This window comes from Hemiscyllium ocellatum, chromosome 34, assembly GCF_020745735.1.
Source record: "Hemiscyllium ocellatum isolate sHemOce1 chromosome 34, sHemOce1.pat.X.cur, whole genome shotgun sequence".
Taxonomy (NCBI): domain Eukaryota; kingdom Metazoa; phylum Chordata; class Chondrichthyes; order Orectolobiformes; family Hemiscylliidae; genus Hemiscyllium; species Hemiscyllium ocellatum.
The window spans coordinates 37,669,507-38,822,939 of NC_083434.1; the positions used below are offsets into that span (position 1 = coordinate 37,669,507).

Genomic DNA, 1,153,433 nt, shown 5'->3' on the forward strand with positions numbered 1-1,153,433 from the left:
AACTGAAATGGTACAGCACTCCCTCAGTGTCACTCACCAGACTGTCAATGTGGACTGTCAATGTTCTTAAACCACTGGAAAGAATCTAAGAATCTATGGCCATCTAATTTGAATATGAGAGCTAAGGCAAGCGTATGACAGCTGAGCCAGAGAGATGTTATCCTCATTACAATAATGCGGTCTGTATTACAGTGGATGAACTACTCAGATAGTCTTGTGTTTTATAAGTAGGGAAAATAACAATTGCATGGTCATAATACTTCCACAACCTTCTGTAATTTTTTAAAATCCTGACATATGTAAGCTCCCACACGAGCCAATGAGACTGTCTAAAGACAACCTGAAGGAATTGTAACTGTGATACGACAAGTAGATAGTCGTAACAAACATCTACTGCAAAACTGATATCACCAACATCCGATGAATTTCTCACCATTTCTGTGTGAGTTTACCATGAGAAAAATGACTACCTGACAGCAATCAATGCATTCCAAATCAACCAATTAACGATGAACTGTTATGGTCGATTTTGAAGAGCTGAGTCATGTGCAGTAAAATTATAAGCTGTAGTTTTCAATCAAACACATCCCATTTCCAGTAAAAGTTTCAGAAAGCTTTGCGAATTAGCACCCCGAGTGGAATATATTGTGTCAATCATTCTTAAAGATGAAGCTATTGAGGGAGCTTTGAAATGCCAGCTTGCCATCCATTAGGTCAACAGAAAAATAAATATTCAATTCATTACTAATCACCTTCCTGTGACAGGTATAAAAAATGTAGATTATGACCACAAACATGTACAGTCACTTAGACTGAGTTATTTGCACTTTTTAACATATGATGAGAATAAGTAAAACTTGGCTAGATGATAGACTGCTGATTAATATTAGCTACTCCTATCAGCTACTATTGTTTTTAAGCTCTAAAGTGGTAAAGGTAAAGTCACTGAAGTCTAACTTGACCATTAGAGCTGCTCTCTCATTAGAGTCAACTGGTGATGGTTTAACCTGAGGGTCACCACGGACAGAGGGGAGAAGCTGAGACAAAGAGTCCTTCATGGTAACCTCACACAGCACAGGAATTGAACCCACACTGTTGGCAGTATTCTGCATTGCAAAGTAGCCATCCAACCTCTGTTCTAAAGTGGAAAGTAACAATGCACCTTGATACTTTCTGTCCAGAAGGAATAGACTTTAATGTCTTTAACATCTGATCTGTTTATAGTTCTGTATCTAGAGTCAATTCTGAATAAACATGATAAAGGTTTACTGATTGCCTTATTTATTTGGTTCAGTTGTATTTCTGAGAGATATTGAGAAGGTGAAACTTCACCAAATTATCACAGCACAAATGTTTTTGTATCTAAGGTGGCAACGAGGAATGGCGACTTCGTATACTTTCACTGTATTCCTGTAGGGTGGCACAGTGGGTTCAATGGTTAGTGCTGCGTCCTTGCAGCACCAGGGACCCGTGTTCGATTCCACTCTCAGGTGGCTAACTGTGTAGAGATTGCACATTCTCCCCATGTCTGCATGGGTTTCCTCTGGGTGTTCCAGATTCCTCCCATAGTCCAAAGATCTGCATGTCAGGTAGATTGGCCATGCTAAATTACCCACAGTATCCAGGGATGCGCAGGCTAGGTGTTAGCCATATGAGATATAGGGTTAGAGTATGGAGATGTATCTAATTGGGACTGTATGATGATTCTGTACTTGAGTACACATGATAATAAAACCATACTCTAATTCTAAAAAGAATCTTGAAATGATTAATTGGTTTGGATTGAATTTAATGTATTACTTGGAAGGACTTTTTCTAATATGATTTAATCTTGCTCCCTGTTAAAATGTCCTGCAATAAACTCAAATGGTGAGTTTTGGTGGAAACTACATGGGCTGTTACGATGGTTATTTCTGTCTGTTGGAGCAGTTGATGAGGAGTAGTTAAATGATAAACTGTTTTGTTTAGCATTTCAGAAGAGTTAAAGTCAGAAGTCACACAACACCAGATCTTAGTCCAACAGGCTTATTTGAAATCATAAGCTTTCATAATACTGTTCTTTCATCACCTGATGAAGGGACAGCATTCCAGAAGCTTGTGATTTGAAATAAACCTGTTGCACTATAACCTGGTGTCATGTGCCTTCTGACTTTGTCCATCCCAATCCAATACCAGCATCCTCACATCAGTAGAGTTAAAGTTATGCCATTTCTTCTTCATTTGTTTGAATTTTAATTATGGTATAAGAATAAAGTGTGTTTTGTTTAAAGTCTAGTAGTTTGACCAATCAATTCACATCTGGAATGCATCTGGAATATTTGAGGGGGTTTGGACCAGTTCATAACACTTGCCAACTGCCAACTGAACCTGCATGTTAACCTTAAGAGAATCCCAAACTAGGACACCCTAGTCCCTTCATGTATCAGATTTCTCACCTCTGCTTCCAGACTTCCCTGAAGTTCTGGTACGCTGCTGGTGTCTTCCACTGCAATAACTGATCCAACGTGTCTGTTCAATTCCTCCGCCATTTCTTTGTTGCCCATTACTACTTCTCCAGTCTCATTTTCCAGTGGTCCAATGTCCAATCTGCCTCTCTCATATTGTTTATATATCTAAAACACACTCTTGCAATCATTTTTATATTACAAGCTATCTTACCTTCAAATTTCATCTTCCTCTCCCTCATTGCTTTTTTTTAGTTACTTCCCAATCCTCTGGCTTACCGTTTCAGCACATCGTATGCTTTTTCTTTTGTTTTTATGCTGTATCTGGTTTCCCTTGTCAGACACGATTGCCTTATTCTCTCCTTAGTATGTTTCATTTTGCTTAGGATGAACTTCTGTTGTGCCTCCCAACTTGCCTGCAGAAACTCCTACCATTGCTGTTCTACCATCTTCCCTGCTCAGCTGCCCTTCCAATCAACAGCGACATGGTGGCTCAGTGGTTAGCACTGCTGCCTCACAGTGCCAGGGACCCGGGTTCGACCCTAGTCTCATTTGACTGCCTCTGTAAAGTTTGCACGTTCTCTGTGTGGGTTTTACTCCCACAATCCAAAAATGTGCAGGTCAGGTGAATTGGCCATACTAAATTGCACATAGTGTTAGGTGCATTAGTCAGGGGTAAATATAGGGTAGGGGAATGGTCTACATGGGTTACTCTTAAGGGGGTTGGTGTGTACTTGTTGGGCCGAAGGGCCTGTTTCCATACTGTAGGGAATCTAATCTAAAAACTCCTGGTCCTCCCTCATGTCTTTGTAGTTATCTTTACTCAATTGTAATACTGTTACATCTGATTCCAGCTTCTTCCTTTCAAACTGCAGGGTGAAGTCTATCATATTATGACCACTGCCCCCTACCTTAAGCTGTGTACTGTAGTTTGCCTCATTACACATCATCGAATCCAGAATTCCCAGTTCCCTAATCAGCTTAACCACAAGCTGCTCCAAAAAAACCAATTGGTAGACATTCCATGAATTCCTTTTCTTGAGATCCACCACCAAGCTGATTTTCCCAGTCCACCTGCATATTGAGGTTTCCCATGATTACTATAACAGTTTTTTTTACATGCCTCTTCTATTTCCTGACTTATTTCTGCCTCACATCTTGACTACTGCCATAACTTCCATCAGGGTCTTTTTGTGATTCCTGAACTCTACCCACATAGATTCCATGCCTTCCAACTCTATATCATTTGTTGATATCAAATTAATTTAATTTCTTATTAACAAGGCAACCCATCCCCTCTATTCATCTGTCTGGCTTCCCAACAGGTTGTGTATCTTTGGATATTTAGTTCCAAGCCCTGATCCCTTTGCAGCCACATCCATGTGGTACCCACAACACTGTACCTGCTAATTTTAATCTGCGTTACAGCCCACTGTCCTTGTTTTGTATACTGTTTGCATTTTAGTGCACCTCCCTCAGTCCGACAACTCCCCACATCTATTGTAGCTGAAGTTACATTCCTGACCTTTTCCATATTTTGTGTCCTATTACTTGGTCTGAAAACTTCAATAACATCTGCTGTGCCTTCCCACCCCTTTAACTTTATCCTTAATGTTTTATGGAGCGGAACCCACCCCTCCTCCTTATTTAGCTTAAAGCTCTATCCAAAACCCTAGATACACAATTTGTTGGGGTTCTGGTCCCAGCATGATTCAGGTGGAGGCCATCTCACTGGAACAGCTCCATCCCTGCCCAGTGCTGATGCCAATGCCCCCTGAATTAAAACAGGTTTCTCCTGCACCAATCTTTGAGCCACATGTTTACCTCTTTAATCTCATTGATCTTGTGCCAATTTGCTCATGACTGAGTCAATACACGACCAGAATACATGAACATCAACTGGCCACAAAACAACGTGACTCACTCTCACTAGTATCCTTACTTACGGATGAAGAAGGACACCATTTTGACTGGGAAAACACATCCATTCTAGGACAAGCCAAACAGAGACATGCACGAAAATTCCTTGAAGCATGGCATTCTAACCTGAACTCGTATCAACAAACACATTGACTTGGATCCCATTTACCACTTGCTGAGAAAAATAACAGGAAATGGCATTACCATAGGAAATGATGTCTCCACAGGAAATGACATCACCAACCCAAGGAAACTCAAACATAGAAATAGAAAGTGAGCTACACCATCAGTGCTTCATCTGGAGCCGTACTGAAGCTGTTACCTAGTATGGTGATGAAACGTCTGAAAACGAACCTTCCAGCTCACTGAGCAAACCTCCATCCAGAACCTCAACCTGAGCTACAAAACCTTTCAAAACTCACCAACTGAGGCAATAATCCAGAGATTATTACTTTTTTGGTTCTGCTTATTAAATTAGCCCCTAGTTGCTCATATTCCCTCAGCAGAACATCTATCCTCTTTCTACCTATATTGTCGGTATCTACATGGATCATGACAACAGGATCTGCCACCCTCCCCTCCCACCGCCCCCTCCCCACCCCTGCCTCCACCCACCCCCACTCTAGTTTTATCTGCAGCCCCAAATGGGAGATCCTGAACACAGGCACCAGACAGGTAACACTGCCTTCAGGCTACAGATAACATTGTCTATTCTCCAGACTATACCATCCCTAATCCCAACAACATTTCCCTTTTCTCTCTGCTCTTGAATGTCTCGCTATATCACGGTGCTATGGTCAGTTTCCTCATCCTCATCCTTGAACTATATGCTAGCTCATGCTGTGTCCCACTCTGGATGTGATCTCTCCTTCCTGACCTTGCAAAGGGTACTCAGGCTGGTTGTTGAAGTGGGGGGAGGGGGGTTGGTGGCGCCGGTGTTGAAGTGCGGAGAGAGAGAGACAGAGAGAAAATAGCAAAGGTCTTTTCCAGAGGATGGGTGCATTCAAAACAAGGAGGCATATTTTTCAGGCGAGAGAACAAAGATTTAAAAGGGATCTGACAGGCGACTTTTCACACAGAGGGTGGTTTGTATGTGGAATGAACTGCCAGAGGAAATGGTAGATGCAGGTACAGTTACAACACTTAAATGACATCTGCATTGGTACATGAATAAGAAAGGTTCAGAGAGATATGGGCCAAATGCAGGCAAATAGGACAAGTTTAGTTTGGGAATCTTGGTATGGATGACTCAGACTGTAACTGTGCTGTCTGACTCCATGACTCAATGTCAGGTCACGTCATGTCCAGCCCCCCCAACCAACCTATCGGTTCCTCTCAGCACCTTTCCCAACACAGGAATTGTAAAACTTGCACCCACACCTCCCCCCTCACCTCTGTCTAAGGCCCCAAAGGAGCCTTGCACATCCATCAAAGTTACACCTGCACTTCCACACATGTCATTTACTGTATCCATTGCTCCCAATGTGGTCTCCTCTACACTGGGGAGATAGAACGCCTACTCGCAGAGCGCTTCAGAGAACGTCTCTGGGACACCTGCACCAACCAACCCCAATGCCCCATAGCCAAACAATTCAATTCCCCCTCCCACCCCACCAAGGACATGCAGGTCCTGAGCCTCCTCCATCACCACTCCCTCACCACCCGATGCCTGAAGGAAGAACACCTCATCTTCCACCTTGGGATTACCCAACGCAGTCTCAATGTGGACTTCACCAGTTTCCTCATTTCCCTCACCCCACCTTACCCCAATTCCAACCTTCTAACTTGCCAGTGCCCTCATGACCTGTCCTACCTGCCCATCTTCCTTCTACCTATCTGCTCCACCCTCCTCTCCGACCTATCACCATTACCCTGACCTCCATCTACCTATCGCATTCTGAGCTATCTTTCCCCCAGCCCCACCTCCCTCTCATTAACCTCTCCACCCCCGAGGCTCACAAGCCTCATTCCTGATGAAGGACTCTTGCCTGAAACATCGATTTTCATGCTGCCAGACCTGCTGTGTTTTTCCAGCATCACACTCTCAACTCTGATCGCCAGCATCTGCAGTCCTCACTTTCTCAATGTGGGCATCGCTGGCTCGGCCAGCATTTATTGCCAGTCCCCGTTTTGTCGTTGTTTTTCTCCTGGCAGCTCTTAACACTCCTCTCTCCCAGAATCCCCAGAACATGGTCTGAGTCTCTGGATTTATATTCAAGCAATAATACCACCAGCCAACACCTTCCCAATTTGCAAAGCTGAGAAAACAGCTTTAAACTTTCAGCAAAGATGCTCACCTAACTGTGAGCAGGAAAACTGAGGTAATTAATTCCCTACAAATTAATGTATCATACCTAAATTAAAGATGCATAAGTTCAAGAGCTACCAGAGGGAAGAAAATGCAACCGATGCTATTGTAATGAACAATTTGCCAATTGAAACAAAGCAATATTTTACGTTTTTATCTCATAAAGATTTGCATTTATATTTTGTCAAATCTCAAAATGTTGCACATGCAGTGAATTAGTTGAGCTAAGTGTTTGTGTTAGAAACAAGCGTGCAATCATTTAACAGATTTCACCAGTTCACAGAAAGGGTCTTAGTGTGATGGCTTTTTGTACGTTGAAGTGTGAGAGTTTTTTTTTAGATTACTTACAGTGTGGAAACAGGCCCTTCGGCCCAACAAGTCCACACCGACCCGCTGAAGCGCAACCCACCCTGACCCCTACATTTACCCCTTACACTACGGGCAATTTAGCATGGCCAATTCACCTGACCCGCACATCTTTGGACTGTGGGAGGAAACCGGAGCACCCGGAGGAAACCCACGCAGACACAGGGAGAATGTGCAAACTCCACACAGTCAGTCGCCTGAGTCAGGAATTGAACCCGGGTCTCAGGCGCTGTGAGGCAGCAGTGCTAACCACTGTGCCACCATGCCGCCCAAAGTTACTTTTTTAAAAAATACACTATTTGTTTTTATAACTTATGCCTGTTGCCTAGCATCAATTTAAATACTATGATGCCTGGGAATTGAATGTGTTGCTTGTTGTTATGACATTAATTTTAATGGAAGAGTTCTCATTCTGCATCTGTGTCTAAATGCCCCACACATCAACTTAAGTACAGAAGATATTGTTACTAAGTGACTGCATTACGTAATGAAGGAGCTAATGAAACTGAAGAAGGTGCAGCTGAAAACTGAAAAGTAGCCCTTGAGAAATCTCAAGAAGAGCCCTCAGCAAAGCAGATATTTAACCCTTAGTAGTGATATACAGTACAAACCAATGTAACAGGTTAAGCTTTGTGCTGAAGTATCATATTCAGAACCCAAGCTATTTAGAGGGTTTACAGAGTTGTTGTCAGTCTATTTTCTTAACTCAAGGGTCTCACATCAATCCTGTGATGTAGTATTTTCTATTTTCATTTTAAATTTGTGCCTGCAAGTTTCCTGCTCTATTTTTCCAACTCTCCCTTCTTTTTTATCTTTGTCCTCTGACAGACTTTTTTTTCCCATTTTTGTTGTTTTTTTTGATTGCTTGCTTAATTCCACTGTCCGGCAAAAGCTCACGTTTAAAATTCTCATCCTTATTTCAAGTTCCTGCATGGCTTTTCCCTTCCCTAACTCTGTGACCTCATCCAGTCTGACAATCCTTCAAGATCCTTTCACTCCAATATATGGTCTCCTGTGGATTCCCAGTATTTAGCATTCCACCATTGTTGACTGTGCCTTCAGTACCCACTGCCTGAGTACCTAGATCTGGAATTGTCATCTCTATTAAGAAACTATTCATAACCTATCTCTTTTACTAAACTGTGTTCACTTGTCCTTCACCTTCTCACCTCCAAATCTCACTGAGGAGCAGTGAACCCAGAAGGGAGAGATTTTGAAGACTTCAGAAAGACATACTTTGAACCCCTTATTGATGTAACTTATGAAAAGTATCTGTTTTACGTCAGAGCTCGAGGGAAATAATTGATCAGTATGTGTTGGCACTGATAGATCTAGCAGTATACTGTGAGTTTGTTGTATCATTACTTAAAACGCACACCAAAAGAAATGAAGGGGGAAGTTGTCCACAGTGGTACAGCTTTCTGCAGAGATAAGAAGCTATTTCCTCAATCCAGTTGGTCTGCAACTGTGTTTGTAAAACAGTAGTCTATAAGGTCATTGACACAGTTTCCTGATAGCTATGGATTTCTATTGTACTCAGATGCTTGTCTGCCAATAATTATAGTGCATAAGTAACTCGTCAGCCAACTGAGTGCTGTTACATTGTCTAGATTCCAACTTCTTCAGAATTTACCAACATTTCGGGTGAAACAACAACATCAGGTGAATTGGCCAAGCTAAATTGCCCGTAGTGTTAGGTAAGGGGTAAATGTAGGGGTATGGGTGGGTTGCGCTTCGGCGGGTCGGTGTGGACTTGTTGGGCCGAAGGGCCTGTTTCCACACTGTAAGTAATCTAATCTAATCTAATCTAATCTACAAATTCCAAGGTTTCAGGATTCACGGGGCACTGAAAAAGGCCTTGTGTTCTATCTGACCTGGGCTGTTTGAAAGAGCAGTCCCATTCATCCCATGCTTTCTCAATAGCCTTGTAATTTTTCTGTTTTAAGTATGGAACTATAATAATTTTTTTGAAAGTTAATATTGACTCTGCTTCCACCAACATTCCACATGCCCTGGCATTTTACAAAGATTAATTGACATATGAACATTTGACATTTCAGGTTTAATTATATCATTGCAACTGATTTGAGGAAATGTTATTCTAACTCAGACTGCGGTATGGCCAAGCACAAACCACACCTTTTTTTAAAGATCAGTCCTTTCAGACCTGCTATTGACGTACCTCTGGAGTATGTAGGTGTGAAACCTCACCTCTCTATTCAGAGGCAGGGATACTGCCACTGCACCACCAGGGCTGTTTTAACAGAGCACATTATTAGCAAATCCACCAACTCAATAGAATCTTTAATTCCGAAACATTAATTAATTAATAATTATTGATTAACAAGAGTCAAAAAGTTACATGATCAGATAGGTTTTCAGGAGGCAGTTGAAGTCTAAAAAAAGACAAAGAGTTTTGGAAATGAAGATCTATAGTGTAGCATGGTGGGCACTAATCAAGAGGAGGGGGTGTATGAATAGGGAATGCTATGTTTTTCTTTTTCGTATGCTGACTTAGTAGGTAAATATCAAAACACCAACTCTCCATAAGGGATTGTTGTTGTGTTAGACCATAAGACATAGTGGAAGTAAGGCCATTCGGCCCATCAAGTCCACTCCGCCATTCAATCATGGCTGATGGGCATTTCAACTTCACTTACCAGCATTCTCCCCATAGCCCTTAATTCCTTGTGACATCAAGAATTTATCCATTTCTGCCTTGAAGACATTTAGCGTCCCGGCCTCCGCTGCACTCTGCGGCAATGAATTCCACAGGCTCACCACTCTCTGGCTGAAGAAATGTCTCCGTATTTCTGTTCTGAATTGACCCCATCTAATTCTAAGGCTGTGTCCACGTGTTACCATGGAATACCAGACCAGAAGGGCTGCTCTCTAATTAGAGAGAGAAATGACTGGTGGTGATTTAACCTGAGGTCCACCAGACCTCAAGCAATGGAAGAAGAGTCCTTCATGGTAACCTCAAACCAGTGATAGGAATTGAACCCATACTGCTGTCTAAACCAACAATCCAGCCAACTGAGCTAAACCAATTTCCACATAAGGGATTGGTTAAAACAAAAATATGTACATTTATTTACAAAATATTTGAGAAGTTAGTTTGTGTACGAAACAGTTCTAGAGCTTGTGGACATGACTGAGTTGGTAGCTTCCTCAGAACAAACAAGGATTCAGTCTGAATCACATGATACATTACATCATTTCCCTTCTCATAATGTACACAGAAAACATTACACCATAAATGTGCACCACAACAGAAATGTACTGCTGGGGCAGTTGCAAGGGTAAATTAAAATGAGGTCATCGTGATGGTTATAAATGAAAGTACAGAATGGAATCTGAGGTATACATAGGAACAAGGGTAGGCCATTCGGCCTTTCAAGTCTGCTCTGCTATTTGCTATGATCCTGGCTGATCTTCCAACTCACTGCTTTTCCCCATATCCTTTATTCCCTTTAGCGTTAAATGCTATGTCTAACTCCTTCTTGAAATCACGCAATGTTTTGGTCTCGACTGCTTTCTGTGGTAGCGAATTTTCTAGGTTCATCTTTCTCTGAATAAATAGATATCTCCTCATCTCAGTCCTAAATGGTTTACACATTTTCCTTCGACTGTGACTCCTCATCATTGGGAACATCTTCCTTGCATCTACTCTGTCTAGTCTTTGTAGAAATTCATAGATTTCTATGAGGCTCCTCCTTTGTGGAAAGGTGAGCACTGTGGTATTTGGATGATCAGCAAGAGACGAGTATGGGGGTCTTGATCCTAAAAGTGATAAAATCATGAGCAAGGGCTTTAGTCTGAGATTGAGCTAGGTAGAGATTCAGGTGAAATTGATCACAAGTTGACAGATATGCTGTTGGGTGTGAGATAGGAATGGAAACTCAGTTCAGAGTTGTACATAGACGACACAACATGCCAACGTCAGCCTGAGTGAACAGGAAGTTGATTGGACAAAAGATTTATCCAGGAGTGCTACTGGCAAGACAGTTTCACTCAGCAAGTACTTAGGTTTAGAATGCACTGCCAAGAAATATGGTGGAGGTAGGTTCAATTAAAGTATTTAACAGGGCACTGGATGATTATTTGGATAGAGTGGTGTGCAGGGATCTGGAGAAAAGGCAGGAGATTAGCATTCGCTGATAGAACTAGTGCAGGAATGATGAGTCAAATGGTCTTCTGTGCTGTAACAACTCAGTGATTCCGAAGGCCTCTGTCAAACTGTAGAAGACTGAATGGGCTAGAATTTCAGTCTGGGATTAGGAACCTGAAGTTGGGACCAGTTCTGGGATTAGGAACCTGAAGTTGGGACCAGTTCTGAGTTCTAATCCCATACAACGTGTTCCTAGTCACACCACCCGGTTTTTGATGGTGGGGAATGGTTTTCTCACATGTTTCCAACAGCGGGAAGTCCATCTCATCTCTACTTCTCATCAGTTCTGGTCCCACCAGACTTCGGTCAACTCTGTTTCTCTCTGCACAGCTGTTGCCAAATCTGTCGAGTTTCTCCAGCACTTTCTGGTTTACACCTGGCATTCTTCTGCCTTTTCTCCAGATCTCTGCACACCATTTCTATCCAAATAATCATCCAGTGTCCTGTTAAATACTTTAATTGAACCTACCTCCGACACATTTCTAGTAGTATTTTGCTTTTATTAACATAGGATGATCAGCCACAAAGAAAGGGGAAACAGTGTGGCCTTGAAATTGCAATCACAGAGGAGGTGGAGGCCCCAGACAGAAAATACATATTATTCTTGTGATGCCTAGAGGAGGAGTCATGTGACTCCTGACTCCAAAATACAGTAATTTTGAAGCTTACTTTTTCTATTCCCCTTCTGCTGAGTTCTCCAGATTTTTATTTTGATGTCCATGGCACACCACCCAGGGGAGGTTGACCTTTGTATGTAAGTCATATTCCACCGATATCTATCCATCTGCATATTTTCATGGAGACCACCATGAAAACGTTTATTGGCGTGAGATGTGGTGGATGGGAGTGTAAATCCACCATCTCCATTCTAATCCTGCTATCAAGTGGATGGGCTTTATCTTTCTACTTCATTCACAAGATATGGGAGTCCCTGGTTGGGCCACCCATTCATTGTCCGTCCTTAATTGTCCTGGAAAAGATGTCGGTGAGCTACCTGTCTTGAACCGGTGTAGTTGATGTGCTTTAGTTGATTGCTGTTAAGATGATGTGAATTTGACACAGTGACACTGAAGGAAGGGTGAAATATTTTCAAATGAGGATGGTGTGTGGCTCAGACAATGGTGTCCCATTCATCGGTTGCCTATGTCCTTCCAGATGATAATGGGTTTGGAAGGTGCTGTCCAAAGAAAGTTAGAGTGAAAACCCTAAAATCTCTGAAGATACCCATTGAACACAATCCCTTTTCTCTGTCTCAGCTTTCTAGTCATCAGTCTGAAAATGCTGACACTATATCTTTACATAGCGACCCCTGGTTTTGGACTCAGGGCCATTCTTCCTGTGCAATCATTCTCCTTCTTTATATCCCAGAGTATTGTGCACAGTGTGCGATGCCCCATTTTAGGAAAGACATGACTTAGAGAAAGTGCAGAAGTGATTTACAAGAATGATTCCAGGAATGAGAGACTTCAGTGATGAGGAACAGACTGAAGAAGTTGGACCTGCTCTCCTAGGAGAGAAGAAGACTAAGAGAAAATATAAGCAAAGATTTCAAAACCGTGAGCAGGCTGGATTGAGGAGTTAAGGATTAGCTGTCCCTGCTCGTACAAGGAACAAGAATGAGAGGTGATAGCTTTAAATTCAATTGTGTGAAAGAATCAAAGGTAATGTAATAAAAAAATCTTTTCACTCAGGAGTAAAATGCACTTCCTGGGAATGAGGTTCAAATGTGGTGTTCAAGAAGGCATTGGAAGGAAATAGCACACAAAGGTATGGGGAGAAAGTAGGAGATTGGTGTGGGGTTTGAAGAGCTGGTGGAAACATGATGGGCTGATTAGCCTCCTTATAGAATTCTGTGATCCTATATGTTTTACTTCCATCATCCATTGTTCTCAAAGAGTTGACCAATTGTGATTTCTGACACAAGGACAGATGGTGGTGTATACTGGTAATGTCCCTGAGTTAGTAACCTGGTGCTCATGGTCTGGGAGTATAGGTTTAAATCAATCAATCAAATAAACTCAATTGATAAAACTAGTCACTGCAATGGTGACCATGATAACCAGCAGCATCAGTTGTTGTATGAATTAATGCTCTTTAGTGAAGGAAATCTGCTGACCTAGTGTGTTCTGGCTGACATGTAACTCCAGACTGATTCCAATGTGGTTGACTCTTAAATGCTCTCCAAAATTTCAAGATACTCAGTTCAAGGGCATGTCCAATGAAAGAATGAAAACATATAAGCCCAGAATCCAGCTCTAAATGGGTATTCACAGTGAAAATACTATGGCTTTTAACTCATTATATATAATCCATAAACATAATAAATCTAATTTTTTGCTTTCTTCTTTATAAGTGCTTTGGTACATGTGACAATAAATTCAATTCAATTCAATTCTCTATGCAATCCTTAAAGAGTTAAGTAGAATCTCAGTAAAAAAACAGCCCCTTAGAATGTATGTAACAGGTTTAAATTCTAATTTTCCCTGTCTTGCACTTAATCCTTGATAACTGGGCAATTTTAAATTTATTCCTTGCATAATAAATGAATGATTCTATTTGTGACTTGACAATCTATATTGCCTTCGCCCATACTTTTACATTTCAAATAAAAAATAGATCTCCCTTCTTTGAATCAGATTTCTTACTTGGTTTTTCTTTTGCACATTTTTGGCTGAATAACATACGTGATTCTATCTTGGGTATACCAATCCCCAGTTTTTTTCACATTGTAACATAAATTGGTGACTGCATCATTTAAATTTTTGTTGCTTAGCAGCTTTAAGCAACAATTATCTATGAGTTGGATTCTCCCATCCCAAATGGGACAAATAAGTAGGCAATAAATGCTGGCCATGCCAATGAGAGTCATATCTCATTAATGAATTCAGTTAAAACAGGCATTTTAAACAACAAGGAAGAAAAGACTTCCCCAGTGAATGCACGAAGCTTACACAAATGTCAAAATAAAAGGCTATGAAAGTAATATGTACCAAGACCTTATAGCATGGCACCATTTGCAAATTAATGACTGCCAGAATTTGGGGGACCAACCACCTGTAAGATTTTTCTCAGCACAGAACTTTGGGATCTGAGCCATAGACTCCCTGCAGCATGGAAACAGGTCATTTGACCCAACAAGTCCACACAGATCCTCAGAAGAGTATCCTACCCAGACCCATTCTCCTACCCTAACACTCTGCACTTCCCAAGACTAATGCAAATTAGCCTACTCACCCCTGGGCACCACGAGCAATTTAGCATGGCCAATTCACTTAACCTGCATATCTTCAGACTGTGGGAGAAAACCGGAGCACCCAGAGGAAACCCACGCAGACACAGGGAGAATGTGCAAACTCCACAGACAGTTGCCCGAAGCTAGACTCGAGCCCAGGTGCCTGGTGCTGCGAGGCAGCAATGCTAACCACTGAGTCACCATGCTGCCCCTATCAATTGGAGCATTAGTTCTAATTTCAAATGATAAGTTATAGCAAAACCCACAGTTCTAACCAAGCCCCCATTAGTAGCATTGTTTCTAGAAAAGGCTTCAGTGATAAGCGCAGACAAAGTCACTCAGTCATGATCCGATTGAATGTGCAGCAGGCTCAAGGGGCTGAACTGCCTGCTGTCCCTATTTCTTATTGCCTTAAACTGACCAATAGTGTTAGTTAGATCAGTTAGCTGGATGGGCTGGTTTGAGATGCAGATTGATGCCAATGGTACAATTCCTGTAGTGGCTGAGGCCACTACAAAGGTTGCACCTTCTTAACCTCACCTCTGGCCTACAGTGTGTGACTTTCGGCATAAATTCACACAAAGCATTTACAGAGTTAATGAGAAAATGACCTATAGTGACTGTCGATTAGGTATTTATGTCAAAATATTTTCTATTTCTAGAATTTTTAATGCAAGACTTATTATCATCGGAACACCTTCAATTTGCCCTCACAGTCACACACCACTCTGACTGGGATATATTTCACTATTCACTCAATGTTGCTGCATTAATAACCTACAGTTCACAACCTCACACCTTTGGTGCAGCAACTTCAACACAATGACTGCAACAGTTCAAGGAGGTCTATCTTCATGGAACTAATTTGGAGGGATAATAAAAGTGGCCTTGCTAAGACACTCACATCCTGAAGGCTTACTTAAATGAACATGTCTTTTATTGTTATTCACGATTGGTAGAACACTACATCCCTCATTCATAAGCATCTTGGAGGAATATGAACCCATCATTCATATCTTTAATGGCTATTACATGCTCCAGTTTCTGACGATGTTATGAGAAGGTTGTTTAATGACTGTTGGATGAGTCTCTGAGGTAAGCTATAACATAAATGTGATCTCAGTAGTCGTGTGAAAAGACTCTGCTAAGAAGTCAGAACTAGTACTCTTCAGCACACCCTGCTGTTTAGATTTACTTTCATGTACTTATTCTTAATAAACTTTGTTCCCTTGCTAGCTCTATAACCTCCTCTAGCTCTACATCCTTCCGAGACCTCTGCATTGATCCAACTTTGACTGCATCCTATCTCTCCCTTTCTCTTTGCCCTACTATTGATGGCTGTACCATCAATCATCAATGCCATACCCACTTGTGTTCCTCAGTAGATGTTTCTGTCTAACCAACCCTCTCTATTCCTTTAAGAACATCTGTAAAACCTACTCTTTTGCAGCAAATTATTAATCATCCAAAGTAAATCAAAAGTCTGACCTGAGCTTGTATTAAAGGCAGAACAGCACATATTAGAACAGGCATACTGTAGTGTGCCTTTTATAACATGTAATGATGCTGCTCCTTTAACAAGGTTATGCTGTCCTTGGCTATTTTTTACGGGGAGGTTGTAAAAACAGTGACTCTGGTTTGGAAGGGTTTTAGGGTCTATTTATTTATAGCTAACAAATACTGCCTCAGGCAAAAGGCTTTCAAGTTTAAAAAAAATACTCATACAATGAATGAGGAGTGGCCTGTTCTCCCAGCTCAGCTTTTCTCTGGTTTGATTTGGTGTTTGCAGTCTGGCTGTTCACTGAAAGCAGTCAGACAGATTTGAGGCTGAAGATCCAAGAAACAGCTGCATGGAAGAGAATTTCCATGCTGCTGTCTCTCTCTCTCTCTCTCTCTCTCTCTCTCTCTCTATCCTGTAAGACCCGTGTTTGATTTGATCTTTTGTGTCGAGGGGTGTTTATGGGGATTGTTGCAAGTATTGGGAACAGCATCATGAAGTTGGGATAAACTTTTGGGTTTTCAGACAGGTTAAGTTATTTTGTATTCTGTTCTCTTTCACCTGTGTTTCATTCAGTAATCTTGTAACTAAATCCTGTTTGTTTAAGATTAAGTGGTTTGACCAGCTTCATCACTCCTGGAATATCCATGTTATACCTGCTTAACACAATTCGCAAAGTTAGGGTCTGGGTTACTTTCTTGAAATATTTTGAGGGCTTTTGGCCTGGCCCATAACAAACAACAGTAGCTTCCATGTATGTAGTGTCTTTAAATTAGGAAAACATACTAGGGGTACTTCATAGATGCATAAACAGACAATATTTGACATTAAACCAAAGGACAAGACCCTGGAAGGGATGATTAACAACTTGCTGCAAAAGGCTAGGTTTTACAGATGCTCTGAAAGGAATAGAGAGGGTTGGATAGCCAGAAACATCTACTGAGGAACACCAGTGGGTATAGCTTTGATGATTGATGGTACAGCCATCAACAGTAGGGGAAAGAGAAAGTTGAATCAATGCAGAGGTCTTGGAGTGATGTAGTGCTAGAGGAGGTCATAGGGCTAGCAAGGGAACTAAGCTATAGACAATGAGAATTTCATGTGTGAAGCATGGGTTAGGTGGTAATGTAGGTAAAAGATGTATATGAGACTCAGGGCAGCTTAGAATATGGGCAGCTTTTCTAACATTGATTTTAAATACACACGATACAGTGCTCACAAGATCAATTCATTATAAATGATTTTACTGGCTTCTTAATAAAAGAAAGAGTCTACTATAAAATTCTCCCAATAATGTATGTATAAATATAACAGACAACAGCATTCTGATGGTACATTTTTTGTGAAATGTAAATACCAAGTAATGGGATAGAATGATCAAAGTTTGGGGGAAGATTTGTAGCTCCGGTGCTCGTTGTTGTGGTTCTGTTCGCCGAGCTGGGAATTTGTGTTGCAGACGTTTCGTCCCCTGTCTAGGTGACATCCTCAGTGATTTGGAGTCTCCTGTGAAGTGCTTCTGTGATGTTTCCTCCGGCATTTATAGTGGTTTGAATCTGTCGCTTCCGGTTGTCAGTTCCAGCTGTCTGTTGCAGTGGTTGGTGTATCGAGTCCAGGAACTGGCAACAGGAAGCGGCAGAGACAAACCATTATAAATGCAGGAGGAAACGTCACAGAAGCGCTTCACAGGAGGCTCCCAAGCACTGAGGATGTCACCTAGACAGGGGACGAAACATCTGCAACACAAATTCCCAGCCCGGCGAACAGAACAAGGGATAGAATGACTCAATGAATCACTCAACACCCTGGTCCACTTCAAGCATCACAGAGTTTCTTATTTTACATCAGGGATTTCTCCCCCCAAAAAAAAAGAAAACCATGGAATTTAAACACAGTTACCCAGTCCATTCTGTCTGGCTATCATCTAACAACTCACCCAATTACATGGATGCAGTGATTTCAACAAATTCAGCCAGGAGATCCTCATAGAATATGAGTTCCCTGATTGAGGCTGTTTTACTGGTCCAATCAGGGAGCCTTGGCTGACATTTATAAACAGGAGTATCAGGGGTTCTGAGAATTGGTTCTGAATTATCTGGGTCAGTGTCATGTAGTATGCATTTGTAAATAAAGGGTGAGTTGGTAATGGGATATCGACCTTCAGGGAGTTATTTCACTGGAGGTCTTAACGTCATGTGAATGTGTGATCAGTGTGTCATCAGACCTTTCCCTTCCATCCCATGATGAATACCAGCCTCTGGACTATACCATGATGAATACCAGCCTGGTGTGGAGGCTTCTATCAGCATTCCTCAATCTGTATTTTATCTAATTGCCTGTACACAAGCAGCTACTGTTCCAAAAGACCCATTATATATATTTCACAAGGCCCTTTGTATATCATGTTAATCTAGTTACCTTGGATATACTGTCTGTGAAAGTAGCTAAGTACTCCAACTTACAGTTTAACTTCAAACAACAGACTTTGGAAGCTGCTGTTTCAGATAAAAATCTTCCTCAGCTATTTTAAGTCAACTGAGAATCATTCCAACCATTTTATACCATTTTGACCATGAGCAGCTCTAACACAATCATCAAGAATAAGTTTGAAAAAGACTTTTATTTAATTGTCTTAAAATAAGCAATATAATGACAGGTGACAAATAGGTCACTTGTTTTCCAATAATCTTTGAGGCATTTGCATGAAAAGTGGAGGGCAAATAACTTCCAGCACTTCAGTACACAGAAATTAAAATCAGCAGAAATGGTATAGCTCAGTGGAATCAGAGCAAAACCCAAACAGAAAAGGCAAATATTGGAGTAATGAAAATGGAGCTGTGGAATTCTTCCTCAAACATTAGATATGAGACATTAAATAGGAACAAGCACTTTTGCACATCTCGTTTTTTTCAAAATCAGTCATCAGAATGCATGAATTTAATTGGCTTTTCCTGAAAGTTAGGAGAATGTGAGTGTCAAAGTGTGAGGCTGGAAAAGCACAGCAGGTCAGGCAGCATCCGAGGAGCAGGAGAATTGATGTTTCAGGCATAAGTCAACATTTTAGGTATAAGCCCTTCATCATTCCTGACAAAGGGCTTCTGCCTGAAACATCAATTCTCCTGCTGCTCGGATGTTGCCTGATCTGCTGTGCTTTTCCAGTACCACACTTTTCGACTTTTCTTGAAAGTTGAAATTTAGCTGAGTGTATTAAAATAAATACACAATTGAGTTACTAAGCTGAGAGCAGTGTTAAAGTTGCTGCTCCACTCACTCCATGGGCCTAGTAACCTCTAACTTGATTGTTTTTTGTTTGTATGCTTCAGTCTTTGTCAAGCCATCAGATCTTAAGACATAGCAGAAATTAGGTCATTCAGCCCATCAAATCCGCTCTGTCATTCAATCATAGCTTTTATGATAAACATTTCTTTAAATTCAGTAGTATTTAAAACTAAACATTTTTTGGGTTGATGGGTCTTTCTTGAGACAAAGATCAGGAGGTCGATCCAAGGTGCTTTGTATCTATCCCTTTATCGTACTCTGGGGCTCTCTGAACAAATGTACGTTGGCCTTCATCAAGAGTAGCTGGAAATGGTGCAGGCATTTGAATGGGGTGGAGGCACAGTGTACAATAATAGGATATAAATATGCTAATACAACTGATGCCATTATTATTCAGCAGAGTTGAGAAAACATTCCAGGAAACTGTATTCAGTAACAAGTGGGCTTTCCTTTTATTCATTTTTCGGATGTGGTCGTCACTGACCAGGCCAGCTTTTATTGCCAATCCCGAATTGCCCAGAGGGTAGTGAAGAGTAACCAACAGTGCAGTAGGTGTACAGTCACATGTAGACCAACAGTTTCCTTCCCCAAAGGGCATTAGTGAACGAGATGGGTTTTTCCCCAATAGCAGTTTTATGGTCATGAAGAGGAAGAGGTGCCGGTATTGGACTGGGGTGGACAAACTAAAAAAATCACACAACACCAGGTTATAATCCAACAAGTTGATTTGGAAGTACTAGCTTTCGGAGAGCTGTTCCTTTGCCAGGTAGCTTGACTAACCACCTGATGAAGGAGCAGCGCTCCAAAAGCTAGTGCTTCCAAATAAACCTGTTGGACTATAACCTGCTGTTGTGTGATTTTTTTTACTTAATGGTCATCATAAGCCTCTTCATTCCAGATATTTACTGAATTCAAATTCTACTAACTGCCATGGCAGGATTTGAGCCCAGGTCCATAGAATGGCACAGTGGCTCAGTGGTTAGCCCTGCTGCCTCACAGTGCAAGGGACCCAGGTTCGATTCTCTCCTTGGGCGACTGTCTGTGTGGAGTTTACACATTCTCCCTGTGTCTGTGTGGGTTTTCTCCAGGTGCACTGGTTTCCTTCCACAATCCAAAGATGTGCAGGTCAGGTGAATTGGCCAAGCTAAATTTCCCATGGTGCTAGGTGCATTAGTCAGGGGTAAATATAGGGGAACAGGTCTGGGTGGTTTACTCTTCAGAGGGTTGGTGTGGACTTGTTGGGCCAAATGGCCTGTTTCCATACTGTAGGGATTCTAAAAAAAAGAATGTTACCTGGATCTCTGGATTGATAAAATCACAAGGATATCCCCCAGTATTGAAGGGAGTGGGAGAGTGGTACTTTAGGATATGGATTAAAGAGGGATTTTAGGGAATAAGACCAGCAGTAGCCTCAAAGAGTGCACCCAGGGAGCCTAGAGTCTAAAAAGATGGAGCAGATTTCATTTGAGATTTCAACTTCCTTGATTTTTCTTTGGTGTTTATCCTCTCTTTTAATGCTAAGATTTCTTGACTGGTCTTTGTTAATTATCTTTCAAGTCACTGCCTTCACTTTTGATTAATGCACTCCCCACCTCCAAGTTGAAAGGACCATCCACCCACACCCATGCTATTCTTGTTGCTATGATTGTGATATAAATATTGAATTTCTCAGAGATGTATTCTGCCTTAATGTTTTAAGTCTAAAACAATCAATCATTTGAAATGTGACAGGAAATGACCAGATACTTCCAGCACATTAAATCAGCCCATTTACAATCACATAACATGTTCATTTTATTGTGAATTGTATTTATCAAAGCTGAAACTACCTTCAAAATAAGCAATGAAAAATTGATCTTTTATGCATCCTGCTAGCAAACTTAGTTTGTGCTCCATAATAAGCAGCTCAAGCAACCTTTCAGTACTTTAACAAATTATGATTAACTTTTAACATAGTAAAATGCCTCCAAGTGTTTTACAGGAGTGTTGTCAGATGCAAAACCATTTCAAGGAGATCTGGGCCACTTTTGTCCAGATCAACCAAATTGTTTTGAACTCCTCCATGACAAAGTTTAGGTCAGCTCACTTTGTGTAATTCAACAATTAATTTACGGGGCCTTTTTGAGCAGTTTCTTCACATTGCGTTTTCTACCTGACATCTGTGAGGCACCCCATACTCCACATGTAAACTTTCTTATTTTAAGAGCCAGAAAAGCTTTGATAACCTAAATGTGCATTTCATTTATGGGGTGCAGCCTTTTGCACACAGTCTCATGAACTGTTATAATGCTTTCAAGGAACAGGAAGGGATTGTTTAACCTCTCTGCCCGGTTCCAATCAGATCCTAGCTGAAATGCATCTCAATTGCATCGACTCATCTTCGCAAAATGTTATTACACATTTCTGGAAGAGTTGGGATTTGAACCCAGGCCACCTAGCTCAGAGGTAGGGATGCTAGCACAACAGCCCCTCTGACTGAACTTTGTAGCTCAGTGTTAGATAGCAGAGTAAGTGGGCAGGCTGATCATAGGTCATTGAGTGCCTTGTCATATTATAACCTTGGTACTGTCATCTCTGTTCTGCCATATGCATGACCATGATCTAGTGATCATGTGCTCACTCACTGGGTGTCACTCTTTCATGTATTGGAGCAGAGTCACTGATCCAGTGCTCGGTCTCTCTGCACCTCAAGTGGGTTACTCTGCAGTGCACACAGCAAGAGTGATGGTGGGCGTGTAGTCACCAACATTGCCTGAAATAAAGGACACTGCAATTATTTGGTCATCATCAGCTTTCATGCTGGTTATTTACCACTTGTCGGGTCTGGAAGTAAGTACAGCCCCTGTTGACCACAGCATGCTTGGGAAGCACATGATGTTCTGAGGAAATGTGAAACAGGCAGGAAGACTGAAAAACATGCAAAAACATTGGGCAGAGTCTTCCATCCTAGAAGCAGGGGTTGCCTGATGATAAGAAAGTGACTTAAGCACACAGGTATCCCAGAATCTTGCCCCAGTCCAAACTCCACAGGAAATACATTCTGAGAGGGAAGGTCCAAGCTCAATCTTCCCAGCCCACTGCCAATTGAGGCACTAAAGTGGTCAATTGATGACTACTTAGAGGGTTTTCCCCACCTGCAGGTTGGGGCAACAAAGATCATACCACCTAGCTGATAAACAAGTGTGGGCAGTTGAGGGGGGGCCCGTCTGGAAGGGGGTGTGTCCCATACTCTGCACTAATCTGGGCACAACCAAGGGACTGGATAGGAGTTGGGTCACTTTGAATCACATTCTTTCCTTCCATCCAAACTCTCATGGATCTTTCTTCCCATCACCTCCACTGGGAGAGGACCCGCAACCAATCAATATTCAAGTTCAACCCTCACTCCTCCACCGTACAAATATGGGGGTGTTGCAGCAGCCAGGGCTTCCTTCATGCTGCTGATGAATACACTCGCAAGGCGGGACTTCTACAATTGGAGTCTCGATACTTTTGATCAACTTGTTCAGAGATGTGAGTACATACCTTTGGAGCAGGTCGACTTGAACCTGGGCCTCCAGGTTTAGAGGTAAAGACATACCACTGCATCACAAGATCCCAACGATCAGGATCTAATACTGGTTGAAAACCTGCTATCCACCAATTAGGATCTGGCATATGTTCAGAGCTTAACAGGAAGTGGCCTTTTTCCTGTTCATGTCCCTCGTTCCAGGCTTAATCCAAAAATAGCATGTTTCTCGCTAGCAATTATACAAGGAAAAGTTTAAATGCTCAGAGCCACTCTGACAACTGACTGAACCCCAAACCTCCCTTTCTAATCATTGGGTCAAAAGTTAAGTCTTATGTAACCTCCTCACCCTCAAGTTCGACTTGGGTATCACTGGCATTTATGACCAATTACCACTTGCCAGTGAGAGGAGGGCAGTAAGCAAGTCCTCGGTTGGGAACACATCCACACCGTCAGGGAAGGAATAGAGTATGTCTGTGGTTGGCGTTTTCTGGCATCAACCGCAATGTTATTGTTTTATCGTGATATAGAAAAGGCATTTAATTAATCATCTTGATAACTGGGAGCAGGTTTTTTTAAAAACATTATGCTGTTACCACAGAGTAGGAGGACCAGAATGAATGTGCACTCCACCAGATTTGGTTATAACATTACCGAGATGGGACCTCCCCCACCCTGGTTATATTCTCTTCCACCCTCTTCTGATGGGCAGAGATATAAAAGTTTGTATACATGTACAAATAAATTGAAGAACAACTTCTTCCCTGCTCTTATCAGATTCTTGAACGGATCTCTCAAATGTTAATGTTGATCCCTCTCTCTCTCTCTGCACTTTCTCTGTGGCTGTAACATTGTATTCCCCACTCTGTTCTGCTACCCTGACGTATTTTGTGTGGTATGATCTGCCTGTAGAGCACACAAGCAACACTTTTCACTATAAGCCCATCATGGTCAACTGCTCTATCCACAGTGGATGGAGGATTTCAAGACTAGGTGGCATATTTTTAAGGTAAGAGGAGAGAGATTTACAAAGGACATGAGAGACAAATGTTTTACACAGCGAGTGGTTCACGTGTGGAATGAATTTGCTGAGGAAGTAATAGATGCAGGCACAGCTACAACATTTAAAAGACATTTGAGTAGATACATGAATAAGAAAGATTTGGAGGGATATGGGCCAGGAACGGGCAGGTGGGACTAGTTTAGTTTGGGATTATGTTTGGCATGGACTGGTTCTGTGCTGTATGACTCTATGATTCTATGTAATGACAATCAATCAATCATCAGTAATCCACAATAAGTGATATCAAAATGTGATACTGCAGACACTAGAAATAAAACAAAAATCAGAAAATACAGGAATATTTTAACAGGAAAACGTAGTTACAAGTCAAAGACCTTTCATCAGACTGACCAAAGATCATCAATGTGGATTGATAGCTGTTTTTCTCTCCACAGATGTTATCCAACCTGCTGAGTATCTTCAGCACTTTCTGCCTTTAATTTGCAAGCTGTCTTTTCTGTGATGTATTTTATAGACACCATTAATATTTATTGTGTAACACCCATTCAAAAGCTTGCCAACAATAGTTATTGATTGGCTCTCCCTGGAGGTTTGTCAGCTTGATAAATACACAGGAGGCATTTCTTATTCAGACCCAGTTTGAATCGAGGTTGACACTTGAGGTTTTGCTGGCATTTCAAAAGATCAGCAAGTTGTTTTTTTCCACCCCTCCACACTTGGGATTAAGAGATAACTTCTTGGTGCTCTAACAAGGCACAGCAAGAGATGGGTTAGATCGTTTTTAAATCCGTCTGCCAATCTCTCAGGATGCTCAAGGACAATCAAAGATTTCACACTCAGGCTGATAGCAAAAGCAACAAATCATAGAATTGTAACAGCACTGAATGAGGCCATTCGGCCCATAATGCCTGTGCCAACTCTTCAAGTGATCATCATTTCTTCATGCTGATGTCCAGCTTTTGCCCCATACTTCATTTAAATTTTGTTAACTTTCTTAAGAGAAATGAAACATCAATTATTATTTATTCTACTACTTTTAAATTAATTTATTGGAAACAGGTAAGTACTTGCAGCTTAGAAACAGGCCATTTGACCCAATAGGTCCATACTGGTCTTTATCCTTCATAATAACCATCATCCACAAGGAACTCTAGGGACTACTCTCTGAGAAGGGCTTCATACCTTAAAGTTAAAAATCTCACAACACCAGATTATGGTCCCACAGGTTTATTTGGAAGCTTGTACTTTCAAATAAGCCTGCTGGACTATAACCTGATGTTGTGAGATTTTTAACTTTGTCCACCTCAGTCCAACACCGACACCTCCACATCATTCAAACCTTAAGAGGTACCACTTCACATGGACCAAGGAGGAAGGCAAGTTCCAAGTCTACCTCAAGTGGAGGAGAAACTGAACCCCCACTGTTAGCATTATCCTGAAGCATATACTAACTATCGGAACTAATGAGCTCATACATCCAGCACTGTCTGGTAAATACACATTTCACTATTAATTGTTGGAGCTTACAAGTAGTAAAAATTAATTACAGTACAGCTCCTTGTAAACAAGATAGATCACAGAGCAGCACAATGAGCAGGCCCACCTTCACGTCTGTAGCGGGAGCATCTTACCATTGCAGCTTGCACAGATTCCATGGATACATCAAACTCTTCACGTTTCCTGATACATGGGCACTGGGCGTATTGTCAAAGCCAATAAGACAATGGGACTTGAGAGTTTAAATACCCCTGAGTCTATTTTTTTTCTGCTGTAGAGAGGGGGTTGTGGAAAGTAGTTCTAAACTGAGACCAAAACATGAGTTTTTATCACATGGAGAGGCATCTTCACCTTAATTCAAATTTTTTCAGGTGGTTGAATCTTGAATTCTCTCCCCAAACACAACAATCAATACTTAGGCTTAGATTGGGAATGAAGGTGGTTCATGCTACAGATATGCATGGTTCTCAGATGTAGCTACACACATAAAACCGTCACTTCCTTCAAACGGGTCTGACTTCCCAAAGGAAGGAGTGAAAAATATAATCTGTGCATTTTGCACATTCTCCCATATCTGCGTGGGTTTCCTCCCACAATCCAAATTTGTGTAGATTAGGTGAATTGGCCAGGCTAAATTGCTCTTGGTGTTCCGGAATGTATAGGTTAGGTGTATTAGTTAGGGGTAAATATCGAATAATACGGTAGGGAATGGGTCTGGGTGGGTTACTCTTTCGAGGGCCAGTGTGGACATGTTAGGCCGAAGGGTCTTTTTCCACACTGCAGGAATTCTATGATTCTGATTTTAGATTTAGCAGGAGAACTATAGAAAATATTTGGAAAAGTCAGGGGCATTTTTTTTTTAATGTGTCCTGGGATGTCTGTTGGAGAGGTAGGATTCCTTTAGGAAAGGTCTGGTGACCTTTGGGATTTTTAAAAGTAAACATGAATGTGCACAAAAACTGGATGAACCTTTTGGAACTGTCGATTTCATTGAGAGGAATCAAGATGTCAAGGCAAATTTAAAGCAGTTAGGAGAGCTAAATATCTTGTTTTTTCAAAAGTCTTTTCGCAATGTTAACATTACAGTGTTTGCTATTTCAGTTTGTATATCGACATTAACCTAAGGGCGATCAAGATTGAATTTATGCTTTATTTTTGATTTCACAATCATTGATTGTCACAGTGGGTTGCCTGTCAGTTCACAGTTTGATTGATTGCTCCAATTGTTTATAAAGTCTTTGAAGTGGTGTAATAAATAAAAATGATTGTTTTTATAAGGGATTAAACAGCTGAAATGAAGTTAAACATAATGAATGTAGTATAACAATAAGAATTTTTTTTGGTTTTAGTATTCTTAGGACTAGACCAAACCCCTCAAAATATTCAGAAGATAGTCTGGATTAAAGATAAATATAAGGTGCTGCATTCCAGATGCAATTTGTTTGGCCAAACTATCAGATTGAAAGCAAAACACACTTCATTCATCCACTATAATTAAAATACAACAAAAGAAAGAAGGAATTGGAATAACTTGACTCTAGTGGCAATCTTAACAGAATAATAGATACAATTCATCCAGGATGAAAGACTTCAGTCACATGAGAAGGTTGGAAAAGCTGGGCTTATGCTTCTTAGAGTGGAGACACTTCAGATCAGAGTTGGGAAAGGTGGTTGACATCATGAGGAATCTACACAGAGCAGATAGAGAGAAACTATTCCCAAGAGCAGGAGGATATAGATTTAAAATGATTGACAAAGGAATAAAAAACGACATGGGGAAAATCTTTTTAAGGATAAAGGTTTAGAAGACACTGTCTGAACGTGTGGTGAAAGCAAATTAAACTGCAGCTTTTAAAAGGGATTATTTCAGGGAATAGAATTGCAAGACCACCATGTAAGCATTGGATGTGGGACCAATCAGATGTCACTTGTAAAATGCCAGCATGGGATTGAAAGGCTGAATGGCTTGTCTCTGTGCAGTGACCATGCAAAGATTCTATGGTACTGTTGTGATGAGGATCTCCAGCAGTTCCTCACAGAATCTTTACCAGTTTAATAGATTGTAAAAAAAAATTTAATTACTCCAACTGTACGGGAGTACAACTGTGAAGAAAATGGCTGTGAATTACTTTGCTATTAGATACTGTGTGACCATTGTGACCTTCTGTGAAAATGATCTAACATTATGCCTTTCAACTATTGCTGGTATTCTCCGCAAAGCACTGTCTCTATAGCAGTAAACCTGGACATTTGATCTCTCTTCAGCTTTTACAATTAGTGTATAATTAATACAATTTAATGAGATGAGGGTATGTACTTTGTGCCACCTGCAGAATCATAATAATGAATGAAAAGAAATGAATTACAAGAGTAGCACCTGTTATCTCAGGCGAGTTTGATATTACTGATTAAATGCAGCTTGTGCATCCTGTTCTATTCTCTCAGAGTAAACCGCACAACTGAAGCTGCCATATGAGATTTGTTCTCAGGTCAGGAGGGCAGTTTGATTCTTTTGTAATTAGATTGTTGGAGCTGCTGTGAGAGCAAAAACCAACTGAGAACCACAGAACAGAACTTAGTGCTTAGTTAATCAGTTCATTTACAAATATTGAATAAGGTAACCCTTCCATTGTCATTTCGACCTGTTTCTGGCTGGGACAAAGATTGCTCTTTGCAGATACTAAGGATAGTACAGAATTGTCAGGACCAGAATGGAGTAGCTACAATTGCTTCAAACAGAGGCATTTCCCAGCTTTATTTTTCTGAGAAATTATCCTGAGATGTTGGTCTCCTAGCAGGACTTTTAAGAGTGAAGACTCCAGATATTGTGATGGATGGGTGCACTACTGGTGTGGGAGAGGCCGGCTGGACAAGAGGGTCTTTTTCTACTTGTCACTGTTCATCTATCTGTAATCCCAAATCCACATATACAAATCCCGCCGAGGCAGATGGTCAGATTTGAATTCAATAAAAAGAAAATAAATCTGGAATTGAAAGTCTAATGATGACTATGAATCCATTGTCAACTGTTGGAAAAAAGTCCCATCTGGTTCACTGATTTCCTTAAGGGAAGGAAACTGTCATCCTTACCTGGTCTGGCCTAACAGGTGACTCCATGCCCACTGCTCCTTGGGCAATTAGCAATGGGCAATAAATGCTGGCTAGTGAGAGCCTATCCCACAAATGAATGGGGCGGCACAGTGCCTCAGTGGTTAGCACTGTTGCCTCACAGTGCTAGGGACCTGGGTTCAATTCCAGCCTTGGGTGACTGTCTGTGTGGAATTTGCACGTTCTCCCCATGTCTGCGTGGGTTTTCTCTGGTTTCCTCCCACAATCCAAAGATGTGCAGGTCAGGTGAATTGGCCATGTTGAATTGCCCATAGTGTTCGGTGCGTTAGTCAGAGGGAAAATGGGTCTGGGTGGGTTACTCTTCAGAGGGTCGGTATGGACTTGTTGGGCCAAAGGGTCTGTTTCCATACTGTAGGGAATCTAATCTAATAGCTTTTTAGAAATTGCTTCCTGCTTTCCTCTGCTTGCTATTTATTTTACACTGTTGGTGTTCCATTCTCTGATTATGTAAATCTTACGTAATAGGAGCAGGAGTAGACCATTCAGCCCATTGAGACTCCCCCATAACCCAGTAAGACAGTGGCTGATCTGATAGTGCTTTTAACTCCATGTTCCTGCTTGAAGTCCATAACTTTCAATTCCTTTGCCCACTAAAACCTCTTCTAATTCAGTCTTGAATGTATCCAATGACCCAGCCTACATTGTTCTCTATGAAAGAGATTCCTAAACACTAATGACCCTCTAAGAAAAAAGGTTCATCATCATCATCTCTGTCATTGATGGGAGTCACTTTATTTTGTAACTGTGTCCTCCAGGTCTCGGTCTAGGTTTCTTCCACAAGGAGGAAATGTCCCACCCAGCATCTATCTTACCAAGCCCTCCCCCCTTAAAATCCTATATGTTTCAATTAGAAACACAATTGTTTGTTTCATTCCCTGAACAATACAGTTCTTACAATTAATGAGAGGCTCGTGAGAGAAGTGACGCAAAGTCAGTTATGATGATGTTATTTTTGCACAGGAGTGAATGGACTGCCCATTTCACACCCTAGTCAACTCTATTTCCAATAAATTTGATTGTCAAGACGAGCGGGTGGGGTTTAAAGTAGGTTGGTCATTTGCTATCACCTACCCTTGTGCTATGTAGGCCAACTTCATCCCTTTGACATGACATGATTAACACCGCACTCCTAGTCTTGTATTGCTAAGTGGATGTTGGGCCACGAAAATCTCCTAGTCCAGAAACTTTTTCTAATAGCAGTCATTCTTTTGATTTCTTTTCTTCTATGTTTTCTTCCTCTTCAGAATCCTTATTTTGGGTGAGTGGAGTTAAATTACATTGCAATCTCGCGCATGACATTAGCAGAATTCAAGCTGTTTTGCACTCACTCGATGTCAGGAAATTACAGATCTCCTTTACAATCTGGTGCAAGTTGTTATGATGTGAATTTATAAGAGCCAATCAGCTCTGTGAGTGGTAAAGTGGCAGGCAAGCAGCAGTAAATTGTTCTCCACCATCCATCTTTACTCTGCAATTTGCTTGATTCCTTGAGCAACATGTCAAAGTGACAGAGAATGCAAAATAAAACAAATTCTGGAACCCAGAAGGATACGTGCCTAAGTGAGAAGTAGAGGAAATAAGGAACTATGACGCAGTGCTTCATACAAGAAGAATGTGAAACTGGGACAACATGTTTAGGATGGACACTTGCAGTCCAATGGAGATGGAGAAGGTGAGGGAACTGATGACTTGATTCTACAAAGAGCCAGCAGGGTTTCAATGGGCAAATGACCATCTTTTGTACCATAACGACTCTATTGGTGAATCCCTTTAGTGCTGGTAAGGGGGGAGGGTGATTTCATCAGGGCATGTGAGGAGGACATCACCTTCTTACCTTAATCGAATTACTTCTGTTATAAAAATGAGGGTAAGGCCTGGAGTACAGGAATAGAGTTAAGCCAATCTGCATATCAAGGCTGCTCTGCCATACTAGATCACGGCTGATCATTTCCTCAATGATATTTTCTCATTACTATCTCTGTGCATCCTTTGGCCTCTGAAGCCCAACAATTTCTGTCTTGAACTTGCTCAATGATTGAGTTTCCACAGCCCTCTGGTGTAAGAGTTCCAAAGATTTACTACTGTCTGAGTGAAGACATTGCTCCTCATCTCATTCTTAGATGGCCCATCTCTTATTCTGAGTCAATATCCCCTGTATCTTGAATCACCACCCAGGGGAAGCATTTTAACCACATCCATCCCATCACACCCTCCAATAAATTTGTACGTTTCATTGAGATCATCTCTCATTCTTTTAAACTTTAGAGAATACAGACCCAGTTTCCTCAATCTCTCCTGATAAAACAATCCAGTCTTCCCAGGGATTATTCTGATGGGAAGAGTCACCAAACAAAGGGACCTTGGAGTGCAGGTTCATAAATCCTTGAAAGTGGAAGACAGGTTAGTGAAGAAGGTGTTTGGTTCTGTTGCCTTTATTGATCAGTGCATTGAGTATAAGGGCTTGGTAGTCATGTTGAGGCTGTACAGGTAATTGGTTATGTCACTTTTTGAATACTGCATTCAGTTCTGGTCTCCTTGTTATAGAAAAGATGTTGTTAAACTTGAAAGGGTTCAGAAAATATTGACAAAGATATTGCCAGGTTTGGAGAGTTTGAACTATGAGGAAAGACTGAAGAGGCTCGGGCTATTTTCTCTGAAGGGTCAGAGGCTGAGAGGCGACCATTATAGAAGTTTATAAAGTCACGAAGAGATATCCTGTTCATAAAAAAGGAAAAAATAAAATCATGTAGCAGAATAGATAGGGTGAAAGTCTTTCTCCCAGGGTAGTTGAGTCCAAAACTAGATGGCATAGATTTAAGGTGAGAGGGGCAAGATTTAAAAGGGACCTAAGAGGCAACTTTTTCAAGCAGAGGGTGGTGCAGATATGAGGTGAGCTGCCAGAGGAAGAAATGGAAGCTGGCACAATTACAACATTTAAAAGGAATATAGGTGGGTATATGAAAAGGAAAGGGATGGGGGCAATTGCTGGCAAATGGGGCTAAATTAATTCAGGATATCTGGTCAGCATGAACAAGTTGAATCAAAGGGTGCTGTTTCCGTGCTGTACATCTTTATGACTCTGACTCTCCTGCTTCCACAGCAAGTATTTCCTTCCTCAGACATAGAGACCAAAAGTGCACACAATATTCCAGTTACACCAATGCACTATAAAACTACAGATTGGCATTTTTACTTCTGTACTCAATTCCTCTAGAAAAGAATGTCAACAACATTGTGCCTTCTTAATTTCTTGAAGCAGAAAACTATCATTGAATGTCATAAGAACTGATCTGGTTCACTAATGCCCGGTAAGGGTAGAAATCTGCCATCCTTGCCTGGTCTGACTTGCATGTGATTCCAGGCTCATAGTATTTGGTTGATTCTTAATTGCTGTCAATTACAGATGGACAAAAAAATGCTGGTCTTGCCCGTGGCACCCACATCCAATGAACAAATGAAAGAAAATGCAGATGGAGCCAAAGTAAAGAAAGTTGGAAGAAATGAGAAAGAAAAATTGCCAGCAGCCTGTAAGACCCCAGTCCTATCTGAAAGCCAGCTATGGATACAGTCAACACATTTCACAAGTGAGAATAAGACAGCGCATATGCCAAAGGAAGTTTGACAGGATTGTTGACTACTGCCAGGAGACTAACAAGAAAGCTACAACTGCAAAAGGAACAGAATATCTACCAAGGTCTTATGGAGCGAGTCACTTTCCCTGAAGGGTGTTCAAGTCAGCCAAGTTTCATTGAACAGGCAAGTGAAGCAGGAAAATACAAATACTTATTGCACTGTGTGACGTTAATAGAATATGGCATTATTTACTCAAGTGAGTGATTGTTTACACAGGTTTTGAAGGTAAATAGAGATGAAGAGCATGAATGCCTTTTAGGGAAAGTTAGATAAGTGTTCAAGGCAGAAAAGACTGGACTGACAGGTTGATGGGATGACATGAAATAAAGTGGCAGGAGGCTCATGTCAAAAAACTGGCATTGACCTGTTGGACTGCATGAGGAAATGCATTTTCCATTTGAATGGTGAGGGATGTACTGCAGGATAGAAAACAGATATCAAATAAAACTTAAAAAAATACTTGGAACTAAAATTGCAAGGATATGAGAAAGAGCTGGGGACTAAGATGTAACTAAAATTGATCTACAAAAGAGCCAGCTCAGACCCAAAGGGCTGAATGGCCTGTAGCTCTTTTATACAATACGATTTGATAGTTCAGTTCAAAAATTAGTGGCACAGAACTTGCCTTCGTGTACAAAAAGTTCAAAATAAAGAAGCAACTGGGGAGAAAGAAGGAAGCTGTACAGAATTACTCTTCTCATTGCTGGATAATGCAAGTGCATAATCACAGAAAGCTATGTGGCCCACCTTTTCTATATTGGTTTAATCTAAGATGGATCACTTTTTCTTAAGCAACGTTTTTAAGAATATGGGCCAAAAAGAGGTATACGGAGTTAGGCAACAGATTAGCCAGGGTCTCATTGAATGGCAGTACAAGCTTAGGGGGTGGGTTGGAATGTTCCTATTACTCTCTGTGTAAGCAATGCATCTATACCATTCCTCTGCCTTCTCTCCACATTCTCCTTCACATTCTTCCTGCTCAGATATTAACTCACTTCCCTCTTGAATACCTTGATTGTATCATACTGTTATGCAGGACCTTAACCCACCTAAGAGTGGCAAGGTCTATGTTGCCTCTGTCCATGTCTGACTGGGGCAGCACTGAAGGTGCTTCCATTGAATTTAATGCTTCTGAGTTAGAAACAGTGATTCTCATTTAAGGGGCTAAAGTTAGTCATTGTGGTGAGGGTCCTGCCAACTGGGATGGATGGGTGCTTGAATGACTACTGTTGGGATGTTGTCCCTGGTGTGGAAGACCAACTGCCTCCTGGAGCTACTGACCAGTTAGAGAGTCGGCAATTCAGCAGCCAACAATACTGATGGTGGAGGGATGGATTGGTCACTGCTGGGACTGCAGCTAAATGAAGAGGATGCCATCATTGGAGGATTGACATTGGTGAAGGCAGACAGTGCTATTGGCACCAGGATGGAGAAGGGGGGGTGTCAGAGAGTGCCAACATTGGAGAACCCCATTCCCAACCTCTGAGCATACTGTGAGAGAATCCTGGCAATTCCACCCCCTCTTACTCACTCCCCACCCATCCTATTACTGGTATGTTGCCAGCATTGATGGGAAGAGGGACTTAGGTAGACAATCAAGTAGCTCAGTTGGTCTCTGGATTGAAAAGTCATCCATCATTCTCTGGCATGACAACAGAAGAGATACTCAACAAGTCCCATCACTGCCCATCATTTGCCACTATTCTCCTCCCTCAACCACCAAGACATCTCCAGATGATTGGTAAAACCCAGCTCAGTGTATGTGTTTCAGGTGACTTTCTAGTGACCCTGTTCCTTGTGTAAATGTGACATGAGGATACAATCAGCCTTGATCCTGAAGCCCAGATTGATCAGATTATGAATGTACAGTTTAACAAAGAGGGGCTCGTTTTTTGACCTTAGCTCTAGTCCTGGCCTCACTGTAGCTCACGACAGAAATATGGATGCAATTTGGTCAGAAAAACCCTGTGTTTAATACCTGAAACAACAGAGAATACAATTAAATGTGGAGGGAAGGAAAGGAGAAAGAGGGGGATGATTGCAAAAATAAAAGACTCACATCAGAATGCCTAGCAGTTTTAAGAACTCAAAGAGTTTGTGGGCGGCACGGTGGCACAGTGGTTAGCACTGCTGCCGCACAGCGCCTGAGACCCAGGTTCAATTCCTGACTCAGGCGACTGACTGTGTGGAGTTTGCATGTTCTCTCCGTGTCTGCGTGGGTTTCCTCCGGGTGCTGCGGTTTCCTCCCACAGTCCAAAGATGTGTGGGTCAGGTGAATTGGCCATGCTAAATTGCCTGTAGTGTTAGGTAGGGGTATGGGTGGGTTGTGCTTCGACGGGTCGGTGTGGACTTGTTGGGCCGAAGGGCCTGTTTCCACACTGTAAATAATCTAATCTAGCAATGCAGTAAAATACTCTTTTCTGACGCGGCCTGTGATAAAGCAATCTCAGCTGTATTGACTTTAGTCTAATGATGTAGATTAAACTATAGTTTAATGGTGGCTTCTAAAACTGCAATCGTTTGGAATTTCAACTATCATTTAAGTTAATTAGATCTTCACTAATTTAAAGACTCGCTTGAGCACTACCACTGTGTGTTGGTAGTGTGGGGAATTTTTAAAAAAGGTAAAAATGGAAAAGGGGGAAAAAAAGGAGTGTCAGAGTTTCTGAGGGAGCTGAATCAGTATGTGAAGGACTCTCCATTTTGTGTTAATGAGGAGAGGAGACAGATCTCTAAACTGCCTGGCCCACTCAGCTAGTGTTGTTGCTGTTGGTATTTCCTACTGAGGAGAGTTTTCCTGTTTGTCTCTTCCCCTTGTTTCAGGTAGACTTTGTTTTTATTTTTTGTTTTTTCTTTATTGTTTATTGTGATTGTTTTTTTTCTGTTTATTTGTGTTAATTTGAAGCTGTGAAATGAAAAAAAAAGACTCATTTGTAGTTTTTGCAAACTGGCACAAACATTAGCAAAAGTCACCATAACTTTGAGACTGCCACATTGTGAATGGGGAGGTTTTTGACATAGACACTCTTGGCTCTCGGAAAGGAAACATCAAGGAGGGTCACGGCTGTAACACATATATTGAAGCTTCATAGAAAGTTTTGCGACAAAGATCAGCCAAAATGTTGGAAGACTTTCCCAAGGATGTGTAAAAGGGGTTAATAAATTTGTAATCAATTTAGTTGTAATGTGTTGTTTTTATTTTTGTTAAATTATTTACCTTGAGCACAGTCAAATTTAAAAAAAACTATCATTCAATCACCGAACGATCTCTTCTTGTTCACTTTAATTTACACCGCTGTTTTCTGCCCAGAGACCATGTCATTCAGTTGCCGTTAAACAAGATAAATGACTTTTCTGCTGTACTCCTGAAGTTATAAGCAATATTGTATGATTGATGACTCCTGACAATAGACATTTGAGTTGACTTATATGGTGTATGAGTCAGGATCAAGCTGCAGATTATTCTGTCAACTGTGATTCTCTGAGTACCTGATGCTCAGAACGCTCTGAGATTACCTCAGTTCCCCAAATGATACAGTGATTCCACATGCCTGCCCAAAGGGCAGTCTGGATGAGCTGTTACTGAGTTGCAGAAGGCTTGGATATGTTTGTAGAAAATGAGGCTGGAGACGTTTGGGATGCTCTGCTCAGAGCAAGGATTGTTGAGAGAGGATTTAAAAGAAATGGTTTGAAATCTCAATGAGTTTTGATGGAGTACATCACAAAAAGAAATGGTTCTCACTGTCAAAAGGATCAATAACCTGATCCTTAAAATTAAGGCTTAAAATTATTTAGGAAATGAATCAGGAACAGCACGTTTTACACAATGAGCTGTCAAGGTTTAGGAAACACTGTGTGAATGGCTTATGGAAGCTTGTCAAAAAGGAATTAAAGTAGAAAAAGCCTACAGGGGTCTGGGGAAAGAAATGGATGTGAGATGAATTGGTTAGCTCTTTCAAAGACTTGGGATAGATATGATAAATTAAATGGCCTTCTTCTGCCCTGTATTATCCAATTCCTCTGATAATAGCCAATCAATGCACCAATGATTGATCATTCCCAGTACTATTAATAAAGAAGGAATATTTCCCACCAAGTAAACACCATGGAAGTCCTGCATTTGTTCCCATGTCAGATCCTGAAATATTTCAGTTCTGATGTATCTACCATTTGCTGAGAAATGTACAAGCATCATAGAATCCCTACAGTGTGGAAGTAGGCCATTCAGCCCATCAAGTCCACACTGACACTCCAATGAGTATCCCACCCAGATGCACCCCATCCATGTATTCCTGCATTTCCCATGGCTAATCCATCTAGCCTGCATATCCCTGCACACTATGGTCTATATAGCATGGTCAATCTACCAAATCTGCACATCATTAGACTGTGGAATGAAACCAGAGCACAAGAGAAGAATATGCAAACTCCACACACATAGTCGCCTGAGACTGAAATCAAACCCAAGTCCCTGGCACTGTGAGGCAGCAGTGCTAACCACATGCCAGCATGCTGTCCTAATTCAATTTGCAAATTTTGTGAATTGCCCCTCCTAGATTATTTCAAAAGAATTTTTTTGATAGCTGTGAAGTTCCCATATTTGCCTCAGTGGGGTCAGCTGTAAACCATGGAGAATTGATAGGGTCTGAACAGTTCAACGTGATTAACCAGTTCAAAACGAGCAAGGAGTTGGAACTTTTAACCTTGACAATAGTGTGAGACAGACAAAATCAGGTCATCTGTCCATGTCACATGCTCATCGTCCATTTCCTTTCTCTATTGACGTCAAAGGAAAGGACAAGTAGGCAAGATACGTAATATGCAGCTGACATAACATCACCACCATAACATCAAGGCTGAAACCTCCAAAAGGCTTTGGGTCAATGCCAAAGAATTGTTTGAAACATATATTTCTCATGTACAGCTTAGAATATGGTACACTATCCTGCTAAGGAAACTGCTTGGCATTAGTGAAGGAGCAAAGGAATGAGACTGACACAGACATGATGGCCAAATGATTACTTTTTGTTGGGTATGATTGTATGAGGGAAGCCTTTCCCTTTTAAATTAATAGTGAAGTACAGAAAAGTCAGTAATTAAATGGCATCAAAAAGAAAAATTCCACTGTGTATTCCTTCTCCCCAAATAAATGCAAGGGGGTAATTTTAACCTGACTAATCAGATGGAATTGTCATAATTTTAACCAATCTCATCAATTGGGAATTTTGTTTTGGTATCGAGGCTGCTTGCCTATGGCTGGAGAATCAGTAAGATGCCCTCAGTACATCTCTTTGGAAAGCCTGTCGAACCACATGCCATAGAGGCAGAGGCAAGGGCAATCGTAGGGCTTCCTCTGGAATCAGGACCCAAGGGAGCATAAATCTCTCCTAGCCAGCCAATCAGAAGCGGGCAGCTCTGGGGCTCAGCAGGGCCACTGAGGAGACTGTGGTTGCTGCAGGAAGAACATGTTGCACAATGCCAGGGTTGTGGAGACTCAAAGGCACAGTTTGGCAATGTTGAGGGGAGGGGCTTTGTAAGCTGAGGTCCTGGGGCTGGAAGGAAGGGCTCCTTATTGGTGTAGCATTGGTGACCATGGTGGCTCAGTGGTCAGCACTGCTGCTTAGATTCCAGCCTGTCTGTGTGGAGTTTGCACATTCTCCCTGTGTCTACATGCTCTGCTTTCCACCCACAGTCTAACAACATGCAGGTTAGGTGGATCGGCCATATTAAAGTGTCCAAGGATGTGTAGGTTAGGTGGATTAGACGTGGAAAATACAGGGATAGGGTGTAGGAGTGAATCCGGGTGTGATGCACTTCCAAGTGTCGGTATGGACTTGTTAGGCCGAATGGCCTGTTTCACACTGTAGGGATTCTATAAAAATTAGCAACCTAGAACGAGACAATTAAGCCTAAAATAGTGGGATAAATATGAACAGGGTATTTAGCAATCTCCTGATTTGGCTAAAGCTGTGGAAAGATCCAGAGGTTAGTGGGAAAGAATATAAAAATAGGACTTACCTGTAGATCAGGAGGAGTCATAAAGTCATAGAGTCATAGAGATGTACAACATGGAAACAGACCCTTTGGTCCAACTCGTCCATGCAGACCAGATATCCCAACCCAATCTAATCCCACCTGCCAGCCTCCATATCTCTCCAAACCCTTCCTATTCATAAACCCATCAAAATGCCTCTTAAATGTTGCAATTGTACCAGCCTCCACCACATCCTCTGGCAGCTCATTCCATACACGTAACACCATCTGTGTGAAAAAGTTGCACCTTAAGTCTATTTTATATCCTTCCAAGCAGATTAGCATGGCAAAAGGTAGAGACTAGTTGACCGTCTGGAAAGAGAGAAAACGACTGCATAAATCTACAAGACACTTGGGAGGTATTGTAGGCTTAAGGGGCAGAACAAGATTAGACACACTATTGTTTAGTATTAAAAGTTCTTATAATTTATTTCCCAATAAAGTTGAGACTGTTTGCATTGCTACCAGCTTGTGTTTGTAGTGATTTGACCGCATCAGTATTATGGAACACCTGGGCAAATTCGTTCAAAACATTCTGGTTGGAGTTGTCTAATTTGTTTAAGAGGGACTAGGCAACAATGGGCTTCCCACTCTGATCCTTTCCAGGGTCAATTAGGCAGTGTTCATCCCTGGTCAAGGAATCCCAACCCCCAACTCAAGACAACAAGTGGCCCATACAATGTGACCTGTCATTGCACACCACTTGCAGTTTGGTTAACCCCAGTAATGTGGATGAGGTCCTTAAATGGTCATTAATCAGCCTCCAGTTGGTGGGAAAGTTCAGGACGGTTGAGCATGGGACATCCCACCTATAATATAACTCTGGTGGGAGCAAGAAGGTGATGAGGGTGGTCTGACTGCTAGCAACAGCAGAACTGTACTGTTTGTATCCAATGTTGGCTTCATTCCCACTTGATCTCCCTCTGCAATGAAATCAGTAAATAATGATGTATGGGTGTAAACTTCATGTCAATATGGCCCATTGGGTTTCTCAACTGGAGAATTAGATCAAACCTTCCACCAAGGTAATGAATGCGTTATCATACAGGAAGAAAAGGATTTAAATATTTGCAACCACCCAGAGACTCCTGTCAATGCCAGGAATGAAAGAGGGCAGCAAGACAGACTAAGACTCCTGCAAAGAACAGAAAATAAATGAAGGCAGCAATGGTTACAAATCTGTTCAGCATTCAGCAAGCGACTGAGGGGAGTTTCCACTTAAATAGAAGACAGATTAAATGACACCGTAACGCTGATGTTCCAATATGCTTTTATACTTTGTATAAATTATATACCAGCTAGTTTGAATAATGTGACTATTTTTTAAGTAAGAGCAAGTTTTCCAACATTATATTTCATATATGTCTACATCCAATAGTCCTGCATTCATAATAAAGCACTTTGCAACATCCTCTGCACGTGAAAGAACCAATATAAATTAAGTCTTTCCTTCAAATGTTAAATTGGACAAAATATCTTGTTCTGTGAGGCAACAAGTTCTGGAAATTAAAAATGCACGAGGTGCAAGTTGATTTAGTCATGTCACTGCTCCCTCTTAAGAAATAGGATCAGGAGTAGGCCATTTAACCCATTAACCCCATTCTGCCACTCTGACAAGCCTCTTAATGGAATGTGGCAAATTATGGACATACCATGTGTCCCAAATGAATACATCTGTAGGTAGAGTAACCATTGCAAAATCTTGATCTATAAAACTGAAAAGAATTAATCCATTCAGCCCATTGAGTCTGTTCCACCAGTCAATCATGACTGATATGTTTATCAACCACATTTCCCAACCTTCTCGTGTCACCTTTGACCCCCTAACTACTGAAGAACTCTGCATATTTGTCTTAAATATACTCAATGATTTGGCCTCAACAGCTTTCTTCAGTAATAAGTTCCACAAATTAACAACCCTCTGCCTGAATAAATTCCTCCTCATCTCAGTTCTAAAGGGTTGCCCCTTCACTCTGATGCTGCGCCCTCAGGTCCTAGCCTCTCCTACTAGGTAGAGCATTGTTTCCATGTCCAGTCTACCCAGGTCTCTCAACAGTCCATAATTTTCAACGAGATTACTCCCAATCCTTCAAAACTCCATCGAGTACAGATCCATACGTATCCTCTTGCAAACATCCTCTGGACCCCCCCTCCAATGCCAGCACATTCTTCCTTAGAAATGGGGCCTAAACCTGCTCACAATATTCCAAATGCACTCTGAACAGAGCAGCCTTAGCAATATATCTCTGATCTTGCATTCTTGCCCTTTTGAAATGAATGATAACATTGCATTTACCTTCCTAACTACCAACCGAACCTGCATATTAACCTGAAGAGAATCCTGTACCAGGACTCCTAAGTCCCTTTGTGCTTCAGATTTCAAAAGCATTTCCTCAATTAGAATATAGTCCATACCTTTATTCTTTCTACCAAAGTGCGCTATCTCACACTTTCCCCCCAATGTATTCCATCTACCAATTTCTCACTCTCCGAGCCTGTTCAAGTCTTTCTGAAGCCTCCCCACTTCCTCAACATTACCTAATCCTTCACCGTTCTTTGTGTCATCTGCAAAGTTAGCAATAATGACCTCAACCCTGGAGTGATTGTAATGAGGTCAGCCAGGTGGACCTCATAGAATATGAGTTCCCTGATTAGGGCTGTTAATATGACAGATATAAACAGGAGTGTCACGGGTTCTGTTCATTCTGAGAGCTGGCCCTGAGGTAGCTGGATCAGTGTCAAGGACTGTCCATATGTAAATAAAAGGTGACTTAGTGATGGGATACCAGCTTCTGTGGAGTTATACCAAGTTCCTTCATCCAAATTATTCATGTAAAATGTGAATAGTTGTAGTTCCAACACTGAACCTTATGAAGCTCCACTAGTCACCAGCTGCCATCCTGAAAAAGATCTCTTTATCCCAACTCCCTGCCTTCTATCAATCAGCCAATCCTCTATCCATGCCAGTACCTTGCTTCTACCAGCATGGGCTCTCATCTTATTTAGCCGTCTCCTGGGTAGCACCTTTGTGTTTGGAACACAAGCAGCAATGAGAGTAATTGTTATGTATTGGTGAGACAGTGGACTATATGGGTAGCATATCAATAAATACAGCGATTCAGAACTGTTCTGAAGAAGACTCATACTGGAACCAAAACATTAACATTGTCTCTCCCCAGATGCTATCAGACTTGCCAAGTTTCTCCAGCATTCTCTGTATTTGTTTCAGATTGCCAGTATCTGCAGTATTTTGTTTTTACATTGAGCTTCATTGGAGCAATGTAGGGAGGAGAGAACCGAGAGGTGATAATGAGAGTGGGGAGGAGAATTTAAATAGTGGACACTCCGAAGCTGAAGGTCATGCACGTGGACTGAATGGAGGTTCACAAAATAATCACTTCAACTGTGTTTGGTCTCCCCACTATGGAACAAGGTGCACTGTCTACAGCAGAGTGCTCTGTTTTGAAATAAATTCGGGCAATTTGATATCTAACATGGAAGAATGGTTTAGGGTCTGGAAGAAATGGAGATAAAAGTGAAACTGTTTTGGTTTCATGCTTTACCAGAAGGTGCCATGGGAAAGGCAGTGGGTGGTGGCTCAATGAGGGGCCCACAGAATCACAGAGACCATAGTTCCTTTGAAATGAACAATCAGAGAGGGAGAAAGGGTAACTTGGAGGGTGTGGGGTGGGAGGCTGACTGTGTTTGGCGGAGTTGGTGAAAATTTCAGAGGATAGTCTGTTGAATATAAAGTTGGTGGGGTGCGAGGTGAGGGCAAAGAGAGCCTGAGACAGATTCTGGTAAAGAAGGGAAAGTGTATGAGTTGAATTATGGGAATGGAATGGACAAAGTGTATAGGGAATGCTTGGTTGAGGAGAGAGGATGACACATCAGAAGCGCTGGTTTTGGAAGTCTACGTATAATAGATTGCAGAAACTGCAAGAATGGAATAGAATCCCTGCAGTATGGGAGGACGTGTAGTTGATGAAATGGAGAAGGTTGCTGGGGTTTTCATCAATATTGCTTGGTAGCATTTCCTTGGAAATGGACACCGAGAAATCACTGAAAGGAAGAGTCAGAAATGGATTGCGTCGAAATGAGGGAGACTCGAAAATGAGGAAAGCAAAATCAGTCACCAATGTGCAAGAAAGAGAGGTGAGGGAACATATTCAGCTGAAAATTCCTAATGGTGTTTTAAGATGTGATCAAAATGATTGCAATAAGGCACATACATTTCAATATTAATTTCATTTTAGTACATATGTGAATTAATAATTGTTCATTTATATTATATATGTAAATGCTAAATGGTTAGGTTAAACTACCAAGGAGATATACTTAAACAAGTGGGTCACACACTGCCTTTCTGCTCAGACAGCAGTGGCACATGGAGCACTATCTCAGATTTTCACATCACTGGTCTCACAAATCCCAGACCGACGGTGAAAATCTAACAAGAAGACAAAGTCCCTGATGTTAATGCTGTTCTGAATCTAATGTCACATGCTGTATCACCATTTCCCAGTACTCTTAATCCTGTTCCAGACATACCGTTGAGTAGAAAACAAGTTGAAAACATCTAGGAGAAAGTGAGGACTGCAGATGCTGGAGATCGGAGCTGAAAAATGTGTTGCTGGAAAAGCGCAGCAGGTCAGGCAGCATCCAAAGAGCAGGCGAATCGACGTTTCGGGTATATGAAGAAGGGCTTATGCCTGAAACGTCGATTCTCCTGCTCCTTGGATGCTGCCTGACCTTCTGCGTGTTCCAGCAACACATTTTCAGCTCAAATTGAAAACATCTCCAAACGGTTCTGTGTGAACCACATAAAAGAATTGTTCCCACATTCAGTCAAGGTTATGTCATTCCCTCTCAGCCACCAGGCCTACTTTTCATGTATTTTCCCACTTAGCTTCAATTGCTCGCGGTCATATCCAATTAACCTTTCAGGATTAATCCTTAAAGGTTGGTTTGGAGATATTATTTGTAAGCTTAACATTACAGGAAGGCAACTAACTGAAACAAGGAATGTTTCATCTATCCCACAAACAGACAGTAATCACTAGGACCTATGGAGGTGTCCATAATGACATGTTCTTTTTGGAGGAATCGCGTGCAGTCAAATAAGGATTTGCTCTTGTGAGAACTGGATCAACCAGGTGGAGGAGTGTGATGCTGGACATGGACAAGTTGAACCTCCACCTCATGTTCTCAAGTCGCCATAGTCTAGAGGGATTCAACTTCCATAGGAGATAGGTATCAGTTACAGCCAGGAAACTGAAACCTGTTAACATGAAAGAAGGCACCAGAAAATCTCTAGATGTCGGTGACAAGAGATTGGTCATGAAAATAAATGTTGACTTGGAGTAGGAAGAATTCACTTCCATTGGGTAAGAACATAGGTTCATGAAAGAAATAGGTCCACTGTGTGGCAGTGTTTGTGGATCTTGTGTGGGAGGCAGGAGCAGGCTGAATGGAATTGGGATCTCTGAGGTTGGAGGCCAGGCAGGGAAGATTTCCAGAGGAGAAAAGTTCAGTGACAGTGTGGAAAACAAGAGGTAAATCATGATATGAGGAGGAGGGTAAGAGGGAGAGTCAGACAGTTGCTGTTCTGCCTCAGCAAGGTGGAAGTCAGCTCGCCAAGTTACAGTCAGCTCGCCTCCTTGTCAGCAGGTTATATGACAGGCTGAGATGGGATATTGCTTCAGTCAATTTGCAAGGACCTGCACTCAAACAGAAAGCTGTCTGAAAGCTATTTGTGTGGACTTTTGTTTTGTCCAATCCCTCTGGCATTTTAGTTGACATGGCTTGTAGATCTCTTCCTCTTGAGTGCTCAGCTAAAAGCTTCTGAAGACACACAGGGTTCTTGTTACTTTCAGCTTGTGATGCTGATAAAAGTCTGCTCAATGCACAAATCTGCCTTTTTTAAAATGAGCTAAACCATTCGAGCTTTGAAACTCTCAAGCCATCTCAACATGAAGCAGTATAATTGAGTGTAAGTTGCAAGTCTATAGGCAGCACATTGATAATCAGTTGCAGCTTTGATTAGTACATCCTTCCTAGAGAGGTTTCTGCTTCAATTAACTTTGTCAAAACACAGATCAAGATCAAGGATTATTTGTGTAAGAGCTAGAGGGTCAAAGGTTTAATTAACCTTTCCCGACTCAGGCGACTGACTGTGTGGAATTTGCACGTTCTCCCCGTGTCTGCGTGGGTTTCCTTCGGGTGCTCCGGTTTCCTCCCACAGTCCAAAGATGTGCGGGTCAGGTGAATTGGCCATGCTAAATTGCCCATAGTGTTAGGTAAGGGGTGTATGTAGGGGTATGGGTGGATTGCGCTTCGGCGGGTTGGCGTGGACTTGTTGGGCCGAAGGGCCTGTTTCCACACTGTAAGTAATCTAATCTAATTAACTGGGAACCAAAATGTAGTCAAGGTCATATTTGGCTCAGTCGGACTGCTGCCAGCATCTTTGACCATAGAAATTGTATCTAACCTCCTTATTTTACTTCCCAGGTACATTGCATTGACAATGGTAGTTGGGATAGGACTCAGGGGAGAAAGGGGCTGCCAAATGGGTGAGAGGGCTTTATAGCCTACTCTGAGTATACCAGCACTTCTTTATGAATAATGCAGGACTTGCATTCCTAAAATGGATGTTGTTTAAACAGCTACAACTCATAGCTTTCCAATGAAAGGCAATCCCACTTGATTGACACCCCCTTCGACATTGGTCTCTCCATCATTGATGCACATTGGCAGCAGTGTGTACCAACGATATGAGACTTTGCAGCAACTGGCCAAGACTCCTATGACAGCGCCTTCCAAACCCGTAACCTCCACTTCGGAAAAAAAGAGCAGCAGACACACAGGGAAGCCATCATCTCTAAGTTCCTTTCCAAGCCACCGCCACACCCTGACTGGTGAATGTGTATTACCATTTCTTCACTGTCATTGAGCCAAAATTCTGACGCCCCTTTTAGACTGTCTGTGAGTGTGCCTACACATGACAGACAGGAGCAGCTCTATAAGGTGGGTCACCAACACTTTGCCAAAGACAGCTAGGTATGTGTGAGCTTTCATCTCATGAAAGAATTTTTAAAATTACCTCTGGATTTCACTTTGGGTTTTGTACTAGAGATTTCTAATAGCATGGTAATGATATGTATGCAAAGCATTCAAGTTGGTTCATGTAATACAACATTACATTATTTGGATCATTCTCTTTTGGCACAATTTCCAGTTTAAGAAGATCATGCAGTATGTTGCTACAATATGTTTGCTCCCATCAGAGGATGTCTGCAGTGCACAATTATCAGAATGCAAAACATATTACGTATCATTTGGCTCATTCAGAATTTAATGGTGACAATAACAATTTCAAAGCATAAGCCTGATTTGCAGCCAAATAAATGACAAATAAAGTAATTTAGCAGTTACTTAGTTATAATATTTTAATAATAGTGCACTTATTATCAAAGTCTTCTGGCATTCCAATCTACCCTGACAGTTCATCATTCTACTACTTAAAACCTAAGTTAGCATGAGTAAAAGTCCCAAGCAAAATCAAGTGGACCCTAAAAATAATAGGTCACAATAAAAAACCTTAAATGGATTTTTCTTTCAGTTACTGGCCAAATTTTGCAGATACTATGATAGTAGGATATTGGTGTTTCATTAGACCATAAGACCTTAAGGAGCAGAAGCAGATTATGGACATCCACTCCCTTTATACGTCTATCCCCTAACAGGATGCCTCCGGGCTCTCCACTTCTTACTGGAATAAAGGCCTGAACTGTCCCCATGCACCACCACCCTCCTCCACCTGACCAAGCTCATCCTCACCCTGAACAACCTCTCTTTTAACTTCTCTCACTTTCTTCTATTATGGACCCGGCCAGACTCCCTCAAAACCATTTTAAGAAGATGGCCCAGACCCTAACTTTTAGTTATTTTAAACAGGTGCAAGGTGAACATTCCAGGAGCGATGCAGAATCACTCCGTTTTAAACAAATCAGAATTTATTTATGCAAGAACAAAAGAAAACCAAATTTAAAATATCAAAACTACTTGAAAATCCAACCGATATGAAAATGTAACTTAACAAAGAGCTATTCTGATTTCCTGCAACATCTCATAAACACTCTCTTGGCAAAAGGTAAATTCAAACACAGGTTCTTATAGGAGAGAGATGTCAGAAAGAGAAAAAATCAACATGGAGCTGCTTCATTGGGTCCCCAGCTAAAACTGACTGAAAACTAGAATAAACCCTAAACTGGGAGGACTGCCCACTCCACTTTTGTTGTACATTTTTTTTATATACCTGAAAGACTTTTCTGATTGTTGACTTGGGTAGCATCTGTTAGCCATTATTAAAGTAGCCAATCCAGACATTTCGGCACCTCTGCCTTTACAACTCCTCTCAAGAAAAAGCCAAGGGCTGAATAATCTTGTTAAAGGAACATCATCATTACACTTTAGGTCAAAGAGATGATCATGGGTACCCACATGGGCCCCAGGGATGCAGCATATGTGGAACATTCCTTGTTCCAGTTCTACTCCAGCCCCCCCATCCACACCTCTTTCTCCAGGACTGGGCGTTCAGCTATAATGTGCACTTCGTTAATGTGAATTCACTATATAACACGAGTGACGAACTGAGGACATTGTTTCTATAACATGAACTTTTAAAACGTGCATTGGTTATAACTTGATTGTGGCCCCATTAGTTTAAATGGCACTGCTATGATGCAATTTTCTTATAACAGGGGATTATACGTTATAGCAGAACTGACTGTATATTGATGAATCCTCAGTGATGCATCCCTCTCTCATCCAGAATTGGAAATATTTATCTATTTTGCTTTCAATTTCCACCTCACTTGCACCTTCACCTGGTCCATCTCTGACTCCTCACTTTCCTTCCTCAACATCTCTGTTTCCATATCTGGGGATAAATTGGCCACCAATAATCACAACAAACCCACAGGTTGCCACAGTTACCTTGACTATACATCCTCATACTCTGCTTCCTGTAAAGACTCCATTCCAGTCTCTCAGTTTCTCCATCTCTGTCCCATCTGTTCTGATGATGCCAATTTTGATAAGGGACTCCCCCCAGAATGTCCACCTTCCTCAACCAAGGAATCCCCAGCAGTGTAGTGGACAGGGCCCTCAGCCAGTCAACCCCATCTCCTACACTTCAGCCCTTACCCCCTCTCTTCCCTCCCACAACAGCGATAGGATTCCCCCTTGTCCTTACCTACCATCCCACCAGCATACACATCCAGAGGATTATTAGCTGCAATTTCTGCCACCTCCAGTGAGATCCCATCACCAGACACATGTTCCCCTCCCCTCCATTGTCAGCTTTCCACAAGGATCATTCCCTCCATTCCTCCTTCATTCTAAATATGTCCGCACAGCCCCCCGGCACGTTCTGCTGCAATTACAGAAGGTGTAATACCTGCCCATTTACTTCCTCCATCCTCACTATCCAAGCATCCAAACACACCTGCCAGCTGCAGCAGTGCTTTACCTGCACTTCACTCATTCTAGTCTATTGTGTTCCCTGCTCACAATGTGGTCTCCTCTGCATTGCGGAAACAAAATGTAGACGGGGTGACCTCTTTGCAGAATACCTATGTTCTGTCCCCAAAAGAGACCCTGAGCTTCCAGTTGCCTGCCACTTCAACACACCATTCTGTTCCCTGGCCAACATCTCTGTCTCGGGCTTGCTGTAATGCTCCAGCAAAGCTCAGCACTAGCTGGAAGAACAGCACCTCATTTTCTGCTGAGAGTCCTTGCAGCTTTCTGAACTCTGTATCGAGGTCAACCATTTTAGGGCTTGAGGCACCTTCTCCAATGCTTTTTCCCACTCCCATACACCAGGCCTTGTTATCACATGGGCTGCTATCACACAGTACCCATTGTCAGTCACTAATAGCTCTCATCAGCAGCTATTCATTCCCCAGACTGACCTTCGACCACTCCTTTGCCTGTCCAAATGTGTTTCTCTCTCTTTAGGTTCTACTTCCACCTATAATTTACTCTCCGCAACCCCATCCATTCCCCTACCCCATTTTCTATGTAAAGATCATCCTTCCTTAGCTACCATCAGTTTGAAAGAAGGGTGTACGGACCCGAAACATTAACTGATTTCACCACAGATGCTGCCAGACCTGTTGAGATTTTCCAGCAACTTCTGCTTTTTGTTTTGGATTTCCGGCATCCGCAGTTCTTTCTTTTTTTTTGTCTAGTAATTTCTAACTTCCTGGGTTACTGTCCATGAGAATGCTTCAGTGTGATTGGCTGCTTGTCCTCTATGACAACATCACCCCTTATGTAACAGTCTTCAATGCTGACTACAAAATCCAGGCAAAATCATTATGGCACAATACCCATTTCCAATGTCCAAAAGGCTAGGTTTTCTTTGGAGATCCTCTCATGAATATCTTAGAAACTCTGTCTGACCTACATGATTAATGACATGGAACATCATAATCTTTCTTATATTTGCTACTTCCAGTGATGTTGTAAAATGTTTTAAAAATAAAAATATTGAAATCTTGATATTGCCTTTAGCAAGGTAAACTAAAGGGTATTATTTGAAAGGAGATACAGGACAAGAGGACATGGGTGTACGTGCACAAGCTATTGAAGGACATTGTTGAGGAAGAGATCAATAATATAAACAGTGTCATGAGCTTTGTAACTGGGGACACAGATTACAGATACAAAGAAGCTGCGAAAAACCTCTGTGTGAAAATGTACCTGTATCAGAAACGGAGCACTGTGTCCAGTTCTGAGCACTATATTCTAGAAAAGAAGTGAGGATGCTAGAGAGAGTTCAGAAATCATGAGAATAGCAGGAACGCCAACTTCGATAACACTAAAGTTATGAAAATAAATTGGAGATACTGGGGCTGGTCCACTTCGAGATGAGAGGATTTAAAAGAGATTAGGATGGGGTGTTCAAAATCTCAAGAGTGTATGGGGAGAAACTGTGCCCACTGATGAAAGGACTGTGCAGCAAAAGGCCCCAGATTAAGATCCCTGGAAAGGGTGACATTAGGAAAATCCTTTTTCATGTATTGAATGGTGACAATCCGGAATACACTACCCAATGGAGTGGTGGAGGCAGATTCCACAATGACTTTCAAAGGAGATTTGGACATTTATCCTGAATGAAAAATGTTTCAAGACAACTGATAATAGGCAAAAGAATGGGAATAATGAGCTATTCCTGCAGTGCGGGTTGAGTGGACTTGTTCTGTGTTGTTAACCAATCTGATGTGATAATTCTATAATGACTAGAAACATAGTCAGAAAAAAATAGATCAAATATATTTCTGGCACAGAAGTGCACAGTAACAACGCAAATTCCCCTGATTAGACATTGGAACAAAACTGGAGAGATAGGGAGAAATTCCTTTGATACTTTCCTTTATATGCAATTCCCATCTCTTTTAGACATGATAATTTGATTTTCTGTTGGGTTTTGAAAGGTCCTGGCCTTTTCAAGACCTTTGCATATGAACAGAAGGTCCTGGAATTAAATGCTAAACCACAAAACTTCTGAATTATTCTGCATTCAGTTTAACTGGACTCCCAGGAACGCAGAGCTCGACTTTGATCAGGGGTTCATTTTGAAGCAGTAAATCGCAGACTGAAAGTACTCTCCCACAATAATCCTCACTCGCCCTGATATTCCCTTTGAAGAAAACTCTTCTGAATGGTAACTTGCTTAAAATTGAAGAAAGCTCCGACTGGAAGTTTCAGTCCTGTGAATTTCATACTGCGAAGGAAGATTGCTTTCTGAAATAAAATCAATGCTTTCATTTCACGCCTAATCCAATATTTCTGAAGGTGAAGGTGCTTTTATTCCAATGCTTGAGGCAAAAAAAATGGCTGAATGATTTTGTGAATGTGAAATAGCTCACATTCAATCATTCACTTCTATTTGTGTGTCTTATTTTGTAAAACACCTTAGCGTTCGGTTAGACTATTGATCCAGTGAAATGTAGCATTTGCTGACAAACAGGGATTGTGACATTTAGGTTAGTACTTATTCAGAGTGTGAGAACTTTTGTTCCTCCTGGAACAAGGTGCCTAGGATAGGAGGGATGTGATATGTTGACAGGATGTAGTCACACTACAGAGCGGTTTTCTGAGTCTGTTGCCAGGACTAGAGAACTTTAGCTCCAAAATGCTGATGTTGTTACCTGTGGAACAGAGGCAGCTGAAGGGAGATTTGATTGATGTGTAAAAAATTATGAGGGTCCCAGATTGAGTGAACCGGAAGAGCCTGTTTCCCTCGAAAAGGTTTTCAAATAAATAGTGGAAGGATTAAAAAGGTGAAAGCTAAATAGTAAGGGTGATAGAAATCTGAAACAAACACAGTAAATGCTGGAGAGATTCAGAGAAATACAGTTTTTCTTCAGAAAGAGAGGAGTCAAACTAGAGGGAAGATGATGGCCTACTGATAATATTACTGGATTCTTAATCCAGAGTCCCAGGTAACCATCTGGGGACCAGAGTTTGAATCCTGCCATGGCAGATGGTGGAATTTGAATTCCATAAAAATCTGATGACCAGGAATTCATTGTCAACTGTTGGAAAAACCCAACCAGGGAAGGAAACCACCAGCCTACCTGTGACTCCAGCAATGTGGCTCACTCTTAATCCTCTGGGCAAGTAGGGATAGGCAATAAATGCTGGCCCACACAGCAATGCCCTCATCCCTTGAATGATTAAAAAAAAGGCTCAAAACGTTAACATTATTTTTCTCCACAGATACTGCCAGATTTGCTGAGTTTCTCCAGCAATTCCCAGTATTATAGGGGAGATTGTTAACTTGATTCTTTGGTAGAAAAGGTGTCAATGCTAAAACCACCATGTCTATAAAGCTCAAATTTCCTCATCAATTTCCTATGAGGTTTTGACTACCTCTCCAGACCTGAGAACAGTCTATCCATCTCCTCTGATTTCTATGTCTTCACCTCTTGTCATTCAGTTTTGTAATCTTTCAGTTCTCATATTTTTCCCCCCTTCTGTCCAATATCTCTACAACTGTCTCTGGGACAAAATCTGCCTTGAAGGGTTACTTCTCTATTACCCTTTCCCCAAAAGGACCCATCGAGGTTCCAGGCACTGGCCCTTTTGCTATGGTAACCCAAATGAAGGGTTTAATGTTCTGCTTTTGCTCCCATCCCCGAGACAGGTTCAAAAGGTGAAGAGGCAGGAGGGTGCAGGGTCAAGATTCTGCCAACTTCATGCTCCTACAATCATGTCCATGCCCATCCAGAAACAAAGTGAGGCTGCCATTTAGCCACTAAAGGCCCAATTTAAATCTTCATTCCACTTCAGCCAGTAATGACAGGGACTTCCCATCTACTGCTGCCCCCAGCAAGCCTACAGCTGGCTACCCCTCCCTCCACCCCCCTCCACTCTCTGCTCAGTTGAGGGGACCCAGTATTGGAAAGGAGGTGCAGAGTCACGGGATTCCTCCACCCCTGCCCTTGCTTCCAACATCCTTCTGACCCCCCTCACCAGTCTCCCCTTCAACAAGGCCCTCTTTGTGTCCACATTCATCCTTATGTAGGGTGTTGATGTTAGGCCCCATAGCAATGCAGATAGTGACCATTCTCCTCATTGATGCTGCCATACGTGGGCTTAAATAGAATGCAAGTCCCCAAAGCGTCATGGGTAAGTGTCTGACTGGAATCTAGCTTTGGCTTTAGTGAAGGAAAACACTGCAGATCCCCAGTCATTTCTCCCACCGGTCAGTAGGCAAGGCACCTACCATCTAATCTAAGTGGCAGCCAGCAATGCACATTGATGACCCTTCACCTGTTCTAATGAAGGGTCCTCAACCTGAAATTAAGCTCTGTTCCATAGATACTGCCAGGCTTGCTGAGTTTTTCCAGCATTTTCTGCATTTATTTCAGATTTCCAACATCTGCATTTTGCTTTTGTAAAGATCATGCTAATGTAGACTGCCTCTGGCTTACTTAACCGTCTAGCATCATCCAAGCATCCACATTGTGATACATTTCGGAGCCAAATTTGCCTGTTTCTCTTTCAGAAGCTAGAAGAAGTATTAGCATTTGGAAAAACCAGACAAGGGTAAAGGTGCCAACAACAAACAGGCAAAACATTAAAATTGATTTGATTGTGAAAGCAATTGAAGGCTGAAGTGTTTTATTTATTACTTCCCTTTGTGATAAGTGGTAGACTGATATTTGGCTGCATGGATGACTGGTTGGCTGACTTGTTTGATATAGGGGAGCTTTGACTGTAAAGGGAGAGATTTTAATTGCTTCTGACAGACTGCGTTAGATCACAAGGAGGCAGAAGTGTGAAAATAACGGGTCTATGTTCATCACTGACAAATCAGGTTGCTTGATGTTACTCTGACAAATCAGGTTTTATTTTCTGAATACAACAACTAATATATTTAGGTATAACTTAATGTTAGCGAGAAGAGAACAGCAGAGTCTATGCTAATTATAAAGTTTTGCAAACGACGATAAACTGTCAACATGTAATTATTGATTAAAACTGTAAACTTCTTGCCCCACTCACTCATATAGACACAGACAGAGAAAAGAACATTAGGGTAATGGGCAGGGAGAGAAACAATTGCTGATTCGTCTAATTTATTAGCACAAGTCCTCAGCTTTTGATAGAGTATTCTTCATGTTTCCCAAATTCTCCAGTTCTTTGATCTTTTCCATAAGGTTCGTTCATTTCTTCTCAGGAAGCACAGAGCAGCTAGTTCATAAATTATAAAGTCTCAGACTTATTGGCTAAAAGCTTACAGCAATGGATGGCAAGAAATGAAACTTCTTATGGTTTTATCTTGATCAGGAAAGGGATCAAGGGTTATAGGAAAAGGTAGGAGAATGGGGTTGAGAAATGTATCAGCCCTGATCGAATGGTGGAGCAGACTGGATGGGCTGAATGGCCGAATTCTGGTCGTATGTCGCATGATCTAATGGTCTCTGGTCTTAAGCTGTTTTCACTGGAAGGGGGTGGGGGAGGAATGGGGAGGGGAGGGATCACCACCTCACCTTCTAGAGATCTGAAGACTTTTACCAACATTGTTCACAACCACATGCTCTTCAGCTGCCCAAGAAACAGTCAGAGTATTGTCCTTGAGCTTATGACTGTTAGCATCCACAACTGGTCACAATTCCACATTCCATTCAGCAACTTGTTGCCAGCCGAACATCACTTAGTGCGTCCACCCCTTTGCCATGCCTTCTCCTCTACCACTACCCATCCCTCACCCCCATTTACTGACAAATGTAAACAGGACCCACGATGGGTTTTAGTAATTTGCTTTATAAAATACAGCAGTTCCCTCCTCAGTGTTGTGTTGTAAAATAACCCTTTGCCCAATTCAGTCCGCACTTAAGAATAAAGAAAACTAAGAAGGTAGAGTCTTTACAAAGACTTCAGATCAGTGAGTAGGTGGCATAGTTTGTGAACTTCCTCATTTTGAGTCAAAATTGCTTGAGTTCGATCTCTACTCCATGATTTAAGGTTGTACTTAAGATTGTCATTCACTTTGGTAGGAGTAACAAGAAGGTGGACTACTGGGCTAATGGTAGGCTACTTGGTAGTGTGGATGAGCAGAGGGATCTTGGTGTCCATGTACACAGATCTCTGAAAGTTGCCACCCAGGTAAATAGTGCTGTGAAGAAGGCATATGGCGTACTGGGCTTTATTGGTAGAAGAATTGAGTTCCGGAGTCCTGAGGTCATATTGGAGTTGTATAAGACTCTGGTGCGGTCGCGTCTAGAGTATTGTGTGCAGTTTTGGTCGCCATACTATAGGAAGTATGTGGAGGCATTGGAACGGGTGCAGAGGAGGTTTACCAGGATGTTGCCTGGCATGGTAGGAAGATCGTATGAGGAAAGGCGGAGGCACTTGGGGCTGTTCTCATTGGAGAAAAGAAGGTTTAGGGGAGATTTGATAGAGGTGTACAAGATGATTAGGGGTTTAGATAGGGTTGACAGTGAGAACCTTTTTCCACGTATGGAGTCAGCTGTTACTAGGGGACACAGCTTTAAATTAAGGGGAGGTTGGTATAGGACAGGTGTTAGGGGTAGATTCTTTACTCAGGGGGTTGTGAGTTCATGGAATGCCCTGCCAGTATCAGTGTTGGACTCTCCCTCTTTATGGTCATTCAAGCGGGCATTGGATAAGCATATGGAGGTTATTGGGCTAGTGTAGGTTAGGTAGGCTTCGGTCGGCGCTACATCGAGGGCCGAAGGGCCTGTACTGCGCTGCATTTTTCTATGTTCTATGTTCTATGTACTTTTGCCTGGTAATCCACCAAAAAAGCTGAAATGTTGGAACAAGCTCTGTCAATTGGTGTGGCAGGTAATGGATTGCTATCTGGTTAGTTGAGATAGAGAGGACCAAGAGATATGTATATAAATCGCACTGATGTAAAACTGAATTAAGTATCAGGAGATTGCTCTTTTTACTGTGGGGCACAAATTTAGGACAGGAAACAGAGGGTGGAGTTAGCGTCCTCCAATGATGGCTGCCTTGGTATCCACTCCATCAGGTTCACAGTGAGGATGTCCTGCTACCTGTATATCCTGCCTCTTTGTCTGGAACCCCCTCTCATTTCCCCTTTGTCCTGATGAAATGGTGTATGGCTGATGCTGTTACTGGCATTGATCCTCCTGGTCCTATTGTTGTTGTCATTGCTGCTCCGCTTGTTCCTTATCCATGATGCAGGTTAGAGCTGTATGAGATTATGTGCAGTTTTGGTCTCCTTATCTGAGGAGGGATGTTCTGAGGAAGTGCAACAAAGGTTTACCAAATTGATTTCTGGAATGACAGGACTGGCTAACAAAGAGGGATACAGTAGCCTCATGTTCAATGGAAGAGATAAAAAGAATTGCAGATGCTGGAATCCAAGGTAGAAAAGCAGAAGGCTGGAAGAACACAGCAAGCCAGGCAGCATCAGGAGGTGGAGAAGTTAACATTTAGATTCAGAGATGGCATCATAACCCTGGGGAAGATAAGAGCTGGCGTCTGAGACCTCTCTCTCACTATCCAAGGACCCAGACATACCTTCCAGGTGAAGCAGTACCTGCTTCAGATTTACCTGCGCTTCACTCAGTCTATCCGCTGCTCACAATCTCGTCTATACTGGGGAGATAAAACATAGACTGGGCAATCGCTTTGCAGAAGACTTATGTTCTGTCCATAAGTATGACCCTGAACTTCCTGCCACTTCAACACATCACTGTGTTCCCTGGCTCACATTCCAGTAAGTCGTGTTTCCATATATGTGCTCCCCTTGACCTTTGAAATGAAAGTGGTCACAGCTTTGGAAGGTGCTGTCTAAGGAGTTTTATGTCACAGCCTTGCTGCAGTGCTCAAGCTAAGCATAGAGCAAGCTGGAAGAACAGCGCCTCACTTTCTGCTTGGGAACCCTGCAGTTTTCAGGACTCAATACTGAGTTCAAAAACTTTAGGGCCTGAACACCCACTCCCCTGTCCTTACCCCAAATCCCACGCACAGATACTTATCATCACAGTGACTGCTACCCCATACAACCATTGTCTCCCAAGCTAATCATTACCCATTTCTTTGTCCAGTTGTGCTCCCTCTCTCTGGGCTCCAGCTTCACCTACCATTTACTCCTCCCTTTTTCCTCACCCCATCTTCAGCATTACTTCCTAATTGCAGTCAGTTCTGAAGAAGGGCCACTGAACCCGAAAACCCATTCTCTTCACACATGCTGCCAACCCGGCTAGAGTTTCTTCAGCAATTTCTATTCTTTTTTCAGATTTCTAGCATCCGCAGTTCTTTGGTTTTTATTGGAAACGGCAGAATCACCTTGCGTACCTGCAGTTTTCACAGCCTTAACCACCTGCTCCACCTGGCCATAAAGATTCTGCCCAATGCATTTGGAAGTTTCTTTTCTGCCACATTTTGGGCCATGATTCCAAACAATGGCAATGTTTTTGGGGAGCAGGAGGTGAGACACTCAGTGTATCCTGTCACTGCTCCTGCAACTGTTCGTATGAGTTTAATGTCCAATCAACGAATCACAGTAAAAGTTGATTACAATTAGATGGCATATGTTTGGGTCAAGATGAACTTTCCAATTCAACTGGGGAGCACCACATTGCCTTATGGCAAGCCCATTCAAAACATTGCCATTTTGCTTCCACTTACGCCACAATAAGTAATGAAGACTGTAAAGGATGTCTATATACAAAAGAACTCATCTCTTTCCTGCACTTAAATAACTTGAGAATGAGATGTGTAGCCTGTCTGCTGCAGTGTTACTGACATCCTGGCCTTCCTTTTGAAGGGCTGTGATATTTTAATGGCCCCGTGTCATGTAGCTCTTTATATGAAGCCTTCACATTGTCTCCTGTGGTAGAGGCAGCAGCTCCCTGGAGTATGCTCTGATATAGCAAGCTGACAAAAGCTGATCAGCAGCCCTGGGAAAAGTGTTCCAGCCCATCTCCCGCACCCCCATCGCAACAAACAAACAGCTGACAGCAAAAGTGACTCCTACAATAATGTCTTGCGACATGTGACAACTAAATGTTCAACTTCAAAAAAAGACATGGACCAGGGCTCATCATTAACGTGAACTGCAGTTGTTTACACCATGGGCATCAGCTCCATTGCGAGAAATTTTTAAAAAATAGAATTGTCAAGGCTGTGGTTTGCAACAATGGCGGATTTTGAATTTATTGAAGGAAAACGCTAGTGTTGTAGGTTGTAGATTTATCTTGGTTGCTGTGGGAGGGTGTGGTAGCTGGATCAGAGTTGGGAGCACATTCTGGTGAGAATATCGCTGCCACATCTGTGCCATTGGCCGAGGCATTCAGAGGACTGTTGGAGATCAAGCAACTGCTCGGCCCCAGGCAGGAGAGGATCCTGTAGCATTAGCAATCAATAACTACGTTGAAATGTACAAACAGAAACAGGAACAGCAAGCAAGCTATTGGAGACATTGGAGTGAAAGTTGGAGGATCCCACCAATGTCATCTATACCATGCTGGTTTTGCATACATGTATCTGGCATCTCCATGGCAAGTTTTCAGCTAAAGGCTCATTGGCTGTTGGAGATACACACAGACTTGTACTTCACCCTGCTTTAGCCATTGATGGTCAACATTGAGTAGCTTCCAGTTGTTCCTATGTATCTGCTCTCCTTGTCCTTCTAGCAAGAAGTGCTCATGGGTTTAGATGGTGCTGTCGAAGCCGACTTGGTAAATTTCTGCAGTGCATCTTTGTTGATAGTACACACTGTAGTAACTGAGCGTCAGTGGTGGGTGGGTGGAATGAATGGTTGTGGATGTGGTGGCAATCAAGCAGGCTGCTTTTTCTGGATGGTGTTGAGCATCTTGAGTGGTTAGAACTGCACCCATCCAGGCAAATGGGGAGCATTCCCTCACACTCCTGACTTGTGCCTTGTAGTTGTGGACAGGGTGTGGGGAGTCAGGAAGTGAGTTACTCACTGAAGTTGATGTTCCACATTGGTCCAAACATGGGAGAACATCAGTGAGCGGTTTATTGCTGAACAACTGCTGCTAACAGCACAGTCGATGATGCCTTTCATTGATTTACTGGTGTTGGGAGCAAACTCCTGGCGGTAATTGGTTGCACTGTAATTGCCCTGTTTTTTGTATACAGGACATACCAACCCTCATCTACTGTGTCCGTTGCTCTCAATATAGTCTCCTCTACATTAGGGAGACAGGGCGTCAACTTTTGGAGCATTTCAGGGAACATATCTGGGACACATGCACCAAGCAATCCCACCGCCCTGTGGCTGAACACTTCAACACTCCCTCCCACTCCACCAAGCACATGAGAATCCTGGGTCCCCTCCATTGCCAAATCCAAGCCACCCGATGCTTGGAGGAAGAATGCCTCATCTTTCGCCATCGGACACTGCAACCACATGGCATCAATGTCGATTTCACCAGTTTCCTCATCTCCCCTCCCCCAACTCATCCCAGATCCAACCCTCCAACTTGGCACTGGCTTCTTCAACTGTACTACCTGTCCATCTTTCTTCCCATCTATTCTCTCCACCCTCCACTCCGACCTATCACACCCCCCACCTCCACCTACCTATCACCCTCCCAGCTACCTTCACCCTGGCCCCACTTCCACCCTCCTATTTATCTCTCAGCCCTCTTCCCGGCTCCACATTCCTGACTAAGGGCTGTTGCCCAAAATATTGATTCTCCTGCTCCTTGGCTGCTACCTGACCTGCTGTGTTTTTCCAGTGCCACACTTTTTGAGTGAATTGAATTGGCTGAAGACTGGACCTGTGATACCAGGGATCTCAGGAGGAAGACAAGATGGATCATTTCTCTATCTGATTTGTCCATTCTTGCTGCATTTTCCTAAACGTTTCATAGGTGTCCCCTTTGTCCTCAGAATGGAAAAAAATCCATTCTCTTTCTTAGAAATGAAAAGCAACATTATTCTGGAAGGAACATTGGTATTTCTGAAAATAGGAATTGTTAGAAAGGTTTCAACACAACTTTAAACCTGACCTCACATTAACTTGTGGATTGAATTAGATTAGATTAGATTAATTACAGTGTGGAAACAGGCCCTTCGGCCCAACAAGTCCACACCGACCCGCCGAAGCGCAACCCACCCATACCCCTACATTTACCCCTTACCTAACACTATGGGCAATTTAGCATGGCCAATTCACCTGACCCGCACATCTTTGGACTGTGGGAGGAAACCGGAGCACCCGGAGGAAACCCACGCAGACACAGGGAGAACGTGCAAACTCCACACAGTCAATCGCCTGAGTCGGGAACTGAACCTGGGTCTCAGGCGCTGTGAGACAACAGTGCTAACCACTGTGCCACCGTGCCACCCACAATTCTTGGTAACACACGACAAGAACAAATCCAAGCAGCCATGTGTTCAATATTAACATCTTCTCAATGTTACATTGGTCCCTGTTCCTGACTCCATCTTAACCCAAAGAGCTTTAAAGGAGGCAAATGGGAAATGACCTAAATAGAGAATATGCTGAACAAACTGGTTAAAATAAGTAACTTTTATTCTTTAATCAGCCTCACAAGAAGCTGGTGCTGGTCTGTTCCAGTTCACTCAGGGAGTGGTTAGTGCTTTTACAAGCATGTTGTAGTCTGGAGCCATGGATAGTGAAAGCAGAGGCTTGAACTTTCTATCCACCTCATGACTGACTAGAAATCTCTCCCACTCTTACCTCCTAATGAGTATTTGAAGAATTTGGATGTTGTTACTCAATTTGTTTGATCAAATTGAACACACCTTCCTTGGCTGTAAAGCTCCTGGTTGGGAGTTGAGCTCAGCCTTTGACTCAGAGGCAGCGCTGAGACATTACCCACTGCACCATAAGCTTAAAGTGAAAGGAGCCCCAAGCTCTGAAGAACAATCAAGTACGACAGTTTATTCTCCCTTTCACTGACACATACGATTGTACTTGATGCAGCAATATTAATAATTATTTTTGATGATAATTTCTCCATCCTCTAAATTAAATGAATCTAAAGTAATTAAGTTAATGTTCTCAGTAAAATAGCAGAGAAAAGTTATATTGATAAATATTGATCTGCCATTATTACAGTTTCAGGCCTTTGGTTTCTGACTGCACACTGCAACAATTTAAGAAAACACACTGAAGTGTGATTGGCAGAAATAGGGAGCTGCATTTTGAGCTCTGGCCCCGACTGATTGGAACTTGCAATCTATTTTACCATTATTGACTTATCTATTTGTCTGCGGATTTTGATCAGTCTGACACAGATGGTGTAGGCTCCCTTCCCAATTACTATGAGTTAATAAATGGAACTTTGTCACAAGCCTATAAGCAACTGACATTTGTTTTCAAAGCTGCAGAGTCCACTAAGACATGACAACTCATTCGTATTATGAATCAGAACAGCGCAGCAAAAATCCAAACCAAATGAATCCTGGTGTAAATCGTTTAAGCAAAGCATTTCCACCATTCCAATCTCAAACCATGTCAATTCAGCAAACTCAAGGACCAGAATGCTGAAATAAATCAATTCAACGAGGTCAGAATGCATATAATCCAGCTCAGTTTTAACCCTTAACTGGTGACAAAGGTCTGAGGGAGGGTTAGTTTCAGGAAATCTAAGCCCAGCCCAACTCCATCACCATATCCTTTAAACTTTAATGCTCAGAAATCAGACTACAAAAGGCTGCTGAGCCTAATTTAAACACCGGATTTTTGGATCTGTTCAGTGTCAAGGCAAAAATTTAATGAGAGGTAACCACTTGACAATTGATTCAAAGCAGGAGTTGCCTGTACCCCACCAAGGCATGAGGCTCTTCCTAACACTTCTGTAGGCTAGGAGCAGCACAGGTATTCTTCTTGGAACCCTCAACCATGCCTTTGGGTTTTCTGGATGCATGGATCTCCAGCCTTGCACCAGCACACTCCCCTCAGCATCTGAGGAGTGGACAGCCGGCCAAGGAAGGTATATTCATAACGTGGTCAAACAGGTCGAGTGTCAACTTGCAAATCCGACCAACGCACGCCAATATAAGGCAGTAAGACCAGGAGACCTTCCTGGTCATTCCTGTGATTGAGAGAAATTAGAAGCTCTATGATTACTACCCATAGCTTCAGACTACACAAGACATGTCAAAGCGCGTGTTGCCTCAGCAACTCAGCTCACTTTATGCAGGATCCACCATCATTGCCTTACTTCGAAATCATTAGCTCATCTGAAAACACTTGTGTCTCAATTTTCTAAGCAACTGACAGGGAGCATCATTTTATTGTTTCATCAGAGGGAAAGAAAAGGCCAATAAGGGATTGGAAGTTCATTTTCACCTCACCTTAAGTGAGGTTTGAGGTGTAAAACCTCCTGCCCATCCACTGTCACTTGCTAATGAAAGCCTCATTTCTCCCCAGCTACAGATAGTCATGTCTGATTGATCAGCACTAACAGCCTTCTCCCACCACTCAAGTTCATGATTGCTTGGTCTGACAAGCTCCAAGCCCATTTCTTGTAAAATGCTGACAAGCTGACAGTTCAGATGCTAACAGCCGGCAATAAAGCTGACATTTGGCAGGACTCCCTTATTCCCCCCGGCAGTTAGAGATCTGAATTCTTTTTATTGCAGAGTAGTGCATCTGTGGAATTCTTTACTGCATTGGACTGTCAAGGCTGGGTCATGAAGTATATTTGTGGCTAAAAGAGGCAGATTTTTAATTAGTAAAGGAATCAAGAGTTATGAGGATAAAGCAGGAAATTGGAATTCAGGATTATCAGATCAGCAATGAACAGGAAAACAGATCTGATGGGCCGAATGGCCTATTTCTGCTCCTATATCTTATGATCTTACAATATATTTTGGACAAGACGTATATCTTATGTGTCTTCTACAATCATCTTTTCATGCTTATTTAGAGCTCTATGATCAAATTGTTTTCCAAGCATTGTAAAAGCACCATATTCCTCTGTACAATTTGCTGTGAATGCAGAACATTTTGAATGATCCTGACAACGTCATAATTCAAAATAAATTTTCTGCCCTGACCATGACCTGGCAAGAAAGCCAACCTGCACCAAAATTCCTAATACTACACCCCACACACCAGCAGCTTTGAACAATGCCAAAACAATGTGGGTATCCAGACAGCAGGAGGTAAATGTAAAAACATGTACAAGATGCACACTGTTGAGATAAATATACTTTCCTGATCTCTTTACCATGCTCCTTCCTTTTGTTCGTTTCTTCATGTTTAGCAATGGTGTTGAGCATCCCAGTGGGAAGCTGTTGTTTTCTGGTCTTGATGTAATGTGACCGTCACTGGCTCTTTGTTCCCCATTCCCTGGGACTGAGTGTCTTCCTCACATCAGGTCTGAAGACTGTAAGATTCAATCACATAGCTCTAGCTCTGGAACCAGATGGAAGCCAGCACTGCAGATTGCCCACCCTAAAGGGCATGAATGACCCAGATTTTTGAAAAAGTTATCATTGATAGTTTCAAGCTTTGTATCCCAGGCTTATGAATTGAGTTTGAAATTCACCAGCTGCTATTTGAGACCATGCCACCAGAACATCAAGGGAGATTGTCTAGATTATTAGACCCAGTGACATCGCTATGCCACCACGTCCCTCTAGTGCTTGGAAGAAAGGGGCATAGTGTGGGATGCAAGGGAGACCATGTTGCCAAATTCATGCTCTGCCCTCTGCTGGTACCTGTGTGTCTGGATGTGCAGACAGAGGTCAATGTGCCTTGGTTTGTTGGCTTACAGCAGACAGAGATTCCTAATCATAACCATAGCTAGGAGGGCAGACCCATTGTCACAACAAATTGGAATATAAGTCCATGGGTCCCAGGAATCAGCCATGATCATATTGAATGGCAGTGTAAGTTCTGTGGGTAGCATGGTCTGTGTAGTACATGGGTCTGAAAGGTTTAATGCTGACCAGTGCCATAAGCACCATACATTGTGACAATGTCATACGGACTTGTGAGCTTAACAGCGTAGGATCTTGAAGGAGTGGAACCGAATATGTGGGCCTCCTCAAAGCCTCTGTGGCAAGGTCCAAATCCATGACTCTGACATGGAGCCAAGATGGCAGCTCGCCAACATCTTCCTCAGGGCAAAAAGAGGTGGACAGAAGAAACTGGTCCAACCACTGAAGCCAAACATCTCATGACGAAATGGAAGATATGTTTTTGGCCTGTAGTCCCTGCGAGGCATTGTTACAAGGTGATTACTTCGCAAAGAAAAACCTACATCTCTGGATCAAATAGTTTCTCATCATTTAAAAATGAACCCAACAGTTTTAATAGGCTGAACATTACATTTATGATGCAAATGCTGTCAGTAAGATGAAGAGAAAATGAGCAAAGTTAATTTTTTAAATAATGCATAAAATGTCAGACAAGGCATGAGAAATTAAGAATGATCTACTATAATAAGCTTTGAAAAAATTGTTTTTATCATGGTTCTAAAATAACTAATTATAAAATTCATAGGCGTCTCTGACATTCACTCATCGAAACTCAGCTTTCTGATTGTTACTTGGAGGCTGGCGATTCAGGACCACATTGAACAGATGCTTCATGTTCTGTTTTAACAAACAGACATAGATGGCAAGTACGCATGAGGCTTCACCACACCATCAAATTAGCATCTTGGGCCCTGTTTGAATTCATGAGGGCTAGTCCCATGAGCAATCACTTGTGGAGCTGTTTGAGCCTCAGTTCCTTCAGCATGCCTTTTATATAACAAAAGCAAAAGTAAAATCACCAAAGTCTGACCAGACCTGTTCTCTCATGAGGAAGTGTGTGTGTGTGTGAGAGAGAGAGAGAGAGAGAGATGACTGGTAGTGGTTTAACCAGAGGCTCAGGTGAGGGAAGGGATTGAGAATGTGTACCCTTTTGTGGTATTCTCGGCTGGTTGAAGTAATTGAAGCCATGCTGTTGACATCACTAACTAGCTACTTAACCAACCCCCAAAAGCAAAAGGCAAAAAGCAAGGTTTAGTGGGCAGAGCTATCATGGCAATGGGTTTGCTGTCAAGAAAGTGAGTGGATAGTGTCCATCATTCTGTGTGAGTGGCTGAAGCCATGGAGAAAGTTCAACATTTAAAAAGTCAAATAATTTTGATTTAGATTGCAATTAATGTGATCTATTTGATGCTTTAACGATACTGACATGAAGTGAAATAATCTGTAACATTACTCATATGTAGACATTTTACAATAATGAAGGCTGTCAGCTCAGCACTACCCCCTTGACTATACAAAATATTTTTCCAGTAAGAGGTGTTAAGCAGAGCAAAAGGGTTACTGTAAAACATGTTGGGGAAATAACATCACATTGCTTAGTTCCCCTTGTAGTTAATCAAATGTTAGGGCAGGGAACCTTGAGTCACTGTTTCCTGAGAGCAAACTTTCCACTGAAATGCAAAAGAATAGTGACGTCTAAGGATGGATCAGTTTGTAAAAGCAACCCAGGACCATGTTTTGATGCTGACCCCGATGCTGTCCAACTGTGTGGTCTGCTCGGAGGTGACTCATTAACAGGCCCCCTCTAGAAATCTTCTCTATTGGGGGTGCAGCTGGGTTGCGTAAGTACAAAGGTGCTGCTGTGGCTGCTGAACTGACGCTCAATTATTGAACGTTAAGATAGAGTGTTAGCTGGATCCTTCAGCTCCAAAATTGCATTACCAGCAGCAAACTGTCAAGGAATGGAGGGATATGGCCCATGGGCAGGCAAAAGTCATTGGTTTGGATAGAGCTGTCAAAGGAAATATGGTAATTACTGCAATACATCTTAGAGATGACACACACTGCTATCACCATGGGTAAATGGTGAAGAGATTGAATGTTGAAGGCGGTGGATTAGGTGCCAATCAAGTGTGGTGCTTTGTCTTTGATGGTCAAGTGGGGAATATTCCATCACACTCTTAAGTTGTACCTTGTAGATGGAAGACAGACTTTGAGGAGTCAGGAGGTGAGTGACTCACTGCATAATTGCTAGCCTCCTACCTACTCTTGCATTTATATGGCTAGTATTTATATGGCCAATTCAGTGCCATTTCTGGTCAATGGTAAACCCCAGAAAGTCATAGTTGTGGATTCAGTGAAGATAAAACCATTGAACATCAAGGAATGGTGGATAAATTATCTCTTGTTAGTGACGGTCATTGCCTGTCTAAAGTCCATATCTTTTTACTCTGCTTTATGTTTGATTGTGGACTGGAAGGACTGTATTAAAAACCAAAGAATTGTTGCATTTTTTAAAAGCAAGTTACTGGAGCTCATTGGGAGTTATGTTTACTTTGCTGATTTGCAAAAGGTTGGGGACGGGGCTGGTAAGATAAGATGGCACACCATCAGGTCTGTGTGTAGAGTAAGATTTAGATGGCAAAAGATCATTGATTGGTTTAGGCAGTTGGATGCCAATGGACATCAGCCTACTAACAGCTCTCTGATTGGTTCTGGTGTAGCTGAATAGTTGGTATGTGTAAACAATACTGGGACAAAAGGTTTCCAAACTAGAAGGAAGATGTGTCTCTGCATCTCTGCAGCAACGAGCCCAAACCTAGAAACAGTTAGTTATCCTCTTCCACCATTCTCTGTAAGCAGTTACTGTCAACAAGTAATTATGAAACCGAACAATTAATGTGTATATCCCCTGGATCCTCAGAAAAGAACTGAGAAAGTGGAAGGGAGGAGACTGGAAAGCAGAAGGTCCTGTGGAGTGGTGCTATTGAACTGTGATTCCTAGTATTTTTCTGTAGCCGTAACACCAATATTTTCTTTAATTGTCTATGTGTGGGGGTAGACATTTTAAAGGCAGACAATTAGAATCGTAACTAATAGAGTTATATGCTACTAGTTCATAGTTTGTCTACCTGCAGTTAGAATTAATCCTTTGTAATAAATAGTAGTTCTTGTTAAGTATATAAACTTGGTTAGTGTTTTTCTTAACTTGAATCTTTCACACAGGTCAGTTGGAGATTTTAAATCTTTAACTTCTGTGATGACTCCGGAAATTGTGAAGCTGTAGCATCAGTGCACTTTCCAGGTAGGTTGTAATGCCTGACACTTGTGTAGGGAAGATATTACATGCCACTTGTCAGCTTAACCCTGGATATTGCTGCATATGAGCACGGAGTGTTTCAGTATCTGAGGAGTCCTGAGTGATGCTGAACATCATGTAACCTTCAGCCAACATCCCCGATTCTGACCTAATGATGGATAGAAAGTCATTGATGCAGCAACTGAAGGTAGTTGGTCCTAGAATGCTATCTGTGAACTCAAGTAGCACAGTGGTAGTGTTCCTACCTCTGAGCCAGGTGACATGGGTTCAAGTCCCACTTGCTCTAGAGGTGTATTATAGCACCCCTGAATGGGTTGATTAGGAAAATACCTACCCTACAGTGATATTGTTGAAATATATTGTCCCAACTCCAACAACCACAAACGCCTTCCTTTGTGAAAGGTACGATTCTAATCAACGGTGAGTTTTCCCTGATTTCTATTTACTTAAGTTTTGTTGGAGTTCATTGCTGCTACACTGAATCCAATGCTGTCTTGATGCCAAGTGATATACTGCTGAGGTTGTATTAGGCTCTGATCTGACCATATTTGGAATATTGTGAGCAGCTTTGGGCCTCATATCTAAGGAAGGATTTGTTGGTTGGGGGCGGGGGGTGGGGGGGGGTGGGCAGGGTGGTCGAGGTGTCCAGAGGAGGTTTACAAGAATGAGCCTGGAGATGAAGGGCTTCTAATATGAGGAGGGGTTGAGGACCCTGTGCCTATACTTAATGGATTTAAGAAGGATAAGGGGGATCTGATTGAAGCATATAGAATGCTGAGAGACCTGGATAGAGTGGACATGGAAAAGATGTTAGGGCACCATCTCAGAGTGGAGGGATGACCATTTAGAGCTGAGGTGAGTTCTTCAGCCTTCTTCAGTCAGAGGGTAGTGAATCTGTGGATTTCATAGACACAGAAGGAGGCCAGGTCATTGTGTGTATTTAAGACACAGATAGGTTCTTGATTAGTAAGGGAATCGAGGGCTATAGGGTGAGGCAGGAGAATGGTGGAGCAGATTCGATGGGCCAAATGGTCTAATCCTGTTTCAATATCTTAGGGTTTTATTGTCTTGTAGCAGTCAACCTTTGGAAATCAGCATTTTATCCATGTTTGGGCCATGTGTTGAGGTCAGGAGCTAAGTGGCTGCTATCAACCATCAGGCTAATCCTTTATAAGGACCATTTCATAACATGATCGATGATCCCTTTCATCATTTTGCTAATGATACAGAATAGGCTGATATGATGGTCATTGACCTGAATGGGACATGTCTGGGCCATTTTCAAGTCAATAGCAATGCTATAGCTGTACTGCAAAAGCTTGGTTAGGAGGACAGCTGAGTCGGGAGAATGAGTCTTCAGTACAATTGCTAGAATCTTGAGAGAACCCAAAGCATTTGCAGCATCCAGTACCTTCAGCTATTTCTTGATACAATGTGGAGTGAATTGGATTGGTTGAAGACTGGCATCTGTGATGCCAAGGGCATCAGGAGGAAATTGAGATGAATCATCAACTTGGTACTTCCAGCTTAAGATTGATGCAAATACTTTAGTTGTATCTTTTGCACTGATGTGTTGTATCTCCCATCATTGAGAATGGGGCTATTGTGGAGTCTCCATCTTCTGTTAGTTGTCCAACTGCTTGTGGAATGACTGCAGACCCTGGTATGATCTGTTGGTTGTAGGATTGCATGTTGTTTCTGCTGCCTGTCATACAAGTATTTCTGTTTGGTAGCATCAGCAGGTTGACACCTTATTTTGAGGTGTCCGTCTGCACCCTCCATTGAATCAGGGCTGATCCCCCACATGACGGTTATGGAAGAGTGTGGGATATATGGGCCATGGGTTTACAGACTGTAATTCAATATATTTATGTGGTTTATGATAGCTCACAGTGCCTCATGTATGGCCTAGGATTGAGTTGCCAGTTCAGTATAAAGTCTGCTCTATGTAGCACAGCAATGGTGCCACACAACACAATGCAGGTATTCGTAATGCCAAGACAGGGCAATGTCTCTATAAGAACTGTGCGCTGGTCACGTTTGCCAATCTTATCATGGATGGATGTCTCTGCAACAGGTAGATGGGTGAGAATAAGGTCAAGTAAGTTTTTCTCTCTTGTCTGTTTCAATACCACCTGCTGCAGACCCAATTTAGCAACTCTGTCCTTTAGGTCTCAGTCACCATTCCCTCTAAAGCAGCATGTGCATGCAGCCACTCCAATGGTCTGCACATTAAAATTGGCACCAGTGCACTGATGGATTTCAAAAGTCACTGCCACACATTGGCCTGAGAGGCCTTCTCAGCCAGAAAGAAAGTTAGATGGCACACTGGTCTCAGTCTGTAGTGTTATGATTGAGCCACTGATGCCTCTTAACCCATTATATATCCTATGCCATTGCCACCCTCAGGGTGTTCAACATGGAAGAGAACTAACTCATCAGCCAAGGGGTTGCAGTAGGTAATAATCAGCAGGAGGCTTCCTTGACCATGTCTAACCTGATGCCATGATAAAGAACAAAGAGCAAAGAAAATTTACAGCCCAGGAACAGGCCCTGGAGCCCTCCAAGCCTGTACCGATCCAAATCCACTGTCTAAACCTATCGCCCAATTGCTAAGCACCTGTATCCTTCTGCTCCCCTTCTACTCATGCATCTGTCCAGACACACCTTAAATGAATCGACCATACCTGCCTCTACCACCTCTGCTGGCAAAGCGTTCCAGGTACCTCCCACCCTCTGTGTAAAGTAATTTCCATGTGTTTGCCCCTTAACCTTTTCACCTCTCACCTTGAACACGCGACCTCTTGTTATTGAATCCCTCACCCTTGGAAAAAGCTTATCTCTATCCAACCTGTCTGATTTTGTAGACCTCAATTAGGTTCCGCTCAATCTCCTTTTTTCTAATGAAAACAATCTTAACCAGGGTCGGTGTGGACTTGTTGGGCTGAAGGGCCTGTTTCCACACTGTAGGGATTCTAATTCTAATTCTACTCAACCTCTCTTCACAGCTAGCACTTCCATACCATCCTCGTAAACCTTTTCTGCACCCTCTCCAAAGCATCCACATACTTGTGGTAATGTGGCGACCAGGACTGTGCACAGTATTCTAAATGAGGCTGAAACAAATTCTTGTACAATTTTAACATGACCTGCTAGCTCTTATACTCAATACCCCGTCCAATGAAGGCAAGCGTACCATATGCTTTCTTGACCACTCTATCCACCTGTTCAGCCACCTTCAGGGTACAATGGACCTGAACTCCCAGTTCTCTCTGCCCATCAACTTTTCCAGAAGCTCTTACGTTCATTGTATAGCTCACTCTAGAATTAGACTTGCCTAAATGCATCACCTCATATTTGCCTGAATTGAAATCCATCTCCCACTTCTCCGCACAACTCTCCAGTCTATTTATATTGCCCTGTATTCTTTGATAGTTCCCTATGCTTTCTGCTACTCCACCAATCTTCATGTCATCTGCAAGCTTACTGATCATACCAATAGTGCCCTCTTCAAGACCACTTATATATATCACAAACAACAGTGGGCCCAGCACTGATCCCTGTGAAACACCATTGGTCACCTTTCTCCATTTCAAGAAACTCCCTTCAACTACTCCTCTCTGTCTTCTGTTGCTCAACCAGTTCTTTATCCACCTAGTTAGAACACCTTGCAACCAAGTGACTTCACTTGCTCCATTAGTTTACCAAGGGGAATATTTAGAATCCTTACTTGTATGCTGTGACTGTAACTCAGAGTTGCGTCTGAAATGAGCCCAGAAGAAACCATGTCTTTTCTATTCATCTCACTGCTCTTTGAACCTCCTTAACAATCAGATTGCTTGTCCCTGGAGATGCAGCTGTCAGTCCTGAAGAATACAGTTAATGACTTCAGTCAAACTCTCTGTACCAAGACAGAAAAAAGACAACACAAAGATGATTTTTTTTGCATTAAATCTTAATATGTTAGACTCAACTGAGCTTGTTTGAAGTAATGCAATGCTTAGAATTCTAATGGCCAAGCTCTATCAGCAGAAGTGTTACCAGGACTTAGTGCCAGGGAGCAGAGGGTAATGGTCAAATTATGGTTTTGTAACTGGAAGCCTGTGTTCAGCGATGTGCCACAAGTTTCCGATCTGGCTCCCTTACTGTTTATTGTGCCAATTAATGATCTAGACATGACTGTCAAGGGTAGATCGGTAAGTTCGGCATGAAAATTGCTGGTGTGGTAAGTAGCAGTGAGGGAAACCTAAGAATGTAAGAACTAGAAGCAGTAGTAAGCCATCTGGCCTCTCGAGCCTGCTCTGCTATTCAATAAGAACATGGCTGTTCTTTTCCTGGCCTCAGCTCCACTTACCCACCCTCTCACTGTAACCTTTAATTCCTTTACTGTTCAAAAAGTTATCTATCTTAGCTTTAAAAATATTTACTGAGGAAACCTCAACTACATCATTGAGCAAGGAATTCCACAGATTCACAACCCTCTGGGTGAAGAAGTTCCTCCTCAATCCAGTCCTAAATTTGATCCCCCTTATTTTGGGGCTATGCCCTATTGTCCTAGTGTCACCTGCCAGTGGAAACACCCTGTCTACTTTTATCCTATCTATTCCCTCCATAATTTGATACGTTTCTATAAGATTCCTCTTGTTTATATTAAATTGCAATGAATATAATCCCAGGCTACTCAGTCTCTCCTCATAAGCCAACCCCCTCAATTCTAGAATAAACCCTGTGAACCTCCTCTGCACCCCTTCCAGCGCCAGTACATCCTTTCTCAATTAAGGAGACAAAAACTGCATGGAGTACTCCAGGTGTGGCCTCACTAGCACCCTACATAGCTGCAACATGACCTCCCTGCTTTAAAGACCACAGAGCAGTATAAATGGGCTGGTCAGGTGGATTGAAAAGTGAAAAATGGAATGTAATCCTGAAAAGTATGAGGTGGTGCATTTTGGGAGGACCATTAAGGTCAGAGAGTATATATGATGAATGGCTGGACCCTAGGAAGTACAGAGGATCAGAGAGACCTTGGTGTGTATGTCTATAGATCCTTGAACGCAGAATGACATGTCGATGAAATGGTATCGGGAAGATATTTGGGATACTTGCCTCTATTATTCAAGGCATTGAATACAAAAGCAGAGAGGTAATGACAGAGTTGTGTAAAGCATTAGCTGGTAAAAACTCGAAGTACTGCGGATGCTCTGAATCAGAAACAACCTGAAATTGCTAGAAAAGCTCAGCAGGTCTGGCAGCATCTGTGGAGAGAAATCAGAGTTAACCCTTTGGGTCCAGTTCTGAAGAAGGGTCATTGGAGATAAAATGTTAACTCTGATTTCTCTCCATAGTATGAGATATAGCCAGACCTGCTGAGCTTTTACATTAGTTAATGAGTACTGCATATAGCTCTGCTCACCACAATATAGGAAGGCTGTGATTCCATATGAGATGTGTGGCAGAGAATCACCAAGATGCTGCTTGGGCTAGAGTAATTCAATGATGAAGAGAGACTAAATAGGCTGGGATTGTTATCCTCAGAGCAGAGAAGTCTGATAGGGCTGTAAAACGCTCTGAGGGGCAGAGACAGGCTTGATCAGGAGAAACTTTAGTCGACAGTTCAATTTATCAGGGGACACCTCACTTTTAACTAAAAACTAGAAGGTTTAGAGGGAATTTAAGGAAATGTTTTCACCAGAGGGTTATAAACTGCCAGTGGCAGGAGCCCTCAAGATACTGAAGATGAGTACTTGAAATGTCATAGCATACAAGGCTATGGTAAAGGGGCTGGAAAATGGTATTCGAGGACATGGATATTTGATGAGCAAGCGCAGCACATGGCCTCTTCTTGCGCTATAAAAACTCTCTGACACTAGGAGGGAACCCCAGCCAATCACAGAGATAGACAATACCTGTTTACCAAACCTGAAAGTTGGAGTACTTGAGTATTGCTGAATGGGATCGGGATATCAACCTCCACAGAAAATGATCAATTTTCCAGACAAACCTGGAGCGAAGACTGGGGGTTCCTGGTACATGGAGCTGGACAAAAGCATGGGTTCAAATCTCACCACAGCAATTGAAATGAACTTAGTTAATCTGGAATATAAAGACTGACTGAGTAATTGTTCTAAAGCCCCCGTCTAGTTTATTAACATTGTTTAGGGAAGAAAAGCTGCCATTACCACCCATCCTGGCCTATATTAAAATCCCCAACACAATGTGGGAGACTCTTAACTGCCCTTCAGAATGCCCAAGAAAGCTACTCCATTCAAGATCACTTAGGGAGAGGCAATAAACAATCTTCCCATGAAAGATTGAACAAAAACAGCCAAATGTATTGCAAATGCACTGCAAAATAGTAATATTGATGTCAACAAAGTAAAAGTATTTCTCTGCAGAGAAATTGAATATTCAACAGCTTTATAATCATGAGTGACAGTGGTTAAGTGCTCAGAAAATAGACACAAATCCATTGCATACAAAATAAAGTTCTCTGTGGTTTAACAGTACAACATGCCCTGGAAACAAAACTTCACACAGTCTTAGTGCGTAGTTAGTATTTGTTCTCCCTCTTAATGTGTTAGTCCTTCCATCTACAGTGCTGTGTGCAGTTTTGATCTCCTTTTCAAAGAAAGGATGTGGTTTTCATTGAGTCAGTGCCTGAGATGACAGAATTGTCCCATGAGGAGAGATCAAGGATTTGTACAGATCTGAAGAATGAGAAATTATCTCAATCAAACACACAAAGTTCTTAAAGGCTGACGCAGGAAGTATTTTGGCTGGATTTGGAGGGCCAGGATCTAGAAACAGGGATCACAGCCTCCGAATAAAGGTAGACCATTTAACACTGAGGTCAGGAGGAATTTCTTCACTCAGACAGTGATGAATATTTGGAATTGTCTACCCCTGAGGACTGTGGTGATTCGGTCTTTGCGTGTGGTCAAGATAGATATCTATTCAACAAGGCATATGGCAATAATGCAAAAAGTCAGTGAGGTTGTAGAGTAGCACAGAGGCTCAGTGGTTACCACTGCTGCCTCACAGCACCAGGGACCCGGGTTCGATTCCACTCTTGGGTGACTGTGTGAAATTTGCATATTCTCCCCTGTCTGTATGGCTTTCCTCCAGGTGCTCTGGATTCCTCCCACAATCCAAAGATGTGCAGGTTAGGTGGATTGGCCATGATAAATATGGGGATAGGATAAAGTATTTGAGTCTGGGTGGGATGCTCTTCAGAGGCTCATTGCAGACTTGATGGGCTAAATGGCCTCCTTCCACACTGTAGAGATGTTATGATCAGCCATAAGCTAGTTGCCTGGGGAACATCAATATGTGCAAATTCCTACTTGTCTTGGGTATTTGCCATCATCGCTCAAAGGTTCCCTTTTACGTTGGCCAGGCATGTCCTTAGAACGGTATTAATTCTGTTTATACTCAGATATATAACCCAAATCATGTCCTAATGATATCTGCAATGAGAGAATGAGGCTTTTGGCTTTTACAAATAAAATATCTATGTAGAAACAAACCTTACATTTTCCACTTAAAACAATAAATGCTGGAGATCACATCAGGTCAGGCAGCATCCATGGAGAGACAGCATGCTAACGATTTGAATCTAGATTACTCTTCATCTCCATGGATGCTGCCTGACCTGCTGTGATCTCCAGCATTTAAAACAATGAACAAAGAAAATTACAGCACTGGAACAGGCCCTTCAGCCCTCCAAGCCTGTGCTGATCCAGATCCTCTATCTAAACCTGCTTCCTATTTTCTAAGGATCTGTATCCCTCAGCTCCCTGCCCATTCATCTATCTTAAATGACGCTATTATGCCCGCCTCTACCACCTCTGCTAGTAATGCCACTCTTAGTATCATTTGCAAACTTGCTAATCAGGCCACCTGTACCTTCCTTCAGAACATTTATGTTTAACACAAACAACAGCGGTCCCAACACGGATCCTTGTGGAACATCGCTGGTCTCAATTCTCCATTTTGAGAAACTCTTTTCCACTACTACTCTCTGTCTCCTGTTGCCCAGCCAGTTTTATATCCACCTAGCCATTACACCCTGGATCCCATGCAATTTCACTTTCTGCATCAGCCTACCATGGGAAACCTTATCAAATGCTTTACTGAAGTCCATGTATATGACATCCATAGTCCTTCCCTCATCAATTAACTTTGCCACTTTCTCAAATAATTCTAATAAGGTGGTAAGACACGAGCTTCCCTGCACAAAATCATGTTGCCTATCACTGATAATTCTATTTTCTTCCAAATGGGAATAGATCCTATACCTCAGTATCTTCTCCAGTAGCTTCCCTACCACTGACATCAGACTCACTGGTCTATAATTACCTAGATTATCCCTGCTACCCTTGTTAAACAAGGGGACAACATTAGCAATTCTCCAGTCCTCCAGGACCTCACCCATGTTCAAGGATGCTGCAAAGATATCTATTAAGACCACAGCTATTTCCTCTCTCGCTTCCCTTCTGTAACCTGGGATAGGTCCCATCCAGACCTGGGGACTTGTCCACCTTAATGCCTTTTAGAATACCCAACTCTTCCTCCATCCTTATGGCAACTTGACCTCAAATAATGAAACATCCATCCCTAACCTCAACATCTGTCATGTCCTCCTCCTCGGTGAATGCCAATGCAAAGTACTCATTAAGAATTTCACCCATTTTCTCTGACTCCACGCATAATTTTCCTCCTTGAGTGGGCTAACCCTTTCTTTAGTTACTCCCTTGCTTCGAATATATAAATAAAAAGCTTTGGGATTTTCCTTAGTCCTGTTTGCTAAAGATATTTCATGATTCCTTTTAGCCCTCTTAATTCTTCATTTCAAATTGATCCTACTTTCCTGATATTCTTCCAAAGTTTCATCTGTTTTCAATCACCTAGATCTTATGCATGCTTCCTTTTTCCTCTTAGCTAGTCTCACAATTTCACCTGCAATCCATAGTTCTCTAATCCTGCCATTTCTATCCATCATTTTCACAGGAACATTTCTGTTCTGCACTCTAATCAAATTCTCTTTAAAAGTCTCCCATATCTCAAATGTGGATTTACCTTCAAACAGCTGCTCCCAATCCACATTCCCCAGCTCCTACCAAATTTTGGTACAGTTGGCCTTCCCCCAATCTAGCACTCTTCCTTTAAGATCACTCTTGTCTTTGTCCATGAATATTCTAAAATTTATGGAATTGAGATCACTATCCCCAAAGTAATCCCCTACTGAAACTTCAATCACCTGGCTGGGCTCATTCACTAACACCAGGTCCAGTATGGTCCCCTCCCAAATTTGTTGTTTTCAGTACAGATTCCAGCATCTGCAGTAACTTGCGCTTATATTTTCTGACCCCTTCAGATCCTCAGAGCCTAGGGTCAGAATGTAATGTACCACATTCCCCCTTCCCCCACAAGGCAAGACGGTGCTGGGGGTGGAGTTAATTTAATCAAGTGAGGAGGGGAGCCAGTTCTCTGTGGATCAGAAAGTAACTTGTTACATGGTGGCCATCCGGATGTTGTATAATTTGGGGCAGCACAGTGGCTCAGTGGTTAGCACTGCTGCCCCACATTCTCCCCGTGTCTGCAAGGGTTTCCTCCAGGTGCTTCAGTTTTCTCCCACAGCCCAAATGTGCGCAGGTTAGGTAAATTGGCCATGCTAAATTACCCATAGTGTTAAGTGCATTAGTCAGAGAGGAAATGGGTCTGGGTGGGTTACTTTTTGGAGGGTCGGTGTGGACTTGTTGGGCCGAAGGGCCTGTTTCCACACTGTCGGGAATCTAATCTAATTTCTCACAAAGGGAAATATCATTCAGGCAGGAAACACAACTAGACGCAAACCTGAGTGAACCAAAACCTGCACAATTTCAGATGAGACCTACAATCCTTTAAGTATGGAGAAAAGGTTATGTCAAAGTCAGGGATACAGATAATCTCATACAACTGGATGCTGAATGCTGATCATGAAGGGTTCACAGGTCTTTGGATGTTTTTTGAATCGTCAATTGTGTGCAGGGATGTGGAGAAAAGGCAGGAGTTTGGCAATAAATAATAGAACCAGAGCAAATAATAGAATAAGTGCAGGCATAATGGGCTGAAAAACTTCCTTCAATATTGTAATAATTCTGTGATTCTCTGATCAATGATATACTGCTATCAAAGTCCACTGAGACCTTTGTACCTTCGGCTAAGTCCCTTTTCTTTCCCTCTCTATATATCCAGCATCAAGTCCCTCCTCAATACACATTGATGGAAATGCCAAAAGCTTCCAAATTGTGGTTTACACCAGCTCCAAAAGTAAATTTTCTTCATTGTAGATGCCTACATATTTCTCAAAGGACTCTGTAATTGTAATTCATCTTCTTTCTGAGTCACTAATATATCTCTATATTTACGTCACTGGAATTCTTGGGTCTAATAAACAGAGTATAAAAGCAATGGAATTGTGATAAATTTTTATTGAACTGTGGTGCCACCTCAACTGGAGTCTTGTTTCCTGCACTGGACTTTCAGAATGAGGCAATGGTTTTACAGAGGGTGCAGAATAGATTCACAGGAATGGTTTCAGGGATGGGAGACTCCAGCTACTGGGATAGAAGGGGAAAGTTGGAGTTGTTCTGAGAAAAAAGAAAGTTGACAAAATTTGTTGGAAGCGTTCAAAATCAGGATAAATCCAGATAAAATAGATGGAGAGAAATTTCCTATCGGCAGAAGAGTTGAGAACCAGACAACACCATGAAGAGGTTGTTAAGAAAAGAAAATCCAACAAAGACATTTTTAAATCAGGGAGTGGCTATGATCTGTAATATACTGACTGAGAGAAAAACAGAATTATTACAGTGGAGGAGGAAGACGTTTGGCCCATCATATCTGGTTCTATTAACTCATTCCAATTTCTTGTCTTTTCTCCATATCCCTGTACACCATTACTGCCCACAAACCATCCAATGCCATCTTGAAAACCTCTGTTGAACCTGTCTCCACCACATTTCCATGCAGTGCAATTTGCTGTGTGAAAACGTTTTTTTCTCACATCACCCTTGCTTCATTTTCACGTCACTTTTTAAATCTATATCCTCTCAAATACAATCATAGGCTTTCAAAATTGAATTGGATAAGTACTTGAACAGAACATTTGCAAAGCTATAGAGAAAGGGCAAGAAGGGAATGGAACTGGCTGAGTTGTTTTTGCAGTGAGATGCCATAACATGATGGGCCCAATAGTCTCCTTTTGATTGTAACTATTCTGTGTTCCTACATAATCCAAGGGGATTTTTTTTGCAAGACAGCCAACAAATTTGTTTCTCTTTGTATGATTGCAACTCTTTAAGTGTTCAGATTTATTAAAGTGTGCGGGCATTTAGGGGTGGGAGGGTGGCTCAATGGTTAACACTGCCACCTCGCAGTGCTAAGGACCTAGGTTCGATTCCAGCTTTAGGCGGCTGTTTGTGTGGTGTTTGCACATTCTCCATGTGTCAGTGTGGGTTCCTCCCACAGTCCAAAAACATACAGGTTAGATGGATTGTCCATAGTTTCCAGCAATGTGTAAGTTAGGTGGATTAGCCATGGGAAATGTAGGGTTACAGGGATTGGGTTGGATTCTCTTTGAAGGGTCAGTATGGACTCAATGAGCTGAATGGCCTAATTCCACCCTATCGGGATTCTATGACATATTGCCAGAATACTGGGGTGATACTGCAGTTTACTCTGTGACCTGGGGTCTCAGTGTTTTAAGGCATTGCTGGAGGAGCACATTTTTAGGTAAATACCAGTGAGCCACTTGTCCAATTTGCAATGTTATTGTTGGTGTTGTAAATGTAAAAGAGTGCAAAGGCAGTCAGAGGTTGGAAGCACTCATTTGAATTGCTCAGGGGAGGTTGTGATGGGACTAAAATTAGCTGCTTCTGTTAAGCCTGTGACAGGAAGTGATTTGGAAAGCAAACTGGGACTGACTAGAGCTGTCAGGCCTGACCCTTAAGGAAACAGAGCAAAGATAATGATGTTTTTGTCAGTAAAACAACACCATCCCTCAAGTAAGAAAAGTGCAAGCTTAGCTCAACTCTAAAGCTTTTAGGGACTCTTTATTTTGTGAAGCTTGTGTCCTCTTAGCTATCGATTGAAAAATATTGTACACAGCTTAAGTGGTTTGAAATCACTTTGTCCTACTCATTTCATGACAAAAAAGTCAGTTTCCTCAGTCCCAAGGGAAATATAACCTCGTTTATTTTCTTACTGATCAGGCAGGTTCTTCACAGTCTTCTAATGCCGTGGATTATAAAATAATCAAATGTCCTCTTGAACAATAAAGTGTAAAAGTGAGGAGAGTCACAAGTTTTGTTTGATCCTCCATACATCAGGAACCAATTTCATTCAATTTCCCCTGATTCCAGAATCCTAGAGAACTCTGAGCATTTACCAAGGAGGGATAGCCATTCAGAGAGGGACAGGACCGCAAGTGTCACTGGGGGGCTTAGTACAAGGGGAATGAGAGGGAACTACGCAAAGTGTACAATTTGCACTTGCATTGAAACATTAGATAAACCTAAGAAGATAGGAAGATAGCAACAAGAATAGGCCATCAGCTCCTCCAGCTTGCTCTACCATTCAGTGAGACCATAGCTGGTCTGTGGCCTAAATCCACATACTTGACTTTAGCCTATATCCCTTAATACCATTACTTGGTAAGAACTTATTGTGAATTCAAATTAACAACTGATCATGCATCCACTCCCATTTGTGGAAGAGACTTCTGAACATCTACCATCGCTTGAGTAACACCTCTCCAGATGCTGCCTGACCTGCTGTGCTTTTCCAGCACCACACTCTTGACTCTCATCCCTAATGGCCCTAGTTCACAGACTATTCCCGTAGTTCTAGAATCCTAAATCCACTCTGTCTTTTCTTGATAATATCTTGAAGTCTTCGATCAGATCACTCCTTAACCTTCTAAATTCTGGAGAAATCAGGCCTAATTCGCATAATCTCTTCTCACCACTTAACCAGTAAAGACATGGTCTCATTCTTGTAAACCTACATTGTACTCTCTCCAAGGCTGATAGATGCTCCCTCAGGTTTGGTGCCCAGATCTGCTCACAGTATTTCAAGTGGGCTCTAACCAGGGTTTTGTATAACTGATTTGATTTGGTTTCTTATTGTCACATGCACCTAAGTACAGTGAAAAGTTTTGTTTTGCTGTACAGGCAGATCATAACATACAAGTACATACAGGCCATGATGTGTTTAGACAGAGTGAAGCATACAAAGTCATGGCTGCACAGGAGGTGCATAAAAGCAAGATCAACATTAGGGAGGTCATTCAGTAGTCTAATAACATCGGGGAAGAAACTGTTCTTGAACCTGTTGGTGCGATGTGTTCAAGCTTCTACCTGACTGAAGAGGTTGGAAGAGATCATTACTGGAGTGGGAGGGGTCTTTGATGATACTGGCAGCCTTTTTACAGCAACGAGAAGTGTAGGTGGAGTCCATGGCTGGAGGTTTGGTTTTCATGATGGTCTGGGCTATGCACACAACTTCCTGGAACTTCTTCCGGTCCTGGACACAGCAGTTGCTGTACCAAGCTGTTATGCACCCAGATGCAGCATAATGTAAACTAATGAGCCTCTAACATTGTCCTTGTTGGACCACTGCTCACATCCCGTCAAGTTGTGTACCTAGCCACTATCCCAATTTTTTTTTTAACCAATTTCCCAGGTGTGTCAGTAATTTTGTCTCAATTCCATGGACTTCTATTTTAGTTAGCAGCAAAGCCAGAGGCTTAACTGAGCTGGGAGAAAAATGGAAATCAAACGAAGAAGTTTTGGTGATAGAAAGTTTGGTCAAATGACTGGGTCTTAAGGGCACTCTTTGGAGAGGGAAGTTGAAGCTGTTGCGTTTGGGGAGAAAATTCTAAGTAGTAAGATATGGCAGCTGGAACCATTGCAACCAATTGAAAGTTGAAGGGAGAAGGGTACGTACAAGAGACCATTTGTTTTTCAGATGAGGTATTACACATCTGAATGCCTATTGAACTGGATATTATTGATCCCATGGCAAAATTTGAAGAATAGAAGGTGCCCCAGCATAAAAGAACAAATTCATTTTTATGCTTCCATGGTCTGTGAGTATTATTGGCCAAAGTTAGCATTATCGGCCATTCCTAATTGCCCTGCCTAAGCTATTGGTGAGCTATTTGAACAGTTGCAATCCATTTGGTATCTGGAGCAGCTGGATAAAAATGAGCAACTTGCTTGGCCACTTCAGAGAGCAGTTAGGAGTGAAGCACATTGCTGCAGGTCTGAAGTCACATGTAGGTCAAATATGGTAAGGATGGCAGATTTCCTTCTCAAAAGGACATGTTGAATTTGGTGGACTTTGACGTGGCGTGTAGGGGCAGTCGTGACATTAGCTGAGAGTGTGGTGCTGGAAAGCACAGCCGGTCAGGCAACATCCAAAGCAGCTCATGTTGCTACCAAACATACCTTAGGTTTCCATTCTGAACATCTGAGAGGTGGCTATTCCTTTTTCTGCTCATTGTTTGTGGCCCATAACGGTTTCTCCTCACCTTCAGATGACTGCTGTCTGGCTGTAGTAGATTTCTACAATTTCGACTATTTATACTACTGGCATAACACTGTTATTTGTAAAAACATGGCCAGGAAGGAAAGGAGTTTGGAGGAATAAAGTCTTCAAAAGGTTGGAAAAGCAGCAAGGAGAAGGGGAAAGAAGCAAAAGGCAGAGAAGATGGCTCAGGCATGAGGAAATGATCATGAGAGAGAAAGCACAAGAGTCAGTGTAAAAAGCAGCAAGTGAGAGGTGGAGTGATGGGCTGAATGGCCTACTTTTGCTCCCATGTCTTCTGGATTTGAAAGGACTTTTCTTCGGTTTCCATTGTTAGTCCAGTAGAAGGCTGTGAGAAGACCAAAGGATAATGGCAATAATAGGGATCTCATGGGTCTTCCATTGAGATGTAGCTGAAAAATCCCTGCTACATTTCAGGTCAGTTACAGCCTTATCCAATGTTTAGCATTGATATTAATATGGATTTAAATTAAGGGTTATAGAAGAAATCTCCAAAGTATGGCAAAAACCGACCATTGGTGATTCATGTTTGATATTGGCTGAGAATGTTTCCAGCAAGTAACTTTAGGACTCAAACACTTGTGTAAAGCTCTAGATTTTGTAAATGACAGCTTATAATTCTTTCTGATGTTAGAATCAAGTATGTTTTCATTTTCCCAATGATTTAACTCAGAAGGGTCCACCACAGAGATTCTGTGCATTATAAAAAATAAACCTCACAAAAATGAATGTAGTAAAGCATGGTGTAAATTCAGGAAGTACAGATGACTAGATAACAGTAGACAATTTATTGAACTTACTGAAATAGTTAATTCACATGGGATATTTTACATGGCTCATTTTAATTCAGTTTCAAGGCATTAGCCAATAGTCCACATTGTTTAAGCAAGATATATGACTGTCCATGGTAATCATTGATCTGTAAGTGGTTTAAGCTTTCCTGGTCTAACATTTATATTTGTTTAAATCTATATTTTTATGAAGGGGCTCAAACTTTTCTATTTCAGCTACCATACTTGGCTGTCTTTCGAAAAGGGATTGGAGCTGGAGTTTGTGTGGAGTGTGGGGGCAGTTGTGACATTAGCCGAGAGTGTGGCGCTGGAAAAGCACAGCTGGTCAGGCAGTACCTAGAGCAGCTCATGTTGTTGCTAGGCATGTGCATCAGGTTTCCATGCTGAGCATCTGAGAGGTGGCTATTCTTTTGTCTGCTCATTGTTTGTGGCCCATAACGGTTTCTCCTCACGTTCAGATGACTGCTGTCTGGCTTTAGCAGGTTTATGCAATTTCAATTATTTATACTACTGGCATTAGGGGTGGCATAGTGGCTCAGTGGTCAGCACTGCTGACTCACAGTGCCAGGGACCTGGGTTCAATTCCCTCCTTGGGTTACTGTCTGTGTGGAGTTTGCACATTCTCCCCGTGTCTGCATGGGTTTCCTCCGGGTGCTCCGGTTTCCTCCCACAATCCAAAGATGTACCAGTTAGGTGATTTAATCCATGCTAAATTGCCCATAGTGTTAGGTGCATTAGTCAGGGTAAATATAGGGTTGGGGAATGGGTCTGGGTGGGTTATACTCCAGAGGGACAGTGTGGACTTGTTGAGCCAAAGGCTTGTTTCCATACTGTAGGGAATTTAATCTAATCTAATCAAAGAAACCCAAACATATAAATAGAAAGCAGGAACCATGTACAGTGCTTCGCCTGAACATCTGGAAATGAATCTTCCAGCTCAGCAAGCAAACCCACATCCAGAATCTAACCTAATCGTAACACTGTTATTTGTAAAAACATCTCTGACTAGTATATACAATACCATCTTTTTTTGTATTATACAGTTTATATCAGCTGTATTATATCAGCTGTCTTACACAGTTTTTTGTATAAGACAGCTGATAGCAGTGTTCCATTTTGCCATACAATGCTAACATTTTACCATATTGATTCTCATTTTACAGCACCACCCAGGGCCAGCACCTGAAAAGCAAATAGCCATAAACAAAGAACTGCAGCAATATTTCAGCACCATGGAGAGCGGCAGGTGTCAATAGCCACAGTGACACCAGAGGCTTACAACAAACACATGGTACTCTATCATCAATCTTCCGTACTGTTAATCAAAATTGTGAACTATCAATTTTCAACTTCTATCAGCTGATCTTAATACCAAAAACCATCATGACCTAAAAGAGGAAGTGGTGGTTTAGTCACGTTGTCACAGGGCTAGTAATCCAGAACCCTGGATTTTGGTTCCTGGGTCAAAATCCTGGAATTCCCGTCCCAAGGGCATTGTGGGTCTACCTACAGGACATGGACTGCAGCAGTTCAATAAGGCAGTTCACCACCACCATGTCAAGGGCAAAGCAATAAATTCTGGCCCAGACAGTGACACCAACATCTCACAAATGAATTTTAAAAAAACACCCAGGCTAATATTCTGGTGATCAAACAAAACTAGAAATTGTTGGAGAAATGCAGCAGATCTGTGGAGAGAAAGCAGGGTTAATGTTTCACGTCCAGTGACTCTCTTCACAACTGAAAGCAGTTAGGAAAATGTAGCATTTATGTTGATGATGGGAGAGACAGAGTTGATGTTTTGAGTGTGATACCACTCTTCTTCAGAGCTCAAAATCCTAACTTCCAAAGAAGATGGAGGACCTGAAATATTAACTCTGCTTTCTCTCTCCACAGATATTGCCAGACCTGCTGCAGCAAATTCAAGTTTTGTTTCAGATTTCCAGCATCCACAGTTTATTGTTTTGTGTTATTAAAGCCAGCTAGGTGCTTCCAGTTCCAGCATTTAAATGTGGCAAGATTAAGTAATAATGAGACGTCTGATACTAGTTTGTGGGTGGCACAGTGGCACAGTGGTTAGCACTGCTGTCTCACAGCGCCTGAGACCCGAGTTCAATTCCTGACTCAGGCGACTGACTGTGTGGAGTTTGCACCTTCTCCCCGTGTCTGCGTGGGTTTCCTCCGGGTGCTCTGGTTTCCTCCCACAATCCAAAGATGTGCGGGTCAGGTGAATTGGCCATGCTAAATTGCCCATAGTGGTAGGTTAGGGGTATGGGTGGGTTGTGCTTCGGCGGGTCGGTGTGGACTTGTTGGGCCGAAGGGCCTGTTTCCACACTGTAAGTAATCTAAACCTCCTGCCGATCACTAGCAAGATTCTTATTTTGTCATTGAAGTCTCGGGTGGAAAATTAGGCTTTTCTGAGAATGCAATTTTTTTGATTAAGCCATATTTTACCAGCTGACCCATCATTGTCCATATTGTTCAGAGGCTGGGCAAGTATCACCCTGGGTCTTAATTAAAACGCGATATAGCTGCTTGCTAAAAACAAAATTGGAAATTTTCATCATGGTTGACCAAGGAGGTTAAAAAGAGGCGAGCTGATTCACCCCTCCTCACCTGTTTACAATAAATTAGAGAAGATCAAAGAAAAGGAGGAAATAATAGGCATTTACAAATGATTTTTTTGTAAAAGTACCAAATGTACTTCACCAGGGACAGCCATCACCCTGTATATTATTACAATCTTTCAATCGTTGCAGCTGAATTGCACACCAACATGACAGAAATTAAATTAAGACCTTCAATGAAAAACAACATTTGTTTCTGATTCTTCTTCTTCTGCCAAAAACTAAACAAGTTTCAATTGAGATCAGGAATTCACTTCCAGTCTATTCACTCAATTCTAATTCATTGATTATGGAAGTGGTTTGCTTTTCACTCACCCATTGAAATAAACACCCACTGCGTCATCAAAACTAATGCTACTTTTAATCATATTCTTAAGTTGCAAAGAGGCATTCAGTAAGGAGTACAGGTTACATCCTGAAGCATCATAAATAACACACTTACAGCACATTTATCAAAGTCAGGCTTTTAGCAGAACTACCGAGTGTAAGCAAAGGAAGGAAAATAATGAACCTCAGTCATATATGATTAGCAGAAATAACATTTAAAGAGGGCTGTTTTCGCTATCTGTTTATCTGTAGAATCCCATTAAGGGAAGACTCATCCAGCAATGATACACCTCCTGGTACATTTTGCTTCACCAGGCCATTGAAATGTCTTTTCAGGATTGTAGGAAAATATTTAATTACACACTCTGCATTCCCCCATCATTTTGAAGTAATAATGATGGCAGAACTATTGAAGTTCAGCATCATAACTCAAGGGAAAAGGATATTGAATCCTGGAATTCACACATGTCCGCTTCTGGGGTAAGATGGTGATGAGCAGTAATGTCAAATCTCAAGTAGCTAGGGAACTTCAAATTCAATTAATCAGATCTGGAATTGAAAGCTAGTCTCAGTAATGGTGATCATGACAACTCCTATAGAACATGCACCCAGAACCAGGCTAGAGTTGTCCCAGAGGAATCTCATTCCCTTGACATTGGTGTGTTCAGTGTCAGGATCTGAAATTGCATCATATCAATGTGGAAGTGATAATATATATCTGTAGACTTGGACTCATTTTATACTGATGCATTGTAGTGTTTGTCATAATGTTTGTCATAATTTGCACCAGCCCCATTCGCACTCCGAGGCTCACTGGCCTAAATTCCTGGTTCACCAATGCCTTGATTCTAAACTAATTCATTCTCACTTTAATATTCCTCCATGGCCTTCCCATTTCTGTAACCACTCCCAGACCTAAACCTTCCAAATTCTCTGCACTCTTCCTACTCCGGTCTATGCACCAATTTCCATTGTTTCACATAGGTGGCTATATCTGCAGCTGCCTGGACTTTTATGTTGTGAAAGTTTTCACCCACTTAACATCTCCACCTCTCAAACTTTCTCTCATCTGTTAGGCACTCCTGAAAACCTACTTGTATAACTAAGCCTTTGGTCAATTGTCCTAACAGCTCCTCATATGTCTCAGTGTCAAATTGTGTTTGGTAATGTTCTTGTGAAGTGTCTTAGGGCTTTTAACTGTATTTAAAAAGCTACATAGATGTTGCATTTCACCAGAGACATGACTCCTTTGCTAAATCATGTAATAGCTGGGATGAAATTTCCAAGATTTTCAAAAACAATTACTTTACTTTAATATTTTCTCATACCTCATACCAAAGGGTTTCTCTCTTATTCGGGGCGGCACGGTGGCACAGTGGTTAGCACTGCTGCCTCACAGCACCAGAGACCCGGGTTCAATTCCTGACTCAGGCGATTGACTGTGTGGAGTTTGCACATTCTCCCTGTGTCTGCGTGGGTTTCCTCCCACAGTCCAAAGATGTGCAGGTTAGGTGAATTGGCCATGCTAAATTGCCCGTAGTGTTAGGTAAGGGGTAAATGTATGGGTGGGTTGCGCTTCGGCGGGTCGGTGTGGACTTGCTGGGCCGAAGGGCCTGTTTCCACACTGTAAGTAATCTAATCTAATCACCTCTATGCCCGTCTTGTAAAAAATGCATTTCTTATAAAGAATTTTGCCTGACCATCATTCTGGGTGCAATTGTTACAATCAGGGATTGGTCAGTTTTTTTTTTATCCTCTTCTGATGACGAGTCACTGGACATGAAATGTTAACACTGTTTCTCTCCCACAGATGCATCCAGTCCTACTGAGTTTCTCCAGCGATTTCTGTTTTTGTTTGTTTCAGATTTCCAGCATCTGGTGTTCTTGTTTTATTTCATCCTCCTCTATACTTGATACATTCAGCAAGTAGATGATTCATTCAAATGGTCTTGCTGCATGTCATGCAGTCTGCAAATTGCCAACTTGTCCATTCACAGCACGGCACAGGTACACAGTGTGAACAGACCAGATCTGCTGTACATAGAATTTGAATAGACCTGCAATTACCACAGGGAGAACAAAAGTGTCAGTACATTTGTAGAATCAAGGCAAGCTATTACGGTGAATAACATCAGCTTTGTAGAACACGGAGACATAAACATCAATGAGTGAAAAATAGCTTTCCAACAGATTGGGGACTAGCACACCAGGGACAGGGCAAAGAAGACAGTGTGGTGACACAGTAGTTAGCACTGCTGCCTCACAGCCCAAGGAGCCTAGATCCAACTCCAGCCTTGGGCGACTGTCTGTGTGGAGTTTTCACATTCTCCCCATGTTTGCGTGGATTTCTTCTGGCTGCTCTGGTTTCCTCCCACAGTTCATAAAGTGCGGAGCTGGTAAAAGCACAGCAGGTCAGGCAGCATCTGAGGAGCAAGAGAGTCAATGCTTTGGGCATAACCCTTCTTTAGTCCTGATCTTTCTCAACCAGCACTGATATGATAAGCCAAATGGACTCCTGCTGTGCCAAAACATTTTCTATTTTTTTACCACTTTGCTCAAAAGGATGAAAACTGTTTGTAACGATCCACCAAAATGGTTGTGAAATTATGGATGCTGGAGTATTCAAACATGACCTGGATGCTGAGCTGGGTGAGCTGAAATAGTGCATGAACATGCTCAATGGGTTAGTGGGCCATGAAATGCCCTCATACGTTTCTGTTTCTTATCTTGTTGCTGAACCATGCAAAAACTGTGATACTGGCAGCATCGCGGTCCATCCTCAACCCTCTGTATGGTAAAGAAAATTCTTCAGATCACAAGAAGCAGGAGCAGGAGTAATCCATTCCATGAACCCCCAACCCAAATTACCATTCAAGAAGAACATGATTGTGACCTTAATTCTACTTTCCTGGCCCCACCCCATAACCATTTCAAACTTATATATTCAATGGCTCCAAAGGGAAAAGAATTCCAGAGAGATGAAATTCCCCTCATCTCCACTTTAAGTGGGAGACTCTCTCATTTTAATTCTAGACCATCAACAAGGAGAAAATAAATCCTCCCAGTCTCCATCTTATCAAGGCCCCTCAGAATTCTATGCTTCAATAAGCTCACCTCTCATTGAATACAGACCCAACCTACTCAACTATTCCTTAAAAGACAACCGAATCATGTTTAGACCCCGAAACGTCGAATTCTCTATTCCTGAGATGCTGCCTGGCCTGCTGTGCTTTGACCAGCAACACATTTGCAGCATGTTTAGAATCAGCCAAGTTAACCTTCTTTGAAAAGCCTCCAGTGCAGGCATATCCCTCTTTGATAAGGAGGTCAAAGCAGCACATTCTAGACCAGATGCAGTTTCTGAACAGTTGAAATTCTGCATCCTTCCATTTGTTCTTCTTGCCCTTGCCAGAAAGGCAAACATTGTATTTGCCTTCTCAATCAATTACCAAAGCTTAAGTAACGAATTAAATTTTATTCATTTCAAACAGTGGCAAGAATAAATTGTGACTTACAATTTGGTGGAACACCAGCCAACAATTGTTTCAGGAGAATGTCATTGGGTCCAGTGGCTGTAAACCTTTTGACAATGTGTCAAGTCAATGATAAGATAGCTGGTATTAATATCACCCACGAAACCTGATTAGCAGACGGCCAATTTATCCATGCAGGTTACTACCCTGATTATGATGGCAGAGTATATGGAGCTTTTTGTGAAGCTTGCGTTGGAAACCTTTTGCGCACCAAGGGTGATAAAACTGGCTAGATCAGCAATTGGGATAGATTCACAATGTAAGTGAAGTGAATACCAGTGAAGTGATTATCCGGGAAGATTTCATGCTGAACTGCTGATTAATAATTCCGTCTTCTCTGCACCACCTAAGAGACCTAAGGGGCAATGTTTTCACGCAGAGAGTGGTACGTGTATGGAATGAGCTGCCAGAGGATGTGGTGGAGGCAGGTGGCATTAGATTGGGTTGGGATATCTGGTCGGCGTGGATGAGTTGCCCCTTAGGTCTCTTTTATATCTTTCCCCTCTCACCCTAAACCTATGCCCTCTAGTTCTGGACTCCCCGACCCCAGGGAAAAGACTTTGTCTATTTATCCTATCCATGCCTCTCAAAATTTTGTAAGCCTCCATAAGGTCATCCTCAACCTCCAATGCTCCAGGGAAAACAGCCCCAGCCTGTTCAGCCTCTCCCTGTAGCTCAAATCCTCCAACCCTGGCAACATCCTTGTAAATCTTTTCTAAACCCTTTCAAGTTTCACAACATCTTTCCGATAGGAAAGAGACCAGAATTGCACGCAATATTCCAACAGTGGTCTAACCAATGTTCTGTACAGCCACAACATTACCTCCCAACTCCTCAAGACTCTGACCAATAAAGGAAAGCATACCAAACGCCTTCTTCACTATCCTAGCTACCTGCGATTCCACTTTCAAGGAGCTATGAACCTGCACTCCAAGGTCTCTTTGTTCAGCAACACTCCCTAGGACCTTACCATCAAGTGTATAAGTCCTGCTAAGATTTGCTTTCCCAAAATGCAGCATCTCACATTTATCTGAATTAAACTCCATCTGCCACTTCTTAGCCCATTGGCCCATCTGATCCAGATCCTGTTGTAATCTGAGGTAACCCTCTTCACTGTCCACTATACCTCCAATTTTGGTGTCATCTGCAAACTTACTAACTGTACCTCTTATTCTCACATCCAAATAATTTATGTAAATGACAAAAAGTAGAGGACCCAGCACCGATCCTTGTGGCACTCTACTGGTCACAGACCTCCGGTCTGAAAAACAACCCTCCACCACCAACCTCTGTCTTCTACCTTTGACCCAGTTCTGTATTAAAATGGCTAGTTCTCCTTGAATTCCATGAGATCTAACCTTGCTAATCAGTCTCCCATGGGGAACCTTGTTGAACACCTTACTGAAGTCCATATAGATCACACCTACTACTCTGCCCTCATCTATCTTCTTTGTTACTTCTTCAAAAAACTCAATCAAGTTTGTGAGACATGCTTTCCTATGCACAAAGCCATGTTGACTATACCTAATCAGTCCTTGCCTTTCCAAATACATGTACATCCTGTTCCTCAGGATTCCCTCCAACAACTTGCCCACCACCAAGGTCAGGCTCACCGTTCTATAGTTCCCTGGCTTGTCTTTACTGCTGTTCTTAAACCGTGGCACCATGTTTGCCAACCTCCAGTCTTCTGGCATCTCACCTGTGACTATCGATGATACAAATATCTCAGCAAGAGGCCCAACAATCACTTCTCTAGCTTCCCACAGAGTTCTCAGGTACACCTGATCAGGTCCTGGGGATTTATCCACTTTTAACCATTTCAAAACATCCAGCACTTCCTCCTCTGTAATCTGGACATTTTGCAAGATGTCACCATCTATTTCCCTACAGTCTATATCTTCCATATCCCTTTCCACAGTAAATACTGATGCAAAATATTCATTTAGTATCTCCCCCATTTTAAGTGGCTCCACACAAAGGCCACCTTGCTGATCTTTGAGGGGAGAAAGTGAGGTCTGCAGATACTGGAGATCAGAGCTGAAAATGTGTTGCTGGAAAAGCGCAGCAGGTCAGGCAGCATCCAAGGAACAGGAGATTCGACGTTGCGGGCATAAGCCCTTCTTCAGGAATCTTTGAGGGGCCCTATTCTCTCCCTAGTTTACCTTTTGTCCTTAATATATTTGTAAAAACCCTTTGGATTCTCCTTAATTCTATTTGCCAAAGCTATTTCATGTCCCCATTTTGCCCTCCTGATTTCCCTCTTAAAGTATACTCCTACTTTCTTTATACTCTTCTAAGGATTCACTCGATCTATCCTGTCTATACCTGACATGTGCTTCCTTCTTTTTCTTAACCAAACCTTCAATTTCTTTAGTCATCCAGCATTCCCTATACCTACCAGCCTTCCCTTTCACCCTAACAGTGTTTGAATAAATTGTGTTTTGCTTAACACCAAGTAATTTGACCAGTTCAATTACATCTGGAACAAAGCATTTTACATTTGCCTTTAAAATAAGAAAACGTTAGCATCTAGGCTACCTTCTTAAAATATTTGGCGGGGGTCTGGTCTGGTCCATACCACTAGCCTGCCAATCTTCTATCCATACCAATCTATTATCTCCTACAGCATGAGCTTTTGTTGTGTTGATATGACCTTTGATGTGGCACCTTATCAAATGCTTTCTGAAAATTCAATCTATGCTATTATGAATAATAGTTCAAACATGGTATGTAATTGTGTAACAAATATTTACAAGGAACAGGAGTAAGCCATATCATTCCCTCAAGCCTGCTCTGCCATTTAATAAACACATGGCTGATCTATTTTATATCTCTGCAGATCAGATAAAATTGCACAGGAACATAAATGGAAAGGAGATTTGAAATGACTCACGCAAAACAAATCTACATGTAAACTATTTTCTGTATTGATTACAGCGTGACATTTGGATTAAATGCTTCTCTTTAGTCACCTGCTGAGGACTGAACGGGCTGGAAGATGCTCTGCTTTTCATCAGACTATGAAATACTGCATTTATTCAAACAGATGTGCCACTTGCATCTCTTTAACAAATCACTTGCAGCAATTTTAGCACTGGACTTAAAGAGTTCAATCATGTTGATTATCTATTAACATTTGTTGCACAAGTTAAGGGAAGCTAAGTTTTGATTGAAAAATACAGATTCAAATTATCATTTTTGTTTCTGTTATGAAAAATTGCTCAATCATAGAGATTAGGAATTCTACACTTTTGGCCCATTCTATCTGGTAAAATGGAAGTCAATTAACATCTCCAATCTTGTGGTCCAGTGGTAGTATTCCAATCTCAAGTCTAAGATGCCCAGGTTCAAGTCCCACCTGCTCCAGAGGTGTGTAATAATATCACTGAACAGGTGTGATTACAAAACTTTGAAAGAATAAAAGGTCTCAAAGCCCTTAGTTTTGCACAGGAAGTTAGAGGACTAACACAATGGAGGAAGAAACCTTAATGATAACATGGATCAATCATAGTTCCTTGTCATTCTCCTGACAGGATCAGAAGATAATGAAAAACTAAGCAGACATTATGGTACATTAATGTTGCATAGCACCAGCAAAGAACACACTCAGATTTGAAGCAGTAATTGCTATATTTATAGATACATGTACATCTGGGAAGTATTAAGTCTTTTGGAGATGCCCCTCAAGATAATTCATTAAAATTAATATCCTAATTAGGATTGAGAGCGGTTTTCTGACACTTTTACAAAAACAAAGTGACTACCTTCCCTGAGGAAACATTGAAGAATAGCTTTGGCATAAGTGACATCCCTTGTCCATCAAACTGAATTTAGATTGACAAACAATATTTTGATGAGGAAACGGCCATTTGCCTGTCTTTCTTGATGACAGGTTACTCTTAAGCTTGTTGAACAAGGCATGAACTGACGTCCATCAGTGAAGGAAATGTTGTTAATTAAACAGAAGTGGCCTCAACATGAAAATTAATACACATCAAGATCAGTCCCTGCAGGGCAAAATGCATGAGCCCTAATGTGATAAGATATTGTACAGTTCACAGACTTAATCATTCAAGCCCACAAATTAAGGGTATGTTTATCCTAAGATTCAACAGATCAATCTTCACATTGCAATCTAACTTCACTGGATCCCAAAAGGCAGCCCGGCTTCCTAAAAATAAAAATTCATATTGTTAATACCAAAACCTCTAATTAAAATATTAAAAATCTATTTGGACTTAATCAGTGTCTATAGCATTATACAATAATTAGAAATATTTTTAAAGAATGATAAAATTAAACTCTACTTAAATGTTTTATGCACACAGGTAGATAGGATAGTGAAGAAGGCATTTGGTATGCTTTCCTTTATTGGTCAGAGTATTGAGTACAGCAGTTGAGAGGTCATGTTGCAGCTGTACAGGACATTGGTTAGGCCACTTCTGGAATGTTGCATGCACTTCTGATCTCCTTCCTATCAGAAAGATGTTGTGAAACTTGAAAGGGTTCAGAAAAGATTTACGAGGATGTTGCCAGGCTTGGAGGATTTGAGCTATCAGGAGAGGCTGAACAGGCTGGGGCTGTTTTCCCTGGAGAGTCGGAGGCTGAGGGCGACCTCATAAAGATTTATAAAATCATCAGGGGCATGGATAGGATAAATAGACAAAGTATTTCCCCTGAGGTGGGGGTATCCAGAACTAGAGGGCATAGGTTTAGGGTGAAAGGGGAAAGATATAAAAGAGACCTAAGGGGCAACTTTTCCATGCAGAGGGTAGTGCACGTATGGAATGAGCTGCCAGAGGAAGTGATGGAGGCTGGTACAATTACAACATTTAAAAGGCATCTGGATGGGTATATGAATAGGAAGGGTTTAGAGGGATATGGGTCAAGTGCTGGCAAATAGAACTAGATTTGGTTTGGATATCTGGTTGGCATGGATTAGTTGGTCCGAAGGATCTGTTTCCATGCTGTACATCTCTACGACTCTATGACTCTATAACATGATTTTTCTCACTTCTGCAAAATAATTACATGGTTAGATTCAAATTTACGAGAACACATCCCACCTTAATCACAAATTTTAGTCAATCAAATTGGCATGATATTCTAGAAAAGAACATACTGAAAATGCTCAACAGCTGCATCTGTAAAACATAGTTAATATTTCAAGTCATTGATTTTTCGTCAGAAGGTGATCAACCAGAAATGAAATCTCTGTGCTCCTCCAATTCTGCTCTCTTACGAATCCCAATTCTAGTCATTCCACCAATACCCCAGCTATAGAGGCCTGAAGCTCTGAAATTTCCACCCTTTTGACCATCTCTCCTAAAATCTTCTTATGTAGCTTTGTATAAGGTTCAGTGACAGTTTCATTAAATTTGATGGATATGATTGTCAGAAGCTATCACCCATAGAGGGCACTGGTTAGCTCAAATGGTTTGCTATGCAGAGTCGTGCCAACATGAATTAGATTTTAGATTACTTACAGTGTGGAAACAAGCCCTTTGGCCCAACAAGTCCACACCGACCCGCCGAAGCGCAACCCACCCATACCCCTACATTTACCCCTTACCTAACACAACGGGCAATTTAGCATGGCCAATTCACCTGACCCGCACATCTTTGGACTGTGGGAGGAAACCGGAGCACCCGGAGGAAACCCACGCAGACACGGGGAGAATTTGCAAACTCCACACAGTCAGTCGCCTGAGTCGGGAATTGAACCCGGGTCTCTGGTGCTGTGAGGCAGCAGTGCTAACCACTGTACCACCATGCTGCCCAACTGTGTTGGTCCAACTCCCACACCAGCTGAGATTCTCATGAAGAACCTTACTTTTCAACCGCTCCCCTCACCTGAGGTTGGACCACCACCATTTGTCTCTGTCCAATAAGTGAGTAGGTCTATAATGACTTTGTCTTTTTAGATTGCTATGGAGTGAATGCAACAGAGGTTCACCAAACTAGTTGCCAGGTGGTGGGACTGTCTTATGAAGACAGGTTGGGCAGTTTGGGCCTGTTTTCCTAGAGCTTCAAGGTGATCTCATTGAAATCTGGAAGATACTTAAATGGATAGTCGGGGTAAGATCAGGTAAGATGTTTCTCCCTGTCTGGAGCACCATTTAAAAATACAGGAATGCCACTTCAGTCTAAGACAAGAAGAATTAATTATTTTACTCAGAGGGTTGTGAGCATTTGGAATTCTCTCCCACAATGAGCTGTGGAAGCTCAGACCTTGTGTATGTTTAAGGTAGAGATTGATATATTTCTGATTACAAATGGCATAAAGAGGATGGTGTGAGTAAAAGACATTGAAGTGTTCCAAAAGCCATGATCATATTGAATAGTGAGGCAGACTCAATGCAAATTGTTCCTATAGTCCTCATGCTCCTCCTACACCAATGACCAAGTGGCTTAGGATAACTGAAAGGACATTGCATATGATTGGGGTTACAGGATTAGCCCTGGGAGGAGATTGATGGGGTAAGCAAAAGGTAGTTGTTTACACCATTCCCATTATTGTCAAGTGTGGCGATATAAAACAAGATAAAACACAAATGATAGAATAGAAATAGAAAAATGCTGGAAATGCAAAGTAAATCAGTCATCATCTGTGCAGAGAAAAATACAGTTTAATAATTCATGCAAGTTTCTGTGCTGAACGTTTGAAAAGAGCCAAGAATTATAATGGAATTGGAAACAAAACAAAGGTAGAAGGAGAAAGATAACAGTAGCAGATAGCTCAAGCACTGAGTGCATGTTAAAGAGTGAAATGAACTGAAACTTGCTCACAAGGCAACAAATATATAAGAAGTTGTTAGATAGTACAGTATAATAGACTACCCCTGTAAGGGACTGCAAGATATTTGAACAAACAAGTGAATGTATAAATAGCCAGGATAGCAACAGAATGGAGAAACCTTTGTACTAAAGGGCTTATGTGGTATAACACTGGAGACCAAATTTTGAAGATCAAAGTTGGAAGAGAAGCGGAACACCATAGACTGTATGGACGTATTTGGCACAATAGTTGCCTAATCTGTATTTGAACTCTTGATGTAAAGGAAGGTTTCCCATGTGTGACGAGCTGTGCAATGTAAGAGGTAGACCTAGGTTATTCTTACACTGGAAAGGAGAGCTGGGGGCACCTGGGCAGTAGACTTTGGAGTAAAGCTTTTACATTTTCAACCTTGAGTTATGTGTGTTTTCAACAACATTTTCCAGAATGGCTCAGCTGCTCCCTCAAGTCGAGAGAAAAGATCCCACGTCACTATTTGGAAGAAGACCAAGAGTGTTCCTACCAGCATCCTCACCAATATTGAACCCTCAATCAGTTTCATTTGGAACAAATTATCTGCCCATTTGAACATTGCTGCTGTTGGACACCTGTTGCGCTGAAACTGGCTGCAGACTTTCCTATAACACAATAATGATCATTTTTCAAAAATAATTTCATTGACTGTAAAGTGCTTTGATACATCCAGCAGAAATGAAGGGCTTTACATAAATTCAAGTCTTATATTTATTGCACTTTTGTCACACTTTGCATAGTAATTATTTGTCATTTAAATCTTGAAAGGGGATAATAATCAAGAGAAATAATACAACCACTTGAAGCACCCTGTAATTTCTGTCTTTAATCTGCTGAATCCACTTAAATAACTCAAATAATTTCATGTATTCATATGTCTCTGTTAGCATCATGCAATCACTGCAAAACCGTGCTTTACAAGGGAGGTGAAATGTGAAATCCATTAAAAGTGGCTTAGAAAGCCAATTACACTAAAGGAAGTATACACCACTGGCACTGACAGAAATAAATGGGTTTGGTACATTTAAACGGCACAAGTGGGTGTGTGTCTGTCTGAAAATGTCACGGTCAGAGGGACAGAGTATAGTCAATTGAAGTGATTCAGAGAAGCACAGTTATCATATTATCAACTCATAATTATATCATTGGGATTGTCATCTCCATTAAACCCCTCGGGACCTTAACACTTTCCTACTGGATAGGCTCCTGCGGTTTAGAAAAATGCATGTGAAAATGTCTTGATCTTTCTGCAGTGAATTCCAGCCTCTCAAGCTATATTTGATGTTGAAGGCATGAGACTTACACTAGTTCAAGAATCTTTCAAAGTATCTGGGCATAGAACAGTACAAGATGAACAGAAACAGCTGTTTAGCCCACACATACAAGTTAGTATTAATGCTCCATTCATTTCTCCTCATCTTTTCTGATCCAATTACAACATACAGGTGAGGAAGAAGAATCAGCTACTTGGCCATTTCAGCTTTTTCTGTTTTTCGACAAGATCGTGGCTGGTCTGATTTTAACCTCAATGCTATATTTCTGCATATCTTCCAATAATCTTTCATCCCCTTGGTAATCACGAATCTATCTACTTTTCACCTTAAAAATATTTAAATTCTAACAGTATAACCCGTTGCTTGAGCAATGCGCACCATTGCTCCCTAATGACTTCTCATAGATCTGAGGTGGACAAGTTGGAAGTATTGCTGATGACAATGTATTATCATGACATTGTTACACATATCCCTCAACCCATTTCTTCCACCTGGCTCTAAAGTCAATTTGCTCACTCATGTTTCTATTGAAATTAGAAGAAAATGGGGGATGTATGTACATTGAATACTCATTACATTGTATATTGAAATGAGAGGATCTCCTACAAGGTGGTATTAAGTAGCATTCATCCCTTTAGAAGGAGAGGTCACCTCATTGAGACATGGAAGATTCTGAGAGGGTTTGATGGAATAGACGCTGAGAGACTCCAATCTTACAGGAGAATCTTAGAAAGACCATTTCAGAATGAGAGAGGGATTAAGCATATTCAAGGTTGAGACTCGTAGAGTTTAGAGGATAGGGCAGAAAAGAGAAGTCGAGGTTGAGGGTGAACATAATGAATGCTGGGTCGAGAGTGTGGTACTGAAAAAGCACAGCAGGTCAGGCAGCATCCGAGGAGCAGGAGAATCGACGTTGCAGGCAACAGCCCTTGGGTTCACAGGGACATAAGTCCAGACTGGGCGTTAGATGGTGGGGGGGAGGGGGGAGAATGTGTATTGGGGTTTGGGGAAGGAGTTAAGGGAAGCAGGTTTTGCACCAGAAGGGATAGGTGAGACTGCCATCACCTCACCACCCAAAGACTGTGTGGTATCATCAAACTGAGAGGAGCTCTGTGCAATTTCAATATTAACTCTTTCAGAACTATTGTCTTGTACGACAATGCCCTACAGCACGTGGATGCCTGCTCCCCAAACAGAAGAGAAAACATCAAATCCCAAAGGAATGATTTGCTGATTTGGTGTAGACTTTATCAAGTTTGTGCACATCCGCACTGAGAGACGCCAACTCCATCTAAGTTAGACTTAGATAACATGTTGCTCAGAATCTGCTGGAGCCTGCAAGCCCTTGATTATGTGTTTGAACAGTATGACTATCAAAGCATTTGTCTCTCCTGTAGATTTCTGTAGATGTAGGGCAGATAAAACAAAAACAACAGAAAGTTAAATTTATATAGCACTATTGATATATTAAAGTTTCCCAGGTGGCTTCACAGGAAAATTATAACACAGATATGATGCCGAACCAGGAAAAATATTAAGTCAGGCGATCAATAGCTTGGTCAAGAAGTAGGTTTTAAAATGTGTTTAGAAGGTGGTTGAGGAATGGGACTTGGTGTGAGTTAAGTTATGGGAAGCGGACATTGGATGATCTCACTTTTACGGTGAATAGAGCATGTGGTATGATGCCAGCTGATGACAATACTGGACAAATCAGATCCCACAGTGAATCCTAGATAGACCATAAGTTTCATTACTTTTATTTTTGCTTCCTGTGTGAAGTTCAGTAACTGAATAAATTCATGAGGTCACCGATGAACTTATAACTAAAGAACAACTTTATTACACAAAAGAAAAACATGAACTGCATTACACTTTAAAAGAGAAAAAAAGTGTAATTACAAATACCATAGAGAAAGGTTCAACTTAACAACAACCTTACATTCTCTCAAACCTCCATGAAGGGTCATCCTTGTCTCCATGGTAAAGCTTCTTTCAGCTACAATCTTTTTCTTTGACAAACTTCTGCATTCACACAATGCTATTTTCTTTAGCTAATGGCTGAGATACTTAAAGAAGCTGCAAATTCACTTACTAGTTAATATGTGTTCTTTGAACTCATTCCTTCAATGGTTTTTTAGGATATATTCCTTGTTAACATTTTAACAGCCTCTGTTTCTGGTTTTCCTCTAAGTGATTTGGGATTTCTTCCCTGATCCTGACTGCTTGAACTCCTAATAACAACACCTCTAATGTTAAAGTCCTCTTCTCCCTGAATGGAACATCTTTTATCTGAACGAATCTGCTTCTTTCTTTCTTCTCTCAGTTGTAAAACTCATGTCAGCAAATACCTCAGCAGTTATCTCCCCAGGTGGTTCACTATTCATTTATCAACAGTCACATGATTCACTGGTTTTCTTTTCACTAATTAAAAATGACTTGCTGACCTCTTCAAAAAGGTAGGTCTTCACAGGAGTGATTTTTTTTGCCACAAAAGCATAATAAGAAAGAATAATAAGATATTATGAACCTTCATCACGTGAGAGACCAGCCAAAAGTGTATTGGAGTAGTTAGATTTAGAGTCCTAGATGAGAAAAACATAAGCATCAGTAGCAGATGAGTTGAAGTCAGACAATATTACAGAATTGGAAATAGGATGGTGTTATTGATGGTAAATTTATGAGGTCAGAAGCTCAGCTCAGGATCAAAGCACAAGGTGCCAAACAGATAAATTTAATCTATGGTGGTTGCCTAGGTGAGGGATGGTATCATTAGCTAGGGAAAAGAAATTGGAGTGTGGGGAAGAAAAAAGCAATAACTTCAGTGTTCCTAATATTTAATTTGTTGTAACTTCAGTTTATCCATTGCTGATAATTTGTCACAAGTGATCATATTGACTGTAAAATCCAATGAGTTCATCTGATTCCAAAAGAGGATTTTTATTCAAAAGTAAAATTTGTTTAATAAAATCTTATTTTTCTTTGGTGACCAAAGAAGTCACTGTAGTGTCCAGGCAGCACGGCCCTAGAAATCTGTTCCATGCTTGCTGTCAAATCATCTGTTTTAGGTAACAATTCAAAATCAATCCTATTGATTTATCTTCATCCCTTTCTACACTGTGACATGAACTTTAAATTAAAGTCTCAATTCAGTCCATCTCCATGAGGACATGGGCCTCCTTACCCATCATTTTGACAGCTCTTGCATCAACTCACTCACTCACCAACAAGTCACTTATCACATCTACGCCCTTTTTCATTCCATCCACACCTCACTCATTAACAGTATCATGGCAATGTTCACCCCACATCCTTATATGATTTTCTTGGGCTGGCAAGATGAAAAAAATTAAAGGAGGGAAGCAAGATAGGAGAAAAGAAGGAAAGAGAAAATAAATAGAGAGAAAGAGAGAGAAATAAGAGGATAGAGAGAAATAAAACAGAAAAATAAAGGCAGAGGAAGAAGGAAAGAAATGCTCTCTTTCAGGGCCCCAACAGTTCAAGAAGGCAGTCAAGATTAGAGTGGTGCTGGAAAAGCACAGCAGGTCAGGCAGCATCCGAGGAGCAGGAAAATTGATGTTTCGGGCAGGAGCCCTTCATCAGGAATGATGAAGAAGGCAGCTCACCACCAATCAAGAATGGAAACCAAATGACCAGCAATAACTTCAACCCATGAATTCATAACAAAAAGAAGGGACCGGCGACCTGAGGGCACAGATATAAAATAGAAGATTGGCAAAAGCACCAAAGACCACAAGAGGATTTACTTTGCTTTTCAAAACACAACTTTTTGTAATATGGAATACACTGCCTGATTGGGTTATAGAACCAGATTCATGAGTAACAGTCAAAAGAATTGTTAAATAGCTGCAGGGAAAACATTTGCAGGGCTGGAGGAAACAGAGAATTAGTTGGAAAGTTCTACTGAATTCCAACAGAAGCAAAGAGAACTGAAGGCTGATACTTAGCAATGCAAATATGGAAAGGATAAAGACATGGAGAAACCTGAAACATCTTCTTCAGAATGCAACTCAAAGGCAGGCCCAACTCAAACTATCATGATTCCCACCACAGTCAAGGAGGAAGCTCCTGAATCTGCCCCAGAATTGAAATTGAATTCCAAAACGGGGAGTACCAATCTTTTCCCCATCTACCCCCCAGTGTCCCAAGGAATCTTTGTAGCTGCTCAGATCTACAAACAGCAATGGTACAGGCTCCAATTTTCTGTTGTGGCTGTTGAGGCTGACTTTCTCTGGGGCTGTCATTGCCTGCCATTGGCTGTGTTGGAATTATTTGCAGGTTGATTTTAGAGTTAGAATGTCAGGGATCAAGACCCACCTACTCCAGAGGTGTGTAATAATATCTCTGAACAGATTTATTAGAAAATATTTTAAAGAAGAGGGCTAGACCTTGTCAGATGTCAGCTAGAAACCCTAACTAGAATCATAGTGTGGCTACTCTCTGTTGTTTTGGGTGACTTGGCAGCTCAGTGGCTAGCACTGCTGCTTCCCAGGGCTCTGAGTTCAATTCTAGCCTTGCAGAGTTTTTGCACTTTCTCCCTACATCTGTATGGGTTTCTGCCAGGTGCTCCAGTTTCCTCCCAATGTCAAAAGATGTGCAGGTTAAGTGGATAGGCTAGGATGAATTGCCCATAGTGTCCATAGATGTGCAGCTATGTACATTAGCCATGGAAACACAGGGTTACTGAGATGGCATGGGTTGCTCTTTCGAAGGTCAGTGCACTCTCAATGGGCTGAACAGCCTCTATCTGCACTGTAGGGATTCTTTTCTATGTTGTTTAGCATGTCTGGCCACATTATGTTCATAACTTCCTTGACCATCGAGACTGATGTGGGATTTGAACCCAGAGGCGGGGGCACTGCCCATTGCACTACAAGCCCGCTGTTGTTAATCAGTGCTGGTGTTGAAGGTGAAATCTGATGCACCAATACATTTAGCTGACAAAGGAAGTATGTGCTTAGAAATAGATCACTAAATTCCCTTTAAATTAAACAAGATAGAAATACCTTCCAGATTTTTATCTATTACTGTGAGGGCGCCAAAAACAAAAACACAGCAACTTTCAATAGGAAGAAACTAAAGATAAATGTGCAATCACTTAAATGGTTCTGCTTATCTTGGTGTAAAAGTGTATGATGATACACATCATATTTCACACCAAATGTGCAAAATTGTACCAGTTGCTTTGTTCAGGTTTGTCCACATGTACATAATAAGCTATTTGGAAATGTTATGAGACATTATGGGATTTGAACCTGGACCAGAGGTAGGTCTTCATATCTGGCCTAATCTGGGCCTAACCAAACAGTAAAACATTTTAGATTGTTAATCAGACAGAGATTCTCCACAGAGAGATATTTTTCTGATATGATGACAAATTTCTCTGCATGCCAGATAGCAGGCTGACGAAGATGATGGAGAATGTGTCACACATTCACTTGTTGCAGCCTCTGAGTCAAAGAATTTTGCATCACTTCTCAATCCCAGTAGCAGCAGTGTGCACCATTCTCCAAGGTGCACTGCAGAGCAATGCACCAAAGACAACACTTTCTAAACCTATGACCACTTCCATCTAGGAGAACAAGGGCAACACCACCAGCACCTGCAAGTTCCCCTCCACATCACTCAGCATCCTGACTTGGAAATGTATCACTATGCTTTCAGCGTCGCTGGGTCAAAATCCAGGAATTCCCTCCCTAAGGGCATTGTGGGTCTACATACAGCACACGAACTGTAGTGGTGTCTGCAATTCACCATGTAAAAAGAGGCATGTCAACACCACTTTCTCACCAGCCAGTGACACCCATATTCCACAAGTAAATGTTTTTTTTAAAAAACTGACTTGATTTTAAGAAGCTTACCTAATTTATCCAGTGATTGAGTTATAGAGATCAATAAACCCCTTTGGCAAGAAAGCTGACTGCAGTCAGGCAGCAGTCAGGACAGTATTTAACTGGACAGAGTTGAAAGTTAGTTTCCCACCTGACTGCTGAGTAGAAGTGTTAATGTGCTCTGCTGTTAGGGCTGGACTGAGATTCCAGGAACCTAGTCAAATGTCATTCATGAACGTCTGATGTTAATGTAAGTTTGGATGTAAGAGTTACAGTCTCATGCAAGTAAACAAAAAGTGCATTAGTCAACATAAAAAATTGGGTTTAAACAGCAAATTACGAAAAGAACTAGGAAGGTGCTTTTAGACAATAAAGTCAGAAATTGCTGGAGAAACTCAACAGGTATGGCAGTATCAGTGGGAACAAAGCAGAGTTAATGTTTTGAATCCAGTGACTCTTTATCAGAACAATTTCTGTTTTTGTTTCAGATCACCAGCATCTTGAGTTCTCTGTTTTATTTAAGAACAACAAAGTAATTCGAGATTTAGACGCAACATCAGGACATCATCACTACTGAATTTTGTTCAGCAGTCTGGACATTACAAGCTACCTGAACATGAACTTGCAGAGGTAATGCCTTTCAGTAGATAAAGAATTCAAAAACTCACAAGGGGAAAGGAGCTGTGTGCATTATGCAGGTGCTGGGTATAACATTTCTAGGTTTCAATATCTTTTTAATTTAGGGCTGTTTTCGGAGATAATCTAATTTATCCCAAAACTAAAACACTCACCGACACATAATACCAAAGATTAAAGAAGGTGATTGATGTACCCCATCAAGGAGACGCCAGCTTCACAAACAGGGAAGAAGAGAAAATTGATGAGACTACAGTAGACTCTAATGATCTGAATCTAGTACAGAATTTAACTGTGACTAACACTGTGACTTGTGCTAAGCAACTCAAGCTATGTAAAGTACCAGGAAATACAGCTTGATCAACACTGCAAGTGGAGTTGGAGGAGCAATAATCATGAAAGATAATCATATCTGTGCACAAGATCATTCTGTAGGCACGATCAAATAGATCAATAAAACTTCTGTGGATCTGATGTACTAACTCAGATACAGGAATATCTTTAACTGTTTAATTCAACTTGCTAAATGAATAGGTTATATCCATTTCATGCAAATTAAAATGGGGCAATGAAATCAACTTTATTGTTGTGGTTCTGTTCGCCGAGCTGGGAGTTTTTGTTGCAAACGTTTCGTCACCTTTCTAGGTGACATCCTCAGTGCTTGGGAGCCTCCTGTGAAGCGCTTCTGTGCTGATTCCTCCGGCATTTATAGTGGTTTGAATCTGCCGCTTCCGGTTGTCAGTTGCTGTCCGCTGCAGTGGCCGGTATATAGGGTCTAGGTCGATGTGTCTATTGATAGAGTTTGTGGATGAGTGCCATGCCTCTTGGAATTCCCTGGCTGTTCTCTGGCTTGCCCTATAATAGTGGTGTTGTCCCAATCGAATTCATGTTGTTTGTCATCTGAGTGTATGGCTACTAAGGATAGCTGGTCGTGTCGTTTCATGGCTAGTTGGTGTTCATGGATGAGAGTTGTTAGCTGTCTTCCTGTTTGTCCAGGACAAACAGGAAGACAGCTAACAACTCTCATCCATGAACACCAACTAGCCATGAAACGACACGACCAGCTATCCTTAGTAGCCATACACTCATATGACAAACAACATGAATTTGAGTGGGACAACGCTACTATTATAGGACAAGCCAAACAGAGAACGGCCAGGGAATTCCTAGAGGCATGGCACTCATCCACAAACTCTATCAATAGACACATCGACCTAGACCCTATATACCGGCCACTGCAGCAGACAGCAACTGACAACCGGAAGCGGCAGATTCAAACCACTATAAATGCCGGAGGAATCAGCACAGAAGCACTTCACAGGAGGCTCCCAAGCACTGAGGATGTCACCTAGAAAGGGGACGAAACGTTTGCAACAAAAACTCCCAGCTCGGCGAACAGAACCACAACAACGAGCACCCGAGCTACAAATCTTCTCACAAACTTTGAAAATCAACTTTATTTTTACAGCCTTAAAATGACTTTTAAAAAAATATACATGATTGATAATTAAATTTTACTTTTGGATGTAGGTTTGCTCGCTGAGCTGGAAGATTCATTTCCAGACATTTTGTTACCCTACTAGGTAACATCTTCAGTGGGCCTCAGGCAAAGCAATGCTGAAAATTCCTGCTTTCTATTTATATGTTTGGATTTCTTCGGGTTGGTGATTTCATTTCCTGTGGTGAAGTCACTTCTGGTTCCTTTTCTCAGGGGGTGGTAGATGGAGTCTAACTCGATGTGTTTGTTGATAGAGTTCTGGTTGGAATGCCATGCTTCTAGGAATTCTCATGCGTGCCTTTGTTTGGCTTGTCCTAGGATGGATGTGTTGTCCCAGTCAAAGTGGTGTCCTTCCTCATCCGTATGTGAGAATACTAGTGAGAGAGGGTCATGTCTTTTTGTGGCTAGTTGGTGTTCATGTATCCTTGTGGCTAGTTTTCTGCCTGTTTGTCCAATGTAGTGTCTGTTACAGTCCTTGCACGGTATTTTGTAAGTGACATTAGTTTTGCTTGTTGTCTGTATAGGGTCTTTCAAGTTCATTAGCTGCTGTTTTAATGTTTTGGTGGGTTTGTGGGCTACCATGATGCCAAGGGGGTCTGAGTAGTCTGGCAGTCACTTCTGAGATGTCTTTGATTTAGGGGAGAGTGGCTGGGGTTTCTGGACGTGTTTTATCTGCCTATAAATAGCAGGAATTTTCAGCATTGCTTCACCTGAGGCCCACTGAAAATGTTACCTAGGAGGGTAAGGAAATGTCTGGAAATGGACCTTGCAGCTCAGCGAACAAACCTACATCCAAAACCTCAACCTGAGCTACAAATCTTCTCAAAACTCACTAATTAAGTTTTACTTCACTCTATTCAATCCTTCACATATTTAATTTAACTGACAATTGATTCATATACTTTTTCATTAGCTCTTTAGTCCTTCCCATTCATACCTGGTCTTTGTGTTCTAAAAGCTTCCTGAAATATTTGTCACCTTGCATCTAAATACAATGCACATTATAAAAGTAATAATTGACAGCAAGTGCTTTCCATGTACAATTATTAGCTAGTCAGGTTTCCAGAGCTTACAGGAAAATTTATCCCAAAGGTACTAAATCAAAACAAATCTCCAAAGTATTAACATTGAAATATGAGAAAATGAAATGGTTTTAAATATAAGATGATTTCCTGATCTAAAAGTCACAGCAAGATCCAGGATTCACACTTTCAAGATATTACATTAGTGGTGTCTAGTGGTTTGTCACATAGACCACTTGTCTGATTTGTCTGCCTTTCACAAGCCCAACACCAAAGTTAGCCTTTCACTTTCTTCACAGTAAGTAACAGAAAATTCATCTGAAACTTTTTCTGACAGAGATTCATAAAATCAGGGTGAAAACAAGTCTCCTTCACATCCTAGACACTATGTACTATCACACCTATACCTGTTTCAGAGTGGCAATAAATGATCAAATTCACTTAGAATAGGCACAGGTATAAGTCAGGATGGAAAATTAAAATGGTATGGCTGATTTTAAGAGCCACATTGATGGTGAGTAGCTTTGCTCTGATCCTGATATTTATTACTAGTATAGTAATAAAAGGAGAAATCAGAAACATAGAACATAGGAGCAGAAAGAGACCATTCAGCCCTTTCAAGCCTGCTGTACCACTCAATATGATCATGTTTGACCATCCAACTCTGCACCCTGTTCCTGCTTTCTCCACAGGCTCTTTGATACCTTTAGCCTTAAGAACTGTCTTTAACTTATTCTTGTAAATATTCAGTGGTTTGGCCTCAGCCACTTTCTGTGGCCGAGAGTATAAAATAATTCACCTTGCTGCCAATGGGACTAGATTAATTTAGGATATCTGATTGGCATGGATGAGTTAGACTGAATGATCTGCGTCTGTTTTCTGCATGTTTGTCCAATGTAGTGTTTGTTACAGTCCTTGCACGGTATTTTGTAAATGACATTAGTTTTGTTTGTTGTCTGTGTAGAGTCTTTCAAGTTCATTAGCTGCTGTTTTAATGTGTTGGTGGGTTTGTGGGCTACCATGATGCCAAGGGGGTCTGAGTAGTCTGGCAGTCACTTCCGAGATGTCTTTGATTTAGGGGAGAGTATATCTCTATGACTCTATACTGAATACAACATGCACCTAGGACAGATAATAAGAATTTTGAACCAACATTATGGATTGGACAAGATTCCAGGTCTCAGAGATAATCTCCTTCTTGTCCTTTTAAATGACGATGTTATCTTTTCACCACCAAGAATTTCCCCAATAAGGAAATTAATATGTTAACTCTTTTTTTTTAATCCCAATAGCTAACTTTGTTAAAGTTGTGTGCAATAATCTTTGGCATACTACAATGGCATGCCTTTTGTTGGTCCCAGTCAAAGATTTGTGAAAATATTTTATGTGTGTATGAGATAAGTTAAGGTATGTATCATCACAAGCTGCAGTAGAAAGGGAAACATAGATGTCATTTTTTTTTCCAGCCAGTGTATCCTAAATGGAACATAGGACTATAAAATGGTGTGCGATTCCTAAATGAAATACACCATAACCATCCTGAGGATGGCCATTCATCAGTTGAACTGACTGCTGAGAACGAATTACTTTAAAATTAAGCAAAATTTAAGCAATTAAATCATAAAGCCATCCCTAGATATTATCCTAGCTAACATTATCTAATGAATCACAAACAGATCACAAATCCTCATATTTGTGGTGGTCAGTTTTTAAAAAGGTTTTGCCGTAAGTGTAGTGGAGTTTATAAAAGTGGAATCAATCTGCTTGGAGAACACTACTTTAGATTAGATTCCCACTAGTATGGAATCAGGCCCTTCGGCCCAAGTCCACACCGACTCTCTGAAGAGTAACCCACCTAGACCCATCTCCTGTTAAATGATGCACCTAACACTCTGGGCATTTTAGCACAGCCAATTCACCTGGCCTGCACATCTTTGGACTGTGGGAGGAAACCAGAGCTCCCGGAGGAAACCCACACAGACACAGAGAGGAATGTGCAAACTCCACACAGACAGTCACCTGAGGCTGGAGTCAAATTGGGGTCCCTGGCACTCTGAGGCAGCAGTGCGAACCATTGAGCCACTGTGTCTCCCCTTTAGCACTGACTTATGAGGATGACTGACAAAGAAATGGATTACTGGAAAGCCAAGTTTTAATCTGTTTTTAATGGCAATGTCAATCTTTGTCAGCCTTTCTGTGTTAGTGAGCAGTTCATTTGTTCCTCTGCTTTTATTCTAAATGAATCTTTCCCTTACTGCTGCAAGGGCTATCTGGACTAATACAGGATATTTTTAAAGACTGAGCATCTGAGGTTAGAAGCTAAATACTAGTTAAAATAGTTTTGCAGGCAAAGAATATTACACATTTGTACATTGTCTGAGATCAAGAATGGTAAAAGAAAGGCCAGCTTAAGTAATGTAAAGTGTGTGGAAAACTCAGTGGCTTCAGTCAAAATCAAAGATTCAAGACGGTAACATAAACATAAAAGGACTTGGTCACCTCAGCACTTTATACTTGAATGGCTTTGTCTGAGGTTGGATAGGCTAGGACCTTTTTCATGGAGAATAGGAGGTTGAGGGCTGACCTTATAGAGGCTTATAAAATCATGAGGGGTATTGATAAAGTGAATGGAAGGTGTCTTTTTCCTAGGACAGAGGATTTCGAGACTGGGGGCATATTTTTAAAGCGAGAGGAGAAAGATTTAAAAATAGACAATTCTTTTACACAGAGAGTGTATCATGTATGGAAAGAACATCCAACGGATGTGGTGGATGTCAGTGCAGTTGGAATGTTTAAAAGACATTTAGATAAATACATGAATAAGATTAGTTTAGATTCCCTACAATATGGAAAAAAGCCCTTCAGCCCAACAAGTCCCACTGAAGAGTAACCTGCCCAGACCCATTCCCCTGACTAATGCACCTAACACTATGGGCAATTTATCATGGCCAATTCACCTGGCCTGCACATTGTTGAAAGAAATCAGAGCACCCAGAGGAAACGCACGCAGACATGGGGAGAATGTGCAAACTCCACACAGACAGTCACCCAAGGCTGGACTTGAACCTTGGTCCCTGGTGCTGTGAGGCAGCAGTGCTAACCACTAAGCCACCATGCCACCCCCATAAGAAATGTTTGGAGCGATATGGGCCAACTACAGGCAGGTGGGACTAGTTTGGTTTGGGATTATGGTTGGCATGGACTGGTTGGACCAAACGGTTATTTCTGTGCTGCATGACTCTATGATTCTATGACTCTATGATTAAGAGCAGGAACAAGATTGATCCATCAAATTAAACATGAAAATGAGATGCTTATTAGCACCGAATATTGTTCTTCATGCGTGTAGACTTCAAATTAATTGATATTTTGCTTTCCAATACTGTTAGCTTGTAATACACATAAATAACCTCACTAATTTATAACCTCAGACTCTGATCACTGCAATTATTGATATTTGGTATCCATTTGTCCTAATTTCTTGATTTGTTCAATTGCCTGTATAACCTTGCCACTCATTTTATTAAGTGAATCTGCTCATTACTGTGTTGCTACTCGACAGCTAAGTAACCCAGATTACATTTATGCTTATCTGTTTAGTGTTCATGAACCCAACTCTAGCTTTAGTGGTGAGTCGTCAAACATGGTTAGCATTTGATTATGGTTTTACTTCTTCAAAATTTGGCAAGGAAAAAAATGCACTCACTGTGCATCTTAAGGAAAACCTACCAAAGAACCGGTTGTAGTTTAAATTAATTTTGATTTGAAGTGAGTTGATGGAGGCATCATTGACCTTCACGTCTTCACCAGGAAGTAAAAACCCAGATTGATCCTTTGTAAAGAATTAAAGAAAGAAATTAAAGATGCAGCAAATTCCTTCGTGTATAATTATTACATTACTGAGACTCAGCTTTATTTTTTTCAAGGATCACTATGAATTATACCTTCAGGAACCATTTAGAAATTATGTTATTCATCAGTATCATCGAGAACTAACTGTAAGGAGCAACTTCCAAAATATTACCATTGCATTATCACAAAATCCTTTCAGGCTGAAAGAAGTTAACTGGTTTGCAATTACTCCCGAAAGTCAGCTTTCACTCAACTAGACAGATGTTATCTTTACGTGAATTATACTTTGGTCAAAGATTTGTTTAATTCTGATAAAGCCCATTTAGTTGAAGTTGGCTGATTTTCAAGTGTATATACAGGAACAATTTTTTCTTAAATGGGCAAGTACTATTATATTTTAGGAACTGACAAGTTCTTCACCTTTGCATCAAATTTGGCAATCCTTTTCATAGCTCTTCAAACTTTTGTAACTTGTCAGAGTTGGGGTAATAATACCATTCAATGTAAATGTGAGGAAGAAGCATTTGTATCGGACACTTGATAAGCATTCAGACATGAATCCCGACATTTTGATCGCTTACATAACTTGGTGGCAGAACAGACTTAGTACTCAATTTTGACCAACTTCAGTGATCTGTATTCTAGTTCAACTACTGTACACTAATGGAATAAGAAAATGAGAAAAGGCCACAGAAGCTCTCCCAGCGATATTAAAGCTTCCATCAAAACATAGCTGGATTTTAAAATAACTTGAATACACAAGCATCTTTTCTCTTGCTTGCTAGATAATAAATAAAATTTATCAAAGAATATATTTTCTCTCATACTTAGTATTTTGATGTTGGGTTTCAGATTTTTTCTTTATTTTTCATTCATTCATAGTATGAGGGTGTCAGTGGTTAGGCCAACATTCATTGCAAGGATTATAGTTTCCTTCCCCGAAGGACATTAGTGAACCAGTTGGTTTTTTTGACAATCGACAATGAATTCATGATCATCATTAGACTTTTAATTTCAGATTTTTTGTATTCAAATTCCACCATCTGCCATGGCAGGATTCAAACCTGGGACACCAGAACATTACTGGTTTATGGTTGTGAGGATCAATTAATATAATCCCAAAGTAAATTAATTATTTTTAAACATCTTAACTTATTAAATAATCATTTTACAATCCAAACAACTCAATATCTAGACTATGAATTCGCTGCCTGACCTGCTGTGCTTTCCAGCACCACACTCTCGACTCTGATCTCCAGCATCTGCAGTCCTCACCTTCTCTTATAAATTTGCATGAGCCAATTTATGGAGGGGAATGGCAGACCATTTAAAAATGCATTTTCAAAACATTTACAAAGTAGCCTTCTGGATGTAGAGACTATAAAATAGGGACAAACGAAGTCAGTATATAGGACATGCCACACAATCTAATAAACTGCTCTGAAGATATTGCCGTTGAAAGGACTTTTATTCCTTTGCCATAAGGCTCCTAGCCTCTGTTATGAGAATTGCATTCTGCCAGGAAATCTTGCAAATTTACATCCAACAGATGTCCCAGCACGTTTTGAATATGATTCATGTGACTTTTATTTTGTTTAGTGCTTCATGATCATTCCCTTAATTCAGCCAATGTTGCTATCCAAGCTCCAGTGGGGAAGAGACAGGGATGAATAAAGAAGAGGCATTGCAGAATAGAAAGTGGCTTGGAGCCACCTTGCACTCAGTATTAAATGTTCACTTACAAACAGCGTAATTTTTACAAATACTTACAGCCATCATGGTTGATCATTACCAATCTAATTACAACTCACCTCATCCTTGCCTACCCCAATAACATTTCACCCCCTCACTTACCAAGGATTAATTTATCGCTACCTTACAAATATTCAAAGATTACTTTCACTGCCTTCTGAGAAAGTGAGTTTGAGAGACTCAAGACCCTCAGTGAGAAAGAGGTTCTCCTCCTATCTTAAATGGGTGAACCCCGATTTTTAAACGTGACCTCCGACTTCTAGATTCTCACACAAGAGAAAATATATTTCCACATCATCCCGTCTAGACCATTCAGGACTTTATGCTTCAATCAAGTTGCCTCTCACTCTTATAAACTCCAGTGGATATGAATCCAGCCAATCCAACTTTTCCTCATAAGACAACATGCCCATCCTAGGTATCCATTTAGTTAACGTTCTCTGAACTGTTTCCAAAGCCCTCCTTAAAGAAGCTGACATATATAGTTACACTACACTCCAGATGTGGTCTCACCACTGCCCTAGAGACCAACATTAACCTCCTGGCTTCTGTGTTCAATTCCGCTTACATATGTATAACATTCTATTAGCTTTCCTAATTACTTGCATGATAACCTTTTGTGATTCATGGAGTAGGTCATCCAGATCCCTCTGCATGCCAGACCTCTGCAACTTCTCACCATTGAGAAAACATGTTTCCATCTTATTCTACCTGCCAAAATGAACAACACTTTTGTAGCAAGCCAAGTTATGTCCAGCTACACAATGCTGCAAGATCTCTGCCTAGATTCCCTGGGTGGTCTTGGAAATTTGAGAGTCATATTACTAGAGGTGACATGAATCATAACTGTGAATATGATGGACCATGCTTTTCTGTGGCAGAGCATATGTTGTTGCTTATTATTTCATTTTTGCATGGCATATTATGAAAGGAACAGCTGATTAACAGTCCAACAAGTAGATCTGTGATCTATGTAAACAGGGTAAACAATCTTTTTAAATTATCAGATTGAAAGATTGTGAAACTGGCAGCACAGAAACCAAACAGAAAGTGTAGAGTATGCGCAAATTCACTGTCAAATCAGAAATTAAAAGAGAGATAAATTGGAATAAGAGAAATATTGTAAAAAAGTAAGAGAAGTCGACAAATAATTACAATAAACATGTTATTTGTAAAAAGCTCTATGCTAAGTTAAACTTAGCAGAATGGGACTTTGTATTTGTAGCCTTTAACGTTCAGAACTGGAGAGGATATTTGAAAGTAACTAATGGTTTTCACTTTGTTATCAGAAGTACTTGCACTGATCTAAATTGTGCCATGACTTCTCATTAATGCTAACTCATGGGTTCAAATCCCGCACCAACAGACGTTACCATGAAGGACTCACCTTCTCAGCCTCTCCCCTCACCTGAGGCACGGTGACCCTCAGGTGAAACCACCATCAGACATCTCTCTCCAGTGAGACAGCAGCACCTTGGTCTGGCAGGGCAACGTGGCTTTAATTCTGAAGAAGAGTCACTGGACTGTTAATTCTGCTTTCTCTCAGCAGATGCCGCCAGACCTGCTGAGTTTCTCCAACCATTTCTGTTTTAGTCAGCGTGTGAAATGGATGGTTATTTGGATAGAAATAATGTGCAAGGATGTGGAGAAAAAGCAGAAGATTGGTAGGAGGTGATGATGGCTGAAAATGTGTTGCTGGTTAAAGCACAGCAGGTCAGGCAGCATTCAAGGAACAGGAAATTCGACGTTTCGGGCATAAGCCCTTCATCAGGAATGAGGAGGAAGAGAGCTTCTTCAAGGAAGGCATCCTTGCAAGAGGATTCGCAGTAGGTTAAAATCTTCGGGTAAAAAATGAGGTCTGCAGATGCTGGAGATCACAGCTGAAAATATGTTGCTGGTTAAAGCACAGCAGGTCAGGCAGCATCCAAGGAACAGGAAATTCGACGTTTCGGGCATAAGCCCTTCATCAGGAATGAGGAGGAAGAGAGCTTCTTCAAGGAAGGCATCCTTGCAAGAGGATTCGCAGTAGGTTAAAATCTTCGGGTAAAAAATGAGGTCTGCAGATGCTGGAGATCACAGCTGAAAATATGTTGCTGGTTAAAGCACAGCAGGTCAGGCAGCATCCAAGGAACAGGAAATTCGACGTTTCGGGCATAAGCCCTTCATCAGGAATGCCTGATGAAGGGCTTATGCCCGAAACATCAAATTTCCTGTTCCTTGGATGCTGCCTGACCTGCTGTGCTTTAACCAGGAGGTGACTATGCTCATTTGGAGAGCCCCACCAGACTGGATGGGCCGAATAGCCTCCTTCTGCACCCTTACAATTCTGTGATACTGTAATTCTTGTGAATCTCGATTTGAAATGTTTAAATTTAGATTTTAATTTATTTGGCAGAGTAGAGTTATTGATATGTTTCTGTGCAGCGTGACTGCATTTTTTTTCCGTGTCTAATTACAAGTTGAAAATGCAATTCAAAACCGATGTGGAACTAAACGGTGGGCCATTCCACTCAGTAACTCTACATCTCGGGAACCTGGGATCTCAGCACACCCTTTTCCTCCCTTAGGAGGCACGTTAATGGGCTGTATTCCTCCCGAGCAGGGCGTCAGTTCCTGACTCTGTATCCCTGTCTTCTCCCAGCTCCTGCTCGACTCAAAACTCCCAAAATCTCAGCCCTGGCTCTAAGCTCCGTTTGAGAAAATAAACCCCCAGCAATATGGAACGGCATATTTTGCAAGCTTCGATGTTTTGGATGTGTGGGAATTGGTAGCGAACGGGGAAAGGGTGTGCTTATCCAAATAAATATTGGAGAAGAAATGTAGAAACGTGAGTTTAATTAATGTGTAAATACTAAAAAAACATAAAAGCAGATGAGCAGCGATACTGTAATTGTAAAAGCCGCGATTTAAAAAGAAATTAATGGGTTTCATTCTGTCTGCTACGTCCCCCAATTTGCCTGAGATCCTCAGATCACTGTTATACAGTTCGGGTTAAGCTATTATCGAATTGAAGTACTGTGTGGCTAAAGCCAGGGTTTACAAATCGATATTTAGAGTGTTAAAGCAGGGGGTTACAGGGCAAATTTAACTGAGACCACTGTGGGGGGTTAAGTTTGTGATTTCTGACCCTCCCCACAGACACACATATTTTCCCCTGGAAACTGACCCTTTGCTGTCAGATATTCTCTGTGTACCGGGCTGATGGAGATTGTGAACAACATTTGGAGGGGCTCTGACTAAGTTTCCCGGTGTAGGTGCCTGTGGTGCGGATGTTGGGTATAGAAGGTGCTGTCAGTGATGGGATCCACAGTGTGGCTGGTGCCAGGGTCAAAGCTCCCAATGCGCTGTTTTGTTTCAAGCCAGAGTGGAAGGAATACCAGCGCTGGGCACTGGAGGACAATCCTATGGAGAAGCTGAGGAGAAGGATGGGAAATTCCCACTCCATCCCCAGACAAACCCCACCCCAAGCCCCCAGCCCGGGTTAATCCGACCCCGGGGCTCCCGGTGACCAGGGGAAAGCTCCCTGTCTCCTCCAGCGTTCATTCACTCCGAGTATCACGCTCATCCCCAGCCCCTTATACACTCAATCCCCACAGTCTCTCTCCCTCATTGCGACCCGCTCACTCCCTCCCCCCGACTCCCTCCCTCTCCCTCTGAGCCCTCCTTCTCACTCCCAGCCCCTCACTCCCTCCCTCTCCCTCCCAGCCCCTCACTCCATCCCTCTATAAGGCACTCCCTCCGTCCCTAAGCCCCTCACTCTTTTCCTGCCTAAGCCCCTCACTCCCTCCCTCTCCCTCTGAGCTCCTCCCTCCCTCTATAAGGCCCTCCCTCCCTAAGCCCCCCACTCCCAGGTTTGGTTGATGTGGGTAGTGGGCAGGAGTTACGCTTCACCAACTTTGCTCTGGGATATGTTTTGTCCCAACTCCCTCCCGTCAATCCAGGTTGGTCCTGCCTCCCTCCCTCCCTCCTCCTCCTCCTGTCTTTATAAATAGCGCTGCCGCATCCAGCGGCGGATCTCCGTTCTCCCTGGAAGGAGAAGAGTTCACGATCAGTCTGGGAGCACCACACCGACCGGTAAGATGCCCCCTTTGTAAGGGGAGGGGAAGGGGGTAGCTTTTACTGATCATCCCTAGATAAAGTTGAAACAAAGACAGATGCAATAGAACTATTGAGTGAGGTGGCATTACCTGGGCTCTGATAATAACGCGTAGCAAAAAAGCTATTTTGTTTTTAATTAATAAATATTCGTTAATATACCTAACCTGCTGGGATAATGTGGAGCTTTGTATGTGTGTGTGTGTCTTCAGAATGTCTCGCCCTGCTGTGTTTTGCAAACACTGGAAATATTGGGGAGTTAGAGAGCTGTGTTTTGAAGTTAGTTATCTCCTCTCGCAGTCTTCCAAGTGCTCCCCAGTTCAGGCGTTTCTGATCAGCTCATATTAAATATGGATCCTTCTCTATAGACAAATCTTCACCGATAACTCCTGTGGTCTTGTCACCCATCCGTAACTGAGACAGGGTGTAACGATGTACACAGAATAACGGGACCCGTGTTCCCTGGAGCATCCAATCCCCCCCCTCTCTGGCCGTTCACCTTTTGCAGTACTTTCTTTGCACTCACTGCTGTTTGCATCCCATACGGTGTCAGCCACCAGCGGGAGTTCTGTGCCTGGTCGGTTAAAGGAGCAGTGGAAAGGGCAGTTAGAGACGCCCCTAACGACCCAGGGAGTCCTGGAGAAACTCAGCAGCTCTGGCAGCAGCTGCGGAGAGAGAGAAACAAAATTAACAAGAGTCCAGTCTGATTTCTTCAGAACTCTCTCTCTCTCTCCACAGCTGTTGCCAGACCTGCTGAGTTCCTCAGTTTTCCCTGGGTTTCCAGCATTCCCAGTACTGCTCTCCTTCATTGCCAGCATTAACAGGTCACAGAAACGACCTGAGAAGTAATCTGAACCAATTGAGGCAAGTAGCTCTCTGGTAGTATTTCAGAAGCAGATAACTGAAATCACACTCTCTGCTTCTAGTGGGTAAGTGAGCCTCAGGGTTTTGAGTTCAGTTAGTCCATAAAACCATAAGAAATAGGAACTGGAGTAGGACATTCAGCCCTCAAACCTCCTCCACTGTTCAATAGGATTACCACTGATCCAACATTCCTCAAGTCCACTTTCCTGACTTTTCCCCCACACCTATTGATCAAGAATCTATCTCAGCCTTAAATACACACAAGGATCCTGCCCCCCTCCCCCCAGCTCTCTCTGGTTAGAAGTTCCAGACACTCACAACCCTCTGAGAGAAGAAATTCCTCCTCATCTCCGTCTTAAATTGGTGCCCCTTTATTCTGATACAATGCCCTCTGGTCCTAAACTTTCCCATGAAGGCAAACATCCTCTCAGCATCGACCCTGTCGAGGCCCATATGTTTCAATAAGATCACCCTCTCATTCTGCTAAACGTCGGTGAGTGGAGTCCCAATCTGTTAAACGTTTGCTCAACAATCCCTCTACATCGGGGATCATCCTCGTGAACCTTCTCTGAAATGCCTGCAGTAAAACAGTTAAATCTGATTTGCGTAGTGTTCACACAAGCGCCTCTCTACTTGCACTGTGTACTGTTTCTGGCTGTGGTCAAGGCATAACAGAGTTACTGGATAACTTCTTCAGTTCAGTACACTGCCGAGCAATGTTTTTATATATACATATATATTTTAGGAGGTGAGATGAACAAACACAGGGTTTGATCAACCAGGTATTGTGAATTATTAAAAAATTTAGAAGTGGAGATATATTGGCCCAGGCTTACAGTCTTAACGTTGTTGTTTGCTGGTTGTTACTGACAGGTAACAGCTGTCTCCCGGTCTGAGCAGCGCTCAGATGCTGTGTCAAAGTTGCCAATGAATTTTCAGTGTATATTCACACAAAATGAAGACCAGAATCATTTGAGATTTTCTCTATTCCTCCCTCTGATCCAGGCTGTTTTATCAAATATGTAAGTGTTTCATGAAACAAACGGTCCCCAATAAAACTGGTAAAAGCCGAAACCACCCATCACCGATTTGAACTTGTTCGATTTTGTTCAAATTAAGTGAATCTTGTCTGATCAGAACAGTCTGAAGAGGAGTCACTGGACCTGAAACATTAACTTAACGTTTTCCCTCCATGGATGCTGTCAGACCTGATAAGTTTGTCCAGAAATTTCTGTTTTTGTTTGTTCTTTCATTTGACACAGAATATTGGAAAGTGTCTTTGTTTGATGGTAGGATAATGTAACTACTGAGCACTTGATACAAACTGACATCAAATGGTACATTTTCAAAGCGGCCTTCCAAAGAGAAAATCAACACACAAAGTCAGCAGCAACACAAACTAGACATAGCTCTCAACAGTCAGTCATGCAGTAAGGCAATCACGGGGCAGATGGATTTCTACAATGGCTTTATTTTTAGTTAAACAGAACTTATAAACCTCCCGAGGCACCTAACCATGTAAACGCAGGGAAGGCAACATTTTCACTTTCACCACTCCCAACTTCCCAGTGTCCAAGGCCTCAAATACTCCTCCAGGTGTAATAGCTGCAGTTTGGTTAATTTGTGTACAGTACTTGCTGCTTGAGATGTGGCTGCTTTATGTGAGATGGACAAAATTCAGATCACCTTGTGGAGCGTCTCTATACAAACTTCAGGCCCTTTTAATTTCTGCCTCACTCCTGCTCTGATCTCTCTGTCCTTAGTCTTCTACACTGTTCTAAGGAAGCTCAGTGCAAGCTAGAGATACATCAGGTCCTCACACAAACAGGCGCTTTACAGACTTTCAATCTCAACACTAAATTCAACACTTCGGACGATAACTACTACTCTTATTTTTTGGACAGCAGCATTCTGCTGTTGACGTTTGCACCTCTTGTAGATCCGAATTTTGTTTCTTTACTTTTCTCATTTCCATTTCCTTTTACCTTGCAACAATATCCCATTCATCATTTAAGTTATTCCGCATGTGAAGTTTGTTGTCTCTTGCCTGCTGTCCTTCTATACCTCTGGACTTGCATAAAACCTCTCTTATATCTTAATAATTTTCCCGGTGTCAGGTAAGGCTGTGGACCTGAAATGTTAACTCTCTTTCTCTTTCAACAGTCGTTGCATAACCTGCTGAGAGTTTTCCTGCATTTTTTTATTTTTATTTCAGACTTAAAGCACCTGCAACACTGCTTTTATGCCAAAAGTATCTGCATCTGGTCACTTCACAATGTAAAAGATTTTGCTTGCTATGTTGTCTTACATTTTCAATATCAGGTCAGGCTTCATTGAAGGCTTATACTATCTCCTAGTGTAATATCTATGCTTCTAGTTGTACTTTTTGTCCTCGCAGACACAAAATGGCTTCATACCTGTGGACCCTCACTGTTGGTCCAGATCATTGCCCGGTAGTCCCTATCATGATTTACTTACAACTAACTCTGTATTCGAGACGGTCATGCTGCACTGCTGAGTGCTATATAAATTGGACAATTCACAATGAGTTTACGCCTCACTGAGAGCTCATTCTCCTTTCTAGGTGAATATTTTTACCTGCTGTATATTTTCAACACTGAGCAAGCAAGAGTGTGTCCAAAGCCAAATGACGTTGACGTTCTGAGGAAGGGTCACCAGACCTGAAACATTAACTCTGACTTCTCTTCACAGATGCTGCCAGAGCTGCTGAGTTTTTCCAGCAATTTGTGTTTTTTTTGATTCTGATTTACAGCACCTGCGATTCTTTCGCTTGTATGGTATTGACCTTGCTCTGAGATTTATATTTTCTATGTGCTAGAGTGGTATGATTGCACAACAACTGGATTTGGCATGTAGTATGTGAAAATCGACCACTTAAATGAACAAATTCAATGCATGATATATTCTATTAACACAAGCTTTCTTTGTGGAGTCTTGTTCACTGGGACATACTGGGATTTCTCCATTGTATCAGACTTCACTCCAAACAGTGAAGAGTTTCCTCCCAGTTCCCATTAACTATCATTTTGCTCAGGTTCCTTGATATTGCATTTGGTCAAAAAAACTGCCTTGACTTTAACAGGCACTCACTGCAACCTCACTTCTGGATTTTGGCTCTTTAGTCCAGACCAATGCCAGAATATGGCCAGAAGCTGAGTGACCCCGGCAAAATTTAAAATGAGCAGGTTATTGCAAAGCAAGTGTAATTTGATAGCACTGTTGAGGAGCCCTTTCATCACTTTGCAGATAATCAAGAGTAGACCAATGGGGCAGTAACGAACTGGCTTGGATTTTTCCTGCTCCTAAGGTCAATAAATTGTATGGAACCCGCACACAATTTCCAAATACTCATAACTGGCTGCGGGGTTATAATCAGCACAGTGATGTTTATTTTGAACTTAACAGTTCTATTCCTGATTTAGCTGATAATGGTGGCGATAATTTTTGCTGACGATTTTCCAATCCTGGGTGTTACAATTCCTCTCCTTGACAAGAACAAGGAGCTTTGATACAAAGCAGAAAAAACACAGCCAGTCCTATAGTGAGAGCTCACCTTCAAACACTGAATTAAAATAATGTAGATGCTTGCTTAACCCAGCTGAGGAATTTGAAAAGCAAAATCAATTCTCAAACAACAATTCAGATTTTAAGACAAAATAGTTATTTAAAAGTAGCTTTTGCTAAAGTTTTTCATCTTGCACTCATTAGGACCATTCACAAGAATACAATTTCATGGGCTAACCAACACGAAGGAGAGGAGATTGATGAGTGATGAAGAGAATACTAAGTGCTCAGGCAGCACTCCCCTCTCATGCAGTATAAATGTTGGTTTTCCTGCACCGTCCTGATGAGTGAAAGAGGAAATACTTCAATAAAATGTCTTTATCCAACAGTACTCATTTTAAGAATAGCTCAGTATTCTGGGGCAATGTTTTAAGCAGCCTATTCCCATTGGATTGTCAGTGATGAGAAAGATATTTGTGGCAAATAATGTGAAAACGTTAGGTCAATTATTCAAAAAGCATTGGCTGTTGGTGGGCATTATTTGGAAGTATATCCTCAGCATTCTTTTGTTCAATTGTTGTGAATCTGTTGCACTGGTGTGAAAGCTTTGAAACAATTGACTGCTCAAGGTTGAAGTGTGCCTATTTGAGGTGATGGGTTTCACTACACCTTGTCTGTACTTCCTTTTATTTCCAGCTATGAACAGTGGGATCTGCGTGTGTGTGTTTCTCGCGGTTCTCTACTCGGGCTGCATCGGCAGACTCATCAACGGGTCTGATGATGGGAATCCAATTGGCAGGGAGCTGAAGCAAAGCATTGCCATGCACCAAAGGCAACTTCGGGAAGCCCAGTCCACTGATCAGGTGAAACCTTTCCAGAGCAGTGAGCAAAGAGCCAACCTGGGAGCTCTGCTCACGCAATACCTTCAACAACTCAGGAAAGGTGAGTTGCACCAACTGCCAATTATAATGGAACTTACTATTCAACAATTTCTGCAATTGCTGACTGAATACATGTGGCTGAATGTACAGAGGTTTGTTTTCTGGCAAGTCTCAGTATGTAGATCTCTAGATAGCATCAGAAAAGCATCTGGATGATTTAACATCCATCAGAATTCTTCATTCCTGCAACACCAATTATAACAGCCTACCCAAAAATTATCATACTGCATCTCTGCTTGGAGATGTAAGGGAGACATATCACTTTGTTAAAGTTTCAGTGCCAGTAGAGCACCTGAAGAGCTGACGTCACAGCTATAACTGTGCAATGAATGAATTAGATTAGATTACTTACAGTATGGAAATAGGCCCTTCGGCCCAACAAGTCCACACCGACCCGCCGAAGCAAAACCCACCCATACCCCTAAGTTATCCCTTATCTAACACTACGGGCAATTTAGCATGACCTGCACATATTTGTGACTGTGGGAGGAAACCGGAGCACCCGGAGGGAACCCACGCAGGCACGGGGAAAATGTGCAAACTCCACACAGTCAGTCGCCTGAGTCGGGAATTGAACCCAGGTCTCTGGTGCTGTGAGGCAGCAGTGCTACCCTCTGTGCCACCGTGCCGCCCAACAAGAAGCCTTGTCTGTTTAATTTTAGCTTTGCTGGTTTTTGCATTGTGCCCAAATACAGCTCCTAAAAATGCCAAAAACACCTTCTCAAAGGTTACCGTCATCTATGAGACCAGGAAAAAAGCTGAAGCTGACCATCTCTGGAACATTGAAACACTACGCAGATTCTGTATTTGAAGCATTGGTTCAGCAACGTGTCACTGGGCCGCACCATCACATAATCTTCCTCCCCTCAAATTATTTTCCTCGTCCTTTAACCAATCACTTGAAAATCAATACCGAAATTCAGAGCAACTGCATTGGTAATGGGATATTTGTCTAACAAATTATAGCTCTCATTAATTTGTTGTATGAACAACCTTAATCAGGGAGCTAGTGCATTTGTGTGTTTGCAAATGACTGAAGTATTTTTCTTTGTTCCCTGAATCTAAGCAAACCCCTACACTACATTGCCTGCCCTCATCCTTTAACTCCAGTGGGAAACAGTGCGCATTTCAGAAGGAGCAGCCTCTTCTGAAAATGATTTGAATCAGATCCAAGTGCAATAATAGTGCAGTTACAACTCCCTTGCGATTTCAATCCACAATAATTTATGAATGCTTTCTTGGCTGAAAATGTGTTGCTGGAAAAGCACAGCAGGTCAGGCAGCATCCAAGGAGCAGGAGAATCGATGTTTCGGGCACGTGCCTTTCTTCAGGAATGAGAAGGGCTCATGCCCGAAACATCGATTCTCCTGCTCCTTGGATGCTGCCTGACCTGCTGCGCTTTTCCAGCAACACATTTCTGATCTCCAGCATCTGCAGTCCTCACTTTCTCCTAGAATGCTTTCTTGGGTCAAGGTTTGGGAAGCTCCTGATGTGATTTTCTTGGCATGCATAGAGACTTAGTCTTGACCACCCCCAGAGTGTAGGCTGGATGCTTCCGAATGTTATTGAACAATGTTCTATTTGTTGCTGACATGCAACCAGCAATGCCCAACTTCAGGTGATTGAATGTCTTGAGTTTGCTGCACTTGTCTATGTTTGTCAAAACATTAGACCTGGTACAGACATTCACATTGGGATATATTTTGACAATCCAGTGCCAACTTTAGCTCATCATAGCTGTCTTTTTGGACAAACGTTTTATGCTGAGTTCAGAATAATGTCATGTGAGTTTGATTCCTATTGAACTGAAGTAGATTTGGTACTTGTTTCCTCAACCTGCCCCTGAGAATGGAAGGCACTGCCTATTTACCACTGACCAAAACTACCAGGAAAATAGCTTAGGATAAAGTCTAAGCAGCCAAGGGTCTGCCTTCAGGCACAATACAATTGGCAATGCAGCATCATAGGGATCTAATAAAGGTATTCAAAACGATAAGGAGTCTGGACAGAGTGGATAGTGGAAAACCTGAGTGTATTGAGAACAAGAGGGCACAAATTTAAAACAGTTGGGGAAAAGGTGAGATGAGGAAAAGTGAATGGTGGGGTTTAGAATGCACTGCTTGAGAATGTGGCAGAGGCAGTTTAAACAGAGAAGGGGGTAGGTGGGTAATGTAAAGGGACAGTGAGCAGGATTGTGTTGAGAAAGCGATAGTATGGCATTAACTGAAATGCTCATTGGGAGAGCTTGCATTAATGTGATGGGCTAAATGCCCCCTTCTGTGCTGTAGTGATTCTGTGAATTATCAGAATAATACTGTAGATGACAGCATTTTAGCCTTTGGTATAGGTAAGTTGATCCACTTGCTTTGTGTCTTTTGAACTGCATGAGCTTGCATTTAACGGAACAGTTCCAACGTTTGCCTTCACCTAGCGAACTCCCCACCTCCACTAAAATATTTTAATTGTGCCTGTTTTATTTGTTCTCTATCTCTAGAAGTCATGTAATAATCTCATTTTTAAAAAAATTGTTTCGTAATAGAGTCTCAAAAAGAGCAGCTGAACAATATTTTGTGGAAACCAATATCTAGCCCCATCACAAGCCAGGACACCTCAAAAAGGATCAATAAGTTTAACAAATTGTTTGATACCTTAATTGGTCTGATTCATTCCTGTCAAAAAATTGAGATTTGACTTCAAACTTTGGCAATGATAAAGTTGCCATAGTACTACCAGATTACAGTGCTGCTCTCTCATTAGTGAGAGAGATGATTGGTGGTGTGTTTAACATGGGAGTCATCATGAGTCAGGCAAAAGTAGGGTCTTTGATGGTAACCTCAGCTGGTGCAGTAATTGAACCCACACTGATAGCATCACTGTGCATTACAAAGCAGCCATCCAGTCAAGTGGACTAACCACCCCCCAGCCGGAAAAGGAGCCAATAATAGCTAACACAAGGGACAGGTCCTGCAGGAATGGAGGACCCACAAGCATTTTACTTACTTTCAATATGTTTGCAATATCTTGTTTTCTCCCTTGGACATGCACTGAACCCCTAACTAGAAGCCATGTTAACCATGTAGGCAGGGTGTCCATCTGAACCAGTTGTAATGTTTTTTGAACATGTTAAGACACTCCTTTCTAAATTTGCCATGAACCAGACAGAGAATTGGCTACACCATGTCTAGCTGAGGAAGTACAGTAGTCTCATCGATTGTCCTAAAAGGGATCTTTAAAATCAACCTAAAAGAGTTGCATACCATAAATGGAAAGGCAGCTTAACCTCTTTTGTTATGATGTTAATTCATGAGAAATAAGTGGTGCTCCTTGGCTTCACAGCATTTCTATCAGCTCAGACACGTCACTGCCTCTGGTCCAGTTCCCCAACAACCCCCATTACCACCCTCCCGCCTTCCCCTGCTCCCCTAACCTCCGCAGAACCATAATCAGATGATTATTACATTAGATTACAGAAACTTACAAATATATTCCTTCCCATCCACCAGGCCTGTGTTGGCTAAGAAACAGCTCTGCAACCGAGCCCCATTTTCCAGCCTTTAGTCCGTAGCTCTGTAGACTGCTGCACTTAATTGCATCACTGGGGTTTTATTCCCAAGTGCAATGAGAGTTTCTGGCTCTATCATCCTTTCAGATGGTGATCTTCAGCCTGCCGCATCTAATGGGCAGAATAGTTTCGCCTCAATCCCCATCAAATCCTTTCACCAATTACTTTAAATAGTGGCTCAGCGTTGGAAATGTGCTGAAATGTTTAATTGGCATCAGTTGTTTGCAGGTTTTACATACTTGAAAACATACACATAAGGAACAGGTGAATAGGTCATTCAGCTCTATGCCTGCTCTGCCATTTAATAAGATCAGGCTGAATCGGATTGTAACCTCAACTCCACATTCCTACCTACCACTGACAAAACTTTACCCCTTGTCCGCCTGTCTCTCTCTCTCTCTCATTTCAAAAATATAAAAGAACTTTGCATCCACCACCGTTGATGAAGAGATTTCCAAAAATTCATGACTTTCCTTGAGAAAATGAATTGTCCTAATCTTGGTCTTAAATGGGTGATCCTTATTTTTAAACAGTGACCACTTATTTTAGATTTGATCACCAGAGGAAATAAACTTTTCCTTATCCACCTTATCAAAGACTTTTAGGAGCTTTGTATGTTATAATTAAGCCACCTCTTACTAGTCTAATCACCTGTGGATACAAAACTATCCTGCCCAACCTTTCCTTATTAGATAACCTGTCCATTCCAGCTTCTCTAAACTGCATCCGACACACTCATTGCCTTCTGCAAATGAGGGGATCAATATTGTGTACAATGCTCCAGAAGCAATTATTCAAGACCATAGTTCCATGGTAGAGGGTACAGAATGAATGCCCACCAGGCACTTTCTCAATGATGCAGGATGGGTTGAAACAAGGGAGTTACTCTAAGTCACACAAATACATCTCCCAGTGCCGAAATACACAGAGGTATCCCCATGGTGAACAAGTTTCCTGATTTTCGATTCTCCCTGCCTCTTCTGGGGAATATAGATTAGATTAGATTGCTTACAGTGTGGAAATAGGCCCTTCGGCCTAACAAGTCCACACCGACCCTCCGAAGAGGTCGGTATCCCTACATTTACCCCTTACCTAACACTGCGGGCAATTTAGCATGGCCAATTCACCTGACCAGCACATCTTTGTGACTGTGGAAGGAAACCGGAGCACCCGGAGGAAACCCTCGCAGAGATGGGGAGAATGTGCAAACTCCACACACACAGTTGCCCGAGGCAGGAATTGAACCCGGGTTTCTGGTGTTGTAAGGAGGCAGTGTTAACCACTGAGCCACCGTGCGTTTGATTTCCATCTTTGCAACATGATGTCCACGAAAACAAATGTGCTGTTAACTCATTTAGGTTAATTCATATAAACAACAATTGTAGTTGATGTGAAATTCTGCATTAACTCTCAAGTGTATTTGATGACAAACATCTTTCATGATTAAACATTGAAAGAATACTCTGTTCTACACTAAATACGAGATTAAATTATGATTGGGCTATCTGGTTAGAAATCAATCATTTTTTGTTTTATATGTTAACATATTGCAAATGCAATTATCTGGAATGTAAATGCAGGGCTAATCTGTTTGAGATTTATGGTAGACTATTAGCTACAAAGTAATCAAATAATTGGACATTTTCTCCTTGGAAGTACTGAGAACATTTGCTCACGTTTCTAGCTTATTACATCTGTAATCTAGCTTATTACAACAAAAATCCAATTTGGAGAAGATGGGATTTTAAAGAAGGATTTTAACAAAAATATTGATTTATTTTAGAAATCATTCAAAGTATATTTTTTTTTACATCTGACAGCCTGAACAGGAAAAGGCTGATTCTACAAGACTTTGAAATACAAACAATTCAAATTAAACAATGCTATAAAAATTGCATTGGATTCAACATTACACTAGTGATGGCTAAGAACATCTCATGTTTAAAATAAGTAGTTCAATCTTGAAAATAAACTTTTATTTCACAGATGTAAGACACATATTATCAAGTCAGGGTAATACAGCACAGAAACAGACCCTTACGTCCTCAACCATACCAACTAGACATCCCAATCTGACCTAGTCCAATTTGCCAGCATCTAGACCATATCCCTATAAACACTTTCTATTCATGTACCAGTCCAGACACTTTTTAAATGTTGTAATTGTACCAGTCTCAACCACTTCCTCTGGCAGCTCATTCCATACATGCACCACTCTCTGCGTGAAAAGGTTACCCCTCAGGCCCTCTTAAAATCTTTCCCCTCTTAGCTTAATCCTATACCATCTAGTTTTGGACTTACCCTACCTTAGGAAAAAGACCTTGGCTATTCATCCGAACCATGCCCTTCATGATTTTATAAACCTCAGTAGGGTCACCCTCAGTGTCCAATTCTCCCAGAAAATAAGTCAAACCCTCCAGTCCCAACAATATCATTGTAAATCTTTCTGTATCCTCTCAAGTTTAACAACATCCTTTCTATGGAAGGGTGACCAGAGTTGTACGCAGTATTCAATAAGTGGCCTCAGCAATGTTCTGTAATATGCTGCAACATGACTTCCCAAATCCTATACTCAGTGTTCTGACCAATGAAGACAAGCAGGCCAAACACCTTCTAAGTTTGAGGTTGGCTAATCTGGTGTCAATATCTAAGAAAGACTGTAGGAAAAGCCAGGGAACTGTAGACTGTTGAGCCTTACATCAGTGATGGGTAAGTTGTTGGGGGGAATTCTGAGGGACAGGATTTACATGCATTTGGGAAGGCAAGGACTGATTAGGAATAGTCAACATGGTTTTGTGCAAGGGAAATTATGTCTCACTAATTTGATTGAGGTTTTTGAAAAGGTGACAAAGAAGATTGATGAAGACAGAGCAATAGACGTTGCCTATATGGACTTCAGCAAAACGTTCAACAAGATTCCATTTGGTAGACTGGTTAGTAAGATTAGGTCTCTACGTAAGCAGGTGAAGTAGGCCAATACGAAATTGACTTGAAGGCAGCAGACAGAGGATGCTGGCAGAGGATTGCTTTTCAGACTGGAGGCCTGTGAACAGCAGTATGCCACAGGGATCAATGCTGGGTCCACATCTTTTCGTCATTTATATAGATGATTTGGATGTGAATATAAGAGGCTTGGTTAATAAGTTTACAGATGACACCAAAATAGGTCATGTAATGAACAGTGAAGAAAGGTATCTCAGAGTACAATGGGACCTTGAACAGATGGGCCAATGGTCCAAGGAGAGGCAGATGAAATTTTATTGAGACAAATGTGAGGTTTTGCATTTTGATAAGGCAAACCAGGGCATGACTTTTAAAGGTAATGGTAGGACCCTGGGGAGTGTTGCTGAACAAAGAGACCTAGGGATGCAGGTGCATAGTTCCTTGAAACTGGACTCCCAGGTAGATAGGATAGTGAAGAAAGCATTTGGCAAACTTGCCTTCATTGGTCAGTGCATTGAGTATATGGGCTGGGACATCATATTGAATGCAACATTTAGGACAAATCTATGATGAGAAGATACTGCACAAAATATAGATTAATTGTTGATGCACCCAAAAACAGAATTAGTTCTATCTCATTTACATGGAACATTAACGTCTAAATCTAACCTGCTAAGAAAAAAAAATTGTTAAATTTAACTGATCAACAGGGTACAGCCCAAGAGTTTTAGCTGTTTAATCTATACATTCTGAAATGAAAGCACATTTTCTATCAAGTGTGTTAATTATCCACAAGGTTTATGAAAGGCCATTTTTACTGATGGCTATGGTTAACAATGTACATCATAATGTGTCCACTCCATCTACCCACATAAGCCTTTAGGAAACTTAACACCTCCCTTCTTCAAAAGCACTAGTTCAACATGTTTAAAGTTTTGGTTAAAGTAAACTGTGAATTGAGATTACTCAGCAGTTATCAATAATATATATATAACCTCCAAATTGATCACTGTCTCACTTGTCTACCTGTCACATCTACAGATTAATGGTCTGGCGTAAAATGTTAGAAGTTAACACTTTGAAGGTTTGGAGAGATATGGGCCAAGCGCAGGCAGGTGGGACTAGTTTAGTTTGGGAACATGGTCAGCATGGACTGGTTGGACCGAAGGGTCTGTTTCGATGTTGCACGACTCTGACTCTCACAAAATATAACATATGATGTAAAATATTTGACCAATATTTTCAACATCATGGTTTGCAAAAATCTCCTGTTGACCTTCTGCTCCTCAAAGAACTAAAAACAGTACAACCCAGGAACAGGCCCTTCACCCACCAAGACTCCAGTGACACATGATGTCTTTCTAAACTAAAAACCTTTTGCCTCTGTATCCCTCCATTCCCTACCTGTTCATGTATCTGTCAAGATGTGCTAACTTATCCACCTTCACCACTTCCCCTGGCGGCAAATTCCAGGTTCTTAACAGTTTTGTGTAAAAAGCGTGCCTCTCACATCTCCCTTAAACTTAACCCCTTTTACTTTAAACCTATTTCCCCTGGTAAGTGACATTCCCACCCTGGGAAAAAGACTCCGACTATCCATTCTACCCACGCCTCTCATCATTTTGTAAACCTTAATTATCTTGCCCCCACACTTCGACATTCAAGTGAAAACAAATCAAGTTTGTCCAAACTCTCCTCAAAGCTGATACCCTCCAAGTTGGGCAACATCCCAGTAAACCATTTCTTTACCCTCTCCACAACCTCCTTCTGGTAGTGTTATGACCAAAACTGTGTGAATATTCCAAATGTGGTCAAACTAAAGTTGTGTACAGCTGCAACATGACTTGCCAATTTTTTATACTCTATGCCCTGACCAACAAAGGCAAACATGTTATACGCCTTCTTGGCCACCTTATCTACTTGTGTTGCCAATTTCAGAGAATTGTGGACCTGTACAATTAGATCCCTCTTTATGTTGCTAACATGAAGGGTTCTGCCATTTACTGAATACTTCCCTCCTGCATTAGATCTTTCAAAGTGTATCACCTCACACTTGTTTGAATTAAACTCCAACTGCCATTTCTCTGCCCAAGTCTCCTGTCTATCTATACCTTGCTGTATTCTCTGGTGATCTTCCTCCCTATCCACAGCTTTGTGTCATCCACAAACTTACTGATTGAGCAGTGGATTGGGCTAGAGGGCTGACTGGTCTATTTCTGTTCCTATTTCTTGCGCTCGATATCTCATGTCGAAATTAAGTGGCGATTACGCAGAACATTCTTCAGACCTAGTTTTTGCATTTTGTCTTCCCAGGTTCTTTGGATAGAGGCACCCTTGTGGGAAGCAAATTGCAGAACCTGGATCCCTCCCACAGGATAAGTGATCGGGATTATGTGGGATGGATGGATTTTGGTCGACGCAGTGCTGAAGAATATGAATACGCAGCGTAAAGAAATTATAGTACAACCACATTCCCAAGTCTGTACAAAAGAAGAAAAAACTTTGATTTGAAGTCTTAAAAATGAGTGTTTCAAATTCTATTCACTATGGTCCTTAATGTGAATTTGTTTGTAAGACTGTATAATGCAATATACATATGAAGGATTTTGCAGAATTGTCTGGCTCTGTCCAGTTTCTTATTAATATTAATGATACAAGATTGAAATAATTCAGTATCTCGTCTGTCAGTTTAGTACATCACAATAAAAAGAAGCAAAACTGAAACTTTGTTTAATGTTTTAACACATGTCATGGAGAAAACAGATGGAAGGGAAGGTAGCTCTTCCTCAACATTGAGACCTATTGGTCATGAGGAATGGAAGGTAACTTCATTCCTGGCATGCAATGATACAGACTGAAGACCTCTAGTCACTTCAGAATGTCCAAGTGACATGTTGCCCCAATGCTACAATGTCAAACATTTTTAGAACAGCTCTGAGGAAGGGGTTATGAAAGAAGCTGACCATTGTTAAACCATTAGTGCACAGATTAACATGTTCCCTTCTACAAAGAGCAGCTGAAGTGAAAGCTCCAAGAGAGGGCAAGAAAGATATACAATAACGGGTCCATGACTTCCATTACTGGCTGGATTGAAGAAGCTGGGGTTCTTCCTGTTTTAAAGGGAGAGTTAGGAGACCAATGCTCAGAACCACGAGGAAGCAAAACAGGCAGAGGGGGAAATGGTGTCCATTAATGGAAGGGTCGAAAACCAGGACACCGATGTAAAACTAATATAAAAATGTAAATTTTAGAACACAGATAGTGCTGTGAGGTGGAAAGCACTGCACTCAATCATAGTTTACAAGAGAGGATTGGATAATCATTTAAAGAATAGAAGTATTATAGGGCTAAAGGACAACAGGGTGAAATTGAAACAAGACAAAATGCCAATCAGGCTCAATGGATTGAATATCTTCCTTCTCTGCTGTAACCATTGTACAATTCAAAGGTGTCTGAGCCACACAGTCTGGATTGAGTAACAACTGCAAAGATACCATTAGGCTGCAATGATTACTGCTCTGCGCTAACATCTATATTCTATTGACTTCTGTTCAGCTAATTGGTGCTATTTGAGTAAATTCCATTTCGATGTTGAAAGCAGCCACTCTCAGCCCTTGTCCGGAGCTCAGTGTTTACATTTACATCGACATAACAATCATACAACTGTGATGAAATTTGGAGCTAAATAGATTGAGGAGAATCTATTTTATTGAGAGGGGTGTAGTGTGATAACACTAATGATTATGTGTTGCATGACCAGGCTGATCATTTGGAGGTGGTGGATTGAAATGTCAATTGCTTGTGTTAGATTTCCTGTGTTGTTTCTCATGGAAATTATATACAGAGTCACTTCAAACAGGCGCCATTGCTACATGAGGGCTGTTTGATTAGTAAGGTGGATAGATTCTGGTGAGTCTTCAGTGCTTGGGATGAGATGTTGCCAAAGTGTTTTCCTTGTGTTCAATGCATCTTGTTACTTTTTAATATCATACAGAGTAAATCAACTTGATTGAATCTTACCTTTCACTGTGCTAGGGATCATAGTTTAGAGTTTTACAGAGGGAGCAAAATAGAGGGATCTGTTCAATTCACATTTGCAAACCTGCAGATTGATAAAGTATTTTTTAAACATGCATACCAGATCTTGGCTATACAAGTAGAGGTATTCAGAACAGAAGCAAGGAAATCATCTCAAATCTCTTGAAATCACTACTTACACCTCAGCTGGAATCCAATTCTTTTTCCACTTTTCCATTTAGCACAAAGAAACCAAGCATAAAACAATACCATGGGTTCATTACAGTACACATGATCTATGTAACTATATGTATAAATATATATACTTACAGTGTAACTGAAAGGCTATGTAGACACATCTCACCTGCAGTTTGGCTGCTATCTTATGTCAATAGATTACGTTCAATTATACATTATGCCCCGTCACATGGATGGTGGACAACAGCTTAAGATACACCCCCTTAGAGGCACATTACAATACTTCTGAGCAGCAGTAGTTAGGAGGGATATTAATGACTAGAAAAGATGTTGAGGAGATTCACCAGACTGTTAGAAACACAAAGAATGGTGGAAAAACTCTGCAGGTTTGGCAGCATCTGTAGAGAGTGAAACTCTTGTTTCCAGTCCAGGATGAGTTTCCTCTCTCCACAGATACTGACAACCCCATTGAGTTTCTCCATTATTTCTTCTGTTTTTGTTTCAGATTTCCAGCATCTGCAGTAATTTATTTTTATTCACAAGACTGATACCAGGTCAGATGTCTGGTTTTCTATATTAGTATAGTGACAACATTTTATTGTGTCATGCACTTTCAGACATCCTGTTATTCTGAAAAAAAACTACATCTGTATTGCTCTATATGCAATGCAAGGTTTCTTCTCATTATGCTTGTGATGATTTTTTGTGAAGGATACTTCAGGGTATGTGGACAAATAGCAGGAGCTGGGATTGTTCCCCTTAGAGTAGGGACGGTTAAGGGGAAATTTAACAGGGACTTTCAAAGTTGTGATACAAACAAAACAAATTCTAGCTGGAAGGTCAGTGGGATACAGATTTGTGGGTGGCACGGTGGCACAGTGGTTAGCACTGCTGCCTCACAGCGCCTGAGACCCGGGTTCAATTCTCGCCTCAGGTGACTGACTGTGCGGAGATTGCACATTCTCCCCATGTCTGCGTGGGTTTCCTCCCACAGTCCAAAAATGTGCAGGTCAGGTGAATTGGCTATGCTAAATTGCCCGTAGTGTTAGGTGCAGTGGTCAATTTAGGGGAATGGGTCTGGGTGGGTGTGCTTCAGTGTGGACTTGTTGGGCCAAAGGGCCTGTTTCCACACTGTTAGTAATCTAATCTTTAAGAAAATCATCCAAACAGCAGGAAGGGAGTGAGGATTTTATATTACACAATGGCGGCATAGTGGCTCAGTGTTAGCACTGCTGACTTACAGCAGCCAGGGACCAGAGTTCAATTCCAAATTCGGGTGACTGTCTATGTGGGTTTGCACATTCTCCCGTATCTGCATGGGTTTCCCCCGGGTGCTCTGGTTTCATCCTGATGTGCAGCTTAGGTGGGTTGGTTATGCTAAATTGCCCAGTAGTGTGCAGGCTAGGTGGGGCAGCTGTTGGAAATGCAAGGTTACAGGGTAGGGGAGTTGATCTGGATGAGATGCTCTTTGGAGGGTCGGTTTGGACTCAATGGGCCTAATGGCCTGCTTTCACACTTTAGGAATTCTATGATAATGGAATATTTTATCTGGAATACATTGAGTAAAAGTCTGATCAAAGCAGATTCAACAGCAACTCTCAGAGGTGAATTGAATAGAAATTTCCTAAGCAAAAGTCTGCATGGATCTAAGGAAAGACCAGTTGCTTTTTTCTAAATTGGAATTGTCTTTACAAAAAATCATCACAAGCATGAGAAGAAACCTTGCATTGCATATAGAGCAATACAGATGTAGTTTTCTTTTCAGAATAACAGAATGTCTGAAAGTGCATGACACAATAAAATGTTGTCACTATACTAATGTAGAAACCCAGACATCTGACCTGTGCAATAGCAATTTCCTGCAAACAACAATGTGATGATAATCAAATAATTTGACTCAGCGGTTGCTAATTGAGGGGTAAATATTGGCCATATTGGAAATAAGCCGACTGCTGCTCACAATGACAATACGGAATCTTTCACATCCTCCTGAAAGATCTCACCTTGGCACAATGACTCAGCGAAATGATGGACCTCTCCAGCTCCCTGCACTCTCTTACACTTCCCCCAGAGCATCAGCTGTGAGCTTTGGATTATCATTCCCAACTACATAGTGCTGCCCTCATTCCCAACTATTCCCACAGTGCTGCCCTTTCATTCCCAACTATTCCCACAGCACTGTCCTCTCATTCCTGACTATTCCCACAGTGACACCCTCTCATTCCCAACTATTCCTACAGCACTGCCCTCATTTCCAACTATTCCCATAGTGACACCCTCATTCCCGACTATTCTCACAGCGCTGCCCTTTCATTCCCAACTATTCCCACAGTTGATGTGCTGGAAACTTTGGCAAACATTAACATTGATAAGTCCCTGGCGCCAGACCAGATTTATCCTAGGTTGCTCCGGGAAGCGAGAAAGGAAGTTGCTAAACCGCTGGCAAAGATCTGTGCTTCCTCACTCTCCACGGGCACTGTACTGGAGAATTGAAAGGAGGCGAATGTTGTTCCTCTTTTTAAGACGGGTAATAGGGTAATCCCTGGCAATTACAGACCAGTCAGTCTTAAGTCTGTGGTCAGCAAGGCTTTGGAAAGAATTCTGAGGGATAGGATTTATGACTATTTGGCAAAGCATAGTGTGATTAAAGACAGTCAGCATGGCTTTGTGAGGAGCAGGTCATGCCTCACAGATCTTATTGAGTTCTTTGAGGAGGTGACGAGACAGGTTGACGAAGGTCGCCAGTGGATGTGGACTTCAGCAAGGCATTTGATAAGGTCCCCCATGGCAGGCTCATTCATAACATCAGGAGGTATGTGATACAGGGAGATTTGGCTGTCTATATTCAAAATTGATTGGCTAACAGAAGGCAGAGAGTGGTTGTAGATGGAAAGTATTCTGCCTGGAAGACCGTGTTGAGTGGTGTCCAGCAGGGCTCTGTTCTTGGTCCTCTGCTCTTTGTAGTTTTTATAAATGATTTGGATGAGGAGGTTGAGGGGTGAGTTAGCAAATTTGCAGATGACACAAAGGTTGGAGGTGTTGTCAAAAGTAACAAGGGCTACTGCAGGCTGCAGCTAGACATAAACAGGATGCAGAGCTGGGCTGAGAAATGGCAGATGGAGTTCAACCTGGATAAATGCAAAGTGACGCAGTTTGGAAGGTTGAACTTGAAAGCTGAATATAGGATTAAAGACAGGATTCTTGGCAGTGTGGAGGAACAGAGGGATCTGGGTGTGAAAATACATAGATCCGTCAAAGTTGCCACCCAAGTGGATAGGGTTGTTAAGAAAGTAAATGGTGTTTTGGCTTTTATTAAAAGAGGATCGAGTTTAAGAGCCGTGAGGTTTTGCTGCAGCTCTACAAAACCACACTTGGAATATTGTGTCCAGTTCTGGTCGCCCTATTATAGGAAAGATACAGAGGCTTTGGAGAGGGTGCAAAAGAAGATTTACCAGGATGTTGCCTGGACTGGAGAGCTTGTCTTACAAAGAGGGGTTGAATAACCTTGGACTTTTCTCTCTGGAGAGGAGGAGGAAGAGAGGTGACCTGATCGAGGTGTACAAGGTAATGAGAGGCATGGATACAGTCAATAGCCAAAGACTTTTCCCCAGGGCAGGATTGACTGGCACAAGGTGTCATAGTTTTAAGGCGTTAGGAGGAAGGTATAGAGAAAATGTCAGAATTAGGTTCTTTACATAGTGTTGAGAGTGTATGGAATGCATTGCCAGCTGTGGTGGTGGAAGCAGAGTCATTAGGGACATTTAAGTGACTACTGGACATGCACATGGATAGCAGTGAATTGAGAGGTGTGTAGGTTAGGTTATTTTATTTTAGATTAGGATTAATCCTTGGCACAAAATCATGGGCCTGTTCTGTGCTGTACTTTTCTATGTTCTATGACATTTGTCTCCCTGCTGCTGATGGTTAAATCAAACTCTTTCCTGGTGTGACAGAGTCTGTCCATTTGTTGCTGATGCCCCTTGGTGCAGAACTCTTGCCCATCTTCACAAGCTTGGAGCCTGTCCTCGGTGAGGACCCAGCCTCCCTCTGTGTTGGATTGGAGGTGAGCAAAGCTGGGCCTCTCTCAGACTACTGCAGAATGTAAGGAGAAAACCCTCAGGATAAACCGAAGGCATGTGATAGCAGCGAAAAAAGATGATTATCCAAATGATCTTGGTTCCATAATGTCATGATGTTAGTTTAATATCTGTGTTTCATTTTTATAAAACAACCAATTGACCTAGCATTGACTGCCATTTCTGGAAATCAAGATGTGGTGTAACAATAACGTCCCTGGCCTAGTAACCCAGAGGCCCAGGCTAATGCTCAGACCCCATTACTGTAGCTGGTGAGATTTCAGTGCAATTCCTTAAATACTGAACCAGTAATGATGAGCATGCAACTATCACCAATCACTATGGAGAGCCATCTGGTTTACCAACTCCCTTTATGGGAAATGAAATCTACCATCCTTACCCAGTTTAGACTACATGTGACCCTAGTGTGGTTGACTCTTAACGGCCTTGTGGGTAATTAATGCTAGCCTGGGATAAGATACCCCATATTCTCTGTGAACGATTTTTTTTAATTTAAAAGGTTTGATTATTGGCAGAATAGGAACCTCCTTTGGTGTGTGAGCATTTCTCCTGGGGAAGGTGGGGGTTTAGGGTAAGAGGGCAAAAATTTAAAAGGGACCCAAGGGACAACATTTTCACACAGGGTGGACCATGTATGGAATGAGCTGCCAGAGGAAGTGGTGGAGGCTGGTACAATTACAACATTTAAAAGGCTTCTGGATGGATATATGAATGGGAAGGGTTTTGAGGGATATGGGCCAAGTGCTGGCAAATGGGATTAGATTAGGTCAGAATGGATGAATTAGAGTGAAGGGTCTGTTTCTGTGCTGTACATCTCTAGGATGCACATGAAGGCTGTTAGTTACCCTTAACCTGGGCAATTGAGTCAAACAGCTGAGGTGTGAAGAGTCAATCCATTTCCCACACACTCATGTCTATTTGACAGGTGGATCCTATGATCCCACTGCAATTGACAACTCAACAAATGAAAACAGTAAGATTGCCCATTAGACAGACTCTGATTTTAGGCTCAGTAAAATGGTAGTATCCGGCAGTACACAACAACGCCGAATACTTCATACAGCGATTTGAAAATAATTTTGGGCAAAACCAAGCTTACCAAGTATGTTATATAGAAGATGAATGTTTAATTTTACCCCAGAGGGAGAGTGAGCTCCAGGAATCAGACACTGATCAGCTAATCTGGAATAGATACATCTAACACAATTTACAGGAACCACAAATTGAAACATATGCTCATGTGAAATCTTTTCTGAAAAGGATACTGCTTTATGACTCCTGACCCTTGTCCTATGAAGCTGAATACTCTGCTTCAGGTATAGCTTGTGAGGAAGGGTGACTTGACATGAAACTTTAACTCTGATTACTCTCCACTGATGTGGCCCAACCTGCTGAGCTTTTCCAGCAATTTCCGTTTTTGTTTCTGATTCACAGCATCTGGGATTCTTCTGGCTTTTTAAAAACAGTCATGGCTTGTTCAGAGTGTGCAACATGACTCAGTTGATCCATTAATCTTATAAAAAACTAACTTCTCTTTGGGCTTTTATTGCGAAAATTTGTTCTCAAAATTTTCCAACTTTCACATATACCTGCTCTTTCTCACCCTAGATGTGACATGTCTGTGATGGACTCCTTTATGTTGCTCAAAACTGTTTTGCAAAAACTGTAACCTTACAACATCACAGATTTGTCTCTTTTGGGAATTTGTACCTCACTTTTTGATACTTTAATTTCTTCCTGGAATGAAACTAATTTGATCAGTCTCAGCTCTATTGAGCAGAGAGAAGGCGGAGGAGTCAATAGACAATAGGTGCAGTAGTAGGCCATTCAGCCCTTCGAGCCTGCACCGCCATTCAATATGATCATGGCTGATCATTTCTAATCAGGATCTGCTTCCTGCCTTATCTCCATAACCCTTGATTCCACTATCCTTGAGAGCTTTATCCAACTCTTTCTTCAATGAATCCAGAGACTGGGCCTCCACTGCCCTCTGGGGCAGAGCATTCCACACACCCACTACACTCTGGGTGAAGAAGTTTCTCCTCATCTCTGTCCTAAATGGTCTACCCCGTATTTTTAAGCTGTGTCCTCTGTTTCGGCACTCACCCATCAGCGGATTCATGTTTCCTGCTGCCAGAGTGTCCAATCCTTTCATAATCTTATCCCCCCTCAGTCTTCTAAACTCAAGGGTATACAAGCCCAGTCACTTCAGTCTTTCAGTGTAAGGTAATCCCTCCATTCCAGGAATTGACCTTGTGAACCTACGCTGCACTCCCTCAATAACTAGAATGTCTTTCCTCAAAATTTGGAGACCAGAACTGCACACAGTACTCCAGGTGTGGTCTCACCAGGGCCCTGTACAGCTGCAGAAGCACCTCTTTGCTTCTATACTCAATTCCTCTTGTTATGAAGGCCAGCATGCTATTAGCCTTCTTCACTACCTGCTGTACCTGCATGCTTACCTTCATGGACTGGTGTACAAGAACACCCAGCGTCAAATCTAGGAGATGTAAAAACTAGACCAGGACTTTCAGGAGCAGATTTAGAAAACACTTCTACTATAAAGTTGACAACAGCTTTGAGCTTACTTTTTGAAAAGTTAGTTTGAGGGGATGTGGGTGTCATTGACAAGGCCAGCATTCATCACCCATTCCTCCTGAACTGAATGGCTTGCTCTACTATTTCAGAGGGTTTTTCAGTATCAACCACATGGCTGTGGGTCTGCAGTCACATGTACGCTAGACGAGGTAAAAATGGCATATTTCCTTCCCCAAAGGACATTCATGAACTAGATGGGTTTATGCAACAGCTCAACAGTACATGGTGCCATTTGCCAAAGTTGAACTTAAAGAAACAGACTATCTACAATGGTGGGAGATTTAAACCCTTGTTGCCAGAATATCACCTGGACCTTTGGATTGCGAGTCAAATGATTTCACCATTATGTCACCACCTCCCCTAACTGGGGTGCTGTCCCCTGCTTGAGTAACCATTCACTCAGCAGCACCCACCTCTCCCATTCAAGTTGCTCACTCTCTACACCTGTCAAGAGGCGGTCTTGGGGAACATAGCTTCATTGGTATGGGATCAGGAAACCCATTTGGTCTCCCAACAACAGGCCATGAGAAAGTCGTGTCCAATGATGCAAACAAAGACAAGAAAAAAATTGTCAGGGCATCCACTTTGGGTTGTCAGATAGTGATCCCGAAGCACGAAGCACAAAACAAGCAGTTCAGGGAAATGCCTGTAGCTGTTAAACATTCTGCTCAGTCAGAAATCCAGAATTCACACCTGAAGATCCAGGTTCGAACTCCAGCTCACAACTTAACGATCAAAGAACATGCAGAATATGTTTATTGGCTACTTGACAAATGCAACACTTTCCAACAGCAGGCTTTAAGAGGAGAAATTGGCTAAACGATGAAAAGAAAAAATCTACACCCTCACTATCCAATGTTCTGGTCTACAACAGTTTGGTATCTTATAGATCAAGAGACCAAATAATCTATTCTTGCTCCTCCCCTTCACTCAATTCTACAGCATGGAATCAGACCCTTCCATCCAACTCATCCATTCGGACCAGATATCCTAAATTAATCTAGTCCCAATTGCTAACACTTGGCCCATATTCCTCTAAACCCTTCCTATTCATATACCCATTCAGATGCCTTTGAAATGCTGTAATTGTACCAACTTTCACCACTTTGTCTGGCAGCTCATTCCATACACACACAACCATCTGTGTGAAAAAGTTATCCCTTAGCTCCCTTTAAATCTTTCTCCTCTCATGCTAAACCTACGCCCTCTAGCTTTGGACTCCCCCACCCCAGGGACAAGACCTTGGCTATCCATCACATCTATGCACCCTCATAACTTTATGAACCTCTATAGGATCACCCCTCAGTCTCTGACACTCCAGGGAAAATAGAAAAAAATTTCATGTGAACTTATGTTTCAATTCATGGCCCCTATAAATTTTCAATTCAGCCTCTCCCTACAGCTCAAACACTTCAACACTGGCAATGTCCTCGTAAATCTTTGCTAAACCCTTTCAGGTTTCACAACACCTTTCCAATTCCGGTCTCCCAACTATAGAATTCAATATTCCAAAAGCAGCCTAACCAAATGTCTTGTATAGCCGCAGCATGACCTCTCAATTCCTACCTTTATTGGTCAGTGCATGGACTGTAAGTGTACCAGGTGCCTTCTTCACTATCCTGTCTACCTGCGACTCCATTTTCAAGGAAATATGAACCTGCACTCCAAGGTCTCTTTGTTCAGCAACACACCTTAGACCTTACCATTCAGTGCATTAGTCCTGCTCTGATTTGCCTTTCCAAAGTGAAGCACCTCACATTTCTCTAAATTAAACTCCATCTGCCTTTCCTCAGCCCATTGATCCATCTGATCAAGGTCCTGTTGTATTTTGAGGTATGCTTCTTCGCTGTCCACTACACCTCCAATTTTGGCATCATCTGTAAACTTACTAACTATACCTACCATGTTCACATCCAAATCATTGTGTACTATAGACTTGCATTCTTTTCTCATTTGTTTTTTAATCCACAAAAGAAAATAACATTTAGCCATAAGGCCAATCTGATCTTGCCCTGTCATACCATGCCTGGTTTCGAATTGGGTAAGACGTGTGAATTCTATTATTTTATAATACAGAAAAAGGGACAAGTTATTAAAGGTTTGGTCATAAATCCAAACCGTATCCAATTACTCAACCCAACAGGGTATTGCAGTGTTCAAAAGCTGAAAATTGCAATCATCATATGTCGCTTATATAAATTTTGCAATGATCAAATAAGGTGATAGAGCGCACTCTGCTGGCTCTCTCCAGCTACTGCATTTCAATGAAATTGCAGTTTCATTACACAGCTTCATTGATGCAGTGAAACTGGATCATTTGGAAATAAATGTGCAACAATGTCAAGATTAACATATATTGTCCTAAAAGAATAACCATTGATGTTTTAGAGCCCACATACATTTGCGATGTTAAAGAAAAATCCCATCTTTAAAATGTTTTAAACATTCTTTGAATGTGGTCTAACTACAGGCAATTCCATGGAGCATGACGTTGTGTTAGGTTAGCGGCTACAATTAGGTTAGATTCCCTAAAGTGTGGATACAGTCCCTTCAGCCCAACAAGTCCACACAGACCTTCTGAAGAGTAACCCACCCAGACCCATTCCCCTACATTTATCCCTTCACCTAGCACTATGGGCAATTTAGCATGGCTAATTCACCTGACCTGCACATTTTTGGATTGTGGGAGGAAACCGGAGCACCCGGAGGAAACCCACGCAGACACGGGGAGAATGTGCAAACTCCACACAGACAGTCGCCCGAGGCAGGAATTGAACCCAGGTCTCTGGTGCTGTGAGACAGCAGTGCTAATCCTTGAGCCACTGTGCCACCCTAAATGGAGAGAGAGGTGGAGGGAGAGGTGGAGGGAGAGAACAATGAGGAAGAGTAAAAGAAAGAAAAAAGTGAGAAAACGAGGAAGAACAAACTTGTGGCAGAAAGAGAACGGAAGATGGGAATGGACAGAGAAGGGAAAGAAATAAAGAGACAGAGAAAAGAGTAAAAGGACAGAAAGAGAAAATGAGGGAGAAAGAACATGAGGGAGAGTGAATGCAAGACAGAGAACGGGAGGGGGAAAATTAAAGGAATAAAAAGAGAAAAAAAGAGAGGAAAAAAGGAGGAATAAGCAAGTGAATGAGACACAGAATGCAAGGAAAAGAGAATGAGAGAGAGAAAAAAGGTGAGAGCGAGAAAAGGGAGACTGCGGAAAAGAGGGGGACAAAGAGTTAAAAAAGGTGCGAGAGGCAGAAAGAGGTAGAAAAGAGGGAGAGATATAAAAGAGTGAGAAAACAAGATAGACAGAATGAGAGAAGGAATGAGAGGGAGGAACTGAGAAATTGAAGAGGATGAGAGAGAAGGGGAAAGGAAGAGAAAGAAAGTGACAGAACAAGGGAGAGGAAGAATGCATGAGAGAGTGTGGGAAAGGGAGGGAGAGTAACAAAAAACGAACTAGCAAAATGAAGAAAGAAGTTTGAATTCCCATTGAAATTATTTATTATAATATCTAGAAAGAGTGGAAAAGGCTCAAGTTAAGAAAAATACCAAAGTTTTGGAGCATTCTTTTTTAAACAGAGAAACGAAGGATGAAGAGAATAATATTCGACTGTTGTATTTATTGTTCCCAGCAGAGGACAGCACTGTACAGATCCATCACCTGAGTATAATATGTTTCTCCAGAGAACGATAATACCTAGTAACTGTAATCATTATCACAATAGTCGAGCTGGTAATGAGAATGGGACAAATTTGGCCAAAGGCTTGAAACAGGCTCTGAATGAGTGCTGTGCTGATATGCAACACTGGTTTGAATGGGTGGCTCTAACTCAGAATTTTCAGGCTAATTATTGCAATAGAATCACACCTATAGGCACTACACTGCTCAGTAGTGAAACATTGGTGAATTGTAATCCCCCAGAAGCTGTGTATATAGCCTGCACCCATCCACTTCCACTGAGGACGAAGAATGGGACACAGCATTCAGGACAACTCCGGTCCCGAATGAGGGGTAGCCACAAATCCATGGAAGTGGGTGGAACTTGAAGAGCTAATGGAGGAGTCAGGATGTCCTGTAGCTGCAGTGAGACAGAGAGCTCATCTCACCTTCTCATCCTTGAAATATCCACTGTCTGTTACGTTTCACTATAATGGTTATTGTTCCAATGACTACAGGACAAAAAAAAACCTTTGACATTACTACTTATTGAGCAATAGTAAAGATGTGTACTACTAACAACTATTCATACACTCCCTGTACATTGGAACTTTCAAGGACCTACTTGTGTTACAAAGGTTTTCAAACCTCCATCAGCCATCCAATTGAATGGCAGAGTAGGCTCAATGGACTGAATGGCCTACTCCTGTTTCTATTTCCTATTGTTTTATGTGAATAGGGGAAAATGATCGACGTTGCAGGAGCACTAAAAGTCCTCCAGAAATGACCAGTTTGCTCCCAATAAGCTTGCTGCCATTGGAAGTGGGATAACATAAGCTGAGGTGATAATAACCAATATTTTCAGTCTTTTTAACAAACTCTGGAGAAATATTCTGCCCTGAATGACCTCCTGGCTACCGTACCAGTGATGCACCGAAGATGCACAACCTCATGTTAAAATAAAGACACACTAGGTAGACCCTTTCAGCAAAGGCTCTCATAGATGCTGATCATTATCACACAATCGAATTCAGGGCCCCATCATCACATTCTACGAACTTGGGATTAAACTCGTGACCTTCCTTTTCCACGGCTTTCTTGTGCTTACCAGCCTGATATTGCAATTAATACATTCTGTATCATACAATTCAAGACATTCACTGCTTTCAGACTTTTGAGGTGAACGGATGCTAAAAGTGCATGTTTTACCATGAGATATTCAATAACTTAATGCATCCTTAATTGCACAGTGACTTTATAAAATGTGAGTATGTTTGTGGTATAATGGCTGCTGAAAGTGTGTTGCTGGTTAAAGCACAGCAGGTTAGGCAGCATTCAAGGAACAGGAAATTCGACGTTTCGGGCCAGAGCCCTTCATCAGGAAGGCTGCTACAGCCTTGGAGTATGGGTGGGAAGGTGACATGAAATTGTTGGCAAGAACGTAGAGTAGCAGCAGGGAACAAAGTGACTGGGCAGCAGCACTACTGGTCAAGCTGGTCAGGTCTTAAAGCAGGTGACAAGGGAACCAAGAGGGAAAAACATACTTGACCTCATCATTAATGAGCTGTTAGCTGCAGATGCATCTGTCCATGACAGTGTCAGTAAGAATGACCACCACACAGTCCTTGCAGAGATGAAGTCCCACCTTCACATTAAGAATACCCTCCATTGTGTTGTGTGGCACTATCTCAGTGCTGAATGGGACAGACTTCAAATAGATCGAACAACTAAAGACTGGGCATCAATTGTGGGCCATCAACAGCAGCATAATTGTACTCCAACACATTCTGCAACCTCATGACCTGGCATATGCCCGACTCAACCACTACCATCAAGCCAGGGGATCATTTCTGGTTCAATAGCGAGTGCAGGAGGAGCACCAGGCGTACCTAAAAATAAAAAAGGTGTCAACTTGGTGAAGCTACCAAACAGAACTACTTGAATACCAAATAGCATAAGCATCCGGTGATCCTACAACCAACGGATCTGATCTAAGCGCTGCATTCCGATCACATCCAGTTGTGAATGGCAGTGGACAATTAAACAATTGACTGGAGGTGGAGACTCCACACATGTTCCCATCCTCAATGATGGAAGAGCCCAACACATCAGCACAAAAGACTGAAGAATTCACCGCAAAGTTAAGCTAGAAGAGCCAAGTGGATGATCCATCTCAGCCTCCTCCAATGGCCCTCAGCATTAGATTTACCAGCCTCCAGATAATTCCATTCACTCCATGTGGTATTAAGAAATGATGAAAGACACTAGATTCTGCAAAGGCTATGGGTCCTGATACCATTTTGGAAACAGTATTGAAGGCACATGCTCCAAAACTTGCTAATCACCTCACCAGGCTGTTCCAGTACAGCTACATCTATCCATAATGTAGAAAATTGTCCAGTATATAAAAAGCAGGACAAATCCAATTACCACCCCCATCAGTCTGCTCTCAATCATCAGTAAAAGGATGACAGTTGTCACCAACAATGCTATCAAGTAGAACCTGCTCAGTGATGCCCAGTTTGGGATCTAGCAGGGCACTCAGCTCCTGACCTCATTTAAGCCTTGGTTCAACCATGGACAAAAGAGCTGAATGCCAAAGGGGAGGTGAGAGTGACAGCCCTTGACATCAAGTCCACAATCAACAGAGTGTGGCATCAAGGAGCCCTAACAAAACCGGAAGCAGTGTATCCAGGGTCAAGCACTCTGCTAGTTGGAGTCACACCTGGTGCATAGGAAGATGGCTATAGTTGTTGGAGGTCAGTCATCTCAGCTCCAGGACATCTTTGCAGGAGTTCCTCATGGTAGTGCCCTGAACCCAGTCATCTTCAATTGTTTCATCAATGACATTCCCTCCATCATAAGGTCAGAAGTGGAGATTTTGGTTAATGATTGCACAATGTTCAACACCATTTGTGACTCCTCAGATACTGAAGCAGTCTACATTCAAAACATCTGGACAATACCCAGTCTTAGTCTGGCAAGTGGCGAGTGACATTTGCACAACAGAAATGCCAATAACGATCTCCATCTCCTTGACATTCAATGGTGATGCCATCACTGAATCTCCCACCATCAACATCCTGGGGTTACTACTGACCACTCAACTGGACTTGCTACATAAACACAATGGCTACAAGAACAGGCCTGAGTTTAGGGATACAGTGACACTCACTCACCTGATTACTCGAAGTCTGACCTCCATCTACAAGGCACAGGTCAAGAGTGTGCTGAATCCTCCCTACTTGCCTGGATGGATGCAGCTCCAACAACATTCAAGCAGCTCCACATTATCCTGGACAAAGCAACCGCTTGAATGGCACCACATCCATAAGTATCCACTCCTTCCACCACTGACGCTCAGTAGCAGCAGTGTATACTACTTGTAGGATACACTGCAGAAACTCACCTAAGCTCCCAAAACTACATCCCCCAAACCCATGACTACTTATATCTAGAAGGACAAGGGCAGCAGATACATGGAAACACCTCTAACTGCAAGTTCCCTCAAAGCTAATCACCACCCTCACTTGGAAATACATCACTATTCCTTCAGTCTTGCTGAGTAAAGAGCCTGGTGGGTCAACCTACAGCCTGTGAACCACAGCGGTTCAAAATGGCAGCTCATCACCCACTTCTCAAGGACACCCAGGGATAAGACTTAAGATTAGATTAGATTACTTACAGTGTGGAAACAGGCCCTTCAGCCCAACAAGTCCACACCGACCCGCCGAAGCGCAACCCACCCATACCCCTACATATACCCCTTACCTAACACTACAGGCAATTTAGCATGGCCAATTCACCTGGCCCGCACATCTTTGGACTGTGGGAGGAAACCGGAGCACCCGGAGGAAACCCACGCAGACACGGGGAGAATGTGCAAACTCCACACAGTCAGTCGCCTGAGGCGGGAATTGAACCCAGGTCCCTGGCGCTGTGAGGCAGCAGTGCTAACCACTGTGCCACCGTGCTGCCCTCAATGCTGCTCCAGTCAGCAATGCCCATTTCCTGAGTGAATTAAGAAATCATTGATACAGATTCGCATTAAAAGAAGTTGTAGTTGGCTGGGTTCAAGGATTTAAATGTTAATTCCATCAAAAATGTATTCAACTGCTCAGTTCCTTTTGTTACTTGTTGTTCACTGGCTGCTTTGCAGTGAACTGACATTTATTAAATAAACAGGATTTGACTTTTCTCACATTTTCTAAGCACCAACGGCTTAGAAAGCATAGGAACAGGAGTAGGCTATTCAGCACCTCAACAATTCAATGAGATCATGACAATCTATGGCCTAACTCTATGTTCCTGCCTTTGACCCATAACCCCTTAAACACCTTTGTTTAACAAAAATAAATCTCAGATTTAAAATTAACCGATCTGACACCAATTGCTGATGGTGAAAGAGTTCCAAAGATTTATCACCCTTTGTGTGTAGAAGTGCTTCCTAACATCTCTCCTGAGCCAGCTGGTCCTAATTCTCAGGACACCCCCCAGTTCTAGAATTCCCAACCAGTGAAAACGGTTTCTTAATTTACCCCATCATTTCCTGTTAATATCTTGAATACTTCAATCAAATCACTTACAACATTAGACAATTTAAAAACTATTCAAATATTAGTAAGATCTTGACCAGATGGGCCAATGGGCTGAGAAGTGGCAGATGGGAGTTTAATTCAGATAATTGTGAGGGGCTGCATTTTGGGAAAGCAAATCTTAGCAGGACTTATACACTTAATGGCAAGGTCCTAGAGAGTGTTGCTGAACAGAGAGACCTTGGAGTGCAGGTTCATAGCCCCTTGAAAGTGGAGTCACAGGTAGATGGGGTAGTGAAGGCAGCATTTGGTATGCTTTCCTTTATTGGTCAGAGTATTGAGTACAGGAGTTGGGAGGTCATGTTGCGGCTGTACAGGACATTGGTTAGGCCACTGTTGGAATATTGCATACAATTCTGGTCACCTTCCTATCGGAAAGATATTGTGAAACTTGAAAGGGTTCAGAAAAGATTAAGGATGTTGTCAGGGTTGGAGGATTTGAGCTATAGGGAGAGGCTGAACAAGCTGGAGCTGTTTTCCCTGGAGCTTTGGAGGCTGAGGGGTGACCTTATAGGAGGTTTACAAAATTATGAGGGGCATAGATAGGTAAAGACTTTTCTCTGGGGTCAGGGAGTTCAGAACTGGAGGGCATAGGTCCAGAACTGAGAGGGGAAAGATATAAAAGAGACCTACAAGGCAACGTTTTCACACAGAGTGATACATGTATGGTATGGTATGAGCTGCCAGAGGAAGTGGTGGAGGCTAGTACAATTGCAACATTTAAGAGGCATTTGGATGGGTCTATGAATAGGAAGGGTTTTGAGGGATATGGGCTGGGTGCTGGCAAGTAAGACTAGATTGGGTTGGGATATCTGGTTGGCATGGACGGGTTGGACCGAAGGGTCTGTTTCCATGCTGTACATCTGTGACTCTATGTACAGTAATCTAAATTACTGACAAGGATAAAACATTGCTAATTGTCAGCAGAATCTTCAAACTGCTTTACAGTGTTTAAACATGCTTTGTAAATATTCTTTACCGCATGGATGTTGGAAAATGGGCTGCAATATGTTAGATATCTTTATTGTTAGAAATTTTCATTTTTATTTTTAATGCTGGACTGAAGTAAAAGCAGAAAGACCGAAAACCAGGACAGTCTGACAGCAACTAAATGAGAAAAACTGGTTAAGAGTCAGGATAAGAATTTTCCAGAATACAGAATGAGTGGCACTTATGAAAATGAGAGATGTTGGTTATAGCCTTCTCCTCCTGCCTTCTAATGACATGCTAATTAGGAGAAGGCAGCCATTCAGCCCCCAAAGTCAGATCCATGACTGATCGGGATTTTGGTCTCAATTCCACATTGCCACCTACCTGTGGTAATTTTGGACTCCTTCCTTGATCAAGGATCTACCTACCTCGGCCATCTGAGTATTCAATGACCCAGGCTCCATTGCGCCCTGGGAAGTGTTCCACAAACTGTCAAATCTCAGAAATAATTTCTCCTCTTCTCTTAGCAAGGTGGCAGTGTTCTAGTGATAACGTCACTAGACTAGGTATCCAGAATGCCAGGATAATGGTGTCACCTCGTTCCATTCTCTGCTGCGAGGAGAAGCTCACTTTCAGCAGGCACCCTGTCAAGTCCCTTCAGGATTTGATGAGTTTCAAAAAGATCAGTAAAAGTTATTTGCAAACTATAGCTTCAATTCAGGCACTACATGCTTTTTGCTCATTTCGGCAGAATCTGCTTACACCCTGTCCCGTTTCCCTCGAGGATGTTGATATTTGAAAGGTAATGATCCACAAACTGCCGACCATTTCCAACTTGTCCTCGAGGTTACCCGGATTATGAAGAAAGTGGGTCACAAAGTGCAGGTAGCATAAAGCTTTTTTTAATGTGGGATATGACCAGGAACACAGTGGCTGCTTGTGGCCTCACCTGATCTCCACTCAGGCAGACTGACCATCAACTTCCAAAGGTGAACTTGTGCTTGTTACTCTGAGAGGCCAAATAGCTCAGAATTGCAACTGAACCAACAGTGATTGCAAAACAAATATTGGATGCACGGACTACTACTGTAGCATTGGTCAGACATGCCACAGCCTTTCATTAGACCAAATTACTTATGGGGTGTGAGGTTCCAGCTCTAACATGTTCCTTATCAGATTTTGGATATTTCTAATCAACCCATTCAGAGATGGTATTACACCCTCTGAAAAGGCATGATCAGAACCAAGGCCTCTTGGCTCAGAGGTAGGGACACTACCATGCACCTCAAGGGCCCTCTTTTTTAGATTTTCTCATGACCCCCTGACAACAGGGTGTAGACTAAATGAAGGATTTCTTTTTTAAAACATACATGACAGTCAAGGACATTTTTTTTTAAAAAGACACAGTTTTTTAAGTAGTTTACACTGATTTATTCCAACTCCTGTGGAGATGAATTGTTACTGTTGAAACGGTCTCATACATTAGATCCCAATCGGAAAGTGTTATTGTGTCCCTGTACGTGCACGGCCTGATTGGTGGAAAAACTCCCCTTGATTGTACGCTTACAATTGGCACCTTCCTTCAACAGACTGACTGACTAATGGACCAGTAGTGACCTACAATATAGGGAACCACATTAGGCTGGCTATATCATCCAATACATTCAAAATCACTCCTGACCCCCCTCTTCAAAAGAACAGAAATTTAATCGCTGGGGACCAGCATTCACAACATGGTGTAAAAGTGGAAACAAAATCTCAATATTCATTTTTTAAAAAATTTGCACAGTAAGAAATCATAAGGAGGCAGTTAAAACACATGCAGTAATTGTCTTATTTGTTTCCAAAATATATAGAATAAATGCATGAGACCACGGTGGGTTACCTTAGAAAAAATAAACTCAAGATTCAAAGGGGCCTGACAGCTGTTGGTTGTGAACTATTTGACACCAACATGTATTTACAACTAACAGTGCAATTGGGAATTCTGTATTTAAGTTCCCTTTCCCCTCACATCGTGCATTAATTCAAGTGATTTATAAAAGTCACAAACACTGGATCCTGTAATAATTACTAGAGCTAATCTTACTCCATTGCACACACCTAGAGACTATGGTTATCCTTCAACAAGAGGTTCAGTACATGAATAAATGTGGCTGTCAAAACAACATTTTAAGTTAATAGCAAAAACACACACTTTAAAAATGATGCTTCATACAATGAAACAAATTATTTTTCTTTAAAATACAGTGCATTAGTTAAAACAATGTCCTCTGCATGTCCATAACAGGTACACAGTGATGACACTGAAATGGACTGCATACTAAGTACAAAGCAGCTCCAAGTCTCTGATTGTACTGTGTAGTCAAATCATCATTAAACAGTGCAAAATTCAATCTACCTGCATTCATTAAAAAGTTAATCTTAGAACATCCACTTCAATGTGAGTGCATGTTTTAAATCACAGAAGAGTACATCCTTAATATATATATATATACATATGTATAGCTAAGTCCTTAAATTAAATTAGTTGCGTCCAATGAATTTCAGACTGTAAATCTATATACATAATTTTACAAAGTTTGTTTTATTCCTATCAGGCACTAAGTCAATGTATCAAACACAAAGTCAGTTCATTGGTAGTCAACCAACACTGTGCTTAACTCTTATTGTAGATTAGTCTGTTTGGGTATTTTGGCTCCCATAAGGATTCCTGAACTCATTGGAGCAGGTCCTTTCATTTGCATGCTGGCACCCACCATAGTGGGGAAACTGCGATTCCGTCGGATGCCGGTGTTCAGCTGAATCCCTCCAATAGCACCAGTGACCACTTGGGTGCAGCCTAATGCGAGGCTCTCACCCATCAGACTGCCCTGGGCAAAGGCGTTCACTGACCCTGGGGCCCTGTTAAGAAAGGGTCCTTTGTTGTCCATCACTGAAGACTCCTGCACGGGTGTAACACTTGGCTGGACTACTTTGGCAATGCCAAGCCTCTTCACTTTGTCAACCAGGTTGATTTTGGAGATACTCACATCTGTCTGGCTTTCACTGTGCCTCATTGGTTTGTCCCCTCTCATTTCCTTTAACATGGAACTGGCTGGCTTAGAGGCCAGGAAATTGTCATAGTGACTGCAAGTGCCCTTGCATTCAAATGGAGATGGAGATGGGCACAGGGAATACAATGGTGAGTTGGGTGGGGTAGATGGTACAAAGGTTGGTTTGGGAATATGGAAGTTTGCAGTGTTGTTGAGGCCCATCCTGTCCCAGCTGTATGGATTGTACACAGCTGCTGAAATCCCTCGCTCCTTCAGTAACTTAACCAGGCCCAGAGAGATGCTCATTGTGGTAGTACCTTCACGGAGGTTAGTGAAGGATTCAGCCAAGCTCAAGCGCCGAGGTGTACACGGAGTACCAACTGGAGTTGATTTTATATTATTCAAGATCCCACAAACTGGAGCAGGCGCAGAGTGAACACTAAGAGGGGGGAGAGAAAACAGGAAAAAAAAACTTAGCAAGTCCATTGTTATACATACATGAAACTCATTTTTGAAATAATGGCTCCCTAAGTAACAAGAGGCATTCTACTTTTTTAAATTACAGTGAGGAGGAGGAGGAACATTACTGCTTGCAAGTTTCCCTCCAAGTCACACATCATCCCAACTTGGAACTATATCCCCATTCTTTCAATGTCATGGATCAAAACCCTAGATCTCCCTCCCTAGCAGCATTGAGTGTTTCAACATAATAAGGACTGTGGTGGTTTGAGAAGGTAGCTCACCACCAGCGTCTCGGGGGAACTTAGTATAGGCAATAAATGCTGGCCCCAGCAAAGCCAACGGTCTCAATTAACTTTTAAAAAACAAAACAGAATAGTTTAAAAAGCTCACTAATGCGAATAGACATAACCCCAGAGAAACAGACACAGAATATACTGAAATCACAGAAATATTGTGACTGAACAGAACATGTAAAATACGCATGCTTTAATGAAGGCTGAAAAGCCCAAAGCATCTATATTTATGATTGTATTTAACACAGAAAAGCATGACATCAATTTGCATTAAAAAAAACCCAGCTGACATGGTGAGTTAAAATCTCGAGCAGAGACAAGCAGAGTTACAATAGAATAGAGATAGAAAACGAGTAACAAAAAGAGAGATAATTCTCAAGTATTCCTCATATTGGTGATCAATGATTAATTGTTGTTAAGAATTCTTATTTCCTTAGCTTGTTAGTAAAGTGATATGAGCCTTCATGATAGGAGGTTATGAAAAGGTCAAAGGAAATGAGCACACTAGCTCCCTGGGGGCACTCCCAAGAAAACTTATTTCCCTCATTATGTTCTGACAATTAATTGCAAATTCAGAATGGTGACAACCTGGAGAAAATCAAGTACCCTCTCTGCACAAATGATTTGTAAAAATCACACAAGGAGTTTTCAACCTCATGAAGGGACAATCACACACACAATATGGAGGGTGAGCCAGAAAGCGGAGATATAGCTGCACAAAATATCAAGGAGTCGGTGTTGGACTGGGGTGGATAAAGTTAAAAATCACAACACCAGGTTTAGTCTAACAGGTTTCTTTAGAAGTACTAGCTTTCAGAGCGCAGGCCCTCCATCTGATGAAAGAGCAGTGCTCCGAAAGCTAGTACTTGCAAATAAACCTGTTGGACTAAACCTGGTGTTGTGCAATTTTTGACTATATTGAACAAGGAATAGTCTAGATGGGCCAAATGGAATGATCTACCCCTGCTCCTATTTTTGGCATTGTTGTATTACTGGCTTTTGGACAGAGAGATGGGCTGCCTTCTCTCTCAAACAATGTGCTCACATTTCCAAAGTCAATGGCTTTCCCTATGACACATAATCACACGTCAATGCATACCCACTCAAAAAAATTGGCATTGTCATTAAGACAATGTTAAAATGAGTAGGAGATTTGTTCTAGGAACTCTTGCCTATTCAGAATTGAACTGAGATTTCCCAAATTTTTTGTACTTATCAAAGTTCACTCGGAGTTCCATTTAAAAGAAAAAAGGTCACCACATGGGAAAAGGGAGCATTCACTCCATCGTCTTCAACACGTTTCACCATTTGGAAAGATTATGGGTGGTATCTCCCTAACTATTACAGCTCCACATCTTTAACACATTTGCCTAACAAAGATTAAAGATTATGTTGCTTCATCTTGGACTCATCCACTGACAGAAAACGTTTCCCTCTCTCTGCCTCAATTATCCCTTTCAAAATGCTAAAAAAATCCAATCAGATCAACTCTTAAATCTTCCAAATTACAAGAAGTTACATGATTGGGTTATACAATTTCACCTTGATGTAACCCTGGTAACAACCAGGTGTGTCTGCATTTCCCTTCTACAGCCATCTAGAACCCCACATTAATCAACTTTCTAAATGTTCAGTGAACCACCTACCTTCCCCCACCCCCAAAGTATATTCCTGATCAAAAACGCACTGCATTTTCTGGCAAGAGGTCTCCACCAAGACTCTGGGAAACTGCCTAACTGTCATAGGACACCTTCTCCCAACGTTAGCTACAGACCATCTGATGTGTCATTGAATGATTATAGGACAGGAATTTACCATTTGGCCCATCATGTCCATGCTGACCCAATGTAAAAGAATTCCGTTCCCCACATTCTCTTCAAATTATCACCCAACTTCACTTCTGAAAGCCAACATTGAATGTGTCTCACCACACTCTCAGGCACTGCATTCTATTCTGTCTATGACTGGTGAGTGCTTGGAGTAACAGGAACATAGTAGTTTAGTTAATTACCCATTTTGCTAGCTATTTATTGAGAACAACATTATTCTTTAATCAAATTTATTTTGAATTTATTTACGAAACCTGGTGAAAGTCTCTCATTCTAGGTAACCATAATAAGAAACAAGATGATTTTGGTGTTGGCGCAAGGCATTTATACTTTTGGCTCACAGGGTAGTGGAACTTGATTTCCAGCACACTTTCCCTCCATCAAGGTCATTGTAACTAAATAACCACAACACACTTAGCCGCAGGGCTTTTAAATATGTGTGATTATTTTGACACATATGCAATTTTCGGAACAACAACTGGACCTGGTTTAACCAACATGAGATAAGGTACATTTGTGCAAATTAAACAAACTAGCAGAAATGTGTATACACAAATATTTCTGTAGATGTATATGCTGCCACATCCTACATAACATAAATGCACAGCAAGTGAGTTTGTAAGCATGACAAGTGTAAAACCATAAGACACAAGAGCAGAAACTAGACCATTTAGGCGGCACGGTGGTACAGTGGTTAGCACTGCTGCCTCACAGCGCCAGGGACCTGGGTTCAATTCCCACCTCAGGCGACTGACTGTGTGGAGTTTGCACGTTCTCCCCGTGTCTGCGTGGGTTTCCTCCGGGTGCTCCGGTTTCCTCCCACAGTCAAAAGATGTGTGGGTCAGGTGAATTGGCCATGCTAAATTGTCCGTAGTGTTAAGTAAGGGGTATATGTAGGGGTATGGGTGAGTTGCGCTTCGGCGGGTCGGTGTGGACATGTTGGGCCGAAGGGCCTGTTTCCACACTGTAAGTAATCTAATCTAATCTAAAAAAAAAAACATGGCCCATGTACAAACCGATTAGCCTATTTTCCCGTTAAAAAAATAATGTGTTTCTAGGTGTCAAAACATCCCCATCACTCATTGCTTCTAAAAACAAATAAGTCAATGTTGTATTATTTAACAAATCAAAGGAGCTGGAGTGAGATTAAGATCAGTACAACTTGAGATGATCAAGTGTGGCATTGGTGCTGTGTTGCCTGAGCTCAGATCGGACTATTTGCTGAAGCACAAAAGACTCGCAAAATTTGAAGAGGAGCTGGGACTGGCAAATATTCTGGGATTCTGCAACATCAGCACCCCATTGTAGAGATAGGGAATATTTACAGAGTTTTGCCCCAACAGGCTAAACAGTTCAGACAGAATCCACAAGAGTACATAGGTGCCTGATCTGTGCATGAAATCAAAACTTCCAATACTTGTGGCATGCTTTCTTATGTTTCCACCTTAATTAATGTGAAATAGCAAATAAACAATACTATGCCACCAATAATTGGAAATCAAAGCAGACCACATTCATCAACAGGGGAACACTCCTTGATAACTAGTCACTTGACACTGCTAAAACAGGGCACTTTAAACACTGCCAATTTACTCATTTATCACCAAATCTTTCCCTATAGTTTCTTAGGACTTGCACTTTTCAAATATTGCCCCTATGTACCAACTACATAATGGAGCTATGTTGAATGGCAAGCAACCGTTAGCTTGATATTCTAGTACTGGACAAAACACGGTTAGGGATAGTGCATCAACAGCTACTTGGTTAGAATTATTACGTTTTCCACATGCCTCACTTCCACCTCTATTGGGCCAGCTTGGATATCACTGGCAGTGCATCTCACCCTCGTGGGTCAATCTTTGCCCTATATTTCCCTTCAAATACGGTGACATACTGCAATTTCATCATCCTCATCAGACCTGTGGAAGATCATTAGCTGTTAGAAAGTTGTTCAGTGTCATTTTATGCCAATATTGTTAGCATTTGCATTGTCCTGCACTTATAGCTTTCCAACTCATTCAGTTGCAGAATCATATGACGGAAGGTGACCTGTTCTCTTTCAGTTACTTGACCAAACAATTTTTGCACCCAAAATTAGGTTGGTCCATATCTTCAAACTCATAAATCATCACACAAATTAGGTCTAATAGTGTTCAACTCCAGGGCATGTCTCCAAGGGTTTGCTGATGTTAAAATACACACATTTACAAAAACAGATATACACCACTGACAAAATGTAGAGGAAGATTCCAAGTTCAACAGCCTCATTTCTAGGAAAAGAGTGAAGTCTGAGATTAAAACTTGGTTTTCCAAATTAATATTAAAGTAAAGAACATGATGGGTTTAATTAGGCTGTGCCTGGCTTAAATAATGCAAATCTACCAATTTATTCCAGCATTTTTATCTATAAGTCCCTTCAAATTACATTACTTTAGAACAGTGATCCTGTAAATAAATGCACAGCAAGTGAGTTTGTAAGCATGACAAGTGTAAAACCATAAGACACAAGAGCAGAAACTAGACCATTCAGCCAATCGAGTCTGCTCCACCATCCAATCATTGCTGATAAGTTACTCAACCCCATTCTCCCACTTTCTTCCTGTAACCCTTGATCCTCAAGAACCTATTTACCTCAGCCTTAAATATATTTAATGTCCTGGCCCCTACACCCTTGTGTGGAAATAAATTCCATAGATTCACCAGTCTCTGGCTAAAGAAGTTTTTCCTTATCTCTGTTCTAGTAGGTTTTTCTTTTAATCTAAGGCTATGTCCTTGGGTCCTAGTCCCTTCAAACAATGGAAACATCTTCCCAACATCTTCTCTGTTCAGACCATTCAGTATTCTATGTTTTAATTAGATACTCCCACCTCACCTCATCCCAGTAAACTCCATCGAGTATAGACCCAGAGCCCTCAAACATTTCTCAAATGTTAAGCTTTTCATTCCTGGGACCACTCTCATGAACCTCCTCTGAGCACACTCCAGGGCCAGTACATTCTTCCTGAGATAATGGGACACAGACCTGTGCACAATTGAGTAGGAAGGTATGTTGCAAAGATGACCTAATGAAGATGCAGACTGAAATAATTCAGCAGGTCTGGCACGGTGGCACAGTGGTTAGCACTGCTGCCTCACAGCGCCTGAAACCCGGGTTCAATTCCCGACTCAGGCGAATGACTGTGTGGAGTTTGCACGTTCTCTCTGTGTCTGCGTGGACTTCCTCCGGGTGCTCCGGTTTCCTCCCACAGTCCAAAGATGTGCGGGTCAGGTGAATTGGCCATGCTAAATTCCCCGTAGTGTTAGGTAAGGGGTAAATGTAGGGGTATGGGTGGGTTGCGCTTCGGCGGGTCGGTGTGGACTTGTTGGGCCGAGGGGCCTGTTTCCACACTGTAGGTAATCTAATCTAATCTAAAATGTTAACTCTATTTTCTCTGCCAACAAATACTGCCAGCATGTGGAGTTTCTTCAGCAATTTCGGTCTTTGTGTGTTTCAGATCTTCAGCATCCAGAGTTCTGCGTTTATTTTGTTACAGCTGGCTTAAGTGGATCATTGAAAATCTGGCAGATGTGAACATAAATGGGAGTCGTTCACTTTGCAGAAAAAATAATAAAGCAGAATACTGTTTTAACATTGAACCACTGTGGAACTGTGAAGTGCAGAGAGATTTAGGTGCTCATGCACATCAATAACAAAACATTATGCAACAAACGGTGAGGCAGCGACTGAAGTGCTGCTCTTTATTTTGAGAGTAATATAACAAAAGTCAGGATGTTGTTTGTCAGTTATTTTGGGAAAGATGTAAATGCATTGGAGCTGGTCCAGAGGAAGTTTATGGTACTGATACCTGGAACGAGTGAGCTGGCTTATAGACAAGGTTGGACAGGCTGGACTTGCTTTCATTAAAGTTTAGAAGAGTAAGCGTTTATTCAATTGAATTTTATACGATCCTAAATGGTCTTGATAAGAAAGGGTGTTTCCTCGTGTGGAGGAGTTCAGCATTAGGAGGCATTGTTTTAAAATTGGGAACCCCCTTTTAGGATGAGGGTGATTTTCTTTTTCTGAGGGCTGCGCAACTTTAGAACTCTGTCTCAAAAGGCAATTTGATTAGATTCCCTACAATGTGGAAACAGGCCCTTCGGCCCAACAAGTCCACACCGACCCTCCGAAGAGTAACCCACCCAGATGCATTTCTCTCTGACTAATGCAGCTACCACAACAGGCAATTTAGCATGGCCAATTCACCTGGCCTGCACATCTTTGGACCGTGGGAGGAAACCGGAGCACCCGGAGGAAACCGATGCAGACACAGGGAGAACGTGCAAACTCCACACAGACAGTCACCCAAGGTGCAGTAAGGCAGCAGTGCTAACCACTGAGACACTGTGCTGCCCCAATGGAACCAATGAAGTAGGATTTTTTAAGGCAGAGGCAGAGTGATCCTGGTCAGGCAAGGGAATGAAAGATTATTAGGGATCGATGGTGAGAGAAATTTGGAACACAGACAGATAAGCCATGAACTTATTGAATGGCAAAACAGGCTTAAAGGGGTAAATAACCTATTTTTGCTCATAATTTGTATGTATGTTCATTTGAATAGGCTTTACATTGTAACAATATCTGATGGATAGAGCCATTAACAAACTTGTTTAGGACTGACTAGTCTACATGAATTGAAAAATCTATTTATTTTAACAAGGAAGATTAGTCAATGATTTCAAAATCATCTGCAATTAAGGTAGTTTAAAGTGAGACATCTGCAGTAAATTAATCATAATTCAAAGGATCTTTCCCAACCCCAGTCCATCCTATTACAGTCAGTTTTCTGTCCAGTTCTAAATTTAACATACCTGCAAGACTTTAAAATATTGATTATATACGTCTGAAAGTACCCTACAAAAGCAGCAATAAATAGTTTAATTCCTTATACCCAAAAAAAGTGCTGGAGAAACTGAGCAGGTCTGGCTGCATCTGTGGAGAGAGCATCAGAGCCCGGTATAAACCTTACTCAGAACAGTCCTCATGCACTTAAGTTTCCTTAAAGTTTTTTTAAAAAAACAATACAAGTTAAAATTGGTTTGTCAGCACACAAACGTGAAGAAGGCCCTGCACTTACCTTGAAGTGACTTGTGCGAGTTCATCAGAGGGATGAAGAATGCGGCAGGTTGTGAAGGTAAAGGTGGAGCTGGTGTGTGACATACATTTACCAGGATAGTAGACTGAAGTAAGAGATCGAGAGGTTGGGGTTGGGAAGGAAAGGAAAACAGCAGAAAACACAGACATCAGCAGCTATTGCAGCAATCATTTAAAGCTAATAATCAAATTTTTGACAAAGTCAACCCCAGACTATGCAACCCTTTCCAGACCAGCCATCCATCTTTCTCCAAAATTAGATACAATTCTCAGATTTTGTATTGTCTTAATATTTATTTTTTCCACAGGAGTTCAGGTCTGCCTGGACTGGGAAGGGTAGAAGGCATTCATTTTTAAACCTCATTATAGCATTATTTCAACATCCCAAATCAACACACTGATAATGCTCAGCAGGATCAATGACTCTGCTTGGAACATGCTGAAGCTGAAAGAATTACACACAAGAAACACTCAGCCATGAATGCATCAGCTCACTCAGGAACCGATGAAGAGGAACCTCAGTTCAGTTGATTCCAGAGCGACTTTGAGGAACTAGCACATAAGAGTTGGTTATTATAAAGAATATAAATCCCTTCGTACAATGCTAATACAGAAAGTAGTTAGACAGGTGATTGAGGTTAATAAACTGATTAATTGGCTAGGTGCATATTGGGGGGTGGGGGGTGGGAGGGAGTCCTCTCGGCAGCAATTGGCAGTGTTCCTATCCCTAAACCAGGAGGCCTAGTTTCAAGCCCCACCTGCTCCAGAGGTGCGTAATAACATCTCTGATCAGGTTAATTAGAAAACTAGGTTGGACAGAGGAAACAAGGGCTCTTGTGGCACAGTGGTAGTGTCCATACCCCTGGACTAGGTTGCCTGGGTTCAAGCCCCACCTGAAGTGTGTAATAAAATCTGGGACAAAAAAATATTAAGTGGGTTGAAGGCTCTCTTGCAGCACAGTGGTAGTGTCCCTACCTCTGGGTCAAGGTTCAAGTCACACTTTCTCCAGTGGTTTGTCATAACTTCTCTGAAGAAGTCAATTAGAAAATATCATTGACTGGGTGGATATAAAAGGGAAACAAATGAGATTGGGGTGAAGGGGGAACAAGTGAAGTGTGGAGTGACCTGCTAGATGGACTAGTTAATAAACTCTCACAAAGAAACATGTCTTGGTTTGTCTGACTGTCTGGCTTGGATCCATTTGGATACACAGTGAGATTGTGTTGTGCCATAAATATATGAAATATTGAGATAAAAACTACCTTTTCTGTTTAAATAATAGTTAACGTTACAGCAATAGCTTGGTTTTCTGCAAATCTACATGATCTAATCTACTTGCAGCTTAAATGACAAAGAAAAGTTTCACTTTCTTAAAAGGCTTCGTAATTTTCAGAAACAGGAAGAATAAGACTAACATACATGAGAAAAGCCAAGGGAAATAACTTATTGTTTTAGAAAAAACACTGTCATTTAGCTTTCCAGTGCACTTATAGATGCAGTAGATCTACTTTATTGATTTGTCCAAATGTGTATGTCCCTTTCTCCATGACTGCAATCTTGCGTCCAAGAGTTTTTAAGAGTGCATTTTACAGGGAGTATTTAACCATTTCATTCATCAGCTCAGTCTTGGCTTTAGAAAAATTTTTTAACATGTAATAGAACATAATTAAATGAACATACCTTAAATAACATTTCAGGTGGGTAGTGAATTTAAATAATAATGAATCATTAATTAAAGAAAATATCTATTCAATTAATCCATGCAAATCAGCAAGTAATTTTTTTTAAACTCCAGAGAAACTGGAGAAAATTAGAAGATGGAACAAAACTCCATTCTTAAACTAGCAAAGTTGGGCTTATTCTAAGTACCTTAATACCTGGAAGGGTAGAATCTCACCAGTTTCTAGATTACAAACTGGTTAATTTGTTGCACTTGTACTCTACATCAGTCACAATACATTTCTTTGAATCACCTCCCCCTTCATAAACTGCTTTTCTGAAAATAATTAGCAATGCAAATGAACCATCAAATGGAAGAAAGTGTCAAGACATCAGTTTTCCTTCACCCCTTAACCTGGTTCTTCTCCTTCCTGGAAGCAATGACTAATGTTGGGACATGATTACACAGCTGCTGGCCAATAAGTATACCCTTATTGAGAACAGCACAACAACTTTAACCGGTGTATGGTTGAGCCACTCAGACCAGGAATATCCCACCTACCCTTAAATAGCAGTATTAGATTAAATAATACATTTAGCTTCTGTGGGCCCAAGCAATGTAGGGGGAGTTTAAAAACAAAATCAGGGTTTGTGGTCTTGATCCTCACTGGGAAATGGCAGGCAGTAATATCAGCCAAAGGCATGATTAGCGTATTTGTAAATACTACACACAAGTCAACTTTCACAAGTTCATTCACAAATAAAGAGCTATTGACTTAGTCAATATTAGAGGGTGACCAATATTTCTGATCCAAGCAAATGTTTAAAGGAAGAAAGGACAAAAAGGGACAAAAAGCCATTGGGAAGCCCCACCGAAGCTGGAAATTTCATTAGCATCTCCATTTCATTGCCTCCTCTAGGGCTGCAATCTTGATGCTCCACATTAAAAATGCACAATGTATACATTTATGGTAATGATTGGTCACTAGTTCAGTGAAAACAGTTACCAAGTCGGTGGAAATTTTTACTTTTGTCATAAACTTCCCAAATATAATATTTAAAATAAGTTGCACGCGACTTAACGGGTATACTGCTAAATTTGCATTGCGTAAAGTAACTGCAGATTTGGCATGAAGCTCACAGAAACAAGAAATTAGTTTATCTTTGGCATTTCAGTGTCTATCAACAGTTTAACTCACATACTTTCACACTTTGGCCATCATACTGACAACAGCCAAATAGAAGAATTAAATAAGGGACTTGCCATATGCATTGTAAAAGAGAGAATATCAACCCCACTGAATTTAAATGATTTGAAAACATGGGAAAGTTTCCTACAGTTTACACCTATTCATCTGATGCCCAAGAGGAATTTATACAACCTCCAAAATGTAGATGAACACAATTTAGGTTCCAGGATTCCCGCTCTCAAATAACTGTTCCTTACTGGACTATCACATGAGCAGAAAGATCCACAAACACAATATCCTGACACATCATCGAGTGAAGAGCTAACAAAGGAACAGAAACAGAAAGTAAAGTGCAAAAACTAGCTCATACTTTTAAAAAAGTGATATACTGAATCATAAATAAGAGCTTTTAACGGAATGGCAGAGAGTGAGGGTATTTAACCGAACATTGGTTTCTATGCTACATTACGGTTTAAATCAGAAACTGATCTGAGAATGAAAGTGCACCACTTAATAAGGTGTGACGATGTAGAGGTAGTAGTTTGACCTGAACCAAATGCTCCAACATTTAGTTAACATCCTGTCGAATAGTAATTCTATGTGACAGGAGATGCTCCCTCACCAGAAGCCTCATCACCATCCGCTGTCTCCTGTGTCTCCACTTTGTTTGGCTGACACTGCATCACTAAAGTCTTGCTGTGTGATACAGGCACTTGTTCATTCGACCTCTCACCTGAGGTCTCCCTGTGCTGAACCGGGGTTGAGGTAGCTAGGCCCCGGAAAGAAGGGTCGCCGGGTTCATCTTCTTCATAATCCGTTAAGTGGTACACCTGCTCAGTGTCCAGCTCAAGAGGCCTGAAGCCCTTGGTGACAACACCAGGCCGTGGGTCAAGGATTCCTCCAAGGTTTGGCTGGGCCAGTTGTTGCCAGTGGTGCAAAGTTGCTGAACCTGTTAAGACAAACACATTTGCATCTATAATCAAATAAGGTGGCTATTGAAACAAAGACAATTAATAGCGGTGATTTAAGAAGTAGGCGGAAGTGTTACACTGCCAAGTCATGCATGCGCTTTTAATGCATTAACAAATTAAGCATCTAATTTTTAAAAATAGCTTCTCTAATATTACATGCTATGTGCACATCAACTCATTTGATTTCATTAAACAGTGCTCTTTTAAAAAAAGAGATCAATTTAATAGGAAACTGTGAAATACTGGAAGTCTGCCTTCCCCACTGATGTTCTGTAACATAACAGATTTTGTCATCCCAGGAGATGTTTTAACCTTTTAAGAGGCGAGCATGCTATTATAGCTATCCATTGGAGACTGCAAGGTACAATTTCAGTTTAGTCATTATAATTAGTGCCATTTAATTCCTTCCTTTAGGATAGTTCTGGCAAACCTTCACCATTAGATAACATATTAGCGTTAGTCACTTTTGGAGCAAAATTAGTACAAAGCAGTTAATCGTGATGGGTTAGCGGCAAATAAATGAGAGAATAAACATTTCAAAACAAGTAATGCTCAAGGCAAATTAAAGAAGCATTTTCCAATTGTTAACATCCGTTTGTTAACAAATGCCTTCAGCAAGTCAATATTCTGATAATATTACCGGTAGGGATCACTGCAAATATATGCGTCCACTTCCAGTTGTAGGTGTCAGCTTTGCACAATCGTTCACACTTACAGGTGAAGAGAAAAATAATCTGTTTCCACATGCGTATGCTAGCCTCTTAAAAAGAAATTTGCTGGTTTCATAGTCACCCATGCAATTGATTACTCAGATGAAGGTCAAATTCAAGAATTAAAAAGTGTTTATTTTTACCTTTCACTAAGGTATTGATTCACACTGGGATATTCTCTCTCATGGGCAATGACAAACTTCCAGTAGGTCACCAGGGAACACTCTTCACACTCCAGTCTAAGGTACTGGACAGCAATTATGACAGGAGTCCACAGAGACCAATTATAGGACCCCATATGGCTGAGATGAACTAAGTCAACACAAAACAGTGGCAAAAACTGCAGCTGTCTGGGTTGCTAAGCTTTGGGATATTATCAAGCAACAGATCTAGCCTAGAGTCAATTGAAAACTTGGCAAAAAGACTGCATCAGAAGCTAATACTTTTGATGATACAAGTATCTTTATGCATTTTCAATTAATCCATTTTTAAACATGGGGATAATGCTGTACTTGTGTTTCAAGATATATAATAATTTAAAGTAAGAGAATTTTAAAAGCAGCGTGATCTAGTAGTTTCAAATATACATGAATGAAAAACAACCAATTTCCCCAATGTTTGCCCATTTACAAAATAACTCCAAAAGGTATCACCAAAAATCATGTTCATATATTGCATTGCAAAGGAAATTCAGTCTACAAAAGACTAACTAGGATGCGCTCTCTCACATTGACAAACAATTGTTTGTCAATCAAATGTTTGGCTACAAGAGGTATGTGCTCGGAAAAAGGCTAGGAGCAGTTTATAAGCTGCACCAACTTTTATCATCGCACAAAGACCGCAATCAGGGTAGATATCAAAGTTATTGATTTCACAAATACCATCATATAATTTTACGAACCATTTCACAATCACACTTCTAATCACTTGACCGAATAAATGCCTTTTGCTGTGCATAAATACAAGGCTCTGGGTTATGATCAGTTTCCTTGCCACTTCCCATTGAATAAACATTGCCGTGAGCCCATCACTGTTACTCAAGTTAGTCAGTTCAAAAGAACTGGTCTTGCCCTCAGCAAGTCTGATTTTAAATGATGTTTTGTCCATATCTATCTGATCAGTATTAGAAGATTCTGGCTCAAAACCAAATACCGACAATTACCATAAATATGACAAGTATTTGGAGCAGAAGCTAAAAGTTTTGGAAAATACAGCACCTTCCCAAACAGTCTTAACTATTTTTAATTTAAAAAGGTATTACTATCAATAAATAATTCAAAAGCTGATTCCCCTGATAGCTTGACTTTACCATCACTTGGGATCTCTCGCTTAAATATATATTACAGTACCTAATGGCATAAATTGAAAGAATGCAAACAAACCTAAAACGGTAGAAAAAGAATTGAAAACAGATTACACACACACACACGCGAACGAGATGGAAAGGAAGAACGAATAGAAATGAGAGACAGATACCAAAAAGTGAAAGGCAGAAATCCAAAGAACATTTTATTTGCAACAAGAATGAATGAATGAATGAGCGTTGCTCTATCTCAAGAGCATGAACTGAAAAATGGGTGAATAGATTGAAACAAATTAAACAAGCTTGTATCGCTAATAATAATAGATGTATCTTTTTCATTAAATACATAACTATCTTGAGCTTTTAAGAAACTGAATTTTTTTTAATTACAGGAGGAGTAAGAAATATTCCTTTATATTTAACCCATTCAGCACTAAATTTCCTTTGCAGTTAATGAACATGACGGTCTCAGTTTGTTAATTAAGAGTAGTAAAAGATTCAAAACAGACACAAACAAGTACTTTAATCAAGGTAGCTGATGGCAGTTTCTTTAATATTAAAAATTTTGTTGGTTTTCCAACAATAGCGAGCGGTGTAACAATTCTCTGAAGGGTCAAAAGCCAGGATTATTTCAGAGGGACCTCAAACCAACACCGTGGCTGGCTATCTCTGAAATAGAAAGAATATTTGGTACAAAGCGCTCCTGATGTTTTATGATGCATTAGAGACCAAAGAGTATCGAAGACCAGGACAGAGAGAGAGCGTTGCCTTGTATCACCTTCCAAGGGCTTCACAATCTGCAGTTTCTCTGGCAGGTATGATCGGCTGCTGAAAGACATTCCTGAAAACCTCGTGAAATCAGATATCCCAGAAAGGTTGGTTCCCAGTGACATGATGCTTTCGGTCGGTGTTGCAGAGCCACTCGAGATTTCCCCCTTTTCTGCCAGCTCTTGCAACTTCCTCTCCCGCTCATCTTCGAAAAATCTCCTTTCACAGAGATAGTTCTCTCTCCTTAGAGACAGGCGACGGAGAGCTGCCTGTAAATCCCTGGATCCGGGAGTCCCTGGCTGCCCTAGCTTCTTATCACTGTCCTCAATTCTGAAACAGAGGGGTTAAAAAAAAAGCCACTTATAGTCCATATTTAAACACCAAGCCAAATAAAAAAACCCTGGTCTAATGCTAGCTGAATAATTAACAGATCAGCAATTGGAGCAACAATGTAAATTCAACACCTCTGGGACTGGAGGCTGAATCCAAGACACACAGAAGGGGATTACTTTGAAAAACGTAAACTAATCTCAACACGCCTGTACACCAGTGAGTGATATTTTCCTTGGGTATGATAAGGGACATCTCAGTGAGGCATTTTGGTCAAAGCTGACAAGTGAGCAATTAATATAAACCTTTTACCTTTTTGTAGAGTTATACAGCATGGAAAGAGACCATTCTGCCCAACTCATCAATGCAGACCAGGTTTCCCAAACAAAATATGAGTCCCCTGGGCCCATATCCCTTGAAACCCTTTCTGTTCATGTCTATACAAATATCTTTCAAATGTCTTAAAAATACTTCCATCTACCACTTCCTCTGGCAGCTCATTCCACATTTAAACTACCCGGTGTCAAAAAAGTTGCCCCTCAGGTCCCTTTTAAATGTTTCATCAGAGCGCTGGTGTCTGTAGCTGGTGACAGTGTCTCCTCTGAACAGTTTACTGATGAGAGTCGAGGGTGGGTGTGGAATTAAAGCCAGTTTGGATCACTTTGAAACATTTTCCTCGAGTTTCCGATCAACTCTGGCTAATCTCAAATTTAGCAAGGCTCATGAAAAAGTCACTTAGGGGAGCGCTGAACCAGTTCTGCTCCTTTCTCTCCCATTCCCTGGGAGCAATTATTCTTTTATACAAAGTACCGTCAGCCATGGGCTGGTATCCAAAAGATCAGTCTGGTTTCAAAAAGATTAAGCCCAAAATTTCACTGGAACAGAACATGAAACAATTAAATATTGATCAAGGGAGATGAAGTGAGTTTTACCAATCAGGGAAAGGGGAGGGCAAAGATCTATTTATTTCACAATTTAATTCATGCTAATTCATTAAACAGTTCACTGTTTGATTTATTTTACATACCCTTCAGTATTTTTATAAGTCTCTGATCAGCGCCAGCATGTCAAAATGAAAGAGCTGCTTCCAGTTGTGGACTGGAATCCCATTTGATCCATCAGGAATGTACCTACTATTCCAAAGCATATTCCATTTATTCCAACCCCCCAACTCTTCCTGCAATCCCTGGAGCATTTTCTCCTTCAAATATTTATCCCATTCCCAGTTGGGCATTAATATCGGATTCAAATATATCACCTTCTCGGGCAGTGCACTCCAAATCCTAGCCACTCATTGCATTAAAAAAAAGCATTTCCTTACATCACAAAAGCAAACTGACTACAGATGCTGGAAACAAAAGCAGGAAACACTACATGGTTAGGTCATCAACCTGAACCATTAACAGTTCTCTCTGTCCACATATTTCTATCCATCTTTCCTGAGCATTTCAGCAATTTCTGCTTTTATTTCCCCTCCTCAACTGTGGTTCTTGTAGCAATTGCTTTAAATCTGTGCGCCCTTATCATTGACCCTTCATCCACTAACAACAGACTTACTTTATAGAAGTAAGCCATTCAGCCCTTCAAATCCAAATCAATCCTTTGAAGAGCATCCAATCCAGACTCACTCCCTTACTCTATTGCCCTACATTTCCCATGGTTAATCCAGCTGGCCTGCACATCCCCGGACACTACAGGCAATTTCTCATGGCCAATCCACCTAACCCGCACATCTTTGGACTGTGGGAACACCCAGAGGAAAGCCACGCAGACAAAAGGAGAACATGCAAACTTCAGACAGTCGCCCAAATCCAGGTCCCAGGCACGATGAGGCAGCAGTGCTAACCATTGAGCCACTGTACCATTTCAAACTCATGTGTTCCCCAGCCCCTTCTAGAAAGCAGCAACAATTACTGGGACATAGTATTTTATCCTGTCTCCAGCACTAACTTATTTTACTTCAAGACAACTTGAGATGGGAGGCACCAGATTCAAAATTTAGGTACGTGAAAAGAATTCAAGATTCTCAGGAGTGTAATGGGGCACGGTCTGGTGCAAGATTGCGGAGTGTTGTTGGAAAACCGCAGCAGGCACCATCAATTATTATGAACAAATCATGAACAGGTGAATTCAGTTAAAACTGCATTTGTCTCCTTCCAGTGGCACAGGAAATTTCAACACTATGTCATAGAAGTCACAGAAGGTTTATATCACAGAACGAGGCCGCTCTGCCCATTATGACTAATGTCCAAAAATCAAGCTCCAATTTCCAGCCTTTGGCCATATCCCTGGAGGTTACCGGTACCTATCCTGACATCTGCTCTTTTAGGCAGTGAGTTCAAGACCCTGAACTTCTTCCACCCATTCCTCCCCACACCCCTCCACCCCCCCCCCCCCCCCCCATCATCTCTGCCCTAATTGTTCTCCCAATTGATTAAACCAATGTCCTAGTTACTGACCACACCACTAAAATAATTAGGTTCTTTTCATCCCATCTTTTCTCAAAGATGTAGACCTCAATCAAATCTTCCCTCAGTCTCCTCTGTTCCAAGGAGAATGACCTGCAACTTATCCAATTTTTCCTCAGAGCTGCCTTTTTCCAGTCCTGGCAACATCCTAGATTCTCTCGCCTGCCTCCTCTCGATTGTGATAACACTCATACACTTATGCAGTGACGTGCCAGTGGCATAACCTCGCGTGCTTTAACCTCGTGGCAAAACTCCCGCTTAACTGAACATTAAACACCTTGGTTAAACGATGGAGTTGCCTCACTCACACAAGTGCACACCTTATCACAATCAAGATGTGACCTCCATTCCTTTATCTTTGAAATGATCTGAACAAAAAAAAAGAAAAACTCCAGTTCGCAGTCAATATCTCTTACCCTATTTCATTTGATTCTGTTTCCAAAAGGATGCTGTTCGTCTTGTTGTCTATGACTATATTGGTGATGTCGCCACCGTGGAAACTAGACCGAGGAGTGCTGATACAGCTTGAGAAGCCAGAGTTCATTGCTGAGGACTGGTTAGACCCTGGGATGTTCATTGGTGACGGTGCCTGCGATCTTTGTCTCACAGCTTGATTCACTGTGCGTACAGTTTCAAACACCCGTTTCTGCTGATGTCTGTAGGAATAACAAAGCTGTTAACAGGCTGATCACTGCTGCGCTTGGCACACACGTACAGAGAGTGCTGAGGCTGCAACATGGTGCACATTTGCTACACAACTCCTCATAGCTGACAATTAAGCTGCAAATTAATTTGGAATTTAAGAAACAGGACTGTGGCAGCTTCTGGACACAAAGGCAAGGTCTGCATCAAGGTAGATGAAGCAAACCGAATTTTCCACTGGCATTTCTCAACCCGTGAAAATAGAACGTACCATGAATTGTTCCAAGTGCAAAATATGTTTTCACTGAATGCATTGATTTGTAGATCTAGGGCAGGTGATGGCCTAGTGGTATTATTGCTGTACTGTTAATCCAGAGACCCTAATAACCTTCTGGGAACATAGGTTCGAATCCTGCCATGACAGATGGTTGAATTTGAATTTAATAAAAATCTGGAATTAAGAAACCTAATGATAACCATGAATCGATTGTCAGAAAAAAACATCTGGTTCACTTATGTCCTTCATGGAAAGAAATTGCCAGGTCTGGTCTGGCCTATATGCGACTCCAGACCCACAGGATGTGGTTGACTCTCTGCTACCCTCTGGGCAATTAGAGATGGCCAATAAATGATGGTCTAGCCAGTGATGTCCTCATCCCGTGAATGAAATTTAAAAATCGTTCCACTATTTCCATAATTCCACCAAATGTTTCGAGGCTAAATGTGGACAATATGGAAGAAGTCACCAAAATCTTAAGAATCAATGGTCAATAAGAAAAGACTTGCATTTACATTCCTGACTGTAGAACAGCCAAAAACACTTCCAATGAAGTATGTCGTGAAGTGTAATTACTGTTGCACCGTTGGAAATGCAGTCTTGCACATAAAAACTTCCATCAACAGCAATGCATTAATGACCAGATAACACCACTTTTTGTAAAGCAGAACAGGTCGACTGAAGGATGAATAATGGTCAGGACACTGGAAATAGTTCCTCTGTTCTTCTTTGAAATAGTGCCATGGGATAACTTAATCCACTTGAGGGGTCAGATGAGGACTAGGTTAACACCGTACCCAAAGTTCAGCAAGATACTTCTTAAAAATGAATATGTTCAATTTAAACTGTGGTTTGTTAGAACCTAACTCTGTTAAGATGCTCAGAAAAATAGATGTTGGGGTTGAGCTAATTATATCAACAAAGAACAGTACAACACAGGAACAGGCCCTTTGGCCTCCAAGCCTACATCTCTACATTTTGTCCTTCCATGTTAAAACTGTCTTCACAAAGAAGAAAGAAATTAGTCTTATTTTCTTTTTACTTCAGTTCAATTTGTTTGTTGTTTTTGCCAAAAGAACATTAAAAGAGAGAGGGATCTTGTGCCTCAGAACATCCAGATTCTACCTCCAGCTACCTCGAATGTGTCACAGTGTGAATCAGATGGATATTGTGCGAATGTTAATAGTGATTAACATGGTCACTGTTAGGCTAGATTTTTATTCCAGATTTTGTTTGCTAATTGAACTCGAATTTCACAATCTGGATTTGAACTCTTGTCCCCACGACAGTAGCTTGAAGCTCGGGATTGTTCTAATGTCCAGTGGCATTACCACTAGTCCATTGCCACTCCTGATCAAGACACGTAATATCCTGATGGGACTTTTGGTAGGGTGGATTCTAAGACAGTAGAATGAGGGGGCACAATTTAAGAATACTGGGTCTTCTGTTTATGACAGAGAAGGGAATGTTTTCTCTCAGAGGGTCATGCATCTTTAGAGGTCTGCCTCTATCACACTCTGGGGAACAGAATTTTTTTTTAAGGTAGATGGGTTCTTATCTAACAAAGGAACCAAAAATTGATCAGGTCAGGTGAGAATGTGGAGACTGAGCTCATAATCAGATCAGGCATTATTTTACCGAATGGCCTCCCCTGCTTCATATGTTTAAATGGCCTAGGCCTGGTTGCATTCATTAAACAGATAACAGGGACACAGGTACAGGAGCAAGCTGTTCAGCCGCTCAAACCTGTTACACCATTCAATTACATCACGGCTGACCTGTACACCTCCCTTTGGCCCATATCCCGTAATAATTTTTTTTGTTAAGCAAATGTATCTATCTCAGATTTTAAATTAACAGATCCTGTATCCACTCCCATTTATGGAAGTGTTTCAAACATCTAACAACCTGTGTGTATAGAAGTGCTTCCTAACATCTGTCCTGAACAATCTGGCCCCAATTTTTACTCTAGGGCCCCTAGTTCTAGAATCTCCAACCATCTACCCTGTCTTTTCCTACTTGTGCGATATAACACGAGATTCAAAATGCCAGATTGTTCAAGTTTTTTTTAAGATGTATGTTCGCACATTGTTAGTAGAAAGCCTTGCAGCAAAACTATTTACTTCAGTACCATAAATGTTTTTGCACCATTTGAAACATGACGTCATGCCCTGCTGATAGTCTCAGAGATACAGCTAAACTACTTTAAATACTTTTCAAGAACATAGCTGAGCTTCGGCTGTATTCAAAGCTAAACAAATTTTAATTATTTATTTGTGTACACACAACAGCTGTGTTAAGTAAAACACAAGGGAATGTGGAAACTGAGTCATATGCATATCAGGCCAAACTAGATATAAAAATGCAGTGACTTAACTCGGGTAACAAATTCAATTTTGCTGCAATGTTAATTGACAATGCCTTTCCCACATAATGCCCTTTGCTTTCCCATTGTATTACATCATGTACACAACTCTTAGTAATTGAATTTAGCAACGTGGGTCAGTAAACTCATGAACACTCCGTTATGCTTGCACTTGTAAATGAAATTACAGAGTCTCTCAGGCATTGTATACACCATATTTTTTCTATCAGTTATCTGCAAAATACACCACAGTGATCCAGTGGTTAGCACTGCTGCCTCATAGTGCCAGGGGCCCAGGTTCGATTCCAACCTCAGGTGACTGCTTGTATAGAGTTTGTACATTCTCCCTCTGTCTGCATGAGTTGCCTCCCACAATCTAAAGATGTGCAGATTAGGTCAATTGGCCATGTTAAATTGCCCCTTGTGTTAAGGGATATGTAGGTTACGTGCATTAGTCAGGGGTAAATACATGATTATAGTGTACGGGAATGGGTATGGGTGGGTTACTTTTCGTAGGGTAGACTTGTTAGGATGAAGAACTTGTTTCCACGCTATAGGGATTCTAATTAAATGAATTTTGGCTTACTGCTAGGCAAACATGAACAGATCTTTCACCTTTAAAAGACTTCACGTTTAAATAACATAAATATGAATAGCAAATCTCAGGACTCTGCAGCAAGTCACTCAGACTCCCCAAAGCCTGTCCACCATCTACAACGCACAAGAATGATGAAATAGCCTCTGGTGGCCTGGATGAGTGCAGCTCCAACAACTCTCCAGCAGCTTGACAGGACAAAGAAGCCTGTGTGATCTGTACAACATCCAGAAAGATGGATGATACGGGCCATTGCTGTTGTGCATCTACAGCTTCGACAGTGACTTCCAGACTGGTCACCTCTACCAGTCAAAATATTGAAAGTTCCTTTTCGTCAGCCTACCTGCCATGGACTGCAGAAGTTTAAGACATCAGCTCACTACCACCTTCTTAAAGGCAATTAGGAATGGCCAAAAACGTGGGGCTAGGCAATGAGGACCACATCCCGGGAACAAATAAAAACATATACAAAAATGCACCAATTGATTTCCAACAGCATAGGGGTCACAGTCCTGGAGACCAGAGGTACAATAAGTATAAGGTATACCTAAAACAGTTCAATGAATGTAAGTGTCAATGGTAAATGAATGAGAACTGGTGCTCAGACCATTCCTAATGGTGAATGAACGAGTGGTTGGTTAGAGAGTAGTGGTTCCAATGTCATTTTCTCTCTGGTTGAGCTTTGTTCTGCCAAAGTCCCAAAACCAGTGGGAAAGTGAATTTTATATCCCACTGATGACATAAATTACAAGTGTCTGAATTCAAACAAAAAAGAGAGCAACATTCATTGTGCCTGGAACTGCAAGATTCTAAAATGTTAGGGTACGTATTATACTTATGTCCAAATGTCTATTTTTGAAGTTCTTTTGAAATTTGCAGCTCACTATCATTAGTGCTCCCAGAGCACCCAATTTGGGGTAGAAATCCAAATGGTGACAATGTTTCACAGAAGAACTTATACAAAAATTGTAGATGGCAGAGAGCGGTTTCTTGGTTACGGGAGAACGTAGGGGCAGGCAAACAATGGCAGTCCAAACCAACTCGTCTCCACATGTGCAGATCTATAAACGTGTTCAGCAGAGGACTGTGCTTGATCACTCTGAGTGATGCACAGTGTGTGTTCTTTTTATTTTAAAACAACAAGACCACAACACAGTCAGAGAATAGGAATGTACCCAAGCTAACACAGATTAAAGAATATTCTAAAAGAAAGGTTATTAAAAACCAGTTTTGCTTTAACATTTTAATGATAGGGTCCTTCATTAGTTCCAATAAACGGGCAACTGTTTTGCAAAAATATGTTGAAATTAAGTAGCTATTTTACAAAGTAGTTAAACTCACAACATTTAAGCACATTCTACCTACAGCTATTAACAATACTGAAGCTGATTTAATTATTTTCAGCTTCTACACAATTGTAAATAAGGGCTGACCAGGTAGAACTTGAGGAGGATTATTTTTTGACAAACAAAAGTTAAAGATTGCTCTTTCAGGACGTACTTTTGTTCCAGGGCAGGTGAGGTGTCCATCTGCAGTTCTTTACGCATCGACCCTTCAATTTCAGCAGCTAAAGAATCCTGTGAAATAAACCGAAACGTGAACCATATAGAAATGTGCACTGGATTAAGTGACAAGGCATCAAGAAATCCATTCCTCCAGATCTCCCAAGCTCAGGTTGGACAAACAATAAATGCTAAAACGACTTTTCTCTCCAGTGTGCAAACTGATAAACTGTGCAATGTAAGCTCATCTCCTTTTCTGCTTGGGCACTTCACATCCTCGAGGTGTTGAGTCCCATAACTCCAGAAACTGACATTATGTCAGCTTTTCCATCCCACCCCCAGCCTTGTCTAGATTGTGTCTTGTTAGAAAAACAACGAACTGCAAATGCTAGAAAATCAGCAATTTTTGTTTGTCTTATTCACTCTGCTCTTAGTACAGTACTAATTCTCTCCCTTTCACACCTTAACTCACACCCATTTTATATCACTTTCCCTCTTCCTCCACCATTGACAACACCTTTGTCTTTTGCACTGGGCCTCTGCATCTGCCAGAAGAATACTAAAAAAAAATTCCAACACCTTCTAGCCTTGCAGAGTCACATTGGACCTAAATTGTAAACTCATTTTATGTTTCATACTTTGGGCAAGTTAAGATTTCTTAGCTAATACCATTCTTTAAGTATTGATGAGAGTACTTTGAACTAATAAGGGACTCACAAGGTAGAGGCTCTGAAGAAAGAATCAATAGCTCTGACAGGTTCACAATTCTATCAGAATCCATTGTTCAGGCTATAGCCAAGACTGACCATATAGAGGGTGTGCCTTTAGTGTTTAATGGCATTCCACTTGATCACTGCAATCAGGGTCGGGGAAGGCTCAAGGACATGAGAAATTCAATGTCGTGAAAGAAAATTCTTCAATAGCATCATCAGAATGGGAATTGATGCTGTATTCCTCTGATGGTCCAGCTATTGGACAAATTCTATTATGCAAAGTTACAACAAAAGTTATCTTGAAACAGTGGACTATGTCCTTGCCTCTGAGCGAGAAAGCTTTGTGTTCACTGCCTCAACGACCGTGGAGTGGAACATGATGATAATTAAAGGATATTGGTAAAACTATCGAGACTTCATAACCTCAGGAATCATCTTAATGGCTGGTGTAGTAGGCTTTGTGGGCAAAATGCTCCTATTCCTTATGGGTTTTCTTGAATACTTCATCTTAGAATCCCAAAGCAGGTTCCATTCGTTTCATTAAAGCCTGTGGCATGTAAAATGTCCAACAGCTACTCAGCTGGTGATCTTACAGTATTTAGATGTTTCTGTTACTTAGTAACTAACACAGGATAACAGACTTGCAACTCTAACCTGTGCTAAAGAGGAATTATAATGGAGTAGTAAATTCCAGTTAAAGAACAAAGATCACTACAGTACAGGAATAGGCTCTTCAACCCACCAAATCTATGCACACACAACACCTTTCCAAACTAAAAAAGTTTGCCTTTTTGACATGGGCTATATCCCTCTATTCCCTGCCTATTCTTGTATTTGTCAAGAAGCCTCTTTAACGTTGCTAATGTATCTGCTTCCATCACCTCCTCTGGCAGCACATTCCAGGCACTTACCACCCTCTGTCTTAAAAAGAAATTGCCTCTCATCTCCTTTATCCCCATTTATCCTAACTCCACATCTCCTAGTAACTGATATTTGTATCCTAGGATGAAGGACTCCAACTATTCATCCTATCCTCACCTTTCAGAATTTTACAAAATTATACCAAGTTGCCCCTCATCCTTCAACATTCAAGTGAAAATAAACCAAGTTTGTCCAATCTCTCCCTCAGTTAATACCCTCTCGACCAGGCAGCATCCTGGTAAATGTTTTCTGTACCCTCTCCAAAGCCTTCACATCCTGGAAACCAGGATTGTATGCAATATTCCAAGTGTGGCCTTACTAAAGTTGCATACAGTTGCAACATGACTTGCCAATTTTTAATACTCAATGCCCTGACTGATGAAGGCAAGCATACCGGACGCATTCTTGACCATCTTTTCCACTTGTGTTACCACTTTCAGGGAACTGTGGACCTATCTGTCTTGATCCCTCTACATTGATGCTTCTAAGTGTTCTGCCATTACTGTATACTAGTCTGGATTAAACTCCATCTACCATTGCTCTGCTCGAGTATCCAACCTATATTAGGTTAGACTTACAGTGTGGAAACAGGCCCTTCGGCCCAACAAGTCCACACCGACCCGCCGAAGCGCAACCCACCCATACCCCTACATTTACCCCTTACCTAACACTACGGGCAATTTAGCATGGCCATTTCACCTGACCCGCACATCTTTGGACTGTGGGAGGAAACCGGAGCACCCGGAGGAAACCCACGCAGACTCGGGGAGAACGTGCAAACTCCACACAGTCAGTCGCCCGAGTCAGGAATTGAACCCGGATCTCAGGCGCTGTGAGGCAGCAGTGCTAACCACTGTGCCACCGTGTCGCCCACTAATGCTGTTGTATCCTCTGGCAATCCTCCAATCTTTGTCTGAAGCCTTGCTAAAGTCCACATTAGCAGAATAAAACTAGCACTCCAAACATGCCCAAACTGAACAGATGCACGGCAAGTGGACCATTGCAATATGGCCCTCCCACAGGTTTATACTTACCAAAGGGAACAGGCCCAGTGAATGATAGCGTCGTGGTGTGCTGTTTGGCATTGTTTTGTTACGCAGGTTCTTGATTTCCTCCTGTGCTTCGTGCAGCATCTCCATACACTCTGCATATTTGTCCTCCAGCTCTCGCAACTGTGGACAAAAATACACACATCCTAAAGATACACCACTATCATTAAGGCTCGATGGTTGGACAATGACGTAGCAGCAGTAATTAAAAAGTCATTCTCCAAACATTTATTTTGAGTAAATTCCACTTTCCCTTGAACACCCAGAACACCAGCCTACAGGGTTACAATAGCATGGAAATGTCAACTTTGCAGTACAGAACTAAAAATATTTACAGCCTATCATTTTGAACAAATGCCATTTCCCTCCAAATAGTTATTTTACTTTACTACATCATGCACGAATAGCAGTTGAGAGAGGAAGCTATCTGTATCTTGGCTGCTAGCATTATACTCATTTTTTTAAAAATCTGTTTGTTTGGAATTGCATTTGAACAGAAGCTTTTTGAGCAAGTGCCTGCGCTGAGTTCTAACAGTGAACACAGCAGCACATCGGAGATCAGGGACTCAATTACACTGGAATCAATCCACAGCCCATGACTCCAACAATATAGATGTGTAAATCTGGAATAAAGAGGAAACATATGCTGGAAATAGTCAACCTATGGACAGGAAGCAAACCAAATATTTCAGGTCATTAACCTTTCGTCAGAATGAAAGATGATTGAGCTGACACTTCCAGTGTCCAAGTAGGTTGCTTGAATTGCCATTTTTATATTTTCCTTCTCATTAGAGAATTCACACAGCGCAGGTGGTCATTCAATCCCATCATGTGTTTTCTGGCCTTTCAAATGAGTAAGTTACTTTGGGCATTCTTCGGTGTTCCCCCCGTAACTCTGCACATTCTTCCTTTTCAGACTACCTGCTGAACACAGGTAGTCGAATCTGCCTCCAGCATACCCTCGAGCAGGGTTTTCCAAAACCTTAACTATTCATTATGCGTAAAACTATTTTTTAGCTTCGCTTTTGAATCTTCAATCTGTGCTCTCATTCTTGATCCTTTCCCGAATGGGAACGTTTCTCCATCTGCTCTCAGAATCCCAACTCTGTCCAGACCCCTCAGTTTTGAATACCTCTCAAATCGCCTCCCTACCTGCTTTCACCCATATACACCTTCTCCAACCTATCTTAATAGCTGAAGCTCCTTGTCCCTGCCCAAAAAATTCCTGTGCATCTTTTTTATGCATTTTCACAGCCGCCCTAAAGTACAGTGCTCAAAACTGCTTGCAACACACTAGCTGAGACTTAATTAGTGTCTTATGAAAGTTCAACAACCCTCCTGCTCTTCGCACTGTACAGACGCATTAATAAGGCTAGGACACCCCATGTTGTTATTAACTACTCTGTCAACCCACCCTGCCATCTTCAATCACCTCTGGGCATATTCTGTGTAGCATTGTTCAAGATATGAGACATTCAATAAGGACACTAAATAAGTATTGGGATTTTAAAAGTGTGCAAAGTATGGGGAGGAAGCAGGAGATTGGCACAAGGTAAAGACTAAGTTACTTCATGGAGACCATGGCCGACTTACCTCAGCTGTGAGCTGCCGTTGGGCATCTTTAGCTGCACTCAGATGTTGAGTGAGTTCCTCATTTTCTACCGCATACTGCAGCAAAGACAAGCCATTCATTAATAATCATTGATCATAGATACAACCTGTGGTAGTTAACTACACAGCCCAGCTCAGAGCACAACTGCTTCTTTCTAAAACTCTCTGCATTATTCATTGAGTTTTTATGGCAAGCAGGCTCAAGATCTATGGAAAATAATTTAAGAGGGCCTGCCGTCCTGACTGGGTCACAAGAAAGCTAAATTTCCCATACAAAGTGAATGGGAAAGGACTCTTGTGTAAGGACTCACTTCCTTTGCCGTTAGCAGCTCTGAACAGGAACATTTCTTTCTGATCTTGGGCCTGGGAAAAACAGATTCAAAATCTCTATAACTACATCTGACATTTCCCTAAAACTCGGACATTTCTCATACCACTTCACCTGCACAAAGACGTAATTGATGGTTCTTGGACAAGGCTTTCTTGGAGGGAAGAAGTAGAGACACAGGAATACTACAAAACCTGCTCTAGATGTTGAGTGTTTTGAAGTCCAGTCTGATTAGCTCATTCAAACATTATTTCGCACTCTGATCATCCTGTGATGTAGTTAAATTATAGTTACAGGTTCCAACTTCCAACGAGAAACTTGGTCAGAACTCAAAGCTGCTTCCAAATGTCAGAAGACAATTTGACTTCTCTAATTTTGGGCTGATGCTACACCTGAAAGACAATGTTGCAATCTCAAATTTTGTCATATGACTACATTGTGACGGTCTTTACCATGGGTGTTCATTGCTACCTCAACATCGGATTAGATTTGCTGTTTTGATATTCAAAGGTTTAAAAACATTTATTCTATTTGTGCCCCTACCTTTAAACAATATGAATTATGAGATTAGTGCTTAAACAGGTTACAATGAAACATTAGTTGAATTTGCAAGTTAGTAAGAAACAGAAGCAAGATTAGGCCATTTGGCCCCTCAAGCCAACTCTGCTATTCAATAAAACCTTGGCTGATCTGGTTGTGACTTCAATTCCTATCTCTTGCCTACCCTGCATAACCCTGGATTCCTTTGTCAAATTCTCAGAGGCAAACTTGAAAGTTGCGCGTATTGAAAATTTTAAACAGTTAACAAAAATGATATTTGGTAATATGCTCATAGCATGTATGTAATCACCTTTGATCTGTGTCTCCCCAAGCAGGAAGTACAATAAATATGTAAACACCACAAAATTCTTACAGTGAATAAAATTACTAAAATCAAGTCTTTTATCTCAGTGATCCCTAGACATGTCACAGAACAAAGATCTTAAAAACAATTATCGTATTTTGACTACATGTACTCCTTTCTTTCAAAGATAGCATCAGTTCTTTGGGGCAATATCCTGTTCAGAATATCGATATTAATTATTTTTATATATTCAATCACGGGATTAGAGCATCACTGGTGAAGCCAGCATTTATTGTCCATCCCCAATTGCAATTAACCTATATTACTGTTGGTCTCGGGTAATTAATCAATGCCATTTTTTAAAAAAAAATCAATTAACTGGCTATAACCATGAGTTAAAAATTCCATCATTTTCTCCTCAAAGATTGAGAAAAAAATGGCCCTGCGCTGGGGTGATAGTTCACAACTCTTAAATGAAGATCCTTGGAACATTATTAAAGTTTGATATGGAGATGTTCCACATCATAAACTGAGTCCCACAACTCATTAACAAAAGTGTCAAGGCAGAGATGAGGAAACAAATGTATCATCAGCTCACAGCTTTTGACTTTTTCTGCAAGTCGACTATTTGTGATAGAAGATGAGTAATTTCCTCTTGTTGTCGCGCTGAGTCTTCAGTCTTCTTTGCCAGTTCCTCTGCGAGATTGACGAGTTGTAGATTTGCATCCCCTGGACAATTAGGTAAGAGAAGCAGAGTCAACTATGCACTCAGAATATCAAACACAGTTCAGTCAAAGAATAACATAAAAGAACACTATTCTACCAAGTATGGCTACCTGCTCTTGCCAGCAGTCAGCCCAGAGGAGCAGTAGCCACAACACTGAGGAGAAACATAGGTAGTCATGATTTGGAGGTGCCAATGTTGGGCGGGGGTGTACAAAGTTAAAAATCACACAACACTAAGTACCAAATCAACAAGTTTATTTGGAAGCTTTCGGAGCACTGCTTTTGGGCAACCTTGATGAAGGAGCAGCACTCCGAAAGCAAGTGTATCTAAATAAACCTGTTGGACTATAACCTAGTGTTGTGATTTTTAACGAGAAAGACAGGGGATTCCTCTGCAGGGAAATAGTTGGGCTATAGAAATTCATCCTCCTGGCTCAAGAGTCCCTCCAGTGTGAAACAGACCATTTCGTCCAACAAATCCACACCAACTTTCTGAACAGTATCCCACCCAGATTCCAACTCTACCCTATCCCTGTAACCCCATACTTCCCAAAGCTAATTCACCCAACCTGCATATCCCTGAATACAATGGGCAATCTGGCATGGTCAATCCACCTAACCTACACATCTATAGACCGTGGGAGGAAATCGGAGCATCCAGAGGAAACCCATGCAGACATGGGGAGAATGCGCAAACTCCGCACAGTCACCTGAGGCTGCAATTGAACGCGGGCGCCTGGTGCTGTGAGGCAGACGTGCTAACCAGCGTGCCAACCCCATCTTTTTGTTGCAGAACACACTCTAACCCCTCCCCACACTGCTGCTGGAAGCCATTGCCATTTAGCTAACAGACTATTCAGGAAAGATGTTAGGGAGCATTTCTACAACAAGAGTGGTGGTGGTTTGGAACTCTCTTCCACAAATGGCAACTGATGCAGGATCAATTAATTTTAAATCTGAGGTAGACAAATATTTGTAAAGCAAAAGGTGCCCAGGCACATGGTCCAAAAGGCAAGCGTAGAGAGTTAGGCCACAGATCAGCGATGATCTCATTGAATGATGGAACAGGCTCGAGGGCTGAATGGCCTACACTGGTGCCTTTGTTTCTATTCAAACTGCAAGCAGAAGTGAGGAATTGGCAGACTTATCCACTATTGGTAATTTGCTCACAGAACCACCAAATGGTCATTAATTATGCCTTTGTTGCCCACCATCAAGTTAACAATCATCTAATAGTTAATCATTTGTTAGGAATTGGTTAACTCAATGGTTTAAAACATTTAACACAGTAAAACACAAGTCGTGAAGCATTTGTTGCAGCAACCAACTGATTTGTGTGTGGCTTGCATACACACAGCCAACTAATTGGTACAGTCATAACCAGAAAGGACTAAATATTTTTCCTTTCTGGACTATAAACTGAAATCGAAGTATGACCGCTGGTTTGCTGAAAAACCAGGAGAGATTTGCAACTTAGAAAAATCAAGTGGTGCACATTTTTAGCTCTGCAAAGCAAGACTACTTTTCTGAGCAATGAGGGGATTCCCTTTACATGGCATAGCAATAAGAGTCTGTGTTAAAGAATAACTGCCTGACAAAAGCTCTCTGATTGGATGAGCTACAGTTTGTTACAAAGGTCCAAGTGCAGTTCGGCCAGAGGCATTGTGATACCAGGTGCGAAATATGTTACATTTAATATAATTTACTTTGGATTTGTGAATTTTGAACTAGCGGTTTATGGGTTGTGTGAATCTATCAAGAGGGCAATGATTAATTGGAAAGTATTTCTATGGACATAGTAATTTTAAAACACTAGTCAGGAGACTTTCTGAACACTGACGAGATGTTTAGATTGGGAGAGTTTACAATTGAACAAAGTAAACAGTGAAGTCCATTAAGCTTTTAGTTGGAAGAATCTGTAAATACTCCTTTGGGCCAAAGGGAAACATACATAGCTTGGGTTAAAAAAGGCTCGAGTTTCAGTTAGGGCAGGTTTACAAAAGCTTGGGGTGAAGCTGGATGTGTAAAACAGTTGCTGCCGAGAATCAGTTTAGGACTGTTAAGCAAGGTCACATTACTGTATATTATTTAGTTTATAAATCCAAATCACAAAGCATTTGATTACAACAGTGAGGGAGTCTCATGACGGGTAACTGAAAGCACAGTTAAATCAAGACTTAAACTGAGATATGAAAGGGAAGGGAATTCTCCCTAGTGGGAGTACTGCAAAGGAGTGCTTGAGTTTAATGGATTTACATTTTACCGTGTTCCAAAATATTTTGTATTTAATGTTAAATGTAAATATTTTGGATTAGTCTATCTTCATTGCCATTGCGTAGTAAACTTATTTTATTGTTAAACCCAAATCTGCAACCTTGATTGTCTGTGTTTCAGTTAAAGACTATCTCCTTAAAACAAAAACATTATCCAACAAGCCAGATTTCAACGTGGGATGATTCTAGTCCAATAATGACATCAGCCGGGATCATTACATCCAGAGACTGTGTCTTGAGCATCTGTCTCTTCTACCCTCTCTCCATGTTGGTGAAAAGACAAGTGAAGAACGATCATCACTTTATAGACAATAGCGGGTTATTACTTCTAAAAATAAAGAGAGACAAATTAACTCAACTGAAATTTGGACTTGGGATCTTTAGAATTTTGTTTTCCCTGCCTGTATTCTTCCTCTACCCATACACAGTGTTAAACATTTTGCCTTTTGTCTGTCTTAAATGTGTGTGTGTGCGCGCGCGTGCGCGCAGGGGAAAAAGGGGAGTTACTATGTGTATGACTTTTTGGGGTTTTTTAAAAGGGGTATAGTTTAAGTGACATAGAAATAAATTAGGAATCTTCTTTCTTCTACCATTTATTATAGTTAATTGTGTTACAATAAAGTGTTGTTTTTGTTAAATGACTAAACCTGGTATGAATTACTTTTGCCCTGAATAGCAGTTGTGCAAAGTGGTTATCTTGATGGACTCATTGAGATCTTACATATTTTGCAAGTTTGCAGTTCAGGGGACCAAAATCATCAGTGCAGTTTTACCAGTTATTATACAATATTGTGTACACAACACAGAACTCCAAAAAGGTGAGCTCTCTTCAAGGCAAGGTACATGAACAGTACCCCTATGTTTCAGTCGGGCAGACTAACCACATCAAGTACTGCCATCTGCAAAATGCCCCAAGGAGAAGATCCCATGAGGAAGCCAATCAAGTTTGACTCCCCACAATCTTTTTTTTAAACTGGCTCCCCCTTCCACCTTCTATTCTACCTTCTGAGGCCCAGTAAAAGTCAGTTCCATATTGCAGTATAAGACATTCACTTGGGAAGAGGAAGGGTGACTGTTGAAGATCAGACATGAGGGGAAATACTGTATGTTTATAAAGTCATTATGCTAACTTTAAATTTGTATATGTTAGAGGCAAAGTTGAGGCATATGAAAGGCTAGTTTCGAAAGTTTTAGATCTTGCTGTTAATATTTTTATTTCTTCTATTTTATTTCAGATGGTGAAGCTGACTGTAAATTGCAACAGTGGAAGATGAAAGGTGAACCATGTATTATACTTTGAGAACTGAAGTTTGTACAATATTAGCTATTCAAAACAAATTTTGCTTAATTGTTTCACTTACAGTTTACTTCTATTACCAGGGAAAACCTTGCAAAAAATGAGCCTAAATCCAAAATTGTTCTAAGCTCAGTGACCTACTACAGATCCAGGCAGTCTGGCCTCAATTTTAAAAACCATTCCATTTTTAAAATCTCTTCATAGCTTTGCCCTTCTTTTTCACCATAGCTTCCTCCAACACAAGCCTTCTGAAATCTTGGCACATCCCCAATCCTCCTCACTTTCTTTAGGTGTCATGACCCTAAGCTCCAGAATTCTCTCCCTAATCCTCTCAAGATCTTTTAAGACTCTCCATAAAACCTATCTTTTTGACCTAGATTTTGGAAACCACCTAATATCTCTTACGCAGGATGGTGTCATTCTTTGCCTGATGGTTATTGACTTCAGTAACCACAATGGAATGTTTTACTACTTCAGAGGTGTGTTAAAAATACAAACGGTTGTTGAAAAGCTTGCATTTTTGATATATTGCAGAACCTCCCCAGCAACTAAGTTGACATCAAAAGATTCAAAGGTGAATGATGCATTGCTTTTGATCTTAACCTTGACTTTTGATTACAAAATCATCTGGGTGCAACTAGTCATAAAATATCCTGCATTTAAAAAATATTGTATATTAGATTCCCTACAATGTGGAAACAGGCTCTTCAGTGCAACAAGTCCACACCAACCCTCTGAAGAGTAACCTACAAAAACCCATTTCCCTCTGACAAATACTTCTAACATTATGGGCAATCTAGCACAGCCAATTCACCTGATCTGCACATCTTTGGACTGTGGGAGGAAACCAGAGCACCTGGAGGAAATCCATGCAGACAATGGGAGAACGTGCAAACTCCACACGGAGTCACCAGAGGCTGGAATCAAACCCAGGTCCCTGGCACAGTGCGGCAGCAGTGCTAACCATGCCACCCACTGTAGTTGAGTCATACACAGGATGGGGGAAATGATTAGTCATTTGAAATGACTAATTTTGTAGGATTGTCCTGGCACTTGAAACATACTTAGCTCCTTCACACAGTCATTGACAAGTTGCTGCTCCTTCTCTTCGTATGAAATGGTCTCAGTCTGCAGATGACAAGTCTGAATGTCAAGATAAAAATGAATTGTATTACAATACAGGTAACAGTTTCACAAAATGTTTTTATTGTTAGTTATTATAATGTTTCAGGATGTATCGTAGATGATTAAATAACAAACCTTGGCTCCTTTACATTACTATGCGACAATGGAGAAATACTACACAAGCAACAATAGTACGTACATCTCTTCTGGCCAATAGAAGGTTACCAAGGAGGTGAATGCAAAGGTTTCTAAACGCTCATCAGCAACAAAAGTCTCTTTTAGACTGTGGATTAAAAGGTTAGCTATCATTTTTATTTTGATGATAATTCCTTACACACCTGCATAGCAGTCTGTCACAATAAAGCCAATCACACAGAATGGAACCAGAATGTATAGGGTTTAAGAGTTGCTGCCTCTTACACTGTCCTGTATGTAGTCTATACATTCAAGAGATAATAAAGTTCACTGACAAGGGTATGGACTACTGTCTATCAACAAGCCACTGAAATAACCACCACAGATGGATGATATTGTTTATTACTATGGACTGTGTGGCCAAGATAAACAGAGTTGATTCTGCACATGCAAGCTCCCTCAGATGACAAAGAACTGCCTCTATTTTCGTGTATGGACAATGATACTTCTGCTGGGATTAACCAGCTTCTATTTCAGATTTTCTAGCATTGGTATTGTGCTTCACTTTGATGTGCTACAGGAACTTAGTAACAAAACTGCTGAAACTTTACTTATCAACTTATGAACACTATACATGCTAAGCCACTGTTGTACAAAACAATGTACCCATCCTCATGCATAGAGTACCCAATTCTGACTGGCCATCCAGAAAGAAAAGGTTTAGAGTGGGAGCTAACAATTAATCATTTCTCCACATGGGATGAGAATCATTAGTTAGTTATTGAATGACACAGACTTGATGGGTTGAAGTGCTTTTTTGCTGTACTGTAGATGCCTGATGATTCTACAATCTAAGCCAGGGAGAATAGATGAAAAAGCAAAGCACTCAACCAAAATAAACTTTGCATAACTAGCAAAATAAAGCTATTTGATTTCTCTTCATTCCAAACAAGCAGTGTGTAGAGGCCCAATAAAGCATTGAGCCTCCAGGACAATACTGCAATTCTGACTGTAACCAACATCAACTGCAATCCTAGCTACATGATAGGTTAATTAAAAAAAAACTATAAATGCAGACATCCCTTACATCAATAATATTTTCATCTGGCTTTGATTCGAATGGGAGTGGAAAACAGATTTCTTTTACCTCTGTTCTTAAAACAACATTTTCTTCTTCCAGATCCTTCAGCTTCCTTTGAAGAGAGTCCAAATGAAAATAATTCTGTACAGATGAGGTAGACTCAATCCGTCTCAACCTGAGGGCATAACAAACAAAAAAAACCTCAAGGTCATTTTGTGCTCATTTGTTCATGACAAAGGCTTTACTCATTTACAAAATCAGCCTCAAGAAATAAACCACAATTAAGTTTTTGTTAATACTTAGAAAAATGTAGCCTGTGACAAATTAGAATGTTGAACAAATATTTTTATAAAATATTATTTGATCACATTGAACTTGAGGCTTGCTAGAAAAAAAAAGAGACATTTTATTCTAGTTTTTTTTAAACCTTCCATTCATCAGTCTTGCAAATTGTCCAGAGCTGTACAAGACAAAAAGCTTCAACAGGGAGTGCTTTTTCTCAAGCAATACTAAGTCCCTTGATTTGCTATAAAACAGAAACCACATTTAATGATTTCTACTGACATCCAACTACATTTTTTACTCACAGAATGTGGCATCACTGCCTACAAGACCATAAGGTACAGGAGCAGAAATACGTCATTTGGCCCATTGAGTCAGCTCCACCATTCAATGAGATTACGTTGTTCTGATAATCCTCAGCACATTTTTCCTGCATTTCCTTTTACTCCTTACCCAAGCAAAAATCTGTTGAGTTCAACCTTGAATAAACTTCATGGCACAGCCTTGACAGCCTTTTGCGGTGAAGATTTTCTACCCTCTGACAGAAGAAATTCCTTATCGGTATCTTACAGGGGCAAGCTCAACCTGAGACTATGCCCTCTGATCCTAGACTGTTCCACAAGGGGAATTACTTTTCCACTCCTATCCTGTCAAATTGCCTAAGAATCTCTCATTCGGTGAGATTCCAATGAGTACAGGCCCAACCTAGTCAACCTTCCCTTATAAGGTAGTACTCTATAGCTACTACCAGCCCTAGTGAATAAAAACTGAAAGAACCGCGGATGCTGTAAATCAGAAATAAAAACAGAAGTTGCTGGAAAAGTTCAGTAGGTCTGACAGTATCTGTGAAGAGAAATCAGAGTTAACGTTTCAGGTCCAGTAACCCTTACTCACGACTATTCCTGAAGAAGGGCTTATGCCTGAAACGTCGAATCTCCTGTTCCTTGGATGCTGCCTGACCTGCTGCGCTTTTCCAGCAACACATTTTCAGCTCTGATCTCCAGCATCTGCAGACCTCACTTTCTCCTTACTCACGACGAGCCTAGTGAACCTTCTCGGACTATCTCCAATGCTGGTCCATCTTTCCTTGTGGAGGTGGACCTAAACAGTTCACAGTATTCCAGCTGTGGGTTGACTAAAACAATGTCTGGCAAAACCTCCCTACTTTCATACTCCATCTTTTTGGAATAAAAGCCATCACTCCATTTGCTATCCCTAATAGCTATGCAAAAGATAATGGTAAACTGTCTTCATGCACATAGAAGTATAATAGGGCAGAATATTTTAGTGGAAACAATTTCTTTATGCCAATTTGGCATTACAGGAATGGCAGAATTTTATTGGGCAATTTCCTGGCCATTGATCACACTTAATCCAAAACACTGATGTCACTCTTACAAAACCACATTTAAAGACCAACAGTTCTACACCATCACCCTGCCAATGTTAAAATGCTATTGTCAGGACCATCAGATATAATTTTAATCCCTTGTTACACTTTTTTAATCCATTTGTTGGACGTGAGTGTCACTGGCTGGGTCAACATTTATTTCCCATCTCTAATTACCCTCAAGGAAGTGGTGCTGAGCTGCCTTCTTGATCCACTGCAGTCTATTTTACATTCACATTAAAATGGCTCTCTCCTGGTGTCAAAGAAAAAAATTACAAATGTCTGAAGACTTTTTTTAAAAAAAGATTTCAGGCACAGGTATCCGTGTTTAGATTAGATTACTTACAGTGTGGAAACAGGCCATTCAGCCCAATAAGTCCTCACCGACTCTCCGAAGAGCAACCCACCCAGACCCATTCCCCTAAATTTACCCCTTCACCTAACACTACAGGCAATTTAGCTTGGCCAATTCACCTAACCTGCACATCTTTGGACTGTGAGAGGAAACAGGAGCACCCAGAGGAAACCCACGCAGACACGGGGAAAATGTGCAAACTCCACACAGACAGTGGGCGACACGGTGGCACAGTGGTTAGCACTGCTACCTCACAGCACCAGAGAACCGGATTCAATTCCTGCCTCAGGCGACTGACTGTGTGGAGTTTGCACGTTCTCCCAGTGTCTGCGTGGGTTTCCTCTGGGTGCTCCAGTTTCCTCCCACAGTCCAAAGATGTGCGGGCCAGGTGAATTGGCCATGCTAAATTGCCCGTAGTGTTTGATAATTTTCATGGTTCAGGCATGCTCCCATTTTTAATTCTTTTTACACTGGTTCAGGGACACTTCTGAATGATGCTACTTGACAGGACTGAACAGAATACCTACGGTGTGGAGGAAGTGGAGTCACTCTCACTTTCTTCTGCCGCATTGGTGTAGAATTGTAGTAACTCATCTTTCATAGACAGCTCATGACGGAGTTGAGAAACCTGGTCAGTACCAGAGATGGGGGGTGGGGCATGAGAGAGAAATTTAAAAAACACTGTTGAGAACAGAAAGAACACGGAGCAAAAAAAACATGATACCATGACCAGCAGAACACAAAAGCAAAATACTGCATATTCTGGAAATCTATATGAAAAAGAAAATACTGGAGAAACTCAGCAGGTCTGGCAACCTCTGTGAAGAGAACAGAAGAAGTTATATTTCAAGAGTCAAAAAGTGCAGTGCTGGAAAAACATAGCAGGTCAGGCAGCATCCGAGGAGTAGGAGAATCAATATTACAGGCATAAGCCCTTCATCAGATAGATGGGTAGGGGACTGAGAGGAAGGGAGCTGGGAAGGCAATAGGTGGGGGTGATAGTGATAGGCTGGAGGAGAGGGTGGAGTGGTTGGGTGGGAAGAAAGATGGACAGTTGGAAAGTTGGATCTGGGATGAGGTGGGGGAGGGAGATCGGGAAATTGGTGAAGTTGACATTGATGCAGTGTGGTTGGAAGGTCCTTACGCATCCAGAGATTTTCCTGCATATCCAAACACCTCATCTGTTGTGCTCGCCCCCCCTCAATGTGGTCTCCCCATACACTGGGGAGGCTGGATGCCAACTTGGGGAATATTTCAGGGAAGGTCTCTAGGATGCACACACCAAACAACCCCACCAACCTGTGGCCGACCATATCAACAACCCGGCCCCACTCTGCCCAAGGACATGCAAGTCCTGGGCCTCCTCTAATGCCAATTGCAAGCCATGCAGTGCCTGGAGGAAGAACACCTCATCTTACACCTTGGTACCTTCACCACATGGCATCAACGTTAATTTAGCAGATTCCTCACCTCCCTTCCCCAACCTTATCCCAGATTTAACCTTTCAATTTGGCACAGGCCTCTTGAACTGTCCTACCTGTCCACCTTCCTTCCCTCCTATCCATTCCACTCTGACCTACTCCATCTACCTATCACTTCCCAGCTGCCATCCCTTCAGCCCCACCCATCTCTCAGACTCATCACCCAGCCGCACAATCCTGACAAAGGGTCAATTTCCCCTGCTCCTTGGATGCTGCCTGACTTGTGCTTTGCCAGCAACACACTTTTCGACTTTTATCTCCACACCTGCAGTCCTCACTTTCTCCTAATTTGTATTTCAAATCCAATCTAACCTAACTTTTGAGAAACTGGAAGGAAAAACAATACAATAGCCATTGGGACAGTTCAAAAATGCCTTCACGTGCCTTTTCTTCTCATGAGCAACTTGGCCCTACCAGCATTTTACACATTTATTACTTCTGTTTTTTTTAAATTCACTTGTGGGACATGAGCGTTGCTGGTCCAACACCTATTGCCCAACCCTAGCTGCCCTTGAACTAAATGACTTATTAAGCCATTTCAGAGGGCAGATGAGAGACCACCACATTGCTCTGGATCTGGAGTCACATGTAGGCCAGACCAGGTAAGGGTCACCAAAGGACATTAGTAAGCCTGATCGGTTTTTCCATCAATCGGCAATGGCTTTATGACTCTGAATTCCAGGTGTGATTTGTTTTAAAATTGAATTCAAATTCCCCAGAACATTATCTGAGTTTCTGGATTAATAGTCTAACGATAATATCACTATGCCATCACTTCTACAAAGTGGGCGGCATGGTGGTACAGTGGTTAGCACTGCTGCCTCACAGCGCCAGAGACCCGAGTTCAATTCCCACCTCAGGCAACTGTCTGTGTGGAGTTTGCACATTCTCCCTGTGTCTGCGTGGGTTTCCACCAGGTGCTCCAGTTTCCTCCCACAGTCCAAAGATGTGCAGGTCAGGTGAATTGGCCATGCTAAATTGCCCGTAGTGTTAGGTGAAGGGTATATGTGGGGGTATGGGTGGGTTGCGCTTCGGCGGGTCAGTGTGGACTTGTTGGGTTAAAGGGCCTGTTTCCACACTGTAAGTAAGTAATCTATCTAATCTAAACTTTGTCATGCTGAATATAAGAGTCAATATAATTCCACTGCTCTTTTCTAAAAGAGTGACCATGGGATTTTCTATGTCCAACTGAGGGGGCAGATCAGGTCAATATCTCATTCAAGAGATGGGAATGTCCAAAAAGTGCGGAATCCTTTCCGGACTCCACTAGAAGATCAACTGCAACTGAAGATTTAAGGTGAAGGGCTGAGGTTTAGGGGAGATTTGAGGAGAAATTCTTTTCCACCCAGAGGCTGATGGGAATCTGAAACTCTCTGCCTGTAAGGGTGGTAGAGACAGAAACCCTCAAAACATTTTAGAAGTATTTAGAGGTGCACTTGCCATACCAAGACACAGAAGGCTATGGACCAAGTGCTGGCAAGTGGGTATAGCGTAGTTGGGTGATTGATGGGCATGGACATGATGGACCCAATGGCCTTTTTCTGTGCTGTAGGCGTCAATGACTCTGATGTTGAAGCTTTCCAATTCTTCGATATCACAAACTATAAAGAGGCATCAAGAAAATTGAAAACACAGCAGGTACAACTAAATCTACCAGATAGCAAAGTTTTTTTTCTAATAAGGCATGCAATCGTAATACCCAAGATGCACTTACCTCCTCCCTCGCATGTTCCACTTGCTCCTCAAGGTGTTCATTCCTTTCAGTTAGCGTCCTGTTCTTCTTTAGCAAAGACTGACCAATCCGTGCAGCTAACTCTAAATCACGCTCTTTCTGCAAGTGACAACACAAAATTTAGATTAGATTAGATTACTTACAGTGTGGAAACAGGCCCTTCGGCCCAACAAGTCCACACCGACCCACCGAAGCGCAACCCACCCAGACCCATTCCCCTACATTTACCCCTTTACCTAACACTACGGGGAATTTAGCATGGCAAATTCACCTAGCCTGCACATCTTTGGACTGTGGGAGGAAACCGGAGCACCCGGAGGAAACCCACGCAGACACGAGGAGAATGTGCAAACTCCACACAGTCAGTCGCCTGAGTCGGGAATTGATCCCGGGTCTCAGGCGCTGTGAGACAGCAGTGCTAACCACTGTGCCACCGTAATTTAAGATTATCTGAATCAGTGAAAGATGAAAACATTGACAAAATAGTGTCTCCTTCTTCTCAGCAAAGCTCAGTTCAGTAAAAAATGAGGTCTGCAGTTGCTGGAGATCACAGCTGCAAATGTGTTGCTGGTCAAAGCACAGCAGGCCAGGCAGCATCTCAGGAATAGAGAATTCGACGTTTCGAGAATAAGCCCTTCATCAGGAAAGCTCGGTTCAGTACTACCATTTACCTACTGACAAGAATTTACAGAGTGGTTCATTAATCTCCAAGTTTGACTCATTCCATGTCAATCTGGATATGCTCAAGTCACTAGCGAATCAATGCCCTTCAATGTACACACTCCAACTCAAGTGATAGAATTAACACCTCCTCTATTCATATATTTTCAAAGCTTGAAACAAAGTTTGTAAACTCCATGACTCTGAGCTTCCTCCTCCCAAAGCAATGCAGTGTAAAAAATACTGAACAGACTTTCAATGCACATCTAGAGCAATAAATTCACACTCCCACCCCTGTGCATCTACTGATGTCCCCTGGTTTCTTTCGGACATGTGCTCATCATCTGCCCCACTGTTTTCTGGTATAGAACTGCAGGCAAGGATTCAAGGCACCTGCCGGTCTCAAACTAATTGAGCAGGTCAACAAAGATGACAACACACCTCTGAAATTAGTATTATGACAGCAGAAGACATCACCCGGGCTTCAGGCAACACAACTATAATTAGGTGAGCTAAGGAATCAGGTTACTATCTATTCTGTTCACCCTTCTATACTAAATCACACAATTGATTGTAATAGGTTTCTAAATCCAAGTGGAAAATGATACATGGTGCACGGGTACGTGTTCTATTAGCAAGCAATTTGTTTTTTTTAATTAAAGTTACTTTGATTATTGTCAATGCTCTCACTTTCAATTCCAAGGACAGCAAACCCACTGCTGGCTACGGCCCGTTCTTTGACCTCCAAGTGGTCATTTTCCTTTTTGCTCATTTTATCTTATGAGCTTGTTCAGCAAAATTACTCAAGAATAGATAGCATTACGTAGAGAAATAAGCCTGCCATTGCCTGTAGCATTATAAAACCCAGAAAATGAAAAGGGAATTTCACAGATACTAACTTAGCCCTATACATGCTCAACTCTCACCCTGAACCAGATACTCAGGAAATTGAGGAACATTAAGAGGTACTGGGAGATGCAGCCACGACAAAGATCAGCTATGACCTTATTGAATGGCCGAGCAGGTTCGGGGGGGGGGGAAAGAAAGCCTATTCTAAAGGGACACGGTTAGCCCAGTTGGGTGCATGGCCAATTTGTGATGCTAACAGCGCGAGTTCAATTCCCACAACGACTGAGGTTACCATAAAACGCTCTCCTTCTCAACCTCTTCCCCTTGCCCGAGGTGCAGTGACTTGCAGGTTAAACCACCACCAGTCATCTCTCTCTCTTTCCTTTGTGAGAGCAGCCCTTTGTTCTGGTAAGATTATAGTGACTTTATTCCCATTTGATATAATCAATTGTGGCACACCTAAGAAAAATGCTACTGGCAATTAGATCCAGCCAGAAGTACCAAGTGGGTGATCTATTTTGGACTGTTCCCAAGGCACCCATCATGCGGACACCAGGAGTGAGCCAATTCATGCCATGCCATATCACACTAAGCTGTTCAATGAACCGGGTAGAGCAAAAGCATCGAATCCTATAGTACTGCACACCAGAAATAACAACCTCCGACCCAAGTGGATCCAGTGCAGCTATATAATGTCATGATGTGGTAAAGAGCCCAGTTACACTTTATTATAATAAAAGGACATACCTTCCCTTGTCAATGTGCACCCTTTCCACCTCCTCTGAACTACCTGAAGTGGTATTAGGAGTCATTACAAGACTAATATTGCAGGTTCTAAGTCTACCAGATCTACTAAACTCTAGGCTTGATCGAGCCTTGTCTTGATTTACACATGGCTACAGTTAGATACTAGAAAGACTGAAGCCATTGCTTTCAGTCCCTGCTCCAAACTCTATCCTTCACCCTGGCAACAATCTGAGATGAAGTCACACGGTTTGCAACTTTGGTACCACACACGATCTCGAGATGAGCTTCTAACCTTGTGTCCACACCTTCAGCAAAACCGTGTATTCCAGCCTTGACAAGGCCAGACGGACTGCTGAAACCCTCATTCATGCCAATGTTTCCTCCAGATTCGACTACGGCAAAGCACTCCTGGCTGGCCTCCGACATTTCATAAACTTGAAATCTGTCAACTCACTGTTATTCACATCTTAGTAGCCAGTCCCGTTCCCTATCACTTCAAATATGAGGGGACTTTGGTTTAAGGTGAGAGGGAAAGAGGTTAAAGGAGATGTGCGAGGGAAGTTTTTTGTTTTAAACAACAGAAGTGACTGGAACACGTTGCCAGGGAGGTGGTGGAAGCAGACATGTTAGCAAAGTTTAAGAGGCATTTAGACAAGACACATGAACAGGCAAAGAGTAGAGGGAAATGGACCATGTACAGGCAGATGGGATTAGTTTAGAACATTATGGTCAGCTGAAGAGCCTGTTTTTCAGCTGTACTGTTCCATGGTCTATGTTCTATATTACTGTACTCACTGAGCTGTTTCGAGTCCCGGTCATAAAACATTTTTAGTTTTAAATTCCTCATCTTTGTTTACAATTTCAGCTCCCTCCATCCCTACTTCCATAGTCTCCTCTGGCCCTATACACCTCCAAATCTCCACATTCCTTTAATTCTAGCCTCTCAAATTCAGTTCATATTTCTCCACCACCACAGGCTGTAATTTCGCTTCACTGAGCCACAAGTTCTGGAATTCCTTCCTTCTACCCCTCCGTCTCACTTTCCTCCTTTAATGACAGAATTGTTATGGCGCAGGAAGAGGCCATTCAGCCCAACAAGCCTACACCAGTTCAGTGACCTGGTGCCAATCTCCTGCCTTTTCCCCACACATCATTTCGATTCAAATTATCAACCAATGCCTCTCTCAAACGTCTCAATTGCACCTGCCACTACCACATTTCCAGGCAAGATGCAGAGGTGCTGGTGTTGGACTCGGGTGGACAAAATTAACAATCACAACACCACATTATTGTCCAACAGATTTATTCGAAACCACTGGCTTTTGAAGCGCTGCTCCTTCATCAGGTAGCTAGCTTCCAAATAAACTTGTTGGACGATAACTTTAAGTTTTGCAATTTTTATCATGTCCAGGCAATGAATTCCATTCCCAAGACAGTTATTTTTTTTTAAAAAAACTTTCTTTGACTAAATGTTTGCTCCTCTGACACAATATCTCCTTAAATGGCTCAGTGGTGTACTTTACTTGGGATGTTTCATTACTTTAAAGGTGCGATATAACTCTAAGTTGTCATTAGTGCAAAGCTAATAGTGAAAGCTTTCAGAAGTTAAGTATACAGCCTCACATAATTGCAGAAAGTTCCTTATGGCAGGATCTCCAGTTGTTGCGTTCATGATCTTATGGTCATGAATTTCAAAATGCTGCCAGATGCCAACCCAGCAATCAGTTCCAGTTTACATCTGTTCAGATAACGAGACTCTACATGATTCAAACAGAGCCAGTTTTTCTCAATACATTTATTGTCCCACTCATTGTTCCAATGAAACAAATCAAACATTTTGACATGGCAGGTTTATGCTTTAAAAGTTGTGCATTGTGGCAAAGCTTGATAATTTTCAAATAAAATTAAAGCATTCCCTTAATTATAAGCTGTTTGAAGGTTTGTCAGGAAAAAAAGTCTAATCTAGGCTTTCAAACACACTTTAATAATATTTCACTTTCAATTTTATCAAACATTTTATTGACTGTAAGTAGTCACATTTGGTAATATTCTAAGTCAATGCTGCAACAATCTATGACTAAAATACATTTTCAAAACAAGATAAATGAGCACAGCACATCAATAGGAGGATTCAGTAAATGGTGCAATTTACTGTTTATCTTGTCATCAGCTGAATATAATAAACCTGGAAATATCCCCAAACACTGGCACTTTTGAGTGTGCTTACTGAGTTCAAAAAAGGGAAACTCCATTTCATTAGTTTATTATACCCTCAGTTGCCCTAACATTCCCAGACATTTGCAGCCAATTGCCACAAAAAGCTGAAAACAACAGTGTTTAAGCCACAGGGCAGAATGACCAATCCCTGGCTTGAACACTGTTTATAGTGAATGTACCTTTAGCCCCCAAAGAAAAGTGCTTTGGATTTCTCACTTCAACTGCTGCTCTGCCACGTTCTTCTAGAAGGAAAGTGCTCATACAATAACAAAGGTCTAGTCACCTACTTCACATAACCAAAATAAGGGAGCTTGTTTTCCTACACAACATATAAACATATCTATTTATAACACTGTCTGTATGGTAGGATTGTTATATTGCAACACACTTCACTAATTACATACTAGCCAAATTCCAACATCGGTGCTTGCAAACCACAATATGTAAAAACCTTTTTAACCACCATGCAAGTTAGCCATTCCTTCACACAAGCTTGTCTATACTTATCTGCCTTCGTTCCTTTGTTCTTCTACCTCACATCCAGCCACTCCTGCTGGAATTTCAACACAACAATATATTGTCCAGCTTGTACCATAAACTGCCCAAACAACACAAACCTCTCCCCTGACCAAGTTTCCACTTAAATCTCTAACCAGATTCTGTCAGGCAAAAAACCCAGCCACTCACTCCCATGAGCAATGCACCAGGAAATAAAATTATATATGGTGTGTCACAGTTCAGCTGTAGTTTCAGTTGCTATGTCAGTGTTGTAGTCCAGAGTTAGGTAGTGCTGGCAGACTCTCCAATGTTCTTCCCATCGCTCCTGGTCTGCCCACCTGCCATGAGCATACGTCTATGATATTTGCAGGTTGCCACACAAAATGTTTGGCCATCAGGTCCTGCAGGGGGGCTTAAACCCGGTACTTCTGGCTCAGTGGTAAAGACAGCTCCCACCATGTCACAAGACTCTTTTTCTTAGAATAGCAGCTAGTGGCAAGTGGTGTCTTGCAGGGCTCAATGTTGGGGTCGCAGCTGTTCACTTTATACATTAATGATCTGGATGAAGGGACTGGGGGCATTCTGGCGAAGTTTGCCAATGATACGAAGTTCGGTGGACAGGTAGGTAGTTCTGAGGAGGTGGGGGGGCTGTAGAAAGATTTAGACAGTTTAGGAGAGTGACCCGAGAAATGGCGGATGAAATTCAATGTGAGCAAATGCAAGGTCTTGCACTTTGAAAAAAAAGAATACAGGCATGGACTATTTTCTAAACGGTGAGAAAATTCATAAAGCCAAAGTACAAAGGGATCTGGGAGTGCTAATCCAGGATTCTCTAAAGGTTGACTAGCAGGTTGAGTCAGTGGTAAAGAAAGCAAATGTAATTTTGTCATTTATCTCAAAAGTGTTGAAATGTGAAAGTAGCGATGTGCTACTGAGACTTCATAAAGCTCTGGCTAGGCCCCATTTAGAAAACGGTGTCCAGTTTTGGGCCCCACACCTCAGGAAGGATATACTGGCATGGAGCATGTCCAGCAGAGATTCACATGGATGATCCCTGGAATGGTAGGCCTAACGTATGATGAACTGCTGAGGATCCTGTGATTGTAGTTGCTAGAGTTTAGAAGGTTGAGGGGAGATCTAATAGTAAGTTACAAGACAATGCCTGGCTTAGAAAGGGTGGACACAGAATTTGTTTCTGTCAGGCGGGGATCCTAGGACCTGTGGGCACAGCCTTAGAATTAGAAGAGGTCAATTTAAAACTGAAATGACGAGACAATTCTTCAGCCAGAGTGTGGTGGCCTGTGGAATTCATTGCCACAGAGTGCAGCGGAGGCCGGGATGTTAAATGTCTTCAAGGCAGAGATTGATAAATTCTTAATCTCACAAGGAATTAAAGGCTACGGGGAGAGTGTGGGTAAGTGGCGTTGAAATGCCCAACAGCCACGATTGAATGGCGGGGTGGACTCGATGGGTTGAATGGCCTTACTTCCACGACTCTGTCTTATAAGACTCTGATTTGATTTATTTCTGTCATGCGTACCAAGTTACAGTACAGTAAAAACTGTTGTCTTATGTACTTTACAGGCAGATTGTACTCTACAAGTACATCAAGGTAACAGAACAGAGTACAGGATACAACATGAGAAGGTGCAGGGAGAGATTAACATTAAAAAGATCCATTCAAAAGTCTGATAACAGCAGGGAAGAAGCTGTTTTTGTATCTGTTAGTACGAACATTTACATCTTCTGTCCAATGGAAGAACATGGAAAAAATATATAACCGGGGTAGAAGGGGTCTTTGATCATGTTTTTTTGATGCAATGGCAAGTATAGATCAAGTCAATAGATGGGAGGCTGGTTACTACACTAAAATCACTATCCATCTACCATCACCTGAGAAAAAGAGCAGGAAATGACATCACCGCCCGAAAGAAACCCAAACATATAAATAGAAAGCAGGAATCATGTACAGTGCTTCGCCTGAGGTCCATTGGTGATGTTACCTAGTATGGTGATGAAAATGTCTGGAAATGAACCTTCCAGCTCAGCGAGCAAACCTACATCCAGAACCTCAACCCGAGCTACAAATCTTCTCAAAACTCACTAAAATCATTGCTTTGAACTCAGCCAAGTCATTGCTACCAAATCTCAGTTTCTACTATGTCACGACATTAACTGCACTCTTAATTGCATACTTTTATGCAAGAGCCAAGAGTGTAGTGCTGGAAAAGCACAGCATGTCAGGCAGCATCCGAGGAGCAGGAGACTCAACGTTTCAGGCATAAGCCCTTCATCAGGGCAATCATTCCTGATGAAGAGCTTATGCCCGTAATGTCGATTCCCCTGCTCCTCAAATGCCGCCTGACCTGCTGCGCTTTTCCAGCTCTACACTCTCGGCTCTGATCTCCAGCATCTGTAGTCCTCACTTTCTCCTTACTTTTACATAACTCAGGATTACTGCTTCTCTTTTTATCGTAAACTGTTAAGTTTTGAAATTGAATCTTTAAGTTTCTGTGGAATTTTCAACAGCACAGTAGTTAGCACTGCTGCCTCACAGCACCAGGGACCCAAGTTCAATTCCAGCCTCGGGCGACTGTCTGTGTGGAATTTGCACATTCTCCCCGTGTCTGCATGGGTTTCCTCCAGGTGCTCCGGTTTTCTCCCACATTCCAAAGATGTCGAGGTTCGGTGGATTGGCCATGCTAAATTGCCCATAGTGCCTAGTAATGTGCAGGCTTGGTGTTACAGGGATAGGTTAAAAACAAGGGCTGCAGATGCTGGAAACCAGATTATAGATTAGAGTGGTGCTGGAAAAGTACAGCAATTCAGGCAGCATCCGAGGAGCAGAAAAATCGATGTTTCGGGCAAAAGCCCTTCATCAGTTACAGGGATAGGGTAGGCGAGTGGGTCTGGGCAGAATGTTCAGACAGCCTTGTGGATCCAATGACCTGCTTCCACACTGAAAGGGCTTTATGATTCTATGAGGCATAATATTAATTAACTGGCAACTTTGAAGCAGCTCACATTAAAAGGAATGAATCTTGTTTTTGCTTTGATCGAACATTATGTTTCTATAATAAACACTTACCTCTTCTAGCAGACGAGTGACAGCATCTATATCATTGTACGTTTTAGTCATCTGGCCCACTCTTTCAGCACATAGAACTGAAAAGTGAAAGAGATTTACAACTTTAACCATTGGCACAGAACTGCAAAACTTGGTCAGCATGCAAATACAAATTCAACAGAAAGTAACTGGTATATAATTCATTGAATTGTTTGTTTAAAAGAATTAATTATGGTCTAATGAAACAAGAAAATTAAATCAGCCACTTAATTTCTTTCAGACAAATCCATATTTTGTCGATTCAAAACAAAGTGAACCATTGGCTGAAAAAAAATTCATGAAAAACCTTTAGGGAACGATCCTTTGAATCAAATATTTAACACCAACATGGTTATGGTTAGAAAAAGGAGGAAATAAAAAGAAAAAAAATAGATTCCAGTCCACTACTTAATTTATTTGGGTTCAGAAATTATGCAGTGTTGCAGACTCGCTCACAACCCAAAAGTGAAGCTCATACGCGATAGTCTGACAATGGTCAATATTGGTGGGGTTCATCAAGATTGGCAATTGCCAAAGTTGCCCAGAATTAGGACACGAATTTCAAACTCCACTTCAATAATGCCACATTGCTTCCAAGAGCTGGATATTTCAGAATGCAAGCGAGCAAAGGGATAAGACAGATGCTGCCAGACGTTTTTATGAAATGTAACACATGATATCATAGACAAGGCCTTTCATGTTTCCTACACTCCTCTGAAATCCTCACAAGGTACACAAATATTGGCGGTGAATAATCTGACAGTAAAATACTACTGTTTGTGCAAGTCTGATAGAAAAGGGAGCCTACTATCAGGTTCTTTCAAAAGGAGCAAAAAAATTGTCGATCAAAAATATGACAGCATGAAAAATAATGTCAAAATATTTAATTATCCAACAATGGCTACTATTATAAACAATCAACACAAACTGTTAGATATGATTATTTTGTTTTCCATTATGACTATTAACATGTCTGTATTAAATAAAGCTCTGATTCCACAATGATAATGATCTATATGATGCTTTTTAAAAATCTAGATAAACTAGAAACTGTTAAGTCATAAACCTGACAAGTCATTCTCAGTGACCTATATAGTCAGACTTCCAACATCATGTTAAAATAGGTCACTAATATCTATACTAGGAATTTCTTTACCAACATCCAAGGAAACACACTGTACGTGAACTGGAAAACGCAGATAAGCCTTCGGCTAAAAAACATCTCTGTTAATGAAGTATTTTCTGAGATCAAGCAAAGCCTCCCTCATCTCTCAGTCCTCACTTCCCTTTCCCAACATCTGTTTCTATTTCTAGGGATAGGCTAGCCACCAACTCCCAGTTACCTGGACTACATTCTCAATCCCCCTGTATCCAGCAAGGACTCCATTCCATTCTCCAAGTTTCTGCCTCCATCTGTTCCGATGATGCTGCCTTCCACAGGAGAGCCTCAGAATGTCTACTTTTTTCCTCAATCAGGTGACACAGTGATTTATCTGCACTTCACTCAGTCTAGTCTACTGTATTCACTGCTCACAATGTGGTCTCTTCTGCACTGAAGAGACGAAACGCAAACTGGGTGACTGCTTTGCAGAATGCCTTTGTTCTATACACCAAAATGACTAAGAGCTTTTGGTTCCCTGGCTAACATCTGTATCACAGGCTTGTTGTTGTGCTCTGGCAAACCTTATTCCAGGCTGGATGGACAGCATTTCATTTGCCGCTTGGGGACTCTGCAGTCTCTAGGACTCAATGTCCAGTTCAATAATTTTAGACCCGGAACACCTCATTCCATATACTTTCCGCATCCCCAGACAAAACACCCTATAATGCCATGGGCTGCTTTCAGCACAGCCAACCCATTTTCATCTGTTTGTTGTCCCCCATTATCAGCTTTTCTTCATCCCTGGCTCATCACGATTTCACCAGTTTCATTTCCCTTCCCTCCCCTTCACTATTCCAGTCTCAAGCTTCCAACTCGACATCACCCTCCTGACCTGTCCATTGTTTTTCCCATCTATCCGCTCCAACCCCCCCGACCTATCGCTTTCTCCCCCACCTTCATCTACCTCCCCCCGTAACCTCACCCCTCCCCCCCCCCCCACCTCCATTTATCTGTCAGCCCTCCCAGCCCATAAGACTCATTCCCAATGAAAGGCTGATGCCTGAAATGTAGATTCTCCTGCTTCTCGGATGCTGCCTGACCTGCTGTGTCTTCCAGCACCACAAAATCAACTCATCAATCACACCTTTGTTTACCCAGCTTACCTCCTCTCTCTGGGTATCTTTCTGCTCTCTTACCCACCCCCTTGCCAGCCGTCTACTATCAATTCTGAAGAAGGGTCACTGGACTAGAAACATAAACTCTTCTTTCGTTCCACAGATGCTATCAGACCCAGGTTTCTCCAACAATTTCTTTGTAATTGGGAAGCATCTTTGTAGTTGGTCTGAGGTACAGCAAACAAAGGTGCAGCTCTCTTTTAAAGTATTTAATTGGATTGTTTTAAGGAGCTTTGAATTCTAGCAAAAAGTCACCTTTATGAAAATTCAAAAAGCTCCTACCTAAGGAGTCAAAAAGACTATGATCTGTTATAAAACCTGTAGCGTTTATGTGAAACAATAAAATATATTGAAAATATTGCTTGGAATTTATCCAACATGGCTGTAAATTTAACTGATTACACTGCTGCAAATCAGACCTTTACGAATCGCATAAAAATTTTAAAAAGCACAAGTTGAAATCCATGTAGGGAAGTCCTTAAAAAGCAGTTGGTTGCTTATTGCATATTCTGTGCTAGAAAGCTTTAATGCAAGAAAAATCTCAACATGTGCTGTCAGGTCAATTCTCCAAGGGATTCTTTTAAATAGAAATTGGAAAAACAGTACCATCACTTCCCCACTATTGACTTTCCAGAATGTTAATCATTTGTGAAAAATAGGCTTTCACATCATAGAAAACTCATTAAAATAGAACAGTTGATCAAATGATCCAGACTGGAATGCTATCAAATACATATTGCGTTGGCATGACTTGAATCACCAGAGAATGGATTCTTGGCAAGCTCAGAGACACTGGATTTCGGTCTACAATGTTCAGAATTAGGTGCAGCTGAAGAGAGAAAAAAACATTTACAAAAAAAACAAATCATTTCTTTAGTTCTTCCGATAAGCATTGAGCGCTCGACATCAGATAAGCACTCCTCTTTCAGGTTCAACATAAAGGCTTGAAGCTTGAATAAAAGAATTATAGAAATCCTCTAGTGTTACTTTTTATTATGTAGGAGGGCAGGGTGATACTCCTTTCAGCAGGATGGACAACTCCTAAATTACACGCTGAGAACAATTCTTGTATTTCAACTTGAATTGATTAAAATGCTCTTGCACCGATTTGAGACAGAAAAATTGTTTTCCAAAGCATTGCAAGTACAAAAAAGTTAAGATTTCAAATTTAAAAAATTTAAATTTGTTGAGAAAGTATCTATGGTTTTATAATTTCAAACCATAACATTTTATTTCTCATATGCTAAAAATATACTATTATAATCTGAAACTCACAATGGGTTAACATCAAATTTAAATTTATTCAATTTTGGCCAGCAGGGTTTTCACTTTCCCGAATCGCAAGAGTTAATGATACTCGATTTGCTCATGTAAAGCAGATGTAGTTTTTGCAAATATATTCAGAGAATAGTGGCAGCACAATAGGCCATTATTCAGCCAGTATAACCTGTGCTGGCTCTCTGCAAGAGCAATTTAGCTTCTCCTCACTCCCCTGACTCTTTTACCAGAACTGAACATCTTCTCCTTTGCCGACTCATCCTTCTGAAAGCCGTAACGGAATTTGCTGAATTTTCGGTTGCCAAGACTGCCTGCATGCGAGAGGTTGCAGTCATGTCCACTAGAGTGATCTGGGATGCATAGATTCAGTGCCATCATTGGTATTAGTTTAAGTTACTGATACCAAGTGGAGGAAGGATGTCAACAAGAGGCTCAGTCTCGGAGAATTAGATTTATTACAAATGTGGAGAGCTGTGTGTTTTTGATTGACATGAAGAGGATACAAGAGAGTGTTTTGCAAGGCCTCAAGTTATACTTGAGAGTACTCATTATAATGACTAAAACATTCTGGTACTCAACTTAGAGATAACTGAACAGCTCAAACCCATTGGTTAGCTGCTCCCAGGAACAGTTCTCTCTATACTCTTTCAGGTGAAGTTAATCTTGTGATGTCCTCTTTAGAATAACCCATACAAGCACTAACTGACTCATACAACAGATCCTGGATCCATCACCCGCATTGGCAGTGCATTCCAGATCAAGGTAAAACAAATATGAACGCAGATGGAGGAATGATCAGTCAACTGGCAGAAATGGAAATTTAACTTGTGGGTCATTGAAAAGGAAGTTCACAAAGGAATGGAGAAGAGTTATGTCAATAAGGTGGTTTGAGAGCATTCACATATAACAACTATAGAACAACCATAGAACAACTACAGCACAGAAACAGACCGTTCAGTCCAATGTATCTGTAGCTGCTTAGTAAACCAGCCATCCACTATAAGCCCACTTTCCAGCAGGAGTGAGAGATTGCCCTCCAGTCCTTCTTAGAATCACCTCAAATAGGTGCCCCCTGGTACCTGACCTCTCCAGTAGGTGAAGCAGGTCTTTCCTGTCCACTCTATCCAAGCCCTTTATTATTGTGTACGCCTGAATTAAGTCAGTCCTCAGCTTCCTCTAAGGAAAGCAACACAAGTTTATCCAATTTTGCCTCCAAGCTGCAATTTTCAAATCTTGGCAATGTTCTTCTAAATCCTCTCTGCACACTTCGAGAACAATTGCATCCTTCTTGTAATGTGGGTACCAGCAATCTCCAACTGTGGCCTAACTAATGTCTTATATGGTTCCAGCACTAGATCCCTGCTTTTGTACTCAGTACCTCAGCCAATGAAGGGAAGCATCTACATGCTTCCTTAACCACCTTAGGTCCCTGACAGGGCAGATAGATGAGGACATTCCCTCCAAAATCTCTCACTTCCTCTATCTATTCTGTTTAATGTTTATTCCTTTGCTTTGACTGCCACCTACAAATGCTTAATCCTGCACTTCACTGTGTACCAAGCAAAGCCATTCATTGGTAATTTCCCCAGTACACTCTCCTATTCTGCAGCCTTCATTTTACTGGGAGTAAGAGACACTGGCTTTAACTTGAGTCTTCCTGTTGTAAAGATAACTGAGATCAGATCAACATCCCACAACACTATGCAATCAAACATCAATGAACTGCTCCTATTTAGATTAGATTAGATTACTTACAGTGTGGAAACAGGCCCTTCGGCCCAACAAGTCCACACCGACCCGCCGAAGCGCAACCCACCCATACCCCTACATTTACCCCTTACCTAACACTACGGGCAATTTAGTATGGCCAATTCACCTGACCCGCACATCTTTGGACTGTGGGAGGAAACCGGAGCACCCGGAGGAAAGCCACGCAGACACGGGGAGAACGTGCAAACTCCACACAGTCAGTCGCCCGAGTCGGGAATTGAACCCGGGTCTCAGGCGCTGTGAGGCAGCAGTGCTAACCACTGTGCCACCCATTTCTGACAGGAACTTATACTTTTTCCCCCAGTCCTCCAATGCAGTAATATATCACGAAGCAAACTGATTCTATTGCTCGAAGGATTACTTGTCATTTTGGAGTTAGCTCTGATTCAGTGGTAAGTGATTAATTAGAATTCAGACATGGAAAGTTTTTTTGCATAAAGGAGGAAAATTTGAATGCGATTCAACTAGAGATGACTAATGCCATTGTCATTGTCAGCAAGATTGTAGATTCCAAACTTAACAGCATAACAACGTTATGTGGTGCTCACCACCCATCACGATATCTGTTGCAATAAAGAATCTCAAACCGACTTTGTTTACATGCCACAATACACTAAATTAAAAAATATTTGTAGCTAATAACTTACCATCAATCACGACAGAAATCCAAGAAACCTAGAATACACCCTTGCGCACGGAACCCAAAACTACAAACTGAAAGCAAAATTTGACGGATAAAGTCCACATGCACATCAATGGGAAACAAAGCAATCAGTATTATTTATATGGACTGTAGCTGTGCTGCCTTATCATCAGTATATTAATACACTACAAAGGCTCTTGTGTGTCTGTGAGATTGACCCTACTCTGAGCCAGGAAGCTTGGGTCAAGGCCCACTTGCTCCAAAGAGAAGCATTAACATCTCTGAACATGTTTAAAATAAAAATATGTTGTGGTTCTGTTCGCCGAGCTGGGAGCTTGTGTTGCAAACGTTTTGTCCCCTGTCTAGGTGGGATATGTTTCTATTAATGCATTATAAACAGAAACTTGAAAATGCACAAATGTAACTGCATACACATTCACACACAGGATCCATCTACCAGTTGTAAACTAATTATCTCCAGTGTTGACTCTGGACTTTTGTACAAACTGCAATGCTTCGGGTGTGCCAGAAAGCACGTTCACTGCTCCACAATAAAAATAAAATAGCACATAACAAACAAGCCACTGTGCGTCTATAATTAAATGGCAGGGCAACTGACAATCTCTGGAGTTGGCCAAACTGAAATGAATGCTTTCTGAAATTCCCCAATTATACACTGATTCATGCAGTTCCGTCACATCCACCAGATGTATCTGATTGTGAAAACTACCAGCAACACTTCAAATCTGCATGTGAGCTAACCTATTACAGCAGGCTCAAGACTAAATTCAGAAAATCAGTTTGTTACTGGGTCCAACATGCCTGCAGTTTGAAAGAGTCCTCCAACTCAGTCCTCCTCGTAGGGAGAGGGACAGACTCAGGAGGGAGGCAGACCAAGAAAGATAGACTCCTATCTTTACCTGGTCAGACTTACACGTGAATGCAGACTCAGCTTTATAAATATTTGAAATCTAAACATTTAGCCAATTTCCTTTTTAAATTTACTCAACCCGGTCATTAAACACCTCTAGCATATGCAGAATCAAAGAACAATGCCAAGAGTTGAGAGGAATAGTTGTGAAAGAACAAATCATAATTCCTACACTTCATTCCTTAATAGTAATACTGTCACTTTCAAAATGTTGTCACATTAATTGAACATTTGTTTCTTTGTCTATACTCCAAACTCAAACATGATGCATCACATTGACATGTTGGGCCTTAAGGATCCTGATGAGCCAACATGTCTACTGTGTGGTTGAAGACAGTGAACATGCTTTCCCCTTTTACATGCCCTAGCTGCTTCCTTTCTATAGTGCATAAAGCCAACTGGTAGCAAAACACTAAAGGAGAGTCTCTTTTGGTCAGTACACAGTCTCTCCATCAAGAAGTCCTTAGCAGCACCTCCTCACAGTGACACTTGGGAATGCATGTTGGTTTCAGAAATACTCAAGAGGAGGTTTGGACTTCTTAATATGCAGTGTGTGGGCCCACTGGTACATCAACACACTCCAGTACGGAGATGAACCTAGGGCCAGCAACAGACAGACAGTTCTTCTGTCTTGTGGGCACCTCAGGAGAGCTGAAGGTGAAGGGAGATAAAAAACCTGAAAGAGAAGTAAACGTCCATAGTGTGGAATTGGAGATCAGAGGCGATGCGTGAACAAATATAGGCTTTGCTACAAGCAATTTGTGTAATTGATGTTAGCACCTCCTGCCCCCCAGAAACTGTTCAGAACATGTTCTCTCCAGCAACAGGGACAAGTAATTTCTTGGAGGAGAAAGTGAGGACTGCAGATGCTGGAGACCAGAGTTGAAACGTGTGGTGCTGGAAAAGCGCAGCAGGTCAGGCAGCATCCGAGGAGGAGAATCGATGTTTCGGGCATAAGCCCTTCTTCAGGAATGAGGCTGGTGTGCCAAGCAGGCTGAGATAAAAGGTTAGGGGGGCACTGGGAATATGATAGGTGGAAGGAGATAAGGGTGAGGGTAATAGGCCAGAGAGGGGGTGGGGGGTGGGCAGAGGGGTCGGGAAGATGATTGCAGGTTGAGGGGGTGGTGCCAAATCCAGGGGTTGGGACTGAGATAAGGTGGGGAGAGGGGAAATGAGGAAGCTGGTGAAATCCTTCCCCACCTCTATCAGCGTTCCGGAGAGACAACTCCCTCCACGACTCCCTCATCAGATCCACACCCCCCCCACCAACCCAACCTCCCCTCGCTGCACCTTCCCCTGCAACTGCAAGTAGTGCAAAGCTTGCGCCCACACCTCCCCCCTCACCTCCCTCCAAGGCCCCAATGGATCCTTCAATATCCGTCGCAAATTCACCTGCACCTCCACATACATTATTTACTGTATCTGCTGCACCCAATGAGACAGGCTGCCCACTTGCGGAACATTTCAGGGAACACCTCTGGGACACCCGCACCGACCAACCCAACCGCCCCGTGGCTGAACACTTTAACTCCCCCTCCCACTCCGCCAAGGACATGCAGGTCCTTGGCCTCCTCCATTGCCAGACCCTGGCCACACGACACCTGGAGGAAGAGCGTCTCATCTTCCACCTAGGAACCCTCCAACCACATGGGGTGAATGTAGATTTCTCCAGCTGACTTGTGCCTTGTGAATGATGGGCAAGCTTGATGAGCCAGAAGGTGGGTTACTCGGTGCAGGATTCCTGGTCTCAGAACTGCACTTAGAGTCATAGAGATGTACAGCACGGAAACAGACCCTACGGTCCAACCTGTACATGCCAACCATATATCCCAACCCAATCCAGTCCCACCTGCCAGCACTTGGCCCATATCCTTCCAAACCCTTTCTATTCATATACCCATCCAAATGCCTTTGGTTGTTCTGGTTCAGTTTCTGGTCAATGATAAACCTCCAGGATGTTGATAACTGGGGATTCAGTGATGGTAATGCCATTGAATGGGGCCAGGATATGTTAGCTGAAAATGTGTTGCTGGAAAAGCGCAGCAGGTCAGGCAGCATCCAAGAAACAGGAAATTCGACGTTTTTGGCATAAGCCCTTCATCAGGATTCGGGCATAAGCCCCTGATGAAGGGCTTATGCCCGAAATGAAGAATTTCCTGTTCCTTGGATGCTGCCTGACCTGCTGCGCTTTTCCAGCAATACATTTTCAGCTCTGATACTCCAACATCTGCAGTCCTCACTTTCTCCGCCAGGATATGTTAGGCCATCAAAAACCTCTAGCATAAATTTTTCAATACTGATACCTTGTGGTAAGGTAACATTTTAGAACATGACATTTATCTTCTGATGCTGATGGCCAGGACAAAGTCTTAAAAAATAGATGAGAGTCTGTCCATTTGCTCTTGAAGGTGTTCCTAGATATAGGATATTAGTGCAGCATCTTTAGCTTGGAGGCACCCACTGGCAAGAACACAATTTAGCTGTGTCTTAGATATTGGGTAAGAAAAGCTGAACTACTTTCATCAATGTTGATGTGAGAGCTAAAAAGTACCATAGTCCTCCTGGATCACAAGACTGTGCTGTCATTTTGGAGGGACAGCCAGTGGTGGTTTAACTGAGGGCACCACACATCAGGTGAGGTGAGGTGGGGGGTGGGGGGGTGGGGTGATGCGGAGGTTGAGAGGGAGAGTGCTTCGTGGTAACCTTGGTCAGTGCTGGAATTGAACCCATGCTATAAGCACCAGTGTGCATTACAAACCACACATCCTGGCCACCTCCATTCAACTGAGGCAGTTTTGTGCAGGTGCTGCAGGAATACAGGCTTTCTATGCTTTGAGTTCAGACAGTATGATATCAGCATCTGGAACTTTGCTCATGGCAGATGAGACACTTTTTTCTTTATCTCCTCCGGTGAGGGTTTGCCCATAACAGGCAGCCTTTCTTTTGTGTCTGGAGCTTCCTTGAAGACTCTCTTCTCTCTAGAGTACAACTTAAAGTAATTAACCATCCATTTCTCCAGCTGTTTGTTGTCGTGAGTAATGGACACCCTAGTCTGTATGTATTTTTGCCATTTATTTTGCTGATGGACCTTCTCCGTTTTTAATTCCTTCATATATGTCCCTTACATTTGCTATGTTAAAGGACAAATGAGAATTTATTTACAATTGCAACCAGTAGTTATTGTCACACTGCCTAGCAGTTACTTGGACTTTACTTTGACCATTACTCAGTACATTGAGTCTTCTCAATTGGATCCCTCTTATAGTTAAAGTAGGCCACTTGTCTTCACTGATGGGTTCCATCACAGTGTTGCAAGCTTCAAACCAGTCAGTGTTTTCAACTGTATTGGTCTCTGTCCATTTTCATTTATTTTTTCCTAGGCTATGATGCTGGAGGTGGGGTTGGCCATGACTCATCTCAGTGCCCCTACATTGATATCCCACCCTGTTGGTGAAAATGCTCTGAGTTAAAGATTCTGTTGAGACTAGTGTTAAGTTGCTTGTTGAAATGATCTTTCATCTCAAGTGAAGCACAGTGTTGTAACATAGTTACCCATGAAATTACTTGTGTTGAAAAGTGTAGTGCTGGAAAAGCATAGCAGGACAGGCAGCATCCGAGGAGCAGGAGAATCGACGTTTTGGGCATAAGCCCTTCTTCAGGAATGAGGCTGGTGCACCAAGTGGGCTGAGATAAAAAGGTAGGGGGGAGGGAAACCAGGAATACGATAGGTGGAAGGAGTGAGGGGGAGGGTGATAGGTTGGAGAGGGGGTGGGGATGGAGAGGACGGGAAGAGATTGAGGTCAAGAAAGCGGTGCTGAGTCTGAGGGTTGGGACTGAGATAAGTCCATTTGGATGGGTATATGAATAGGAAGGGTTTGGAAGGATATGGGCCAAGTGCTGGCAAGTGGGACTGGATTGGGTTGGGATATATGGTCGGCATGTACAGGTTGGACTGTAGGGTCTGTTTCCGTGCTGTACATCTCTATGACTCTAAGTGCAGTTCTGAGGCAAGGAATCCTGCACCAAGTAACCCACCTTCTGGCTCATCAAGCTTGCCCATCATTCACAAGGCAAAAGTCAGAAGTGTGATGGAATACTCCCAAACTGCCTAGATGGGTGCAGCTCCAACACTACTCAAGAAGGTGCACACCATTCAGTACAAAGCAGCCCACTCGATTAGCATCCCATCGAACATCTTCAACATTAACTCCCTCCACACACAGTAGCAGCAGTTTGTACCATCGACAAGATGCAAGATTTCTTCGTCTGCAACTTCCAAAACAGGGATCGATAATTTCAGCAACTACATGGGAATACTGTTGCTGGCAATTTCCCCTCCAACGCCCCATCCTGATTTGGAATGATGTCATTGTTTCTTCGCCATTGCTGGGTCAGAATCCCTGAATTCCATTCCTAAGGGCATGCCCCCAGACTGCAGTAATCCAAGGTGGCATCTCACCATCACCTCAAGAGCAATTAGCAATGGGCATAAATACTGAGCCAGCCAGCAACAGTCATATCCCACTGAAAGAAAATGAAATTGCCAGCAATCTGTCACTTGATGTTTGAAATCACCTTACGAATTGCAGAAACTGCAGCCATCGTGTACCAGTCGAATAAAGGAATAACAGCAAATGACTAAGCACTCCAAATTAAAAGTCTACCAAGCCAGTGTCCTCTGCACTCCTCTGCTATGGCATGGCTTGGGTCAGACAGAAGAAAAAAAATTAGCAGTTTCCACCTCCATTGTTTTAAACTTAACTGTGAAATTTTGTCAGGACACCTTTAACAGCGGTCCTTGTGCATGCTAATCCCATCAGCAGACATTCATTGCTAAGCCAATGGCATTTCAGTTACAGTCACTAGGTATTGCTCTGTTATATATCTGGAGACCTCCTGTACAGTGACCTGAGTATTGGGCTGTGACTTACAACAAGTCCATACCTCCACTACAATGACTCCAATTGCTAAGACGTAAAGACAATAGATACTGACAACTAGATGACAGCTGTGACTTCTGGAGGTTGACCGTTTGGAAGGGGCAAGCAGAAATGGAAGCTCACCAGAGAATTCTGCACCATCTTCGTTCACTGACATCCTTTGCAATAAATGGAGAGACTGCCATGTTCAAGTGGGGGCAACAGATGATGCACAACAGTAGACTATCAAGGTGCAAGCTAACATTTTATGAGACACAAGGCTGTTACTCCATTATTCAAACAAATATGAGAGAATTAGTCCCTCCAGCGTTATAATGTGTTGTGAACTCACTCGATACCCATACATCTATATTTAATGTCATTAACCTTGTTTTTGAATCAGAAGAGTCTAGGATTAAACAATTTTTTTAAAACAATCTGTGCAGAAGCAAATTTAGCTTCTCTCCTAGAGAGGAGATCAAGACAGTTTATGGAATAAGTCACCTCAGCAGGACAGCAGTTTGTTAAGCTTCTGAAACAAGAGAGTTTGTTTAGAAATCTGCAGGTCACTGGACATGAGATTATTTAGGCTCTAGGATTTATGAAAAGATCATATTGGCAGACTTGGAAAGCAGCCATAGAATCGTCTCCACGATAAAGAAATTGTAAAAAGACAGTTAATTAGAATGTGAAGAGTTGAGAGATGGGTATAAATTCACTAGACTGTAATCTCTATCAGATAGTGTTGGGAAGCAGGCTGAAATTTTGGTCTACAGCGAGGTCATTCTTCAATATTTAGATTGTTTGCGGTGCCTTTTTTCTTTGTCTGCACTAAAGAAATTCTACAGCCTTATATCAACATTCCTCAGTGACAAACCACCATGTAAACTCACTTCAAAGCCAGATTTCATTCTGGGATGACTTGTTCAGTAACACCAATCAGGTAGGGTCATAACAATATGCTGAAAATGTGCTGCTGGAAAAGCGCAGCAGGTCAGGCAGCATCCTAGGAACAGGAGATTCGACGTTTCGGGCATAAGCTGCGCTTTTCCAGCAACACATTTTCGGCTCTGATCTCCAGCATCTGCAGACCTCACTTTCTCCTCATAACAATATGCTAAAAGGATTCTGCGAACATTTATCACAATAGTGTAAACTACAAAAAGTATTTTTTTTAGGATAAAAAAGTGAAGACTGAGCACATTAGACACCTTCATTCATTTACGTGTAACTCACTGAATGGGGATAGTTACTGAAACATTACCACAGAAACCAAAGATAGGAGCAGGATAATCCATCCCTTGAGCCTGTTCTGCTATTCAATATGATCATGGGTGATCGAGTTCAATAACCTAAGCCTATCCTCTCCCATATCCCTTCATCCTTTTAGACACCGCAGCTTTATTTACCTCCATCTTGAAAACATAATGCTTTGGCCTCAACCACTTTTTGCAGTCATTTCCACAGACTCACCGCTCTCTGGGTGAAGAAATATCTCATCTCAGTCCGACTAGATTTACCCCTTATCCCTAAACTATGACCATATCTTTCCTGCATTTAACCTGTTAGAATCTGGTAAAATACCAATCCCGTCCAATTCTTCTGAACACCAGAGAATATCGTCCTAACTGACTCAATCTCTCAAATGCCAGTCCTGCTGTCCCAGGAATCAGTCAGGCAAACCTTTGCTGCACTCCCACGATTGTAACAGTATCCTACCTCAGATAAAGAGACCAAAATGCACACAACATTCCAGGTGTGACCTCACCAATACCCAGTATAATTGAAGACAGACATCCTTGTTCCTGTACTCTCATCTTCTTGTTAAAAAGGCCAACACATCGTTTACCTTCTTAACTGCTTGCTGCACCTGTGCACTTACTTTCAGCCACTGGTGCACAAGGTCATCCAGGTCTCATTGAGCATTCCCCTTTCCCAACTTAGAGATTCAAGTAATAATCCACCTTCCTATTTTTGCTACCAAAGTGGACAACCTCACATTTATCCCCATTATACTGCATCTGTCCATTTGTGCATTTGTGGGCGGCACGGTGGCACAGTGGTTAGCACTGCTGCCTGAGACCCGAGTTCAATTCCCGACTCAGGCGACTGACTGTGTGGAGTTTGCACGTTCTCCCCGAGTCTGCGTGGGTTTCCTCCGGGTGCTCCGGTTTCCTCCCACAGTCCAAAAATGTGCGGGTCAGGTGAATTGGCCATGCTAAATTGCCCGTGTTAGGTAAGGGGTAAATGTAGGGGTACGGGTGGGTTGCGCTTCAGCGGGTCGGTGTGGACTTGTTGGGCCGAAGGGCCTGTTTCCACACTAAGTCTAGTCTAGTCTAGTCTGTCCACTCACTCAGCTTATCCAAATCACATTGAAACATCTCTACATCCTCCTCACAGCTCACCCTTCCACTCAGCTTTGTGTTATCTGCAAATTTTGAAATATTACGTTTAGTTCCCTCCTATTAGCATAAATATAAAATTCCAATATATATAACAATTAAAATATATAATGGTGGTAGTACTGATCGCTGCGGTACCCCACTAGTCACTGCCTTCCATTCAGAAAAGCAACCCTTTTTTAAAAACTCTATTTCCTGTTTGCTAAGCAATTTTCCACCCATCTCAACACACTACCCCCTAATCCCATGCAGTTTAAATTTTTATACATTAATCTAAGCGGGACTTCAAAAGCATTCCAAAATTCTAAATAAACCACATCTCCTGGCTCTCCCGATCAACTCCACTAGTAACATCCACAAAGAATTCTAGTTGGTTTCTCAAGTATGATTTACCTTTTATAAATCCATGTTGACTGTCTCATTCTACTACTAAGTGCTGTACTATAAAATTCTTGATAGTGGACTCTAGCATCTTCCCCCTTACTGATAGAAAACAGAATTGTACACCAATGAGTTTGACATCTACCTCCCTTTTTAAATAGTAGGGTTACATTAGCAACCCTCCAATCTGTAGGAACAGTTGCAGAGTTTTAGAATCTTGGAAGATGGCCAATGTTTCTAAGGCCACTTAAGTCCTCTGGGTTGCAGACAAGCAGACCCTGTGGATTTTTCAATCCCATTAATTTCTCCAACACCCTTTCTCAACTAGAACAGATTTGGTTCAGTTCCTCTATCTCATTAAGTCGTGTGTTTCCCAGCATTTCTGGTATGATATTCATGTCCTCCTTCGTGAAGGCAGAAGTATGAATTTAGTTTGTTGGATATTTATTTTTTTCCCCATTATAAAATGTTTTCTCCACACAATGGTCAATATAATCAATTGTGGGTTGCCATTCTCCTCTGATCTTCCAATGCCCCACCCCATTTCTCAACAGCAATTTCAACCTGTGGAAAATTCTTGGAATCAGATGAAGAACACAAAAACCTCCTCAATAGAAATCAAACATATTCTTAGAAAACATAGCTCATCCTTGCATTTTCTTTTCAATGACAGTTTCTCATCCCGCAATACTGAATTTCTTAGCTCCCTGGAGATGCTTCTAAAAGGTTTGACACCAATACGTTTAATGAGTATAAATTACTAGACATGCACAATAGGTATGCACCTATTTCCGAGGCATTATTTACCCCCCAGACATTTGGAAAGACTTAAAACAACAACAAACAAACAGAAACAACATGGGTTTGCAAAAGGGAAATCACGTTTGACAAATTGTGAGCATTCTTGGAGGATATCAAAAGTAGAGTTGATAAAGGAGAACCGATAGATACAATACATTTGGAATTTTTCAAGTGGGAAAGAACTAACTAGGGGAATTGTGCAAGGATCAATCCCAAGTCCTCAATTATTTACTCTCTGTATTAATGATTTGGAGGTGGGGCATCATGTAATGCAAATTTGCTGGTGATAGAAAATGGGTGGGAGGGTATGTTATGATGAGGTAAGCTGCACAGGGGTACAGATAAATGGAATGAGTGGGAAAAATCTTGGCAGGTGCAATTTAATGTAGGAAAGTTTGAGGTCATGTACTTTGAAACGTCAAAGGCAGATTATTCTTCAAGTGGAGAGAAACACCAAAATAAAAAAGGACAGTGCAAAGGAATGTGTGTGTTTTTGTGCATGAAACTCAAAATGTTAGCAAGCTGATGCAGCAAGTAATGAAAATGACAACTGGAATTGTTTCTTTTATTGTTGGGGGTTTGGAGTTCAAAAACAGGGAAGCCTTGTTACCACTGTACATCGCGTTGGTGAGCCTGCACATGGGATACTGCATAAATGTTTGGTCCCTGTATTTAAAGAAAGGCACATTGGCATTGGCAGCAATTTAAAAGTGATTTACTAGTCTGATTCCTGGAATGAATCAAGAACAACTAAAATAGCTTAGGTCTTTGTTCATTAGAGTTTAGAAGAATGAGGGGTGATCTGATTGAAACATTCAATTTTCTGATGGAGTTTAATAGGGTAGGTGTTGAGATGTTGCCACCAGTGTTGGAATCTCACAATTAGGGGCATTACTGCAGAATAAGGGAATATTCGTTTAAAACTAAGGTGCAAAGGAATTTCTTCTCCCACAGGGTTGTGGATATCTGGAATTCTCTACCCTGAGACTATTACAGGTTAGATCACAAAGTACTTAAGAGATGGATTGATTAATTGAAGAAAGGTCAGGCAGTTGATAGAGATACTGAGTACAAACAGAACAGGAGTAGTGATCTGAAGCAGATCAACAATGACCTTGTTAAATGGCAGAGCAAGGAAAAGGGCTGAATGGCTTACTGTCGCTTCTATTTATAATGTCCTTATGAAATAGGATACATAGTCATTTAGCTTTTTCTAAAACAAAAGCACTCAGGACAGGCTCTAACAGCACTCAAATTCCTCAACATCTAAGACAAAGCATTCCAACCAATGGTTTTTTTAATATAAAAATCATTCACCCCTTCACTGCTGCTTCCATCTGGGAAATGCACAGTTGCCAAGTCTTCTCTATCAGATTATAAACATGCCTGTATCGGGACCACGTGCAGGTCATTCAATCCCTTAAACCTTGTGCCCGATTCAAATAAGATCATCGAATGGATTTCTCAAATCCAAAACCTCAACCAAATAGAAGTACAGGGTCAGCAGGCACACAGGAAGACCAGCTACAAGAAACTCTGCACCAAGTTACACTTTAAGCTTCCAATTCAGAACATCAATGATGCCTTCACTGTCACTGGGATAAAGTGCTGGGACCTTTCTCCCTCCTTCACCAGCATTCTCTTTCTCTCTCTCTTTTTCTCTCTCTCTCTCTCTCTCTCTCCCTCTCTCCCCAACCCAAACCCCCACCACCACCCACCCTATTAAAAAATCTCTGAAAGGAGAATCAAAGCCACACGGACTGGAGCAACTTAAAGTAGTGGATCAGCATCCCCCTCCATATTGAGGATTAGGGACAGGCTGCAAGTGCTAGCTTTACCATTCAACTCTCAATTTCCATTAACACATAAAAAGGCCTTTTTTTCCCCTATATCAGGATTACCAATTTTTCATTGACACCTCAAAATAAAAAAAACTTAATGAATACAAGATTATTGCCTGATTTATACTTAAAAGTAATTTTAAACAGTACATAACAAGAACTTAAGAATTAGAAGGCAGTCATTCAGCCCCTCGATCTCGTTCCACCATTTAATACAATTGTAGCTGATCTAACCTCAGTTCCATTCCACTCCACTTGTCAGCCCATTCTCCATTATCCTTTATGCCAATCTACTCAAGTCACATGTAGCTATTTTAGTTTTATCAGAGAACGATAAATGTTTATCTGTTCCCTAGTTGAAATTGCAACCTTAATATTTTTGCATAACCTTTTCTGAATGTCACTGGCAAAGATTCACAGCCCAAAGCAGGTACAGCATCCACTTTGAAACTGGTGGACAGGTCAACGCAAAATTATTTATTACTATTCCCTTATTGGTGGGCTATTTCAAAACCCTGAATCTAGAAACACCCATGTCACTCGGGACATCACTTGCTAAGCACCTCTGTTGTGGGTCAGATATGTAACCTACTTGCTTCAAATGGTCACAAAGAGGCAGTTCTGAATATGAAAATAGCACTTTTGATAAAATGCACTCCAAAAATAGAGAGAAGTATCAAGGAACCGTACAGCATAAAGTCCTTTAGATAAATCATTTATTGATGCCAGATCATCATCAAAGCTTGATATTTGTTTTTTTTTATGGGGAGGGGCAGGGAAGGGGAGGTGGGGAGAGTGCAAAAGAAAGCATTTAAAATTTTCAAATTACTGCTAAAGAGTTGTGCAGAAACATGTATTCTTGTAATTTCAGATGAAATTTGAGTCAGTGAAATTAAAATGCACAGAAAGTGATCTTACTAAAATAAGAAAAATGATCAAGAACTGTTACCTTCTTCCAACAGGGTCCATTGTTCGTTCTCAAATGTAAAGAGACTGCTGTTACCATTCAGTTCACTTGCTGGACAGCTGTCATTCTCCAGGCATTTCTCAAGAGAGATTTCCAGTGCTTTAGACATCATCAGAATCTAAAACCTGCTAAAAGGGCAGATGGCATTGCCCAGAAACTGGTGCCATCCCTTTGCACTCTTGGGAAACGAGTGGCCAGTTTAACGTTACATTTTCCTCACCAAACACAAAGACAGACATCTTCATGACAGAACCATCTAAAAATGGTGAGTGACCAGTATGGTTACAGAACAGGTATGGTTAATCCATTGTTTCAAAACAGACTGAGGGATGTCAGATTCCTAGCCACTACAATAAACATATTTTGCAGCACATCGTTCATGAACCTAATTTGAAGGAATACAAATGTTAACCAGAAATAATTTCACTGTGTGACAAACCATTTTTTCCGACATGATAATTAATCTTGTTAAACACCATCTAGAATTCAAAACTTAAAGCTTCACCCCTACAATCCAAAGGAAAATGGCACAATCTACATGCCATAGCAACCTCATGAGGAAGCATGTAAAAGGTGTGTTGTAAACAAGACCCACCCTACACAATCACTAGTGGTGATCCTTTTTCAATAATCATCTTTTTACACTGATGACATGCAGAATCTTGGTTTGGAATACTTTTCAGAATAAGATCCTTAAATAGTCAAACTGGATGACTTAATGTAAGTGAAATCAATTTAGTGCATGAAGGTATTTGCCTTTAAATGTCACGAGTCTGTCACCAGTAACATTTGCTACAAGCAACTGTGTAATCAGAGAAATTACTGCTCTCAGATAAAACCATTTCAGCTAGCTGGCTGAGCACGTACAAGCACAGTCTTGGTTCATTGCTCCAACAATTTTTCAGTCACTCTCTACAGCAATGCATTTGGACAATAAGAAAGTCAGACAATGTCTCACTCTATAGCCATTTATATTGCTCGAAGGGAGCCCAATGCTAATGCACAATTCAGTGGGAAGTCGAGCTGAAGTTTGGTAGTCTGACCATATCCATGTAGGGCCAAGGGCTTACCAGCAGAGTTATCCAGGTGTTACACACCATAGCTTGAATGGACTGACAGCCAAAGGGCCAAATCCTATAAGATACCAGTTGAGATCAGAGGTCATGGAAGGAGTGAGTCACAACCAAGGATGGAGAGTAAGTTTGGGTTGGACAGGTAGGCAAAACTGCTTGAAATTGCAATGGGTTCACAGACTTTAGAAGTTACAACATAGAATAGCAACTTTAGAGTTCAATTGCATGACTTTGGCTCATTATAGATGACACCTTTAATATTTAAAAATCACGAAACACCAGACTATAGTCCAACAGGTTTATCTGGAAGTGCTTCATCAGGAGCAGCGCTCCAAAAGCTAGTATTTCCGAATAAACTTGTAGGATCATAACCTGGTGTTGTGTGATATTTAATTTTGCTCACCCCAGTCCAATACAAGCACCTCCACACTTTTGATATTGACACTATTTCTGTAGAAATGGATAGTTATTGTCCTTTTCTACACATTAGTTCATGTGACATATGTCACGAAGATAGGGCTGTTTTTGAGACAGAAGTCTTTAAGTTTATTTATGACACGAGCTGTTTATACAGTTACAATACTTATGATCAGGACCATATTCACTAAGTTTAGAAGAATGAGGGGGGTCGCTCAGAAATCTTAAGGCAAACACAAGAAGGATTTTCCCGATGACCAGGTAGCCCAGAACCAGGGAACACAGTCCAAGGATACAGTGTGGCCCATTTAGGACTTAGATGAGGAGAAATCATAGAATCATAGAGTCATACAGCACGGAAACAGACACTTTGGATGTTTTCACCCAGACAGTGGCAAGCCTGTGGATTTCTCTACCACAAAAATCAGTGGAGCCCAAAACATTAAATGTTTTCAAGAGGATGTTTTAGTTCTTAGACCTAAAGGGATCAAAGGGTATTGGGCAAAAGTGGAAACTGGGGATTGAGTAGGATGCTCAGCCAAAAGGTGATCATGTTGAATAGCAGAACAGGTTTTGAAGGGCTGAATGGCCTAATACTTTTCCTATTTTTGGTGTTCACTCACACACACAGTCTGAATTCCGTGCTTAATGACATTATTGTCTGTTATAAACATACACAGTTGACTGACTGAACACACTGCACTAACTCCATTACACAGAGCATGAAGGCAGGTAATCTTTATTCTGAAACAACTGGAAGATTAGTAGAGGTCTTCAGCCTCAAGGCACGGTAGATGAAACAGATGAAGCAGATAGGGAGAATCCATTCCTACTCGTACAAAGAATAAGTACGATAGGGCATAGATTTCAACTGACCTGGAAAAGAAGCAAGGAAAATCATCCTCACTCAGGAAGTAGTTCAGGTATGGAATTCACTGCCTGGAAGTATAGTGGAGGAAGGTTCAATTGAGGCATTTAAGGGGATGATTATTTGGATAAAAATAAATGTCCAAGGTTCTAGAGAGGAAGGAGATTGGCATTAGGTAATAGTGCCAATTTAGTGAGCCAGTAGAGACACAATAGGCTGAATAGCCTTTTTATGCTGTTACACTTGCGATTCTGTGATCATGCATCAGGCAGTGGCCTATAAAAAAAGGTACAAGCCTGACTGGTAACGTAACAAAGAACCAACTGCTTCATGTTTTGGAATGAGAAATAACCAAATCAATAAATGTGGACACAGGCCTGCGCTGAGTCAGCACTTATACTGAGCCAAGTAGAACACTTCATGCACTGAAATGTTATTTGTGAGATAATGGCAACAGAAAATATTAAACTTGCACCACTGGAACCACAGAACTGTTCAAGAGGTTTTAAAAGGCATCAAAAATGAAAAGAAACAAGGTTCAGCCCCATTTTTGAAATAATTCTGTTCTAGTCCCTATGTATGGTTTTTGCTCACAGGAAAGTAGCCAAATGATACTTTGTTCCACTAAGCCATCAGGAATACATGTTTGTTTTCATCTATTACCTGCCAAAATGAATCTATAAGAATTCCTGTTCAAACCCAAACTCTCAATCGTAAAACAAAATGCAAAATATTTAAACCTGCAACGTAACTCATGACAGAAATCCTGTCTTGATCCACGGAGTTCGGGTACAAAATGTTCTATCACAATTTTAAGGACAAAATAAAACAAATTTGGCATTAAGAATCAGACGTGATTCCATGACCAAAGCACAAAATTTGATCACAATGGTCCCACCCAATGACCTATTTGGAAGTAAATGTCCATTAAATATGAACCATAAAGGCATGACTGAATTACATTTGTGACTCATCTCCTTAAGATAGAAATTATTGCATAGCTTTGTTTAAACAAAATCAGCACAAGGTTCATTCCTTGTTCCTCACCATGGCCAACAGAGGAAGAAGCAAAATACTGCAGGTGCTGGAAATCTAAAATATAAAGAAAATAAATTGCTAAGAATACCCAACGGTTCTGGCAGATGGGCAAAACGTACTAAGGAACGAGAGTTCCACCATTCAAGAAGATCGTGACTGATCTGATGATAACTTGAACTCTGCATGCCTGCATAACCCAGATAGTCTTTCAGACCCTTGGTAATCAAGAACCTATAAGCCCTAAAAATATTGAAAGATTCTGCTTCCAAGATTCTGAAACAAAGAGAAAGAGTCAGAAAAGGAAATGGAACTGACCTGAAGCAAGTACAATGGTGATGCAGAGATACAAATGAGTGAGCTTACAATTGGAGTGAAAAGAGGACGACTTTTTAAAATGTCCAAAATAGGGAAGAGTGGGGGAATGAGACCAGTAAAATTACTGCAGCATCAACAAAGGCCTCTGTTACATTGTAACCATTTGGTGATTCTAGACTGAAATGAGAAGGTCCCATTGTCAGTCTCTCTCTGGATGGCTACATAATGAATTCCTATCCCTGGATTCTTTACCAGATCATGTTGTAATTAGAATGAGTGACAACATTGATCCGTATATATCCAATCTACTCAACACATTGCACCACACAGATAGAGTCCAAATCATCTCTTTGCAACATCCTTCTTATCATAATCCACATTTGATTGTGCCAACGTATGGCTGCACATATAGCATTGCACCACCACACATGGAGATCAGAGCCAAACCCATAAGTAAACAAATGATTCAGAGTTACACGTATCTTAGATTAACCTTGGCTGGAATAACTCTCTGCTCAATGAAAAAAATACTGTTAATGGCAGGCTCCCTAGCAACCTGAGAGATAATCATGAACAATGCAAAGCCAGTACTTGGGATTCACTGGCTAATAACTACTTCTCAATTTACTCAAGTAACATTCACACCACACAAATGGCAGGCAATGGCCATCTCCAATAACAGACATAGGAGAAAGTGAGAACTGCAGATGCTGGAGATCAGAGTAGAGGATTGTGCTGCTGGAATAGCACAGCAGGTCAGGCAGCATCCGAGGAGCAGGGGAATCAACGTTTCGGGCATAAGCCCTTCTTCTTGAAAGGTTTATGCCTGAAACATCGATTCTCCTGCTCCTCGGATGCTGCCTGACCTGCTGTGCTTTTCCAGCACCACACAATCAACTCCAATAAGAGACAGACAATCTAACCACCACCTCATGACATTCAATGGTGTTACCATTACTGAATTCCCCATTATCGACATCCTGCAGGTTATCATTGATCAGTACTCACCACATAAATACAATGGCTACAAGAGCAGGTCAGAGGATAGGAATACTTGAACAACTTACCTCCTGATGGAATACTCCCCACTTGCCCGGTTGAGTACAGTTCCAACTTTCAGGAAGCTTGACAACATTCAAGACAAAGTAGCCTGCTTGATTAGCACAGCATCCACTCCCTCCACCACCTGGCCCTCAGTAGCAGCTGTGTGTACTACCTACAAAATGTACTGCTGAAATTCAAAAAGATCCTTATACAGCATCTTCCAAATCCACAATCGCTTCTGTCTAGTAGGACGTGGACAGTAGATATGTGGGAATACCAACCATCTGTAAGCTCCCCTCTAAGCCATTCACCATCCTGACTTGGAAATATTAACATTCCTTTCATGTTGCTCTGTCAAGATCTTGGAATTCCAATTCCAATTGCATTGTGGGTTTACCAACAGCACATAGACAGCAATGGTTCAAGAAGGCAGCTCACCACCAACTTCAAGGACAACTAGGGATGGCCAATAAATGCAGGTCCAGCCAGTGATGGCCATCTTCCACAAGTGAATAAAAAATAGCTGCTAGCACCAAACACTTATTCATTCTGAAATCTGATTCAACTGCTGAGTCCAATGTTTTATTTCAGGAGTCATCTAAACATTTTGTAACAATTTCGAAGAGAAATTTCACATCCTGAAGTTCCATTATCAAGTCAACTTGTCATTGGAATGCAGCCTCAAGAGATATCACTAGACATCAAGAACAATTATTTAAACACATTAGGAGATTTGAACCATCTCAGTGAGCATGATTCACACAAGGGATGACGTTCAGCACAAGTTTAGAACTTATAAACCATAAAAGGCAATATTTACAGAGCCAATCAAATCCTTCAAGGCTAGTCTCAATCACTAACCAAAACTGTTCACTACACATCAATGGATTAACCTGTCAATAGGAGACTGCTACATCTCACTGGGGTACCATGCTGTGGCAATCAAGACTTTCCCCAAAGTCATCACAAAAGTTAAAGATTTTCTAAAAGTATACAAATATCCCAACTTACATGTCTCTTTAGGTCCAGGTTAACAGAAAGCATGGACCAGGTTTTCATAGTTAACAATTATTTCTAATAAATGCAATTATAGCTACAGGTAAACAATTATAAACTGCTGACATAACTTTAATAGTTAGAACTCTAAAATCCTTATAAAACTCTAAATACATGAAGAAGAAAAATAGTTTCCAGGGTGGAAGGAGAGACTGCGAAAGCATTTCAATGGTCCCTGGCCACAGGGTTTGCTGAGAAAATCCTTTTGGCTTGTGAAGCTCTGCTGCTCCTCAATCTTCCTACCCCAAAGACTTCCACTCGTTTGCAGGAAACACGGGGCGATTGGTTCACAATATCTCTGACATATTGATTCAGAGCCACAGCTTACAGCGACTGATGAAGGAAGTACACTGGCTTTATTCAGGCTTGAGTGGTACCGTGGTTACCATTGCTGCCTCACAGCGCCAAGGACCCAGGTTTGATTCCAGCCTCAGGCTAGTGTCCGTGTGGAGTTTGCATATTCTCCCTGCATCTGTGTGGGTTTCCTCCCAGAGTCCAAGGATGTGCAGATTAGGTGGATTGGCCGTAGTAAATGTGGCGTTACAGGAATAGGGTGGGATAGTCTCTAGAGAGTTGGTGCATACTTGATGGGCTAAATAACCTCTTTCCGCACTATAGGAACTCTATGATTCTCTGAGAGAAAAAGAGCTCCTTCCTTTATGGAGGTCCAATGGCTTCTTATCAAACATTCATACCCCAAGCTGTTCAGTTCCATGGGAATCGATCACAGTCACATAGAAGGCCTAAGTGGACAAATGGTTGCCATTTAGCTACTTGTTGTTAACCACATCTCCCTTTGTACATAACTCATGGCTACAGTTTGTATGGGGTAACATCTCCTACTGCTTGAACAAACAGGTGTGTAAACATGACTTGCAATGAGTGTCAGGTGACTTGCCTCTTATAAAAAGGTGTGGTAATCATTTTCACAATACTTGTTTTTAATTAAGCGAACAGTCCATTTCCCATTTCAGACAACAGAGACACAAACCAATAAAAAGGCATGGTCATTATGATAGACACAAAGTAACTTTCACATTTTCCCAGCTCTAACGACTACATTGGATGTTCACAACTGAAAGGTATTACCAGATACTCTAATCACCAATTCATCAGCTGATTGAGACAACTCAGGGAAATAATACAAATTCTATTACAGTGCATGGATAGGATAAATAGACAAAGTCTTTTCCCTGGGGGTGGGGCGTCCACACCTAGAGGGCATAGGTTTAGGGTGAGAGGGGAAAGATATAAAAGAGACCTAAGGGGTAACTTTTCACACAGCGGGTGTATGGAATGAGCTGCCAGAGGAGGTGGTGGGGGCTGGTACAATTGCAACATTTAGGAGGCATTTGGACAGGTATATGAATAGGAAGGGTTTGGAGGGATATGGGCCAGGTGCTGGCAGGTGGGATTAGATTGGGTTGGGATATATGGTCAGCATGGACAGGTTGGACCGAAGGGTCTGTTTCCATGCTGTACATCTCTATGACCCTATGAGATGCAGCAACAAGAGCTTTCATGGGGGCAACTCCTGCACATCCATACATGAACATCTTTACAACTTAAAATATATTGGAGTCTGCATAAATTATAGTTACGCCCAAATATAAAGTTGGGACAGAACATGCCAGAATGCATGAAGACCACAAATTTATTCAATGTGTGAGAACTATACTGTAAGAACTCTAATAAGATCTGACTTCCAAAACATTTTTAATTGATCAAAAACATCAGACATTCATAGAAATTCACATAACAGAAGGAAGCCAGTCAACCTATTCTGTCTGTTCCTACTGAGCAAGGAGGTAGCCGTTTCATCCCACTTTCCACCTCCTCCTAGCCTGCGAGGTTGCAGCAAGCTAAGTGCACGTCCAAGCATATTTTTAATATCCATGTGCTGAGTTGATGCTTCTACAACCTTTCCGAGTAGAGTTCCAGATTTTTCTTCCCACCTAAACTCCCAAGATCCTTCTGCCAATGGCTTTCGACTTATTAGTGAAAAAGGTGAGGTCTGCAGACGTTGGAGATCAGAGCTGAAAATGTGTTGCTGGTTAAAGCACAGCAGGTTAGGCAGCATCCAAGGAACAGGAAATTCGACGTTTCGGGCCAGAGCCCTTCATCAGGAATGAGGAGAGTGTGCCAGGCAGGCTAAGATAAACTGTAGGGAGGAGGGACTTGGGGGAGGGGCGATGGAGATGTGATAGGTGGAAGGAGGTCAAGGTGAGGGTGATAGGCCGGGGTGGGGTGGGGGCGGAGAGGTCAGGAAGAAGATTGCAGGTTAGGAGGGCGGTGCTGAGTTCGAGGGAATCGACTGAGACAAGGTGGGGCGAGGGGAAATGAGGAAACTGGAGAAATCTGAGTTCATCCCTTGTGGTTGGAGGGTTCCCAGGCGGAAGATGAGGGGCTCTTCCTCCAACCGTCGTGTTGTTATGTTCTGGCGATGGAGGAGTCCAAGGACCTGCATGTCCTCGGTGGAGTGGGAGGGAGAGTTAAAGTGTTGAGCCACGGGGTGGTTGGGTTGGTAGGCCCGGGCGTCCCAGAGGTGTTCCCTGAAGTGTTCCGCAAGTAGGCGGCCCGTCTCCCCAATATAGAGGAGGCCACATCGGGTGCAGCGGATGAAATAGATGATGTGTGTGGAGGTGCAGGTGAATATGGAAGGATCCCTTGGGGCCTTGGAGAGAAGTAAGGGAGGAGGTGTGGACGCGAGTTTTGCATTTCCTGTGGTTGCAGGGGAAGGTGCCGGGAGTGGAGATTGGGTTGGTGGGGGGTGTGGACCTGACGAGGGAGTCGCGAAGGGAGTGGTCTTTGTGGAACGCTGATAGGGGAGGGGAGGGAAATGTATCCCTGGTGGTGGGGTCTGTTTGGAGGTGGTGAAAATGACGGCGGATGATACGCTGTATACGGAGCTTGGTGGGGTGGTAGGTGAGAACCAGTGGGGTTCTGTCTTGGTGGCGGTTGGAGGAGCAGTGCTCAAGAGCAGAGGAGCGGGAAGTGGAGGAGATGCGGTGGAGGGCATCATCGATCACGTCTGGGGGGAATCTGCGGTCCTTGAAGAAGGAGGCCATCTGGGCTGTACGGTATTGGAACTGGTCCTCCTGGGAGCAGATGCGGCAGAGACGAAGGAATTGGGAATATTGGATGGCGTTTTTACAGGGGGCAGGGTGGGAGGAGGTGTAGTCTAGGTAGCTGTGGGAGTCAGTTGGTTTATAGTAGATGTCTGTGTTGAGTCGGTCACCCGAGATAGAAATGGAAAGGTCTAGGAAGGGGAGGGAGTTCACCTGCACCTCCACACACATCATCTATTTCATCCGCTGCACCCGATGTGGCCTCCTCTATATTGGGGAGACGGGCCGCCTACTTCCGGAACACTTCAGGGAACACCTCTGGGATGCCCGGACCAACCAACCCAACCACCCCGTGGCTCAACACTTTAACTCTCCCTCCCACTCCACCGAGCACATGCAGGTCCTTGGACTCCTCCATCACCAGAACATAACAACACGACGGTTGGAGGAAGAGCACCTCATCTTCTGCCTGGGAACCCTCCAACCACAAGGGATGAACTCAGATTTCTCCAGTTTCCTCATTTCCCCTCGCCCCACCTTGTCTCAGTCGATTCCCTCGAACTCAGCACCGCCCTCCTAACCTGCAATCTTCTTCCTGACCTCTCCGCCCCCACCCCACCCCGGCCTATCACCCTCACCTTGACCTCCTTCCACCTATCACATCTCCATCGCCCCTCCCCCAAGTCCCTCCTCCCTACAGTTTATCTTAGCCTGCCTGGCACACTCTCCTCATTCCTGATGAAGGGCTCTGGCCCGAAACGTCGAATTTCCTGTTCCTTGGATGCTGCCTAACCTGCTGTGCTTTAACCAGCAACACATTTTCAGTTTCGACTTATTACCCACGTTTGTTAACCTCTGCGCAAACGGGAGTAGGTCAACCTGACCCACTCTTTCTTGGGCCTTTCTAATTTGGCAGACCTTGACTCAGACTCTCCTCAGCCTCCCCAAAAGAAATAAACCCCAGAAATCCAATGTACACCCACCTCACAATTGAATGAATCAGCAATCCTTCCCATTGTACTATTCATCGAAAAAAAACATTTGCTGCCTTACTACTCTTGGATAACGTAATATGAGAAAACGTTGCATTAGAACTGGGGGAATGACAGAATGCATATCCATAGCAATTATAGTGAGGTTTCATAATTATACATTACACATTCTCCAGCTGCTGAATATAATGCAATAATAACGCAATGAACAAAAATGACTAGATTCAATTACATCATTTTGTGGCAATGGTCAATCGTTGTTTAATTATGTGACCTTTTAATCACAGTAAAAATTTGCAATACTTGACATCTTAAGCCCACAGCTGCATGTCTTACCATAAAACATTTCCTTAAGGCAAGAAATGTGGACGGAATTATATTGATATTGTATGCTGGAGTGAAAATATCCTTGTCAAGTTCTGAAATGATCAACCTTAACTGCTTTTAGACACTTACATAACACCCACTGGGGCTATTTTAAACAAAACCCATCAAGACAGAGCTGTAAGCACTTATTTTTTGTGGAAGGTATGGAAGAATAGCATCAATTTTAAAGCATATAGCTTCAATATCAAAGATTATTCTAAATTCCTTCTAATCTATTTCTGACTACTCTACACAACTGCAATTTCTCTCACAGGATATTGATCAGAAATTAACATATGGGAAGTGCTTGAAACAATGCTGAGAATGCAAGATGTCACTGTATTTCACATAAAATGCAAATAAACACATCATGATGAGGCTTGGCACAAACACCAAAAAATCCTTGCCACCACATCCAGGCTGCTGATAATAAAGCATCTGCGACTGCCTGACACTTTGCAAGGGGAGAAATGTTTTCCCCCTTGCGTTTGATGGTGCCCCGCTCAGTCGCACAGATAATAGACATCGATTGAACAAAGCTATATGAGCTACCAGTTCACACCCCACATGATGATCTTAAATGTCTGACCAAATCAACAATCAAATAAACCAGGGGAAACATTACCATCAGCACACTCTTCATAGTACCAGTCAAGCTCATAATAGTCCTCCTTCACAAATCTCTGCATACTTAATGCCCTTCAAAGAAGATTCAGCTACTTCACATGCTGAGGTCAAGAAAAACGCAGCCAGGACAGTCTTCCAGCTCCACACAGCAAGTGATTCAGGTGGTGATACAAGATCCAAAGTAAAAGACACATACTCAAAGATACACTAACGGGAGTAGAATAAAAAGAGAGAGATGCTCATACAGAATTTTCAGGGAGGGAGGAGGGTGCGGAAAAAAAAGTGCATCCATCTGCCAGAAACTCAAATCACATGCTGTGCAGCAAATGGTTTTAATTGAGGAGCTTGGGTAGGTGTCTGAAAGGCGGCCTATCATGTAGCCTCAGTCTGCTGCATCCAGCCTACGTCAGAGACACACACCACTGCCAGGCAGTAACTGTTCCACTGAAGAACAATCCATCTCATTTGTAGCTGGTTGCCAGGGTGACATGCTCAGAGACGATGCAGGCCAATTCCCTACATCCTCCCTGGTTTTTTTTTTCCGCACATCTAGGGGCGAGTCAAATGCTAGAAAATTCGCTAGACATGTTAAAGGATGTGGATTTGTGAACCTTCTACCTTGTCTAAACAGGGCATCAACATTGTGGATGTAAGAAGAAAGAGTGCGCAAGATAGTTAGGTAATTCTCTCTCTTCTCAATAAAAACTAAAAAAAAACTGCGGATGCTGGAAGTCAGAAACAAAAACAGAAATTGCTGGAAAAGCTCAGGTCAGGCAGCATCTGTGGAGAGGAATCCGTTAACATTTTGAGTCAAGTGACCCCTTCCTCGGAACTGAATTCTGAATTTTCTAGCAATTTCTGCTTTTCTCTCTTCTGTCCCACAAGCAGGTTTCAAGTCCTCATTGCTGACTTGGAATTCTTTTCCCTTGCGTTTACATCTGACGAGCAAAGTATTTTAAAGGTTTCATTCCCAGACTCCTACCTGCAGCTGGCATTCCAGCCAGTTAGCCAGAGCTACATCTCCACTGTCTCAAAACAGTCACGCGCACAAGGACAGGTACTGTTACAGTATTAGCCCATGAGTTTACAAAGAAAGGGAGTGGCATTCCTATTGCACTTCTCATAACCAATGGATGCCTCAAAATGCTCTACATCCCATGAAGTACATTTGAAGTATGGTCACTGCTGTGATGCTGAAAATGCAGCAACTAATTAGCATTCAGCAAACTTCCATAAACAGAAATGTGCTCAGGTTTTGTGGCATTGATTGTGGGGAGAACTATCGAGCAAAAGACTGGGAATAATTTCTCTGCTCTCCTCCAAAATGGTGGTGTGGGTTCTTTCAGATCCACCTAAGTTGGCAAACAAGGCATTGGTTTGACATCTCATCCAAAAAAATAGCAGCCCCACTATTTACATCTTTACTCTTCATATCTCTACACTGTTAAAAATCACAACACCAGGTTATAGTCCAACAGGTTTAACTGGAAGCACACTAGCTTTTGGAGACATGAAGGTGACAACCATTTGATGAAGGAGCAGCGCTCCAAAAGCTAATGTGCTACCAATTAAGCCTGTTGGACTATAACCGGGTGTTGTGAGATTTTTAAAATTTTGTACACCCCAGTCCAACACCGGCATCTCCAAATCATATCTCTACACTGGGAGGGTCAGCAAGGATTCTGAGCTAAGCTCTGGACTGGGAAATGAATATTCAATTCAATTCAAAGCCAGAAGGAAGAACTCAAATCTTTCAAATGTCATACTGAATTTAGGTGGGTTGACAAACACATTAGGCACCATGTGTAAATCCAAGTGATAGACAACTACCCCTTCAAGGGAGTTTGCCTGATATTCATGGAACAGAGCATCAGGCAAGGGAAAAGAAAATGCACCAATAAAAGCCCCATTCCTCAGTCCCGTATGGAGGAACGAAGGGGGCGACTGACAGAGGGGAGTTATTATTGGAGTCTTTCATCTCCAAGTGCCCTTCCCATTGTGAGATAGAGAGATCAGCAGCAGGAAGTCTGCACTAATATTCAAACTTGCACTTTTTTAAAAAATCCATTCACAGGATGTGGGCATCACTGACTAGGGCAGCATTTATTGCCCTTCCCTCATTTCCCCAAGAGTCAAGAGTCAACCACATTGCTGTGGGTCTGGAATCACACATCAGCCAGACAAGGTAAGGATGCCAGATTTCTTTCCATTAAGGACATTAACTAACCCGATAGCTTAATGACGACATGACCGTTGTGATAAAAACCTAACTTTTCATTCTAGATTTAGTGAATTCGAGTTTTGCCATTTGCCATGGTGGGATTTGAACCCAGAAAATTAGCCTGGGTGTTAGTCCAGTAACATTACCACTACATCACCACCTCCCCACAACTATAAGTATTCACATTGCAAGCCAGTCCATGGCATTAACATTTCTGTTCATATGTGACAGAGTGAAAATGTTAGAGGAAAGCAAAAACATGTTAAAAGAGAACCAGACCATGAAAGATATGTCACCTCTTGTTTCCAGTCAAACATGTTAATGTTTTGTTTATTCTACTGTTAAGGTTAAACATAAAAAGGGTGGAAAGTATTAAGTATCCCGTTAATGCTTTGAAGATCTCTCAGGAGATTGGCTGAGGTGTGGAGCCTAAAGGTCCAGGCAAGAGGACACGAAGGGGGTCATCTAACAGATTTTGCTAAAACATGGCTGCAGACAGCCTGTTTGCAAAGTGATATGGTGGCAAAATGGTTAGTCTGGCAGTTCATCCCTCAAATTCTCCTCGTAATATAGCATGAGCGACCATTAGGTTTTGCATGTTGCTTAAGAAATTGGAACTCAAATTTAGATAGTGTGCACGAAATCTATGTAAATATTTGGAGAGGTGGCAATCTTTACTGCCTTCCAAACTCCACATGCACATCAAAAGGGTGTGGAGGGAGATAGGGGATAACAGATGCCTCAGCATTCTCCACCACTCAGTTATGACTTCAAGCAGCTGGTTTGGCATATGGAGTTGCCACAAAGAATTGCAATTCACTAAGAAGGGAAAAGCTAAGTGAGGGGGCCGTCAGGTTGAAGAACAGCTTCTTCCCTGCCATTATTAGACTGAATGGCCTAACGTCAAATAATGTTGATCTTGCTTTGCACCCCTCCTGTGCAGTTGTGACCTGTATGCCTTGCTCTAATGCAATACAAAGCTTTTCACCTTACTTAGGTACACGTCTACAATAAGTCAAATCAATTCAGATCTTTGGGTTGGTGCGACACAGCAGTACCAGCTCTTCCAAACGCACAAAGATTAGAGCATGGCAGGAAGGGACAGGGTGAGGGGGTGGGGAGGGGTTGTGATATTATTGCTAGATTATTTACACAGAGACCCTGGTGGTGTTGTGGGGATCTGGATTCAAACTCCATAACAGCAGATTGTAGAATTAAAATACAATAAATAATCTGGAAATTAAGAGTCTCATCATGACCACATGACCATTGTTGATTGTTGTAAAAAATAATCTGGGTCACTAATGTCCTTTGGGGAAGGAAACTACTTAGTCTGACTGACAGTAATATGATGGACTCTGGCCCAATAAATGCTGATCCAACCAGTGATGCCAACATCATGTGATTGAATAAAGAATCCAAATAAGTTTGTAGAACTTCATAATCTAGAAGGTGACAAGATGTGAGACACATCTGGGGCAGTGCCACACACTTGGGAAGATTAGTGCTCAATCACCTGTCTTGGACCTTACACAGTAGAAACCTCAATGTTTGTCATGAAAAGGCATCATCATACCACAGCGGAAGACCACATGGTAGCAGTAGATGCAAGTAGGTTGGGGTTAGAGGAGCACTAAACTTTGAATTAAGACTGATCCTCAGCAATGGTCAGTTTCCTTTATTCAAAAACCCAAGTTAGAAGGCATTATAGTGCAAATCGATGCATATAAATTCACAGTTGGCAACAAATTCTGCAGAAAGAAACATCTGTGAACACAGTACCCTTTTTAGAAGCTGGATATTGGGCTAAAACGGTGCATGCTTCTAACTAGAAGTTTTACTTGATTACAGAGCAATTCTGGAGGACAATTCAAAACTTCAAAAAGAAACTATGAGATCATGACTAACTAACCCAGACTATTATGGAACCATAATTATGCAAACTTCATAGTTTAAAATACAAGTACAATGTATCCATATTCAGAATTTTTCAAAAACACTGCAGAATCCACAGCAGGTTTACCTAGTGATTGGTTGTAGAGATGATGGCAACCCTTACATTTTGAACTACAAGAAACAATGTTGAAGGTCAACAGCAAATCGGCTTATGATTCCTATCATTCGCATTGCTTGTTTACAGATGTTTAGTCAGTTTCAAAAATTCAAACCCATGTCAATTCAGAGGAATTCAACTCCCTCCAGGATTAATTCAAAACAGCTCTACAAAATTCATCACTTTTACTGACCTACTTCCTCATTCTTCAAAAGTTCTCTGCTCACTTTCACACTTATCCACCTCTTCCTCCCTTCAATCCACCCCACAATGCCTGACCTCCGTTCAAGTTGCTGGTAGTCTTATCCTTTTTCAACCATTCATTCTCCCACACTTCACCATCACTTCAGGCTGGTTACTTATTCTTGCTCAAAAGGATACTCCTAAACCCAGTTCATGATGGGGCAAGGCAAGGGAGGAAAGCAAACATCTCATCCCTGATGCCCAGGTCAATACTTTCTTACATATTCTCCCCAATTCAGTTTGTGCTGGTACTGAGGACAATGGAAAGAAAAACTTTTGTCAAATCCATCCTCGACCAGACATGGATATTGTTATCCAATGAAGGTCCACAATTAGTGAACATGAACAGATTTTGCTGAGTGTAACTATTTATTACAGTGGTATAAGAGAACATCTTATCTGGAGTGCTGCAGACCCAAGCCCCAGTCACATTTGACCTGAAGTTACTACAACCTAATATACTATACACATGTTCAATAGATATTCATAGATTAAATGCATAATTCCCTTAACTTCAGAACTACTAGAAATCTGGGGTAGGTATAGAACAAGAGAGAGAGAAGCCATTGTAATGACAGAGGAATTGGCTGGACATAGACTTTTCTTTTTATGACTTGCACTCATTTGTAAAACCAAATGGTACAAACAATTGATAGGTTCCAAAGAACATACAAGACTAAACTCAGGTGGCAAAGACTGAGTTTGGCACAAGACAGCAAGGCATTGATGCGCACGTCCAAATCCAAAGGCAATGCGTACGACTTCAGGTGGAACCTGCTTTATTAACTCATAATGCTCCAATGGAAGCAACAGTTTTGATTGCTCCTGGGAGTGGATGCTGTGGGCCCAGGCTTAGGTGTTCCAGACAACCTTTCTTTTAAAATCTTAACAACTTGGTTATTTCTACCCATGGGAAGGATAGAAGAAAGCTGCAGTACTCCAGAAAGAGTTAAATCTGATAGCAGGTCAGATTTCATGGAAGACTGCACACTGCTTACCCACAGATTATGTGTTCAACCCTACAGTGGAATGGGAGAGCTCAAATACATGATTCAAGTGCATAATCAGTGAAGTCAAACTGACCCAAACACTTGCCAAGAAAATAAATACCCCATTCTTACCTCAGTATTTACCTAAGCATTAATCCGTTTCTATCAGGTAATTGTTAGTAGGTTCCTGTTTATTGCTCTAGTCTGCGGGCGGCACGGTGGCACAGTGGTTAGCACTGCTGCCTCACAGCGCCAGAGACCTGGGTTCAATTCCCGCCTCAGGCGACTGACTGTGTGGAGTTTGCATGTTCTCCCCGTGTCTGCGTGGGTTTCCTCCGGGTGCTCCGGTTTCCTCCCATAGTCCAAAGATGTGCGGGTCAGGTGAATTGGCCATGCTAAATTGCCCGTAGTGTTAGGTAAGGGGTAAATGTAGGGGTATAGGTGGGTTGCGCTTCGGCGGGTCGGTGTGGACTTGTTGGGCCGAAGGGCCTGTTTCCACACTGTAAGTCTAATCTAATCTATGGTCTCTCTTTTTTGTTACTCATTAATGACAAAATAAATTTTCCCTTCTATCTAAGGCAGGGATAGGAATGGTGCCTAATTGCAGTTATAATACTGAGCGTTAATCTCTATTGCTGCTGTAATATTTAGGTGATATAATTTATTGCATACACCAACTAAGGTTGCATTGGCGGAGGGATACTGGCACCATTTCTCTTTGACTGCATTTTAAGGGCCCGTTTCGTTTGCAGTGGTACAGTAACACCCACTAACGATTCTTAATAATTAGTGGCTCATGTCTTAACACGATGTAGTTTATTGTATGAAAGCAATTAAGGACAAATTAAATTAGCTGGCTTGACATTGCCAGCAAGAAAATTGAGAGACAGCAGACGCATCTGTCCCGTTAAAATTGAGAGCTATTTTCCAGAATTCTTCACCTAAGATTGTATTAAGTTCCATCCGCTCTCAAACGTTAACCCTTGAAAGAATAATTAATAGGATCAGCTGGAATTCAAAGGAGTAGGGTGCAATTTCATTAAAATTTTCAAAATCTTAAAACAGGCAGTTTCTTCCCATCTACTCTGGTAGTTGATGAATCTGACACCAATGAGCACCATTTAAAAATTATAGAGAAAATACAAAATGCTCCTAAATAAAAAGGTGAAACCTTTTAAACTCCCTTCCCAAATGGAATGAGATGCTAGATTAATTACCAATTTTAAAATTGCATAAATGGATTTGTTATCTAAAGATATTAAAGATTAGGTCACAGATCAGCCATGATCGCACTGAATGGCAGAATGTGCAATGGCCTAAATTGACTCCGTTTTATCAGATCACCCAATTAGTCCCTTCCCTTTCTCTATGTGGGTATCTAATTAAGTTGGCATGTAGCAGAGTTTGTGGCAAGAAGATCACATCCAAGCAAAGGCATCATGTGCCAACTGTGCTCGACATTTCAGCATTTATTGAAGGCTTGTAGAAGTATAATGTTCAAAAATATTTTTTTATTTCTATAAAATAGCACAAATAGATATGTAAGATAGGTGTCAAAGGGCAGCTATAAATATTAATGTTTCACTGGTGTTCACAAAAGATTATTGACAACAACTTAGTCATGGAAAGTCTATTAGAAATAAGGTGCGGTTACAATAGAAGTACAGGGAAGCACGTATTGTAGAGGCAAAATACTGCTCCTGGCAGTGCCTTGTTTCACAAAAGACTTTATCTTCACATTCTTTTCCGGCAAGGCAGCCAAGCATTAGATCAACGACATTCATTCAACAATTTGAGGTGCGGCAATTTCTAAGGAAAGAGAGGTCATATTTAATTTATTCTGTGCCAAGTCACAAGTTAATTTTATAGTATTCTCTAGAGCTAGTAGGAATTTAGAAAAATCACCAATGATCCCAGATGACGACGACACTGGTCACGTTGCATTCCTGGATAACTTCTGGGATTCTGGATTGTTTGATTTTATGGTTTATTTTTGCAGTTGGTTATTGGCTGGACAGTCACTGAAAATATTCACATGATTCTGTTCGCCGAGCTGGGAATGCGTGTTGCAGACGTTTCGTCCTCTGTCTAGGTGACATCCTCAGTGCTTGGGAGCCTCCTGTGAAACACTTCTGTGATCTTTCCTCCACCATTTGTAGTGGTTTGAATCTGCCGCTTCCGGTTGTCAGTTCCAGCTGTCCATTGCAGTGGTCGGTATATTGGGTCCAGGTCAATGTGCTTATTCATTGAATCTGTGGATGTGCCATGCCTCAAGGAATTCCCTGGCTGTTCTCTGTTTGGCTTGTCCTATAATGGTAGTGTTGTCCCAGTCGAATTCATGTTGCTTGTCATTTGCGTGTGTGGCTACTAAGGATAGATGGCTGTGTCGTTGCGTGGCTAGTTGGTGTTCATGGATGCGAATCGTTAGCTATCTTCCTGTTTGTCCTATGTAGTGTTTTGTGCAGTCCTTGCATGGGACTTTGAATACCACATTGGTTTTGCTCATGCTGGGTATCAGGTCCTTCGTTCTGGTGAGTTGTTGTCTGAGAGTGGCTGTTGGTTTGTGTGCTGTTATGAATCCTAATTGTCGCAATAGTCTGGCTGTCAGTTCGGAAATGCTCCTGATGGATGGTAGTGTGGCTAGTCCTTAGGGTTGCGGCATGTCCTCGTTCCGTTGTTTTTCCCTTAGGCATCTGTTGATGAAATTGCACGGGTATCTGTTTTTGGCGAATACATTGTATAGGTGTTCTTCTTCCTCTTTTTGCAGTTCTGGTGTGCTGCAGTGTGTTGTGGCCCTTTTGAATAGTGTCTTGATGCAACTTCTTTTGTGGGTGTTGGGGTGGTTGCTTTCGTAGTTCAGGACTTGGTCTGTGTGTGTGGCTTTCCTGTATACCTTTGTGGTGAATTCTCCATTAGGTGTCCTCTGTATCAACAAGTCTAGGAATGGGAGTTGGTTGTCCTTTTCTTCCTCTCTCGTGAATCGGATTCCTGTGAGTGTGGCGTTGATGATCCGGTGTGTGTTCTCTATTTCTGTGTTTTTAATGATTACAAAGGTGTCATCCACATATCTGACCCAGAGTTTGGGTTGTATTTGCGGTAAGACTGTTTGTTCTAATCTTTGCATTACCACTTCTGCTATGAGTCCAGAGATGGGTGAGCCCATGGGTGTGCCGTTGATTTGTTCGTATATTTGGTTGTTGAATATGAAGTGTGTTGTGAGGCACAGGTCCAGTAGTTTGAATATGCAGTCTTTGTTGATAGGTTCAATGTCCTGTTGTCTGTTCTGTATGTCCAACAGGTTGGCTACTGTTTCTCTGGCTAGGGTTTTGCCGATAGAGGTGAACAGTGCTGTTACATCGAATGAGACCATGGTTTCTTTCTTGTCTATGTGTATATTTATGATGATGTCCAAGAATTGTTGATTGTATAGAGTGTCTGGATCCGCTGATCAGGTGTTTCAGTTTCTGCTGCAGTTCTTTAGCCAGTTTGTGTGATGGTGTTCCTGGTAGTGATACTATGGGTCTGAGTGGGATGTCTGGTTTGTGCACTTTAGGTAGTCCATAGAATCTGGTTGTTTTCAGATTTCATTCTTTGTAGGTCAAACCTAGTTATCTGTCCATTTTTTTGTAGGTTCCTCAGTGTGTTGTTTATCCTATTGGTGAACTGTGGGGTGGGGTCAAACTCCCTCTTTTGGTAGGTGTTGGTATCTGCAAGTAATTGTTGCGCTTTTTGGATGTAGTCTGCTTTGTCCAAGATGACCGTCATTCTGCCTTTGTCTGCTGGTAGTATGATTATGTTCTTATCATTTCTTAGTGATTTTACTGCTCCCTCTCCTTGGTGTTGAGGTTGTGTATTTGCCTTTTTCTTGTTATCAGGGGTACGATACTTTGCCTCACTGTTTGTTGCGTCTCTTCTGTCAGTCCATTGTTCCTGAGTGTGCATTCCAGTGCTTCTAGGAAGTTTGCTGTCTTAGCGTCTCTGTGGTTGTAGTTGAGACCCTTGGCCAGTATTGTTCTTTCTGTGTCTGTCAGCTGTCTGTGGGAGAGGTTTCTAACGCAGGTGTGTGGTGTGGTGTCCTCTCTGTTGTGTGTTAGTTTGGCCATTTTTTATCTTAGTGCCGTTTTTTTGCGGTGTGTGGTCCTGTTCTGTCCTACGGTGACGACCTGTTCTATGGTCCCGGTCCATTCCTGATTGGTGGTTTTTGAAATGAACGATTTTTGGCGTGCAATTTCTTGTCTGTATTTGTGAAGTCTGTTGTGAGCGTCTGTAATCATTACCTGGATCATCCTGAATCCGTTCTGTCTGGCTGTGTCTCTGGCTTGTGGGTTGTTGACTGGTGGTCTATATCTGACACATGGTGGAAGGATTCGATTCTTTCGGTATTCATGCAGGAACCAGAGTTGTTCCTATGTGGCGCTTAGGCAGTTGGCACAGGATTCCCATTTCCTGGCTTGTCTTAGCATCTCTTGCCCGTAGGTGTTCAAAGTTCGTGAGAAGATTTGTAGCTCGAATGCTCGTTGTGGTTCTATTCGCCGAGCTGGGAATTTATGTTGCAGACGTTTCGCCCCCTGCCTCGGTGACATGCTCAGTGCTTGGGAGCCTCCTGTGAAGCGCATCCACTCATCCACAGATTCAGTCAATAAGCACATCGACCTGGACCCAATATACCAACCAGCTGGAACTGACAACCAGAAGCGGCAGATTCAAACCACTACAAATGTCAGAGGAAAGATCACAGAAGCGCTTCACAGGAGGCTCCCAAGCACTGAGGATGTCACCTAGACAGGGGACAAAACATCTGCAACACAAATTCCCAGCTCGGCGAACAGAACCACAACAACGAGCACCCGAGCTACAAATCTTCTCACAAACTTTGAATATTCACATGACACTACCATTATACTTTTAACACAAGAACATATGTTTATTACTATAGTTTTGTGGGTATTTTTATGGAAGACAATTTGAAAAAAAAACAGTAAATTCTCCATAATCCTACCTGACCATCAGGCTGTTCTCTCCTAAAAGAATTGTCTGATGGTAGTTTTACCTGAGGGTCACCATGCCTCAGGAGAGGAGAAAAACTTGAGAAGGTGAGACTTTCGTGGTAACCTTAGCCAACGTGGGAACTGACCCACACTGTTGGTGTCACACTATCCCAAACCAGTTATCCAGTCAATTGAGCTAACTGATGATAGTAGTCTGGAACAGTAGACTGACAAGACCTGCAGCAAGATCTCTTATACCCAAGGTATGGCCCTGCTCAGAAATAAACCCTAAAGACAGAGGTAGGCAAAGCGAGGAAAAAGAAAACTTCAGAAAACTGAGCCCCAGAGGAGAAGCATTGAATCAATTATCCAAATGAAATAGTGCCCGCCCTTCTCGTTTGGATAATCTAGGTTCCTTTGTACACATTTGAACCTTATTAAACTAATTAGAAATTGCTGACAAAACTGGTAAGACCACAAGAATGCATACTTTTTGTGTGGGCCATGACATCTTCTGCAAAACTGATTTACTCTCTGGAGGTTAGAGGACAAGAGGTAATCTCAATGAAGCATAAGCATTTTAGAAGGTACAGTAAGTGGCTAGCTCCCTGGCTGAACATTTCAGAATTTTGGGTCACAGTCTAAGTTAAAATAATGGTGTCAGCTGTTTAGGACCATGACAGGGTTTTGAGCCACTTGTGGTCGAATCAATTAAGACCATAACACGTAGGAGCAGAAGTAGGCCATTCAGCCCATCAAGTCTGCACTGTCACTCAGATCATGGCTGATTGATCAACTGCACTTTTCCCCATAACCCTTGATTCATTTACTGATTAAAAGATCAATCTCAGCCTTGAATATACTCAATGATCCACCCTTCACTTCCCTCTGCGATAAAATAAATTCACAGATTCACTACCCTCAAAATGAAAATTCCTCCTCATTTCTGTTTTAAATATGTGACCCTTTATTCTAAGATGGCGTCTTCCGGTCCTCGACTCCCCGACAAGGGGAAAAATTCTTCCGGATTTGTTGATCTTCCAAGAATAGTCACCTCTCATTCTTTTGTATTCCAAAAAAGTACAGTGCAATCTATTCATCCTTGCCCCATATCATAGCCCCTTCATACCAGGCATCAGCCTAATGAACCTCTTCTGGATTGCTTGCAACCTCCATTTTCCTTATAACGAGCCCAAAACATTCTGTGGTCTGAATAGTGCCTTGTATAATTCTAGCAAAATTTCCCTGCTTTATGCTCCATTCCCTTTGAAATGAAAGGTAAACATTCCATTTGCCTCCCCATTAGCTGCTGAAATTTGGATGCTACCTTTGTGATTAATGGACAAGTACTCCCGAAATCCTTCAGTTGCATTGCTTTCTGCAGTCTTTCTCCATTTAAATAATATTCAACTTGCCAATTCTCCCTCGTAAAGTTCATATCCTCACATTTCCTCAGGTTAAAATATTCATGACCGAGATTGATAGATTTTTTTGAACATAAAAGGCATTAAGAGACAAGAAAAAGGGAAAGTAAAGTTGAGGTGGATCAGCCATCACTTTATTGAAATGAAAGCAGACATCAGAGATGATGCGATCAACTCCTCCTACATTGTGTTCATTTTCATACATTAATTTGCAAGTGAGAGAATGTGACCAGGAGGAATTGTAACCATATTTGGGCAGGAGTAGAAATGCTGACCCGAATTAACAGCCTCTTGTCTTGGGAGGATACAGCCCAAGGATCCAATTTAATGTGCTTTATACACTCGATAATTTGGGTAAATCTCTAGCTATAGCTTTATTACGTGCAGTTTTCTTGAGAAATCTGATTTCTGCCCCATGATATTTGCACAATAACTAGGGCAACCATTTCAAATATCACTTGGATATTATTGTGCACATTGAAAATTGGTGGAAAAATTTAACGTGCACAAGGCTTGCGAAACAAAGCTTTCAGGTGAACTGCAATCCATTAAAAGTTAAAACGTTTAAGAGATCCAACCACTGAATTAAATACAATCAAGATCTGATTAAATTATTCATCCTGTTTCACCACACCCATCCTGAGCTTGGCATTGTGCTGCTCATTTTAAGCTCCTGAGAAACACGCCCCCACCATACAGAATTCAGCAAAGGTCAAATGGCTAGTTTAATTTAATCTAATCTGATGGAGTGGAAATGTTAGTTGCTATATGCAACTGCACTGATATCAATGTCAAAGAGCTGATTAAACAGTTAACCAATTGATTTAATGGGAAGGCACATTGTATCAGGCTGGGGTTTGTTGAATTAGAACAAAGACTTAATTTAAAAAAAAGGAATGCTCAACATCAGCCTTATTCCTGATGAAGGGCTTATGCTCGAAACGTCGAATTCTCTATTCCTGAGATGCTGCCTGGCCTGCTGTGCTTTGACCAGCAACACATTTGCAGCCAACATCAGTCAGACCTAACTCTCAAAGAGTCAAACAGATCACACAGACAGAGCTATATACATCAACAAATGCAAACAACCACAGCTCCAACATGCATAGCTATTGCAGTAGAAACCAATCCATTGATTTATAAATTTCTTTCTAAACACTGGTATCTTACTTCTTGTGGTGTGTTAAGTGCGAGTGTCCTTTGCTCTGGGCCAATCAAGTCCAAGTTCAATTCCCACCTACCCCAAAAGTGTGTCATAACCGATCCAAACTGTTTGATTAAAATAACTAAACATAGATATTTGAGTCAACATTTTAGTGGTAATCTGGAACAATTTTTTGGTACGTAATCTCAGTTAAGATTCTTGGTGGGAACATTTATTACTACAATAAACATGCATTCTCAAACTTCTAGCACAGTAACATACACCATTTAAATTAAATTAATCTGATACATCCTAACATATATTTGGTGAAACATTACCTTAGTTTACTCCAGATAAATTGGAAAAACTAAGAACTTGACAACCATGTCACTGTAAAATACTCTTTGAATTGGGCTTGGAAATACATTAAGTGTAAGGATTATTTTCCCAACATAAGGTTAGAAATGAAATCTGTGAAAAGCCTCCCATGTACTACCAACAGACAACAAAACACCCCATCCCCAAACACAACTTTTTTGCTTTTAACAGGCAAAGTAATCTTTCACCTTTATTAAATGTTGCTAGCACGATTTCTTGTAAGATTTTAAAAAGCTGGACTTTCCAGGGTACAATACTCTCAAAGATTTACCAAAATAATTATCTGTGAAATGTAGAAAAAACACCCTGGGTAGGATTGCGATGAACAATATACTAATATAATGGCTTTACAACACATCTCCAGATCCACTCTCACTGAAATTTTATAATCCTACTGAGGTTTGTGACATGAATTCCTCAGTCCCTGAGGGTCATGCAGCCAGTAAAATTTCAGAAATGCTGTCAAAGAATCACTAAAAAGGTACAAAGCCTTTGAACTCTTACACATACATTTTAATTGTTCAACATTCCCAACCCATGCAAGGAACTAAAACACTGGAATGTTCAACAAAGAAAAAGGTCACACCATAAAATAAACCATACACAACTTAAACAAACACTGAGCAGGCAGGCACATACTTCCAAGTACATTTTTTAAAGATTGTGCTTCTGTTTGAAAACAATTAACCTTTGATTACCTGATAAAATAATTCAACTGAACCATATGGTTGGTTTCTGTCCTCCACCATTTTATGATTTTCTAACATTGACTATTATAGCTTGCTTATGTAAAATATTGGTCATGGGATAACTGGCAAATAAAAATCTCTTACCAAAGAGCTATATGAAGTCCCACGAGGTTTATAAGGGGTAAAGTTGCAAGATTCCTACTGGACCATAGGGCTGCTCTCTCATTAAAGATGATGTGGAGATGCTAGTGTTGGACTGGGGTGGACAAAGTCAGAATTCACATGACATCAGGTTAGAGTCCAACATGTTTATTTGAAATCAAAAGCTTTCGGAGTGCTTCACTTCACTTAACAAAGGAGCACCACTCTGAAAGTTTGAGATTTAAAGTAAACTTGTTAGACTATAACCTGCTGTCATGCAAATTCTGACTCATTAGAGAAAAACTAGTGGTGGTTTAACCAGAGGGTTACCATGCCTTAGGCAAGGGATAACATTGATTGGGGAAAGAGTTCTTCAATGGTAATCTCAGCTGGTGCAGGAATTGAACCCACACTGCTGGCATCACTTCATCATACATCAGCCGTCTTGCTAACTAAGCTAACCAACCCCTCAAGGTACATAGTGTGCCATTAAAAAATCTGCTCGTAAAATGTCCTTGCTTGGGAACATAAAGTAGTTCTATATTCTAGGACAAGACAGCATGGTCTCAAAACAGAAGCATGCCAATTTAAGACTGAGATCAGGAAGAATTTCTTCTGTCAGAGAGTGGAGTGTCTTTGGAACTCATCACAGAGAGCTGTGGGGGAGAGAAAAAAAGAGTGTGTATATTTAATGTTGAAGCAAACAGATTATTAATCAGTATGGGAATTAAGGGCTACATGGAAAAAGGCAAGAACGTGGATAAGGAATGTTGGATCAGCCATGCTGAATGGGGTAAAAGGCTCAAGGTGCTGAATGGCCTACCTCTGCACTTATTTCTTATGGTCTTAATTTAAAGACTGTAGAGGTCAGGCTTTCAGTAACATTATTTTCCCTCGGGTGAACAAGCTAGAAAAAGCTTCCACCCACTCCCACACATACCCACAATTCAAAGATGTGCAGGTTAGATGCATTAGCCATGGCAACTGTGAGATTATGAGGATAGGTCAGGGCTAGGACTGGGTGGGATGCTCTTCAGGAGGATCGGTGTGGAACAATGGACCAAATGGCCTCGTTCAGCACTGTAGGGAATCCATGAACACAAAACCAAATGGAGGCCTATGGTACCTGCAGAAGGTGTGTGTGCAAGGTAGCAATTGTTACTGAAGTATTAATTCAGAGACTTACGCTAATGATCCAGAAACAAAATTGCACATCCTGGCAAGGCAACTGGGGAATTCTAAATTAAGTAATTAAACAAAATTAAAATAAAAGGCTGATATCAATAATGGTACCTATAACTGCAGGATCTTTGTAAAAACTTATTCTGGTTCATATATATCTCCTTTAGGGCAGATCTTATTTGGTCTGGCCTAAATGATAAGCTACAACAGTGGAGTTGTCTTTAAAGGAGTTCATGAAGTGGCCTAGCAAATCACTCAGTTGTATTTAAGGCCCTTCACCACCACTTTTTCCAAGGGTAACTAGGAATGAATAATAAATGCCTGCTTTGTCAAAGTCTAAAGCTGGTCAACAAATAAAGCAAAATTAAACGTGCAATGAAGTTCTTATCTACAATAACCCCATAATGTCTTTTCGTTTTGTTTAACATAAAATAGTTTAAAATCAATAGGTAACTCATAAATTTTAATTATTAAGCTCCCGCCATTTGCGGAAATACACAAATACGAGAGTACACATTTAATTTGGAATCAAAAGTCAATTGCCTGGTGCGTTCATTATATAAGACTCATGTTTAGGACACATCAAATCCTTCACTGGGAGAGTTTACTCAAATTCATGCTGTAAAAAGTTCCATCAGTAACAATTTTCATTAAATTACACAAGTTTACATTCTAGTAACTAAGGATGCATATCACACTCATGTATTCACAAATCCTCTAACAGAGCTTCAATCATTCATACTACATGCTGCTTCCTCCAAGCAGGAGGATAATTCACCACATTTATCAGAAACTCCTATCTGAAACCTTTTCAATGCCTTCCTTGCATCCATGACTATCTGAGTGCCAACAAACTGCTCCATCAGACACTAAGATATGGAATGGGCAATAAATGCTGACCCAGAGAGCCATGCCCTATTGATTAGAACATGGGCCAGGTGAATCTTTACTGAAAATGTGTTGCTGGAAAAGCGCAGCAGGTCAGGCAGCATCCAAGGAACAGGAAATTCAACGTTTTGGGCATAAGCCCTTTTTCGATTCTCCTGCTCCTTGGATGCTGCCTGACCTGCTGCGCTTTTCCAGCAACACATTTTCAGCTCTGATCTCCAGCATCTGCAGACCTCACTTTCTCCTCCCAGGTGGATCTTTGACTTGGTGTGAGATCCTTGATTGGGATTGTTAACCTGGACAAATCAGGGAGCCCTGACTGACATATAAACAGGAGATTCAGAGAGAGTCTCCTCATTTTGGGGAATACCTCTGGAGCTAGCTGGTCAGAGCCCATGTACTGCGCACAAGTAAATAAAGGGTGACTTGGTGACGGGATACCAGTCTCTGTGCAGTTAGTTCTGCCCGCATCAAGTGAATGAATAATAAAAGGAGTGCTGAAATCACGTTCAACTTGCTTTTGCCTCAGTACGGGCAGTCAATCCTGCTGAGAATTTTTACATAGAAAAGAGGAGTAGGAGTAGGCCATTCAAGCCTGTTCCACTATTTGATATGATAATGATGGAGCATCCTACTCAGTCCCCTGTTCTTGCTTTCTCCCTGTACCCTTTGCTCCATTTAGCCCTAAGAATACACTCTTAATTCCTTCTTGAAAAGCATGTTGACCTCAACTGCTTGCTATGGCAGAGAACTCCACAGGCCCACCACTCTCAAAGTGAAGACATTGCTCCTCCTCCTCCTCATTTTCTGTTTTTATTTCAAGCTTCTAGCACCTGCAATATTTTTAATTTGATCTTCAATATTTTGATCCAGTTGAACATTCAGATTGAAACTACATTGCATCCTGCCAGAAATTGATATTTTTGCTTCGAATTCCATTTCCTCCACTCAATGTAGTTGGAACCATGCAAAAATATGGTATGGCATAGGAAGGGATCATCTGAAGCATTGTGCACACAATCTCTTAAAAAGGAAATATCCAGTTAGTCCCAATCCTGTCCTTACTGTACACCCAGATAATGTTCTATCCGCAGAATATTAAATTTATAATTCAGTCTGATTCCACCATCTCTTCATGCAGTAAATTCTGGGTAAAAATGCTTTTCATCACTAATCTGGCCCCTTGACATGTGGAGAGTTCATAGACAGCCGATTAGTCCAATGCACTCTCAAAAAACCCATTAAACCAGAAAAGAAGTCATCTGATTTTGAGTGACTCTCAGAGGAATAACTCTTTGTGCAAAAAAACACAAACAACCATTCAATCATGTCCGCCAATCCATGCTCTCAGTGCCTCATTCCCAGGGGGCATTAATTTTACAACAAGCCTATTTTGTTGTGATTTATCAAACTCATTTTGCATGCCCACCAACACATCAATCCCATGTTCATCACCCTTTCCCATTACCAGAACTCAGCTGAAATTATTCAAGTTGAAAATGTGTAGCTGATTAAAGCACAGCAGGTCAGGCAGCATCCAAGGAATAGGAAATTCGACGTTTCGGGCATAAGCCCTTCATCAGGAATGAGGAGAGGGTGCCAGGCAGGTTAAGATAAAAGGTAGGGAGGAGGGACTTGGGGGAGGGGCGATGGAGATGTGATAGGTGGAAGGAGGTCAAGGTGAGGGTGATAGGCCGGAGTGGGGTGGGGGCGGAGAGGTTAGGAAGAAGATTGCAGGTTAGGAGGGCGGTGCTGAGTTGAGGGAACCGACTGAGACAAGGTGGGGGGAGGGGAAATGAGGAAACTGGAGAAATCCGAGTTCATCAAGCACATCCTACCTTCAATCGGTCTGTTAACCTGTAGATTTCATGGACACATCAGAATTTCCATTGAATTTTTGTCTCAGTTTCCTCATTCTCAGCATTGTGCTCACTGGCCCATTGTGATCAGGATTACCTCTCTCCTTTTTAAAACTGAGATGTTAGAGCTCTAGTCCATATCGAAGCATTCAAAGATAGAGTTGGCAATTTTTATTTGAAAGGAAAAGTGCAAAATAAATGTGGAGTAAATAGAATTAAAATAAAGTTGGAGTCACTGGATACTGCAAAAGTTATGGGCTCTGACAAAAGTTATAGGCTGCTCCCCAAGCCTAGTTCTTACAGTACAGTCAGAGCTTTGGAATTAAGTGATAAAGTGAAACATTGCCCAGGCACATCCTGTACAAATTCAACCCAGCCAATTATTGCCCCACCAGTTGCGTGATGGAAGGTGTTGTCATCAGTGCTATCAAGCACAACTGGCTCAGCAATAACCTGCTCACTGATGCACAGTTTAGGTTCCACTAGGGCCACTCAACCCCTGACCTCATTCTAGGCTTGGTTCAAACATGGACAAAGAAGCTGAATTCCAAAAGGTGGGGTGACAGTGACTGCCTTTGACATCAAGTTCTCATTCAATTAAATTTAGTATCAAGGAGTTTGAGCAAAACTGGAACTAATAGGAATGAGGGAAACTTTACTTGTGAGACATGGGCATCTCTGGCTGGGCCAGCACTTATTGCCCATCTCTATTTGCCCTTCAGAAGGTTGGTGACAAATTTCCACCTTGAATCACCACAGTCCATGTGCTGTAGGTTGACCAACAATGCCCTCATGGAGTGAATTCCGTGACCAAACTAGGCAATACATTTAGAGGTCAGGATGGTGAGTGGCTTGGAGGGGAACTTGCAGTTGGTGGTGCTCCCATGTATCTGCTGACCTTGTCCTTCATGGTCTAGATGGAAGTGATCATGGATTTGGAAGGTGTTGTCTAACAATCTTCAGTGCATTTTGTAGATAGTACATACTGCTACTGAGCATTGGTGGAGGAGGGATACATGTTAGTAGATGTGGTGCCAACTAAGCAGGCTGCTTTGTCCTGGATGGTATAAGCTTCAAGTACTTTGGAGCTACACTCATTCAGACAAGTGGAGAGTATCCTATCGCACATCTGACTTGTGCCTTGTAGATGGTGGATAGCATTTGAGGAGCTAGGTGGTGATTTACTTGCCACAGCATTCCTAGTCTCTGACCTTCTCTTGTAGCGAATGTGTTTATGTGGCAAGTCCAGTTAAGTTTCTGGTCAATAATAACCTCCAGGATGTGAATAGTGGGTGATTCAATATTAGTAACATCACTGAATGTCAAAAGGCACTGACGAGATTCTCTTATTAGAGATGGTCATTGCCTTGCATTTATATGGCTCCAATGTTACATGCCAGTTGTCAGCCTAAGCTGGACATTGTCCAAAGTCACACAGCATGGAAACAGACCCTTTGGTCAAACTAGCCCACACCAAACTAACCTAAACATTTGCCTGCATTTGGCCCATATCCCTCCAAACCTTTCCTACTCAGGTACTTAATCAAACGTTTTTTAAATGTCATACCTGTACCTGCATCCATCATTTCCTCTGGCAGTCCATTCCATATACGAACCACTAAAAGAAAAGTTGCCCCCTCAGAATAGACAATAGACAATAGATGCAGGAGTAGGCCATTCTGCCCTTCGAGCCTGCACCACCATTCAATATGACCATGGCTGATCATCCTTAATCAGTATCCTGTTCCTGCCTTATCTCCATAACCCTTGATTCCACTATCCTTGAGAGCTCTATCCAACTCTTTCTTAAATGAATCGAGACTGGGCCTCCACTGCCTTCTGGGGCAGAGCATTCCACACACCCACCACTCTCTGGGTGAAGAAGTTTCTCCTCATCTCTGTCCTAAATAGTCTACCCTGTATTTTTAAGCTGTGTCCTCTGGTTCGGGACTCACCCATCAGCAGAAACATGTTTCCTGCCTCCAGAGTGTCCAATCCTTTAATAATCTTATATGTCTCAATCAGATCCTCACTCAGTCTTCTAAACTCAAGGGTATACAAGCCCAGTTGCTCCAGTCTTTCAGTGTAAGGTAATCCTGCCATTCCAGGAATTACCTCGTGGACCTACGCTGCACTCCCTCAATAGCCAGAATGTCTTTCCTCAAATTTGGAGACCAGAACTGCACACATACTCCAGGTGTGGTCTCACCGGTGCCCTGTACGGCTGCAAAAGAACCTCTTTGCTTCTATACTCAATCCCTCTTGTTATGAAGGGCAGCATGCTATTAGCCTTCTTCACTACCTGCTGTATCTGCATGATTACCTTCATTGACTGGTGTACAAGAACACCCAGATCTCTCTGTACTGCCCCTTTCCTAAATTGATTCCATTTGAGTAGTAATCTGCCTTCCTGTTCTTGCCACCAAAGTGGATAACCATACATTTATCCACATTAAACTGCATCTGCCATGCATCTGACTACTCACCTAACTTATCCAGGTCACCCTGTAATCTCTTAACATCCTCATCACATTTCACCCTGCCACCCAGCTAAGTATCATCAGCAAATTTGCTAATGTTATTGCTAACATCATCTTATATATCATTAACATATATTGTAAAAAACTGCGGACCCAGTACTGATCCCTGCGGTACCCCACTGGTCACTGCCTGCCATTCCAAAATGGAGCCGTTTATCACTACTCTTTGTTTCCTATCAGCCAACCAACTTTCAATCCAAGTTAGTACTTGGCCCCCAATATTATGTGCCCTAATTTTGCTCACAAATATCCTATGTGTGACTTTATCAAAGGCTTTCTGAAAGTCCAGGTACACTACATCTACTGGATCTCCCTCATCCATCTTCAGAGTTACATCCTCAAAAAATTCAGAAGATTAGTCAAGCATGATTTCCCCTTCATAAATCCATGCCAACTCTGGCCTATCCTGTTACTACTATCCAAATGTGCCATAATTTCATTCTTTATAATAGACTCCAGCATCTTTCCCACCACTGGAGGTTAGACTAACTTGTCTATAATTTCCTGTTTTCTCTCTCCCACCTTTCTTAAAAAGTGGTACAACATTAGCCACCCTCCAATCCGCAGGAACTGATCCTGAATCTATCGAACTCTGGAAAATAATCACCAACGCCATCCACGATTTCTCAAGCCACCTCCTTCAGTACCCTGGGATGTAGACCCTTCATCAGGCCGCGGGGACTTATCAACCTTCAGACCTAACAGTCTCTCCAACACCAATTCCTGGCAAATATAAATTCCCTTAAGTTCAGGTCCTTCAGCCACTGTTACCTCAGGGAGATTGCTTGTGTCTTCCCCAGTGAACACAGATCTGAAATACTTTGACCTGTCACCTTAACAATAAGCCGCCTAAGTTTTGAACTCCCCCACTCTAGGGAATAGGCTCTTGCTATTCACTTTATCTATGGCAGTCATGTTTTTACAAACTTCTATCAGGATACCTCTCAACCTCCTACACGCTGGTGAAAAATGTCCCAACTAATTTTTTTTTGAACAACTGAAACTCTCAATTCCCAGCAACCTCCTCGTAAATCTTTGCTGAAACCCCTTCAATTTAATAATATCCTACCTATAACAGGGCAACCAGAACTGCACACAGTGCTGCATTAGAGACTTCAATGTCCTGTACAACCTTAAAATGATGTTCCAATTCCTACATAGTGGTCTGAGCAACAATGCTAAACATGCTAAATGCCTTCTTAACCATCCTGTGTACCTGTGATGTAAATTTCAAAGAAATATGCACCTGAACCCTTAGGTCTCTTTTCTACAACACTACCCAGGGCCCTACCAACAACTGTATAATTCCTGCTCATTTGTTTTACCAAAATGCAAGACCTCGCTATCAAAGTAAATTCTATCTGTCCCCCCTCAGCTCATTGACCAAGATCTTGTTGTAATCTTAGATAACCATCTTCACTGACTACTATATCACCAATCTTTGTCATCTGCAAATTTATTAACTATGCCTCCTATATTTTCAGCTAAATTGTTTTTATAGAAGACAAATGAAAATGGACCCAGTACCAATCCCTGTGGAACTCTGTTGGTCACAGGCCTCCAGTGCGGAAAACATTAAGCCAATTTCATTATCAATTGGTAAGCTCACTGTGAATCCCACGTGCATATGGTGTTGTATTTGATCACGAACTGCTTCAGTATCTGAGGAGTCATGAATGGTAGTGAACATTGCGGAATCACTGGCCAATATCCCCACTTCTGACCTTATGTGGGGGCGGTCATTGATGGTTGGGCCCAGGACACCAGCTTGGGGGATTCCTGCAGAGATGTCCTAGAGCTGGGATGACTGATCTCCAACAACCAGAAATCATTTTTCTACGTGCTAAGGGTGACTCCCACCAGTGGAGAATTTGCTCCCGGATTCCAGCTTTGTCACGGCTCGTTGATGCCACACTTATTTAATGCAGTGTTGATGTCAAGGGCTGTCATTCGCACCTCACCTCTAGATTTCAGCTCTTTCATCCATACCAAGATAGCATGAGGTCAGGAGCTGAGAGGTCCGGATGAGATCCAAACTGGTTACAGTTATATCTGGCACATAGCAAGATGGTTGCGGTTAATGGAGGTCAGTCATCTCAGCTCCAGGGTCACTGCAGGAAAACGAATGCTTAAGCAGTTTACTTTTCTTCCACTGATGTCAAGCAAAGATGAACATGCAGCTGAAAGTGTGGAAATAATGTCCTACAGAATTATCCACTGAGAAATAAACGTATGACTGCCTATTCAGCTTGTAAATGCACAATTCAAGTATCACAGCTGTTACCAGGCCACCTTATTTGAAATTGTTCACTCACCTTTGACCATAGACAACCCACCCAGCCACAAAGTTTAATAATGTTATTGAGATTATACTTACGCATGTATTTTAGTGTCTCTTCTATTTGTTCATGGGTGAGATCGAGATTAACATCTGGAGAAATAAGAGGGGTGTGAAGCCAGTCGTCGTGGTCATAACCATAAATTGTATCGGCTCTTAGCTTGTAATGAGGCAGTTGCTCTTCCAGTAGACTGATGATTTCAACTTCTGGAAGGTCAGTACTGTTGCACACATCTGGTGGGAGGCAAATCAAGGCAATTGCATTAGAACCACAGATTAACTTTTCACTACACTATTGCAAAAGATCTGCAACAACTTGCAATTTCCTAAGCAAATCCTGATGCTAAATCAGGAGTGGGAGAGGAAGGAGGGGGACAGAGAGGGAGGGAGGAAGACAGATAGACAGACAGAGGGGGCATGAGGGTGAGTAAGGGAAGGAAGAAGGGAGGGAGGAAGGAAAAAAGTGCACATAGGAACGGAGGTGAGGGTTGAAGGAGTAGAGCAAGGGGGAGGGAGGAAGAGTGCACAAAGAGGAGGGATAAGGAAGAGAGCGTGTGAAGGGGAAGGAGGGATGAAGCAAATGAGAGAACACAAGAGAACATACATGTGAAACAGGGAGAGAAAAACAGACAAACAAACAAAAACACAAAGAGAAAGAGGCACTTAAACTATTCCAAACATTCAGGCCCAGGCAGCTCAATATATGCCATCCAAATAGTGCAATTTTGAATGCAAGATTTGAAAAAAGGCCAGAATTGGAGTGGAAAGTTCTGAGGGTTTTAGAGAAAGGTCACAAACAAAATTGCAAAAGGTTGAAGTTTGTCAATGCCTTTCAGTTAGTAATGATACAGGTTCAATGCAGCAGCTAATTTCTCACAGGCAAAAAGGGACCAAATTACCAGAATGATCTGAACAACAGACCTAAAAGTAAAACTAACCTGAGCACCACAGTACTCATCTCTGGTCACCTTCTTAGTTAGAAAAGCAGGAACGTCTTTACATCAGAGCATTTAAAGTCAGGAGAGATTCCAAAAGGGTAAACTCTCTGATTCAAATTGAAAGTGATTTGTTTTGCATGGTCAAATTCAGTCAGATCAGATGCCAGGCAAAGAACAGTCGTCAAAAAAAACTACTGAAATGGTGAATATGTTCAATCTGAGTAAATGCCAATTGTGCTCAGTGTCAGGCACCCAGTTCTAATTTATATGAGTACTTGTACTACTTTGATTAGGACATATAGGAAGAGACCATTTAGCCCACCAAACCTGGCGAATCATTCCATTAGACAGAGTCTTCAGATTAAAGTAGCGATTTTGTCTAAATTTATTGCCTTGTTCTCAATGCAACAACTAGCAAGAAATACCTGTTGATGGAAAGAACATGTCCATCAACACGTCCACATCGTGACCAGACTAGTCTCGTTTAAAATTGAAACAAGGCTTTTATTTTTTAATAATCATTAACTGGTGCATTCTCCATGGCAATACATCTTCTAGAGTCCACTTGCCAACCAATCAACATTCTCCTCTCATGCAGTACAAATTAGTTTTCATTTCTATTGGTATGCTAGCAAAGTGTCCTGGTGAGTGAAAGGTGAAAAGCTTTGACAAAACGTATATTTTCTCAGTAAGATTCAAGCTCTACCAAACAGCAAAGAACTCATCTGATCTGTGAACATGCCACCTTGCCTTATATCATTCAGCTTTCAATAAAAATAATTTACCAATATCAGATTTATAAGTAACAATCAATTCGGCATCAACACCTATGTTATGGAAGAGTTACAAACTTGTACCAGGTAAAGTATCAGCTCATTTCATGACCAATGATCTCAGATTTTTAGACAATAACTCCAAAATCTTCAATTTCTGAACTAATAGAAAATAATCAGCCTTAAACGTTCTTCAATATCTTGACAAATTTGATGGAATCATCCTTTCAGACTTCCAATTTTCAGGAAACACAGCCCTGGTTTGTGAAATCTCATCCTGAGTCTGGGTTTAGATGTGGAACATGTAGTCGTTAAATATTGCTGAGCCAACCGGTCCTCTTTCAGAAATTCAATTTCTCAGAACTTCAGTTTTCGCGGTAGAATCAGAATCGCACAGAAGTGCCAACACACTGACTTCGGGAGACTGGAGGACAAGTTGGAGTTGCTGCCAAGCACCTAGAAAAACTTTCCACAGTCAGGTCTAAACAGCATTAGTTTATTTTAAAATATTTTTATTGGATGGTTTAAGAATCCAAACTCAAGATGCAATTTATATTTAAAAGCTAAATTAGATTTATTTTCCTCTGAGTTGCACTGGCTGTAGTTTAGCTGTGACGTTGCCAGTTACTTTGCCAGCATTGGCACAATCCCACCTTGTGGCCAGACATAAAATTGCAGGCCTAACTATTCACACGAATGGGCATTGCTGGTGGACCTGCATTTGTGCCCTCCCTAATTATCATGTGTCAACTAGATCAGCTAAGGACCGCAGTTTCCTTACTTAAAGGATGTTAGGTCAGTGTGCATATTTTGTCAGAAGACAGGCCCTTAGATCATTGCATCAGAATGATGCAGAGATTCATTGGCAGTAACTTACCACTGCGTCTCACATTTGGGAGCAGTGGAAGGAGACAAGTCTCCCAAGTTCCTACCTTAGACAGAACAGGAATCCCACCACTGTTGTCATTATTTGGAACCACAATGCAATCTAACTAACTGAGCTAGCTACCCCCACTGTCCTCCACTGAAAGCTCCAATGGATTTCCGAAATGAATAGGCTCAGAACGTCTTTCCCATCATTTCCTGAAAGTGGACTGTCAGCAATTCTTTCAAGATCGCCAAGTCTCACTGTTTAATTGACCATTGCAATACTCAAAGAAAAACCACATAATCCTCTTAATATTTCACTGAGTCCGAGTCTGTCTCCCTCTCCTTCCTGACCTAGTTGCTCAGAATCAGATTTGTTACACAGTGCAGGAGGCTGCCATCTGGCCCACTGTTTATTATCTCATGCCAATTTCCTGCCTTTTCCCTCCCACTGCACACCACTTCTATCCAAATAAATTAGCCAATGCCCTCGAACGTCTTAACTAAACTTACTTCCACCACATTTCCAGAGTAATTCTAGTCCCTCACTACTCACTGTGTGGAAACATTTTTTTTCCTCACATCACCCTTGCTTTTGTTGACTCAGCACTTTATATCTATGTCCTTTCACTCTTGCTTCTGTACATCATCTTCAAACATCAGAATGTAGAAGCAGAAGTAGGCCATTCAGCCCACTAAGAACAGCTCCACTATCCAATTAGATCATCGGTCTCAAAACCACTTTCCTGCTTATATTCCTTGCATCATCCCATGGGAGAATAGAAAAATCCATTGGGAACTATAAATATTTGGACCAAATGGGTTATAAAAGTTTCTGACATGCCAATGTTGATAGAACATGAGTGCAACATGCTCTACAAAAATCATAAGAGCATAATATGTAGAAGTAGAATTAGGCCATATTGGCCCATCAATTCTACTCCATCATTCAATCATTCAAACGTTTCGTGACCCCATTTTCCTGCATTGGTCCCACAACCCTTAAATACAATCAACAACTTGGCCTTCTCAACCCTCTGCAATGAGTTCGTCAGATTCACCACTCTCTAGCCAGGAAATTCCTCCTCATCTCAGTTCTAAAGGATATCTTCATTCTGAGGCTGTGCCCTCAGGTCCAGTCTCTTCAACTCACGGAAATAACTTCTCCACGTCCACTCTATCCATGCCTCAGTATTCTTAAGTATTAACCAGATTCCCCCTCATCCTTCTAAACTCCATAGAGTCTTCAACTGTTCCTCATGTGACAAGGCATTTATCCCACAGATCATTCTTGTGATGATCGAAGCAATAAACTTGCAGTGAAACATCTCAAACCAACATGAAATCTATTCAGATCATCAGCTGCCCCTTGATTAGAGGATGGCATCCATGCAAGGTCACAGGATTCTGCTGTAGTTCTTCATGTGACATTGATTCTCAGCCTGAAGACCTTTTGGCATACAGGGCAGGACATCCCACAAGTTGGCAGGATCTGAAAAGCAGGATTGATTTCCATCTCTTACATGTCACAATCCAATGGGCATGCTGTCAACATTTTGAATAATCCATAGCAAACCCCTCCCAGAGATTAATGTTAATGAGGCAGTGCTTCAACGAAAGATTCAGAACATCTTAGTAGGGTTGTCTTTGTCCTCCTTGGAACAACGGCCGCTTGAGAGTTGAGCAAGCAGATGCTGGTGGGGAGGATGTTTCTTCAGCCATCTCAGTACTGTGTCGAATCTGAGTACTGTGTCGCAAAAGCCCAAGATGACGGCAGCGTAGGACACTTCAGATGGAGCCCATTTGTTTTTCTGTTTTTCTCTTTTACTTCTTACAATTTTTTACTCTTCTTCTCTAGGCCATGGACTGCCAGCCCCTGACTCAACCCAGCGGGGCAGTGTCTCAGCCCAGCACGGTGGCCTTTCAGCAGTATGTGACAGTCTCTCGGTCCAGTGTGATTCCTTGAAGTGCGGTCTTACCGTGGTTAAGCATTTAATGTTAAAACTTTCAGCTTTCTTTATTTTCTACTTAAAACTAAGGTGGTCTGCAATGTATCACTTTTAATCTTAGTTTGCATGTTTATGCTATATTATAGTTACTGAATGTTTAACTTTTAACTTCCTTCTTTCTAACTTGTTCTTAAGATTCTGTACCTCTGTACTCGTGCCTTGTGTGTGGGGACCTTCTATATATTTCACTGTAGATTAGATGAGATTACAGTGTGGAAACAGGCCCTTCAGCCCAACAAGTCCACACCGACCCAGCGAAGCGCAACCCACCCATTCCCCTACATTTACCTCTTACCTAAGACTACGGGCAATTTAGCATGGCCAATTCACCTGACCCGCACATCTTTGGACTGTGGGAGGAAACCGAAGCACCCCCACACAGACACGGGGAAAATGTGCAAACTCCACATAGACAGTCACCTAAGGCGGGAATTGAACCCGGGTCTCTGGTGCTGTGAGGCAGCACTGCTAACCACTGTGCCACCATGTACTCCTGTATTTTTGTACTTGTATACATGACAATAAAATCAAAATCAATCCGTCTAACTGTCAATCAGAAAGATGCTGAACTGTTTTGCCTCTGCAAAAAAAAGAGACACACATCCACGTGTCCTTTTGGTACCTCATGGCAAATTCTGAATCTTGGCTGTGAAGACTCAGTGTACAGTGAAAATTGTGAAAGCAAAGAATACGTAATTCAGCTTCAGAACTTCACTGCATGCAACAATGGATTCGACAGCACCACTGGCTGAAGCCCAGCAATGACCAACAATTATTAAAATGCGAAAGAAACTGGAAAATATGGTTAATTTCATAAAATAAAATAAAAGTGAATAAACTGGAGGAAATTCTTCGTCCAATCGCAAGCCACAGAATCTCAGCCAAGGCTGATGCTGTTCACAAAAAGTACACGGAGACAAAAAAAATCAACAGAAGAGGGGAAGAAAATTAGACAAAGAACATGAAACAAAATCAGTCCTTTCTGCTCAAGGATGCTTTAAGTGCAGATTTTCCAACAGAATTAAATCAAGAAGTTCAATTCCCCTGTTAATGAGGACCCATGCAACCAAACAAGTTCAGAATCCAAACTGACAATGTCTCAAATGTTGGAACAGAAGTTTTTTGAACAATTGCACTATTGAAAATAGGTTACTCACTCATGACTTTCGCTCTCAGTTTGCTCTCAACACTCCAAGAATTACATTTTAAAAGTTGTCACTTTCAAATGCCCTCATAAGGAGATGGAACAGGCAACACAGTAAGACAGAGCATCTAACAGATTCTAATCAGTATTCAGGATGGCAACAGTGGTTGTCATGTGAGTTATTAATTCCCTGACGAAGCATGGATTAAGTCATGACAATGACCAGGCGAACTGCTGATGTGTTTTTTTCACTCTCCATTCATTTACAACCTTAATCCAGGACTCCTTCGAACAAATGATTCATTTCTGATAAATAAAGGGTGCACAGAGAAGTGGCACTCATACTTCATAAAAAAAAATTGTAGGGCACTCATACATGTTTTACCCCCTCCCATACATGTTTTACCCCTCCCATACAACATGCAGAATTTAGGAATTGAAATTACCCCTACATATGGGGAAAGCTGAAGCAGTTCAGCTCAAAATTGAGTTCTGCAACAATCAGGTTTTCAGAGCCACGGTTCCCACTTGGTGTCCAACTCTGCTGCCACTCTATAGGAGTATGCTTAAGAGGGAAATCAGGAGGGCAAAAATGGGACATGAGATAGCTTTGGCCAATAGAATTAAGGAGAATCCAAAGGGTTTTTATAAATATATTAAGGACAAAAGGGTAACTAGGGAGAGAATTGGGCCCCTCAAAGATCAGCAAGGTGGCTTTTGCGTGGAGCCACAGAAAATGGGGGAGATACTAAATGAATATTTGCATCAGTATTTACTGTGGAAAAGGATATGGAAGATATAGACTGTAGGGAAATAGATGGTGACATCTTGCAAAATGTCCAGATTACAGAGGAGGAAGTGCTGGATGTCTTGAAACGTTTAAAGGTGGATAAATCTCCAGGACCTGACCAGGTGTACCTGAAAACTCTGTGGGAAGCTAGAGAAGTGATTGCTGGGCCTCTTGCTGAGATATTTGTATCATCAATAGTCACAGGTGAGGTGCCGGAAGACCGGAGGTTGGCAAATGTGGTGCCACTGTTTAAGAAGGGTGGTAAACACAAGCCAGGGACCTATAGACCGGTGAGCCTAACCTCGGTGGTGGGCAAGTTGTTGGAGGGAATCCTGAGGGACAGGATGTACATGTATTTGGAAAGGCAAGGACTGATTCGGGATAGTCAACATGGCTTTCTGCGTGGGAAATCATGTCTCACAAACTTGATTGAGTTTTTTGAAGTAGTAACAAAGATGATAGATGAGGGCAGAGCAGTAGATGTGATCTATATGGACTTCAGTAAGGCGTTCGATAAGGTTCCCCATGGGAGACTGATTAGCAAGGTTTGATCTCATGGAATACATGGAGAACTAGCCATTTGGATCACAACTGGCTCAAAGGTAGAAGACAGAGGGTGGTGGTGAAGGGTTGTTTTTCAGACTGGAGGCCTGTGACCAGTGGAGTGCCACAAGGATCAGTACTGGGCCCTCTAATTTTTGTCATTTACATAAATGATTTGGATGTGAGCATAAGAGGTAAGTTTGCAGATGACACTAAAATTGTGGGTGTAGTGGACAACGAAGAGGGTTACCTCAGATTATAATAGGATCTGGACCAGATGGGCCAATGGGCTGAGAAGTGGCAGATGGAGTTTAATTCAGATAAATGTGAGGTGCTGCATTTTGGGAAAGCAAGTCTTAGTAGGACTTATACACTTAATGGTAAGGTCCTAGGGAGTGTTGCTGACCAAAGAGACCTTGGAGTGCAGGTTCATAGCTCCTTGAAAGTGGAGTCGCAGGTAGATAAGATAGTGAAGAAGGCGTTTGATATGCTTTCCTTTATTAGTCAGAGTATCGAGTACAGGAGTTGGGAGGTCATGTTGCGGCTGTACAGGACATTGGTTAGGCCACTGTTGGAATATTGCATGCAATTCTGGTTTCCTTCTTATCGCAAAGATGTTGTGAAACTTGAAAGGGTTCAGAAAAGATTTACAAGGATGTTGCCAGGGTTGGAGGATTTGAGCTATAGGGAGAGGCTGAACAGGCTGAGGCTGTTTTCCCTGGAGCACCAGAGGCTGAGGGGCGACCCTTATAAAGGTTTACAAAATTATGAGGGGCATGGATAGGATAAATAGACAAAGTCTTTTCCCGGGGATAGAGGAGTCCAGAACTAGAGGGCATAGGTTTAGGGTGAGAGGGGAAAGATATAAAAGAGACCCAAAGGGCAACTTTTTCACAAAGAGGGTGGTACATGTATGGAATGAGCTGCCAGAGGATGTGGTGGAGGCTGGTACAATTGCAGCATATAAGAGGCATTTGGATGGGTATATGAATAGAATGGGTTTGTAGGGATATGGGTGCTGGCAGGTGGGACTAGATTGGGTTGGGATATCTGGTTGGCACGGACAGGTTGGACCGAAGGGTCTGTTTCCATGCTGTACATCTATGACTCTATCACATGGACACAATGCTCAAGTTGGTTGCATAGCCAGCAACAGCCATCTTTCATCCAAGTCAAAAGCATTAGGCCACTGACATATGCAGAGGAAATGCCACATACTTAATTCTCCTTCCTCTTGTAACATGGGCCTGTGAAGAGATAGTCAGCTAATACATTGGCTGCCTGCAGTAAAACTGATGTTGAGGTGGTATGGAATGGTCAAAAGGCAGGTAGCCAGCTCAAATCACTGTCAATCTTGGTTTGGAGACATCTGATTCCACGCCAGACGTTGAGCCCAGAAGTCTCTGTCACACCATTCCTGAACCACCCCTCCCCACACCAACAATACTGCAGACATCAATGTTCTTGGCCAAACCGACTGCAGAGGTTAAACCAGTCCTCTCTCTGATACCCACCAACTTACCTAAACAGTGGCGCACAAGCCTGTGCTGAGCACTAGGGAATCTTTCATCGACATAAGAAGGTCAAAAGGAATCCAGTTAGATCTTCTGGAGAAGTATAAAGTGATGCATTTTGGTGAGAAGGCCATGGAGAGATGAAATAAAAGGGAATGTTGGGCTACAGGGAAATGGGTGTTCTATGTACAGATATCAGAAAAGATGTTAGAACAGTTGGAGTGAGCAGATAACAAAGCATAGTGTCCTGGGCTGCTTCAACTGGCACAGAGAGCATAATAACAAGAACTTTCACAAGATTTGGAAGAGCCAGTGTTGAACTGGGATGTACAAACTTTAAAAATCACACAACACCAGGTTATAGTCCAACAGGTTTATTTCAAAGCACTAACTTTCAGAGTGCTGCTCCTTCATCAGGTGGTTGTGATTCAAACTCCTGAAGGAGAAGCACTCTAAAAGCCAGTGCTTCCAAATAAATCTGTTGGACTATAACCTGGTGTTGTGATTTTTAATTTTTAACAAGATGCTTGTAAGTTCTCAGCCCAAGTATTGTATGCAGTTCTGGATATGTTAACATTCTTGTATACAAGAATGGTTCCAGGGATGAGAAACTTCACATATGTGGATAAATTGAAGAAGATGGGACTGATCTCCATGGAGAGAAGCCTGCTAAGGGGAGATGTGATAGTTTTCAAAATGACACGAGGTCTGGACAAGTAGATCGGGAGAAACTGTTCCAGCCTGATAAAAAGGACCAAGATGATTCAACTAAATGAAAATTTGAGCTTATTCAAAAAGCCCTGCTGCCCATGTCTTAAACTCACAGCAAATCTGGTTTCCATCAGCACTCTGTCTTTGCTGACCTATGTTGGTTTCAGGGAAAAAAAACCCTCATTTTGAATGTTTTCACGAAGGAATTAGTATAGTTCTTAGGGTTAAATGTTCAAAGGGTATGGAGAGAAAGCAGGAACAGAAAAATGAGTTGGATGATCATTCATGACCATATTGAATCGTGCAGCTAAAGGGCTGAATGGCCTATTCCTCTTCTTGTTTTATATGCTGATGGGTTGATGTTAAATGTTAAAACATTACTGTGAAACATCCTGCATAACCAGTGCAAACTCTAACAAATCAAATGACAATGACAAAGTAACCATGCTGTTGTACTCAATCAACATCCACTGAGGGTCCAGTCCAGTATGAATACCAAACGAGAACTCAAACTCAGCCACATAATGATTCAACAATCTGCCAAGTATTTGCTCAGAGAAGATACTGTTTAAATGCTCAATGGGCATGACCTATGTGACAGTACACTTACCAAAACCAGAGAGATAAGGAAGGAGAAAATTCAACAAAGGACAAAGAGGCATGAAATGTGTTAAAGGAGGGACAAGCAGAGCAAGAATGAATAGAAGGGGTGGGGGAGAGAAAGCAAAAAAAAAGTGAGGAGCTAAATATGTAAGAGGATGAATTGAAATAGGAGGCAACTGGGAAGTTAATAAAAGAGATAGGACAGTACAGAGAAGAAAGAGAAAAGGAAAAGAGAAACAAGAAATGGCAAAGTGGACAGGAAATGGGTGGGGGGGGGGGGGGAGGGGAGAGAAGTGGGAAATTGTAGAATGGTAGGGAGCTGGTAAAGAATACATATGATTTCAGTGGAGGTGCAAGAGGGTTGATTATGTGAGGCCAAACAGGGCTTCTCACTGTATGCAAGCAAATGCATAGTCAAAATGCCATTGGGTGATGCATAAGGAGATGTGGTGTGCAGCAAGGGAAACTTGATGGTGATGACGGGGTCGAATTGCATCAAAATGGTCCGTGGGTCAATACAAAAAGGTGGGCGGAGAAGTTTTAAAACATTGATAAACCTGCTGGGATTGGAGAGGCTTGAAGTAAACTGTTGTTCCTTGGGAGGAGTGGGACAGTGAGGAGGATAGGGTAATGATCAAAGTTTGCGAAGTAGCTTAGAGGCAAGGCTGGGGAGATCCCTCCAAGGTGCATTTGTAAATAAGCAAGAAAATGAATTGAAATAGGAGGCAATTGGGAAGGCAATGAAAGAGATAGGACAATACCGACAGAGGAAGACAGTGTAGGAAGAGATATTAAAAAAAAGAGAAGGGTTGACAATGATAAACATGCAATGAAAAAGACCGACTATTGTTTCAGTTTTGAATTACTTGCACTTCCATATGGATCATACAAATTATTATGCAATTTTGTATTTGGCTGTTTTTTTTGGGGGGAGTGAGGAAGAGACAGATTGAACAAAAATAATTGCCCTTCCAGAATTCAGCATGTACAGATATAATTTATCACATGCTCTTGTAGCAAGGAATGACCATCCACATTTGAAGATTAGACAAACTCAATGCATTTAAAAAGTCATCCAAAATATTTACCTGAAAGCAGAGCAGGGTTGATTGACATAAGTGCAAGGAAGGCAGCAAACACAACACTCAACAAAACTAGAAGTGTAAAGTAAAAAACTGTCCCAACTTTTCTCGGACTGCTATCAACACCACAGTCAAGCTGACCTTTCTTAAGCTTCTTTCTGTAAATGTTCAGCATTGCCTAATTTTATTAACTGGAATACTTAACTAGCCTGGCGTGCAGCACACCAGCAGCACAGTGAAGGCCTTTACATTGCTCAACTGGACACTCCTCAAAGAAAAATATATGTGTAACAATGTACTTTAGATGTTTCCAATGAAACTGTGCAAGCTATATAAAAGTTGGATAAATCACTTGAACTGGTGTTTGGGTGCATTGATTTGTGGGGGTGCGGGGAGGGGGGGGGGGGGGGGGGGGGGGGAGGGAGAGAGTGGGGGAGAGGAGGTGGGAAGACGAGGAAAGGACAAAGTTCATGAGGTGAGTCAGAAAACCACATTGGCAAATTCAAGCTTTCATGAGCCAAACAGGACCGGACTAAACAGAGCTGAAAGGTTGATTTGTCAGACGGCTCAAAATGCTACTTCCTATTTATGAACCACAATCATGGACCTGAATTGATCCACTTTCAATTATTAATTTTGCCTGCAGTCAGTTTTCATCAATATAAGTATTATTGATATCATTCGGCAAAAGCTGCTTGGGAGACGTTCAGACTCATTAGTGCAGATTGTATGATTTTCCGGTTTGGTTTGTTCTCATCTCCCTCCAAGCACTTTTGTATTCAACTTGATCTACAACATTTTTGGTCTCTGTTTCTAAATTGATTCTCTGTACTCAATCCCTGCAACTGTTGCAACCGCACTTGCGTTGATTGTGCCGGCATCTCACATTCCTTTATTCATTCTTCAGCTTCAGGCAATTCCTCCAGGGAACGGACAAGTCAACAAACCAAATGAATGCAAAAACCACCCCACACAGAGCCAGACATCCTTGATAGCAAATGCACTCTGGAATTATTCCACACCCGAGCTACAATTCTCAATTTCCAGAAATCTGTGTTGACTTTAACACAAAAGGAAACCGCATTTGCCCAAAGTCACCAAACTTTCCCCAGCACAGGACAAAAGGCAGCTGTTTGGCACACAGTATCTGTCAGAAAAATCTAACTAATGGCACTGCCAACCTTCTCCCTGCGCCCTTTGTACACTCTTCCTTTTCACAAGAACCTCATGCCTTCTTAAATGTTTCCATTAAATCTGCCTCCATCAATCTCTCCAGCAGCACATTCCACACTCTAACCATTTGCCACATGGAAAGTATTTTCCTTTATTTGGTCGTTGCCAATTATCTTAAATCTCTGTGCTCTGTCGTTCTCAATCTTTCCACAATAGGATGTTTTCTCACTACCTACTCTGCCAGGTTGCTCATCAACTTTAGCTGGTCTTATAGATGTTTCCAAGAGAAAACAGTCCAAAATCCTGTACCTAGGTGGTGCGCAACAGGGGTCAGTATTGAAGCCACTATTATTTACAATAAGCATTAATGGCTTGTGCCATAACCAAGTTTGCAGACAGAAAAATAGATGGGAAGGGAAGTAGTAAGGATGACACTGTTTGCAGAAGGTTACAAGTAAGTTTGCCATGGACTACTCTCTCGTTAGGAAGCAGAGATGACTGGTGGGCAGTTTAGCCTGAGGGTTACCATGCCTCAGGCAAGGGAGAGGTTGAGAAGGTGAGAATTTCTTGGTGACCCCAGCTGATATGGAAATTGAACCCATGCTGTTGGTGTTCTTCTGCATGGCAAATCAGCTGTCCAGCAACCAAACCCCTTGAAAGATGGAGTCAGATTGTGAGAGTGGCAGTGCTCCCAGACACCATCATTTATGGATATTCCCAGTCCTGCTGCAAAAGCTATGGGCCCTAACAACATTCCAGCAACAGCATTGAACATGCATGTTGCAAAATTAGGTGGACTTAAGTTGCTCTAGCACAGCTACAACATGAGAATCTACCTGTCAATATGAAAAATTGCCCAGATAAATCCTGTTCTCCTCAGATACTGAAGCAGTCCATATCCATATGCAGCTGAAAATGTGTTGCTGGAAAAGCGCAGCAGGTCAGGCAGCATCCAAGGAACAGAAAATTCGACGTTTCGGCGATGAAGGGCTTATGCCCGAAATGTCGAATTTCCTGTTCCTTGGATGCTGCCTGACCTGCTGCGCTTTTCCAGCAACACATTTTCAGCTCTGATCTCCAGCATCTGCAGACCTCACTTTCTCCTCCCATAATCCATATGCAGCAAGACTTAGACAACACACAGGTTTGGGTTGACTTGTAGCAAGCAAAAATTGTACTAAGTGCCAGGGAATGACTTCTTCAACAGGGAAATTTAACATTCTGCTCTTGCCCTTCAATGACAGTACTGAATTATCCAAATTTCAACATGCTAGCGGTTACCATCAACCAGAAATTAATCTAGACTAGTTATCTAGAATGCTGTGACTGCAAGAATATGTCAAAGGCTCGGAATCCTACAGAACCTAAATCACGTCCTAACTCCCAAAAACCTGTAAAGTCAAAAGTTAGGTGTATGATAGAATACTCTCCACTTGCATGGGATCAGCGAAGTACCAACATTCAAGAAACTCAACACCTGAGGCTGAAGCATCCCATTTGATCAGCATCTTATCTAATAGATTCAATATTGACTCCCTCCACTTATGATGCACAGTGGCAGTCATATAAACCATCTATAAGATGCTGTGACAATGTGAACTTCAGAACTTTAACTTCAAACAGTCAGCAATAACTCTCTGGAATATGCGGCTTCTTGAGGTGAAAGCATAAGGAGAAGTTTTTATAGAGGAATTAAAAGCAATATGTGAATTCACCATCCCTAAAGGGGTGAATGGCAGGAAAAGCTATGTTTTAGATGGGCAGTTAATACCAAATGCACAAGGAACAGGGGAGCTACTTTTGATAAGAAGGTAAGTCAGACTTGAGGTCTTCAATAGTATAATCTATTTGGGAGATGAATCAATAATGTCACCTCTCAAACCTCCAGAGACAGACACTGTTGGTGGAATCTGGCCAAGTGCTATCATTAATCGGTAATAGCCAAGATGGGTTGTGAAGCTTAACTTGCTTTTTTGTCTTATTTTGGTTGCTACATGCAATAAAGTTTCAAACTGTTGTTTTAGTACTTGATTGCCTGAGTTTCTTAATAAGTAGCTGAATTAAAGGTAACTTGTGGTGATTTACCCACAACAACACTACCACAACTCATCAGGGCTCCATCGATAGCATCATCCAAGCCTGCGCTCTATGCGATCTAAAGGGGCAAAGACAACAGATACATAAGAAGACCCACGACTTGCATGCTTCCCTCCAAACCATTCACCAGTTCTTCACGGTCACTGGATGAAAATGTGGAACTCCCTCGCTAAACAGCAATGTGGGTGTACCTACCTACCTGACTCCAAAAGGTGAGAGGACTACCTATTGACCAGCACTTATCCGATTGAACATGCATGTAGGAACATCAGAGCTAGTAGCAAGAGTCAGCAATTCAGCCCCTCAAGCTTGTTCCATCATTTATTACAATCCATGTTGATACCAGAAACCAAAACAGAAATTGCTGGAAAAGGTCTACAGATCTGGCAGCATCTGTGCAGAGAAAGCAGAGTTAACATTTCAGGTCTAGTTACCCTTCTTCAAAACTCACGGCTAGAACTCCATGGTTGACATCATCTGGGCCTCAACTCCATTTTTCTGCCTGCTGTCCATAATCCTTCAACACATCACTAATTAAAAATCTGCCTATCTATCTTCTACTTAAATTTACTCAATGCCCTGGTATCCATCCATGCTGGGATAGTGAATTCCTTTGAGAAAAGTCAGTCCTCAACTCTTAAATCTGCTACCCCTTATCATCAAGCTGTGACCTTTCATTATAGATTGCCCCATGAGGAAACATCTGCTCAACATCTACCTTTTTTAATCCTCTTTAGCACCTTCTATATCTTAATTAAATCTCAATTTCTTCCAAACTTCAGAAAGTATAGGCCCAAACTGCTTAATCTCTCAACATAAAGACTGATCTCTCATTACTTAGATTACTTAGTGTGGAAACAGGCACAACGAGTCCACACCAACCCTCCAAAGAGCAACTCACCCAGACCCATTCCCCTACATTTACCCCTTCACCTAGCACTACGGGCAATTTAGCATGGCCAATTCACCTAACGTGCACATTTTTGGACTGTGGGAGGAAACTGGAGCACCCGGAGGAAACCCACACAGACACCAGGAGAATGTGCAAACTCCACACAAACAGTTGCCTGAGACGGGAATTGAACCCGGGTCTCTGGTGCTGAGAGGCAGCAGTGCTAACTGCTGTGCCCCCGTGCCGCCCAAATCTCTGGACATAATCCATTAAACCTCCTAACTTCCTACAGTGCATTTACATTCTTCATACACGAAAAATAATTCTCTTAAAAACAGTATATTCAACCCTAGAAGTTGTTGCATTGGTGCATAATATTTCCACTGACTTCACTTTGACATACAGATTTGAAAAAGATGATATATTCACAGTTTTTCACCACTGGATGGTGCTCCAAGCTGACAATATTGAACCAACACTGGGCAATGAGGATCTGCAATGTAGTAACACCTGCTTCACTTTAGATGGTGCTCAGTCTGTGCTGTAAGAATACAAACAACACTGGGTGTGGTAGTTGACGTCTTCACAGTGTTCCCAAAAGTACAGCATTGAGGTACTCTAAAACTTTTCCTCCAAACTTAAAAGCATTCTCCTGTAAAATAACTAATGAGAGTGTGGGAGCAGAGTCCTTGTCTGTACTTAAGAGTGAAACAAATAGATTCTTGATCAAAGGGCAGGAAAGTGGACATGAGGAATGTTAGATCAGCCATGATCCCATTGAATGGCACAGCAGGTTCAAGGGGCCAAATGGCTCACTCCTGTTCCCATTTCTCTCAGTCTTATTGTTGCAGGATATTCACATTCAAAATGAACTAAACCAAAAATAATGCGACCGTCAACTGTCAAAACGTGAACTGTTTGCTCTGCTGATTTCAGTAACTTGAGTTATTGACACATTAAACTTTATTTTTCCTTCTGTTCTCTTCCTACTTCTCTTCTAATTCTCATCGATTACCTCTAGACTCCACTACTTCGATACACTTGTGGCGGGCCCACATTTTGCTCTCTGTAACCTTGGGGTCATTCTGAACCCCGTTGCCTTGTGTCTAAAGCTGCAACAACTCCCTTGTGCCCATCACCCTTTTTCTTGCTAACTGACAATGGGTCTCCCCCAGTCAAGCAACATCAATCTTACCATGCTTCACCTCCCTCACTACGTCTGCGATCTCCTACGGTACCACAACCCACTAATGTCTCCTAATATCTTCACTAATGTCTTCTGACTACTGCCAACTTCAACTGCAGCACAATTGGCGCTTGTGCCTTCAGTTGCCAAGAACTGAAGCTCTACAACCCCTCATGTTTCTAACCTGGCATTCAGTTGTGTTGTGCCTCAACGTCAGTTATGTCTTCAAGCGACATTCTTGTGAAATCTTCAATGTTATAGCATGTGACCAGTGAATATAAAAATATTCCATCTTACCTCATCATCTAAAGCATGACGCTCGACTGGAAGCATGCTCTTTTGAAATATATAAATAGCTTAATACTAACCCAGCAGTATGTGCCTGAGGAATGTAATGTTTATATGTAATAGTTAATTGTACTAATGCTGTTGGATTCTTCAACCACACTATGCTTAGTATATGTTACAGTAGATACAACAAATATTGCCACATCACCCAGGAGGCAAATTTACACAATTTCCTCCTTTAAGGTATTGCCTACAATTTTGTCCAAGTTTTGGTCACCTGCCCCAGTGTTTCCTTATGTGGTACAGTGTCAAGCTTTGCTTTATAATGTTCCTGTGAAGATCAGTATTTCATTACAAGTGCTAGATAACTACAAGGATTCTCTCTCACTCACTCACCATGTTTTCCCCTCTTAGTTTTGTATGCATTGAACTGACAGGTGAACCAGTCTTGGCATGCGAGTCAAGACAGGCTGCAGAGTTTTGGGTGACCTTCGTTTACAAAGTGGGAGATCATCCAGGAGTGCTTTGTTACTTTATGGCTTAATCATTCCAAAGTCACAAAAGAAAGGAGTTTCCATCACTTGAGCTGAGAGAGGTGAAGTTACAGCGGTGCAAAGAGGCTGTCTTAGCGATGGCATGATTATTTGATCAGAAGTTCAGCAAAGGGGTTATAATTGCAAATTAGTTTTGTCTCGGATGGTTGCAACAAAAACAGCAACTTCACAGTACTTAACTGGTTGCTTATTCAAAATGTACATTACTTACCAGTAATGGTGCAGGCATCCCTATGTGCATCACTGCTGGAAGCATCTTCTGGGCAAACTGCCTCACTCACGTACTGCACCTCATCGGAGCCTGTTGTGCAGGCTAGAAATGGGCAATCAAGTGTCTCTGAGGCAGACAGAGTGTCAGCCGAGGTCTTTTCACTGATAGCTGTGGCGTCCAGCTTGACAGGTTTCACAGGATCAAGGAAATTGCCATTGATAGGACACGTGTTGGCACCTTGATCAGACAGACTGAAAACCAGCCCTGGCTCTGTGACCCTCCTGGAACCTTCAACGCACCTAAAAGACAAATTGGTATACAATAGTATTGCTTGGAACTCTCGCCTTGCAAACTTAATAACAAATTCACAGAAACCTGAAGAATTTATTTTAATAACCAAACAAATCCAGAACAACATGGCCGTGCAGCATTTCAGTACTTCAATACTGTCCTAAAATTTAAGTAAGGAACAAAAACCTTATCAAAACACTTGAGATCTTTATAGTAAAATATTTAAGATTTCCTGCTTTGTGAGAAACTCTGCCCTATTGATTATTTAAAGCAAAAGCAGAAAATACTGAAACACTTAACAAGTCAGTAAGTGAGATAGCAAGAGTGCAAGACCCAATTTAAAATTTCAGGTCAATGACCTTTCATCTGAACAGACAAAGAACTAAAAAAGGGCAGAGTTTGTGCTTTGGGAACAGTGATTTTGGTGCAAATCATAGCCAAATTTGCACTCATTTTTGCTGACTGCAAATTCTCCCATAACACTTTGAACTTGTCCAGGTATTTGTAAAAAATATTTCTCAATGTATTCAATACTACTGCCTCAGGAAAATTTGACCAATGCAACTGAAAATAGCTTCAATCACGAAAGAAAAACAATTTTCAAAATCAGCATCAACCCACAATCGGCAAGTAAAATCATTGAAATGACTTAACAATGCAACAAACTATTTTCCAGCTATTTTGGGATACAGTTGGTCAATTCATTACTGAAGTTTAAGACGAATCAATCAAATCCTTTTAAAGCAGACAGGAGGAGAAGAATAGTTAGCACAGTTGGCTAAATAGCAGTTCAGAATAACACCATCAGCATGGGTTCAATTCCAGTTCCATCTAACGTAGACTTCAGTGTATATAGTGAAATCTACCCCTCTGTCAAAATGGCACAATGTCAGGGCTATGCTTAGCCAAATGACTTAAGATGTCCTGGGTAGATTTACTGCCATCAATTCTTCTCACTTCTACTAATCCTTCTCATTATTAGTCTAATACAGGCACAATGCCATCACATACTCATCAGCAGAAATGAGGCTCAATCTTGTAAAACAGGAAGGGATAAGTATAGGTCATGCAACTAGTCATCAAGTGCTGAGTTCCATGAGGATCTCCAACAAGTTCAACCCAAGAGTGAGTACACACTGGTGATATTTATGTTGATCTTAGCATTTCAACCTCTTACTGGAACAGTGTTTAATCACACTGGTTAGCTCCTTCCAGAATCAGTCTTTTATATCCTGATAGAATGAGTTTATCTAATGGTGTCAGTTAATAATTTCAGGTATTAAGTGGCTTATACAGCTGACGAGAGACCTCTTCCCTTGCCCTGTAGAAGATGGCAGACCGGCACTGATAAAAACTACCAAGAGAAACAGGACAGGATGAAACATTAGCAGGCACTGGATGAAGAACTTGCCTTCTGGTTGAGTGCACATGAAGGAAGGAATTAGTATCTGTGTCTGGCTGATTGAGCCTAATTTTGAGAGTGACCTCCAAACGCCGCAAGTGAGCATAAACACACAACAGTCATTAATCCATTCCAGATTCATGGCTGGGTGTTGATAGGGTCCTCCCTCCAGGGCAAAAATAATAAAGAACTAGCCCAAATAGTTTACAGACAGTGGAGTCAAACCAAATGCAATAAGTGTTTAAAACTCCACAGTCTGCTGCGCCGGTTACACTAATCTCAGAGCAATTCCATAAAATCATAGAATCCCTACAGCATAGAAACAGGCCCTCCAGCCCAAAAGGTCCACACCAACCCACCCAGACCCCTTCCTTATATTTGCCCTGACTAATGCACCTAACTTACACATCTCTGAACACTATGGACAATTTAGCATGGCCAAGCCACCTAACCTGCACATCTTTGGACTGTGTGAGGAAACCAGAGTTCCGGAAGGAAATCCACGCAGACAGTGGGAGGAATGTGCAAACACCACGCCGACACAGTCACCTGAGGCTGGAATCGAACCTGTGTTCCCGGTGCTGTGAGGCAGTAGTGTTAACCACTACCATGCTGCGAAAGAACTAGAGCAAACCAGTGGCAACTCTAGCCTGATGACTGTTATATAACGGGCAAACACAAGTCTTTTGCACACAGCAACTTCCTGGGGTGAAATAAACATGAGATTAATCAATTTTTTGGGACACTGTTTGAGAGGAAATACCGGCTGGAATTAAAAACATGGATTTATATAGCAAATTTAACCTAGTAAAACATCCCAAGGCATTTCACAGAAATGTCACAAAAACAAATTCAATGCTTAGCCCATTCAAAGATCATAGCCCGGATATTTTGGTCTATGGCATAGGGTCAGCATTTGCTGTTCACCTCACTGTGAACTTGGCATACGCTTATTAACAGTGATTTCCTCTTATCTGGTGTCAGTTCCAGAGAGTCACCCTCTACAGGATATCACTAGTGCATTGAGAACAGGGAAAATTAATTGGTAATGCTTGTCAACCAGTTAAACTAAAGTATCTTCACAGAGAGACGCGGAATCCAAACTACAGTATGAAGCAGGACACAGATTACTTTTAAACTGTGAACATAAAACAAAGCAAAAATCATGAAAATACAAATGCTGTCGAGTGCAAGTAATACATGCAGTAATGAGTAAAAAAAACTTAAGGGAATGAGTCTTCACACTTGTGAAGTCAATTACTCCTAAATGCAAACTTAAAAATGTTCCAGTCAGCATAAAAGTGTGAACATAGTGGGAAGATAAAGCTAGATCAAGCATTATAACGATTTCAATTCTATACACATGACTAGGAACTGTAATAGATTAACCTGCAGAGAGGTAGTCTGGTTCTTACACCAGTTTCTGCATTTTCATGTTTAGTTGTGTGTGGGTGTCAGAGGTTGCTATCAGGTTTACCCAGCATTCTAATCAACAACATTATTATTAAATGTCAAAATATCACCAATAAGCCACTGAAGGTAGCAGGACAGGTTGCGAGAGGGGTTAATGAAGCATACAGTATCCTTTATCAATAATAACATGGAGTTCAAGAGTAAGATTACATTGAACTAGCTTGAACTGTGCTACAGTATTATACTCAATCTTAATGACACAATTAGAGGAGGATGTGAAGGCACCGGAGAGGGCACAGAGAAGATTCAGACATATGGGTCCACAGATGAGTTACGAAGATAGATTGGAAAAGCTAGGACTATTTTTCTTGGAGGAAAGGCAGATGAGTGAAGATTTGTTAAGGGTACTCAACATCATGAAGGGGCTGGGCAGAGTGGAGAGGAAGAAACAAACAGAGACAGGATTAAAGTGATTGGAAAAAGCAACAAGGAAAATCTTTTTCAAGAGTGAGTAGTTAGGGTCTTGAATGCACTGTCTGAGCATGTAGAAGAGAGATTCTTAAGGGAATTGAATTGTTCTCTGAACCAGGAAGAATGAGCAGGGTTACAGGGAGAAGGCTGAGGAATGGTACAAAGTGAGTTGCTCATTTGGACAGCAGGTGTAAACGTGATGGGTTAAATGGTTTTCTTCTGCACTGTAACAATTCTGGGTGACTCTGACTTAAGGCTTGAGGAACAGAGATAAAAACGAGAGAGAAAAGAGAGGCAAAGAAGTTTAATTGCAGGACAGGCAAGGAGTGCTAAAGTTTACGGCTTTATCAACTAAAGGCATTGCTGCCAACAATGGAACAAAAAAAAAATCACAGACGTGCAAGTCATCACAAGTTGTCGGAGTTCAGGTGGTTGTTTCAGGTTTAACAAGGAAGTTGCAGTTTGAGAAGATCAAGGCTATGGAGCGATTTAGTGACAAGGATGGAAATTTGAAAATTAACTTCCAGTTATATAAATTTACAAAGTAGGTCAGAGTTGGTGGAATTCCTTGAATGCTATCACAGTATCTTTAATGAAGGGATCAGTTGACACACTTATTCATCAAATGCAAGTCACAATATAGCACTTACTCAGCAGTAGCCTCTGTTGTGAAAATCTTTTTAAAATATTATTATTGAAGTATTTGTTTCAATCTAACTTTAGCCGTTTTAGTATCAGCTATTTAACAGAATAATTAAGGGATCATTTATGGCTATGTGGTAATTACTTTCCAGATCATTGCTCACAATTTTGATAAAAGATTCCATGTGGTTATAGTGGAAGGTATTAGACAGAAATGTACCTGAAAAAAAAAGACATAATATTCTCACAGTTATATCTGGTGTGACCATCAATCATATGAAGAGCCAGAAATAGAATAAATTACGTCGCATTACCGAAATCCCAGTCACATGAAAGTAAGTTTAATAGCAAACATTTTCTGTATGAAAGGAAGATCCTTGCAGTTGTTAACGGTCAATTATCTAGAATATCACTCGAGGACTTCAGTGTTCTAGGCCCTACTGTCTTCAGCTACTTCAATGAACCTTCCTGCATCATAATGTCAGAACTGGGGATGTTCCACAACATTCAGCACCATTCATGATTCCTCAGATACTGAAACAACCCGTGCCCATAGACATTCAGGCCTGGGACTGACCACTGTCAAGCAATGCCCATCTCAACTCCAGAAACTAACTATTTCAACTTGACTTTCAACAGCAATACAATCACCGAGATTCCCATCGATGTCTTGGAGATTACCATTGGCCAGAAACTGAACTGGAGGAACCATCAGAACACTGTTGCCTCTAAAGAACAGGTGAGCATTGTCGTCTTTAAAGAACAGGTCAGAGGCTAATGCAATAAACAACTCATCCCCTGGTTCCCTACAGCCTGTCCACCAACTACGGCACAAGTCAGGAGTGTAATACAATCCTGTCCACTTCGGTGCAGCCTCAACAACATCAAGGACAAAGCAGGCCACTTGATTGCACCACATCCATCACCTTAACTCCATTATCAATCTTAAATCACAGAAAGACATGTTCATTTCTACCTCTTGACTTAAGATTCTTTGATGATTGGTACCAAGCTCCGTCGTCAAGGAACACAACATGATCAGCCCTCTAACTATAAGCAGCAATCCCCAAAGATTAAGTTTTCTGGAAGTCTCAAAGTATCTAACTGAAAATGCATTGAGGGCCTTCTATTTGAATATTGGCCATGTGGCAAATGAAAGCACTGTTAGAGTCTTTGTAATTTCACTTGCAATCTACATTTGACTGACTGAAAGCTAAATAGAAATAAATCACTGAGCCGGGTATTTTAGTCAGCACCACTTACCAACACTAACATCTCAATTATGAGAAAATACTTATCTCTCAAATGATGTCAAAATAGTTTGTCAATTGCAGACGATGGACAATCTCCTCAACAGACATGGATATTTCAGGGATTTGATTCAAACAAAATGTATCCATTTTGCTACAAGCTGATGATTATTTTGGATCGGTCTTCAAATGAATCATCCATCAGCTCCATTACATTTAACAGTATAATGATAGATCTCATTCCAAGAATCCTGGATTAGGCAACCTGTGGAGTTGTGCTGTATTCCACTTTCTATAATCCTCAAAATGGTTCCAAATACTTGCTCACCTTTATTCTTGACAACTTTGGGGGTTAAGCTGAGAATTTCAATTGCTGGTTGTATCTTGGGCTGACTGGAGTTATAACGACTGAGCATAAACTTCTTATTCCCACTTTGTAGGTGAAGAAAAACTGAGGTAAGAGTCACACTAACGGGAGTGCCAATGTCAATTTTAAATCCTGTTGGTATCAATAAGCAATTACTAGTAGGTTCACTGACCAGTTTATCTTTGCCAAGTATTTACAACCAATAAAGGGAGGATTCACATCCTCCAGATATTTCTCCCACACCACAGTTCTTGTTGCAAATATTTTCTAAGAAGCCTTCCATTATTATTTACAACATACTGCCTCTCAAACTAAGACATTTTTATTTTTAATGCCCAAGTGACTGACTAAATGGTATGCATGGAGAAAGTGAGGACTGCAGATGCTGGAGATCAGAGCTGAAAAATGTGTTGCTGGAAAAGTGCAGCAGGTCAGGCAGAATCCAAGGAGCAGGAGAATCGACGTTTCGGGCATAAGCCCATTCCTGAAGATTCTCCTGCTCCTTGGATGCTGCCTGACCTGTTGTGCTTTTCCAGCAACACATTTTTCAGTAAATGGTATGCATGTCCTTGCAGCACTTTCTTTACTGTCATGGATGTGCTGTCACTGGCTGGGCCAGCATCAGTTGCCCATCCTTAATTGTCCAGAGGGGAGTTATGAGTTAACCACATTGCCATAGGTCTGGAGTCAAGTGTAGGTCAGATCAGGTAAGGAAGGAAGATTTCCTTCCCTGAAGGATATTAGTGAACCACATGAATGTTTACTAAAATCAACATTGTCGCCATTGGGTCAGTTTTTCTTTTAAATATTGCATTTTTTTATTGAATTTAAATTTCAACATGTGCCATGGATGGACTCAAACCCATGCCCCCAGAGATTTAACCTGGGTTTTTGGATTATTACGCAGCAAAATTATCACTATGTCATTACCACCCTGAGTTTTGTTCATGGCTTCATCGCCTTTACCTTTGGAATCACAACCATCCCATTAAACGTTTGCACAGCACCTCATTTGATCCCAAAGATTGCATTGAGGCCAATGGACAACTCAATAAACTTTCTCAAACACGATGCTTGGTCCATTTGATGCATTTCCAAAGATTCTGCATCTTAAAAACAAAATAAAATTGCTCCACAGGGCACATGCGCAGTGAAACAAAATGGTTTGATGAAAACCAAATATCAGAGAGCAATTCAAATGTGCTTTAAATGCTTTGGATTCTTTTGGTTCAACTAGTCAGGAGAAAAAAAACTTCTGTCCATACTACTTTGAAGTATTTGACTCTAGTTCCCTTCAAATGTTTACATATTTCAAAGTACTTTTTAAAATCCCTGTGTCATGTGCTTGAGTACACAAATACGTCTGGTCAACCAGTAACTGAACAATATTGTGAATATTTCGCATAAACCAAATCATCCGCCGACATTTCCGCCACCTCCAAAAAGACCCCACCACCAGGGATATATTTCTCTCCCCATCTCTTTCCGCCTTCCACAAAGACCGTTACCTCCGTGACTACCTGGTCAGGTCCACGCCCTCCCCTACAACCTACCCTCCCATCCTGGCACTTGCCCCTGCCACTGCAGGAACTGTAAAACCTGTGCTGAAAATGTGTTGCTGGTTAAAGCACAGCAGGTTAGGCAGCATCCAAGGAACAGGAAATTCGACGTTTCGGGCCAGAGCCCTTCACCAGGAATGAGGAGAGGGAATTTCCTGTTCCTTGGATGCTGCCTAACCTGCTGTGCTTTAACCAGCAACACATTTTCAGCTCTGATCTCCAGCATCTGCAGACCTCACTTTTTACTGTAAAACCTGTGCCCACACCTCCTCCCTCACCTCTATCCAAGGCCCTCAAGGATCCTTCCACATCCATCAAAGTTTTACCTGCACATCCACCAATATCATTTATTGTATCCGTTGCTCCCGATGCGGTCTCCTCTACATTGGGGAGACTGGGCGCCTCGTAGCAGAGCGCTTTAGGGAACATCTCCGGGACACCTGCACCCATCAACCACACCGCCCCGTGGCCCAACATTTCAACTCCCCCTCCCACTCTGCCGAGGACATGGAGGTCCTGGGCCTCCTTCACCGCCACTCCCTCACCACCAGACGCCTGGAGGAAGAACGTCTCATCTTCCGCCTCAGAACACTTCAACCCCAGGGCATCAATGTGGATTTCAACAGTTTCCTCATTTCCCCTTCCCCCACCTCACCCTAGTTCCTAACTTCCAGCTCAGCACGGTCCCCATGACTTGCCCGGACTTGCCCTACCTGCCTATCTCCTTTTCCACCTATCCACTCCATCCTCTCCTCCCTGACCTATCACCTTCATCCCCTCCCCCACTCACCTATTGTACTCCATGCTACTTTCTCCCCACCCCCACCCTCCCCTAGCTTATCTCTCCACGCTTCAGGCTCACTGCCTTTATTCCTTATGAAGGGCTTTTGCCTGAAACGTTGATTTCGTTGCACTTTGGATGCTGCCTGAACTGCTGTGCTCTTCCAGCACCACTAATCCAGAATCTGGTTTCCAGCATCTGCAGTCATTGCTTTTACCTTGTGAATAAGTAATATAGATCCTGAAAGTGCTGCTGTCCTATCTAACACAATAATACCCATGTCAGTCAATACTCCCTGCTTCTTGATCACAACCCTTACAATCATCTGCAGTGTGTTCAGTTGTCCACCTTGGTTGAGTTTTTCTTCAGAATTTCTTACGTGTAAATGCAAGCAGTTAATAACCTGAGTATTTTGCACAAATTTCACTCTTGACATCACATCTAAAAGAAGCACAGAGTGGTTCATCTGTTAAGAGATGGATGATTAGCTTCCAAACAGGAGTACAGTAAATGATTCCTCTTCCAGAAAGAGAAGCAAAGACCCTGGAAGAAATTTAATACGACCCAAAAGAACTGCAGATGTTGGAAATCAGAGGCAAAAACAGAAATTACTGGAAAAGCTCAGGTCTGGCAGCAAACAGCGGAGAGAAAAATCAGACTTATAATTTCAGGTGCAGTGACCCTTCCTCAGAACTAACCAGGGATCAAGTATCTTAGCTGCAGTCATGGCTGACACACAATCAGTGACTACCATCTCCTCAGTGGTGCTGTCCGACAACAGAAATTTCTGCTTTGGATTGCCTGGCAGCTCTTGGCACCTGGGACTTCCACCAAAAGAGCTTTTATCCTTAGAGAAGGTTTGCCAGTGTCCATTTAATGTGGTAGGGTTGCCCCAAAAGAGGCAACATGAGCAGTCACCAGTTGTTCAGCCGAAGGGCAAGACCCTGCCATCTCTATTAAATCCAGCCCATGAATATTTCTTCAAAGTAACTACCGATTAGAAAAAATGGGGCACAGGAGTGTGCTGTGGGGGAGGAGAAACATTTCAGTAATACAATAAAATAAGCCAAACTTCCCCTGGCAATCTAGCTGGCGCTATATTAATTTTGCACCTAGATATGGTGCCAATCCCATTAGCATCAAACATCAAACTCCATGTGATCAACCAGGAACCTGCTTCGGGGAGTAACGGAAATCATGTCATTTATTCAATACAGTCCATCTTTAATTGTGAAAATGAAAATAATTCAAGCCATCAGGCACAAAGGCATGTTAAATCTGCAACTGATATTGAAGCCTTAAAACATATCAAAAAAATAGAAAAGAAAGTTCATGCCTCAGCAAGGATCATTTTAATTTTAGGCTTAATTTTAAATAGTTTTGGAATAGTGCAATTGCAAGAAATTAGTAAATACTGCATTGAGCAGGCCAGTGTAGGCTATGAGAATGATTCAAGATTATCTCAAGGCTCCTGCCTGATTATAAGTGTAAAAGGGTGAGATTAGATTCCCTACAGTGTGGAAACAGGTCCTTCACACATCCACACCGACCCTCTAAAGAATAACCCATCCAAACCTGTTCCCCTGCCCTATATTTACCCCTGACTAATTCACCTAACACTATGGGCAATTTAGCATGGTCAACTCACCTGCACATTTTGGATTGTGGGAGGAAACCCACACAGACACGGGGAGAATGTGCAAACTCCACACAGACAGCCGCCTGAGGCAGGAATCGAACCTGGGTCCCTGACACTGTGAGGCAGCAGTACTCACCACTGAGCCACCATGCCGCCCCAAAGATTTAGAAAACTCAGTTATAATTCTGCACTTGACCAGCACCCAGGTTTGCTTAATGTCAAAAGGTGTTACAATTGAGATACTAAAAAAACGGACAACATGGTTGAAAAATTAGACCCAGGTACTTCAGGAGTCAAGCTGGGAAACAATTCTATATGCAAAGCGTGAAATTCTCTGGAATAAAAGACAATTTATGCAATCGGATTAGAGACCAATAGGTCGTTGTAAATTATCAATATCAAGTGAACGCGGCAAAGGAGAACATAGGGATTTCGATAGGGGCCCTTGTGGTACAGTGGTAGTGCCCCTCCTTCTAAGCCAGGAGACCCGGGTTCAAGTCCCACCTCCTCCAGAGGTGTGTAATAACATCTCTGAACAGGTTGGTGAGGAAAGCACACTTAAGAATATAGAATCAATCATGGAATCCCTATAGTGTGGAAGTAGGCCATTTGGCCCATCAAGGCTACACTGACCCACTGAATAGCAACCTACCCAGATCCATCCCCTACCCTAATCCTATCACCCTGCATTTCCCATTGCCAATTCACTTAATTAGCACATCGTTGAACTGTGGCAGGAAACCAGAGCACCCGGGGGAAACCCGTGCAGATAACATCCAAACTCCACACAGACAGTCACCTGATGGTGGAATCAAACCTGGATCCCTGGTGCTGCGAGGCAGCAGTGCTAATCGCTGAGCCACCGTGTCATCCCATAGTGGGTTACTTGTCAGTCATGACCTCATTATAATTTGGGGGGTAAGAAAGAACGACCAAACACACACCATCTCAAAGCAATAAATGGCCTGCTTCAGGTCCTGACAGATAGTTCTACCCTAAAAATAGTTGAGGAAGAAAAGTCTTCCAAGATATCAACTAGTCAATGCATTTTGAACGGTTTTGTAATAAACTCCTTCCAATATAATCAGCATGAATACACTACAAGATTGCATGTCCTTGTACTACATGTGCATGTGTATGTCTGTGTTTGTTTTGAGAGGTTGGGGGGGGATAGAATATTTTAATTGAGTAAATTTCTGTGATAATCTTTAACCATCACATACTGTTCCCACCATCAGAAGAAATGGCCCTGTGTACTTCTGTATTCTTCCACTACTCTCAAGTGTTAAGCTCAGAAACGCCAAATACAAGCAAGTTAGTGAAGTTAAAAATGAAACCACTGGAAGACTTTATAGTCAAAACATGCACAATTACCATCTTACTTCAATCTCAAAAGGACAGTTTGTAGGATGGTTACACAAAAATATCACATGCTTGTTTTTAGAATATTCAAACAAACCAGAGGAACATTCTTCAAAAGAGCAAAGCACAAGATTGCATCCTCACCAAAAAGAAAATGATAGGAACTCTTTGGTTAAATCAGCTGTCTGCTTCCTGTTTCATAACCTATGCAGAACAACAACACGCATGCCAAGTAACAAATTAACTCACAGCATTAGGTGTAAAACCTTGTATCCTGCATGGGTCAAAAAGTCACCAACTGAGCTATGTGGCCTTTTGCCGCTTGTTGCCTGCGTATAGCCGCTATTGAAAGAAAGAAGGTTTGAGTTTGCACGTGGTTAGTCATCAATGAAGCAGAAGGTACGGCTTCACTCATTGCTACAAGAAACAAAATACAATTGACACAGATATTCTTACTTTTAAGCTGTTTCTATCCAAGTATTAACATTTCAGATTATATTCACATAGGACTTAGAATAGTCAAGCTTTGCAATGTCTGACCAAGGAGGATAAGAGGGGAAAATCTAAGCAACCATTCTTAACCAGTGTGTTGTAAATTGTCACCATATAAGTACTGCAATACATTTCATACTCATCATATGATGGGATGCTATTTGGCTATTTTGAACTGCAAGACCATACCAATGTATCTGTTTGTTGGCCAGTGCCCTAAGGATAAATCCACCATCAAAACCAGCATCACATAAAAAGATAATGTAACAATAAAGCAATTTTCAAATTCCCTGACAAATTGTACATGGAATCTGGAAAAATACTAAACTATAGCAAGCAGACAAATTGGTAAAAATAACATCAATGCATTTAACCATCACATACTGTTCCCACTATCAGCAGAGATGGACCTGTGTACTTCTGTATTCTTCCACTACTCTCAAGTGTTATAAAGCTCAGAAACGCCAAATACAAGCAAGTTAATGAAGTTAAAAATGAAACCACCGGAAGACTTTATAGTCAAAACATGATGATTCTGAACTACGCTTAGATCAAGCAAAATGGCTTGATGTGACTGGATCAAAGAGAGAGCTTTCGTATGGATCAGAAATTCTCAAAACTTTGGTTCAAGTTAACTGTGCAAGTTATAACCAATAGTGTGGTTCTAATGTGGCATGTAGTGGTGTTAGGTGCTCTGGACTGTTAGGTGCAAGGTTTCAGTGGCCTTAACACCAAATATTCACACCAAATTTCAGTCACCAGCTACAGCTTCACCTAATCTGTACCAAAATTATTTAAGTTTCTACAGAGAATAAGCATCTTTCTGGGGAAGAACAGAACATGGACTTAGGAGTTTTTTTTTAAAAAACATCAGGATGTCCCAAAGTGCTTTCCAACCAATAAAATATTTTATCAAGTTTTACCAATGTATCATAGAATACGCACAGAAAGAGGTCATTCAACCCACTCTATCAGGCCAGTGCTTGTGCTCCACTTGAGTCTTCTCACAACTCTTTCTTGCCCAACCACAAACTTCTATTCCTTTCTTCTCCCATATCCAGCTTCCCCTCAAGTGCACCTAGACTTCTCACTGCTCTTTTTGGTCGGCAACAGGATTGGACAACATTGGTTGGTCTGATGTTCATGACCCATGCCTAATTGCCCAGCAGGCAGTTAAGCATTAACCACAGAGTGGGTCTGGGATCACATGTAAGCCAGACTAGGTAAAGTCACCAAACTTCCTTCTCTAAAAGCATGAGTGAACCAGATGGGTTTTTAAAACAATTGACAGTGGTTACATGGGTCATCATTGGGCTAGCTTCGTATTCCAGATTTTCCTTGAGTTTCACCTTTTCCATCACCTGTCTTGGTGGGATTTAACCTTATGTCCCAGCCTATTAACCTGTAGTTGTGAATTATTAGCCCTGGTGACTTCACCATCCCCACAGAAGTGAGCGCCACATTTTCACCACTCTTTGGGTGAAGAGCTTTCTTCTGAATCCTCAGCTGGATTTCTTCAAATGATCTTACACTGGTGGTCTCAGATTGTAACGCAAGGAAACTAAAATTATGCACAGCAGCTTCTCGCAATGTGATAATGGCCAAACAACCCAGAACACATGAACAACATCAGTGCTAGTGCTGTGGCTTTTTTCTGTCCACCAAACAGGTCAGACAAGGGCTCCAAGTCAAAAGTCATCTGATGATGTGGCATCCCTCAGGACTACAATGAGCTGCCAACCTGGAAGATATTCTCAATGTAGTTTGGATCCATAAACTTTCTAATTCAGAGTGTTATCACCATGCCAAGGCAAAACAAATGTGCATTGTCCATCAAACAAAGAGAAAATTCTGCTCCTGTAAATTCCACAGTGGTTTACAGGCAGAGTCATGGAGTTATACAGCATGGCACAAACCCTTCAGTCCAACTTGTGCATGGCAACCAGGTATCCTAAACTGAACTAGCCCCATTTGCCTGTGTTTCACCTGTAACCCTCCAAACCTTTCCTATTCATGTACCCACCCAGGTGTTTTTTGAAGTATTATAATTGTACCTGTCCCTACCACTTCCTCTGACAGCTCATTCAATATACACACCACCCGCTGTGTGAAAAAGTTGCCCTCAGATCCCTTTTAAAATCTTTTCCCCTCACCTTAAAAGCCTGTGCTGTCTTCAGTTTTGGACTCCCCTGGGGAAAACCGTGGCTATTCAGAAGGCTACATCTGCTGACATCAAGGTGCACACACAGTATGCTCAAAGTGGGGTGGGGAAATGTCCAAGGGGGGAGGGTGGGGATACAGAAACAGGAGAGGTCTTCTTGATTCTCCCTGCCACACCCACCCCCCAGTTCTCCAGTTCTGTGTATATGTGTAGTGCACACTTTGCATGCCCTGGACTCGGAGGGCAGTCGTGGAGGGTGCGCTTCGCATTGCGAAATGAAAATGCAGGTGTAGCTTCCCCATTGTCACTAACTTTCTAATCCCACAGTGTTTATCATGTACATGAGACCAAATTGACTATAAAGCAAATCCACATACTAATATATATTAAAGCTAGCAGTAAAACTCAAAAGTTGACCAAAATGTCAACTCTGCTTTCCTTCCACAGATGCTGCCAGTCCTGACAGCTATTTCTGTCTTTGCACCAGAATGGGACTATTGGGCCAAATGGTCTCTGGGATGAGAGAACCCCAATACAACATTCCAGAGATGAATGACCATCAGCCAGAAAATCAAAACAAATCACGGGCCTCAAGTACCATTATATATTTCACCTGTGATATTGATGCAAGCAAAACGTATAGCTGAACTGATCTGAATGGGTCCTGTGTCTTGCCCCCTCGCATGTTTTCGTCAGAGAGGTAGAAGTAAGTATTGACACTTGGAAAATACTCAGCCTGTGGTATTTAAAAACAAATGCACCTATTTAAGTTTACGTAAGCACAGTGGTTTTTAAGTGGACTGCTTTGGAAAACAGCACTATAAATATGAACAAGGCTCTCCAGATCACCCAGTTGTAGCCAACAGTCTATATCTTAGTTCCCCACTGCAGACATAGAATGGTACATCATAGAAGGGGGCCATTTTCATTCATTTTGCTTGCTCTCTTGCACAGATATCAAAGCAGCTACATTCTCCTATGTTTTCTCCACACGCTTGCACTTTTTTTTTGAAATGGTAAATATCCACTACTAGTTTGAACACTACTTCCCCTTTTCATAAGACTTTATAGGTGATGTGTAAGAAGCTAATTCAGTTCTCCCATGGCATTCTTTTGGCCAATTTTTATTTGCATTCACTGATTGCCAAACCTTTAGTCACCAGCAGGAGCTTCTTTGTATCTATTCTAACTAGGCCATTCACAATTTTGAACACCTCAGTAAATCTCCTCTCAACTTTCTTTACCATAAGGAGTCCAATCTCAGCTTTACAAATCCCTGCTTACAGCTGAACTTTGTTCACCTCTGGAGTCATTTTAGTGTCTCTCCTCTGCAAGATGTCAACATCCTTTCCAAAGTTGAGTGCCAAAAACTGAACACAAAAATTACTCATACATTTTAAGGACAGGGATTTTTTTGGGGAATGATGGGTGTACTTACATAGTGCTACATGCTTTAGGTAAAACGACCCATTTCATCAGATGGGTTTCTCACTGCCATTATAGTATAGAAACATGGGAGCTGGTGTAGGTCACTCAGTCCCTCAACTCTGTTCCAACCTTCTGGATCACAGCTGATCATCATCTTAACACCAGTTTTACCACACTGATCCCATATTCCTCAATATCATCTACAGAAAAAAATCAATTGAATGTATTAAAGACAGAGATTCATGACTTCGTTACGACAGCTCTCAGGTGAAGAGAATTCCGAAGATTCATTACCCTGCAAGAGGAGAAATTCCTCTTCATGTCAATCCCAAATGGTTTGCCCCTTACCTTGCTACTGTGTCCCTTAGTTCTTGTCCTTGCTCTCCATACAAGTTTTAAAAAAAAACTGCATATGTTGGAAACCATAAAAGAAACACAGTGAACACAGCCCAATCCATCACAAAACCCAGCCTTCCTTCCATTGGCTCAGTCTACAGCTCCCACTGCCTCAGGAAAGCAAACATGATCAAAGTCCCCTTCCACCCCAATTATATTTTCTTTCACTCTCTCCAATCAGGCAGAGGACATGAATGTTTGAAAACATTTACCAGATTTAAGAACAGCTTCCTCCCCGCTGTGATCCTAGGTGCAAAATTTGCTAAAGCCATGAAAGTGGATTTAAACTAATATAGCAGGGGGATGGGAACCAAAATTGTAGGACAGGTACAGAAGAGGATGTAAGTAGGGAATTCCAAAATCAAGTATCTGACACTGGCAAGCGAGAACCTGGTTTGAAGTGTGTGTACTTCAACATGAGGAGCATCCAAAATAAAACGGGTGAACTAACAGCGTGTGTTGGTACCTGGGACTTCGATGTTGTGGCCATTACGGAGACATGGATAGAGCAGGGACAGGAATGGCTGTTGCAGGTTCCAAGATTCAGATGTTTCAGTAAGAACAGAGAAGATGGTAAAAGAGGGGGAGGTGTGGCATTGTTGATCAGGGACAATATTACAGTTGTAGAAAGGAGGTTTGGGGACTCATTAACTTAGGTAGTATGGGCTGAGGTTAGAAACAGGAAAGGAGAAGTCACCATACTAAGTGTTTTCTATAGGCCTCCAAATAGTCCCAGAGATATAGAGGAAAGGATACCCAAGATGATTCTCGATAGGAGTGAGAGAGACAGGGTAGTTGTCATGGGGGACTTCAACTATCCAAATATTGACTGGGATCACTACAGTACGAGTACTATAGATGGGTCAGTTTTAGTCCAGTGTGTGCAGGAGGGCTTCCTGACACAGTATGTAGAGAGGCCTACAAGGGGCGAAGCCACTTTAAATTTAATACTGGGTAACGAGGCTGGCCAGGTGTTAGATTTGGAAGTAGGTGAGCACTTTGGAGACAGTGATCACAATTCTGTCAGGTTTACTTTAGTGATGGAAAGGGATAGGTGTACTCCACCGAGTAAGAGTTACAGCTGGGGGGGGGGGGGTGGAATTGCGATGCAATTAGGAAAGATTTAGGAAGCGTAGAATGGGGAAGGAAACTGCAGGGGTGAGCATATTAAAACTGTGGAGCTTATTCAAGGAAAAGCTCCTGTGTCTCCTAGATAAGTATGTACCTGTCAGGCAGGGAGGAAGACACAGAACACGTGAGCTGTGGTTTACTAAGGAAGTGGAATCCCTGGTCAAGAAGGCGGTGGTGGCTTATGTTAGGACAAAGCATGAAAACTCAGTTAGGGTGCTTGAGGGTTACAAGGAAGTCAGGAAAGACCTAAAAAGAGAGCTCAGAAGAGCCATGAAGAGGCATGAGAAGTTGTTGGCGGATAGGATCAGGGTTAACCCTAAGGCTTTCCGTAGGTATGTCAAGAATAAAAGAATGAGGAGAGTTAAATTAGGGCCAATCAAGGATAATAGTGGAAAGTTGTGTGTGGAGTCAGAGGAGATAGAGGAAGCACTAAATAAATATTTTTCGACAGTGTTCACTATAGAAAATGAAAATATTGGCGAGGAATATACAGAGATACTTGCATCTAGACTAGAAGAGATTGAGGTTCACATGGAAGAAGTTTTAGAAATACTACAGAATGTGAAAATAGACAAGTCCCCTGGGCCGGATGGGATCTATCATAGCATCCTGTGGGAAGCAAGAGAAGAGACTGCCGAGCCTTTGGCATTGATCTTCAAATCATCATTGTCTACAGGAATAGTGCCTGAGGACTGGAGGATAGCAAATGCGGTTACCTTGTTCAAAAAGGGTAGTAGAGACAACCCTGGTAATTACAGACCAGTGAGTCGCACTTCAGTTGTTGGTAAAGTGTTGGAAAATGTTATAAGAGATAGGATTTATAACTATCTAGAAAAGAGTAATCTGATCAGGGATAGTCAGCATGGTTTTGTGAAGGGTAGGTCGTGTCTAATGATTCTTATTGACTTTTTTGACAAAGTGACCAAACAGGTAGATGAGAGCAAACCAGTTGATGTGGTGTGTATGGATTTCAGCAAGGTGTTCGATAAGGTTCCCCACAGTAGGCTATTATACAAAATGCGGAGAAATGGGATTGTGGGAGACATAGCAGTTTGAATCAGTAATTAGCTTACTGAAAGAAAACAGAGGGTTGTAATTGATGGAACATGTTCATCTTCGTGTCCAGTTACTAGTGGCGTACTGCCAGGGTCAGTGCTGGGTCCATTGCTGTTTGTCATTTTTATAAATGACCTGGATGAGGGCTTAGAAGGGTGGGTTAGTAAATTTGCGAACGACACTAAGGTCAGTGGAGTTGTGGATAGTGATGAAGGATGCAATAGGTTGCAGAGAGACATAGATAGGATGCAAAGCTGGGCTGAGAGGTGGCAACTGGAGTTTAATGTGGACAAGTATGAGGCGATACACTTTGGACGGAGTAGTCAGAATGCAAAGTACTGGGCTAATGCTAAGATTCTTGGGAGTACAGTTGAGCAGAGAGATCTCGGTGTTCATGTACACAGATTCTTGAAAGTTGCGACCCAGATTGAGAGGGTTGTTAAGAAGGCATACAGTGTTTTGGCCTTTATTAATAGAGGGATTGAGTTCGAGAACCAGGAGGTTATGCTGCAGCTGTACAAAGCTCTGGTACAGCCACACTTGAAGTATTGTGTACAGTTCTGGTCACCACATTATAAGGAGGATGTGGAAGCTTTGGAAAGGGTGCAGAGGAGATTCACTAGGATGTTGCCTGGTATGGAGGGAAGGTTTTACGAGAAAAGGCTGAGGGCCTTGAGGCTGTTCTCGTTAGAGAGAAGGAGGTTGAGAGGTGACTTAATAGAGACATATAAGATAATCAGAGGGTTAGATAGGGTGGACAGGGAGAGCCTTTTTCCAAGTATGGGGACGGCAAACACAAAGGGACACAACTTTAAAGTGAGGGGAGATAGATATAAGACAGATATCAGAGGTAGTTTCTTTACTCAGAGAGGAGTAAGGGTATGGAATGCTTTGCCTGCAACGGAAGTATATTTGCCAAGTTGAAGTGCATTTAAGTCGTCACTGGACAAGCACATGGACGTACATGGAATAGTGTAGGTGGGATGGGCTTCAGATTGGTATGACAGGGCGGCGCAACATCGAGGGCCAAAGGGTCTGTACTACACTGTAATGTTCTATGTTCTATGATCCAGCTTATGAACAGACCTCTCATATATTAAAGTTGATCTTTCTCTGCAGCTTTAACACTATAATCTGCATTGTTTAATTGCCCTGATGTACTTAAGTAAAAGCATGATATGTGTGGTTAGCATGCAAAACAATACTTTTTGCTGTATCTCAGCAATAACAAAACAAATCACTGGAAAAAAAACTCAGGTCTGACAGCATCTGGACTTGAAGTGCTTTCTCACCAGAACACCCTTTCTACAGAACCAAGGGTAAGTACTCTTTCTGCACTTAACCTGTGTAGCCCTTTAAATAACTTCCTGAACTTTTAGGAGATCTCTTCTTGCTCTTCTAAACTCAAGATAAGCTCAGTCTCTTTGATCTCCCCTCACAGGACAGTCTTAGCATCTCAGAAATTAGTCCAGTGAATCTCCACTAAACTCTCACTCCATGGGTAGCATACCTTTCCTGATGTAAGGGGGCCTAAGCAGCACACAATACACCAGGTACGCAGCCTCATCAAGGTTCTAGGCAATTGAAAAAAGCAGTCTTTACTCCTGTACTTAAATTCTCTTGCAATAAAAACCCAATATCCTATTTGCATTCCTAATTGTTGCTGCAACTATACATTAGCTTTCAGTGACATATGTATAAGGATAGCCAGATGCCCTTGAACATCAAAACTTTCCAATTCGTGCACGTTTAAGAAATACCCAACACCTCAGATATCTTTTCTTGTGCAAGTTACAAAATTGTGAGATCACCAGCTGGAATATTTCAAGCAATTTCTGCTTTCAATTAGTTTTAGAGGAGGATCCAAGTACAATTTATCAATGTCCTCTTTTTCCATACTAAGTAACATTGCACGATCTAATTATTTTTGGACAGTGCGAGAGGTCGCTATATCTATTTTCGTTATACAAAAAAAGCACAATTCCTAATTCTTAAAGTGCATTAGCCAGTTATGACATAAATTAAAAGCAGCTGATTTCATCAAGATGAATGGTTAGACACAAAAAAATTTGTTAAAGATGAAATCGGCAAAACAAACCTTAAAATGTTCGTCAAAAGATTATGACTTAAAGGTGCCAATGTTGAATAGGGGTGGGCAAAGTTAAAAATCACACAACATCAGGTTATAGCCCAATAGGTTTATTTGGAAGCACTAGCTTTTGCAGCGCCGCTCGTTATGAACCACCTAATGAAGGTGCTGCACTCTGAAAGCTCGTGCTTTCAAATAAACCTTTCAAATGGACTGTAACCTCGTGTTGTGTGATTTTTAACTCACAAGACTATGGTATACAGCCACACAACGAGCAATTATATGGCAGTTCAGAAGAAAAATCATCAGTATTCTTCAACTTCCTACACTGCAAGTGTCTCGAAAACAGCTCCAAAAAATAAAAGCACATGCCTACTTGGGGGGAAAGAAAAAGTATAATTTCAGAACGTAAAGCAATTGAAGAAAACAAACATATAAGCTGGGAAAAAAATTTGAAAAGGAAATTTAAAAGAACATTCCATTAAAATGTTATAACTGCAAGACATAGGAATTTGCACTTGCATTCAATGAGATGATGGCTGATCTGATATCCCCATACACTCAATTCCACTTTCCTGCTATTCCCCCATAAACTGAAATTCCCCTACTGATCAAAAATCTGTCTGTCTTGAACATGCTTAACACCCTAGGCTCAACAGCCCTCTGCAATAAAACATTCCACTTCCTCTTCTCAATATTAAGTGACGGACCCTTCGGGTTGGTCCCTTCGTAAAGAAATAAAATAACCACTTATGCTTTGGTAATGATCTTATACAGGTCTCCGGACTTGACAATTCCAAAGGTACATGAACTTCCAAGGTGAAGAAATTCTTCCTCATCTCAGTCCTAAAAGGTTTGCCCCTTATCAGGAGATTGTGGCCTCTGGTATTACAATAAGAACTAAAGAAAGTATTTTGTAGATATGTTGCAATCAACCTGTAGAGACATGTTATGACACACCTCTGGAGCAGTTGGGACTTGAATCAAGACCTTCTGGCTCAAAAGGTAGGAGCCATCATTACTGCTATCCCCCAGGTTCAGGTGATGGTAGTATAAACACACCGTATCGACTGCCCACTGCATTCAAAAGGTGCATTGTTACTGTGAAGTAAAGTTTTGCTTAACAGGCAGTCTAATTTGGTTCGATTTCACAAGAAGGATCCATGTTTCATTACACCACTTTGAAAAGTGCATTAAATAGTAACTCCAAACAGCCCTAAAATAAAGTTTAGTGAAATGCCAGAGATGTTTCCTTCAACTCACTATGCTGTCTATCAACTCTGGTCATCCAGAGTCACAGGACATTAAAGATTATGGTTTGAAGTTCCACAATTTGATGAGACATTACTGCACAACAGCCTAAATGATGCAGATTAAAGAGTTCAGTTTATGGCAACAGACAATTGCTTCATACCTGCTACAATAATGATCCAGTTATACAATTAATCCTTGAGAGTAAGCAGTCAATTTAAAAATCCAAATTTTAAATTGTCTTGGCCTCAGAAACAAAATCTGCTCATCTTTTTGCTTTAAAAAAAAAACTCACCTTTGCAATAATTCTCATCCTTATCCAAACATAGCCACAGCAGAAAATCAGAAACACAGCAAGGCAAGTATTTTGCTTTCCCAGGCTGTAACCAGGTTTATGCTGCGGTATAGCAATGCACCCTGCATTCAGTCATTTCTCACAGTAAAAATGTGGGAAATTTAATGGACAGGTAGAAGTTTGGGTTTCAGTTTCCATGAATTTCATTCACTGTTGACAGACAGCAAACAACTGATTCTGTTCACCAAACCATCCCATTGCATTGAGAAACCTATGGTTTGACAAATACATTATTTTGAAATGTCTCCAATAAATATTGATTCTAAGCACTTCTAAAACAGGAGATTATGGGCAGCGCGGTGGCACAGTGGTTAGCACTGCTGCCTCACAGCGCCTGAGACCTGAGTTCAATTCCCGCCTCAGGCGATTGACTGTGTGGAGTTTGCACGTCCTCCCCGTGTCTGCGTGGGTTTCCTCCGGGTGCTCCGGTTTCCTTCCACAGTCCAAAGATGTGCGGGTCAGGTGAATTGGCCATGCTAAATTGCCCGTAGTGTTAGGTAAGGGGTAAATGTAGGGGTATGGGTGGGTTGCGCTTCGGCGGGTCGGTGTGGACTTGTTGGGCCGAAGGGCCTGTTTCCACACTAAGTAATCTAATTACTCTGGAATTTCAGGGATGCCAACATCTGGAACACAGTTACATGATGTTAGATTATTTTGGAAAGAAAAAGGCTACCATTTATATGGGATTTTCCATGACCTCAAAGCACTTCACAGCCAATTAAGTACTTTTAAAGCATTTTTATTTGTAATGTAGGAAATGTGGCAACTGATTTTGTGATTTTGACTCAGTAGTAAATACTACCCGGGCACACAGAGGAAAACTCTCATGCTCTTTTTCATGGGATCTTTTACATTCACTCCAACTGGGCGATAGGACCTCTGTTTAATGTGTCCACGAGAGTGCACCACTGCAAGGTATGCTTGATTTTTTAAAATTCAAATGCTGGAGTGGGATGCAACTCTACTGCCAAATGAACAAAGATACAAGGTCAAGTTTGTCAAGTTGGCTGTGAAGCCAACTCCACACAGCTCTCCGCTCCCCCCCCCCCCGACTCCAGGATACAAATGCTACATGAAGGACAGAAAGGGAGGCATGAGATGAGGGGGAGTGGCCTTTTTGATAAAGGATAGCATTACAGCTGTGCTGAGGGAGGCTATTCCTGGAAATACATCCAGGGAAGTTATTTGGGTAAAACTGAGAAATAACAAAGAGAATGATCACCTTATTGGGATTGTATTATAGACCCCCTAATAGTCAGGGGGAAATTGAGAAACACATTTGTAAAGAGAACTGCTATCTGGAAGAATAATAGTGTGGTTATGATAGGGGATTTTAACTTTCCAAATGTAGACTGGGACTGCCATAATGTTAAGGGTTTAGATGGAGAGGAATTTGTTAAGTGCGTACACGAAAATTTTCTGATTCAGTATATGGATGTACCTACTACAGAAGGTGCAAAACTTGACCTACTCTTGGGAAATAAGGCAGGGCAGGTGACAATAGGTGCAGGAGTAGGCCATTCTGCCCTTGAGCCTGCATCACCATTCATTATGATCATGGCTGATCATCCTCAAATCAGTATCCTGTTCCTGCCTTATCTCCATAACCCTTGATTCCACTATCCTCGAGAGCTCTATCCAACTCTTTCTTAAACAAATCCAGAGACTGGGCCTCCACTGCCTTCTGGGGCAGAGCATCCTACACACCCACCACTCTGAGTGAAGAAGTTTCTCCTCATTTCTGTCCTAAATGGCCTACCCCTTACTTTCAAGCTGTGTCCTCTGGTTTGGAACTCACCCATCAGCGGAAACATGTTTCCTGCCTCCAGAGTGTCCAATCTTTTAATAATCTTATACGCCTCAATCATATTCCCTCTCAGTCTACTAAACTCAAGGGTATACAAGCCCAGTCACTCCAATCTTTCAGCATAAGATAGTCCCGCCATTCCAGGAATGGACCTCGTGAACCTACGCTGCACTCCCTCAATAGCCAGAATGTCTTTCCTCAAATGTGGAGACCAATATTCCAGGTCTGATCTCACCAGGGCCCTGTACAGCTGCAGAAGAATCTTTTTGCTTCTATATTTAATCCCTCTTGTTGTTATGAAGGCCAGCATGCTATTAGCTTTCTTCACTACCTGCTGTACCTGCATGCTTGCCTTCATTGACTGATGTACAAGAACACCCAGATCTATCTGTACTGCCTCCTTTACCTAAATTCATTCCCTTTTGGTAGGAATCTGCCTTCCTGTTCTTGCCACCAAAGTGGATAACCATACATTTATCCACATTAAACTGCATCTGCCATGCATCTGACCACTCACCTAGCCTGTCCAGGTCACCCTGTAATCTCCTAACATCCTCCTCACATTTCACCTGCCACCCAGCTTTGTACCATCAGCAAATTTGCTAATGTTACTATTAATACCATCTTCTATATTATTAATATATATTGTAAAAAGCTGCAGTCCCAGTACTGATCCCACTGGTCACCACCGCCTGCCATTCCGAAAGGGAGTTGTTTATCACTACTCTTTGTTTCCTGTCAGCCAACCAATTTTCAATCCAAGTCAGTACTTTGCCCCCAATACCACGCACCCTAATTTTGCTCACGAATGTCCTATGTGTGACTTTATCAAAGGCTTTCTGAAAGTCCAGGTACACAACATCTACTGGATCTCCCTCATCCATCTTCAGAGTTACATCCTCAAAAAATTCCAGAAGATTAGTCAAGCATGATTGCCCCTTCATAAATCCATGCTGACTCTGACCTATCCTGTTACTGCTATCCAGATGAGTCGTAATTTCATCCTTTATAATTGACTCCAGCATCTTTCCCACCATGGAGGTCAGACTAACTGGTCTATAATTTCCTGCTTTCTCTCTCACTCCTTTCTTAAAAAGTGGTACAACATTAGCCACCCTCCAATCCGCAGGAACTGATCCTGAATCTATTGAACTCTGGAAAATAATCACCAACGCATCCATGATTTCTAGAGCCACCTCCTTCAGTACCCTGGTATGTAGACCATCAGGCCCTGGGGACTTATCAACTTTCAGACTTAAGTCTCTCCAACACCAATTCCTGGCAAATATAAATTCCCTTCAGTTCAGGTCCTTCAGCCCCTCACCTCTGGGAGATTGCTTGTGTCTTCCCCAGTGAACACAGATCTGAAGTACCAATTCAATTCTTCTGCCATTTCTTTGTTCCTCGTAATATATTCCCCTGTTTCTGTATTCAAGGGCCCAATTTTAGTCTTAACCATTTTTTTTGCCTTTCACATACCTAAAAAAGCTTTTACTATCCTCCTTTATATTTTTGGCCAGTTTACCTTCGTACCTCATTTTTTTCTGCGTATTTCCTTCTTAGTAATCCTCTGTCATTCTTTAAAAGCTTCCCAGTCCTCTGTTTGCCCGCTCATTTTTGCTATGTTATACTTTTTCTCTTTTGACTTTATATGTTTCTCAACTTCCCTCATCAGCCATGGCCACTCCTGCCTCCTCACAGGATCTTTCCTCTTTTTTGGAATGAACTGATCCTGCATCTTCTGCATTATACCCATTGACCGAAATGTCAGTAGGGGAGCATTTTGTGGCCAGCGACCATAATTTTATTAATTTTAAAATAGTGATGAAAAAGGCTAGACCAGATCTAAAAGTTGAAGTTCTAAATTGGAGGAAGGCCAATTTTGACGGTATTAGGCAAGAACTTTCAAAAGCTGATTGGAGGCAGATGTTCACAGGTAAAAGGGATGGCTGGAAAATGGGAAGCCTTCAGAAATGAGATAACTCTAGTCTAGAGAAAGTATATTCCTGTTGAGGTGAAAGGAAAGGTTGGTAGGTACAGGGAATGCTGGATGACTAAAGAAATTGAGGGTTTGGTTAAGAAAATGAAGGAAGCAAATATCAGGTTTACGTGGGATAGATCGAGTGAATCCTTAGAAGAGTACAAAGGCAGTGGGACTATATAGTTAAGAGAGAAATCAGGAATGCAGAAAGGGGACATGAGATAGCTTTGGCAAATAGAGTAAAGGAGAATCCAGAGGATTTTTACAAATATGTTAAGGACAAACGAATAATGAGGGAGAGAATAAGGCCCCTCATAGATCAGCAAGGCAGCCTTTGTGTGGAGCTGCAGGAGATGAGGGAGATACTGAAGAAGTATTTTGCATCAGTATTTACTGTGGAGACGGAGATGTAGGGAAATAGATGATGACATCTTGAAAAATGTCTATATTACAGAGGATGAAGTACTGGATGTCTTGAAATGCATAAAAGTGGATAAATCCACAGAACCTGATCAGGTATACCCTAGAACTCTGTAAGAAGCTAGAGAAGTGATTGCTGGGCCCCTTACTGAGATATTTGTATCAACAATAGTCACAGGTGAGATGCCAAAAGACTGGAGGTTGGCAAACATGGTGCCACTGTTGAAGAAAGGTGGTAAGGACAAGCCAGGGAACTATAGACCAGTGAGCCTGATATCAGTGGTGGGCAAGTTGTTGGAGGGAATCCTGAGGGACAGGATGCACATGTATTTGGAAAGGCAAGGACTGATTAGGGATAGTCAACATGGCTTTGTGCGTGGGAAATCATGTCTCACAAACTTGATTGAGTTTTTTTGAAGAAGGAATAAAGAGATTTGATGAGGGCAGGGCGGTAGATGTGATCTATATGGACTTCAGTATGGCGTTCGACAAGGTTCTCTATGGGAGACTGATTAGCAAGGTTAGATCTCATGGAATACAGGGAGAACTAGCCATTTGGATCACAACTGGCTCAAAGGTACAAGACAGAGGGTGGTGGTGGAGGGTTGTTTTTCAGACTGGAGGCCTGTGACCAGTGGAGTGCCACAAGGATCGGTGCTGGGTCCACTACCTTTTGTCATTTATATAAATGATTTGGATGCAAGCATAAGAGGTACAGTTAGCAGATTACACCAAAATTGGAGGTGAAGTGGACAACGAAGATGGTTACCTCAGATTACAACAGGATCTTGATCAGATGGGCTAATGGGCTGAGAAGTGGCAGATGGAGTTTTATTCAGATAAATGCGAGGTGCTGCATTTTAGTAAAGCAAACTTTAGCAGGACTTATGCACTTAATGGTAAGGTCCTGGGGAGTGTTGCTGAACAAAGAGACCTTGGAGTGCAGGTTCATAGCTCCTTGAAAGTGGAGTTGCAGGTAGATAGGATAGTGAAGGCGGCTTTGGTATGCTTTCCTTTATTGGTCAGAGTATTGAGTAGAGGAGTTGGGAGGTCATGTTGTGGCTGTACAGAACATTAGTTAGGCCACTGTTGGAATATTGCGTGCAATTCTGGTCTCTTTCCTATCAGAAAGATAAAAGATGAAATTTGAAAGGATTCAGAAAAGATTTACAAGGATGGTGCCAGGGTTGTAGGATTTGAGCTATAGGTACAGGCTGAACAGGCTGTTTTCCCAGGAGCGTTGGAGGCTGCGGGAGGTTTACAAAGTTATGAGAGACATGGATAGGATAAACAGACAAAGTCTTTTCCCTGGGGTGGGAGGAGTCCAGAACTAGTGGGCATAGGTTTAGGGTGAGAGGGGAAAGATATAAAAGAGACCTAAGGGTCAAGTTTTTCACGCAAAAGGTGGTACGCATATGGAATGAGTGCCAGAAGACGTGGTGGAGGCTGGTATAATTGCATTTGGATAGGTCTATGAATAGGAAGAGTTTGGAGGGATATGGGCCGGGTGCTGTTTCCATGCTGTACATCTCTATGACTGTTTGACTTGTCTTTGTTCTCAACTGTACCAGGCACAGATTGAAATCTTTCATCACGATCTCCCTGAGTCTCGACATTTCCCCCCACCCCTTACTAGTTTAAATCCCGCCAAGCAGTTGTAGTAAATCTCCCTGCCAGTATATTAGTTCCCTTCCAATTTAGGTGCAATCCGTCCTTCTTGTACAGGTCACTTCTACCCCAAAAGAGATTCCAATGATTCAAAAATGTGAATCCTTCTCCCATACACCAGCTCCTCAGCCATGCATCCATCTGCTCTATCCTCCTATTCCTGCCCTCATTAGCTTGTAGCAGCGGGAGTAATCCAGATATTACTACTCTCAAGGACCTCCTTTTTAAATTCCAGCCTAACTCTCTGTAATCTCCCTTCAGAACCTCAACCTTTTCCCTTCCTATGTCGTTGGTTCCAATGTGTACAATGACCTCCTGCTGGTCCCTGTCCCCCTTGAGAACATTTTGCACCCTCAGACATCCTTAATTCTGGCACCAGGGAAGCAACACATCTGCTTTTTCGCTGCTGGTCACAAAAACGTCTGTCTGTACCTCGGACTGGAGAGTCCCCTAACAATCAATCACTTGGAACCCAACGTACCTCTCATTACATTCGAGCCAGTCTCAATACCAGAAACTTGGCTGTTCGTGCTACACACCCCTGAGTGTCCATCACCCCCTACATTTTCCATAACAGCATACTTGTTTAAAATAGAGATAGTCACAGAAGACTCCTGCACTACCTGCCTACCTCTCTTATCTTTCCTGGAGTTAACCCATCTATTTGACTGCATCTGAGACTGCCCCACCCCGCCTCTCCCAACTGCCATCCATCACATCCCCTTGCTCATGAATTCCGCATTGCCTCTACCTGCCTTGTCAGATAACTAAATATCTGTTTTACATTGAAGACTCTTAACAAAGCTCATGCTCAATAGAGAAAGAACTTGTAATTTAATAAGTCTAGATTAGAGTGGTGCTGGAAAAGCACAGCAGGTGGGGCAGCATCCGAGGAGCCTCTTGTGTAGATCACTTTTCCTTTTCCAGCACCACTCTAATTTAGATTCTCATTTCCAGCATCTACAGTCCTCACTATTGCTTTGTAATTTAATAAGATGAGTGGAATATGAACGTAATAGACAATCCTGATAGATTTTCATGTATAGCACAGAGCAGATTTGAGTTTATGAAGCTCAGCTCCTTAATCTCGACTGTTCTGGAAGGCGAATGCCTCATCACCCGTACAAGCCAGGAAAACAAAGGCTGAAACTGACAGTGAGAAAGTTGGAAGATGTTCATGTGAGAGTGAGAGAGAGGAAACAGTCTTCTGTAAATTACATTCACTGACCGAAGGGTGCAAGAGACGGACAGGCAGAGACGGAAGCTGGTGGAAAGATTAACTCTTTGTAGTCTGATTTGAAGGAACATTGGCTGGTCATGGATTGAATGTTTGTGTGTTGATCCCTAGAGCAAGTTCTGGGAATGTTATGAATTTAATTTGCACTCTGGGAATCTAAGATGATTTTCAAAAAAAAAGCCATTTTGTAGGACAATGATACTGGACAAGTTAGCTGAGCAAGGTTACCTCATGACCTTTTTCACATTGTTTAGACTAGTCCCTCGTTATGATGTACAAGCCAAAGCAATTGACCATTTGGTCTGGCTTGATCAAGGTTTCCCACTTTGATGTGCATGTAATTTACTTAGTCAAGCACACTCAGACCTGTCAACAAGTTTCTTTTCCTTTGCAAACTTTTTGCCATTTATTACTGCTTACCTGATTAAAGGACATTGGCATTTTTGTCATTTCAATACCAAATTCTGTATAAAGACAACTTGTTAGCAGCAATAAGGGGAGCAGCCTGTGAGAGCTCTTCGGGTTGAGAGCTGGTGCCGCTAATCTGCTAATGGTTTTAGAACGAGAGATAACTATAAGCCAGGCTTGAGCTATATTACAGTGGAACATTGATATCATTGGTAAATAAAAGGTAATAATAAAGGTAAGAGTTTTATATTCCAGATTACCACAGAGTACGATCTCCAGGATGAATCACGAGAAACAAGTCAAGTTATCAGGGATTCCCTGAGCAGTTTGAATAGGTTCTTTAACAGGAGGGTACAGAAACTGTCATGTGACCACGAGTCCACTCAAAGTGTGGTGGGTACTGGATACTTTGATAATCCAGCTGATTACTTACAGTCAGGTCCCTGCTCAGGGGTCACAACTATGGATCTAAAGCTCAAAAGGAAATCTGTGTAAGCAGCAGGGTAAATATGGGGTGAAACACCTAATTCTGCAGGGTTCAGGCCAGTCACAAAAATTCAGGCAGGGTATAACTGACAATCTAAAGTTTAAATGCCCAATAGAAGTACTGCCGATGTGCTAACAGGCACTTCCTCAGAGCACCAAAAGGCTGGACAGCATTGCAAACTGAGCCGGATCAATATCTCTCCAGTATCAGAAGATTTTGAACCACAAGTGTTATGACTATTTCTCACACAGCAAGAATGGCAATGAGATCCCATACCAGTTTCAAAACTCGTACCATGTTGGAACTAAGCCATAAGTGGAAAAAGAAATTGCATGTTGATGGTGTCATAAAGAATTAAGGTTCTTGTAATTGCAGGTGGTCAATACCCAGCAGACGGCCATCACTATATTTTATTAGATTATTGCTACAATTTCAATGTCATCAGTCAGCTTTGCAAACAATTTCAATGCAACTGAAAGCACCGTTCAGCTTAACTGAGTCAACAAAAGATGCACCCTCCAATCAAGGTACCAATTTACATTTTGCAAGACATTATAATCACTTCGGCGAATGTTACTTTACATGGAGGAAAGAACCGTTCCCACTGGGCTTTGGGGTAGAGGAACAAACAATTGCAATGGCAGGTTCAAAATGATGGGCAACCACAAAGCACCCAGTTTTTATTTGGGACAGAAACTGACTTTTAAAAACTTCATCCTCAAGGCAATTTCATTTCACTATTTGAACACATTAGTGCTGAAAGTATGGCACCAATTGGAGGCAGAAAACAGGAAACACACTTCAAATGAGTCAGTTCTGAGCAACGTTCTTCCTATCTTCTGGATGCAGTAATAGCAAAATTGAATCAAAATGATGTTACTAATAATTAAAACCATGATAACAGTGAGAGTCTCTCTTCAGTTTTTATGGATTGTTGAGGCAATGGAAATATGCATTGGTACAGAGTTTATAATTTATTTTAGTCAAGTGCTGCAATATCAAGAAATGTCATCTCAGCTGATGCATTGGGTTCCGGGGGCTCGTGGTGCAGTGGTAGTGTCCTGTCTCTAAATTAGGGGGCCTGGGTTCATGTTCCTCCTGCTGTCGAGGTGTGTAATCAACAGATTGATCAGAAAATATCTGCACTGGGCTTCTGAGGGGCTTTTGTGTAACAAGTGGTTGTGTCCCTACCTCTGAACTGGGGGGCCTACATTCATTCTCCAAAAATGTGTAATCACACCTCTAAACAAAATTAAGAATCACAACATCAGGTTATAGTCCAACATTGTCTAGTGCACACCACCTGAAGGAGCAGCGCTCTTAAGCTTGTGCTTCCAAATAAACTTGCTGGACTTATCCTGGTGTTGTATGATTTTTACCTTTGTATACCTGAGTTCAACACTGGCACCTTGAAACCATCTCTATACAGGTTGACTAGAAAATCTGTCCTGGGCTCCACTTCATTTTCCATTTGAATTTCCCAATTATCCTATTCAAGTTCATTGCCCTCAGGCCCTCCCTTGTATGGCTGGAGCATTTAACTCTCCTGCAATTGAGAGACACCCCACACCTTGTCCCTGTAAATTCAAAGCCCACGAATATCTGTTTTGATTACAGACAAGTGCACTCCTGATCATTCACGAACCCTTTTGTGGGCGGCACGGTGGCACAGTGGTTAGCACTACTGCCTCACAGCGCCTGAGACCTGGGTTCAATTCCCGACTCGGGCGACTGACTGTGTGGAGTTTGCACGTTCTCCCAGTGTCTGCGTGGGGTTCCTCCGGGTGCTCTGGTTTCCTCCCACAGTCCAAAGATGTGCAGGTCAGGTGAATTGGCCATGCTAAATTGCCCGTAGTGTTAGGTAAGGGGTAAATGTAGGGGTATGGGTGGGTTGCGCTTCAGCGGGTTGGTGTGGACTTGTTGGGCCGAAGGGCCTGTTTCCACACTGTAAGAAATCTAATCTAATCCATTTACACACCTCCTTCCTTCTGCATCAATCTAATCTATACTGGGGGGAAAGAAATCACTTTGGTTGTCAACTTGAAAGTATAGCAATCCTTTAACCTTTGGCTCTCCCATCTGGTGAAATTATTCAACAGTTGATGATCTGAAATATCTGCACAGTACTATTTTTGGTTTTGTACCTGTGTCCTGGTTGTTCCCTTTGATAGCCCCATTTCACGTATTCAAGTCATCTACCCGCCAGATCATATCAGGCACTAACGCACTTGGCTCTTTACTGCCAAAAGTATTCATCAGACCAGAATCAACTCAGGAATGCACTTGCCTTGTTTTTCTGTTAAAAATCATTTCCAATAACCATTCTTCCTCTGCTCCCTCCATCAGCTACAACAATCTCAAGAACTTTGGATGTTTAAATGAAAAGCCAAATCTATTCCCATTGCCAAACAGTGTATTTAAAAATCCTGCCACTTAAAACCAGCCTTTCTACTTTACCTTAGCTGAAAGCTTCTTTAAGTTCAAACAGTCCCTCTTTCAAATGCTGGCCAAACTTCCTTTCCTTATCTTTTAGCTTGCTAACACAGGATAAAGTTGGTTTTTCCTTAGAAATATATTAATTGATGTAATTACTTTGAACAAGTTAATTCTTCTGCTCATTCAGCATCCTTCAGAGACATTAGTGCAGTTGTAATACCACTGGATGAGTCATAAGTCAAGACTAAACATGGGTTCAAATGACACTCCAACAGCTAGTGAAATTTGAATTCAGGTCATTAAATTTGGAATATGAAGTCAGTCTCAGGTGTTGGTGACCATGAAACTATCAATTGCTGTAAAAACCAATCTGGTTCACTGTAACCTTTCAGTAAGGCAATCTACACTACTTGGGTTGGCCTACATGTGACTCGAGACCCATAGTAATGCAACTAATGCTCAAAAGCCCTTTGAAATGGCCCAGCAAGCCATTCAGATGGAGGGTGATCATGGATGAACAACAAAAGATGGTCATGTCAGTGATGCCAATATCACATGAAAGAAAAAAAGGCAAATGATTATACTTTTAAGTCAATTAAATAACAGAGTTAAGTTCTCTTGCTTTCAAATTTCTCCTGTTCGCCACAGAGACTACGCTTTGCAGTCCAAAGACCAGAGTGAGCTCCAGGACAATAACATCTCCCATTTCAAATTTATTATAAATTATTTATACACCAATGGCTGAATTATGTTGGCTGATCCCCTTCTCGTTTTATACATTTCTTTTCAAAGGGCTGTCTAATGCATATACTATCAGGCTGTTTATTGATGGGGACAAACATGCAGTGTGCAAATAACATACCTTTTCAGTTAAAGCAGAGGGAGACCCCACACACACAAAATCTCATTCCAAAGGTTGGCACTTAAAAGACAATGTGTTTGAAATACAACATTATTTCACCAAAACTGCACAATGCAGCTTTTAGGAATAAAAAAAATCCACTTGAAGGTTCCACGGGAAATCGGATAACAGCTACAATCATTGATGCTTTCCTTTTGCAACTTAAGTAAACATGAGATAATGGTCAACAAGTCCATCAGTTATTCCCTTTAAACCTCAGTAAATTTTATTGATTTTCCATTGCTGTATCATTGACTGCAATCTTGACTGAGCAGCAACTTATTTTGAGATAGTACCTTTCACTTAAGTGTGCCACAGAGGTACTGGAGCCATGAGTTAATGGGGCATAGTAACATGGTCTATATTTGTGGGCGGCACGGTGGTTAGCACTGCTGCCTCACAGCGCTCGAGACCCGGGTTCAATTCCCGACTCAGGCGACTGACTGTGTGGAGTTTGCACGTTCTCCCCGTGTCTGCGTGGGTTTCCTCCGGGTGCTCCGGTTTCCTCCCACAGTCCAAAGACGTGCGGGTCAGGTGAATTGGCCATGCTAAATTGTCCGTAGTGTTAGGTAAGGGGTAAATGTAGGGGTATGGGTGGGTTGCGCTTTGGCGGGTCGGTGTGGACTTGTTGGGCTGAAGGGCCTGTTTCCACACTGTAAGTAATCTGTTGGATGAAACAGCAGAGGGATGGGGAAATCGGGAAGGAAGATAGTAGGAAGATGAGAAGTGTGCAGGAAGGTAAATGAAAGGAAAGAAAGTGAGGGAGAAGATGATAGGAAATGAAGAAATCGAGAAAGAAAAACAATTTTCAATGGTTTGTCCAATAAACCCCTCCATTTAAGATTGGGGTGCCACTGATCACAAAGGGTTAGGTGTAGGTTTTATAAAGGATAGGTGGGAAATGCCTCATGTGAGGACAAACTGCACCAAGGGTGGTGGCTGACATTTATGTCTTCCTTTATATCTGCATGGCACATAATCTGCTTATCTCCATTGCCCACATTATATTTGGTTCCAATAAAAATTGAATTCTTTGCACATTTGTTTTCCAGCTGAAAATGTGTTGCTGGTTAAAGCACAGCAGGTTAGGCAGCATCCAAGGAACAGGAAACATTACATCAGCTTGAGTATTCAACCATGATGCTGTTTGCACTATCAAGTTAAGTTGGGGGAGGGCTCTGTGATTTTCCCCCCATTTGTCACGTGCACCTTACTATCTACAGAAACTGAGGCCTAGTCACTTTTTAATTTATGTTCGAATGGCTAGAAATGGCAAGAGATCAAGGATAGTCAGCATGGTTTTGTGAAGGGCAGGTCGTGCCTCACAAACCTTATGGAGTTCTTTGAGAAGGTGACCAAGGAAGTGGACGAGGGTAAAGCAGTAGATGTGGTGTATATGGATTTTAGTGTTCGATAAGGTACCCCATGGTAGGCTAATGCAAAAACTACGGAGGTATGGCATTGAGGGTGCATTAGAGGTTTAGATTAGGAATTGGCTGGCTGGAAGGAGACAGAGGGTAGTAGTTGATGGTATAGGTTCATCTTGGAGTGCAGTTACTAGCGGTGTTCCACAAGGATCTGTTTTGGGACCATTGCTGTTTGTCATTTTTATAAATGACCTAGAGGAGGGGCTTGAAAGCTGGGTGAGCAAATGTGCGGATGACATGAAAGTCGGTGGAGTTGTGGACAGCGGAGGATGTGGCAGGTTACAGCGGGATATAGATAAGCTGCAGAGCTGGGCAGAAAGGTGGCAACTGGAGTTCAATGTAGCTAAGTGTGAAGTCATTCACTTTGGTAGGAGTAACAAGATGATGGATTACTGGGCTAATGGTAGGCTACTTGGTAGTGTGGATGAGCAGAGCGATCTTGGTGTCCATGTACACAGATCTCTGAAAGTTGCCACCCAGATAAATAGTGCTGTGAAGAAGGCATATGGTGTATTGGGCTTTATTGGTAGAGGAATTGAGTTCCGGAGTCCTGAGGACATGTTGCAGTTGTATAAGACTCTGGTGCGGCCTCATCTGGAGTATTGTGTGCAGTTTTGGTCGCCATACTATAGGAAGGACGTGGAGGCATTGGAACGAGTGCAGAGGAGGTTTACCAGGATGTTGCCTTGCATGGTAGGAAGATCTTATGAGGAAAGGCTGAGGCACTTGGGGCTGTTCTCATTGGAGAAAAGAAGGTTTAGGGGAGATTTGATAGAGGTGTACAAGATGATTAGGGGTTTAGATAGGGTTGACAGTGAGAATCTTTTTCCGCTAATGGAGTCAGCTGTTACTAGGGGACACAGCTTTAAATTAAGGGGAGGTAGGTATAGGACAGATGTTAGGGGTAGATTCTTTACTCAGCGGGTTGAGTGTTCATGGAATGCCCTGCCAGTAGCAGTGGTGGACTCTCCCTCTTTATGGTCATTTAAGCGGGCATTGGATAAGCATATGGAGGTTAGGTAGGCTTTGGTCGGCGCAACATCGAGGGCCGAAGGGCCTGTACTGCACTGTATTTTTCTATGTTCTATGTAGTTCATGAACTCTAGAGAAGAAACTTAGCAAATACAAACCATTTAGTGATCAAAATTAAAATATGTCCCCCCCCCCCCCCCCAAAAGTGCATCATTGAGGACACAATAAAAATATATCTTGTAATAAGAAGATCTCATGGCCCACAAGATCAAGGCTGCACACTTTTGCCCCTCTTGTTGCTCAAAAACCAGGCAAAACCTTAATCCATCTAGGTGGTAAAAACAATGACTGCAGATGCTGGAAACCAGATTCTGGATTAGTGGTGCTGGAAGAGCACAACAGTTCAAGCAGCATCCACAGTGCAGCGAAATCGACGTTTCGGGCAAAAGCCCTTCATCAGGAATAAAGGCAGTGAGCCTGAAGCGTGGAGAGATCAGCTAGAGGAGGGTGGAGGTGGGGAGAAAGTAGCATAGAGTACAATGGGTGAGTGGGGGAGGGGATGAAGGTGATAGGTCAGGGAGGAGAGGGTGGAGTGGATAGATGGAAAAGAAGATAGGCAGGTAGGACAAGTCCGGACAAGTCATGGGGACAGTGCTGAGCTGGAAGTTAGGAACTAGGGTGAGGTGGGGGAAGGGGAAATGAGGAAACTGTTGAAGTCCACATTGATGCCCTGGGGTTGAAGTGTTCCGAGGCAGAAGATGAGGCGTTCTTCCTCCAGGCGTCTGGTGGTGAGGGAGCAGCGGTGAAGGAGGCCCAGGACCTCCACGTCCTCAGCAGAGTGGGAGGGGGAGTTGAAATGTTGGGCCATGGAGCAGTGTGGTTGATTGGTGCGGGTGTCCCGGAGATGTTCCCTGAAGCGCTCTGCTACGAGGCGCCCAGTCTCCCCAATGTAGAGGAGACCGCATTGGGAGCAACGGATACAATAAATGATATTAGCGGATGTGCAGGTAAAACTTTGATGCATGTGGAAGGCTCCTTTAGGGCCTTGGATGGAGGTGAGGGAGGAGGTGTGGGCACAGGTTTTACAGTTCCTGCGGTGTCAGGGGAAAGTACCAGGATGTGAGGGTAGGTTGTGGGGGGGTGGGGTGGGGTGGGCATGGACATGATCAGGTAGTCACGGAGGGAACGGTCTTTGTGGAAGGTAGAAAGGGGTGGGGAGGGAAATATATCCCTGGTGGTGGGGTCTTTTTAGAGGTGGCAGAAATGTCGGCGGATGATTTGGTTTATGCAAAGGTTTGTAGGGTGGAAGGTGAGCACCAGGGGCGTTCTGTCCTTGTTACGGTTGGAGGGGTGGGGTCTGAGGGTGGAGGTGTGGGATATGGACGAGATACGTTGGAGGGCATCTTTAACCACGTGGGAAGGGAAATTGCGGTCTCTAAAGGAGGCGGCCATCTGGTATGTTCTATGGTGGAACTGGTCCTCCTGGGAGCAAATATGGTAGAGGCGGAGGAATTGGGAATACGGGATGGCAATTTTGCAAGAGGTGGGATTGGAAGAAGTGTAATCCAGGTAGCTGTGGGAGTCGGTGGGTTTGTAAAAAATTGTCAAGTTGGTCGTCATTAATGAAGATGGAGAGGTCCAGGAAGGGGAGGGAGGTGTCAGAGATGGTCCAGGTAAATTTGAGGTCAGGGTGGAATGTGTTGGTGAAGTTGATGAATTGCTCAACCTCCTCGCGGGAGCACGAGGTGACGCCAATGCAGTCATCAATGTAACGGAGGAAGAGGTGGGGAGTGGTGCCGGTGTAATTACGGAAGATCAACTGCTCTACATAGCCCACAAAGAGACAGGCATAGCTGGGTCCCATACGTGTGCCCATGGCTACCCCTTCGGTCTGGAGGAAGTGGGAGGATTCAAAGGAGAAATTGTTAAAGGTGACGACCAGTTCGGCCAAACGAATGAGAGTGTCGGTGGAAGGGTACTGTTGGGGACGTCGGGAGAGGAAAACAACGGAAGGCTTGGAGGCCCTGGTCATGGCGGATGGAGGTGTAGAGGAATTGGATATCCATGGTGAAGATGAGGTGTTGGGAGCAGGGGAAACGGAAGTCTTAGAGGAGGTGGAGGGCGTGGGTGGTGTCTCGAAAGTATGTGGGGAGTTCCTGGACTAGGGGGGATAGGACAGTGTCGAGGCAGGTAAAGAGGAGTTCAGTGGGGCAGGAGCATACTGAGACAATGGGTCGGCCAGGGTGATTAGGCTTGTGGATCTTGGGAAGCAGGTAGAACCGGGCAGTGCGGGGTTCCCGGACTATGAGGTTAGAAGCTGTGGGTGGGAGATCTCCTGAGATGATGAGGTTCTGTATGGTCTGGGAGATGGGGTCATGGTCAAGGGGGCAGTAGGAAGAGGTGTCATCGAGTTGGCGTTTGGCTTCAGCGGTGTAGAGGTCAGTGCGCCAGACTACCACTTCGTCCCCTTTATCCGCTGGCTTGATGGTGAGGTTGGGATTGAAGCAGAGGGGTTGGAGGGCTGCACGTTGTGAGGGTGAGGGGTTGGAGTGGGGGGGGGGCAAAGACAAGTTGAGGCGGTTAATGTCCTGGCAGCAGTTGGAAATGAAGAGGTCGAGGGCAGGTAATAGGCCAGCGCGGGGTGTACAGGTGGATGCAGTGTGTTGGAGGTGGGCAGGAATCCTGATTGTGAAAGTAAGCTCGGAGGCGCAGGCAACGGAAGAGTTGTTCAATGTCACGGCATGTATTAAATTCATCCATCACAGGTGGACAGGAAGTTAGGAACAGCTAACTAACATTAGTAAACAGAGGCATGTTTAATGCCAGAAAATGTCCCCAATTTTGATTTTTATCCAGTAAATGTCTCTGGAAGGTACTATGAAGAAAGGAGATAGGATTCACATTAGCTGCAATGGTACCTACTGTCATGTCACCCACATCCATGTCCTGAAGCTTTTCATTGGCAAAGGCAACATAATGGGGAGGTAAAAATGATAAAGGAAGCTTGCACTTCTTAAAGTAATAATTAATTAATATGCAATACACATCATACACAAAATGAGTGGACAACCTACATTTAGGTCATACCATTAATATAATGAAAGATTCTAAGAGAACTTCATAAAATTATTGTAAAACCAAATATGATAACCAAAAGCTTGTTCAAAGACGAATATTTATGGATCATCTTAAGGATGAGGAAAGGAAAGACTAAGAGGCAGCAACCAACAGTGTAGCAATCAAAATCAGGGCTACAAAAGAGACAAGATTAGAGGAGCACAGAAAATTCAGAGGGTTGTGGAAGATTACAGTACTGAGAAAGGGAAAGAAGTTTGGAACTTCAAAATCAAGACTTTGATTGACGAGCAGCCAGCGCAAGTCAGTGAAAACATAAGTGACAGTGGAATGGAGACTTGGAGCAAGTTAAAGCCACTGGTAGAATTTTAATGACCTCAGGTCGATAGAGTGTAGAAGGTGGGAAATAAGGAGTGCACTGAAATAGTCAAGTCTAGCAGCAAACAAGCACAACTAAGCTTTTCAGTGTATGAACGGACATGAGTTGGGCAAAGTCAGCATGTTAGAATGGAAACAGGCAGTCTCACTAACAAGCTGAAAATGTGTTGCTGGAAAAGCGCAGCAGGTCAGGCAGCATCCAAGGAACAGGAGAATCGACATTTCAGGCATGAGCCCTACTTCAGGAATTCCTGAAGGGCTCATGCCCAAAACGTTGATTCTCCTGCTCCTTGGATGCTGCCTGACCTGCTGCGCTTTTCCAGCAACACATTTTCAGCTCCGATCTCCAGCATCTGCAGTCCTCACTTTCTCCTAGTCTTCCTAACAACACAAACAGGAGCTGGAATCTCATTCTCAGCTCAAAACGTGAATGAAGGTGGGGTCAGGCTCCCCTTGACAACGTGGAAAATTTTGTCAAATTCAAGCAGAAATCTGTTAGCATGGATTTCCCTCCCCCACCAAAAAAAAGTGCTCAAGCTCATTATTCAAAATTCATGAAGTTTTATTTTAAATTATTCTAGAAATGATCCTATTTACTATAAACATCTAGAAGTAGTCTCTCACGATCTTGCTTATTTCTTCATGCAAAATATGTCAAATGAAGTTTCCATTGTGTCCTTCACACGCCCTCTCCTTTTTCTCGAGTGGCAGAGCAGCAGAGCTGCTAGTCAGAATAACCACGATAAACACAAACCAACACCCAATATTACACAGAAAACGTGCTCCATTGACAAACTACAGGAACCCTTTTGTCTTGTAACACTCAAAATAGGCATGTCCCTGGCTTCAACAAATGTCTGTCCAGACTGGCGAAAACGAGAACAAGACAACATTCCCATGACCTTCACAATCATGTGTGAAGAACAGCAAAGCGTCACTTACAGTGCCCCCTTTGGTGTTTTTCCTTTGCAGCATTTTTACACGAGTCTATTAATAAACCATTTGCATTTGAAATGTCATGAGACTGCAGGCTACAGCCAAGCATCCCAAATATATCATATCACTGATGCTAACAGGTTCCTATCAGTCAGAACAGCAGCATGTACAGCTCTATAGGCTGTTAGACAGGCTCATACACTTCTTAATTGGAATCATTGTTTTAAAAGATCATTCATAGTTGTTGTTATTCTCAAATGTTTTCGATGCAGGAAAATTAACGATTAACATTAATGTTTCTAATTACAGAAAGCTTTAATTACCGTGTTTCAATGAACTTGCTAAGGGCTATATATGTAAATTACCAATTTACTCTCCAAATTCGACTATTGAAAACACATGAGAACTCAGGTCAATGATCTGACATTAAAATGCTTGCAGCCTTGTGTACCATTTTTTAAAAAAGAAAATCTCCATTCTAAAAGGCAGATAACTGTGCGGAGTCAGAACATGGTGTTTCTGATGTTATGTAGATGACAGCATTTATAATACTTCCAAGTCAAGTGTTTGTTCCACTGGAAACCACTACCAAAAAAAACTTGAACAACAAACAAGCACAAATATTAAATCCAGGGTAATATGCACAATCCAAAAAAATTCCACCCACCCTCCACCACTTAGCTGCAATGACCTCTTGGGTATTGACAGTTTAATACAGAACAGATTAAATCTCAAAAATGACAACATCTCATTCCAAACAGTTTACATTTAAACACAGGCATTTGATTACTTGGCAATTTGCAGGAATTCAAACACAAAATACTAATTTCCGCAAATTTCTCAAGACCATTAAAGAACATCATGATCACATGCAATAAAACTAGCTACAAAAATACAGCTGCAAGATTTAGTTATGCCGTTGCTTGGTGATGAATACACAATTATCATGTTGGCAACATACCAGACCAGCCTTATAGATTTAACAGGAGACAAACACAAGTCTCCAATGTGGACATTCTGCGTCTGGAAGAAATCAGCAAACACAAAAAGTTCCCATCCTTTGCACAGTATGTACTTCAAATGGTATAGCACACCTCCAGGTCATTTACAAAAATAATTTTAAATCACCCATTATTCAGTGCCATACAATGCAGCACTTGACCAATTCATCATTAAACTGTTTACTTTTCCAGTGATCCTGTATATAAAAACAAAAATATTTGATCTAAATCTGCAACCAACAAGCTTAACCTTCAATCATTGCAAATGATGATTGAACTGTCAATATGTGTCTTTTTAATCAAGGTTTTCTGCATGTGGCCAGTAATCGGTTTCATTTTAGTGCTCATGACCCTCCTATGCTAGAAAATCAAGTTTGCATTTCTGTAGTGCATCGTTACATTCCATTTCAATGCTGCAAAGGAGGGAAATCAAGGCACTGATTCTTTTGTTTAAAAAAAAGTCTCAAATAGCAATGCAAAAAGAGAAAGAATGACCTCAGAAACAATACTGTGCAGTCACGAAAATAAAATGAAGAACTGCAGACCTTCAAATCTGAAGCAAAACAAAAATTGCTAGAGGATCTCAGCAGGTCTGCTTTATCCACAGAAAAAGCCAAGTTAACACTTAGGTTCTGATGACCCTTCTTTAGAATTGTGCGATCGTTGTTAGCCAGGACACTTAGAAGGTCAGCTCTACAACACCCCAAATGGGTAGACGTGATGATGTCTAGACATTAATTGGGTGAATGTTGCTGGTTGAAAGAAATTATTAAACATACATGTTCACCAAGAGACTTGAGCACAAAAATCAAGGCTTACACTGTCAGAGGTGTTGCTTTAATATTGCTGCTGAAAGCCAAAATGTCATCTGCCCTCTCAGGTAGACAGAAGGCTCATTTGCAATTCTTTAAAAAGAGGAGAAGGAGAGCTTCCCCATGGAGTTCAGGCCAATATGTATCTTTCAATCAACAGCGGAAAAAAAAAGAGAGTCTACCTGGACGTTATCACATTCCTTTTTGTGGAAGCTTTGTTGTATGTGAATTGGCTGCCATGTTTCCCACCCTACTAACAACTCCAGTTTAAAAGGAATTCCATTAGCAGTCGAAGTACTATTTGGCCTCTGAGGTCATAAAAGCATGACAGAAATGCAAGATTTTATTTATACAGCTCCATAGTGATCTGGTGAGTTTACAGAACAGCTGGAGCTTCAGAGAGCAGCAAGAACTATTGCCAAATCATAGCATTACACAGTGGGTGTTCACAATGGATGAAGCCAGAATTGTGTTCTGCTGTCTACATCAAGATGACTCTCAACACCACCCACCATCAAACTTTACACACACATGATAGTTACCTGGTTAATCTATGTGGTGATGTTTGACACCAATAGAATCATAAATCACATCCATGCAAGGAATCAATTCTCAGTGAGGAAATACAGAGTAAGAATAAAAATGCTTCTCCATAGTTGCAAAACCAAAATGATAATTTGAATTACAGCCCTCTTAGTCAAGATGCAAAGACAATTGTAAATCACCAGGAAAGAAGTGGAACTGAACAAATAGTTAGAATTAGTGACAAGACCATGGGTCCTGATGGTCTTCATCCTCAGGTCTTGAAAGAAATGGTTATGGTTTCCATGCTGAACATCTCTATGACTATGTATTAACCACAGTTTTCCAAAATCCCCAGATTCCAGGAAGGTTGGAAAACAATTGCAGGATTGGACAGATTCAGCATGCGTTTACTAAAGGGAAACATGCTTGACAAATCTACTACAATTCTCCTGGGGAATGTTGCTGGACAAAGAGACCTTGGAGTGCATCCTTGAAAGTGGAGTCACAGGTAGACAGGATAGTGAAGGCGGCATTTGGTATGCTTGCCTTTACTGGTCAGTGCATAGAGTATAGGAGTTGGTGGACATATTGCGGCCGTACAGGAATTGGTTAGGCCATTTTTGGAATTCCGAGTTCAATTCCAGTCTCTGCTATAGGTAGGATGTTGTGAAATTTGAAAGGATTCAGAAAAGATTTACAAGAATATTGCCAGGGTTGGAGGGTCTGATCTATAGGGAGAGGCTGAATAGATTGGGGCTATTTTCTCTGGAGAGTTGGAGGTGGAGGGGTTTATAAAATCATGAGGGATATGGATGGGGTAAATAGCCATGGTCTTCTCCCCAGGGTGGGGAGTCCAAAACTAGAGGGCTGAGAGGGGCAAGATTTAAAAGGGACCTAAGGGGCAATGTTTTCCCCCCAAAGGTTAGTGATTGTATGGAATGAGCTGCCAAGGATGTGAGAGGTGAGTAAGATCAAAACATTTAAAAGTCAACTGGATGGATATAAGAATAGAAAGGTTTTAGAAGGATATGGGCCAAATGTTGGCAAATGGGACTAGATTAATTTAGAATATCTGGTCAGCATGGATAAGTTGGACCAAAGGGTCTGTTTCCATGCTGTACATCTCTGACTAATTGTTCAAGAGCGTAACAAGTGGAGTTGATGAGCGGAAGTCGCTGGATGGGATTTATTTGGACTTTCAAAGAGCTTTCAACAAAGTCCCACATGAGAGGTTAATGTGCAAAATTAAAACACGTGGGATTGAGGTAGTATATTGAACTGAATAGAAACTGGTTGGGAAACAGGAAACAAACGTAGGATTAAACGGGTCTCTTTTTGAATGGCAGGCAGTGACTAGTTGGGTACGGCAGGGAACATTGCTGTTCAGCTAGTCATCTAAATAATCAAGATATTTTGTGAAGGGTGAGTTTTGGTTAAGAAAAAGGAAGCATGTGTCAGGTATAGACAGGAGGGATAGAGTGAATCCTTAAAAGAGTATACTTAAGAGGGAAATCAGGAGGGCACAAAGAGGATACGAGATAGCTTTGGCAAATAGAATGAAGAAGAATCCAAAGGGTTGTTACAAATACATTAAAGAACAAAAGAATAGCTAGGGAGAGAATAGGGCCCCCCAAAGATCAGTAAGGCAGCCTCTGTGTGGAGCCGCAGAAAATGGGGTAAGATACTAAACAAGCGTTTTGCATTAGTATTTACTGTGGAAAAAGATATGGAAGATATAGAATGTAGGGAAATAGATAGTGACATCTTGAAAAATGTCCATATTACAGAGGAGGAAGTGCTGGATGTCTTGAAATGCATAAAGGTGGATAAATCCCCAGGACCTGATCAAGTGTACCCGCGAACTCTGTGGGAAGCTAGGGATGCGATTGCTGGGCCTCTACCTGAGATAGTTGTATTATTGATAGTCAGAGGTGAGGTGCCAAAAGACGGGAGGTTGGCTAACATGGTGCCACTATTTAAGAAAGGAGGTAAGGAAAAGCCAGGGAACTATAGACTGGTGAGCCTAACATCAGTGATGGGCAAGTTGTTGGAGGGAATCCTGAGGGACAGGATTTACATATATTTGGAAAGGCAAGGACTGATTAGGGATAATCAACATGGCTTTATGCCTGGAAAATCTGTCTCATGAACTTAACTGAGTGTTTTAAAGAAGTAACAAAAAGAGCATTGATGAGGGCAGAGTGGTGGACGTGATCTAAATGGACTTCAGTAAGGCATTCAACAAGGTTCTTCATGGTAGACTGGTTAGCAAGGTTAGATCCCATTGAATATGGGGAGAACTAGTCATTCGGATACAGAACTGGCTCGAAGGTAGAAGACAGAGGGTGGTGATGGAGGGCTGCTTTTCAGACTGGGTTTGTTAGCTACTGGAAGCAGAAAGCAAGCAAGCATGAACAAGTCTTTCCTGATTAGCAAGCGATATGCCACACAGTGATCAGTGTTGAGGCTTCAAATGTTTAGAACTTTTTCAAATTACCTTGAAGAGGAGGCCAAAGTTATGATTGCTAAATTTGTTGACAATAAAGATCAGCAAAAAGAATGTTTGAGGACGACTTGGGAATCTATAAAGAGTTATAGATGTGAGTATGGAAAGATTGGTAAATAGAATATAAATGTTGGAAAACGTAAAAGACCATATTTTAAGTATTATGTACAGTATTTGTCACCTTATCTAAGGAAGGATGTAACATGTGCTGTCTGGGGAAAGGCTATGCACGCTAGGCTTGTTTGCTTCAGTTTAGAAGGTGTGTGTGTGTGTGTCTGTGTGTGTCTGTCTGTGTGCGTGTGTCTGTGTGTGATTTATGAAAGACCATTGAACAATGTGAACAATCACATCACCCATGATCTTATATTGATTGGTGGATAAAGCACAAATGGCCCACTCCTGATCTGTACATATGTACACCACACAGACTCTACCCATTTAAAATCACAGCTCAGCATCACTTTCTCAAGGGCAATTAACTATGGTAATAAATGTTAGCCTCAATAACAAAGAAAAACTATATTATAGAAGTAGTTATTGTTAGTTTTCTGACACAGCCAGTGTCTCTATTGGAAAATCTGATCTCTATTGGAAAAAAAGAGAAATTTCCAGGCACTTAATCTCTCAGTCTGCAGAGATATATATTTAACCAGACTCGATTCCAGAGCTGCCCAGTGTAATGGGTGTAAACAGCACAATTTTTATCAATGTAATTTCCTTCCTTTCATTGTTAAAACTACCTTCAAATCTATGAGCAACTAAGGCACTTCACTCTGGTGACACAAACGCTGCTGGAATGTGAGTGCATTGTGAAGCTTAGGCATCAGCATTTTAATCTATATTTCTTAGCTATCTTGAATACTTAGTCTGAAAACATGAGGCCCTGTTCTGCTGTCCATGTCTAAATCACAGCAAGCCCTGTTCACCTAACACTCCTGTGTGCACTGATCCACATTGACCTGTACTCAAGCATGGCCTGGATGTTAAAATGCTTATCCTCCCTTTTAACTCATTCCATGGACCGATCATTCCATGTCTCAAATCTTTTTCCAATCCTAAAAGCCTCCAATCTATCTTCACTCCACTAATTCTTACCTCTTGAGCATCCTTGCTGCTAAAATGATCCATGATTAGCGGTAGTGTTTTCAACTACCTCAAACCCAATTTCCAGGATTCCCAACCTAACTCCTCCACCTCACTCTCTACCATTCAAATACTCCTTAAAAATCTAGCTATTAGACTAAGCCCGCAACCATCTGACCTAATACCTCATCCTTAGATGGCTCCATATGATACTTTTATTTATTGTGCTCCTGCCCAGAAGGAAAAGCTAGTAAAGCTTTTGGACATGACATGACAATCTAATTACATCTTGTCTCATATACCTCAAAATGGCCTTCCAATATGACTAGTATATTCATTTCCTGGTATTACTGGATTTTCCCAGGGAAACATGTTGGGAGATTTTATTAGTCAAAAGGTACTATCCAACATAAATTGGTTGAGAAATTGGTTAAATTACATTTCCTAAATCTGTAAAGCACTGGAGGAGTTTCAGGAGTCAAACAGGGAGTTTTCAGAGACAGAATTTTTTGAAATCTTCCCATCATATATTACAGACCGCATTTCTACTGGTGTTGAAAACCTTTCAGTGAACATTTAAAATAGCTGCTAAAACTATGCATACTAGCAAGTGACAGCTACAGCTATTATCAAACTTCACTCATCTACTGTTTTGGTGAAGATAAACCTGGTCTGGAGCTAAATACGCAAACTCCTTAAGAAACCTGTCAACACCCAAATTTCATGGAATCTCAATTTGAACTGACTTTTGCTGGATATTTCATATTGGGTGTAAAAACACCAAATTTTATCCCAACATCATTGAGGTCAAGTCATTTCCCAACAGACTCCATGTGTTCAGGTCAATTACAAAACCCAGTCAGTCACTCACTCACTCATTTACATTACCGAATTGCAATACTAAAATTGCTAAGTCCTCGCTGTCAAATTCTTTCATACACTTTAATGGTATTTTATAATCTTACCTCCAAGATGGTGAATCATGTACAACATCAAACTGCTTTATCATTCGAAGAATCTGACCAATTTTCAGCAATTTTTAAAAGCCAGCATTTACTACCCAGCCTGAATGACACTTGAAAACAGTCCACCCTGGTTGGAACCCAATTTTGGGTCATTAACTGCACGGTAAATCCCTCAGCAAGTATTCTTAACCGCACACTGTTCAAAGTGCCAAATTACTATCCATTTGAAATTCCACAACTCTCCAAGTTTAAACCACTTCAGAATGACCTTAAATTGGTACAAATTGGAAGTAACACACAGTAATAGAGAGGTTAAGCTACAATACTTTTGGTTCACAAACACAGGGTGGGGGTGGAGTATAAACAAAACTCTATTAGAGGACTACATCGAATACAACTTCTTCTCACATTTTCCTTAGTACAATACCGCTCACAGGCTGTCCACTCACCTGCAATTCTTTACTTTAGGTAGTTCATTTTAATGGCACTTGGTGGACAAGAGTTGTTGAGCATGCAGCAGCCTCTGGGAAATCAGTCACTTGCACACCCCAAAGCAATTTCTCCAATTGCATCCCATCATCCAGAGATGAATACTTGAGCTATTGATCTTGGTTACATTATCACTGGCTTCACCCTAATTAATCCATTTCAGGAGTGTGCGCTTCTGTACAGAAGGACTCATTTCCTAATGCAGTCATACTAATGGAAAAGATGGCACTAGCAGTAAGCTGATGAGTTACTTGGACACTCATTTTACATTACAAGTTAAGACTAAAGCTGTCAGTTGAACTAGATTGTTCTGTACAAAAGTAAAAATCTTGATACTGGCCTGAAACTGAATTCATCTAAGAAGTGTTTTTTTGACAAATTTGTTAAGAATACACATTTATTTCTGGCTCAAGCTTCATAACATGAGCTGGATGTAAAATAAAAGTGTTTATAACCCAAATGTGAAAATGTTTAGAAATAAAATGTCAGGATAGTTCTTTCAATTTTTAAGAAAAGAATAAGAATTGATTTGAGGAAATATTTGTTACACAAACTATAGGAAAAAGCAATACTCCAGTTTACTGATACAACCCATGATGGGCACACATATTTCATTACAATAAGCATGAGATTATTCAATATAGTTGACAATATCTAAATAACGAAACCTGGATTATAAGTTTGGACAGTTAAATGCAGAAATCCATAGGTTGCTGGAAGACACGTTGCCTTCATCGACAGATGCACTTTTATTGTCCTCAATGTACCCGGCATTGAACTAACAAATACTGTTGTATTTGACTTCCAAGTTAGGCTGGTTCTTCAGAAGAAGTGTTTTATTTTTTAAAAACTGATAAGTGATAATTCCTCATGAACAATTTCGCAAAACTTGAAAATACACTTTCACAAGTGTGGAGTGTCATACTGCTCCAACACACAAAAACAATTAGCTGCAGATTTTATAAAAATGTTTAAATCTATACTGTCAGTTTGGCATTGCTCTCCCTTAATTGCCTGTGCACATTTCAAATTCTGCTTCCTGATCATTTATATCCAACTTATATTTCCTAGCTCTATACTCCTTGGCTTGGACTCTGACAGATTGAAGAATCTTGCTGTTGCTAAACCTGTTCCCTACATGCTGTGTAACATAATCATTCTGGAAAAACACTAGATTGGACAAAGTCCTGGCTGACAATCCCACAAAACATTGGGATTACAAGATGAGTGAAAATGTGCTGCACTTCCAAGTTGGAGAGAAAAGTCAGGATCGTTACCCTTTCATAGGATTCATTTCAAATGCACAACAATGGCAAGCACTTTCAACTGTTTGCCTTTAATGTGAATAATCTTGTATACTGTACTGCATCCACTGAAAATATGAATATGCATGAACTTTCAATTTCTGCTTTATTCATACCTAGGAAATAAACGTAGTTCAAATGATAGATACCAGGTGTAAGGTGAAGGAGAAGTAGATATGCTGTTTAAATTTAATTCATTATTTTGACGAAAGACTCTAAAATTTAGTTTGGAAAATTCATTGTTATATTTGGAACGGCTTCATAAATTGCTACACAAAAGGGAGGAAAGTGAACTATGTTGGGATGACAACACCCATATCCTTGCAGCTACTTATTGTACAGTATTGTACGGCTATTGACAAGTTTTCTGCACACAGCCCAAGAGTAAAAGCTGCACTCTCAAAGTCTTGGGCAGCACTAATTGCCCTTGATCTGAGCAGCTTGCTGGGACATTCAAGAGGGCAGTTAATTACATCGCTGTGGCTCTGGAGTCAGATGTAGGTCAGATCAAATAGAAAATTTATTTTCCAAAAAGACATTAATGGTGAACTAAAGAACATTTTATGATAATCAACAGAGCTTACACTGATGCAACTAGACAAACATTTAATTCCAGATTTTTAGTGACTTTAAAACGTGTACCATCTGCCAGGTTGGAATTCAAACTCATGTTCCTCGATGATTAGTCTGATGCACTGGATTACTAGGCCAGTGACATGACCACTATGACATTGCATCCATCGTTGGTCTTGCAATTTCTGTCTTCCATCCAAAGGGGAAGGAATATTTTTCAGCATTACTGAAAAATTAAGAGGTACGCTGTTGAATCTTTTTTACATGCACTCGTCACCACGGATGCACGAATGTAAAATTTCAAAAGGGTTCAATAATTTGGCACTCTTGCATCTGTTGTGATGAGTGCAAGAGGAATAGTTTCGATAGTGTGCCTCTTCTGTAAACTAATACAAAAAGGGCAACATGCTGGTATCACTTGATGTTGTTATCGTTGAAAGGGTAGGGGAGAAAGGAGGGACCAAGATGGGGATGGGGCTGGAGAGGAGAGAAGGAGGGGGAGTTGGAGAGAGTGAGTGAGTGAGTGAGTGAGTGAGTGTGTGTGTGTGTGTGTGTGTGAGAAAGAGTGTGCATGCGCATGCACGCATGAGAGAAGGAGGGACCAAGGTGGGGGGGGGGGTGAGTGGAAAAAGTGAGGGACATTAATTGTTTCTATTTTGGAAACAGAAACATTACATCTAAATAAAGGGAAATTCAATTTGTTGGCAAGGAAAAGGGTTTTTTTTTCCTCACAAAACGTCAGTGTTATTAATGACTGCAAGCAGCCACACTGGACTAAAAATAGAATCTGTTCATGAAACTTTCATCAGAGTACATCCTAAAAAGAGCATTAGACCCAAATTATGCTCATTTATGGATTTTCACTGTGACTTTGATTTTCAATGAATGCTAAAAATTCCAGCATCATGTGCTTGGTAAATATGAATACAAAAAGAATATCACAATATTTTATATTATGTACATGTACAGGCTCTTTCTAGTGGAACATTACGTCCAATTCTTCTGCTCCTACTCCCACTTTCCACAATTGTACATTGGAAACTGCAACACAGCAGTTCTGCTATACACAACCTCCCAAAATACAAAGACAAGAGCATTAAAGCAAAGCGATAGCACATTGAATTGACAAACCTGAATATGTTACAGCAATTAAGAATCCGATAAATGTACACATTTAAGAAAAAAAAAACTCATCTACCCACGAGAAGAATCTCTGCGTCTGTAACATGAATGGTACATGCAGACCAGGGTAGTTTAGACAGCCCAGAGAATTATCCACCCTTTACATTAGATTAGATTCCCTACAGTGTGGAAGCAGGCCCTTTGGCCCAACCAGTCCACACCAACCCTTCGAAGAGTAACCCACCTAAACCCATTTCCCTCTGACTAATGCACCTAACACTGTGGGCAATTTAACATGGCCAATTCACCTGAATTGAGGGATTCAGGTGAACTGCCCATCTTTGGACTGTGGAAGGAAACCGGAGCACCCGGAGGAAACCCACACAGACATGGAAAATGTGCAAACTCCACACAGACAGTCACCCGAGGCTGGATTCGAACCTGGGACCCTGGTGCTGTGAGGCAGCAGTGCTAACCACTGTGCCACCGTGCCACCCATAATTTCAGCATTTCTAACAGCAGCCAGGAATGAGTTTGTTTCTGCTTTTTGTAACCATGACAATGCCCATCTGTTTCAGGCTATAAGCAGTGTCTGAAGGGAAGGATATGCTGTGGTTCCGTGTTACTCATAACCCAGATGATTCAACCTCAACTGCTCAGTATACACTCTTTTAGATTAATGCCTATGATTGTGAATTGATGTGCTGCAGTCAAGTTTGGGCACAATGTGAAAATGGTTCCCTGTATTGATTCTTACAAAGCGAACAATCAATTGCTACGCCCACAATGTAAAACAGAATCAAAATCAAAGCAAGAGCCATTGGGAGTTCTCTTCCCAACAGCACAGTGGGTGCACCAATTAGACTACAGCAATTCAAAAAGGCAGCTCACCACCTCCTTCTCCAGGGCAGTCAGGGACAGGCAATACTTGTTGGCCCAGCCAGCAACATCCACATCCCATGAAAGGATAAATGAAAAAATAAGCCATTGAGAGAAGGTTCACTCAATTCAAACCCAGGATTTTGGGTGAGGGTATGTGGAAAGGTTGAACAAGCAAGGCCAGGTTCCACTGTAATTTACAAGAATGAAATGTGACCTTATTGAGACATACAAGTTCCTGAGCTGAACTGGAAGGGTGGGTGCTCAAAAGATAGCTCCCTTTGTCATCCCTATCTCCCTCCCCCCCCACTGCCTTAGATGAAGCAAAATGCTCAGAGAGACAGTATAGTTTTACCTCCTTCATCTTTATTCTGGGCCCTGGAGGGAGAGAGAATGATTGCACAGAGACACAATTTCACTGGAATAGCAGTTTCTCAATGAACTATATAGTCATTTTACAGGGAGAAGCATCCAGATAAGGCAACATACATACATTACAATCAGCCAATGTCAATAGTGAAGATTAAGTCATCTGCTGTTAAACAATAAATAACTGGCTTCACATAATAAATACTTTTCACCTTGTTAAACTGACCTCACATTCTGACTGCTACCTCATCTTGTTAAATGGCTCTACATAATGAAATGCTTTTCCACCTTGTTAACCCATTATCTTGCCTGCAGGACCCCATGTTCACTGCAAGTTCTTATCTGATCTGAATCATGCTTAGCTGAACCTCTTGTTTCACAAAACTTAACTCTTTCCTTGCCTGCTTATATCCTGAACACATTCTCACCTTCGTGGAGGAGACTGAAACAGTTTAAAAATAAGGGGGCACCTATCCAAGATGGAACTGAGGAGAATAATTTTGAGGGTCAAGTGTCTTTGGAACCTTCTAAAATCCAGAAAGAGGGCAAAACAGACTAGTTGAACACTTAAGATAGAAGTAGATAGATTTTTACTAACAAGGGAGTTGATAGTTATCAGGGGCAGATGGAAATTTGCAGTTGAAGCCATAATCAGAACTGCCATGACTGCAGTGAAGGACAAAGTAGATTCAATCAACAGTCTGTCCTACCACTGCTCCTGGCTCATCTCTTCTCCATCACTTAAGTAACTCGATCAATAATGAATCTCTTCTGCACACTCACAATATTAATACTTCCAATTGTTGAAGGACTTTCATTGCATTTATATGGAATAATCCATCATAAGACCAAGTTGTAAATCAACTGTAAATAATTAATCTGCAAACTGCTTTGTGACTTTTTCTAAATTTATGAGAAAAGTTTATTGTGTACAAATCAACTGTACTTCATGAATGTAGTAAATTAATAATTTCTTGTGAGAATAGGTACTTTTGATGTTTAACTTAGTGCAATTAACCATAACAGTTATTTGTGACAACACTGGGAGGTATGCGGATGATAAATTGACAATTTCGTAAATGTCAGCTTCATAGTCAAACCAGGTACACTTCTCTGATCAAAATTTTGCAGAGTTCATACACGCATACACTTGAAAAGACTTTCATGAGGAGATCCAAGATGGCGGCGACTCAGCAAGTCTGAGTTTACAGTGCTCTTCCCAAAACCTGGGTAAAGTGAGTTACTCACCCCCACCACACTTACCAAACCACCCAAAAAAATTTTCTAACCTTAATTAGCTGTTTACTATTATATTTAAGCAGTTTAATATTAAGTGGATAATGAGTAAACCAAAGGGATCCCGCAGCTCTCAGAAAACAAAGACCCCTCCCCCACCCTCCTCTCCTCCTCCGGCTGCAGCTGATGTAAAAACAGGCCTTGAAGAGATGATTGCCAGGCTGGAAACGACACTCGTCAATTTCATCGTAGAATCCAGACAGAGATGGAATGCATTCGAAGAAAAGCTGCAGAAACACAGCCAGGCTCTGGAGGAATTACAGGGCCGAGTGGAGGGGGCGGAGCTAAAGGCCACGACCTCCGAGGCTGCAGCACAAACAGCTGCAGAACAGGTGAGAGCTCTGGAGCAGAGAGTCCGGGCCTTTGAAATCTACATGGATGACCTGGATAATAGAAATCGGAGAAAGAATATCCGTCTTCTGGGCCTCCCTGAACAAGAAGAGAAGGGACAGTTAGCAGTATTTCTGGAGCGATGGTTGCCCCAGCTTTTAAACCTGGGGGCTGAAACTGACCGGGTAAGGGTGGAGTGGGCCTACCGGGTCGCAGTACGCGGATCTGGCCCAAACCAGCGCCCACGCCCGGTCCTGTTCCGGCTGCAGAGTTATAGGGAGAGGCAGATACTCCTGGACGCCTCCAGAAATCTTGGAAAGGATCCTAAAGCTATGATTCATGAAGGATCCAAGATTATGTTATTTCAGGACTTCTCCCCGGCTTTGGCACGAAGGAGGAAGGCGTTTGATGAGGTGAAGAAATGTCTAAGGAACTTAAATATTCAATACACCTTACGCTACCCAGCGACGTTATGCTTTACCCACGAAGGATCCGAGTATAATTTTAGATCACCAGAAGAGGCTAAGGAACTTTTAGACTCGTTTAAATAAATCGTAAGAGACAATTTATGTTGGCTTGCCTCTTCCACACTCCGTGGGGAGAAATGGATACTTTACTCTACTTTACTTTTGCTTCTGGGAGCAGGGTTGTCTTCTCTTGCTATTTTATGTTATTATACTTAATTGTAATTTGTTGGAGTTGTAATTTTATAGTTATGTGTGTTTGTACGTGGCATTGATGCTATCAGATATACTCAGGTATGGGTGGGGAGGGGTGGGGGTGGGGCGCTCACTGTCAACTCTAGCTCGGTATTATATCTAAATCCTATTAAGGAGCGCCCGGGTCAAGGGTGGGACACTGTTTGGGAGAGGATATGGTGGACCTTTAGAAAGGAAGTAAGGCCCCCTGAGAACAAGGGGGAGGATCTCCATTCAAACATGTTTTTTTTTTGTTCTTATTGTTTGGAAATAGTTTCCTTTTTATTATACTGTTATGAGTGTATTAGAGAACATTTTCTCTTGTTTGAAGGATGTAAGTGACTCAACTATACACTCTGGATAATTGTGGATTAGATTAGTAGTTAACTGAGTTTCATTGTTTTTCTTTCTTCTTTAGTATAATTCCTTTGAATTTTGATGATTATATATTTAAGATCTATTTTTATATTAATGTTTGTGCTTGAAAGTTCTGTTTATTTTTGTAAATCTGTCAAAATATTAAATTTCTAATAAAAATATCTTTTAAAAAAAAGACTTTCATAGGCCTAAATTCTGCATTGAAGCATCAACATTGGTGTTTCATTAAAAATATTTACTGGATTGAAGCTCGATTGAATTGCTATTGATGACAATACAACAGGTTGCACATGTACATTAAAATCCAGCTGTGCCTCATCACCACCCTCTTCTCAAGCTATCCATTGTTGGCAAAAGTTTTAACAGTTATGTTTAGAAGTCTAGTTAATAAAGCACACAGTTTTCCCTCTGGCTGTAAACAAAGAAAAATGGAGCATTTTTAAAAAGAAAATGCGGTTCAAGTGCGTCATAATATGCCTGTGGAACAGGTGCACCACAAGAGCTGAAAATGTGTTGCTGGAAAAGCGCAGCAGGTCAGGCAGCATCCAAGAAACAGGAAATTCGACGTTTTGGGCATAAGCCCTTCATCAGGAATGAGGCTTATTCATCAGGCTTATACCCGAAACGTCAAATTTCCTGTTCCTTGGATGCTGCCTGACCTGCTGTGCTTTTCCAGCAACACATTTTCAGCTCTGATCTCCAGCATCTGCAGACCTCACTTTCTCCTCGAAGGTGCACCACAAGAGCCCACTTCACTGTTATTAGATTGCTTGTGCCAGACATCCAGTCCAGGGTGCACTGCGACTTGACACTGAAGATTTAAAAGTCTTCCACTGTGCCCATGGATTTAGTAATTAATTTACTCGATTTCCACATGGATTTCAAAATATTCCCTGGCCAGGACCATTTTTATATCATGTACATGTACAGGAAATTTTACAGCACCCCCATTACTGCCACTGTTGAGCACACTGTACCAGTGCACAATGCAAGCTTCAGGAACAGCAGCTCCTCATTTGCTTAGGCACTTCACAGCTTTCAACAGTTTTAGACCAGAATCCCATTTTGCTTGTCATTGCAGATTTCCTCTTAATGTCACTTTCAGGCAGTGGCACACTTGCTCTAGGCATGGCTTCTTGTTTGACATAAAAATAGTAAATGCTGGAGAAACGCAGTAGGTCTAGCAGCATCCGTCGACAAAGAAACACTTTTGTTTAGGAAGTGACATAAGTGGTTTTGAAACATTAACTCTGCTTCGGTCTTCACTGGTGCTGCCAAAGCTGTAGAGTTTCTCCAGGACATTCGATTTTCATTTCAGATTTCCAGCATCTGCAGTATTTTGTTTTTATTGGACTAACTAAAGCAAAAGCTGGCCAATTACCATTCCCTTTGGCCCTTTGTCAATACCAATTGCAGATCTAAACATTCCCAGTTCGGCAAGTTCCATAAATTGAAATGTTAACTCTGTTTCTTACAACAGATGCTGCCTGCTCTGAATATTTCCAGCATTTTAGGTTTTTGAAATTTCCAAAACCCAGAGTAAAATCCCACCATTCACCAAGGGAAAGCAATTGCATAAACGGCAGACTGCAGACAAGTTGCATGCACAGTGTATACCTTTGACTTTAGGAATTAAGTTTTCTTGTAATTATTTTTCTTCATAATCACAGACATAATTTGCAATTAGTGAAAAAGTGCACACTAAGTGTTGCATGGATAAGCAAATTCACAAAGGATAGACACTAGTAGCAGGATTTCACTATAATTTTGTTTTTCACATATTCCACCTCTGGCACATCAGTCTCTATCTCCATCTCAGTTGCAGCAGCTAATGGATTATCACTTTCAGATCAAGTGGATCTCAAACCGGGGCCTCTTTGCTTGGAGATAATGGCACTAACCACAAGCTGCCGCCTCCCCCCACCTCCAAAACACAAGAGGCTATTTTAATCTCTTAAAATTTCTTTCTGATCAACATTTCCAGAAAGGTTATAAAATCATGAGTGGTGTGATAGGGTGAAGAGACAAGGTCTTTTCCAGAACTAGAGGGCATAAGTTTAGGGTGAGAGGGGAAAGATTTAAAAGGGTCCTAAGGGGCAACATTTTCAGACAGAGGGTGGTGTGTATATGGAATGAGCTGCCAGAGGAAGTGGGGGAGGCTGGTATAATTTCAGCATTTAAAAGGCATCTGGATAGATATATAAATAGGAAGGGTTTGGAGGGATATGGGCCAAGTGCTGGCAAATATGACTCGATTAACTTAGGATATCTGGCCAGCATGGACGAATTGAACTGAAGGATCTGTTTCCTTGCTGTACATCTCTATACCTCTACGACCATTGGAACAGGTGGGACTTGAACCTAGACCTCCTGGCTCACAAGTAGGGACACTGTTACTGCACCACAAGAGCTCCCCAGTCTCAGAGTTAGCTTTATTTTGAATGTATTTAAACTGTCACCAAATCACCTGTGTTACTATTGAAGCAAATCACGAGCACCACCCACCAGGCGTAGTGCAATGAAACAGTGAGGGGGTGGATTAAATTACGAAGGGAGTTGAACGGGGAAATAATGCATTCCAACTCCTGTGGTGCTACTTCTAAATGTACAGCCCCCAGTTAGTTTTGAAAAAAAAACTTGTTTCGACATTATTACACACCTCAGGGGCAGGTGGGACTTAATTTTTCCACCCAAGGGACACTCCAATGAGCTTTGCCTACTTACATCAACTCTGGAGTTGTACTGGTTGAGTGTTAAAGACACCTGCATTTCTAATAGCAATACTCAGCTCCAACCTCCTCCAGTCATTGCACTCTCCTTAGAACTCCCCGACAGCTTACATTCTAGTTTCAAAGTCTATGGACATGCCTTCACTTGGACAGTTTAGATTTTATTTTCACGTGTATTCAAGCACGGAGTACAGTGAAAAGTGCATAACTTTGCCACCGTGGCACCATCTTAGATACCAAATTACCTGGGTACAAATAAGGCTTAGGTACAAAGTAGTAAGAGAAATGAGAGTTAAACAGTTCAACATTACTTCATAGAATAGTAGGAAAAATAAAAGAAATAAGTGATTGCATCTCCTTACTGCTGCTCATAAATATTCTTACCACAAGGTTTGTTACCATGGTATGAAACCCCTCACCCATCCAGCCCAACTCCTCTGCAAACATTCTGTGATATCCATTCTGCAAACACCTCTTTCTGCTGCCCTTCACAAGGGAGATGTCTGTAGCTTTTCAGAGCTGATCAAGTGGCTAAAACACTGACTGTTTATTTTTGACAAGCAAAAAGAAAAATCCTTAACTATTCACATAGTCAATTTCCAACAGAACTCATTTTACACCTTTCACGTTGATCTTTCAATGGGGATTAGGGAGAGGAGGGAGAAAAAAAAAGAGAAGATTCTAGACAAAATAAGATGATAGGAGAATTTTCACACTTATTTATTTAAATAAAATTTGTTTAAACTTGTGGAAAGACAAAATTACACTGAGTCTTTCATAACTATAGCTACAAAATGACTTGCATTACAGAAATTAAATTTTAATGCCATTGGTAGTTGTTCCCAAATTTGCTGAACCACCTTGTATTTCAGCTGAAATAGTACTCCCCTCAGGATTAAGTAATACAAGAAATTAACTTTCTAACACGTTTATTTACATAAATTTGAAATAAAACCTATGTGAAATGGATGAAACAGAATACTTTTTTTTAAAAAGGTGGGTGTGGCTTCTGAAAGAGAGAAGTTCGAAAGCAATGTAATAGTCAATCAGAAAACTTTGAAAGAAAGAGAGTTGCAGTTATGTAGTATTTTCATGACCACCAGACAGCTCAAAAGTATGTTGCAGCCAATTAGAAGTGGTCTCATTTTTAGAGTACAAGAAATTCAATAGCCAATTTGCACATAGCAAGCTTCCACAAATAACAATGACCAGATAATAAATATGCTGTGATGTTCTGGATGTAGATTTGCTCGTTGAACTGGAAGGTTCATTTTCAAACATTTCATCACCATACTAGGTATCATTTTCTGTGGGCCTCCAGATGAAGCACTGATGATATGGCCCACTTTTTATTTGTGTTTAGGTTTCCTTGGGTTGGTGATGTCATTTCCTGCAGTGTCGTCATTTCCCATGGTGATGTCATTTCCTGTTCTTTTTCTCAGGGTGGTAAATGGGATCCAAGTCAAAGTATTTGGAATGACTTGGATCCTATTTACCACCCTCTGAGAAAAAGAACGGGAAATGACATCACCAACCCAAGGAAACCTAAACACAAATAGAAAGCAGGCCGTGCTACCAGCGCTTCATCTGGAGGCTCACTGATGTTACCTAGTAAGGTGACAAAACATCTAAACCTTCCAGCTCAGCAAGGAAGCCTACATCCAGAGCTTCAACCTGAGCTATAAATCTTCAAAACTCGCTAATGCTGTGATGTTTATTCAGGTATTAACCTTGGTCAGTGCACCAGGGTAAATCCTGTGCTCTTCTTTGAAAGTGTGCCATGGGATCATTCGCATTCAAGAGGGCAAACAAGAACTCAAATTATTTGTTGAATCCGAAAGACAGCTACTCAAACGGTGTAGCACACCCTCCATTCTGTACTGGAGTGTCAGGTTTTGTACTTAAGCCCTGGAGTGGAACTTGAACCAACATTAAAAGAGAAACCAACTGAACAGATAGAATAAGCACCACAACTTTAAAAAGAACTAAATTGTAAACTATTTTTTAAAACAATGACAGATTACAATACTCTGCAAAGTCAGCAGTTCATAATTATGCACATCCTATGCACCTTTAACCCACTCATTTGCATGTGATTCAAGCTACAAGCTACATTGGTGCTTTTGATCAGACAGAGAGGGTAAAGGATTCCTTTCAAGATAAAAAAAAAGAACTGCTTGAATGCATCAGCACAGAAGTGCATTATGCCAGTTTGACTCTTTTGCGTTTCAAGTTTAGCTCTTACTTTGCATTTCATCTTTCAGGAGCGTCAAGGTTCACAAGTTTAGACCCAAATTTAAAAACTGCACACATAGCAAAAGCTGGCAAAGTAATAGTTAGCTGTGCCAATATTAGGCTGTGAATTGCAAGATAACATATCAGCCTAGTGTCTGTTCCCTTCTATTAGATACCCCTTCTAAGTTAAATAGGCAAGGATACTGCAAATACTGGGAATCTTAGAGCAGGAAATGCACAGCAAGTTACCTTAAAAAGGAGATTGCCATCCTCATTGACTAACTGAGTTTGACAGTGTGGTATTGTCATCTACTAAATATCAACCACAGCCAAAAGCAAATTCCCACACCATCTAACCTCCATGGCTAATTTCATTGGGAAAACATAGTATTTAAGCTCTGAAGTCCACAAACACTTTGCAGTATTTGTGGTAACTTAAGACTGTGATCTCTCTGACATTACAGCACAAACTTATCCTGCCCATTTGCTCATGAAGCCACTTTATCTCATAGCCCCATATTGATAGTTTAACAAAAAAGTAATTTCATTTGCTTTCCCTACTCAGAATTGAAATTGTGGCTGAGATCATTAAGTTATAGAAATAATTTTCTGATTTGAAGACTTCTTTTCAAGAAATTATGGTTGGGCATTATTTACTGCACAAAGTAATTGTTGTGCAATCTACTTCACAATAGCAGAGAACTCCAATTATTAACAGGTAGGTTTTTTTATTACATTATGAGAACTAATTCCAAAATAGATGCAATTTGCAAAGCAACAAAGCAAATTTATGTATGTACACACTCAATATTCAGATTTGAGATGTTATAGCATTTGTTTAAATCTTGAGTGGTAATAACTGGGAAAGTACAGGAAAAAGGGAATTTAAGCAAATCCAGCAATTCCAACCAAAGTGGTAGACTTTACTTTCCCCTCAATTTCACAGTTAATCCAAATCGCTCCTTTTAATTTCAGGGAAAAACAACATTTAGGAAAGCAAATTACAGCAGCCTTTTGTATTGACATTAGTGTGACCATTGTCCATTGTAACCAACAACAATCATTGGAAAAGTTTAGCAGGTCTGGCAACATCTGTGATGAAAAATCAGTCTTTATGTGGGTTGTGGTGACCCTTCCTCAGAACTGGTTCTGAAAAAGGGTCACTTGACCTGAAACGTCAACCTATTTCTCTTCACAGATGTTGCCAGACTTGCTGAGCTCTTCTTGCAATTTCTGTTTTACAGCATTCATAGTCTTTCAGTTTTTTTTTTATTATCCACTGTAATACTGGCCCCAAATCATAGAAGTTACTGGCCTGTGATTATTGCAATGCTCTTTGCCTACTAATCTGAGAAACCAAAAAAACATGAAAATTGTCTTGAGTGCATTGTTAAAAAGAACTCTGCTTTATAAAGTAGAATCAACTATCTCGGCCATTGAAGTCACCGCATCATCAATCATCTTGGTGACACTATCCTGAAGTGACATTGGAGAGGGCGATCATCCCTCAAGTCACCCATGAACATTAATAGATGAAGGAGTTAGGATATACGTGAGGAGCTGCACTTAGGGGCCTTGTTCTATTAACAGCTCTAATATCTAAACTGTGCTGTCAGTGAACTTTGCCAAGATTCCCCTTCTATGTTCCCTATCCTATTGACTCAAATTCACTAGTTTAAAATCAGAAAAACTTCCAACGTGTGGAAAATTTTACAATTCCAAAAATACAACACAGTTTGGTTGAATCCCTTAAAACCCAATAGCAAATGGTTCCCAGGTACAAACACAGCATCAAATGTAATTATATATAATTTGAACAACTTGCAGTTTGCTTTCAAGGTTTCCTTATGACCAGAGTCTAATTTTCTTTCCAAACCTCTCCCTTATTGAGTTTAACATTTATTTTCCCTTTACGTCACACTGAATCATTTACTGATGTTGCCTGATTGCTGTGTACAGACGTAGCATTTTTCCAAAATCTCTGCCAGGACTGCATATAGCAGCTTCCCTTTGAGCAGCTGCACGATGTCAAAGTCTTTGCAAAGTTTCAGCAATCCTCTTTGATTTCAAGCTGCATACATTTTTGAAAGAAAACTCCAGGGAAAAAAGTTACAGTGGAATGGTGAGGATTACATTGAAGCTGTCACAAACAGATGAGTATTGAGCAGAAGTGACAGAAAATGGGACATGCACCACACAAGGTTACATTAGGACACATGATCTAAAGTTTTGTCAATGAATTAAATTTTAATTTTTGAAAGGTGAAAAGAGGGGTAGTAATTGTTTTAATTCTTTCATGAGATTTGGATATTGTTGGCAAAACCAGTACACACTGCCTATCTCTGTTCAGTACAGCAGCTTGCTAAGCCATTTCAGAGGGCAGTTAAGTGTCAACCACATTACTGTGGAACTGATGTCACATCTAAATCTGTTGTCCTTCCCCAGACTGATCAACTACATCTGAACGGGCACAGTGAACCAGATGTGCTTTGCGATGGTGGTTTCATAACCACTATCGAGTCCAGCCTTCATACCAACTAAGCTAGCTATACAGGGTCCCTTTCAATACCAGATTTATGAAGTTAATGAAAATTCCACTTGCTGCAACGGGGGATTTGAAACCAGGTCCCCAAATCACTAGCTGGGGTTTTTAAATTACTAGTTCAATGACATTCCAGAGCTCAGGGTCAAGTGGAAGATACACTGGCAAATGGTGAAACAATTTAGAAACAAGTCAGGCCTTTTCCACAGGCCAGAATTGGAATAGTACAAGAGATCTGGGAGGCTTTTGGAGGTGCAGTTGGTTAGAGAGATAGAAATGGAAGAATAGTTATAAATCATTTATGCATTTTTTTGAAAAAATAAATGGTTTTCATCTTCAAATCTGAAATTCTTTTAATTCAAAATGAGATCACAAAAATGTAAGTAAATGCCCAACTACCTAGAATTCTCTAATTTGATTTGAGTTGATTTTTGTTAAATGTACTCAGGTAGTGAAAAATTTTGTTGTGCATGCAGTTTGGGCACATCATACAAAATCGCATGAGGGTAATAGAACAGAGCAAGGAATACAACGTTACAGCTGCAGTGAGTTGCACAAAGAGCGAGACCAACATTAAATTTAGAATGAGGTCAATTCAGCACTCTAATTCACAGTGGTGAAGAAGCTGTTCTTGAATTGGTGATTTCAGGAATTATTTTAAATGTTTGGGTTATTTCCCACTGTATGAACAACACATGAACTGCTGATAAAAGGATTTTGTAATTTTGCATACTGTACGGAAGTCAAGAAACAGAGTCATTAAGAAGGCAGTCATCACAGTTCAAGACATTGAGGTGGATAGGGTTGTCAATTGGGAGTTGATATAGAAGTTTGGACAATGGTGGAGCAAACTCAGAAGGCTGAATAGTCAAAACTCATGTATATATTCTAATTCTTCTCTTCTGAGAGATTACTGGCTTTGTAAATTTTGATATGCTAATCCATCTGGAGAGCAGGAATTCAGTAAGCAGCCAATACCGGGCAAAGACCAACAACAGTGCACTATAGGACATGCCACTACAATACCCTGCTTTTAATACACATGTAGGTCAGCATCCAAATCATGTTTATCCAAAACTGGGGAAGCCAACTGACCCTGGTCAGTCAGCAAAATTCCACATCTTGATATCTCTCAGCTTTTTCAAAGATTTGCCGGTTTAATGTTTGCATACAATATGCATTTGCTCTTGCACCAAACTAAGATCATAATAAGAGAGTAGGACAAGAAAACTGATCAGTCAGTCCCCTCCATTACTCAATATGATCAAGGCTTTTAATCCACTTTCTTGCCTGCCCCCGTCACCCCTAGACTCCTTTCTAGATCAACAATCTAGTGAATTTAGCCTCTAATCTATATACCTTTGTCTGGTTTGTTTATGGAAAATGGGAGTCACTGGCTAGGCCAGTATTTTTTGCTGACCCCGAAATGCCCTGGAGAAGGTGGTGGTAGTGATAAATTGTCTTCTTGAACCACTGCAGCCCTTGGAATATAGGGATCTCCAAAGGGCTGCTCAGCAAGGAATTCCAGGATTTCAAATCGACCGATGAAAGAATAGTCATATAGTTCCAAAGCAAGATGGTGTGGGGCTTGTAGAGAACTTACATGTGGTGTGTTCCCACACATTTGCTGCCCTTGTCCTTCTTGGTGGCAGAGGCAAGATGCAGTCAAAGGAACCTTTGAGTTGTTGCAGTGCATCTTGTAGATGGTATACACTGCTGCCACTGTACAGTGGTGAACCTAGTAAATACTGAAAAAGAGATGGATGAAGTGCCAACACCAACACTTCATTGTTCACTAGAGAAGAAAATGCCACATGTTAACAACCCACAAAAGAATAAATTCAATTTTATCACTCAATTATTTTCACATTTAACTGAAGAAGCAAAAGAAAATTTCCAGACTTATTACTACTTTTAAGAGACAGACAACAGGTTAATGATAATATCCCTTCAGCTTTGCAATCTGAAATCAAATCCAGATCAGACTGACTGATCAAATGCATGTTCTGGCTTGTTTGCCTGCAGCAAAAAGGCTCTTCGTGAATTGTCTTTGTTAATCTCTCCACAAGAGCTGAAAATGTGTTGCTGGAAAAGCGCAGGAGGTCTGGCAGCATCCAAGGAGCAGAAGAAGAATGGCTCACGCCCAAAATGTCGATTCTCCTGTTCCTTGGATGCTGCCTGACCTGCTGCGCTTTTCCAGCAACACATTTTCAGCTCTGATCTCCAGCATCTGCAGTCCTCACTTTCTGCAAATCTCTCCACAAATCTAGTTCCTAACTGAGAATTGGCCTACAAGATGCAAATGTCTGAAAATTAGCATTAACTGGCAACTCATTCTCAGGAAACCCCAGGATGGTCAATGTGGGAAATGGATAAGAAACAAAACACTGCTGTAATTCAGTGTGGTTCTTCTGCCAAATCCTAGACTGAGGCAACCTGGGGGGATACTTTTGTCCAAGAAGCTCAGTCATACATAAAACTAAGGGAACCATCAGGCTCTGAAATATAAAGAATTTTGTTTTCTATGACTAATAACCCTTATTTTGACCATAAGATGCATTCAATTTTTTTGAAACATCAATGCTAGCCAAATAGCACAAAGCTGATTCATTTAAAGGAGGAATTTTGGGCTGGCAAGCAGCCCACCTTGTATTTTGATCAGCATGAACTGTGAAACACAGCAGCACTGTTCAAGAATCTTTACATACTGCATTACCCAAACAAAATGCAGCCTTATGACCTAATCAAGTTATATCTTTCAGTTGCTAGTTGCAAAAAAATTAAATTTATTCTCAACAATTGCCTTAGTCATTTTTATATCAACTGGGACAATTCACAGAGTTGGTCTCAATACCTCATTTGCTAATGGGATCTGCAATCAGTCCTCTCCATCGTAAGGCATGCTGTAACATATGCATATTGTCAGCTTACTCATTTTGCTTTCAACCCTGCATTAATGGAGTGCTTTGTTTTCAGTGTAGATCAGCCCTAAGAAAAATGATAAAGGATTGAATGGAAGAGGAATGAAGTAATTTAATAAACTAAGTTAACCATTTGATGCCTTTTCTCAACTTTCCATTTTAATTCCATCCCTATTGTCAGATGCTCATCATAAACTTGCAATTGATGCTTGTGCCTCTCATTCTGGAAAGCACATCAAAAACCTGAGGATAAGTGTTATGAAAAAGGAGGGAAAAAAAAAGAGTGGTGGGATTAAGGAAGAGTTAGAAAGAGCTAAATGCAAAGTTCAGCTAAAACAGTCGGTTTTGAGAAAGGTTCAGGCACATCAGGGTTGGCCAAACTACCAAAAAACGTCCAGGAGAGAATCACCCAGGTGGAAGAATGAAAAGCTATCATTGGTACAAACAGACTAAAGGAGAAATTAACATGCATTTTCATATGCCTCATGAGCAGGGCAACATGCAAAAGCACTTCACAGCAACCTTATCTAACAAATAATTCTGACCAAAGTCTCATGAGAAGATTTTAGGAGAACACAGAACAGTACAGAACAGGAATGGGCCCTTCGGTTACAATGTTATGCCAAACATGACATTAAATTAAACTAATGCCTTTTGTCTGCACTTGGTCAAAACCCTCCATTCCTTGCATATTCATGTGCTTATCTAAAAGCCCCTTATATACCCACATTGTATCTGCCTTGAATACAATCTTCTACCAGTATGTTAAAAAATTACTTTTATTTAAAAGGCGAGAGAGGGAAGTACAAAGGGAGATGTGAGAGGCATGTCCCTAAGTACTAGACATTTCAACTCTCGGAAAAATATTCAGACTGTCAATGCTATATATGCAACTCCTACGTTTATAGACTTCTCACAAGTCCACCCCCTCAGCTTCTACTACTCCAGAGAGAAAAAAAAAACGAGTTTTACGAGCCTGCTCAAATAGCTTATCTCCTCTAATCTAGGCAGCATCATGGTAAACCTCTTTTGCACCCAATCCAAAGCCTCCACATCCTTCCTGTAATATTACAACCAGAATTGAACGCAATACATCTGAAGAAGAGCTTATGCTCAAAAACGTCAACTCTCCTGTTCCTCGGATGCTGCCTGACCGGCTGTGCTTTTTCCAGCACCACACTCTTTGACTCTGATCTCCAGCATCTGCAGTCCTCACTTTCTCCTAAGTGTGGCCTAACCAAAGTCTCAAAGCTGCAACATGACATCTTTGTCTCTTGTACTAAATTCCCTGATCAATAAAGGTAAGCATGCCATCTGCTATTGCTACCATTACATTTACTGGTATGGCCACTTTCAGAGAGCTATGGACTTGAACCGTAAGATCCCTCTGTACATCAATCTTCATCATTGAATCCCTACAGTGTGGAAACAGGTCACAGTGACCCTCCAAAGAATAACCCACCCAGACCCATTCTCTTCCACACTCCATTACCCCTGACAAATGTACCAAAGCTACACATCTCTGCACACTATGGGCAATTTAGCATGGCCAATGCACATAACCTGCACATCTATTGATGGTGGGAGGAAACAGGAGCACCTGGAGGAAACCCACACGCACACAGGGGCAATGTACAAACTCCACACAGACAGTCGCCAGAGGCTGGAATCGAACCTGGGTCCCTGGCAGTGAGGCAGCAATGCTAACCACTGAGCTACCGTCTAGGCATATTGTTCAGGGCCCTGCCGTTAACTGTATACTTTTCTTAAACATTTGATCTCTCAAAGTGTTACATCGCACACTTGCCTGGATTAAACTCCATTTGCCATTTCTCTGCCTTTACCTGCAACTGATCTATATCCTGCTGTATCCTTTAACAACATTCTACACTATCTACAACCCCACCAATCTTTGTGTTACCTGCAAACTTACTGACCCAGGTCATCTACATTTTCAACCAGATCAGTTATAAAAGTCAGAGGTCCCAGTATGGATCCCTACAGAACACCATTAGTCACAGACCTCCAGCCAGAAAACTCCCTTCCACCACTACCCTCTGCTTTCTATGGGGGCAAGCCAATTCTGAATCCAAGCAGCCAAGTCACCATGAATCCCAAGCATCTTAATCTTCTGGATGACCTTACCATGAGGGACCCTGTCAAAAGCCTGACTAAAATCCATTGCTCTACCCTCACTGAAAAAAAATTCTTTCGCAATCTCAAAATGCCCAAACATATTAGCATGCTCCACACTAATCTCAATATCCTCCATGTCCTTCTCCTGGGAGAGTACTGACTCAAAATACTTATTTGGGATCTCACCCACATCCGCCTCAAAGTGCAAGTTGCCTCGTTTATCCTTGAATGGCCCTACTCTCTCCCTAGTTATCCTCTTGCTTTTAACATATGTACAGAGTCATGCAATATGTCATGTAATCCAAAAAAAAGAACACTGGCATTTCAATCCTCGCAAGGTTTCAACAGTTTGGGAACAAGAATTGGTTGTATATGGCCCAAGTGGCACCAATCTGCAAACATGGGGCAAGGTGAAGAGACAGGTTGCTCCCAACTACCATACCTAGCACAAGGTCCCAACTCACACTCTTGGTATCACTGCTATAACACACTCAAGCCATCTAGTCATCTCAACTAGCAGACCTCCACACTTAAATCAAAGAGGTCGGTTTTAAGCAGCATCTTAAAAAGATGGTTTGAGGCACTTAGGAAAGAAACTTAAGAGCTGAGAAGCATGGATTTGAATCAGGATTAAGTTACTGTCACAGCAAATGAGCTTAGTCAAAGCCAGATTTAGCTGATATCCTGAAGGACTGCTTAAGGGAGCATACTACAGATATAGAAGTAGGCTGTCTTGGTGAGGTGGTGAATATGCCACCTGACACAGTGAATTGAACAAGACAAATTTGTTAAAAGGCTGGTTCAGCCTAACCTAGTGAAGGTATGGAGGTGTTAGTATTAGACTGGAGCGGACAAAGCTAAAAATTACCTGACACCAGGTTATAGTCCAACAGATTTATTTGGAAGCACTAGATTTTGGAGCAATAATCCTTCATTGGGTAACTAGTGGAGTAGGATCATAGGACTCAAAATTTATAGCAAAAGATCATAGTGTCATATACTGATCCTGCTGCATCAGTGTATGACACTATGACCTTTTGCTATAAATTCTGTGTCCCTTGATCCTACTCCATTAGCTAACAGAAGGAGCAGCGCTCTAAAAGTTTGCACTTCCAAATAAACCTGTTTGACTACAACCTGGTGTCAGGTGATTTTTAACTTTAACTTGGAGGAGGAGGAGGACGAAGTCACTGCTAGAGGTGCACAGGGTGCAAGGATGTGATGCTTGCACAGATCATTAACAATTACCAATGTAGATACAACAGGTGACATCAACACATCGTGGCAAATTGCAGAAAGTTATACAATTTCTGATTGGTACATATTCTGAGTTTAGCTTTAGGAGCCAAAAACATGGTTGTGCGTATTTGTTTGAAAAATCTTTTGTTGTGTTTTTGATTGCGCTTCAGTCCCACATTCCTGATCTTTGGGCATCTGATGCAGAGGAGCTTTGGCAGATCAGAGGACTCTGCATGGGTCTGCTTCTGGGCTTGGCCAGGCTAGCTGTAAACAGAGCTGAAAATGTGTTGCTAGAAAGGCACAGCAGGTCAGGCATCCTCACTTTCTCCTGGCTGTAAGCAGACTCAGGCAGCAGGCTGTGGAGGGGTCAACTTTGCCAATTATCTGCCTCTCTTCTGATACCCAGATGTTCTTGGAGAAGGATTGCACAGTGTCCAATGGCTCTCGATGCCTTTAGAGAAAGGCGGACACCATAGGGGTGCTTTATTCCCTCTTCCAATTCCATTTTGAGTTAGTCTATTCCCACTTTCTCTCCTGTCCCCCATCTTTGATGGCTTACAAAGCTCATAATGGGCTTTGCTTGTAAATACTCAACTAGCTACATAGGTGTTTTGACTGGGGGGGGCCATTAGCTTAAAAAAGCAAGCAAAAAAATGTCAAGATGGCGTTGGGAAGGTCACTCAGTTGTGTGATGATACTTCTGGGTAGGAGAAAAGAAAAAGCAAATAAAAACAAACCAGGAGTAATTGGTTTGACAATAATATACAACTTAACAATTGAAATTAAATACAGAGTCGTAAATTATGGTAGTGTTCAACAATGTAATTCACAAAGGGTTGATAAAGTCCTGGAAAGAGTTGCAAATGAATTGGCAACATTTATGGGAAGCAAAGAAATGAATTCAGGAGGTCAAAGATCAGAAGAGAAGAAAGGCAACATGTATTATATCAAATCCCTTGTGGCTACTGAGCAAAATTCAACGGCCATGGGCCTGGGTCCCAACTGCTGGTTGGAAAATTGGTCGGAAAGTGGGGTTGCGTTCACATGCCAGGCCTGACTGAATGAAGTGCCTCTCAGTCATTTAACTGGGTGTCAGGTCTTCCCCAGGATTTAGGGTCCATCTGCAAAAAACCAGAACAACCACTGCCTTCTTTGGGAGCAGCACCACTGGGAGCGTTGCTGCTGATGGTAGTGCTGTGGAGGCTTCCCAAGGGTATGTACCATGCTTGGAATACTGTACAGATAACAGAATAGAGGATAATCAAGGAATTATTCAAATAAGCTCAGATCCAAAAATTTAAAATGCTGAAACAATGAAAAAAATGGTAAAGATCTCACAAATGTTGACCTCCAAGCAAGACTGAAACTCAGTAGCCAGCAAAGCAACACACTTAAATAGATGCTACCAATGGCAAGAGAAGCAATAACCAACATTGTGAAATTCTTCTGTGACCATAAATTGAGTCAAAAGCTTGAAAATGTTACTAAAAACAAAAAGATTACAAAATGCCCAGTGTGAAGCAAAGGAAAAAGAACAATGAAGTTCTGAATGAAAGAGAAAATTTGTTTAAAAAAAATTGTTAGTTGAAAGTTTCACTATCATAGGACAGAGACAGAAAAAAAGTCATTTGAGCCAAAGCAATTACATGTTTTTCTAATAAGTATTTGAAGATGTTTATTTACTGCAGAGTGAACTACTACAGTAAGCAGTTAGGAAGGCAAATAAGGTGTTGCCCATGTTTGCAAGAGGATTTGAGGTACAAGAATAAAAGATGTCTAGCTTCAAATATATAGAACCTAGGTGAGACCACACTTGGGGTATATGTGCAATTTTGGTCCCCCTTGCTTAATGAATGATATACTTACCATACAGGGAGTGCAGCAGAGGTTCACCAGACTGATTCCTGTGACAGAAGGACCGTCTTATGGAGGAAAGATTAACAAAATCGGGCTTGTATTCACTAGAGTTTGTTAGAGTGAGAAGTGTTCTCATTGAAACATAGAAAATTCTTAAAAGGGATGGATAGGTGTTTGCACACAGGATATTTCTCCTTGTTGGGTAGAGGGATGAAATAAGTCCATAACCAGGGGTTGGCCATTTAAGACTGAATTTCCTTCACTCAGATGTTGTCAATGTTTGGAATTCTCTACCCCCTACAGCCATCCACATTCATACATCAAGTAAAACAAAATTCAAATCATCACAGTTTTAGCAGACCATTGGGCTACTCTCCCAGAGAGAGACATGACTGGTGGTGGTTTAATCTAAAGGACACCATGCCTCAGACAAGGGGCAAGGTTGAGAACGAGAGACTTCCATGGTAGCCTCAGGTGACATGAGAATTCCATCATTCTGCATCGCAAGCCAGCCATCCAGCCAACACAGTTGAAAACCTGGATAAACAGAGGCTTCACTTCAGATGACCCAAACAGCTCAACTAGTTTTCTGGTTGTAAAATGTTCCCTGTTTCAGTACCATGTTTTACCCACCACACCTCTGTCTGTTAGTGGTCTCAGGGTTGAAGATTTTAGCAATCATTTCAGCACGGCCAATGGACCTCTTCTAAACAATATCATCTGCAAAATTTGTTGCAGCTTTGCAGGAGTCACCAAGAACAATTGAGAATTAGTTCATTGGGTTACACTATTTTAACATCATTTGTTTTAAAAAACATAGCATTATCCAAGGAAACAAAACAAACAGTAACAATGTAGAAATCCCATGATCCAGGTTTGCATTTTTGTTCTTTCAAATACTATATGACAACTGTATAAAAGGCCATCTGAGATTTAACCTTAAATCTGCTGACAGTTTGCTGTGGAGCCCTAGAAGATAAATAGGAACATAATTGAAAAGTATCTTGGCTTCCTGACAACTTCAGAGTCTGGAAAACATTTCGAAATCCTCTCAGTAGGACAATAACCACTGAAAGGCTTAGTGGGTGGCACGGTGGTTAGCACTGCTGCCTCACAGCGCCCGAAATCCGGGTTCAATTCCTGACTCAGGCGACTGACTGTGTGGAGTTTGCACGTTCTCCCCGTGTCTGCATGGGTTTCCTCCGGGTGCTCTGGTTTCCTCCCACAGTCCAAAGATGTGCAGGTCAGGTGAATTGGCCATGCTAAATTGCCCGTAGTGTTAGGTAAGGGGTAAATGCAGGGGTATGGGTAGGTTGCGCTTCGGCGGGTCGGTGTGGACTTGTTGGGCCGAAGGGCCTGTTTCCACACTAAGTAATCTAAAAAACTGTCAGCCTTCTCTTCCTGCTCCACACTCCCGCCGTGAGTAACTCGCCTTTTCTCAAACAAAAACTTGTGAGCATAACAATATTAAAAAGTAACAGAAAAAGTGATTTGAGAAAGTGATCACAAACACAGTTTGAAACAAATGCCTGTGTTTGTATAAGAAATTAAACAGGGATTGATCTTGCAGGAACAGGTCATCTCGGTATGCGCCATTAATTGGGTGTTCTCTTGAACTCTCCAGCTCCAATATATGCACCAGGAGCTCAAAATTACTCACCCACAAAATCTTAAATTTGCTTATAATAGTTCAGACAAAGGAAGATGTTTTCTTTTGAAAGTTTAAATGGATTTCTCTAACAAATTTTACCAAATCTTTTTAGCAGCGTAATGGCTGAAAGAAATTCTCCAACGAACATTCCTTTCAAAGGTCACGGATCATGTGGAATTTTTATCCAAGTTTAGATACAGAAGGACAAATCAACAATATTTAGTGGAGTGTGCTCTTTTTGTAAAATCTCATTGTTCTGTTTAAGGTTTCATATGTTCTGAGAAATATATGACTTTTAAATGGTGAATTCACAATAGAGGCACCAAAATGAGTGACACATTGGAATACATAAATTAAAAAGTGAACACCTTCTGGAAGTACTCAGCTGAACGACCACAAGAAAATTGCAGGAGCAATGCTTTTTCTTCAGGGTGCGGCACATTTCCAGACAGTAGCTGATTCATCACAGGACAAGCTAGACAATGAGGTAAAGTCAGCATTAAGTATTGCAATAGTTTGCTCTTACTGTTAAAGTTGGCTATGGATTCCCAAAATTATTTTATAATTCGTTCATGGGATGTGGGCATCACCAGCTGAGTTAGTATTTATTGTGATCCATAATTGTCGTCTTGTTAGGATCACTTCAGGTCAGCAAACCACATTGTGACTCCAAATCTACTCCATTTAGACCAAGCAAGGACGGCAGATTTTCTTCTTAAATTGCCATTAGGTTGCTAGATTAACAATATTTCAAAACATTTGGAAGGAGCTTCGGGGGAAATTGATGGGAAGCTTGTAATGTAAATTTCTGACCATTATTCTAATGAGAGGAACTGAGGGAATGCTACTTTGAAATGTTGGCTTAAAAGCCCAAACAGCATCATCATGACGATGGATCAAAACCACAAAATACTGTGAACATTGTTAACTTTTAAACTCCAAAATGTGTTTTATATTTTTTTAAAATGCAGAGGTACGTCTGGTAAAGAGCTATGTGGGACAATTGAATGACCTACCTGTGAGTTTCAGAAAAATTTGAGAGAGAGCAATGTAACAGGAAGAAATAACTAGTGGGTTAAATATCTCACACAGGATGCATGCTTTTTGGTTTATGCTAAGAAAATTATTCAAATCAATGATAACAGTAGTCTGTGTACGCTAGCGACGTGATATCCTAGCATGTATGGAATGAGGGTCACATCTCAGTTATCTAAACATCCCTGCACTGCAGGCAGAAGAGCAAAATGTCTCTCTCTCATGAGAGATATTTGTCAGCCAATGCTAAAACGAAAATCAGGACAAAAGGGTTTTAAACAACCTACAAAGCCAAGAATCTAAAAAAAACTGATCATTACCAACGACATTCACAACATTCATCTATTTGCATTTTACAAATAATTCAAAGGTCGATTTGTTAAAAACTCTACTTTTGGATTCACCCACAGATTAGAAATCAGAGGGTTGTATATAGTTTTATTATTTCTTATGTTTAGTAATTAATAAATGCACTGATTTTGTTCATTCAAAAAAAAAAGCCGGTTTAAAAATGGTCTGCTTTTAAAACATGTTCATCTCGAAGGGAAAAGTATCCACAATGGAAAGGATTCTTTTTAAAACTAACCTTGTCACGACCAACCAAGGGGGAAGAATTAATAACCATGGGGTGCCAGGTCAATCTTCCTTACAGGTGCTTGATGATTGGAGATATCCCATCTGAAACTGTAACAAATTGAAGAATCCCGCCCAAGGACAGGGTGTAACAGCACTCAGATTTAAAAGGAGACTGTGAATATGTTAAGGTTGAATGCAGTTTCCCCAGAACTGTAAATAAAAAAATTAGTTAGCCTTGCATCAGTAACAAATAAAACCCATGTTTTGGAAGGCTTTTGACCCCATTAGAATATAGATAAAGATATATTAAAAAAAAGGCAGATAGAGAGGCAATCAGGTTTTAAAAACTTAAGGATGGACACACCCAAAGTTTTGAGAAGATTCAAAGTTAAGTTGTACATTTATGGGCTAATTCAGGCTAGGCAAAAAACACGTTTATTCTTATCCAAAATACATGTTGTACCGATTAAACAAATCATATCTTGCCCGAAATGTTAATGGAGAATGGTTTCCACCAGCAGGGAGTGTCAGTAACCAGAGAGCCTGGATTGAAGATAATTGGCAAAAAGGACCAAAAGAGAGGGATGAAAAGAATGAATTGTACTCAGTTATGAATGTCTTAACTGGAGTGCTTAAATGACAGCAGATTCAACAAGAATTTCAAAGAGGAATTGGATAGATATTCAAAAGGAGGAACACATTGCATGGCTATGAGGGAAACATAGGACTAATTGAATGGCTCTAAAAGCCAGTGCCACGTACAATGAGAACAATCATACAGCAAAGCAAGTGGTTAATGATTTGCTGCAACATGATTCATATCTACTTGTGTTTTACCCTATTTTATCAGTCCATATTTCAAAAGGATGGATTTGTACAAGCAAAAGTCATAAATAATCAATTCAAATCAGTTTATACCCTGAAGGTACACTATTATACGTAATGGTTATTGTCAGCACACTCCCGAGCACACGACAATTAAAGTTGTTTAAAGATGAGCAAGCCTGTTACACAAAGAATCTCTGAGAAAATGACTGAGTGGTTGCAAGGAAATTAAAGATGCAAAAAAAAACATTTACTCATCAAATGAAAGCCATTCCAACAGTTCCACACGTACAGAATCCATGTAACAAAGACTGGTGAGTAAAATGTCAAGGATAAAGTGGATTTTATAATATATAAAAAGAAAGGGGTGGAGGCAAGGTGTCATAACTGAAATCGCTCATTTCTCCACTGCATTTCCAACAAGTTGCTCTGATTAAGGTGCCATCATTGCTCCTACATGAAAATATGTCATTTTAAATGTTATCCTGAAGATTATTACATGTAAATGCATTTGCCTTATTAAATTTAGCAGTCAACTAAGACAATGCACATGAAATCAAAAATAGAGCACATGTATTCAATGCATCTGATGTACCTTGTTCTCAAAAATATACACTAATTTAAATAGCAAGTATTAATACAAGGAGAAGAAAGTGAGATGGCAAGAGGTAAAGGGAACCATATTAGAACAGGGTCAAACAGAACATGTTTCTTTTTTCTGTTTTATTGTGGATAGTGTATTAGTGAAGTTATAAAGAACATTGTTACACATTATGTACTGCGCAGAGATGAACATGTTCAATTGCAGGCAGCCCATGTTGAACAGACTGCATTTACACCTCCCAAAGAGGCTAGATAATAAGATTATCAGCTATTACACTATATAGCTCACATATAATTTAGGTGTTGTAATTACAAATACTACTGCAGTCAAACTAGCTTGTTCTGGGAAAGAGGACTCTGCAAGAGGTAGGATCACAGATTATGAACTTCACAAACCCCACTTGGAAACGAGGCACATCAAACTTCAAATGAGGAATGCACTGCACTGGCCCCAAGTTTCAATAATCACATAATTTGGAACAATTTCACAAACTCCGTGGCCAACTTTTTAATCAAATATTCCAGTATCTCCTTGTGGACCTAGATATCAAATTTTGTTTGTTAAAGGTATACTGAAGGATCTTCAGACATTCTAGTATGCTACAAGGTGCTACGTTAGTACCAGTTTTGTTGACTAGTTTGTCTTGAAATGCTCATAAGCGTTGGCCATTTTGCAAAAGGACCTAACTTGTTAAGTTACCACAGCAGTATATGCTAACCCAAGTTGCCATGTTCAAGTGGTAAAATATTGCTAGACAAAACACTAATTGATTCTCACAGCATTGGTCTGGATTCTGTCCAAGAGTCATCTTTGTATGAATGGCATTTGAAGCTGGAAGGATGCAATTAAGCCAAAGGGGAAAGTAGAAAAAAATGCCATCATTAGCTCCTATTTTAAGATTACACATTTTGTCCTTATATTTTCATTGTAAATACCTGAGTTCATAACTGTAATAGAAACTGCAAATATAATCATATTGTATTTACATATTTCCAAACTTTGCCTTGCTACAGCTGAGGGGGTGGGGCATTACAATTTCAATATTTCCCAGATCAACCCAGGCATGGGAATTTCTAATGGAAAAAAAATTAACTGGATTGATTCATTTTAACTCATAAACCGAGACATAAAAATGCAGAAGGTCAATCATGCAAGAAATACAATTACAAAATATAATGCCCTTAAACACATTATAAAATTAGCAGAGCTACTTTTAGAAAAAGAAATTTAACATAAACTCGTGAAGCCTTAAAGAGGTTCGCCATCCCAATCATTTTCTATGTTTTGTGGCCCAAAGCACAAATCTGAAACACTTCAACTTTGAAACATCTTTCAAATGCTCCAAAGTTCCTAGTACAAGATAGCATCACTGCAGGGCATCATTCCAAAAAATATTTGAATGAGCAAGAACCCATCTCATTTTAATTAGCACAGAATAGTCTGATCAATTAAAAAAAAGTGCTTCTTTTGTTCTCAAGTGCAAAAGAATTAAGTAACACAATTAACACAAAACACAATTTACATCTATTCAACAGATTTTATGAACAAGAAACAAAGTGAAAAGTGTTTCTGAATAAAAGTTTTTTTAAAAAATGCAATTAATATTCAGCTTGGTAAGGCATCATCTGGAGGGGCAAGATTGCCTCTGATCCACTGAGTCGTCGCAGACAGATGAACTTCATTAAGGTAAAGAGGATAAGATTTCTCACGGGGATTATAGAGGATTTGGCAACATGATCAATGTTGTGAAGCTTGAATAAAGTCTTCACCAAAAAGCATAAGGTCTAGCAAAGGAAATAAACTGAAATAACTGTTAGTAAACTCATGGCAATGGGCAAAATATATCAATTTAAGGGATTGTTTTATAAGACTCTGTCCCCACCAATATAAAGATTGACTGCATGAGCAAGGGATATTATGAAATTTCATCAGCTTACCACCACACACCATACATTTGTTCTAATTTTTTCTGCTCCTTGCTCCAGCTGAGCAAAGGATAACTTTGACATTAAACATGACCTTGGCCTCAAGTTCCACTTTCAGTTCATTACTGGAGTGTCCATCTTAAATATTGACAAAATCCACCCTACCTTGCCCCATTACCTAAAGCACTTATCCAGGCATTGCCTTACTGACCCTCTCCATGCTTGGTTGTCCCACACAATACTTATTGGCCTTCCCAACTCCACCATATAAAGATCACATTTATAGAGCTCTCGCTCATTCAAAGAAAGATCCTCTAGACCTGCCCTGCCATTCAATAAGATCATGGCAGATCAAGCACTTAAATACATTTTACTCACCCCATCACTATAACCCTATATACCACCAGTAATCAGATATCCATTAATCTCTACATTAAACATAGTCAAAAAATTGAGCCTCTAAAAGTATTTGTCAGAGAATTCCAAAGGTTTCACAATCTTCATGTTAAAAAAAACTCCTCATCGCAGACCTGAGTGGCATCTCCCTTATTTTTAAACTGTGACCCCAGTTCAACAATCTCCAAAGAAAAATATCCTTCCTACATTTACCTTATTCATCTCTTGAAATATTTTCTAAGATAGAATGAGATCACCTCCCATTCTTCATAACTCTAGAATATACAAGCTCAGTTTGCCGAATCTCTCTTCAAGGACCATCTTGATGAATCGTTGTTGCAACCCAGCTATGGCAATAAACTTTCCTGAGTCAAGACCAGAATTGCACACAATATTCTAGGTATTGTTTAACCAAAGTCCTTTAAAACTGTAGCAAGATTTCACTATTCCTGTACTCAAATCTTCCTGCAATAAAGGCTAACATTCCATTAATTGTCCCAATAGCTTTCTGTACTTGTACTTGACTAACACTAGGTCCCTTTTTACATGTACACTTTCAAAACTCTTACAATTTAAAAAAACTCTACACATACCTGTTCTCCTACCAAAGCAGGTAACAAGATTAATAGATGGAGTTACATATAAAGCTCAGGGTAATGGCAGGAAAGATTTGAGTGGTTGAATTTCCTGTTCCTATGTGGATAACAATTTAGATTGATATGGTTAGAAAACTCACAATTCAATTCTAGGTTTTCTCACAGGTAGTGCAGAGAGAAAAAAAAGCAATGATAACCTTACACAAACCTCGTTTAGAGATGTGCACTAATTGATTCTACATTAGAATTATCATATTATTCCAGCACAATAGGGGGTCACTTAGTATACGGTGACTGCAGTGACTCTGAAGGAACAATTCACTTCTCTGCATAAAACTTCTCTGCCTAGTCCTTCTTTTCAGAACCAAGAATCAGAAAAGCCCATAACTATACTATGAAATACAGGGACTACTCAAACTCTCTTGCAGGACAAGGATTTAGTTTTCCCTACAGACATCTAAATAACAAGCCGAAGAGTTGGTAAATGGGATAGGCGGAGAGTATATCCCAGTTTCATTTTACAAGTTCCAATTGGAATGTGATTTGAAGTCTGGGCTCATTGAGATAGTTATAAAAATTACATGGAAATGGAGTTGATTTACTTCTGGGGAATCATTTGACAGGAGTGAAAGTTACATATTCACAGAAAGTCCAGTTGAAGCTAAAGGGATGGAACAATTGCAGGAACAGATCCAACTTTTTCACACAGAGGGTGGTACGGGTATGGAATGAGCTGCCAGAGGAAGTGGTGGAGGCTGGTACGATTGCAACATTTAAGAGGCATGTGGATGGGTATATGAATAGGAAGGGTTTGGAGGGATATGGGCCGGGTGCTGGCAGATGGGACTAGATTGGGTTGGGATATCTGGTGGGACCGAAGGATCTGTTTCCATGCTGTACATCTCTATGACTCTAAAACTAACAAGCATAGGTTTATGGGGAAAGGTGAAAGATATGGGCCAAATGCTGGCAAATGGGACTAGATTTTTTTACGAAATCTGCTCCACTTGGACAAGTTGGGCCAAAGGGTCTGTTTCCATGCTGTACATGTCTATGACTCTTGAAAGCCTTGTTTAAGCTTGCATCCACCACAGAAACACAAATAAACGAAGTTTCCAGATCCTAGTTACACTTGTCATGAAAGATTTTATGTCATCCAAGGATTTGGGTGAGAAAGGAAAAAGAGGCGATTGAGTTGGATGATCAGCCATGATTACAGTGAATGGTGAAGTCACTGGAGTCAGGGAAAGTCCCGGATGATTGGAAGATCGCTGTTGTAACCCCCTTGTTCAAGGAAGGATCAAGGCAAAAGATGGAAAATTATAGGCCAATTAGCCTAACCTCGGTTGTTGGTAAAATTCTAGAATCCATCATTAAGGATGAGGTTTCTAAATTCTTGAAAGAGCAGACTCTGATTAGAACAAGTCAACATGGATTTAGTAAGGGGAGGTCGTGCCTGACAAACTTGTTGGAATTCTTTGAAGAGGTGACAAGTAGGTTAGACCAGGGAAACCCAGTGGATGTGATCTATCTAGATTTCCAAAAGGCCTTTGATAAGGTGCCACACGGAAGGCTGCTGAGCAAGGTGAGGGCCCATGGTGTTCGAGGTGAGCTACTGGTATGGATTGAGGATTGGCTGTCTGACAGAAGGCAGAGAGTTGGGATAAAAGGTTCTTTTTCGGAATGGCAGCCAGTAACAAGTGGTGTCCCGCAGGGTTCAGTGTTGAGGCCACAGCTGTTCACGTTATATATTAATGATCTGGATGAAGGGACTGGGGTCATTCTAGCGAAGTTTGCCGATGATACAAAGTTAGGTGGACAGGCAGGTAGTACTGAGGAAGTGGGGAGGCTGCAGAAGGATCTAGACAGTTTGGGAGAGTGGTCCAGGAAATGGCTGATGGAATTCAATGTGTGCAAATGCGAGGTCTTGCACTTTGGAAAAAAAAGAGTACAAGCATGGACTACTTTCTAAACGGTGAGAAAATTCGTAAAGCCAAAGTACAAAGGGATCTGGGAGTGCTAGTTGAGGATTTTCTAAAGGTAAACATGCAGGTTGAGTCCGTGATTAAGAGAGCAAAATGCAATGTTATCACTTATTTCAAGAGGGTTGGAATATAAAAGCACCGTTGTGCTACTGAGACTTTATAAAGCTCTGGTTAGGCCCCATTTGGAGTACTGTGTCCAGTTTTGGTCCCCACACCTCAGGAAGGACATACTGGCACTGGAGCGTGTCTAGCAGAGATTCACACGGATGATCCCTGGAATGGTAGGTCTAACATACGAGGAACGGCTGAGGATCCTGGGATTGCATTCGTTGGAGTTTAGAAGATTAAGGGGAGATCTAATAGGAACTTACAAGACAATACATGGCTTGGAAAGGGTGGACGTTAGGAAATTGTTTCCGTTAGGCGAGGAGACTTGGACCCGTGGACACAGCCTTAGAATTAGAGGGGGTCAATTCAGAACAGAAAAGCGGAGACATTTCTTCAGCCAGAGAGTGGTGGGCCTGTGGAATTCATTGCCACGGAGTGCAGTGGAGGCCGGGACACTAAATGTCGTCATGGCAGAGATTGATAAATTCTTGATGTCACAAGGAATTAAGGGCTACGGGGAGGATGCGGGTAAGTGGAGTTGAAATGTCCATCAGCCATGATTGAATGGTGGAGTGGACTCGATGGGCCGAATGGCCTTACTTCCACTCCTATGTCTTATGGTCTTAAGTAGGTTTGAAGGGCAGAAGGTCCTGTTCCTACTGTCAATGTTTTGAGAAGTCCGTCACCTTTTTTCCCCTTTTACCTTAAATCTGCGCACAATGCTTTTCTATCCTTCCACACAGACAACAAACAAGGTTTGAGAGAATAAAAAGGGATGGATTCATTACTTGGGCTCACAGCCAGCAGCTTCTAAACCCATAACAACTATCTAAAAAAATCAACTGCTGCAGGCATGTGGTAACACAACCACTTGCAAGCTCCTCTCCAAGTCATTCAGTATCCTGACTCAGAAGCATATTGCCATTCCCTCACTACCATGGAGTCAAAAATCCTAGTAGTCACTTCCTATCTGAACTGTAAGTGTCCTTGCACCAACTCAGCTATTGTGGTTCAAGGTAGCAGCCCAGCACTTTATCAAGGGCATCTAGGGATGGTCAGTAAATGCTGGCCCAGCTAGTGATGTTAACGTTGCATGAGGTAGAAATTGAAGACATACAAAAGACATACCTTTTTCCAATTTGACTACAGATAAATGCTAAACATTACATAAAAGACTGGATATATGAAAACAAAATTGTTCAGGTCAGCAGCACGTACAGAAAGAAACAGAAGCAAAGCTCTTCAGCATTGTCATCGCCAATGTGAAACATGAACTCTTTCTTTCTCCACAGATGCAGGCTGACCTATGGAGTACTTCCAGCAATTTCTGTATCACCTTCTGCATGAAAAAGTTGCCCCTTAGGTCCCTTTTAAATCATTCCCCTCTCACCCCAAATCTATGCTCTTTAGTTCTGGACTCCCCCACCCCAGGGAAAATACCTTGTCTATTCACCCTATCCATGCCCCTTATGACTTCATAAATCTCTATAAGGTCATCCCTCAGCCTCAAAGGCTCCAGGGAAAACAGACCTAATCTATTCAGCCTCTCTGTGTAGCTCAAATCCTCCAACCCTGGCAACATCCTTGTAAATAGTTTCTGAACGCTTTCAAGTTTCACAACATCCTTCCGATAGGAGGGAGACCAGAATTGCATGCAATATTCCAAAAGTGGCCTAACCAATATGACCTCCCAATGCTCTGACCAATAAAGGAAAGCACACCAAACGCCTTCTTCAGTATCCTGTCTGTGACTCCACTTTCAAGGAACTATGAACCTGCACTCGAAGGTCTCTTTGTTCAGCAACACTCCATAGGACCTTATCATTAACTGCATAAAGATCCAGACAACGTTGGGGGGCGGGGGGGGGGGGGGGGGGGGGGACCAACGCTACCCTCGGGACACAAACTAAGTGCTACTACATACTGAGGATCTATCTGTACCCAGTGTTGCAAAGGATGGGCCTGGCCTCACTGCCGTAGAACACTCCAAGTAGTTGGACTGTTCTGTATCACTTGTCTTTCATGGAGAAATGTATGAACGAAAACACCTTTGACCACAAATCCACCAGGTCAGCACGTATGCATGTATGGAATGAGCTCTAAGAGGAAGTGGTGGAGGTTGCTACAAGTACAATATTTAAAAGGCATCTGGGTGAGTATATGAACAGGAAGAATTTACACGAACCAACTGCTGGCAAATGGGACTAGATTAGTTTAGGATATCCGGTCAGCATGGATGGGTTGGACAGAAGGGATTGTTTCCGTGCTGTACATCTTTACAACTATTTCCAGCATTTTGGTATTTTACTTTACAGTGGTTCCCGTGTAACCACAACACTGGCATCTTCCAAGTAATGTTGAAAATTGCCCAACAATGTACTATACACAAAAAGCAGGGCAAATCCAACCTGGCTAATTACCACCCTATCAGCAAACTTTTGATCATCAGTCAAGTAATGGAAGGAGTCATCAACAGTGCTATCGTGCAGCACCTGCTCAGTACACCCAGTTGGAGAGTCACCTGGGCCACTCAGCTACTGACCTCATTACAGCCTTGATTCCAATATATAGAAAACAAAAAAAATTGAGAGAGGATGGAAGTGACTGTCCTTAAATGCAAAAGCTGAGTGTGGAATCAAGAAGCCTGATAAAAACTGGAATCAACGGGGAATACAGAGAAAGCTTTCTGCTGGTTAGAGTCATACCTGACCCAAAGGAAGATGGTTGTGGTTCTTGGAGGTCAGTCATCTCAGGAGTCTCAGATAGTGTCCTAAGTCCAATAATCTTCACCTGCTTCATCAATAATGTTCCCTGTCAGAAGTGGTGATTTTTGCCAATGACTATATATTGTTCAGCATCATTCATGACTCCTCAGATGATGAAGCAGTCCATGTTCAATATCTGGACAATATCCAGATGGGTGGCATGGTGTCTCAGTGGTTAGCACTGCTGCCTCACAGCACCAGGGTTCCAGGTTCAATTCCCGCCTCGGGCCACTGTCTGTGTGGAATTTGCACATTTTTCCCGTGTCATGTAGGTTTCCTCCGGGTACTCTGGTTTCTCCCCCACAGTCCAAACACATGCAGGTTAGGTGAATTGGCCATGCTAAATTGCCCATAGTGCTAGGTGCGTTAGTCAGGGATAAGTGGTTTGGGTGGGATACTCTCCAGAGGATCAGTGTGCACCTGTTGGGCCAAATGGCCTATTTCCTCACTGTAGGGAATCTAAACTTCTAATCCAGGCTTGGACCAACAAATGGCAAGTCATATCCGTGTCACACAAGTGCCAGGCAATGATCTCCTCAAACAAGACAGAATCTAATCATTGTACCTCAACATTCAGTGGTACTAACAAAAGTGAATCTCCCAGTATCAACATCCTGGGGGTTACTATTGACTAGAAATTCAACTGGGCTAGCCATATAAATACAGTGATACAAGAGTAGGTAAGACGCTAGAAATCTTCCAATGATTAATTCACTTCTGAACTCCTAATAACTGTCCGCCATCTACAAGGCTGAAGCCAGGAGTGTGATAGAAACTCCCCACTTGATTGAATGAGTGCATCGCCAACAACACTCAACAAGCTTGACACCATTCAGGACAAAGTTGCCCACTTGATTTGGATCACATCCATAATCACTCCCTCCCTCCACTACTGACATACAGCAACAGCAGTGTGTACCATCTACAAGATACACAGCAAATATTCACCAAGACACCCGAGATAGCATTTTCCAAACTCAAGACCACCACCTTCTAGCAGAACAAGGTCTATAAATACATGGGAATACTGTCACCTGCAAGGTCCCTTCCAAGCTATTCACCATCCTGACTTGGAAATATATTTTGGTTCCTTCAGTGTCACTGGGTCAAAATGCTAAAACTCCCTGCCCAATGGCATCATCAAACATAGGTACAACACCACATGAACTCCAGTAATTCACAAAGGCAGCTCTGCAACAATCTTGTCAAGCCAATGACAGCCATATCAAATTGCTGAACAAAAAATGCTTGCAAAGATTTTGATTTAATTCCTCAGTAAGTATTTCACACAGGAAAAAAAAAAATCAGTCAATTCTCAATTTATTTGTCAATGCTGGGTCACCATAGTAATTTAGCTCAACAATAGTTTTTTTAAAAAAAATAAACACCAAATCATATTATTTGCACATTGAGCATTTATTGCCTTCAATTTGAACAAATTGAAAGTGCACAAACAAATATGCTTCAACTGAAGACTACCACTTGCACTAAAAACATTCCACATGAGACAATGAGCAGGTAAGGAAAGAGTTAAGTTTTGGGTTGTGAACAAAGGCTCAGCTAGCATGACTGACCAGATAAGAACTTGCAGTAAACAATGAAGTGCTGGAGACAAGAGTAGTGGGTTAACGAGGTGAAAAGCATCCATTAGGTAATGCCAGTTAACAAGGTTAAGAACATCTATTGTATAATGCTAGATGGTTTAATCTTCACTGTTTATGCTCGCTGATTGTAACAGTTACCCAATCAATATAGATGTTGCCTTATTTGGATGCTGTTCCCTATAATTCCTTAAGAATCTATAATTCCTTAAGACTATATAATTCCTTAAGAATCTATTGTTCGAGAGATAGAACATAGAAAAATACAGCACAGAACAGGCCCTTTGGCCCACGATGTTGTGCCAATGGTTAAACCTAATGTAAAACAAAATAACTTAACCTATGCACCCCTCAACTCACTGCTACCCATGTGCATGTCCAGCAGTCGCTTAAATGTCTCTAATTACTCAGCTTCTACCACCACTGCTGGCAACGCATTCCATGTATTCACAGCTCTCTGGATAAGGAACCTTCCTCAGATATCCTCTCTATACCTTCCTCCTAATATCTTAAAACTATGACCTCTCATACCAGTCAATCCTGCCCTGGGGAAATGTCTCTGGCTATTGACTCTATTCATTCCTCTCATTATCTTGTAAACCTCGATCAGGTCACTGGCCTTCCTCATTCTCTCCAGGGAAAAAGTCAGAGCTTATTCAACCTCTCTTCATAAGGCAAGCCCTCCAGTCCAGGCAGCATCCTCATAAACCTTCTTTGCACTCTCTCCAAAGCCTCTATCTTTCCTATAGTAAGGTGACCAGAATTGGACACAATATTCCAAGTATGGTCTCACCAGGGGCTTGTAGAGCTGTAGCAAAACCTTGTGGCTCTTAAATTCAATCCCCCTATTAATGAAAGCCAAAACACCATATGCTTTCTTAATAACCCTATCCATTTGGGTGGCAACTTTCAGAGATCCCTGTACTTGCACACCCAGATCTCTCTGTAGCTCCACACTGCCAAGAATCCTGTCTTTAATCCTGTTTCAGCATTCAAGTTCAACCTTCCAAAATGCATCACTTCGCATTTATCCATCTGCCATTTCTCAGCCCAGCTCTGCATCCTGTAATAGCCCTCAATACTATCAAAGGCACCTTCAATCTTTCTCAGATGACTGAGAACTCATGTCTCTGTGAACATGGGGAATCACTCCCTCTCCCTCCAGAGCCCAGAATAAAGATGAAGGAGGTAAAGCCATACTGTGTCTCTGAGTGTTTGCTCCAACTGATACAGGGCTAGGGAAATGGGACAACACATACATAATGGAGTTGTTGGAAGGTATGCAAGCTGGGAGAAGCAAAGTAATAATCAAGCCTCATTCCTGATGAAGGGCTTATGCCTGAAATTTTGATTCTCCTGCTCCTCAGATGCTGCCTGGCCAGCTGTGCTTTTCCAGCACCACACTCTCCGACTGATTTCCAGCCCTCATTTTCTCCTAATCATTATTCCAGTTCATTAGTTTCGTCAGTTTGTGACTAAACTGTTACAATTGTTTAACAAACAAACAAACAAACAATGGCACTTGTTCCAAAGTTAAAAATCACACAGCACCACGTTATAGTCCAACAGTAGCTACCTGAAGGAGCAGTGCTCTGAAAGCTTGTACTTTCAAATAAACTTGTGGACTATAACCTGGTGTCATATGATTTTTTAAAAAAACTTTGTCCACCCCAGTCCAACACCAGCACCTCCACATTATGATTTGTTCCAAATGAAGCAATGCCATGGGCCAATTTAAAGACCAAATATACTGAGAAAGCAAACCAAAAACACATTACACCACCATACTAGCTCATTGCAAGTTCAATATTTTCTAGTTGGACAATGAACAGAAACCAGGCCTGGAGATCTGAACATTCTCAAGGACAGTAAAATAGATATTACATTAAAAAGGAGAGCCATTTAGGGCTTGATAACTAATCTGTCATAATTTGACTGAACTCCGTTGGCAGATGCTCAGATGAAAGGGCAGGATCATTGTCTATTATGAAAAGTCATTGCGGAAGGGAGGGATAGAGAAAACATCTAATACATAAAGTTAAAGTAGAGGAGTTACAGGAGATTTGTTGAATCGACTAAATATTTTACTCATCTCACTTCAATATGGTTACCTTGAAGGCTAGAGAGGAATCAAAATTACTTTGCAATTAAAACCTCAAAATAATAAAATCAAGCCCATACTCAACAGACATAACCTTTAAAGTGTCTTTTTTAAAAAGTTAAAACCTTTTAATTGCTGCAAATTTAGTAAACTTGAGGGATCCAAACTTTAACACTTATGATTGGAACAATTTCTCAAGCTTCTGATCTCCATACTTAAAACATTCACCAATAAGAACAAGAGATTGAAGACAAGAGTTGAAAAGTGAGGTGCTGGCAAAGCACAGCCAATCGGGCAGCATCTGAGGAGCAGGAGAGTCAACGTCAAACATAAGTCTTCATCAGGAAGAATGTGTGCTCAAAACGTCGACGCTCCTGCGCCTCAGATGCTGCCTGACTGGCTGGGCTTTTCCAGCACCACACTTTGTGACTCTGATCTCCAGCATCTGCAGTCCTCACTTTCTCCTAGAAAAAATGAGCAACTTTTAATATTTCACTAATATTACACTATAAATAAAAACCAATACATTCAGAGTCATTGAACAAATAAAAATTCTTATTGCAGATTTCAGACCCCCCCCCAACACTGGGACATTTACATGGCTTTAGGCACATGAGGCTCCAATCCAATATAACGGCGCTTGCTTCACCTTCAGTCACCGTCTTGGTGTAATAGAGTCAGTGTAATATATTCAGTCATTAGGGAGTGTACATTAACAAGAAGCGCAGAATGTCAATTATAAAAAGGATATTAAAGCAATGTAAACAAATATTGTTGATGCTCAAGTTATAGAATTTAGAACATTAAACAATACAGCGCAGAACAGGCCCTTCGTCTCTTGATGTTGCGCCGACACATGAACTATTCTCAGCTCATCCCCCTACACTATCCCATCATCATCCATTATGTCTCAAAAAATTCAGCTATTGTAGTATGTGTTACTTGCAGTAGAATATAGACCATATCATGTTGGTAGTGGCTCAACTCAAATTTGCTTCTCTCTCAATATTCTTTGAATCCCTTGTAAATCAAGGAACTGTGCAACTCAGCATTTAAAATATTCTACACACTGGCCTCCACCCCTCCCTAGAGCAGTGTTCCTCAGACAAGCAACCATCCGAGGGGAAAAATATTCTCCCCATTAGTGTCTTCGATGAGTGACCTTCCCATCATCACTTCCAAAAGCAGAAATATTCTCAACATCCACACTCAGAATTCCATGTTTCAACAAGATCACCTCCTAAGATAACCACTTCAATCCAACAATCATGATGTGCTATTGGACTGGGGTGGACAAAGTCAGAAGTCACATGACGCTAGGTTTCAGTCTAACAGGTTTATTTAAAATCACAAACTTTTGAAATGCTGCTCCTTCATCGGGTGAAGCCTGGAGAAAGGAGTAGCAGTCTGAAAGCTTGTGATTGCAAATAAACCATTGGACTATAACCTAGTGATGTGTGACTCCCAGCATTCAGTCAAGCGAACCTTTACTGACCTGCAGCAAGATGACCAACGTCACTCTCCGGACATAAACTGCCCAAACAACAAGAAACAAACAGGTCATAGTCATAGACGTACAGCACAGAAACAGACCCATCGGTCCACCTCATCCTTGCCGACCAGATATCCCAACCCAATCTAGTCCAGAATCCAGAGAACACTCCTCCCTCAAAGGCAAGATAGTCGGCAGAACTGCCGGATCAAATCCAGCTGAGCTGCTCGGCCCTGAAGTGTCAAAGTCGGTATGAGCACTCTCATTCACTCCTAAGTTTAAGCCAATGATTTGTTATGTTCAAATTGAATAACTGCATATGTTGGAGGGGTCACATCCTGCTCCTATTTCTTAAATTTTTTTAATGATGGGGAGATTTTCTTGAGAGTGGAGTGGGAGAGTTTAAAGGGACAATTCCCTAAATGAAAATTAAATTTTAAAACTAACTCTAGTAAGATTTTAATACACTTCAAATCACATGTCGATACTCTTGTTAGTCAACAAACAGCTAAGAAGCATCTCATTTATTTCTGACAGCCAAGATTAAAAGTCAAAGTTGTTGCTTACAGTGAGTACAATGGTATGATTTTCTCTGCATGGAACAAGAAGTTTGCATTGTGCAATCAGCTATCACTTATCTAAAAAGCAGAGAAGAGGAGATTTTAGGTGTATAGCTATGATAATTTTCAACTCTGTACCCATCTCTCAAAACATGCACCATACTATACAAAGAGAGTTTTCTCTTCCAAATACTTTTAATTCTACAGCGATAGTGTGCCATGCCGTTGCCAATATACAAAATTGGATTTACACTCAGTCTCCATACAAAACATGACTGTGAAGGGAAGTGGACAAGATGGGATTCTGATTTTCAGAGTTAGAGGTATTGGATACAATGGGAATAGTAACCTCCAGATACAGTACAGATTGAGGAGTGAGAAAATACATCTGTGCCAGTATAACCTAAATAGAAAATAATCAGGGAGTTATTACCACCATCATTTGCTTTTTCCATTAAAAGGCATATGATGGAAGGCGTATGGAATTAGCACAATTGAACCAAGTTCCACTGTTGTTTCAAAGTCAACACTTGCATGATTAAGTAGCAAATTCATGACACCCATTTTAAGTTGGTGGTTATTTTGTGTTTCAATGTGCAATATTATCAAATTTCTGGACAGAAGCCCAAGGACAACTCAGTACACTCCATTTCCAATTCCCCTTCCTCTCATTGGCACAGCTGCTGTGGGATAGTTAGTGACCTCAAAACATTGACAAGTGTCTGTTCAGCCTAATATGCAGAGTAGACAGCTGTCCATTCCAGATTCTTGGGCAACTTCATTATCCACAACTTTGCTCTCAGAGGGATGATCATTTTACTACAATGTTACTAGTCACTTTTCTCCACTTCAGCTGCTTCAGGGCTGCCTTGCCCAGATGTATGACGGCAGTGCGATTTCTACTTTGACACGTCATGCACAACAAGCTAGCCTTGTAATCAAATTTCTGTCTGCCCCTCCAAATGGTGAAAGATACCTGATTAACCTTTAAAATTCTGTATGGCCTAACGGAACACTGTAGCAAGCAAATTCTGTTCATAACAAATTTGTTTACTAAAACCAGATATTTTCACACAACTTCCTTACAAAAACAACCTGAAACATTTGCTAAAACAAAATCTAAAAAAAAAGGCTTGAAATCAACAAAACTGAATAGGAATGAAAAATAAAGTCGTTCGTTGCTACGAGTCTTGAGAAGTTGTGCCACTGGAATGGAAAATCAGCAACATAGGTGCTTATCGTACGTTTATGAAAACTCGTTCAACATAGAAGTGATTTTGACATTAAATATTTAACTTAATAGCAGAGAGCCAAAATGGTTTGGCACAAGCTTCACAGTTCCCATGCAGCTACACTGTTTAAGACAAACATGAATAAATTGTTTGAAAAAATTTAAGCTGTTGAGCGTGTTATTCACCAATAATTAGATCCATTCCCCCACATCTAATTCACATCTCTGGGCTTGAGATCATGATGTTTATTCCTCTATGGTTTGACTCAAGCTTTTGACACTGATGATACCACCTTCTATTATGTCTTGTCCTCCATTTTTCAGGAGTGTGGATCCACCCCTGTCTCGTTCCACTCTGTCATCCCATTGTATTGCTCATTCCTAATTTCTATAATCTCCTCCAGCTCTGCATCCTTCTAAACTTCAAAGTCTGGCTCTTAATCGTCCTCAAAATTTCATCAGTACAACATTGGTAACTGTGATTTCAGTTAACAAGGCTTTAAGTTCCAAAATTCCCTTCTTAAACCTCTTCACGTTGCTTTCCTCGTTTCAGGTCACATCTTTGTTGTGTTAGATCACACAGCTCATATGGAATACACATTTAAAAGATACGTTCACAATATCACCACGATATCAAGGTATGTGATTAGATGGTAGAAATGTCTCAGTCTTCATCTTACTGGGGACACTTACAGCATAACACAAAGGAAACTGTGCTATAGCTTGTAACCAAATTACTCAATACCAATCCAAACGCAGTAATGTCTGTGATTATAACATATATAGATACCAGGAGCTGTAACAAACATTTATTGCATCTTTCAGTGCTATTTTATTCACATCTAGGACTGAAAGTTGCAGGAGCTAACATAAGTATTGCCTTGCCAGGTACAAATATCCTGGAGGTAAAAACTCACTGCATCAAAGCTTTTGATCATCGACCTTAACATCGCTATGTCATTTAGTGTTATATTTGTGTCATTAATGTTCCGAGAAGCTTGGGAGACATTTTTATTCCAAAGTAGTTATAGAAATGGAAGCAGTTGGTATTGTAGGCAAAATATTTCTAGCAATGATTCTGTTCTATTGTCATACCTTTACTTCAGAATCTATCCTTGCTCCATTCCTGTATTTCAGTCACATGCTACCCTTTGGCATCAAGTTCCTCTTATGCATTGATGGCATGCAGTTCCATCTCACCACCACCTCCCCTTTTGCTGGTATAATGCTGTCAGACTGTTTGTCTAAAATTCTGTCCTGAATCAGCTAAAGTCTTCTGTAATTGAACACTAGGAGGACTGAAGCCATTCTTGTGAAGCCCTTTCACAACTCAGCCCTAATCACTCATGTAACATCCTTCTTCGCCAATATCTCAACATCTAGCTGGACCACGGCAACCCCATCTTCTCTAACACGAACAGATTGTCCACTACTATCACAATATTGTCCAATATCATCCTAATTGCAATACCATTACAGGTAGATAGGAAAGTGAAGGCAGTGTTTGGTATGCTTTCTTGTATTGGACAGAGCAGCGAGAATAGAATTGGAAGGTCATGTTGCACTGGTTAGGCCACTTCTGGAGCATTGTGTGCAATTGGTCTCCCACTATCGGAAGGATGTCGTGAAACTTGAAAGGATTCAGAAAAAATTTACAAGGATGTTGCCAAGGTTGAAGGATCTGAGCTACACGGAGAGGCTGAATAGGCTGGGGCTGTTTTCCCTGGAGCGTCAGAGGCTGAGAGATGACCTTATAGAGGTTTATAAAATCATGAGGGGCATGGATTGGGTAAATAGACAAGGTCTTTTCCATGGGGTGGGGGCGGGGAGTCCACAACTAGAGAGCATAAGGATGAGAGAGGAAAATTTTAAAAAGGGACCTAAGGAGCAACTTTTTCATGCATATATGGAATAAGCTGCCAGAGAAGTGAAGGAGGCTGTACAATTACATCATTTAAAAGGCAGCCAGATGAGTATATGAATAGGAGGGTTTAGAAGGAATACGGGCCACATGCTGGCAAATGGGATTGGATTAGGTTAGGATATCTGGTCTGCATGGACGAGTTGGACCGAAGGGTCTGTTTCCATACTGTGCATCTCTATGACTTGGCTGGTGAAAATATCATCTGTGCATTTATCACCTCCAGACTCACTATTCCAATATTTTCTTAACTAGCTTCTCATTTTTCACCCTCTATGCACTTTAACCCATTCAAAATTGTGCTGCCCATATGTTAACTTACTAACTTGAGGTCCTGAGCCAGCCTTCATCTTAAAATTCCAAGATTCATGATTCCATGGTCTTTTCCCTTCCCTATCTCTGTAGCCAGGATTCTCAATCCACAAAGCTTGGCATTCCTTCAATACTGGCTTCAATGCATCGACTGCATCCTCAACCCCTTGGTCATGTCTTCAGCCACCAAGACCACAAACTAGAGATCCTACCATAACTGTCTCCATCATTCTCTCCCACAAACATGCCATCTTGACTCAGACTTTTTAAATCACTTGACCAAAAGACTCCTCTTTTGGCTTGGTAAGGCTCATCTGATTACATTTCAGAAATGCTGAGGGTGTTATTCTACATTTAAAAAGGTAACTATGTTTGTGCAGATTGTTGAAGAAAAATAGCAAAATTTTGCATACATCCTGTATTAACTAGTGCCTGTACTTTTTTTAAAAATCAGTGTTTGATGTTTAAACTTGCATGTCCATGATTTTAGTTCTGCAAAACTACAATAGTCAACCACTAAATATCTAACATAACATCCCAAATGAATCCACACTCATACTAGATCCTTTTGTTTTAGAAAAAACTAGGTGTCTTTTAACATCTTGCACAATGTCAAAGAGTTTCCAAAAATCAATTTTCCACAAGTCACTACATTAGGAAGACATGCTAAATGAATTAATTACATTTTTCATTGCAACCCAAGAATCAAAAGCCACATTCATCGCGTTCATGGCTGAACCAACATTTTTTTGCCCATCCCTAATTGTCCAAAGGCAATTTCTCTGGGTGTGGAGTTGCATGTAGGTTAGACCAAGTAAGTATAGCAGATTATCTTTCCCAAAAAGATTTTAATAAACCAGACAGGTTTTTACAACAATTGATAGTAGTTACATGGTCACCATTAGGTTAGTGTTTTCTTCCAGCTTTTTAATCGAATTAAAATTTCACGACTTACCGTGGTGGGAAGTGAACCCATTTCCCAAGCACATTAACTCACCCAGTGACTTTACCACTACGCCACCACATTCCGTATTACAGTTCGAATAAGAAATCTATCCCATCAAGCATCCAAAATAATTCAGTAATGTCATCAGAATGAAAAACATTCTCTACATTTCCATATAAGCTGGCAATCCATGTTAACACACTGTTTCAAATGGTAAGGACTTTGTAGCTGTCCTCATTACTCAAGACACAACTCAAGGGCTCTCCAGTGCACAGAGGCGTTAGTCTACCCAAGATCTCAGCAAACACGAAAGGCCTGGACTAGGGTCAGCTCAAGTGGGAATAAAGTGAGGTATGAAATTTGAACAGAGCCTCTTAACAGACAAGCAGAGTTACAAATAAGTTAATAGAATAACACAATGGGTATTACATAAATGAGAATACCGAATTGTGTTCAGACAATTCAGTTATTAGTCTATGATTCAAACCAGATTGCAATTAGACTTCAGATAAGCCAAATGAGGATGGCCTAGCTCCTAGAGTTGGTGTCACACATCATTGCTTCATATGGGAAACAGGCATCAGTTCACAGCCAGATTACAAGAGGAACAGTCCAGCTTTTCTTTTAGCAGCTGCTTTAGTCTACTAAATCTTTCTGGGAACTGTGGTAACTAAACTAAAAATTAATTTTGGTGGAATTTGAAAATCTGGCTTGAATCTTCTATCAAGAAGTACCAGCTAGTATTATAAACTCCAAGTTAAAATTTAAAATCTAAGTTGACATGACCTTGGTATTACAAAATGGTTTCCATGCTGCATTAAAAAAAGGACCAAAAAAAAGCATTGGAGTCTTATGGAGTCATAACAGCCATCATTGGCATTGAACAAAATAAATGGTTTCTAAAGCCCATGAAAGAAAATATGAAGGAGAATTTTTTTTAAAAATATTTCAAACCAAGAGTAAAAGAGCAGTTAACAGGAGGAAATTTCAATGTTGCAGAAAAAGTGGTATCAATGTGCAAATCTTCCTAAGTTTAGTTCAAAATTTTAAAATCAAACAAAAATCTATTCTCTAACTGCTCGAATCTTTTTGTTGACTACATATTTAACTATTGTGTTTGCTTCCCTGCTGCAATCAAACTGCTAGTTAGTTAGAGCACGAGCTGCTGGGCTGAATAAGCTTTCTTAAAAATAGAACTTTGTAAAGGTCATTACTCAATTCAATTTTAAGTACGGTTGGGTCAATGACAACACACCATTACATCTGATTTCAACTTCTCAAAAGTGAAAATGATTCTCATTCAGATTGGATCCAGTTCTCCCTTCCATTATAAAAAGCATTTACAGTACTCGATGATCAACTGAAACTACCAATATTCCCCCCAGAGTCCAAGCTACAGGGAAGCGTAGCATGAAGTCAAAGCTAAAAGCCAGGAACCTACTTGATTGCTCCATACAAACACATTAATGCCAGGTTTTCAAGCCAAGGCCCCCAGGGAGTGTGTTAAATTATTCTGGTAACATGGTGAGTTTTGGTTGAGCAGACAAGAGTCTAAAAATTAGAGCCCAAATTAAGGAGTGAAATTAGAGGCATTATTACACCGAGTGACATAAGCTTTGAACTTGGTTAAATAAGCAGCAATTGATACAAGACTAATTGGTTTTCAAATTTGATTGATTCACTTTCTGTGTGTATCTCTATACATTTGGTTAAAAGAGTAAAATGACAGATAAGTCATAATTGCGCAAATATGAAACAATGCTCAAACGACTAAATTCTAAGTGATGGTAGGGGAGGAATCTGATGTGTGAGTGTGCTCACATTATGGTACATCAAACTGTCAAGCACAAAATGCCTACATTTTCTGTACTTATTGACCCAAGACTTTAGAATTGTTTTTCAAAAGAAAAACAATGTTAGCGTGACTGTTTTCATTTGGGGAGGTGACATACAAACATACCAGCAATAAGAGTTGTTTTATGAGGAAAGGGTGTACAGTTGGGTTAAGAAAATATAAACAAAGAACAATTTTCAGCTACTTGGCCCTTCAAACCTGCACTGCTGTTCATTAAGATTATGTCTGATTGGATTTTAACCTCTACATTTCTACATTTGCAGGAGTATCTGCTATCCCTTTGGTAATCAAGAACCTAAATTTGCCTCTAAAAATATTTCAAGATTCCACATTTAATGCCTTTTGAGGAGGGTAATTCGAAAGATTCTCAATCCTCAGGGAAGAAAACGTTTCCTCGGCTCTCTTTTAAATGGGTGCCTCCTTATTTTTAAATTATGACCCCAAGTTCTCCATTCTCCCACAAGAGAAAATATTCTTTCGACATCCTCCTAGTCAAGCCCCATCAGAATTTTATACATTTCAATTAAGGCATCTCTGACTCTTCTAAACTCCAGAGGATACAGGACTAGCTTGTCTGGCTTTTCCATGTAAGGCAAGGCCCTCAATAATGTATTGGTGTAGCAAGCTTTCTCAGCACTCCTCTGCTCCTCCTTCCAAAAGTTACTATATTGAACATTTTGAAAAATGAATTGGAAATATGAGAACTGCTGCTGTTGGTGGAAGCATAGAATTATATGCTATTTAAACAAAGTGGCATAACCAAAGGATTATTTAGCATAAAAAAATCATGTGGTTTGTTAGTTAATAACTAAATCAAACAAAGCAAAATAAAATCCCAACAGTCCCTAGGCAAGACATGACACCCTATATAGTGAATGGTAATCATTTTTAAGCATTTACTGTTGCGAAAATTAGTGCAAATGTGAGAAGTGTTTATCTCAGCAGCTGTTCAATGCCTACAAATTTGTTCTAAACAAAATCTTGCAATAGCTAAGATTACCAAACCACTTCTACAACAAAATGAGAATCTGCCCTTCTCTCATTTTGGACCAATAGTAGCAATACAATAACCAGCTACACATATACAATTGTTCAAAAGTTATATTTGTGACTAACAATTTGGCTGCAAACCTTATTGCCCTAAAGGGAATGTTTCATACAGGCCAATGTAAATGCAGCATTTTTTATTTAAATTTGGCAGTCTGAACTCTTAGAGGAATCCACCCAGGAAAAATGGTTATGATACTTTACAACTTACAGAAAAGCTATCAATGTTTTGCATAAATGTCATTCCAGAATTACCAGAAAATTTAGTTCACAGCTATCAGAAATCAGAATATTAAAATTTTGAAAGTAATGATTCTTTTCAATCTAAAACAAAGCTCAGCTGTTGAACATTACTGTATTATATACCGTTGGATAGAATTGCAAGACTTTTCCAGCATCCAGTGGGATTCCAGGTTAAGAACTCTTCACATGGGATTATAATTTTTCCACCAAGTATTTTACTGATGAAGCATCAGGCACACTTCTGAGCAGAAGGTTCTGGATTTGTTTACACTTAATGCACGGCAGCATGGTGGCACAGTGGTTAGCACTGGTTGCCTCATGGTGCCAGGGTTCTGGATTTGATTCCAGCCTCAGACAACTGCCCGTGTGGAGTTTGCACATTCTCCCCATGTCTGCAAGAGTTTCCTCCCACAGTCCGAAGATGTGCAGGTTAGCTGGATTGGCCATGCTAAATTGCCCGTAGTATCCAGGGACGTGCAGGCTAGGTGGATTAGCCATGGGAAATGCAAGGTTACTGGGAGTGAGGGCTTGGTGTGGACAATAGGCTGAATGGTCTGTTTCCACACTGTAGAGATTCTACGATTCTCAGAAAAAAACAGTTAAAAAGGTCAACAGCAATGAATGCTTTTGCATTTGATTTCAGATGAACATAACTATTTGTTCTAGCTTAACTTTGACCATCAGTCACTAGTGTATTCAGAAACCGGACACCAAAGCACACTATGACCACATCATTCCATAGTACGGAGTCTTATGATCCAACAAACACAAAAGCAAAACCAAAATACTATGGGTTTTGCTCTCAGTACATTTCTGCCTCCAACAAGCTACCTATTTGTGGTTTTGTCAGACAAGCTGAATTATACACACTAAAATAAATACAACACCATCCAACTTCAAAACCTTCCACTAACAGATTATTCAGATTTAAAAACATTGGCACTGTACTGGTGGCAGTGCGCATTCATCAAAACTTGAATTGGAAGCTAAATGCTTCAAGTCAGGAAGGCAAGTGTTGTCAGCATGGATACTGTAAACGAAACATCAGGAAAGGAAGTGGGGTAGAAGAATACGCATGAGCTCAATTGTATGCTCTGCATTTCAATTGCATGTGCGCAGGATATATCTCATTTAAGTTTAGGAATGGCTTCAGTCGAGCTTCAGACTATAAATGAAGAGACAGACTATTCCAGAAACACAAATAACTCTTTCTCAAGATCACTTTGATCTCTGCTTCTAGCAATGCTGTAAATAACTACAGTCACCGAATTGGATACTGGGGCCAACAACTCTTCTAGCTATAGTTAAAATGAACCTTCAAAAACACTGGAAGGCAATTGATGAGTTATACACTGATGATCTAATGATCTTGCCATAAACATCAGCTGGTATCTATAACAGTACCTCAAACACAGCAAAGCAACCCCAGCAACTTCACTGTGTCAAATGTTGTTGAATCCAAAGAATCAAGATAATTTTCAGACAGGTGATGAGAGATGATGAGGTTTTAAAGGACATTTCAAAGCTTAGGACCAATGTAGCTAAGGTATAGGAGTGGCCAAAACCAGGGGCGTGCAAGTGGCAAAATTGAATGTCTGCCAATACCTCAACAAAAGGGAGCTGGAGTAGATTCCAGAGATAGGGCAGATCGAGGCCACAGAGGGATTTGTTAACAAGAAGGCAAATTTTAAAAATGGAGACATTGTCAGACAAAAAGTCTACATAGGTCACTAAGCACAAGGACGACTGGTGAACATGATTTATTGCTGGGTTGGTTAAGGGGCAGCAGATACGGCTAATCAAGATCATGCCTAATGCAGCTTAAGGGGCCAGATAGGACAGCATTAGCATAATCAAATCCAGAGGTAATAAAAGACATGAATTGCAATTGGAACACATGAGGCAAAGCAAGGTCAGAAATGGCCAATGAAAGGGTGTGAAATTAGGCAGTCTTGGTGGTATGATATACCAGGAGAAAATATTTACTCCTACTCAAAGCCAAGACCACAACAATAATATTGAACAAATTTAGGTAAGAAACTACATGAACAATGATTTTGCAAATGAATCGAAGAATTGCAATGAAACTTGAGTGATTAACAAGCATGTCACTGTCAGGCAAACAGCCGACAATTTATCCCAAAGTATAGGGATACCGTTTAGAACACTAGAACTAGGAGTAGGAGCAGGCCATTCAGAGCCTCAAACCTGCTCTGCCATTTAATATGATCTTGGCTGATCTCATCTCTACCTCCACTCCCCAAAACCCTTTCGGATTAAAAATCTGTCTCTCCTCAAATTTATTCAGTATCCTGACATTCATTATACTTGGGGGAAAAGACAGCTCCACAGATTCATGACACAGATCAAAAGAAGAAATTCATCATCTGTTTTAAACCGATCACCCTTTAGCCTAAAACTACGACCTCGCATTCTAGATTACTCACAAGGGGAGACATCTGCTCTGCATTTACTTTATCAATCCTCTGTGACATCTTTTATACCTTAAATTAGGCTTTGTCTCAATAGGCCTATTCTTACTAGAGTATAGGTTTAAATGATCAATCTCTCCTCATAAACCAAGTCTTTCATCTCTAGAATTAATCTAATGGACCTTCTCTGATTTGCTTCCTTTTACTACATTCATTTTCAGTAATATCATTTTGGACCACCACTGTATACAGAAGTGTCTACTTCAAGGACTCTGCCTCAAATCAAATCAATAAACAGTAAAATCAACAATATCAATAGATATGCTCACCCTCTCACCAGGGTTGAAAAATATGGTGCTGGAAAAACACAGCATGCCAGGCTCATGCCCAAAACATCGATTTTCCTGCTCCTCGGATGCTGACTGGCCTGCTGTGTTTTTCCAGCATCTGCAGTCCTCACTTTCTCCCAGTTGATCTCACCCTCTCACCAGCCTCAGCTCCCATTTATGTAAATGGATATGGAACATTTATACATCCATCTGCAGAATTTCTTTTCTGACACACTGTCTACTTTGGGATTTGCTAGAAGAATTAGAACAGGTCATTTTAAAGATGTTGCTTAGTGAGAGACCGTGGCATGCAGCTCACTAAATGGTACTGTGCTCAATCTGTCTTCAATTAGTCAATTCCTGTTCCTCTTCTGCAAAGTAACTAAATCTGCCTATCAGGTGTGCACAACATTCTGGGGGCTCTTGCAGCAAAGTGGTCAGCTGACTTACCACTTCAGCTCTCATTCATCGCCAGTCAACCCCTGACACTCTCATTTTCAGAAAAGGACACATGTCAAAAATGATAGCATTCGATTGCAGGCTTTTAAACGAAGAGCAAGCTGTTGGATTTTCTTCTTCCCATCCCCCAATGAGTTCTAGTCTCCACCTTTAGTAAACATCTGTTTCCTTAATCAAAGTCATTAGAATAAAAAAGTGTGTTACATGCATGCTGATGGGCACAGAAGGGGTATTATTAAATGTGCTATACCATCAGTTTTTAAAACTGCTTCATTTTATGCACAGCTTGTTGATTTTCCTTGTAGGTGTAACTTTCAAAAGGTACAAATACTGCATTTCAAAACACCAAACAATTTCAATAAAAGTCAGAACCTGCTGTGGGAACCAAGCAGCCATTAACTGACTATCAGCAGGTACTTTACTGAACAAGGACTACAGCTGATCCTTCTGTAGCACTTTGGTAAGTATTCAACAAAGGGTGCTAGATGGTGACCAAGGATGGATTACTGAATGGTTTCCTTTCCTCCAGTCCCCAAACTGCTCAGGACAAATCTGATCACCTCCATGTAACACTATCCACTTAAATGCTGGTGGAACATAAACATTAGTCTGTGATGCCAAAAAAAGCAAAGGCAGGAGTTTTCTTTCCTCAGACCATCACAACTGAAGGCAGTCACGGCTAGGCACTGAGGCAAAACACTCCAAACTCCAGAGATAAGCTGTTTACCTGTTAAGGTTAGCCAAGCAACTTGAGTTTGACTGGATTCACCTTATTCTTCCCTACTCCCATCAAATAGTGAAGGTCAGTTGTGGTACAGGATGAAAAGGCAGTTCCTTCCTGCTTTCTGGTGTCATTGCAATGTGCTGCACAAGTATCACAAGGCAAAACAACACATAAAAAAGGACTGGATTGAAGTATCAGCTCAAATTTCACTAACAACTGCTCATGGTCAAAGTGATTTAAAAACAGCTGAGCCAGTTTCCATTAGGATTAGCCAGCTCTCACTCAAACCATCATTTGTTTTTAAACTAGCCTGCTTTTCTCTCTCTAAATATTTATTGATCTATCTCACACCCATTCAAAAATCAGAACAGCCCCAGCATTCAAAAGCAGCCATTTGGCCCTTCATATCCGCACTAGTTCTCTGCAACAGCAACTCAGCCAGTTTTACTCGCCTGTTTCTACCACTTAACCTTGAAACTTGTCAATCTTCAGATAATGATCCACATCTTTCTGAAATCACAATGGAATCTGCCTCCTCCACACTCAGGATTTGGAATGCACTCCCTAGCCTCTCAATGCGCAATAAAATAAAAGTTTCTCTCATGTCACCAATGATCAGTCACAGACATACTAGTGTCCTCTAACAGTGTAAAAGTTTTCCTTTCTTTACTCTGCCCAGATTCCTCATGATTTTGAGCCCCAAATCTCCACAACTTTCTCTTCTCCAGGGAAGCTGGGGTCATTCCTCAATGTATTCAATGTAACCAAAGTCATTCACCTTTAGCATCACGCTCACAAAACATTTTGCCCCCTCTTGAATGCCTGGGTACATTTCCCAAAGGGCAAGAGACACAATGGGATAATGCCCCAGTTGAGGTGAAACCAATATTTTTTTAAATCATTCTTCCTTGTGTTTGTAAGGCTCAGGTACTGTTATTTTTATTAACTGGAGAGACATGGGCTTTGCTAGCTGGGCCAGCATTATTATCACATGTCCTTACTTGACCTTGAAAAGGTGGCGTAAAAAATGAGGTCTGCAGATGCTGGAGATCACAGCTGCAAATGTGTTGCTGGTCAAAGCACAGCAGGCCAGGCAGCATCTCAGGAATAGAGAATTCGACGTTTCGAGCATAAGCCCTTCATCAGGAATTGCCTTCTTGAACCACTATAATCCACACGCTGTGGATTGACTCAATGTCCTTAGGGAGTGAATTCCAGGATTTTGACCCAGAGATACTAAAAAGGTAAAGTGATATATTTTCAAATCAGGATGGCAAGTGGTATGCAAAACTTGCAAATGGTGGTGTTCCCGTGTGTCTGTTGCCCTTGTGATCATGGTGACGTCTCAGGATCTTTGATAAGTTCCTGCAGTGTATCTTGTAAATGGTACACACTGCTGCTGAGCATCAATGGTGGAAAGAGTGGATGTTTGTTGATGTGGTGCCAACTAAGCAGGCTATTTTGTCCTAAATAGCATCAAGTTTCTTGAGTATTGTTGGAGCTGCACACATCCAGGCAAGTGGGGAATATTCCATCACACTCCTGACTTGTGCCTTGTAGATAGTGGACAAGCTTTGAAGAATTAGGAGTGAATTATTTGTCGAATGATTTATAGCCTCAGACCTGCTGTTGTGGCTGCTGTGTTTATGTGGCAAGTCCAAACGAGTTTCTGGTCAATTGTAACACCAAGGATGTTAATAGTGAGGGATTCAGTGACAGCAACACCATTGAATGTCTAGACGCAATAGTTACATTGTCTCTTACTGGGAATGGTCATTGCCCGGTATTTGTGTGGCATGAGTGTTACTTGCCATTTGTCAGCACAAGCATAGATATTGTCCAGATCTTGCAGCATTTGAACATGAACTGCTTCACTATCAGAGGAGTTGCAAATGCACAATGTTCAGCACCAACCATCAGCAAATATCCCCTACTTATGACCTTATGATGGAGGAACGATCATTGATGAAGCAACTGAAGATGATTGGCCTAAGACACAACCCTGAAGAACTCCTGCAGAGGTGTTCTGACTTCCAGCAACCAAAACCATCTTCCTATGAGTCAGGTATGACACCAACCAGAAAATTTGCCCCTTATACCATTGGTTCCAGTTTTCCTAGGGCCCTGCTTACTACCCTCAGTCAGTACAGCCATGATGTCAAGAGCCAGAGACAAAAACACTGCAGATGCTGGAATCCAAAATAGTCAGGCAGGAGGCTGGAAGAACACAACAAACCAAGCAACATCAGGAGGTGGAGAAGTCAACGTTTTGGGTGTAACCTTTCTTCAGGACTGGGGGTGGGTGTAGAGAGAATTGCAGATAAAGAGGGTGACAGAGGCAGGGTGGTGAAGTGGGGACAAGTGAAGACAGGTAGAGGGTATAACCTGGTTGGTCAATGGGAGGAATGAATGTGGTAGGGAACCATCACATCTGGCAGAATATTGGAAAGATGTGTATCCAATTACCACATATATACACACACACACACACACACACAATGGATTTATGGGAATGGAGTCTCCAGCAAATGCCCTCCCCTCCCCCAACCCCAAAGGATGTTGAACAATCCCCCGAATGTAGTTTCTGTGGCAAAGGAGACAATATTTCGGGCACAGAAACCTCATTACACCACAATCAGTCGTTTACCTCTCCTCTTGTCACCACATTGCAATCAGCAAGATAGCTTTTCACTCTACTGGAACTGCAATTTATCTTTAAAAATAACACCCGTCACCGAGAGGGGGAGAAAATGGACAGGCTGGAGGTATTGTTAAAGTAATGCTGCATGCAAATACACAAAATACACACACGTATAAACAAAAGCGCTCTCATTCCACTGAGACGCGGGGACTGATAGCCGGCCTCCAATTGAGCTCAGCTCATTTTAATCACATTGTTCATGCCCTGGCATTCATACTCAAGGGGAGGGGAGATGGAGACGAGAGCTCTGCTGCTTCCATATGGCTTCCTCTGCGACACACAGAACACCAAGTAATGCGGAATTTTTAATCTTTCAGTAAACCATTCGGTGGTTCGGTACTTACTTGAGTGTACGCAGGGTAAGGAAGTCTTCAACAAATAACAAGCCGGTTTTCTTAGTTGCCAGTCAGCCGCCCAGTCCTCGCCGTGTCCTCTTCGACCTCTGTGTTTGTCTCCCTTTTGAGTCTCCGGCTTCTGAGAGAAGAGCTATTTAAGCAAAGTTCCCCACTGCCAACACTACCTTTGTGATCTCTGTGTAGCTCGCCCGTCCTACAGCGCTGCTATGGTCTTTTGTCCACTTTCCATGTCCCACTCTTCATTTGTTCGCCCTGCGTTCAGCTTCCTTCTCTACCGCACGGTGTCACAGCATCAGTCTACAATGGGGCGTGTGTATCCAGGAGGGAACAAGCGCTCATCCCACTTGCTTCCCCAAGCAAGCCGGCTTAACCCCAGCCCTGCCGGAATAAAAACACACTCTCTCTGGCGACCTCAATCTCTTTATTCCTCTGATGCAAAGAGAGCCAAGCGCTGGCTTCCCTTCCCCATGCTGCTCCCTTCACCGGGATCTCTCTGGTTGTCAAAGGCGGAGACTTGATACTCAGAGTTACGTCAGCCAATGCTGCTCACCATGGGGGAAGTGAAACTCGTCTCTCACATCCACTCAAGGTTCAACCCATTGGAAACCGTTGTGTTTTCCCTCCGCCCCTTTTGTCTGTGTTTCTCTCTCTTGCTGGTCTGTTTCCTGTCTTGCTCTACGGAATGCAATGTGAAAATCCACACGTGGAATCAGAATCATATGGTCAGGTCTGAAGTTAACAGCGGATGCTGGAAATCGGAAACAAAAAACAAACTCAGCAGGGTCTGGTAGCGTCTATGAAGAGAGGAAAGGAGAGTTAACGTTTCGACTCAGTTGTACAGCATGGAACCAGATCCTTGGGCCCATCATGGGTATGCTGACCAACAAATACCAAACTATTTAATTCCCTTTTACCTGCATTTGATTCATAGCCCCCTGGATTTCTAAATGCTCATCCAGATTAGATTCTCTGCAGTGTGGAAACAGGCTCTTCGGCCCAACAAGTCCACACCACCCCTCCGAAGAGAAACCCACCCAAACTCCTACCCTATATTTACCCCTGAGTAACACACCTAACACTCCGGGCAATTTAGCATGGCCAATTCATCTAACCTGCACATCTTTGGTCTGTGGGAGGAAACTGGAACACCCGGAGGAAACCCACGTAGACACGGGGAGAATGTGCAAACTCCACACAGACAGGCGGGAATCAAACCCAGGACCCTGGTGTTGTGAGGCAGCAGTGCTAACCACTGAGCCACTGTGCTGCCCATGCACCATGCAGCACTAACAGATGCTTCGTAAATGTTGTATCTACCTTCACCGCCCGCATGGGCATCATGTTTCATATTGCTGATCGTTTCAGAGAACATCTCTGGGACACCCACACTGACTAATCGTACCACCTATGGCTGAACATTTTAACTCCCCCTCCCACTCTGCCAAGGACATGCAGGTCCTGAGCCTCCTCCATCGCCAAATCCAAACCACCCAAGGCCTGGAGGAAGAATGCCTCAACTTCTGCCTTGGGACCCTGCAACCGCATGGGATCAATGTTGATCTCACCAGTTCCCTACATCCCGGTCCCAACCTTGCGTCTCGGCACTGCCCTGTTGAACAGTCCCACCTGTCCATCTTCCTTCCCACCTAGCTGCTGCACCCTCCTCTCTGACCTATCACTTTCACATCCACCTTCATTTACCTATCACATTCACAGCTAATTTCCACCCCAACCCAATACCCCTCTCATTTATCTCTCAGCCCCTTTGGCCCACAAGCCTCATTCCTGATGAAGGGCTTATGCCTGAAATGTCGATTCTCCTGCTCCTCGGATGCTGCCTGACCTGCTGTGCTTTTCCAGCGCCACAATCTTTGACTCTGATCTCCAGCATTTGCAGGATATTTTTCTCTTCTTTTTCTACCACACTCTGGGTGAAAAAATTCTTTCTCATATCTCCCCTAAACCACTTGCTTTTTACCTTAAACTTAGAATCCTCTGGTCCTTCAGTGTAGGAGCCTGAGGAGTGATTAGATTAGATTCCCTACAGTGTAGAAACAGGCCCTTCAGCCCACCAAATCCACACCGACCCTCTGAAGAGCAACCCACCCAGACCCATTCCCCTACATTTACCCCTGATGAATGCACCTAACACTACAGGTAATTTAGCATGGCCAATTCACCTAACCTGCACATCTTTGGACCGTGGCAGGAAACCAGAGCAAACCCACGCAGACATGGGGAGAATGTGCAAACTCCACACAGACAGTTGCCCAAGGCAGGAATTGAACCCAGGTCCCTGGCACTGTGAGGCAGCAGTGCTAACCACTGAGCCTCCATGATATTATAAAATTTTATAAAATTATGAGGGTAAAGTGAATAGCCAAGGCCTTTTGCCTCGGGTAGGGGAGTTCAAAACTAGAGGACATAGGTTTAAGGTGAGACGGGAAAGATTTAAAAGGGACCTGAAGGGCAACTTTTTCACACAGAGAATGGTGTATGCATGGAACGAACTAAAAGAGGAAATGGTAGAGGTGAGTAAAATTATAATTAGATTTATTGTCATATGAGGGGACCTGAGGGGCAACATTTTCACACACAGGGTGGTGCATGTATGGAACAAACTGCCAGAGTAAATGATAGGGGCGAGTAAAATTAGAATTAGCCTTATTGTCATTCATACTCAGATAGGTACAGTGAAAAGTTTAAGTTGTGTCTTGCAGTGCCATCTTAGGTACAAAGGTACCTAGGTCCAGATTTTTTAAGTTCAAGTCCTTTGGAAAAAATTAGAAAAATAAATAAAAAGTCCAACAAACCTTCACGCCATCTTACATGCAAAATACAAAATCTCAGGAATAAATTAGAAAATCAAAGAAATTTAAAGTTCAGAATAACAGTCCCTCTAATCCAGTTTGCATCAGCACCTCGCCTCCAGCCCAGGCAAGGCCTAACCTTCAGTCTGCACTAGTCCTCTCCACCAGTGCTGGGCTTCACCTCAAGGCTATGAGTGCTAGGCGTCCACTCTGGATTCACTTTGAGGCTGGATTCACTCAGATTCATGTGCTGAGTCTGACAGTCCGTGCTGAGTCTGACAGTCCATGCTGGCTTCACTTCAAGGCTTTTAGGCCAGACAGGTACATGGATATGAAAGATAAAGAGGAAAATGGGCCAAATGCAGGTAAATGGGACAAGTTCAGTTCAGAAAACCAAGTCAGCATGGACGAGTTGGACCGAAGGATCTGTTCCATGTTGTGTGACTCAATGATGTCTGTCAATGAGGGAAGAGATTCTCGTGATCTGTTCAATCTATATATCTCATAATTTTATATGCCTCGATATGAACCCATCCCCTCCTTTCTGCTCCAAGGAAAACAAATCCATCCTTTCCAGTCTCTTCTCATAACTGAGACTTTCTATCTCAAGCAACATCCTAGTGCAGGTCTTCTGTACTCTCAATCATGTCCTGTTGATAATGTGGTGATCAGAACTACACAGACTATTACATCTGTAGCCTAACCAATGTTTTATAAAGTTTCATAAAGAGTCTTGATCTAATATTTTATGCCCCAGCTAATGAAGGCAAACACTCCATATGCCATTTTCACCATTCTGCCTACCTGTGCTGACACCTTCAGGGATCTATCCCTTTGTTCCCCAGACCTTCCTAGCAACCTACTAATTGTGTATATCCTTCCGTTATCAGACTTTCCCAGGGTACATTACCTCACACATATCAGATGTCAGAAGTAGTTTCTTTACTCAGAGACTAGTAGGGGCATGGAACACAATGCCTGCGACAGCAGTAGACTCATCAACTTTAAGGGTATTTAAATGGTCATTGGGATAGGCATATGGACGAGAATGGAATAGTGTAGATTAGATGGGCTTCAGATTGGTTCCACAGGTTAGCGCAACATTGAGGGCCAAAAGGCCTGTACTGCACTGTAATGTTCTATGTTCTAAATTCTACCTACCATTGCTCTGCCCAATTTATCAGCTGGTCAATATCACACTATAGCCGGAGATCATCCTCCTCACTATCAACAATACCACCACTTTTTGTGTCATCTGCAAACTTATTAATTACACCTTCTGCATTCACATCCAAGCCATTACCATAATTAACAAACAGTATGACTCTTCTTCAGAACTTTTAAATCTGTAATATTAGTCCTATTTCTCTCTCCACAGATGATGCCAGACCTGCTGAGTTTCTCTGCATTCTCTGTATTTGGTCAGATCTGATCTGTTTACTGTCCCATGTGTCAGGTTCGCTTTTTAAAATTGTGCTCCAATTGCTGTTAAAAATCACAACATGCAAAACAGTTCTTTTTTTAAAAATGTATATTTTTACATACCAGTTACAACTAGGCCACTCTGCCTCACAAGCCTGTTCTATTATTTGATATGATCAATGCTGAAGTTCTTGAGAAGAGTCATATTGGGCTCAAATACTTCTCCCTGTTTCTCTCCCCGCAAACACTGCCAGACCTACTGAGTTTCTGATTTTATTTATGAATGACATGATTGAGGCCTCAGCTACACTTTCATGTCAACCCATGATACTCTGGGACCATTGAAAGAACCTGCTTATCTCAGCCTTAAAAAATTAAATCATTTAGCCTCTACCATTCTCTGGGAAAGCAAGTTTCAGAGACTCGCTACTGTCTGAGAGGAAAAAAAACTCATCCTTATCTTAAATAGGAGACTGACTGTTTTTAAAATATTTCTAGTCTCTACCACAAGTGAAAACATTCTTTCAACATCTACCCAATCAAGTCTACTCAGGGATTTTGTATGTCTCAATAGGATCATCTCTCATTCTTCTAAACTCCAATGAACAGAGGGCTAAATGTCCAACCTTCCTTCATAAGATAGCCACTTTATCCCAAGAATCAGCCAAGAGAACCTTCTCTACTGTTTCACATGCAGTTATAACCTTTCTTAAACTGTCTTGATGTGGTCTCACCAATGCCATATAAAACTATAACAACATTTTCCCACTTACATATTCCACTCACTTTGCAATAAACAACAGTATTCCATTTGTCTTCCTAATCACTTACAGTCTGGCATGGTAACTTTGTATGATTTATATACCAGTACACCCTGATCCTGCAGTACCAGCAACTTCTGTGTTCTCTCTGCAATTAAATATTATGCTGTTTCTCTATTTGTCCTGCAAAAGTGGACAAGTTCACATTTTTCCACATTATTCTCCATTTGTTGAAAAACATGTCTTCTAAATCTATGTTCAGTGATCTATTCTTCTCATGGATTGCAACAGCAACTTCAGTTTAATGGATTGTTATTAACATGTTATTTCATGACACGTGAATCCAGCATGATGATGGTCCTGTCAGTTGTGTCATGAACCTTGGAGGCAGGAATGCATTATTAACAGATGGAGGTTAAGAGAATGGAAGAGACCAAAATAAATCAGAATAAGACAATGACTTGATAGATTTTTTTATTTAACAGTCATGTAATATATCCATAATCTTTGATTCTGGTCTCGAGTCTGTGGTGTTTTTAGATCTCTATCAAGGCAGTGATAGGAATAGTATAATTGATCTCCATAACTGTGTGTCTGCCAGAAACCTGCTGGTCTTCCAGTGCAAAGAGCTATAGATGCCAAGTGTTGCAGATTGGCATATTCCAACTTCTAGGACTGTGTGCTAAGGAATACATGAGATGGCTTGGAGTGACAATTGCAAATGCTTAATAGGAGAAAGATCATTGTCTAAGGCCCTTTCACCATAACACACCGAGATTCTAGAAATTATGTAAAGTCCCTCACAGTATGCACTAGAGAATGTCTAATCTGAAGTGTAAATTTATATTGTAAGAATAACTCATAAAGCCAAATGTAGTGAAGCACCTCACGTAGTGTATCAAAATAAACTAAACCATATCACAACTTATGTAATGTTGCATGTGCTACTCTCATGATTTGTTTCAAAAATAGCATTTTGCATGTGGAAAAATACTAGTTGGGAGTTATAAGCTTTAAGCAGCCTGTGACCAATAATAGACATTTGTAAATATTATATCATATTTGCTTTAGTTTTAACTACGTTTATAATAGCATTTGATTTACACTAGTAGTGAGTCTAGAGAAGATTTGTAGCTCAGGTTGAGGTTCTGGATGTAGGTTTGCTCGCTGAGCTGGATGGTTCGTTATCAGACGTTTCATCACCATACTAGGTAACATTTTCAGTGAGCCTCTGAATGAAGCTCTGGTGGCGTAGCCCACTTTCTGTTTATTGTTTGAGTGTCCTAGGGTTGTTGATGTCATTTCCTGTGGTGACATCATTTCCTATGGTGATGTCATTTACTGTTCCTTTTCTAAGTGGGTGGTAAATGGGATCCAAGTCAATGTGCTTGTTGACAGAGTTCCAGTTGGAATGCCATGCTTCTAGGAATTGTCATGCGTGTCTCTGTTTGGCTTGTCCTAGGATGGATGTGTTGCCCCAGTCGAAGTGTTGACCTTCCTCATCCATATATAAGGATATTAGTGAGAGTGAGTCACGTCGTTCTGTGGTTAGTTGATGTTCATGTATCTTGGTGACTAGTTTCCTGCCTGTTTGTCCAATATAGTGTTCGTTATAGTTCTTGCAAGGTATTTTGTAAATGACATTAGTTTTGCTTGTTGTGTGCATAGGGTCTTTCAATTTCATTAGCTGCTGATTTTGTGCATTGGTGGGTTTATGGGTTACCATGATGCCAAGTGGTCTGAGTAGTCTGGCAGTCATTTCCGAGATGTCTTTGATGTTGGGAGAGTGGCTAGGGTTTTTGGACACGTTTTGTCTGTTGTTTGGGTTTGTTGTTCAGAAATTAGTGGACTGTTCATTGGGTGATTTTCCTCTGCTCTGCGTAGTTCCTCTGTGCTGTAGTGTGTAGTGACTCGTTGAAATAATGTTCTAATGCAGCTTCATTTGTGGATGTTGGAATGATTGCTTCTCTAGTTCAATATTTGATCCGTATGTGTTTTCTTCCTATACACACTGGTTTGAAGTTCCCCATTGTCTATTCACTCTACTGCGACATCTAGGAATGGCAGTTTGTTGTTGTTTTCCTCCTCTTTAGTGAAATTTATGCCAGTAAGGGTCTTGAAAGTTTCCTCTAATTTGTTTTGTTTAGTGATGACAAAGGTGTCATCCACGTAGCAGATCCAAAGTTTGGGTTGGATGGTTGGCAGAGCTATTTGTTTGAGTCTCTGCATTACTGCCTCTGCTAAGAACCTTAAGAATCCGTTGGTGTTCTGTTGGTTTGCCTGAGGGTTTTGCTGTTGAAGGTGAAGTGGGTGGTAAGGCATAGACCCACTAGCTTGACAATAATGTCCTTGCTGATGAAGTTGGTGGTGCTTGATGTCTGTGTCTTTCTAATAATGTAGTCAGTGTTCCTTGGCCTGATGTTGATGGATGTGAACAGGGCTGTGACATCAAAGGAGACCATTATTTCATCCTCTTCTATCTTGGTGACTTTGATGGTCTTCAGGAATACTTGGGTGGAGTGGAATGTCATTTACAAAATATCTTATAAGAACTGTGACAAACACTATATTGAACAAACAGGCAGAAAACTAGCCACCAGGATACATGAACCTTAACTAGCCACAGAACGATATGACCCACTCTCACTAGTATCCTTACATACAGATAATAAAGGGCACCACTTCGACTTGGACAACACATCCATCTTAGAACTAGTAAACAGAGACATGCATGAAATTCCTAGAAGTATGACATTCTGGAATTCTATAAACAAACACATTGACTTGGATGCAATTAACCAGCCCCTTCGAAAAGGAACAGGAAATAACATCACCATAGGAAATGATGTCACCAACCCTAGGCTACTCAAACATATAAACAGAAAGTGGGCTACACCACCAGAGCCTCATTCAGAGGTTCACTGAAGATGTTACCTCATATGGTGATGAAATGTCTGAAAATGAACCTTCCAGCTCAGCAAGCAAACCTACATCCTGATTTACATTATAAACAAGTGCTAAGAACAAAGGCACCTTTCAGAACTTCAAGATACAGCAAGACTGGGAGTGTAAAGAAAAAAGTGAAAACATCATGTAATTAAATATGTTTTTATTTTTGTGATTAGTTGGGTCCCTCTTTTAAAAAGCTGAAAGATTTGTTCATTTTTATTGTTTAATAACAGTAAATCAGTATCTCCTCGAGGATTCAACTAAAAACACAAATGTACTACCTAATTTCTTGTTTCTAAATAGTACCTAGGATCAATTAACACTCAAATGAACAAAGGAGCAAAACATCATAAAGCAAAATCATAAATACAAGGAAACTTCTGCTTTCTTTCTTTCCTCTCTTCATTGCTAATTAGTGATATCGCTATACACAGAACACAAGTGTCTCCTTGTTAAAGGGGCTCAAGCAATAAACTGAAAAATCCAACTTTATTTTAATTTAGTCCCTGCCCTCTCCTTCACTGTTTTGATCACACAGCATTGCCCTTTGAAGTGAAGGGCACTGCTTGTCACTGGCCACCTAGGTGTTTTCCTATCTTCCTGGTGGTGGAAATTGAATAAAGATTCATGCACTTAGTGGCTCTCACTGTATCTCACACCTGCACACACACACCATGGGTGCTGAGGGAAAAAAAAGCATTACTGCAGTTAGGCGGTAGTGTGGGGGGGTTAAGAAAAACTGAAAAATAAAAATCATAATTTTGATTCTTAGTGTCTATAATTCTTAATTAATCAATTATGATGATTAATTCTAAAGTGGAAGTATTTCTGCTCAGAATTGGCCTTTTTTTATTTGAAATTGGAGGAAACAATACATTCCAAGTTTTAATTTCAATTAAACTTTGCAAATGGTGAGGGTATCTCTTTCTGCAGGGCAGCCAGTGCCTACACTCCACCTGCCCTGTGTCCCTGGGCTTTGCTCCTGTCAATCTGGGCTCGGTTGCCAAGAGCAATCGCCTCAGCGGTAACCAAGGAACGGATCCATTCTTCACACAGGAAGAGGGAGGAAAGATCAGAGATGGAAGGACTGTTCAACAGGATTTATGCAGGTCCACATCTGGAACACTTATTCAAGTAGATTGAATTTATTATTTTAAGATTAGTAGAGTTGAAGACGATGGTTGCGCTCTTGTTGCTGCAGTGAAGAAGCCACAGGAAGAACACCCCCCCCCCCCATTTGGAAATAGTGGTTCAGACGGATCACACATCCGGCGGAGTCAACGCAGCGCCAACGGCCGGATCGCGAGGTGGTGGTCAGCGCGTGTCCGGGGAAGGAGGTGGTGGTCAGCGCGTGTCCGGGGAGGGAGGTGATGTTCAGCGCGTGTCCGGGGTGGTGGGTAGTGGGTAGTGGTGGTCAGCGAGCGTCCGAGGAGGGAAGTGATGGTCAACGCTTGTCCGGAGAGTGAGGTGATGGTCACCGAGTGTCTGGGGAGGGAAGTGATGGTCAGCACGTGTCCGGGAAGGGAGATGGTGGTCAGCACATGTCCGGGGAGGGAGGTAATGGTCAGCCAGTTTCCGCGGAGGGAGTTCTGGTTAGCGAGTGTCCGGGGATGGAGGTGATGGGCAGCGAGTGTCCGGGGAGGGAAGTGGTCATCAGAGCATATCCAGGGATGGTGGTGGTGGTGGTCAGTGTGTGTCCGGGGAGGGAGGTGATGGTCAGCGAGATTCCGGGGAGGGAGATAATGGTCAGAATGTCTCCGGGGAGGGAGGTGATGGTCAGCCAGTTTCTGGGAAGGGAGGTGATGGTCAGAGTGTACCCGGGGAGGGAGGTGATGGTCAGCGTGTGTCCGGGGAGGGAGGTGATGGTCAGCGAGTGTTGGGCAGGGAGGTGATGGTCAGCAAGTGTTGGGCAGGGAGGTGGTGGTCATTTGGTGTGATTGAAGAGGAGATAGTGGGTGTACAGAAATGGACAAGGGCAGACTGTGGTCAGCAGCTGTCAACAGAGGAATGTAATAGAATGGAGAAGTGCTTGGATAGTGGTGCAACAACAGTGCTCAAAGAGAGAGATAGTGGTCTCTCGGGGTGTTTGGAAATGAAGGTGGTGGGTCTGGAGTAGGAAATGGTTGGCAGGCAGGGTCTGGAGCGATAGACAAAGAGGCTGTGGTCAGTGGAGGTACTGGTTGTCGAGAGTCCATAGAGGTGATAGTGGTCGTTCTTGGGTCTCGAGAGATGGATTGGGGAGGATGTTGGTATTGGGAGGAAATAAGATAATGGTGAGCAAGGTTGTGGCTATTTTGGATCTGGATGGGGATTCTGTGGTCGGAGCGTCATCAATCTTATATAGCATTTGCACGGCTACATTGTGGGTATCTGCTCGGGCATTGTTTAATTGTAATTATGAGAGTGTCAGTGTCTGAACAAATTGCAACTGGTTTCTGTTCAAGAGATTGCTTATATATTCGTAGCCAGAGTATTTCCCACCTCACGCCAAAGATGCCTCATTACATGTTAGTTTTTGGTGACAGCATCCCATGTATAGGAGAGATGGTAACACAGGAGAGATTTATAATCCAGAGGCTAAGGCTAATGGTTTGGGGACGTGGGTGAAATTTGAATTCATAAAATTCCTACAGTGCAGATAAAAGCCGTTCAGCCCATTGAAGGTGCTCCAACCCTGTGAAAGGCATCCCATTCAGGCCAACTCCCCTCACCTTATGCCCACATTAACTCACATTAACCATGGCTAATTCATCTAGCCTGCAAACTACGGGGCAATTTAGCATGGCCAATCCACCGAACCTGCACATCTTTGGACTGTAGGAGGAAACCAGAGCACTTGGCAGAAACCCACGCAGACACGGGCAGAACATGCAAACTCCACATAGATAGCTGTCCAAGGCTGGAATTGAACCTGAGTCCCTTAGTGCTGTGTGACTCAATTCAATAAAATCTACAATTAAAAGGTAGTGGGCAGCACGGTGGATCAGTGGGTAGCACTGCTGCCTCACAACGCCAGGGACCCAGGTTTGATTCCAGCCACGGGCGACTGTCTGTGTGGAGTTTGCACATTCCCCCGTCTATGTATAAATTTCTTCCGGTGCTCTGGTTTCCTTCCACAATCTAAAGATATGCAGGTTAGGTGAATTGGCCATGATAAATTGCCCATAGTGTTAGGTGCATTAGTCAGGGGTAAATCTAGAGGAATGGATCTGGGTGGGTTACTCTTTGGAGGTCAGTGTGGTCTTGTTGGGCCAAAAGGCCTATTTCCACACTGTCGGGATTCTATGAACTTAATGGCAACTTTATAATCAATGTTAATTGTCATAAATATTCTTCTGGTTCGCAGATATCCTTCAGATAAAGAAATTTGTTGTACTTGCTTGGCCTTCATGTGATTTTGGACTCCTCACCCATTCAGTTGATTCATAATTATGCTTTGGAATAGTCTGGAGAGCCAATATTAGATTAGATTACTTACAGTGTGGAAACAGGCCCTTCGGCCCAACAAGTCCAGACCGACCCACCGAAGCGCAACCCACCCAGACCCCTACATATACCCCTTACCTAACACTATGGGCAATTTAGCATGGCCAATTCACCTGACCCGCACATCTTTGGACTGTGGGAGGAAACCGGAGCACCCGGAGGAAACCCACGCAGGCACGGGGAGAATGTGCAAACTCCACACAGTCAGTCGCCTGAGTCGGGAATTGAACCCGGGTCTCAGGCGCTGTGAGGCAGCAGTGCTAACCACTGTGCCACCGTGCCGCCCTCTTCCAGGGCAATGGGTGGGAGGGACAAATAACCAGTGATGCCCACATTTGATATAAGAATAAAACAATTCACTGAAACTGGCCCTGCCTCACCATCATCTTTTTGTAACTTCCCTGTGTCATCAGATGCTTTGCTCGAATTGAGTCCTGGTTGAACTCAGCCAAAATTTTCTAGTTAAATATGGGGAACACCAAAACTTCCCTCTAGGACATGCTGTACACCACTGTCCTTTATCTTTTGCATCCACCTAAGAGGACTGATGGAACCTCAACTTTAATGTCTTATCAGAAATATGCCATCCTTGACAGTGTAGTAATTCCTTCAACCTTGACTGGACTATCAGCTTATCAGAGACTCATTCAAATCTTTTGCTTTTCTCATGCCCTGCATTAAATCCAGCTCATATACCACCCCTGTCCTTGCTGAACCACATTGGCTTTTTATGCCTCAATGCTGTAAATATGAAATTGTCACCTTTGTGTTCAAGCTAGTTTGTGACTTTGCTGTTCATTAACTCCTACGGGCTCCTCACCTCTGCCTGTCATTTGACTAGACCAGGTAAGGATAACACATTTCTTTTGCTTATGACCTTGACGAACCAAATGGGTTTTCATGACAATCTGCTAGTTACCAGACCACAGTTGGTCACACTAGCTTTTCAAATCCTGATTACCTTTAGTGTCTGAACTTAAGCACCTAGCTGCTGTGGTGGCATATGAAGTTATGTTTTTGGAGTTGTGGTCTTATAAATTAACCGTTGATGAATCTCTCCTTTTGTGCCCATGTCTCAATGCTGAGATCATTGTCTTTGTAATCTCAAATGCTAGGACATTGATTATAAGTTTATTGTGTATATGTGCCCATAATTACTTATGTCTTCCTTTTTCATTTGATAGAGGTACAAAAAATGGAAAACTTTGTCCTTTATGAGGAAATTGGAAAAGGAAATAAATCAACTGTTTACAAAGGCAGAAGAAAGGGAACTATCAACTTTGTAGCAATTTTATGTATTGACAAATCAAAACGGCCAGAGATCACTAACAGGGTGAGTATTACTTGATAGTAGCATCAGAATTTGAATTCTCAGATAATTCAAGAAGCATATTGGCACAGAGTATTGTGGACCCAACATATTATCAACAGGATAGGCCTTGGCATATTTGAATTTATGTTGCTAATCTGGATTGTGTTGCTTGAGTTTGTTGGAGATAATTATACCTTTGTATTGAAATACAGCGGTACAGATTTAAGAGATTGAGTGTTAAAGTAGCTCATCTCCATTGGGCAAGAGAGGGATACTACCTTTGTGAAGCTGGAATAACAAAGAGGGAAATAATCTATGTGGGAGCCTAATTCCTGCCCAGTGATGGCTGCTGAAAGTTCAAATGTGCGAACATCAAGTGAGATATGAATCAGGGTGTACTGTAACTTCATAAACAAGAGGTCAGCCTGCACTCATTGTCAAGGTTCACAAGATAAGTGGATACATCAACGAGCTACTAAATGGCTGTTGCTTTGTGAAACTTTTCTCAGATACTACTACTGTCTTTAGGTAAAGATAGAATGTCAGCAGAAGCTGGGGTATCCCATAATGGGTCTTTTCCAAATAGTTTTAAAAATGCAATAATTAATTGAAAAAAAACTTGAGAGCTGATGTGTGCCAATGTGGTCACTTTAACAAGGTTATTTTGTCCTCTGGTTTTTTTAAACGAGGTCTCAGAAAGAGTCTAGTTTAACAATGACAGGGAAATCATCAGTTTTCCCAATTCATGTTTTTTTTATAGTTTGGTTTAGTTGTAGCAGAGAAGCTGCTGGTAGCAGGCACCTAAGCTCTGCTGCAGGGAAAAAGGTGCCATGCTTTTGCACATGATCCCTGGCAGACTTTTCTGTCTGAAGTCTCTCCTGGCTGTAAGAACCTGCATTTGAATTAACCTTTTGTCAAGGGGTGTGGTTATGGGATGTTATGGGAATTGGAACAGCTCCTTAGTTAAGTTGCGGTATCAAGTCGGTTGAGTTTTCAAATAGTTGAGTTACATGTAGTAGTTCTTCTATAATGCCGTAGTTGTGTTCAGCGAAACCTTGCTTAATTGAACAAATGGAGCCTTTGGGAAAAGTGGGGTTGGGGCAGACCAGCAAAATATATCATTCACAGTTGCTCAAAAATCAACCAGAAGTCTAATGCAAAGTATAACACAGCCTGAATGAAGGTTGAAATTATATTTATTAACAAAAGTAAATTTAACATAGTACATTTAACAAATGTAAGAAAGCTGCTATCTGTACAGTACCTCTCACAGAAAGCTGCTCTGTTGGCAGCTGGCATCAATGCATGCGCAGAGTGGCACGAGGACTGGGGTTGACATGCATGTGAAGAACCGTGCATACACTTGAGCGCATATATAGAACAGCATGCAGATGGGCACCTATGTCACGCATGTGTATACATCGGCACACGCGCAAATCGGCACAGAAATTTTGGTCTGCACATCAGCACATTTGCAGATTGAAGCACACAAACCGATCCCCACTGGAATCGCAATATTGCCAACTGAGTTAAGCGTTCTCCATAATACCATTCCCTAATTCTTCAGCAACAGGGCAGCATTGTGGCTCAGTGGTTAGCACTGTTGTCTCACAGCGTCGGGGACCCGGGTTCGATTCCAGCCAGGGGCAACTGTGTGGAGTTTGCACATTCTCCCTGTGTCTGCATGGGTTTCCTCTGGTTTCCTCCCACAATCCAAAGAGGTGCAGGTTAGGTGAATTGGCCATGCTAAGTTGCTCATAGTGTTCAGGGATGTAGACGTTAGGTGCATTAGTCAGGAGTAGATATAGGATAATAGGGTAGGGAAATGGGTCTGAGTGTGTTACTTTTTGGAGAGTCAGTGTGGACTTGGTGGGCTGAAGGGCCCATTTCCACACTGTAGGGTGTTATGACACAAGGTAAACCCTTCTGCTAATTTAAACTTGACACACAGAGAAGCTCACTTCATGCCGTAATCTGTTAAATTTTGAGAGGCAAAGAACTATCCCAGATTTCACTATTTAAAGTAAAAATTAACAATTTTAATTTTTAAGTCCAACAGAGAACATTAAAACCACAGCTATTTGCAACTCCTTTCTCCTATCTTTTATCTCCCACTCTATAATACTGGTCTGATAAATTCCCTCTTAAATTTACGGCAAATCAATTTCAAACCCAGTTGTTGTCTTCGGAAGTCGAACTTTCTCGATAGATTTCTCTAGGTCGGCTTCGATATTCTGCTGCACAAATTTCTTATGGACAGGTACCTTTTCAGAGAGCTATTCTGCTGGCAGTCTTTACTTGTGAGTGCTCTTCGTTGTTCTCCCTAACTTTTCAAAATGTCTGGTTTTATACCCCAAAACATCAGATCGTTTCATTGGTTTGATGTCATCAAAACAATAAATTCAAATTCAATTTGATTTTGGTATCTGGGGCATAATTTAAACTGGCTAAATTTGATTTGTTTTTGTACTATGACAACAAAGCACCAGCTATTTTTATACACCAAATGTTACATTTTTAAATGTGCAGCGCACTCTGTGCTTTCAGTCCTTACCAGCTTCCCCTCTCTCTCTCTCTCTTAAAGATACAGTACACCTATGTCTTCATAACTCAGGATTCTATGATTCTGTACATTATAGCCAAATTAAGCTGCCTAAATGCGGGTTATCCCAGAAGTACCTGGATTCTAAATTTTGATTTCTTTTGTTCGTATTTCAACTGTAGTATTTAAGTAGATGCTCTTTCGCTTAAAGCTGCAAGGTTTGACCAACAGCATTATACCTGAAATATCAACTTCACATCTGCCTTTAAAATAAGAAGACGTTAGGGTCTAGGCTACCTTCTTGAAATATTTTTAGGGGCTCTGGCCTGATCTTATATTGATGGAAATTAGGCACTGTTTTTCTCATTCTTCACCTTTTGAATTAACATAAAGTTATTAACAAAAACAAAATACATAATCATAACTTGCCTTTTCCCATTGGTTTTCAGTCACATTCATACTTCTTGTTGGGACGTTATTGCATTGATGCTAAGCGAATGGACCTTAACTTGTGTACAAGCTGAGGAAAACCACTTGAGGAAAAGCTTGCACCTTCCACAACCTCAAGACATCATTTTACAGCCAAAAAATTATTTTGAAGTGTAATCAAAGTTGTGATGGAGGAGAAAGCAGCAGTCAATTTGTATGTTGCTATTAAAAGCAAGGAAATAATGACCAAGCTATTTTCAGGAGCTGGTTAAGAGATAAATATTGACCAGGACACTGGGGAGAACTTCTCTGCCTCTTTAAAGTAGTGCCATCAGTAAGATAAAGTTCAGTTTGAAGTTTCTTCCAAGATTTGGCACCTTCAGCAGTGCAGCACCTCCACAGTCCTGCCACTGACCTGTCAGTATAGCTTATGCACTTATATCTCTGAAGAGGAACCTGACTGCTGGCTGAAAAGAAAGAGTGCAACCGTGGCCGTCATTCTACTGGATGGTGGCACAACTGAGTCATCGCTTGTCTTTAGCTAATATTTCCCATTGTGGGAGGTAATGGCCAAGTGGTATCATCACTAGACTATTAATCCAGAAACTCAGCTAATGTTTTGGGCACATGAGTTCAAATTCCGCCATGGTAGATGGTAGATTTAAGGATCTAATGATGACCATGAAACCGTTATTGAATGGCAGGAAAACCGCATCTGGTTCACTAATGTCTTTTAGGGAAGGAAATCTGCCATCCTTTCCTAGTCTGGCCTACATGTGACTCCAAGCCCACAGCAATCTAAATAACTCTTAACAGCCCTCTGGGCAATAAGGGATGGGCAATAAGCGCTAGCCTAGCCAAAGGTGTCTATATTCCATGAGTGAATTTAAAAAAAAGATCAGGTGAGGAAATCATAAGATACTTTTTAAGCAAAGTGTTGAAACTGACGTTGACATTCCAACTATGGTCCTGATTGAGATCCAATAACCCCACATAGAGCAGAAGTTGAACCTTGTAACTTGTAGTTAATGCTCTGAGAACCTCAAACATTGAAAATATCACTCTGCTTTGTAAACTGAAATGGAACACACATTTCTATTTCTGAAAGTTATCAGACTGAAAGTTGTTCAATGCTTTTCTGACTGGCCAACCATCTTCCAAAATGTTGAGCTTATTCAGACTTGATCAAGTCCTGTTCATCTGTCAATACATTTTTAATTCCTAAAATCCCTAGAGTGCTGTAAAAAGGCTATTCAGCCCATTAAGTCCCCACCAACCCTTCCAAGAGCATCCCACCCAGAGTCAGCGTCCTACTCTATCCCTGTAACCCTACATTTACCATGGCTAATCCACCCAATCCTCACAACCCTGGGCATTGTGGGACAGCTTAGCACGGCTAATCAACCTAACCTATCCATCTTTGAACTTGGGAGGAAACTGGAGCACCTGAAGGGAACCCACGCAGACACAGGGGGATCATGAAAACTGCACACAGTCACTCAAAGCTGAAATTGAAACTGGGTCTCTGGGGCTGTGAGGCAGCAGTGCTAACCACTGAACCACCATGTCACTGCCACAATATGGTAGTGCTTCAAATTTCAATCATGCATCCTGTGTTCAAATCCCTATCATCCTTTGTAATGTCTTTTAGATCCACAAATTGGTGACAAATCCCCTCCCCGCCATTATGACTTGTGCGTTCCCAATGTATTTTGCCTTTTTGGTGATGCTCACAATTTCAGTTTTCTCAGCCCTTTTATTGTTAAATCTCTGACTTCCTCCCTCTCCTTTAAGACGCTTTTGAATTCAACCACTTTGACCAATTTTCCAGTCACTAGTAATGCCTCCATATGTGGTTTCATGTCAAACATTGCCTATTTACATGGCTGTGAAGCACCTTGGGACATTTTAGTACATTGAAGGCATAACCTGAATGGTAGTTATTGTTTGAAAATGGCCTTGAAGAAATTGAGCCTAGGACAAGCAGATTGTTATTGGATATATTGGACTTCTAGCAACTTGCTTACATTACCATACAGGATATAAGATGAAAATTTTGCCAAACCTCCAAGGAATATCTCTTGTTCCCTTTCCCTATATCTTTTTCTGCCTTCTTTCTTGTACTGATGTTACTTTGATTTGATTTGTTATTGTCACATGTACCAAGGTACGTGAAAAGTTCTGGATGTAAATATGCTCGCTGAGTTAGAAGGTTCGTTTTCAGATGTTTCATCACCATAGTAGGTAACATCATCAGTGAGCCCCTGGTGAAGCACTGATGTTATAGCCTGCTTTCTATTTATGTGACTTACATCCAGAACCTCAACCTGAGCTACAAATCTTTTTCAAACTCGCTACAGTGAAAAGTGTTCTCTTACATGCTTTGCGGGCAGATTGTACTACACAAGTGCGTCAGGGTAACAGAACAAAATGCATTTTACAATTACAGTTGCTGAGAAGGTACAGAGAGAGATCAACATTAACATTAAAGTCCATTCAAAAGTTTGATAACAATGGGGAAGAAAATATTCTTGAATTTGTTCGTATGTGAATACAAACCTTGATATCATTTCTTGACAGAAGAGACTGGAAGAGAGTATAACTGGGGTGGGAGGGTTCTTTGATTATATTGGTTGCTTTACTGAGGCAGTGGGAATTATAGGTGAAGTCATTGGATGGAAGGCTGGTTTGTATAATGGACTGTGCTATGTTCACAACTCCCTGTATTTTCTTTTGGTCTTGGGAAGAATAGTTGCCATACCATGCTGTGATAAGTGCCTTTAAGGTTATTTTCCTGACGCTTCAGATATGTCAATCTGCATTAGCCCTCTCCTCCTTGTATCCTTGATATTTTGAAAGTAAGACATATTACTAACAATTCCATTATCTATTCATTTTCATTACTTGCCTGCTGTGGGTTTCCCTAACCTTTCCCTTTTCTTGCTAGCCTAATCTGTCTTTCTTGATTTGCCCCATCTTCTATCCTGTGCATTTTAAACTCATGATTCCTATTTCATGGATATTCACCTTTCATTATGGTTCCTCAATTTACTAAAAAAAAATTATGTTTTGCATAATCACAAGAAAGTAACCATTGATTTGGAAATGTATGTTTCATATAGGTCCGACTTACTCATGGCATTGAACATCAGAACATTGTACTGTTTCATGAATGGTATGAAACCAGCAATCACCTGTGGCTTGTTGTGGAACTATGCACAGGTAATTAAAAAGTGTATGTACAAGTGTTATCAACTTACATTGTTGGCATGAGTAGTTGTGCATCCCCTGCATAAGTATGAAAGACTAAATATGAAAACATTTATATTGTAGTACTTAGATTAACATTTTTGAATGTTTTCACCAAATATTGGCATTATTTGTTAGAGAAACGTTTATTTGCATTTGCTCATTTTTCAGCAGAAACATTGTTCTGGGACTTCAGCACAACTTAGTTACCAGTCCATTGTGAAATGTATAATTGTTGGGACTTGGCTGAAATAAGATTTCATGACAAGGCTTGGTTGCTTCTCTAGTTCATTCATCAAACTGAGATCTTTGTTTGTTAAATTAATCTGCAGTTCAGAGAAATTAATTGTGAGGTACCTTGGGTGCTTTGAGTTACTCTTCTTAGATAAGACTTTCTTTGTTCAACGCAGTCTTTTCATCAACTGCAGTTATAGGTCAGAACCACAAAAATGATGGTTTCCTGATTCCAATCTGTATGGTTCATTTTTAATTACAAAATGTGGAATTCAGCATGCGAAAGTATTCTTATGAATTGTTCGTAAAATTCATGCAAAAGGTGATAGTTGAGAGCTTTAGCACTTTTGTAAAATGCAACCTCCAAGATGCACTGCAAAATTTCAACAAAAGGACTCTTTAGACAGCACCTTCCGAACTCCATGACCAAGGGCATCTAGAAGGCCAAGGGCATCAGATAGCTAGGAACATCACGAACTGCAAGTTACTCTCCAAAACACAGACTATCCTGACTTTGAACTAGATCGCTGGTAATTCAGTGTCACCTGACTGAAATCCTGGAACTCTCTAATAGCACAATGTCCAAACGAACTCTAGTAGTTCAAGAAGGCAAATCAACATCACTTTCTTGAGGGCAATTAGGGATGGGCAATAAATGCTGGCCCAGCCAACAATATTCATATTCCCTGAATTGAAAGAAATGAAACTGACAGAAAGGGAATAACCAGTGGTTCATTTATTTATTCATTTATTTTGTCCCATTAGACCGATAAAAGGCCATTCATTAAATTATTCGTGAAGGAGTTTGAAGGACACACTTTAAAAAAATTATGTTTCTCTTCCTTGCTCTTTTTAATGCCTTCAGTCCTTGCATTCCAGTCACTGAATAGAAAAGCTGTAGGAGGAGAATAATTTAATTTAGCTCCTAATGCAGTTAGCACGAAGGTGTAGATTGCATTCTCTTGTACTTTTACTACTAACTTCATACCGTTAATCCTCTGTTGTCCATTGCAGGAGGCTCGTTGGCAACGGTCATTGCCCAAGATGAATATTTACATGAAGATGTAGTTAGACGGTTTGGTATTGACCTGGTGATGGGTTTGCGCCATATTCATGACCTGGGCATCATTTTTTGTGATCTTAACCCTGCTAAGGTAAATGGACACTATTGTTTAACATAAGGCACAGAGCTTCAGCAGGAGTTGAAGGATGAGTGCATTTGGCTTTTTGAATTTTAGCATTTTTGCTGCAGGAACATTGTGTCCCCACATCCACCACATCTTGGGTAGTGAATTCCTTGGATTCCTGATCCTTTCAGAGAAGCAATTCCACTGGCTTTGCCTCTGTACTCCTTTTCCATTACATGCCTTCCTTTGAAACCTTGGGCAAGGTTCCAGTCACTCCTCCCAATATCTCCTTTGGCTTGACATTCCTTTTTTTCCTCCTTTTGGAACTTCAAAATTGCTGTGTGACATTTTGCTGTGTTAAATGTACTGATTAAGTAAGTTGCTACTGTAAATGATAAGCTATCTCGTGGAATTTAAAGATGCAATTTTAAAATGCACTGTTGCACAAAAGATGATACCAATTTTGTTTGGTAAATTAATTTTTTGAAGATTGAATGCGCTGTTCAATAGCTGTCTTTTGCTTGTGGCATTGCCGGTTTCTCAGGTCCTTTTCTTTATACAGATATTACTGGATGGACCAGGCACGCTGAAATACAGTAATTTCAGTCTGGCCAAAGCGGAAGGAGAGAATCTGGATGAATTCTTTTTATTAATTAGTGGAGAAGATGACTTGGTTGAAAGCAACAATGGCACAGAAAGAACAAAGTGTAAAATTCGGGCCAGAGGTAACAATTCCTCACACAGTATTCCTATGTAGGATTGATAGATGATGTGAAATTTGGAATTTGGAATCACCTTTAAAACTAATTATCAGGATTCAGAAAGTGGCTTATTTTCTTAATGCCTCTCTCACAGTTGAACTCTGAGACCAGTTTGAATACCGTCTATAAATATTTGAGCTGAGATCAGGTAATGCAGTTTGGACAACCTACCTTCTGCATCTGAATAACTCCATTGTATACCTGGTAGTGACTTGCTATCTGACTCATCCAAAGAAGACAAGTTGTTGCAAAATTTTGGAGTATTTTTCTGAACTGTTGCAAGGAATAAAGTTGGACATTGATGCAGCCAAGCATCAGTAAAGTGTGTTCTCTTATCCTTTTTTTTACACTTTTACATAAGCCATCTGAATATGTATGGTTAAAAGCTATCTCTGTTGTTTTGTTCATAATAGGCATAGGGCTTCAGTTAATTCATCACTTACGGATTTATTTTGAATAGTTGTACCTTCTGAATTATGTTTCTAAGAAAATATGATTAATGAACTGTACTGAATAAAAGTATCAGTTAACTGGCTCAGTTTAGCATTCAGATTGTTAACTTCAAGCCACTTGAAGATTTGAGATCAAAATTTATACGGACATTCCAGGATGAGGGGAGTGTTGCATTGTTTATTAACAGTTCGGTATGTGGTCCTAAACCATGTATTGCCTTCACATCTGAGGCTACTTTACATAAGCAGGACAATTTTTTTAAGAATTAACCCTACTTTGTTTGAGTTAACTATGTCCATATTTGATAATTACATCTGAATTACAGTATATTTGTGGATGTCACTAATTTCTTCTGTCCTTTCTGGAAAGTGGAAAATAGCTCAATCAATTCATGGACAACTTGTTTAAGTTCATGTTTTTTTGCAAAATTTGACCTCCTACAAGAAAGGCATATTCCTTTCAAGTGCGACTGTGCAAGTTATTTTGGTATATTTCAATTGATCCAAACTTACTTTTTAGGGTCTTTAACTTACATGGCTCCAGAAATTCTGAAAGGTGAAGATTATTCTCCAGTCAGTGATTTATGGTCTCTGGGATGTGTGCTATATGAGATGTTCACAGGTTGGTTTTTGAACGTGTTCATTTGAAACTTTTACTTACTCTATCTGTGTCAGGACTGTATTGAAAAGTCACAAGTTTTACATTGATGTCTGTAAATGCCAATGGTCTCAACCTTCTTTCTCTGTCATTCCACTTCACATTTTTGTTTTTCTAAAACCTGAGTTGAAAGACTGCTGATAAATGTGACCATGTCACCCTGAAAAATGTGCAGACGTAAGAGTTACTACTTCATGGAAAAGTTGATATAAGTACCATTCTGTTGCTGAATTGGTGTGTTAAATGAATTGTTCAACCAAATTATTGCATTTATAAAAGTTATTTCTGTGTAAAGTTTTCTGTGATATGCAATGTCAACAGTTATGATAGTCCCCAACAGTAATTTCAGTTTTTGCATTTACTAAAATCTGGAATTCTCCAATACAAATATTAAAATGTCACAACCTTAGCCTGTCTGTGGGTTAGTGCTTGAATCAGGCTTGGGAACCTTACATTTTTTGCCATCCCTATAGTTTGTTGTATGAAGTAACTTGAGACAGACTGAATGTTTGAATCTGTAATATATGTCATGATGCTGCTGTTAAGAGCTATCAGGACATTACCTTGCCCATGTTTTGTTTTGATATTTCCTGCTATGTGGACATCAATTTTATCAGCGTCCTTGTCCTTTTGGAGTTGAAGTGCGCATTCTACCCACTGAACTGATTAACTTTGTTGCAGAAAGCACGAGCTTTCGGAGCACTGTTCCTTCGTCAGGTGGTTCTGGAGTACAATACTCCATATGTTTATACTAAGTGCAACAATGGTTGACATTTTTACTTGGGAATGTCATAGGAAACCTGTTACGTCTTACTGGTACCGTAGCTGGTACTGTTATGAAGCTGGAGCTGAGAGACATTGGGCAAGATTAATCAAGCATTACTCTGTATCTGATGATATTAACCTGTCATGGAAGTATTTGATACTGCCATTGTGTACTTGAATTAATTCTCTAGCTGTAACATCCTTCACCCTTTATCACAAAAATGTAGAAAGAAAAATAAAAAATTACTGTGAATTACTGAAAGTAAATTTTGCAGATCATGATGAAAATTTGAATTGATTCAGAAAGCAATAAATGATTTAAGATAGTGTCTCTGTAGGCATTTCGTACTGATGCGCAGAGTGTGATGCTTAAACTGAAACCTAGAATTGCCATTTGCATTAATATCAAAGTTTGAAACTTATGACTGCCATACTTTTTTAACAGGAAAACCACCATTTTTCTCAGAAAAACATTCTGCATTGGTTGAGATGATTTTGCATGAAGATCCATCACCACTCAAACCTCAAGGTTCAGTAATTTAAAAAAAATATTTTTTGAACATGCCTAAGTCACTATTGGATAACTATTGTTCCTTTGCCTCATTCCTATTGCTGTCACAAAGTTTATCCATACTTTTGCATCCTAGGTTTGTAAAATGCCTTCCATCCTTTACAAACCTGAACTTCTAATTTAGCCAAAACTCAAATGGTCTTTCTCAAAATTGACATCCCATTGAGCCTAGTTTTGATGATTTGCACAGATTTCTCATTTGTCAAAACATTACATTTGAAATGCTAATCATCTTCAAAACCTGTTCATGGCCATGTCATAGTCTATCTACATCACTTTTAGCTACACTCTAATTCTCTCTTGCTCTAGCTATTTAAGCATTACCTCTTCATTGGTGGAAGAGCCTTTGAAAATTTGGTCCTATTCTTTCCAACTCATTATGAAACGTTTCTTGAAACCCAGATTTTTCATCAATCTTCTCTTCACACCTCTTAAACTCTACTTAAATTGCTTGATGCCTGCTTGTCTTTCTACTTTCTTTTCACAAAGTACCTTGTGTTATTTATTGCATTGAAAGCTCTGTGCAGTTGTGTGTTGTTGTTCCTCATCCTATTTTCCTTTCCAGCAGGTATAGTCCCAGTTTGATTCATTGTATAGTATATTAAAAGGCAAGGGGGAACATGTTGTAAATGTGCCCTGGACCTGTGTTGCAACATACATGCCATAGAAAAGAGAAACAAATGATTTCTTTCTAAGTTCTAAATCTATTGTGCCAATATCACAAGGAGCTACTCTCAATCTGACTCTTTAAAATTAAGTTACATTTAATTACCAGAGGCAGCTGTTGAATACTGTTGCTTCAATTTTAAACAAGGAAAATGAATCACCAGCACGGTGAGCAAGAACTTTAGAATCAAAAATGTTGTGGAGATTGGATGAAAAATGCAATGGTTTATCCAAGGTGGGTGGGCAGGAAATCGTTGAGCATGACTGTCAGAAAAGCTTGGGAACGGATTGTCAGGGAGATCAATTCTTAGCCTGTCAACTGGATTTAAGAACCTGCCAATAATGCTACAAGAACAATTAGAGGGGTATGAAATCCATGGGGAATATAGATGAGATGAATAGCAAAGGTCTTTTCCCCTGGGTGGGAAAGTCCAAACGTAGAGGGCATAGGTTTAAGAGGGACCTCAGGAGCAACCTTTTCACACAGAATGTGCTGCCAATATGGAATGAACTATCAGAGGAAGTAGTAGAGGCGGGTGCAACTACAACGTTTGAAAGACATTTGGACAGATACATGGATGGGAAAAGTTTAGAGGGATGTGGCCAAACACAGGCAAATGAGACTGGTTCAGTTTAGGAAACCTGGCCAGCATGGACAAATTAGGCCAAAAGGCCTTTTTCCAAGCCCTGTGATTCTATGACTCTGTGTGCTGTAACTTACACATGGAGCAAGTGAATCTACTTATCCTTGTGTGAATATATGAAAACATGTTAATGCATTCTCTGTCAAGTGACCTCTTCTGGTCCTCCCAAAGCAGGACTTCATGGGCTATTTTACACATGTTCTTCTTTCTAGCTATTATTCCGCAAGACAGATTTGCCTTTCAGGTAAGTAAATGTTTTTAATGGCGTCTATCATAGAATCCCAAGAATGCAGAAAGAGGCCATTCAATCCATCGAGTCTGCACCAACTTTCCAAAAGCATATATCCCAAACCACACCCCCCCCGCCCCCGCCAACTCCCTTCCCCTATGTTTTGTTTTACTATGACTAACCCATCTGACATGCACTGCCCTTGACATGATGGGGAAATTTTTAGCCTACCCAACCACCTAACCTTTGGATTATCATCCAGTTCATTGCTGTAGTCAATTTACAATCCTGATTCCATACTCTGTTTCTGCAAACAGAGAATATAGTTAAGAGTCCAGATTTAGTTTGCTGAGTTCAGTGTGACTTAATTAAAGTGAATGCAAATTCTCCAACTTTACTTGTACGATTTAAACAGAAGACATCCAAGTATGAAAATTTTATTTTGTGGCTTAACTTGTTAGTTATGGGCAAATTGCTATCAAGTCTGAAATTTTACTCTTCTCTGTTAGAATCTACTGAACAAAAACCTTCCATTGAATTTATTGGTTTGATTGAAGACTTACTTCAGAAAGATCCTTCAAAAAGGTAATTCTGTAACCTTACCAGGGGATTTTGATGTTCACTTAGTATGGTTGAAAAGAGAAATCACTTTCCTGTTTAATAATATTCTGACATAAATGCAACAGATGGCTATAGACTGACTACAGCTTGATTGGTATGTTTCTTGTATATTTTGTATTTAGATTATAATTTTGTAGGAATACCTTCAGGCATTAATGTAATTTACTGTTTTCTGTTTGTGGACTGATTTTAATTATTTTGGTATATATTACAATACTCTGCTATGGGGGCTCAAAATTGTGTCATTTTATTCAAAGACCTACAACAAAGGCAGAAACAAAGTTGAGCCTGCTGTAGTACAAAAACAGAAGATGCTAGTTAAATTGTTGAAATTTTTGTTGAAGGCTATTGAATATATTTTCAAAAATTATTTTCTTGATCCTAATGCAGGCAGGGAGTTGAGACAAATAATTTGGCTAGAGGGATGGCAATAATTTGATCACGAATGACTAATTCTGCAAACCAGCATAGTCCAGAGGGGGTAATTATTGTGAGTTGAATACCCTGAGGAAAGAGGAAAATTGTGCAGGGGCAAGGTAGAACAGAGTATGATGTAGTTGGTGAAGGGAGTTAAGGCATAGAAGGTGGGGTGTCAAAAAGAGGAGGGAGGAATGATGAAGCTTTACATACGTTAAAAGGAGAGTTGGAGAACAGGGACTGGGGAAGAATTGAATGCTTTTAGATGACACAGCAACCTCTGGAGCCCAGAGGATGTGATTACACTGCTGCAATCAGTACGTGTAGCACAGAACAGTTACAATTGATTTGGAGATGCCGGTGTTGGACTGGGGACACCCAAGAACAGTTATAGGTGGGGAAGATATGGACAGGGAAGCTGAGGAGTCACAGAGTCATATAGCATGGAAATAGACCATTTGGTCTAACCAGTCTGGGCCAGTCATAATCCCAAACTAAAGTAGTTCCATCTGCCTGTGCATATCCCTCCAAACTTTTCTTACTTAGGTACTTGTTCAAATGCCTTTTAAATGTTCTAACTATACCCACATCCACCAGTTCCTTTGGAAGTTCATTCCATGCACGAACCACTCTGTGCAAAAAAAAGGCCTCTCACGTCTTTTTTAAATCTTTGTCCCCTCTTCTTGAAATCCCCCACCCTAGGGGAAAAAAAAATCTGCCATTCACTTTATCTATACCTCTCATGATTTTGTAAACCTCCATAAGGTTACCCCTCAGCCTCCTTCACTCCAGTGAAAAATGTTCCAACTTAATCAGCCCTTCCTTATAACTCAAACTCTTCATTCCCAGTAAATCACTTCTGAACCCCCTTCAGCTTAATAATATCCTTCCTATATGGGAAAAGGGAGGAGAAATAATTCACTTTCTTTGAATAGAAGGCTGGTATTTGAGCTGACCTGAAAACTGGTCCTTAAGCATTTGTCAAAGCAAACTAATCCTGGCTATAATAACATAAGAACTAGGAGCTGGAGTAGGCCAGTCGACTATTCAGGTCTGCTCGACTATTCAATAAGATCATGGCTGATCTCATTAAGGTCTCAATTACACCTTTTTGCCTGTCACCTATAATCCTTTATGGATCAAAAATCTATTGAACTCAACGAAGATTATAATTCATGATTCAGACCTCCATTGCTGTCTGGGAAGAGAATTTCAAAGATTGACCAACCTCTGCTAAGAAATTACGAGCAGCTCAGGACTAAATTAAAAAGCAGATCCACAAGGGTAATAATCACCAGATTATTACCTGAGCTACGTGCGAATTGGTGTCAGGTCTATGAGATGAGATAAGATGAAATGCATGGTTCAAAGGCTGGTGGGTTCTGTTTCATGTGGCATTTGCACCAGTACCAGAATAAGCTGCCCGTTAGGATGGGCTTCATTTGAAGCAAGCTGGGACCAATGTCCTGACAAACTATAATTAGGGTTCTAGATAGAGTATTAAACTATTTAGTTGGGGGAAGGTTCACTTGAATGAAAATTATAAAATCAAAAGGAAATGAGACAGCAAGGTCATGGAGTAATGAAGAGGTACGTAATAATTAAAGTGAGACCGGGAGGGGTGAAAAATGTATGCTGAATGCAGCAGAAATTAGAACCAGAGAGAGTAATAAGTGGAACGTGGAGATGCTTCCACTACTTGGGGAGAGTAGGACCCAAGGGCACAGCCTTCAGAGTGAATGGATGACCCTTTAGAACTGAGATAAGAAGGCAATTCTTCAGCCTGGGGCTGGTGAACCTGTGGAACTCATTGCTGCAGATGGTTATGGAGACCAAGTCATTGAGTTTATTTAAGACAGAGATAGACAGGTTCTTCATTACTAAGGAGATAAACGGTTATGAGAAGAATGCAGGAAAAATGGGGTTGAGAAACATATTAACCATGATTGAATGATGGAGCAAACTCGATATGCCAAATGGCCTAATTCTACTCCTATACCTTGTGGTTTTATGAGTGTCTGGAATTCTGTACCCCAGAGAGTTGTGATTGACACAAAAACATAAATTGCTGGAAAAGCTCAGCAGGTGTGACAGCATCTGTGGAGACAAATCAGAGTGAATGTTCTTTGTCCAGTGACCCTTCCTCAGAACCTTCCTCGGGTCACTCAACCCAAAACTTTAACTCTGATGTCTTCCCATAGATGCTGCCAGACCTGCTGAGCTTTTCCAGCAATTTCTCGTTTTGTTCCTGATTTACAGCATCTGCAGTTCTTTTGGCTTTTTTTTTAAGCTGTGGAGGATAGTTCACAAACTATTTAAAGAGAATGTAGAGGATTTGATTTGATGTATTGTAGTCACGTGTACCTAAGTACAGTGAGAAGCTATGTTTGCGGATCATAGTAAATAAGGATGTACAGATCATACGGTGCTTCGACAAAGTGAGGCATTCAAGTTACGCTACACAGAAAGTGCACAAAGCAAGATCAACATTGTCTGAAGTTAGGGAGTCCATTCATCAGTCGATTAACAGCCGGGAAGAAGCTGCTCTGGTGCGTGTATTCAAGCTTCTGTATCTTCAGTCTGATGGAAGAGGTTGTAGGAAAGCATTACTGGGGTGGAAGGTGTCTTTGATGTTTTGGCAACCTTTCTACAGCAATGATAAGTGTAAAAGAGTCCATAAATGGAAGGTTAGCTAATGTGGTGGTCTGAGGTATGCACTCAACCTTCTGAAGTTTCTTAAGATCCTTAAGAACACACACCGGATCATCACCGCCACACTCACAGGAATCCGATTCACGAGAGAGGAAGAAAAGGACGATCAGCTCCCATTCCTAGACGTGATGGTACAGAGAACACCTAACGGAGAATTCACCACGAAGGGATACAGAAAAGTCACACACACAGACCAAGTCCTGAACTATGAAAGCAACCACCCCAACACACACAAACGAAGTTGCATCAGGACATTATTCAAAAGGGCCACAACACACTGCAGCACACCAGAACTACAAAAAGAGGAAGAAGAACACCTATACAAGGTATTCACCAAAAACGGATACCCGTGCAATTTCATCAACAGATGCCTAAGGGAAAGACAACGAAATGAGGACACGCCACAACCCACACTCCCATACATCAGGAGCATTTCTGAACTGACAACCAGACTACTGCGACCACTAGGACTCATAACAGCACACAAACCAACAGCCACGCTCAGACAACAACTCACCAGGACAAAGGACCCGATGGTTTTGCTCATGCTGGGCAATGTAGTGTACAAAATCCCATGCAAGGACTGCACAAAACACTACATAGGACAAACAGGAAAACAGCTAACAACCCGCATCCATGAACACCAACTAGGCACGAAACGACACGACCAGCTATCCTTAGTAGCCATACACTCAGATGACAAACAACATGGATTTGATTGGGACAACACCACTATTAAAAGGGCAAGCCAAACAGAGAACAGCCAGGGAATTCCTAGAGGCATGGCACTCATCCACAAATTCTATCAACAGACATATCGACCTAGACCCTATATACCGGCCACTGCAGCGGGCAGCAACTGACAACCGGAAGCAGCCGATTCAAACCACTATAAATGCCGGAGGAATCAGCACAGAAGCGCTTCACAGGAGGCTCCCAAGCACTGAAGATGTCACCTAGAAAGGGGAAGAATCGTTTGCAACAAAAACTCCCAGCTAGGCGAACAGAACCACAGCAACGAGCACCCGAGCTACAAATCTTCTTACAAACTTTGATTTCCTTTCTGTATTCTGACTCATCATTGTTTGATATCTGTCCTGCCATGGTGATGTTGTCAGCAAGTTTGTAAATGGCATTCATTCAGAATTTGGGCAACACTATCATGGGTGTACAGGGTGTACAGTAAGGCGTTGAGAACACATCCTTGGGGGACTCCACTGTTGAGAGTTATTGTGGAGGAGGTGCAGTTGTCTATCTTCACTGATTGTGGTCTATGGGTCAAGAAGCTGAGATCCAGTTGCGGAGGGCAGAGCTGCGACCTAACTCTTAGAGTTTTGGGATCAGTCTGCAGGGATTAATGCTATTGAAGGTGGACCTATAGTTGATTAGTAGGAGTCTGATATAGGTGTCATTGTTGTCCATGTGTTCCAGGGATGAGTGCAGAACTAAAGAAATAGCGTCCGGTGTGGACTTGTTATGTCGATAGGCAACTGGCAGGGAATCCAGGCAAGCTGGGAGGCTAGAGTAGTGGGCTATGATCTGCCTCTCAAAGCACTTTGTGATTATGGAGGTCAGAGTCACTGGGTGGTAGACATTAAGCCGCGTTGTTTATGGTTTCTTTGGTACTGGAATGATGGTAGTCTTCTTGAAGCAGGTGGGGACTGGCTTGTAGGATGGAGAGGTTGAAGATGTAAGTGAATACCTCCGCCAGCTGGTCCGCACAGGGTCTAAGTGCATGCCTGGGGACACCGTCCACACCCATCAGCTTCCTTTGGTTTCTCTCAGGAAGACTGATCTGAAATCTGCAGTGGTGACAGAGGGAACGGGTTCATACAGGGTCAGGGGATACCACGATGCTGGCATCCTGTTTGAACCAAGCATAGAAAGCATTGAGTGCATCAGGGAGGGATGTGTCTTTTCCACTATCTTGCCCTGCTTCATTTTGTATCCATTATGTTGTTTAGGCCTTGCCACAGGTGGCAGGTGTCTATATGGTTAGTTTGGGCTGCTAACTTGGACCTGTACTGCCTCTTGGCATCTTTGATGGCTTTGCGGAGGTCATTCTGTGCAGTTCTGGATGTTTTTGGAATATCAGAGAGTTGGTAAGATCTGGGGCAGATTACTCATGATCTTGTTGAATGGTGGAGCAGGTTTGATGGTCCAAATGGTCTACTTCTGCTGCTATTTCTTACATTCTTAAATTATTTGAGAGAAAAAACTCCTCATCTTCATCTTCTTCTTAAATGGACACCCCGTTTTGATAGTTCCAGGTTTAGTTCTAGGTTTCCCCATGAGAGGAAATTTCCTCTCAGCATCTATCCTACCCTTCCTGATGAAAGGCTTTTGCCCGAAACGTCAATTTTCCTGCTTACCTTGGATGCTGCCTGACCTGCCGTGCTTTTCCAGCACCATTCTAATCTAGGCATCTACTATATCAAGCCTAGTCAGAATCTTACCTTTCAATAAGATTACTCCTCATTCTTCTAAACTTTAGTGAGTAGAGGCTTGGTTTCCTTATAAGGTCACCCTTTTATCCCAGGAGTCTTCTATGAAATGCTTCCAATGCAAACATATCATTTCTTAAATAAGGAGACCAAAATTTTGTGTGAGGCTCTTTGTGGTCTTAACAGCACCCTCTGTAGTTGTGGTAGATATTCCCTATCTACATGCTAACTTCTTGTGATTCAAGTACAGGTAATTTAGATCCCATTATTCTGAAGTAATTTTTTGGGCCTTACCATTTAAATTTTATTTTTCCTGTCAAAGTGGATAGCTTTGTAGTTTCACACATAACACTTGACTGATGTTTGACTCACTGAACTTACCTATATCACTTGGCACATTCTTTTATCTGGATTTTCATATTTTAAGCAGGGAAATTTCCCAGTGTTGCAATCCTATCTCCTACTGCTCAATTGGATTTTGATCTAGCAGCGGTAGACACAATTTGATCTCAGCATGCAACTGGAGGTGGACTGACACTGAGGCAGTCAAATTGAAAGGTGTCGCCTTTGTTCAAAGAGATATCGGTCCAATTCTGTGAACAGATGTGAAACCTCCCCTCACGTCCTACACCACTCCCCTAATCCTGTGCAGACCTGGTGGGAATATTCACACATTACTTTAATCTCTCCTTACTCTGATATGAGGTTCCCATCTGCTTCAAGAAGACCATTATCATCCTGGTGCCAAAGAAAAATCAGGCAATGTGACTTAATGACTCCTGCCCGGTGATTCTGACATCCATCATTATGAAATGCTTTGAGAAGTTAGTAATGGCACACATCCAATTCAGCCATCCAGATTGCCTTGATCTGTATAATTCGCCTACTGTTGCAATAGGTTCATGGTAGATGCCATCTCCTTGGCTCCAACATTTATCCCTGGAACATCTGGACAATAAGGACACCTACGTCAGATTCCTATTTATTGACCTTGGTGCCCCACAAGGCTGCGTACTCAGCCCCTTACTATCCTCCTTATGCACTCATGACTGTGAGACCAAATTCAACTCTAACTCCATTTACAAATTTGCTGAAGACACCACTATAGTGGATCAGATCTCAAACAATGACAAGACACAATACAGAGGAACATGGATCATCTGAACAAGATGGGCAGGCACTATTTCGTTTGGATAATTGACTATTCGATAATTGATTTTCTCTGGGGCTCAGAGTTTTCTGTGAAGTCTGCTTCTGTTCAGGAAACTAAGCAACAGCACACTGCGCACCACCCCCCGCCCACATCCATCCCCAAACTCCGTTCGAACCCACCCCGCATCCCAACCCCATCTACCCCCAACCCCAACTCCAATGCTGTCCACCCCGCATCTCCAACACTGCATGCGCCCCCCTCCCCCACATCCCCAACACTGCACCCCCCCACTCACCTTCCTCACCCCTGCCCCCATATCCGGGGCAGCCGGACACAATACCAACAGTAAGACTGCTGCTGGCTTTGTGGGATAAGTCTCCAAATAGCGCACACGCACACACACAACTTTACTGCAACCTTTTGACAGGTTCCACCTCTGTCCTGTACAGGACAATGTTGGAGAGATTATCTGGGGAAGGGGGGTGGGTGGGGGGAGGTTTGGTTTCACCCATTTGTTGAACTCCAGGGAAAATGTGAGGAGAGAAAGAGTGAGGTCAGTCGTTTAGCGATAGTGCCTCAAAATCATGTCTCACAAACTTGATTGGGTTTTTTGGAGAAGTAACAAAGAGGATTGATTGATGAGGACAGAGTGGTAGATGTGGTCTATATGGACTTCAGTAAGGCGCCCAACGAGACTCCCCATGGGAGACTGGTTAGCAAGGTTAGATGTCACGGAATACAGGGAGAACTAGTCATTTGAGAACTGGCTGAAAGGTAGAAGACAGAAGGTGGTGGTGGAGAGTTGTTTCTCAGACTGGAGGCCTGTGACCAGTGGAGTGCCACAAAGATTGGTGCTGGATCTCTACTTTTTGTTACATAAATGATTTTGGATGTGAGGATAAGAGGTACAGTTAGTAAGTTTGCAGATGACATCAAAATTGGAGATGTAGTGAACTGCGAAGAGGGTTACCTCAGATTACAACAGGATTTTGATCATATGGGCCAATGGGCTGAGAAGTGGCAGATGGAATTTAATTCAGATAAATGTGAGGTGCTGCATTTTGGAAAACAAGTCTTAGCAGGTTTTGTACACTTAATGGTAAGGTCCTGGGGAGTGTTGCTGAACAAAGAGACTTTGGAGTGCAGGTTCACAACTCCTTGAAAGTGGAGTCACAAGTAGACAGGATAGTGAAGAAGTATTTGGTATGCTTTCCTTTATTGGTCAGAGTATTGAGTACAGGAGTTGGGAGGTCATGTTGCGGTTGTACAGGACATTGGTTAGGCCACTTTTGGAATATTGCGTGCAATTCTGGTCTCCTTCCTATCAGCAAGATGTTGTGAAACTTGAAAGGGTTCAGAAAAGATTTGCAAGGATGTTGCCAGAGTTGGAGGATTTGAGCTATAGGGAGAGGCTGAACAGGCTGGGCTGTTTTCTCTGGAGCATCGGAGGCTGAGATTTACAAAATTATGAGGTGCATGGATAGGATAAATTAACAAAGTCTTTTCCCTGGGGTTGGGGAGTCCAGAACTAGAGGGCATAGGTTTAGGGTGAGAAGGGAAAGATGTAAAAAAGACCTAAGGGGCACCTTTTTCACACGGAGTGGTACGTGTATGGAACGAGCTGCCAGAGGAAGTGGTGGAGGCTGGTACAATTGTAACATTTAAGAGGCATTTGGATGGGTATATGAATAGAAAGGGTTTGGAGGGATATGGGTCGGGTACTGGCAGGTGGGACTAGATTGGGTTGGAATATTTGGTCGGCATGGACGGATTGGACCGAAGGATCTGTTTCCATGCTGTACACCTCTATGACTCTATGACTGTTCATGGCAGCATTTCAGTGAGCCGAGTTCGTGTTTAATCATTGTACCTGTAAACAAAAGACGCGATCAGGGTTGAAACAGCTCTTTGACATAATGTTTCTATCGGGACTTTGAGATCCCCTTCGGATAATCCGATATTTGGATAATTGATATTTGGATGATCAAGGTTCCTCTGTAAACGAAAGAGATCGAGAGCTGAAGAGCATGGTGTAAAGACAACAATCTCTCCCTCACTGTCAGCAAAATGAAGGAGCTGATCATCAACTTCAGGAAGTGGCGTGGAGAAAATGCCCCTGCCTGTGTCAAAGGCGCTGAGGTGGAGGTGGTCAAGAGCTCAAGTCCCTAGGAGTAAATATCATCAACAACCTGTTCTGGGCTATCTATGTCAATGCTACTGTCTAGAAAGCACACTCATGCCTCTATTTCCTCAGACGGCTCAGAAATTCGACATGTCCACAATGACTCTGATTTTTTTATAGATACACCATAGAAAGCGTACTCTCCAGATGCATCACGGCTTAGTATGGCAACTGCTCTGTCCAAGTGCAAGAAATTACAAAGGATGCATTTCAGCCCGTTATGAAAACCGGCTTTCCTTCTATTGACTCTTTCTGCTTCCTTAGGAAAAGCAGTCAACATAATCGGTTATAGTCCAGTTATACTCTCTTCCACCCTCTTCCACCTGGCAGAAGGTACAAAAGTTTGAAGACACATACCAACATATACAAGAACAGTTTCTTTGACACTTATCAGACTTATGATAACCTGTCATATATTAGAGTTGATCTTTCTCTGCATCTTCAGCACTATATCCTGCATTCTGTACTATTACCCTGGTGTACTCATGTAAGGTATGATTTGTCTGGTTAGCACGCAAAATAATACTTCTCAGTGTATCATGGTACATGTGACAATAATAACTCAAATCAAATTTACTCTCCCATCAAAATTAAGAAGTTCTGAAATGCCTGCTTTCATTAAGCGGTTGGAGCGAACAGTAAGACTGTAGCATGCAGGGCCTGACCTTCCTCTTTTTACGCACTTTGGAAAACTGCTGGTGCCAGAAATTAGAGTAGAAATCTCAGATAAAGTTCCTGGCTGCTCCTTTTAAAGTCTGCCCAACACTTTTCAGTCCTGATTCAGGATAACAAAATCTATCCCTCCTTACAATTTGCTTTCCCATCTATTGTTGTTCTTTGTCAACAAATGTAACTACAATCCAGTCAGTCCCTTCATCCAAGTCATCAGTAAATATTGTAAATGGTTGAGGTCCTAGTATTGATCCCTGTGGCACCTGATTAGTTACTGTTTGTCAACCTATATTCTGACTGTGTTTCTTGTTAATTAACTAACCTTCTATACATACTGAAAATGTGTTGCTGGAAAAGCGCAGCAGGTCAGGCAGCATCCAAGGAGCAGGAGAATAGATGTTTCGGGCATGAGCCCTTCTTCAGGAATCCTGAAGGGCTCATGCCCGAAACGTCGATTCTCCTGCTCCTTGGATGCTGCCTGACCTGCTGCGCTTTTCCAGCAACACATTTTCAGCTCTGATCTCCAGCATCTGCAGTCCTCACTTTCTCCTAACCTTCTATACATGCCAATGTTATTGCAGAGGCTGGATGTGAGAACAGGGTCAATTGCAGACCTCCTTGTGGAGTTGGTTATCTTATATAACATGTTAACTCAACATCAATTTTAGTGGCAGTATGCAATAATTGATCATTCCCAGTTTGTGACAGTCCTGAGACAGATTTGGTGAAACTTTAGCCCATATATATGAATTAGTAGTATTATTGTAATTCAATTTGGATATTGGTAATAGAAATTTGATGCATTACTAACCTCAAACTCTAGATTATTCCAAATAAAAGCCAACTTAGAAACCATGTACATTTGCACTTTAGAATATTAACTGATGTATTTTTAGTATAGATTTTTTAAAGATAAGCCATTAAATTTGGAAAAGGTACTGTACAATTTTAGCTTTTGTGGAATACATTAGACTTTCAATGATTATTTACATTTAACACTTTACTTCCAAATGAATAAAGTTCCACTTTTTGCTTCATAGGTTAAATTGGAGAGATTTACTACACCATCCTTTTTGGCAAGGAGCCTTTGCTGGATGTGAAAAATCCTTAAATAAAGAAAAGAACAGAAAAAGCTTGAGGTCAGGAGCAAAAGGAGATTGAGTATTTAACATTAAATTCAATTCCAAAGCCCCACTGTTTTCAGTCATAGCTGCCTTCTGTTCTTCAGTTTTAGCGTTATAGTTCTTGGTTTAAATTAAATGGTGTTTACTGGTTTGTAATTATTGTATTTAATGTTTAAAGATTGCATACCCTCTGTGATTGAGTGTCTTTGCTTCGGATGCAGTTGCATGTGAAAACAAAATTAGTGAAGTTTTACGATCTCCACACTGGGTTTAAAATTGGTGTGGAGGGTGCCATAAAATGCCTGTCGGACCACCTGCCCCAATCTGTCTTCTATTTTACAGAGGATAGAGATGTTGAACGTTTAAGTATCTTATTCAGACCCTGTTGCTGTTTAGCACACAGTGGGGCGAGAGTCTGTAAAAATGATAGCCCAGCAATTTTATTAGATGAGCTGCTCCTTTAGGAAACCCTTTGCCCAACAGCTGGGTGGATGGGCAGGTAAGGTTGTGGAGGCAGCGAGGCTGTTGAAGGATTTGGACAGGTGAGGAGAGGGGGCAAAGAATTGGCTGATGGAATACAATGTGGGAAAGTGTAAGGTTATGCACTTTGGAAGGAAGAATAGAAGCATAGGTACTAAGTGGAGAAAGGCTTTAGAAAGCTGAAGCACAAAAGCATTTAAGCGTACTAGTTCAGGATTCTCTTAAAGTTAGTATGTTAGTTCATTTGCAATTAGGGTGCCAACTACAATGTTAGCAATAATTTCAAGAGGGCTAGGATACAAGAGCAGGACTGTGTTGCTGAAGTTATATATGGCTCTTTGGAATGTTATGAGCAGTTTTGGGCCCTGTATGTAAGCAAGGATGTCTTGACCTTGGAAGGGGTCCAGAGGAGTTTACAAAAATGTTCCTGAAGATGAAAGATGGCATGGTGGCTCCATACTTAGCATTTCTTCATCAAAGCACCAAGGACCAGGGTTCGATTCCAGCCTTGGGTAGCTGTCTGTGCTGAGTTTGCACATTCTCTCTGGCCCTGTGAGTGCTCTGGTTTCCTTTCATGGTCCAAAAATAAGCAGGTGAGGTAGATTAGCCATGCTAAATTACTCCAAGATATTCAGAAAGGTGCGGGCTAGTTGGATTTGTCATGGTAAAGGCATGTTACAGAGATAGGGCGGGAACTCGGTTTGGGTGGGATGCTCCTTGGTAGGTCGGTGCACACGCAATGGGCTGAAGGGATTTTGAGATTCATATGAGAAGTGGTTGAGGACTCTGGTCTGTATTTGTGGAGTTTAGAAGGATGGGTGGGGGGGGAACGTCTCATTGAAACTTGCAGAACACTGATATGCCTGGATAGAATGGATTCCACCTTCCTGGGGTAATGAGGGCTGGGTCATAAATTTTGGCTTTAGCAGTGATACTCAAATCATGAAAATGAATTTAACAAAAAGGGCAACGATTTTTGGGTTGAAATACAGGCAAATTTTGTAGTTAAGAATAAATAAATGGATCATTTTACATGAACAAAATTGGAAAAGCAAACAGCTGGTGAATGGTTGATGTGTGTTCTAAGCTACAGCAACTCAGTTATATGATCTAAATTCTGTTCTTTTTCAGTGAATTTGTGAAATTCAATAACAGTTTACTACAAATTGGATAACAGGGAACATTAACTATTTAGGAAATATAGCTGATCTTTGTTTATACCGTATGTCAAGTTACTAGGGAAATGCTATTAACTGAATTCTTATATTATTAATTTACAGCATTTAGATGCATCAATAATCAGGAATCCATTTAATTTGGTGCTTGTAAACCTGTTAGATATTGAAATAAAATTTGAAATGATATACTGCAATTATTAAAATTATTGTCTGTATTACACATAAATATATCAGTATTTTTAAAATGAGTTGTAGGAGCGTAGCCCCCGACCGGGGATGAAGACTGGGGAGACAGGCAGAATTCAGGCAAGTGGCAGACCTTTATTCGAGCAGAAACTGGTCAATGCAGGGAGAGGGCCAAAGAATTTCCCCAAATCTGGCCTCGATGTGAGAATCCAAAGATTCTCTTGGTCTTTGGCTCAGATTGGAAGAGAGATCAATGACATACTGATTTTTACAGTAATGAAAAACAGCATTTTTATACATTTTGTATTACAATAATCACATACAGCATGGTCACTATTTCCTTCCCCTTTACTCCATATACCTAATCCTCTGAGACACCTTATCATTGATGGACATCCCTATGGACAGCCCCAGGTTACCATATTAGAGTCATAGAGATGTACAGCATGGAAACAGATCCTTCGGTCCAACCCGTATTCTCATGATGTTTAGCAGACATTGTAATCTCTAGGCCTTGGGATCTTTGTATGCATCGTGTTAATTAACATTTGACAGTTACTAATTATACTCCTTCTGGTCTGTCCCAGACTTGCTTATCTCCAATGACTGTTTGTAATATTAATTTCTTTTATACATTTATTTATAAAGCGTAGAGTTATATAGCTAACTCTAGTATTGGCACTTTGTGATTAATAAGTTGCAACTAATCGATTTCGTTCAGCATTCTGGGCGTCTTTAGAGATAGAAGAAAGTGTTTTCTGAGACTAGTTAACTTTCGCATTGATTAACTTTTTTTTCCAAATGCTTCTGTTATACTTTTAGTTATACGTATGTCTATGCTTATAATTGAAATCTATTCCTTTGAAGTTATTCACATTGTGAATTACTTCAAAGAAACAACCAATTACTGCAAAATAACTGGCTGCTTGTTTCACAGCTGTTCGATGAGTTAGATTGGCTGGTTCATGGGCTGAGATTTACACCCCTTGTTCTAGCTAGTACTATTCACTTAAGGGGACAACATTCTCTCATTAATGAGACTGGAATCAATCACTTGTCTATGCTTTGGCATCCTCTTATCAAATTGTCTCAGATGGTTGCCCTCAAGGCTGCCCAGTGGCCTTGGAATAGTCTTGTTCAAAGGTATCATTATGTTTCACGTAAATGTTAGAGCAGACTATTGATTCCGTTTAATCTCTTGTCAGCCCATTTTGGGCATCTTAATGCTGAAGCAGGCAGTGTTGCCTGTCTAACCCTTGTTGGCCATTTTGTGTCTTAAAAGCATGGGCCATCCTTACATGAATTGTTCAAAAGCTTTTCAATGGATTTTGCTTTTCTTTCCTATTGTTAAGTGGAGCAGAGGAAGCCTCCCTATTGCAAATGTTTTTAGTTAATTGCTTTTGGTGGTGAAAACCAGGACCTGGACAGTACTGACTGGGTATTTTTTACCACTGATTTTGAACATCAGGATTATTTTGAATGCTTGGAGATCACAAGTATGCATGCATACAAGGTGTACCAAAATTCCATGTACTTTTTTTTGCAATTCTAACTCTAAAAATTAGAACTGTTTCACGCATCTTGCATTTGAATTTTAGTGACAATGAAATTTGTTCGCCAGTCATCACTAGTGCGTTCCAACAGATTGGAGGAAGGAAAAGCCTGCAAACATCAAGCATTCAAATGGACAGCAACCAGCATCAAAAATCCTACAACTTAAGTAAAATAAAACTTATTATTGGTAGTGCTCTTTTCATTGTATATACTTTTGAGAATCAAGTGATGGACTATAAATAAATGTCTTATTATGCCTGCAACCCATGAACAAACATGCTTTCAAGTTTATTAAAAATGAGATTTGACTGGTCGGTTAATATGGGTTGTTTTTGATTTGGACAGAAATGCAAATAAACTGTGTAGGAAAAGCAATTAAAACATAAAATGTCAGATGGTATCTGCAGATTTTTGCATTTGTCTGCAGGAAAAGAATTTGGTTAGAGAACAGCTAGCATTTCTTTTGAAATGAGTAATCGTTGTTTGGAACAGATGATTTGAAAGGTGATGGATAAGGATTTGCTATTGAAACTTCATATGGCAATTTGACCTGTTCCTGTGTGAAGAGCATACTTTCAATTATGGTGGTAAACCAGGCTGTTGCCCACATTGAATTTCTTTAATTCGACATTAAGCTAATCACTTTCTTTACTTGGATTTCTGTCGATGTACTTGTTTATTTGGGCACAAGAGTTTTTGAAATGTTTAATTAATCATCCCAAGGTGCTAAATTATTTATAGTTCTAAACATCTTTAAATATTGTTAATCGAACCTCAGCAGCAATATTGTATTTCAATAAACTAAAAGAAAGTACTGCAGATGCTGAAAATCTTAAATGAAAACAGAAATTGCTGGACACACTCAGCAGATCTGGCAGCATCTGTGGAGAGAAAACAAAGTTAACATTTTGTGTCCAATGACCCTTCATTATTAGATTGTTTAAGATATAATGACATTCAGTTTGTGCAACATGTTGGTTGAAGTGGGGCGTATGTGTGCATATGTGGTGCGCGTATGGTCATTCTAGATAGAAGATAAATGTTTAAGGGTGAACCATCAGTATAGGGATATAGATTTAGATTGACAGCTATTTCTGAGGTTTAAAGGAAAGCATAGCTACTTGGATTGGTCAACGTTCTGTGAATGAGAGTCTGTGGCAGGACCCTCATCTCATTGATGTAAGGTAGTCAGTCTTGGAGTCAGAGAGACACATATGAAGACACATTGCATGTTTGTTATGTGCAGTCAGCACTATAATGCTGAAGGATGAAAGTTTTATTTCAGCCTGATCAGTGAAGTCTGGCTATTCTGATTATAGAATACACTAAGAGAACAAAGAGGTTGTGGTTTTTTTTATATACATGAATGCATCCACAGAAAATATATCCTCCTATAACCAGGAATGCTTGTTCATTTATTTCACATATATATATTGACAATAAGACTTTAATCGAGACTTGGCTCGCAGTTGATGATATTTCGTCCCTTACATCACCTCTATGTACCACCTCTAGCTTCATAAAATGCTTCAAGGCACTGGTCAGGAGTATTAACAAACAAAAATTGACAATGAACCATAGATGTTAGGACAGATGACAAAAAAACTTAGCAAATGAACAAGGACTTAAGGAATATTGTAAGAGAAAAGAGAAATGTTGATGTTTTGGGAGGGAATTCAAGAACATTGGGATCAGGAGCTTCAGGCTTTGCACCAGTGATGGAGTGAAGGAAACCTAGATAGTACAAGAGATTGTAATTGGAAGAGCACAAAGACCCTAGAAGGCTGAGAGGTTGCAGAGATGAGCAAAAGCAAGATCTGGAAAGATTTGAAAACCAAGATGAGAATTTTAAAACTGAGGCATTGCTTCACTGGGATCTAACGGAAATCATAAGGCCATGTGTGAATAGGACTTGGTGCATTGCGAGGTATGGGCAGCAGACCTTGGGTGAACTCAAGTTTACGGACAGAACTTTTGGATTAGCCAAGTGTACAAGTAAAAGACATGGTTGGGGATTTGAGTAGCATATGAGTTGAAACCAGGGCTGAGATAGGCAATATTATGGAGGTGGAAATGGCAGCCTAGGTAATGGTCGTGAATTTGGGAATTTAACCTGGTCAGATAAGGCAACAAGATTGACAGTAGTCTGTCAATTGTTCTCAGTTTATATTTTAAAGTATTTGTTTATATTATTTACTTATATTATTAAAGAATTTCATTCAATTGTTCTATCTTTTAAAGTAGCTTACTTCTGAAAAATCTTCAGTTTTGTGTTATTGTGTTGTCTTCATCATATACAATACTTCTATTTTAAATTGATATTTACTCACTATTTTGCAGAAAACCCTGCTGATTTACAGCCAAAAAGTGCCCAGGACTTAAATTCTAAGGAATCCATCTTCTTACTTAGGTACTCATAAACTCACAAATGTACCTTGTATTATTGAATAATTTCTCTCACTAAAGTTTGAGAGTTTGGAATGAGGTTTAACTTTACTGAAGAATTGCTGATTGTCAAGGAATAAAGTTACCTTTTAGTGTAGCTCTATCATAGAATTTTACAGCACATTCAGCACAGCATGTCTGCACTACTTTGAATCAACAATTCACTTCATGCTATTTCTCCCCTTTTCCCCATAACCCTGTACATGCTCCCTTCTTTAGATAATAATCCAATTCCCTCCTGAATGCCTTGATTGAACCTGCTTCCATCACACTCTCAGACAATTTATTCCAGATCCTAACCACTCACAGCATTAAATATTCCTGATCAGATCCCCATTACTACTTTTTCCTATTACCTTAAATCTATGGCCCCTTGTTGATCCATTTACTGTGTAGGAGCAGTTTATCCTTATATGCTCTATTCAAATCACTCATGATTCCCAACACTGACCCTCACATCAAGTCCCTTTCGTGACATGGGCTACTTTCGGTCCAGTGAGGCCTTATTCACCTATTTGCAGTCCTCTTTGTCAGTTTCTCTTTCTCCTGAGCATGCCATAATCCATCCCTCTGTCTCCCGAATCTTTCCCTCGGCTCCATTTCTGCTATCTTATCACCCCACCCCCTTTTTTTAACATTGACTTTAAGTGTGTGTGAAAGGGATTAACGCAGTCTCAACTCATTCCTCCCTTTATTTGAAGCAGCTCCCATCCAACACCAAGAACTAGCTTGAACGTAAGCCACAGCAGCAATGTAACTCTGAGTGCTCCACCAAAAGGCTCCTCTATTTCACCACAGGTATATTAAAACTGGCATTTGCTTATGATTGAATTTATACTTTTCAGTTAACCTGTAATGTATGTTCTGTGTTCCAGTTTCAGAATATATATTATTCTTGGTGAGGGAAGGAGCTTGGTACTTTGCTGGGTTTGGCATTTAATAGAGAACAGCCTTTTAAAACTGTGTTAAAATACATTTCATCTCAACCAGCTGTACCAAGCAATGCAAATTTGAGTATCAAGAAGTGCAATGTCAGGGGGGAGGGGCAAGAGACAAAGAGTGGTCACCTGGCAGATTTGAGAAAATTACATTACTGGCCTCTGACAAATTGGATGCTTTTTCGGAAAAAAATGTTTTTTGAAAAGATGAAAGAGAAACTTGTTTGTGTTTGAAATGCAGGAGGAGCTGATGTGATTGAACTTGATACTGTGAAGCTTCCAAGTATTAAGAACATTCCCTAGCATGATACTCCTCCCTTAATCCAATGAAGAAAACAAATTGGTAGCAATAAACCTCTGCATTTTTGTTCATAGACGTCTCTTATTTTTGTTCTGCTTTTATTCCAATTTTTTTCTATTACTTCCCTTTCCTTCCCATCATTTCAAGTGCAGTTCCTTCTTGGCTGCAAGGTGCTGGTTACATCCCTGTGAGGTCATTGCCGTTATGACTGTGAGTAATGACAGCCCATTCAACAGTTGAGGGCACTTGTAAAAAGGTCTGATAGCATTCTTAATCTGAAATCCAGAAATGCATAATTCGGGCACGAGTGCTGAAAGGAACTTAGTGCCATGATGGGAATGAGACACCGTTAAGTTTGGCTGTTCTGCCTTTCTCACCTGCTGTTATTATTCCATATTTGTCACTGTCAAGCACCTTAGCACAGACTGGCAATCAGACCATGCGTCTTATTAACTGCTATAATATAGCATTAACTTACCGTGCTGATTCTCTGAGAATGTTATTTTATCCTTCATTTATTTTTGACTTTTGTACTCAAGTGCAGTTTCAAAGCCATCATACTTATTGACTGAATATGCTTAATTCTTCAGAACATTAGAGAGTTTGAATATGATGCATGCAAACTTGTACCCGCTTGTACTGTCTGGAGTAGAGTTTATTATTAAAGTGTTGGAATTGTTACCACTATTTGCAGTACAGAATCCCTAAAATGTCCATATTTGTGTTTATTTTCTACCCAAACATCTTCAATCCTTCCTCATCTAATTGTATTAACATATCCTTTTATTGATTTATTCTTCATGTTAATCCATCTTCCAGTCAATCACGCTATACTTTTACATTTTAATTACCCCCTGCAATGGTAAGTCTTACATTCTGTTCACTGGTCAAAAAGGTTTTTACAGAATCTCCTACTGAATTTATTAGTACCTCATATATATTTTTGACCCTAGTTCTGGATGCACCATCGTTCCTATATAAATCACTGAGGGCCATCATATTGGTTTTGCTTCACCAAAAAAGACTGAAGTTGCATTGAAATCAGGTTAGAACAGTTTATGAAAATGAGCTATTAGGAAGGATGACAGATGAGTTCATTTTGATCAATGTTGCAGATTTGATTCTGATCCTGGTTTGAATGATGAGTTTTGCTACTTGTCATTCACATGTTGATTAAACTTCAAAAGTTAAAAACCTGCAAAGCAATCTTCAGGAAACTTTAAAGTATTATTCTAAAATCAATCTTGCACAGATCGCAGATGAATGGGAATAACCTTGAAGGCAAAAGTGGAAAATGATGAAGTGTCAGAATTATCTGCACTTTTCATGTTCACTTACTGTCAAAACTTCATCAGTTATTTATACTGGAGGCTTTGATCAAAATTGTTTTGCCTGCCATACAGCACAATAGACGTGCATGGGACAGCATGATTTCTATTAAGTCTGAAATTCAACAATGAATGTAACTTAAAATCAATCAATAATAATTTAGAAATGAGTCTTTGAAGGTCACTTGAAGATTCTTCACAAATATCTTCCTTGGAAAAAATAGGGCTTTTGTGTCATCATGTCCATAGCCCGTTTATTTAAAATACTGTAGGATATATCCTTGAACGAGGAATTCACAGTGATGTTAGACTGAATCTGATACTGTAAAGTCCAATTGTAGATGCAGTTACATATATTTTCCTTAGCAGAATGAATGTCATGTTAGCAGAAAGAATTTCCTCTGAATTTTACTGCTACTGCACTACAAAAACAAAGTTTCTGCATTTAAAAATATGTTTATTCCTAACTTGTTTTAGAACTGGAACTGTTTGACAGCTTTCTTCTGCCCCCTTATGGCTCAAGGTACAATTCATGTTTAGGTCAGAAATAATTTAGCTGTCAAAACCTTTATAAACCGATTTAGGCTGATTATTCCTCTTGACCAAGATCAGGACAGGAGTTTTCATGATTATTTACTTAGGAAAAGTAAGAAAATGCTATTTCTTTTCTCTTTGCATCTCACAACAGTGAGGAGGTATTTTGGGGAAAGTCTATTTTGAACATTTAAAGTTTATTCTTGTTTCACATGAGGCACATCAGGAGCCTTATCCTTGACACATTGGATTTAGCTATCACTGTTATTGGTGGTGGGAAAAAAATTAAATTTAAACAAAATGATGCATGGTTGGGCTTTAAGATGCAAATTTGACTCCCCTGTTTTTGCATGGGACAAGTTCATAACTGATTGCCATTGTGAAAGTGGAAATCAAAAGTTAGGGGTGTTTATGTAAGTGCTATTATTGTTGGCTAAAAGCAGTTTACATGAGTGAGTCTTTTGTTAGCATTTGTACTAGATTATTTGAACTTACATTAGCTTGGTAGAAATTTTGGACATGCAAAACTATTTTTCTGTCAGTAATTTCTGGTTTGTTACATAAGGATGTATCGATGGTTTGTGAGGAGCTTTCGCATTCTTCTCATGCCTGCATGGGTTTCTTTTGGGTGTTCTGGCTTTCTCCCACAGCCCAAAGATGTACAGGTTAGGTGGATTGCCCATAATGTCGAGAAATGTGTAGGCTAGGAGAATTAGCCATGTGGGATAGGCGGCTGGGGTGGGGATGGGTGAGACGCTCTTGGATGTGGATTGGTGTCGATTCCGTGGGCCAAATGGTCTGCTTCCACACTTTAGGGATTTTATGATTCAGCAAGCAATTTGCAACAGTTTCAGAAAGATATTTTCTCAGTCTGACTGAGAAGTATGTTTGGATAATTTTCGATCAGATTCAAGTCACCTCAGTGTAAAGTTTCCCAAAAAGAGGCTTTGTCTTATCTTAGCATTAACATAGAATCTGTTGGAATGATTCTTTCCACTGCTGTGATTTTACACAGGTACTTCTGAGCCATTCATGCCTTGGCATATTCAGAATTCACAGAATTTACATTTTGTTTTATAAAGCAGATTTGTAAAGAAGATCGGTGTCCCTTTCCAGTAAGCTGGCAGCAAAGGTCTAGGCGGAGTTCGGGCTCCTGAGCCCAGGGTTTGTCTGCTCCTTTTTCTGTCTGCTTTTCCTCATTTTCTTTGCTGCTTAACTTCTATCGGTGGAGGGTCATCTGGATCTAGCATGGTACCTGGCATCGGTATTAGTGGTTGCTACATCAACAGAGGTAATGTCAATGAGATGGCGTCTGAATGATTGGTGACTTTGATGTTGTTGGGTCTGGCACAGAAGGTGGCGAAGTGGTAACAGAGAAGCATTGGCTCAGTGACGGCCAAATGGCATCTGTAGAGTGGTGACTCCAATATTGGTGGTCTGGTGCAGGCGGTGGCATGACGGAGGAGCATTGACTGTGGCGTTAGTGAATTAAGCTCAGTGGTGAAAAAATGGCACCTGTGGGGTGTAACTCCTCATTGGTGGGACTGATGCAGGCAACAGCAAGACAATGGAGGAGGGATGCTGGCGCAGGCATTGTTGGTGAGCTGGCTCAGGACTCATGGCAGAGATGATAGAATAAAGATGGACACTCAGCTTTTTTTTTAAATATTCTTAAGCTATTCAAAATGGTGTCAAATCATGACAACAACTGAAGCTTTTCACCATATTTTATACGTTCATTAAAATACACGTGACAATAAAGCATTCATTATATCAATCCTCTGACTAATAACCAACATAAGCAACAACAATAGTTTGTAGATAATATACATCTGTGCTAATTACCAAATAGTGTTTTCATTTATACGTTTGAGTTTCTCCAGAGATGTTAAGTTGATGATTATGCTGTTATTGTCACTGAATTGTGGAGCAGCAAAACATTACATTTAATGATCTGTACACAGAATATAGTATATTGAAAAGGGTAATTCTGTTGTATTCATCTGTGACAGTTTTGACATTTAAAATTTACCACACAATGTGCAAAACATGTATTATGCATCTTCTGTTTTCAGGCCATTTCATACCAGTGGAATCTAAGAAAGAACCTCCTATTAGTTCTCTGAATTCACCCTCTTACCGTCAGTTGCTGTGAATTGGTTTTCATGTATTCTTCTTCTTAAAACACCTCACCTTGTCCTGGCCACATCACTTCATGAATTATTTTGAATTATAATTTTCTACGTTTTGGACTTTTACACTCTGTTCCCTAGAATTCCTGCATGGTTAGCAAAAGACAAAACAGTAAGAAGACTATCATTGTTTACCATATAAGGAAATAATTTTTAAAAATGATATTTTTAGCTAGTGGGTGACACTTCAGAATGAATGAGTAAGCCACTCAAAGGCATTTAATAAGATATCACATCAAAGGTTATTGCCAAAAACAAAAACTCATGATATAATGGATTGTATATTAACATGAAAAGTCCTTAGTTGGTAGGATTAGGGAAAACCCAAAGGCTTTCTATAGGTATGTCAGGAATAAAAGGATGACTAGGGTAGGTATCGGTCCAGTCAAGGATAGTAGAGGGAAGTTGTGCGTGGAGGCGGAGGAGATTGGAGAGACACTAAATCAATACTTTTCGTCAGTATTCACTCAGGAACAGGACATTGTTGCTGATGTGAATATTGAGTCACAAGTGATTAGAATGGATGGCTTTGAGGTATGTAGGGAAGAGGTCTGGGGAATACTGGAAAGGGTGAAAATAGATAAGTCCCCTGGGCCTGATGGCATTTATCCTAGGATCTTCTGGGAAGCTAGGGAGGAGATAGCGGAGCCATTGGCCTTGATTTTTATGTCGTCGTTATCTATAGGAATAGTGCCAGAAGACTGGAGGATAGCGAATGTGGTCCCCTTGTTCAAGAAGGGGAGTAGGGATAGCCCTAGTAACTATAGGCCAGTGAGTCTCACTTCTGTTGTGGGTAAAGTCTTAGAGAGAATTGTAAGGGATAAGATTTATGAACATCTGGATAGGAATAATGTGACCAAGGAAGTGGACGAGGGTAAAGCAGTAGATGTAATGTATATGGATTTTAGCAAGGCGTTCGATAAGGTACCCCATGGTAGGCTACTGCAAAAATTATGGAGGTATGGCACTGAGGGTGCATTAGAGGTTTGGATTAGGAATTGGCTGGCTGGAAGGAGACAGAGGGTAGTAGTTGATGGTATAGGATCATCTTGGAGTGCAGTTACTAGCGTTGTTCCACAAGGATCTGTTTTGGGACCATTGCTGTTTGTCATTTTTATAAATGACCTGGAGGAGGGGCTTGAAGGCTGGGTGAGCAAGTTTGTGGATGATGTGCAAGTCGGTGGATGATATGCAAGTCGGTGGAGTTGTGGACAGTGAAGAAGGATGTGGCAGATTTGATAGAGGTGTACAAGATGATTAGGGGTTTAGATAGGGTTGACAGTGAGAACCTTTTTCCGCTAATGGAGTCAGCTGTTACTAGGGGACACAGCTTTAAATTAATGGGAGGTTGGTATAGGACAGATGTTAGGGGTAGATTCTTTACTCAGCGGGTTGTGAGTTCATGGAATGCCCTGCCAGAAGCAGTGGTGGACTCTCCCTCTTTATGGTCATTTAAGCGGGCATTGGATAAGCATATGGAGGTTATTGGGCTAGTGTAGGTTAGGTAGGCTTCGGTCGGCGCAACATCGAGGGCCAAAGGGCCTGTACTGCGCTGTATTTTTCTATGTTCTATGTTCTATGGATATTCAATTGGTTGGCTGACAGAAAGCAAAGAATACACAAAGTATGTGCTTGTCTGATTGGCAAGATGAGACAAATGGAATCCAGCAAGAGTCTTTGCTGATATTTCAACTTTTTAAAATTTACATCTATAACTTTGATGAGGGTATTAAAATCATAGTAACTAAACTTAAAATGACACCAAGAAAATACGATGTGAAGATGTCAAGAGCTTACAGGCTGCCATAGATGGGTTGAGTGAGTGGGCACAAATCTGACAGATGGAATATAATGTGGGAAAATGTAGTTGTTACTTTTGGCAGGAAGAATGAAAAAGCAGAATATTACTTGAGTAGAGAATGACTGGAATTCGGAGGTGCTGAGAGATCTAGATATTCCAGTACATGAGTCACAAAATGTAAGTATGCAGGTAGATTAGGTAATCAAGAAGGCTCATGGGTTGCTATCCTTTACTACTAGAGGAATTGAACAGAAAAGTAATGATGTTATGCTTCAGCTATACTTGGCATTGGTGAGACCACATCTTGAATAGTCTGTGGTCTCCTTATTTAGGGAGTGATGTAAATACATTGCAGGTGGTTCAGAGAAGGCCAACTTGATTATGTGGGTTATTTTACGAAAATGGGCATGCTAGGTTTCTTCAGAAGAGAGAAGAGTGACCTGATTGAGGTGTATAAGGTCTTGAATGGCCATGACAAGGTGGCTATGGAAAGAATGCTTCCTCTTCTGAGTGACTTCAGCACTAAGGGACTCTATTTTAAACCAAAGAGGTGCCCTTTTAGGGTGGAGGTTTTTCCAGAGGTTTTGTAACTTTGGAACTGTTTGCCTCAGGAAGCAGAGTTATCAAGTATTTTTAAGGCAGAGGTAGATTCTTATTAGACAATGGAATCAAAGGTTACCAGAAGTAGATAGGAGCGTGGAATTTGAAACACAAACAGGTCAGTTGTGTTCTTATTGAATGGTGGAGCAGTCTCGAGAGACCTACATTTGCTCTTAATTCATGTATTTTTAAGATGGATGTCCTCTAAACCCCAAAAATGGCTTTTTGGATGAAGGTAAGCGGAAGGGGAAGAGCCTCAGCCATGGTGAAGGGCACCGAGGTTGAAAAGATAAAGTTGAAAATAAATTGTGACAATTCTTTATGAATTTTATTTAAGGTTAAAAATTTGGATGAATGCTGGGACATGAGCACCAAATATGAAAAATCCAGATACAAGTGAAAATAAAGGAAAGTGGATAAGATTATTTTCACATGAGAAGGAAGAGAAATCAAGTGACCTGAAGCATTTTACAATTGGACTATATTGAGTAATGTGATTTATTCAGTCAGTCAGTCAGGGATTAAGAAACATTGAAGCTGCAAGCCAGGGAATTTGACTTTGTGTTGAAGGGCAGAAATAAGACCTGACATCAAATTTGGAAGGAAATTGAGAATTGTTATAAATATAACAGCTGATAATTTGCCCAGTAACCTCTGTGTTAGATACAGATCAGTTCATTTTTTCAAGAACTTGAATATCCAAAGTCCATAAGCTTGAAGAGTAGTAATGTGAACGTTTAAATCATAACTGCTTATTCATTTTCCAAGAGCACAGGGTGTCCATTACAGATATTTTTGATATAGGTTTGTCATGTTACTTATGGTATCTGTTAAGAAGGCAAGCAAAACTAAGCTCAGTAGCATCTTTCATGACCCAAGGCCATTCCAAAGTGCATTAAAGTAAATAAAATGTTTTGTGAAGTGAACTATTAATGTAATGTAGGGAACATGGCATGGTAAAATCACACAGGTGATCGAATAATCAACAATTTTTTTTTTAACTGACCTTGGTTGAAGGATTAACTTTGTCTTTCATGGAATGTGAGCATTATGCCAAGTTGTTCCTGAGAAGGCGGTAATGAGACATCTCTAGAATTGCTGTATTCTGGGCACTGCAGGTGCACACACAAGCTGTTAGGTGAAGAGTTCCTAGTTTGCCAGGATACCAAGAAGAGCATTTCTGCATGTCTGAAGACAGGTGAACCTTCCGACTGAGAGCCTAGAGTGCTATTAATTGTGGCATATTTAACACCTTTAATAATATATTAAGTATGAATTGACATTTGAACAATGGGTTCTCCTTGGGCTGATTTCAAGATTTTTAATAAATGGAGAAATTTGAGCCCTTATTCATAGCTAAAGACAACTCCTGGCTGAAGAACTTATGATGGGATGGCAATTCTATACTGCCCCCTTAAACAGACAGTATGAATATGAACAGATAACTTTAGGTGGAAAAGAAAAGGAAGAAATAAGTGTCGTTTAAAAAGTTCAATTTTATATTTCTAAGGCATATGGTTTGTTCGTACATCCGGATATATGACTTTGAAGTCTGAATTTTCTTTTTACTGTGTTGAAATTCTGGTTCATAATTACATTGTCACCCCATTATTGTAATTGTGTAAACCAACATTTATAATCATACCTTAGTGGATAAAAGTATCTCAAAGACCTTCATAGTAATATAATCAAACAACTGGATACCAAACTAAGAGAGCATACCAAGAAATGAAATAGGAGCAGGAGTCAGCCATTCAGCCCCTCAAGCCTGCTCCACCATTGCTGTTCTGATTGTGACCACAAAACTGCATTCCCATTTAACCCAGATAAACAGTCTCTTCCATGCTTAACAAAATTTGATGTCATGAAAGCATAGCAGAAATAAATCGTTAAATTAGGTTAGAGGTCAATTCGAAAGCAATGACCAGCATTTAAGAGAATATTTCATAAAGCAGAATAGTTACATAGGTAAGAAAGTAAGTGACTTATGAAGAATGATATAGAAAATTTGAAATTGTCCATTTTGGCAGAAAGAATAAATATGAAGCGTATTATCTGAACGATGAGAGATTTCCGAGTTGTGAAATGCAGATGGGTCTTAGTGTCCTTTTGCAAGAATCATGAAAGGTTAGTATGCAGGTACATTAGGTAATGAGAATGTTAAATATAGTACTATCATCAATCATGAAGGGAACTGAATTCTAAAGTAGGGAGATTATGCTTCAGTTACACAGGGCACTGTGAGACTGCATCTGGGCCTACTCCTCGTACTGAGTATGCAGAGAGTGTAGAGAAATTAATAGGGATAAAGACTGATAAGTCTCCTGAGCTGATGGGATTTATCTTAGTACATTAAAAGAAGTAGCTACAGACAGTAGATGCATTGTTAGTAATATTTCAAAAATCATTAGATTCTAGAAAGGTGTTGGAAGATTGAAATTCTGCCAAATTATTACTTTATTTAAAAAGTAAGGAGACAAAAAAATAGGCAGCTATTGTCCACTTAGGTTAACGTCTGTTATTGGGAGAATGTTAAGTTGAATATAAATGATGAAATAACAGCATTTAGAAACACATTTGATCAAGCAGAATCAGCATAGCTTCACAAAGGGGAAGTCATGCCTAATAAATCTATTGGAATTCTTTTTAGGAGGTAACAAGCTGCATCGATGAAAATCTGCTGCTTCCCTTTCAGAAGACATTTGATAAGATACCATGTATTAAGCTACTTAATGTTGGTATATTGCTGTGAATAGAAGGTTAGCTAAGTAATACAAAACAGAGTTGTGATAAGTATGGTATTATCTTAGGAGGCTTGACAAGGTAGATGTGAAAAGCTTGCTTCCTTTTTTGGGGAATCTAGGACCAAGGGCATAACCTCAGAATAAAAGGTTGCCCATTTAAAAGAGATGAGGAATTTACTGTCACTGGATAGTGAATCAATGGAATTGTTTACCACAGGAGGCTGTAGAGACTGAGTTATTAAGTGATTTAAAGGCTAAGATAGAAAATAAATAGATTCCTTTAGTGAATAAAGGAATCAGGGTAATAGGGAACAGACAAGAAAGTGGAGTTGAGGATTCTCCTGCTCCTCGGATGCTGCCTGGTCCACTGCGCTTTTCCAGCACCACGCTTTTCAATTCTGGTCTCCAGCATCTGCAGTCCCCACTTTCTCCTAAAGAAACTGAGGGTTTGGTTAAGAAAAGGAAGCATATGTCAGGTATAGACAGGATAGATCGAGTGAATCCTTAGAAGAGTGTAAGGAAAGTAGGAGTATACTTAAGAGGGAAATCAGGAGGGCAAAACGGGAACATGAGGTAGCTTTGGCAAATAGAATTTTGGAGAATCCAAAGGGTTTTTACAAATATATTAAGGACAAAAGGGTAACTAGGGAGAGAATAGGTCCCCTCAAAGATCAGCAAGGCGGCCTTTGTGTGGAGCCATCTCTCAACATTGCTTAGCTACAGTCTACCTCATCCTATCTGCTATTGTAACCTATGACCACTCCAGATATAACCATGTCAATGTTCTCCTTCTGCTACCCAGAATTAACTAATTTCAGTCCAAGTGTGCTTTATAGATAAGGTTGAAAGCTAAGTGATAATGAACTAGGGAAAAACTGAAATAACTCAGTCCTCAATTAGAATGTCAAGTATTCTCTCCTTGTACTTTAAAATACCATGTCCATGTTTGTAACGGAAATGAATAATGTCGCCTTGCCATGCTTAATTACATCAACTGGAGAAGGCTAAGATTGCTGTACTTTCAATTTTAACCATGGATACAGCACTTTTTTTATGGAAATTTTGACAGATTGTGCTTGCAGATGCAGTATTTTTAATGTATCAGTAGATTTTGTAGACTAATTATTTGACTGAAAATATCTTTCTTTCATGTGTGATTGTGATTCTCTTATATCCTTGTTCTGTTAACCAACAGGATATGGACTCCAGCATAAGAAGGCTGATATACACTGAGGCTGATCTCACAGTGACTCCCATTATAGATAACCCTAAGGTAATCAGATCCAAATTTGCTTTTATATACTGTTATAAATGTAAGTCTTAAGAGCAATTTTCTGTTTTGTTCCATAGTGATCAAGACATATGAATGGAAGTCCTTACAAAAATCCATTTTTTTGTAAAGCCTGTTCACTGAGAAATTTGTGTACTTATGTTCGGAACAAGGAATTAGGAAATTGCCCTCCACTTATGGGCAAAAAAAAATTCCTTCAAAACCAAAGAATTTGAAGTTGGATTCTTCGATGAGCTGCAGAAAGGAAGAAGTTGTACTTTGTTTGTAATAACAAAGTGCCAGTTTGTTATCACAGTGAAACCCCAGGGATTTGGCTCTTTTTATGTCAGTGTACTAGACTCTCAGGTGTGTTTTTCAGATTCTGTAGAACTTGCAAGGTACCCATCACTGATGTTCTTTCTGTTGGATAAGCATTTGGAAGCAGTCACATGACTTTGTACAAATTGCATGAAAATCAAAGGTAAAAGACTATTGAACAAGTGCAGCACATCTACTCAGATGCTTTAATATATATTATGTCTTCTCATTTTTTAATTGCCTCCAAGTAAATTGGTGCATATGTGTTTCTTAGGAAAAACTGAACAGATCAAAATGAAGATGATCTGCAATTCTCTGATCATAAATATGTTTCATGCACAGTCACAATTTCTGATCTCAATAGAGCTGAACATTAAAATCCACAATGCATCAGTCTGTCAGGTTGCTGTGGCGGTTCTGGTGCTGATGGCTGCTGAAAGCTTTTATTTCCCTAGCTGTTTTGTAGCTACACTGCTTATTCAAATCCATCATGAGAGGAGGAAAGATTTCTTCTCTTGCAGGGTAGTAAATCTTTTGGAGGAGAAGGGGGAGTATCCCTCATTGTTTGCATGTACCGTTATTTTGAAATGCCTCAGTAGGAAAAATATTCTGACTTGGGGATTCTGATAATACCACTGTTAAGATCCTCATGAAATGGTCTTTGTAGTGGAGCACAATATTGGTGCATAAGATACTCATGACATCAACTGGTTTTGTTTGAATTGAAAGGCAGATGGCGAGAACATTTTCTAAATAATTTGTGAGGAGTTTGATCATGCTGAGGAGCAAGTTCTTTACAGCAGAGTCTACACATCTACCTAGTCAAATGAAAGTGTAATGTTTTTCTTTTGTGATCTACTGTTGAAAAACCTGGCCTCTTAAATGTCAGTGATCAGCCCATCATGTCAATCATAGCCATCATCTAAGCAGTATTGACCAGCTACAAGTGATTTGTCAATTCCATATATATGGTCCTCATGTTTCAACTTAACCAATTGAAGAGTTGATATCTTCTTTCATTTATTATTTTCCTGAAGCAGTGGATTTGGTCTATCTTTTTGAGTGGGTACTGAAAGTCCGAACCCCCATTGAAATGGATGGACCAAGGGGAGTCGGTGGCTAGATTAGAGTGGTGCTGGAAAAGCACAGCAGTTCAGGCAGCATCCGAGGAGCAGTAAAATCAACGTTTCGGGCAAAAGCCCTTCATCAGGAATACAGGCAGAGTGCCTGAAAGGTGGAGAGATACATGAGAGAAGGGTGGGGGTGGGGAGAAAGTAGCATAGAGTACAATAGGTGAGTAGGGGAGGGGATGAAGGTGATAGGTCGGGGGGAGGGTGGAGTGGATAGGTGGAAAAGAAGATAGGCAGGTAGGACAAATCATGGGGACAGTGCTGCGCTGGACGTTTGGAATTGGGGTGAGGTGGTGGAAGGGGAAATGAGGAAACTGTTGAAGTCCACATTGATGCCCGAGGCGGAAGGTGAGGCGTTCTTCCTTCAGGCGTCCGGTGGTGAGGGAGCGTGGTGAAGGAGGCCCAGGACCTCCATGTCCTCGGCAGAGTGGGAAGGGGAGTTGAAAAGTTGGGCCACAGGGCGGTGTAGTTGATTGGTGCGGGTGTCCCAGAGATGTTCCCTAAAATGCTCTGCTAGGAGGCGTCCAGTCTCCCCAATGTAGAGGAGACCACATCGGGAGCAACGGATACAATAAATGATATTGGTGGATGTACCTAACTAGTGAGGTAATGCCCAAATTATGGTGGGTAGTAGCTGACCAGGGCAACATGCTAGTGCCTCCTACTGGAGACAGCATTTAACATATGTTCTCATTCCAATCAAATTGTGCTTAACACTCTACTTGTTGTCTCCCATTTTGCATTGATACTTTGTGGTGAAACTGGAGTCTCTTCTCCACTGTGCAAGTTTGGGCAAAATTTAGCACAGAAGGTAAAATCAGCCAATAGCTTACACTTTGCGAGGAGAGAGAGAAGTCCAGTGGCTTTTCACACATCTGCTGTAACTGAACCAAAAAACCCTCAGCTGCCAGGACTGGCCACTCGCCTTTCATTATGCAGGTTATTTCTAAAACATGAAAACCTTTGGCCTGAGGTATCATCTGTTTAGGGGTAAACAAAATGGGCCTCAATAAGCTATTCAATTCAGCACAAACCTTGGATAAAATCCACTCAATCCCAGGAACTATAGTACTGCTCTTGATGTGGGAAATTCCCCAATTAATTTCATTTTCTTGTCCCGTGGGGCCATTTGTCCGTGTCCAATAACATAGCCCAGGAAGGTGACTTGGGCTTTGGCAAATTCATTTTTATTTAGGTTTACCACCAAACCTGCCTTCCGAATTCAATCGAACAAGTCCAATAAATGTTGTAAATGCTCCTTCCATGAGTGACTAAACATCACATGGTCATCAGTGTACGCCACACAGTTGGGTAATCCGATGATGACCTTATTAGTTAGTCTCTGAAATGTAGCCGGAATGTTTTTCAAACCAAATGGCATGACTTTAAGCTAATATGGTCTATTTGGCGTTACGAAAGCCAAAATTGTCTTTGCTCTTCATGACATGGGTACCTGCAAGTAGCCTCTGACCACGTCCAACTTAGAAATGTAAGTTGCTTGTCCCACCCTTTCAACAAAGTCTTCCCAACCGCAGAATTGGATATACATCAGTTTTTGTAACTTAATTGACTTTGCTATAGTCCACACATAACTGTTGGGTACCATCTGGCTTTGGCAACACTGCTCTAGGTGAGTGCCAGTCACTGTAACTCACTTCGATTATGCCATCTTGGAGCATGTGTTCTATCTCCTTCTGAACCTGTGCCACCTTTAGAAGCTTATGCCTATAAAGATGTTGCTTAATTGGAACAGCATCTCCTATATCTACATCGTGCACAATTAGGTTAGTACTTTGCAGTTTATTTCCACATTCTCCCCATGTGATAGTAATAACTCTTTCAGATTATTTCGATTTTTCTCAGGATAGTAACCGAATAATTTATCCCAATTTTTGACAACTTCCTCGTTGTCCAATTTAATTTGAGGAATGTCCAATTCAGAATCCTCTGAATTTGGTTCTTCCTTTTGTGCAGATCATTAACACCTTCTCCTCTTGCTTTCCTTCTCTATCAAAATACCTTTTGAGCATATTTCCATGACACACACATGAGATTTCTTCGCTGTCTGGAGTTCTTATCAAGTAGTACAGCTCACTCAATTTCCTTTTGATTTGATATACTTCACTAAACCTTGCTTTTAAAGGTTCACCTATTACTGGAAATAACACTAATACGTTATCCCCGACAGCAAAATTGCAAATTTTTGATTTCTTATCTGCTTCCTGTTTCATTGCCTGTTGCGATATTTTTAAATGCTTGTCTAGCCAACTCCCCAGTTCCATTTAATCGTTCTCTAAACTTTGACACATAATCCAAACGCATGGTCTCTGAATTCTGACTTACTAATTTTTCCTTAATCAATTTTAGTCATTCTTTCCCTTCATGCCCAAAAACTAATTCACATGGTCTGAATTTGGTCAATGCATTTGGTGCATCTCTGTTTGCAAAAAGCACAAATGGAATTCCCTTAACCCAATCATTTGGATAATCCTGACTATAAGCCCTCCATATGGTCTTTAGTGTTTGATGCCATCTTTCCAGCTTTCCCTACGATTCTGGATGGAATCCAGTAGATTTGATGCCTCAGCTGTCCATAACTTCCTTGAATAATTTGGATGTGAAGTTTGACCCTTGATCTGATGGTTGTCTATTGGTATTCAGAATCTAGTAAAACATTTGAGTAATTCCTCTCCAATCCTTTGAACTGTGATATTGCACAATGGAATGGCCTCTGGAAATCTCATCAATACATCCATTATTGTTAAGAAATACCGATTCCCACTTTTTGTTTGAGGCAGGGGTCCTACGCAATTAATCAAGACTCTGTTGTGGTTCTGTTCGCCGAGCTGGAAGTTTTTGCTGCAAACGTTTCATTCCCTGGCTAGGGAACATCATCAGTGCTATTGGGGCCTCCTGTGAAGCGCTGCTTTGATGTTTCTTCCGGTATTTATAGTGGTTTGTTCTTGCCGCTTCCGGGTGTCAGTTTCAGCTGTAGTAGTTTGTATGTGGGGTCCAGGTCGATGTGTCTGTTGATGGATGTTCTTGCCGCTTCCGGGTGTCAGTTTCAGCTGTAGTGGTTTGTATATGGGGTCCAGGTCTATGTGTCTGTTAATGGAGTTTGTGGATGAATGCCATGCCTCTAGGAATTCCCTGGCTGTTCTCTGTCTGGCTTGTCCTATGATGGTAGTGTTTTCCCAGTCAAATTCATGTTCCTGGTTGTCTGAGTGTATGGCTACTAGGGATAGCTGGTCGTGTCGTTTTGTGGCTAGCTGATGTTCATGGATGCGGATTGTTAGCTGTCTTCCTGTTTGTCCTATATAGTGTTTTGTGCAGTCCTTGCATGGTATTTTGTAAACTACGTTAGTTTGGCTCGTGCTGGCTATTGGGTCCTTTGTTCTAGTGAGTTGTTGTCTGAGTGTGGAAGTTGGCTTGTGTGCTGTTATGAGTCCTAAGGGTCGCAGTAGTCTGGCTGTCAGTTCTGAGACGCTCCTGACGTATGGTAGTGTGGCTAGTCCTTTTGGTTGTGGCATGTCCTCGTTCCGTGGTCTATCTCTTAGGCATCTGGTGATTAAGTTGCGTGGGTATCCGTTTTTGGCGAATACCTTGTATAGGTGTTCCTCTTCCTCTTTTCGCAGTTCTGGTGTACTGCAGTGTGTTGTGGCTCTTTTGAATAGTGTCCTGATGCAGCTTCGTTTGTGTGTGTTGGGGTGGTTACTTGGGGTGTGTCACATTGCCACAATGTGTCAAGTACAGACCTCCAGTAAATAATCCACAAGCCAGGGAAACAGCCAAGAAGAACGGATTCAGGATGGTTCAGGTAATGATCACAGACGCTCACAACCGACTGCACAAATACAAGCAAGAAATTGCGCGCCAAAAGTCGTTAATTTTAAAAACCACTAATCAGGAATGGACCCGGACCATAGAACAGGCTATCACTATAGGACAGAACAGGACAACACTTCGCAAAAAAAGGGCACTAAATGAAAAAATGGACAAACTAACCCACAAACAGGAGGACACTACAACACACACCTGGGTTAAAAACCTCTCCCACAGACAGCTCACAGACACTGAAAGAACTATACTGGCCAAGGGACTCAAATACAACTACAGGGATGCCAACACAGCAGACTTCCTAGCAGCACTAGAATGCACACTCAGGAACAATGGACTGACAGAAGAGACACAACAAACAGTGAGACAAATGGTCGTACCTATGATGATAAGAAAACGACATACACATAACCTCAACACCAAGGAGAGAGAAGCACTGAAAAATGACAAGAACATAATCATACTACCGGCAGATAAAGGCAGAATGACGGTCATCTTAGATAAATCAGACTACATCAATAAAGCACAACAACTACTCGCAGACACCAACACCTACCAAATGAAGGATTCCGACCCCACACCACAACTCACCAATAGAATAATCAACACACTAAGGAATCTACAAAAAAATGGACAGATAACCAAAGCGGACCAGCAAAGAATGAAACCTGAAAGCAACAACACCCCCAGATTCTACGGACTACCCAAAGTACACAAACCAGACATCCCACTCAGACCCATAGTATCACTACCAGGGACACCAGCATACAAACTGGCCAAAGAACTACAACAAAAACTGAAACACCTAGTCAGCGGATCCAAACACTCCATACAATCAACACAGGAATTCTTGGACATCATCAGGAATACACACAGACAAAGAAGAAACCATGGTATCATTCGACGTGACGGTACTGTTCACATCAATTGACAGAACCCTAGCCAGAGAAACAATAGCCAACCTACTGGACATACATAACAGAACACAGGAGGCCGAACCTATCAACAAGGACGGCATACTTAAACTACTAGACCTGTGCCTCACCACACACTTTACATTCAGCAATCAGATGTACGAACAAATCAACGGAACACCCATGGGATCACCAATCTCGGGACTCATAGCAGAGGCAGTTATGCAAAGGTTAGAACGTACAGCCCTACCACAAATCCAACCCAAACTCTGGATCAGATACGTCGATGACACCTTTGTAATCATCAAAAACACAGAAATAGAAAAAACACACCGAATCATCGACGCCACACTCACCGGAATACGATTCACAAGAGAAGAGGAAAAGGATAGCCAACTCCCATTCCTAGATGTGTTAGTAGAGAGAACATCCAACGGAGAATTCACCACAAGGGTACACAGGAAACCAACACACACAGACCAAGTCCTAAACTATGAAAGTAACCACCCCAACACACACAAACGAAGCTGCATCAGGACACTATTCAAAAGAGCCACAACACACTGCAGTACACCAGAATTGCGAAAAGAGGAAGAGGAACACCTATACAAGGTATTCGCCAAAAACGGATACCCACGCAACTTAATCACCAGATGCCTAAGAGATAGACCACGGAACGAGGACATGCCACAACCAAAAGGACTAGCCACACTACCATACGTCAGGAGCGTCTCAGAACTGACAGCCAGACTACTGCGACCCTTAGGACTCATAACAGCACACAAGCCAACTTCCACACTCAGACAACAACTCACTAGAACAAAGGACCCAATAGCCAGCACGAGCCAAACTAACGTAGTTTACAAAATACCATGCAAGGACTGCACAAAACACTATATAGGACAAACAGGAAGACAGCTAACAATCCGCATCCATGAACATCAGCTAGCCACAAAACGACACGACCAGCTATCCCTAGTAGCCATACACTCAGACAACCAGGAACATGAATTTGACTGGGAAAACACTACCATCATAGGACAAGCCAGACAGAGAACAGCCAGGGAATTCCTAGAGGCATGGCATTCATCCACAAACTCCATTAACAGACACATAGACCTGGACCCCATATACAAACCACTACAGCTGAAACTGACACCCGGAAGCGGCAAGAACATCCATCAACAGACACATCGACCTGGACCCCACGTACAAACTACTACAGCTGAAACTGACACCCGGAAGCGGCAAGAACAAACCACTATAAATACCGGAAGAAACATCAAAGCAGCGCTTCACAGGAGGCCCCAATAGCACTGATGATGTTCCCTAGCCAGGGAACGAAACGTTTGCAGCAAAAACTTCCAGCTCGGCGAACAGAACCACAACAACGGACAACCGAGCTACAAATCTTCAACCAGACTTTAATCAAGACTCTGGTAAAAGGTTCCTAAATGCTGAGATAGGTATTAAAGATGCAGGTTTTATTACCATCTGTGGTTTTCCAATTACCTGACATGTACATCTGGCAAAATTCAGCTACATCTTTGTGCAATTCAGGCCAGTAAAAATGTCTTTGTATTTTAGCCTGTGTTTTCCATACTCCTAAATGACCTCCAAGTGGTAGCTCATGCGCCACTCATAACACTTCCTTTCTATACCCTACTGGCAATACAATTTGATGAACCTGTGCCCATTTCTCATTTCTCTGAATATGTGATGGTCTCCATTTCCTTATTAAGACATCATTTTTCAGGTGATAACACACAGGGATACATTCAGACTCTTTCTATGTATGTCTTTTGATTCAACTATTTTAAATTTTCATCTTTCTGCTGCACTCTGAGTTTTGCAGAGGTAAAGATATTTGCATGAGTAATTATTTGCTCCTGTTTTATCTCAACCAAGTGATCATACACAGTCTCTGCTAATATTACTTCAGCTTCCTTATCTGTACCCTTTGATCTCTCCTCTTTCAAGTGGTGACTCTGTGACCTTGTTATTTCATAATTAGGAACGGTTCCCAGATAAGAATCCCACATTGCTTCAGTTGTTTGAGTCTTTACTGGCTCTTCAACTACGGTAGGCAGCACACCTACCGGTGAATCAGCTATATCGTGCGCAAGGAATAATTGTATTCCTGGAGGTGAGAATTCGTTCAGTACTCCTACCACAAATTCTCCACTCTAGTTTCCTAGACACTGTAGCCTCACTTTACATAACTGAGCACTTTTTGTCTCACCATGAATTCCTGTTATCAGTACCTTTTCTGGCAATAGTACTTCAAAAGTACATATCTCCTCAGCCTGCAGCATCACAGACTGAGACAATCCTGTGTCCCTTAATATTGTAACCTCTTTACCTGCTACTCCTGGCCTATGTAAATAGACTTTACCTTTACAGATTTTATTTTAAGCAGATCTGGCACTTCCTCCTTTACCAACGTCTGATCAGCTTGTGCACTCTGATGCAGCCTTCTAGTTCCACTGTGTTTTCAGTTACCACTCAAATAAAATTTCCAGGCTTATCCTACTTTCCCACATCTGGCTTTCCTGCGCTTTTCCTAGTCCATCAGCACTGATTTCATGTGGCTTACTTTATTGCAGTGAAAACACCGGAGGTTTTTACCTTCTTTGTCACCCTTGAGGGTTTCCTTTTTGCCCCGTGGTAAGTACTCCTATGATTTTCACTGAGATCGACATTTTCCTTTCCATATGAGGGTTTCCGTCACGGATCGAAATTGATTCAGAAAGCCAAACCATAGTTTATGGACCACCTCATAGTCATCAGCTACTTCATCTGCTAACCTTGCCGTTTTAACACTCTGGATTTCTGCACTAAGCTTACCTTCAGCCTTTACCTCCAGCCTTTTAAGCTGACTTCCCTTTTTAAGTGTCAAGTTCTGAAGTTCAATCTTTCTCTTTTACTTTCTCTTCTGCTAGAGTCCTTTGATCTCTTTCTTTCTCTCCTGCTAAAGCCCTCCATTTATTTTCTTTTTGTCTCTTCCAATTTTATCATAAGTCAAACTGTTTTCATTTCTGCTGTCCTTTCCTTCTCTCTAGCCTCTAACTCAAGCTGCTTCATTTGCAATTGAATTCTTGCCATTCCTACAGGTCCTGATGGTGTTTCCAGCAAATTTAAATACAGAGCTACTGCTGAAATCGTCTGCTCTTTCCGCACAATAGGAGATAAATTCAACCCCAGCTTGTCTATTAATTCCTGCGGCTTGATCGTATTTGCCTTTTGTAAAACCCCCAAGGTCACTTCTTCCACGCCAGAACCTCCTTGGTTACTGAAGCGCTATTTAAACCACCAAATCAACACCCGAAATAAAAGACACTAACACCTACCACTCGCTATTTAAATCCCACAAAAAACCCCCAATCTGTTATGGACTAGGCCATATCTTTGAAACATTTTTAAACTTTGCTATTTGTTTAGCTAGGTATATAGTGGATGTTCCCAGTGTAAGTTAACTGGGTCAACTGCCAATTTTTAAACAAATAAAATTTATTTACAAAATTACGGAATGAAACACAAAGAACAGAAAATAGAATACCAGATAACTTATCATATCCAAACCTGACTTAGTAATGCTGTTCCAAAACTACATGCAACAGTCCCAATACACACATCCCTTAGCACAGAAGGTAAAATCAAACAAAGGCTTACAGTTTGCAAGGAGAGAGGGAGAAGTCCAGTAGCTTTTCACACATTTCCTGCTGTAACTGAACCAAAACACCTCAGCTACCAGGACTGGTTATACAAGTTATTCTAAGACATGAAAGAATTTGGCCTAGGGTGTCACCTGTTTAGGGATAAACAAAATGGGCCCCAATAAACCATTCATGTCTGTATCAACTCTGTACCGTTTCGGAGCCTGGGCTGTTTGTGATCTCTCTGAGAACAATCAAGGACACAGTAACTTTGAGAAAAAGGAACAGCTTTTGTGAAAAGGACCAGTTTTGTGACTATTGAAAGCTGTCTGATAAATAACTTATTGTCTGAAGAATATAATATACTTATAATTTGAAGTTGAGAAATAAGGTTGATTTGAATTCAGCGAATTATCAACATCGTAAAGGAGGAACTGTATTGGAAATATTTCAAACAATGAAATGATTTGAACTGAACAGCATTGAGATGAAAACTAGAGTGCATGGAACTTGAGGCTTAGTAGGATAGGATACTTTTGTGTCATATGTTTTAGATATTCTATTGTTTATCCAATAAATCCATAAGATAGTATTTACTATATCTCTTGGTGTTGTAATACATAGCAGTTTTAAACTGTAAGCTGTCTTTATAAACATATTTTCTGTGCATTTTTTCTTACAGATATTGAAACCAACACCCATGAAGTTTGATGTTAAAACACTAAGTGTTCCAGCTTATTCAGGTAACTGTTAATAGAAATTTGATGGAAATATGAAGAAAGGAGAAAATAAGGTTGGAGTGAGATAGAATCGTGTAATTTTAGTACTGTAGGGAAAGTGAGGTTTGAAACTTAGCTCAGGTTGATTAGCAGTTTTTGGATTGTATCTTCAGCCTGAGTGAGTTGGTGGGGATGATGGAGTGATATTAATGACAAAGGAATAGAAGTTAATAACTCCAGAAAATTATTTGTTTAGTTAGTTTAATTGAGGACTTCTACCTCAGTCCATAACTTAATATTGAACAGAGAGTCTGGCTCCCTGGAAGCTGTGGAAATGAGGCAAATGGTGGAGTATGTTGGGACGGCATGATTGTTCAGTGGTTAGCACTACTGTCTCGTAACACTGGGTACCCAGATTGGATTCTATTCTCGGTGACTGTCTTTGGAGTTTGCACATTCTCATTATATCTGCGTGAGTTTCCTCTAAGTGTTTTGGTTTCTTTCCGCAGTCCAAAGATATGCAGGTTAGGTTGATTGGCAATGGGAAATTGCCCATAGTGTCCAGGGATGTGCAGCTAGATATAGTAGCATTGGGAAATGCAGGATTACAGGGATCAGGAGGGGATGTGTTGGATAGGGATGCTCTTCAGCAAGTCAGTGTGAACTGGCTGGGTCAAATAGCCTGCTTCCACACTATAGGGATTCTGTGGTTCTATATAGAGGTAAGTGCACTTGATTTGGTTTTCATGGGAATAGTTGCCAGAACAAAGATTGGCCAGATGCCTATCCATCCCCATCTTCTTTAAATTGTGCAATGGAATTTTGTTGAGCCATTATTAGAAGAAAATGACGGAGCCTATGTTTCAAATCTAATCTGAAGGATTGCTCCTTCAATATAGAACTCCCTGCAACATGTCTTGAATTATTACTTGAAACTGAAAGCTTCTGATTTGTAAGTTAGTATACTTAACCTTGACTTAAGCTAATGTTATTGGGAGCTAGTAGCCACGTTGACTTATACCAACTAACCTGGCCATTTCTTACTGATCGCTGCCTATCAATATTCATTACTTCTTTCCCCTATGGTGTCCTTTCCCTATTTCAATTAGGCACAAAAATAACTCGATGTGAGAGAAAATAGAACTTATTTGCCATGAAAGTGCTTTCAGTTCTTGGCTCAGACTACAGTTATTGAATAAGCAAACTTGCAGAAAATACCCCTCAAGCTAGTTATTAAATAATCTGCTTTACAATTCCCCTTTGTGTTGATTTACCTACAAAAAGTGAATCAAAATACTTTGGTGATGTTTCTTATTGAGGCAGGACATGCTACTTTAGCAAGCTGAGAGCTGTCACTTTTCAAATAAAGAAAACATTTGCTCTAATCAAATTGTATTCCTAAATTATGTTGTATTGTCCTTCCCAGCAGATGTGCTGATTACATTTTATTCATATTTGTTTCCCTCTGACACCATCTAGAGGTATGATCACTATTTCTATATCTGGGAAGTATGGATAAAATGATTTTGAATTCTTATTACTGCTCAATGACAATCTTATATGAATAAGGTAAACATCTGCCATATTTAGATGACTGCGGCACATTTTTGGATCCTGAGATTTCAGCAGAGCAATTGGTATGTGTTCCACAAAATTCCAAATAGAAAAGGACAAACAATGAACAGCTATTTTTCTTCGCTACCAGTTCTTTAGAGACTTTTTCATCAACCTATTCATGGATATTATTACACACCTCTGGTGCAGGTGAGGCATCAAGCTGAGCCTCTTGGCTCAGAGGTAGGACACTACCACTGCACCACCAGAGTCCTAAAGAATAACTCTTAAACCATTTGAGCAATTGAGTGCTTACCTGTCGGTTGGTTATATTAACTTCACAGCGTTTTGCGTTTTTCCTTGCTGATGATGCTTTAATAATTAAAGAATGTGTTAGGGCTGTCTAAGCAAACCATTACATTGTAAAGGTTTGAAAAAAAAGTGTAATTGTGGTTTGATAAATTGCAGCGGAGAAACTGATATCCCTAAAGGGACAGGACTGGACCAATTACATACAGCACCTGTGCTCCTTGATTGAATCTGGAGAGAAGGCGTCAGGGGCTCCAAGAGCTAAGTTGAACTTGATATGCTATCTCTGTTCAGTGGCCACTCACAAAGAAGCTGCTACAAGACTAATTGACTCACGACTGGTAAGTGACGAATCTTCAGTGTTCAATAGCTGACTGCAGAGACCAAGCATTCCATTAGCATGTAAGATGAATTCTTAGAATGATGAGATAATTTTCTATTTATGACCACTATATATATATTATGACCCTGTCATGGTATAACTTGATTTTGTTTGAATTCCAGAAGTGGGACAAAACAGTCTTTCTGTATTGCTGGCATTTTGGCATTTTAAATCCACTGCATATCTACAGACGTATTGCAAGAAATTTGGCTGTTTAGCTGTGGGAGTAGTTGAAAGCAGCATAGTCCTTCTTCCAGTCTCTAGATCAGATTGGAAGGTGTTACTTACTTCACCCTTGAAGATAATAACCTGATACAGAAATAGCCTCATAGAGTCATTCAGCACAAAAACAGGCCCTTTGCCTCAACTAGTCAATGCTGACTAAACTTCCTAAATTTAACTACATCCATTGCGTGTGTTTGACCCATATCCCTCTAAACCTTTCCTATCCGTGTACCTGTCCAGATGTCTTTTCAATGTTGTAATTGTACCCACCTCTAACACTTCCCTCTGGCAATTCACTCCATGTATGCACCACCCTCTGTGTGGAAGAAGTTGCCCATCACGTCCCTTTTAATTCTCTCCCGTCTCACCTTAAACCTATGCCTGTTAGTTTTGGACTCTCCTGTTCTGGCTATTCACCTTTCCTATGCCCCTCATGATTTTATAAAACCTCTATACTGGCTCACCCTCAGCCTCCTACACTCCATGGGAAAATGTCTCAGCCTATCCACCCACTCCTTATAACTAAAGCCTTCCAGTCTCATAAGCATCCTTGGAATTTTTTTGCTCCCTTTCCAGTTTAATAACATCTCTCCTATTTGCAGAGTGGCCAGAATTGTACTCAGTACTGAAAATGTGGTCTTATTGATGTATTGTACAATTGTAAGATGATGTTCCAACTCCTGTACTCAGTGTTCTGACCGATAAAAGCAAACACGCCAAATACCTTCTTCACCACCCTGTCTACCTGTCATGCTACTTTCATGGAACTATGTCCTTGCACCCATCAGTCTCTTTTTTGACAACACTCCCCAGGGTCCTACTATTAACTGTGTAAGTCCTGCCTTGATTTGTCTGACAAAATTACAACACCTTGCATTAATCTAAATTAAACTCCATCTGCCATTCCTCGGCTCCTGGCCCAAGTTGATCAAGAGTCAAAATTAGAGTGGCGCTGGAAAAGCACAGCAGATCAGGCAGCATACGAGGAACAGGAAAATTGTGTTTCGGGCAAAAGCCCTTCATCAGGAATGAGGCCAGGATGAAGGGCTTTTGCCCAAAATGTCAATTTTCCTGCTGCTCGGATACTGCCTGATCTGCTGTGCTTTTTCAGCACCAGTCTAATCTTGACTCTAATCTCCAGCATCTGCAGTACCCATTTCTGCCCAGTTGATCAAGACCCTGTATTCTTAGATAACACGGGGTGGCACTGTGGCTCAATGGTTAGCACTGCTGCCTCACAGCGCCAGGGATTCTGGTTCGATTCCTACCTCGGGCAACTGTCTGTGTGGAGTTTGCATATTCTCCCCGTGTCTGTGTGGATTTCCTCCTACAATCAGGTCAGGTGAATTGGCCATGCTAAATTGTCCATTAGTCAGGGGTAAATATATATGGTAGGGGAATGGGCCTGGCTGGGTTACTATTCGGAGGGTTGGTGTGGACTTATTGGGCCGACCGGCCTGTTTCCATACTGTAGGTAATCTAATCTAATCTAATCATAATATCCTTCACTGTTCATTATATCACCATTGTTGATGTCATCTGCAAACATACTAACTATGCCTCCTATGTTTTCAACCAAATCATTTTATATAAATGAAGAACAGCAGTGGACCCAGTACTGATCCTTGCAGTACACTGCTGGTCACAGGCCAACACTATGAACAACAACCTTTGACCACCACCCTCTGTCTCCTACTGTCAAGCCAATTTGTATCCAATTGGCTAGCTCTCCCTGCATTCCATTTGATCTAACCTTACTAACCAATCTACCAGTCTTGTTGAAGGTCTTGCTAAAATCCATGTAAACAATCTCTACCACTCTGCCTTCATCTATCTTCTTGGTCACTTCTACAAATTAATCACTCAAATTTGTGTGACATGGTTTACTATGTAAAAAGCTATGAGGACTATCATTAATCAGTCATTGCATTTCCACATGCATGTAGATCCTGTCTCTCAGAATCCCCTCCAACAACTGACGTTAGGCTCACCAGTTTGTAGTTTCCAGGCTTTTCTTTGTAGCCTTTCTTAAATAATGGCATAACATTATCCACCCTCCAGCTTCTGGCACCTCACTCATGGCTGTCAATGATACAAGCATCTCTGCTAGGGGCCCTGTAACCTTTTCCCCTAGCTTCCCGGGTGGCACGGTGGCTCAGTGGTTAGCCTTGCTGCCTCACAGCAACAGGGTCCCAGGTTCGATTCCAGCCTCGGGCAACTGCCTGTGTGGAGTTTGTACATTCTCCGTGTCTCTGTGGATTTCCTCCGGGTGCTCCGGTTTCCTCCCACAATCCAAAAATGTGCAGGCCAGGTGAATTGGCCATGCTAAATTGCCCATAGTGTTAGGTGCATTAGTCAGAGGGAAATGGGTCTGGTGGGTTACTCTTCGGAGGGTTGGTGTGGACTGGTTGGGCCGAAGGGCCTGTTTCTACACCGTAGGGAATCTAATCTAATCTAATCACAATATTTTGGGATGAATTTGATCAGGTCCTGGAGATTTGTGTTTTAAGAGCTCCAGCACTTTTCCTCTTTGGCAATGTGGACTCTTTTCAAGACGTTACTATTTATTTCCCTGCGTTACCTAGCTTCCATGTCTTTCTGTACAATAAATACTGATAAAAAATATTCATTTAGGATCTCACCCATCGCCTGTGTTTCCACACATAGATGACCTCGTTGACCTTAAAGCCATCCTATTGTCTCCCTAATTACTCTTTTGCTTTTAATATACTTTTAGAATCTCTTTGGATTTTCTTTTACCTTATCTGCCAAAGCTATCTCATGTCCCCTTGTTCCCCTCCTGATTTCCTTCCTAAGTGTATTTTTCACCCTCTGTACTCCTCAAGAAGTTGCCTATACCTGACGTATGCCTCCTTGTTTCTCTTGAACAGAGCCTCAATATCTCTAGTCATGCAATGTTCCCAATCATGCCAACTTTGTCCTTTGCACTAACAGGAGCATGCTGGCGCTAAACTCTCGTTATCTTGCTTTTGAAAGTCTCCCACTTACCAGACATCCCTTTACCCAAAAACAGTCTCCTCCAATTAACTTTTGAAAGTTCCTCTCTAATACTATTAAAATTGGCCGTGCCCCAGTTTGGAATTTTAACTTCTGAATCAAACCTATCCTTTTCATATCTATTTTAAATAGCATTATGGTTGCTTGTCTCAAAGTGTTCCCTGACTACTACCTCAGTCACTTGCCTTGTCTAATTTCCCAACATGAGGTCAGGTTTTGCCCCTTCTCTAGTATAGCCATCTACATTCCTCACCATCCAAACCTTTAACACTATGGCAATCCAAACCTACATTTTGAAAGTAAAAATCCCTTACTGTTACAATCTTTTCTTACAGCTATCTGATAGCAATCTGCGATCTCCCTACATATTTGCTCCTTAATTTCTTGCTGACTAATGGAGTAGTTTATAGTATCATATCAAAGTGATCACCTCCCTTCTTATTTCTCACTTTCACCTGTATAGCTTCACGAGACGATCCCTCAAGAATATCCTCTCTAATTACTACCACAGTTTTTTCCTTAATCAAAAATGCCTCACCCCACCCTCTCTTGCCTCTCCTTCTATTCTCCTATAGCATCTGTACCCCAGAACATCGAGGCGCCACTCCTGTACCTCCTTCAGCCATGATTTTGTAATCGCTATGATATTCCAGTCCTATGTACATAATCATACCTGAATATGTTTGCCTTATCTGTCCGGTTTCTTGCACTGAAATAAATGCATTTATATTGATCAGTCTTCACTCATTCCCTGCCATGCTCTTGCCTGCCCTGTTTAACTTACTCTCTTTAACTGTTATATTTGCCTCAACATTTTCTTTTGTCTCACTACATTTAGGATTCCACCCCTCTGCCAAACTAGTTTAAACCATCCCAAGTAGTTCTAGTAAATCTCCCCACCAGGACATTGGTTTCCCCCTCCAGTTCAGGTGCAACTTGTCCCTCTTGTACAGGTCACCTCTGCCCCAGAACAGATCCCTATGATCCAAAAATCCTAATCCCTATTCCCTACACCCGCTGTTCAGCCATGCATGTATCTGCCTAGCCTCTTATTCCTGCTCTAACTAGCACACGACACCAGGATTAATGCAGAGATTACTACCCTTGAAGATGTTCTCCTTAACATCCTGCCTAACTTCCTATATTCACTCTGCCCTTTTTCTGCCAATGTCATTGGTGCCAGTGTCATTGATACCAATGTGGACAATGACCTCTGGTTGTTCATGCTCTCCTTTGAGAATTTGCTGCAACTGCTCCGCGATGTTCTTGATCCTCGCATCAGGGAGGCAACACACTATCCTGGAATCTTGCTCACAGCCGCAGAAATGCCTGTCTGTGCCCCGGCTAGAGAGTCCCCTATCACAACTGCTTACTTGGACTTTGTTTTTACCTCAGTGTATGGCAATGACTGCAGATGCTGGAAACCACATTCTAGATTAGTGGTGCTGGAAGAGCACAGCATTTCAGGCAGCATCCAAGGAGCAGCGAAATCGACATTTCGGGCAAAAGCCCTTCATCAGGAATAAAAGCCATACACCGTTTAACAGTCGTGGTGCCAAGGAATTGGCTGTTGCTATTTTTCCCTGCAAGGCTGTTCTCCCCAAAAGGATCTGAAATTGTATACTTGTTTGAGAGGGGGCTAGCCAGAGGAGACACCTGTACTACCCGCCTACCTCTTCTAGCAGTCAACCATCTATCGACTGAAATGCCCTTAGACCAACTACCTGAACCTATTATCTTTAACACTCTCGGCTTCATTTGTGTCTTCAGTGTGTTCAGCTGTCGCTCCAACTGATCCATGCAGTTTGAGAGGATGAAATTTGTGCATTAATTTCTACTACAAACCTGACTTTTTTTCTTTCTTCATGGGGTGTGGATGTTGTTGACAAGACCAGCATTTGTTGTCCATCTGGTGAAGGTAGTGGAGAGCCACTGCCTTGAACAACTGTGGTCCACCAGCTGCAAATATATTTTCACTACTGCTAGGAAGGGAGTTCCAAGATTTTGATCTCATTATTGTGAAGCATCAATGCACAACATATTTTGAAGTTAGTTCCCATGCACCCATTGCCTTTATCCTTCCAGGTGATAGAGGTTGTGAGTTTGGAAGGTGCTATCTGAGGTTTGCTGATGAGTTGCTGCAGTACATCTTGTGCATGGTACACAGTGCTGCCCCTATGTGCTGGTTGTGGAAGGAGTGATGTTTGGGGTGCAGATCAAGCAGCCTGCATTGCTCTGAGCGATTCTGAGTTGCTTGCATGTGGCTGGAGAGATGGTGGGTACCATTTATGTTTATTGAGTCTACAGACGTATTTGTTTATAAACACAGGGTCATGAGGGACAGTTAATGATCAATTGTTCCTTTGAGCCTGTGATGTACAGTTATTGCACGACATATGCACTCCATAAGCCCGGTCCATCTCCTTTCTATCAGTCCACCTTGCAATTTCTTGGTGAGGTGGAAAAAAGCCATTTAAAAAAAACACCTATGAAGATCTGGAATGTTTGTAGCTGTATGTACTTTTATTTTACTGACTGTAAGTTAATCCATTATAGAATCTTTATTGAGCATTTTTTTGATTAAACAATAATCCCATAATTGGTTATTAAGAAATCTGGTTGATGGATTCTTTTAATATTATAATCTGATATACGAACAGAAAGATTGAGGGGTTCAGGTACATAGTTCTTTGTAAGCAGTGTCAAAGGTGTAGAAAAGATTTTTGAGAATGTTTCCAGGACTGGAGGTTTTGAGTTATAGGGAGAGACTGGTTAGGCTGGAACGTTTTTCTCTGAAGCATAGGAAATTAGGAGGTTTATAAACCTTATAAACCTTCTATAAACCTTATAGAGGTTTATAAAATTATGAGTGGTATAGATAAGATGAATAACAAATGTTTTTGCCCTAAGTTGGAGGAGTTCAAAACTAGAAGGCATATTTTTAAGGTGAGAGGGTTAAAAGTGACCTGACAGGCAAACTTTTCACTCAGAGGGTAGTTCATAGGTACACTTAACTGGAGATGGTAGATGCAGGTACAGTTTTAACAGTTAAAAGACATTTAGGTAACTGTACAAATAGGAAAGGTTTAGAGGGAAATGGATGCAATTAAACGGAGACTAGTTTAGCTTGGGAATCTTGGTCGGTATGGGTGAATTGGACCAAAAGGTGTCTCTCTGTGCTGTATGGTTCTGGATATGGGGATGAGACCTTCCTCTCTAATCCATGAAGGCCATTGTAAAAGTTTCAAGAGATGGTGAACCAGAAACATTTTCCTAATAAGCCAACAATTTTATTCTTCTAGTGTGCTCCAAGTATCATTTCTTGGCCTCTGCTACTTCACATCTACATATGTCACCCCTTGGCAACTTCATCCAAAGATGCAATGACAGACCCTGAATGTACACTGGCAACACTCAGCTCTACCTCATTGCTATCTTCGTTGACCCCTTCACTGCCTCTAATTTGTCATTTTTCGTCTTACTGTCATTACTAACTAAGCAGAAATTTACACCAGCTAAACATTGGGGAATCTGAAGCTGTTGCCTTTGACTCATTCACCATGTCCTTTCCCTTGTACCTGACATGATTCCATCCTTGGTGTAAGGCCTGCCTATATTTGAAAGATACAAAATGGCCAACAAGGGATAAACAGAATTAAACAGCCTAATCCAGCATTTAGACGCAAAATGGTGTAAGGGGCGTGAAACCGCAAGGAAAAGAGCGGGGTGGAATGCTTCGGGAGCGAATGTGCAAGGAAAAGCATGAGGCGGAGTGTCTCGGAAGTGTAAGGAAAAGATTTATAAAATGTTGGAAATCCGTGGGCAAAGAAATAACGATGATTAGAAGCAACGGATTGCCTCAGACATCGTCGGTAGGGAATCTGGGGAAATGGCAAGAAGTGTTGGAAAGGATAAGATCTGCTGGAGTCCCTATAATTATATTCTGCAGATTGTTTTTGAGAATAAATTAAGGTATTAATTCCAGACTTGGAAAGGTACAAAAAAGGCTCATCATTCTTGCGGCTTTGTTTAAGCAGAACGAAAAAGGGATTGAAACAAGCTAAAACAGCTGCAGTGTTCACATTTGAGAAAGGGAAAGAGGGAGACAGTTTTCTGTGCTAGTTCACTCAACCTTGTAGAAGGGTTAACTCTTTGTGGTCTGGTTTGATTGCACCTTTGTTGGTTGGTTGCTAAACGTTGTCTTGTGCAATTTGTGCATTTTTGTTCCCTGGAGCTTGAGATCTGGGGATCCTTTGACGTTAGTTTACATTTTGGGAATCTATGGTGATGCAAAAGTGTGGTATGCCTCTATAAATGTGGGACATACATAGTTACTGTAATGTCCTTTTAAGAAACTATCAATGGGTGTGTCAAGCAGAAATCTGCAATGGAATGTTGATTTAAATTTTTGGTTTGTAAAGTTTAGTAAAAAAATTTACTTTTGAAATTTTAATTCCAGAAATTATCATATTTGGAATTGCACTTTTTCGCCAGAGTGAACTTCCAAATACCATTTTAACACGAGTGAATCTTTAATTCCGGATTATAAGATTTGCTCATTATAAATGTACTTTGGTGTGAAAGTATGAAAATAATAGAAAATTTGGAATCTTGGAAATGTAATTCTTGAACAAAATTCTGATGGTATGTTCTAGATTAGATTAGATTAGACTTACAGTGTGGAAACAGGCCCTTCGGCCCAACAAGTCCACACTGACCCGCCGAAGCGCAACCCACCCATACCCCTACATTTACCCCTTACCTAACACTACAGGCAATTTAGCATGGCCAATTCACCTGACCCGCACATCTTTGGACTGTGGGAGGAAACTGGAGCACCCGGAGGAAACCCACGCAGACACGGTTTCTAAAATCTGCAAACCCTGATAGAGGAATTAGAAAAGGCAAAGAAGGTAGGCTTTTTCTTAAAGAATTACTCTTATTTTCTTGCAGGAGGAGGAGATAAGGATGATGGAATTAATAATTAACCCATTCTGCTTGATGAGGAATGTTTGGAGGTATTTTATTTGTCAGCATTGGAGAAGTACTGTGGAAACATTGGAATTTCTAATGCTTAATACTTTTAATGTTGTTAGTGACATTGAGAGAATAAAACAGAACTTTGAATTTGGACAAATTTACATAGAGATATCTAGAATGAGTTATGAACTAACTTTTTAAAAAATGGGACATCTCAGAGAAAGAACAAACTGTTTTGTTTGAATCAAACAGAAATATTTGACTTCTATTTTAAAATATTACAAAATTGTACTCCATGGACTGTGAATCTCTCCAGATTTCTGGAATTGGACAGGTGATAATAATTCAATTGCAATATTGGAAATGAAAAAAGAATTCATTTACTGTTGTAAGGATAAGACAAGTCCTAGGACCTTTTAACTATTGCAGGAACTTTGTCAAAAATTACGGCGAACTAGTTGAACTCCTGCAAGACCTTAGCAAAGGAGGGTGGGTGAGCTCAGAGAAAATTGAATGGTGATTTGAGCAAGAGATGGCCTTTGTTAAAATCAAATAGACACTGGCCTCCGCACTAGCACTAGGACTCCCTGACCTGAAAAAGCCCTTTCACCTCTTTTGCAATGAAAGCCAAGGGCAGTCATCCTGCAGTAGTGTTACAGACACAGAGACAAGCTCTAGCTTGTGGGATACTCTTCAGATAAAATGGATCCAGTCATGATGGGACTACACTTGAGTGTCTGGCCATCCCATGTACTACATGGGCACTAATGACATCCTCCCAGTTGACACAACTAGGGAAATTGGTATTTTAATCCCCACATAGAATCATCCAGCAATTAGAAGCTGACAAACTGAGAGGTGTTATAGACGGCTGGCGAACCAAATCTGAATCCGCACTATTGCCAGGAGACAAGCATTTGGAAATGGTTAAAGATAATAGGGAGAACCTAACAAGTTATGTGGATCAGGAAGGACAGACACATGATTGTATCCCCCTCACGGAGCAGGAAGAGGAGAAACAGGCTCGTGTTAAGGAAGAACCATTAGTGGGGCCAGATGTGAAATGTATGTTTGGAGTTAGAAAATGGAAGTATTATATCCAGTTGAGGATGTATGGGGCAAGCCGTAGTTAATTTGAAAGGGGAATATTTGGCAGGAAATAGGATAGAAGGATGTCCCTCTGCCCAGGTCATCAACCTAAAAGTACTTACTGCTGCTCTGCAGTTAGGAAAAGGACAAAGGATTAACATCTAGTCAGACAGTGGATATGCTTTCAGTGTGGTCCTTGACTACATGATGTCATGAACAAGATGAGGTTATGTTACCTCGGGTGGTAGTGTAATTCAACATGAGACCCTAGTCAAGGATCTAATAGCTGCAGCAATCGAGCTAAAAGAGGCCGCAGTAAATAAAGTAAAAGCACACCAATTCAGGCACAGAGCGAGAAGTAATGAGTATACAGCAAAAGCAGTGCCAGGACAGAAAGTGATAACGAAAGCAGCTGTGAGACATCAAGAAGTCAAAGATGATGAATGGAACCCTTTAGGTTTACAAGAAGCAGCTAGCTCACAGGAAAAAGTGGAATGGATTAAAGATGGCAATATTAGTAGCCGATGATATTTAAAGGAAGGTAAAGTGGTAGCTTCCACATTTTCCAACAGATCCTATGTAGTGCTTACCATCGATTAGAACACGTAGGGATGGTTAAAATTATCCAGCTAATATCTGATGCTGCATGTGGAAAGGAATGGGAAGAGACATAACTAAATTTTGGCAGAGATGCTCTACATGTGCAAAGACAGAACCGGGACAGGAAATTAAAATCAAAATGAGCCATCAGCCACATCCACTTGGACTGTGGGAACACATTGAATGGACTTTATAGGACCACGCCCACAAAGTCAGGAAAAGAAATTCTGTCTGGTCATTGTTGACCAGTTTATTACCAGTTTATTTCCACTCAGAGTTTAGTATACTTTCCTTTATTGGTCAGAGTATTGAGTACAGGGGTTAGGAGGTCATTAGTTAGGCCACTGTTGGAATATTACATGCAATTCTGGTCTCCTTCTTATTGGACAGATATTATGAAACTTAAAAGGGTTCAGAAAAGATTTACAAGGATGTTGGCAGGGTTGGAGGATTTGAACTATCGGGAGAGGCTGATTAGGCTGGGGCTGTTTTCCCTGGAGCGTCGGAGGCTGAGCGGTGACCTTTATGGAGGGTTACAAAATCATGAGGGGAATGGATAGGATAAACAGACAAAGTCTTTTCCCTGGGGGTGGGGGAGTCCAGAACTAGAGGACATAGGTTTAGGGTGAGAGGGGAAAGATATAAAAGAGACCTAAGGGGAAACTTTTTCATGCAGAGGGTAGTATGTGTATATGGAATGAGCTGCTAGAGGAAGTAGTGGAGGCTAGTACAATTGCAACATTTAAGAGGCATTTGGATGGGTATATGAATAGGAAGGACTTAGAGGGATATTGGCCGGGTGCTGGCAGGTGGGACTAGATTGGGTTGGGATATCTGGTCGGCATGGACGGGTTGGACCAAAGGGTCTGTTTGCATGCTGTACGTCTCTATGACTCTATGACTGTACTGCAACCTCGGTTGCAAAAATATAGCCAGCTTTTACACTTGGCATTTGAACCACATTGCTGACAATCTTGATCTTAAAGCTGACGTAAAGATTTTTTTCCAGCCATATATCTGATTCAACACCAAAACAGTCACTTTAACATCCAAAATGTTACCCAGCCTCACCCCTGCTCAGCTCATCTGTTTCTGGAATCTTCATCCATGATTGTTTTTCTTAACTTTGTTTCACTCCCCTTTTTCCTTAAAGATTCTTCTTATATCTGACCAGGTTTTTAGTCACCTGTCCTCATATATGCAACTCTATGTCAGAGTTATTTGATTTAATTTGAAACTCCTTTAATGTAACTTGCAATCTTTAAAGTACTATAAAAATCAAGTTCATTATATGAATGTTTTTGTGTGTTCTGGTTTTGTTAGCTTTTTTGTGCTTCATATTTATGTTTCATTCCAAATAAAAGAATTTCCAAAAGATGTTCAAGAAAGAAAAAATTAATTACTTTTAAATTTGTTCCTTTAGCCTTCACAACTATATATATTCTTTGAAGAGAATATGCAGCAATATTGTACTGTCCTTTAAATAAACTTCTAAGCCTACATCAGTCTGGCAGGTGCTGGGTTTGCTGTTTGTTGCAGAAGACCAACAATTTAGAAAGTGCCAAGTTAAAACCACAATCAGATTACTGTACAGTTGAAGTATGTTAAATCATGTAAACGGATTACTGCAAGTGAAATAATTACTCATCACACGCGTTAATGCTGTTGAAGATAGTTACACCTTCCTAATCATTGAGGTTGCAGTTAACTTCGTGCAAGTGCTGCTGCACTGCTGTAAGAGAAGGTGGTTCTGTCAACAACCTGAAATTGTAATACCTCTCTGAACATAAGTTGCGCTTATGAAGCCAAAGTTGATTTAGGAATCAATGTTCTTCTGGTAATTATCATCTAAAGATACAGGTAGTTGTCTTATAATGCGTGTTCATTCAACACGATTTGTCTGTAACGCATTTGTGAATTGCCAACCGTTTTTAATGAAGCGAACTTCCATTTGCTGGTACGCAATTCTCATTCCTGAAAATAAGTGTCACTTTGCATGGAGTACTGGACGCCACGTCAGCATCATGTGATCAGTCGGTTCCTGCGCTTTCTTTTGAAGAGCTTCGTTAAAGATATTGTGAAATGTTTGTGCTAGTAGACTTGGAAAAGCATCGTGAAAATGTCACTACAGCCTGAGGACAAGAAGCTGGGAGCAATCTGTTAATTTAAGAACCAGTTCAGGGGCTTAGACTTGGTCAGTCAGCCTCTCAGGATGGTTAGAGTCAGAAAACTCTGCACATAGTGGGTGAAGGAGAGAAAGGTGAGTGGCACACTGTTACTTTTGGTGCATGTATGGAGATGTCCTTTGGTGTTGAGTAAGTTGTGCAGAAGAGATTCAGGGTTAGTCAGGGTCAGATGTTCGCAAGGATGAGAATGAGTGGGGAAGATGCTGCAGGAAATGGTGGGTACAGCAGCAGAAGTAGAGTGAATGTGAGATATCAACAAGAAGATGGTGGCACTTCCATTGCCAGAATGGAGAAGGTGGTTTATCATCTTCTTGCATTCTGTGCATTCTTGCAGATGGATGAGGCTGCCCTGGCTTAGATGGCAACACTGGTCCAGGTTGACGTGGTTCCAGTAGAATGGCATCCTATGTTGGCCTGGGAGAAAAAGACGTCCTGTCTCTGCATCACCCTATCCCAATCAGCAGCATCTCCATGTACCTGCCCATAAAGAGAGGCAGCAATTTTCCATTGCCTGCCACATCCAGGACCAATGTCAGGAACCATGCAGGGCAGCTGCGGACTGGTAGCTGTTGCCTGGGTGCACAATACCTTTTTAAAGATAGAGCTGCACCACAGATGCTGGTCAATTCTGGGTTACCCAGGAAGTGGTGAGTTGGTTTGGAAATAGCATATGGCATAATGGTGCTAGAATGTGTGAGAGGGGCCCCAAAGAGTAGGGTTGATAATAAATCAGGCAGGCTTTGTAAAATAAGGTGATAGATGTTTCCAAGCAACATGATGTGAAACCCTCTGTAAAACTTTACAAAACTGACACTTAGCGAAAGAAATTAAGATTCAGCCCTTGATCTGTCAAGGCAGTTTTCATTATGGAATCTGACTTGTCCAGTGTCACCATTGGATGGGATTAGAAGACTGGCTAGAATGTAGTGCAACCAGTAGGTATAGATGTCACTCAAGAGTAATCATTTGACGATTCTGATGAATTGTACTATACAGTACCATATAACAGGTCAGTTATAACTGGTCAAAAGTTGTTTAGACTGTGCTATCATTTGTGTTAGGCTAACTACAATTTTTGTTTTGATTTTTACTGGTATTTTTGGTGGTTTGCCCCAACCATGTTTTTCTCATAGACCCTATTATTTCTATTGCATAACTTTCTATAACATCACATGGGAATGTAACTACAGCATTATAGGAGTACTACATGTAATTACATTACCATATTTATGCAGATTTTGGCAGATTGTATATCATGTTGCTCTCTCTTGTTTTAAATATCTATTAGATGTAGGCATTGCTGGTTAGGTCAACATTTATTGTCCATCCTAATTGTTTTTGATAAAATGATAGCAAGCTACTTGAACCACTGCACTTCAAAGGAGTTAGGTACACCAGCAGTGCTGTTTGGAAGGGAGTTTAAACATTTTGATCCAGTGACAGTGAAAGAACAGCAATATAGTTCAAGTCAGGATGGAGTGCAATTTAGTATGATAATCTGCAGGTGTAGGTGTTCTTGTGCATAGAGTCATAGTCATAGAGACCCAAACTAGTCCCACCTGCCAGCACCTGTCCCATATTCCTCCAAACCCGTCCTATTCCTATACCCATCCAGATGCCGTTTAAATGTTGCAATTGTACTAGCCTCCACCACTTCCTTTGGCAGCTCATTCCATACACATACCATGCTCTGTTGGAAGAAGTTGCCCCTTAGGTCTCTTTTATATCTTTTCCCCCTCACCTTAAACCTATGCCCTCTAGTTCTGGACTCCCCCACCCCCAGGGAAAAAACTTTGTCTGTTTATCCTATCTGTGCATCTGCTTTCCTTGCCTTTCTTGGTGTCATGATTGTGGGCTTGGAAGGTGCTGCTGAAGGAACATTAGCAAGTTGCTGCAGTGCATCTTATGGATGGTACACACTGCTGATATTGGGAAGATCAAAAATATTGTCAATTCCCTTGCAACTGACTACATTCTTCTCCCTGGCAATGGTGTGAGACTGAAATATGCTGTTCCCAGCCATTTCAACATATTTGAACTCAAGATGTGTGTTATCACTAAGACTACCTGTTTTCACCTCCAACATTGTCTGACTGTATCTGTACCTCAGTTCATCCTTACTTTTATCCATATTAGACGTGAGTATTACATGGCATTCTTGCTTCTCACTTTCTACAATTTGTAAACATAATGTAATGCAAAATCCTTCCTGCCATAACACATTCAAAAAGTTCATCCACTATTGATCTGCATGTGGAACTACAGTAGTTTCTGTTCAAAATTGTAGAATCCTCATTCTTGTTTTAAATCTTCCATGGGATCTTGCTTCTTCACATCTTTACTACTTGGTTCATCTGGAGCCCTCACTATACTCCTACACTTCTGGCCTCATTAATTTCCTTGTGTTACATGGCTCCCATCATCGGCAACTGTGCCACCAGTTGATATGGTTCTAGGATTTGGAAAATCCTTTCAAACATCTATGCCTGTCTCTCCTCCTATAAGAGGCAGGAGGCTGGAAGAGCATAGCAAGCCAGGCAGCATCAGGAGGTGCAGAAGTCGACGTTTTGGATGTATCCCTTCAGGTCTAAGGTGGATGTGGGAGGAGCTGCAAATAAAGGGGAAGGTCGGGGCAAGGTGGTGAAGTAGGAATAGGTGAAGACAGTTAGAGGGTATGACCTGGTTGGTCAATGGGAGGAGTAAATTAGGTTGGTGATAGGGAGCAATGGCAGGGAAGGGGAGGGGCTGTGAAGGGAGTCGGGGATGGAGAGAGAGGTTATTTGAAATTGGAGAACTCAGTATCAAGTATTCTGGCCTGTAGGGTGCTCAGGCAGAAGTTATTCCTCCAATAGGTGCCGTGGTTTGTTTTGGCAATGGAGAAAGCCAAGGATGGTCATGTTGGAAAGGGAGTAGTTTGGGGAATTGAGATGGGCAGTGACTGGGAGGTCTGGTCGGTACCTGCAGACCCGGCTGCGATGCTTGGTGAGCCATTCTCTAAGTTTATGTTCGGCCTCCACCATGTGGAGAAGACCACATCGGGAGCACCTCATGCAGTAAACTAGGTTGGAAGAGAGGCAGGTGAACATCTGTCTCACCTGAAAGGATTGTTTGGGACCCTGGCTGGAGGTGAGGGGGATGGTGTACTGGCAGGTTTTGCATCTTTTCTGGTTGCAGGGGGTGTCGTGAACCAACAATTGTTGGAGGGAACAGTCCTTGCGGAGGGGTGGGGAGGGGAAGATGTTCTTGGTGGTGGGGTCTATTTGGAGTTGGCGCAAGTTTTTGAGGATGATGTGTTGGATGCGGAGACTGATGGCGTGGAGGTGAGGGCAATGGGGTCTCTGTCCTTAATGTGTTCGGAGGGGATGGTGGTTTAGAGTGGTAGAACGGGGAATGGTAGTGGTGCCGTGGAGGGCGGTGTGGATGATGGAGGGAGGAAAAGCCTGTTATTTAAAATAGGTGAACATCTGGGATGCTCGCGAGTGAAATGTCTCCTCGTCCAAACAGATGTGGCGGAGGAATTGGGAGAATGGGATAGAGTTTTTGCAGGATACTGGGTGAGAGGAGGTGTAGTCCAGGGAGTTATGGGAGTCTATAGGTTTGTAGTAGATGTCTATCTAGAGACTGTTGCCATCAAACCAGCTGACAAAGGCGGGGTGGTGGTAGTCTCAAGGACGGACCTCCATATCAAAGAGGCCGAACGCCAACTCTCCAAATCCACATCCTACCTTCCCCTTGCCCACAACCCCACCACAACCCTTCATTCCCAAATCCAAGACACCATCAATGTCCTCATTGCCTCTGCCTCTGATGATCTCCCCTCCATCGCCTCCACACTCATAATCCCCCAGCCCTGTACTGTACAGTTCTACCTGCTCCCCAAGATCTATAACCCCAACTGCCCTGGCCAACCCAATATCTTGACATGTTCCTGCCCCACAGATTCATCTTGTCCTACTTCGAGACTATCCTCTCCCCCTTAGTTCAGGCACTTCCCATCTACATCTGTGACACCAACCACGCCCTCCATATCTTCAACAACTTCCAGTTCCCTGGCTCACAGCACTTTCTCTTCACTATGGACGTGCAGTGCTTATACACATCCATACCCCACAAGGATGGCCTCGAGGCCCGCCGTTTCTTCCTCTCCAATCGACCCATTCAGTTCCCCTCCACTAATACCCTCCTCTGCCTCGCCGAGCTGGCCCTCTCCCTCAATAACCTTTCCTTTAACTCCATCCGATTCCTCCACATCGAAGGGGTGACTAGGGATGGGTCCCAGCTGCGCCTGCCTCTTTGTCAGCCATATCGAACAGTCCCTCTGCAGCAGCCACACAGGCACTGTACCCTAACTCTTTCACCATTACACCGATGACTGAATCATCGCGATGTCCCACACCCAGGCTGAACTGGAGCAGTTCAATGACTTCGCTCACAATTTCCACCCCACCCTCAAATACACTTGGTCCATCTTAGGCACCTCCATCCCCTTTACTGACCTCACCACTTCCACCTCCAGCAACAGTCTCCAGACGGGCGATTCCAACAAACCTACAGACTCCCATAACTGCCTGGGCTACACCTCATCCTAACTAGTATTGTGCAAGAGCTCCACCCTATTCTTCCAATTCCTCTGCCTCCACCGCATCTACTCGGACGAGGAGACATTCCACCCACGAACATCCCAGATGTCCACCTACTTTGAACAACAGGCTTTTCCTCCCTCCACCATCCAGACAGCCCTCCTCTCCACCACCTCCATTCCCCATTCCACCACTCTAAATCACCATCCCCTCCCAATGTAATAAGGAGAGTCCCCCTTGTCCTCACCTACCACCCCACCAGTCTCCACATCCAGTACATCATCCTCAAACACTCCAAATAGACTATTAAGAACATCTTCCCCTCCCCACCCCCCTCTCAGCCTTCGGCAAGGATTGTTCCCTCCGACAGTCCTTGGTTCATGCCACTCCTGCCACCGAATCCCCAGGTGCCTTGCCCTGCAACCAGAAAAGATGCAAAACCTGCCGGTACACCACTCCCTCACCTCCAGCCAGGACCCTAAACAGTCCTTCCAGGTGAGACAGAGGTTCACCTGCCTCTGTTCCAACCTAGTTTACTGCATCAGGTGCTCCCGACGTGGTCCTCCCTACATGGGGAGACCGAACATAAACTTAGAGAATGGCTCACCAAGCATCGCAGCGGAGTCTGCAGTGGCCGACCGGACCTTCCAGTCACTGCTGTTATGACATGGGGTGAACTCTTCCACCCGGCTAATTTAAACATGATTTAACCTGTGCTGTAATGTCCAAATTCAAGAGTCATATTTGTAGAGATGTACAGCACAGAAACAGACCCATTGGTCCAATTCATCCATGCCGACCAGATATCCCAGCCTAATCTACTCCCACCTGCCAACACTTGACCTGTATCCCTCTAAATGTTTCCTATTCATATACCCATCTAGATGCCTTTTAAATGTTGTAATTGTACCAGCCTCCACCACTTCCTCTGACAGCTCATTCCATATATGTACCACCCTCTGTGTGAAAACGTTGCCCCTTAGTTCCCTTTTACATCTTTCCTCTCTCACCCTAAACCTATGCTCTCTAGTTCTGGACTCCCCACCTCAGGGAAAAAGACTTTGTTTATTTACCCTATCCATCCCCCTCGTGATTTTTTTAAACCTCGATGAGATCACCTCGCACCCTTTGATGCTTCAGGGAACCAACCCCACTCTATTCAGCCTCTCCCTATAGCTCAAATCCTACAACCCTGGTAACATCCTTGTAAATCTTTTCTGAACCCTTTCAAGTTTTGCGGCATTTTTCCTATCGGAAGGAGACCAAAACTGCATGCAATATTCCAAAAGTGGCCTAACCAATGTCCTGTACAGCCACATGTCCTCCCAACTCCTATATTCAATACTCTGACCAATAAAGAAAAGCATACCAAACATCTTCTTCACTATCCTATCTACCTGTGACCCTACTTTCAAGGCGCTATGAACCTGCACTCTATTTGTTCAGAAAAACTTCCATAGGACCTTACCATTAAGTGTATAAGTCCTGCTAAGATTTGTTTTCCCAAAATGCAGCACCTCACATTTATCTAAATTAAATTCCATCTGCCATTCCTCAGCCCATTGGCTCAGCTAATCAAGATCCTGTTGTAATCTGAGGTAACCTTTGCTGTCCACTACACTTCCAAGTTTGGTGTCATCTGCAAACTTACTATATATCCAAATTCATTTATGTAAATCTCAAAAAGTAGAGGTCCAGCACTGATTCTTGTGGCACTGCACTGGTCACAGACCTCCAGTCTGGAAAACAACCTTTCAGCACCACCCTTGGTCTTCTACCTTCGAGCCAATTCTGTATCCGAATGGCTAGTTCTCCCTGGATTCCATGAGATTTAACCTTGCTAACCAGTGTCCCATGAGGAACCTTATTGAATGCCTTACTGAAGTCCATATAGATCACATCCACAGATCTGCCCTCATCAATCCACTTTATTACTTTTTCAAAAGTAACTTTCACCTTTTTACCCATTTCAATTCCCCCAACCACTCCCTTTCCAACATGACCATCCTTGGCCTCCACCATTGCCAAAACAAACGACAGCGACTATTGGAGGAACAACACCTCATCTTCCACCTGGACACCCCACAGCTTGGAGGACTCAACATTGAATTCTGCAGTTTCAAATAATCTCCCTCCCCTTCCCCTGACTCCCTTCACAGCTCCTCCCCTTCCCTGCCACCAACCGGATTCATTCCTCCCATTGACCAACCAAGTCATACCCTTTATCTGTATTCACCTATTTCCAATTCACCCCCCACCCAGTCCCGAAGAAGGAGTACATCCAAAACATCGACTTCTGAACCTCCTAATGCTACTTGGCTTGCTGTATTCTTCTAGCCTCTTGCGTGTCTACTTTGGATTCCAGCATCTGCAGTTTTTTTTTGTTTCCTTCTATAAGAATCAGTTTAAAACGTTTGTCTTCTATGAAACTTTTGGCCATCTGCCTTTGGATATCTCCACATGCTGCAGGGTCAAAGTTTGTTTCATCACGCTTATCAAGTGCCTTTGGATGTATGACTACATTAATGTTGCTATTATTTTATGTTAATTTTGTTATTGTTTAAGTTAGACCGTCTACCTAACAGTATTTATAGCCTTGCTTGGAATTAAGATATTTGCAGCAATATTAATGAATTCCTGGATATCATCATAAAAAGTGGCCCAGAAATTTTTTTGTGGTTTCATAGCAATGCAGTGCAGTGATTTCACATGCATCACTGTGTCCACTTCATTTTACACCATTGAGACAAAATTTATGCAAAGTTCTTTTAATGCTTATGCCTCTAAATAAAGTAAATCATTATTTGCTAAATGTATTTTTGTCAATGTTGTTCATAAATACTTTACTATTTAGCTGTTCACTTTTTATTTCTAGGACCTGAAATCAACTATTTTTTTTGAATGGTTGGGGGGGGGTGGGGGGAGGTGGTGTGGTGTGGTGTCATTTACCTTGTAGTAGCATATCAGTTGTTTCTGAGAGTATTTGTTTGCCCAGTTGGAAGTGGAGAGTGACTTGCTGAAAATGCTGTAAGTAGTTTACAAACTGATTTGATTTAAGCATTTCTTTTTATGAATTTACGTTGTGGATTTTTTGCAATTTATGTCATAGTAACAGCCACTTTGCAACCTGTCTAGAAAATAGTGAAATGCCTCTGACCTTCATTAATATCAGATGATAAATATTGTTGTAAGCAATCTATGTTCATGTATATATGTATCTCAGAGTTTGAACACTGCTCAGGATGACCATATGAAACAAATATTCAAAACATTTTTGTTGTGTATTTGTTTCCAGTTTCCAGTGTTAACACAGCAACTGCGTGCAGCTCCAAATTGGGATATGTAAGTATGGCATGCTTCAACATAAGAATAGGATGCATCTGTTTCATGCGTCATGATTATTGGTTCTTGGAAGGGATTCTGTAAGTGGCAGATCTGCCTAAAATCATTCACATTTAATTGACTTACAATTTGAATGACCCCTGCTGGTGATGCTAAATATATCTTACCAGGATGTTTAACTCAAAAAAAAACAAATTGCACCATTGTATTTTGTAAAGTAATGCTACCGGTTTATGGGCATTACTCTGATAAACAGGGGAACCCGATTATCCGAATGAGATGGGCGGGCACTATTTTGGTCGGTTAATCAAATATTCGGTTAATCGATTAAATGCCTTTCTACTGGGGCTTGGAGTTTTTAAAGTCTGCAGAAGCACACTGCGCGAGCCCCCACGCCCAACTCCAACACCGCCCCACCCCACCCCCCCAACCCGGCTCCCCGTCCCCGACACTGCACCCCCACCTTCGTCCAACCCCGTCCAACCCTGCCCTCCCCCTACTCCGTCCAACACTGCCCCTACCCCTCACCAGGGCAGTCGGACTGGACAGCAACAACAAAACTGCTGCTGTTGCCACCTTTGTGGGATAACTTTCCAAATAGCATGCACACACACAGCCACAGCCACAGCCGCACAACTTTTTACTGCAACTCTTTGACAGGTTCTACCTCTCCCCTGTACAGGACAATGTTGGTCAGATTATCTGGGGAAGGTGGGGTGGGGGTTTAGGGTACAGCCCTCTGTAGAACTCCAGGGAAAGTGTGGGGAGAGAGGAAGGCAGGAAGTCAGTCATTTGGAGACAGTTCCTGTTTAATCACTGTAAACGAAAGACGTGATCACTATTGAAAACACGTCTTTGATGTAATGTTTTTATCGGGACCTTGAGATCTCCTTCGGATAATCTGATTTTTGGATAATTGGTATTCGGATAATCGAGGTTCCTCTATATAAGATTACTCAAATGTTGGAGAAGTCTCTATAATGGTAAGGTAATGGGACCAAAACCGAAGTTGCATATTGCTGAGTTGAAAGTAAAGCATGCAACAGAGAAAGGCAGAAGTACAGCAGGTTGAATGCTGGAGAAATTAATGAAAATTCTAGAGGCTGGATTATATCTGTTGGTAAGGCAGAAGGAGTAATGAATATTTAAAATAACCTAGTACAACAGCTTTAACTTAATTACGTAAAGGAAAATAGAGAATGGAGTTAATAATGGTGTATTTCTATAAGGAGGACAGAGACCGTGATGAATATAAAAAAGAAAGATCTGTGCTTTCACATTATTGTAGTAGTATTAATTCGAAGTAATTTTACTTCTCACTTATTCTGTCAATACAGAATAATTGACTCCAGAGCATGGTCTCATGGTTTGACTTGATATCAAGGTGAAGCATGAGACAGGTGGGAATCACACTGTGTGCCTTGCTACAGAGGCGTTTCAGTTCTTGATGGTCAATTTTCAGTTGGTAAATTTCGCATTTGCTTCATGCTAATTTTTGCATATATGCGATAGGAAACTGGTCAGAAGCAATGATGTAGAAAATAGAATTAATGTTGCAGGGTATAGAAAATGCAGTGTGAACAATTTTTCATAAATAATAATGGATTCTCCATAGCATTGCTAAAGCTAACCTGTAGTATGCTTGCTCAAAATTACTTTCGGAATTGGGAAAGCTGGAAGCTGAAGCTGTTTGTAAATTGTTGTTTATACATAGGGCAGTGGTGAGATATTTTTAGCACTTGATAGACAAAGAAGTAGTAGCTGAAAATGTGTTGCTGGTTAAAGCACAGCAGGTCAGGCAGCATCCAAGGAACAGGAAATTCGACGTTTCGGGCCAGAGCCAGTAGGACCATTCATGGATCACTGGGAAACAGCAGTAAGTTCCAAAAGAATAAGAGTTATCGAAAATTATTCCATATGTCAAATTTCATGGTAAAATCAAGCACAATCTTTCCAATCCAGACTTAGAGGCCTGAATTTTTGCCCCAAGTTAAGATCATTTCAGGTTCGATAAGAAGTGCAGAGGAAGATCAAATTTTTGTTCTGGGAGAGGAAGGGTGACAACGGAAGGTGTTCCTGGAAGAAGTTTGGACGTTGACTGAATACGGAGTTGGAATAACAAAGCCAGCTCCAGTGCTCTAGTACCTTTTTGAAATTATGAAAAGAGGTAATGAAACAGAAAACATCCTCATCCCCTATACATGCCAACTCATTCCGCTATCCATACCCGTTACTCCTCATACTATCTATATTGACTTATGCTACAGTACTCAGCCCCATGGTCATATACCCTCCCTGCCAGCCAGTGCCCCTGTACCACATCATGTCCTTTTATAACTCCTATTCCAAAGTAGGTCCAACTCATGCTAATGCCTAACCCCTCCATCTTCTTCTCTGACAGCTACCATGACAACTCCCCAATATACATACAATCTCTACAATGTGGAAGCGGGCCATTCGGCCTATTGAGTCCATACCGACTCTCCAAAGAGCATCCCACCCAGACCCACCCCCTCTAAGCTATCCCTGTAACCCTGCATTTCCCATGGCCAGTTCACCTAAACTGCACATCTTTGCACTGTGGGAGAAAACAGAGCACCCTGAGGAAACCCATGCAGACACGGGGAGAATGTGCAAACTCCACATGGATAGTTACACGAAGGTGGAATCAAACCCAAGTCTCTAGCGTTGTGAGGCAGTAGTGCTAACCACTGAGCCACTTTGACCTTGAGACCCGTGCTGAGATGAAATAAAGTTTCTATGTGCCTGTAAATATATTCACTATTCAAGAAACGTTCAGATAAAACCTCATTCACTATTTTTAACTTTCTTTAATCCCCTTGAAAAATAAGCATTTGAATTCATAGCCCCACTTTGAAGGGTTTATATGTACTTGAGAGTTATCAGTCAAGCTATAAACTTGACAGGCAACAAATTGTAATAATGAGAGGTTGCAAAACCGGTAATTTAGAACCAATCCTGTAATGTAATGTTTATAAAATCATGAGAGGCATGGACAGGATGAATAGCCAAAGTCTTTTTCCTAAAGTGGGGAGTCCAAAACAAGAGGGCATAGGTTTAAAGTATGAGGAGAAAGATTTTAAAAGGATTTCTGGGGTAATTTTTTAACACGGTGAGACATATGTGGAATGAGCTACCAGAGGAACTAGGGGAGGCAGGCACAATTACAACATTGGAAAGGCATCTGGATGGGTATATAAATAGGAATGGTTTAAAAGGATATAGGCCAAATGCTGGCAAATGGGATTAGGTCAGATTGAGAGCTTTAAGACTCTGAGATCACCCTCATGTTTCTCAACCCCATTTTCCTGCATTCTTCCCATAACCCTTCATCCCCTTACTAATCAAAAACCTATCTCTGTCTGTCTCAACTACATTCAATGATTTGCCTCCACAGCTTTCTGCGGCAATGAGTTCCACAGATTCATCACTTTTTGGCTGAAGAAATTCCTCCTCAACTCAGTTATAAAGGGTCACCCCATCTCTCTGAGTCTGCGCCCTCGGGTCCTGGTCTCTCCTCCTAGTGGAAATACCTTCTCCACATCTATTCTATCCAAGTCTGATAGTATTCTGTAAAATTCAATGAGATCCTCACTCATCCTTCTAAATCCAAAGACTCCAGACCCAGAATTCTCAAACACTCTTAATATGACAAGTCCTTCATTCGGGGATCATCCTTGTAAACCTCCTCTGGACCCTCTCCAAGACCAGCACATTGTTCCTTTGGTACAGGGTCCAAAAGTGCTCACAATATCCTAATACAGTGCCTTAAGCAGCCTCAGCAGTCCACCTCCGCTCTTGTATTCTCACCCTCTTGAAATGAATGCTAACGTTCTAACAGGAGCGTACCAGATGAACGTGGGAAGGATGCTCCTGATGACTGTGGAGTGCAAAACCAGGTGTCACTGTCTAAGTAACAGGGTAGACTAAGATGAGGATAAATATCTTCACCCAGAGAGCATGGAGCCTGTGGAGGCCTCTGAGGTGGAAAGTGGTTGAGCCAAAACATTGAATGGAAAATAAGTTAGGTTGAGTTCTGAGGGTTAAAGAGATCAAAAGGTATGGGAAGGGCACCGAGTTGGATGATCAGCCATGATCATATTGAATGGCGGAGCAGCCTTGAAGTGCCAAATGGCCACTCGTGCTCCTGTTTCTATGTTGTATTTGCCTTCCTAACTGCCAGTTGAATGTGCAGTTAACCTTAACAGTGTCCTGAATGAGGACTCCCAAGTCCTTTTGTACTTCAGATTTCCAAAGCCTTTTAACATTTAGAAAATAGTCTTCACCTCTTCTGCCAATCAAAGTGCATAACCTCACACTGTTGCACAATGTATGTAGTCTATCACTTCTTTGCTCACTTTCTTCGTCTGTACAACTCCTTCTGCAGCAACCCCGCTGCTTCAACAGCCCCTGTCTGTCCACCTATTTTTGTCTCATCTGCAAACATAGCAAATATTCCCTCAGTTCCTTCGTCCAAATTAGTTGTGGTCCCAACATGGACCATTGCGGAACTCCACTCATCACTGACTGCCATCATGAAAAAGACACCTTTTATCCTGCTCTCTGCCTTCTGTCAGTCAGCCAATCCTCTATCCATGCCTGGAAAATAAATTTTCCAAAATTATATCTGCGTAGGAGTGGAGTTACTTACAAAATGACCAAATTAAAGAATAATATAAATACTATTTTATCAGCAATGATTTCTGTAAATGTTAAACTTTTCAAGCAGTTTTTCTTGTAATGTTTCTCACACTTGTCGTGCATTGCAGGATTCAGGAAATTTCAGTTAGTTATTTTCCCATATTATTTGAAGTTCATAAGTTGTCACAACAATCAATGCACCAATAACAGATATTAGTGTACCAAGAACCAAAGTTCAGAAGTACACAACTCTTTTTTATTAACATAAGAAAAGCAACTACCATATTAGCTAAATTTATAATTTGACCCTTTGCAAAAATTAATTCTATGGGCTTAGAAATAACAACTTGAAACATGTTAAAAATTATTTTACTTTGTTTCCATAACACTAAGTTTATCTCACGATAAGGCTTGTCTTTATGATTGTCTAATTTCAAAACAAAGCTAGGTGGAGGGACAAGTAGTATTGAAGGGGTGGGGAGGCTGCAGAAAGATTGAGACAGGTTAGGAATGTGGGCAAAGAAGTTGCAGATGGAATAGAACATGAGACAGTGTGAGGTTATGCCCTTTGGTAGGAGGAATAGAGGCATGGACTATTTTCTAAATGGGAAGAAAATTCTGAAATCTGAAGTGTAAAGGGACCTAGAAGTCTTAGTCCATGATTCTCTAAAGTTTAACTTGCAGGTTGAATCGGTAGTTAGGAAGGCGAATACAAAGTTGACATTTATTTTTAGAGTACTAGAATGTAAAAGAAGGCATATGCTTCTGAAGCTTTATAAGGCTCTGATCGGATCCATTTAGAATATAGTGAGCAAAGTTTGGCCCCATATCTCAGGGAGGATATATTGACCCTGGAACAGTTCCAGAAGAGATTCAAGAGAATGATCCCAGCAATGAAAGGCTTAATAAATGAGGACTCTGGGTCTATACTCAGTGGAGTTTAGAAGGATGAGGGGGTATAATCTAATTGAAACTTGCAGATAACTGAAAGGCCTCGATAGAATGGACCTTGTGAAGATGTTTCCATTGGTAGGAGAGACTAGGACCCGAGTGCAAAGCTTTAGACCCTTCAGCGAAGACCCTGAAGAATGGAGATGAGGAGAAATTTCTTCAGCCAGAGAGTGGTGAATCTTTGTATTTCATTACCACAGAAAGCTGTGGAGGCCAAGTTATTGAGTATATTTAAGAAGAGGTAGACAGGTTATTGATTAAGGGAAATAAAGGTTACCAGGAGAAGGTGGGAGAATGAGGTTGAGAAACTTACCAGCCATGATTGAATGGCTGAGCAGACTTGATGGGCTGAATGGTCTAATTTCTGCACCCATGTCTTATATTTTAATTTTGGCTATTGTCCATGAATTTTCCATTTCGAAAAAACTTCCACTATAAGTAGCTGCATGCGATGGTTTTGCATTCTAGAGAATGTGTTTGAATAATAATCGAAATGAACATTGCCAGCAAGTCATTTGACCATGAATAAATTTCTTTCAGCAGAGTTGCAAACTTTTTGAAATAATAGAAGAAAAAAGAAACGATGATAAATGGAGTCTGTTATAGACCAGTAAGTCAGGAAAGATTACATGTGCTGCTAGTTATTCTCAGATCTAGGAGATGTGTTAATGAAATTGTGATGGGGATTTCATTTTGCATTTCATACTTGGACAAACACAGAGTTAGTAACTTTTCTATTTCTACAAGTTATTGCAGAATGCCAAGTAAATCAGATGGTCACGAAACCTACAAGTAGAGTAGTTGCATCATCAATTAGTGTAGAAATGGTAAACATGATAAGCTATTGGTAGTTGAGGGGAGCTGAAAATTTGATCTACAATGGCAAAAGCAAGGAACAAAACCAAATGTGAAGTTTGAAGGTGATGGGGCTTGTAAAGTGTAGTACATAGCCCATTACACTCCCTGCCTCCCGTTTTATGCAGCTGAGGGTAGTGGAGAGCCTGATCCTGCCCCCAAGCACCATAACTCTATTCAGTTACCTCCTGGGGTGAGTGGACTGTCAATATTTTTTAATGTATTTAAATGATTGGAGGAAGGAACAGTTAAACAGTACTCAATGATAGCAAATTTTCAGGAATAGGGAACATGTGAAGTGACTTCAGGGTGTTATGAGTCAGGAATGTTGGATAATGTGGGAAAATGTAAAGCTGAAGAAGAAATTATCAAGGAGAAAGTGAGGACTGCAGATGCTGGAGGTCAGAGCTTAAAAATGTGTTTATGGAAAAGCGCAGCAGGTCAGGCAGCATCAAAGGAGTAGGGGAATCGACATTTCGGGCATAAGCCCTTCAGGATTCCTGAAGAAGGGCTTATGCCCGAAACGTCGATTCTCCTATTCCTTTGATGCTGCCTGACCTGCTGTGCTTTTCCAGCAACACATTTTTTAGCTCTGAAGAAGAAAATATTTCAGAGAACAGCATAAGTAAGTAAATTTTACACAGTAAATGTCACAAGATTTTAACAGAATACACCCTTCAACATCTTATTGGGATTGTATTATAGACCCTCGAATAGTCAGAGGGAAATTGAGAAACAAACTTGTAAGGAGATCTCAGCTAGTTGTAAGAATAATAGGGTGGTTATGGTCGAGGATTTTAACTTTCCAAACATAGACGGTATTAGGCAAGAACTTTCAAAAGCTGATTGGGGGCAGTGTTCATAGGTAAAAAGATGGCTGGAAAATGGGAAGCATTCAGGAATGAGATAATGAGAATCCAGAGAAAGTATATTCCTGTTAGGGTAAAACGAAAGGCTGATAGGTATAAGGAATGCTGGATGTCGAAAGAAATTGAGGTTTTGGTTAAGAAAAAGAAGGAAGCATATGTAAAGTATAGACAGGATAGATCGAGTGAATCCTTAGAGTATAAATGCAGTAGGAGTATACTTAAGAGGGAAATCATGAGGGCAAAAAGGGGACATGGGATAGCTTGGCAAATAGAATTAAGGAAAATCCAAAGGAATTATACAAAAACATTAACAGCAACAGGATAACTATGGAGAGAATAGGGCTCCTCAAAGATCAGCAAGACGTCCTTTGTATGGAGCCGCAGAAAATGGGGAAGATACTAAATGAGTATTTTGCATCAGTATTTACTGTGGAAAAGGACATGGAAGATATAGACTGTAGGGAAATAGATGGTGATACCTTGCAAATGTCCATATTACAGAAGAGGAAGTGCTGGATGTCTTGAAACTCATAAAGGTGGATAAATCCCAAGGACCTGATTAGGTGTACCCTAGAACTCTGTAGGAAGCTATGAGAAGTGATTGCTGGGTCTCTTGCTGAGATATTTGTATCATCGATAGTCACAGGTGAGGTGCTGGAAGGCTGGAGATTGGCAAACGTGGTGCCACTGTTTAAGAAGGGTGGTAAGGAAAAGCCAGGGAACTGTAGACCAGTGAGTCTGACGTCAGTGGTGGGCAGGTTGTTGGAGGGAATCCTGAGGGACAGGATGTACATGTATTTGGAAAGGCAAGGACTGATTAGGGATCGTCAACATGGCTTTGTGCGTGGTAAATCACACCTCACAAACTTGATTGAGTTTTTTGAAGAAGTAACAGAAAGAATTGATGAAGGCAGAGCAGTAAATGTGATCTATATGGATTTCAGTAAGGTGTTCGACAAGGTTCCCCATGGGAGACTGGTTAGCACGCTTCGATCTCACGGAATAAAGGGAGAACTAGCCATTTGGATGTATAGCTGACTCAAAAGTAGAAGACAGAGGGTGGTGGTGGAGGGTTATTTTTCAAACAGGAGGCCTGTGACCAGTGGAGTGCCACAAGGATCGGTGCTGGGTCCACTACTTTTTGTCATTTACATAAACGATTTGGATGTGAGCATAAGAGGTACAGTTAGTAAATTTGCAGATGACACCAAAATTGGAGGTGTAGTTGGCAGCAAAGAAGGTTACCTCAGATTACAACAGGATCTTGACCAGATGGGTCCAATGGGCTGAGAAGTGGCAGATGGAGTTTAATTCAGATAAATGTGAGGTGCTGCATTTTGGGAAAGCAAATCTTAGCAGGACTTATACTTAATGGTAAGGTCCTAAGGAGTGTTGCTGAACAAAGAGATCTTGGAGTGCAGGTTCATAGCTCCTTGAAAATGGAGTCACAGGTAGATAAGATAGTGAAGAAGACATTTGGTATGCTTTCTTTTATTGGTCAGAGTATGGGAGTTGGGAGGTCATGTTGCAGCTGTACAGGATATTGGTTCGGCCACTGTTGGAATATTGCGTGCAATTTTGGTCTCCTTCCTATCGGAAAGATGGTGTGAAACTTGAAAGGGTTCAGAAAAGATTTACAGATGTTGCCAGAGTTGGAGGATTTGAGCTATAGCGAGAGGCTGAACAGGCTGGGGCTATTTTCTCTGGAGCATCGGAGGTTGAGGGGTGACCTTTTAGAGGTTTACAAAATCATGATTGGCATGGATAAGATAAAAAGAGAAAACTAGAGGCCGTGAGAGGGGAAAGATATAAAAGAGACCTAAAGATCATCGTTTTCACACAGAGGGTGATACGTGTATGGAATGAGCTGCCAGAGGATGTGGTGGAGGCTGGTACAATTGCAACATTTAAGAGGCATTTGGATGGGTATATGAATATGAAGGGTTTGGAGGGATATGGGCCGGGTGTTGGCAGGTGGGACTAGATTGGCTTGGATTATCTGGTTAGCGTGGACGGGTTGGACCGAAGGGTCTGTTTTCATGCTATACATCTTTGACTCTATGACTCTAACTGTTAATGACAAGGGACAAATGAATCTTGCAACGTACAGTTTGTACAGAGTACATTGGCCTGACTCAACTTTTGTAGGAAGGATATCTAAGCTTTGAAGAATGACAGGCAACAAACATTTAGAAATGGGAACTGACAGTAGTGCTTTGAGAAAATACTATGGATGCATCCATGTCTTATCCAGTTGAATAAAGGAATATTCGGTGTAATCTTTCTGAGGAACTCAAAATCTGCAAAGGAGTAGAACGTTTTTGATCGAGATTTTCCCAAAATTGAAAGGAGTTTGAAGCTATTTGCAAATGAATGCAATCTTCCAAATTAGTCACTTTCTGTTGAGGTGATGCTGCTGGTAGGAGTTTGAGATTATTTTTAATATGAATGCTAAGTTACTATTTCTGGTGCACCCCTCACTTTTAGAGATGTCCAGAGCACTTCGCATGGTTGTGGACACTGAGTATGAGGAAGAAAGAGAAGACAGACATTTAAAGGTTTGTCTAGAAGCAAAATTGTAGAGAATGGGCATCAGGAGGCTTTTGAAACTTGAGTAAAATGACAAGGTGGAAATGCTGAGGAAAATGAGTTAATTTTTGTTTAAGGAGTTTTTTTTTAAATCTCCACATGGCAGTTGTCAGATAATTTAATTATTCTGAAGAGTTTCAGGTCAAACCTTCAAAATTTCTCAACTGAATAATGTCAAAATCGGAGTAACCCAGCATTCAGTTCAATTGTAAACGTGTAAAATTTATCAGCCACAAGATGGCAGTAATAATTTGCAGTTGAAAGGTCTGACTAGTCAACTTTTTCTGCATTATGTATAGTTTGACAATGTTATGTCTGACTCAGGACAGTGTAAACATAAAGACTTTTTGAGACTTGCAGGATATGTTTTGTGACTACTGTCATTAGTCTACAACTCCAGGAATGTTTTCTTAACTTGTATTCCATTTGGATCTCGCAACTTAACAAGGAAAGTTGGCCTGAATAGCTGCAAAAATAATTCCAGGATTAATATGCTGAAAGCTGCACTTAATGACAAAAAATAAAATGGATACCAAAAAGATCAACATGAAACCTTCCTCTCAGTCATCAGCATGGCTAAAGATTCATGGTCCAAAATTAGTTTGGGTAGTTATAAGGTATTCTTCAAAAAATGAACTTTAGTTTATGTCATGACTTTTCTGTGTAAATTAAATGCATGAACAATGCAAGTAAATCAAAATTGTTTGAGGTGTTGTTATTGTCTCGTTGAAAATAAGAAATCAAAATGATATAAGTAGATGTATAAGAGCAATGGCAATATTGCTGATATGACTTCATTCTGAATTCAGTAAATTAACACCCATTCTCTTGCTTTCAGTCGTGCCAAAATGATTCGTCTGATTGGCTTACTGGCATGTCACACATCTGAACTGAAGGATGATGTACCAATCGCAGAAGTAAGAGAGTTTATTTTTAATGCAGGATGGTGCAAGTGTACATCAATTTCTAATTAATAGAACTCAATTTCATATCTTAGGCCTTAGCAAGACACACTTTTTAGTTGGGAGTAGGTGATTGGACTGATTGCAACTTTCCAGCTTTATACATTCGCAATCCTCAACTTGTTTTACATTGTTCTTCACTTGTCCCTGCAGATTCAGGAGTGTAGTTTAGGAGAAAAAATGTGCTTCTATATAAGCATCATCAAGCAACTATGCATCTACCATTGACAGCATACTTCTTGCGCAAGTTTAGACCTATTGATCTCATTTTTATGTCCACATAGGTAATCACCTAGCTTGTTTTAAACAGAAAACATAATTCAAGTTAAACAATTTGGATAACATCATTTGCAAAGCAGAAATGTAGAATTCAGAACTATTGAGGGATATGTGTATTATCTGGACTAGAGAGAATATTGATGCAGACTGAGTTGATGGATGGTAATTTCCTGCTGTTAAAGGCCAAATATATTGTAAGTAATACCTTAAAATAAATAATGTTTCTGGTGACATTTATTCTTCATTTATCAAATGTATGCAATGTGATTATTCACAGCATTGACATTTCAGTTTGCCAAGAGCTCGATTCTTTTAAGAAGCTTTCATTTATTTAACCCAAAAGCTAATGTTTCTCAACTGGTAATTTAATATTTTGCAGTTCCACAGGCTGTCAGATGAAATGGCACTTTCACTGAGTATGGATGACAGTAATATATGCATATCTGTTACATCTTCAGTTGTTAACACAGCAGCCTGTAATTTCTTGGATTTTTTTGATGTAATTACAGTGCAAAAGTGAATTAGCATCATTTTTCTTCTGCCGAAATTTGCACGTAACTGATTAATGCAGTTTAATGCCAAAGCATCGCTGTGCACAAATCTTCTCAATTGATTGCCCACTGTTACAGTTATGTCTGTCGAAGCCCCTACTGTTTATTTACATAGAACAGCCTCCATGCAAAAGATTACCTTGGGGAGTTACCTGCATTTACAACAATAATGCTTTGTTTGCATTTCAGCCTCAAAATTATAAGTGCAACAAGATCACGAGTCACATAATATTAGATTAGATTAAATTACTTACAGTGTGGAAACAGGCCCTTCGGCCCAACAAGTCCACACCGACCCGCTGAAGCATTGGCATAACTGGAGGGGAAAGTAATATTCCACAAATGGGAAATCTGAGATTTTTTTTGGGAAGATGTACATTTATCTTTCTGTTTTGCAAATGATTAAGCATAAAAGCTTTTTCTGAAATAATTAATTCTAAAACTAAAATAATTTGAACTATCATTCCAAAATTGTTACATTTGACCTAGAAATTTAAACACTTTTACACATTCCGATAGAGTGCACTCTAAACTTATTTAAATGAACAGTCAATGTGATCACAATTTGGAGGATCCTAAGCATGCTTCATAAATCAATACCTGTGTAAATTTGTAACATTTGAAGAGGTTTGGTCATAATGTTTAATTTATCACTTATGCTTCCTAACTAACTGAAGAGAAACTGCAGAGTTCTTCGTTTAATTTGTTTTGTTAAATGTGATTTTTTTTTAAGTAGAGACTGATGTATTGAATGTATAAATCAACAGAGTCAAATACTGTGTCCTATTCAACAATTATAAAAGTATGTGGATTAACCATGTGATACAGTGGAAGTTGTATAAATATGTTTTCAAAAAATGGTTGCACTTAGCAGAGATTCATGATTATTTAGATAAATGTATGCAGAAGTAAAAACGCTACCATTCATGTATGTAGTTTTGGTAAACTTTAATAATATGAGACTAAAGCAGCCCCAAATTTTTCAGTACACTAATTGGTCTAACTTTCACTCCCTCTTCTTGTGAATTTCAGACCAGTATGTATCCATTTAGGGTCATCCACATTAAGAATCTTGTATCAATGTAAGTTATTGTTGTGCTCATCTTGGACTGTAAGCTGATGGTGATGTCAAAGTTTACAGTTTGCAGCAGTTGACCGCTAATTTTGGTTCTCATCTTTGTATGTTCAGTCTTAACTTGGCAACACTTGAGCAGTGAAATTCCTCTGTGCCTTTGATCTTAACAACATATTGAGATGATTATCAAGCAGTGCTCCTCATAAAATATTTGCATATTCACAACAGAATTAGTGTTGGCATAGAAGGAAAGCCTTTGCCTGATGCAGTGTATAATCCTCGTATACAATCTCAATAATTCTTTAACAAACTGAGGACTGAAATACTCCTGACTGAAAATTATTCTTATGCAAGTAGTGTGGTTATCATTTTGCTTATTGTTGTAAAGATTTTCTGTTTGGAAGGTATACTTACTCCACTTCAAACGGAGAAAGAAACCAGAATACTAGTGTACACTTAAGCAATTCTTTCATTTGCAAAGTTAAACATCACACGGCACCAGGTTGTAATCCAACAGGTTTATTTGGAAGCACTAGCTTTCGGAGCACTGCTCCTTCATTGGGTGGTTGTGGAGTGTAAGATTGCAAGACACAATTTATAGCAAAAGTTTACAGTGTGATGCAACTGAAATTATATATTGAAAAAGACCTGGATTGTTTGTTACACCTCTCAACTTTTGGAATGACCATTCAAAAGCACCTACTAGCTGAAGCCTAAGTGGACTCCAGACAGGCACTACAACTGGCTTTATCATTGGAAGATGCGGCTAGTGGAACAAATGAAATGAAGGGTATTCTGTTGGAAGGAGGCACCCTCGCCAGTCTGATTGAGCTTGGGCAACATCACTTGAGAGTGAAGACAATGGCATAGCTGCTGTCAGGACATATTCACAACAGAGGTCAGCCACAACAAAGCCACACCTTGGCCAAATAGTTAAAATTTTATTTGGGAACTGCGTCAGCAAGCCTCCTTAGTTGCTGCTAGTTTGCGGACTCAATATCAAAAATGTCCCATTAAACCTAAATGGAGTAAGAGAACTCCATAGACCGGCATCTGGAAGAGTGCACACCCTGGAAAGTCCATCTCCATTTGGTTTGGAATTGCTTAGCAATATCCAAATCAGACTCAATCATGCTAAAAGCCTGGTTAAATGGTCACCTGGTTCTAATGGAGGTCAAACCCTCATGGCCGTTACACTGATTGCAGAACAAAATTCACTCTGGACTCCAACCCTTAGTCTAGCTGAGAACCTGTACAAGCTTAAGATGGAACTTACGAGACGCAGTTAGTTTGGTTGCGAATGATTGTAGTAAATGGTTCGGCCCAAGCTTTGGTGGAAATTGGTTGAGAAAGATTGATGTGGATGGGCTCAACATTTTTTTGATTAGAAAATGTCTTCCTGTGAAGTCCTAATTAAATACCCAAAAGTTTTCAGGAAGATGTAGGGACAATCAAGGGAATCAAGGTCACCTTGCATGTTGACCAGGAAACAATTCCACAATTCTGCAAGGCCTGCCCCATGCCATTTGCCTTACGGGCAAAAGTAGAGGCAGAAATCAGAAGGCTGAAAACTGAAGGCATTATCAAACCAGTCTAGATTGCAGAAGTTGGATAACAATATTGTACTGAATGTGAAGTCCAATAGGTCGGTTCGCCTTTGCGGGGATTTTAAACAAATAGTAAATCAGTTTTTACAGTTGAATAAATACCCAATTCCTTCCAAAGAGGATTTACATATGTGTATGAACAAATTACTGCAAATGCACACTTTACTTCAATTCTGATGTTTAGACTCAAAACATTAGTTTACTCTCTCCATGGATGCTGTTTGACCCGCTGTGATCTCCAGTATTTAAAAGTGAACCTGGCAGGTGATCTGTCCTTCACAAAGCTGGACATGAGCCAGGCATTTCCATAATTAATAACCATATGGATTTTTACCAGTACAGGAGACTACCATTTGTGGTATTGTCAGTCTGTGCGATTTTTTAGCAGATCATGGAAAACATTTTGCAAGGTCTGAGGCCTTTCCTTCGGCTGGTGAATTATTATGGAAAGTTCATACATAACTGGCCTGCATCCTGACACCCTTGCATCAACTTGAAAAAAGTTTCAGCCTTGGAAATGGTCACATAGCCAAACCGTAGCTTTCAGTGAAGTGAAGAAACAGCTATCATCCTCCAAGGTGTTGGCACATAATGATGTGAAGCGAGATCTGATGTAGACAAGTGATTCATTCCTGTATGGCATTGGTTTATATTACTTCATAGATGGGCCCAATGGAGAGGAACGCCCAATAGTGCGTGCATCCTCAAACTTTGGCTAATGCAGAGAGAAAATATACCCAAAAAGAGAAGGAACGTTTAGTGGTCATATTTGGAATCCTGAAGTTCCACTCATATTTTTATGGACATAAATTTGTAATAAGAATGGACCACGAACCTCTGCTAGGTATAATTAAAGAGGACAAGACAGTGCTGCCAAAACTCTAATGGTGGGCAGCAATATTAAATAGATATAATTATAAGCTGTAACACTGTCCAGGAGGCCAAGTAGCCAATGCAGATGCATTCAGCCATCTCCCCCTGGCAGATACACCACTGGTGGTACGACCACTGGAAGAGTCCACAGTGGTTTTAAATTTTCTGGATACACCTCCAGTCACAGCTGACATTAGCGTACTTTGGATGCAGAAAGATCTGTTCTTGGCAAAACTGAAACAATTGGTGGTGATGGGGGAAACTAAAGGGCCGTCACAGCCAGAATAGAAGCCTTTTTGAACTTGGAGAGTAGCTCACAGTAGATGACAGCGTACCATTATGGGGAATAAACAAGGATCACTGCCAGATACTGATTGAACTCTGCCATGGTCATCCAGGGGTTGCCAAAATGTTGCTGGCAAATTATGTCTGGTGACCAGGGTTGGATGCAGATATATCTGCATTGATGGGGCTGTGCCCAGCGTGCCAACAAGGACAAAAAAATTTCAGCCAGTAGCTTCCCCACATTTGTGGGAATAACTGGGTAAACCCCGGACTTGGTTACACATCAATTACGCAGATCCTTTCACGGGCTTAACGTTTTGGTCATTGTGGGCACACATTCAAAGTGGCTGGGGGTACATAGAGTTCATTTGTCAAACACTGGGATGCCAACAGAAAAAAACTGCATGCATCCAAGGCAATACAGGGGCTCCCAGAAGTGTTGGTCGCAGATATCAGGCCACCGTTTACCAGCAGCTTAATTGAGTTTTTCCTAAAGTCAAGTGGTATTCGTCATGTAAGGACAGGTCAGACCATCCATTATCCAATAGTCTTGAAGAAAGAGCAGCTTGAAATTTGAAGGCAGATTTAAAGAAACAGCCTGCAGTTACATTAAAACCAAACTGTATGGGTTTCTATTTGATTACAGGATCACCCCTCATGCAACTACAGGGATGGTTCCAGCAGGGTTGCTCTTCCCGGACATAGGGGGAGGGTAAAACAGCTTCAGGAACGTTAGTGCCGGACTCTAGATTCAGCTAAGCGAGAGAGACAGTTCATTTCAAGAGGTGAAGTTTGGAGTAGGAACTACAGGAATGGCCCTGCATAGGTAAGAGGCATGGTCAACACAAGGTCAGTTCAGTGACGCATAAAGTTTGAGTAGATGTAATGGTGCTGAACAAATATGTCAGCCATATAAAAGGTGCAAGCTTACAAACAGGGCAAGAGCAAAACATGCCTGACTCCTCGGAATAGTCAGAAAGATATGGATTCTCCCTGCGCTGGATCTCCCTCTCCATCAAGCATCAAAGATACCACAGAATCTGAAATAGATGCGGCAGATGTTGTCGCCTGAGAATAAATTTCTTCTGAGATTGTACAGGTGCAAGAGGCGAGCTACTAAGCGTTTCATGCTGCCTGTACTTTAGGCTGAGTCTGAAGAACCCTGACCTGATGCTAAAACATCCCAGGAGGAACTACAAAAAAACTGGCCTACATCATTGGGTTCAGGGGGAGGGATGTCATGATTGCAACAAGGTCAGCCAGGTGGACCTCATTGACTATGAGTTCCCTGCCTGGTGCTGGTGGTGTAGTCCAATCAGGGACCTCTGCCTGATCAATTAAAAACAAGAGTGTCAATCATCTTGTCAGTCTGGGAGCTGGTTCTGAGGGAGCTGAATCAATGTCAAGGTGTTTCCAAAACAAATAAAGGGGTGACTTGCTAAGAGGATACCAGCCTCAGTGTCGTTATTTCAGTTTCAGATGAAGAAGATATTGATGAACTGAATAAACTGAAGATGATCAAGACACCTAGTTTGATAGTGTTCATGAAGCAGTGTTTAAGTGGCTTTCAAGATTGGCCACATCCAAATCCTTTTGGCATATCATTTGAAAAAATAAATTGCCTAAGGATTAGAATGTAGCTATGATAATATCAATCTCTAAAAATGACCACATGGACAGTGCAGAAACTTGCACACCAATGAGCCTAAAATCTGCTCTGGATAATATATTCTTATTTTTTGATTGTTGAAATGTGGATATCACTGGCAAGGTTGGCATTTATTTCCAAATGGCAGTGGGGAGGCATTTTCTCTGTTGGGTGACATGAAAAGAGGAGAAAATGTAAGAAAAGTGGAATGAGCTTGAACATTTAAGAACCTTTGCAACCTCAGGACATCAGGTACTTATGACGTGTGTTTATTGATGTAAGATACATGGCTATAAATGTGCACATAGCAAGATCCCACAACCAACAGAGATAGTTGAGAGCAAAGTGCAGCCATTAATTCAAGATAATACCTGATAAATGGATGATATGATGGATTAATTTAAGTCAGTGTGGATTCATAGAAGATCTAACTTAACCAATTATGTGGGATTGCATAGGATGCACGGCCTGAACAGGCAATATGGCCCAATCTATCTTTGTCAGTAGTTATGTTCCACTTTGCGTCTCCCCCAATCTTGCCTCATCTAAATCAACCATCAGAATTCATATATTCCATTTTGTCTCATGCTTGTCGAGCTTCCCTTTAAATGTGTCCATACTCTGCACTTCAATTACTCCCAATGTTGGCAAATTTCACTTTTTACCACCCTGAGTAAAGAAACTTTTTCTGAATTCCCTATTGGATTTCTTGGTGATCGTTGTGTATTAATGGCTTCAAGTTATGCACTTTCCCAAAAAAGATACATTCTATGTGTCTGTTCTATCAGAACTTTACTTCATTTTGAAGACCTCTGGAGTTCTTTGATGCAATGGTGAGCCTTGTTGGCACATATATTCTACAATAATTCAACAATATATTTACTATTATGCCACACAGGTCAGAAAATATGGAATACAGGGAAGCAATTGAGCTGGATTATATATCTGCTGTCTGTGATACAGCCTACAGTGATTGCAACCTGGGTGCATTGACAAAACAAAGATTACTAACAGGATTCGAGAGGGATCAGTGCATTATTGGTCTTTACAGTGTACATAAGTAACTTGGAACTAGTGATAAAAGGCTGTTGGTGTTTACAGATGCTACCAAAATGGGAGAGATGAGGGCAAAGCAAACTGGCTACTCAGAGATCCAGATAGTGTTGAATAGAAGCGGCATGATGGCTCAGTGGTTCGCTTGCTGCCTCATGGTGCCATGGACCTGGGTTTGACACCAGCCTCAGGCGACTGTCTGTATGGGTTTCCTCCCAGTGCTCTGGTTTCTTTCCACATTCCCAATCCCAAGATATGCATATTAAGTGGATTGGCCATGTTAAATTGCCCATAGTGTCCAGGGATATGCAGTCTGGGTGGATTCGTCATGGGAAATGCAGGGTTACAGAGATGGTGAACAGTCTGCAATTCTGATGCTATGTTATGACAAAATATCCAGTTATCAAGAGCAATGTGGAAAGGCAATCTGACGTGTGATAAGTACTTGAAAAGTCTGGATTTTTCTCTTTAAATGCTAGAACACTCAGGTAAAGTATTTAAGCTTACTAACAGATTTGATAAAGTTAAAAATCACACAACACCAGGTCATCAGGTGAAGGAGTGGCACTCCAAAAGCTAGTGTGCTTCCAGTCAAATCTGTTGGACTATAACCTGGTGTTGTGTGATTTTTAACTTTGTACACCCCAGTCCAACACTGGCATCTCCAAATCATAGTAGATTAGATACGTTGAGCATTGTAATTGTGTTTAAAGCTGTCACGGATCTACGCTTTTACATCTTTTAATTAAGGCCCGGTGTAACTATCTGAAATGTGAATTCTATTCATAAAATGTTACATTTCTGATACCCAAGGCATAGCTAACTTAATTGATTAAGGGTTTTATGTTTAGCATGCATCGTCGATTACAATATTGATTTTTGAAAATGTCAAAGATTCCCAGTAGGCCATTTCAAATTGAACAATCCTGACTGCCTCAAATGTCATCCCAGAGAGTGGAGCACCACAAATCAACAATCAACATAAAATTGATCCAAATTAAAAATCTACGATTGCCTAAAGCTAATCTTGGTTTTGAAGCCATTCACTTATAGATTCCAAAAAAAATCAAGGAATCTTCTATTTTCACCGAGTTGTAAATATCCTGATAAAGGTAAGGCATTGGATACCCAAGTTATTTTGGAGCAATTTTCCAACTTATTTTTCCTTTCATGAGTGTCATGTGATTAATTAGCTCCAGAAGTCAACTTTTTAAAAACATCTTAAGACTGAAAATTATGGTGAAAGATATTGACAGTCTTTGATGCGTTTGTGTAAGCTTCTTTAGTCCTCATTATCATAGATATTCACCCATTTCTGAATAAAGACTAATATCCACATTAAATTACAAGAGTTGAAAATTTACATCACAATTTCATTGTCAGTCTATTCTCAAATTTAGACAAAGTGTGGCAAAGTAGCTTAATGCAGGTGAGCAAAGCAATAATTTTAACAGGGATAAATCCTTACTCCATATTGCAACAAATTTTGTATTGCATTCAATTTTCAAAGCACTAATTTATCTGAATTAATGCTATTTCCAAAATCAGGAATGGAAATTTGCTTTGGGTTGCTTCAAAGAAATTATTGTGCCAAATCTCTGATGTATTGCTAAAACTTTGAGGTATGTTCTCAAGTGTGGTAGAATCTATGCAAATAAAATTAAGCAAATGAAGGATTGCATTGAAATGATTGACATGACACTACACTAATTCTCAAAAATGCAAAAGAAAAATTGATTATGCTACAGCAGCTAAATGTTTTGGAGCATTAGATAATGAGCAGGCTCTGTTGGATTTCATCCCGACATAGACGTAGTTCTGGAACAGTGGTATTTTACCATTTTAAGAAGATAATTTGACCTACAGTACTATCCAGGGTAGTTGCAAGAATGCAAGAGTAGATTAATTCCTGCATTTCATTAGCATCTATTCGAATGTGATCTGAGAGGGAAAAAAGGCAATTAAATCAACCCATTGTTGCTAAACTTACTGCTTTCTACTATTCTACAAGTTACATTATCAATATGAAACAAAATGACCGGTACCTTGAGAGACTAGGTTCACTTTTGCACGGAGTCACATATTGAACAGTATGTAGCTAACCCGAAATGGATGCACCAATTCTATTTTGATTGACAGTTTGAGAAGGCTGCTGGCAAGTCTTTTCATGCATTTTTCTAACAATCATCTTTTATTTATATTTATTAAATTATGCACATGTGTATCCGAGACCGGCTTATTTTTATAAATAAATATATATATAGATATATATATATATTAAAGAATATTTTACACAAAGTAAAATTAGAGTTTTTAATCTGTAACAACCCATTGTTGCAAGTATTATGGTCTCAGTTGATTGTAATACTGGACAAGTCAGATTCCAGAATGAAATCTGATTTGAATTTTTTTTGCTTTTAGTTTAGTTAGTATATGTGACGGTTAATTTCTGAGATACATATTCACAAGAAGCTATATGGATAGATTTTCGTTATAACAGAAAAAAAGTTATTATGTCAAAGAAAAAACCAGAAAAACAAGCCAAGTTATCTAAACCTAAATGATAGAATGATCTTAAAACAGACACTAAAGCTTTAACCTGTTTCGAACACAATTTTGTATGGAGACTTCAGAGAAATATCACGACTACTTCAACGCTTTCAGTTATATATAACTAACTCCTGGCAGTTTATTTTCTGTGGAGTATCAGTCCTTTCCAAATCTGCCAAAATAAACTTCTCAGAAATCGGGGGGGCCTAAACTGTGTCACTTTAGTAACTGCAGATTCCTAACAAACTCTTAGATTGAAAGTTGCACAGACAAAATCCTTTTGCTGAGCTGCGTTTTTCCTTGAACTGCTCTGAATCCTCCTTCCATGAGAGAAACTTGTCTTGCTTCTAAACTCAATACTGATGTCTTCTGAATTGAATATTTTGAAAGAAAATTAGCTCACCTTAGATTCTTCTCAACAGAAAACAAAGCTAATGGCCTTAATATTTGCTCTACTTGTTGTAAACCCAACTGTATAAACATCTTTCCGTTATCACCATGAGAATCCACAGACATCTGCTTTACGACAAAATGTTTGATTTAAATCACTATTCAGGAAGTACACCCTACCTTTTTTTCAAAGAAAACCCTTTTCAAAGTAACTAACATCTGTCAGTCTCTATTTGAAATTCAGTTTTCAGAAATAATATCAATATTTTCAAATTATATAATCATCACACAAGTAGTACAACGAAGTCAGATGTTTAACTTAATTTTTAAATATATTTTTCTTTCCACATTATCATGAAGGTGATACTTCTTCAGTGTTTCCACAAAGGGGGACACAACAGTTGATGCCTTCACCTTGGAAAAATTGTCTCAAGAAACCTCTATGTAAAAAATGAGGTCTGCAGATGCTGGAGATCACAGCTGCAAATGTGTTGCTGGTCAAAGCACAGCAGGTTAGGCAGCATCTCAGGAATAGAGAATTCGACGTTTCGAGCATAAGCCCTTCATCAGGAATAAGAGAGAGAGAGCCAAGCCGGCTGAGATAAAAGGTAGGGAGGAGGGACTAGGGGGAGGGGCGATGGAGGTGGGATAGGTGGAAGGAGGTCATGGTGAGGGTGATAGGCCGGAGTGGGGTGGGGGCGGAGAGGTCAGGAAGAGGATTGCAGGTTAGGAGGGCGGTGCTGAGTTGAGGGAACCGACTGAGACAAGGTGGGGGGAGGGGAAATGAGGAAGCTGGAGAAATCTGAATTCATACCTTGTGGTTGGAGGGTTCCCAGGCGGAAGATGAGGCGCTCCTCCTCCAGCCGTCGTGTAGTTGTGTTCTGCCGGTGGAGGAGTCCAAGGACCTGCATGTCCTCGGTGGAGTGGGAGGGGGAGTTAAAGTGTTGAGCCACGGGGTGATTGGGTTGGTTGGTTCGGGCGGCCCAGAGGTGTTCTCTGAAGCGTTCCGCAAGTAAGCGGCCTGTCTCACCAATATAGAGGAGGCCACATCGGGTGCAGCGGATGCAATAGATGATGTGTGTGGAGGTACAGGTGAAACTATATTTTCACCTGTACCTCCACACACATCATCTATTGCATCCGCTGCACCCGATGTGGCCTCCTCTATATTGGTGAGACAGGCCGCTTACTTGCGGAACGCTTCAGAGAACACCTCTGGGCCGCCCGAACCAACCAACCCAATCACCCCGTGGCTCAACACTTTAACTCCCCCTCCCACTCCACCGAGGACATGCAGGTCCTTGGACTCCTCCACCGGCAGAACACAACTACACGACGGCTGGAGGAGGAGCGCCTCATCTTCCGCCTGGGAACCCTCCAACCACAAGGTATGAATTCAGATTTCTCCAGCTTCCTCATTTCCCCTCCCCCCACCTTGTCTCAGTCGGTTCCCTCAACTCAGCACCGCCCTCCTAACCTGCAATCCTCTTCCTGACCTCTCCGCCCCCACCCCACTCCGGCCTATCACCCTCACCTTGACCTCCTTCCACCTATCCCACCTCCATCGCCCCTCCCCCTAGTCCCTCCTCCCTACCTTTTATCTCAGCCGGCTTGGCTCTCTCTCTCTTATTCCTGATGAAGGGCTTGTGTCAAGAAACCTCTATGAAGTGTACTTAACCAACAACATTGCTGAACTACAAAATGAGTGAATTAGAGCAGTGGTTCAAAGCTTAGTTGAAATGGTGTGATCTTAAGGAAGAGGGAGGAGACATCTTGTGATGAATTTTCAGACTATAGGCTGCATTTCTGAAAGCACGGTAGCCATTGATGAGCTAACAGGAGGTTTGGGGGATGGTGGGGAAAGATAAGAGACTAAGGAATTCAGAGTTCTGATATCATGTAGTATTGTCGGGCAGGAAAACGTTGTAGAGATTAGGAGGCATGAGGCTTTCGTAGGATATAGTATTTTAAGTTGATGGCCCTCGTGGAACTGAAGCCTATGTTGGTCAACTGCAGCTCAGTTGTCCATGTGTTGGACTTGATGTAGTTTAGAATGTAGCCCATCAGAATGAAAGGTGTGATTTGTCTTCTCCAGAGATGGTGAAAAGGGGAAGTAACTAAGCAGGTTGGCACTGGAGGGTGTTATGAGGTTGAAGGCATGTACTATAACTTTGAGAGAGAATGATTGCAGTTCTGCCCTGACAGCTTACAAGCACCTATGTCATATGACTAGATAACAACAGAGTGTACTAGAACATTGAAATATATAACATTTGGCTGTGAAATGGATACCTGAGTTGGCTGCTGTTTTGACAACAAATCAAATGTAACCAATCAGTTAAAATTGTGCCCCAAGATTCAAAAATCCAATCGAGTTTGAATTTAGTGTTTTGCCAGCATTGAACCAATGAGATGACCTGATGTTGGGGATGTGAAAAAAGCAGGCATTTTGAAAGTTATGAGAGTAATTGCCATGGATAGAGAGAAAGAGAGAGACCCAAAAGATTGAAACACTCTCTATCAAAGATAACTTTTCATATGAAATATATTTGCTGTAAAAGAAAGATGACGAATGAGGGAGATCTTCAGCCGGAAGTAGAAAGACACAGAAGATGACATCCGCTGTATGGTTTTGATATTAAGTTATATAATTTTCATAAATGTTTTATTGGAACACTATATTGATATAGAGGTGGAGGCAGGTAATAAGCAGTTAAGACAAAGGGGGGCTTAGAATTGTGAATAGTTGTTTCATGTTCACTTTTAGAATTAAAGAATAAATTGATATTATCTTCTTTAAATAGTGGAATTTGGGAGTTCTCTGTCACTCATATTTTAACAGATTATGAGACGAGGTGAGCTTTTCTGGGTGCTTAGTTTAATTAATTGAGGGGTTCGCCGCAGTATCGCAATAAGTAGAAGTAGGTACTGCAGATGCTAATTCCTGATGAAGAGCTTTTGCCCGAAACATTGATTTCCCTGCTGCTTGGATGCTGCCTGACCTGCTGTGCTTTTCCAGCACCACTCTAATCGTGGTGTCATAATAGTTTGGGGGCTTGGACCCGAGATTTGGACAGGTTTAGATAGGACCAGTCTGAGATTTGGGCTACGAAAGATCCCAGCAGATTTAAACACTTGCAGATTAATGTTCTAGAACTTCAAATTCTCTCACCCAAGTTTTATTTATTTAATTTCGGTTACTTGTCATTGGTTAAACTAAAAGTGAGAGAAATGGCCCTTAAGATTGCTAGAGGTTCCAGGGTTTGAAGATGCTTTTCAGATTCGCCAAGAAAGTTTACAAAGACAGAGGAAGCACATACCTTTAGACTTAGCAAATAGGTTAGAATTGGGTTTAACCAGGGACTAAAGGAATGCTGAAATTGTATTGGAGTTGGTCAAGCACTTAGTTGTATCAGAGAAACGGAGAAGTGCAGTGGAGTTAGAAAAACTTAAATTACAATTGAGGCAAATTGTGTTATGAGATAAAGAAAAGGAAAGGAAAGGAGAGGCATTCAAAGAAGGGAGAGGGGAAAAAGAGAGAGAGAGAGAGAGAGAAGGTTCTTAGCTGAGCAAAGAGAGAGAAAGAGAAAGTGAGAGAGAATTTGAACTTCAGAAGTTGTGAATTAGTCAGGAAAGTCAAGTTAACAGGATGGAAAAGAGAGAAGGTAGTGATGTATACAAATATGTAAAAACATTGCCACATTTTGAGGAGAAAGATGCCAAAGCCTTCTTTATTTAATTTAAAAGATTGGCTAAGCAGGGGTGATCAGAGAACTTGCTGGTAATGCTAGTTCAGACTAAGCTGTCAGAGCTAATGAGGTATTTGCAGCGCTGTCAGATGAGTGGTCAAGAGATTATGCAGATGTAAAACAGGCTATTTTGAGTGCTTATGAATTGGTACCAGAAGCATATAGACAGCAATTCAGAAATAAGAAGAACCAGGTCAGACTTCCGTTGAGTTCAAAAGAATTAAATATAGTCATTTTGATAGATGGGTGCAGGCCTTAAAAATAAATAAGATCTATGAGGCTTTAAGAGAGATTATTCTGCTGGAAGTGTTTAAAAATTCAATTCCAGAAATGATAAGAATTCATGTGAATGAACAAAGTTCAGGAAGTAAGAAGAGTGGCAGAGATGGCAGATGAGTATGCATTGGTGAATAAGGCAAAATTTAGTTTCCGGCAAGAATTTCATCCTGTGAGAAATAGAAATTGGGAGAACGGGAGATTCTAATTACAAAACAAAGAATCCAGCACAATAGTAATAGTTTACCACGGGTGAAAAGGAGGTGAAAGGTCTCAGGTGTTTTCACTGTAATGGAGTGGGACACAAGAAATTACAGTGCTGGTGGTTTTAGAAGGCACTGTGGAAAGATATTTTCACTTCCAGAAGATGGGACACACAAAGTCACAGTGCTAGTCGTTGAAGACACTGCGGGAAAAGATGTGATAAAAGAAGCTAAGCCAGTGGCATTAGGAAAGTAGTAAAGGAAACCCAAAGAAAAGTACAGTTGCAGCAGGAGAGTGCACAGCTTAGGCAGGTGCAAATGTGTTGCTGGTCAAAGCACAGCAGGCCAGGCAGCATCTCAGGAATAGAGATCTGTCTGTAATAGTAAGAGATGAACGTATTTGCACTCTTTCTGATCTGTTACCTGAGAGAGTGGTAATTTGTGGAATAGATGGACAGAAATTTAGCGTTCCCTTGTGTAAGATCATGTTGGAGTGCCAACTCAAGACTGGGGAACTAACAGTGGGATTGATTGACAGAGTGTCAGTCCTCTATTCCTGAGATGCTGCCTGGCCTGCTGTGCTTTGACCAGCAACACATTTGCAGCTGTGATCTCCAGCATCTGCAGACCTCATTTTTTACAGCTTAGGCAGGGGCTGGGTATTGAGTTAGTGCCTGATGTCTGTAAAGATTTTACCTCTGTGGGTAAAGTTCACTCAGGAAGAACAGGCAGAGAAGGGAAAAAGTTATAATTTTGAGAGATACAGGATCTAATCTGTCTGTAATAGTAAGAGATGAACGTATTTGCACTCTTTCTGATCTGTTACCTGAGAGAGTGGTAATTTGTGGAATAGATGGACAGAAATTTAGCGTTCCCTTGTGTAAGATCATGTTGGAGTGCCAACTCAAGACTGGGGAACTAACAGTGGGATTGATTGACAGAGTGTCAGTTGCAGGAATACAGTTTGTTCTTGACACTGATTTAGCAGGATCCAAGATGGGAGTGACACCCCTTGTTGTGGAGAAGCCAAAGGAAGACCAGGAAACTGAGGAGTGAACAAAAAACCTGGAGCCTTTCCAGACTGTGTAGAATCAAGATTCCACTATAATAAATCACAGCAAGAAGCAAAAGCAAAAGAGAAAAACGAAGGAGTTGAGGTTCGGTTAGTGGACACCCTGTTTGATGCATTGGTGCAGGAAAAACCTGAACAGTCAGGCAGAAGTGTTTAGTCCTGAAAGGCTAGTGGACTTACAATAGAAAAATGGGACAATATAAGGTCTATCTAGATGCATACTCAGGAATACATTCTGATTCCTTTTCTGAGGGTTCTTATCTTAAAGATAGAATTCTAAGACCACAGCAGGTTAGTGCAGAGGAGAAATGGGTTGAAATACACTAGTTTGTGTTGCCGGTAGCATACAGACAGGAAGTATTATGAGTAGCACATGAATTACCAGTAGGAGGTCACCTAGTGTAAGGAAGACTCTGGCTAAGGTGCAAAAGCATTTCTATTGGCTTCGAATGCACAAGGATGTGGTTACCTTTTACCGTATGTATTATATATGCCAAGCCACAGGCAGTAATAAAACCAGCAACTTTGTTGCCAATTCCTGCACTCAAAGAACCTTTCACATGGGTTTTGATTGGTTGTGTAGGTCCCCTTCTGAAAACTAGAAGTGGGAACCAGTACTTGTTAACCATAATGGATGTGTCTACCAGATTTCCAGAGGTAATTCAGTTATGGAGTATCAAGGCAAAAAGGGTTGTTAGAGAACTTAGTAGCTTTCTTTACGCGGTATGGGCTACCCAGAGAGATTCAGTCAGATCAAGGGTCTAATTTTACTACTAGGCTGTTTAAGGAAGTCATGGACAGCTTAGGCAAATAGAACTTTAAATCAAGTGCTTATCATCCTGAATTCCAGGGAGCTTTGGAAAGGTGGCAACATACGCTAAAGACCGTGTTAAGAGTGTACTGACAGTATTACGTGAGTTATTGGGATAAAGGTATCCCATTCATATTATTTGCCACTAGAGAGACCACAAAGAATCAACTCAACTTACTCCCTTTGAGTTAATATTCGGACATGAAGTGAGAGGGCCTTTGAAATTAGTTAAAGAAAATTTGACAAGACCGAAGTCGGAGATCTATTACTTGGATTATGTATCTGAGGTGAGGGAGAGATTAAATCGGGTAGTGAGTTAGTTAAACAGTACCTGAAGAGACCAAAGCATAGAATGAAACAGGTGGCAGATAAAAACTCTCCAATGCGGATGTTTTCCCATGGGGATGATCTATTAGTATTGTTACCAGTGGTAGGAGATCCCTTCAAAGCCAGGTTTAGTGGTCCTGATCAAATTGAGAAAAGATTGAGTCAGGTAAACTGTCTGGTAAAGATGCTGGATAAAAAAAACTGTATTGGATATGTTATGTGAATTTGTTGAAACCTTATTATAACGGAGGCAGGGAACTGGAGAAACAGGTGTTAATTACTATCCTTCAGAATGAGGAATCAAATCCAGATGTTGTGGAGTTTGATGTGCCTCACAATATGTAAATTAATGAGGAAGTCCATGAGGAGTGGGATAGGCTAGTGAACTAACAGTCTCGGGAGCAAAGAACCCAGTTGAAAGGTTTGTTGCAGCAGTTCGAGGATGTGCAGGAATAAGATGGGGAGGACTAATACTGTTGTACATGAGGTTGAAGTGTGGGAATGCTGTTTCGATAAAACAACATCCCTACAGACTTAATCCTTTCAAAGTCACACAGGTCCAGAAGGAGTGGATACGATGCTCAATGAAGATATTATCGAACCGAGTCAGAATGAGTAGAGTGCACTGATCGTGTTAGTTCCCAAACCTGATCAGACTTGATGATTTTGTGTGGACTATCGGAAGGTCAATGCCAGAACAAAAGTAGACTCATACTCAAAACCACGATTGGAGGACTATGTAGAGAAAGTTGGACAAGCCAGTTACATCACGAAGTTGGATATATTGCTTGGTTATTGGCAGGTACCTTTATCAGAGAATGCTAAAGAAGTTTGTTTGTGCAACCCCAAATGGGCCATACCAATTCAAAGTGATGTCTTTTGGAATGAAGACTACACCAGCCACATTCCAAAGAGTCATGAACAGAGTTGTGGCTAGGTTAACAAATTGTGCAGTTTATCTGGATAATCTTTAGTGAGTTATAGAAAGGTCACATGATACAGTTGGCAGAACTCTGAATGATTATGAGAAGCAAACCTGGTCATAAATTTTAAACTAAACAGAATTCGCAATGGTAATGGTGATGTTCTTGGACATAACATTATTATGGAGGGTTGACCCCAAGGAACACCAAGACAAAGGCCATCGAGGAATTTCCATGATCAACCTTGAATAAAGAGGTGCTTCAGTTTTTGGAACTAAGCAGATTCTACTGGAAGTTTGTCCTAAACTTCAGCAGTGTGGTGGCACCACTACAGATTTACTAAAGAAGAATACAAATTTTCAGTGGACAGAACAGTGCCAGGAGTTTTTGAAACCCTTCAAAGTTGCAATCGATGCTTGCAGTATAAGAGGAGTTGGAGTTGTACTGCTACAGGAAGATAATGATGGAAATGAACAGCCAATCAGCTACTTTTCAAAGAAATTCAAAACCTACCATAGAAAATACTTTACCGTCTTAACTGGGCAGGAATTCCACAGATTGACAGTCTTTTTGGTGAAGAAGTTCCTCCTCAACTCAGTCTTAAATCTGTTTCCCCTTATTTTTAGGGCATGCTCCCTAGTTCTATTTTCACTCGCCATTATAATCAATCATAATTCCCTTCATAATTTTATGTTTCTATAAGATTCCCCCCATATTCTTCTAAATTGCAATGAGTATAGTCCCAATCTATTCGAAGTCCCCTCATAAGCCATCCTACTCCATTCCGGAATCAACCTCATGAAAGTACTGTGCAACCCCTCCAGTGCCAGTACATCCTTTCTTAGGTAAGGAGTCCAAAGCTGCACACTACTCCAGGTGAGGCCTCACCAGCACCCTACACAGCTGCTAAGAGGCAGCTTACCATTGCCTCCAGGATAGTTGGGTTTGGGCAATAAATGTTGGTCCAACCAGTAATGCCCATGTCCCATAAATTAATTTTTTAAAAGGCTCTTTTTTTTGTTTGATGGCACAACTGTGAAGACATTTTATTATGTTAAAGCTGCAAAATAAATGTAATCTGTTGTTACTGCTCTAATCATATTTCTTTCTTGTACATTCTCCATTGTTATAATCATATCCAATTTCTATCTAAATGATATAAACCGTCTCAACAATGATGTGAGGTAAACCATCATCCATTGTAATGACTATCTTGAGTTACTGGGTACAAAACATAATCTTACCAGCTAAAAAAAATTGAATAGTTTTTTATCCTGGATGTAACTGCTTTCTGCTGTTTTAACAGTATTTCATAATAGTTATGGCAACTTGTTTGAAGCTGCGTTTATGTCACGGTTGATTTCACTGTGGCAACAGATCCCAACCAACGTCTTTGCCTTTTAGATGAGTTGAAGGAGACCAACAGCCAGATGCTCGGCCAGTGTGGTTGCATCCCAGCATGTATACTCCTGTCAGAATACAGATATAAGTACATATATTTACATTTTCAAAAGTTGTAGTGCCTTTGTATACACTAGTTGCTGGTGCACCAGTATACTCAGACCACTATATAAAAATGGCACTGTTATCCTTTTATGTTTTTGGCTCAGACCAGTCTGTTATGAGGAATATCAGGATGTATCGAAGTCAGTTATTTAACAATCATTTCATGAAGTTTGACGCAACCAATTTTGAGTAACTTCTTTTCACTGCTCAATCACTGAATTAAAAAAAATGTAATCATTTGTTTTGAAAGCGAGTTTTGAGGAGATTTGTAGTTCAGCTTGGATGTAGGTTTTGGATGTAGGTTTGCTTGCTGAGCTGGAAGGTTCATTTTCAAACATTTCGTCACCATACTAGGTAACATCTTCAATAAGCCTCCCGACGAAGCACTGCTAATGTTTCCTGCTTTCTATTTATATATTTGGGTTATTTCCCATAGTGATGTCATTTCCTGTTTTTCTCAGGGAGTGGTAAATGGGGTCCAAGTCAATGTGCTTGTTGATAGAATTCCGGTTGGAATGCCATGCTTTTAAGAATTCTCTTGCCTCTGTTTGGCTTGTCCTGGGTTGGATGTTTTGTCCCAGTCGAAGTGGTGTCCTTCCTTATCTGTATGTAAGAAGACAAGTGAGAGAGGGTCATGTTGTTTTGTGGCTAGTTGATGTTCATGTATCCTGGTGGCTAGTTTTCTGCCTGTTTGTCCAATGTAGCATTTGTTACAGTTCTTGCACAGTACTTTATAAATGACATTAGTTTTGCTTATTGTCTATGGGACAACACATCCATCCTAGGACAAGCCAAACCGACACGCACGAGAATTCTTAGAAGCATAGCATTCCAATCGGAACTCTATCAACAAACACATTGACTTGGACCCCATTTACCACCCCCTAAGAAAAAGAGCACGAAATGACATCACCACAGGAAATGACATCACCAACCCAAAGAAATCCAAACATATAAATAGAAAGCAGGAAACATCAGCAGTGCTTTATCGGGAGGCTCACTGAAAATGTTATCTAGTATGATGATGAAACGTCTGAAAATGAACGTTCCAGCTCAGCGAGCAAACCTACATCCATTTATTTTGAAATCAGGTTTTTAAAAAACGTCATATTTTACTGATTGTGACATGTACAGAAATTTGTAACAGCTAATTAATTGCCAGCCATTGTGTAATAGGTTTAAACATTCCAAAGTGCAGTAGTGTAAGCACCTACATCTGTATTATCATCCTTCTCTTGAAGTGGTTTTATACAACCAGCTTTGCAATATATTTGGGATGCATTTTACAACATCCAGACCTTTTGATACATTGAGGTTTTTCAAAACTATAATCCTGCTTCCACTGACGTAAAAAACGTCCTACTCCTTTAAGATAAGAATGGAAAATAAACTGAAGCAATCATTTTGGCAATCCTTGTGTGAAAGTAGTAGCTCTTAGTGTGGGAAATTATGAGCAAAATTAACAGCTTAGTACTGATTAATGCATAAGCATAATTTATTCACTTTTTCTACATGAACAGATAAAAGTTGGAAAAAATGCTTCCCAATTTATTTACATTATAAAATATTATGTTATGCAAGGTAAAGTTTTCTGCTCTTGCAAAGCACACTCAGAAGCATATTTCACTTTCTAACATTGACATGCATGATCTTTTTTCCTTTGAACTAGTTAAATTTGAGAGGGTGAATCAAATATTATGTCAAGCCTTATTTGCTCTGCACTGTTTCATCTTGAAAAAATGAAGTGCTGTAGACGTCAGTTTGTCTCAGAAATTAAGTGTTTATCCTGGTTTATTAGATCCATAGCTAAAATCAATGTCTTTGTATGTTTTTGCAGATATTTGATGCGACAATAAATGTATATAATTGTCTCATCAGTACTTGTTAAGTTTCTGTAGAAAAATTAGAGATAGTGTATTCTGGTCTCATTGTAATAATGGGAAAATAATTACATAATATCCAGTAATAGGGAAGGCAGTCCAATAGCGTCAGCAGCATAATGTCAATCAGAGATTTTAGTTTTTTTTCAGTTCAGTTGAACTTCTTATTGGTTGACTTTTGTCAGATTTTAGCTGATTTAGGAGACAATATATGTACTGGGAGAGCTTTCATCTGCAAGGGAATGTCAAAACGACTAATAAATATATGTCAATGTTTTGCTTTTGGACATTAAAGTACAAGAGATATGAAATCCAACAGCCTATGTTTCATATGTATTCTTTGAAAGATTAATCAGTTAAAGCAAATTATGGATGATTAAAGGTGGATGTCAATGAGACTATGGCAAACAAAAAAAATAAAAATATCAACTTCTTAGATGTGTTTTCATAATGGAGAAAATGGGAAAAATGTGCCCGGTGCAACTGAAAATAAGGGGAAGAACTTCGTGGATTTAATCAAAATTTTAAAATAGCAAAGATAAAACACCAATGCTGCAGTCATGTAGGTGCACCCATAGTGCTGTTTGGAAGAAAGTTCCAGGATTTTGATCGAATGGCAATTTAATTCCAAGTCAGGATGATAAGTTGTGGTGTTCCCATGCATTTGTTGCCCTTGACCTTCTGGGTGGTAGAGATCACAGGTTTGGAAGACCCTTGGTGAGTTCTGGCAGTGCATCTTATAAATGTTACACACTGCAACGAACATTGCAGCCATTGTGCTTCAATGGTAATGGGATTGAATATGGAAGGCACACGGCTGGGATACTACTCCAGAGGGCTGCTTCTTCCTGGATGGTGTCAAGCTTTTTGAGCATTGTTAGAGCTACAAACATCAAGACAAGTGGTAAGTATTTCATTACAGGACGGTGGTGAGTTAATCTCTCACCTTTGAGCTACTGTTGTAGCCACAGTATTTATTTGGGAGACAGTAATGTCTACAGATGCTGGAGAGCAGAGTTGAGAGTGTGTTGCTGGAAAAGTACAGCAGGTCAGGCAGCATCCGAGGAGAAGGAAAATTGACGTTTCGAGCCAGAGCCCTTCATCAGGAATGAGGCTGGAAGCCTCATGTTGGAGAGACCCCCCGAGGCCTCGTTCCTGATGAAGGGCTCTGGCTCGAAACGTTGATTTTACTGCTCCTCGGATACTGCCTGAACTGCTGTGCTTTTCCAGCAACACACTCTCAACTCTGATCTCCAGCTTCTGCAGACCTCACTGTCTCCCAAATAAATACTGTGGCTACAAGAGTAGCTCACAGGTGAGAGATTAACTCACCACCTGTCCTGTAATGAAATACTTACCACTTGCCTTGATGTTTGTGGAGGCTGGGAGCCTTGGGGGTCTCTCCAAACTGTGACCCCCAGCCTCATTCCTGATGAAGGGCTTTGGCCCAAAACGTCAATTTTCCTTCTCGGATGCTGCCTGACCTGCTGTGCTTTTCCAGCAACACACATTCAACTGTATTTATTTGGTTGATCAGCTTAATTTCTGGTCAGTGATCATATCCGGTCCGTTGATGATGTATAATTCAGCAAGAGTAATACCATTAAAACTTGAGGCAAAATGGTTAGATTCTCTTTTGTTGAAGATGATATTTGTATCATCAATAGTCACAGGTGAGGTGCCAGAAAACTGGAAGTTGGCTAACGTGGTGCCACTATTTAAGAAAGCTGGTAAGGACAAGCCAAGGAACTATAGACCGGTGAGTCTGACCTCAGTGACGGGCAAGTTGTTGGAGGGAATCCTGAGGGACAGGATGTACATGTATTTGGAAAGGCAAGGACTGATTAGGGATAGTCAACGTGGCTTTGTGTGTGTGAAATCATGTCTCACAAACTTGATTGATGTTTTTTTTATATAGATATTTTTATTGGGAATTTAACATTTTGACAAATTTACAAAAATAAGCAGAATTTTCAAGCACAAACATTAATATAAAAATAGATCTTAAATATATAATCATCAAAATTCAACTAATCCACAATCATCCAGAGTGTATAGTTGAGTCGCTTACATCCTTCAAATAAGAGAAAATGTTCTCTAATACACTCATAACAGTATGATTAAAAGGAAGCTATTTCCAAACAATAAGAACAAACAAAAAAAAAATTAAACATGTTTGAATGGAGATCTTCCCCCTTGTTCTCAGGGGGCCTTACTACCTTTCCAACGTTCCACCATATCCTCTCCCAAACAGTGTCCCACCCTCGACCCGGGCGCTCCTTAATAGGATTTAGATATAATACCGAGCTAGAGTTAACAGTGAGCGCCGCACCCCCACCCCACCCCACCCATACCTGAGTATATCTAATAGCATCAATGCCACGTACAAACACACATAACTATAAAATTACAACTCCAACAGATTACAGTTAAGTATAATAACATAGCAAGGAAGACAACCCCGCTCCCAGAGGCAAAAGTAAAGTAGAATAAAGTAACCATTTCTCCCCACGGAGTGTGGGAGAGGCAAGCCAACATAAATTGTCTCTTACGATTTATTTAACCGAGTCTAAAAGTTTCTTGGCCTCTTCCGATGATCTAAAATTATACTCGGATCCTTCGTGGGTAAAGCATAACGTCGCTGGGTAGCGTAAGGTGTATTGAATATCTAAGTCCCTTAAACATTTCTTCACCTCATCAAACGCCTTCCTTCTTCGTGCCAAAGCCGGGGAGAAGTCCTGAAATAACATAATCTTGGATCCTTCATGAATCATAGCTTTAGGATCCTTTCCAAGCTTTCTGGAGGCATCCAGGAGTATCTGCCTCTCCCTATAACTCTGCAGCCGGAACAGGACCGGGCGTGGGCGCTGGTTTGGGCCAGATCCGCGTACTGCGACCCGGTAGGCCCACTCCACCCTTACCCGGTCAGTTTCAGCCCCCAGGTTTAAAATCTGCGGCAGCCATCGCTCCAGAAATGCTACTAACTGTTCTTTCCCTTCTTGCTCTTGAAGGCCCAGCAGCCGAATATTCTTTCTCCGATTTCTGTTGTCAATATCATCGATGTAAATTTCAAAGGCCCTGACTCTCTGCTCCAGAGCTCTCACCTGTTCTGCAGCTGTTTGAGCTGCAGCCTCGGAGGTCGTGGCCTTTAGTTCCACCCCCTCCACTCGGCCCTGCAGCTCTTCCATGATTTGATTCTGTTTCTGCAGCTTTTCTTCGAATGCATTCCATCGCTGTCGGGATTCTGCGATGAAATTGACAAGTGTCGATTCCAGCCTAGCAATCATCTCTATAAGGCCTGTTTTTACATCAGCTGCAGCCAGAGGAGAGGAGGGTGGGGGAGGGGTCTTTGTTTTCTGAGAGCTGCGGGGTCCCTTTGATTTACTCATTATCCACTCAGTATTAGACTATTTAAATATAATATTCAGCAGCTAATTAAGATTAAAGAAATTTTTTGGGTGGTTTGGCAAGTGTGGTGGGGACAGGAAACCCACTTTACCCAGGTTTTGGGAAGGGCTCTGTAGACTCAGACTTGCTGAGTCGCCGCCATCTTGGATCTCCGATTGATGTTTTTGAAGTCATACAAAGAGGATTGACAAGAGCAGAGCGGTGGACATAATCCATATGGATTTGAGTAAGGCTTTTGTCAAGGTTCCCCATGGGAGACTGGTTAGCAAGATTAGGTCTCATGGAATAGAGGGAAAACTAGCCATTTGGATACAAAACTGGCTCAAAGGTAGAAGACAGAGGGTGGTGGTGGAGTGTTAGCTTTCAAAGTGGAGGCCTGTGACCAATGGAGTGCCATAAGGATCGGTGCTGGGTCCACTACTTTTTGTTGTTTATGTAAATAATTTGGATGCGAGCATAAGTGGTATAGTTAGTAAGTTTGCAGATGACAAACTTGGAGGCATAGTGGACCTAAGATTACAATGGGACCTTGATCAAATGGGCCTATGGGCTGAGAGTGGCAGCTGGAGTTTAATTTAGATAAATGCGAGGTGCTGCATCTTGGGAAAGCCAATCTGAGCAGGACTTATACGCTTAATGGTAAGGTCCTATGGAGTGTTGCTGAACAACAAGATCTTGGAGTGCAAGTTCATAGCTCCTTGAAAATAGAGTTGCAGGTAGATAAGATAGTGAAGAAGGCATTTGGTATGCTTTCCTTAATTGGTCAGAGCATTGAATATAGGAGTTGGGAGGTCATATTGCAACTGAACAGGGCATTGGTTAGGCCACTTTTGGAATATTGCGTGCAATTCTGGTCTCCTCCCTATCAGAAGGATGTTGTGAAACTTGAAAGGTCTCAGAAAAGATTTACAAGGAGGGTTTGAGCTATAGGGAGAGGTTGAACAGGCTGGGGCTGTTTTCCCTAGAGTGTCAGAGGCTGAGGGGTGACCTTATGGTGGTTTATAAATCATGAAGGGCATGGATAGGATAAATAGACACAATGTGGGGAATCAAGAACCAGAGGGCATAGGTTTAGGGTGAGAGGGGAAAGATATATAAAAAAAAGACCTAAGAGACCCCTTTTTCACACAGAGGGTGGTACATTGTATGAAATAAGCTGCCAGAGGAAGTGGTGGAGGCTAGTACAATTGCAACATATAAAAAACATTTGGGTGGGTATATGAATAGGAAGGGTTTGGAGGGATATGGACCGTGTGCTGGCAGGTGGGACTAGATTGGGTTCTGATATCTGATCAGCATGGACAAGTTGGACCGAAGGGTCTGTTTCTGTGCTGTACGTCTCTATGACTCTGTGATCATTGCCAGGCACTTATGTGGCATGAATGTTACGTGCCACTTATCAGCTCAAGTCTGGATGTTGTCGAGGTCTTGCTGCATCTGACATATTACAAATGGTGCTCAATGTTATGCAGTCATCAGCGAACATTCCCAATTTTGACTTTGATGGTGGAAATGTCCTTCATAAAATAGCTAAAGATGGTTGGACCTGGACACTACCCTGTTGTGCTCCTGTGATTGATATGATTGTGTTGTTGAAATCGATCTTTGTGCTAGGTATGACTCTAACCAGAAGAGAGTCTTCCACCTGATTCCCATTGACTCCAGTTTTACTCGGTCTCCTTGATTCTGCAGTCGATCAAATGATGCCTCAATGTCCAGGGTAGTCACTCACAACTCACTTCTGGAGTTCAGTATTTTGTCTTTGTGAGGACCCACACTGTAGTAAGGTCAGGAGCTAAGTTACCTGGCAGAACTGAAATTGAAATTCAGTGAGCAGGCTAATACTTTGCATGTACCACTTGATAGCACTGTCAACAATTCCTTCCATCATTTTGTTGATTGAGAGTAGACTAATGGATGGTAATTTGTCGAGTTGGATTTGTCCTGCTTTTTGTGCTCAGGACATACCCGGGTTATTTTCCCCATTGTCAAGTAGATTTACTGGAACAGTCTGGCAAGAGGCCAGTTTTGGAACACAAACATACAGTACTTTTGCTAGAATGTTGTCAACGCCCATAGCCTTTGCAGTGTCCTGTTCCTTCAGCTATTTTTTCATATCGAATTGGTTGAAGATTCTCATTGCTTTTTTGGGGGACCATTGGAGAAGGCTGAGATAGATCATCAAAGTGGTTCTTGAGGATGAGGATGGATGCAAATGCTTCAACCTTGTCGTTTGCACTGATGTGTAGGCTTCCCTCCTTTTTGAAGATATGTATATTTTGGAGCCTCCACCTCTTGTTAGTTGTTTAATTGCCCAGTAATATTCACAAGTGGATGTGGCAGACCTGCAGAGCTTTGATCTATCCCATTAATTGTGGGCTTGCATGATGGTAGTACCACACCCACTTGGAAGGTGTCCTCAAAGTGAAGGTGAGACTTTGTAACTTTAAAGACTGTGTGCATTGGTCTTCTCAGCAATGCAGACAAATCTGCAACAGGCAGATTGCTGCGAGTGAGGTAATCAATTTTTCTTGGTATTTGGTTCCTTCAATATTTGCCACAGTCCCAGTCTAGCAGTTGTATCCTTTAGCACCCAAGCAGCTTGGTTATTAGTGGTGCTACTGAGCAATTGTTGGTATGAACATTGAAGCCCCTCATCCAGAATATATTCTCTGCCCTTTTCATCTTCAGTGCTTCCCTTTGTGGAAAACCACAGACTTCAGCTGAGGTGGTACATGGTAATCAGGAGATTTTTTTGCCCATGTTTCACTTGATGTCATCAGATTTCATGGAGTCCAGAGTCAAAGGTGAGGAGTCCCAGGGCAATTAATTTCTGACTGTATACCACTATGTACCATGTTTTGTGGGCCTGTTCTGCCAGTAGAACAGGACATAGACAGGGATGGTGATAGTTGTCTTCAGGCCATTGTGAGATATGATTCCTGAAATAACTCCGCAGAGGCAAATATCCTTCACCAAGTCACCCTTTATTTACACACAAACAGTCCTAGACTTTAGTACTGTCTCTATCAGAGTTAGGTACTACATTGTCATTATCTCTAACACTCACCCTTTTTATATGATCATTTCTAAGGCTGATTTCTTTTTTAGAAGTTGATGCAAAGGTACCAGGATATGTATAAACTTTCCATAATAATTCAAAGAAATGACGTAAACTCCTGGACAGTCATAAGAACCAGAGCACCTTTGATTGCTCTTGTTTTATCTTCCAAAGTGTGAAACCCAGTCTTGTCAGCTCTGTAGCCCAAGTAGGTCACTTGGGTGGTCTGGAATACATTTTTCCCTTATTAGGCATACGGCTGCTTTGGAAAACACCTTAGGACTATATCCAAGTTCTCGAAGTGTTCCTCATTAGTTTTTTCTGTTATTAGGACATCATCTAGGTAAATGGTGATCTGAGGTAGACATTGCAAAATGTTTTCTATCATTTGCTGAAAAATTGAACAGGCTGACGATACCCCAAATGACAATGGCATATTGATATAAGCCTTTGTGGTAATTAATTGTATTAAATGCCTCATGAAGAAGAACTCACCTGCCAGTTTTGCGTATAAATCCTCTACCTGAAGGATTGGATGTATATCCAGCTGCATAAAGTAGTTTACTATTTGTTTAAAATCCCCACAAAGGCGAACCAATCCATCGGGCTTCAAAATCGGTACAATTGGTGCTGCCCATTTCCACAAACTAAACTTGCCAGCCTTCTGATTTCTGCCTCTACTTTTGTCTGTAAGGTAAAAGGCACTAGATGGAATTGCAGAATCATGGAATTACTTCCTGGTGGCCTTGGTTTCTGTAATAGTTCCTAGACCTTCCTGGATGATTTCTGGGTATTTAATTAGGACTTCAGTCAGGTAGCCATTTTCTAATCAAAACATTTTGAACTAATATGGGTGAATCTATTGCAACCAATTTGGCCCAAGCTTGGGCCTAAGTTATTTACCACAATCACTGGTAACTGAAGCGGCTGCTTTTCATATGAGCCTGGAACCGAAGTTGTACCCTTCATCTGTAAAGGTTCCATAGTATAGGTTTTCAGCCTAACTGAGATCTTCTGCAAAGTTTTTAAGGGCTGGAGTTCAGAGTTAATTGTATTAAAAACTGCTTCTGTGATCATTGTAATAGCTGTGCTGGTATCAATCTCCATTTAAACCAGATGACCATTTAACCAGATATTTATCTTTATTGGTTCTAATTTTGGAGTTACTAAACAATTTAACTGTTCTAAACCAGAGGAGGATGGACTTTCTAGGATATGACCTTTTCTGGTTACCGGCATTTGAATTACCTTATTCAATTTAGGTCCATAGGTATTCTTTTGCTGAATATCTATGGCTTGCTGGCCAGGTTCCTGAAGAAAATGTTCATCATTTGGCTGAGGTTTAGCTTTGTGTTGGGATTTTGCTGGAGGCCGATCTACTATCTGTCTGATCAGAATATGTCCTGAATAAAGCTAAACAATTGCCTGCATACAAGTGGTGTTCCCCAAGCTCAGTCAGACTGCTGAGGGTATCCACTTCCATTAGAATACCCTACAACACGTATGCTCCACTTGCTTCATTTTGCAGCCAGTTGTAGTGCCTGTTTGCAGTCCACTTGGGCTTCCATAGTTACATCATTAATTCCACACACCTGCATATTATTAAGAGTTAAACTAGAATCTCACATGCTTCTGCCAGTCTTAATTTAACCAGAAGTCTGGATATAGACTCCCATGGTTTTTGAATTGCCAAGTAAAAACAATAGTGTCTCAGAATTAGGGATGGTTAGGAGTTGTAATATTTGTTAACTATATCCATTGATTCTTGAAAGGTTTTAGAATCTAGTGACTCAAGGAAAGTTAGACTCTTAAGAACAGAAAAAATACTGCATCTCCACAGGTTGTTGGGAGGATTGTTTGTTTGTCATGTGCCATAATGTCATTCACCACTGAAAGAACTCCACAGAGGCTGGTATCAGTATCCAAGTCACCCTTTTTCTTTATATGTGAACAGCACTTGACTTGGATACTTTCTCATTCAGAGTCAGGTACCACAGTGTCAGTGTCTCTGACACTCTTTTTCTTTCTTGTTTTTTTTCTTTGTTTCTTCTTCTACCGCCTAACTGCGGTAGTGCTTATTTTTCCCCAGCACCCATGGTGTGTGGGTGCAAGTGTGAGACACAGTGAGAGACGCAACTCGCCCTTTTATAACTGTCCCAATCAGGGAACTCATTCTCTGAGGTCTAGCTGGCTGATCTTGTTTAATCACTGTAGTGACTTTCTGAGGCTGTTCTTTGACTCGTCTGTGAGACAATTCTCTCAATTTTGGCACAAGCCTCCAGCTATTGGTGAGGAGAACTTTTGCAGAGCCAACATGGCTATGTTTGCTAATATTCTTTCCAGTGTCTGTGTTGGTGCCAGTGGATCCATCAGATTTCATTTCTTTCTTTAGACTTGACATAATCAAGTGGCCATTACCATCCTAAATTGCCTATGTGTTGTACCCCTATAATTCCTGAGCGTGATTTCAGTTACGTCAGCACAGACCAGAGATTCAACACAATCATCCTTTTCAGAATGACTTGGGCAGTCATGAATTGAACTTGCTGAGTCATCAATAGTGGAGCCCTTGAAACATCCTTAATTAAGGATAGGAAAAGCAATCTCTAATAATTGCCTGCAGCCTTTTACAGGTCAAACAAATATATAGCATATGCAGTCCAGTGATAATATGATGGAAGGTGAATGGTTCAATAAGAGATTCCTACCCTGAGGGTGTAACCCTCTTGCTGTTTGCAATACTTTTATTGTATACAAGGAGTCCTTTAATGATTTTGTGGAAGGAAATCATCCCACCCTGTTCAAACTGTGTTTCTTACAACCCCTTTTGTTAAAGATTGATTTAATTGTATATTTGCCCTGGGAAAAGGAGTAAAGGCAAAATGGAAATGAATGTAAACAAAGTTGGATTTGTTGGGTATGGTTGATCAACCATGCTAATAGCCAAACTATGTAAAGACTGCCCTTGCAGATTCAAAGAAAAATGTTTGAGTGATTGCTGAAGATGCATAAAAAGGAGTATCTTTATATTTTAGCATTTTGGAGCAATAGTTGTAAGAAATTATATGGTTAAGTAATGTTTCACAAATAGTAGCATTAATTTACATTCATTTTGAATGAAGCCTAGTTAGATGAATGAAAAAGTCATTTAGTTTTGTTTTCTGACTTGAAAGTTGAAATTTTGAACTAAAACAGATGTGAGACAATATCAGGTGGGTTGACAAATGTAACATTAATGGAAGATGCCCAAGTATTTTAACAATACTTAATGGGGAATTCAATCCAGTGGTGAAAACCCAGTTGGTACCATTAAGTTGTTTGTTCTAGTTTTGTCTCTAAAGAGATTCTTACCTTGCCTTTAGCAAAATTATGGCAACAGAAAGAGCAGTGGGAGAAGAAGGAACAGAAATTCCTGGCCCATGAGTCTTCACTCAGAAATGCCCCTAATATTTTCTCTAAAGGCAAAGAGTAACTTTTATTGTTAGTGCACTTGATATTTTAACTCAAAAGAGAAAGCAATTAATTAAAATCAACTAAAAATGCATTAATAGAAAAAAATTGCCTGACTAGATCTGGGAGCATGTAAAAGCTTTTTACATAGAATTTTGACTTTGGTATTGATTTTTTAAATTAGCGTGGCACCGGTGCATAAAAGAACAATTTTGTTTTTACTTGAGACTATTTGTAATTCACAGAATGTTGCAGCCATTCAGTTTTTATCAAATCAATTTTTTGTATGGATAGAAAGTATGGAGTCGTACTTTGAAGTGTAGCAGTCTTTCCGTTTGATCATGGGTCCCCCAGCTCAAGTGTTATCCATGTATATTTCCCATAGTTCTAACGTCACCAGTACTTAAATATGAATGTATGCCCAAGAGGCTCTTCTGGTGTAGTGATATTTCCCAATTTCTAGGCTAGAAGGAACAAGATTTTTTAGATTAGATTACTTACAGTGTGGAACAATGTTTAAGTACCAGTTTCCGTTGAGTTGTCATGATATGTCATGATATGATTAAAATACTTGTGAATGTCTGTCCACATTGTCTCTAAATTGGCAACGTTATTTAATTTGTGCTGTATGGTTTTACCTTTAGGAACTAGATATGGATTCTCCAAGCTTATTTCAAATAGAATTTTCCTTATGGAGAAGATTTTAATACCCGGATTGAAATTCTAAGGTGAAAGACTTTTGCTGTATGGCCAATTTCCAGTGACAAAGAGATGCACTGACTGCTAAACAGAGAAAGGTGTGGCAAGAAATTGCAAAACAGGGAGAATGATCTTGAAAGTGAAAATGTATTCCATGTGTGCACATTTTGTGAGATTTGTGTTGTTATGTCTTCAATTTAGGAAGAATATACTTTTTTTACTGGGCTCAGTAGTTAGGAAAGATAACCCAGGAAGAACTGTCATAATTTCAAAACAATTTCAAGTCAATGTTCAAGGGATTTCTCAATTGACTAATTAGGAAAGGGCTAAATATAGTCACATGATTTGTGCAGAAGAGTCATCTAACCCATTCCTTTTCATTCACTTTTTGTGCAGAAGCTATGGATGATAGAGAAAGAACAAGATTTGCCAAGAAAGTTGATGAGCAAATGAGACTGTTGTAATTTCAATTAGTTGGGAAAAATGAGAAGGAAGTAGGATCCCAAACAAGCTTATTGATATAATGGTTGTTAACCAATGTGCAAGCACGAGCATAGAATGCTGTTTTCGCTCTCGTGCAACCTTCAACAGAGAAGGCAAGTGCTCATAGCGCAAGCGGATAACATTACAGCCAGGAAAACTGGATATTTTTGACTTGAAGGAACAGGCAAGCAAAAGCATATCTCCTCAATTAATCAAATTGAATGGTTGTGACATGAAAAAGAATGACGGCGAAAGGATGTGTAAAATAGAATGGTTGAATTCAATGACTGAAAGAAGTATAAAGCAGTACAGAAATATTGGATTGAGAGAAAGAGAAAGTGAGTAAAAATTGACATTATGAAATGTCCAACAATTAATAATTGAGGGAATGAGGCGCTACACTCCTAAGAGTTAATTTTCAGCACCTGTGTGATTGATTAGCAGTAATTAACATATCTCAATGTCACCATTGCTTGTACAAAGAACAAAGAAAATTTACAGCCCAGAAACAGGCGTTTTGGCCCGCCAAGCCTGAGCTGATCCAAATCCACTGTCTAAAACTATTGCCCAATTCCTAAGCATTGTATCCCTCTGCTCCCCACCTACTCATGCATCTGTCCAGATGCATCTTAAATGAATCTATCTTGCCTGCCTTTACTACATCTGCTGGCAATGCGTTCCAGGCACCTACCACCCTCTGTGTAAAGTACTTGCTGCGTATATCCCCCTTAAACTTTTTATCTTGCACTTTGAACACAGGACCTCTTGTCATTGAATCCCTCACCCTGAGAAAAAGCTTATCTCTATCTGCCATGTCTATACTCTTCATGATTCTGTAGTCGTTCTCAACAGCACTGTCCACCATGATGCCATGATTCTGGTAACTGCTGCCCTCTCCTGGTGAGCTATCTCCCCCAATAGTATCTAAAACTGCATACCTGTTTTGGAGGGAGATGACCGCAGGGGACACCTGCATTGCCTTCCTACTCTTTCTCTGCCTTTTGGTCACCCATTCACTGTCGTCCGGTCAAACAAAAGCTGCACTGGACACACTACTTGCAAGTGTAAGAGTCAGGGTTGTAAGCCAGGTGTAATGGTAAGATTTTACTTGTTGTGGCATGTTTAGTTTGCATCTACTGTAAAAATTCATTAGGTTAATGTAATTGAGTGTGTTTCAATGGTGAAATGAATCACAAGATTTCTTTTTATAAAGCTGACTAAAATAGCAATCTTTGACTATAGACATTTAAATGCTCATCTGCAGCTCCTTCTTCCTCCATCAAGCTCTCCACTCCCCTCTCTTCCTTTTTTCTGAGTCTACACTAATGGCTTGATCAGATGACAGAGCTCAGGGACATCATCCTCAGTGAAGTGATGACACCTTAGTTGGTGTTTCTCCTGAGTGCTGGCACATCATGTTGTGGTTGTACAGGACATTGGTGAGGACACTTTTGGAATACTGTGTACAGTTCTGGCTGCCCTGCTGTAGGAAAGATATTAAATTAGAGATGGTACAGATAAGATTTACAAGAATGTTACTGGAATTGCAGGGTTTGAGTTATGTGGAGAGTCTGAATAGGCTGAAGCGTTTTCGGTGGAATGCAGGAAGTTGAAGGGTGACGTTATAGAGTTTTATAAAATCACGATGGGCGTAGATAAAGTGACTAACAAAGGTCTTTTCCCTCAGGTAACAGAGTTTAAAACTAGAAAGTATAATTTTAAGGTGAGAGGAGAAAGATTTAAAGGGACCTGAGGGGCAGCTTTTTTACATAGAAGATGGTTCGTATGTGGGATGAACTGCCAGAGGAAGTGGTAGATGTAGGTACAGTTAAAATATTTAAAAGACATTTTAGCAGGTACATTGATAGGAAAGATTTTGAGAAATGTAGATAAATGGAGCTAGTTTGGGAAACTTGATCAGCACGCTCAAGGTGGACCAAAGAGTCTGTTCTCATGCTCTATGACCCGAGGTCAGAAATGTATTCTGAAATGTCACAATGTGCAAGGTCTCATGTGTGGTACCCTCCCCCAATAGTCTGCTGTATGGATACCTTCCTCATGTTAGCTACTTCTAGTCTCACTCGTCTTCTTTGCTGCTCCTCCAGTCCCAAAGGCATACCTACCTAGTTTTCATGATTTCAATTGAAATAACTTCTGTTGGGACGGAACTGTATGGTCTCGTCTCCACGTGTTCTTTGGAAGGAGAGATCAGACCGGCTAGAGTTTGGAGCAAAAACACCGTTTATTACAGAATCAAGACTGGCAAACTATACAACGAATTCAAACGCATGCAATTCGTTGGAGAAGGTGTTCTGTCTCCCTCTACGGACCTGGAGCAGTTATACTTCGCGCTTCCTCGAGTTCCTGGTCAGGTTCCCCTCGTTCGGTTCTCTCATTGGTCGGTTCACCTGTCTGTGAAGGGATTAGTGTCTCTGTTGGCTGCCCCGAGATACCTGTCCAGCTCCTGATGTGCCGAACAATGGGTAGACATCCTGGGTTCAGCAGTTTCCGATCTTGTAATTTAAAAGTTTATTGTTTGGAAGGGTTTCCTCATTGCTATGCGTCTGGCTGTCTGGGCGTTCACAATAGTTCTCCATAGTTGAATATACAGGTATTATCATTTAACACAGGACCCGAATGAGTTTGACGTCAGCGGAGGCATTAGCAAGTACTTTATCAATCAAGTGTAGTATCGGTGCGATTTACACTATCCGATAGTTAACGGTTTCCTTTATTAACAATGAGATTGTAACAGGATGATCTGAAACTGACGGACATGTTCTAATCCCCAAGGAATGTGGCCTGCAGTGGCTGGGTTTACTTTACATGGCTGTGTTTTAGCTGGTACCTGACAGTGTCTGCATTAATAATGGTGCTCCCCTCCCTAGCCCCAATGTAGGTACCCCGATAGCAGATTATCCCCAACACTTCATAGAGACCAATATCCCGTTACCAAGTCACCCTTTATTGGCACTAATCCAGCTCCCTCAAAGCCAACTCTCAGAGTGAACAGGATGTCTGACACTCCTATTCTTTTCTGTCAGCCTTGTCTCCCTGATTGGGCCTATTAATTTGGTCCAATCAGGGTTCTCATTCTCTGAGGTCCACCTGGCTGACCTCATTATAGCAATAAAATTGTTTTGAAGACTAATGGAAATACTCTAGATATTTTCTAATGAACCAGATGAGAAATGGTATTACAGACCTCTGAATCAGTTGGGACTTGAACCAAATCTTCTGGTTCAGAGATAGGGAGGGTACCAGTGTCACAAAAGCCCTCCACTGGGAGTAGTTGTATTATCTAATCAACTGGTTCAGAGATTTTATTACACACCTCTGGAGCAGGTAGCCTAATAGTATAAACTGTTGTTCCACTGGTTTATACAATCTCTATAGATTGGAAACAGGCCATTTGGCCCAACAAGTCCACACTAACCCTCTGAAGAACCCACTCAGACCTATTCCCCTGACCAATGCCCCTAACCTACACATCCCCTGAACACTATAGGCAATTTTGAATGGCTAATTCACCTAACCTGCGCATATTTCGACTGTAGGAGGAGATCGGAGGACCCTGAGAAAATCCAAGTCAACACTGGGAGGATGTGCAACCTCCATTCAGACAGTTGTCCAAGGCTGGAATCAAACCCAGATCCCTAGCACTGTGAGGCAGCAATGCAAACCACTGAGCCACTGTGTCACCTTCTTTGGTTCAAGTCAATAGTGCTGTTGCAGAGTCTCTTTGCAGGAGGTAGTGGAAATAAGCATAATACAGCTGAATGGTTCTTCATTTACAACAATATTTGTCTGAAGATCAAATGTTATTTTCAGCTGGACACACTCAGTCGGAAAAAATTTACCATGATATTTTACAAGTAGACACCTGATAAGCTATCATGAATACTTAAAGAAATAGAGGAGCTGTGATTAGCAGTGGTTTTATCATTTTGCAAGAGAGGTGTTGCAACTAGAACATTTGACTTGCCGCAGGCATATTTCACTATTGTTTGGGGGATTCTGCCTCCAGCAGCTGTTGATGGAGTCAAACCAACCCTGGAGATGTTAAATCTATGTTGTTGCCACAATCTGAAGTCAGGTCACTATCATTGTGACCCACCTGCCTCTCACATGGTTATTTAGTTGACCTTAATTCGCAAGGTTGACTTCTGATTACGAGTAAAAAGTGAGATCTGCAGATGCTGGAGATCAGAGCTGAAAATGTGTTGCTGGTTAAAGCACAGCAGGTTAGGCAGCATCCAAGGAACAGGAAATTAGACATTTCGGGCCAGAGCCTGATGAAGGGCTCTGGCCCGAAACGTCGAATTTCCTGTTCCTTGGATGCTGCCTAACCTGCTGTGCTTTAACCAGCAACACATTTTCAGCGCTGACTTCTGATTACACACTGTCAACAATTTTAACCACCTTCACAAAATCCTTTCTTGTCCAACCTGGGATAATTAAATTGCCTCCATAGTTTTAAACGGTTTGCCATGCCATTCTTTCATCTGTCTACCTTGGGTTTTCAGTCCATGTGCAAATCTTCTCTTCCTCCTTGCTATAAAGACCTTAAGTAAAAGGGATTAAAGACAGGCTCGTACATTTGAGTGCTCCATTTTTATTGTTTTCTTGCTTTATGTGCTCTGTTTGTTTGTGTATTTCTCTCTCTTCATTTTTGAAAGTTCATCTCCCTCCCATCAATTCTACATGTCCTCAGATCATGTGTTAGCAAGCAGCAGGTATATGTAACATAACAGCATAAGACAATTTGTACAGACACGCCAAACTGGAAAAGTAGCCAAAACTGAAATGTACAGGCCCAAATTAAAAAAAGACCTTTTCTACATGCAAGTAGTGGTCATGATTTGGGATATACTGCTTAATAGTTGTTGGAAACCAATTGACTGTAATCTTCAAAGTAGAATTGGCTAAAGAAATTGAAAGAAAAACTGCAGAGATCGGGGAAAGATCAGGGAGTGGGACTATTTAGATTACTCTTCAGAATGCTGGCTTAAACTTTGAGCCTTTTTCGTTTTTATTCATTCATGGGACATGATGACGCTGAATGGTCAACATTTATTGCCTGTCCCTAGTTGACTTTGAGAAGATAGCCTTCTTGAACAGCTGCATTCCACATGCTACGAGTTGACTCACAATGCTACTAGAGAGAGAATTCTGGGATTTTGACCCAGCAACAATGAAGGAATAGCAATATATTTCCAAGTTAGGACGGTGAGTGGCTTGAAGGGGAACTTACAGGGTGTGGTGTTCCCATGTATCTGCTGCCCATGTCCTTCCAGATGGAAGTGGTTATGGTTTTGGAAGGTGCTATCGAAGGATCTTTTGTGAATTTCTGTCTTGCATCTTGTAGGTAGTATGCACTGCTATTACTGAGCGTCAGTTGTGGAGCGAGTGGATGTTTGTAGATACGGTACCAGTCAACTGGACTACTTTGTCCCATGAATAGTGTTGAGCTTTCTGAGAAACAAACTGATAAAGGTCCAAGGTTTTTGTGGACTCCACTCAAAATATTGAATCATTATGGAACAGCAATCATTAAAGCTAAAATAATGTGCAGTGTATAATCTAATCAATAGAAATTGGAAAGAAGTCACCATTAAAGTATTCAGTGCTCTGGCAGCATCACATCCATCTTGTGTACTATTGAGAATAGATCAATAAGTGATGCAAACAGCAAAGCCATGAGTAATGGGAAAAGATGAGAATGTTGGATTTAACGGTGGAGTCTCATTTTAAGTCAATGACCTGCTAAATGGTTTAGAGAATGTACAACAGGAAAAAAGGAACACTAGTTCAAATTCATGAAAGCCAAAATTAGCACAGATTTCAAGATTTTTTCTCACCTCGACTAACTGTTATAGGGAATAGACTTCCAGATTTGTCAATTGAACCAAAGACCTCAGATAGTTTAGAAAGCTGTTTGATAGTGTAACAAGGCACACAAGTTTGTGTGAAGAGGCCAATTGACTGATCTTCCTTTTTATATAATTTAGCCTGTAGTCTTCAGATATTCAAATATAGTCAATTCTTCTATAATGCAATGTTTACATTCTTATGCAATCCGGCATTATAGAAAAGTCATGCTTTAGAAGCTATTTAAAGTGCTGTTATCGTGTTACAGTCAACACACACTTTAAACGTTAGTGTAGAAACAATGTCCCCAATTCGTCAATCACTTTTCAGTGAATTTGTGTTGACGAAACACACATTATAACAGACAACCTGTACTAGTTAAGATCTGGAATACCATGCCATTGGTTTCAATTACCCCTCTGCTGATCATAAGGATTGTGTTAAATTAACTTGATTGTTTCAACCATGTTAGCTGTGGCCTTACAGCATGTATTGTTGCTAGCTGGACAATGTAACTGATAGATTTCCATTCATAATCATAGAGTTGTGATTGTTCTTAAAGTTGATTGGTGTTTCTAAAGTGAACATTTTTGCCAAATTTTTATACAGGGATGGAAACTTCACACAGCACTAAGTCAATTCCACCAGTAACGGTGTTAAATAGACATTTAATTTTCAGACTTATGACTGGTAGGCATGTATGTGCACAAATTAAAGATATCACTAAAACCACTTGAAAAAAAAATGTGAACAGCCTGTCTGTTTACAAAACTTCTAGTGGTTCTGCTGATGTTGATTAACTAACCATCATCCAGCTTGCAGAGAGAAAGTGAGTGCACCCTTTTCCCCAGAACTTACTTGCAGTAGGTCTCCAACTGAAAATAATTAGGGACCAGATGTTTAGGAACAGCTGAAAGGCTCGGATGTCTTGTTTTAATGGGATGTTTTTAAACTCCTGAGGTTTGGAAAACAAAAATACTGTTGGCATCCTTATTTTGTTCTAAGTTTTAAATAAAATCTATACCTAATACATGGTAAGTCTTCCTAATCTCCAGTCTTGGTGAATTGCAGTAAAATATTTATTTTCTGGTTGTATTTTGTTGCAGTAGGCTGCCATCAGACAGCACCATTCACCCAAATCTTTAAAAAGCAGCTAAAAACTACTTGTACACAAAAGCACAAAGTATCAAGAAGCTCAACATTAGCTCGATCTAGAATCTGCACAATTTTAAGATGCTGTCCATTTTTTGCCTTCTGAAACTGTTTTTAATGAATATTGTTTGGCCATTTGTTATTATTAACAATGCAAATTAGAGAAAGTATTTGTTACAATGCAATATCAGTGTGCCCCCTAATAGACAGTGGATTCCCTTGTGACATCAGGCAATCATGACCAAAATATGAGCCAGGATCAAGCTACAGAGCTTCTCTGTAAACGCAAATAAAAGTGAAAATACATGGCACTGGAGGAGCACCAAAAAGAAAGAAAGTTTTCGAAAGGAATATACACATTGTTGCAAGGGTAGCAAAGCCAACAGGAGATGTTTTCATTGTTAATATCTAGGTTATCATTGTTAAGTTTATTACTGGCTATTTTTAATTTCCAAAGTGCTCTTAGACACAACCGAACAGCTTTTCTCACCAGCAAATCATCTATGAAATATCTTTTATTTATGGTTAAGAGAAAACATAACAGGTGAGAGCTATTAATTGTCTGAGCCCATGCTCACATGGTGCAATGGTCATGTCTTTCTGAGCCAAGAGGATTGGTTCAAGTCACATCTGCTTGAGAGATGTGTCATAACATATCTCAACAGGTTGATTAGAAAATATATAAAAAAAACTTGGAGTCTTGTAATTGAGTCCAGGGTTCAAGTTGCACCTGCTGCATAGGTGTGTTTGATAACAAGTCTGAACAAGTTGATTAGAAAATATCCATATCTTGTGGCACAGTGGTAGTGTCCCTACCTCTGAACCAAGAGGACTGGATTCTAGTCATACCTGCCCCAGAGGTATGTCAAAATGCAAATTAACAGATTGATTAAAAATATCTATCCATGTTGGTACAGATAATGTGAAAGGAGCTACAAGACTGAATAGTTAAAAACTCTATCTGTGATGGAAAATGTATTGGTTTTCTGCCTCACTCTCTGGATTGGAATTTGTAAATATATTGATAAAGCAATGAGAATGTGGACCTGTTAAAGACCGTTATGGACGAGACAATGATGGATGTGAGAAACGAAGCTCACTCACTTCAATAATTTCAGTCCAAGACAAGATCTGAATCAGTAGTGTCATTTATTTCACTCTTGCAAGAGGGTGTGGTGTCCACTGTCCATAAGGCAGTGACACACACACACACACTGAATTCAACTAGTACGCAGCATTTATGTAATTTGATTCCTATTCTTTCATCCCATTGCTCCTCCCCTGTTTACATCTCCCACCTCTCTAAGACCGCACCCATTACTCCTGTTTACCTCTTGCCTGATTCGGCCTTGTCTGTGACAAGATGCTTATTTCTGGCCTCTCAAGGCCGTTTGACCACATCCTGCTCTGGTCCATTGTTTAGGTATACGCTTCTTCACTACCATCTATTTCCCTTACTTGTTATGATCTTATGACCTCATGACTTCTTGATTGCAGTTTGTTCTTGTTTTTGCAGAAGCGGGAAACAGATGTTTATAACTACTGTTTGTACAGGCACATCGAGCTTAACCTCTCCCCTCACAGCACTTTATCTAATATCTACCATTGTTCGCAGGCACATTTCATTCTTGTGTGCACATTTTAGCTAATACAAAAACAATTATGTATTTCCTTCACATAGTTTTCATTTTTGTTGACTCAGCTCTTGGCTGAAACAATTATACACTGGTGAGTTCATTTACCTTGCATAAGTAATTATGGTTGCAGAAGTAACTTTACCTATATCCCACAATTTCCCTCTTTTCCTTTAATTATCATTTGTTATCTTCTGCATTTTTCTAATATGTCACTTCCAAATTGACAAGCATCTTACCCAAAATTTCATTTATTTTGGAAATCTCCCTGAGGTCACTTATTCCTTCATTGTTTAACTGATAGAGCCCTTCTCTCCAATTGCTCTTTAGGGACATTTGTTTCATTAAGGTCATCAAATCAGTCTCTGGGTGAGCCCTCGTATACAGAGTATGATACAACAGCCAATGGCTACCAATACTTCTGCTACTACTCTCAGGGAAGTAAGGATGGAAACCACACCCCCTTCAATTTTCCAAACCATGATTCAAGCCATCTGTGAGAGATGTGTCTACTCCTGAATTCTCGGCCAGTTCCTCTGCTAAGGTAGTCAATCCTCTTAAGGCCCAAGTAATTGAACCATCAGGCACAGTGCTATTAGGAATAAAGATACAACAGCTTCCTCCTAACATCACACACACACACCCTTTTTCCGCCAGAATCATATCAAGGGCCGTTCTGTTTTCCCATGCCATCCTCGTCGCATCAAGCTGTTCTGATATTCCTTTAACCGCATCTCTTGTATAGCTTATAAATCACTGTTGATTATAGAAAATGTAATTTATCCAATCTACATTTTTATTAATTGTTACCCACCAGAAGAGAGCTGACTCAAAGCTTGCTGCAATCTGGTTGTGAGCCTTGAACTCATCAGGTAATCCCCTAGGGACTCCTATAGAGTCTAGATAAATCCTGCCATCAAAAGAGGTGTCTAACAGTGTTCTCTTACTCCTTCCCTTTTTCTGTACTATCTCTTCCTTCTGAAATGCCAGGGTAAACGGAATTGCCAATTGAACAATTGCACATATCCCTCTCCAATCCGGAGGTAGGGTGGGTCTCAATATTTTGCCTCCACAGTACCACCACAGATCCGCTCGGGGAACCTTTAGTGCTGAGTCAGTTTCCTCCCTTGTCCGTTTCGGTGACATTCTTAATGTCTGTACATAATTTCAGCTCCCCTAAATCTCTAGACCAATTTGTACCTCGTATATGCACACACAACATGTGATTTCCAACTGCAGCTGAAAATGTAGGGGGAGTGCTTTTAAGTCTTTCTTCTCCAAGGAAGGGAACATCAGAGATAAGGAGGCACCATTCTTATCATTCTACGCAGCCTCATCCTGCTACAGGACTATCATATATTTCATGCCCTTCCTGTCTTGCTTCCACCCGAGCGGAAATGGAACCACCTGGGCCATTGGTCTACCGGAGGCACATGCATAGCAATTGTTCTTATTCAGTCTTTTTACAGTATACTTTACCCATTCGACCCAGGTATTTGCATCCCCATATCCAGTTTCTATTTCGATGGTCTGTTTCAAATCCTTTACCTCTATAATTTTTACTACTTTTGGGTCATCGGGAGGGGTGAAGGGTTGTATCCTATTATCCAGTTGTTCTGTCTGTTTTCCCTTTCCTATGCTAATTCGAAAACAACAGCCCGAGAAATCCTTCCCATTCGCTTTCATTTCTATCCCAAATGTTTCATTTAATTGTATGTCATAGGTGCTTCCCCCCCCCCCCCCCTAGAATTGCTTCGCGCTTTGTGGTTTTCTTTATCGTTAGGTATGTTGGGTTACGCTCTTTATCAGAACAATTGAGAGCTGATCGGAAGCTGGCCTGGTGTATTGTGACGAGACCATTATACCAAGTACCATCCCCAAAGGACTTAAGATTTATCTCTGAGCTGCTGCACTGTCTCTGATTATCTACATCCCCACAATTTACTAAGCTACATGTATCAGGTCTATTACTTGCGGATTATCAGACTCAGGAACCGTTAATAACATATGAAAATAATGTTTGACCAAATCCCAACATTAAGAGAGCTTGTATCATAACCCTAAGCATCCCCAGCATTCTAAAAATCGTGTTGAAGCACCAAAAGACTTAATATACAATCTCATAGAAATAATCCCGCGCTCGCATCGCCACTGTATAATCGGTTACACAAAGTCTCTTTAGCCTGAGTTTCAGTGTTTCTTGAGTTGATTTGGCTGTCCAGACTTCTTCCTCAACTGGAGATTCTACTGGCCCTTTGATCAGAATGAAGTGAGTCCAGCCTTTTTCTGCCGTTCTTATCGCTGTTTCAGGGGTCAAAAGAGCCTGGTACAGCCCTTCCCAGTCCGTTTGCAATTTAGTCTCTGTCCATGATTTTACTAAGACCCAATTACCCGGTCGAATCAGATGAACAGCGGGGCAGAGTCTGTGCCAATAAACCCTGTTTCCTGAGGAAAGACAAAGAGGAGGACAAGCCCAGTAAATACTTCTTTAAGAACAAATCTTTAGTTTCTGGGATTGGCTGTGGCCAGAGATAGGATCTTCCCGAGGACCTGGGACAGTAAGTATTAGGGAATAAACCACCGCTTCCTGTGGATTCAGGGCTGCTTCTTTAGTTACCTCATCGGTCTGTAATGTAGCTTTCCATTCTTTAATTAACAGTGAATTAATGCAGTTATGTTTTAAACTAACCATGAATCAATGCGACAGGTCACTGAGAATGTGTGAAGGTATCCTGCCAATTAATATTGATTCAGGCAAGCACAATCGATTTATTATAAATATTAATTATTACTTATATAAAAATCATTATCTGTAATTCAGGGTGGAAACGCAACAAATGACCAAAACATTTTTAAAACTATAATTGCGCAGTTCTGTTTGTTTACCAGTCACTTGTGACGTCTCATTCTGTTTCTGTGATTGTTTTGCTTGAGCACATTAATTTTTAAAAACCTCAACAGATTTCATAGCACCATTTGCAGTTAATTCAATCCCAATTTGGTGGCAGTATTTTGTCATGAGCGCAAAACTGATTGTTCGTGCCTCTCATCACAAAACTGTGACCATAATCCAATTAACTCTTTCGTTCCCACTGCCTTGTGCTTAAATTTTAAGCATGACCTTGCTGCTCCTGTATTGACTAGGAAAACTACGTCCTCTTTATAAAGTCCCACCTTTAAATTTATCAAGAGTTCCTGGTGGGTCCCCAGGGGCAGGAACTCCTGACACCCCTATTTTTCAACAAGGTTCATAAACGGTATTGTCTTTACTTGCTTTTTCAAATCTGGACACACTCTCTTAAAGTGACCTGACCTTTCACATTAATAACATCCCATCTGTGGGGATTTCCACTTCGATCCTTGTTCCTACCCACCAGACCCCTTAACATCTCCTCCCTGACCATTCCGGTTTCTTTCTCCTTTAGTTTTGTCCTTTTCTTTATTATCTCATCAACTGTGGCTTATCATTATTTTTGCCTTTTGTTTCTACTTCTCATGTTACGTTGCCAGATCAATTGCTGATCCGATTTAACCAACTGAACAGCCTTAGGGCCACCCAATGGCCATTCTTCATCACCCAATGGCCATTCTTCATCACCCAATGGCCATTCTTCATCACCCAATGGCCATTCTTCATCACCCAATGTTTTATTTAGACCTTGAGAATTTTTTAAAGAAATATTGCAATATTTCTTGCTCCCCATAACTTCAAATACCAATTCATCAATTTATGCTTGTCTAACTTTAAAGCCTGTTCCTAACTTGTAAATATATATTTATATATTATAAATTCATTTATTCAGTATTTAAAAAGTACATACAGTTCCCAACTTTGAAATCCACTATAATTACCCAGTTTTAGTCCCTTAATTTAAATCCAAAATTAGTTTTCTTAAGTAGTCCTGACCAATCATCGCTCAATTACAATCGTGAAATAATCAGAGCTGCCTTAAAAGAATTTGTCTATTCAAGTTTTTTAAAAAAACTTCTAATGCATGAACAATGGCCGAATCCAAGGTCACAGATATCAACCATAGGTTTTTTTTACTACAATCTAATGTTGAACTGAAACTTCAACTGAACTCCATAAATCGCTTTTATGTAAGGATAAAAGAGATTAGTTAGAAACCGATAGTAAGGCAGTCATGACCTGTAAAAAGAACAGGAGTTATCATTTTATTTCATAATCACTATAGAATCCTTAACCTTAAAAAAAACATGTTAAGTTTCCATAATAAAAATCAGGTTCAAAACAGTCCTGGAACTCAAGCTCCAGGGAATAAAGCACAAACATTCAGTCACCAACAAACAAATGTGCATTCAAACCAAATCACAAAGGGTTAAACTTTCTACCAGCTGTACAGCTCTTTTCGTTCTCTCTCTCTCTCTCTCACACCATTTCTCACAGACACTTTGAGCTTCTCGCAACAACACTTCTGAGTGCTCCTCGCTTCAGCCTTCTATCTTTTGAATATGTTTCTGGATGTCTGGCCACGATTTAGTTACAAAGTGTACCCTCAGTAGCCCTTCAGCCACTAGCCCTTCAGACTTGAAGCATAATCTGATTCCTCCTGACTGTAAGATTGTTTTTCATTGACATATAAATTCAAATATTTATAAACCAGTCTTTGTCCGACCCGTACTTTGGCCAGAAGAGGGCGGGATGAAGAATGGATTCCTTAGTCCATACAAAGCAACAATATTGAATCATCTTTTTCCTATCTTTTTCCCTTGAACAAGTATTATTTTTCCAATTTCACAACATCCTGCCCAACAGACTTTTTGGAGGTATGTTGTAAGAGACCCTATCTCCATTTCCATTGCCTTTTTCTTTTGTTCCCCTGGAGGCTTTTTCCTTACCCACGGCACAGCCCATATTGAGTTCCTTCGTTAGTCCCTTATTAACTACTAAAACTCAATCCTGGCTACCAAGGCAGTACTTAAAAGTCAATTTTCTTACCTTGGTCTGTGCACAGAGTTGCCTGGCCTTTTTTTTTCCTATCAACCTCCTTTCACTGTCTGATTCAGATGTCTCTCTTGGGGGTTCATACCAGTTGCCCAAGGGAGCGGACCAAACCGGGACACGAGACTGTTCCTCAATCGGGAATGGGACACGTCTTCCCAGTGTCCAGGGCCAGCCACGCCCCCCCCCGGGATGGCCCCCAATTGTGAGAAACGAAACTCACTTCAATAATTTCAGTCCGAGACAAGATCTAAATCAGTAGTGTCATTTATTTCACTCTTGCAAGAGGGTCCACAAGGCAGGGACACACACACACACTGAATTCAACTAATACACAACATTTATGTAATTTGGTTCCTATTCTTTCATCCCATTGCTCCTCCCCTGTTTACATCTCCCACCTCTCTAAGACCGCACCCATTACTCCTGTTTACCTCTTGCCTTATCCGGCCTTGTCTGTGACAAGATGCTTATTTCTGGCCTCACAAGGCCGTTTGACCACATCCTGCTGTGGTCCATTGTTAGGTATATCCTTCTTCACTACCATTTATTTCCCTCATTTGTTATGATCTTATGACCTCATGACTTCTTGATTGCGGTTTGTTCTTGTTTTTGCAGAAGCGGGAAACAGATGCTTATAACCACAGTTTGTACAGGCATATCGAGCTTAACCTCTCCCCTCACAGCACCGTATCTATTTGTCTGTAACATCGACCATTGTTCGCAGGCACATTTCATTCTTGTGTGCACATTTTAGCTAATACAAAAACAAGTATGTATTTCCTTCACATAGTTTTCATTCTTGTTGACCAGCTCTTGGCTGAAACAATTATATACTTGTGTGAGTACATTTACCTTGCGTAAGTAATTGATTGCAGAAGTAATACTACTTTACCTATATCCCACAGTGGACTATGCAAAAATTACAGGCTTATTAAATTATTGTGCATTTTCACTGTAGAGGAAAAGGACATAATATCAACCAAGCTAAAATCAACAAAGAGGAGAATACAGTGGGTTTGATATAAGAAAGCAAAAAGTGAGGTAGAAAATAATGGGACACGGGATAGGCAAATTGTCAGGATCTGAAAATTTTTAGTCCTGAGTAGTGAAAGAAATGGGTATACGAATTGCAGGTGCATCAACCATTATTTGATCAAGCTTCATGGATCCAGGAATTGTTAGTTTATTAGAATTCACAAATGCTACCTGTTATTTAAGTAAAGAGAGAAACCAGGCAACAATTGCCCATGAACTTGAAGAAATAACTGCTATCAGAAAGTGACTGATCATTTGGACAAGTATACCAGGAGATTTAACATGGATTTGAGATGTTTAAGTTATATCTGAGCATTTTGAGGTGGTCAGTGGTCAATTGTGGGTGCCTATGACGTCCACCAAGCATTTGTTAAAATTTGATGGTAGAGATTGTTGAAAAAAATGAAAGTGACAGAATCTATGGTAACCTTGTGAAACATTTTGTCACTTATTGTGATTAGGAAACCGAGGAGTAACAAAAGAATGTTCTCTAATTGGTTTCATATGATTAGCAATCTGTATTATACTTCAGTTTGTCATCATGGATATTAATGATCTGGATAAAGAAAAAGTACATCCAGATTTGCAGATTGTATTAAAATTCCGACGTTGTGTCATTCCTTTTGCAGTCTGGAGGCTAGGTGCCAGTGTGGACTGGGGTGGAAGGACTGTAATCCTGAACTTTTTATTCTTGTATTTTTCTATTTTATTCCTATGATTTTGTATTTTCTAATTTATTGCTAAGAATCTAAAAAGAACAATACAGCACAAGAACAGGCTGTTGGCCGACCAGGCTTGTGTCCACACATGATGACTTTCTAAACTAAAAACCTTTTGACTTTATGCAGTCTTGATCCCTCTATTCCCTGCCTATTCATGTATCTGACAAGATGCTTCTTCAAATTTGCTATTGTATCTTCCTCCAGCAGTGAATTCCAGGCACTTAACCACCCTCTGTGTAAAACCTTTGCCTCTCACATTGCCAAAAAACTCATCCACTTTTCCCTTAAACCCGTGTCTTATGGGAAAATCTATCTGGTCGCCCCCCAGCCTCTGATGTTCAAGTGAAAACAAACCAAGTTTGTACAAATCTCTCCTCATATCTAATAACCTCCAAAAAAAGGAACATCCTGGTAAATAATTTCAATATCCTCTCCAAAGCCTCCACATCCTTCTGATGGTTTAGTGATCAGAATCAGTATTCTAAATATGGTCTAATATTTTATGTTCTCTTTTAACATTAACGACTGTCGTATAACTCAAATAGTAAAGTATTTCCTGTGCTGTAATTGCTGTGAACATAAAATCAAAAAAACAATAATAATCAGTTTACATTTTGCAAAATTTCAGGGATGTATTTTGCTACTTAAAATTGAAAAACATGCATTAGGAAAGGAGGAACTACTTTATTTACCTGATTTGGAGACGCCGGTGTTGGGCTGGGGTGTACAAAGTTAATCATCACACAACACCAAGTTATAGTCCAACAAGTTTATTTGGAAGCACTAGCTGCTTCATCAGATGGTTATGGAGAATAACATTGTAAGACACAGAATTTATAGCAAAAGTTTACAGTGTGATGTAACTGAAATTATATATTGAAAAGACCTGGATTGTTTGTTAAGTCTATCATCTTTTAGGATGACCATGTTGGTTTCAGTTCTTTCATATGTAAATTGCAAAACTCGTTTTTTAAAAGTTACATTCTCAAGTGAACTTTAACAATTGGTGTCATGTCGACCCAGATAATGTATTGAAGGTGTGAGCTTCTCTGTAAGGCTGTCTGTGCTACAACAGTCAGACTGATTCTAATCTAAAAAAACGGATTTACGGAATTTTACATGGATTGATGCAGTTTTTGAACATGTTGCATAGATTGGAGCAGGAAGTTGAGGGGATATTTTCAGACCTCTAGTTAAACCACCAGCAGTTGTCGATCCTCTAGAACTATGATGACTTTGCCTTAAGTAATGGAAAATGGATTGCGTTATACACAAGTTGAAGTCATTCCCTTGAATTCTGAGAAGGACAATCAGCACTGTTTCCATAATAGTGACATACGTGGGGTGGTGGAGGTGAAAAGGGATTTGGGTGTTCATGTATACAAATCATTAAAACTTCATTAACAGATACAAACGAGCAATCAAAAAAAAATGATGGACTGTTGGTCTATATTTCAAGTGAATCAGAATCTCAATATACTCAAGTGAGGAACTAATTCCTCAGTTGTCAAGAGCCTTGCTAGACTCCATCTGAAGTAATCGGGTGAAATTTGTCCATGTAAAGGGAAACAATGTAGACTTATCTGATAAAAATAAATTGGATAGTAAAACGGGCTGATAATTTACTCGGAGCTCACTTCACCCTACTGGTGTTGACTAATTTTAGTTCCTGGAATGCTGCTTTGGACTCTCCACTTCCAGAAGAACAAAAACAGGCCTTCAAGAGTGTACTGCACAAATTAACGAGGATGATACCGGGTCAAAAGGCTAACTTCTGAGAAAAGCTCACTTAAATGGTTACAGTCTAATTCTGATAAAGTCCTTTTAAAGATGGAAAATAGAGATTTAATGCAAAATTTGGAAGAGTTGACTACAATTCCTTGTGTTAGAGAATGCAGCAATTTTCTCTAAGACAGAAAAAGTTCAATTTAGAACAAAGATACATTGTCATATGAAATGTGCTGATGCAAATTTTTTTTATTAAACAAACTGCCACCAGATACAATCAATGCTGCTTAATGTTTCTTTCTTTCTGGTTTAGGCTGTCACACTGTTAACTGAACTGACACGAGAAAACTTCAGGAATACAAAGCTGAAACATTGCCTGATACCTGCACTAGGAGAACTCCTGTACCTTGTGGCTAACCAGGTAGGAGTCACTAGGAAATGAAAAATTGTAGGAATTAATTGTGCATCCTTAATACTGCAACCAATTTTTTTCTGCGATCAATTATCATTGACATCAGCTATGCGATAAATTAATATTGATTCTGGAAAAGAATGAGAAAAGGAGGCTGGGTGTAATGAATTGTGATAAATACACAATCTTAAGGAATAATTTCCCATTACAAATGAAATATGATGATTCCATGCAAAAAGTCTGCATTGTAATTGTGTCAGAAATTCTAGTATAATCAGAGGCTCTGTAATGGGCTGGACCCTCCACTGGCAGTGATCAAAAGCAGGGCCATAAATTTCAGACTGTCAAGGATCATGTGATTTGATTGCTTCCACCTTTAAGCAACAAGCGAAGTTTGAACCTGCATTAAGTGAAGGGCAAGTGACATTGGCAGCAATATTCTGTGATAACAAATCTAAGACTCAGAAAGATGGTGTGACTAAATGTTCTTGTGCAGCATTAATTAAATTACTTTCAAAATGTTCATCAATCAGAATATCACTGATGGCTTAAAATATTTGTGTCAAACAATCAAATGTATCGTGAACTATGATCACAGGCAAATCCCCCAACACTTGTTGCTTTGAGCTTGCTTCGTTATCCACTTTCTCTTAATTTCTCTTAATCTCTTAATTGCTCTTAATTAAAATGGAATTGAAATACCCATCAGCCATGATTAAATGGAGGAATGGACTCGAATGGCCTCGTTTCCAGTCCTGTGTCTTATCGTCTTATGGTCTAATTTTGTTTACCTGCCTTTCTTCCATTCTTGCCCTTACTGAGAAAAATCTGTTAATCTTCGCTTTGAGAGGTTCAGTTGACCTACTGTTAACTTTTTGTGTTTTGCATTCTGGACTTCCACTACACTGGATGATGTTCTTGTTCAAGGAGTATTACGTTAATGGGAGGCATATTAATTGAACCATACATCTCTTGGTATTTTCCAAACCAATATTCTGAAATCCATTGTACAGATGTGTTTTAATGGAACAGGAATCTGACTGGACACTACTGTAATGAGGTCTACAAACAAACATGTTGGGACTGATTACTAGACATGTTGTGACTCCGAGCACACACAAACTACTGTTGTTAAAATTTCTCAGTTCTTTCTTCTTGACACCACTGTGGCCACAAATCCTTATAATAAATGAGCTCATTATATTTTGCTGAGGTACAGGTTGGATTTATCAGAGAGTTTACAATTTCTGAACTTTTGTAAGACTTTAATAAGAATTTATTTGCCCCAGGATATTATGTGAAATGTGAATGATATTGTTTTACTTTCCACAGTGTCAGGGCCTCTTTAACTTTGAATTTAGTCCAAGTTACAACACGTAGAAGCTCCTTCACAGTCTGATTCATCCGGGGCAGAGATCCTGGAATCACCTCTATCCTGCCTTTTCCTGAGTTGGCTCGTCCTGACACATATCCAGGTCCTGGTCGAAGATACAGGGAGAATTCCATTCCTACTCAAGAGATTGTGCAGTTTTTTTTAACAATCTCAAAATTGCTATCACCATAAAGGCAAATACTGCTAGTAATTCAGGGTAGTGAGTCCAAAATCTAAGAACTTGATGCACCTTCTCTGGTCAGATATACTCTATCCCACATTGCCAACAAAGCAATGAGTGTTCTATGCAGAACATGATGGAAGTTACATTCAGTGTTTCCCAGCAGTCAGATTAACTAAAGAGGAAAGAATGGGAATAAATCCAAATGCGAAAAATGTCACTGGGCCATATCCAAAATTACACTAACTAATGTGTGCGCTATAAAAACAGGGAATATCACAAAATTGTGCAATTTCCAAAACAAACCAGAGATCCTCAAGATCATGGTAGTCCTACCGTGGACGCCAAATCTGAACGATGAAGGCAATGCTCATTCTTGTGGTACCTCAACATTTTATTGTACAGCAATAATCTAGTCCAAGTTTATTTAAATGGAAATACAATTAGAAGGTGAAGGCTCCACCTCGGAAGCCTTATCATCTCCCTGGAAACCAAAACCACAAGAGATTCTTGTTTTGTTCCAATTTCGAAATCATACGCTAAGGTTCATAAATATGGTTAGTTCATTCCCTACATTATGTGACAATTACTCTTGTATCAATACCCTTAATTCCAGTTACATGTCTAGTGAGCGCAACGCTTCACAGAACACTCATTGCTTTGTTGGCAGTGTCGGATAGAGTATATCTGACCAGAGAAGGCGCATCAAGTTCTTAGTTTTTGGACTCGCTACCCTGAATTACTAGCAGTATTTGCCTTTATGGTGATAACAGTTTTGAGATTGTGCAGTTTTTTAAACAATCTCTTGATCAAGAATGGAATTCTCCCTGAATCTTAGACCAGGACCTGGATATGTGTCAGGACAAGCCAACTCAGGAAAAGGCAGGAAAGAGGTGATTCCAAGATCTCTGTCCCCAGATGAACCAGACCGTGAAGTACAGTTCTCTATGGCATTTGTCCTTGCAATAACCCTGGCTATATACCATTGACCCGAGAGGGGAGTGTCTTGGTGTGACAAATTGAGAACATTCCTTTGAATGTAAAATAGGATTGTAGTTTTATATTACCTTTTGTATTTAGGGGGATAAGAATCATTTTTTTCATTGCATTTTTTCTATTGGCTAATTTAATTTATACTGACATTTCCATGGTTACTTCAATCAATTCATTACAGGAGGAAAAAAGCCTGCACGCAAGAGACCGCTGGGCCATTCCCTCTATTGCCTACACTGTGCTAATGAGATGCATTCGGGAAGGGGTAAGACTGTTTCTTGCCTCCAGAGAAATGAACAATTGTAACAGCACTTTACTTCAGACATTGCAAGCACTTCTGGGTTTATATTTTTACATCTGCAGTTTGTGCATATCATTTCTTAAATTGAAACTGCACAGGGAAAGTTTCAGTTGCCATGTCCCAGTGGCGTCTGTTGTTTTTGTCTGAAAATGTCAAGCTTTGATAAAATAAATGCACAGATGTTGTTTTCAAAATTCCTCGTTAGGAGTACAGTGATTCCCACAGGGTTGTGACTTTATTAAAAGAATGGGAAATTATTCTGAAAGCATAAGCACTTATCTAAGATGTTTGCTAAACTAACTTATTGGTAATACATATATATATTTAGAACAGTTCAGTTGTTATGTGCTAAATTGGGTGTGTACCTAGTCACAACTTGATTGCAATAAAAATTGTCAGCTTTTATTTATGCTCAAACTTTTGTTTCCTATCTTGCAACAAGCTGCCAATCATTCGCATACCAGCTATTCTGTGTCTCACTGAATTGCAGCTGGATTCTAAATGTAAATTGCTGAGAAATGATTCAGCCCATTTTCATTGCATTTTAAAGGAGCAAAATATATATTCATGGTTTCAGTCCGAGTTCAGCTTCTCAGTTCATTTCACTTGGCAATTTTGCAGTATATAATTTTTGCATGTTGGCTTTTGTTTATAAATTTGGAAACACATTTTCTGGGTTTGGAGCTGGGGTGCTGGTAGGGAGGAAGAAACATCCTCACTAAGTTTCATTGAAGCTTTTTTCCCTGTGTTAATTAAGCAGTAACTGGTCTGGGTCCTGGTGCTTCTACAGGCAGGGGAAACATTAATCCCAAAGGGACTGTGATAACAAATCTCTGGTGGCTGCAAATTGAATTAGTGCGACAGTCTTATTAAGCTTATATACAGCAGTGAAACAAACTTTGACCTTTATTCACCAGCAGTGATAAGTAGCCATCATTACTATGCATTCAGATGCCTCATCTCAGGGTCTTCTGATAATATCAAGAGGTGCTATGCACCCTAAGGTGGAAAAGAAACAATATGCAGTGGAGCTGTAATTATAGCCAAGCAACATGTATGAATATATTTGAATATTAATAAACACATCCACAAGTATCTTAATTTTAATTAAGTATTTCTGTATAATTAATGATTACCTATTTTTCGATTAGACCTGGCAGCTGATTTCTGATGGGTAGTTTTGTTTGAAAGTAGGGAATAGTTTCCAGTCACCAATCATAGGTTCTCTTAATTTAATCTGATTTCACTTGCATTTTATGCTGTCCAAACACCCATTTAGTTTATGATGGTGGTATCACCACTTTATTTAATGATCAGAACACTAATATGATACACTGACAAATTAATGCAATGATGGTCATATGTAGATGAGGCAAAAACAAAGCAGGTTTATATCCAAGTGAACCCCTTAGCAACTTGACTGAGGCTGCAATTATTGCTGTGTTGGTGCAAATGCATCAACTGCTTCAAGATGGATACTGCAGGAAGCTTATTGTGATGGGAACTCAATGAAAAAATGGGCAACAGTTCACTTTTCCTGTCTTTATGGTGCTGCAAAATCTGCTTAACGAAATATTCATGTGCAATAAAACCCATTATGCGTTCACATTGATTTGATATTACTAAATTTATAAAGTGCTGGAGGGAGTAAGTCCTACAAATTAGATTGAAGAAGCATAAATTGTTTGTGTTGAAGGAAATATTTAAATTGTATCCAATCTGGAATAAGAAAGATGAAAGATTTATCAATTGTGTAGCTCCTTTAATCTTCAGAACATTGCAAATTACTTCATATCCAATAAATTAATTTTGAAAGAGAAAGTGCTGAAGAAACTCAGCAGATCTGGTAGTATCTGTGGAGAGAGAAACAGAATTCATGTTTCTCATTTGATATGACGACTTTGATATTCCTCTGAAAAAAGAATCATCTTGAACTCTGTGTTAACTTCTGTATCCAAAGATGCTGCCAGATCTGCTAAGAATTAACACCACTTTCAAGATTTATTTCAGATCTCCAGCATCACAGTATTTTGTCTTTATTGCTACTTTTGAAGCTCTTAAAAATACTTCCATGGGATCTGCATGTCACGGCAAGACCAGCATTTGTTGCTATCCTGTTGCCTTTGAAATGAATGGCTTGCTCAGTTAATCACAAGCATTTAATCCCTGACGAAGGGGCAGTGCTCCGAAAGCCATGGAGTGCAAGTCATCCATAGATAGACCCGCATGACAATGGTAGCAGGCTAGACTCAGGTAAAATGATAGTGGAAAGTGCAGTGATTGTAATGAGGTCAGTTAAATGGACTTCATAGAAAATGAGTTCCCTGATTTGGGGCTGTTAATCTGGTCTAATCAGAAAGCCCTGGCTGACAGATATAAACAAAAATGTCAGAAGGTCTGTTCACTCTGCGAGCTGGATCTGAGCAAACTGGATCAGTGTAAAGGATTGCCCATGTGCAAATAAGGGATGACTTAGTGATTAGATACCGGCCTCTGTGGAGTTATTTCAGTATGTTTCAGTGACGACGAGACTGGGATTAAAGATGCAACCATGGGCAAGTGCGGACTAGTTGAAGCTGGACTGGACCTCAAACAGACACTACCATTGGCTTTATCATTGAAAAATGTGGCAACTGCAACATATAATTGCAGGGTATTGAAGTGAACACCCTCGCCAGTCTGACATGAGCTTGGGGAGCACCATTTTCATGAAGATAATTGCAGAGCCCCACTCAGGACATAGGAGTCGAGGTCAGTCCACAGGAAAACCTCAAAACAAAGCCAAGCCATGGCCAAGTGGTTAAAATTTTCTATAGGATTCAGGCTGGCAAATCATTGTAGTTTCTGCCAGTATGCTGACTCCAGACAGTGAAACATTCCCACTATACCTACATGGAGTAAGAGAACTCATAAGCCAGTATCCAGGAAAGTGAATGCCATGGAAAGTCCACCTACATCTGGGTTGGAATAGTTAAATTACTTAGCAACATCCAAATCAGAACTAATCAAAATAAACACCTGGTTAACTGGTTACTTGGTACTACTGGAGGTCGATAACCGGTGTGGGCATTTCGGTGATTACAGAACCAGCCTAACAAAATTCACTCTGGACTCCAGCCCTTAATTTTATGTAAGCCTTCGGCTGGACTGAGAATCTGTGTCAGGGGACCTTTACAAATTAAAGGTACAACTTTGGTCCTGGTCTCTTACGAAGAGCAGCTGGTTCAGTTACCACTGACTGTAGTAAAAGGCTCGGGTCCAAGCTTGCTGGGGTGAAATTGATTGAGAAAGACTCACATAGATTGGTTCAACATTTTTTGCTTAGAAAATGGCCTCAGTGAAGTCCTAGTTAAAAAGCTGGAAGTTTTTCAGGAAGATCTAGGGACTATCAAAGGAGCCAAGGAAATTGACAAGGAAGTAATTCCATGATTTTACAAGGCCCATCCAGTACCATTTGCCTTACAGACAAAAGTAGAGGCAAAACTCAGAAGGCTGGAAAGTGAAGGAATCCTCAAACCAGTCTAGTTTATGGAATGGGCATGACTGTTTGTTCAGATTGTGATGCTCCACGGTTTGATTTGCCTTTTTGGGAATTAAATTTAAACAGTAAATTATTTTTCACAGCTGGATAAATACCTAGTTTCTCGCAATGAGGATTTAGAAACAAAGCTGGTAGGATGCTGTCTTTCACAAAGCTGGACTTAAGCCGTGCATGTTTGCAATTATGATTATATGAAGGTTCTAAGAAGTATGGGACACTTTCATCCATAAGGGTTTGTGCCAATATACGAGACTGCCATTTAGGGTGTTGTCAGCATGTGCAACTTTTCAGCAGACCATGGAAAACATTTTACAAGGTCTACCCCATGTAGCCAGATGATGCTAATAACAGGGAAGACCAATAAAATGCAGTTAAAGAACTTGGATATTGTCCTTAGACATTTCTCCCAGGCAGGTACATACCTTAGATGGGAAAACTGTGTGGTCCAGGCTCCGCAATTGACCTACTTCGGCTATTGAGTCGATAAGACTGGGTTACACCAATTGGAGGGTGATTAGAAGTGCCCCAGCTCCCGCATCTGTACCAGAACTTAGGTCTTTCCTGGGCTGGTGAACTGGCATCCATCCTGGCACCTTTGCCTTAGGTCTTGAAAAAGGTCAGCCTTGGAAATGGTCACGGAGCCAAGCCATAGCTTTCTGGGAAGTGAAGAAACAACTATTATCCTCAGGTGTTGGCACACTGTGATCCCAAGTGAGATCTGGTATTGGCATGTGATGCCTCCTCGTGTGGCATCGGGTGGTATTAGCTCATAGCTGGCTCAGTGGTGAGGAATGTTCAATAGCATATGCATTAAGAACTTTGGCTAATGCAGAGTATAAATAGCCCAGGTTGAAAAGGAAGTTTTGGCGATCATATTTGGAGTCAGGAAGTTCCACCAATATCTTTACGGATGTAATTTTGTATTAATAATGGACCACAAGCCCCCGCTAGGTCCACTTAAAGAGGACAAGGCAGCGTCACCCATAGCTTCAGGCCGAATTCAGCGGTGGGCTGCAAAACTAAGTGTCTATAATTACAAGTTGGAACGCTGTCCATGAGGCCACGTAGCAAATGCACCTCCCACTAGGAGATACATCACCAATGGTATGTCACTGGAAGAGACTGTAATGGTTTTAAATGGTGACAATGTCAGACTTTGGATATAAAAAGATCCAGTCCTGGCAAAACTGAAACAGTTGGTTATGATGGGAAATACCAACGAGTTTTTCATAACCAGAATTAAAATCTTTTTTGGATCCAGAGAGACCGGATCACTGAAGAGACAACACATGGGGAGCAAGAGTGATTATCCTGAGATCAGGCCAGATACTGGCTGATCTCCACCAGGGTCATCCAGGGGTTTCCAAAATGAAGATGTTGGCATGACATTATGATTAGTGGCCAGTGGGGCTAATGACCAGATTGCCAACAAGGACAAAAATTACTGCCTGCAGCTCCCTCATATTTGTGGAAATTGCCAGGTAAGCCCTGGGTTCAGTTACATGTCAACTATGCAGGTAATTTCATGAGTTCAGTGTTCTTCGTCATTGTGGATACCCACTCATCGTGGCTAGTCGTGCACAGAATTGATTCATCAAACACAGGATGGCGATAGAAAAACTGCCTGCATCTTTTGCAATACATGGGCTCCTGGAAGTGTTGGTCACTGATAATGGGCCATCACTTACCAGCAGGGAATTTGAGTATTTCCTAAATTCATATTGTCAGGACAGTTCCATACAATCCATCATCCAATGGTCTGACAAGAGCAGCCCGAACTTTGAAAGCAGGCTTAAAGAAGTAGACCAACAACTTCACTAGACACCAAACAGTCTCAGTTTCTATTTGATTACAGCACCAACCTTCATACAACTACAGGGATAGCTCCAGCAGAATTCCTGATGGGGAGAAGGCTCCACACCATGTTAAATCTGATCTTCCTGGACCCAGAGTGTAGGGTGAAATGGCATCAGGAGCACCAATACTAGACTCGAGATTCAGCTAAGCAAGAGAGACCGTTTTTTTCAGGTGATGATATTTGGTGTAGGAACCAGGGAATGGTTCTGCATGGGTAAGAGGCAGGGTCAATGCAAGGTCAGGCTCAGTGAATAATAACGTTTGGATAGGTGCGAACGTCCTGAACAAGTATGTGGACCATCTGAAAGCTGCGAACTCACAAATGGTACAGGAGAAAAACATGCCTGGCTCCTCGACAGCCTTCTAACAGTTCTGGAACTTATGGGTTCTCTCTCCCCATCAAGCATTGAAGGTACCTCGGAATCTGAGATGAACACAGAAGATGTCACCACTCGATGCCTTTGCCACCTGAAGAAGAGAATAAATTTATTCCAAGACACTCTGGGTGCAAGAGGTAAGGTACTGCGCAGTACATGCCACCCTTCTCAGAGGCAGAGTTGGAGAAACCTGACTCCGTGCTAAAACTCCCCAAGTAGAGTTCCAAAATAAAAAAAAACGGCCTATGTCCTCTGACCTGGTGGGGCAGGGGAATGTAATGGAAGTAGTGATTGTAAAGATGCCAGCCAAGTAGACCTCATCGAATATGAGTTTCTTGATTGGGGCTGTTAATCTGGTCCAGTTAGGGAGTCTTCGCTGACAGATGTAAACAGGAATGTCAGAGGTTCTATTCATTCAGTGTTGGCTCTGAGGAAGCTGGATCAGTGTCAGGGACTTTTCACATGTAAATAAAGGATGAATCGGTGGTGGGATACTGGCCTCTGAGTACTTATGTCAGCAAGTTTTAAAAAATTTTGGCCTGGCTACAATCCTGCTGAAAAATGGGCCAGAAGACGAACCATAATTATTACCCCAGTATGATGGGTAAGGTTCAGATTTATAATTAATTGTTAAAAAATAATTATTGAATACTAATCGGTTCTAAATGCAATAGATGCAAATAAAATTAGTGAGTCCGTGAAAGAAAGGTAAATCATACCAGTGATAAAATACTTAAGTATATACACATAGAGTGTTTAAGCCAAGCATTTAATGGAACAGGATTCCACAGAAACAAATAAGAAAATAAATTGGCTTTTGAAATACATATACCCTTAATGTACCCTTACCAGATATGCAGTTAAGTGGAGAAGGCAATATAATGAAGCAAACCGTTCTTTATTAATACCACATTGGCAGTGTTCCCCTGTGTGCTAATTATGGCAGCATCCTATTACATTTCTGCAGTGGATTTAAGGTGATGAGTTTTTTTTAAAGCTCCTGCTGTGCTGTCTACATAAAAGTTTTATCCAGTCACATTTCAGTTCACAATTAACTAAACTGACAGCATCTGTTAGTAGTGTTAAAGGTTAGGTCTTTCAGTTTTCTACTTAATGGTTAATCATCCCATTTTCCCCAATAGGCACAATGAACAGACATTACAGATGGCAGATTAAAAATGCATGCATTTGAGCCGACTTCCACTGTTGCATATGAATGGAGCTCCTTTATTCTCGCTCTCTATTACTATATTATCAAATGATATATTTCATGATGAGTCTTAAAATCAGCTTCACTGGAGTGAACAAAAAGTCAGATGCTGGAAATCTGAAACAAAAAAATACATTGGAAACACTTTGTAAATCAGGCAGCCGCTGTGGAGAACAGAGACGTTGGTTTGGGTATTGAAACCCACTCACTTCCCAGCTGTCTCACCTGCTGATTGTTCACTGGAGTGAAATTTACAGTGCAAGTCCTATTTTTAATATTGTAGATCTCTCTTCAATCATTATTGTTGATGGATAAATTTGTTCTTAATGCTATGAAACCAACAGTGCTTATAAAATTGTGGGGTTTCTCACCAACGCAAAGAATATGACTGACATCCACAGGGTATTCAAATTTTAATTATTAATGACGCTATTTGTGCTAATTGGTAGCCTGTCAATTCAAGGTGACATATGCAGGAATAATATCATTAGATCACACTTGTGCCCTGTTATTTTCCCAATTTAGTTTTCTCCACTCTATCCCCCCCACCCCCTATTGTGTCGTGCTCAGGTATGTTTTGCAAGTGGAGAGAGCCTTCCAGTATTTCATCAATGTCCATCTAAAAAATAATTATTTTATTTAGCCATCATTAGTATCACAGGAGACTAAGGGGCATGAAGATCAAATGCATCATTCATTTGGCACTCTGGGTGAGATCAGCTCATTCTCCACAAGCCAATAATCAAACCTCAAAAACAGCAACAATTTGGAGTTTTATAGTGTCTTTAGTGTGAAAAAACAAAGTCCTAACACGTTTCACTTCAAATCTATAAAGATAATCAGGCAGTGAGCCACATCAGATAATATTAGAACAGATGACCAAAAGCTTGGTCAAAGGGGTAGTTTTTAAGGGTATCTTAAAATAGGAAATGAAAAGGTTTTGGGAGGAAATTCCAGAGGTTGGAGCCTATACACATTGCTGCATTTTGCTCTGTATTTGACTGACTTTGAACCACGCTTCATATGTGTAATTTCAGTTGTATCTCAAATGTATAAAGTTTCATAAAGACTAATCACCACAATTTACTGAATATTATTTGAGCTTCACAGTGTTTGACATTATCTTGCCTCAGTATTACATGTGCTGAAGAGATTTAGAATTGGAATAATGAAAATGGAAATTTTACTTTTTAACTTCTCATCTCAGAAACAACACCAACAATGTCTGCCAAGACAATATGAATGATTCAGACAAGCAATGTCCTCTCTATATTATTAATCTGATGATTAGCAATCCCTGTCTGACCATTAAGTGAAATGCAGGCAACATATTCTGTCAACTTTGAGATAGTGGACCAAAATTACTTTAACATTGATTTTCAGCCATTAGCTCCCATTAACCTGGATTTAATTCACTTAAAGTCTGGGTGCAAATAAAACTGTCAATTTTATGTAATGTTGGAATGTTGTTTTTCGCTCTGGCTAAGGACTTGTTATTGATCTAACTTTGGCTAGGTGAAGGTGAGTACTGCAGATGCTGGCGATCAGAGTCAAGAGTGTGGTGCTGGAAAAGCACGGTGGGTCAGGCAGTATCAGAGAAGCAGGAAAATTGACATTTCGGGCAAAAGCCCGTGATCAGGAATGAGGCTAGGAGCCTTGGGGTTTAATTTAACTTTGTTTAACTTTGTCTACTGAAAATATTACTAGTATCAGTGCAAATTTGGACTTACTGATGTTATGACATCTTTTGTTGTTAAAATCTTTGAGCTTCAGTCCAATTTTGAAATTGCTGATGAATCTGCAGAACTTGTAGAGAAATTGTTTCTACTTGTGGGCGGGGCCAAAAATTAGGGAAATAAATAAGTTAGTTTATAATAAACCCCCAAACAGAAGTTTGGCAGGAATTCTTTGACTGAACAATATAGTGCCATTGTGGATTCCAGACCAACTGGAATTGTTGAGGCAAGTAGGATAGATATCTTTAATGGGAAGTTAGATAGGTAGATGAAGAACAAATAAATAGATGGATTGATAGTTTAAGTTAAAGTAATGTGAAGTGAGATTTCTGGAGAGCATTTGCACCAGCACAGTAAGAGAATAGCCCTATGGCCTCTGGGACTATGGCAACTTTATGCATTGGCACAGAACTGTTGTGTTGAATGTCCTGCTTCTGCTGTAAAATTCAATATAACATGACATGATTGGCTTCCCGCCATGTCATGATATTTAATTTCCTAATTTGTGAACAGGAGGGAGTAGATTCCACTTTGATTTTGTACTAAGCTAAGATTTATGATGAACTGTGAGGGAAAAAAAAATCACTGACTTATAAACTTCGTTTATTCCTGTCTCATTCTTTCGATAAGGTGTATCAAACAGCCAGTACCAAACAGATAAACAGAATGGAGGTGTTAACGTAATGAAATAATTATTCTTAAGTAACAAAATATAAAGTAGTGCACTTTGGACTGAAGAACGGAAGTGCAATTCAAAAGGTTAATTCTCTAGCACAGAGGTTGTCGATGAATAAAGAAATTTAAAAGTCAATCCATATAATTTCAAGCCAACTTTTCTTCAGGACAAATTAGCAATTTTGTTTTAAAACAAAGGCAATTACATTCTGATCATCATATTATGAGATACAGAATATAACTGCAAGAAGATATGACTGAAATTATACAGAGTGTTAATGAAATCTGATTTGCTACGACCTATCTGCTTAATGATTCAATGGAATAATAGCTAAGATAAAGAGGAAAAATTATGAACAGAGACTGGGTAAATTTGATTATCGTTACCTGAAAATGAAGAGATAAAGGGATGATATGACTGAGGTGTTTGAAACAGTGAAGGAAATTGACAAGTCAGGGGAATGGGTCTGGCCTTGAGTAGTGAACCCAGAATGAATGATTGTAATTTTAGAACTTCTGCTTGTTTGATTGAAAATAAAGATAGGATGAACTATTTTCAAGTAAATGTGGAAAACTTTACTTGAGAAGACAAATGATGCAAAATCAACTGGTGTCACAAGTAATTTCTAAACTTATTTGGGTGTTTAAAGTTTAAGTGGCAGAACAGTTTCCATGAGCAAAATGGTTGGCTGCTGCTCCAATTAACAATAAAGAAGTTGGGCCTAAAAATGTGAAAGGAATTGATTAGCTTTTCAGTGATGTGAAGCACGAGGCTATGAGCAGACAAACAAAAATTGTCGATATAGCTAGGATGAGCAGGGAAGGTCATGTCTTACAAACCTAATAGAGTTCTTTGAAGAGGTGACAAAGTTGATTGATGAGAGAAGGGATGTAGATGTCATTTACATGGACTTTAGTAAGGCGTTTGATAAGGTTCCTAAGGTAGGTTGGAAACAGGAGACAGAGTAGTAATAGTGGAAGGGAGCTTCTCAAAATGGAGACCTGTGACCAGTGGTGTCCCACAGGGATCCGTGCTAGGACCTCTGTTTGTAATATACATAAATGATTTGGAGGAAGGTGTCAGGTTTCTCATTAGCGAGTTTACAGATGACAATAAGATTGGAGTAGCAGCAGATAATGAAGGGGACTGTCAGAGAATACAGCAGAATATAGATAGTTGGAGAGTTGGACAAAGAAATGGCAGATGGAGTTCAATCTGAATTCATTGCCGATAAATGTGAGGTGATTCACTTTGTGAAGAATAACAGGAAGGCAGTCTACTGGGTCAGTGGAAAGATTCTTAGTAGTGTGGATGTGCAGAGGTATCTTGGAGCCCTGAAAGTTGCCACCCAGGTTGATAGTGCTGTTAAGAAGGCATGCGGCATGTTAGGTTTTATTGGTAGAGAGATTGAGTTCCAGAGCTGTAACGTCATGCTGCAACTATACAAAACATTAGTGCGGCAGCACTTGGCATATTGTGTACAGTTCTGGTCGCCCCATTACAGAAGGATGTGGAAGCATTGGAAAAGGTGCAGAGGAGATTTACCAGGATGTTGCCTCGTCTGGAGAAAAGGTTTTATGAGGAAAGGCTGAGAGACTTGTGTCTCTTTTCATTTGAAAGAAGAAGGCTAAGAAGGGATTTGATAGAGACATACAAGATGATCAGAGGATTAGATAGGACAGACAGTGAAAGTCTTTTACCTAGAATGATAATGTGAGCTTGTACGAGGGGGCATAGCTGCAAATTGAGGGGAGATAGATTTAAGACAGATGTTAGAGGCAGGTTCTTTACTCAGAGAGTGGTAAGGGCATGGAATGCCCTGCCTGCCAATGTAGTTGACTCGGCCACGTTAGGGACATTTAAACAATCCTTGGATAAGCACATGGATGATGGCGGGATAGTGTAGGGGAATGGGCTTAGATTAGTTCACAGGTCTGCGCAACATCGAAGGCCAAATGATCTGTTCTGCGCTGTATTGTTCTATGTTCTATGTAAATCTGATGTGATGCATTTTGGAAGGTGCAATTCAAGAGCGAACTAAACAGTAAGTGGAAAAGTCCTGCGGAAATTGATGTTCAGAGAGATCTGTGTGTTCAGGTCCATTGTTCCCCGAAGGTGGCAACGCAGGTCAGTAGAGTGGTCAAGAAGACTTACGGCATGCTTTCCTTCATCGGATGAGGTATTGAGTACAAGATTTGGCAGGTCATGTTACAGTTGTATAAGACTTTGGTTCAGCCACATTTGGATTACTGTGTACGGTTCTGATTGCTACATTACCAAAGGGATGTGGATGCTATAGAGAGGGTGCAGAGGAGGTTCACCAGGATGTTGCCTGGTATGGAGGCTATTAGCTATGAGGAGAGGTTGAGTAGGTTAGGATTATTTTCATTGGAAAGAAGGAGGTTGAGGGGAGACCTGTTTGAGGCCTACAAAATCATAGAGTGGATAGCAAGAAACCTTTGCCCAGAGTGCAGGACTCGATTACTAGAGGTCACGAGTTCAAAGTGAGAGGGAAAATGTTTAGGGGAGATATTCGGGGAAAGTTCTTCATGCAGAGGGTGGTGGGTGCCTGGAATGCGTTGCCAACAGAGGTGGTAGGGGCAGGAATAATAGCGTCATTTGAGATGTATCTAGACAGATATATGAATGGGCAGGGAGCTAAGGGATAAGATCCTTAGAAAATAGGCGCCAAATTTAGATATAGGGTATGAATTGGCGTAGGCTTGAGGGGGCAGGGTGTGTATGTGCGCGGAGGGCCTGTCCTGTGCTGTAATATTCTTTGTTCTTTGTATGTGAGATGTGATGCACTGTTTTGCAACAGTTTATGCACTGAATGATACAGTCTATACAAATAGCCAAGGTAGTAGTCAGATAACAATCAGTGTGCAAAGTTTCAGCTGATGCCAAGCAGAATAGCTTTGATTGCCAATGTTAACTTCTCAATATTATAAATCTGCCTCAGCATCCCAAGCCTCCTATAAGTTTGTTCCAATTGAAGTGGCGTTTGATATTTCACTCAGACATTTTCAGTAAAGTAATTTATAAGATCAGCTTGTTTATCCCTATTGTACTCTATATACTTGGCTCCTTATCTGATGCAGCTTGTTATCATACCAATACTGAGCTTCTAAAAACAGAACCAGTGCTTGGGGCTATATTGCAATGCTTCAAGACTTATAGCCTCAAGGGACATTTAGTCAATGAGCTATGATCAGAAATAGCAAGACTTTGTGAACAAAATCCAAAAAAAATCACTTTCTTAATAGATTTTTTTGCAATGTGTTTTGATTAAATTTTACATCATCGTGATACAGGGAACTGCCAGTGCTTCTTTAAATTGGCCTTATTCTAACATTATACTCTTTCTTCGTGAGAAAAAATGCACTTTAATCCTTTTAAATTTGGTGGCACCATAAGGGATTTATTTTACTGTGTTCCTCCCACCAGCTTTCTGTTAAAGTTTTCTTGATGAGCTGAAATCCCGTGAATACTGAACATGTTGTCATGAGTTTTATTTGATGACTGCTCACCACACTACCACAGTAATTGAGCACGACATGGCCTCTGATGCAACATACTTAATGAAAAAAAAAGTTGCAGCAAAAGATGTTAGGTATACTCGTCATTGCCAAAGTGCTGCAGGGCCACCCAGGCCTAACCAAGCTACTCTGAACAGGATGCTTTTTTGTTATTGTGAAAATAATTGGTGGTAGCACACCATGACTTGACAATCACAATTGAAATAAGTATACAACATATCTTCTGTGTACCACCACCTTGATTGTCCTAACTTTACAAATTTGAAATGACTCCAAAAGGGTCACTGTATTCATTTCCAATGTGTTTATTCTTTATAGGGAGATCCTGTTACTAATCATTTAGCCGCAAAGATTGTGGAAAATGTCTGTACCACTAATTCATCTCCTGCTCAAGGATTCATTACTGGAGAAATTGGTCTGTTGCTTTGGTTCTTGTTTACACATTCAACCATGGACTCTCTGCGGGTGACAACTATTTCGGTAAACTATGAATATGAACTTAATTTATTCTATTGCAGTTGTGTATATATGGATTTCTTTTTAATAATGCAAGCTCTTAAATCAAATTCATTTTCTTTTGAGGTAGGAACCCTCAAAATTTCCTTTTATCCAGTTTATTCTGTACTGGCCAAAATATCAGCCATGTCTGAAAAAACAAAAAAGATGTCTCACTTCCACAGTTTTTGCTGTACAACTTGCTCATCTGACAGGAGAGCCAGCTTGACTCTCTTTGTCAGGTTTTTCTTTCTTCCATATTTGTTGGAAAGTCACTCCTCTTAACTTGATGATTCCCAGCACCAATAAAGTTATTAGTGATACTCCCGTAACGTGAATGATTCAACCAAGTGCAGCACTTCAGTGGTCCAACATCGTGCAGTGGTATCACTCTCTCAAATCAAATCCACTTCTATACTTCTTTAAGCTTAACTGCTACTATCAAAATGTCCCTAGGTTAGTGTTTAAATGTTATTATTATTTAAGTTTGTTTGTCTTGATTGAAAAACAGGAGGTTTAAATCCCAGTTTCAGTTGTGTACTTAAAATATTTTTGTGAGCCTTTGCTGCAGGCCCAATGCCTCACCAGAATTGATATCAGAAAATGTGGATTGTGATGCTTCAGATTAATCTCTAGCCAGCACTTACATCTAACAAGGTTATGAGCCAACAAACAAATCTCTGATATTTCCCCATACCCTTGTATTTCTCCAATTATTTTTTAAGATGCTAGTTGGTCATTCTGCATCACTCTCCAATGTCCCTCCTCCACAAAATCTTGGTGAGCCATTGTCTGCATTCAGCTTTCTCCTGATGAAGGGCTTATGCCTGAAATGTCAATTTTCCTGCCCCTCGGATGCTGCCTGACCTGCTGTGCTTTTCCAGCAACACATTCTCCACTCATATATAGCATAGTAAAAAATGAGGTCTGCAGATGCTGGAGATCACAGCTGCAAATGTGTTGCTGGTCAAAGCACAGCAGGCCAGGCAGCATCTCAGGAATAGAGAATTCGACGTTTCGAGCATAAGCCCTTCATCAGGAATAAGAGAGAGAGAGCCAAGCAGGCTAAGATAAAAGGTAGGGAGGAGGGACCAGGGGGAGGGGCGATGGTGGTGGGATAGGTGGAAGGAGGTCAAGGTGAGGGTGATAGGCCGGAGTGGGGTGGGGGCGGAGAGGTCAGGAAGAGGATTGCAGGTTAGGAGGGCGGTGCTGAGTTGAGGGAACCGACTGAGACAAGGTGGGGGGAGGGGAAATGAGGAAACTGGAGAAATCTGAATTCATACCTTGTGGTTGGAGGGTTCCCAGGCGGAAGATGAGGCGCTCCTCCTCCAGCCGTCGTGTAGTTGTGTTCTGCCGGTGGAGGAGTCCAAGGACCTGCATGTCCTCGGTGGAGTGGGAGGGGGAGTTAAAGTGTTGAGCCACGAGGTGATTGGGTTGGTTGGTTCGGGCGGCCCAGAGGTGTTCTCTGAAGCGTTCCGCAAGTAAGCGGCCTGTCTCACCAATATAGAGGAGGCCACATCGGGTGCAGCGGATGCAATAGATGATGTGTGTGGAGGTACAGGTGAACTTGTGGCGGATATGGAAGGATCCCTTGGGGCCTTGGAGGGAAGTGAGTGTGGAGGTGTGGGCGCAAGTTTTACATTTCCTGCGGTTGCAGGGGAAGGTGCCGGGGGTGGAGGTTGGGTTGGTGGGGGGTGTGGATCTGACAAGGGAGTCACGAAGGGAGTGGTCCTTGCGGAACGCTGATAGGGGAGGGGAGGGAAATATATCCTTGGTGGTGGGGTCCGTTTGGAGGTGGCGGAAATGGCGGCGGATGATACGTTGTATGCGCAGGTTGGTGGGGTGGTAGGTGAGAACCAGTGGGGTTCTGTCTTGGTGGCGGTTGGAGGAGTGGGGCTCAAGGGCGGAGGAGCGGGAAGTGGAGGAGATGCGGTGGAGGGCATCGTCGATCATGTCTGGGGGGAATCTGCGGTCCTTGAAGAAGGAGGCCATCTGGGCTGTGTGGTGTTGGAATTGGTCCTCCTGGGAGCAGATGCGGCGGAGACGAAGGAATTGGGAATATGGGATGGCGTTTTTACAGGGGGCAGGGTGGGAGGAGGTGTAGTCCAGGTAGCTGTGGGAGTCAGTTGGTTTATAATAGATGTCTGTGTTGAGTCGGTCGCCCGAGATAGAAATGGAAAGGTCTAGGAAGGGGAGGGAGGAGTCTGAGACAGTCCAGGTGAATTTCAGGTCGGGATGGAAGGTGTTAGTAAAGTTGATGAACTGTTCAGCCTCCTCGTGGGAGCACGAGGCAGCGCCGATACAGTCATCGATGTAGCGGAGGAAAAGGTGGGGGGTGGTGCCAGTGTAGTTGCGGAAGATGGACTGTTCCACATATCCTACGAAGAGGCAGGCATAGCTGGGGCCCATGCGGGTGCCCATGGCAACTCCTTTAGTTTGGAGGAAGTGGGAGGATTGAAAAGAGAAGTTATTCAGGGTGAGGACCAGTTCAGTCAGTCGAAGGAGTGTGTCAGTGGAAGGGTACTGGTTGGTGCGGCGGGAAAGGAAGAAGCGGAGGGCTTTGAGTCCTTCGTGATTGGGGATGGAGGTGTACAGGGACTGGATGTCCATAGTGAAAATAAGGCGTTGGGGACCGGGGAAGCGAAAATCCTGGAGGAGGTGGAGGGCGTGGGTGGTGTCCCGAACGTAGGTGGGGAGTTCTTGGACTGAAGGGGACAGGACCGTGTCGAGGTATTGGGAGATGCGTTCGGTGGGGCAGGAGCAGGCTGAGACAATGGGTCGGCCGGGGCAGGCAGGTTTGTGGATTTTGGGCAGGAGGTAGAAACGGGCGGTGCGGGGTTGTGGGACTATGAGGTTGGAGGCGGTGGATGGGAGATCCCCTGAGGTGATGAGGTCCTGGATGGTCTGGGAGATGATGGTTTGGTGGTGGGAGGTGGGGTCGTGGTCAAGGGGGCGATAAGAGGAGGCGTCCGCGAGCTGGCGTTTGGCTTCAGCGGTGTACAGGTCAGTGCGCCAAACTACCACCGTGCCTCCCTTGTCTGCGGGTTTGATGGTGAGGTTGGGATTGGAGCGGAGGGAGTGGAGGGCTGCACGTTCTGAGGGTGAGAGGTTGGAGTGGGTGAGAGGGGTGGACAGGTTGAGTCGGTTGATGTCACGGCGGCAGTTGGCTATAAAGAGGTCGAGGGCGGGTAGGAGGCCAGCACGGGGTGTCCAGGTGGTTGGGGTGTGTTGGTGGCGGGAGACGGGGTCGTCAGAGGGTGGGCGGGAGTCTTGGTTGTGAAAGTAGGCACGGAGGCGAAGGCGGCGGAAGAATTGTTCAATATCTCGCCGCGTGTTGAACTCATTAATCCGAGGGCGTAGGGGAATGAAGGTGAGGCCCCTGCTGAGGACTGATCTTTCATCCTCAGAGACGGTGAGATCTGGAGGGATGGTGAAAATCCGGCAAGGCTGGGAGCTAGGACCTGGTGTGGGACTGGAGCTGGGGGCGGGGTTAGGGGCGGGGACAGAGATCGAAGTAGGGGCGGAGTTAGACGTGGTGACGTTGCTCGATGTGGGGGCGGGGTCATGCGTCGTGACGGAAATAAGCGTGGGGGCGGGGTTACGTGAAGCGACGGGAGACGGCGTGGGGGCGGGGTTATGGGCGGGGTTATGCGTAGTGACGAAAGACGGCGTGGGGGCGGGGAAACCTGAGGATTTGTGCTCCTGCAGGTTAGTGATGTCAGTGGGGGCGGAAGTGGCTGCGCAGACGGCAACCGGAGGGGCGGAAATGGTTGCGGCGACGGAGGAGTGGTGGTCATTCCCGGTGGCCGCGTGGGTCGCGGGTCCGTCGGCGATCGTGGAAGCGGTTATGTGTGTGGTGGTCACCGGGGCAGTTGTTGGGGCGGCGATCGCGGGGGCTCCGAGGTCGGTGGGGGCGGAAGTGACGTCACGGTCGGCGGCGGCCTTGGATGCCGCGGGCACTGTGGAGGCCACATGTGTAATGGCGTCCGACAGGCCTGTGGAAGGTTCTCGAATAGTTGAGGGGCCACGAGTGTGGGGGTAAGTACATGAAAGTTTTTGGTACTTACTGTCTTTAATCTCTGATATGGCTAGGAAGAACTGTTTGTTGAGTTTGTGGATTCTTCTGTAGATGAAGAACAGCAAGGGTCCTTTGCAGGTCTGTGAGAGTGTTGTCCTGAGCTGGGGTAGGGCTAATTGCAGGGAGTGTAAGTGGCGACGCATGGCTGCAAGGGTGGAGCGGAGGATCTGGAGGGAGGTCTGTTGCTGGAAGCTTCGGATTTGTTGTAGGTACAGGTTGTCCTGGTTGGGTCCAAATTTTGTTGGTTGGAATGTAGTTCGGAGTCCGTGTGGGATCAGTCGGTTCCTTAGGCAGGTGCTGAGGAAGGAGATGTGGCTGTGGTAACGAGTCTGTTTGAGAACGTGGCTGAAGAGCTTCTGTGCAGAGGAGATGACCTAGGGGGTGCAGTGAGAGAGGGACTCACTGAAATCCTTGTAGAGGGAGGAAGAGAGCTTCTTCAAGGAAGGCATCCTTGTAAGAGGATTCGCAGTAGGTTAAAATCTTCGAGTAAAAAATGAGGTCTGCAGATGCTGGAGATCACAGCTGCAAATGTGTTGCTGGTCAAAGCACAGCAGGCCAGGCAGCATCTCAGGAATAGAGAATTCGACGTTTCGAGCATAAGCCCTTCATCAGGAATAAGAGAGAGAGAGCCAAGCAGGCTAAGATAAAAGGTAGGGAGGAGGGACCAGGGGGAGGGGCGATGGAGGTGGGGTGATATATAGCATCTCAACTGTGGCCCAATAATGTATCTTAGCTTCAGAACCATTGTAATTTTCCCATTAATACATCACTCTCCTGTTCAGAGTGAGATCGCGAAATTACAGGCAATGTTTGAGCACCATTTTCTGACTATTTATCGTCAATGGTAATCCAAGCTCATTTCCAATGGGAACCAGATTGAATCGATTTAAACTAACTCAAAATAGGATCCTTGTAGTCAAAACAGTGACAGATCTTGCTCGCAATCGATGTAATCTGGATTTGAGCCCAAAAGTGTAAGGACAGTTATCCTCACAACACAGTTCCCAGGTGACAAATTTTCATTCTTGGCTAAACTGTTGTAGCATGTTCACATCTTTTCCCATCGCTCCATCTCTCTGCGCTCAAACCGTTCAGCTAATAAACAGTATTGATTGTGACCATGGGCTTTACTTCTCTGACTGATGTTCGCACAAATTTTAAGAAAGCAAAGATAAAAGGGTAACATACCAACAAAATAGAACTAACTCAAGAAATGCATTTTAATAAAGCTGCAGTAAACATATTTAAATCCCAGCTGATCTCCTGGTCTGCTTGTTGAATTAATTCCTTATTATAAAATAGTGCTTGTTTTTAAAGGACTGTTCCAAATCGATCAGCTAGTGCAAATTTGAAGTGAAACGAATGGGAATTCAAAAACGGTCAGAAAACTTTTCAGCCCAAATTGTACAATGCTTTATATTTGGTGTTTAATTAAAGTATATGTATGAAATTTTTCTTTGGTCCCAACAGGCATTATGTAGGATTACTCGCCATTCTGCAAGTGCTTTTCAAAGTGTCATTGACAAGGTCGGCCTAACAGCAGTACTGAATTCCCTGGTAGCTGGTATAAGCCGTGTTCAACAGTACATGTTGACCATGTTTATTGCTATGCTGTCATCTGGTGTCCACTTGCAAAGACTGGTGCAGGAAAAGGTAGGGCACAAGATTCATTTCATTCAGTTTATGTTGACCTGATCTCACTGTTTCTGCTTTTGAAATATCTTCAGACCTGAAATTGGACTCATTTTTCACAGTAAGGGTGTGAAACTTATTTTTTCCCATATCTCATTACTTCTTTTGCTATCTGTAAAGGTGGAGTTGTGGGTAGCAATTGAGTAAATGGCACATATTTCTATATGGAGGATAACATCTCTAAGTATTCACAGTGCTGAAAAGGTTTGGATCATTCATATACAGAAACAAACACCACAGATTAGATCATTGTCCTAAATTTACCTAAAATTACTCTCTACATTTTTTATCTCTTACACTCATTCCTTAAGCTAATGACTCCAGTCCACCAAAATGTAATAGAACTGGATTAGTATCCATAAAATTTCAAGTTTTTAATTGGAGGAAGGCACATTTTAATGGTATGGGACAAGGGCTTTCAAAGGTTGATTGGAGTAGACTGTTCGTAGGTAAAGGGACTTCTGACAAGTAGGCATTCAAGAATGTGATGAGATCTCAGAGGCATTTTGTTCCTGTTAGAGTGAAAGGCAAGGCTAGCAAGATTAAGGAAAAACGGATGAATAAAGATATTGAGGTTCGAGTCAAGAATAAAAGAGAATCTTATTTTAGATAAAGATAACTTGGTCCAGTTGAATCTCTTAATCAATATAAAGAGTGTAGGGATATTCTTAGGAGAGGAATCATGAAGGTAAAGAGTGGATATGAGATAGCATTGGCAGTTGAGGTTAAGGATAATCCAAAGAGATTCTACAAATACCTTAAGAGCAAGAGGAGAACTACAGAGAGGTAGTTAAAGATCAAGGAGATAATCTTTGCGTTGAACCCCAGAAGATGGGAGAGATGCTAAATGAATATTTTGTGTCAGTTTTTACTGTGGAGAAAGAAATGGACTCTGGACAATGCAGAGAAATAAACTTTGATGCTTTAAAAACACATTCACAATGCAGAAGAGGAATTTCAGAAGGTCCTAGAGAATATAAAAGTGGATAAATTGCTGAGACCTGATCTAGTCTCTGGGACCTGACCTGATCCCAGAATATTGTGGGAAGCAAGAGAGAAAAGTTGCAGAAATATTTGCATCATCTATAAATGTCGGTGAGGCGCATGATGACTGGAGGGTGGCTAATGTTGTATCTTTGTTTAAGAAAGGTTGTAAGGAGAAACAGGGATCTTTAGGCCTGTGAGTCTGACTTCGGTTGTGATTAAATTATTAGAGGTGATTAGGAAAGATAGAATTTATGAACGTTTAGAGATAGCATGATTTTTTTGTGAGGAAAATCATGTCTCACAAAGATGATTGAGTTTTTGATGGCATAGCAGTAGGAGTTAAAACATAGAATATCACAGTGCAGTACAGGCCCTTCGGCCCTCAATGTTGCACTGACCAATGGAACCAATCTGAAGCCTATCTATCCTACACTATTCCATTTTCATCCATATGTTTATCCAATGACCATTTAAGTGCCCTTAATGTTGGCATGCTCCTACTACTCTCTGAGTAAAGAAACCACCTCTGACATCTGTCCTATATCTATCGCCCCTCAATTTAAAGCCATGTCCCCTCGTGCTAGCCATCGCCATCTGAGGAAAACGCTCTCAACCCTATCCACCACTCTGACTATCTTATATGTCTCAATCAAATCACCTCTCAACCTTCTCTCTAATGAAAACAGCCTCAATTCCCTCAGCCTTTCCTCATAAGACCTCCCCGCCATAGTGGCAACATCCTAATAAATTGCCTGTAAATCCTTTCCAAAGCTTCCACGTCCTTCCTATTATGAGGTGATCAGGACTGCACACGATACTCCAAATGCAGCTGCACCAGAGTTTTGTACAGCTGCAGTATGACTTTATGGCTCTAGAACTCAGTCCCTCTACCAATAAAGGTTAACACGCTGTCCAACCCGACCAACTTTTTCTTTTTAGATTAGATTAGACTTACAGTGTGGAAACAGGCCCTTCGGCCCAACAAGTCCACACCGACCCGCCACCCACCCATACCCCTACATTTACCCCTTACCTAACACTACGGGCAATTTAGCTTGGCCAATTCACCTGACCCGCACATCTTTGGACTGTGGGAGGAAACCGGAGCACCCGGAGGAAACCCACGCAGACACGGAGAACGTGCAAACTCCACACAGTCAGTCGCCTGAGTTGGGAATTGAACCCAGGTCTACAGGCGCTGTGAGGCAACTTTCAGGGATCTATGTACTGTACATGGACACAGAGATCTCTCTGCTCAGCTACACTGCCAAGAATCTTATCATTAGCCCAGTACTCTTTATTCCTGATGCACCTTCCAAAATGAATCACCTCACACTTTTCCACATTAAACTCCATTTGCCACCTCTCAGTCCAGCTCTGCAGTTTAGCTATGTCCCTATGTAACATTGTTTATTTAGATTTTAGCAAAGCCTTTGACAAGGTTCAGGATGTTGGACTAATTAGTAAAGCTAGGTCACATGGTATACAGGGTGAGCTTGCCAATTGGATACATAATTGGCTTAATGGCAAGAGATCGAGAGTAATGGTGGAGGGTTGCTTTTCAGACTGGAGGCCTTTGACCAGTGGTGTTCCACAGGAATCAGTTCTGAGTCATCTTCTATTTATTATTTATATAAATGATTTGGATGGGAATATAAAAGACATGGTTAGTAAGTTTTCAGAGGACAACAAAATTGATGGCATTGTACACAATGAAGAACCATTTCTAAGATTACAATGGGATCTTGATCAAATTGGTCAATGGGCAGAAATATGGCAGATGGAATTCATTCTGAATAAATGAGAGATATTGCATTTTGGTACAACATTCTGGATTACTGGTGCTGGAAGAGCACAGCAGTTCAGGCAGCATCCAAAGTGCAGCGAAATCGACGTTTCGGGCAAAAATCCTTCAGGAATAAAGGCAGTGAGCCTGAAGCGTGGAGAGATAAGCTAGAAGAGGGTGGGGGTGGGGAGAAAGTAGCATAGAGTACAATGGGTGAGTGGGGGAGGGGATGAAGGTGATAGGTCAGGGAGGAGAGGATGGAGTGGATAGGTGGAAAAGAAGATAGGCAGGTAGGACAAGTCATGGGGACAGTGCTGAGCTGGAAATTTGGAACCAGGGTGAGGTGGGGGAAGGGGAAATGAGGAAACTGTTGAAGTCCACATTGATGCCGTGGGGTTGAAGTGTTGCGAGGTGGAAGATGAGGTGTTCTTCCTCAAGGCGTCTGGTGGCGAGGGAGCGAAGTGAAGGAGGTCCAGGACCTCCATGTCCTCGGCAGAGTGGGAGGGGGAGTTGAAATGTTGGGCCACAGGGCGGTGTGGTTGATTGGTGTGTGTCCCGGAGATGTTCCCTAAAGCGCTCTGCTAGGAGGCGCCCAGTCTCCCCAATGTAGAGGAGACTGCATCGGGAGCAACGGATACAATAAATGATATTAGTGGATGTGCAGGTAAAACTTTGGATGTGGAAGGCTCCTTTAGGGCCTTGGATAGAGGTGAGGGAGGAGGTGTGGGCATAGGTTTTACAGTTCCTGCGGTGGCAGGGCAAAGTACCAGGATGGGAGGGTGGGTTGTAGGGGGGCATGGACCTGATCAGGTAGTCACGGAGGGAACGGTCTTTGCGGAAGACGGAAAGGGGTGGGGAGGGAAATATATCCCTGGTGGTGGGGTCTTTTTGTAGGTGGCGGAAATGTCGGCAGATGATTTGGTTTGTGCAAAGGTTTGTAGGGTGGAAGGTGAGCACCAGGGCCGTTCTGTCCTTGTTACGGTTGCAGGGGTGGGGTCTGAGGGCAGAGATGCGGGATGTGGATGAGATGCGTTACCGGGAATCTTTAACCACGTGGGAAGGGAAATTGCGGTCTCTAAAGAAGAAGGCCATCTGGTATGTTCTGTGGTGGAACCGGTCCTCCTGGGAGCAGATAAGGCAGAGGCGGAGGAGTTGGGAATACGGGATGGCATTTTTGCAAGAGGTAGGGTGGGAAGAGGTGTAATCCAGGTAGCTGTGGGAGTCGGTGGGTTTGTAAAAAAAAATGGCAGTGTCAAGTCGGTCATCATTAATGGAGATGGAGAGGTCCAGGAAGGGGAGGGAGGTGTCAGAGATGGTCCAGGTAAATTTAAGGTCAGGGTGGAATGTGTCGGTGAAGTTGATGAATTGCTCAACCTCTTCGTGGGAGGATGAGGTGGCGCCAATGCAGTCATCAGTGTAGCGGAGGAAGAGGTGGGGAGTGGTGCCGGTGTAATTACGGAAGATCAACTGTTCTACGTAGCCAACAAAGAGACAGGCATAGCTGGGGCCCATTCGTGTGCCCATGGCTACCCCTTTGGTCTGGAGAAAGTGGGAGGATTCAAAACAAGGGTGGGGTTTATACAATTAATGGTAGGGCCTCGGATAGTGTTGTACAACAGAGGGATCTCGGTTTGCAGGTACATAATTCTGATAAATTTATGTACACACACACACACACACACACACACACACACACACACACATTCTCACACACACACGTTCTCACACTCACAACCCCCACCCCAGACAGACAGAAACACACGCACACAGAGACGAAGACCCACATGCACACGTATATTTTGTGGTGAATTTTGCAGAGTTACATTGCACTTTGCTGAAAAACTGCATACATTCATGTAGAACTCTGAGCTCAAAAACTGCATGAATTTATGTAAACCTCTGTTATCTCACTTTTTAGATTAGAATCAATCTAAACATCAGGTCATAGACAGAGAACACAGGGGGCTAACACCTTCAACATATTGTCTAGCTATCACCATTGTTAACAGCTAACCCGAGAATGCAACTTTTAAAAAAAAGGGTTTTGTGATTTACACATGAAAGAAGTGAAACTATCACTGTGTTCTAACAGATGAAAGGCTTAACAGACAATCAATTTTTCAATGTATAATTTGAGTTACATCACACTGCAAATTTTTGCTATAAATTCTGTGTTACGATCGAGTCCTCCACAGTCACCTGATGAAGGAGCATCGCTCCGAAAGCTAATGTGCTTCCAATTAAACCTGTTGGACTATAACCTGGTGTTGTGTGATTCTTAACTTTGTACACCCCAGTCCAATACCGGCATCTCCAAATCATGAATACTATTGACACCACTAACCGTCGGCTTAAAGTGGAGAGAATCTCCAAGAAGATTGCACATATTGACACAGACATCAAGTTTCTACAGGAATGCAGGCAAGCATGAAAGATCCTGAAAGGATAACGGATCACGAACCCACTTAGGTCGACCTACAACACAGACTACGCAGAGAGACTTTGCCACCGCACCTCTCGTAAGCTTCTCAATCAACTCTACAGCAGGCGCCACAACCTTGAAATTCAGATGGAGTCCACACTCTCAGCCTGCATACAGGATACATCAGTACAATTACGTGACATTGCCAAACAGACAAGGCGACAAAACTACACCATGTACATGCACACCAAGAACAAAAAACTGGAGAAGCTTGGCATTCTTACCAGTAATAGCAAAGCCCGCCCTGGAACCACAGTAGACAACATTATCACTGTGGGGAAGTCTGTTGTCAACTTATCGGACCACACCCTTCGACCGGAAGAGATTGAAGTCCTGAGAAGGGGTCTCAACTCTCAACTTCTGCCCCACCACCAAAATGGACCTGTTGGTTCTGGCAGCAGACACAGAGGAGTTCATCAGACGAATGAGACTCCGGGAATTCTTTCAAGGTGCCAGCAGTGATCCCACTGATGAACTAGAACAGTTATCACAGGGATTTGTAGAGGAGCGACCAAAGAAGGTGTCAACATGGATCCCACCGGAAGGCCGCTGCCCTGGGCTTGACATATGTGCTCAAACCGTCAGGAAATATATAAATGCCAGATTAATCAGCCTTATTCATAAGGTAGAGCAAAACATCACCCGTTCACAACACAATGCCATCCAGGCTCTCAAAACCAATGACAACATTGTCATCAAACCAGCAGATAAAGGAGGAGCCATTGTCATTCAGAATAGAACAGATTATTGCAAGGAAATGTACCAACAACTGAACCACCAGGAACACTACAAGCAACTATCAGCTGATCCGACCAAAGAATACACCCGAGAATTAAGCACACTGATCAGAACTTTGGATCCAGTCCTTCAGAGTTCCCTACGCGCCCTCATCCCATGTACTTCTCATGTAGGCGACTTCTACTGCCTTCCAAAGGTACACAAAGCCAACACACCGTCCCATCATGTCGGGCAATGGGACCCTATGTGAGAATCTCTCTGGCTATGTGGAAGGCATCTTGAAACCTATTGTACAGGGGATCTCTAGCTTCTGTCGCGACACGACGGATTTCTTACAGAAACTCAGCACCCACGGACCAGTCGAACCGGGAACATTCCTCGTCACAATGGACTTTTCCGCACTCTACACCAGCATCCCTCACAAGAATGACATCGCGGCAACAGCCTCAGTACTCAACACCAACAACTGCCAATCTCCAAACACCATCCTACAACTCACCCGCTTTATCCTTGATCATAACGTCTTCACCTTTGACAGCCAATTCTTCATCCAGGCACATGAAACAGCCATGGGGACCATATTTGCACCCCAATATGCCAACATTTTTATGCACAGGTTCGAACAAGATTTCTTCTCTATGCAGGATCTCCAACCAACATTGTACACCAGGTACATTGATGACATTTTCTTCCTCTGGACCCATGGCGAGGAGTCACTGATAAAACTACACAGTGACATCAAGTTTCATCCCACCATCAAACTCACCCATGGACTACTCTCGACTATCTGTCTCATTCTTGGACACATGCGTCTCCATCAAGGACGGACACCTCAGCACCACACTCTACTGCAAACCCACAGACAATCTCACAATGCTACACTTCTCCAGCTTCCACCCAAAACAGCCATTCCCTATGGACAAGCCCTACACATACACCGGATCTGCTCAGATGAGGAGGAATGTGACGGACACCTGGAAGTACTCAAGGATGCCCTCACAAGAACGGGGTATGATGCTCAACTCATCGGCCACCAGTTCCGACGTGCCACAGCGAGGAATCATAATGACCTCCTCAGGAGACAGACACATGCTGCAACTGACAGGGTACCCTTCATTGATCAGTACTTCCCAGGAGCTGAAAAATTACGCTATGTTCTTTGTGACCTGCAACACGTTATCAATGAGGATGAGCACTTCAAGTCCTTCCCCACACCTCCACTACTTGCCTTTAAACAACCGCCAGACCTCAAACAGATCATTGTTCGTAGCAAACTTTCCGGCTCTCAGGACAACTCCATACAACCCTGTCACGGTGGATGCTGCAAGATGTGTCAGATTGTGGACATAGATACCACTATTACGCGTGGGAACACTTCCCACCTTGTACATGGCAGGTACTCAAGTGACTCAGCCAACGTTGTCTGTCTTATACATTGCAGGCAAGGATGCCCGGAGGCATGGTACATTGGGGAAACCGAACAAAGGCTACGACAATGGATGAATGGGCATCGCACAACAATCAACAGACAGGAGGGTTCCCTCCCAGTTGGGGAACACTTCAGTGGTCCAGGACATTCAGCCTCAAACCTTCTGGTGACCATCCTCCAAGGTGGACTTCGGGACAGGCAGCAGAGGAAAGTGGCCGAGCAGAGGCTGATAGCTAAGTTCGGTACCCATAGGGAGGGCCTCAACCGGGACCTTGGGTTCATGTCACATTACAGGTGATCACCATTGCACTACATACACACAGATATTACTACACACACATACTCTCACATACACACGGACACAGGTACACACAGACGTGCACACAGACACCCACACACACCCATATCGACACACACACTCCCACACTCACACATGAACCCCTTCACAGACTTAAGACACTCTGCACTCACCACACACACACACACACACACAACCCCCACCCCAGACAGACACACAGAGACAGGCAAAGACCCACATGCACACACACATTTTGTACTTGCAGAGTTACATTGCACTTTGCTGAAAAACTGCATACATTCATGTAGAACTCTGAGCTCAAAAACTGCATGAATTTATGTAAAACTCTGTTATCTCACTTTTTAAATTAGAATCAATCTAAACATCAGGTCATAGACAGAGAACATAGGGGGCAAACACCTTCAACATATTGGATGCTGCTTGAACTGCTGTGCTCTTCCAGCACCACTAATTCAGAACATTCAACCTATTGTCTAGCTATCACCAATGTTAACAGCTAACCTGAGAATGCAACTTTAAAAAAATGGGTTTTGTGATTTACACATGAAAGAAGTGAAACTATCACTGTATTCTAACAGATGAAAGGCTTAACAGACAATCAATTTTTCAATGTATAATTTCAGTTACATCACACTGCAAATTTTTCCTATAAATTCTGTGTTACGATCGAGTCCTCCACAATCACCTGATGAAGGAGCGTCCCTCCGATAGCTAGTGTGTTTCCAATTAAACCTGTTGGACTATAACCTGGTGTTGTGTGATTTTTAACTGTGTCACATATAAGCAGTGTGGCTAAAAAGGCATTTGACATCTTGCCTTCATGTCTCAGTGCTTTGAGTATAGGAGTTGGGATATTACGTTGTACAGGACATTGGTGAGGCATCTTCTGGAATACTGTGTCCAGTTCTGGTTGCCCAGTTATACAAAGGATATTCTCAAGCTGGAGATGGTTCAGAAGAGATTTACCTGGGTGTTGCTGCATATGGAAGATTTGAATTACTACCGGTTCTACTATAACATGTGTTTCTTCAAAGCGAATTGTCTTTAACACAATTGAAGAACTTTGACCGATATTTGTAGAACGCAAACTTTCCTTATTTGTAATGGCTATAGTGCAGTTCTGGCTCCGGTAGTTTAACTGGTACAGCTATTGTGTAATTTTCTTATAACGTACGATCACATGGGTCCACAGGAGCCAACCGGACCTCCCAGTCACCACCCATTTCAATTTTCCCAACCACTCCCTCTCCAACATGACCTTCCTTGGCCTCCTCCATTGCTAAAACAAACCACAGCTCCTATTGGAGGAATATCATCTTATCTTCTGTCTGGGCACCCCACAGCCCAGAGGACTCAACATTTGAGTTCTCCAGTTTCAAATAACCTCCCTCCCCATCCCTCAACTTCCTTCCTAGTCCCTCTCCTCCCTCCCTGCTCCCTGTACCCAACCAGATTAATTCCTCCCATTGACTAACAAAGTCATACCCTCTACCTGCCTTCACCTACCCCCACTTCACCACCCTGCTCCTGCATCCCCCTTTATCTGCAGCTCCCCACACTGACCCCTAGCCCTGAAGAAGAGTTACGCCCAAAACACTGACTTCTGCACCGCCTGGTGCTGCCTGACTGGCTGTGTTCTTCCAGCCTCCTGCCCATTCTTACTTTGTATGGCTTCCATGTGAGTCCATCTGAAATAATCAAACATGCCTTGCAATTCAAGGACAGTTAAAGATGGGGAACAAATGCTTGCCAGTGACTCCTACATCCCATGAAAGATTAAAATTACTAAGATAGAGGCAAAGGGTTTCATCTGAAATGTGTGTGCACTTGAAATTTGTGCTTGAGCTTATACCAAGGAGTCCGTTGTGAATTGTTTAATTCATAGGCAGGTGTGATGCTTCTCATTCATCCTAGGTAAGACATCTAATGTTGTAGCCCGTCCACTTAAATTCTTGAGAAAAAGATATGCCTTAAAATTCGCTTCTCTAATGAATCTTTTTGTTTTCAAATATTTGATGAGACCTGTATTCTCACCATTAAGAATTACAAACATTTGCTGTTCACATTTGAGCCCTGCAACTTACAAAATGTCTTTTAATTGCTCATGCTTTGTAAGCAGTATTGGAAATAGCATTCAACATGTTCAAATGGAGCCAAAATCTGAATTGGGAAACAGATTCAAAAGGGGAAATGTCACAATCTGCAATGGACTGATCATTACAGATCTTCGATCAGTGAGGCTTATACTACTGCTAAAGCAGCCAAATCCTTGTCACCTGTAGCTTGGGGTGAAGCTTTTCACTCTGTTATTTTGTAATGGTGACATCCTGCAAGGCTGTGAGAAATTGCAAGAACTGAGATTCAGCACTATTCTTTACTTGCTCCTCCCTCTACATGTAATTTACACCAGCTCCACAGTCCTGTGAGATTTCTGCATTCCTCTAATCATGGTCTCTTGAGCATCCCCAATTTTAATCATATCATCATGGGTCATTATGATTTCACTTGCTTAGGCTCAAAGCTCTTAAAAACTGTCCTTATACAAGAACCCAAGAAAGGATACAATTATCAAAGAAGGAGTGTGGTGAAGGCTCACCAGACTTGTTTCCCAGAATAGCAGAATTATTGCTCCTATTTTCTATTATTACACCTCTGCAATTTGCATCTTATACCCTTCTTTAAGATGCTGCTTAAAATCTACCTTTAACCAAATTTATGGTCCTCTAAACCAATACCTCCTAATGTGGCTCACGATCATACTTTATTTTATCATGTTACTGTGAAGTACCTTGGGATCTTTCATTTTGTTAAAGGCATTGTACAAATATAATTTGTTGTTGATGATATTCGGGGTGAGACCACAAAAAGCTCCTTAGACATCGAGCAGTTGCAGCATATGCAAAAACATCAGTCAGCATTTCCATTTTGGAACAGCTGAAATTAGGAACTTACATGAGAAATCATGGGAACTGGTCAACATTCCAAGACTCTGTTGTGCAGCATGCTGGAACATTCCTCAGAATGGTCTTTGCGAGAGCTGAATGCATTGAATTGTATCCCCTGACTTGGGAACAAATGCCATTTCTGACTTCATATTGACCACATCATGAACAATATGCTCAAATCTGACAGATTGTCACAAGTAGGTGGACAACTTTCTCACAGGTAGTGGAAGCTTTGAGGACAGAGCAGGCCTCTTCAGGCTGTCAGTTATCAGTCTCATTAAAATGAGACTGTTTGCTTTCCATGCTACTCCAGGGAATTGACCCATCTGTCACTGCTTCTACCTGAAATTTCAACATTGTGCTGCTGATAATTGCCTTTGTTGGTGTCTTTGCCACTGCCTTGTTGGCTTAATCGGAAACCTGCACCTCCAACTTTCTTGGAGGTGTCTTCACCAGCAGAAGTCATTGAGAGGTTGGTTAAAGATAAATCTGATATAGGAAAGGTAATTGATATAGAGAAGAAAGTAAAAAGGCTCATTCTCAAAAGTTAATTCATATTGGTACAAATACCTGGAAATAATAATAATTTGGACTACCATAAATGGAATTTGCTAATAACCTCTTGAAGGACAGTGGATGTAAATATAAAATTTAACTTATATTAGCTCCTGTCCTGTGTCGTTGAGTCACACATCATGCAAAACTATGTTAAAAATGTATTATAAAAATGTAAACAGAAATTACTCCACTAACCTTTCTTCAGACTACTGGATTAGAAATGTTAACACTGTTTTCTCTCCACAGATGCTGCCAGACCTGCTGAATTCTGCAGCATTTTTCTGTTTTTATTTCAGATTTACAGCATCTGCAGTTCTTTGTTTTATTTTGTTGTATTAAGGCTGCTGCTTTTAGTAATGTGAGTATAGAAAACCTGGCCCTACATGTTACACAGTACAGCCCGGTACCAATTATGACCAGCTCTCAGCCCACAATGTAAATTCCAATCATTCCCCAAAACGGAATCTCAAAAAAGAGTGAGAACAGTTGAAACTTTGAAAAAAACCCAAAAATGTATCTTAAAATTCTGTTTTGGAAGTTACATGGTCAGTATTGATTCTGGTTTTGCATTACAGATGTGCTAAATTAACTGATTTTAACTTCCACACTACACTGTTGGGAAGTCTCCAGATTTTGATTTTGGCCAGGCCTGTCGATTACTAGACCAACAGTATAATAATGTTGCCACCATGTCCATTACCTGCGTAAGGTTGATTATTTCAACTGTAAACATATACCGATTTTGCAAAAAACATTATGCTTCTGTAAATTGTTTTCGTACATTTGTAGTACTTTCTCTCAGTGCATCTTTTTCCTTTCTTGCAGGAATTTGTCACAAAAGTTGCTCGTTTATTAGAAAGTCCTTCAACAGTAATTCGAGCAAAAGCTTTCCTAGTCTTATTGGAAGTTTTAAGAAACAACAAGGAGATGTTACTGCTTTGTTGCCAGACAAGGTAAAGAGAACAATAAGAATCCACACACAAAATTATGTTGTCATTCACTTAATTTAATCCACAGATAATCTGGTAGTGAATTTTATCTACAAGCTATACAGTTCTGGTTGTTCTGAATACTATGAATATACTTCACAGTTTTTTTCAGTACCTGTTGAGCTGCATCTGGATCCTTTCAATTTGATTCAGGCAATATTTAAAATGCATGAAATTTTGTTAAGACTTTCAGATTACAGAAAAAAGATTGTTTGAAATTTTATATAACTAAGTTTTTTAAAATTGGGAAAGCAAGATGAAAGCTGAAAATGTGTTGCTGGTTAAAGCGCAGCAGGTCAGGCAGCATCCAAGGAACAGGAAATTCGACGTTTCGGGCACAAGCCTTTCATCAGGATTTTTCCTGTTCCTTGGATGCTGCCTGACCTGCTGCGCTTTAACCAGCAACACATTTTCAGCTCTGATCTCCAGCATCTGCAGACCTCACTTTTTACTCAAAGCAAGATGAAAGACTTACTGCTAGATACCACAAGGAAGTTGAAGGAAATAATAGAATTTTGATTATTCTTGGTAAGAGTACTGGTAACTTAATGGTGGATAGTATCAACAAGCTATTATTTTCCAAAACTATAGGGATGGTAAAATGGGTTATCTGTTTGCATTGCTGATACCTATTAGTGTGGAGTATTTATAAGGATAATTTGAACTGACAGATATTGTGCTGATCAAGAATTTGCAAGGGACGAGTGCACTGCCAATTTGATGTCATAAGTTGGATGTCCATTTGATTTTGGGGCTCTGGTCTCATGTAAACAAAATTGCTATTCTGCTGTTTCTAAATGAGCACCAATGGGTATATGGAGTGAGTCAGGAAACCTAGTAGTGCCCAGCAGAGGCTGAAAAACCACAGAGGCACTGACAGATGACAGGGTGACTTTTGTGAGGACAAGAAAACATTCATGCTCACTTTAGCGGAAGGTGAATTGATTTTTAAAAAGCTCATCATATTTCCCAAGTAGCCTCTTAGGGTTCCTACTAAGTACTGTTGATTGATTTGTTCTGTATTCTGTTCTATGCAGCAAGACTTGAGCAGTTAAGTTGCATAAGTCTAACTACTGGAAACCCAAAATTGCAGCATGATCCTACATGTATTTCATTAGACTCAGATTTAAATACACAGACAAGACTCCTGCCTATTTTGGATAGAAATAGAGATTACTTAAAATATTGCCTGTTGCAAATTGTAATAGCTTGCCTTGGGCAGAAACTCTGCAGAAATTCATTTTTGCAAGTTTTGTCTTTCTACTTCCCATTTGTGCTGAAAAATAAGGTGGTAATCATACAAAAATGACCCCATCATTATATTTGGACCTCAGTTAAGAAAAAAGGATCCAGTTTTACAAATTGACTCTTTTTCTTAGTTGGTTTGATTGCAAATGTATCACTCTGACATTCATAATCAGAGAAACCTGTGTCAGTTGTATTTTATGAGTACAATCATCTACTACAATGTCTAAACTGAAAAACTAAATATGCCTTATATTTCCAAAAAAAGTGTTGTTTTACCCTCTTGCCCATTGTTTGACTGCCTTTCTGCTGCTTGATTTTCTGCTGTTTGATACTTGTCTGAATTCCTCTTGTAATGTTGTCCATACTCACTTTCACCTGGCCCTACCCTGCAAATACAACCCATTCCTGCTACCTCTCATGATATCAGGAGAATTCAAATGAAATAAAGTGCCATGTTTATCTCCAGACAAACTATTTTAGCAGCTCTTTTTTTTTCCTCATTTGCAGCACACTGAGCTAATGATCAATGGACTTCAGGTTAAAGGATCATTAATTGCAGGATAAATATCAGAGTTTAAAGGAAAGAAATGGTTCTATGAAATATGATTACATATTAAAAGAAGGAACTAATTTCTCCCACAGAAGCTATGTGAAAAATGGTTAGTTAGAAATGTGCCTGTGTTTTTTTTTTAATTTAATAGGAATTGCAGTTGATTTTGTTTCACTATTCCGACAAAGCAGAAGATCTTCATAGTCACATGTATTGTGTGTTTTCTAAGTATACATGGTTGAAATTAGAAAAAGTTTACCTCTGCACCTGAAGATATGGTGCCAGGCGGGACCCCTCGGTCTCTATCGGCCAAAAGTATCAATGTGGTCCGTACTAAGCAAGGTCATTAGTTTAATAAAGTAAGGCAGCCTGACTCAATTCTGTCCAACAACACAGAGGTTAAAGTTTCTGTGCTCCGTGGAGAAATTGCGCAATTACAATTGCAAAATAAGCATTTTTATGATGTTTTTTGAGAGACAATACAGTCTTTATTACAAGAAAAGTCCAATCAAATGTAATATGGTGAAGTGATTGGCAGCAGGTTAATCCAATGATATTCCCTGGAAAAGGATTCTTAATTATATGAATCACCAACTTATGGTAGGAGTTCAAGGTTAGTTCGAATGGTCAATTAATGTGTCAGTATTCATTTTATGAAAACTCCATTGGTTGCCTTATCTTCTTTTTCAGCTAATCCAGCAAAGTAACTGTACAGGTTCACAAAGTCAAATCATAACCTGCAGCCATTTTGTTGTTTTATTTTAAATTGAAAAGCCATTTTTTTGTTAATAAAAGCCTACATATATTTGTTGCTTCTGAAAACAGCAAGTTCAAATTTTAAATCCTCATACCCAATGTCTTCTGTAGAGGAGGGTAGAGGATACATTACAAGGATAGGTGATAAATAACAACAAGATGATGTTTTCAGACTCAAGAAAGATACATTTCTCGATTTTCATACTTAATGGGATGGAGAAAGCACTTTACAAAACATAATTTGAATTAATGTAAGTAAAGCCACTGGATATTTGCTGTGCATAGAGACTATTAGTGTGTCATATCTTGGTACAGAAGCAGCAATAGCTGATCTTTATTTTCTGCGATACAGTACTCCACTGTACTTTCTGGTTTCTGCACATGAATGCAATTTTTGTGAACACTTTCAACTGAATGCAAGTCACTAAATTGGCCACATTGCATGTCGAAGGACAGAGGTAAATTAGCAGATCATAATAGGCATCAAGATATCTCAAGTAATTTTCTGGTTGCACTGTTTGTATCATTGAGCATATTGTTATCTACATTTGTTGGACAGAATTCATATAGATTTTCTGACTTTGAAGAGAGTGCAGCAACATCTCCATTTTACTTGCCAGTTTGTAGTGGCATTGCATTGCTCCTGATGACCCCTTGAATTTAAAGGAAAATTGTAGAAGCTTTCATTAAAGATGCGTTAAACTGTGCTGAAATTAACAAAGATGGCTGAAGTCCTCTTGAAGAAGTAATTGGTCATGAAGACCAGTGTCACAACCCTTGGATGGAAGTTTAATAGACCAAAGCCTTCTAGATTGATTGTACTACCCCAGAATGAGTGATGCCCCCATCTGGCAAAAAAATAAAATGCTGTTATGGGGAAAATCACTAGTCTCAAAGTCAGGGATCAATGACAGAGTTTTTGTACCAGGAAATACTGGCGCTCCTGGGAAAGAAAGTCACCAACAGCACTGTGGTCAGCTGTGGTGCTTCTCTCGACTTGGACCACATGTCAAATACTTTTATACATTTTGTGATACAACCGGTCAGTCATCAGATTATTCTCTTTGTAACATGAATTGTTTATAGTAACCATTGCAAAATCGTTGATAGTTCGATACAGTCATTGTCAGTTCTACTGCAACCTTTGTTTCTTTCAGTGCCGTTTGTTGCCAGTTTCGATGCAGACATTGTCAGTTTCAATGTTTGCGCGGAAGTCCATTGCTGTAATAATGAGTACTAATTGCTCTTCCTGAGAAGGATGATTTCTGCAGCCCTGACTATTAGCACTTCGTATTGCATCCATATCAAGCTGTTAGCGTTTCTATCAAAGGTGTTGGCTGGACCCAGACACTTTGGCAGGCAGCGTACGTTACTCATGTGTATTCTTTCCCCCACCCACCCTTAACTAATCAACTAGGTTGTGAGTGCATTATGCTGGTGGCCCCAGGCGGTGTCTATATTTTCTCTGTTGTCTCTCTCCCTATTGTAATCCAGAGGCCATCTTATGTGTCGAGTGGCCAACTGATGGCTCAGCGGCTGTCTTGTGTGTCCGTGTGCCTAGTGTCACCCTGCCCAGTGCCATCTCCCACTGCAATGCAAAGAACTGATGACTTCAACAGATACGTTTTCAGTTGAAATGATATTCTTGAGAATGCTAAGCAATGATGGCGTAGTCTTCCTGAGGTTTATCATAACTGTTGATAGTACGTGATGGAAGTGACCTTTGAAAAGCTATTGTTACATCGAGTTTTGATGTGCAAAGGGACTGTGAACAACTGCTTAATTTATTTTGTTTTTGGAAGTGACCTTGCGGATAGTGAATAACATACTGGTTGCTATTAGCAATTGCCAGCATTCCTGTAAGAAACTGGATTGAATGTAGTGTTCTTTCTGTAACCTGTGGTACTTTTTTGTTTTACACTGTAACCTCTCTAGTCTGCAACATATAGAATCAAGTTATTTCTAAAGTTTGGAATTTTCTGCACTACAAAATGGCGTTAGAATGTTTAACCATATCAGAACTGAAATAAAAATAGATTACATTTTAAATGGATGAGGACCCATAACTTAGGACATGCCTTGGGCCTCCTGACCATTGGTCCAAGACTTAGTATGCAGCTCAGGAAATCCATGACTCCTGTCATGCCTGCAAGACCAACAGTGATCACCAATGGCGCAGAATTGCTGGGTTCTAAACAGCTGGCAAATAAATATTTGTCTGAAGCATTAAACAGTTACAAAGTATTATAGGCAATAATAACAACTATTTTATTTATCCACATATTTGATTTTCTATATCTCTGCACCAAAGTGCTATAGTCCAGAGTTTGTGAGTTGCTTGGATCAGCTCAAAGGATTTTCAGCCAACTGGTGTTTCCTGCCAAGGGGTTTTCCCACTACAGAGGTCCAATTGTACCAGGTTTTGATTTATTTGTGTCAAATATAATTTTATGAAAATCTTGTAATGCAGAAAACATTATTTTTGTTAATGCTTATAAACTATAACACGTAGAGGAAGATAGTGTATTCATTGCTATTGTCAATGTCAATCAAAAGATTGCAATCTGAAAACGAATGGAATCTAATTATGAATTATAGACTATCAATATACATTTAAAGTATGCTTGATTAGCATTACTTTCTCAGGGATAGTAAAAGTTATGTTTAATGAGTCTTCTTATTGAAATACATTAAAGTTACATCCACCAATTTTATTCACATACAGTAGAGTAAGTTTCTTGATATGAAGTCTTTCAGATTTCTATTTTTCCATATGATATAAATCTCTCAGTGCTGTTTCTTAAGATCTAACTGGGTAATGTTACTGGGAAATGTTTCCTCCTATATTTTCTTCTTCCAGTTTAGTTTATATGAAGAAAAAAAAATCTGTTGCTTATTCTGCAAGGTTATTGTACTTAGCAGTGCATTCCCTGTCATATCTCATCTTACAACCTGCTGTTTCTGCAACAATCTGATACCCTCTTGTGGCCTCTGCTACCTGTATGTATTACTTTACAAATAAGATGGTCATTCAAATTTGGCAATAACTCTCCCCCCAGCGCGCGCGTGCGCGCGCGCACACACACACACACACACACACACAAGCTTGTGAATTTTGAGGCAAATAGCTTTCAGCCACAATTTCCTCTTAATAGCTTACAGTTTATGAAAAGCAAACATTTGAGTCGAATTTCTAATTATCTTTAATCGTACATGGAGCAATTGATGTGCATTTGACAATATGTTCATAATTGATCATTTTAGCATGCTTTATTACTTACAAATATGAACAATTTGAGATGAGACTGAACAGTCCTATGCTCTCCATAAATTCAGTTCTTAATCATAAACTTTTAAAGCAGCCTATTTGGACTTATTGTGACATGCTTGACATCACATCTTAGAGGGGGACTTGAACCCTATCCTTCTGGTTCAGAAATTGGGAGATATTTTTTAATCAGTCTATTTCACGCTCCAGAGCAAGTGGGACTCAAATTCAGGTCTCTTGATTCAAAGACAGTGTGCCACAAGACCCTCAAATGTGTTAATCATATCCATTGTTTTCACGTACCTCACCACCCACTTCATATTCAATGACAAAGCCTACAAACAAATCAATGGAACACCTATAGGGTCACCAATATCAGTGCTCATAGCGGAAGCAGTAGAAAGTGAGGACTGCAGATGCTGGGGATCAGAGTCGAGAGTGTGGTGCTGGAAAAGCACAGCAGGTAAGGCAGCATCTGAGGACCCGGAGAATCTATGTTTTGTGCATAAGCCATTCCTGATGAAGGGTTTATGCCCGAAACGTCGATTCTCCTGCTCCTCGGATGCTGCCTCACCTGCTGTGCTTTTCCAGCACCACATTCTTGACTCATAGCGGGAGCAGTGACTAGAATAAGTAGTGCTCACATCTATCCAACCCAAACCTTGGGTCCACTAAATGGATGACACCTTTGTCATCACAAAGTGGAACAAATTAGAGGAAACATACAACCATCAACAATATGTTGACAGGCATAAAATTCACAAAAGAGGAGGAGAATGACAACAGACTTCCATTCCTAGACGTGGCAGTTGAACGTACAGTTAAAGGAGAGCTTCAAATCAGTGTCTACAGAAAGACAACAAACACAGACCAAATACTTATCTTCAGAAGCAATTATCCCAATACCCACAAAATGAGCTGCATCAAGACATTATTTCAACAACCTACATCACATTGCAGCACCCAAGAACTACAAACAACAAAGAAGAATATCTATACAACGTTTTCAAGGAAAATGGTACCCAACAAACACAATCCGCCCATTCCTCAGAAACAAATCCAAACAAGCAGTCACAACGCAACTGAAAACTATAGCCACATTATCTTACATCAAAGACATATCAGAAATGACTTCCACTCTACTCAGACCCCTTGGCATCATGGTAGCCCAGAAACCTATCAAAACACTTAAGCAGCAATTAATGAACCTAAACGATCCATTAGATACCCCCAGCAAAACTAACGTAATTTACAAAATACCATGCAAGAACTATAAAAAATGCTATATCGAACGAACAAGCAGGAAACTTGCCACCAGAATACATGAATACCAGCTAGTCACCAAAAGACATGACCCACTATCACTAGTTTTCATACATACAGACAAAGAAGGACACCACTTTGACTGGGACAGCACACACATCCTAGGACAGGCGAAACAAAGATACGCACGGGAATTCCTAGAGGGCTAGCGTTCTAACTGGAGCACCATCAATAAACACGTCGATTTAGGCCCCATCTATCTTCCCTTAAAAAAAACCAGAAATGACATCACCCATCTTAAGAAATCAAGACCTATAAGTAGAGAGTTGGGACATACCACCAGTGCTTCACCAGAGACTCTGATGATGTTACCTAATCATGGTGATGAAATGTCTGAAAACAAACCTTCCAGCTCAACGAGCTAACTTACATCCATGTCATCAATCGGAGCTACAAATATTCTCAAAGATCACTATCAGGTGATCAGTATTAACTGATGGCTCATCTGTGCTTTCATATGGAAGTAGGCTGAATGAGAGATTTTGCTTGGAAGTCTGGAGTAAATGCAATGTGTGTCTCTGTGAATAAAAGCCTGGAAGTGAATAAAGACTAGGCTCTTGTATCCTCACCTTGCCATCTGAATAACAGAATTTCGCAACATTAAACATTTTATTGGTAATGTTGCGTAGCTTTTACCAATATTGCTTTGTCAAGATTGCAAAAATGTCAATTGACAACATAAAATTCAAGGATATTGCACAGGTGGATAAAAGTCAATTATATGTAAATATTTCTAAATCAATATTACCTTGATGGGATATACGCATAAATCAGACTGTGGTAGATCATATTGAGGATGTTAGATTTCTGCAGCATTGATAGTTTTAGGCCATATTTCAGAATAATTTCTTCAAGCAATCCTGTCATGTAAATGGAACATTAGCTAATCTTTGATGGGGGGTGGCTTTGTAATTTAAAATTGTAATTTGAATTTTCATCTTGGTTTAAATTTTTACTTTTATTAATGCACAGATTCTTTCTTGTGCAGATAGTACATATATATTTCAAATATTAGTTTGAGATAATGTGGTGAAAATATTATGATTGTATGTTATGTGCAGTTGATTACTGGGAAATTATATATGTTGTAAGCTAATAATTAAATTTATGGGTTAGGTGACTATAAGAGAAGATTAACTCTGTGTTGAGTTAGAAAATAGGGGTTATCATGAGAAACCTTTCAAAGCTAACATATTTCAACATTTGTCTTTGGTACTAATCAACTCTGTTTTGTTAACTGCAGGTTAGTGATGTATATTGAAAGAGACAGCAGAAAAGCCACACACGGAAAGGAACAGCAAAGCAACAATGAGTACCTGTCTAAATGCCTAGATCTGTTAATCTGTCATATTGTCCAGGAGTTACCAGGAATAATAGGTAAACTGAACAAATAATGTATGAAATATGGGGAAGACTAATTTACTAATCATATTCTGACTCTACATTATGTGCAGTTGGTGCAGAGTTGCTATTGTAATAGAATATCTGCCTCCATTAACAAGAATGCCAAGTTGTTTGCATTACAGCAGATACTCTAACACTTGAGACATCAACAGAAACCTGGTAGTCTGAAGGAGATAAGAGTCAATTAAAAGCTTGTATCCAACTTGATTAAAAAGGTTTAGGTCCAAAACAAATATGGCATAGAATAGGTTACAGTTCAGTATCGTTCAGTGCCTTCAAATATTTTTCAATGTTTCCTGAAACATTTTCAATGATACAAGGTTCAGATGGTCATAACCATGTCTTTTATTCATCTTTGATTGAAAGTGTACTGCTTTTAGCTATCTACTAAGAAGCTTTTTCAACTCAAAGGCACAGCATTGGTTCTGTTTTCTTTGGTTGCACTCTTGTACATTTCCCGAAGACTGGCAATAACCTAACATTAACAGAGTTTAAACATCATGGAATGATTTACTGTGTTAGCAAATGTTGGACACTTTTCAATACATACAGACCAGCTTGGTTCAGGAAAATTTGGTCTACATAGAGTCTGACAAAGGTCCTTAAAGGGACGGTTGGAAGTTGCCACAAACAAAGAAATTTAATTAGAAGAAAGTATGCATAACGTACATAACCAAATTTGTATGCAAATGGAATACTTCTCCCAAATCTAACCGGCCTAAAGTTCCAGAGGAATGATCATTTCCTACACCTGGTTTGTCCTCCAGTGCAAACTAATTTCAAGTCATAAATTTAAGAAATTATTCCACAATTTGTTAAAAAAGTACCTAAGTACCATTCAAGCTATATTTAACCACCTGTTACTCTAACTAAAAGAGATGCCTATTGTCCTTTTTGGACTATTAGTTTAATTAGCTGAATAATTCTAATTATTTACTAATAAAGGAATATCTTGATACATTTTAATTGATGATATGTTGTGAACACTGAGGTAATATGTGGTGTAATTTATAATCTCTGTTTTGGTTGCGGTTGTCAACGTACTTGTACCCATAATGATTATTCTAATGGAGTTGGAATATTATCCTTCATTAAGCGGTAAGTAAAAGTATGTTTGTGATTTTCCTTCAATCCTCAAAGATTGAAGGAGTTTGTTTTGGAATTGCCTGAATCATTTGGTTTTCAGCAATAACTTCAGCCAAAGGTTTCTTCAGTTGTATGGGGTGTAAAATTCTGAAGCATGAAAATAAAATATAGGTCTAAACCTGCAGATGATAAAATATATCATTGCAATGATGTATTGAATTTAGTGTGTACAGATGTATGGATGATTGTGAGTTCTAGAAGGTTTATCTCACTATTTAACTTTTCTACGTCTGAAATAATACAACATTGATATTTGAAGATGTCAATCACAAAGTAACTCTACTAAAAAATTGCATGTTACTTATCTTTGATCTTAATTACATCTGATCATGGTGTAGTTCAATTATTTGGTTATGAAATCTGTGCTGTGAAAATGGAAGTAAATCAAAAAGGCATAGTAAATCAAAAGTAAATCAAAAATGTCTCACAAACTTGATTGAGTTTTTTGAAGGAGTAACAAAGAGGATTGAAGAGGGCAGAGTGGTAGATGTTATCTATTTGGACTTCAATAAGATGTTCGATAAGGTTCCCCATGGGAGACTGATTAGCAAGTTTAGATCTCACGGAATACAGGGAGAACTAGCCATTTGGATATAGAACTGACTCAAAGGTAGAAGACAGAGGGTGGTGGTGGAGGGTTGTTTTTCAGACTAGAGGCCTGTGACCAGTGGAGTGCCACAAGGATCGGTGCCAGGTCCCCTACTTTTTGTCATTTACATAAATGATTTGGATGCGAGCACAAGAAGTACAGTTAGTAAGTTTGCAGATGACCCCAAAATTGGAGGCGTAGTGGACAGCGAAGAGGGTTACCTCAGATTACAACAGATCTTGACCAGATGGACGAATGGGCTAAGAAGTGGAAGATGGAGTTTAATTCAGATAAATGTGAGGTGCTGCATTTTGGAAAAGCAAATCTTAGCATGATTTATACATTTAATGGTAAGGTCCTAGGGAGTGTTGCTGAACAAAGAGACCTTGGAGTGCAGGTTCATAGCTCCTTGAAAGTGGAGTTGCAGGTAGATAGGATAGTGAAGAAGGTGTTTGTATGCTTTCGTTTATTGGTCAGAGTCTTGAGGAGTTGGGAGGTCATGTTGTGGCTATACAGGACATTGGTTAGGCCACTGTTGAAATATTGTGTGCAGTTGTGGTCTCCTTCCTATTGGAAAGATGTTATGATACTTGAAAGGGTTCAGAAAAGATTTACAAGGACGTAGCCAGGGTTGGAGGATTTGAGCTACAGGGGGAGGCTGAACAGGCTGGGGCTGTTTTCCCTGGTGCATCGGAAGTTGAGGGGTGACCTTAAAGAGGTTTACAAAATTATGAGGGGTATGGATCAGGTAAATAGACAAAGTCTTTTCCCTGGGGTCAGGGAGTCCAGAACTAGAGGGCATAGGTTTAGGGTGAGAGGGGAAAGATGTAAAAGAGACCTCAGGCGCAACTATTTCACACACAGGGTGGTACGAGTATGAAATGAGCTGCCAGAGGATGTGATGGAGGCTGGTACAGTTGCAACATTTAAGAGGCATTTGGATGGATATATGAAAAAGAAGAGTTAGGAAGGATATGTGCCAGGTGCTGGCAGGTGCGATTAGATTGGGTTAGGATATCTGGTCGGCGTGGATGGGTTGGACCGAACGGTCTGTTTCCATGCTGTGTATCTCTATGACTCTATAGAATCCAAAGATTCAAATTGGCAGCTCCAAACATGGCAGAATGCCATCGAAATGTTATCTCTGCGTGGAAACTCTATGTAACATTTGAAGTGTGGCCTCATGATTTTTTTTCTGACATTCAAGCATGGAGTTTTGTAACAGTGGAGAGTTTCTCAGTTGTTGCAAAAATGGCAGAAATTGCCCGAAAGAGAAAGTCCCGACCCTAGGCATGCAGTAGTTGCAGAGGCAGAAATGTGTTCAGGATGGGAGGTGCGCATTTCTGCAAGGTAGTTGCCCAAATTAATCAGCAGCTGCCTCTGGTCATGTGTGATGTTGGTAATGTAGAGTGCAAAGTCCGGATATGCGCTGATTAATTCTGGTCTGAACTTTGTTGGTTTGATTGGCTGACCACGGTTCCCTTTTGGAGAGAAGATAACATAAGACCATAGACATAGGAGGAGAATTAGGCCATTTGGCCTAGAGTTGGCTTTGCCATTCAATCATGGCTGGTATGTTACTCAACCTATCTTATCCCCATAGCCTTTGATCTCCTTACTAGTCATGAACTGTCTATCTCTGTCTTAATTGCACTCAATGATTTGGCCTCCACAACCTTCTGCGGCCATGTATTCCACAGATTCACCATTCTCTGGCTGAAGAAATACCCCCTCAATTTAGTTCTAAAGGATCGTCCCTTCATGCTAAGACTGTGTTCTCAAGTCCTTGTTTCTCCTTCTAGTGAAAGCATCTTCTCCATGTCCACTCTATCAATGCCTCTCAGTATTCTGAGAATTTCATTGAGATTCCCCTGTCATGTTTCTCAACTCCACTGCGCATAGACCCACAATCCTTAACTGCACCTCATATGACAAGCCCTTCATCTCTGGGATCATTTTTGTAAATCTTTTCCAAGGCCAGCACGTTCTTCCTTAGATACAGGGCCGAAAACTGCTCACAATATTCTAAATGCAGTTTGACCAGAGCTTGTTATAGCCCAATACATCCCTGATTTTGAATTCTAGTCATAGATTCATACAGCACAGAAACAGACCCTTTGGACCAAATCGTCCATGCTGACCAAGTCTGACTTGCCTACATCTGACTCACATCACTCTCGACCTTTCCTATTCATGGACTCTCTAAACGTCTTTTAAATGTTGTAATTGTACCTGCCCATTTGAAATTAATGAGTACCTTAGAGAGGAGGTAGTGCCTAGAGGTACCATTGCTAGACTATTAATCCAGAGACCCTGACTGATGGATTTGAATTCACTGAAAATCTGGAATTAAGCATCTAATGATGACCATGAAATGTTGTAGATTGTTGGACAAACCTTTATGATCTATTATGATCTAAAGCCTTCCCTAATGTCCTTCAGGGAAGGAAACTGTCATCCTTACCTGGCCTACATGTAACTCCAGACCCATAGCAATGTGATTGACTCTTAACTGCCCACAGGGCTTTTATGGTTGGCAATAAATGCTACTCGAGTTAGTGTTGCCCACATCCTGTAAATGGTTTTTAAAAATTATTTGCCTTCCTAACTATTAACTGAATCTGCATGGTAACCTGAAAAGAATCCTGAACTAGGATTACCAAATTGCTTTGTGCTTCAGATTACCAAAACCTTCCCCCAATTAGAAAATAGACTAGCCTCTCTTCTTTCTACCGAAGTGCATAACCTCACACCTTCCAACATTGTATTCCATCTGCTACTTTTTTGCCCACTGTCCTAACTTGTCCAAGTTTTTCTACAGCGTCACTGCCTCCCCAACATGACCTGCCCCTCCAATAACCTTTGTCCCATCTGAAAACTTAGCAACAATGACCTCAGTTCCTTCTTCCAGATTGTGAATGTAGAACGTGAATAGTTGTGGTCCAAACACTAACCCTGTAGAACTCCACTAGTCACTGAATGCCATGTGAAAAAGAACCCCTTATTCCCATTCTCTGTCAAATCAGCCAGTCCTCTCTCCAAGTCGTGCCTTGCCCGAACACCTTGGCTATTATCTTATTTAGTTACTTTCTGTGTGGCAACTTACCAAAGGAAATCCAAATCGGTCATGACCACTGGCTTTCCTTTATCTAACTCGCTTGCTAGTTCCTCAAAGAATTCAACAGATTTAACAGGCATAATCTCTCCTTGATGAAGCTGTGCTGACCCAGCCCTATTTTACCATGCAGTTCCAAATACTGTACAATCTGATCTTTAATAATGGATTCTAAAATATCACTAACAACCCATGACAGGCTATCCAGCCTATAATTTCCTGTCTTCTGCCTCTCTCTTCTTAACAGGTGTGTTACATTAGCTATTTTTCAGTCCTCTGGAATCCTTCCGAATCCAGTGATTCCTGAAAGATCACCATTAATAACTCCACAGTATCCTCAGCTATCTCCTTCAAAAAGTTCATGTAATCCATCAATCTGGGTGATTTATCTACCTTTGAACCCATCAGGTTTCCCAGTACCTTCTCCTTAGTGAAGGCCACTGCACTCACCTCCTCCCCCAGCTCTCTTGACATTCTACTATGCTACTGGTGTTTTCCACTTTGAAGACTGATACGAAATACATGTTCAGTTCCTCCACCATTTCTTTGATCCCCCTTACTACTTCTCCAGCCTCATTTTCCAGCAAAACAATATCCACTTTTTTTGCCTCTCTCTTATCTTTTATATCTCTAAAAAAAAGCTCTTGCATTCTTCTTTGATATTACTAGCTAATTTACCCTTATATTTCATCTTCTCCCTGTTTTATTGCTTTTTCAGTTATCCTCTGCTGGTTTTTAAAGACTTCCCAATTCTCTAGTTTCCCACTAACTTTCACCATTTTGCATGTTTTTTCTTTACTTTTATTCTATTCCTTCCCTCATCTCATCCTTCCCTGAGTACATTTCTTCTTCCTTGGAATGAATTTCTGCTATGCCTCCCAAATTGCCACCAGATACTCTTACCATTGCTGCTCCATTGTAATCCTTGCAGGGTTTCCCTTCCAATCAACTCTGGCCAGCTCCTCTTTCATGTCTTTTGGAGTTATCTTTACTCAATTGTAATACCATTACATCTGATTTGAGCTTCTCCCTCTCAAACTGCAGGGTGAATTTTATCATGTTATGATGACTGCTGTCTAGGGGGCTCCTTCGTTTAAGCTCCCCAATCAAGTCTGCATGGAAACAAGGACTGGCATGAATTGACATTAATTTGACATTGAGTGAGAAATGGCCATAAGGATGGGTACAGAGCATAGGTTGGCATAGAACTCATGAGATGGTATGTTGTGTACATGTTGGGCTCTGTGAAGTGTGTTAGAGATGAGAGATGTTTTATGTTTTATTCTTTTTAATATTTTGGCACAGTGCTGAAGCCCCAGGGTACATCTGCCCAGAAAGCCTCTGTTCGCAGCATTTTCCCCATTCTTCCGGGGACACTCAATCTCACTCCCAGTAAACCACACCACTAAAGTGGATTTCCAGCTTCCTGGGACTTTCTGTCAGATAGTTTGCAACTCCTGGAAGTGCCCCAAATCTCTGTGTCAGGCAAGAAAATTCAGTCGTCAGAGTTTTGATTACTGTGGTAAGATTTCAAGTGGTTAGTCTTACTTAGCTGTAGACACTGTCGTTAGAAATCTGGCCATGTTTGGAAACAGATAATTCATTTGCACTAAAAATTGTCCTTCGAACAAACATCCAGATGAAAGCTGCTGAATTACTTCAGAATGTGGAAAACTTAAATGGAAATTCTCTCCAGAAAACCAATGCAAATGGATATTTATTAAAATAAACTATATAGCTTTTTTATCATTGTATCCATAAAATAAACAATCACAAGTTATTTAAACATATTATAGAACCAAAAACAGAAATTTCTGGAAAAACTCAGCAGGTCTGGCAGCATCTGTGAGAGAAATCAGAGCTAACATTTCACATCCAGTGCCCCTTCTTAACTGATGAGTTTTTCCAGCAATTTATATTTTTGGTTCTGATTTCAAGTAACCGCAGTTCTTTTGGCCTTTGTTTATGAGAGAAACAGTTTGTTGATTTATGCTTTCATTAGATTTGTAATATAATAGTTAGTCTGTCATTATTTCCCTGAGCTCAGTCAGGTAAGGGTCTCTCCTACACTTCTGACAATAATGTTTTGTTAAGTGTATTTTTGGTTTTATTTTTCTGCTCTTCATTGTCACATTACAAAATTAATGTCAGTCCCTGGCTGAGCCTGCTTATGGCTTAGAAAATAATATTAAATATTTTTTAAATTAGTTTTTGAGTTTTATTTTCCATTTTGGTTCTACTCTAAATCCTACACCCATCTCCAGTCCTGAAGAAGGATTACACCTGAAATGTCAACTTCCCCACCTCCTGGTGCTGCCTGGCTTGCTGTGTTCTTCCAGCCCTCCTCCCCGTCTACTCTAATAACGGCAGCTTTGTGAGGGAAATTATACATCATGGTATAAAAGGAACAGTAATGTGAATACAAGATTGACTGAGTTATAGGACTTAGAGAATAATGCTTGGTGGATATTTTATGGGCTCAAGGAAGATTTATAGTGGATCTCCCCAGGAATCGATATTGCAACCATTGCTCTTCCTGATAAATGTTAGTAATTTGGATCTTGTGTGTAACTGGAACAATTTCAAAGGTTGCACGTGGCACTAAACTTGGAAGATTTGTAAACTGTGAGGAGGACAGTGTGAAACTCCACAAGGGCATTGGCAAGTTGTTGGAGTGGGCAGATAGGTCACAGATGGGGTTTGAGGCGACATGGTAGCTTAATGGTTAGCGTTGCTGACTCACAGCACCAAGGACTTGGGTTTAATTCCAGCCTTGGCCAACTGTCTGTGTGAAGTTTGCACATTCTCCGTGTCTGAATGGGTTTCAGCTCAAATTCCAAAGAAGTGCAAGTTAAAGATTGGCCATATTAAATAGATCATAGTGTCCAGGAATGTGAAAGGTGGGTCTGGATGGGATGCTCTTCTGAAGGTCAGTGTGGGCTCAGTGGACCGAATGGCCTGTTTCCACACTGTAGGGGTTCTATGAGGTGTGAGAGGCAAAGTTTTATTTCAAGGGTGATTTTTATACAGAAGGTAGTTTTTTATAACAGCTTGTATTTGCTGTGTGGAAGGTTCACTGCATATCCAAATGAACTGAGATTTAGCCTAATACTTCATGTTTCCTGGCATGAAAATGTCCCAGACTGGAAATTTCAACTTCTCATTCCATTAATTTGTGTCACTTTTTAAAAAAAGAAGTACTCCTACTAATGTGGACTGATTGAATGCTCAACAATGAGAAGAGGAAGTGGTGAGGAATTCTTGAATGACAAGCAGAGGTTTGCACATTCGAAATATTTGGTTTTCAAATGTCCTTTTATTTTATGACTATTTAAAAAGTAATAACTGCTTTGGAAAACCAATGAAAAAATCAGTCTCTGTTTTCATAGTCCTTCACAATCTTGAAAACTTCTGTTCCACCACTCTACAAACACCTTAATTCTAGAAAAAAGCCCATTGACATTTGCAGCCTGTCTTCACCAGTGACACACTAGTCATTAGTAAAGGCCTGACAATGCCTGTTTTCCAACACTATTGCAACAGACCCTAATTAAAATTGTACGTATTCTGCTTGTCTCTCTTGTATCACTTTAATATAACCCTATGCTTATCACTTCTGTATTAGTGTTTCTTGAGTCTTCACTTAAATAATTGAGATGGTTCTCATTCATTGACGCTGATTTAGGGCTGTTACACTTACTATGAGGAAACTCAAAGTTATCACACTGAATAATGGGGAAAATTCCCTTGTGTACAGCTGAGGGGAGGTTGCTACTCACATGCTAGATCATGTAGAAAGTGTTGTTGCTTTAATTATGGATTGATACATAGAGGCTCTAGTTTACAGAAATTGAGTGTTGTAAGAACACCTCTCCCTAAGGGCTATTTATTGATAAATTGGGTTGCTTCCCATTTCCAACTCTGTGACCTAGAGGTAGTTTCTTTTTAATATGATGGAACAATGTCTGAAAGGGCTCCAAATAATTGACACTCAAGGGTCAATATAGAAGTTCTCATTTTCTAATTTCTCATTCATTGAGGCTCTGGGACTCTTGTGGTGAAGGGGTCATGTCCTACCTCTGAGCCAGGAGGCCTCCGTTCAAGACTCACCTGCTCCAGAAGTCTGCGTTAAAATCTCTGAGCAGGTTGTTTAGAAAATATCTTCATTGAGTCTCTAAAGAGGGCTGTCAGGTTTATTTCAGATGTTCAATTTCTTGATCCACCTGTTCTTTGGAAGGTCTATTGTTCTTTAAACGTCATGTTATCATTCCTGTGCCCCAAAGTTCTTTTAGGGTGATGTGCAGTGTAACTGTGAGTAGGGATGATTTTCACGTTGTTTATGTCACATATTTTATGCATTTGAGAAAGTTGTTAACTACTTGATTCATTCTCCCACATCTGTCTTCGATCAAGTTGAATGGGATTATTCTTTGTATCAGCTGTGAGACTAGACTGTTTTATTGACAGTTACACGAGGTGATTGGTGCTGTGCAGAAGATTTGAACATCTAGTCCATATGTGGCTCTGATGAGTTTCTAGATCAGATTAACCCCACTGTTTAGTTTCTTCAGGAGTTCTGGAATGCTGGTTAAGAGATATGGAGTGATTAAGACAGAGTCCTTGAGTAAGGATATGAAACAGGGTTTTACTCTCTGATTTTTAATTGTTGATTGATGTTTAGCTGGAAAGTTGAAATGGAAGTGTACATATTGTTCCCTGGAATTACTAGTTCTACTGATAACACCTGCACTATCATTGCATAGTATAAAACAACCTTGGAATCTTTTCCAGACATAACTGCCTGTACTGAGCTGATCCCTTGCTGCTGTTGCTTATGCTCCATGTGGTCTTAACAGCTCATACCTTAGGATCTAATTCTAACAATACAAAAATGAAAGTTAAAAACATTCATGTTGGGCAACAAGTTCATTTCCTATTTGTGTCAAGAGATCTTTGTAAGATTTTTCCTGTGCCAGTGTGTACATAGTCTCCATTTTCTCAACGCAGATGGTGAATCATAACTCTTGACACTGCCAAAGGTGATCAGCATGCTGGGGACTTAGAAAAAACCTTTTTTAATGGAAACAAGAGAGGAGTATCAAAGAAGAGAAAATAAATTTGAAGATATCTGAGTGGTACCAACAGCTCCTATTATGTGAAGATTTGGTTCACCCTCATAGTGAATGAATAGATTGATCTTTCCTAGCTGGGATCCAGACTCAGAAGCAGCAAGAATTAGAGAATTGGCCCAACATAGTTGTCAACCCTATCTCTAGCCTGCTCTGTTTGGGTACAGCTCCCATTAGCAATGGCGAATTTATCTTACATCCTGGCCAACCTAATATAATTGCCATACCAAGAACTTGGCGTTTATTCAGTATCTTCCTTTCATGATGCTAGCTGCCAGGCAGCAATGTGAAATATTCTAATGATCTGACAGCCTGAGACAGCAAGTGCTTGTGCACTTAAGTTCCAAGCTGCCTTCAAGATAAAATTCTTGAGTTTTTCAATTTTGTTCTCAGTTATTTTTTCTTAATTAAGTTTTATATGAAAGGTGAACAAGTTATCAATTATTGACCTGCACTTTGTTAATCTTTAAAGATACCAGCTCAACCCATGTTGTACATTATTTCCTCTTTGCCTGCATCTTGTTTGTCTTTCACTTGGAGATTCTGGAACTTCCTATTTTTGTCTGTTTCATTCCCCTACACTAACTTGATATTTATGTGACCACATCCTTGAAATACCAAACTGAAGTCTTTGACGCAGCAGGGGCTGATGGTAACTTAAGGATTTGTGCGATGCCAAGATCTTAAAAAAAAACTCTGTGCAAATGTTTGTGCCTGTTTGGGTAATGGCCTTATCATTTCTATGTGGAATTTGAATCTTATTCAGAGCATAAGGACAACTATACGCAAGCAATCAAGTGTACATTCAGTCTGTCTGAGTAGTTGCAACTTTTGTTGTTAAAACTTGAGTTTAGGATTGCTAAATCGTGTTATTTTGATGACTTAGCATTACTGGATCTCTAGCTATTATTTTACCCTCAAACTGCCTCAACAATAATTATTTGCTTTGATTGCAGTTTAATAAAATATGTCAACATGCATCGCAGGTTTTGGATACTGAATCAGAGTTATAGAGTCCTACAACACAGAGACACGCCCTTTGGCCCAATTTGGTCCATGTCGACCAAAGTGTTTGTCCATGCTAACCCCAATTCCCTGCACTTGGCCCAGATCCTTCTAATCCTGTCCTATCCAAGTATTGGTGCAAATGCTGGCAGTTCATTCCATATGTGTACCACCCTCTGTGTAAAAAGGTTGCCCCTCAGGTTCGCTTTTATTTTCCCCTAACTTTAAACTGATGTCCTCTAGCCCTTGATTCCCCAACTCTGGGAAAAAGATGGAGTGCATTCACCCTATCCATGCCTCTGATGATCTTCTATAAGGTCCCTCCTCAGTCTCCTATGCTCTAAAGAAAAAAGTCCTAGCTTGCCCCAACTCTCCTTACTACTCAGACCCTTGAGTCCAAGCAACATCCTTGTAATTATTTTCCACTCTTTCTAATTTAATAACATTCTTCCTATAACAAGGTGACCAAAACTGAACACAATACTCCCAAGTGCAGCTTCACCAACATCCTGTATAACTGCAACATAACTTCTGAACTTCTGTACCCAATGCCCTGACTGAAAAAGGCCTGTGTGTCAAAAGCCTACTTCACCGCCCTGTCTACCTGTGACTCTATTTTCAAAGAACTGTGAACCTGAACTCCAAGTGTAGTGTTTACACTCCTTAAGGCCCTAACATTCATCATGAAACTCCTATCTTAATTTGACTTTCCGAAAAGCAAGACCTCCCACTTATCTGTATTAAATTCCATTTGCCGTTCCTCGCCCCATTTCCTCATCTCATCAAGGTCCTGCTGCAATTTCTGATAACCTTCCTCACTGTCACGATACGGCCTATTTTAGCGTCATCAGCAAACTTACTAATCATGCCTTGAAGAAGAGTTGAAAAGGTTGGTGGATTTCTGGTTGATGTTGCTTTATTTAAAGGTGGAAGATGAGTGAAGCAAAGTGAAGCAATTTAGGAAGTGAGTTATAGAAAGCAGAAACATATTAAGGTGAAGGCTGTATCATCAAAGGGGGAAATGTAGAACAAAAAACATTCAAACAGCACAGGGCGCCAGCAGGAATTAGGATGGAAGAGAATATGGTGAAAATTATTCATGAGAATGATACTTTTGATTCACTGTATTGGAGAGCCACTGTCATTGCCATCGATGAAGTTAATAGGCATTTGAGGATTAGCAAGGACTTGCTAGTGGTTCTGGAAGAATGTTATTAAATAGCAGGAATCCTGGATTAGAGCTTCCTAATATATGATTGAAAACAATGTCTGTACTTTAGGTACATGTTTGTTCTCCTTCGACATGGGAACAGGGATAGGCCATTCAGTGTTTTGAACCTGTTCTGCTATATTAATGTGATATGGTTTATTTGTGGCCAAATTTCACATACATGCCTTTGGCCTATATCCCTCAAGATGCTGAATCACTTATTTTGACTAGTTGGCGAGTAGGTGGTGGGGCTGTTTGCAGCAGGGAACAGGAGAGATGTATTCTTAGTGACTGTGGAATCAGGGAGTGCTACTTCTCTTGGCTCCACAGGAAGGTTTTTCTATTAATTTAAGTTACCTTATAGGGTCCGTTGAGGAACTGAGCAGAACAGACTCTCTATCAGCTTGTTTCATCCTAAGCAAATTCTCCAGGCATAACAGTTGGATCTTGCCACTTATTGAAATGCCAGGATATTGCAGTCAGGAACAGAACAGCTAGCTGTGGGACCAAATTTGTTTGCATGTCATTAGAACAGTTGAGTCTCACAACTGATTGAAATACCAAGAGATTGAAATGCTAGGAGATCACAGAGTCAGGAAGAAAACAGAGTTGAATGTCACAGCTGACTGTCTTGTTCCCTAACTCTGCAACATCCTAGCATTTCAATCAGATGGGACACTCAGCTGTTCTACAAGTGCCCAAACAGAGTTGGCTCACACAGCTGTTATGCTTCTCAACTCTAAGGGACTTGGGCTTTTAACAGTTGATCTGAAAATTTATGACACAAATTCCAACTGGCATAGTCATGCTCGATCTATTTCACACCTCTGCTACTGTGAATGCATCCATTGACTAAACAGGATTAAGCATCTATCGCTGCATTAACAGTTTTCACACTAGATGGATTAAGTAGGTTGTTGACAAATAAAAAGAACAAATCCATCGCTAAGGTTTTTATTCACTCCATCTTGTGATTGTTGCGATAAGTTATGCTTTTCAATTAAATAATAAATAATTAGCTCATAATAACTTAAAAGCAAAATACTGTGGATGCTAGAAATCTGCAATACAAACCGAAAATACTGGACAAACTCATCAGGTATGGCAGCGTCTATGGAGGGTAAAACAGAGTTCCTTGTTTGCTATGACTGTTCATTAAAACGAACTAAATACAAACCAGGAAGAACTGTATATGATGGAAATCAGAAACAAAAACAGAAATTGCTGAAAAATTTCAGCAGATCTGGCAATATCTGTAAAGAGAAATCAAAGTTAATGTTTCGGATCCTGTGGCCCTTCTTCAGAACTGATGGTAGCTCGGAAAAAGTTTTTTTTTATGCAGAAGATCGGGTAGGGTAGGGTTAGGTGTGGGTGTGTGTGCATGCATGATGAGGGGGCTGGGAATAAGAAATAAATAAGGGGTGGAGATGGAGCCCAAAGAAGAGAAAAACAGTTGGACAGAGAAAGGAGTGGATTACTGTCAGACTAGGCAAATAAATAACTGCTAATGGGGTCTGTTGGGGCTAGCAATATGTAGTGTGTAATAGGAGACCATGTGATCGTAAGGCTTGATATGTGGGGTTTGGGGTAAAGATAAGGAAAAAGGGACTTCAAGCCCTGAAATTGTTGAATTCGATATTAAATCCAAAAGGCTGGAGGGTTCCCAAGCAGAAAATGAGATGCTCTTCCAGTTTGCACTGAGCTTTGCTGGAGCACTGCTGCAAGCCTGAGACAGAGATATTAGCCAGGGAACAAAGTGGTATGTTGAAGTGGCAGGCAACTGGAAGCTCAGCGTCTTTATTGCAAGCAGAACAAAAGGTGTTCTGCGAAGCAGTCACCCAGTCTATACGTTGTTTCCCCAAAGTAAGGAGACCACATTGTGAGTAGTGAATGCATTAAACTATATTGAGTAAAGTGCAGGTCAAGCACACCTGTAAAGACTGTATCCCATTCCCCCAGTTCCTCAGTCACCATCGCATCTGTTCAGATGACGCCAACTTTGACACAGGGGCCTCTAAAATGTCCACCTTCTTCCTCAACAGAGCATTCCCCAGTATTGTAATTGACAAGACTCTCAGCCAGGTGTGACCCATCACCTGCAATTTAATCCTCACCCCCTCTCTTTCCTCTGACAACAGCATTAAGGTCCCCCTTGTTCTCACCTACCATCCCTCCTGCATCCACATCCAGAGGATCATGAGCTGCTTATTTCCACAACATCTAGCAGGATGCCACCACCAAACATATATTCCCCTCCCTTCCCTTGTCAGCCTTCAGCAAGGACTGTTTCCTCCATGATGCCCTGGTCCATTTCTCCGTCACTCCCAACAAACCTCTAAAGCCCCACGTCACCTTCCCCAGAAACGGCAGCAGGTGTAACACCCTACTTCTTTCTCAGTATCCAAGGGTTGAAACACATCTCGATAAAACAGCGGTTTATCTGCACTTCACTCTATCTAGTCTACAGCATTCATTGGTCACAATGTGGTCTTTTCCACATTGGTGAAACAAAGCATGTGCTGCGTGACCACTTCGCAGAACACCTTTGTTCTGCCACATAAAAGACAGGGCTCTCAGTTGCCTATTACTTCAACGTATCAGCTTGTTCCATGGCCAACACTGTCTCAGGCTTGCTGCAGTGTTCCAGTGAAGCTCAGTACAAGCTGGAAGAACAGCACCTCTTTTTCTGCTTGGTAACTATATAGCCTTCTGTTCTCAATATTTTCAACAATTCTAGTGCTTGAGGCACCTTCTCACATGTCCTTACCTCAACCCCTACACACCAGGCCTTCTTATCACATGGTCTCCTATTATACAGTACCCATTCTTAGCCTCTAAAGTTCCATTAGCAGCTATTCATTCTCCTAAGTTGACAGAGTTAAAAATCTCACAATACCGAGTTATAGTCCAGCAGGTTTATTTGGAAACACTAGCTTTCGGAGTGCTGTTCCTTCATCAGGTGGTTGTGGAGTATAAGATCATAAGACTCAGAATTTATAGCAAACGTTTATAGTGTGATGTAACTGAAATTATATATTGAAAAAGACCTGGATTGTTTGTTAAGTCTCTCATCTTTTAGAATGACCATGTTGGTTTCAGTTCTTCCATATATAAATCGCAGAACTTTTTTAAAGTTACATTCTCAAGTGAACTTTAACATTTGATGTCATGTTGGCTATACTTGCAGAATTAAATTTTATTGTGCACAAAAACTGCATGAATCCATGTAAGATTCTGTAAATCCATTTTTTTAAGATTAGAATCAGTCTGAACATTGTGGCACAGACAGTCTCACACGGGGTGCCTCACACCTTCAATGTATTATCTGGGCTGACATGACACCAGTTGTTAAAGTTCACTTGAGAATGTAAGTTTAAAATGTTCTGCGATTTATATATGAAAGAACTGAAACCAACATGTTCATTCTAAAAGAAGAGAGACTTAACAAACAATCCAGGTCTTTTCAAATATATAATTTTAGTTACATCACACTGTAAACTTTTGCTATAAATTCTGTGTTTTATGATCTTATACTCCACAACCACCTGATGAAGGAGCAGCGCTCTGAAATTCCAAATAAACCTGCTGAACTATAACCAAAAGAGAAGATGCTGTAAAATCTCAGTAGGTCTTGCAGCTTTGACAAAGGGTCAGTTAGACTCGAAAGTCAGCTCTTTTCTCTCCTTCAGATGCTGCCAGACCTGCTGAAATTTTCCAACATTTTCTCTTTTGCTTTCAGATTCCAGCATCCGCAGTAATTTGCTTTTATCCACTGCTGGACTATAACTTGGTATTTTGTGATTTTTAACTTTGTACACCCCAGACCAACATCATCATCTCCAAATCTGAGGCTGACTTGTCTATTCCTTTGTCTGTACAACTGTTCTTCTCTTTCTTTGGGCTATAACTCCACCTATTGTGTACTGCTTACCCCCTCGCCCCACTTAGTTTTCTGTGTAAAAAACAAGTATTTCCTAGATACCATCAGTTTCTGGAAAAGGGTCACTGGTTCCAAATGTTATGACACCTCAATAAACCCTTCTGCTAAGTAAACCAAACACATAAGAAAAGCTCACCTCACCTTGTAATCTGTTAAAGTATGAGTGACAGAGAACTACCTAAATTCCATTATTTAAAGGAAAAATAACAGTTTTATAACTCTGAAATGACCATTAAAAAACAACTTTTTACAACTCTAAGCCTCTTAAAGGTTTGTTATCTACCTCCCACTCTATAGCAATATACTGATCTAATAAAGCCCTATTAAATTTACAGTAACTCAAGTTTTAAAACTAGACAGCGGCTGTCGTCTCCAGTGTCGATCTTCCTCTATTTGTAGATCTCCCTGGGTCATCTTCGGTCTTCTGCTGCAAAGATGTTTCATACGAAAAAGGGACCTTTGACAGAGAGGGAGTGAATAGCAGTTGTTTAAATGGCAAACGGTGCTTTTTCTGGCTAACTGTCCAAAATGCCTGCTTTTTATACCCCAAACATCAGATCATCTCATTAGTTCAATGTTGTCAAAACAGTGAAATTCAAATTTGTTTTGATTTTAGTATCTTGGAGCATAATTTAACTGGTTAAATTTGAACTGCTGTGAAAATAACTGAGATGTCTACGTTACAACAATATGTTACATCTTTCAATTTTCTTGCACTTTGTGACTGCAAGTCAGTCACATGGCAGTTGCCTGTAAACTCTCACTGCCAAAACAGCCTTTGCTCTGTCTTAAAGGTACAGTATACACTTTCAACTTCATAAAACAAAATATTAACTCTGATTTCTGTTCACAGATACTGCCAGACCTGCTGAGATTTTCAAACAATTTCTATTTTTGTTTCTTCATTAGTTCTGATGTAAACCTCCTATTAGGACAATCTTCCTCTATCTTTATGTTTCAGGTGCATCTGCTAAATACAGTAGAGCAAAAAGGGATAGAGACGTTTCATCCAGTTTTGGATGGACATGAGGTATTGGCAGCAAGCTTGCCATGATAAACTCAGATCTGCATTTATGTACACGTCACAAAAGCATCATTAATATAATTCCTTCCCTCTGTTCGACAAAAGCAATGTCCACATATCCCTCATATCACTTTCAGTTTAGCCTTTGTCAAAAATCTGAAGGTGTTTAATGAGACCAACAGCAAATTGCATGCTGATTGATTGGTCCACTATTGAGCAGTTGGGAAACCAAGGCATCCAGTAGCTTCCAACAGATCTGGGATGATGCACTTGCTATATTCTCCAAACAATTCCCTTAGCACAATCAATTGTCTTGCAGAAGTGGAGTTGTATCAATGCTGCCTGGAAGGAAAGAGGAGTAGGAAGAAATTTAAGTGCCAATGAAATGCAATGTTATCACAGTATAAGTTGAGGAATTACAGTTAAATGAACCATTATCCTATCTACTGCTAACTTAATGCAGTTAGGAAGGAAATACTGGATCTCACAGGACAACATTGTCTGTGCAAAGTCTGTATTTCTGAAGACGTTAAATCTGATTCTCTCTCTATAGATGCTGTCGGACCTGCTGAGTTTCTCAACAACTGTTTGTTTTTATTTCAGATTTCCTCAGTTTTTTTTCTTTCTTTTATTTGATGCAGCCCGGATTCATCAGGGAAAGTGTGACAGAATTGTGAAACACTCTGCAGGAGAATCTGTCGACCTAGCACAGGAGGTAGCTCTAAATGAAATAATACAGGGGAATTGTCCACAGTCTCTTGGCCAATACTTTTACCTCAATCAACACCTCAGAAACAGATTATCTCATTATTTTCTAATTGCTGTTTATCAGAGCTTGCTGAATACAAATTGGCTGCTGCATTTCCAATGCTGTAACAGTGATTACAAGAATACCTAATTAACTATAAAGCACTATGAGATTTCTTGACATTATAAATGGTGTTTTTGATTACAGGGGAACTCCAATTTATAAGGGTCCGACTTGCAAACCTGATTCCTTAATGATTGTAATTTTAAAGTCTTGACAAACATTTCCCATACTTAGGAGCAGCTGCAATTCATTATCCTGCATTATGTTCTGACTTGTGTACAAACCAACTTGCATAAGAATCCAGATCCCATTTGCAACCCAGGGACTATCTGTAGATTTGAATCTTCCACAGTCCCCTCCTTTCAATTTTAGAAACCATCCTCTGGATCTGATGGTCTGTATATGGTGAAGCATATTGTTATGTTCTACATATTTAGTTCATTCATTCTTTTAAAAGCAAAAATCTGATCACTTTCCAATCTTTTTCAGTGAGAATATGCCCTCTTTATTCCTGATGAAGGGCTTTTGCCTGAAACGTCTATTTTGCTGCTCCTTGGATGCTGCCTGAACTGCTGTGCTTTTCCAGCACCACTGATCCAGAATCTGGTTTCCAGCATCTGCAGTCATTGTTTTTACCCAATTTAGATAATGCCTACTTCTCATAATCTAAGTATTCCATCCCCCAAATCTTTCTGCTGGCTCTTTTCTCTATCTTTGAATAAACTAAAATGTAGACGACAGTGTTTGTTATCTGTTCAATTTGGGTGCCAGAGTAATTTATAATTTTGTAGGTTTGCTTTACAATTTCAGATCAGTATTGATCATTGAAGACCTCTGATGACTTTATTTATTTTTATCACAGATTGCTAAGATAGCTTCAATTAATTGTCAATCATTTCAAACATGAGCTAACCTAATTATCAACTCACAGAAATTATTTATCTAATAGGTGGTGTTCTCTCTGCACTGTGTAATGTTTCTGGGCGCAAGCATCCATCAACAATTCAAGCAAAACATTTGAAGATGTGTCTACCCATGATGCCTGTTATGCTCCATCTTGTGACAGCTCAGGTACTTTAACTTAGGCACTCATCTGGTAACCAAGAAGAGAAAGGGCTTGATCATTAAAGACTTCCAATGCTGAAAACCAAATACTTTTGGTTTTCTCTCCCTCACAGCCAACAAATTAATTTAAGAAGTAAGCATAAATCTGTACACTACCTTGTTATATTTGAAACATTCCCCCTACTTTGCAGTTGTATGAAATGGAAGATAATCATGAAAATCTCCAAATGATTCTCATGTGTTTGGGAGGAAATTGGGACTGAATAACAAAGTAAACTCAATGGCCCTGATCTGAATTAAATAAAATTCACCTTCAGAGGAGTTCCCAGCCAACTTCTGGGCCAGGAATCCTCCCAGCTGATGCAGTTTAGTCCAGGCTATGAATCCAGTGGATCAATGTTGTTCCATGATAATTCCTGTCATGTTCCAGGGTTTAAAGGTCTAGAAGCCACTTTCATACTTCATGAAATAAGGCAAATATGAAAGTTGAGTAAAGGTACAGTAACAAATGGGTGAATCATGTTGGTACCAAAATGGTGGTCGAGGGTTTGGGGTACCAGATGGGCAAGGGTTTAAGTGGAATAGGGGTTAGGGTAAGAAGGTGGGTAAAAGGTAGGGTGGAAGAAGAGTGTGAAGTGTAGGTTAGGTTAGGGTGGAGGGAGTTGGGACTGTCCAGCTGGATGCTGTTCCAGTGGGGGTCATGGTCTTGGGAATTGGATAGTCAGATCTGGTCAGGCATTGGATTCATGAGATTTTAAAGAAGAGTTTACTGAAGGTAGATCAGTGGTGAGTTGGCATGGTGGTGTTTGAGGGGTCAGTTTTATAACTACCTAGGAGTTTAAGCATGTTTTAATTCCACTGATTCTTTCCTGGATAACTATTGAGCTGAATCAGATGGACACCTCTGAAGTTTCCCATTTTATTTCAGACTTGGGAATTTTTCAGAGAGCTCCAGATGTTGCTAATTGTCAGTCAGAAGTTTTAACTTGCAGGGCAAGTGCAGAGTCCATTCGGACTTGCACATAGTCCTGACACCCAACCTTGTCTATATATTCCAACAACTATATTTCATCAAAAGCTCTAGGCCGCATATTCAGCCAGGGAAGGTAGGACAAATAGTCATAAAGTAATTTTTGCAAGCAAGTATTGACTTTGAAAGTAATAAAACATGCAGTTGTACATCATCTCAAACAGTATTTGTCATCATAAATAAGAGCTTTATTACAAAATATCAAGTGTTGCCCTGGGAAAGGGTGAATATTCAAGAATAGTAATGATTTTCTTGTTTTTAGTTCAGAAATCTTCAAGGCAAGAACAACCATTGCATATCGAGTCACACAGTATGGAAACAGACCCTTGGATTCAACCAGTCCATGCCGACCATAATCTCAAACTAAAAATAGTCCCAGCTGCCTACTCCTAGTCCATATCCTTCCAAATCTTTCCTATTCAAGTATCCATCCAAATGTCTTTTAAACATTGTAATTGTACCCACTTTCACTATTTCCTCGGGAATTTCATTCCACATGCAAACCACCCTCTGTGTAAAATATTTGCCTTTTATGTCTTTTTTAAATGACTCTCCTCTCACTTTAAAAATGTTCCCGCTAGTCTTGAAATTCCCCATCGTAGGGAAGATACAACTATTATCAACTCTTACTATACCCCTCATTATTTTATAAACTACCAGGTCATCTCTCAACCTCCTACACTCGAGTGAAAAAGTCCCAGTCCATCCAGCCTTTCTTTATAACTCAAACCTTCCATACTCGGCAGCATCCTGGTAAATCTCTTCTGAACCCTCTCCAGCTTGATAATATCTTTCCTATAACTGGGCGGCCAGAACTGGACACAGTATTCCAGAAGAGGCCTCACCAGTGTCCTGTACAACCTCAACATAATGTCCCAATTGCTATACTCAAAGGACTGAGCAATGAAGGCAAGCGTGCCAAACACCTTTTTAATCATCCTGCCTTTATCTGATGCAAACTTTAAAGAATTATGTACCTGCACCCTTGGGTGTCTCTGTTCTACAACACTACCCATGACTCTACCATTAATTGTATAGTCCTACCCTTATTTGTTGTACCAAAATGCAATACCTCGCATTTATTCAGATTGAACTCCATCTAGCTCATTGACCCATTTGATCAAGATCTTTTTGTAATCTTAGAAAACCTTCTTCACTGTCTTCTATGCCACCAATTTTAGTGTCATCTGCAAACTTACTGACTATGCCTACTATATTCTCATCCAAATCATTTATATAAATGACATATAAAAGAGGACCCAGAACTGATCCTTGTGGAACACAGTGGTCACAGGCCTCCAATCTGAAAACCAACCCTTCACCATTACTCTCTGTCTCCTGCCAATAAGCCAATTATGTACCCAATTGGCAAGCTCACCCTGAATCCCATGTGACTTAACATTACCAATTAGTCTACCACGCGGAACCGTGTCAAAGGCTTTACTAAATTACAAATAAAAACGTCTACTGCTCTGACATCAACTTTCTTGGTAACTTCAAAAATGTCAGTTTGTGAGACATGATTTTCCTCGCATAAAACTGTCCCTACTCAATCTTTTGCCCCTCTAAATGAATCTATCTTTTATAATCACCTCCGACAATTTACCCACAACCAAAGTCGGACTCACAGGTATATAGTTCCCCGGTTTCTCCTTACAACCTTTCTTAAACAAAGGGGTACAACATTACCCACCCTCCAGTCATCAGGTATTTCACCCATATTTATAGATGATGCATATATTTCTGCAAGGGGTCTCGTAATTTCCTCCCTTACTTCCCACAATGTTTTGAGATACAATGGATCAGGTCCCAGAGATCTATCCACCTTTATATTCTGTAAGACGTCCTGAACTTCCTCTTTTGTAATGTGAACTGTTTTTAAAATTTCAAAGTTTATTTCTCAGTATAGTGGTTTCTCAATGTACTTTGAACCCATATTTTCTAACTATGCTGCCACAACTCTGAGTTGTTTCTGCTTTGTGGAAAAAGTATCAAGGCCAACACCAGGAAATGATATGGGTTGGAAAATATTCATCAAAGGCAGGAGTCAATTAAGACAGGAACTTTGTGAAGGGGAAATACATTCGAAGCCAATTCCATTGATTTGCTTTAATCTACCGACTGAGTATTTTTACAGTTATGTGTAGTAAATAGTTTATGCAAGGTAATGCCAAAACTAATATTTGAAATAATGATATGCAATAAAACCAAATATTCTTGTTGTTCAGATTCCATTTTACATATAATGGAAAGTGTTAAAATTCCTTCAAATTGTAAGCTTACTGGTTTCATTGCAACTCCTTTAAGACATTCCTGAAAACCACCACTTTAAGCATTTGATCATCTGGCACAGTACATCCTCACTATTAAAATTTGTTTCTAATGCTTCTATAAAGCATTTTACTGCTTTAATGGTGCCACACAGATATAGTTTGTTCTTGAACTCCTGTGGTGTTGTAAATAATGAATCAAAATTAAGGGAAATATTCTAGTAAAGAGGTGTATTGGGTGGGGGAGTAATAAAATTCAACCAAGAGCAGTGAATAAAAAGATAACAGATAGCAGGGGAGAAAGACTTTAAATAGTGGGAAAGGGAGGAAGAACAGGAGAGGACCAAAGTGTTGACTGTGACAAAAAGAAACAGTTGAAAGGGTTTATGTTGGTAAACAAAAAGGTAAGCAGCAGATAGCATTTGTGCAAGAGGGTTTACCTACAAGGCAGTGTGTGAAAAAAGTAAAAAGGAAGGATAACTCAGGAGATATTATTAGAGATGTTGGAAATCATGAGAACATGAAAACTAGCATAAGGGCCCCTTACCTGAATGCTCATAGCATTCGTAACAAGGTCAATGAGTTAATGGCACAAATCATCGCAAATGAATATGATTTAGTAACCATTACGGAGACATGATTACAGGATGGTCACGACTGGGTGTTAAATATCCAGGGGTATCAGACTGTTCGGAACGACGGACGGGTAGCTAAGAGATATGGCGTAGCTCTGATATTCAAGGATGACATCAGGGCGGTGCTGAGAGAATGAATAGGTTGAATCCATTTGGGTGGAAATTAGAAATTCTAAAAAAAAATGTCACTGATAGGCATAGTCTATAGGCCACCAAATAACAACATCACATGGGGCGGGCAATAAACAAAGGAATAACAAATGCCTGTAAAAATTGTATTGCAATTACTTTGGGGGATTTTAATCTACATGTCAGTTGGTCGAACCACATTGGTCAAGGTAGCCTTGAGAAAGAGTTCATTGAATATATCCATGATAGTTTTCTTGAACCATATGTAATGGAACTGACAAGAGAGCAAGCTATCTTAGATATGGTTATGTGTAATGAGACAGGAATAATTAATGACTTCATCATTCGGAATGCTCTTGGAAAGAGTGATCATAGTATGGTTGAACTTAGAATGGATGGAGAGTGTGAAGATAAGATGCAGTACCATGGTCCTGTACTTAAACAAGGGAGCCTATGAGGAAGGGCTTGGCTAAAGTAGACTGGAAAGAAAGTCTTTATGGTAAGACAGTTGATGAGCAGTGGAGGACTTTCAAAGTAATTTTTCAGAATGCTCAGCAAAAGTATATTCCAGTGAAAAGGAAGGACTGTAAGAAAAGGGGCAATCTGCCATGGGTGTCTGTGGAAATAAGAAAGGCTATCAAATCAAAAGAGAAGGCATACAAAGTGGCCAAAATCAACAGGAAACTAGAAGATTGGGAAAGCTTTAAAGGTCAACAGAAAGTCACAAAAAGAGCTATAAAGAAAAATAAGGTAGAACATAAAAAAACCTAGCACAGAATATAAAGACAAATAACAAAAGTTTCTATAAACATATAAAATGAAAAGAGTGGCTAAAGTAAACATTGGTCCTTTAGAGGATGAGAAGGGAAGGGTACTTAATCATGGGATATGATGAAATGGCCAAGGCATTGAATAGGTATTTTGTATAGGTCTTCACAGTGGAGAACACTAATAACATGTCAGTAATTGACAAAGAAACGAAGGTAGGCGATGACCTGGAAACAATCATCACGGGAGAGGTTGTGTTAGGCAAAATAATGGAGCTAAGGATAGACACGTCTCCTGGCCCTGATGGAGTTGTCAGGAGAAATAGCAAGTGCACTTGTGGTAATATTCCAAAATTTGCTGGACTCTGGGGTAGTTCCAGCAGATTGGAAAACAGCAAATATGATGCCACTGCTTAAAAAGGTGATGAGATAAAAATAGGGGAATTATAGACCATTTAGCTTAACTTCTGTCGTAGGGAAGATGCTTAAGTCTATTGTTAAGGAAAAAATAGCAAGGCATCTAGATAGAAATTGTCCCATTGGGCAGATGCAGCATGGGTACATGAAAGGCAGGCCATGCTTAACTAATCTTTTGGAATTCTGTGAAGACATTCTAAGCATGGTGGACAACTGGGACCCAGTGGATGTGGTGTACAAAGCTTCCAAAAAGCCTTTGACAGGGTGCCACACAAGAGACTGCTGCACATGATAAAGATGTATGGCGTTACAAGTAAAGTATTAGCATGGATAGAGGACTGGTTAACTAACAGGAAGCAAAGAGTGGGGATAAATGAGTGTTATTCTAGTTGACAATAAGTAACTATGGTGTGTCTCAGGGATCAGTGTTGGGACTGCAATTATTAACAATTTACATAGATGGAGGTGAACATGTGTTGCTGGAAAAGCACAGCAGGTCAGGCAGCATCCAAGGAACAGGAGGTTCGACTTTTCGGGCATGAGCCCTTCTTCAGGAATTTACATAGATGATTTGGAATTGGGGACCATGTGTCAAAGTTTCTCAAAGTTTGCAGATGACACTAGGATGAGTGGCAGAGCAAAGTGTGCAGAGGACTGTGAAAATTTTCAGAGGAACATAGATACTTTAAGTGAGTGAGCAAAGGTATGGCATTTGGAATACAATGTTAATAAATGTGAAGTCATCCATTTTGATAGGAGTAACAGTAAAAAGAATTATTACTTGAATGGAAAAAAATTGCAGCATGCTGCTGTGCAAAGGGACCTGGGTGCATGAATCACTAAAAGTTGGTCTGCAGGTACAACAGGTAATTAGAAAGGTGCAAATGGAATTTTCTCCTTCATTGCTAAAGGGATTGAGTTTAAAAGCAGCTGTATAAAGTGCTGGTGAGGCCACACCTGGAGTACTGCGTGCAGTTTTGGTCTCCTTACTTGAGAAAGGATGTACTGGAATTGGTGCAGAAGAGGTTCACTAGGTTGATTCCCGAGCTGAGGGTGTGGGTTATGAGGAGACAGAGTAGACTGGGATTATATTCATTGGAATTTAGAAGAATACGGGGGGATCTTATAGAAACATATAAAATTATGAAGGGGATAGATAAGATAGACATAGAGAGGATGTTTCCACTGGCAAGTGAAACTAGCTCGATTCCTGATGAAGGACTTTTGCCCGAAGCGTTGATTTTCCTGCTCCTCGGATGCTGCCTGACCTGCTGTGCTTTTCCAACACCACTCTAATCTAGACTCAAAATTAGGGGGAGCAGATTTAGGACTGAATTAAGAAGGAACCTCTTCATGCAGAGGGTTGCAGGTCAATAGCATTCCTTGCCCGGTGAATACTACTTCAGTAAATGTTTTTAAAGTAAAATAGTTTTTTTTAATGAAGGAATTAAGGGTTACGATGAGAGGGTAGGGAAGTGGAGCTGAGTCCATGAAAAAATAGGCCATGATCTTATTGAATGGTAGAGCAGGCTGACAGGGCCAGATGCATACTCCTGCTCCAAGTTCTTATATTCTGTATTTAGATCTTATGCTCCCCACTGGTTGGTTTGAAGGTAGGTAAAATCTGTCACGTGGCCTTCTGCCTGCCTACTTACCCCACACTGACTGAAATGTAGGCAATGTATGCTTGTCCCAATGGGTTTATTGACCATTTAAAGGCTTGGGTTGTTACCTGCAGTGAAGGGAGGACCAAACTATGTGGGAAACCCAGCAGCTTCAGCTATATGGGCTGGATCGGACAAGCTGATGGCCTCCTTTGGAGGCACCTGGGCCTAGCATTGGTCACCTCTTCAAGATTATCCCCACCCTTCAGCCCTCCAACACACCCACCCCACACTCTCAAAGGCACTGGGGGCAAACAGTAGCAAGGTAGCTCGTTGACATGGGACATGATAAAGCAGTCCTGGTTGAGAAGGTTTGGGGTGCTCGTGTCAGTATTCAGTGGCCCATGGAGTTGAAACAAAGCAATTTATCTGAGCTCTGAGGCAAATCCAACAGCTGTAATGTGATCTGTACTGCTAAGCACAATGGTGTTAAGGATGCATAAAATTTTGCAGATGCTGTTTTTAAAAAATAGTGTTACTGAGGCATGAACCATGAACAATCTATTTTTCAGATATTTAGACCCCAGATTATCACTGAAGAGTTTCTTGTCAGCTGTGGAGCATTGCTTGTAAGTAAAGAATTACTAATTGCCGTAATTGTTTTCCAATAAAAAGAATGAACATGGCTTTAAATATCATGCCCGATGACATCCTCAAGTTATCATATACTATCCGGAATCAATCAATCAATCATTTACTTTTGAAGCCCAGTCCAATACAAAAAAAACTCATATACAACAAGAACCCATAAGTACGAAATGAGATAAACAATCGATCTGTTCTTCAGAAGCATTACTGCATTCTACATTATTGAAGAAATAGAGTACAGGAAGTCCCCGGGTTATGAATGCCCGACTTACAAACGTCCCGTACTTACGAATCAATCTCTGGCTTCTCATTTTTAAAAATTATTTTGAAATATCAGACTCACGTACAATGTTGCGTCCTAACGAACAGGCGGACTAATTAGCTCGTATCTGTTCCGACTCTCACATTCGACTTACAAACGGTGGAAAAAACAGAACTTGTTCATAATATGGGACTGCTCTTTCATAAGGAATGAATCAAAAATTTATCTTTTTATTGTAAAGTGTTATGAATTATCATCCTCCAGTCATAATAATTGCTGCTCTTATTAGGTACTTCTCCATATAAATGTACAGATTGCTTTCTGACATTTTAATGGATCTGCACAACTTAAATGGCATTTAGTGACACCACTATTCCTCCTCTGAATGAGGATATCTATTTAATTCCAGACTCAGTCAAGTCTGGACTGTTGTGAGTGACTAGGCTTGATTCTATGAACATAATTTGGATGTAACTATCCGTTACTACATTCTGTGAGAGACATAACCTTGCTTTTATTGGGTGAAGTTGCTGTAATGTTTATCTGCTTCCTTTGTTAGTTTTTTTTAATAATGGACTTTGTTGACTTTGCTGTCATGCACATATAAATAAAGTGCTGAGTAAATCGCGTTTGCCAGCTGTAAGATATGCTATTTGATCTAAGTATTTCCACAACTACAATCCCATTTCCTACTCACTAATAGAGAGCAAGTCATCATCTGGTTTAATTGTATTGCAGCAGTTTTCACAGTAGCTTCACTAATTGGCTATGACATGATGCTGAATTTTTGAATGGACTTAAATACTCAAGTCTAACTATGTGCCTAATAAATACTTAGAAACTCTCTGCTTTTGCAGTCACTGTATTGCAAATCCTCAACTTCGCATAAAAAATGGAAATATGATTGCAAGCCGCCTGAATATTTAATTCAAAATTTTGTCCTCAAGCTTCTTTAGTTCAATAAAACAGATCTGCAGATGCTGCATATCGGAAATTGCTGGAAAAACTCAGCTGGTCAGGCAACATCTGTCGGGAAAAAGCAGAGTTAACATTTGAGTCCAGTGACCTTTGTTTAGAAGGGCAGGAAAAAGGGTATTTATAGTGCAGACAGGCTGATAGGGAGACGAGCAGATAGGTGGAAATGGAGCCGAGAGAGAGAGAGAGAGATGAAAGGGGAAAGCAAATAAGGGGATTATTGATATTAGGCTAGCACAGAAGAGAAGCTGAATAAATAATAATGAGCATAGGAATAAGAGAGAATGGGTAGACTGTACTGAAAACAACCCAAGTCATGTGATAATAGGACTAAGAGTAGATCAGAAAGGGTTGGCTGTGCTGAAAGCAGCCCTTGTCATGGGACCGGGTGTGGGGATGGGTAAAAAAACATGAATAGACAGAATCAATTTCTAAAGTTATTGAGCTCGATGCTGTGTCATAGAGGCTGCAGGGTCCCCAAGCTGCAACCATTTGCAGATACCCCTGCTGCTCTGGAACCTCCTCCCCTCCTTTTCCCTCTGACTTCATCCTTTCTTCTAACCCTACCTCTTGTCATGTATTTACTATTCTTTCTGACCTGTCACTCTCGATACTGAACTTTCTGTATTCAGCAAAGGTCTTAGTTTGTAACTCCCACAGTTACCTTGACTATCATCCTCAAGGCATGCTACCTGTAAGGTCTCCATTCCATTCTCTCATTTTCTCTGTTTCCATAACATCTGGTCTGATGCCACTTTCTGCAGGTGGGCCTCAGAAATATCCATCTGTTTCCTCAATTGAAGATTCCCTGCTACCTTGGGGGCCTTGACCAACCATTCTCCCATGCATCAACCTTCACTCTTTCTCTTCCCTCCCACAGCAGGGAGAGGGTCCTTCTGGTCTGCATTCAGAGAATCTTAAACTGTCATTTCTGCCACTTCCAATGAGATGTCATAACCAAACACATATTCCCTTGAAATGAATGCACGGAGGCCAGTATCATTTCACCAAATCTCCCTTTATTTAAACATGGAGATCCTAGCTTCCTCAGAGGCGGCTGTCAGAATGAACAGAACCTCTGATGCTGCCATTCATATCTGTTAGGCAGGGTCCCTGATTGGACCAGATTAGATTAGATTAGGTTCTGTACAGTATAAATCAGGCTCTTCGGCCCAATAAGTCCACACTGACCCTCCAAAAAGTAACCCACCCAGACCCATTCCCCTACCCTGTATTTACCCCTGACTAATGCACCTAATATCATGGGCAATTTAGCATGGGCAATTCACCTTACCTGCACATCTTTGGATTGTGGGAGGAAACCGGAGCACCCGAAGGAAACCCATGTAGACACTGCGAGAATGTGCAAACTTTACACAGTCGCCCAAGGCGGGAATTTAGCCTGGGTCACTGACGCTGTGAAGCAGCAGTGCTAACCACTGAGCCATCGTGCCACCCCAAATTAGTAGCCCCAGTCAGGGAGCTTGTATGAAATCTACTTGGCTGACCTTGTTACAATCACTATAAGGATCCAAGGAAGAAGGCTGGTTCTTTTTTTTGTTTTAGCTCCTCCTGGGCATTTTAGTACTGGGTCAGGTTTCTCGAACTCTGCCTCTGATAAGGGCATTATGTAACGTGCAGTATCTCACTTTGTGTGCCTGCAAACTCTTGGAAGAAATTAATTTTCCTTTTCACGTGACAAAGGCGTTGAGGGGGCAAAATCCGTCGTGTCCATCTCAAATTCCGAGGTATCGTCAATGCTTGACCAAAGAGGGAGAAGTCCCAGATTCCAGAATAGTTGGAAGGCCAGTTGAGGAGCCACGCACATTTTGCTCCTGCCCTGTTTGTGACTTTGCAGCTTTCGTCAATGCATGAAGAAAACGGTCTTTCTTTCTTAGCAGAGTTTTATGTCCAACATTGGTGATCCTGATGCTGTTTCACTCCAGGTCTGGGAAGGTAAGATTTAGCCTGATGCGGAGTCTTCTGGAGCTAACCTTGTTGTTGCAATAGGGGTGATTCTATAATCAAACAGGAGCTGGGACAGTTTGTGGACTGTTTCTTTCAGACTGCCTTAAAAGTTTGGACTGCTCTTCTGCCAGACAATTGGATGATGGATGGCATGGAGCTGCCCTTATATGTCAAATACCATTCAAATTTATGAAATACTCAAATTCCCTGCTGGTAAAGAAGGGCCCGTTATCTGTGACCAACACTTCCAAGAGTCCGTGTATTGCAAAAGATGCACTTTTTTTTATTGTCGACACTGTGTTTGATGAATGAACTCCACGCACGACCAGCCATTTTTAGTGGGTGTCCACAATGACTAAAAATATTGAGCCGCTGACAGGACCTGCATAGTTGGCGTGTAACTGAGGCCAGGGTTTACCTGGCCATTCCCACAAATGCGGGGAGCTAATGGCAGTATCTTTTGTCCTTTTTGGCACTCTGGGCACTGCATCACCAATGCTGCTATGTGTGCATCCAAGCCTGGCCAATCCATATAACATCTCACCAACATCTTTATTTTGAAAACCCCAAATGACCCTAGTGAAATTCAGTCAGTATCTGGTGGCAACCTTTGCTCAGGATGATCACTGTTGCACCCCATAATAATATACTGTCTTCTATTATGATCTGGTCTCTCAGATCCAATTGCTAAACTCAGCCGAAGGTACTGCCTTGTCGTCTTTAGGTAGGTCAACATGGGTTTGTGGTCATTATAATTACAAATTGATGACCAAAAAACTTTTGGTGGAACTTTCTATTCCAAATATGACTGCCAATCTTTCCTTTTCTATCTTAGCGCATTTATGCTCTGCATTAGCCGAAGTCCTGGATGTATATGCTATTGGGCGTTACTCTCCATTGGGCGACCTATGACCTAATACAATCCCAATGCCATACAGGGAAGCATCGCATGCCAGTACCAGATCTCATTTGGGATATAGATGTCAACATCTTAGCGGATGTTAGCTGTCTCTTCAGTTTGCTGAAGGCTACATCTTAGCTTCATGGCCATTTCCAAGGCTGACCCTTTCTTTAAGAGTTGATGCAACAGTGACAGGATGGAAGCCAGATTATGCATTAACTTTCCATAATAATTCATCAGTTCAAGAAAAGGCTTAAGTTCCGGTACAGGTGTGAGAGCCAAGGCATCTTTGATTGCCCTCACTTTATCTTCCAATTGGTGTAATCGGGTCTTGTCAACTTTTGTAACATGAGTATTAGAGATGTCCGGCACAAAAATAGACCCTTCAGTCTAACTTGTCTATGCCAACCAGATATCCTAACCTAATTTAGTCCCATATCCCTCTAAACCCTTCTTATTCATATACCCATCCAGATGCCTTTGAAATGTAATTGTACCAGCCACCACCACTTCCTCTGGCAGCTCATTCCATACAGACGCCACTCTTTGCGTGAAAAAGTTTCCCCAAGGGCCCTTTTAAATCCTTCTCCTCTCACCTTAAATCTATGCCCTCTGGTTTTGGACTCCCCTACCTTGGGTAAAGAATTTGACTGTTCACCCTTTGGGGTGCCTGGAACATATTTTCCCTTTCTAAGGCTTGTATCTGCTTGGGGAAAGTATTTAAGGACTATGTCCAAGTTCTCTAAGTGATCCTTATTGGTGTTCCCTATTATTAGCAGGTCATTTAGATAAGTGGCGACTTGGGGTAGACCTTATAAAATGTTAGGCGAAAGTGAGGACTGCAGATGCTGGAGATTAGAGTCGAGAGTGCGGTGCTGGAAAAGTACAGCAGGTTAGGCAACATTCGAGTAGCAGGAACATCGACGTTTCGGGCAAAAGCCCTTCATCAGCAATGTTCTCCACCTGCTCCACCTCCACCACCTCCACCTGGAAAATGTTCTCCACCTGCTGAAAAATTGCGCAAGCTGACAATAACCCGAGTGGCAAGCCATTGTGTTGGTACAAACCCTTACCAGTAATGATGGTAGCATACTTGTGGGAATCCCCACCTGATCACAAATATGAATGGCTCAAGTCCAGTTTTGTGAAGTGCACCCCCCCCATCTTCTTTGCATATAGTCTATGTGAGAGATTGTGTTTTTGTCCACCTATGAAAAGCGGTTGACCGTTTGTTTAAAAACCCCAGAAAAGGCAAACTGATCTGTCAGGCTTCACAATTAGTACGACCGGTGCTGCCCATTCCATAAACTGGGTTAGATTGAGGATTCCTTCACCTTTCATCCTTCTGATTTCTGCCTCTATTTCAGTCCATAAGGCAGTTTACACTGGGTGGGCCTTGCTGAACTGTGCAATTGCTTCCTAGTCAACATGTAAAGTGGACTTAGCTCCATTGATAGTCCCTAGACTATCCCGCAAAACCTCCAGATATTTAATTATGACTTTATTCAGGCAGACATTTTCTAGTTGAAAAATGTTGAGAGATTCTCAGTAGGTCTTTCAGAACCAATTTTGTCCCATCAAGCTTGGGTCCGAGCCTTTTACTTCAATCATTTGTAACTGAACCAGCCACATCTCATAAGAGACTAGAACAGAAGTTGAATCCTTACTCTGTAAAGGTTTCCCATGATAGGTTCTCAGTCTATCTGAAGTTTTGACCAAACGTAAGGGTTGGAGTCCAGAGTGAGTTTTGTTAAAGACTGGTTCTGCGATAACTGAAACAGCCACTCGGGTATCGACTTCCGTTAGAATCAGGTGACCATTTAACCAGATTTTTTTTTGGTTGGTTCTGATTTGAATGCTGCTAAGCAATTTAACTTCCAAACCAGATGTAGGTGGACTTTCCAAGGTGTGCACTCTTCTAGATACTGGCCTATGAGTTCTTCAGTTTAGGTCCAGTGGGACTGTTTTTGCTGTCTAGAATCTGCATTGGCAACAACTGCAATAGCTTGTCAATCCAGATCCTAAAGATAATTTTAACATGGAGCTGTGATTTAGCTTTGTTTTGCAAAAGACTGGCCTAGCGTCCCTGTGTTTCTGTATGTTCTGTCCCTGTATGTTTTGAGTGTGTCTGTGCAATTGCCTTCACTCAAGTGGTGTTCCCCAAGCTTATTTGGACTGGCAAGGATGTTAATTTCCGTCAAAAAATACTGCAAAGCATTTACTCACTTGCCACATTTTTAATGATAATGTCAATTGTAGTGCCTGTTTGAAGTCCAGTTGGGCTTCAGCTAGTAGATACTTTTGCATAGTTACATCATTAATCCCACATTCCAAATGGTCTCTCGGCATTTCATGACGGATTAAACTCAAGTCACATGCTTCTACCAGTCGTCTTAACCTTCTCAAAAATCCTGTTACGAATTCCTCTGGTTCAAGAATTGCCGAGTAAAACCAATAGTGTCTCAGAATTAGAGGAGGCTTGAGGTCATTATATTCCTTAACTAAATCCATCACCTCATGAAAGGTTTTCATATCTGGAGCCTTAGAGAAAGTTAGGCTCCTTATAACTGAAAAAAAACCTGCAGGTCCACAAGCTGTCAGGAGAACTACTCGATGCTTTTCATTTGCCCGGAAAAAATAATGCGTTCTTTCCACGTACTGGGCCCAATCTTTGACGGCAGGATCGAACGAGTCAAGCTTCCAGATAGTACATGATGCCAGCAATGCTTATCCCAACTCAAAGATGGCTGGTGCGAATGAATTTCTTCAGAAGAGTTTTTTTTTCTCTCACTGCCACTGTAATAACTCCACTGAGGATAGTATCCCTTCATCAAGTTACCTTTTATATACACGTTCATAGTGCTTGACACTGGTCCGACTTCCTCAGAGCCAACTGGGTGAAGAGAACTTCTGACACTCCTGTTTCTATATTTTTTTAAAACTAAAAAGAGCAAATCTCCTGTTTTTTTTTCCTTTTTCCCCTTTTTTCTTTTTTCTTTTTTTTAAACTCTCTTTTGTGTATGTGCAGGTGTGAGACACAATGAAAGACAACATTATACAAATCTTTATTCAATTTACACCAAGAAAAGAAACACCAGGGTGGCCAGTGACAAGCAATGCCCTCCTCGTCAAAGGGCAATGCTGCTTGATCAAAAAAGTGAAAGGGAGGGTAGGGATTTTCTTTTCTTTTTTTTTCTTCCTTCCTTCCTTCTCTGAGATCTCTGGATGTGGAGCAGCTGGTCCAAAGACAGTCCCCTTCCTCTCAGACACAGTCAAGGAGGAGAGTCCTTACACACACACACACACACACACACACACACACACTGACCCAGCTCCCTCAGAGCTAACTCTCAGCGTGAACAAAACCTCTGACATTCTTGTTTATTTTTTTCTTTCCTTTCTTTTTTTTTCTTTTTCTTTCTTTAAAACCCCCACACTACCGCCTAACTGCGGTAGTGCGTTTTTTTCCCCAGCACCCATGTTGTGTGTGCGCAGGTGTGAGACACAGCGAGAGACACAAGGTGCACGAATCTTTATTCAATTTCCACCACCAGGAAGAAAGGAAACACCCAAGTGGCCAGTGACAAGCAGTGCCCTTCACAACAAAGGGCAATGCTGTGTGATCAAGCAGTGAAGGGGAGGACAGGGATCAGGAAGGGTAGGGATATTTGTCAGCCTGTGCTGCCTGATTGGATGAGGTCAACAGTCCCAATCAAGGAACTCATATTTTATGAGGTCCATCTGGCTGACCTCATTACAATCACTACAAACAGGTGTTAAGCTAACTGGCCTTTAGTAACCTTTATTCCTCACTTTCCTTTTGGTTTCATAAATTACATATAAGGTGTTATTTTGGCAGTTTTCCAATTCTCTGCAAGTTTTCCAGCCTTCACTTTAGTCCCTTTAGCCCCTTCGTTATTTTGTATGTTTGTGATGCGATTAGTAGCTTCTGCTCTGAAGACTGGTGCAAAGTATTTGTTCAACTCCTCCGCCATTTCCTAACTCACCATTCTCATTTCACTAACCGTTGCTGTCTAAGAGGCCAGTGATAACATTTATCTTTCTTTTCCTTATTTATTTGAAGAAGGTTTTACTGGATTTATGGTACTTGCTAGTTTATTTTTTCCCTTATTTTTATTTTGGGTCATCCTTTGTTGACATTTAAAACTTCCCCATTCTTCTGATTTATCATTTTGCCACGCTGTATACTTCTCTTTCAGTTTGATAATGTGCTTAATTTCTCGGTTAACCATGGTTGGTTTAACCCCTTCCGAGAATCTTCGTCCTCACTGGGATTTATCTTTGATCTGAGTCATGAGCTTTTTTATTAAATGTTTGCCATTGTTCACTGGCTGTCCTTACTGCTAAACCCCTTTCCGAGTCATAGATTTGTCGCCAATCCTTATAACTCAGACTTTCTATTTCTGGCAACATTCTTGTAAATCTTTTTTGAGCGCTCTCCAGTTTAATAATATCCTTCTTATAGGGGCAACTAGAACTGTACATAGTACTCCAGAAGAGGCCTCACCGACTCTATGACTCTTATTTCCAAAAAATAATTTAGGTCACAGGTTTATTTTCACAGTTTCAAATAAGGGCACTGTTTGTAGATCCTGACATTGCATTCACACCTTGCAGCTCCAGATATCCCAGGTTTTGGCAATTAGGTTTGCTTATGTTCTATATTTCCTCATTTTTGCCAGTTAACATTCACATAGGAGCTCCAACACTTGTCACTGTTAGCATGGAATAAGACAAGACTTGAAAAAGGAAATTATCTTCTGCATTGAGCATCATAGCTGCTGAAAGCATTGACAGGAAGTGTATGTAATATCCAAAGTCAAAAGTTTGTGAAATAAATAAATTTAGGATTGATAAATTTTTGCCTGTTAAATTATATACGCTTCTTCTGTGTTTGCTGCAAACATAATGAGGACTACACATTTTAAAATATCGCAACATGACCTTTGCATGTTGGTTTGTTTTCAGAATCACATTAAATCTATCGATTCTGGAGAGACAAATTTAGAAAGTGCAGTAGGTAAGTACATCATTTTAATTTAAATTTTTCCCACATTTGTCTAATTTTCATATAGACAGGTTTCTGACATCATAGCATGGGATGTGACAAAAATGAGGAAACATTCTTACAATAAGATAAGTGTGTCTTGAATTTTTAGCAACTTTGCTATTTGGAACACTTGGTGCTAGCATTTTGGCACAGATCACAGAGGCAAATGTCTTATTTGAGGAGAATTCAAAGGGTTATGAATCTTTGGAATTTTTTACCTCAGAGTCCTGTGGAAACTCAATCACTGAGTATGTTCAGAGATTGACAAGTTTCAAAATACAGTGATCTAAAGGAATTGAATTGAATTTATTGTCACTTGTACCAAGGCGCAGTGAAAAGCTTTGTCTTGCAAGCAATACAGGTAGGTCACAGATTTAAGTAGCATAGATAAGTAAATAATAGGTAAACAGCAGCAAAAACAAAAACACAGGTACAGGCGAATGTTAAGAGTTTGTGAGTCCATTCAGTATCCTAACAACAGTAGGGTAGAAACTTACAAAACCGGCTGGTGTGTGTGTTCAGGCATCTATACCTTCTCCCCACTGGTAGAGGATGTAGAGAAGCATTACCAGGGTGGGATGGATATTTGAGAATACTAGCGGTCTTTCCTTGACAGCGGGCCTGGTAGATGGATTCTGTAGATGGGAGGTTGGCCTTTGTGATTGTCCGGGCCGAGTTCACCACTCTGTAACCGTCTCCAATCTTGAATGGTACACTTATCATACCAGGTAGTGATACATCCTGACAGCATGCTCTTGATGGCGTACATATAAAAATTGGCAATTCACTGTCATGCCAAATTTCCTCAGCTGCCTGAGGAAGAAGAGCCTTTGTTACCAGTGAGTCCACATGAAAAGTCCAAGAAAGCTTGTTGTGCATGACCACTCCCAGGAGCTTGACACTCCACTCGTTCCACCTCTGTTCTGTTAATGTATGGGGGGGCATGAGTAACATCCCGCTGAAAGTCAATAATGAGTTCCCTGGTTTTGCAAGTATTGAGAGCTAGGTTGTTCTCAGTGCACCATTTTTCCAGATCTTCCACTTCCTGTCGGTAGTCTGTTTCGTCACCATCTGAGATTTGACGTGGTGGTAAATGGCATTAGTCTGGTATTTGGCAATGCAGTCATGGTATACATTAAGTACAGTAGAGGGCTGAGAAAGCACCCCTGGGGGGCTCCAGTGTTGAGTGTTAGTGAGGATGAAATATTGTCCCTAGTCTTCACTGTTTGTGGTCTGTGGGTCAGGAAACTGAGGATCCAGTTGTAGAGAGTGGAGTTTAGTACAAGATCATGAAGTTTAGAAATCATTCTCGAGGGGATAATAGTGTAGAAGGCTGAACTGTAGTCAATGAATAGGATTCTTACGTAGCTGTTCTTGGTGTCAAGATGTTCTAGGGAAGAGTGAAGGGCAAGTGATATGGCATCTGATGTGGATCTGTTGGTCCGATAGGCAAATTGGAGTGGGTCAAGAGTAGTGGGGAAGCTGGAGATGATTAATGCCATGAACCAGCCTTTCAAAGCACTTCATGACCATTGAAGTTAGGGCCACTGGGTGGTCGTCATTGAGACATGCTGCCTTCTTAGGAATTTGGGAATAGTGTGGGGAAAAGCCATTGAGGTAGATGATCAGGGGTGGCACGGTGGCTTAGTGGTTAGCATTGTTGCCTCACAGCATCAGGGACCCAGGTTTGATTCCTATCTTGGATGACTTTCTGTGTGGAGTTTGCACATTTTCCCCATGTCTGTGTGGGTTTCTTCGGAGAAAGTGAGGACTGCAGAGCTGAAAATGTGTTGCTGGAAAAGCGCAGCAGGTCAGGCAGTATCCAAGGAGCAGGAGAATCGACGTTTCGGGCATGAGCCCTTCTTCAGGAATGAGGATAGTTAGATTACTTACAGTGTGGAAACAGGCCCTTCGGCCCAACAAGTCCACACCGACCTGCCGAAGCACAACCCACCCATACCCCTACCCCTTTACCTAACACTACGGGCAATTTAGCATAGCCAACTCAACTGACCTGCACATCTTTGGAGTGTGGGAGGAACCCCACGCACACACGGGGAGAATGTGCAAACTCCACACAGTCAGTTGCCTGAGTCGGGAATTGAACCCAGGTCTCTGACGCTGTGAAGCAGCAGTGCTAACCACCGTGCCGCCCACAAAGAGTGTGCCATGCAGGCTAAGATAAAAGGTAGGGAGGAAGGACTTGGGGGAGGGGCGTTGGAAATGCGATAGGTGGAAAGGGGTTAAGGTGAGGGTGATGGGCCGGGGTGGGGGCGGAGAGGTCAGGAAAAAGATTGCAGGCTAGGAAGGTGGTGCTGAGTTCGAGGGTTGGGACTGAGACAAGGTGGGGGGAGGGGAAATGAGGAAACTGGAGAAATCTGAGTTCATCCCTTGTGGTTGGAGGGTTCCTAGGCGGAAGATGAGGCGCTCTTCCTCCAGCCATCGTGTTGCTATGGTCTGGTGATGGAGGAGTCCAAGGGCCTGCATGTTCTTGGTGGAGTGGGAGGGGGACATCCCAGAATTGTCATTCCTCCCTTCATTACTTTCAAATCTGACTGTTCCTCCACATTTGACTCTCTACACATGAGACCATCTAAAAATCTGCTGTTTATCTTTTCTGCTTATCTTTCATCCCTACACTCACTGACTTATGTTGGCTTCTGGTCAAGCAACTACCTTGATTTTAAAGTTCTTGTCCTGTTTTATATCCTCTATGGCTTTGCCTTTATCACAGTAATCCTCCTTAGTCTCAGTAACCCACCAAAAATATCTGGTCTCTCACGCTTCTTTGATTTCAATCATTTCACCATTGGTGACCACCCTTTCAGTCGCCTGGCCTCTGAGCTTTAGATTCTCCTCCCAACACCTTTTTTTTTGGTATTTTCTTTTCCTCATGAAACTACCAGTGTAACCAAACTTTTGGCCATCTGAACTCATGTGACCTTTGTCTTGTAATACTTCTCTAAAGCACCTGGGGACATTACCTGCCAACATCAAAAATGCTGCATAAATTCAAGTTCATCTCCTTTGTGGCCCCTAACCTCAATAGGTCAGAGAAACTGACATGGGCTCAGTAGTGGTTTTGTGGGCATCAACAATGTTTTTTTGCGGAATGGCTATTTATCTTGATAATAACCTGCAATACAGCAACCAATGTAGCTTCAAAATGAGAAGATATTAGTTGTCCAGCCCAGCTGAAATTACAGAAATGCTCACAAACCATGCATTAACCTGGAATCCTTTGCTTAGCTGCAAGTTGAAATGAACAAGTGATATATCTGGAGCCTGCATTCTGTTTTTGGAGAGTAAAATTTGACAGGATGATAAAGACTATCATGCAAGATATATATTTAGCATTTTTCAGAAAATATGTTTTTTGAATAATATTTTGCTTTTAATTTCAACCTTAGGTCAAACTGGTTCAGAAGAATTTATCAGAATAGTTTTCTCATCATGGGAGGCCATTACTCAGCATCCAGTGCTACTAACTACCTACCATTCTACCGTAAGTAATACATATCAGCATATACAAGTAAATCTATGTGAGCAATATCTGTGGATTTTGATCCTGAAAGTACATGTTACTAATTTAGTAAAGCAGCCATGCATGTCAGACATCATTCATCAGAGAGTATCATTTATGTTTCATATTGTTGTAAGCACAGCAGAGTCACTTGGATGGAGTGGTTAGGACTAAGACCTTCAGCTAATTTTAGTTCCACTAACCAATTGTAGAATCCCTTCTCCAACCTATAACTAATCAACTGCCTCAGCACAGCACAGGGATGAAATGTGGAACTTTCTTTGCCTGTGACTCAAGTGTTGACATTGCCCTAATCAACTACATACTGCAGTACACAGCAGTTCTTTACAGCTAGTTGGTCAATTAAATAGCTATTTTAGCCCAATTATCAAATTTCTGTAACAAAACTCAATGATACGGCTAGTTAGAACCTCCTGCACATATATGCCAGATGTGTTTCTTGTTTCTGAAAGAACTGCGGATGCTGGAAATCAGAAACAAAATTGTTGGAAAAACTGAGCAGGTCTGGCACATCGGTGGAGAGAAATCAGAGTTAACATTTCGGGTCCAGTGACTCTTCCTTGGAACAGGAAGGGTTACTGGATCCAAAATGTTAACTCTGATTTCTCTCCACAGAGCTTAAAAATGTGTTGCTGGAAAAGCGCAGCAGGTCAGGCAGCATCAAAGAAACAGGAAAATCGACGATTCGGGCATAAGCCTTCTTCAGGAAGACGAAGATGCTGCACAGGTGCTGCCAGACCTGTTCAGCTATCCCAGCAATTTCTGTTTTTGTGTCTCTTACTTATGATCTGGAGATGCCGGTATTGGACTGCTGGCGCTCCAAAAGCAAGTGTTTCCAATTAAATCTGTTGGACTGTAACCTGGTGTTGTGTGATTTTTAACTCCATTCCTTGCAGACAGCATGTAATGGAAATGCAAGGTAGGCTTTATTCCCTAGCCCCGAGCCACAGCCAAGCCAAGTTCAGATGTGGGATGTACCATTTTGTTTGGCAGGAGGATATTTAATGGGGAACCTGCTTTCTTACTGACTCTCCATCCATCCCTGATCAATCTCAGAGCTGCATAGTGCCCTTCTTACTGTAACCCTGAGATAGCCACTTGAGTGCCTTATGATTTTATAGGATTGAGGTGGTTGTGGGCCAGTGCTTGAAATGGAGAATTACAACTGACAGGGTGGTCTGTTCCCCTGCAAAGTGAAAAGCTAATATCAGTTTTTAGATGGTTGCCCAAATCCTCTTGAGCTCTTTCTCCATAAATCAGCATCAGTCAACACAGTACAGTTCTCTAAACGCTTTCTAGAAGTCTAAGTAAATGAAGTAGACATAGGCCATACTGCTCAGATAAAACCTGCATCGGCTTAATCCTTTCAAAGCCAGATGGAGGTGGAGGCCATGCTTGATGAGGGCATCATCGAACCAAGCCAGAGCAAATGGAGTTCGCCGATCATCTTAGTTCCCAAACAGAACGGGATTCAGCGATTCTGTGTGGATTATTGGAAGGTCAACAGCATTACAAAATTGGACTCCTATCCAATTCCTACATTGGAAGATTGTCTTGAGAAAGTCAGACAAGCCAGTTACATCTCCAAGTTGGACTTAATGCGTGGTCACTGGCATGTACCTTTATTAGAGACGGGGAAAGAAATTTCTGCGTTTGTAACCTCAAATGGGCTATATCAGTTTGAAGTGATGCCTTTTGGAATGAAGAATGCACCCGCCACATTCCAAAGAATCATGAACAGAGTTGTGGCTGGGATAACAAACTGTGCAGTCTATTTGGATGATGTAATGATCTTTAGTAAGTCCTGGAAAGATCACATTGTACAGTTAGCAGAGCTCTTTGAATAACTACAAGAAGCAAAACTGGTGATAAACTTAAATAAAACAGAATTCACGAAAGCAGAGGTGACGTTCTTGGGACGTAACATCGGTTATGGAAGATTGACTCCATGGAATGCAAAGACAAAGGCCATCAAGGAATTTATACAACCAACCTCCAAGAAAGAGGTACTTTGATTCTTAGGACTCAGCAGATTCTATCGGAAGTTTGTTCCAAACTTCAGCAGTGTAGTGGCACTGTTAACCTTTTTGCTGAAGAAGAACACAAAGTTTCAGTGGACGGAACTATGCCAGGAGGCATTCGACCATTTGAAATCAATATTAACCACTAAACCAGTTTTAGCTACACCAAGCCTTTCAAAACCTTTTAAAGTCGCTATTGATGCTAGTGACATAGGAGTTGTAGCTGTACTCCTACAGGAAGATGAGGATGGGATTGAACTGCCTGTTGGTTACTTTTCGAAGACCATCAACATCCGCCAGAGGCAATATTCCACAATAGCAAAGGAACTATTGAGTTTGGTACTGGCCTTACAATATCTTAATGTGTATGTCACAAACCATGTGTCGGAGACGGTTGTATGTATGGATCACAATCCACTTACATTCTTAGAATGCTTTAAAGACAAAACATGAGACTATTTCATTGGAGTCTTATGCTACAGACTTTTAATTTTAAAATCATTCATGTTGCGGGTCAGAAGAATGTAATCGAAGATATGTTATCAAAGATTTAACTGATAGAGTTTAGATGAGATTTGTTCTTATTTAATGTTTTATATATGTACAGGTTTTTGAGAAGAAGTTAAGGTGAACTTATATCAATGTTTTCTGTATGTTAAGGTAATGTGTTTAAAAAGTAGAGGAAGAAAATGAAGCCATCTTTTCATTATGATAGTTCTTTTTTTTCTTAAGGGGGGAGGTGTAATAAAGATGTACTGTACCTTTATCAGAGTTAAAAACAACAGAACTACCTGACAGAACCAAGTGTTTTGAAAAGAAATATAATGTAACATTTGATCAAACATCTCGATTAGCTGGTTGCCTGGAAATGACAAAACAGATTCAAATTAAGCCAATCAGTTTAAATTATACCCAAAATACAAAACTCCAATCCAGTTTGAATTTAGTATATTGACAATCTTAAAAACCAATGACACAAACCAATATGCTGAGGGGATAAGACTGGGGAAAATTGAACAGTTGAGAGGAGAACTGCCAAGCCCCAGCATGTAAAAAGATTGCAGAAAAATATCTCTCGAAACATACCTTTATCAATCAGTAACCTGTGAAGCAGAAATCCCGAGGATGAAGGAAAGAAGACTGGAATTCAGAGAAAATGAAAGCAGCTTGGTTTTGAGGTAAAAGTTTTGTTTTGTAAACCATAATCAGAAGTTTTATTGGATTAGTATTATAGAAGGGAAGGTAACAATTAGGTTAGAGTAAGGAATTGTAAATAGTTGTATGTTAATTATTCTCTATTATGCTTTAAGAAATAAAGTTATTAATTTTTACTTTAACTAGTTCTTGGCCTATCGAAGTTTCACAAATTACTGCACAGGATAAACCTTTTCTGTGTTGCTGGTTTTGAATTAAGCAAGAGAGTTTACCCTGTGTTGTAACATTACCCAAGGGAGTCGATTTATCTGGTCTACCATAAAAGAATTAACAGACCTGAATAAAATTGTGCAATTCTAATCTGTCCTGCTTTCATCAGTATTTCCATATGCATTTCATCAACTAGCTCTTAAACATTCAGATTTTTAATGACATGCATAGGAGTTATTGTTAGTTTGTCCAGTATCTGATCATTCCTGTAGTAATGTTGCATCTGTGGAGAATATTGTTCCTGTATTGAGTGTTTGATTAGAACAACACATTTGGCTTTCAGATCGAGTATTACTGCTGGTTTTATGACTTCTAAAGCAAATCAAGTTGTTGTTGCTAGGATTTTGATTCAAGTGACAACTGCTTCTTGTTTTACATCTCAATCCTGTTGTACAGCCTTAACAGTGAGATTGAGTAGATCTTCAAAGTCTGAGAAAAGAATTAGGCAAGAACTTTGCTAAATAGTTCACAATTTCAACAAATTGTTCCACCGCTTTTACATCTATTGGTCACTGCTTCTCTGCAATAGCTCTGACCTTGTCGGTGTCTGTGACATATTTTTTTGCTGCCAGTACATGACCTATGTACCTGATTCAGATATTTTCAATTGTATGTTTTTCTTGCTCCATTCTTTTTTCTCAAAATACTTCTTTTTCTGTTGTACTGTGATGACTACCTTTCTGATTTTACTTGGTGAGCATCAACTGCCAGATCCTCAAAGAATGATTTCTTGGCATTCTTGTTCTTCCCATTTTTTAGGGCCACCTGACTAATGAAGCTGCTAGTCCCCCAGTCTTTTTAGGCTTTACTTGAGGGTAGCAGAAACTCTGTTTGGCAGGTGGTGAGTTGGTCTCACATTCTTATTTACTTTGACATGATGTTCACCAGGGAGCTATTCAAGGCCTGTAAGAATCTCCTGTGATCTTCTCGGATCTGTTCAGCAGTCAATAGTTTAGTAGCTTGCAAAACACTCATTTCATATCTCTTTTGACATAAGGAGAGTTATCAGTCTAAGCTTTAGACTTGCTACAACTTGGAAAGTGAATTTTGTTTAACATCTATGATATGGAATTCTAGATCTTAATTTTTCCCCATTATATAACCCTCAATTTATTTGCTATTTTGGGTGAGTATTGTTCCATCGTACACCCTCAATCTTATTTTCAAGGGCTTAATTTTTGAGGCACCATCTTGATCTACTTCACAGAGCTCTGTGAAATTCATGATTTCGCACAAGCATCTGTGTCTAACATTGACATGTTGCTCTCTTTCTGAGGTCACCATCTAACAGTCAGAAACTAAGGCCTGACAAGTGCAACCTGTTGCCTGGTGTAGCGTTTATCAGAATGATCAGTTGACATCTCTGCTGTGACCATCTTTATCAGCTTGCGTTTGCTCCTATCTAGCTAAACACTTGTATGCAAAGAGATTCAGTAACATACTGATGAAACACTGCGTTCCAAAGCTGGACTCACTTTCTTTTCTTTTGTGTGATGCCCTCTGCAATAATTACATCCCGTACTCTGGACAAGATCTTTCAGCTGGCTTTTCTGCATATATCTGTTCCATTTTCTCACCATATTGTTCTTGTTTAGACTGGAAGGTGTCTCAGCATAATGCAAAGCTTTGCTTTTTCTCAGGTTCCAGCTGATGATTGCCAATTTCAGAGTTTCTGCATGCATTGATAACTTTCTTGAGAGCACATTTCATCCTTTTCAGAAGACATGATTTCACAGGAGGATTTCAGGATTGTGCCTAAGACAATTTTATCGCAATTCTACTGTGCCTCGATGCTGAACACATACAATTGATAGATAGCATTAAAATGGAGCTTAATCTGCTCCGTAGTGAGGTTTAGAGTGAAGTACAGATCATAACACTCTTTTCTAAACACTGACAAGATGGTCAGTTACTTGCATTTTTAATCAAGTCTGTAGCTATATCAAATAATGGAATCTTATAGAATGAATATTAGTGAAATTCATATCAAAACTGGATGAGAGGTTTGGCAAGGTCTTTCTTGATATTGAGAGTTTCTTGCTCCATCTTTTATGCTTTTGCTAAATGACAAAGTGAGCTTCTCACTAGGTAGTGGTGAATGCCAATTAAGAGGGAATTGTAGCTTGTTAAACAACTTGTTAATGACACAACTTGCCTCACTAAAAGTTAGCTTCTTATCTAATCATATATGCCAATCAATCACACATCAAGTAAACTGCATATTGAAATCAGAGCAGGTACCAAGTTACTTCAGCTTGCTGCTGGCAATGAGAAGCTAACATGTTGATTGATAATCTCCATGGGCACCAGCCACATGCACCATTCATTAATAGACATTGGCATCAAACACTTGCCAAGCTCTCATGACCATCATGGCACCTCTCTAGTATATATTTGCAGGATGCTTGGGAATCACAGATGTGCATTGCAGGGCATACTGGTAAGTGGGGTGAAAAGCTGCAGTTTGGACAATTTGTATGCAAGGACAAGCTCTCAGATTGGACCAGACAGCATCTCAGGACTAGTCACTTGCTCTCTCTGTACTTGCTCACTTAGCATTTAGCAGATAGTTTGCATCTCTGCCCATCTTGTACTGTCTTGTCTGCCATGGCAGTTAGTGTGTTGGCACTTCACCCAAAGCCAAAGGCCATCAGTACTGCCAATAGCTCCCCATCATTTGTGAAACTTCCAAGAGTACTGTGGGATGAGGGGAACATCGCTGCATTATATGTCATTGAGTATGACAATGGATTTTAATGAATGCAATGGAAAGTGGGACGGTTGAAGTGGGTGTGGGATAAAAAGGGGGATCAGAACACAGCTGCCTCTCCCTTTTGGATACAAAATATACTGGTCACATCACTGGCACAGCATCTTCATCAAATTCAAGCACATGTTACAATCAGGACCATGATGGAACAAATGATAGGTTTAGTGAAGGTATGGTTCCATGGCTTGCAGCAATCTGGTAGGGGGTGTCTTCAAATATAGTCTGAACAGGGTACATTACACCACCCTGGCAGGCCATGTTCTGTACAATCAGAACAAGCAACAAGGTGATGTGGTGAATGGTGAAAAGCAAGGGTAATGGGAGCAATCTTCCAAGGAGGAGAGTGAAGACAGTGAACTACAGGAAGCTCTTCTTGTGAATGACAGAGCTCATCTGAATTGGTGTAGTTCTGTTCGCTGAGTTGGGAGGTTTTCTTGCCAGCGTTTCGCCCCCTTTCTAGGTGACATCTTCAGTGCTTAGAAGCCTACTAGGGATAGCTGGTCATGTCGTTTCGTGGCCAGTTGGTGTTTATGGATGCGGGTTGTTAGCTGTCTTCCTGTTTGTCCTATGTAGTGTTTTGTGCAGTCCTTGCATGGGATTTTTTCTTTGCAAGGACTGCACAAAACACTACATAGGACAAACAGGAAGACAGCTAACAACCCGCATCCATGAACACCAACTGGCCACGAAACGACACGACCAGCTATCCCTAGTAGCCATACACTCAGATGACAAACAACATGAATTCGATTGGGACAACACCACCATTATAGAACAGAACAGCCAGGGAATTCCTAGAAGCATGGCACTCATCCACGAATTCGATCAACAGACACATCGTCCTAGACCCTATATACCGGCCACTGCAGCGGACAGCTACTGACAACCGGAAGCGGCAGATTCAAACCAGTATAAATGCCGGAGGAATCAGCACAGAAGCACTTCACAGGAGGCTCCCAAGCACTGAGGATGTCACCTAGAAAGGGGACGAAACGTTTACAAGAAAAACTCCCAGCTCGGCGAACAGAACTACAATAACGAGTACCCGAGCTACAAATCTTCTCACAAACTTTGATCATCTGAATTGGAGCTATAAGGCAGGCAGGACCTGATTGACCATGAGACTAGTAGATGTTCGTTGGGTGGAGAATACATTGTGCACTGTGACATTTAGTTCACATAGTGGATTCAAACTGCAGACTGAATTCACTTCCTTTCTTTCCCTTTAGCTGGCTGTCAATAAAAACTCATTTTGGACGTGTCTGAATGCCTATTTGCATATCTTGCTCCACCCTTTGGACAATGAGAGGTGCAGGTGATCATTGGAAGAAGACAAAACAGTAGCACTGACTCAGAGAGAGTCTTCAGATGTGAAGTCCCTAATGGCAAGTAATCAGGGTAACATGGTAGTGAAACAGTGACTCGTGAGAGAGATTGGGTTGCATGTGCAAGACAGTGTCAACCATGTGTCACTGGCAGCGAGGCTTTGTGATTGCTGAGACATCAGTTGCCATTGAGAGGCAAGTGCAGATTGCCAATGCTTGTTCATGTGATCAGTGGCCTCTCAAAGGTGGCACAAGCACAAGGGATGCAGGTCTTTCAGCGGATAACTGGTGAGTAACAAGTTCTACTGGAAGCATCACTTGGTAAGGTAAGACCAGAATCAGATGTGAAGGATAACACAGGGTAGGATAGGGAGTTGAAGAACAGTGTTTGATAATATATAGCAAGAAACCTCACTAGGCCTCATGGTGAGAATCCCTCCAAAAAACTCAATGCAGTTCATAATTAGAGAAAAAAAATTAAGATACAGCTCACAGTTTTGCTGATGAAATTGGAAAAAAAGTAAATTCTGTCTAACATCTTTCATTCCCACAGAAATAGGCCATTCTAACAGCACTTCAAAGTTGCAGATTGCAGCTTTAATTCTTTTCTTATTTAAAAAATAGCAACTGGTTCTCTTACAGTTCTGAGTCTGTCAATCCTAACTTCACACATCTGACATAATGCTTCATCCAATATGATTTAATGGCTGCCACAAACTAAAGTGAATGCAGTGATGGTAGAGGTCACATGAGAGGTCAGGTATGACACTTTGTACAAATGCATTGCTGCAAACAATCATCATCACACTGAGAGGGTATCTGGAATTCCCTATTCCACCAAGATAATATTTTCTTTCCATGCTGTCAACTTGTAGCATCTTAAAATAATGAATGAATCGAATGTCAAAACTAAATTAGCTTGATCTTGGGGATTCCAAGTTATAGGAAATTGATTTGCTGAATCTGGTCCTCTAACTTACATTAAATGACATTAAATCAGTTGTCAACACCCTAAGCTCTGACATTTCTTCCTTAAATCTTTTTGACCCTCAACCTTGCTACAACTCTTTAAGTCATTCTTAAAATCTACATCTTTGGCCATGCTTTAGGTCATCTAGTCCAATACTCAACAGTGGCTCAGCATCAAATTGTTCAATAATACTTGTAAACTATTGAGGGAAAGTAAATTGTTTGACAAACTAATTTAAATTAAATAAATTAATGATCAACGCTCCCATTAAAGTATATATCCTATCACTGAAAAGGGTAGGGAGACCGATTTTATTTATTAACACCAATATAGGCTAACTAGGTCAAATAGTCAGATTTTGAGACTTTACATTATTGGTGTCAGTTGATTCATTGTATTCCATGACTATTTATTCCACAGAGCAATGAACAATAAGTGTTTGATAGACACTCATGAGTGCAACCATTAAGTTACACACAGTGTTTTGAGCATTTAGTCACCAGCCCAGTGGGATCATATAAGAGTTTGCTAGCTTTATGAGTGATTATTTTTGACACTTCTCATAAGGCACAGCATGCAACGTGTGGGTGAAAATGATACTTCATCAATCTCACCTCATAGTAAATGTATCTTACCCCTGCTAAACAGTGAACATGTGTGAAGGAGTGTGTGCAGAGATTATGGAGAAGGACTTTGGAGAAGGAAAATGAAGTTGTTATAGTCAGAAATGATTAAAAATATGAGCTCAACGTAAAGAGTACCATATAGATGTGAACAAGTACAAGGGTATTATGTCCATAAGGAATTTATATTTGAAATTCTTACTTCAATTGATGAAGTATCTTACTTTGCACCACTAGTGTTCTGAAGAACTCCGCAATCAATGAATTATATTTGAAGCCATGATGGTCCTGTTATGTAAGAAAATATAGTGGGCAATTTGTACACAGGACAGTCCTATTTTTGCACCTATAGCCTTCAGGGCTCAACACTGAGTTCAACAACTTCAGAACACAAATTTTGTCCTCCATTATGATTACTCCCCCACCACCAGCATCTTCCTTGCAAGGGTTTGCTGTCAGGACAGCAGACCCATTTTCCCTATTAACACATATCATTAGCACCTACCCTTCACCTATATCAATTGTGTCTTATCACAAGAATTCCAGTTGCCTTTTCTTCTGGAGCATTTTTAGTATCTGTTCTATTTACTCCATCTTTTTTATTAAACAGCAGAAAACCCATCACTTTCACAGTTTCCATCAGGTCTGAAGGAGGTCAGATTGGACTCTAAACATTAGCTCATTTTATATCTTCACAGATGTTGCCAGATCTCCTGAGTTTCTCTAGCACTTTCTGTTTTTATCTCAGATTCCAGCATTGCAGTACTTTTACTGCTTTTATTATTTGAAGCACAATGAAAATATCTAATCACTGCAAGTTGTGTAAAAGGGTGCCAGAAAGCTGATCCCATGGATGTTAAGAGAATTTTTTTTAAAAAACCTGAATTCTTTAGTCTTGTAATGGAGCACATACAAGAAGAACACTAGGCTATTCAAGATACCAGGACCATTGCAGTTACGTGTTGAGTTAGCTGGTGTGTGGTGTAATTTTGCAGTCTCACTTGAAGACAAATACACACTAAATAATTTTAAGGCTTTATTCCCTTTTTTATAGTGAGCTGTCTACCAATTTTACCGTGTTTATGGGGCTCGGTTCTGGTGAATATTACATTCCCACCTCTAGCAGCCTTTTAAAGTGAGAATGCTGCTCATTGTTCTGTACAATTGGAAGGCAAAACTGAAGAAATGCTTTGATATTTTGATAGCGTATCTCTGCTGCCTAGTGCATGCTTCATGAATTAACCAGCAAATCTCATTTTCCTACTGCCTTTTTTGACTACTGGCATTGAGAGTCAACCCACAGCAGATGGCCTGCAGTGTTTCAAGAAGACAGCTCACAGCTACCTTTTCAAGAGCACCTAGGGACAAGCAATACATGCTGGTCAGTCAGGGACGCCATATTCCACAAATGAATTTAAAGAATTATAACCTTGTGCTGCATTACACACTTCACTTATTCATTCCAATCTGACTCCTTTATCCTTAGGCTTCTTACATAATTCCAATTAAGCGGAATACAGTTTTGAGGAATAACTTATTATTTTATTACAACCACTTGTTAAAAGTTACAGCTTTGATCCTCAGTTTGGTTTCTTGCAGACCTAACTTTAACCTACATCTACTTCATGTCCAATAACATTAGTTCTCCCCATCTGATTCTTACATGTGTCCTTATACTACAAATCTTTCAACTGACTTCTAGGCTCCTGAAACAGATAGCTTACTGGCCTATCCCACTCAGCAAGGCTTCTTCATTTTTAATCTATTTTGAGGCACATCAAAATCCTTATCATCTGGATTTGATTCCTCACTCTGCTGGGCAGTAACTAACACCTGTCTCTCCAGTTCTTTCTCTGTAGTGTAATATGGTTTTAGCATGTTCACATGACATACTCGATACTTTTTTTTCTATCTGGCATCATTACTAGATAGTTCACCTGACTCAACCTTTTCTTAATTTGATAGGGACCACTAAACCTAGCTTTGAAGGGATCTCCTATCACTGGTATCAGTACTAACATGTTAGCCCCTCAGGAAAACATCTATGTCTCAGAACTTTTATCTGCCACCTGCTTCATTCTATACTTGCCCTCTTTAGGTGCTGTTAGCTAACTCACCTACTCAATTTAATCACCCCCTCACCTCCGATACATAATGTAAGTGTGAGATCTCCGACTTTGGTCCTGTCAATTTTTCTTCAATCAGTTTCAAAGGGCTTCTCACTTCAAGCCTGAATATTAACTCAAAGGGAGTAAACTTAGTAGATTCATTTGGGGGCATCTCTAATGGCAAACAGTACGATGGAATACCTTTATCTTTGTCATTCGGGTCATCCTGAGAGTATGCTGTCAACATGGTCTTCATGGTCTGATGCCACCTTTCTAAAGCTCCCTGGGATTCAGGATGATATGCACTGGATTTAAAGTGTTTTATACCTAAGCTATCCATAACCTCCTTAAACAGTCAAGCATTAAAATTTGACTCTTGGTCTGACTGAATCTCTCTGGGTAGTCTATAAAGTGTGAAGAAAGCTACTAACTCCTCCACTACCCTTTTTGCCTTGATACTCCGTAATGGAATTGCCTCCGGACATCTGGTAGACCCAACCATTATGGTTAACATGTACTGATTCCCACTTTTAGATCTTGGGCAGGGACCTCCACAATCAATTATAAACCACGTGAAAGGTTCTTCAAATGCAGGAATTGGCAACAAAGGTGCTGGTTTTATTACCACCTGTGGCTTACCTACCATTTGTCATCTATGACATATTTGGCAAAGGTAACCACATTGTTGTGCATTCCAAGCCAACAAAAATGGTTTTGTACCTTACTCTGAGTTTTCATACTCCTCGGTGACCTACTACAGGTAGTTCATGTGCTACCCGTAACACTTGTTGTCTGTGTGCTACCGGCAACACAATCTGGTGCACCTTGGCCCATTTCTCTTCCGAACTAACCTGCCATGGATTCCATTTCCGACTTAGGATTCTATCTTTCAGACAATAACCTGCCGGAATATTTTCTGTTTTCTTTTCAGAGTACACATATATATCTTTTATCATCTTATCTTGCTGTTGCAAATCCTTTAGCCTTTCAGGACGAAACACTTCTGTCTGACCCTCTGCCTATTCAAGTCTTTCCTACACCATTACATCAAATAGGGTATCTGCTAAGTTGAACCTCAACTCCTTCATCTTTTTCTTTACTTTTTGCTTTGTGTTTTGAGTTGTGACAGTGGGATCTGGTTACCACACAATCTGGGAAAACACCAGGGTATTTCTGTTTAACACCGCAGTTTCTTGGTCTTCTGCACAACAAGGTGTATCACTGCCACCTTGGATGCTGCCAAATCATTCCCAAGAACAAACTGAATTCCTGGAACTGACACTCTGTCAATCACTCCCACTGTAATTTCCCCAGTCTTAAGTTGGCTCTCCAACCTGATCTTACATAGGGGAACACTATATTTCTGTCCATTTATCCCACAAATTACCACACACTCAGGTAACAGATCTGAAAGAGTGCATATTTGCTCATCCTTTACTGTCAGCGACTGGTTAGACCCTGTATCTCAAAATTATAACTTCTTGCCCTTCTTCCCATGTTCTTTCTGAGTAAACTTTACCCATAGAGGCAAATTCTTTGATGAGGTCAGGTACTAACTCCGTACTCAGCCCATGCCTAGGCTTTGCACTCGCCTGCAGCTCTTTGGCTCTTCTTGTGGTCTCCTTTACTACCCTCACTAATGTCACTGGCTTAGCTTCTTTTACCACATCTTTTCCCACAGTGCCTTTCTTTAACGGCCAGCACTGTGTCTTTATGTGCCCCACTTTACAACAGTGGAAACACCCGAGATTTCACCTCCTTTCCACCCTCTTGGGCTTCTTTTATAATCCTGTGGTAAATTCTTACCAGTGCTCTCTACTCTTGGTTTAGTAGTGTAGGGTCTCCCTTTCTCCCAACTTCTATCCCTCACAGGAGGAAATTCTGGCCGGAAGCTTGTCTTGTGCACCAACATGTACTTATCTGCTAATTCTGCCGCCCTTCTCACTTCCTGAACTTTCTGTCCCACACATGAATTCTTACCATCTCTGGAAGTGAGTTTTTAAACTCCTCCAGTTCAATAATCTCCTAGAACCTCAAAATTAATATCTTTTTTCAAAGCACACACCCATCGATTAAAATGACTATGGTTAATTCTTTCGAACTCAACATAAGTCTGACCTGGTTCCTTCTTTGTGCTTCTGAACCACTGTCTATATGTTTCTGGTACCAATTCATAAGCACTTAAAATAGCCTGTTTAACCTCTTCATAATCTCTTGATACCTCACCTGACAGTGCGGCAAATACCTCACTAACTCTGCCTACCAGTTTAGTCTGAACTAGCATTATCCAAAAATCCTTGGACCACTCCATCCGCCTAGCCAATTTTTCAAATGAAATAAAGAAGGCTTCAACATCTTTCTCATCAAAATGTAGCAGAGTTTTGACATTTATATATATATATATATATATATCTCACTACCTTTTCTTTTCATCTCCATCCTGTTAACTTGACTTTGCTGACAAAATCCCAACTTCTCAAGTTCAAATTCTCTTTTTAGAGATGTACAGCACAGAAACAGACCCTTCAGTCCAACCTGTCCATGCCAACCAGATATCCCAACCCAATCTAGTCCCACCTGCCAGCATCCGGCCCATATCTCTCCAAACCCTTCCTATTCATATACCCATCCAAATGCCTTTTAAATGTTGCAAATGTACCAGCCTCTACCACTTCCTCTGGCAGCTCATTCCATGCACGTACCACTCTCTGTGTGAAAAGGTTGCCCCTTAGGCCTCTTTTATATCTTTCCTCTCTCACCCTAAACCTATGCCCTCTAGTTTTGGAATCCCCTACCGCAGGGAAAAGATTTTGCCTATTTATCCTATTCCTGCTCCTCATGATTTTGTAAATCTCTATAAGGTCATCCCTCCGTCTCCGACGCTCCAAGGAAAACAGCCCAGCCTGTTCTGCCTCTCCCTACATCTCAAATCCTCCAAACCTGACAATATCCTTGTAAATCTTTTCTGAACCCTTTCAAGTTTCACAACATCTTTCAGATAGGAAGAAGACCAAAATTGCACGTAATATTCCAACAGTGGCCTAACTAATGTCCTGTACAGCCGCAACATGACCTCCGAACTCCTGTACTCAATAATGTCTCCCTTTGCTCAGCTAAAAACCTTAGCGCTCTCTCTTTCCTCTCTTTTTCCTCTGTGTGTGTCTCTCTCTCTCCTCTCTAACTTTCTCTTTCTCTCTCCCTTTGTTTATCTTGTAATTTCATTTTCCTCGATTGTAATTAAAGTTTTTTTAGCTCGACTGCACTTGTCTGTTTCTCTGATCCATCTAAGTATTTGGTAATTCCCTCACAATTTCAACTTTAGTTTTATCCTTAGTTAAAACCAAATCTAACTTTTTTGCTTATTCTAAAAGTATGGCCCTTTTCTTTCCTTCTAAACTTTTTTGGCATATTTGAGAATCATCTGCAAATCCCAGTTCCTCTTTAGCAATTATAAGAGCCATTTCTCTCACTTTTAATTTAATCATCCACAAATCACTGAAATTAATCAAATTGCCTCGCCTACGGTTTATTTAAAGATCTAGGACACTAACCTTCAAGTGTTTAAATATGAGGGGATGTTGCGTACCCCCAAACCTATTCAAATCTGTCTAAACCAGTTCAAATCACGGACCCAAGCCACCAAACTATTACAATACGGGCTGAAAATGTGTTGCTGGAAAAGCGCAGCAGGTCAGGCAGCATTCAAGGAACAGGAGAATCGACGTTTCGGGCATAAGCCCTTCTTCAGGCCCTTCCTATTACAATACGGGGTAAACTCTTCTGATTAATTTAAAACCAGCGGCACAGAAAAGATTTATCCCATGCAGTAATCTGTGAAAATTTGATAGGCCAAGAACTAGTTAAAGGAAAGTTTAGCAACTTTATTTCTTAAAGCATAACAGAGAATTATGAACTAATTACTATCTATTCTAACCTACCTGTTAGCTTCCCTTTTATGATACTAGTCCAATAAAACTCCCTATTATGAATTACAAAAAAAAACTTTTTCTCTCAAAACCAGGCAGCTTTCATTTTCTCTGAATTCCGGTCTTCATTTCTTCATCTTAGGGATATCTGATTCACATGTCACTGATGGATAAAGGTACCTTTTAAGAGCTATTTTTCAGGCAGACTTTTTACTTGATGGGACTTGGCAGTTCTCCTCTCAACTATTTGATTTTCCCTAGTCTTATACTCTCAAAATGTTAGATTGTGTCACTGGCTTTTAAGATTGTCAATATACTAACTTCAAACTGAATTTGAATTTGGTATTTTTTCGGAGTATAATTTAAACTGATAGGCCTAGTTTGAATCTGTTTTGTCATTTCCAGGCAACCAGCTAATCAAGTTGTTCAACCAAATGCTACATTATATTTCTTTTCAGAACACTTGGTTCTGTCAGGTAGTTCTGGTGCTTTTAACTCTGTTAAAGGTACAGTACACTCACAACTTCATAACAGTAATATATCACTGCATAATAATGATAATTGCCACAGTATTTTTATTCTTTTATGAATAGGGGGATATTTAGAGAAATGCTTTTGTATGTAGTCTACAGGCTGGCTTGCCATTGCTATATGACGTAACTTTTCACTTTAGCTTCTGACAGCCATTACTTGAAACAACTATTGTGTAGCTATCCCTAGCTTTTTAATGACCTGGGCTGCATCTGTCTGGAGTATTTAGTATGGCCAGTGAATGGAAATTTGTTTAATAATTCATTCTGTTATGTTCTTATCCTTCAAGGCTAGAATGTAATCGAATTTGTTCCTTTCCAAAATCTTTGGATAGATTAAGTAAAGGAAGAATTAGGAAAATAGTGCAAACTCAATGGTACAGCTATTAAAGGCAGTGCAGGAACAGACATACCTGTGAGCCTACACACAAAGTCTTTGAAGATGGCACAATAACTTGATAAGTCTGTGAAAGGAAAAATAGTGTATGGGTTTCTGAATGTTATAAATGGAAGAATAGAGCATAAACTTAATAGTAAAGCTTTATAGATCACTGATTAGGCCTCAGCTGAAGTATTGTGTCCAATTCCACGCGCCATGCTTTAGTAAGAAAGGATTTCAAAGTTTTGGAGAGAGTGCAGGAGATTTACCTGAATTATGCCAGGGTTGAGGAACTTCAGCTACATAGAAAGACTGACGACACTGGAACTGTTCTCCTCAGACCAGAGAGCTTTAATAGTGGTGCTAAAAATTATGATGGCCTTAAAATGGAGTAATACGAAAACAGTTCCTAGTAGCAAGCGAGTCAGTAAACATCGGCAAAAAAATCAGAGGTGTGCTTGGGAAATTATGAGAAAGTGCTAGATGGAAGAGTGGTGAATGCAGATTCAATAGTAATTTTTGAAAAGGAATTAGATAGCTACTTTGAAAAGAGTATGAGAATGAGAGTAATTGAGCGTAACTTTCAGAGAGCCTGCACAAACACATTTGATCGAATAGCCTCCTCCTATGCTGTATCCTTCTGTGACTTGATAAAGAAATTAATGCACAAAAATTAATACACAGTATTAAAGCAAAGGAAAAAGTCTGCAAATGCAGAACATCCAATATAAAAATGGAAAACTCAGTTAAGTTTTTATAAAGATGGACTATCAGACTGACATTCAAAATGTTAACTTGTCAGTTCTTTATATAGGAACTGTCAGTCCTGTTGCATTTTTGCTGTAATTTTCCATTTTGGCAGTGCAATAGACAGGGATATTCTTATTTGATGTTTCTCAATGTAATTGCATTCTAAATATAGCTACTTATTCAAGAAGTCTTTAGTTCCTGTCAGCATCAAGATGTGATTATTAAATTGTTTCCATCTTAACCTCGCATCACTTCCCTTCTGTTTCAAGACAGATGCTGTCAGCAGCATTAGCTATTAATTCCAGATTTCGCCCCCCCCCTCCATCTTCGGGACAGATGGTCTCATTTTAAGGCCAGCCATCACCCCCCTGCTTAGCATCCTTTTTGGTTGGATATGTTGGCTGTTTTCCCAACCAGAAAAGAAACTGTTGTGTCTTTTTGTAATCTTCTCATAACCACATCTGCTGCCTCATCTCCTTGGTGGCAGGCATCTACCCTGGACTGTTGCCCTGCAATCCTTGAAACTATCATTGTAAATTGTCGAACACCCAGCCAGTGTTCCACCACTATCGTCTGACCTCCTCCCTGGTCCGATTCTGTCTGAACCAGGAGCACTGTTCTCCATTTTAACCATCACACGGTACAAACTTCATCTCCCAATCTAATATGAAAAGTTCCAGGCATACAATTAATCCCAGGCCCCTTCCCTCTGCCTCAATGACATATGTTTTCCTTTCCAGGAGAGTTACACATCTGCAATGCCATACTTCCATCTTTAGGCCTGGCATACTCGTGTCCAGATTAACAGTAATTCACTTCTTGTTTTCAGGTTTATTAGTTAGTGTGGGTCCGGTGAGGGGTAGTGTGTGTACATTTCAAATTTAACTTCCCGTCAAAATCGTATGTCCATCTGACAACCCCTACACAGCTCTTTAACAATGTGGTGCAATATATTTGAATCAAAAAGCATACAAAGCTTAAGTCAGGGCAATGCCATTTTAAGTGTAGTAATGTGAATAATATTCAGGAAGATTTATGGGGAAAGCCCTGACTAGATTTTCTACAGTTCTATCCAGTGTAGAAAAGGTTTATTTAGATTTATGTAGCCATTGGTTTTATTTCAAATTTCTAAACAATTGCGCTTAGCATAAGTTTGTTTTTTCCAAGAAACACACAACATAATTTTGTTTTGTAATATTTCCTCTCTCTGACTTGTCTTTTTTCTCTCCACGCCTGGCAGTATGTAGTTGATATTATGGTACAGTTCAATGTTAGCCATCGCATATTACCTGGTTGTATTTTTTATGTGATAGATTGAATACTAGGCATTTCAAATCTAAGAAATGATCATAATCAAATTTTATCCTACTCTGTTCTGTGTTTATACGCACAGATTCTAAAGATCAGGAGCAGGATACCCTGACTTATTTTTTTATTTTCCTATCTTAAAGTAACTGATGTTACTTGCAGAAACTCCATTGCTACTGCTAGTTTCAAATCCCAAGAGTAAACACCTTTAGGATGAGGAGAAGGGCCCCTTTTATATCTTGGGTGGCTAGTTTTCTACCCATTTGTCCAATATAATACTTATTGCAGACCTTGCAGGGTGTTTTGTCTACGACATTCATTCTGCTGGTTGTTGTTTCAGGATCCTTTAAATTCATTAGGAGCTGTTTCAATGTGGTGGTAGGTTTATGGGTTACCATGAAGCCGAGGGGCCAGAGTAGTCTGGTCGCCATCTCCAAGATGTCTTTGATGTATGGCATGGTGGCTAGAGTCTCTGGTATGTCATGTCTTCCTGTTTAGGTCTGTTGTGCAGAAATCGGCGCACTGCGCTTATCAGGTACCCGTTGTTCCTGAATACATTGTATAGGTGTTTTTTTCCGGATGCTGCAGTTTGTTGTGGCTTGTTTAAATAATGTCCTAATGCAGTTCCATTTGTGGGTGTTGGGATGATTGCTCCTGTAGTTGAGTATCTGGTCAGTGTGCGTGCCTTTCGCATAGATGCTGGTCTGTACCTCTCCATTGGCTTTTCATTCCACTGTGATGTCTAGGAAGGGGAGTATTGCTATTCTCTTCATCTTTGGTGAACTTTATACCCGTAAGGATGTTGTTTCTTTGTTTGTAGGTTTCTTCTAATTTGTTGCATTTCATAATAACAAAGACGTCATCCGCTTGGGACTTCATCTGCAGAGACACGGCCAAAAAGGATGTCCAACAGCCCTGGAAGCCACCCTGAAAGACAACGGACTTATGGAAGAAACCCAGCAGGCCTTCAGACAGACAGTAGCACCAATACTAAGCAGAAAGAAAGAAGGGGACACCCTCAACACACTGGAATGTTAAGTCCTAGAAGGACTCAGAGAAGACAGAAATATCACAATCCGACCGGCAGACAAAGGGCGCATGACTGTCACCCAGAAGAGAACACAATACGTTGAAAAAGCAAGCACACTATGATGGACCTGACTCCATAGCTAGAAAACTGCATTACAGCAACCCTAAGAAAACTACACAAAGCAAGTGAAATTAACAAGATACACCTCCAAAGAATGAAACCTGAAGGATCCAACACACCCTGTTTCTACGGATTGCTAAGCGTGCATAAACCAGGGCCCCCCCACCCCCCTCAGACCCACAGTCTCACTTCCCAGCACACTGACATACAAACTAGCAAAGAAGTTGGAATGCAAACTGAAACGCCTGGTATAAGATTCAATCCACTCCATCCACTCAACAACACCAAGGTAGAGGACGACGAGGTCATGGTTTCCTTCAACATGACAGCCCTATTCACATCAATAAACATCACCCTAGCCAAAGAAACACTGACCTCACTGCTAGACAAACCAAGGACACAAACTCCATCAGCAAGGACAGCATCTTCAATCTAGTAGACCTGTGCCTCACAATCCACTTCAACTTCAATGACAAGATCTACAAACAAGTTAACTGAAGGCCTATGGGATCACCAGGACTTTTAGCAGAAACACATAAACAACATCCTTACTGGTATAAAGTTCATCAAAGAGGAAGAACTTAGAACATTACAATGCAGTGCAGGCCCTTCAGCCCTCGATATTGCGCTGACTTGTCATACCAATCTGAAGCCCATCTAACCTACACTATTCCGTGTATGTCCATATGCTTGTCCAATGACGACTTAAATGTACTTAATGTTGGCGAAACTACTACCGTTGCAGGCAAAGCATTCCATACCCTTACTACTCTCCGAGTAAAGAAACTGTCTCTGACATCTGTCCTATATCTATCACCCCTCAATTTAAAGCTATACTCCCTCGTGCTCTCCGTCACCATACTTGGAAAACGCTCTCCCTGTCCACCCTATCTAACCCTCTGATTATCTTATATGTCTCTATTAAGTCACTTCTCAACCTTCTCTCCAACGAAAACTGCCTCAAGTGCCTCAGCCTTTCCTCGTAAGACCTTCCCTCCATACCAGGCAACATCCTAGTAAATCTCCTCTGCACCCTTTCCAAAGCTTCCACATCCTTCTTATAATGCGGTGACCAGAACTGTTCACAATACTCCAAGTGTGGCCGCACCAGAGTTTTGTACAGCTGTAGCATAACATCATGGTTCCGGAACTCGATCCCTCTATTAATAAAAGCTAAAACACTGTATGCATTCTTAACAACCCTGGCAACCTGGGTGGCAACTTTCAAGGATCTCTGTACCTGGACACCGAGATCTCTCTGCTCATCTACCATACCAAGAATCTTACCATTAGCCCAGTACTTTGCATTCCTGTTACTCCGACCAAAGTGAATCACCTCACACTTGTCCGCATTAAACTCCATTTGCCACCTCTCAGCCCAGCTCTGCGGCTTAACTATGTCTCTGTAACCTACAACATCCTTCGTCACTATCCACAACTCCACCAACCTTAGTGTCGTCTGCAAATTTACTAACCCACTCTTCTACGCCCTCATCCAGGTCATTTATAAAAATGACAAACAGCAATGGGCCCAACACCGACCCTTGCAGTATACCACTAGTAACTGGACTCCAGGATGAACATTTCCATCAACCACCACCCTCTGTCTTCTTTCAGCAAGCCAATTACTGATCCAAACTGCTAATTCTCCCACAATCCCATTCCTCCACACTTTTTACAATAGCCTACTGTGGGGAACCTTATCGAACGCCTTGCTGAAATCCATATACACCACATCAACCAATTTATTCTCATCTGCCTGTTTGGTCACCTTCTCAAAGAACTCAATAAGGTTTGTGAGGCAGGACCTACCCTTCACAAAACCATGCTAACTATCCCTTATCAAATTATTCTTTTCTAGATGATTATAAATCCTATCTCTTATTAACTTTTCCAACACTTTACCAACAACTGAAGTAAGGCTCACTGGTCATTAATTACCAGGGTTGTCTCTATTCCCCTTCTTGAACAGGGGAACCACATTTGCTATCCTCCAGTCGTCTGGCACTATACCTGTAGACAATGACGATTTAAAGATCAATGCCAAAGGCTCGGCAATCTCCTCCCTGGCTTCCCAAAGGATCCTAGGATAAATCCCATCCAGCCCAGGGGACTTATCTATTTTCACACTCTGCAGGACTTCTAATACCTCTTCCTTGTGAACCTCAATCCAACCTAGTCAAGTAGCCTGTATCTCCATATTCTCCTCGACAACATTGTCGTTTTCTAGAATGAATACTGGCGAAAAATAATCATTTCGTGCTTCCCCCATCTCCTCTGATTCCACACACAACTTCCCACTACTATCCTTGATCGGCCCTAATCTTACTCTCTTCATTCTTTTATTCCTTAAATACCTATAGAAAGCTTGATCCTATCCGCCAACAACTTCTCATGTCTCCTCCTAGCTCTTCTGAGCTCTCTCTTAAGTCTTTCCTGGCTACCTTGTAACCCTCAAGCACCCTAACTGAGCCTTCACATCTCATCCTAACATAAGCCGCCTTCTTCCTCTTAACCAGAGATTCCACTTACTTCGTAAACCACGGCTCACGCGCTCTAAAGCTTCCTCCCTGCCTGACAGGTACATACTTATCTAGGATACACAGGAGCTTTTCCTTGAATAAGCTCCACATTTCTAATGTGCCCATCACCTGCAGTTTCTTGCCCCATCCTATGCTTCCGAAATCTTCCTATGCTTCCGAAAGAGCACAACAACTGACTCCCTTTCCTTGATGTCATAATGAAACAAAAATCCAATGAAGAGCAGCAGACTAGCACACATGAACCAGATACTCAACTACAGGGGCAATTATCTCAACACTCACAAACGGAGCTGCATCAGGACTTTATTTAAACCAGCCATATCACGCTGCAGTACCCTGCAATTACGAGAAGCAGAGGGAAATCACCTAAACAATGTATTCAGGAACTACAGGTATCTGATAAACGGAGTCCGCTGATTTCTGCACAACAGACCTAAACAGGAAGACACAACATGCCCAGAGACTCTAGCCACCTTGCCATACATCAAAGACATCTTGGATATGACGTCCAGACTACTCCGGTCCCTAGGCATCGTGGTAGCCCACAAACCTACCACTACACTGACACAGCTCCTGATGAATTTAAAGGACCCCGAAACAACAACCAGCAGAATGAACGTCATATACAAAATACCCTGTAAGGACCACAACAAGCATTACATTGGACAAAGGAGCAGGAAACTAGCCACCAAAAGACATCACCAACTATCACTGGTATCCATGCACATAAACAAAGAGGGACACCAGTTCGACTGGAACAATACAACCATTCTGGGACAGGCTAAACAAAGACGCGTACGAGAAATTCTCAAGGCCTGGTATTCAAACCAAAACTCCATTAACATACATATTGATTTGCATCCCATTTACCATACGCACAGAAACAGAACAAGAAGTGATAGCGCCCATCACAACAGACCCACATGCATGAATAGCAAGCAGGACAGAACACTGTCGCTTCATCGGACACTCACTGATGAAGTCACCTAGCATGGTGACGAAACGTCTGAGCACAAATCTACTGTCTCTGCAAGCAAACTTACAATCTGATTCACAACTTGAACTACAAATCTTCTCTAAAATCACAAGCTTATTAGGATAGACAGCATGGCTTTATGCAGGAGAGACCTTGTCTCACACAATTGATTGAGTTATTTGAGGAAGTGACGAAGATATTTCATGAGGGTAAGATAGTTGTCAGTCTCTACATGGACTTTACTAAAGCAATTAACAAGAAGATCTTGGTCTAGAAGATCAAGTTACGTGGGATCCATGGTGAGTTGGCAAATTAGATACAAAATTGGCTTGGCCATGGAAGGCAGAGGGTAGTTGTGGAAAGATGTTTTTCTAAATGGAGGTCTGTGACCAATAAGTATCAGAACTGGAACCTCTGTTTTTTGTAATGTATACAAATGATTCATATGAAAATGTCAGTAGGCTGTTTGGTAAGTTTGCAGATGGCACAAAAGTTGGTGGAGTTGTGGATAGTAAGGAAGGAAATCAAAGGATGAGCAGGAAAGTTAGGTGGAGAAATGGCAGATGGAGTTTAATCTGGACAGGTGTGAGGTGATGCATTTTAGAAAGTCAAATGCAAGGGAAGTGCAGTGTAGATGACCAGACCCTTTGGAGCATTGATATACAGAGGGACCTTGGAGTCCAAGTCCATAGATCCCTAAAAGTGGCAAAGCAAGTGGATAAGGTAAAAAAGGAATACAGCATGCTTCGCCTTAATCGATTGGAGCAAAGAATATAAAAGTTTGCAAGTCGTGTTGCAACTGTCTAAGGCTTTGGCCAGGCCAGGTTTGAAGTATTATGTGTTAGGACCAGACCAGACCTCCCTCAAAATATTTTAAGGTAGCCTAGACCCTAACTTTATTTTAAAGGCAGATGTTAAATGGGTGTTCCAGTTGTGATACAATTTGTTTAACCATTCAGCTTTAAGCAAAACAATTTATTTAAACATTGCAATCGAAACACAAACAAAAGAAAACAGAATTTAGAATAACTTAACTATTAGGAAACACAACCAACCTGACACAGCAACTTAACTAATGAACTGTTCCAAAACAGGAACATCCCATAGACACGCACCTTGGCAAAAAGGTAAGTTCAAACACAGATTCTTACAGGCAAGGGGGAACAACTTCCAGAGAGAGATTTCAGAAGAAAGTCGGAGAAATTCTTTATTGAAGCTTACAACTCCCCTGGACTCTCATATCTTATGACTACTACAGCTAGACAAACTAAGAAAAAACCTGAACTGGGAGAACTGGCTACTCCTCTTCCATTGTTAAACTAGACTCATTAGTATCTCTGCCTTTACAACCTCTCTTCAAAAACACCAAGGACAAAATAACCTTTATAAAGTGCCAGCAATGTCACATCTCTCTCCTTAAAAAACATGAACCATCAACATACAAAGATGGCTTCATTTTAAACCCCTTCGTCTTATTCTGTTAGTACACTACAAAATGCCTGTATTACATTGACTCTAAGCTTGCAAACATTCACTGATACATTCTATTTCAGTCCATTTACTCCTACCACTGAATGCCACTGATTTTCTTCATCCAAGTCTTAATAACATGTCGGCAATTACATTTTCTCATCCTGCCACATATATGTCTGTATATTGAATGTTTGTAATAATTAGCTCCACCTAAATAGTCTAGAACTTTTGTCTTTAAATTTCTCCAAAACCTTTAATGGGTATATCTGATTGTCTCAGACACATAACTTGCAATGTAAATGTGGAAATGTTGTAATGCCAACACCAAGCTCAAGGTCTTCTCAATTGAGGAATATTTCTGTTAATGAATATTCAGTTCCTGTAGAAATATCTGATAGGTCTTGCTATCTTTTTGTTGTCTTCGTGTAAGAGTATAGCACCGACACCCACACCACTCACATTAATAGTCACTTTGAATGGCATTGTGTAATTAGGTGTAACTAATACTGGGGTATTGGTTAACACAGTTTTCAGGCTGTCAAATACTTTTGACAGTCTGCTGTCCATTGAAATTTTCTGCTCTTCTTTAATATGTCAGTGAGTGATGCACCCACACTGCTAAAATCTGACAAGAATTTCTGATAAAATCTACTCAATCCCAGGAATCATAGTACTTGTCTCTTCATCAATGATATGGGAAACTCCCCAATAACCTTTGTTTTCACAATGTGTGGTGCCAACTGTCCATGTCCAATAACATGGCCCAGGAACGTGAGTTGGGCATTAGCAAATTCACTCTTAGCCAGTTTATTACCAAGCCTGCCTCCCGAAGTCAATCAAAGAATTCCAATAAATGCTGCAAATGTTCCTTCCATGTGTAACTAAAAATCACCAGGTCGTTGAGGTATACCACATGATTGGGTAATCCAGAAATGACTTTATTAGTTAGTCTTTGAAATGTGGCTAGCACATTTTTCATACCAAATTGGTATAGTCCATTCAGTGTTACAAAAGCCAAAATGGTCTTCGCTGTTTCAGATAAAGGTACCTGCCAGTATCCTTTGAGTAAGTCTAACTTGTGACGATGCTGCTCCTTTAACAATGTTATTCTGTCCTTTGTTGCAACTCTTCATGTGAGTTGGGTTTTCAACTAGTTAAGTTATTCTAAATTTGGTTTTCTTTTGTTCTTGTGTAAATAAATTGTTTTGTTTAAAACTAAGTGGTTTGATCATCTACATCACTTCTGGAATATTCACCTTACATCTGCTTAAAATAACTAGAAAAGTTACATTCTGGGCTATCTTCTTAAAATGTTTAGAAGGGGCCTGGCTTGGCCCATAACAGAGTGGGGGCTTTTTGTAGATTTTTTTTCTGATCTGGGATTAGAGTTGTTGGACTCAAAGGCAGCAGATGATAGGGTTTATGTCTTTTGTTTCACTTGTTGAATTCAGTTGATTTAAATAGTGCTTGGGATAGTAGTTGCTCTTTCAGTCATGAAGAGATTTCTGGTGGTGGAAGATGTGACTTTGGGGGCTTTACAAAAGATGTACAAGGCAAAGCTGTAGGAATTGGTAGTCAAGCTGGAGTTGGAGTTACCTTCATCCGTAAGAAAAAGAGAGATAATTACAGCAGCAGCTCAGCACTTAAATTTGCTGGAAATGCCATCTGAATCTTTGGAGATGGCTAAAATTAAATTGGGAAGGGCAAAATAAATGAAACTGTTTGAATTACAATTAAAAGCAGAGGAAAGAGAAAGAACGAAAGGCCTAACAGAACAAAAAGAAAAGGACAGAATCACTTTAAGCTGAACAGAAAGAAAAGAATAGAGGAAGTTTTGAACTTCATAAGTTGGCACTTACACAGGAAAGTGAGCTTAAAAGGATGGAGATGAAGGCTGAAGGTAAGATTAGTGAGGAAGAGAGTGAGGATGAGCAAACCCATGGTAGCCAAAGGTCTGGTGGGGATCTGTTTAAATATATCCAAGCATTGACTAAATTTAATGAGAAGTATATAGAATCCTTTTTCATTTCATTTTGGAAACAAATTAAGTGGCCAATGACAATGTCGGTTTTGTTAATCCAACCAAAGTTAAGAGAGGTAGAGCTAATGAGTTATTTGCATCACTATCAAAGGAGGTATCTGGGGAGTATGAGGACGGGAAGAAAGCCAACTTAAGTGCATATGAGCTTGTGCCAGAAGCCTGCAGACAACACTTCAGGAATCGAAAGAGGGACCCTGGTCAATCCTACATTGAACAGGATAGCATCAAAGTAATTTTGATAGGTGGATAAGGACATTAAAAATAGAGCAAACCTAATATGCTCTTAGAAAGATGATTAAAATGGCAACAGGAGAGCTGAAATGGTTGATGCTTATGAGTTGGTTCATTAATCAAAGTTTGGCTTCCAACATCAATTTCAATCCATGAGGGATAGAAACTGGGGGGAATAAGAAAACCTCACGTGGTAAGGGAAAAGTAGATCTCAGTGAAGATCATAAGCATAACCTACCACAGGGTAAAACGGAAACCCATGGAGGGGAAAGAGAAGTTAAAAAACTCCCGTGTTTTCACTGCAGTAAAGTAGGTCAAGTGAAATCACAGTGTTGATGGGTTAGAAAAAACACTGGGAAGTACATTGTGTTGTAGTGTACTAACAATTTAAGATTAAAGGGTTTTAAAATGAAGCCATCTATGGATATTAATTTTTTTTAAAGAGGGGAGATGTGAACATGCTGCTCCTAGAACAAGGTCCTTGTTATTTTTTCAGAGAACAAGTTGTAAAGGCAGAGGTGCTGAAATGTCTGAACTGCCTACCTTAATAATGGCTAACAGATGCTGCCTAAGTTAATAATTAGAAAAGACTTTCAGGTTTTTTAAAAACACTTATACAATGAAAGGGGAGTGGCACTTCTCCCAGTTCATGTTTTTTTCTAGTTTTGGGTTAGTTTTAGCTTGGGACCAAAGAAACAGCTCCATGCTGATCCTCTCTCTCTCTCTCCCTCTCTCTCCGACATCTCTCTCCTGTTAGAACCTGTGTTTGAATTTACCTTTTTGCCAAGGGGGTCTTTATGGGATGTTGCGGGACATCAGAATAGCTCTTTGTTAACTTGGGTTTTCAAATAGTTATGCTTTTGTAAATTTGGTTTTCTTTTGTTCATGTGTTCAGAAATAAATTCTGCTTTCTTTGAAATCAAGTGGTTTGACCAGCTGCATCGCTCGTGGAATATTCACCTTACATCTGCTTAAAACGACTAGGAAAGTTAGGTTCTGGGCTATCTTCTTAAAATGTTTTGAGAGGCTCTGGCCTGGTCCATAATAAACTTAGAAATATAACGTACTTGTCCCACCTTCTCAACACAGTCTTCCAAACATGGAATCTGATATGAATCAGATTTTGTATCTCATTGACTTTACAATAATCTATACATAACTGTTGGGTACCATCTGGTTTTGGCACCATTACTATGGATGACTCATTACTATGCGAGTCGCAGCAACTCACCTCGATTATGTTGTCTTGGAGCATGTATTCAATCTCTTTTGAACCTGTGTCAACTTTACAGGATTAGGTCTGTAAGGTTGTTACTTAATTGGAACAGAATTTCCTATAACTATATGATGCATAATTAGAGATTAGTACTTCTAACTTATTCCCACATATCTCCCCAGGTGATAGCAACAACATTTTCAAGTCATTTTGATTTTCCTCTGTAGGGTAACTCCATGATTTATCCCAATTCTTGATAACTTCCTCATTATCCAATCTAATTAGAGGAATTCCAATTCAGAATGCTTTGAATTTGGTTTTCACTTTGTGTTGTAACCAGTAATGCATTCTCTTTTTGCCATCCTTCCCTATCAAAATATCTTTTAAGCATATTCATATGACACAGTCTGTGAGATTTAATTGTAGCTGTAGTCCTTATCAATTAGTTCACCTCACTCAATCTCCTTTCGATTTTATAAGGTCCACTAAATCTTGTTTTTAAAGGTTCATCTATCGTTGGAAATAACACTAGTGCTTTGTCTCTGTTCATAAAATTTTGAGCTTTTGATTTTTTTTGTCTGCTTCCTGTTTCGTTGTATGCTGTGATATTTTTTAAATGTTGTCTAAACAACTCCCTGGCTCTATTTAATCGGTCCCTAAAATTTTTTACACGTAGTCCAAATATATGATCTCTGAATTTCAACTCACTAATTTTTCCGTAATTAATTTCAGTGGTCCTCTCATTTCATAACTGAAATTAATTCAAATGGACTGAATTTGGTTGATTCATTTGGTGCATCCCTAATGACAAAAAGTACAAACGGAATTCCCTTATCCCAATCATGTGAATAGTCTTGACTATAAGCCCTCAATGTGGTCTTTTAAAGTTTGATGCCATCTTTCTAGCACTTCTTGCAGTTATGGATGGTATGCAGTGGATTTAAATTGTTTTATTCCTAAGTTATCCATAACTTCCTTGAATAATTTTGATGTAAAAGTTGACCATTGATCTGATAGTATCTTTACGGGTACTCCAAATCTAGTGAAAAAGTTGAAGAACTCTTCTACAATCCCTTTAGCCATAATATTGCATAATGGAATAGCCTTGGGAAATCTAGAGGATACATCCATTATTGTCAACAATTACTGATTCCCATCTTTTGCTTTAGATAGGGATCCTACACAATCAATTAAGACCCTTGTAAAAATTTCCTCAAATGTAGAAATCGAGGTGCTGGTTTTATTTGCTGCCTGTGGTTTTCCCCTTTTCTGACACGTATGACATATCTTACAAAATTCAACTACATCTTTATGCAGTCCAAGGCAGTAAAAATGTTTTTGTATTTTAGCAAGAGTTTTTCTTACCTCTAAATGACCTCCTACTGGTAATTCATATGTTACCTGTGACACTTCATTTCGATAACCTACTGATAATACAACTTGATGAATGTCTGTTCATTTCTCATCTGCCTGAATATATGATGGTCTCCATTTCCTCATCGAGGCATCATTTTTAACATGGCTACATTCAGGAATACACTCAAATTGCTCTTCTGTGTATGCTTTTTTATGTAATAGCTTCAGTTTTTCACCTTTCTGTTGTAAATCAGTTAATTTCTCTCAGCTAAAAATATCCACTTTGTCCTCCACCTGTTCCCGTTTTGGCTCAACCATTCAATCAAACATGGTCTCTGATAATTCTACTTCATTCTTTGATTTCTCCTCCTGTTTCAACTGGTGACTTTGTGACCTTGTCACCACACAGTCAGGAAAAATCAGTTGCCAGATTTTCCACTTCCTTTTCAACTAAACAGCAGCACTTCTACTTGCGATCCAGCTGTATTATTACTGAGGACAAACTATATTCCTGGAGCCAAGAGTTTGTCTAGTACTGTTACCAGGATTTCTCCAAAATTCACTGGGCACTCCAACCTCACTCTACATAATGGAGCACTTCTTGTCTCACATGAATTCCGTGTACTAGCACTTTTTCTGGCAATAGTCCATCTGAGTTACATATCTCTTCATCTATCAACATAAAAGATTGTCATGACCTTGTATCCCTTAATACTGTAACTTCTTTATCTGCTGCTCCTGGCCTTACCAAATAGATCTTACCTTCACAAATAAATGGTTTAAGAAGATCTGGCACTTCCTTCTCAACCAATCTCCAACCCTGGTTGTGCATTCTAGTGCGGTTTTTTATTAGCCTCCACCGTCCTGTTTACCTACATCCATCATCCCTGTGTTTTTTTCTAAGCAACCAACATTGTGACTTAATGTGGACTAATTTGTAGTGATAATATCATAGTTTTTAACTTCTCATTCCCCTCCATGTGTTTCCTTTTTACCCTGTGGTAGGTTATACTTATGATCTTCACCGAGATCTACTTTTCCCTTACCACATGAGGTTTCCTGTTTCCCTGAGTTTCTATCCCTCATGGATTGAAATTGATGCTGGAAGCCAAACTTTGATTTATGAACCAACTCATAAGCATCAGTCATTTCAGCACCACTCTTGCCATTTTAATCATCTTTCTAAGAGCATATTAGATCTGCTCTATTTTTAATGCCCTTATCCACCTATCAAAATTACTTTGTTTGATGCTTTCCAGTTCAATGTAGGATTGACCAGGGTCCCTCCTTAGATTCCTGAAGTGTTATCTGCAGGCTTCTGGCACAAGCTCATATGCACTTAAGATGGCTTTCTTCCCATCCTCATACTCCCCAGATACCTCCTTTGATAGTGATGCAAATAACTCATTAGCTCTACCTCTCTTAACTTTGGTTGGATTAACAAAACCGACATTGTCATTGGCCACTTAATTTGTTTCCAAAATGAAATGAAAAAGGATTCTATATACTTCTCATTAAATTTAGTCAATGCTTGGATATATTTAAAAGATCCCCACCAGGCTTTTGATTTCAACGGGTTTGCTCATCATCACTATCCTCCACACTAAGCCTTCCTTCAACCTTCACGTCCATCCTTTTAAGCCAACTTTCCTAAGTGCCAACTTCTGACGTTCAAGCTGTCCCTCTTTCTTCCTTTCCTCACTCTCTTTTTCCCTTTCTTCTGTTAAGGTCGCCCTCTCCCTTTCTTTTTACCTCTGCTTTTAACCATAAGTCAAATGGTTTCAGTTCCCTTTCATGTTCAAGCTGCTTCATCTGTAATTGAATTTGAGCCATTTCCAAAGATTCCAGTGGCGTTTCCAAGAAATTTAAATGTCGAGCTATTGCTATAATTACCTCCTTTTCTCACAGACGAAGCCCCCAACTACAGTTTAACTCCCAATTCCAACAGCTTTGCCTTGCTCATCTTTTGTAAAACCCCCAAAGTCACTTCCAACACCCCCTAGAAAAGTCTTAGTGACTGAAAGAACCATTACTACACAAAGCACAGCTTAAATCAACCAAATTCAATACCCAGAATGAAAGACACTAATACTTATCACTCACCCACCTTTAAGTCCAACAACCCTAAACGCAAAGTGGAATTACAGGATCATTCTTGGACAAACCCCCAGTCTGTTATGGACCAGGCCAGACGGCCTCAAAATATTTTACGAAGGTAGCCTAGACCCTAACTTTTTTCTTATTTTAAAGGCAGATATGAAGTGGGCGGTTCCAGGTATGATGTGACTGGTCAAACGACTCAGCTTTAAGCAAAACAGAATTTATCTAAACACTACAGTTGAAACACGAACAAAAGAACGCAGAATTTAGACTAGCTTAACTATTGGAAAACTAAACTGACCTGATTTGACAACTTGACTAATTAACTTCTCCAAAACAGTAACATCCCATAAACACACACCTTGGCAGAAAGATAAATTAAAACAGATTCTTACAGGCAGTAGAGAACCAATCCAGAGAGACATTTCAGAAGAAAGTCAGAGCAATTCTTTACTGAAGCTTGCAACTCCTATGGACTCATATCTTGTGACTGCTACAGCTAAAACAAGTAGGAAAAACCTGAACTGGGAGAACTGGCCACTCCCCTTCCATTGTTAAACTAGATTCTTTGGTATCTCTGCCTTTATGACCTCTCTTCAAAAAAACCAAGGACAAAATAACCTTTTTAAAGTGACAGGATCGTCACATGTGCCCTGTTCTGGTCGCTACACTTTGAGAAGATTATGGAGGCTTTGGAGAGTGTGCAGAAGAGATTTACTAGGATGTTGCCTGGATTGGAGTGTATTACCTAAAAGGAGAGATTGAGCAAACTTAGATTGTTTGCACTAGAGCTTCAAATGCTGAGGGGCAGCCCGATAGAAGTATATAAAATTATGAGAGGAATGGATAGGGTGGACAGTTGGAGTTTTTTTTTCCCAGATGCAAATTTCAAAAACTAGGGGGCATAGGTTTAAAGTGATGGGGAAAAGTTTAAAGGAGAGGTGCAAGTAAAGTCTTTTACGCAGAGGGTAGTGGATACCTGAATTACGCTGTCAGGGAAAGTAGTAGACGCAGATGTTAAAAAAAGTAAGAAGCATTTAGACAGATATACGAACATCGAGAATAGAGTGATACGGACCACGTGCAGGCAGATGGGATGTCGTGAACAGCATCACCGTTGGCACAGACATGGTGGGCTGAAGTACCTGTTCCTGTGCTATACTGTTCTGTGTTTTCAGTGCCAATCAAGGGGGCTACTTTGCCAGGCAGTGTTGATCTTCTTGAGTGCTATTTGGTAATCCATCCACACTTGACAATGTCTTAGAAATAGTGTAAAGGCTTTCAGGAGTTAGTGGTTGAGTTAATCACTGCAGAACTTCCAGCATCTGAGCCCGTCCTTGTAGCTACAGTATTCATATAGTGATCCAGTTAAACTTTTGGTCATGAACTTTAACACACTGGCTTTGGAGAAGTGGATTTTCTGGAACAAGTGCAGAATTCAACTTTTTCTCACTTTTCCAGGATGCCATTTTTCCCTCATTTTACTCTCTGCCTTTTTTTAGGTACACATGCACACAATGCAGACACAGCCTAAACAGCGACAATGGATCAGGAGCACGTGTCTGGTACTGTCTTCACAGGTTGCCTGGCTTTGGCAGATGGCCTAGTGGGATTGGGATATTCGTTAGGGGGCAGGATCTGGATGATGGTGATGCTCAGGCTGACCTGGGTAGATGAGTGTCGATTATGTGGGGGTTGAAATTGTGAATGGCGTGGTGGCTGCAGTTTCAAGGTCATGGGATCCATAATGCATTGTAAACATCCTAATTCCCTTGCCCTCCTGACTTTGTTAGCACTCACCATCATCCCTCACACCTTACACATAACGTACTATTCCCATGATTTTCCCTCGGAGCTGATGGGTTTGGTCTTTCAGGAGAAAAGGTATGAACCCATGAAAGATGTTAATTCCACCTTGGTCTCAGTTTGCAAATCACAGCCCCAAACAACCCATTATCAGCTGCTATTGGGGATATTAATGGATGCTATTCATTCTCCTGGGCTAACCTTTACCCATTCCTCTGCCCTGTCCGATTGTTTTTCTCTCTCTGGGCTCCATCGCCATTCTTTCGGCACGGTGGCTCGGTGGTTAGCACTGCTGCTTCACAGCACCTGGGTCCCAGGTTCGATTCTAGCCTCGGGCAACAGTTTGCGTGGAGTTTGCACATTCTCCCCATGTCTGCATGGGTTTTCTCTGGGGGTTCCAGTTTCCTCCCACAGTCCCAACGGTGTGCAGGTCAGGTGAAGTGGCCATGCTAAATTGCCCATCGTATTGGGGGTCCATTAGTTGTAGGGAAAATGGGTCTGGGTGGGTTACTCTTTGGCGGGTCGGTGTGGACTGACTGGGTCAAAGGGCTTGTTTCCACATTGTAGGGAATCTAATCTAATCTAATCTTTGGCAGAGTTATTCTGATAACTTGTGGGGTGGTCGCGATCATATTATCTTTTTCCAGTGACACAACTGATGCTATGAACTGGTATGAGGAATTGGAGGGAGAGAAAGTCCCACAAATACCATGATAAACCTTTATAAAATGAATATCTATCATAATAATTATTGAATTCTCAAATTCCGAGATTAGTCAGCTTCCTTTACATTGATCTGTAGAAGGCATCCTGAAGCAGTTACTCAAATATGGGTTCTGAAAATCTGAAATAAAAACAAAAAAAAAATGCTGGAAATACTCAGTAGGACTGGCAGGATCTTGAAGCAGAATTCAAGTTTCAGGTTGATGATCTTTCATCCATTTTGAAGATCTTGTCTGATGATGTCTGTTTATTCATTCTTTAAATACTGGGTAAGGATGTTGGCCACTAAAATTTAGTATTGCAGGAATAAGTACAGTTGTACGTCATCACTCACACAGATTAAAGAAATGCGATATTTGTATTGAACTGAGATGCAAGAGTATAGTTAAAAATACCCAATACCAATTTACTGTAACTAAGTTTTAATTAATTACATCTTGAAGTATTTTGCAATCTAGTTTCCAGTTGCTTACTAAAATGTGCACAAATCTATGTCATTGCATTAATTCAAATGTTAGGTAGTTAAACACATTTTAAATACAGAATAAAACACATTTCTAATGTTGCATAAAATAAATTAAAATTTATACATGATATCTACTCAATTAAAACATCCAGTCCAGTGGTATCCATTTAGGTCATGTCCCAGTGGGTCTTGTGATGCATGGCTTTTGGCCTGCTGCCAAAATAATCATCTCTCAAAGCAACTCTTTGACCTCCTGAGAATTCCTCTCATTTATTGTTGGAGCAAAGATAGCTACTGGAACATAATCAAAAAATACTCATTTTGCATAAGAATCAGGAGACAAGTGAAATTATTAATGGTAATTTACACGATAATGAAGTTTGTGCTCTCACAACTTTTCTCTAGCCAAAGTATCTCTGGCTTTTAGCTAAAGCTGTATTTACAAAGGATGCTGCAACACTTGGGAATAACTGGTTCTCTGCTAATTAGTACCGAAACTCCAGAATATTGAACGTGTTTAAGTTCTCTGAGGGAGATGCTGTAAATTTGATGCCATATAATGTGCTGTGACAGTGGTTCTTGTCCTTTTTAAAAATTCATTTAAAAAATTCATCTTAATTTTGCTTGTGCTCTTCATATATTAACAAGTTACATTTTCCACCGATAGTTATTTTGCCCTTAGAGCTTAATGCACTTCTTGTATTTTTGAAATTGGACACATTTGAATTTGTAGTAATCAGTTAATGGTTTGTACCAGATATAGATCTGATTGGGTTATATTTCACATATATTCTAGCTGTATATTTATTGTAGAAGGCTTGCATTTTACTACAGTGAGGAAATGTATCATAATACAGTTTGCAGTGATAGTTGCACTAGCTGGGTATTTCTTGGGCCCATCACACTCATGTCTGAGAATATCAGTCCATTGGGATTCCAAGCTTTGGTATATTTTTAACTAATGTCAGGAATGATTGAAATTAAAATAAAAAACACTGGAAACACAGGGCAGATTTGGCAGAGAGAAATGGTTCCCATTTCAGTTTGATGACCTTTCATTAGAAATACTAAGTGCTGGGGTCTGACCATCATATAAGGAGAAAAATGTCCAGTACTTTCACCAGTCATCTGTTATGCAGTACATTTTATGTTTTGTAAACACTGATGTAACACTGGCATTTGAATACTGTTCCTGCTTAATCTCTGACTGTTTGCTCCTGCACATCTCATTTTGAACTAGAAACAAAGCACAGGGTAGAAGAGAAATGTGGTATTTGAATAAACAGTGATATGATATTCATTAAGTTCAAATACATTTGCAATAGGAGATCTCCACTCAAGATGGCAAATGCTGTTCATCATAACCATTAGGATGGAAATGGATCAGTGTCAGTGAAGGGTTTAATGCACGGTAGCAATAGGCCTACCTGACTCAACCTGAGAGTCCTTATCTCATATAAAACTTGGTCCCCTGTGACATATGTAGTTTTCTGATTGACACTGCGGACACAACTGGGCAGAGTGTGCAGCCAAAGGACCAGTGACAATCTTCTGTTATAAATTATTTTTTCTGGTGCTAAGAGGAGTTGAAGTGTTTACACTGGGCTGCCGAAAAAAAATTGTTGGCCTCTTTCATATGTAACTCATCCCTATTTCTTTTCTTCACTTACTTTGATGACAGCACTGCTTGTTTCCAATCCAGTGGGAGGTTCATTTACTGTCTCGATTGTGCTGACCATAAAGCAAGGATGCCTTGTTTTAAAAATGGACCATTGGCACTATCATAGAGCCACTTGGCATGCTATTAGTCAGCAACACAAATGCCAGGCAATGACCATCTCCGATAAGAGATAATCTAATCACTGCTCCTTGATATTCAATTGTGTTGCCATCACTGAACCTTCCATTATTAACATCCTTGGAGTTACCATTGAACAGAAACTCAACTGGACTCACCAGATAAACACAGTGATTATAAGAACAGGTCAGAGGCTAGGAATACTGCAACGAGTAACTCAACTCCTGACTCCTGAAAGCCTGTCCACCATCAACAAGGCACAAGCTCAGGAGTGTGATGGAGTACACCCCACTTGCCTAGATGGATGCAGTTCCAAAAACACACTCAAGAAGTTTGACACCATCTAGGACAAAGTGGCTTGCTTCATTTGCAGCATCTCCACAAATATCCATTCCGTCCACCACCTACGCTTAGTAGCAGCTGTATGTATTATCCACAAGATGCACTGCAGAAATTCACCAAAGATCCTTAGACATTACCTTCCAAATCCATGATCACTTCCATCTAGAAGGATAAGGGCGGCAAAAATGTGGGAATACCACTGCCTGCAAATTCCCCTCCAAGCCAGTCACCATCCTAGCTTGGAAATATGTCACTTCACCTTCATTGTCACTGATCAAAACTCCGGGGTTCCCTCCCTAAGGGCATGTCAGCTGTACCGGTTCAAAACAGTAGCTCGCACCACCATCATCTCAAGGGTAACAAGGGGTGAGCAATCAATGCCATTTTGTCAGTGATGCTCATATCAAACGAGTGAATACAAAATAAATCAACATGTAAATTTTCAACCACACAACCATTTCCCTAATTGCTCCTTTCCTGCATCCAAATTCCACAGCAACTAACAAAGGCATTCTATTCCAACAGATTTAGATCCCACTCTTCTCCATTCACATACCAACCTTTTACAAAGATTATTTTTAAATTTAGTTTTTCATGGAATGTGGGTGTGGCTAGCAAAGCCAGTATTTGTTGCCCATTCCTATTTAACCTTGAACTGAGTCACTTGTTGGGCCATTTCAGAGAAAGTGAGGACTGCAGATGTTGGAGATCAGAGCTGAAAATGTGTTGCTGGAAAAGCGCAGCAGGTCAGGCAGCATCCAAGGAGCAGGAGAGTCGACGTTTCGGGCATGAGCCCTTCTTCAGAAATCCTGAAGAAGGGCTCATGCCCGAAAGGTCGATTCTCCTGCTCCTTGGATGCTGCCTGACCTGTTGCGCATTTCCAGCAACACATTTTCAGGGCCATTTCAGAGGGCAATTTAAGAGCAAACTACATTACTGTGGGTCTAGAGTCATGTATAAGTTATAGAACAGGTAAGGACTGCAGGTTTCCTGAAAAGAACTTAAAAATGTAGTTAACCAGATGTACTTGCACAGGAATTGATGAGAATTGTGATAGTCATTATTACTCTATATTCCAGATTTATTAGTTGAATTTAAAGTTTGCTAACTACCATGGTGAAACTTGACCCCATGTTCTCAGACCATTAGTCTGGACTTCTGGATTAGTAACATTACAACAATGCTGCCATCTCTACCTTCTGTTTCAAATCCACCCAGTTCGTATTGATAATTGTTCTTCTTCCAAGTTAATGTAATGTTCTTCCTCAACACATTCAAGTTCATAGACTCCTCTCTCTGGTTACACGCACACCCACACCATTTTATTCTCCCTTTCCAACCTGATAAAAGCAAGTACTCTTCTTCCACCCTCTAGGCTGCCATTCTTCTCTTGCCCCATTGGACGTCAGCAATCTCTTTATACTCTTGTCTTCAAGCTGATATTCCTTCTCCACTTCAGTTAATGTCAGCAGTTTCTCCTTTCCTTAACCACCTTTGTGTTTTTCTCTCCCTTTTTCCTTTCATTGTTGTTCACTTCCCTCTCCCTGCTCTATTTTGTTGTTATCCATTTCCACTCTTCCCTATCCATTTTTGCTATCATTTTGCACCTTTTTTCTATCCTTGTCAGTAATTTCCAACTTATCCCTTTGCCACTGCGACTTATTTTTCCCTTCCAATTTATTTTCTTGTCATTAATTTTTACTTTCCTCTCTCCTTCATTCCTATTTTGAGAAAGCAAATCAGAGCAGGATTTATACACTTAATGGTAACGTCCTAGGGAGTGTTGCTGAACAAAGAGACCTTGGAGTGCAAGTTCATTGCTCCCTGAAAGTAGAGTCACAGGTAAATAGGATAGTGAAAAACGCGTTTGGTATGCTTTCCCTTATTGGTCAAAGCATTGAGCTCAGGAGTTGGGAGGTCATGTTGCGGCTGTACAGGATGTTGTCTTGGCCACTGTTGGAATATTGTGTGCAATTCTGGTCCCCTTCCTATCGGAAAGATGGTGTGAAACTTGAAAGGGTTCAGAAAAGATTTACAAGGATGTTGCCAGGGTTGGAGGATTTGAGCTACAGGGAGAGGCTGAACAGGCTGGGGTTGTTTGCCCTAGAGCATTAAAGGCTGAGGGGTGACCTCATAGGGGTTTATAAAATCATGATGGGCATGGATAGGATAAATAGACAAAGGTCTTTTCCCTGGGGTGGGGGAATCCAGAACTAGAGGGCATAGGTTTAGGGTGAGAGGGGAAAGATATAAAAGGGACCTAAGGGGCCACATTTTCATGCAAAGGGTGGTGCATGTATGGAATGAGCTGCCAGACGAAGTGTTGGTACAATTGCAACATTTAAAAGGCATCTGGATAGGTATATGAATAGGAAAGGTTCTGAGAAATATGGGCTGAAAAATGTGTTGCTGGAAAAGCACAGCAGGTCAGGCAGCATCCAAGGAATAGGAGAATCGACGTTTCGGGCATAGGTCCTTCTTCAGGAATGAGGAAGGTGTGACAAGCAGGCTAAGATAAAAGGTAGGGAGGAAGGACTTGAGGGAGGGGTGTTGGAAATGCGATAGGTGGAAGGAGGTTAAGGTGAGGGTGATAGGCCAGAGAGGGTGTGGGAGCGGAGAGGTCGGGAAGAAGATTGCAGGTCAAGAAAGTGGTGCTGAGTCTGAGGGTTGGGACTGAGGTAAGGTGGGGGGAGGGAAAAATGAGGAAGCTGGAGAAATCTGCATTCATCCCTTGTGGTTGGAGGATTCCTAGGTGGAAAGTGAGGCGCTCTTCCTCCAGGCGTCGTGTTGCCATGGTCTGGCGATGGAGAAGGCCAAGGACCTGCATGTCCTTGGTGGAATGGGAGGGGGAGTTGAAGTGTTGAGCCACGGGGTGGTTGGGTTGGCTGGTCCGGGTGTCCCAGAGGTGTTCTCTGAAACGTTCCGCAAGTAGGCAGCCTGTCTCCCTAATGTAGAGGAGGCCACATCGGGTGCAGAGGATGCAGTAAATGATATGTGTGGAGGTGCAGGTGAATTTGTGATGGATGTGGAAGGATCCCTTGGGGCCTTAGAGGGAACTGAGGGGAGTGGTGTGGGCACAAGTTTTGCATTTCTTGCGGTTGCAGAGGAAGGTGCCGGGAGTGGAGGTTGGGTTGGTGGGGGGTGTGGACCTGACGAGGGAGTCGCGGAGGGAGTGGTCTTTCCGGAATGTTGATACGGGAGGGAAATATATCCCTGGTGGTGGGGTCTGTTTGGAGGTGGCAGAAATGATGAAGGATGAAACGATGTATCTGGAGGTTGGTGGGGTGGTAGGTGAGGACCAGTGGGGTTCTGTCCTGGTGGCATTTGGAGGGGTGGGGTTCAAAGTCGAAGGAGTGGGAAGTGGAGGAGATGCGGTGGAGAGCATCGTCAACCACGTCTGAGGGGAAATTGTGGTCTTTGAAGAAAGAGGCCATCTGGGTTGTTCGGTACTGGAATTGGTCCTCCTGGGAACAGTTGCGGCGGAGGTGAAGGAATTGGGAATATGGGATGGCGTTTTTACAGGGGGCAGGGTGGGAGGTGTAATCGAGGTAGCTGTGGGAGTCAGTCGGTTTATAGTGAATGTCCGTGTTGAGTCGGTCCCCCGAGATAGAAATGGAGAGGTCTGGGAGGGGGAGGGAGGAGTCTGAGACGGTCCAGGTAAATTTGAGGTCGAGATGAAAGGTGTTAATAAAGTGGATGAACCGTTCGACCTCCTCGTGGGAGCATGAGGTAGCGTCGATACAGTCATCGATGTAGTGGAGGAAAAGGTGGGGGCTGGTGCCAGTGTAGCTGCAGAAGATGGACTGTTCCACATATCCGACGAAGAGGCAGGCATAGCTGGGACCCATGCGGGTGTCCACGGCTACTCCTTTGGTTTGGAGGAAGTGGGAGGATTGAAAAGAGAAGTTGTTCAGAGTGAGGACCAGTTCAGTCGGTCGAAGGAGGGTGTCACTGGAAGGGTACTGGTTGGTTCGGTGGGAAAGGAAGAAGCGGAGGGCTTTGAGGCCTTTGTGATGGGGGATGGAGGTGTATAGGGACTGGATGTCCATAGTCAAGATAAGGCGTTGGGGGCTGGGTAAGCTAAAATCATGGAGGAGGTGGAGGGCATGGGTGGTGTCCTGAATGTAAGTTGGGAGTTCTTGGACTAAGGGGGACAGGACTGTGTCTAGGAATGCAGAGATAAGTCGGATATGTGGAACAGTCCATCTTCTGCAGCTACACTGGCACCAACCTCCACCTTTTCCTCCGCTACATCGATGACTGTATTGGCGCTACCTCGTGCTCCAACAAGGAGGTTGAACAGTTCATCCACTTTACCAACACCTTCCACCCCAACCTCACATTTACCTGGACCGTCTCAGACATCTCTCCCACCCCCCCCCCCACCATTCCTAGACCTCTCCATTTCTATCTCAGGTGACCAACTCAACACGGACATTTACTATAAACCGACCAACTCCCACAGCTACCTAGATTACACCTCCTCCCACCCTGCCCCCTGTAAAACGCCATCCCATATTCCTAATTCCTTCGCCTCCGCCGCATCTGCTCCCAAGAGGACCAGTTCCAAAACTGAACAACCCAGATGGCCTCCTTCTTCAAAGACCGCAATTTCCCCTCAGACATGGTTGACAATGCTGTCCACCGCATCTCCTCCACTTCCCACTCCTCCGCCCTTGAACTCCGCCCCTCCAATCGCCACCAGGACAGAACCCCACTGGTCCTCACCTACCACCCCACCAACCTCCAGATACATTGTATCATCCTTCATCATTTCCGCCACCTCCAAACAGACCCCACCACCAAGGATATATTTCCCTCCCCTCCCCTATCTGCGTTCTGGAAAGATCACTCCCTCCGCGATTCCCTCGTCAGGTCCACACCCCCCACCAACCCAACCTCCACTCCTGGCACCTTCCCCTGCAACCGCAAGAAATGCAAACCTTGCGCCCACACCTACCCCCTCACTTCCCTCCAAGGCCCCAAGGGATCCTTCCACACCCGTCACAAATTCACCTGCACCTCCATGGACATTTACTATAAACCGACCAACTCCCACAGCTACCTAGATTACACCTCCTCCCACCCTGCCCCCTGTAAAACGCCATCCCATATTCCTAATTCCTTCGCCATCTGCTGCACCCGATGTAGCCTCCTCTACACTGGGAAGACAGGCCGTCTACTTGCGGAACGTTTCAGAGAACACCTCTGGGACACCTTCACCAATCAACCTAACCACCCGTGGCTGAACACTTTAACTCCCCCTCCCATTCAGCCAAGGACATGCAGGTCCTTGGCCTCCTCCATCACCAGACCATGGCAACACAACGCCTGGAGGAAGAGCGCTTCATCTTCCACCTAAGAACCCGACAACCACAAGGAATGAATGCAGATTTCTCCAGCTTCCTCATTTTCCCTCCCCCCCATCTTATTTCAGTCCCAACCCTCGGACTCAGCAGCACCTTCTTGACCTGCAATCTTCTTCCCGACCTCTCGCCCTTTCTGGCCTTTCACCCTCACCTTAACCTCCTTCCTCCTATCGCATTTCCAACGCCCCTCCGCCAAGTCCCTCCTCCCTACCTTTTCTCTTAGCCTGCTTGTCACACCTTCCTCATTCCTGAAGAAGGGCGTCTGCCTGAAACATCGATTCTCCTGCTCCTTGGATGCTGCCTGACCTGCTGCGCTTTTCCAGCAACACATTTTTCAGCTCTGATCTCCAGCATCTGCAGTCCTCACTTTCTCATTTGAGAAATATGGGCCTAGCGCTGACAAATGGGACTAGGTTACGTTGGGATATCTGGTCGGCATGGACAAGTTGGATCAGAAGAGTCTGTTTCCGTGCTGTACATCTCCATGACTCTTTGACTATCTACCTTTTTCTATTGGCACCCCACTGCTAATGGAAGTGATTCCAACCACTTTGTAACTTAGGTGTGAATTCCTGTTTCCACATGAATTCCCACCTCATATGGTAGCAGTTAGAATCGCTTCCATAAACACCATTACTTGGGAATGAGTGTCACTGATGTTCATTAGTAAATGCTGCCACCTCAACAGGGCCTGCAAAATGCTGGCTCATGTGAAATTGATGATTACTGTGTGTGATATTGGATTGTTCCCAACAACCTTTTAAAAAAAAAGCTGTTGCAACTTGCAGAAATATACCTTTTGTCGCAATAAGTGTACAAATCTCAAAGTAAAAAGATGACATTTGTTTTGCTGTACCCTGGCTGTAGCAAGTTTGTTTTACTCTGTGTATGACTGCTTAATGGAGTGTATGAAGGTATTAGAGCATTGTATCATGAAGGAGGAGGTTGTTGTCAACTTGCATAAATTATTTATATTGAAATTATTTGAGAAAGCAACTCACTTCCAAGACTTTTCTTATCATCAAATATGAAATATTCAAACATTAAAAGGTGAATTGATGCCAGTGCTTATTTATTATGTATTTCTGTGATTGTTGACTTGTTTGCACCTTTTAAAGAAATGCAAAAATCTACAAATGAGAGTATTGGAATGGGAATTCAAGCACAATTAAGAGGTTTTTATAACTCAATTAGAATAATCTTAAAACAAGTTGATGAAACTTATCTAGTAAAAGATGGAAGAATTTAATTGTGACATTCTTTGTGTCCTCTTTCACTGTGCTTTCCGGGGGACACTGATGGGGTGAGGTTCCATTTTTTCCTTCTTCTAAGTAAATACTCATGTTCCCACTGGAGATAATTGCATGTCACCAGCCTATTCAATTTAGAAACGCATATGGGGCAAACAGGAAGAATTGGCTTTCATACATGCCCCAGTTTTTAGCCAGTGTCCGTAGTGCAGCCCAAGGGGCATCATGGGATGGTAACTAGAAGCAGGAACCATGGGTTGTTTTTCTCTTTTGGGCAAGGGGTGCTGCTGAAACAATCTATAAATCACAATGATATTACAAGCCCAAGAATCTAACTTGGAAACCTTTTGAATTGTATGGCCTTGCTGCACAATTATTTTGCTCAATGTTTATTGAGGGAAGATGGCAGAAACTGTGGGCAGAATTTCCTCCATACCTTGGAATGGCATGAGCAATGGTGAGAAAGTTGGGAAAATACAGCAAGACTGAAGAAAATCAGGTTCCCAGCATCGTAAAACACATTTATGATTTACCTCCTAATTTTTACATGACATGTTCTGAATGTCACTAATGAGAGGTGACTACCTTGTTTCCATCCGTTTGCATCTGATTAATAGCTAAGCTTGTCTCATCTCCATACAGCTTCCAATTCTCCCCTTATTCGCTGAGAAACTGTATACACCAATTCTTGACATAAAAGTCAAACGGGTTGCCTAGCGCCATAGCTTGATGCTTACTTCTCCGGGCCTTCTATAGCTGCAGCTTCACTATGATTTCCCTGCAAGCTCCATGAACACTGTCCTCTTCCACCTTTCCTCCACACAATTGGCATTGCCAAATTACTAGCTTCACCGATCATCATGTCCATTTCAGTACTTTAGGACTTCACTACAGAACTCAAGGATATTTATGCCTTGCATGCTTATGCCAGGTTGCTTTCACACATAGACACGTACACATCTCAAGCATTTACACGTAATCCCTCTTATGGCACTTAGCTTACTTTCTTAGCACTTACTTACTTTACCCTGGTTTCAAGGCTGCCAGATTCTATTGCTTGCATTACTATGTAGTATATAGGCTTATCGGGCATAATTTACAGGATACCCGCTTCTGTCACTGCAATACTGTTTAATTCAGAGGAGAGGCAGGCATCTTATTATGGTTCTGAGCCATAAAAGCCAAAGGAGTAGACACGTGATCGATTAAGTTCAATCTCGAAAAATGTGAAGTGATTCATTTTGGAAATCATAGAGTCATAGAGATATACAGCATGGAAACAGACCCTTCGGTTCAACCCGTCCATGCTGATCAGATATCCTAACCCAATCTAGTCCCACCTGCCAGAACCCGGCCCATATTCCTCCAAAGGGGAGGGAAGACTTAATAGAGACGTACAAGATAATACATGGCTTGAAAAGGGTGGACGTTAGGAAATTGTTTCCGTTAGGCGAGGAGACTAGGACCCGTGGACACAGCCTTAGAATTAGAGGGGGTCAATTCAGAACAGAAATGCGGAGACATTTCTTCAGCCAGAGAGTGGTGGGCCTGTGGAATTCATTGCCACAGAGTGCAGTGGAGGCTAGGACGCTAAATGTCTTCAAGGCCGAGATTGATAGATTCTTGTTGTCTCGAGGAATTAAGGGCTACGGGGAGAACGCTGGTAAGTGGAGTTGAAATGCCCATCAGCCATGATTGAATGGCGGAGTGGACTCGATGGGCCGAATGGCCTTACTTCCACTCCTATGTCTTATGGTCTTAAATCCTTCCTATTCACATACCCATCCAAAATCCTTTTAAATGTTGCAATTGTACCAGCCTCCACCACTTCCTCTAGGAGCTCATTCCATACATGTACCACTCTGAGTGAAAACATTGCCCATCAGGTGTTTTTATATCTTTCCCCTCTCACTCTAACCCTAACCCTCTAATTCTGGACTCCCCCACCCCAGGGAAAACCTTTGTCTATTTACCCAATCCATTCCCCTCATAATTTTGTGAACCTCTATAAGATCACCCCTCAGCCTCCAACTCTCCAGGGAAAACAGCCCCAGCCTGTTCAGCCTCTCCCTGTAGCTCAAATCCTCCAACCCAGGCAACACCCTTGTAAATCTTTTCTGAACCCTTTCAAGTTTCACAACATCTTGCTATAGGAAGGAGATCAGAATTGCACACATTATTCCAACAGTGGCGTGACCAATGTCCTGTACAGCCGCAACATGACCTCCCAACTCCTGTACTCAATACTCTGACTGATAAAGGAAAGCATACCAAACGCCGCCTTCACTATCCTATCTACCTGCAATTCCACTTTCAACGAGCTATGAACCTGCAATCCAAGATTTCTTTGTTCAGCAACACTCCCGCGGACCTTACCATCAAGTGTATAAGTCCTGCTAAGATTTGCTTTCCCAAAATACAGTGTCTCGCATTTATCTGAATTAAACTCCATCTACCACTTCTCAGTCCATTGGCCCATCTGGTCAAGATCCTGTTGTAATTGAAGGTAACCTTCTTTTCTGTCCACTACACTTCCAATTTTGGTGTCATCTGCAAACTATGTGCAGATTTGAATGCAGTCAAATGTGAATGCAGGTTACAGGGTTAAAGGCAGGATTCTTAGCAGTGTGGAAGAGCAACATCTTGGGTTCCATGTCCATAGATCCCTCAAAGTTGCCACCTAAGTTAATAGGGTTGTTCAGACAATGTATGGTGTGTTGCTTTCATTAGCAGGGGGGAATAGACTTTAAGAGCTGTGAGTTTACGCTGCAGTTCTATAAAGCCCTTGTTAGACCACACTTGGACTATTCTGTTCAGTTCTGGTCATCTCATTATGGGAAGGATGTAGAAGCTTTAGAGAGGGTGCAGAGGAGATTTACTAGGATACTGCCTGGACTGTAGGGCATGTCTTATGAAGAAAGATTGAGGGAGCTTGGGTTTTTCTTGATGAAGTGGAGAAGGACGAGAGGTGACTTGACAGCGATGTACAAGATGATGAGAGGCATAGATAGAGTGGATAGCCAGAAACTTTTTCCACTGGCACAAATGGCTGTCATGAGGGGGCATAATTTTAAGGTGATCGGAGGAAGTTTTGGGGAGATGTCAAAGGCCGGTTCTTTACACAGAGAATGATGGATGCGTGGAATGTATTGCCAGCAGTGGTAGTAGAGTCAAATACATTAGGGACATTTAAGCCACTCTTGGATAAACACATAGATGATAGAGAAATGAAGGGTATGTAGGTTAGTTTGATATTAGAGTAGGATAAAAGGTCGGCACAACAACAAGGGCCAGTATTGTTATATGTTCTAGCCATGGGAAACTCAGGGTTACGGGGATAGAGTAGTGGGGGGTTGGGATGCAGTTCAGAGGGTCAGTGTGGACATGATGGCCGAATGGCCTACTTCTACACTGTAGGGATTCAGTGATTTTATCTAACACCATTCACAAACCATCCTAATCTTTGCTGTGCCTAATCTCACATGGATCAAATCCTGTCTACACATCACCGTAGAATCATTGAATCCCTACAATGTGGAAATAGGCCCTTCGGCCCAACAAGTTCACACTGACTGTCTGCAGAGTAAGTATTTTGCTACCCTATTACTCTTCATTTCCTCTGACTAATGCAGCTAGCCTACTCATCCCTGAACACTAGGAGCAATTTAGCATCACCAATTCACCTGACCTGCACATCTTTGGACTGTGGGAGGAAACCGGAACACCCGGAGGAAGCTTGTGCAGACACTGGGAGAATGTACAGACTCCACACAGACAGTAGCTCAAGGCTGGAATCGCACCCAAGTCCCTGGCGCTGTGAGGCAGCAGTGCTCACCACTGTATCACCATGCTGCCCCATTGCAGCATGTTTAAAATTCTCATTCTTATTGAAGCCTCTCAAAGGTCTTATCCCTCCTAGCCTCCTTAAAACTTACTGCTTGGACCATGTGAATAGTGACTTTTTCCAAATGTTTCCTTCTTTGGCTAACTGTAAATGTTGATCTATATGCACTCCTGTAAGTCAGCAGGGATGTTTTGAGGTGTTAAAGACTCTATAAAATGCAAGTTGTTGGTGGGAAATGTAGCAGTTTGCTGGGATTTTAATAAGTGGGAGTCTGGCAATTATACAAAAGTTATAAACTATATTGAATGTTTTGGGATTATGTTTCATTAATCAACTGTTACGGCATGGAGGTTGACACCCACTGATAATTAATACCAAAACACCAAGAGAAACTCACCTCACCTTGTAATCCGATAAAGAAGTGTGACAAGTGCATAATCTTCCTCTCAATCTGTTATAAAGAAATGCTTAAATGAAGTGAAATACTTTCACTGACTCTACAATCACAAATAACAATTTATTTATCTAACTGCAACTGTGAACAGATTAACAAAACAACTAACAATCTGAGAAATTCCTCTCTAACTGCCTACTTCAGAATAAAACAAGATTCTAATAGGATGCTGTTCAAATAAATACAAGTTCCACTTATGTAACAAAACAATAAAATTTAGTCTCTCAGAGTTCAGACTGAACGTCTGTTCCAGAATGTTCCACAGTCCCTCCAGTCTTCTGTTGTTAGGAATGTTTCCTCTGTAATTTCTTCTGTTCTGAATGCTTGTCTCCATTGAATTCTAGTGTACGTAATACTACTGGAGAATGCTTTGTACCTTCATGAATAGATGGTGCTTTTTTAGAAAGTGTGGAAAATTCATGTGTGAGCAAGATGTTTTTCTCAGATGAGGGGTGTGCTCTCACTTCACATGGCAGTTGGCTTTCTCTACATTTTCAAAATACTAGCATCTTTCTACCCTTGATGACTTATTAATTTCTTTACAATCAGATTGCTTCCAGATAGTTAAAACCATCAGGTTTAAATGTGATAGGTTTTCAGTATCTAAGGGTTTGGTTTAAATTAATTGGTTGATTCAAGCTTGTTGCCAAAACAACAAAAAAAAGCCTTAGGTTTTCTAATCACACAGCCAATTATTATATGTTTCCATTTTAGAACTGTCTGTGCATCTACAGCTGCTTGCAGGCACATTTTTTTAGAATATCCAATCTTTGAAAATCACTCTATCTCTTAAAGGGACCACACACCCTGTTCTCCCATAATTTAAACAATCATTTAATCTTTAGCTTCCAGCCTCCCACTTCATGCTCAACTTTGTAACATCAATATACTTTGAAATAGCTATCTTTTATACTACATTGAACAGAGTGTTTTAGACAAATAAAACCAAAGTAGTTGATAAGGCAATAGCAAGCATGTTGATCCTGCGGTGGGAAACACCGTGCGTATGGATCCAGGTAGCTTCATTGGGTTTTTTAAAAATATTTGAACTGTTCCCTTTTGTACCTATGTGAACCAAATCCATCCAATGACATTAACTTTTGATCTAGCTCAATTCTTCCTTCACCATATAATCAAACTCCATCCTCCCTTATTGGATTCTCTCAGTTCCCATACAGTGATTTGATTTGACGAGCCTCTCTACCTGCTGGTGTACTGTAATGAGAATCACAGAATAGATTGGGCCTCTTTGATAAATGGTACCAACTTCAAAGCGTGGCTGTTGATCAAAGGGTTTTGTTAACACAGTATTTATCAGTCACTGGCATGTAGACTGATGGGATCAGACATAAAAAGGTAGCAAAGAATCAGATTGAAGTGAAATAAGGAGAAAGAGATGGGAAAGCAGAGAATCATGGTTACTGGTAGGAACTTCAGGAGGGAAAGGTTGAAGGTTATCCTTTTTGCTGTGTCAAGTTTATACTAAGTGGCCCATTGACAGTATCAAAGGAAATACATATAAAATAGCATGATAAGAATCTGCAATCAAGTTGACTGCAAAGCACTTTCGTCTGCGTGAAAGTACTTGTGCTCCAACTGAGAAAATGGAGGGTAGCTTTAAATCATGTCATCCAGATGTAAAACTGACAATCCATCAAAATTGATGGTAATAGAATTTGGGATGTACCTAGAACAGGTGTTTGAGTTTTCTGCCTGGTCAACATGTTGAAAAAAGCAATCCAGTTGAAAATGAGAGCAAACTTACCTGAGGAGATCTGGACTGTGCTCAAGTATGATGTGCTTTTCCCAGACAGTCACTTCTGACACTCGTTGTAAGAGTGACCACCCGAGTGAGAGTGCTATGTTTTTGTGAAATTGCATCACTGCAAGAGGCAGAACCTTCAGGGAGAAGAACAAATGGTGGCAAAAAAATAGCCAAAAAACAAACATCAAAGAAATACAAATGTGTGTAATGTACTGCATTTTAGTAAGTATCGCTTTTGAGTTAAAATTGTCTCAAACACCACATATTTTCCTTTAATCTTTGCTTATTTATGGTTTTCAGATTGTTGACTGCATTCTCCCACCCTTGGTATCCTTGGTGTTTAGTCAGAATGGTAAGTATTTGCCAGTAAAGAAGAAGCACAATAGTGATTAAAATTTTCATCAATTCCACCTTTCGTTTTTCATTTCTTTTGTGGAACTATGTTAACCCCTTCATGTTTATGGATTCTTTTTTAAGTGGAGTGGCGGATCTTCAGCCTGAGGTTACTATCAGAAACCATGTCTCTCGTGGCAAACCATGAGGCAATGATAGGAGAGAAAGGGGAGAATCTTATGACAAACAGCAAATTGCTGACTCTTTTCCAAGAATCACTACTCCCTCAGTAAGTCAATACATCATTTTGGAATTTATCTTGTCTAATCATGTGAAAAGTCCATAGTTATTAAAAGCCCTTACCTTCAAATGCTGTATTTTAGAATCATTGAAGATTCAAGACATGAAGAGGAAGTTTCAAGTTCCTATTTATTTTACTTTAAAAAACTGAAGATAACAGCTTAAAGGCAGTGATGTTTATTTCAAGTATTCCTTTTCTCAACAAATAAAATTATAAACTCACTTCAATTGTCTTTTTAGGAAGATATATATTTTAGTAAGATTGTCAGTATATCTTTCCTTCTGTTATGTTGGTTTGCTGGGATTAATTATGGAGAAATTTGTTTTGTCAGACAGGTTGGAGTGAAAACAGTAGAAGGTGCAGTTTTTACTTTGTTGGTGAACTGTGTAATTGCTCCATTACGAGTTGGGAAATGGCTGTGTAAGGAAATGTTGTGATCATAACATGATCAGACCAAGAGATCAGAATTAAGGTCCTCAAGCCAAATGTGAATCGCAACGGATTTGGCTACATTAGTGCCATTTTCATCTCCAAGTCAGAGCATTCAGGCCTAGGATTCCCCTGATTTGTGTAGTGGGAGTAGGGACTTTTCATGGGTCACTGCTCCCACCTCAAAAGAAATTTACCTGAATAGCAGGATCTTTGCTCGAGCGGAGCAGGAGTAGAATGTAGTCAGGTTGATCACTTATGAACCCTTCCTACTTCCATGGCCATTTCAAATAGAAGCAGAACAAATGATGGGAAAAAGAAGTATCAGCATATTTGGACCCTGCAAGCTCCTGGCATCCAGTGTTACAAGTGATACCTTTGAACTCTAGCACGAATGAAAACAGCATGATCAAGAGGCCTATCTGTATCATCAGGCTGGCACGTTATCCTCCTAGACAATTTTTTTTGTTCTTGTGGAGAAGTATTGGATTTATTTATGAAGAAAAAAACGGTTTCAGACCTCTTTCATGTCCCAGCCAGAATACAGGTCCAGTTGCATGATTGAGATTACTTTATCCTTCATAATATAGTAACAAACTTATTTAAAGTAATATATTAGACCACAGACGTACTAGAGATGGGAAATCATTGTCTGTAATAAATACAGCCTACGAGGAGGGATTCTGTCCATCCAATTTTTTTAAAAAACAGCCACATTTTAGCAAAGAGGAAGGATAGGAGGATGAATGTGCTAATTTTCAAGATGCTTATGACCTTTTTAAAAATTCCAGGTATGATCAGATTTTGATGGAACCTGATCCAGTGCCACTATATGCCTTGAAGTTGCTTGTTACCCTGACGGATCATAGTCCAATTTTCATCAGGTATGCTCTAATTAAATGGGAGAATTCTTCAGGTTATGATATGTAACGCATCATAACCATGTCAGTGAATACCTTTTGCTTATTATTTCTCTAGAGGTACTGATCAAAGGAAATCTACATGATTGCATTAAGTTAAAAATCACACAACACCAGGTTATGGTCCAACAGGTTTATTTGGAAGTACTAGCTTTCAAGATGCTGCCTCTTCATTGGGTGGTTGTGGAACATGACCATACGGCACAGGATTTATATTAAAAGGGTTACAGTGTCATGGAGTTATAATGATATATTAAACAACTTTAGTTAAAAATCGCACAACACCAGGTTATAGTTCTTAAACAAATTTAGATGGATAGAGAACTAGTTGGGCAACAGGAGACAGAGAGTAGTGGTGGAAGGGAGCTTCACGAAATGGAGACCTGTGTGCAGTGTTGTCCTACAGGGATCTGTGCTTGAACCATTGTTATTTGTGATATATAATAATGATTTGGAGGAAGGTGTACGTTGCCTCATTAGCAAGTTTGCAGATGACACTAAGATTGGTGGAGTAGCAAATAGTGAAGGGGACTCTTAGACAATACAGCAGAATATAGATAGATTGGAGAGTTAGGCAGAGAAATGGCAGATGGAGTTCGATCCAGACAAATGCAAGGTGATTCGTATTGGAAGATGCAATTCCAGAGAGAACTATACAGTAAATGGAAAAGCCTTGGGGAAAATTGATGTATAGAGAATCTAGGTGTTCAGGTCCATTGTTACCTGAAGGTGGCAAGCTATTTTGAAATATGAAGAACTTTTCTAAACACACATGTTTTGAAGTGCCATCTTCGAGACTGGCTACTCCTCTCCGTTTTTAAACCAGTGACGCAGCTTTTTCTTTGTGCATGAATACTCAATTCTCACAAATCATACAGGTCACAGCCATAAAGCAAAGTGAAGTTAAAAATATTGTGTTGAAGAGACATTGATGATAACCAGGGAGGGGGAAATTTCCTATGAGGTGATCAATGTTGTCATTTGTACTGCCCAGGAATACAAATGTGTTAAAAGAGTAAGGGAGTAGTTTTCAGCTTTAATCTTAGATGATAACCTTGTAAGGTAGGTGTCTTACGCATTGCAGAAGCTGCCTAATTATCCTCTCATTGATTTAAAAATTGTCCCCTACATTCAGGTCCTGAGTGGAAGTTTGACTTCTTGTAAATTTAAGAGTTGCTAATCGTAATGAAGGGCTTTTGCCCGAAACGTCAATTTTTCTGCTCCTCTGATGCTGCCTGACCTTCTGTGCTTTTCCAGCACCACACTCTTGACTATTAAGTATAAAGTAAAACTTATCAAGTAAATAGTATCCTTGGTTCATAATTCATCATGCCATTGCCAGCTAACACACTAAACCATAAGTTTTGATCTGAAATGAAGGTTAGCAGTGAGCTGCTAACATTTTTACCACATTAATGGTCTTTTGCATTTGATTATTTTACGTGTACCTTAGTTTTAATGAAAGATAGACAGTAACCAGCTTTAAAATAAGTAACTAAAAATATTCATTATTATAACACTCGAATCAATTTTTAATGTTTACTCATTTGTTTCAGTTGCAGTTAACACTACATGACATGGGGGAAATATTAAATGGTGTACAAGAACTTACAGGAAGGTTTTGGTAATAGTCATATAAGGATTTGGTCGCACTTTAAAAATTGTCTGCAGTTTTATTTTAAACAATTTATTGCATATTTTCCACAGGACACTGAACACACACATTCTGTGAAATGGTCTGCTCTTTTATTGCTGAGAAACGATAAATGCTGTTGAAGCTTTCCATCTTACAGTTACCAGGTCAGACACAAAATACAAAATTTAAAAGGGATTGACAACTCATACTACATGAGAAACAGGATGCTAATTTTTGGCAAGTGAACTCTCAGTGATTGAAGCATTGCCTCAATGGTGTCAAAACCCTAGAATTCCCTCCTTAATGGCATTGTGGGTGCCCCTACATCACAGGACTCTGGCAGTTCAAAAAGGCAGCTCACCACCACCTTCTCAAAGGCAGCTAGGGATGTGCACTAAGTGTTGGTTCAGCCCACGAGTGACTTTTAAAAAATGAGACTTATCATCAAAAGTCCCTTAGAAGGCCGAACTGTTATTAAAATTTTAAACAGTAAGCTCTGTGTGTGCCAGAAATTATCCTGACAACCTATTTAAAGTTGTCAATGAGGCTCAAAATTTGACTGATCAAATGAATGTGGACCATAAACTGCTCTCTTCTTAGAAAAAGACAGTAATGATGAGTTTAACTTGCTGGCAACCAACCTAGAAGGCGGACACTTCATGGTGAACTCAGTCTGTACAATAATAGTCAAGTTGAACCCATACTAATGGCATCATTCTGCATTACAAGCAAGCCGTCCAGCCAACAGATGTAACGGACCCTCTACATGTACTAGAAGCTACTACATATGTTCATACTCAGGATCCGGTCTTCTGCAGGAAGAAGGAATTTGTCAAAGCATTGCGCCATTTCAATTAGACAAAAACTTGGGGAGCAGCTGTTCCCTGCTAAATTCCCCATGGCAATGTCTTGACCAATCAGCATCAACATGTCTTTTTTGAAATTTAGACAGAATCTTTGGGTACATTCTCCATGGCTGTGCCTTGACAACCAATGTCTGTTTGCCAATCAGTCAGCACCCTATTTCAAATGCAGTATAAATTATTGTTCCCTTTAAAATTCGGTATTCTTGCCTCTGTCCTGATGAGTGCAAGATGAAAAGCTTCAACTGCATGTTTCTTTTTTTCAACAGTACTCAATCTCTGTACTGAAAATGTGTTGCTGGAAAAGCACAGCAGGTCAAGCAGCATTGAAGAGCAGGAGAATTCCTGAAGAAGGGCTCATGCCCAAAACGTCGATTCTCCTGCTCTTTGGATGCTGCCTGACCTGCTGTGCTTTTCCAGCAACACATTTTCAGCTCTGATCTCCAGCATCTGCAGTCCTCACTTTTTCCCTCAAGCTCTGTACTACCAAGTGGCTCTTTCATTCTCTTGCAGATGTTGATGGCAAGATTGACATTTATTTCCCATCCTTATGTCCTGGGGCAAAGGGCAGGAAAAGGTCTTTATGAAACCAGCAAACAAAATGTGGCCTTTTTTGTTTCCATTTTCATGTGAAATAAGAGAAATAACCTGTTATGATCTGAAGTAAAAATCCAAGACACATTGTTTTTATGTTAAAAATGAACAGTCACATGCTGAATGTTCAGTTGGGATGTTAATAATTGAAACGTAATGCTGTGTAAACTCTGAGTAAGAGTAGTTTGCAAAGGTCCTTTGAATTTGTTTCTAAGCAACAGTTCTGAATGCCATTCCAGTGATTAATCAATGTACGTAGGATCACATGCACTGCTGTCCAAGTGCAAAGTTTTGCTTTGGTTCATAGTAATATAGTTCTTGCAACAGCTTTAAAATTTGTAACTGTTTTAGAATAATGAAAGGGATCTTCATACGTTTATTTTGGGGTTTTTTTCTGTTTTATCTCCTCTTTCCTTTGCAACATCATATTGTCCCTCATGAAGAGGTTATTTAGCGAGAGTGCTGTCCCTCATTTGTGATTCCTTGGAGATGTTAATTTTTAGTAGCTAGTGATCAACTGATCACCTCCCTATAAGTATTAAGAAGCTGTAAACCACTGCTAGAATTTGAATTCCTAATTTTAATGTCATATAAATATTGCATAATCACCACGTACAGCCTTTCTTACATGTTTTCAGTCTTGAAAAATAGTACTAAAGTGTAATAGTTTTTTTTGCAAAAATCATGGCAGTTTAAAAAGCACTTCTTAAGTATTATAGTTATGTAGGGGACCCATCACATAGGAGAAAATCTGGGAGCAATTTGGAAATCGAAGAGGACAAATGAATTGGAGATGAAGAAGAATTAAGGCAAAGAAATTGAAAACACAATGATAGAAGAGTGTTTTAGATAGTTCAAAGATAAAGAGGGAAGTAGCAAGGTCAAATGAGACAGCTCCAAATAGCATGGTTGTATAATCTAAAAGCTCAGCCTCAACTGGCAAGTTGTTGAGTGCTTAGAGCTCCACCTGCTTTTCTTACATCAGAAGTACAGTATATCTGCAGATTTCAAAAGTTATATGTTGGCCATGCATGGCATAGGAGCCAATACTTAGAGTGGTACAAACTGTATTGGGAATAGACAACACCACTTCTATTTAATTTTAACCAGGTATGTAACATACAAACTTGAATTTATACATATTAACAGATGAAGTGTGATCGGCAAAAAATAAGTCTTAAAACATATCAGCGTACAGGTGTTAGATTTCTGACTAGGCTATGCTTGGGTGTGTGCACTAGCAGTGATAGCAGTAAATGTAGTTAAACACAGTGAAAAATACCTAATAATGAAACAAATGTAATCAAAGACTATATCAGGTAAGAGAAATAAAATAGTAAATAAAATGTAAATGAAGTTTTAAGTTTTAAAAAACACACAAGCACAGTCAGAATTAATACGTGGAAAGCATGCAGTCAGCAATCGTCATTGGATTGTTGGTGTTAGGTAAACAGCAATACTTCCAATTATAGAGCTTGAATTTTCTTCCTGTGTTTTTGCTTCTATTATTTGAATTTCCTCAGAACTGACTTGCAGTTAAGTTCAGACTACAGATCACAGCTCTATATAAAATCTTGCCCTCTTCATTCCCCACATTTTGTTTTGATTCCAGTTTAAAATTGTTTGTTTGTTGCTCCAGTTGGCAGGCCATGTCATTAGATTCAAAATTGTAAAATGATGTATGAAGTGGCGCTCAGGCATGGAATTAAATAGTAATCAATTCAGTTGCAATTGATTGTCCAATTCAGAAAGATTGTTGTTTTTACTTGACCAGCGCTGTAATTTTTACAACAACCACATCACAATAACATGCATTTATATAGCACCTTAGAAAAACATCCCAAGTTCCTTCATGGATGTGTAATTAGACAAAAAAAACCCTCCAACACAAAGAATTATACATCAGGAAGGAACAAAGAGGTAGGTCTCGAGGCAGGGAAAATTGGTGGAGTATTACAGGGTTTTATGGGGAAGGGAATAATTGTCGCTTAGATCCTAGAATGCTGAAGACATGGTTGTCAATGTTACACTAGACATCAGAAGAACAGAGACCATCTTGGGGAAATATGGGGTGAGAAGGGGTTATAGTGACATGGAATGACTAACCACTGAAGGTATTCAGACTTCAAAATGAGATTTTGAATTGAAAGCATTGAGGAAATGAGAGTCACTACAGGGTGACAGCACACAGGTGATGACTTGGGATCCTGTGGATATCCATCCAAGACCCCAACAATCCTTCCAGGTGAAGCAGTACTTTACCTGTACTTAATTCAATCTAGTCCATGTATTCACTGTTCACAATGTGTCCTTCTGTACACTGGGGAAATGAAACCCAGACTGGTTGACCTATGTTCTGCCTACAAAGAAGACCCTGAGTTTCCAGTTGTCACTTCAAAACACCGCCTTGTTCTCTGGCCAACATCTCTGTCTCAGGCTTGCTGCAGTGTTCCATGAAGCTCAGTGCAAGCCGGAAGAACAGCACCTCATTTTCCGCTTGGGAACTCAGCAGCTTTCTGAATTTAATATGGAGTTAAACAATTTTAGAGCTTGAATCCATGTCCTTACTCCAACCCCAATACACCAGGCTTTGTCATCATGTAGGCTGCTTCCATACACAACTGATTGTCAGCTCCCATTAGCAGCTATTTATTCCCTCAGACTGACCTTTAACCACTCCTTTGTTTGTCCAACTGTTTTTCTTTTTCTTTGGGCTCAATCTTCGCCTATCGTTTACTCACCCTCACTCCCCCTTCCCATCTTCTACACAAGTATCAACCTTCTCCTAGTTACTATGAGTTCTGAAGAAGGGTCACTGGACCCAAAATGTTATTTCTGATTTTGCTCCACAGATGCTGCCAGACCTGTTGACTTTTTCCAGCAATTTCTGATTTCGTTTCTAATTTCTAGCATCTATAGTTCTTCTGATTATTTGCTATTGCAAATACGCTTGACTACCTTCATTAGCAGTGCAGTTCAATAAGTGTCATCTTCACCAGGACAGTGATGTAACTGAATGGATCATTGATGTACTTCAGAACTCCTCTCAACTTTCATCACATTGATTATAATGAGATTCAAATTAGACCAGTTTAGAACTGGTGGAAAATCCATTCGGCCAGTTTCCAGAAAAACAATGCAAGTGAAAATGACCTCTCCAACATCTATCCTAACACAGTTTTCCATGCCTTTTCTGTGTTTCCTAGAAGACACTTTAGCCTAAAGTTTCAATAAAATGAGTAACATTGTTTCTTTTATTGAAGAATTAAATGTGGCTACCTATAACCCACAGGAGATTTATACATATTTCTTGAGTCAACACATTTTAATTCTAATCAGGAGTATATATACCCAGCAGATATTTGGCCCATCCATACATGTACATTGAAAACAATGATGCCAAGCCAACTCTTGTTTCTTTTCTCTCAGGTAAGCTTACTTTAACACATTATTCAAGATTCAGCAGATTGATTTCATTTCAATGAGAAAGAAAGACAAGCTGTTAATCCACACATTATCTGACAGAAACGCTAACATAATCAAACTGATGAGAAAACTAGAAGATTGTGCACCTGTACAAACAGCAAAAGAAATAATTGCTGAAAGGCTAGTCGTTCACTTTATATTCCTGATCCTTCTCAACATTAGAATGCTGATTAGGCAGTGATCCCCTTGTACACACAACAAAAAATACATGCACCACTTAATACTGTAAACATCCCAGGCAACAACATAGATCTATAATCCAAAATAAATAAGATAGAACCAAAGAGAAGCTAATGGTACATGGTTAGCTCATAGCGAACACACGTGTGGTTATCCCCACTGCTCGGTGGGATTGGCCACCATTGTAGAGTGAAACTGGTTTGAAGGAATGTCCCTGTACTTCAGGAAGAGAGTGATCAGACTGTGGAATCAAATATAGACTTTATGCTATAGAAGTGGAGGCATCAATGAAAGCATGTCATAATGCGTCTTGCATTAACTGATGCTTTGAACCATCCTGGAGTACTTTTCCCCACATGATAATCATATAACAGGTATCCCCCAGCAAATACTGTGCATGTTCTTGAGAAACATTGAATGGATAAAATGGGTGAGTGTCCAAGAATCTGTGAATGATCTAAAGCAGTTACAACCATGTGTTTGGTGGTTGTGTGTAGAATTGAAAAATGCCACTTGAAGAAGCCTTTCCTGTCATAAATGTCTGTATGAGGAAAGCTTCTGTCACAAACTCTGCAGTTTTGACTGCTATCCCTCTGTATAGTAGCTGCTATGCTTCAGTACAAGTGCCTTCACAATGCATATCCAGGAAACCCTGATCTCCTTTGCTCCTGGATTTACTTTGATTTGTGAAATTAAGACAAATGCAAATTTAGTATGAGGAAAGCTCAATCACACCACAAAAATTTGAAGGTGCATTTTAAAGATGGAAAACATATGAAAATGGATTCCATTATAGTTCCTTACTTAGAAAAACACTTCTCCTGCATAATCCTTGCTTGGGAGGTACTGCCGAAGACTGAAGAAATCTAATCTTTTCAAGAAAGATTGCCAGATCTTTGTACCATTAGGGTATCTGGAGATAGCAAAGGCTGTATAGCATATGGAACTGAGCATGGGTTAAAATATCATCATAGCAGATGGTAAAAGTTGAATTAAAAATGGAATACAAGCCTAGCCTAATGGTGACCGTGGAGCCACTATCAATTGTCATAAAACCTATCGGGTCCACTGGTGTCCTTTAGGGAGGGTTCTTGTGGTATAGTGATAGTGCCCCTGTTTTTTGGCCAGAGGGCCTGGGTTCAAATCCAGCATGCTTTAGAGGTGTGTCCTAACATATGTGGACAGCTTGTTTAACATAATTACTTCTCCCGTGGGAGATCATGGCACAATGGTCATGTTAAGGGCTCTACCTCAGGACCAAAAGGTATAGATTCAAGTCCCACCTGCCTCAGATATATCTAAACAGGTTGATTAAAAATATCTATAAAAAACCTGTCTACCAAGTCAATAAAAGGTTTTTGATACTTCAGTCTGTGCACATTATGGCAAGGAGGAAAATAAGCAAACTGATTGTCATTAATGTATTGAGAATATTCCTGCACAACGCCTAGAATGTAGGTGGTACCTTTAGTGTAGAAAAATATCCCTAGGTGTTTTGCAGGGGTGTAATCATAAATAAACGGATCACAAATCAAAAGCAGGAGGTATTGGAGGGGTGAACCAAAAGCATGGTTGAAGAGTTGGTTTCAACATTTTCAGGGAGTTGCAAAGTCAGAGATGTTTGCAAAGGGAATGCCCGTGTGTGGATCACATAAAGATGAAGACATGGAATCCACTATTGGGAGGGCAAAGGATAAAGTGATACACAATAAACCAGGAGAACAGTGAGTGATTGGGAGCAGTTTATTAAGCTGAAGAAGATTACCCAAGTAGGGAGGGGCAAGGCCATAAAGGGATTTCAATGCAGGAATTAGATTCACATTTGGAGTATTCGTCAACAGCAAGGACAAGAGTCCAGTAACTCATCTACAGTGCAAAGATTCCTGATAATTTTGATCTACACTCTTTTCACCATCTTAACTACCACTCCCTCAATCACTGGCACAAAGTTGTTGCCACATGTATGATCTACAAATACACTTCAGCACCAACCAGGGAGCAGGCTACTCTGGATTTGATATTGGGTAATGAGGAGAGATTAATTGATGACATCATAGTAAAGGATCCTCTAGGGAGCAGTGACCATAGTATGATGGAATTCAAAATTCAGTTTTGGGGTGAGACAGTGAAATCCCACAACAGTTTTCTGGAATTAAACAAAGGAAATTATATCGGCATGAGGACAGATTTTGCCCGAGTAGATTGGGTAAGAAGGCTAAATAGTAAGACAGCGGATGAGCGGTGGCAGATGTTTAAGGAGCTACTCAATTCCTCACAACGAAAAAACACACCAGTGAGGAAGAAAGATGGTAAAGGAGGGGTGGCAGGGGAACTTAAAAAAAAGATATCCACGGCTAAACAAGGAAGTCAAGGACAATATGAAGTCAAAAACTAAGGTATACCATAATGCAAAGGCCAGGGGCAGGCTGGAAGATTGGGAAACTCAAATGTAAACAAAAGGATACTAAAAATTTAATAAAAGGAGCTAAGGTAAATTACAAGAGAAACTAGCACAAAATATGAACAAGGATATCAAAAGCTTCTATAGTTATATGAAAGGGAAGAAAGTCTGATGCAATACGGCGATAAATCCTTCTGCTAATTAAACCAAACACACAGAATAGCTCAGCTCGCCTTGCAATGTGTTAAAAGTATGAGTGACAGAGAACTACCCAAATTCCACTGTTCAAAGAAAAAAAACATTTTTATTCTTTAACTCGAAAGTGAACATTCAACAACAACTATTTACAACACTAAACCTCCTTTCGTTTAAAGGTTTGTTATCTACTTCCCACTCTATAACAATATATTGATCCAATAAAGCCCCTATTAAATGTATAGTAACTCAAGTTTCAAAACTAGACAGCGGCTGTCATTTGCGGTGTCGATCTTCTGTTTATAGATCTCCTTGGGTCGTCTTCGATCGTCTGCACAGATGTTTCATATAAAACAGGTACCTTTGATAGAGAGTCAGGGCAGTCTTTCTGACAATGGCAGGTGGTATTCCTTCTGGCTAACTGTCCAAAATGCCTGCTTTTTATACCCCATCAGATCGTCTCGTTGGTTTGATGTTGTCAAAACTGTAAAATTCAAATTCAATTGAGTTTTGGTATCTTAGGGCATAATTTAAACTGATTGGTTAAATTTGAACTGCTGTAAAAACAATTGAGGTATCTAGATTACAGCTAAAGGTTACATCTTAGGGTTACATCTTTCAATTCTCCAGTACACTCTGTGCCTGCTATTCAGTCACATGACAGGTACTTGCCAGCTTTCACACTCTCTTAAAGGTATAGTACACACCTTTAACTTGATAACAAGTCACTAAGGTGAACGTTGGTCTCTTGTAAGATGAAACCAGTGAGTTAATTGTGGGGAACACTGAGATGGCAGACATGCTGAATCAATATTTTGCCTCAGTTTTTACAGTGGAGGACAGTAGTACCATTCCTATTGGAACAGGCAATTCAGACAGAATAGAAAAGGTAGAACTAGAACAATCAATATCGAAAGGGAAAAGATACTCAGCAAACTAATAGGATTGAAGACAGACAAGTCTCCCGGGCCTGATGGCCTACATCCTTGGGTATTAAAGGAAGTGGCACTGGAGATAGTGGATCCATTGGTTACAATATTCCAAAATTCCCTGGATATGGGAAAGTCTCCATTGATTGGAAAATAATTAATGAAATGCCTTATTCAAAAAGGGAGGGAGGCAAAATGTGGGAAAATACGGACCAGTTAGTTTAACATCTGTTGCTGAGAAAGTGTTAGAATCAATAATCAAGGGAGCAATATCAGGACATTTGGAAAATCAAAATACTGTCCATCAGAGTCAGCACAGTTTTATGAAGGACAAATCATGTTTGACTAATTTGCTAGAGTTCTTCAAAGGTGTAACAAGCAAAGTGGATAATGGGGATCCAGATATAATATATGTGAACTTCTGGAAAGTGTTTGATAAGATGCCACACGAAAGATTAATTCACGGGGTTGGATCATATGGGATTAGCAGTAATTTATTAGCTTGGATAGATAACTGGCTGATGGACAGAAGACAGGATTTTTTTTAATCTGGAAAGCAAGATGTAAGTAGTGGGTTACCACAGGGTTCAGTCCTTGGACCCCAGCTATTTACAATCTACATTAATAACCTGGATACAGGGATAGAAGGCAGTATAGCTAAATTTGCGGTCAACACAAAAATAGACGGGATAGTAAATTGCAATGAGGAAATAAGAACCTTACAAATGGATATAGATAGGTTAGGAGAGTAGGCCAAAATTTGGCAGATGGAGCTTTATGTGGATAAGTGAAAGGTCATGCATTTGGGTTGACAAAATAGAAAGGCAACCTGTTATCTTAATGGGAGAGACATTGGGATGCTCCGGTGCAGAGGGATCTAGGTGTGCTTGTTCATGAGTCCCATAAAGCTAGCATGCAGGTACAGCAGATAATTAAAAAAAAAACTAGTGGAATGCTGGCTTTTATAGCTAAAGGAATAGAATATAAAGGTAAGGACATATTCTTGCAAATATACAAGGCATTGGTGAGACTGCACCTGGAGTATTGTACACAGTTTTGATCCCCTTATTTGAGGAAAGATGTAGCGGCATTGGAGGCAGTTCAGAGGAGGTTCATGAGATTGATCCCAGAGAAGAGGGATTTGTTGTATGAAGAGAGTTTGAACAGTTTGGGCCTATACTTTCTGGAATTTAGAATAATGATGGGAGATCAAATTGAGATATTAGAGATGAAAAAGATATGGATAAAATAGACATGGAATGAATGCTTCCTCTTATGAGGCATTTTAGGAAGAAAGGTCATAGTCTTAGGATAAGAGGTAGTAAATTTAAAGCAGATTGGAGGAAAAACTACTTCTCCCAAAGAGTTATGAATCTGTGAAATTTTTTGCCCCAAAGTGTGGTGGATGCTAGGACAGTGAGTAAAGTTAAGGAGGTGTTGGACAGATTTTTAATTGGTAATAGGTCGAAGGGTTATGGAGAAAGTGCAGGAAAATGGGGGTGAGGAGCATATCAGCCATGATCTAATGGCAGAGCAGACTCGATGGGCTGAATGGCCTAATTCTGCTCCATATCTTAGTGAACCTATGAGCTATACCAAGGCTTTTGTGATAACAGCTCCCAAACCTGTGTACTCTACTTGGAAGGACAGCAGGCACACTGGCACTCAACACCTGCACATTCTGCCAACGTCAGCCACTAGCCTGACTTGGAACTGTATCATTCACCGTTACTGAGTCAAAATCCTAGAACTTAACAGAACTGTAGGACGATCTTGTGAACATAGAATCATAGAGGTGTACAGCTCAGAAACTGGTCCTTTGGTCCAACTCATCCATGCCGACCAGATATTCTAAATTAATCTAGTCCCATTTGCCACACTTGGGCCGTATCCCTCTAAACCCTTCCTATTCATATACCCAATTAAATGCCTTTTAAATGTTGCAATTGTACCAGCCTCCAACACTACTTCTGGTAGCTCATTCCATTCATGCACCACCTCTGTGTGAACAAGTTATCTCTTAGGTCCCTTTTATATCTTTCCCCTCTCACCCTAAACCTATGCCCTCTAGTTCTGGATTCTCCCATCCAGGGAAAGGACTTTGTCTACTTACCTTATCCATGCCCCTCATGATTTTATAAACCTTTATAAGGTCGCTCCTCAGCCTCTGATGCTCCAGGGAAAACATCTCCAGTCTACTCAACCTCTCCTAATAGCTCAAGTCCTCCAACCCTGGCAACGTCCTTGTAAATCTTTTCTGAACGCTTTCAACTTTCACAACATCCTTCCTATAGGAAGGAGACCAGAATTGCACACAATATTCCAACAGTGGCCTAATCAATGTCTTGTACTGCCGCAATATGCTCTCCCACCTCCTATACTCAGTACTCTGACCAATAAATGAAAGCATACTAATCGCCTGTTTCACTATTTTATGTACCAAGAAGCTGACTTACCACATTTGCATTTGGGGATGGATAGTAAATGCAAGGCTTATGTACAATGTTCATATTTTGTTAATTAGTTTTTAAAAACCTTCAGTAATTCAGGAAGTAAGACTGAAAGCTATTCATATATTGATGGAGATGCTTATTTTAAATTCATTTTAGAGCTAAGATTAGCCAGATATTAATGCTGATTCAATGAGAATGTTGGCATTTTTGATGCTAACAAGCCAGTTGTTTTGGTCCTAGCTGCAATATATAAACAAATACTTATTCCTTTCAAGCAAGGAATTTCTCATAAAAGAGGCTTCATTGATATCTATTTGTATATTGGGAAGATAGCATTTAGGTTTAGGAAAGGTATCATTATTGAGCCACACTGGCAGAAATTATAGAATAGAATTTAATAGGAAAAGAGCGTATTGAGCAGAAAACCCAACTGAAATAAAGGAGAGAGGGTGAGAGACCTTGTTATAGCAAGATTGTTGAATATGGAATACGATGTCTGCCAACAGCAAGCGATAGAATAGTTCTGTGCGGAAGGCCATCTCTGACAATTCTGAGAATTGGGTAGAAGATGTTACTGGTGAGCACATGTTCTAAAACATCGTATCCTCCAACTTAAAGTGGCAAAATAGTGGAGGTGCCTATTTTCACTGAGACCACTCATGGTTGGAGAACATTATTTGATGTTCTAGAAGACTGCTTGTAAGGGATGCAATGAGAAAATATTTAGACTGGATGCTAGTATCTAACCCTTGCAATGTTTATCTCTGAGTGAGACTGAAGCAGGGTAAGCATTCTATCAGATTTCCAAAGATTAAATGGCTGACAGAATCCTTTGAAGTCATGTGTCAGACAGCTTCATCCCTCGGTAGCTGAGCAGTAATGTTATGGAAAAATTGGTAAGCTGTCATCCAGTCGGATTGCCAGATTAGACAATAAAGTAAATAGAATAGTCAGTCAATAATAATGATTACTCAAAAGAGATTTAATCACCAAAATTCAATGGACCAGAGCTGTTTATTTAATTAGATGGCACAGAAGATTTATTTTTAATATCAAGGAACCTCACAACGCAGCAGTTCAAGGGTCTGCTTTATTAGAAATGCCTTGCTTGAGTGGAATAAATATTTGTTTATATATTGTAGGTAGGACCAAAACAATTGGCTTGCTAACATTGAAAATGTCAACTATCTGGCTAACCTTACCTCAAAATTAATTTTAAAACAAGCACTTGCAGGACAGAAGGAGGGAATTGATGAGAAGAAAATCTTTAAAAACTGCAGCATGCAGTTGAATTTGTCAAATGAACACGTAATATGAACAATTAGACAATTTCAAATCTTTGTTTTTGTCAGAAGACAGGACTTACATGACTTACTTACAGCAAAGCTTTTGAAGGGTTTTCATAAAAGGTAGGAGAAAGTGAGGACTGCAGATGCTGGAGATCAGAGCTGAAAATGTGCTGAAAATGTCCTGAAGAAGGGCTCATGCCCGAAACGTCGTTTCTCCTGCTCTTTGGATGCTGCCTGACCTGCTGCGCTTTTCCAGCAACACATTTTCAGCTCTTTTCATAAAAGGTACCTGATCAATGAAAATTTTTTTCCCAATAAAATTGAGTTTATTTTCATTATATATAACAAAAGAATTAAAGTTAATTTGTGTAAAGTAAATTTCTCCTGGCATAATTATGGATTATGAATTGTGGATCACTGTTTCTGAAGTGATTATTCTATTTAAATATTGAATTGTACTTCTTGGTAGTATCAGAAAATCGAAACAATGCAGAAAATAGAACTTCAGAATTTTTCTGCTGCTGATTATCATGGGTGATTGGGGTTAAACCAACATTTTTCTCAAAAGATTGGAAGCAAAGTACTTGAATAGTTTGAAGGCAGAGGTAGATAAATTCTTGATAAGCAGGGGAGTGAAAGGTTATTGGGGCAGGTAGGAATATGAAGTAATAAAATCAGTGACAATCTTGTTCAATGGCACAGCAATCTCGAGTGACCTACTCCTGTCCTGATTTGTTTGATCATATGTTATTTTCTTTTTAAAAACAGTGCCACTCAAGTTAAAAATTTATTTACACAATGTTGTCAGTTTAACACTGTCAATAACACAGCTTCGAAGTGTACACCTTGTTCACTTCTATGGAAAAAAAATGTGTTGCCATTTTACTAATTTAAAAATGAAATTCAATCAGATTATTCCAGTAGACAAGGTCTCGAGTGCATGGTCTGGTGTAATATTGAGTATTATTCTACATCGACCTGGACCCAATATACCAACCACTACAGCGGACAGCTGAAACTGACACCCGGAAGCGGCAAGGACAGACCACTATAAATACCGGAAGAAACATCAAAGAAGCGCTTCGCAGGAGGCTCCAGAGCACTGATGATGTCTCCTAGCCAGGGGACAAAACATTTGCAACAAAAACTTCCAGCTCGGCGAACAGAACCACTACAACAAGCACCCGAGCTACAAATCTTCGCACAAAGTTTGAGTATTATTGTATTGGCGACACCTAAAAGACCCAGTTCAACCCATGGATAAAATCAAAGTCATCTACAAAATTCCATGCAAGGACTGCCACAAACACTGTAGGACAAACAGGAAGAAAGTTAGCCACCAAGATACATGAACACAGCTAGCCACAAAAAGACACAACTCTCTCTCTCGTAGCCCTACACACGGATGAAAAAACCACCAATTTGACTGGGACAACACATCCATCCTGGGACAGGCTAAGCAAAGACATGCCAGAGAATTCCTAGAGGCCTGGCACTCCAACCACAACGCCATAAACAAACACGTAGATCTAGATACCATCTATCAACCCCTTAGAAAACGAACCGGAAATGACATCACCACAAACCCCAGGAACCCCATCCAGGACAAACATAAATAGAAAGCAGGAGACAACAGCTTCGCTTCACTTGGAGGTCACCACTGATGATGTTACCTAGCCAGGTAATGGAACGTCTGGATATCAATCCTACAGCTCAGCGAGCAAAGCTACACCCTAAACCTCATGCTCCCATGAGGAGATTGAACAGTTCATCAACTTCATGAATGCCTTCCACCCTGACCTCAAGTTCACTTGGACCATCTCGGACACCTCCCTCCCCTTCCTGGACCACTCCAACTCCATTTTCAGCGACCGGCTCAACACGGTCTTCTACTTTAAACCTACCGATTCCCACAGCTACCTGGACCATCTCTCCTCCCACCTTCCCCCCCCAATAAAAAAGCTACCCCTTACTCCCAAATCCTCTGCCTATACTGTTTCAGCTCCCAGGAGCAGCAGTTCTGCTCCAGAACATCCTAGATGGTCTCCTACTTCAAGGACTGCAACTTTCCCTCCTACATGGTCAACAATGTCCTCCAGCATAACTCCTCCACTTCCCGCACTTCTGCCCTTATACCCCACCACTCCAACTGCAACAAGGATAGAATCCTCGGTCTTCACTTCCACTGCACCAATCTCCAGACACAGTACATCATTCACTGCCATTTCTGCCACCTACAAACAGACCTCACCACCAGAGGTATAGTTCTCTTCCCACCCCTATCAGCGTTCCTCAGAGGCTATTCCCTCCGTGACTCCCTCGTTAAGTACATGCCCCTCACCAACCCACCTTCCACTCCTGGCACCTTGCCTTGCCGCCGCAAGAGGTGTAAAACCTGCGCCCACACCCCCCCACCCCCCCCCACCAACCTCCATCTAAGGCCCCAAAGTATCCTTCCACATCTGGCAGAGATTTTACTGCACATCCAAACATCTTATCTAGTGTGTCCGTTGCTCTCGATGTGGTCTCCTCTACATTGGGGAGACAGGATGCCAACTCACGGAAAGTTTCAGGGAACATCTCTGGGATACACACACCAAACAACTCCACTGCCCTCCACCAAGGACATGCAAGTCCTGAACTTCCTCCACTGCCAGATCCTAGCCTTGAGGAAGAATGCATCATCTTCCACCTTGGGACCCTCCAACCACATGACATCAAATAGGGAATTTAATCTAATCTAATCTAACATCAATTTCACTAGTTTCCTCATCTCCCCTCCCCCCACCTCATCCCAGATACAAACCTCCAACTCAGCACTGCCCTCTTGAACTGTCCCACCTGTCCATCTTCGTTCCCACCTATCCGCTCTACCCTCTGCTCCAACCTATCACTATCACCCCCCATCTGTATCCACCTATCACCTTGACAGCTACCTTCCCCTCAGCCCCACCCCAACATTTATCCCTCAGCCTCTTTCCCTCCTCCACCCCACCATTCCTGATGAAGGGCTTATGCCCAAAATGTCGATTCTCCTGCTCCTCCAATGCTGCCTGACCTGACCTGATGTGCTTTTCCAGCACCACACTTTTCGATTCTGATCTCCAGCATTTGCAGTCCTCTTTTTTTCATAGTATTGAGTATTGCAAAACAAGAGGGCCCCAAGTGCAGTCTGTTATCATCACTTGGGTAGCTGTTCTCAACTGAGACAGTCAAGGAATTAGTACAGTTGACTTTTGTATCCTGGACTGGGAAGAGGAGAGCTCTATATTTCCAGCTGATAAAGTCTTTGTGATTGTTTGGTTGAAGACTCGATCAAGCACTACTGATTAGAATAGAAACCCAAAAGAAAAATATGTATCACATTGAATTGTTTCATGCAATATATGCCTGTCATTGAACAGAAAATAGGCCATTTGACCTTTTGTATTCATGCTGACCCTCTGTGTATGCAACTCATCTAGGTCCCCTGCCCCATATTTTTCTCATAGCCCCACAACTGAATCTGAATCCCATTCTAGATTCTAATCATCTACATGAAGGATGAAGGATAAAGTCAAAAATCACAGAACACCAGATTATACCCAATAGGTTTATTTCAAATAAAGCTGCTGGATTAGAACCTGGTGTCATGTGATTTTATTAACATTTTATTTTTATTGAAAAGTTTTTCCTTTACAAAATTATACAATTGCAAAAATATAACAATTTAAAATTATAACAATATTTCAGTGAACTAACTACTACCCTACTCTACAAAAATCAAAACTACACTCACTACAAAGCAATAAATAAATACCGCTATTCAGTGCGACCACATCGAAGCTCCCAACCTTCGGGAGCATTAATTATTACACCCGTACTTATTTGGGATTCTTCCTCCAGTGGCACAAGGCTCACTAAACCTCATCATCTTGGCTAAACAAATGCCCTAATTAAAATGGCAGACAAGTCTGCATCCAAGTAATTCAAAAAAGGTTGCCATGTTTTATAAAAAAGTTCCATTTTATAGTGCACCGTGTTGGTGAGGAAATCCAAAGGAATGTGTTCCATAATTAACTTAAGCCACGCTAACCGGACCAGAGGATTCTCAGACACCTAGTTCATCAAAATGTTCTTCCTCGCACAGTAAGTGAGAATGTTAAATTGCTTTTTCCCATGTGCCTCTAAGGAAGACTAGGTCTACCTTCACTTCGGTCCCCAGGACCCTCTCTATTATTTCTGTCACAGCGTTCCAGTACCTCTGAAGCTTGTGGCACGACCACAAACTCTGAGTGAGGATACCTATTTTGCGCTTAGGGCACAGTGGCGATGCTCCCTTGTTGAATTTTGTAAGACGATCTGGGGCCAGATGAACTTGATTAAGAACCTTCAAATGCATGGCGTGTGTTCTGTTACAGATTGAGATCTTCCTCATATTCTCCCAAATGTCCTCCTTTGTCTCTGGGGGCATCTCCACTCCCAACTCTTGCTCCCAGAGCTGACAAAGTCGCTCAGTGTCATTCGAGGCACCGCACCCCAATAGGTAATAGAGAGCACAAAGCAAGAGTACGCTTGTGGCATGAAGCACTCTCCTCTCTGTGTCAGACCTATAGCAGTTGGTCAAAAGTGGGTTTTTTTGGATGAAATCCCTTATCTGAAAGTAACGAAAAAGATCTCTGCTTGGCAATCTATACTGCAGCTCATTTGGTCAAAGGACATCATGACCTCCCCTTCAAACAGGTCTCCCAAACAGGAGACTCCCCTAGCTGCACACAGTTTGAATCCAAGATCCATCATCCCTAGCTGAAATCCTGGCGTACCAACTATAGGGGTAAGAAAGGAGGTTTTAGATAAACTGCACTCACTCTGTTGCATTGCTCTCCTTACTTTGACCATATTAATGATGATTGGATTCTGACAGTATTCCATAACTGTCCACTCCATAAAGAACAAACTAGTAAGGGCACTTTGCCTGGGAGGCCTCAATTTCCAACCATATTGATCACAAACCAGTCGCTCATAATGGACAGACGGGAGCTTAACTGATATCTCTTAATATCCAGAAAGTCGACTCCCCCAACCCTTGGGATAACTGCAGTTTGGCAAGCTTAATGAGGGACCATCTATGATGCCAAATAAAAGAACTAAGCCAACCAGTGAGTCTCCGCATCGTTTGCTTGGGAATGATTAGGTAGAGTATTTGCATGGGATCTAACAGATGGGGAAGAACATTCATTTTCATAAGGGCTATTTGACCTAACCAAGAGATTGGAAGGGCCTCCCATCTTTGAAGGTCTCGTCTAAACTTGTCAAGCAAGTGAGCAAAGTTAGCCTTAAATAATTGATCAAAGGTGGGAGTCCACACCGACCCTCCGAAGAGCAACCCCACCAGACCCAAAACTTTTATATCCAAAAATTAGCCAAATAAATTATCGCATTGTAGTAAATGGGGTACAGGAACTGCTAGATTTGGTAAGAAGAGGAGAACATCATCTGCATATAATGTAATCTTATGTACCCTTGATCCCACTTCTGGGGCAGTTATGTTCGGGTCCTTACAGATCACCTCTGCCAGCGGCTCAATCAGCAATGTAAACAGTAGTGGTGAAAGGGGACAACCTTGCCAATTGCCCCGACCAATACTGAAATTACTGGATCTTACACCATTGGTGAGAACCACAGCCAGAAGGTCATTATACATGACCTCCACCCTTTTGACAAAGACCTCACACAGGCCAAACCATTCCAGAGTATAAAAAGATATGGCCACTCCACCTGATTGAATGCTTTCTCTGCATCTAAAGAGATTACCAAACCCTGAACTGATCATTGCTGACACACTTGGACCATATTCAGTATTCTTCTAATATTATTTGAGGACCTACTGCCTTTTATAAAACCCGTCTGGTCCTCCTTAACAATATTGAGCAACACCTTCTCCAATCGGAATGCAAATGTCTTGGGTAAAATTTGAAAGTCCAAATTTAACAACACAATGGTCCGAAACAAAGCACAGTCCTCGGGATCTTCCCTTTCTTGAGAATGAGAGAGATGTTATCCTCTCTGAGGGATGGTGGGATGCAGTCATGACTATATGAATAGTTGTATGTGGCCAGCCTCGGCCCTGACAGGATATTTATAAATTCTTCATAGAATTCACTCGGGAGACCATCAGGGCTGGGCGCCTTCCCACTTTGGAGCTGTCTTACTGCCTCTTGTATCTCTCACCCTGTTAAGGGGGTGTTAAGAAGAGGCACCTGTTCTGAGGTCAAACCTGGAAGGTCCAGGGTCTTTAAAAAGTCTCCATCTTAGCCCACCTAACTTCGCAGTGTTCCAACCAATGTAGCTCTGAGTAAAAACTCCAAAATGCCACGTTGATCCTTTTAGAGTCACACATAAGAATGTCAGTGCCTTTTCTAATTAATGTAATGGATTGGAGGGTGCTCTTTTTTTTCTGGTCAGATATGCCAGCTATTTGCCTGGCCTATTGTCGTGCTCAAACAGCTTTTGTTTCGTGAAAGAGAGTTTTCTCTTCGCTGTCGAAGTGAGGATGAAATTCAAAGCAACCCAGAGAGCTGTGACTCGCTGCAATTTAGTCACTGACAGCCTATTAAAATATGCTGTCTCAACTGCCTTCAACCATGCCTCGAGCAGATGACGTTGCTCTCCCTTCTGTCACTGCTGGCAAGCCAAATAAGAGATAACTATCCCACGAGCATAGGCCTTAGCAATATCCCAGAGTATAGATGAGTTACTAGCCGTACTTGAATTGATAGCTTTAAATTCACTCGAGAAGAACTCAACCAACTTACTGTCCTTGAGAATGAAAGGATCCATATACCAATGCCAGGAACCGGTTCCATTGCCCTTAATCTCAACCTCCAAATACACTGCCACATGATCGGAAATGGCTATGTTTCCAATTTTACAGGACATCACCAAATCCAGAAAAACCAAGGGTGCTAGAAAAAGGTCAATCCTGGTATGACACTTGTGTGGATTAGAGAAAAAGGTGAAGTCCCAGCCCGTAAGGTGGAGACATCTCCAAACATCCACCACCCCCAATTCCACACATAAGTCAATCAGTTGCTTGGATATCTAGAGAGGTATTTTGGGGACCTTTGGGCATTCTATTCATTATGGGGTCCATGAGGCGATTTCCCTCTATGATAGTGTGTCACATTCCAAAGGCAATCAACCTAGAAATTGCATCAGTCAGAAATATGAGGGGGTGTGCAGGGGGACAGTAAACATTTAGGATGAGATACTCTTCACCATGTATTAGAGCTTTAAGAATTGTCAACCGCCCATATTCATCTTTAACTTGATCTAATAACTAAAATAGGAGACTCTTCTGAACAAGTATGGCAATTCCCCTGCTCTTAGCGTTAAAGGACAAAAGAAAACACCCAATCAAACCTGTTGTAATTTTACGTGCTCCTTATCATCAAGATGGGTTTCTTGCAACATGGCAATATCAACCCTCTCCTTCCTGAGACTTGAAAGTACTTTTTTTCTCTTGACTCGCAAGTGACTCCTTTTAATATTCCAGGTGCACCATTTACGGAGACACTTGGCCATATCCCTCTATAACAACTCTTGAACCCCCAAGAGAAAGAGCCCTATTCACAAAGCGCCATGTGTAAATAAATGGAGATTCATAGAGATTAAAAAATACACACATTAAAAGTACATTAACAAAACTTGCAAAAAGTACCTTTCCTAAAAACCAACAAACTAGACTTATTACAACATACAAAAAACACTTGATGGGAAACTCAACCCCTGCCCACAGGGGCATTTACACGACTTGCATACACCTCTTTAATTCCTTGTAGCTCAAGCCGAGCCCCAAATTCAGGCAAAGGATAAACAACAAAAATAGCTATTATGGACAAAGAAACTAAAAGTAGACACTTCACCCATCCCCAGCCCTACATTGACCTCAGTTATCACTTAAAAAAACCCAACAACACTTTCTGTAATAAAATAATTAAGAAAAAAAAGAAAAGTACACAAGTTAGAGAAAAAAAGGGGAAAGAAAAGAGAACCATTATTGTCCATGTTCTTTGGACCATCGGTCTATTTCAAAATGTCCGAAAGTTATTTGCTTTTTCTGGAGAGTCAAATACATGCACGGACCCTTCATTATTAAAATGGAGGACTGCCAGGTACCTGATGGAATATTGAATATCCAGGTCCTTCAGTCTCTTCCTTGCAGATCACGGCAGCAGAAAAGTCCTGAAAAAACACAATCTTTGATCCTTTATAAATCAGGGCCTGCGGATCCTTACCCAGTGATCTGGAGGCTTCTATTACCTTTTGTTTGTCCCGAATGGACTGGACTCACACTAGGTCTGAACCGGGCCTGCACATCACCGGCCGGTAAGGTCTCTCAATCTGCACCTGGTCCGCCTTGGCCTCCCAGACCAGAAATCACGGTAGCCGTTCTTCGAAAGAACTGGTTGGCTGCTCACCTTCCCCTCGCTCTTGCAGCCTGACCACCTGGATATTTTTTGTTCTCGATTCTCGAGGTCACTGACCTGTTCTACTAAGGCCAATACCCGCTTCTCCAAGGCCTGATACATCCCACCAAGGACTTGACCGCAGTCTCTGACATCGCAGTTCGCTGCTCGACCTCCTCCACTCGCATCCCAAGACTCTGCAGCTCCTGCTCATGCTTTCTGCAGCATGGCCGAGATCGGTTGCAGCCTGGCTTGAGTCTCTTCAATCGATGCCTCAATCTTCTCCCGGAGTTGTGCGAACCCCACAGCCAGGCCTTGTTGATTATGTGAGTTCATCAGGATTTTAGGGGAGGCCGCAATGAGGCTGCAGGCCTGTCCGATGCTGCAGGGAAGTGTCCTGTCTGTTGTGATTTTTTCTGTCCTTTGCCTCTGGTCATCTTCCCTTACCAAAACAAAACAATATGTAGCAATTCTACTAATATTAAATATCAATTTTCTTCAAACTACTGTAGCGCCTCGACTTACAAACTTAATCCGTTCCGGGACCCAGTTTGTGAACTGAAAAGTTCGCGAACTGAATCAATTTTTCCCATTGCTCAGATAGCGTAAGAATGCTTGGACGGCTGTTCACAGCACACGCGCCAAAGATGAACTGAATGAGATCACGCAGGGCCTGAGAGCTTTTGTGTTCAACAAACGCGCAGCAAAGCAGAACAATGAAACCACGTGGTAGCACACAGGCTTTTTGCGTTCGTACCTTCGTTCGTACCTTGAACTTCATACGTACCTTGAAGCAAAATTTTACGTACAATCCTGTTCGTAAACCGATTTGTTCGTGAACAGGGTCGTTCGTATGTCGAGGCGCTACTGTAATTTAGTTGGGGAGGTTAAAAACACCACTTCACCTGAGTTATGGTGCAAAGTTCAGCAAAGCAGACCTGTTAGATCACTGCCATTTCATCATTGATTTTTGAGTTTGTCCACCCAAGTCCAACACCAGTACCTCCACATCATGGATGACGGCAAATTAAATTGAATGCAGAGAACTATGGAGTAGTTCATTTCAGCAGAAAGAATGAGGAGAGTCTCGGTTTCCTCCAGGTGCTCTGGCTTCCTCCCACAGTCTAAAGCTGTGCAGGTTAAGTGAATTGACCAAACTAATAAAAGTTGTTTGATCAGTCACTGTTGCTTCTTCTGTTACACACTCTAAATTTATGCCCCTTGCCTCTGGATCCTGCAACCAATGGGAACAGCTTCTCCCAATCTATTTTTCTGAGCCCTTTTTCATTTGACATACCTGTATCAAATAATCTCTTCTCTTCTCCAGGGAATACAGCTCTAGTTTCTCCAATGTATTAATATAACTGGAGTTCCTCATCCATGGAACCTGCTTGTCAATTTTCTTTTAACTCTCACTAATGCCGTCAAATATTTTCTGAAGTGTGGTTCTCAGGATACAAACTCCAGTCATAGCTGAACCACTGTTTCACATAGCTTTATCATAATTTCTTTGCTTCTGTATTCTACACTTCTGTTATAAAAACCAAGAAGTTTTACGCTTTATTAACCTCTCAATCTACCCTTCTAACTTGAATGATTTGTGCATATATGCTCCCAGGTTGTCTGCTCCTCCAACCCTTTTGGAATTATATCCTTTAGAATCATAGAATCCCTACAATGTGGAAGCAAGCCATTTGGCCCATTGAGTCCACATCAACCCTCAAAGAGCAGCCCACCTAGACCCATGCCCCTGTATCCCTGTACAGGGTTATCCATGTAACCCTGCATTTGCCATGGATAATCCACCTAGACTGCACATCAGTGGACACTGTGGCAACTTTTGTAAAACAATGATTCACAAGCTGGAAACCAGATTCTGGATTAGTGGTGCTGGAAGACCTATTTAGCAAGGCCAATCCACGTAACCTACACATCTTTGGACTGTGAGAGGAAACCAGAGCACCCGGAGGAAACTGGATCTCTCCTCATTCTTTATACTAAAATGAATCACTTCATATAGCCGGTTCTGTTATAATGTGTGTTTCTTCAACCTGAATTGGCTTTTAACATGATTGAAGAATTTAGACTGTTATTTGTAGAATGCGAACTTTCCTTACCTGTATTGGCTTTAACACAATTCTGGCTTTATTAGTTTATATGGAACGACTATTGCACAATCTTCATAACCCAAGTTAGCACAAGAACAGAACTATAGTGTTATGTCAGAACCAACTGTATTTCTCTGCATTAAGTTTGCTTAATCTTGTCCTTCATTCTTCAACAACACCTGATACAGGTGTTAGCTCCTTTGTGTACAGATGCAAGTAAAGAGTTTAACAATTTTTGTGGAAGCTGATGTTGTGGACTGCAGTCATGGACACCAGCACTTTGGAACATCTTCAACAAAGACAATAATTACTTTAATTCAATGAGGAGCTGGGAGATGCAGCAGTGCTCCTCCCCACCCCAGAATTTTTTTAAAACCTGCTAGTACAGCTGAAGACATTGAGACGTGAATCTCAAAATCAGGTGAACCTCAGACATTACCATGATCGCTCTCACCCAGCTACCTCTGAAAACACAAGATGAGCGATCCCTGAACTCTGAACCATAATGTATATTGTGATTTGACTGGAAAAATCTCTCGCGCTAATGGTATGTTTTTATGAGCATCCACTGTTAATTCCCAGCTATTTTTTGTACATTGACACATGGAGGATTCATGATACGAATCTCTTTACTGAAATGTTATCAAGCCGAACTGTGCATTTACCGCAATGTAACAGTCCACAGAAAAGCCATTTTTATTTTACTAACCTCTTCTTGTTGGTACAATTACAGCATCCCATCACCAATAACATTATTTTAGGAAAACTGTTCCTTTGAGGAGTACTGCACAATTAATCCTCAATGTGTGAGGAGAAACGGCTTCATGACCGTGGAATTAAAATAACATGCAAGACAAAGCATGGCAACCTTCTGTGGAATACTCTTAGCACTAATTTCTCAAACAATTCCTCACCTTGAATTTGCCATGATCAGAGATGCTGTTTCCAAGGAAACACCCTTTACATCTTCATGATTTACCCTCAATGTGCAATCAACTCCACATAAACATTTGTCTGATCCAATGATAAAATGATTGACTGTTTTCCTTACTTTCCTGATGTGTATAGTTCTTGCTGAGCTAATTTGCAGCAAGGTAGTTGGAAGAAACTTGACCAAACATTTTTTGATTCAGTGTTTTCATCTTCCACCCTACTTTCTGAAGTTCACCAAAAGCTGCACTTACAGCTGTTTCTTTCAGCTGGGCATCCTGCAGTGCTGTGAGTTGCTGTTATATTCAGCAGATGACTGAAATACCTTGTACTATGAATGGAATGAGCTGATGAGTCATTTATCACATATGCTACACATTCCAGAGCTCCTGGTATTCTTCAATTTGTGATATCTGGTTGCACCTTGTGAGAAAAGACTAACTAGTCTATTGCCAGCATTTAAAGGTAGTACTACATAATTGAGGTAAATCGGTTAAGCAGACTCATTTGTGCATTGTATATTTTATTGAACTATATAGAGTCAATTGCAAGGGTCGATGATTCATGATCAATATCTTTTCATGATTTCCAATGTGTATTTTTGAGATTTTCTTTGACTTTGCAATTTTTAGCTCATCCTAAGTCAAAACTGAGGTGAAATAAACAAAAGTGTTTGGGCATTGAAGAATCCTGGACCCATAATTTTCCAGGAAAAATTCAAACTCAGTATGAGACTAAACTTTTAGATATATGCCCCTGTATGTAATATTTAAGAGTAGGAGATTGCATAAAATTTAAAACTGTCCAAATGATAGATTAATGAAGATCTCCTGATTTAAAAAATATATAATTTTCTCCTATCGTTTTTAGTGGTTTAAAAGAATTTGGAAAATAAATAACTTTGAAAGTTTTACATGCTTTGGGGTTAAACTCTAACGTGGAATTTCACAGAATCGTTTGGCACATCAAGAGGCCAGTCAGCCCACAACTTGTTGTCTTGCAGAACAAAAGGGATACTAATTATTTGATGTCTGTTTGTAGCAGCAGTAGGACTATTTGCTTTTTGGTATGAATAAGTGGACATTCTAAAGCTAACCCAAAACCCCAGTTATACAGTAAAACTTGTTGATATTTTCAATTTGCTTGAGTTATCATTTGGAAAATGCAAATCATTTCTTGTAACACTTGATAAGCATGCATAATAGATTTAAAAACTACTGTGTGTGCATTATCATGAACATGCAAAATTGTTTGCGAGTTATGTTCACCACTTGGAGATTCTGCCTCTGGAATACTGCCCAAAGATGCCTGCGGACTGAATAAAATGGGGTTCAACATCAGAACCACTTCCTCCCACCCCCACCCCAATACTATTACGTCCACCTTGTGTATTGGTGTTTTGTGCCACAGGATATGTGTTTGCCACCTCATTTCTATTATAACTGTCCCTTCATATAGTTACCTCCAGAGATTCGCTGCAATATAAATAGAGTATGAGTCAAGCACAGAATTCGGTCTTCACTGCAATTCAAAACAACTAAATTGTACACTGCATGACTGAAGGCATGTTGGTCAGAACGCTAATTTCACAAAGCATCCCTATTTGGTATGGAAAGTTTTTGACTGCATTGAATTCTTTTATACTCAGCAAAGAGATAGAGATTCAGCTATGAAGCATTTCCACGCTTGTTTGATTGAAAGTAGATTTCAATTATTTTGAGATACAATGATTATGCAGGATCTACCTTACATCCCTCAAAAAATTCTATTATATTTTAGATATTTTGATTACTTAAATTTAAAATAACTTGAAGAAGGAAGTGTTGTTTTGATTATTTAATAATGTTTTAACAGCCTGGAAAATTAAAAGTGGAAATTTGAAATGTCAAAATGCAATGTTTCTGACGACAACACTTGTGATTTCTTTGGGAAATCAGGTTTAGGTACTTAGATGGTTTTATTGCATGCATCAATGTAATCTGGATCAAAATGTGTACATCTCCAGAAATTGATGTTGATAAGTTTTCTATTTGATATTGGATCAGTTTATAACTTTATCATTGTAAGTGCAGTATAGCCTGATGGATCAAAAGGCATACAAGAAAGGTCAGAGATTTTTAAAAAGTCCATTCATTCCATTGGATCTCTAATTTGAATAATATTATGTTCCCAAGCTTACATCAACTGTCTTTTGAATTCAACTGATGTCCAAGCTTTGGTCAGGCACTTACACAGCAATTGCTAATGACCTGGAAGCCATTGCCAAGAGGGTGCTGGAAGTGGAAATAACCAATCATTTTAAAAGGAAACGGGATGGGTACCAGAGCAAACTAAACATTCAGGATTATGGAGCTGGAAAGGAGCAATGAAACTTGACTAGACTGCTCCACAGAGAATTGACATGGACTCGATGGGCTGAATGATCTCCTTCTGTACCGTCATGACCCTGTGACACACGAGTATTAAGCTACCTACGTCACTCTACCAATCACTGTGTTTGTCACAATTTTACACATCAAATACTAAAAAAAAAGTATGTCCTCTGCACAAAAAGCAGGACAAATCATAGTCCTATCAGTCTACTCTCGATCATCAGTAAAGTGGTGGAAGGGAACATTGATAGTGCTATCAGATGCACTTAGAAAGGAATAACTTGCTCACTGGTGCTCAGTTTGGGTTCTATCACGGACATCTCCTGACTTCATTCACTTCATTTAACATAGGTTGAAATATAGACAAAGGAGCTGAATACCACAGGGGAGGTGAGACTGGCTGCCCTTGAAATTAAATCACTATTTGACTAAATACAGTACTAAAGAGCTCTGGAAAAACTGGAGTTAATAGAAATCAGAGAAAATTGTCAGAGAATATTTAATTAACATTCAGCAGAATATTATAGCTTTCAAGTTTAACAACATTCTTTAATGGTTCTTCTCCTATCCCAGTCAGTAGCCTCACGTTAGTTTTGGACAGATTTGCTAGCGAAATTAGTTTAATCAACTTGGCTGTAATTGTTGCAAGTTACAAACTGACATGTATTCAATCCCAAGAGAAACCACTTATCAATGCAACATCCAATCAATAAGGAGGGTTTGTTCTCAAAGAAATCTAGAACTTTGAGAGGAGACCTTATTTAAACTTATAAAATTCTAAAGAGCTTGACAAGGTAGATCCAGAGAGGTTGTTTCCTGTTGTGGCATAATCTCAGAGTAAAGTATAGCCCACTTAAGATTCAGAGATGTGGAGGAATGTTTTCTTCCAGGTGGTGAGAAATCTGGAGAATATTTTATTGAAGTGGGAAACTAAGGTTAGGTCCTGAATATTAAGTTCCTTCAAGGCTGAGATAGACAGAGATCTAATTATTAAGGAATCAAGGATTATGAGGATAAGCAGGAAATTGGAGTCGAGGATTATTTTTGATGATTAGATTAGATTCCCTACAGTATGGAAACAGGCCCTTCGACCTGACAGGTCCACACCGACCCTCTGATGAGTAACCCACTCAGTCCCATTTCCCTCTGACTAATGGACCTAACACTCTGAGCAATTTAGCATTGCCAATTCACCTGGCCTGCGCATCTTTGGACTGTGGAGGAAACTGGAGCACCCAGCGGAAACCCACGCAGACACTGGGAGAATGTACAAATTCCACACAGACAGCCGCCCGAGACTGGAATCGAACCTGGGACCCTGGTGCTGTCAGGCAGCAGTGTTAATCACTGAGCCACCGTGCTGCTCCATTTGATCAATGATGATCTAATTGGAAAACATAGCGGACTCGATGGACCAAATGGCCTGTTCTGCTCCCACTTATGATATTTATATAGCTTTTTTTAGCATAAAACTATGTTCCCAGGCAATTCATAGGAGTGTGGGAGCAATGATAGCAGCTGCGACTAAGAAAAAGTGGTTCTAAAGATTGAAGCAAAAGTTGGTGAAAGACATTCAGATGGGTTTTAATGATTGTCTTGAAAGTTCCAGAGTATAGTCTCTGGCTAATGAAATGTATTGCTTCTGGTCAACTAAAGAGCATGGAGTCAGAGGATTGGATGATGATTGCCAATCATATTCAACAAAGTCAATTGATAAGCACAAGTTAGTAATTAAAAGGTTAGGAAAATAAATCCCACCATAGTAAATTTTGAAACTGAGATAAACAAATCCAGTCATTTTTAATATGTTAATCAAGAAAAAAAATGACCACTAAAGGGTGTACAAATGAGCTTCAGAGAAAGGATGTTCTCCCAAAATGAGACTGTGGTCCACAATATGCAATTGAATTTTAAAGCTCTCTGACCAAACATTCTATTCTATGTGAAAACAAAGAAATAATAGCTGAAGAAAATTAGGCAAAAATAAAGATTTGACAGATTGTACCTCTCACGAATGGAATATGGAAAGCTGAAATAAAAGTCTATTTTTAGAAATTTGTCTTTTAGCTGAGCTAAAGCTAGCAAAGTGGCAAATGGAAAAACAAAATAAAAATGGGAATTAACTAAGCAGGGAACTCTGAAGATCAAGAATTCTTCACTTTGACAGAAGTGCAAGTCTCTCTTCTCCCTTCGAGGAGAAAGTGAGATCTGCAGATGCTGGTGATCAGAGCTGAAAATGTGTTGCTGGAAAAGCGCAGCAGGTCAGGCAGCATCCAAGGAACAGGAGATTCGACGGTTGAAGGGCTAATGCCCGAAACGTCGAATCTCCTGTTCCTAGGATGCTGCCTGACCTGCTGCGCTTTTCCAGCAACACATTTTCAGCTCTCTTCTCCCTTCACCCACTGTTTACAGGTTAACAAGTATGAAACTTAACCATAAATTCCTGGTGTGCTAAATATCCTACCTTTTTTAAATGTATTAATTCTCAAGAAGTAGGCCAGCACATATTGCCCAGAAGACAATAAAGAGTCAGGCACATTGCTGTGGGTCTGCAGCCACGTCTAGGGCAGACCAGGAAAGGACAGCCATTTCCTTCTCTAAAGCATTCATAAACCAGATGGTTTTTTCCAATAATCATTTCATGATTACCCTAGACTCTTTATTCCAGATTTTTATCGAATTCAAATTCCATCATATGCCATAGGAGGTTTCAAATCTAGATCCTCAGGACATTAACTGGATCTCTAAAACTATAGTCTAGTAGTAATACCACTAGGCAATCGCCTGTCTTATCCTTGCTGAAACCCCCACAGACTGATAGCTTGTACAGAATGTTGACTATCATGAAACAGCCAGATGAAGAGGAAACTGGATCATGGCCAGTGACCCAAATGAATCAGCACTTTTCAGAAAGGGAAGGCGAAAATCATTTCCTATAACAAAACTTTAAGCTAGGTTATTTGGCATCTGGTTCTTTCATGAGTGCAATTATGGCTTACCAATTCTTTAAATAGAAGTTTTTTTTTATCATCTCCCTAAATGAATGGGTGTAAATTGCAGGTTAAAATAGTGCTTGGAAAATTGGACTTCCAAAACTCTACCTTATGAACAAAGCATGTACTTGCAAACATGTAAAATCTTTTCACAAACTCTGGACGTTCCAAAGAATCTTAAAGCTAATGCAATTCTTTGAAGAATAGAAAATGTTACTTTATGGATTTTTTTTGATGATGTTGGTAGATGAAGTTTGTTGCATATTTCTTGTTTTAAATCAACACACATTTTGTAAAAATGCTAAAAAGTCCAGCATTTGGATTTTACCTGATTCACAATTCATGACTTTTTATTCATACTATTACTGTTTACTTCCATGTCTTGTAAAGTTTTCAACTGTATTTTGAATTTCTAGCTTTGATCAATGGGATAAGCAGTGAGTCATTTCCAATAAACTGTGACATTGTTCATGTTTATGAGGTATACAAAGACTAAATTACCAACTGCATTAGTCAGGGGTCAGTGTTGTGGGTCACTCACCTATCGATATTTGTTGCATAGCCATTCATACTGAGCCATTCATTTATGTATCAATAGCAAGATCAGTTTTGCATCTTTTAATGAAAGTGAAGACATGCCTGTGTTCTAATTATATGATGCTAATTATTTATGTTTCCAGATTAATTGAAGACTGCCAAGTTGTGCCCATTCTTTTCCAGGTTATTTTGGTGAGTACCAAGTATGATGAGTTTTTTTTTTCTCCTTTTTTTAGTCATTAAATGCAATCAACTCCTCTTTAGTCTGCAGAAACCACCTTATCATCATTTAACCACTTTTGGCTTGGCTTGTGGAAACATCCAATATTTAACAGATGTTTCTGAAATTATTCAGGATTTTGAATGTGTGATGAAAGAGTTTTTCTAATCGGTAACAAATGTGAATAGACCAAAAATTATCGTTAGAAGACCAAAGGCAAAGTTAGACGAATATTTTTCACAGGAACAGGGCCATGGAGTACTTTACCATGAATGAAGCAGGGAGTATAACATAGTGGGCCAGAGCAAAGCATCCATATCATGCCCAAATAATTATACTTTTGCCCTGCATCTTTCAGCCATAGATAATTTTGCATCGTAACATGCTGATAACAGTGCACCTACGACTATGGAGCATCTAAGATGTCAGTGAGCCATGGTGTGAAAGTGCTGTTGTCATGACCATTTTGTTTAAGGATTGAGAAAGAACCAAGGTGCATTAGAGTCAAATTAGGCAAAAAAGGCAATAAAGAGAGAGAATGCGGAAAAATGGATTAGGAGAGAAAGAAGAAAGTGACAGAAAAGAAATTGTAGGCATCAACCAATCTGGTAACACTGCAGAGCACAGCTTATTCAGAGGGAGCTGGCAAATAAAGTCAAATAAGTTCATTTTAAATCTTCGTGTCATGGCAATTGCTCATGTTTTGTCCCTGGAGAGAAGGCATCAATATAACAATTTCTTTCTTCTTGACACTCGGAGTTTATGCAAAGTTGAATTTTGTTGCAGTTATATTGAAACTTCAAATTTGCTTGGTAGGGGAGAATCTGACAGTGAGTTAACTCATTTTTTTGTGAACTTTGTAACTTCTCCTTTCCTGAAGGCAATTGCTGTTGCTGGAGTAATTTCACATGTCCTCTGGCACCTCAACCAAGTTGCAGCTCTTCATGTCTGAGTCTTAACTACGTGGTATCACAATTCAGCTCAATATAGACCAGCACCCATATATTTTCTTTCAATAGGTATACTGAAAATAGTTAGAAATAGAAATCCTGGGGTTGAAGATGTTTTGTCAAATCTACAGAATGAAGTTTTCAAACTTTCCAAATAAATCGGGAATTTCTATACAATTACTACATTGAAAAGAAAAAAATTGTAAAATGAATGTCTCATAGTGTGAGCTAAAGACTAATACTTTAATGAGGATATTCATTTCCAGCACACAAGCTAAGTGGGTGTAGAATAAATTGGCCATTTTGTGACATAGGATCATTCGTATCTCCGCTATTGATAGGAAGCTCTGTAAAGCATTCTCAGATCAAATCAACATATGCCCTGTACTGGCAAATTGAACATAGTTTTGATTTTAAAAATAAGTTTATGTCATCATTCAATTGATGGCTTAATTTCAGGAATAAAGGCTGCAGTGAGTTATTGTTTTGCAAATTGCTGTAAATGACGCTCTGCCTTGGAGGCTTCAAAGAACATTTACAGTGTAGGTATCATTGTGTATAAAAATGGATTGTACATTAATGGTGCTCATCCACCGTATTCAACCAGAAGTTAAATTATATAGAAAAATGATCCATGGTTGATCTCAACCCTGTGCCAAAAATCTCACCAGTGCCTCAAATGTGACAATATGGCCGTTGAATTAACCGATAAAGGAGAGATAGAGAGAATTGCTGGTTTTATCAAATCTCTCCTGGTGGAAGAGTTTAAGAACCTTTTGTTTGATTTGCATGTCAGCACCTGCTGTCAAACAATAAAGGTATAGCTTTAATTATAGGCTACTTTAATCTGCATATAGATCAGGCAAATTAAATCAGTAAAAATACTGTAGAGGAGGGATTCCTGAAATGGATACGAGATAGTTTTCTGGGTCAATACACTGAGACCATCCTAGACTGGGGTACTGTGTAATGAGAAATGGATAGTGGGCAATCTAGCTGTGTGAGATTCCTTGGAGATGAGTGACGATAATATAATAGAATTCTTTATTAAGACAGTGAGTGACGTAGTTGATTCTGAGACTGGGCTACTGTGTTTAGAAGAATGTTGGTATGAGACATGAGTTGTTTATGATAAATTGGGGAGTGTTCCTTAAAGGATTGACAGTGAATAGGCAATGGTAGGCATTTAAAAGAATGTCTGAAAAAACTGCAACAATTGCTCATTCTTGGCACGACAATAAAATGGGGAAGATGGCCCAGCCATGGCTAACATGGGAAATTAGGGATTGTATTCAATCCAAGGGAGGGACATACAAATTAGCCAAAAGAGCAGCAGACTGAATGATTGTGAGCAGTTTAGGTTTCAGTGGATTGATTAACAGGGGAATATAGAGTACGAGAGTAATCTTGTGGGGAATGTACAAACTGATTGTAAAAACTAATATAGGTATGTGAAGAGAATAAGTTCAGTGAAGACAAATGTAGGTCCCTCACAGTCAGAGACAGGGAATGTTATAATGGGAATTAAAAAGACCACTAGCCAAGAAATCCATATTTTGTTTCTGTCCTCACAAAGCAAGGCACAAATAATGTGTCAAAAATGTTGGAGAGCATATGAATCGTCTTGCAAGATTCTGCAGACTCTGGAACAGTTCTTATGGCTTGGAGGATAGCTAATGTAACTCCATTACTTAAAAAAAAGGAGGTAAATAGAAAACAGGAACTTATCGACATTGGTGCTGGGAAAATTGTTGAGTTCATTATAAATAATTTTACAGCAAAGCACTTGGGAAACAGTGATAAAATTGGACAGAGTCAGAACGGATTCATGAAAGGGAAATCGTGCTTCCTAAGTGGATTGGAAGTTTTTGAGGATGTAGCAAGTAGAGTTGATGAGGAGGAACCAGTGGATGTGGTTGCTTAGACTTTCAGAAAGTGTTCAAGAAGGTCCCACATAAAAGATTAGCATGTAATATTAAAATGCATGGGATAGGAGGGCTAATGTACTGATCTCGATAGAGAACTGGCTGGTAGACAAGATACACAAAGTCAGAATAAATGGCTCATTTTTTGAGTGGTAGCCAGTGACTAGTGATTTACCGCAAGGATCAGTACTTGGACCCCAGCTTTTCACAATTTATGTTAATGGTTTAGTCAAGGGAAATTAAATGTAATATCCCCAAATTTGGAGATGATTGAAAGACGGGTGGGAGAGTGAATTTTGAGGATGATGCATTGATGCATCTCCTATATTCTCTCCTATAGAAAGTGCTAATGATCTAAATGTTGAATGTTTTCAAGAAGGAGGTGTATGTAGTTGTTAGGGCTAAAAGAGATCAAAGGTTTTGGGGAGAAAGTAGGAACAGGGTACTGAGTTGGATGATCATCCATGATTATATTGAATGGTGGAGCCAACTTGAAGGGCTGAGTGGCCTATGCCTGTTCCTATTTTGTATTATTCTGTATCAAAGCTGATCCAACTGTAATGCTGATATTCGAATGTTACTGGTGAGTGTCTGCACCTGTGAATGCTCGCCCAAGAAAGAAGTCAGTGCATTCAGGTGAGGAAGAGAGGGCGCTGGCAAGATGTAAGTCCTGATTTACTGCAAAGTAATAGACAGATAAATTTTAATTTACTATTGTCAACCGTCATGGTTCTTTTTTGAACATTGGATCCCCAAAATCCAGCTGTTGTTTTTGGATTTCTAAGATATCAAACAGATTCTGTACAGCACTACAGTTACCTTCAAAGTGGATGTTGCAGCAGCCAAAAAAAACAAGTCCTATTGTAGAAGACGTACAATGAATGCAGAAAAATGTACTTCAAATATGATAGAGGTGTCATGGACATAAATGAATGGTCAACCAAAGCATCTATGACCGCATCTTCAAAGTGGATGATTTTATGAAAACAGTGGGTGAAAGTGGTGAGGCGGAGCTACTTAGGGAAAGTTTTGACATTGAAGATGTGGTTACAGTAGTTGGGTGAAGAGAATGGGTGTGTATAAAAATGCGGAGTTCTCAGAGAAGTATAGAGAGATGAAACCGTATAGAGAGGAGGAACAAAGGCAAGAATGAATTTAAACAACAGTTTAAATTCAAGGTATTGTATTCATGTAAGTTTTACAAGTAAAAAATAAGGTCTGCAGATGCTGGAGATCACAGCTGAAAATGTGTTGCTGGTCAAAGCACAGCAGGTTAGGCAGCATCTCAGGAATAGGGAATTTGACGTTTCGAGCATGCTCGAAATGTCGAATTCCCTATTCCTGAGATGCTGCCTAACCTGCTGTGCTTTGACCAGCAACACATTTTCAGCTGTAAGTTTTACAATACAGGCTTGATTTGTATAAAACAACATAAAGCTGTGTGCTTCTGGTGTGAAATGCCAATTATCTGTGCATGCAACTTTACACCAGTGAATAAAAGAGTTTAGTGAAATTGGTGCAATAATTTAGAAAGCAACTTTTAGTTGATTATTTTAAATATTAATAATTTAATCTCTGGAATTGGGGAGGGTGCAGAAAAGATTTATGAGAATAGATCCTGAGATGACACTTCCAGCATGTAGATACATTGGCAAAGCTGGAGTTCTTCAAGAATAGAAGTTTCACAAGAGATTGATCGAGGTGTTAAAATCAAGAAGGGTCAGAACAGAATAGATAAAGAGAAATTGTTCCCATTCGTGAAAGGTGTGAAAGCAAAAGAATGTAAGTTTAAGGTGATTGACAGGAGAACCAAAGGTAACAGGAAAAGTTACACATTGAGAGGTTAGGATCTGTAATTCTAGCTACCTTAGAATGTGGTGAAGGCAGGTTGAATTATGACTTTCAAAAGGAATTGATAATTGTTTGAAGAGAAAAGATTTACAGGGTTGTGAGGTAATGTTGGGGCCGTGGGACATGTTTAGTAGCTCTTGCAGAAAGTCCGCACAGACCTGACCAGTCAATGGCCACCTTCTGTACAGTAACAATAGATTTTACGAAGTTATTCAGTCCAAAGATTAAAAACATTTTAAAAAATTACACACCATAAGTTCAGACCCAGTTATTGTGCATTCTTGGCATACACACCTGGAGCAGTATTTGTATGTGTATGGCATTTTAGGAGCACACAGCTAAAAGCAAACAACAGCATTTTGATCGATAACAATGAAATCTGTGAAAACACTGGAGACCTGGATTATATTCTACTCTCTTTCCTTAAAAGAAGGATAGTTCTAATACCATCCTCTATGTTGTCTGCATTTAGTGCACAGCCCCAGGAGAATGAGACTAGGTTTGTGCTTGTTCTCTGCCTCATTAGTGTGCGTAATAGAGATCTTGACTGGGTGAATGGCACTTCTATTTCACAGATTCTTATATGTGTAAGTTGCTGCAGATTGGGACATTAATGATGTCTTAACGAACTTGACTACAGTATGAAAAGCAGTCTTCATCTTGCTGATACTTATGTCTCACAGCTGATGGACAGCCAATTGTTTAGTTCAGTCTCTAGAGGAGGTTTTTAATAGAAGTGAGAATGAGCTTTTCTGATTGTGGGAAATAAAGTTGCTGTAAACTATTAAACTCAAAAATCTGTATGGTAGTAGTAATGAGTGTACTGTGAAAATGATCATTATCGCGGTCAAATAAAACTTGGCACAGAACCATGCACTTACTGCAAGTATTTAGAATGCATGAAGAACAGCACATGCAGCATACATTATATTTTGTCATAAAAACATACACTACCCTCCCTCATTTGAAAGACTTGCTTTCTTATCGGGCACTGAAGGTTATTGCCCCTGTTATGTATGAAGTAAAATGACTGACAGAATCCACACCATGGGGGAACATTGACTAAAGCAATCTACAGTTGAAGGCTGCCAAGTCTGACTGAGGATGTTGAGAGGAAGACGTGAATGGAATGTTCCTTATTGTAACACGACAGATTGAAATATTTACCTGTTACTAGGGAATGTGATAATTTGTCACAGCCATTAGCTTGTGGTTTTCTGCATAGAGTATTAAGTGGTCCACATTTGAACTTGTAAAGTTACGTCAAATCTTAGTTGTTTCATTGTCATATCAATGTCTCCATAACTTGTGTGCCATAGTTACTGGGAGCACAGGTATAATAAGTAATAACAATTCATTATTAACATGTCTTCCATATTTTTTAATATGGAAACTAGTAAGTAACCAAGGTGAGTGCCCAGGTAAGGCAGCTATTATTATTGATCCTGTGCATTTCCACACAGCTATTGAGCACCTTTATATCAGAAATGCAAAATTATAAGAAACTCTTACCTGAACTTTGCTGATTACAAGGATATAAAGATACACAACATTATTTACAAGCTCAGGATAAACATAATGGTTCTAACTATATTCAGGTTTAACGTTTCCCATTGGTCCATGTCATACTTAAAATAGTTCACTCGAAAAAAACTGCTTTAATGAAAGCTTTGTGATAAAAATAGTTTGGCCTGATAAGGTTCTTCCATGCTTTTCAGAAAAAAATGGAGCAAGAAATATACTGGCCTACATGGATTATAAATACAGTTTGCTACTCACATCAATACCAGATTTAGCAGCTTAATCTACTACAGAAAACAAATGTTATTTATTTGTGACATTTAGGAGTGGGTTAGATGCATATTATGAAGTTGAGATTTACTTTATAATGCAAGCAGACTTCAGGGTTTTGCCATAACTTGAGGGTTGATGGTGAATGAACTAAACAAAAGTCTGCAACTTCTTGACTCTTTCTGATTTGAACGTGTTACAAGCCACACTAAATCAAAGTCATTGTGCAGGAAAATGGGAACTGAGGTTTCATGAATTTTGAAACAAATTAGCATAATACTTTACATTTATTTCGGATTAAAAATTTGTTAGGTTTCTTGGTGGAATGTCTATTACACCATCATGATTCACGAAATGAATTTACATGGCACTGAGTTTATAACTATAGATTAATCCAGAAATATTTCCTCTTCTTCCACCTCTCAATAGTCTTGTTATTTATAATTCAAACATGTTATGAAGCCAAGTCATTTTTATTCAAAGACAAAAACAAAATTGCTGGATAAGCTCAGCAGATCTGGCAGCAGTGGTGAAGAGAAATCAAAGTTAACGTTTCGGGTCACATGATCTTTCCTCAGAACTGAGTTTTACTTCAATACTAACAATACTTCTGATGCTGAAATATGTTCTATCATGCTATGCCACAGTATTCATCATTATCCAAAGTGTCTAATTTACATTCCAGAGGGATGTAAATTAGTACCTACAATTAGCAAGGGTTAACTTACTAAAGAAAAGGAGAAATAATAGAGTAGATTTTCAGATGTATCACACTGATGGGACAACAAATTACACCCACAAAATGCCTTTAAGATAAAAATACCCCCAAAGTATTTTTCAGAAAAGGACAACTGAGACATATTCCAAACTTGCTGAGGAGAAGTTAAGAGGCTGCAAGGGCTTGGACAAAAATGTTTTAAGTTGAAAAGACATTTGAAGATGTTTAGGAAAGGGATTCCAAAGACTGGGACTGAGAATGATGTTGCCAACAATGGGAAAAAATGAAGAGATAGTGGGAAGAATGATGTACAGCAGACCAGATACAGATGAACGGTGAATTTTGGGTGAGAGTTTTTCAGAAAAGTAGGAGAAAACATGAAATGACGATGAGGATACAGGGTTTGTTAACAAAGCCCCAATTAATGGGTTACAGAACTTAGAAATTGTTTTCAATAATGTTGAAATTTGTGAAGAAAACAGGGTGGAAAGTCAACTAATCCAAATGGCAAAGTCACACTATGAGGATTTCAGAAGAGTAGGAGTTCAGGTGGACTGAAGGCAAGCAATGTTGGACAGTAGGTATCGTATTGGTAGGTGATCTCTGTGATGGAGAGGATGTTGGGTTTAAAATTCAATTCTGGGTTAACTTCTACTGGCTTAGATATGGAGTATAAACCATGGCATGAATGGTTGAACCAAATTGCTATTTCTGTATTGTAATGTAAATTGCTCACTTTAAGAAACCTCGAATGAGACATGTCAAGTTATCCTGTAAGGGATAAACAGGAATTGTTGAAATACCCCAATCAAATAATTTTAGATTATCAGTTGGACTTGTATTGCAGCTCAGAAATTAGAAGGTACATATCTTCAAATGCAAGGACCAGTCCTTTATAAGAAAAGGAACTTTTTTTAGATTAGATTACTTACAGTGTGGAAACAGGCCCTTCGGCCCAACAAGTCCACACCGACCCACCAAAGTGCAATCCACCCAGACTCATTCACCTACATTTACCCCTTCACCTAACACTACAGGCAATTTGGCAAGGCCAATTCACAGCTTCGGGGAATTAAACAAAAGCCTGGGGGCAATAACTACCTAGTGCATTTGACCTTCCAACCAACTTTATGCAGTATAGATTTGATGTTCCCTTTGAAATGTTTCATTCTTGCGCCTGTCCTGATGAATGCAAGAGTAAAACCTCCTGTGCCATGTCTGTTTTTCACAAATATGTGAGGAATGTAAAGCTGCTTGAAAATAAATCATTTAAAAACAAATGCCCCCAGTTTTTGGCTAAAAAGTATAATTCCTCTCAAGTATACAAGAAGCTACAATTGTAATTTCTAAATCTATTCTGTGTAGTTTTATTACTGCAGTGATGTAACTTGATACCTTGTATGTTTTTAATAATCAAATCATTTACATTTTAGAACTCTTTATTGACTCATCTGGTTTCTAATTCAGCAAATACTCCCAGTTATAGCAAGGTGCAGTAGTCAATTTTGAATTTATAATATTGACCTTAAGTTAGCAAGTACATCATTGTAAAAGGGATACTGCAGGTCTGTATGGAGCCTGAATACAAATGAGTATGGGAATAAGCTTTTCCCCATAGGCACTCATGTCCAATGTAAAAGGCTTATCAAGTCAGATTTTTACAGTATAATTTTTTAAGCAAACTATACTGCAGTAATGGTTTCAGATTAAAGGAAACCCTGCAATCTGCAAGCTGGTGATTTAAGATGTAAGTACTATATAAACAAATCTTTCAGATTAATTATTCAGACTTGTCATTATGTCATCAGTTCAGGATATTTTACATTTTATGTATATGTCATAGATGACATGTGCTGTGCAGAAAATCTATTAGGAAATGTAAGAATGTGTTTTAGTGTATTGTGTGCTAGTATTAAACCAAACCTGCCATGCTAAACACTGTTCCTGGGTGATTTGATTACTCGCAATTTGAAAACGGATTTTTAAGTTTAATGCTCACATTACAAATGATGTGGAGAGTGTGTAAACCAACTTGCTTCTGGACATGTTGCAGATTATTTCCAGTTCTCATAGATCAATACTTGTGATGATTTTCCAGTTTGTACTCTGGTGAGTTATTACATTTTTAATTAAATAAATGGACAGGTCTTTGTCAGAGAAATGACGGCTAAGAGTTTCACATCTTTCTTCTCCCTCCTGGAGGCAGTGTTTCACGTGGCACTTAATATTTTCTGTCTGCTTCTTTTTACATAATTTATTTTAAATGGGTTAGTGATTGGACTAAACTGTGCAGTAGTGTTCTATAGAATTGCTGACTAGCTGCATGTATGGCAGTGGCAACATTGTTTTGTCACATGCGCTAATTATTGTAGAAAATGTCTTGCATACTTATAAATGGAGCTCACGTGTATATTTACTTAACACGCATGCAGCATGATTTAGTTTCCAGCTGTGGCTCGGTTGATAGCCATTAATATCATGGAGTCAGAAGGTTGAGTGTTTGAATTCCACATTAGGATTTAAGTGAAAATATCTGTAGTGATATTATACTCCGGTATGGAGGGTGGTGCTGTCCTTCCGTTGGCATGTTAAAGCAAGCCTAATCTATTCTCTCCAATGAATATTAAAAATCGCATGAGGCACAAATTAGTTCTCACACTTCTTGTATTACAACAGTGACTACACTTCTCGAATACTTCATTGGCCTTGGGATGTCCTGAGGTTGCAGTGTGCTATATAAATATGTCTTTCTTCTACCATTCAGGAAGCAACCACTCACACCCATCAAACGTATACTTTGCTTTTTAGTTTACCATTTTTGCAAGAATGCACACTAATCTTTAACTACACATGCAATTACCATGAAATTATGAGTACTCACACCCACCACGCATCCCCAATGGAAAGTTGGTGTCTAGCCACAGGCCTGGAAGAAGCCTGCTTCACAGACATAACACACCACACATGGGTGAATGTTGGTGAAAGTATGACTTATGTCGTTCAAATAATAGGAGGTCCCACCCTATGGAGCTGCTGGTCAATCTGTACTAGGGGAAGATTCTGCTGGGACTACAGCCAGCCCAAACAAGAAGACCTCATTGATCCTACTTCAAGTAAAGAGCATTGAGCAGAGAATGTTTTACCACCTCTTGAGGTTGAACCCAAAATTGGCCCAATGTGCTGATACATTTGGGGCTACAGAGCAGCTCAAGCACACAGATTCTCAGTCAAAACAACAGAATTTATACAGCCATGAGAATTCATGTACATTGCATTGTCACCTGTGGCACCAAAGCATCCTCAATAGGTTTTCTTCTTTTTCTCCTTCCCACTACATCAATATGTATTTACTCTTTATGAAGCCACAGTAGAGGGTGACTCCCTGATAGTTAGACCGATAAGCTTGGTCAGGCTCCCCAGGGCGGGGGTTACTCAGCAGTGGTATCTTGAGGGGAGACTTCTGAAGTGTGGTTTCTTCTCTGCCTAAGTGCCCAGTTCCAAAAGCCATTGGTTGGGGTAATGGAGTGCATATTCAGCGGGGTCCTGAGGATACTGGATCTAGCTATCCATATAAGCAGCCAGATGACCACAGGAGTTGCTGTATTGCAATGTGGGGCACTGTCTACCACAATCCTATCTGCTACTCCTTTTCCTCCAAGTGCATTCTGACAAAGTATCTGGTTGCTGACGCACCAGGTCTTCTCTTGCCTAGGGCTGAATAAGTGTCTGGTTTCCAGTCCTCCAAGTGCCAGCAATCCGGGACATTTCTTCCTTAGTTTCGTGCAGAGCTGTCACTGTGCGGTGCACACCAAATTGTACTCCAAATTTTCTAAAGCAAATTTTCCCACTGAGGTGTCAGTTTCTGAGCTCATGGGTGCACAGGAGTTAGCTTTACTGATGCTTTCTTTAGCATCACTTTATTCTCTTTCTCATTGAGGATGTGGTGAAATCGTCAGCAGTGGACTTTGTCTACAAGACAAAGGGAGAGAGAAGGCATCACAGGCAGTGATTAGAAGTGATGTGCAATGATACTGCCAGTGGAGTTAATGTGAAAATTGGTGTGGAATTAAGGGTGGTATTTATCACTTGGTGGGATATAGATGTTTTAGCATCCCTGCAGTAGTGGTTTTCATCTTCTTCTGCAAGGATCTCTCCCACCACCCTCCCCCATCTCCCACAATCGGGCTGAGGAGTTGAATGTTGAACACTCTTCCATGTGTCTGGGCTCTTGCTTCTCCATTGTAGGTTGTCTTCTCTTCAAGTTGGTGATAGAAAGGGATTGGGTGAGCTGAAAGTGGGTGGAATAACTATTAGTGCTGGTGCAAGTGGTCAAAAGATGGTGAGGTGTATCAATGAGCAAAGAGCCAGTACAGAGGCATGAAGGGATAAAGTGTTGGAGGTTGGAGGAGAATAAGAGCAACTGAGGGAAGATGTTGCAGGCAATAACAAGGGTAGTCAAGCATGGGCTTTGGTGAGAGATGGATATGGTAGTGGAAATGAGTGAATGTGAGTTATGTGTAAAGAGTATGACACCTACCCTGATAGAGGGAAGAAGGTCATTGATCTTAAGTTTAGATTACTTACAGTGTGGAAACAGGCCCTTCGGCCCAACAAGTCGACACCGACCCGCCGAAGCGACAACCCACCCATACCCCTACATATACCCCTTACCTAACACTACGGGCAATTTAGCATGGCCAATTCACCTGACCCGCACATCTTTGGACTGTGGGAGGAAACCGGAGCACCCGGAGGAAACCCACGCAGACACGGGGAGAACGTGCAAACTCCACACAGTCAGTCGCCTGAGGCGGGAATTGAACCCAGGTCCCTGGCGCTGTGAGGCAGCAGTGCTAACCACTGTGCCACCGTGCCACCCTTACTACAGCACTGCTGGCCATTCCTCCCGACCATGGAGATGACGCAGCGCAGGTAATGACCTCAGACCAAGCTGCCAGTTTCCAGTGGCATGGCCTCCTCTGCACATCCCCTGGGAAGAAGACTTCTTTACGTTGCACCATCTCAATGACCTTCTGTCAGAAAATTGTAGTGCCATTTTCCCTTTTTGACATGTTCAGATTCTGACTGTGATTGGTGAGTTGTTCTGAGAACGATGTATTGTAAAAGGGGCTTGAATTGGCATGAGAGACTTCATAGGGGTGGGATAAGAGTAAATGAGGTGTATTTGGTAAGATAAGATAGATATCTTTGCATGGCGTCATGATACAAATGCCTCCAAAAAACTTGACATAACTTGCACTTATCCAAATAAAAAGATTCAGCCCTATGATCTTACATGAATCTGTTCATCAGTGTGCAAGGCATAGCAGTGGGAATGGTGAGATACTTACCAGGGATTGACTAAAGGAAAATACATAGATCAACACAGCCATTCCTAGTACAAAGTACAAATCCTTAGGGAAACTGGTAATATCAGCAGAATAGCCAATCCTGAGGAATATCATGGTAAAATGATCCTGCCCTCATCCATGTTGCCTTTAAGGGGCAATCTCTGAATAATGATTAGGAAGGTTGATTTTGACTGATTAATCTTCTCCCCAGCTTAGGCTTGCAGTTGCCAGATTTAATCCAATGGTGTAACTGGCCAGACAGCTGGAAAAGCTGATTCCATAAATCCTACCTTGCTGAGATTAACTGTTTTATGACTAACCAAGGGTTGGCTCTGTAACTTTGTTGATATGTATGGCTCAGTGCCACAGTAGTGCATGTGGTCATGAGGCAGCCAAGATCATAAGTGAATGTGGGTGATTGCTGGTATTCTTTGGTGGATAAATAAACAATTGTGAGCATACACAGTAGTTTTATAATGAAGACATGAGATTGAACTGTAATGCTTTATCTGTATGCTTTGAAGCTTTCTTTACCATTGTTGATCAAAGTGATTGTTGATATGGGAACAGTACAAGATATGGGGGTGAGGAGACTTCCAAACTATATCAGGATGTTCACCTAGTATTCAGCATATGTCAAATGCTGTGTTGTTTCTGTCAATGGATAATTATTCTGGATGTATGATAGGGTGTGTATGAGCCTAATATAGCATTAAAATCAAAACAATAATGCTAATGGCCACCTGCTACTATACCAATCACTGTTGTAGACTGAATGCTTAATCAGAGTCAAAAATGGGGCACCGGAAAAGCCAGTCAGGCAGTATCCAAGGAGCAGGAGAGTCGACGTTTTGAGCATGAGCTCTTCATCAGGAATGTATGCAAGCCAATACCATGGTTTTCTATTTCCTGATCGGAAAATCATGGGCAATATGCGCTCAAATTTGAGAAAAGCCAGCAGTGCGAACTTAATAAATTATGCCTAAGTTACTGCTGTCTCTTGTAGCGAAAACTACTAGGAGATCTGCTACTGTGGTATCCAACACTTGTCTATGTTGCATCCTCATACATCTACTGAAACTCATCCATGACCATTCTGTGATGTTCCTCATCCAACTATGCCTAGGTCCACCACCTTTCTGCTGCCCACCACTTTACCCTCTTGAAGAAATCTTCATAGCTTTTTGGCTTTGATCAAACGGTCAAAATACTGACATTTTCCCTTCAGTTTCAAGAACCTCTGTTTGTCTTATTGTGTTTATATTGAATTTTTCACTATGTCTTAGCATTCACATTTCAGACGACTCTATTTTCTTTCTATCAAAGGCAACTATTTTAATAACATTGAGGCAGATTGTAAGTGTTGTCATACTTTGGAATACCCGAGTACATTGATGACGTTTAGCCCTTAAATTATTAAATCATTCAGGATTTAACAAATTTTATAAATAGTGAAGAAAGTAATTACATAGATGTACACCAGTGTTCTTTAGAATTGTTTGGTGTCTGAATTGATAGTTCAAGGACTCTACTACCCAAATAGTGCACTTATTTTCTTCAGTGCTGGAAGCAACAGTCTCCAAAGGCTCCAAGGCCACCAATAAAAAGTGCTTCCCAGAGCTCAGGTGAAAGAAATGCTCAGTGACCTTGACAGATTGCTGGCCTAACTTTCTGCTGTCTGACCAATCTGAACTTTTCAGTAGAACCATGCAAGCTCTCAACAGCTGGAAATTAGCATTCCACATGCTGTAAGCAACTGTACTAGTGGATCGGACACATCCCATACCAATTTCAAACTATCTTTATAAGACCACTTGAAATGGAAATGGTTTAATGACAAAAACTTTGCAAAAGTCTAAGGGGCTATCAAACATTGCTAAGCTGACAACCATCAAGGCATCTGCCCACATTCATCAAGTAATTTGGACACACTGAGTTAGAATTAAAATACATTTTACCCGATTTTTTGGGCCTATAAAGAACATAAAGATGTGGCCATTGTTGGCTATCCATCATTTATTGTCCTGAAGAGGAGGTTGGGAAACAGTTTCTTGAACCCTGATCATTCTTCGGGTGTAGGAATATCCATGATGCTATTAGGAAGGGAATTCCAGGATATTGACCTAGCAACAGTGAAGGAATGGTGATAATTTCTAGTCAGGATAGTGTATGGCTTGGAGGGGAACCATGCATCTGCTGCCCTTGTCCTTCTAAGTGATTGTGATCACAGGTTTGAGAGGTGTTATCAGAGGAGCATGAGTGAGTTGTTGCACTGCATATTGTAAATGGTACACCCAGAAACCGCTGTGCTTTGTTGAAGGGAGTGAATGTTGAGCATGGAGAATTAGATTCCAGTCAAGAAAGCTGCTTTCTCTTGGATGGTGTTGAACATCTTAAGTGTCCTTGGATCTGCACCCAACCAGATAAGTGAAGAGTTTTCAATCACAATCCTATAGATTATGGACAGGCTTTGGAGATACAGGAGGTGAATTATTGACTGCAGAATTCCTACCCTCTGACTTGCTCTTTAAGCTACTTAATTTATATGGCTGTTTAGTTTCTGGTCAATGGCAACTCAAAGAAGTTGATATTGGAGGATATCAGTGATGATAATTATATGGATTCCCTCCTTTTGGCAATGGTCATTGTTTGGCACTTGTGCTGCAAATATTTCTAATCGCTTATCAACCCAAGCTTAAATGTTGTCTAAGTCCTACTGCATATGGTAATATACTTTCTCAATATCTGAGACATAGTGAATGGTGCTAAACATTATGCAAACTTCAGTGATCATCCCCACTTCTGATCTCCCAATGGAAGCTTAGGACACCCCCCCCCCCCAACTTGTGCTTGGAAATTAGTCACCACAAAAGCAATCGTAGCATATTTTATATTTGACTCAGTGAAATGTTTATTCATTCCTATATTCAATCATAATGGCTGAGCAAAAGAATCATACTGCCAGTGACAAAAAAAATTGAATAAGTATTACATTGCTGCTGATTTTTTATTTGCAACCTTTTCTGTTGCAGGTATTGACTTAGGATTAAGTTTTCTCATTCCAAGTGTTGAACTGTACCTAATCGGCATTTGTCATGTCTGATTCCAGACAGATATTTGAGATTATTTGACTGCAGAGACATGACCTGCAAATCAGAATCTAACCTCATGTGACATGTATACAGTAGTACCATCTGAAATTACTAAACTGGAATGTGAAACCTGGTTAACCTTATCCTCTCCAAGATCTGAGCAGTGAGACACTCCCACCTACTGCTGTGCAGGATTTTACACAATGAATTAATGATTCCAACAAACTAGATAGGTGAAAGGTTCCATCAGTGAACTGTGCTGTATTGACTGATTCCAACTGGGTTTACCAATCCAAGTGCTGCATTTACTTCAGTCGACCTGGATTATTGAGCTCCTAAAATCTGCTTGGTTCTCATGATTGATCATAGCATTATAGAGAGGAGGAGTCTCATCAGCTAGCAGGGGGCCTGGCAAGAAACCCAAGCTGACACTTTTTAAGGGAAGTCCTACTGAATGTAATGCCAATTGGGTGCCAGTGAGCCTTTGCCTGGAATTAAGATCCTGGGAATGGAAGTCCATGTCCAAACAGGTAGGTACCTAAAGGACATTCAAGATCACAGATGACCGATGAGACCTTAAATCGTAAGACATGGGATCAGGAGTTAGGTCATTCAGCCCTGCAGATCTGCTCCACTATTCAATCATCACTGATACGTTTCTCAACCTCATTCTCCCACTTTCTCCCTTTGACAATCAAGAGCCTGTCTATCTCAGTTTTAAATGCACTCAATATCCTGGCTCCACAGTAAGCTATCTCAATAATAGTTCTGAGGAAGGGTCACTCGACCAAAAATGTTAATTCTGATTTCTCTCCACAGATGCTGCCAGATCTACTGAGCTTTTCCAGCAATCTCTATTTTTGTTTCTGAGTAAGCTATCTTGTTGAGGTGCCTGTGGTCATTTTGGGGAGTGTGCCTTTGGTTCTGCAATTAGGAATCACAGACATAGGGAGCATAAAGTTCAGAACTAACGGCTGTGTGGTAGTGTGCTTTCAATGAATATGTCCCTTTCCTATATCCAGTCCCTGAATCAGACACTGAATCCCTTTGATAGAGGGACCCCCAAGGTGCCACAATGCTCATAACAGGTTGAAGTTGACTTGTTGGGCATACGCATTATAACATGCCTGCTTTTATCTGGGTTGATCTTGGTGGTGGGATGAGGTCCTTAAATTTTGCATAATTGGCTACCCAAGGGCCTCAGTTGGTGACTGGCTAGAAAGATTGACCATGAGCATTCCTGCCTTGGGCACAATACAGTAGAAGGCGAGAGGGTGGTGGGGTTTGGGTAATAATATCCTGCCAAAATGAATATGCTGCTTGCCACTGAGTTCATCACATCCAGGAGCACAGGATTTCAGGCCATTTGCTTCATTATCTCCCCTCCTCCCTTTGTTTAATAAAAATCTATCAATTTGGTTGAAAATGAACATTTGATCTGGAATTAATAAGAGTTCAAAACTCCTGCTGCCTTTTGTGTGTGGAAATGTTCCTAATTTTGTTCCCATAAAGTCTGGCCTCATTTTTATATTATAGCCCTGAGTTCTAAACCTCCCCCCCAAAGCAGTAGAAATAATTTCTGTCAATCTATCTTAGCTGTCGCACTTAATATTATGAAACTTTTGAAGAGTACCTTATCCAAAGATTTCATATTACTAATTAAATGATGTTCAGAAGTTGACACAATACTTTAATTATCCAAATACCTCAATACTCCAAACTATTCTTTTTTAATGAAGTTTTTGCAATCTCCTCACTTTTGTACACTATGCCATTTGCTCTCAAATAGTCCATTTTTTGCAAACTTCTAAAACTCATACACACCATTAGATGTGATTCTGCGTTTGAAAATCATGTATTAAATAACCTGAACTTTGCTCAGAATTACAACAGAAACCAATTTAAGATAAACTAGGTGTGTTTATGCATGCTAGAAGCTACATATATAAATATGCAGAGCCCTGCTTTATGCAAATGCCTAAGTCCATTATATCCCATGGCAATACCCTGACCAATCAAAATCTACCTGTCTGGTTTGAGAATGAAGATTGACAATTAACTATTAATGTTGAAACTCCAGGTCAATGATAGCCTATTTCTCATGCTGTATAAAACAGCATCTCTTCTTTTAATTATGCTTCTTGCATCCTAGTTCTCAAGGCTTTAATTTCTAGTTTCTTTTAACAATTTTTAATAATAGTCACTTGATGTACAAGTGAGTGAGTGACTCCTTGGAATTGTACCCAGCAAAATATTAGTGCTTTTGGATGGGAGTAGAGAAAACTGGTAAAGAAAAACACAATTTTAAAGGGAATTCACATAATTCAAACAGTATACAATGTTATAATAAAATGCAATGTATATCAGTCAACAAAATGAGATGCTACAACACAAGCTTGAGTTACGAATTACAGTATCACTAAGTCATACAGCAAGAACATTTATTTGAAATCTTAATTTGTACAAAGATGAGGAATAGGCAAAAAAGTAGAGTATAGACAGAAGATTGAATAAGGAGCAAATTTAAGAGACCATATGATCCGCTTCTGCTCCTAATTCTTACGTTCATAACTAGAATTTATTAATAACTTAATATTTATATGTTCTAAACAATAATTATTTGAGGCCTTGTTTTGAGGCATTAATGGTTTAGAGTTCAGATGAGGCAAATCAACTGCTTGAGCTTTGTTTCACTTATTTTCAGCTGTTATTTGAAACAGTAGTTTTCACATATTTCTCTGCAAATACTTATGCAATCTCCAGAATGCTATGTCCTTACCACAAAGAATATGTCTACTATCCAAAGGAAGGAGTGCTGTTATTCCAAAAATACCTGTTATATTAGAACACAACAACGTAAATAATGTACCAATAAATCAACAGATGCATAGAAATATAGAAGATAGAGCATTAGGCATACTTGCTTGTGATACACATGGTGTACCAGACCCAGAAGCAATCCACAGATGACTTTGTGAATCACATTGGATCTCAGATTGAAAATTTATGTTCTAATTCCCTCAGTGTAATATTACCTAACAGCATTCTCTTAGCCACCTGCTTCCCTATATAAAATAGACAATTTTTCACAAACTGTTGCCTTCTGAACTTGACCTAGCATACTTCTAAGTGATACTGAGACTATGCTGCAAGAATATACAGTGTAAATTGCTTTAGCAAAAGGAAAACCCACGGGAAACACTGATTGTCTTTTGAAAAGTAATGTAACAGATCATCTTCTACATGTGAGGGCACAATACTCAGTTAGTGCCTGTTCAAAACCATTTTATTCACTGTATTTGTTGCCAGAACAATACAAAAGGTTAAATAGTGCAAACATAGGTTCAGGCAAAAGCAATCTTTTTCCATTTATCTTCACCTGTCAACCGTGCCTAGGGAAAAGTTATTTGATCACTGTGCTCTTTAAAGAAATATTGTTTAAACTTGATTTGTGACTCGAGTGCAATTTTTATGCAGAGTTAAGTGCTTTGATTTCTTTCCTCCTGCTGTCTCTGCATGCACAAGTAAATTTATCTTCATCTTACGTTAAAGTAACAACATTTCATAGCTCTTTCATGAAGACAATATCATTTCAGTTATCCTGCAAATACTGATGATTAATATCAACCTTTGAATTGGAATACTCACTAGAATGGAGCATTTTGACAAATTGCTTTGCCTTCTAGCATCATGCAGAAGCAGTCCTTTAGGATATAATGAATGAGGTTTGTGATCCAAAAGACTAATTTACACTTGTCATTTTTACCAGTTTATAGCAGGATTTAATGACTTTCCTATAGAAGAAAATTCATTTAAAGAGGTGGGGAGGGGTGTTATGATATGTGCAAGGTCCAAAGTAGGCAGCACATCCAGGAGTGTGGTCCTTGGCAATCAGGTAGCATTGCCATAACTTAGTTGGAGTCTCTCATGAATACAATCAGATATACAACCTGGATGGAGGGTGGCAGTGAAAGATCGCAGACAGGAGAGCTTACCCGGTACCATAGGAAGCCTAAAATATGAAAAACCCAACTTTGAGGGCTTCCTGTGCCCTGCAATTTATTTCTTGACAATTCTGGCTTAATGGAGAAACCACGAACTCTGCTCAGGCCTCTGACTAAAATATTTGACATGAATTAACCAAGACACTTTCAGCTTAACAAAGTCTGTACATTGCAGACTAATGCAATGTGCAGGCTAATATTTGGACTTGTTGAAAAGCCAGCAGGATTGGAGGATTAAATCACTTCATTCTTTTTGAAGTCTTCTTATTATCCCACCTGATTCCAAGTAGGTGAAGAAGAGTTAAAGTCAAGATTAGAGTGGTGCTGAAAATGCACAGCAGGTCAGGCAGCATCCAAGGAGCAGGAAAATTGATGTTTCGGGCAGGAGCCCTTCATCAGGATTCCTGTTGAGTTTGCAAACATTGGATGGTATTTAATAGAAGTGATAGGGATCAAGTGTTATCGGGGAAAGGCAGAAAAATGCAGTTAAGTATTATCAGATCAGCCATTGACTGATGGAACAGAGTCAATGGGTTGAATGGCATACTTCTGCTCCTACATCTTCTGGTCTCTTGAGTCTCACTGCTGGCTGAAGAGCCAGCAAAGACTTCCACACCACCTCTATTTAGGAAGATCTGACTGAATTAAAGTAGTTAACTGGATATAGTAGAACAACCTGCCTGCCAAGAGATGCTGGCCAATCAGAAGTCGCCAGGAAAATTGGTAAGCCCAGTTACAGCAATGCAGAATCCAGTAAAGAGTGACCAAGAAATTGGTGAAGAAATGGAAAAGAGAACGGAATGCTCTGCAAGCCTATTAGCTGTATGAAAAGAAGAAATTAGCCAAGGAGAGGAGAATTGAGAAAGAAGAATACGTAGAGGAACTAAACTTTTTTTTAAATATAAATAAAACAAATTACCATGGGTGCTGGAAATCTGAAATCAAAACATAAATTGTTGGAGAAACTCAGTTTGTCTGTCAGCATCTGTGGGAGGAAAGCATAGTTAAGGTTTTGAGTCTGGTGATTCTTCATCAACGGCCTCTTCAGTCACACGAAGACCCATGGCAGAAACACATGACCCCGAGTTAATGTTATCCTTGAATCAAGGGACAATCAACAGTATTGGACTCTTCTTACAGCTCTCCAAAAACTTGCCATTATATAGTATCCTTCACAGGACGTGTCAGATTTTGCAACCAATGAAGTCCTTTTGAAATGTAATCACTGTTGTAATGTATAAAATATGATTGATATTTGGCACATAGCAAGCTCCCACAACCAGCAACAACCAGATAACCTGTTTGACTTTGATTGAGGAACAAATATTGGAAAGGACATCAAAGATAATTCCCTTGCTGCTCTTCGAAATGGTTGGCATCCCTTCACCTTTGCAAGACAATGGTAACACAGCCTTAGAGGTGACATAAGACCATCTTCTGAACTTTGAAATAGTGTCAGTCCTTTCACGTCCACCTGAGAAGGTAGGCAAAGCATTGCTTTAGCATCTGTTTCAAAAGTTGGCACACTCTCAGTATTGCATAGAGTGTCAGCCTTGATTTTCATATTTATGTCCCTGAATGGATTCTTGAACTTGGAACTTCTTAAACTGACTCAAAGTAAGAGTGCTGCCAACAGAACCACTGAAACCACACTCTGCTGCTTGTAACTTATATGCACAAAGTTTTATTCAACTTTCACCTCTGTGGCTTCTAGTACAACAGCACCCTGAGTTTAAAAATTTCCATCCTTGTTTTCAAATCATTCCATGATCACATCTCCTCCCAGTTTCGATAATCTCCTTCAGCTCTAGGAACCCTCTGAAATCGCTGTGCTGCTCCAACTTTGACCTCTTGCACATCTATTCTAATTGCTTCATCACACATAATCATGCTTAAGAGCTGCCAAAGCCCAAAAGTCTGGTATTCCTTCTCATAACTCTCTGTCCAAGCTTCTAACCATTTGCTTTAATATTTCTTTGTGTGGCTCAGTGTCAAAGTTTGTTTGATAACACACCTGTGGATAGTCTTGTGACATTTTAGTACATTAAAGACAATATATAAATGCAAAATATTATTGTTCTGAGATTTGCCTTTGAAATGCTGCAGTTTACTGGTACATCCTTCCACTGCACTGTCACCCTATATCGTAGTCTGATGAGTAGAAATGGGAACAGATTTGAAATGGAATTTCAAGTTAGATGTTAAAAATGAACTAACTACTGTTAAGTCAGAGGGTGGTTTTTAGCATTGTTGCAACTGCTTAGGGTCTGATCATCATCCCTGATGTTTCAAGACTATCAGGAAAAATACATCAATACATGCAATGCCCATTATAAAAATAAGTACATCTATAAGGGAAGTACAGTTGACATCAGTCATTTTGATGTCTGTAATTTAGAGGTTACAGTGGATTAAAAATGAATGTTTTTTGAAAGAAAGACCTAATTTATTAAAAATCCTGGACCAGGCAATTTGTCAAGTTGAATAATTGTTTATATTATTGGATCCTTAATGTAACTAAAATGGCTGAAGTAATAGAAGAATCTGTAGGGGTTCCAGTTTAAAGCAAGGATGTTAGTGAGAAATCATTTCTTCACAATTAGTATTGATTAAACCTTATTTATAAATGAAGAACGATCCAGAATTATCAAAACTTACATGTTTATAAGATCTCTATTTGGTAAAAGTTCAAAATAATGGAAATGTCAACCTATTAAATTTAGTACGCAGCAAACATTTTAAGAAGATTTGGATTTTTGCATATAAAGATATATTAGTATACTGGAGAGGTGATAAAAGGAATTCAAACACTCATTTTCTATGTTAATATAAACAGTTCACTTTTGTCGCATCTGTCATGCTCAAAGCTAATTTGTTTAATAATTGAAGGCTGCATATTTGATGCACCTCTCTGTTTGAAAAAGAGGACAAAGGCAAATGAGAAAGAGATTGTCACCTGTTTGATTATGGCAGTGTTCACACCTCGTTCTTATCCAACAATGGGGGCAGATGTTTTTGTGCGCTTTTCATTTACATTAATTTCAATCAATCACTTGTAAGGAACTAACACATTATGGTAGATGCAGCTAAGAGATGTGTATGGAAACAACAAGTGGCAAATGATTGAAGAATGTATGTAAACTGAAGTAATATATATATAAGTTTTTGCCTCAGCTGTTGAAGTTATCATATTATCACTTGTTTCATAAAGTGCTGACGAAATATGTCTTCCTAACTATATTCAACAAAAATGTCGAGTAATTTTCCTATATGGTGAGACAATTGGTCCATAGCAACGACGTGAATGTTCAGTTAATTCATTCCTCCAGTTATGTACCTACCAGAGTATTCAGATTCCCAGAAGGCCATAGCCTTTATGGCTAATAACTTATTGCATCTACCTGTTGTGGCTTTTCATCCTACCTTATTAACCTCTCTTATTCTGAACTTTAAATCTGAAGTTTAATTTAAGTGTATTCTGAACTCTTCTGTTCTTGCAGCCTTGTGAATCAGGTTCAAAAGTTCCAAAGAGGTATATAACTTTGGATATTTAATTAATCGTTCTTTTTCCTTATATTCATTTCACTTTGATATTTGTAATATTTCACTGACTAAATTAATCTCTGTAATGATTCTGCCATTTTGGGAATTGTTTGTGTCTTTGAATCAACAGAATCAATTTTGAAGGCATCATCATTTTCATTTTGATATAATGTAGAGTCATAGAGATGTATAGCACGGAAACAGATCCTTCGGTCCAACTCGTCCACGCCAACCAGATATCCCAACCCAATCTAGTCCCACCTGATAGCACCCGGCCCACATCCCTCCAAACCCTTCCTATTCATATACCCATCCAGATGCCTTTTAAATGTTGCAATTGTACTACTCTCTACCACTTCCCCTGGCAGCCTATTCCATACACACACACACCACCCTGTGCATGAAAATGTTGCCCATTAGCTCTGTTTTATACCTTTCCCCTCTCACCCTAAACCTATGCCTTCTAGTTCTGGACTCCCCCATTCCAGGGAAAAGACCTTATCTATTTACCCTATCCATATCTCTCCGGATTTTATAGACCTCTATGAGGTCACCCCTCAGCCTCCAACACTCTAGGGACAACAGCCCTAGCCTATTCAGCCTCTTGCTATAGCTCAAATCATCCGACCCTGGCAACATCCTTGTAAGTCTTTTCTGAACCCTTTCAAGTTTCACAATATCCTTCCGATAGGATGGAGACCAGAATTGCACGCAGTATTCCAAAAGTGACCTAATCTATGTCCTATACAGCTCCTGCATGACCTCAACTCCTGTAATAAATGCTCTGACCAATAAAGGAAAGTATACCAAGTGCCTTCTTCATTATCCTATCTACCTGCAACTCTACTTTTAAGGAGCCATGAACCTGCACTCCAAGGTTTCTTTGTTCAGCAACACTCCTTAGGACCTCACCATTAAGTGTATAAATCCTGTTAAGATTTGCTTTCCCAAAATGCAGCACCTTGCTTTTATCTAAATTAAACTCCATCTGCCACTCCTCAGCCCATTGGCCCATCTGATCAAGGTAACCTTCTTCGCTGTCCATTACATCTCCAATTTTGGTGTCAACTGCAAACTTACTAACTATACCTCTTCTGCTCACATCCAAATCATTTATATAAATGACGAAAAGTAATAGACCACCACCGATACTTGTGGCACCCCACAGGTCACAGGCCTCTGTCTGAAAAACAACCCTCCACCACCACCCTCTGGCTTCTTCCTTTGAGACAGTTCTGTATCCAAATGGCTGGTTCTTCCTGTATTCCGTCTCCCATGGAGAACCTTGTTGAATGCCTTACTGAAATCCATATAGATCATGTGTAGCCCTCTGCCCTCATCAATCCTCTTTGTTACTTCTTCAAAAAAACTCAGTCAAGTTTGTGAGACATGATTTTCCATGCACAAAGCCATGTTGACTATCCCTAATCACTCCTTGCCTTTCCAAATATATTATTACACAACAGTAGTATATTAGTACTAGTAATACAGAGAATTAGACCAATGACACAAGGACATGTTTAAATCCCATCACACCACTTGGCATTTAAACTCAATTTTTTTTTAAAATCTGGTGTAATAAAATCTATTGCCAGTTTGCAATTTTGTAACTACCAGATTGCCATAAATATAAAGCTGATTTGTTTAAGTACATTTTCGGAAGAATAGCTGCCACTCTCACCCGTGAAAGTGAAGATGGCCTCACCTCGACTTTCTAGCTGCTAGGCAAGGCCACTGCCTTTGCATTAGATCCTCCGGGATGTGGTTTAACAAGCCACATGGTTGTCAAGAAGCCTTCTCACTACCACTTCCTCAAGGGCAAAAAGTGTTGTCATTACAAGTTACAACCACATGGCCAAAAATGAATAAAAGTGAAAACATTTCCATGGACAAAGAAGTTTTGTGAATTGATGCAATGTCAGAGTTTACAACACGCTCAAATCATCAGAACGTTTCTGAATGAATCAAACACTTTTTAGAAAACCTTGGAAATTTTTTTTGTCTTTAAGCTCATTTCTGATTTGAGTTCAGATATTCAATCGAAATTTGTTGGATAATATGTTACCACTTAGCATGCTTTACACCAGGTTCATCCCATGCAGAGGTGTCAATTTATCTTATTGTCAGTTGCCTTCAGAGTGTCCTTAACAGGTTTTCTCTGCCCTTATTGAAATCAAATGCCATCCTGAAGTTGTAAAACAAAAATTTCCTTCGGAAATTGATTATTTGACATGCTGATGCAGTGTCCAGACCAGTGGAGTTGATTTCACATGATCATGACTTGAGGTGGAGGAATTGTCTTTAGCGAAGTGCATCTACTTGACTTTGAGTATCCTGCAGAAACTATACAATATAAGAGAAAGATAAGAATAGAGGATATATTACAAGGGTTAGATGAAACCATGGGAGAAGGCTTCTGTGGAATAAATAGTATCATGGATCAGTCGGGCTGATTGGCCTGTTGCTAAGCTTGAACTACTATGACAGATCAATGCTTTTTTTTAAATTTCCTTTGTGAGCAATGCCACAGGAGAACATCTAGTTCACATACACTCAACATTGAATAATCAGTTATATTTGTTATTCATTCGTGTACAATCAGAGTCTGAGTGCTAGAGGCAATACATTTTAATGAGCAAACTAAATCCTCACACAAAACAAGTGGAAGATGGTAATTTCAACTTTAATTATCATTCACAGTACAGTGGAAGCGATGTTTCACTGAAACTGCTCATTGCACTGCTCACGCGTTGGTGTCCCTGGCTTAATAACTCATTTGTGCACTTGAGATAAGTTTATTGGATGGCACAGAATAAAAGTTTGCTGTTAATTCATGTGAATTTTTCCGGAATTCTGTAACACGCTTCTTTAGATAATGAGCACAAATAAAAGGTCACTGTTGAGCTGTACGAAACTATATTTAAGGTTTGGTATTGTAAAACCATTGTCAATCATCTCATGGTGTTGCATTTGTGGAGTCATAATCAAGCATATTGTATCGAATTACACGGAACATAAAGAAGCAGGTCATTTAGCCCAACTTGTCGGTACCTGTGCTATATATTGCATGAGAAGGCAGGAGATAATTGAACCAGGCAGGCAGTGATAATTAACTTCTCATTTTAAGGCTGATATATTTTGGTTTGGGGAAGCAGAGAAGTAGAATTGATTGGAGCAGCAAAGATTTCTCTACAGTACAGCCTGAAAAGTTGTGAGAATGTTGAAACTGCTACTGTTAGATGAGAACACTTGCAGCAGCAATAAAAAAACCTGAGTTTTGACTAAGCAATTCATCATTGCAAAAATTGATGCGCAAATGAGACAAATGAAAGTATGATTCTGTAGACAGAGCACATGGATGCCCTTGCAGTGCTTGTGTTGTTAGGAAAGGCTTACATTATTTCAGCAGGTATGGGAACTAGGAGAGGATATTAGAAAGATATACCAGGTGCGCAAAATGTTGTGAGAGACATAATATTAAAATAGAAAATAGTAAATTAATACATGCAATTGGAGTAAGGGAGAAAGTAATGAAATCTAAATCATGATTACAATGCAGGTATGTGAATGTACAAAGTGAAGTTAATAAGACTGGAGAGTTATTGGCACAGTTTGCCATGTGGGCTTTGATGTGATGATAGCGAAAATTTAGTTCAAAGGGCAGGACTGGTTGTTAAATATTTCTGATTACAAGATGTTAAGAAAAGATAGGCAAGAAAACAAAAGGAAAAGTAGTGTTTTGTTAAGGAGAGCTTTGCAGTGCTGGAGGAAAAGAAATTTTAGAGAGTTTGATTCAGCTAGAGCTAAGGAATAAAAAGAATTATGATTGCATTGTTTGGTGTAATCTATAGGCTCCCAACTAGTGGAAAAGATGTAGAGGAACAAAACCTGCAAGGAAATCAGAGACGTCTAAACATCACAGAGTGGTTATAATTGGCAACTTCTATTAACCTGTATAGAGACTGGTAATGTAAGGGTCAGGTGTTCCTAAATTGTGTCCACCATAGGTAACTATACCTAGAGTTTTCTAAGCAGTAGTATCTCAAATTTCCTCCCTAATCCTCTCTGTCTTTCTATCTCTTTCTCTTTCTTTAACATCCAACAAAAGCCTACCTCTTCAGGTAAGCTTTTAATCAGCTATCCTAATATCTTCTTGTTCAACCACGTCAATTGTTATTCATTATTATATGGGATGTGGACATCATTGGCAAGACCAGCATTGTTGACCACCCCTAAGTGCCCTTGAAATGTGTGGCTTGATAGGCCATTTTAGAGGGTATTACGAGTCAACTACATTACTGTTAGTTTAGAATCACATGTAGACCAGGCCAGATGATGCTTCCACAAAGCACTGGAGACATTTCCTCATGGTAAGCGTACTGTATAAATGCACGTTGTTCTTGTTGCCAATTTCTTTTAGTGATTATTTTTCTGTCGCTCACCATGATCTTTCTGAAAATACAGACTGATTCATTTTTGCCAGGGGTCTGCCAGTGCAGCTGTTCTGCAATCCAGTGAGTCATTGCTATGTAAAAGTAAGCAGGATGGATCCATTCTCCACTTCTATTCTCTAAGTCTGACTATGGAAAAATTCTCCCAAACCTTGGATCTCCACTTCAGAGATATTCCCAGTAGACCACTTGAGACCAATAATTATCCATCTGGGAATTTGTAAACTCGATCTATGTCCTCTGATTTTGTAGTGAACATTAATAAGTCTTGGAGCATGCCTTTAAGCTAACACTGTCCACATTTTTTTTTAACTTTGGCAATAAATCCATTGATCTATTGAGACAAATCCATTGCATGTCCTCAAACTACAAAGGTTTAATATTGCAATCTTAATTTTTTTAACTCAACCCAAATAATTAGTGTATTTCTGCCCTCTTTCTGAATAATTTTATAGCTTTGAATGTATTAGTATGCCTTGGAGCCAAGTGATGAATGGGGATTTTATTTGTGCTCAAATCAAAATATGCTGTTTGCGCTCACCTTGGCACTTCAGTTCATTTGCATTGAATACTGTAAATTTAGATGAGTTCAGGAAACTCATTGGTGGTGGGAGTTGGAATCTCTGTGGCAGTATAATTTACATGGAAGGAGGTAATTAAAAGAAAATGTTGGAATAAGGGATACAAAGGCTGGAAGACTTTGAAAGGATCCAGAAGCCAATTCATGAGCTTTGTCAAATTTGAAGAGAAAAGGGATGAGAGGTCAAAAAAAATGTAATGGAAATTTGTGCTACAAGGGTGACACACCAACCAGCCAAGTTACTAAGAGATTGAGCACACATCATTTGTTTAGTTGTTGATGAGTGTACTTGCTGCAGTATGAGCTAATGGCAAGGCAAGTTGCTGCTCTATAGCATTCCCCTCAATTGATCAGCATTGCAACTTGACACCCACAAGCTGCAGCTAAGTTTCAGGCCACAACAAGCAATTATAATTACCAGTTATAATCACTAACCCTACATGGCAGCTCTTGAAGCTTGTGTTGAGCTCTGTATTGAACAAGACCTTGTGAAGATAGTTCCGTTTATGGTCATTGTCCGGTGGGGGTTATCATTGACCAGAAACTCAACTGGATTCACCATATAAATGCAGTGGCTTACAAGAGCAGCTCAGAGGCTAGGAATACGGCAGCAACTAATTCATCTCCTGACTTCCCAAAGCCTGTGCATCATCTGCAAGGTACAAGTCAGGTTGGTGATGGAATACTCTCCACTTGCCTGAATGGGTGCAGCCCCAACATCACTCAAGAGGCTTGACACCATCCAGGACAAAGCAGTCTGCTTGATTGGCACCAGGCCCACACCAGCCACACTGATGCTCAGTAGCAGCATTTGTACAATCTACAAGGTGCACTGCAGAAATTCAAAGATCCTTAGACATGACCTTGCAAACTAACAACTACTTCCATCTAGAAGGACAAGGACAGTGGATGCACGGGAACACCACCACCTACCAGTTCCCCTCCAAGCCATTCACCATCCTGAAATTTCCTCTATCAGAGTATTGTGGGTCTATCTGTAGTACCTGACTGCAGCGGTTTAAGAAGGCAGCTCACAACCACCTTCTCAAGGACAACTAAGGACAGGCAACAATGCTGACCAGCCAGCAATGTCTGTATCCTACCAGCGAATAATAATAAAAGATTGACTTCTGGACATAAAATTAGTGGAAACTTGGTCCATGGCTGTTGTTGACGACCTTACATATATTGCTGTAAAGTCACACTAAAATTGTTTGCATTCCATTACTGCCAAGCCATTATTCTATAAATATTATAGTATGCTTTTTGTTATCAGACTTTTGAGGTTGCATTTGTATTTATTTTTGTGTTTCACGCAATCATGTGTTTATTTGATTCACAGGACCAGCAGGACAGTGTACTAGGCACTGCCAAGCAAAATGTGGTATTACTTCTCAACAACCTAGTTGCCTATAAAGGAGCCAGCATGAAAATGCTTTATGAACAAGGTATGCAGTTTGTTTAAAAAAATACAGAATGCATGTGATTTTAACTTGAAAGTTCTTATTGAATTCCGCAAATTTAGATTTAATCGTTCTGTTTAAAATCATTATTTTTAGAAATGGATTTATTGTATTCAGGTTTGTTTCATTTTAAAGTCCAATTGTTCTGATTAATTGGGTAAATGATAAATGGATTGTGTCAACGGTAATTATTACACTTTCATGGCCCTTCACTTCTAAAGTTTTAATTGTTTCACGTGAATGCAATTGTCATTCATCTTGTAATCGCTACATCCTGAGCATTAGTCAATTAAATTTAACGTTCAAAGTGGGACGTTAAAAACAATTTGTATCCCTATTTATTAATCTATACAGATTATAGAGGATAAGTATACTAATTCCATTAATCTCTGTGTTAGTTTGAAATAAAATTTGTGCACAATTACATTTATGTTTGTAAAGTATAGCAAGTAGTAAAATGTACTTCAATGATAAACTTACCCAAAACAACATGACTTATTCTTAACTTCAGTTTAAAATAAAAACTATGTTTTCTATTATGTGTACTGTATTGTAAAAAAAATGACAAGCAGGACAGGAATGTGCACAAAGTGCCGAATTGAACTGTAGACCAGGATCTAAGATTAGAGCAGGGAATAGCACTGAGAGAAGGGTTGTTTTGAGAATGGGAAACATCTGTTGTGAACTGCTGGAGAAGGGAAAATTTTCAGAGAGGAAAATGTTAGAAGTGAACCCTGCAGGAGCTTTAGGAATGGATTTAGAAGGCATGTAAATCCACAGGCTAGTTAAACAATAGAACAAAGAATACTACAGCACAGGAACAGGCCCTTCAACCCACCAATCCTGTGCCAGCACATGACACCTTTCTAAATTAAAAACCTTTCTCCTCTCTGCAGTACATATCCCTCCTTTCCCTGCCACATTTTGTATGTGTCAAGATACCTCTTAAACATTGCTATTGTGTATGTTTCTACCACAAGACATGCACACAAACATATGTAAAAGGAACAAGAATAGGCCATTCAATAAGATCTTGATTGATCGGATTTTAACCTCAACGCTGCATTCATGCATATCCCTAATAATCTTTCATCTGTTGTGGTTCTGTTCGCCGAGCTGGGAATTTGTGTTGCAGACGTTTCGTCCCCTGTCTAGGTGACATCCTCAGTGCTTGGGAGCCTCCTGTGAAGCGCTTCTGTGATTTTTCCTCCGGCATTTGTAGTGGTTTGAATCTGCCGCTTCCGGTTGTTAGTTTCAGCTATGCGCTGCAATAGTCGGTATATTGGGTCCAGGTTGATGTGCTTATTGATTGAGTATGTGGATGAGTGCCACTACAGCAGAAACTGAAACACCTGATCAGCGGATCCAGACACTCTATACAATCAACACAGGAATTCTTGGACATCATCAGAAATATACACATAGACAAGGAAGACACCATGGTCTCATTCAATGTAACGACACTGTTCACCTCTATCGACAAAACCCTAGCCAGGGAAACAGTAGCCAACCTGTTGGACATACTGAACAGACAACAGGATGTTGAACCTATCAACAAAGACGGCATACTCAAACTACTGGACCTGTGCCTCACAACACACTTCACATTCAACAACCAGATATATGAACAAATCAACGGCACACCCATGAGCTCACCCATCTCTGGACTCATAGCGGAAGCAATAATGCAAAGGTTAGAACAAACAGTCTTACCACAAATTCAACCCAAACTCTTGATCAGATATGTGGATGACACCTTTGTAATCATTAAAAACACAGAAATAGAGCACACACACCGGATCATCAACGCCACACTCACAGGAATCTGATTCACGAGAGAAGAAGGAAAGGACAATCAACTCCCATTCCTAGACGTGATGGTACAGAGAACACCGAACGGAGAATTCAGCACAAAGGTATACAGGAAAGCCACACACAGACCAAGTCCTGAACTATGAAAGCAACCACCCCAACACAAACAAAAGAAGTTGCATCAAGACACTATTCAAAAGGGCCACAACACACTGCAGCACACCAGAACTACAAAAAGAGGAAGAAGAACACCTATACAATGAATTTGCCAAAAACGGATACCCATGCAATTTCATCAACAGATGCCTAAGGGAAAGACAACGGAACGAGGACATGCTGCAGCCCAAAGGACTAGCCACACTACCATACATCAGGAGCATTTCCGAACTGACAGCCAGACTACTGCGACCACTAGGACTCATAACAGCACACAAACCAACAGCCACTCTCAGACAACAACTCACCAGAACAAAGGACCCAATACCCAGCATGAGCAAAACCAATGTTGTGTACAAAATCCCATGCAAGGACTGCACAAAACACTACATAGGACAAACAGGAAGACAGCTAACGATCCACATCCATGAACACCAACTAGCCACGAAACGACAAGACCAGCTATCCTTAGTAGCCACACACGCAGATGACAAGCAACATGAATTCGACTGGCACAACACAATTATTATAGGACAAGCCAAACAGAGAACAGCCAGGGAATTCCTAGAGGCATGGCACTCATCCACAGATACAATCAATAAGCACATCGACCTGGACCCAATATACCGACCACTGCAGCGGACAGCTGGAACTGACAACCGGAAGCAGCAGATTCAAACCACTACAAGTGGTGGAGGAAAGATCACAGAAGCGCTTCACAGGAGGCTCCCAAGCACTGAGGATGTCACCTAGACAGGGGACGAAACGTCTGCAACACAAATTCCCAGCTCGGCGAACAGAACCACAACAAGGAGCACCCGAGCTACAAATCTTCTCCCAAACTTTGAATCTTTCATCTTTTGGTAATCAAGAATCTAACCCCACTTCTAGTGAAACATTTCAGAAATGTTGCAAAATGAAGAAGTGATAGAATAACTCTGTGTCTGTTTTCAATCCTCTATCTTGGTTAATTGGTCCCTTGATCTAACAGGAAGCTCAAGCTCCCCTTTGACCAACTTTGGAAGGCAACAATTGAAATGAAATGCAAAATTTTGCCAATTGGCCGTGAGAAGGTGCTAGTGAGGCACTTTCTTTTGAAGTACTTCAACCCATGCGACAAACATTCTAGCACTTTGCTGTAGAAAAGGAAGTTCCAGGATTTGACGATAGTAAATATGAACAGCCATACATGACCAAAACAGTGTCCTGTGTAACTTGTCAGAGAGAGATCTTCAGTGACTCTCCACATTGCATCCTGTAGCAGGTACACTCTGAGTCTGTGGTATGTCCGTAATTAAGTGAGCGAATATTTAAGCTGATAAAAGGGATCCTGATCAAAATAAGCTGGTGTTGAGCTTCTTGAATGTTGTTGCAACTGGATCCATTCCGTTGTTCTCCTGAGTTTTGCCTTTGCCATTAGTTAACAATCTTTGGAAAGTCATGGATGTGAACCACCTAGTCTCTGGTCTGCACTATCCAGTCATGGCATTTATATTGCTGCTCCAGTTGTGATTCTGATCAATGGTGAACAACCCACCAGGATGCTGAGAGTGAGGAATTTCTCCTCAGTGAATCTATCTAAAATAAGTGAAATGGTTGAGTGCTTAGACTTGCTTGTGACAAAAATTAGATTAGATTACTTACAGTGTGGAAACAGGCTCTTTGGCCCAACAAGTTCACAACTACCCGCTGAAGCGCAACCCACCCAGACCTATTCCCCTAAATTTACCCCTTCACCTAACACTACGAGCAATTTAGCATGGCCAATTCACCTAACCTGCACATCTTTGGACTGTGGGAGGAAACCAGAGCACCTGGAGGAAACCCATGCAGACACGGGAAGAATGTGCAAACTCCACACAGAGAGTCGCCTGAGGCGGGAATTGAACCCGGGTCTCTGACGCTCACCACTGTGCCATCCTGCTGCCCCAAGCAAAAGTCCCAAGCAGGTTCACCATCTGGTCAGCCCAGTTACTGTTACTTCCCAGGTAGCCAAATAGAAAATCAGGCAGCATCATGGAGAGAAAGCAGGCTAATGTTTCAAGTCCAGATTAGTCTCCATCAGCTCTTACTCTTTATCTCCACGGATGCCGCGAGACCAGCTGCAATCCCGGGCATTTTTTTGTTTTCAGTGCAGATTCCAGTATCTGCAATAATTTGCTCCTGCCAAATAGAAAGTATTGGTAGGCCTGAGGAAACAGCAGCTAATTTCTCCAACAGAGAGGAAGAAGGCAGAAAGTTTGTATCAACCTCCTCTCCATCCAGTCCGCTGAAAGGCTTTCTCATGAAAAGGCCTGCAATGGGGCCATCCTTTCACTGTTGGGACATAGCCACGCCTTTTGAGTTCTCCTTATTGCTTTTTGCACCTTTGCATTGAAGGGCCCTTTTGAGAGTAGCTACTTGAGCGAGAGTGCAGTAAGATCACCTGAGGGTTGTATGTAGCTGTTAATTTGTAAGCTGTATGTAAATACATAACTGTCAGTGAAAGTAAGTGGTAACAGGGGAGTAGCATTCATAGGATTGCTTTTCTTTCATCACTGTAAATGAAAAATGTACAATTCATTTCCAAACCTGCAAATTCTTGTAATTCTTTGAAATTCCAATGCTTGCAAATCGTCCTGGAAATGTAAACATGCAGTTTTCTGCATATTTAATGTTCTTGTATAGAATAGTGTCAGTTAAGGGGTAAATGTAGGGGTATGGGTGGGTTGCGCTTCGGCGGGTCGGTGTGGACTTGTTGGGCCGAAGGGCCTGTTTCCACACTGTAAGTAATCTAATCTAATAAAGTGGGCGGCACAGTGGCACAGTGGTTCGCACTGCTGCCTCACAGCGCCTGAGACCCGGGTTCAATTCCCGACTCAGGCGACAGACTGTGTGGAGTTTGCACGTTCTCCCCGTGTCTGCGTGGGTTTCCTCCGGGTGCTCCGGTTTCCTCCCACAGTCCAAAGATGTGCGGGTCAGGTGAATTGGCCATGCTAAATTGCCTGTAGTGTTAGGTAAGGGGTAAATGTAGGGGTATGGGTGGGTTGCGCTTTGGCGGGTCAGTATGGACTTGTTGGGCCGAAGGGCCTGTTTCCATACTGTAAGTAATCTTATCTAATCTAATAGTAAGTATTTAAAAAACAATGAAAATTGCTTGACCTTGGAATAAATCAGGAATATTGGCAAAACTGAAATAAGAAGGAATCAGTGTAATATTTTAGCATTCTAAATTATGATGACATTGTGCATTACATATTTCTGATCTTTCTGCCATTACAGAAAGCCTGTTATCCCGTTGAGTTATGTAACAGAAAAATGAAAATGTGTGAGGGAAATAGTCTCTCCAATAAATGTGGAAACAGAACTTTGTAACAGTGATGTTGAATCTAGTATTTAATCCTGATTGCATTTATTGCCCACCCCTAATTTGCCAGGAGAAGGTGGTAGTAAATGCTGTCTTGAAGTGTTGCACTTCATATAATCTACCCACAATGCTGCTAGGAAGGGAGTTTCAGGATCTTAACCTAGTGACACCAAAGGAATGGCAATATAATTCCAAATCAGGATGGTGTGTGATGTGGAAGAGGATTTGTTAACAAGCTTTTATTACTTCTGGACAATGTGTCAGTTATGGTCCACAAATCTGACTCTGGTTCCAAAAGGTCAGACATTTCTACACTAAGCATGATGAGGAAGTTTCTGAGTTCCTCTTATCCAATCCACTTTGCCATCTGTACTCTCAACAGCTGACATTGGCGAAAAACTTGGGAGAATCGCATGAAATTGGTTAAAAAAAATGGAATTGCCAATATCGAGAGCAGAAAGTCCCATTTTCATTCATGTTGAATGGCAAGACAAGATTCTTGCTCGTAAGTAGCAGGAGCTTTTTTACATGCAATAGCATCCCCATTATAGTGTCATGTTGTCTCACGAACATGCAATTTCCTATCATCCTGCCCATCAGATAGAAAGTAAATGGCAACAATTCCCTACATGCATGCCAGAGGACTAACCTGGTATTCCAGCTCAATGCATTCTCCTTCAGCCCTCTATTTGGAACACCAGGTGCCAATTTCTCAGGACCCACTCCATGAGCCTGACAACACAGTTCACCTTGACCTCAAAGTTTCGTTGGCAAAGCTGGGGGTCAGTTTCTCTCGTCTTGACATGTCTGGGCAAATTGACTAGGAACCATGCATGGCAGACTGCCAGCACTTGACTCAGGTGCACGGTTAGGCCTTAAAGACGGAGTCGGTACCAGGAGTGGAAAATATGATGACTGAGGCACCATAGAGGCATTGATGTATAGTAATGCAACTTTCAGTTGGGGAGATAGCTTGAGAAAACACAGTAAGAGAGAAATCCTCCATGAAATTCATCAAAATTGACACAGCCAATTTTTGGTAAAATTCAGCGCAAGGACTTCAAATGCTAAATCTGTTTTTTAACTTTTAAATGCAGCGCATCCATTAATGTCAGAAATTTGGATCAGTAACTCAGTTGCTAGCATTCTCCGAAACTTCTGGGTTCAATTCCCACTCTGGAGACTCTGCAAATAATAGAGGCTGAAAGATCAATGTAGTACTAAGGGAGCACCGCACTGCTGGGGTGGGGGGGTGTGTGCAAATTCAAGTAAGACGTTAAATCTAGGGCCCCAACTACCCTGACAAGTGTATGCACAAGACTTCATGACACTATTTCAAAGAACAGGAGAGTTCTCCCTAATGTCTTGATGCATACTTAAACCACGACCAGTCTCATCAAAGCAAAAAATCTGGTCAGTATCACATTGGTGTTTGCCTGACCTTCCTGTGAACAATTTGTTTGGTGTGTTTGCTATTTATAAGAGTGATTAGACTTCAATAGTGCTTCTTTTGACTGTAAAGCACTTAAGGGCATCTCGAAATAGTGAAAGCTGCACACCATTTTAATGGCATGTTTAACACTACACCTTTTAGCTAATGGGAGACTTTAATTTGAATCCTGGGGTAGATTGTACCCTTAAAACTGCAATGGCAGATTTGGAGATGAGGTTGCAATTGGACAGGGCAGGGATTCTACCCCTATTACCTCCCCATTAAGTTTAGGATGGAAAGGCTTCCATGTGACTTGCCTAATCAGACATCAATTGAGGCCCTAAAATGAATAATTGATGCACACTTAAGGGTGGGGGGACTCAGTGGAGGGGTGGGGAACAAATAAATCCTGTTGGGTTTACTTCAACCTTCTTTTAGGGGATAGGATGGGTGTTCCCTTGTTTAAAGACACGGTGCTCGATTGAGGGACATAGAATTGGAAAGGAGAGTTCTGTTCAGAGTCACCCCCCCACTAAACTCTGTCCTCAATCCCTGTGTTTCACCCCTCCCCATACCTTCACCTTTGACCCCCTCGCCATGACCCAGTCTTGCCCTAATCCTTTTCTAGGGCAGTGATGATAAATTTTGGTAAAGGCCCAACCATATTAACAACAACAGCCACCACTCTCACTGCTCACCAGAGAGCAGTGATGTAGGTTTGCTCATTGAGCAGGAAGATTAGTTTTCAGACATTTCGTTACCATACTAGGTAAAGAACCGGTGTTATGACGTGCTATGTATGTATGTCGGTTTCCTTGCGTCGGTGGTATTATTTTTTGTGGTGGTGTCATTTCCTGTTCTTTTTTTCAGCAAGTGGTAAATGGATTCCAATTCGATGTGCTTGTTGATAGAGTTCCAGTTGGAATGCCATGCTTCTAGGCATTCTCATACATATCTCTGTTTGACTTGTCCTAGGATGGATGTGCTGTCTCAGTTGAAGTGATGTCCTTCCTCATCTGTATGTGAGGATACTAGTGATAGAGGGACATGTCTTTTTGTGGCTAGGTGATGTTCATATACCTGGTGGCTAGTTTTCTGCCTATTTGTCGGATGTAGTGTTTATTACAGTTCTTGCGAGGTATTTTGTAAATGATGTTCCTTTTGCTTGTTGTCTGTATAGGATCTTTTAAGTTCATTAGCTGCTGTTTTAGTTTATTGATAGATTTGTGGGCTACCATGATGCCAAGGAGTCTGAGTAGTCAGGCAATTATTTCTGAGATGTCTTTGATATAGGGGAGAGTGGCTAGGATTTCTGGATGTATTTTGTCTGCTTGTTTAGGTTTTTTGCTGAGACATCGGTGGACTGTGTTCATTGGGTTAAGAGCGTGTTGCTGGAAAAGCACAGCAGGTCAGGCAGCATCCAAGGAGCAGGAGAATCAATGTTTCGGGTCATCATCCTAATGAAGGGCTTTTCCAGCACCACACTCTTAACTCTAATCTCCAGCATCTGCAGTCCTCACTTTTGCCTATGTTCATTGGGTATATGCTGAATAGGTGATTTTCCTCCATTCTGCATAGTTCCTCTCGGCTGCAGTGTGTGGTGGCTCATTGAAATAATGCTCTAATGCAGCTTTGTTTGTGGGTGTTGGAATGATTGCTTCTGTAGTTCAGTACTTAGTCCGTATGTGTTGTTTTTCTGTAGACGCTGGTTTGAAGTTCCCCATTGGCTGTTCACTCTACTGTGACATCTAGGAATGGCAGTTGTTATTGTTTTCCTCCTCTTTTGTGAATTTATGCCAAATACTGAACTACAGAAGCAATCATCCCAACATCCAAAAACGCAGCTGCATTAGAACAGTATTTCAATGAGCCACCACACACTGCAGCATAGAGGAACTACGCAGAACAGAGGAAAATCACCTATTCAGCATATTCAAAAAGAATGGGTACCAAAAGAACACAGTCTGCTGACTTCTCAGTAACAAACCCAAACAAGCAGACAAAACGTGTCCAGAAACCCTTGCCACTCTCCCTTACAAAGACATCTCAGAAATGACTGCCAGACTACTCAGACCACTTGGCATCATGGTCGCCCACAAACCCACCAACACATGAAAACAGCAGCTAATGAACTTGAAAGACACTATACAGACAACAAGCAAAGCTAATGTCGTTTACAAAATACCTTGCAAGAACTGTAACAAACACTATATTGGACAAACAGGCAGAAAATAGCCACAAAAAGACATGACCCACTTATCATTAGTATCCATACATACAGATGAGGAAAGACACCACTTTGACTGAGACAACACATCCATCCGAGGCCAAGCTAAACTGAGACACCCACAAGAATTCCTAGAAACATGACATTCCAACCAGAATTCTATCAACAAACTCATCTTCGACCCCATTTACCACCGTCTGTGAAAAAGAACAGGAAATGACATCACCAACCCAAGGAAACCTAGACACATAAATAGAAAGTGGATCATAAGACTAGTGGTTCACTGGAGGCTCACTGATGATGCTACCTAGTATGGTGAGAAAATGTCTGAAAACGAACCTTCCAGCCTAGTGAGCAAACTTACATCCAGAACCTCAACCTGAGCTACAAATCTTCTCAAAACTCACTAACTAGAAAGCATCTTTGTGATGGTATTTTCATAGATGGGGGGCACAGAGGATGCAGTGTAGCAATAAATTGCCCCTATTCAGTCAGTAGCCTTAGCAGCACACTTCCTGCTGCCAATTAGGGACAGTTTACTTTGAACTACTGGAGATCAGATAGGAGGGAGGGGGTTTGGTGTCACCAGTTTTATAGAGGGCATCGGACCACCTTCATTAAATTCCAGTGTACCACCTCAATGTTGGTCATACTGTTATTTTTCCTACAGCACAAATTTTGTAGACTTGGTGTTGTGCTATCTTTCAAAGAACGGGGAGATACAAGTTCCTCTTTTAGGCAAGTGTCCTAGAGGGTAGAGTAGCATTTATTGTCATTAATGTCCTGCTTTTTGAATCTCTTCCTACACCTGAAGCATGTTGACCTTCAGGTTAAACTCACCAATGATCATCTATCTGTCTCTAATGAGAGAGAGCTGCCCTGCGGTCATCTGGGGCAAGGGCAATTTTTTTACTGTAATTTAGGAGGCTGAGTTTGGCTCTTCTGACCAAACAGTACAGTGTGAATGTGAAATGTACTGTGAGAAAAAATAAAGAACAAGCTTGAAATATTCACCTATGTGGGAAGATCAGAAAGAAAGTGGAGCTGGATCAAAGATCAGTCACAAACCGATTGAATGACCAAGCAGGTTAAGTAGCCATGAGGCCTACTCCTTTTATTTCTCATGCTCTGGAGTTCTTATTAAGCATTAGAAAGATTAATCAAATAAACATAGCTTGGCTTTAAATTCATGTTTGGAAGCAAACTACAAAACACCATCCTCTCTTTAGCTTTATTTTGATTTTTTGTTTAATACCAGATAACTTTCTTGTTATGTATACTTGTCAGACTTATCTCTGTTGTGTAATTGCATTCGCTGCAACCTGAAACCAATGTCGAGGCTAAATTTCCAAGAGTTGGTGTAACACTGAAAAAATATTCATGGCTCAAGCAAATAGAAACCATCTCTTTATGGCCTAGCTGTGTGGACAACCTTTGAAGATAACAGTTTGCTGTTACTTTACTCTCTTCTGTCTGTACTGCAGCACTGACAATAGGCCCTTTGTGAGTTGTTTCTGAAAATACATAACAACAAGTGGTACATTCCTGAATGAATATTAATATGCTGTTGCACCATAATTTTATATTGGGATGCGAGAGTAGTTCTGCCCAATAGACTTTTGTGTAAAGCAGTGAACTATTATGTCACTAACTGATCAATTTTAACACTTTGAAGATTCCAAGCAGTTTTTCCCTGTTTTGAACAAATGTTTCCTTTATGCATTGCTAGGGATCCTTCCATCCCTATTTATCCAATATAGATCATGACATTCTCAAATGCAGAAACAGGCCACTCAACCCAACTGGTCTGTACCTTAAGATGCCATAGTCCTTTTGGACCATAGAGTCACTTTGTTAGTGAAGAGAGGTGATTTAACATGAGACGTTGTCACGTCTCAGGCAAGGGGAGAAAGTGAGAAGAAGAGTCTATAATGGTAACCTCAGCTGGTGCAGCAATTAAACCTGTGCTGTCAGCATCACTTCTGCATTACGAACCAGCCATTCAGCCAACTGAGCTAACCAACTCCCTCTCTATACCAATATTCCACTAGAGCTCTCTTCCTTCTCTAATTTCTTCTCCCAACCCTGTTTATTCCCACGTCCTCATGATTGTACTAAGCATCTCCTTAAATATAACAGTATTATCTATTTCAACCACTCCCATTGGTACCAAGCTTTGAGTACTGTACTGTGTAAAGAAATTTCTTGTAATTTCTTCATTCGATCTGTTAATAGCTATCTTATTTTTATGCCCTACTGAAGCAGAAAAGGGGTCAATTAAATGAGGTCGTGGATGGTTGCCAGTGCTTTTGGAGCCATATAGAACCATATCAATGCTTTGCTTTGAATCCCTGCATTCAAGAAAGGAGAGAGAAAGGTTGAGAATGGGAAGCAATAAAAGAAATAAAGAATGCACTGTCCAATATATATTATACTGCAAGAACAAGAAACTCATTGTCATTTAACTCATTGACTACACATGGTATTATGAGCTCATTTGCTACTGTTCATCTCACATGCAGTATGCACAGCTGCAATAAAGATGCAATCTGGAGTCTTCTGAAAACCAGAAAAATTCCCTTGGAATGAAGCCAACACCAGTTTTAGCAGTGAATAAATCCATTTGTGATTTTTTTGTTTGTAGCTGTTTTCTTGATGTTCAGACTGTATTGAATTTACTGACCAGTTTGCTAACCATTGAGTCATTGACTGATGGATGGCAATTGATTATACATCTTTCTCTGTCAGCTGTAAATTGGGCCTGTTCACCACATCCGTGCTTAACGAAGTTTTAAAATAAATCTATTCTATCAGGTGTCAAGGAGGAAAAGAGGTGGGGATATCAATCAGGTACTCTGATTTCTGGTATGCTGAACACTTCTGCTCAATAGTTTGACTCTGCAGATTTGTTCACCCTGCTTAATATACAAATAATAGATATCTTGCCAAAGATGGTAAAGGGGAGATGTTGTGAGCTGCAAGAATAATTTATACATCCATCTGAAAGCAGCAATTGTGATGCTGTGTTGTAAAACTCCATCCTTGAAGTTTGATTGGACTTTGTGCATGTACTTTAGCCATAGTCTAGTTTTTTCTTCTCCAATGGATCTTCTCCACTGTCAAATCCAAGCCACTTGACGCCTGAAGGAAGAACGCCTCATCTTCTGCCTTGGGACCCTCCAACCACACGGCATCAACATTGACTTCACCAGTTTCCTCATCTTCCCTCCCCCTACCTCATCCCAACTCAGCACCGTCCACTTGAATTGTCCCATCTGTCCATTTTCCTTCCCACCAATCCGCTCCACGCTCTCCTCTCATCTATCACAATCACCCCTCACCTATAGCTACCTATCACCTTCCCAGCTACCTTCCCCCAGCTCCATCCCCACCCTATTTATCACTCTGTGCTTCCTGCCCCCCAACATTCCTGATGAAGGGTTTATGCCTGAAACATTGATTGCCCTGCTCCTTGGATGCTGCCTGACCTGCTGTGTTTTTCCAGCGCCACACTTTTCGACTCTGATCTCCAGCATCTGCAGTCCTCACTGGAGCACAGGAGGTTAGATATCGATTTCTTACAGAGTGCATACAGGCCCTTTGGCCCATCAGGTCCACACTGACCCTCCCAGACTCAGTCCCCTACATCTAACAATACGGGCAATTTAGCATGGTCAATTCACCTAACCTGTACATCTTTGGACTGTGGGAGGAAACCAGAGCACCTGGAGGAAACCCACGCAGACAGGGAGAATATGCAAACTCCACACAGACAGTTGCCTGAGGCGGGAATTGAAGTCGAGTCTCTGGAGCTGTGAGGCAGCAGTACTAACCACTGTACCACCGTGCCTCCAATACAGTTGAGGGGCAACCTTATAAAATAATAAGTGGTATAGGTTCGGTTAATGGTAAGCATCTTTACCCTTGGATGGGTGATTTCAAGACTAGGGTAAGAAAGAATTAAAAAAGACACAAGGAGCAATTTTATTTTACACAGAGGGTGGTTTGTGTGTGGAATGAAGTGGTGAATGCGGGTACAATTACAGCATTTAAAAGACATTTGGGTAAGTACATGGATAGGAAAGGTTTGGAGCAGTATGGACTAGGAACATGTGGAATGGACTAGTTTAGTTTGGGATTATAGTTGGCATGGACTGGTTGGACCGAAGGGTCTGTTTCAATGCTGTATCACTCTTATAATACACCACATAGTAATAATTTCCCTGGCAACATCATTTTATAGAACAGGCTTGAGTTTGTCAGCATGCTGACTCACCATGAGTGCTTATACCAAAAAAGAATCTATTGAATTTATCGTTATAGAATATGGAGCAATGCGATGAAATATTAGCTTGATTCAGCTATTGAAACAAAACTGTAGAAACCTCCAACAACTTACACTCATTAGAGGCAAAAGCATCAAGAAGGTATAGCTGGACTAGTTTGTTCAGAGTTTCAAAATTTCTGAACGAAGAAACATCACATTAGGGTGATCGGTCATGGCTTGGATAGTACAGACAGGGGCCACTTAACCTGCAGCTTGTTGGAAACATTGGTGTTGCTGTGTTTCCAACTTTCATAGTGACTATGAAGGCTTTACTGGCTACTTTTTGGTGTACTGTGTTTTCTTACCTGGCAGAACAGTTCTACAATTGCTTCCTTTGATGGACTTTGGCTTTTGATAGTGCAGGAGACAGTAATTAGTATTTTCACATTGGAAAACAGAAGTATGTTGTGCTAAATATATCTGAAGGTTTAGAGACTTCCCACTCTCAAAATATTGCTTTCTCCAAAAGAGGCAATGCCGATAAGATGGTTTCTAGTGAGAAAAATGAGCTCAAAACTGTTTAGAAGCAATTTGCTATGCTGAGTTCCACAAAGTAACTTCGCCATTTACAGGAGGAATGTTCATTTATAGAAACGGGAAATGTTCATTAAGGCGTTCAGTTACTAGGGGTGTACCGCAAGGATCTGTTTTAGGTCCACTGCTGTTTGTCATTTTTATAAACGACCTGGATGAGGGCGTAGAAGGATGGGTTAGTAGATTTGCGGATGACACTAAGGTCGTGGATAAAGTTGCAGAAAGTGCCGAAGGATGTCACAGGTTACAGAGGCACATAGATAAGGTGCAGAGCTAGGCTGAGAGTTGGCAAATAGAGTTTAATGTACAAATCAATGTGTTTGTTAGTAGAGTTCTGGTTGGAATGCCACACTTCTAGGAATTTTCGTGTGTGTCTCTGTTTGGCTTCTCCTAGGATGGATGTGTTGTCCCAGTTGAATTGGTGTCGTTCCTCATCTGTATGTGAAGATACTGGTGAGAGTGGGTTTTTTTTTTGTAGCTGGTTGATGTTCATGTATCCTGGTGGCTAGTTTTCTGCCTGTGTATTCAATGTAGTGTTTGTTACAGTTCTTGCAAGGTATTTTGTAAATGATATTAGTTTTGATTAATTGCATAAAGTATATATGTGATTACAGAAATATCTGCTACATGACACCTGTATGCTTTTTCATCTAGCGAGATGAGTCAACTATGTGTTGATTACAGTTAGGTATGAAGGGGGTCAGTTAGCAAACATCTGATTTTCTGAATTGGGATGACGACAATTCTTAACAATGTTCTAAACCCATCTGCAGCTCAACAATTCTAATGTATTTCACATCTTGCGCATTAAACCAGCTTTGAGTTTCTGTTAAACCAAGTATTGCAAAGTTTCATAATCTCTCTGCATTTCAAAGCCCCCGATGCCCTGTGCGTGAACTTGACAAAATATGAAATATGTGAGGGCCGAAGAGCTGCGTATTAACCAGGTAGCATTTGGAATCTCAATGTTTTAGAAGGAATGTTTTGGGAAAGAAAACATGGATGGAAATGGTGCTGAAGAATTTCATTGGAATGGGGAGGAGCTGTTGTTTCTGTATTTATTGATAGAGTTACTCTGCACTGCCATACTTAAATTAACAATTCCAATTCCAGTTCTCCTGTTCACTCAATATCCTGAGGAGTTCCAAACATTAGCAAAGGCTCCATCCTGAATCTCAATTATTTATTCAAGAATTTAGCTTGCTTTGGAAACCTATTCCTTTCATTTCAGAGAGGCTAACAATTTTTTAGGAGACTTTTTTCTCAGAACATTGAGATTTCCCATTTTCAGGAATGTTTGCAACGCAAAGAAATATCAAAATTCAGGTGATTATCTTGGGGATTTCTTGACAACCAAGGATCTTAGGCAGGTTCTTTTACCCTAAAATCTGCAATTTCACAGGAAGTGATTGATCTTTAGCACAGAACTCCCATGCCTTCACAAAACGACATTGTTCAGCACATTATGCACCAGTATGAATCACGGTGGTTACCTTTGAGTTTGTTTGTACACATACACATTTATTCAAATGGAAATATCTTTGGAATTTTCTTAACCCGATAAAGGGAGCTAATATTAGGTGTAATATTCCAGGCCCAGAGGTGGTGAGCCTGAAAGTCCAAAGTAAATGTATTTAGGCAGAATGATGATAGGGTTCTGGTCAGCCACCTTCACGCTCCACTAGTAATTGAGGCCCTTAAATGACATTTAACAATGACTTAGGGGCTTCTTCCTGCCCCTGGGCTACAAGTACTTCAGCTGTGGGTGGGGCAAGAAACAGCAGCCTTCCTGACTGCTGAATTAATGCAGGGGTAGGCTGCTAGTTTGGGGGTTGGAGTCACTCTCCTCAATATCTATTCTAAGGAATTTCTGCCATTCCAGGGATTAGTCTGGTGAACCTCATTTGCATTCATTCTAAACAAGTATTTCCTTACCAAAATAAGAAGATCAGCTTGACTTTGTACTCGCGTGAAAAAAAAGTTCTTAATGTTATTAAGCATACTTTGAAATTGGATAAATAGTTGAAAGAGAAAAAGTTATAGGCTTATGTGCCAAAACCAAGAAAGTTGGACTAACTTAAGTTCAGGCTGTTGGGAACAAGGGGATCACTGGAGGTGTGTAGGGGATACAGGAGTTTACTGAAGAAGGAAATCAAGAGGGCAAAAAGGGGCACGAGATACCTTGGCTGAGAAGACTAGGGAGAATCCAAAGAGTTTTTTGTTATTGTTTTTTCTTTAACATATTTGAGAGAGAATAAGGCCCCTCAAGGACCATAGTGGACATGTATGTGGGGAACCAAAGGAGATGGGCAAAGTCCTTAATGAATATTTCTCCTCTGTGTTTACAATGAAGAAACTCATGAAGACTTGGGAACTTGGGGAAATTAGTGATGATATCTTGGGGATAATTCATATCACATTAGAGGAGGTGCTGGACATATGAGAATGTATGAATGTGTTAAATTTTATGGTCCTGACCAGATACATCCAAGAGCACTGCAAAAAGGTAGAAAAAAAAATTGTGGGGGCCCTGACTGGTACTTTTGCATCACCGTTAGAGTTAGGGGGTAGAGAGAGGGGGAGAGTGGGTGCTGAGGTCCCAGAGAACTGGATGGTAGTGAATGTTGTGCCCGTATTCAAGAAGGGCTGCAAAGAAATATCTGGGAACTATAGGCCAGTGAGTATAACTTCTGTGGTAGGTAAGTTACTTGTGAAGATCTGAGAGGTAAGATATACATGCATTTGAAAAGACAGGGTTTGATTAGGAGTAGTCAGCATGCTTTGTGCATGAGAGATCATGCCTCACAAATTTGTTAGCGTTCTTTGATGAAGTGACCAGGAGGGTTAATGAGGGCAGAGCGGTAGAGGTAGTCTATATGGATTTCAGTAAGGCCTTTGATAAGATTCCACATGGTAGGTTGCCCTGGAAGGTTAGATTGCATGGAATTGAGGGGAAATTGGTAATTGGATACACAATTGGCTTGATGGTCAGAAGCAGAGAATAATAGTGAGAGGATGCATGTCTGACTGGAGGCCTGTGACTTGTGGCGTCCCTCAGGGGTCGGTGCTGGGCCTATTGCTGTTTGTTATCTCTATCATTGACTTGGTTGAGAATTGACAAGGCATGAATAATAAGTTTGTAGATGTCACTAAAATAGGCAGTATCATGGACAGTGAGGTTCTCAGAAATTGCAGCAGGACCTTGATCAGCTGAGGAAGTGGGCCGAGAAATGACAAAGGGAGTTTAATGTAGACAAGTGTGAGGTCTTGCATTTTGGAAAGTCAATTCCAGGTATGAGTTGCGTGGTGAATGGTAGGACCTTAGGGAGTGCAATGGATCTGAAGGATCTTGGAGTTCAGGTGCATAGTTTTCTGAAAGTGGAGTCACCCGAAGACAAGACAGTGAAGATGATGTTTGGCACCCTGGCCTTCATCAAGTCAGGGCATTGAGCATAAAAGTTGGAAAGTTATGTTGCAGTTGTACAGGACATTGGTGAGGCCGCATTTGGGGTATTATGTTCAGATTTGGTCACCTTGCTATAGGAAGGATGTTATTAAACTGGAAAGGGTACAGAAGAAACTTACAAGGATGTTGCCAGGACTCAAGGGTCTGAGTAATAGGGAGAGGTTGGACAAGCAAGGATTTCTTTCTTTAGAGCATTGGAGACTGGGGGAGGATCCTTTAGGTCATGAGATGCTTGGATAAGGTGAATGCACTCAGTCTTTTCCCCAGGGTTGGGGAATCGAGGGCTAGAGGATTTCAGTTTAAAGTTAGAGGGGAAGGAATAAAAGGGAACCTGAGGGGCAACGTTTTTACACAGAGGGTGATGCATATATAGTGAGCTGCCAGTGAAAGTGATTGAGATTGATACGTTAACAACATTTAAAAAGCGTTTGGACGAACACATGGATAGGAAAGGTTTAGAAGGATATGGAACAAGTGCAGGGAAATGGGGTTGGTGTGGTTGGGCATTTTGATTGGCATGGCCCAGTTTGTGCCAAAGGGCCTGTCTCTGTGCTGTAGGACTCAATGGCTCTGTGACTGTATAATTGGATTCCTCTTCAAAAAGGTCCAATACACACTTAATGGGCTGAATAGCCTTCATCAGTGCTACCTATGTCTGTAATGTGCAACCTTACCCTCTGTTTAAAATCTTTGTTATTACTCACGTTATTGGACTATACAGTACTACTTTAATTTTAATTCATTTTACTTCAAAGTCAGCTTTTAGTCACTTTTTTGTGGTTGACGTTGATTTGATCACCATGGCATCTGGTTTTTAACTTTAATCAATTTTCCCTTTTCACATTTGAGAGAGTCATCTTTTTTTGTGCTTGTTGACTGGATGTAGATATCACTGGCAAGACCAGTATTTATTGTCCATCCTTAATTGTACCATTTGAAGCATTGCAGTCCATGTGGTGTATGTACACTTGATATTGTGTACAATCTTCACATTGTAATCTTAACAATCTTAATTACAATCTTAAAAATCTGCATTTTAATTAAAAGGCAGCAAATGCAGAAACTATCTGTTACTTATTTAAAACATGAAAGTAATTAGAGAATATGGGAACTACAAAAAAAAACCTGGTGTCTACACTTTTATATGGTAATTTTGTGAAATGCATACCTCCCACAATATGTATCCCATAATTTTAGTAACTCCAAGAATATGGACCAAGAATCACATGAGGAGAACAATGTTATAACATTATTCTGAAATGGAAATTAATAGTTTTTAATTTGTTGTTAGAGCTCTACAGTAATCATTAGAGTAAATGAACATCAGGACTTCTGATATATAATTGGGGAACCAGTTTTATAAAGTCATAGTCAGTTACGGCACAGGGGGTGAACAACATTTGGCATATTAATCCATGAAGCCTGTATATATTTACTTTGCACCTTTATATAATAAAATGTTCCTAGCTGTTTCACAGGAATGATAGAATACAAATTTAGACATTAAGCAATTTGAGGAGATATTACATGAAAGACAGTATTCTGTTTACCCAGCCAACTTGTTGCTTCTCCTACCTTTCCCCTGCTGCACATCAAAGGGGTTTAAAACGATGGTTCAGTCTGTGTTTTATAGAACATACCTACTGTAATGCTACCTGTTGTTTCTCTCAATATCTTCACATCCACTGTTGATGTGTTGAGCCAATGATCGCAGTGTTCAGCTCTCCAGGGAGATGTTTCTTAAAGCAAACACAATATGAATATACAGTAAAAGTGAAAAAAATTCACACTGCAATAATGAGGTTATTTTAAGTGTAGAATATGATTACACTGGCATTTTCCTTTGGATGATAAAATCATTAAATTATCTTTCTATTCAAGGAGTTTGTTATCATTCTAAGTGCAATTTTAGTGTCTGAATATTTTTCGTCATTCTAAATGTCATGTGATTGGCCCAATTGTTTCACAATAATGTATTCAGTGGTGATGTGATTAGTTTGTTTTGCTATGCTGTTTCATTGGAATTATTTGTATTAGTTGGGAGGTCATAATTCATAAACACATACATAAACATTCAGTGGGGAATATTTCTAGTAATGAACAAATCTGAACACTTCTCTAGGCAAGACAGATAATATGTTCTGAAGAAGGACCACTGGACTCAAAATGTTAACTCTATTTTCTCTCCACATATGCTGCCAGACTTGCTGAGTTTCTCCCAGAATTTCTGCTTTGGTGTTACAGCATGTTTTTGTTCAAGAAGGTGGCAGTTGTTGAAAGACCTCATGTGATATCCAAAATTGTAAGAGCACAGTTCAGTTTGTTTGTGTATATATGATGGGCAAAATCAGAAGTCACAAGATACCAGGTTATAGTCCAACTAGTTTATTTGAAATCATAAGCATTCAGAGCAAAGTCCTTTCATCATGTGAAGTGAGAGGGAAGCAAACAGACAGAAAATTTATGGGCAGAGGGATCAATGGCAAAGAGATCCTACAATTGGTGTGAATGGAGTGTCAAATAATAAGTCTCTGCAGGTGACTAAGGGTGTTAGATGGTCTAAGTAATGTGTCAATAGTTGACTAACAACAGAAGGGATGACCTATAATCCGATTAAGTGAGGCATTCGGGCACTGGAGGCAAACCAAATGACTGGAATAACTTGGAACACAACAGAGGCCATTGGAAATGCCCAGCAGGTCTGGCAGCATCTGAGAAGATAAACCAGTGGAAGGATCACCAGATTTTCTGTGTTAATACAGAGCAATTCATCATCATCTGGAATTGGAGATTAATGTTTAGGCAGAGACCCTTCACTGGTACGGATGACAGTTAGTAATATAGTTTAGTAAACCTAATTTTTCCTTTTCCAGATTTTTTTTATTTCCAATGCAGTTAACTAACATCTATTGTGTTGGGGAGAGCTTATAGACCCAATTATATGTCATTATGCCAGCTTATTTGCAAAGCTGTTAATATTTGCCATTGTAAATAATGGTAAAGAGAAGCACATAAGTTTCTAAATTACCAATACCAGTCAGTGAAGTCTTGACAAAGCAAAGACAGCAAGTACATCTTTTTAGAAATAAAGATGCATTCAGACTATAATTTTCACATGAGGGAGATGGTAGTGTCATGGTAAGGTCACTGGACCAGTATTACAGAGGCCCCAACTAATGCTCTGAGAACATGGGTTGAAATCTCATCATAGCAGCTGGTAGAATTTAAATTCAATTGATATATCTGGAATTATAAGTTGATCTCAAAAATGATGACCATGACCATTATCATTGGTTATTGTTCATGATTTTACAGGACTTTCCTGTAACTATGTCCCAGGGTGCTTTTTCCCATATTTCCAGGACATCAACTTGGAGACTAATCATATGTTTCTTCTTGTCTAAAAATATTTGATTTTCTTGACATACCCATGGCTTCCTCTATGGCTCTAACACCTTAATCACCAGGTTTCATTCTTGGACACAGGCCAACTTCAACTCATTTCATTCCAACTCCCAAGACTAGTTTCACCTCCGTGGCTGTAGTTCTCCTTCTGTCACCCACCCAACTCTCCAGTCTCCAGCCTGCGTTCCAATGCACCAGCAACTGTTCCAATTCCCTGGCCCCAGCTTTGATATCCTGGCCGTATTCTTGCTCCAACTGTCGAGTCTCATCCCCTTTCTGACTCCCTGGCACCAACCCCTGCTGTGCTTCTCTGGCCCCAGCTTCAACTCTTGCCTACCCATGATATCCTTTCATTTCTTGCTGATCAAAAGTACATCAAACTCTCTTAAAAGCATTTAAACTGTCCCCCACTTCTGTCCCCTTTTGAGGAAGAATGCTCTGAAATGGATGAATATAAAGATATAGATAATGCATAGGGATACACTAAGATCAATAGACTGTAGCACCAGCCAACAGCCAGTCTATTAAACTGAGAAGACCTCCGAGGCTCCTGTCTATTTTTATTTTAATTAAATTAGAAGAACAGTTACATTTACAGCTGCATACAAGAGACAGCAATTTTACAAGGGAGGGGAGCAAAGCTAGGCCCCAAACCCTACCATTCAAACAATTTATAGGGACATGAGGACAAACCTCAAATCCCAGTTTCACAAAAATAAAGAGACAACAATGACATTTGTACATTAGACAATACTGTTATATACAAAAGTGCAGACAATACAGACCCAGCAAGCCCCTGCACCTCAACTACTAATGCAGCCCACCCCTACCCACCTTCTGGTTCTCAGTCCACCCAACACATTTTGACCACCTCTAGGACTGCCCACCCTGGTACCTGCCCAGGGTGACAGCACTGAGGATGGCTACCCACCTTCTGGCTCTCAGTCTGCCCCTATGTACCATTGGACTCTCACCCAGCCCATTGCACCTCCAACTAGTGGACTATCCTGACACCTTTCTGCCACCTCTAGGACAGCCCATCCCTTCACTAGGGGGACAGGGTGTAGGGTAGCCCACAAGCCTTCCAGATCTTAGCCCACCCCTACACCTTCTGGCTCTTTGCTGCTCTGACACCTTTTGACCACCTCTAGGAGGGCCCATCCTGATTACCCCTTATCAGGATGACAGCACTTAGAACAGCCTACCCACCATCTGGCTCAGGGTGACTGGCATCAAGGTAGGCTTTCAGGACAGCCTACCATCTTCAGGTTCACAGGATGGCCTACCCACCCTCCAGCTCTCAGGATGCAGCCTCCCAGCTCACAACAAGGCCTGCCAGACCCAGGGACACGAGTGCTGGTGATAGACCCAGGAAACACCACAGTACAGTTAGTTACCAAAAAATCCTTTCTGGTACACAGTTCAAATCTATACAGTCTTCAAAATATTGAATTCATTCTGGAAAGAGTCCACTCCAGTATACAATGTATGTTGTCAGAAATAGAATCCACTCCAAACTTTTTAGCAATGGACTCTGCAGAGTCCACAACCAAGGGCAGAGTCCACTCCTGAAGGCAGCAAATGCACACCCCACAGCACACAGGTGTTCAGTCTCAATGGAGTCCTAGCCCAGCCAGGGAAAACCAGGCCCACTCACAGGAACATAGTACAGGTACAGTTAACTCAAGGGTTTGGTCCACTCCTGAAAGAAAAATCTTCTCCCAAACTACAGGATACAGCAAGTGCTCACCTCCCAGCACACAGGTGTTCAATCTTCAGAGGCCCAGTCCCAGGGCTCAGCCTCCCCACAGGAACAGCTCCTCTGGTAAAGTGTATGTCTTCCACAGGGCTCAGTCAAAACACCAATAAGAGTAAAGACAAAATACAAAGAGCAAGGAAGACTACAGTCCAAGGGCTAAGCCCTACCACAAAATTAACATTGTCCTTTTGAGAAAAGGAGTAAAAAGAGAAGAATAACACACAGGCTGTAACCAGCCAGTGAAACAAAAATCCCCTAATGAGAACTGAGTTACACCTGAAACACATTATATGCAGCATAAGTTTAAGAATCAGTCCTCACTAAAAGGAATACCAATTAACAAATTGGCTAAGTAATTCAGCCAGTTCAGGAATCAGGTTCCCCTTCCAGAAAAAAAGAAGCAGAAACTAACAGTAACATACTGACTATAGTACCAGCTAACACAGAGTCAGTCCCCTAAACTGAGCAGGCTGCTGAATCTCCTGTCTATATCTGTCACTGAAGGCTCCCCGATTTGCCCAGTTTAACAACCCCAATTAAGCATCCCATAGTCAATGAGATCCACCTGGTTCCAATCACTACACATTCTTTTTTTGATATGGAAGTAAAGGTTCATTAGCTCTTTTGATAATGAGCTATACCGTAGACAAACATTTTGTGATTCATCCACTGGAAGAAATAAATTCTTCTGCACCCCAGAATTCTGCACTCATTTCCATTTAAGTATTGGTTTACTTTTTCATCCTCCTGCCAAAATGAACAACTTCACTTTTTTTCACATTATACTCCATCTGCCAGATATTTTCCCATTCATTCTGTAGCTTCCTTGTGTCTTCTTCACATTGTATTTTCCTACCTATCCTGCTGTCATCTGTGAATTTAGCTATCATACCTTTACTGCCCTCATCAAAGTTATTGATGTAAATAGTAAGAAATTGAGGCCTCGGTACAGGTGCCTTACATCCTGCCAATCTGAAAAAGATGCATTCATATACACTCACTGTTTTCTGTCAACTATCCAGTCTTCTAACCATGTGATTATGATACCCCTCATACCATGAGCTCATATTTTCTGCAATAACCTTTGCTGTGACACCTTATCAAAAGCTTTTTATAAACCCATATACAATATGTCTGTAAGCTTGCCTTTATCCACAGCAAATTACTCCTTCAACTGAAATAAATTGGTTTAAAACGATTTTCCTTTGACAACACAATGCTGACTCAGTGGTTCCTGGGTGAATTCTCCATGCCAAACCCTCAACCAATCAGAGTTAACGTGTTGACCAATGCACAATTGTTTCTCATGCAGCTTAAAGTTTGGTCCTTTCCTTGATGAGTGTGTAATGAAAAGCTTTGACAGCATATCTTTTTTCAACAATAATCAAAACTACATATAGTTTATTTTACATAGAATACACAGCACAGAAAACAGACCCTTTGGTCCAATTACAATCCTGGTATTAATACTCCCCAAGAATCGTGGTTTCTAGCAATAACTAAGATAGCTACAAAATTCTAATGCATAATTAACACATACACAGGCTCTTACAGAGCAAGTCAGCCCCATTATAGTATGTTTTGAAATATTTGAAATATTTTGTATTGAATTATCAGATCTGGTTTCAGTTTTGTTTTCTTGCCCCACAGGTCTAGTTGATTCTGTCCGTAACTTATTTATTGAAACAACGGCCATCTATTTCGAAATGGATGATAAAAGTGGCTTGAAGTCAACTAATAATCTGTTGTTATCTCTCATCGATACATTACACAACATGCTGAAGCATACATCCAATGTTGTCCGCTCTGCTTTGCAGGTAAGAACAGGCCTGGAGTGTCTACCTGTTTCCAGATTTTTATTAGTCTTAGATCATATTTATATTTTTCTCCCCTTCAGTAATTTGTTTTGTATTTTTTTCTTTGGTTTTCTTAGCAAATAAAAGGTGTGGATATCTTTTCCCAGCTTATTGGACAATGGGCAAGCAATGCCAAGTATTGTTTACCTTTGTTTGTCTTCATTGCTGTGGGACAGGACCTATTCCAATCATAATGTTTCCCAGAATTTCCAATTAGAATCAAAGTTAAGAGCTAATAGGATAAACCAACAGTATCAGGAGAGAAGAACCCTTCTTAGAATCTCAAACATTGGAACAGATTACCCATCAGAATTATCTGGTTATGAAAATAAAGAATACAAATAAATACATGACACCAAAACACAAAATGGGTGGCATTGTCTATGTTTTTTTGTGAGGATCCCTCTGTACCACAATGGAGGAAGTATTCATTGATGGTTTGATTAATACCTGAGATGACAGGATTGACCTATGAAGAGTGGTTGAGTAGAATGGGCCTTTACTGTCTGGAGTTTAGAAGAATCATTGTTTTCACCAGATTGTGACACCAAGACTAATTTAGGATATGCACCTGCTAAGGTGAAAGTTTTTAGCTGGGTACAGAGCAGTTGTAAATGCTAGGATGGTACATCCTCTGAGGATCCTGAGTTATCATCCTCAGAGGTAATGCACGAAGTGGAGCACAGGGAAGCTGAATAAGGAAGAAAACAGATATATTCTCAGAGGCTTGAGTACGTGGTGCTTTTTGCAAATGGATGCTAAAATATCAGCACAGTATGTTGCCTGACATCATATCTTGTAACTGTTAATTCAAAATCTCCAATTCTGCTTTGACAATACAGACAAAAATACAGAAACAAAGCAGGAAGAAATATCAGGAATATTTCTTGTACTCTTAAACCAAATGCTTGCAATCCTGTTCAGCCTAACTGGGCCACAGATCAGCGACAAAGCACAAAACAGTGTGGGAGTGATGAAGATGTATAGCCCAGCAATAATGCAGTGCTGAAGGGCGAATTGTTGTCATTATCTGAGAATGCTGAACTGCCACACATTCTTCAGCCAGTAACTTTCCAGCTGTGAAAAGTGACATTATCGTATACCAATTACATCTGCTGGCTTTGAACAGACAATGTGCGGTGGACTCATTCATTCTTGCCCCCTTGAGAATTGCATTCATGGGAAATTGAACTAATAAAGGTGCAAGCTACAAGTGAATTCTACTAACACAGTTATTTGGTGTAAATGCTGCAGCCTGAATCTCTGTGGGATCATTCCCATCTCCCATAATGATTGCATAAATGGTTGAAATTGGCTATTTATATTATTGCTTCTATTCTCCCGCATAATTTATGATGGGAACAGCCCCTTGGTAGACTGAAGGCCAATATCTTTGCTTCAGTCTTTTGGAAAGGAACTGGCACATGAAATAGTTGAATTGAGCCTCTTGTCCAGTCGTGCTGCTGTGCGTGGGACACACTTATGCTGGCAAGGCTGCCTTCTATGTGTATCTATTTAAACTGTGTAAATCCTAAATTAATAATGATTTGTTGAAGATCCAGTTAAAGGTAGTAGTGACACTTTCACCATACCTTACTAGAGAATGGGCCAGACTCTAAATATTCGTAGTGAAAAAATGCTCTACCAACCTGCCCGTTTCACATCATTGCCACCCACCAAACTTCCAGGTTATCAAAATCCGTAATGAGCCTTTGAACAACATAGTCCATTTTCCATACCTTGGGAGCCTGCTGTCAATAAGGGCGGATACCGACATCAAGGTTCAACACTGCCTTCAGTATGTCAGTGTGGTTTTCGGTCACCTGAAGACTGTGTGTTTGAAGACCAAGACCTCAAACCTGGCTCTAAGTTCATTGTTTACAGAGCAGAAGTGATATCCGCTCTCCTGTATGACCCCGAGATCTGGACTGCATACAGCGAGTGTCTTAAAACCCTGGAGAAGCACAACCAGTCGGGCTAATCAATCTCTACCAGTAAAAAAATTCCCTCCATATCTGGATCAACCAAATGAACCTTCTCTGGACTTTCTCAATGCCAACGTATTTTTCTTTAGATAAGGGGACCAAAGCTATTCATAGTATTCCACTTGTGATATCATCAGTGCCTTGTATACTTTTAGCAAAGCCTCCTTATTTTTGTACTCTATTCCCTTTGAAGTAAAAGCCAGCAGCCCATTTGCCTTCCCTGGAATCCACTGAACCTGGATGTTAGCTTCTTATGATTAATGTGTAAGGACACCCACATACCTCTGTGCTGCAGCTGTCTGCAGATTTACCCTCTTTAAATACTGTTTAGTTTTTCCATTCTTCCAGCTAAAGTGCATAACTTCACATTTTCCATATTACTGCATCTGCCAAATTTTTGCCAACTCACTTAACCTGTCTGTATCCCTCTGTAGACTCCTTGCGTCATCCTCATTATTTTCTTTCCCACATATTTTTGTATTATCTGCAAACTTGATGATAAAACATTCAATTCTGTCATGCAAGAAATTAACATATATTGTGAATAATAGTGGCCGTAGCACTGATGCCCTTGGTACTCCACTAGTTACAGGTTGCCAAGTTGAAAATGTTCTTTTATCCCAAATCTCTATCCTCTATTAGTTAGTCAACCTCCTGTCCATGCTAATATACTACTCCAAATCAATGGGTTCTTATTTTATTGAGTCACCTATGTACAACACCTTATCAAATGCTTTTTGGAAGTGCAAATAGAATTACATTTACTGGACCCCCTTTACCTTTCATACTTGTTAGCTTCTCAAAGAACTGCAATAAATTTATCAAATATGTTTTCCCCTTCATGAAGCCATGCTGACTCAGCTTGAGTACAGAGGAACCTCGATTATCCGAGCATCAATTATCCGAATTTCAGATTTTTCAAACAAGATTGCAAAGTTCTGATGCTTGGCTAAACTATGTTATCTGTCATTCAATTATCCGGACATTCGATTATCCGAACAAAATACTCCCTGCCCGTGTTGTTCGGATAATTGAGGTTCCTCTGTATTGTGTATTTCAAAATGCTATGCTCTTACGACCTTTATAATAGACTCGACATTTTCCCAACAATGGATGTTAAGCTAACAGGTTTTTAGTTACCATTTTTTGTTTTCCTCGCATTTCAAATAAAGGTGTTACATTGGCAATTTTCCAATCAGATGGGACTTTTCCAAGATCTAAGGATTTTTGGAAGACCACGGCCAGTGCATATCCCATCTCTCTGGCCTACTTCCTTTAAAATCCTAGGATGCAACCCATTCTACAGTTTGGGTGATAATCTGTTGTATTTTATCTTAAAATTACTTTTTACATCTTAAGGTTTCCTTTACCATAAAGGCTTGCATCAGTTTTTAGTGCTCCCTGCCTTCGCTGTTCTTGAGTTGGTTGTTGTCAATCTATATTAATTTCTCTGATTGACTTCCCCCCTCTCTTTGTGAAAAAGCAAATCCCTTCAAGTGACCATAGTAATGTAAGAAAATTACTGTGGGTAGAATCACATGCCACTGAGCAATCTGTTGTGAACACACTGCTTTATGTAACCCTCAGGCATACAACTGTTACCACAATACCATGGTACAGTCGCAGGCAGTGGGTTACTTCATAAAGCAGTCATTAGCATAGCCACTGTTGCTAAGTGGACCAATTCAACAACTGAATGGACACAGCTAACCCCTACCATTACCAACTGAATGATTCACTAAATAACCTGTTCCGATGGTAGAACTGGTTGAGCTAGAATTGTTGGCCAAGATCCTGCAGAACTACTTGCTCCTCTTCAAACAGGATTTCTCATGCCAATGGAGCTGGTAGACAGCATCTCAATTTAATATTTCAATCAAGTGATGTTAGATGTAATTGAGCACCTGTATTTCTGGGTCAAAATCCTCATTCTAAAAGACTGCACAGCAATGTAAGTTTGTTCAATATATCTTATCAGTTATATGACACTATGATCTTTTGCTATAAATTCAGTGTCTTATGATCCTTCCCCACAAGTTACCTGATGAAGGAGCAATGCTCTGAAAGCTAGTATTTCCAAACAAGCCGGTTGACTATAAACTGTTGTTGAGTGATTTTTAACTATATCCACCCTAGTCCAATACCGGCACCTCCATATCATGCCTTCACTTGATATAAGAACAAGCTGAAAGAACTGCAGTTGCTGGAAATCAGAAACAAAAACAGGAATTGCTGGAAAGACTCAGCAGGTCTGGCAGCATCTTTGGAGAAAAAACAGAGTTTAATGTTTCGGGTCCAGAGACCCTTCTTCAGAACTTTTCCAGTGTTTCCAGTAATTTCTGTTCATGTCACTCGATCTTAATATGTTTCTGTTGAAGGGCTGATTACATGTAACGTAGCTGGACAAGCATCTTTTGAAGTTGTTATCAGAGAGCTTGCATCATTCATCATGATATACATCAAAACAGATCTTAGTTAAATAAGTTATATGAAGACATTTGTGTAAGATGGAAAGCAGGCTTGTGGAAATACAAGAAGATGGATAGTGAAGCTAGGGGAGTTTTAATGATAGACCATAGCTTCACGTTAATATGATATGTTTTATCATTCATGGACTATAGGTGTCACTGGCAAAGCCACGGTTTTTATCCAAGCCTAATTACCCTGGAGAACAAGGCAGTGAGCTGCCTTCTTAAACTGCTACAGTCTTTTGGGTGAAAGGAGATCCCCAGTGACAATGAAGGAACAGTGATATAGTTCCAAGACAGGATGTTGTGTGACAGTGGTGTTCCCATGCACCAGCTGCCATTCTCCTTCCAGATGGTAGAGGACAAGATTTGGAGGGTGCTGTCAAAGGAGCCTTGGTTGAGTTACTATGGTGCATCTTATGGTTGTGTGTTGGCGGTGAAGGGACTGAATGTTTGTGGATGTGATGCCTATCAGTGGGCTACTTTATCCTGGATGGTATGAAGTTTCTTGGGTTGTTGAAACTACATTTATATAGGCAAGTGAGGAGGATTCCATCACCCTATTAATTTGTGCTTGTAGATAGTGGACAGGCAATGGGAAGGCAGGAAGTGAATTACTCAACGTAGAATTCTGAGCCTCTGACCTCCTGTTCTACCTACAATACGTATGTGGTTAGTCCAGTTCAATTTCTGGTCAACGGTAACCCCTAGGATGTTGATAGGGAATTCTCATTGACCAGAAAGTATAATTAGTCTGAAATTTATTTAATACTATTGTCCTGTGATGCAAATGGTTCTGTGATTTTGAAATGCAAATATCACAGAAGTATAGAATCATGGAATCCCTGCAGTGTGGCAGGCCATTCACCCATCAGGTCCACATCAGCCCTCATGAAGAGCATACTAACCAGACACCCACCAGCCCTATTACATTGTGTTTCCCCTAGCTGATCCACCCAACCTATATATCCCTGGACACTCTGGATAATTTAGCATGGCCAATCCACCTAACCCACACATCTTCGGACTGTGGGAGGTTAAAATTCAAGAAGTTATGTGAGCCCAAATTCTCTGCGGAATAACTTGTTGGAGTATATAAGTTGTATGTCATTTGCTATTTTGTTAATACTCCAGCTGTCTTATATAGCCTGTGGCTCATGCAGGTGTGCAGACAGAACAAGTGAATATTTACAAGAGACACGCAAATGCCACCTGGGGGGCCTAAGGCTATTTTTATGGTTTGGTGAGTTATTCTCTGTAAACATGTATCTTACAATGGACATAGTGGGAGTATTTATGCCACCCAACATCTTTTGAAGTTGTTATCAGAGAGCTTGCATCATTCATAAACAACCTTTAATTAATGTTTCTGTCGATTACATCTGCCTGAAAAAGATCCACCCTCGCAAATCTTTTTCCACAATGACATGGTGCCTTCACTGTGTAACAGCGAAAAGAACAAAGAAAATTCCTTTGTAACAAATGTATTTGGTGAGCGGATTCCACAAAACTACAAAGTCATGAGAAGCTGCATTTTTCATATCAATGGTAAATGGCTGTGCCACTATAGACATTGCTCAGAAGAGCCAAATTGTTAACAAGAGAGTTCAGTACTCTCCAAAATAGTGATGTACACACAAGGTAATTGCACATTAGGGATTTATTTGGGTGAAGAACTATTGAGGTTTATAGGACAAAAGGACAAAACTCGCCCATTACGTCTGTGCTCTCTGTGATAAAGACATTCAATACAAATTCCTTTACCCTTTTTCCTCTTCATAGTCTTGAGTCATCTTCTGTTTCAAGTATGTATCCATTGCTTCCTTAAAAGCTGCATTGGTCTGTGCTTCAAATTCTCTGTGTGAATATCATTCCATGCTCCAAGAACCATTTGTTTCAAGACATTTTTCCCCCTTATCTTTGTGCTCACTTCCTTAAATCATTCTAAGTTGACAACTGCCCTTCATTGATTTTCCCAACCATTATAAACAATATTTTGACTGGAACAAATAATTTTCTGTTTACAAGGATGATTATAGTTTATCATTTTTGGTGCTGAACATGATCTATGACTTCATTGCCCTGATTGAACAATGTGGAGCCAAAACTGACTACAACACAAACAGACAAATGCATAGTAATGATGAGAAAGAAAAGACCAGCTTTTTGATTGAGCCAGGCTCACATAGCCATGGCAATAACTAAGCATGAGGAACTCCATTATTCCTCTTCATTCATACTCATCTTGGTGGCAGAAGAGAAACAGTGAAAAACCTTAGAGAGTAATATTTAGGAATTCCCATCTGATTCCTAAAGGTGATTAAAATAAAATCCAAAACAGAAGACACATCACACAATAGTGTACCTAGCTTTTATTCATTGTATTGTCAATCTCTGCCTGGAACTTTCCAACTCCCTTTTCGAACACTTGCAGCAAATCTGCATTCACTGAACTAACTTAAGCCAATAACTTGATCCAAAGTCAGTGATCCTATGCAAAGAGAAAAACCTGTTATCCAATCTAGTCCTTCGCTCACTTCCATACAGTTAATACAGGTGCCATGCATATTAATAGTAATTAATTCTACACAAGTGATGGGCATGGATTTCAGATTCACATGACTTCTTATAAATAAACACTGACAGAAACTATCGTGGTTGGATTAGGAATTTAACTTCATTTGTTCATGGAAAGTGATGTCTCTGGCTAGGTCAGCGTCAGACCCTCCCTGGATAGGCATTCCAAAAATTTGAAAGCCCAGGAATGGTGTCCGGACGCCCAGAATTGGAACCCACCCGCCATTTTTAAAGGGTTCTAAGTCACCTCAACTTGGTGGAAATCCAGGTCTATGCCTTCAAAAAGAAGGGACAGGATCTATTGCATTGTTGGTGCAATTTGTTTCGAATCGGACTTTAATTATCTCTATATCAAAACTTGCAGCCTTTATGGGATCTTACTTGCCTCCTTATGAATCTTGAGTGCAGTGGTCACAACTTGCCAAAGTTCTCACACCATTTTCCAATTTCTATTTGTAAAATGTGATTGAGGAAAATGGCATAAGCATGACCTTGTTGAAATACAAATGTCAGATAGGCACCATAAATTAACAATTAGCTAATTATGGATGGGAACATTTCCCTCTACAGAAAGTACTACGAAATATGTTTCTTGCTATCTTCTGATGATATTTTTCACCACCTGCTGAGACTCATTTGTACCTCACACACTGCAAGATTCCTTTTCATTTCTATTTTCTCATTAAGGCTCAGAAGTCAGACGCAGGAGGGGACACCCAGGCTGCTGAGGAACTTCTGCTTATCAATAAACCCCTGACAGACTTAATGAGTCTGCTTATTCAACTGGTAAGAATTCATTTCATTTCTGGATTGAGGGAATGTTTGGGTTTGCTCAAACACTGTGATGCTGTCCTGCACTTTTTCACAGGTAGAGTGAACTGGAATATTTATTGGTAGAATATCTTCAGGCCAGATAAATTAGTAAAAGCAATCTTAAATAACATTAAATGATTGTTTCTCAAAATGTTTCAATTAATATCACATTTAACAGTAGAGGTGAGCCTAATATTGGTACTGAAATACCAAAAGTCAGTACTAATCTAAAGACAGGTGAAAGTGAGGTCTGCAGATGCTGAAGATCAGAGTCAAAGAGTGTGGTACTGGAAAAGCACAGTAGGTCAGGCAGCATCTAAGGAGCAGGAGAATTGACACTTTGGGCATAATTCCAAAACGTTAATTCTCCTGTTCCTCAGATACTGCCTTGACCAGCTGATCCAAAGACGATAGGGGGAGAAAAAACCCCACATCAGGCTGTATTGGCTCAGTACAGGGATGACACTGCAAGTTACTTCGAAAAAGTATTCCAACACAGCTTTGGTATCACTGCTAGCAGCCTTCACTGTATCCAGGCAACAAGAAACCAATGATCAGCATGTAGACTGCATCACAAATGCCGCAATTATTTTTTGTTTACTTATACATATAATTTTTATGAGCAACAATTCAAGTTGAGACAGGATCTGTTCAGATTATTCTCTTTACCTGAGTCAGGGCAATCATGAGATATTCACTTTGTTAATTTTAGTAGCTTTTTTTTGCACCCCTTGAAACTGAAACGTATTTTTTAAATCCAAGTATCAGCACACAACAGTTTCTTTCCAGCTTGTTTTTTTCCTGTCCCCATCTCCCAGGCAACATCTCGTTGTTAAGTATTGCTCTTAAACGTAAGCATTCTGCTTGTACCTTGTCCAAATGGTCATTCTTCACTGAAGTCTTAACAGAGTCAAGGAAGGAGGGGAATTTACCTCTCTGCCACTTGGGTATAGAGTAACATAAGGGTACTGTCAAATAGGTTACTTGGATATGGAATTTACATGACATTTTAATGAAACATGAAGGCTGTCTCAAGGATGTGTACTATTATCTGTCTAATTTTCCTATCCACTCGCCACCAGCACAATGCTTTATTCCCAAGCATAGAAGTAAACATTCTGTCCCAACAACTACTAGAAAACAGTTAGGTCAGTAAAGAGGTGTGAAGGTGAACTAGAGAAAAAGCACATCCTTCCAAGCCTTTCCACAATTACTATGTAGGTACGTGATAGCAGTGAAGTGGAAGGATCTGTCAGTCCCTTGCTCTGAAGCTGCTGATATAAATGATAATTCCAGACCCCTACTCTTCCTAACTTCAACACAAATTACCAATTAATTTCATGGATGCTTTGGACTGTGAGGTTTAGTGGCCTACAGGATTCTTACCCAAAGTTTCTAAGTAGGTTTTACAGATACAATAGTTGATGGTGTAAAACCATTGATTAGTTTTTCTTAAAAATTGTAATGGTGAACCATTTTTCCTAGATTCATCGCTGGCCAATAAATATCTGTGGCTAGGGAACCTGCTTTGACAACCCTGCCTTATGTCATGTGAAACAAATTCACATTTCATTATTTGTTTAAGATTTTCACAGGAGTATTCAATTTGCTGTTTTGAAAAAAAAAAGAAAATGCTGAATAAACTCAGCAGGTCCGGCTTCATCTATACAGAGAGAAGGAGATTTGAGTTAAAAATGCAACTTCCTTTAAGGATCAAACAGATCAGCTCCAGAGCTGGATGAGAGTAGGTATACTCATTGAAAACAAAAACAGAAATTGCTGAAAAGTCTCCGCAGATTGGGCAGCAACTGTGGAGAGAGATCAAATTTAATGTTTTAGGTCCAGTGAACCTTCAGAACTGGTGGTAGGTAGGAAAATGTTTTTTATCTGAACATAGGAAGGAGGGGAGAAGTTAAGGAGTAAACAATAGGTGTAGATAGAGTCCAGAGAGAGAGAGAGAAGAACAGTTGGACAGACAAAGGAGTGGATAATGGTTAGCCTAAGTGAATGAATATGCTGCTTATGGAGACTACTAGTGGCTAGCAATGGGTCGTATGTAATAGCTGACCATGTGATAACAAGGCCACAGCCTTCTGGATTCAATATTGAATTAATCAATTTTAGGGCTTGAGACACCTTCTCCAATGTCCGTATCCCAACCTGTACTCCTCCGGCCTCGTTATCGCATAGTCTGCTATTACACACTACCCTTTTTGCCGTTAATAGTTCTCATTAGCAGCTATCCCTTCTCCTAGGCTAACCGTTGTCCACTCCTTTGTCTGTCCAACTGTTCTCTCTCTTTGGGCTCAATCTCCACCTATCATTTCCTCCCTGCCTCCTTAACCTCCACCCTATCTTCTGCATAAAAACAAAACCTCTTCCTAACTACCATCAGTTTTGAAGAAGGGTCAGTGGACCTGAAATGTCAACTCTGATTTCTCTTTGCAGATTCTGCCAGATGTGCTGAACTTTTCTGGCAATTTCTGTTTTTGTTTCTGATTTTCCAGCGTCCATGGTTCTTTCCTTATTTTTTATTTTGATGCTCATCGGACTTCTATATTAAAGTTGTCCCTGGGACAGAACGTCCATGTTTAAATGCCAACTCTCTAAGATTTGTGTCATAATGTATCTGAGCAAGTTAATTTTAAAACGTTGTCCTGCAGTTGCTGTCTTTGGTTTCTGCACCCACTCTGGGCAGAGTATGAGGGAGAGCATGGTTTTAGTCAGACAGAACTCTCTGTGCAGTATCATGGGCCCTCTGAGCAGAAGCAGAATGCTAAAGTTCAGACTCTCCACTTCATCTTCTGGCTTCTGTGAATTTGCACTTGTTTGCAATGATGTCCAAAAGTGAAGACGAAGATTGAACCACTCCCTGAAGCTCCATTAAGCAAGAATAAAAAATAAGATGACAACGAAACAGAGAATCAAAGGAAGAGAACTTAAATGACTCGGTAAACATCCAAGGACTGTATCCTTGGGAAGATTCTTAAACTTAAGAACAGGAGATGAAGAATCAGAATGCAAAACAGTGAAATTGATACGTTTACATTTGACAACTGGAAATACCACTGGTCTGAACTGAAGGTCTGAGCTGATGGCTTATGAAAATTTGAAAAGTAGACCTTTGTATTTTTGCATTGATTTTATAGTGATGGTACTTTATTGAAACATATTTTAAAATGGCAGATCAGAGGTAAAGTGAAAGAGAGGAAAGATAAAACCATAAGAAATAGGAACTGAACTAAGTCATTCAGCCCACAAGCCTGCTCTGCTAGTCACCTGCAGACTGTATTGTAAATCAGTTAGACTTTTTTTAATACAATTGTGCTGGAAGATTTAAAAAGAAGAACTGAGTTCACAGACTGTAGTGATGCAGTGGTAATGTCCTGAACCAGGAAACCCAGGTTTAAATCCCACCTGCTCCAAGTGTGTACAATATCACCTCTGAATAGGTTGGTTAGAAAACAATATCAAAAAAGAGCTGAGCTCAAGGAGCTCTTGTGGGGCAGTGGTAGTATCTCTACATCTGAGGCAGAAGGCCTGGATTCAAGTCCCACCTGCTTCAGAGGTATGCAATAACACCAAACTGAACAGGTTGATTAGAGATTATCTAACAGTAGTGTTCAGTCCAAAGCCATTTTAATTTAGCTACTCTCTCTCTTTCCCCACTCCCATATTTTTGCTAGTGTTCCAATGACCTGGTGGGTGATGTTTGTGATTTATTAATGTAATTAGTGACTCAGATGATTTGGTGGTCATTTATTTTCAAACTGATTTGAGCTCCTTAATTGATTAGAAACCGTGGTGGTGTATTTCTAAAAATACAAAACAAAATGCTGAGCACTTAAGCAAAACAAAAGATAAGAGCTGAGTCATTCCCCAGTAGGGTTTGTTACTGGATAAGGGAAACCCCTTATCCAGAAGGGAATATTCTAGAAGTGAAAGGTGAAAAATTCTGCTTGCACTTTACAGGAAAGCCTTTATAAATCTCTGACTCTTTTGCTGCCGAATTCAACCTATGGATGTTAGCAAATAAAACAAAGGAGTCAATGATTTGAATCCAATCTGGCTCTTCTTCAGAAATTATATTGGACTCAAAATACTAACTCTTTTTCTTTCTAAACAGATGCTGCAAAACCAGGTGAAGGTTTCCAGCACTCTCTGTTTTTATTTCAGAGTTAAAGCATCTGTGGAATTGTGCTTGTATTCAATTTGCTTTGTAATCTAGCGCAGAAACAGTGTTGATTAGTATTGATTTGAAGAGAGATTAGTTTGGTATTAGCAATGGAGAGGAAAGTTGTCAAGTGACCTTATGTCTACTTTGATAACAGCTATTTAATAAATTTTACAGTAGAGACCTTTGATTTAGAATAAATTGTTAGATACAACACAGATTTAAGATATGGTGAACATGTAACTTAACTGTTTTATAACCACTGCTTATTAATCTCCAGCTCTCTAGTGATGATCCAGATGTGCATGAGAGTTCACTGCTTTCTCTATCACTCATGGTTCAGCTGTACGGTGGTGAAAACCAAGAGAGCCTCTCCCCAGAAAATATGGACTCTTTTGCAGAAGCACTGAAATGTAGAAAGGACCCAAAACAACAGAAACTTCTACTTCGAATCATTAAAAGGCTGGTGAGTAAAGGTTTCAAACAACTGGAGTCACAGAGTACAGAAAAGATGACACTTGACATTTCTGGTTTCCTGTTTGTTTAAACGTATTGTTGACCTTTTATTTAGCTAAACTGAAATACATTGTGAGCAAAAAGAGAACATTTATGTTGGAAAAATAAAGAAACGGAGCTTGTGGACACTTGTTCTCCTCAGCCCTGATCCTAGCCATGTGAGAGCGCCTATAGGTAAAGTTGGAAAAACCCTCAGGAAAAGCTAAAGCTGTCAGTACCTCTCTCTTCAGCCTAACTTGAGCTGCATGCTCTCAAAGTTTGTAATTGTGGTGTGAGGCTGGCTCCTGTACAGATGTGGAACGTCATTGTTCATAATTAACAGCATGAGCCTGAGCGAGAAATTTGCTCTCAACTTACTCCACCATCTGTCTAATAGAGTAGGGCAGTAGAAAGAGGGAACCAGGAATGGTTGGAAAATAGCTCTAAGCATCATACAACTTACTATGTCTCCAAACCTGGAAAAACTAAGCTCTTTTCCTTCTTGCATGTCTTTAGCCTATCTAATGGAGAGTGAAATCCCAATTCAAAACCCTGGGAACACTGTTGAAATATCTTGTCAAGGGAATATTGTCTTTTTCCCCAATCTCTTGGTCCTGCCAAGCCACAAGTTACTCATCCATTTCACAAGATGGCATTCAATTTTGTGTGTTTCTATTTTTGCTAATAATCCCTTCATTTGGAGCATTATTTAATATCTTTTGAAAACCTTTGTATTCAACATGCATAGACACTTTCCTCATCCATCTGAAATTAATCATAAACCACTCAACTAATTTAAGTCAGATATGAGCTAGCCTTCTCAAACTCATGCTGGCTTTTGATGGTCTGAAGCTCACTGGTTTCTTATTTCCTCCCTTTTTAGATAATGTCATGACATATGCAAATTTTTAATTCAAAGACACAATTCCTGAATCTAAAATGCTTTGTAAAATTCTGACTAAAAGACCTATAGTTGCTTCACTTTCTCTTAGTTGGGAATCTTTATATACGTGAATATTATTATTTGGAGCCCCCAATTATTGACTAAATTTGTATCATTTACTGCATTGAAAAAAAGATGACAAGTCTCTATTCCCACATTCAGCAAAAGGGAAGAGAATCTATTAGGTGAAAAGTAAATTGTCAGCTTGAAAAAAATAGTGGAAATGCCACAAAGATACAGATTTAAAACTGAACGGAGAACTGGTGATCTAGCTGTTCATTTTCTGTGCACTCTGAATTTAACCAAAGGCATAAATCGTGTGAGAAAGACCATTTACGACAAGAATTTTGAATGCTTTTCTGATTTTAACGTTCATGTTATGCCTTTGCTTTTAAATTAGATTGTCCCATTGATTTAATTAGCAGATTGAGAGGACTGATTTGTACCATATTACAAGAACATATGTTGGATACATCTATCCAAAGTCATGGAGTCATAGAGTTATACAGCACGGAAACAGATGGCTCAGTCCAACTCGGCCATGCCAACCAAATATCCTAAACTGATCTAGTCTCAACTCGTATACTCAATGCATCGACTAATGAAGGCAAGCATGCCAAACGCCTTCTTCAACACCCTGTCTAGCTACGACTCCACTGTCAAGGAACTGTCCACCTGCACTCATAGGTCCCTTTATTCCGCAACATTCCCCAGTGCCCTTCTATTAAGTGTATAAATCCTGTCCTGATATATGCCTTACCAAAATGCAGAACCTCACATTTATCTAAATTAAACTTAATCTGCCACTCCTCAGCCCATTGGCCCATCTGATCAAAGTCCCTTGTACTCTGACGTAACCTTCTTCACTGCCCACTGCACCGCCAATGTGTTTCTCATTTGATATTTAGCATTTTGTTTTACTTGCTCTGTTTAACTGTGTCATCTGATTTTCTTTGGTAAAATTCAGCAGCTGATAGTTTTCAAAAATGGCTCTGCTACACGAGAGATTGAGAGTGGGAATTGTATTGCATCCTTGCAAGGCTATAAAAACAGTGCAACTGTTGTATCATATTGTAGGGGACACACATCTTTAACTGAAAATGTGTTGCTGGAAAAGTGCAGCAGGTCAGGCAGCATCCAAGGAACAGGAGATTCGACGTTTCGGGCATAAGCCTTTCTTCAGGAATCCTGATTCCTGAAGAAAGGCTTATGCCCGAAACGTCGAATCTCCTGTTCCTTGGATGCTGCCTGATGTGCTGCGCTTTTCCAGCAACACATTTTCAGCTCTGATCTCCAGCATCTGCAGTCCTCACTTTCTCCTCACCGTGCCGCCACGTGTGGGCGGCACGGTGGCGCAGTGGTTAGCACTGCTGTCTCACAGCGCCTGAGACCCGGGTTCAATTCCCGACTCAGGCGAGTGACTGTGTGGAGTTTGCACGTTCTCCCCGTGTCTGCGTGGGTTTCCTCCGGGTGCTCCGGTTTCCTCCCACAGTCCAAAGATGTGCGGGTCAGGTGAATTGGCCATGCTAAATTGCCCGTAGTGTTAGGTAAGGGGTAAATGTAGGGGTATGGGTGGGTTGCGCTTCGGCGGGTCGGTGTGGACTTGTTGGGCCGAAGGGCCTGTTTCCACACTGTAAGTAATCTAAGTATTCTAATCTAATCTAATCTTTAAGTAAGGGGACAGTTGTTGAACTGTTGGGACAGAAACCACTACAACCATAAAGTTTTAAATTCATAATTCAAAGAGTTGAAACTATTGCATTTCCAATCGATGCCTTTGTATGGCCACTCACTTTTGAATGGTGCTCCCACATAGCACAACTATCTCAGAACATTAACAATAAGGGTAAAAGTAAGCTTAGATAAGGAATAGGTTATGGACAACTAATTTAGAAGCAAGAAAAGAAAGTTATGGTCAACATTTGAGATTGTTTAAGAATCCAGGAGGGTTGGAACAAATTTGCAGTAGGTTTGGGAGACAGTCCAATCAAAGCCAGGGCTGATGGATTAGTTTCCTTTGGGAATGGGCAATAACCACTAAGTCAGAGGAATGAGGATATAGTGTGGTATTTATAGAGATCACTCAAAGAGCATAAAGGGAATGTATTAAAGAATTTGAAGCCATTTGCTTGGAGGCTAATGGAAGTAGTAACTACAGGGTTGATGGGTATGTGTAACTTTGGGCGATGCATTTCTGCATTGATTGAAGTTTATGAATGTTAGAAGCTGGGAAGTTGGCAACTAGAGATTCCAGTTTTTAAGATACTGAAGGCAAAGATGAAGGTTTCAGTATTTCTGTGGGATAAATGGGGAGGAAATCAGTACTTCTCTAGAGATGGAAGAATTGTAATCCTGAGAGATTATGGAAGCAGAAAATTCAGCTCAAATGGAAAGTTAAAAAAATGTTGCTGGAGGGAGTAATTGCCAGTGCTCCACAGAATCAGGAGTTTCATTTAATCTCAGCAAATTGGAGTGCAGTGATGCTAACAGGACCCCATGCAATTTATCGAGTAAAAAATTAGGTCTGCAGATGCTGGAGATCACAGCTGAAAATGTGCTGCTGGTTAAAGCACAGCAGGCCAGGCAGCATCTCAGGAATAGGGAATTCGACGTTTCGAGCATAAGCCCTTCATCAGGGCTTATTATAACATTCAATTTATGCAATTTATAACATTCTGAACAATGTGAATGTTCTGCTTGGTGAAACCTAGCAGCCATATACCCTTAACTTTTTTTGTGTGCACTCATGTTTAGTTAAATGAGGGAACTTCTCAGATTGTTTGCAGCTTAGAATAAACATTGGTTGGCAGTGCAGAGAGGAGATCCAAAAAACTAACATTAATATTACTGTTAGACGATTGGGATGAGCAGGGATGATATAGTGCCCGCTCACCTGTGGCATGGTAATAAAGCCCTTCCCTTAAAATGGGCCAAGTACTCCCTCTAATCAGTTGCCCAGTCATTTAAAATCGAGCATCATGGGTCAGTGCTTCTGCCCTCAATATGTGTTGATGATTTGGATTTGAATAATAGACAACACGATCTCAAACTTTTCTAACAGCATGTCTGTGAATTTGTAAAAATCACCCTCACCCTTTGCTTATCCTATCAAAATATATAAATTCCTTCTGTACTTTCAGCAAGGGCTACAAAGGAGTTTTGGACAATATAGCCAAATGGCTGGCTAGTTAGAAGATGCAATTTAAAGCAGAGAAGGGATTTTTAACTGTCAGAAGTTTTCCAGCAGAAAACAATTGATTGCAGTTAGATTCCTACCTACCCAGGTCAGAATGAGATCATGGGGAATTTGATGTGTCAGTCAATATCCTGCTCAAAAATGATTGCTGGCCTGTGGGAGTTTGGATGGCTCCCATACACTTGTAGGCACCTGTCTAAATGTGGTTTGTTTGAGTTCCAGAAGGCCTCACAGTAAAGAGAAAGTCTTTCTATTATTCTTTAGTCTAACAAAGAAGGAAATAGATAAAGATGTACTTAAAGAAAGCTCTTTACATATGTTCAGTAGGAAAATCAAACTATTAATGCATGCACGAGGGCAGTAAATTATCACAATACAAGATAATGTTTTATTACAATGCATCTTCTGCTATGAGTTGCTTTTCACTCATGAGTCAAATGAATTTGTTATCTTTTATAGACTTTATAACTGTGTTCTGGATTGAACCATGATACCAAATACTAAAATTTCTTTACCCACTGTGTTGCTGTGCAACTTTAAGACATTAACTTGTTGACCCTGAAGTAATTGTAAAGTACGATCTAATTATCTACTATATTTGCTGTATTTATTATGATATACTTCAACATAGGCTGTCATGTCTGTCACAACCTGCTAGATAGATAATCACAATTGTTGTATAAATGAGGCAGGTGTACTTTCCAATGATCCAGTGAATAACTGTAAGCCTGACAGACCAGTGAAGGTTGATCCTCCACAAATTCCATTAACTTGTGATAGCCAGAGCACAAGTATTACAACTGGCCTGATCTCCATGGGATTAGGCAAGGAAAATCCAAAACAGTCTCACCTTTGATCACTGTCTAGCAACCCTGACTGGAAATCTATGCATTTCAATGAAAAATAGGCTTATCTATGGTGCACACCACGATCAATAGCCTATTTACTCACAAATAATGTTCTCATATAAAGGAGAACAAGTGGCACCCAGTGTCCATGGAATCAAATCTTAGCAGCTAGTCCCATTAAGAGGGGAGAAAAATGCATGGAGTGGGGAGATAGTGGTGTATTAGTAGTATTACTAGATTAGTCATAGAGTCATAAAGATGTACAGCCACGGAAACAGACACTTTGGTCCAACTTGTCCCTGCTGATCAGATATCCTAACCTAATCTAGTCCCATTTTCCAGCATTGACCCATATACTCATCCAGATGCCTTTTAAATGTTGTAATTGTACCAGCCTCCACCACTTCCTCTGGGTGTAAACATTGCCCCTTAGGTCCCTATGAAATTTTTCCCGTCTCACCCCAAACCTATGCCCTCTAATTCTGGACTTGCCCACCCTAGGGAAAAGACCTTGTGTATTTACCCTGTCCATTCCTCCCGTTATTCTATAAGGTCAGTCCTCAGCCTCCAACGCTCCAGGGAAAACATCCCCAGCCTATTCAACCTCTCCCTATAGCTCAAATTCTCCAACCCTGGCAACATCCTTGTAAATCTTTTCTGAACCCTTTCAAGTTTCGCAACATCTTTCCGTTATGAAGGAGACTAGAATTGCACACAGTATTCCAAAAGTGGCCCATCCAATGTCCTGCACAGCCGCAACATGACTTTCCAATTCCTGTACTCAACACTCTGACCAATAAAGGAAAGCATACCAAACGCCTTCTTAACTATCCTGCGACTCTATTTTCAAGGAACTATGAATCTGCATTGCAAGGTCTTTTTGTTCCACTGCACTCTCCAGGACCTTACCATTAAGTGTATAAGGCCTGCCCTGATTGCCTTTCCAAAATGCAGCACCTGACATTTATCTGCCATTCCACGGCCCATTGGCCCATCTGATCAAGATATCTTAGGACTCTGAGGTAACACTTTTCACTGTCCACTACACCTCCAAGTAATCTAGAGGCTCAGGCTAATGTCCTGTGATCCACCATGGCAGCTGGTCGAATTCATAATTCAATTAATTAATTGAAAGCCAGTCTCAATAATGATGCCATAAAACTATCATTCAACTAGATATCCATCCAGCATGAGTGCTGGTCAGTTTCCTCATACGTATATGTGTCACCAGACTTGCAACAATCTGATTTACTCTTAAGTGCCCTCTACAGTGGCTTCTCAAGTCACTGTGTTTGAGTGAAATTAAAAAAAGGAATCAACGTTGTCCAAATCAGTGATGCCTGGATATCAATGAACAAAAGAAAAAGAACTGCAGTCATACTCCTGTTCTACTATTCAGTTGGATAGCAGCTCCTCTGTATATTACAGCCATTTATCTGTTTTTTTGCCCAATTTTCTAATATCCACATCCAGAAAATATCTGTTGATTTCAGACTTGAAAATTTCAACTAACTCCATATCCAAAGTCTTTTAGGAGAGAGTGTACCAGATTTCAGCTACCTTTTTGTTTTGAAAAAGTGCTTTATGATATCACTCCCAAATGGCCTAGCTTGTTCTGGATTTCAAAAGAAATAGCTTTTCTTTTCTACACCGTTAAATCACTGTCATTTTAGTAACTTTAAAGGCATCAATTAGATTATCTTCCAGCCTTTTAAATTCTAAGAAATAAAAACCAATTTTATATAACTCGTCCATATTATTATCATAAATCCTTTAAGCCTTGTATAATTTTGGCAACTCCTTCAAAGCTAAAATATCCTGTCTGAGACTTGATGAAGTTGAAAAGCAATATTCCAAACCGGATCTTGACAAAGAGCTATCTCTGCACAATTGAAATGTGATTTTCTCTGAAAGAAAATGTTATTGACCTCAAGTAATTGGAGTTTATGGTGAGATTACAGATTCTGTTATATATAATTATAAAAACATAAAATGCAGTTTTAGGATTAAAATAATTTACTTCAACGCTAAAAGGGTTAATGTAAGTATTTTTTAACAATGTAATTTATTAAATAAATACTTTGCCTCAGGAGTGAATTTACTACCTCGCAGTCAAGAATTTCTGTAGCATTTATGTTTATACAAAGAAGGAAAATTGCATTGAAATGTGAAAGATTAAATAGTTTATTGTAACAATATCCTTGCAGACGATCCTTCAATGGTTTGCAATTTAAGACATGTAAAATGTACAGTTAATGTTATGAAAGCGATAGTACATTTTTAATACAGTACTAAAACATTTACAGTACAGCAACAGTTTTCAGAATTGCATTATACTAAAGTTATAATACTCTTTAACTGGATCACATTAAATATTTATGCTTAATTGAAGCAAACAGCACACAACCTGAGCCATATACCTTACCATGATGACCTTTAATGGGTAATGGTTAGATTGTGAAACCACCGAAAATTCATCCTATGTGAGAATGCCTTTTGAATACTTCGTTATCCACATTAGTGAAAATGTCTCCCATTCTTAAAAAAACAGGATAAAACGCCCTATGAAGTTCATAGATGCTCACTTAATGTGCCTATACCAAATTCTTGTGTGCATTGTTTTTACTAATATGTGAGCCTGTATACATTAAGCAGATTAAATATAATATGCATGTATTAAAACCCATTTAACACATATTTGAAATTCTACTTTTATATATGGGTGCAGTGGAACAGTGGTAATGTTATTGCACCAGTAATCCAGAGGTTTAATAGAGTGGAGAAGTTATTTTAAATACCACCATTGCAATTACAGAATTTAAATTCAGTTAATTGAATGGATAGAAATTTTGAAAAAAAATCTAATTTTTGTAATGGTGACCAGAAAACAAGATTGATGTAAAACAGCAAACTAGTTCACTCATAACCTGTATAGAAAAAAAATCTTTCACAGTCTGTCCATATGTGACTATAAATCCATTGTGCTGTGAGTGACTAATTTAACCTTCTCTTGGGAAATAAGGCGGGGCAAGTGACTGAAGTGTTAATAGGGGAACACTTAGTGACTAGTGATCATAAGTCAATTAGTTTTAAAATAACTGTAAAGAGAAAATGCCTTCCATAAAAGTTAAAGTTCTTAATTGGAATAATGCAATTTTTAACAGTATGAGACAAGAAATTTCAAAAGTTGAATGGAGTAGACTCTATTCGCAGGTAAAGGGGTGACTGACAGATGGGACACTTTCAAAATTATGATAACCAGAGTTTAGAGGATTGTGTTCCTGTTAGAGTGAAAGCTAAGATTGGGGAACAATGGATGAACAAAGATATTGTGGTTCTAGTCAAGAATAAAAAAAATTGTATATTAAATATATGCACAGCTGGGATCAAATGAATCTTTTGGAGAATATAAAGAGTGTAGGGGCATTCTTAAGAGGAAAATTAGGAAGGCAAAGAGGGGCTATGAGATAGCCTTGGCATATAAGGTTAAGGATAGTCCGAAGATATTCTAAAAGTAAAGAGCAAAACAGCAACTCGAGAGAGAGTGTTGAACCTTAGGAGATGAGAAATTTTAAAATAATTGTCAGTTTTTAACTGTGGAAAAGGAAATAGATGCTAGAGAACTAAAGGAAATGTTTGATGTTTGATGGTTTGATTGATGTTTTGAAAATGCTACACATTACAGAAGAGGAAGTGCTGGAGGTCTGAGAAAAGACAAGGGTGAATAAATCTCCAGGACCTAATCAAGCATATCCTGGAGGCTGTGGGAAGCTAGGGAGGAGATTGCAAGACCCTAGCAGAAATATTTGTATCATCTATGACCATGAGTGAGGTCTGGTGATCTGTGTGCCTTTATTTTAAAAAGCTGCAAGAAGAAGCCGGGAATGATAGATCTGTGAGTCTGTCATCAGTGGTGGAGGTGATATTGAAAGATTGAATTTACATGCATTTGGAGAGGCAAAGAATGATTAGGGATAGTAAGCATGGTTTTGTGCAAAGGAAGTTGTGTCTCACAAGCATGATTAGGTTTTTGAGGAAGTAACCAAAAAGATTGATGAAGGCAGATTGATAGATGTTGTTTACTTGGACTTTAGTAAAGCCTTTGATAAGGTTCCCCATATTAGAATAATTAGTAAAGTTAGATCACATGGGATTCATGATGAGCTTGCCATTTGGACACAAAATTGGCTTTACAGAGCTTGTTGGAGACAGAGGGTGGTGGTGGAGGGTTGTTTTTTTGGACTGGAGGCCTGTAACCAGTGGTGTTCGATAGATCAGTACGGAGTCCACTTTTGTTTGTCATTTATATAAATGATTTGGATGAGAATATAGGAGGCATGGTTTATAAGTTTGCAGATGACACCTAAATTAGTGGAATAGTAGATATTGAAGAAGATTATCTAAGATTACGAAGTGATCTTGATCAACTGGGTCGGTGGGCTGAGGAGTGGCAGATGAAGTTTAATTTGGATAAATGTGAGCTGTTGCATTTTGGTAAAACAAATGAAGACAGGTCTTACGCAATTAATGGTAGGGCCCTGTGTAGTGTTGCAGAAGAGAGAGACCTTGGGGGTTAAGATACATAATTCTTTGAAGTTTGCATCTCATGTGGACAGGTGGTTAAGAAGACATTTAGCACACTTGTCTTCATTGCTCAGACCTTTGAGTATAGGTGTTGGGATGTCATGTTGAAGTTGTACAAGACGTTACTGAGTACTGAATGCAGATCTGGTCGCCCTGTTATAGATAGGATATTATTAAATTAGAGAGGGTTCAGAAATGATTCACTAGGATGTTGCCAGGAGTGTGGGGGGTTTGAGTTATAAAAATAGGCTTGGATTTTTTTCACTGGAGCATAGGAGGTTGAGGAGTGATCTTATAGAGGTTTATAAAATCACGGGGGACATAGATAAGGCGAATAGCAAAGGTCTTTTCCCTGAGGTGGAGGAGTTCAAAACTAGGGGAAATATTTTTAAAGTGAGAGGAGAAAAATATAAAAAGGACTTGAGGAACAACTTTTTTACACAATGTTTAATGTGTGGAATGAATTACCAGAGGAAGTGGTGGATGCAGGTACAGTTACAGCTTTTAAGAGATATTTGAATAAGTTCATGAATGGGAAATGTTCGGAGGGATTTGGACCAAATGCGGGCAGGTGGAACTAGTTTAATTTAGGAACACAGTGGGTGGTGGGCTAGTTGCACCAAAGAGTCTGTTACCATGCTGAGTGACTCTATCATTCTTGATTAATGTCTGAAATGTCTCAGCCACCACCTTCAAAAGGACAGTGGTGATAGACAAAATAACTGACCTGACTTTCAATGTCCATGTCCAGTGAATAAGTAATCTTTAAAAATAGTCTTGTTGAAGAAGTTTGAAAATAAAGTCATATTATTTCAATCTGCTTGGTATTTATCAGATGTCAGCAAAACAGAATTCTGTTTAATTCTTTTTCTCTGTATTGGAGAGTTATACGTTTAAACTATTTCAACTTGATACAACCTGAACTAAAAGGAGTCCATAAAGTGAAAACTTGAATTAGCTCAAGTTTCAGCAAAACCTACACATATTTTATATGTATGTGTGTATTTTTTAAAAATACCTTGCAAATGCTTAACTTGCTTAACTGATCAAAAACTAATCTAAATGTCTCAGATGGGCTTTACAAAGCTTTGGCTGGTAAAGAAAGCACTGACCATGGTTATCTGAGTTTTAGTTGAAACTTGATTCAGTCAGACTTCTACATGTGCACACTTTCTAGCCCAGTTCACTAAATAGCAGTCTGAAGTAGAAACTCAGTTTGAATTTATTTTGTCTCCTTCACAGTATGCTTATTAGGATAGTTAATTCAACACTGAAATTGCAACTGTGCATCCTGACATGTTTGGTTATCGTTACTGAACTTCTGAGGAGTCTTGTAAGATACAGTATATAGCTATCTCGCTCCCTACCCACTCATACTGCTCCATACCTGCCCATCCCCAAATTGTCTGCAATTTTATGACAGAAATGTTGGATGCCTATTTTTGGGCTTAACAGGTCCCTAAAGTGGCCAATTAATGGCAATTTAAGTGTGTCATTCTATCTCTGATTCTCTTTCACCCTCAGACTTTGGGAGGCAGGGGAATCTTTGACTGGGTGGGCAGGTATTGGTCAAGTAGGTAGATGCGTCCTTTCCAGGTCTTCTGAGACCATTGGAGATAGTTCCAAGACCAGGTGTCTTTTAGGACATCAGTCTTGAATGTTGTTCCCCTTGCAATCTTATGACTTGCTGAGACTCTCAAGCCTAGACTTACCTGGGCTCCTTTCATGGTAGGACTGCTTGTAATCCCAGCTGCAGCCACTGCTTCCATCTCATGTAGCTGGGATTAGATAGTTGGAGGCATTCTAATGGGTTTGAAATTGCCTCCCAATGTAGAGGGCAGAATCTTCACCTTACAGAGATTAATATCATTTCCAGTTTAAAATTTAAACAGTGAGCATTGCAAGGGACGAGAGCTTGAAGTACCATGTTCCAACCACAGAGCCAGCAATTCTAGATGTGGAGATGTTCAATGAAACTGGATTAATTACTGATCTCATAATGAAGGTACTGCCAGAAATCAGTGATTGTCTGAAGGAATGAAGAATAGGTCTAAGATTAGTGTATTAAACTTAATTAAAGGGAATTCTGAAGTTGCAGGATCAGAGTTGGCGAAAGTGAAGTGGGAAATTAGACTAAGGGATAATTCAGTGAATTTAAGGGAATATTTCATAGTACTCAAAGATCTAAAACAGAGGCTATAGGAGAAGAATGCATCATCTATCTCTAACTAAGGAAATTAAGGATGGTATCAAACTGAAAGAAAAAGTGTGCAGTTTTGTGAAGGTAAATAAGAGTCAAACGTTTGGACAGAATATGAAAAGCAGCAAAGAATTAGAAGGAGAGAGGAAAATCACGTGAGAGAAAACTACTTAGAAATATAAAAATAGATATTAAGAGTTTTTACATTTATTTGAAAGAGGAATAGAGTAATTAAAGCAAGTTGTCTTATAATGAGTGTGTCTGAGGAAATAAGGAATGGAAAATGAATAGATAGTTTGCATCTGTCTTCATTGTTAAAGATACAAGTAACACCACGAAATAATTCTAAATCAAAAGTGAAAGGAATGGAGGAACTTAATACAATTGGAATCATTAGGGGAAGGATACTGAGAAAGTAATTAAAACTGAAAGCTGACAAGTCCCGAAATCCTCATGGACATGGATACAAATGCTACAGAAGGATAGAAGGGGAGGCAAGAGAGGAAGGAGAGTGGTGTTTTTGATAAGGGATAGCATTACAGCTGTACTGTGGGAGTATATTCCTGGAAATGCATCCAGGGAAGTTATTTGGGTGGAACTAAAGAATAAGAAAGAGATTATCACTTTATTGGGATTGGATTATAGACCCCCTAATACTCAGAGGGAAATTGAGAAACACATTTGTAAGGAGGTCTAAGTTATCTGTAAGAATAATAGGGTGGTTATGGGAGGGAATTTTAACCTTCCAAACATAGACTGGGAATGCCATAGTGTTAAGGGTTCAGATGGAGAGAATTTGTTAAGTGTGTACACGAAAATTTTCTGATTCAGTATGTGGATGTACCTAGGTGCAAAACTTGACCTACTCTTGGGAAATAAGGCAGGGCAGGTGACTGAGGCGACAGTGGGAGAGCACTTTGAGGCCAGCAACTATAATTCTATTAGTTTTAAAATCTGGTGGAAAAGGATAGACCACATCTAAAAGTTGAAGTTCTAAATTGGAGAAAGGCCAATTTTGACGGTATTAGGCAAGAACTTTCAAAAGCTGATTGGAGGCAGATGTTCACAGGTAAAGGAACGGCTGAAAAATGGGAAGCCTTCAGAAATCAGATTACAAGAATCCAGAGAAAGTATATTCTGTTTAGGGTGAAAGTGAAGGCTGATAGGTATAGGGATTGCTGGATGACTAAAGAAATTGAGGGTTTGGTTAAGAAAAAGAAGGAAGCATATGTAAGGTATAGACAGGATAGATCGAGTGAATCCTTAGAAGGGTATAAAGGCAGAAGGTGTATACTTAAGAGGGAAATAAGAAGGGCAAAAGGGGACATGAGATAACTTTGGTAAATAGGGCTAATGAGAATCCAAAGGGTTTTTACAAATACATTAAGGACAAAAGGGTAACTAGGGAGAGAATAAGGCCCCTCAAAGATCAGCAAGGCAGCCTTTGTGTAGAGCTGCAGGAGTGGGGGGGCATACTAAATGAGTATTTTGTATCAGCATTTATTGTGGAAAAGGACATGGGAGGTATAGAATGAGGGGAAATAGATGCTGACTTCTTGAAAATGTCCATAATACAGAGGGGGAAGTGCTGGATGTCTTGAAATGCATAAAAGTGGATATATCCCCAGGACCTGATCAGGTGTACCCTAGAACTCTGTGGGAAGCTAGGGAAGTGATTTCTGGGCCCCTTGCTAAGATATCTGTATTATCAATAGTCATAGGTGAGGTGCCAGAAGACTAGAGGTTGGCTAATGTGGTGCCACTATTTAAGAACGGTGGTAAGGACAAGCCAGGGAACTATAAACTAGTGAGGTGTTGGGCAGGTTGTTGGAGGGAATCCTGAGGGACAGGATGTACATGTATTTGGAAAGGCAAGGACTGATTAGGGATAGTCAACATGGCTTTGTGCATGGGAAATCATGTTTCACAAACTTGATTGAGTTTTTTTGAAGAAGTAACAAAGAGGATTGATGAGGGCAGAGCAGTAGATGGATCTATATGGACTTCAGTAGGCGTTCGACAAGGTTCCCTACGGGAGACTGATTAGCAAGGTTAGATTAGATTACTTACAGTGTGGAAACAGGCCCTTCAGCCCAACATGTCCACACCAACCCGCCGAAGCGCAATCCACCCATACCCCTACATTTACCCCTTACCTAACACTATGGGCAATTTAGCATGGCCAATTCACCTCACCTGCACATCTTTGGACTGTGGGAGGAAACCAGAGCACCCGGAGGAAACCCACGCAGACATGGGGAGAACGTGCAAACTCCACACAGTCAGTCGCCTGAGTCGGGAATTGAACCCGGGTCTCAGACGCTGTGAGACAGCAGTGCTAACCACTGTGCCACCGTGCCGTCCATCTCATAGAATACAGGGAGAACTAGCCATTTGGATACAGAACTGACTCTAAGGTAGAAGACAGAGGATGGTGGTGGAGGGTTGTTTTTCAGACTGGAGGCCTGTGACCAGTGGAGTGCCACAAGGATCGGTGCTGGACCCTCTACTTTTTGTCATTTACATAAATGATTTGGATGTGAGCATAATAGGTACAGTTAGTAAGTTTGCAGATGACACCAAAATTAGAGGTGTAGTGGACAGCGAAGAGGGTTACCTCAGATTACAACAGGATCTTGACTAGATGGGCCAATGGGCTGAGAAGTGGCAGATGGAGTTTAATTCAGATAAATGTGAGGTGCTGCATTAGCAAAGTTAGATCGCAAGGAATACAGACCGAACTAGCTCAAAGGTAGAACACAGAGGGTGGTGGAGGGTTGTTTTTCAACTGGAGGCCTGTGACCAGTGGAGTGCCACAAGGATCGGTGCTGGTCTAATACTTTTCATCATTTATATAAATGATTTGGATGTGAAAATAAGAGATATAGTTAGTATGTTTGCAGATGGCACCGAAATAGATGGTGTAGTGGACAGCGAAGAAGATTACCTTAGATTACAATGGGATCTTGATCAGATGAACCAATGGGCTGAGAAGTGGCAGATGGAGTTTAATTCAGATTAATGCAAGGTACTGCATTTTGGGAAAGTAAATTTTAGCAGGACTTATGCACTTAATGGTAAGGTTGTCTGGAGTGTTGCTGAACAAAGAGATCTTGGAGTGCAGGTTCGTAGCTCCTTGAAAGTGGAGTCGCAGGTAGATAGGATAGTGAAGGCGGCGTTTGGAATGCTTTCTTTTATTGGTCGGAGTACTGAGTATAGGAGTTGGGAGATCATGTTGCGGCTGTGCAGGACATTGGATAGGCCTCTTGGAATATTGCGTGCAATTCTGGTCTCCTTCCTATTGGAAGAATGTTGTGAAATTTGAAAGGGTTCAGAAAAGATTTACAAGGATGTTACCTGGGCTGGAGGATTTGAGTTATAGGGAGAGGTTGAACTGGCTGGGGCTGTTTTCCCTGGAGCGTCGGAAATTGAGGCGTGACCTTCTAGAGGTTTATAAAATCATGAGGGGCATGGGTAGGATAAATAGACAAAGTCTTTTCTCTGGGTTGGGGGAGTCCAGAACTAGCGGGCATAGGTTTAGAATGAGAGGGAAAAGACATGAAAAAAAGCTAAGGGGCAACTTTTTCACGCAGAGGGTGGTACATGTATGGAATGAGCTGGCAGAAGAAGTGGTGGAGGCTGGTACAATTGCAACATTTAAAAGACATCTGGATGAGTATATGAATAGGAAGGGTTTGGAGAGATATGGGTGCTGGCAGGTGGGACTAGATTGGGTTGGGATATCTGATTGACATGATAACTTGGACCAAAGGGTCTGTTTCCGTGCTATACATCTCTATGACATCAAGCTATTGTATTAAAACAGATTATTGCTGAGATAATCGATGTATTACTTTTGATTTTCCAAAATTCTTTAGATTCTTACAAGGTCCTATCAGATCAGAAAATTGTAAATTCAACTTCTCTATTCAGAAAAGAAGGGAGACAGGAATCAGGAATCTCAGGCTGGTTCATCTAATATCTGCCAAAGGGAAAATGTTGGAATCTCCTTTTAGATAGATTATATGTCAGCCCTTAAAAAATCTTAGTACAATGTGAAAGGGAAAATGCAGAGCAGAATTGCAGACATTAGAATGCAGGTACAGCAAGTGATTAATAAAGGAGCGCATTGGTTAACTCTTGACGATTTTCAATTTTATTTTGGTGCTCTATGCAATAATACATCATCCACATCATACAAATAAAAAGTTTTGAAAGTGTTCTGTTTTCTGTCTAAGAACAGTGCCAGAACTCATATTGTGTTTCAGGTACCTACTTGTATCTGGTTCACATACTTGTGGTTTGGCATTTTAATGTTATCCTATAATGCAGGCAATTTTGACGTCCAGAAAAGCATTGGTCCCAAGCATTCCTGACTGAAAAGGTTACCCTGTTCAGTGAAATAAAATCCAGCTCAAACGGTACTGTTTTCTTGTTAGGCCACTCCTGAAGTTCTGTGCTGAAGTTCTGTACTCATTTGGAAACTAGTTAGGTGATTAGACAGGTAAAACCCTACTGTTGACATATCTAGAGGGCATAAGCTTCTCAGTAGCTCCCGTGGCAATAATTAAAATCCCAAAGCCTGTGCAGAGCACAGCCATTAGACTGTGTTTCCTTTTGTCAGTGGACTGAGTTATGAGGGAAAACTGGAAAATCATAAACTTGAAAGAAAGTGATTGAAGTCAACTTCATATGGGATAATAAAACATAAATTCAGAATATTACATCACATAAAACTACAACAGGAAATGAAGAGAGCAAAGGTTGACATTATCAAAATGCAGTGTTTACACAAAGTACCATTAACACATGGAATAGATATTTGGGTCAATTAGTGGAAGCAAGAACCTTGAAATTACATGTAATAGTCAAATACTGCATTGGGAAGGAAGTTGGGTCCATTTTTGAATGAATGAATGAATTAGAATAATCAAATGACCAATCCCATCCTGGCCTAATTTGTAATTTGCCTTAATTGGATACGTTAATGATATCCACTGCTGCCTTTTGGGAGAACGTTCCTGATGATTAGAGTGGCTATGACCTGGACAGTCCCATTATCAAAAGTGAAAGTACGTGTTCAGTGGCAGTGACATCCAAGGGAAGAAAATAATTTGTACAAATATGAATGAAAGACTGCAACAATAGCTTTGATACCCTCAGGTTCAAGCATTATTGTATTTGTATTGGTGTTAGCTAAACGTGGATTGAGAGTGTGGTGCTAGAAAAGAACATCAATTGAGGAAGGGTTCATGCCTGAAACATCGATTCTCCTGCTTCTCGGATGCTGCCTGACTTGCTGTGCTTTTCCAGCACCACACTATTGTCTCTGATCTCCAGAATCTGCAGTCCTCACTTTCTCCATTAACAAAATGTGTATATTAATTCTAATCTTACATTCTATATTTATTTTTAAAATATATTGAACCCTTCATATACTCAGGATTTCCAAACTGTCATGAACACTGAATCATGCATGATCATTACCTTTTAAAATGTACCTTTACTTCAAAATGAAACCCGAGAATTCTGGAAAGGAATATATTTGTCTTTACGAGGTGGTTTTATGATCTTAGGTTGTCATTAGGAGAGAGACGGAAATAGAAGTGTAATGAGGTGGAGTTTTCTACATTAGCTAAGAAATATTGGAGACCAAAAGTATAATTTTCTGTGGGGAGAAACATTTTTATGAGAATCAACTAATCAATTTAAAAGGGGTCAAAGCGAGGAATCTCTGGAATTCTGGCTCATCAGGACTTTTTTTTTAATTCACTCGTGGGGCATGGACTTCACTGGCTGGGCCAACATTTATTGCCCATTGCTTGTTGCCTCGAGAAGGTTGTGGGGAGCTATCTTGAACTGCTGTGGTCCATGTGTTATAGGTAGATTCCATAGGTAGGTCTGTTAGGGAGGGAATTCCAGGATTTTGATCCAACGACAGTAGAGGAAATGAAATCTATTTCAAAGCCAAAATAGTGAATGGTTTGGAAGGGAACTTGCAGGTGATGATGTCTCATGCATCTGCTACCTTTGTCCTTCTGGATGGAAGTGGTCATGGCTTTGCTGTCTAAGGAGCTGTGGTAAATTTCTGTAGTGCATCTTGTCGATAGTGTACGCTTTTGCAACTGAGCATTGGTGTTAGAGGAACTGGATGTTTGCGGATGTGGTGTGAATCAAAGGGACTACTTTGTTCTGGATGGTGTAAAGCTTCTTGAATGTTCTTCTGACACGGGAGAGAGAGGGAATTATTGTGGAGACTTTGGGGAAGCACGGTGGTTCAGTGGTTAGCACTGCTGTGTCACTGCGTCAGGGACCTCGATTTGATTCCAGCCTTGGGCAACTGTCTATGTGGAGTTGTGAATTCTCCCCATTATCTGCACAAGCTTCCTCCAGTTTGCTCCCACAGATTGAGCAAAAGATGTGCAGATTAGGTGGATTGGCTATGCTAAATTGCACCATATTTTACAGGGAGCTACAGGGTAGGTGGATTAGCTTTGATAAGTGCAGGGTTGTGGGGATAAAGTGAGGGGATGGGTCTGGGTACAATGCTCTTCAAATGGTCTGTGCAGACGTGATGGACTGACCAGCCTCTATCTGCACTGTAGGGATTCTGTGATTCTATTAGTGATTCTTGGATCGAGAAAACCCAGACAGAGTGAACACTGAAAGTTTCCACCTGGCATTGGCAGGGAGCAGTGAAATTTTACTAAGAGCTAAGACCGTCTCTTAATGCTACATCCAAGTCAAGATTAGAGTGGTGCTGGAAAAGCACAGCAGGTCAGGCAGCAATCAGGCAAAAGTCCTTCATCAGGAATGAGGCTGGGAGAACTCTGGGGTGGAGAGATAAATGGGAGAGGGGCGGAGCTGGAGAGAAGGTAGCTAAGAGTGCAATAGGTGGATGAAGGTGATAGGTCAGAGAGGAGGGTGGAGCGGACAGGTGGGAAGGAAGATTGGCAGTAGGACAGTTCTTGAGGCTCTTAATGCTACATGTTTGTGTGATATAGAGTAAAGATAAAGCACATTTTATTTCCATTAGTTAATGCAAATGGTATCTTTTTGGTTTGGTTTACTGGACAGCTGGTTTGTGATGCAGTGCTGTCAACAGTGAAGGTTTAATTACTGTACCAATTGAAATTACAATGAAACCTGGATCATCTCAACCTGCCCCTCACCACCAGTTGTCTTTGTTCAATGAGAGAACTGTATATGGTCCTCTGGCAACTTGTACATTTTACATTTTTTTCTTTGGTTTGATGTATCAGCTACCTGTTAATCAATGTTTCATCTACGTGACTTTTAATGTGATAAACAAATTAAACTTACTAAAGTGAAGTTGTTGTGGTTCTGTTCGCCGAGCTGGGAATTTGTGTTGCAGATGTTTCGCCCCCTGTCTAGGTGACATCCTCAGTGCTTGGGAGCCTCCAGTGAAGCGCTTCTGTGATCTTTCCTCCGACATTTATAGTGGTTTGAATCTGCCGCTTCCGGTTGTCAGTTGCTGTCCGCTGCAGTGGTCGGTATATTGGGTCCAGGTCAATGTGCTTATTGATTGAGTCTGTGGATGAGTGGATGCGCTTCACAGGAGGCTCCCAAGCACTGAGGATGTCACCTAGACAGGGGACGAAACATCTGCAACACAAATTCCCAGCTCGGCAAACAACCACAACAACGAGCACCCGAGCTACAAATCTTCTCACAAATTTTGAACACTAAAGTGAAGTCTTGTCCAATAGCTTAATTTTTTTTGATGTTGTAGGGATTTCACCTGTAAAAGAACAATGAAATACAGGACCAGATAATCTGATTTTCCACTGTTAGCTGAGAGAGGAAATATGACCTGGAGAGACTGGAACTCCACAGTTCTTTCCCAAATCAAGGTGTGAGGAATGTGCACTGGGTTTTTGAATCAAAGGACAGTGCAAATGACATTGCAATGCCCTCTCAGTGCTGCCCTGCATCTCATTTTTGGAATGTGTGCTCAAATCTCTGAAGTAAGCCTTCAACTTTCTAAATTATATAAGTGAGCCAAGTTGACACATATGTTTAAAAAATGCACTTGCGAGTCAAATTCTGGAAACTGGGCATGTTGCCCCATGATATTTTGCCTTTAAAGTTAATGGGTAGAAAATCATGGTGATGTTGGCAGAACTGTCAACATAACTCATGGCACAGAGCTCCTTACCAATTTTTGCACTGGAAACATTGAAGATGAAATGTCAGCCAAGTGCCCCAATGAAGGTGGAAATCTTCTCTCTTACACCCATTCTCAGTTGCTCAAGTCAGAGAAGCTAAAGACTGGAGCTGTAGTTTTCGTACATATTCTTGCGTTAAAGCTGCCACTTCTGTGTGTGATGCTTCGTTAGCAGAGGACGTGATGAAAGGAGCATCGTCTGTCAGGTAGAACTAAACTAACTGTTCGGAAGTTGGCAACAAACATTTTTCAGCACGTGCCTGCTCCTTCCAAAGATTTGAATTTGGAAGTAAATCCAGTGACAAAATATATCCACCAATTCTGTCATGAGAAATATGTTCATAACTAACAGATTTAAGACCATAAGACATAGAAGTAAGGCCATTCAGCCCATTGCGTCCATTCCGCCATTTAATCATGGCTGATGGGCATTTCAACTCCACGTACCCGCACTCTCCCCCAGCCCTTAATTCCTTGCAAGATCAAGAATTTATCAATCTCTACCTCCAAGACATTTAACGTCCCGGCCTCCAGTGCGCTCCGTGGCAATGAATTCCACAGGCCCACCACTCTCTGACTGAAGAAATGTCTCCTCATTTCTGTTCTAAATTGGCCCCCTCTAATTCTAAGGCTGTGCCCACAGATCCTAGTCTCCCCACCTAACAGAAACAAATTCCCAGCGTCCACCTTTTCTAAGCTATGTATTATCTTTTACGTTTCTATTAGATCTCCCCTCAACCATCTAAACTCTAATAAATACAATCCCAGGATCCTCAGCCATTCATCGTATGTTAGAGCTATCATTCCAGGGATCATCCATGTGAATCTCAGCTGAACATGCTCCTGTGCCAGTATGTCCTTCCTGAGATTTGGGGCCCAAAAATGGACACAGTATTCTAAATGGGTCTAACTAGAACTTTATAAAGTCTCAGAAGCACATCACTGCTTTTATATTCCAATCCTCTTGAGATAAATGACAACATTACATTTGCTTTCTTAACCACCGACTCAACCTGCAAGTTAACCTTTAGAAAATCCTGGACTAGCACTCCCAAATCCCTTTGTACTTTGGATTTATGAATTTTCTCACCTTCTAGAAAATAGTCCATGCCTGTATTCTATTTTTATCGAAGTGCAAGACCTCATTTGCTCACATTGAATTTCATCAGCCATTTCCAGGACCACTCTCCTAAACTGTCTAAATATTTCTGCAGCCTCCCCACCTCCTCAGAACCACCTGCCTGACGGCTTAATTTTGTATCATCGGTGAACTTCGCCAGAATCCCCCCAGTCCCTTCATTCAGATCATTAATATATAAAGTGAACAGTTGCGGCCCCAACACTGAACCCTGCGGGACATTACTTGTCACCAGCTGCCATTCTGAAAAAGAATCTTTTATCCCAACTCTCTGCCTTCTGTCAGACAACCAATCCTTAATCCATGCCAGTAGCTCAACTCAAACAATTGGACCCTCACCTTACTCAGTAGCCTCTCGTGAGGCACCTTTTCAAAGGCCTTTTGGAAATCTAGATAGATAACATCCACTGGGTTTCCCTGGTCTAACCTACTTGTTACCTCTTCAAAGAATTCTAACAGGTTTGTCAGGCGTGACCTACCCTTACTAAACCCATGCTGACTTGTTCTAATCTGACCCTGCACTTCCAAGAATTTAGAAATCTCATCCTTAACGATGGTTTCGAGAATTTTACCTACAACCGAGGTTAGACTAATTGGCCGAGAATTTTCCATCTTTTGACTTGATCCTTTCTTGAACAAGGGAGTTACAAAAGCGATTTTTTCAATCATCTGGGACTTTCCCTGACTCCAGTGATTTTTGAAAGATCACAATCAACGCCACTTCTCTCAGAACTCTAGCCCATCAGGGCCAGAAGATTTATCAATTTTTAGACACTTTAGCTTTTCAGCACTTTCTCTTTTGTAACGGCTACCATGTTCAATTCTGCCCCCGACTCTCCTTAATTGTTGGGATATTACTCATGTCTTCCACTGTGAAGACTGACACAAAGTACTTACTTAGTTCTTCAGTTATTTCCTTATCTCCCAGCACTAGCCTTCCTGCCTCAATTTGGAGCAGTCCAATTTCTACTTTTGCCTCTTGGTTGTTTCTTATGTATTGAAAGAAACTTTTACTATCATTTCTAATATTACTGGCTAACTTACCTTCATATTTGATCCTCTCCTTCCTTATTTTTCTCTTTGTTATCCTCTATTTGTTTTTGTAGTCTTCCCAATCTTCTGATTTTCCTGTGTTGTTGGCCACTTTATAGGCTCTGTCTTTTTCTTTGATACATTTCCTGACTTCCTTTGTCAGCCATGGCTGTCTAATCCCTGCCCCAGATAATCTTTCTTTGAGATGAACCTCAATTACACCCAGAAACTCCTGTCATTGTTGCTCTACTGTCTACCCCACTAGGCTCTGCTTCCAGTCAATTTTCATCAGTTCCTCTCTCATGCCCCTACAATTACCTTTATTTAACTGTAACACCATTACATCCAATTTTGCCTTCTCTCTTTCAAACTGCAGACAGAATTCTACCATATAATGATCACTGTCTCCTAAATGTTCTCTTACTTTTAAGATCTTTTATAAAGTCTGGCTCATTACATAGCACTAAGTCCAGAATAGCCTGCTCCCTTGTGGGCTCCATCACAAACTGCTCCAAAAAGCCATCCTGTAAGCATTCCATGAATTCCATTTCTTTGGGTCCACGAGCAACATTATTCACTCAGTCTATTTGCATATAGAAGTCCTCCATGATCACTGTGACCTTGCCTTTCTGACATGCCCTATCTACTTCCTAGTTCATCTTGCGCCTCTGGTCCTAACCACTGCTGGGAGGTCTGTATATAATCCCAGTATGTTCTTTTTTGCCTTTGAGGTTCCTCAACTCCACCCACACAGACTCCACATCATCTGACCCTTTGTCGTTCAATGCTATGGATTTAATTTCATTCTTAACTAACAAGGCAACCCCGCCCCTTCTGCCCACCTCCCTGTCTTTTCGATATGTTGTAAATGCTTGGATGTTTAACTGCCAGCCCTGAACGCCCTGCAACCATGTCTCTGTGATGCCTACCACATCATAATCATTCATGATGATTTGTGCCATTAATTCATCTACTTTGTAACGAATACTACAAGCACTTAGTGGTTGTTGATCTGTTGGCCTGAAGTCTCTTTGTGGGCTGCCTTGAGGCTGATGTTATAAAAACAAGGTAAACTTGAGCATCCTTGACTCACAGTTGAGCTGTAAAATGATACAAGTCACAGCCATGGAGCCACTCATTTTCGGGAAAGGACACAGCAGCAAAAAACAATGAATGGAAAAGCTTCTCTTTTGGCAAAAACCCATTATGGTGTCGTTGATTTAGGTAGTAACACACCCTGGGCAAGACAATGCGATACCTGCCAGCTGAGTGAAGGTAAGAAACAGGGAAACAGTACATATCGAGTTACAGAGTAAATGAAGGTGAGGTGCAAGTGACTTCCCTTGAGGTGATGCACAGTCATCAGCAAGCAATATCGAGGACTTTGGAACTTACTGGGATAGGTCACTGGAGGTCAAGCCTTGGTATTCCTAATTCATCAAAAAGGTTCTTCAATTTACCTGACTTTCAGACACAGATTTATAGAATGCTCGGCTTGTTTTTTTACTGAACAAAAATCACAGTTCCTTACAAGTTTTTTGACTCTAGTTACAGGTACATTATTATGAACCATTAAAATTCTAATCCCCTTATACATACAGACAGATTAACAGGGTAAAATACATTATGGTGGAGGGAGAAAACTGAAAAAAAGTCTTGGTACCTAGGTCTTGTTGTAATGATGATCACTGCTTCCTAATATGAAGCTTCAATCATCTTTCTCTGGATGCTTCCACTGATTACTGAGAGACACAGGGTAGCTGGTACACTTGTAAAATATCTCCAATTTATCAGGTGAAAGTCACAGCATATAACAACTGTTGCAGATAAGCTAGTTTTATTTTCAGGCTTACAATTAGTTTTGACTGTAGAGAACAGAAACCGTGTTCCTGAGCTGGGAAGAACTGAACATCTCTCTCTCTCTCTCTATATAACTTGTTCCCAGCCTTGAACTGTTCATTTATTTAACAACCAAACAGACAATTGTTGGCAGGCAAAAAAAAGGTCTGTATTGTTGATAACTGGTTACTCATCCATAGATCAATCAACTTCTTGTTGCCAGCAAAAACTGTATCAGTGCATCTCCTCTGCTTCAAATCGTGTGCAAGTCTACAATTACTGCTTGCTCAACAGTTGTTTATATGATGCCTGTAATGGTGGTCAGCTTACTTGCTTTCAAAGCTGCAGACATTCTTTCAAACCAATTTTTAAAACAGGTCCTTTTTCATTTCAGTACCCATTTTTTAAAATAAAAAGAGAAATTCTGAAAATGTCATTTATAACACTTCAGATACTAAATAATCCATGCCACATGTGGCAAGACCGGGACAACATTCAGACTTGGGAAGATAAGAGGAAAGTAAAATTAGCACCACACAAGTGCCAGGCAATGATTACCTCTGGCAAGAGAGAACCTAATCAGCTCCCCTTGACAGTCAATGGCAGTAGCATCACCAAATCCTCTCACCATCAACATCCTAGGGGTTAGCATTGACTTGAAGCTTAACCTGGGGCAACCATGTCAATACTATGGCTGCAAAGGCAGGTCAGAGGCAGTAAATTCCTCAGTAAGGAGCTTGCCTAGCCAAAGTCTGGTCACCACGTAGAAGGCAGAAGTCAGGAGTAACTAGATGAATGCAGCTCTGAAGACATGGATATCTTAACATCCAGCATTGAGCAAAAGTGAGGACTGTGGATGCTGGAGATCAGACTCGAGATTAGAGTGATGCTGGAAAAGCACAGAAAGTCAGGCAGCATCCGAGGAGCAGGAAAATCGATGTTTCAGGCAAAAGCCCTTAATCAGGAATGAGGCAGGGAGCCTCTGGAGTGGAGAGATAATTGGCAGGGGGTGGGGCTGGGGAGAAGGTGGATGGAGGTGGAGATGAAGATGACAGGTCGGAGAGGAGGGTGGATCGGATAGGTAGGAAGCACCATCCTCATGACCTGTCCTATCTGCCAAACTCCCTTCCCACCTATCCATTCCACTCTCTTCTTCGATCTATCACCTTAATCCCCACCCCCACTCACCTATTGTACTCTTGGCTACTTTCACCCCAGCTCCACCCCCCTCCCATTTATCTCTCCACCCTGAAGGCTCCCTGTGTCATTCGTGATGAAGAGCTTTTGCCGAAACATAGATTTTCCTGCTCCTCGGATGCTACCTATCCTGCTGTGCTTTTCCAGCACCACTCTAATCTAGATCCAACATAGAGCAACCTATTTTATAGGCACTGAATTTGCAAGTTTAAATATTCACTCTCTCCAGCACTAGCATACAGAGGCAAATAGCATAACATATACAGGATGTACTGCAGAAACTTGCCAATGGTAATTCAACAGCACCTAGAAGGACAAGAGAAGCAGGCATGTGGGAACACCACCACCTCCAACCTCCCCTTCAAATCACAACTCGTCCTGATTTGAAAATATTTTGTCTTTCCTGCACTGCCTCTGGGTCAAGATCATGGACTACCCCTTTATAGTTCACTGTACTCAGTGCAGCAGTTCAAAAAGGCAGCTTTCTCAAGGGCAATTATAGGTGGCAATAAATGCCAACTGAACCAGTGACACCGACTTCCTGTGAATGAATAAAAAGGCAATAAAAATGTAAATCAAGATTTAACAGCAGTATAGTATAGTCATCCCTTGAAAAACATCGAGTATGAGTCAGTTTGATACAAAGCAACCATAAAGCACATTGTTCCATTGACTGCTGCAACAATTTTGCCAAATTTTACTTGGTCGCTTTTAAATGGGGTGTTACTGTGGACACTCAGACAAGTAAATAACAGTGTGCAGGTGCAGAAGGTTTTACCTGAAAAGTCATGACCATAGGTCGAATTCTTTGAGCAGTGTTAAATTTAAATTTTGCAATCACTTGCGCTGAAATGCTATTATTTTCAGCAAATTAACTGGTCATTTATTATATCATAGTAAATAGATCTTGCTGTATACAGAATTGCTCTCAACATCATGACAATGATTGGGCTTGAATGTAATTAATTGTAGGTGAAATGTTTTGGGATGTACTGAGACACATGATAAGGAAGTGTTAGTTATTTGGTTGCACAGAACTGCCTAAACAGAACATGTATTCCTGAAAGAAGAAACTTTTGTTGAAACTTTTTGTTTGGCACATCAGAAAAATTCACATGAATTAATGCAAGGTGAAGAATATAAAGGGCTAACATTTATATAGTATGAGATGAGTTGCTGATTGGTTGGCAAGTGAACTCTAATTGGTAAAAGCACTGCTTTGGAGAATGCACCAGCTAGATGATGACTGACAGTTACTTTCAAGCTTTGTTTAAAATTGAACCAGACAGATTGACTCTGGTCAAGGCATTGTCCCGAGGAGTGAACCAGAAAAAGGCTTTCACCTATTTTGTTGAGATGAAATAGGCGCAGTCAGAGTATAAGCTTTTATTCTGCCTGCAAAGAGCAGGGCTCTGTATGTTAATATATGTAGCTTCCAGAATATACAAGTGTGCTACACTGCAAACCCAACTGCAAATCCTAAATTGGTTGTCAACATGATTCTTTGCACAGTCTTGATTATTTAGTAAACGTTGTCCAATTGTGGAATAATGTCTAGTGTTTTATTTTTTGTATTGAACTGGCATGCTGGTTGGGTACCAGTAACTTGCCTTTATAAACAGCCAAAGGGGTATGCTGTTAGGAACAGTATAAATAAGGAAAAATAGACCTCAGCTCAAATTATGAGTTTGTCACAGAACAGAAGCTTGTGCAGTGGAGATAGTAAAATTTAGTTTAATGCATCCAAAATGATTTGGGACTTTATTTTGTACTTAGCACTAAACAAAATTGTAAGTATATTTCACTAATATGATTATCATGCTCATTTGCTCCCTGGAGGTTTCTGTGGGAACCACTTGAACCAAAGCTGATAGTGTTTCCAGTTTTACAAGTAGCTGCCTTGAAATATCTTGACTTGGAGGTGCCGGTGTTGGACTGGGGTGGACAAAGTTAAAAATCACAACAACACCAGGTTTTAGCCCGTCGGGTTTTCTGGAAGCACTAGCTTTCGGAGTGCCGCTCCTTCATCAGGTGGTTGTGAACTGATGAAGGAGCGGCGCTCTGAAAGCTAGTGCTTCCAAATAAACCTGTTCAACTATTCCAGCTCAGCACTGTCCCCATGACTTGTCTGGACTTGTCCTACCTGCCTATCTCCTTTTCCACCTATCCACTCCACCCTCTCCTCCCTGACCTATCACCATCATCCCCTCTCCCACTCCTCTAGCTTATCTCTCCACGCTTCAGGCTCTCTGCCTTTATTCCTGATGAAGGGCTTTTGCCCGAAACGTCGATTTCGCTCCTCCTTGGATGCTGCCTGAACAGCTGTGCTCTTCCAGCACCACTAATCCAGAATCTGGTTTCCAGCAACTGCAGTCATTGTTTTTACCTCGTTGATTTTAACCCTACTGCAAATCCTCTTGCAAGGATGCCTGCCTTGAAGAAGTTTTCCTCCTCTCTCTACAAGAATTTCAGGGAGTCCCTCTCCCACTGCAATCCCAGGTCATTTCCTCTGCCCTGAAGCTCTTCAACCATGTCCTGAAACAAACTCGATACCACAGCCACATTTGCTTCCTCAGTGCCTGCCTCCGTAACCAACTCATCCCACAAGGAGTCCGGACCACCTTTAAACCAGCAGAGTTCGGACCCAAACAGGACAAACAGTACAGACTACAGATTCAAAAGCACCAGCTACAGTTCTCCTTCAAGATCCTCTGCCCCATGCTCGCAGCAATGCGCCGGCACCTAACCTCTCTACAGTCAGCCCTGCCTCAGCTGAGGGCCACACTCTCTCAGAATTGCAAAGGACCCACTCTGTACTACATCCTCAGGAGAATTCATACTCTCAACAAACAGTATTTCAATTCCATCTCAAACATCAAAAACTGTAAGTACAACAAACTTTTATCTACCCACCTCCATAACCAGTGCTCCTCAAACATTCCAGAAGATTCCCCTGGCCTCGGAAACTACTCAGACGCCATTAGCCATGCGACTGATGCAGCTGCTACCCCCACACTGATTGATGATGTCACTCCCGCCCGTATCATGGCAACTCCCACAACCACTTCCGCCCCTCACAATTCCTCATGCATCACACGTGACATCACTTCCGCCCCTCACATCATCGCTGATGCCACACGCTCAGTGACTTCCGCCACCCCTACTGCCGTGGTCACCACCACTTCCGCCCCCACCAGCGCCATTCACCTGCATTCTGCTGATACGCCCCCCACAGACCCCACTGTCACTATCCCCACACCCCAGAACCCCGAGGGGAACACTACCCCTGCTCATGACTCCACCCCCATTCCCCCACCACCACACCCACTCCAGTTAAAGGTTCTGCCCCCACTCCCAGCTCCACACCCACACCAGATCCCAGCTCCCAGCCCTGCCGAGTTTTCACTATCCCTCCAGACCTCCCCCTCACTGAGGACGAACGATCAGACCTCACCTTCATCCCCCTCCGTCCACACATCAATGAATTTAATACACACCTTGACATTGAACAATTCTTCTGTCGCCTCAGCCTCCGAGCTTACTTTCACAGTCAGGGTTCCCACCCCATTCCGAGGACCCTTTTGCCCACCTCCAACACACTGCATCCACCTGGACACCCCGCACTGCCCTATTACCTGCCCTTGACCTCTTCATTTCCAACTGCCGCCGGGACATTATCCGCCTCAACCTGTCTACCCCCCTCCCCCACTCCAACCTCTCACCCTCACAACGCACAGCCCTCCAATCCCTCTGCTCCAATCCCAACCTCACAATTAAGCCAGCGGATAAAGGGGGCGCAGTGGTAATCTGGCACACTGACCTCTACAACACTGAAGCCAAACGCCAACTCGAGGACACCTCTTCCTACTGCCCCCTCAACCATGACCCCATCCCCCCCATCACCAAACCATAATCTCCCAGACCATACAGAACCTCATCACCTCAGGAGATCTCCCACCCTCAGCTTCCAACCTCTTAGTCCGGGAACCCCGCACTGCCAGGTTCTACCTCCTTCCCAAGATCCACAAGCCTGACCACCTGGCCGACGTATTGTCTCAGCATGCTCCTGCCCCACTGAACTCATCTCTACCTACCTCGATACTGTCCTATAACCCCTAGTCCAGGAACGCCCCACGTATGTTCGAGACACCACCCACGCCCTCCACCTCCTTCAAGACTTCCGTTTCCCCGGCCCCCAATGCCTCATCTTCACCATGAATATCCAATCCCTCTACATCTCCATCCGCCATGACCGGGGCCTCCAAGCCCTCTGTTTTTCCTCTCCAGACGTCCCCAACAGTACCCTTCCACCGACACTCTCATTCGTTTGGCCGAACTGGTCCTCACCCTTAACAATTTCTCCTTTGAATCCTCCCACTTCCTCCAGACCAAAGGGGTAGCCATGGGCACACGTATGGGCCCCAGCTATGCCTGTCTCTTTGTTGGCTACGTAGAACAGTTGATCTTCCGTAATTACACCGGTACCACTCCCCACCTCTTCCTCCGCTACACTAATGACTGCATTGGCGCCACCTCGTGCTCCTGCGAGGAGGTTGAGCAATTCATCAACTTCACCGACACATTCCACCCTGACCTTAAATTTACCTGGACCATCTCTGATACCTCCCTCCCCTTCCTGGACCTCTCCATCTCCATTAATGATGACCGACTTGACACCGACATTTTTTACAAACCCACCGAATCCCACAGCTACCTGGATTACACCTCTTCCCACCCTACCTCCTGCAAAAATGCCATTCCGCATTCCCAATTCCTCCGCCTCCGCCGTATCTGCTCCCAGGAGGACCAGTTCCACCACAGAACACACCAGATGGCCTCCTTCTTTAGAGACCGCAATTTCCCTTCCCACGTGGTTAAAGATGCCTTCCAACGCATCTCATCCACATCCCGCACCTCCGCCCTCAGACGCCAGCCCTCCAACCGTAACAAGGACAGAACGGCCCTGGTGCTCACCTTCCACCCTACAAACCTTTGCATAAACCAAATCATCCGCCAACATTTCTGCCACTTCCAAAAAGACCCACCACCAGGGATATATTTCCCTCCCCACCCCTTTCAGCCTTCTGCAAAGACCGTTCCCTCCGTGACTACCTGGTCAGGTCCATGCCCCTCTACAACCCACCCTCCCATCCTGGTATCTTCCCCTGCCACCGCAGGAACTGTAAAACCTGCACCCACACCTCCTCCCTCACCTCTATCCAAGGCCCTAAAGGAGCCAGAATCTGGTTTCCATAATCTGCAGTCATTGTTTTTACCTGTTCAACTATAACCTGGTGTTGTATGGTTTTTTAAAAAATATATATTTTAATTGAAAAAATAGATTTTTTGAATATTGCAACAAATACAAGACAATACAATTCAAACAATACAAAGAAAGAACACAAAGAAAGTTTAAAAACCCAACCCGCCATCATGTACAAATGTATAAATATACATAGAAAAATATATAATAAAAAAACCCAACGAACTATTTAACTAAATGAATAATAACCAACAACGAACTAATAGATAGTGATAACTCAGCCAAACAAGATACTCATACCTTCGCAGTTCCTCCTCCCTGGATAGTGGGCTCGTAAAACGCTCGTAATTACAGTTATATAAATGCTCTTGTTAGTGTGGCAGATAAATCTGTGTCCGGATATTCCAAAACGGGCTGCCATGTCTTATAAACGTTCTCAGTTTTGTGATGTACCATACTTGTGATAAAATCCAAGGGGATATGCTGCATAACAATCTCCTGTCAACCCGACAGGCTCGGGGGATTTCAGATACACAACCAAGCAAGGTATTCTTTCTTGCGCAGAAAGTGAGGATATTGAAAAGTTTTTTTTCTTATGCGACTCTGCGGAGAACGCACTGGGCGGGCCAGAAAGAAGAGAGATCAGGTCCTTCTCCACTATTACACCCAAAATCCTCTGCATTACACCCGCCACAGCACTCCATTATGTTTGACACAGGACAAGAGACAATGGGTAAGAGTGCCCATACAACCCTTACACTTGGGACATGTTGAAGATACCACTGGTTTGAATTTTAACAAACAGTCTAGAGCCAAGTGGACCCCGTGGAGAATCTTCAACTGTAAAGCATGGGTCCTGTTGCAAATTGATATCTTTCTTGCATTTTCCCAAATATTTTCCCATGCCTCTGAGGAGACCGCACAGCTAGCCCTCTCTCCCACACCATATAGAGTTGATCGAAGGGCACCCCCCAAATTGATGATATAAAGTGCTGACAGAAAGATATCACTCTTAGCACTGAGCATCCTCCTCTCAGTCAGATTTGTTGGGATCATTAGAAGTCGAGTCTTTTTTTGAATAAAAACCCTAACTTGAAAAAAATAAAAGAAGTCCCTATTAGATAGCTCATATTTCCATGCTAACTAATCAAAGGATATCATTGTGTCTCCCTCAAATAAATCACCCATGCAAGACACACCCCTAGCTGCCCAAAGTTTGAATCCTGAATCTATCATCCCCAGTTGAAAACCCGGCATACCCACATTAGGTGTAACAGAAAGTGTTTTACCAATATTGCTTTCCCTCTGCCGAATTGCCCTCCATGCTTTAACAGTATTGATAACTATTAGGTTATGGCAATATTCCCTCACTGTCCTAATTTTTTTTCTTGCTTTGTTACAAGAGACACACTTGGATCATAGGGAGCATTGAAACTACAGCAGAATGGCCTTGATCAGGTTTACTTTTCATCTTTTAATACCAGAAGTAGGGGAGTGGCTATATTGGTTAGGAGGAATCTCCTATTTAAGTTACTAGAGTGTGTTAAAGACACACTGCTAAACAGAGAAGAATGTGGTGTTTTAAATGTTTATTGCCCTCTGGCCAATTCCCTCAAATTTTTGGCAGATGCGTTCTCTAGACTGATCAGACTCGATCCCGGCATATTTTTAGAGGGTGAGATTTTAACTGTCTCATAGATCCCACGGTAGACAGATTGCCCAAAGGCCCCCCCATACCCTCTGTACAAACTAAACAATGAGCGCATTTGTGTGTGGGGTTAGGGTTGGTGGATGTCTGGAGGTGTCTCCACCCTACAGGCAGGGATTTTACATTTTTTTCCAATTCACACAGATGTCACACCAGGATTGATTTTTTTTCTGACCCCTGTGGCAACCCTGGAGTTGGTGGCATCTTGTACGATTGGTAATATTACCATCTCCGATCATGCACCAATGTACTTGTTGGTTAAGATTAAGGACATTACAGTGGGGTTGAGGCACTGGCGAATGGATCCCTTTATCCTCAAAGGTAATAAACTTGTGGAGTACTTCTCTAGGGAATTTTGGGCGTTTCATGACATTAACTCAGGCTCGGTTAGTAGCCCATCCGTCCTTTGGGAAACTTCCCAAGCCTATGCCCGGGGTTAGTTATTTCCTACTCTGCCAATAGGAAGCGGCAGAAGGGTGAGCAGCAACGTCTCCTCGAAGCACAGTTGAAGGCAGCCAAGAAGGCTTACTTTGACAGGCTGTCGTTGGGTCTGCATTGAATTCTGGGCTCACGCAGACAGCAAAGAAGGAGTTTACTTTTGCAAAGCAAAGGTTATATGAACATGCTGACAGGCCAGGCAAATGCTTAGCATATCTCACCAGGAAAAGGAGTGTCTCTCAAGCCATTACGGTGCTTAGGGAAGAATCTAGGAACCCAACATATGACTCCAAAAAGGTTAATGTGGCATTCCAGACATTTTACTCAATCTGAGGGTTTTGAGGAGAGGCGGGCCAAAATTGAGTCTTTTTTCAAGGATCTGGAGCTTCTGGGCGTGAACCCTGACCAAAAATCTTTTCTCAATGCCCTCTTAGCAGAGCAAGAGTTGTAGGAGGCTGCGAAACAGCTTCAGAGTGGAAAGGTGCCTGGTCCTGACTAACTTCCAAGCAAATTCTATAAATAATTTATAAACATATTGTCAGGCTCGATGCTCAACATGTTTAGTGACTCATACAGCCATGATTGTTTCCCACTATCTCTGAGAGAGGCCAATACGTTGCTTATTCTTAAAAAAGGGAAGGTCCTGGAGGACTGTGCTTCATACAAGGCCATTTTATCTCTTAAATATGGACTTTAAAAACCTCTGTAAGACAATTGCATTAAGGCTGGAAACTGTGTTACCTTCTACTGTTAAAGAGGACCAGACAGGCTTCATAAAGGGCTGCAGATCCTCCAATAATGTTAGGAGGCTGCTTAATGTAATTCACGCATGTCAACAATAGTCAGTACAGGGATTGGTGGTTTCTCTAGAAGGCATCGACCGAGTTGAGTGGCTGGATCTTTTGCATACTCTGTAGTGGTTTGGCTTGGGCAAAGATTTATAAGATGGGTAAAGGTTCTCTAAGTGGCTGTCTCACTGCAGTCATACCAATGAGGTGCGATCCAGCAATTTTAACATTTTTAGAGGCAGTCGGCAGGGCTGTCCCCTTTTGCCACAGCTTTTTACATTGTTGATTGAACCATTGGCAGAGGCCATTTGTTGGGATTCCAATATATCAGCTCCAGAAGTGGGGTCAAAATTACATAAGATTTCGTTGTACGCGGACAATGTCCTACTTTTATTGTCAAATTCAGCAGTTTCAGTGACTCACCTGATACAATGCATGCGTGCATTTGGCACCTTTTCGGGGTACAAGATTAATCTTGCAAAATCAGAGGGGTGGTCTTACTAAAGTGCTAGGTGTATTTGGACATATTCATTGCTCCAGTTCTGGATCGGCTGTTCAAAGCTAATTTTGTTCAATTATTTGACAGAATCAAACAGGATCTTCAAAGATGGGAAGCACTTCCGGTCTCGTGGTTGGGTGGGATAGTGTTTATTAAGATGAATATTCTCCCCCATTTGTTATATCCTATACATATGGTCCCCCTGATTTTCAGTAAGCAAATATTCAGGAAACTGAACGGCTGGTTCACCTCTTTTATTTGGCATCCTAAGTGGCCTCTCATTAAATTAGCTAAACTGCAATTGTCTCACAGACTGGGGGGAGTGGATCTCCTGCACATTAAAAGCTATCAAGTAAGCTCGCTTATATCCTACATGAGTGATTGGGCCTGTGGGGACCCTCTTTCAATATGGTTCGATATCGAAACCTCCCAGGCAAGTTGTTCCCTTGCTAGCTTGCTGTTTTTGAAAAAAATGAGGACAGTGTGGGAATATTGCCATAACCCAATAGTTATCAATACTGTTAAAGCATGGAGGGCAATTTGGCAGAGGAAAGGCAATATTGGCAAAACACCTTCTGTTACCCCTAGATGGGTGTGCCAGGTTTTCAACCAGGGATGATAGATTCAGGATTCAAACTTTGGGCAGGAATAGGCCTTTTGGTCCTTTAAGCCTGTCTGTCATTCAAGCTGATTCTGGCTGATCATCCAATTCAGTATCCTGTTCATGCTTTCTCCCCACACCTTTTGATCCCTTTAGGCCTGAGAACTAGTCCCTTCTTGAAAATATTCAATGTTTTAGCTTCCACCACTTGCTGTAGTAGAGAATTCCAAGGGGTCAGCACTCTCTGGGTGATGATATGTTTCATCGTCTAGATGGCTTACCCCATATCTTTAGGCTGTGACCCCTGGTTATCGACTCTTTAGCCGTTGGGAAAATTCTTCCTATGTTTACCCTTTATGGCCCTGTCTTTATCAGTTTATATTAGCATTTGAAGTATCAAGGATAAGATTATAATGTATGCATTGTTTTCATCAATCCTCCATGCTGCCTTTATTTCAACTAGGCTGGCAATTGGGTGACAAGTAATAGCCTCTCCAGAGTTGACTCATGGCTGCTGTAAGGAACTGAGACCAAGCTACACAGCTGGCCTACTCTGAATGTGATGTCATCACGTGAGGCAATGTTGAATAAGCAATGGAGCAACACTTTTTGCTTCTAGATATCTCCAGAAGAACTTTGAAATACAATCTCAGCAGATATCTCTGCTTTATGCTTAATGTTGCATGCTCGATCACTTGGCCATCTTCAGTGGCTTGCTTCTCTTTCTCCCTTTATGCTGGTACTTCTGGATTCTCCCATGGCTCTCTCCTGGGTGCCTCTCTGGTTCCTATCTGCATGCTGCCCCTCAGCAACCTTGTCTGAAAAAGTGTGGACTCTTAAGTTGACAACTGCCCCATTATACATCTCTGAAATCCTCCACTGCCTCTGATTTGTAATGCTGCTTGTTTAATTATCCATTATTGGATGAACGGAAACATCCTCCAGTTGAATTTTTTTTAAATGCCATTGAATTCAGTCTTCACCACAAACTCCATCCCCTTGTCATTGACTCCATCTGTCTCCCTAACCACTGACTGAGCGTGAATCAAACTATTCACAATATTAAGCTGAGTTTCAAACTGCATAGCAACTCTTATTAAGACCACCCCCTTCTACAGGAAGACCTGGAAGCAGTCCAGTGAATTGCTGCAATGCATTTTGTAGATAGTACACATGGCTGCTACTGTGTATTCATGGTGGAGGAAGTAAATGCTTAAGGTGGTGATGGGCTGGCTAGCAGGCAAAAAGGGGAGATAGAGTCGTAGAGTCATTGAGATGTACAGCATGGAAATAGACCCTTCGGTCCAACCTGTCCATGCCGACCAGATATCCCAACTCAATCTAGTCCCATCTGCCAGCACCCAGCCCATAACCCTCCAAACCCTTCCTATTCATATACCCATCCAGATGCCTCTTAAATGTTGCAATTGTACCAGCCTCCACCGCATCCTCTGGCAGCTCATTCCATACATGTACCACCCTCTGTGTGAAAAAGGTGCCCCTTAGGTCTCGTTTATATCTTTCCCCTCTCACCCTAAACCTATGCCCTCTAGTTCTGGACTCCCCGACCTCACGTAAAAGACTTTGTCTATTTATCCTATCCATGCCCCTCAAATTTTGAAAACCTCTATAAGGTCACCCCTCAGCCTCCGACACTCCAGGGAAAACAGCCCCAGCCTGTTCAGCCTCTCGCTGTAGCTCAAATCCTCCAACCCTGGCAACATACTTGTAAATCTTTTCTGAACCTTTTCAATTTTCACAACATCTTTCCGATAGGAAGGAGACCAGAATTGCACGCAATATTCCAACAGTGGCCTAACCAAAGTCCTGTACAGCCGCAACATGACCTCCCAACTCCTGTACTCAATACTCTGACCAGTAAAGGAATGCATACCAAACGCTCTGGCAAATAGAATTAAGGAGATTCCAAAGGGCTTTTACAAACATGTTAAGAACAAAAGGGTAACTAGAGAGAAAATAGAGCCCCTCAAAGATCAGCAAGGTGGCCTTTGTGTGGAGCCGCATCAGTATTTACTGTGGAAAAGGATATGGAATATATAGAAAGTAGCAAAATAGATGGTGACACCTAGCAAAATGTCCATATTACAGAGGAGGAAGTGCTGGATGTAAAGGTGGATAAATCCCCAGGACACGATCAGTCAAAACAACAGCAGTTTTAAAGGGAGAAAAGCAGACAGAGGAAGCACATGGTGAGGACAGTGCAGGGGGGAGAGAGAGAGAGTGGGGGGATCCTGCACAGTTACCGCCTTTGCTCTTTGAAGTCGTGTATTGCTGGACAACGGAGTGCATCTGGGAAAATTAACAAACAGTGAAATTCACAACTAATCTTGGCGGAACTGTTGGGCGAAGTTCACAGCACAGAATCAGGTAAGTTAATTGTTGTTTTAAGTCTGTCCAAGAGAAAGGCTGCAGTAGTGGGAACAGTGGATTCTTTCTTGATTATATGTTTTTGGAGATAAGTCTCTTGATTAAACTTAAAATATAAACCATAGCTATTAATTTAACCTGGGCAGTGTTTAGAGGAATAAGACAGTGTTATTTTCTGGGTCTGTAGATTGTGATGGAGCAAAAATGGCCTTTGCAGTGATATGTACTTCTTGTCAGATGTGGGAGTTTAAAGAGAGTTTCAGGGTTACTGCGGATTATATCTGCCATAAATGCTGTTGAATGCGCATCCTATCAGATCAAGTGGATCGGTTGGAGAGATAGATAGAAGAGAAGAGGAATTTGCAACAGCAACAGTATGTGATGGATGGCAGTTATAGAAAGGGGGGAGAATCTCAGATACATTCACATAGATGGGTTAACTCCAGGAAGGGTAAGAGACATAGGCAGCGAGAGCAGGAGTCTTTTGTGGATACACCCATTTCAAACAGGTATGCTGTTTTGGAAAATGTAGGGGGTGATGGATTCTTAGGGGAACATAGCACAATCAGCCAAGTTTCTGGTATTGAGACTGGCTCTAATGCAACAAGGGGTATGTCGGCTTCCAAGAGATCAATTGTGTTAGGGGATTCTGTAGTCAGAGATACAGACAGACATTTCTGTGGCCAGCAGAGAAAAATAGTTGTGTGTTGTTTCCCTGGTGTCAGGATCAAGGATATTTCAGAGAGGGTGCAAAATGTTCTCACGGGGGGAGAGGGGCCAGCAGGAGGTCATTGTCCACATTGGAACCAACGACATTGGAAGGGAAAAGGTTGAGACTCTGAAGGGAGATTACAGAGACACTTAGGTAGAAATTTAAAAAGGAGGTCCTCAAAGGTAGTAATGTCTGGATTACTCCCAGTGCTACAAGCGAGTGAGGGCAGGAATAGGAGGATAGAGCAGATGAATGCATGGCTCAGGAGCTGGTGTATGGGAGAAGGATTCACATTTTTGGATCATTGGAATCTCTTTTGGGGTAGAAGTGACCTGTACAAGAAGGATGGATTGCACCTAAATTGGAAGGGGACTAATATACTGGCAGGGAAATTTGCTACAATTGCTTGGGAGGATTTAAACTAGTAAGGTGGCGGGGGGTAGGACCCAGAGAGATAGTGAGGAAAAGGGGCACGATATTCGCCACTCTCCAGTCCCCTGGTACCACCCCAGTTGACAGTGAAGACGAAAAGATCATTGCCAACTGCTCAGCAATTTCCTCTCTTGCTTCCCACATAATCCTAGGATATATCCCGTCAGGCCCGGGGGACTTGTCTATCCTCAAGTTTTTCAAAATGCCCAACACATCTTCCTTCCTAACAAGTATCTCCTCTAGCTTACCAGTCCATTTCATACTCTCCTCTTCAACAATATGGTCCCTCGCATTTGTAAATACTGAAGAAAAGTACTCATTCAAGACCTCTCCTGTCCCTTCCGACTCAATACACAGTTTCCCACTACTGTCCTTGATCGGACCTACCCTTGCTCTCGTCATTCTCTTGATTCTCACATACGCATAAAAGGCCTTGGGGTTATCCTTGATCCTACCCGTTTTAGATTTTTCATGCCATCTCTTAGCTCCATACCTTAGGACTATACCATTAAGTATCTAAGTCCAGCTAAGATTTGCTTTCCCAAAATTCAGCACCTTGCATTTGTCTGAATTAAACTCCATCTGCCACTTCTCAGCCCATTGGCCCATCTGGTTAAGATACTGTTGTAACCTGAGGTCACCTTCTTTGCTATTCACTACACCTCCAATTTTGGTGTTATCTGCAAACTTATTAACTGTACCTCTTATGCTCGCATCCAAATCATTTATATAAATGACAAAAAGTAGAGGACCCAGCACCGATCCTTGTGGCACTCCACTGGTCACAGGCCTCCAGTCTGAAAAACAACCCTCCACCACCACCCTCTGACTTCTACCTTTGAGCCAGTTCTGTATCCAATTGGCTAGTTCTCCTTGTATTCCATGAGATCAAACCTTGCTAGTCAGTCTCCCATGGGGAACCTTGTCCAACGCCTTACTGAAGTCCACATAGATCACATCTACTGCTCTGCCCTCATCAATCTTCTTTGTTACTTCTTCAAAAAACTCAATCAAGTTTGTGAGACATGATTTCCCACGCACAAAGCCATGTTGACTATCCCTAATCAGTCCTTGCCTTTCCAAATACCTGTACATCCTGTCCCTCAGGATTCCCTCCAAGAGCTTGCCCACCACTGAGGTCAGGCTCACCAGTCTATAGTTCCCCAGCTTGTCTTTACCGCCCTTCTTAAACAGTGGCACCACATTTGCCAACCTCCAGTCTTCCAGCACCTCTCTTGTGACTATCGATGATACAAATATCTCAGCAAGAGGCCCAGCAATCACTTCTCTAGATTCCCATAAAGTTCTTGGGTACACCTGATCAGGTCCTGGGGATTTATCCACCTTTACAGCGTATCATCCGCCGTCATTTCCGCCAACTCCAAACGGACCCCACCACCAGGGATATATTTCCCTCCCCTCCCCTATCAGCATTCCGCAAAGACCACTCCCTTTGTGACTCCCTCGTCAGATCCACACCCCCCACCAACGCAACCTCCACTCCCGGCACCTTCCCCTGCAACCGCAGGAAATGCAAAACTTGCGCCCACACCTCCTCCCTTACTTCTCTCCAAGGCCCCAAGGGATCCTTCCATATCCACCACAAATTCACCTGCACCTCCACACACATCATCTATTGCATCCGCTGCACCCGATGTGGCCTCCTCTATATTGGGGAGATGGGCCGCCTACTTGCAGAACGCTTCAGGGAACACCTCTGGGATGCCCGGACCAACCAACCCAACCACCCCGTGGCTCAACACTTTAACTTTCCCTCCCACTCCACCGAAGACATGCAGGTCCTTGGACTCCTCCATCGCCAGAACATAACAACACGACGGTTGGAGGAAGAGCACCTCATCTTCCGCCTGGGAACTCTCCAACCACAAGGGATGAACTCAGATTTCTCCAGTTTCCTCATTTCCCCTCCCCCCACCTTGTCTCAGTCGATTCCCTTGAACTCAGCACCGCCCTCCTAACCTGCAATCCTCTTCCTGACCTCTCCGACCCCACCCCACTCCGGCCTATCACCCTCACCTTGACCTCCTTCCACCTATCACATCTCCATCGCCCCTCCTCCAAGTCCCTCCTCCCTACCTTTTATCTTAGCCTGCCTGGCACCCCCTCCTCATTCCTGATGAAGGGCTCTGGCCCGAAACGTCGAATTTCCTGTTCCTTGGATGCTGCCTGACCTGCTGTGCTTTAAACAGCAACACATTTTCAGCATTGCTTGATTAGTGACAGCCAGCACGGATTTGTGAGGGGTAGGTCTTGCCTTACAAGTCTTATTGAATTCTTTGAAGAGGTGACCAAGTATATGGATGAGGGTAGAGCAGTGGATGTAGTGTACATGGATTTTAGTAAGGCATTTGATAAGGTTCCCCATGGTAAGCTTATATAGAAAGTCAGGAGGCATGGGATAGTGGGAAATTTGGCCAGTTGGATAGAGAACTGGTCGAAGTCAGAGTGTGGTGGTAGATGGTAAATATTCAGCCTGGAGCCTAATTACAACTGGAGTTCCGCAGGGATCAGTTCTGGGTCTCTGCTATTTGTAATTTTTATTAATGACTTGGAAGAGGGAGTTGAAGGGTGGGTCAGTAAATTTGCAGACGATTGGTGGAGTTGTGGATAGCGAGGAGGGCTGTTGTCGGCTGCAAAGGGACTTAGATATGATGCAGAGCTGGGCTGAGGAGTGGCAGATGGAATTCAACCCTGTCAAGTGTGAGGTTGTCCATTTTGGAAGGACAAATAAGAATGTAGAATACAGGGTTAACGGTAAGGTTCTTAGTAAGGTGGAGGAGCAGAGGGATCTTGGGGTCTATGTTCATAGCTCTTTGAAAGTTGCCACTCAGGTGGATAGAGCTTGTAAGAAGGCCTATGGTGTATTAGCGTTCATTAGCAGAGGGATTGAATTCAAGATTCAGGCTGGGGCTGTTTTCCCTGAGGTGATGTTGCAGCTGTACAGGACCTTGGTAAGGCCACATTTGGAGTACTGTGTGCAGTTCTGGTCGCCTCATTTTAGGAAAGATGTGGAAGCTTTGGAGAGGGTGCAGAGGAGATTTACCAAGATGTTGCCTGGAATGAAGAATAGGTCGTACGAGGATAGGTTGAGAGTGCTAGGCCTTTTCTCATTGGAATGGCGAAGGATGAGGGGGGTGACTTGATAGAGGTTTATAAGATGATCAGGGGAATAGATAGAATAGACAATCAGAGACTTTTTCCCCGGGTACAACAGAGTGTTACAAGGGGACATAAATTTAAGGTGAAGGGTGGAAGGTATAGGGGGGATGTCAGTGGTAGGTTCTTTACCCAGAGAGTGATGGGGCATGGAAAGTGCTGCCTGTGGGAGTGGCAGAGTCTGAATCATTGGTGACCTTTAAGTGGCAATTGAATAGGTACTTGGATAGGTGCTTAAGTTAGGACAAATGTTCGGCACAACATCGTCAGCCGAAGGGCCTGTTCTATGCTGTATTGTTCTATGTTCTATGTCCTAGGGAATGTTGCTTAACAAAGAGACCTTGGAGTACAGGTTCATAACTCCTTGAAAGTGAAGTCACAGGTCGATAGGATAGCGAAGCAGGCGTTTGGTATGCTCTCTTTTATTAATCAGAGTATTGAGTACAGGAGTTGGGAGGTCATGTTGCGGCTGTACAGGACATTGGTTAGGCCACTGTTGGAGTATTGCGTGGAGTTCTGGTCTCCTTCCTATCGGAAAGATGTTGTGAAACTTGAAAAGATTTACAAGGATGTTGCCAGAGTTGGAGGATCTGAGCTACAGATAGAGGCCGAACAGGCTGGGGCTGTTTTCCCTGGAGCATCGGAGGCGGAAGGATGACCTTATAGAGGTTTACAAAATTATGAGGGGCATGGATAGGATAAAAAGACAAAGTCTTTTACCTGAGGTCGGGGAGTCCAGAACTAAAGGGCATAGATTTAGTGTGAGAGGGGAAAGATATAAACGAGACCTAAGGGACACCTTTTTCACGCAGAGGGTGGTACGTGTATGGAATGAGCTGCCAGAGGATGCAGTGGGGGCTGGTACAATTGAAACATTTAAGAGGCATTTGGATGGGTATATGAATAGGAAGGGTTTGGCGGGATATGGGCCGAGCGCTGGCAAGGTTGGGATATCTGGTCGGCATGGATGGGTTGAACCGAAGGGTCTGTTTCCATGCTGTACATCTCTATGACTCTATGAGGTGTACCCAAGAACTCTGTGGGAAGCTTGAGAAGTGATTGCTGGGTCTCTTGCTGAGATATTTGTATCATTGATAGTCACAGGTGAGGTGCCGGAAGACTGGATGCTGGCTTACATGGTGTCACTATTTAGGAAGGGTGGTAAGGACAGGGCAGGGAACTATAGACCAGTGAGCCTGACCTCGGTGGTGGGCGCGTTTTTGGAGGGAATCCTGAGGGACAGGATGTACATGTATTTGGAAAGGCAAGGACTGATTAGGGATAGTCAACATGGCTTTGTGCATGGAAAATCATGTCTCACAAACTTGATTGAGTTTTTTTGAAGAAGTAACAAAGAGGATTGATGAGGGCAGAGTGGTAGATATGATCTATGTGGACTTCAGTAGGCGTTCGACAAGGTTCCCCATGGGAGACTGATTAGCAAGGTTAGATCTCATAGAATACAGGGAGAACTAGCCATTTGGATACAGAACTGACTCTAAGGTAGAAGACAGAGAGTGGTGGTGGAGGGTTGTTTTTCAGACTGGAGGCCTGTGACCAGTGGAGTGCCACAAGGATCGGTGTTGGGTCCTCGACTTTTTGTCGTTTACATAAATGATTTGGATGTGAGCATAGTAGGTATAGTTAGTAAGTTTGCAGATGACACCAAAATTGGAGGTGTAGTGGACAGTGAAGAGGGTTACCTCAGATTACAACAGGATCTTGACCAGATGGGCCAATGGGCTGAGAAGTGGCAGATGGAGTTTAATTCAGATAAATGCGAGGTGCTGCATTTTGGGAAAGCAAATCTTAGCTGGACTTATACATTTAATGGTAAGGTCCTGGGGAGTGTTGCTGAACAAAGAGACCTTGGAGTGCAGGTTCATAACTCCTTGAAAGTGGAGTCGCAGTTCGATAGAAGAGTGAAGAAGGTGTTTGGTATGCCTTCTTTTATTGGTCAGAATATTGAGTACAGGAGTTGGGAGGTCATGTTGCGGCTGTACAGGACTTTGGTTAGGCCACTGTTGGAATATTGCGTGCTGTTCTGGTCTCCTTCCTATCGGAAAGATGTTGTGAAAATTGAAAGGGTTCAGAAAAGATTTACAAGTATGTTACCAGGGTTGGAGGATTTGAGCTACAGCGAGAGGCTGAACAGGCTGGGGCTGTTTTCCCTGGAGTGTCGGAGGCTGAGGGGTGACCTTATAGAGGTTTACAAAATTATGAGGGGCATGGATAGGATAAATAGACAAAGTCTTTCCCTGGGGTCAGGGAGTCCAGAACTAGAGGGCATAGATTTAGTGTGAGAGGGGAAAGATATAAAAGAGCAATGTTTTCACACAGAGGGTGGTATGTGTATGGAATGAGCCGCCAGAGGAAGTGGTGGAGGCTGGTACAATTTCAACATTTAAGAAGCACTTGGATGGGTATATGAATAGGAAGGGTTTGGAGGGTTATGAGCCGGGTGCTGGCAGTTGGGAGTAGAATGAGTTGAGATGACTGGTCGGCATGGACAACTTGGACCGAAGGATCTGTTTCCATACTGTATATCTCTATGTCTGTAAAATATTGGCTGATTTTCACAATTGTAACATGAGTTGCTATGTGACTGACTCCTGTCTGGGAACACTTCATGCAATGATTCTGTGTATTTTTTGGTCACTTCCTGTGAACAGCATTTATTTATAATTGCCTTTTGTAATCTTGCAACGCATTGTAAGTATGTACAGATTCTTTAATTTACCTCTGGTCTTATAATTAATGTTAATTTATTTCATTTCAGTTGTAGGTTTAGACTACGCAGTCACTAAGGAATATTCTTTTAATATCCAAATGCATTTCCAGTTAATAATTGAAGCCACCAAGGAATTAGCAGTGGAGCAGCTTTTAAAGAATCTCATTCTGCAGGCTCTTCATATCGATTGGAAGAGAAAGTTGTATTCATACTTATCAAAAACGACTTACACAGACAGCAGATTAGTGATAAGAGGTGACCCATGGTCAGCTTTGCTATGCTGAAGCCTTGTGAGTGGAGCTAATCTTCCTCTCCTGAATCCCTGTAGAGTACTAATGTGTTACTGCACATTTAACAAACACAATTCCATTCCACCTCCCATCTTTTATGCTAAATATAGTGGCCAACGGACACATTCATTTTAGCATGTGACCTTACATGAACTCCCAGTAACTAGAGAATATCCTACAGAGAAGGAAAAATGTTGCCTTCATGAATAATGCAGATTAACAGTATGACTATGCTGAACAAAATTCAACATAGTATTGGTGGTCATGGTACAGTGTGGAGGAAGGACTTTTAATTTATTTTACTATGCAGTGTTTTTTCCACTTACTTCTATAAATTTTCTTTATTGTTGCTCCAGTTCACTTGATACCTTGAATTTGTGAGGGCAGCCACATGATTGCCTCTAATACTCAGCCACGAGGAAATGCCTCAATCCTCTGGTCTGAATCTTGACTTCAGTTTTTCAACTTGCAGTTCAACGATGGAGAATCCCTGTTTCATTCCTTGTTGCCACCGCTTATGGTTCAGTTTGGGAGTGGAGTGGATTGTATGAGGATTCATTCCATGACTGTTTTGAACAAGTGAAATTGGTGTGAATATTTATATGCTGCTTTTCTATTGAGTTAAGTACCACTAGTTCCTATTTGTATGTGGCCTCTTGCTGTCAGTGGCAGCTCCAAGATGAGCTCACTGGTTTTCTGGCCTCCAGAAACACTTGAAACTTTATTGCATCTTAACAACTGACCTTACAAATCCTACACATTCAGTTTAGTAACCAAAACAGAAATTGCTGGAAAACCTCAGCAGGTCTGGCAGCTTCTCTGGAGAGAAATCAGATTTAAAAGTTTTTTGTCCAGTGACCCTTCTTCAGAACAAATGGTAGCTAGGAAAAGGATTATTTGAAAACATAAGCTGGAGAGGGGGAAGTAAACAATCGGGGGAGATAGAACTCAAAGTGAGAGAAAAACAGTGGGACAGACAATGGAGTAGTTGAACGTCATTCTGGGGGAACAAATAGCTGCTAATGGGGACAATTAGTCGTGTGTAGTAGTAGCAGCCTGTGTAATGACAAGGTCTAGTGTGTAAGGGTGAAGAAAAGCATGGAGAGAGGTACTCAAGCCGTAAAATTGTTGAACTCAATATTGTCCAAAAGGCTGCAGAGTTCCCAAGCAAAGAATGAGATGCTAGGTCGCAGGAGTGTACCATCTGAGGAAAAAGGCTCTCACTGTCCATTCTATCTAACCCTCTGATTATCTTATATGTCTGAATTAAGTCACCTCTCATCCTTCTTCTCTCTAACAAAAACAGCATCACCTCCCTCAGCCTTTCCTCAAAAGACCTTCCCTCCATACCAGACTACATCCTAGGAAATCTCCTCTGAACACTTTACAAAGTTTCCATATCCTTCCTATAATGCAGTGACCAGAACTGTACACAATCCTCCAATTGCAGCCGCACCAGAAATTTGTAGAGCTGCAGCGTAACCTCATGGCTCTGAAACTACAAGAAGGACGGTTTGCACCTAAATTGGAGGGGGATTAATACACTGGCAGGGAGATTAGCTCGAGCTGCCTGGGAGGATTTAAACTAGTAAGGTAGGGGGGTGGGACCCAGGGAGATAGTGAGGAAAGAGATCAATCTGAGACTGGTACAGTTGAGAACAAAAGCAAGTCAAACAGTCAGGGCAGGCAGGGACAAAGTAGGACTAATAAATTAAACTGCATTTATTTCAATGCAAGGGGCCTAACAGCGAAGGCAGATGAACTCAGGGCAAGGTTAGGAACATGGGACTGAGATATCAGAGCAATGACAGACACATGGCTCAGGGATGGGAAGACTGGCAGCCTAATGTTCCAGGATTCAAATGCTATAGGAAGGATAGAAAGGGAGGCAAGAGAGGAGGGGGGAGTGGCATTTTTGATAAGGGATAGCATTACACCTGTGCTGAGGGAGGATATTCCTGGAAATACATTCAGGGAAGTTATTTGGGTGGAACTGAGAAATAAGAAAGGATGATCACCTTATTGGGATTGTATTATAGACCCCCTAATAGTCAGAGGGAAATTGAGAAACAAACTTGTAAGGAGATCTCAGCTATCTGTAAGAATACTAGGGTGGTTATGGTAGGGGATTTTAACTTTCCAAACATAGACTGGGACTACCATAGTGTTAAGGGTTTAGATGGAGAGGAATTTGTTAAGTGTGTATAAGAAAAATTTCTGATTCAGTATGTGGATGTACATACTAGAGAAGGTACAAAACTTGACTAACTCTTGTGAAATAAGACACAAAACTTGACCTACTCTTGGGAAATAAGGCAGGGCAGGTGACTGAGGTGTCAGTGGGGGAGCACTTTGGGGCCAGCGACCATAATTCTATTAGATTTAAAATAGTGATGGAAAAGGATAGACCAAATCTGAAAATTGAAGTTCTAAATTGGAGAAAGGCCAATTTTGACAGTACTAGGCAAGAACTTTCAACAGCTGATTGGGGGCAGATGTTCGCAAGTAAAGGGACGGCTGGAAAATGGGAAGCCTTCAGAAATCAGATAACGAGAATCCAGAGAAAGTATATTCCAGTTAGGGTGAAAGGAAAGGCTGAAAATGTGTTGCTGGAAAAGCGCAGCAGGTCAGGCAGCATCCTGTGCTTTTCCAGCAACACATTTTCAGCTCTGATCTCCAGCATCTGCAGTCCTCACTTTCTCCTGAAAGGAAAGGCTGGTAGGTATAGGGAATGCTGGATGGCTAAAGTAATTGAGGGTTTGGTTAAGAAAAACAATATGTAAGGGATAGACAGGATAGATCGAGTGAATCCTTTGAAGAGTATAAAGGCAGTAGGAGTATACTTAAGAGGAAAATCAAGAGGGCAAAACGGGGACATGAGATAACTTTGGCAAATAGTGTTAAGGAGAATCCAAAGGGTTTTTAAAAACTTGTTAAAGGCAAAAGGATAACTCAAGAGCGAATAGGTCCCCTCAAAGATCAGCAAGGCAGTATTTGTGTAGAGCCGCAGGAGATGGGGGTGATATTAAACGAGTATTTTGTGTCAGTGTTTACTGTGGAGAAGGACCTGCAAGATATAGAATATGGGGAAATAGATGGTGACATCTTGAAAAATGTCCATACTTCAGAGGAGGAAGTGCTGGATGTCTTGAAATGCAAAAAAGTGGATAAATCCCCAGGACCTGATCAAGTGTACCCTAGAACTCTGTGGGAAGCTAGGCAAGTGATTGCTGGGCCCCTTGCTGAGATATATGTATCATCAAAAGTCAAAGGTGAGGTGCCGGAAGCCTGAAGGTTGGTTAATATTGTGTCACTATTTAAGAAAGGTGGTAAGGAAACTACAGACTGGTGAGCCCGACATTGGTGGTGGGAATCTTGAGGGACAGGACTTATGTTAGAACCTTAATTATCCGAATGTCAATTTTCTGAATTTCAGATTATCCAAACAAGATCTCAAAGTCCCGTAAAACAGCATTAGGCAACTCAGTATTCAGTTATCAGTTAAATGGCATTATGGCGTGCATTGTCAGATAACCGAAAAATGTTTGATAACTGGCACTCAAATTACCCCAAATTTATGATAGACCATTTATCAGCTAAATAGCATTATGGTGTGCATTGCTGTATAACCAAGAATGTTTGGATAGCCGACACTCATAATTTACCACTTGTTTTTGGTTATCCAAACAATCAATTATCCGAACAAAATACTCCCCGCCTGTATCGTTCAGATAATCGAGGTTCTACTGGACATGTATTTGGAAATGCAAGGACTGATTAAGGATAGTCAGCATGGCTTTGTGCATGGGAATTCATGTCTCACAAACTTGATTGAGGGTTTTGAAGAAGCAACAGTGAGGATCAATGAGGGCAGAATGGTGGGTGTGATCTTATATGGGCATCAGTAATGTGTTCAACAAGCTTCTTCATGGGAGACTGGTTAACAAGGTTAGATCTCATGGAATACAGGGAGAACTAGCCATTTGGATACATAACTGGCTCGAAGGTAGAAGACAGAGTGTGTTGGTGGAAGGTTGCTTTTCAGAGAGATTAGATTAGATTCCCTGTAGTGTGGAAACAAGCCTACACCGACCCTCCGAAGAGTAACCCACCCAGACCCATTTCCCTCTGACTAATGCACCTAACACTACAGACAATTTAGAATGGCCATTTCACCTAACCTGCACATCCTTGGACTGTGGGAGGAAACCAGAGCACCTGGAGGAAACCCACACAGACGCGGGAAGAATGTGCAAATTCCACACAGTCGCCCAAGGCTGGAATCGAACCTGGGTCTCTGGCACTGTGAGGTATCAGTGCTAACCACTGAGCCACTGTGCCACCTATGTGATGTAAAGTAATTGTAAACTAGCATTTGGTTACATTTTTTGAGGTTCTCCCAATGAAGGATGATGGTACTAGGGAAGGTAGTGAATTTGTAGAATCCTTTACCAGAGAGGGCTGTTGAGGCTGGATGGTTAAGTATATTCAGGGTTGAGATAAGAGTGATTTCCAAATAGTAAGGGAATCAGGGTTATAGGAATGGGGCAGGAAAGTGGAATTGAGGATTAACAGCTCAACCATAATTCCATTGAATGGAAGAATGGATCCAGTGGACCAAATGACCTACTTCTGCATCTGCATCTTATGGTCCACAAAGAAGGGTACAATTTACCCTCATCTGCCTTGTTCTGGGAAAAATACTATGAACCATTTATGGCAGCTTTGTACTGCCAGCTGTTAACTAGGTGCACAACAGTCTATTATAGACTCTCTTGGTGGCAATGGTGAATATTTCCAACTATGGCAAATGAGGGGATCAGGTTAGTATCAAACTAGAAGGCTGCCATATACATGTGGTAGGTAATTAATGAAGCGCATTTGGACAATGACATGAGAAAGTTCACTAAGTGTTGTGAAGAGAAACCCTTCATCCCCTTACTAAACAAGAATCTATCTATTCCTGTCTTGAAGACCTCAGTGACTTGGCTCCACAGCCTTCTGCAGCAATGGGTTCCACAGATTCACTACTCTCTGGCTGAAGAGACTCCACCTCATCGCAGTTCAAAAGGATCGTCCCTTCACTGTAAGGCTGGGCCCTGGGGTCCTAAGGTCTGCTATCAGTGGAAACACTTTCCTGTATTCCAAATGCAGTCTAACCTAAGTCTTATATAGCCTCAGGAATACATCCATGCTGTTGAATTCCAGCCATCTTGAAATTAAAGCTAATATTGCATTTGCCTTCTTAACTGCCAATTCAGCTTGCATATTAACCTATAAGAATCTTGAACTGGAACTTCCAAATCCCTTCATGCATCGAATTTCCAAAGCTTTCCTTTGTAGAAAATAGCCTACACCTTTATTTTCCTACCAAAGTCCATTACCTCGCACTTTCCAATATCATATTCCATATGCCACTTCTTTGCCCACTTTCTTAGTCTGTTAAGTCCATCTGCAGCCTCACAACTTCCTCAGCACAACCTGTCCTTCCACCTATCTTTGTGCCATCTACAAACATATCAACAATGCCCTCATTCCTTCATCCAGATAGTTAATATATAACGGCATGGTGGCTCAGTGGTTAGCACTGCTGCCTCACAGCGCCAGGGTCCCAGGTTTGGTTCCAGCCTTGGGCGACTGTCTGTGTGGAGTTTGCACATTCTCACGTTTTTGCGTGGGTTTCCTCCGGGTGCTCCGGTTTCCTCCCACATTCCAAAGATGTGCAGACCAGGTGAATTGGCTATGCTAAATCGTCCATAGTTGTTAGGTCGGGGTGTGGGTCCCTCTTCGGAGGGTCAGTGTGGACTTGTTGGGCCGAAGGGCCTTTTTCCACACTGTAGGAAATCTAATCTAATCTAAATGTCCCTAATGACTCTGCTTCCACCACCACCACTGGCAATGCATTCCATGCATTCACAACTCTCTGCATAAAGATCCTACCTCTGACATCTCCTCTATATCTTTCTCCTAATATCTTAAAACTATGACCCCTCGTACCAATCAATCCTGCTCTGGGGAAATGGCTCTGGCTATTGACTCTATCTGTTCCTCTCATTATCTTGTATACCTCGATCAGGTCTCCTCCCTTCTTCCTTCTCTCCAGAGAGAAAAGTCTGAGCTTATTCAACCTTTCTTCATAAGGCAGGCCCTCCAGTCCAGGCAGCATCCTGGTAAACCTTCTTTGCACCCTCTCCAAAGCCCCCATATCTTTTTTGTAGTAGGGCGACCAGAACTGGACTCAACATTCCAAGTGTGGTCTCACCAGGGACTTGTTGAACTGTAGCAAAACCTCACGGCTCTAAAATTCAATCCCCATGTTAATAAAGGCCAAAACACCATATGCTTTCTTAACAACCCTATCCACTTGGGTGGCAACTTTGAGAGATCTATGTACTTGCACACCCAGATCCCTCTGTTCCTCCACACTGCCAAGAATCCTGTCTTTAATCCAATATTCAGCATTCAAGTTCGACCTTCAAAATGCAGAACTTCACATTTATCCAGGTTGAACTCCATCTGCCATTTCTCAGCCCAGCTCTACATCCTGTCTATGTCGCGCTGCAGCCTGCAATAGCCCTGGATACTATCAACGGCACCTCCAACCTTTGTGTCGTCTGCAAAGTTACTAACCCACCCCTCAACCTCCTCATCCAAGTCATTTATAAAAACTACAAAGAGCAGAGGCCCAAGAACAGAGCCCTGTGGGACCCCACTCAACACTGACCTCCAGAATACTTTCCATCTATAACCACTCTCTGCCTTCTGTCAGCCAGCCAATTCTGAATCCAGATAGCCGAATCTCCTTGTATCCCATACTTCCTGACTTTATGAATGAGCCTACCATGGGGAACCTTATCAAGTGCCTTGCTGAAGTCCATATACACCACATCCATTGCTTGACCTTCGTCGACCAGTCTTGTCACCTCCTCAAAGAACTCAATAAGATTTGTGAGGCATGACCTGCCCCTCACAAAGCCATGCTGACTACCTTTAATCACACTTTGCTTTGCCAAATAGTCATAAATCCTATCCCTCAGAATTCTTTCCAAAACTTTGCTGACCACAGAATTAAGACTGACTGATCTGTAATTGCTAGGGATTTCCTTATTACACTTCTTGAAAAGAGGAACAATATTTGCCTCCTTCCAATCCTCCGTATGACTCCTGTGGAGATGAGGAGGCAAAGATCCTTGCCAGCAGCTTAGCAACCCCCTTTCTCGCTTCCCGGAGCAGCCTAGGGTAAATCTGGTCTGGCCCTGGGGATCAATCTTAATGTTTTCCAAAATTTCCAGCACATCAACTTCATGCCAGTTAGTCAATTCTTTATCTGGACCAATAATTACCCCAAACATTATGGGCTCTTATCTTGTTTAGAGCCTCCTCTGCAGCATCTTTCCAAGAACCTTGAATCCATTGTTGATTGTTGGAAAACCCACCTTATGTCCTTTAGGGAAGGAAACCGCCATCCTTACCTGGTCTGGCCTACATGTGACTCCAGACCCACAGCAATATGGTTGACTCTTCACTGCCCTCTTGGCAGTTAAGGATAGGAAATAAATACTGGCCTAGCAAACAATACCTTCATCCTGCGAATGAATATTAAAAAACATTCCAAAAGATTTGTCTGACATAATCTCCATTTGACAAAACCATGCTGACTCAGCCCTACTATACCATGCACGTTTAAGTACTCCACAAACTAACCTTAATAATGGACTGAGATCAGGTTAACCAGCCTATAATTTCCTGCCTTCTGCATTCTCCCTTCTTAACCCAACTTCCTTAAACAGGTGTGTGACATTAACTATTTTCCAGTCCTCTAGCAACTTACTCCACTGATTCTTGAAAAATCACCATTAAAGGTTCCACAGTCTCCTTAACTATCTCCTTCAAAACTCTGGGATGTAGTCTATCTCATCTGGGTGATTTGTTCACTTTCAGACCATTCAGTTTCCCCAGCACATTCTCCTTCGTAATGGCCAATATACTTTATTCTGCCTCCTTCCTCTGTCGACATTCTGGTGCGCCAGTTCCTCCACCATTTCTTTGTTCCCTATTACTACTTCTCCTGCCTAATTTTACAACAATCTAATGTCCACTCTTCCTCTCTTACTTTTGATATATCTTCAAAAAAACTCTTGCAATTTTCTTTTATATTAGTAGGTAGTTTACCCTCATGTTTCATTTTCTCCCTCAGTTGCTTTTTAAGTTATCCTCTGATGGGTTTAAAGGCTTCCCCATCCTCTGGCACCCCATTAATCTTCACCACATTATATATTTTTTCTTTTTTTCCACTTGGCTGATCAACCCTGTCCAGTGATGCTGTCACATACCCCTGGAGCAGTTGGGATTTGAACCTGGGCCTCCGATTCAGATGTAGGGACATTACCATTGTGCCAAAAGAGCCTGCTGTTCCTGAGTTCCCTTGTCAGCTATGGTTGCCTTGTCTTCACTTTAGTATGTTCCTTCTTCCTTGGAATATATATCTGTTGTACCTCCTAAATTATCCCAGAAAATCCTGGCATTGCAACTCCATCATTTTCCCTGCAAGATTTCCTTTCCAATCAACTCTGTCCAGCTCCTTTCTGATGTCTTTTTAGTTACTTTTACTCAATGATAGTACCATTACACCTGATTCCAGCTTCTCCTTCTCAGAATGCAGGGTGAATTTTGTTAATTCCCACAGCATGTCATGCTGCATGAGAACAGCTCTCAGTAAGGTGGAGATTATGAGCTTGATATCATTTGTCACATGTCATCATGAGCATGATCCTTAAAGGAACATCGCATAATTGCTGTGAGATCTAACAAGCCAGGAAGTACTTTTGAAGTGTAGTCACTTTTGTCTTGTAGGAAATGACCAGGATATTTTGTGGAGATGTCAATTAATAGTTTCAACCTTGAATACAATTAAATCCATGAATGCTTCACACTGTCTGATCATTCTGCTGTCAAGTGGTTTGAAACATTTTATTATACAAAGGCGCTATCTGGATGTAAGTTGTTATTGACATTAGAAGTAAAGTTGGAGAAATTCAAGAATGAGATGCAAGAAGATAGAAAAGAAGGTATCTTGCTTTTCAAGTTGATTAAGATGTTTCATTGCTATTTGCAGAATCATTGCTCTATTTTATATTTTTTTAAAATATGGAGACAATGGTGCAAAGTTAATGTCACTTAACTAGCGGTCCTGGCTAAATTATTGGTCCAGACTAATCCTTTGGGAACACGGTAGCTGGTGGAATTTGTAGTTAATTAATAAGTCAGGAGTTTTGACACTAATTGTTGTTAAAAACCCATGTGGTTCACTCATGTTTTTAAGGAATGATATCTGCCATGCTTACCTGGTCTGGTATAGATATTTTTAATCAAGCTGTTCACTGACATGTTATGACACATGTCTGGAGCAGGTGAGACTTGAACTCAGACCTTCTGTCTCTAGTCTGGTGTAAATATTATCCAATCAACCTGTTCAAAGATTTAGAATTACTTACAGTGTGGAAACAGGTGCTTCAGCCCAACAAATCCACACCAACCCTCCGAAGAGCAACCCACCCAGACCCATTCCCCTACACCTAACACTAGGGGCAATTTAACATGCACGTTTTTTTGGCCTGTGGGAGGAAACTGGAGCACCCAGAGGAAACCCACACAGACACAGGGAGAATGCGCAAACTCCACACAGGCACTTGCCTGAGGTGGGAATTGAACCCAGGTCTCTGGCCTTGTGAGGCAGCAGTGCTAACCACTGTGCCACCGTGCCGCCATACCTCTGGAGCAGATGAAACTTAAACATGGTTCTCCTGGCTCAGAGTTGGGGACACTGTCACTGCGCCACAAGAACTCTTAATTTTAATCAACCTCTTGGACATGTTATGATACACTGGTAGGACCTGAACCCTGACCTTTCGGCCTTAAGGAAGAGCTCCTACCACTATGCCACTGGACCCCCTGATCTGATGTACACTTGACCTATAGTAACAGCAATGTTATTGACTCTTAACTGCCAATTAGGGATGGCAACAAATGCTGGCCTTGCCAATGATACTGCACCTGATAAAAGAATAAAGGAAAATAAAGTTGAAGCACAAGATAAAGTATTTAAGCACAGAGTGCTTCAGTGACTTGCTTGTGAAGAAATTGTGAAAACAGTCCATAAGCACAGCCACCTAGAGAACATCAATCATTATGTTCTTGAGGTTTTGATGATAACCACAGGCCAGCTTTTTTAAATTGAAATCTACCTTTTTTAAAAATTAAATCAGCACAAAATCATGCCTATCACTAGGTAAAATAATAAGTCACAGGCATTACCCACCAGGGTTGGTGTAACAATAATAAAAATAGAGGAGGATGAAAAGAGATGGAGGAAACTATTTTGAAATGGAGTTGGACACCAGCCCCCATTGTGCACAACTCCTGCTAATGCTTCCACATGCACCCTCTTCAAGGGCATCTGGGCACAACCATTGCACGACCATGTGCAAAATGACATGGAGCGAACTCATTTTTTAAAAAACATTTGTCTAGTGTAGTATGTTACCATTAACATAAGTACAATCAGCAGGCTGGACAGTTCCAACTCTGGCAGGAAAAGGTATAAATTACAGACAGAAGGTAATGTGTTGTTTGTTCACTAAACCAAATGCCTTGAGGAGTGTTTGGATTTATTTTTATATCATTGTTAAATGACCATTACAAAGCCTGTCAAAGTTGTTTGCAAGTGATTTGTGGCACTTCTTTTCATTTCTGCTATCTTTACTGTTTGACTTAATGAGCTAACTTTTCCAAGATCATGCAGGCACCAGAGCCTCAAACACTTAATTTTCTGAAGGATGATTTTTTTTTCTTTGTGCGCAAAATGGGATTATGCTGCTGACAAGCATGAGCATTGTTTGCATACAGTTTTGTCCCTTGCCCAAATGAATGACTGTGGACAATGAATCAACCACTGCTCTTTGCCAGTTGTAATGGTTATCCTCAGGTGGCCTTGGAAGTTACAGAGTCATAGAGTCGTACAGCACATAAACAGACCCTTTAGTCGAACCAATCCATGCCAACCATAATTCCAAACTAAACTAGTCTTACCTGCCTACAGTTGGCTCATATCCCTCCAAACATTTCTTATTCATACTTATTCAAACGTCTTTTAATTGTTGTAATAATACCCACATCCACCACTTCCTCCAGATGTTCATTACACACACAAACTAGTCTCTGTGTAAAGAAATTGCTCCTCATGCCTTTTTTAAATCTTTCTCTTCGCATCTTAAAAATATGCCGCCTATTCTTGAAATCCCTTACCTTAAGAGAAAAGAAACTTGCCATGGACCTTATCTACACCTCTCATGATTTTATAAACCACCATAAGATCATACTTCAACCTCCTTCAGTGAAAAAGTCCCAGCCTATCCAGCCTCTCCTTATAACTCAAACCCTCCATTCCCAGCAACATCCTGGTAAATCTTTCTGAACCCTCTCCAGCTTAATAGTATCCTACTTATAACAGAGTGATCAGAACAGGCCTCAGCAATGTCCTGTACAACCCCAATATATCTCCCAACTTCTCTACTCAAAGGTTTGAATAAAACAGTTCTTAAAAATTTTTTTGTGTTTTTTTTAATGTTGTGATATTATGCAAATTTGTCAGCTAAAAAGTGCTACTTATACATTTTTGATATTTTATGCTTTCATTATTATATTTTTGCATTATTTGTTGCTGCATATCATGATTGCATGAAGCAGCCAAATTGTGACATCTTTCCACATCACTCACAGGCAATTCAAACACATAGAGTCAGAGAGAGATGCACAGCACAGAAACTGGTCCTTCGGTCCAATTCGTATATGCCAACCTGATATCCCAAATTAGACTAGTCCCATTTCCCAGCATTTGGCTCATATCTTTCTAAACTATTCCTTTTCATATAGCCATCCAGATGCCTTTTAAATCTTGTAATTGTACCAGCCTCCGCCACTTCCTCTGGCCACTCATTCCATACGTGTACCAGCTTTTGCCTAAAAAAGTTGCCCCTTAGGTTCCTTTTGAATGTTTCTCCTTTCACCTTAAACCTATGCCCTCTAGTTTTAGACTCTCCCACCCTGGGGAAAAGACCTTGTCTGTTTACCCTATCCATGCCCCTCATGATCTTATAAACCTTTATAAGGTCATCTCTCAGCCTTTGACGCTCCAGAGAAAACAGCCCCAGACTATTCAACTTTTCCCCATAGCTCAAACCCTCTAACCCAGGCAACTTCCTTGTAAATCTTTTCTGAACCCTTTCAACATTCACAGCATCTTTCTTCTAGCAGGGGGACCAGAATTACACACATATCAAGCAGGTATTAAATGATGTGTGTTTGGAAAAAAAAATCTTCATCTACATTCCTGAGACATCAGCTGGACACACTCCCAGCTCCAACTCCAAATATTTGACTTCCCTCCAGTATAAATTGTCATAGATAACATTCATATACACCCTGTGACCATATAAACAAAATTTGATAAGCATTCACATGAATATTGGGCACAGAAGTGTTATCACGGCAGAGAGTAGTTTCTGAGAGATGGTCAGAAAGCCGTCAATAATGGACAGACTATCATTGCAATTATTCTGGAAGGATTGGAAACTCTGGAAAATGAGTGGTGGAAGATGAGGGCAAACCATTCTGCTGCCAAGAATATAGGAAGTAAGTGTAGGTGTAGGCCATTCGGCCCTCAAGTCTGCTCCATCATTCAATAAGATAATGATTATTTTTGTACCTCAATTCCACCTTCCCATCATATCCATATATCTTTCAGTATTCCTTGGTACTCAAAAATGTATTGATCTCAATATTGAATGCACTCCTCAAATATGTATCCACAGACAAGGTCTTTTCCCCAGCGTGGGAGAGTCCAAAACTAGAGGGCATAGGTTTAAGGTGAAAGGAGAAAAGTTTAAAAGGGACCTAAGGGGCAACCTTTCTATGCAGAAGTAGGTGCATCTTTGGAATGAGTTGCTCATTGAATTCAGGAGCCAAACATTGGGAAGGAGGTGGGCCCACTGAGAGCCATCGCCTCTCCTACCCATGACCTTCCCCTCCAATGATCACTCGGCTGCATCTGGTTCACTGCAACCATTAACTTCTAATCAGTGCCACACCAACAGCTACCACCACTGAGGTAGTACAGCTGAGTGATGAAGAATTGCTTCTCAATGGGTGAGACTTGCACACCTGGATTGTTGATCAAAGGGCTGGCCCACATTTACTGTGTTAAGTGCCTAATTGGCATTTATTTTGGCAGGCATTCCTGAAAGGTGGTGAGGTGGAGTGATCAAGACCCCTATGGCCTCTTGGTCCAAACTCCCCAGCCAGGAGTTTGACCTCTCAGCTTCTACTATCTCAACCCCTAAGAATTTTCCCCTCATTTCAATAAGAGCACCATCCATTTTCCTTAACTCCAAAGGATGCAGTTCACTTCTACTCTATCTCTTATCATCAAGCAGCCCTCACATCCAAGGGAGCAATTTTATTTATTACTAAACACAAGAAGAGATAATATTGCAACACAGATGCACACAGGTCATAAATGAGAGAGAAAGCAAAAAAATTATAAAATTTAAATAAGACATATGGATCAGTCTCTGAGTTCTTTGGACAATAGAGGATAGGATATGCAACTGTTGCATTGCGTAATAGCAGGAGCATTGATTTTGGTAGGTGAGGAGTTGATTTTGAGATGCCTGGTATTGCAGCTTATCTGAAAGGCATTGATCCTGTTTCCTTTAAACTGTAGTTTAATTTGCTTTCTGTCTTCATCAAAGATTTTTTTTTACCTGCAGCATAGATATGGCCAGGAGTTTTCTCATTTGTGACCCTCATCATATACATTCATTTACTAGCACACACAGACCAGGATTAAAACTGGATTTTCACCGCTTCTCTTGTAAATTCTTGAAAAGGAGAACACAAGTATGTCTCTTACCCAGACTACTCTCCTTTCCTCCATCATATTCACAGTGTGAGATAACCTTCAGAGCTTAGATTGTAATACATTTCTCCTTTTGAAGCTTCTTTGTCACCCATAAGGCATGAGATTCCAGGGTCTCTCTGTAGGCTAGAGATAATCCATACAAGATTGAAATATTCCACTCAAAATTTACATTCGTGGTCATTTTGTGCTGGCATTTAGCTTTAAAGACTCATAATTTAAAATACAGTGCGTCTCTAGGTGATCTAAGGTTATGATCCGTGTTTATGACGTTTGTCAACAATCTCCTCCACTGCAGTTCTCACCCATTTTTTTAACTAGACGATTGTCTTCAAAGTATGCTGATTGCTTTTGACAGACATCCTGGAGATCTTCAACAAGTCAGCATCAAAGGAGACTGTTGTTCCCATATTTCCTTTGAATGAGACTGATTATGTATTGTGCCTTTTTGATAAGCCCAGCCCCCCACACACAATAACTCAATCACTCTCGCACTCACCCATTCTCTCTCTTTCTGTCTCTCTCTCTCCCCTTAAAAGTATTTGAATTCCAGAGCCCAAGTTAAATTTTCTACCTAAACTTTTCCTGCATTTATAGGCAAGTAAATTGAAGTGACAGATGGGTTCTCATCGGAAGACTGAGCCAGGCCAGTCCATTGCTGCAGACAGAACTGTTTTGTACATTGCCTCACTCGGTCTCATTTTTGTTCATTCTGAGAAAATTGGACCAGTGTGTTATTCTGTAAAAATGCTCCAAAACCACTCTCTTTGAAATTAACCGACAGATCTTTATTTTAGTTGACAACTGTTGGAGAGTAACAGAATACAGAGCAACTGCTTTCTGATGTTTGAGGCAATCACTTTTAATGGAGGCACCAAGGTTATCACTGGTGTAACGAGATACATTTATTTGTTACAGATTACAGATTGCTGACTATTAGAAGATTGTCTTTCACCCCTGAGGCTAGATTTGGAATCCAACTCTGCTGAAGTAATGATGAATGTTTTCCTTAACTTCTATATATCTGAAAGAAGAGATTAATTAAAGTAATCATGCACTGTGTCCTCTGTAAAAAAAAGTGTGGAATTAATTTTTCATGTGGTGGTTCTCAGCAAAGCCCTATAGGGCATTTGCTCTGAGTCAAAAGCCAAATGGGATATGGTGCTTGCAGAAGAAATGGCTATTAATCAAAACTCATATCAACAATGTTGCCTCACCAAAGAATACAAGTGGGAGAAGAATTGGTCAAGGTCCATTATTGGTCTGGAAATCAATGGAGTGATTGCTCTGTACACCCAATAGAATGTATAAAAGCCAGATTGGTCTTGTGCTTAAAATTGGCAAGTTGCTAGCATTACTTCCACTGCACATTAGCAACTCACCCAGTTGGGGACAATGAAATCTGGTGTCACTAGTGCTAGCGTCTCTCAAAGGAGAGGTGTGGTTTGACTGCATTCAATTGAATTGCAGTTGCACAGAGAATGTGGCGATCAGAGATAAAGCAGCAGGCACATCCAGCAGTGCTCTGAAGGTATTGGTGGAGGAATTCAGTAGAAGGAGGAAGATCACTTTTCCACACATCAGAAAAAAGATGTAGACAAAACTTTGTGGCACCAGTAGACAGAGGTAGCAAAGCATTCCAAGGTAAGAAGCATTGTCCCCAAGAACTTTGAGCAATACAGGAAGAATGTAGTGACATGACAAAGCACGGCCTCATTACTTTCAAAAAGTCTTGTGCACCAGTTGGAGCCTCAGCACTCAAAGCACATAATTCCCTCTTTTGGTTCACTTTCTTCCATTTAAGTTTAGGTTTGTATTTATCTAGATTTGATTGCATTTACTTGGATTATGGGAGGGTCTTGCTCTTTTGAATTCTGAATCTAATTTCACAATGTTTGGATTTGAATCTCGACCAGATTTTCCATGGGTGAAACTTCTCTCTTCTTGGGAGTTAATTAACAAGATTTAATTTTCATAATATATATTTTGATAGTTTGTGTACTTAATATTTTTCTTTCAAATAAAAGCAAAATACTGGATGACGAAAATCTGAAACAAACGCAGAGAATGCTGGACAAATACGGCAGGACTGACTGGATCAGTGGAGAGAGAAAAACAGAATTCATGTTTTCAGTCCAATGAGACTTTTTCAAAACTATTCTGTTCTGAAGAAAAGACTTCAGATTCAAAACATCAAATCTATTTCACTCTTCACAGATGCTTCCAGTTCTTTTGAGTTTCTCTCGCATTTTGTGTGTATGTTTTCATATTTTTGTTCATTTTTTGTGATTGCCAGGATAATTTACTGCTGTATTCAGGCAAATTACCAAGAACTTGCAATGTATTCATGGTATTTGAAACCAAAGCTTTGTCATTTGCAAAACTGACAAGTAGTGTGAAGAGAGGAGCACTGAACCAAACCCACTTTACGTGAACTGTGGATGGTTACAGAAGCAAGTTTTGCTAAAACAAAGTCCTTAATTCACAAAGTTGAATGCGCTTGAAACAAGGGAAAAATGACTTGCAGCATAAACTGGACATAGATGTAGTGGTGCAGCACAAAATGACAATGAGGATTGTAAACATATCAAAGAGGGTCTATCAATTCAGCAATTCCTGGCCATGTCCAATAATGTAGGCTGAAGTTGAAAGAAAAATTAAGATACCTTGGATAAAGTTGTAATGTGCGAGACAAATAAAGAGTGCACTAATAGTGTACAGCTTGCTCAGGAAATGGATAGTGCCAAAGACAATGCCAGCAGGACAAACAACTTTTGTTAATATAATCACCAGCTTCCTTGTCCCCTTACTGCCCTTCTTTTAAATTTATGTCACAAGTTAAAGTTTACTTATTTTAAACTTTGCAACTGGAATACTTTGTTTTTCATACTATTTCATTAAGTGTGTATTACAATGAAAATGCCAGTTGGACCTCAAGCAGGACACTGCAGTGGAATATTGAAGGGAATGGGAGGATCTGCAATGGTGGTCATCCACATAGATGTGTGACGATGTGCCCTTAAGAGGAGTTTGTCTGTCCTGGCTCCCTTGAAGAGGCATGCTGTATATCTGGTACAGAGGTGTCTGATCTATGGAAAGAAGAGGATAGCTTTGGGTTTATTTTAATGCTTTGGAGATGCCGAAGTTGGACTGGGGTGTACAAAGTTAAAAATCACACAACACCGGCTTATAGTCCAACAGGTTTAATTGGCAGCATTAGCTTTCGGAGCACTGCTCCTTTATCAGGTGGTTATCATACTTCCAAATGTTTAATGAGGTTTATTTTAAATTAGACAAAAGAAGCATGAGCAGGTGGAGTCATGCTCTTGCAGACCCAGGGTTTTAGTTTTTCCTTTCAGTTGTTTAAGTTGGGTTTTTCAGAGTTGAAACTACTAGATACAGCTCTCTCTTTCTCTGCTCTTGCAAAAGCTTGAATTCGGTCTGAACTACGAGATTTATTCCGTCAATGTTCCTTCTCCTGAGCTAGCAAGTGAGGGAAATTACTTTTCTGAATTTGCCTTTGCCAAGCATGTGTTTATGTGATGCTGCTGTATTGGAATTGTTGATGAGTAGTAGTTAAATAATATATTATTTTGTTAAATATTTTGATGGAGTTAAAGTAGTGCTGATTTATTTTTGTATGCACTTTAACCACGGAGTAAGAATAAAGTATGTTTGATTAAAGTCAAGTAGTTTAATCTAGTCAGACCTTGAATGCAGTACCTTTCACTTGCCTTTATCTAAAACAACCAAGAATTGTTTAAATTAATCAGATGGAAAAGTGGTGGGCGAGTATGGTCAGCGTGGACTGTGTAGGATGTAGTTTGGCATTTGGCTATTTTTTTCTAAACATGATCCATCTTTACCTGTATCCCTTCAAATGGCGACTTCTCAAACAAAAATTGAGTCAGCAAGTCCAGTCATGCTCGGCTGTACCATTTGCCTGAGCCCATGTCTCCGCAGAAGTCGGATACTAATGAAGTCATGCTATGTAGCATTAAGGGTATGATGGGCAGTATGCGGGCCGAAATCATTACCAAGTTTGAATCTATAATTTCAGAGACGGTTAAAAAAGAGGTAACTGCTCTGAAGCCATTGGAGGAAAAGGTTTCTTCGCAGTACAGAACTATTTTCAACCCAGAATTTTCAGCTAATGATCATGATAAATAGATAGCTAGCCTCCAAACTAATGTATGTTATCTGCTAGAGTTGAGTCTCTGACGAAGAAATGTGAAGACTTGGAGGCCACTCCAAGTGGAATAATATTCAACTTATGGGTATATCCAAGGGATTGGAGGGTCCTCACCCCACAGAATATATGGCCCAACTTTTACAGGATTTGTTTAGACTTAAGGCTGAACCCGTGTTGGGCAAGGCTGATCTCACACTGCGTGCTAAACCGAAGGAAGGCGAGTTATCTCAACCAATGGTGGCCAGGGTGAACCAGCTTCAAGTGAGAAATCCAATTCTAGTGGAGATGCTTCTCCTATTATATATAATGGAAAAAGAGTATACATTTTTCCAGATTTCACCCTGATTGTGGCTAAGCAGCATGCACCTTTTGCCAAAGTAAAGAAGGAGCTACACTCGTGTCCTAAAGTTAAATTTGACTTTTGTTATCCAGCAATATTACCTACCATTTTACTGAGTGGCCTAACTCATAGGTTTGATGACCTGGGTCAAGCGATGGATTTTGTGAATAAAAACCTTAAAAAGATCGCAGTTCCAGAGCTGGATTGATGGTTGGGCCTAACTAGGCCAACTAGACATTTGCTGTGAAGATGAAGATGGATGGTATGTTGTGTTTATGGACAAGGATTTGGTGTTCTTCCTATATTTCATTTCATTTGTAAGAAGTACATGTTTTCTTACGCAAGACTTTATTTTGTTGAAAGGTTCCTCTACTGGTACCAAAGAACGTAGAGTTTAATTGTATAACTACATATAGTATATATTTTTATTACGTTTAGATGTTTACTCATCTTTGCTTTGTATTTTTAATACAGTTAGCTTTTACATTCCCCAAGGTCGCCATGTAATTTGTTTGAGCTCCAAAAAATACGAAAAATTTTTTTACTATAGGGGAAAGAGCATGCACCGATCCAGAGGTTGCTTCTTCTGGGAGTGGGAGGGGTTGGTGGGCAGGTATTCCATTTGGGGGGATGTTGCTATGGGGGGGTGGTGGAGTTTGTTTTGTTCTGATGGAAATGTGGGGGGGGGGGTGAATGGTGGAGTCAGCACATACCTCACCTTTACAAGGTTTACATTTGTTTATCAATTATTACACATTTGGGATTTTACATGTGCTTATTACATATGACACAATTTAATGCTTCACCACCTTTGGTAGGTGGGGACATTAAATTTGCCAGTCTGAACTGCAAAGGCCTGATCAACCCAATTAAATGCAGTAAAGTTTTAACATTATTAATGCCATCTTAATGCCCATATAATTTATTTACAAGAAATCCACTTGAACAATATAGACAGTCCTCAGTTGAAACGAGGTTGGATTGGACAAGTGTATTTTTCTTCTTTATCTAGCAGATCTGGAGGAGTTGCTATTCTTTTACATAAATGTATTCCTTTTTTCCATGTTAAGACTATCTCTGACTCCACTGGCAGATTTATTATTATTACTGGACAGATTTTTGACATTGATGTAATCTTGGCTGATGTTTATGCTCCCAAATGGGACAATGAGGCTTTTAGGAGAAAGTGAGGACTGCAGATGCTGGAGATCAGAACTGAAAAATGTGTTGCTGGAAAAGCGCAGCAGGTCAGGCAGCATCCAAGGAGCAGGAGAATCGACGTTTCGGGCATAAGCCCTTCTTCAGGAATGAAGAATTTTTCCCAGCAGGCTAAGATAAAAGGTAGGCAGGATGGATTTGGGGGAGGGGCGTTGGGAATGCGATAGGTGGAAGGAGGTCAAGGTGAGGGTGATAGGCCGGAGCAGGGGTGGGGGCGGAGAGGTCGAGAAGAAGATTGCAGGTCAAGAAGGCAGTGCTGAGTCCAAGGGTTGGGACTGAGATAAGGTGGGGTGGGGGGGTTGGGGGATGAGAAAGCTGGAGAAATCTGCATTCATCCCTTGTGGTTGGAGGGTTCCTAGGCGGAAGATGAGGCACTCTTCCTCCAGGCGTCATGTTGCCATGGTCTGGCGATGGAAAGATCAGTAGAGGTCCTTTGCAGGTCTGTGAGAGTGTTGTCCTGAGCTGGGGCAGGGCTGACTGCAGGAAATGTAGGTAGAGAAAGAACATTGCCACACCATGGCAACACGACGCCTGGAGGAAAAGCGCATCATCTTCCACCTAGGAACCCTCCAACCACAAGGGATGAATGCAGATTTCTCCAGCTTTCTCATTTCCCCTCCCCCCACCTTATCTCAATCCCAACCCTCGGACTCAGCACCACCTTCCTAACCTGCAATCTTCTTCCCAACCTCTCCGCCCCCACCCCCTCTCTGGCCTATCACCCTCACCTTAACTTCCTGCCACCTATCACATTCCCAACCCCCTCCCCCAAGTCCCTCCTCCCTACCTTTTATGTTAGCCTGCTTGGCACACACTCCTCATTCCTGAAGAAGGGTTTATGCCCGAAACGTCGGTTCTCCTGCTCCTTGGATGCTGCCTGACCTGCTACACTTTTCCAGCAACACAATGAGGCTTTTCTCAGATGGTTCCTTTCTATGTTATCGGACCTATCTTCACACCAGTTAATCTTGGGAGAAGATTTTAACTATTGGTTGAATCCTCACTTAGACCATTTTTCCTCTGTCCCAAGTGCCCAGTCCAAATCTGCTAGAATAATTAAGACTTTTATGGAAGATTTTAATGTTGTTGATACCTGGCAATTCTTTAATGCCTCTAAAAAGGAATATTCTGTTTTTCCACATGTCCACCACACTTTTACACGTTTTGATTTCTTTTTGCAACCATTTCTGGTTGCAAGCATGATTCAATTGTTTATCAGACCATGCATCTGTCTCTATGAATGTTCACTTTCAGAAGTTTCTTAATACACGCCCACCTTGGCATCTCAATACAATGTCTCTCAGTGGATAGATTTTTTTTAAAATGTAACAAAACCCCAGGAATTACAGCTTCCTTGCTGTGGGAAGCCCTGAAGGCTTTCATCAGGGGTGGAAGAATTTCTTATGTAGCACATAAGAGGAAAGAGAAATTGGCATGGTTAGCACAACGTCTGTCTCAATTAGACTGTCTTTATGCAATCTCTAAATCTTCAGAAGTATATAAAGAGCGCATATCCCTACCAGCTGAGTATGATGTTGTAATGTCACAATACACCACCAAGCTTTTACTTCACTCTAGGTCTAAATTTTATAAACAAGGAGATAAAACTAGTAAATTGTTGGCACATCAGTTGTGTCAAATGTCTTCATCCCAATTAATCCCACAAATTAAGACTAATTTCAAGTGTCATCAGACAATTAGAAATCAACAAGACTTTTAAGGAATTTTACATTTCACTTTATCCATCTCAATTTTCTTCTGCTACAGCAAATTTTGAGACCTTTTTTTGATAAGATTAACAATCCCACTATTGATCAAAATGTGGCAAAGGAATTGGAACAACCAATTACAGCAATAGAACTTGAGACTGTGGCCAGATCACTACAAAGTGGTAAAAGTCCTGGACCTGATTGTTTTTAGCTGAATTTTATAAAACATTTTGGAAAATGCTGGCTCCGCTTTTGGTGCATGTGTTTGTTGAAGCACTTAATTCTGACTGTCTTCCTCAAACTTTAACTCAGGCATCAATTTCCTTGTTTTTAAAGAAGTACAAAGATCCCTTACTGTGTGGTTCATATCGTCCTATAAGTCTGCTAAATGTTGATGTTGAATTATGTTGAATTATTATCAAAGTTGTTGACCCAACATTTGGAAACCATCCTTCCACCTATCATATCCTTGGATCAAACTGGATTTATTCGCAACAGCTCTCCTTTTTTTAATCTTAGGCGGGTATTTAACATTGTTTACAATTCTCCCCATCCCCTCTCCCTGAAGTTTTGATATCTTTAGATGCTGAAAGAGCCTTTGATAGAGTGGAATGGAAAAAACTTTTTTATTATGGAGAAATTTGGCTTTGGAGAAAAGTTTATTTCTTGGACCAAACTATTCTATGCATCAACACAGGCCTCTGTTAGAACCAATGACATGAATTCTGATTATTTCCACCTTTATCATTGCACTAGCCAAGGTTGTCTTTTCAGTCTGCTGCTGTTTGCCATTGTAACTGAGCCTCTGCCTATTGCTCTATGAACTCATGTCTGGCATTATTAGAAATGTTGTTGAGTTGAAGGTTGCTCTCTATGTAGATGATCTTTTGCTATTTGTCTCAAACTTACCTCTCTCCATTCCCACCACACGCTCAGTTTTAGAATCTTACAGTAAATTTTCTGGTTATACATTGAATTTTAGCAAAAGTGAGATATTAGTTATCATTAAGCCTGCCAGGGAATAAGCCACTAGATAATTTATCATTTAAAATTGCCAATTTTGTTTTTTTTTATCTTGGTGTGCATGTGACAGATACACTAGGCAATTTATACAAGACAAACTTTGAACCATTGCTGGTACAAATTAAGCAAGACTCGAACGATGGTCTCTCCTTAATTTGTCTGTTGCTGGTGGAATTAATTCCGTTCAAATAAATATTTTTCCACAATTTTCTTATTTATTTCAATGCATAGCAAATTTTCTCCCTCTTTCCTTTTTATGTAAAGTAGATAGTCTCTTTTTGAATTTATTTGAGATAAAAAGATTCCTAGGTTATGAAAACACTTGTTATAGAGGCCTAAGATACAAGGTGTAATGGCGCTGCCAAATATTTTGTTTATTATTGGGCAACATTAGAAATTTGAACTATTGGATCCAATATGAGATCCTTGATGCTCTCCCAATTTGGTTGACTATTGAGGCAATGGTAACATTGAAGGCTTTTTTGCACTCACCTCTCCTTTCTTCAACCTGTATTTACACGAACAATGTAATTGTTTTATCCTGTCTTAAAATTTAGTTTCAATTTAAACGCCATGTTGGTTTTCAGTAATTTTCTACTAGGGCCCCATTGACAGCACGTCATGTTTTCCCCCCATCTTTAGCGGACAGTGCATTTTCTGATTGGGCTAAATTAGGATAAAGACTATGAAGGATTGATATGTTCATGATATTTTTGCATCTTTTCAACAATTAGTTAATAAGTTTTCACTTTCTAAAAACCACTTCTTTAGATATCTCCAAGTTTGCAGTTTTGTCCGTAGTTCATGTCAGGTTTTCTGTGCCCTTCCTAATGATTCTGATTTTGACATCTTTCTAAAACCACTTTCTTCACTAAAGGGGGCTATTTCAGCTATTTATTCAAACAGTCATAAAGTATGCTTAGATTTTCTTTATTAAAACCATCTGGGAGGCAGATCTGGAAGAGGTAATTCTGGTGATGTGTGGAATGAGATTTTACGAAGGGTGCACAGATCTTCTATCAGTGCGAAACATTGTTTTATTTAATGCGAGATTCTACACCGCGCCCACTACCAAAGCTCAACTTGCAAAAATATTTGAGGAGGTGTCTCCGTCCTGTGGTCGGTGTGTGAACAATCCCCAGCATATTATATGCACATATTCTGGCTTTGCTTTTCTTTAAGTAGATATTGGACTGATATTTTTGACACCTTATTGAAGGTATCTGGCAAAAATCTTACTCCTAATGCTATTACTGCTTTATTTTGCGTGTCACCCTCTTTCCCTAATCTTTCTTCCTCTAAAGACGACATGATAGCATTCACTACCCTATTGGCCAGAAGATTGATATAGTTAAATGGAAATCCCCAATTCTGCCTACTCAGAATTAGGGTTAGAGATATGCTATACTTTCTTAAATTAGAAAAGATTAAAATATCCTTATCTGGCTCCTCAACAGATTTATAAAAATCTGAAATCTTTGGTTTTCATATGTTAAGGGTTTTGTCTTTTAACTGTTCCAGACTGAGGTAACTTCTGTTGTGGCAAATTCTTCTTTTTCTTTTACTAATGCAGTTATCTTACAGTCTAATTAATTATGGTTTTGTGCTTTGTATATGTTTACATTTATTAGGGTTGTTTGTTTATTTTTGTGTTTTGGGGGAGGTGTGTGCCATGAGGAGAGTGTTTATTGTTTGTTTTGTTTACAGTTGTTTATTGCTTGTGATTGCACCTTGTTCTGCTGTCATTTTTTGGAGAAAGTCAATAATTTTTTTTAATTAATCAGATGGTAGTGAAAGACTGAGCAAAAACCGTATCCCAGTCAGGTCTGAACATGAAGTAGAAGGCAGTATGCATGTGGGTATTTTCACAGTCCATCTGAGACATATATGCATGACTTGGAGACTAGCAAAAGACAGGCAATGAGGACTGTGAAAGGAGGGAAAATACATATTGAGATGTGTATATATATGTGTGTGTATATATATATATATATATATAATATATATACACTTGTAGGATTAGGACATGGAGGTCGGATGCTAGGTCATAAAGATAACAGAAATATGTTGTAAAAGCATTAGAAATGTGGTTAACTTCAAATGAGAATGTGTAGCATATTCAGGAGGATAATGTGTTCAAATGCCCCTGCCCCACTGAACTAATTTCTACCTACCTCAACATGTCCTATCCTCCCTAGTCCAGGAACTCCCCACATACGTTCGGGACAGCACCCACACCCTCCACCTCCTCCAAGACTTCCGTTTCCCCGGCCCCCAATGCCTCATCTTCACAATGGATATCCAATCCCCCTACACCTCCATCTGTCATGACCAGGGCCTCCAAGCCCTCCGACTCTTCCTCTCACGATATCCCCAACAGTACCCTTCCACCGACACTCTCATTCATTTGGCCGAACTGGTCCTCACCCTTAACAATTTCTCCTTCGAATCCTCCCATTTCCTCCAGACCAAAGGGGTAGCCATGGGCACACATATGGGCCCCAGCTATGCCTGTTTCTTTGTTGGCTACGTAGAACAGTTGATCTTCCGTAATTACACCGGCACCATTCCCCACCTCTTCCTCCGTTACATTGATGACTGCATTGGCGCCACCTCGTGCTCCTGCGAGGAGGTTGAGCAATTCACCAACTTCACCAACACATTCCACCCTGACCTTAAATTTACCTGGACCATCTCTGACACCTCCTTCCCCTTCCTGGACCTCTCCATCTCCATTAATGACGACCGACTTGACACCGACATTTTTTACAAACCCATCGACTTCCACAGCTACCTGGATTACACCTCTTCCCACCATACCTCCTGCAAAAATGCCACCCCGTATTCCCAATTCCTCCGCCTCCGCCATATCTGCTCCAAGGAGGACCAGTTCCACCACAGAACACACCAGATGGCCTCCTTCTTTAGAGACCGCAATTTCCCTTCCCACATGGTTAAAGATGCCCTCCAACGCATCTCATCCATATCCCGTACCTCCGCCCTCAGACCTCAGCTCTCCAACCGTAACAAGGACAGAACACCCCTGTGCTCACCTTCCACCCTACCAACCTTTGCATAAACCAAATCATCCGCCAACATTTCCGCCACCTCCAAACAGACCCCACCACCAGGGATATATTTCCCTCCCCACCCCTTTCCGCCTTCCGCAAAGACCTCTGTGACTACCTGGTCATGTCCACGCCCCCCCCTACAACCCACCCTCCCATCCTGGCACCTTCCCCTGCCACTGAAGAAATTGTAAAATCTGTGCCCACACCTCCTCCCTCACCTCCATCCAAGGCCCTAAAGGAGCCTTCCACATCCATCAAGGTTTTACCTGCACATCCATCAATATCATTTATTGTATCCATTGCTCCCGATGCGGTCTCCTCTATATTGGGAAGACTGGACGCCTCCTAGCAGAGTGCTTTAGGGAACATCTCCGGGACACCACACCAATCAACCGCACTGCCCTGTGGCCCAACATTTCAACCCCCTCTCCCACTCTGCTGAGGACATGGAGGTCCTGGGCCTCCTTCACCGCTGCTCCCTCACCACCAGACGCCTGGAGGAAGAACGTCTCATCTTCCGCCTCGGAATACTTCAACCCCAGGGCATCAATGTGGACTTCAACAGTTTCCTCATTTCCCCTTCCCCCACCTCACCCTAGTTCCAAACTTCCAGCTCAGCACTGTCCCCATGACTTGTCCTACCTGCCTATCTTCTTTTCCACCTATCCACTCCACCCTCCCCGACCTTCTTCCCTTCTCCAACTCACGTATTGTACTCTATGCTACTTTCTCCTCACCCCCACCTTCCTCTCACTTATCTCTCCACCCGTCAGGCTCTCTGCCTGTATTCCTGATGAAGGGCTTTTGCCCGAAACGTCGACTTTACTGCTTCTCAGATGCTGCCTGAACTTCTGTGCTTTTCCAGCACCACTCTAATCTAGACTCTGGTTTACAGCATCTGCAGTCATTGTTTTTACCTAGTGTGTTCAGATGGTCCACTCTAGGCAGTTAATAAAGCTCAGAATAGAAAATAATGCTAGATGTATTCCATACAGCTCAAGGAGGAAAGTTGTTCATGCTATAAAGAACTTCAAGAATATGAGAGATCAAGGTATATATTTTAATATGCAACTTTAATCAACCTAACATAAATCGAGTAAACCCACGTGATTTGCTGTCAGTTCTGTTAAAGGAAATGTATGGCTGTTTCTTGGTGCAGAATTTTGGGGAAGCCAGGAGTGCTCTTTTCATTATGTACACAGTGTTTAGTTTGTTTTCAAAATGGATTAGAGGATGATTCTTTTCAACCTGTTGGCTGAATTTTCCCAGTTGAACCCAATAGCTTCAATTCCATGTCAGGAACTAAGTGGCAATCAGGAGACTGCTCCTGATCTTCCCAGACAAAATGAGTTAAGAATCAGGGATGTGTGGAATATTCTTTGTTCAAGTCCTGTTTAGGACTCCTACCACACCTCTCTTCTCAGTACATTGACTGCATCAGTGTTATTTCCTACTTTACCCCTGAAATGGAAAATGTAATCAAGTTTTCTTCCAACTTCCATCTTTTTATCACTATCACATGGTCCATTTCTTTCTTTTCTCATCTCTTGCTTTTTTTTTCTGCCTCCATTTCTGGGGAAAAGTTATAAACCAATATTCACTGTCAGCAATTGACACTCTCACTTACCTTGACTGTATATCCTCACACCTGCTTCCTTTAATGACAATGTTCATTCTCCCATTTTTGCCATTTTTGTTAACTTCTAATGATACAGCCAAGGATTCCCTTTTAACATCTTTGACAGGCCCCCTTTCCTGCTGTTCTGATCTCACTCTCCTGATAAGGTTGTCCTTTGGTCCTCACCTTCTAGCCCACCAGCCCCCTCTGCTATTTCAGCTTCCTCCAGCATGATGCCACTGTTTGTTACAGTCATTTAAGCATGTTTTAATGTAGAGTGGTTATGAAAGAAGCAAGATGTGCAAGCCACATTTTTACCGTGACCTTTTATTATCTCTTTTTATATCTTTGTGAAGCACCTCGGTATGTTTCTCCACATGACAGATTTTATTTAAATGCTATTTATTGTTCTACTCTTGAAGACAAACATCTGAGAAATTATCATGTATAATATTAAAATCCATATGGAAAAGATAAATCCAGAAAATTAGTTCTGGATAAGCAGCAAGTTGGGCAGATCAAAATGATTTAAATAGCTCTTGATTTAATAGAGTTGGCTGTCAAGACTTTTTCAAGCTATGCATCAAGCTGTAAATACCAAGACTGAGGGTAACAGTAATTTACTGCAAAGTGTCTTATAAAACCGTTAGTATTAAACCTTAACATTTGCTGATAACTAAGATATTCTGCATTGAAGTTGTGGATTTGTTTGCCAAGCCGGTGTACTTTTCTGCAAATGTTTCATCGCCTTGCTAGATGACATCAGTGCGTCTTTGATAAAGTGTTGGTGCTCTGTCCCGCCTGGTACTTATACGTCTCTGTTGGTACTTCCAACACTACCAACACCTTATCAAAGACACACTGATAATGTTACCTACCAGAAGTGCTAACATACAGAGACATATAAATACCAGGCAGGACAGAGCACCAACACCTTATCAAAGACGCACTGATGATGTCACCTAGCGAGGCGAAGAAACATTTGCAGAAAAGCACACCAGCTCAGTGAACTAATCCATGACCTCATTCACAACCCAAGCCACAAATCTTCTCACGAACTCGGTATTCCACATTATGGCGGGCTTTTCTAATCAGCTACAAAAAAAAGCTAACACCTTAAGCTGATTGTTTCATGGGACAAAATACCATGCAGCCTTTCTGGTATTCATCATTCATTTCAGCTCTTACCCTGCTGAATAAAGCCTCTGTACTTGAATATGCCACTTCTATAATAGACATTTCCTACATTTTTTTTATTTGGCAAGGGTGGTGAAGTTGGTAGGGCATCTGCTCCTCCAGCTTCCTACTAAATTGGATGCAATAACATATACAGATTCAGTGGATCTAAACACACTCTCTGACAGACATTTAGTCAGGTTTGAGCTGGACACAAGATAGTTATTATTGGTCATGCCTATGATAAACATAAGAGCCCAGTCACCCCCCAAAGCATGCAATGAATAATGGATACGCAATGCTTTACAAAGCCCCTATCCTCAATTTGAGAGTTAAAACTTAGAATGCTTGTCTTCCAAGGTGACCTTAACATTTAGATTATGAAAACCTCAGTTTCAGTTGATCATTTGTTTGTGGTAGATTTTTTTCTTGCAGTGATAAAATTAAACACCTAACCAAGATGATTTTTGTGACAAGACATTCTTACTTTTAAAATTTCCTTGAATTTATTCAACAAATTCTGAAAAGTTAGATCTATTGGAAGAATATTTTTACTTTTTTTCACATTATGTCATATACGTTCCCCTTTCAGCCCCTTTTTCGTGTTTTATATTTTTGAAGTTTTCCTCTTCAAGTCACAACATACTGGAAGCTACAAATATAACACAGGACCTTGTTCTTTGCAGACAGAAAGAACGGACGTTAGCACTGCTGCTTCACAGTGCCAGGGACCTGGGTTCAGTTCCACCCTCTGGCAACTGACTGTGTGGAGTTTGTACATTCTCCCTATGTCTGTGTGGGTTTCTTCCAGGTGCTCCGGTTTCCTCCCACAGTCCAAAGATGTGTAGATTAGGTCAATTGGTCATGTTAAATTTTCCATATTGCCCAAGGATATGTAAGCTAAGTGGGTTAGCCATGGGAAATGCAAGGTTACAGGGACAGGGTAGGGGTCTTGATCTGGGTGGGATATTCTTCGGAGGCTTGATGTGAGCATGAGGGGCCGAATGGCCTGCTTCCACACGCACTGTGCCTCTTTCAACTCAACAAAGTAGATGACAGTCATTCTCTGCTTCTTTTCCTAAGGGTGATGCCCTAACCAACCAAAATCAACGTTTCTGGTTTAAACTTGAAACAGAAATTGGCAGTTAATTGTAAGTCATCATTAATTGGTGCATTCTCCATGGAAACACCAAGAATGTACATACCAACCAATCAGCACTCTCCTCTTATATGGTATAAACTTTCCCCCTTACCTTGGTGCTTCTTGCGAATTGCTTTGAATACAAGACAAAAAACTTTGACGAAATGACTGTTTTTTTAGGAACACTCAATTTTTGTACTACCAAGAATTTATTCAAATCACAACCAGTTAGAATTGTCTCAGACTCTCAAGTGACTTTCTACTAACAATGAAGAGACATGCCAGAATATAAATGCAAATTGATATAATCCATTTAATTGCCATACTAAGCATTACGTTTATCATTATAGGAATAGTACCATCATTTGAAAATAAATGCAGCTTCCAGTTAGTGTTAGTATTGTATCTTGCACACCGTGACCGTGTAAGTATCTGTTTCAATCTCACTGATACCTCCCCTGTTTTACACTGCTCGAAAGCTGCCCTAAATTTATATCTGTTTTTGGCATCACTGTCTTTGGCACAATGTCAGAGAATAAAGAAAGCAGAACGTTTCAACGCTTGCAAACACACGGATGGAACTCTAGCGTTTTAACAGCATAGTAGAGGAAGCTGATAATCTAACAGCAATGTGTGAGACATGAGTCCTCAGTGCTATCAGAACACTCCTTTATATTTTGAGTGTGCTAAGAACATTGAGGCAATCTCACACCTCCAGTCCATGACACTTCCATAAGACATGTCCAGTTTTCCATTAAAAACCATGTCTATGATTAAAACATTCCTTAGAAATTCCAATTCAACAACGTCAATGCTAATTCTTCAGCCAAGAAACAGTTCTAATCCCACATGCCCACTCTCCATATCCCCTTTATAGTAAGTTCTATCCTCCTCTCATTAAGTTGCCCCACTTAACATCATTTTGTTTTAACATTGTCTTATTTTTAAGTCTTGTTTCCTCAAATTACATTGGCATTTGTGATTTAATATTGTTCCTTCCCACTCTGCCCTTTCCACTCAGAGTTCTTTCCCCATTGACCCTTACTTCCACACCCTGGGTTTGATTCTGTCTGGTATTACCACTCTGGCTGACCTTGTTTTTTCCCAGCTGGATTTGCTTACCTCTGCCCAAGTATCAGCATTGCTTCCTACCCTCTGTTCTTGTTTTGGGCCATTCCTTTCTTTTCACTGTTCTTCTGAACTCATACTTAATTTCTCCTTCAAGTAGCGAAGGTTGGTTGGGGCATGAACTTTGCATCTCCCTCCAATGACCATCTGTTCCAATGAAGTGGGGATTGGTTAAACTAAAAAATATAGATGAACTTTTGAAAAATATTGTAAAGGTGTCACAAAGCTGGTCCCTTTTCTAAAATCTGTTCCTTTTCTCAAGGATATTGTGTCCTTATTTTTTCTCAGAGGGATCATAAACATCTCCTAGTGCTGATTAGACTAGTTTGGTACAGAGATTAAAGGGTATTGAGAGGTGTTTTTGTTAATAAGTAAACAGATGAGACTTCCGGCCATGTTTTAGAAGTGACCTGTATAATGACAGGGGAATGGTCAGCTCTCTAGCTGAGCAGTTCAGTCCCGAACTAGTTAGGAGTTAAACAGTGAGCTCTGTGGAAACTCTCTTTCTCTCTCTCTCTCTTTCTGCCCTGCTAACTTCAACCTGTAAGCACCTGTTCCATTTTTTAACTGTGTTTCAAGGAGCTTGCTTACTGGGACTGTTGTGTTTTTCAGAATAGCATAATTAAATCTAGTTTGGAGAGACTGAGTTCTGTAGGGGTTTTTTTTGTGTTTCATTGTGTAATTTTGTGAATAAATTTCTGTCTGTTTTAAAACCTAGTGGTCAACCTAGCTGGCTTACTCCAGGTAATTCTCACTGTATACTTACCAAAACAAATTGCAAAGTTATGGTCTGGGTTGCGTGCTCAAGAATGTTTTGAGTGGTCTAGCCTGGTCCATAACAAAGGGTGTATGTTGTGATATATTTCTTATGTATTTAATTTTTTTTTACAAGTTATTTTCTGCTCGGAGTACACATTGCTGTACATGCATGACATAGTATTTCAACTTGTGGATTATTTCTCCAGACAAAAGTGTAACTTTGATTCACTTAAATGTGGGGTTTTCAGGAATGCAATCATAATACTTAGTGAGGATTTACTATCTTTGTCTTTGCTTCATCCTCTAATCCAGCCTATTCTTGAATGGCGCCATGGTCTCTATTTAAGAGCCAGTTCGCTCAGTTGGCTGGATGCTTGGTTTGCGATGCAGAGTGATACTAACAGTGCAGATTCAGTTTTATACTGGCTATTATTGGCCCTCCCTTCTCAGCTTTGCTTCATGCCCGAGGTGCAATGATCCTCAGGTTAAACTCACTGCCAGTTATTCCTTTCCTCTGTAACTGTGGTAATTTTCATTTCACTTTTAATATCTACTTAACTGACTGATGTTGATGGAGCAACCTGCACTTCACTCAATCGAGTGTACTATACTCGCTGCTCTCGATGTGGCCTCCTCTACATTGGGGAGACTAAGTGCAGAGTGGGTGACTGCTTTGCAGAACACTTTAGTTCTGTTTGTAAAAATTACCCTGGGCTTGCTGCAGTGTTTCAGTGAAGCTCGGCAAGCTGGAAGAACAGCACCTTATGTTTCACTTGGGAACCTTTCAGCGCCTTGGATTTAATATTGTTTTCAACAATTTTAGGGTTTGGGCACCTTCTGTCATATCTTTGTCACAATACTGGCACATCAGGCCTTGGCATCACATGGGGTGATAACACAAACAACCCATTGTCAATCACTAATGTCCCCATCAGCAACTAATCATTTTCCCAGGCTGACCGTTACAGATTTCTTTGTCTGCCCAAGTGTTTTTTCCTCTCTCTTTCGAGCTCCATCGCCACATATCATTCACCACACTCCCCAGCCCCCCACCAACACCACCATCACCCATCCATCTTTAGCATAAGTACCAACCTTTTCTTAGCTACAATCTATTCCAACCAAAGGATTATTGGACCCAAAACATTAACTCATCTTTCTCTCCACAGATACTTTCAGACCTACTAAATTTTTCCAGCAATTGCTGTTTTTGTTTCAGATTTCCAACATCCATAGTTTTTTGGTTTTAATATTTCTTTACACTTGTACATCCTCCACCGGTCAGCATCATAATGAAGATGTACCGTACCCTCTGCATTGCCTGTTCAGTACGCTAACTGTTTTCTTATACCAAGGTTTTGTATCAAGTTAGATTTACTTAACTCATATAATCTATGCTTCTAATATTCCATGTGCCTTTTTACCCATATGAGATCGTTCTTTGTCTCCAGAAGTACCCCCCATCATTTAAGATTTTCTATATTGCCCTAGTTATTCAATTTGCCATAATACTGATCCCATCAGCTTCTAATGAAACACATTCTAATGAACACCTTCCTTCTACCCCATTATTGGTGTCAGCACCTCAAGAACTGAAACCCATTCTTCTCACACTAATCTTTGAGCCATGACTCCTTGATTTTATTTCTCTATGGTAGTTGTCCCGTGACTCAGGTATCCAGGTACTGCTCAGCACAAAGTTGGACGTTGCAATGTAAACTTTTGTCTTATGAGACTGAAAATGACTTGGAGGTGCTGGTGTTGGACTGGGGTGGGCAAAATTAAAAATCACACACCAGGTTATCGTCCCAGCAGGGTTTTTTGGAAGCACTAACTTTCAGAGCGCCACTCCTTCATCAGGTGGTTGTGGAGGTTAAGATCATGCACACGAAATTTATATCCAAAGGAGTCCAGTGTCATGGTAATGTGATAGACTAAACAATCTTAGATTAAAACTTCACATGCTGGTTTCTGTTCTTTGATATGTAAATCCCAGAACTTCTTTTAAATTGCATTTCAAGATAGCTCAGCTTTTTAAACAATAGGTGTGAAGTCTGTCTGTGTCCCATGCTGTGTCAGACTGACAAACCGCCTGTATAGTTGTACAGAGCCTTACATGGATTCATGCAGTTTTTGAGCAAAATAAAATATATTTCTGCGAAAACAAATTCAGTCTATGAGCTTATATGTGAGTGCATATAGGAGTGACAGACTGAAAATGCCCACTTTGTTTTAAATGGCAACATGTAACTAATTCAGAAGGTACCTTGTTTAATCTCTGAGCTTTGTGGTATTAGTTAGGAGATGAGATGACACAATGGACTCACCTGTGATGCATTCCACGGCTGAATAGCCTGCTGGGATTCACCCATGTGGTTCTCACATGAAGACTGTACCTTGGGTGAGTCAGATAAACAATGCTGTTGAGGAAGGTTGGATTGGGAGAATGGGAAGGATAGAAACTGAGAAAGCGCTTTGTTTCCAGAAATAAAGTTGTGAACCAAAATAACTGGTTAGTGCTGAAAATGTGTTGCTGGTTAAAGCACAGCAGGTTAGGCAGCATCCAAGGAACAGGAAATTCGACGTTTCGGGCATAAGCCCTTCATCAGGATTCCTGATGAAGGGCTTATGCCCAAAACGTCGAATTTCCTGTTCCTTGGATGCTGCCTAACCTGCTGTGCTTTAACCAGCAACACATTTTCAGCTGTGATCTCCAGCATCTGCAGACCTCATTTTTTACCCAAAGATTATAACTGGTTAGTGAGTTGGTTGTCCTGCTCTGTAGTGTTAAATATGAAGAGTATTTCTATGAAGAAGCACATTGCTGCTTGGCTTGTGATTCATTGATTTGATAGTAGATCACTTACGTGATTGATGACAGGGGGGCTTCAGATGACGGTGAAGTAACTGAGCAACCAAAAGGTTACTTGGTATCAAAGGATTTTAAAGGTTTTGATTTTGTTTTAAAAGAATATTTACAATGTGCTGTATCTTTACTCTGGGGAGCCACTCCAGCTAGTTTTGTGCTAAACATCTGCTTATATTTCACTCTCTTCACGAATGCTCTGGGAGATTGTTTTGACATTTATAGCAATATAGATCAAGAAAGCCCAAAACAATCCTGTTCGTCCACTTACAGTGAACCAACATAATTTCTCAACATCCAACTTCTGAAGTACTTTCTCCAGTGTTGCTATCTGTTATTATATTCTCTCTTTTTTTTGTCTGTCTTCCCAAAGTAAACATTCTGTATTGATCGTCACTGTCACAGATCACTTCCCTGATGTTGTCAGTGATGTTCGATGATGAACTGTTGAATACACATTGTCATAAGGGAATCAAGTTAATGCTTCAAATCTGGAATGACTCTTATTCAGGAAACAAAAAAATATAGAAATGTCACTACATTCAGGGCTATGGGCCTAGTGCTGGAGACTGAGATTAGTGTAGATAGGTTGGTGTAGGCTCAGTGGGCCGAAGGGCCTCTTCTATGCTGTATTACTTCTTGACATCTATAACTGGAATGTTCAGAACAGGATACTGTTTTTGTAGGGAATTCTTCCTTCTTCATCCCTTCTGTCTGACAATTTCATCCTCTTCTGTGACCTGATACATTTACTGCCTGAATTCATTACAGGATGAGGGCATCGTTGGCCAAGCCAGCATTTATTGCCCATCCCTAATTGCCCAGAAGGCAGTTAAGAGTCAACCACATTGCTGTGGGTCTGGAGGCACATATAAGCTAGGCTGGGTAAGGATGGCAAAAACCTTCCCTAACAGGCATTAGTGAACCAAATGATCAACAATAGATTCTTGGTCATCATCTGACTCTTAGTTCCAGATTTTACTGAGTTTAACTTGTATTATCTGCCGTGGTGTCAATCGAACCTCGGTCCCCAGAACATTGCCCGGGGTCTCTGGATTAACGTCTAGCAATAATACCACCAGGCCATTTGCTTCCCCCAGTGTGGAGTACTGGAGTTGGGGCTGTTGCTGTGGACGGGGAGGGGACGGCATCCCACCTCCACCATTGTCATCCTCAGCAGACCTGTTACACTTTTCCTATTTCGCTAATCAACCTGTTATTGATGTTATTACACAACTCTGAAGCAGCTAGGACTTGAACCCAGGCTTCTCTGGTCCAGGGCAGTGTCACTACCTCAGCATCACAAGAGGGCCCCCACAAATCTACTTTTTTTTCCACCACCAAGAAAACACCTATGTGGCTGATTGAACATTAACAATCAAATCCTGTTAAGGGCAATACTGTCTTTTGTAGCACTTTTCATAAATAGATCCATCTGATCCTGCTCCAAGATCCATCTCCCAGTTCCATTGTACAATGCCATCAGCAACATGTACATGTAGCTTCACAAATTGTAACAACAACAACTTTTCTGAGCATCAGTATTGATGTCTGTGAGGTTATGCTCCACTTTCACAGGTTACCCACCAGCCCCCAGGACTAGCTCTGACCCAGTCAGCTGATTCAGTATAGGGACTGACAGATTTCACACGTTTACTGCATCTGGGAGACGTAGCAAGGTCCCCTCAGCTCAAATGTGATATTCAAATGGAGCCCTAATCTGAAAGACTTTTTCAATGCTGGCCTACAATATGCTACACCAATTTATTCTTGTCAGAACTTTATAAAGGATACAGTAACAGATTCATTGAAAACACTAACGGGATCACATGAAAGCCAGCATGGACTTATTAAAAGGAAATCTTGTTTAATAAACCTACTGAAATCTTTGAGTACGTAACAGATGGAATAGATGAAAGAGAACCAGTGGATGCTGGTGAGGCCACACCTGGAGTATTGTGTGTAGTTTTGGTCTCCTTATTTGAGAAAGGATGTACTGGCACAAGAGGGGGTGCAGAGGAGGTTCACTAGGTTGATACTGGAGTTGAGGGGTTTGGCTTATGAGGAGAGACTGAGTAGACTGGGATTATATTCATTACAATTTAGAAAAATGAGGGGGAATCTTATAGAAGCATATACAATTATGAAGGGAATAGTTAAGATAGAAGTAGAGAGGTAAAACTAGGATAAGAGGGCATAGCCTCAAAATTAGGGGGAGCAGATTTAGGATGGAATTGAGAAGGCACATCTTCACTCAGAGGGTGGTGAATCTATGAAATTCCCTGCCCGGTGAAGTAGTTGACGCTACTTCAGTAGATGTTTTTAAAGCTATGATAGATTTTTTTGAACAATAAAGGAATTAAGGGTTACGGTGGGAGGGTGGGTAAGTGGCGTTGAGTCCACAAAAAGATCAGCCATGCTTTTACTGAATGGTGGAGCAGGCTTGAAGGGTCAGGTGGCCTACTCCTGCCTCCTAGTTCTTAAGTCCTTATGTATGTGGTGTATTTGGATTTCAGAAAGCATTTGATATAATCGCACATAAGAGGTCATTGTGCAAAATCAAAGCATGTCGATTGGTGAATTGGCTAGCAGACAGGGAACAGTGAGTAAGAATAAATGGAAAGTTTCCAGAGTGGAAGCAGTGGCAAGTGTGGTACTGTAGGTATGAGTGTTCCTGATGAAGGGCTTTTACCCGAAACGATGATTTTCCTGCTGCTCAGATGCTGCCTGACCTGCTGTGCTTTTCCAACACTACTCTAATCTAGACATTAGTTCAGACCCCATCTGTTCACAAAATATCATTACTTTGGATGAGGGAATCAAATGTAACATTTCCATGTATCCTGCTGATACTAAACTAGATGGGAGTGAGAGTGATGAGAAGGATATAAGAGACTTTGAGATGATTTAGACAAGTTTACTGAGTGGGCAAATGCATGGCAGATGCAATATAATACATGTGAAGTTGTTGTCTTCAGTAGGAAAAACAGAATCGCAGACTATTATTTCAATTGTGATAGATTATGAAATGTTCCAGCATATCCTTTACACTGGTCACTGAAAACAAGCATGCAGGTGCAACTAGCAGTTCAGAAGGCAAATGGTATGTTGGCTTTCATTGCAAGAGTGTTTCAGTACAGGAGCAAGTACTGCTGCTTAACAGAGCCTCATTGAAACCAAACTTAGAATTCTGTGTTCAGTTTTAGTCTCCTAACCTGAGAGAAGATATACTTGCCATAGAGGGAGTACAAATAAGCTTCACCTGATTGATTCCTGGGATGGCAGGATTTTCGTATAGTAAGAGAGTGGGTGATCTGGGCCTGTATTCACAAGGGTTTAGAAGAATACGAGGGTAACTCATTGAAACATATAACGTTCTGACAGCACTGGACAGATTGCATGCAGAGATGCTGTTTCCTCTGGCCAGAGAATTCAGATCAAGGGGTCATGGTCTAAGGATATACAATAAGTCATTTCAAACAGAGGTGAGGAGATAGTTCTTCACTCAGAATTTACCTGTGGAGTTTTCTACCACAGAAGGCTGTTGTCACTAAAACTATTTAGAAATAAGTAGCTTTCTAGAGCCAAATCTGTTCAAGGATATGGAAAGAGAATGGGAGTATGGAGGATTGGCCATGATCGTATTGAATGGCAGACCAGGCGTGATGGGCTGACTGGCCAACTTTTACTCCTATTTTCTATGTTTCACACTCACTTTGGGCATTGAGTCAATCCTCGTGACCTTTTCGGAATACCCAAGTCTCAGTCAACACTGTGGATCATAGCTCTTCTGATAAAACTTTGAGCTTGAGGGTTATCTGTTCTAGTTCAGGGTCATATAAACCTGAAGACTCATCTCTTTTCTAAGCTGAGTTTGTTGATAATTGAATTTAACCAGTGTTGAGAGTGCTGGATAGATTTCAATGCCAAGACTTTGGAAGGAGGAATCCACCAATCAGAATTTCCACTTCTGTTCTGCCACAAAGTTACATATTCAGAAATCACATGACAGCAGGTTACAGTCCAACAGATTTATTTGAAATCACAAGCTTTCGGAGCACTGCTCCTTTGTCAGGTGAAGTGGAGGGAAGCGTACGGATACAGAATTTATAGGCAGAGAGATAATGGCAAGATGATCAGTGGTGATAACATGCCTTCTTGAACTGCTGCAGTCCATGCACTGTCCGTAGACCAGTTGGAGAGGGAATTCCAGGATTTTGACCTGGCGACAGTGAAGGAACGGCCACGTATTTGCAAGTCAGGATGATAAGTGGCTTGGAGGGGAACTTGCAGGTGGCAGTGCTAAACTTATTATTGTCAATTTGTTTCTTTTATCATTTTTCTCCTGCATACTTCTCCTCCAACATGTCAACTTTCTGGGCTACCAGTTGGCTCACTGTACTTTGCCAGGTATGAATTATGAGAATAAGTGTTAACAACTTATCAAACTGTGAAATTCAACACAGCTGAGTCTCAGCAACTTTCTCCACCAACAATGTGCACATACTTCGATGGATCATGAAGAGGAGTAGAGACTCTAGTTGTTTTTTTTGTCCTAATTAATAGATTACAATGCCAACTGGAGTACTTTGCCTGAATGGCCAGAGGTTTACTTTCGTATTCTATCTGACGCAGTTTCTCACATGATAAATTTGCACCATTAGGAGTGCTTTCTTTGAAGTTTCTCATGTTTTTAAAGACTTGCATTTGGATAGCACCTTTCACAATTTCATGTTCTACAATGATACACAAGTAGTATGTCATACAACCAATGGGGTACTTCTGAAGTGTAGGCACTGATATAATATAAGAGACTGCGTGGCCAATTTGTGCACAACAAGCTCCAACAATAATGACTAGACAGTTTTTTGTGTGATGCTATTTGAAGGCTAACTATTGACCATGATATTGACTCCTGTTCTTCAAAATGGTGCCTGGCATCTTTAACATCCACTTGATATGGCATCAGTTTAACGTCACATTTGAAAGAAAGCACCTTGCAATAGTGTAGCATCCCTTGATTTTGTGCTAAAGTTTCAGATTTTAATTTTTATGCTAGAATGGGACTTGGGAGGAGGTCTTGTGGTGCATTGAGTAGCATCGCTGCATCTGTGCCAGAAAGCTTTGCCTTGTGTACCATTCCAGGGCTCATGTTCCAGGAAGAAACACTCATAATGCAGAGAGATTGAATAACAGCTGTAAATCCTTCCAACAAATGCCGATGGAATAAGAGTGAGAAGCATTCATGGTCAGCCATGATGGAAAGAAAACTGAAGTTTCTACCATGACTAGTTATCAGTCCACTCAATGACATGTATATCAAAGTATATGTTGCCATAGCAACTTGGACTCCTTGAAGGGTCCAGTGGTTGGATGGCCAATGTAGATCAAGATTGGTGCCAACGCTGTGGGGGTTTGTTTCCCATTCTGGCTGAAGTGAATTCAAGACCTGCCTCACTCCCTTCCCATGGTCAAGCTTACAGCACTGTGGGTCACACCAGCTTTGGGCAGAATGTTGAGGAAAACATAAGACTTGAAACCACAATCTTCTGGATCAGAGTTAAGAGGCTACCAACTGAGCCACAATGGACACAAAAGAATCAGCATCATAGAATTCTTCTGTGGAGAGGTTGTGAAATTAATTAAAGACTGAAGAGGGAATTGTTGATTTACAAAGAGCTCAATTTTGCACCAGTGCTAATTTATTTTCAGTGAATATAATCGCAGCTTGGAGCACTTGTTGGTCCATTCTGTGGAATGTGCCAGGTCTGCTAGATCTTATCTTCTGCACATATTTGTGTTAGGGGAAGCATGACATCATCTGATAAGCTGTCACAGTTTAAACAGTCATATCCCTTTTTGCTTCAAGGTTTATAACCTTAGTCTTTCATCTTTACTGTTTTGTCATTAATTTAAATTGCTGTTGGAGGTGTTCAAAGCCAGACTACTGTAGAAAATAGACTTTAATCCTGGTTTCAATCACCATCCAAGAAGCGCAAAAAAAATCTTCGTTGGCAGATTAATTAAACTGCATAGATCTTCAAAAGTAATTAACAAATATTGTATTGCACAAATAGTCAAAAGTATATTACAGATATTTGGATGATCTCTCTTTGAACATGTTTCAAAGTGCAGTATGTGATATAAATGAGCACTTGGAAAAATAGCATTTCAAAGAAATGTATTCCATAGAATAAAACAAAACAATGTCAGTTATCAATTATGGCAAGAAAGGCAGCATTAGGAGGTGTAGAAGTTGACATTTTGAGTGTAGCCTTTCTTCAGGACTAGGGGTGGGTGTGGGGTGAGCTGCAGATAAAGGGGGAGGCAGGGTCAGGGTGATGAAGTGAAGATAGATGAATACAAATAGAGGGAGTCTGGAGGTTTGTAGTAGGCATCTGCCTGCCAGAGATGGAAATGGTGAGGTCGAGAAAGGGAGGGAGGTGTCCAAGGTCAGTATTGAGTTCTCCAATTTCAAATAACCTTCCTTTCCATCCCCCAACTCCTTTCCCAGCTGCGCCCCCTCACTGCCACTGCTCCCTGCCACCAACCGAATCTGTTCCTCCCATTGACCAACCAGGTTGCACCCTCCAACGGTCTTCACCTTTCCCCACTTCACCACCCTGCCCCCACCACCCCATTTATCTGCAGCTCCCCCCACACCCATCCTCAGTCTTGAAGAAGGGCTACACCCGAAACATCAACTTCTCCACCTCCTGGTGCTGCCTGACTTGCTGTGTTCTTTCAGCATCCTGCCTGTCTACTTTGGATTCCAGCATCTGCAGTTTTTTTGTCTCTATCGACTGTGGACAGGAAAGGAAGATCTGGGAATGTCTGCTGCTTCTTAAATTGATTTATTTTTATAGTAGCTGGAATAGATGGATTCTGTTTGAATGTATAAAAGTTGTATAATGTATACAACTCCAGTGCAGTTGTAGCTTACATTAAAGGAACATTGTTCCTCTGGTTAACAAATATATAATAATAAGGTTGTTTGGCTTGAAGACTATTGCTTTTATCCATTTCTGCTCTGGGTCTAGCTCGCTGTGATTAACACATCTACATCTACTCCTTTTTTATTATATATATATATATATTTATATAAGTTGACCACCGCTACCAATTTTATTTTCCTTTCCAGTGGTAATGCCACAGATATGAGAATACATCACTAAGCCTGTCTTTATTCATCTAGGTGTTTTTACAGTCAACGAAGGAGGAGCACTTCACTGCCAAGTCCGTACACAAAGTTGTTTCCACACAAAATATCAATCAACTGAACACTGCCCAGACCCCCTTTGTCTGGACTAAATCAGACTTCCTTTTGATAAACTAGTTAAGATTCTGGGTCCAAGATCTTTCTCCCATATTTCTGTGTTGGGGAAAGTGGCATACAAAATATTCGGATCATTGCTGTATTTTGGGAATCATACCGCTCAGAAAGTAATGGTCAATGGCTCCAGGTAGCTAGCTGTCTCAGCGCTGTCTGAATAATTTTCATCAATGTTTTAGATTTCTACAAGGTCAGAATACTACAGGTGCTGGAGATCTAAAATAAAACAAAAAGCATTGGATAGACTTGGCAGGTCTGGTAGCATCTGCAGAGAAGGAAAGAATTAACATTTTAAGTCCAATGACAATGGTGTTCCAAAGAAATGCCATTAGATTTAAAGTAAACTCTGTTTATCTTTTAACAGATAATGGCAGGCCTGTTGAGTCTCTCCAGCACTTCCTGTTTTTATTCCAGATTTCTACAGTTCTTCAAATGAAGCTACTATTCATGTCCACATCAAAAATGGCTAAACTGTCCGCATATCAGTGATTCAATTCCACTAATTAATTTTAAACCTGAAAATGTCTTTTTTTTAATTTGGCGCATTCCTTTAGCTGTGCTCCTGCAGAAAGCCTTAATTAAGGAACTCTTTTTAGAATGTAGACATTCCTGTACAAAGTGCCAGTGATAGATTTGTCAGTAAGAAAAATAAGCAACTATATTTTGGCACAGTGAGCAAGACAATTTCCACATTTTAATTGCCTCATTCACTGTAATAATGAAACCCGCACAGAGATGAGATCCAATTTCTCCTCTCCAGCTTCGTCAGTCTTTGGAAACCTTTACAGCATAAGGCTGTCGGTGTTCAAGGCTAAGATCGATGGATTTTTAATCAGTAATCAAATCAACAGGTATGGGATAAGGCAAGAAAGTGGAGTTGAGGGTCATCAGACTAGCCATGATATCCTTGAATGGTGGATCAGACTTGATGGGCCAAATGGCCTACTTCTTCTTCTATGTCTTATGTAATATATCATTGTTCAATTTCATTTCAGGGCTTAAGAGATCATAATCCAGGGAGCTCTTGCAGTTTCCACATCAAGCAGCCTTTTGTGGAACGGAGTCACCAGAGTGGCATAAATGTGGGCATTCCTTCCAGTATGATAGACCCATATATCTTGCCACTCTTGTTGAGAGCGGTTCTGGTAGAGATTTATTGGCTGACCCTGTTAACAGCTGATGACTTTGATTTGTATAAGTCACAGTTTTCAGAGAGCCAGACACAATGATGTTAGGTTGAAAGTGAGTCCACTATGCAAATAAATGATGTATTACGTTTGCCAGAACACTGCATCTGTTGGTCTCCTTGTTCAAAGCATTTGAGTAAAAAAATTTAAAAAGCCAACTTGTATTAATATAGTGCTTTTCATGAGCTTCAGATATCTCAAAACACTTTACAGCTAACAAAGTGCTTTTGAAACAAACAGAAAATGTTGGGAGAAACTCAGCAGGTCTGGCAACATCTGTGGAGAAACAGCGTTAACATTTCAAGTTCTGTATGATTTTTTTACAGAACTGGAAGGAGCTTTTATATTTTATTTTAGGGTGGCACGGTAACTCAGTGGTTAGCACTGCTGCCACACATTGCCAAGGACCTGGGTTCGATTCCAGCCTAGGTCAACTGTCTTTGTGGAGTTCGGTCGTTCTCCCCGTTTCTTCGTGGGTTTCCTCCGGGTGCTCCAGTTTCCTCCCACAGTCTCTAAAGGTGTGCAGGTCAGGTGGATTGGCCGTACTAAATTGTCCATAGTGTTCAGGATCTGCAGGCTGTGTGAATTAACCATGGAACTGCACGGGCAGTGTAGGTGGTGGTTTGGGTGGGATGCTGTTCGGAGGGTCGATTTGGCTTGATGGGCCAAATGGCCTGTTTCCACAATGTAGGGATTCTATGAGCTATAAGAAACACAGCCAAATTATGCACAACAGGCTTTCAAACAGCAAGATGATGACCAGATAATCTGTTTTTGTGATGTTGATTTAGGACTAAATATTGGCAGATACTGAGGTGAGCTTCCCTGTTCTTCTTCGAAGCAATGACATCAAAACTTTTGCATCCATTTCTGTTAATATCTCATTCAAAAGACAGTACCTCTGACAGTGTAACACTCCATCAGTACTGCCTTCCAGTCAGTCTTGATTTTTGTATTCTAACTTGAACTCAGAGGCAACAGGACTAACCACTGAATCTCTCAAGTAAAGCTGAAAAGTGTCTGTATATCCAAATGAAAGCATGAAGATATAATTTACATATCTATCTTTGCTACTAAGATCCATTCCACATTGAAATGCAGTTCTGTAGGATTAATGAAATTGACACGAAAATTGGAACGTCAGTTGATAGATGCTGCTTTTTGGGAACTGAAATTCTTGTGGAGTTTTTTAAATTCCGCAGAGCTACTGTTGTATGCCCATGCTATTTTGCTCATCTTATTTTAAGAAGAAAAATAATTGCTTTGTAAGTCAAATTTTAGGGCACTTCCTGTACAAATTAATTGCTGTCAAGCAGCTCTTTGATAAAAGCAAACGGCATTTCCCCACCTGAGCTGTTTTTGGCTCATGTCAGCAACACTCAGCATTGAAGTAACTGTGCTCACTCTAAGCACTGAGCTGTTTGGGCATGTTATGTGTCAATTTATACAAATGATAGGAAGTTAGACATTTTTATTTTTATTCTGTCCAAACTCTTTCTCCACTGCCCCAGCTCCCCTGCCGCCCACTCTCACCCCCCCCCCCCCGCCCCCCCCATCCTTTCCTTTTCTGTCCTAAAGGTATTGATTTATGCTGTGTTACATTTGTGCAGACAACTGCAGCTACCTAGTATGAATGAGCCTAAGTGATGTATTTCAGCATGCTGCCTGGCTGTGGGAGACATTATACCTGTTCTTCATCCTAAATTTAGCCTCATCTAGGTGTGGATTTTGTGTCCCACATGGGAATGAGTAGATCTGGACTGAATGTTGTTGGGGTGACAGTGGCCCCCAAAGGGGAGCTGAAAAGCAAGGGCTAACCCTGCCTCGGTTGTTTCTGGAAGCCCTGATGTGATTCTGTGACAACTGATGATTACCTGCTTGGCATTAGAGTTCCTCTCTCAATTGGATGGTCAGCAGCTCTTCTGTCACAGAGAGCCATCAGGTGCAGGTACTCATTGCCAGCGCCGTACTTAATTACCACCACCCTGGGATCCAAGACAGCAGAGTCAGAGTTGCTGGAGCCCGTCTAGGAATGGTGGCCAGTGGCTGTTGAGGGCCTGGGCAGAGGTGGCACCGTGGACACTGAATTTGCCATGAGTGGTTATGTGAGCCCCACAGAGTGTCTGCTCAGGAAGCCTCCATCTCTCAAGCCTGCAAGGAGGTTGCCAGCTTCCACTGACTCTCTTCTCATGGAATAAAGGATCCCCCTGCTACAGGTAGAATGTCAGTGGCAGCTGGATCATTGGCCTCCAGGATGGAAGATCAGCGATGTACCCACCACTGAGAATTTTGACATGTCTGGAAGACAATGAGTACTAGCTCCCCCACAAACCTTTCTTTCAGATTTTCCTACTCTTCACCACCCATCATGCTCTGATAGCCTCTGATTCCGTAGAATGTTTGCTTTGCTCCTGCACTTGCTGCCTCCTGTTCTTCAGTTGTCTGCCCGATTGTAAGGGCCATGACAATTATTTTACAAACCATATCAGAATGCCATGATTTTGTTTACTACAAGTGGCGTGAAGAGGCAGGCCCTGAGTCTACCTCAACCAGAACAGGAACCGAGTGCCATGCTGCTGGTGTTAATCTAATCCATAATCTAGCAGTCTCGCCACCTGAACTCATCAAACCCTTTGCACATGGTCACTCAACCAGCATACAGGGAAAACAAAAGTGCAGTTTCCTGTGTAACAAAATTAATCAGATCATGCACTATTGATGTGCTAGAACCTCTTTCATTTAAAACATCAATCTAAAAAGGTGGCTGTGCAATCTACTGTAAAATAGTCTGTGGCACAGTGGCTCAGTGGTTTGCACTGCTGCCTCACAGCACCAGGGACGTGAGTTCAATTCCTGCCTTGGGCAACTGTCTGTGTGGAATTTGCACATTCTCCCGGTGTCTGCGTGCGTTTCCTCCGAGTGCTCCGGATTCCTCCCACAGTCCAAAGATTGTAGGTTAGGTGAATTGACCATGCTAAATTGTCTGTAGCGTTAGGTGTATTAATCAGGGGTAAATGGAGGGGAATGGGTCTGGGTGGGTTGCTCTTCAGAGGGTCGATGTGGACCTGTTGGGCCGAAGGGCCTGTTTCCACACTGTAAGGAATCTAATCTAATCATTTATAAAAAGTAATTTACAGTGATCAAGCCGCATGTCATTTTTCAAATTCCTCTTCTGCCAAGGATCCAAATCTCTTTGAAAGGACAAGACACAAAGACTATAGTTTTGAAATTAATCTCAAACATTGCGCAGACTTCTCTCTCTCATGAAACATATCGCCTTCATCTGCACATTACAACCACCAGTCAATATTTTTGTACCTGGGTAGGAAGATTTCCCTCCTGTAACTGACTTACATTGTTACAAATGGGTAAGCAAACAACGAGTGCTTTTCCAGCCTCCAAGTTGCCTGCAAACTGACTACGACAGTAATGTATCTTATTAGCACTATTATTGTTATCACATCAATCTGAGTTAACTATTTTCTAATAAACTTGTAAATCTGACAAAGACAGATGATCAAAGATGGATGTTATACCTGCTGTGGTAAACATCTGTTGAACTGAGAGCTTAGCTTATTAAACAGCATTTAGGTGTACACTTCAGGGTTATCACTTCCTTTTGTTCACTAGGTTGGGTGTTCAGCTGAGAATGCTCGCTGAGGTCACCAGGGTAACAGTTAACAAACTGCTGTTCCTGAGAAAGGAGGTTTTGTTTGTGCAATCACACTGCAGGTTACCGCAGCACCGGATTATTTGAGCCACTCTTAGCTATAAAACAGCATTACATTGTGGACAGCTGCCAGAGTTTCATTGTCATGCAGAAAGCTGTCTGGAGCCAGATTTCTAGCCATTAGATAAAAAGCATGTGAAGACGCTCGAGAATCTGTTCCCGTCAATCACAACTTGAACAAAATGACCAGCAAAAGGATCTAGTCATGGTGCTGAAATGCTAAAGTCAAACCAGTTTAGCTCTGCAGTATAAAATGTTCATCTTTCTCCATGCTAACCCAGATCTAGAGAAAAAGATGTGCAATTCATCTTTGCTTGAAATCCAATCGTTTAAAGGAAACAGCAGATGGACTTACAATTATGTAGCATTTTTGTGTCCACTGAACATCTCAACACAGTTTATAGCATTGAAGTAGACAGTGCATAGTGGTAATGTCACCGTACTAGTAATCTAGAGAGCTAGACTAATGCTCTGATCACGCCAGCTACTGAAATTTAAATTCAATTAATAAATCTGAAATTGGAAACTAGTCTCAGTAATGGTGACCTTGACAACTATCATCAATTGTCCTAAAAACCCATTTGCTTCACTAATGTCCTTTAGGGAAGAAAACCTGCAGTCCTTACTTGGTCTAGCATAAATATGACTGGAAACCCATGGTAATGTAATTGAACCTTAACTACCTTCCAAAAAAACTAAGCTCTATTCAGGGGCAATTGGGAGCAGATGACAAATGCTGGCCTTGCCAGTGGCACCTGTCTCCCCATGGAAAAATTTAAAAGAAAATCTATAAATTGTTGTAACATAGTGAGAGAATGTGTTGTAATGTCATGAAGAAGTGCTGCACTATGAGAGGTGCCAGCTTTCAGATGTGGCTCATAGAATCATAAGAATCAGACAACACGGAAGAGGCCCTTTGGCCCATGGAGTTTGTACTACCAAAAAATACACTACTTCCTACATTGGTCCCACATCCCCATACAAGACCCAGAGAATGAGGCCTGTCTGTCCATTCAGGTAAAAGATTCCATGGTACAGTTTCAAGGCAGAGTGGACAGTTTTCCCCACGATTCTAACTGATTTTAATTCTGAGGTGATTGAGTATAAATTCTTTAAATGTCACTAGATTAAGAGACCAAAAGTAACTTTAAAATTCCCATATGCTAATCCTCTTCAAGAATTGAAATTTTAACTTATTTTCATTCCGATATAGATTAGATTCCCTACAATATGTGGGCGGCACGGTGGCACAGTGGTTAGCACTGCTGCCTCACAGCGCCTGTAGACCCGGGTTCAATTCCCGACTCAGGCGACTGACTGTGTGGAGTTTGCAGGTTCTCCCCGTGTCTGCGTGGGTTTCCTCCGGGTGCTCCGGTTTCCTCCCACGGTCCAAAGATGTGCGGGTCAGGTGAATTGGCCAAGCTAAATTGCCCGTAGTGTTAGGTAAATGTAGGGGTATGGGTGGGTTGCGCTTCGGCGGGTCGGTGTGGACTTGTTGGGCCGAAGGGCCTGTTTCCACACTGTAAGTCTAATCTACAAAAAGGCTCTTCAGCCCAACAAGTCCATACCGACCTCTGAAGAATAACCCACCCGGACCCATTCCCCATATTTACCCCTGACTAATACACTTCACACTATTGGCAATTTAGCATGGCCAATTCACCTGACCTGCACATCTTTGGATTGTGGGAGGAAATCGGAGCACCCGGAGGAAACCCACACAGACACGGAGAATGTGCAAACTCCATAGGATTAGGAGGATTCCAGTAGAGAATGGAAGTAATAGCTAATGCTAATAATGAGCAGAGGGTAGATTGTGACCACTGCCTGTAAACTCCCTTTCACGTCACACATCCCCCCACTTTGGAACCATATCATCATCCTTTCACCATCACTTGGTCAAAGCCTTGGAACTCCCTCTCTCAGTATACTGTGGGACATGCAGCCTGAGTGGTTCCTGAATTTGATAAAGTTCGCCACCACTTTATCAAGGATAATTAAAGAAGGGCAATAAATATTGACCTCACCAATACTTTCCCCATCCCATGATAAAAACCTATTGCAGTTGTAGTTCACACTGCAACCATACACAAAACCATGGATGCAATAGAAGTAAAATATGCTGCACTAGTTCCTTTGACTTCTGTGATTGAGGGTACTGAGTATAATGTTATGATTTGGGGGGAGACCATGAATATCTAAAGAGAAATTCAAACTCCCTGTTGTTAACTGAAAATGTGGCATTGCAAGGCTTCACATACTAAACAAAAATTCTACTGTACAAGAATCAAACAAAGGAAGCACTACTAACCTAACACGATATTTCATAAGCTTTTATTCAAAAAGATTGAAAATCTCAACAGACCACTTCTGTTCTGTTTTTAATTGCACCCAAGAGTCTCCCATATATTGCATGATCCTAAGTATTCTTTTATTTTTCCTGAGGCCAAGCCAAGGTGTGTCACAGTTATTAGAAATTCACTTTGGTTATTCTCAGTGTTCCCACTATTCTGAGGTTTGAGATTTCTTGAAGTCAATCCCCACACATTTGGCCAGGTTACCACACAGTCTGTAAGGATCTCGTGAAGGTCAACACCCAGCTCAAGCATGGGCTCATTGTTTTCTTGTTCAATGACACTAAAATAAAACACCCTTGTTTCTAATAGCCCTTTGACCATGAGATCATGGCGTTACTAGTCTCAGCTGATTCCAAGCAACCAGTCTGTCAGCTTTCTATCACTATCTCTCTTTGTCTACCTGTGCCTGAAGAACCCAAATCAGAATGGTGCTTGCCTGTATACAATCACACAGCAATGTCGCACACCTGGGATGTCCTGATTAACTTCAGTTCTCAGATCATATCCTTGATAAGAGAAGTATATAGATATAATGAAAACAACAAAGAACTGGTGCTGGAAATCTGAAACAAAAACAGTTTGTGGAGAAACAGAAGTTCTGGCCACACCCAGGAGAGAAAGTAGAATCAGTGTTTTGGGTCCAGTGAGCCTTCATCAGACTTGGATGGATACTTGATTTTCATAGAACCCCTAAAGTGTGGAAGCAGGCCATTTGACCCATTAAATCCACACCAACCTTCCAAACAACATCTCACCCAGACCTACCCCTGTACCTTGTCCCCATTATCCTGTATTTCCTATAGTTAATCCACTTAGCCTGCACGTTTCTGGCACTGGGCAATTTAGCATAGCCAATTCACCTAACCTGACCATGTTTGGAGTAACCTGGAGCATCCAGAGGCCCATGCAGACAGAGAGAGAATGTGCAAACTCTACACAGTCACCCGAAGGTAGAATTGAACCCAAGTCCCCGGTGTTGTGAGGCAGCAGTGCTAACCACTGAGTCAGCGTGGTGTCCCCAGCCTTTCTTGATCCAAGGAATGACCTGACTAATCAATTTAAATCTCAAATGAAGACAGTGCACTTCTCTTCAGTTGTACTGTCCTCTCTTGCCCAGCCTGACAGCTCTTCTAACTCTGACCATGTAAGCATGCATGGAAGGACCTTTGATGCATGTGTGGACATGGTGATCTGGCAACTTCAGAATTCTGGAGTTTCAATTGCCTCAAGTTGACAAATTTAGTTTTCCCTACAGCTTAAAGGCTACATTCCTACAGCAAATGAATTGTGCAATTGAACACATTTCATAACAGTAGTAGAAACCAACAGACTAAAACAATCCAGATTTGAATTCCAGTCTATACTAAGTGTATGATCTCAGTCACGCAGTAATACAATTGCCATGTGCCAGTAGGTTAAGAGCCAAAAGTGGAGAATCACTCATACAAGACAGAGAGGCAGTCAACACCCACTGGAGAGTGCAGTTCAAGGTCCTCAACTAAGATGCAGCCTGTGAGGCAAGTGCTTTTCACACAACCTACAACTCACGACCTATTGCCATCTCACAGCACTGGCAACCTGTTGTGAGATCACAAAAGCTTTATGAAAGCTAAAAAACAACTAAGCCTCCAGAGCAGATGGAATCTCTGCTGAAGCACTAAATACAGTAGAGAGGGACATAAATATACAACCTCGTTGCCCTTGTCTGGAAGAAAGAAGGCAAGCCAGGAAATATGAGAGACATTATAATTGTGACTACCTTCAAAAAGAAGAGACTGGTCTAACTGTGGAAATTACAGAGGGATTTCCCTACTGTCTACTACAGGAAAGGTCATCATGAGAATCCTCCTCAACCATCTCCTATCAGTGGCTGAAGAATTGCTCCCAAGTCTCAATTTGACTTCCATTTGTCCAGAGACACAGGCGACAGATTGTCAGTGTGCGTTAAATCCAAGAAAAATGTAGGAATTAACACCAGTCTCTGTACATGGCCTTTTTCAATCTCACAAAGGCTTTTGACTCTGTCAAACATTGAGGACTACGGAATATCCTCCTCAACTTAAGCTGTCCGCAGAAATTCTGATCATTCTTTGCCTGTTTCACAATGACATGCAGACTGTGATCCTCACCAACGGATCTACCACAGAGCCCAATACAAGTGCAAGCTGTGGTCAAGCAGGGCTGCATCATCACATAAATGGTCTTCTTTGTCTTCCTTGCTGAACCACTCCAGCCCATCCCCATCAAGCTCCACAGAGTGGAGCTAACCATCAGAACGAGCAGGAAACTTTTCAACATTTCCTACAGGCCATCATCAAGAACCACCGCAACTTCTGTTATCGAGCTGCAGTACACAGATAACGCCTGCACATGTGCATACTCACAGTCTTTGCTATAAACTGTCACTAATGCATTCAGTGAGGCCTATAAGGGAATCATCGTCAAACTAAACATCTGGAAAACAAAGATTCTCTATCAGCCTGCTACTGCCACACAATGTTGTCTCCTGACCATCAAATTCCACAGGGAGCCCTGAACAACACAAATCATTTACTATTCCTTGGAAGCCTCCTCGCAATGTGAACAAACATTAGGGATGAAATTCAACATTGACTTCAATGTGACAGTGCAGCCTTTGGACGCTTGAAGGACACCAAAGTCCGAAACCTCAAACCCAGCATCAAGCTACAGAGCAGCTGTGACCACCGCCTCGTGTGCATAAGGAATGTGGATCATGTACAGCAGATACCTCAAATCCCTGGAGCATTAGCATTAGCACCAATGCTGCCTTCAAAATATCCTGTAAATCCACTGGCAGGGTAGGTGTACCTTTGTGATGGTCCTCTTGAGGCCATTATTCCCAGTACCAAGGCACTGGTCACACACAACCAGCGGGCCACATTGTCCACATACCCAACACAAGCCTCCCTAAAGAAGTGGTTTGCAATGGTAAGCGATCACTAGGAGGGCAGAGGAAATACTGCAAGTATATCCTGTAAACCTCCCTAAACAAATGCAATATGCCCACCAAATTGTAGGAATCGCATGCTGTCAAACGCACAAACTCAAGAAGAAGCATCCACGAAGGCACCAACCACTTCGAGCGTCACCGAGTGGATCAAATGGAGACCCAACGGAGGCAGCAGAAAGAGCATGCAGAATCCATGGGATCCCACCCATGGTCCTCCTCAAACATCCCCTGTCCTGTCTGGGACAGAGTCCGCAGCTCTAGGATTGGACAATTCAACCACCATGGAATTCCTCCCCTCTTCTCTAGAGTGGAAGTAAGTCATCCGTGACCCTAAGAGACTGACAAAGAAAGTAATGAAAAAGAATCGACATATGCACAGGCATCTTGAGTTAAAGGTGTACTGGACTCCACCAAAGAATGCCTCAGCAAATCTTTTCGTGTTGCTAAAGAAGTGTGCATTCTGTTGCACCATTTATTTAAGCACTAAATATACACACGGGAGTAAGCAGCAAAAGGTTAGCCAAATGCTTTTCTTGCACTTTGTTGCTTTGCTTTATGTTGATTTATTAAAGAAAATTTGCTCATTTACATGTTTGGTTCTTGATGGTAGAGGGGATTGAATCCATCCAAGTTCCTTACCTTTGGTAATATCTGCAAAGTGTCGATATAATCCTGTAGGATTCTATAAAAGTATGTGGAGCTGAAAAAAGCAAAGCAGGTCAGGCAGCATCAGAGGAGCAGGGGAGTCGATGTTTCAGTTTGGAGCCTTTCACCAGGACTGGGGGAGGGGGAAGAGGCAGACAAATAACAAGAGGGTGAAGGTTGGGCTGAGGGAATTGTAGGTGGGATGGCGATAAGTGGATGCAGGTAGGAGGTGAATCATCGACTCCCCTGCTCCCCTGATGCTGCTTGACCTGCAATGCTTTTACCAGCTCCACACTTTATTGACTCTGATTTTCCAGCATCTCTTAATAGCTGCAAAGAAACAACCTCACCGTAACAAGAATGTCTCCCTCCATTACCGATCCCAGAGTTTGAGCAGGAAACTACCTGCAAGCAACAATGGACATTTGTTAAGTGACTGCGTGTGTAATGCTGGGTTCTGGATCAATACTATTTTAATTTGAATGTAATTATTAAATATAGAACCTATGTTTTAATCAGCTATTCCTCTGGATGATGGTGTACAATACATCTAAGAGAGAGATGGTGGACATTGGTACAATTACAACATTTAAAAGGCATCTGGATGGGTATATGGACCTCATTATCCACTTGGAAACCCTGCAGCTTTCTGGATTCAACCTCAAATTCAACAATTTTAGGGATTGAACACTTCCGATGTCCTTACTGCAATCCCTGCACAGCAAGGGTTTAGAGATTAAGGGATAAATGCTGGCAAATAGGACTAGATTTATTTAGGACATTGAGACATAGAGTCCTACAGCACAGTGGAAGAGCCTGTGGCCCAAACTGGCCCATGTCAACCAAATGTCCATCAATGCAAATCCCATTTCCCTGCATATGGCCCATATCGTTCTAAACCTTTCCTCTCCATGTATTTGTCCAAATTCCTTTTAAATGTTGTTGATGAAACCACCTCAACCACTTCTGCTGGCAGCTCATTCCATATGTGTACTACCATCTATGTAAAAAAAAAGTTACCCCTCAGGTTCCCTTTTATCCAAGATTGCCCCACCCCCCCCCCCCACTTAGTCTCCTGTGCTCTAAAGAAAAAGCTCCCAGCTTGTCCAAACTCTTCCTATAATTCACACCGTTGAGTCCTGGCAACATCCTTGTAAATTTCTTTTGCACTCTTTCCAGTTTAATAGCATCCTTCCTATAGCAATGTGACCAAATCTGAACACAATACTCCAAGTGTGGCCACACCAACACCCTGTACAACTGCAACATAACTTGCCACCTTCTGTATTCAATGCTCTGACACATGAAGGCCAGTATCCCAAAAGCATTCATCACTGTCCTGTCTTCCTGTGACTCCACTTTCAGAGAACCGTGCACCTGAACTCCAAGGTGCCTCTCTACCACTACACTCCTTAAGACCCTACCATTCACCATGAAACTCATAACTTGATTTGACTTTCCAAAATGCAAGACCTCTCACTTATCTATATTAAACTCCCTTTGCCATTTCTACTTCTACTGCTCTGCCCTCATCAACCTTCCTGGTCACTTCATCAAAGAACTCTAACAAATTTGTGAGGCATGATCTCCCATGCACAAAGCCTTGCTGACTATTCCTAATCAAACCCTGTCTTTCGAAATATATGTATATCTCAGAATCTTCTTAAGTAACTTACCTTCCACAGATGTTAGGCTTACTGGTCCATAGTTCCCAAGTTTTTCTTTGCAGCCCTTCTTGAATAAAGGCACAATATTCGCTAACCTGAAGTCTTCTGGGACCTCACCCGTGGCTAATGATCATGCAAAGATATCAGCCAGGGGCCCCGCAATTTCATGTCTAGATTCTTGCAATGTTCTTGGATATATCTGGTCAGGACCAAGACACTTACCTACCTTCATACATTCTAATACATTAGCATCTGGTCAGCATGCACAAATTGGACCAAAGGGTTTATTTCCATGCTGTACATCTCTATGCCTCAATGACTGTGTGGAACCTGGCGTTGACCTGGTGTTTCTGATCTTTGACTATTAAGCAAGATATAAAAGGGAGCTAAGGGGCAACTTTTTCACGCAGAGGGTGGTACATGTATGGAATGAGCTGCCAGAGGAAGTGGTGGAGGCTGGTACAATTACAACATTTAAAAGGCATTTGGATGGGTATATGAATAGGAAGGGTTTGGAGGGATATGGGCCAAGTGATGTCAAAGGGACTAGATTAGGTTAGGATATTTGGTCAGCATGGACGAGTTGGACCGAAGGGTCAGTTTCCATGCTGTACATCTCCTCCAAAGCTTACATTTTGCATAGGTTTGGACACTAATGTGACTTGCCTACACTCTGAGAAGAGACACAACATTCTTTTGCTTTCAAAGCTTCAGCTTTGGTTGGTAGGGAGACTGGCACTTTGTTTGGCAATGCACTGTTGCATTCTTGTTGTGGTCGGCCTTGAGCAATTTTCACAACACGTATGTTTCTGAAGTCCCAAAATCAGAGGTTGAGTTCAATACCACATGCAGTGGATCCCGAATCAGAGTTGTCTGACATAGTAAGTCATATACCAGTAAAATCTTGGAGTGGACTTGTAATTTACAGTCCTTTTTTACTCCCAGTTATGCACTCTGATCTTAAAGAGTTAGTGCAAACTGATGCAAAACTATAAGAATATATTGCTGCAGCAGTCCAACAATATAAATGGAGTACATACCCTCCAACTCTTAAGATAGTTTGTATGAAAGCTAGGTTTTGGGCTGTCTCTCAAGAGAAATGAGGTATGACACTCTGCTGGTTAATCTAATATAAAGCAGGATTTCATGTTGAGGCTGTATTTTTATTGAGAAATGCAATTTAAAAAGAGACAGCATGACTTTACAAACAACAGCATCACATCTAACACCTGCGACGCTGGAGCTTTTAAATCAGAAAGGTTTTGATCTGGCAGTTTTCTCACATACACATAGTGAGCACTCTCCTCTAATGTCAGGGGCATGTAGGCATGTCATTAAGACTCAGCTGCTACTATAAACACTTGGCTGCTTTCATCTTGCCATGCTGTTACGCATTGACTATTGTGTACTCTGCTGGGAACTATTTTTATTCACAGTATTTTACTCTCAGTTCCCAGTGCACATTTGTCACAGTTGTGCAATTGTACACCTCCAGTGTCTGCCTCTCCACAACCAAACTGAGCTACTTCAGAGTCTTGTTTTTACGGATTCTTGGGCTTGAAGTGCAGGAAGCTGTGCATTTGAGCAGCATATTAAAGGTGACATCAGCATTGCCTGAATAAACATAAAAGCAGAGTGACCAGTGCTGGGGGCCATCAAAACAGGACACAATAGCAGTGCACAGGGAGGATCGATGTCATCATGTACATGGTAACACCATTGTGTGCGAAGATGCAGCCCTGTTTGAGAGGCAGCGGATTGGGTGTGGGGGTCTTCAAAAGCAAACCTGTATCTTGGTCACCATTATATTGAGACTGCTGAGGCAAGCAAAAGAGATGAACACAACTCCGTACTGATGCTTTCATAAGAATGTGTGCTGGCGATCACAGTATTGGGTGTGAAGCTATCCAATATCAGGCAAACTGTTCGGTAAAACATCAGACATCAAGAAACTCATAAATATGAGTACTTCAATGTTAATATGTATAGTTTCGGAACCATTGTTAAAGGGCCTCACCTTTTCACATTCAGTCTGAATCTAGATTCCTTACAGTGTGGAAACAGGCCATTTGGCCCAACAAGTCCACACCGACCCTCCAAAGAGTAACCCACTCCCCTACATTTACCCCAGACTAATGCCCCTAACCTACACATCCTGAACACTGTGGGCAATTTAACATGGCCAATTCACCTGGCCTGCACATGTTTGGATCAAAGAATGGTGTGTTGCTTCCCTGGTGCCAGGATCAAGGATGTCTCAGAGAGGGTGCAGAATGTTCTCAAGGGGGAGAGGGGCCAGCAGGAGGTCATTGTCCACATTGGAACCAACGACGTAAGGAAAAAGGTTGAGATTCTGAAGGGAGATTATAGAGAGTTAGGTATGAATTTAAAAAGGAGGTCCTCGAGAGTAGTAATATCTGGATTACTCCCGGTGCTACAAGTAGTGAGGGCAGGAATAGGAGGATAGAGCAGATAAATACATGGCTGAGGAGCTGGTGTATGGGAGAAGGATTCACATTTTTGGATCATTGGAATCTCTTCTGTGGTAGAAGTGACCCGTACAAGAAAAACAGTTTGCACCTAAATTGGAAGGGGACTATCTTTCTGGCAGGGAGATTTGCTAGAGCTGCTCGGAGGATTTAAACTAGTAAGGTTGGGGCAGGGGTGGGTGAGGAAGGACCCAGGGAGATAGTGAGGAAAGAGATCAATCTGAGACTGGTACAGGTGAGAACAGAAGCAAGTCAAACAGTCAGGACAGGAAGGGACAACATAGGACTAATAAATTAAACTGCATTTATTTCAATGCAAGGGGCCTAACAGGGAAGGCAGATGAATTCAGGGCATGGTTAGGAACATGGGACTGGGATATCATAGCAATGACAGAAACAATGCTCAAGGATGGGCAGGACTGGCAGCTTAATGTTCCAGGATACAAATGCTACAGAAAGGATAGAAAGGGAGACAAGAGAGGAGGGGGTGGCATTTTTGATAAGATATAGCATCACAGCTGTGCTGAGGGAAGATATTCCTGGAAATATATCCAGAGACATTATTTGGGTGGAACTGAGAAATATGAAAGGGAGGATCACCTTATTGGGATTGTATTATAGATTCCCTAATAGTCAGAGGGAAATTGAGAAACAACTTTGTAAGGAGATCGCAGCTATTTGTAAGAATAATAGGATGGTTATGGTAGGGGATTTTAACTTTCCAAACATAGACTGGGATTGCCATAGTGTTAAAGGTTTAGATGGAGAGGAATTTGTTAAGTGTGTACACGAAAATTTTCTGATTCAATATGTGGATGTACCTACCAGAGAAGATGCACAACTTGACCTACTCTTGGGAAATAAGGCAGGGCAGGTGACTGAGATGTCAGGGGGGGAGCACTTTGGGACCAGCGACCATAATTCTATTAGATTTAAAATAGTGATTGAAAAGGATAGACTAGATCTAAAAGTTGACGTTCTAAATTGGAGAAAGGCCAATTTTGACGGTATTAGGCAAGAACTTTCAAAATCTGCTTGGGGGCAGATGTTCGCAGATAAAAGGACGGCTGAAAAATGGGTAACCTTCAGAAATGAGATAACGAGAATCCAGAGAAAGTATATTCCTGTCAGAGTGAAAGGAAACGCTGGTAGGGAATGCTGGATGACTAAGGAAATTGAGGTGAAAATGTGTTGCTGGAAAAGCGCAGCTGGTCAGGCAGCATCCAAGGAGCAGGAGAATCGACATTTCGGGCATGAGCCCTTATTCAGGAAATTAAAGAAATTGAGGGTTTGGTTAAGAAAAAGAAGGAAGCATATGTAAGGTATAGACAGGATAGATCGAGTGAATCCTTAGAAGACTATAAAGGCAGTAGGAGTATACTTAAGAGGGAAATCAGGAGGGCAAAAAAGGGACATGGAATAGCTTTGGCAAACAGAATTAAGGAGAATCCAAAGAGTTTTTACAAATACATTAAGGACAAAACAATAACTAGGGAGAGAATAGGTCACCTCAAAGATCAGCAAGGCAGCCTTTGTGTGGAGCCACAGAAAATGGGGAAGATACTAAACGAGTATTTTGCAGCAGTATTTACTGTGGAAAAGGATATGGAAGATATAGAAAGTTGCAAAATATATGGCAACACCTTGCAAAATGGCCATATTACAGAGGATGAAGTGCTGGATAAAGGTGTATAAATCCCAAGGACCTGATCAGGTGGACCTTAGAACACTGTGGAAAGCTAGAAAAGTGGTTGCTGGGCCTCTTGCTGAGATATTTGTATTAGCGATAGTTACAGGAGAGGTGCCGGAAGACTGGAGGTTGGCTAATGTGGCGCCACGCTTTAAGAAAGGTAGTAAGGACAAGTGAGGGAACTATAGACCAATGAGCCTGACATCGGTGGTGGGCAAGTTGTTGGAGGGAAACCTGAGGTACAGGATGTACATGTATTTGGAAAGGCAACGACTGATTACGGATCGTCAACATGGCTTAGTGTGTGGGAAATCATGTCTCACAAACTTGGTTGAGTTTTTTAAACAAAGAGGATTGATGATGGGCAGAGCGGTAGATGTGATCTATATGGACTTCAGTAAAGCATTCAACAAAGTTCCCCTGGGAAACTGGTTAGCAAGTTTAGATCTCGCAGAATAAAGGGAGAACTAGCCGTTTGGATACACAACTAGCTCAAAGGTAGAAGACAGAGGGTGGTGGTGGAGGGTTGTTTTTCAGACTGGAGGCTTGTGACCAGTGGAGTGCCACAAGGATCGGTGCTGGGTCCACTACTTTTTGTCACTTACATAAATGATTTGGATGCGAGCATAAGAGGTACAGTTAGTAATTTTGCAAATCGGAGGTGTAGTGGGCAGCGATGATGGTTACCTCAGATTACAACAGGATCTGGATCAGATGGGCCAATGGTTCGAGAAGTGGCAGATGAAGTTTAATTCAGATAAATGCGAGGTGCTGCAAACCTTAGCAGAACTTTTACACTTAATGGTAAGATCCTAGGGAGTGTTGCTGAACAAAGAGACCTTGGAGTGCAGGTTCATAGCTCCTTGAAAGTGGAGTCGCAGATATATAGAATAGTGAAGAAGGCATTTTGTATGCTTTCCTTTATTGGTCAGAGTATTGAGTACAGGAGGTGAGAGGTCATGTTGCGGCTGTACAGGACATTGGTTAGGCTACTGTTGGAAAATTGCATGCAATTCTGGTCTCCTTTCTATCGGAAAGATGTTGTGAAACTTGAAAGGGTTCAGAAAAGATTTACAAGGATGTTGCCAGGGTTGGAGGATCTGAGCTACAGGGAGAGGCTGATTAGGTTGGGGCTGTTTTCCCTGGAGCGCCGGAGGCTGAGGGGTGACGTTATAGAGGTTTACAAAATTATCAGGGGCATGGATAGGATAAATAGACAAAGTCATTTCCCTGGGGTTGGGTAGTCCAGAACTAGAGGGCATAGGTTTAGGGTGAGAGGGGAAAGATGTAAAAGAGACCTAAAGGGCAACATTTTCATATAGAGGGTAGTACGTGTATAGAATGAGCTGCCAGAGGATGTGGTGGAAGCTGGTAGAATTGCAACATTTAAAAGGCTTTTGGATGGGTATATGAATAGGAAGGGTTTGGAGGGATATGGGCCGCATGCTGGCAGGTGGGACTAGATTGGGTTGGGATATCTGGACGGTTTGGACCGAAGGGTCTGTTTCCATGCTGTACATCTCTATGACTCTATAATGGAGGTCAAACCCCCATGGCCATTTCAGTGATTGCAAAACAAAATTCACTCTGAACTCCAACCCTTAAGTTTGTACAGGTTCTCTGCTAGACTAAGATGGAACTTATGTGACACAGTTAGTTTGGTTGCAAGTGATCCAGATCCTGTTGTAATCTGAGGTAACCATCATCGCTGCCCACTACACCTCCGATTTGCAAAATTACTAACTGTACCTCTTATGCTCGCATCCAAATCATTTATGTAAGTGACAAAAAGTAGTGGACCAAGCACCGATCCTTGTGGCACTCCACTGGTCACAGGCCTCCAGTCTGAAAAACAACCCTCCACCACCACCCTCGGTCTTCTACCTTTGAGCTAGTTGTGTATCCAAACGGCTAGTTCTCCCTTTATTCCGCGAGATCTAAACTTGCTAACCAGTTTCCCAGGGGAACTTTGTTGAGTGCTTTATTGAAGTCCATATAGATCACATCTACCGCTCTGCCCATCATCAATCCTCTTTGTTTAAAAAACTCAACCAAGTTTGTGAGACATGATTTCCCACACACTAAGCCATGTTGACAATCCGTAATCAGTCCTTGCCTTTCCAAATACATGTACATCCTGTCCCTCAGGTTTCCCTCCAACAACTTGCCCACCACCGACGTCAGGCTCACTGGTCTATAGTTCCCTCACTTGTCCTTACTACCTTTCTTAAATGGCTCGGTCCAAGCTTTGGTGGAAATTGGTTGAGAAAGATTGATGTGGACGGGCTCAATATTTTTTTGATTAGAAAATGTCTACCTGTGAAGTCCTAATTAAATACCCAAAAGTTTTCGGGAAGATGTAGGGACGATCAAGGGAATCAAGGTCACCTTGCATGTTGACCAGGAAACAATTCCACAATTCTGCAAGGCCTGCCCCATGCCATTTGCCTTACGGGCAAAAGTAGAGGCAGAAATCAGAAGGCTGAAAAGTGAAGGCATTATCAAACCAGTCTAGAGTGCAGAAGTAGGATAACAGCAGTTGTATTGAATGTGAAGTCCAATTGCCTTTGCGGGGATTTTAAACAAATAGTAAATCCGTTTTTACAGCTGAATAAATACCCAATTCCTTCCGGTATGAACAAATTACTGCAAATGCACACTTTACTTCAATTCTAATGTTTAGACTCAAAGCATTAGTTTACTCTCTCTCCATGGATGCTGTTTGACCCGCTGTGATCTCCAGTATTTAAAAGTGAACCTGGCAGGTGATCTGTCCTTCACAAAGCTGGACATGAGCCAGGCATTTCCATAATTAATAACCATAAGGATTTTTACCAGTACAGGAGACTACCATTTGTGGTATTGTCAGTCTGTGCGATTTTTTAGCAGATCATGGAAAACATTTTGTAAGGTCTGAGGTCTTTCCTTCGGCTGGTGAATTATTATGGAAAGTTCATACATAACTGGCCTGCATCCTGACACCCTTGCATCAACTTGAAAAAAGTTTCAGCCTTGGAAATGGTCACATAGCCAAGTCATAGCTTTCAGCGAAGTGAAGAAACAGCTAACATCCTCCGAGGTGTTGGCACATAATGATCTGAAGCGAGATTTGATATCGACAGGTGATTCATTCCTGTATGGCATTGATTTATATCACTTCATAGATGGGCCCAATGGAGAGGAGCGCCCAATAGTGCATGCATCCTCAACTTTGGCTAATGCAGAGAGCTGCCAGAGGCTGGTACAATTGCAACATTTAAGAGGCATTTGGATGGGTATATGAATAGGAAGGGTTTGGAGGGATATGGACCAGGTGCTGGCAGTTGGGACTAGATTGGGTTGCAATATCTGGTCGGCATGGACCGAAGGGTCTGTTTCCATGCCGTACATCTCTATGACTGTATGTCTCTATGGGAGGAAACCCACACAGACACAGGAAGAATGTGAGAACTCCACACAGACAGTTGCCCAAGGCAGGAATCAAACCCAGGTCCCTGGTGCTGTGAGGCAGCAGTGCTAACCACTGAGCCACTGTGCCACCCCAAACAGATCGCTGTCATTATGCTAGACCTCTCTTCTGCAGTGTGCTGTATTGGCATAAAATGTATAGGACCAATTCCCGATGATTACATTATGACAGATAATAGGTCTATACAGTCACAAGTCTATGGTTGTGTCAAGCTAAGAGACCTGGACATATTCCAGGTTACTACACGGGTCTGTTTGGAAGCATTCCCGGGTTACTCCAGGAAGTCTGACCCAGCAAAAGTCATGTCTGCTGACAGCAAATGTGCCCTCCTGTGTTGGACAATTGTGTGAAATGTTTTCTTCTGTTGTAGGTCTCAATCAATTAACTTCCAACTCCAATCTCTTTGCTTCCTGCAGAGATATTTAGTGTGCTTACCCAGCCTGGACCATCTAGCCCAAATATTATAATGAGGGTGGCAGTGAAGTTGTAGTAGCGTGTCACTGAACTAGTAAGGCAGAACCTCAGGCAAATTTTTCTGGGGCCATGAATTCAAATCTTACCATTCAACAAAAATATGAAATGAAAAGGTGGTCAAATGGCAATCACATAAGAACAGGAGATCAGGCAGCTTCCGAGGAGCAGGAAAATCGATGTTTCAGGCAAAAGCCCTTCATCAGGAAGGGCTTTTGCCTGAAACATCGATTTTCCTGCTCCTTGGTTGCTGCCTGACCTGCTGTGCTTTTCCAACACCACTCTAATCTTGACTCTGATCTCCAGCATCTGCATTACTCACATTTGCCTATTCACATAAGGACTGTTGACTGTCATACAAGCATATCTGGTTCACTAATACTCTTCTGGGGAAGAAATATGCTGCCTTTGCCTGGTTTGGTCTAATGTGACCCAGATACACAGCAATGTGGTTGACTCTTAACTGCTCTCTGGGCGATAAGGGATGGGCAATAAATGCTTGATTAACCAATGGTTTCCACATCCCATGAGCAAATTGTTTTAAAAATTAAATAATTTGGGAATTTATCTTAATTCAAGGCACAAACAGTTTTAAATATACTTTGCATTATCCATTTGAATGCATTTCAATTATATATTTAATGAAATATTCACCCTCCCCATGCAGAGTTGACAAGTATTGCACAGTGGCTCAGTGGTTAGCACTGCTGCTTCACAGCGCCAGGGACTCGGGTTTAATTCCCGCCTTGGGCAACTGTCTGTGTGGAGTTTGCACATTCTCCCCGTGTCTGCTTGGGTTTCCTCCCACAGTCCAAAGATGTGCAGGTCGGGTGAATTGGCCATGCTAAGTTGCCTGTAGTGTAAGGTGCATTAGTCAGGGGTAAATGTAGGGGAATGGGTCTGGGTGTGTTGCTCTTCAGAGGGTCGGTGTGGACTTGTTGGGCCGAAGTGCCTGTTTCCACACTGTAGGGAATCTAATCTAATCTATTCTCCTTGTCAGGTGAGCTCAAACAAGAATCACGCAGAAAGCATCAAGAGTGAAGGAGACATTCTCATTGAAACCCTTCAAAGGCTGGCCCAAGCTACCAGGTGAGAACCCTCAAGCCTTAAGGAATTTCCAAGCCTTTGAATAAGTATTGGTGTGTGTATGTGTGCGTGTGTATACATATCAGATACATACCACAGACATATCGTGTTACAGTGCTTCGCGACTGGAGTAAGACTGCACTTGAATCAGCCTTTGAAAGCCTCCAGCTTTTTCCTGAGACTGACTTTGATCAATTGTTAGTGTAAGCCGGAGTTGGTTTGCATGATGAAAGATTCCGAAAGTTGCTGCTTTCATTTGCAGCCAGTTATGAGCTTACTGTCTGCTTCTCTTGAGCTTAGCTTTGTACATCCCCAAAAGGAATGGTAAGTTTTTGAACTAAGTTAAAATAACTTTGAAGCCACAAAGTACGCTCCTGGCATAATAATGTTTATATTCCTAACAAACAGAAATCCAATGAATTTCCGGTTTCACCTCAAACAACTTCACAGAAGGTGGACAGGAAAACATAAAACTGAATTAGACTAATATCCACGTGTCTGCTGGTTCATGATGTTCCACAATTTTTTTTAACTTTAGGTGAGAGCCTTCAATGTAAATGTGTAGATCTTCTACCATCAAAGGCCAAGGTAGATATGAAGATATTAATCTCTCGATATAAAACAAGCTTTGTGTGGACATTGCAACCTTCTGCTGGATTAGATGCTTCCTGTTCTGCCACCAGTTGCATGCTGTTTGTGTCTGCATGCTTGTAGCAGGGTCTTATTTTTCACCATGCAAATCCCAGGGCCCACTGTTCTGTGAGGTTATTGACAGAATACGCAGTTGGAGCAGGAAAATCAACGTTTCGGGCAAAAGCTTTTCATCAGGCCCTTAATGGCAGGAAAGGTTTGAGATTTAATTCAATAACAATCTTTGTTGTCCTCTAAGTTGGTGGCGTTGCTTTACCACCAAAAGCAGTTTTATATCTAATAATTGTTCATTTCAAACTGAGAAGACTGACTTTCAGCAATTTTCACAGGTTATGTTTGGCTCTCTTATTCCAGCAGTGCCAACAATAACTTGTATTTATGAAGCATTATCAATCTGTCATAATATTCTCTGGTGCTTCTTGAGAAGATTATCAAGCAAAGGTTTGACACCAATTCATGTAAAGGGATATTGGGAGAAACGATTACAATACAAGCTTAGCTAACAACTTAGGTTTCAAGGCGCATTGAAAAAGGATGGGGAGAGAGAGATGTAGTGCTTTAAGGTGAAAGTTCCAGAACTGAAAGGATATCTGCCAATGGTGGACTGATTGAAATAGTGGATTTTCAAGAGGCCTGAATTGGAGATGATGCAAGGATCACCTAGTGGTTTTGGGTTGGAGGATGTTACAGAGATGAAGAGGTGTGAAACGATAGAAGGATCTGAGAACAAAGATAATTAGTATAAAGTTGAATTGAGGCATGAGCAGTTTTGGGGCCAATGTAGTTCAGTAAACACTTAGCTCATGACTGTATGACTATGACTGTATAAAAGTTTGTAATTGAAATTTGCTCAGATTAAGAGAAAACCATTGTAAGTCACAGTGTGATATTACTATGCATTTAGTTTCGATTCATCTTACTACAATGTTTATATTGGTTTTACTAAGATGTTTACATTAAACAGGTCTTCCTATACATCCCTGCACTTGACAGAAAATATTCAAGACTTACACTTAAATACACAATTCTGTTGAACATAGATTGCTGAGGTGACACAGTGAAGGCACAACACATGGTTCTACAGAAAATGGACAGAACTGGTGAAGCTTCTTCTTATTTTGAGGGTTATTTTCACAAACTGTAGAATGGAGTTGTACTATTTGACTAGGTAGTATCAAAGATTTACATTACTTCAGTGCAGTGGTGGTTTCCATAGTCTTAAGTCATCCAGGTCAAGATGCTCATTTTCATCTGTGATGGGGTATGGTTCCTCTTGGCTCTCTAATACCTTGTCCAGCCAGTTAAGAGTGTTATCAGTCATTGAACCAAGGAGGAGATTACAAATTGTATTCAAGTCTGTTCCTCCAGCCAACATAGAAAGATATTGACATGGACAGAAACTCATTCAAACATTTCGTTCTCCTTTCCCTCGCAGTGTGTGGACTCATTTTTCATTTACTATGCCTTATGCATTGATAAGTACATCTTTGCTTCCTTCATCCAACCTCACAAAAGAATGTGTAATTCTGCTGTACTGAACATTAATGAGTTGTGATTATATTTAACAAATATTTCACAGTTACTGTCATGACATTAAATGAAGGTCCAATTTGCCTGCTGGATATCTTCCTGTTTTTGAGTTCCCTATTTGAAAGCAGCTCTGGCACACAGCATTGCAATCTCCATTTTGTGTACACAACACCTCACCTAGAATAGAAATCCATATCAGCACTGTACCACCCAAATGAGCCAACAAAGGTGTCCCAAGTAGCTTTAGCAACATACAAATTTGCATACATGCTGTAGTATGGAGCTATGGATAGTGATAGTTGAGGCATTAGTATCTTTCCATTACATGATTGGCTGGGAATCTCTGCTGTTCTTGTCACCTGCTAGTAATGTGTTTTGGAAGGATTTGCAAGTTCATACTCAACCTGATTGACAAGTTACAAAATTAAAGAACTGCAAATGCTGGAAATCTGAGGCAAAAATAGAAATTGCTTGAGAACCTCGGAAGGTCTGGCAGCATCTGTGGAGAGAAATCAGAGTTAACCTTTCAGGTCCAGTGACTCTTCTTAAAAACTGTTGGTAGCTAGGAAAAAGTTGTTTTTTTTTATGCAGAAGATAGGGTTGGGGAAACAAATGATTTTCAGAACTGAAGAAGGGTCATTAGACCCAAAAAGTTGTCTCTCCTTTCCCTTCACAGATGCTGCCAGACCTACTGAAGTTCTCCAGCAATTTCTATTTTGTTTCTGATTTACAAGTTGATGCTCAGACTATTTGATTCAGTTATGTAGGCCCCTTCCATCGCATTCGTGTTCTGGAATGGGACTCAAGCCTGAGGGTCTGGCTGAGAGATAGGGATGCTACCCATTACACTACAGGGTGACTGCTACTGGAAATATACAATATTATTTGGTTTAGTGTGAAGCTAGTGACTGTTCAGCCACTGTAATTACATGAGTTACCATGTTGCTTTTTTGCTCCCACATTATACAATGCCCCAGAGGTCCCTGAAGTACTTTAAGAGGTATTACAGAGCCCAGAAAGGTTGCCTTATGGAACATGGGACCAAGAGTAGACCATTCAGCCCCTTAAGCCACTCCACCATTGTAGATCTCTAGCTGTAGGTCTACCTCAATACTACTTTACCATGTCATCCCCATATCCCTTTATGTCATTATTAACTAGAAATTTATCAATCTGTGTCTCAAATTTTCTCAATGTTTGAGCTTTCACAGTCCTCTGGGGTAAGGAATTTCAACAGTTCGCTACCTCTAAACAAGTCCAGAAAATCCTGGATGTCTAGGAATATTTAGGACAGGATAAAAAGGAAAATAAAGGCTTTTAGCAGTGTGAAGCGAGCAAATTAACAGAGCCCCTATTGAAGAATACAAACTGCATAGGGCATCTTAATGAAGCAACTTAAGAACTTAAGGAACATAATAAAGCAATTAGGAGAGAAAGAGGTGGCAGGAAGAAATACTGAAGGGTAAAATTAGGTAAAATCCCTTGCTATAATCTGAAACAGGGGCACGATTTATATAATTATAACTAGGACTTTGGGTAGTGTTGTGGAACAGAGAGATCTAGGGGTTCATGCACATAATCATTTGAAGTTTGCATCACATATAGATTTGGTGGTTAAGAAGGCATTTAGCATGCTTGCCTTCATTACTCAGACTTTTGAGTAAAGGAGCTGGGACATTATATTGTGGTTGTACAAGACGTTAGTGAGGTCTCTTCTGGAGTACTGTGTCCAGGTCTGGTCCTGTATTGGAATGATATTATTAAGGTGGAGAGGGTTCAGAAGAGATTTGCCAGGAATGAAGGGTTTGAGTGATAAAGAGAGAGAGTCACGGAGATGTACAATGCAGAAACAGACCCTTCTGTCCAACTTGTCCATGCCAACCAGATATCCCAATCTAATCTAATCCCATTTGCCAGCACTTTGCCCATATCCCTCTAAATCCTTCCTATTCAGGTTGGGACTTTTTTTTTTCACTGGAGCATAGGAGGCTGAGGGTACCTTTGTAAAGATTTATAAAATCATGTAGGGTATAGATAAGGTGAACAGCAGGTGTCTTTTCCCTAGGATGGGGGATTTCAAGACTGGGGAGCATACTTTTAAGGAGAAAGGAGAAAAATTTAATGAGGACAAGACAATCTTTTTTACCCAGAGAATGGCTCATGTGTGGAATGAACTTCGAGAGGAAGTGGTAGATGTGGGTACAGTCACAGCATTTAAAAGACATTTAAATAAGAGATATTCGGATGTATATAAGCGCAGGCAGGTGGGACTAGTTTAGTTTGGGATTCTGGTCGGCACGAACTGGTTAGACCAAAGGGTCTGTTTCTATGCTGTAGGACTCGATGACTCTATATTGTCTTTGTATTTTAAGGGGAAGAGGATAACCAGAGAAAGATTAGGGCCCATTAATGGCCAAGGGAGGATTCAGTGCGTGGAGCTGGAGGACATTGGCAGGGTGCAAAATGACTACTGCACTTCTGCCTTCACCCGGGAGAAACCAAATATTGTTACAGAATTTGGGAACAGGAACTATGAGGTTCGTGAGCAGTTGATGTAAGGAGTGAGCAAGCATTGGAATGTTTGGCGTGCATAAAAGTGGACATGGCCCCTGACGTTAGTAGGACAAGTGAACAGGATAATTAAGAATATAGACAATAGACAATAGGTGCAGGAGTAGGCCATTCAGCCCTTCAAGCCTGCACCTCCATTCAATATGCTCATGGCTGATCATTCCTAATTAGTATCCTCTTCCTGCCTTATCTCCATAACCCTTGATTCCACTATCTTTGAGAGCTCTATCCAACTCTTTCTTAAATGAATCCAGAGACTGGGCCTCCACTGCTCTCTGGGGCAGAGCATTCCACACAGCCACCACTCTCTGGGTGAAGAAGTTTCTCCTCATCTCTATCCTAAATGGTCTACCCCGTATTTTTAAGCTGTGTCCTCTGGTTCGGCACTCACCCATCAGCGGAAACATGTTTCCTGTTGCCAGAGTGTCCAATCCTTTCATAATCTTATATGTCTCAATCAGATCCCCTCTCAGTCTTCTAAACTCAAGGGTATACAAGCCCAGTCGCTTCAGTCTTTCAGTGTAAGGTAATCCCGCCATTCCAGGAATTGACCTCGTAAACCTGCGCTGCACTCCCTCAGTAGCCAGAATGTCTTTCCTCAAATTTGGAGACCAGAACTGCACACAGTACTCCAGGTAATGGAACGCTTACCACTATCAATCATGGCACGGATTATAGGAGGAGGGAAGTTATGTTGGAGCTATACAAAACTTTGGTCACAGCTGGAGTATTGTGTGCCGCACTGGTCACTACATGACAGGAAGAATGTGATTGCACTTGAGATGTGCAGAGGAGATTCACTGAGATTATCACCTGGATTGATGCATTTTAGCAATGAAGAGAGGCTGGATAGGCTCGGGTTGTTTTCTTTAGAGACGATAAGGCTGACAGGGCATCAGATTGAGGTGTATAAGATTATGAAGGGCATGGACAAGGTGAATAGGAAGCAGCTGTTCCCCTTATTTGAAGGGCCAGTAACAAGAGGGCATAATTTGAAGGTGAAGAGCAAGAGATTTAGCGGGGATTTGAGGAAAATAGTCTTCACCCAGCAGATGGTGGGAATGTGGAATAAATTGCCCAGAAGGGTAGTTGAGATTGAAAACCTCACACTTTTAAAAAGTATTTAGGTGAAATATTATAACATGCGACTGCAGAAAAATTAGACTAGTGAAGATATGTGGGCCAAATGGCTTCTTCTATGCTATATGACTGTGTGACTCTGAGTGAAGAAATTTCTGCTCATCCAAATCTAAGCAGCTTGCCTTTCAGTCTAAGATTGTGTCCCTATTTCTGACTGCCCCCAGCTAGTCAGTTAAACATCCATTGTACTCCCTCTGTGGCACGTATTACCTTTGTTTTAGGTAAGGAGACAAAGACTGCATGCATACTCCAGGTGCATTGCACCAAGATACTATACTATTGAAAGATATATCTGCTCCTGTATTCAAGTCCTGTTGTGATAAAGGCCAGCCTACCGTTCGCTTTCCTAATTGCTTGCTGGAACTACATGTTAGTTTTCAGTGGCTTCTGAATTAGTGACTTTATTGTCCAGATTGTAATATAGATGAGCAGATGCCAGCTTTGCCTTTTTGCACAGATCAGTGTAAAGTCTCCTTAATAATAAAAAAGGGGACAACTGTTTTAAAAATAGATGTTCTTGAAAGCAACTCTGCATTATAAAGATGGATATTCACAATAGGATGTAATGTATTTGTTTAGGTGATTTAACTTTTCAAGTCTTTAACTATTTTCATGATCCTTTTAATGGGGTTAAATCTATTTCCTAGAATACTAGTGAGCCAGGAAGATCCACAATTGTGAGTTAGCTGTGTTGACAGAGTGCTACTAACACCTGGGCAACTGGTCAAAAAGCAGTTAAGCAGAGAATAACACAGAGGAGGTTTATATCACCAATGGATGTACAACAATCCTTACCAGAAAATGCCCCTCAGTGGCCCATCAGGCAAAAATATTTTGACATTGGCTGTGATTCCCTCACAATTGAATGGCTTACCAATATTTATTTGCTAGGCTTGCAAATGCAGAATAATAAGTGGACAGGTCCATTGATGGATTATTCCAGCATCCATGGTGTGAAAGGTGGTAAGAGCTTGAAGAGAGGAACTAAGGAGATAGCAATTTAGAATTGATATCTAAACCTCAATCTTACCAGCTTTTAAGGAAATAGCCATTTGGTACAATCGTGATTGATTATCTAACCTTCCCACACTTCCCCCATTCCTTAAATTTAAACATCTACCAATCTGAGTCCTGAATTTGCTCATTCACAGTGCTCTGGGATTGGGATTAGCAAAGAGTCATACCCATCTGAGTGAAGGGATTTCTCCTCATCTCACTCCTAAAGTGGCCCCTTCTTGTTCTGAGGCAGTCACCCAGAGATCTAAACTCTGCAGTCGGGGAGAACAACATCTCAGATCTACCTTACTGAGCCCTTAAAAAACTTCAACGTTTCAAGGAAATTATTTCAGATTGTTTTAAATTCTAGAGAATGTCAGCCCAATTCTTTCCTTCTGGTACAGTCTCCTTCTCTCAGGAACCAGGCTAGTAAACCTTTGTCAACTCCCTTCAAGTAAATCCTCCTTAGATAAGGAGTCTGATACACGACACAGGACGCCAAGACCCCATACAGTTACAGCTGAAAAATGTGTTGCTGGAAAAGCGCAGCAGATCAGGCAGCATCCAAGGAGCAGGAGAATCGACGTTTCGGGCATAAGCCCTTCTTCAGGAATAAGAAGTGTGTGCCAAGCAGGCTAAGATAAAAGGTAGGGAGGAGGGACTTGGGAGAGGGGCATTAGGAATGCGATAGGTGGAAGGAGGTTAAGGTGAGGGTGATAGGCCGGAGAGGGGGTGGGGGCGGAGAGGTCGGGAAAAGATTGCAGGTCAAGAAGGCGATGCTGAGTCCGAGGGTTGGGACTGAGATAAGGTGGGGGGAGGGGAAATGAGAAGCTGGAGAAATCTGCATTCATCCCTTGTGGTTTGAGAGTTCCTAGGCGGAAGATGAGTTGCTCTTCTTCCAGGCGTCATGTTGCCATGGTCTGGCGATGGAGGAGGCCAAGGACTTGCATGTCCTTGGCGGAGTGGGAGGGGGAGTTAAAGTGTTCAGCCACAGGGCAGTTGGGTTGGTAGGTGTGAGTGTCCCAGAGGTGTTCTCTGAAACGTTCCGCAAGTAGGCGGCCTGTCTCCCCAATGTAGAGGAGGCCACATCGGGTGCAGCGGATGCAGTAAATGATGTGTGTGGAGGTGCAGGTGAATTTGTGACGGATGTGGAAGGATCCTTTGGGGCCTTGGAGGGAAGTGAGGGGGGAGGTGTGGGCGCAAGTTTTGCATTTCTTGCAGTTGCAGGGGAAGGTGCCGGGAGTGGAGGTTGGGTTGGTGGGGGGTGTGGACCTGATGAGGGAGTCGCGGAGGGAGTGGTCTTTCCGGAATGCTAATAGAGGAGGGGAGGGAAATATATCCTTGGCAGTGGGGACCAGTTCAGTCAATCAAAGGAGGGTGTCAGTGGAAGGGTACTGGTTAGGTCGGCGGGAAAGGAAGAAGTGGAGGGCTTTGAGGCCTTCATGATGGGGGATGGAGGTGTATAAGGACTGGATGTCCATGGTGAAAATAAGGTGTTGGGGGCCAGGTAAGCGAAAATCATGGAGGAGGTGGAGGGCTGGGTGGTGTCCCGAACGTAGGTGGGGAGTTCTTGGACTAAGGGGGACAGGACCGTGTCGAGGAATGCAGAGATGAGTCGGATATGTGAAACAGTCTCTCTTCCACAGTTACACTGGCACCACCCCCCACCTTTTCCTCCGCTACATCGATGACTGTATCGGCGCTACTCGTGCTCCCACGAGGAGGTTGAACAGGTCATCAACTGTACTAACATCTTCCACCTCAACCTCCAATTTACCTGGACTGTCTCAGACTCCTCCCTCCCCTTCCTAGACCTCTCCATTTCTATCTCGGATGACCGACTCAACACGGACATTCACTATAAATCGACCGACTTCCACAGCTACCGAGATTACACCTCCTCCCACCCTGCTCCCTGTAAAATGCCATCCCATATTCCCAATTCCTTCGCCTCCGCCGCATCTGCTTCCTGGAGAACCAATTCCAGTACCGAACAACCAAGATGGCCTCCTTCTTCAAAGACTGCAATTTCCCCTCAGACGTGGTTGATGATGCTCTCTACCGCATCTCCTCCACTTCCCGCTCCTCTGCCCTTAAATTCCACCCCTCCAATCGCCACCAGGACAGAACCCCACTAGTCTTCACCTACCACCCCACCAACCTCCAGATACATCTTATCATCCTTCATCATTTCTGCCACTTCCAAACAGACCCCACCACCAATGATTTATTTCCTTCCCCTCCCCTATCAATGTTCCGGAAAGACCACTCCCTCCGCGACTCCCTCGTCAGGTCCACACCCCCCCATCAACCCAACCTCCACTCCCGGCACCTTCCCCTGCAACCGCAAGAAATGCAAAACTTGCGCCCACACCTCCCCCCTCACTTCCCTCCAAGGCCCCAAGGGATCCTTCCACATCCATCACAAATTCACCTGCACCTCCACACACATCATTTACTGCATCCGCTGCACCCGATGTGGCCTCCTCTGCATTGGGGAGACAGGCCGCCTACTTGCGGAACGTTTCAGAGAACACCTCTGGGACATCCGCACCAACCAACCCAACCACCCTGTGGCTGAACACTTTAACTCCCCCTCCCACTCCGCCAAGGACATGCAAGTCCTTGGCCTCCTCCATCGCCAGACCATGGCAATAAGACGCCTGGAGGAAGAGCAACTCATCTTCCGCCTAGGAACCCTCAAACCACAAGGAATGAATGCCGATTTCTCCAGCTTCTCATTTCCCCTCCCCCCACCTTATCTCAGTCCCAACCCTCGGACTCAGCATCGCCTTCTTGACCTGCAATCTTCTTCCCGACCTCTCCGCCCCCACCCCCTCTCCGGCCTATCACCCTCACCTTGACCTCCTTCCACCTATCGCATTCCAAACGCCCCTCCCCCACGTCCCTCCTCCCTACCTTTTATCTTAGCCTGCTTGGCACAGCCTCCTCATTCCTGAAGAAGGGCTTATACCCGAAACGTCGTTTTTCCTGCTCCTTGGATGCTGCCTGACCTGCTGCACTTTTCCAGCATTTTTCAGTTCTGATCTCCAGCATCTGCAGTCCTCACTTTTTTCCCATACAGTTACAGTAAACTTCATTTCATTTGTACTTTAATCTCTTTGTAATAAAGGATAATACTGTTTGTTTTCCAAATTGCTTGCTATACTTGTATTGTAACTTTGTGATTTGAGTTCAGGAACATATAGGCCGCCTTAAATACCTGTGTAGCTCAATCTCAACAATTTATAAAGTTCAGATTTTCTATTTTTTTCTTCAGAGTGGATAATTTCTCCACACTATATTCACTCAGCCTAGTTCTTGCCCATAATTTATATATATTCCTTTAAGCTTTTGTGCTGTCACCACAACATGCAGCAGAATCACTTAATTTTTCAGTGCAGTTATTTGGACCTGATTGAATTTTGACAAAAGGGCTATGTGGTTATTGGTTATTTACAGCATTTTTTTCTGTACCTTCCAGCTCCCATGCTGATATTGCCATTGGATCTTTGGCCTCTGAAATCCTAAAAATCATTGAGCAATGAACAGGAAGTAACAGTGATACAACTCCCAGTAATGCACTGTCACTTGGGACTGAAGAGGAATGGACCTTGTCCATTGGTCTTTATGTTGGTTGGTTTTCTTCAAGCAAAAGGAACGCTTGATTTGATGCAAGAGCAATTCCTTCAACAATTTTCTCCAAAATTGTGAAGTATGAAAATCACTTTGCAAGGTCATTGTTTAGCAACAGGTAAAAAGATGTTTTTGACTTCTTTAGCATGATATGACGTTTTAGTACAAATGATAAAATTCAGTGTTTTCCAAATGTTTCTTAATAGATTTCTGATTTTTTGAGCCTGTACTTTGAAGAAATTTCCACACCAGTACTGTATTTGTCTGATAACTTATGACACTTTAGACTTGTGTTCTTTTTTCCCTGTGAGTTGATGTCAGATCCTCAATCTTCAAATGTGGAGAAAAACATTTCTTTTCACTCTACTATATAAACATTTTAAAATTAATATGTAAAATATAATAAAATTATTTTTTAAGATCACCACAACAGCTTTCTCATTTTCATACTGCTTGGAAGTGAAAATGTTTTTAAAATACTGTCTCCTCTCAACCAGGCATTTTGTTGTTGACAATTTCAAGAAATCTTCTGCTTGGTCCATGGAGCAGTCTGTTTTTAATGTTTTCAACTCATGCTGTATCAGTGAAACAACTGCAATAATTAGAGAGAATATTTGTGCTTTAGAGATATTGTCATTGTATCTTACACTATTGAAACACCATTAAAATAAAAGGGAGACTTGTACTTCCCCCACTTGCCCAGTGAGAAATTGAGCCACACCGAACCAGTCCATACTGGAGTTTATGATTTTTCTGTGGCAAGTTATTGTTCTCAAGGCCTCTTATGTTGCATTGGTATTCTATCCATGGCAATCAGTCGATCAGAGTTGAACAATGTGGCACTGGAAAAGCACAGCTGGTCAGGCAGCATCTGAGGAGCAGGAGAATCAACATTTCGAGCATAAGCCCTTCATCAGGACTCCTGTTGAAACTTGATTTTTGCAAGTCAGCCAGGCAAGACTGGGGGCGAAAGCAAGAATCATTCAGGCGAGGTTGAGAATTGAGGAGAAAAAGGAGTAAGTAAGAAAGGGGAACCGAGAACTAGCGAAAATACAGAACATAGAACATAGAGTAGTATAGCACAGAACAGGCCCACGGTGTTGTGCTGAGGATTGTTCCTAATCTAAAATAAAATAGCCTAACCTATGCATCCCTCAATTCACTGCTGTTCATGTGCATGTCCAGCAGTCGCTTAAATGTCCGTAATGACTCTGCTTCCACCACCATCGCTGGCAACGCATTCCATGCGTTCACAACTCTCTGCGTAAAGAACCTACCTCTGACATCTCCTCAATACCTTCCTCCTAACACCTTAAAACTATGACCGCTCATCCCAGTCAATCCTGCCCTGGGAAAGGTCTCTGGCTATCAACTCTATCCATGCCTCTCATTAGCTTGTATACCTCGATCAGGTCACCTCTCTTCCTCCTTCTCTACAGAGAGAAAAGTCCAAGCTTAGTTAACCCCTCTTCGTAAGACAAGCCTTCCAGTCCAGGCAGCATCCTGGTAAACCTTTGCACCCTCTCCAAAGCTTCCATATCTTTCCTATAATGGGGCGACCACAACTGGACACACAGTATTCCAAGTGCGGTCTTACCACGGTTTTGTAGAGCTGCAGCAAAACCTCACGGCTCTTAAACTTGATCCCTCTGTTAATGAAAGCCAAAGCATCATTTGCTTTCTTAACAACCCTATCCACTTGAGTGGCAAATTTGAGGGATCTATGTACTTGAACATCAAGATCCCGCTGTTCCTCCACACTGCCAAGAATCCTGTCTTTAATCCTATATTCAGCATTCAGGTTCGACCTTCCGGAATGCATCACTTCGCATTTATCCAGGTTGAATTCCATCTGCCATTTCTCAGCCCAGCTCTGCATCCTATCTATGTCGCGCTGCAGCCTGCAATAGCCCATGATACTATTAACGGTACCTTCAACCTTTGTGTCATCGGCAAATTTACTAATCCCCCCATAACCTCCTTATCCAAATCATTTATAAAAACTACAAAGAGCAGAGGCCCAAGAACAGAGCCCTGCGGGACACCACTCACCACTGACGTCCAGGCAGAATACTTTCCATCTACAACCACTCTCTGCCTTCTGTCAGCCAAACAATTCGGAATGCAGACAGCCAAATCTCCCTGTACCCCATATTTCCTGACTTTATGAATGAGCCTGCGGTGGGGAAATCCATCTACACTGCATCCACTGCTCGACCTTCATCAACCTGTCTCGTCACCTCCTCAAAGAACTCAGTAAGCTTTGTGAGGCATGACAAATATTTTCCAAATAATTATAAATCCTATCCCTCAGAATTCTTTCCAAAACCTTGCTGACCACAGATGTAAGACTGACTGGTCTGTAATTGCCAGGGATTTACCTATTACCCTTCTTTAAAAGGGGAACAACTTTCGCCTCCCTCCAATCCTCCAGTACGACTCCCATGGAGAGTGAGAAATAAACTCAGATCTTGCAGGAGTTAAATTAGGAAACATATGGGAAAACAGTGGTGTAACAATAATTTCACGGAACTAGTAATTCAGTGATCCAGACTCTCGGGACCTGAGTTCAAATCCCACCAAAGTAGTGGCAATTTGCTTAGGGTCCTTGCTTTTGTGTGTGCTCATTATTTAGAAAAGAATTCTGTTGCAAAACTTATCACTGATGTTTTATGCCTATTAAGAGTCATAGAGATGTACAGCATGGAAACAAACCCTTCGGTTCAACTCGTCCATGCCGACCAGATATCCCAACCCAATCTAGTCCCACCTGCCAGCATCCTGCCCATATCCCTCCAAACCCTTCCTATTCATATACCCATCCAAATGCCTCTTAAATGTTGCAGTTGTACCAACCTCCACCACATCCCCTGCCAGCTCAAACCATACACCTGAATCCATACATCCCTCTGCGTGAAAACGTTGCCCCTTAGGTCCCTTTTATATCTTTCCCCTCTCACCCTAAAACTATGCCCTCTCGTTCTGGACTCCCCGACCCCCGGGAAAAGACTTTGTCTATTTATCCTATCCATGCCCCTCATAATTTTGTAAACCTCTATAAGATCACCCCTCAGCCTCTGACGCTCCAGGGAAAAAAAGCCCCAGCCTGTTCAGCTTCTTCCTGTAGCTCAGATCCTCCAACCCTGGCAACATCCTTGTAAATCTTTTCTGAACCCTTTCAAGTTTCGCAACTTCTTTCCGATAAGGAGACCAGAATTGCACGCAATATTCCAACAGCAGCCTAACCAATGTCCTATACAGCCGCAAATGACCTCCCAACTCCTGCACTCAGTACTCTGACCAATAAAGGAAAGCATACCAAACACCTTCTTCACTATCCTATCTACCTGCGACTCCACTTTCAAGGAGCTATGAACCTGCACTCCAAGGTCTCTTTGTTCAGCAACACTCCCTAGGGCCTTACCATTAAGTGTATAAGTCCTGCTAAGATTTGCTTTCCCAAAATGCAGCACTTGAAATGGATTGACTCAGAAATTAAAGCTTTCTTCATGTGCTATGACTTTAAGTTCAAAGCTGTGTTGACAATTGAGGATATTGGTGAATTCTTCTCCCATGCAAGCCCAACACAAATACGGAAAATAATGTCATTACATGACTGTATCAGCTAATAAAGCAATCATCAAGAATGTCTTCCCCAAAAAATAAGTGGCCCAATGACACATTAAATCCTCCCTATTTACTATGTGAATAGACTCCAAGCAATAGTGACAAAAATGAAATCATTAAATGTGCAAATGTTAATTGTGAATTTTCTCTTCTGGTATAAGGTGTATGACATATGTATGTCTTAATATATTCTATTTTTGAAACTTTTAGTTTTTGAGTTTGAAATAATGGCCATTGGGATCCCTGTGTATCTTAAGGGATTTACTTATTAACTTTTAAATATTTCTGTAGCAATGAAGATAACTTTTAAAATACAATGTGAGAGAAAGACAACGTGGAGAGGAATAGAATTTTGTTGGCATTGAGAAAAGTTTACCAGTGAACGAAGTAAACCATTGTGCATTCAGTTTGCCATTTACATAGTCAGGGGTTGATTAAAGGAGACACCCATAGTTTGAAAAAGATTTTCGTGTCAGTTTTGACAGTTTACCAGGGTAGCAAATGTGTTGCTGGTCAAAGCACAGCAGGCCAGGCAGCATCTCAGGAATAGAGAATTCGACGTTTCGAGCATAAGCCCTTACTCGAGTTTACCAGGGTACTTGACTGAAGCTGGATGTTTAAAGCAGTTGCTCCTGAGAAAGGGCAAAGACTGTTTAGAATTCTTAAGAGAAAGGTTACTTCAGTGTGCAAAGTTTCGTAAATGACCAGAAGTGTTTTGTTTAAACCCTAAAAGGATTATTTGAAGCCGAGAAAGTTTAGGTAGTTGTATGAATGCTTCAAACAGGAGTGTTAGATTCTCGAGACTGAGAGTTGAAACCAAAGTTAAATTATGCCATATTGAGATGATAGAAAACGGAATTCTCTCCGGCATAAGTACTATAAAGGGGTTCTTTTGGATTTAATGGGATTATGTTTTTACAATTTGTTTCAAAATCTTTAGAAGTATGTTTTAGATATAAATAAAGCAGATCTGATCAGTCTTCTTCAGAACTGAAAGATCATTGGACCCAAAATGTTGACTCTGCTTTTTCTCTACAGATGGTGCTAAATCTGCAGAGAATCCTTACAGAGAATGCAATTTCTGTTTTTGCTAAACCATTGGTCAATTCTATTATATCATCATTAATTTATGTTTTATTGCTAAAGTCAAATTAGTGAGACCACCTTGTTAAAATGAAAAATAATATAATCTATCAAGCCACATTTCAGTCTGAGGACTGTTTGTCAAATAGCAATATCAGCTGGGGCCATGACACCAGTCACGGAGTTTCCCTAGTCTCTGGGGAAAGGCAGTGCAGGACAGCAGTGTAAAAGCAATGTTGTTGGATTGTAAGATTGAGCTGAGACTTTAATCTTCAATGACAAAGTTTGAGCTACAGTTTTGTCATCACTGTTGCCCCCAGAGAAACTTTAGAGGGGCAGCTTGTTAAATGTGCTTCTGCTAGCCTGCAGCATTGATGCCGGTTATTTATATTCCAGTGTTACTGCTGAAATTGAGACTGCTGTCAGTGAAAGTACTATTGTGAAGATGTGTTAAGATATAAGAGAGGTGATAAATATCTACCTTTATTGCCCAAGCATGAAAATCTTGGAAGAAAACTGTGCTATGTGACCTTCTAATGCTTAGTAATGACACCAGAGGTGCACATGTACACTTCTAATAGGAAGTGTACCAGATTCTGTCTTGATAAAGAAGTTTGCTAATACGTACTTAACCAAGCTGAGATTAGATTAGACTTACAGTGTGGAAACAGGCCCTTTGGCCCAACAAGTCCACACCGACCTGCCGAAGCGCAACCCACCCATACCCCTACATTTACCCCTTTACCTAACACTACGGGCAATTTAGCTTGGCCAATTCACCTGACCCGCACATCTTTGGACTGTGGGAGGAAACCGGAGCACCCGAAGGAAACCCACGCAGACACGGGGAGAACGTGCAAACTCCACACAGTCAGTCGCCTGAGTCGGGAATTGAACCCGGGTCTACAGGCGCTGTGAGGCAGCAGTGCTAACCACTGTGCCACCGTGCCGCCCACTAAGCAGGCAGATTACATCACCAGGCAGTTTGCAAGGCAGGCTTTATGCCGGCAATGGCATTTTCAAACATCATTCTCCAGCTTGTACCTGTGCTCTGTTTCACAGAGCTGAAGACCATGCTAAATGACATGAAGGAGCCCACCCTTTCTGACCAGTGCTATTTAGAGTTCAACAATTATCAACAATTGCGGGATGATTTCTTCCGGATGCATGGTATATTGTATGAACTTTGTGTTTCCTACTCTTGCCTGAAGTTTCAGTAATTCACAGGGACTGGTCTGGCTAGTAATTTAGTCCATCTTCATTGATTTAAAAGCTTGTGCTGTAACAAATTGTTTCCTGATATGGGTGTTGAGAGTGTGCTGCTGGGAAAGCACGGCAGGTCAGGCAGCATCTGAGGAGCAGGAGAATCTATGTTTCGGGGATAAGCCCTTCATCAGGAATGAGGCTTGTGGGCCAAGGGGGTTAATTGGATGGGGATGGTGTTGGGGGTAGGTAGCTGAGAAAGCGATATGGTGGATGAAGGTGAGGGAGAAGGTGACAAGTCAGAGGGGGGAGTCATGGTCAGGTCCAGAGGGTGGGCCAAGTTGGAGGATTGGGACTGGGATAATGTGAAGGGGAAGTGAAATGAGGAAGCTGTTGAAATCCACATTAATCCCGTGTGGTTGCAGGGTCCCAAGGCGGAATATGAGGCGTTCTTCCTCCAGGCGTCAGGTGGTAACAGTTTGGCGGCGGAGAAGGCCCAGGACCTGCATGTTATTGATGGAGTGGGAGGGGAGTTGAAGTGTTCAGCCACGGGGCGGTGGGTTGGTGGGTGCAGCTATCCCAGAGATGTTCTCTGAAACGATCGGCAAGAAGGCGTCCTGTCTCCCGAATGGAGAGGAGACCACACCAGGTACAATGGATGCAGTAGATGACATTAGCAGTTCCTGATATGGGTGGCCAGGTATGTCTTCCACTTGGTATTGAGCACCACTGGGAGAATGATGAGAGGCCACACAGAGCAGGACAAGCTGCTAAGAGGGAAAGGAGAACTTTACGCTGGTTTAGGGGGGACATATCCACCAAGGATCTTTAGAGAGCAATGCTCTTACAGTCAATTTCAATGAGACACAGTGGCTGAGCTGTCATTGAACAGGCCATGATTGAAATCTGCCAACAGATGCAGCCACAACTGTAGCCTCAGAAAAAGGCAAGGACTACATTGTCTTTCGCTGTCGAGTGGCAAGCTCTTTGTTTTTATACTGCCTTTTCTGCTTCCTTCCAGGCTATTTCGGGAGCTATCATCAACATCTTGCAGCATATTGTATACTGCTGTATAAGTGAGATCATCAAGTCTCTGTATACACAGGCAGATGGCTTCATCTCTTTCCCTTTACACAGACTGCAGCCTGACACATGAGCTGGGATGCCACTGCATGGACATGAAAGTTTTGCACATGCCTTGCATGAATGTAGCCATTTTCACTAACTGCAGGGAATTCCATTCACTCCATATGTAATTTGTATGTAACCACAGGCATCTCGTCATGCAGGTAACTGTTTATCCAGAATCCTAGTCAGGATTCCCTCATAGTTTTGCATTCCTCTCTGCCAGTTGTGTTTGAGCCAGTCAAATGTTACTGCGTGGTTGCTTAGCAACAAGGTTATCCACTCATGTCTCCACATTGGAACCCACATACACACAAGCATAGTGAGGGCCATATTGGCATGCCATGCCTTCAGCATCCTCGGGTAACATTTCTACTGCCTGCACCATTCGAGGGAGGAGCCTCACAATACTCCGGATGTGGTAACACTTGTTTGTTGCAAGCTGTTCAAACTGGGTGGAGGCTGCTCGTTTACAGCAGATAACATTAGAGGACAACCTTGACCAACTAGGCCCACCCCCAGCCTGCAGCATCTCTGCATGGTCAGCAATAGTCTGGCTAACAAAGACAGTGTGGTACATACAGGAGCAGACAATGATGTGTAGCATAGGGCAGTAGGAATTGCCATGCATCCAATTTTGGGAATTAGAAATTTGATATCCATTCATTAGAATAAGTAATTTTTTAGACTAGACTCCCTACAGTGTGGAAACAGGCCCTTTGGCCCAACAAGTCCACACCAACCCTCAAAGAGTAACCCACCCAGACCCATTTCCCTCTGACTAATGCACCTAACACTATGGGCGATTTAGCACAGCCAATTCACCTAACCTGCATATCTTTGGATTGCGGGAGGAAACCAGAGCACCCGGAGGAAACCCACGGAGACACAGGGAGAATGCGCAAACTCCACACAGTCATCCAAGGCTAGAATAAAACCTGAGACCCCGGTGCTGTGAGGCAGCAATGCTAACCACTAAGCCACCGTGCCACCCACATTTTCAAGGGATAAGATTAAGGACATAGTACACAGCATAATTAATGCTTTTGTAGCATAGTGATAGTATTCCTCCTTCTGGGGCAGAAGATGTGGGTTCAAGTCCTACCTGCACCAGAAATGTGTCACAACATTTCCGAATAAGTCAATTTAAAATACCTACACTGGGCTGTTTGACAAAGGAAGAAATTAAGGAAATTGTAATTGCTTGGCACATTGGTAGAATGAATAGGAAATCTGTCTTCTTAATAAGACAGTTTTAAGGGAATAATAGCAAATTTAAGGAGAAGGGAGATAAATTAGTGGCCTCTGGATTATTAATGGTAATTGGATAATTTGCCAGAAAGGCAAATGATCATTGGTTTCATTAATTGGCTGAAGATGGACTGAAAAGGAAAACTTGTGTTTGGAGATATCTGGAAAATATTTTCTGAGGAGCAACAATTTTTCAGAGGGCGAGATTCATCGGAATAGGCTGGAGGCTAGGAGGCTGGTTCTGAAAATAGATGGTGCCTTTGTGAAGTATTTAAACTAATTTAAATCAGGAATGCCATAATATATACTTCCACTCACACCAGGGAACACAGGATGCTTATATTATTAGCCACTATTTAATACATTTAAATGATAGAGATCAAGTTAATGAACATGCGAGATGGAACCAAATAAACCATTCAAGAATTTCCTAAAAATGTTTTTATATGAATTCTGCAAAAAGAATTGAAGATTAAGTACTGGTATTATATAAGTGTTTCAAGAGAGTTCAGACATTAATGCTAATTCTGAATCCCTTTTGAAAAATGACGTTGGATCAGAACAGGAAAGGTTTGACAGAATTCAGTAAAAATAGTCAGAATATCTGTATGTATCAGAGCAAGAATATTGATCAGTAAGAGAACACTGAAATAGCTTTGGAGCAACTAAAGAACTGGTGTGGTTCAAGGCCAATCGGCCCATTGACTCAGTGCTGATTCTTTTAAAGAGCAGTCTAATTATTACCCCTCCATGATTGCTTCCCCATACTGCTCCAGTACTTTTCTCCTTCAGGTGTCAAGTATTTATCAGATTCTGTTGGAAGTTACCGTAAAATTTTCTTTTGCACTACATTCCAAGTTCGGATCACCTGTTGCTTCTGGTCCTTTTGCCAGTCTGGTTGCTGATTCTTAAGCCATTGGGAAGTTTCCCTTTATTTACGCTTTCTAAACTTTTCACATGTTAACAACACTATAAAATCTTCTATTAGTCTCCTGCACTTTAAGAACTTTTCCAGGCTATCCATGTAATAGTTAATCCTTATCTCTGAAATCATTGCAGTAAATTTCTCCTGAAGAGAATTATACACACTAGACCAACTGCTGTTCATTGTTTTGTCTTTGGTTCCCATGTCAAACACCATTCTCTAGATCCCAACCTCAACCTTTTCCTAGCAACTTTCTAAGTTTTAACTACATTATTTGCAACCTCATGTCCTGTTAAGCTTCCAGGCACATATTTGCAGTATCGTATAACTCCCTATATTCACTTATATCACCTAAGATGGCCCATGCCTCAGCTCATCAGCTGAAACCATTATTCATGCCTTTGTTACTTTCAGATGTCCCAATAAATTTGTCTGACCTTCCACATTCCATAAACTTAAGGCTATTCCAAAACTCTGCTGTTACCTTATTCACACCTAGCCCAGTTCATGTACTACTCCTGGGCTTATTGACCTACATTGGACTCCTGTCAAACAGCATCTTGATATTAAAATTTTCATAAAAGAGATTGCTAGAAAAACTCGGGTCTCATGGTGAGAGAACACTTTGGTGACAGTGACCACTACTGCCTCAAATTTACCATACCCTTGGAGAGGGAAAGGAGCAGTCACCAAGGGAAGATACTTAATTGGGGAAAAGGAAATTTTGACGCTATCAGACAGGAGTTGGTAAGTACAGACTGGGAGCAATTGTTCCACAGAAAGGCACAGCAGCCATGTGGAGACTGTTTAAAGAGCAGTTGTTGCGAGTGATGCACAAATTTGTACCTCTGAGACAGGTAAGAAGGGGTAAAATTGGATGACGGGAACAGAGGAGTTTCTTGTCAGAAGGAAGAAGGCAGCTTACATAAGGTGGAGGATTTAAAGAATTACAGGCTTACTAGAAAGGAGCTCAGAAATGGACTGAGTAGAGCAGGAGGGAGCACAAGAAAGGCTTGGCAGGAAAGATTAGGTAGAACCCAAAGGCATTTTACTCATACATGACAAATAAGTGAATGATCAGGAAGAAGGTAGGGCCGATCAGGAATAGCGTAAGGAACTTGTGCATGGAGTCTGAGCAGGGAAGTTTATTGCTTCGGTTTTCACTAAGGAAAGGGACCTTGTTGTGAATAAGAACTTTGAGAAGCTGGGATACAGTCTTGACCAGCTGAAGATTGATGATGTTGGTGTGTTGGAAATTTTGGCAAACATTAAGATTGATCAGTCCCCAGGGCCAGACCAGATTTATCCTAGGTTGCTCTAGGAAGCGAGAAAGGAGGTTGCTAAGCCACTGGTGAAGATTTTTGCTTCCTCACTCTCCACAGGAGTCATACCGGAGGATTAAAGGTGGCAAATGTTGTTCCTCTTTTCAGGAAAGGTAATAGGGTAATCCCTGGCAATTACAGGCCAGTTGTCTTACATCTGTGGTCAGCAAGGTTTTGGAAAGAATTCTGAGGGATAGGATTTATGACTATTTGGAAAAGCATAGCGTGATTAAAGGCAGTCAGCATGGCTTTGTGAGGGGCAGGTTGTGCCTAACTAATCTTGTTAAATTCTTCGAGGAGGTGACAAGACAGGTCGATGAAGGTTAAGCAGTAGATGTGTATATAGACTTCAGCAAGGCATTTGATAAGGTTCCTGAATGGTAGGCTCATTCATAAAGTCAGAAGGTATGGGATGCAGGGAGACTTGGCTATCTGGATTCAGAATTAGCTGGCTAACAGAAAGTGAAGAATGATTGTAGATTGAAAGTATTCTGCCTGGAGATCAGTGTTGAGTGGTGTTCCGCAGGGCTCTGTTCATGGACCTCTGCTGTTTGTAGTTTTTATAAATGACTTGGACGAGGAGATTGACGGGTGGGTTAGTAGATTTTCAGAAAACACAAAGATTGGAGGTGCCATTGATAGTATGGAGGGCTATTGCAGGCTGCAGCGTGACATAGGATGTAGAGCTGGGCTGAGAAATGGGCAGATGGAGTTCAAACTGGATAAATGCGAAGTGATGCATTTTGGAAGGTCAAACTTGAATGCTGAATATAGGATTAAAGACAGGATTCTTGGCAGAATAGAGGAACAGAGGGGATCTTGATGTACAAGTACATAGATCCCTCAAAGTTGCCACCCAAGTGGATAGGGTTGTTAAGAAAGCATATGGTGTTTTGGCTTTCATTAACAGGGGTATCGCGTTTAAGAGCTGTGAGGTTTTGTGACAGCTCTATCAAACCCTGGTGAGACCACACTTGGAATATTGTGTTCAGTTCTGGTCACCCTACTGTAAGAAAGACACAGAGGCTTTGGAGAGGGTGCAAAGGTTACCAGGATGCTGCCTGGACTGGAGGGCTTATGAAGAGAGGTTGACTAAGCTCGGATTTTCTCTCTGTAGAGGAGGAGGAAGAGGTGACCTGATCGAGGTTTACAAGGTAATGAAAGGCATGGATAGAGTCAATAGCTAGAGATTTTTCCCAGGGCAGGACTGACTGGGATGAGGCGGGTCATTGTGTAAAGAACCTACCTCTAAGACTACCCTATATCTAATATCTTAAAACTGAGAGTTGTGAATGCATAGAACGCATTGCCAGCGGTCGTGGTGGAAGCAGAGTCATTTGGGACATTTAAATGCCTGCTGAACATGGACAGCAGTGAATTAAGGGGTGCGTAGGTAAGGTTATTTTATTTTACATTAGGATTAATCCTGGGCACTACATCGTAGGCCAAAGGGCCTGTTCTGTGCTGTACTTTTCTATGTTCTAGGTCTGGCTGCATCTGTGGAGACAAAGCAGAATTAACTTTTCGGGTCCAGACACCTTTCTTCAGAACTGGCAGTTCAGAAGAAGGGTCATTGGACCTGAAAGTTAATTCTGATTTCTCTCCACAAATGCTGCCAGACCTGCTGAGTTTTTTTCCTATAATTTCTGTTTTGTTTTTGATTTCCAACATCCGCAGTGCTCACACTGTTTTCAAATTCCTTGGTAGCCTTTTCCTCTTCACACTGTTTTCAAATTCCTTGGTAGCCTTTTCCTCTTTATCTCTTTAAACATATTCAGGGTATCTGCAATCCTCCAATTCCAGCCTCTTGAACATCCTCAAATTGAATCATTCCACAATTGATGGCTGCGCCTTCAGTTGCCAAACCCTCAGCCCTGGAATTCCTTCCCGAAATCTCTCCACTTCTCCTCATCTTTCTTCAAGACAATCCTCAAAACCTCTCTCTTGACCAAATTGCCCTATTGTTGTCTTACGTGGTTCGGTGTCAAATCTTGTTTCAAATCACTCCAGTAAGGCAACTTCAGATGTTTTATGACATTAAAGGCATGAGTATTTGCAAGGCAGTATGATTGCAGAGATAATAGGTAAATTATAATGAAGTTTTATGAAGAATTGTCAAACTTGGTTATGGTGAGGATGTTTTCAGCATGTGCAAAGGAAGAAAAATTATGATGTTATCCTTTTTAATGCTCTACTCCTTGTCTATTGGGAAAATGGTCAGACAGAACTTGCAGTTATCTCTGCATGTACAGTAGAGTCAGTAACCATGATCTAGCTGGATCTCAATTGTCAATCAGTAATATTTATTTAATACTTCAAGACATTTGTTCCTCTGTAGCAAGTTTCAAAGAAGGTACATCAGAATTTGTTTTCGGTTATGCAGCATTATGGACTTGTGTTAAATCTACAATGACGGGAATGAAAGATTAGAATTTACAAATTTTTAAACAAAAATGTGATAATGTGCAACCTAAGACCAGGTGTTTGTGGAGAAATTCATTTAATCAGGTATGTAAAAGTCTTTTGAGGACTTTTTAAAGAGATTAGAACGATGCACCTGCACCACCTGTGGGCGGCACGGTGGCACAGTGGTTAGCACTGCTGCCTCACAGCGCCTGAGACCCGGGTTCATTTCCCGACTCAGGCGACTGACTGTGTGGAGTTTGCACGTTCTCCCCGTGTCTGCGTGGGTTTCCTCCGGGTGCTCCGGTTTCCTCCCACAGTCCAAAGATGTGCGGGTCAGGTGAATTGGCCATGCTAAATTGCCCGTAGTGTTAGGTAAGGGGTAAACATAGGGGTATGGGTGGGTTTCGCTTTGGCGGGTCGGCGTGGACTTGTTGGGCCGAAGGGCCTGTTTCCACACTGTAAGTCTAATCTAAAAAAAACCTCTCTTTGTTCAGCAACAATTCCCAGGGCCTTACTATTAATTGTACAAGCCCTGCCCTGGTTTGCCTTACCAAAATGCAACACCTCATATTTAAAGTCCATCTGCGATTACTTGGCTAATCTAATCAAGGCCCCATTGTACTTTGAGATAATCTTCTTCACTTTCCACTATACTACCGTTTGGTGTCATCTGCAAACATATGAGCCTTACCTCCTATAATCACACCTAAATCATTTAAATAAAAGATGAAAGGCAGTGGATCCAGCACCAATCACTGTGGCACACTGCCAGTCACCGACCTCCAGTCAGAAAAACAATCCGTCTACCATGCAGTAGAACATTTTGCTGAAGTCCATACAGACATCTACCATTTTGCCTTCATCAATCTTCTTTGTCACCTCTTCAAAAAACTCAAATCAAGACAGTGAGACATGATTTCCCATGCACAAAGTCATTTCGACTATCTGTCATCAGTCCTTGACTTTCGAAATGCATGTAAATCCTGTCCCACAGACTCCCTTCCAACAACGTAACTCCATTGATATGAGCATTGCTGGTCTGTGGTTACCTGGCTTTTGGATGCAAGTTTACTGGCTGAGCTGGAAGGTTTGTTTTCAGATGTTTTGTCACCATACTAGGTAACATCATCAGTGAACCTCCAGTGAAATGCTGGTGTTATGTCCCACTTTCGATTGGTGTGTCTAGGTTTTCTTGGGTTATTGATGTCATTCCCTGCTCTTTTTCTCAGGGGGTGATAGATGGAGTCCAAGTTGATGTGTTGTTGATAGAGTTTCCATTGGAATGCCTTGCTTCTAGGAATTCTCATGCATGCCTCTATTTGGCTTGTCCTAAGATGGATGTGGTATCCCAGTCAAAGTAGTGTCCTTCCTCATCTGTATGTAAGCATACTAGTGAGAGAGGGTCATATCTTTTTGTGGCTAGTTGATGTTCATGTATCCTAGTGGCTCGTTTTCTGCCTATTTGTCTGATATAGTGTTTGTTACAGTTCTTGCAAGGTATTTTGTAAATAACATTCATTTTGCATGTTGTCTGTATAGGGTCTTTCAAGCTCATTAACTGATGTTTTAAGTGCGTTGGTGGGTTTTCAGACTACCACGATGTTAAGAGGTCCGAGTAGTCTGGCAGTCATTTCAGAGATGTATTTGACGTAGAAGTTTCTGGGCACGTTTTGCTTGCTGGTTTGGGCTTGTTGCCGAGAAACCAGCAGACTGCATTCATTGGGTACCCATAATTTTTGAACACGCTGTAAAGGTAATTTTCCTCTGCTCTTCATAGTTCCTCTGTGTTGCAGTGTTTGGTGGCTCATTGAAATACTGTTCTAATGCAGCTTCATTTGTGGGGTGTTGGGGTGATTGCCTCTGTAGTTCAGTATTTGGTCCGTATGTGTTGTTTTCCTGGAGATGCTGGTTTGAAATTCTCCATGCATTGTTCACCCTGTTTGTTTTTGTATTCCTCCTCTTTAGTGAATTTTATGCCAGTAAGGATACTGTTGATGGTCTTGAAGGTTTTCACTAATTTGTTTCATTTAGTGATGCAAAGATGTCATCCACGTGGCGGACTCAAAGTTTGGCTTGGATGGTCTCAGAGAACGCAGATATCAGAGACCCATGGGTGTTCTATTGGTATGTCTGTAGATTTTGTTATTGAACCAAAAGACTGGCCAAAGAAACACTGACTACACTACTAGAAGAACTAAAGACACATGCACCAAACACCACTAACTTCATCAGCAAGGACAACATAGTCAAGCTATCAGACCTATGCCTTACCACCCACTTCGCTTTCAATTAACCGAATTTCTGATTATCCAAACGAGATCGCAAGGTCCCACTGCTTGGCTAACCAAGTTACGATTAGATTAGATTCCCTACAATGTGGAAACAGGCCCTTCAGCCCAACAAATCCATACCAACCCTCTGAAGAGAAACCCACCCCCCTATACTTGCCCCTAATACACCTAACACTACAGGCAATTTAGCATGGCCAAATCACCTAACCTGCACATCTTTGGACCGTGGGAGGAAACCCACACAGACATGGGGAGGATGTGCAAACTCCACAGATAGTTGCCCAAGGTGGGATTTGAACCCGGGTCCCTGGCACTGAGGCAGCAGTGCTAACCACTGAGCCACCGTGCCACCCTATTCCAGCATTCAATTATCCTAATAAAATACTCCCCGCCTGTGTCTAACAGATAATCGAGTTTCCTCTCCATTGGCCAAAGCAATCTCGTGGTTTTTGCCCTCCAGATATACCTTTTGTGTACTCGTACTGCTCTTTTATACTCGAGGGATTCACTCTATCTCAGCCTTCTATACCTTATAGATGCCTCCTGTCTCTTCACCAGAGTCTGAATCTCTCTGGTCATCCAGTGTTCCTTACACCCAACAGCTTTGCCCTATACACTAACAGGAACTTGCTGTCACTGAACTCTCGTTATCTTTTAAAGACCTCCAACTTCCCAACTATTGTTGAACTCAAGATAAACCCCTTTATTTTTTAAAGGAATCATACATTAGGTGTGGAGATTCTGGCTATACCAACATTCAATCCCTAAACAGCCTCAAGATACGGATGGTGAGCTGGCTTTTTGAACAGCTACAATCCATATATTGTAGGTCTATCCACAGTGCTGTTGAGGGAATTCCAGGTTTTTGATCCAGCCAGTGAAGGAAACCAATATATTGCCAAATCAGGACTGTGTGGGGCTTGGAGGGAAACAGCAATGCTGCTCCCATGCAGCTGATATCCCTGTCATTCAAAGTAAGATAGGTCACAAGTTTGGTAAGTGCTACCTGAAGAAACTTGACAACTTCTTGCAATACATCTTGTGAATGGTACTGTCACTGGGCATTGGTGGAGGAAGTGACTGCTAAATGCAGAACTACTGTATAATGCTTGGTGTCAAACTGCAAGTTTAAGAGCAGAACAATCTAGGCAACTGGACATTATTGCATCATAGTCCTTGCAGTTTGCTTTAAGGAGTTACTCATGATAAGACACCCAGTCTCTGACCTGCTCTTATAGTCATAGTATATTCCTGGACAAATCAGTTTCTGGTAAACCCCCAGATTGATGATTGTGGGAGATTCAGTGATAGTAATGCCATTGAGAATACTTACAAGCAGTGGTTGGATTCTTACTCATCGGAGATTAATCATGGGTTAATAAGTGACCAGCAAAGCTGAAAAATGTGTTGCTGGAAAAGCACAACAGGTCAGGTAGCATCCAAGGAGCAGGAGAATCAACATTTTGGGCATAAGCCCTTCTTCAGGAAAGTTGCTTTTCCAGCAACACATTTTTCAGCTCTGATCTCCAGCATCTGCAGTCCTCACTTTCTCCTAAGTAACAAGCAAAGTCAATGTATAGGTCTTGACATATTTGGACATAAAATAAAAACCAGTCTGAGTTGTTGTGATCAGTGGTGAACATGTGCACTGAAAATCCCATCTCTAGCCTTATGAAGGCAGGAAAGTCATTGATGAGGTGGCTGAGGATGGGTTGGCATAGGACATGGCCGAGATCTGGGGGGTTTAACATGGTGATAGCTCCATCTCAGGACCCCCGACTCAGTGACAACTACATTGTGTATGAATTTTAAAAGCTATGCAATAGTCATTCCTCTAGATTCTGACTTGAACACATCTGGCAGGTAGGTAACTGAAGACCTGGCCCAAATGAATGCTCAGACGAACTGGAGCATCCAAACAGAAGTCATCAAAATGCTACGCCAAGACATAGTGTCAGCATATAACAGTGCAGACAGTAAGGCTTTTTTTTTTAAACAGTATAATTAACTTAATACTAACATGTTTGCAATTACCAGTTCTTAAAGAAAAATTTTCAGTATGACTTAATATATTAATGCTGGCCACATCACATATTTTAAGTGGTGCGACTGTAAGATTGTGTTCAAATGAAGCATCCTATAGAAAGATTTTGGGAGTTTTCAATTTTTTTATTCAATCAACTTATACATATTTGAAATTACGTAAGAGTCATCAATTCCTTAAACTACATATAAACTTAATATTGGTGGTCTAGTAAGTAAGTCACACACAAAAAATGAAATAAGTCCAGTTTAATTCTGTTTCTACAACCGCATATTTCCATTAAGCATCTGCGTTGCAGGATACAATAGCTTTTTTTTTGGGGGGGGGGGGGGTTTAAGGAGGGGTGGAGGAGTGTCCTCTCAAACTATTACAACCATTGCAGAAAAGACAGTTCTATTTAGCCCTCCCAGAAATCCTAGAATGAAGCAATATAGATCAAACACGTTTCATTTCACCTGCTTGCATTTCTCAACGTATTAAAAGTAACTGCAAGTGGACTTTCATCTAATTTCACATTTTTATACAAAAGCTACACAGTGTTACACTTCAGAATACAATTAAATCTATTATGAATTAGTGCTCTACACAATTACTTCAGTTATTAAAAATCAAGAACGGCTATAACACTGCCACTATAACTTAACACTACAATACTATGTTAAGGAATATCATTTACTGTTCTATTCTACTTCAAAGCAAGCTACGTCAGTACCGTTACAGAAATTTAAAAAAAATAATAAAAAAGTTAACAGGCAAGGCTAGAGTTTTTAATAAGTTCCATCTCTTGATCCATCTTCAGCATTCTTCAAAAGTAGGCAGCCATTTTCAAATCCATTCCCTCTGTTACTCTTCGACCAAACGGACCAGAACAAAAAGTTTACTTTGATTGTTCCCACAGGAAACTCAGCTTTTTGTTAGTGTCAGGCACTTTCTGAGAAACTAGCCCACCCCTCGAGCCCTCTCAGCAATTCTACAGGCCAATCACAACGCAAGTTCATTCAGACAGTACAACTGCAGGAAGAAAAGAAAAAATTTACTGAAGCAGAAAGTCAAATAATTCAAATGTCAACTTAGGTAAAAGTTTGACCACAAGTGCAAGTGGAAATTGCAAAGGTCCCAAATTAGCTAACAATGCATAACAATTCATCCTAAATAATGTTCATACCTATTATGCAGATTCTATTTACAAGTCTGTATCAAACCAGGCCAGCTGATTACTGTCACCTGGGGGAAGCCCATCCATCAAGTCCTGGGCATGTCCAAGGTCTGGCAGCCCATCAACTGGGTACTCGGCACCAGGGTGGTGACCACCCATATCATGCTCCATCATTGGGTCAATACCCATGGTGTCTTGTCCATATCCACCTGGATGGTAAGAGCGAAAGCTAGGATCTATATTCACAGAATGATGGTAGGCATGCAAAAAGGAAAATGGGTTAAATGTTTGGAGGGGTTGTGGAAGAACAGCAGAAAGGGGGATAAAAATAAGAACAAACAAGAGACATTAAAACAGCATCCATCAAAAAAGTGAAAGAACATATCCATATTCTCCAGTTTTTAAACAGCAATGCAAAGTTGAAAAGCATGAAAGACCGAGGCCATATTCATTACTCAACAGTTACTGCATTGTTCAAATAAAAAGCCCTTTCTTTTCTAAAGAGGCTGCACAGACATAACGCACAATGTTGTCTGCAGGATATCAGTGATGAAATAAACCATACAAGCTACATTCAGGGGAGGCAGCCAAGGTAAATTAGTCAAAGACCAAGAATTGCTCTTACAAATAAGTATGAAAATTTGTACTAATCACAATGACTGTAAAGTCAGCTCATTAGCTCATGGTCAGGAATTTCAAGTAACCTTTTAGCCATTTCTAAAACCATTAAAGCGTCATACATTTCAGATATAACTAACTTAGACATCCATTTTTGAAGACAAAGCTTTCAACTGATAAAAAAAACTTACAATAAAGATTGAGCCATCTGTTCCCCCAGAACACCAGTATGTTACCACTTCCAAAATTAAGTGCTCAGCATTTAATAAGAATAAATTTAAATTGAAGCTTCTAATGGAAGCCTGATTGCCTCATATCAGCCAAAAGATTTGAATATGTAGTCAACGATAAAATTCTCGCAGGATAGCTTAGACCACAGAATCCCTACAGTGTAGATAGAGGCCATTCAACCCATCATGCATTTACCATGGCTAATCCACCTAGCCTGTCACTTCTGGACACCATGGCGCAATTTAGCATATGCAATCCACCTAATTCATCTTCATATTGTGGGGAAACTGCAGCACCCAGCAAAAACCGATGCTGACACAGGGAGAACTTGCAAATTGACAGTCACCCAAGGCTGGGAACAAACCCATGCCCATGGCACAGAGACAGCAGTACAAACCACTGACTGACTTTACAGCCGTCCAAATATTGTAAAACATATTTATATTCAAGCATTAGGTGCTGCAAGATGATGGGCAATTTAGTGCCCCTCCACTGCTCAGATATAATATTGAGACTGTCCTAAACACACCAGACTACAATGCTGTATTTTCCGTTTCTTAGTATCCTCGAGTGTTTGCATTCTGGTGAAGTGTTTGGAAGTTACCATTACAATGACTAAATCTGCTGTTTTCCACACAACAGCACTTTCAGTATTTAAGCCAGTCATGAGTGAGATGTCATATCATCTTCCATTTTGAACTGTAGGTCACATGAAATGAATAAAAAACTACTTCAGGAGTGAAAGGAAATAATTTGTAGCTCATCTAGATTAAGGTAGCATTGAAAGATCACATACCAATGTAAAACTGAGCTGTAGCAATTTATTTGAACAGCTGAGAGAAACATCTAATTTCTCTCATAGTAAATTATACCAAAAGCTAGGATAAATTAGACATACCATCTGGACGATATCCAAGAGGTTCACCTTGGCCTCCTATGTCAATTCCGAGATCGCCTGCCTGTTTACAATAAAGTTTTGAAAAATGGTTATATTTGCCATTTCAGTGGCAACTGCAAACTAACAATGGAGAATCTTAAATCAGGATATAAAATATTAGCTTTAAATTTAAATATTTAAATACTGCAAAAAACTACGGATGCATGTGCAGTCTGTCCTGAGTAAGCTTACCTCATTCCATGTCATAGGCTCAGTTCTGAACAGTGAGCTAGTAAGCTCAACCGAGAGACGTTTTTTGTAATCCTGTGGTTTGTCTTCAGACATCCGGAACAATACCGCTGCAGCATAGGTAGCTATATAAACACAAGTTAGACTTAGTTATGATTTGATCTTTTATCCCATTTAATATGCTCAACACAATCTCCAAATGTCAGTTTCAAAAAGTCGTACCCATGCACACACACACTTGCGATCTGTACAAAGAAACCAGGAGAACTTAGATCTAATTTAAGAGCGAACCAAGAATAAAAAGATAGTCTTTATACTCCATATTGGCTAAGTGCTAGGTCATCAAATTAGAATGCTACAGATGCTGACTGGAATGCAAACAAAAATACTGGATACCCTCAGCACATCTGTGCAGAAGGAAACAGGTAATATTTCAGGTTCTGAGAGGTGGTCATGAATCCAAGACAAATTGTTGTCATGTCCACAAATTGTGCCAGAATTGCTCTGTATCTCCTGTTTTGATTAAATTGGTAATTCCTTGCCTTAATTTTAGGAAGCGCACAACCCAAAATCTTACTTTAGCGTCACTATGAGCTTAATCAACTGATGGCCACATTGTACTTGGCTCTACTGGCATTGGTCAGAGATCATGACATAGATCTTAATATGGTCCAGGAAATAGTGCAGAGGAACACATTCGAAGATTACAATACCAGTTAAATTTGTGAAATTCCTGCTGCTTCTGCACATAAATTATATGTCAGAGTGGCTCAATAGGTTGCAGTCGTTTGCCAACAGGCAAGGCATAGCCAAGTTTCGTTAGGCATCACCCATTACTCAGCAAAGTATACTCACCAACACCTTCGTTTCTAGAGTGTAGCAGCTCCGTGAGAGGTGCTGTGGCCCCTTCAGCCTCAATAGCTTCAGCTGCTTCCTTATCCTGAGCCAATTCACACAGTACACCAGCAGCCACCCGTTGGATATTCTCAATTGGAGAGTACAGTAACTACAAGAGAAAGTTTAGTACTAAGCCCAATTGGACCTTCACATGTTATTAGAAAGATCCATTGTACCTGATATAGGAATGAAGTTTAGATTCTAATTTATAAACAATTTTGATAGCCATTTCCCAAATATTACCAACTGTCACAGGAGGTCACCATTTATTCTGTTAGATACAGCTAAGCAGTCAAACGTACAAAGCATAATTTCTAGCTACAAGGTAGGCACAGAAGCAATTTCTTGTGATACTTCTATCACTTTCTCAAACAAGTGCCAGTTACATACAACAGGCTTATTTAGCTGGGTCTAGATTAGAGTGGCGCTGGAAAAGCACAGCAAGTCAGGCAGCATCTGGGAGCAGGAAAATCGACGTTTCAAACAAAAGCCCTTCATCGGGAATTTTGCCCGAAACATCAATTTTCCTGGTACTCGGATGCTGCCTGACCTGCTGTGCTTTTCCAGCACCACTCCAATCTAGACTCTGGTTTCCAGCATCTGCAGTCCTTGCTTTTACCTTATTTAGCTGGGTTGTTTTTAATCTTCTCATTAAGAGATGATCTGGTCAGGTCCTCTCTCAGGTATGCATAAAATATCCCATGGTAGAACTCCAAAGAACAGCAGGGGAATTATCTGCAGTGGGGTGGGTATTACTTACCCCTTAAATGTATATACTAAAAGAGACTGCCTTGCCATAACCATATTTCAGCTTAGAGCTTCATCTGTACAAAAATGGCTGCTACATTTTCTACATTACGATAGGAACCATACTTCAAAGGAACTAAACTGGTTAAATGCATTGGGGCCTGGTCATGAACAGTGTTACTGAAATGCAGATCTTTATGTCTCGACTTCAGGGTATGGGAAACAAGAAGACCAAGTAGAGTACTAACATGATGTCAAAGTGGTTTAATTTTCATATTGCTGTTAATAACTGAATGTCAGAAGGCTCCAGTGGTGATAGCTAATTCTCTTAACAGTTCAGGAAAGGCAGAGGTTCTAATTGTGGCTGCTGCAATTTGTGACCAAGTTTAGCAAATTCTTCAGCTATTGAAATGAAGTTGCTTTGATAGCCTTACATAGATGAACACTCCAAGGAGGGAGCACAGATGCATCATGGTATTACGACAGGCTCATTGCAATAGTTGTTGGTTTCCTGTTTATACGCCTAACCGAAGGACAATTAGAATGAGACAGAATTCAAAATAGCTAATTTAATACGAGATGGGTACATTAGCTTCCTAAAGATTCAGTACGTTTACGCATACATAGCTGAGCCATACAGATCCAGAAAGGTTATAGGTTTAATTGTATGTCAGTGCTGAATTAACTGATGTCAGGCAGCTTGGATTAAGGAAATATATTGGCCAAAACTACTCAACTCCAAACTACTCTGGAGCAACAGTTCCCAGAAAGGACAGAACAGAGGTTGGATCACCATTCGAGGAGACAATCAGGTTGAGCTCAGCATTGTCTTTAACAACTCATCTTTCTCCAGTCCTCCTTCACTCCCCAGTCAAATGTACACAAACAGCTCTCATAGGGAATTATAATGGCCAGTTGGGCAAAGCGCCAGAAGGTTTTGTTGATCCATAAAATAATAGGGAACAAGAATCAGACACAAAAACAGCTTACCTGGACAAATAATGGAATGGTATTGAGTCCTCTGATAACAATCCTGTTGTGAACATCACGTGCAAGAATATGAAGGGCTCCTGTGCAGCCTTCCACAATTTCCTCCATTCGCACTCCCTCCTACCAAAATTAGGGCAGATTTTAAATGCAGATTTTTCACTCTAATTTCACTATTAAAGATATTCCAGAAGAAACTTACCACAAACTGCTGCTGTGTGCCTCCCATTGATGTACGACGCTGGGTGTCTTGATGTGCTCGAACCAACAACTGAACCAATCTTGGAATGGCACCTTGCTCACGAAGTGGAGCATGGTTAGCTGGACACAAGGCCAGATTGCGGATGAGACCAACAGTAGCCTAATAAACACAGAATTCATTATAAGTGCTTGTAGTCCAGACTGATTATACTCTCATAAATCCTTTAAAATTCAAGGCCAATTAGGAATGGGAAACAAATACTGGGAAACAAAACAAAACCCATGGGGGAATGCAAAAAATAAACAGCTATTTCAAAGAATTCAGTTTTAATCCTGAACCATCACTGGAATTATGTTATAAATTTGAAAGGCACAAGACAATGTTTTTATTTTTCAATACAGCTCCCTTAATGATTTTGACGAGTCTTCATACCCAATAATTAAGATGGGCCAACTTGCACACAATCCTTTGAGCTGCATATGGTCATCTAGCATCTGAGCCAGCTTAAAGGAAATATTTACATTTTGAACATACGATGGAAACTTCGTATATCACAGGAGCAATATTCAGAAGAAAATCAGCCAAAGACATGCTTAAAAGCTACAATAAACAATTTGTTTTGCCATAAAACAGATTTTCTAAAATGTTGGAAGACAAACACTTGCCATACCATGAAAAGGATTTTTCAGTGAACCCCCAGCAGACCACATCCTGTCTCACTGACTGGATGTCCTAAATGAGTGAGAAAATACCACGCTTCAATCCACAGTCATCAAATTAGGCGGCACGGTGGCACAGTGGTTAGCACTGCTGCCTCACAGCGCCTGAGACCCGGGTTCAATTCCCGACTCAGGCGACAGACTGTGTGGAGTTTGTACGTTCTATCCGTGCCTGCGTGGGTTTCCTCCGGGTGCTCCGGTTTCCTCCCACAGTCCAAAGATGTGCGCGTCAGGTGAATTGGCCGTGCTAAATTGTCCGTAGTGTTAGGTAAGGGGTAAATGTAGGGGTATGGGTGGGTTGCGCTTCGGCGGGTTGGTGTGGACTTGTTGGGCCGAAGGGCCTGTTTCCACACTAAGTCTAATAAATTTTCACTGGGGCTTATAGACAGCTTCAGGAATTGCTTAAAGGTTAGGATGACCACCAGATTTCCTAATGAGTTATCCTGCTGCACAGTCATAAGACTGAGGAATTTAATACTTACTGTTCTTAACAGGAAAAATAATTACCAAAGAACACGATACAAGATATGCTAAGGTCCAGCAAGAGCGCAAAATGAAAAGACGACAAGGAGAAGGAAAATCTGCAATCTACTGAGAGCTTTAAGTGTGCAAACTCATTGAAAATAAATAAATTTTTAATATATGACAAATTCAGATTTTTTTTTTAAAGAACAGAGATTACTGAAGGAGCAGAACAAAACAGGCGTTCATAATTTTTCATACCCATTACCAACTTCAGCTCAATGGAAAAGATGTCCTGCAGTATTACCTTAATCAAAGGCCAATGTGATGGTGGATGCAGGAGCTTAACCACGACAGGCAGCCCATAGTGGAGACGAACAGCATTTTGGGCCATTTCTGCATCCTGATGCCTGCTTGTTAAATGGCGTAGAGCACAAATGGCAGGTTCAGTGATGTCTTCTCTGTCACCAGCTCGGAGGACAGTGCGCACCAAAGCCTCAATACCACCAACCTGGCAGACCATCATCTTGTTCTTGTAGTTGTTACACGTCAGGTTAGAAAGGATACCTGCTGCGCATGTCACAACATTAATATCATCTGATCCCAGAAGCTGCACAAGAGTTCCTAGTAGACCTTCCATTCCCTCCTAAAGTAGAAAAGAAAGCAGTGCTTAAAAAAGTGCCCAAAATAAATGAATAGGATGCTCATTGCACTTTGAATCAACATATAAAATAAGCAAGTCTGATGCAAGCAGTGAATGTCAACACACTAATAAAGTCAGTTATTCTATTCCAGATCCAATCAGAACAAGTTAGACATTGCTGATACTCCAAACAAGCATGGCCAAATTATTGTTAAAATATACATCTATTCATTCATGCAAAGAATGGACTAGCAAAGTTTTGAAAAGGATTCAATTAAAAGAATTGTTACATGACAACATGGTGACTGTTTTCCACACACTTCCCCCTCAAGTTTGCTACATTTCTCTCTATTATCCCCTGCTCACTAAAATTAACAAATAACTACCTGCTTAGTTGCAGCATCTGACAGGTTTCTCAGGGTCCAAAGACAATTCTGAACAAGTCGCTGACTTGGATCTGTAAGGTGCAGTCCAAGAGCCTGCATCCCACCTGAAAAGGAGTGGAAGGTAATTTAGAATTTGTCCATTATCTGAAGTCAACAGGATGATCGTTAGAAAGAAACAAGCACTCACCAGCTTCCACTATTGCAGGTTTATTACTGGAGCAAACAGACAGCACTTTCAGCACACGGCTGGTGGTCCACAACAATTTCTCATAAGTATAGGTCCTCATGATATTGACAAGTGCCTGAGGCCCTCCACTTGCCAAAATGATCAACTAGAGAACACAAGACCTTTTAGTACAAATGAAGCAAACAGAATTGGTTGCAAGATTTATTTATACAAATCACTTACTTTGCTTTCTTGGTTGCCATACGCCAGTATCTGAAGACAATCTGTTGTGATGGCCAAAAATTTGACATTGGTCTTATTTAACAAGGCAACCATTTTCTGCAGTCCACCAGCTAGACGCACTGCCATCTTGGCTCCTTCCTGGTGCAACAACAGGTTGTGAAGGGTCGTTATGGCATAGAACAGAACAGAATCCACTGGAGACCTGCATAAGTTAGAGGAAATTGATTCACTATTAAACATATACCTAATTAAATACTGTGAAATCCAACTGTGAAGTAAATCTTCCAGATTCAACTATTAAAAGTCTCAATTTGTGAATGAAAGTTCAACCCATCATAAAGCTATGGTGATAAGCATCTTTCTTTAACAAAATACAATCAGCCATGAGGAAATTTTGGTCAAACAAATGATGCTCTGATTTCTTCCCCAATGTACTAGCAGTTGGCCTCTACTCTTTTGCCTGCAGAGAATCTCAGGCACAAACCAATGTCCCATCACTTCCATGGTATTGCTCAACAGAGTTAGTTGAGCAGTTCTGGGTACTTCTGAGGAACAGAGAAACACCATGAGTTAACAAAAGAACTCAAACTGCAGATATAAAATGACACCAATCCAAAGTTTTAATACCCACCCAAGCATTTTCACCAGGGCAGGGATGCCTCCTGATTTGAAGATAGCCAACAATCCTTCACGATGGTGAGAGAGGTTATGGAGAGTTCCCGCAGTGCAGCGTGCAGTCTCTACATCATTGGTGTTCTGCATGGTACGGACAATGGCTGATACCATCTGTGGAGAGCGCATAATGGCATGGCGGGAGGCTTCTTTTTTTGACAGCTGATGAACCATCACAGCAGCTTTGTTTACGACAACCTAAACCAGAAATGGGGAAGTGAGAATAGAAATGTGTTTGTACAGAATATTGAACATGGAGATGTCAAGGTTGCAAAGCTTTACATTCTCATTATAGGTAGAAATTTCTAAAACAACACCAAGCTTTATCAAATGTTGAATGGCTGTAATCACTAAAATCCCATGCCTGAGAGACCTACTAAATATTTAAGCAATAAATCTTATGACTATGAAAAAAAAATTGATACTCAAAACGTTTAAGTTGTATTATGAAAGTACCTGGTCCTCATCATTGAGTAGCTTTGTCAGTTCTGGAATAGCACGGGTAGCCAGTTCTGCATCATCCTGATAGTTGATTAGGTTAACGACAGCATGCTTCAGCATCTGAGATGGCTCAGCCAGACGCTGAACATTGGTTGGATGTGCAGCATCAAACTGTGTTGATGGGATCTGCATTCCTTCATCCAGTGTTTCAGGAAACATTGCAGCACGAACCCGTTGGGCCCTGGTCATAGCATATTGCCCATCGATATCTAACAAACAAGATAGATATTCAGGAAAATAATGCAAAGAAATTGCACAGAAAAAAAATCACTAATCTAAGGATTCATGAATGTTCATGCAGTCAGAGACAACTAATTGTATAATGGTTAAATCACAATTAGTAGAGTTCTAGACTAATGCACTGGGTATGAGCTCAAATTCCACCATTGAGGACGGTGGGGTTTAATTTCAATTAATAACTCCTGAATTTTAAAACTGCTAGCCTCAATGTTGGTCAACAAGATTGTTGTAACAAGTCAGGTTCACTCTTGTCCTTCAGGAAAGAAAACCTGCTGTTGTTAGCTTGGCCCATACAATATCACTGACTTTGAACTGGCCGTGCAATTCACTGTTCAAGGGTAATCGGAGATAGGCAACAAATGCTGACCTTGCTAGCAAAGCCCATTTGCTAAGAATAAAAACTCAAGACTACTTCTAAGGTTTGTGAATGAAGAGCATTAAGGTGGGCTCATTCTTCTACATACATGTAGAGAAAAAAATTAACATCATGGTTATTTTGCAGCACACATTTATTAACTACTAATATATTCTAACTGGAGTCCAAGCGAAGTTTGTAAAATTATTGAAATACTTGAAAATCAGACTAACCAGTTACTTGCTCCGGTGTGAAAGACTGAGAGAAACCTTGCTCCCACTCATACAACACTTGACTGGTATCCACTTCTTCCTCTTCTGGGTTGCCTTTTCCACTCAGCGAAGGGGCAGTAGTTGTGGCTCCAGAGTGAATGCCTGAATCCAAATAGGACTGCTGCTGCCAGTGACTGACCTGGGCTTTACGATCTGGCTCCATGGCCATGTCCAGTTCCATCAAATCAGCTATTGTCAGGGAAGAGAAAAGTGGCAGAAATTGAGCCTTTAAGGTGCATTATTTTATTCCACAACATGTAACTTCTGATTCTTACCCAACAGATTAGAGCCCACTCTCCACTTTTTCACCTCTCCCACCTTATTACTGTCTCAAGTCAAGAATGGACCTGGCCTTCACTCTTTCCTTTGGTCCTTGGTGATATTATCCAAAAATACAGGGTGACTTTCCTCTGATTACGCGTGCTTCTACTTCCCTTGTCTAATCAGTCCGCAGTATCCAATTCATTGTTTGACACCAGTTTCGTTTTAGACATTGCCGCGAACTCATTCATTTGCTACCATTCAATTACATTCATTGACTGGAGCCAACTACATCACCTGCCAACTCATCCCATTCAACCCTGGTCTGAACTTCTAAATCCACATATTTTTTCATAAAAATCACCTATTTCCAACTCCACAGCATCACCAGATTTTGCCATGCCAGTAAGCCACTGACAAATCATCTATGTGTATTTCATCTTTAGACTCAACTATTCTGTACTTCTCAGCAGCCTTTTATTTCCCACCCAACTTAGTGTTTTATGTTTTAGCAGTCATTCAAAACTGTTGCACACAGGCCTTCCCACAATAAGTCCTGCCTTTCCATCACTTGTGTCACCTTGAAGTGGTGCCTCAAACTCATTCACAATCCAATAAACATGCCACTGTAATTCTGCACTCGGGTCTACAGAACTCTGCCACACTTTGCTCGTGACACACTTCCCATTACCCACCAGCCTTCAGCCATTTACCATGGCCCTCCACTTCAGACTAATTTTATCCCTAATAACAGCTTTGTGTATTCCTTTGCATTATTTTGCCACAGGAAAAATTATAAATACAAGTTGGTGATTTCCTTCAATTTGAAAACATGCGACACTGAACAGAATACATTGCAGTACTTCATACTGCAAGTTCATCCAAACCATTTTCTGGACAAACTGCTTCGAAACTAGCCTCATTACAACTGGTTCGACAATAGACAAATTACTAAGCATACCAGCACATGGCAAACTGATGGTGCTCTGTAATCCTCTGCCAAATGGATATACTTAGCAATCCGATGAACTAGACAGGTGTCAACAAATCCACTTTTTTTGACCAATCTCTCTCTAGAGTAGTGGTTTGAGAAGACTGGACACAAGCAGTCCAGTAGTTCAAAATTCTTAACAAGGAACAGAAACGTTTCAATATTAGAAAATATTCACTGTGCTACTTTTGGCTGTGTAACACTCATTACCTTGCCAAGATCAGTATTCTGAATGTGGGTGGAGTAACAGACTGAAATAGCATTCCTGCCTACAATCTGAACCAGTTACCCAGGAAACATCACACTCCAAACGGTTTTAATCTCCAAATTAGCCAAAAATTATTAATGAGTACACAGAGGACGTGAAGCAACAATAGAAACGTTCAGTTCAAATACACTAGTAGAAAGTAGAAACCCCATTTCATCTGTGTTAAATGTGGAAGAGTGCTGAACATCTGAGTCAGTGAGCTAAGAGAATGAAAGCTAAGTACTGCACCTGAGGTAGTCATCTTTTCAGCTCAATTCAGCAAAAGTGGTTGCTTAGCCTCCAACACCTAAAATCAAGAAAACAGATTAAACTCAATCAAAATTAGCAATGCACTTAATTAAAACCATGTTAAAATTGTCAATTAACATAATTAGGATTCATGGAATGTACGAACACTTGAGGCTAAGTGAAATAAACAATCATTTTAGGGTATTATTGCATGTCACTTCATTAAACTATAGACCAAAAACTATAACCTAACATTCTTGCAATGCTCAAAACTTCACTGTTACTTCAAATTAGGCTTTGGTTAAACACATTAGAAGCTCCTGTCATCTCCAAATTCAGACTGCACTTTGGGCAAAGAGTTTTGAGATTAACGACATACATGTCAACTTCAGTTCTATAAAGTACATAGCATTGTTGGACTATGTTATCAGGTCAGCAAAAATTCCCTTTCATAGAATCTTTCTGAACTACCATGTAGCATGCCCAAAACTTGAGTTAGAAAGACCTTCAATACGTAAAATCTGTCGAAGTTTTCTGTTGTGCGGTGAATAAGGTGCAAAGGGACATGCACCTTGCAGAATGACAACTACCTTAAATTCTGTTGTTGTCAAATTCAACTTAATATATAACAAGATAACTTGTACACTTATTGGAAACTGTTGTCACAGGGCAAGTAATGATACAGCTAAAAGCAGGCACACACAAATTAAACTTGCTAATGCTAGGAATGTACTTGAAGTATATTACCATGATCTCATCTGCTGATTAATGCCATGATTTGACCATGAGAGATAATTAGCTCTGGATAAGTCATCATATTAGTGACAAAAACTCCCTTTCATAGAAGAGCCCTGTTTATTTTATGGTAACCTTGCAGAAGAAATCCACCAAAAGGCCTGTTCAAACAACCAACTATCAGACAAATCTCAAACTTGTTTTCTTGTAATTGGGATTTGAGGCTCCCAGTTTACTGTTCTACAACTGAATGGTTTTAGGCTATTTCAGAGATGGTTAAGAGTCAATCCCCACTGCTGTGGATCTGGAGTTATATGTAGAACAGGTAAGATAAGGATGATAGATTTCCTACAAAGGACACTGAATAGCCAGATGGGGTTTTAAAATCACAACTTGGTAGTTTCAGCATTTTAGTATATTTTTAATTAATTGACTTTAAATGCCTCTGGCCACCAGGATTTAAGTAATTTCATGGGGCATTAATCAAGGCCGCTATTAGTCCAGTAACATAACACAATGCTGTACTCACTCTTCATGCAGTCAATTCTTCAAAATAAATTTTATGCCACCCTTTCAGCGAGCATATATAAATAAACTATCAACAGAAAAACTGAAGAATCTTGACAATTGCTGTTCCAATGGATGTAACTGCTCTCAATGACAGCAGTTACCCAGGATAATGATTATTTTGGAGTTTGAAACAATGCATGGGGCAATAAATCAGCCATAGTTCAACTTTTGAGAAAAGATAGAAGTGCTGGATCTGAACAGGTGGTCAAACTGAAATTTTGAAAACTGAGCTGCACTTACATTCAAAAGCCATCAGTGTACAATATTTGGCAACGATGAGATCTAATATTTATCAGTAGACTGGAATCAGAGAGAAAAGGGAGGACTGCAGATGCGGGAGATCAGAGTCAAAAAGGGTGGCCCTGAAAAAGCACAACAGGTCAGGCAGCATCCGAGGAGCAGGAGTCGACATTTCAGGCATAAGCCCTTCATCAGGAGTGATGTGCTTTTCCAACTCCACACTGACTTAAATTGAGCTGGCTTCCAAACACCATCAAATTCTTCCTTTTTCATTATTTTCAAATGGATGTCAGGAATCATCCCACACCCAAGCACTATTTCCAACAAATGCTTTTAATGAGTGCTTTTGCAAAAGGGCTATACACAGAGGCACACAGCTCATGTATGCACTCTTTTCCAAAATGTTAATTGTGTCATAATCCAAAACAGAAACCTGACTGATTTTTCCCTTGCCCTAGTTCTGGGAACAGTAGAACTAGACATGCCACAATCAAATAACGAGGTAGAGATTACCAATTTATCAGTGGCCACTTCCCCTAGGGAATTCATCATCTATATTCACTTGTCATTAAAGTCAATTTAAAGAGGCATCAAATTGAATAACCTGTAGCAGCTGTATCTACTGAGACCTACATCACACAAAAAGGCCCATCGGCCCATCAAGCCTGCACTAGTCAAAAATCACCTAGCTATTCTAAACTAATTTACCAGCACATGGCCCATAGCCTTGTATGCCTTGGCATCATGAATATACAGTCTGTTCTGATATAACATGTTAGCTCCACTCCTGTGCAATCCCACATTAAGATCAAGTAATAGCAGCACCACTTAAAAAATGGGAGGAATCACATTATAGCCAATACAGGTAAGGAAAGGTCATGCTCTACAAATAATGACCAAAAGTTTTCAATCGCAATCACAATCAATTCACATTGAAGCAGCATGCATTCTAGCAGAGCCAACTGCACCCAGACCTCTACCACCCTTGGATGCACGAGTTCCAGATTCACATTTGCTACAAAAGTTTTCCTCACATCCCCTCTGAGCATCCTGGGAAAAAGTTCCTTCCTGTTTCCCCTGTCCATGAACCTCAATTTCATGCATCTCAGTTATGACCCCCTCAGTCACCTCTGGTCCAGGGAAAACAGTGCCCTCTCTCCAATCTTGCTTTACAAACTCTCCAGTCCAGGCTATGTCCTGGTAAATCACCTCTGCATCGCCTCAGGTGCGATCACATCTCTCCTATAATGTGGATTCCATAACTGCACACAACACTACCTGTGAGTTAACCAACATTTTACATAGATCCAGCATAATCTCCCTGCTCTCAATCTTTTTGCCTCTGCTAAAAGAGGCAAGTATATATACACCTTCATCACTTCATCTACCTGTTCTGCTACCTTAAGGGGCCGACAGGCATGCACATCAAGGTCCTTCGGATCCTCTATGCTGATGGATCGGTTATACACTTCCAGCAGAAAAGCAACACCACAATTTTAAAGTTAAAAGGCAATGCAGGGATAACATTGAACAGGTGCAAGCAGAAATTTCCTGAGTCTAAGTTGCAGGAAGGCACAAAACTAGTGTCATTGATATTGACTCCATCTCTCTTCCACAAAATTGTCTAATAATGATCCAAACTATTTACTAACATGGTTCTACACGTGTACCTTCTCCATGCCAGTAACACCAACTGTCCTGCCAGAGTTCATCTTCTACTGAATCCTTATCAATGTCTTTTGTTAGCCCTACATTTAAGTATTCCAACATGAATTAAATTTCAACTTTTTGTAAGCATAAATCAGAATTCATTTAGTGAACTTTTGCTAAACTTGCACCAAAACCTGTATCATGCTCATTTTCAAATCCTACGACCTCACTCTTATCTATAACCTTTTCCAGTCCAATAACCTTTCCAAGATACCTACGTTCTGCCAATAGTAGCCTTAAACAGTTTGGAATTTAAAGCACAATCATTAATTGAGCCCTCAGCTCCTGGGCCTTGAGACTCTAGAATTCTCTCCACCTGTCTTCCTGTAAGATGCTCTTTTAAAAACAGTTCAAAATATTGACAATCTGTTTGAATCTCTGACTGTCAAATTTGATGTGATGGGAGTCCTTTAAAATGTCTTGAAGTGTTTTCCTATGTTAAAGACACTATGAAAGGTGTTGGTGGGTTAGATAATGTGGAAGGCCACAAGAGCTTGAAACAAGAGATTAACAACTACATGGTTTGAATAGGGATACTGAGAATAAGGGTACATGAGCCATATATATTGAAGGGTACATGACCAGAACCTCAAAAGCATCATCAACATATCATACAGTGGAATTCACACAAACAAAAGCAGACTGGTCAACACCTTGCCTATTTAATTATGACTGATATGTATCTGAACTCTACCTGCTTGTTTAATGTCAATTATTAATAACCTAAAGAAAAATGTTGTTTGCTCCATGTCTGATTCTGTATCTAACTTAAGCATGTTGAAGAAAGGATACTTCAGTCTGACTTATTATTTAGAAGTGTTATATCTCTAAAGCTTGAGAAACTGAAACCCAGGTGGCAAGATAAAGGCAAGCTCTCAAAAGTCATAACTGCAGTTAGCTTTTCTCTAAACAATTCATAACTGCAACTGTAAACAAAAACTTTTCAAAAAAGGTAACTGGATTTCAAATGTGAAGTGAAAGTTGAGGACTGCAGATGCTAGAGATCAGAGCTGAAATGTGTTGCTGGAAAAGCCCAGCAGGTCAGGCAGCAGAGGAGCAGGAGAATCAACGTTTCGTTCCTGAAGAAGGGCTTATGCCCGAAACATCGATTCTCCTGCTCCTTTAGATTAGATTAGATTACTTACTTAGTGTGGAAACAGGCCCTTCGGCCCAACAAGTCCACACCGACCCGCCGAAGCGCAACCCACCCATACCCCTATATTTACCCCTTACCTAACACTACGGGCAATTTAGCTTGGCCAATTCACCTGACCCGCACATCTTTGGACTGTGGGAGGAAACCGGAGCACCCGGAGAACCCCACACAGACACGGGGAGAACGTGCAAACTCCACACAGTCATTCGCCTGAGTCGGAAATTGAACCCGGGTCTCAGGCGCTGTGAGGCAGCAGTGCTAACCACTGTGCCACCGTGCCGCCCACTAAATGCTGCCTGACCTGCTGCACTTTTCCAGCAACACATTTTTCAGTTCAAATGTTAGGTGTTCCTCTCTCCGCAGATTGCTTGCTGAGCTTCTCCACTTTATTTTTATATCCGATATCCTGCATTTGCAGTATTTTGCTTTCTTTTGAAAAAAGGAAAACTTCTATATCACCCTGCATCTTTGTAAGCCCTTCCCATTCATGTTCCTATCCAGATGACTTTTAAATGTCATAATTGTACCGGCCACCACCACTTCCTCTGACAGCTCAGTCCATATTATGCACCACGCTCCAAGAAAAAGTTGCCCCCTAGGTCTCTTTGATATCTTTCCCCTCTCACCATAAGCCTATGCCCTCTAGTTTTGGACTCCCCTACTCGCCCTTCGATTTTATAAACCACTATAAGGTTCTCCCTCAGCCTCCAATGTTCCAGGGAAGATAGCCCCAGTCTATTCAGCCGCTCCTTATTGGAGAACCTCTCCAACCCCAGCAACATCCTCATAAATCTTTATCATCTTTCCTACAGCAGTGAGTCCAGAATTGAATGCAGTATTCCAACAATGGCCTCACCAATGTCCTGCAGTCACAACATAAACATCCCAACTCCTATACTGAATGCACTAACCAATAAAGACAAGCATAACAAACATCATCTTCTTCACTACCCTATCTACCTGGGACTCCACCTTGAAGGAACTATGAACATACAGCTTATTGAGCTACATTCCCTCGGGTCTTACAATTAAATGCATAGGTCCTGCCCTGATTTGCCTGACTAAAATGTAACAGTTCACACGAACATTCTTGTTCTAGCCAAACTGAGGACCACACAACTGTTTCTCCAATATGTCATCATCAGCACTGCTGACTGGTCTCATTCAGAAACAAAATTATTAAGCAATTTTGCTTCATTTTCCAACCTGTTCATCTGGTCCAGCTAGCTGTTTCCTAGCTTGACTCAATTGTTTCCATTTTTGAGCATAGGCTGTCCACCAATATTACAAGCCTGACCCCCAATTACCTTGATTACTTCTTCTCACTTTATTTTCCTCCAAGGATTCCATTCCACACTCCCAGATTCTCCATCTCCATCACTTCTTTCTGATGTGCCACCTTCCACTGGAAGGCTTGACATAACATCTTTTTACTTGCCCAATGAATCACACCCCACCACTATTGCTTTGCAGAATTCTCTGACCATGCAGTTGTTTGTCATTTCAATAAACCTTCCTGCTCTCCTGTACTGTGCCTGCTGCAATATTCCAATAATGCATATATTCAAGGAACAAGACCTCACTTTCCACACTGGCACTTTACAATCCCTAGGACTCAATATCGAATTCCACATCTTCAACGTCTGACAGCATGATGTTTGTTCTCCATTTTGCTTACATTCCTACACCACCCCAGTATCTCCCAATAGCTTTGTCTTTTGTGTCTTGCTTACTTTGCTCTAAGTAGAGAACATTCCATATATCTTCTCTTTCAACACAATTAACTATCCCTATGTCTTTTGCCCTTTGCCCTCCACATTGTATTTGTCCCTGCTGCTTCTCTACCTGTCAAGAGAAAATAACTTCCAACCTATTTCAGTTTGAACATGTCACAATCTGCCATAATCCCTTCTTCACAGGTGCTGCTGATCCTGATTTTTTTCCAGTATTTAGTGAATGTTGGAAATGTGAAACACGCCATTTTGCTTTTATTTTGGGCTTTTAACTGTAGAGGAAATTAACATAAAAAGAAAATGGAGAACAAATTTGCATTGCTGGTATCTATGAAGATGCACCCTTTGCACCTTACTGAAGGCATGTGAACACATCTACTCTACAGCCACCTAAGTGCAGGCAAGACTGCAAAAGGTGGTTTATAATCCTGCTGGGAATTGCTCCCAGTTTGTGTTTTCACTGGATCATTTCCATATTCTTATAATTAGCTGTACACATTCAGGAAACAACCACGAGTTTAAGGCAAGTGTGTTAACTTATTCTACCACTCTGCTTTTTGCACAAAACAAATGAGTACTTAGCAAGCCAGGGCACATCAGATGGGGCAGGAGTTAAAACCCAACAAAAGCTCAATAGGAAATGAATGCAAATATTCATTAGCCGTGGCACTTGCTGCTGTCTGACTCTGAGCAGGACAAAGGATCACATTAAGTAGTGATTAACAAGGATGTCCTGCAGGCCCTTCATTTCACACATTTTAACTCATACAGAGCCACAGCCTGACATCAACCTCATTCACATCAACCGGGCACTGTTTTAAAAAAAACCACAAACAATGAGACCTCTGAGGCCTTCATTGGTCCAAGCATTGAGTATAGGAATTGGGAGGTCATGTTGCAGCTGTACAGGACATTGGTGAGGCCACTTTTGGAATACTGCGTGCAATTCTGGTCTCCCTTCTATAGGAAGGATGTCGTGAAACTTGAAAAGGTTCAGAAAATATTTAAAAGGATGTTGCCAGGGTTGGAGGTTTGAAACAGAGACTGTGGCTATCGTCCCTGGAGCATCAGAGGCTGAAGGGTGACCTCAGAAGTTTATAAAATCATGAGGGGCATGGATAGAATAAGTAGACAAGGTCTCTTGCCTAGGTCGGGGGAGTCCAGAACTAGAGGGCATAAGTTTAGGGTTGGGGGGGGGGGGGGGGGGGGGGGGGAAAGAGAGAAGATTTAAAAGAGACATATGAGACAAATTTTTCACACAAAGGGTGGTGCATATATGGAACGAGCTGTCAAAGGAAGTGGTGCAGGCTGCTACAATGACAAAATTTAAAAGGCATCTGGATCGGTATATGAATAGGAAGGGTTTAGAGAGATATATGCCAAATGCTGGCAAATGGGACTAAATTAAGTTAGGATATCTGGTCAGCATGGACAAGTTGGAGCGAAGGGTCTGTTTCCATACTGCACATCGCTGACTATGACCTCAACGAACTGGAGGGGAACAATATTTGCAAATTGAGACACCAAAATGCCCACGATTTCAAAAATTCACCTTTTAAACATTGAAACATAAGATAGGAGCAGGAGTTCATTTGGCTATTTGAGCCTTCTCCGCCGTTCATCATGATCATGGCTGACCATCCAATTCAATAGCCTAATCCTACTTTCTCCCCACAACTTTTCATCCCATTCATCCCAAGTGTTCTATCGCGCCACCTCTTAAATCGCTTGTACTTTGTTACACCTGTGCGAAGACCGTCAACACCATGCATTTTAGTGGTTCACTACTATTAGCTACATAAGCTCCAAGTTCACACTCTTACAATCCAAGCTGGAGAAGTACATTACAGAATCACCCACAAAATTGGAAACTCCTGAGAATGTGCAAAGTTGACTGACCTGAGTACGGTAGCATTACAGTGAGGTATAATGGACTTTCTGATAACCACACAAAAGGAACAAAAATTCTCCACCACTCCCATAAATATGATGCCATGTAATAAAAGCACCAGGTCAGTTATGGTACCCAAAAGCAGTGAAAATTCTCAACGTTAGTCAACTGCAAAAACAAACCCAGGCTCTTCCAAGTCTATTAAGCATATTTCCATATTATCCAGAATTACCAACATTTTCAACCATGCCAATATTAGAAAACTACAAGATTTTGTTCAAAAAATCTACGGCTCTGTGTCTGAGAATAGACAGCAAAAACAGGGATCAAGATCAGAACATCTTACTAAAGATGAACCTTTAAAGATAGGATGCATTACATTTAGAAATTTGCATTCAAAGATGAGCAGTGATGGTGATGTGGGTTTTAGGGATGAGGGAAAGTGTAGAGAAAAGGAGGAAAAAATAATCTTCAGGGGAGCAATGTACATCAGACAGGGGTTTGGGGGTGAGGATATTTGCAACCTTTGCCAGGTGACCAAAATTAACTTTCAATTACATAATGCCATTGCTCATTTCTACTCCCATAACATTACCATCCAACCGGTGAAACACTAATTTGAAATTTCTTCCCTAAAGTTCTTCACCTCTCTTCTCTTGCACATTCCTCCTTGGAGGCAGTCCTTAAAACATGTCTCTATATCTCCCTCTGCAGCAGTGCCATTTTATTTTATCATGTTTCTCAAGCATTTCAAACACCTAGTTACATTAAAGATGTTGTTGTGTATAATTACAAATTACTGTGACTGATGGGACAAGGCACAGTACTAAAGTACAGCAAGGGTACAAGGGTAATGAAGGATCATAATGGTAATTTGTCACTAGAGCCAAAAGTGGAAATAGGGTTCTAAATGAATTGGGTCAGTCTTCACAAGTGAGATGAACAGTATAGGTATAGAAATCAGGGAGGAAGATAGATATACTGAAAAGAAGTTAAAAGTCAGAGAGGAAGCTGATTGAAAGAAAAATCTCCACAACTAGATGAAATGTATCCCAGGCTATTCAATGAGCCAAGGAAGGAAATAGCAAGGCTGCTGGCAATAACTTTCAATTCCTCCATGGTCACAGGAGAGGTGCCAAAGGTTTGGAGGACAGTCAATGTGGTCCTGTTATTCAAGGAGGGAGCAAGGGATAAACCAGGAAACTGCAACTTAGTCAATCTAACCTCTAAGGAAAACAACTGAAAGCAAGTCTGAGGAACAGACTAAACCTGCACATGAAAGGGCATTGATTAATCAACAGTCAGCTTGGTTTTGTTCAGGGATGTTATGTCTGATCAACTGGATTGAATTTTTCAAAGAGGTAGCCATGTACGTAGATTGATGATGGGAATGTATTTAATTATTTGACTTCAGCAAGGCTTTTAATAAGGTGCCAAAGAGAGACTGACACCAATGCTAAGAGCACATGGGATTCAAGGAAATTTAGCTAATTAGATCCAGAATTTGTTGAGTGGCTGGAAGCAGGTAATGGTCATGGGGTGTTTTTAATAACAGGACACCTGTGTCCAGTAGGGCTCTGCAAGGATTCGTGCTGGACCCCCTGTGACAGAAATAATGACACACTTGAAAATAAGATCATAAACAACACAAAAATTGGTGGTTTGGCAAATAACATGGAGGACATCCTTTGATTATAGGACAATTTGGATGGGTTGGTCAGATAGGCTGAAAATGGGCAGGACAAACAAAGCAAGGGAATTCATGGACAGTAGAGCTCCAGGGAGCATGAAGGAACAGAGGGACCTTGGTGCTCATGCCCACATCCCCTTAAAGTATCAGGACAAGTAGATAAAGTAGTTATCATGACACATGGGATACTTACCTCCATTAGCCAAGACAGTTCAGGAGCAAGGTGGTTATGCTGAAACTGTACAAAACATTGGTCGGACCACAGCTAGTGCACTGCACGCAGTTCTGGAATCCACATTATAGGGGGAACGTGATTGCATTGAAGAGCTTGCAAAGGGGTTTACTAGCAAGTGGGAATCTAGAACTCACTGCCTAGAAGGATGGAACGGGCATAAACCACCAACATTTTAGAAATATAGATACAGTCAGTTCTAATTATAACACCATAGTTCCGTTCTTATGCAATCACCATTAAGAAAATCACAATAGCCACACCATTTAAACAAATGGGGCTGAAATCATGTTATAGCCAATACAGGTAAACAAAGTTCCCATTCTACAAATAATGGTTTAAGTTCTTCAACTGCAATCAATCCAATTTGCATTGAATAACCACATTATAGCAGAACAGACTATGTATGTGCAATGCCAAGGCATACAAGATTTGGGGATGCCAGTGTTGAACTGAGGTGTACAAAGTTGAAAATCACACAACACCAGGTTATAGTCCAAAAGGTTTATTTGGAAGCACTTAGCTTTTGGAGCGCTGCTCCTTCATCAGGCATACGAGGTTTTAGTTCATGTGTGGAAAATAGGATTAGAGTAATTAGGAGGCCAGCTTTGACCAACACAGATTTGAAGTGTTATATAGGGCCTGTGAGATATGACCAAGACATTAATGGCTGCTGGGGCACGTCAGCAATAGCAAGTTCAGGTAACGTGGTATTAATGCTGGGGAATTCAGCTGTACATTGAACTATTAAAATAGCCAGATGGAAAATGTAAACTAGATATGCAACTCTTTCAAACATTAAAAAATAGGTTCAGCCTTTGCAGTATTAGAAAATAATTGGAAAGAGTATACATTGGCACTTCAAAATAGACTGAAAAGATGTGGAAAGGAAATTGAGGTGACACTCCTGCTGTAAAGATTGTTGGGACAAAAAAAAATTAGAGATTGGAACCAGAATAAAGCCAAGCTTTGAAGAAAGTTGACAATAGGTTTAAAAGAGAGCAGAATCTATCAATAATTTTGACAAGGGGTGAACGAGGAATCTGCAGACCAAAAGTCTCCTGGGCTTGCATGATTGACAGATGTTGCAAAGTGACAAGATCAGGTCGTGTCAAAAATTGAGCAGCTTGGAGCTGGTCAGAGATTTTGGCTAACTAGAGGGAGGTAAGTTGGAAGGGGGTATTCACCAGAATACACTGTAGATACTAAATACAATTACAATCCAATTCTGCAGTTCTTGGGCACAAAAGTCTTGTTGCCTGACAAGTTGGGCAAAGATAATGGAGCTAGGAAAACTTATAAATGGCTAAGAGTGTTGAAGAAAATGTCCTAGTGGCAATAGACAAGGACAATGGAAGCTATAGGCCGACATCAAGGACGGATAAACCAAAAAGAAATCTAACATGACTGAAGTCAAGGTGACTAAACACAGGACACAAGTTAAAAGACTGAAAGAACTTATCACAAGGACTCTGACATAACAGCAATAACTTAAAGAAAAAGGTGGAAGGAACAGAATAGGAGATATCCACGAGGATTGAGGATGACAAACTACAGTTCCCTACAGCTGTTTCAGCTCAGAACCAACTTTAAATTTGTCTGTTATTTAAGTCTCAGGAACTCAGTCAAACATCTCACCTCCAAAGCAAAAATTAAGTAACTTATACTTTCAGTTCCTACAAAGCACTGACTGAACTCTCAATTTCAACCACACAACTGGTTTAGATCACCAAGACAGGATGCAATACAGACACACAAGATTTCCTACCACAGACCACAGGAAGAAAGATTAGTTGAGGTGTAAAAGCCCAATAATACTGATGCACAGTAGCATACTAAAGCCACGTACAAGCATTTCGCGCAGCATTAAGTAATCAACCAGGGAAAACCATCAAAAAGTGACAGGCGATCACTTCAAATTAACTAGGTAGTGACTGAATCAGAAGGAACCAATAAAACTAATTAATTCTTCAGCTTCTCAAACATAGTCGTCAAACACAAATGCCCTCAGACAATACAAATATGAACAAATCTTAATATCCACATCTCATCGGTAGGATTCCTGAAAATCTATGAATTGTCAGATTTATGAAAACTGGAAATAAAAAAAAAATCAATAAATTTAAACTACTCACTGACAGCATCTCTGGAACAGGAAGAGTTAACACATGAGGTTCATGACCTCAAGCTGGATAGTAGGTAATTAATCTGAAAAATCTTTTGTTCTTCACCACATTTGCTACTAGACCTCCTGAGTATTTTGCTTTCATTGCAGAGGACTGGTTCTATCTGGATTTCTTTTCTGATTTATGCTGGTGTAGTTTCACAGGTGTTTAGAACTGATACCTTACAGAAGCAACCATTTTTACAAGTCTAGACAAGTGCTGGCAGCCTTTCAAATGACGGAAAATCAAACAGCCACGCCCAAACCTCTACTCTCCCAAAATCCAAGTTCTCATCCTCAAGCAGACATTTGTTAATTTCAGTCCTCCCAATACCAAAGAGAGCGCTCAACTGTCGTGTTCCAATTGCCAGTCCAAGATCAGCTAACGTCATTCACCAGGAAGTAATGATAAGCAAAGCCAGAAATGATACATTTTCATTGAACGTTTTAGAACAGTTGGTTAGAGATTTAATTGCACTTTACATACTAAAGGATTCTTCATAGACACCATGAAGCAGCCTACTTCACCTTAACAAATCTTGACAAAGCAGTTCCTTCCTTTCCTCAGTATCTCTTCCCAAAACTGCCAGAATACAACTGGCTTCCTAAAGATAAACACCAAGTCACAATAATCATGAAAATTAAAAATTATGAACATCAGGTAGAGTTCAAGAATAATGTTGCTTTTCTGCACTTGCATTTGTAATTGTTAATCATTGTCTCTAGATTACAATGATTTCCATTTATACAGCACTATTTTACATAAATATCCCTTGTCTTAATGTTATAAAATAATTTACCACAGATGAGGGCAGATAAACAAAAACAAAGATGAGAAAGTAGCTTTTAAGGAGCAATTCGATGCAGGAAGGGGGGGGGGGGAGAGAAGAGAGAGAGAGATCCTTAGCAGCTAAAGGGTTGTCTTATAATGGTGCAGCGATTGAAACTAAAGTAACATGAGGTAAACATTGAAGCCTTGGGTGGGACTTCAAAGCAGAATTAAGGTATTGGTCAACCAGGATTAATGGACACAGGGAGAGTTATAAAGATCTCAAGTTTTATGAATGAGAGACAACCAGGAGTTAACTGGAATAGTCATGACTACAGGAGAAAAACAGCTTTAGGTTTCAACAGGGGAGTCAAGTCGTAAACAGAATGAGGCAATGCTAGAAGTGGCATGAATGCCTAGTCAGAAGCTCTTAGAGGTCAGGTATAAGACCAATGTTACAATGGTTCAGCTTCATAGTTGCCAGAAATAAAGATAATAATAGTAAGAAGGAACAGAATTAATATAAGGAACTGAGAAAAATACCTTTGACCTTCCCACGGTTTAGTTGGGAGGAAATTTCGGCTCATCTGGCTCTGGTTGCTAAGCACGCAATTCACTAATTTACAGATATCCAAGAATTGGGTGGCGATGTTAAGGGATAGGTGGGTGGTATCAGTATACATGGCAAAACTGACACTACATTCTCAGATGTCACCAAGAGCCAGTAAATTGATTATAAATCACAAGTACCTCATCACAAGAACACCAGGATACTGTACCTATTATTGTACCACCTCTGCTACAGTCAACAGGCCTTACTCACTGTTACCCTGGATTTCCTTTTAAGTAAAATAATGGTCAGATTTGGATTCTGCAATCAATGAAACTTTATCTGGTTTCACTTTGAACAGTTTCGAGCTGTGCGGCATAAAATTCTTCCACACCCATATGAGTCACTCTACACAACACCATTTACAGATTTAATTTCAAGATCTCGTCACTCATTCTACAACAAATGTTAGTCACCCATTCAATATCACTGCCTAATCAGGAGGCCTTAGCTATTGTCATACTTGTACTGAAGAGTGGGGTTTATGTATTCAATTTATTTCGAAAAGATGAAAAGCTTATAACTTCCAATATAAACTCCCAGCTAAAATTATGCCTTTCTTCAGAATGTTAAACATTGCTCTTATACTTTGGAACTTCACTATTAGCAAACACCGCCACAGTACTGAATTAACTTTGCCAAGAATGTACTGCAAACATGCCTATACTCTCAGAAGAAAATCAAGAGAGCTCTGAAATTTGGTAATTCATTCCATAGACAAACAAAAGGAAATGACATAAAAAGAGCTGCAGGCAGAATAGTCTCTGGCCCAGATTAGTCATCTTCCTCAGGAAGAGAGAGAGAAAACAAGAGCTCCTGGGTTACACGTCCACTCACTTTCCTGAAAGAATCAGACAGCCAGTACCAGTTAGTATGGAGAATTAATACATTTTATAATGGAAAAATCTGGAAACAAATTCAAGGTATTATCAGATGAGATAAGTTTGAAAGCCCAAGCTGTTGTAGAAGAGTGCAACATACACATTGACAAGATGTTTGTTTCACAAGCTTCACGAATATATCTCCAGACTTGCACTCAGTCAAAATGTCTATCTCGCAATAAAATGAAAACCCAGACTAGCAGAGGCCATACATCAGCTAAAATTCGTTCTGACATAAGCCAATACTCCAAAACCATGTCAAAAAGTGCTGTGCAGTCCATAGGTTTAACCAATCAGGTTACAGAAGACCAATTATTCTACTGTAATTAATCTGAATCACATTACTATGCTAACAGCTCAGTCATGCCAAAGCAAGCCCAACTAGGGCCCCAGTGACCTCAAGATGAACTCAATGGAAAAAGTACCAACTTAATTTCACTTGAGGTCATTGGAAAACTTTTCCATTGTAAAGGACTTAAAATGAATGCATTATCTAAAGCAAAAGCCACAAAAACAAAACTCTTATAAACAGGCTAAGCAGAAGTCAATACATTTAATCGCACCAAGTACAGCTGGACATTAATATGCATTTTAGATCTCCGATCAATAAAGCTACAGAAAGACTTTGAGATCAATATTGAGGTAGATTTAGGGAATAAACTTGGACTTTCAAAAACTTAATCACAGCTACCTCCTACAACTGTGCTGTAAACATCAATCACCAGAAAACAACTGAAAATTGCATTACAGAAACATTGGGTCTGTTATCCAAAATATTTTCTATTATCTACTTAAAAAGACTAATTAAAAAACAAAATGGTAGGTAGAATATAAAATGCTGATTGCACTAGCCAAGCAATTTGATGTATGCCTTTGTCACTTTGACTTTCCTACCATGCAATCCCTAGCTGGTAAAGCTGTTAGTCAGTGACCAATGTGGGTTTTGGTGGAGGGACAGGGGAGTAGAGCAATGTTCTTCCTTATCCAATAGTCAGATAAGGATGCTAGGTCAGCTAAGAGACTAGACCGCTGAAAAGGCAGACAACAGACATTGTTTAAAAAAGCAGGCAAAAATATACCACTTTTAACACAGACCAACGTGCGAAAAGAATCAGCCAAGGAAATAAGCTACCAGTATTATTGGAGCAAAGGACTGAAACTTAAGGGCTCAAACGGGAAGTTTTTTTTAAAACCTCAAGATTCAATGAATATAAAGACAGTTACTCATCTGTAATCAAGAATTCCAATACCAGAGATACACCATAATAAACCATTAGCTCTTCTTAAATTCTATATAATTCCATGCAACAAAACATGCAATAAATGCATTTAAATCAAGGCTACAAATTAAATTTAAATTTTAATTATTGATCATTCTGGTACACTTATGGGGAGAAATGAAAGACACCCTGAATCAGGGTGTTTTTCTTCAAAAGCTGAAGCACTCAGTATAATAGCAATCTGCAGAATCTTTGGCTTCCTACGCATAAGAATGACCCACTTACTTCAGATGAAGGAATTTCTTTAAAATATAATTCTGTTCTCAAAGTGAATGCAACATTTAGAATTAACATTGATTTTTAAAGAATGGCTTGCTTAATTACCTAGAATACACAACCTTGTTTCTAAAACCTTTTACCTTGCAAGGTCACTGCACAATGTAGAGCTGTCTACAAGTTGGTAACACCGAGTCCATGTTTATGCTAGATAAATACTAGTTTTAAATCAGTACATAAAAGACTCTGTCAAACAGACAAATCTGCACAAAGTCAAGTTTGAAAAAACCCACAAATAGTCACACTAATAAGCTGTATATTGGCTCAGAAATTGGAATGGCAGACAGACCAAGAAATTAAGGTCAAAACAACGTACTCAACATACAGACCTGCAAAAGGATTTACCAACATTATAAAGAAACCTGGATCGTTGTGCAGAATTTAAACTAAACAACCTTTTCTTCAAGCTTATTTATTCCTTTTCATACTTCAAATTAATTATGGTTACAACTACAGCATTCAGCTTTATGGATGAATTACTGACACCGCATCCAAGATTCTTAAATCACATGTTATGCCACACTCAAATGCCTTTATGACATTCTACTTTAAGTATTTTCTTCAATGCAAGACAGTCTTCAAGATTAACACTCAGAAAACATCTTACTTCCAAACAATTTCCTTCCATTCGTGAAGGCATTTTTTCATACAGGAAATTCTTTGAACATTCTAGCCTCCTAGCAATTTGCTGTTCTTTTCACATCAACCCAGATAGCATACAGGTTGCACAACTTACAGGACTAATTCTGTCATCACTCAACAGAGCCAAAGGAAATTCTAACTAACGTGACCAGGAAAGGTGGGCCAATTTTTCCACTGGCCAGGGAGAGGGCTACTGGTTGATGCCCCCTAGCTCACCAGACAAGGAATCAAAGCTTGGCCCTTCTGGTCACAACTCCACTGCGGATACAAATTTTTTGACAGAATCATCAGCAATGCAGATCTATTATCAAATCAACACAAAAAACATGAGGCCATAACAAGTATTTTATCTCTCAACCACACTAACCCTACAAACCTGGACCTGCTCTTCCCAGATTTAATTACTCCATCACTGGTAGCCAGGATTTCAAATGCTCGGCTCCCCAGCTTCAGATCTCCATACAAATTCAATTCATTTCAACCCACTAAGAGCATATCTTAGCTCAAGTGCTCCAATAGTTCACTTTTCACCACTTTGGTGCTGTATTTGATGTCTTTGCAAATACATAGCTGGAAGTTTACAATGTGGATGTAGCTGTTTGGGTTTTCATTGCCCAGCCCTGGCTGCCCTTGAGACTGCAGTGAGCTACCATCTCAAACCACTGCAGTCTATTTGATGTAGGGAGATCCATACAGTCATTGGGGAGTTCCAGGATTTTGATTCAGCAACACTGGAGGAAAAGTAACATATTTCCAAGTGAGGACAGTGAATGGCTGAGAGGAGAACTTTTAGATGCCCTTTAAAAAGCCGTTTTGCTGTCTTTCGCAGGGTGAGAGTGAGCCCAGCATCTTGAGCATGTGCAGTATGGCGAGTGTCAGCAAGCCCTTAGAGCTCACAATAGCAGCAAGTGTGGCTTCAGTAGTGAGAGATGACGCCAGAGCATGGGGATGTCAACATTGGTAGGCTCACCAGTGAAGGACTCAAGGCTGCAGCAGCACCGTTTGAAGATGGCAGAGACAGGTTAGCCTCTGCAGTCAGGAAAGGCAGCATTTTTAGATAGTGCCAGAATCAGGATGTTGGGCTACAGCTGCCAAGCAGGTTGACATGAGCAACAGTTGCATCAGTGGCAGCATGGCTGGGCTGGTGGTACTCCTAGACTACAGTAGTGGCAATGATGGTCCAAGCAGAACTCCTGGAATGTATTGTAATGCGGTGGATTGGTGGGCATGAAGCCTGATGTGGATTCTAGCTGAAATTGTGTTGCTGGTTAAAGCACAGCAGGTCAGGCAGCATCCAAGGAACAGGAAATTCGACGTTTCGGGCATAAGCCCTTCATCAGGAAAACCCTGATGAAGGGCTTATGCCCGAAACGTCGAATTTCCTGTTCCTTGGATGCTGCCTGACCTGCTGTGCTTTAACCAGCAACACATTTTCAGCTCTGATCTCCAGCATCTGCAGATCTCACTTTTTACTCTGATGTGGATTCCAGGTTAGTTACTGGCCTGGATGATAATTCCTGTTGTGAGATGCTAGGACTCCTCCTTGGGAAATCTCATAGACAAACTTGTAAATGTGGGCTAAAATACAGACACATTCTGTCATTTGCTGCTGTTCAGGTGCAGCCACAGCTATCAGGAAATAGAAAACTTGTGCCCAACAGGAAACCCATTCTGAATGTTTCAGAACCTTTACTGTGCATCTGACAGATCAGAACTTGGACGTGCACAATAGCACCGAATTTCCTTAAGCTTCAATCACAGTGGCAACATTCCTGACCTCAAGTACACATTGAGGCACTATAACACTCACTCACCAGAAATTAGCCTACTCACTGTCTAGGACTACGATGTTGAGGCCATCACAGAAACATGGATAGAAGAGGGACAGGAATGGTTACTGGAGGTTCCTGGTTACAGATGTTTCAGTAAGATTAGGGAGGGTGGTAAAAAAGGAGGGGGTGTGGTGTTGCTAATTAGAAATGGTATAATGGCTGCAGAAAGGCAGTTCGAGGGGGATCTGCCTTTGGAAGTAGTATGGGCTGAAGTCAGAAATAGGAAAGGAGCAGTCACCTTGTCGGGTGTTTACTATAGGCCCCCCAATAGCAGCAGAGATGTGGAGAAACAGATTGGGAAACAGATTTTGGAAAGGTGCAGAAGCCACAGGGTAGTAGCCATTGGCGATTTCAACTTCCCAAATATTGATTGGAAGTAGTTTGGACAGGGCGGTGTTTGCGCACTGTGTCCAGGAAGCTTTTCTAACTCAGTTTGTAGACTGTCCAACCAGAGGGGAGGCCATATTGGATTTGGTACTTGGTAACAAACCAAGACAAGTGGTGGGCTTGTTAGTGGGTGAGCATTTTGGTGATGGTGACCACAATTGTGACTTTCACCTTGGTTATGGAGAAAGATAGATGCGTGCAACAGGGTAGGTTTTACAATTGGGGGAAGGGTAAATACGATGCTGCAAGACAGGATCTGAGGAGCGTAAGTTGGGAGCATAGGCTGTCAGGGAAGGATGTCATTGAAATGTGGAACTTTTTCAAGGGACAAAAACTACGTGTCCTTGATATGTATGTACCTGTAAGGCAGGAAAGACATGGTCGTGCGAGGGAACCTTGGTTGACGAGGGAGGTTGAATGTCCAATAAATAGGAAGAAAGAGGCTGACATAAGGTTGAGGAAATAAGGTTCAGACAGAGCACTGGAGGGATACAGGATAGCCAGGAGGGAACTGAAGAAAGGGATTAGGACCGCTAAGTGAGGGCATGAAAAATCTTTGGCGGGTAGGATCAAGGATAACCCCGAGGCTTTTTTGCATATGTGAGAAACATGAGAATGATGAGAGCGAGGGTAGGTCCGATCAAGGACAGTAGTGGGAGACTGTGTATTGAGTCGCAAGAGATAGGAGAGGTCTTGAATGAGTACTTTTCTTCAGTATTTACAAATGAGAGGGACCGTATTGTTGAAGAGGAGAGTATGACATGGACTGGTAAGCTAGAGGAGATACTTGTTAGGGAGGAAGATGTGTTGGGCATTTTGAAAACCTTGAGGATAGACAAGTCCCCTGGGCCTGACGGGATATATCCTAGGATTATGTGGGAAGTGAGAGGGGAAATTGCAGAGCCGTTGGCAATGATCTTTTTGTCTTCACAGTCAACGGAGGTGGTACCAGGGGACTGGAGAGTGGTGAATGTCGTGCCCCTGTTCAAAAAAAGGAACAGGGATAACCCCGGGAATTACAGGCCAGTTAGTCTTACTTCGGTGGTAGGCAAAGTAATGGAAAGGGTAATGAGAGATACGATCTATTGAGTATCTGGAAAGACACTGCTTGATTAGGGACAGCCAGCACGGATTTGAGAGGGGTAGGTCTTGCCTTACAAGTCTTATTGAATTCTTTTGAGGAGGTGACCAAGCGTATGGATGAGGGTAGAGCAATGGATGTAGTGTACATGGATTTTAGTAAGGCATTTGATAAGGTTCCCCATGGTGGGCTTATGTGAAAAGTCAGGAGGCATGGGATAGTGGGAAATTTGGCCAGTTGGGTAGAGAACTGGTGAACCAGTCGAAGTCAGAGTGTGGTGGTAGATGGTAAATATTCAGCCTGGAGCCAAGTTACAAGTGGAGTTCCGCAGGGATCAGTTCTGGGTCCTCTGCTGTTTGTAATTTTTATTAATGACTTGGAAGAGGGAGTCGAAGGGTGGGTCAGTAAATTTGCAGACGATACGAAGATTGGAGGAGTTGTGGACAGCGAGGGCGGCTGTTGCCGACTGCAAAAGGACTTAGATATGATGCAGAGCTGGGCTGAGGAGTGGCAGATGGAGTTCAACCCTGTCAAGTGTGAGGTTGTCCATTTTGGAAGGACAAATAAGAATGTAGAATACAGGGTTAACAGTAGGGTTCTTAGTAAGGTGGAGGAGCAGAGGGATCTCGGGGTCTATGTTCATAGCTCTTTGAAAGTTGCTACTCAGGTGGATAGAGCTTGTAAGAAGGCCTATGGTATATTAGCATTCATTAGCAGAGCGATTGAATTCAAGAGTCGTGAGGTGATGTATCAGCTGTACAGGACCTTGGTAAGGCCACATTTGGAGTACTGTGTGCAGTTCTGGTCACCTCATTTTAGGAAAGATGTGGAAGCTTTGGAGAGGGTGCAGAGGAGATTTACCAGGATGTTGCCTAGAATGGAGAATAGGTCGTACGAGGATAGGTTGAGTGTGCTAGGCCTTTTCTCATTGGAACGGCGAAGGATGAGGGGTGACTTGATAGAGGTTTATAAGATGATCAGGGAAATAGATAGAAGAGAGAGTCAGAGACTTTTTCCTCAGGTACAAAGTGTTACAAGGGGACATAAATTTAAGGTGAAGGGTGGAAGGTATAGGGGGGATGTCAGGGGTAGGTTCTTTACCCAGAGTGTGGTGAAGGCATGGAATGTGCTGCCTTTGGGGGTGGCAGAGTCAGAATCATTGGTGACCTTTAAGTGGCAATTGGATAGGTTCATGGATAGGTGCTTAAGCTAGGACACATGTTTGGTACAACATCATGGGCCGAAGGGCCTGTTCTGTGCTGTATTGTTCTATAATGCAGAAATGGATTCCCAAGTAACTACACAATATGGTTTCACAGGTTTCGATGAAGTCAGCCCAATATTACCATGTTCCTTTCAGAACAGACATACTTAAAATGACAAAACAAACCGAAATATGGATACTCATCATGCCTACAACCACAGAGTCAAATAGCACAGAAAGAGACCCTTCGGTCCAACTGTCTATGCCAATCAGGTTCCCCAAACTAAATTCCACTTGCCTATATCCTAAATCTTTTCTATTCATGAACCTGTCCAAACAGGTTGTATCTGTAGCCGCCCCCATCGCTTCACTCCATATATATGTCCCAAGCTATGTGAACAAGTTGCCAATCAGGTCCCTTTTGAATCTTTCCCCTCATCTTAAACTCTTGCCCTCTAGTTTGAGCTTCCCCAGCCCAGGGATAAGATCTTGTTGGTCGCCTTCTCTATACCCCTCATGACTTTATAGACCTCTAAAGGTCAACCCCTAATTTCCTATATCCAGGGAGAAATAGTCCCAGCCTACCCAGCCTCTCCTTATTCTAACCCTCCAGTCCCATTAACATCCTTGTAAATCATTTCTGCACCCTTTCCAATTTAATAACATCCTTCCCATAGCATGGGGTCCAGAACTGTACACGGTTCCTCAGAAGTAGCCCCAACATCCAGTATAGCCACAACATGATGCCCCAACTCAAACTCAATGTTCTGGCAAGCGTGCCAAACGTCTTTTCAACACCCTGTCTACCCGTGATGCCACTTGCAGGAACATATGATCAGCCTTACTGAAAAACAATTCATATTATCTTTACGCAAGTCAGTATTAAGGATGACACAAGCTCTTACAGAACAAGATATGTGCTTCCTTTATGACCCTTGCCCACTTCTACTCCAGCCCCTTCCCTTCCTAAAAGCCTCCAAAAAATCACTTATCTCCAATATCTAATTTCTGAACAAAGTACACCACTGAAGAAAGATTTTGGATCATGGTGTACAGTAACAGAAGTACCATAGCACAAACGTCCAATCTTCATGGTGCTATTTGCATGTGTACAATCTTATTGCTTTGTTTGATTTTTCAAACTAGTAAATTTGCAAAGAGCTATTTTCAGTTCCCTTGACTCACTGGTGTTTAAATTCTAAAATCAAAACTAAGAACTGTGGGCATTGGCAATAAATTTTGTAACCCTTGATGTTTTAGAACCAAAATAAAAGCTTGCGTATCACAGCAGATTCCTCACCCGACCCCTGGTGCAGGAAGAATGGCTTACAAGTAGAGAAAGAGTTATATTTATTGACACATCCAACCAACATATAATACAGCTAGCACTGACACAATGAGCCGAACGGCAGCCCTGTGCTGAATTACTAAACAAATCACATCAGTTAAGAAGCACCCACATTTCAGCATCTGGTTTTAGATATTTACAGTTAAGAGGTGTAATATATAGAACTTTCCAGTGACTGTCAACCAGCGATGTTTCTCTCACCAATGCCTCATATGAGCTTAACAGGAACCAACACCCTGTTTTAATGCATTCCAGAGTCTTTAGAGCAGCTTCAAGCCTTTAATTTTGAATTTCCAGGCTATGTATAAAAATTACAATGAACTACTAAAATAAAAAGGTTTAATATCAACTATTTGCACCATTTTCTAAAGCTAGTTGTTACTACTCCTGCACACACATGGAATTCATTTGACAAACTTCAAAGGACCAGTAGTCTCCACACACCTTACCCTCACCACATTCTTTCCAATATGCCATACTGAATGCATTTCTACAACCACAACTTTACAGACAATCCTTTGCTGGTGTTGGCACAAGTTTTTAAAAATTCTTCAAAATAATGTAGGCATTGTACAAAGACCAATTTTGCAGCTTTTTACATATACCAAAGCAGGGAACCATTATTAAATGGAACTATGAAAGCCAGTCATGGACAAATTTGAAACCTATTAAAAGCTCTACTGTAAGGCAGCTGGGGGTACACAATGCAGATCACCAGTGCCAATGTCTTATCTTTCTGAAATTAATGAAAATCAAATCAAACTACCCACAAAAAAAATTGGGCTACATTCTAATGATATGATGGCACTGTCCCAATTAATGGGGAAGTGCACAAAAGGATTTAAATTAGTCTTGCAATTGCTTGATCAATTGATGGAAGACAATGGGGAACACTGCAAAAGGGCAAAAAGCCAACTTTACACCACAAGGCCCATCCCCCCTGAACAGTTTCCCCAGAGATGAGCAAAACATAAATCCACTGTTTACACCAAATACTTCTTAAAACTACTCCAATTAGACCAACATACAGATCATAAAAATCAGTGTGCGCGTAAAGAAAATAAACTTAAGTGCTAGAAATACTGGTTCCTCAGCTTCCAACTGGGAAATGGGCTAACGTTTTAGGTATGCTCACTGAGAATGACGGCCTTATCTCGGCCGAAAGGTTGCTCTGAGTTTTTCAGCTGCTGCAAGACTGGCTGCACCAATTCCCAGCCTAATAATCCAGATTCACGTCAAAACATTCCACATAGCTTCCATACTTTAAGCAGCTACGTGCCATATTTACATTGCTGGCACAGGCAAACAAACTCCCTTTCCATTATGAAGGGAACCAGAATGCATTTATATAGAACAGCCAACTTACAATTAATCTATAAACAGCTTATATTCCATTGTCTGAAAACAGCAGCCTACTTTAAAAACCCCTCAAAATATCTGACAAACATTGGTCGTTTATGCTATTGGAGTTAAGGTCAAATTCAAATAATTGGGCATTTTCCTACAATTATATTGCCTCATTCAAAATATTTCTGGCTGCAAAGCATTTCAAACTTTGTGAAATGAAAGGGGCTATAGCAAAATGCAGATACTCAGCAAATGTACAGGCTTATGTTTTAAGCTTAGGGGCAAGAGTCCTGAAAAATAAACACTCCAAAAGGTGAAGCATCAACACATCTATTCTCTCCACAAATGCTTGCTAACTTGATGAGAGTTCCAACATATTCTATTATCTATTTTCAGCATCTTCATCTTTGCTTATACCACAAACAGGTGCTTTGTTCTTTATATAGGCAAACAGTGTATACAGTCAGCACAGACCAAGTACAAGCTATAATAATGTTCAATTGAGCAAATATTGACTTGAAATCCATCACCCAACAACCACTGAAACTGGCAAAAGGATGATGGAAAAAATGTTGAAACAAAGGACAGCATTTTTATATAAAAAAAGTTACTCTTCCTAATTGCAACACTGAAGTCTTTTGGCTGAACAATTGATACATTCAATAATTCCCAATTTCAAATTCAGTTTTATAATATTTCATTCTGAGCATTTAAACAGGAACAGGTTGACTGAACCAATTATCAAGTGTAGCTTTCTTTATTCTGATTAAATAAATCCAAAGGGATCTGGTTTACTTCACATTAGGCCAGAATCTTAAAAGTAAAAATGAATTATTTGCATGAACAATTTGAAAATATTCTGGCGAGGTACAGAAAAAGTGGTACATGCAAACACACACAAGACTTTTTTCTCAACTCCCTTCCACCCTTAAACACCATTCCCCAAAGTCATTTGTCACAGCTGCCTGAGACTTAAAAAAGGTGACCTGACTTTTCTTAAAAAAAAACAGCAGGCATTGTTAATCACTAACTGAACTCCAGTAAACATATTTTCTGCATTAACGGAGCTACTTCAAACTTTGTACACTAGAGAGAAATATGTTCAACTCCAGTACAAAGCATGTGCAAAACAAAATTCAACAGTTTTTTTTCAATTCTAATATTTAGAACAGAAATATATTCTGAATACAGATGTTATATAATAAACACTCATGAGTAGAAAATACACCACGTATGTAGTGCAGGACCACAGTGAACAGGATACCGTGTAAGCTACACAGCAGAATTCATAAGGAAGCAAGAAAAAGGGCAGTCGAGGACTCCAGCTTGCTTTACATATGCACAGGGAGGGGTTAGCGCAACTGACAAATCCTTCTCTGCTCCCCCTATTGTTTACAATTATAGAGTTATCCAGTACAGTACTATGACGATTGGTGGCCAGCAGCCATCGAAGCACAGTCCAACTGGAGCCACAGTGTTCAGGGAAGGAGAGATAGAGGGATAATCGGAATACAAACGCTAACTTAACATCTTTAAAATTCCTTTCTGCTACACTTTTTAGTACAAACAAAAACACCTGCAATAAAATGCAACTTTGAAAAATGTACAGATAAAATTCATGCATCATCGCTTCAGGTGAAACTATGAGAACACAAATTGGTCAAAAAACAACTCATTTTCAACAGCTATCTCAACTTCATAACCAGATAGAGATAACCAAAATCTGTCACTGGAGTGCAACATTTATCTGACTTAATGATTCTTCTACTTTGGAATGCAAAAATAACAGTGGACACCAATAATCTATTAAATGAATTCTCATGCTTATAATAGGCTCAAGTAAAACAGCTAAAGTTACCAAAGCCAATGAGACACCAAAATACATTAAAACCATAAAGAAATACCAGTGTAGAAACTCAGACAGAAGAGCTTTTAAGTTTAGCCAATGTCTTCAAGTGCAAGCATACACTGTAGTACAAACTTCAAATCATGACCACAGATCTTTGACTGTAGGAAATTTTGTTTCTATTATGAGATACCAGAAGTGGATTTCAGGAATTGAATTTTGTGATTGCATCTATTTCCCTAGAAATTTGAACACTACTTTTAATACACTGGCCATATTATAGTGTGCTAAAAACATCTGGTCACTGCCACACATGAAAATACAGTTGGTCCAAATGAGTTCACATTTTTTCCGAGGTTAAAAACAATGAAGTTGTCCAATACTGCACATGATGCTTCTCCTCCCATTCAAAATGGAAGTGCCTCAACTTCACATTTGAAGTGTATCAACACTCAAGATTCCTACTTCTACACACAACTAATTTCCATTTGCAACTCTAACCAGTGAGTTGTAAGGAAAACAAACTTGCAAATCATACATTCAGGAACCAACTACACTGAATAGTAGATCTATAACTATCAATGCTAACATTTGAGATTTACACAAGCATAACAAAACTGACCATATGTAAATCAATATCCATAAAAGCAGAACGTAAGAAGGGACTAGATAGTAAAACCTGAAAACAACCACAATTGTTGCAACCGTGGTCACATTAAACTTCTATTTACTCAGCAAAAGACATCCTCACATGAAACCTGAGGCAACAAGAAAACCCCATATTACTAGAAAGAATTATTCTGGAAGAAACAAAACAGATACTTTAAACTTGTCCATTCTTGCATTAAATTTGTATTATGTTGGATGCTCCTTTCCCATTAAAAGGTTAAGCCAGTGCTCAAAATTTATATACTAGTACAAAAACAGATCTGTTTGCCTATGACTCAAAGCATTTATCAATGAAATTACCTTAAAATGCAAATACCAGACTGCTGCATAACTTGCCTACTCCTTTGTTAATGAGCAAGCTTTGCCCCATTTCACAGATTTTTCAACAAGTACTGCTCGAGATTCCAGACAATTTATCAATGTCACGAGCATATTCACATATACCTAAAATTTGGGGATCAAGCTGCATGCTGCCAATTCAGAAAACAAAATCACATCAATATAAACCCACTTTATGATTTCATCCAGTTAAGGCATTTATCTTCCCACACTCCTGTAGCCTACACATGCACTCTTATAACTTGGGATAAAAAGCTAACTCTTCAATGTTTGTAACACAAGTACATGCCTCAGTCTTGTAGCCAAATGAATACCTAAGGACCCTTAAGGCCAGGAAAACACTAGCCCCTTGAGCTCTAAATCCAAAAGGTAAACACCCTCTCATCGCCCCTGTCCAGATCGGAGCAGCAGGCCTTCAGTATATGTACACTCTTGTCTCTGTCCGCCCCCCCCCCCCCCCGCCCCCCTCCCCCGAGGAGGAACATCAGCTCCGTCAGGTAGAAACCCATCTTCACACACCCGCCTTGGGATTAAAACAACATTGGTTCCACCACCCTCAGGGTAAAGAATGGCCCCCTATCCAGTCCAACCCCCTCCAACAGCAACAGACACAATCACCCTCAGGGTAAACACTCACTCCTCTCTCAACCCCTTTGGGGTGAACTACCCCATTTTCATTCCTCCCTAATCCCCCACCACCACCACAGTAACCTTCACTATTGTTTCCCCTCAACCACCTCTCAGGGAAAACATCCCCTCCCCTCTTGTCCCCCCTCTCAAGGTAACTGCCGCTGCCCCTCTCTGCCACATCTCATGTAAACTCTGCCATCCCTCTGAGGTCATCTCAGGGTAAACCCCTCCCTGGATAAACTTCTCATCCTCTCCTCCCGCTAGCCCATTGGGGGTAAAGTCCCCATCCTCTTTTGATTTCTCCCACCAGCCCAGCACCCCACTCCTGTCTCTCCGCCCACCCCCGGAGTAAACCGCCTGTTCCTGTCTTCCCCACCCCAGAGTAAACTCTCCACTCCTGTCTCTCCCCTCCACCCCCAAACCCCCATCTCTGCCTCTATACTCCTGACTCTGTCTCTTCCACCAACCCCAGAGTAAACTCCTTCACCCTCTCCTCTTCTCTCTTCCCCCCCCCCCGGGCAAACTCCCTCACCCTCTCCTCTTCTTCCCTCACCCTCTCCTCTTCTTCCCTCACCCTCTCCTCTTCTTCCCTCACCCTCTCCTCTTCTCTCCACCCCCCCACTCCCCCCAAGGCAAATTCCCTCACCCTCTCCTCCTCCTCCACACCCTCCCCTCCTCCCCCTACCCCTCAGGGTAACCCCCCCCACCCTCTCCTCCTCCCCCCTTCCCCCACCCTCTCCTCCTCCCCCCTTCCCCCCCACCCTCTCCCCCTTCTCCCCCCCCCCCCGCTCTCCTCCTCCCCCCCCCCCCGCTCTCCTCCTCCCCCCTTCCCCTTCGCCCATCCCTCAAGGTAAACCCTCCCCCACCCTCTCCTCCTTTCCCCTACCCCTCAGGGTAACCCCCCCCACCCTCTCCTCCTTCCCCCACTCCTCCTTCCCCCACCCCTCGGGGTAACCCCCCCCACCCTCTCCTCCTTCCCCCACTCCTCCTTCCCCCACCCCTCGGGGTAATGTCCCGCCCACTCCAGTCTCCCACACTCAGTGTAAACTCCCCCCCCTCCCGGGTAAACTCCAATCCCATTCCACCCGGTAATAAACACCCGCCCCTCCCCCGATGCCACGTTGTTCGGAGAGTTAATCGACTTTTTGATCTTTTTTAATTCTGAAAGCGGGAGGAGCTGGCCACTCCCCCGCACACCCCCCCCCCCCCCCCCCCCCCCCCCAGCAGCAACCACCCCCGCAGCCCCAGTGAGGGAAGGGCCGGAGGAGGCCGGGCTCTCTCTCACCCACCGACGCTGAAGGACGGGCACCTCCAAAGTGAGGGAACCAACAGCCCGCCCGGCTCCCACAGTGATCCTGAGGGCGGAGGTGGTGAACTCTTGACTACTTTTATGTATTCTAAAATAGCCTTTTCTCTCAACACCCTCCACCACCCCGAGAGGCTCTGACAGCGGCTCCTTCCCCTCCTCATACTCACTCACTTTCCTCTGACTCACTCCCGCTCCGTCTCCCGCTCTCCAACCGCCGCCGCCAGCGACTCCGACCAAAATGGCGACCGGCAGCAATGCCTCCTTATAAAGAGGCAGCGACACGGCGAGTGCCCCTCCGCCTGCGGAACGTAGTGCGTAACTTTCCAGCCCACACCTGGCAGAAGGAAGAAGGAAACGGGGGTGTTCGGGACATAACTAACGACAAATTAACCTTTCTTCAGCCTTTATCATGCACAGACCATGCATAAACCTCATTTAAAATCATTATTTTAAAGCACAGTCTCGAGTTGGGTTATGTAGATCTGTTTCTTATTCGCTGATAGATTTTATTTTCCCCAATCCCCACCCCTACCTCTTTTCTACTGCCCCTTTGCCCAGGCCCGGAGTCTGCGGAGGGATACTGGATAGGCACTGTGGCCACAACACCTTGTGGTCAGGGAGCGCTGGAATCACACAGGCTGCAAGTAGCAGCTTAGTGGAACAAGTTTGCAACTGAAGCTCATGTGAGACTATAAACCATATGCATAACATCCTTTCATTTATTTGGACTTCGCGAATTTCACATAAGCTTCTGCACTGAAAAAATAAATTGCAAAAATTGTTTTCCCTTGCAGCCCCTCCCCTTTCCCAACAAACTTGCATTCTTTGCAATTAAGTTTTAAACTTTCTAAACACTCAACTTCAAAGACTTTGCAAACACAAAAGACGATGCATGAGGATGAAACGAAACCCGCACCATTTTTTTTCAGGGAGGAGAGTGAACTTGACAGTTTCGTGTTTGTTAAATGTATAAGTTCAGCCTTTCAAAAAAGCAATGAACTCACCCAGAAGTCACTTCAATTGACGGAAGTAGAGATATACAAAGTTCGCTGCTGGGCATCCCACACAAAGGAAAAATGAGGCAGCATTAGAGGAAAAAGAGTTCCAGTGTGCAAAAATACTTAATTTACAGCCTGGTTGGATTCCGGAAAGCAAAACTGATTTTTAAAAAAAAGACTAGAACAATGTGATCTTTTATTTACAAAATTAATTTTCTACTACCCTGAACTTTCCACATGAAACTTCTTGGCTCAACCTAACGAAAACAAAGCAAAAGCAATTCTGACTTATGGCTTTTGATACTGCAGCATTTATTCGTAAACGTTAAAGTAACCACACAATCCATGAAATGGGAGCCCATATGTTGTATTTATGATTTGTAATCGCTTTGGCGAAGATGGCATCCTGCGCATTATTAGCGAAAAATGTGACATATAAAATGTAATTATATTTTTACGTTCAGAACGAGAGGCTTTTACGCTCAAGACATCAAAAATTTCACAGCCAATGAATACTTTTGAAGGAAATTCCGTTGTGGAAGAGTCTCAGAAAATTTGTACCCCGGAAGCTTCTCCAAACAAAATTTTATTCATTTAAATTCACAAACTATTTTGGAAAAGCAGTTAAGATGTATTAATTCAGTGAAGATAAAAAGGTCTGAGTTAAAGTAATGGTCAAAGTATTAAGAAGTTAATTTTAAGAGTTTAAAAACAAATTAGCAAACTTTTGAACATGGATAAAACAAAATTCCTATTCCTGATGAAGGGCTTTTGCCCGAAACGTCGATTTTCCTGCTTCTCGGATGCTGCCTGACCTGCTGTGCTTTTCCAGCACCACACTAATCGAAACTTTTGAACATATTTTTCTTCAGCAACCGGTATAAGTCCACATGGCTGTCAATCAATAGAGCACTCGAAATTGTGTCATGGTTGTGTAGTATGTATTATGGTGTACCGACAAAGCGATAAGTTAAGTGGGTCGGCAAAGAACTGGCAAAGGGTAAAATGTGGGAAAATAGGAAATTACCCATTTTGGCAGAAAGAGCAAAATAAAAGCAAATTATCTAACTGGTGAGAGGCTGCAGAGCTCTGAGATGCAGACAGTGGTGCCTTGTGCATGAATCACATAAGATTTGTGCACAGGTACAGCAAGTGATCAGGAAAGCAAATAGAATAGTATGTTTCATTGCAAGGGAAATTTAATGCAAGATGAGGGAGGTTATCCTTCAATTATAGAGGACTTAAGTGAGATCGCATCTGGATTATGGTATACAGTACTGGGCAGCATTTATAGGCGGATGTTAATGCAATGAAAGCTATTCAGGGAAGGTTTCCGAGACGAATACTGGATTGAGCAGAAAGCCTTAGGATGAAATGCTAGGCCTGCATCATCAAGATTTTAAAAGAGTCAGAGTGGGTGGCACGGTGGCACAGTGGTTAGCACTGCTGCCTCACAGCGCCTGAGACCCGGGTTCATTTCCCGACTCAGGTGACTGTCTGTGTGGAGTTTGCAAGTTCTCCCCGAGTCTGCGTGGGTTTCCTCTGGATGCTCCGGTTTCCTCCCACAGTCCAAAGATGTGCGGGCCAGGTGAATTGGCCATGCTAAATTGCCCGTAGTGTTAGGTAAGGGGTAAATGTAGGGGTATGGGTGGGTTGCGCTTCGGCGGGTCAGTGTGGACTTGTTGGGCCGAAGGGCCTGTTTCCACACTGTCAGTAATCTAATCTCTAAAAAGAGGGACTTCACTGAAGTACATGAAATTCTGTTGAGTGGACTTGAGCAGGTGGATGTCTTGTGAATCTCCTGTGAGAGAATCTGGAATGAGGAGACATAGTTTAAAAATAAGGGGGTCACCCATTTAAATCAGAAATGTGGAAAAGAATTCTCCCAGAAAGATATGAGTCTTTGGAATTTCCATCCTCCAAAGACAAAGGATGCAGAATGTTCATATATTTTGAAAGCAGAGGTAGATAGATTCTTGACTACGAGGAGGATCAAAAATTATCAGGTGGATATGTCGGAATGCAGAGTTGAGCTTAAAATCAGATCTGCAAATGTGTTGCTGGTCAAAGCACAGCAGGCCAGGCAGCATCTCAGGAATAGAGAATTCGACATTGAGATGAAGGGCTTATGCTCGAAACGTCGAATTCTCTATTCCTGAGATGCTGCCTGGCCTGCTGTGCTTTGACCAGCAACACATTTGCAGCTGTGATCTCCAGCATCTGCAGACCTCATTTTTTACTTAAAATCAGATCAGCTATGATCTTATTGAATGGGGTAGCAAGCTCAAAGGGCCACCCGCCCTACTCTTCCTCGTTCGCTTGTTCATATTCCTACACCCCAAGGAGAACAGCAGCTCATGAAGGCAACACACTAACACCTTTTTCATGGCAACTAGGAACGTGGCCATATGCTGACCTAACCAAAGGCTCCCCCCATGAGTTGTTGAACAAATTTGGCTGACCAATATTAAAATGTATTCTCAGCTTTTTTTACATATCAAATTTAACTGTATACTTTGATAATTAATCATTCCCTAGATAACTACAGAATCATCTAACAGTCTCCCATCACATTTGAGTGTCATTGTGCAGCAACTGACTGAATGGTCAGCTGCAGTTTATGTTGCAGTAAAAACTTAGACATAACTTTATGGGAGTGACCACCTGATCCTGTGCCTCCCACAACATCTTGAACTTGAAGAGCACATGGGACAAAGACAGAAGTAGTAACAATAAATATCTGAGGCATGACCCCAATCAAACACAGCTCGCCAGTGGGATAATGTGGAGGTGCCGGTGTTGGACTGGGATGGACCAAGGTAGAAATCACACAACACCAAGTTATAGTCCAACAGGTCTTTATGAAATCACAAACTTTTGGAGTGCTGTTCTTTCACCAGTGGGAGTATATGGGATTGCGATACAAAGTCTGATAAGCTCAATAGGTTGGATGACATTCTGGAATCCTGTGGCACATATCTTATTATTGTATCCTTGTTTTTGTGACCCCTTTCCCCTTTATCTGCCCCATGTTCTTTCACATCTATCTTTGCATGTTCTCAATATCTGTTTGCTGGCTGTTGCCAATATCACCTTCTTTCCAGGCATTAGGATGTGGTTGATACCTGCACAATATAACTAGCTCTCTGGTACTTCATTTCAGATGGAATTACATTGATCTATGTGATACTGCCCAATGGAAGCATTATTAAGGCCTGCAACTCAACACAAGTAATATTCAAGGCAAGGTGCTTCTGTCAACTAGTATTTGATATTTTCTATACATAAACATGAATTTAATTCTTTTGATTGCAGCCTGCTCACTGGATATTATGTGTTCATCTCTTATGGTACAGATTTCATTGGTGTCCTGGCCTCTTGAGAATTTCAAATTTAAATGATCCACCCATGGGTAGCTGTGCCTTCAACTGCAAAGATCTGGAATTCCTTCCTAAAACCTCTATCTCTCTTCCTCTTTTTCTCTTCTTCAAGATGCTCCTCAAAAAAACCTACCTTTTTGACAATCTTTTTGTCATCTTGCCTAAGCCTGCAATCAAATGAGCCATGATCTTATTGAATGGTGGTAGAGGTTCAATCCACTGAATTGCCTACTCCCACTCCTATTTCTTATTTTCTTGGGATTTGCGTGACTTGCTGTTAAATCTTATTCCTGTATTGCTCCTGTAAAATATGTTAAGGCGTTCCACTGCTTGAGAGGTGTTTTATAAATATATAATGGGGGAGGGAATTAATCCAGACACCCAGGCAACATTTTGGGATCTGTATTCAAATTCCTTCATGCCTGATGAAATCCAGAGTCTAATAATGAGCAAGAAGCCATTGTCAATTGTTGGAAAAACCCCATCTGGTCACTAATGTCCTTTAGAGAAGGAAACTGTCATCCTTACCTAGTATTCCCTACATGTAAGTGCTGACTCACACAATGTGGTTGACTTTTAGGGATGGGCAATAAACGCTAGTTTAGCCAGAAACATCCACACCCGCCAAATGAATTTTTTGATTCTTGGATTTGAGCAGTATAAGAACTTATGATCAGAAACAAATGGAGCTAGACATGCCACACAATTGGTTATAATGGTCATTGGAAAGACTTCATAAGACTTCAAAACTGTGCAATGGTAGTCAAAGTGCAAACCCCAGACTTCTAACACACACTGCAACATGAAAAGGTAGGAATGGATGAAAGAAGGAATCATTAATCACTTGATATTGTACCAATAATTATTCCTGTTAGACTATTGATAGTTATCATCAACTAGGAGAAAGTGAGGACTGCAGATGCTGGAGATCAGAGCTGAAAAATGTGTTGCTGGAAAAGCGCAGCAGGTCAGGCAGAATCAAAGGAGCAGGAGAATCGACGTTTCGGGTATAAGCCCTTCATTCCTGAAGAAGGGCTTATGCCCAAAAACGTCGATTCACCTGCTCCTTTGATGCTGCCTGACCTGTTGCGCTTTTCCAGCAACACATTTTTCAGCTATTGATAATTATCAAACTGTATGTGTGTGAATGAAACAACCACAACAAATCAGAATCAAAATAATTTCATAATAAGTAAGAATTCTGGAACTAAAGCTGTGAATTGATACTGATTTTTGTGCCAAGATACTCCTGCATTATTATGAGGGAGTTGCATCAACAATGAAATAAACTGACAATTCTAAAATTATAATTACAGGCATTCTGTTTTCTGACAGTGGGGCTGTCGGACTGAGAGTAACATAGCTTACCAGGAAATAGAATTATTGATATATTAGGAATTTCAACAGTTTGTGTCCTGACCAGGCTTAATTTCAAATATAAACTAATGGAAATACATATGTATACAATGCTCTTACATAGAATTTTCATTCATAGAATGTGCAAGTTCCCTCATAATTTATCAATGTTCAAAGTTATATGATGTCATTTTAGAGCTTTGTAAGCAATTTAGGAGGACATTTTGGCCTACACAATGTGTAGTGTCCCTGCCTCTGAGCCAGAAGCTCCAGATTTGAGTCTCACACCAGGATGGGTATGTGAATAGGAAGGATTTAGAGGGATATGTGCTAAATTCTGGCAAATGGGACTAAATTAATTTAGGATATCTGGTCAGCATTGATGAGTTGGTCCAAAGGGTCTGTTTCCATGCTGCACAACTCTACGATTTTATAATTGTATTTGAGGCCAAGGTAGATGCTATTTATAATGCAGGTACACAGCTTGGTCATCAACCTGAAAGTCCTTTCAACACACAGCAATGGAAAGCATGAAAGCAGGAGAGATTCCTAGCCAATAATTTTGTGGAAAGAATGTTGGAGCCTGTACCATCCCAGTCCAGAGCTCCACACTAAAACACACATGTAAAAATGTATGTTGCCACAGCAACATGGACTCCCTGTATGGACCATAGTTCCCAACCACATTCCTTTGTTGTGAAAGCAAACACAAAATTATAATTCATGTAATCGTAACCTTTCACTGTAAGTTATTTGCTTATAACTCTTTTTAGTAGAGACAAGCTGAATAGTAACATATCCAACTATGCACAACGTCTTTCACGGCTCCCATAGGAAGGTTTTATTTTATATTCAGATATTGTATCATTCAATCAAATTAATTACCCTGTGTACTAATTATTTTAGGTGAAATGGCTTGTATTGGAATTTCTGACCTACAATTTCCCAAAATTTTGAAATATTGAATTTTGATTATTACTAAACTGATAATTTCTGTTCAAGTATATGTGAATCAAAATAATTAGCCGTAACTTGATTGGTTTTTAACTCAATTTTGTACTGATGATTGAGGTAATACCATACACATTTTAAAATAATTCAGTTGTTTAATTCTTTTTATCACAAAATGTATTAATGATTGTCATTACTATACATTAACTGTTGAAATATTGCGTTGTTCATTATACAGAAATACATTTGTGTGACTTTTTTAGGAGGATGCTAGTTAAAATCCTGAAAGTTAAATACATTTGTGCTCTGATATTTGTAATTTACTCTTAAATATGTTTTATGTGATTTCTCTACAGATAGCACAATGAAGAGATTTTACTCTCATGTTGAAAACAAGTAATTTTTTTGTAGCTAATGTAGGTATTACTAATACTCTATTAATAAATACTGATTTTGGATATCACACACTTCTGTCTTCGTTAAAATCAAAAACTATTAGCTCATTATTAACATTACAACCACACCCCTATTGCAGCGTTAAGGAAATCTCCAAGGACACTAATATTATTTTAGTTAAATAGCTTTGCTTTCAAACATTTAAGTCTTTCTTAGACCACTGCATTATAAATGGAATACGCAACCCACATAAAGGATAATCTTACCTCTCTGAATCTGCCTTTTCTCTATTCAAGCTACCTTCCTGTTCTATTTTTCGTGCAAAAAAAGGTTCAAAGTGGTATTAGCCTTGTCATTAAATATTTTAAAACTTAATTTTTGTGCATATTTGTAAAGAAAAATTACACAATGCCTTTGTAACATAAATAAAGTAAATGCAATAAGTATCCTTGGCCAGACAAATATTTTAAATTAAGATTTGAAGCTTGCATTATTTAGGTCCAATTATAAGCAACAACTGAATCGTAAATACACTCACAGAGACTTGCAAGAAAGATAAAGCCACTTTACATTAATGAAATGTATTAAAATATGTTGGTATGGGCAAGAGATAAAAATAACAGCAAACCTCCTTATTCAAAATGAACATATTTTCATTCCCTTAATGTAGAAAGTTGGAAAGAGAAAAACAACTTATGTCATGTAATTAAACTGGGTTGGATATTAATAGTTTAGCAGTGCTTAATGTTGCTTCAGATAAAATAGATTTTCTCCATCTCTGTTTAATCTTTTGAAGTGAATACACACTCAGCATGACAGCAAGTATTCATAGGCACACAGAGTTGGCATTACTAATATTCTATTCACAAATATTGCTTTTTAACATCTCGTGCTTTGGTTTTAGTTCTTACCAAATATTGTATTTCTGCATTAGTTGACCATTAACATTGCAACCCCACCCCTACTGCAGTGGTAAGGAAATCTCCATTATATACATATATACACATTAAACGTAATAATCTATAGAAATAATTTCAACCTGTTTAAATAAATGACCTCCATTCATACAGTATGTCCATAATGCATTGATAAATACACATATGTATTCACCCCTACATGTCCAGTAATTGCTATTAAGTGTTCACAGCTACAACTGATTACAAATCGTGAATGAAAAATCAAAGACCATTCACGAATTACTGGATGGCTACATAAGCTGTACTGACACAGGCAAACATGAAATATTATGTATTTCCAAGCCATAAAAAGTGAAACTTAGTGCTGTATAAAAATCCTTTATTCCCGAAAAGCACAAATCATGCACTTATTCAGATTATCCTTTCTCCTGTAAAACAACTTCCTTCATTTCATGCGCAAAGACAGTTTATTTCATTAAGTATTTTTAAGTACGAAATGATTTCTACCATTTTCCCTGAGAATTCGCGGTGTATAAATGTTTGTAGAAAGTCTTTGAATTGCCAGTGTTTTGGCCTTCACATTAAAATGATTAATAAAATCTAGCCAGCACCGTACTTAACTCTTCATGCCTGGTAGTATTATTCCGTGGCAACACGGCAAAAATACAATGCAGATTTTGCTTTGCTCCAATAAGGCGTTGTTTGGATAAAACTCACTTAGTGGTTTCAGACTTCAACGATATCATATTAAATATTGCAAATTTACGCAGGATTCGAACGTTGCGCAAAATGGAACTTGCAAATCTTGAAAGTATTCACCTTTGCACAAAGAAGGTGACTGCAGTAGATGACCAAAGCCTTAATTTAGATCACCCAAGAACTGTTTTGGAAAAGGCATTGCAAGCATATATAATGTTTTAAAACTACTTACAGGCTATTGCACGCGATTAGAACATTGTACTGCGACATTTGAAATAAAACAAAAAAATAGCGTATCAAGTGAGTTGACAAAGCAAAATAATAAGGGGTAGGGGGTGGTAATGCGTCTTTGTACAAGTAACAGAAGAAAAGCGGGCAGCTTTCACCCTCCATCGCCTTTAAAAATACTTATTTTTTCCAAATTATCAACAAATACAAAATGAAATGCTATAATTTATAAGTTGTTAATGTCCGTCTCCCAAATTTTGAAACGGTTTGAATCTTTAATCCTCAAAAAGATTGAAAACGTTCAAGACATTGAAGGCAAGATTAGATCCACAAAGGATTCTGGGACTGCAGATGTGGACTGCGACAAAAAACTTCAATAATCATCAGAACGAATATTTTGGGTCACAAAATGTAGGAAGGTAGAAAAAAGCAAAATCACCTGGAACGCAACAAGCAACCACACCATTTATTGGTTTTGCAAAACTTGTCAGTTGTGTTTTTCAGGTCCAAATTTAAAGCTCACTTACATATCCAAAGCACGCAGTTGCATGAAATCGATAATTTTTGATCTCCTGGTCAGCAGGCAACGTGGTGAGCTATTGCGGAGACTGCAGGCAGTAGACACGTCCTTGTCAATCACTAAAATGCATTTTGAACAACGAAGGTGCCCAGCATTTTCTCAAGCAAGTGAAATAGTAATAAATGCGTATTTATAAATCCCCGGTAATGAAAATGTGCGATTCATTCATCGATTCAAATTATAACACTTTCGTACCGAGAGAACGGCTGATCTGAATATAATCACATCTCACTGGGTGTGTGGCTTCTATTTAGAGAAATTACGCAGAGGGCAAGTTCTTAAGAACATCCCTGCTGTGCAGAGTGAAAACCATGAACAAACGAAAGACAGAATTCATCTGTGTATATGTATTATCAACAATGAAAACCAAGCCTTGTATGCCTTTTTCCATTATATTGTGAAAACTGAACCATTCTTTCCCCACTCTCCCCCCCCTCCCAAAATCTTCGCCATTTTCCCTCTGCGCATATTAGAATAACATTCGCTCGTATAAATTCAACCTGCGCCATCTTTGTTTGAATGTTCTTTCACACTCACTGTTGAAATCAGCAAAAGAAAACACATATATCGAATAAAGGGGATTTAAATGCTGGGCCACTTCACTGCTGGCCTCTTTGAGTGAACACATACTTTGTGTGTCTGTCCATATAAACTGAAACCAAAGGAGAAACAAAAAAAAACAAACATTACAAATTTATCCTCTGGAAAATATAACCTGGTGCAGACAGTGCAGATTTAATACCGGTATGTGCTATTTGGAGTGAATGATCCTGCAGCTACAATACAGAGAGGAGTAATAAGCTAATTAAAGTGGTAAAATAAATTAATGCAGTGCTCTTTGAACCCCCATAACCCGATATTGATTGTGACTTAATATCATTGTAGTTTTATTAATGATGTATCGCAGCCAAATTTCTGGTACGCTGTTTTATTTAAAGTTCCTTCTCAGTAGTTACAAAGCAGCAGCTCAATAGCCGAGGTGAATTTTAGAAGATTAATATGGGAGAGTCATGGCTAATTGTGCTGTGTCCACCCGAAAGCAGATCTGATGCCCCTTTAGGTATGGTGTGACGCTCTGACACAAAAATGGAAGTAATAGGGGTGATAAAACTCCCACAAGAGATTTAGAGAAAGATGAATGGTACTAAGCACACATAAAGACCATGAAATCATATCATTAAAAAACAATCAGCAAGCTGGTGAAATTAGGTTTCAACATTGTTGCTGTAATGTTTGTTTTAAAGCATTTCTTTGTCACTTAACATTTTGTGGAATGAAGTGCAGTACAATTGAATTCTTCGAAAATGCTTTCTACCAGTAGGCAACTCGTGGTATTTTCCGGGACGTTGTTTCATGCTATTATCAGAAGATTAAGATCTTGGATGTGGGGTGGTGGGGTGGGGGTGGGGGTGGGGGTAATGCTTGTGGAATCGTGCAGACTTGTCTCAGCAGGAACAGATTTAGGCGCAGTTTGTCTGCCCTGAGTGAGAATACATGAAAGAGTTCAGCTCATGACGGGAGAAAGCTGGACTGGGGAGAGTCCCTGCTGCTCTCCTGCTTGATATAAAGGAAGCCCAGCAGCTTGCTTCCTTAAGTTTTAGTGATATGCTCTCTTCCCTTCCCCCATGACAAGTAGGAAAATACAGTGTCACATCAAAATCAAGCTCACGGGAATATAGCTCAAACGGAACTCGAACTTGTGGCATGTGGCTGTTGGCTTTGTAATGTTGCATCATCTGCATTTATCAAGAGTCAAGTTTAATTGTTGCTTCAAACTATATTTTTAAAAAACTAAGTTATTTTTCAATGCAGTTGTGATTCTTCCCTTTCCTGTATTGTTTTACTTCATAGCAACCCCAATCGATGATCCACCTTGAACTCCTTCCTTTGCTCAAGTAGATGAAAATAAATCCATGACTATCTTATCTCCACCCTGAATGGAAAATGTTGTAAACGGGACTAAAATTTTCCATTAGTGCAACAGGCCAAAATCTCCCCCCCTCGTACATGCAGCCTCTACGTGCTGACAATCTTGAGCCCTGCAATGCGGGATGCTGTGCAAGCCAATATTGGCGCAAAACGTCAAATACATGGGTGAGGTCCTGCATAGCACTGCACTTAAACAAAAGACTGCGCCCTCAAAAGAGCAGGAGAGGAAAGAGGTGAGAATTGGAATTTGTTACAATTGTGAGGTTCATATTTCAAAACACTTTAGGATACAGAATTCATTTGACATGTTTTTAAGCTGATAATAAGCTGGGATAGTTTGATTGCCAGAAATCAAAAGAAGGCTCATATTATCTTATTGGGAAGAAAGTGCAAGGGATTCATACTTGCAGACAACATAGTAGTCTTCAAGATTATAATAAGAAGTCTCTGAGTATCCCAAAGTACCAGAAAGTTTTTGGTATTGAGTTGCATTTCTTTGTAAGGTGAAAGAAATTCGGATCAAGGAAATCTAATTAGCATTTCTACCAGGAAGCAAGATTAACATTTCACATTTTCATAGCAAGAGGGCATTTTTTTTTGACATTTTTTGACATCAGCACAGGCTTCCCTACAAACCAATAATATCACAGATGGGCAACAGAGATTATGTGTGTTCAACAGAGAGAAAAGGTTCCTTGACTTTGCAAGTTACTGCAGTCAGATGGAGGATTAAGATAGTCTTAGCCAAAGAGATGCATCCTGAACTAGGGTCTAGAATTCTGGAAGATTCTGGGGAGATGATGGCCTAGTGGTTTTATTACTGGACAATTAATCCAGAAACCCAGCTAATGCTCTGGGAACCTGGGTTTGAATCCCATCACTGCAGATGGTAGAAATTGAATTAAATAAAAAAAGTCTTGAATTAAGATTCACGTAACACCAGGTTATAGTCCAACAGAACTGTAGGATAACAATCGGGTGTTGTGTGATTTTTAACTTTGTCAATGTCTATGAGGCCCAACAGACTTTGAACAGTCCTAGCAAGTCAAACCTGGACACCCATGAGGTGCTGTGGGCCATCAACAGCAGAATTGTAGTCCAGCACAATCTGTAACCTCATGGCCCGGCATGGTGGGGTAGTGGGGCAAACCCTCGGACCCTGGTCAGGAGCAGCAACAGGACCCATGATTTCTGACCTTGCCCTTGCTCAGCCATTTGTCAAAGTAAAATTTTGGGAATGTAAAATCTCGGTGTGTTGTTCTTTTAGCTATCAACTGAAAGTTCATGATTCTTTAAAATGATTAGTCACTGGAGAGATCATAACAAAATCTATAAATATTCTGCTTGAATTTCAATGTCAATTTCTATCATTGTCCTTTATGATATTTGAAATATATAAGGAGTGGTTTTTCAACATCCTTTGTGCAGGAATGGAAAATATGTGTAAGTGCCTGAGTAATTTTCTTTACTGTATCACCTTATCTCACCAACACTCTTTACTGATTCTGTTCTTCATCTTCTCTTTCATAGCAGTAGATTCTTTTTTGACAATGACCAACAGGACATCATTTGTAGTGATGGAGTCATTAACTTTTCTCAATCAACTCTAAAGCCAGCTTAAACCTTCACATCCCAGAACATCTTATGGTTCTTCCCTATACTCTTCAAACAAACTGTTCATACTCAAACTCTTTCACCACTGTAAACAGTCTGAGAAATATGCTCAGCATTCTCTCAAAGAGCCTCGTCCTCCCCTTTGCAAGTCACAAGGGCATAGTCAGTCTATTCAGTTCTGGGAGGCTTCACAGTTCAGTTAATTCCTAGCTGACTGCCCAGTCCTCTTGCCACTACATGTCTACTGAGCATTGAATCATAGAGTCATACAACACAAAAACAGACCCTTCAGTCCAACCAATGCATGCCAACTGTAAATCCCAAACTAAACCAATCCCACCTGACTGCATTTGGCTCATATTCCTCCAATCATTCAAAACTGCTTCATTGATCGAAAATCTTTTTGAAACGTACTGAGGTAGTGCAAGATGCTACATAAATGCAGGTCTTTCTTTCTTTCTTTCTATCTCTATTGTCATTTAAACCCTACTCATTAGATCAAGAACCAGAGAGCATAGATTTAAGGTAATTGTCAAAAGGAGTAATGGCAACAGGTTCATGTCGTACAGTGGCGAGGATCTGGAAGCATTGCTTGCGAGTCTGGTGGAGGTGTATTCAATCAAGACACTCAAGTTGGAATTGAATTTTGATCTGAAAAAAGCAGAGAGTGTGCAAGATCATGACGGAAAGACGATAGGTGAAGTGCTCATTCAGACATGTGCTGAATGGCCTACCTCTGGGCTGTAACAATTCCATGATTCTGTAATTCTGAGTTAAACACATAATCTCTTATGAGTTGGAGGCTCAAGGCCGCTAAAGCAGAAATCTAAGCATTTGTGTGTGAAATTACTATTCAAAAGATATCAATGTGTACTGCTGTGGGAATAGGTGGGGAATGCGACCAATTGGATTGCTCTACGAAGATCAGGCATGGAGTCAATGGGCTGAATGGCCTTTAGCAGGGACATTTTGACTCTATGACTACTCTATGATTGATGATTCAGGTGTCTGCCCATCAGGGCTCCAATACAGACATCCTGTGAGTCATCATGTGCTTTAGGGAGGACTTCATATCTGAGAAAACCTTTCACACAAATGCGCAGATATAACCATTCAGAGAGCTGGCATAGACATGATGGGCCAAGTGGTCTTATTTTGTACAGTTCTGTAATTGTGATTCTAGAAGACCTCCTGCTGGGTCTTCCAGTTCCAGCTATTGACATGCCATCCTTAATTTTTCATTTCAGGAAAAATTACAGACCCTTTTCTCATCATTTGACCCTGATGTCGGGAGAAATCTGTCCTTTACCTTAAAATGTCCTACAGGACATACCACTAGGGTCAGGAGTGTCAACAGGGGTGAACGGCACTGCTTTGGGAGCTGGAGATTCTATATTCGTTCACGGGATGAGAGTGTCACTGGCCAGGCAGCATTTATTGTCCACCCTAATTGCTCTGAGGGCAGTTTAGAGTCAACTACATTGCAGGAGTCTGGAGTCACTTGTAGACTAGACTGGGTTAGGATGGCAGCTTCCTTCCCTAAAGGGCATCAGTGAACCAGATGGGTTTTTCCAACAATCAACAATCGATTCATGATCATCATTAGACTCTTAAATCCAGATTTTTATTGAAGTCAAATTCCACCATCTGCTGTGGCGGCATTCAAACCCAGGTCCCCAGAATATTACCTGGGTCTCTGGATTAACAGTCCAGCGATAATACCACCTGGAGGAAGAAATGAAGGCACTTAATTTAAATTATTCGTGACTTTTCCAGGGCCGCAATTACTAGTTTCTGTTTTGCATGAGCTTTTCTTGAAATCTCCTGAGACGCTTACAGTTATGAGGTGAGTTAATTGGAATGTGAAGAAGTGTTGGTTAAAGGAATGCTGGAAACAGCTCACAATAAGGTGGTGAGTAAACTGATGACATATTAAACATCTGAAATCTCCCAATAATCTCACGTGGAGGACCATTGAGCTCTCTGATTGGATTGCAGTCTTGAAGGACTGTGTTAGATTCTCCACTACTGACCTTGAAAGCTGTGAAACTACAAGAGGATGGGCTCAGTACGCTGCCCTCTTTGGGGGGGGGGCCTACAATAGGAGTTTGAGACAACATGCTGGGGCCCACATTTAGAGAAAAATTATGTTGTTTTTCAGCACTGTTAAATGAAGAGATGGATCAACTAGCACGATTGATTGAAAATATGTAGTAACACTAGTAGTGGTGAGCATTCCATGATAAATCTCACTGCTCATTTCATGACTTGACGCGGTCCCGCAGAGTGGTGCAAAGGCGCCTTAAACTGAGATTGTGGGAAGTGTTGGATTTGAGGTAAAATGATGTGTATCTGAAGTGCAACCCCCTTCTCAGGAGGCCTGAAGGTCTTTAGAGCAACTCCACCAGTGGAAATGTGGCAGAGTGCACACAGGTGCCCTGCATTCCCACCCCACTGGTCAGGTACAGAGTCACTTGCTGAATAGTCACTTTGAAGAAGGGGTATTCTAATGACATCTTCCTATTACTTTGGCCCAGCATCCCTGATGGTATGGCTTCCTAACTTTTTCCTATCCCTGCCTGGGTGCTAGGAATTCAGGGACTCAGGGGATGAGGAGGGACATTAGATATCTGGGGTGGAAAGAGACTTAATCAAAATGGAGGACAGTGTTCATGCTCTGAAGTTGTTGAACTGAATCTTGAGTCCTGAAAATCATAAAGTTCCTAAGCAGAAAAAGAGATATTTTTTGTCCAGCTTGGATTGGGCTTTACTAGAGTATTGCAGCATGCCTAGCTGAGAAATGTTAACATGACAGCAAGATGGTGCATTAAAATGTCAAGAGGGGAAAGATTTGAAAGAGACCTAAGGGGCATTTTTTTCATGTCAAGGATGGTGCATGTATTGATCAAGCTGCCAGAGGAAGTGGTGGAGGCTGGTACAATCACAACATTTAAAAGACATCTGGATAGGTATATGAATAGACCATAAGACCATAAGACATAGGAGTGGAAGTAAGGCCATTCGGCCCATCGAGTCCACTTCGCCATTCAATCATGGCTGATGGGCATTTCAACTCCACTTACCCGCAATTCTCCCCGTAGCCCTTAATTCCTTGTGACATCAAGAATTTATCAATCTCTGCCTTGAAGACATTTAGCGTCCCGGCCTCCACTGCACTCTACGGCAATGAATTCCACAGGCCCACCACTCTCTGGCTGAAGAAATGTCTCCGCATTTCTGTTCTGAATTGACCCCCTCTAATTTTAAGGCTATGTCCATGGGTCCTAGTCTCCTCACCTAACGGAATCAATTTCCCAGCGTCCACCCTTTCCAAGCCATGTATTATCTTTTAAGTTTCTATTAAGTCTCCCCTTAATCTTCTAAACTCCAATGAATACAATCCCAGGATCCTCAGCCGTTCCTCGTATGTTAGACCAACCATTCCAGGGATCATCCATATGAATCTCCGCTGGAAGGGTTTAGAAGGATATGGGCCAAGTGCTGGCACTTGGAACTAATTAGTTTAGGATGTTTGGTTGGCATGGACAAGTTGGAATGAAGGGTCTGTTCCCATGTTGTACATCTCTATGACTCTGAAAGACGAGCGCTGGGGCTCCATGCAGCATAATCATGGTGCAAAATCTCACCATTGCGAGTAGTAGGAAACAGAAACTTGGCCAAGCTCCTTCTCTCCCTCTATCCCAAGACCACTGCACCCAAATGCATTACTCCTCCTTGTCTGATCTAGTTGAATGACATAGCAGGCTCATTTCGCTGAATGGCCTACTTATGCTCCTACCTCATATACAAATGCTGAGCTTAGGAGCAGGATTAGGCATCTTAGCCCGACGGACCTGCTGCACCACCCAACAAGGTCACAGCGTGGAGAGACGGGTGTTAGATTAGGGTGGACAAAGTCAGAAGTCACACAACACCAGATTATAGTCCAACAGGTTCATTTGTAATCGCATGCTTTCAGAGCGCTGCTCCTTCATTAAGTGAAGAAGGTCAGGTCACGTCACCTGATGAACAGACTCGATGAGCTGATTGGCCTAATCCTCTTCCTACATCTTATGATCTTATTGATGATGTTTGAACATGGGATCTTTCTTTTGTGTGTGCTTATGTTGCCATGAGTGTCATATTGAGGAACTCAGTTCTAAGGTCTTTAAAGTTCAATAAGGTCAAACATGTCCCAGAAATGATCGAAGACATCATGTGAATGGGGATCTTGGCACTGTCAGCTAAATAAGAGGATTTCTGTTTTAGTGAATCAGAGGTGGATTTTCAGACTTGTCTTCTACAATCATTGCCAAAATCAAACCTACCACAGTCCTTTCGAAAGAGATCATGTGAAGTTTATTACATGAATAAACCAAAGTGCATGTGTTCACATTGAATGTTTTAATTTCCCTCTCTTATTTTCTTCCTTTCACTCATTTAATTCTGTTTTAAATTTGTTCTTGGGATGTGAACAATTGGCATCCTCTAATTGTCCCTGAACCATGTGGCTTACTGGACTATTTCAGAGGGCAATAAAGAGTCAATCGAATTGCCGTGGGTTCGGAGCCACATACAGCCCAGATCAGGTATGAGTGACAACTCCTCGTTACTAAAGGACGTTAGTGAACCAGATGTGTTTTTACAACAGTTTGGTTGGTTCATGACCATGATCAATATAATTTGCTGAAAATGCCGAGGTCAGGGAGGGAGAAGTGGTCTTAGATTCTTCCTGTTGATTATGATTTTGCTGCAGTTGCATTCTAATCGATAATTAAACTTGCCACATATTTAACAATACAAACATGTTCCTGCTCTGTCATTTTATCTGATGCCAGCTCAGTGGGTGGCACTCTTAATTGTGCGTCAGAAAATTTATGATTCAAATCTTGAACTCGTGACCTAAAATCAAAGCAGATATTCCTAATGAGAGAGTGTTGAAGATGTTGTGTTTTGGATATGATGTCAAATAGAGATCCTATCTCCAGTTGCACATGGACACAAATGATCCCATGGCACTATTTCAAAGAAAATCAGTGGAGAAAGTGCCTTTATCATGACCAATATTTATCCCTGATTTGGAGATGCCGGTGTTGGACTGGGGTGTACAAAGTTATAGTAAAAAGTGAGGTCTGCAGATGCTGGAGATCAGAGCTGAAAATGTGCTGCTGGTTAAAGCACAGCAGGTTAGGCAGCATCCAAGGAACAGGAAATTCGACGTTTCGGGCCAGAGCCCTTCATTCCTGATGAAGGGCTTTTGCCCGAAACGTTGAATTTCCTGTTCCTTGGATGCTGCCTAACCTGCTGTGCTTTAACCAGCAGCACATTTTCAGCTCTGTACAAAGTTATAGTCCAACAGGTTTAATTGGAAGCACACTAGCTTTCGGAGCGACGGTCCTCAAATATTTATCCCTCCCTTCAACATTGTCACATTGCTGCTCATGAGAGCTTGCTGTGCATAAATAGGACTTCCACATTTCCTACATTACAACGGTGACTACACTGCAAATGCACTTCACTGGCTGTTAAGAGTTTTGTGATCTCTTGTGGTTCTGAAGGGTGCTATATAAATGCAAGTATTTCTTCTGTTGTTTCCTTTTGGGATCAGATAGAAGTGGTGACATCTCATTCCTGCAGGTAATAAATTTCCATTAGAGACTTTAAAATGCAAAAGTTGCGACTCTCCCAACAAACTACAGGTCAAAAAATAAAATTTGAGCTAAAGGATATGGAGGAAAGATCCGGCAAATGATGAGCAAAATCTGTGCCATAATTTATGGGTTAAATTTCATGTGGAGGCTGTTTTTCAATTTACTTTCTGACTGAAGCAGCTTTAAGCCAGGTAACATTTATTCAATACTGTGAGTCAATCAGTGCTTTATTAAGGGAAGACACTCAATGTTTTCCTATTCTTCACCGAAACAATTCAAGTTGTGAAGCATTAGCAATGTTGACATTGACGTCAGCACTCAAAAATTGTAATAAAGACAGCCCTTCAACATATACAATCAGTGAACACTTGTAATGTCAGAAGTCCCAGAAGTGCACAGACAAAACATCAGGGTCTTTTCTCTATCATAGCATGGCCAGCTGGGCAAATCTGTTAAATGTGCTGTGATAACAAAGTGATGGGTCAAAGAGACAAAAGGCTGCTGTTTGGAATGGGAGTATGTGGGGAAACCTGCAGGCTGCATGCAAGCCTGAAGTACAGACAAAAGAATAGCAGGTGGTGTAGAGGAGATTGTCATCACCCTCAGGCCTGCAGGAGACTGAGGGGATGATATTTGTTTATCATATCCCACAGGATCAGACCATAAACCTCACAGCGATTTAGGAAAACACAAAAACATCAAAAGAGAAGATACACGCAATAAAATAGCCCCACATGGGGAAAGTAAAGGAGGGGGAACTCAAGCCAAAAATCAATGAATATATTGTCACTGTTCTGCACAATGTTGAAGCAGGTCTCTTTCTCTGTGGAAGGATAGAGTTGCTTGAGGGGGACTATTGCAAGATTCAGAGAGTCACTGGACTTGTGGTGGCTTAATGTAGTAATACAGTCAGTGCTACTGACAACCAAGTTCAAACTCTTGTGTTACATGTGGATCTTCCTTTGATTTTGAGTCCTCTAATTATTACCTGCATTTGTTTGATAGTCATTCAAAGGCTTGCACTTTTTAATTGCTAAATGTGTTGGAGGTGGGGTGGAGGCCACTACAAATGTGCACTCAACACTCAACAGAGCCAATGTGGAAACAGACCAGCAAGCTAAATTTGTGACTGAAATGACAGCAGCATCTTCAGATAAAGACAAGACCAGCAAAATCCATGAGTGAATGAAGGATTGTTAGACGTCCTGTGTGAGGCAAAGCAGTGCCTGAATCCGTCTTCCATAGGATGCTTTTCCTGCAACAAAGAGGCGAGAGCTTTGAGGGTTACCACCCACCATCAAGCATGTCATCTGCCATCGTCACAGTGAAAATTAATGAACAACAGTATGAACACACATTCACATGGGGACTGTTGCCAAACAAAAAGACCTTGAGGTGAAAGTTCATAGTTCCTTGAAAGTGGAATCACAGTAGTTAGGGTAGTGAAGGTGGTGTTTGGTACACTTGCCTTTATTGGTCAGTGTATTGAATATAGGAGTTGGGAGGACATGATATGTCTGTACAGGACATTGGTTAGGCCACTTTTGGGACACTGCATTCAATTCTGGTCTCCCTGCTTCAGGAAAGATGTTAAACTTGAAAGGGTGCAGAAAAGATTTACTAGGATGTTGCCAGGATTGGAAAGTTTGAGCTATAAGGAGAGGCTGAATAGGTTGGGGCTATTTTCCCTGGAGCATCAGAGACTGAGGGGTGACCTATTAGAGGTTTACAAAATCATGAGGGGCATGAATAGGCTAAATAGCCAAGGTCTTTTCCCCAGAGTAGGGGAGTCCAGAACTAGAGGACATAGGTTTACGGTGAGAGGGGCAAGCTGTAAAAGGGATGTTAGAAACAACTTTTTCACGCAGAGGGTGGTGCGTGTATGGAATGAGCTGCCAGAGGAAGTGGTGGAGGCTGGTACAATTACAACATTTAAAAGGCATCTGATGGGAACATGAATAGGAAGGGTTAAGGGGGATATGGGCCAAATGCTGTAAATGAGACTCAGTTGATTTGGGATACCTGGTCGGCATGGATGTGTTTGATTCAAGGACCTGTTTCTGTGCTGTACATCTCTATGACTCTAAGTCCTAGAGAAGACCCAAACCTAGAGCATCTGCACAGTGACAGGAAAGCTCCCCACTATGACACACCTCCCTGAGGATAGTCAGATAAATACAAACGATGAGCATAAAGATTGACAACTCCAAGCAGTTCTTCAGTTTTGGCAACTCTGATGTCCTTTTCTTTCTGATTTCTCAATTTTATCCTCTCGTGAAGGCATTGGGATGTCCAAGATCCTAGAACTTCAGAACAAGTTCTGTGTGCATTCACTCTCCCTCTAGTTGTATGGCACTCAGAGATACTGGGTTGGAGAGAAACATACTGGCAACCAGGTTTGAAGCAAGGTTGTAAAGCCTGGTTTTCACAGACTCAGGGGCTTAGAATTAAGAAGACTGATTAGAAACCTATTTGGGTTTAAGTTAAGCAGGACGGTCCACATTGATTGTGAAGTCTAGTGTGTTTATTAAGATTTTTCATTGCTACAGCTTAAATTGTTGACTGTGTTAAGTTTTGATTGATTTAAATAAACCCTATCATAGCCATTGCTGCTGGTAAAATGAAGTGTGTTAACAGTTCAGTTTTGGTTTCTAAATACAGTGATTGCTTGGTTTGCCTTTGGAAAGTTTGAAAAAAGTGAAAATGGGATACATTCTGATCAAAAGGCAGCTGACAGATCTGCAACATTAAGTTGAAACGTTTAGAGAGAATACCGAGTTGACATAAAGCCGGGGATCGCTCAATGTTAAGATTATTGATTCTGAGCGACTGGGTTCATAAGTTCCACAAGGGGTGCTTTTTCAGAGTTTTGTGAGCACCTCTCGAAATTCAGTCTGCTGTTAGAACGACTTACTGGATCCAGATAGTGATGGGGGTTTGTGGGCAGGTGGTCAGAGGTGTGCCTCAAAAATGGCTTAAAATCCCAGCCCCCTTTGGGAATATTCCAATTCATAGGATCATCAAATTCCTAGTGTGGAAGCAGGCCATTCAGCCCATCGAGTCCACACTGACCCTCTAAAGAGCATCTAACACAGATCCACCCCACTACCCTATCCCTATAACCCTACATTTCTCATGGCCAATCCACCTAACCTGCACATCTTTGGACTTTGGGACAAAACCAGAGCACCTGGAGGAAACCCATGCCGACATGGGGGGGGTTGTGCAAACTTCACCCAGACCACCATCTGAGGCTGGAATCAAACCCAGGTCCCTAGCGCTGTGAGGCAGCAGTGCTAACCACTGAGCCACCACACCATCCACAATACATATCTTTTAGATTGTTTTTACTGAAGTTTGAGAAATAGAGAATTCACAAACAACAGCAGGTCAGGTGAATTGGCCATGCTAAATTGTTCATGGTTGTTAGGTGCATTAGTCAGAGGGGGGTGGGTTACTCTTTGGAGGGTCGGTGTGGACTTGTTGGGCCGAAGGGCCTGTTTCCACACAGTAGGGAATCTAAAAAAACACTTAGATTGATTCATCCAGGACAAAGCTTGATTGGCACCACATTCACAAGCATCCAGTCCCTCCATCATCAACACTCACTAGCACAGTGTATGTTGTCTGCAAGATGCACTCCAGAAATTCACCAACGATCTTTAGACTTTTAAATCCATGACCACTTTCCATCTAGAACGACAAGGTCAGCAGACACATGGGAACACCATCACCTTCACGTTCCTCTTAGAGCAACTCACTATCCTGACTTGGAAATTTATCACCATTCCTTCACTGTTGCTGAGTCAAAATCCTGGAATGCTCTCCCCATTGGGCATTGTGATTCAACACAAAACATTAGACTGCAGCGGCTGAAGGCAGCAGCTCACCACCATCTTCTCAAAGGCAACTAAGGACATGTAATAAATGCTGACCCCCAGTGATCCCCCATGTCTACAACAGGATTAAAAACTGATATATGAAGAACTGATATAGGCCTCCCAATCCAAGATCATTATTGTCCTTCAGCTAGACCTCTGAACAAGCTTTCACCAGATTAACACAATCCAGATATTATACACACCTGGACATCTCTCCTTTAAAGACATTTTTCCTATTTTTCAAATTGTGTTCTGAACAGAGAAAAGTATTGTTTTTAAAGTAAGGACTGCTGTAGGATTGCTAGGTGTTTTGAACATTTATAGAGAGCATTGTTTACACAGCAGCTTTTTCAAGCAATAATTGAAGTTCAGTTGCAGATAAACTGGAGCTGAAGAGTTGTGTGCAGATAAAGATTTGATTGGCAGCAAGAAGCTGATTGGTTTTATAAGTATATTAAAAACTGGGGGCAAGAGTAGGCAATTCAGCTGCTCGAGCCAGTTCTGCCATTTAACATGATCATGGCTAACCTCATGTCAGTCTCAACCCCATTTTACTGTCCATGCTCCATAACTCTTCAACCCACTAATTAAAGATCTGTCCATCTCCTGCTTAAATTTACTCAATATCCCAGCATCCACCAAACTCTGGCATAGCCAATTCCACAGATTCATGACACTTTGAAAGAAATAATTCCTCCTCTTCTCTGTTTAAATTTGCTATCCCTTACCCTCAAACAATAATCTCTTGTTCTAGATGAGGAAGCATCATTCCATGTCTACTTTGTCAACCCCTTTAACATCTTATATCCCCAATTAGATCTCATCTCATTCTTCTAAACTCGAGAGTGTATAGGACTAAACTGCTCAATCTCTCTTCATAAAACAAAACCCTCATCTCAGGAATCAATTGAGTGATCCTCTTCTAAACGGTCTCCAATGCAACAACACCCCTCCTCAAGTAAGGGGACCAAACTTGTACACAGTTTTCCAGATGTGATAACTATCACCTTGTGTAGTCGCAGCAATATTTCCCTACTTTTACGATTGACACTTATTGCAAAAGGAATCAGAATTCTATTTGCCTTCCTTATTACCTTCTCTACCTAATTTTCTTTGATTCATGCACAAGGGCATCCAGATCCCTAAGCACCAAAGCACCTGAAAGTTTTGTCCATTTAGATAATAAATTGCTTTTCTGCTCTTCTGACCAAAATGAATAAAACCATACTTATCCACATCAAAGTTCATCTGCCAAATTTTGGCCCATTCACCTAATCCCTATCCTTGTTATGTAGATGGACCCTGTTTTTCATGTTATAATCCTAAAATCAAAGAAGCATCATTTTTTTAACCCTTTACTATAGTTGGCTTACTTATAACGCAAATTAATTATTATCTAGTGTGGTCCACCTCCACAATGTCAAATGCCAAAAAATAATTACATATCTAGATGAATGGCCATTAAAATATGATACAAACATGATATACTTGACAGTGACCCTGAACAGCGCCTTATACTTCTGGGACCATGTTATACAATTATAGCATTTAAAAGACATCTGGATGGGTATATGAATAAGAGGGGTTTAGAGGGATATGGGCCAAGTGCTGGCAAATTGGACTAGATTACGTTAGGATATCTGTTCAGCATGGACGAGTTGGACCGAAGGGTCTGTTTCCACGTTGTATGACTCCATGACACTAAGAAGCAAAAAGCAAAAGTAGAAACAACCTATGAAACAAACGTGCTGATCTACGTGGGATACTGTTTCCACAACACTCAGCATTGCCCTATCACATTCTGCAGCAGCACGCTATGCACCCAGCTACTAGAAGGAGCTTTGCTGTGTGACATTGTCTAACAATTAATTTTTTTTTGAGACCAGAATTGTGATTTCAACAAATTATCTTATTTTCTCTGCTTTTCTTAAATAGTACCTCAAATATGTGACTGCTGTCTTCTCTAAGCAGCTGGTTGTGAAAAACACATTTGGCACAGCATTTATGACAGACTTGAAGAAGCATTTTAAGTGGACAAGTCCAGCCACATTGATGATTCACAGCCTTCAAGAGTTCCATGTCTCTAATAATAGTCAGGAGATGCCTTCTCTTGAATTTTTACAGATTCAGAAAAAGCTAAAATGTGTCACAGAAGCTTTTGAATCTGTGAACTCGTGAAATCTCAACCTATTCATACCAGAAAACAAAATTATAACTCAGATCATGAACACGCTATTTGATTTTTCCACACTAGCGTAATACAATTCGCAACTACGCATGCATGAATCGATGATGGTGGCCATATTTGTGTTGCAAATGTACACTCTGATGATTAATATATTGTGTAATCTCTTGGTCTGACAGCATCTTTGGATATAGAAACAGAATTAATGTTACTAGTCCAGTAAGACTTCTTCAGAACTGTGTCAGTTCTGAAGACGACTCACTCTGGACTCGAAACATTACATCTGTTTCTCTTTCCACAGATTCTGCTGAGGCTCTCCAGTATTTTCTGGGTTTATTTCAGATTTTCAGGCAGTATTCTGCTTTTATTTTACTAAGAGGTCATTTTAAGTGAATGACACCATCGTTGTGGATTAAAGAAAATTGATTTCATTGGCCTCTGTCAAGCCTTGGGAGTGTTTTCTAATGTAAAGATGCTTTATGAGTGCAAATTGTTGTTTACAATATATTTTCAGAGAATTTAGCTGCTTTGGCTGATTTCAGGTCAGGAGAACGTGAGGACCACAGACACTGGAGATCCAAGTCGAGATGTGATGCTGGAAAAGCTGGTGGGGTTGCTTCGAGGATGTGTTCCGGAGATGTTCTCTGAAGCGTTCCGCAAGTAGGTATCCTGTTCCCCCCAGTGTAGAGCAGATCAAGGCCCCAAAGGAGTCTTCCACATCCATCAGAGAGTTACCCGCATTTCCACACGTCATTTACTGTATCCGTTGTTCCCGATGCAGTCAACTCTACATTGGGGAGACAGGACGCCAACTTGTGGAACGCTTCAGAGAACATCTCCAGGACACACGCACAAAACAAACCCACCACCCCGAGACCGAACTCTTTAACTCCCCAATGACATGCAGGTGCTGGGCCTCCTCTATCGCCAAACCCTTTCCACCTGCAACTGGAGGAAGAACGCCTCGTCTTCCACCTTGAGACCCTCCAACCACATGGGATCAATGTGGATTTTACCAGTTTCCTCATTTCCCCTCCCCCCCAACCTTATCCCAGATCCAATCTTCCAACTCAACACTGCCATCTTGATTTGTCCTACCTGTCCATCTTCCTTCCCACCTATCCGCACCACCCTCCTCTCCGACCTATTACCATTACCCCCACCTTCATTTACCTATTGCATTCTCAGTTACCTTTCCCCCAGCTCCACACCCCCACCCATTTATCTCTGAGCCCCCTCGGCTCACAAGCCTCATTCCTGATGAAGGGCTTATGCCTGAAACGTTGATTCTCCTGCTCCTCGAATGCTGCCTGACCTGTTGTGCGTTTCCAGCACCACACTCTCAACTCTGATCTCCAGCATCTCCTCATAAAAGGTCAGTCAACAGTGGTAACAAAGGAAATTTTACAAGATTAAAAGAAAGGGCTTATAAAGTTGCCAGAAGAAGTGACAAATCTGAGGATTTGGAGGTATTTAATATACAGCAAAGCAGGACCAAGAAACTGATAAGGAAAGGGAGAATAAAATATGGATGCCTTCTAGCAAAAACACATAAAAATGATTGTAAAAGCTTCTATAAGTACATAAAAAGGAAACATTTGGCTAAGATTAATATGTGTCCACTATAAGTAAAGTCAGGAGAATTTATAATGGAGAATTGAGAAATGGCAGAGAAGCTAAATTATTACAATATGTCTTTGTTACTGAGGGAAATCCAATAAATCTGTTGGGATTACAGATCCAAATGAGAAGTTGAAGGAAATTAATATTAGTGAGAAGGTTATACTGGAGAAATTAGTGGGGATGAAAGTTAATAAATCTCCAGGATCTGATATTCTCCAACCCAGAATGTTGAAGGAGCTGGCTTTAGAGCAAGTTGAGGCATTGATGATTATCTTCTAAACTTTTATAGATTCTGTACTATTCCCTGCAGATTGGAAGCTAGAAAATCCCAAATGGGAAATCATGTTTGATGAATTTGTTGGAGCTTTTCAAGGACATCATGAGTAAAGTTGATAAAGGAATTCACATAGTACACTGGATTTTCTGAAAGCTTGATAAGGTTGCCCTACAGAAGGTCAATTAGAAAATTAAAGTACATAGGAGAGAGATAATGTACTGACATGGATTACAGATTTGCTAACAGACAGAAAACAGAAAGTAGGAATAAATGGGTTCTTCTTGCATTTCCAGGCTCTGATTAGTGGGGTACTGCAAACAGCAGTATTTGGGCCCCAGCTATTCACAATATCTATTAATGATTTAGATGTGGATCCCAATCCAGTATTTCAAAATTTGCAGACAATACAAAGCTCAGAAGGAATGTGTGTTGTGATGAAGATATAAATAGTGTCAGGAGGATCTACTAAGATTTAGTGATGGGATGAATGGCAGATGCAATATAATCTGGAAAACTGTGCGATTGTCCACTGTGGTAAGAGGAACAGTGGTGCAGGGTATTTCTTAAATTATGTTGGAAACTGGGAATGCACAAAGGGAATTCAGTGCATATTCCTGAAGGCTAACATGCAGGTGCAAAGAAGCTATGCATTAGAGTCAGCATGGTTTTATGAAGGGCAAATCATGCCTAACTGATTTGTTTGAGTCCTTCGAAGAAGTAACAAGCAAATTGGAGAATGGGGATGCTGTAGATGTAATTTATCAATCTTTCGGAAGGTGTTTGATGAGATGCCACACAAAAGGTTAATTCATAAGTTTGGATCATATGAAAATAGGAATAATTTATTAGTCTGGATAGATAACTGGCTGATGGACAGAAGAGAGAGCGTCGGGATCAACTTTTTTTGTCCCAGCTATTTACAATCTACATTAATGACTTGGATACAGGGATAGAAGGAAGTGAGGACTGTAGATGCTGTAGATCAGAGCTGAAAATGTGTTGCTGGAAAAGCGCAGCAGGTCAGGCAGCAGCCAAGGAGCAGGAGAATCGACGTTTCAGGCATGAGCCCTTCTTCAGGAAGAACCGAAACATTGATTCTCCTGCTCCTTGGATGCTGCCTGACTTGCTGCGCTTTTCCAGCAACACATTTTCAGCTACAGAGATAGAAGGCTCTATAGTCAAATTTGCAGCTGAGAAAACATTGATGAGATGGTAAATTGTAATAAGGAAATAAGAACCTTACAAATGGATATAGACAGGTGAGGAAGGTAGGCCAAAATATGGCAGATAGCCTTTAACGTGGATAAGTGTGGGGTCATGCATTTGGGTTGAACAAATGGAAAGACAACTTCTTATCTTAATGGGGAGAGACTTTGGGATGCTTCGGTGCAGAGGGATCTAAGTGTACTTGGTCACAAGTCCTAGAAACTAGCATGCAAGTAGAGCAGATAATAAAGAAAGTGAATGGAAAGTTAGCTTTATTATCTAAAGGAATAGAATAGAAAGGTAAGGACATATTGTTGCAACTATACAAGGCATTGCTGAGACTGCACCTGGAGTCTTGTACACAGTTTTGATCCCCTTGTTTGAGGAAAGATGTAGTGGCATTGGAGGCAGTTTACAGGAGGTTCATGAGATTGATCCCAGAGATGAGAGGTTTGTCATATTAAGAGAGATTGAACAGTTTAGGCCTAATCTCAATGGAATTTAGAAGAATGAGGGGAGATCAAATTGTGATGTTGATGATGATAAAAGGTATGGATAAAATAAACATGGAGTGTATGCTTCCTCTTGTGGGGCATTCTAGGACGAGAGATCATAATCTTTGGATAAGTGGTAGCAAATTTAAAACAGAAACTATTTCTCCCAAAAGGTTGTGAATCTGTGGAATTCACTGCCCCAAAGTGTGGTGGATGCTGGGACAGTGGGTAAATTTAAGAAGAAGTTAAGATAGATTTTTAATTGGAAATTGTTTGAAGAGATACAGAGAGAAGGCAGAAAAATGGGTTTGAGAAACATGATGAAGGGCTTTTGCCCGAAACGTCGAATTTCCTGTTCCTTGGATGCTGCCTGACCTGCTGCGCTTTAACCAGCAACACATTTTCAGCAGTTGAAAAACATATCAGCCATGATTGAATGACAGCACAAACTCAATGGACCAAATGGCCTAATTCTGCTCCTATATCTTAAATTTATTAAGAAGGCTAATGGAATGTTAGCCTTTATTATAAGAAGATTTGAGTACAGGAGAAATTAGGTCTTTCTTCAACTGTATAGGAACTTCAAATACTGTGTGCAGTTAAGCCAGGGAATTATAGACCAGTAAGTCTCACGTCAGTAATAGGGAAACTATTGGAGAAAATTTGAAGGAGAAAATTAATATCCACTTAAGGCATTGCTTTTGCCAGAAGGGGTCATGTTAGAATTTGTTAGACTTGTTTGAAAGCGTGATCAAATATACAGATAAAGGGAAGTTCAGTTGATGTAGCTTATATGGATTTTAGCAAAGGTTTTAGGGTCCCACATGGGAGACTGACTGAGAAGGTTAAAGTACATGGGATTGAGGGAAATCTGGGAGACAGACCAGTAATAGAACACAAAAGATGATGGTAGAAGGCTGTGTGAGTGACTGGAGGCTGGTGTCCAGTGGTGTACCACAAGGATCAGGAGTAGGACCCTTATTGTTTGTTATATAGATAAATGATATAAACGAAAATATGAAAGGAATGTTAAACAGAATACACCAAGATTGGTGGACTGGTTAATAGTGAAGAAGATGGTGGTAGATTACAGGAAGATATAGATGGGTTGGTCAGATGAGCAGACGAGTGGCAGATGGTATTTAATCTTGATAAGTCCGAGATGATGCACTTTGGAAGAAGAAACAAGATGAGGGAGTATTTATTTAACTGAGTAGCTTAGAGGAATGGAGGGATCTTAAGGTAATTATTCACAGATCCCGGAAGTCAGCAGCCCAGTAATAGGATAATTGAAAAAGCGTATGGAATGATTGCTTTCATCAGTCATGGCATAGAGTACAAGAGCAAGGGGGTAATGTTGGAGTTGTACAGATAGGCAACAGCTGGAGTACTGTGTGCAGTTCTGGTCACCTTGTTCTAGGGAGGATGTGACAGCACTAGGAGGTGGTACAGAAGAGGTTCACCATGATGTTGTCTGGGATGGAGAAACTGAGCTAATAAGAGAAAATAGACAGACTGGAATTGTTTTCTTTAGAGCAGAGAAGACTTAGGGAGACCTGATTGAGGTGTATAAGATTATAAGGGATATGGACAGGGTGAATAGAGAGCAGCTGTTCCCCTTAGTTGAGGGGTCAATCAAGAGAGAGCATAGTTTTAGTAGAAGGAGCAAGAGATTCAGCGGGTGTATGGGGAAAAACGTTTCACTCGGTAGGTGGTGGGAATCTGGAATGCACTGCCTAGGAATAGAGGTTGGAACCTTACAACCTTAAAAAATATTTGGATGAGGACTTCAAATATTGTAACGATCAAGGATATGGGCCATGTGCAGGAAATTGGGAATTACGCACCTTTAATAGTAGTGATGTCAGTACAGACTCGATGGGCCGAAGGGCATTTTCTACCCTGTATGAATCTAATGAATTACATGTTTCACTGAGAACTCCTCTCTCCTTCTAAACTCCAGGGAATATAGGTCTAGTCAGCTCCATGACTCTTCATAGCACAATCCTAGGTCATTGGGTGAATGATAGCAATTGTTTACCTTGTAAAGTACATCAAACACTGAGAGCTGACAGATGCCTGACAAGAGAGCACTAGCTAATGATTTGGAAATATGGTAACTGTCTGCTTGTCTCCACTTTATGTTAAACAAGCATTTAGATTGTGAGAACATTTGACCTTTGAACACCATGACTACTTGCTGTGGAGATGATAAATGGCTTCTTTAACATCCGATTACGGAATAGTAATCAAATAACCCAGCTGCCAACACTGATTCTCAACTCAGTTGTATTAGATGTGACAATACAGACAATTCCCTCCCTTAAGTGTTGATATTAAATGAATGTGGATTAGTATATAACAGAGTCAATACATTCCTTAAAGGGTGTTGTGGCAATCTGTAAAACAATACATTGACCAAGCATTACTAAATTGGATTAATTACCTTGGAGAATTTCCTATCTGTTCCTCTTGATAAATTGCATTTTGTACTTGTAAGACGAAAGCCAATCAAACTGGACCTGAGCTTAAATTGAGGTGGGCAGCTTCAGAAGATTCTGTTAAAATGTAACTTTTACTTAGTTCAAAAACAATCTACAAATTGATTTATACAACTCAGCTGTTTCTTTGACAATGTTTATTTGAAATGGGTTACCCATGTGGAATTTAGGACTTCGATAACTCAACCAAACAGGGAGCAGCACTAAACTGAATTATAATGTTATGTCAAATATCCACAGTACACTCCAGGCATCACCATGTAAACTGAAAGATCCAAGACTCAATCCAGGATTGAAGTATGTTTTTAAACAAAGAAACAGGCCATTTGGCCCAAACCTTCTCCCACATTACTTTTTTATACTCATTCACAGCATGTGGCCATTGTGAACTGGGCCAGCATTGTTGTTTCTTGTGGTGGTTCTGTTCGCCGAGCTGGGAGTTGTTTTTTGGAAGTTGAGACTCCCAGCTCGGCGAACAGAACCACAACAACGAGCACCCGAGCTACAAATCTCACAAACTTTGAATTGTTGTTTCTACCTAATTGCCCAGAGGGCAGTTAAGATTCAGGCACATCACTGTAGGTCTGGAGTCACAAGTAGGCCAGACTAGGTAAGGATGGCAGATTTCCTTCTGTCAAAGGGATTGGCAAATCAGATGGGTTTCCACCACCAATCCCTCGAACAGTCAGCAATGGTTTCATGGTCATCATGAATCTCTTAATTCCAGACTTTTTTTAAGTTAAAATCATGCCTTGATAGGATTTGAACACAGGTTCAGAGCACAATAACTTAGTCTCTGGATTAATAGCCTAGCAATGATACAATTTCACCATCACCACTTTTCCCTAACTTCATCCAACCCTGCAAACATACCATTCTATTCCTCATGCAGGTAATCCAGTTTTCTCTCAAGTACATCGATACTATTCCCTTGAGCCCTCTCCCTGAGGTGGTGAGATTCACATTCTCACACTCTATGGGTAAAGATGTTTCTTCATTATTTCCTGTTGGATTCATTAGTCACTACCTTGTTCTTAAAGGTCTCTGGTTCAGGATTCTTACTGCAAATATTAGGGGAAATCTTCCCAGACCCCTGTGCATGTGTATGTCCATGTACGTGTGTGCACGTGTGTATGCGTGTGTGCATGTGTTTGCGTGTGTGTGCATGTGTGGAGGGACGTGGTTGGGGGCACTTTCAGAAGCCGAGGGTATTGAGAAAGTCATTAAGAAGCACAGTAGGCTGGCTGCCTGACATTTTCCCACCTCCAGCCATTATTCTCAGGAGACAATTAGAGCCATAATAGCACCAATTAGCCGGTATTTTCCTTGGGTACTGGCAGCTTGCCAGAGGCACATGGAAACCCCTGCAGTGCGTGTAGTTGATCTCCTTACAGGAGTTGAGAGTACAGCAAGAGAGTGGAGTGCAGGGCAGTATTGTCTGATCAACTTAAAATGAATATGTAGAATGCTCGTTAAATGAACATCTCAGTTTCTATCAGTTTGTCCACAGGCAAATGATTCCATTTTGAGGTGTATGCCTTGTAGATAGATCCACTTGATATCTCTGGCTGTTAGGATTTGTCACTGTTATTATTGCTTACCTATCCTGTAGTCCCTTCCTCCCTGTTCACCCAATCAGTGCCCAGCTTCATTCATAAGGCTCTTCAGCCAAAATGCTTGGCTCTCACACGTTCGATGCCGGGCCCTTGGCAGAGCAGTGATAAAGAAGGAAAGATCATTAGACGCTGGAGGTGGAGCAGGGAGCATTCCTGATTAAAGGCCTCTCCTGCTCCTCGGATGCTGCCTGACCGGCTGTGCTTATCCAGCTCCTCACTTTTTGACTCTGATCTCCAGCATCTGCAGTCCTCACTTTTTCTGTGGAGCAGGGAGTAGTCTATTCAATTCATTCAGTCTGCTTCGCCATTCAATGAAATCATGGCTGATCTGATAATCCTCAACTCCACCTTCCTGCCTTTTTCCCACAACCTTCTATTCCACCACTAATTTAAAAATCTCAGCCTTGAGCATAGTTAAAGACCCAGCCTCAATAGCCCTTTACGGCAAAGAATTCCACAGATTCTTTACCCTCTGTGTGAAGTTCATCTTCATCTCTCTCTTAAATGTGCTATCCCTTATTTTCAGGTTATCTAGCTTGATCACAGACTCTCCCACAAGGGAAAACAACTTTTGTGCATCTACTGTATCAAGTTCCCTCAGAAACTTGTATGTTTCAATAAAGTCATATTTCATTCTTCTAAATTCCAATAGGTACAAGCCTAATCTACTGAATGTCTCCTCATAAGACAGTCTCTTCATACCCAGTACCAGCCTAGTGAAACTGTTCTGGACTGTCTCCAATTCCAGTATATCTTTTCTGAGATAAGGGGCCCAAAATTGTTCACAGTATTCCACCTGCTTCCTTCTGACTACTGCTAAATCCAGTCCACCCAATCCATCATCGGTTGTCCCTCATTTCAATGATGATGTTCACTTAGAGTTTACGTGAAAGTATAGTTGGTAAGTTTGCAGATGACACCAAAATTGAAGGTGTAGTGGACAGTGAAGAAGGTTACAGCTGCAAATGTGTTGCTGGTCAAAGCACAGCAGGTTAGGCAGCATCTCAGGAATAGAGAATTCAACGTTTCGAGCATAAGCCCTTCATCAGGTTACCTCAGATTACAATGGGATCTTGATCAGGTGGGTCAATGGACTGAGAAGTGGCAGGTGCAGTTTAATTTAGATAAATGCAAGGTGCTGCATTTTGGGAAAACAAATCTTAGCAGGGTTTATACACTTAATGGTAAAGTCATAGGGAGTGTTGCTGAGGAAAGAGACCTTGGAGTGCAGGTTCATAGGTCCTTGAAAGTAGAGTCGCAGATAGATAGGATAGTGAAGAAGGCGTTTGGTATGCTTTCCTTTATTAGTCAGAGTATTGAGTATAGGAGTTGGGAGGTCATGTTGCACTCTATAGGACATTGGTTAGCCTACTTTTGGAATAGTGTGTGCAGTTCTGGTCTTCCTGCTATAGGAAGGATGTTGTGAAACTTGAAAGGGTTCAGAAAAGATTTACAAGGATGTTGCCAGTGTTGGAGGGTTTGAGATACAGGGAGAGGTTGAATAGGCTAAGGCTGTTTTCCCTGGAGCTTCGGAGGCTGAGGGGTGACCTTACAGAGGTTTATTGAAATCATGAGGGGCATGGATAGGATAAATAGACAAGGTACCTTCCCTCGGGTGAGAGAGTCCAGAACTAGAGGGCATAGGTTTAAGGTGAGAAGAGAAAGATATAAAAGAGACCTAAGGATCAATTTTTTCATGCAGAGGGTGGTGTTTGTATGGAATGAGTTGCCAGAGGAAGTGGTGGAGGCTGGTACAATTACAACATATAAAAGACATCTGGGTAGGTATATGAATAGGAAAGGTTTGGAAGAATATGGGGCGGCTGCTGGCAGGTAGGATTACGATTAGGTTAGGATATCTGGTCGGCATGGACGGGTTGGACTGAAGGGTCTGTTTCCGTCCTGTATATCTCTATGATTCTGTGACTCTATTGCAGTCTTTCTTAAGTGGTTAGCCATGGTGGGACCACACTTCGAGGAATCACTTTGAGACTGGAAGTTCACACTGAGGTCATGTATGGCTGAGAGTCTGCCACGTACTGCTGAAAGACCACCATGCTCGGCCGAGAGGCTGCCACACTGGGCCACTGAGAGGTCGCCATGTCTGTAGGAGGACATACAAATTTTAAATTGAACAGAAAGAAAAAAAAATCTTTCTAAGCTTTGTAGAAATAAGGTACATGTTGAGTAGAAGTTGGAAATAGTGTAAATCTTGGGAACCCAGTGCATATCCTTTTCGGCAAAAAAAAAGTGAGACCCCAATAATACCTTTTGTTGTGTCTATAATTGACAAGCTGTTCACAAATCATCTTCTCACACTTCACACAATTCAAAGCTGCTCATCCTGTGGATTTATTAGTGAAATGTTAATGATGGAGCTGGTTTGGTGGGGGCACGGGTGAGGGGGTGGGAGGGAGGAGTGTGGTGTTATTGGGAAGAGGGTTAAAAACAGGCAACCGCCTGTATTTCCTTTAAAAGAATCACATTGCAGCTGCTATCCCCTAACTTTTTGAACACAAAGCAGCCACTATACCCGCAAAATCATCCTCTCACAGGGTTATCAAACTGAGCTCAATTTATGAGAGTAAAGAGGTGTATTATGTATAGTTGACAGTGAATTTTCCTGGAATGTAAGATGTGGTGTAGAACAGTCATATAAATAATAAAGTGATACCATTGTTGCATTTTGATCCAATGTACCTTCAGGGCTTAAGTCATAAAATCAGTCATTTATCTCATGTCACATGGTATCACTTGTATCGTCAAAAAAGCACTTTAAAAACTTTCAGATCAAAGAAATGTTCCACTGTAATTGAAACTGAGAGCACTAAATGAGGGGCACTATTGTGTCTCTGTTCTGATGTAAACAAAACAATTCTTTTTTAGACAAAAAAAGGGCTAATTTCACAAATATGCAGTCTGGCTCAGAATGTCTGCAGTAGCAACGCAGACAACAAACTGAAGCAATCCATGCCCAAATGCAGTAAGATCTGCCCAATATCCAGGCTTGGGCTGAAACATAGCAAGTAAAACTTGGGCCACATAATTGCCAGGCAGTGACCATCTCCAACAAGAGACAATCCAACCACCGCCATTTGACATTCAACGGAATTACCATCACTGAATCCTCCACTATTAACAACCTGGAGGTTACCATTGACCAGAAACTGAATTGGACAAGCCAAATAAATAGAGTTGACAAGCCAAATAATAGAGTGACTACAAGAGCTGGTCAGAGGTGAGGAATCCTGTGGTGAGTAACTCCCCTTCTGACTCCCCAAAGCCTGTTCACCATCTACAAGACACAAGTGAGAAATGTGATGGAATATTCCCCACTAGCCTGGATGGGTACAGCTCCAATAACACAAGAAGTTTGACACCATCCAGGCCAAAAGCAGCCTGCCTGACTGGCACTGCATCCACAAACTCAGTAGCAGCGTGTGTTGTCTACAAGATGCTCTGCAGAAGTTCACAAAGATTCTTAGACAGCACCTTCCAAACCCACAAACACTTCCATCTAGAAGGACAAGGGAAGCAGGTAGAAACATCACTATCTGCTAGTTCCCCTCCAAGCCACTCACCATCTGACTTGAAAATATGTTGCCATTCCTTCATTGTTGTTGGGTCAAAATCCTGTAATTCCCTCCCTAATTTCGGTTCATCTGCAGCACATGGACTGCAGCAATTCAAGAAGGCACCACTTTCTCAAAAAGAACTAGGGATGGGCAATAAATTCTGACCCAGCCAGTGATACCCACATGCCAGGAGTGAATTAAAATAAGACACAGTCCGTCATCATGCAACACCCAAAGAATTGCCACTTTATTACGATTCTGGATTGTTGATAATAATCATCACCAAAAAACTTTCCAACAAGCCCCACAACAAAACTTAACTGCTCTCTCTGTTAAATCCTGGGTGCAGACCCTCAGCACCGTGGCCTCACCATCCTCAGGGACTATGTCTGGGAAAATACAATTGTTTACCTCCTATTTGAGCCCAAGAGTTGTAATTATATCGGGCATTGGTGAGACCACATTCGGACTACAGCATAATTCTGGACAGACGGAGGGAGGGATGGAGAGATGCAGGGATGGATGGACAGATGAATGGATGTATGGATGGATGGACAGATGGATAGATGGACAGACAGATGGAGAGATAGACGAGTGGATGGATGGATAGACGGAGGGATGGACGGACAGATGGATGGAAGGAGGGATGGACGGACAGATGGAGGGAGGGATGGACAGACAGATAGAGGGAGGGATGGACAGATAGATAGAGAGAGGGATGGACAGACAGATGTCCTCAGGTGGTGAAAAGAAATGGGGCTGGATGGAAGGCTGAGATGAGGAAGAATCAAGATTTCTCAAAGGAAGCCTTTCATTTGCTCCAGGTTACCAGGTAAACCTAAAGTTTAATCTTTGACACTTTTCTCACTGATTACTTACATTGTCGCAGTGACAAAACAATTGTGGATAAAAGAAGATGTTATTGCTTTCAACCTGAGGTACTTTATAAATCCAAGCTCTTTTTAAACACCCCTAGGAGAGCTTTGTGCAGGATTGACACTTATTTCCTTTGCAGCTCAGCACAAGTTATGGATTTAAAAAGTTCTAGAAATGTTCAGCACAAAGCAAGAAGTCATTGATGATCTTAGTGGCACGGTGGCACAGTGGTTAGCACTGCTGCCTCACAGCGCCTGAGACCCGGGTTCAATTCCCGACTCAGGCGACTGACTGTGTGGAGTTTGCACGTTCTCCCCATGTCTGCGTGGGTTTCCTCCGGGTGCTCCGGTTTCCTCCCACAGTCCAAAGATGTGTGGGTCAGGTGAATTGGCCATGCTAAATTGCCCATAGTGTTAGGTAAGGGGTAAATGTAGGGGTATGGGTGGGTTGCGCTTCGGTGGGTCGGTGTGGACTTGTGGGCCAAAGGGCCTGTTTCCACACTGTAAGTAATCTAATCAAGTTCGTAAGTTCCACACATTCATATGGTGAATCAACTATAAACAGCTTTGACATTTTCATTTACAGCTGTACGTATTTCAGGTGACACTTAAGATTCTTAACTGAAATCAGCTGATATCTCACAATCCTGCAGATGCTAGAGATCGAAAATAAAAACAGAAAATGCAGGAAATAGAAGATCTGACTGTACGCATGGTAAGGGAAGGAGTGTTAACACGAGGTCCACGAATCTCCATTAGAACTGACAAAAAGGCGATTAATCTGAAACATCAACTCTGTTTCCATCCGTCCACAGATGCTGCCAACATTTTCTGTATTTATTTCAGTTCAGTCTCAACCTTGTTAACTCAGAGGAAATTTTCATATCAGTGAAAATGGTCCAATATTCAATCGTTAACATTGTGAGCTAGTCTATTTAAAACTGCAAACACGTTATAGATTATGAAGTAGATATTACAGCAAGATAACTGATTTCTGTCTGTGCATCACAGTAGCGTAATTGCCAGGCAGTCACAATATTCATTGATGCAGCACATGGAATCCTGAAAGGTGAGCTCTCTTAAAGGCAAGGTAGACATGCAACAAAAATAATTCGACCATCACAAGCCCAGGCTACATTAGGTTTGAGGAGATGTGAGGGGTATGTAAGGGAATGTGGGAGGGGTGAAAATTGTTACATGTCCAGAATAAAGTATCATCCCCTGCTCCACTGCAAAAGCTGCATTGTCTTCACAGGTGTCAAGTTTAACATGTTATGATGTCTCAGTGGTTAGCACTGCTGCCTCACAACACCAGGGGACGCAGGTTCAATCCCAGCCTTGGGTGACTGTCTGTGTGGAGTTTGCTCATTCTCCCTGTGTCTGCGTGGGTTTCCTCTGGGTGCTCTGGCTTCCTCCCACAGTCCAAAGATGTGTAGGTTAGGTGGGTTAGCCATGCTAAATTGCCCATAGTGTCTAGGGATATGTGGGTTAAGTGCATTAGTCAGGGGTAAATATAGGATAAAAGGGGAGGGGAATGGATCTGGGTGGGTTAATCTTCAGAGGGTTGGTGTGGACTAATTGGGCTGAAGGACTTGTTTCCACACCGTAGGGATTCTGTGTTACATCTATCTGTTCTTGTCTGGACAAAGTCACTAGGCCTCCTACCAGACCACTGTGGAGAAAATTCATTGGCAAGTGATGAACAGAGGGGGTTGTGATGGTCTGAACACTTTCTGGCCGGGTGTCACAGGCATCTTGAAGCTCCAGCTCACCGTCAGCCAATGCAACCTGAGCTTCAGCTGATTCGTCTCAATTTCAGCTTCAAACAAACCAATGTCTTTATCCTCCTTTCTGCACCTGACTCACTTTTTTGAAAAATTATATCCCTGGGTTATTTCTCCTGTCCAAATTCATTCTTGTCTTTCTTTCCTGTCTGTAGAATCGTATTTTATTTCTTAAATTCCTTATCACCTTTCACCCCTCCCATGAATCATCTGCTTTGCAGGCATGTCTTTCTGTTAGAAATTGGGGTCCTCTTTATTACTGAATTTTTTTCATATTTAGTCTTCTCTGTAAAGCCTAACTAACTAGACTTCTGCAAATAAATACAGATCTCTAGCATGTGAAAACACAGGAGCTATTATAAGGATCACTGTGGTCATAACTCATGTCGAAGATTTATCAGGCTCCACACTACTCTATTAGTGTTGCAGAATTTGAGAAAGCGAGACATTTTTGTTCTCAAAAGCGATGTAAACTAACATTCGAATGGTGGTGGACAGGAGACAATGATCATCCTGACATCATGATTAGTTGACATGTCAATTTGGCTAAGAGGGATGAGAGAGATGATTGGCACAGTTTGGACAACCAGCTCCCAAAAATAGATATGTAGAATGTTGGCCTATATTTCAAGAAGATTGGAGTATAAGAGTATTACTGCAATTATACAAGGTGCTGGTGAGACCACATATGGAGTACTGTGAGAGGTTTTGGTCTTCTTATCTAAGGTTCATTTGAATGGTCTCTGGTATGGAGGGATTGTCTTAAGAGCAAAGTCTAGACAGGTTGGGAGATTAGCAGAATGGGAGGCAATCTCATTGAAACATACAGGATTCTTAAGGGGTTTGACAGGGTGAAAGTTGAGAGGATGTTTCCCCTTATGGGAGAGTCTAGGACTGTCAGTGTTAAAGGGTACCAATTTAAGACTGAGATGAGGTAGAATTTCTTTGGGACTCCAGAAAGCTGAGGGGACAGAGTCCTTAAGGCTGAGATAGATAGATTCTTGATCAGTAGGGGAATCAAGGGGAAATGCAGGAAAGTGGACTTGAGAAGTGTCAAATCAGCCATGATCCTATTGAATGGAAAACAGCCAACTTCTGTTCTCATGTTTTGTGGTTTTATGGTATAATAGGGGTAGATGGAGAGATAGATGAGTGAGAGGATTGAGGGGAATGAGCCACCATCTTCATTGTGATTTGTACAAGACAGATGAATGGACAAATGCATGGCAGATGCATATAATGCAGATAAATGTTAGGTTATCAACTTTGGTCACAAAACAGGAAGACAGATTATTACCTGAATGGGGATAGATTAGGAAAGGGAGTGATATAATGAGATCTGAGTTCTCCTTGTACACCAGCTCCTGAGAGTAAGCATGCAGGTGCAGCAGGCAGTGAAGAAGCAGATGGTATGTTGGCCTTCATAGCAAAATCAATCAAGTACATGAGCAGGGATGTCTTGCTGCAGTTGTACAGAGCCTTGTTGAGACTACACCTGGAGTATTATGTGCAGTATTGGTCTCTATATTTGAGGTGGAGTGATCTGGCGATGGAGGGAGGGTAACTAAGGTTTACCAGACAGATTGTTGGGATGGCTGGACTAACACATGAGAGATTAGATCAGTTAGGACCATATTCACTGGAGTTTAGAAGAATAAGTGGGAGGGGAGATGATCTCATAAAAACCTATAAAATTCTAACAGGATCAGACAGGGTAACTGCAAGAAGAATGTTCCTACTGACCAGAGAATCCAAAGCCAGGGGTCATAATATATGGGGTAGGCCATTTAAGACTGAGATGAGGAGAAATTTCTTCATTCAAAGTGTGGTGAGCCTGTGGAATTCTCTGTCACAGAAAGTAGCCAAAATATTGAATGTTTTCAAGAAAGATTCAAGTAGAGTTCCTAAGGCTGAAGGGATCAAAGGGGATGAGGAAAAAGTGGGAATAGGGTACTGAGTTGGATGACCATGATTATACTGAATGGCAGAACAGGCTCAAAAGGCCGAATGACCTACTCTGGCTCCGGTTTTCTGTTTCTGGGAATGAGAGCAGGAAGGGCAGCCCAAGTGAAGAGCAAAGACTGTTGCAATCAACTATAAGACATCAGGAGTGTACACTCCACTGCTGCAAATCCTTTGGGGTTCACTACCCCTGCTGCTCTATTCCACAGGGTGCCTTTGGGATTAGTAAAGAGTTCTCATCTGTCCAGGGTCAAATATTTCCTTAATTGGCCTGATTGACTGATGTATCATGTCTAGACTGCTGTGGCCTAACCAACTCAATAAACTCAGAAAATTGTTCCAAATTGTCAAAGGTCTACATTAGTTAACTGTGATTACAAACATCCCCCCCACCCCCCCATTCAGTATTCCCCTAGGTCATTATCCCTACATTTTCCTCTGCTTCTCAACATAAGCAGTGATCAAACTGCTCCAACAGGTTGCCCCTTACATTAATTCTGCAGTGTTGAGGATCTTTTTAAAAATTCATTCATGGGACGTGAGCATCATAATTGGTTAGCAAATATTACTCGTCCCTAGTTGCCCTTGAGAAGGTAGTGGTGATCTGCCTTCTTGAACCACTACAGTTCATCTGCTATAGGTAGACCCTCAATACCATTAGGAAGGGAGTTCCATGATTTCAACCCAGCGACATTGAAGAAAGACCAATATATTATGGTTGAATTCAGGTATTACATTCCCACTCATTGATTTTTAAGAAAATTACAAGTTCACAATTTCACTACCATGAACACTGTGCATTGAGTAAAACACATCAGGGAAGAGATCTGAGATATTCCATCTTGGCTTCCTTAAAAGATATGCTCAGGAAATTGGGAAGGTTCCATCATAGATTTCCTGGTTAAATTTCCCCTTATTTGTCCCCAGGGTGTGAGTGTTGATACAGGGTCAGTGTTTGTTGCCCATCACTAATTGTCCTGAAACAGGATAGCTAGCTAGAACGCTTCAGAGGGCATGTCAATCACATCGCTGAGAGTCTGAAGTCATGTGTAGGCCAGACCATGGTAGGTTTCCTCTCCTATAATGGACTTGAGTGAACGAGTCGGGCTTTTACACCAATTGACAATTGTCGCATGTTCACCATTATACTAGCTTTTCGTTCCAGTTTGTATTGAGTTTAAATTTCATCATTGGCCACAGTAGGATGTCAAATGGGTCTTTTCAGCAATTGACGATGGTTTCATGGTCACTAGCACATCCATCTGATGAAGAAGCAGCGCTCCAACAGCTAGTGTTTGCAATTAAACCTGTTGGACTATATCCTGGTGTTGTGTGATTGTTAACTTAGTACTGAAATTAGCCTTGAATTCTACATTTTATTTTTGCTAAATTACTTTGAACGCTTTTTTGAGGGATTTGAACCTATATTTCCAGTATTAGCTCAAGTCTCTGGATTACTATCCTCAGTGACAGTATCATTATTCTTACACCTCGCCTGGAATCTGAAATGTGGTACTGCATTAGACAAGAGTGAGGTTTTCCCCATGACAGGCAAATTGGGTGCAGTTTTGGATCCCTTGTTTAAGGCAGGATATACTTGCACTGGACAGCGATACAGCAAAGGTTCACTAAAATGGTACCTGGGGCAAGAGAGTAGTCCCATGATGAGAAACTCAAATAAATTGAGCCTATTTTCCCTGGAGTTTCAAAGAATGAGAGACAATCTCATTGAAACTTATGAGATTCTGAAGGTGCTTGACAAGGTAGACTCCAAGAGATTGCTTCCACTGACTGGGGGGGTCTATAACAGGGCTGGGACAGTCTCATGTTAACAGATGGATGTTATTTTGGACTGAGAGGAGGAGAAATTATTTCACTTAAATGTTTGTGAATCTTTGGAATTCTCTATCCCAATTCTCTCCTATTGTGTATGTTTCAGAGTGAGATAGACAGATTGTTGGCTTCTCAGGGAATCAAGGGACATAGGGAGCAGATGGAAAAGTTGTCTTGGAGTTCAATATTGAGACACTTCGCACTGAATGGCAGAGCAAGCTCAATGGGCTGAATGGTCTACTCTTGTTCCTGTTTTTTTGTGTTCTTTGTGTGTAAATAGTCAGGTGATCTCAGAGAGGTGGCTTATCTATGTGTGGAAAGCTGTCAATGGGCCTAGTAATCAAGGCCAACCTCTCCGAGGAAGCGGTAGAAAATGTGGATATGGTAAGGTAGCAGGATCAAGTCCTGCTGGAATCTGCTTAACCAGCTGTGACTCAGTGTTCTCAGTCAGAGGGTTGTGTGTTCAAGCCCCACTTCAGAACAGCAATCATAGGGTGACCCTTCAGTGCTGTACTATGGGAGTAGGCCAGTGTTGGATGTTCTGCCTTTCAGGTGGACAAAGACACAGTATAATATCTCACCCAAAAGACAGAACATCCCTACGTGGCCCTTTTGCCTGCACTGAGATACAACACCTTTCTAAAACATTTTGCCTCTGTACGGTCTGTATCCCTCTATTCCCTGCCTATTCATGTATCAGTCAAGATGCCTCTTAAACCTCGTTATTGTATCTCCTCCAGCAGCACCTTCCAGGCACTTACCACCCTCTGGGTAAAAAACTTGCCTCCCACATCTCCTTAAAACATTCCCCGATTTACCTTAAGCATATGTCCCTGAGTAATTGACATTTCTACCTGGGGAAAAAAAAAGACTCCAACTATCCATTCATCTCATACTTTTGTGACCAGAAAATCTATTTTTGCGATGCTGTTTGCGTATCAGATAGGACACCAGGGAATAACATCATTGCTCTTCTTCAAAACAGTGCCATGGGATCTTTTATGGTCATGTGAGAGAGTGGACAAAGACGCAGTATAACATCTCACCCGAAAGGTAGAACATCCAACACTGGCCTACTCCCATAGTACAGCGCTGGTGGGTCTGCCTATGATTGCTGTTCAAGTGGGGCTTCAACACACAACCCTCTGATTGAGAGCCATGAACACAATGGACTGAGCCGCACCTGGTTAAGCACATTCCAGTAGGACTTGATCTTTGTTCAATCTTATAACTGACTGTGGGACTTTGTTGTGTGTGAATTGATTGCTGCAATTCCTACATTATAATTAAGGCCACCTTTCAGAAAGAAAGGAACCACATTTGTTCAATGATGTGGGACATCAGGTTGCTATGAAAGGCACTACATTAATGCGCATTATTAATTTTAATTCTGCTCTCATTCAACCTGAAAATGAGTGACAGAGTAGAAATTTAGTTACATTGTCAGCTGAAGACCACTGGTCCATTGAGTGATCCAAACCATCCATCAATCTCCTTACAGGGATTTTGGAATCCATGGAAAATTTGAGCCAATCACTACCTTGGCTTAAATCTGATTGAGTGCTCTCCATAAGTACCAATGGGTTGCTGATATGGAGAGTGCCACACTTCTGCACAATTCGCCACCATCAAAAAGCGTCAGAGTAAGGTGACCATGTGATACCTGCCTTTTCATTGTTTGACTGCTTTGGTTGTGGCGATATCACAATGTTTTCTTGGACCCCACGCTGCCTCCATGAGATAGTGAGAGGCTATTGTCTGACAAAGACCAAATGTTTGCTGTGCATACGGAGGCTGATTGGCTCAGAAAAGGAGCCACACTCTGAAGTAATTCAGTGTTGGTCCCTACAACATGGCACCTTAACGGCACATCTGAGAATTTTTTGAATCATAAGGCTTTCTCCCTTGGCTTCCATTTCAGGGATGATAGTGTTGTCATGATACTGTTACCAGATTATGAATTGGAGATGTCGGTGTTGGACTGGGGTGTACAAAGTTAAAAATCACACAACACCAGGTTATGGTCCAACAGGTTTAATTGGAAGCACTAGCTTTCAGAACGTCGCTCACTGCCACCTGATGAAGGAGTGACGCTCCGAAAGCTAGTGCTTCCAATTAAACCTGTTGGACCATAACCTGGTGTTGTGTGATTTTTAACTTTGTTACCAGATTAGGGTTTCAAGCTAACAGTTTGGGGACATGCATTCAAATTCAATGGAGTGATGGTGGAATTTAACTTCGCTCAATAACACCTGGAATTAAAGAACTTAACCTAGTAATGGTGATCATGAAATTTGATTGTCATAAAAATACATCTGGTTCATTAATGTCTTTTAGGGAAGGAAATCTGCTGTCCTTACCTGGACTGGTCTACATGTGACTGCAGATCCACCACAAGTGGTTCATTTCTAATTACCCTCTGAAATAGTTTAGTATGACAATCACTTCAAGGGAAATGCATATTTGCAATGCCCAAATCTCATGAAGGAATAATGATTTCCCCTTTCTGCTGGGTGCTCTGGTTTCTTCCCACAGTCCAAGGACATGCAGGTTAGGGGGAAATTTGTCACTCCCACCCTACTGGCATTGTGGGTCAACTCACAGCAAGTGAACTGCAGTGATTCATGAGGCAGCTCACCACCGCCTTCTCAAGGGCAAACAAGGATGGGCTATCAATGCAGGCTAGCCAGTGATGCCCAAGTCCCACAAATTAATTTCTAAAAATACTAAATTGCTCAGAGATGTGTAGGTTAGCTGCAGGGAGGGATAAGGGAAATCGGTCTGTGTGGGATGCTCTTTGAAAGGTTGATGTTGACTTATTGGGCTGAATGGCCTGTTTCCACACTGTGGGAATTCTATGAATCTTAATGGATGGCACAGTGGCTCAGTGGTTAGCACTGCTGCCTCACAGCACCAGGATCCCAGGTTTGATTCTAGCCTCAGGTGACTATCTGCACATTCTCCCTGTGTCTGCGTGGGTTTCCTCCGGGTGCTCCGGTTTCCTCCACAGTCCAAAGATGTGCAAGTCAGGTGAATTGGCCATGTTAAATTGCTCATATAGTGTTACGTGCATTAGTCAAAGGGGAAATGGGTCTGGGTGGGTTACGCTTCAACAGGGTCAGTGTGGACTGGTTGGGCTGAAGGGCCTGTTTCCACACTGTAGGGAATCTAATCTTAAAAAAAAGTTAGCAAATTCCAGATCTCCATCACTCTCATGAGAAAATATTGTCAACTTACCTTCCACCAATTATTTTAAACCTACCTTGCCCGGGTATTGACCTGTCGACAAAGGTAAGTAGGTCCTTCCTATCCATTCTACCTCAGCCCCTGATTATGATATATATATAAAATTTTATTCACTGCTGGCAATAAATGACTTAAATATCACTTTGTGAATTTCATATTATAGTGAGGTGACTGTTTTACTGAGAACGTTCATCATAAAATTGCTGGCAGCAAGGCAAAGAGTAGGAAACCTATCATTTTTTTTGTCATTTTTAAAAATACATAGGCTTTTACTTGTGTGGTTTATAATATCCTCTGAAATGCTCAATTGGTTTAATGGCGTAAATTCCCTCCCATTATTCTATATATATATAAAACCGTCTGAACACTTGATGAGGTTAATGTCCTTTAATTACTCCCAGGTTTACATCAAAGAGAGATTTACATTAGTGCAGTGGTTTTATCAAGTCTTACAGAAGCGTCTTGAGGCATTTCATGTCTAATGAGCAACTTTGAAGTACAGAGACTATTACATTGGCAAGTGCAGCAGCCAATTTGCTCACAGCAATATCCTGCAAAAAGCAATGAGGTGAAAGACCAGTTATCTTGTTTTTGGTGGTGTCTGGAATGACATTTATTGACCAGCACATGATTCTCTATCTATAGAAACTAACTGAACCTCTCAATTAGATTGCCATCTTATAATTACTGTTAGCTATGCATTATGTTATATATAAACCTATCTGAATATCTCAACTAAACAGTTGCCTTGTAATCATTTACATGTATTAATTATTCCCTGTACAAATGTCTTTGTATACTATTAATTAGACCATGAGCTATAACATCAACTTTAAGCATGTTCAGACATGAAGTGCAATAGTGAGTCACAGCTGGTAACACACACACAAGCACACATGCATGGCAAGAGAGAGAGAGCTGAAGAGCTAATTGATATCTGCAGAAACTTCTATGAAAGAACTTCTTAGTGCCTAAGGGCAGAGTCTATGATTCATGGGTGTGGGTGGGGGTGAATGAGTATCTATTGTTAGTTTCCAAGCAGCTGCAGACATGTCTGAGACTAAACTTCTTCGCCAGAAAGATGAAATTTACAGCACAAAGCCTTTTTCCATGACAACCACGAAATGCAGGCTGTAATTATCTATTTGGTAGTAATGTCTATGCCCAAAGTGAAACTCTACTTTGTAAGAGATTGTAAACCATGATTAGTTGGCAAGATAGTTAACCCTTTGCACCCGAGGGCTATTTTGTACCAGCAGACTTTCTGATCAGGTCGTAACTGCAATCAAACAAATGTTGGATTGGACCTGCTTGTCAATCAGCATTTTGGATGTAATTTCTCAGCTAAAAACCCAAATCATCTTCACTAATGAAGAGTTGGATGTGGAACACGATATCTTTTACTCTGAGGTTAACTGACCGTCTGTGAATTCCCAATCGGGATCGCAATCCCCTAGGGTCAGCCTCAAGTCTCCAGGAATTGAAGATTAATCAGCACTTTCTCCATGATAATACTCAACTCTGGTGCCCTGCAAGGATACATACACAGCCCCTGCATACAGTACACTTGTGCAGCCAAATTTTGTACAAACGCCATCTACAAGTTCGCTGATGACACCACCGTTGTAGGCTGGACATCAAAACAATGATGAGTCAGAATACAGGAAGGAGTGCTTGGCGTCATGGTACAACGATAACAATCTCTCCCTCAATGTCAGCAAAACTAAAAAACTGCTCATTAACTTCAGGAAGAAAGGAGGAAGACATGCTCCAATCTACATCAATGGAGCTAAGGTGCAGAGGGTCAAGAGAGTGACAATAACCAACAATCTGTCCTGGACCTCCCACATATCAACAGTCAACAGGGCTTAACAAAGCTTCTTTTTCCTCAGGAGGCTAAGGAAATACAGCATATCCATAAGGAACCTTACCAACTTTTACAAACATGTTCCAACTGGATACATAATAACTTGGTATGGCAACTGCTTGGCCCAGCACTGTAAAAAAACTACAGAAAGTTGTGTACACAGTCCAGACCCTCACACAAGCTAACCTCCCATCCATGGGCTCCATTTACACTTCACATTGCCCCAGAAAGGCTGCCTACATCATCAAAAATCCCTCCCACACTGATAATATTCCATTCTAATCTTTTCCATGAGGCAGAAGGTACTGAAGCACAAACATATGCACCAGCAGGTTCAAGAACAGATTTTTCCTTGTTGTTATGAAACTGCAAATTTCAAATCTAAGTTTGATCTTGCTTTTGTACACCTCCTGTGCAGCCGTAACCTTGTATAGAGTCATAGACTTATAGAGATGTACAGCATGGAAACAGATCCTTTGGTCCAACCTGTCCATGCCAAACAATTATCCTAACTCAATCTAATCCTACCCGCCAGCACCTGGCCCATATCCCTCCAAACCCTTCCTATTCATATACCCATCCAAATGCTTCTTAAATGTTGCAATTGTACCGGCCTCCACCACATCCTCTGGCAGCTCATTCCATATACGTACCACCTATGTGTGAAAAAGTTGCCCCCTTAGGTCTCTTTTATATTTTTCCCCTCTCACCCTAAACTTATTCTCTCTAGTTCTGGACTCCCCCACTCCAGGGAAAAGACTTTGCCTATTTACCCTATCCACGCCCCCCCATAATTTTGTAAACCTCTATAAAGGTCACCCCTCAGCCTCCGATGCTCCAGGGAAAACTGCCCCAGCCTCCAGCATCTCCCAATAGCTCAAATCCTCCAACCCTGGCAACATCCTTGTAAATCTTTTCTGAACCCTTTCAAGTTTCACAACATCTTTCTGATAGGAATGAGACCAGAATTACACACAATATTCCAACAATGCCTCACTGTCTAAACACGCTATGATCTATACATTCTTGTATGTTATGATCTGCCTGTATGGCTCGCAAAACACAACGTTTCACTGTACTTAGGTACATGAAACAACAATAAATCCAATCAAATCCAATTCTGGTCTCCTTCCGATCAGAAAAATGTTGTGAAACTTGAAAAGGTTCAGAAAAGATAGACAAAGGATATTGCCTGGGTTGGAGGGTTTGAGCTATAGGGAGAGGCTGAACAGGCTGGGGCTGTTTTCCCTGGAGCATTGGAGGCTGAGGGGTGACCTTTTGGAGGTTTATAAAATCTCTGTCCCTCACGGATTGAAATTGATGTTGGAAGTCAAACTTGGATTTCTGAACCAACTCATAATCATTTGTCATTTCCACTGCTAATCCTTCAGTTTTAACTCTCTACTCTTCCACAATCAGTTCTCCCTACTTCAGGAAGTGAATTTTTAAACTCTACCAAAATAATCATCTCTCTGAAAGCATCATATGTTTGATCTATTTTTAATGCCCTTATCTACCTATCAAAATTACTTTGTTTGACCCTTTCAAACTCTATATACATTTGACCAGGTTCCCTCCTTAGTTTGTCTGTAGGCTTCTGGTACTGGCTCATATACACTTAAGATGACTTTCTTCACCTCCTCATTCTCCCCAGATACCTCCTCTGATAGTGATGCAAATACCTCATTAGCTCTACCTGCCAACTTTGTTTGGATCAACAATACCCACATGGTCACTGACCATTTCATTTGATTAGCCATTTTCTGAAATTAAATAAAAAAGTCTTCTACATCTTTCTCATCAAATTGAGGCAACACTTGGACAGATTTATAAACAGATTGTCACCAGGCCTTTAGTTACAATGGGATTGCTCTCCATCACTGTTCTCATCACTGCTCAAACTTTTCATCTCTACTTCCACCATTTATGTTGACTTTGGGTTCTCAGTTCCAACCACTGAAGTTCAAAGACTCTCCCTTTCTCCTTTTCTTCTGCTAGGACCTTCCTTGCCTTTTCTTTTTCCTCTGCTAGAGCTATTCTCTTTTTCTGCTTCTCTTCTGCTTTTAATCATAATTTAAATTTATCCATTTCCTTTGCATATTCAAGCTGCTTCATTTATAATTGAACTTTAGTTGTTTCTAATGATTCTGATGGAATTTCCAGCAATATTCCAGAATGTTGAATTATCGCTCCAATTACCTCCCCTTTGGTTGGACAAAGATGACCCCAACTATAGCTTGTCTATCAATTCCAAGTGTGCTTGCCTTGTTCACTTTCTCTAAAACTCCCAGAGTGACTTTTTTCACCCCCAGGAAACTCTTAGTGACTGAAAGAGCCATTACTACAGAAGACATGCCCAGTTTAAACCCAACTGAATGCAATACCCGAAAACAGAACACCAACACTTACCACTCACCGTCTTTGAGTCCAATAATCCTAAACCCAACCAGGAATTAGAGATTTTGATCCTGACAAAAGCTCCCAGTTTGTTATGGACCAGACCAACCCTCTCAAACTATATTGACAAGATAGGCTAAACACTTCCTTTTTCTTATTTTAAAGATAAGTGTAAAGCATTGCGTTCCAGATACAATTCAATTGGTCAAACTACTTGACTTCAAGCAAAACATACTTTATTTTACATTACCGCTAAAATACAGACAAAAGGAAAAGAAAAGTATTGGCTTAACTGTAACTCTACTGAAATGCTTAACTACTACTAATTAACTTGTGCAAGATGGTAACATCCCATAAACACACCCTCAGCAAAGGCAAACTCAGTAAATTAGATTGCCTCACATGCAATCCTAGCAGCAGGAAGAGAACACAGCTTTTAACCTGTAACAGAGAGGGGAACAAAAGCTTCCACACCCCAGCAACTGCAGAAAGCTAAAGCTAAAAATCCTGGCTCTGTGGGAGCTTGACCCCACCCATTCAGGCTTCTATTGTTCCAATTTTAAAAAAATCCTCAAGGCATCACAAACTGTTAACTTTATTGGTTTTGAGCAGACTGCTCAGTACCTCTGTCTCAACCCTTCTCCATAAAAGAGAACCAGGACAAAATACACTTCTTCAAGGCATAATATCATTACAAATACAAATCAGTCTTTCCTTTGTGAAGATCTTTTCACAATTTCAAGAGATACCAAAATACCTTACAGCCAATGAAGTACTTCTTGAAGTATAGTCATTGATGGAACTGTATTATAAGGGGTTAGGTTTGACGGTGTGATATGCTGATAAGACACAGTATACATCATCACAGGAAGTGATGCAGCATTATATTCTCTTTCTCTTGATGTCTCATGGCAAGGTAACATCATGGTAGTATTCATGTTTTCCTTATGTCAGCAGACTCTGTAAATGTTCTTTTCTGTTGTAACAAAATTACAGGAATTCTCACAGCACACACAATGTGTACACAGGCAATGCCTCACAACTAATAATAATCAACATTAATAACAATCTGTTTTGTTGATGTTAATTGGGGGATAGATATTGAGCAGCACACCATTTTATAAAATATCATTTTGCAAAAGCATTTGCATCCACTTGAGAGGCCTAGCTTTATTTAAAGCAAGAAAGTCAGCACCTCCAACAGAACACTAGCCTTAAATCCACATTGAAGTCACAACCTACATTTCTGTTCACACCTCTGTCAGATTTGAACCTGTGATCAGACTGACGTATACTCTGCCTTTCCAAACTGAAGTCAGTGAGCTCCACTCTAAATAAGCGGCATCTGCCTGAGAACGGATGGTTTTTACTTGGCATACTATTCTTCCAAACAGGGCTCTAAAGTGAAGTTAAATCTTTGTGCTTAGAAATCTTTCAGCCTTCTTAGTTGCCTTACTTTACAAAACTGTTCAAAGGTAAGAGATAGCTTTAAGTCGATCTTTTATACAGAGACACCCCATTTTGGGACATCATGCCATCAACAGTATTGGTCTCCTTATTTAAGGAAGAACTAAAACACATTGGAAGCAGTTCTGAGAAGGCTTACCAGACTAATTCCTGGAACGGGCAGGTTGTATTATGAGGAAAGGTTGAACAGACTAGGTTTGGGTCTGCTAGAGTTCAGAAGAGGCGACTTGATTGAAGCAGAAGATGCTAAGAAGTCTTGATAAGGTTGAAGTGGAGAGGATGTTTCCCTTTGGAGTGGAATCGAGAACGAGCGACAACTGTTTCAAAATTTGGGGTTGCCCATTTAAGTCAAAGATAAGGAGAATTTCCTTCTCCCAGAAGGTTGGAAGCTTTTGGGATAGTGTTCCTCAAAAGGCAGAGTTCTTGAATTTTAAGATGGAGGTAGATTGATTTTTGATAACAAAAGAGGTGAGGGGTTATTGGGAAGAGGGTGGTGTAGATAAGAAGATGGAGTAATCTGATCAACCATGAACTAATTTAAAACAGACCAGGCTCGAGTGGGTGAGTATCCTACTCCTGCTCCTAATTCATATGTTCATACTTTGAAGATTCTTGCCAAGCTGGTCAGAAGGGGAGTGCAGAGTCAGTGTTCATTAATTCTTCCTTGAAGTGGGACAGAATGATATACATGCTGCTTAAATTTTTCTTCCTTATGGACTTCTCTCCCCTATTGCTCCTGATTACCCATCAATCCTCTGGTCCCACTCAGACACAGACGCTGTACAAGCTGAGCTGCCTCTGCCCCTTCATTTTTTAATCCTTCTTGCAAGCAGCATTCACGTCAAAGCAAAAAACAACTATTCTTTATTTAGGCTGATGATTCAGACAGTCCCTAACTTAAACCGGCAGGAAAACCATATTTTTCATTGCAGCCCGTGGCGAGCAATTGGACATAAACACACCAAGGCAGGAGCAGATTTTTTCAAAGGATGGTTTGTTATTTTCACTTGGATGATGGCCATATGAGTAGGGAGAGCCAGAGAATGAGCAGATGCGTGTACTGAGCCACTGTGTAGGCCCACAGCCAGCTGTGTTCAAAAACGTTCCTAGTTTCTCCACAGCGAACCCTGTGGTAACCTTCAGTGGCCGTGGCTCATTCAATAACACTGAGGACAGGTACTATAGAGGGCTGCAGTTCACCAGCCATGCAGCTACGGCTCCTGCATTCAATAAGAGTATAGCGCATAGAAAATAGAAGCAGGAATAAGCCCTTTGAGCCTACTCTGCCATTCACTGAGATCCTGGCTGATCTGTGATAGATAACATGCAGGACAGAACATAGAAATGAATAGATATTTCCTCAAGAACTCCCATCAGAACTCTGTAAAAGCCTTCCTTACTCTTCTATTCCTAAACCCTTGTCATAAGGACTATCACACCATTTGCCTTCCAAACGAATCCACTCTGAACACTAGACAAAATATTTTTAAAGAAACTTTCCCCACTTTATACTTCATCTGCCACCATCTTCACTGTTCACTCATAGGGTTACAGAGAATCATAACAACAAGAAAGAAAGACCATCCTTCTGCAGATCCTTTGTATTTTCCTCACAACTGAATTTTCTACCTACCTTTGTAACTCAGTGAGTTTGGATGCCTCACTATCAGTTAGCAGCTGAGGTTCCAGCATAGAGTCATACAGTCATAGAGATACTCAGCACTGCAACAGACCTTTCAGTCCAATTTGTCGATGCCAACCAGATATCCTAAATAAATCTAGTTCCATTTGCCAACATTTGGTCGATATCCCTCCAAACCCTTCCTATTCATATACTCATCAAGATGTCTTTTAAATGCTGTAATTGTACCAGCCTCCACCACTTCCTCTGGCAGTTCATTCCATACACACACCACCCTCTATTTGAAAAAGTTACCCGTTAGGTCCATTTTAAATTTTTCCCCTCTCACCCTAAACCTATGCCCTCTAGTTGTGGACTCCCCTATCCCAGGGAAAATATCCACGCCCCTCATGATTTTATAATCTTCTATAAGGTCACCCCTCAGCCTTCAGTGCTCCAGGGAAAACAGCCCCAGCCTATTTAGCCTTCCCTATAGCTCAAATCGTCCAACCCTGGCAACATTCTTGTAAAGTTTTTCTAAACCCTTTGAAGTTTCACGCCATCCTTCCTATAGCAGGGAGACCAGAACTGCACACAGTATTCCAATGGTGGCTTAACCAAAGTCCTGAACAGCCACAACATAACTTCCCAACTCGTACACTCAATGCACTGACCAATAAAGGCAAGGATACCAAATGCCTTCTTCACTACCCTATCTACCTGCAACTCCACTTTCAAGGAACTATGAACTTGCACTCCAAGGTCTCTTTGTTCAGCAACACTCCCCAGGACCTTACCGTTAAGTGTATAAGTCCTGCCTTGATTTGCCTTTCCAAAATGCAGCTCTTCACATTTATCTAAATTAAACTCCATCTGCCACTCCTCAGACCATTGGCCCATCTGATCAAGATTCTGTTGTACTCTGAGATAACCTTCTTCGCTGTCCACTACACCTTCAATTTTGGTATCATCAGCAAGCTTAATAACTATACCTCCTATGTTCACCTCCAAATCATTTATATAAATAACGAAAAACAATTGGACCCAGCACCAATCCTTGTGGCAACCACTAATCATAGGCCTCCACTCTGAAAAGCAACTCTTTGTCTTCTACCTTTGAGCCAGTTCTGTATCCAGGTGGTTAATTTTCCCTGTAGCTAACCAGTCTACCATGAGGAACCTTGTCGTACGTCTTACTGAAGTCCATATAGATCACATCCACTGCTCTGCCCTTTTTAATCCTCTTTATTACTTCTTCAAAAACTCAATCAAGTTTGTGAGACATGATTTCCCACGCACAAAGCAATGTTGACTATCCCTCATCAGTCCTTGTGCAGCACACACTGCCAACCTGGAAATGATCTGGATATTCCCAAACTCTAAGGCAAAATAAGTAATTTTGGAGCTGTGATCCTAATACCTGCTGTTCGGAAAGTTCTCCCACAGCTGTAGCCTGCACAAAGAACATTTAGTGATGCCCTACCACCTATTATGCCTGTCTCTGTCTCTTAGCATTCGGGTGGTCATCTGTGACTGAGTTAGACTGCAAGGTTCTCGGTTCATATCCCAGGCCAGGAAACGAACACTGTAATCTCTGCCTTCTCAAGGACATGAAAACTCCCACAGCATTGCTTTGAAGAAGAGCATGAATGTTGTCCCCAAGTGTCCTGGCTAATATTTGCTCCAACAGGCAGGATACAAAAACAGATTATCTAGTCATGATCACATTTCAGTCAATGGGAGTTTGCTGTGTACAAATTAGCTGTTGTATTTCCTGCATTACAATGTTTCTAAAATTGGTTCATGGGATGAGAGTATTGCTGGCTAGGCCAGCATTTAGTGTCCATCCCTAATCACCCAGAAGACAGTTAAGAATCCAACACATTGCTGAGAGTCTGGAGTTACATGTAGACCAGACCACATAAGGATGGCAGCTTTCTTCCCAAAAGGACATCAGCAAATCAGATGGGTTTATCCCGACAATTGGCAATGAATTCACATTCACCCTTAGACTCTTAATCCCAGATTTTCATAGAACTCAAATTCCACTGTTTGGTATGGTGGGATTTGAACCCAGGTCCCCAGGACATTACCTGGGTCTCTGGATTAACAGTCTAACAATAATACCATTAGACCATTGCCTCTCCTGTGAATATTAGTAGAACATAGTCAATGAAGTACTTTCAAAAGTATTGACAATGAGGCACTTTGAGACTTCCAATGGTGTCATGAGGACAAAATCAGAACCCCCTTCCCCCAAAATTTGACATTTTTAATTTTTAAATTCCAAAAGGTGTTTTGTGAAAGATTTCTGTGGACCAAGAAAAGAAAATGTGGATGTAAATTCTGTGCTATCAGGCAAAAATCCTGATGTGGTATCCATGGTCTGCTTTATCTGTCGAGTGTTAGAGAAACTTCAAACAGCAAGAGAAATGTAACAGGAGGAGTTAACAAGGATCCAACAATCTCCATCATTCGCTGCATAAAGTTACTTCTTGCAGATTCTATTTGTGTTTTGCCTTTCCAAAGAACTAAGTTGAAAACTGACTGCTAACATATTCTGTGTATGCTGGTAGAAAGAAGATGTGGAAGATGTATTAGTGAACTGACATGTGTATTAGCCTGGGTTTCAGCATTTGTGCGCAGTAAATGTCACATGAAAAACACCCACTAGCCACCCTTGTATTGCAGGTAAAATGATAGTTGCTCTCTCAATACTAGAAGCCATCTAGCAAGACTCTCATGCAGTGAGAGCTGCCAGGCAAACCACCAAAGAAATAGGATAAAAGCATTTCAACTGACCAGCAAAAGTGAAGTTTGCTGAAATTATCTGTTCAATTATAAATGTTACCACTCACAAGAATAGGTGGAAAGGCAAGGGAAGAGGACGACATGAAGAGTCTTCAGAGTGGATATAGACAAGAGAAGTGAATGGGCAAAAACTTGGTAGATGAAATATAATGTAGGAAAATGTGTACTTTGTTCGGAAGAAGAGAGGAACAGTATCTGCAACATGCTGCAGCGTAGAGATATTTAGTAGCTTGCTTTAAAAAAAACACAACAATTCCTTCCACAATCCTTGTTTTTTTTAAAACAGCCTTTTTTGCATTTCAGTTCATAGGCAAAAATATAGAAAAATAAGATGCGCTCTTTGTAATAGAATATGTCCAAATGGCTCATTCTGTTCTTCCAAGTATTTCATGTATTATGTACTTGACCAGAGTTGCAACATCATTATTAATGTTCATTGTTTAAACATATTAAAATACAGCCACTGGCTCCAAGTTGGATCATTAGAGAAATAGTTTATATCAATGTTTTAAACTCCAGGCAGCTCATTTATGAAATTCAGCCTCTCACTATTTATCATATGCATCCTCATATTTCTCCATCAAATTTACCATCATCTTCTGTTTCCTCATCCAACCTCAGGCATTCACCTTGTTCTTCATCCAGGTTCTCCTCCACTTCATGTAACACATTCAATCTCATACACTGTCCAATCTCACCCTCCCTGTTAACACCACATGAGAAAGTAGCCCTAATGATGGGGTCCCTTGGTAGCCTCATTTCTTCTGGCATTTTGTCGATTGCCACAGGAATTTGCAATTCCAATTTAGGCAGACACATCCCTCAAGTTCTATTTTTCTTTAATACATCATCTGTTGTTCCAGTTGGAAAATATAATTCTGAGAAAGGGTCATTTGACCCAAAATGTTAACTCTGATTTCTCTCCACAAATGCTGACAGAACTGCTGAGCTTTTTCAGCAATTTCTGTTTTTGTTTCCAATTTCCAGCAGTTCATTCAGTTTTTATTTGAAAAATGTGGTACATTTTTAACTGCATTTTAAGAAACATTATCCAAACCAATTGATGTGTACTACAATACCTCATCAAATATTAAAATGGGATCATGAAATACTTCAAAACTTCCACCCTTTGTGTCAGTCCCCAGACTTCCAACTCCTAATCCAGTTTGTGTAATTTGGCACATCATTCTTCTTCTTGTACACTGGCCCAAAGATCAATTTGAGCTTCTGAATATTTTTCAAAAGCTCCTGGACTTACATTTTCAAATTCAAAGCCATTCAATTATCCATCTTTCCTCATTATCAAATAGGAATGTTTTATCTACTGGTTATAAAACATCCAGCTGCCTTCTGAGTGTTAATTTCTTGTCCAGTCTTTCAATAAAAGATATGCACGAATTTTCAATGTTCTCTATATGAATCATTAATGTAAATTGTCTGTGGATGTCAACATAGTGCATTTAATTGGCCTCCACTTATTACCCATCATGATCTCAGATCCTCTATCCTCCTCTATGCTCAATAGGATGTCCATGACAATAAAAAACAAGGTAATGATAATGGGTAGCCCTAGTATACCCATTTAATAAATTTGAGACAAACCCTCAAATTCTTTAAGCTGTTATTATTCAATTTGTGCTGGACTGAGTCAAAAGTTTTTGCAAAGTTGGGAAATATGACTGCAAGTTGTTTTGTAGCCTTCTCTACCCTTTCAAAACAATTTTGTAAAATAGTCATGTGACATCCCAACATACCAGCAACAAATCGCTTTCGTCTCAGATTAATATTGATAGCTTCCACTAACCTCTTGGATGTGATCTTATTCAGGAGGCACAATGAAACAGAACCAATTGTTTTAGGTCTTTAGTTATCAAACATTCTTTGGACTACAGGATCTTTGGATTTACTAACAGCACCATTTTGAACAATTTAATATTCTTTGATATTATGGATGTCTGAAGCATGTTGCCAGAAGGTCATAAGAAACTTTAAGACAAGAGACTGTAATTCTATCCAGGCCAACAGTTATAGTATTTTTAAATTCAACCACCTCTCTCTCATTAATATCTATTGATGTTAGCTTCTTTAGCGGCTTATAAGAATTTACTGATGTCAGCTTTACTATTACTTGTTGACCATTTTGTTCAAAAGTTTCATCCAATTCTTTAATACCAAGAGAATAGTTAATCCTTTGGGTCCACTCTTCATTTTCCTAGCTAGTCACTTCAAAATTGTCTTTGTGTGGTTTTATAGATTTCTTTTTGGCATACCTTATCCAACTTCAGAATTTTTATTATAAAATGTTTTTCTGTATTTTGGACAATGTCTTTATAACACTTCTTATTGTCTTCCTGATTAACAAATAACTTATTAAAGGGCAAAATACTGTGGGTAATGAAAACCTTACACAAACACAGTGCTGGAGGAACTCAATAAGACAGGCAGCATTTGTGGAGAGAGAAACAGAGTTAATGTTTCAAGTTCGGTATTTCTCCATTTCAGTTTTTGTTACATTAGTTTATTTGTTAAATAATCTTCATTCGAATGTTTATCCATTTTTTCCATCTGCTCTAATATCTTGCTCTTCCATATCACAGGATTGCATTTGTTATCTATAATAGAGAACCATTAACCAGGCTATCACCTTTCTCGATTGCTTCACTTTCCTCATCATCTTCTTTTACATCAGATTGCGAATATGTCTCTATTACCTCATCCACTAATTTAAGAAGTTCTGCCTACCTTTGTTTTATTCTGTCACAGGATGTGGGCTTCACTGGCTGGATTAGCATTTATTGCCCATCCCTAATTATCTGGAGGCAGTTAAAGGTCAATTACAGTGCTGTGGGTCTGGAGTCACATGTAGGCCAGACCGGGTAAGGATTACAGATTTTCTTCCCGAAAAGACATTAGTGAAGCCGATGGGTTTTACAACAATTGTTTAACAGTCGTCAGCAGAGTCTTAATTCCAGATTTTTATCAAATTCTATCTGCCAAGGTAGGATTCAAATTTGGGTGCCCAGAACACGGTCTCTGGAATAATAATACCGTGATAATAGCACGAGGCCATCGCCTCCCCTCTTATTTGATATATGTTTATTGATTTTTGTTGTAAACATCTTTGCAGATTTATTGCAAGCTCGCTGATATTATTTCTCTGGCTTTTATAGAAGTGATACTTCATCCTTCCACTAATTTTATCATTTCCTATCCTTTTATGTCAGTATGTCAGTGCCTTTCATGTTGGCCTAGCCCAATTTTAGATATATACTTTAAATTGCATATTTTACATTCAAATTCTCTGTCTTCAATGATACTTGCATTTCCATTAGCAGCATGCAATAGCATAGTAAGTATGCCCTTTATTATGCATCTCACAACTTATAGCAATCTTCCTAATTGCATGTTTATTTCTTACATGGTCTATTAAAGGTTCCCAATACCTGACCTAATGGGATGCGTCCATGATATTAAAGGAAGTAGTTGAAGAGACATTGGATGCATTGGTAGTAATCTTTAAGGAAACCTTACAAATCCAGAAAAAGTGCCAGAGGAATAGGAAATCTGCCAATCGAACACCTTGATTAAAAAAGGGAAAGAGACAGAAAATGGTTAACTATCAGTAGTTGTCGTAACATCTGTTTTTGGGGAAGAGTCAGTATCTATTATGAAGGATGTAACTGCAAAATATTTAGGAATACATAATATAACCATGAAAGGGAAATCATGCCTGACAAATTTAATAGAATTCTGTGAAGAGGTAACAAGCAGGATAGATGAGGGAGAACCAGTGGTTGTTATATATTTGTATTTCCAAGAGGCATGTGATAAGTATCATACGTTAGGCTATTTAAAGTCAAAAAGTCCTGGAGATGCACAGCATGGAAACAGACCCTTCATTCCAACTCGTCCATGCCGACCAGATATCCTAAGTTAATCTAGTCCCATTTGTCAGAACGTGGCCCATATCGTTCCAAACCCTTCCTATTCATATACCCATCCAGATGCCTTTAAAAAGTTGAAATTGTACCAGCCTCTACCAATAAAGGAAAGCATACCAACCACCTTCTTCACTATCCTATCGATCTGCGACTCCACTTTCAAGGAACTATGAATCTGCACTGCAAGGTTTTTTTGTTCAGCAACTCTCCCGAGCACCTTACCATTAAGTGTATAAGTTCTGTCTTGATTTGCTTTTCCAAAATGCAGCACCTCACATTTATCTGAATTAAACTCCATCTGCCACTCCTCAACCTATTGGCCCATCTGATCAAGATCCCATTGTACTCTGAGGAACCTTCTTCACTGTCCACTACACCTCCAATGTTGGTGTCATCTGTAAACTTACTAACTATACCTCCTATGTACACATTCAAATTATTTATATAAATGATGAAAAGCACTGGACCCAGCATCAATCCTTGTGGCACACCATTGGTCACAAGCCTCCAGTCTGAAAAGCAACCCTCCACCAGCACCCTCTGTCTTCTACCTTTGAGCCAGTTTTGTATCCAAATGGCTAGTTCTCCCTGTATTCTGTGAGATCTAACCTTGCTAACCAGCCTCCCATGGGGAACCTTGCCGAACATCTTAGCAAAGTCCATTTAGATCATGTCCACCGCTCTACCCTCGTTAATCCTCTTTGTTACTTCTTCAAACAACTCAATCAAATTAGTGAAAAATGATTTCCCACGCACAAAGCCATATTGACTATCCCTAATCAGTCCTTGCCTTTCCAAATACATGTAAATCCTACTCCTTGGGAATTCCCTCCAACAACTTGTCCACCATCAACGCCAGGATCACTGATCTATAATTGCCTGGCTTCTTCTTACCACCTTTCTTAAACAGTGGCACCACTTTAGCCAACCTCCAGTTTCGGCACCTCACCTGTGACTATCGATGATACAAATATCTCAGCAAGGGGCCCAACAATCACTTCCCTACCTTCCCACAGAACTGTAGGGTACATCTGATCAGGTGCTGAGGATTTATCCACCTGTATGCTTTTAAAGACGTCCTACATTTCCTCTTCTATAAAATGGACATTTTCAAGATGCCATCATTTAGTTCCCCACATTCTATATCTTCCATGTCCTTCTCTGCTGTAAACACTGATGCTACTCTTTTAGTACCTCCCCCAACTCCTGCGGTGTCACACATTGGCTGCCTTGCTGATCTTTGAGGGGTCCTATTCTCCCTAGTTAGTCTTTTGTCCTAAATATATTTATATAATGCCTTTGGATTCTCCTTAACCTATTTGCCAAAGCTATCTCATGCCCCCTTTTTGCCCTCCTGATTTCCCTCTTAAGTATACTCCTACAGCCTTTATAATCTAAGGATTCATTCAATCTCTGATGCCTATACCTGACATATTCTTCCTTCATTTTCTTGACCAAAACCTCAATTTCCTTAGTCATGCAGCATTCCCTACACCTACCAGCCTTGCCTATCACCCTAACAGCAACATACTGTTTCTGGACTCTTGTTATCTAATTTTTGAAGGCTTCCCATTTTCTAGCCATCCCTTTACCTGCAAATGTCTGCCCCCAATCAACTTTTGAAAGTTCTTGCCTAATATTGTCAAAATTGGCCCTCCTCCAATTTAGAACTTCAACTTTTAGATCTGGTCTATCCTCTTCCATCACTATTTAAGAAGATAAAAATCCATGGTGTTCAGAAGGTGGGAAGGTAAGTGATGAGGATGTCACAATGAGTCTGCAGAGGGATGTAGATACGTTTAACAAGTGTACAAAAGTTTAGCAGGTGGAATATAATTTGGAAAAATGTGAGGTCATGTGCTTTGGCAGGAAGAATAGAAAGGCTGACTATTATTTAAATGGAGAAAGACTGAAGAAAGCTGAAGCAGAGAGAGATTTGGGAGTCCTCATGCATAAATCACCTGGAATCACTAGACGATACCTGGAATATTGTGAACAATTTTGGTTTCCTTATCTAAGGAATGATGTTCTGATATTGGAAGCAGTTCAGAGAAGGTTCAGTAGGTTGATCCTGGGCATGAAGGGATTTTCTCATGAGGAGAAGTTGAGTAGGTTGGGCCTCCACTCATTAGAGTTTACAAGAATGAGAAGAGGTGACCTTATTGAAACATATTTGATTCTGAGGGGACTTGACAGGGTAGATATAGAGGGTTGTTATCCCTTATGGGAGAGTGTAGGACCAGAAGGTATCATCTCAGAATAAAGGGTATCCCAATTAGTACAGAGATGAGGATAAATTTCTTCTGAAAGGTTGAATTCTTTACTGCAGTGAGATATCATGGTTGGATCATTAGGAGAGGCAGATTCTTAATCAGAAAAGGATTCTAGGGTTGGAGGAAAAACAGAAAAGTGGGGTTGAGGATTATCAGGTCCGCCAGGATCTCATTGAAAAATGGAACTGACTTGATGGGCTGAACGGTCTACCTAGGAGAAAGTGAGGACTGCAGGTGCTGGAGATCAGAGTCAAAAAGTGTGACTTGCATTGGAAAAGCACAGCAGGCCAGGTAGCATCCGAGGAGCAGGAGAATTGACATTTCGGGCAGAAGCCCTTCATCAGAAGCGACTTACCTGATGGTGGGCTTATACCCGAAACATCGATTCTCCTGTTCCTCAGATGCTGCCTGACCTTCTGTGTTTTTCCAGCGCCACACTTTTCGACTGTGAATGGCCTACCTATAATGGTGTTAAGGTTTTATTGCATTATAAATTTCAAGGCACACTTCATACCCTAGTTGTTCATTTGGTTAGCCAATCCTCACAAATTCTAGTCTATTTCTTCTAGTCTGTTCAAACACTTCCCTATACCCCTCACTTTCACTCTCATTTTTTTCGCACTTCACCTTCAACATCTCCTCACCTGGGTATTGGGTATATTCTTCAACATGGAATATAAAAGGTGAGAGTTACTTTTGTTGACTGGTCCCACTCCCTGTTAATTTCATCATCTTGCCTAGATCCTTCTTTATTTCGCTAAGTGCATAATTATAGATGGAGAAAGGGAGGACTGCAGATGCTGGAGATCAGAGCTGAAAATGTGTTGCTGGAAAAGCGCAGCAGGTCAGGCAGCATCCAAGGAGCAGGAGTTTTGACGTTTCGGGCATAAGCCCTTCAGGAATGAAACGTCGATTCTCCTGCTCCTTGGATGCTGCCTGACCTGCTGCACTTTTCCAGCAACACATTTTCAGCCATAATTATAGATGGTATAGACTCTTCATAAATACATTGTGTACATGCATTCTTGTATAGAAGGCCATGATAGAGATATTGAATTCAGGAACATTGATCATCCCAGGGATAGTGGCTACCTGTGAGTTCTTTGTCTGACACGGCCATCACAAATAATGGCTTGTCTTTATACAAGGTTCTTTAAGCTGGTTCAATGTGGCTCCTCAGATACCATAACAGCAGTAAAACGAAAACATTGTCATTGGTTTGGCAATAGTTTTCACAAAATCCCTTATTCCCAAACGCTTTGATATGAGGGGTGAGAATGTTTACTGGAACACGGAGGGAAGGAAACCTAAGTTTAAGAACTCAAATGCACAAGTAGTAAATAAGATAAATGACCCATTGAGGGAAGAATGTTGGCCAGCCCTCTGGAAAAATTCCTCCACTCTTCATCAAATCACGCCACACAATCTTTAGCTCCACCTGAGCAAACAGATGTGGCTTTGACTTAACACTACTTCTGGACTACCTGAATCCAGTGGGAGAAAAGTTATAAAAGTTGAAACATTATCCCTTAAATACCACTATGGCTTTAGCAAATTGTAATCTGGAAAACAGAATCACATGTTCAGTCGATGGCCGATTGACAAAGTACAGAGACATACTGACTCATACACAGTGTTGGTGTGTGTCAGATAACAAGATGACCTTGTCGAAAAGCCACATGTTGATAGCAAGGTCAGCATTTATTGACCCCTTGCTGATTGTCCTTGAGAAGATGGCAATGGTGATGATTACCTGGTGGTCGGTAAATCTGAGGTGATACACTTGGGGCAAGTCAAACAAGGTAAGGGAATACATGATGAATGGGAGGATCCTAGGACGCACTGAGAGTCAGAGAGTCCTTGGTGTGCATAAACACTGGTCCCTTAAGGTATTAGGACAGGTAGATAAAATGGTTAAGAAGGCATATGATAACGATACCAAAATTACCTTTATTAGCCGAGACATAGAGTTTAATAGCAGGGAGGAACTGTATTGTGTTTAGTAGTGGAATCCACGTTATAGGAGGGCTGTGATTGCAGGCCCAGTCTGTGCAATCTCTCTTCATTACTGAAACTCTCCATCCAGGCAACTTCCCAGTAAATCTCCTCTGCACCCTCTTCAGTCTATTTTTCTTAGAGCAGAGGAGACTGAGAGTGGGATGATGAAGATGTATAAAATTACGAGAACCATAGACAGGAGACAGGAAGAAACATTCCCCACGATGTAGGGATCAGTAACCAAGGGTGTTAGATTTAAGGTATGGAGCAGAACGTTCAGAGGGGATGTGAGAAAAGCTTTTCGTCCAGAGGGTGGTGGGATCTAGAACTCACAGCCTGTTAGGGTGGGACAGGCAGAAACCCTCATAATATTTAAGTACTATTTAGATGAGCACTTGCAATGCCAAGGAATACAAGACTACAGGCCAAGTGCTGGGAAATGGAATTAGGTGGTTGTTGTTGGTCAGCACATTCAATGGGCCAAAGGGACTTATTTCTGTGATGTAGGTCTCTACGACTATATGACACTTCAGAGGGCAAATAACAGTCAACAGCATTTACTGTTGGTAATTATAGCGGAATAGGTGTCCTCATTGGAGCTCGTCCACTCCGACTGCTTTTCTTTCTCCTCCTGTCCTCTTTTCTTCTTTGTTTCTTCAAGTTTTAGACTCATCCAGTCAGAGATGTACAGCACGGAAACAGACCCTTCGGTCCAACCCGTCCATGCTAACTAGATATCCCAACCCAATTTAGTCCCACCTGCCAGCACCCGGCCCATATCCCTCCAAACCCTTCCTATTCATATACCCATCCAAATGCCTCTTAAATGTTGCAATTGTCCCAGCCTCCACCACATCCTCTGGCAGCTCATTCTATACACGCACCACCCTCTGCGTGAATAATTTGCCGCTTAGTTCCCTTTTATATCTTTCCCCTCTCACCCTAACCCTATGCCCTCTAGTTTTGGACTCCCCCACTCCAAGGAAAAGACCTTGTCTATTTATCCTAATCATGACCTTCATGATTTTGTAAACCTCTATAAGGTCACCCCTCAGCCTCTGACACTCCAGGGAAAATAGCCATAGCCTATTCAACCTCTCCCTATAGCTCAAACCTGGCAACATCCTTGTAAACCTTTTCTGAACCCTTTCAAGTTTCACAACATCTTTCCGATAGGAAGGAGATCAGAATTGCACACAATATTCCAAAGTCCTTTAGTTTTGTTTTCCTTTAAGTACTTACCTTCTGGGAGCAGCTCAGTTGCAGAGGCAGCGGTGGCAAAGACAACAGGTGGATGGAGCAACATGTCACAGTCAGCGGTATCACTTCAGTGATGTTTGGAGCAGTACCAGAGCGGGACTCTGCAGTGAAGTGGTTAATGCAGTGATGTTTGGGACCCAGCACTTACTCCTATGGTGGAAGTGGTGGTAGGGGCCAAAATGGCTAATGGGTCTTAGCCCAATGCAGGTGAAAACCTGCCCAGTACTGGAAAAGCCCAGCCTGGAGCGTCTACAGGCCCAGGGCTTACAAAAAGAATGTAATGTTTGACTTAGAGGCATGGATTCATAGAGATGTACAGGATGGAAACAGATCCTTTGATCCAACTCATCCATGCCAACCAGATATCCTAACCTAATCTAGTCCCATTTCCCAGCAGTTGTCCCTCTATACCCTTCCTATTCATATACCCATCCAGATGCCTTTTAAATGCTGCAATTGTACCAGCCTCCACCACTTCCTCTGGAAGCTCATTCCATACACGCACCACCCTCTGAGAGAAAAAGTTGTCCCTTAGTTCCCTTTTATATCTTTCCCCTCTCACCCTAAACCTATGCCCTCGTGTTCTGGACTCCCCTACCCTGGGGAAAAGATCTTGTCTATGCCCCTCATGATTTTACAAATCTCTACAAGGTCACCCTCAGCCTTCAACACTCCAGGGAAAACAGCCCCATGCTATTCAGCCTCTTCCTATAGCTCAAACCCTCCAGCCCTGGCAACATCCTTGTAAATCTTTTCTGAACCCTTCCAAGTTTCACAACTTTAGACTTAATTTTACTTCTTTATTTGTCACTTTTATTCTAAGAAGACTGTAAGTGCTGAAACTTTTAATTCGGTTATTTGCTTTTCTACTTTGTAACTAAGAATTTGTACAATAGACAATAGGTGCAGGAGTTGAAAATGTGTTGCTGGTTAAAGCACAGCAGGTCAGGCAGCATCCAAGGAATAGGAAATTCGACGTTTCGGGCATAAGCCCTTCATCAGGAATCGGTGCAGGAGTAGGCCATTCTGCTCTTCGAGCCTGCCCCACCATTCATTATGATCATGGCTGATCATCCTCAATCAGTATCCTGTTCCTGCCTTATCTCCATAACCCTTGATTCCACTATCCTTGAGTGCTCTATCCAACTCTTTCTTAAATGAATCCAGAGACTGGGCCTCCACTGCCTTCTGGGGCAGAGCATTCCACACAGCCACCACTCTCTGGGTGAAGAAGTTTCTCCTCATCTATGTCCTAAATGGCCTGCCCCTTATTTTTAAGCTATGTCCTCTGGTTCAGGACTCACCCATCAGTAGAAACATGTTTCCTTGTTCCAGAGTGTCCAAACCTTTAATAATCTTGGTACTTTGTCCCTAAGATGGCACCATGTGTGGCAACATCATACAGCATCCACTGTACCCTTGTCGAGTGTACTCAAGTATGGGCTACAATAAAACCTAAATCTAAAATCTGCATCCAAAGATGTAGGCTAAGCCAGGTTAGGATGGAAGATTTCCTTCCCTTAAAGACAAAATGCTATTTTTTTAAATGATTCAGTAGTTTCACAGCTATAAGCAGCAGCCTCCTACCTTATCAGGATAATAGGTTGCCTCATAGTGTCAACTGTATGTTAGGCATCACCTGGTGTGACTCAGGAATGCCACTCAGACATGGTAGTGCCTGTCATATTTGCAGCAGACAGGATGGGGGTTGAAAAGGTGTACAAGTCATCAGAATTCCTGATGAAGGGCTGAAGCCCGAAACATCGAATTTCCTGTTCCTTGGATGCTGCCTGACCTGCTGCGCTTTTCCAGCAACACATTTTCAGCTACAATTCATCAGAATCCAATTTTCTCTTCTTAACTGGCTGAGCTTTTAATTTCTGGTTCTAGTTTCTCATGCTTTCTTGATCAGTCAGCCTGCAGAAGTCACAGCCAGCAATGAATATCTCCCATTTATCAGCAATATATTTAATGACCTGGCTGATGAATAGATGTCATGGAAATGGAAACACACTGTCCAGGTAACTGTACAGGAAATCTCAGGCACACAACTGCCATCCATCTGATGAATGTGGCTGACCTAGCACAGACCTCATTGGCTTAGCAATGAGGATACTCTGATGGACTTCTGGGGTGACCTCTGTCCTGCCAAGAGCTGTCCAAGACAACGATGGTGGAAACTGCCTGTTTCTCCTGCCTGGCACGTATTGCCTAGGCCTCAATACTGTTACAACACAATGGTGAACACTTCTGTTAATTAAACCACACAACCAGAAAAGCTCACCTCACTCATAATCTGTTACAATGTGAGTGTCAGAGAACTTCCAAATTCTACTATTTAAAAGAAAATAATATCAATTTATTCTTTAACTCTGAAAGTGAACATTAAACAACAACTATTCACAACTCTAAGCCACCCCTTTCTCTTAACAGTTTGTTATCTGCCTCCAACTCTGTCACAATATATTGTTCTAATAAAACCTGTATTAAAATTACATCAACTTAATTTCAACACCACACAGCAGCTATCCTCATCAGTGTCTATCTTGTTCCAGCTGAAGATTTCCCTGGGTCATCTTCCTTTTCTTACTGTGAATATTTTTTTTATATGAAAAAAGGTACCTTCAATACAAAATGTTTTTGAACAGCATATTTTCTTGACAGCAGTTGCTGTGTTTGACTTTCAAAATGCCTGCTTTTTATTCCCCCAACATTGGATTGTCTCATTGGTTTAATATTGGCAAAAGCAATAAATTCAAATTTGATTGGGTCTTCGTATTCTGGGGTATAATTTAAACGGATTAGTTAAAATTCGAATTGTCCTTAAAACAACAACCAACTCAGTTATCTATTTCACAGCCAAATGTTACATATTTTCATTTTCCAGTCCACTCTGAGACTGCTAGGTAGTCACATGACAAATGCTCCAAAGCGTCCAGCACTCACTCTCTCTTAAAGGTACAGGACACGCCTTCAACTTCATAACAACACTGTCAAGGAGTATGCTGGGGATACGGGCTTGGTAGAATCGCAGCTCGGTATCCTCAGTTGGGTTGCTATTGGCCTGCGCTCTCTCTCACTCAGCTTAGACAAAACAGCCACAGCTTTTGCAAGCATGTGCTGATTTCAGCATCAAGTGGACACAGTGGTTAGCACTGCTGCCACACAGCACCAGGGACCTGGGTTCAATTCCAGGCTTGGGCGACTCTGTTTGGTTCAGAGTGTTGCTGGAAAAGCACAGCAGGTCAGGCAGCATCCGAGGAGCAGGAAAATTGACGTTTCGGGCAAAAGCCCTTCATCAGGAATAGAGGAAGGAAGGCTCCAGGGTGGAGAGATAAATGGGGGGTGGGACCGGGAAGAAGGTAGCAAAGAGTACAATGGGTGAATGGGGGTGGGAATGAAGGTGATAGGTCAGAGAGGAGGGTGGATCGGATAGGTGGGAAGGGAGATCGGCAGGTAGGACAGGTCATGAGGACAGTGCTGAGCTGGAAGATTGGAACTGAGGTAAGGTGTGGGGAGGGGAAATGAGGAAACTGGTGAAGTCCACATTGATGCCCTGGGGTTGAAGTGTTCTGAGGCAGAAGATAAGGCGTTCCTCCTCCAGGCGTCGGGTGGTGAAGGAGGCCCAGGACCTGCATTTCCTTGGCAGAGTAGGAGGGGGAGTTGAAATGCTGGGCCACAGGGCAGTGGGGTTGATTGGTGTGGGTGTCCTAGAGATGTTCCCTGAAGCGCTCTGCTAGGAGGCCCAGTCTCCTCAATGTAGAGGAGACCACATCTGGAGCAACTTTGGGCCACTCTGTGTAGAGTTTACACGTTCTGTCCAGGTGCTCCAGTTTCCAACCCACACTCCAAAGATGTGCAGGTTAGAGTGATTGACCATACTAAAATGAAGTGCCCTGTAGTTCCAGGGATGTGCAGGTTAGATGAGTTAGCCATGCAAAAAACGCCATGCAGGGTTGTGGAGGTGGAATGGGGTGATTCTGGATGGGATGTTTTTCAGAGGATCAGTGCAGACTTGATGGGCCAAATTGCCTCTTTCTGCACTGTAGGGATTCTATAAAGTGACAGATTACTGTCGATTACAATGTGCATAGATGTAAAGTTATCAGCATTGTATTGTCATGGCTGAAGACGACGTTGTGATAGTCCTGTGGACCATGACCTTTGTCCTCCTGATTGCTGGTTGTCAAACTAAGCTCTTACTAAAAATGAAGAGAGTTTGGTGATTCACTGCAGAAGGTGTTTGTAGATGTGGAATGCAAATGCAACAATGTCAGCTTGGAGCCACTCTCCAAAGAGCACCTGGTGCTATTTGTGATGAATTTCAGGTCAGCAAGGCCCAAATGTTTTCCATCAGTTTCGGTGTGTAAATAGCAATGTCCCTGCCACACACAGGCCCTGGAGGCCCACACGATGGGAAGAAAAAATTAAGGGGGAGCATTGATAAGCAGACACCCTCTGTGCAAGCATTGAAAGCAGCAAATAGAAAAACAATTCAGAGTGTTAGTGCCTGAATATAACCCAGTTTGACCCCACTACAGATCACAAATCGTTCCAGTGTCATACCTGGCCTAACCCATCAATTTGTCATTATTAGCTGTTTGTATTTTAATCAGAATTATTTAATGGACTGAATTTAAACTTCCCAATTGTCATGATGAAATCTAAACGTATATCAATCAATGGTGTGTGCAAAATGGGCTGAGGAGTGGCAGATGAAGTTTAACTTACATAAATGTTAGACATTGCATTTTGGTAAGGCAAACCAAGTCAGGACTAATAAATTTAACAGTTGGGCCCAGGGAAACATTGGCAAACAAAGAGACCTAGAGGTGCAGGTGGGAGTCACAGATAGACAGAATGGTGAAGAAGGCATTTGACACACTTGTCTTCATTAGTCAGTGCATTGAGTATAGGAGTTGGGACATCATGTTGTGGCTATACAGGGTTGGAAAATGTGGTGCTGGCTATACAGGACATTGGTGAGGCCACTTTTAGAAAATTGCATTCAATTCGGGGCTCCCTGCTGTAAGAAAGATATTATTAAACCTGAGAGGGTGCAGAAAAAATTTACAAGGAATTTTCTGGGATTGCATGGTTTGAGCTATAGGGAAAGACTGAACAGGCTGGGGCTTTTTTCCTGAAGCATCAGAGGCTGAAGGGTGACCTTATAGAGGTTTATAAAATCATGAAGAGGCGTGGGTGGGATAAATAGCCAAAGTGTTTTACCCAGGATAGGGAATCCAGAACTAGAAGGCATAGGTTTAAGGTGAGAGGGGAAGGATATGAAAGGGATCTGAGGGGCAACCTTTTCACACAGAGGGTGGTACATGTTTGGAATGTGCTGCCAGAGGAAGTGGTGGAGGCTAGTACAATTACAACATTTAAAAGGCATCTGGATGGAAACATGAGCCAATTGCTGGCAAATGAGACTAGATCAGTTTAGGATATCTGGTCGGTATGAACGAGTTGGACTGAAGGGTCTGTTTCCACGTGATGTAACTCTAATACTCTATAAGTGCCCAGTAACAAATTCATATAGTCATAGAGATGTACAGCACAGAAACAGATCCTTTGGTCCGACTCATCCATGCCGACCAGATATCCCAAACTAATCTAGTCCCATTTGCAAGCACTTGGCCCATATTCCTCCAAACCCTATTCATATACCCACCCAGACACCTTTTAAATGTACCAGCCTCCACCACTTTCTCTGGCAGCTCATTCAATACACACAACACCCTCTGCGTGAACAAGTTGTCCCTTAGGTCTCTTTTATATCTTTCCCCTCTCACCCTTAACCTTTGCCTCTAGTTCTGACTCCCCCACCCCAGGGAAAACACTTTGTCTATTTATCCTATCCAAGCCCTTCATAATTTTATAAACCTCTATAAAGGCACCCCTCAGCCTCCGACGCTCCAGAGAAAACAGCCCCAGCCTGTTCAGCCTCTCCCTGTAGCTCAGATCCTCCAACCCTGGCAACATCCTTGTAAATCTTTGCTGAACCCTTTCATGTTTCACAACATCTTTCCGATAGGAAGGAGACCTGAATTGCACGCAATATTCCAAAAGTGGCCTAACCGACGCCCCTACAGTCGCAACATGACCTCCCAACTCCTGTACTCAATACTCTGACCGATAAAGGAAAGCATACCAAACGCCTTCTTCACTATCCTATCAACTGCAACTCTGCTTTCACGGAGTTATGAACCTTGCACTCCAAGGTGTCTTTGTTCAGCAATACTCTCTAGGACCTTACTATTAAGTGTATAAGTCCTGCTAAGATTTGTTTTCCCAAAATGCAGCAGCTCACATTTATCTAATTTAAACTTCATCTGCCACACCTCAGTCCATTGGCCCATCTGGTCAAGATCCTGTTGTAATCTGAGGTAACCTTCTTCGCTCTCCATTACACCTCCAATTTTGGTGTCATCTGCAGACTTACTAACTATATCTCCTATGTTCATATCATTTATATGAATGACGAAAGGTAGTGGACCCAGTACCGATCCTTGTGGTACTCCACTGGTTACAGGCCTCCAGTCTGAAAAATAACCATCCACCAACCTCTGTCTTCTACCTTCAAGCAGGTCTGCATCCAAATGGCTAGTTCTCCCTGTATTCCATTACATCTAACCTTTCTAAATAGTCTCCCATGGGGAACCTTGTTGAACGCCTTACTGAAGTCCATATAGACCACATCCACCACTCTGCCCTCATCAATCCTCTTTGTTACTTTTTCAAAAAACTCTATCAATTTTGTGAGACATGATTTCCCACACACAAAGCCATGTTGACTATCCCTAATCAGTCCTTGCCTTTCCAAATATGTGTAAATCCTGTCCATCGGGATTCCCTCCAACAGCTTGCCCACCACCGACGTCAGACTTACTGGTGTATAGTTCCCTGCTTGTCCTTATCGCCCTTCTTAAACAGTGGCATGACATTAGCCAACCTCCAGTCTTCCAGCACTTCAGCTGTGACTATCGATGATACAAATATCTCAACAAGGAGCCAAACAATCACTTCCTTAGCTTCCCACAGAGTTCTCGGGTACACCTGATCAGGTCCTGGGGATTTATCCACGGTTCTGCATTTCAAGACATCCAGCACTTCCTCCTCTGTAATATGGACATTTTTCAAGATGTCACCATCTATTTCCACACATTCTATACCTTCCATTTCCTTTTCCAAAATAAACACTGATGCACAATACTCGTTTAGTATCTCCCCATCTCCTGCGGCTCAATAACAAAGGCCGCCTTGCTGATCTTTGAGGGGCCCTATTCACTTCCTCATTACCCTTTTTCACTTAATGTGTTTGTAAAAACCCTTTGGATTCTCATTAACTCTATTTGCTAAAACTATTTCATGTCTCCTTTTTGCCCTCCTGATTAAGTACACTCATACTGCCTTTATACTCTTCTAAGGATTCACTTGATCTCTCCTGTCTACGGAGATCTCTTCTGTCTACCTGACATATGCTTCCTTCGTTTTCTTGATGAAACCCTCAATTTCTTTAGTCATCTAGCATTCCCTAAACCTACCAGCTTTTCCTTTCACCCCGACAGGAATATACTTCCTCTGGACTCTCATTATCTCATTTCTGAAGGCTTTTCATTTTCCAGTCATCCCTTTACCGGTGAACATCTGCACCCAATCAGCTTTTGAAGGTTTTTGCCGAATTCCATCAAAATTAGCCTTTCTCCCATTTAGAATTCAACTTTTCGATCTGGTCTATCCTTTTCCATGACTATTTTAAAACTGGTAGAATTATGGTTTCTAGCCCTAAAGTGTTCCCCCACTAACACCTCAGTCACCTGCCCTTCCTTATTTCCCAAGAGTAGGTCAAGTTTTGCACCTACATCCACATACTGAATCAGAAAATGTTCTTGTGCACTCTCAACAAATTCCTCTCCATCTAATGATAGACAGGTCAAGAAGGTGATGCCAAGTTGGACTGCGGTAACATGGGGGAGGAGGGGAAATGAGAAACACACAGAACTATATCCGGCATTACCTCATGCTTCCATGAGGAAGTTGAATAGATCACTAACACCTTTCACCCCTGACATCAAATTCACCTGGACCATCTTGGACACCTCCCTCGCCTTCCTGAACCTCTCCATCTCCATCAATGGTGACCGGCTAATAACGGACATCTACTACAAACCAATTGACACCCACAGCTACCTGGACTACACCTCCTCTCACCCTGCCTCCGGTAAAAAAGCAATTCCTTATTTCCAATTCCTCCACCTCCACCACGTTTGTTCCTAGGATTATCAGTTCCACCATAGAAAATCCCAGATGTCCTCTTTCTTCAAAGAACACAATTTGCTCTCCCACGTGGTCAACAATGTCCTCGAGTGCATCTCCTCCACTTCCCGCACTTCTGCCCTTGAACACCACCCCTCCTAATGCAACAAGGACAGAACCCCCCCAGTCCTCACCTTCCACCCCACCAACCTTGCATCATCATCCACCACTTCCGCCACGTACAAACAGACCCCACCACTAGGGATATATTTCCCTCCCCGTCCCTATCAATGTTCTAGAGAGACCATTCCCTCTGCAGCTCCCTTATCAGATCCATGCATCCTACCAGCTCTCACCCCACTCCCAGCACCTTCCCCTGCCACTGCAGGAAGCGCAAAACCTGTGCCCACACCTCCTCTCTCTCCATCCGAGGCCCGAAAGGATCCTTCCACATCCAACAGAAATTTACATGTATCTCCACAAATGTCATCTACTGTATCCGTTGTACCTAATTGGTCTCCTGTACATCAGGGAGAAAGGATGCCAACTTGCGGATCATTTTAGAGAACATCTCTGGGACACCCATATCAACCAATCCCACCGCCCCGTGGCTGAACACTTCAACTCCCCCTCCCATGCTGCCAAAGACATGCAGGTCCTGGGCCTCCTCCATCGCCAAACCCTAAATACCTGACGCCTAGAGGAAGAACGCCCCATCTTCCGCCTTGAGACCCTGCAACCACACGAGATTAATGTGGATTTCACCAGTTTCCTCATTCCCCCTCCCCCCACCTTATCCCAGTCCCAAGCTTCCAACCCGGCATCGCCCTCTTGACCTGTCCATCACCTTTCCCATCTACCCGCTCTACCCTCCTCTCCAACCTATCAGCTCCTTCCTCATTTTCATCTACCTATTGCATTCCCAGCTGCCTTCCCCCCCCAACCCCACCCCCCTCCCATTCATCTCACAAGCCTCATTCCTGATGAGGGTCTTATGCCCGAAATATCGATTCTTCTGCTCCTTGGATGCAGCCAGACCTGCTGTGCTTTTCCAGCATCCCACTGTCACCCCTAAGATGTTTCAAAAAGGTCACTTCCCATTCTGAGTACTGGCCCAATCTACTCAACCTTTCCTCTTAAGACTGTTCCTCCATAATTGGTGTCAACCTAGAGAAATGTCTCTGGACTGCCTCCAGTGGCAATATATCTTTTCAGAGATATGGGGACTAAAACTGTCCACAGTATTCCAGCTGTGGTCTGCTTGACAAGGTCACGATCTATCAGCCCAAAATAACATCCATTTGGCGGAGCTTGTTAAAACATATTTGACCGATGTGGAAGGGGGATCTCGGTGGGATGTAAATTTGAGGTGTAATTGCTATGCTAATGCAATAACCAAAGACAATGGTGAAAGAGCATTACCATCACTTAATCCTCCACCATCAATATCCCGTGGATTAGTGGTGTGAAACATAACCAAACCAACTATATAAATGGTGTAGATAAAAACAATGACTGCAGAAGCTGGAAACCAGATTCTGGATCAGTGGTGCTGGAAGAGCACAGCAGTTCAGGCAGCATCCAATGAGCAGCGAAATCGACGTTTCGGGCAAAAGCCCTTCATCAGGAATAAAGGCAGTGAGCTGGAAGCATGGCTCTAGCTTATCTCTCCATGCTTCCAGCTCACTGCCTTTATTCCTGATGAAGGGCTTTTGCCCGAAACGTCGATTTCACTGCTCATTGGATGCTGCCTGAACTGCTGTACTCTTCCAGCACCACTGATCCAGAATATATAAATGGTGTGGCGACAAAAAGCAGGTCAAACTCTGGGAATTCTGTGGTGAGTAACTTACCTCCTGACTCATCAAAGTCTGCCCATCTTTTACAAGGAATAAGTCAGGTTTGCGATGGAATGTTTTCCAGTTGCCAAATAAGTTCAACTCTATCAATCCTCAAGAAATTGCACACCATCCAAGCTGGCCAATGACTATGCATCAGCTTAAACATTCACTTCCTGAAAGGACATGGGAACATCACCAGCTGCAAGCTCCCTTCCCAGCCACACGTCATCCTGAGAGAACTATAACGCTTTTCCTTCACTGTCGCTGGGTCAGGATGGGAACTCCTTCCCCTACAACAGTGTGGGTGTATCTATACCAAATGGATAAACAGCAGCTTCAAATTGGTAACTCAGCATTATCTTCTCAACTAAGAGCCGATGGCCTCACCAGTGAAGCCCAGTAGAATGAATAATAATTTTAAAAAGCATTTTGAAGTGATCTTCGGAGGAGTTGGCAAGCTAGAATTTAGGGAGCTCCAAAAGCCAGGTATTAAAATGGTTGAACGAGTAGCCAGCAACAGGAAACATAAAGAAACTAACAGTCTGTTGGTGTATAACAGTCTGAAAGGATTGTAAAGCAGCCTGCGAAACTAGTGCTGGCATTCAAAAATAAATGCCTGCATTTTCAGCACTCTGTTAAAGCCAACAGACAGCTGAATACAGCACCAGAGACAAGTAGGTGCCAGAGCGTGATCTAACACAGGATTCAGCAAACTAATGGGTCCTCACTCCTAAGGCTGGAGCTGGTCCACAATTGCATTGATCATTGAGCAAGATAACACTGAGGAGACCTCAACCAGAATGGAGGGGTCGCTACTGACCTGGGTAGCTGAGTGCTTACCCTATATACAATATAATTGTTTAATCTCTAATGGGATGTGGGCATTATTGCTCATGTGTAAGTGCCCTTGGTCAGCTGGCTTGTTCAGCCATTTCAGGAGGCAATTAAGAGTTAAGCTATGTACCTGGAGTTACAAGTAGACTGGATAATGACGTCAGATTTCTTGCCCTATAAACTATTAAGTGGCCCAGATGGATTGTTTAAAATTATATGCACAACATTCATATAAAAGCAAAATGCTGAGGATACCAGAAATCCAAAACAAACACAGAGAATACTGAAGAAACTCAGCAGGGCTGGCAGCAGCTGTAGAGAGTGGAATGGGGTAAATGTTTTAAGTCCATTGACTCATTTTCAATATTACTTTTCTCTTCAAGAATTCTCTGTGTTTGTAACATGAGTTTAATGGTCACTGTTTATAATTCCAGCTGCCTTGGTAGGATTATGAAGCCAATTCCCCAGAACACTCACCTGGGCCACTGAAGAATACCATTCCATCCTTGGATAAGGTGTATAATGCTTAAGCATGGTCAGCTGTTTGATGTCTTGTCCAGTGTAGCTATTCCTCCTTGTAAATCAAGAAATGGACACTGACAGGATATTCCGTGCCAGCGTTATCACAATGGAGTTTGAGACTGGCATTTAGGTGGACTTAATTGTAGGAACTACAATTGATTTTATTTCACTCTCTTCTCCCTAGCCCAGGGACAAAGCTATCTAACCATTATCCCAGCTGAAAGAGAGCCAGCAGCACATACCAGAGCTTGAACCTGGAACCTCTGTGGTCTGGATGGCCCTGTTCCAGGTTATCTGTTTTTTTAGGCTCCCAGACAATGGCTTAGAACTGACTCATGTCAAATGCTACAGCATTAACACAACATTAAATTCCTGGATCTGGACGGAGTTGCTGCAACACAGAGTGTAGGCTTCTGTGCCTAATGCCAAAAGCGAGTCCATTTGCTGACCTTATCAAGTACCGGATTGTGCGTACATAAGCCACAGAGCTCACCATGTTCCTGATGCCAGTCAGTTCTTAGGAGAAACATTTAAACAATTACAAAAGATTGGCAGAAAGACAAGCATCATAATGCCAAGTGAAAAGAAACACTATAACTCTAATTAGTAGAGCAGTGCAGACTGGGCCCCATAACAAAGGTGAAATTTTAGCTTTTGCCTCAGAAGCAAGTTATCAGAAATCCACACAGGCAAGGTTTGCTGTCTGCATGAAATCTGTCGAGTCTTACATTGATCTTTTAAGCCTAATTCTGGTCAGCTGCCATACATGAAGTAATTTCCCATGTTTAGCCTGTTCAATGTGGCTCCAGAATGACAGCAGATTTGTAAATTCAGGTAACAGATTCAATGAATCTGTCAACTATTTATGGAAAACAGACTTAACCTAAGAAATTTGCAATCCAATTGACCAATGTGAAAAAGCCCTGTAAAGTTTACTCTCTAATCCCCTACATATGGACACAATCTACTTGTCTGTGCAAACTTGAATCATTTTATACTGTGGCTCAGTGTTAGCGTCGCTTACCCCTAAGTAATTGAGGTTGTGGGATCAATTACCATGCTGGAATCTTAATCCATAATCTAAGATGACATTTCAAAGCAATATTGTTCGAGATGTTGTATTTCAGATGCAAAGTTAAACTGAAGCCTTTCAGCTCTCTCAGGTGAATGTATAAAATCCCAGTGTTATTGGAAGAGGAGCTCCCCCTGGTGTCTTTGCCAATATTTATCCCTTGACGTCAATAAAAGATCTGATTACGGCACACACTGATTGAGCGATCTTTCTCTCTCTAAACTTACAAAACCTTCGAAAATACTTTACTTGACTGTACAGTGCTTTGGAATGTGCTGAGATTGTTAAAGTTGCTCTATAAATGAGCATCACAGGAATAAGACACGTTCATTTAGCCTCTTGAGTCTGTCCCACCATTCAAGGAGTTCATAGCTAACTGCACTGACTCATCTTTGCCCCATATTCCTTTACAATGTTGGTGAACACAAGTCAATTAGTCTCAGTTTTAGAACTAACAATAGATCTCATATCAGCTGCTGTTAATGGAAGGAACTTCCAGACCTGCACCATATTTTGCACCAAGAAATGTTACCTAACATTATTTTTGAAAAGCTTGGCTCTAACCTTTAGACTTTGTTCTATCATTCAAACTCCAAAACCAAGGGAAATTAATTCAGTACTGCCTACCCTATAAGTTCCATTCTTAATATCTTACCATTCCCTCCGAGGCCAGTATACCCAGAGCTGCTCACAATAAATCCAAATTGATCAAACCAGACCTTTGTATATCTGAAACTCTACCCACTTGAATTCTAATTGTCTCTCTATACAAAGGCAAGATTTAATCTGCTTGATTACTTTCTCTACATGTTCAAGACCTTTTATTAGTCTATGTACCTGCACCCCAAGTCTCTTTGGACCTCTACTGTAGTTTTTGATTGTTGAGAGTGAATCCTGTTCAGACCACATCTTCCTTCATGTTACATTCGACCTCAGGCCTAGGCTGACGCTCTGGCATAGTAGTGAAGTGAAACAGTGACCCTGATGGGACGCTAAACTCTCAGGTTAAGCCAGCAACGTGAATGTCCGAGACCTTGTGGCCCTATTTGAAGAGCAGAAGCTGACCTCGTAGAATCAGTGATGTAGACGAAGGCCATTTGACCCATCGTACTCATGCTGATCCATCGTACCCATGCTGATCCTTGTGAGGAGGAATTTCCATAGTGCCCCATTCCTCCATTGTCTTCTCATATCACTTCAGATATTTAGACAATGTAGAAAAGCTGACAGTGTGGAAGGAAGCCACTCTGCCAATTGTGTCTTAGCTAGCCGGACAAGGGGCCAAATACCCCATCCCATGTCCCAGCACCTTTCCTTATTCCTGGTAGTTATGGGACTTCAGGTGCTTTTCCTTTCAATCGAGGTGAGGGTTTTATTGCTAAAGCTTCTTCAGGTAGCAAGTTCTAGACTGCTACCACCTTCTGGGGGAAGAAATGTTTCCTTATCCCCTACCTGATCCTCCTACTTTGAATCTATGCCTCCTTCAGAAATGTTAGTCGTCCAGTGCCAAAGGGAACGATGGAGAGGCAAAACACCTGCCTGGAGCAACGTTTTAACTGGTATTTATTCATAGCCGTGAACATCATAAAACATCCCAAGGCATTTCACAGAGACTTTATCAAACATAATTTGAGAGCACAGTACACAAGGAAATATAGAACATAGAACATAAAGCAGTGCAGCACAGTACAGGCCCTTTGGCCCTCAATGTTGTGCTAACCTTCTATCCTACTCTAAGATCAGATAACCTACACACCCATGACCAAAAACTTAAGCATTATGTTCAAGGAGGCCAAAGTATAGTATGGCAAAGTGATGCATGGAAGGAATTTCAGAGGCAAGGGTCTTGGCAGGTGAAGGCACCTTGGTAAAATGTTTAAAATTGGGAGATTGTAAGATTGAGATCCATATTGATGGGTTCAGGCTGATAGAGATAGGAAGCTTGAAGCTCTGAAGGAATTTGAAAGCAAAAATGAGGTTTTCAGAAACCAAAACCGAAATTGCTGGAAAAGCTCAGCATGTTTGGCAGTAACTTTGGAGAGAAAGCAGAGTTAACATTTCAGGTCCAGTGACCCATCCTCAGAACTTTTCAAATCAGTAGCCAGTGCAGGTCAGCAAGAAGACGACGTTGGATATAAATGGACCTTGGTGTGGTTTCAGTTATAGTGTTGTCTATATCTCAGAATCTTTCAGGAATTACTTTTGCTTCTTTGCATGTAACAGATTTAGCACACAGCACTCTAATATGTTACACCATACTTTAGCTCCAACCTCCAACTCTTTCTGCAGCTCTATTTACTTTTCTCTGAGTCCACACCCAGGCTTAATCAATCAAGTACAGTGATCATCATTAATAAACAGACTCAAACTATCAAACAAGGAATTACTGAACACTACTCATGGACTAGAGAGTTTTAGATAACCTCATATATACAGACGGTAGTGTAGTATGTTCTTACGTTATCTAAATGCAACACAAAGTAAGTAGTTTTCATTCACTTGTAAATCTCTGGTGTGTTTATTCACAGCTAGACTAATATGGTCACTATGGAATAATCTGTGGACAGTTTTCACCTAGTGTACAACCATGTAAAATGAATGTGTCCCTGGTCTTGTGATGACCTGACTTATTAGCATGTTGAGTCTCTTAATGGGACATCACTCTTCAATCAATAACACATCAGATAAAATATGGGAAGTCAGCCAGCGCTGGAATAATAAATTGTTGTCTGTATTGTTTTTCAGTGATGTTGGCTGAGGGATAAGTATTGGCCTAGGCATTAGAGATAACTTTGTTCTGCATAGAGGTCACTAGTCATGATATTGAGCACTGAAAACCCCTATCTTCATACTCCACATTGAAGTCATGTCCTTGTTGCATATGTGTCAGGAAAATTCAGATGCGACTGCTTTGTGTCACTCTGTCATTGCAATGTTGTATATTTTGAAATAGGGCCACTATATTTCCTCTAGTTTTCAGTGTGAACGTGATATAAATATTAATGTATCTTTGAAAAAAAAATTGCACTTGCTGATCTTTCATTTCCTATACAAAGCTGACACAGCAAGATTCCCAGACAAATTTCTAAATAAAGCTTGTAAAATATACAGCTGGACACAATTTACTTTAACACCATTCTCAAGTCCTCTTATGTGGACTCTGAGGAAAAATAATTACATTTGGAGAGCAGGATTTGTTTCTATCTGATTAAGTTTTAGTACATTTGATCAAGAAACTGGTTTAAAATGAAATTGTCAGTAGTTCCATAAAGAATGGGGCAAGTTGAAATCAAGTTAACGGCAAGTTCAGAATGTACCGTTGAACCTTTCAGTATGTTTTCAGGGCCAATCATTGCACAGGCAACTGTAAATTCAGTTTGATTCCATTCAGAGCAGTCAGTCGGTTCCTTCAGTTGTGCTGAACTTTTGAGTGGGAGATGAAAGCAAGATGCTTCTAAAGCTTTGGCCCCCAGTTTTGAATGAGTTAAAATCTCCTCCAACTTAAATCAGGTGATTCTGTGTTACAGTTCACTCATGGAGTCCAAATCGCAGTGGCAACTCACATTTTCACCTGTACATTATGTGGAGTGATGGCAGAAGCCTCAACTTTCTGTCCCATCCCGTAGTTGACGAGGAAACTCCAACTCTCATAATTTGCCCTTGTTTGGTCGGATTTTCATGTTTATATTAAGATGTGGCACTGGAAAAAGCACAGTAGGGTCAGGAAGCAGCTGAGGAGCAAGAGAGTTGACGTTTCAGGCTTCACCCTTCATCAGGATTTGGGAGGGGGATGGGGCTGAGAAATAGGTAGGGGAGGGGGGAGGGTGGGGGTGGAAGTAAGGTTGTTGGGATGGCGATAGGCAGGCGAAGGTAGGAGGTGATTGAGATAGGTCAGCGGGAAGTGTGAGGCAGATAGTTGGGAAGGAAGATGGACAAGTTGGGAAGGAAGATGGACAGGTAGATCAAGTCAAGAGGGTGGAACCAAGTTGGAGGGTTGGATGTGAGATGGAGTGATGGCATGGGGAGATTTGGAAACTGGTGAATTCAATGTTGAGGCCGTGTGGTTGTCGGCTCCCGAGGTGGAAGATGAGGTGCTCCTCCTCCGGTTTGCGGGTGGCCTTGTTTAGGCGATGGAGGAGGTAGCCCAGCATGGACATGCCATAGAGGGAAGTGGGAGGGGAAGTTGAAATGAATGGCCACGGGAGCTGGGGTTGGTTGGACTGGAGATGTTCCCTGAATCATTCTGCAAATTTGCGCTCTGTCTCTCCAATGTAGCGGATGCAGTAAATGAGTTTCAAGGATATGCAAGTAAATCTCTGCTGGATGTGGAATAATCCTCTGGGGCCTTGGACGGAGGTGAGGGGTGGAGGTATATGCTCAGGTTTTACACCTCTTACAGTAGTAGGGGAAGGTGCCAGGTGTGGAGAGGTGGTTGGTGGGGAGTGTGGACCTAACAAGGGAGTCGCGGTCCCTACAGAATGCCAATGGGGTGGGGAGGGAAATATGTTTTTGGTGATGGGGTCTGACTGAAAGTAGTGAAAACAGCAGAGGATGATGTGCTGGATTTGGAGATTAGCGAGGTGGAACGTGTGGACCAGCAGATTCTATCCTTGTTGCAGTTGGGGGGGGGGGGTGGTGTTCAAGCGTGGAGGTCTGGGAAATGGAAGAGATGCAACTGAGAGCATTGTTGATAACAGGGGAGGGGAAATTATAGTGTTGGAAGTTTACATTCAGCCTATTTGGCCATGATACCAATATATCTTCCTTTTCTTTCAAATCCTGAGGTGGTGCTTGAACCCAGATCTCCTGGCTGAGAGGCAGAGACACTACCGTGGTTTCTAATTTAAATTTGCCAATACACAAATGTGTGACCTGGAAGCCCATGTCAGGACATTCTACCCGTGATCTCTGGTAAAGCCTGTAGGGTGGCCTGGTTCTAATTTTACCACAAAGTATGCTTTTGAGCCCATGTGAGATGCTGGAGCTGATTCATTTCCATTCTTTGGTCAATCAAATGTACTAATTAAGGATGGGGCAGAAGGGGATTGGGAACTAAAAGAATCAGAAAATATCACCAATTTTCCAGGAGACAGCCTGCCACTCTAGCCTAAATTCAGAATCACAGAAGGAGGACAATTGGCCCATCTTTCTCACATCGGCTCTTCAAATGTGCATCATTTTCTAGTGACAATCTCTTGTTTTATGACCATACCCTTGCATATTGTTTCTATCCAGACAATCATTCAATGCCCTCTTAAATGCCTCAGTTGAACCTGGATCCATCACATTTCCAGGCAGTGCATTACATACATGCATGGAGGCAATGGCTGATATTATCACTAGGCTATTAATGTAGAGAACCAGGTAAAGTTCTGGGGACCCAGGTTTAAATACTGGTTGGTGTAATTTGAATTCATAAAAATTTGGAATAAAGGGTCTTATAATGACCATGAAATCATTGTCCATTGTCAGGAAAAACCCATCTGGTTCACTAATGTCCTTTAGGGAAGGAAATCTGCTGTCCTTACCTGGTCTGTCCAACACGTGACGCCAGACCCACAGCAGTATGGTTGACTCCTAAATGCTGACCTAGAAAGAAATGGCCACATTCCATGACAAATCTTTTAAAAATTCACTATGTGCAAATTTTTTCTCACGTTATCGCATGTACCTCATTTGCAGATTGGAGGGTGTTGCACTGCTAGGGGGGCAAACTCAGCTGTGCATAGTCAGCTGGCTGATCAACGCCTTTTTCACCAGGTCAGGTATGACTGAATGTTTAGTCAAGAAACATTGAATGTGGTGAGCTAATTTACTCTTACAGAGAGTCAATGCTGGCATGGTTGGGCTAAATGGCCTCCTCCAATGCTCTAACAGTTCCAAAACAGAAAATTCATCTCCTTGTTTCAGATTCCCTCCTGGTTTTGCTCCTTGCCATCTCTGCAATCTCTGTTCCTTCAACTTTTCAAATCTCTGAGATACTTGCTTTCTACCAATTTTGGCCTCTTGAGCATTCTCAGTTTTAATCACTCCATTATTGGTGGCTGCACCATGAATCTCCAAGGCATCAGCTCTGGAATTGCCTGAAATTAATACATTCCACAGCATCCACAGACCTACTGTTTGACCTAGCTTTTTATTCATCCAACCAACATCTCATTATGTGGTTTGGTGTCATAGGACCAGGGGCTATACAAAAATAATTTGTTGTATCACAGCATCTCACACAGAGGCCCATATCTAAGTCATTATCTAGAATGCACCACCTGAAGGTGAAACAGATTCAACAGCAACTTTCACAAGAGAACTGGATAGGACCAGAAAGCATAGTCTCAGAATAAGGGATCGTAACTTCAACTAAGAACTGAAGAGGAATTTCCTCACTCAGAGGGTAGTGAATCTGTGGAATTCTTTGCTCTGGAAGGCAGTAGAGGCTGGGTCATTAAGTCTATATGTTCAAGGTGGAGATAAGCAAAATTTTAATCAGTCAGGGAATCAAGGGTTATGGGGAAAAAGCAGGGAAATGGAGTTGAGGATTATCGGATCAGTCATGATATCATTGAATGACAGAGCAGACTTGAAGACTGGAAGGCCACTTTCTGCTTCCACACCTTGTAACCTTATAAGTACTTGAAGGCGAGAAAATTGGCAGGCCTTGAGGAAAGAGCAGAGAAGTTGGTGGACAGGGGAGGTGATGGTCTTGTGGAGACCCAGGGGAGTATTCTAGGGATCAAGGTTTGAATCCCACCACAGTAGATGTTAGAATTGGAATTCAATTTTAAACAACCTGGAACTAAGAGCCTATTGATGACCATAAACCCATTGCTGGGAAAGACCCATCTGGTTCACAAATGTCTTTTAGGGAAGAAAACCACTATCCATGCCTGGTCTGGCCTTCGTGTGACCCCAGACCCATAACAATGTGGAGTCTTAAGTGCCCTAACCTAACCTGCACATTTTTTTCACTCTGGGAGGAAAACAGAGCATCTATAGGATGCCCACACAGACATAGGGAGAACATGCAAACTCCACACAGACAGTCACCTGAGGCTGGACTCAAACTCAGGTCCCTGGCACTGTGAGGCAGCAGTACTAACCACTGAGCCACTATGCTGTCCTCTTTACTCAGTTTAGATGTATACATAAATTGGAACATTACAAGGGTGTAGCTACTATTCTATGCACTGTGGCATTTTCCAAGATGACCAATGTTGGCACCTTGTGGTTTCACCTTCTCTAGCAAGATGTGTTAGTGGGTAAGGTAGTTCATTGTTGAGGTAGTTCATTGCCACCAATCCTCCTTTTGTCTTTGCTTTGTCTTGGGAACATGTAAGTGTTTAGTAGTAGATGAGACACCACTGTCAAATATCAGCTGAAGAGTTACAGTTCTTAGGTAGCAGTAAGATTTTTTGCATGATAGCAAGAAGCACAAATCCATTTGGTCAGAGATAATTACAAGGACCAGACAGAACTGGTACAGATACATCTGAAAGTACGAGTAGAACTCCATATGTCCACCAACAGAACAAGTCCCTAGAATATGTAAAGCCAATGTAATTGAACATTAACCCTTTTGCAACCATTACTTTATACAACATTCACAACCCCAAGGACTCCTTAAAAGTGGTTAAAGAATGAATTTCCTCGCTGAAATAATTTTAACTGCCTCCCTATCCAGTTTACGCCAGGCCAAGTACTTTCCATTAGAAATCGTCGGATAGAGAAGGGTCTCCAGCTGTTATCAACACAGAGAATCCAGGAGAAACTCAGCAGGTCTGTCCAGTATCTTCAAAGTGTTAACTCTGTTTCTCTCTCCCCAGACACTGTCAATCCTGTTAAGTTTCTCCAATATCCACAGTACTTTTTTTTCTTCTCCAGATGTTATTTCCTTCTTCCCAGCCTAAGGACAACAAAACCACAAATACACTCCATCTGAGGTCAGTGAACGCATGACAGAGCAGGAGTGCAAATGGGGGACTGTCTAGTCTGTAAAGCAAACCAGGCAGTGCTTTCATTTACTCGACCATGAGGAGGCTCATAAATATATTAATATGAGGCAATAATTCAGGCATCTGTGTGTGACTCACAACTCAAAACTCCCACATCACAGCTATATCAACAGCTCTGAAAAGAAATAATTCAGAAGGGAAGAACTTTACCCTTGCCCCAAGTTTTCAGGCAATCAATCAAATTGGCTGGCAGTGGGAGCTGCAGCTAAAGAGGACATCACTGGACCCTTTGCTTTTGCTAGCTGTCTGCGACTTTAATGTTAGGAAAGATCATTCTATGAGTTGTGGCACATGTTGTGTCTCTGCCCAGAACAGTGAACCGCATGAGATCATCTTGAGCCATGTCTTGCTGCGTTGTGGAACCAAGCTGCTAACTCAAGAAAGGATTACTTTGATTGGTTGAACAACTTCATAACAATAACCTCATCAGGCACAGTGAGCAAAACCTAGACCTGGTCCAAACTAGTAAGAAGCCCATATGAGCCACAGCTGTGGGGAAAATTGTATTATGTTACTTAAGCATAAGGTACAATCAATAATCAGGGCAGGACTTATACATCTAATGGTAGGCTCTGGGGAGTGTTGCCATACAGAGACCCCGGGGTGCAGGTTCATAGTTCCTTGAAATTGGAGTCGCAGTTTGGTACACTTGCCTTTATTGGTCAGTATATTGAGTATAGGAATTGGGAGGTCATGTTGCGGCTGTACAGGATATTAGTGAGGCCATTTTTGGAATACTGCATTCAATTCTTGTCTCCCTGCTATAGGAAAGATATTGTGAAACTTGAATGGGTTCAAAAAAGATTTACAAGGGTGTTGCTGTGGTTTGAGGGTCTGAGTTACAGGGAGAGGCTGTATTGGCCTGGGGCTGTTTTCCCTGGAGAGTCGGAGGTTAATGGGTAACCTTATAGAGGTTTATAAAATCATGAGGGGCATGGATAGGTTAAAATGCCAAGCTCTTTTCCCAGGTTAGGAGAGTACAAAACTAGAGGGCATAGGTTTAAGGTGAGAGGGGGAAGATATAAAAGAGACCCAAAGGCAACTTTTTCATGCAGATGGTGGTGTGTATATGGAAGGAGCTGCCAGAGGAAGTGGTGGAGGCTGGTACATTACCATTTAAAAACTATGGGTATATAAGAGGAAGGGTTTACAGGGATATGATGAATGTTGGTATTATTCTGTAACCGAGGCTGGGACTTTTCACCATGACGATACTGGCTAACTCACTTGTAAGAGTGGCAACAGTACAATGGCTACTTGTGGGCACAGCTTGAGAAGGTTGAAAATGTGTTGCTGGTTAAAGCACAGCAGGTTAGGCAGCATCCAAGGAATAGGAAATTCGACGTTTCGGGCATAAGCCCTTCATCATACCCGACAGCTTGAGAAGGTGACAAGTTGGTTGGGTCAACTCTAACATATGCAAGTTCTGTTCATAAGTCTGCTAACAGAGTGGAAGAAGCTGTACTTAAATCTGTTGGTAGGTCTTCAAACTTTTGTATCTTCTTCCTGATGGAAGAAGGTGGAAGAGAGTATAATTGGGGTGGGACGGGTCTTTGATTACGTTGGCTGCTTTCCTGAATCAGTGGGAAGTGTGGACAGAGTCAATGAATGGGAGGCTGCTTTTCACGATAGACTGGACTGCTTCACAACTCTGTAATTTCTTGTGGTCTTGGGCAGAGCAGTTACTGCACCAAGCTGTGATGCTTCCAGATGGGACGCTTTCTATGATGCATTTATAAAAATTGGTAAGAGTCATCTGAACATGTCAAATTTCCTTTGCCTTTAGAGGAAGTAAAGGCGTTGTTGTGCTTTCTTGACTGTAATAATGACATAGACAGACCAGGACAGATTGTTGATGATATTTACTCTGAGAAACTTGAAGCTCTCGGCCATCTCCACCTTAGCACCATTGATACAAGCAGGGGCGTGTCCTCCACTCTGCTTCCTGAGGTCGATGACCAGCTCCTTCATTTTGCTGACATTGTTGGAGAGATTGTTGTCTGTATGTCTGTACATCATGCCAATAAGCTCTCCATCTCCTTTCTGCACTCCGTCTCATTATTGCTCAAGATCCAACCCACTACGGTGGTATCACCAACAAATTTGTAAATGGAGTTAGAGCTGAATTTGGCCGCACAGTTGTGGGTGTATAAGAAGTATAGTATGGGGTTGGGCACATGACCTTGCAGGTCATTGGTGTTGAAGATTATTGTGGAGGAGGTGCTGTCGCCAATCCTTACTGATTGTGGTTGGCTGGTCAATGGAGGGGATAGTTCTTGTGGCTGTATTTATAAGAAAAATGACTGAGTTATCTCTAGTGAACCACCCAATGGTTGTTTTTCTTTAATCAAAATAATTAACGAACACATTACTTAACCATTATCACGTTATTGTGTATAAATTGGCTGCCATGTTTCATGAATTACAACAGTGAGTAACTTTAAAAGTACCTAATTGACTGCAAAATGCTTCACGGACCTCCTGATGTTGTGAATGGTGTTACATAAATCAGTCTTTCCTGTTTAGCAGGGGGTCCTCCAAACTGCCGTTGGCTCTCACTTCACCTGTAAAAACACAGAGCCAGATTACACTTTGCCTTTAAGCCAGCAACCGTAAGATTCTCCATTCTCAGGGGTCCTTCATTTGAAGAGGAAAAACAGGCGAATAGGAGAGGCCAGCCCTTGGAGCCTTCCAATGGAGCACTGCTCTCCTGGGAACCCTACTCAGATCCAAAAGCGCCTTAGCTGTGTTCATTAATGAGTGGTACTGACATGACACAGCCCAGTGTTCAACCCAAGTCTCAAATGACCCGGTAATTGCTGTCAAACAGCACACAAGCTGATAAAAAAAACCAGTTATGCAAAAGCTCCAATTGGAGAGCCGTCTCGCCTGTGCTATAAAACATGCCAATAATTTTTTTTGGTGCAAAACTATTGAACTTTCTTGTTTTTTTAATGGTTCAAGTTTCACTGCAAAGTCCCAAGCTGCAGCTACATAGCACAGTTACTGCACAGCAATTCACACTGGGTTACAGTGAGAGACTGATCTTAAAAGCACTGAAAAAGAATAAAAAAAACTCCATTTAAATAGCACCTCTCATGACTACCAGACGTCTCAAGTTAATTTGCCTGAATGCTCACTGTTGTGCTTTTAGAACCATGGCAGCTAATACTTGTACAGCCAGCTTTTGCAATCAGCAATATTGTTTTTTAGTTATTTAGGGGAAGTGGACTTCAGTGTCTGGGTCAATTTTTATTGCTCCTCCCTAATTTCCCAAGAGTAGATGTTAGTGAGCTGCCTTCTTGAACTGTTCCAAGATTTTGACCTAATTTTGTCAGCGGCACATTGGCTCAGTGGTTAGCACTGCTGCCTCACAGCGCGAGGGACATGGATTCAATTTTCGCTTTGGGTGACTGTATGGAGTTTGCACGTTCTCCCTATATCTGCATGGGTTTCCTCTGGATGCCTGGTTTTCTCTTACAGTCAAAAGATGTCCCAGCTAGGTGGATTGACAGTGCTAAATTGCCCTGTAATGTATATGGATGTGTAAGCTAGATGAATTAGCCATGGGAAATGAAGGGTAACAGGGATGGAGTGGGTCTGGTTGGGATGCTCTTCGGATGGTTTCCAAGTCAGGACAGTGAGTGGTGTGGAGAGAACCTTGAAGGTGGTAGTGTCCCCATTATCTGTTGCCCTTGTTATACTAGGCAGATGTGGTCGTGGGTTTGGAAGATGCTATCTAAGGAGTTCTAATGAATAGTGAGCAGAATTTGTTTATTGTAATGGCGATTGAGGAATAGGTGAAGGTCAGGATATTGGAAGAACACTCCTAATTTTCTTTGGAATACTGACACAGCATCCTTTATATCCAACTGAGATGGATCTATGACTCAAATGACAACACCTTTGACAGTGCAGCAGACCTTCAGTTCAGCACTGAAGCATAAGTCGTGATTTTTGTGCTTCTGTTCTGGTGGGGCTAGAACGAAGAATCTTGTGACCTAGGTGTGAGAGAGATCACTTTGACCTGGAGTTTCTTCTTGCCAATGGGGATGGTAGCTGTGCATGGGCACCCCAAAGTCCCCATTGTAGCAAACTCCAGAGGAATTGTCTGGGAATTTGAAGATTCCAATGGTCAATTTCCCTACGCATGGGATCCTCCAAATGTATCCATTTAAATCAGAGAATTCAGAAGGTTCTGATAACATTGAGTAAATAGTTGCTCAGAAAACTATTAAACACATAAATATGAGTCTGCATTGAGTCAGGATTCCTCACTATGAACAACAGCAGTATCTTCCATGCAGGTATTAGGGCATTAGTGGGTAAAATGAACTTGAGGTCCCAGTCCTGAAATTCAACCTTCTGACTTAAATCTTGGCTGTGGGTATGATGGATTATGATTATTATTGGACATCTGATGGTACTAAAGGCCTGAAATTCATGGATCAGAGAAGATGGAGATTGTATTCTTTGTGAAGACCATACCTTTTTACTTTTTTGCAATTTTGATTGTGGAATGACATGGGAAAAAGACTGCTTTAAATATCAAGAATTATGGAAGATTTGCTGCACTTTTTTAAAAAGCAAATTACCAACACTCATTGCAAGTGCTGCTTGTTCCAACAGTGGAGGGGAATGTTACTGTAGACAGGCTGGTATATACAAAGTGAGATTCGGCCAGCAACAAATAGCTGATTGGAATGGTGACCACATGTCAATGACAAAGGCCTGCTGTCCTCTGGCAACAATGTGATAGCTCTTGGGTAACTGAACAATATGAACAGAAGAAAGGGGAATAATATATTTTTCTCTCTGCAGCAAAAAAAATTGAAAGCCTGTCGGAAGCCAGTTTATTTTCTTTCACTAGTTGCTGTAAGCTCTGGCTTTTAATCAGAAGACTTTGTAATTTGTGAATCAGTCACATTGTGCCTCCTATGAGAAAGTGAAAAGCACCTGGAGAAAAGTCCTTGCAGGACAAAAAGATTATGTCACAGAACTCCATGAACAGGAATCATTGAACTGCCTTCCCAGATTTTCCCTCCATTTATAACACGTGTGTGTACGTAGGAGAGTTTTATAAGGGGGGGTAGAGTTTGACATAGTAGATTTTCTGTTCACCTAGAGCTAGAATGTATTTGTTTGTAATAAATAGTAATGCTTTAGGACACAAACCTGGTCCATGCTTTTTGTTAACCTGGGTCTAAAGAGACTGGTAAATTGAGGATTTTTTGTGCTTTGATAAAATCTTTTAAGTTTACTGATGACTCTAGGAATGGCTAGATTTGATTTCCAGCACATTACCTCCAGTGAGGTGTGACAGCTTGGAGACGCTAGAAAATGGAATAGAGCAGAGATTCTTTGAGGTCCATGTGATGTCATAAATGTCAGTAATTTGGCAGCATTCTTGTCTCTCAGATGTAGTGGTCCGAGTTCAAGCTCAGCTCCAGGTCTTGAGCATCGAGCCTAACACTCCATATGGTAGTTGAAGGAGTGCTGCACACGTTAGTGGTGACATCTTTTGGATGAGACATTCAACTGAGGTCCCATCTGCCTGCACGGATGGATGGAAAAGATCCTGTGGCACTATTTTAAGGAAGAGCAGGGGAGTTATCTTCAGCGGCCTCGCTGATATTTATCACACGGTTAACATTGCGAACTGCTCATGATCAGGTTGTCGTTTGTGAGAATTTGCTGTTCGCAACTTGCCAAGTTAGAAGAACCTTATTCTTCACTTGAGGAATCTGCAGCCTTCTGGACTCAATATCAAGTTCAACAACTTTAGGGCCTAAGTTCTCCCATGTCCTAACTCCTACATACCAGGTCTTGTTTTCACACTGTCTGCTTTTTCCACACAATCCATAGTTAGCCAGTAACAATCCCCAGTTCACCCTCCTAGTCATATTATTATCCACTCCTTTGTCTATCCAACTGTTCTTCTCTCTCTGGCTCTAACCCACCTATCATTTACTGTGAAATCCCTCCACCCCCCCCCACCCCCCCACCCTATCCTCTGCATATAAATTGACATTTTCCTAGCTACTATCAGTTCTGATGAAGGATCACTCGAACCGAAACATTAACTCTGATTTCCGTCTACAGATGCTGTCAGACCTCCTGAGCTTTTTCTGTTTTGGTTGCCAAGTTGAGTCTCCTACAATACAGCCAAGACTACACCTCAAAAGCACGTCACCAGCTGCAGAGAGCTGTAAGTCAACATCCAGTGGTTGTGGAAAATACTTTGCAAATGGAAGCCTTTCTTTCTTAAAGTTTCAGTTGGAAGACAAGATCAAGCAAGACATGCACTCAAATATCTTCCCAACAAATTATGTCTAGGTGCATTCCCCAAGCCACACTGGATCTGTGAGGCCTCCAAGGAACCCTTGGTAGCTGACTGTTGCATTGCCTTTCATTAAAACTCTTTACTGGTGACCGGAATATTCGATTCCAGCTAGATTAATGATCTTCCTTTATGTGTTCTGTGGCTCCCTGAAGAACCAGAGAAGCATTTACCTATTCCTTTCATTGTCCCAGGCAGTGCCTGAGGGCTTCTCTATGGAGTGATGTGCGGTTACAGTTGCATTCAGCTGAATATCTTACGCAGCTAAATGGGAGTTAATTAACTCTTAAATCAAAAACTTTGCAAAGTGTTCTGAGTTATGCCCATGCATGCCACCTCGAAAACTAACATAAACTAACCAACAGTTTCAAAATCAAAGTGTTGTCACAGATAGATCCCTGAAAACTGACAACTCATAGAGAAACAAATAGTTACATAATAACAAACAGAATGCTGGAGAAACCCAGCAGGCCTGGCACTATCTATGGAGAGAGAAGCAGAGTTAGCGTTTCAGGTCTGGTATGACTCTTCCTGAGGCTGATTTCCTCCAGCAGTCTCTGCGTTTGTTTCAGATTTCCAGACATTCACAGTATTTTGCCCCAGGGTCAAAACTCGAGGGCATAGGTTTAGAATGAGAGAGTAAAGATATAAAAGGGACCTAAGTGGCCTAACTTTTTCACGCAGAAGATGGTGCATATTCGGGATGAGGATGTCATGGAGGCCAGAACAATTACAACGTTTAAAAGGCACCTGGGTGGGTACGTGAACAGGAAGGGTTTACAGGGTTATGGGCCAATGCTTGGTAAATGGGACTAGATTGATTTAGGTTATCTGGTTGGCATGGACGAGTTGAACTAAAAAGTTTGTTTCTCTGTTGTATATCTGTATGATTCCATGATTCTATTTGAGCAGTGACACAGTCACTTGAGGTATTGGCGATGATTCAATGTCTAAAGCTACAAGATTCTGGATTCTAGTCTCATCCTGCTAATGTAAACAAAAAATCTAGGCTGATACTGCAATGCAGCACTGAGGGTGTGCTGCACTGTAGGAGGTGATGGGTACTGTGTGAGGCATTAAATTGAGACCCTAACTGCTCACAAAAAGCCATTAAAGGTCCTTTGGTATTATTTGAAGAGCAGGGAAGCTCTCATCAATGCTTATTTGTCAATCAACATCATTTTAAAAAGCAGACTCTGTGGTCACTATCACATTGTTTTGTGGGAAGTTGCTGTGCACAAATTGTTTGTTGCATTTCCTGCATTAACACATCACCAAGCCTCCTTTGACAGCACCTTAAAAACCTGTGACCTTTTCCTCCCCAAATGACAAGGGCAGCAGATGCATGAGAACACCATTAAACTTAAGTTCCCCTCCAAGCCACACACCATCCTGACTTGGAACTACATCACTGTTCTTTTATCCTCACTCAGCCAAAATCTTGGACCTCCCTCCTTTCCTCAGGGCATTGAGTCCCTACTTCCCACAGACTTCAGAGGATCAAGAAGGTGGCTCACCACCACCTGTCCAAGGGAAATTAGGGCTGGGCAATAAATGCTGACCTGGCCACATTCCATGAATAAATGAAAAAAAGAGTGGCAATGATGTTCAGTATACTTTGGAATGTTCTGAGTTTGTGAACATTGTTAGATAAATACAAGACTTCCTCTTGAAGATTTAAAAACATTTCTGCATTATTCAGTACAATGAAGTAATCCGCTGTCACACATATAGCAGTCAATAATGTCTTTCTAACCTTGGAGTTTTGTTGCCTATTCCTGGACATATAATGCCTGACCATTTTTGTGAAGTGCTGGGAGACACTTGTGATATGACCCTAATTGCCATGGCTGGCACCTTGTGCTATGTGCCATCTCTGCCTGTCTGTGGTTCAGTATATGAATTGTTTGAGGTAGCTCGCTGGCACCAGTCTTCCTTTGTATATACTTTGTCCAGGGCCTGTGTAATGGTCAGAGGTAGATGATACACCACTAAAGAGTCTTTACAAAACAGGCCCTTTTCATTGTTAATGAGTTGATTTATTGTATGTAACACAACTACATTACTAGTTAGGCAGAGTGGCTAGGGCTCTTGGGAACTGTACAGAACTCAACTGCTTACTGCAAAGGCTATTGTAGAACTCATCATTTCCACCCACAGACTGTGTGACATCAACAGAAAGCAAGAAGCTTAATATAGCATGAAAGTTAACTTGTTCAGTACCTTACTACTGACACTCAAACTATCTGTGTTCCATTAAAACACAACGCCTGGTGCAGGATTTTAACATTTAATAGTCTTTTGAGTATAAGGTCTCCTCTCAGTTATCTCTTGCGAATTAGCATAAAAACATTTAAGGGGAAGCTGGATAGTACATGCAGGAGAAAGGAGTAGAAGAATATTTCAATATATGACGGTGGTGGAGGACGGAGATCTGGTGTTCCAAATCTTTTCATTATTCTTGTATGGAATGTAGGCAACACTGGGAATGCCCATCCCTAATTGCCTTTGAGATCAATAGCTTGCAAGGCCAATGCAATGCATTTGCTGATTGCAATTAGTCATCTCCTGGTGCTGTGCCGACTCAAAAGAAGTTGTCCATTATAGGAGATGGTTTTAATATTTATTGTGCTGTAATGGTTTAAGTATGATTTAGAATTGCCAATTTAAGGACTTGGATCAGGCTCCATATCCATCTATCTTTTTCCATTGCTTTTAACAGATTGATTTCAGAATAAATGTGCAGTTCAAAGAAGGAAAGTACAATTTTTTAAAACCAATCTCAATTTTAATCTTCATTCTGCTGGAGAATTTTCAGTGAGGTTTTGAAATGTTATTAGATTTAACATTGATATTAAAGTCATGCAACGGGGAGACTACTAACCTGCATAATGACACCACGAGGGTGAATGGTAAAGTATCAAAAGGATTGACTCAGTTACATTTGTTATTCAGTGATTCTTTATTTGCACGAAAGAACTCTAGGGCCCAATTTTGACGTGGACTGAGAAGTGCGACAAACTATTTAGCACACCACACTGCTGAGCTTGAAGTTCAGGAGACTTTAACCTGCTGTCCTCATTTAACAGAACAAGTTCAGTTAGGTGCAAAACCTAATGCAAATCCACACCAAGGTGGCTGATGGGAACAGGATTTTGGGGTCCAAGACCATAAGAAATAGGAAGCAAGTATGCCATTCAGCCCCTTGAGCATGGTCTGCCATTCAGTTGGATCATGGCTGATCCAACCCTCCTCACATTCACTTTCCAGTCCTTTCAATTGATTCTCCTATTGATCAAGATTCCCAGACTGATCAAGAATTTATCTATTTTAGCCTTAAATATACATGAAGACTCTGCCTCTACAACTCTCGGTGGCAAGGAGTTCCAAAGACTCACAGTCCTCTGAGAGAAGAAATTCCTGCTTGTCTCAGTCTTAAATTTGTGTCCCGCTATTCTGAGATGATGCCCTCTGGATCTAAACTCTCCCATGAGGAGAAACATCCTCTCAGCAGTTACTCCATCAAAACCCTTAAGAATCCTATATGTTTTAATGAGATCACCTCTCATTCATAGAATCATAGAGTCATAGAGATGTACAACACGGAAACAGGCCCCTCCGTCCAACTCATCCATGCCAACCAGATATCCCAACCTAATCTAGACCCACTTGCCAGCATCTGGCCCATATACCTCCAAACCCTTCCTATTCATATACCCACCCAGATGCCTTTGAAATGTTGCAATTATACTAACCTCCACCACTTCCTCATTCCATACATGTACCACCATTTACATGAAAAAGTTGCCCTTTAGACCTCTTTTATATCTTTTCCCTCTCACCCTAAACCATTAGCATTCCTGATTTCCTGCTGGACCTGTGTGCTAGCTTTTTGTGTTTCATGCACAAATATCGCCAAGTCTTTTATTCCCCAGTTTCTGGACTCCCTCACCCCAGGGAAAAAAATTGTCTATTTATCCAATCTATGTGCCTCATGATTTTATAAGCCTCTATAAGGTCACCCCTCAACCTCCGACACTCCAGGGAAAACAGCCCCAGCCTGTTCAACCTCCCCCTACAGCTCAATTCCTCCAACCCTGGCAATAGCCTTGTAAATCTTTTCTGAATCCTTTCAAGTTTCACAACATCCTTCTGATAGTAAGGAGACCAGAATTGCATGCAATATTCCAAAAGTGGCCTAACCAGTGTCCTGTACAGCTGCAACATGACCTTCCAACTCCTGTACTCAATACTCCGACCAAAAAAGGAAAGCATACCAAACGCCTTCTACACTATCCTATCTACCTGCAACTCCACTTTCAAAGAACTATGAACTTGCACTCCAAGGCCTCTTTGTTCAGCAACACTCCCTTGGACCTTACCATTAAGTGTACAAGTCCTGCTAAGATTTGCTTTCCCAAAATGCAACATCTCACATTTATCTAAATTAAACTCCATCTGCCACTTCTCAACCCATTGACCCATCTGATCAAGATCCTGTTGTAATCTGAGGTAGCCTTCTTCTAACCCGCAGTAAGAACAATCCCAGCAGTTTAGCCTTTGCTCATAAGACAATCCCTCCATACTGGAGAGATACAATCTCCATACAATCTCTCCCTTGTACAAGAAAGGATCAAGACAAAAGATGGAAAATTATAGGCCAATTTGCATAACTTCGGTTGTTGGTAAAATTCTAGAATCCATCATTAAGGATGAGGTTTCTAAATTCTTGGAAGAACAGAGTCGGATTAGAACAAGTCAACATGGATTTAGTAAGGGGAAGTCGTGCCTGACAAACCTGTTGGAATTCTTTGAAGAGGTGACAAGTAGGTTAGACCAGGGAAACCCAGTGGATGTGGTCTATCTAGACTTCCAAAAGGCCTTTGATAAAGTGCCACACAGGAGGCTGCTGAGCAAGGTGAGGGCCCATGGTGTTTGAGGTGAGCTACTGGTATGGATTGAGGATTGGCTGTCTGATAGAAGACAGAGAGTTGGGATAAAAGGTTCTTTTTTGGAATGGCAACCAGTGACAAGCGGTGTCCCGCAGGGTCCAGTGTTGGGGCCACAGCTGTTTGCATTATATATTAATGGTCTGGATGAAGGGACTGGGGTCATTCTAGCAAAGTTTGCCGATGATACGAGGTTAGGTGAACAGGCAGGTAGTACTGAGGAAGTGGGGAGGCTATAGAAGGATCTAGACAGTTTGGGAGAGTGGTCCAGGAAATGGTTGATGGAATTCAATGTGAGCAAATGCGAGGTCTTGCGCTTTGGAAAAAGAATAAAAGCATAGACTACTTTCTAAACGGTGAGAAAATTCATAAAGCCAAAGTACAAAGGGATCTGGGAGTGCTAGTCGAGGATTCTCTAAGGTAAACGTGCAGGTTGAGTCCGTAATTAAGAAAGCGAATGCAATGTTGTTATTTATCTCAAGAGGGTTGGAATATAAAAGCACCGTTGTGCTACTGAGACTTTATAAAGCTCTGGTTAGGCCCCATTTGGAGTACTGTGTCCAGTTTTGGTCCCTACACCTCAGGAAGGACATACTGGCACTGGAGCATGTCCAGCGGGGATTCACATGGATGATCCCTGGAATGGTAGGTCTAACATACGAGGAATGGCTGAGGATCCTGGGGTTGTATTCATTGGAGTTTAGAAGATTAAGGGGAGATCTAATAGAAACTGACAAGATAATACATGACTTGGAAAGGGTGGACGCTAGGAAATTGTTTCCGTTAGGCGAGGAGACTAGGACCCGTGGACACAGCCTTAGAATTAGAGGGGGTAAATTCAGAACAAAAATGCGGAGACATTTCTTCAGCCAGAGAGTGATGGGCCTGTGGAATTCATTGCCGCAGAGTGCAGTGGAGGCCGGAACGCTAAATGTCGTCAAGGCAGAGATTGATAAATTCTTGATGTCACAAGGAATTAAGGGCTATGGGGAGAATGTGGGTAAGTGGAGTTGAAATGCCCATCAGCCATGATTGAATGGCGGAGTGGACTCGATGGGCCGAATGGCCTTACTTCCACTCCTATGTCTTATGGTCTTATGATCTTATGGGAATCATTCTAGTGTACCTTCTCTGAATTGCCTCCAATGAAATGATATCGGTTCTTAAATAAAGGAACTAAAACTGCTTACAGTTCTCTAGATGTGGTCTCATCAGCTTGCACAGTTGCAGTAAGATTTCCCTATTCTTATACTCTAACATAAGGGTCAACATTCCATTCGCCTTCCTGATTACCTGCTGGACCTGGGTGCAAACTTTCTGTGTTTTGTGCACAAATATCGCCAAGTCAGTTATTCCCCAGTTTCTGCAGTGTTTCTCCATTTAAATAATATACTGTTCTTTAGTTTTCCATTCCAAAATGAATAACTTCTCATTTTCCCACATTATACTCCATGCACCAACGTATTGCCCACTTACATAACTTATCAGCATCTCTCTGTAAGCTGTTTGTTTCTCTCTCACCACTCCTCTTTTGTGTCGTCAGCAAATTTGGCTATAGTACATTCGCTTCCTCCCTCTAAGTCATTAATCAATATATTAAACAGTTGCAGTTCCAGCAGTGATTCCTGTGGAACCCCACTGGTCACAGGTTGCCAACCTGAAAACATTATCCACACTTGCTGTTTCCTGTCCATGGGCCAATTTTCTATCCATGCTAATATAGGTATAGGCCTTTAACCCTATGGTCTCTTTTGACTTAACCTTTTGTGAAGCATCTTATTAAATGCCTTCTGGAAGTCCAAATACAACACAACTACTGGTTCCCCTCTATCAACTCTGGTTGTGACTTCCTTGAAAAACTCTAATACATTAGTCAGACATAACTTCCTTTTTCTGATGCCATGTTGACTCTTGATTAGATGATGATTTTCCAAATGGGGTCACTGTCAAGATTCTGAGGAAGTACAGAGTGCACAAATGTCTCATGGTGTTTCCTTGGAGTGTCATCAAACAAAATCTAACAGTGAATAGATATGAGGTCTTAGATGTCTAAATGATGAGCTGGCTTGATAGCAGTGGGTTCTGGAGGGGAGAAGTCATGGAAGGATTTGGAGACAAGGATAAGAATTTTCAGGAACAAGTGACCACAGATGCTGGAATCTGTACTGAAGTCAACAAATGAGGAAATTACAGCAGGTCAGGCAGCATCTATGGAGAGATAACAAGCTAATGTTTCAAGTCTAGATGACTCTTCATCAGAGCTGAAGTAAAGTGTGGAGGGGACAGCATTTATGCAATAGTTTAGGGTGGTGGGGGGAACCCAGTACGGCCTGCTCCACACTGAGAAACCAAATGCAGACTGGGTGATTGCTTTGCAGAATACTTCCAGTCTATGCTCAAGCAGGAAGGATCCCGATGTTCCTGTTAGCTGCTCATTTTAACACAGCTTACTGCTCGCATGCCCACATCTCTATTCTTGGCACGTTGCAGTGTTCCAGTGAATCACAGCACCAACTGGAGGAACTCATCTCATCTTCAGACCAGGCACTTTACAACCTTCTGGGCTTGATATTTAGTTCAATACCTTTAAATTTGAACACTTCTTACCTTTATTTTAGCTTGTTATCATGTCCTTCCCTCTTCATCCCACTTAGAATAAGAACTTAGAATCACTATAGTGTGGAAACAGGCCATTCGGCCCAATAAGTCCATGCTGACCATCTGAAGAGTAATTCACCCAGACCTATTCCTGTGTCCCTAACTAATGCACCTAACCTACACACCCCTAAATTCTCTGGGCAATTTAGCATGGCCAGTTCACCGAAAACTGGAGCATCCGGAGGAAACCCATGCAGACTCGGGGAGAATGTGCAAACTCCACACAGACAGTCACCCGAGGCTGGAATCAAACCTTTCCCTGGTGCTGTGAGGCAGCAGTGCTAACCACTGAGCCATCCTGCCGCCACTATCCTTCAAGTTTGGCAGGAGGCACACTATTGTTCTATCATTCTCAGATTCCAATCCATATTTCTTCACTAACGCCCTATACCCAACTACTCCTAGTACTCCCTGCAAAGCTCCATTGATTTTTTTTGTTCTCTCAGTAATTGTTCCCTTCTTCTTGAGGCTGCTGTAAAATTTCACACTTTCTGACAGCTAAGTCAAGTTGCTGTTTTTTGGTTCAGTGGATTGTTCACCTTGAACTCAGAAGATTGTGGGTTCGAGTACTGTTCCAGGGACACATATTCCAGCACAGTGTAGAGGGAATGCTACACTGTCAGTCATGCTGCTGTCTGCTGACAGGTGGGTTTTGCACAAGGGATGTCCTTTGGGCTTGGAGCTACAATGCGGGAGATCAAATTCCAATCCATATTTCTTCACTAACGCCCTATACCCAACTACTCCTAGTACTCCCTGCAAAGCTCCATTGATTTTTTTTGTTCTCTCAGTAATTGTTCCCTTCTTCTTGAGGCTGCTGTAAAATTTCACACTTTCTGACAGCTAAGTCAAGTTGCTGTTTTTTGGTTCAGTGGATTGTTCACCTTGAACTCAGAAGATTGTGGGTTCGAGTACTGTTCCAGGGACACATATTCCAGCACAGTGCAGAGGGAATGCTACACTGTCAGTCATGCTGCTGTCTGCTGACAGGTGGGTTTTGCACAAGGGATGTCCTTTGGGCTTGGAGCTACAATGCGGGAGATCAAATTTTGTCGATAGATTCTATTGAGAAAAATAGTTTTACTGAAATCAAGTTATTCAGATCATAAATGGGACCAGATATGCTGCTTATTATTTTGATTCCATTTTTTGCAGCAGGGAAGTGAGATGGAGTGAGGTCATTATTCACTTTTTAATCGGTAAGTTTGTGCATTTTGACAATTCGTATCAGCCCATGCCTCACTAAGTATTTCATTCCATTTGGGACAAGTTTAGAGAAGTGTGCATCACAGTTTATGAGGAAGATAGCAAACCCAGTTTTGTTCATGGAGGTGGGGGCGTTGTTGATATACCATCCTTATAATTTCTCAGTCTCTCCTTGAATGTAGGGAAGCTGACTGTTTCTCTTATAACTATCCAACATTACTAGCTGTGAGAACTAACATGCTCTCCAGCTAAGTATTGCCAGGACACTGAAAGGAGCTCTTACAGACAGTCATTAGTGATATCTCTGAGTCATGACATCTCATTAAAACAGCATTATAATGTTTCCTGTTTGCCTTTAAGCTTTTATAAATATAAATTTACTTTGATGAAGTACCAGCAGATTAACAGTGGCATAAACAGAGCAATTCCATGTATCAATCATCTACACTTCCCTTTTTGAATTTAAGATTGTTCATAATATTCCAACATTTTAATTTATACAATGAAATCAATTATGCAGCGCAGCTTGTTTTTTCAAACTACATAGTTCAGCCTTATAAATATTTAATTTCCTAGTTATTTCTGTTGCTATAATGTGTGCAATTTATTTATGCTTCATCGGGGAATGGTGATAAAATGATATGTTACTTTAATAGCCCACTACAGGTACATGTTGCTGCTGTCTTCAGAAATAGCATAAATTGTTTGCACTGCTAAAATCTCAGCACTGTGGGTTGTTCAATTTCAATAGTATTCACACAAGAGTAAAAAGGCTATATATGTGGCGTTAAATCACACATGTTTAAGCACACGCACTTCGAATGGCTGCTCCTTGCCTCTCTGACTGCACACATGCTCAGGTCATGCTAGTGACCTCTCTAATTTTCCTTTGTTGTGAGCATCCTAATTGTTGCACAGTGTAGTCCCTTTAAGAGGTGATAGGTTGAGCACAGCCTGATTGTTGCACTGTGTGGTGCATTCTGGATTGCTACATAACTGTGCGCTTCCTGCACTCTAGAGGGAATGTGGTCCCATACCAATTCCTGCAATGTCAGGCGGAGTTCTGCCCTAACCAAAAAAGGATAGCATGTCACTAATGTGCAAGTAACTTGCAGTTATAAAGTGCTTTTCAGAACCAGTCTTATAGATACTTAGATCCAGAAAAGTTATTGTTGAAACATAGTCACTTTTGTAGTGCAGGAAATATGAGGACCAATTTTCACACAGTCAGCTCCCACAACTAGCTATGTGCTAATAACCAGATCATCTGTTTATTTGTTGCTGATTGAGGAATAAGTATTGGACAGGACATTGATTTTTTATTCACTCATGGGGCATGGCTTAGCCAGCATTTAATGCTCATCTCTCATTTCCCTTGAGACTCTATCATTAAAATGTATTACTTTTATTAAAATGATTTGTGGTGTTAATTTTCATCCATACAATTAATAACAATAAAGTTTCTCTATGGATTTAACTTGCAGATGACCTCAATATTTGTTGAATAGCAAATCAGATTTGAGGGGCTGAATGATCTCCTCCTTTTCCTATATATGTACCTGAATGGTTTTATGGCTACAAATCACCATTATTTTCAGCACTGCAACACCAGATTGCACCAGCAGGAAACGTAGGGCTGCGAATGTTTTGTATCGAAATCTCTTCTGTTATTGAAAACAAACCTTGTCATAATTTGTCTGGAACATTTTTGCTGCAACTTTAAATTGCTGTGATTTGTGAAACTATTGGTATGACTATGATTCATTCTATGGCACTTACAGGGAATTATTTATAACTCTTTACACTGTCAGCCTCATTAACTCCATCAACTATGACTTCATCACTTGTTTTTTTGGCTGAATCTTTCCTCCTCTCACGAACACACTGGAACAGATTTTCAATTCATATCTGGTATAAAACTGCCTGTTTGAGAAACTGTCCTAACTTCATTTCCATAGAAAACTACCTGATCCTGTACAGGAGCACTAACAGTGATCTCACATCTGCACCCAAAGAGGAGGAATCTGCTGTAGATTCTATTCCTAAACAACGTCCAGGGACACTGGCAGCGATGCTGAAAATCTGTGACTGTATGAAATTAGAGCTCTCTTGAACTCCAAGAGTAGACAGGGCATCCTGAAGTGCTGAAAGGGGAATGTTACCTATGGAACTGTTCCCCAGCCTGGACTCAGTATCTTGAAAGACAGAAGGAGGAAGAAGAAAAGAAAACTTGCATTTCTGTAGCGCCTCAGGATGCCCTGTAGCCAATTAAGTTTGTTTTACAGAACAGTTACTATTGTAATGTAGGAAATGTGAAGATACAAGCAAAATAGTGGAATCATTTTGTTCAAAAAAAGTTTACATCTTTAAATCAGATTTGTTATTAAATTAAAAGGTAAAGCTGTTATAGTTTGACTGAACCACCGAGCTGCTCACTTATTTGAGAGAGATGACTGGTGATGGTTTACCACATCTTTACCACACCTCAGGTGATGAGAGAGGTTGGAAAGGAGAGCACTTTATGGTAACCTCTGCTCATTCAGGAATTAGAGTCATAGAGTTATAGAGATGTACAGCACGGAAACAGACCCATCGATCCAACTCATCCATGTTGACCAGATATCCCAACCTAATCTCATCCCATTTGTCAGCACTTGGCCCATATCCCTCTTAAACCCTTCTTATTTATATATCCACCCCGATGCCTTTTAAATACTGTACTTGTGTCAGTCTCCAGCATTTCCTTTGGAAGCTCATTCCATACATGCACTGTCTTCTACATGAAAATGTTGTCCCTTAGGTCCCTTTTATATCTTTCCCCTCTCACTCTAAACCTATGCCGTCTAGTCCTGGACTCTCTCAACCCAGGGAAAAGACTTTGTCTATTTATCTTATCCATGCCCCGCATAGCTGTATAAACCTTCTTAAGGTCACCCCTCAGCCTCTGATGCTCCAGGGAAAACAGCACCAGCCTGTTCAGCCTCTCCCTATAGCTCAAATCCTCAACCCTGACAACATCCTTGTAAATCTTTTCTGAGCCCTTTCAGGTTTCACAATATCCTTCTGATAGGAAGGAGATTAGAATTGCATGCAATATTCCAAAAGATGCCTAACCAATGTCCTGTACAGCCACAATATGGCCTCACAACTCCTGTACTCAATACTCTGACCAATAAAGGAAAGCATACTAAACACCCAGCCATGCTGTTGGTATCACTCTGCATGGCAGACTAGTTGCCCAGCCAACTGAGTTAACTGACCCCCAAAGATTAATACATTATTAGCAAAGCGATAAAATCACTCAGCCATCTAAGGTAATTTTGTTGATTATGAATGTCATTACAGACATTTTCCAAATTTTAATAGCTTAAACACACAAATTTGTTTTGGAACTCAAGTGGGCTTTGAAAGGAATGTACCATATCTCTGCTGAGTTCTTGATGACTTCAAAGTTGTTGCTTGAAAGCATTTATCTTTCATCTTTCACAATGGGCCAACATGGATGGGAATAATTTAAACAACTCAAAGTCACTGAGTTCTCTCTTTTCTCTCTCTTATCCAGATCACACAAAGCATACTGGCAGCCTAAAGGTCCAGAGATGACCTGTGACGCAAGTCTTTTAAAATGCCAGTCACTACATCTTCACTTGGACAAGAAAAAAAAATTATTATTCTTGTTTGATTTCCCCTCTCCTTGTCAGTACGTTTGGATGGAGAACCGGCACATCTATTCAATGGGACAGCTAAGTAAGGAAGTCTGCTCTGTGGAGATGAGTTAATGTTAAATAATTAAGGTTAAAAGGAAAATTGATGACAGGATGTTGACTGATGAGTAAATTGTCAGGTTATAGATACTTCCTAATCAACCTGTTCAAAATCGTTGAGGCCTGGATTCAAGTCTCATCTGCTCCAGAGGTTGATGACAAAAAAAAACCCTATTTCTAAACCAGGAGGCCTCAGTCCAAGTCCAATCAGCTGGTAAGGTGTGTCATAACATCTTTGAACATGTACATTTTCTAATCAACCTCTTCAAAGATGTTACAACATACGTTAGGAGCTTGGCACTTGAACTGAGGTCTCCTGGCTTGGATGTAGGAATTTTTTGTTTAGTCAACCTACTCAGACATAATATCCAGGATTTGGAGATGCCAGTGTTGGACTGGGGTGTACAAAGTTAAAAAAATCACACAACACCAGATTATAGTCCAACAGGTTTAATTGGAAGCACACTAGCTTTCGGAGCATCTCTCCTTCATCAGGTGGTAGTGGAGGGCTCAATCCTAACACACAGAATTTATGGCAAAAATTTACAGTGTGATGTAACTGAAATTATACATTGAAAAATTGATCATCTGTTAAGCCTTTCATCTGTTAGAATACCATGATAGTTTCACTTCTTTCATGTGTAAATCACAAAACCCTTTTTTAAAAAAAGTTGCACTGTCAGGTTAGCTGTTAACAATGGTGATAGCTAGACAATATGTTGAAGGTGTTAGCCCCCTCTGTTCTCTGTCTATGCCATGATGTTTAGATTGATTCTAATCTAAAAAGTGAGATAACGGAGTTTTACATGAATTCATGCAGTCTTTTAGCTCAGAGTTCTACATGAATGCATGCAGTTTTTGAGCAAAGTACAATGTAACCCTGCAAGTACAAATTCACCCTACAAAATATATGTGCGCATGTGGGTCTTTGTCTGTGTGTGTGTGTGTGTGTGTGTGTGTGTGTGTCTGCCTGGGTTGGGGTTGTGAGTGTGAGAAAGCATATGCGTGTATGTAGTGAGTGCAGAGTATCTTAAGTCTGTGAGGGGGTGCATGTGTGAGTGTGGGAGTGTGTGTATTTGTAAGGGTGTGTGTGGGTGTCTGTGTGTAGGTGTGTCCGTGTGTATGTGTGTATAGGAGTACCTGTGTATGTGTGAGTGTGTATATAGGAGTATCTGTGTGCGCAAAAAGTGCAATAGTGGTCACCTGTAATATTACATGAACCCAAGATCCCGGTTGAGGCCCTCCCTATGGGTATCGAACTTAGCTATCAGCCTCTGCTCGGCCACCTTTCGCTGCTGCCTGTCCAGAAGTCCGCCTTGGAGGATGGTCTCCCGAAGGCCCAAAATCGAATGTCCTGGACCACTGAAATGTTCCCCAACTGGGAGGGAATCCACCTGTCTGTTAATTGTTGTGTGGCGCCCATTCGTCCATCATCGTAGCCTTTGCTCGGTTTCCTCAATGTACCATGCCTCCGGGCATCCTTGCTTGCAATGTATAAGATAGACAACATTGGCTGAGTCACATGACTACCTGCCATGTACAAGGTGGGAGGTGTCCCCAGGCGTAATGGTGGTATCTATGTCCACACTCTGACACGTCTTGCAGCGTCCACCATGACAGGGTTGTATGGAGTTGTCCTGAGAGCCGGGCAGCTTGCTACGAACAACGATCTGTTTGAGGTTTGGCGGTTGTTGAAAGGCAAGTAGTAGAGGTGTGGGGAAGGACATAATATCATACATGTCACAAGCAGCTGGGATTTTAACCTAGTTCTCCTCATCCAGAATTAGGGACATTATTACTATGCCAGATAAGCCTTAAATTACATGGTTACATAAAGGGCCAATATGAGAATAGGGTCTTGTGGCACAGCAGTAGTATCCATGCCTCTGGGCTTGAATTGGGTTTGTCTTAGAATGTGCCTGATCCATTCTGCCCTCACAAAGAGTGGTTACTGATGTTAACTCTTGTAATTTTTTTGCTGAAAGATTCAATTCGTATTTATTATAGCTCTAGTACCTGTATATACTGTAATTGCAGGAATTTCTAGGTCTGGGATAGTGCTGAACAATTCATTTAAAAACAGTTGTATTCCTTCTTCAACATGTCATGCTACAAGTGGCACAATAAGTTGGAGACTGGGACCTTATACCGTTGGGTCACAAGCTATAATACAGTGATGATATCATGATCACATTTTACTGCATACTAACCTTCACATGGAATGCAACAGTGATAGCCACGGAAACGCATCTTTACCTGTCAGAAAAGGGTGATAAAAATTTTACAAAGAGGAAACAGCTGAGGAGAGGGAAACTGTTCAGGAGAAGCCTTGTGATTTTGTTTAAAATTCACCTACAAGTTTGGATCCAAACAGAGGGACGAATCTTCCCAGAAATTGGCAAAGTGTAATTTTTGGAGAGTTTCTCTCTGTGAGGTGAGTTTATCATCAAAACTTCCAAAATTGCTGCAAAGCCATGCCTTTATGGCATCCATTTGTCACAGGTGGAAGTACTGGCCATTTTCAGCATCTCCTCAGATTCCCAGTGGCTGTGCTATATTTAAAGCCCAGCCATGCACCTGCTCAACTGCTGGCAATCTGCAGCATGGTCCCCTCCACCATCCCCACTGACCTAACACAATTACCACCCCCACCCTCCCACCTGCAACAACCTATCGCCTTCCCAGCTACCTTTCCCCTAGCCCTAGCCCCACCCACCTATGACTCTCTCAGCCCCCTTTCCCCTCCACATTCCTGATGAAGGGCTTTTGCCTGAACCGTTGCCTCTCTTGTTCCTTGGATGCTGCCTGACTGACTGTGCTTTTCTAGCACCATACGTTTGACTTCTAAGACAATTTTCCCAGAGGGAAATTGATTCCCCTGCTTTGCCAATGGGAATTTGTGTTTGGGGAGGAGGGGTGACGTGGTGGTGGAATAAAAAAAAACTAGCTTAATTGCAAGGCAGAGCCCCAGTGGCATAGTTGTAGTGCCCTATCTTTGAGACAGGAGGCCAGGGTCAAGCCCAACTGCTCTAGAGATGTGTAATAACTTAACTGACCTGGTTATTAGAAAATATCTATAACCAACGCTGCTTGTCATAAAAACCTAGCTGGTTTGCTAATTCGAAAACTGCTGTCCTTGCATGGTCTGGCCTACATGTGACACCAAATCCACAGTATTGTGGTAGACTCTTTATAGGTAATAAATACTGGCCTAGCCAACGATGCCCAAATCCCGTGAATGAATGAATTAAAAACTAAATAGAAAACTTAACAACTGCAAAAGCTTAATCTCGGGATCACCAACATGTGGCTCATTAAAAAGCAGTTCCTGACAATGATCAATCTAACCCATTCCTTCTCATTAATAGAAAATAGTACTTTAAAATGTACTTTTAATTTTAAAAATTGTCCCATATCTAAAAACACTCCCTGAAAATGAGTATTTTACTTTATTTTTTCACAGGATGTAGGTTTGCTGGCAAGGTCAACATTTAATGCCTATCTCCAATTGCTCCTGAGCTGAGTGGCTTGAACAATAATTTCAGAGGCCAACTAAATTGTTGTGGGTCTGGAGTCACATGTAGGCCAGACCAGGTAAGGATGGTAGATTTGCTTCCCTAAAGAGCATTAGTGAACCAAATGGGATTTTATGATATTATCAATAATAGTTGTCATGGTCACCATCACTAAAACTAGCTTTATGTTCCAGATTTAATGAATTGAATTTAAATCTAACCAGGTGCCAAGGTGGGATTTGAACCTGTTTCCCAAGGAATTTTTTTTAAAAATGAAAGAACTGTGGATGCTCAAAATCAGAAATAAAACAGAAATTGCTGGAAAAAACTCAGCAGGTCTGGCAGCATCTTTGGAGAGAAATCAGAGTTAACATTTTGGGTCCAGTGACTGTTCTGAGGAAGGGTCACTGGACTTAAAACACTAACTCTGTTTTCTCTCTGCAGTTGCTGCCAGATCTGCTGAGTTTTTCCAGCAATTTATGTTTTGTTCCTGAGCAATTAACCTGGGCCTCTGTAGGACTTGTCCAGTAAGTTTACATTACATCATCATCTACCAAGATTGATAAGCACTAGCACTTGCAAAATGTTTAATCACAAAATATGGAATTTTATCGAAAATTTGCTTGGATCAAAGTTGCATGAGTTTACACTTGCATGGTTTTGCTGAGCATAATGATGTCAAGTCCTTCATATTAATGGCTGTGTATTACTTTTAGCCAATAATGTGAATTGCTCGAAGGCACCAATTAAAATTATGGTAAAATGACTTGTTTTGTTTACTATACTTCTTTTGACATGTAAAAGTTGCTATGACCTCATTACAGAATCAACTGGAGGTGAATTTAACCTGAAGGTCACCACACTTCAGGTGAGGGGTGAGGTACAGAGACTGACACCTTGAAGGAAACCTCAGATGGTGTGGGATCTGAACCCATGCTGTTTGTATTATTCTGTATTGCAAACCAGCCATCCAGCTAATTAAACTCACTGACTATCCACTTGTGACAGAGTACCATTCAATTAATAACAACCTCCTTTTTTTCCAACCAGTGCAATTGGGTCCTTTGCATCTTCCAAGGCAAGTAGATGAGACCTCAAGAATAATAGGGGTGGCATGGTGGCTCAGTGGTTAGCACTGCTGCCTTGCAGTGTGCACATTTGCACATTTTCCCTGTGTCTGCATGGGTTTCCTTCCACAATCCAAAGATATGCAGGCCAGGTGAATTGGACCATAGTGATAGGTGCATTAGTGGGGAGTGGGTCTGGTAGGGGGTTTACTCTTTGGAGGGTCAGTGTGGACTTGTTGGGCTGAAGGGCCTGTTTCCACATTGTAGGGGATCTAATCTAACAGCTCATCCAAAACACAGCACCTGTGGCACTTCTTCAGAACATATCAGCCTTAAGCTTCACACTGAAGTCTTGGGATGGAATTTGAACTCAAACAGCTGCTCACTTTAGCTGTTTCACTATTCTTCTGTGCCTGAAACACTGGATCCTGATGAGTGAATTTCATGCAACTGGACATAGTCTAAAGACAAACTTGTCTGGATTTGCTGTGGTGTGTGATAATCAAAGTCTTATTACAATATTAATACAAAAGTGTATTATCTCCTTTGGAACTGTCAATGTTTTTTGAAAATTAAGATTAATTGAGGCTGTATAGAAGCCAAATAATAAATTGAATGACAGCCTCAGGAGCAGCTTACAACAGGTGTAGGAGACATCAGTGTAAGGTGTTTCAACAAACATTTCAAAGACGTTTGCAGCCCTTTAATGTGGGACAATTTGGAATGTCTTCAGGACAGTGCTTTGTACACAGGATGTTGCAAAACAGCTTCAAACAGATTCTATATTCACAGACTTCATGTTTTTACAAACTTTTCTTTAACGTTGTCAATAGACCATTTTCACATTTGAAAGCGAAGGAGATTATTTTCAAGCTTAAAGTTTGGGCTCAACTGATAGGTCAATATGGCCTCAACATGGAGTTTGAAGTTGTTCTGAACAGTGATTGTTCACTCTGCTCTTTCATATCCAATTAAATAGCATTGTCTCATCTTTCTCCTTTCATAGAATGTGGGAATCAATATCAAGGAGAAAGTGAGGACTGCAGATGCTGGAGATCAGAGCTAAAAATGTGTTGCTGGAAAAGCTCAGGTCAGGCAGCATCCAAGGAGCAGGAGAATCAACGTTTCAGAAGGGCCTGAAACATCGATTCTCCTGCTCCTTGGATGCTGCCTGATCTGCTACGCTTTTCCAGCAACACATTTTCAGCGCGAATCACTATCAAGGCTAACATTTGTTGCCCATCCTTAATTACCCAACAAGCTATGAGGCTCACTCGGCCAGTTCAGAGGACAGTTTCAAGTCTATCACATTGCTGTGGGTCTGGAGTCAGGCATAAGCTAGACCAGGTAAGGACGGCAGATTTTCTTTCCCAAGCGATATTCATGAACCAAATGGGTTTCATAAAGGATCAATGTTAGCTTTATGGCACTATGTATTAACTTAATTTAAATTCCACTAAATTGTCGTTAAAATGATAGCCTGGACCTTGGGATTGCTAGTCCAGTGATATTGAGTCAAATAGCATGGTCCTGGAAAAGCACAGCAGGTCAGGCAGCATCCAAAGAGCAAGAGAGTCAACGTTTTTGGCATAAGCCCTTCATCAAGCCCGAAGTGTGGACTCTCCTGTTCCTCGGATGCTGCCTGGCCTGTTGTGCTTTTCCAGTGCCACACTTTTTGACGCTGGCTCTCCAGCATCTGCAGTCCTCACTTTCTCCTAGTCTAGTGATATTACCAGTATCTCTCCACTGGGCCATGATGGAGTGTTATGAAGTTCATAGTTTGTGTTTTGGACTGCATTTCAAATGTATTCACTCATCTATTCTCGCTATTACTGTTGTCCGACTTCTCTGGTTTTCTCAAGCTTCCCCCTGAGCATGTCTCAGTGTTAGCTCCCTACTCGGTTTTACTACTTCTATTGGCTATGCTCAATTTCTCCTTCATTTATTGCCAGAACAAATCTGCTGAATCTTCATTTCCTATGTTCACACTTGCCTGTCTCTCTGTCTAACTGTGCCTAACAGCTGTTTTTATTCTGGATCTTTTACACTTGATCTAAACCTAATTGCTTGCCTTTCTTCTATCCATCTGATTCTAGTGGTTTTATGCCCACGGCCATGAGTTTGGGTTCAACACAGACTGGTTGAAGAGAAGGTAAGATCAAGGAGTGATTTCAAGATTGGGCTTCTTTATAACAATGTTTATTACATATTAAAACTAAATACCCCATAAATGGTATTCAAAGATATATCAGGCTCAAATCTTACTGTTAAATTATTGAAAGATTATTCTACAAATTTAATCACATAATACTGGTTGGTTTACTCCACATACTTCTCTCATTTTTCCTTATTGTTCTCAATCCCACAATGTGCTACTTAAGTCCAATGAGAAGCTCTGTAGCATCATCACAGGGTCCTAAAGCTCTTACATAAAAAGCCTCCACCACAACCACATTTTCAAAGTTGTTATCCTAGTGAGTAAAAAAAAACTAATGTTAATTGGCCTGGGGATTCCCTTGAACATGCAACAACTTGCAATTAAGTGTCACTGATAAGTAATGAAGATCCCATCACAAGTGGGCCAGGGTCAGATAGATAAGTTGGTTGGAGGCATATGCTTTCCCCCCTAAATACTCACCTTTCCCTCTGCATATTTCCAACGTGTTTGACATGTTTGTTATCTTCCTGAATGACCTTTCACCATTTCGCTCAGTCATCGGTTACAGTCTCTCAGGAGCCAGTCTGGGATGTTTGATCTCCCCAGGGATTTGTTGAGGATATCCCTGAAGCATATCTGTTGTCCTCCTCACCTGTGATGGGATTATCATGCATTGGCTGTATCAAACATTTCAGATACCACTGAATCAGAGTGGAAACAGGTCTTCTTCAATCCTAAAGGACTGCCTCAGAAGATAAAGATATAATTACAGCTAATCCTATGGTTGTCTTTTTCTTTTTAATCAGTAGATTTGAGCTGTTCTTTTCTTCTTAATTGGGACATTTTATACTGCATGATAATCCTTTATTCCTTCACCATTCCAGGTCCAAAACACTGGAACTCCCTAACATGCAACATTGCAATTGCAACTTCACCACAAAGTCTGAAGTAATTAAAAAAGTTAAACTGTTTAGTGTCTACTTGCTGTTCCTAATTGAGACCAGCTGGTGGTGATGTATAATCTTTTATCTACAAATTTGTAAAGAAAAATCACATTCTGGGGCCCTCTTGTGGTGCAGTGTTAATGTCTCTAGACCAAGAGATGGGAGTTCAAGTCCCACCTGCTCCAGAGATGTGTAATAATATCCCTGAACAAGTTGATTAGAATAATAGATTAAATAAAAACTGTGTTCTGATAATGTTTAAATTAGCAAAAAAATGTCCAAAAATATTGATTTAATGCAAGTTTGCAACACAAATTTCAGAGTAACACTTTTGGATGAACCATTAAATTTCCATTAATGCATTTTTAACAACTTGATTGAACTTTCCTTGCCAAAGCCTTACTATATAAGTCTGTGTTGACATTTTTTTACTGTCCTCCTGGGAGTCTACTGCCATAACTGGTGTCAGACAATTAACACCATGTTTCACTCTGTACGGCTGGTTTTGAGTGATAAGACTTCAATGCTGATCATATAGTCATAGAGATGTACAGCATGGAAACAGACCCTTCGATCCAACCCGTCCATGCCTACCAGATATCCCAACCCAATCTAGTCCTACCTGCCAGCACCCGGCCCATATCCCTCCAAACCCTTCCTATTCATATACCCATTCAAATGCCTCTTAAATGTTGCAATTGTACCAGCCTCAACCACATCCTCTGGCAGCTCATTCCAAACATGTACCACCCTCTGCGTGAAAAAGTTGCCCCTTAGGTCTCTTTTATATCTTTCCCCTCTCACCCTAAACCTATGCCCTCTTGTTCTGGACATGCCGACCCCAGGAAAAGACTTTGTCTATTTATCCTATCCATGCCCCTCATAATTTTGTAAACCTCTATAAGGTCACCCCTCAGCCTTTGACACTCCAGGGGAAACAGCCCCAGCCTGTTCAGCCTCTCCCTATAACTCAAATCCTCCAACACTGGCAACATCCTTGTAAATCTTTTCTGAACTCTTTCAAGTTTTACAACGTCTTTCCAATAGGAAGGAGACCAGAATTGCACGCAATATTCCAACAGTGGCCTAACAATGTCGTGTAGAGCCGCAACATGACCTCCCAACTCCTGTACTCAATACTCTGACCAAGAAAGGAAAGCATACCAAACGCCTTCTTCACTATCCTATCTACCTGCAACTCCACTTTCAAGGAGCTATGAACCTGCAATCCAAGGTCTCTTTGTTCAGCAACACTCCCTAGGACCTTACCATTAAATGTATAAGTCCTGCTAAGATTTGCTTTCCCAAAATGCAGCATCTCGCAATTATCTGAATTAAACTCCATCTGCCACTTCTTAGCCCATTGCCCATCTGGTCCAGATCCTGTTGTAATCTGGGGTAACCCTCTTCGCTGTCCAATACACCTCCAATTTTAGTGTCATCTGCAAACTTACTAGCTGTACCTCTTATGCTTGCATCCAAATCATTTATGTAAATGACAAAAATTAGAGAGCCCAGCACCGATCCTTGTGGCACTCCACTGGTCAAAGGCCTCCAGTCTGAAAAACAACCCTCCACCACCACCCTCTGTCTTCTACCTTTGAGCCAGTTCTGTATCCAAATGGCTCGTTCTCCCTGTGTTCTATGAGATCGAACCTTGCTAATCAGCCTCCCATGGGGAACCTTGTCGAACGCTTTACTGAAGTCCATATAGATCACATCTACCGTTCTGCCCTCATCAATCTTCTTCGTTACTTCTTCAAAAACTCAATCAAGTTTGTGAGACATGATTTCCCACGCACAAGTAGGTTTAGAAAACGATGATGGTGTCAAGCAGCCTTTCCTGCCATGGGATCTGTTGGATCTGCAAAGGCACTGCTGGTGGTTCTTCTCCACTACTTTGAGAATACGCAGTTCATGTTTCTGAAGAACTTGTTCTGTTGGGATCATTGCTGCATTAGTAAGCCATGACCTTAGTCTCAGGTTTGAAAGATCCTGGTTCTCATATACTCTTCCTCAATTGGTTGAAAATTGAGTTCGCATATTGGAGATGGTGAAGAATTTGTCACCTTGGTCTCCCTTCAAGAGGAGACTCCCAACATATTGAAAGTGGTCCACATTTCATAGGATCATGCCACATTTGTAAATCTACATTGTTTTCATTCATGGTCCGATTTTTGGAAGTTGTGGTGTTAGAATTGAGATCACAGATTTTGCATTGACAGTACTGGTGATGGTACTATTGCTGAACATTGTTGTGGAGTGAGTCAGTCAGCAACTTATGACGAGAACATTAAAATACAGAAAACAAAGTTACAGTCCAATTTATCATATTCCTTCATTGGCTTTGCTTCACCAAGAAATTCAATGTTGAAACACATGTAGAGGGAAGTAGCAATATTTATTATTAGATAACCTCTGCATATACCAAAGAAGGCTAGGCTTGTCCAGTCAATTGTAACTAAATTTTAAACTGTACAATGCATCTTGATTCTTTCCAAACAACATATTGAGCAATTTAAAAAGTTATTTTACAAGTGTGTGTTTTCATTCCTTCAGCTTTTAATTATGGGTGAATTAGAAAGAATTTTTTTTTGTTTCTCTTAATGCAATCTTTCTTTTTGTCTCTTTACTTTGCTTCCCTTACTTAATTTTACTTTGAGTCAAATATTCTAACTTCAACCTCTTGGCTTAGATTCTGCAGGGAGGATTCTTCAATCTGATTGGTTAAGGAGGCATGACATTGCTTATTTTGTTCACACAGGTTCCTTGTAAAGGAAGACACACTGTTTTGGAGCCTCAGCAATTAAAAGTTGCCATTTATTTACCACAGACTGAAAATTCTGGTTTAATCCATGAAATGCAATGGACTGCAAGAAGCTTGCAATGGTGTAAAAAGATTTGATTTATGAATAACTAATGAAATTCTTTGACATTCACAAGTCAACACTTTTAAGGTAAGTGCCAATCAATCATCTTGTGATTCTTTGTCTTGTTGGTTATTAAAATAAATGTCACAATAGGGGTAGGTTCCTATTGGCCATTGGCTGAGGGGTTTAATGTGATACCTCATCAACAGAAGGACCTAGAAAAAGTGATGAACTCTACAGTAACCACACCATTTATTAATGGAACGTAGAAGCATGGCAAGATCTTCCCAAGAAATGAGACTGCATGAAGAGAAACTTCAAAGAGGGATATGCTTAGAATAGCAAAATACAAATTTAATTCCTAACAATTTAACAAACCTAAGCTCACCATATCTGCCAAAATCCTCATCTGTGTTGGCTAGCAGTCTATGTTAAACAGATTGAGAGCACACTGATGTGACATTTTCCACAACATGACACCAAACAAAATATCCTGTGTGCACCGAAATATATTCACCTTCATTCCAACACTCTCAACCCCGAGCCTAAGTGGAAACACTTTACCGTTTTGGGGAATTGTGAAATGTTTTGCAGTCTTTACACCACAAGAAAACTCTCTCATTTACCTAAACTCTGCAGACATCATATCATTAAAACACTAGACACAAGAGCCGCTTCCACAAGACAGAGACCAAACAGTGCCTTTCATCATCTCAACATTCCCCAAAGGGATTCACAGCCAACTTCTGCAACATAGTAAAATGCAGCAGTCAATCTGCACTTGGCCTCACAAAGCACAACACAAACAGTGGTGATGTAAGCATAGTGAATATCACTGGGCTAGTATCCCAGGCTAATACTCTATGGCCGTGAGTTAAAATCCCATCATGGTGGCTAGTGGATTTTAAATTCAGTTAGCAGATTTGGAATTTAAAGATAGCCTGGCAATGGTGACCACGTGACCACTGTTTATTGTCTTAGGAACCCATCGATTTCACGAATGCTCTGTCGTGAAATATATCTGCCATCCTTTCATGGTCTGAACTACATTTGACTGGGAATTTACAATAACGTGATTGACTCTTTACTCTCGAATTTGGCTGAGCAAGTCACTCAGTTTGAGGGGAATTAAGTCAGCCTGGCTGCCACACTCTTCCACAACAGGAAAAAAAAGACAAGAAATAGTTTTCATCATGTCTCTTAAGGGATAGATATTGACCAGGATATTAAACAAAACATCCATGTTGTTCTTCAGGTAAGGCAATGGAATCAAAAATACAAAGTGTTAGAGAAACTCAGCAGGTCTGGCAGCATCTGTGGAGAGATAAACAGAGTTGAGTACTGTAAGACTGTTCTGAACAAGGTGAGGAGGTACCGGTGGTGTGCAGAATTATATTTGTAGGTATTTTGCTCAAAAAACACCCAATCTGCAGGCGATCAATCCATGTGACACTTTATAAATTCCTATTTTGGAAATAGAACCAATCTGACTCAAGATTGCAATACAGACAGACTCTAACCTCATACCTGTAATGCATTGCCTGAGCAGAGATATCACTTTTTAAAATATAAAACCTTAAGTTATCTCGGGAATGTGACTTGAAAGAAGTTCTGGCATTAACATAGTAGTGAATCAAAACCTACAACCCATTCTAAAAGATGAAAGACTAAACAGCAATCTAGGTTTGTTCAGTATATCATATCAGTTGCATGACACTGTGATCTTGAGCAATAAATTTTGTGTCTTATGATCCTGCCCCATTAGCTACCTGAAGGAGCAGCGCTCCGAAGGATAGTACTTCCAAATAAACCTGTTGCATTATAGCCTGGCACTGTGCGATTTTTAACTTCGTTCTGAACAAGACCTATTTGCATATGTCAAAGAAGCAGCCAGGACCTCATTTTAATCTCTTCCTCTTGTGTTGAATGGTGTATGAGGCAGAGTGACAACATTCATAGCTAGATTTTGCTGGAACAGGTCACTTGCCTATTTCTGCTTGGTTCTGGTGTTTGAATTTTCTAAACCCAAATATTTGAACTTTCCAAGCCCGAATATTTGAGAAAGGTTGATCTTAGCGTTAAGTGTACCACATTGGTGAAGCCTAATCTAGAACACTAAGGTGGATTAATATCAGCTGCTTCCGTTTGCTCAATACACGGTGTGCTCTAATATAGAGAAATACTTAACAAATCTCTTTAAACAACTTAGATACTGGATGGCAGGGCTAAGACCCAAGGACAACCAACTGTTCACCTGGACACTGCTGGAACTTAACCATCCAGTGCATAATCCACCCCACGGAATAAAAATATACTTTCTTTAACCAAAGATAAAACTCTGGTTGTAAATAAATGCTTATGCCTGTGCAGTTCTATAACCAGCAGTGAGATCTTAAAGAATCCCTCTCCTCAACAATGGGTCTGAGGCTGTTCACAATCTTGCTGCTATGTTTGAGCCTTTGGTGAGCTCCCAAATGTGTTTCTGCACTAACACCCTCCACCATCTCTGCACATTGCCTGACCCTGCCCCTGCCGCAGAAATTCTTACCCATGCCTTTGTCGTCCTGAATATTTCAATGTAGTTCTTGCCACTCTTCCATCTTCAAAACTTTCATAAACTGGAGGTCATCCAAACCTTTACTTGAACAAATTATTGTTCTCAATCAGCCGTGTGCTCACTGACCTGCACTTGTTGTTAATATTCTCATCCTTGTTTTCAATTACAGCATGGACTCTGCCTCCAGCCCTGTAACCTGCTGCAGACCCATAACACTCCAAGATATCCATGCTCCTCTAATTCTGGACTCTTGAGCATGCCTGAATTAATTGCTCTACTAGTGGCTGCCAAGGCCCCAAGCTCTGGAATTTCCCTCACCCATTTTAAACCACTTCATCTCTCTTTCATCCTTTAAAGAACTCTTTAATAACACTTTGATCAAGCTTTTGGCTTTCTGCCACAAGATCTGCTTAGGCATTTCAGTGTCAAATTTTGTTTTAAAACACTCCTGTGGACTATCTTTAGATGTTTAATTACATTAAAAGGTGTTCTATAAATTCCCCTTCTTCTTGAGGGGGATTAACTAGCCTCCTCTTGATTCTTCTGTCTTATATCACACCATAGATCGGGAAATAACTGCATAACATTATGAACTGTAGAGATCATCGCACTGAAATGATGTCCCCTTTAATTAAAGTGTACACGATTGAAATGATTGATGTCACACTTTATTAATGAAAACCACAGTATAGTTGGTAAAAGTTGTCCTTTCAAATACATTCAAAATTGAAAAACATTGTGAACGTGTTATCAAGTTGTATGCTACTACAGTAAAAAAAATGCACAAAGATGAGTATTTCAATACAAATCTCACAAAGGATAAAACCACGGATGCAGCGACATCACTATAAAAACACATTGTTTGGCTCCCAAAAAGAAGCTTATAACCCGCATTCCCACATGGAATGACAATGATTGTTCTACCTCCTTAAAACTTATGCTACTAAAAGCTCTTATTACTTAGGCAAACCAATGGTATTGTGTTCACTTCTTATCATGAGACATACATATTTTATGGTAATTATTTAAATAATCAATGTTTTGGCATTCTTAAAACTCTTGGACTCAAACCTCCTTAAATGCACATTTGGTTTAATATCATTGCACCCTCTATTTAACCTTTGTATTGGAGAAGTGGGATAATCAGCTAGGAATCTCAAAGAGAAATCACTCTGATGGTTTCCATAAGGAACTAGGTATGCAAAGATGAAGCTGGGTTCTATATTCCTATTATCCTTCTACCATTTTCAGTGAAAACCTCTCATAAAATAATCAGCACTTGGGCGGAATGCTGGAGGGCAAGAGACACGAGTAATGAAGTGGAGAAAATGGGTGAAGTGATAGACAAGTACCAATGAAATGCACACTTTTTCAGAAACCATTTCTGTGGATAACTCGAAGCTAAATATACAGGTTGAAAATGCACTGATTTTTGAATATGGTTAACTAAATCACCTCTATGCGCAGATTTATTCCATTTTTAAACAATAAATCCATTGTCACATGCAAATAAGTTATTTCACATCTTTTGAGACAAACCAGTTGAATTCAGCGTTGCTGAACTTCCTACCCAAGTTGCTGATTAACCTGAGTAACCAAAATATACAGTAGAACCAGTCCAGTTTCAGGGGATACAAATACTGCGGAAATCTTATTATCTTTGCTTTCTTGGATTTGTCATAAAGGTCATCAACCAGAAACGTTATTTCTATTTTTCTCATAAATAATATTGCCTGACCTGCTGAGCATTTCATATGTGTAGAGTTATTACAATCCTGAGGCAGCCACTGAGTTAATGCAAACTCTCTAGCTATTGAAGGAAAAGAAAGCACTGCAAAACTTGTACTGAATCATTTTACTTGTGAATGGAGCTGTACAAAGCACAGATATACTGGGTATGCAACTCACCTCTGTAATTTACTAACTGTGCTGTGTAAAAGGATGCATAACATTGTTTTTGAAGTTTTCCCCTGACAGGATAAAGAGATGCTCAAGTTGTTGTTTAAAAGGGAGAGCACAGCAGCATCTTTTCACTTAGACTCGGCAAAAGTGAGGACAGCAGATGCTGGAAAATAGAGTTTAGATCAGAGTGGTGCTGGAAAAGCATAGCAGGTCAGGCAGCATCTGAGGAGCAGGAAAATTTTACTGCTCCTTGGATGCTGCCTGACCTGCTGTGCTTTTCCAGCACCACTCTTTTTACTTAGCAACTATACTGGAAATTATTGAGGAAACTGCAACATTGGAGAGGAACTATGCCTCAGAAAGACTTGAAAATGAGGGTGAGAGTTTTAAAAGTTGAGGCACTACTTAAACAAGAACCAATGTAAATCAGGAAGGATTGGGCTTCATGTGAGACACAGGTAAGAGAGATTTTCGAGGGTGGAATTTGGGAGATGGGCCTGTGACAGATAAACCAAGTTTGGAGCAAATGAGGCATGGATGAGGGTTCAAGCATCAGAAGAACCGAGTAAGGGGTGTGGATGGTGATGTTTCGGAGGTGGAAATAAGCAGTCTATCTCATATGCTACTACAGTTTAAAAAAAAGCACAAAGATGAGCATTTCAAAATAAATCTCACAAAGGATAAAACCACGGATGCAGTGACATCACTAAAAAAAAACACACTGTTTGGCTCCCTAAAAAGAAGTTTATAACCCGCATTCCCACGTGGAATGAGAATGGTTGCTCTACCTCCTTAAAGATTATGCTACTAAAAGCAGATATATGGTGGAAAATACATAGAGGTCAAAAATAATCGCAAGATTGTGAACTGTCTGATCCAACGTCTGACAGCAGTTGGTGGTGAGGGAGCAGAGTTTGAGGCATGGATCAAAGGCATTAGTCTTTGTCTTCACAATATTTAACTGGAGGAAATATCTGCACAGTCATAGATAATCAGATAATTTAATAACAAGTTGAGAGAGGTCACAGTGACGCAAGGCTGGGTGTTGTCAACGTGTTTGAAAACTGTGCTTCTGCATGAGTTGCTAAGGGCCAGCATGCAAGGGAGAAACAGGAGGTGGTCAATGGGGTTAAAGTAATGGAAACAGGAAGGGAAACCACTGCTAGTGATTCTCTGGCTACAACGTGATATAGAGCTAGGCGAGTATGGCAGTTCCATCCAGGAAGACAATGAAGGTTAGCTGTTTGAAGAAGAATATGTAGTGGAATCAAGTGCTGCAGATTGAGAAGGACAAAGAGGGACAGTTTAACATAATCACAAGATGCTATTTGCAACTTCAATGAGAGCTCTGAAGCATGGGTGGAAACACAATTAGAGTCATAGAGTCTCAAACATGAATATCTGGGAATGACTGGCACAGATTTGTGGATTCTGTGGGTATTCCATGGCGGTGCATGAGAAACTGGGGCCAGTGGGGCTGGGAGAGCTGCCAAATCAGGAAAGGTGAAGAGTGTGTTCTCGAACTAGTAAGCCATTTGCCATTACTGAGACCCAGAAAATGGGTTAGTTTAAACTCACCTGCTCAGCAGGAAAGTGGCAGGATCTGGTCAACTGTCTATTCTAACATCCCACCTCATTTTATTTTGCATTGAAGTGAATAGAAAGTGGAATTTGTCAGGATGTAAAACAGGTAGCCAATCTGATTCCAACAGTTCCCCCATTAGGCATGTCAAGCGAGCTTGTTAACATTGTAAAGACTGTCGCTCTCTCATATTCATTCATGAGCTCACACTCAGGAATTGCCAGCAAGGGATTACAGCCTACGTATTGCACCAAAAACAATATAGTAAGTGTACAACATCAAAGTTCTGATGCTGCTGAAAATCTGAAACAGAAAATACTGGCAACAATAAGCAAGTCAGGCAACAACTGTGGAAAGAAAAATTTAACATTTCAGGTCAATTACCTTTCATTAGATGTAGAATTTTGTTTTTCTTCAATATGCACTCAATTGTGAATTAAAATTTAAAGGCAGATATAGGGTTGAATATCACTTGTTGAACACAAGTGACAAAATAAAACACTGACAATTAATTTATATTCTTGTTTTTTTAAAAATTTCTCATTTTAATTTGATTCCTCACCACTCTGATTTCATTCATCACTTGCTCTTGTAAACACCACTCATTGGAACCTCACCCATTGATTTCAATGACAGGAAGATTAAATATAGCACTCAGCTTGCTGCGGATTTCAGCTGCAAAAACAATATGCATTTAAGTTGGCTTCTTGAGTGATATCCCTTTTCTTTTTGCCTCCGAGCCTCCTCATATTCTTTTTAACACATTTATAATTGGCCATGACGAAGGAGGAAACAACACAACAACAACAGTAGACTGAGTTAACTACTACAGTTATAAGCAATAAAATACCAGCCTAGCTGCGTCTCAATGTAACTAAATCAATTTTGAACTGTACAGAGCTGATAAGTTGGGTTCATCCAACTGCAGGATACCCTTACCATTAGCTTCCTATTAATAAGAACCTAACAGAGGTAGAGTACTTCCTGCTCTCTCTAATCATCATCTTCATCGTCCTCAAAAGACAGCAAGCTGCTGTTTTTTATTTGCTTTGGTTTGTTCTCTGAATTTGAGGGTTCTGTTTGCTCTTTTCGCTCTTCCTTTTTCTTTTTGCTAGAAGTGGCAGTCAGGCCTGTAAAGTTGTCACCTGAAGAACGCTTTGCCGGTTTCCTGAATACATGCTTCCCATCCTCTGGCTCTGGATCCTCAGCTGGTCACAAAATACAAACAATTTCAGAATAAGCTGGAAAAGTATTTGCTTTCAGTGAAATACTCTATTTAATACTCAAAACACTCATACTTTTGGAGAACTTTCTCCTTCGTTTTTACATCCACACTACTCATGAAAAAGCCTCTGGCTTTCATTGATGGGTGACCTATGGAACAACACCTAATCCATCAGGTCAGACAGCAATGGATTGAGTGGGAGGGATTACAGGAAAATCATCTTGTCAACAGATACAGAGGATTGCACACAAAGAGGAAGCTAAGAATTTAATCACCTGATCCTCTTAATTCATCGTAAGATTACAGGTTTTGGTCCAACTTAAACCCAACTCTCCCCGACTTAAACACTGCTCTACTGCATCCCATTTTTTAAAAATGTATTCTTTATTCACAAGATACAGGAGACAGTGACAAGGACAGCATTTATTGCCCATTCTACATTGCCCTGAGAAAATGTTGGTGAAGCCACCTTCTTGAACCATGGCAGAGCATAGAGGTACAACTACAATCCTGTCTGGGAGAGTGTTCCAAGATTTTGTCCCAAAAACAATGGATGGTGAGTGACTACACAACAAATAAAAAAACGTGCCAAGGCCACTTTTCAACAACTGGAGAAAGTGGAATTACTGAGTAAATGCCTTTCTACACACTATCAATAGCTGAATCCAAGCAGCTCATAACAGATGTATTTTGGATACTTTTAACAGATAGCTGTTAAAAATAGGATACAGCACACGGCTACAGAAAGGAAAGCTGTTAAATGTACTTTCAAAGATCAAGTACTACATATTTACATACATTTCTTTGAGTTTACTGTATTCTGTTTGATTTTTGCTGCTTCTTCAGCTGTCAAGTCCCCCTGACGAAGGACTACAACCTGTGGCTGCTCGTCTTCTGGATCGCTCTGTCCACTGTCACTATCAACAGGTGGGAGCTGCTGGCTCTGAAGGAGGGAAAGAAAAATTAATTCAACTTTCAAAATTAGATTTACAACATTATTAGAGTGACCTTTCACTGCTATTTTAAGCATGTTAATCAAAAAGGTGGCAAGGATTTCCCTCCAAGGCTCCAAGATGGCATCAGCACAGTGGGTAGTGTTCAGGCTCTTCAGAGCCCAACCCCTCCTGGCTGATAGCATCGTTTTCTCTATGTACTTCTTGTCTTTTTTTCTTTTCTTCTTCTACTTTGAGGGTGGGGTGGTGTTAATAGCTACAGCGTCGGTGGCATGAAACAGGACTCCTGGTGTTGATGCCGGGAGGCTGGACTCTTCAGGGTGTTGGTGAGATGATGGCAGCAACTGAGCCCAGGTCTCCTAGGCTATTGGTGTAGTCGGAGTGGATTTCGAGGATTGGAATACCTTTAAGCTAAGTTTGAGATCCCAATTTGAACTTTTATTTAAATAATTTATTTTAATCCTTATTGTAACTCAAAATGGCACTGGGTTTGTAGCGTCAAAACACTTTTCACAGTATCTTCAAGATATATGTGACAATAAATCATTCGTTCATTTCCATGGTGTGGATTTCTGCATCTCCAATATCAGTACAATCTGGTTGAATATAGAAGCTATAGTTACTAAGTTAGCAGATGACACCAAAACTGGTGGCATAGTGGACAGCAAAGTGGGTTACCTCTTAAAGGTACCTTTATGAGATGGGCAGAGGAGTGGCAGATGCAGTTTCATCTAGATAAATGTGAGGTACTACACGTTGGGAAGGCAAATCAGGGCAGGACACAATGGTAAGGTCCCAGGGAGTATTGCCGAACAAAGACACCTTAGACTGCAGATTCATAGTTCCTTGAAGGTGGAGTTACAGGTAGATGGGTAGTGAAGAGATTGGTACACTTGCCTTTATTGGTCAGGGCACTGAGTATGGGAGTTGAGAGGTCATGTTGCAGCTGTCCAGGTCATTGGTTAGGCCAGTTTTGGCCTCCCTGATAAGGAAAGACATTTCTAAACTTGAAAGAGTTCAGAAAAGATTTACAACGATGTCGCCAAGGTTGGGGAGTTTGAGCTATAGGGAGGGGCTATCTTCCCTGGAGTGTCGGATGTTGAAGGGTGACCTTATAGAGGTTTATAAGGTCATGAGGAGCATGGACTGGGTGAATAGTCAAGGTCTTTTCCTCAGGGTATGGGAGTCCACAACTAGAGGGCAAAGGTGAGAAGGGAAAGATTTAAAAGAGACCTACAGGGCAAATTTTTCACACAGACGGCGGTGCGTGTATGGAATGAACTACCAGAGGAAGTGGTTGAGGCTGGTACAATTACAACATTTAAAAGGCGTCTGGATGGGTACATCAATAGGAAGGGACTACAGGGTTATGGGCCAAATGCTGGCAAATAGGACTAGATTAAATTCAGGATGGTCAGCATGGACAAGTTGGACTGAAGGGTCTGTTTCCATATTACACATTTCTTTGACTCTAAAATCAAGTGAATTTTCAGGAATAGAATTATAGGAAGTTGGAGGAGTAGGGCATTCAGCTCTTTAAGCTTGCTCTGCCATTCAACAAGTTCATGGCTGTTCTTCGATGTCATGGCCTTTTTCTGGTTCTATTCCCGTTACCACTGACATATTTTCGATGTAGGTTTTATCGCTGTGAGTACTTAAGTAAGGGGTACAAAAGTCCAGTGAAAAGCATACAATGTCGCCACACACAGTGCCAGCGCTGCCAGTCGCCAATTGCTGCTGCCATCATCTGGGTTCACGCTGAGCTCCAGCCATTGCTTCCATGGCTCCAGTTTTACGAATGATTAAGGTCCATGCTTTATTTAGTATATTTTGCATCAGAGAGCTATCAACATCTGCCTTGAACATACGGAATTTTAGAAAATCCACAGACCTCTGGGGTAGAGAATGCTAAAGATGCGTCACCATTTGAGTGAAGAAATTCCTTGCCTCAGTCTTATGTGGTGTTCTCTCTTATTCTGAGATGGTGTTCCCATATTCTAGACACCCTCCCTAGCCAGGGAAAACATCTTTCTTGCAACTATCCCTTTGAACCATGTACAAATTTTGTTTGCTTCAATGAGATTATCTCTAATCCTTCAAAACTTCAGTAAATACATGCCCAAGCTTCTCGAAAAATAAGCTAGCGTTACTAATACGGCACCTCTTGATAAACCAGCAAAAATTACATACCTGAAACACCGGGCATTTACTACATTATCACTATTTCCTTGACGTTTGTGTAATCAGTTGAAGGAGCAATTGACAGGGATCACTTTTGTAATTTTTTATTTAAATCACATTGTTATTTAAGTCATTATTGCTTTAAGTAAAACATAACTGTGATGTGTATACCTCCTGCATTATATTTTTATTACTTAGTGTGTGTTTTTAACATTGATTATGTGGACCTGTTGATCAAGTAGAATATCTGACCAACCGAAATACTCCTAGTTTCAAAGGGTGCAGCTTAACAAAAACATTGGCTGCATTGCCAAGAAAGGTAGGTACAAGTGATTGTACAAATTTGCTGGAAAATGATTGACAAATTGAGGACATTGCTGAAAATGTGTTGCTGGAAAAGCGCAGCAGGTCAGGGAGCATCCAAGGAACAGGAGATTCGACGTTTCAGGCATAAGCCCTTTTCAGCTCTGATCTCCAGCATCTGCAGTCCTCACTTTCTCCTCGAAAATTGAGGACATTGTTTAAAGCGCAAACTTTTAAAATGTGCATTGGCTCTAAAGCTGTTTCTAAAGTGGGATTTTTCTGTAAGGCAGTGTTGCATAAGAAAACAACCATTGCATTACAGAAGAACTATCCAGAGCCAATTATATCAAAGTTTTCTCGCAGACAGCAAACCAGGACGTTAAAAAACACTGAAGGGGGGATCCAAGATGGCGGCGACCCAGCAAGTTTGAGTCTACAGTGCTCCTCCCAAGACTTGGGCAAAGTGGGTCACCCACCCCCAGGACACTCACCAAATCATTTAAAATAGCTGTTTAGTATTGAATTTAAACAATTTAATCTTAAGCAGTAAAAATGACTAAAGGGAAGGGAACCCACAGCTCTCAGCAAGCCCACCCCCACTCTCTAGCTGCAGCAGAGGCGTCCGCAGCCACCCCAGGGGACTTACCTACGGTGGCGAGCCTTGTGGAAATCATCTCCAAACTGGATGCGAAGATCGACGCTTTTATGGAAGAATCCCGAAGTCGATGGGACTCACTCTCGGCCGCGCTGCAAAGGCACGACCGAGACATTAAAGGAATTGAGCGCTGAGTCGGAGGGATGGAGCTAAAGGCCCCGAACTCCGAAACTACAGCGCAATCGGCCGTGGATTGGGTCCGGACTCTCGACCAGCGAGTCCAGACCTTAGAGAACCACACTGCTGACCTCGAGAATCGAGGTCGTTGTAAAAATATTCGTTTGCTGGGCCTTCCTGAACGGGAAGTGGAAGGCCAGCTTACGTGGTTCCTTGAACAGTGGCTTCCACAGCTATTAAATCTGGAGGCTTATCAGGCCAGGTGAGGGTGGAATGGGTCTACCGGGTTGCAATACGCAGGCCCGGCTCGAACCAGCGCCCCCACCCGGTCCTATTCCGGCAGCAGAGCTATAAGGAGAGGCAGATACTCCTAGAAGCCTCTAGAAATCTTGGAAAAGGTCCCCAAGCCATGATCTATAAAGGATCCAAGATCATGTTATTCCAGGGCTTTTCCCCAGCTCTGGTCCGAAAGAGGAAGGCATTCGATGAGGCGAAGATGTGTTTAAGGGACTTAATATTCAGTACTCCTTACGCTACCCAGCGACGCTACACTTTAACCATATTAACATTACCAAATATATCCAGATGTTGGTTGGGGAGGGGGGGGGGGGGGGGAGGTAGGGTGCTCACTGTTAACTCAAGCTCTGTAGTATATGTAAATTTTCCTTATCCTATTGAGGAGCGCCGGGGTCAAGGGTGGGGCACTGGTTGGGATAGGATATGATGGACCTTTGGAAAGAAAGTGATACCCCCTAGGAACAAGGGGGAAAATCTTCATTTAAATACGTTTTACATTTTTTTAAATTTAGAAATAGTTTTTTATTATACTGTTGTGAGTGTATTAGAAAGCCCTTATTTTTGTGAATTTTATACGCTCTATGTTCGGGATGTTCTGGATAGGGTTTCCCCTCCCGAGGGGTCTCGGATTTGCCCGGACGATTATGGTTGATCAGTCGGTTAAGTGGTGCACCTGGCATATCAAGGGGAGTAATTCGCCAGTCAAAAGGAAGAAAATATTATCAAAATCTCAAGAAAGAAAGGGTTGATTTGATCAAGCCTTTTTTTTCTTCTTTTAGCTCAAAAAGCAGGGGAGTTGTTATTCTTATTCGGAAGAATTTTCCTCTCAAAATCCTAAATCAGATAAAAGACGAATCTGGACGATATATTCTGATTAAAGCCCTTATAAATGGAGAGGAATATAGGATTTTAAATTTGGATTGCCCCCCGGCACATCCTTTTAAATTTATAATGGAAGCCTTCTCAAAATTGATGGCTCTCGGTGCCCGTCATACAATTATAGGGGAGATTTTAATTGTATTATGGATCTGGAAATAGATAGGATTCCCAAGAGTACTGCAGGAGTATCTCCCAGATCTAGACAATTGGTGGATTTGAACAAAGAATTAGGATTAGTAGATGTATGGAGATGTCTTCATCCACAGGGCAGAGATTTTTCTTTTTACTCCAATCCACATAAATGTCATACCAGAATTGATGTTTTTTGCTCCCTCGATTTTTTAAAATTCCATATCATCCTGTAAAATAGGTAGTATAGCAATTTTCGATCACGCTGCTGTATATATGGAAATCAAGGCGAGGAACAATGGGACATCCCTGATGAAAGATAGTAAATTTGTAAAGTACTTCTCTCAAGAATTTAAAACTTTTTTAGAAATTAATTTAGGTACGGCTAGCATCAATGATGTGGGAGACCATCAAAACTTACGCGCGAGGTTTGATCATCTCATACTCAGCGACCCAGAAAAAATTAAAGGGAGCACAACAGTGTCTGCTTGAAGCTCGCTTAAAAGAGGCTGAAACAGCATTGGCCAACAGACCTTCTATATTATCAAATTGCAAAGGATTACGGCCCTTAGGACAGCTTGAAACACCACACATTTCCCTCTTAGCCATTTGGGTAAATTATTTGCAAAACAAAGGTTATATGAATTTGGCGACAAACCGGGTAGATACTTAGCATTTCTTGCAAAGGAAAAAAAGGCCCTCAAACTATCACGTCTATCGAGGAAAGTACGGGTATTTTGACTCATGATCATAAAAGGATTAACGCAATCTTTAGAAAATTTTTTTCTGATTTATATAAATCGCAGGATTGTGAAGACAGGACTAGGAGGTTGCAATCATTTTTTAAAAATTTGACCTTTCCGGACCTAACTCCGGAACAGATATCGGTCTTAAATGTTCCCCTAACAGTCCAATACTTGACGCAATCAGGCAACTTCAGAGCGGTAAGGCACCTGGCCCAGATGGCTTTCAAGCGGAATTCTATAAAGAATTTATAGGAATATTGGCTGGTCCACTTATGGACATGTATAACTACGCATACAGTCAGGGTTGTCTCCCGCCTTCGTTGAAAGAGGCAACTATCTCTCTTATCCTTAAGAAAGGAAAGGACCCAGAAGATTGCGCGTCATACAGACCAATATCCTTGCTAAATGTAGATTTTTAAATCCTTTCTAAAACGTTAGCATTGAGACTAGAAAGGGTATTGCCACATATCATAAAAGGAGGATCAGACGGGATTTATTAAGGGCCGTAGGTCATCCAATAATATTAGAAGAGCTTTGACTATGATTCAAGCCTGCCATCAGGGAAAAATACCAGAAGTAGTAGTCTCATTAGACTCGGAAAAGGCATTCGATAGGGTTGAATGGTCATATTTGTTTTACACATTGGAAAGGTTTGGCGTTGGAAAGGTGTTCACCAAATGGGTCTCAACATTGTATAGTGATCCCAAAACAGTTGTGGTTACCAATGGATTAGGCTTGGATAGCTTCAGTGTGGATAGGGGCTGCCATCAGGGATGTCCTCTCTCGCCATTGTTATTTACGCAAATAATTGAACCACTAGCAGAAGCTATACGGGCTGATCCTAATATAACGGCCCCGAGGATTGGTACAGGTAAACATAAAATTTCCCTTTATGCAGATGATGTTCTTCTATTCCTCCGTAATCCTCTGATGTCTGTGCCTCACTTAATCTAAGTTATTAATACATTTAGTGCATTCTCAGGCTATAAACTTAATTTCTCAAAATCGGAGGTTATGCCAATGGGTGGCCTTGCTATGATACCCCACTTAGTGGATATTCCCTTTCGGTGGCCCCTGGAGGGTTTCTTATATTTAGGCATTTTTATTACCCCCAATATTTGTTCATTTATACAAGGCTAACTTAGTGCATTTACTGGAAAGGATAAGGCAGGACCTCCAGCGATGGGGAGACTCTCCAATTTCCTGGCTGAGTAGAATAGCACTAATTAAAATGAATGTCCTGCCCCGTCTCCTATACCCTATGAGAATGCTTCCGGTGATGCTGCCGAGGCTGGCACTATGTAAATTATATGGCTGGCTGGGTTCCTTTATCTGGAATCATAGGTGGCCCCTCAATAAGCTGAAGAAGATACAGCTTCCAAAGGCAAGGGGAGGATTGGACTTCCCAGATTTTAGGAAATATCAGTTAAATTCCCTATCAAGTTACATAGCTGATTGGGTCTTGTCTGATCCACAATCAATCTGGCTGGACATCGAGGCTTCTCAAGTAAAATGCCCACTTATTAACCTTTTATTTTCAGACAAGAGGAAAATCATTACAGATCACTGTAAAAACCCTATAATACTAAACACAATTAAAGCTTGGAATATAATGCAGCAAAACGAGGGCAACTCACATAAAAATAAGACCATAAGACATAGGAGTGGAAGTAAGGCCATTCGGCCCATCGAGTCCACTCCGCCATTCAATCTTGACTGATGGGCATTTCAACTCACTTAGCAGCGTTCTCCCCGTAGCTCTTAATTCCTCGAGACAACAAGAATCTATCAATCTCTGCCTTGAAGACATTTAGCGTCCCGGCCTCCACTGCACTCCGTGGCAATGAATTCCACAGGCCCACCACCCTCTGGCTGAAGAAATGTCTCCGCATTTCTGTTCTAAATTGACCCCCTCTAATTCTAAGGCTGTGCCCATGGGTCCTAGTCTCCTCGCCTAATGGAAACAATTTCCTAATGCCCACCCTTTCCAAGCCATGTATTATCTTGTACGTCTCTATTAAGTCTCCCCTTAATCTTCTAAACTCCAATGAATACAACCCCAGGATCCTCAGCCGTTCCTCGTATGTTAGACCAACCATTCCAGAGATCATCCATGTGAATCTCCGCTGGACACCTTCCAGTGCCAGTATGTCCTTCCTGAGGTGTAGGGACCAAAACTGGACACAGTACTCCAAATAGGGCCTAACCAGAGCTTTATAAAGTCTCAGTAGCACATCTCTGCTTTTATATTCCAACCCTCTTGAGATAAGTGACAACATTGCATTTGCTTTCTTAATCACAGACTCAACCTGCATGTTTACCCTTAAAGAATCCACGACTAGCACTCTCAGATCCCTTTGTACTTTGGCTTTACTAATTTTCTCACCGTTTAGAAAGTAGTCTATGCTTTTATTCTTTTTGCCAAAGTGCAAGACCTCGCACTTGCTCACGTTGAATTCCATCAGCCATTTCCTGGACCACTCTCCCAAACTGTCTAGATCCTTCTGTAGCCTCCCCACTTCCTCAGTACTACCTGCCTGCCCCCTAACTTCATATCATCTGCAAACTTCGCTAGAATGCCCCCAGTCCCCTCATCCAAATCATTAATATATAATGTGAATAGCTGTGGCCCCAACACTGAACCCTGCGGGACACCGCTCGTCACCGGCTGCCATTCCAAAAAAGAACCTTTTATCCCAACTCTCTGCCTTCTGTTAGACAGCCAATCCTCAACCATACCAGTAGCTTACCTCGAACACCATGGGCCCTCACCTTGCTCAGCAGCCTCCCGTGTGGCACCTTATCAAAGGCCTTTTGGAAGTCTAGATAGACCACATCCACTGGGTTTCCCTGGTCTAACCTATTTGTCACCTCTTCAAAGAATTCCAACAGGTTTGTCAGGCATGACCTTCCCTTATTAAATCCATGTTGACTTGTTCTAATCAGACTCCGCTCTTCTAAGAATTTAGAAACCTCATCCTTAATGATGGATTCTAGAATTTTACCAACAACCGAGCTTAAGCTAATTGGCCTATAATTTTCCATCTTTTGTCTTGATCCTTTCTTGAACAAGGGGGTTACAACAGCCATCTTCCAAACATCCGGGACCTTTCCTGACTCCAGTGACTCTTGAAAGATCTCAACCAATGCCTCCGCTATTTCCTCAGCCAGCTCTCTCAGAACTCTAGGGTGTATCCCATCGGGGCCAGGAGATTTATCAATTTTAAGACTTTTTAACTTTTCTAGCACTATCTCTTTTGTAATGGCAACCATACTCAACTCAGCCCCCTGACTCCCTTTAATTGTTGGGATATTACTCATGTCTTCCACTATGAAAACTGATGCAAAGTACTTGTTAAGTTCTCCTGTTATTTCCTTATCTCCCATCACTAGGCTTCCTGCATCAGTTTGAAGTGGCCTAATGTCTACTTTTGCCTGTCGTTTGTTTCTTATATACTGAAAGAAACTTTTACTATCATTTCTAATATTACTGGCTAGCCTACCTTCATATTTGATCCTCTCATTTCTTATTACACTCTTTGTTATCGTCTGTTTGTTTTTGTAGTCTTCCCAATCTTCGGATTTCCCACTGTTCTTGGCCACTTTATAGGATCTCTCTTTTTCTTTAATACATTTCCTGACTTCCTTTGTCAGCCATGGTTGTCTAATCCCTCCCTGGATAATCTTTCTTTTCTTGGGGATGAACCTCTGTATAGTGTCCTCAATTATACCCACAAACTCCTGCCATTTTTGCTCTACTGTCTTCCCGGTTAGTCTCTGCTTCCAGTCTATTTTTGTCAGTTCCTCTCTCATGCCCTCATAATTACCTTTATTTAACTGTAACACCATTACATCCGATTTTGCCTTCTCTCTTTCAAACTCCAGACTGAACTCTACCATAGTATGATCGCTACTTCCTAAGGGTTCCCTTACTTTAAGATCTTTTATAGAGTCTGGTTCATTGCAAAGCACTAGGTCCAGAATAGCCTGCTCCCTTGTGGGCTCCATGACAAGCTGTTCCACAAAGCCATCCTGTAAGCATTCCATGAATTCCTTTTCTTTGGATCCACTAGCAACATTATTTATCTAGTCCACCTGCATATTGAAGTCTCCCATGATCAATGTGACCTTGCCTTTCTGACATGCTTTCTCTATTTCCTGGTACATGTTGCGTCCCTGGTCCTGACCACTGTTAGGAGGTCTGTACACAACTCCAATTATGGTTTTTTTGCTTTTGTGGTTCCTCAATTCCACCCACACAGACTCCACATCATCCGACACTATGTCATTCAATGCCATAGATTTAATTTTGTTCTTAACTAACAAGGCAACCCCACCCCCTCTGCCCACCTTTTCGATAAGGTGAAAAACCTTGGAAGTTTAACTGCCAGTCCTGACCCCCTTGTAACCAAGTCTCCGTGATGCCTACCACATCATAATCATTCACTATTATCTCTGCCATTAGTTCATCTGCTTTGTTACCTGAATGCTCGTAGCATTTACAAAGTGCCTTAATGCTAACTTTCTTATCATTAGAGATATTGGAAGTCATATGATGTCCTAAGTTATCCTTGCTTTTTTCTGCATTCTCAGTCTGCCTCAATTTTAAATCCGCCTGGACATATGCTATCCTGCTGCTTATCTTTCCATTTAACACCCTGTCGCTTTCACTTTCCCTTCCCCCCAACTCAAAAGTTTAAAGTCCTACTGACCACCCTATTTATCCTCTTCGCCCTATACTCCGATAGTGGGAGCATGGGGATTTCAACCGGAGTTTACAGATGCCACTTTTAAACTCTGGAGATCCAGGGGTATCTCATGTTTAGGGGACCTATATAAAGAAGGGGTCCTGATGTCTTTTGAACAGCTGCGTCAGAAATTTAGATTACCTAATGGAGACCTCTTTTGATACTTCCAAATTCGAGATTATATACAGAAGAAGACTACTTATTAGATAGTCTTTATAAATCAGATAGAGAATGTAGAGTGCTATGGCCAATGGGGGTATCTTCCGTCAGTACTATTTATCATTTACTACATGATGAAGTATGGGGAGATATGGACAATCTGTTTAAAACATGGGATCAGAATTTGGGACTAAAAATTTCTATAGAAACGTGGAATGACATTTGGGAAAACGCCAGAAGAATCACCATCTGCAACAGAACTCAGGCTATCCAGCTGAAGATACTTCATAGGGCCCACATAGCACCGGATCAATTGGCAAAGTTTAAGGCAGGTGCATCTCCAATGTGTCCCAAATGTAAAATAGAGGTGGGCACTCTTGTACATTGCCTATGGACCTGTCATAAGATTAGATTAGATTTACAGTGTGGAAACAGGCCCTTCGGCCCAACAAGTCCACACCGACCCGCCGAAGCGCAACCCACCCATACCCCTTACCTAACACTACGGGCAATTTAGCATGACCAATTCACCTGACCTGCATATCTTTGGACGGTGGGAGGAAACCGGAGCACCCGGAGGAAACCCACGCAGACACGGGGAGAACGTGCAAACTCCACACAGTCAGTCGCCTGAGGCGGGAATTGAACCCAGGTCCCTGGCGCTGTGAGGCAGCAGTGCTAACTACTGTGCCACCGTGCCGCCCTAGAAAAAAAAACGAGTTGGCCCGTACGGGGATCGAACCCGCGACCTTGGCGTTATTAGCACCACGCTCTAACCAACTGAGCTAACCGGCCCGCTATAAAGATCTGTAGATACTGGACGAAAGTAGCAAGTACCCTGACAGAAATTTTAGGAACGGAATTTAAAGTGGACCCTGTATCTGTCCTTTTGGGCTTTTCGAACTTACCCTCCCTGAGTATGCACGGGAAGAGATTATTTTCTATTCTCTCTTTCTGTGCAAGGAAAAATATTTTGGTAAACTGGGTGGCTGAGGGCCCCCTCGACTTTCAAATTGGCACAGATCAATTATGGAATGTATTCCCCTTGGCTTCCTTACAAATATGGTGCATCGAAAGACCGAATTATTTCATAAAATATGGCAGCCCTTCTTGAATTATATAAATACAGATATTTCGGCTATCCTAACAAGGGCTTTTATTTAATTGAGATTGCGAACGTGACTGGTCCAGGCCCCTTGGGAGAGGAATCCCGCACGAATACGGGTTTTGTTACATTTGATGTTAACACATTCCAAGATGTATCTCACTACCCAATTTCTGTGTTATCTGGTGGTTTTTCTTTTCTTTCTCTGGTTAGATTAGATTAGACTTAGTATGGAAACAGGCCCTTCGGCCCAACAAGTCCACACCGACCCGCCGAAGCGCAACCCACCCATACCCCTACATTTACCCCTTACCTAACACTACGGGCAATTTAGCTTGGCCAATTCACCTGACCCGCACATCTTTGTGACTGTGGGAGGAAACCGGAGCACCCGGAGGAAACCCACGCAGACACGGGGAGAACGTGCAAACTCCACACAGTCAGTCGCCTGAGTCGGGAATTGAACCCGGGTCTACAGGCGCTGTGAGGCAGCAGTGCTAACCACTGTGCCACCGTGCCACCCCTAGGGGTTAGTTGTAGGTTAGATTAGTAGTTAGTTGAGTTTTGTTTTTTTTTGCTTTCGGTATTTTTCTTTTGTTAAATTTTGGTTATTATTTATTTAAGATTTAATTGTATATCAATGTTTGTACTCGAGAGTTTTTTTTATTTTTGTAAACTTGTAAAAATGTTAAATTTCCAATAAAAATATCCATTAAAAAAACACTGAAATACTTTACTCTTAACTTGCTATTTTTTGCGACAACAAAATAAACTTGGATGCTATAAGAAACAACATATTTTTCTTTATGGAGTATGAAATGGAGAATGGAGGTTGGATATCAGTATATAGCTAAAAAGTACCAGCAGTAGTTTTGTCCTGCCACGTGAAGATCTATTGAGATTTTGTGGAGTGCACGTCAGCTGTAAAATTGCTATATTTTGGAGCAGTGAGGTGGATACCTTATGAGTTAAAGTAGCACCAGTAGTATTTGAGTTAAGGAAAAACTGCCCAACGACAGCTTTCAAATTGATTCAGCTGCTGTTTGTCATATCCCTATGAATGCGGTGTATCAGGCACATCCAGAAGCTATAGCTCTCAGCACTTTCATTGACAGTGAAAAAGACTAAACACCAAGAGACTCTCGAGAAAAGACTTGGGTCAACCCAATCAGCTACTGAATAAAACACAACTTTGTGTCACAATTATATTATATAAAAAAAATGTACTGAGAGAAACAAATCAAATCAAATTTGTAATCCCTGGACTTCGGTTTACAGAATTTGTTTCCATCTATATTTTTTCAACTATAATATTTCTGTCAAACTGTTTGCTTTGTATGTCTTATTCATGATTGAATGTTTTTTGAGTTTTAAAAGGTTTTATCTATGTCATACAGTAGTACATTAGTACTTTATTTTGCCATTTGTTAAGGAGTGCTTTCTGATAAGAATGAGTTACTTTCCTGGCAATGACAAAACCTGTTGTGAATGACAATAGCAGGCAGTCAAGTAAATTCACCATCTTGGTGGTTTGTGGAATAGTGGGACTCAATTGTTCGTGTAATCTTCCCAATTGAGTTGTGACAGTGGATGTAGTTAGAAGATAAAATAACTTTAATAATTTTACTTTAAAAAAGTGAAATTTATCACATTTGAGAAATTTTAAATCCAACAGATATAAAATTCTTTCTGGACCAATGACACTATTTATTAGTATTTAAGAACTTAATAGACCATCAAACATCCCGTTGCAATTTATTGAACAGGATCCGACTTTTTCCAAAGGGTTTTTACAGTAAGATTAAGAGCATTAAAAATCTCTTCAGTTCAATAAATTTTGATTGCTTCCTGTCTGATGGTGCCTCCACAGCTCACCCTATTGAAAAGCATAGAATCACTAACAGCAGGCAATGAATTTCTGTACTTAACTGCACATTTAGATGTCCAAAGTTGGAGTCAGCTTCAAAAGAGTTATGATGGCAATCACTGACAGTTTCACAGCCCTTACTACCACAATCTAGGCTCAACCTCTAGTCACAGTTAACTTTTCTGGCATCTCCCAACAATTAAAAAAAAACTACCATAAAATACTAAATCATATAGAAGCAAAGGCTACTCATTCTCCAGGTAGGAAATCTGTAGAACATGATCAATAATAATTGCAGAAGCAATGCAGAGATGCATACAAAATGATGTGTAACAACAAGTAAGGCACAACCCTCAACGTTTCTTGGTTTTAGTTGACTCTGCAATGATATTGATGCTGAAATCTAGAGCAACACCAGCTTATACTTTTAAGAACCTCATTGAAACAAACATACATTTTATATTTATACTTATATGTAGTCAATTGTCCTAAGGCACTTCACAGGCTGAATTATAAAACAAAATTTAATACCAAGTCACAAACAGATATTACAAGAAGGGATGAAGTGCCTTGTCAGAAGTTGGTGCTGAGGAGCATCTCTATTGGGGTTCAAACATTGAGGAAAGGAATTTGAAAGATGAGGGCCCGTCAGAAACAAATAAATGCAGTTGAGACCCTTGCAATTAAACTGAATGATGGAACAGATCGAAGGGGCTCTTGTTCCAATGCGCTAATATATTACCAGGCAAACAGTCACTGGACTTAACCAAAAGCAGGGGAAAAGAGGAAGACACATCAGCAAAATTAGTGACAAATTCTCATGCTATTCCAGCAACACTTGGGAGGAGTGACACTGGCCTGTTTTGGATCCGTGTCAGCATCAACAAATTGTGGGTAAACATATTTTATAGTCAAATTTTTTAAAAAGGAGAATGCAAAATACTCCATGTGCTGGAAATCTGAAATATAAACAGACCGGACAAGTCTGGTGAAAAACATTGGTTTCAGGTCCTACATGCAAAGTGTCTGCTGTAAACAGTGATTTGAACATTTCTGCTGATTAAGTTAGCTGCATTCATAATAGTTCACTGGGAACAGAAAGTCAGACTAGAGAGTCAGATGCACCCAACGGGGGTGTGGAGGTGGTGTCATGTGAGTTGTTTGTCTCTTGTTCATATTCAGATGACCTTGGAGGTGGTGGTGAAGAAGGTGAGGCATATTTACATGTTTGAACCTTGTGGTGTGTAATATATACAATTTTTAACCTGTTTAGCTTTTTGTGAGTTGTACCCTTTCAAACAAAATAGGAGTGCTCTCTTCTTATTGGTTTATTTAAAAAAAAGGCATTTATGGAGGTAATCATTCAGGTCAAAACCTCTCTGTCCAAAGCTTAAACAGCTAAACTTATCTTTACCTCTCTACTGATGCTAACACATGTTCACAAAATTTAAAAAAACTTTCACAAAGGAATTTAATTGATTACATTATTGGATTTTAAATGGCCTGTTTACAATGCCTTACTGGTGGCTGTTGGGGAGCTTGGAGGCAGTAGCAAATTACAATTGCACCTTTTACAGCGCAGAGACCTAGCAGTTTCACCAAGGAGTGCATGTTATGGTTTTAAAGTGATACAAAGTAAATCACAAATTTGTTGTGCGCAGAAGGTTTTTATTTGGGTCAGTGTGTCAACACTGGCTCTCCAAATGGGCAATTCATTTGATGCCATTCTCCAGCCGTCTACTAGTAACTCTGCATATTGTTCCTTTTTAAGTAACAGTCTAATTCTCTTTCAAAACTGAACAGCTTCACCACACTCCCAACAGTACATTTCAGAATTTAACTGCTCACTGAGAAAAATCTTTTCCCCACATTACTTATGCTTCTATTATCAATTACTTTAAATCTGTCACCTCTTGTTTCAATCCCTTCACAAGAACAATTTCTCCCAATTCTACTCAGTCCAAACTCATGACTTTGTATATCTCTATCAAATCTCCTTTCAGTTTCTTCCTCCAAAGAAAATAGTTCAACTCCTCAAATCAATCTTAATTGAAATTCCTCATCCTTGGAACCATTCTGGTAAATACAGCATCTTAAAAAACATTAAAACTGTTGTGGTTCTGTTCACCGAGCTGGGAATTTGTGTTGCAGATGTTTCGTCCCCTGTCTAGGTGACATCCTCAGTGCTTGAGAGCCTCCTGTGAAGCGCTTCTGTGATGTTTCCTCGGCAGTTATAGTGTTTTGTCTCTGCCGCTTCCAGCTGTCAGTTCCAGCTGTCCGCTGCAGTGGCCAGTAAAATGGGTCCAGGTCGATGTGTTTGTTGATAGAATCTCCACAGACTGCCATGCCTCTAGGAATTCCCTGGCTGTTCTCTGTTTGGCTTGTCCTATAATAGTAATGTTGTCCCAGTCAAACTCATGTTGCTTGTCATCTGCGTGTGTGGCTACTAAGGATAGCTGGTTGTGTCGTTTCGTGGCTAGTTGGTGTTCATGGATATGCATCGTTAGCTGTCTTCCTGTTTGTCCTATGCAGTGTTTTGTGCAGTCTTTGCATGGGATTTTGTATTATATTAGAATTTTGAAAGGTGGGCAAGCTTAACATAGAATTAGTTTGAACTACTGAACAACAGCATGGTAGAATTAAGGAAAACATGAAGGCATGCTACACTTATGTGAGGAACAAAGGATGGCCAGAGAGGGTAGGGCTGATCAGGGATAGCAGAGGAAACTTGCACCTGGAGTCAGAGGAGGTAGGGGAGGTCCTTAAGGAATACTTTGCTTCAGTATTCACTACTGAAAGGGACATTGATATTTCTAAGGACAGCATGAAACAGAGCAATGTGCTCAAACACGTTGATGTTAAGAAGGGTGTGCTGAAAATTTTGAAAAACATAAGTATAGATAAATCCCTGTGCTAGATGGGTTATTATAGGAAGCGAGAGAAGAGACTGCTGTGCCTTTGGCGATGATTTTTGCTTCTTCACTGTCCTCTGGAGTAGTGCCAGATGATTGGAGGGTAGAAAATGTTATTCCCTTGTTCAAGAAAGGGAATAGGGATAATCCTGTAAATTACAGATCAGTCTTATGTCTGTGGTGGGCAAAGTACTGGAGTAGATTCTGAGAGACAGGACTTATGACTACTTGGAAAACCATAGTTTGATTAGAGACAGGAGAAAATGAGGACTGCAGTTGAGAGTGTGGTGCTGGAAAAGCATAGCAGGTCAGGTAGCATTAGAGGTGCAGGAGAATCAACATCTTGGGCATAAGGCCTTCATCAGGTGGAGGGCTCATGCCCAAAATATCGATTCTCCTGCTTCTCGGATGCTGCCTGACTTGCTGTGCTTTTCCAGCACCACACTCTCGACTTTTGATTAGAGATAGCCAACATGGCTTTGAGAGGGCAGGTCATGCCTCAAAAACCGTATTGAATTCATTGAGAATGTGACAAAACACATTGATGGAGGCAGAGCAGTGGATGTGGTGTATATGGATTTTAGCAAGGCGTTTGTAAGGTTCCCCATAGTAGGCTCATTAAGAAAGCAAGGACACATGGGATACAGGGAAATTTGGTCATCTGGATACAGAATTGGCTGGCTCATAGAAGACAGAGGGTGGTGGCAGATGGAAAGTATTCAGCCTAGACCTCGGTGACCAGTGGTTGTCCGCAGGGACTGCTTCTGGGACTTCTGCTCTTGGTGATTTTTATAAAAATACTTGGATGAGGAAGTAAAAAGGTGGGTTAGTAAGTTTGCTGATTACATGAAGTTTGGTGGAGTTATGGATAGTGTGGAGGGATGTTGTAGGTTGCAATGGGACATTGACAGGGTGCAGATCTGGGCTGGTAAGTGGCAGATGGAGTTCAACCTGGTAAAGTGTGAAGTGATTCATTTTAGAAGGTTGAATTTGAATGCAGAATACAAGGTTAAAGACAGGATTCTTGGCAGTATGGAGGAACAGAGGGATTCTGGGGTCCATGTCCAAAGATCTGTCAAAGTTATCACCCAAATTGATGGGGATGTTAAGAAGGCATATGGTGTGTTGGCTTTCATTAGCAGAGATTGAGTTTAACAGCCGAGGTTACGCTGCAGTTCTACAGAGGCCTGGTTAGACCACACTGGAAATGTTGAAATTCAGTTCTGATTGCCTCATTATCAGAAGGATGTGGAAGCTTTAGAGAAGGTGCAGAGGTTTTTAACCAGGGTGCTGCCTGGACTGGAGGGCATGTTTTATGAAGAAAGGTTGAGCGAGCTATGGCTTTTCTCACTGGAGCGAAGAAGGATGAGAAATAATGAGAGGCTTAGAGTGGAACGCCAGAGACTTTTTCCCATGGCAAAAATGTCTATTATGAATGGGCATAATTTTAAGTTAATTGGAGGAAGGTTTAGGGAAGAGGGAGATTCTTTACACAGAGCATGGTAGGTGTGTGGAATACACTGCCAGCAGTGGTAGTAGAGTCATTTAAGCAACTCTTGAAATAGGCACATGGAAAATCATACAATGAAGGCTATGTAGGTTAGTCTGATCTTACATTAGGATAAAACATCGAACTGTACAGTTCTATGTTCTACAGCACAGAAAGAGACCATTCGGCCCACTGTGTCTGTGTCTCTTCTTCAGCCAATGGCCCCAATCCCACTCCCTCTACTAAATAAAACCCAAAGAACTGCAGATGCTACGAATCAGAAACAAGAATGAAGTTACTGGAGGGTCACAGCACCCGAAACGTTCATATTGATTTCTCTGCACAGATGCTGCCAGACCTACTGAGCTTTGCCAGCAACTTCTGTTCTTGCTTCCGCGCGCTACACTCATTTCCCAGTAAATAGATTCCATTCCTGCTTTGACACGGATATTTTAAGGTGTTTCAAACCAGGAATGACACCTGGCCTAGTCTGATGTTGGGGGCGGACTGACCTTGGTTTCCACCGTCGGCCCGGACTTGTAACCCACATCTTCCTTAAACTTCCTGAGGAAGGCGGGTTCGGCCGGCTTCACGTACGAGACATTGCTTCGTTTACTCATGTTTTACATGTACACATTGACAATGACCGCTTCCATTAAACCCCAGTTTTGATCCCGTTCAAAGTCAATGGAAGACATGCAGTGGGGGGGGGGAACAGGGGCACACAACCACATCACGTGACAATAAGGCGGCTCACTGCGACCGACGTACTCTTCCCACTTGGCCACGCCCCCTGTTCTGAAAGGTCCGGTGTTATCACGTGTCCTTCCCCGAAGTTCTCCGCCCTTTGATGTCCCACGTGTCCTGGACCCAGATCATGTGATCACGTTCGTTGCCACCCCCGCGCCCACACAGTACCACGTGAGCTCTCGCTGGCGCCTAAATTTAAACTAAACTGGCGGCCGCCATTTTGAAGCAATGTTTACAGTGATAACGTGAAAAGTTATTACTTTAATCAGAAAAGGACTTTGGTTGTCATCCTATACATATATAAAGAGGCAGGAAAATGCCTCCAACTGGGAAAGGTTAGTATGTGACCTGCGTTTCCCCCTCGGTTGTGTGTCGTCTCCTTTTCCCCGGCAATTGTTGCCGGGATAGGACTAATATATAAACTTCTGCCCAGAAAGATAGTGAATGAATAGACAACGCACAAACAAAACTGATGAAATTCACTGTAAGTCCCAGGGTAAAAATAATCTGCATTCGCAAAGATCTTGCATTTATAAAGTGCCTTTATCCTATTAAACCCCCTCCACCCTGAAACAGGAACGTTATCTGATAAAACGTTATCAACTAGCTGCAAAACGTAGTGCGACTGAGAAATAGCACTTAATTTAGATCTTATCAGCCATCTCAGTTTTCTGTGTTCTGTGATTAATTTCCACCGCTTGTTGTTATTCTTAACACTTCTCCTGATTCCAGTGTTAATGGAAATAATGTTGCTACCTCTATTAAAAAGTGGGAACAAGGTTTGTTAAATTTTGAATATTTTCCTGCGTTGGAAAATTAAGACTAAACGATCATAACCTTCTGTTAATTTACATTTCTACAGTCAGTGTTTGTCTTTCTAGAACTTCCCCAGATGAATGTTCAGCAAGGTGTTTGACTGGCATTGGCATCACTTACTATGATGTGGAAGTGCCAGTGTTGGACTGGGGTGGACAAAGTTAAAAGTCACAACACCAGGTTATAGTCCAACAGGCTTATTTGGAAATACAAGCTTTCAGAGCACTGTTTCTTCATCAGGCAGCTCCAAAAGCTTGTACTTTAAATTAACCTGTTGGACTATATCCTGGTGTTGTGTGGCGTACCATTTGCTACGGTTGACCATATGAATGGTATCTGTTGTTTCTTACACTTGTTCTTTATATTTACTTTCATTAGTTGGGCTGAAAGCTCAAGATAATAATGATAGTGACAGAAACAGGATCTAGGATATGCATGAACAGCACAAACAGTTCTTGTGTCAAGGCAGGGGGCTGCGTAGTAGTAGTGTTGCTGAATGAATAAAACAGAACCTCATCTCAATGTACAGGTGACATAGATTTGAATCCCTCGTGGTCAGATGGTGCAATTTGAATTTAATAAACTCTGGAATTGAGCTGGCCTAATGGCCACCATGTAACCATCATTGATGTTGTAAAAACCCATCTGATTCACTTATGTCCTTTAAGGATGGAAATCTGTCATCGTTATCTGATCTACATATGATTTCAGTCACACAGCAATGTTGTTTACTGTCAGGTGCCTCTGGGCAATTAGGTGTGGGAACTAAAATAGTGATCAAGCCAGTGACATCCACGTCCTGTGAATTAATAAAACAAAATCAGATTGAATGATGGTGAGTAAACAGTACAAGGACTAAGAAAGAAGCTGAGTTTGAAATCAATATCAAATTAAGGTACAGGAAGGGAAATAGTGAGAAAGAAAAGTTGAATTTGTGCACGAATAAAATGAACAACAGAAAAGTAACTGCAAATACTTTAAATTTTTAAATTCTGATAATTAGACTCTGAAGGAATAACACTCTGCAATTGTATTAATTCACTTGCATTATTAGGGAAGTTGACTGCCAGCAATTAGCACATCACATTGATTAGAAGGTACTTAGAAAATGAAGTGGGGAAGTTATTACGAACTGGTGAGTTTAGTCTGTCTGTATTGTTGCAAATACAGCTACTTCACGAGGGCAAAGTATTTCATTGATAACAAAATTAGCAAGGGGACTAAACGCAGAGTATTTCACTCAGTAATAATTAATTTACATATATAGCCTTTTATTTGCCCCTATCTTGCTTCAGTAATTGTGCATAGATAAAAGAGAGATATTAACACTGTCCATTATTTTAATGGTAATTTGTGTGCCAGATATTTTTAATTAACCTGTTCAGAAATGTTATTACACACCTCCAGAACTGAAGGGACTTAAACCTTGATCTCCTGGCTCAGGTAAAAGTGTGTCACGAGAACCACCTCCATTTCTGTACCTGAACACATGGTAGACAGCTGTGATGTGACTTGCTTGGTAAACACAAACCTTCAGGGACAGGTGTACATGGTGTTTTAGTATTGCTATTACTTTCATATGACAGGAAACGTATTATGGATGCCTAATTTCTCCAATTGTTGGTCTACTGAAATGCCAAGTGGAGAAATGGAATTGCTCTGCAACAGATCTCAATGGGCTGCTCCATAGAGTCATACTGCATAGAAACAGACTCTTCAGTCCAACCGGTCCATGCAGAACATAATCTCAAACTAAACCAGTCCCATCTGCCTTCTCTTGGCCCATATCCCTCCAAACCTTCCCTATTCATGCACTTAGATAAGTGTCTTTTAAACATAATTGTATCACATCCAATGAACTTCCTCAGGACGTTCATTCCACATGTGAAAACATCTGCCCCCATGTCTTTTTTTTAAAGTCTCTGTCCTCTCACATTAAAAGTATGCCCCCTAGTCTTGAAATCCCCCATTCTACGGCAAAGATAACTACTCTATCTATACCCCTGTTTATTTTATCAACTTCCATAAAGTTATCTCTCAACCTGCCATGTAATAAGTTCCAGGGTCTGGGACTTGTGGCCACATTGCACTTCAGGTTATCCTTTAATTTGTTCTTGTAGTGCAGCAATGCATCAAGCCCTCTTCAGTGGCACCTTCCAAACCTGTGGCGTCTGCTAGCCAAGAGGGTCAAAACAGCGGATGTGTGGGAACATCACCCCTTAGTAGTCCTCTAAGTCCTGCACTGCCCTGACTTGGTATTATATCACTATCCCTTCACTCTTATTGGCTTAATATCCTGGATCTCCCTCTCAAACAGTGTCGTAGGTATGTTTACAGTACATTGACTGAAGCAGTTCAAGAAGGTGCACTGCCATCTTCAGGGCAATTGGGCAATAAATACTGTCCTAGGCATTTTTGCCCTTGTGAAAGAATGAATTGTTTTAAAAAAACTCGCAAACTGTCTGCATTGTGCAGATTTGATTGACACAGTTTAAAACTAGGGAACTCTAGCTCACTGAGCCACTATTTCTTATACTGCATGTATCCCACAATTCAGTCCATTCTGATAGTGGACTTATGCTGGCTCCTGTTCACTGGAATGGTCAATGTGATTGTTAAAATTTGCATTCTTGAGTTTTTCACAACTTGAATGTGAAAGTCAGTGTCGCCATGTCATGGAGCATCACGCCATGATGAATCAGACGATGCAAGCTGCCACCACACCACTACGTATGTTGAGGAGAGCACTTGAGCATCCCTCACACTTTTGAAGATAGCATCTAATTGCATCTTTGTGTTCTGTGCTGTATTAACTTGTTTAAGAGCTAGATCTGTAAGAAATTAAATCTGTAGACTTGCTGTATGTTAGAGATAATATAAAATAATGTCGGAAATATGTGACTAACAGATTACTTTGACAAGCCAACAGCCCTGATTTTATGCTGACCAAATAATCGTTTCTGCAGCACAGTTGGAAGTTGCGTGTCAATACCTCCCTACATAGCAGTCTCAGGGAATTACCTGGAAATTGACAATTTTGACGGCCAAATCACGTGAATCTGGAATCCTGAGTATATCCATTTAATTTGAAAATTTGGGAGGGTTCTGGTATAGATAAGATAATTAGGAAATGTTAGACAATTAAAAACCTTGTCTACTTCTTGAGTAACTATTGAACTAACCCTGCAACTTACCATTGACAAATTGTGCTTCCCCAGCCCCCTTGCATGCCTCTGCCCAAGTCCCTCTGCCTGTTGGATTCAGTTCTCTCGCTCAGCCGATTCCTCCACCCATCCGAATCTCCCCTAATTTCTCAATCATTTACCTGGTACTCTAACTTTGCACTTGCCTTACATACACTTTCACAGGATTTGACAAAGTGGCTCACTGACCTGCTGGAATTGAACCACAAAACACAGCCACTGTGAAAAAGTATTGTGATTTGCCATCTGCTAACTATCCTACATAATGAGATCAGTTGAATCCACTGTATGTTCTTGGGTTCTGCAAGAGTCTTGATTAGAATCTCGTGTGCTAGAAATACAAAATTTTATCTTAAAAATAAAAAAAAGAACCAAACTGCAACCTGATTGGCTGTCACTTGGAAAATCTGGCCTAATATAATCTTAAGATTTGATCTGGTTCATTTAAGTTTGAATTGCAAAGCATTTTATTCCACAAAAAGATGCATTTGGGATCAATAACTAGCCACTGCAAAATATTGTGAATATTGGATCATTTCTCATGAGTGTGACAATGCTCCTCCTTCAACAAGGTTATAGTGTACTTGACTTTTTTCTCAGGCAGTCACAAAATACACAGACTCTGAAAAGTCTGGGCTTGGATGGATTTTAGGGCCAGTTTGATTATAGCCAGCAGGTACTGCCTCAGGAAAAAGGCTTTCAAGTTGTCTAAAAAAATACTTGTACAATTAAAGGGGAGTGGCCACCTCTTCCAGGTCAGCTTTTCTCTGGTTTGTTTTGATTAGCGAGCGGTACTGTTGTGAAGCTGCAGGACCCAAAGAAACAGGTTCATGCTGGTCTTCTCTCTGACATCTCTCCTGTAAGACCCTGTGTTTGATTTTTACCTTTTGTGCCAAGGAGTGTTTATGGGGATTCTTGCAAGTATTGGGAACAGCATCATCAATTAGTATAGTCTGTTGGGTTTTTGGATAAGTTGTTATTTGATATTCTGTTTTCTTTTGTTTTTGTTTCATTTGGTAATCTTGTAAATAAATTCTGTTTTATTTAAAACAAAGTGGTTTGACCAACTGCACCTCTCCTGGAATGTCTGCATTACACCTACTTAAAACATCCAGCAAAGTTAGGGTCTGGGCCATTTTCTTGAAATGTATTGAAGGGGTCTGGCCTGATCCATAAAGAAGTGATATAGTCTTTTCTTTGGTAAGGATGTCAAAGAATATGGAAGAAATGAATTCCAACCATGATCTAATTTAAACATGGAACAGGATTTGAGAGACTTAATTGCCTACTTTTGTTGCTATGTTTCCAATCCATGAAAGTGATTGTCTTCTCTCTTTTTCCCAGTTTAATAAATTGGTGGCATAAACTTGAGCAATGGAACCAATTACAGCTTTTAAATAGAATACTCTCCAAATTTTGATGTATTATTTTGAATTTGTATCCACATTAAAGTCAAAATCCATTCCTCAACTCATCTATTTAATTGGTCTAAATCTACTTTTAATGCTTTCTTTGATAGATAGCATGACAAAACTTCGGTACCTTAGACTACAGTTTCAGAGTCTACAGAAGATCCTAAAAGGAATGCATCCTTGTCAAAGTAAAAGGGTCATTGTTCACTTTTTCCCATTTCTAACCTCTGACAATTATTTCTGTTTTCTGTAAATTGAGTCTCTTCACTTCTAGACATTTAAATGTAAGTTAAATAATACTACTTCAAAAACAAAACACTTGATTTTTAAAATACTGCACATTGAAGTAGAATGTGTGGACTGAAATTGGAGGAAATTGAAATTTAGAGTTAGAAGTAACATGTCGGTGTTGGGGAAGAGCTTATTCCTGAAGTATTAATGAAAACTAAAGTACAAAATAATTTCACACCAATTTTGTGTTAAGAAGTGGAACAGGTCAAAGAGCCAGGACACTTGTGGCTGCTACTACTGCTGTTTGCTGCTACACCTGCTGGAAGATCTGCTACTGTATTATTGCATGCTCATTTATCATTGTCTCCATCCAATCATGCACAGGTTGACCCTATTTCTGTTGCCTTCCATTTTGACTTCGAGTTTTCCAGCTCTGATCAAATGGTAGAAAGACTAATATTTTATTTTCTGGATATCCTTTTTTTGGAGTTCTTTTTTTACTCTTGCAATTTCAGGCACCTCTTCCTTTGTCATGTTTTCTGCGTGAGTAACTTTTAGTGTATGTCTAAATATCCAAATTTCAAAGGTTTGTTTTCTGCCAGACCTTATGTATTGTCCATGTTTCTGAGGGGTTTAGGGAAGTAGATAGAATGTGGCATCTTCTAGGATTTTCCTGTTACAGGCTTGAATGTGTGGACAAAAAGAAACTTATCTTCACAAAATGTCTTCTACTTAATCTCTGTCCTTCTAACTTCCACATTACATCTACCATCGTCTGTTATTATTTGTGCTAAATAGACAAACCTATCTACTTACTCCAGAGTGGCACCATTCACTTAAATCTTTGCTCCTGTTTTTTAAGGAATTCTTCCAACTACCATTGAATTTGTCTTTTTGATGTTTTCACTTAATCCATATTCTAAACTTTTTGAGATTTTACTTGATCCATGATCCAGGATGCTGGTGAATTGATTTGAAAAAAGAAGCTAAGAAATGGTAGAGGATGTTTGATTGAAGAAATACTTTGTAGTTGTGATTGTGGGACCACAGACTGTTTCAGATTGATTAGGACTTGTCTGAAGCAGTTGGATATTGCTTACTCCTGCTAATGGTTATTTAGGAGCCTAGACTGAATGGGTTCAATGATTTCTTTCTGTACTGCATTATATTCTGATTCTGAGCAGAGTGAATGATTTAAAAGTTACAGTTAGGAGACTTATTTGTACTTTCTCCATCAGAAATTGTGGTTTTGCATTGAAGAACTTCATAACTGATTTATAGGAAGTTTTATTGAAATCATTTACAGCCACTATAAAAGAGAATATATCTTGTGAATGGATTAACGAGCTTTTTTTAATTGGGCATTTGTATCGCTATACTTGTGGAATTTTTTGAGGAAATATTTATTGAATGAGAAATGGTTCACTGAACCCAACACCAGGTTTTCCTCCTTCTTAGTTAAAGGGAAATATCACTGGGTAAGAAGGGAAAAGAGAGGATGAAAATACTTTAAGATCCCAAACCCCACAAGGTCTGAGAGGTATTTACATTTGGAAGTTTTGCCAAGTGGGAGCAGAGAAAAAAATTAAAACCTGAAACCCTTATTTAAAAGTGCCTCGGTCAGTGCCGTATAAGTTGTTACTAAGCTCCTGATGGTGTGATACAAAATGCCATCATTTGGATTGTAATACCCTTTGTATTGTTGCAATTGACTTGTTATGTATTTCTTCAGGAGATGCTATGGATATGACTTCTGCTCAGTTACCAAGGTAAGCAGTTATTTTTGAATGGAACAATGTAATGTTGCATTATTTCCTGCATATCATAACTAGTTATCCTTGATCTTTTAAATTACAAGTTGGCTGTGGTCAATGTTGCATTGCCTAGGATTTGAACGAAGAGAGATTTTCATACAATGTCTGCTGGAAGAGAAAAATGCAGTTCCCACAAGACAAAAGCAAAATAGTGGATATTGGAAATCTGAAATAAAGATTGTAAGTTTGCTTGCTAAGCTGGTAAGTTTGTTCTCAGACATTTTGTCACCATGCTAGGTATCATCAGTGAGCCTCCATTGCAGTGCTGGTGTTCTGTCCTGCTTTATAATTGTGTCTTTGTCTGCTAACGGTGGTGATATCATTTCTGGTTGTTTTTCTCAAAGGTTTGGAGATGGGGTCCAAATCGATGTGTTTATTGATTGTTGTTCTGGTTTAAATGCCAGGCCTCATGGAATTCCTGAGATGTGGACATCTGTGACATGATGACTAGACTACTCCATCATCGTAGCCCACAAACCTACCAACACGCTGAAACAGCTACTGATGAACCTAAAGGACCTTGTACCAACAGCCAGCAAAATGAATATCATATACAAACATCCTGCAAGGACTGCAACAAAACACTACACCAGACGGACGGGCAGAAACTAGCACCAACTAGCCACCAAAAGACATGATCAGCTATCACTAGTATCCTTACACACAGACAAAGAAGGACATCACTTCAACTGGGACAACACATCCATCCTAGGACAGGCTAAACAAAGATGCGTGGGAATTCCATGAGGCCTGCCAATCAAACTGGAACTCCATCAATAAACACATTGATTTGGACCCCATTTACCAACCTCTGAGAAAAGGAACTGGAAATGATATCTCCCACTGTAACAGACCAAGACACACACAAATAGAAAGCAGGACAGAACACCAGTGTTTCAATGGAAGCTCACTGATGATGATACCTAGCATGGTAACAAACCTACCAGCTCAGAGAGCAAACTTACAACCTGAACCTCAACCTGAGCTACAAATCTCAAAAATGGCAAATCTGAAATAAAATCAGAAAATGTTTTAATTTCAGGATAATGTTTTATTCAGACCTGTTTTACCCCCCAGCCTTTGACTGAGGGCAATCTAGTTTTGTTGGATTTATTTCTAATTTAATAAGGCCATATTGGCAATTGAATCTGGGTTTATCCTGGTTGGAATGAATCAACACTATGCGTATACTGAGCAATGGGGTACTGACTGGACTGAAACTTGAATTCAAAAGTGGTGCATTTTCTAAGTATCATTAATCTACTTTTAGTTGTTTTCACTCTGATCAATGCATACTTGAAATGATGTCCTGGGGCTTTCATCTTTAAAACCATTTTCTTTGTTAAATCAGTAAAAGTTGAAATCTAAAGTAAATGTAGTCTGGCAATATTTTAAAAAAATTAAATTGTTGGTAATATTTGAATTGGAGAATACTTTGCAATTTGAAGTTTTGTCACTGCAGTGCTGAAGGTGATTCTATCAAGGTCTATGTAAGAGTGCGACCACCAGCAAAGAACACAGAATTGTTTACAGATGGAGATCAAGGACTGTGTTTGGCAGTTACCTCATCAACCACTATTCGTCTTAATTCAAAACCTGATGCCAGGATCTTCACATACGATCATGTGGCTGATGTGGATACTACCCAGGTATTGTAGAGATAACATGAAACCTGGCGTTCTATAGTGAGTAAATATCAATTTTAATGTCATAACGTTGACAAATGGTGCGTGGAGAGGAAACATGAAAGTGTTCTTAATTTTAAGTTCTTTGCCACACTTGAACCGCATAATCTTGCTTCTCCTACTGGTCCAGTTAGATTGTTTATTACATGCTTTGCATGGGAAAAAAACATCCCATTGTCATTTCAGGCAGCAGGTAAAAGTGTTCTGAAAAGTATTGTTGAACATTACAATGCATTAATTGCACTTTTTAAACAAAAAATTACCCCAGAAATTCTAACAATGGTCCATGTTTATTTATATGTAAAATTTCAACTTAACTAGCTTGCATTCCTTTGCGAGATATTGTGTTGTGCAATATTGTGTTACAGGTTATCTTTATTAGCTCACTCACCAGCTCACTATATTCAATAATATACCAGGTTCCTGTTCATTCATTCATAACCCTTTACTAACCTGTTAATTACTACAACACAGTTTCATTCATTCATAAAACAACAGTTCTGTAGCATATGTTACTATCCAAATCAAAACAACCCTTTCTAATCAAAACCATCCTTTATAATCAAAACAGCCCTTTCAAAACCATTACTGCATTTTCACACCTTATTAGCCCTTGCTACAAGCAGTGTTTACCTCTGATTAAGTGTAGCATACAGAACAATACCATCCCCATCAAATCTCCACGAAATATTACAATATTGATCAGCCCTTACCAACCATCTTCTGGACCTGAATAGATTCCCCAATTAGTAAATACCTGTACAATATTATTCCTTTCAGAAACTAAGTAACAAGACAGGCTTCCATGAAAGTGCATGCCTGAATGAAACTCATACGGTTCAAATGTGGCAAAGAACTTAAAATTAAGAACACTTTCATGTTTCCTCTCCACGCATCATTTGTCAATGTTATGACATTAAACAAATCTCACAACCAGCTGTGATAATCAGTTTAATACCCTTTATTTTATTAAGTATAGGTACAATTTTTAACTTACTGAGAGCATATAGGCCTAGTATTTTTGCGAATATTTACTAACTTAAAAGACAAAAAGACTAACACCTCTGAATTATGCAAGCAGACCGGACAGGCACTCTTAATCCCACCAGAAGTAGCAACCAACATTTAGCATGTTTTAACCCGTCTCCTGTCTCTCAGGACTGAAGCTCTTCAAACCTTTATGTAGTATAGATAAACCAATGTAATGCCATAGTATTGGAATTTTAATATATTTAAGAACTCTGTATAAGGGGCTCTTGTAAAAACTGTATTTTGGGGGTTCTATTGTCCCCTTGAGCTTTTGCTGTAATTGCTGAATTAAAGAGGCTATTTTTTGCCACTCACTGATTTCTTTCATTATTTGAACACGATCTCACAGCTTTCACTGCCAGACTGAGAGGTTGTGTCTGGTGTTTCTTACTGATATATTTTTGAGATACCTTTCTCCCCTTTCCCCATGTCATTTTAAACATTGACTGATGATCCTCTGCTCCACAAGCATCCATACCACAAAGGACAGATTGTGTACCCCAGATCAACCATACCTTCAAAAAACATAATCCTGTTATTACTGAGATAATAGTTGGGTACTTTGAAGATAGGCCTTCACAGTTGAAAGGTGGGAACGTTGTTAGCTATTTTGCTATGTTTAAAAAAACAACTGTTGCCTGCATTTTTGCAGCCCTTTTTACAACCTAAGAATGTTCAAAGGTCTTTACAACCAATTAAGTGATTTTCTTAGTGTTACTGTTGCAATATGGGAAATGTAGCAGTTACCATGTACCACAAACAGCAATTCTGATAATGACCAGGTTTTTGTGTTGAGGGATAAATATTATCTTAAAGCTATACTAATTTTTTTTTGCTCACCCCATGGGGTATGGTCATCTCTAGCTAAATCAGCGTATATTACCTATCTATGCTGTTCCAATTAAATTATTTAAATAAAAAGGTGCAGTGTTACAAAATGATTTATGTGTCCCGAAAATGTTGAATCTTAACATGCAATTTCTTACCATCATTCTGCAGGAAGCAGTGTTTTCAGCTGTGGCTCGGGGCATTATTGAGTCCTGCATGAACGGATACAATGGTACAATTTTTGCCTAGTAAGTAATTTGTAAATTATTTTACAGTGAAATAATTGGTTTACTAACGAGTTATAATTGTTGTTTTGCACCATATTCAGATTATAATGAAGTGGTTAAAAAAAGATACCAAGTTTGTTGCTGGGATTCATTCAGTCTAATTGTCCCAATCATTAAAGGTTTTGCTTTTAGCTGTTCAGTGTAATTCCAGTCAGAATTCCCTTTTGCCATGTCAGTAGCAAGTGTTTGATGAGTTATCTTTTTGCCAATTATGTTACCAGTGTTTGGATCAGCAGTCCTCAACTATTCCATTTGCAATCTAATTGACCATAATTTACTAATGGAACGTAGGATATTCTAGACGGGATAGATTTGTAGGAATGCAGACATGAAGCTAGTCTAAGAATATCGATGTTGATATTGGAAACTTTGAATGGGTAAATGTTCTGTTTCTAATGCAGTCATTGTTTACCTTTTAGAATAGATATCTACCCATTTTACTGGATGATTGCAATATGGTATCATTAGTCTGTTTTGTAAATGCATCAAATTTTCTTTAAGTGGCATTCCTGAGATCAGTCGTTATTTGTATGTTCTAACAGAGATTTGTACTGTAACCTATGCTGGAAGAAGTTGTGGTGTGGTGTTGTAGTATGTTCAACACTCATGCGAGCTCCACACACAACAGCATTGTCCTTGTCAAGAACAAGAGCTTCTTTCTATCTCCACAACATTGCCCCACTGCCACTTCTGGAAATCTAATCCATGCTTTCGTTCACCTCCAAGTGCAATGATTCCAACAGTTTTATTGCAATGTTTTTTAATCCTCACTACTTGAACTCTTTTTTTTTTTGTCCAAACTGCATCTGTTAATTTCCTGTCATACATCAAGGCTTGTTTGTCCATTACTCCCACCCTTGCAAAACTGCATTGGCTGCCATTCCACTATGTATTAAGTTAAAAACCTAAATTATACATTTAACTTTATGACTTCAATCATCTCTGTCAGCAATCTGCTCCTTTTCTGGCGCATCTTTTTTTACATTCTCCAGCTCTGTTTCTTTTTGATGCTTTGTTGCTTTTTGAATCTGAAATGGGTGATTTTTCAAGTGGTTTGTTAAAATTGAATCAGCAATGGAATTTGAAACAGTTGTTAATCTCATATGTTCTATTGAACAAGGAAAGCTGGCTAAACTTTTAGACTGTTTAAAAATTCTCACCAACATAAAATATTGAATTGTGCACATCAACATTGCGAAGTGATTAATGAAAATTATATTTCTTTTTCTTAGTGGACAAACTGGTTCAGGAAAGACATTCACAATGTTAGGTGCGTAGACAATTTTGAACATTTTTCTATTTTACTCTGTCAGGTGATGGAAGACCTGATTTACCAATCTAATTCGAAAATCCATATTGCCAATTTAACCTATTATTAGGTATAATTCACAAAAATCTTACAAGAAAGCATAAAGGTATGCTTTTTAACTTGTAATGTTACAATATGGTGACATGTTATTTTGTGATCCTTTAAATATTATTTCTAGAATATAATCAAGAGTATAAAAAGAGCTGTATAAATGCAATTTTTTGTCAGGCATTGACTTGCTTGTGCTAAAACCCATAGCTAAATGATGGGGTTGATTTTGAAAGGCTTAATTTTCTAATTGAGGCAGTTGAGAATAAAGCCTGATTAATGTATAAGTAATTGTGCAGTGTGATTTTATGGTCAGTCTATTGTCATGCAAAAATTAACCTTTGGCATATAATTTGTTTTCTTCAACCATATTTACAGACGTTAAATTTTATATCTAGTAATAAATATTATGGTTTGTGTTTTCAGGTCCATCTGATGATTCTGATAACTTCACTCATAATTTAAGAGGTGTAATTCCTCGCAGTTTTGAATACCTCTTTTATTTAATCAGTCGGGAAAAGGAAAAGGTATTTTTCACAATTTTAAGCACTTGTTTACATTTACTTTTTAAAATAGTGTGAAGTGTCAGATTTAAAATACTTCTCAACACTTTAGTGAATTACCATAATTTGCAGAGATAAACATACTCATGAATGATGTGCGCTTTTGTTTTTGTTATTATTTGAGGGATGATGTTGGCTAAGTCACACGACTATGTTCTTTGCCAATTCCTTTGTTACAGCTGAGCATTTCAAATAATGCCTCATCAAATACATAGTATCTCTGAGAGCACTCATTCTTTCAATGCTACTGTGGACTGCAAATCTTAAGTCTTACATTTGAATGTGCACCTTCTGAGCCAGAGACTGATTGTTTGTTTGTTTGTTTGTTTGTTTGTTTTTAATGTCAAGTATATTTTCCTTGTTGAACGATAGGGAAGATTTGAAAGGGTGAGCCACATCATTAATATTCCTGTTGAACCACATCATTAATGTTCCTTCTGTGGCCAATAAGTTTTAGAGTGCGGCTTTACCGTGACGATTCTAGCACAGTAGTTACAAGACCTCCAGCCACAGCTGAGAAAGCCATCAACTAAGACAAGGCGTTAAATTACATTTTTTTTTTAAAGTTTAATAATCTAATTCTGTATTCTTTAACAGACTGGTGAAGGCAAGGATTTTCTGTGCAAGTGCTCCTTTATTGAGATTTACAACGAACAAATATTTGATCTGTTAGACCCTGCTTCAACAGGCTTATTTCTTCGAGAAAATATAAAAACTGGTGTCTTTGTGGAAGGGGTAGTCGAACAAGTTGTAACTTCAGCAGCTGAGGCCTATCAGGTAATTTTAACATCGCTTCACTGCCACAGTTGTGTCACAACATGTCCAAACAGATTGTATTTTAAAAATACAATGATCCAAATTGCTATGTACTTTGTTTAGTTATGATCACCATTATAATTAACCAGATCACTTTTTGGCAGATTGTCACTTTCAAGGAGAATTGTTTCTATATCCAGGTGTTTTCTAATGGATTGAGTTCATTAAATAATGAAGAGTATCTGTGGTGAAAGTACATCAAATTTTATCATATTCTCAGTTACAGTGAATCATGCTGCAATAGATTACTTGTTTATGTATAAGTGTTTGTGCATGATTAAAACTACACTTAAACATAAATTATCATGGAAACTACAGGAATGGCATTAATCCGTTGATTATGTTGAAGAGGACTGTTGTACAAACTTGCTAAAGCATTTTTAAGATTTGCAAGTTTGTTTTTACTTTATTACATGAACCATGATTGACCATAAATTTGTTTTATTCTGTTTGTTATGAAAACCCATGTTTTAATTATGCAATGTGATAACCACAGTTTTAAGAAACAAAATATTGAAGTGATTCTATTAGATTGGGATTCAAATAGAAAAATAAATGAATACAGTAGCAATTTTAAATATAATCCTTTTGAACAAATATGCAGGATTGTGGTCATAATGTGAGGAATGAAATTTCATCCATTTTGGTAGGAGTAATAGTAAAAAGGACTATTACTTGAATGATAAAAAGTTGCAGTATGCTGCTGTGCAGAGGGACCTGGGGGACCTTGTGCATGAATCACAGAAGGTTGGTCTTCAGGTACAAGTAATTTGGAAGGCAAATGGAATTTTGTCCTTCCATTGCAAAAGGGCTTAGTTTAAAAGCAGAGATGTTATGTTGCAGCTGTATAGGGAGTTGGTGAGGCCATGCCCAGAGTACTATGTGCAATTTTGGTCTCCTTACCTGAGAAAAGATGTACTGGCACTGAGAGGGTGCAAAGGACGTTCACTAGGTTGATTCCAGAGTTGAGGGGGTTGGCTTCTGAAGAGAGACTGAGTGGACTGGGATTATATTCATTGGAAGCTAGAAGAATGAAGGGGAATCTTATGGAAACATATAAAATTATGAAGGGGATGGATAAATAGGCAGAGAGAGGATGATTCCACTGGTGGGTGAAACTCGGACAAGAGCCTCAAAATTAGGGGAAGCAGATTTAGGTTTGAATTGAGAAGGAACGTCTTCACCCAGAGGGTTGTAAATCTATGGAATTCCCTGCCCAGTGAACTAGTTGACGCTACTTCAGTAAACATTTTTAAAACTAAGATTTTATTTGAACAATGAAGGGATTAAGGGTTACGGTGAGAGGGTGAGTAAGTGGAGTGGAGTCCACAAAAAGATCAGCCATGATCTTATTGAATGGCATAGCAGGCTTGAAGGGCCACTTGGCCTACTCCTGCTCCTAGTTCTAATGTTCTTATGTTTTTCTTATTTCTGATAGGTGTTATCCATGGGTTGGCGCAACAGAAGTGTAGCTTCCACTTCAATGAACCGAGAATCATCACGGTCTCATGCTGTCTTCTCAGTTACAATACAGTCAAAGGAAAAGATCAACAATCTAGTTAACATCCGAACATCGCAGTTGAATCTAGTTGATTTGGCAGGGTCAGAACGACAGAAAGATACACATGCTGAAGGGCTTCGGTTAAAGGTGAGCTGTCATCAACCTTCAGATTTGAGAGTTGGTTTCCCACCTGACTTTTTAGCCAGAGAGAACGAGAACCACAATTCCCTGTAAACTCCATTCCTGCATATTAGAATTGGGGTTGAACAAGTGCAAAACGCAACTGTCTTTGCAATAAAATTCACATGGCATCTGGATAAGTCTTGATTCCAATCAAAAAATTATTCAAATGATCTTTTAATAAATTTTTGTGGCTAATTGAAACCTTCAGTTTAATCAGCCTGCATTATTTGAAGATTAGGAGATGAAAAATAGACAATTCTGTTTTTTAATTGTTACTTTTTGTCTCTGCACCTTTTAGGAGGCAAGTAGTATAAACCGATCACTGAGTTGTCTGGGACATGTTATTATGGGCCTTGTTGATCTTGCTAATGGGAAAAGCCGACACATCTGTTACCGAGATTCTAAACTGACATTCTTGCTGAGGGTAATGTAAACATTTGATTGTTGATCATTTCTTAGAAATTTTATCAATTAAAAATGATGTGCCATTCATCAAAAACATAATTTTGAAAAAAGGACAGATTTTTAGAGTCTTGTTAGCTGCAAATTTAAAACCATGCTTTTGGATAAATGAATCTTTGGTAAAATTTCACCAACGTGTACTGATTAATATTATAGAAGTTTGAGATATCAATGGATAGCAAATTTTGGTGAATTGGTTACCTGCTACTGTTATAGAAAAAAAGCTGAACTATCAACTGGTTAAATAAAACATTTGTTGCAGGACTCTCTTGGAGGAAATGCGAAGACTTATATTATTGCAAATGTTCATCCTGGGTCACGATGTTTCGGTGAAACACTCTCCACCCTTCAGTTTGCTCGTAGAGCTAAGCTAATCAAAAATAAAGTGAGTTGAAGTTTTTTTGAAAAATCTGTTCAATGTTGGTCTTTAATATTAGTTAATGAAGTACTGGTTATATGTCTTATGTAATTGTGACCATGTAACAGCCTCCCTAATTGTTTATCTGGTTATGGGCTGGTTGAACCATGTAAACCCAAGAAAGTTAAGTCCCATAGTAGATTGAATCAACTAGGGCAGCCTTAGAAGTCTTTTGGTTGGTTTCAGAATCCAGACTAAGGGTGAGAAATAGATGGTCCAGTTCCAGCTTATATCCAGTGACCATTGATGGAAGGAAAATACTTGTGTATGTGCTTGGTTCCAGTGTCTTTCAGTTAAATAGCCTGCTGTCATGTATTCTTTCAAAAACAAATGTTGTTTTGGAAGAGTGCAGGGAAAATAATTTTAAAATAACAAAATGTGAAGAGTAATGTTTATGCCTGTAAATGATATGATCCCTTTAGGCTTTCTATTTAGTTTCAGTATTTTGAAATTGAGCGGTAATGATCCACGCAGATGCTCTCTTATGAACAAAATGGTTATGTTTTTCAATATTTGTTTTAACTTTATAGTCAGCCAAGCGTGAAGATGGATAATGCTGTGTAAGGACTTTTTATAATTTGGTGCCTTGTTTTTATTGGTGGGTTGCTGTGAAGCTGTTGATTGATGTAACATCAACTTATTCACCTTTTGTTGTAGGCCATAGTAAATGAAGATACTCAAGGCAACATTCCCCAGCTACAGGCAGAAATCAAGAAGCTGAAAGAACAGCTTTCTGAGCTGTCTAAAGGACAAATGTCACAGTGGGTAGAGGTTAAGAGAGGTAAGGAAGCCAGTTAAAATCTTAGGCATTGAAGAATATATGTATGTTGGGTGGTATGGTAAAGTTTAATACAGAAGAAACACTATCAAAGTATAGAGATGTTATCAAATCTGTAGAATGGCCTTGCAAGTGGAAAATGAATTTCATTGTTGATCATGGGGATGGTACGTATTGTTAGGATTAAGGAGACTGCCTAATTCTTAGAAACTGTGTTTAAGTAGAGGAGAGGGATCTAAGAGTTCGGATACGCAATTCACTAAAAGTGTCATTACAGATTGGTCACTGTTTTTTGAAAAAAGAATAAAATCTCTCAAAAATTGGAGCCCATCTTCCAGATGAATTGAAAGCAGAGAAATATTTCAAATTTCTGTAGGACCTTGATTAAAAAACACTCGGAACACTGTACACAATTCTGGTCTCATCAGGAAGATAGAGAAGCACTGGCTGAAATTCAGAAATGATTTACTGGAGTGATCCTAGAACTGAGAAGGTACAACTAACTGAATAGCATGGAACCAGGATGGTGCTGGTTGATCAAATATTCCAGATAATCAAGAGGTATGCAAAACTGTTGTAAACCCTGACCAAGCAAAGCTTCAAGATGTCACCATCTCTCAAAAAAACGATGTAAAAACATCAACAGACCTTTTAAAATTAATGTAAAAACACTCGGTAAGTAATAGGAACGTAATGGAGAGGTATACACATCACTTGGACATCACAGTAGATCGTGTCTTTTGCTGCTTTATCAAGACTGCCAGTTGACAAAGTGCTGATTAAAACAAAGTTTGCTGAACGATAGAAAATAGAGGAGATTTATTTTAAATTGTTCCCTTTCTGGGCCAAAGTTAAATGCATTGCTTTAACAAGATATCTTCTAACCAACTGTTCAGTGATGTTATTATACATTTAAGATGGCACTTGAACTCTGGTTTCCTGACCCAGAAGTGAAAATACTATCACTGTGCTCCAAGAGCCCCTTGAGCAACTTGGTGTATTGAAAATATGAAACTCACCAACATATGGTCCAATACAGGCAAATGGTGTAGATACATTTAAGGTAAAGATAGATAAGTACCTTAAGGAGAAATGAATCGAAGAACATATAAGCTAGGACAAAGTAAAAGAATGGGATGTGGCTTATGTGTGGAGCATTAACCCTGACATAGGATGGCCTGCTATAAGTTCTTTGCCTGCAAAAAATGTTTCTCCATGATGAACATTTTACAATATTTTGGGGGAGTTTGCAAAATTGCTTTTTATTCTTGCCTGAAGGTGTTAACTTGATCCAGCAATCAGAATTATTTTTCTGCCCAAATAAATAAGCTTATACTTATTTTTGTGGTTCTGTTCGCCGAGCTGGGAATTTGTGTTGCAGACGTTTCGTCCCCTGTCTAGGTGACATCCTCAGTGCTTGGGAGCCTCCTGTGAAGTGCTTCTGTGATCTTTCCTGCACCATTTGTAGTGGTTTGAATCTGCCCCTTCCTGTTGTCAGTTCCAGCTGTCCGTTGCAGTGGTTGGTATATTGGGTCCAGGTCGATGTGTTTAATGATTGAATCTGTGGATGAGTGCCATGCCTCTAGGAATTCCCTGGCTGTTCTCTGTTTGACTTGTCCTATAATAGTAGTGTTGTCCCAGTCGAATTCATGTTGCTTGTCAACTGCTTGTGTGGCTGCTAAGGATAGCTGGTCGTGTCGTTTCGTGGCTAATTGGTGTTCATGGATGCGGATCATTAGCTGTCTTCCTGTTTGTCCTATGTAGTGTTTTGTGCAGTCTTTGCATGGGATTTTGTACACTACATTGGTTTTGCTCATGCTGGGTATCGGGTCCTTTGTTCTGGTGAGTTGTTGTCTGAGAGTGGCTATTGGTTTGTGTGCTGTTATGAGTTCTAGTTGTCGCAGTAGTCTGGCTGTCAGTTTGGAAATGCTCCTGATGTATGGTAGTGTGGCTAGTCCTTTGGGTTGTGGCATGTCCTCGTTCCGTTGTCCTTCCCTTAGGCATCTGTTGATGAAATTGCGCGGGTATCCATTTTTGGCGAATACGTTGTATAGGTGTTCTTCTTCCTCTTTTTGCAGTTCTGGTGTACTGCAGCATGTTGTGGCCCTTTTGAATAGTGTCTTGATGCAACTTCTTTTTTGTGTGTTGGGGTGGTTGCTTTCGTAGCTTATACTTAAATGAATTTTACTTTTGTATTACATACATTGTTACCATTATAAATATGCTCCAATTACTTACTGTATAGAATTGAAACAGTAAATATAGATTTTGTTTCTGAACTGCAAGCAACAAGCTTTGTTTTGATTTAGGTGAAGTGTGAATCTGGGGCCTTGTTCATCCTTTAGTGGATGCAAGTGATACCATGGTGTTAACTCAAGAAAAAGAAAGAAGTTTATCAAAGTTTGGGAGAAGGTTTGTAGCTCGGATGCTTGCTGTTGTGGTTCTGTTCGACGAGCTGGGAATTTGTGTTGCAAACGTTTCGTCCCCTGTCTAGGTGACATCCTCAGTGCTTGGGAACCTCCTGTGAAGCGCTTCTGTGATGTTTCCTCTGGCATTTATAGTGGTTATAAAACAAGACTTTCCTTTTGATTTATACTTTCTAGAAGAGCAAGAGAATGCACAGATCAATGACTCATTGATCAGTCTTGTGTTTAGTAGTACAGTTATTAAGAAAACTACTGACTCTAATGAAGAAGGGTTTTTGAGATTAGCAGACTATATGCTGTTGAAACTAAGTGGTCTATTTCAGTCTCTGCAGCTGACTGTTCAGTTGGCCACCAGATACACAAAAAAAGGATCAATCAGTTAATTGTTGTTGCATAGTTACTTTATTTCAACTTCGTTTTTGCTCAGTTTGCAGTTTTTTATTGTATAAGACTAATGTAGGTTTACTGAAATTTGCTTTTAAAAAGCTCAACCGAATGAATGCTTTGCATGTTTTCTTTCACTTTTTTCAGATGCTGATTCTGTGGAGAAAAATGGAGTAGATGACCGTGAATGGAAGAATCGCTTTTTGGAAGCCATGCTTCTTTTGGAGAATAGTGAAAGTCAAAACCAGGTGAGGTTGGAGCTAAATTTATTTCTGTTTTGAGGGGATGTACAGGTAATCCTAGATAATGAAATAGTCCATGTCTGCAGCTACAAGGCATCACTGTATTCCCATGTCAAGTACTGTGTGATAAGTAACAATTCAGGGCACATAAGTGTTAGACAATGACCATTTCCAACAAGACAGAACCTAATCAATCTCCCTCTGATATTGAACTGAATTACCATTTGTGAATTCCCTGCCGTCAGCATTCTTGGGGTGACTGTTTGGCCCGAAACTTAACGGTATCAGCCATACAAATGCGAAAGCTGGGAATTCTGCGAAGTAATTCTCCTGACTCCCTGAAGCCTGTCAATGGTCTACAAGTGTCTTTGTCCAGAGAGCAATGGAATATTACACTCCACTTTCCTGCATCCATGCTGCTCCAGCAATCTCCAGAAGCTTAATATTATTCAAGACAAAATGTCATTGATTGGCAATCCATTCCCCATATAATCCACTCCTTTCATCGCCATCATAGAGTGGACACTAATTAGAAGATATATTGTGACTGCTCAGCAAAACTCCTTTGATATCACCTTCTAAACACATGACATCTACCACCCACAAGGCAACAGATCATGGGAGCACCACTCCTCCAAGTCATAAATCATCATGACTTGGAACTATTAACACCATCTCTTCCATGTGTTCTTTGGAGAGTTTGAAGGTTAGTGAACGTAGAAAAGGAAAGTACTTGCTCCAATTGTTATAATTTGTGTGTTAGACACTTGTGCCTTGGTTCTTTATTTTTTTTTTGTTTTTCAGAACCTGAAAGAAAAAATTGGTCAACTTAAAGATGTGTGCACCAAAAAAGAAAAGATACTTCAATCAAACAAGATGATTGTGAAGTTCAGAGAAACCAGCATAGCACGTTTGGAAAAGGTCCTGAAGGAATCCCAAGACACCCTACCTCCTGATGAAAAGGATGCAGTAATCGTTGAGCTGAGGGAAGAAATTCAAGCTTTAAAAGAGCAGGTGAGATATTTGGCAGGAAGCTGGCATGCTTAGACTTTTAACTTGTCTTGGAACGTAGAGAAGTACAGCACAGTACAGGCCGAGCATTTATCTTAATCAAAGATCAACCTAACCTACACACCCCTTGGATTTTACTGCTGTCCATGTACTTGACCAGCAGTTGATTAAATGTCCCTAATGTATCTGACTCTACTACCACCACTGGTAATGTATTCCATGCACCCACCACTCCCTGTGTAAAGAATCTACATCTGCCATCTCTCCCATACCTTCCTCCAATCACCTTAAAATTATGACCCCACGTGATTGCTATTTCTGCCCTGGGGAAAAGTCTCTGGCTATCTAAGCTACCTATGCCTCTCATTACCTTGTATACCTCTGTTAAGTCATGTCTCTTTCTTCCTTCTCTCCAGTGTGAAAAGCCTGAGCTCACTCAACCTCTCTTCATAATTCAAACCCTCCAATCCAGGCAGCATCCTGGTAAATCTGCTCTGCACCCTCTCTCTAAAGCGTTTACATCCTTCCTATAATGAGGTATCCAGAACTGAACACAATATTGCAAGTATGGTCTAACCAGTGTTTTTTAGAGCTGCAGCAAAACCTGACGGCTCTTAAACTCAGTACCCCTGTTAATAAAAGCTAAAACACCATACACCTTGTTAACAACCATATCAACTTAGGTGGCGACTTTGAGTGTTTTACGTACATGGACCCCATGATCCTCTGTTTCTCTACACTGCCAAGAATCTTGCCTTTAACCCTTTATTCAGCATTCAAATTCAACTTTGTGAGATTAATCACTTTGCACTTATTCAGGTTGAACTTTATCTGCCACTTCTCTGCCCAGCTTTGCATTCTGTCAATCTCTTATTGTCGCCTTCAACAGCCCTCGCTGCTATCTTCAACACCACAGACCTTTGGGCCATCAGCAAACCTATTAACTCACCCTTCCACTTCTTCATCCAAGTTATATATAAAGACTACAAAGAGCAGAGGCCCAAGAACAGAGCCCTGCAGGACACCACTGACCTCCAAGTAGAATACTTTCCATCCACTACCACTTGCTGTCTTCTTTCGGCCAGCCAAATTTCCCTGTATCCCATACCTCCTAACTTTCTGAGTAAGCCTACCACGGGAAATCTTATCAACTGCCTTTCTGAATTCCATATACACCACATCCACTGCTCGACCTTCATCAACTTGTCTCGTCACATCCTCAAAGAACTCAATAAGGCTTGTTAGGCATGACCTGTCCCTATATGAGGTATGACTCTGACCCTACATTTCTGGTCCAGCCCTGGGGACTTGTAAATTTTGATGCTTCCCAGAATTTACAGCACATGCATTTTCTTAATATCAATCTGTTCAAACCTACTAACATGATCCATGGTGAATTATCTTAGAAATTCAAATATACTACTGTATTCAAACTTCTTGAACTTACTTTGTATTTTTTACAGTTCTTTTCAACAAAGCAAGATGTTGAAGACAATTTCACTAATTGTTTAAGATTAACTTCATTTTTTAAAAATGCTCAATGGTGGTGTGTTATAGATCACGCAGATGTGGTAACATGCACTTTTTAACTGCTTTTTGTAGCCTGAAGGTATGGATAGTGAAGATAGAAATGCCAACTTTTTATTCATTGTATGGTGATCATGAATTTCTTCTGTTACTGCCTGCCATTGGCATGTGTTGTAAGGATTTATAGGCTGATAATTAAACCTGTTCACGAAATAATGAGCAAACCTTTGGCTGTCAAATTTTGAGGTGTGACATGATCCTGGAGGTTTTCATTCAGAGGCAGGATTGATATCTGTTGTGGTACAAGACCTTCAAATGATAACTTATGTGATGTAAGGTGCTGCTTTTTTTTAATCAATTAGGTTAAGGAAATGTGATTGAGTTTCATCTTTCCGTGGAGCAAATGGTTCCAGAAGTACATGCTCTAAATCATAATGAGTAATAATACAAATCAATGAAGGTGTAATAATGCTAATACGTAAAATACAGTAAAGAGGTGGAGATACTAAAAATGTGAAACAAACGGAAATGTCATTTTCCGTTTCAAAATGTTAGCAGTACTTGTTCATATTTAGAGGAAGAATTAAAAAGCGCAGGCATTATGTTAAACTTATACAGTGGCACCTCGATTTATCTGAACGACATGGAGGGGAGTATTTTGTTCAGATAATCGAATGTTCGGATAATTGAATGCCAGATAACACAGTTTAGCCAATAATCAGGACCTTGCGATCTTGTTCGGATAATCGAGGTTCCTCTCTACAAGACTTTAAAATAAAAGCAAAATGCTTGAAATACAAAATAAAACAGAAAATACCAGTAATGCTGAGCTGGTCAGATGGCATATGTGGAGAAAAGAACAGAGTTAATGTTTCAGGTCTTTGACTTTGCATTAGGACTTTGGTATGGAGAACATTGGAATATTATGCATTATTATCATCTATAAATGGAGCGTACACCCACTGAGATGGTGCAAAAGAGATATACAAGAATGAGTATACTTGTCAGGAAAGGTTGACAAGCTGGGTTTCTTTTCTGTAGGATACATTGACTGGATCAGGTGAAGGAAAGCTCATAAGGTGGAAAAGTGTCAGCATGCATCGGTTGAGCCAAATATTCTGTTTCTGAGGTGTATGTTGATTATAATTCATATTAAATGCCTTGTAGGAATTTATGCTGTCTTGTGTTACTAGATTGAACAAGACCCTCGGGTTGCCAGTTATGCAATGGAGAATCGTGCATTGCGGGAAGAAAACAAGTACTTAAACTCCTTGGACAGAGTGAAACATGCTAAGGAAATTACTTCCTGCATGGCAGCAGAATTAGAAAGGGCGTTTTTGCAAGCATCTACTTCTGATAAAAATCCTGGAGGTAAATATTCTTTTATACAGCTTCATAATTTAGCATCTGAAGTTAATTTGCTTGATAAAACCACTGCCTGATAGCTGATTGATTGTATCCACAAGCGTGTATTAGTACTATCAAAGACTATGTTGTGTTCTTTTCACTGTTCTTGGTTTAGCCCTAATATCTGCTGTGTTGTTCCCTCAAATTGTAATGTGCAAGAGATGCTTTGTCAATCCATTTATTAGGTCAGACCTTGTACCAGTCACCTATCAAAGTTGAAAACGTTTCTATAGTATCACAAGAGAGGCTTAAAGCTCGACTTCTGCAAGCTCAGAATGACATATCTTCTGTAAAACAGGAATATGAAGAGTTTCAGGAGCTGACTAAGTAAGTTGATTTGTATTCAATGTTTGAAGCATTTAACAACTAATAAAGTACAATCCATTGTAACTAGTTATTTAAAAGCAAAATACTGCGTTTGTTGGAAATTGGAAATCTGAAATAAAAACGTGAAGTGCTGGAGAAGCCCAATAGGCCTGGTAGCATCTGTGAACACAGAGAGGGTTACACAGAACTCATTAGCTCTGTTTTCTCTCCACAGATTCTGCCAGACCCACTGAGTTTCTCCAACATTTTGTTTTTACCAAAACTAGTTACTTTGTCAGTATGCCAATCTATTTTCTTATTTTGAGGAGTTGGGAGGATAGAATGGGCAGGTTTGATTCAGCCCCAGTGCAACTAAACTATTGACATGGAGGATGTTTGGATAATGCTGACCCAATGATTACTTTCCATGAATATCTTAAGTTTGTTTGCCTGAAACTGAAATTAGGTTAATGGGGAATTGAACCTAATTTTTTCAAATGACACCTCTGACCTTATTAAGTCTATGAATTTTGTTCTGTTTTCTGTTTCATGATTTGAGATGAATATTTCAAAATACAGCACTTCTGTAATGTTTACGTGAATCTTTGTTTCGATTTTGTTTAATATATGGATTCCGATGCAAACAGTTCTTTTTGTTCTTTGTCTGTTACCAGCAAGAATCGTTATTTTTTGCTCTCCTATCCTCCTTTACTCATCCAGATTTATAAAAGCATTACCAACTAATGGATATCTTGTTAATTGCATAGCCACTGTATCTATCATTTTGTTTTAAAATGTGTTTGACATTAACGTTACCTCCACCTTGATCTATCCTTGAGTTAAAACGCTGTAGAGATGACATTTCTACCTTCAGATGTTTCTGGCTTGCCTTTATTGTTTTCATTGAAATAGTCTTAATTCTTGGGAAAGGTAAGACCGGGGCCTGCTCTAGAGAAGTGTAAGGTTGCTCAGATATCCTTAGCACACTAAATGCAGTGAGTGTCCTTATTTTTTGTACATTGGCAAATCTCACTTTTTCCTGAGAGAAATTCCTGTTTGTTTCTTGAGACATTGAGATTCTTCTGGACTATGTGCCTTAGGGCCATCTTAAGATAGATCTTGATATTTGGCTTCTATATAATCAAAGACAGCCAATCCAGCAGCGAGTGCCATGTATGGTTTTCATTATACGCACGTCTTCCTGTCCCTCTACCTGGTGATGACATTATCAATTAGATGCCATTATATGAAATGAGGTTGCATGCAAGATTTCTTGTAATTAGGGAGCTGGAAAACTGCTGGTGACGTGGAGCTTGTGCTTAGCCTACACCTTCTGTAAGAGGAGATCATTACTGTTATTGGTTGGACAGGAAGTTGTTCAATCTGAAATTTATTCTGGGCAAAGAGCAAGATATCAAAAGGCATAATTTTTGTTATTTCCTGTTTACTGATTCATAAGTAACATAGCACAGACTTGTTCTCCAGTGTGTGCAACAGTTTCAGTATAAAGAAAACTGAAATACAATACTAGCCTTCTCCAGGAACTTCTCAAACTTAAAGTTCCAATTCATGACCAGTAATGGAAATGGTCACTTGCCCCGGCAGCATGCTTTAGAGATGTCTACAATGACTAGACATAAATCAGATTTGCCAAAGCAAGTGTAACCTTTGAGCATCAGGTTTTGAGTGCAGAGGAAGAAATCTGCCTATTGAAATTAAAACCTATAAAGTATAGAGCTGAAAATGCCTATGCTTGTGCAATTGGCTTGGTGCTACATAGACGATCCAAGAAACCTGATCGCTTTCACTTGAGCTGCGGTTGGTCACTTCTGAAGGTCAGCTGGCAGGTCAAGTTATCAGATGCTAAAGTGCTCACTTGAGTTGGCATGCCAAGCATCCTCACTATATCGGGACAGTCACAATTGTGCTGAGCCGGTCATGTAGTTAGAATGCCTGACCCGCTTACCAGACCAAATCCTCTATTCAGCTCGAGACTGGGGTGCATTGACATGGTGGTCAAAGGAAGCAGTGCAAGACAATCTGAAGGCTTCACTTCGGATTTGTGACATTGATTCGAACTCCTGGAAGAAGTTTGTGCAGGGTCACTGCAACGAGCAATTTAATAAAACTGATCAGCTGCTTTTGAAAGCAAAGGGAATTCCCAAGCTAGTACATAGTTCTTTTTCTGTATAAAGCCTACTTTGCGTCACTCATCCAGCATGTGGACAGTTACCTTCCAGCCAAGATGACCAGAGTTTACCAACATCTTGTGTTCTTTCTTCATTATAATTTTACTGTGAAGTGTTGGAGAAATCCTTGTTTGCTCCTATATGAGCCCATTTAGAGTTATCAGTTTTAATGTCCTTGCATATATGTGCTTGAAGCTCAATTTTTGACAGATTCCATATTTTCAATTTAATTAATTTTTGTAGAATTTCTACAAGTCGTGACTTGAATACTGGCTTTACAAGCTTTACTTATAATTCAGGGAAATAATTGCAAAGTATGCAAATACTGATTTTGTGTTCTGATTGATTAAATTATGACCATTAGGAAGCGACAGATGGAATTGGAATCCGAGGTTCACACCCTTCAAAAGGCCAATCAGCATCTAGAAAATATTTTGGAGGCAACAAAGGCTCTCACACGTCATGAAGTCTCCCAGCTAAATAAGATGCATGTTGAGACAATAAAGGTAGTATTTATTGGTGTACTCCATTACTGAAATAATGAGGACATTTTAAACACTAAAATACAGCTGTGGTTTGTTGAAAAATAACTGATTTCAATGGAGAGTTGAATTCTCAGGGCTTTATTCCATCATCCATTTGCACCATTTTGGCAAAAAAAGCTTTATTTTAACAATCGTATTCATTGGAGTTTAGAAGATTAAGGGGAGACTTAATAGAGACGTACAAGATAATACATGGCTTGGAAAGGGTGGACGCTAGGAAGTTAATTCCGTTAGGCGAGGAGACTAGGACCTGTAGACACAGCCTTAAAATTAGAGGGGGTAAATTCAGAACAGAAATGCGGAGACATTTCTTCAGCCAGAGAGTGGTGGGCCTGTGGAACTCATTGCCGCAGAGTGCAGTAGAGGCCGGGACGCTAAATGTCTTCAAGGCAGAGATCGATAGATTCTTGTTGTCTCGAGGAACTAAGGGCTACGTGGAGAATGCGGGTAAGTGGAGTTGAAATACCCATCAGCCATGATTTGAATGGCGGAGTGGACTCGATGGGCCGAATGGCCTTACTTCCACTCCTATGTCTTATGGTCTAATCGTAGAATTTAATATCTTGCTGCAAAAACCAAGGAGCTTTAGAATTGAAGTAAATTGTGCCCATTGCTGCTATAGTTAATGCTGTTGAGAAAATTATCCTTGCAACTTGAACCAATACTATCATTCATTAGGGAGTCAATGAATGCACCAGAGCACCATTTCATTTAGAGTTTGTTTGTGTAAATGCCTTTTTTTTCAATTGTTTCTGAACAGGCTTTGAAAACCTCTGGGATATTTTGTTTTGGTTGAAGAATTTAGAAGTAAAATGAGTCCCTGAGGATAATTGCAGTGAAATTTCTTGCCAGCATTCGTTACTTATCCCTAGTTGCTTTTGAGTTGCCTTAAACCACTGCTGTCTGTAGAGGGTTTGGAAAGAGAGGATTATTTTTCTTGCAGCAGAAGAGAGTTGGGGGGGAGGTGTGGGGAGGTGGGTTATGTTTGCAATACATACAATTGAGCATATATGGGATAGACTGGAATGAATCTTTCCCCTTGCTGAAGAGGTCTATGACCGGGAGTGTAAATTTAAAGTAAGGGGAAAGAAGTTTAGAAGGAATGTGAGAAAAATGTGGGTGGGAATTGGTGGGAATTTGGAACTCAGTGTCAGTAATGTTGATAGAGGCAGAAACTCTTAAAGCATAGAAATATTTTGATGTGCACTTGCAATGCCAAGGCATGCAAGGCTCTGGACCAAGTGCTGGAACATTAATTAGAATAGTTAAGTGGTGGTTTTTGACCAGCAAAGGTTCCTTTTTCTGTAGACCACTATGACTTTCTGTGGTGAAGGTAAACCCACAGTATATTTAACTGGGAAAATCTAACTGGGCATGATGAGGATTTTCAACGTATTCAAGTCATCATGGTATGTGATTTGCTGATATTCCTTAATTTATATAGTAAAACAAAATACATCCAGTTCCTACCACAACAATAATGTTATTTTTGAGCTAGTGTCGCTGTTTCTCTTTTCTCATTTACTATCCCATTGTGCTTAGATCAGGATTAAATAATGATGTTTACTGTTACAAGGTTAAGTTCTAATACCTATTTCATGTCTCATTAGAATTTGACCACTCCAACAAAGTCTATTTACAATCTACGATCTCGAATGATTCTGCGAATGAGTCCTGAAGGAACGCCTGGTCTCTGCACAGAAATGGAGCCAGGGACTCCAGAAGGTGATATTATGAATGAGCCTTTGCCACCTGAAATGAATGAACAGGCTTATGAAGCGATTGCTGAAGAGCTTCGAATGGTGCAGGTTAGTGTTTTTATGACAGTTGGATGACTCCAATAATTTGCTTGCTTTGACCAAAACACATTGCATAATGTTGTATTGGAAACATTTTACTTTGTTAATAACTTCTGATGCTTATTGCAAATAAGTTGTTTTATGTGATTTTCTGTTTAAAGTGATTGTGTAGGATAAGAAAAGTAGCATCATTACAAGTGGGTATGAGAGATGAACTTGCATGAATATTTTGCTTTAATACATTCTAGTTTAACCCCATAAATAAAAGTCAAGTTTTGGAGTGCAGTAATTTTGTTAAGTCGGTAACGATGCAAAATAAATTGCATAGCTGAGTAAAGGTGCCCTCCAACCCCCAAAAATGGCAAATAAGGAATGATCAGTCAATCAGTGTTTAATGGCATGGGCTTGGGGATAAATGTTGGACATGGCACCAGGCAAAACCCCTGCTTTTCAAGTAGGCCCAGTGACTTTGATGTCTTGTCTGAATGGTGTCTCCTCCAATTGTACAGCAGTCTGTTGGTATTGTTGTAGTCTTAGATTATATGTTGAAGGCATAACATAGAGCTAGATCACAAATCCAGGAAAGGAAAAAGAAGTGAATGCTGACTGTGTCCTCATAGAACTGAACTAATCTTGCAAAACAACAATTTATGAGCAGTTCTTTGAAATATTTCAGTGATGTTCCCAGAAGATAATTGGGTCATTATGGGCTTCATGAATTAGACGATCTGGCACCAGCAACCAACAGGAATCCTTTTTGATTAAAATTATGCATATCTTGTTAGTGCATCATTAACTCACCAGCAGAATAAACTCATATATTCTGTACACCGGTGCCTCTTTTGACAGTTGATGAGCCCAGGTTGTATGAATGCTGGTGTGTTTCTGTCTTGCATTAGCACTGAATTTTACGAGGACATCTGATAAGTGTTGGGAATAACAAAAGCACTTGTTAAATTAGACATTTACTCTCATTGAGTGTTAGAATGCCATACCAGTCGCAGTGGTGGATGTGAAATTATTTATATATACAAAAAGGGAACATGATAAATATATTAAGAAATAAAAATTTTGGAAAGCTGGAGGAAGAGTACCAAGTTAAGTGACTATCTGCAGCTGTAGTATCTGCTTATTGCTGCATGAAATTGATACTGACTGACTAATGTCAGCTTCTGGATTGAATTAATTTGGATCTATGCTTCCACAGCAATAACTGAAGAAGGGTACTGTGGAGAGACTCTTTGATATTCTCTTTGCTTCCCATGAACTACCTTTTTAAGTTCTCCAGAAGAACTCAGTGTCATCTTTATTATAAAATGTGGTCTGAGCCTGCCTGGTTGAATGGCAGCTTCTATGCCAATAATCTACTCTAAATGTGAATTTATTTGGAAATTAGCTTTTTAAAAATATATATTTTCATTTATGCTAAAAATGGTTAAATGTGTAAATAAACCAAAACTGGCTCTGGTCTTGTTATAGGAACAATTGTCTAATCTGCAGACTAAACTGGATGAAGCAGAGACCAAAAATGTAAAACTTCAACAGAACATTGACAAACTGGAACATCATTCTGCTCAAATGAATGAGGTAGGTATTTTTTAGACACCTGTGAATCTTGCAGTTCTTTGTCCCCAGTAACGTTTTCATTTAAACTTTCAAATATGTATTTGTCGATGAGAAGTATGAAAATTGCAATTTATTGCAGAGCTGAAAAATCTGTTTTTACAGTCCTTCCTTTATCTTTGCTGTCCATCTAATAATTGTTCCACCCCTGTTCATTGCCATTCTATCCTTTTCATCTTGTCTAATCTCTCTTATTCATAATGTCTTGTTCAGTGATGAGAAACACTCCTTTTTTGTATCCCTCATTGCTTACATTTTCCTGCTATCTTCTAATCCCAGTTCCTCCATACACTTCAGCTGTTAAGCCTTCGAGGAGAAAGTGAGGTCTGCAGATGCTGGAGTATCAGAGCTGAAAATGTGTTGCTGGAAAAGCGCAGCAGGTTAGGCAGCATCCAAGGAACAGGAAATTCGATGTTTCGAGCATAAGCCCTTCATCAGGAATATTCCTGATGAAGGGCTTATGCCCGAAACGTCGAATTTCCTGTTCCTTGGATGCTGCCTGACCTGCTGCGCTTTTCCAGCAACACATTTTCAGCTGTTAAGCCTCCCCAGTTACAGCGGTCTCAAACCTGGTGCTCTTGTTCAACCTTGTCTTTATTCCACCATGGCCCAGCTCTGTTTCCTCAAGTCTAACAGATGTAAACATAAGTGTTTTAAACAGGTGAACCTAGTCTAGTCATTCATTTGCTAGATCTAATTAAATAACACCAATTTTCTTCAGATTTGCTGTACTTTGGTGAATTGAGGGATACCTTGGCAAGCAAATGCAACCCCTCACTTTTTTTTTCCCCTCACTGCCAACTATAACAAGTTTCTTCTCTTTTCCTCCACTCCATGGAAAGGAGTGAGGAGCTTATTGCCATTAATTTTGAATGAAGTCCTTGTTCTTTTCCTTTTTTTTGTTTTAAATGCAGTGATCACTGCTGAAATGAGTAAGTATACCATTCAAATTCCAAGTGCTCCAGAGGTGTATAATCAACATCCGAACAGGTTGATTTAGAAATATCTGTAATTCTAGTTTTAAAATATATTACAATATTAATGCAAGTAATATTTTATTTGACCAAATGCTCTTAGCTCATCATATCTGAACGGAATGATAGGAACAAGGACCAACAGGAGCTGATGATGAAGAATGCATTTTTTGAGAAAGAGCTACAGGATTGTCAGAATAAAAATGAGAGTAAGTGAAATAAATGCTTAAATTATTGCAACTGTAATGCGTTGTTTTTTTTTTCACTTGTGCTGAAGATTATGATCTCTGGATCATATGTTAGCTTTAGTCAATGCTCTGGTGTCCCAAAGTTGAGCTAGATTTTAAAATGCCTGAGGTGATCAGGTACTCATTATTCTAATAGATGCATGAATTCAGTGCTATCTTCACTTGATCGGAATTGTAGTTAAAATAATACTGCAGCCTGCTGCTGGCCAAACAATATTTAAAACACTAATTTATATAGAATATACAGCACAGAATCCGATCATTTGGCCCAAACACATAAAGATGTGCTGACACTTCCCTCCCTTTCCTTGACTTCTCTGTTTGTGTTTCAAGGGAATAGCCTGCCCAGCTGTAACCATTACAAGCTCACTAACACTCACACCATCTCTTCTCCTTGCTCCTCCTCCATCAAAAGTATGAAAATCACCATTTACGATCCCTTTCCAGGTCTGAAGAAGAGTTATGTAGGACTCAAAACACTAACTCTATTTCTCTCTCCACCAATACTGGCAGACTTGCTGAGTTGCTCAAAAATTCTGTGTTTATTTCATATTTCCAGCATGCACACTTTTGCTTTCATTAGACCATTTGGCCGAATTGATGCAATTCAGTACTTATGCTAAATGTGAGTCTTCAGCCACCATATTCATGCTACTTCATCTCTCACTGTGTCCACATATACCTTTTATTCCTATCTGTTAATGATCTTGCATTTATGCATCACTCCTGTTCCAATTTGCAACTGCATGTCAGAACACTTCTTCCATTTAAACCTTTTGTATGATTCCCAGGATGAAGTGTGTTTGGGGTTTAGCCTGATTCTCCTCACAAATACCTATCTAAATAGTATCATAAGCTGAAGAATCTTAGAATAAACGTAACATCTGACATTGTATTCAAAGGCAGCAATGTGCCTTGCATTCAGTGTTTTGGCTATTTGTTGTACCATTCTGTTTTTAATTGCTTTACCACATCCTTATATTGTGAATCTGCATCTGTTATTGTTCTTCTGTTTCTCTAAACACTTCCACATGCTAATTCGTTATTTTGCTCATTCTTTCTTCCAGCATGCAATACTTGCATTTGTCATTACTCACTTTACTTCCCTATTTATTTGCCAAATTTCATCACTAGTTTAAATCTTTATAACCTTTTCTGGCTCTTCCCCGCCTTTGAGTTAGTTAATTATCCAATGAATTCTTTAGTGTTTTGCTGAATCTCATTGTTAATTAATTACTTAGAGTCCTAGAGATGTACAGCACAGAAGCAGACCCTTCAGTCCAACTCGTCCATGCCAACCTGATATGCTAACCTAATCTAGTCCCATTTGTTAGCACTGGGCCCACATCCCTATTAAACCCTTCCTATTCATATACCCATCCAGATGCCTTTTAAATGCTGTAATTGTACCAGCCTCCACCACCTCCTCTGGCAGCTCATTCCATACATGCACCACCCTCTGTGTGAAAAATTTGCCGTTTAGGTTCCTCACCCTAAACCTATGCCTTCTAGTTCTGGACTCTCTTTTCCCCCCCCAGGGAAAAGACTTAATCTCTTTATCCTATCCATGCCCCTCATGATTTTATAAACCTCTACAAGGTCACCCCTCGGCTTCCAACGTCCCAGGGAAAACAGCCCCAGCTTATTCAACCTCTTCCTACAGCTCAAATCCTCCAACCCTGGCAACATCCTTGTATGTCTTTTCTGAACCCTTTCAAGTTTCACAACATCCTTCTGATAACAAGCAATTCATACATTTGTGGAAAAAGCTTAAGAACTAGATACTTACTGATTAGACTTGTGACTAAATTCAGTGAGGTTATTCTTCCCTTGGGATAGTTAATTCATAGTGGTAGTCGTAAGGCTAGCATTTTGACATGTACTTTGATTAAGTGTGCTTTTTTTAAATTGGAAAATAACTTGTCTTTTTGGAACTTGCTCTATTGAATACTGAATTTTCCATTTTAACTCACGAACAGTTCAATTTGCCTGCTTTCTTCCAGTCATCTCTTTTTTTTAATGATGATTTTCTTTTTGTTACTATCCAAATGTATGGTAGTTGTCTCTAAAATTGTGAATTAATGATGGCAACTACTTTTGTTTTGACAGTATTACAGAGTGAAGTAAATGACTTGCGTGTTGTGCTGCATTCAGCTGACAAAGAACTTACCACTGTAAAGGAAGAATACAGCTCCTACAAAGTTAAGCAAGATGCAGAACATAGTCATCTTTCTGAGCAGTTCATCAATGTCCAGTTACAGCTGGATAAAATCAGGTATGGTTAATGGCATGTCTACTATATGGCATTTTTAAAAAAAATAAACTATTTGTTAACTGAACGGCTGAATCTTGTGGTCAGTTTTACATAAGGTAAACAGCAAGTATTTCTGTGACGTGGATTATATTTCCAACATTGATTTGAATCTTCTTTTGTGAGGGGCCTAGCAACAGTGAAACATCAAGCAGTATTAATGACTAATTGCAGCAAATCAGAAAGTAAAATGCATTGCTCAACCTTCACCCCTTTTATTCAAATTTGTAAAGTGAAAAATAAATATTTTGGAGTTACATCTTAAAAGCTTTTTAATACTTTGTTTTTTAAAAAGGAACTAAAATTGCAAAGCTTTTTGATTATATCAGAAAAGAAATAGTTGATGCCACACAAATGATACAACAAATTTTCCAGGGTAAGGTAGATTCTTCAGTAGCAGGTGTGACATGATACATCATTTAAAACCTAGCTACTCCTCACCTATAAAAGTCTATAAAAGTCCATCTTTCTTGGAGCTCTAATTGAATACCCCTCATCAGTCCTCTCCCCTGTCCCTCTTTCCAAACCACACATAACTGAAATGGATTATCAAAACACAAATAGCATGTAATGTGACTGTTATTCCTCCTTGTCTCTCCCTGCCAACCTGGAGACATTATCGGGATAATTGTTTGGTAGAACTTCAGTAAAGAATTGCTAAAAATTGAAACTTCTTATCTTGCACTTGTCAGAGCGCAAATGGAAGAAATAGATTTTAATAAAGGGACACCATTTTATAAAGTGTAAGAGGAGTGTGCTGATTATTCGGTAACTATTGGTAATTGACAAGTAACTATTCTTGGTTTATCTCCATGCCAATGATGGCCCAACCAAACAGCAATGTTCATATGGCTGATCATACCATTCTCCTTGAACACCTGTCCACCAACATCCAGGATTCTGATTGTAGCTGGGGAACCATTTGCAATGGCTCCTCTTTCTTCTTCCACAAAGTTAGCTATGGTGTCCCTCAGGAGCTATCCTTGGCCACCTTTTATTTCTCATTTTTATTATTTCCCAGCAACGTCAAACAAATGCGCATTTGATTCCAGATATATATTAATAACATGTATGTCTATATCACCACCATCATCTCTCTTGATATTTCCATTGTCTCCAAGTTGTTGGATTGCTGGTCTGACATGCAGTATTTCCTCAATTTAAATATTGACAAGGTTGAAACCATGTTTTCAGTACCTGCCACAAACTCCGCTCTCAAGCTTCCAATTCAGTCCCTCTCAGTGGCTGAGACTGAACTAGCATGCTTGCAACTTTAGTGACATTAGTCCCTGTTGTGAGTTTACATGTCCATCGCTCGAACAACCTGTTTCTACCTTTGTAACATCAGTTGATTTCATCCTTGCCTCACTGCAGGAACTGCTGAAACTCTACAGTTTATCTCTCGACTTTACTATTCCATCCCAGACTTCCATTTTCTATTTTTCTGTACTCATGAGGTCGTCTAAAACTTATTTGTCCTAATTTGCACCAAGTCACCCATAAACGCTTTTCTTGCTGACCTGCAATGGCTCCTGATTAACGGATGCTTCAATTTAAAAATTCTTCTCTTTGTTTCCAGATTCCTCTTTTTCCGCACCCTCAGTAAACATGTCCAACCATACAGTGCTCATGAACTGCATGATTTTAATTGCTTCCTACTAGTGGCAATGTCTTCAACTGTCAAAGCCCTAAACTATGATATTCCCTCGAACACCTCAACTGGTCTATCTTTCTTTCGTCTTTAAAGTTGCTGAATAAAAACTAATTCTTTAACCTAGCTTTTGATCATACTGCCCTAATAACTCCTTATGTAGTTCAATGACTAAGGAACCTATAAAATATATTATGCCTTTATTACATTAAAAGGAGCAATATAAATACAGTTGTTAATGAGATGAAACTGTCTGAAGGTTTTTTGGTTGTATGTTACAATGTGGAAGGTAAAATTCCCAGTTCAATGATTTATAATAGCTTGCAAGTCTGTGAGGATCTTAACTGTGCACTCGATGGAGCAACGTAGAATTACCTGATAGCAACTTCTGAATTTCTACATTTAACTGCACAATGGATTCCAGATAGCTGTCAATTTCAAAGGAGTAATGCCTAAGTGCTGACAATTTTATCATCATTACTGGTGCAAAATACATGCCATTGAAGTTGAACTGAAAAGCTTTTGTAATCTTTACTGGTTTGGTAATTGTACAAAATAAATTAGGTTCTTAGCTCATAAACACTTCTTTTGGTACTAGGCTGGAACATGAGAAAATTCTGGAAGAGAAGAGGTCTCTCCAAGACACTTATGATAACCTACAGGAAGTTATGGAGTTTAAGGCATATGAAACTGATCATCTGCAGGAGAATCTAGAACAGATGAAGGTAGAAAATGGAGAGTTACGAACTGAAATCTGTGTAAGTAAAGGAGACACTTAAATGTATGTAAATGATGTGTACAAGGAATGATTGTAGTTATCCTAATTTTGCCTTGTGTGTGGTGGGAGGAGGAAATTCAATCACTAGGCTCCTTTGACATTAGCATTCATGTGACAAGGACCAAAGGTTTCCTTAACAGTTAGTTGTTGACCATGACATGCAAAGTCAGGAGCTTTTGAGAGCAAAGGAAAGGTACTTTCTAATTAAGTGATACACTAAATTTAATGTTTCATTATTTTAGTATTGCAATCTAAAATTGGATGGAATTTTATTGGAGGGAATCTTAAAATTTAAGCTTTGAATTGGAACAGCTTAACATTCCCTCTGACATGTGTCTTAAAGAAGAGTTTAGACACTGATGATAATGATCTGCCCTCAATTATTGTCCAAATTTTCCAATTGTCTTGTGAAGAATCCAACAGTAGTTTCAAATAAGTATGATTTTCAGCATAGAACTTAGTTAGCATTGGGTGAGACTATTCAGTTTTCTTTTTGACACTATTTAAGAACTCTAGGTTTGTACTGGAACTAATGTATATAATTGCATTGAGAAAAGTAGTTTGGTTTTGTAGTACATGATTTAGTTAAAAATTATTGTGTTTCTCTAAACTGATTGAGTGGTAGCCTTGAATATATAGAAAGCAAAAGGTGAATCTTACTTGATTAATAGCAACTGCTATGGTAAATGGTTATTGATTCTCCCATTGTGCTATCAGCTAACCTGGTTGCTGTTGTCAGCTATTCCCACTCAACATGTAATGAATCTATATCTAACTATCCATACCATTCATATACAATGTGTTTTAAAACTCCACTTTGAAATATATATGAATTGTTTCCTTTTACTTGTTGCATATTGGAATTAATTTTGAATTTTCTCTTAAGTATTTTTGTCTTTTGCATTAAATGTAGTCTTTAATGGAGCATTTAGAGACAGAAAAAGAACGAACTCAAAAACTTGCTTCGCAACTTCAACAAGACATTGAAAACAACTCTAAGTAAGATATTTTTATACCTCAGTATACAGACTGCAAGCTATAAAGAAAAAAAACTTTCTACTGGCAATTTATTTTGTGTTTAATTGTTGTTTTTTTTTAAATGTGCCAAAGCTGCTGCTGATTTTATTGTGATATGAGGACCTGCACCAAACTGAAGAATCCAGTGCAGGATTGGTATGGTATCTGCAGATCTGGCAGATCGTTTTGTTGTTGTCAGTGTTGAGGGAGCTTCTGCAGCTGCAGTTTCCTTTGGGCACACTTAGAAATTGCAAATTTTACTAAGATGATCCTCAACTTGCTGAACTAAATTTCTGAACTTACCTTTATATGAGCTAATCAGTCATAGTATTTTCCAAGCGAGGTGATCTTTAATGCAGATATCTGTAAAACTCTTTTTTTAAGGTGTCTTTTAGTATTGTTTGTACTGACTGAAATAACACCATAGAGGCAGTATCCTGTTGTTAAAACATCCTTTTTTCCCACGTGGAGAGTCCTTGACAGTAATCCAACTCTGAATGAATAGAACCTCTGACATTCCTGTTTTTTTTTTATTTTATTAAACAGGTACAAAACAGTTCACAAAAAAATGTTAACATTTACAGCTGTATACACGAGACAGCAATTTTACAAGTGAGAGGAGCAGCAAAACCTGGCCCCAGGCCCTAGACTCCTGTTTATTTATTTTTTTCTCTCTTTTTAGATTAGATTAGATTACTTACAGTGTGGAAACAGGCCCTTCGGCCCAACAAGTCCACACCGACCCACCGAAGCGCAACCCACCGATACCCCTTACCTAACACTACGGGCAATTTAGCATGGCCAATTCACCTGACCTGCACATCTTTGGACTGTGGGAGGAAACCGGAGCATCCGGAGGAAACCCACGCAGACACGGGGAGAATGTGCAAACTCCACACAGTCAGTCGCCTGAGGCGGGAATTGAACCCAGGTCCCTGGCGCTGTGAGGCAGCAGTGCTAACCTTATTTATTTTTTTTCCTTTTTTTTGCAGTAGTGCTTATTTTTTCCCCAGCACCCATGGTGTGAACTCCTGTTGTTTTTTTTTCCCCAGCACCCATAGTGTGTGTGTGCAGGTATGAGACGCAGTGAGAGACACACAGTGCACAAATCTTTATTCAATTTCCACCACCAGGAAGATAGGAAAACACCTGGGTGGCCTGTGACAGGCAGTGCCCTTCACATCAAAAGGGCAATGCTCTGTGATCAAAACAGTGAAGGGGAGGGCAGGGACATTCCTGTTTATATCTGTCAGCCAAAGCTCCATGATTGGACCACATTAAGAGTTCCAATAAGGGAGCTCATTCTGAGGTTCACCTGGCTGACCTTGTTATAATCACTAAACTGACAGCGTTAATTATTTGTCCTGATGCAGTTCCCCACTGCAGATCTGTTTGAGAATTCTATTTATCCAAAGTAATAGACTTGACCCTAATGTTGAACTTTTAATTTTATTCCTTTATTTTTCTACTTTATACCTAACATTTTGTTACTAGGTATCTTTGTACCTAGGATAGCACTAGGAATGACAACTTTGCACACTATTCACACTACTCCTGTATCCTGGTACTTGAATACACAAAACACTAAAACTTAATTTTAATCCTAATTGACCTGTATATATAAATTGAACTTTCTGGATTGTAATCATAAATCTTTTGAGCCCTGCATGATAGAAAACCTTTGTGGTTTATGACTTTGTCCTGCTTCTGAATTTTCACAATGGACCCCTGGTATCTGTGTTCCAGAGCTTTGTGCTTGGAACAGATCCAGGATTCTGTACCACCTGCATGTCTAAAACAGCATGGCATTAAGCGTGCATTTCTCTATTTAAAACAAGGTTGACGTGAATGTGAGCCACAAAGAATGCAGGTAGTTGCTTAGCTTGTGCAGTTGTTGCTTTGTTCTTAGTCCATGTATTCTTCAGTCATGAAATTCACATTTTCTGGTGCTGCCTCCTCTTTCTATTGGATTGTAGAAAATTGGAGAAGAACAAAGATTTGATACTTTCACTATGCATTTGCATTATGTATTCTGACAACTTATTAACTTTAAGGCGACACATTTATCAAACTTTGATAACATACTGAGGTGTAGATACATACTTAATACATTTCTAGTGGGTACTTGTATGGGCCAAAACGTGCTGGAGAAGCCATTTTAACTGGGTTATTAAAAGTTATATTAAATATTTTGCTTCTTTCAATAAAGGTATTATTGTTTTGACAAGAGCTGTTCTGAACTGTGACTTTGTTTATTTTTCATTAATTCACATTAATATATCTTTTTTGCAGGGAGATTTTAAAGGCTTTAGATGAAAACGATCTGCTGAAACACCAGTTATCTGGTCTGATGTTGAAGACCGAACAACAGGTAAACATGATTCTAAGAAGATCTGATTAGAAACTGAGCATATCATTTTTGAAATTTCATCAGTTTCTTTCACTTTTGTGCAGGGTCCAATATCCTAGATTTGCTACTGTACTATTGTGCAACTTCAACTTCTGCTTTTGGCTTTATTGCTTCTATATTTCCAGCATCCTTTCTAGCATCTCGACTGCAACCATAACCGAGTTCTATTAACTAGCGTAAATTCGAAATTAAACCTACAATCTTTCTACGGTATTCAGATTCCTACTAGTTAAATTAAAGGGAAGCAATCTTCCTACTTGTGGCATTTAACTGGCTGGGGGAAAATACAGGTTTTGAGCATAAACGGACACAGTTCTTGGTCAAAGATGGTTGTTGTCAAATGGAAACAAATTGAGAAAAGCAGAGACCACTTTCCCAGCCATTTAATTCAATTGACAAGATTTGCAATCCAAGAATAAAAGGACATCCAGACAACCAGGATTGTTTAAATAATCTTTGAAAAGCCTTCTAGCTGATATGGCTGTCTGGCATTAGAAAATATCTAAAGACACAATGAGATGATTCTCGGGAACTTTTTGGACTGAATCCAAAAAAAGGACTGCAATATGCCATCTGAGTGTTTGTGTTTTTTTTACAAGGATCGTTTTTCAACTTGTTACTGGTGATTGTTGCTTCCTGATATACCCTAATGTATGTCTAGTGAATTGTAATAGAGTAGCTCAGAAATTAACTATTGGATCTTTCTAAAGTTGCCCTTCTGTTCTAACCTTAGCCATAGATTTATACTAATTACAAATTTCTTGAGATATTTGTTTGTTCCACTTGTATGCACCCTTTCCTGGAGGGTACCTTTGGGTACATCTGCAGTTCTGTGCTTTGTGCTTCGCCTATAGTTTCATTTGGTTGTATTCCTTCTTTCCCAGGTTCTCTGTCTTGACTTCAGCTCAACTTTTAAGAGGGAGGGAAGCCTGAACTGGGTGGTATTTAAGCACATTTTCAGTTTTCTGAAAAATCTGGGTTTTAAAAAAATAAAATGTTGAGAAATTCCCAAGAGCAAGCACTTTCCTTTACTATTAATCTGACAAGTTTAGCCAGTGAACATTGCAAACTTGATTTCAGCTTACTTTTGTGATCCAAGCCAGGGTTTCAGCAGGGGCTTTGAAAAATTTATTTTAGTGGACCATTTAGCATGTTCTGTAGGTGTGAAGGTTTTTGTACAATTATTGGACAGTGTCATCTATATTTGTTAACATGACATCAAATAAGAGATTTAACAAATAAGAATCCAGAAGTGGAATCCATATGTTTTCTTTGTTAAAATAAAAATCCATTTAAGTCACTTTACTTTTGCACTTAAAGGTCTTCTTATGAGACCATAGGCATGTCAATATAACATGAGCGTTAGTGCTGTAATTGGGACAAGACTGTTTATGTATGTTGCAACACTAGGGGGAGCATTTGCTGTATACGTGCAAATTCAGTAAATATCTCCTGTGATTATCATTTGCAACTAGACAGACACCCGAAATTAAGAATTCGTACTCGATCTGAAACCTGATTTAGGGAGCAAATTAAAACAGTAATATGTTAGGATTGATTGTTCCCCATAATGTTCAGCTCATTTGTCAGTTAGTATTAGATTACTTACAGTGTGGAAACAGGCCCTTCAGCCCAACAAGTCCACACCGCCCTGCCGACGCGCAACCCACCCAGACCTATTCCCCTACATTTACCTCTGCCCCTCACAATACGGGCAGTTTTAACATGGCCAATTCACCTAACCTGCACATTTTTGGACTGTGGGAGGAAACCGGAACACCCAGAGGAAACCCACGCCAACACAGGGAGAATGTGCAAACTCCACACAGTCAGTCGCCTGCGGCGGGAATTGAACCAGAGTCTCTGGCGCTGTGAGGCAGTCGTGCTAACCACTGTGCCGCCCATTATTAAAATTCTTATTCAAAATGCATTTATGTAGTGCTTTTAAAAGCAGACACTATCAAAACTATTTATACTCTTCTACAAATTAACATAACATATCCTTCAATAAATAAACATTACTGAGTAAAAGCTGTGAGGGCCCAGTATGTGATTTCAGATCATGACTTGACCTTAATAACTGCTGACTGAACTAAGTTAGAATGGCTTCCACAAAGCCTTTGCCACTTGCTTTAAAAAATCTGCTTAATCTGGGAATTGCTATTTCTATTTTGTATATTTGCGATGTGTTGTGAATTCAACAAGTTTATCTCCAATTCTAAACCTGAAATCTAAAGTGGCATATACTTCTGTCCCTGATGCTTTTCCAATAGGTAGCAAGAGGTGTGGTACTGTTATATTTTTTGGATAATTTCTGGATTTATGAATATTGTCTTTTACATGGCTTGTTAAGGCTATGGAACTGAAAAATAAGGAGCAGAGCCTGGATGATGCAAAAAAGACAATCGCTGATCGAGAGAAGAAGAATGCTGCTGACCAGGTATGAGAAGCGACCTGAAAAGCAATAGCATTTTTTGCCTCCTAATCCAAAAGGAAACCTTATCCAATGCTCTGTCCTCCATCTGTTTATGGAATTGAAATCTGGTGAACTTTTCTTCAAAGGAAACAATGAATATGATGCACTGATTTGGCCCCCATCTATTTCACAGCCTAATTAATATTTATTTGAATATTGCTGATAAAACAAACAGTTTGTTGAAGCTTTTCCTCTTGCATCTGTCAGATAATTTGCAAGAATGTAATGTAGAGGGTTGCCAGCTTCACACTGAGAAGAGAGTGCTGATTGGTTGCAAGCTATGTTGTTGAAAATTTAATCAAAATTTGACAGTTAGCTGTCAGTCATCATTGACTGATGTACTCTTCTTGGCAGTGCCTTTACTAAACAGAGTCCATTGCCATAGTGTACCTTTCTTTTCTGTTAATTTTCTCCTCCATTTCTAAAAACAAACTTTTACTGGAGAAGGTGTATCGCAGTCAAGTTTGATCCGATACTCCTGTACTGACAACTGCAGTTTCAATCGTGCTAGTGGATAATGGTCAAAGGTCCCTGTTTTTCCTTTCCACACTACCTATGCTGAGAGCTAATCCAACATAGCACAGCATGCAAGATTAGAAATTTCCTAGCCTGCTTTACTTAGTTACTTGCTAGCATAATCTGTTGTAGCATTTGAGTGGTCTCGACACATGACTTTCTTACTTTAAACTCAAAATACTTTTGAATCTGTTTTTAAATAAAAAGATTTGTTGTGTATACTGAATCCATTACCTTTTTAAAAAATTGATTTGCTCTAAGAATTAGTCAAGCAATTATTCCAGTAGGAGTCATTTTAATTTTGAAAATCCTTTGAAAAGTGTGATTATTTAACATTACATTAGCTGTTTTGATAAGCATGGAATCTGCACAAGTATGTACAACTGAATCAGATGTTGTTGCAACAGATGTTCAAATTTGATAGACCTTATGGGTTATTCTTTATGCATCTTTGCTTATCTTCATATTATAGTGAACTGACCGAGGCTGCAGCTCATCCACTGCTCTAAATTGCAAATGAGGATAAAATCCTACCAAGTTGCACGGCTATATCTTGTACCCAAGTTGTTTCCAGGACAGTTGAATTTTCAAGTGTAGTTTAATGAATATTATCATGTACTTCTGTAAAAGAAAAAGTGGCAAAGAAATTTGAAGGCAAAACTGAATGTAGCTAGAGTTTCTGCAGACTTGTGCCTAATACTTTAAGCAGATTGGGAAGTTGTATGTTATCAAAAATGCTATAAAAATACAAGTTTTAGTTGTTGGAGCATGTGGAGTAAAAAGAACACACCTTAACCACTAAAATGTTTTAAGAGAATCCTTTGGGAACTGAAATATAACTTGTTAAGTGATCAGACCAATCTTGTGAAGCCTCCCTGTGGCTTTAGGTATTTCTGGCTATTAATTTTAAAAAAAAATGGTATGACTTCTAATACTGTATGAACATAAATTTACATTTATAGCATATATTGATAATATATAGTTACTTATATTTCTCAACTTTATTTAAGACTGCTAGTTTATTCATCTGTGCATTAGCTACCATAGTATAGCCGCTCATCTAGCTATCACTGTATGCTTGGACTAAACATGTTAAAGGTGATCATTTACTGGAAAATGTTGGCGGTGTCTTTTGGGTAACATGGAAAGTGAGATTCTTGGACTAAAATCCAAACATTTTCTGGTGTACTTTGAGAATATATTTGGGTTTTTAAAAATATATCTTTTTCACATAGTGCTGGCTGCACCCAAAGCCTGAATTAACTGAAATCAGGCAAATTGAAAAAGACCCAAGTTCGACATGTTGGAATGAGAGTTGAAAACTCCATGGTTTCTTGTTCAGCAACTAATAGTTGGCAGTAATGCTGAAAATTAAGCACTTGCAACTGATGAGACATCCATAGCCTTTTCTGAAGTGTTAGAATTTACTAATTTCAGAATTTTTTTTATAGGAAGTAGTAGCAGTCCTGATGAATCAAATACAGGAAATGAGAGTTTTATGTAGTCAGAAAACAGAAGCTGTATCTCTCTTGACTCAAGAATTGGAGGATATCAAGGTGAGTTAAATTACAGGCTACAGTATGAATTCATCTGAATCTTTCTGTAACTCCAGATTTTTCACATTATTGTTGTGATGTAAAACTAGCGCTATAAACTGAACTCCTATGACTTTTAACAGAGTCATTAACTATACCTAGCAGCATGCCTCCATGTTGCATTGCCGTTGCATCACTGCGCTTTGGAAATGGATATTGAAAACGGATTTTAACTTTGCTGTAGCACACTTTAAGTGCAAAATGAAAACCGACTACTTTCCTCCCAAAAATGGGTTGAAAGTGTTTCTAGGATATCTCTCAGTTTTTATGCATCACCTCAGGATTATCCCAAATTTGGATACCAGCCTGGGGAGTTGCATTGAGGTAACTGCTCTTTTCATGGAAATTTATAGAAATCAAAGCACTGTAGACGGCTAATCAGCAAATAAACCTACACTTCTGCTAACCCTTCAAATTAAATTGCTAATTATAATTTATTTTTCTTTGTCCTTTCCCTATAATTTATGATGTGGAGGTGCCTGTATTAGACTGGAATAGACAAAGTCACAAGTCATGCTACACCGGATTATAGTCCAACAGATTTATTTAAAATCACAGGTTTTAGTGTCTACAGCCTGAATATCAAGTTTTTGCAGGTGATCAAAAGTGCCAAACGGTGTGAGTAAGGTGTCAACAGCTGAAAACAGATGAACGGATGATTTTACGCAGAACAGTATGGTGGGGCTACTTGTAGTGCAATATGAACCCAAGATCACGGTTGAGGCTGTCCTCACGGGTACAGAGCTGAAAATGTGTTGCTGGTTAAAGTGCAGCAGGTCAGGCAGCATCCAAGAAACAGGAAATTCGACGTTTCGGCAAGGGCTTATGCCCGAAACGTCAAATTTCCTCTTCCTTGGATGCTGCCTGACCTGCTGCGCTTTAACCAGCAACACATTTTCAGCTCTGATCTCCAGCATCTGCAGACCTCACTTTTTCCTCACGGGTACAGAACTTGGCTATCAGTTTCTGCTCAATGATTCTGTGTTGTTGTGTATCTAGAAGCGCACCTTAATGAAGACTGGGGGCGGAATGTCCTTGATCACTAAAGTGTTCCCTCCCAGCCTCCAATCTTTGGTTAAGCATACTCCAAGGCAGCCTTCGAGATGCACAACAACACAGAATCACCGAGCAGAAACTGGTAGCCAAGTTCTGTACTGATGAGGATGGCCTTAACCATGATCTTGGGTTCATGCCGCGCCAAATGTAACCCCATCATACTGTTCTGTGTAAAATCTACCTTAATGATCTGTTATGAAACTATCACATTGATAACTTATCTCACTATCTTAATAAATTTGTACAGTTTTGTTACTTTGGATAAACCCTCATGCGACTGTTATACCTATCCTGTTCTTCTAGCCATTTGGTTTGTCTCAAGCGCTATCTTTTAAAAAATTTTTTGGTGTAATTATCTGTCTGCCTTAATTAATTGGATCATAGGTCATCCCTTCACTTGCTATTCAGCTATTAACACTTTAACCACACCGTTTGACACTTTGATCACCTGCAAAGACTTGTTATTCAGCCTGTCAATCCTCCACTCTCACTGTCTGTAGTTATCTTTTTGGCACTCTTAATAACCTGAATTATCCTGCCACTATCTCTGTGCATATAGAATCTGTGCCTAATTGTTTCTCTCCATTTCACCTGACGAAACAGCAGCGCTCTGAAAGCTTGTTATTTTCAAATAAACCTGTTGGACTATCATCTGGTGTCTTGTGACTTCTGACCCTATAACCCAAGTCAGATTTCGATTCTATCCAATTTTCTATTCAGTGTAGTTGCTGTATAACTAATCACCTGATTTTATTTTCTAATAAAAATATTCTAATTTCCTTCTTTATCCTTCTAGTGATCTTAACACTGTCTCCTTATTATTGATTTGCTAAATAGATATCCTGTATATCTTCCATAATTTTCAAACTCTACAAACCTTTCTTCATGATAAGATCGTTAATTATTTGAGATGTTAAATAAACAGTAAATAATCAATTACACTATTATGCATTGAACTCATGATTTGAATTATTCGTCCAGCACCATAGCCATTACAGTGCCAAAATACATCATGAGAAGTTGCAACATTCATTGTCACGCATCTGGTCATTTATGCCTAGCAGAAGGAAATAAAGTTCCCACAAATTATCAGGTTAGCCATTTCATAGAATCTCCACAGTGCAGAAAGAGGCCATTTGGCCCATAGGGTCTGCTCCAACCCTCTGAAGAGCATCCCACCCAGACCCTTCCCATAACCTTGTGTTTACCATGGCTAATCCACTTAATGTGTACATCTTTGGACTGTGAGAGGAAGTCACAGCGTCTGATTGAAACCCATGCAGACGTGGGGAGAATGTGCAGACTTCTCACAGACAGTCACCCAAAGTTAGAATTGAACCTAGGTCCCAGGTGCTGAGAGGCAATACCACAATTCATTTACTGATCTGAGAGCCCTGATTGTGTACTATAGTGTTGCCCTCAGAGACAGTGACAATCTTCCGTCTTTGACATGAGAAACTGTGATCTTCTAAGATTTTATTGACACATGTTTAATTAACAATGTTTACTGTGCACTCATGCCCATTTGGATTGGTGTTAAAATTCCTTTAACTTTTTTTTAATGGAGCACTTGTTCCTAGCAAGTAAAAAAAACTTCACCTTTTTTATATGGTCTGAAAGAAACTCCAAAAAGCTATTGTGTTAACTTGCAGCATGATATAGACCCAAAGATCTCTGGTTTCAGTGGGCTTGCTGAGCAATAGAATCCCAGTGTTTTTTCTTGAGAATTGTAGTTAGGAATTTCACTCGTGCTCTTATGATGTGAAGTAAATTGACAGCAAGTTTTAAATTTCAGTTTTGCTTTGGTAATATTTTCTGTTGCGCCTTCAGTTAAAGTACAATGCTGCTCTGGTTGCTAAGGAAGAAAACAAAGCCTCTATTGAAAGAAAAGAGAAAGAAATCTTGGAGATGAAAGAGGCTGTAGAGAGAAAGGAGAATTCATGCAATGTGCAGGTGAGACCATAAAATTTAATACTCTTCAGATTTTTACACATAACTTTTTGTTTTGTTGGATTTAACCGGGAGGCATTGAATAATTCTAATCCTTTTCTTAATTCATTCATAAGATGTCATTATCACTGATGACACCAGCATTTGTTTCCCATCTTTAGTTGTCTTTGAATTGAGTGGCTTGCTATTTCAGTGAACAGTTAAAAGTTGATCACTATGCTGTGGGACTGGAGTCATAAATAGGCCAGGCCAAATAGGGATGGCAGATTTCCTTTCCCAAAGAACATGAGTGAATCAGAGAGGTTTTTATGACAATCAATAATTTCATGGTCACCATTACTGAGAATAGCTGATAGGTTCACCTGGTGTGTAGAGACGCCCACAATGTTGTTAGAAAGGTACTTCCAGGATTTTGACCTAGGGATGGTGATATAGTTCCAAGTCAGAATGGTGTGTGACTTGTAAGGGAATTTGCAGATGCTGGTGTTCCCATGTTTCTGCTGCCTATGTCCTAACAGGTAATGAGGATCACTAGTTGTCAAAGGAGCCTCTGAGTTATTGCATCTTATAGATGGTCCATAATGCTGCTACTGTATGTCAATGGTGAAGGTGAATATTAGAAGTGAATAGTGGGATATCAGTCAAGCAGGCTGTTTTGTTCTGAATGGTGTTGAGCTGCTTGAATGTTGTTGGAACTACACTCATCCAAGGCTGGAGGGTTTGAACTATCAAGAGGGACTAAATAGGCTGGGGCTATTTTCCCTGGAGCATCGGAGGCTGAGGGGTGACCATATAGAGGTTTATAAAACATTATGGGCATTGTTAGACTGAACATCCAAAGTCTTTTTCCCCAGAGTGGGGGAATTCAAAACTAGAGACTGTAGGTTTAAGGTGAGAGGGTACAGATATAAAGAGACCTAAGAGGCAACTTTTTCATGCAGAGGGTGGTGCATGTATGGAAAGAGCTGCCAGAGGAAGTGGTGGAGGCTGGTACAATTACAACATTTTAAAAGGCATCTGGATGTGTAGATGAATATGTAGGGTTTAGAGGGATATGGGCCAAGTGCTGGCAAATGGGACTAGATTAATTTAGGATATCTGGTTCATGAAGAGCATGGCTAGGATAAATAGGCAAAGTCTTTTCCCTGGGGTGGAGGAGTCCAGAACTAGAGGGCAGAACTAGGGTGAGTGGGGAAAGATATAAAGGAGACCTAAGAGGCAACTTTTTCATGCAGAGGGTGGAGCGTGTATGGAAAGAGCTGCCAGAGGAAGTGGTGGAGGCTGGTACAATTACAACATTTAAAAGGCATCTGGATGTGTATATGAATAGGAAGGGTTTAGAGGGATATGGGCCAAATGCTGGCAAATGGGACTAGATTAGGTTAGGATATATATTCGACATGGACAAGTTGGACTGAAGGGTCTGTTTTTGTGCTGTACAACTCTATGACTGTAAGTAGACAGCATTCCATCACACTCCTGACTTGAGTCTTCTAGAAAGTGGCCAGGCTTTGGGGAGTCAGAAGGTAAGTTGCTTGTTACATAAGTTTAACAAACTCATCAAGCAGGCGCAGACTCATTTGAACACTAGTTAACACTGGAATTTGACCACAGAACACAGTGCTTCATATTTTACAGCTGAAGCTAGCATATTTACATACTGTTTAAACATTTTTGTGTAGTAATTGTAACAAATTCAGCTAGGTGGACTTCATAGAATGAGGTTCCTGATTGGACTAGATTAACAGCCCCAACCAGGGAGTCTCAGAGGTTCTGATCACTCTGAGTTGAATCAGTGTCAAGGATTCTCCACATGTAAATATAGAGTGACTTGGTGATGGGATACTCTCCTCAGTGGTGGCAAGAGAAAGCCATGTGGTGACAAGAGAAAATCACGTGCTCCTAAAGAAATTGGATCACATAGTCATCTTTGAGTTGGGGTAAGCATTTCTGGCATCATGCTGCTATTTGGCAAGCTTGACTGGTTTAATCCTGCCATCAAAGACTAGGCCCAGTACGTGAGAAGAATGTTTCAGTATCAGAGCAAATGACATTGGGACAGGTGAAAATCAACAAATCATTCTCCTGACAGCTTGTGGAGCTGCAGCTTTTTCAGTTATTAGGAGCCCGACTTTCCCTGAGGCAAACTTTTCAAGAGTTGACAGATTTAGTTAAGGAGTATTACGAACCCAAGCCTCTTCTGATTCTGAAACACCATCAGTTTAACTTGGCAATTGAAAAACCAGGCAAATCTATATTGGGATTTTTGACTGAAGTGACTGGCAGAGGCTTACATAAGAACTAGGAGCAGGCGTAGGCCATCCGGTCCTTCGAGCCTGCTCCGCCATTCAATAAGACTATGGCTGATCTTTTTGTGGCCTCAACTCCACTTACCCGCCCTCTTACCGTAACCCTTAATTCCTTTATTGTTCAAATAAAATCTATTTTAGCTTTTAAAATGTTCACTGAAGTAGCGTCAACTATTTCACTGGGCAGGGAATTCTATAGATTTACAGTCCTCTGGGTAAGGAGGTTTCTTCTCAATTCAGTCCCAAATCTGCTCCCCTAATTTTGAGTTTATGCCCTCTTGTCCTACTGTCACCTGCCAGTGAAATCTTATCTATTCCCTTCATAATTTTATATGTTCAAGTTCCTCCCTCATCCTTTGAAATTCCAACGAATATAATCCCAGTCTACTCAGTCTCTCCTCATAAGCCAAACCCCTCAACTCCAGTATCAACCTAGTGAACCTCCTCTGCACCCCCTCTTGTGCCAGTACATCCTTTTCTCACGTAAGGAGACCAAAACTGCACATAGTACTCCAGGTGTGGCCTCACCAGCACCCTATACAGCTGCAACATAACCTCCCTGCTTTAAAACTCTATCCCTTCAGCAATGAAGGGCAAAATGTATTTGCCTTCCTAATTACCTGTTGTACCTACAGGCCAATCTTCTGTGGTTCATGCACAAGGAACCCAAGTCCCTCTGCGTAGCAGCATTTATTAACATTGTATTCCATCTGCCCGACCTTAGCCCACTCACTTAAAGTAACTGTTCATCTGCAAATTTTCAGTCCTCTGCACACTTTTGCTCTGCCTCTCATCTTAGTGTCACCTGCAAACTTTGACACACTTCACATAATCCCTAATTCTAAATCATCTATATAAATTGTGAATAATTACGGTCCCAACACTGATCCCTGAGGCACACCACTGGTTACTGATTGCCAACCAGAATAGAACTCATTTATCCCGACTCTTTGTTTCCTGTTAGTCAACCAATCCTCTATCCATGCTAATACTTTACACGTAATGTCATGCATCTTTATCTTATGCAGCAGCCTCTTCTGTGGCACCTTGTCGAAGGCCTTTTGGAAATCTAGGTACACCACATTTTGTGACTTGGGTTTAAACAATAATGAGGTGCTGCGGGACCATTCGTATGAGGGATTAATGATGTAATTATGCAGAAGCACCTACTAGCTGAAGCTGAACTAGAATTCAACAGACATTGCACTTGGTTTTATCAGAAAAGAATGCAGCTAGTGGAGCATGAGTGCAGGGTATTCCAATGGATATTGCCACTCTGAGTTTGAAGAACACCATTTGGGTGAAAGCAATTGCCTTCAGGACATATCCTGAACAGAGGGACTTTAGGTCAGACCACTGCAAAACCCCAAAACAAAGCCAAGTCTCGGCAAAACTGTTAAAATTTTCTTCAGGCTCCTGGTCGGCAAGCCATTGTAGTTCCTATTGGTGTGCGGACTTGAGACAGCAAAAGGCTCCCACTAGACCTAAACTGAGTAAGAGATTTCATAGACTAGTATCAATGAGCATGCACACCCTGGAAATTTCACGTACGTTTGGGTTGGAACAGTTAAATTGCTTAGCAATATCCAAATCCGGACAATCAAAATAAATATCTGGTTAAATGATCACCCGGTTCAATACTGGTACAGCCATTTGTGATCGCAGAACCAGTCTTTAACAAAATTCATTCTGAATTCTAAACTTTAAGTTTGTGCAACATCTCAGCTAGACTACAAACCTATACCAGGGAATCCCTACAGATTAAGTATACAACTTCGGTTCTGGTCTGTTATTGAGAAGCAGCTGGTTCAATTATCACTGATTCTAGCAAAAGGTTTGTGTCCAAGCTTGATGGTGCAAAATTAGTTGAGAACATTTTTCGATTAGAAATTGGCTGCCTGAGTCAAGTCATAATTTAAGTACCTGGAGGCTTTTCAGGTAGGTCTAGGAACTATCAAGGGAGGCAAGACCACCTTGCATGATGACCAAGAAGCAATTCCAAGATTCTGCAAGGCCTGTCCAGTGCCATCTGTCTCATAGGCAAAAGCAAGTGGCAGAAATCAGACTAGTCCACTTCACAGAATGGGCAGCACCAGCCATACTGATTGTGAAGCCCAATGGGTTGATTCATCTTTGTGTAGATTTTAAACGATGGTAAACTGCTTTTCACAGCTGGATAAATTCCCAATCCCTCACTTACAGGGTTTATATGCAAAGCAGGCAGGGGGATTCTGGCTTTCGCGAAGCTGGACATGAGCCATGAGTACTTGCAAATGTGATTAGATGAGGATATCCAGAAGTATGCTGCAATTAATACCCATAAGGGTTTGTACTAATATGAGATTGAATTCGGGATATCGTCAACCTTGCGATTTTTCAGTGGATGATGGAGAACATTTTACAAAGTCTACCCCAGGTTGCCATTTATCTAGAAAATGTGCTAATAATGGGCATTGAGAGAACTTGAACTCAGTCCTTAAAACATTTCTCCCAGGCAGGTGTAGAAGGGAAAAGTATGTGGTCCAGGCACCCCAAAGGATCTACCTGGGCTATTGAGTCGATAAGACAACGTTGTACCCGTTGGAAGTACAAATGAGGGTGATCAACGGACTCCTGGCTCCCATGTCAGTACCAAAGCTTAGGTCTTTTCTTGGGCTAGTGAATTATTATGGAAAGTTCACACACAGCCTCGCCTCCATCTTCGCACCTTTGCATCAACTCTTAAAAGGGGTCAGCTTTAAAAATGGTTGCATAGCCAAGCCATGGCCTTCAGGAAAGTGAAGAAACAGCCATCATCCTTGAAAGCATTGCCATACTATGATTCCACATGAAATCTGTTATTGATATGCAATACCTCCCCATATGGCATCAGGGTAGTATTAGCTCATAGGTGGTCCAATGGGGAGGATCTCCAATAGCATATACATCCAGGACTTTGGCTAATGCAGAGCATAATTACACCCAGATAGAGAAGAAAGATTTGGTGGTCATATTTGGATGTAAACTTGTAATAATAACAGATCACAAACCCCTGTTAGGTCTACTTAGAGAACAGGGCATTGCCACCTATAGCTTCAAGCAGAATTCAGCAGTGGTATCTTATACTAAGTGCATAATATTACAAGCAGAACACTGTCTGGGAGGACAAGTAGCAAATTTGGATGCATTGAGCCCCCTCCAGCTGGCAGATACACCACAGGTGGTACTGCCACAATAAGCGTCTGTATTGGTTTTAGACTTTCTGGACACATCCAGTTGCAGCTGATGATATCAGATTTTAGATGCAGAAACATCTGCTACTGGCAAAACTGAAACAGTGGTGATGATGGGAGAAACCAACGGATTGTCATAACCAGAACTGAAATCCTTTTGGATCTAGAGAGACCAAATCATAGTAGAGGACGGCATAATATTATGGGGTATAAGAGTGATTTGTCCCAAGCCAAGGTTACAACCAGATTCTGTCTGAACTCCTCCAAGGTCATTCAGGAGTTTTCAAATAAAGATGTTGGCATGATGTTATGTCTGATGTCCAGAGTTGGATGCAGACATAGCTGTGTTGGTGGGGCAGTGCCCAGAGCATCAACAAGGATAAAAATTATTGCTAGCAGCCCCCCTGTATTTTGTGGGGATGACCAGGTCAACCCTGGACTTGGTTACACATCAACCATGCAGGTTCTTTCATGGGTTCAATTTTTTTTGTCATTGTAGACACCCATTCAAAATAGTTGGACAGATTGGTTGCATAGAGTTCATTTGTCAAACATTGAGACAAGAATAGAAAAAACTGCTCAATGTTTTGTACAATGTGGGCAACCGTAACTGTTGGTCACAGATAATGAGCCATTGTTTACCAGCTGGGAATTTGAATGTTTCCTAAAGTTGAATGGTATCCATCATCCAATGATCTGGCATAAAAAGCAGCACATACATTGATGCGCAAAGCAATACCAGAAACGAGACTCAGCTAAACTGGAGAAACAGTTTACTTCAGCAGATGAAATATGGTGTAGGAACCATGGGAATGACCCTGCATGGATAAGAGACACGGTCAACGCGAGGTCAGGTCCAGTTTGAGGAGGTGCAACTGTCCTGAGCAAGCGCAAGGACCATGCGAAAGCTGAAAACTCGCAAATGGTTCAGGAGCAAAATGTGCCCTGTTCCTCAACTGCATTTCCGACTATTAGGGAACCCGTACATTCTCCCTTTCTGTCAAGTATCGGAAAATAGCACAGAATCTAAGATGGATACTGGTGGATGTTGCTGCCTCAATGTGTTTGCAGCCTGAAGAGGAGAGCGAATTTCTTCCAAGATCCTCCGGGCACAAGGGCTAAGCTGCACTGTATCAGAGGCAGAGTTGGAGGAACCTGGAAAATGCCCAAGAAGGAGCAACAAAAAACAAAAGAACAGGCCTATGTCCTCAAACTCGGGGGAGAGATGTAGTGATTATAACAAGGTCGGCCAAGTGGACCTGAGGGTATGAATTCCATGATTGCAGCTGTTAATCTGGTCCACTAGGAGCCATGGCTGACCAATATAAACATGAATGTCAGGGGTTTTGTTCACTCAGAGCAGGATCAGTGTCAAGGACTCTCCATGTAGAAATAGTGATTTTGTGACTGGATACTGTCCTCAGTGGAGATATTGCATATAGTATTTAGTTTTGTTCCAAGTTGACTTATTTGTAAACCTGAAATAAGCTGTGATTATTTCCATTTTGCATCAGTTACAGTGATATTAATTTTTCTTTACACTTAGGCAGGACTTAAAATCTACTGATGTGGTTTCTTTATCTATCATATTTCCTAACTATGGATGGAACAGTCTCCCTAGCCTATATCCTACATCCAGAAATGATGAATTGGATGAATGAGTTGTGTGGCAATAGGGATAGGCAATAAATGGTGGCCAGCCAGCATTACCCTTGTTCCACAAGTGAATTTTTTTTTTGAAAAAAGACAGATAGTTACAAAAGGTCAAAATAGTTAAAAGGTGGCATTTTGTTCAGTGAAGTAGGGAGGAATCCATCTCAATGCATGTTACTCTCATTAAATCTATTTTCATGCATGTGATGCATGTGAAAAGGAGCAAAATATGAGTAAAGGGAGTTATTTTGGAGTCTGGGTAAGTCTTCACTTATGGAGCATGAGGAATTTGCCAGCCCTGTAGCAAAATTGTTAAATCTGATCCCCAAAACTGACAAGGTAATGTTTCTGCAAACTTTTAAAATGTGTGTTGGCTATAATGCGATTACATCGCCAACACTTTTAAGCTCTGTTTCTAAAACCTGATTTTTCTATAACATGGGGTTGCACAAGAATACAACCATTGTGTTATAGAAAAACTACTTGTAGCTTTAGCTGAATGAATTCCAGCAGTACCTTTCTGTGTACATGGACCCTAGGCAATGTCTCTGTGCTAAAGTCCTGGGAGTTTGATGAATGTATATGGGGAGGGAGTCTGTTATTTGTATGTGGAAAAATCAACTACACCCATTTGACTTTCTCAGTAATTTTGGTTTGAAGTTGTAATGGCACATGCTAAAAGAGTGGCTTACTAGCAAAAAAAATTGTACCATCGGTACAGTTGTGAGTTTCATATTTATATAGAAATTACATCCCTTATCTGAGAACCTCTGCTTGTGCTACTGGAATGAAAAAAAACATCCTAACTCAAATCCCAGGTGCAGGAGCTAGTGTTCGTATGTTAAATTGTATGTTGCTCATTGTTCACATACGGGCGGCACAGTGGCACAGTGGTTAGCACTGCTGCCTCACAGCGCCAGAGACCCGGGTTCAATTCCCGACTCAGGCGACTGACTGTGTGGAGTTTGCACGTTCTCCCCGTGTCTGCGTGAGTTTCCTCCGGGTGCTCCGGTTTCCTCCCACAGTCCAAAGATGTGCGGGTCAGGTGAATTGGCCATGCTAAATTGCCCGTAGTGTTAGGTAAGGGGTAAATGTAGGGGTATGGGTGGGTTGCGCTTTGGCGGGTCGGTGTGGACTTGTTGGGCCGAAGGGCCTGTTTCCACACTGTAAGTAATCTAATCTAATTGCTTTTAAATCCTTAGATGGAGATGCTTTGTGAAGATTTGACCAATGCCACTCAACAGCTTGATCAGCTGACTGAGGACTCCAAAAAACAGGCAACGATATTGCAGATAATGCAAGAAGAAGCAGAGAAAAATGCAGTTACTATTAAAGAACTTCATGATCAGGTAATGAAATTAAAAGTCTCTACTTCTCTGGATGTAAAAATATAAGATATTGGCACTCAAGTTCTCTGCAATGTTAGTTGCATTTTAACTGCTGGAATGTTTGCTGATCGCTTTGTACTGAAGTCATAAGTTCCACTTTACAGTGAATTTTAGTTTGGTAGTTTTAAAATATAAGTAAAGGTAACATTAAGTTAGTTGTGCAGGTGGTTTCAGTTTCAGGTGGCAGGTTCTGACCTTTTTCTGTTAGTTAATAAATATAATCCGTCTGCTCTTCTTTTGACTTTTAAGTCTCTTTTAACAATGGGGCTATGGGAAGAAATTTAATAAATATTTTCAGGCATGAAATGATTAGACAGCTTTCCTAAATTATATTGGGGATGGTCAGGGTAAATGAGGTGCAGGTTAGCAGCAATCCACATTACTATGGAACCATGAAGTGTACTCTTATCTCTTTCAGTTCCACATCAAGGAACTTCAAACTTTATGAACTTGTCATTTGGTTAACAGGATCTTGGCAACCTCCTGCAGTGACTTGCTATGCTCATTTTCTGACTAATTTTGGAGAAGAGTACAAAACAGGCAATAGGGCCCTGCTTACATTAATTTGGGGCCTAATGCCTGTTTAAAACAATTGCCTAGAACACTGTTATCTGAGCTATTATGACATAAAGACTTATTCCTGAGAACTTTTATGACATTAGATATTATTCTGAGAAAATTAATCTTTTTACTCATTTCAGAACTGACGAAAGTCAGCAGCCTAAAACATTAACTTTCTTTCTCTCACCTGATGCTGCCTGATCTGACTCTTTCTAGCGTTTTCTGTTTCTCATTAAGATTTCCAGCATCTATGGCATTTGACTCGAAGGTAACTCAATTGTTATAGAATGTGTGATTATGCGCCACACCACATGGGTTATATTGTGTCCGTTCTTTTAAAACATTCTTCATAAATGTTGCTGTATTCATTTCCAGCTGAAGGGAAAAGATGCTGAAATTCAAGCAACAAAAAGTACATATGAACAGAAACTTCAGCAGATTGAGTCCTTCAGGGACATTTCTGCTAACAAGCCACAGGTGAGACCACTGAAAAGTTAGTATTTCTGTCCCCAACCCTACTCCTTTCTGCCCCTTTGTTCTACAAGCAGCAACTGTACTCGACAAAAATATTCTGGGTACCACATCCAAGTGGTTGCTCCCCAACTATAGGCTGATACCAGCACTGCATTTAGATCTTAAGCTTACAAGTAGTGGGCTGGCTTTGAGGTTTGACAAAGTTGAGCTTTTTATTGCTATGCTGGCTACACTATTTTCATCTGACACTTATTGCAGAGACATTTTTTCACTCCAACCAAATTGTATCAGGCCTAGCTGTTATGCAATTTTTTAATATAATAGTTATTGAGCATCATGAAGAAACTGTGCACAGACAAGTTCATTTCTATTTCAATGTTGATGAAGTTCACCACATGAAGTTAAGACCAGCTCGGAGCAAAATATTGAAGCAAAATACCAAATGTAGAGAGTTCTGTAAACTGAACAGCAATGTGCTCAGATGTAAATTGAAAATAAAGCCTAGAGCCAATGTCATGGTGGTCCACAAAAGCATTTTGAATGATTACAGTTGATGGTAATTGTTTCTTGAATTTGGCCTTGAAGTAGATACTGTGCTAAGTCTCATGGCTCACGCCAAACCTTACAAAGCCAGTGTTGCCATGGGGGAATGAGACTTTACCTGGATTTATCACACACTTACTCTTGCTCAGGACTTTATGTATAATTGGTATACCAGTCTATCAGAGGCAATTGTTCCCTGTCTGGATATCCAAATTGGGATTCGGTGTGAGCACTGAATTCGAATTGGAAAAAGTAATTTGTAGTGGGGGAAGTGGCTGCTGTTTGTGAAGAAAACCTTATTTTGATGTTTCAAGGCTTTCTTCTGATGCCAGCCACATGAACTGACAGATCTCTTTTCTTTCTGTTGACACTGGGCCTTGCTTCCTTGCAGATTCAGTAGTGGGTGTGGTCCTATGTGGTATAACTGCTAGTTACCCATGTAAGTCTAAGTATTCTGATCCCCTTAAGAATTTGGCTTATATACAACAACTGCCATTACTGCCATTGTAGTAACCTGTGTTCAAAAGTATGCTTATTTCCAGATGCCTTCCTTCCCCAGAGTCCAAGGACACCTTGTATTTCCCATATGGATCCTGTTAGATCTTTTGAGTCACAACAAGAGAAACTAGATGATCGAAGGGCATCCGAAGCCACCTTAAAACTGTTATTGAGTGAGATGGAAGCAGAAAGATCAGCCAAGAATGAACAAATTCTACAACTCAAGGTAACATATGAGGGCTTATGTTCATTATTCAACTTATATAGTTAAAATTTGGTTTTAGATATTTGCTTGGTAAAAAGGTTTTATGTAAGTGTTTTGTATGACGAAGTGTTTTGACGAAAGTCAGCAGCCTGAAACATTAACTTTCTTTCCCTCGCCCGATGCTGCCTGATCTGACTCTTTCTAGCGTTTTCTGTTTCTCATTAAGATTTCCAGCATCTATGGCATTTGACTCGAAGGCTGACCATTAAGAGCAAACTCTAGGCAGATAGACTGTTTTAGAATTTCATTGCTACTAATCCAAAGCTAGCTATAGTAAAACGAAGTTGCCTGGAAACTAGTGTCTTCCAGAATGGAAGTTGAATCTTCTGGAGAGAGCAGGAACTGGTTAAGAAGTAACTTAATCTCTCCAGTCCTCTTTCTTCCTTTTAGGGTGGAACTTCAGGACTTGGAAGCTTGGCAGCTGAAAGCACAGCCACCAGTGGTAGATAAATTAAAATTGGAGTGTGCAAGAAGCCAGAATTTAAGACATGCAGACATTTGAGGGTTGTAGACTTAGAGGACATTAGGATTGTGTAGAGGTGAAGACATGCATGATTTCTGAACAAGGGTGAGATTGTACATCATGGAAAGTGAACTTAATGTTCCATTTAAGTTTTAGAGGATGTAAGGTGTGAGTTACTGACACATGTTTATTTGAATTCGAAACTGCTGCTGAGAAATATTGGAATATTCCAACAATTCTCCTCTTTGGTCATATTGGTTCAGTGCCACCTCTAACTTAAAGGCTTGAGTATTCAGGTTTCAATCCAAGATTTAAGCACACAATCAGTACAGTACTGAGAGAGTGCTGCATTGGCATAGATATTGTCAATCCAATAAGATGCTAAACTGAAATCTTGTCTTGTCCCTGTTAATTAACTGAATGTGAATGAGCCCATGCCATTATTTAAAATTAGCAAGAAGCTTTTCTCGGACACAAGACAACATTTCTCCTTCAACTAGAACCACCAAAATGAGTCCTTCACCTCGTTTGTCAGTGGGGTTGTGCTGTGTGCCTAGAAGTCAAAAATTACTGCATTGTTAAATTAAAAAGTCAGGACATGTTTTGTGCTTATCTTGAGGAAAGATGCTGTTTTCTCTTATTTCCCCTTATGCTGAAAGAGATGCTACCTGTTTTGTAAATGGTTCCAAGAACCATGCCCATTCAATGCCATGCAGAAATTAGTAAGATGGTCAGTAAGTGTGAGTGGGCAGCTCAGCTACACCTGAATTATGGTCCTTGAGAGATGTCTACGCAGAATTTCAACCAGGATAACAAACCTCAAATAAATAGAGACTTAGCTGGCCTTTTGTTTAAATTCCTTCTATAGATTTTGACTGTGAGCCTGATTATAGTGTCTGAGGTTGCTTAATTTTTAGACCAGAGTCTGAACCTACATTATACTGTGTTCTATACAACACCCAATATATTTATCAACTGAACTACTGAGAGAGTTTGGACTTGTCTGAATTCTCTTTTTCTACACAAGTTCATAATTAATGAGCCTGTGTTTCACATCAACTGTCAAGATTAGAGTGGTGCGGGAAAAGCACAGCAGGTCAGGTAGCATCCAAGGAGCAGGAAAATCAACGTTTTGGGTATATCAACAGTCATAATTTTTGAAGCAAGATTTCAACTTCAGTTGTTTAACTCTTTAAACTGTGAAAGGAAAAATTGAAAAACATGTGCTTCATAGACGCATTATGCAACTATAGTTTAGAGGTCTTACACTAAGGATTTTTTTAGCACTTTTCCTTTAAGGGTTGCCTGTTTTTGTTTGTTAGTTTGGATTTTTATATCAAAGTAATAAATCATGTGGTGGACTCTGTAATATAGGTCAGAGAGAATGGCTATTATCCTGAATTCATCAATGAGGGCATAAAGATTGTTGTCCAGATATTATGAATAAATTCAGTAGTGTTATTTAAATTAGCAATTGGAACATGTGACCAACAGTATTGCAAGTGGAATGTTCTATAGGTGATGATGCAGTGATGAACACTTCCATTAGACTTCTTTTTTAAAAACTTTGTTATGGAAAAGTGTGCCTTCACAATACAATTATACTGTTGAGAAAATGTATATGTAATCTAATGTATTTTACAAAGAATTTCAAAGTTTCTAGTTGTTTAGATTTTGTTTGTCAATCTGCAGCTGATGTGTTTTTGGCTAACTTACTCAATGGGGAGTTTAAGATATACATAATATTTTGGCACTTCTCTTTTTGTCACTGCCTGAATGACTGGCATTTATAAGACTGCCAGGTAGAGCAATATTTCCTGAACCTGGAGGCAGTGATAGATTTCAGGCTGAAACGATTTGAAAATTCAGTGTTGGTTCATGAAGGTTCTTTTGAAATGTACAGTGTAAGGCAATGGAAAGTTGATAATAATGAAACCTAAATTTAAAAAATTTTTGACAATTTTTTTCTTCTCTTTTGTCCAACCAAAACCATTCTAGAACCAGTTATGTGAAGCAAAGAATCTGCGTTTGGAAATGGATGCTTTGGAGAGATACTGTCGGAATTTGGAAAGCTCTCTAGAAAAAGCACAAAATGGGTACAAGTCTATTATAGTCTCATGTTTAAAGCAACCATTTAAAATAAACTGCTATTTGAAAGCTTGTGAGTCCAGATGTAACAAGCTTTTATTTTAAAATCTACCACCTCATCTTTCATTGTAAGTACAATACATTCTCACCTATTCTGGAGTGAATTTACTCTTTGAAGCAATAATTGGTGATGCCCAGAAACATTTTGGCTTGTAGGTGAGCATCAATTGCCCTGTCTCATGCAGTTGACTCCGTTCTTTCAGGTTTGGGCATCATGTTTCAGAGGACTTATTTTTAAACTGCACTTTTAGAAACCAATGTGAACAATGTTCTTGACATATAATAAATATTTTTTTTCAAAAGTCATGTTATTTATGACTGTGTCAGTTTTAATAAATTTAAAACACGTAGCCTCCAAAAAAACAGTTGGATGCTACTAATCAGTAGTTAATGTGAAGATAGATCTGCAGAGCAACCAGATATCTTTCAGCATTTTAGTATGTTTACCAGATAGACTAAACATGCATCTACAAGAGCACTTAATATAAAAGAATAATTCTCTACTTTTGACTTCTCATAACTAGATCTGATGTTCATTTGCTGAACCCTGAGATCCACTTTTCCCTTCCTTTTTTTTTTCTTTCCTTGAAACATCCCTTTTTCTGTGCTATGATATTTCTTTGAGGTAACCACTCATGGATGCACTACCTGTCCCCTGCTTGACAAACTTTGGATTGCTACATATTTGTGCATTTTAGAGGGCCCCAAAATAAAACATGGCAGATGCTGGGAATTTGAAATAAATACGAAAATGTTACAAATATTCAGCAAGTCTGGCAGTATCTATGAAACAGAATTAGCATTTTGTCTTTGTGATCTTTCATCTGAATGAAATTTGTTTTCAAGGGCTGTTGGAGATGAGCAATAAATGATAGTCGCACCAGTGATACTTAGATCCCATGAGTAAATAAACAAGAAATGAAATTACTAATACGCTTTAATTAATATAAAATTACTGAAATAATCAACTGGACCACTTTTTAAAAAAAATAATCACTTTCAGATTGGTTAGATTTTATGGTTCATGTTTTCTTTTCTATGACATAATTACATTAAATTTGTTTGGATATTTTATAAAGAGGTGATGTAACCAACCAGGAGAATCTAAACGATGTTGAGAAGAAATTCAAAGAAGAAATGAAGGCCAAGGTAATCCTAATTTCTTATGACATTTTGTAGCAAAATTGGACACAATCTTGTGAGCAAATTTATTCTTCAGTTGTGTTTACAAATGTGCAGAGTGCCAGACTAACAATGAACAACTTTGTAAGCATTATCAGTGTTTTTGTTATACTTCCTAACAATTGCTAGACCATACATCCTGAAAAACAAAATTTGTTACAACTTATTGTGGTCACAAAATTGATATTCTTGATTTTAAAATTGCAGGAAGCAGCGTTACAAAAGCTAGCCATTGTGGAAACTGAGTAAGTGAATAATTTTCATTTTAATATAACCATAATATGAAATTTGCCCAGCTCAGTTGATCAAGTCACATATGAATCAATTAATCAGTCCTGAAGATAACTAGTTTGTTCTGTGCTGTTAATTGAATACATCAGTGTTCAGGGTTTCTGCAAATGGGTCCTAAAATTGGATTACTTCATCCCTGGGCTAGAGATGGAAAGCCCATTAGGGTTGCTATCGAGTAATATCTGCTGGGAACTACACGAATGTCAAAGTTGCATGAACATAAGAATGGGAGTAAACTATTTGGTCTGTCATGCCTGCTTTTCCATTATACCTCACTGCCATGAAGTTATGATTCCTCTGACCATCGATGAAGGCTGGTAAGCTGTCTGGCCTTGACGGTGAGGGTTTTCGTGCTTTGGAATCATATTTACATATATATTGTTCTCAGTAGAGAAGAGAGATAATGGTAATGGGAAGGGTATTTAAATCTGCAAATATTTTGTGTGCATTGAGAAAACAACTCCAACCTGCCAGCTTCCAGGTTTCTCCTGAGGTGGCTACAGTGAGCAGTACTCCTGTGAATACAAATATGGGACTTAACCATTCAGCCCCACAAACAATTCTAGATCTTAGCTGATGATTGACTTCAATGCTATTTTCACATCCTATTCCTATGTTACTTGGTGTAATTACTATCTAGAAATTGTTCAATGTCTAACCTGAACTATAAAATTCCTGAACATCCATAGCCCTGAAGGGTAGAGAATTCTAAATGTTTACTGAGTAAAGGTCTTCCTCCTCATCTCAAACCTGTAGCTTATTCTGAGAAAAGGATCAGGTTGGCATTTTCAAATACGCTAAAGCGGAAATCATTTGATTTAACTTGCTTAATAGGCTTAACTGTGGAATGGGCTTTCCGTGACTCAATAAATTGGCAGCTGCAGCAAGGTATGGACAGTCTTTGGAAGAAGGAGGGTGCCTACTCAGCACCTCTTAGATATAAGACTGACTAGTCCTGCAGTCTCCTCCATAGTCATGTTTATTGCCTACCTGGAAGCAAAACCTGTCTGTTGGACTGATGTTTGGATAAGGAGGCTGTTGAGGTGAAACTAGGCACACTGGAACATTAGAAAATATGTTTCCCTCTTGTATATGGATAAGAGGGTGCAATCAAGCTTTAAAACTCCTTTATAATTACAGCAATTCATCAAGGCTTGTTTGGCAGCATCTGGTAAATGTGAGTACATGGCCAAGGGTACCTGATGTATGCAAGTTAACCTCCACGCATCATCCTGACCTGAACCATGTCACTAATCCATCACTATTGTTGATCAACATCCTGGAACTCGTTTCCTAATAGCATTCTTAACAGCTCCTAACAGCAGGTGTCCCTGCAACCTGAGGAGTGAAACAGTTCAAGAAGGCAGCTTATCACCTTCTTCCCCAGAGCAATTAAGGGTGGCCGAACCAACAATGAACAAATAATTGATAATGGAAAAGATCCTTTTTACAAAGGTGTTTTGGTACTTGTTGAGTATTTTTAAAGATTTCCTGATAGCTATTTTTCTCCATGTTCCATGATAATTCTGTTTTAAGATGGATGGTATGTTTCCCCTGCTATTTTGCCCTTTTCATTTCCGAGGGTGTGGTGTTGATTCTTTCTAAGATATAACTCTTATCTGGCTAAGTATATCTTAACCATTCACTTTGAGCATCAGAATGCCTATTGACCACTGAGGTAGGCAAGCAGGAGGCTGGAAGAACACAGCGAGCCAGGCTCTACTATGCTATATCCAATGCAGAATCCACCAGCTAGCCTGGCTTGCTGTGTTCTTCTAGCCTCCTACTTCTTTATCTTGGATTCCAGCACCTGCAGGTTTTTTTTTGTTTCTATTGACCACTAAGGCCTGACAAACCCTACTTCCTGCACATGCATGGATTTATTTAGATATGATTTGTGAGCAAACCATGGTTAATTTTTTTTTTCCCTGCCACCAATTCTTCTAACCCACAACAGAGGGGCTAACCAGTATCCTGGCTGCTTCTCCAGCTGAGATTGATTTTGGTACTTAAGAGTTGTATGTTTGATTGTGTCTATATGGTACAAGATGAAATGATGGATTTATCTATAAAGAAATTGTTCACTTAGTTCTGTCCTCTGCTTATATCACTGCATGTCTATTTTTTAAGAAAATTAAGTACACAAGTCTGAAAAAGATTAAAGAAATAACTTGGCAAAATAGCTTTATATACAGTGCAAACTTTGCTTTTGTTTTAAAAGACTTCAAAAGTTAATGTAGCCCCGGCAATTACACTTATTAAATTTTAAATACAAATTGCTTCCATCTATAGACTAGCCGAGAAAAGATCAACACTAGAAACTATTCAGTCATCAATTAAAGGGTTCCAGGAAGAAGTGGAGCGGACCAGAAGTTTAGAAGCAAAAGCTTTCACTGATAAAGAAGAGTTTCGGTCAGCACTCGAATCTGCTTGTGAAGAGAAAGAGAAACTTGTTTGGGTAATGAATAAACAAATTTGTTAAGTTGAGAGCATAGAGAGTGGGCCCCATTTAAATAATGGAGAGTAATAAGATAACTTTGTACACTGTCATAATCTTCAGAAAACTAATCATTTTCTGACCTTGCATTTTTCCATTCCTGACTTCATTTTGTGCACAGGTCACTTTTTGTGACTTTTCTAAGTGAGATGGCAAATTAACTTCTGTTTTTCCATGCAGACCCATGTCCAGTAAGATTGAGTTCTTCTCACCTATCAACTTTAAAATCTCTGTTCATATAGTATTCTTAAAACCAGATTGCAAGAAACTGTTTTGGTTCCATGTAGATTTGGTCTGTAGCTAGATGCCCAAGTTCAGAAGCACGGCACACCATCTTTTTCATAAAAAACTTTTATTAATTATTTATTGTTAAATTGCAGGAGGTTGAAACTCTTAGGGTACAAGTGGCCAGCCTGACTGTTGAGAATGGCAAATTAGTTGGACATCAGAACTTGCAACAAAAAATACAGCATTTGGTTAAAGTCAAGAAGGAAAATGTTCGTCTACTTGAGGTATGATTTTTAAAACCACAGGAAATCTTTTCTTTGTTAGATTTTGTCTGGGCAATATTCTTGTTCTGTTGGAAGTCGCACAATGAGCACAATAAATAAGCTGTTTCATATGCTTTTTCTCTTTCTCTTAATTCCAATTCCTATTGGTCAAATTATAAATCGTTTTTTTTCTCATATACATTTCCCAACTTCTATGAAGACATTGACTGACTAGAGTAGAGGTCAGTGTGGTGCTGGAAAAACACAGCAGGTCAGGCAGCATCCGGGGAATAAGAGAATCGACGTTTCAGGCAAAAGCCCTTCATCAGGAATGAGGCTGAGCTGAGGGGGTGGAGAGATAAATGAGGGGGGGGGGGGGGGGGGGGGGGGGCGGGCTGGGGGAAGGTAGCTGAGAGTACGATAGATAGATGTAGGTGGGGATAATCGTGATAAGTCAGAGAGGAGGGTGGAGCAGATTGCATCATTTTCCGCCACCTACAAATGGACTCCACCACCAGAGACATATTTCCTTCCCCACCCTTATTCGCTTTCTGTAAAAACCATTCTCTCCGCAACTCCCTTGTCAGGTCAATGCCCCCACTAACCCACCCTCCCCTCATGGCACCTTCCCCTACCACTGCAGGAATTGCAAAACCTCCCTCTTCATCTCTGTCCAAGGCCCCAAAGGAGCCTTCCTCATCTATTAGTATTTTACCTGCACTTCCACACATGTCATTTACTGTATCTGCTGCTCCCAATGCAGTCTTCTCTACATTGGGGGGGAACAGGATGCCTACTTGCAGAGTGCTTCAGAGAACATCTCCGACACCTTCACCAACCAACCCCACTGCTCCGTAGTTGAACACTTCAACTCCTCCCTCCTCCTCCACCGAAGACCTGCAGGTCCTGGGCCGCCTCCATCACCCCTCCCTCACTACCCAACACCTGGACGAAGAACGCCTCATCTTCCGTTTTGGGACTCTCCAATCACACGGCATCTATGTGGATTTCACCTGTTTCCTCATTTCCCCTCCCCCCACCTTATCCCAGTTGCAGCCTTGCAACTTGGCACCACCTTCATGACTGTTCCAACCTGTCTGTCTTCCTTCCCACCTATCTGCTCCAACCTCCTCTCTGACTTATCACCGTTACCCCTATCTCCATTGTGCACATTTAGGATGGCACAGTGGCTCAGTGGTTAGCCCTTCTGCCTCACAGCGCCAGGGACCTGGGTTCAATTCCAGTTTTGGGTGACTTTCTGTGTGGAGTTTGCACATTCTCCTCGTGTCTGTGGGTTACCTCCGGGTGCTCCAGTTTCCAGAGGTTAGGTAAATTGTAGGTTAGGTGAATTGGCCTTGCTAAAATTGCCCATAGTGTTCAGGGAAGTGCATGTATGCTAGGTGCATTAGTTAGGGGTAACTGTAGAATAGTAGGGGATTGGATCTAGGAGGGTTCCTCTTCGGAGGGTCATTGTGGACTTGTAGGGCCGAATGGCCTGTTTCCACACTGTAGGGATTCTATGATTTCCTTTCCAAAGATTAACTTTTTGATTCGATCATAGATTAATACTTTTGTTCTATCATTTTGTCCAATTCAAATTGCCTTTGAGAAGATGGTGGTGAACTGACACCTTGGACTAATCTAGGCATACCCACGGTGCTGCTGGAGAGGGATTCTAGATTTTGATCCCATGACAGTGAAGGAATGGTGATATATTTCCAAGTTAGGTCGATATATGGCCTGGAGAGGAACCTGTAGTTTGTGTTCTGCCCGTGTCCCTACCCAGTGTTTCCAGGTGATGAGGGGCACTAATTTGAAAAGTGCCACTTGATGAGTTACTGTGGTAAGTGGTATACACTGCTGGCACTGTGCATCAATGGAGGATGTGAATGTTGAAGGTGGAAGGTATTAAGCCCTTTGAGTTTTGTTGGAGCAGCACTCATCCAGACAAGTGGAGAGTATGCCACAATAGTTCTGATTTGTACTTTGTAAATGGTGGATGTATTTGGGAAGGCAGGACAATCGTTACTTGCTGCATTATAACCAGCCCTTGACCTGATCTTGTGTATGGCATGTATGTTGTGGCTATACCGTTTATTCTCAGTCATGCTTTTTTTATATATTCCTATGGATTTAATAAATTAGATTCATACACAACTACTTTCCTGTTGTACATTCAGATCCACTTTGAGGCAAGTTTAACTGCTCCCATCCTAGGACAATATAAAGCACTCTCTCCACTGTCACTTGCAGCTCAAGATATATATTTCATGGCTTTAGCATATTACATTTTTAATATTTGTTTTATTTTAGGAAGTAAACATGCTGAAATTGGAGAACATGAAACTGAAAGAACTTAAGAAGAATGACCCAAATGAATTTCCTTTGCTTGAGAATTGTGTAAATAATGTGTAAATGTTATTTTTCTATTTCTAGTGGACCATATCAAGCTTGAGTTTTTTAAAAATCTGTCAACAGCAATCTGATTTGAAGTACTATATCATATTGTCCTTATGAAAAACTGAGTTGAAATTGATTTAAGTAATGATGTGAACCTCATACTTGGGTGTAGTTGCCTCCAAGAGGGTTTTTTTAAAACTGTTAACTTCAAATAGTAGTTGTTGAAGTATCTCTGAAGTCTCAATCTTTAACTGTCTGCATATCCAATGAACAGTTCATTGTAAATTTTGCCACCATTAGATTGTCATGAGCTATTCTTTATTTAGAATTGGTACCAAAACGTACCAAAACTTATTGTAATTTTACTTTTATGCATCTTTACATGTTAATGGATTTTTCTTTTGATTTGAGTGGAGAGATGTTAAACTTGCATAGTAGGTATTGATCAAGTCAAAGTAAAGTCAAAGTCAAACTTGCAGTCCGGACTCAGCAAACAATCAAAATCAAATTTATCAGGGAGTCACTGCAGTAACCTCTGTAACCTTCCATCCTCCTACTTCTGTGATAATTTTCAGATTGTTGCAATGCTCCAACTTGAAAGTCCTGAATTTTCAGTATAGTTTTACTGACTACTGACATATGCAAATAAACTGTTTTACTGGGCATGCCTGGTTTTCCCTGTATTTCACTCTATTTCTCCTCCTGAAAATGATAAGTGCAAGTGTATAATTATGAGAGTTAGTAACTGTACATAACCCTGGATAGGTTTCTGATATCTGGGCATGTGGGGTTCTGCCTAGATTTATAGATGGCAGTCTAGGATAGAAGTCTGTTTCCTTTCCTCTTTCCTCCTATTGCCCAAAATCCAAGGATTTAATGCTAATTAAAGCATCCTGTTTTGAACCTGTTTGGAACCTACTAATTTTCATAAATTAATAACAGAATAATAAGATGCTGAGAATTAATATTCCTGAAGCAGAAAGTATGTATATGTAGTTCAATATTATTGTGTAAAAATGTTAAAACAATGTGAGGTTATTATCGTGCTGTCATTTTGGGAACTGATGACAGACAAAAATGCCTTCTACCTCTCTTGCAGAAACAAACAAGTAATTATGTGAACTAACTGATGTATTGTTCGCCTCCATCAGATAAATTTAAATGGACAGAAGGTTTAATAGCATATTTCATAACATTTCTCATTCCATGCAATGTGGAGCCAGGAACGGCTATTTTTTTTATGAATCACTTAAGTCAGATATACATGCATCTACCCAATTGATTTCTCCCTAAGTTTAGTATCTTGGTCATACTATCTGTGGGAGCAATGCCAAATAGAGCCAAGCACTTCTGATGATGGAGAGGGGAAGCAAGAGTGTGATTCATGTTTGCTGCCTGGTTGGTATTTCTTAGTAGGTGAAACAAAAACAAAGCACGTATCGTTAAGTACTTAGAGGAGTAATAGAGCATTGTATGCTAGCGAGTTTTGAGAAGATTTCTGACTAACTTACATACTTAACATTGTATGTACTTACCTGAAAAGAAAGAGATGCACATTTCAACACATTGCCAATGAAATATGACCTGTCTGTATGCAATAAAATTATATTGATTCTTTTTTTTTAAGAAATGAACTTCTGAAATGAAATTTTCTTATATTTTTAAAGGAATAATGATGAGTATGGCTGTAATGTGTCTTTGCGTTTGCAAGTCGGATGTCTGCACTCTGGCCTGGCAAGCAAATTTGGGCAAGAACTGAAATCAACAATGGCTCAGTTATTTTGTCTTAAAATATGTGAAGTTGTGCCATTAATGGTGCAAGACTATTGGAATAATTTGTGACTGATGTAAGATGCTAGATTCTAAAGTGTTGATGAACATTGAAAGGGATCCAGTTTCTGCAAAGACTTCTAAATGGAATAAAAAAGAAGCAGTCTAAGTCCAGCAATTCACCATTCTTGTTAATCACACAATGTAAATAAAATGGCAGCTCAAACTGTATATGAGTTTTTAAAAGTTATGTACCTTGTCTTTTGTTTGTTGTGTCCAACTGAATGGAGTTTGTATGTAGAATTAATTTTTGCTATTGTAATGGACAAGACCAGACTACTCAAAACATTCTTAATCAGGCAGCCCATAACTTTGCAATTTGTTTCAATAAGTGTACAGTGATACTTACCCAGAGTAAGTAGCTAGGTTGATTACCAGACTTTAAAACAGAGAAAAATTACAGAATGAAACACAAGAACAGAATAAAGAACATGCACAGAACTCAGTCTATCCAAACTAGACTTAATTATACTGTTCTGAATATGCACAATAGTCCCAATAAACAAACCCCTTTAACACTGTAAAAATGATACTAAGGCTAACAGGTCGAAGTTAGAAGGGCAGAAGGGGAGAGAGTCTAGCAGCCTGTTTCCACACAGCCCACTGCTGAACTGACTCAAACTAAACTTCAATTTCTAGGACTGAACTATTCAGCTAGAAAGCTGGCCACACCCCTTGACTTGTACAGGTTACTTCTCAAAACAAAAGTTAGCACAAAGTCTCATCTGTTTATGTGTAAACAAAAAGGCTTTCATCTTTGTACCAAACCAGTCGTTTCGGAGCCTGGAGTGCTTTATGAATCCTCGGAAAAAAGACTGAGAAAAGGAACAGCTTTGTGACACTGTACTAACTCTAAATGAACATTTCCAGGTTTCACAACATCTATTTTAAGACTTTTTTGTTTCACTGATTAAAGATGAGTAAGGCAAGGATATCTTTGCCTTGTCTTGAAAATATTTAACATAACTTTTTAATCAACATGCAAGATATTTAAGTCAGCAGTGTTGCAAACTGCTCAAAGCTGTAACTTGCTGCAATATACATGCCTGAAAAGGTGGTCCGATCGCACATGAAAGAACATCGGAGGCTGGGATTGAATTTGTCTACAAACGTAAGTTTCCTATAGTTGCGTTTGCCTTTTATTGAAGAGAGCTATTTCTACTTATAATATCTTTGTCCACTGACAGCCAAAGAACTCAATTCACACTGACATTCCCTCTCCTCAAACACTTGGCAGTTTTGCATGCAATAACCACTGCAATGTAAGGAACTATAAATGAGTACCTCATTTTGCAGTTGTGTATAGTTACAAGTTACTCAGGTTTTTTTTCTGGGACGTTAAAAATGCAAGTGGGCCATTCAGTGCCTCAAATCTGATCTGTCATTCTATTATGATTGGTGTATCCCTCAGTTCCATTTTGACTGTCTTTGTTCTATATTACTTGGTTTCCTTTTTGTTCAAGTGTTCAAAATCTGATTTGAGAGTTTCAATTGACCCATCACCCAAGGCCTTTTGGGGTAAGAAGATTTGAGATTTCTTTTACCCCTTGTGCCACAAAGCTATTTTCTAATTTCATTCCTAAATAGTTTTGATTTTAAGATCATGTGCCCTTCATCTGGTTTCTCCATCAGTAGATTTTATTTCTTCATATGTATCTTATATCTTTCCTCAACCTTTATCATGTAAAGCTTTGATTAGATCATTCTTAAACATTTAAACTCAAAAAAAGGCAAATCAATTTTTTTGAAAACTGAGTTAAATCTTAAAAGGATTAAATTTATGTGCATTTCTGAGCTCTTTGGGAGTAATGAACAATCCTCTTATGGAAGAATTGGAGCACATGCAAAGAGTTTGGGTACAAACTCTGAATTAAATCAGACCTATCAGGAAGAAATTAGTGGACTCTTGGTGGTTCTTGGCAAAAGAAGGAAACTACAGAGGTTTTTCAAGATTATGGTAGGACATAAGAGGTTCCATGTAGAGAAAATGTTTCCACTTACATGAGAAATTGAAACTGGGGCTTTAAGATGGTCACTAAAATTTAATATGAAATTTGGGAAAATCTTGTTTAACCCAATAGTTAGTCACATTACAACCGGGAGTAGTTGAGGTGAAATAACAAGATTTCTTTAATGGACATGCAAATAGGTACATGCAAGCAATGGAAGGATATGCTGATGAGCTTAGATGAAGGACATGGGGAAGAGACTTGAGCTACATAGTTTTACAGGACAAAAACAGGCCCTTCGGTCCAAATCATCCATGCCCTCCAGATATCATAAATTAATCTAGTCCCATTTGACCCATATCCCTCTAAACTCTTTCTATTCCTATCCAAATGTCTTTTAAAAGTAATTGTACCAGCTTCCACCACCACCTCTGGCAGCTCATTCCATATAAGCACTACCCTTTGCATGAAAAGGTTGCCCCTTGGGTTCCTTTAAAGTCTTTCTCTCTCACCTTAAACCTATGCCCTCTAGTTCTGGACTCCGCTACTCTAGGAAAAAGACCTTGGCAATTCACCCTATCCACACCCCTCATGATTTTATAAACCTCTATAAGATCACCCCTCAGCCTCCAATGCTCCAGCGAATGTAGCCCCAATCTAATCATCCTCTCCCTATAGCTCAGACCCTCCAATCTGGGCAACATCCTTGTAAATCGTTTCTGAACCCTTGCAAGTTTCACAGCATTTTTCCTATAGCAGGGAGACCAGAATTGAACTCAGTATCCCAAAAGTGGCCTAAGCAAGGTATTGTACAGCCACAACATGACATCTCAACTCCCAAACTCCATATACTGACCAATAAAGACAAGCATTTCAAACACGTTCACTAGCACGTCAACCTGCGACTTCACTTTTGAGGAACGATGAACCTGTACCCCAAGGTCTCTGTTTGGCAACACTCCCAAGGGCTCTATTATCAAGTGTATGTGTCCTCTTGGATTTGCTTTACCAAAATGTAACACCTCACATTTATCTAGATTAAACTATCTGCCACTCATTGGACCATCTGATCAATGTCCTGTTGTATTCTGAGATAAACTTCACTCTTTACGATAGCACCAATTTTGGTGTCATCTACAAATTTGCTACTCATATCTTCTATATTCACATCCAAACAACATCAAGGACAAAAAGCAGTGGACCCAGCACTGATCCCTTGTGGCACATTGCCCGTCACAGGGCTCTAGTCTAAATGAGCAACCCTTTACAATCACCTTGTGTCTCCTCCCTTCAAGCCAATTTTGCATCTGAATAGCCAGCTTTCCCTGGGTTCCATGTGATCTAACCTAGCCTACCATGCAGAACCTTGTTGAACATCTCATTGAAGTCCATATAGACAATGAAGAGAGATGAAAGGCTTCTACTCTTCTGTCCAGCACCTTGGATGTTGCCTGACTTGCTGTGCTTTTCCAGCGTCACACTTTTTGACTCCATATCAACAATTGTTCACTGCTTTCATCAATCTTTAACACTTCTTATTTGAGTGGGGTGTAAAAACTAAGATGGACCTGTTGAGTTGAACGTTTGTGCTGTAAATATCTTATACCTATTGAAGTATATTTTAAAACTCGAGAGATTTTCTTATTAAGTTCATTCTGAATCCAGGAAGGTCTTTTGTCGATTGATTTTTGTCAGTTTTCTAACTGCTGGTGCAATTCAGGAAATTAGGCCATCGGTGGTTCCCTTTTAACCTATTTTTCAGTTACTGAATTTTTGGCGTGGGTGAAGTATTAGTTATTAGATCATGGATGTTGGCTGAACTGTTAGTTATTGGATTATGGAGAGAGGCTGGGTACCTTGCATATGAATATGTATTATTGATAGGGTTTAGATTAGTTTATGGATTATGGATAAAAAATGAGGTCTGCAGATGCTGGAGATCACAGCTGCAAATGTGTTGCTGGTCAAAGCACAGCAGGTTAGGCAGCATCTCAGGAATAGAGAATTCGACGTTTCGAGCATAAGCCCTTCATCAGGAATAAGAGAGAGAGAGCCAAGCCGGCTGAGATAAAAGGTAGGGAGGAGGGACTAGGGGGAGGGGCGATGGAGGTGGGATAGGTGGAAGGAGGTCACGGTGAGGGTGATAGGCCGGCGTGGGGTGGGGGCGGAGAGGTCAGGAAGAGGATTGCAGGTTAGGAGGGCGGTGCTGAGTTGAGGGAACCGACTGAGACAAGGTGGGGGGAGGGGAAATGAGGAAGCTGGAGAAATCTGAATTCATACCTTGTGGTTGGAGGGTTCCCAGGCGGAAGATGAGGCGCTCCTCCTCCAGCCGTCGTGTAGTTGTGTTCTGCCGGTGGAGGAGTCCAAGGACCTGCATGTCCTCGGTGGAGTGGGAGGGGGAGTTAAAGTGTTGAGCCACGGGGTGATTGGGTTGGTTGGTTCGGGCGGCCCAGAGGTGTTCTCTGAAGCGTTCCGCAAGTAAGCGGCCTGTCTCACCAATATAGAGGAGGCCACATCGGGTGCAGCGGATGCAATAGATGATGTGTGTGGAGGTACAGGTGAACTTGTGGCGGATATGGAAGGATCCCTTGGGGCCTTGGAGGGAAGTGAGGGAGGAGGTGTGGGCGCAAGTTTTACATTTCCTGCGGTTGCAGGGGAAGGTGCCGGGGGTGGAGGTTGGGTTGGTGGGGGGTGTGGATCTGACAAGGGAGTCACGAAGGGAGTGGTCCTTGCGGAACGCTGATAGGGGAGGGGAGGGAAATATATCCTTGGTGGTGGGGTCCGTTTGGAGGTGGCGGAAATGGCGGCGGATAATACGTTGTATGCGCAGGTTGGTGGGGTGGTAGGTGAGAACCAGTGGGGTTCTGTCTTGGTGGCGGTTGGAGGAGCGGGGCTCAAGGGCGGAGGAGCGGGAAGTGGAGGAGATGCGGTGGAGGGCATCGTCGATCACGTCTGGGGGGAATCTGCGGTCCTTGAAGAAGGAGGCCATCTGGGTTGTGCGGTGTTGGAATTGGTCCTCCTGGGAGCAGATGCGGCGGTGACGAAGGAATTGGGAATATGGGATGGCGTTTTTACAGGGGGCAGGGTGGGAGGAGGTGTAGTCCAGGTAGCTGTGGGAGTCAGTCGGTTTATAATAGATGTCTGTGTTGAGTCGGTCGCCCGAGATAGAAATGGAAAGGTCTAGGAAGGGGAGGGAGGAGTCTGAGACAGTCCAGGTGAATTTCAGGTCGGGATGGAAGGTGTTAGTAAAGTTGATGAACTGTTCAACCTCCTCGTGGGAGCACGAGGCAGCGCCGATACAGTCATCGATGTAGCGGAGGAAAAGGTGGGGGGTGGTGCCAGTGTAGTTGCGGAAGATGGACTGTTCCACATATCCTACGAAGAGGCAGGCATAGCTGGGGCCCATGCGGGTGCCCATGGCAACTCCTTTAGTTTGGAGGAAGTGGGAGGATTGAAAAGAGAAGTTATTCAGGGTGAGGACCAGTTCAGTCAGTCGAAGGAGGGTGTCAGTGGAAGGGTACTGGTTAGATTATGGATAGTGCATTGGATAGTGCATGGATATGGATTATGCATAGTTAGACTATTATGGATAGTGGGTGAGTTTGTCATAGAATGTTTCCGTCATAGAATCCATACAGTGCAGAAAGAGGCCATTCAGCCCAAGTCTGTACCAATCTCAGAAGAATATCCCATCCAGACCCCCCCCCCCCCCCCCCATCCTATAATCTCACCAGATAACCCAACAAGCCTGTAAATCCCGAGACACTACAGGGCAATTTACAATGGCCTATCCACCTCACTTGCACATCTTTGGCCTGAAAGGAAACCAGAGGTGTGAGTTATCAGTTCTTTTGTTATGGACAGAGAGTTAAGAATTATTGGCAGGGATCAAGTATGAGTTATTTGGTCATGAATAGTCAATGAGATATTACTTATTGGATTATGAAAAGTATTGCTGATAATATTATTGGGTGCACTAATTATTGGATAATGCAATGAGGTTATAGTTACTGGATTATTGGCATAGGGTGAAGTATTATTGATAGAGATCAAGTATGAATAGAGTATGTTATTATCAGAGCTGGGTATTATCTAATAGATTGACTGGGTAAACTATTAAATATATTGTTATTAACAGCGATCCGCCATTGGGGGCCCGCGTGACTACAGGAAGTGACGTTGGGGCCGGCAGTTGTAGAGACGGTTGGAATTTAAATTTTGAATCTGAGGCGATGCCCGCGGTCTCCCCCGGCGGCTTGGGGCCGGTTAGTGGCCCTGCTTCGGCCATGGCCCTGGCGGCTGGTTTATTCGCGGCTCTGGCTTCCACCGCAGCCAAATTCTCCCTCGGAGCCGACAGTGTCCCGGAGCTAGTAACCAGGGGGATGGGCGAGTGGGTGAGTAACTGACAGGGCGGGGGCAATGGGGATAGGAAGGGTCTGTGTGGAAAGGTGGGGACAGTGGGGATCAGTTGGGGGACAAAGGAGTCAGTGGGGGACAATGGGGAGGGGGACAAAAGGGGTCATTGGGGGACAATGGGGAGGGGGGACGATGGGGATAGGGGTCAGTGGGTTGTGGATTGAGTTAATAGGAGTGAGATGGGAATGGGGTAATGGGGTGAGGTGGGGCTGATAGGAAGGGTTGGTGTAGGTCAGGAAGGGGGTCAGTGGGTTGTGGATTCAGTTTATAGGAGTGAGGGGGGTAATGGGGAATGAAGGGATAATGGGAATGGGGTGAGGTGGAGCTGATGGGTAGGGTAAGTGTGTGTCGGGATGATGGGGGGCAGTGGCTTGTGGATGGGGTTAATGGGGATGGAGTGAGGTGGGGCTAATGGGGATGGGAAGGGTTGGTGTAGATGGGGGTTAATGGGGATGGGCAATAAGGATTGGTGCAGTTGGAAAGGGTCACGGGGGTTGGGAGGTGGAGAATGTATTGTGTAAATGAAGGGATAGTATGTCGGTCTTAGGCATACTGGCTCAGTGGTTAGCACTGCTGCCTCACATTCCCGAAGAAGAGCTTATGCCTGAAACGTCGATTCTCCTGCTCCTTGGATGCTGCCTGACCTGCTGCGCTTTTCCAGCAACACATTTTTCAGCTCACAATGCTAGGGATCTGGGTTTGATTCCAGCTTCGAGTAACTGTTTGCACATTCTCCTTGTGTCTGCGTGGGTTTCCTCCCACAGTCCAAAGATGTGCAGGGTGAATTGGCCATGCTAACTTGCCCATAGTGTTCAGGAATGTGGTGGTTGGGTGCATTAGTCAGCGGTAAATGTTGAGTTGTAGGGGATTGGGTCTGGGTGGGTTACTCTTTTGAAGGATTGGTGTGGGCTTGTTGGGCCGAAGGGCCTGTGTCCATACTATAGAGATTCTATAATTCTGTGAAGATAAATAAATGATAATTGTTTGCATCTTAAATGTACATGGAGTGTGAGGGGAAAGGTTAAATCTGGGGATAACTGGGAGGAACTGAGTACATGGTGTTGTGTATATAGGGTAGCAGTGGGACAGAGAATGAGGGTAAGTGATGGTGTGGAGGAAGGAGGAGCAGATGGGAGAAGTGGGCTGGGGCAATGTACAGAGTCACAGAGGCACCTCCCTACAAGTTGGCCAGAGATGCAGTCCTGCTCAATGAACAGTTCTAATCCCACTACTTCATCAACAGCTGTGGTGATGAAAAAACATGCTTGAAATCACAGCAGGCCAAGTCTAGATGACTTCAGGGCCCTGTGATAATATTGTGTGAAGACAGTTAAGGATTCAATTTCATACATGCAGTGCCCAACACCCAGGCATGCTTTTTTGGCTCTCTGAAATCCAAACCGTAGAGGCTTGGGGATAGATGACCAACAACATAATCTGAAAGCAATTATGGTTGTTACAGTTTCCTGCAGCTCAGTATTGGGAAGACCAACACTGTAGACTTTGACGTGTGTTTTCAAACTCTGCCACAATTCTAAAACAGCCTATCTTCCCCTGATACTTCAGAAAAATCCCAGGTTGGGATTCAGTTCATAAGTGTCATTGTTCACCTGGGTTAAACAGAATCAATAGCAGTTCTTTCCCCAAAAACTTCCTCCTGAAAATATTAGAATGTGATTGTCCAGTTGTTAGGACTGCAGTTTGGATGTGTTGGCCATGGCAGTGCATGCTGTTGAATTCACTTCTGTCACTGGGTATGTACACAATTTGTAAAGTCCATACTGTAAACAAAGTATGTACTAGCTGTCAAGCATGACATTAATTACATTTATTCTTTGAGCAAAACTACACAGTCCACTTCCCATTCTGTGATGTTTGCACTTTGTTCATTTGCTTAAAGGATTGAGAAGTTTCCATTTGACAGATTTTCACAGATGAAGATACTGTGAAATTCTTGGAATTTCTTTTTGAAAGTACATTATTGCAATTGCCTTGCACTTATACCAATATTTAGGTGGTAATAACCATATCATCTGTTGTTTGCTGCAAGGTTGCAATGGTTTTAATTCTGAATGTCAACTCTGATGTTTAGTGAATGATATTCTAATTTCTGGCCAACCTCAGATTTTACTGTATTGCAGTTGCACATATTGCTTCGAGTTGGCTGTGGTGGGATGGCATTTCTGTTTAATGCTCTGATGTGGACATTTTTTGCCAAAGCGCTACGGTATTCGTCTTCAGCACGGGCATCTGTGACCACCGTTGCTTCAAATTTTCTCTCCACAGTAAGTATGATTGGTTGCTTCATTATAGCATCTTATGTTTTTAAATGTTTTGCCTGTATAGAACAGTTGACTAAATACCCCAAAGTTATTGATAGTTACGAATTTGGAGCTCTGGCTGACTAATGTATTTACAGTCTGTCCAAGATGCTCAAGGGTGCAGTGGAAGGGTGCATTTACATGTGTGTTTTCAGAAGCCCAGGTCTTCCTTTCTCTCTGGTGTTGGGCAAGTCTCAATTTTGGATCCAGGCTGCTCCTATAGTAAAACAGCAGCTAAGTGAAGTAAAATTGCTGCACTTTTGATATACCTAGTTTCTTCATCTGTGGAATGATTTTTGAGAGCTAATAAATCAATGGTTTATACTATTGGTAAACCATTACCTCCTATTGAAGAAACTCATGCACATTTTATAATTGTAAAGCAACAGAAAATAATTCAAACCTGGAAATATTGTACATGCAATTAAACAAAAATGACAATTTAAAAACTGTTGAATATAATCCATTCAACAGAAATCAACACCTGGGTAGAGTCATAGAGATGTACAGCGTGGAAACAGACCCTTCGGTCCATGCCGACCACATCCTAACCCAATCTAGTCCCACTTGCCAGCACCAGGCCTATATCCCTCCAAACCCTTCTTATTCATATATCATCCAAATGCCTTTTAAATGTTGCAATTGTACCAGCCTCCACCAATTCCTCTGGCAGCTCATTCCATACACTTCCACCCTTTGTGTGAAAAAGTTGCCCCTTGGATCTCTTTTATATCTTTCCCCTCTCACTCTGAACCCTCTAGTTCTGGACTCCCCGACTCCAGGGAAAAGACTGTCTATTTGTCCTATTCATAACTAAGAATTGTATCAGGCTGTTATCTGAGTTATGGTGAGATGAATTGTAGAATCAGACAGCATGGTCATTTTGACTGACCATCACATTGCAGCTACCCTACTTTACTTGAATGATATGGAGAGATTCTCACTAAGGAGCAGCGAGTTCCCAAATGATGCTCTTTATTACTTTTTAAGTGGCTTATTAACAGTCCGACTTGCCATGAGTTGGATCTCTTATATTTGTGAGACAACCTAGCTGTTAGATAACAGCTGAAAATGTGTTGCTGGTTAAAGCACAGCAGGTCAGGCAGCATCCAAGGAACAGGAAATTCGATGTTTCGGGCCAGAGCCCTTCACTGGCCCGAAACGTCGAATTTCCTGTTCCTTGGATGCTGCCTGACCTGCTGTGCTTTAACCAGCAACACATTTTCAGCTGTGATCTCCAGCATCTGCAGACCTCACTTTTTACTAGCTGTTAGATAAACACAGTATTGAAACCAGGGCAGATTCATGATGCATCCAACTTGCCACCTGCTTCAAAAGACCTCCCTCTTGGACTCCAGGCAGCAACATCTTGGGCCACACGCACTATTTGCATCTGACATGCCAGCTTCAATGAGCCCTCAAGGCATATCTGACTCACTTTCTTAGTATTTCTGCACTTCAGCTCTTCACTTCAGGCTGCATAGGCAACTATCATTGTACTGTTGCGGCAAAATCATTGTGCTCAGGGACGTGCCAGGTTGCATCTCTTGGTTCTCTATATGCTATTAATTTTCACACAAAGCATCCTGCCTTAACTTTTTTCCACCTTGCCCTCCTCAGTCAAAGATACCTGACTCTCATTGCAACTGGATTGTGCCCTATTTAAAAGAGGCACAACGCCCAGGAGATTACTGCTGTTTGCTGCAAACCAGTCAAAGGGGCTAGCCTTCATTCAGGGAAGTGCAGTCTCTGCCCGGGGCAGTTAATTAGGACCTCATCGGGTGTGACAAGTCACACGATGGGCTGCATATCACCCGTCTTCACTCTTCCGGCCCTCTTATGGATTGTTTCTCTATGAGAATGAGACACATTCTGGTGTCTTGAGGGAGTACAGAGAGGTTTTTCCAGGCCGATTCCAGGGATGGCAGAACTAACATATAAAGAGTCACTAGGTTGGAATTGTTTTTGCTGGAGTTCAGATGAATGAGAGGGGATCTCAAAGATACTTAAATTTTGAATAGGACTAGACAGGGTAGATACATGGAGGATGTTCCTGATGATGGGTGTGTCCAGAAGCAGGGGGCCACAGTTTGAAGTACACCATTTAGGACTGAGATGAGAAGATATTTCTTCACCTAAGGAATGGTGAGCCTATGAAATTCATTGCCACAGGAAGTAGTTGATGCCAAAACATTGAATGTATTCAAGAGGTGGCAAATAATAACACTTGGGGCGAGTGGGATCAAAGGTGATGGGGAGAAAGCAGGATTAGGCTCTTGAGTAAGGCAATCAGCCATAATAATGATGAATGGCACAGCAGGCTTGAAGGGCCAATTGACTGCCTCCTCTCTACTATGTTTCCATGTAATATGGAAGATGAAAGTGGGCTGCACATCTATGACTGTTGTTGCAAAAGGGAAAATTCCTGAGCAAGTGAGTGGACAGTGCAGAGGCTGTGCAGAGTTAGTGTCACGGTTTGGGCTGGGTGAATGGGAAAGATGTTGCATGCATTAGAGAGTGGTGGAGCATAAGCTTTTGATGGAGCCAAGTGCAGTAGTGTGAGATATTTGAGTGTTACCTGGACGTTAACCTTCTCCCTGCAGGACTGGGCATTCCTCTAGAAGGTTGAGATTGTTTGTTTCAAAGGTGGTGACTTTGGATTGGACTGGCATGGTCTGATGTGGCCTCTGCTGGCCTTAGGCAGGTCATCATCTTACTCATGCACTATCCCATCCAGCGGAGTCTCTGTAGGCAAGGGTTTCACAGTCTGTCAAGTCCTGGGCCTGAAGCCACACAAGAACGCTCCAGACTGTAGGTGCATAGTAGCCTTCTAAAATGATGCTGCTGCCAGGAATGAGAGTCACTTTCAGGATCTCCATTGAGTTGCTCTGAGGCTGACATGTAAGCTGGAGTTGCAGGACAGTGTCGCTTTTTTTTTGCCACAAGGATTCAAATGGCAAACTTAGGAAGTAACCGTGAGGAAACTCACTTGGCCCAGCAGTGACCATCACTCCACCAAACTGTACAAGGCTCACAATTAGCAATGCAAAAAAGTAAGATTCCACCATTAGTCCTCCTAATGTACTAAATGATCTCCAACTTCCTATTCCTCTTCAAAATCATTAAGCATGTGGGATTTGTTGTCTAAAAATTGCTGTCAATCTATTATATTTATAATTCTGTTTTTTTTTATTACCAATAATTTTGTTTATTTGATTACCCTTCCCTTTTGATTTTGTGGAAGAAGCTTTTGTTTGTATTCTTGTCTCTATCATTGTGTGTTAATTTATTCCCAGGACTGCAGTAACACTGCTCATTAGGGAAAACTTCATGGTTTGACTTTCCCATGTGCTATTAAGATGAATCAACATTTTGTACTTTTTTGAAATCTGGTCATGGAGCATAGTTCTTGCTTTGAAATAGGCACTTTTAGCCTGAGAAAACATCAAGGGAAATCACAAAGGTGCTGTCTAGAGAGATGAATGCTGTGCCAAGAAATAAAATATTGAAAGGTGAACAAAAACTGAGACAAAGAAATGAGCCTTCAGGAGAATTCTGAGAAGCAGTGAAGCTATTTAAATACAAGAATCAAAATTTTTAATTTGAACAATGTAGGCTAATGAAGGCAAGAGTGATTGCTGCATAAGATGTGATTTGAAACATCTGTAAGAAACCATATGTATGAACATTATGGATTGGGCCTTTTGGCTCCTTTAGGCTGTACCATGGCTGATTTGATTAAGGCTTTAACTCCATGTTCTTGCTTACCCCAATAATGTTTAATTCCCTTGTTAGTCAAGAATCTCTGTGCCTATGCCTTTTAAAGTATTCGATGACCCTCGCCACCACTGCTTTTTGAGGAATGGAGTTCCAGAGACTTAAAATCCTCAGAACTTCTCATTTGTCCGTATATGAGAGATACTTTATTTTTAAACTGGTCCCTAGTTTTAGTCTGTCCTACAGGGGTAACATCCTTTTGGCATGCAGCTTAGGTTCCTCAGAAGCTTAGTATACAAACCTAAGTTAGAAATTAAATGGCTTAAAATTCATTGATAGAGGGTAGTCAAAACATTGGAATAGTAAAGTTTGGAACTGCCGAGATATGGAAGGGGAGGTGCTGTGGTGTAAGCAGCAGGTTGCTGAGGTAGAGTAGGTAATATTGTTGAGTTGCAAGTAGCAAGTGAAGCTTTGTGACAGGTTATTGAGTTTTATGTTCAGCTGAATGTTGAATATAATGCTTGTTGGCCAGAGTTTGATTATCCTGGTTTCCTTTTAAGGTGGTGGTGAGTTGCTGCCTTGAATACTGTAGTCTGTTTGATGTAAATAAACCAATTAATGCAGATCATGAATTCCAGGACTTGGACCCTGCTACACTTAAGAAATGGAAGCATATTTCCAAGTCAGGATGGTGAGTGGCTTGGAGGGGAACATTCAGTTTCCCATGGATATGTTGCCTTTGCCCTTCCAGTTGTTGGTAGTCATGTGTTTAGAAGATGCTGCCTACAAAGCCATTGTGAATTTCTGCAATATATTTTGTAGATTATGCATATTGTTGCTACTGAGCATCAATGATGTATTTACCTTGTCAGCTTTTACCAGCGCAAGAAAGCATCAGAAGGTCTCCGGCAATGGTGGGGAACCTTTTTACATTGTACGGTCACATTTTATTTAACTGAGATCCCATTAGGCCTCATAGTTGACAACAGAACTAATAAGCAAAAAACTTAGACAAGGAACCATTTAAAGACTTTTGTCATTCCTTATTGCAAGATAGGAATCAGATGTTTTGTTCCAACACCGTTGACCTTGCTTTAGTTGATCCTTCAGGTGAATATCCATCCTGAGATCTCAAACAAGCTTTAATTTGTCACGTATAAAAATGTTGATTCACAGCAGGTTGTGCCAAAACACAACAGCATTCGGCATGCATGTGGATGTGGATATTCCATATTTCAATGGGATCCTTCTTAGCATCAAATAGAGACTTCAAAATATTATCTTCTAGAGGTGAATCAATTCCATCTGTAAGTCATTTGCTTTGAAGGCATCAACCAGGTGTGGTAGAAAAGCTAGTTTATGTGAGATAATGTTTGTCAAAATCTGCAAATTGTGTTCTTCAATCACGGAGTCTAGAACAGCTATGTATTCTTTCGCATCACATTTCCTTAATGATTTGCTTGTATCGTGTTTGTTAATTACCTTTGCCAGTTAAGTGTTCAGCTGAAAGTTCCAATCGAGTAAGGATAGTTTTGAAAAAGGTCAGCTTTTCCTGAAATGTCTGGATTTTTAGCCACATCATATATAGATTTAGTTTTACCATGCAACAAAAAAATTTAGATCATTTTGCTTTTGCATTTTTGTGATGTCAGCATTTGTACAGAAATCCTCTTCCAAAATTCACATGGTTCGTTTGGTTCCTCAAAAAATCTTGTGCTTTGTTTTTGCAAAAATAAGTGTCACAAGGACAAATACTTGTAAAAATCAGTGCACTTTTGAATGGTATGGCAGACCCACACTGAAGGTTTCTTCATCAAGCTGAAGCATGTTGCAAAATTGCTGTGATACATTTGTTTGAATGTAGTTTACAATACCTATAATTTTTTTTAATGTGTCACTTAACAGTAGATTTGGCACAGAGGTTCTGTTGATGCAAAAGACAATGACAGGAAATCAAAGTATCTGGACCTGGCATTTCCTTTTTGTAGTAATGCAACAAATTCTTCATGTTTTCCTCTCATGGAAGGTGCACTCTCTGTGCATGTATTTGCTAAATTACATAAATTCAGTTTTCCTTCACGGCATTTTTTCGAAGATAGATACTGGAATTGACATCTTGCATGTCCTCGCTGTAAAGGTACCCAAAGCCAGTGATTCCTTGTGGCAATGCAAATTCGCAGTTATGACACCAATTTAAAAAACACCTGCACTGAGTCACTAATGTCAGTGGATTCATCCAAGGCAATCGAATAATAAATGTCTTCACTTTAGCAAAATGTATAAAGTTGTTCTGTTACACTGAAGTCTAATTCATGTTGTCGATTAGTTATGATTCTTCTTGAAACAGTAGCCGTTTGTACTTATTAACTTTACCTGAATCTAAACATCCTACAACTTCAACAATGCATTATTTTATGATTTCTACATTGCTAAATGGCTTGCATCTTCTTCCAAGAATATATGCTACTTTATAAGTTGCATCAGTGATGTCAGTCCCTTGTCCTGATATCCTTTTAAATACCTGCTCTGCTTTTGATCTTTTTCTTGACTTGGAGGTGCCAATGTTGGACTGGGGTGGACAAAGTTTAAAAATCACAACACCAGGTTATAGTCTATTTGGAATCATTAGCTTTCGGACTGTCACTCCTTCAGGTGGTTGCATTATATTTCTTCACTGTTGCAATTATGGCATCGCAGAGCAAATATGTCATTTTATCTTTCACAGCAACTATGTAATACTGATATTCCCATTCTTCATTGAATACTCTTCCTTTTTTTTAAATGTTCCTTTCTTAGTTTTTGATATAACTGTGTTACCAGTCAAAATTTTAAAAATGGTACACACATATAAAATATGGATTTAGTATTTGCAAGCAAATAGGCAGAAGGCCACAACTAGTTCCCCAAAAGGCCGCATGCAATCTTAAGGCTCTGGATTCTCCACCCCAGTTCACAATTTAGTGGATACAGGGTGATGGATCTATTAGACAGTTGCAACATTTTAAAAGAACTATTTGGATAAGTATATGAATAGGAAAGGTTTGGAGGGATATGGATTAGTAGCAGGCAGGTGGGGCTAGCTTAGTTTGGAACTGTGTTCAGCGTGGATTGATTTGGACTAAGGGTTTGTTTCCGTTCTGTATGTAGAGGGGATGGAGGCATGACTCTTCCTGTTTAATCTAGTCATTTTGGAAATCATTAATTTGAAACTCATGAGTAATGTGAATCATATCTTTGTAGGCCTTTAAATTTCTGGAAGCTGCTTCTGGCTACTATTCAAACTTGACTGCTCGGATTACTTTCCTTTCTCCAAAGCAGTATTTGATAAGTAACTTGCCATAGATTTCATGTCTTTCTATGTTCCAATATAAAAAGTGACAATGGCTTATTTATTTCAGGCTTTTCTTGGAAAATTGCTCTTTGGAGAAGTTCATGCAATGTTATGGTGGATTGGGGTCACAATAACTTTATGTGGATTGCTGCTGCTTCACACAGTTAAGGAAACGAAGGACCAAAATGATGCATACAAGAAAGAGGAATAAACTGTATTTGGGAAATGACTCATCAATGAAATAACTGGAAAATAAATGAACTGAAACTGTTGAGAGCATGGCAGAAGTTACCATTAGCTTTTTGTGTAATCTATGGTTCCCTGACAACCTTCAAGATATGTTTCCCTCCATTTGGTAATCGAAAAGAATGTAAGGGTCAAATAAAACAGACAACCTTGTCCTTTTTTCAATTACTAGAAGAGGTGCTGCTGAACATCTACAGAAAGAATGAAATTTTCACAACATCAGCCCTACCCTTTCTCTACTTAACCCATTTTAATTTCTCAAGTTATGAAGCAAACTGGGCTATCTATCCATCTCCACACAACACTCAGCCCTGGATGCTAATGCCTGCAGGTGAGTTTTCTTTTGGATACAACAATTCAGGAACCATTGTGTCCCAGAGTATGCATTTGTTTGTCTGCTGAATGTGCATAATATCAGACCAATTCCTAACTTTGAGTTTGTTTTTAAGCAGCTAAAATTTAGGCATTCCAATACTTGAAACCACTTCTTCTAAAGGATGAAACCAATCTAATGCAAATATTTGCTGTTCAGGGTTTCACAAAAAATTGTTGATACTGAAGGTATTTTGAAAAATAAGATAATGACAAAATTAGAATAAGGACTTTACAAGTAGATACCTAGACTTTCCAAAGGGTCTTCATGTTCCTACCGTAACAAAGGCTGGTGATTGGTAGAAACCCTGTACATTTACAGTCTCACCACAACATCTGTTAGTCATACAGCAGGAGATTGAGGACTCGGAATGCTTGGAATAGTAATGTAAGTGTAAATCACTACCAAATTCGGGGCTTCCAGTTCTACTGTCAGAATTGTACTTCTATAATTTTGGCAAGTTACCTTTTTCTAGATGAACAAATTGTACTTTTTTCTGTGAAAGATGAAAATCAGAAGTTTAATGCATAAATAAAATGAGGGCAAGTGTCAGTCTTTTTTTGTTTCCTTTTATTTACCCATAATTTTTGTAGACACAACCTGAGTCAATTTTAACCCAGAAGCAAGTTTTTGTATATTAAAAGGTTATTTTATTTCATTCATCCTGGCCCCAGAGGTTAATAAGAATGTGATGTCTAACTCTTGCAACTTTCCTTCACAGTAGAAACAGGAGATGGAACCGTGATTATAAGAATGGAACTTAACTCTCTGTTTTGGTGAAGAGCTAATGTTTCTCTGTTGAGTTGCTTTGATTTGAAGTAAAAATCTTTTTGAACAAAACCTACAGCTATGATTCTTAATTGATCTGCTCAGAATGATTTCTGTGGAGAACTTGATGAAATAGGTTAAAGTAAACAAAGGAAGAAAAGTATTTCTTTCAAAATATTAATTATGCTTGGATGTTTATCTGATGCAGGGGACATTTGTCTGGAAATCATTCTGAATTTATAGCTTTTAGCGCAGAACTATATGACCTTGTAATGAATGCTGGGTCATGACCTAAATAAGACAGTGATTATTTA

At 41.0% G+C, this 1,153,433-nt stretch overlaps 7 protein-coding genes and 1 non-coding gene across 26 annotated transcripts in view; 4 read left to right on the top strand and 4 right to left on the bottom strand.

Annotated features, from left to right (window-relative positions):
* The first annotated feature begins 114,234 nt into the window (after positions 1-114,234).
* LOC132832294 (cholecystokinin-like) lies at positions 114,235-128,714 on the top strand. Its single transcript, XM_060850174.1, has 3 exons — positions 114,235-114,278; positions 119,385-119,630; positions 128,448-128,714. Exons 2-3 carry the CDS (start codon positions 119,387-119,389, stop codon positions 128,582-128,584), a joined length of 381 nt encoding a protein of 126 aa, XP_060706157.1. The 5' UTR covers positions 114,235-114,278; positions 119,385-119,386; the 3' UTR covers positions 128,585-128,714.
* Positions 128,715-148,429: 19,715 nt separating this feature from the next.
* Positions 148,430-266,987, bottom strand: trak1a (trafficking protein, kinesin binding 1a). 7 transcript variants are annotated; one of them, XM_060850222.1, is made up of 17 exons: positions 266,695-266,987; positions 249,359-249,553; positions 197,151-197,227; positions 189,074-189,190; positions 186,406-186,506; positions 183,918-184,026; positions 182,575-182,653; positions 177,813-177,943; positions 176,025-176,099; positions 174,417-174,554; positions 171,747-171,823; positions 166,784-167,023; positions 163,580-163,899; positions 160,551-160,766; positions 156,952-157,054; positions 153,681-153,756; positions 149,621-149,692 (listed from the first exon to the last, which is right to left on the bottom strand). In XM_060850222.1, exons 2-16 carry the CDS (start codon positions 249,360-249,362, stop codon positions 153,714-153,716), a joined length of 1,830 nt encoding a protein of 609 aa, XP_060706205.1. In that variant the 5' UTR covers positions 249,363-249,553; positions 266,695-266,987; the 3' UTR covers positions 149,621-149,692; positions 153,681-153,713. The 7 variants fall into 7 exon arrangements, with proteins under 7 accessions (XP_060706204.1, XP_060706201.1, XP_060706200.1 ...); XM_060850221.1 differs by lacking the exon at positions 153,681-153,756 and having other exon boundaries at positions 148,430-149,692; XM_060850218.1 differs by lacking the exon at positions 153,681-153,756 and having other exon boundaries at positions 148,430-149,692; positions 160,440-160,766.
* Positions 266,988-369,004: 102,017 nt separating this feature from the next.
* Positions 369,005-865,987, top strand: ulk4 (unc-51 like kinase 4). Of its 8 annotated transcripts, XM_060850213.1 has the most exons (38): positions 369,005-369,063; positions 381,741-381,889; positions 387,962-388,061; positions 389,337-389,476; positions 390,012-390,174; positions 391,183-391,284; positions 392,531-392,614; positions 394,705-394,780; positions 405,437-405,535; positions 408,963-409,084; positions 411,259-411,328; positions 412,065-412,161; positions 422,997-423,074; positions 433,609-433,669; positions 435,668-435,849; positions 455,864-455,910; positions 466,675-466,753; positions 516,379-516,486; positions 519,205-519,288; positions 532,579-532,740; positions 538,304-538,486; positions 550,595-550,722; positions 559,147-559,280; positions 578,226-578,347; positions 585,766-585,822; positions 594,937-594,988; positions 598,429-598,523; positions 647,901-647,952; positions 648,078-648,222; positions 649,455-649,547; positions 681,140-681,188; positions 710,815-710,920; positions 735,050-735,216; positions 742,973-743,071; positions 747,553-747,738; positions 855,185-855,273; positions 855,809-855,858; positions 865,643-865,720. In XM_060850213.1, the coding sequence occupies exons 1-37, from the start codon at positions 369,033-369,035 to the stop codon at positions 855,810-855,812; spliced, it is 3,795 nt and encodes a 1,264-aa protein (XP_060706196.1). In that variant the 5' UTR covers positions 369,005-369,032; the 3' UTR covers positions 855,813-855,858; positions 865,643-865,720. The 8 variants fall into 8 exon arrangements, with proteins under 8 accessions (XP_060706196.1, XP_060706190.1, XP_060706191.1 ...); XM_060850207.1 differs by lacking the exon at positions 855,809-855,858 and having other exon boundaries at positions 865,643-865,987; XM_060850208.1 differs by lacking the exon at positions 855,809-855,858 and having other exon boundaries at positions 412,068-412,161; positions 865,643-865,987.
* Positions 865,988-883,304: 17,317 nt separating this feature from the next.
* Positions 883,305-924,285, bottom strand: ctnnb1 (catenin (cadherin-associated protein), beta 1). Of its 3 annotated transcripts, none has more exons than XM_060850235.1 (16): positions 924,185-924,285; positions 895,443-895,500; positions 893,656-893,883; positions 892,783-893,036; positions 892,286-892,524; positions 891,655-891,856; positions 891,433-891,577; positions 891,246-891,349; positions 890,524-890,862; positions 889,036-889,194; positions 888,837-888,956; positions 887,058-887,208; positions 886,206-886,327; positions 885,975-886,035; positions 884,237-884,436; positions 883,305-884,082 (listed from the first exon to the last, which is right to left on the bottom strand). In XM_060850235.1, exons 2-15 carry the CDS (start codon positions 895,453-895,455, stop codon positions 884,255-884,257), a joined length of 2,319 nt encoding a protein of 772 aa, XP_060706218.1. In that variant the 5' UTR covers positions 895,456-895,500; positions 924,185-924,285; the 3' UTR covers positions 883,305-884,082; positions 884,237-884,254. The 3 variants fall into 3 exon arrangements, with proteins under 3 accessions (XP_060706218.1, XP_060706216.1, XP_060706217.1); XM_060850233.1 differs by having other exon boundaries at positions 884,237-884,463; positions 924,185-924,284; XM_060850234.1 differs by having other exon boundaries at positions 884,237-884,463; positions 924,181-924,263.
* A 119,836-nt stretch (positions 924,286-1,044,121) lies between these two features.
* kiaa1143 (KIAA1143 ortholog) lies at positions 1,044,122-1,065,996 on the bottom strand. Its single transcript, XM_060850111.1, has 3 exons — positions 1,065,732-1,065,996; positions 1,047,478-1,047,622; positions 1,044,122-1,046,662 (listed from the first exon to the last, which is right to left on the bottom strand). Exons 1-3 carry the CDS (start codon positions 1,065,837-1,065,839, stop codon positions 1,046,448-1,046,450), a joined length of 468 nt encoding a protein of 155 aa, XP_060706094.1. The 5' UTR covers positions 1,065,840-1,065,996; the 3' UTR covers positions 1,044,122-1,046,447.
* Positions 1,058,568-1,058,641, bottom strand: trnai-aau (transfer RNA isoleucine (anticodon AAU)). The gene has a single exon. It is a non-coding gene; the product is annotated as a tRNA-Ile (tRNA).
* Positions 1,065,997-1,066,203: 207 nt separating the features above from the next.
* Positions 1,066,204-1,136,155, top strand: kif15 (kinesin family member 15). Of its 2 annotated transcripts, none has more exons than XM_060850096.1 (35): positions 1,066,204-1,066,304; positions 1,073,364-1,073,400; positions 1,074,908-1,075,094; positions 1,077,159-1,077,235; positions 1,078,507-1,078,544; positions 1,079,058-1,079,158; positions 1,079,792-1,079,971; positions 1,081,449-1,081,658; positions 1,081,993-1,082,118; positions 1,082,419-1,082,541; positions 1,083,232-1,083,355; positions 1,086,310-1,086,410; positions 1,087,209-1,087,418; positions 1,090,136-1,090,313; positions 1,090,535-1,090,676; positions 1,093,209-1,093,350; positions 1,095,000-1,095,197; positions 1,096,668-1,096,775; positions 1,097,889-1,097,994; positions 1,100,143-1,100,308; positions 1,102,594-1,102,753; positions 1,103,687-1,103,772; positions 1,106,083-1,106,161; positions 1,108,554-1,108,640; positions 1,110,644-1,110,748; positions 1,113,674-1,113,796; positions 1,122,170-1,122,316; positions 1,123,292-1,123,393; positions 1,124,493-1,124,657; positions 1,127,158-1,127,255; positions 1,128,387-1,128,456; positions 1,128,697-1,128,734; positions 1,131,073-1,131,238; positions 1,131,658-1,131,789; positions 1,135,836-1,136,155. In XM_060850096.1, the coding sequence occupies exons 1-35, from the start codon at positions 1,066,286-1,066,288 to the stop codon at positions 1,135,839-1,135,841; spliced, it is 4,137 nt and encodes a 1,378-aa protein (XP_060706079.1). In that variant the 5' UTR covers positions 1,066,204-1,066,285; the 3' UTR covers positions 1,135,842-1,136,155. The 2 variants fall into 2 exon arrangements, with proteins under 2 accessions (XP_060706079.1, XP_060706078.1); XM_060850095.1 differs by lacking the exon at positions 1,135,836-1,136,155 and adding an exon at positions 1,134,082-1,135,791.
* Positions 1,136,156-1,142,128: 5,973 nt separating this feature from the next.
* tmem42a (transmembrane protein 42a) overlaps positions 1,142,129-1,153,433 on the top strand; it is a 13,017-nt gene continuing 1,712 nt past the window's right edge. The window contains exons 1-4 of one of the 3 annotated variants that reach the window (XR_009646919.1): positions 1,142,129-1,142,341; positions 1,144,505-1,144,648; positions 1,151,800-1,152,309; positions 1,153,073-1,153,156. Coding sequence is in view for 1 of the 3 variants with exons in the window: in XM_060850091.1 (XP_060706074.1) it covers positions 1,142,180-1,142,341; positions 1,144,505-1,144,648; positions 1,151,800-1,151,943 (450 nt within the window). In the remaining 2 variants the exon portion in view is untranslated. The other 2 variants (XR_009646918.1, XM_060850091.1) reach the window with 2 other exon arrangements.

Coding starts and splice junctions, on each gene's coding strand:
- kif15 (XM_060850095.1), top strand. Junction 1,096,776..1,097,888: donor ATTCTGCTCAAATGAATGAG/GTAGGTATTTTT, acceptor AAATGCTCTTAG/CTCATCATATCTGAACGGAA. Junction 1,128,457..1,128,696: donor AAGAAGAAATGAAGGCCAAG/GTAATCCTAATT, acceptor TTAAAATTGCAG/GAAGCAGCGTTACAAAAGCT.
- ulk4 (XM_060850207.1), top strand. CDS start 369,033: ATGGCTTCCTCTGCGACACACAGAACACCAA. Junction 516,487..519,204: donor TGTACCTTGTGGCTAACCAG/GTAGGAGTCACT, acceptor AATTCATTACAG/GAGGAAAAAAGCCTGCACGC. Junction 538,487..550,594: donor AAAGACTGGTGCAGGAAAAG/GTAGGGCACAAG, acceptor CCTTTCTTGCAG/GAATTTGTCACAAAAGTTGC.
- trak1a (XM_060850215.1), bottom strand. CDS start 215,490: ATGATGTCTAAAGCACTGGAAATCTCTCTTGAGAAATGCCTGGAGAAT. Junction 189,191..197,150: donor TCACTCGTCTGCTAGAAGAG/GTAAGTGTTTAT, acceptor TGTCACTTGCAG/AAAGAGCGTGATTTAGAGTT. Junction 174,555..176,024: donor AACGGCAGCTCACAGCTGAG/GTAAGTCGGCCA, acceptor TTTTGTCCACAG/TTGCGAGAGCTGGAGGACAA.
- ctnnb1 (XM_060850233.1), bottom strand. Junction 891,578..891,654: donor ATGGCAACCAAGAAAGCAAA/GTAAGTGATTTG, acceptor TGTGTTCTCTAG/TTGATCATTTTGGCAAGTGG. Junction 886,328..887,057: donor CTCTAGAAACGAAGGTGTTG/GTGAGTATACTT, acceptor GTGTTTATATAG/CTACCTATGCTGCAGCGGTA.
- kiaa1143 (XM_060850111.1), bottom strand. CDS start 1,065,839: ATGAGTAAACGAAGCAATGTCTCGTACGTGAAGCCGGCCGAACCCGCC. Junction 1,047,623..1,065,731: donor GGCCGACGGTGGAAACCAAG/GTCAGTCCGCCC, acceptor TCCCTCCTTCAG/AGCCAGCAGCTCCCACCTGT. Junction 1,046,663..1,047,477: donor TACAGTAAACTCAAAGAAAT/GTATGTAAATAT, acceptor TTTTGTGACCAG/CTGAGGATCCAGAGCCAGAG.
- LOC132832294 (XM_060850174.1), top strand. CDS start 119,387: ATGAACAGTGGGATCTGCGTGTGTGTGTTTCTCGCGGTTCTCTACTCG. Junction 119,631..128,447: donor CCTTCAACAACTCAGGAAAG/GTGAGTTGCACC, acceptor TTGTCTTCCCAG/GTTCTTTGGATAGAGGCACC.